We start from the raw sequence: 1,066,018 nt of genomic DNA on the forward strand, positions 1-1,066,018 counted from the left end.
CGTGCCAATACCGTCAACACACTGTTTTGCATTTAAATCTCAGAGCGTTTTATATCTCATTGGAGAGATTTTTACACTGGATAGTATTGTTTAATAAAAACTTATAATTACAAGGATTCATACCTTTAAATGGAAATCCCCCTCAGCATTATCTCTAAAATCATTTAAAAAAATCCTCATCAAAAACTTTGTAGCAAGTCAGTCCATTGGCGGACATCTTAGGAACGCTCTCGGGAAGCTATTTCCAGTCATGAAAGTGCAGCTGCTATCTACTTGGGTTGAATGGAGGAACACTGAAATCTTAAAAACAGTTGGTCAAGATAATGATCATAGTACATATTTCAAATCAGCAGTAAAATCTGACAACACTGCAGTCATAAATTGTGCTTCTTTACCTCAGATTACAAAAAAAAAAAGCAGTTTTTTCTTGTATAGCTAATGTGCATGCATGTTCTCGAGTTGATTGACAGGCGATGTCTGTATCTAAAAGGTGATTGGCTCTTCCTGTCGGGACTTCCTTTCTACAGCCATTGACCACTGGCCATTCCAATTTCCCACATTCATTTTAATAGAAGTGGCCCGGCTCTGCTAAATAGTCTCTGGGTGCTTCTCATTTCATAAAATTTGTTTCCTCACTCCTCCGTCCTCAAGCCTATGACACAAAAACTGATCAAAGTCCACCATCATGAAGGACGTATCAATTATCTAAATGCACTGCGAGAAGGCGAGGATGGAGGAAGCTTACAGAGGACGCTAAAGCAAGGAAGCACAGGAACCTCCTATGCGGAAAAGGTTTTGGTTGAGGCACATGACGGATGAATAAATGATCCTCCCCCTTCACATCTGATACAATAGTTTTAATTGAAGTTTCACCTTTGCAGTTTAAATAAACCATAATTGTCACATGCTTCAACAGTACATTTGTAATTATTTGGATTTATTCTGAATATTTTAATAAATTACATTTCAATAACATAACAGCAAGCACGAAAAAGTACTGCAGCTGCACAAAAACGCGCTCTGAAGTGGCACTTGAGTGAGCAGAACATCTTTCTTCGATTCCTTCGTCCTCGTTTCCTTTCATTCCATCCTTTTGTTTTCAAACACAAATATTCTTTGAATCAAGCAATAAATAATAAAAATAATAAAAACACTGCCTACTAACAAAATAAATTATTCATCTATACATTTATGAGTTTTCTTGTTGTCACAATGATGTCTGAAATAAGAATGCCAGCTTTTTTTCCCGCATGTCAAAGGCGTAGATTTGGCTTGAACTTTGGTGAGGTTGCAACGTGAAGCATTTACATGTTTCCACTGATCATGGTATGGACCATGGATCATGGTTACATGTACAGTAAGGGAATTCAAGCCTTTTCAAACATTTAGTGTAGACAAGCAACCTAAAAAAAAAAAAAAAAATCACATTTTGTCACTGCTCTCCGCAGTGTGAACGGAGAGTGTTTCGAAAATGAAAAGATAGTTTTCAAATTTTTTGGGATAGTCAACTTTTTTTTTTCTTTCTTTCTTTCTTTCTTTCTGCACAAAAATTATGTCATCAGCACAAAAACCTTCTGTTGCTCTATTTCCCTCCTGCACTAGGGACTTAGAAAATGGAAATCATGTTTTCTGAATTTGAAAATATGATCATGCAGCATTTTCTTAAATGCCTGTATTGGTTTAAAGGTAGCTTGCTGTGGTCATAAGGGATGTCCTTTCTGTTTGCATGGTGTTCTATTTGCCTTGACCCTCTGCTGAGAGAGTGAAGAATACTAGAGCTTCCGTCACACGCTTGTCTCTCCCTCTCTCTCTGTGTCTTGTACACACAGAAAGGCTTGATGGTAAATACTTTGGGTATTAGAGCAATCAGAGGAGCTTAGAGCCATGAAGTCCTCCTGCCTCCTGCTGTTATCAGCCCCTGCCTGGTGGGAGCTGACACTAGACCTAATGTGATTCACAGCTCTCCTTAAAAGCCAATTAAAGCTTGTTTCCTTTTTTTCCTTCATTGATTTGGTTGTGTGTCCTTTTCTTTTTTTCTTTTTTTTCATATAAGTTAGAACTGCAAGGCAGAAATGACCAGAGATTTTTCTCAGATTTTTCGGTAAAGGCTTTCACAATGTTGGTCATGTATGGTCATGTAAAATCTAGTCTGTAGAGTCAGGAAAACAGAACTATTTGTAGTTCAATTAATTAAACATTTGAACATCCTCCTGCAAATGCATCTGCACGGTATAGACCTGCTGCTGCCTCCAATTTGTCACATTCCTGTATTATCCCATGTTTCAAAACACTGTTTGTTGTAACCACTTTCCATTCCTTGTCCAATTTTGTCATGATTGATAAATAGAGCTATAAATATGACTGTAATCCACAATTAATACACACAATTATACGCACAGCTTTCCAGCCTTCAGCGTGAATACATAACACAACCACAATCTGGATAAATTAATTCAGTGGAGATTTACTGTATGTAGCAAAGCTATATTGTCCCTTCAGACAGCAGTTAGTGGATTATAACTGAACTACTATTGTGTGCCTAAACTGACTCATTCACTATATTTATTGCTTTCTGATGGCACTGACTGTAAATAAGCCCTCATAATGCAAAACATCTCCCTCATGCCTTAGTAGAAGAAGTGGGGCAAATACTGATGCTTGATTATTGTAAGCTGTGTTGTGTATGTTCCTATCGTGTATAGCCGATATTGAGTGGTGCATTCATAGCTGCTGATCAGCATTATAACACAGCACAGCATATGTAAGAGGATTAGGGTTGTTATGCTTAAGTTGATTCATTGAAATTGAAGAGTTTATAAGAAACCATCACAGTTGGTTTCAGGCTTTTTCCGGCTTTGTCCAATACAGTATTTGAATTGAAACACTTTTGTGTGATGTATATTGCATTCTAATAGGCTTAAAGTTACTACTCTCAAGCTATGTGAATTTTTAAGAACTGTTCTGATCACTAAACTTTACAGCATATAATTATCATGGATTTTTAACTATTTGGCTTTCTACAATAACCTTTGTGTTTTCTTCAATATTTTTTATTTATTGTAGCCTCCTTAGTACTCTTATACCAATGCATACAGTACAGTATGTTAGCATTGTTTATGGCCTACTGTACAGCATGCATTGGTCTTGAACTATTTTATTATTCAATATGTCCATATTCCACCATTCAGTCCTGTATTTTTGCTACTAGTGCTACACAGCTAGTCAAGGATGTGAGCATTTCAGTGTACCTACAATTGAAAAGAAAAATATCAAGCTTTGTCTCTCTTGCACACTCTCTTTCTCCTTTACTGATGCTGCTTATGACAAGACCTGCAGGGCAGACTTCCTCAGTTTGACTTGTTTTTGTACAGAGGAATATGAGGGATTTATCCCTGCTGTTACACAAACACACAGTGGCCTCAGGGTTTCTAGTCTGTAGGGGATGTATTTCTGTATTTCTTTCTGTCTCATCTCCTGTTAACAGAAGCTGAAACCATTAGAGGACTCTGAAGTCAAGGAAAGCTAAGAAAGAAGTATTATTATTTACACACAAAATTTCAAGCTGACATACAAGTGCACATGTTATATTGTTTATTAACCTTCTGCTAGAGAAAAACACAACATACACAAACCTAATTAAATTCAAGTGTAAAGAGAAACATTTGAGTTATGTACTGTCAGAATTGTTTTAACTCAAATATCTTGAATATGACTACATATAATGTTGCTTACTGTTGTGTTTAATAAGATTTTGTGTCTAATTCACACTTGAGTAGAGAGGCAGGGATGTGAAAGGAATTTAAGTAATTAATTGAGTCCTTGCAGTGGGAGAGTTACAGTATCATTCTCAAGGTAAAGATGATTATCCATGAGTCTAAAACAGCACAGTCAACATTCCCTTTGGAATGCATTAGAGACATGTCAACAATCACCCATGGACCAAAAGCATCAGCTCAGCTCTTTCCCATGACCAGCCCCTGGAGAGCAAAAGATTCTCATTAAACCACCTATATAATTGGGGAGGAACCTCAGCACTGAGGATTGGGGGTCCCAATGACCTATTGAGTGTATACAGATGCAGTGAGAGACCGAAAAAAAAAGAGAAAAGATGTTGATCTCACTATCATAAACACAATCATTCATCACTCATTACATGAGTTTTGACAGCAAATCACAGGTGCATGTTTTTTCTACAGGGTTTCAGCTAAACTGAAAGCAAATATCATGCTGTCAGTGTTACTCCTGTGACCTGTTCCAATTTATACAATAGTTAGTTCCAGTCCTCTTTCATATTCATAGTGGCATCACTCATGTGGCCTTTTCACATAACATAAAGTTTTGTCCAAATTTTGTTGTCCAAATGATTGCCAGATGATTGTGGATATGCATTATGAATTAATAATCTGCAGTGGGATGGGTAAAAGGAATCTATATGTTAGCCAGTTTTGAATCTCCAAATTTGGCTTTGGAAATTCTCCTGTTCATTTCCCCCATTTAAATGCAGAGAAAGCAAGTGTTGTTTGTTGTGTAACCTTTACCATCCCAGTGAGGCACATGGGATGCAAACACTGGGAACTGAGAAGCAGGCCTCCTAGATAATAGTGCACAGAGCAGAGAAACATTCAAAGATACCCCCATGAGCTTTGCTTTTGCTCTTTGCCTGGCATACTGATTATGACAGAGACAGACAAAGAGAGCAAACATCTATCTATCTATCTATCTATCTATCTATCTGTGTTAATTTTTTAACAGTTTTTTGCTTTAGTCATAGTTATAGTCATAGACTCATGAACAAAGATATTAACCAGTTCCAATGGTTCCTTCAAGTCTTTAGCTGTCACTCTAGGGTTCTTTTTTTTACCTCATTGAGCATTCTGTGGTGAGCATTCTGTGGTGTGCCCTCTGAGTCATCTTGGCTGGACGGCCACTTCTAGGGAGAGTAGCCACAGTACTAAACTGTCTTTATTTATAGACAGTTTGTCTAACTGTGAACAGATGAATATCTAAGCTCTTTGAGATAACTTTGTAACCCTTTCCAGCTTTATGGAAAGCAACAATTCTTGATCGTAAGTCTTCTGAGATCTCTTTTTTTTTTTTTTTTTTTGAAAGACATGGTCCATGTGTTTCAACTCAAAATGTTTAAGTGCTTTTTATAAGTCAAAGTAGCTCAAACCCACACCTCCAATCTCACTAATTGGATGCCGGGTTTGCCAACTCCTGACATTAGTTCAAACAGATTGTGTTTGTTTATTATTGTAACTTAGATGAAGATCAAACCAGATTTTAAAACAAATTTATACATAATTGCAGGTAATTCCAAACAATTGTCTATAAATGGAGACGATTTCAAATCAAATCACTTTTATTGTCACACAACCATATACACAAGTGCAATAGTGTGTGAAATTCTTGGTACAAAGTAGTTGTGACAGTGATGAGACATATATCAATTTACAATAAACATCAGATTTACACAACACAATTTAAAATCTAATATACACATAATTACACATAACACAATATACAAATAATAACATACAATGTACAGTATACAATACACGCAATATAGAATACACATTATACAGTAAAAGAAAATAGTATATAGTATATATAAAATATACAGTGGGTTGTATTGTACTGCATTGACATTCAGGCTGTCAGTTGATAGTAAGTTGCCAGTGTGTTGTTAAGAGAGAATATAATTTATGACAGTCTGGTGTGAGATAATAAGATTAATAAGTGCAGTGCTTTTATATTTTGATCGTGAGAGATCAAGAGTTCAAAAGTCTGATTGCTTGGGGGAAGAAGCTGTCATGTAGTCGGCTGGTGCGGGTCCTGATGCTGCGATACCGCCTGCCTGATGGTAGCAGTGAGAACAGCCCATGGCTCGGGTGGCTGGAGTATCTGATGATCCTCCGAGCTTTTTTCACACACCGCCTGGTATATATGTCCTGGAGGGAGGGAAGCTCACCTCCGATGATGTGTCTGGCAGTTCACACCACCCTTTGCAGGGCTTTGCAGTTGTGGGTGGTGCTATTGCCGTACCAGGCGGAGATGCAGCCAGTCAGGATGCTCTCTACAGTGCTGGTGTAGAACCGTGTGAGGATGTGGCGGTTCATTCCAAACTTCCTAAGCCGTCTCAGGAAAAAGAGGCGCTGATGAGTCTTCTTCACAACGGCCTCAGTGTGGACCGACCATGTGAGTTCCTCAGTGATGTGGACACCCAGGAACTTGAAGCTGCTGACTCTCTCCGCTGGTGCTCCATTGATGGTGTTGGGGCTGTGTTCTCTTTCTCTTCTCCTGAAGACCACCACAAGCTCCATTGTCTTACTGACGTTGAGGGAGAGGTTGTGCTCCTGACACCAATGTGTCAGAGTGTGCACCTCCTCTCTGTAGGCTGTTTCATCATTTTCAGTGATCAGACCTACCACCGTCGTATCATCAGCAAACTTAATGATGGCATTGGAGCTGTGTGTTTCCACACAGTCATGTGTCTACAGAGAATACAGGAATGGGCTGAGAACACAGCCCTGCGGGGCTCCAGTGTTGAGGGTCAGTGATGAGGAGATGTTGCTGCCTATTCTAAACACCTGGCGTCTGCTTCACAGGAAGTCCAGGATCCAGCTGCACAGCGAGTTGTTTAAGCCCAGAGCCCGGAGTTTCACATAAAGCTTGGAGGGTACTATGGTGTTGAATGCTGAGCTGTAGTCTACAAACAGCGTTCTCACATAAGTGTTCTTTTTTTCCAGGTGGGAGAGAGTAGTGTGTATTGTAGATGCAATGGCATCATCAGTGGAACGGTTGTTGCGGTAAGCAAACTGCAATGGGTCCAGTGAGGGAGGTAGCACAGAGCAGATGTAATCTCTGATTAGTCTCTCAAAGCATTTGCTGATGATGGGGGTCAGAGCAACAGGACGCCAGTCATTTAAGCAAGTGATTTTGGATTGTTTTGGAACAGGCACAATGGTGGACGTTTTAAAGCATGTGGGGACTACAGACAAAAAAAGAGAGGGAAAGGTTGAAAATGTCCGTAAAAACACCAGCCAGTTGGTTTGCACATGTTCTGATGAGGTGGCCCGGAATGCCGCCTGGACCCACGGCTTTATGGATATTCACCCATCGGAAGTATCGGGTTGCATCCGCTACAGAGACGGAGACTTCCTCTGTAGGTTCGGCCGCGAGAGCTCTCTCCGTGAGGGCAGTGTTATTTCCCTCGAAACGAGCATAAAAAGTATTTAGCTCATCTGGGAGAGAGGCAGCGGTGTTCACGGCGGAGTTTTTATTCCCTTTAAAGTCCGTGATGATGTTAATTCCCTGCCACATGCTTCTAGAGTTGGTGGTGTTGAACTGTCCTTCAATCTTGTTCCTGTACTGATGTTTTGCTGTTCTGATAGTTTTTCAGAGGGCATAACGGGCTTGTTTATGCTCCTCCGCATTCCCGGAATTAAAAGCGGAGGTCCGCGCATCAAGTGCCGCACGAACATCACTATTAATCCAAGATTTCTGGTTTGGGTACATCCGTATTGTTTTGGTCGGAACAACGTCCTCTACGCACTTTCTGATGAAACACGTTACGCTATCAGCGTAAAGCTCGATGTCGTCATCAGAGGCGGACCAGAACATCTCCCAGTCCATGTGATCAAAACAGTCTTGTAGCGTAGAGTCTGACTGGTCCGACCAGCACTGGATCATTCTGAGGGTGGGTGCTTCCTGTTTCTGTTTCTGCCTGTAAGCGGGCAGAAGCAGAATGGAAGAGTGGTCCGATTTGCGAAATGGTGGGCGGGGGAGGGATTTGTAGCCATCCCAGAAGGGAGAGTACCAATCGTCCAAAACCCGGTCCCCTCGTGTGTTAAAACTGATGTGTTGGTGGTATTTTGGTGCGACTTATTTGAGATTGGCTTTGTTAAAGTCCCCGGTCACAATGAACGCTGCCTCAGGGTGTGTGGTTTCCTGCTTGCTTATAATCCCATACAGTTCCTTGAGTGCCCTTGAGTGTCTGCTTGTGGTGGGATGTACACAGCTGTGATAATGACCACTGTGAATTCCCTCGGCAGCCAGAATAGTCGACACAGAAGTATGAGAAATTCCAGATCAGGAGAGCAGAAAGACTTGATAGAATGTACTTTCCTCTGATCACACCAGGATTTGTTGATCATAAAACATACACCACCACCTCTGCTTTTACCTGAGAGGTCTTTCGCTCTGTCCGCTCAGTGCATGGAGAACCCCGCGGGTTCAGTGGCTGAGTCTGGAATCTCCGCAGACATCCAAGTTTCCGTAAGGCAGAAAATGCAGCAGTCCCTCGTCTCGTTGGAAAGAGATCTGCGCTCTCAGCTCACAGAGCTTGTTGTCCAGAGACTGAACATTTGCCAGTAGAATTCTGGGTAGCGGGGGTCAATTTGCATGACGTCTTACTCTGATGAGAACACCAGCTCTGTTTCCCCTTTTCCTTTTGCGTTTCTGCGGCTGGGCTGCCCAAACAAAGGGCTCCGCTGGCCTGTTTGTAAACAGCAGGTCGGCATTGAGGAATTTGAAGTCCGGTTTATGGTGTGTAATTGCAGAACCAATGTCTAAAAGTGTTTGTCTGTCATAGACAATAAGGCAGACAACATCCAAGACAAAAAAACATAAGAATTGTAAACAAAACAAACAAAAAACTACAATGTTGTGTCAGAGCTCGCAACGCAGCAGCCATACTCTGCGCCATCTTGAGTCCTGGGCTACTTTTAGTACTGTGGCTACTCTCCCTAGAAGAGGCCGTCCAGCTAAGATGACTCAAATGGTACACCACAGAATGCTCAATGAGGAAAAAAGAACCTAGAGTGACAGCTAAAGACTTGAAGGAATCATTGGAACTGGTTAACATCTCTGTTCATGAGTCTACTTTACGAAAACATTAAACAGGCACGGTGTCCATGGCAGGACACCATGAAGGAAGCCACTGCTTTCCAACAAAACATTGCTGTGTGCTTGAAGTTTGCCAAAGACCACCATGGCACTCCACAATGCTACTGGGAAAATGTTTTGTGGACTGATGAAACTAAGGTTGAATTGTTTGGGAAGAACACGCAGCACTACGTATGGCGCAAAAAGAGTACTGCATACCAACATGAAATCATCATCCCAATGGTGATGTATGGTGGAGGGAGCATCATGATTTGGGGCTGCTTTGCTGCTTCGGGCCTGGACCACTTGCCATTTTTGAGGGAAAAATGTATTCCCAATTTATCAAGATATCCTACAGGATAATGACAGGGTGGCTGTTTGCCAACTGAAGCTCAGTAGAAGTTGGGTGATGCAGCAGGAAAATGACCCTAAACATAGAAGACAATCCACTACAGTCTGTCCATCCGTCCATCCTTCCATCCATCTATCTATCTATCTATCCATCCATCCATCCATCCATTGTCCATCTGTCTGTCTATCTATCTGTCTATCTATCTACCTATTATCCATCCATCCTACCAATTATTATCCATAATTAATTAATCCATCCATCTATCTATCAATCAGACTACCAAGGATTTGCTTGCTAGTCTGCAGCAAGTGGCAATTCAGCTGTTGACAACTTTGGCAGTCTTCGCGAAATATGCATATGAAATTTAAAACTACTAAAAATGCTTATGATGCAATTTTCCATGCTTATTTATTCTTTCAAGTGTTTTCACACCAATATGTTCAGTAAAGGGAATTTGTAGTGGTAAATAAATATCATGCACATCATATGCTCGTGGTACAAAATGCAGAAAGACCAGTTCTTGTACAAGCAGGAGGGAGAAAATGCACAGTTAAACTGGTTTCAAGCTGTCTGGTGTATGAGCTGAGACAGAGATACAGCTTAGCCCTCTACAGGCAAACAGATGTACATCCACAGCTGGCTGATTGGCTGACTGTCTGCCATGCAGTTTGTTTTTCTCCTCAAGTGTTAATCCTGTGGACCTCAGTCAGAGTAGCACCATATTTAATTTTTGATGGATATGAAAATAAGGCAGTGACGGATAGACTTACAGTCTCTTTCAGTGTTTGAACTGTTGTTTAAATTGGTGGTCAGCTGACGAAACACTGAAAATGCATCTTTCCAAAATAATTCAGAAGACAAAAACTCCAGAAAACATGAGTTGTGCAAAGCCCTTTCTGATGCCTCCTGCTATTTGTACTATAAAAATGCTAAAAATGATTGGATGGCAAATTGTCTCACAAATGTGAGTTTCAGTAATAATAGCCAGCCATACCGAATAAAATGTATGTATTACAGGTTATTCATTGCATTGCCCATTGGCATTTCAAGTGCTTTGAATGTGTCAAGCATGTTTCTCTGTTGTATGTTTAGGCAAATTTGTAGTTCTCTCATTCTTCTACTGATGGGAACAAAGACAAGTTGTGTTCATTTATAGCACAACAATGAGAGGAACTTATAGGGAAAAAATTGTAGATGAATGTGGTGATGTAAAAAGCATACAATAAATTGATATAATCTTAAAGTTGCTCTCTGCAGTGAAGGAAATCAATATTCTGGGGCCGTGGGCTGCGTAATTTGAGTATTGTACATTAGACTTTTCTATAATGATCAAATTGAACTGTCTCGATGCAGCCAGCCTTGAAAGCACAGCACTTGGGCTGCATCTTTTTTTTTCCAGCTGTAATATTACAGTAGTAATTCATAATGTATGACAAAATGAAGTCCATATTATGTTTTCTAAATGGTAACATTTGTAGAGGTGTTCAAAGAAGATTCGGTATATAAAACATCTGTTTTAATGTGAAAAGACAAAGAACATAGAAACCCTTGTTTGCAGTCCTATACAGGTGCTTCATTTTTGCTTCATTAGTGTTTAACAGTACAAGCCATGTAGCTGGCTTTTGACTTTTGCCCCATCCTCTGCCCTATTGAAAGACATTTCAAAGTCATGTGTTATAACAAATGAGGATGTGGAAGTGAGGGTATGCTACTCAACTGTGTTACAGAAGGAATTGAACCATGATGTGACTCATACTCATGTAAAGTCCCTTCACAGGAAAATAGGCCAGGCTGAATGAAAGTGTGTTTTAAAGTCCCTTTGTGTCTTGTGTGATTGTTTCAAGCTATCTGTGACAAGAACAGTTCTCCCCAGACTCGTAAACAATTTATCAACGTGTATGTACAGTTGAAGTCAGAAATTTACATACACCTTAGCCAAATACATTTAAACTAAACTCCTGACATTTAATTGTAGAAAACATTCCGTCTTAGGTCAGTTTGGATCATTACTTTATTTCAAGAATGTGAAATGTCAGAATTATAGTAGAGAGAATTATTTATTTCAGCTTTTATTTCTTTCATCACATTCCCAGTAAGTAAGAATTTACATACACTTTGTTAGTATTTGATAGCATTGCCATTAAATTGTTTAACTTGGGTCAAACATTTTGGGTAGCCTTCCACAAGCTTCTCACAATAAGCTGCTGGAATTTTGGCCCATTCTTCTAGACAGAACTGGTGTAACTGAGTTTGGAGAAATGTCCTTTGGTCTGATGAAACAAAAATTGAACTGTTTGGCCATAAAGACTATTTTTATGTTTGGAGGAAAAAGGGTGAGGTTTTCAAGCCGAAGAACACCATCCCAACCGTGAAGCATGGGGATGGCAGCATCATGTTGTGGGGGTGCTTTGCTGCAGGAGGGACTGGTGCACTTCACAAAATAGATGGCATCATGAGGAAGGAAAATTATGTGAATATATTGAAGCAAAATCTCAAGACATCAGCCAGGAAGTTAAAGCTTCCAAAATGGACAATGACCCCAAGCATACCTCCAAAGCTGTGGCAAAATGGCTTAAGGACAAAAAAGTCAAGGTATTGGAGTGGCCATCACAAAGCCCTGACCTCAGTCCGATAGAAAATTTGTGGGCAGAACTGAAAAAGCATGTGCGGGCAAGGAGGCCTGCAAACCTGACTCAGTTACACCAGTTCTGTCTGGAGGAAGGGGCCAAAATTCCAGTAACTTAGAAGAAGCTTGTGGAAGGCTACCCAAAATGTTTGACCCAAGTTAAACAGTTTAAAGGCAATGCTACCAAATACTAATAAAGTGTATGTAAACTTCTGACCCACTGGGAATGTAATGAAAGAAATAAAAGCTGAAATAAATAATTCTCTCTACTATTATTATGACATTTCACATTCTTAAAATAAAGTAGTGATCCTAACTGACTTATGACAGGGAATGTTTTCTACGATTAAATGTCAGGAATTGTGAAACTGAGTTTGAATGTATTTGGCTAAGGTGTATGTAAACTTCTGACTTCAACTGTGTGTATATATATATATATATATATATATATATATATATATATATATATATATATATATATATATTATCGGCTCTAAGGGACAATTCTCGCATTCATCAGTAAGACCAGCTGCACTAGTGAGACGTCAGTAATGTACAGTTTAAGGGTTAGTTCACCCCAAAATGAAAATTCTCTCATCATTTGCTCATTTTCATGCCATCCCAGATGACTTACTTTCTTCTTCCAGATGACTTTCTTTTCTTCAAATATTTTGAGGAGAATATCTTACCTCTTTAGGTCCATACAATGCAAGTGAATGGTGATCAGGCCTTTGAAGCTCCAAAAAGAAGTTAAAGTCAGCATAAAAGTAATCAATACAACTCCAGTGGTTTAATCAATGTCTTCTGAAGTGATCCAGTTGTTTTTGGGTGGGAACAGACCATCATGTAACTCCTTTTAGCCATCTAGTGCTAGGAAGTGTAATCGAGCATGAAATCATGATCAGGTCTAGAGACTGCAATGGCAAGATGTACAGTGAAAAAAGGAGTTACAGTTTGGCCTGTTCCCATGTTCCCTGAGTCACATGTCTGGCCTGACTTTATCTTCTTTTTGAAGCTTCAAAGGCCTGATCACCATTCACATGCATTGTAAGGACCTACAGAGATGAGATATTCTTCTAAAAATCTTTGTTTGTGTTCAGCAGAAGAAAGAAAGTCAAACACATATGGGATGGCATGAGGGTGAGTAAAGTGAGTATTAAGGTGAAGGTGAGTATTTTTATTTTTGGGTGACCTATACATTTAAATGTGCCGCTAAAGCAGGAGCAAGTGGAGACCCAAGAAATGTACAGCCAGCAAGTGCCCTTCCAACTGATCCTGCAGACCAGTTTTATGTTCCTGTTCCTTTTATTTATTAAAATTTGGCACCTTATATACTGTTGGCCTATTGTCAGTATTAAAAAAAATAAAACAATTACTCACTGTTTGTTGTTTTTTTGTTTTTTTACAGCAAACCTGCTCTGCGGGAAAGGCTTAAGGAGTGCGGGGATCGTTTAGGGGGTTACGGACACACTGACGGGGGGGGCACAACACAAAGTTTTGCTTAGGGCCCTCCAAACAGTAAGACCAGCACTGACTGTTACACACTGGATTTCTCTGTTGTCTGCTGCAACGTGAAGCAATGGCCAGGGTTGGGAGGGTTACTTCTGAAATGTATTCCATTACAGATTACAGAATACAGGCTGTAAAATGTAATTTGTAATGTATTCCGTTAGATTACTCAAGGTCAGTAATGTATTCTAAATACTTTGGATTACTTCTTCAGCACTGGTAGATTTTTTTCACTTGTTCTGCCAGTACAGTAAGACAAAATACACATGTTAAAAATACATTCTCTGAAAAACCTAAATATTATGCAGTGTTGTTTCTAAAACAAAATAAATCAAATTGATCTTGTTTTAAGGATTTTTAGATATTTTTACAGGAAAACAATACAAAAATTATCATCAAGAATAAGATTTTTGCCCTAATATCAAAGGTCTTACTAGAAAAAAAGAAATTATGATCCAACATAAATTTTCTTGATAAAAGATTATGATCCTGCCTGGTAACATGTGCATGTAAAATGAATAGAAATAGCATTTTAGCTTAGCGTAAAGCTGACAATTTACACAAGGTTTATTTCTATTTCTTGTGTTCCAAACTTCCTTCAAACTTCTCTGTCTGCTCGTATGAATGTAACACATCATAAGAAAGTGTTTCACTGCTTTTCAAATGCACTTTGGATCACATCATTTATATGTATAAATGTTCTCCATCTGAAAGGACTAAATATTAAATGAAACAAATGACAATAAAATGCAAAGTAATCTCTTCAGTAATCAAAATACTTTTTTAATGTAACTGTATTCTAATTACCAATGATTTAAACTGTAACTGTAGTGAATTACAGTTACTTATATTTTGTATTTTAAATACGTAATCCGATTACATGTATTCCGTTACTCCCCAACACTGGCGATGGCAGGTGTGTGGAACCAGCATTTCCTATCTGGAATCTCCTGAGCACTATGTCTTTGGCATTCATATGTAGAAATAGGACAGATGGATATTAGAGCTTCCCAGTACAGCAGAGCCAACTGTCACAGCCCATGTAAAACAACAACAGGGGACGCTCATGTCCTGCCAACTCATGAATCATGGATTAATGCTTCAGATGTCACCAAGTTTAACAGTTACATATATGAATGCACCAAATGTTTTTTGATAAGAAATCTTCAACTGAATCAAAGCCCTGTTTCAAACATTAGTTTTGTTGTGATTGTCTTCCATGTGTTGCTAGTAATTGGCAAAGAAAAAAATACCATCTGGGAATATAAAAAAGGGAACACTCTGGAGGAAATCCTAGAGAGTGTAATAGAGAGAGTAAAATATTTTAATTTTAATAGGCAGAAAATTATGTACTATCTTAAACATTGTTCAGAAATTATGTATTATTGTTAACAATACAGTCTTTCTTTTTTGACACATGAACATTACTAGATGTAACATTTTTAAGATTAAATAGAAAATAGCATGAAATGACATGAAATAATTTTGTGTGGTATCCCTTTTCTGAGGTTTGCCTTTTTAAGCGTTAACTCATTTGTATGAAAGTTTAGATTTCCTTGCTTCCTTTGAAGTACACAAGATACTCTTTGGAATAGTCTCAAATCATGCTGGATAACATGGATCATCAGGTTTTGCACAAAATTTTAGAGTCCATGCCAGCTCTAATGCATGTTGTCATTAAAGCAAAAGGAGATATATCAAATACTAAGACATTTTGAAATGTCATTTTTCAATTTAACTTTTCTCTCATTTTATTATGTTGTTAATATAATTTGAAGTGAACAAAATTATTAAATAGTATTCATAATTATAAATTATATCATAAATAATATTCACAAGTTGACCCCACTGTAAACGTTTGACACATAATATCATATTAACGTACTACTTAATACTCCACCATTGCCTCAGTGTTCATTCTGTGTAATATGAATAGAAAGGCTGCCACCTAGCGGTGAAACATATTAATATGAAGTTTAAATGCTTCATTTTCTCCTGTACTAAGTTTGCAGCAATGCTCCTCCAACTCCCTCTGTTTAAAAAAGCATAACAACCAACAGGGAGACCAAAAGCTATTCTGTCTAAATGTAAGCCATTGGAGGATATGCCTTAGTACGGTGAATAAACTTTTTTTTTTTTTGTGGAAACAGCTCATCACCAATTGACTGCCTGGCCACAAGTTTGAAACATTTTTACCATGACGTATTTATTTTGGTGGGAGCTATATTTGGAGTTAGCTACTCTAAGTCATGGGAGTATTAACCTACTATTTCTAATTTCCAAGGTCTCCCATTTATCCCTCTTCCAATGGTGACTTAAGGTTGTACAACTCTGAAAGAATTTAAATAATATCAGGGCCAATATATGAGTGACTTACAAGACACACATGATCCAAATGATCAAAAATATTCTATATATTTTAAACATGTAAAAGATTTCATTTGCATGATAAACAAAACAAATGATCCATTAAAGGGAAAGTTCACCCAAACATTAAAATTCTCTCATCATTTACTCACCCTCATGCCATCCTAGATGTGTATGACTTTTATTTCTTCTGCTAAACACAAACAAAGATTTTTAGAAGAATATTTCAGCTCTGTAAGTCCATACAATGCAAGTGAATGGGTACCAAAACTTACAAAAGCAGAGAAAGGCATCATATAAGTAATCCATAAGACTCCAGTGGTTTAATACATGTCTTCAGAAGTGATATGATAGGTGTGGGTGAGAAACAGATCAAAATGTATGTCCTCATTTACTATACATTATCCTCCCTGCCCAGTAGGTAGCGATACGCACAAACAATGCATAACGCCACCTACTGGGCAGGGCGGATGCTGATTGCTGATTTGTTCCTGCAACAGATAATAATAACAAAATCATGAGGAATACATGTGGATTTGTAGGCTATATGTACCTTTCACTTTGCAGATAATTGGCATTGCTACCCATTTCAATGTAGAGATAATAAAGCTGAAAACACTGAGCCCTTCTACACACATCGATACCTAATATGTGGCTAACAATGACTTGGAATGAACATGGAGTAGGTAAACTTTAAAACCCAAAAATGTTATTTTCATGAGTCTTAGGATTTATGAAACAGCAGCATGAAGGGTTTGTGGTGGAATATTGTTCAACTTTAACAATGAAAAAAAAAAATGGTCTCAGATTTTTGACAGGCAACCACAAGGTGGCACTGTACAACAGGAAACAGCCGTACACTTATTTTTTTTTTTGTTTGTTTGTTTGTTTTTTTGCTCAGACAGCTACAAAATAAATATAAATATTTTTATTTTAAAAAACTGTTTGAAAATTACTTCTAATTACTGCTATATAAATAAATAAAAATGTATATATCAAAAACTATGAAAATTGTGAGCACTTAAAATATATGCACCCAAATGTGACAAAAAACCTTCACCATACTTTATTTGATTTATTTAATTGATTCTATAAAAATAAAAATAAAAACTTTACAGAGCAAGAAAATGTTCTATCTCTCAATTCAATGCAGTCTGTGTGAGAGATCTCTGGTGTGTAGCTGCAACAAGGACAAAGCCCTATTCACCGCTGATAATAGATTAACAGAGCCACATTCAAGCAGTTTAAACATGAGTCTCATCTTGAATCAGAGCAATAACATCGTTTAACACTAATAAAAGAGGCTGTCCTCTTAAGTTTTTAAGAGGTTATGAAAGGGATGATAGCGATTTTTACAGATAGAGAAAAATGATGACCAGCAGTGATGACCTTGATTTTAAGGACTTTTTGAGAAGTACTTGCATTACGAAAGTTTTAGTGAGGGATAGCATAATACTGGTGCCAGTTCTCTTCCTTTTCTTAAAATTACATGTTTGTAAGGATGCTTCTTAGGGGTACTTCTGACTACTTGAAATCTTGAAAAGTTAAACTTCTTTAAACTATGTTTAATCTATGATATAACATGTATCACACTTCCTGGAATAAAGTCTGTGTATCCGAGTTTGGTGTAATGTTCACTGGTGTGCATTTTTAAAATTGATTTGTGATGGTAAAAATATTTCTCATTTTTGAAGTGAATTTAACTTGCTAACTCAACTAGTAAACTAATTCTGAACTTAAAGAGAAAGTTCACTGACAACCTCAGTCAACATTCACTTCCATACAATGAAGGTGAATGGTGACCAAGGCTGCTATTTTGCCTCCTTTTGTATTTGAAGGAGAAAGAAAGTTTTATTTTGTGTGTTAACTACCCCTTTAAATAACATTTTGAAATAATAACCTATTTAGCAATGACCTCAATTAAAGCTACTCTCAGATCATGAGGTAAATAATATTACAATAAATTAATTCCTTCCTGCCCTGGTAGAGATTTCAGGTCCATCATATTATGAAATATAAACCTTTTTTGAAAAAAAAATAAATTGTTCTCTAAAATGCTTGGCAGGATGGTAATGACAGCAGTATTGGGTCAGTGATTCTTTGTCATTGATGAAAAAATTACACATTTTACACATATATAGAAATGAATAGAAAATTATTTTTTTAAAGTTCTTGTGAAAAAGTGCAAAGTAGAATTCTTCTGATTTTAACACTTATAAAATGGGAATTCTACCATTTCAACATTCTTTAAAATTAGGGAAAATTAAAGGGATAATTCACCCAAAAATGAAAGTTCTCCCATCATTTACTCCCAGATGTGTATGACATTCTTTCTTCTGATGAACACAAAGATTTTTAGAAGAATATTTCAGCTCTGTAGGTCCATACAATGCAAGTGAATGGTGGCCAGAAATTTGAAGGTCCAAAAAGCAGATAAATGGAGCATAAAAGTAATCCATACAACTCCAGTGGTTAAATCCATATCTTCAGAAGTTAAGTCCTTTTTACTATAAATCTCCACTTTCACTTTCTTTTATTTTTGGCAATTTGCACTCTTTGTGCATATCGACAGCTACTGGGCAGGGAGGATAATTTATAGTAAAAAAGGACTTAAATATTTATCTGTTTCTCACACACACTTATTGTAATGAGTCAGCAGAGTTGGGATCCATTTGCAGCTTTATTAACAGTAAACATAGTAATACAGACAGGCAGGGGTCAATCTCCAGCAACAGTAGTATACAAGGTAATCCAGAGAGACAGTCACAAAACAGGCAAGAGGTCAGGGAAGGCGGCAGGCAAACACAGGGAATATCCAGGTAAATAAAGTAGTAACAGTAGGCAGGCAGCAAAGGGTCAAACCAGGGTAAACAGTCCAGGATCATATACAAGTAAGGCAGTAAATACAGATAACCCTCAGAAATATCAGACAGGGCAGGACAAGACTTCACAATGACAGAGAGTGAGACTTAAATAGCTGAGTAGATAGGCAACAGGTGAGGAGGTAATCAGTGCCAGGGACGGGGATTATGGGAAATGGAGTCCGGAGAGTTAATACTCAGGTGATGGAGCCCTCTGGCGGTGAGCAGGAGGAACTACAGAGGCGGGATTCGTGACACTTATCATGTCCCTTCTGAAGATATAGATGTAACCAGTGCAGTCTTATGGATTACTTTTATGCTGCCTTTATGTGCTTTTTGGACCTTCACAGTTCTGGCCACCATTTATTTACATTGTATGGACCTACAGAGCTGAAATATTCTTCTAAAAATCTTCATTTGTGTTCAGCAGAAGAAAGAAAGTCAAATAAATCTGGGATGGCATGAGGGTGAGTGAATGATGAGAGAAATTTCATTATTGGGTGAAATATACCTTTAAGGAAAGACAATGTAAAAAACATTCAAAACATATTTTTGCTTATTTTAAAGATTTACACATTTCAATTTCATAACAAATTTCCATTCAACTAACTAAACAAATTCTAGTATGTTATACTGTACTATCAGCGATACAATCTGAGCTAGTATTGCACATCACAGTATTATGTCAAACATGTACATCTCCCTAATTCAGCCATATAGAGGAATCAACATAGACACACTCGTTCTAGCTAAAACAGTGTGTTTGAGGATAATTGTAAAAGTAAGGACTTTCTTCTGAGAAAAATAACTGGTGGAACCAGGCGATTACATATTGCAGACACACTGATATGACAAGCACAGTAATAGGGTTGAATTCATTTCCATTTATTTGTCAGGTTATTGTGTTTGATAAAAATTAATCTTTCTACCAAACAGGCTCTGAGTCACAACTTGTGTTTAAAGGTGAACTGATGGGTAGGCAGTTGTTCCATTATGGCCTCTGTCAGTTCTCTCTTTCTCTCCCCCTCTCTCTTGCACGCATCTTATTGCTTTTTCATATGTCGGAGCATAATTTTCCCCTTCTGAGCTGCTCATGGAGGTGTTAATTGGATAAGGGAACACAAATCAATACCAGGCAATGATCTTGGTCATACTGTATATACTGTATTAATCAAAGCTAGATTCCTCAGTTCAGACATCTCCAAAGGATGATTAGAATTCTGTAGGGGCACAGAATTCTCCTCTTCTTAATAACTAAGGCATCCAGTTGTTAATGGGAAAAGTCATTTAAAAATGTTAATTATCTAGTAAAGCATGTTCCGCTCACACTTAGGTTTGCTTTCCAATATCTCAGCCGAAATTTCTTTTCCGTATACTTTACCTCATAATCCTATGTTTACTGCCTCCAGCCTTTATTTATAATTCAGCACAGATTCTCACTTCTAAGTTTGCAGATGTCAGAAACTCGGCAGGGGCTCCCCCTCTGTACACTCGCGGTCTCTTGTGTTTATGCAACAAGCTCACAAACAAACACTAGTTAGTGGGAGGAAAATTTCAACTTTTACCCCCTCCCTCCCCCACCAACACGTCTAATATAGATTTTTCTTTTCTCACATCATTTGGATGTTAAATGTTGATCGTCATCCCTTTTCCTAGTGGCTGGTAGAAGTAATGGGTAGTTGGCTTGGGCTGAATAAGACCCCTCTTCCCTGTGCTTCATCTCATCTGGATGGCCTTTGAAAACTTGATCCAAACAAAAATGTAAGAATTGATGTATGGTGGAGGCTGCAAGCTGGTAGCTGCTTGGCGTTGGTTTTTAGTGCTTGGTGAGATTTTTAGGGGATGTAAATTTAGGCTGAGTTACTGCCTGGCAGCTCTGAGCCTGGGGAAGCAATTTGCAGCCTCTTTGCTGCTATTACCATTCAGTTACTTTACTGGTACAATGGGAGAGTGCTTAGACTTGGCGAAAAACATTTGGACTAATTACATTATGCTTGGCCAACTGAACAACGTTGCAAGGTGTTAAAATGGCAAAACATAAGCAAGAGTGATGTTGTAGCTTACTGAATATAACCAATGCTGTGATTTGGCCATGGGCATGAGACCACAGATATTACAGTATGCTGATATAAAGTACGATTAAGTGCTAACAGCACGATTGCAAGGGTGATATTGCTTTTATACAATTCTTCTAAAAATAAGTTAATATTGGATAAATAACATTTCAGACACAATATGGGCAGTTATTTTTGTCTATTTTGGCTCCGCCAATTAAAATAATTCCAAAAGAGGCAACAGCAGGATCAGTTGGTCTGAATCCAGTTTTTGTTTCACATCCTGTCTACTGAGATACTGAGATTCATCTGATCAGTTTTTGAAGGCAGCATAGATCCAACCTTCGCTGCCTTTGGTATCCCAAAACCCTGCATGTGTGTTTTGCTGATTGGTTGAAAGAATAAACATGCCTTCTGACTGAGTGGGTGAAAGCAGTAATTTGTTTATAAACTGAAATCAGTAATTAGTTTATAAAATTATGTCCAATTTTCCCAATTTTTTTCATAATTTTTAGCGAGAAATAAGCATTTCAGTTTATAAATATGTGCTTGGTTATGTCTAAAGCTCACTTGAAATAGTTTTAGATCATTAGACATGGCTTTGTGGTTCCTTGAAGCAGTGTTTGGCAAATTACTCCAAAAAAAGAAATCCACTACAAATTACTAATTAATTATATAAAATTGTAATGAAATTACATTACTAATTAGTTAATGGAAAAAGTAATCATTACTTATTACTTTTAAGTTACTTTCTTAGTTTTTTACACTCAAGTTCAAAACGATGTCTATATTTCCTCCTTGTTCACTGTCGCACACTCACAAGTCATTCACTCAGCAAGCACCACTAATTTTTCCATTACAATGACTCGCAAAAAGACATACATATGAGTGTGACGAGGAGGAGGGCATAGCCGGGCCTTGATGGAGATAAGGGGCAGCCGTAGACGCCGGTAGAGAGAGAGAGAGACACACGCGGTTGCGCTGTGTGTGTTCGTCTTCTGTTTTATGTTGTTTTAATTTATGTTTGACATTAAAAGTTACGTTGACTGTTCTGCCGGTTCTTGCCTCCTCTTTGCCTGTCCTTAACCTGTTACAGTGGTGCCGAAACCTGGGAGGGAGGAGGGATGCGTTGGCTCGGGGTCCTCACCGCTGCCATCCGCCAGGGGAGCAGCCGCGGCCGTCTGCCTGGGGACGGAGGGGTCGCTGCCAGCCGCCAAGAGCCTGAGGAACCGCACCCATCTTCTGAGAAGGGGAGGAGTGGTTCCATCCACCAGGGGCCGGAGGACTCGCTGCCATCCGCCGGGGGAGGAGCGAGCTGCTGTCCACCAGAGGGCAGACTAGCAGTTGAGGACCGGGCAACAGCGCGTCCGGGAGCTGGCGAGCAAGTTCTTCTCTCTCTCTCTCTCTCTCTCTCTCTGTGTCTCCGCTCGCCCTTTCCCTCTCCCCACGCCTCCCCTCGTCTCTCCCCCCAGGTTCACAGGAGTTGGGGTGGACCACCGGCTGACAGAACAATCGGAAGGGCAGCGGGGGGGGGGGGGGGGAAGTTAGTCAGATCGGTGGTGCCCCGGCCTGAATCGGGCAGGGGAGGAGTGTGACAAGGAGGAGGGCGTGGCCGGGCCATGATGGAGCACGTGTTGTCTGCGTGTTGTCTGCGCGTTGTTTACACATTGTTTACGTGTAAACAACACATAGATGACGTGCAAACAGCACATTGACAACATGCAAACAACGCGTTAACAACGCATAATCTCAGATGTCAATTTTACATACTTCTGAGATATTTGGCCACTTGTCCAGTTTGAACAGATTTGTGTCTTAAGTTCCCACTGGCTGCTGAGCACTAGGGTTAAACCATTACTGTAAGCCTAGGGGCAGGGCCGTAGCTGGTGGGGTGAAAGGTGATAACGATTCTTGGGGCCCACAGGTCCAGGGGAGCCCCACAACAAATTCTAAACTTTATTTTTTTAATAGGAAAGGGGACCTAACCAATGTACAGGGTGCCCAGAATACCTTGTTACGGCCCTGCCTAAGGGGGTTGCCTACCCACTCATAGACTCTATGCTACCACTATTTAACATGCTAAGGATCCTCTTATTTCTTTGTCCTTTTCTTCATTTTTTTTGTGTAGACTATAAAAATAACATTTTTGGACTGCAGTTTTATGACTTAAATTATTTTCATCAAGATAAAAGTGCCTCCTTTTAGATTAGAATGAGAGTTTGTAATTAGGTCAAGTAGTAATTTGATTTGGCTTTACTGACAGCAGATGTACACTACTGTGCCAAAGTTCTAGGCCACCCTGAAAGTTCTTATTAAAACCATTTATGTGAGAAGTGTTTATCTAATTAGTTATATAATAACATTTAAGTAAACAAAAAAGATACAAATAAAAGTGGCTTATTTTTTCTTTCTAGGACATACAGTAGTTTATATCTGCAATACCTGGAAATAGTCATGCAGAAAATAAGGGGCATGAACGCTTTCAACTGTACATTACAGATGCTCCACAATGATCACAGCAACAAGTAACATGGATTGTTATTGAGTAGCTTATTATACATTTCATAACATCCCGAATTAATTTTATGACTGTTTTGTGACAGTTTATATAGCCTACTGGTTTAGCAATGTGACGGACTTGAAATGGCTTACTGACAGTATGAAAAGTCTAGGACTGTAAGATGAGACTGATGTGATTCCACTGCAAACTGCTCAAGCTAGGGCTGGGCGAAATGACAACATATATGGTGGCGATAATATTAAGTGTCAATCGATAGAGATTTTGCTATCGTTATCGCGTTATGTGAAAATTCCCGTGCGGCTTTCAGTGGGCAGGACTGCTTAGAGGTGCTATATGTCATATTTTTACTGTACTAAATCATAAAATGACCATAATATGTCGTTAGAGAATTAGGAAACATGCTAAGTTGAAGCACTGGATTCTCCGATAATGCTTTGAAATTTCCATTACGGCCGGAATTTCTGTTTATGTTTTGGCCTGTGTGATCCTGCCCACTGCCGACTCACCAATAGTATTTCGACACCGCCGGGTTGCTAGATTTCAACAAGTTTGCAGGCAAACAACACTGCTTGCTGCAGCCATGGAAGCCAGCAAACGAACTGGATCAAAGATAACAGATTCCACCCAACCTAAAAAGCCTCGGCATCCGTCTAAAAAACCACCATGACCAGAGGCGTAGTAAAACAAGGATAAATATTGGAGATACCTTTGGAAGATGGAAACAGCTTAAAGCCCAGAAATCCTTTAAAACATTCTGGCATCCCGCATGAGCTTCGAGTCTGGGGCGGGGCAGACAACACTCCAATATTTTGAATTTGGACTGCAGTACCCATTTCAAACGCTTGTTGTCAATCTTACATACAGGTGCTGGTCATATAATTAATATAATCAAAAAGTTGATTTATTTCACTAATTCCATTCAAAAAGTGAAACTTGTATATTATATTCATTCATTACACACAGACTGATATATTTCATATGTTTATTTTTTTTAATTTTGATGATTATAACTGACAACTAAGGAAAATCCCAAATTCAGTATCTCAGAAAATTAGAATATTGTGAAAAGGTTCAATATTGAAGACACCTGGTGCCACACTCTAATCAGCTAATTAACTCAAAACACCTGCAAAGGCCTTTAAATGGTCTCTCAGTCTAGTTCTGTATGCTACACAATCATGGGGAAGACTGCTGACTTGACAGTTGTCCAAAAGACGTCCATTGACATGTTGCACAAGGAGGGCAAGACACAAAAGGTCATTGCAAAAGAGGCTGGCTGTTCACAGAGCTCTGTGTCCAAGCACATTAATAGAGAGGCGAAGGGAAGGAAAAGATGTGGTAGAAAAAAGTGTACAAGCAATAGGGATAACCGCACCCTGGAGACGATTGTGAAACAAAACCCATTCAAAAATGTGGGGGAGAACCACTGCGCACAGACGTATGCAAGACATGGGTTTCAGCTGTCGCATTCCTTGTGTCAAGCCACTCTTGAACAACAGACAGCGTCTGAAGCGTCTCGCCTGGGCTAAAGACAAAAAGGACTGGACTGCTGCTGAGTGGTCCAAAGTTATGTTCTCTGATGAAAGTAAATTTTGCATTTCCTTTGGAAATCAGGGTCCCAGAGTCTGGAGGAAGAGAGGAGAGGCACACAATCCACGTTGCTTGAGGTCCAGTGTAAAGTTCCCACAGTCAGTGATGGTTTGGGGTGCCATGTCATCTGCTGGTGTTGGTCCACTGTGTTTTCTGAGGTCCAAGGTCAACGCAGCTGTATACCAGGAAGTTTTAGAGCACTTCATGCTTCCTGCTGCTGACCAACTTTATGGCGATGCAGATTTCATTTTCCAACAGGACTTGGCACCTGCACACAGTGCCAAAGCAACCAGTATCTGGTTTAAGGACCATGGTATCCCTGTTCTTAATTGGCCAGCAAACTCGCCTGACCTTAACCCCATAGAAAATCTATGGGGTATTGTGAAGAGGAAGATGCGATATGCCAGACCCAACAATGCAGAAGAGCTGAAGGCCACTATCAGAGCAACCTGGGTTCTCATAACACCTGAGCAGTGCCACAGACTGATCGACTCCATGCCACGCCGCATTGCTGCAGTAATTCAGGCAAAAGGAGCCCCAACTAAGTATTGAGTGCTGTACATGCTCATACTTTTCATGTTCATACTTTTCAGTTGGCTAAGATTTCTAAAAATCCTTTCTTTGTATTGGTCTTAAGTAATATTCTAATTTTCTGAGATACTGAATTTGGGATTTTCCTTAGTTGTCAGTTATAATCATCAAAATTAAAAGAAATAAACATTTGAAATATATCAGTCTGTGTGTAATGAATGAATATAATATACAAGTTTCACTTTTTGAATGGAATTAGTGAAATAAATCAACTTTTTGATGTTCTAATTATATGACCAGCACCTGTATAGCAACTTATTGATAGTATTGACGTGTTAGAGCGATGAAGAAACATGGATGAATGGCAAATACAAAGCGCAGCGCACTTGGTATTAAAATAGTTATTAAGAGCGCAATAAGCCGCTAAAGAAAACTCAATTCGGTACTCGCACCGCTCGGGTGTACAGTCGAATACACACACATTATGCCAAAATGCAGATCTTGGCAAGTATTCACATAAACACAATCGGTTATGTCTTAAGTGAATGTAAACAGTTGGGAAAAATCAGTTGTGTGTCAGTATATTGGATCTCTGCATTAGGTCTTAAAGTGTAAATGCAGCCTAATACTGTAGCCTACCTGCTGCTGTATGTGTCGTTAACAACAAAAGAAAAAGAGAAAATCACTCATTGCACTTGACTGAATAACTTTTGTAGCTTTAATAAGGATCAATGTATATTGAATGAATACAGTGAAGACTATGAAGTGTTTTATTGTTTTATTTATTTTGATTATTCATTTTCTGTATGCTTGCTTGAAGTTTGAAACACTTCCAGCACAGTTCACGTAATTTGTATCTTTGTTATATTGTGTTTATTTGTCCTATTGCTTGTCATTTGTTTATTTGGCCTTGTTTTATTACTGATTGTTTGACTTTTATAATTGCTTGAGAACAAAGAACATTAGTTAGATTAATATTAGTTTTTGCTGTGGTATCGAAATTGGTATCAAGCATTGTGAAATGTCACTGGTATCTAACATTTTGGAATTGTAACAACCTTCCTGCTAAAATAAATTGTGATATCTCAATATAAAATTACTCATATCATGAGAATTTGGCCATATCGCCCACTCCTAGCTCAAGCCTCTATGACTGAAAACAAATCACAGACAGCTGAATTTTATAAATGAATGAATATTATGAATGAATGACTATTATTATACATTACAATAATAATATACCTGGTTAAAGGCTTAGTTGAGATGCTGGATGATTAGCTATAGACTTGAAAAAGGCTATATACAAACTATGCAGGACAGACATTTTTCATTAGGACTATTTTGTATTTTATGCACATATAGGCTGCAGCATGTTGTATTAAAATGCATTACTGTGGTTCAACAGTTTTAATTGCGCCGTGGCCCAAGATCATGCAAACTGTATGTATCGACCTTCCAAAAGGCCATGCATGGAAGCATGGCTGTGGTGGGTTAGTTTTCAAATGCACACCCACCATGTTGCAAAAGTTCTTATTTATTAACCACAGTGAAAATTAATGAAACACAGATTGAAATTAAACTCAAAATAATACATATCGAAATCTACTTAGAATTTTCCCCCAACAAACAAAAATCGTGTTCAAAAACCCACTCCACGTTTCCCGACATTTGCCATACACTACTCAAACTGCCGGCCTCTTATTCTTATGACGTAGGCTATCTACCTTTCACAGGTACTCCCATCCACGGTCTACTTCCATAAAACAATAAACATACATTCAATTAAACTGAATATTAAAATATTACACCACTGAACTATAGGCCTCTGTGTGTGTGTGTGTGTGTATATATGTATACACACGTGATGGCTCCTTATGTAAGGTGAGGAAGGAGGTCACGGGAGGCTGGATCTAGGTGCAGCGAAACATTTTAAAATAAAGTACAGGATAATGGGTAAAACACAGGAACAAAAGAAATACACGAGAGGTCAAAATATATAACTGACAAGGAATGAGCAAACAACAGGGCATTGAATAGACAAAGACTAAGGAGTCAATGGAACACAAATGAGAACAATGTGGAACAGCTGGAAGTGATCAGGGCAGGGAATTATGGGAAGTGTAGTCCAGGGGGAACAGATGGCAGGGGCAAAACACAAAGCAAACAACAGTGAATCGTGACATAAGAGTTCTGGATGACTGGGAAACAACCTCTGTGGTCGCGAACACAGGCAGAGACTTGGAAACGGAAGCTTTTCTTCTCTTCCCCCTCCAGACGACCATCGTAGGCAACACTGGCTCTAGGACGGATGAGGCTGGCAACACCAGCTCCGGGATGGTTGAGGCTTCTGGCTCGTTGGCCATGGCAGGTGTGGGCATTGGCTCCTTGGCCGTGGCAGGCGTTGGCGTTGGCTTCTTGGCCGTGGCAGGCGTGGGCGCTGATAATTTGTGAGGAAGGGTTCTTGTGGCCCAATGCACCGATATCAGTGGCGGATCATTCAACTTGGAAACAGGGGCCGTGGGAGGCTTGGCTGTGACCTGGCTTGGAGCAGATTCGGAATTGACTGTGAAGTGACATGGAGCAGACCCAGGCGTGGCTGGGAAAGTACAAGATAACAAGTAAAGCACAGGAACAAAGAAAACATCCACGTGGGAAAACACAGGAAATAAACGAGAGGTCAAAACACATAACAACTGACAAGGAATGAGCAAACAACAGGGCATTAAATAGACAAAGACTAGTGAGTGAATGGAACACAGGTGAGAACAATGGGGAACAGCTGAAAGTGATCAGAGCAGGGAATTATGGGAAGTGTAGTCTAGTGGGGAACAGATGGCAGGGGCAAAACACAAAGCAAACAACAGTGAATCATGACACCTTAATAGCAGCAGACTTCTCTCATTATTTAACAATAAAATCATGAGTTTGACTATCAATCTGTTAACTTCAATTTAACTTTAAGTTTGTTAAGTTCCTCTAAATGACCGCTGCCATTATAGATTTCAAACATCTGTGATTAAAATAAAAATAAGTCAAGAATAGCTGCAGGAATATTTTTTGTAAATGTTTTATAAAACAACTACAAAGCCTATTTATGAGCATTGAGATGACATGTAAGCCACTTTGCATCTGCTGTCTAGTTATTGACACAGGTGTGTCTAACTGGTTAATTATATTGTTTTTCACTTTTATTTATTAAGGACTTGATTTTCCTTATCTCCTTTGTAATAGCTACAGAAAATAGCAAGAAAACAAAAATTTTAAAAGCTTGTTCTGGGACTGAAAATAATTTAATTCATGAAACTGCAATCCAAATATTTTATTTTTATAGGCTACACAAAAAAAGGAAGAAAAGGACAAAGAAATAAGAGGATCCTTAGCATGTTAAATAGTGGTAGCATAGAGTCTATGAGTGGGTAGGCAACCCCCACTAGGCTTACAGAAATGGTTTAATCCTAGTGCTCAGCAGCCAGTGGGAACTTACGACACAACCTAACCGGACAAGTGGCCAAATGGCTCAGAAGTATGTGAAGTTGATGTCTGAGATCACGCGTTGTTAACTGTAGCTGTGTCTCGTTTCGAAGGTTGCATGCTAGGTAGAACGCATCCTTTGAAGGCTGCAGTATACTGAGCGTCCTCCTTTAAACAAGCCTCATTTAAATGAGACGGCCTTCGTAGGACAAACGGAAACAGAACTCATCATGGTTGTTATGACAGCAGGCCACTCTTTAACAAGCGCAAGTGTTTTGAGTGAGAAGGGAACAAAGTCCCTTTAGAAGGGAATGTATGAGGTACATTTTAGGAGAGTTATAATGATGTAAAGAGAAAAGAAAATAGATTTTACAGGTGTACTTTCAGTCTAATACTTTATTTTAATTATATATTAATGTAATTATACATATTATATACTCTGCACCCATCTACTGAGGTACTTCAACTTGGGAATTAACATTACTTGTGTTTGAACATCATATTTACGGGCGTTATTTTTTTTAGACATTTCCATTGAAGCAAAGAATTGTGGGTTGTAAGTGCCCACGAAGGACACACCTCATGCATCCTCCGAATTCCCATGAAAGAAGGTCACATCCGAAAGCTGCATTTGAAGTGTCGTACTCGCTTTTCTGAAACGAGACAGCCTCGATGACGTATGCGGCCGACAAATGCGACCTCAGGAGTACGAAACCTTCCAAACGAGACACAGCATGCGCGTCATCTACGCGTTGTTTACACAGTGACTTTTCATACGTAAACAACGTGTATACAACACGTAGACAACGTTGTATGTGGCCCTGATGTGGTACTGTAGACAGTTTCAGCTCTTTCCACAATCTTTTGAGCTTTAAATTGTTGTGTTGAAAGCCATTACCAGGGCAAAGCATCCCTGTTCATCTCACAAGTATCAGGCTGATATAGTCTTTTCTGTGCCTTAATGAAAGCACTCAATCACACTTTTTCAAGCCCTGGCTTACACATTCTCCTTTGCCGTGTTTCACCCAAGATGTGCAGGCAGATGCACTTATACACCATTCTCCTCTGAAATAAGGGTGTGAGCCTCCTTCCTTTATTACCCCACCATTATGACTTCTCCACACGTGGAAGTGAGCGTACTACTGCACCCATTCTTCTAGCCTCACACTTAACTCTCTGACTCGGCAGAGCTGATTATTGTCATTTCCCAGCCCGCATCCAAGGGGTAGTGAAAATCCTGTGAGGTTTGGCTAATAACCTTAAGAAAGGCTGTGATTGCAGTTCCATTCTCCACAGAGGCTCTTTTCTCCTCCCGGTGCCATAAACGTCAAGATGGGCCAGCGAATGGGAGTGAATGGCGATAAAGATGGGGGTTTGTTTCAAAAGGAGATTAAAGAATATAACCAAGAGTTTATGTGTATGTGTATGTGTTATGGCGTGTGAATGTTTGTGAGGTCTTTGCGCCCTGGTGGTGGTACCTGATGCCATTAGTGACAGTTTCTCTGGGGCGGGGATTAGCTGGCCTGTATAGAAACTGTTGACAGGTGCAGAGAGAAAGTAAAGAGGAAGAGAAAGAGAGAGATCTAATCCTAATGGACCACCACAGGCTCTGAACTGCCCTAATATCGTGACGGAAAGTAAACATTAAACAGGCTATAGCTCCCACCCGGACCAACTAAAAGGAGCCACATCACGTTTGTACTGATAACTCCTCACCTTATCAGCAGCCAAACACAAGTTCTCCTAAAGGAGCTGTTCTTTGTCACATCTCAAGCACTTTAAAATCAATGAGAGGGGCTAATAGTATTAAAACCATACAATAAAGCTTTGTTTTGCCAGCTTGTTAGGTAACCCTAGAGGGCTATAAAGGCATAAAACATTAAACTACATTGTCATAGGGCTAGACATAATGCACAGGGAATTCACTTATTACTTTGGATTCTAATGCTAAAGTTAATGTGTCCCACAAGCTTTGCTGTTACAGCTGTGTTGTCTTACATATGTGTATAAACAAACAGAAGGCTTAAAGTTTGTCTTCTAAGTTCGCCCTCTCTTAGAAGAAGCTGTTGACCTTGAGATGGTAAAACACTGTAATCTTCTGTTGAATGGATGTCATTTGGCTGGCTATGGCTCATGTAGCTGGTTGGTGTATTATTTCTAGCCTGGGAGAGAAGGCCACTGAACGGTGCTTTATTGTAGTGTGACTAAGTGGGTGGGTTGAGACTGCACAGTTATTGGGTTTATAGAGTCCATGTTCCATGGCCGATGCTGTCCTGTTGTATTGCCAGAAAAGTGGAGTTAATCAACTCCAAAAAAAAAAAAAAAAAACACACACACACAAAAAAATAAAGCCTTACACAGACCATTATTGGTAAAATTGTTTTTTAGAAACAGAATGTAAATAGTTTAAGTATATGTTCATCTGATTGTAAACCAGCAATCTGCTTTCTGCATTTTATTTTGGTTTAGATATGTGCAATTCCAGTTCTGTCCTCTGGATGGCACTGTAACATAAAACATTAGATTCAGAGTATCATCTTTTTTTCTGTTTTCAACAGATGAAGAGCATAATTGTTGAATGTGCTAAAGTGTATGAATATATCTCTGTAATTCAATGTTTAATGGCATTTCATGTTAGTTCTCATCACAACTGATGAAATAACAAAAACACCAATAATCTGTAATTGATACCAGCCCCACTGGTTGTGTTGCCAATGAATCTAGATTTGACAACAGTTACTTAGTGGCAGAGTACATGAAAACAGCATGGAGTTAATGCAGTCCCTGCTGTTATTGCTTTTCTGCAAATATTAAAAAGGCCTGTGAAATAAACTGTGATAATATAATATATTGTAAATGATAGCTCATAGAAAAAATTAACACTTATTTTCTTATTAATGGTGTTTTTCACACTTATACTCTCAGTTTGGATATTTAATTTTTTCAGTTTGTGTTTTTTATAGGCTGCTTCATTCAGAAATAGTTTTAAAGAGAAAGAGCAGTTGTTTTTTCCCCTCTGTTTTGTAGTGACACTATTACACAGAATCACACAGAAAATGATCAATGCCAGGATCAGTTAATTCTCCCACTGACTAGTTGAAATAGGTATGGAATTTAGCAGGAACATCTAAAATCTGTAATGGTCTTGTTATAAATTGTTTTCTACCAGCACTCATGCATTCAGAAACCACTCTCTCCAAAGCCCTCTGGCCAGCAAACACAATTGACACAACCAAATAACCATGTAAAATAAAATTTAAAGGAATACTTCACCCCTTATTCACTCACACTTATATAGTTCTAAATCAGCATGTTTACCACTTTATTAGGAACACCTGTACACCTACTTATTAATGTGATTATCTAATCAGCCAATCATGTGGCAGCAGTGCAATGCATACAGTCAGGCAGATAGGGGTCAGGAGCTTTAGTTTTTTTAGTTTTCGCAACAGCGAGAGAGTTTTTCGCACCTGTATTCCAATCTACATCTTGATGTAATCCTTCCTCATGTCACACAGCATGTTTTCATCAGCTGTATGGGAGACTAAACACTAATAAATTGTGACGAGACTCACGCTGTGCATGCAAGCCATTCGCGCATCACAAGCCAATCAACTATTTAGCCCTTTTTGGTGAATCGCACCTGCAAAATCCTAAAACTTTATTTCCAGGTTTCATTTATATTTTGAGTAGACTTTAAATACATTTTTGAACCCCATGATGTTTTCTCTTTTAATCGTTTAATACAAGTCTATTTGGTATACTGCAGTCTCATCATTAACTTTTTGTTTAGTCTCACATTCAGCTCATGAAAACACGTTGTGTGATCATGAGGAAGGATTACATCAAGATGTAGATTGGAGTGCAGGTGTGGAATTTATATAAATAAAATAGTCTAGCTCTCTTGCCGCTGCTGGCGTGCCAGTGATTACCCCTCCACGTGCCAATGCTGGCACGCATGCCATAGGTTGCCGAACCCTGCTCTAGAGTTTACTCAGAATGGTGCCAATAACAAAACACATCCAGTGAGCGGCAGTTCTGTGGACGGAAACACCTTGTTGAGAGAGGTCAACGGAGAATGTCCAGACTCGTTCGAGCTGACAGAAAGCCTACAGTAACTCAGCTAACCGCTCTGTACAATTAGTGAGCAGAATAGCATCTCAGAATGCACAATATGTTGAACCTTGAGGCGGATGGGCTACAACAGCAGAAGACCACATTGTGCACTTTATTAGGACCATAGTGTTCAAACAGTTCAAAGTGACCATGCTTGTCAAGCTCAAAAAAGGACAAAAAGCACCATAAAAAAAGTAGTCCATATTACTCAAGTCTTCTGAAGCCATACAATAGCTTTGTGTGAGGAAAAAAACAACAACATATAGGTTTGGAACTACACAAGGGTGAGCAAATAATGAATGAAAAAAAAATATTTTGGAGTGAACTTTGGAATTACTTTAACAAATGTACTTGCACTTAAGCTCAACAATTACAGCTTTCCCATTTCAAAATTCATAGTGATATTTTCAGCATAACTGACCGAGGCCAAGCTTGTGTTGGCATTTTTCTTGTAGTAACACTTCGCAATAGAAACAGCCCATGGCAGAATGGGTTACTTATACAAGGCTTGAGAGAAGCTCACAAGCTCTTTGTGACTTTTTCTGACTACTGGAGCCAAAGCTGGAACTCAGGGGAAAGATCTGAGTTGATAGTGTAATACCAGTATGAGCAAATGAATACCTACACTGCTGATAGTTATGTGATGTTATCAGATTAAATCCCAAGCCATCTGTGGACTACTGAAAGCTAACTTTGTCTAGCTTCCAGTGAAGTTTCATTCAAAGCAGTGGACTGGTTTAACAGGCATTGTGAATGCAGGAAACATCATGAATGTACATGGGATGTCATTGATAGGGTCAGACAGAGAGAGAGCACTGTTCTGATGGAAAAAATAGTGAACGAGTAAGACAGAGCGAAAGCCTGTCCTCTGGGGTCTGAGAACCTATATTTCTTCCAAATGAGACTATAGCAAAACGTAAAGTTTCTTGGTAAACACAAATCACTTTTAAATATTTCTTCTACTGCAATTTTATTTTCTTTGATTTGCAAAACAAAAATCTGATCTACCAATTAGAAGCCCATTTAGAGCATCAATTTGGATGCTCGTAACATAAAAATTAAATCAAAACCTTTAGGTACACATGGAAGTATTCTACCGAGCAATTTGAAAGAGCCTCATTATCTTGTTATTCCACAAATGAGACAAGATCACTAATGCAATCAAGTATATTCCCTCTGATTACAAACAGCAATTTCCTCCAAAGGCTTTTAGAGCCACTTTCAAATGCTCATTAATAATGAATCCCAGACTAAGGTATGACACTATGGAGCCATTGATGAATTACAAAACCTGAGCTGTTTGAAGCACCTGTAAAAGTCTTTAAAAGCATCTGTAAGAGTGTACTACACTAGTTTGGTGTTGAGTAATCTGGAGCACACAAGAAGTGACATTTGCTGAGAGAAATGTCAAAGTGCTAGCAGTCAGCTCTTTTTTTCCTGTTGATCTCTCACCACTTTTCTGCTGACCTTTTACAACTCTTAAACCTGAAACCCATATTCCATTCCTGCTTATGCATTTCCTTTGTTCCTCGCAGTATGAGAGATTGCACACCTTCTCCATGGCAAGATAAACAATGTTTGAAATCTAATGATTTAATGATTACTAAGAAACCTACAAAACTAAGTTTTGTATTACAAGTTTTCTTTTTTCTTCATGTCTTCAGTTCCTCCTCTCACATAAAATTCGGCAAGTGTGTGCCGATTTTTCTTTAGCCTAAATCGGTATAAATTGACCGAATTTGAAAACACTGCCATCAGAGGCTAAAGCAGTAAGTGTTTCAGAGCATATGTATAAACAAGTGTGACATCCATATATATCAAGAAGAGGTCACCAGAAGCCAGTTGTAAAAATAATTGTTTTCAGCTGAACAGGGTGTAAAACAGTGAAGATAAATACTTATTTTGTTTAATCTACCCCCCAACCAAAACCCAAATCTAACCCTAACCAGTAGTAGAGACAAAATGCATGACTTAAATGACTTAAAGACTTATGTAATATATGTGGATTATGTGGATACGAACAGTATGATCTGACACATATGATTCATGCATTAGCTTTAAACTGGACTTTTGAGCAGGTTCATAGTTAAAGCTATGCTATTGCTTTTTATCTCTATGCATCTGAAGGTGCTGTAAGCATTTTGATACTGTAATTTCTGCCATTAATTAGACCGCCCCTATCACTTCAACCACACACTCCCTGCATTCCAAAGGGCATAACTGATGCCTTTGGAGGGCACTTCTAAGGGAGAACAATCATGAAAGTCATGCTGTAAGATCACTTCAAACAGAATTTCCAATACAAATGACTTAAATAACTTTCTCACAGTGGATAGTAAAGCCTTCGAAGGGAATAGGGCATAGGGATGATCACTTCTTAAAGTAAGGCAACCACTTTTTCTCCAAACCCACACCATCCAGACATGTCAGTCAAACTGATATCATCGAACCCAAACGTGCACCATGATTGACAGGCTGGGCATCTGATCAAACCACATTACCTTACAGAGTAACAGGGTTTCACAGAGACAGGTGTGATTTCTCTGGACACCTATTTGAGTGATATCTGTTAGGTAGTAGAGACAATTTACTGTATGTGAGTAATAATAATAAAAAAAAAAATACAAATAAGTAAATAATAATAATAATAATAATAATAATAATAATAATAATAATAATAATTCCTTTATAGCGCCCCAGTCCTCTATTAAAATGGCAATATAGTTGCAAGTTTGTGTTGATAAGTTTTTTTGTGCAAACAGAGAATGTTGAGACAAAACATTAATGAAACCCTGAAAAAATTTGCCTTTGTCTTTCTTTGAGACAAAAGACTTTAATAACCTACTTGAGCCCGTTCTTTAACACAACACTGTGGCAATACAGTGTGAACTATGGAGAGTGCATTGAGCATGTATTTTTGGAGAATGCCCATAAATTAATCTTTCTTAGCAACAATTATACAGTGCCTAAATTTGCATTTTAATTAAAGTTTTTTGATTGCAATCATGTCAAGCATTAAGTGAATTCTAATTAAGAGGTGCACTGGTGCATATTTGCCCAGGAAAATAAAGTTTAAGTAGTTTCCTCAGTTCTACGTGTAAATAAATGCTGCAGTACAGCCTTTTCCTCTGTAAGCTCCTCACAACTCTAATGACTTCCACTCCAAGCATGGTGAGATTTCACAAGTTAGTAATAACAGCTGATGCCTTTCCCATCTCATTGCTTGAAATACTGGAATTTGACAAAGATTCCACATACGTTCAGTTTATATATATATATATTCCTCATATCCAGTGAAAAAGTAGATTAATATATTGTTTATTGCTCAGTTTAAATGGAAATCAGCTGTCATCATCCTTTTGCAAATCTCTCTTCTCGGTCACGTGTGCAAGCTGCTCCTAGGAAAAGTAGCCTAGAGCAGAATCCTCAAGTAGCTGGCTACCATGGCAACCCATAGGTCTGATTCTAGCTGAGGTGAAGTATACAAGTGTCTGTGGGCAGTTGATTACAACCTTAAAAGGCTTTTCTTAGACTGAGAAAGCTGATATTGGTGAGTCATACATAAGTTTTGCCCCACACTAACACTTGTTTTCATACCTACGATAAGAATGACAGAGCAAATGAACTCAAATGAGATAAAAAATAAAAATAAAAAAAGGAGGCATACAATTTGCTTTCTACAACTGCTTTTCATGATTAATATTTCTCTTCAAAAACTCTTTTAAAGTGTGTTTTAACATGGCAACAGAATGTATCCCAGGTACTGACCATAGCACATTTGAAAAACAGTAAATTTGAGTGTGCCTGCAGGAAATAGAATGAAGTGATGAACAAACTGCCAATATTTTTGTTAATCAGAGGTGTCAGAATGCATGAAAGTAAGCAATGTCTGCTCACTGCACTTGAGGTCTAGGTTCTTCCAGAGTGCCAGACACTGGAGTCAGTGGGTCTTTTATGAAGTGTGATGGAGAGGCAATAAATAATTTACTGTAACACTGATCTTTTGTTTAAACAAAAGTTTTAAAATTAGTTTAAACACCAAACTTACAACAAGAAATGCAGCAACTGAACAAGTCTACACCCCTAAAAAAAAAAAAGGCAGAACAATGAGTTTCAGCTTCTAATAAAGCAATAAGCCAAAAGAGACACAGTGATTTTATACAGAGATTTTATATATATATATATATATATATATATATATATATATATATATATATATATATATATATATATATATATAAATTAAAAATGTAAAAACTGGTTGAAGGTTGAAGATTATTCGTTCTTTATGTGTTAGAGTACTCAACTTCAAAATTACTCGAAATGCCAATGCCTAGACCATTTACCATGGGGAATATCATGGTATTAACAGTGCAAAGCAGAACATAAATAAACATAAAAGACAACAGTATTCTATAAACAGTTACATTTATTATTTAAGGAATAGTTAACCCAGAAATGAAAATTCTGTAATTATTGAATCACTCTCCTGTTGTTCCAAACCCATATGACTTTCTTTCTGCATAACACAAAAGGACATATTTTAACCCCTAAATATATGGGCATTTTACCAAACAATCTTACATATTCGGATCTTTAGAGACCTATCTACATATATCTATCACAAATGGATTTGAATTTTCAAAATATTTTCAAGACAATTAGAAAATAATAGAATAAAGACAAAACAAATAATAGAATAAAATGTATTCGGATGTTTTATTTTTTCAAATATCGAAGAGAAAATGCAACAAATCAGGACAAACCTAGAAGATGATTCATTACTTTCACACTGAAATTTTGTGAGATGCAGTTGGCTGTCAAAATATACTGAGCTACACATAACACAAAAGATACATAAGAATCACATCCATTACACATTAGTATTTTGAACCCACTTTATATTAGGTGTCTTTAACTACTATGTACTTAAGCATTTGATACAATGTAATTATTAAGTACCTTTGTGTTGTTGCATTGTACTTGCTTTAAAGTACCTGCATTTAGTTACATCTGTGGTTACATTGTTAACCTAAACTCCTAACCCTAACCCTACCCCAACCCTAACCCTAATCTAACCTAACCTAACCTAACCTTACCCCTAAACCTACTCTATAACCTCAACCTCACTAGTAGCAAATGTGAATCTTGTGACAATTTTGCATAACAACATGTAGTTACACAATAAATACATTGTATTGTATGTATTTTAATGTTAGTACATAGTAGTTAAAGACACCTAATATAAAGTGTGACCAGTATTTTCCCAGGCACTTACTGAGTGTAAATAGATGCACAACTTACATGATTTTAGTAGTACACCCAAATGGCAAAAGTCATATCATACTGTTCATGTGTATTTGCTATAGTTGACTTCCATGTTGTTTCTTCATCAAATGGCAATGTCAAATGTAAATCGGGTCAATCACTTAATCAATAGCGCCACCTTGAGTAAAAAATATCATGTATAATATATGCATGTGTACATGAATATGAAATACTCATAATTCACAATGGTTGATAATTTATTGTTGCACAGAAAATCAACATAATACAGTATTTATTTGTATGAATATAGTACTCTTTCCTTTTGTAATAAACAAATAGATATCCTGAAACAATCATCAAAATATAATTTATGGAAATGCAAAAGAAAACACACGAAACTCTTGCATACATAGGGTCTCTAATGACCATATGCACTTTTGGTACTTAAACCATTATATTTTTTTACAATTTCATTATAATTTTGGCATTTTTTTTTGTGTGTGTTACACTATTTAGAGAGAGATTGAGGAATACTAAAGAGGTGTGGGTACAACTCCAAAAACTGGATGAGGCACAGGGGGTGGAATGATGTCCCAGGTCACTAAAGACCCGAGGTATGCATTTTAGTGATAAAGAATGTCTCGATTGCTGATTTCCATCCAAAAGCAGTTGATAGTGACTCACTTTAAATCTTGAAAAAAGCAACCAAAAGTGTCAAAAAAGTAGTTCATGTGACTTGTGCATAAAATTCCAAGTGTTCTGAGGCACACGGTCACTTTGTATGACTCATATATACAGTACAGAGCCCAAATCAAATATGACAACATGTCAATAAAATCAAACCTCATTGGTTCTTGTGTCATGATTTCATGATGAGGTTTGATGTTATTGAAGTGTCATCATATTTGATTTGGGCTCTGTATTCATTGCTTTTGTATAGTATTGATTTGATCAATGATTCGATTTGAGAGTGAAAAACTATTTCAGTCTCTTCAATATACAAAGTTATAGCACTTAACGAAAGAATGAAAATGTGAGAAATGGTCCACATCAACAGAATTCAGACTCTGCAGAGGGTTATCTCCGCACTTCAGAGATTAGAATAGACTGTCATATTATCATGAAAGTCTTAAGCCACAAATCAGGCTTACTCTTCATCTTTTGTAAATGGAAATTCATTGTCTTGCCCCATTATACTGGGAATCACTTGACAGGGCCCAGAAAACATTTAGAATCACTGAGTCAAATGGAAAGGCTGTAGGGTCTCATATGGTAGGGTTGATTCAAATGGCAGTGCTGAATCAAATTGCTGTCCATTATGGAAAAATGGCCCTGGTATCTAATTATAGACCTGGCATGGAGAAGCTGCATGAATAAACAACTTGTGTAAACTAATAGAGAAGAGAACAGGGAGTAAATCTGTAGCACAGCTTTATTACACAGTTTCCTACAAGAATGCCTCTGTATAATTAAAGAATCTTATTTGATGGATGTTTGTACTCTCTTACTTTAACTGAAATATGTTTCAAATTGAATTTAATCATTTTAATTTTGTAATTTAATTTTGTAATTTAAAGCATAAACACTGAAGTAAACACAAAGGTAACACTTTATAATAAGGTTCTATTCGTTAACATTGGTTAATGCATTAGGTATCGAGAACTAACAATGAACAATATAGTTTTTTTATTTTTTATTAATCTTTGTTGATGTTAGTTAATAAAAACAAAATTGTTCATTTTTAGGTCATGTTAGTTCAAGTGCATCAACTAATGTTAACTTATACAACTTTTAATTTAAAAAATGTTTTACTACATGTTGAAATTAACATTAAACAAAATTAATAAATGCTGTAAAAGTATTGTTCATTGTTAGTTCATGTTAACTAATGTTAACAAATGGAACCTTATTGTAAAGTGATACAAACACATAGCAAGCAGATTTGGATCCGGCCCTTGAACAGGCTGAAGAAGTAACACATTACAGGTACTGTAGTGCCACAGATAATAACAAGACTGTCAAGTTCTTGCCTGTTGTGGTTACACCCTTTAACTGCAATGGAACATACTGAGAAAAAGTGACAAGAGATAAGAATTCACATTTAAAGAATACTTGCATACCTAAACAATAAAAGCTACTGAAAATGAAACAAATTAAGACAAACCAAATGTTTAAACAAATTAGGAGAAACTGCTTTTAGTATTTGTCACAACGATCTGGATCTTTCTACTAACTGAAATGAGACAGTCCAAGCATTTTGATTTTAAAAAGCATCTAAAGAAAATTTTAATCAGCGTTTGAATAATACATGCAGTATATTTGTATGTCTTTACATTTTTGTATTTTCATTGTATTGTATGTACAGTAATGTTTTTATTGTCTACTGTGTGAAGCACATTAAGCTGTTTCTGATCATTGAAAGGTAATATACAAATAAAATGATCATTAATTATTATAATTATTGTTACATGTATTATTATTGTTAGCTGAATATGAACTAGTACATAAATAACACTATGTAACACAATTTTTGTTCCTGGGTATTAAGTGTTATTTCCTAATTGCTTATGCCTCAGAAGTATAGAAAATGGCTATTATTCCCCACAAACTTTACTTTTGTGACCAGGACAGTGATATTTTGAAATTTACCTATTTCCAATGAGAAAACAGGCGAATTTGTGTCTTTTCGTTCACATAATGTCAGAAAAAAACAACATATGAATCCAAATTAATATGTATTTATAATAAAGTAATACAAAAATGACTACAAAAAATTTAGAAGTGAGTAGTTTTTTGAGATTTACGATTATACTGTAAATGACATTCACTCCCATCATGTTCTCGTTATACTGGTTGAATGCCTTGGTAGCGGCGTTCAAAGTCAAGTATATCCTGGTGGAAGCGCTTGCCTTGCTCCTCCGAGTACGCTTCCATGTTCTCCTTGAATTTATCAAGATGAGCATCAAGGATATGGACTCTGAAGGACATACTACAGTCCATTGTGCTGTAGTTCTTCACCAGTCTCAACCAGCTCCACATAGTTTTCGGCCTTGTGATTGCCCAGGAAGCCCCGAACCACTACGACAAAGCTGTTCCAAGCTGCTTTCTCCTTACTAGTGAGCTTTTTGGGGAATTCATTGCACTCCAGGATCGTCTTTATCTGTGGTCCGACGAAGACACCGGCTTTGACCTTTGCCTCAGACAGCTTAGGGAAGAAGTCTTGAAGGTATTTGAAGGCTGCCGACTCCTTATCTAGAGCTCTGACAAATTGTTTCATAAGGCCCAATTTGATGTGCAGTGGTGGCATCAGCACCTTCCAGGGGTCCACCAGTGGCTCCCACTTGATGTTGTTCCTCCTCACAGAGAACTCGGTCCGCTGTGGCCAGTCCCACCTGTGGTAGTGCGCCTTGGTGTCCCTGCTGTCCCAAAGGCAAAGATAGCAGGGAAACTTGGTAAAACCGCCTTGGAGACCCATCAGGGATGCCACCATTCTTGAGTCTCCTATGACCTCCCAGCCGTACTCATCATACTTCAAGGCATCCAGCAAGGTCTTGATATGTATCCACTTAGGCAGCTGGAACTAAACTGAACTGGTGGGCTTAAGGCCCCTGTATTTATACTACTATTTATATTACTGGAACATTCTAGAAAGTTCTAGATGTTACTCCATAGTTTACTCAGCACTGAATCTATCTGGAATGTTCTGGAAAATAGGTACATTTCAAAATATCACTGTTCTGGTCACAAAAGCAAAGCTTGTGGGGAATAATAGCCATTTTCTATACTTTTGAGGCATAAGCAATTAGGAAATAACACACTACCCAGGAACCAAAAAAAATAAAAATAAAAAATTTGTTACATGGTGTAATTCATTCATGATTTATATATTTTCGATGCTGCAGTGTTCTCCTTGCATTATATTCCATTACTAATTGTCCTGACCTCATTATTTAATGCACATAATGTACATAAGAGGTCAGCATGTAGTAGCCTAAATGGCACGGTGCCACTTTGCAATAAGGCTCCATTTGTTCACATTAGTAAATGCAGGAATCATGCACTAACAGTAGACAGTGTATTTTTTTTTTTTTTTTTTTTTACAGCATTGATTTATTCATCTTTGTCAACGTTAGTTTAAAAAAAAAAATCTTGTTAGTTCGTGGTGCATTACCTTATGTTAATATATACAACTTTTGATTTCAAACATGTATTAGTATATGTTGAAATAAACATGAACCGATATTAATAAATGCTGTAAAAGTATTGTTCATTCTTAGTTTATGTTAACTCGTGGTGTTAACTAACAGTAACAAATGGAACCTTATTGTAATGTGTTACCAGTGATATGTAATATGGAGTTCCCTTTCTGGGAGAGTAAAGATAAAGTGAGCTGCTGAAATAAATGCACACCTTTAAACATTTCTTTCTTCTGTGAGCTGTGATGCGAGGGCACAAAAGGTGTGAAGCTAATGCTCCCTGCTTGCTGTGGCCGTGAACTTCCCCGATTCTTACTGCTGTAAGCTATTTGTACTGTTTTTATGACATTCTTTTTATTACTGTATCAAGTTTTTTTTTTTTTTTTTTTTTTTTCACTTTTAAAGATGAGGGCTTAAGTGAATTTAACATTGCTTACTCACATATGTTTGTGAATGTGAGTTAGGGCTCTTTATGCATTCTGACTCTTACTTACTGCTGTGATAATATTGAATTATAAACCTCTAATTCAGGTTTCGCTTATACAGTTGCATTTTGTGTAATTTATATAGAGGCTCTGACAAAGTCTTTTGCATCTACACCAGAATAAAGCAGCTGGAAAAGCAACTGGACAGAGCCTTACTGCGTGTGGTGTGAAAGCAAGAGAGAGAGTGAGTGAAAATTGGGCACCTAATAAAGTTTTGGACATGCTTTGGAAATGCCATTATGCCTACTGATAAACATCAGCAGAACACAAATACAGAAGGAAATGTCTAACATTTCAGGGCATTTATTTCTTCTGCTCACTAAGGTATTTAAATGGTTTACATCACATTTTATGCTCCATTTTGCTACAGTTTGGTGTAGTCTGAAGTGGTGCCTATATTTATTTTTGCCTTAAAGTGGTACCTGTGTTAGAGTCTTGCTTTTTATTAATTGTTTCTAATTCCTGTGTTGAAAAATAAATAAATAAATAAATAAATTAAGACATAAACTATACTGATGGGTAAGTATAAATTCTAGCAGATGAATTACAGAAGTACACTTCTTGTGCAGCTACACATGTAAAATTCAGAGCCTGATACAAAATAAGCAAGGAGAAAACTCGAAGCAAGGAAAAAACAACAATAGTTCACACAGATCTAATTACTTTCTCAATTTTACATAAGGCGAGGAAATTTTAAAACATTGTCAGGATACATTTGTGTACTTGCATAAGCCAAAACCAAGGATGATAAACAAGTGGATTACATATGTAGGATTTTTGTGATTGATTGTTTACAATTCATACTTACTCATAAAAGAGGTGGAGGACATGATTACCGTGGGCTTATTGTTTTGTGATGGATGTGCAACATGCTTATTGGTTTATGTTGAATGTGCAAAGCAGTACATTTGTAACATGTTCAGTGCAAGTTTTATTATTATTATTATTATTTTGTGATGGAGGATAGGTGGGCATATTTCACATGAATCAATCATTTTACACATAATTCATTTTATTCATGTTGTCCATGCAGCAGGGGAAAAACAAAGATGTTAACTCTTAAATGCATACCTTGGGTCTTTTGTGACCCTGGACCTCATTCCACCCCCTGTACCTCATCCATTTTTTTAAAGTTGTGCCCACACCTCTTTGGTATTTCTCAATCTCTCTCTTATAAATAGTGTAACTCTCTCTCTCTCTCTCTCTCTCTCTCTCTCTCTCTCTCTCACACACACATACACACAAAGCCAAAATGGCCATTTCTTTATAATTATATCAAAACAATAATAAATTGTCTATATAACAGGTCTAAATATATATTTTTTTAAGTATCAAAAGTGTATAGGGTAATTAGAGACCCTAGATATGTAAGAGTGTCATTTTGTTTGCACTTCCATAAATTATATTTTGATGATTATTTCATATCTATATATGTTTAATATCAAAGGATATCTCTTTCTTTATTTATTACAAGTGAAATTAGTACTACATTAATACAATTAAATACTACATCACATTGATTTTCTGTTCAACAATGAATGAATGAGTATACACTTACATATTATTCTTTTTTCCGATTAACATTTTTTAATGATTCAACAATTAAATATACATAGCAGAACACACATATACAAATCAATATACAACCCCACTATCCCCCCCTTCCCGCCCCCAGTCCCCCACCTGATCCCCAACAACACCCCAGTGGTCACACAACCATAGACACACAACAAAATTAATTAATTAATTAATTAAAAAAATAAAATGAATCACACACATAAAACCCCTACACCTCTCTCTCCACTGTCCCTCCCAGAGAGCCCTCCAAAAAAGACAGATATCTGCCTTTCCAGAGGCCAGACTCCCCAGTCTTCTGGATACCCCCTCCTCAAGAGCTGCCACTCTGGCCATCTCTGAACACCACTCCTGAAACGGGGGCGCTCCAGCCGACTTCCAACTCCTCAAAGTGATCTGTCTGGCGATCATAACACTAGTTAGGACCCAGTTTTTCATGTGCTTATTCTCCAGATTAATGACTGCCCCATCTCCCAAGATACAGAGTCTGGATATAAAAAAGAATAATCTATTCTAGAATAAATCTTATGGACTGATGAATAAAATGTATAGTCTCTACCAGATGGGTTCAAAAGTCTCCAAATATCTGTAAGACCAAGATTTTTACACATCCTGTGAAGCGTCAAGGTTGCTCTAGTGGGCTTACACACTTTTGCTTCACTGTGATCAAGGACTGAGTCCATCAAAAGATTAAAGTCTCCTCCCAATATTATATCATGAGGGGTGCCAGCGGTTTGCAACATCCCTTCAAGATCTATAAAAAAGCCCTGATCATCAGCGTTATATTAGCCAGAATCAACCTTTGCCCTTGAATTTCAGCTGAAACAATAAGGACTCTTCCTAATTTATCTTTAAACTGTTTGAGAAATTTGAATTGAGTTTATTTACCAATATAATGACTCCCTTGCTCTTACTTGAGCCAACACTAAAGAAAATATGTCCACCCCATATCTTCCCAAATTTTTCAGCTTCCTGCGGGGAAAGAAGTGTTTCTTGAAGAAACACTATATCATATTTCTTACGTTTAAGAAAAGTAATAACCTTCCTTCTTTTTATGGGGTACCCCAACTCATTTACATTCCATTTGGAGAGAGATAGTACACTCATATTAACAACTGACATATTGATATAATAAAAATAAAAAAAACTGTGTGTCAAAAACTAAATTATACAGACCACATTCCCCATAAGTGAAACAATCAAACCCCAAACTTCCCCTGAACAAAACAAACAGAAAATAGAAAAACATGCGCATTAACCCCACGCACGAGAGCGCCAACCGGCGACAATCCCTCTAAACTCAAAAGGTCCATGAACGCCCACGAGCCCCCACGACAACTTTGCCATCGGATTGCTCAATTTTGCCTCACAAATTTGTGAAGCAGAATTACATAACAGAAAATACTTTGTAAAATAACCCCCAGCCAAAAGCAAGAATGAACACAGAACATGTAGATTAATTCACAAAACTGTTTTAAAGGTGTGATCCTCCACAAAACAAAATTCAGCTGATATAAAACCGTTCAATTTCACGGATAGACAAACAAATGTTTAGTGAGACAGCTGTTATGAGTTCAGCGGATGACGTAATCATTCCAGTGTCCCGTAAACGGCACAAGCTCCAGCCGCTAGGCGGAGCCAACACAAAAAGAAACAAAACCGACATCCCGGTTCCCCGGATGGTCAAGTCAATTCACTCGGAGGCCGCATAAAGTATATACCATGACTTACTCAATCCGTCAACTTTATAAAAGACATCCTTTGTGTGAGCATGTAGATATTTTGCGCTCATCTGTAGTGTCCACTCTCAAACTGGCTAGGAACTTCAATGCAAAAGTAATCTTTCATCAATGCAAAAGCTTCTTTAAGGAAAGTGTTATTTACAAAACAAACTCCAGCCGCTAGGCAGAGCCAACGCAAAAAGAAACCAAAATGACGCCCAGCTTCCTCAAAAGCCAGAGTAAGTACAGCGAGTCAGACCCACTCATATGAGAAACATCCAATGTTTTACTCACCCATTGATTCAATAAAAGACATTGCCTGATTGGGACATGTAAATACTTTGCGACCGTCCTTCGTTTCTATTCTCAGTTTGGCCGGAAACATTAGCGCAAAAGTGATCTTTCGCTGATGTAAGAGTTTCTTGCATTCCTTGAACCGATCGCGTTTCTCTCTTGTCGAACTCGCAAAGTCCGTGAACAAGAAAATATTATGGTTCTTCCAAGAAAGCTTCCCTTTGCTCCTCGCCTGGCGCAACACGAGATCTTTATCAGATGACCTCAGAAATTTGGCCAGAATCGGTCGGGGCCTGTCTCCCTCAGCAGATCTGTGAACTGGGAGTCTGTGAGCTCGCTCGATTTCCAGCTTGTGGCCTGTTATGTCGAGCAGACTCGGGAAGAGCTCGTCTAGGAATTTCACCATATCTCTGCCCTCCTCATGCTCAGAAATTCCAACAATTCTGACGTTATTCCTGCGGCTTCTATTCTCAAGATCTTCAAGCTTTTCAAGGAGATGTTCCAAATCAGCTTTGGTCGTGGGCGGATTAGCGGTTAATTCCCTCTCCGAAGACTCCAAATAATCGATTCGTTTCTCAGCATCTGACACTCTTGTAACTAACTCAGAAATTTTATTTCCATCGCCGTAATCGATCGACGTATTACAGCGAGATCCTCCAAGTCAGCAAGAACTTTCGTCATCATCACCGATATGTTGGACAACTGACGCTGGATTCCTTCTCCCGCCGCACCATCCAAATCGAGTCCCCGGTCTGTAGGCCTGTCGGGGCTTTCATCCTGAATACGTAAGTGTCTTTTAATGTCTCCAGAGCCTGATGATTTTGACTTCTTCGCCATGTTTTACCTCAAAGAGCAAATGTGTAACTGGGTGTATCGAATTTCACCAAATTATAACATGAGAATAATAAAAATGTATCAAAGTGCGCAGAGCTCGTCGTTCACACGTCTGCTTCTTGCATGGCGTCACGTGACCTCCATACATATTATTCTTGATATTTGTTACTCAAGGTGGCGCTGTTGATTCAGTGATTGACCCGATTTACATTTGACATTGCCATTTGATGAAGAAACAACATGGAATTAACTAGATCAAATAAACATGAACAGTATGACATAACTTTTGTCATTTGGGTGTACTATTGAAATTATGTAAGTTGTGCATCTATTTACACTCAATAAGTGTCTGAGAAAATACTAAAGTGTAATGTATGTGTTGCTTATGTGTAATGTGTAGCTCAGTATGTTTTGATGGCCAATTGCATCTCATGAAATTTCAGTTTAAAGGTAATGAATCCTGTTCTAGATTTGTCCTGATTTGTTGCATTTTCTCTTTTATATATGAAAATAAAACATCCAAATATATTTCATTCTGTTATTTTCTAACTATCTTGACAAAATTTGGAAAATGTGACATTATTTGGGCATTTTGTAGATCCATTTGTGATAATACAGTGTATATATATATATATAAGTGCTGGGTCTCTAAAGACCCGAAAATGGAAGAGTATTTGGTGAAATTCCCATTCATTTAAGGGTTAAACTGTACAGTAGGTGAAATATCAGGATTGAACTTAAATACATAATAATGCTGGAAGTAGTTTGCATTTTGTTTTAGACAAATTAAATGCAGTACTACTTCAGAATTGTTTCCATAACACTGTCTATTTCCAAAGAGTGCACTGATTTTCACTGTTAGCCTAAACAAATCAAACTCTTTTTCCACTCAACCCCATCCATGCACATAGCAGTCAGTCCTTTACAGTCGAAGCAGTCGTCATCCCGCCCCCACACGAGGATGTACAGTTCAGTTGACCAATCACTGCTCGAATCTTCCCTGCGCGTGACCAACCGCGAACGTTTGGGAAGCGTCGATAGGCGGAACAATAGAAGGCCTGGCTGGTACGTTTGGTTGTGTAGGTAAGACTTGGTTGAGATTTTGTGAGTTTTCTTTATAATTATGTTACTATTATAACATGTAATGTGCATTAGGTGTTTCTGTGTAAACAGACTAGATGTTTAGAGTCAATGTCTTTATTGTACACTTTTACTTTAAGCCTCATAGCGCTGCGATTACTGTTTCCTGTGTGAAAGTAACCGCATGGATAGCAACGGTCATTTCTCCTCTGAATAAAAGAAATTATGTGTTCAGTTTATTAAATACATTCTCGTATTGTGTAAAACACTCAGTCCTCCTCTGTCGTGTCACAGGGGCTCTGAAATAGCTTTATCTTTTCGTAGACTTACTAAGTATTTGCCTGAGATTGTAAAGTTCCAGTGTATAATGCATAACAGAAATTGTAAATGTATTAAACGCATTGTTTATTTGACTCGACTAAATGGCAGCATAGTTTCCTCAGGTGTTTGTTTAATGTCAAATTGATTTATTAGAGCAGACATAAGTTTACCAGCTCACTTCTTGCATTTATACAGCTCTATATATCTTATTTTAGTAATTGCACATGCATTTGTGTAGTTTACATTGTAAAAAATAAAAAATAAATAATAAAAAAAAAACCCTTAAGGAATGTAATTCATATTTTCTTACAGAATCACTGGGTGGACCAGAGCTAGAGCTGAACTGGACTGTGCTGAATATCACCACACCTTTTTTGGAGACAACTTCACCCATAGGGGTTACATCATAGTCCACTGGATACTTCCATCCCATTACATGGAATAAATCTGGACCTAAATCCTACTTTATGTTTTTTTCTTCTTCACGGATGGCATGGCTTTTGAAGACACTTGATTTTTCTTGAAGTGTTTGCAAACTTGTGGGAAATACGAAGTGAAGTAACTGTTAAATTTAGGTTTTTTCAAAGATGGAGCAACAAGCAGCTGGAGGGGAGGACCCAAACAAACCCTCCAAAAAGAAATCCACCGAGGAAGAGAGTAAAAACAAAAAACTGGTATGTATTAGATCCCCATAGTTCAGCCTTTTTATATGATGTACATTACAAGTTAACTTAATTACCAGTTGTATTTACATAAACTATATCAGATTACAAGTTTCAAACTTAAGGAGGTTTTCACATCCTTTGTCCTGAATAAGCTTTACAACCTAGGGCTGCTAATACAGACAGCTTTATTAGTAAAATCCTTTACTGCTAAAGCTGTCTGAATGTGCAGTTTTTGTGATATTGGTTAAAAGAGTGTCTCTCAACCTAGTGTTTACACGGAAAATATGAACTGACACAGCACTCCCTGGTAGAACTGTTGAACCTTCCAGCAAATTACTTAACAGGACCCTGAACCCCATGCAGTTCACATGATAAAATGTTGTCAAAACACAATGAGTGTGAGCGGAGTCTACATAGTAGTGTTTGTGATAGCTGTGAACCGTTCAACGATGGCTACATTTGTCACTTATCGAAGCCTCAGTTGTGAAAGTGGAACTTTTTGTTTCAGTTCATACTAGCTGCCTTTTTGAAAGTTTTATAACATTCGAAAGTTTACTGACTTACTGACCTCGGGGCAAAGAAAGAACCATCTGATACATAATGAAGTAGTTGGTCCAACATCAAACATGTCTAAAGTGATCCAGCATGTGATTTTAAGAAATCTAATGCCCAACTAAAGAGACTCATATCTGTAGTAATTAGTAAAGCATGTTAGATGTTCATCAACTTTTTGATACAGAGCCAAATATTTTTGTATTACCGTTTGTCTTGACAGTCCTGTGTGGACATGATTACTTCATCATTTATCTTTCACAGCCTTCTCGTATTTCATATGCCACTTGTAATGACCTGGGATTCATTTGCTCTGACTTCTAAATATGTTTTGCTGCTCACTGGATGTAGGACAGTGTCTATTTTGAGGTGCCTCCTCATGCATGTTTTATTAACTTAGAAGACTGCTTCACTTCCCAAAAGTTAAGCATTTCAAACAATACATGCGGCCTTCCTGTCAGTGCAGACACCGTTCTGGTTGCCTGTAGATTTCACAAAACTTAAAAGTGTAGTAGCGGTGGCCGAGAAGTGCAAAACAAAGTATGAAAACTCAACGGCAGGTCAAAAAACCCAACAGTAAGTCAGAAAACACAACAACAAGTCAGTCGAAATGGAAACAGTACAATAGCTTCTCACCTGATTGGCTGTGTGGAAGGTATTTAGCCCTTTCTGACTGAAAAACTGAATCATTTGAAGTGATTTCTCACTCTGTAACACAGTAAAGGAACACTTTAGAACACAGAAAGCAAAAAGAGCGAGCGGGATAAAGTTACTTTTAGTTACGATATCCACCTACGGTTAAGTGCATAAGGGACCATCTAAAAGTCCACAAACTGGGCTAAAACGTCAGTGGTGTCCAAGCGTTCATTCAGTTGATTTGCGTGTTCTAACTTAAACACTTTTGTTTTGAGATTTGCCATTGTGTTATCAGATTTATTGTTTTGTTAAACCTAACCATCACAGAAACCTTGTGACTTTTGAATTACAAGGACACTTGAGGTGTCCTCATAAACCACGTTTATAGCATAATACCCCTGTAATTACCAGTTTGTAACCTAAAAAAATGTCCTCGTAAACCATATATACCTAAACACACACACACACACACACACACACACACACACACACACACACGCACACACACACACACACACGCACACACACACACACAAAAAGACAAGACCATTTACTTACCCTCTTGTTCCAAACCTGTATGACTTACTTAATTAAGTGAAACACCAAAGGAGATGTTAAGCAGAATGACAACCTCTGTCACCATTCACTTTCTTTGGAAGGTAAAAAGATGCAGTGAACATGAATGGTGAGGCTAACATTCTGCTTATGGTCTCCTGTTGTTTTCCAGTGAAGAAAGGAAGTCATTTGTGTTTGGAACGACAGGAGGTTGAGTGAATGATGATATAATTTTCATTTCTGGGTGAACTTTCTCTTTGAAAATCTTTATATTTATTGCAAACTCTCCTTGAAACAGATATTACAAAGTTGTCAGGTTACATTTATTTGCTTTCTCTGTCCCTAAGTATGGAGTTGGAACTTTTCTTGTAAGGTCTCGTACAGAGCTTAGCATCACAGTGGGGCTCCAGATCATGCAAGGTGAATGAGAGGTGGCTAAGTGTCTAAGTCTGTGTAATCGGTGTAAGCATTGTAAGTTTGCTTAGCAGCACGTCACCAGTCAAATGAGTGTGCCCTGTACCAGCTTCACAAGCATGTCCTGCAGCAGGATGCAGCTCTTTTGGGAGCTGCAGGAATCCATATGTTTATGAGCTCCATTTAGTTTGTGGAATGTAATCCTTTGAGAGCCAGCCTTTAGCAGTTGTTGTGTAGCTGGTGTGTTCACAGCAAGTAATGTGCTAGGGATACTACCAGAAATTTTGTTTGCCCATTGTGTCCCAGCTAGCCTGCAATACTGAGATATATGGGTGTGTTGTAATACTCATTTATGGTTTAGATCCTGTTATTCCCAGTGGTTTTGGAGGGTGTGGCTTGTGAAGTTTAAAAACACCCCACATTATGTTTACTAGTAGTTACTGTGGCTCACACACAACCCAACATACTCAGGCCTGACTGAGAGCTCTGATCCACTCTGCTGCCTGGCTGAACACTGATGTCACGGAGCCTCTCTCTCATTCTAGTGATCTCACTGTTACACATCCTGTAGCTGATTTGGTGCCAGGCATGTCCCCTGTTGCCCAACTCTGTGCACATAAGAAGTTTAGAACTTCTGCTATTACACAACACGCTCTGCAAAACAGAGGTCACCATTAGGGATTTGTTTTTTTAAGTACTTTTGTAGTTGTGTAATCTAACTCACAATCACAAGTACCTGATTACTCATAAATTAAAATATAAAAAAAAAATAAGTCAAAAATTACAAGTTTGACACGTACGTGAAATTTACATTTTTTATTCACAAACATGACCAAGAACGACTTCAGAATAAGGTAATTTCAACATGCTTTTCTTTTGAGCATAAAATAAATTAACAATATGCATTAATAAAAAAGAAATATTTAAAAGTAACATTTACACTCATCCGAAGCTTAGAAACCAGTGCTGATGTCCTAAGGGTTATGTACATATATAAATTTCTACATAAAAGCCATCACATTTTTATAATTTCACATGTTATTATTCAGAAAAACAAGTGGTGAAAGTTGGCTTTTTATCAAATGAGCACTGCCTGATTTAAAGCACATACACATACTGGTCTGATAAGCTTCCAAGTTTCTTGTACCGCTTCACAGTTTCTTTCCACCACAAAAGTAGATCCTCGTCCATTGGTTTGCATGACTCCAACAAAAACCGAATATAAATAGAGTATAATTGACCCTTCGCTAAGCTCCTCCCCCCTTTGTTACCACTGCTTGCTCTGACAAGCTTTGCAGAACTTCTCATAGGAATGAATGGGAGATTGCCGTGAATGTCACAGTTTTAGTCAAAATATTCTCATAAACGAAATTGATAGTATTCTTAAGTGAGCTGTAATGAAGAGTGACATTGTAAAGCATATTTATTTGATGTTTTTTGTAAAAGAATGTTTTTAACTTACACAGTACTTTATTTGAAACTGTGGAGACTGTGAATCAGAATTGAGGCAAATGATTATCACAGTCACTTGAAAAGCGAAAAGCGTAATTTGATGGCAATTACACACCTGATAACATTAGTGTAAGTGATGTAGTGAAATGAGAATGAGGCGTAGGCAGAGAATGATGAAAATTACCCCGGAGGGTCCGTTTATTGAACAGAAGGTCAGAACAATTCAAGTGGGGAAAACAGGTGAGTGGTGCTGTACAGGATGATGCTTGTAGGCTCTCTTGCGTGGTGCTGATGGTGTGCGTGTGTCCATCTGTTGTCCAGTGCTCGTGGAGGTGAGTTTTGGCATGTGGGGGGTAGCATTAGTCCGATTCTGTGAAGGACAAGGAGACAGAGCGTTAGCATGTTCTAATGAGAGGTGGCTCACCTTTCTGATGTCTTGCTTGGGTTTATATAGTCTCCGATTGATGAGGACGATGAGCTTCAGCTGCTCCCAATCACGCCTCGCTGCTCGTGTGTTTTTTGTCATGGTAGTTGTTGCCAGGGGCAAGGCTGACTCGCCACAGTGAACAGAACAGCTCATAACGTCACATAACACACACACTATGATGCTGTGAACTCTTTATTTATTATCACTTTTATTAAGACCTGAATCAATACGTAAATTAATTAATGTTAAGTTTTTAGCTTTAATTTACCTTGGAGCTTGTATGCTCATTGAGAATTTTTAGTTAAAATAAATTAAAAAGAAAGTTCAAAGTTTGAAATCAAGGTGTCTTGCTTTATTGTGTAGGTTTACCCCATAGTACCACCTAGTGTCTAACCAGCGGTAATACTGGTGTTTGTTGGTTTCCTGTGGAGTCAAACTTGGTCGACCAAGACTCTTCTCATCGACTAACGTTTGGTCGACTATTAGGAGGCAGCCCTAATTGTTATCATGTGTTTTTGTCTTATTTTCCATTTAAAATTGTCTAAAAATCCTTAAAACAAGATACATTTACTTGAGAAGCAACATATAAGATATTTAGACTTGCTTTAAGAGAATGTATCATATATATAAGTACATTTTGTATATAAGTGTATTTTTTCACACGAAGACTACCTACTCTCACTTTTCTGTTAACTTCAATCCATCTTTAACTCACAAAAAAACCCAACTCTTATTAATAAAGCTGCATATTGCCAATTTTCTTCACAATAAGAAATGCACAGTGACATATATGATGATTCAATAAACCGCGAGCCATCATGTTATAATCTAGCTGCATTAAGTGTGTGCGCTTGAGGGATGAGCGTCCCCGTGACAGAGTGTGCATCAGCCGGGTGCAGTTTCAATCTCTCTCCCTTAGATTGGAACGTTTGCGCATCTCATAGAAGAGGTGCTGATCGCACAGAGAAATGCCAGTTTCTTAGTTTGTAGTTATTTAGTTACATGATCTGCTTCCATAATATTTGAACTTTAATAAAGCTATAACGCATTAAAAATTACTGCATTAAAGATGTAACACCAGGGTGTTTCCTTTTAAAGACACAGGTTTTGCTCAAGCTCCACTTATTCCACAACGAGAGTGCTTCTGTATTTACTTATTTGGTATTTTTGTATAACTCCCTCATACTTTGCGATCTACACCACCTGAAGCTGTCTGGAAAGTTTAGAGTGCATCTGGACTGTGAGCTGTGTAATTCTTCCTCTCCTCAGTCAGGCGCGAGCTGCAGTGCTACTCTCGTACGTCATCATTTGAGTTTAATGTGATCTCATGTCAATCAAACATTTGTGATCAAATGACTATTCGACAACGAAATTTTTTGTCGATGTTGTCGATAACGTTGACTAATCGTTTCAGCCCTAGTGAGAGTCAAGATGTACCAATGTGTTTTGGCGGGAACAAACCATACGTTGCCTGTGCTTGGCATTTGTTTGTGTTGGTCTTGCCACGATCCAATCAAAATGGAGCCACTCTTCTTTGCCTTGACAGCTTGGGAGGGGCTCTGCCATAAACTTGCTCCTGGAATGTCATCTGGTCCAATTGTTCATCACAGCTGTAAATAGCAATGTAGGAAACTCTGTCACACTCTTTCAACACTGGGCGTGTACGTTGACACTATGCGACACAACGGTTTGGGGCTGTCTAAACTGGACGCATCGACACGAATGTTCTAAACTTTGTTGTTGGCAGTAGTAGCGCCAGTGAATGCAGCGCAAAATGGAACGGGACACCCGTTTACTGTTGGCGCGATGGACGCACGCTTCTAGTGTAGACAGCATCATTGACTATAATGGGGTGTATTGCTTTTGACGCGATGCGCCGCCCACGTCCTGTGTAGACAGGGTGTCAGAGTATTTAGTATGGTGTTCCATTCATATATGAGGAAGAATGCACATACTGTACAAGGACCATTAACTAAGCTAAAGTCACGACAATCATTTACATTTTTTTGACTGGTTCTGAATATGCAGTTGTCTGTTACCAACCGTAAAAAGTGTCTTGCCTATTATGGCAAAAGGTTCAAATAAATATTTTTAAAATGCAGAACATGTTTTGGCTTGTTAAACTGGAATCATGCTGAAAAACAAGAGTTTATGAAGTGACCAGAAGGCTTTCTTCGAACTGTGGGGTGGAGACAAAATTTATTTGCGACTTATGTGTTAGTTGTTAGGTTCCAGCATTGAATCTGTATGTATTCGATTGAATGAGAGCCATCTCTGGTCTTATGATAAATCTGTCCTGAGCTGGATTAGAGGAAGGTTATAACCCCTGGAGCACGTTGAGCGTTATCACAGAGCGTTAGATTTCTGTAATGCACTGGGGCTAATCTTTACAGTCAGCCCTAGGATAAGACCCACAGGAAGAGAAAACAAGGCAAGAGGAGAGACAACGAATGCACTGTTTGTGTACAGCATTTGTAGGGGGAAATGCCATCTTAGTACTTTGGACCACAGCCTCTGCTGATGGCACAAATAAAGACAAACCTTGTTTCGACAACCTTAGTTCAGTATAGTTCAGCCTTGGTTATTCAGCGACACTCACAATTTGTTTGTTAGTCTTTTGCTTTTCTGTGGCCAAGCACTCTTACTACAGATTTGATGTTAATAAATTAAAGAATATTGATCCAGCATTTATGAAATAAATATCCTTGTATGCTAGCTGGGATTTAGTCTACGACATGAAGTCATGGAATTGGAATTCTGAACAGTGCATTCCAGAGGATTTCCTCAAAAGGCATTCCAGAGCAGACACACCGAATGGAAGTTTTCCTCCGCTAAATTCCCTCACAAGTAAACAAAACTTTCAAACTAGAAAATGAGCCTGTCTGCTCTTATGCAACACACTGTAGTGGAGCACATATTAGTGTGTTTAATCAGTACAGCACGTCCTGGTGTAGTCGTGCTGTAAGTGACTGAAGTGACAAACACTGTTTGTGAAAATCAATCAGTTTAGACTAACCCTATGCCGCCTGTGCTCAAGTTAAATAAAGGATGAGCAAACCTGTATGGGTGGTAGCGTGGAGGCTTTGACTGCTCATTTGTATTATCTGCAGAGGTGTGAATAGGCAGATTGTACCTGTGAATCAGACTAAAAAAAATTCCACAGCAATGCTGTGGATAAAAGATCATTGGAGTGTTTTAAAGAAAGGTGTAGAATTTTTTAGATTAGCTTGTGTGTGTGGAGAAGTTTGTCGTGTTTAAATAACCTTTGCTTTGAGTCTCTTCTCGTGAGAAAAAACCTGTCTGAGGCAGCTGTGGTTAGTTTTTAGACTTTAAGGTCTTTGAAGGTTATTGGCCAGCGCGCTCTCCCAGGCCAAGTTAAAAATATTGACTTTAGTGTTTGGTTTGGAGATAGAATTGTGTCAAGGTTGTTTAAAGTCATCATTATTGATCACATAATGAATGAGGATCTGTATGTGCCAATGATTTAACTTGTAGAGTTATTACAAATATTGGTACTGTATTAGTATTTTGGTACATTTATCCCCATTTTGTCAAATTAGTGTCAGTTTTTGAAGCTCTTTTTTTGGTATGCTAGTACTAGGGATGGGCAATTCGAGTAATTTTGTAGTCGAGTACTCTAACATATATAAAAAATGAACAATCGATTACTTAAAATTTAGAATTTTAGTTCAACCTTCAACTTTTGAACCTGTTTTTCTTATGGAAAAAAATTAGCACTATGAATAAACAAGATCTAGATAAAATCAACATTTGCACACACATAAAAACATATTTTCCAAGTCTTCTGAAACAACACAATCACTCTAAATAATGACAGAATGTTCCTTCTTTTGGGAGAAATAACAGCAAGATTTAAGTCAGAGAAGCAGTTTCAATGTTGTCAAACAGATTTGCAACATTTGTCGTTCATAAAAGTTCTAAACATTCCCCACCCCTTGCATGCTTGTTTATTATTGTCTATCATTTCTAGTACTTTTATCATGCAAGTAATGCACTGTCTGAAATGTCACAGATAAAGTGAAATGAAAAGTTCACTTCGGAGAATCTGGAGTTATGTCTTACACAGATGAAAATTAAGGGGGGTTTATCTGGGGCTACAAGGCAACTGCTTTTGCATCAATGTCAAACATAGTAAATGTGGTTGAAAAATCCCCAACCTCAGAGTTCAACTTAATATTAGCCTCATAGAACAGTGCATTGTGGTTATATCTGTTGAACATAAGTAGGTGTGACTATTGAGATTAGTGAAACAAACACAAGGCACAGAGTAGCTACTGTACAAAAGTCTTATTCACAATAGATGTGTCACAAAGAACATTTCTCTTAAGATGGTTATTTTATATCTTCTGCTTTTGTGTGGCAATAGGTAATATCAATTTTAGATTTCCAAACATTCCTTTTGCAAGTAGAATAGAAATAGCTAGATCTAGGAGTCCTGTAACAGATGATATGACCCCCACGGAGCCCGGATCTCAACATCATTGAGTCAATCTGGGAATACATGAATAGACAAAAACAACAGAGATAAAAACATACAACTTTGACAAGTTCCCATGATGCTTGGTCACTATAGAACATTTTTACAACTGCCTAAAATATTTGCACAGTACTGTATATAAATGTAGGAGTGAGCAGTCATACGTGACCTTTTGCTAAATTCAGATCCACTTTGTTAGATGATTTAGAATTTTGGATTGGGTTGGTGTCTTTAGCTGGCCATTTTAGACTCAAAGAAGAGGTGCAGGGATTTCAGCAAAACCAATAGGAAGTGGAACACATGTTGAGTGTCTCAAGACTCACAGGAAGCAAGGATGGGAAGTGCTTTTAGTCACACTGGGGGAAGCACAGCCTGACCATTCTGACATCACTCTTTTTAACAGATGTTTCTGGCAAGCTACCAACACCCTCTTCATAATGCCTACATTCTGACATGACATTAGGCAGCCATTTCAGTTCAAATGGAGTATAGAAAGTCTTAGAATTTTTATTGTTGCCATTTCTGAAGGGATTCTTGGTCCAGAATCAATTTGACATTTCATTGCTGTCCAAAGTAAGCTGTTCACACCAACATTTCTCTGTGTTTTGTGGGTCTCCTGTGCCCTAAACTCCATGTTTCAGAGAAACATAAACATTGGCTAGGCTTTCCTGAAATAAGTAACATGCCAAAGATTTTTTCCCACGTAAAGGCAAGAAAGCTCTCGGATTGGGCTATTTCATGAGGGCCTCCTCCAATGTTGTAAAGTCATCAGTCATTCCCACTTTGTGGTGCAGCAAGGCAAATCCCCTGAAATTTGAATCTGATTTGATAAATTGATATTTTTAAATGCCAACATGTTCGTTTCATTCAAATTAGTTAGTTTTTCTTCTATGTTGAGAACAGTGCAGCTTTGTTTGATTGAAACCCAGGGCAGATCCTTATAGAGAAAGGGTCTGTTCATGAAATCAATGGCATCTAGGAACATACAGATTAAACTGTCAATGATAGTCAAAGACTAAAATCAGACAGGTGTCAAAAAGACAAGCTGTTAGAAAGTCTGTTAAAGTGTAAATCTGGCAAATTAAGGAATAACACAAAGTGTTTCCCCTGACTGGGCAGTTTTAAGGGTGTGTGAATTTTTAATGTTTAGGACTATATTTAAGCTACTATCTGCGGCTGCACAATTAATCAAATATAACCAAGATTACAATGACAGCAGCCACAATTAAAGGAATATTCCGGGTTCAATACAAATTAAGCTTAACTGACAGCACTTGTGGCATAACATTGATTACCACAAAAATTTATTTTGACTTGCCCCTCCTTTTCTTTAAAAAAAGTTTTTTTATTTATACGTTTGTGTAAAAAAATTAATCGATATATAAAACGATATTAACTTTTAAAAAGCGCTTCCTGCCAGTAGCCTCTGTCTGGCCCTCCTTATCACAGGAAGAAAAGACTAAGAACATTTAATATATTCACATTATTGAATCAGCACAATCCAATATCGGTCTACCTCTAATTTGTATTTATTTATGTAATGGTACGTAAACCAATTTAATTGCGATGTATATGTAGAAAACATGTCTTGAGTATTTTAAACTCACTTATATCCTATCCTGTTTTACTGATAAGGAATGTTAAGGCCATGTTGAATATGTGCCCCTGCCTGTTTAAGAAAGAGTCTGATACATGATTTATTTTGAGATTGTGTTGGTTTGTTTTGGTATGGGGATACAGTATTAATTTTATTTGTTCAGGTCTTGAAAAAGGTCTTAAAAGTCTTAAATCTGATTTTAAAACCTCTACAGCAACCCTGCAACTTCATTGCCATGAAGATAATACATGATCAAATAATCAAATATTCAAATAACACATGAGTTTTAACAGAAGAATTAATGTGTTTTTATAAAATGACAAGCTTCATATTTCTGTATATCAACCCTCCAGAAATTGTCCCCATTCACTTCCATTGTAAGTGCCTCACTGTAACCTCCATTTTTGCTTTTTTTAAAGAAATATTTTTTTGTGGTAATCAACATTATGCCACATGCTGTTGATTGAGCTTAACTTGTATTGAACCCGAAATATTCCTTTAACTAATCATGAATAATGTCATTCCATTGATGTTTACTCCTGTTGCACAAAAAAATTGATTGTGATTTTTGTCAGTCATGCTGCCCTACTATCTGCATTTATTGGTCCATTAGGAAGGTGAACTCAAACTCACTCAGTCTAGTCATTAGGAAGGATCAAATACCTCAGTTTAACACTATTTTCTGAAAATAATTTACTGGTATTTGGGCTGAAAGGATTAATTTTAATTTAACGGTATTAGGCCTATATTAATTCTGAATGTGATTAATTTCCTCCCACATGTATAATTGTTTGTGCACTCATTGAACTGCTCTGGCCCTTGGATAATTATATATATTTTTATTGTGTGGACTTCCTAAAGCAGCAGTCTTATTTCCATTCTTTTTTTAAGTGAAATGTTTGAGGTTAAAATTTCAGTGGCACTCTTGTGGTTTATAGCTTGGTTTAACAATGTCAGTATGCTACCATCTTCTTAATAGTTAGTGATTTGTGCAAAGAATGTTCAGGTTCCCATGAGACACCAAATGGCTTTGGTCGGTCGTGTGACGTAGTGAGAATCGAGGAGGCAGCTTGGCACATAATAAGCCACAAGTTACACAAAAACAATTATATTATCTCAAATGATTAAACGGGTTAAACTGTACTTACTTTTCAGTAACTAGTAATTGCAATTATTTTTTTAATATTCAGGAATATTCAGGCCAATGTCTACAGTGCGATATACAAGACATTATTAATGTTCAAAATTATGATTTCCAACCCTTGAAAAGTAATTGAAATTCAGTAATCACGAACGATTGGAAAAGTCATAGAATGTCATTGATTCAAAGGTGTGGCAGCCCTCACTTTTCAAATGCATGAAATATGTATTAACACACTCAGATATGTGTTTTACTCATAAATTAGCCTAGAGCTAACACTGCTCATCTCAACTGTGAGTGTGTGACAGTATCATGTGGATTTTGGTTATGATGGCTTCCCAGTCCTTATATGCTGTAGTCTCTCTAAATTTTTTACTACAATATTTAAGTAAATCTTTCAATGTTTTTTTCAGCATTATTTACTTGATATAAGAAATTAATTTCACAGTTGAATGTTGCTGGAAACACCCCATTTGTTAATATGATAATATAATAACATGTTTCATGTTATACTGAAAAATCAAATGTATTATACAAATGTTTTGAAGTTAAAAACAATCTGGAAAAACAATATGAATTTATTTGAATTTCATTCCATTTTAATTCTACTTGGTTAAATTGAAATTGCAATTCTACATCCTTTTTGCTACCTTAATTCAAATTCAGTCCAAATTCAGGAATTTAATTGGAATTGAACTGGCATTCTTCATTCAATTCTGAATGGTGCACAACCCTGGTGTGGACATAGGCTCTTTCTCTCTGTTTGGGGAGAACCACATAAAGCCAAACACCGGAAAGAGCTTAAGTCTGTGTATCATTAGACAGTTTACATCTGCAGGCCCTACCTTATCTGGATACACTAAGATCCAGATAAACATGGATTGAAGATGAAGTCAAAAAGTCGGCCATGCCTTCTGCTGGATATTCCCACTTTGTCTCATTGAGAAAATGATAGTGTGCTTTATAGTCACATACACAGAAATGTGAGGACTGCATCAATATACTGTATCACTGATGAGATGGTGAACAGACAAGCAGAATGGCATCACCTCAAACTCCCAGCAATGCTGTCACCATGCCAGTCCCTGCAAACTATTTTGGTCTGCTTTCTCATGAAGTTATTTTGCAGTCTATCAATTTGAATTTGTCTAAAACAAGCTGCAGATGACATCAAGGTGGAATGTGCGTTTCCTCATGTTAATGTCAATGTTTAAAGCAGGAGGATTGAATTACAGTTTTCCATGACCTTTCCACTTAAGTGAGCTCTCAGTACAGGGTTATATTACACATCAGCAGACATCAGCCTTAGTTGCGCATCAAATATAAATAAATTATTGAAGACAAAAGCTTTGGTATACTACAACAATAAACTATCAGAGGCAGTGTGTTACAGTGATTTTTCCAAAAGGAAGGGGTGTTCTTAGCAGCAACAACAATGATAAATGATAAAAGGCGGCAATTATGTTCAATAAAAAGTTAGGCTACATTTATTGTTGATAATAATCCGAAAAAAATTATTCCTCTGAGAAGTAATGTACTACATTAACCTAACAGTAGGCTGTTTACAGATGCCAAGTTCTTGCAAAGTAGCTTGGCCCAATTATATAGAATGTTCGGTCACAATTAGAGATGCCAAGGTGAGTTTTTTTTACAGTTATATTACCGTCTTAGAACAAATAACCACGGTTAACCGGTTTTACGATTATTTGCAAATTTTCATCCATAAATACAGTTGAAGTCAGAAGTTTACATACAATTAGGTTGAAGTCATTAAAACTAATCTTTTAACCACTCCACAGAATTAATATTAGCAAACTATAGTTTTGGGAAGTCGTTTAGGAAATCTACTTTGTGCATGACATGAGTAATTTTTCCAACAATTGTTTACAGACAGATTGTTTCACTTTTAATTGACTATATCACAATTCCAGTGGGTCAGAAGTTTACATACACTAAGTTAACTGTGCCTTTAAGCAGCTTGGAAAATTCCAGAAAATTATGTCAAGCCTTTAGACAATTAGCCAATTAGCTTCTGATAGGAGATGTACTGAATTGGTGGTGTACCTGTGGATGTATTTTAAGGCCTACCTTCAAACTCAGTGCCTCTTTGCTTGACATCATGGGAAAATCAAAAGAAATCAACCAAGACCTCAGAAAAAAAATTGTGGACCTCCGCAAGTCTGGTTCACACTTGGGAGAAATTTCCAAATGCCTGAAGGTACCACGTTCATCTGTACAAACAATAGTATGCAAGTATAAACACCATGGGACCACGCAACCATCGTACCACTCAGGAAGGAGATGCATTCTGTCTCCTAGAGATGAATGTAGTTTGGTGCGAAAAGTACAAATCAATCCCAGAACAACAGAAAAGGACCTTGTGAAGATGCTGGAGGAAACAGGTAGACAAGTATCTATAGCCACAGTAAAACGAGTCCTATATTGACATAACCTGAAAGGCTGCTCAGCAAGGAAGAAGCCACTGCTCCAAAACCGCCATAAAAAAGCCAGAGTACAGTTTGCAAGTGCACATGGGGACAAAGATCTTACTTTTTGGAGAAATGTCCTCTGGTCTAATGAAACAAAAATTTAACTGTTTGGCCATAATGACCATCGTTATGTTTGGAGGAAAAAGGGTGAGGCTTGCAAGCCGAAGAACATGTTGTGGGGGTGCTTTGATGCAGGAGGGACTGGTGCACTTCACAATATAAAATGGCATCATAAGGAAGGAAAATTATGTGGCTATATTGAAGCAACATCTCAAGACATCAGCCAGGAAGTTAAAGCTCGGTCACAAATGGGTCTTCCAAATGGACAATGACCCCAAGCATACCTCCAAAGTTGTGGCAAAATGGCTTAAGGACAACAAAGTCAAGGTATTGGAGTGGCCATCACAAAGCCCTGAACTCAATCCGATAGAAAATTTGTGGGCAGAACTGAAAAAGCATGTGCGAGCAAGGAGGCCTATAAACCTGACACAGTTACACCAGTTCTGTCTGGAGGAATGGGCCAAAATTCCAGCAACTTAGGGGGCTTTCACACTGGGCACGTTTGCTGTGGTCCGATTCTGAGTACGATTGTTCCTGGTGCCCCCCGCAGTGTTGGTCTGGTTTCACACTCACTTGATTCTTTTGAACCCCGGTCCATTTGCGTTCATCTTATGTCATCACAAACACGCATGTAGAACACAACGCGACTCATACTTTTTGTTTTTTTGTTATTTTGGTGCCATTATGCACAGCAGAGTGAAGGACAACTGCGTCTATGTGCGCTTCATGGCGTAACTCATCAGATGTCCAGGGGAAGGTGGCTTGCTGCTGCTCGCAAAATGTGTTTTTTGAGGAGACAGCTGATTGCAAGGAATTAATTTGCATCTTTGTTTACATTGCACGCTTACTCACGCTCATGTCCAAGGTGAAGTTTTCACCACTGTCATCTCCTATTATACCCTATATTTATTAGTCGAAACTAATGATGTCGTCATCGGCTAAAACGCATGCGCAGGTTACTTTACTTCCTGAACGAGTGCGCACCCGAGTCCGAGTTGCTTTCACATTCACTCGAATCGCGCTACAGTTCCATTGCAACTGAACTCAGACCGCCTCCTACAGGTAGTCTCGGGTTCGGTACCACGGTGCGCTCCCCGGCCTGCATGACAGCTTTCACATTACCAATTTTTCATGCGAACTGTGCTCTGTTTCAAAATAAACTGCCAGTGTGAAAGCACCCTTATTGTTAGAAGCTTGTGGAAGGCTAACCAAAAAGTTTGACCCAAGTTAAACAATTTAAAGGCAATGCTACCAAATACTAACAATGTGTATGTAAACTTCTGACCCACTGGGAATGTGATGAAATATATAAAAGCTGAAATAAATAATTCTCTCTACTATTATTCAGACATTTCACATTCTTAAAATAAAGTAGAGATCCTAACTGACCTATGACAGGGAATGTTTTGTACGATTAAATGTCAGGAATTGTGAAAAACTGAGTTTAAATGTATTTAGCTAAGGTATATGTAAACTTCTGACTTCAACTTTAAATTATGCTATTAATCATGCTAAATTATTACATAAATGTTGTAGGCTGCTATTGTATATTGCATTACTAATAATTTCAAAATCTTTTAAAGAGGACTCAAGTGTGAACACCCTACAGAGTAACTCTTAAATTGTCAGTAAAGCATGGGCCAAACATGACTTAATTTTGGTCAAAAGGAATCATTTACTAGTTTGTAGTTTGAACATATTTTTCAACATAAGAGCTGCTGTTTAATGTAATTTTATTATATTTTTCTCTTTTAGAATTGATATCAAAGCAGTATTAACTGTTTTTTTTTCTCCAAATCGTGCATCGCTGTTTTATTTATAAATAAATTCTCAAATGACAGAATAATCATGATTAATAATCGTGATTAAAATCTTTAGCAAAATAATCATGATTATCATTTTAACCATTATCGTGCATCCCTAACAGTAACCCACATATAGAGCTATATGCTTGTGTGTGTAGAATCTTTTAATCTTTTTAGAAAAACTTTACAAATGACTGAACATCATTTGGGGCTCCTTGTGGTTTTGTGTTGCTTTTTATTTGTCTCTATGTTATCACAATTGGTGAATAATTCAGGGATGCAAACTTCTCACCTTTCAGCTAAAGTCACATTTTCTGAAGCTAATTTGCCCAAATTGTTTGGTAAAATTTTCTGTATTAAAATCACTTGAAAGGGTTTATTTAAGCTTTTATTTAAGCACTTACAAAAAGCTTTGAATGAAACAAAAAGCTTTAAATAAAAAAAAATATTTACAACTGAAAATATACATCTGGATCACTTACTATGACTTTCTCACCTTTTTCACCTATCACAAATTTGCATCCCTGATAAATGATTCATCTGATATGTTCTATAGCCACCACCAGTGTTTTTAACTTTGTCTCTGTTCCATTGGGCCATTGTTTGGCATCCTGTTGGCCTGCAGACTCATTTTATTGGCAAATACATCCAACAATCAGTGTTGATTCTAGCAGGGTAGTGGTCAAAGCTTTTGTAAGCACCCCACAGTACAACAGCAATTCTGATATTTATTCAAGGGTGAGCTTGGCTTTACTGTGCTGCAGGATTGTCTGCATCACAAAGGTTTATGACCAGCAGCTGGATCAGTTCTCATTTTAGAAACCCATTCATTTGACTGTTTAGATGTATGAAATCTAGCCTTATATTTGTATTAAAGGTCTATGTCTATAATAGGGTTTCACGCACTCTCCAAAGCACTGTATTTAATTAAAACATCCCATTGTGGAGTGTGAGAACGAGAGGAGCTGTTGGCCATTAAGCGCTCTGTTCTTGAGATGGAGTGCAAGTTGCCAAGAATGGTTAGAGGTTCAAGCCATCATTTGTTTGATTATAATTAAGACCAGTTAAAATAACCTGATATCCCAGCAAGCATTTGCAGCAGCTTTTTTTTCTGTCCTTGTCCTTTCTAGCAGCTCTCAGAATGTGAGTGGCCTGCAAAGCCGATAGTACTAGGGATGGGCATTTTGTCTACTCGAGGGGCAATGACATGTACTGTACATAACTGTATATATAATAACATGTCTGACAAACATCTTTGGCTGCTGCATTGCGTCTTGTTGTTCCAGTGTATTGTCTATTTATTATTATAGGCTGTTATAAAATAATTTGTTACAAAATGTACAAAAGTGCATAATCAAAATATAATGCATCATATTTTGTCATTATGTGAAGATTCGCTGTCCAACTCCATGAAAGAATGTGCACAATGCGCGGCTGTCTGTTCTTCCTTCAGGTTGCAGTAGTAATCTTAGTAAGCGCGCACCAGTTTTTTTAATGACTGTCTGAACCGTCTATTTTCAGATCGTGGTTGGCTTAACAGGAGACGCCATAACCATCGCGTTTTAATATGCATGTTAATGCATGTTCGGTAGCTGTTTGAATTGACCAAACTCTCGCGTGAAGTAAGTTTCTCTGTGGTAAACAGAGCGGAACTTCTGAATTCTCGTGTGAACGCGACGGCGTGATGAGGCATTGAGTGTTTACAGGAAGCGATTTTTTTAAAGTCAGTAAAGTTTTAATTAGCGGTTCGTTTTTCACCCAAACGTATCGATTCACTTCAGAAGACATTACTTGATCGGCTGGAGTCGTGTGGATTACTTTGATGCTGACTAAGTGTGCTTTTTGGACCGTCAAAAATTGGTGTCCATTCACTTGCATTGGATGAAGCTAAAAACCTGGGATACTTTCCTAAAAATCTTAAATCCTGTTCTGATGAAGAAAGAAGGTCATATATTGTACATCTTGGATGGCCTGAGGGTGAGTAAATTATCAGCAAATTTTCATTTTTGGTTGAACTGTTCGTTTAAGTTGAAGTTCAGTTTTGAAGACGCTGCATTCTGTTCCATTTAGCTGTTCACATTGTAGCTGATTGAAACACTCTCCTGCTGTATATGAGCTGCTTCAGCACATTGAGTCCACTGCCACACACCTGGTGTGTGTGTGTGTGTGTGTGTGTGTGTGTCTCCCCAAGAGTTCGCTTCTGTGGGGAAAGCCACGATGGTCTGTATTGTTGTTGCTGTGATGATTCCATTCAACTCGGAGAGTCGGAATTTCCACCTTTCAACTGGGGAAAATGCAACAGAATGACACTTTATGTCGGACTTCTAACTTGGACACTCGTGCGGAAATCTTCAACTCCCATTTCATCGAGATGCAGGTGTGTGTTACATCACGCAACCATGTCAGCGCCCAGGGCAAGGAGGTTTACAGTCAGTGACAAACTGTTAATATCCATTAACAAGTCAAAGTTCTTACATTAAAGGATAATAAAATGAGTTTAGCAAACGTTTTGCAGAATCAGATGTTCAAAACAGGGTTAATTACACTCTTTTTTGGTTATCGTAATGATGGCATTGCAGTGTCGTATATCAGTTTGGTTGCTATGAGGCGTGTCTGACAATCAGTGTACCCCTCAAAATCACTACGTAATCAATCTGAAAATTAAAAATAAGTTCCCTCTTTGACACATTTGTGTTTAGTTGTCAGGTAATTGTCACTGAAATTCGAATTAAGTGAAAAGTCACATCATGCGTGATCACCATCGCTCATCGTTTTCATGATCGATCATTGCCGCCTTGTCTGAGTACTCGAGTATCTAATGGATTTTTTAGAATATTGATTGCTCTAAAATTTGTGTTGGTTGATTGTGTGCCACCTTGTGTCAGAGCATGAAAAAGTACCAACTGTTTGAATTGCACTTTTCCTTTTTAAGTGAACCTTTATATTTGTGGGGCTCTGTAGCCAAAGCGAGAATAATCTCTGGTCTCGTGTGTTTCCAATTAGTTAATTTAAGAGTTTACTTGGGCCTAAGTAACCACAAAATGTGTTGACTGCAATTTATGTCGCTCTTTATTTAAGGGCTGGGGGCTGCATTAATACTGCTATTGTGGGGATTTGGGAGTTCCCCATAATGAATAAAGCTTTATTTTGATAAAGAATTTAATAAAGTTCTATTGCCCTGAAGGTGTATTGTTAAATCATAATGCAATATTTGGCCCTGTTGACTGTCTGATGTGTTGTCTAGCTGCAATATTAATGACCAGCCCTGAAGTCACTATACAATTATGCAAAGTTGCTAAATTGTTTCTAATTAGATTTTAGGATTTTAATTACTTTTAGTAACAAACGCACATTAATGTTATACAGGACCTTACATTATGAAAGGTTTTACACTATGAAACCACTTCAGGCTGTTGGGTCTAATATTTTAATCCCAATTCAGACATTATCCTATTTTAACTATATCTCTCCATAAAAGTCTTTGTAGGCAAATTTGTTTTGGGCTTTGTACTTTTAGAGAAGACTTTATACTGACATTTTGTGACCCATTAAAGTATTAAAAGTCCTTTAATAATAAAGGTTAGTTTATTATTACAGACAGTTCACTCCCATGACACACATTCATATTTGTGCATTCTGATCAAATTACCCTTCCCATCCCAATTGTTGCAGAGGCACTGTAAACCTGGGGCTGAGGAAAAGCTTCAGATTAGTCATAGAGTGAGGAAACCTGCTGGAAGTTCTGCTTTATGGCAGGCTCTCTGCAGAGCTCTGCTCATTAACACTCTTTCCTGAAACCGCACAGCATATGGAGAACCATCTCTCCCCTTGTGTGCTTCATAACTCCTATCCTTGCTGTAGCCAGAGATAAAACATATCTGTTAGGAGGAGAGAAGTTATGTTTTGCATTTTTATGTGAGCAGGTCAGTAAAGTCAGACTGACCAGGGTTTAAAACATTTGTCATTTACATGGAATATTTGTACTTTTAAAAATTCATTTGTCACACCACAGGACCATGTAAAACGAACTATTGAAAGCAAAAGGTTATTTTAAATGGTGACCAGTTACAGCACCTAAAATGTGCACTTTCCTTTTTACATTCATATATTTATTTTTTGTAATTAAATTTTTTTATTGATTCAAAGAAAAAACACAACAGAGAAAAACACAACATATACACACCGAATCAACATTTAACTTTTAACAATCATTAACATCCCTCCCCAAACACCAACCCCACCCTACCTCAAAGAACACCCCTGTGGTCACATAAAATAATACACACACACAAACAATAAAATAAAAAATAAATAAATAAAAAATAAAATATATAATAAACATACATAGTTAAACTAAACATCTCCCTCCTCTTCCCTTCCCCTAGAGTCCTCCAAAACTGCCAAATACCTACCCCACTTCCTGAAAAATATGTCTTCCAGCCCCAGCCTTCCATCTATCATCTTCTCATAAGCCGCCACCCTCCCCATCTCCGCACACCACTCCGGAAATGGTGGCGCTCCGTCTGACTTCCATCCCCTTAAAATAATTTGTCTACCGATCATCACGCCAGTCAGAACCCAATTTTTTATATATTTGTTGCCCGAATTTATAACTTCCCATCGCCCAAAATGCAAAGTCTGGGGCAAAGTAAATTTTGAGTGCTCAGAATATCATACAAATAATACTGAATCTTTAACCAAAAATCTTGGATCTTAACGCATCCCCAAAAAACATGGGTTGTGTCTCCAACTTCTGACATTCATATATTTATTTTAACCTAAAATTTTCATGTTATTTAAAAAGCTCATGGACATATGCATCATGACTTCATATTTTTCTGAGTAATTCTGAAACTTTGTTTTGTAGTATTCTTTATTTCTAAGTTGCTTTGAATAAAATGAATAAAATAAGTAGAAATATGAATTTAACCAGCTTTGTCAGCCACATTTTGCTGGTGAACAGCATGCATATTTTGGTGAAGCTGTTTGCATAACCTGAATATTCTTGAAAGTGGAGCAAGTCTTTTCAGCAGGGCTTACTAATTACAATACAAATTTTATGGATGAATTCTCAGAATTATTCTCTGATTTGGTTTTAAAATATAAGATGATTATAGTTGGGGATTTAAATTTTCATGGAGACAGGGCTGATGATCCTGTGGTTAACACATTTTTAAACACAACACAGTCTTTTAATTTGGAACAGCATGTATCTGGTCCAACATACAATCAAGGTCATACGTTAGATCTGGTGTTTACACTTGGATTAGTTCAGAGTATTCTGAAAATAGTGGACACTTTTGTGTCAGATCGTAAAAGCATTCTTTTTGACATTGTATTAACTGCAGAGAAATGTAAGACAAGTTGCTCCTATTGTTCTCGTACTATAAATCCAGAAAATGTAGATACATTTTCATCATTTTTTTTTTGGCTTCTGATATCTAGGCTCATGATGCCAGCACAACTGATCAGTTAAAAGATTTCAATAATTTATGTGTGTCAATATTATATTCAATTGCTCTGTCAAAACAAGAACTAGGTTAGAAGTAAATAAATCCCCTTGGATAAACAATTATATTTGCATTTTAAGGAGAAAGTGTTAGAAGGCAGAACATGCTTGGAAATCATCAGAACTTTTTGTTAACTTTGAGCACATGAAGGATCTCTTAGTGCTGTAAAATAAGACTGTTAAAGTTACTAGAACTGCTTATTTTTCAGAACTAATTACTGATAACTGCCATAATGCTAGGTTTTTATTCAATAAAATTAATAATCTGATCAACCCTGTGTCTAGTGCTGCATTTTGTCCGATAGATTGTAACACATTTTTATATTTTTTTGTTAATAATGCCTCTAACATAAGGGCATCAATTATTGCTCCGCTACCATGTGTGGAAAAAGCAGTTTGTAGTGTGAGAGTTTGCTGGATTCTTTCTCTCCTATTTCAGAGCAGGATGTTTATAAAATTTTACAACAGTTAAAACCATCTAGTTGTCGTACAGATGTTGTTCCTTTAAGAATTTTCAAGGAAGTTATTAGGACTTTAGGACTTTCTTTTTTGTCTATAGTAAATAGCTCACTTGTGTCAGGGTGTGTTCCAGAGGAGTTAAAGAGTGCGATAGTTCAACCGCTTCTGAAGAAGCCTTCATTGGACCCTTCGGTTGCTAATAAATATAGACCAATCTCAAAATTACCTTTCATCTCTAAAATTATAGAGAAAGCAGTAGTGAAGCAACTGTTGGAGCTAGTGAAGGATAACAATATTTTTTTTTTAATTTCAGTCAGGTTTTAGAGAAAATCAAAGCACAGAAACTGCCCTTCTTAGGGCTACCAATGACTTATTGATGGCGGAGGATGTGGGAGAGTGCTCCATTTTAGTGTTGCTTGATTAAACTGCAGCGTTTGATACAGCTGATCATTCAGTTTTAATTGATACATTAAAGAGATGGGTGGGAATATCTAGGGTGGCTTTAGACTGGTTTGTTTCCTATTTGTCAAACAGGAAATTTGTAGTGTCTGTTGGAGATGACATGTCCTCTTCTTCAACCATAAATTGTGGTGTTCCGCAAGGATCCCTGTTAGGGCCAATTTTGTGTTCTCTGTATATGTTACTCTTGGTTCTGTGATTTGAAAACACAACATTAATTTTCATTGCTATGCAAGTGACCTACAGTTATATTTGTCATTGAATCTCAATGATCTAACTAATTTAAAAGATCTTAAAAATTATATAGTAGATATAACATATTGGATGGCATGTAATTTTCTGCAGTTAAATTCAGATAAAACAGAGGTTGTCATAATCAGTCATGGTTTTAAAAAGAATCAGATTGGGCATCTATTTTGACACAAATTTAAAATTTGAACATCACATCAGGAAGTTAGGTCTTGTTTTTATCAGTTAAGGAACATTTCCAAGGTGAGACAGGTTCTGAGTTAGGGATACAGAGAAGCTTATTCATACATTTATTTAGTCTGTTCTAGATTATTATAATGCTATCAACGTAAAATTTACAATCAATGCAAAATGCTGCAACTAGAGTTTTGACATGAACTATGTCTTTTAATCATATTACTCCAGTTTTAGCTTCTTTGCATTGGTTACCAATTCATTGTAGGGTTTATTTTAAGATTTTATTAACTACTTATAAGGTGTTACATGGGTTGGCGCCAGATTATTTAGCAGAACTTTTAAGACCTTATTAAACAGTTAGACCTCTTATATCTTCTTGTTGTGAACTTTTGGCTGTTCCAAGATCCAAATACAGAACAAAAGGTGATAGAGCGTTTGTAGTGAAGGCCCCACGATTATGGAACAGCCTGCCCTGGGATATTAGATCTGCTGAATCTGTGTCTGTTTTTAAGTCTCATTTAAAAACTCATTTGTTTAACCTGTTGATGCTCATTGACCCCACCCATGGGTTTGACTTTACTTTGCTTAAATTATTTCACATTTACCATATAGTGTGCTGTTCAAAATTGTTCATAATTTTGATAAATTATACATCTTTATAATATGTCAACATTATTAACTCTTTTTTTTTTGACTAGACTATATAGTATATGTGAACTAATTTAAGCAAAGTGACTGCACATCAACAGGTTAAACTTGCTTTTACTACTTAGTAATTTTTTTTTTTTTTACATATGTTTTACTGAGTGTGTTTTGATTTGATGTTTTGTGAAGCATTTTGTGCTTGTTTTAATAAGTGTTTTGATTTTATATTTTGTGAAGCACTTTGTGCTATATTGCTAAAAGGTGCTATATAAATATAAGTTATTATTATGTAGCCTAATCATGATTTTTTTTTTTTTAAATGCCTTTTTTTCCAATGCATTTCCATTTGAACAATCTCGATATTGATTCTTAAATCCCAAGATCGATCTTTTAATCAATGCACAGCCTTCTACAATGAGAGGAAATCACTCACATTTGCAACTAAATGACGTGCTATGTGACTAAAATGTTATAATTTTGGAAACTGGCTGGTAAATGTTCAGATTTCACTCACCAGTAATTGTGTAGTATAGTGGTGGAATATTCAGCAGCGAGATAATTTCACTGCGTGTTTAGAGTAAAAGGTGTTCTGTGTAATGCGTGTCCAAAGACAAGATCTTCGCAACCCATTTGATATTGAATAATGTCTCTTTTAATACCCTTTCTGTTCTTTATGGTCAGTTTTTGACAGGTCTGTTTATAGTTAGCCTTGCTCATCAAAGCTTCTTTTTCAACTAAACACCTATTCTTTAGTAGAGAATGAGTGATCCGTTTAAAGAGATCATAATTTGCTCTAATGTCTTATAAACAAAAGTTGTATATTGTAAAACAAATGGACTCCATCTCTGCTTTATCTTACTAAGTGGAGTTATATGTAGTCATCAATAAATTTTAGATAATGTTTAGATCAATTTTTGAAAGATTGAGGCCTACAGACTTGCACCAACAGAGGGCTTGACTGTCTATACTGCAGTTGGGTGTTTGTTCATGGTCTCACATGGGCTCTTTTTTCAGTCACTTATTGCATGTGGTTAGGGTTTCTCTTAGCAGGGCCTGCACATAGACACAGAGGCGTTTCCATTGGCCCTCATTTCTATGTTGTCCCTTCCCTTCAACAGAACATTCAGATAAAAACATTGGCTGATGACATGGTAAGGTGTCAGTTTCTTTTATTTTGTGTGTCTTTCTTTTTCTGTTATAATTTTTATCTCATCTTTACCATGAATGACTGAGCTTTATTAAAATGAAGTGTTTGGCAGAGAGAGAGATAGAGAGAGATCAAAGGCAAAAAAGCAAAGCAAAACTGTTTTTTATTTATTTATTTATTTATTTTTTTATCACCCTGTCATCAGGTCTTTCAGAATCAATCAGTCTAAAGTTCAGTCCCGGTCAGCATGCCGGAGTTCAAGCAGACACATGGCAACTTGATGCAATTATACAAGATAAGTTGCCAGACCTTGTCTTCTTTTTGACTTTGGTCTCTCCTTAAACAACTTCATTTTATAACATAGCGTTCTCGTAATTGTTACTTGTTTTGATTTGTTTCATCCAAATAAGCATGTTCCCTCTAAACTCCATGTTTTCATCGACAAACTAACAGTGACTAGTGCATGGACTGTTTTCATCCTCTCTGTGCCAGTAACCCTTGACAGGAATGCTGGCAGAAGCCTCTTGCATCTCTCTCTAGTTAGATAGAAACCTTAAACTTGTTGTAGTCAAATCATGTACTCCAGAATGCTGTCTGTGATATTGTCTTGGTATTGATTTTGGCTGTAAATTGAACATTAACAAGTGGAAAGATGACACAGGTAATATCACCTAATTTTGAGTGCCATTATATTCTCCTTTGAAAGTACAGCACACAGGTAAAGTGACACAGGTGCAGGTGTCAAATGTCAAGCCTTGTGCTTTGGACCGTTTTTTAAAACTTTTTAATAAGTAACCAATAAGTTTTGTATCAATTTGAAAGAAATAGTTCACCTAGAAATGAAAATTCTGTCATTATTTACTCAGCCTTATGTCGTTCCAAACCCACATGAACCCACTTCTGCGGAAAGCCTTTAGGTCTATAAACAATGCAAGTTTTCATGTGAATGTATGCCCTTGTGTACAAGCTTCTCTCATGGATTCATATCAAGATGTTCAGTGAGAAAATGACTTAAATTTCAGGTTGTTTTTCACTAAAACCTTCAGAAGACATGAAATATGACTCATGAGTCTCATTGACTCCTTTTATGAGATTATGATCCTTTTCTAAGCTTTAAAGTGAGGCAGTATCCACTGCCATTGTATATAAAAGATGGACTGTTATTTATTAAAGTATTTCCTTTTGTGTTCTGCATAATAAAGACAGTCAGATGAGTTTGGAAAGACATGAGGGTGAGTAAATAACAACATTAGGTGAACTATTCCTTTAAGTGCAACAGTTTGTTTTCCAGAAGGCTATCAGTATTAGTATTGTGCATCATACCATTGTCAGAACTCTGCTCTGTTTATAAATTGATTCATAATAGAAGCTGACATGTGCACCAGTTTTTTACTCCACTTTAACTCTACTGTGTCTCTCCAGCGTGACAGAATCACCAGTTTTCGAAAGCAAGGCATGAAAAAGGAGAAGCCTCTCATTCAGCACCCAACAGACCCCATCTCCAACCAGAACGAGCTGCCCGTGCCCCAGCCATTCTTCGACGAGCGCTCCATGAACCTGTCAGAGAAAGAGATCATTGACTTGTTTGAGAAGATGATGGTGAGTTTTTTCTTCACATCCTACTTTGAGCAGTCATGATCGGATGTGATCTGTGCCCCAGGCACTCTAAGACATTAGACACCCGTTATTACTGATACATACCAATGGTTGCAACTCGTGTTAAGGGTGTCAATTAGGCCATCAAACCAGACTTAGCCATGACATTCTGCCTTCCGCCTACTTTGCCAGCAGGCAAAGATTATAAAATGGGTTTCGTGGGTAGATTTTTTCCCCTGTAGGATTTGGTAGAAATTAGAAGTTTCTTTTTATATCCTTTAAGTTGCATCCTTTAAGTTGCATCCAAGAAACTCATTTTGATTTTAATTGCCCTGTAAACAGTATGCCCACCTATCTTTCTTAGGATTTTGGGTATGCCCACCTAAAATAAGTAATGATATGTATGGCCGCCAGAACAAGTAGGGTTTTGACACGGAACATTTTCAATCTACTAATGTGATGCCGTAGCACAATTGAGTGAATTGTCTTTTTTTATTTTATTTTAAAAAGTGTACAGTGATTCTCTCAACACGCACGGGGCTGCAGGAGTGCAACTGATGGCACAGGCAAGACAGACAGTCTGACTAAGCTGATCAATCAATCAGAACGTTCATTTCAGATGCAACTGGATATTTGCTAACCAATCATATTTTCCGTTTCAGAAAGTGGCGGGACATTTCCAGCGTCTAATGCTGATGCACAAGCATTGCACTGTAAATTTATTTCCCTGCTAAACGTAAATGTGTGTGTATATATATATATATATATATATATATATATATATATACACATTTAAATTTAACTTATGCAATTAAACTTTGTGAAAATACAGCATGTTATTGCACCCATGCCATTTTTTGCATATGCTAGACAACTGTGTCCTGTAATTATATCAAATGTCTTTTTTTTGTGCTTTTTACTGCTGTTGGTGGTGCCCCATTTAAATATGTATTTCTAAGTAGGAAATCAATTCACGACACACAGAAAAGCACATTATAGTCATACCTGCCAACACTCCCGATTTTACTGGGTTTCTCCCTTTTTTCCACCCCTCCTCCCACTGTACTTCCGATTTACAATTTCTCCTGATAAATTCACGATTTTCCGCATCCACACTTTGCTCATTAGAATGTATTAGTCCTGTAGGGTCACCACCCATCCCGTAAAATACAGGATCGTCCCATATCGAATCAGTACGGGACGCGATTTGTCTCGTAAGCTAGTCAGATGGTGTCACGGCAAAATTGTTCCAGATCGTTAATTTAACACTGATATAAATTAGAAAGTTTTCATATATTAGGGGTCATCTGAAAAGTCCACACATTGTGCTGAAATGTTCTAATACTGTGGAGGGTGTGTTAAGGGAACGTTTTTTATTTTATTAAAAAACAGAAGGTTCAATATAAATGTTCAATAAGATGAACAAAATTACACATATCCAACAAAGTATGAATACTATCACTGAGTCATAAAGAAGTACAGGTGAAAATAAATAAAGTAAATGAGTAAATAAAAAAACATAAAAATACATATAAACTAACACAACAGATGTGTACATAAATAAGATAACTAATCATGGGTCAGGAAATTTCTCAGCATATACTTTTTATTATTAATAAATCAAAAAGCATTTATTGCTAAAACTGTGACGGATGTGGTAAGGGACCATCTGAATACATTTCTTGGTATTATTCATCTTCAGTGTAGGATTACTGACCAGTACTGCCGCTCCCTATATGCATATTACACAGTCTGCGTAGTGCATCTACTCCCTACGGGGGCACCATCTTACCCTAGGGAGGCCTCCAGGTCTGTTCAATTATTTAAAAATATATAAAAAATGCAATTCACTCAAAACAATTACTACAAATACACCTCTTCAAAGATGAACATGTTTTAAATTGTGGTGTAACCATCCAGAGACTGTAAAAAGCTGAAATTCTTAAAAAAAGAAATGTTGGCATGAGTAGTGCAGATAAATCATTTAATAATATAATTCTAAAATATAATATAATAATAAAATATTATTTATTATATTATTTAATATAATAATAAATAAGCAGTGAAACATCTGTTTAAAATATGATTCATCTTTGAAATTTGTTGTCCACCAAATCAAAGTCATGTGGTTGACTTGGACAACAAAAAGTTTGAAAACCTCTGGTCTAATACCTTTAATCTTGCATGATGCGGGTTGCCTCATTGGGCTGACATATAAAGATCATATGACCAGTCGAATAACATTTATTACAAGGAAAAAAAGGGTTATTGGACACTTTAGATTGTGGAGTAAATTAATCATGACTGACTGCCAATAAGGAATTGTTACAATGGTAACTTAAAACCAGGTCCAGTGCAGGTTTAAGAACTATAGTAGCATTGACCCTCATAAAGCAACAATGGATAATGCTCTGAAATAAAAAAAATTTTGTGGAAATGAGAAATGTAATGTAAAGTTGCCAGAAACTTGTTGCTTCAGAATTGTAGATGCTGTCCAAAAGCGTGGTACTTTTTTAAAAACATTTTAGGCTATGTCCACATTAGTCCGGATACATTGACAATTGCGTTTTTGAAACGCTCTCAGTCCATCCTGCCATTTACAAGCGTTTTACAAAAGTTGCTTGTCCACACTGAAATGAATGAAAATGTTTAAATTCCCTTACTACGCATGCAAAAAATCGCTGTTCTTTGTACGGTCTGAAACACAATTATCCTCATGTTTCATTGCCGAACAGCAATTCCGAGTCAGCTTATTGTAACTTTTAAAGGAATGCAATGTGAAGGTTGTACAAAGTAACATTTATGATTAACAACGCTATCAAAGTAAATTGTAGGCACAACAATGCCGCTATAACATCTTGATTGTTTTGGGTTGAATGGATCACATGACTGTATCAGATGACATGTACGTCATTGTTTTCAGATATCTCCATTTTCGAAGTCCACACTACAACATGAAGATGGCTTATTCAAATCAAAGCCATCTGGGAGAGCATTTTCGAAAAGCTGAGTTTTTGCTGGACGAAAATGCTGTCTCTTCAAGGACAGAAGGCCAAAACATAGAGAAAAAGATGCGAAACCTTATTAGTGTGGATGTGGCCTTAGTTATTTGATACTGCTGTTTGCAATAGTATGTTTCGATTTTTAGACTTAAATACATACACCTTTAATTCACAAAAAACTGCAATTAAGGTGCATGATCTAGTGATCTCTATGCAGTAATGAACATACGTAGTCATATTTCCATTTGGACTCGTTGACAAATTTAAAAGTAGATCTTGGTTCAAAAAAGGTTGGGCACCCCTGGCATAGATCGTCAAAGACACCTTGTCTTTCTATGTCTCTCTTCTGCTGTCAGTCAGAAGTGGAGAATGGGACTTGAGAGGTTTGCGCTCTCTGCTGACAGGTTGCATTAACTGAGTGCTGGCTCGGCTTGACACATGTTCGTTTTCCCCCTCTGCGAATAGAATATGTATTAGCTACCACAATTTTACATGCATGTGTCTCTTCACTAATTCTGTCATTAAGTGTGATATGTTGACAGCTGTCAATAGAGTATCCGTCACAGAGAAAAGAACTACCTAAAGTTACGGATGGTGAAAAACAGCATAATATTGTCTAAACAGTTTTTTTTTTTACTCGCAGCAAAGGACTCTTTATCTATACAGACACACACACACACACTAGCTCCAATACCAAGACACCAGAACCGACAGGGCTGCTGCATACACTGGCCTCAATTGAACTTGTACTTGTTTTGGGCCTAGACAAGGCACATAACAAAATCTAGCAACAGAACAATAGAAGGATTATTTCCCTGACAAGACAAATGTTATCTTTGTCTGTCACAGCAGAGGTCTGTCTGTGAGCTTTTTTCTTTTGACTGGACTTTGTCTCTAGATTGGTAACTTTAAAAACGTTTCCAGCACCTAAACTGAATGGCTCTCTAGTGCTCTTTTTATGTATTCTAAACTGCATTCAAGGTTCCACAGTAAGTTGTACACATCATTAGGTAGATGGTAAACTGATAATTGTCCTATACTTCAAAGGCAAAAGATTATTGGACTCCCAATAAACAAAATTTGTTGACACGACAAAGATTCTACAAAATAGGCACCATTTAAAGGAATGAACATAGAGTGAAATGTATGTAATGGCATTCCATTTACATTGCTTTTAGCTTTCTTAGGGTGTATTTACAATTGGTCACTTAATGCGTTTTTACTGATCGGATAGCTATCAAGTGAAAATGGCCTCCAAGACGGATTCGAGACGGAAATAAATCCGATCACTAAACCACCTCCGGAGATGAAACTTTGTCAAGTATAAATGCATCTGGCCATTCAAGTTACATATGTAAACTTTACTTCGCCCAAACAGAGCTACATTATCATGGAGAAAATACTAAAGAAACGGATGCACATTGCAGAAGAGATCAAACTTTTTTATTTATTTATTTGATGCAGATCGCTGACGAAACTGAAACTAAACACTGACAATAAGCACAGCTTGTGGACATATCTTTAGTGAGCGCACACTCACACAGAATCTTTCTATCCATTTGTCAGAGACACATTAATGTGGCATAATGTAAATGGAATGTGCTTATTCAATCGAATAGCTATCTGATCAGTAAAAATACATAAAGTGATCAAGTGTAAAAACCCCCTTTATGATGTTTGATGTAGAATAAAAATATATTTTTATGTTCTTGGACCCAAGTATGAAAAAGAAACAAAATATCTTAAAAATAAATGACTGTTAATAGATATGGATGGTATGCAATGTGATTTTAGTGTTAAACACTGCAGCTAAATATGATTATTGCTCTTCTACTGAGTGCTTAATCCCATTCTCTACTAAAAGAGTTAGGTTAATTACTGTACGTGAGAGACGACTGCATTCTGCAACCGAATTTACTGCCAAAAAAATCAGGTAGTGTCGATTTAATTTGCCAAATTAAAGAACAACTGCAGTGCGTAGCTGGACAATCACTAAGACAGAGGTACATGTTTTGTCTCATTCTCAAATTCTAGATTAAGGTGAATTTTGACAATGAAGCCAACAAGCAGGTGTAATTTCTTTGGTATTGTCTGCAGAACAGAGCAGAACATTATAATTTATTTGTTGCAGAATAAGATACAGTATGCCAATGCGTTTGTAATAATCTTTTATAAAAGGAATATTTTGGGTTCAATACAAGTTAAGCTCAAACGACAGCATTTGTGGCATAATATTGATTACCACAAAAATTAATTTCGACTAGTCCCTCATTTTCTTTAAAAAAAGCAAAAAAAATGGAAGTGAATGGGGCCAGTCCGTGAAGGTTAAAATACTAATTGTTGCAAGTATAGCCACAAAATGTAAACAATATGCCTGTTAACACGATTTTAGTTTGATAAAAATACTTATTAACCTTTTCTGTGTAGTTACATCAAATTTTACAACTTCGTTGCCATGACGACATAACACTGTAAACACTAAAACCAGAAAACGACTATAAAAACGATGATTTAAACAACTTTACAGCTCAAATAACACGAGTTTTAACAGAAGAATTAATATAAGTGCTTTTATAAAATTATATGCTTCACATTTCTGTTTAAACTCCATTCACCTCCATTGTAAGTATCTCACTGTAACCTCGATTTTTGCGTTCTTTAAAGAAATGGAGAAACAATTCAAAATAAATGTTTGCTGTATTCAACATTATGCCACAAATGCGGTTAATTGAGCTTAACTTGTATTGAACCCGGAATATTTCTTGAATTATAGAACACACCAGGCATGAAAACGTATTTGTGGATATAAAACATCGGGGGCTTTACAAAAAACATTTGGAGCTTAATACTGACCACCCCTCCCTAGCGAGGCCCAAGCGAAGTTCAGTTAATCTTCAGGTGACAACAGAACATAGTCGAACAGCGCATCCTATCGGCTAATTGTGCTATCACCCTTACTTGCCTTGTGTGTACTTTTCCAATGATGCATGTATTGTATTAGCCAAACATTTGATAAATGTATGTTGAATGCATGATGGAGTGTCTAAGATACATTTTCCATTTTTACACTCCCTTCTCAATAAAATCAATTGGGGCACTGTTCATATCTAAAACTGAGCCATGAAGCACATTGTCTGTAAACACCTTGGTTTCTCTGACATTGTGCATTATAATCAGTTTTGTTCATGATTTGTTCATTTGTATGAGATGTTTTCATCAGTCTCTCACTAGCGAGAGACTCCTGTCCCTCCATGTTTTCTCCAACTGTTAGTAACTGCCTGTCACTCACATAACCTCTCAATTGCTGTTTTTATTCTCAAGACTGCGGAACATTAAACCTGGGCTTCAATTTACTGCATGACAAGCCAGGCAGGTTTGAAGGCCCGAAACATGTTGAACCGAATTGGCTTTTTTACTGAAAGCATAATAATCGCAATGAAACAATTGTGAAAAAGCTGGGAAAAAAAGTAATTGTCTTCGAGCTGCCAGTGACATTGAGATTATAGGCCAGCAGTCCATTGTTCACCTTATTGCGAAGATCCATAAGCTGCAAAGTAAAACCATGTCCCGTCTAATATATGAAGCCATGGTCGATCTTTCATACTCAAGTTTCTCTCCTGTGTGCTTGTGGTGCACACGGATATCGATTCACATAATCTGTGTTAAGGATAAATTTTAGGTCGTTCTTCAATATATAAACCTAAAGTATTGGCCAAATGTAAATAAATGAGTCCCCACCAATGCACTCTGATGCAGGTGGGTAGATCACTGAGATTGCAGTGCAGTGCATGGACCAGTGGAAGACAAATAAGGGCACTCTAATGTGGTTGCTCATCAAAGGGCTCTGGTAAACAGAGGAGCTCTTGGACAAATGAAAGCCCTGGCTCTTTGATGAAGGGGGTTAGCGGCCATAGCACTAAGCGTATGATATGCTTGCTGTTATGCGTGTGTGAGAGAGAGCCATTGTCGCCGTCCTTGCCGTTGCGTGTGCATGTGCGCAGCTGGACCCAAGGCCTTATAAAAATGCGAGTGGTAAATCCTTTCACGAGTCGGATGACAGCGTGCTAAGACACGGGTGAGGGCTCTTAACGTGCCTCTCGTGCTGAGAAACAGCACTACCAGTATGTGACATGCCAGCTCCTCTAGGTTGCATCATCATTCAGTCAACCGGAGCCACTGTTCCAGCGCATTAACATTCAGACAGCAAGAGAGAGGCGCCTGATCCGGAGAAGGACTGCAGGATTGATGGGGTCAGACTGTTACCCCTGCAGATGATATCACCCTCTAAACGATTCTCATCCTCCCTCTCCAAGCTGTATTCAGGCAGACTTCAGTCATTACACTCAGATGCTCACTCTGTCTGTCTGTCTTTTTCAGTCTTCAGCAGACTTGGGGGGCGTCCAATGTACTTTTACCTTTTGTTTCATGTACTTGAGCTATTTAGTAAATTTGGCCAGATGCACTCAAATATCAGTGCAGAGTAATTGCAATAATCCGGTTCCTGATCTCACAGATTGAAGAGAAATAGCTTCTCCTTGAACTTTTGGCTTTGTGTACGCCATCAAACGCTTGCAAGTAGATTTGCCTTATTTTGATGTATGGCACTTTGACTAATAAGTTCCTTTTTTAGAGTTTTTTGGTATGTCCTTACAAACCTAATCGGAGTGCTTCAATTTTGAAAAAGTCCTCAGAACCTTGCTGCAAAATAACCCAGTTGACCAAGATCAAACATGAAAAATGTTGCCTTTTTTTCCTCCAGCAACTTGGCCCCTCTCCACAATAATTTAAAGTGAGAGATAGATCTACTGATTCCCATTTCCCTGGCACCTCTCTCCGATGCCCTTGGGAGATCAGACTCGCATCCAGTTCATACTGTATTTTTCTACCTTTTAAAGGTGTGTATTGGGAGATGTATTGTTCCTATAGATGACTCTCTTAAATTTCCCAAACAGTGAGATTAATAGAGTTTCAAGTTGGAGTATGACGCAACAGGGCTTACATTTCAGCAAAAGAGCGAGAGATGAAGGAAAAAATGGCACATTCTGTTCGCCACTTATTTATACCTTTGCATCGGATCCGGCTGCTTCCTTGAAAGGATTCAGTTCAACCCTGGCCTTTAATTTAATAATTCTAAGTTTTGAGGACATAATTAATAATAATGTGTAAATCATACTGAGAGAGTGTTCTGGATTAAGGAGCCAATTAAGATGCCACATCAACAGGGCTCACCAGTTCATTTAAAGCCCCGTTTTTATGTGAGGAGAGAAGAGAGAGACAGTAGCTTTATGCAAAACTATTGAAACTTGGGTCTTTGAAAGTAAGATGTCCTTAAATCTGGTATTCATTGGTCAATGTGGTGTTAGCCACATGTAGAAAAAGCTCATGCAAAAGAGTCTCAAAGTTTTCAAAGTGCCTTGTTTCTTTTTATTAACTTTATACTCATTTAAAAAATGAAGCTCAATGAAAATATATAAAAGTAGCTTTGAAATCAAAAACCCTCACCCTTAGCTATGTTTAGTATTATCCTTGTCCTTAAAAATAAAAATTTTCTTCTTGGTCTCATTCGAAACAAAGGAACACACAATTCTTGTTCTCTTCAACAGAGGGCAGCATGGTTCCATAGAATTGCTGTATAGGCTCATTGCTAGAGAAACACTCCTTGTTGTGTATGACATCTTCTTGACTTGTCATGACATTGATAAACATATATCAAGGCTTCATTACTTGAACTAACCTTGGTCCTATAGGATAACATCCTTACTGCATAACTGCAGTCATGAATGTGCACCAAGGGCTATTTCCTTTTTTGCTTTCATTCAAAATTATATATATGTATATGAATGAGGCATTATGACTCTCAGCCATTATATACTCAGGCACTGTGTGCGTGATTCTGATTTTTTCTTTCTATTGTGATAACTGTACTCACTGTGTCGCTAAACTGCACTCGTACACAAATTTCATGCATCCCAAATCCACAAGTGTTTTTCAGAGTTGTTACTATTATTCATTTTACTAGTGTTATTGCTCATTTACTATTCATTTGGTTGAATAGCTTCTTCATTTATTGTGTGTTTTTGTGTGTTTACAGGAGGACATGAATCTGAATGAAGAGCGGAAGGCCCCCTTGCGTGGAAAGGGCTTGAGCACCAAACGCGAGATGGTGGTCCAGTACATTTCTGCTACGGCTAAATCTGTAAGTGCGCCATGTCTATGGGGCGGCCCTTTTTAGAGAGAGAGAGAAAGAGAGAGATAGAAAGGAGAGAGTGGGGATGAACCATATGACGAGACACTACAGAATAATGAGCTTAACCTGATCTGCTTTCTTGCTCTTCTGCTAAAGCCCCAAATCTTTGATTGCCGCCTCTTTTAGCTCATTTTTTTTTAAATTATTATTTATTCTTTTAATTATTTATTTTCTATTTTTTACCCTTCTCACCCTTTTTCTTGTGTGCCTATCAGGCTGCTTGTGTTGTATTGCACTTTACAAAAGCTTCATATTGCCAGGGATCAAGTTTTCATTAGAATTTGGTACGCATCACTGTCTCTGCTGAAACATGGCTCTTTCAACACCGTAAATGAATACAGGTTGAAACGCCACCGCCTCGCAGGGTAATCCTGGGATTTTAGGGTGAATTCTCCTCATTCCCTTTATGAAGTAGGTCCAGCCGAGGTTAGCCTCCACATAAACACCACAGGTGAACACATTCCCCTCACCAATTTTGCTGGCTTGCCTTCAGCGTCCGTTTTCATTAACTTTCCTCGCAGCTATGATAATTAACCAGCATTATTAATAATGATGATAATCATTATTGTGTCGCCTCCTGCAACACCACCAAAAGCATGTCACTGTGGAGGCTGTACACAGCTCTCTGATAGGGAAGGAGGAGTATGGGAACATGTGCTCTGCATTCAAGGGAAGAGATGTGCTTATAAGTGATAAGAGATGATTACCACAGGCACAACATACTTTTCCCTGTAATGCTCAACTCTAGCACCAAGAGATCTCCTTCTCTCCCCTTTTAAATATTTAGCTCAAGCTACTAACCATACAAAGCTACACACTCCTAAAAAAAAATTTCTTGTGCAAATGATTTGACTGTTTTTCTAATATTGTTGAATATTAGTAATTTATTGTAGCGTGATACTTAAAGCCACTGCTATTCCAAGTGGAAATATTCTGATTATTTTTTTCTTTATGATAATGTAAAAAGTGCCCTTGACTTGGTAATTTGCCCATCAGTCAAACAGTGTGTATGCGTTAACTCTGATAACGATCCTTTAAAATCAGCATGATTTGGTATTCGTAACCAATTTTACTTCTTTAATGTGACACATTTCTGAGTGCAACAGGTTATTCAACGAAATGTAGGACAGGACTAGATTTTATCCATTGCGAGTTGATATATGACAGGTGGTTGGAGGGGAGGGGCTAAAAAATAAGATGGCTTTGTTAACTGACATTAAAGTCATTTTAGAGGTGTCAGCAAATTATAATAAAAAAAAATTATTAAAAAGACGATCATATTTTCTTTGGAATAACAAGAACCAATGAATCGTCAAAGGCCAGGATTGTGTATTAAAAAAGTAAATAGGGTTCATTTTGATTTCATGTTGACTTTAAAGTGGTGATTCTCTTATCAAACCCTTAATAATATTCTAGAATTTCACAGCTCCCTGAAACATGAGATAATGGCAGAATCTTTCCTTACATCATGTTTTTTTTTTTTTACTTTGCTAACATGACTTTGTGATTTGTTTTTCTTCCAAAGATTGCTCTCTTCCTCGTGGTATCATCGCATGAATGTGCTTTTTTATGTCGAATGGCTACTGAGGGTGTTTTCCAGTTGCGGGCAAATGGGCTAATGCTTTCACCCACCCACCCACACACACACACCCACACACACACACACACACACACACTCATGTCTAGAGAAAATCACTCCTTTGCTGTCTGTCTCAGACTGGTATGGGTCAATGTCCTCTCTTTGGTTTGAGAGCAGGAGTAATTAAGTGGTGGTCTGGTGGTGGAGAAGGCTCGCGGTCTCCGCTTGAGCCACTGCAGGTGTAATTTAGAAGGGTTAGCGAGGCCAAGAGCAGACAGCATGGAGACGGCCTCTGCACACCTCCGCATTAATAACCCAAACCCGTCTAAATAAAAGAAGGCAGAGCGGAGTCCATCCATCCCACTTAATCTGCTGCTATCTCCCTGAGTGTGCCGATCTGCCTACAGTAGATTGTGTTTCAGCACACAGCTTTACAGAGCAAATATTAGTGGGAAAACAAACCCATCCGATCCACTCCTGTCACAGGCTGCCTGTCTGTTCGCAGCTGACTCCCGCAGCTCCTGCCTGGCAGGAGGACAGAGCGATGAAATAAAGGAAGATGGGAGAATAGAGAAGTTTCACACCAGTGATGTCTGCCCTCTTTGATAGCTCAGTCATTATAGTCAGCTGCCATGGTTTACAGATCTTAAATTATTAACAGCTAACACTTTTTCCATTGCAGCACATTTGTGAATACATTAATTATTTTGCATAGTCACACCTCTTTTTTTTATATGTTTATTCACACTTAAAATATCCACAAACAGCAAAGAATAGCAATATATAAAATGCATTTAAATTCTTATGAAGTTGTTTATGTTTCTTTGATGCATGTTTGATTTGCTTTTTTTTTTTAATTTTTTTTTTAGATATGAGTATTCTTCCTCTCAGAAGCAGCCACTTTCGTTTATATATGCCTATAAATGCCTATAATAAAACAATAATGCCTTTTTAAGTGAGAGTGGCTTTGCATTGACCCTATTCATTTGAATATACTCTGTGTACAGTGAAATCCGATGTGGCCTTGTCACTCTGCGGACGTCATTGACCATTAACATTTCATGAGATGCTGTCTCTCTCTTTCAGTCTCTGACAAACGTGTCATTGTCATCATATTTGCCAAAGCATGTCTCTAACTAGCACAATCATTCCACTTGTACTCTGTCAGTGTCATGATAAGCTTGGACTTTGCTTTACTGTTTTGCTTTGAAATAAAATGATTATTGCTTTGTGTGAGGGACAGAATGCGTCTAGGCTGGGGCTTTGAGGGGGAAGGAAAAGATGTTTTACCCAAGACGCTCACCTGAACATTGTCAATACTGTGGTATTATAGAGACGTATAAACTTAATTACAGCGCGAGTTCTTGTAATCATTTATGACAGTTCCTGAGAGTGAACTGATCCTGTCTGGGACACAGCAGCTAATAAATAAATAATGAAATGAAAAGATTTATATTGTGGAAGACTTGATGGTCATGAGAAGAGCAGGAACTAGGATATAAATACCCATTTCTTGATAAGATGACATTTCCTCTGAAATTTGTTTACAAGAGCGACTTCATAATAGAGCTCTTCATTAGCATATTTCATGACGGCCTAATCCTGCATTAGAGCAATTAAGATCATCCCTATTTTTATTTGTATTTTTTTCGGTCTCCAAGTTCCTCAGGAATTGACAGAATTAATACCACGGTAAAGTGACAATGAGGTGATGTTGTTTTGTGAAATTTTGTGTAAATTGATGTTAGCAGCAGCTTTCTCCCCTCAGGCTCCTCCCTGACAGTTTTTTTTTTAATGTGGTTTCAAGATAATGTCTGTCCTTTTGATCATGCTGCAAAAAAAAAAAACAAACAAAAAAAAAAAAAATACAATGCTCATCAAATGCTGCCAAACGCAGCACAGTGCTGACTATGTTTGGCAGTGATACAGGATGTCTAGTGATAGTGTATAGAAGTGACTTTTTGTTTTGTCAAGACCCCAAGCCATAGCGATTTGTTAGATGATGCGGCTTGTTTGCCAGGAAAGAGTGTTCGAAAGTACTGCTCTATTGATCAAGAGGTTACACAGAAAATATTGACTTTATTATAGCCTAAGCCATGACTAAAAAATGTAATCGTGGGAGTTGTTTTAAAGAAAGGAATGCTGTGTTAAAAGAAAAAAAAAATAACTGAAAAAAATTACAAGCCATTACCTCCAGTATGTGTTGTTGAAGTGAGAGAAATACTTATTTCAGATAAATCTACTTTTACATCAGTTTCTGTTACAGGCACCATTCTGCTTTGAGCAAGTCTCCACTATTCTCACTGGAAAAAAGGCACTTTCACCTACATTAGATTCAGCCCAGTAATTCTGATAACAGCTTTACCAAGAAAAAAAAAAAAAACATGCTGACTTGGAGTTTTTGAGCTATGATGTATAAATTTGACACTTGATAGAAACTACCAGTGACATTTGATTGATTTTTGTCCTTCAGAGACATTTTATTTTGCCATCTGCTCATGAATAATATAATATGTTAGGGTTAATTCTGTAAAAATGTACCTGATTCTTCCAAAATTGGACTGAGTCATGATGCCCCCTGCATTTTTGTGCTTGGTGTCCAAATTTTTCAGACATGGTGCTTCATGATTTTCCCTGAAAACAATAGATTGCGGATGCAAAGTATAACAGCACATTACTTACCTGGCTTGTGGCTTAAAATTACTTTTATACATCAATTAATCGTCCAGAGCATTTCCTTTCTCTTTTATAATGTTAAACTGCACTACAGTGTATCTGCATAGTGACCAATAAGTCACTTCTTAAAAAGTCAAGATCGATTCATCATGATCCCTAAGTTTAAAGCAGTCATCAGAATGACAGACATTGCCTTTAGTGTCCAAGTAAACCCTCTCTCTCCATGCTGTTAAATTGTGTTTAATTCTCAGCTGAATAGGCAATGTAGTGAAAAGGGCCAGTGTGCCAGTGATTTAAGTATGAGCTCTTAATACTTTAGCAGAATAGTACCGGAGAGACTCTGGCCTACTAATGATTGTGCTGTTTGTGTCTTTTTGCACATTAACTTCCCTCCGCTGACCGCTGCATGCAGATAACTGGGAGCAAAGTTGTGGTAAGTAGCAAATTATTTATTCGCTTGTAATTGTTACTGTGCAATCTCTGTATGTCTCTGTCTATATCTTTCTTCCCTTCTATCTTTTTGAAAGATCTTAAATGAAGTCTTTTCTGTGGCTTGATATTATTTTTTTAGCTTAGAAATCTTTAGCTTTAGTGAAGTTTATAGGCTGTAATTTAAAAAAAAAAAAAAAAAAAGCTAAAAATTTCCCTTCAATCCCAGTACATAAATTGCACACTTGGAAATGAGGGATTTCTCAGTTTGGCTGACTAAGAGACGATTTTTTTTTAAGCAGTTTTTCTTTTAAAAGGATCCCTGTTTAACACACATTTGCATTTAAATATTGTAACACTAAGGATGAGCAATAGTTTTTAGGCAAATGATCATAATCTGTGATCTAATCTGTTTATTCTAATGTTCTGTATCTAAATGGCTTTTATTGTGTTCATTCTTTCCCCCAGACAGCATAAGCAGAATGTATCACTTAATTAGATTTACACACACACACACACACACACACACACAGAGTACACTTTGATTGAACGGCGAAAAGATATTGAGTGTACCCCCCAATCATATACATTTTGCAAAGGGACATTCAGCACAGCCCATTTGAAAAGCCTTGTCTTTGTCCCAGTCACATTACAGCATGTCTCTATTGTTTCTGAAATGTTCATAGCTGCTCATGTTGTTATTGTCACTTACTTTCGCCCCTCACCCCCCACTCAAAAATGACGGTAATAATCTTTATATATATATATATATATATATATATATACTGTCTGGGAGATGGCGATGTTTACTCATTTCACAGATCTGTAATGCGGTAATTGCAGAATGGCTTGCACTATTTCTCACATAGTGCAGTCCCATAGCCCATATGAGGCTGCTTGTTATTTGTTTTATTTTATTTATTTAGTAGGGCTCTGTTATTGCCTCCGCAATTGTCACTTGTCATTTAAAATGCTGTTTTATTGTTTTGCTGGAGCTATGAGAGAGGCCCATAGATGTATGTGAGGAAGCTTGAAGATAAGGATGCACAGGTAAATGTGTTATTTACAGTACAGCAATAAGCTGCTGCAACAGACCCATTTATTTGCTGCAAGATGGTCTGTTCCATCAGTGCTCTCATGCTGGTAGGTGTGGAATTGTTTTTAGAGTGATTTTTCTATAACTTGTCAGCAATAAAACATGTATGGCTTGATGAGCATGGAAGTATGTTTTGAATGTTGCATCACTTTCAAGGCAGAGCGAGAAAGTTACACTAGGATTCTCTCTATCGAAGAACTGTCTGACAGTGTGCACCACAAACAAGTACTTTCATTTAGAAGTTTCCAGCAGTTCAAAGGTTGCTGTACTTCCTGCCATTTCATCTGGCTTCTGTGTGTACTTCCTGTGGCTGAAAGAGTGTGAAGGCTTGTGGTGAACCTGTCAGCTCTCCCTTTCCATTTTATTCTCTTTCTTTTCCCTCCTTGTTGCTCTCCCTATGTCCCACCTTTATTGGGTTTTGTTGTGGAAACTATGTTCTATGCACTTAGAAGTGTGGCTTAGATCAGGCCCTCTCACTGGGAAGATTGCTTTTTACATGCTGTTAATGTGGTTTGGAGAAAGAACGACCTGCCCAAGCTACGTCCCCCTCAGGGATGAAATCTCTCCAGCAGGTAAACTGCAATGCTCAAATTCACACTGGCCAGCGTGTCCACGTGTTGCTGAGTCACCTGTGCTGTATCAGCGCAGCTTTATGATGAAGGTGATGAAACTGCTGACTTCAGTGTACATAAAGAGCACCTACGGGCCCTTGCAAAAACAGTGTTCGATTGATCAGGGATGTTGGTGCTATGATTGTCAAGCAAAGAATGATAGATTGTGAGTTGAAATGCCCAAGTTTTATTGGGTCAGAAATGATGATCCCCTCTGCGAATGAATGGAACTCTGTGGGTCTCCACACTTAAAACAGAACCAGCACACAAACTCAATCGGCATTTGGCCTTGAAGTGTGTTCCGCTGGTACCTGATAAGGCCACATGACTTGACCTGCAAAGCCTCTGTAGACCTCAGAGGGAGATCAATAATCACACAGTCAGCCCAGCGTTTTGGAGAGATTGCCTGTTTCCACGGAAACATTGTGACACGTTCAGAGTTGTGGGCAGAGCGAGAGGAAAGAGATAGAAGAGCTGTTCAGACCTCAGGGACTGGAGTCTGCCAAGGCTGTTAGAGTTCAGCCACTCTCTGTGAATCTCTGCCATCATCTGAGAGAACAATGGACAAAGCTTGTATTTTTGAAATGATTTAGCTCCTTCTCACATGGTCAAAGACTTGGCCCTTTCTCTGGTGAAATGGCATGGATCTTTTGTGTCGTGTTAAAGTGTGTTGGACTTAAATACTTCCTTTGTAACCGAAGGACCTTGAAAAGCATATGTGAAAAAGAGAAAAACCTTTAAAAAAAAAAAAAAAAGCATTTGGCTCCTTCTTTCCATCTTAAGTGTTTTTAATGTTTTAATTTGCTTTGAACAAAACAAGTTTGGTCAGTGGAATCCTGGGTCTTATTTGGAACTTTTTAAAAGCAGGAGACAATAGCCTAGTTTCCATCCACTTTTCACACTATTTTGTTATCAACAAAGTGAAAATGCGTAAAACAAATTGAGCGAAATTTGCCGTCTTCTGCCTGTTTCCATTCAAATGGCCTTTTATTGATAAAAATGGTGTGCGTGATGACGTCATGCCTAAAAAAACACTTTGTCGCATAAGTTTTGGTTTATCGCAAAAGAAATCTGCCCTTAAGCCGTTTCCATACAGAAATGTGTGTTTATCGCTAACTCCCAGATGTCCTTAATTTTTATCCTCTGAAGTTTTGGTAAAATGGGGAGAGTATTGAGACAATTCACTGAAATTTGCCAGCTTACTGTCATTTTAATTTCACAAATAAAAGCAATCAGAAGAGGAATTGCAATCAAATGGGAGCAGTTGCCCTTCTGATAGGACTGTAATATTGGTCCTGATGTTGTACCTATCGCAGGTTGCCACCTGTTCCGACCCGAAAGTGAATCGTCATGGCCCTGTTCAAGCTGGCAACCTGCACCAAGTAGTGCGGGAAACTTTCAGTCTTAGTATAAGCACCATTCATCGATGTGTAGCCTATATGCTGTGTGCACAGCTATTAAAGAAAAAAATTATGCGGTGTAATATCAGGGTTTACTTATACATTCCTGATATTCAATAGGCTATTTTGAACAATCATCTAATCTAAAGCATTGCCATCACAACTGCATTATGTCCTGCATATTTGTCCAGCAACTTTTAACGACCAACTGAACTTGATTGTCATCTCAAATACATTTTAGTGTCATAATGCAATTGATGACACTAAAAAAAGCTCAGCAAATGCGATCCGAGGTAAAGAGGGTTCGATTTAAAATATTTCAATGTTTAAAAATGTTCAAAAGCTCGTTTTCTGTTAGTGAACTCAGCATTAGACAAATAGTTCCGATAGTTTATAGTCTTGAAAAAAGTGCAGAACGTTCTGATAATGTAATTCAACTGACTTTTTTCATCTACAGAACAGGTTAAAGCTAATTTAAGTTTGTGTAAAGAAAAGGCAATTATATAGGTCTAAAAATATAATTGTTTTCGTTTGGTAATTTATTTATTTTTATTTAATGTTTTTTTGGTTTGGTAATTTATTTAATTTCATACAGGGAATTTTGCCGGCATTTTTTAGTAAACTAAACAATATTTTATAGAATTGGGCCATGTTAGTGTTCCACTGATGTTTTTTTCCTAGTATTGTGTATTTATTTTTAATTTAAAACATCTTTGTGCACAGAAATGATATGTTTTTTGTATTGTGGGCTAATTCCGTGACTGCCGTCTATTATTTTGAATGGTGTGTAAAAGGAACTTTAATAAAGAAACAGATGTCTTCCATGATTAAATTAAATCACAAAGAGTGGCCATTCATTTGTTCTCCGTGCATTGTCGATGTGCACGGTACGAGATATTTATGTTGGCACTCCTGTAAGTGTCATGTTTGCAGCATCGGATCTATATGCTGTTTTTTTTGCAAAAAATCCTTGGATGGAAACGTAGTTAATGAATCTTGTTAGCTTTTTCCCCAAAGGATGACTTTCCATTACATTTTGCGCTAATGATTTACCTTGGTGGCCTTAAAATGTTGTTTGTTTGTTGTGAGAATATAATTATTATTGTTTTTTTTTATTACCCCTCATATGCACTTGTACTATATTATGGATAATGTAGAGAGTCCTATAGAGACTCTCTGGGGCTTTTGTTAGAATATTTGGAGGCAGAACAATTATTATTTAGACAGACTTCTCTCGCACTCTCTGCCTCTCTTCGCTTCTATATACTTCTCAGAAATTGTATTCCCAGGCAAATGAATAACCTTGGCATTTGTGTGTGGGCTCCACTTGTTTTTCATTGGTAGACTTTATACCCAGTGTACTCCTGTTCCAAGGCTCATCTCTAACAGAACCGTACAGGCTTATTGTAACCGGCTGTTTAAAGGCTCTCTTCAGCAAGGGTGCACTGGGTCCTCTTTCACTGTATCTGTTCCTCACTGGCACTGCGCAGCATCTGTGAAGGGCCCTTTTTAAACATGCTAAGTTTGAATAAAATCAAGGACAACCCGTCCCTACCTACTTAGCCTCAATCTGAAAAGATCTCTTTGTTTTTTTGGCCATTAATTATGACTGCATGCTGGAAGCTGAACTGATTTGATATGGTACACGTCCTTGGTGCTTTAAAAGACTTCCTATAAAATAATAAATCAATAGCATGTGCCCCCTTTTGTTCCTGTTCATCATTCTCATAGATTCATGATTTTAATTAGGATCAAGGAACTGCATTCCAAGAATATATGTTCAGCGTGATGGTTTATGGCAGCAAACAGGCCTGTATTTTCATTTTGATCCCCATACAGACAGATCTGTACAATAGATGATTGTTTGGGCTCTTTTTTTAAATATGTATCTAATTTGGGTCTTACAAGGAAACAAATGACACATGTGGTTTAACGGCAGGCTTTATTATGCATTTTTTTTCTGTGAGAAGTTCTGTTTGTTTTTTTCCCTTTTGTGTTGAATCACACAATGCCTTTAAAGTAATATTCTGGGTTTAATTTGAGTTCAGCTCAATCTATAGCATGTGTGTCATTCAGAAAATAATTTAGACACAAATCCTAGTTTGTAAAAATAAATTAAAATAAAGTCGACGGGGCAAGACTGCCCCATAGTGCATAACTGTGCACACATTTTTGGTTTGTTTTGACCATCTGAGGGATGAGTCGAAATTAATTTCTTTGGTAATTGACAGCATGACACAGAAGCTATAGATAGAGCTTAATCTTTATGTAACCTGGAATATTCCATTAATGCGTGTTAATGGAATTATAGCTGAGATGATGGTAATCCACACAGTACCACAGTGATACCTATAAAGTTCATTGCGTGTTAAAACAAGAACTGCTTGTGCCTTATGAAGATCTTTAATTTCTGTCCCTTCTAGCTATATTTCATCACAGAAATTGATCAAGCTATGAGACTGAGAAAGTCCTGTTGCTGTATCCCAGGGATCAACACTGAGTCCCATGATTTTAGGTTTTGTTTGCGTCTCCAAGCTCAGACAGATTGAAGTTTCTCAGGGTTGAGATCGGATTGATACTAACATAGTAATCATTGAGACACCTAACCTCATCTCCTGTGGGGTCTTGACTGATGCAACAGCGCTTACTTGGTGCAAACACAACTTTGCATACAATTTTAATGTCATTCAGTCAAGTGCTAATATAGAAATGTCAGTTGAGATACAATTGATTCACCTTTCATACTATTTCCAGTATTTTGGGGGGAATTATTTGTATTTCATCGACCCTGTCTAGGTTTGTTGATTTCATATAGGAACATAGAATAAAAGACTGGATTTTAAGGTAGTTGTTTGCTGTTATATTAAACCTAAATATAATTTTTTTTCCCCCTTTTGCTAATGATGTCTCCTAGCCTGATCTCATGAAAATTTTGTGACTGGTGACATTTTTGCTAGATTATATTATGTGGTTCTTTACACTGCGGCAGTTCAGAGGTGAAATGTTCACTGAGTGGTGCTAAAAGTGAGTTACATTTTCTTCCAGACAAATGGGTTTTTTAAGATTAATACTTTATCAAGTTTTAAATAAACAATTTCTACATCCCTACTTGGGCTGGGCAATATTGCTACGAAAATTATATCTCTATATTCAGCCTATTGACGATATACAATTTATATCTCGATAATTATGGATTTGCTCTGAAATGGCTCAAACGTTTTTTTTGTTGTTTTTTTTTTTTTTATTCAGATGAACCATGATTTTATTCAACAGCCATTTTGCAAAGTAGATTCAACATTTTAAAGGCATTGAATACAAATTTATTGAAAAACAATAAAGGCATGTTTCCCACAGTTTGTTTTACAAAATTAACACAAGGGAGAATTAGATTTAATCATTTTCATTGATATTCAATTCTATGTACTGTATATGTACTGTATATGTATGATGTTGAAAATTGGTTTGCATCTTCTATGGCCCAAAGGCTAACATATCACTCAAATATCATTTGGAAAAATCAACAAACATGGCCACCAACAGCCAATCAAATTTCAGCAGCTAATAACATCAAATCTGAATGGTTTTCGCGTTACGAAACATTCATACACAGTGTCAAAATGAAGTTTTGTGAGATTCAGCCACAATCATTTAAAATCAAATCAAATCACTTTTATTGTCACCATATACACAAGTGCAGTAGTGTGTGAAATTCTTGGGTGCAGTTCCGAACAACATAGCAGTCATGACAGTGATGAGACATATACCAGTTTACAATAAACTTCAGATTTACACAACACAATTTAAAATAGTATATATAGTATATATATATATATATATATATATATATATATATATATATATATATATATATATATATATAAATGTACAGTAGGTTGTATTGTACTGTATTGACATTCAGGCTGTATTGTACTGTATTGACATTCAGGCTGTCGGTTGATAGTCAGTTGCCAGTGTATTGTTAAGAGAGAATATAATTTATGACAGTCCAATGTGAGATAATAAGATTAATATAGTGCAGTGCTGATGTATATTGATCATGAGAGATCAAGAGTTCAAAAGTCTGATTGCTTGGGGGAAGAAGCTGTCATGAAGTCAGCTGGTGCGGGTCCTGATGCTGCGATACCACCTGCCTGATGTTAGCTGTGAGAGCAGCACATGGCTTGTGTGGCTGGAGTCTCTGGTGATCCTCCAAGCTTTTTTCACACACCTCCTGGTATATATGTCCTGGAGGGAGGGAAGCACACCTCCGATGATGTGTCTGGCAGTTCGCACCACCCTTTGTGGATGGTGCTATTGCCGTACAAGGTGGAGATGCAGCCAGTCAGGATGCTCTCTACAGTGCTGGTGTAGAACCGTGTGAGGATGTGGCGGTTCATTCCAAACTTCCTCAGCCGTCTCAGGAAGAAGAAGTGCTGATGAGGCTACTTCACAATGGCCTCAGTGTGGACGGACCATGTGAGTTCCTCAGTGATGTGGACACAGAGGAACTTGAAGCTGCTGACTCTCACCACTGGTGCTCCATTGATGGTGATGGGGCTGTGTTCTCTTTCTCTTCTCCTGAAGTCCACCACAAGCTCCTTTGTCTTGTTGACGTTGAGGGAGAGGTTGTGCTCCTGACACCAGTGTGTCAGAGTGTGCACCTCCTCTCCGTAGGCTGTTTCATCATTGTCAGTGATCAGACCTACCACCGTCGTATCATCAGCAAACTTAATGATGGCATTGGAGCTGTGTGTTGCCACACAGTCATGTGTGTACAGGGAATACAGGAGTGGGCTGAGAACACAGCCCTGCGGGGCTCCAGTGTTGAGGGTCAGTGATGAGGAGATGTTACTGCCCATACTAACCACCTGGCATCTGCTTGACAGGAAGTCCAGGATCCAGTTGCATAGCGAGCTGTTTAAGCCCAGAGCCCGGAGTTTCTCATCTAGCTTGGAGGGCACTATGGTGTTGAATGCTGAGCTGTAGTCTACAAACAGCATTCTTACATAAGTGTTCCTTTTTTCCAGGTGGGAGAGAGCAGTGTGTAGTGTAGATGCAATGGCATCATCAGTGGAGTGGTTGTTGCGGTAAGCAAACTGCAATGGGTCCAGTGAGTGAGGCAGCACAGAGCAGATGTAATCTCCGATTAGTCTCTGAAAGCATTTGCTGATGATGGGGGTCAGAGCAACAGGACGCCAGTCATTTAAGCAAGGTGGTGCTATAACAAAAACATTTACGTTTTTGATAATTATTCCGCATCTGAGCACGTTCAAATCAAAATGTTTTTTACCTCTAAATCCTTGCATCAAGTCCTACAAAATGTATATCTCAGTGGGAATCCTCCCACTGCCCGCTTTGGTACGCCCTGACCGACATGCTGGCACACAGCTGGCCCCCTGGACTACGCAAATACGCATTTCCCCCAGTGAGCCTACTTGCACAGACCCTGTGCAAGGTCAGGGAGGACGAGGAGCAGGTCATCCTAGTAGCACCCTACTGGCCCACCCAGACGTGGTTCTTGGACCTCACGCTCCTGGCAAACCCCCCCCCCCCAGCGAATTCCCCTGAGGAAGGACCTTCTTTCTCAAAGACGGGGCACCATCTGGCACCCGTGACCAGACATCTAGAATCTCCACATCTGGCCCTTGGACGGGACGTGGAAGACCTAAGTGGCCTACCACCCGTGGTGCTAGACACGATCACTCAGGCTTGGGCTTCCTCTACGAGGCACCTGTATATTTTGAAGTGGCGTCTGTTCGCTAAGTGGTGTTCTTTCCAACGCAAAGACCCCCACAGATGTACAGTCAGATTGGTGCTTTCCTTCCCGCAGGAGAGGCTGGAGGGACGGCTGTACCCCTCCGCCTTGAAGGTGTATGTAGCGGCACACTACAACACAGTGGATGGTAAGTCCTTAGGGAAGCATGACCTGATCATCAGATTCCTGAAAGGCGCTAGGAGGTTGAATCCCTCCAGACCGTGTCTCATCCCCTCATGGGACCTCTCTGTAGTCCTTTGGGGTCTACGGGGAGCCCCCTTCGAGCCCCTGGAGTCAGCTGAGCTTAAGGCACTCTCTTTGAAGACTGCCCTCCTGACTGCGCTCACTTCCATCAAGAGGGTAGGGGACCTACAGGCTGTCAGCGAAACGTGCCTGGAGTTCGGTCCGGGCTACTCTCACGTCATCCTGAGACCCTGACCGGGATATGTGCCCAAGGTTCCCACGACCCCATTAAGGGATCAGGTGGTGAACCTGCAAGCGCTGCCCCAGGAGGAGGCAGACCCAGCTTTGGTGTTGCTGTGTCCGGTGCATGCTTTACACATCTATTTGGATCGCATGCAGTGCTTTAGAAGCTCCGAGCAGCTCATTGTCTGCTTTGGTGGACAGCGGAAAGGAAGCACTGTCTCCAAACAGAGGATCGCCCACTGGGTCATTGACGCCATCGTAATGGCATATCACGCTCAGGACGTGCCTCCCCCGTGGATAAGAGCGTTGGGGGAGGTTACGTGATGGCCTGGTGCGCTGGCTACGAGGCACACAGCGGTCTGCCCATCTCGCACCGCTAGTCCACGTAACACAGTTCAGCTAGTTGTAGCATTTTTTATAGGGATCCCTAGTGTCACTACATTGACACAACGTCGAGTGAGTGACAGATAGGGAACGTCCTGGTTACTTTCGTAACCTCCGTTCCCTGATGGAGGGAACTACACATTGTGTCCCTCTTGCCATAACACTGAACTACCCGCTGAAATGGCCGGGACCTTTTCTCGGCTCCTCAGCACAAAATCTGAATGAGTGGATGCATACCAGCTCCTTTTATACCCGTATGTCTGGGGGAGTGGCTTACAAATTTCACTCTACAATTCCCATTGGCCTTTTTTCAAAAAGAGGTGTTCGGGGCTCTCAAGATTGTCCCCTAGTGTCACTACATCGACACAACATCTCGTTCCCTCCATCAGGGAACGGAAGTTACGAAAGTAACCAGGACGTTTCCTACTATGACAAGACAATGAATTTTGTGGGATCATATCTCCCAATCAGAATGTCGTAGAGACATAGGGGTGGGCTCATTTCACTTGGGCTACCAATCAGTCTTTAAGTATCATCTTGGAAATGGTGTAGCCACACACTAGCAACCATTTACGGCACCCTAGCAACCACCCCCATAGATTTCCATTCCAAATGCCTCAGAAGGGTATCTTCAAAACAGAATTTTGTAGACACTTGGCAATTGGATCTTTTCAGTCATGTTAGTAATCAGCCAATAACAATCTCTCTGGTCACTGGCTAGCCACGCCCTAGCCGCGCCCATTTAGAGTACTCTAGCAACCAGCCCTATTGACTTCCATTAAAAATGGCAGAGAGGGATATCTTTGGAACAGAATGTACTACAGACATGACAGTCGGCTAGTTTCATTTGGGTGAGCAATCAGTCTCCATGTATCCACTTGAAAAACTACTGAGCCACACCCTAGCAACCATTTAGCAACCAGCCCCATTGACTTCCATTCAAAATGTCTGAGAGTGATATTTTTGGATCAGAATGTCCTAGAGAAATGACAGTTGGCTTGTTTTACTTGGGTGAGCAGTCATTCTTCAAGTATCATCATGGAAACTACTTAGCCACGCCCTAGAAACTGTTTAGAGCACCCTAGTAATCAAACCTCATTGACTTCCATAAAAATGCTTAGATGGGGATCTCAGGATCAGAACGTCGTAGAGACTTCTGGTTTCGTTCATTGGACTCAGGGTAGCAAGGAGCCTTTTGATTATCACCGTGGTAACTGCCTAGGAAACAGATGGGGTTACCCTAGCAACCAAGTAACAAATCACATATCTCTGCATCAGAACATCGTAGCGACTTCTGGTTTCATTCATTTGTCTCGGTAGCAAGGAGCCTTTTGAGGATCACCTTGGTAACTGCCTGGCAACCAGATGCGGTTACCCTAACAACCAAGTAACAAATCACATATCTCTGCACAAGAACATCGTAGAGACTTCCGGCTTCGTTCATTTGACTCAGGGTAGCATGGAGCCTTTTGAGTATGACCTTGGTAACTGCCTAGCAACCAGATGGGGTTACTCTAGCCACCAAGTAACAGATTACATTTCTCTGCACCAGAACAACGTAGAGAATTCCAGTTTCTTTCGTTAGACTCAGGATAGCAAGGAGCCTTTTGAGTATCACCTTGGTAACTTTCTAGCAACCAGATGGGGTTACCCTAGCAACCACGTAACAAATCACATATCTCTGCACCAGAATATCGTAGACACTTCTGGTTTCTTTCATTTGACTCAGGGTAGCAAGGAGCCTTTTGAGTATCATCTTGGTAAAACCCTAGCAACCAAGTAACAAATCACATAGCTCTGCACCAGAACATTGTAGAGACTTCCAATTTCATTCATTTGACTCAGGGTAGCAAGGAGCCTATTGAGTATCACCTTTATAACTGCCTAGCAACCAGATGGGGTTTTCCTTGCAACAAAGTAACAAAACATATATCTCTGCACCAGAACGTCATACAGACTTCCGGTTTTATTCATTTGACTCAGACAAAACAAACAAAAATCAAATTTTGGGCCATAACTGCTGAATCATTTTGCTTCAAAAGATATGGATTCAACCACTGGAGTCATATGGATAAATTTTATGCTGCCTTTATGTGCATTTTACATCTTCAAAATTTTGGTACCCAATTTTCAACAAATTTAGTTTAGGCAAGATCTATTCTGTCAATTTGTTTTATTTGGCATCCACTGGATCATTTCTGTCAATTCAGATTGTTTTGATTATTTCTTCACATGTGCTTGGACCCCGATGATTGCCGCTTGCGGCTATATTTCTTATTTATTTTTGCTCTTCAGTTGAGCTACAGTGAAAATTGATCGCACTTGCATATGTTTAAATGTTTCACCATAAAAGTCATGACTATAGTAAAAGTGTTTTGATGTCATAAGATAGCATTTTGAGAAGAAAAATATTTTTTCAAAAATGTAGGTAAAGAAACATGATTATATGAGACTAGGTTGGATGTCTCACACTAATAAATGCCATTTCCATTGTCAAACAGTCCGACAGTCTGACATACACTCTATTTACAATGTTGTATCATGGACAGACATCTTTTGTAACTCATACATACAGGAAGGACAGACATCTAGTCAAATAGGATGGCGAGTCTAGAAAATGTGTAAAGAACTGCAACCTGATAGACTGCCGCTGTATGTCAAAACCAGCTCCCACCGGTGACAGAAAAGGTCTCTTTGCTGGCTGAGTGACTGCTGCATTATGCCACGTGGCCTTCCTTTCAATGAGAAACAAACAATCAGCACTCCTGCCTTCAAAAGAGGGGAGCAGGATCTCATTATGATGAAGAGAAGATGAAAGGGAGCCAAGAGTGGACATGGTGTGCTCATATTAAAGGGAATAGAGATGGGCTCTGTTTGTGTGTATATATATGTGTGTGTGTGCACATGGGTGCATTCTCATGATTGTATGCCACTTCTTTATTAGAGGAGCCCATTTTGTTTTTGTCTTTGCAACTTCAGTGCACTGTATTCCCAAGTCCTGTCCCAACTGTCTCTTTATTTTTCAGTGGTAAGTCAAATCATCCTCTTTCCTCTAGATGTTATTGGTTCCCTTCATCCTGCTGTCAGCTCCTGTGCGTGATGGGACTAGATGTTCCTTTGTCCTTATTAGGTCAGAAGATCGGGAAATGGCTTTACTGTTGCATCACTCTCCCTGACCACCTCTCAACATCGCCTTCTTGACCCTTTTCTGCTTTAACCGTGATACATTATAGCATATACTGTAGCATATTTTTACCACTCCCTCATCTGCATGAACATATTATTGTTCGGACATCAGTGTCATCATATTTAAAAAAGAAGTACAATTCCTGCTTCTTTTTATTTTATTTCTTTAGCTTAACAAAATTAAGAGCGGGTTGTGGTCTGTGTTTTTTTTTTTTCTTTCTTCAAGTTACTATGTTAACTCAGAGTTTAGTGGTGGCACAAGCTTAGTAGTTTCTGGACAGCTCTTTTCTTACAATTAGGGTGGTCTGCTAGATAATTTAGCTTGAACCATAAAGCCATGAAAACAGTATGACTGCAGTTAATGGCACATACAGAACTGTGCTCTGGGAACAATGTGTTTTCACTGCTCAAGGTATTCCTCTTCATTTTATTTCACTGTGTTAATTTCACAATAGAACAAATGAAAAGCCATCTTTTCTACTAATTAGCATTCTTGTTGTTTAGGAGTCACCGATACGATTAACTATTGGGATTTTACTTGGTTGATATGGAGGTTCCATTGATGCAGTATTCCTCCAGTAAAACCCCAATAGTTTCTCTTCGAGACTCCCTGTGGCCCTCTCGGCAAATCACAGCACTAATAAGGTGTGGCGATTGTCTGGTGGCTGCACATTTAATGGTCGTCATTCTTGGATACCCAGCAGTGAGCCGTCATTATCTGCAAACACACTTTAAGCACTCCCCCAAACATTCAAACCTAACGATTTGTGGTTTGATCAAGGATGGGTCACAAACCATTTAGTCTGATTTGCATTTTTTTCTCAAGGGCTCTGGAGAAATAGACCCTTCAAAATGGATGCTTTTTAGTTTTATTTACTCTTGATTGTATTCCCATTGTAGTGTCAGATTCTCCCTGGCTGGTACCTTTTGCTTTGGTGAGAGTATTTATAATGACCACACCGTTTGCACATCTTCAAGTATAGTTATGTATTGCCATGTATATGGCATATCAATCCCTAAGATGAACTGCCCATTTGTTACCTGAGAGACTAGAATTTAGTGGCGACAGAAAGGGTGCTTTTCTTGCCATGAGCAAGTTCAACAGCCACTGGATGGCAGTAAGTATCTTTTAATCAAAGCTGCTCAGCAGATTTAGTGTGTGTGATGGAAAAAAAAGACACATTGTTGCCATGGAATTGACCTAATGGGTTTCTCTCAGACCTGCACAGCACTGTTTCTGGCTACAATGCCATTTGTTACAGGTCTGATCTTTAAAGAGGGAATGCAACTGTGAAACTTCCCAGTAGTATTCAGAAGGGCAGGTCAGTACTTTTTACCTCCAGTTTGCATGCAGGACAAAAACACTTTTATTAGTATTTTTTGTTAAAATCACCCAAACTGATAGTGTTGACAAACTTCTAGCTCCTGGTGTCAAAGATGGACATTGGGTGACTTGAGCTGCCTCACCCCTCATCGACATCCTGCTTATCGACTCGGCACTTATGCAATCGCATCTGAATAATTTATACTGGCGCCCCTGGTCTCATCATGTCATAAAACATGCTGCTGACAACACACTGTCAAGCTAATGCCTTTCAACCAGCTCTTCGTGAAGTAACACATGTTCTGGGTGTGAGACTGAATGTGTGTACATCCAGAGTCTAACTGTACGGTTAGCAGGACTTCTCTCTTGGCACTGTAGCTTTCTCTCTTCTCTTCTCTCTTTTTGTTCTCAAATTGTTGAATCTTTCCTCTTCAGTTGCAGTCAGAGTGGTAGAGATGTTTCTCACTCTCTCTCTCTCTCTCTCTCTCTTACACACACACACACACACACACGTTGGTGCGGCAAGCCTTATGAGGACTCTCCATAGACATAATGACTTTTATACTGTACGAACTATAGATTCTGTCCCCTAACCCTACCCCTAAACCTAACCCTCACAAAAAACCTTCTGCATTTTTACATTTTCAAAAAAATAATAATTTACTATTTTTAAGCGATTTGAATTATGGGGACACTAGAAATGTCCTCATATACCACATTTCTAGCATAATACCCTTATAATTACCAGTTTGAAACCTAAAAAAAAAAAAAATGTCCTCGTAAACCACCCAAACCCGCCCACACACACACACACACACACACACACACACACGCATATGCTGTCCCTCCACCTTTCCCTGGTTCAGGTGGTCTGACTAACACTGCACATTAATTTTTAAAACTTAGCCATATGCTCTACCTTCTTTCTTTGGGTGTCTCTGCCAAATGCTCCAGAATGAAATAGTCACGGATATAAAGTCTGAAAAATACAAATACCAAATTTCCACTTTTCCACTTGTGACGTTTTAGGATCATTTTACATGTATTTATCATGTAAGTGTGCTCTATACATAGAAGTCATATATAGAAAGCATTATTTGTGCTCATTGATGGCACTTAGTGTTAATTAGTCAAGCCTATTGACAGAAAGAGGGAGGAAAAAACAGGAAGAGAACAAGCAAGCAAACAACAAAATCTGAAAGGTGTAAAGCCATACATCCATAGTAAACAAGTAAATGAACAGAAAATATATTATTGTATTAAATGTAACAGTTGGGTTAAGATTAATAGTAAGGTTGACTGAGCAGTCACCAGGTTGTGTTTAAAGAAATACAAATGACTTTGGTCATTTGGATGTTGCGCTAAATTGACTTGAGCTTTTTTGCTGTCTGACAACAGGTACAGCATGAGCTCATTGTCATTGCTTAAAATTGTTCTACAAAGACTGTTTAGTAATATCTAAAAACTTGATTTAAAAGGTCTCTTTGAGGTGTCTTCGCCTAGTGCTGGTTTTACTCTGGAAATATTTCAGATGTAGTTTTCTTCATATTTTTGGATGTAAGCCGTTCTCATAGTCTTTCTAACTCTGCTTGTAGAACAAACGAAAAGGCAACAGTAGACAAAAAGCAGAAATCATATGCCAGTTACACTGGCAACATATTCGACTTTGTTATAAATGAGCTAATGCTGCTAAAATTGTCATTTAAATTATGCCTTTTTATCTCCCTATGGCTTTTATTTACGCAGATCAGTTCAAGCCTCCAGTGAATGTTTTTTTCTTCCTGTTTGCATTTCTGAACATGCAGCACAACAGTAATGAATTCCATCATTTTGAAACCAATTACAGTAGTTGGGCTTTTTTACACTCTTTGTCATGTTCTCTGTGGAAGAGGGGTTTTTGGAGTGACGACTACAGATGATCTAAATTCTGTTTCCTGCTATTCCAAAAACTCAGCATGCTAATGCCATTCTTTTTGAATTACCATAACTTCCTTTCACCAGGACCCCCTTGTATGAAAATCAGAAATCTAGGAATAATTTTTTTGTTGTTGCTGTTTTTATTTGTTTTCAGAACGGTCCTGAAATGGATCACACACATATTTTAATGACTCATTTACATAAACAAAAAGAAGAATGTGTTAAACTACAAATATATTTTTAGCACAACTAGTCACATGTAGTGGTGTTAAGCATTATATAGTAAAAGTAAAGTGTGGGCATAAACGCATGTGCGCTTTTATCACTTGTGTGATTTAAGCTGAATGTGCGAGTGAGAAACTAAATGCCCGTGTTGTACCGATAAGAGGACTTGCTCGGGAGAGATGAAAAAGAATGAAAAAAAAAAAGGGAGATTGGGTTTAGTTTTTCTCCTCATATCTCCTTTCATTAGATGTAATTAATGGTCATGATAACAATTGGGTCTTTATCAGTTGCTGAAGTTACACCATTGCGCTTCTTTGTTGGGTGTAATTATATTTATTAATGATCACCAAAGACTTAGCCTACAGAGGCAGTTAATAACCATGTTCTTCTGTCTTCATTTTCTTTTTTTTTTTTTAAATGTTTAATTGTCCTGGTCATTGTGTAGGGAGGATTTTGTAGTTTTTATTTTTAAAAGTAGCCAAGTTCCTGCTGTCTGTACTTTGATGCATTCATGTAGTTTTTAATTAGGGTTGTGCATAGTAAAAGCCAAGGTGCACAGATTCGCAAAATCATCTGCTAGCTGCTTGAATGATTAAGTGACAAATAATTTAAAGTTGGCTATATATAGCACAAAAATGTTTATGCCAAGGATGTTGGTTAAAAGGGTTGTGATTTTCATTGTAGGATTTTCCTGACGTAATATTCAATATTGCTGTAATCCAGTCTCGCCCTCAGCAGGCCACTTACACAGTTCACTGACACTTTCAGAGTCTGTCTCAGGCATTTTAGTAGACATCCATCAGCAAGTCACTTCCAGTCTCCCACTGTAACAAGGCAGACGAAGAATGAGGATCTAAACGCAGCTTTTAATGTAAACGAAAGATGAACACGGTAACTCAGACTAAAATGATAACAAAACACAGGGAACCAAGTTCAGAACATGACAATACATGTGAAGACTGACAAAGGAAACGGAAAACAAGGGCTTAAATACACAGGGGCAAACAAGGGAACGAGGAACACCTGTGGAAACAATCGGGGCAACCAATCATAAAATGAAACTACAAAAGGACTACAAACTAACAGGAAACAGGAACATGGGATCTAAACAAGAATTTCAACATAAGTCAATACAAAAAACAGGGAATATGTGACACCCACAAATCAATACAAGCTAGTAATGCCCAATTTCTAGAGTCTTGCTTCCATCTTTGTGTTATCAGATCACACAGGTGCAGGGCTCCAGACTAAAAATTACTAAGGAGCCATTGGCTCCTAAACTGAAACATGGCTGTTTTAGTTGCCACATCACAGAATTGCTCGATATAGATTGTTGTTCAAAAACAAGATAGGAAGCCAAAGAAAAGACTGCTTATAGCTCATTAATCGGGTGTTTAATATACTGTATAGACTGTATAGCTGAGTGCACAAATTTGCATTCCCCTTTTGTCTCATAAGTTTTCACACTCCTTTCAGAATGTATACAAATATAAGAGATAAAAGATATTTTTTTAAATTTAGTACTGCCCTTCAGAATCTGCATAACAGGTATTTACATAGAGTATAATATGCATATAGTAGTGTATTGTCTTCTTGAGCATCATTGAATGTTTACACCTTGTGTAATAGTCCTGTACGAGTCCCTCAATGGGATATAATATAATATTAATAAAAAATAAAAAAATCTTAGTCTTTCTTAACTCTGACTAGATGGCCCAGTTACAAAGACTACAAGAGTGCAAATTAAATGAAATCCCAGATGCAGTTTATTGTGCTACTTGAATCCCAATCAATAATAACCAGAAAAAAAAAAGAAAAAGATTTGGTACATAACACAGGACTTTTATAAACAAGCCCGAAATACACGTGGGACTACTATTTTGAAATATCTGCGCTCCCAGTTGTGAACTCAATGATGGCTGATTCGCAGAGAAAGTGACTCGAATTCAAACTGCTAACCTGAGTTACTGAGTTCAAACGAGTTCTTGTCAGGTGATTCATTATAAAGACCTGGTTCAAAAGAGTAATTTGTTCACGAATCAGACATCATGGCTCGCGCTGTGTATGTTGTTGTGTGCAGCCAGTGAGCTCATATCATCAACAGAAAGGGTGAAAGCGGCGTGAGACACACTGGCGCTCTAAAGATGTATTCAGTAACTCACAAGATGATATCTGACGAAACCGCATATGAAAGCACACATCCCGACTGTCGCCAATGGCGACTAGATTTTAAATGATTGTCACAATCATTTATTTTTGGTCGCATTTGCGACCATTTTAGTTCGCAGACTGGAGCCCTGAGATGCTTTTATGACTCTGTTGGTGGCTCTGGCAACAAGTCTTTTGGAAACTCTTTTGTGCTTTGTTGCCATGTTTTATCACAATATCAATATGTCATGTTTCTTTTTCTCATGTTATTGCATTGATGCTTCAGGTCCTTCTATTTATTTATTTATTTATATGTTTACATTCATATTTTTTTCCTTAAGCACATTTAAAGAAGAAGCAGGTCTCATAAACTGACCTTTTTTTTTTTTTATTTCCGGGTTTGGAACACAGAGGTGAACTATAGTAGTAGAGCAAAGCTCTCTTGTGTATAGAGGTAAATGGAAGACCATGTTAAAGAAAACATCCACTATTACATTCCCACAGCTTTCCAAAAGAGAAAAAAGAAATATAGAGAAATAAATGATTGCACTATTAAGATATTGTATGATAGACTTTGATAGAGTTTGATATTGTGATGCATCGTATTGAATCGTGAATTATCTATATTGTATCGCGTTTGTCATTGTATCATGAGGTATACAGAGATACCCATCCCCATGATGCAAGTGATGCTAATATCCTGCTAACTAACCTTCAGCCCTCTGTTTTCTCTCTTATCTGTGTCCAAATTCCACCTTTGATAGCCCCCAGCTTTTTAATGTAATTATTTTAGGCATTATCTGGATATGTGCACTACCGTTCAAAAGTTTAAAAGACATTTTTGTCCTTCAAAAAATAAATTGATGCTTCTATTCACCAAGGATGCAATACATTGATTTAAAAATACTCCCAAAAACAATAGCAATGTGAAAATTATTACTGTTTAAAAATAGCTATATTTATTTAATATAGCTATTATATATATATATATATATAGCTACATTTTCAGCAGTCAATACTCAAGTATACTAGGAAAATAATGTGTCATGTAATCCTTAAAAAATCCATTCTACTGTGCAAATTTGGTACTCAGAATCCTTTGTAATTATTAAGCAATGTAAAATGGTTGTGCTGTTTTATGGCATTTAAACATTTAAATTGCAAAAAGTGTCTTTTTTTGTTTCTGAAGTATTGAGCAAACTTGCATTTCCTGCAAGTCACTTAACACTCCAATAAAATAAATAAAATAAATCTCAATAAATTCTTCAATCTATTGTTCTTGAGAGAGATGAAGGCTATTCCATGCACTACTGTCTTGAAATAATAAATCAAACTGGATCTGACCAGGTCAGAGAGAGAAGTGGAAAGTTGAGATGCACAACAACAAGAAAACAAGTACATCTGAGTGTCTAGTTTGATGAACAGACCCCTCACAGGTCCTTTACTGGCAGTTCAGCACGTCACACACCAGTTTCATCTGCTACAGTGAAGAGAAAGCTCTGGAATGCTGGCCTTTTAGGCAGGATTGCAATAGTAATAATAAAAATAGTAAAAAAAAAAACATCTGAAGAAGAAAAGGGTAGAATGTGCACAATAATTTAGATGGTAAATAATTAGAAAGAAGTATAATTGATGAAATTCATAGTCTGAGTTGTTGTGCTGTTGTTTGAAAAGTCTGATCATAAGGTCTGTGAAAACTGTCCTTCAAACCAATTATATCTTTGGAAAATGCCACATAAAACAGTGGATGCCATTTTTCATAAATATCATTATAAACACACTGATTGAATTTCTAAGGTGTCATTGCTGAAAGTGGAGGAATTGTGGATGAACAAAGATTGAAGAATACAGCATTTATTTGAATAGAAATGGTACATTATGCAATCATTTTTTTTTTTTTTTTTTTTTTTTTGCTGTAGTTCCAAATCAATTTAAAGCATCCTTGGTAAAGAAAATGATCATTTTCTTTCAAAAACAAAAAGTATTGTGGTGATTCCAAACTTTTGAACGGTAGTGTACTTATACAGTACATTCTGTACATTTATATTGAAATTTACAGAAAGGTTAGCACTTCAAATAAGTTAACTTAGTATAGGGCATTTAATACAGGCTCGTTGAGAAATGTGTAAATTTTCTTAGCATAGTTATTGCTAATAATGTTCTATTGATGGATTATGAAATAATTATAGACAAGTGTGGAAGCAAGCATAAAATTACGAAATGTCCACTTCATCCGAGGCTGACTTTAGTGTCAATGGCTCGCTAATTGCTGTCATTTTACCCAGCACCTGTTGGCTATTAGAGGTCTTTTTTCCAGATGTTCTGTTGTTTTAATGGAGTTGATCATTTTAATGGATTCTGAAAGATGATTTTCCAACACTGCTGAGGCTCCAAATTCCACCATTGCTCTATCTGAGAAATGACATCCAATGTAAACTGTGTATATGGCATAATACAATACAATATATACCAGAGAATTTATCAAGGCTATGATGAGACACAAAGCAATTTCTTCTGTAATATTTGTGCTTCTGAACACAAATGAAAAAGTGAATGCATGTGTCACAATGGCCAATCTTTATGTCAATGAATCTCTCTCATATAGAACCTGCGAATCATTGCTGTCTCTTAGCAATGTAAAGGAATTGCTCTTTTATTTACTATGTGTTCAAAAGAGAACGTCCTTTAGGCATGTATTGCTCAAATTGTATTATGGCAATATTATGTGCCATATTTTGAGGGCAAGCATCTGTGGCAGCGAGACAAGAACAGGGAAAGCTGTGGGTGTGGGTGAGTAAGAATGAGAGAGGGAATAGAAAGTGCCCTACTAGCTTAAGTGTGTGTTTGGGTATGACTCCATGGAGAGTGGCAGTGATAAGAGAAGGCCGGGTGTAATGAGCCATATCCCATGCCCTGCTTCCTGCCTTCAGGCCTACAGATGGGCAGAGGAATGCCCTGCTCTGCTGTCTGTTTGCCTCTCCGCTCCCTTCCCTCCTCGAAAACCAACTGCTCTTTGTTTTTCATCCTTTGCTTTATTTTTCTGCCTGGCCTCCAGACCTCTGTCAGATTTTGTGGAGCTTCTGATGGCGTGCAGTAAAATCAACGATGTGTCCTCTGCCTAGTCACTCTGTGAGATGGAAAAAAGAGAGAGAGAGGCAGTGAACACTAGACTGTCTATTTCACAACTACCACCATTCCTTTTCTCTCAGCATACTGAATTTAATCCTCATAGGGATGATTCCCTGCCTCTACTGTATAGAGCAACCTGCTGCATAGTAATTCACTGCACTGACCCCTTCCTATATTTCCCACTTCCTGTTACTCAGCACTTCATATTGTATTTGAATCAATGGAGAAGAAATTATTTGTTAATTGCAGGGCCTTCCAACCATCAAAATTTGATTTTGTTCTCCAAAACCTGTCCTTCACTTTTACAAAAACAGATCACTTTAATTATAGTGTACAAGGCTGGTATTTGGGCAAATTGTGTTATTCTGGGCTGATTAATTTTTCATCAGCTGGTTATTAACATTTGGCTATCTTAAGCCTACTGTTTAGGCAGTGCTATTTAAAAAGTTTTATTCTCCCTGATGGATGTGAGTTGTTTGTTCCCGGCTGGGAGAGGAAAATCTTCTCGAAATGAAAGGCAGTGAATTAAACCTACAGCTCATTCAGTCCAACTCCTCCAACCCAAAAATAATTTTCTGCATGAAGGAGGGGAAACAAAGGGATTTGCAGGCTCAAATGTGAAGTGGATGAAGTAATTGTTTATAGGTGGACTCTCAGTGCAGTCCTTGTTTAAAACAGCTTAGCTTTGCCCAAGTTGATGAATTTACCTTCTATTCAGGAAGTATTCATGGTCCTTGATCAACTGATGTCAGTTGTGATGTCAAAAATGGACACTTGACATAATTGTTATGTCTCGGTAGACATCTTGAAGTCTGCGGTATACATCTGTGTTTGATTGCAGGAGTTCAGGGAGTGAATAATTCTCTTGATTACATCGAGGGCTTTCACTGCTTTGAATGTCTTTTTGGCTCCTTGATATGCTTAACCACAGCTTGAACCCACTGCATTTAGCAGTTGTGAGTCTCCTCTCTTTTAGAAACAGTTATAACTGGATATCAAAGGAACATAACTATGTGGGTGCCTCTTTTGTCTGCAGAACAATGCTCCAGTTTATTGCATTTAATGGATGGAGGAGCTGATCGCTCATTTTAAATGCAAGTCAGTAAATTACAAAGTGATTAAAGACATTTTCTCTGCACTTTGATTTCAGCTTGTTCTGATGACTTTTGAGGCCCATTGTCTACCTTTATGACTGCTTGATAACACCCAAAATATTTGCCCAAACCTTTATAGTACCCATTGAGGTTGAAAGAGGACAAGCAGGGTGTTGTCTTGCTTCCTCAATTAAATAATAATTAGTCATGCAAATAGGCCTCAGCATTTCGATCAGCTCGTAATTATGCACTGTCGCTGTTCACGTTTCAAGGACCTCTTCTGGAGTTGAAATCTGCCTCTTCCTGAACATGAAAATGCTGTCATGTTTTCTCTTAAAGACACCTTCATACAGCTCTGACACAAATGAAATATTTTTGCTGGAGCCGGAATACAATTCTCATACTGCAACATGTTGTGTTAGAGGCTACACAGAGGAGGGATGAATTGAATAGCTGTAGCGCTTATTTTTCATGTGGGTGTTGCTGCTAGACAAATTGGCACTTTGGTGCATGAAGGTTTTTTATGTGCGGCTTGCTATTCTCATGCATTGAACTTGAATGTAGTCTTGATATATGGCATACATATCTTGTGTAACTAAACATACATATGTGACATGAATATTATGAGTAGCTTATCTACTGAATAATCCATGCAACCATAAACAACATATGTTGTATATTATTTTTCATCGATAGTGACATTTGAATCCCTGCCGTTTGTCATGTTATTGTCGTCACAAAGTCAATTTAGCACTCTGTTTATATTCTCCTATGCCTGAATGCAAATTTGCATGTGCAAAGTTCTGGGAAAAAGGCAAAGTAGCACTTGCTAGTTTCTCTCAAGTGTAATTAGAAAAAAAAAATATGGTTAATTGCAGCTTCATCTTATTCATATGCAAGGCCTCTGAAAAATCATGAATATTAAACGTTTTACTCTGAAGAGGTGTGTGTCATGGTCCTGTCACTCTGTCAGTCTGGGTTTTTGTGTGGCAGGACCGTGACATCATCATTCTATGTCTGTCTTGTGTTTCGTTTTCTGTCTTTGTGTGAGCGCATGGCTTTGGTTGTGATTTCCCTGCCATGCACTCCTCGGTTGGTCTCATGTTTCATGTTTGGAGCATGGTGTCTGGATCCTGACTTCCCTGTCTGGTTCGGTTTCAATTGGTGTCGGGATCCGGACGCACATGCTCCATGTTCTGTCTGTTATTGGCATGAGTGCTTTGCGCTTATGTCATCTTGGTGGCATGTGCTCACGTTAATCGTTTATGTCTGTCTCTTGCGCCCACAGACGCGCTTCGCGTTGCGCTGCATGCCCTGGTCATGAGCTGTCTTCATGTTGTTCTGAGGTTCGGTCACTTCGGTCTGAGGTGTCGGGTTTTTGTGTGGCCGAACTCTCGCACAGGTGTCCTGTCTCGTTTTGTCGTCTGTTGCGTGCAACGCGTGGTGTTTGCCTCGCGATGTACACTCAGGCTATGTCTAGTGTGAGAATGCATGGCATTGCTTTGTTAGCGTTGCCGTGCATTCTCTCATCTTAACTGTCATTTGGCATGAGCGCATGTTGCCTGTTGTCTTGGCGATATGCACTCGTGCCATTCGGGTGTTTATGTCTTGTGAGAGCACATGGCTTTGTTTTGTTTCTGTATTGCCACGTGTCTCTCAGTCTTGCGTCACACCCTGCCTCCTTGTTTGCTTATTATTAGTTCATTAGTTACACCTGCCCTGTCTGTTAACCTGTTTGATTTCTCTCCCTATTTTAGTCTGCTCGTGTGTGCTGTCCAGTGCCAGTTCGTCTTGTTTTGTGTCCATGTCAGTGTTGTTCGTGTCCCTGTTCCTAGTCGATTCTGGTCAGTCCTGTACCCAGCTCATCCGCCCCAGCCCAGCTTCAGTGGGCTCCAAGCCTGGATTGTGTTTTTCCCCCTATGGGGTAGTTTCTGTTTGGCTTTGTTTATTTTTGTATAAATAAATCCTTTTGATTTTACTCTATGTTTGGGTTCCGCCTCTGATTGTGACAGTGTGGTTGGGTTGGATGGAATGATCTAAATAACAAACAGATGTTATAGGTCTGTCTAAAGCTTTTGGCTTTGCGATGGGAGAGGACAGAGTATCTGGTAGATTTTTTTGCTGACCCTCACAGTTTGAAAACTGCTGATGGCCTCAGGTTGTTTCATGCATCTTCAAAACTCTGAAGTTAGCCACACTAACTAATACACTGTGGAATATCCAGCTTAATTTTCATTTGAAAGCAGGCACAAGGTTCTCCAACACACGAGACACAGTGAGCGATTACAGACATGAAAAAGCTTGGCTTGGAAAAAGATAATCATCTGTTTTTCCCCTTTTCTCTGCATTTCATTAATGAAAATGAACCTCTTGCCTTTCATCGAGAAAGTAAATGAATTATAAGGCAAGTTATTTATTAACTGTGTGTGAGGGGCAAAGATGTGTGAAGGATCTTTAATGCTTAACGGCTTGGCGAGCAGTCATATTTTTGATGTTGGATGAGATGTTTAAAATGAATTTTTATCAGTTAATGTTGTAAAATATTTTTTTCCATGAAAGACTGCTTGATAATTATATTTATGAATAATGGTTTTGCAGTCAGAAATACAGATGTAAATAAAAATGTCCTTTGTTCGTTTGTTCCTTCTGCAGTGTCTTAAGGATTCGCATCATGCTTCCACGCAAAAGCAAAACACAGTAACTACATATTTTGTCAAATTGAGCTATATCCCAAATTGGGTCTCTTAGGATATGATCTGTCCTGTGAAAGCCAGTTTGACTCAACTATGCTATTTTTCTCAGTTTCAGTGTTGGTGTAGTTACTGTATTTTGGTTTTGTAGGGCGTCCTGATGGGAAGATTTCTGTCTTCCATAGTCTTTGGATGTCTCTCTTGTGTAGTGTAATACCCAGCTGTGTTCCACCCAATACATACCATCAGGGCTCCCACCAGCATCTGTATGTGGTTTAAACCCACCACAAAAGCCCAAATCATCCATAATTAGTTGAGCAAGACAGTTTATACAGCTGGAGTAGAAAAAAAATAAGGTGTGGGCATATAATATGATGAGAGAATTGGGAGTTTGCAGGTGGTTCTCACCATTTTTAATGTTCTCCCATCACTCCACCAGTCACGGGCTGCTTTTTGACGGCCTTTGGTCCCCAGTGCTTGTATGCCTGTAAACCAACATCAGCGACTGTTAGACACCTGTAAATCCAGGTGTTTTATGAGCTGTGGTGCTGTGTCTGCAATTCCTAAGCTGCCAAAGGGAGCTTGCAACACTCTACACTGACAGTCCTTTTCTGTATTAAATTTTGATACAAATGCTATAAACTAAATCTCAGTTACTCCTAAAACATATTATAATGTGGTTACATTAAAAAAAGTTTACTTAAAAAAAAAAAGGTAGCAAAAGGGCACATGGCTCGACAATAAGGACTGCCCGATGGCCCGTGGTCAGTGTGAGAAAGATTCAGGCCAGTTGCTAGAACTGTCACTTGCCCGATCGGGCCAGTGCTGCATTTATAACATTAGTGCAAGCAAACAACAAGCGAGAGAGCACAAAAATTACACGGAGCGAACAAAGTCTTCTAACCGAGGAGCGAGCGCGAGTATATTTATCTCGCAAATACACGCAAATGCATAATATACTGGACGCGCCAAGGCACAGTCGTGTGCACGCACAAGATCGTGCAGACACCGAGCGCACTCTCCAAGCACTGTCCTCGCTGTTTTCCAAGTGTCTTAGCAGCAGCTATTACCAATGTGTAGAAAATAGCAGGAAAAAAACCCACTTAATGAATTTCGTAGTGGGATTTAACGTCTTGTGCAACACTTTAAGTATCCCCGCACATTCCGTTCACAGTGCGCGAAATCCCCACATTTTTTCGTTTTTACATGTTGGTGAAAATTAGTAATCCACATATTGGAACACAAGAAATCAACAGTTTCTTTCTATAGGACCTAAAATCCATGTCTCTCCATGCATATGTCTCATCATCATCTCTCTCCATGCAGCGTAGACTGTTTAACATGCATGTGCTCTCGTAAAGGGACAGAGCGCTAGTTTTATTCCCACTGTAAAAAAACAAACAAATTTTCTCTCATTAATTCGCCTTTAGAGATGAAGTGCCGAATGAGACATAATAAACTTTGTTAAACCCCAGTTATACACGTGTCTGAAAATCACGAGCTGCTCAATATCCAAAATGTAAGTATACATTTAATTAGGTAATGTTTCAAAACGTAAAAATTAATTTGACATGATAATGCCGTTTGATATGAAAAGAAGCAAGATCACTATGGCTATTAGGCTGTTATTATCAGAGCTGTTCAGCTGCAGGGTGAAGATGAACATTTGAAACAGTCTACTTCATATCATCCTCATAAAACACCTGTTACATGTCTAATTTCTGGACCATACAGGTATTTTTGTTTTTGTTCTTTGTGTATCAGTCAGTGTTGGTCTTGTTTGGGTTGTCTGATTTCATGTTATATACACATTGTTAATTCACAGTTTAGGCCTAATAGCTACCTACTGTATATTACACATCACAACCGATTTAGTAGCAAGTCTGTTTTCTCAGCCAATAATCAGTTCTTTACCTCAGTGAATAATCTTTGATCCTTCTTGTGAAAACACTACACATGGGCAAAAATTGCAAGACAGCATGACTAAACGGGTGACCGAAAACCCATCATCTCCTCCACAGAACTCTTGGCTTAAAAATACATGTGTAAATGGCAGGATGGCTGAGGTTAATATGATGTATTTATGAATTTATATCTGTAAAGTGCATATATGGGATTACATAAGGCATAAATCATATCTTGCAAATTATAAATGTGATTCAATTTTGGGGGACATTGTATTTATTTTTTTTTCTTCCCAATTTGGAATGCCCAATTCCCAATGCGCTCTAAGTCCTCGTGGTGGCGTAGTGACTCGCCTCAATCTGGGTGGTGGAGGATGAATCTCAGTTGCCTCTGCTTCTGAGACCATCAATCCGCGCATCTTATCATGTGGCTTGTTGAGCACATTACTGTGGAGACGTAGCGTGTGTGGAGGTCCGCGCTATTCTCCACGGCATCCACGCACAACTCACCACATACCCCACCGAGAGCGAGAACCACATTATAGCGACCACGAGGAGGTTACCCCATGTGACTCTCCCCTCCCTAGCAACCGGGCCAATTTGGTTGTTTAGGAGACCTGGCTGGAGTCACTCAGCACACCCTGGATTCGAACTCGCAACTCCAGGGGTGGTAGTCAGCTTCTTTACTCGCTGAGCTACACAGGCCCCTGGGGGATATTGTATTAAAAACATAAGATATGTAAAAAATATTTATCTTCGGACATATTTTTTAAAGCCATGATGGTAAAAACAGCTATTTGTCATTTTTGTGTTGGGGCCAGTGAAAATTTTGGCAGGGCCAGTAAAAATCTGAAGCACTGGCCCAACCGGGCCAGTAGGAAAAATTCTTACCGTTGAGCCCTGGGGCAGTAGGGGGGTGAATCTGAGGAATCATGCCAACAAACTTTTTTTAGGACCATTAAGATTTATTCTTATTCAAATTAAATACCTCACCCTCAGTTCTCATTACTCCAATGTGGTGATTCTCACTAAATAGTGATTTCATTCAGATTATACAATTCAGAGAATACAATTATAATTATTGTTTTTTAAGTTAGCACTTTCTTTTCTTTTGGAACATGAAAAGGGAACTCTGAAATCATTGAAAACAGTATAATCAAGACATACAGTATTATTACATATTGCGGTAATGATAATGTGTGTTATGTGTGGTAATGAGGTGACCTAATGCAAAAACACTAATAATAAAGGCAAATAAATGCAAGTTAGCAAAAATTATTGCTTCTTTTTACATACTGTAGGTATTTAAAATCTTTAGGGACACAAGTATTTTTTATTCTTTTATCCAGATAGTGATGTTTGGAATGTAAAAATGTATAAATTGTATTTACTGTTGGATTTTGGGTACATCATACATTATTGTATTAAATGTATTTATAGTTAGGGTTGGAAATTGATTCCATTCTTTAAAAAATACCATAATCGTATGGTCTTCGTAACTTTCGGTCCATTAACGGTTTCCATACGTGCAATTCCCTGCCGATGTGGATAGAACACTGTACTAAAATACTTAATTCCTGAACAAACTCTTACATTATGAGCCAGCTCTTTTAAATCTACAGCGCAAAGCATATGGCGCTTCCAGTATAGTCCTGTAATGTAATCTTATACTTATGCATAAGTAATGAATGTCCAACTCGAAATGAAATAAGAACTGTTAAAGTTTTGCAGTCCAGAAGTTCAACATTAGGCTACATAAAGTCTAAACTGTCTGTGGAAATGTTATTGTTATGTAATGTCACTTTAGACCTGTGAGACTTTAATCAAGCAGTGCAGTAACTGACTGGTTGCTCATATTACAGTTCATTATTAAAGATACACAAATTTTGTTGTATTTAGTGGAATTTTATAAAATAGTAAATTAATTATGCCATCACATTTCTTGTTTGTTTAGATTATTTAAAATATAGGATAAATTTTTGTATTACATTTATTTCTGATTTGTTATATCTGCTCTGTAGAAATCTGAAATGATCTCATTTTGCTACATATTGCAGAATGCAGTAAAAACAATAAGTATTGTATTTCTCATTTAATAATGAAAATATTAGTATTATCAAAAATTCTCCCTCAGAAGTACTAAAAGAATTTCTGGAATCGTTACTGGAACCATTAAGGAACCAGAATCATTAAGAGGAATCAAAATTGGAACTGGAATCGTAAAATGTCTTACGATTCCCGTCCCTGTTTATAATACCTTTAATGGTCCTGATTCTGAATCTGGACATATTGCAGTAATGAGAAATTAACCAGAACATTTCTTACATTTAAGATAACGTGACTATTATTTGTTTCGTTGCTTTTATGCCAATTAAAATAAAAAGTGTATCATCGTATTTTTTTTTTTTTTACTGTTGTATGGTAAAAAATACTGTATTACAATAATGAAAATATAATGAGAACTCCCATTGAAAATAAACGTCCAGACGCATTATAGTCATGAGAATAACGGGTAGGTTTTTTATATGGGAACAGGGTAAACACATTGTTTAAAAACAGGATAAGTACTGCTCTCATTACTGTTCATTGTACAGTCAGTATTCAGCACCACTGCCGGTGGATAGCTCCCGGCATGAGTACAGCCTATGCTGAAGGAGTGCAATACAGTTCTGGTGGATTGATACAGAATACACTATACCCTCTTTCAACCGTCAATCTGCAAAACCCTCCTGCTCTCTCACGTCTTTAACACAGAACCCTATTTAGCTCCGGATGAGCGCTGCCATTAATGTGTGCACGTCTTTTAATACAGACAACCATCTTCTTTTGTACTGTTTTCTGTGTGCCATGTCCTTGTCTCATTTTTGACTGAAGCAGTTATAATTATTTTTCCGTTGGTGTGAACTGAATGTAAAATAGCCTCAGTTCCTCTCTAGGGGCCAGTGACACTGGCAGTGCACTATTCAGCAATACTAAAGAAACAGCCTTGGAACTTCAAGCTCTAAATATTTAAATTTGTATAAGTGCCATATAATTCATCCAAATGAAAAAGAAAAACAAATTAATAATTGGTTGCAAACAGCCCAGGGAGTGTGCTGATCCTTGTCAAATACTGTATATTGCATATTGGTTGATATTGTGTGTTCATGGTGCGCTTCTACGTATTTGAATAATTCAGAATATTTTTGCTTGTTTGTGTGCTCGTATGTGTCTCTGGTGATAATCTTACCTGCACACGAATTACAGGCTTTTGCAAATGTGGGAGTGGATTAAAAATCAAATCTGCAGTCAGCCAGTGTACGCCCACAGCGTCTTCAAAATGAATGTTAAAAATCATTAAACTGAACTCAACTTAATCATTCTTTTACTTTTCATAATTAGGACCCAGGGCTACTGTCAGCTCCGACAGTGTTCTTGCTTGGCTTTTGGCCACAAGTTGACTGAAGTTAAATTAGGCGAGAATGACGAGCATGTTGTGCATGTTATACATTCAACCATTACCAGATGTTTTACAGCTTGAAATCGCCACGTAACATCAATTACAATTGTACGTTATACCTACTATAGGAAGATATAGAACTGCAACTGTAACATTTTGCCCTTGAGTTCAACTTTATTACATGAAAGTCTGTTTGTTGATATTATACATTGCTATATCTGTTTGGGTGCATTAGGTAAACAACAGAAAGCAAGTATAGCTGAAGGCAGAATTTCTTTTCAGTGTAAATGCAGCAACTTCTCTGAGTGTTTTGAACTCACTCTAAAGAGATGACATTTTCCTGCTCTAGTTAAAAGCTATTCCCTATCTGTCACTCACTCGACGTTGTGTTGATGTAGTGACACTAGGGGTCACTCTTGGGAGCCCCAAACACCTCTGCTTTTTGAAAAAAGGCCAATGGGAATTGGCGAGTGGAATTTGCATGCCACTCCCCCGGACATCCGGGTATAAAAGGAGCTGGTATGCAACCATTCATTCAGATTTTCTCTTCAGAGCCGAGCGGTTGCATTCAGTGCACTGAATTCAATTCAAACTCAGTTCTTTTTACCGTTCACCTAAAACTGCTGGATTTACGGTGCATTTCAGCGGCTTCTCCCCCTCTGCACCTGTGGAGTGCAGAGAACGCCCCTGGGCACTTCGGCAGAGCAAAAGAGTATATTCTAAAAGAGTATATTTTCTTTCTAAAAGAGCGGCACACACGGAAACGTCTTTTTAAAGATAACTTTCCGTTTGTGTGTTATCTCTCCGCTTCTGTCCGACATGATTGCTGTCTTACGTGTCTGGGCACTGCCCACGCGGAGACATCGTTCGTGAATGGGTCTTGCCCTCGCAGCTCGATGATAGATTTCTGGGCCCAGAGTGCCACTCACGGCCGCGCCCCGCCCCGGTCCCTTTCTTCCCGGAAGTGCATGAGGAGCTGACAAGATCGTGGGGGGCACCTTTTACTGCCCGATCCCGATCTTTCAGCTCCCTCGCTCTCACTACCCTCGATGGTGGGGCGGCCAAGGGGTATTCGGTGATCCCCCAGGTGGATAAGGCGCTCACGGTGCACTTGTGCCCGCAGAGGTGGATAAGGCGCTCACGGTGCACTTGTGCCCGCAGAGCACCGCCACCTGGCGCGGGCGCCCGAAGCTCCCGTCCAGGGCCTGTAGGTTTTATACCCGTATGTCTGGGGGAGTGGCATGCAAATTCCACTCGCCAATTCCCATTGGCCTTTTTTCAAAAAGCAGAGGTGTTCGGGGCTCCCAAAAGTGACCCCTAGTGTCACTACATCGACACAACATCTCGTTCCCTCCATCAGGGAACGGAGGTTACGAAAGTAACCAGGACGTTTTCTCTGCTGAAGTCACAAGATCACCCACTGTCTAAAATGTAGCCATCAGTGCTAGTAGCTATAAGCAATATTGTAATATAGTAGTAATCAGAGGTGGAAAGAGTACAGAAAAAGCATACTCAAGTAAAAGTACTGTAACTTTCCAAAAAATGTAGCGTGAGAAAAGGTACCTGTCCTAAAAACTGTAGTAAAAATGTAGCTCATTTAAAAGTACTCAAGGGTATTGAGTACTGAGTTGCGAATGCTATGCCCCCTTTTAATAAACACTGTACGATACAATTTAAAAATGCAGCATACATACTGTAATTCACATTACATTTTATGGCTTTTATGATGGTTTGTCAGAATGAATGAAAAATGTAGGTATCCTCCATCAGTTTTATTTTTGACTGCCTACTTTTAAAATACAAACACAATGTATAAAACAATATAAAAGTCAGTTAATGTGTAGAGCCTTAGGTGGTTTTCACACTGGGCACAATTGTTCCCGGCGCCCCCCACAGCGTTGGTCTGGTTTCAGACTCATGTATGATTCTGTCGAACCCCGGTTCTTTTCCGTCATCAAATTGCGTCATCATAAACGTGCATATGATGGAGAGCACAACGTGTGTCGCTATATTTGTGTGTTTGTTATTAATTTTGAGTCATTATGCACACCATAGTGAATGACACTTGCACCTCTGTGCTTCGCATGCTGTAATTCAGCAGTTGCACATGTCCAAGACTATATCTGATGCTTACAAATTACCTTCTTTGAGGACACAGCTGGTTGCACGCTCACTCACTCACATATATAAAAGGCACCTCACCTTTTCTGTGTCCCGCAACGTCTCCTTGCCACTCATGATGCATGTGTGTGTTTGTTTTTGTGCAACTGATGATGTCATCATGCTTAAATTGGCAAAAACGCATGCACAAGTCATTTCTCTTCCTGAACAAGTGCGAACCAGAGTGCAGGTTGCTTTCTCACTCATGCAAACCACGTCACTGTTCCAGTGCAACCGAACTCAGACCACATCCTACAGGTAGTCTCGAGTGTGGTTCACAGGTGCACACCTGAGTTCGGAAAACAGCGTTCACATTATCTAATCTAACCGAACTTTGACGTTATTCGACCCTGGGTGCGCACCAAAAGTGCTAGTGTGAAAGCACCCTAAATTACCCTTAATGCCCACAGAGTTAGTCAATTTGTGCACAAAACATGGTTCAAAATAATGCAAAGAATGCAAAAACCATTAGAAAAAGCAGAAAGCATGGCATGTCGCATCCCTCACACTAAAGGGGGTATAGAGTATAGGTGAGTAATTTTGAATTCAAAACATAGCCCATTCACTCTAGATCAGTCAGCATGGAATCAGGAAGTAGACATTGATACAAATTCAAGAGTGGACAGTCTACAGTATACATACATACAGTGCATCCGGAAAGTATTCACAGCGCTTCACTTTTTCCACATTTTGTTATCTTACAGCCTTATTCCAAAATTGATTAAATTCATTATTTTCCTCAATTCTACAAACAATACCCCATAATGACAATGTGAAAGAAGTTTGTTTGAAATCTTTGCAAATGTATTAAAAAAAAAAAAAACGAAAAAAAAAAACGAAAAAAAAAAAATCACATGTACATAAGTATTCACAGCCTTTGCTCAATACTTTGTTGAAGCACCTTTGGCACCAATTACAGCCTCAAGTCTTTTTGAGTATGATGCTACAAGCTTGGCACACCTGTTTTTGGGCAGTTTCTCCCATTCTTCTTTGCAGGACCTCTCAAGCTCCATCAGGTTGGATGGGGAGTGTCGGTGCACAGCCATTTTCAGATCTCTCCAGAGATGTTCAGTCGGGTTCAAGTCTGGGCTCTGGCTGGGCCACTCAAGGACATTCACAGAGTTGTCCCGTAGCCACTCCTTTGTTATCTTGGCTGTGTGCTTAGGGTCATTGTCCTGTTGGAAAATGAACCTTCGCCCCAGTCTGAGGTCCAGAGCGCTCTGGAGCAGGTTTTCATCAAGGATGTCTCTGTACATTGCTGCATTCATCTTTCCCTCGATCCTGACTCGTCTCCCAGTTCCTGCTGCTGAAAAACATCCCCACAGCATGATGCTGCCACCACCATGCTTCACTGTAGGGATGGTATTGGCCAGGTGATGAGCGGTGCCTGGTTTCCTCCAGGCATGACGCTTGCCATTCAGGCCAAAGAGTTCAATCTTTGTTTCTCATGGTCTGAGAGTCCTTCAGGTGCCTTTTGGCAAACTCCAGGTGGGCTGTCATGTGCCTTTTACTGAGGAGTGGCTTCCGTCTGGCCACTCTTCCATACAGGCCTGATTGGTGGAGTGCTGCAGAGATGGTTGTTCTTCTGGAAGGTTCTCCTCTTTCCACAGAGAAATGCTGGAGCTCTGTCAGAGTGACCATCGGGTTCTTGGCCACCTCCCTGACTAAGGCCCTTCTCCCCCGATCGCTCAGTTTGGCTGGGCGGCCAGCTCTAGGAAGAGTCCTGGTGGTTCCAAACTTCTTCCATTTACGGATGATGGAGGCCACTGTGCTCATTGGGACCTTCAATGCTGCAGAAATTTTTCTGTACCCTTCCCCAGATCTGTGCCTCGATACAATCCTGTCTCGGAGGTCTACAGACAATTCCTTGGACTTCATGGCTTAGTTTAGTGCTCTGACATGCACTGTTAACTGTGGAACCTTATATAGACAGGTGTGTGCCTTTCCAAATCATGTCCAGTCAAGTAAATTTACCACAGGTGGACTCCAATCAAGTTGTAGAAACATCTCAAGGATGATCAGTGGAAACAGGATGCACCTGAGCTCAATTCTGAGTGTCATGGCAAAGGCTGTGAATACTTATATACATGTGATTTTTTTTTCGTTTTTTATTTTTAATAAATTTGCACAGATTTCAAACAAACATCTTTCACGTTGTCATTATGGGGTATTGTTTGTAGAATTTTGAGGAAAATAATGAATTTAATCCATTTTTGAATAAGGCTGTAACATAACAAAATGTGGAAAAAGTGAAGCGCTGTGAATACTTTCTGGATGCAATGTAATATCTTTTTTTGAAGAAAGTCAAATGCTTGATGAGAACGTAAGAGCTTCAAAACATTTTATTCACTTTTGAAATGTTAAAGATAAACATCAGTGTGTGTCTGTCTGTATGTACACTATTATTATAATATTTCTGTTATGACTGTAACGTCAAAGAAACATATCATATGGTCAAAAAGGATGCTTGAGCAACTGTTTCTGTGAAAGGCATAGCGAGTCTGCCTCTCTCCGTGTCTGCGGCTCGGCAAGAAAGCAGATTTAAAATCTGGGAGCTTGTGATTTCTCAGTCAATTCCAAAGACACAAATATTTGACACTCCGCTTAATTAATTGTTACATATGTAACGCTACGTATAAAGCGGTTAACCTCACCTTATGCACTGATATATAGTAGGCAATGATAATTACAGGCTACATTATATACACATACAGGTGCATCTCAATAAATTAGAATGTCGTGGAAAAGTTCATTTATTTCAGTAGTTCAACTCAAATTGTGAAACTCGTGTATTAAATAAATTCAGTGCACACAGACTGAAGTAGTTTAAGTCTTTGGTTCTTTTAATTGTGATGATTTTGGCTCACATTTAACAAAAACCCACCAATTCACTATCCCAAAAAATTAGAATACATCATAAGACCAATAAAAAAAACATTTTTAGTGAATTGTTGGCCTTCTGGAAAGTATGTTCATTTACTGTATATGTACTCAATACTTGGTAGGGGCTCCTTTTGCTTTAATTACTGCCTCAATTCGGCGTGGCATGGAGGTGATCAGTTTGTGGCACTGCTGAGGTGGTATGGAAGCCCAGGTTTCTTTGACAGTGGCCTTCAGCTCATCTGCATTTTTTGGTCTCTTGTTTCTCATTTTCCTCTTGACAATACCCCATAGATTCTCTATGGGGTTCAGGTCTGGTGAGTTTGCTGGCCAGTCAAGAACACCAACACCATGGTCATTTAACCAACTTTTGGTGCTTTTGGCAGTGTGGGCAGGTGCCAGATCCTGCTGGAAAATGAAATCAGCATCTTTAAAAAGCTGGTCAGCAGAAGGAAGCATGAAGTGCTCCAAAATTTCTTGGTAAACGGGTGCAGTGACTTTGGTTTTCAAAAAACACAATGGACCAACACCAGCAGATGACAATGCACCCCAAATCATCACAGACTGTGGAAACTTAACACTGGACTTCAAGCAACTTGGGCTATGAGCTTCTCCACCCTTCCTCCAGACTCTAGGACCTTGGTTTCCAAATGAAATACAAAACTTGCTCTCATCTGAAAAGAGGACTTTGGACCACTGGGCAACAGTCCAGTTCTTCTTCTCCTTAGCCCAGGTAAGACGCCTCTGACGTTGTCTATGGTTCAGGAGTGGCTTAACAAGAAGAATACGACAACTGTAGCCAAATTCTTTGACACGTCTGTGTGTGGTGGCTCTTGATGCCTTGACCTCAGCCTCAGTCCATTCCTTGTGAAGTTCACCCAAATTCTTGAATCGATTTTGCTTGACAATACTCATAAGGCTGCGGTTCTCTCGGTTGGTTGTGCATCTTTTTCTTCCACACTTTTCCCTTCCACTCAACTTTCTGTTAACATGCTTGGATACAGCACTCTGTGAACAGCCAGCTTCTTTGGCAATGAATGTTTGTGGCTTACCCTCCTTGTGAAGGGTGTCAGTGATTGTCTTCTGGACAACTGTCAGATCAGCAGATTGTGTAGCCTAGTGAACCAAACTGAGAGACCATTTTGAAGGCTCAGGAAACCTTTGCAGGTGTTTTGAGTTGATTAGCTGATTGGCATGTCACCATATTCTAATTTTTTGAGATAGTGAATTGGTGGGTTTTTGTTAAATGTGAGCCAAAATCATCACAATTAAAAGAACCAAAGACTTAAACTACTTCAGTCTGTGTGCATTGAATTTATTTAATACACGAGTTTCACAATTTGAGTTGAATTACTGAAATAAATTAACTTTTCCACGACATTCTAATTTATTGAGATGCACCTGTAATCTAGAAAGCATAATTCATTAGTTATGAAAATATAACTTTGCTATATGCATTTTAAAGTCCAGTTTTAAAGCTTTAAAACAACACAAATTTTGTGTTGGTCAAGTGGAAGTTATTTATTAATTTGATAATTTTTTTGTTTTTCAGCACAGAGTGTCAAAGTATGCGAAAATATTATTATTTCAGCGACTCAACAGCAAGCATAGAGTATTTCACTGATTTATTTTCTCTCTGCATGTATAATAATAATACATGTATAGTAATAAATGTACCTGAATACTAGATACATTGATGAACTTGTTTTTAATGCTACAATAATTTAATAAACACTTCTGAACCAACAAATTGCATTGCCTTTATTTATTAAATTAATAGTTATTTCAGAAATTTTCAGAAATTATTTTGTGAAGGCATTTTCTTTCAATATATTAGCACTTGGCTGTGTACTCCCAGAATGATGCAGACACACCAATACAGAATTATAAATGCAAACCACCACTTTGGCCACTATGTGGAGCCTACGGTGTAGATTCGACGCAGAAGTATAAACCGGCCTTTCGTCTTTATTGCGAAAAGCCCTTTCAGGTGCGGCCATTGAAATGTTGTGCTGCTTGAGGCATCCCCCACCTCTTCCATGATTAATAGCAATTGGCGCCAGGTCTGTTCCTGCTGTAAGTTTTCTATGCATGATTTGATTTGACGGGAGTCACAAAACTGATTATTGTCTCCCTAGCCAATCACGTTAATTGAAAAAAACAAATTGAAAAAAAAATCGGGACGGGATATCTTTATTTTTAATGGTAATGACAACGAGGCTGTGAGGAATAGACTTACCATCTCTTCAATGGGACGCACGGTGTAAAGTTGTAAAAAAAGGGTCTGATTTTCCACAGCTCATGTTGTTTGGAGTTTTTTGTCAACTAAATGTTCTTGTAAAGATGTTTTCTCAATGTTTTGTCTGCGGAACGATTCAAAAACACTTTAAATTGCAGTACAGCCCATTGAAGAGACTGTAAGTCTATCCCTCACAGCCTCGTTGTCATTCGCTTCAAAAATCAAAGATGGCATATAAGAAGGTCTATAAAGTACAATTGCTGAAAATAAATAAATAAATAAAATTAAAAATATTACAGTAGAGTATTTGTAATTCTTTACAATCCTGGTAGTAATGTGGGGACATTGAAGAAACATTGGACAAATTCTTTAAAGTTCACCCAAAAATAAAAAAATTATGTCAGCATTTACTCACCCTCTTATCGTTTCAAACCGATATTTAAAAAAACAAAACATTTATGGAACACAAAAGAAGACATTTTTTACCATTTGTTTACCATTAACCAACAGTCAAGTGCCAAAATGAACAAAAAGACTATTAAATCAGTTCAAAAGTATTCCATATGACTTAAACCATACAAAAGCTTTGTGTGAGGAACATACTGTAATTTAAGTCATTATTCTCTGATAATCTAGCCCTATTCACGCTTGAGGGTGATTAAAAAATGACAGAATTTTCATTGTGGGTGCATTATTCCTTTAATATGCTTCTCCATGAATCTTAGCAATCTGTCCACGTTGTGCCTCCATAATGGCAGTATGTTTGGCTCCAGGGGCACATGGCATGTCCATTTGGTTCAGGTCAAACAATTCACCTTGAGCTATCCAACCACACAGCTCTAAAAAAAAAAAAGAGTACTTTCTTGTAAACACGAGGACCCTGAAGGAGATTTTAGGGCCTTATATGAGCACACTGGCATGATGGTGATTATGATAAATTGAAATTGTGACCGTCTTTAACTGACCTGCAGTGAGCAGCTTTGGTAGCTGTTCCTGTGCTCTGTGGGATTTAGTTTGACTGGGTTAGGTAGTGGATGGCTGTCACAAACATCTCTTCAGTCCCACCTCTATAAATAGTGAGCACTCCTCTCTCCATGCTGCCATTCCTAGAGGGAATTTTCCTCACCACATCCTCCTCCTTTGCTTGTGTCTCTCTACTGTCAGCTTGCCTATCCGTCCTTCTATTCATCCTTCCATCTGCCTGAAACATTAGCGTTAAAGTGTAATGCGTCTTGACATGCATTACCCCCTGGCCCCACCCCCCTCCACTTCCCCTCACCTTATTGCAGTACACACATACGGTACACCTTTTAGATTTGATATACACATACTTGCACACACATAAAACTTACATTTGCAATTCTGAGCTTTTCATGCTATATTATGATGAAAGCATGTAGCTACTTATTTAAGAGATCTTTTTCAGAGTGTGGGGTTCTGTTAATTTTAAATGGGTGTCAAATAGATGCAGTAATATATCCAAGATTTCCTCCCCATCATTTTATTTTATACGTTACGTTGGTTTAATCTGAGAGAATTAAGTTTTATTTTAAGCCTAACACTGATATTAGTCAAGCACTCATGCATTTATAGTGTATGATATATATTTATAGTATGATTTAGTGCAGTGTTTGAGAGGTGTGATCTAGAGTGTGTCTGATTCAATTTCTAGGCTTGAGGTGCAGGGGGAAATCAGATGCTTACTCACACAGACACCATCAAAGACTAACGGAGAAACTTCAATATTCGCCTTGCAGCTGTCATCCAGAGTCATCAGCTAGTGAGACTTTTAAGCCAGAATTCACACAGTGAATGACAGGTGCAGGGCTAAATGATGGCTCGATGGAGCTTTCAATCCAGCCCCAAAGAGAAAGCAAATTAAATGCGAAAAAACATTGAGTCTCAGCAGCTCGAAGATCTGATCAACTCCTCTCTGCGCTCACCTCAAACAGCAGAAATGCCACCTCAGCATTCATAGATGTTTCTAGAACAAGCCGAGTGAGATTTTGGATTTGATGCAAACTTGCTTCCTAAGGTGCATTTAAAATAGAACTCTGTGCAGTCTTTCCCTGGAAAATAGGAGAATGACACGGTTTCTCAAAGGATATAATCCGGAGAGAAATAGGGCACATTCTCTATGCCATAGTGACCCTTGGCTGACCCTTCTTGTGAAATTGCATTGTTCTGTCATACTCATTGGGTATTCATCTCACCCCTTATCTTTTAACTGCTGTCTGCATAGATGTTTCCTCAAATGTGCAGAGCCTCTGGCTGTAATACATTTAAATGGTATAAAGTAGCTCATTTTGCCAAGGATATGCCCCGGATCCCTGTTCCCATAAACAACCACTTAGAATACAAATGGCAGAAATCTGGGTGAATACCTCTGAAAACATCATTTGTTTCCCTCCTTATGAAGTGATTCGTTTTCCCACTGAGGGGTGGAGAGTTGTGAGCTAACTTGATTGTAAATGAAAATCTAAATAATGCGATTTGCCAGGGATGGCCTCAAAAATAATTGCTATCAAGCTGGATGTGTGAGTAGGAGAGGAGGAGAGGCGATGAGATGAGCTTGTCAGAGAAGAGAGTCATTTACCAGAAGTGACAGAAGACAAGATGTTCTCCCGTGGGTGTGTTTGCCACACTCTGAGACCTTAACTGCTGGGGGTCCAGTAATTACAACAATTAAGATGGATATATTTCATGCCGTCTTAAACAGGATGTAGGAGATGGTTCATAATTATCATGACAATTTGGCTTTATTTGTATTCATAGACTTACTTTTGCAATTTTTTTTTTCAGCTTTATTGTCCTGCAACCACCCGCCCGCCCCCCCCCCACAAAAAAAGTTCCGCAACACACTCTGTATTACTTGTTATGATTCTTTTTTTTACCGTTAAAAGACTAGAAAGGTTTTGTCGTGATTTCTTTTGTAAAACATTTTGAAAAGAGTCCCTGAAGATGTGGACTCCTTTATTTTTCTCGGATGAATTCACTGTAACACTTTATAGATTGAGACGACTAGCTGAAAGTGCTTGCTCTCAATTTCTCCATAACATCTTTTCTCACCCTCACTTTGTCTTATAGAGCTAATTGTTTGAACAATTACTTGTGATGAGCAGTGACTTGAGTGAGAAGGAGGGTGAAGAAGAGAAGGTAATGACTAGAGCTTTTTCAAGGCTCGCCAAGACAATGGAGACAACAGCATCAATAAAGAGTAAACATTATCCCACCTCTCCACACAGTCTTTAATGGAGACCTGTGCGAAGATAGATGAAGGCTTGTTCAGAGTAGCGAGTAGGTAAATGTGTATTTTCTCAAGCTAACTGGGTATTGGTGTGGTGGGGAGAGTCAGAGACCATACAGCATTAAAGGGTGTGTGATTAAGGAGTACAATTGATGGAAAACCAGGCTCTATTGACATGCCTTTGTCTCCTCTTCCTGTGAGTTCCCTTGGGCTGTACTAGGCGATGAAGGGTTGCAAGTGGATTCAGAAAAGTTAAGGGGATTGATTGCTTTGCAGCAGTTTCTGTGCTGGCTGTGTCCTGCCATTGATTTCACCATCCAACTTCAGGGATGGAAGTCTTACATTTATATTACTGCTAATCATTATTCCCCTGGCACTTTAACAAGAGCACAAGGTGATTAAGTTCATGGTACATCATTAATTTCTTCTGGCAGATAGGTTATAATTTTTTCCACTCTCCTGTCCCTCTGTGCGCTACACCTGCTTGTTTCATGTTCTTGCATTATTTTCTCTAAACACGCATGGAATTACACCATTACGACATGTAAATGCACACATGTTGGCAGATGCACAAGAGTAAGTGCTAAACTCTGCTACAGCTGTTGCTTGATGTTCAAATGATTTTTCCCCTTTTTCCCCCAATTTGGAATGCCCAATTTCCACTGTGCTTTTAAGTCCTCGTGGTCGCGTAGTGATTCACCTCAATCCGGTTTGCGGAGGATGAATCCCAGTTGCCTCCACTTCTGAGACCATCAACCCGCGCATCTTATCATGTGGCTTGTTGAGCGCGTTGCCACGGAGACATAGCGCGTGTGGAGGCTTCACGCCATCCACCGCGGCATCCGCGCTCAACTCACCACGCGCCCCACTGAGAACGAACCACATTATAGCGACCACGAGGAGGTTACCCCATGTGACTCTACCCACCCTATCAACCGGGCCAATTTGGTTGCTTAGGAGACCTAGCTGGAGTCACTCAGCACACCCTGGGACTCGAACTAGCTAACTAGCGAACTCCAGGGGTGATAGCCAGCGTCTTTTACCACTGAGCTACCCAGGCCCCCTTGATGTTCAATTTTTTAAGTCTTAGATGTGCTGTCTGGGATGCTGGTCTTCTCATCTTTGTTCAGATCTTCTGACACTTCAGAGGTTTGCTTAACATACCTGTCATCTCTTAATGCTCTCATTCCTGTGCTTGCCCAAGCACTGTCACAGCACTGTCACAGATGCTTTTTGTAGAGGGAATGTGTCTTTCCTACACCACCTTTAAGACAGTAAGTGGTATTGAATGAAGAGACACTTATTGCACTATTTAAAGTCAAACAGTGGTACTCTTGTCTGATAATGCAGAGGAGGGCAGAGTTTGTGTTGGGTCACGGGTGTGTGTATATGAGCAACAGCTTCTAATGTGACTCATCCAATCAGAATTTTGAGTCTAAACTATCCGTTTTAAACATCTTAATGTGCTGTTTTGAGTTTTGTATGTTAACTTTTCTATTTTTGAGTTTGATTTGCATTACTTGAGTTCCAAATAAAAAGACAAATGAGCAAATGTGATTTGTAAATATATAATATAATATAATATAATAACGGGGCTAGTTGGCACACAGGGAAGTTGTAACAAAGGCTATCCACCTTATTTTGCAACACGGAAGGAAGCAGGCGGCTGCATTTCCGGTGAGTTTGACAAAGTTTTGCTGTCATTAGCCACAATGTAAATAACTAGAAGGATAATAATACTAGAATTTAGTGATATGAGCTTAGAAACTATCACACAACCACAGAATGTAAAGCAGAATAATGTCCTAATGTCAGCTAAGCATTTATAGTTAAAGAGTAAGTAAATCATTCTCTTGTCGCTGTGTGTTGTATTGAAGTGACGATAATAAAATCTGCTTCTTACCTTACTGAGATCGTGACGATACAGTCTTTCTTGTCTCCATGTAAACCTCCATTCATATGTACCTGCATAACTTCTGATGATGCCTTTATTTATTTCCAAAGGCGATGTTTCATAAGCCGTGCTGAATGCGAGATCTGTGTGTCTGTTTACTATGTACCGCTAAGAAACAGAGAATGCTCTCTGACAAGAATAAGAGTGATGCGTTTATTATTTTGTCAAGATGAAACAAGATGCAGTTTTGGTGCAAAGAAAGTTGAAGCAGCACTTTACCAGCGAAACAATGCAAAATGCAATAAAAGGTAAAACTATACGCGCGCCAAACCAATGTGTTTATGAAAATAGTTATTAATGATAATAATATGATTACATATATTGCCAGCCTGTAATATAAAGCAGCATGATGCAGTATTTTTGTATCACTAAAATAGCTGGAAGTGGCTTATACCGGGAAGTGGTCCACGTTCAAAGTTGTAATGGCGGCACCCTGGTTACGTTGAAAAATAAGGTGGAAATCTTAGTAACAATAAGATTTGGAGTCAAAATACCAAATGCAAATGTGTGTTTTCTGTGGCTGAGGGTTTGTATCTTGGTTTCAAACAACTGTTTTAAAATGCTCTCAAATTAGAAATAATTTTAGTGAAATTTAACCTCCAAAGCAAATTTTCACTATCGTTAAATTTTTGTTATAGCTCTTGGGTAAACAAGCGGACATAACCAAATCACAGTGGGTCAGCTTCTGTATATTATGAAGGAAGATTTTTTTCTGAAAAGATTTCATTGTGTTCTTAGGACAAATTTATTTTTAATGAAAGTCAGGTCAGGGCATGTTGTCACATTTTTTTAATTAGGGCTGGTTGTCATATGTGTTTTAAATGATGTAAATGTATTGATTACAACAGTGTTTTTCTATTTTCATAAGTTACCTTTTAAAATTGTATTGTTTAATGAAACGTTTTGTGCTTCATAGTTGTTTTAATTGCAATTTTGCTGAAAAACCTGTAATAGGCTGTTTAATGCAGGTGTTAGAGGTAAAGAAAGACATAGATTTTGTTTTGGTGGTTGTTGAATATGGTAGGGACATATTCGCTTGTCAGCTGAGGTCACAAAAGGTCAACTTGCAGTGAAAATGTTCATAAGCTTTTCTTATAGCCAAGACTTCAAGGTTTGTGGCTATGCAGAAATTGACTTTCAAAAACAAACCTACTCTTGAGAACTATTCACTTGAGTAAAAAGTGTGACAACTAGCCCTGGTCTCTCCTATATTTAGGCCTATAATAACAATGTAGTAATTTACTATTTTCTCCAGCAAGACTAACTATATTGTAATATATACTGTTACCGTGATGTTGAATTCCTCTTATCGTGAGATACAATTTTGGCCATACTTTCCAACCTTTGGGATGAGTGACGCAGAACAGTTTCACTCACAAAAGTTTGTCAGTGTTTTTGTTCTGATACTTTACACAGAAACAGCTGAGCAGAATCCTGGATTGACTTTCTCCTGCAGTGCTATCTGCATCTAGACTATGTAGAACAGCCGTAGAGATGACGTCCTGGAGAATCTACTGCATAATTTTGCTCATCACCGGCCCTCTCACAGATATCTTTGTTCTTCTCCCTTTGTTCTTTTGAGAAGTGGAACTTGAGACATACGAGCGAGCTTCTTAGCATTTGCATGCAAACTATAAACTTGCAAATACCACGAACAATAAATATACAAGTTGTAATCTTTACACACTACAAAGCAATACAAAAAGGTTGTTTTTCCTGTTCTATCTGTGCAGCGGTGTCCTATTTGAAGGCCAAACCTGAAGAGCAACCTGGCCTTTTCCAAGAGATCAGATGATTGCATTTACTCAAATTTAAATACATATATATAAAAGAAACTTGCATGTCATAAAGGAACATTGTTTTTCACATGTGCAGCTTTTGGCTGAGAAAAACAATAAAATTAAAATAAATAAATAACTGTGCAATTTTTACACCAGCAAACCAGAGAAGCTCTGGGTAAACACACTTGTTTTAATTGCATCATGCAAGAAGCCATAGTGGTATGATTGCTGAGCTGTGTAGCAATGTTTGTGGGTCTGGGTGCCTAGGGCCTCCATGTGCTTTCGTGTGTGCTTTAAAAACTCCCACACACAATGACAAACACAGTGTAGAAAGTCTTGGATCCTGCTCAAAGAGAAAACACAGTATAGAATTTTAAGGAACATGTTTCATCCATGTTTGTTCTTTGTGGATTATTGAGTACAGTATGTGTGGTCGCCAGTATGCTTCTAAACTATTGGTTATGATGCTAGTCTGCATGCACATGTATGTTTGTGTTATGAGTGGTATATAAATTGGCAAGGGATTATGTGAAATCCCTGCCTGAACATCCTGTGTGTGGTGCTGTATTATCTGGACAGCTCCACCACATCTGGCTGTCAGCTTGGCTGCCGCAACGGGGGATCCTCCATCTCTTGTGTCTGAGCCATTATAAGGTGATGCGGTATTTACACGGCCTCGCTTGTTTACCCTGGCAGCCTGAGAGAGAGAGAGAGAGAGAGAGAGAGAGAGAGAGAGAGAGAGAGAGAGAGAGAGAGGAGAACGGCTGGCTGCAGCATGGGATTCCTTTAGCACTGGAGTAAAACATGCCTCATTGCCAACACACACACCTTCACCTGGAAGCCGCATGCTTCAGCCAGGGTGGGCTATGGCAGGTGATTGTTTCAGCTCTTGCCCTTCTGTGAATATCTTGTTTGAGGGTCTTGTGCTCTTTTTATTCTCTGAATATTGGTATTACACTGTCTATTGGATTAGACTTTTGAACAGATTTCTTGTTAGTGGATTTAGTGTTTGTGTTTAAAGGGATTGTTCACCCAAAAAATTAAAGTTCTCTCATCATTTACTCACCCTCATGCCACCCCAGATGTGTATGACTTTCTTTCTTCAGCAGAACACAAACAAAGATTTTTAAAAGAATATCTCAGCTCTGTAGGTCCATACAATGCAAGTGGATGATGATCAGCACTTTAAAGCTCAAAAAAGCACAGACGATCGTAGTAAAAGTAATCCATACGACTCCAGTGGTTACATTTATGTATTCTAAAGTGAAGGCACTTCGGGTAAGAAATAGATCAATATATAAGTCCTTTTCACTATAATTGTTTACTTCCGGTCACTCTCCGATTCACATCCACTAGGGGACGTAAGCGCGTTGACATGTTCGCTCGAGAACTGACGCAGTACCAACTTTGCTCACAAATTTCTTTGGTTTTGCTTTCATTTGAACATGCCAGCGCATTAACCGAGACCACTTGCATTTTATGGACCTACAGAGCTGAGATAATCTTCTAAAAATCTCCATTTGTGTTCTGCAGAAGGTTTAGGAAAGTCATACTCATCTGGGATGGCATGAAGGTGAGTAAATTATGAGAGAATTTTTGGGTGAAGTGTCCCTTTAAGAATATGATCACATTTTTAAAGATTTTAGTGAAAATAAATGTTAAAAATCTTGTATAGGTTTCTAATAACTTTACTTTTTAATATATTTTAACTTGTTTTTGCCATGAAAATAGCCATGGAAGTGTGCATGGTGTAAAATTACTACTAACTAACTAATTAACTTATATCACCGTAATAGTCTATATAACAATATAATAATGTCTATTTTTGGATAATTCAGGCAATTAAAATCTTTACAAATGAAAGTGCTTCATCTAATTGGATAAATTTACTTTTTTCATGTGACAATTAAGGGACAAAATGCAATAGATAAGATTGCCAGAATTCATTGCAAATGTCATTAGTGCAACACAGCTTAACATTATGTAATATGCAGTAAAAATACAAAAAACAAAAACCTAAAGATGGTAAAACTAATAATTGGATATTATCAACTCTAAAATTCAGATTTTACTTGATACTGGGACATTTACTGGGTTTTGTGGGATGCTGTTGATCCTGCAAAATGTTTTTGGTTACACATTTTACATTGTGGAAATAACCTCTTCATTAGCATATTTTGTATGAATCATTAATTTATTCTGCAACCAACTGGGTCTGATAATTAAGGGTTACCCAGATAAAGTGAGTAGTTTTCAGCTGGTCATGTGATTTCAACAGGATGGATACCATGAGGGGTTGACCTGCCTTTTGTATAATAAAGCAACATTTTCTTGGCTACATATGACATTAGTCTTGTGAGATATTTCTATGAGTGTATATAATTGTATTCTTAATATGTCAAAAGTTACTTTGTTTAAAGATTTTTTTAATGTGGAAAAACTTTAATTTTGCCATTTAATTGTGCACATGAAGAGAGCAAGCCTATATGATTTATTAGTTTCATTCATTCTGGGATGTTTTCCGTATGCAGAGCACGCCACACTGACATCAGTATATGTGACAAGCAGAGGAGAATTCCAGTCACTTAGATGCTAAAGTAGTGTTCAAAAACTTCTGCTGAAGAAAACTTTACTTCATGATCAGAAAGTGAATTTAATATTGCCTGGGGTTATACTGACATTAAATGAGACTTTTTTTAATGCACTGGTCACCAATTAAATTGGAGCTACTGACCATTTAAATTGGATGGAATAAACTGTTAAACATTTTCTTCTTTGTAAACTACCTACATTCTTTAAGATCTTTTTTGTTTTGTGTTTCTCTTCAGCAGTCATTTTGGGGCTAAGCCTATTCCTTTTTTTATTTTATTTTTTTATTTCGCTCTCTGTGTAATATAATGGTAACATTTTTTTTTTTTTAACCTTCCTGCTTAATGTGATCTCTGTGTTGTATCATTATCCAGGAGGAAGCAGAGTTGGGTGATGCAGGACTTTATGAGAAAACATGAATCTTGTCTCATGGGCTATGGAATTCAGATGGGGGTATCACAGGTGTCATGGGTTGTACAGATAAAGTAGACTTTAAGATTCTGAATTACCATAGCGATGGCCATAATATCTTTCAAGCAGCCTGCCAACCTATCTATTCTGTGCTGGTTTCGGGAACATAAGAAATCAATTGCAGGGAGAGATTGATTTTTTTTAAGTAGAAGCTTTGCAATGTGCTGGGTTTTTTTAATGGCTGCATTTGATGGATGTTAAGGATGTAGTGGTCAGAGTGCCGGAAGCGTCCATGGCAGCTTAGCTTCAGCCAAGACAGGATCTGCAGCAATGACGTATGCATTCTTCCCTGTGATCATTATGGATTGTAAGAAAAGGTGAAAATGAAAGGTTCATTTACTACTTCATTTAAGCATAAATGGACAGCGGTCAGGCATTTGTTTTATGAACAAGTGATTCCACATGACATGTTACATACACCAGTTTGCGCTCTTAACTATGTGTACTTGAATATTTTCCCTTCATAATGAAACGGAGCGTTTTTACATGCATAATCTTACACTGATCATGCTTAATAAACCCACAACGTGTAAGGTCATGCAAACACCTTAAACAGTGTTCTTTAAGTGCTACTTTTTGCCCATTACCCTGATTTTGCTCTGCATGTTAACACCGTTCTTACCAGTTTATCCAAAGTGCGCATGTGTTGTATGCATACCTGTTTTCGTTTTGACGTCAAAAACAGAGAAACCCCCCATTATTTCAAATGTGATGTAATGCATTTTTTTCTTTTGCTTTGTCACATTTTTTAATGAGCTGGTTTTTGATATTTATCAGCATATTTTTGTGCATGTAAACAGACTCACTGTTTTTCTTTTGAAGGCAACCAAGTTAACCCGCCTGCACTTGCAGATCATCACCATATCTTACAGCTGACAATCATTAAAAAATATATTTCTTTCTGTTTTGCTCTTAATTTTAATTTGATTAATTACAGTTGTCTTTTTGGGGGTGGTTGTTTGCGGTGATAGACAAACATAAAGCGCCCAGGCAAAAAACAATTTCCTCACACCATGTTTCAGTCACTTAAATACCCATCATTTCAGCCTGACAACTTAATGTTTTGTTTCCCAGTTTATGGGGCGTCATGTGGGCACAATGTGTAAATGATTGTCACTGTTGTCAGAGCCATTAAGTTGCCCACAGTTCTGTTATTTGTGCTCTCCTAATTTCAATAGCTCTACGGCCATCTCCAGACTTCAATATCACCCGCCTTTGTTTATTGCAATCCTTTCCTGAATTTGAGCAAATTAAGATCCTGATTATTTTATTTGCTGGATGAGAACTTGTTAATGATCTTTCAACAAATTAAATAACCTTGGGCCATGCTAGGATTAATTAGATAATAAGAATCACATCTCTTTTTATCTTTTTTCCCTCCACTAAATGCATTATGTCTTGATGGTAGTAAGATCTCAATTGGTTTTCATTTTAATGGCTGATCCTAAAACTAGCTACTCTCTGAAACTAAACTTGTACACAGCTTTCAGAAGAGCAGCAAATGGCTAGGGGCTTACTTAAGAATGGTCTCTTCCTTCACCACACTCGCTTCACATCAGTCTTCTCCAAGACTGAAACTGATTTATTACACCTTTTAAGCAGACATTTGCCAGTGGTTTGTAATGTTGAGAATGTATCACTAGCTGTTTCAATGTGTTCCCCAGAGCGGTAAAGTTTGACGCCTACACACCAAATTAAAGAAAAGTCAGGGAGAGCAGTTGAAATCGAACAGTGTCTGAGCTTTTCATCACATATGGAATTTTCCTGCAAATGTTTCATTTGTAATAACAGGAAAAGAAGATTCCCGGTTGGATATTATTTCTATTTTGAAGGAGCCCTGTTAAAGATACTGACACCAATTAGGTTCGTACCGGAACTGAGCTGCAGTTTTACTGAACGTCAAAGGGGTGATCGGGCCTTATCCGTCACCTCCAAAGGTGTCTGTTTATTTACTTTAGGTCACTATAGAATAAAGACACATGATATGTTTGGTTCATTATCAAGCAACAATGTGCATTTATTGTACTTTTTTACAGCTCTTCTGAGCTTTGGTCCACAGAGAATCATTCTTCAGTAGAAGGTCATCCTCAAAGCACTTGCCTGGATGTGTCTCGATGGCCTTTTTTCCTGCCGACTTCTATTGTCAATGTATTCTTCCTTTCTTTTCGTATCTTGCTGTAGCTTCTTTGCAGTGCACCGGCACCTGTTTTTTTCAGGTGGCGCTAGCATGAATGGCTTGAATGTGAGAACTACGTTTGAGATAAACAGGAGGTTTTAAGCACTTGCTACGTGCGCCAATACAATTTATATCAGCAGCATATAAATCCTATTAGACGAGTGTCAGAGAATTAACGGCAAAAAAGAATATGAAGAACGCCTGACCTGTATTTATTAGACTCCGTCAGAAGGAACTAAGGAGATTTGGGGAGCTTGTATCAATCACAGGCAGTCTGTAGAGATAAACCCATTACTTGTAAGTTACCAAAGGGCTGCAGAAAATTACAGCTGCTCCCATTGGTGCAAAGCTGTTCAACACATTGTTCACATATCCCCAACACTCCGTCGCTGAAAGCTGATTAAGTGAGATTTTAATACTGGGATGTCTGCTTCAATAAATGAGCCAAGCTAGTTATTCCTTTCTTTAGCCGTACCTTCAGTGGAATGGTACTTAATTTCTTAATTTGTCTCCACATTCTTTGGATCTAACTTTCCCCCATTCCATTATATTTTGTTCTTCCCCCTCTCTTTCCCTCTACTCAAGGATATTCATTTTTCTTTTCTTTTTCCCCCATTCCCTGTTGCACATGTTCTTCATACTGATTCTTTTTGCTTTGGCATTGAAGGCCCATTGAATCAATAATTATTCTTCACTGTGTTGCAGAATGAGGCCTTAGGGATGTGTAGTGGATGCAGGAGACGATGGGGACCTTGTGGCAGCAGACAATTTCTAAATCACGTTACATTTCCCCTCCCTTTGAGTGGCCAGTGTCCCCATGGTGTGGTCTCTCATTACATGCTGCCACTTGCCCATTGATTAGAGTTGACCTTTGAGTTTCCACTTACCAGCCCTCGACCTCTGAACAACGTTAAGCTAGCGTCTGTACTCTGTGCTACAGTCAGACTTAAAGAGCACCTATAATGGTTTTTCAAATATGATCTTTCATGTAGTGTGTTATATAGCTGTTTGTGAATGTAAAAAATCTGCAAAGTTTCAAAAATCAAAGTGCACGACAAATGGAGTTATTGTCTCCCAAAAGAAAGAACCGATTCTGAACATCTGAAATGAGTCGTTAGTAATTCCAGACTTACTTCCTGTACTAACCTACGTAATTTGGTAACAAAAAACCCTCCTCTTGTCTTCATTGGCTGCTCGCGAACAGCTTTGACCCGCCCTCAAACACTACACTAAGCGGTAGATCAATCACAACAGACTGGGACATCTGACCAATCTGAGCAGAGTAGGCTCTCTGAAAGGAGGAGTTTAGAATGAATCCTTTAGCATGGATCATTGAATGAGTCGTTTTTGTCATTGGGAAAAAAAGGTAATGCTGCAATTTCAATTATGAGCAAATTAAAGTGTTTTTTGACCTTGGATGCATGTAAATCTATTGTATGAGATCTTTAAAACAAATTTAGGCATGTTTAAAAACCATAATAGGTGAATCCACATCAGCCAGTGTTTACATACAACAGCGCTCCGTGATCGCTCGTATTACTACTACACTACTAAAGCTAGGAAATAGCTTTAAATGGCTTTAAACCAACAACTTCAGCATTATGGCTCATCACAGCTGAGAGACATAACAGACTGATTAATTACACAAACTCAAGGCACTTACCTCTTACCGGACTTTCCACATTGGAGAGGACATACTGTTTAAAATGGTGGAGAAGATTGCGGTTTCTGTAGAGAATGACTCTTGCACACTGGCTACTGTGAAATAGGGAGAAATACCCCCACTAGGACGGCCATTTTTCCACTGAGAAAGCTGATCTTCAGAAAGCTGACAGCATCTCTGCTTGAGAGTGGCAACAGGGGATCGCACACGCTCCATCTCTCTCTCTCTCTCTCTCTCTATATCTCTCTCTCTCTCTCTCTCTCACACACACACACATCCATCCTTGTATATCCAATAACTTGTTAGAAACAGCACAAGCCGTGATACTATTTCTGAAGTGACATTTTTGAATTACTAACGAAGGCTTGGGGCAGATTCTGATCCGTCGCATAAGAAAGTAGTTCCATGCACAAATGCGTTTTTATGACCGTACTCAGTTTTTCCTAATTAGCTGATCGTCAGCCACAACAATAAAACCACCTGCCTAATATCGTGTAGGTCCCCTTCGTGCCACCAGCTCTGAAGCTGTGGTATCTGGCACCAAGACGTTAGCAGCATATCCTTTAAGTCCTCTAAGTTGCGAGGTGGGGCCTCCATGGATCCAGTAAATCCCATAGATGATCAATCGGATTGAAATCTGGGGAATTTGGAGGCCAAGTCAACACCTGGAACTCTTTGTCATGTTCCTCAAACCATTCCTGAACAATTTTTGCAGTTTGGCAAGGTGCATTATCCTGCTGAAAGAGGCCACTGCCATCAGGGAATACCGTTGCCATGAAGGAGTGTACGTGGTCTGCAACAATCTTTAGGTAGGTGGTACGTGTCAAAGTAACTTCCACATGAATGCCAGGACCCAAGGTTTCCCAGCAGAACATTGCCCAGAGCATCACACTGCCTCCATTGGCCTGCCTTCTTCCCTGCTGCCATCTCTTACCCAGGTAAATGACGCACACGGCCGTCCACATTATCTAAAAGAAAACATAATTTATCAGACCAGGCCACCTTCTTCCAATGCTCCATGGTCCAGTTCTGACACTCACGTGCCCATTGTAGGTGCTTTCGGTGGTGGACAGGGATCAGCATGGGCACTCTGACCAGTCTGCTGCTATGCAGCTCCGTACGTTGAAAGCTGCGATGCACTGTGTGTTCTGACACCTTTCTATCATGGCCAGCATTAAAGGAATAGTTCACCCAAAAATGAAAATTTGCTGATAATTTACTCGCCCTCAGGTCCATTTATTTGACAGTCCAAAATGCATATTTAGGGTGCATCAAAATAATACACACAACTCCAGTTGACAAATAAAGTTCTTCTGAACCCAAATGATTGATTATTTTTAGAAACAAAACAATACTTATATACTTCTGGACAACTGTCAGATCAGCAGTCTTCCCCATGATTGTGTAGCCTAGTGAACCAAACTGAGAGACCATTTAAAGGCTCAGGAAACCTTTGCAGGTGTTTTGAGTTGATTAGCTGATTGGCATGTCACAATATTCTAATTTTTTGAGATAGTGAATTGGTGGGTTTTTGTTAAATGTGAGCCAAAATCATCACAATTAAAAGAACCAAAGACTTAAACTACTTCAGTCTGTGTGCATTGAATTTATTTAATACACGAGTTTCACAATTTGAGTTGAATTACTGAAATAAATGAACTTTTCCACGACATTCTAATTTATTGAGATGCACCTGTATATATATATATATATATATATATATATATATATATATATATATATATATATATATATATATATATATATGACAAAGACAAATATTCTAATCGCACTTTGTGATGCTAGCTGAAAACCACATTAGCTCCTCAGTAAAAATACTTCAGATTTAATTGCAAAAAAAGAAAGCAATTGGTCTCGTCTGTGTTAAAAATAACTGTGAAAAACTGTTGGAAAAGTTGCCACTGAGTTGCAAGGATGCTTCCAAATCCTGATAATTAAGTGTTCAGTGAAACAGTGTGTACCCGTCTGATCTTCTGACAAGAGCAGGATACAGTCCAGTAACTTGTGTTAATGACCTCTTTGCTGAAAGTGTTATTTATTAATTGCATTAGGTCAGAAATATCCCCCATCTCCAGTCTGCTTTATGCACCTCTTGGCACCCGACCGATATTAAAACATGGATACGATTTCTTATAGCCATTTACTGTAATGTGAAGGTGTTCGGTTTCATCATAGATCGCTTGCCTGACAAAAGCATCTATTACGACTCCTGTTTTCCCTCTTCGAAATTACGCAGTCAATCCACTACATTGATTTTTATTTATTTATTTTACTTCAAATTAAAATAACTTCAAGTCCTTAATCAAATGTAATTCCTCAAGTAGCAATTCATGTCTGTATTTGGCCAATCCTTTTTTTATTAAATATGTTGCTTTATGCGTTTGTCTTTTAATGTTAAATGTTACACCAGGGGAAACTGAAATCATTACAAAAATTGCATCGTTACACTTGCTTGCCAGCTCCAATTAGAGGCATTTACATAGACAATGAGCTTCTGGATAGCTTTGCTGCAGAGTTAGGTACGACCAGCGGCTACAGATTGACTCTGAGGAGTCCTGTAGGCAAAAGTTAATTTCCTAAAATTAAACTTACCATATTAGCTGTAAGATTAATGCTAATCTGACCGGAACATCTCGGAAGCATCACACTATTACAATGCTCATGGTCGAGTGACTGAGTACAGAGAGATAGCAGGGTTATTATTAACATCTCGACTCTAACAGAAGTCTCCATTGGGGATGTAAAGGCTGTTTGTTGAACATCATGTCTGTCCTAATTGACACAATCTTATAGATCGATGTTGTTGTCCAGCTGTTGGACTCAGACTTTCAGTCATGTTTTTTTATTAAAAAAAAAAAAAGAACAAAAAATGTTTGACCTTAGAGGGTATTTTTGGCTGCCCAACTTCCCGTGGGCCTGCAAAAGATGAATTTGTCCTTTGATGGCTTTTTGAATTTGTTAGTGTTGTAAGAAGATTTTTACTCAATAGCTGAAGCAGGTGGAATGGTAGTTGTTTTTGGTGTATTTGGAGGGCACTGGCTGGCTGCAGTTTTAAGTTGTGTGAGAGAGCAAAAGTTAGCATTTGTTTTGCTATTCCAGAAGGCCAGAGTGAATAGGAAAGTGCAAAACTACACTATTCACAATTGACTAGTCAGTGGGTTCTCTGAATGACTTGTCAGTCTTACAGACAATATGTCCTGTATGATTGCTGGTTTAGAGGCCACCAGACACCAATTAGATGTGTTGATATATGGACTCGAAGTGCCCTTCTATAGGATAGCTGACAAATTTCAGTAAACAAATAGCCTATAACCTTTAAATGCACAAAACATAGTCCTCACAAATAGACAAAAGGACATGGATTATGCATAATATCGATAACACTGCTTACATCAGGTAATTTGTTGAAGTCCACCAGTAATTGTCTTGAAATTTATTGTTGAAGTTGGGGAATTTGTTACAAAAGTAGTGATTTTGGCTTTAGTGGTGGTGCTTTAAAGGGGATTCATTTAGAGATGCAACTTTTCAGAGAGTGTAAACTGTTAAACTGTCAGTACATTAAAACCCTTTAAGCTAAAAAAGACAAAAATTAAAATTAAGTAGTAGTCGACCTCTTTAAATGACTAGTCGTTTGTTGGACGACTTACCAACTAGTCAACTATCCTGCCCATCGAGTCATAATAAAATCCTAATCCTAATCTTTTTATCTAATGAGTGCTCTTATCGTGGTTTGAGCCTGTTGTGTATGTGTATGTGTATGCGTTTCTGGATGTACATGTGTGTACCCTGTCAGCCACGTCTTATTTTGTCATAAATGTTGAACTTTGCCCAATGCGGAGCACACTGGAGGTTTGGTGAGTGTGTTGGTGAGGGTTGGTGCTGTTACAGTCCATCTAGGCTCCAAGCAGCACTAACTAGCAGAAGGCAGTGGAGCTGAAAGCTTAGGGCTCTGCCCAGTGCTACCCCTCCATTGGTCACCCCGCACAGCAGGGTGGACAGCAGCCATCACCCATTCTCCTCAATATGACAGGCTGCCTCAACTCTGGGCTCTCATGGTTGTTAGCAGCCTCTATAACTTTTCTGTCTTATTGACAGCTGTGTTTGTACCGGCCTGCAAGGCTTTGAAAGATTTATCTTACTTTTGCACAGATTTCACACTTTGGGAACGTTGAAAGGCCCTGGAATAGCACCGTCCCTAGCGAGCCAACTTCTTTAATAAGAAAACAGCCAGTGGAGCACAGAGAGAAAACAAAAGCTGTACAGCAGACAGGACATTTGTTAGAATAAGCAACAAACGTGGTCACGAAAAGACAGTGAGTTGGAATCTTTAGTAGAAAGGGCTGTGAGTAAAAAACATTGTGTTCGTCCACAGCAGTCGTGTTTGTTGTGCAAAAGTGCAATCGCAGGGAGTGTGGCATCCGATATCATGCTTGTCTCCTGACATCCCCTTCCGTATGATCTGCTGTTTGTGTGCATGAATGTCGGGAGGGGGAATGCAGGCGTGATGGAGCAGCGTCAAAACAGAATCAACAACTTCTGCCGATGAGAAAGAAATGATTTCCCCCCTGTATATGCCTCACATCCAAAAACAAATAAATTTGGTCCCTTGTGCCTCATAGACAATGTTTGAAATGCACAATATGTAATAGAGCAAGTGACAAAAGAAAAACAAAATATATTAAATTCACTGACTTGAATGTTTTCTCTTGTTGTTGTTTATAGATATTTTATCTTTGAATTGTGAGAACGAAATGTCAGTGCAGCATCTGAAATTTTATATTGAATCTTTTGTCTTTGTGCTGGGTTCCTCCTTCTGGTTATGGTAAAAGGACCTGCCTAATTGTTTTTAATGTGTCCCTCTCCAACCGACAAGTTTGTTTACTCCCCTTTTGTAAACAATTCAAGGAACCTTTTCTACTCTTCATTCTCTCTATTTCTTTCATTCAGATGCAATATTATAATCTAGGATGGAAATGAAAATACACAATCATGCATATCAGAGATTGTTTAGTTTAATGTTACATCTTAGCAGGCAGATGCACTTTAGAGAGGGAAAGAAAGCAGAGAGGAAGAGATGGATGGCGGTTTAGCTTAGCTGCAGATTTATTCACATTCAGAGGGCCATTACGGTTGACCTTGCCTTGCTGTGGAAAGCTTGTGTAAACCAATCAACTTTAATAAGCACACTCCCAGCCAGCAGAGCAGCTATGCAATGCCAAACTGGCCCCCGTGCATTAATCCCATTCTTTCCAAAAAGGATACCTGTAGATTCGATTTCCCTGATTGCATTCCATGAGACAGCAACAGCATTTAATTTCTCTGTAGAAAGCATCTCCTCACTGTCACTGACACACACACACACACACTTTATTTTTATATAATACCTTATACACTCACTTAGCACTTTATTAGGAACACTATGGCAGAAGTGGTCTTCTGCTGTTGTAGCCCATTCGCCTCAAGGTTCAACATATTGTGCATTCTGAGATGCTATTCTGCTCACTACAATTGTACAGAGTGGTTATCTGAGTTATCGTAGCCTTTCTGTCAGCTCGAACCAGTCTGGCCGTTCTCAGTTGACTTCTTTCATTAACAAGGCATTTCCGTCCACAGAACTGCCACTCACTGGATGTTTTTTTTGTTTTTGGCACCATTCTGAGTATATTCTAGGTACTGTTGTGTGTGAAAATCCCAGATCAGCAGCTACAGAAATACTCAAACCGTCTGGCACCAACAATTATGCCAAAGTCGAAATCATTGAGATCACATTTTTTCACCATTCCGATGGTTGTTATGAACATTTCCTGAAGCTCCTGACCCGTATCTGCATGATTTTATGCATTGCACTGCTGCCACACGATTGGCTGATTAGATAATTGCATGAATAAGTAGGTGTACAGGTGTTACTAATAAAGTGCTAAATCCATATTATATCTTATTATACCTTACCTGATATATAATATACCTTATTTTATATAATATAATTTATAAACTAACCCTTACCTGAACCCTTAAAGAAAACGTTTTGTATTTGTAGAATTACAGGAAAAAATATTATTAGAAAACATAACTTGCCTTTTGTACAAATTGTTTTACCTTAAAAAACTTTTGGCTGAATTTGAAAGTTTATATTTCCTTACTTCCTTTAAAGCACACAGTATGCTATTTGGAACATCTCATGATGCTGGGATATCATGGATGATCAGATTTTGCACAAACTTGTGAAGTGCATGCCAGCTTGAATGCATGCTGTCATTAAAGCAAAAGGGGGCATACCAGAGACTCAGAAATTCTGTAATTCATGTTCACTTTTCAATGCAATGTTATGCTGTGTAATTTGTTGTGTAAAATGCAAAGTAGAAAAATGTTTACTAGTGGTCTTAAACTTTTAGACCCCACTGTAAACATATACACACCCACACACACTTAGTCACATTGTACACTTCCACTATTGTCTGTCAGGGCATGTTTTGATGGAAGGGATGTAGAGAGAAAGGACTAATTTATTTTTTAAATATGCCAGAATCTTGATTACGTTTGGATGCTCAGATGATATTTGAAGGAAGAGGCAGTATTTGTGATGGCTTTAGCCACAAGCCCTTCATCTTTTACATTCTGTTGGAGAAATGCAGGAGGCAGGACCCAAAAGGGGAGTTAAAAAATAAGGGGATTTATTTAAACAAAAAGAAAGGCTAAATCTAACATAAACTTCCACAAGGGGGGAAAAACAATCAAAACTACCCCGTAGGGAAAACAGACAATCCAGGCTGGGGCAGAGGAGAGCGGGGCACAGGACCGACCGGACCAAGCTGGGCGAAACAGGACCAACAAATAGGACCGACATAGGGGAACAAACAAGATGAGCTGGCCCTGGACAGCAAACACGAGGAGACTAAATTAGGGAGAGAAATCAAACAGGTTAACAAGGGACAGGTGAGGCTGATAAACTAATAATGGGCAAACAAGGAGGCGGGGTATGACGTCAGACAGAGAGACACACGATGATACAGATACAAAACAAAGCCACATGCTCTCACAAGACAACAAAACACCAGATTGTCATGAGCGCACATCGCCAAGACAGTAAGGCATTCTCACACTAAACAAAACCTGAGCATACATTGCAAAGCAAATGCCACGCGATGCACACAACAGGCGACAAAAACAAGACAGGACACCTGTGCGAGAGTTCGGCCACAAACACACCCGACGCCTTAGACCGAAGTGACCAAACCTCAGCACAACATGAAGACAGCTCGTGACCTGGGCACACAACACAAGCGTGACGCGAGGCGCACCCGTGTTCGCGAGAGCCAGACAAATTATTGACGTGAGTGCATGCTGCCAAGATGACATAAGCGTGATGCACCCACTTCTATAACAGACAGACATGGAACACGAGTGTCCGGATCCTGACACAGACCAAAACCGAACCAGACAGGAAGTCAGGATCCAGACACCATGATAACGACATAAAACAAGATAGACCGAAGAGCGCACGGCAGGGAATACAACCGAAACCGTGCACTCACACAAAGACAGACAACGAAACAGAAGACAGATGTGGGATGATGATGCCACGGTCCTGTCAGACAAAAACCCAGACTGACAGAGTGACAGGACCGTGACACATTCTGCACATACTCCATCTGCAATTCAGATTTGTAGTCAATACGATCTTGCCATGAGATGGATGTAATTAATGCATTTTACTGCAAAGTGTTCTTTTGACAGATGATTTAACTGCTTCGTTGCTTGGGCCGGAACATTTTTGATACCTATGGAGAAAAGAAAATGGAGATTTAGCAAAATAGAAAGGGGGAAAAGTGTTTTTCTTTCCCTGTGCAGAGTGGTGATTTGAGTGGCTAAATAATGTGGAACAGTAATTGTGGGAGAGGGTGACAGTGTTTTAAATACAGTTAGGCTGGTCTGACAGCTAGTCACTCATACACAGAAGCTAGCATTGACAGGTGGTCTCTGAAGCATAGGGGGATCTCACACACACATACAATCCTTCTACCCTTCAACCCATCACCCTACACACAGTAACCCGTTCATTATCGCACCTTGCCACTGTGACCAGCCTTGAGGACAGGGATAGGATAGTGTGATAGGAGAGCCGCACAGAATGCAGGTGAAGTTATTCCATTGTCACATTGCTGGGGTTTGAAGCAGAGCACAGCCGAGGACGCTGTACATCAGTGTGCATGGTGTGCTGGTGACAGGGAGCAAAGCTGACACACAGTCACAGAATGATGAAAAGCACTGTAAGGTGATGTGGTGGCACTTCTCCCAGTGTCCATGCAGGGGCGGAGAGAAGGGGACAGGAGAGAAGCGGAGAAGAGGGAAATGAAGGGGTGGATGGAGGTAGGTGAGCTTTGTACACTAGACAGGTGCTGCTTAGAGGCCTGTGTCCCACATGTCCAGCCTGTGTTACACCATCCCACCATCAGCAAGTACCAGAGCCTGCTGCTGCATGCTTTTCACTCCCTAGAGAGAGCAAGAGAAAGTGAAATAGGAAGAGCAAGGGATCTTGAGGAGAAAGTGATGCAGAAAGACAGCGATTGAGCAAAAGCTCAGAAAAGCAAAATAAACTACTTTTCATTTTCTTCCTGCTGATGGTTTTGTGGTGAAAACAGGCAGGAGGGTGTCAGGGAGGATTTAAGCCCAGCTTCTTGTACCCATTCTGAGCTCGCTACGGTGTACAGAAAATGTTTCCTAATGCACTGCTCCCCCTACAGACACACAAAGAATCAGTGCTGGTCACTTGCTCTACATTTCCACCCATCTGTCCATCAATTCTCTCTTAAATTATTAAACAAAGGGCACTGAGGCAGAGACTGGTCTGAACCCAACCTGCCTGGTGCGCATTCAGTTGCAGTTTGTTTTCAAGCAACTAAAAGTAAACTGCATAGCAGCAGAATACATTCAGATGGCAGCGCTTGCATTGCAGATGTCTTTCATGATGGTGGAGTTATATAAACCTGAACAGGAATGTTTTTATCTGTTTTGCACAAATAGCTGCATTAATTATTTTTTTCATGTCCAAACCCATAATTCACAAGCTTTTATGCTGAGCGTGATCTAAGCACAGTACACATACATCCCTGCTGAAAGAGAGAGGGGTCAGCACAAGGCCAGTAGGACTATAGAACAATGACGGAATGGCCCCTGGATAGGGCAGCTGAATTGCACTCCACCGGCTCTGGGGATTGAACCAGTGACCTTCTGGTAGTTCCCATTCCCCTGCCACTTGGCTATTTCCACCAAACATAAAGTAAATCAAGCACAGGAGATGCAGAGAGCCATGCTACAGAAGGTATAGAATTAACTACAGGGCTTGTTAATAGGCTTCCTGAACTATATGAACTCTCTTAACTAGAAAGCATTGCTAAAGATATCTAAAAACAGTACAGCTCATTAATTGTGTCACCTGTGCTTGTGTGTGTGTGTGTGTATACAAGCCGCTACCACCTTATTGCATGATTTTTGTGTGGATATTGCATAAGTACAGTTGTGTGGAAACGCAACTTGCCAAGTCAAGGATTTCTACCTGTCCAAATGTTTCTGTAATCCGAAGTCTGGTTCTTTTTGGTTGCAGTCATGAAGAATTTCATATTAACCTAGTTTAGGAGTCGTGTTTGATCGAGTAGTCTCATTGAAGTCCTTGTCTCCAGATGTTTGCAATATGCAGAACTGATGCTTATGGTTTTATAGAGAATCTTAAGAATACGTGAATCCTTTTGAAATTCAAAATAAGCTAAACCACATTGTATTTTTACTCTGTAGCTTTCTGAACGTCTGATGGACTCTGTTTGCATTTTGTGGGCAATTATGGACACTATTTGTGCATTATAGATGTTGATCAAAAAGCATATTTAGAAACTCTCTTTCTCGTTCTGTCTTTCCTTTCACTCTCACTATACTGTACACTAAACAAATGATTCAGATTTCTGTGTAGAGCACTGTTTTGCATCAGCACATGTGCGTCTCTCTCAGAGATTAATGAGGGATGGCGTTAGGAGAGTGTCTGACTTTACCTCTCAAGTAACCAGTTACAACAAGCATTCTCCTGTTGACAGCTTCACTGATAATGAATACACTTCACTGCTAAAAGAAATTGCCAAAGCTGGCATGATAGTCATAATGAGAGAACTGCAGCAGTTGTTGCTGAAATATATATTGCACTCGTGTGATTGGATAAGATGAGGCCACTGGAACTCAAATGTAATAATTTAGTAATGTAATGCCTGTGGAGATAATTGTGTGGGTGGGATAACATTTGTTTATAGGGTGAAAGGGGGATAAACACAGTGGCACTGGAGGGTGTAATGTCTCGACTGAGACACCGTGCCATTTTTTGTGAAAGAGAGAAAAAAAAAAATGAATTACAGTATACTCGACCACAAAAAGCCTTTGGCATGGATTTGGAAGCCTGGTAAATGAACAGTGCTGCAGACCTTCAAAAGGCTAGTTTACCCAAAATGAAAATTGTCATCATTTACTCACCCTGATGAGCCAAAACATTATGACCACTCACAGGTGAAGCAAATAATGTTGATAATCTCCTAACAAGTCCACGTGTCAAGGTCTGGGTAGATTAGATGGTAAGCGAACAATCAGTTCTTGTAGTCAACGCGTTCAATGCAGGATAAATGAGCAGAAGAAAGACAATGGTATTCTCTGATGGTAGTGGCCTCTTTCAGCAGGATAATGCGCTCTGCCACATTGTTTGGGAATGGTTTGAGGAACATGATGAAGAGTTCAAGGTGTTGCCCTGGCCTCCAAATTCCCCAGATCTCAATCTGATTGAGCATCTGTGGGATGGGCTGGACAAACAAGTCTGATCCACAGCATCTCTACCTCGCAACTTACAGGACTTGAAGGATCTGCTGCTAATGTCTTAACGGCAGATACTATAGGACACCTTCAGGGGTCTTGTAGAGTCCATGCGGGTCGGCACTGTTTTGGCGGCACGCGGAGGACCAGCAACATATTTGGCAGGTGGTCATAATGTTTTGGCTCATTGATGTATATTCCAAGTTTTATGAAGCCATATAATAATTTGTTTTGAGGGACACTGAAATTTACGTTGTTATACACTTAAAATCTTCCACAGTAGCTCTCAAATCTCATTTGCGCTTGTGTATTTTAAAATATGTTGCGTTGTGCCAGGTTTGGTGTCTGTTTGGTGATGTGCTTTGTAATGAGATTTGAGAGCTATGGCGGACATTATCAGTTGTGACGTTTTGAAGCTCAATAGCCCCAATCATCTTCCGTTTTCATTGGAAGGAAAAAACAGAATGAATATTCTGCTCAAAATCTTCTTTTGTGGCTCATGGAAGAAAGAAAATATTTCAGGGTTCGAATGACTTGAAGATAAGTGAAATGATTTTCAGTTTTGAGTGAACTATTCTTTCAAACCTATGCAGTCTCACAAACTTAATTGGTGACCAAGATTTTGTAGAATTTGCTCATAGAATTTGAGTGCTCGGAATGCAGCCTGAGTGACACTTTGTATCCCCATGGCAACAGCACACGGACTCCCCACATTGAGATGGCCCCATTCACCCCTTCCTCATTTAGATCCTTAGTACTTGGATGGGGCTGATGATTTAGCCCAAATATTAAAATCTGCCCCCTCTCATTTTAGCCAAGCACACACATCACCAAAGCTTTTGTCTGTGAAGACAAACCTGCCAGCTATGTGCTGCCTTCATTACCACACCGTATGTGTGTGTATTTACGCATGGGAGTCTGTTAGTGTGTGTTTGTGCTTTGCCGCTCTTGAGTGTGAGTGGAATGGACATGGGTGGACGGCACAGTGTATGTGTGCTGTCCAGTCAGGTTCCAGGGGCTGCTCTTTATGCATGGGAAAGCCTGCTGGAGTGTGTGTGTGTGTGTATACATGAGTGTCTGTGTGTGAGCACTGAGATTCCACATCTGTTAGCATGGAACACATTGCTTTCCCTCAGACAGCGCTACTGAGAGACTCTAGCACTGAGACGTGATGGAACAAGCTCATTAAACCAAACCCTCCCTCTCTGAGTAACACAAGAAGTGGTGTGTGTTTGTTTGTGTTTGCTTCTCAGAGGCTGGGCCGTCATACGTGTGTGTGTGTGTGTGTGTGTGTGTGTATGTCTTCGGATGCATGTGTGTTGTAGACAGATTGCTTCTCCACCAGACCCTAACATGAAATGGCATGCAGTTAAGTTTGGAATGCAACCGTGATTTTGAAAGGTGTGTTTTTCCCACTGTCGTGTTTTTTGAATGCACGTCTCTCCATTGCCAAGCTAAGTGAGGTTAGGGGAATTTTTATCCAGTTCAATGGTAAGAGAATTAAGCATGAAATGACAGAGAGTTGGATAACAGCTAGAGAGCTGGCCTTGCCTCTGCTGGAGTGAGTTTTTGGCCTTAGAAAGTGAAACCGAAGGCAGTTTTTAGCTGAGTGGCCATTACTTCCACAGTCAGCTTGGACTGTAAGAGGAAGATTCAGCTCTTACGGTTAAGGACTGGGCGGTAATGTGAAGGTGATCTCTCTTATTACCTAGAGGGGAGAATGTCTATAGATTTTTCTAGGAAATTGAAAAGACTAATGTTATTCATTGAAATTATCTTTTTTCATCTTTCCATTTTTTGCTGGATGCTCTATTGAGTCATCTGTTTTGGTATGTGAACGGCATCTGTTTGGGTACAAATTAAATTTTAGCCATAGAGCCAAAGCCTTGGCCGTTCTGCGGAAAACAGAGGCTGTGCCTTCTCCATGATTATTTGTTCTCCATTAATTATGTTACCACAGAGTTATCGCACAGAACAGTTTCACATTGTAGTTTCCTTTTCAAATTGACCTAACTTCCAATTCATGGGAGCTTCTTTAGCATGTTTATTGTGATTGGAACCCTAAAGAGAGCAGGCATTGCAAAGCTGTAGCTCACAACAGCATTGCCTATGAAGCCTGTTTGTGTCTTGTCTGTTTCAGTAGCTTTAAAAAATCGAAACAGAAAACAAAATAACGAGGCTATGCTTCACAGATGATAATAAGAGAACCCAAAATAAGGAGAAAGATAGAGAGAGGGTATAAAGAGAGAGATGGTATTCCTCCAAAAGAAGAGTCTAATCTGCCAAACAGATTTAAAGAAGCTAATGAGAACATCTCATGCAAAACTAAAGAGATGTTTGCTACTCAATTAAGTCTTTTCACTGCCATATTTCTGGTGCACATTCTCTTAATAACACACACGCTCAGGCAAAACATTTTGTGAGGCTGTAACCTAGAAATACAAATAGGAGAATTTGCGAAAGTATCTCCATTAATTAATACATTCCAGGACAAAGTCAGCTGCATTTATTATGTAGGTGCTCAAAAACATTCTCAAATGAGCTTGTGTTCCTCATTCTGAGCCTCTTGAATAAACATTCTTTGTACCTATTTGAGCAAGTACTTGAGGTGCACCATCAGTGCAAACTAAAGATTTGGTTAAGATTTAAATACTCGACTAAATAAATAATCAACTTTGAAATCACAGATCACAATGAACGTTATTAGTAAGATTATATATATATATATATATATATATATATATATATATATATACACACACACACACACACACACACTACCGGTCAAAAGTTTTGAAACACTTACTCATTCTTTAATATAATGTTTTTTTGTTTTGTTTTTTTTTTTTCTCACATTTTAGAATAATAGTAAAATAATCAAAACTATGGAATAACATAAATGGAACTATGATAATTATGTTGTGACTAAACAAAATCCAAAATAAATCAAAACTGTGTTATATTTTAGCATCTTCAAAGTAGTCACCCTTTGCCTAGAATTTGCAGACATGTACTTTTGACATTTTCTCAACCAACTTCTTGAGGTATCACCCTGGGATGCTTTTTAAACAGTATTGAAGGAGTTCCCATCTATGTTGGGTACTTATTGGCTGCTTTTCTTTATTATTTGGTCCAAGTCATCAATTTCAAAAACTTTTTTTTATTTATTTATTTTTTTTATTAAATTTTAGTTTTATAATGAAATAAATTAATATGGCGGCACAATTATATTTTTGTCTACAAAATTAATTTCAAACATTTAAGCATACACCTTCAGATAAAAACATTTTTAAGATCATGAGAAAACTTTCAGTCAAGTGTTTCAAAACTTTTGACCGGTAGTATATATATATATATATATATATATATATATATATATATATATATATATATATATATACACACACACACACACACACACTGGCATCCAAAAGTTTGGAATAATGTACAGATTTTGCTCTTATGGAAAGAAATTGGTACTTTTATTCACCAAAGTGGCATTCAACTGATCACAATGTATAGTCAGGACATTAATAACGTGAAAATTACAAATTACAATTTGAAAAAAAATAAATAATAATAATTCAGAACTTCTTAAACAACTTAATTCTCCTAAAAAAAATCCTCCACATGCAGCAATGACAGCTTTGCAGATCCTTGGCATTCTAGCTATCAGTTTGTCCAGATACCCCACGCTTCCTGTAGCACATGCCATAGATGTGGCTGTCTTGCTGGGCTTTTCTCACGCACCTTACAGTCCAGCTGATCCCACAAAAACTCAATGGGGTTAAGATCCGTAACACTCTTTTACAATTATCTGTTGTCCAATGTCTGTTTCTTTGCCCACTCTAACCTTTTCTTTTTGTTTTTAAAGTGGCTTTTTCTTTGCAATTCTTCCCATAAGGCCTGCACCCCTGAGTCTTCTCTTTACTGTTGTACATGAAACTGGTGTTGAGCGGGTAGAATTCAATAAAGCTGTCAGCTGAGGACATGTGAGGCATCTATTTCTCAAACTAGAGACTCTGATGTACTTATCCTCATTTAGTTGTACATCTGGCCTTCCACATCTCTTTCTGTCCTTGTTAGAGCCAGATGTCCTTTGTCTTTGAAGACTGTAGTGTACACCTTTGTATGAAATCTTCAGTTTTTTGGCAATTTCAAGCATTGTATAGCCTTCATTCCTCAAAACAATGATTGACTGATGAATTTCTAGAGAAAGCTGTTTTTTTTTGCCATTTTTGACAATATTGACCTTAAGACATGCCAGTCTATCGCATACTGTGGCAACTCAAAAACAAACACAAAGACAATGTTAAGCTTCATTTAACGAACCAAATAGCTTTCAGCTGTGTTTGATATAATGGCAAGTGATTTTCTAGTACCAAATTAGCAATTTAGCATGATTACTCAAGGATAAGGTGTTGGAGTGATGGCTGCTGGAAATGGGGCCTGTCTAGATTTGATCAAAAATTAATTTTTCAAATAGTGATGGTGCTGTTTTTTACATTAGTAATGTCCTGACTATACTTTGTGATCAGTTGAATGCCACTTTGGTGAATTAAATTACCAATTTCCTTTCGAAACAGCAAAATCTGTACATTATTCCAAATGTTTGGCCGCCAGTGTGTGTGTGTATATCTATCTACCTATCTATCTATCTATCTATCTATCTATCTATCTATATATATATATATATATCTGTAGGAGTGAGGCGTGAGAATGAGGATCTAAGTGCAGGCTGTTATTAATAAAACTCAGAAAACTAAACACACGTAACTCAAAACAAAACAGAAGAACAAACCAAATATCCATACAGGTTTAACAATGGACAAAGACAGAGAGAACACAAAGGCAGTATATACACAGACAAGGGAAACACATAACAAAGACAACCAATGACAAGACTTAACTAATAGTAAGATAACAAGACTACTAAACAGGAACCAATAACAAAACAGAACTGATAACAAGTTAACAAGACAATAAACCAATGAGAACAAGACACATGAACATGAGGGAAACAGTATATCACATGACAAGACAAGGAATACACAAAACTTCAAACTAAGAGTCTCTAAATACACCAAACTACCTCTAGTGGCCGCTTGGGCAAATGTCCCAAGTGTAACATAGCCCCCCCTTTAAGGAGTGACTCCTGGCGCTCCTAAACGAGTGGGCAAAATGGACCAGGTGGCCAAGGCGGAGTGAACGGGGAGTCCGAAGACCGACGTGAGCCAGGAGACCAAGCAGGCCAGGGCAGATCAGGCAGATGGTCAGGAGACTAGGGACACCAGGGCAGATCAGGTGGACGGCCTGGAGACCAAGGAGGCCAGGGTAGTGGTTCCATGAAGGGAGCGGGGTCTGGAGGTTTGGGAGGTGTCTCCAGGATGGAAGCGGGGTCCGGTGGTTTGAGAGGTGGCTCCAGGAAGGGAACGGGGCCCAGCGGTTTCAGAGGCAGCTCTAGGAAGGGAGCAGGGTCTGGCGGTTTGGGAGGTGGCTCCAGGAAGGGAACGGGGTCCGGCAGTTTGGGAGGCAGCTCCAGGAAGGGAGTGGGGTCCGGTGGCCTTGGAGGCGGCTCCAAGAAGGGAACTGACATAGGATCAGGAGAACAGGACGGAACTGGCAGAGTGTCAGGAGACCAGGACGGAACTGGCAGAGTGTCAGGAGACCAGGATGGAACTGGCAGAGGATCAGGAGACCAGGACGGAAATGTCAAAGGGTCAGGACACCAGGATGGAACTGGCAGAGGGTCAGGAGGCAGAGCCGCAGGAGGCGGAGGCCCAGGGGATGGAGCCGCTGAAGGTAGGGACACCAAGGTAAGACCTACCAGGGATGGAGGCTCAGCAGACAGAGCTGGAGGTGGAGCAGGTGGAGCAGCTGGAGGATCAGGAATTTGAGTCTCAGGGGGCGGAGCCTGAGGTGGAGTGGGCAGAGCTGCTGGAGGATCAATAATTTTAGTCTCAGGGGGCGGAGCCAGAGGTGGATCAGAAATGTGATTCTCAGGGGGCGGAGCCAGAGTTGGAGTGGGCAGAGCCGCTGGAGGATCAGGAATTTGAGTCTCAGATGGAGTGGGCGGAGTCACTGGAGGAGCAGAGAACGGAGCCGCTAGAGAAGTGGGCAGAGCTGCAGGAGGAGTCTCAGAAGGAGCGGACGGAGCCGCTGGAGGCTCGGAGGGCAGAGCCGTGTAAGGCTCGGAGGGCAGAGCCGTGTAAGGCTCGGAGGGCTCAGATGTCAGAACTGCTGGTGATTCAGAGAGCTCAGAGTTCAGAGCAGCTGGGGATTCGGACAGCAAGGCACTAGGGGACTCTGAGGTCAAGGCACTAGGGTGGTACTCTGAGGTCAAGGCACTGGGGACTCTGAGAGCTCAGAGGCCAGGGAAGCTGAGGATTCAAGGGGCAGAACCATGTAAGACTCGAGGGGCAGAGCCATGGAAGACTCGACAATAGCCTCGGGGAACTGAATAGTCTTAAGGAACTGGGTGGGATTGGGGAACTGGATGGGCTCGGGGAACTGGACGGGATCAGAGAACGGGATGGGCTCGGGGAACTGGACAGGCTCGTCGGCAGCCACAGGGAGCTGGACAGGCTCGGGCAACTGGACAGGCTCAGGGAACTGGACAGGCTCTGGGAACTGGGCAGTGTTGTGAAAATAGACAGGCTTGTGAAACTGGACAGACTCGGGGAACTGGACAGACAGACTTCGGGAACTGGACAGGCTCGGGGAGCTGGACAGGCTTGATGAGCTAGACAGGCTCGGGGAGCTGGACAGGCTTGATGAGCTGGACAGGCTCGTTGAAAGCCTCAGGAAGCTGGACAGGCTCATTGAAAGCCTAGGGGAGCTGGACAGGCTCGTCGACAACCACTATGTTTAGGAGCGCTGGCAGTGACTGGGAAACAGCCTCCGTGGCCGGGAGTGCTGGCAGCGACAGGGAAATGACCTCCGTGGCCATGGGAACTGGCAGTGACAGGGGAACGGCCTCTGTGGCCGTGGGCACTGACAGTGACAGGGGAACGGCATCCATTGCCGTGGGCACTGGCAGTGACAGGGGAACGGCCTCCATGGCTGTGGGCACTGGCAGTGACAGGGAAACGGCCTCTGTGGCCGTGGGCACTGGCAGTGACGGGAGCAGGAGCCCATCTCCTCCTCCTTTTCCAGACGGCCAGGGGCACTGCTGCGGGAATGGCCTCAGTGGCCGAGTACATTGGCCCTGGGACAGGCGAGGCTTCAGGCCCTGGCTCTGGATGGACAAGACATCAGGCGCTGGCTCTGGGATGAACGAGGATTCAAGCACTGGCTCTGGGATGGATGAGTCTTCAGGAATTGGCTCGTTGACTGTGGCAGGCGTGGGCGCTGGCTCATTGACCGTGGTAGGCGTGTGCGCTGGCTCGTTGATCATGGCAGGTGTGGGCGCCGGCTCGTTGACCGTGCCAAGCGTGGGCGCTGGCAGCATATGGGATTACTGCCATACCCCAGATTGCAAGGGGAGAATGCGAGCCTCAACGCGTAGTCAATGAATTCAACTAACGAGAGATCACATCTGCCTCCTGGCAGACATGACTTTTACTGGCTCGTTGAGTCTGAACTGATAACAGTCCTTGAATTCAGTACCTTCTCAATTGAGAACCTGGGCGAGACTGCAGAACTGCTCGGTATACTGCTCGATGGTCCCCTCTCCCGGTTTGAGATCAAACAGACAAAAAGCCGCTAGATTCATAGTAGAGGTCAGTTGTTCTGTAACATCTGTAGGAACGAGCCGTGAGGAGGATCTAAGTGCAAGCTTTTATTAATAAAACTCAGAAAACTAAACACATGTAACTCAAAACAAAACAGAAGAACAAACCAAACATACATACAGGTTTAACAACTGACAAAGACAAAGAGAACACGAGGGCAATATATACACAGACACGGGAAACACATGACAAGACAACTAATGACAAGACTTAACTAATAAAAAAATATAACAAGACTACTAAACAGGAACTAATAACAAAACAGAACTGATAACAAGTTAACAAGACAGTAAACCAATGAGAACAAGACACATGAACACGAGGGAAACAGGATATCCCATGACAAGACAAGGAGTACACAGAACTTCAAACTAAGAATCTCTAAATACACCTAATGACCTCTAGTGGCCGCTAGAGCAAATGTCCCAAGAGTAACATAGCTATTGCTGAAGTTAAAGTTGTAAATTTGAAGCCACCAATTAGAATTCTGTTCTGTGTTTTTGGGCCCAGGTGATATAAAGCCTTAATTTGCATGGTGTATGAGTGCTGGTGCCTGTGCACGTCCACTGGATGGCCAAAGGCTTTGACTTTTTCCCCCAGCGTGACAGACATTTTTGTCCAGCTTCAGTCCGGTTTTATTAAGGACAGCCCATCTGAGATTAGACTGCGCGGGGCACGAGGGGCTCCCATTTCCAGCCATTTTGAATGTATCTCCCGGCTGCGAGTGAAGCACAGTTCCAGACCTATATCTTTAGTCTCAGCACGCTCCAAACAGCACCATGCCCTCCCTCAACACCTTCCTCCCTTAAAATAACCCATGCAACTCTCAAGCAACACTTATTAATGGAAATGGGGCTAGGCCGTGTGGTAATGGAGTTCGACTCTGGTTCCGAGGTTCCTCCACACTCCCTCTGTGGTGAAATTAAGAGAACTGTCACTTGTAATTGGGTTGCACTCTGAGCCTCGGTGTAATCTTTTCTCACGCTCTCAAGAGCCATGTGATCTTGAGCCTAACTGGGCCATACTGTCCACAATAGGCTGTTAGAATCTCTTTGGAGAATCCAAAATAAAATAAAACTTCAAAGGAGCATAGCATGGCCTTGGGGTGGAGATTATTTTGCTTCTGTTTTCATGTTTTGGAGAAAAGCAAATAATTTATCTTTGTCTTTTGTTTTATTCTGGAATCATGCATATGACCAACAGGCGAAGTGGTATTATTGTTGCAATGAAAAGTTTTGTTCGCTGGCGGCACAGTGCTTTGTGTTGCATAAGATAGCTTGGGATATCTGCAGCTCACTTAGTTGGAGACATGATTTTAGACTTCACTCTCTCTGGTGTTAGCAAAGAGAGACAAGGCTTCATCGATGAAGAGAGTTATTCTGCTTTTTTTTTTGTCTGGGGAAGGGCTTTTCTTCAACCTCTCTCCATCTTTTTGCTCTTGATCCACCCACTTGACTTTAATCTAAAAAGCATAACACAGTTATTACTTTATTTATACTCCTATGAGGAGAGGTGGATTTTTTTCCTTTTTCCTCTCCAATAATTGAGAAAGCGATCTGTTCCTTCCCCAAGGCCAGTGGATTGTGTTGGGTTTTGTATCCCCACTTGACAAAGTTTAGACACTTTTTTAGGACAGGCACAGTGTACTTACTGCACCTTGATTATTTTTTTTCATTGTAAATTCTCTTTTTCTCATTTCAAATCATACCGAACGAAGCGTTAGGTCTTCTTGCCTTCCTTACTCTCTGTTGTTCCCCTACTTCTTCTCACTCTTTCATCCTGATGCAGAAATGGTACCCAACCAAACGGAGATGTGGAAGTAAGGCAGTGATCAGATCAGGGATGCTGTTTTGGAATTGCTTGGTTAGATGGAAGCCACAGTGCATTTGAAACAGGAATGTCAGAATTGGTTCCCTCCCCTCTCTCTTTCCTGTCACTGCAGAGCTGATTAAGAAGAGATAGGCTCCTGCTTGAATGAACCACACACACAGCCTTAATGCGCAACATACGACAGGCTCAACTTAATTCCCCACTTCACTAGTACTATAACATCCTCTCTGTAAGAGATTTCTTTACTGATGGATTGAGTTGTAATTTCTTTAATGAAGTCACAATAGTTGGCCTTGCACAGCACTTTATCTTGTACTCAAAAAAACATGCAACAAGGACTGTGTGTCCTTTCACATTCTGCTTGTGTAAAAAAATCTACAGACTTTTTAATTTCCACATGCTAGTATGTGCACAGCTTAAATAGCATGTAGATTAATTTTGAGCTATGCTGATTGGCACAGTATTTGAATGTTAGGTCTTAATGATCCTGAAGTGTGAAATATATAATCTTTTCCAAAAGTCTGAGACCATTTTGAAAAACCGTGATGGTTAATTTATTTTATTTAAACCTGGAAAATTTTTAGGATTTTCAAAAATACAAAACAAAGAAAAGTTATGATGTAAAATGAAGAAAAATATATTTAAGATTGTGCACTGTTTCAAGGTCACTAAACAAATGTAAGCAAATTCACCGTTAACTCCTTTGTAGTTATAGTTTGAACTCATGAACGTTGAACAGCTTAATAAAATCTGTGTGAAAGTCTGGAGTCCCAGGGGAAGTTTCCTGAGGTACTTTTGTCTGCTTGAGTAACTGCTCTGATGTTTATTGATATGTCCTGCTCATTGATTCATCTACTCCCTGGACAATTATGGCTTCAGTTTTCTCTGCCCGCTTTAAGAGAGTTGCACTGGAACATGAGGTACATTTTTCATGGCTGGATTATCTGTTCTGTTTTTAATAGTTGCAGATAGATTTATTTCCGGAATAAATTATTTCCATTTATAAATTTTCAGTATATTTCTTTCTATACTGATCTGAATGGATTTTTTGTTTTTCTTGGCCTCTTGTTGCTTGTTTGAAGGTTTATCAAATGTTTCAAGCGAGCGAGCATTACAAGTGTACAGTATCGATGTTCTCTTAAGGAGACGGATATTCCAGCCTGACATTACGGTAGTGCATTAGAAGATTAAAAGTAATGTCTAAATGTGTCTGCCACTGCTTAATTGATTCTTAGGCTCCTTCTAGACGAGGTGTCGCCATCGATCCACTATGCCAATTTCTTGATTGCAAATCCTGATGTCAAAGAGTCCGGCTTAATGCCATAATCATACACTTGTGATGACGAGGGAGTTGTTTCTAATCAAACAGCGCAGGGCATGCCAGTAGTAATTTTTAGGGAAGCAATCAGTCTGTTAAAAGCAATACTAAGAACATTATTTTAGTCTGTCATCTTTGTCTTTGAAACATTACTGCCAATGATTTGTGCTTGCAAAATCTTGACTTCCTGAACATCAAAGCCATTCCTCCCTCCCCGCTTTGATTGACTTACTAATTGTTGTTTACATGCAGGATTAGTTTGCTTGCATCCCTTGAGAGTTTGTCTATGTAAAGAATTGGTGTATCTCAGCTGACACTGCTTTAGCAAACAGTTGCCTGAGGAATAATCATCGCAGAAAGAAAGCACACATGCATTTTTATATAACTTCACTTTACACTTCATTGATCCTCATTCAAAGGAAGGAAACATACTGTATTGTAGTGCTGAACGATTTGGACAAAAAAAATCGAATTGCGATTATTTAAAAAAAATAATAATATTGTGATTGCAATTTGAATTGCAATATGATTATTAACATATATATATTTTTTAATAATGTTAATATTAAATAAAGGGTAATTCTCATGGACAGCAAACATGCTCTTCTGTCAATAGAAATACTGTTTAAGAAATGGTGTTCAAAAATAAGGAGACAAATTTTTTGGAACACAATAATTTGTTATTAAAAATTATGGAAACTTCTACTACTACAATTAATAATAATAATAATATTCATATTCATATTCATATTAATATAAAACAGTAGCATATTTATGTACTCATTTCATGTACTCATTTACATATGCATGCGGCATTGCTATTTGGTCTGGTTTAACCCTGAAGCCTTTATTTTGGCAAAGCTTTTATTTTGACGAAACATGAAGTAAGACGTTTGTTTGTAGTTGAGTTCACAATGTGCGTTTACTGCAGAGAAATGCTTTCATCTGATCTTCTGTCCACAAAAACATGGGTTACTTTAGATTTGGATAGTAACTTTTAGCAGCCAAGTATATTTGCAAACACGGAAAATGTGCAATTAGTGAATCTAGAGCGCTGTAAATTTAACATGTTAAGCTCATTAGACTCACGCGTGCTTTCAGTACAGTACTGTATGTATACAGAGAAAAGACCTGCACACATACAGTGAGCAGCGTGTGCAGACAATTGATGTATTTAATTAAATTGCAGCCCTTGATGTTTGATAATCACACACGTGATTTAGATTTTATTTTGATTAATCGTTCAGCCCTACTGTATACCGATAGTACTACACCATATTGTAAGACATTCTGCCCAGGCCATCTTTAATCACAAATATACCCAGAGATGCATTGATCAGCATCACTGAAATGTGTTGTTTTTGTTTGTGGCTTCAGACGCAGAAAAGTGGGTTAATTTGGTGTCGGGACAGTAGTTTATTGAGTGTGAAAATACCGTGGTGTGATAGCACGAGGCGGTCTCTGACCGGCTCTCCTCTAGAGCTCTGTTTTAATAAGGAAAATGCACTCTTTAATTGTTGAGTGAGACCATAACAGATGCTTCACTTCCATATTAATTGCGAATCTGCAAGCTGGTGTTAAGGGGGCGGCAGCTGACTGTAATGCAGGAAAAAGAGAAAAGATAAACAGATTGAACTAGTGCAAAGAAGGGTGAAATTTGAAGTAAAATCATGTGGAAAAAGACTCCATCATTAGTTTGTTTTTACTCATCCTGTTCACCCCAGCAGATGATGTTCTCTGTGAGTTTGTACTGACTTGGCAAATTAGGATTCAGTGGCAAGCTTTCCCAGCCAATATAAGCCTGTCAATCACATTTGTAATGCAATCGAGAGGGTTTTGATGAGCCTGGCCTCTTACCTCTCTCTGACCTGTCGAAAACAGTAAATAATGCTGATAGTTTAGGGAAACGCAACATGACAAGAGTTATCCCAGCATGCCACAGCGTACACCACTGAGGGGCCAGGGAAATGGTTCTGATTATGTTTTGCATATTAACTGACAGCATGGAAAATAGCTAAATTGGCTATCATTTAAGCTTATGAAATGGATATGGTTCTCCAAAATGAAATAAACATCATTGGTGTTGAAGAAAATTTTTTCCCCCCATTATATTGATAGACAAACTAAATTTTTGTGTCAATGCTTAGCGTTCATCATGTTTGGTTATGAGGTTCCTGTCACAAACACCTGCAGGCAAGGAAAACATTTTATTATTTTAGTTATTACAAGACAGGAAATGTAAAAATAAACATATCACTTTGCTGATGTTTTGTCATGATGAATTTCAGTTTGTTACACGCTTTCTTTTATATAAAACACGGGCATGCCGTAGTGCGCTCATTCACTCTCCACTTGTTTCTCAATGTCTTTTATGATAGAAACAGATGCTACATTTGGATATAAGTTCTGCTCTCTAGTTGTGTTTGATCCTGCACAGGAACGGTTCTCTGTGGTGGTCCTTATTGACTTTTTTTTTCGACCTTCTTGATCTTCTGATGGCGTCAACAAACCAGACACACACAAAGGTTCCTGGTTTGATGGTGGCCAAGGCAACAGTCATTGGAGAGGGTTGTCCTTGCAACTCCACTGACATTTGCAGCCTTTTCCTCTGACCTTTCTGTAGTGCTGGGATTAATACAGTCCTCACACCCATTGGGTGTGTGCATGGATGTGTGTGTTGTGCGCCAAGCCCATAACTGACAGTGAAATCTGTCCTGTGGGGCCACAGTGACAGGATGAGCTGCAACACCATCTTGCATTTTTAGATATCTTGATATAAACGGTCACCCTGAACTGTCCTTTGCTATTTCTCTCTTTCTTTTTCCTTCAGTTTGTTTATCTTCATTCTCTCTCTCGCTTTCACTTTCTCCAGCTGCTTTTACCTACAGTTCATATCAGTGTCCTGCAGAGGGCAATCTGTGACTGCAGTTGACCGCACACTCTTCACACCAGGGTTGTGACATCAACTGCATCTGGAAGCTTTGTGTTTTGGATTGCTGTATAAACTGTGCTATAGCTGATGATGAAATAACAAGCTGTTGCAGTTAGCGTTCCTGCGTACTTGACTCTGGTGGCTGTTGAAGTCTACATGTCTATCTCAGGAGGACAGGATAAGGGAGCCAGCAGATCAGGAAGTTAAAAAGTGCAATAACTGATCTCTGGCTTGTTCTAATAGATTTATTATTAACTGCTTGTCAGCACATATGCACAATGATCCTGTTTTTCTCGGCTGGGGTGGGGGGGGGGGTTTAGATTTTGCTCAGAAACACATGCTTGTGCACTGTAAGGCTGGTATCTAATGTGATCTGGAATGGGGCTTGGGTTACGGATGTGAAGCGCAGCTGGAGGAACATTGATTTATACCAGCAGTTTTGCCAGGGTTTTATAGGATTGGCTAAATGTCATTACTCTGCTGGTGGCAAGGTGATGAACTGTAATACACTTTGATGTGAGTAGGCGGATGTCACTGTGCCACTCACTCAGAAACCTCTGGAGTATGACAGATTTTAAAAGATTGTTTAAAAGTGTCCCCCTGCCAGCCGTACATTCAATACTGACATAGCTTGTATCTTAAAGGAATTTTCTGGGTCAATACAGTGTTGGTGCCAGGATGAATTACCTTTGGGGGCATTTGAAATTTCTAGGGGGCACACATTCACTTTACCCAAACTGTACTGTGACGTAACTAATATTAGTGGTTGTGTTCTATCGTCAACTTCTGAAGGACAAAACGACCTGCATACCCCTAAAAACACAAAATATTAAAAATAATATTTACATCTCTATACACTGCTTTAAAATTAAGCAAAAAAAAAAACAAAAAAAAAAAAAAACAAAGATACAGAGAAATACACAAGTGGCAGGCCTTGAGGGAATTTTCTGGTGGAGGCTGACATGTCAAAATTGATTGATCAAACCAATAAAAGATTGCAGGTTTTATTATACATTTTTTCCCCCTGATAATTATGCTCCTATACACTGTCCTATCCTTCTCTGATGGACTGCCAATGTATATAATAAGAAACATTACTACTGTTATCACATAACTATCTTTTGGTATTCTGTAAATGTCGAAAATCAGAAAAGAGCTTGCACACTTCCTTGTAATCATTTTTTTTATTATTGATTACTACAGTAAATAAAGAAAAGCAAAACATTTATACATAGAATCAACATTTAAACCCCATAACCACCCCTCCCCCTCCCAATCCCCAACAAACATCCCTGTGGTCACACATGAATATATACACACAAAACAAAAAAAACTAAAAAAAGCAAACAAACACAAAAATGAATATATGTAATAATCACACACATTTATACCTGTCTCCTGGATTCCTGGATCGCAAAAGGCACACGCTTGCATCTCTAGATGCAGACTTGATGTTTACTCTGGGAATCACCATTCCCAGAGTATCTACCGCTTTAGGGGGGTGTATGGTACTCCCAAAAATAGTACAGAGCATGTGGCGCAGCTGTAAATACCTATAAAATTGAGATCTGGGAATGATTGTAAAGCAAAAGCTTACGCGCCAAACATTTTTTACTCTGTGAATGTCGACCATGGGTGAGACAAATTTAAATCCTGATGGAGCATTCTCCAATAAACAAAGTAAAATCGCCAATGTACAGCAGTGGATGTATATTAGGCACTGGGCACATTTTATTTTGTGATTTGATTAACTTGACCTGTACTGTGCAGCGCTATTATCATTCCTTTCACCATGTTTGGCTTTCAGCAGGTAAAAACACTTTCTGTGGGCAGACCACTTATCCTATTTCTGTAATGCAAACAGATAATAGTAAGATCAGGCAGCAAAATAAATCACATGGATCCGCTCCAAAAAGTTATTCACAAGATCACAATTCATTTTAAATGATAGAGGCAAGCAGAATGAAGAACTAAACTGCCCAGAATATGCTGCATGTGTCTCATGTCATCAGACAGAGCACCCTGCCCTGTACAGCCCCAGAGAACACTCCCACCCTGTGCAACTTTATGTATCGCCTAAGATAAGATATGCCACTGCTTGAAGCTAATAGTTTCATTTGAGTTAATTTACTGATGTATTCATTGTATACAGTAATAGATTTTCATATTGTGTCTGCTAAGCAGAATAAATCACATGAGAAAGATATAACATTTTGTTTAAATATTAGCACAGTGATCTTGCTTGGGGGGTTAGGTGGAGGAGTGCACTGCCCCCCTAGGCCCCCCCTGTAGCACCGATCCTGGTTCAGTACAAGTTAAGCTGAATGGACAGCATTTGTGGCATAATGTTGATTACCACAAAAATTTATTTCGACTTGTCCCTCCTTTTCTTAAAAAATTCTGGGTTACTGCAAAGTTCCTGTCAAGGCAAGCCAGTCCACTTGACGGTCATCTTTGGAACATTCCCAGCCAGCTATTTTTACAAGCGGCATAAAAGTTCAACTCGGAATTCTGACAACAATGGTATCATAAATTGTGTTTCTTTAGCTCAGATCACACTAAAAAACACTATTTTTCAGGCTGCTCCAGCTAATGTACATGCGTGTTCTCGAGTTGACTGACAGGCGACATCTGTATCTAAAGGGTGATTGGCTATATTACCTGTAAGGTGGGACTTCTTTTTCTATATCCACCATATTGTTAGTTCCAATTTCTCCCATTCATTTTACTACAAATTGGTCTGTCTTGGGCTAAACATTCTTTGATTACAGTGAGGCACTTACAATAGAAGTGAATGGGGCCAATCCTTTAACATGTAAATACTGTTTCAAAAATATTGCCACAAGACAAACAATATGGGTATCATTTTAGTGTAATAAAATCACTTGCTAACCTTTTCTGTGTAGTTACATATGATTTTACCACTTCATTGGCATGAGGATGAAACGCCGTAAACCCTAAATCTTCCATTTTAAGTGCCTCACTGTAACCTCGATTTTTGCTTTTTTTTTTACTTTTTTTTTTTTTTTTAAGAAAATGAGCAACAAGTTGAAATTATTTTTTGTGGTAATCAACATTATGCCTCAAATGTTGTCAATTTGGATTTCATGTTCACTATTAGTGCAATAACCATAACATTTCAAACCATTATTTTGTTTGAAATATGTACTTTATTATTCAGCTAGCATGAAGCTGTATCTAAGTACACTGACTCTAAAGGATTTATTAGGTTGGATCATGGAGCAGATCTACTTAGAGCAAAGAGCTAGTGTTAGGAGTAACTGATTCCTCGGTTCAGTTTCTCCAAAGTCTCTACAGATACCGAGCTTGTCCTAATCCACCACTCTTCTTCTCATTCCACACAGAGAGCTGATTAATTAATTATTTCCCTTCTAATCTCACATCTGCTAATGTGTTCCAGTCTCCATCAGCAAAGGGGTGTGTTGTTGTGCACATTGAAGGTCAAGTCCCTGCCTATAATTAATTGCTTTTTGGTAATATTTTCAAGTCAGGGATACAGATAATCCAGCGTTTAATATTCAAGGAGTCTGTTTATTTTCCACTGTATTAGTTTTGTTATTTCTTTTGGTACTTTGACTTCATCTTTTTGGAAGAGATTTTGCATCAAATATTCAACTGGGTCTCTTCCCGGGAAAGGCTCCGTTTGGTTGTTGGCAATTATTTCATTGTTTTGGAAGCGCAGTCTTCATTAGGGGAACAGGGTGCGTCTGCCGGACTAGGCGGGAGCTCAGACTGCATTGGCGCTGGAGTGCGTAGTCACCAGGGGAATCTACAGCAATACTCAACTAGATGAGGGAAATTAGTGGTAATCTTCACTAGAAGATTAATGGCATCAGTGAGGAACTCAAGCAGAGACATTAGAGAAATGAGTTTTCAAATTTTAGAGGACTTTCTAATTCTTTCACTCTGTTTTCTTAATTCTCGTCTCTTTAATTACCTTATTTCTTCTCGCTCTCTTTCTCTCGCTTTCTCAATAGAACACACACACATTTTCTCATTTATCTCTCTGCCTTTTATTCATTATATTTAGTTTTACTTTATTGTTTGAGCTCTTCATTTACACAAAGAAGATATTTATACTTTTATGCTCCTGCATAAAACAATAAAATAAATTATATATATATATATATATATACCATCTTTGTTTCTCCAAAACATTTATAGAGTTTATACAGCTCAATTTACTGTGCTGCATTGCCCATTGTTGTATGAGAAGCTGATGCTTGTCTTTCCCCAAATGAGATAATGTTAGTCCTCTTTTGAATGGGCTGGAATACTCCACTGTGCTTTGTGTTCAGGTGATTAAACTCCAGGGAATTTGTGTCCACAGGGGGAGACATCATTGCCTTCACTGGTGCATAGCAAGCCGACAAACCTTTTTGCATGTTAATCTCAGAGCTCTGCTCGGTGTACAAAGACAGAATACCTGCATTGGCACGAATACAAAGAGACACGCAGATCGTTTTACCAGCAGTTAAGGGAAAAGTATGAACAGCGTAAATGAATTTAACACAAAGCCAAGTCGTTTATGGTAAGAGTTATCAGATTTCATATTCAAGATTGCTTGCATTTTTGGATTAAAATGTGAAGATGACTTAAATGCAGACTTGATTGGTTTAAAATTTTTGAGATGGGTTTAACAACATGCCTACAAGCAGATGTGATACTTTAATGCTTTATAGTGATAGTTCACTCAAAAATGAAAATTCTCTCATCACTTACACCAGCCTGATCTCACATAAAATTTGGCAAGTGTGTGCCGGTTTTTCTTTATCCGAAATCGGTATACGTTGACCGAATTTGAAAACACCGCCTCCAGAGGCTTAAGTGGTTAAGTGTTTCAGAGCAAATAAACAAGTGTGACATTCATTTATATCCAGGAGAGGACGCCAGAAGCCAGTTGTAAAAAGAATTGTTTTCAGCTGAACAGGTTGTAAAACAATGAAGAGAAATGCTTATTTTATTTCATCTACCCCCCAACTAAAAACCAAATCTAACCCTAACCAGTAGTAGAGACAAAATGCAATGTTAGGGATAATAATGCAACCTCTTATCACACTTGTGATTGTTTATACAAATGTGATTACTTCCTCATTTGAATGGGGATTGAACTGTGGTCTCCCATGCAACTGATGCAATGCACTACCTGTCGTGCCACAAGGGAAAGTAATTGTTGTTGAGCCTTTCCAAATATGTCCAATGGGAGATAGGGCATGTCAGTGAGTCAGCATACTGTTGCCGATCCTAGGGTACCGGAACTTTTGGAAACAGCATGCAGACTTCCCATGTGATCATGTTGCTTACTCACCCTAATGCCATCCCAGATGTGTATGTCTTTCTTTTGCTGAACACAAACAAAGATTTTTAAAAGAATATTTAAGCTCTGTAGGTTCGTACAATGCAAGTGAATGGTGACCAAAAGTTTGAAGCTCTAAAAGCACATATAGACAGCATAAAAGTAATCCATAAGACTCCAGTGGTTAAATACCTATTTTCAGAAGACATATGATAGGTTTGGGTGAGAAACAGATCAATATTTATCAGTCTTCACTTTCACTTTCACATTATTCTTTTGTTTTTAGTGATTTGCATTCTTCATGCATATCACCACCTACTGGGCAGGGAGGGGAAGTTGTAGTAAGAACGTAAATATTGATCTGTTTCTCACGCACACTTATCACATCGCTTATCACATCGCACTGGAGTCTTATGGATTACTTTTATGCTGCGTTTATGTGCATTTTGGAGCTTCAAAATGTTGGTACCCATTCACTTTTATTGTATGGACTTACAGAGCTAAAATATTCTTTTAAAAATCATTGTTTGTGTTCAGCAGAAGATAGAAAGTCATACATATCTGGGATGCCATGAGGGTAAGAAAATGAGACCATTTTTAGTTTTGGATGAACTATACATTTGTTTGTTTTTTTGCAATATACTGAAGTTATATGTTTGAATGAATTATAGTAAGAATAATAATTAATATTAAAACATTTAATTGACAAATAAAAATAAAAGTAACTTTAAGTGTTAGAGTGGATTAATCATCTTCAACTTTTGTGACAACGTAAAAATGAAGAAAAAAAAAATAGAAACATAACTGAAATCATTCTAGACATTTTTACCACTTTTGATGAAGCATAAAAAACAGGATGCAACAAGCTTTTCTTCAAACATGTCAATGTCAATACAGATTAAATAATCCAGGTGACGTTAATAAGTATAGTGAGACATGAAAGCGTGTCATGCCACCTCTGATACCCCTTCCACTCCCACACTCCTTCTGAAAAAGGTTTAGCAACTGTGGTGGCAGACGAGTCCCCGTCACTGTCTTTAGTAAATTCTCCCTCCCGCGTGGCCTGTCACAGCAGAGGTTACCACGATCATCCCCACCGTTAACTAGTGACACTTTTCCTGTAAACACTGCTCCTTGCTCTCCTGCTGGTGGCTGAGGGTGGTGTGTGTGTGTTTTCATGCGTGTGTGTGGGTGTGTTTATGGTTATTAGAGAGTTGGGGAACAGGGTCTGTGAGCACAACAGACTGGATGAGTGGCATTTTTCCAGACAGTACCTCAGACAAGATGCAATACAGGGACGGAGGGAACTATTATTAATATTTGTGGCTATTGATCGAGGGTTTCTGTAATATGATTTCCCAACCCTTTTTCCTCTTTGCAAATATTGGGGTTAAAAAGGCAAGCAGCGACCACTATAAATTCATTTTTCCCATCTTTTTTTCACACTTACGCCTCTGTTGGGTGTCGGCCCGGAGCAATAAAGCTCTCTAGCTGCAAAGGGCTTTATGGTTGGCACTGGGTAGCTTCTTCATTATTTTTTTTTACTCTTGTCAGGCTTTGCTGTACATGAAAACAGCCTGTACAGAAAAGCCATAAAAAGCCTGCGCCTGTCAGGAGGAAAATTTAGAGACCAAAATTTTGTCAATAAAGTCAATGAAATTGTCTTATGTAATTCATCAGTTATTCCAAAAGAGGAAAACATTGTTTTTGCAATCTCTCATATTCTGTATGTATGTAAATGTAATAACTTACTCTGCCTCTGAAATGACTTTGCTTTTCGGCTAATAACCGAGGCCCTGTGCATAGATACGGGCTAGAAGAATAGGATTATTCATCCTTTTTAAAATCTTGCCAATAATTAACACATTAATTGAATGGTTAATGATAATAATATATATTTCTCACAGAGCCTATCAAGAAAATGTCCTGCTCCTAAAGGAGTTTTTGTTTTCTCTGCTCTCCATTCACACACTTGATGATCCATTAAGGCACATGAAATTAGAAATTCAGTAGTTGAATAAGAAGAAAATGATGAAGATCTGGAAAGTCATGTCTGATCCCAGCTGGCACATCTTCTAACTTCAGCATATTTTGTTTCTAAAATTGTAAAGATATAAAAGATATATATGTGTAGTCTTTTCCTCTTCAATCTCATTTTCATGTACCAACCTGAAGAGGATAAATAATTGATAAATACCTGTTACACTCTCAGAAAATGCTCTGTGAGTTTATGGAAACCTATGCTGATGTATATGGCCGTAAGTGCATCTAAATCACCCACTGTCATAAAGAAACTCACCTGCTACTAAAACCTAAAACATCTGCTCTCGCTTCATTACAGCCAGTTTCCAGTCATTCATTTTGAGCATCCTTCTTTCTTTCCTCCTGTCTTTATCTCTCTCTCACTCTGGTTGTGTTTTGGATGGGAAGGTTGAGTGAAAAAGAAAACAGAATGATAAACAGATCACCAACAGTGGTGTGAAATGCCAGCCCTCATTTGCTTGTACAAAGGAACAAGCTTGTGTATTCCCTCTTGTCCCCTGCCTTCTGTCTCTCTCCATTGTCGCTGGATCTGAATCAAGCCGTGCTCAATCTCTGGATGCCTGAAAAACCCAGCGGACTAGTCTGTCACAGGAGAGTGGCTCTAAACGAGCATCCTTTAAACACGACATCTTTCATTCCACCACACATAAATGCCAGGACACAATAGGAGAAGTTGGGTCAACCTCCTTTGAAGCTTCTGTTCTCAGAGCTGCCTATCTGAAACAAAATCACAATTCTCACAGAGCATTTTACCCCCCTGCGACTGCCAGGTCTCTGGCCTCAGCTCAGCCAATTCAAACATGCCAACAGGAGGAGATGAGACAGACAGACTGACGATGTGCAGCGCCTCAGAAAATCACAGCTAACCAAGCATTGCAGTTTGCATTGTTACTGATTCAGTTGTTGTTGTATCCACAAATTTATTTTGTCCCTCCTTCTGATGGGAGTGTAGACTATTATATTTTATCGCAAACCTGTACCGACCTTATGCTCTCTCTACAACCTTGAAATATATATATATATATATATATATATATATAATATTATATTTTACATTCATATATATAAGTACTCTAGGTTTGATAAAGTGCACGTAAAGAGTGGAGAGGAGAAAGCCCCCTTAGGGCACCTTCAACCCTCATGATAGAGTGGAACAGTATATGTCTTACACATACCCTCCTCCCTTTGGTGCACTCTCTATTGTTTCTATCTGTTGTTTTCTTTTTTATTCCGTCATAGCACAAACACGATTGAAAATCCGCACCGAATTCTGAGAAGAGAAAACAAAGCCCAGTGGGATTAATGCATTCCCACTCTCAATAGTGTTGTCAAAGGTTTCTGAATCTGTAGTAACATACAGCTTGAGTCAGTTTGTGTAGGGGGGCAATTAGAGACGTCTAGGCAAAAACTAAAGTATTGTTTGTATTTGAGCGTCTGAAGTGTTGTTTTCCACCCACTATGTCTCCGCTGGCAGACTTTGCTTGTTCCTGGACATCCTTCATTTTTCACCCGCAGAACAAAATCCACTATAGCAAAGCTTTATGCCTTGATATTTCCTCCAACATTGTATTTTACTCATCTTTGCCTGATAGATTGATAGAATAAAAAGTTGACTGGTACACCCTGTCTACACTGGACAGCAGTGACGTGGCACAATGCATCAAAGCTAATTTGCTCCCATTATTACAAACAAAGCTTGAGTTGTTGTTGTTCTTTTTTTCCTATTTTGATGCACTGGAACCTACTCTAGCTACTTTATTTTCTCAATCCGTATGAAATCGAATTATTATATTTACAAATATCATGATTTGGTTGGCATTACATGATTAGCAATTGTATTCATTAATTGTAAGGACAATGTACAGTTAGCCTGTCATTATCACAATAAATAAATTACGGTGTTCAGACTCTGTGATAATTTAAAATAACTTACATCAAAGACAGCACCGTTGCGCTCACAGCTGATTGGTTTGTTGTTAATAAACAATCTGAGGTGTTGTACAGCTTCAACACTTGCGGTTTAGACAGCCTTAAACTGTCATGGGACAATTTGATGCAATGTCATTTTCTTTCAGTGTAGATACTGTGGTAAAAAGAAACATAAAGGCTAAGAAAGCCTTGCATACAGTGCTACAGTGCAGCTGACTTTTGCTATTTTACTCAAACTAATTCCTCTGTGACAGTCTAGGATAAACAGAGGGTGGGAGTAAATGGGGACAAGTCATTACTAACCATACCTCTGGGCCTGGACTTCCGCCACCAAGGTTAACTGGTTTGGTTGCTCAACTCCAGTTGGCATGGCTACCATCTCCAGAGGTACAGTAACAGCCTGCGTGCCTCAGTCCCCATGAGCCTTGACTGCTTTGTGTTAAAAGACAAGCCCACTCTTGATCCTGTCCAACTAGGGCACTAGAGACCTCCAAACAAAAAGCCAACTAACATAGGGCCTGTGGGAGAGAGTTTTGTGTTTCTCAGATCTGGCATGTTTGAGGCTAGTTGCTGGCAGAGGTCTTTCTCTACGTCCTTGATGAATGATTCTATCTGCATTAGGTGATCTATTTTTCATGTGAGGCTTGTAGTTGCACCGTGTAGCTTAGGGTGGCAAGGGGCCTCATGTGCAAGTGCATATCCCTGCATCTGAAGTCTGCGTGGAGTGGACAGGGTGAGAAACTTAAGGAGCAATCGTAGAATGCCTTGGGGTGAGGAGAGATGCACTGACTGGCTGTTGAAAGGTCACACCTGTCATTTCTTTGGATGCTGGGTGGAGGATCAACTACTGCCCACCTGAAGGACCATGATGCTTCTGTTTCACAGATGTAAATTGAGCCTGCATAAATACCCTCCCCATGAGCAATATTTTCCCTCCTGCTCAGCAACAAGCCTTCTATCTCACACACACACACACACACACACACACACACACACACACACGATCCCTTCAGGTAGATAAATGTGCATGTGTTTTTAACATTTTGTTCCATCCAACCCTGACATACCAAAGTAAAATGGACGTTCTATTTATAGCATTGTTCAATTAACTGCAATTGCAGATTCAGTGTGGAGAAAGGCTTGTTCCCTCATCTCATTTGTTAACAAATCACCAGGCACCCTAACAAAGACTAAGTATCTCACCTGCTTTCACTTAACCAGGCGACTCAGTTTCTCAGAGCAAGCCCCTCCATCTTATTTCTGCATGTCCTACTTGAGAAACTGAGTTGAACCGAGAGCAATGCAAGAGCCCCCTGGATCTCCCCATCCTCGCTGCAAATCCACTGGAGGTCCCAAAGCCGCCCCGCACCGGCGGCAGCACAGGCAAATTGCCACAGTTGAGACAAGTCTCCATTCAACAGGCTAATTAATCTTGCTTTGTAAAAGTAGTCATGCCAAAACCTCCCCGGGCCAGGCTGCTGATGCAGACCTTCTGAAGTTTTGGAGGCTTCGTTTATGGGCAGTTAAATATCTTGGCGTCTGTTATTAGGTGGGAGCGGGTACGGTGGCTGTGATGAATAGGTATTTCTACTGCTATTGAATGGACAGAGAAGTGAGGTGCAAGTGATTTAATGGTGCAGATATGAGGAGAAACAGCTTGTGTTTGCCCAGATCTTAGGCTGAATGGAGCCAATAATGCTGATTAGGACACTGGGCCTTCGGAGAGACAGAAAAAGCGATGTCCAGGTTTGCTGTTGTTTGCTGTCTGCCTTGAAATACCTTAGATCGCACTGTCAAAATTGTCCACTGAGGACCTTAGAGGCGATGATGAATGTCTGCTCTTTAATACCTGTTGCGTTTTTTCCCCCGACTTGACATCTCTTTAACATTTTTAATTGATTCCTCTCTCTGGAGAGACCAAACAAACATGACCCTCTTTGGGTATGCGAGATAAATAATGTCATCCTCCTACCATAATTAAGGTGCGCTTTAAAGATATTTTGGGCCAATGGTTTGTGTACAAGTATTAATATAAAGTGGTTTGCACACACGACTGTAAACATTGCATTGATTTTGTGTGTGTCTGCCCGTATGTGTAAGACTGTGGAATTCAGAGCTAGAATTAATGTAGAAAGTTTTTTATCAATTTGAGTATAAATTAATCAAGCATAATCAATGTAAATATAGCCATTTTATTTTACAATTATTTCTGATGGTCAAGCATGAATCTTAGTGTGTGTGTGGAGAAGCCTGTGTAGGAAAGGAATGTGCTCACATATAGTAAACTGCTCTCATGACTGCTGAGAAAATATATGTTGAGGTTCCTCCACAGGTGTCTCCTGTCCACTTCTTAAAATAAACAGATTGGAGTCAAAGAATAGGAATGATGACATGTTTGGAATGTATTGGCCACTCCTTGGTAGATGATATGTATTTAAGCGGGTGCAAACCATTTTGCTGATGTTTTTGTAGTTGTTGTGATGTGATATCTCTGATAATAAAGTCTATCTTCTGGCATAAAAACCCCAAGACTTCAAGAGTGATGTTTCATAGAGGTGGCAGAAGTCACAACAGAATCAAGTAGCTTTATTGGTATGGTAAAAAAGCTTTACATTACATACATTTAAATATACAAATTTACACACATAGACACAATAAAATAAATCAAATGGAATCAAACAAACTAAAATAAATTAAAGGTGCTGTAAGCGATTTTTTTCATGGAAAGTATGCAAAAAAACAAAATCCTATTTCCTGAAAGATATTAATGAAAAAAGTGTCTTGAGGTATCTCACCAGTCTCTGTGACAGCTCTAGACTCTGTAAACAGCAAACAAAAATGTGTCCATGGGCTGCGGTCTCTCAAGCTTTCTGCCTGTCAATCATTTTGCATGTTCTCATAGTATCGTAGTTGCTGTGAACTGTTGATGCTTAATGCCATTTTTTTGGGTGTGTTTTTCATAACAGTTGTCAGTTGAGGGTGCTATTACACTGCTGTTGTTTTTGACAAAGGTTTCTGCTCGATATCAGTCTCAATAAAGCTCATTTGGTATCTTTGGAGTGCGGGTTCTGGAAAGAGGGGGCATGGCTAATCCAACAGCTCAGCTTGTTGAAATTTTAGAGTGGCTAAAATCACTTACAGCACCTTTAAATATAATAAAATAAAATACTATAAACAGTGCAAATCTTGGGGACTTAGCTAAAGCCAGAGTGTTCATGGCTGGGTGATGTAGGTCTTTTTAGAAAGAGAATGAAGCATCACCTTCTCAGCTGTGGTGTCATTAATCACTGCTGTCCTTTTCCCTGAGCAGTTTAGGAGCCAGAAGTCAGGCCAGTCTCTGGGTCTGCTTTACAGATACATCTCATCCCAGAAGGTACATCACCTCCGCAGTTAGGAGCTAACTCAAGGGGCTCTGATTAGCCTTCACTAAAAGTTCCCTAAGTTCTCTACCACTAGTGTCTTCATCTCTTTTATTACTTGTTCTTCTCTGTTTCTGACTCTCTCTATTTCTGTCTTTTCCTCCATCTCTGCACCAATTCTCTCGGGCACCCTGGCTGCTCAGCAGTCGATTTTTCTGTGATGGACTCTAAAATAAGTTAACAGTTCTAGTTTCATCTCTTTCTTTCAGACTTCCCGTTGAATCTGAAATCTAAAACATCAGCTCATTTGCGGTAAACAAAAACACGAGGACTTGGAATGGTCAGACCATTTACTAAGTGTAGATTACACTTTTTTTTTTTTTTTTAAACCATCCTTACTGTAGGAGGAGGAAAAGAGCAAAGGGAGAGGTAGAGAACATCAGAGTTCACATCAGACAGTGATACTCATTTATTTCTTCACTCTCCTCTTTCTGCTCAGTAAGGCTGTTTGGGTGGCACTGCCCCTCTGCTGTCAGCAAAGGAGCCAGTTCATTAAACCCATATGCTACAATCAATTCAGCAGAGACTCTGGCTGAGCCCAAATGAGCTCCGCTGTTATTTACCTTTTAAATGGGCCTCATGTTTACCAGTCTATGACACTGTGTGAATATACAAAAAAGTGAAGCTCGGCTTGATTGGGCTCCAGTGCCCTTCAAGGTGATACTGAAGTTACCCAAGTCAACTTGCCTATATTTTCTGTTGCGCTTATTGAATGATAAATTCCTCACAGACCTTTTAAGACTGTGGGCTCGATTGACTGCCCTTTGCAATTGATTGACCAAAAAATGAAATAAGCACTCCTTTATGCATTCCAGCAGATCACCTTGAAAGCCCCTTTCTCCTTACTTGGCCCATTCAGTCTGCATGCAGGTAGCTGCATTTATATAGATGATAAATTCAGTAGTAATAGAAAGTTTCATGCCATCCCTTTCTTGTCAAATAGAGGTGTTGTTGTGCCTGCAAACTTTCAGCTCCATCAGTTTGGGCAATTGTCTTCAGTGTCTCTGTGCTTACTGTTACATTCAAAAACAGAAAAACAGTCCAAATTTAAGACAAATTAAATTTGTGCTGGTTCAGAATCTTAGGGTCTATTTACAGTGTAAACACTCACAGAGGAGGATAAGGGGAACTATATTTTTGCACTATTGTTCTTCTAAAGATTATTATTATTATTATTAGGGCGCAAGCACTGAAAGTGCAGAGACCCTATTGTTCTTCTAAAGATTATTATTATTATTAGGGCCCAAGCACTGAAAGTGCGGAAATACTATTCTTCTTCTGAGAATTATTATTATTAGGGCTCAAGCACTGAAAGTGTAGAGGCCCTATTGCTTTTCTAAGGATTATTATTAGGGCCAAAGCACTGAAGTGCAGAGACCCTAATGTTCTTCTAAGGATAATTAGGGCCCAAGCACTGAAGGTGCGGAGGCCCTATTGTTCTTATTCTTCTTTTTAAGATTTTCAGTACTTTTGGGGTACTTATCATGTGTGAAAACTCTTGAAATTTTGCACACACATCAGAGTCATCAGCCATTATTGGGGGTAGGGGCTCTGTAGCACTCCCTTGAAAATGGGCATGTTAGGGGGGCTATGTAGCACCCCCATTTTCACTTACAGTCACCAAAATTGGTACATAAATAGTTCTCATCAAGCCAAATAACATTTATACTCACAGTAATTAGCTCCACTCAACAGGAAGTCAGCCATTTTGGATTTTCTGAAAATCGCAGGCTCTGAACTTTTAAATACTCCTCCTAGGGGATTCATGTGACTGGCACCAAATTTGTGCAACATCATGCCAAGACATTGTAGATGCTAAATTGCAAACATATTTTTGAAATTTTGAATGGTGTCGCCATGGCTATATGGTGCCTTATATCTTCTGTGTGCATTGTGTGATTTTGATGAAAATTCAACTGTATGTTTGTTAATGGGGACTGATTACATTGATGTGGCTATTATGGGTCACAGTCATAACACCTCCAACTGGCAGCAGGAAGTATGGCACATTTAACAGACTTTGAAATAGCCCTCTTGTGTTTACATGAATTGCTTCAATATTCTTTAGAATGATGTCAGGACACTGCTTATGTAAAATTGTCAAGGGATATTTTATATCTTAAATAGTGTTGCCATAACAACACATTCATTTTTATTATTCCTTTCTTCTTATATTTAGGTGTTTTTGAGGCACATGGCATGCTTTTTTAAAATCCCCTTTTTCTCCCCAATTTGAAATGCCCAATTCCCACTACTTACTAGGTCCTTGTGGTGGCACGGTTACTCACCTCAATCCGGGTGGCGGAGGACATATCCCAGTTGCCTCTGCTTCTGAGACTGTCAATTCGCGCATCTTATCACGTGACTCGTTGTGCATGACACCGCGGAGACTCACAGCACAGGAGGCTCATGCTATTCTCCATGATCCACGCACAACTTATCACGCACCCCATTGAGAGCGAGAACCACTAATCGTGACCATGAGGAGGTTACCCCATGTGACTTTACCCTCCCTAGCAACCAGGCCAATTTGGTTGCTTAGGAGACCTGGCTGGAGTCACTCAGCACACCTTGGATTCGAACTTGCGACTTAAGGGGTGGTAGTCAGCGTCAATACTCGCTGAGCTACCCAGGCCCCGTGGCACTTGGCATGCTTACATTTTCATTACATTTTGCTTACACATCAGAGTTGTTGGCCATTAGGGCTGGGCAAAAGTTCACGCATGGGTGTGTAGGGGGGCCCTGTAGAGCTCCCTTTAAAGTGGGCATGTAAGACAGCCTCTGTAACACCCTCATTTTCACTTACCATCAACAAAATTGGTAAATATATAGTTCTCATCAAGCCAAACAACTTTCATAATTATAGTTATTAGCTCCACCCAACAGGACGTCGGCCATTTTTGGATTTTTGAATATCGCAGTCTCTGAACTTTTAAATACTCCTCCTAAGGGATTCATGAGACTGTCACCACATTTAGACAACATTATGCCAAGACATTGAAGATGCTAAATTGTGAACAGATTTTTGATATAAACTCAGCAAAAAAAGAAACGTCCTCTCACTTTCAACTGCTTTTATTTTCAGCAACTTAACATGTGTAAATATTTGTATGAACATAAAAAGATTCAACAACTAAGACATAAACTGAACAAGTTTCACAGACATGTGACTAACAGAAATGGAATAATGTGTCCCTGAACAAAGGTGGGGTCAAAATCAAAAGTAACAGCAGTATCTGGTGTGGCCACCAGCTGCATTAAGTACTGCAGTGCATCTCCTCCTCATGGACTGCACCAGATTTGCCAGTTCTTGCTGTGAGATGTTACCCCACTCTTCCACCAATGCACTTGCAAGTTCCCGGACGTTTCTGGGGGGAATGGCCGTAGCCCTCACCCTCTGATTCAACAGGTCCTAGACATGCTCAATGGGATTGAGATCCGGGCTCTTCGCTGGCCATGGCACAACACTGACATTCCTGTCTTGCAGGAAATCATGCACAGAACAAGCAGTATGGCTGTTGGCATTGTCATGCTGGAGGGTCATGTCAGAATGAGCCTGCAGGAAGGGTACCACATGAGGGAGAAGGATGTCTTCCCTGTAACGCACAGTGTTGATATAGCCTGCAATGACAACAAGCTCAGTCCGATGATGCTGTGACACACTGCCCCAGACCATGACGGACCCTCCACCTCCAAATCAATCCCGCTCCAGAGTACAGGCCTTGGTGTAACGCTCATTCCTTTGATGATAAACGCGAGTCCGACCATCACCCCCGGTGAGACAAAACCGCGACTCGTCAGTGAAGAGCACTTTTTGCCAGTCCTGTCTGGTCCAGCGAAGGAGGGTTTGTGCCCATAGGCGACTCTGTTGCCGGTGATGTCTGATAAGGACCTGCCTTACAACAGGCATACAAGCCCTCAGTCTAACCTCTCTCAGCCTATTGCGGACAGTATGAGCACTGATGGAGGGATTGTACGTTCCTGGTGTAACTCGGGCAGTTGTTGTTGCCATCCTGTATATGTCCCGCAGGTGTGATATTCGGATGTACTGATCCTGTGCAGGTGTTGTTACACATGGTCTGCCACTGCGAGGACGATCAGCTGTCCTTCCTGTCTCCCTGTAGCGCTGTCTTAGGCGTCTCACAGTACAGACATTGCAATTTATTGACTTGGCCACATCTGCAGTCCTCATGCCTCCATGCAGCATGCCTAAGGCACGTTCACGCTGATGAGCAGGAACCCTGGGCATCTTTCTTTTGGTGTTTTTCAGAGTCAGTAGAAAGGTCTCTTTAGTGTCCTAAGTTTTTATAACTGTGACCTTAATTGCCTACTGTCTGTAAACTGTTAGTGTGTTAATGACCATTCCACAGGTTCATTAATTGTTTATGGTTCATTGGACAAGCATGGAAAACATTGTTTAAACCCTTTACAATAAAGATCTGTAAAGTTATTTGGATTTTTACAAAATTATCTTTAAAATACAGTGTCCTGAAAAAGGGACATTTCTTTTTTTGCTGAGTTTATATCGAACGGTGTTGCCATGGTGAGGCATTAAAATTATGGTGAAAAATGGGAAACAGGAAGTGTTTTATACCTTCTGTGTGCAATGTGCGATTTAGATAAAAAAAATTGATATATGTTTAGTCTTAGGGGATAATTACATGGATGTGACTATTTTAGGTCACGGTCATAGCGCCACCACCTGGCAGCAGGAAGTGTGTCTCTTGCAACAGACTTTAAAGTAGTCCTCTTATATTTACCCAAATTTCTTCAAAATTGTTAAGAATTATGTCAAATGCCAAATGCATGTGTCCTCCTTGCATTGTTTTCCGAAAGCCACCGGGTGGAAATTGACCCATGGTCCTTGGGCCTGTCATCACTGCTTGCAGCTATATATATGTACAGTGCATCCGGAAAGTATTCACAGCGCTTCACTTTTTCCACATTTTGTTATGTTACAGCCTTATTCCAAAATGGATTAAATTAATTATTTTCCTCCAAATTCTACAAACAATACCCCATAATGACAATGTGAAAGAAGTTTGTTTGAAATCTTTACAAATTTATTACAAATAAAAAACGAAAAAAAATCACATGTACATAAGTATTCACAGCCTTTGCCATGACACTCAAAATTGAGCTCAGGTGCATCCTGTTGCCACTGATCATCCTTGAGATGTTTCTACAACTTGATTGGAGTCCACCTGTGGTAAATTCAGTTGATTGGACATGATTTGGAAAGGCACACACCTGTCTATATAAGGTCCCACAGTTAACAGTGCATGTCAGAGCACAAACCAAGCCATGAAGTCCAAGGAATTATCTGTAGACCTCCGAGACAGGATTGTATCGAGGCACAGATCTGGGGAAGGGTATAGAAACATTTCTGCAGCATTGAAGGTCCCAATGACCACAGTGGCCTCCATCATTCGTAAATGGAAAAAGTTTGGAACCACCAGGACTCTTCCTAGAGCTGGCCGCCCGGCCAAACTGAGTGATCGGGGGAGAAGGGCCTTAGTCAGGGAGGTGACCAAGAACCCGATGGTCACTCTGACAGAGCTCCAGCGTTTCTCTGTGGAGAGAGGAGAATCTTCCAGAAGAACAACCATCTCTGCAGCACTCCACCAATCAGGCCTGTATGGTAGAGTGGCCAGACGGAAGCCAATCCTCAGTAAAAGGCACATGACAGCCTGCCTGGAGTTTGCCAAAAGGCATCTGAAGGACTCTCAGACCATGAGAAACAAAGATTGAAATCTTTGGCCTGAATGGCAAGCGTCATGCCTGGAGGAAACCAGGCACCGCTCATCACCAAGCATGGTGGTGGCAGCATCATGCTGTGGGGATGTTTTTCAGCAGCAGGAACTGGGAGACTAGTCAGGACAGAGACATCCTTGATGAAAACCTGCTCCAAAGCGCTCTGGACCTCAGACTGGGGTGAAGGTTAATCTTCCAACAGGACAATGACCCTAAGCACACAGCCAAGATAACAAAGGAGTGGCTACGGGACAACTCTGTGAATGTCCTTGAGTGGCCCAGCCAGAGCCCAGACTTGAACCTGATTGAACATCTCTGGAGAGATCTGAAAATGGCTGTGCACCGACGCTCCCCATCCAACCTGATGGAGCTTGAGAGGTCCTGCAAAGAAGAATGGCAGAAACTAGGTGTGCCAAGCTTGTAGCATCATACTCAAAAAGAGTTGAGGCTGTAATTGGTGCCAAAGGTGCTTCAACAAAGTATTGAGCAAAGGCTGTGAATACTTGTGTACATGTGTTTTTTTTTTTTTTTATAAATTTGCAAAGATTTCAAACAAACTTCTTTCACATTGTCATTATGGGGTATTGTTTGTAGAATTTGAGGAAAATAATGAATTTAATCCATTTTGGAATAAGGCTGTAACATAACAAAAGTGAAGCGCTGTGAATACTTTCCAGATGCACTGTAAATATATATATATATATATATATACATTTTTATATTAATTAATTAATTATTTTTTTAAGGAAATGTATGTTTTAAAGAGGCATTTGGTTAAATGTTTTTAACAAAACTTTTGAGATGGTGTACTCTCTCTTTTTTGTAAACATTTAAATTTGGCATTCTCCAATCTGCATTGAAATCAGCTGATTGAGTTTGTAATTTACAGCACAGCTACATCTCCCGAGCATCCCCTGAACGGTAATACTGTTTGATTTGTGATGTGTTGCCAAGTAGAACTGCTGTGATATTTCTCAGCAGCCCAAACTTTGTGTCTTCAGTTGACAAGCTTACACTTGACAAGCTTTAAGTTGGCAGAACTCCTGAAGTTATCTGAATACTGTTTTCTTGCATCAAGATCTAGAATAGGGAGGAAAAGACATTGAGAAATATTCTCTTGTGGTTTCTTGTCCTATTTCTCAGTGAGGCAACAGTAAGTCTCATAGAGTCCTTCATATCCTCAAAGTGACAGATGTCCCTCCTGTTAGGTTTTAATTAGTTCTTAATTAAAAGGGTTGATTAAAATGCAAAAAAAGCTTGTTTATGAGCTTAAAACATTTACAGCACCACTGAGCCACTGAGAGCTGTGCATGATTAGTGAAGACAGTACAGTAAAAAAGAAAAAAATATATATGTTTTACTCTATTCCTTATACTCGCTCAACCACTTCAAACTGTTTTATGAGGGGCTGTTTTTTTGTTTTTTTTGAACATTTTTAGAAATGTAATAAGAAAAATAATGTCTATGCATAAGCTAAAGCAATTAATTCTTTGTAAGCTATTGTCTTTAACCCTTTATTATTTTCCATTCCCTATAAATTTAACACACATAATTGTATTTTATTTTTGTGGAGAGCTGTCTTTGAAGAACAAATATTTTATTAATATATTCATTTGCCATGCTTATTGAGGCAGCCCTCATCTCCGGAATTTTATTTTATTTACCAGTAAACAGCCTCAAGATGTTTGGAACAGGTTGGTTTTGTCCACTCATTTTTCCATGAATTTCAATGTTGCATTGAGAGGTGTTTAGATATATCTGGCTCCAATAATGTTTTATTGATAGATTCATATTTCTGGATTTTTTTTAAAAAATGAACGTTTTCTTCAGAATCCATTTTGCATGGGATAGAATGTCTTTTAACTTGATTTCCTCATCCCCTCTGTCTCATTTTAAGAAAAAGCCATGGAATGGCCTAATTTAATCTACAAACACCAGTCTGACTTGACTTAACTTCCAAAACTTCCAAAAAATTTACAGTGAAGGGCATCTCCTTCAATGATCTGCTGCCTAAACTGATAATAAAGCACTCAAGCTCCACTCCATGCTCTGCCTGCTGCACGTTGGCCTATTTTTAACAGGTCTCCAAGTGGAAATTATCAACAACATCAAATGCAGAATGTCTCTTACAATCAAGTATTAAACATAATGTACCTGACAGACTTGCACAATAAGTCTTTACCACCTCCAAAAAATAAAAATAGGACCGGTTAATGGAGACAGGAAATTGAGGGAGAAAGGAGGGGGTAGATCAGGACATGACCCAGGCTGGAATTGAACATGGGTCCTCGTGAGACAATGGCTCTTATACAGTATGTCATGAGCACTACCAGTCTTTCTAGCAAGTCAGTCCACTGGCAGACATCTTTTGAATGCTCTCGGGAAGCTATTTCCAGTCATGAAAGTGCAGCTCCGATCTACTTGGTGAAAGAAAGAAATCTCCTTAACATTGTGTCAAGATTACGATCAAAGAAGTTCATAAAATGCTAAATAGTTTCTGCCACTATGCTGTTCCCGGTTGTGCAACTGTTGGAGTGATTGTGGTTGTATTACATCCTTTCCATTGAGCAGTTTTGAGCGGTTCCAGTAGCATTTCCACTTAAGCATGGTTCGGATTTCTCAACATGGTTAGCTAACTGTACTCAGCTGTACTGGTATAATGCCTTGAGTATGTGGCGACTCAAGATTGGTCACTTGCTTATTAAGTCCATTCTAATCCAGATTTCAGAGCACCACAGTGAAAAAAAATAAACTTTAACTATGCCAACAAACACGGATCGGTACAGAACAGCACGGTTCAGCAATTTGAACTGTTTGGCCTGATAGTGAAAAGTGGCTATATACTCTGTTTAATAATCTTATGGTTGAATATGTTGGTTTGTCAATATGTGCCTTACTTTTTTTTTAATTTATTTTTTTATTTGTTTGTCTCTAATATGTTTTGTATTTATTTGTGTGTGTTTGTAAATTAGCTGTCCTGTGAATGTCAGGAGGCTCACCGTCATAGATGAGATGAAGATTGTGCCTTTTTATTTTTTTTATTTTTCCCCTTTTTCTCCCAATTTGGAATGCCCAATTCTCAATGTGCTTTTAAGTCCTCGTGGTCGCGTAGTGATTCGCATCTGAGATTGTCAACCCATGCATCTTATCATGTGGCTTTTTGAGCGCGTTGCCACAGAGACATAGCGCGTGTGGAGGCTTCACGCCATTCACTGCGGCAACCATGCTCAACTCACCTCGCACCCCACCGAGAACGAACCACATTATAGCGATCACTAGGAGGTTACCCCTTGTGACTCTACCCTCCCTAGCAACTGGACCAATTTTGGTTGGTTAGGAGACCTGGCTGGAGTCACTCAGCATGCCCTAGAATTCGAACTAGCAAACTAGCGAACTCCAGGGGTGGTAGCCAGCGTCTTCACCACTCAGCTACCCAGGCCCCCCAAGATTGTGCCTTTTTGACATTCTGCTAAAGTGAGCTACCATGAGCTGTCAAGTGCCGTTGCTTCTATGCAAAAGTAAAAGTGTTCTGTGGTGATGTGCACTTGAGGAGTCCTTTCTTGACACCAGTGAAGTCTTCAGCAAGAGGACTTTGTATTTGGGCATTCAACTTTCATTTATAAGTAAAAACCACCAACCCAACCATGTTCCTATGACCTCTGATCTTTTGCTTTGAAAAGCATTTATTTTCCTGGTAGGTCACAAAATAAAATAAAAGAAAGCAAAGAAGTTAAAAAACATCAATAAGTCGTGAGCATGGTAAATCAGTTTATTGAGGGCTACAGTAATGGAGGTTAATGCCTACTCTGATCTCTGAAACTTTATAATCTTTTGCCAATTATTTTCCTGCATTATTTGTTTCCTGTTATTTAAAATGTATATGGTCATTTCATATGGCATTAAAGTTCGATAAAATCCTATAGCCTACAATTTGACTAAAGTGCAAGTTCATAATGTGCCAGCCAAGAGTAAAGCTTTGCATTTTTTCCAAAAAGACCTGTGCTGACCTGTATGGACTGTGCAGCCATCTGTCCTTGTGTGATTTACCAGTCTTCTTTTTTTATGTCTCAGTCCCAGAGGCTTTCATGGCTATGGGGCTATTTAACTGAATTTATAGGGTATTAGACTCAGTGTTTGCTTTGGAATAACAGGAGAAAAGCTTCTAATGCTCTAATCTCATCATGCTGTGCCACCTGCTATCATAGGCAGCTTTTCAGGGAGCACTTTTAATCAACACTATTTCTTTGTTTGGCATCCTCAGATGACTTTGCTCTATGCCCATGACATGTGGGTGACACTTTATAATACAGTTTCTTACTTAATAGGTAACTGCAGGAATTAATGCAAGACCAATTAGCAGTACTACATTAACACTTTAGTAACTACGATTAACTAATATTGAAATGCAATTAACTAATCAGTAAGTAATAGCGATCTGATGACTGGTAGTTCAATGTTAGCTAATCGATAATTACTGAATTTGATTTGCCTTGAGAACTATTAACAAACTATGGCTAATTTAAAATAACTACTAATTAATTACTCATCACAACATGTACTACTCAAAATCCAGTGTCTAAAATGCGAACAATTATATTTTTTATTGTCAACATAAAAATATCAAAGATGCACATCAATAATGTGTTCTTTAACACATTAGGGTTAATCAGTTATGAATGTAACACCACTCTAAATTACTATGCAGTGCCTGGTTGAGTATTATGACTAGATAGCTTACCTTAAATAAAGGGATGTTGTCTCCAACATCTATATTATTTGTTGTATCTTTCTCATCATTACAAATTAATAAATTGCACATGCTATATAATGACTGAGCTCTCCATAATTAACTTAGAATAGTGAAGTGAAAATCATGGCTAACCCTTTGTAATGATTCAAGTGTTACCACATCTTTCTTAAGGAATTACTATTAATCTGGAACAGTATTTTAAAGTGAGGCTTATGGTAATGCACTAATGAATGAGATCTTATTGTGTCCTTCCATATGAGTTAATGGCTATCTTGAACAGTATTATAAATTGAAAATCATGGTAATTTACTGCTAATGAATTGGATCTTGTTGTTTCCTTCCTTATGAGTTAAAGGGATAGTTCACTCAAAAAATGACAATTCTCACATCATTTACACTCCTGCATGCTATCCCAGTTGTGTATGACTTTCTTTCTTCTGCAGAACACAAACAAAGATATTTAGAAGAACATCTCAGCTCTGTTGGTCCTTTCAAGTGAGTGGTGGCCAGAAATCTGAAGGTCCAAAAAGCAGATAAATCCAGTATAAAAGTAATCCATGAAACTAAACTTGTTAAATCCATATCGTCAAAAGTGATATGATAGGTTACAATTGACTTTTAGATGTAAAAGTGAATGTGAAAGTTTTATAGTAAAAATGACTTCAATATTGATCTGTTTCTTACCCACACTTATCATATCACTTCTGAAGACATAGATTTAACCACTGGAGTCTTATAGATTACTTTTGTGCTGTCTTTATTTGCTTTTTGGACCTTCAAAGTTCTGGCCACTATTCATTTGCACTCAGTAATTTTTTCCATATTAAAAAAGTTTAACTGCTAAAGACATTAACTGTAATTTTGTAATATAAGTAGGAAATCATGGCCACTCACATTAAAATGAAGACTCCAGTCATATCAGTAATCTTATAAAAGCTGTTTTATTATACATGAAGAGGGTCCGCGCATCTGCCATTTTAGAATCACATGACCAGCTGAATACTACTCAGTAACCGTCCTGTTATTTGACAATTTCACTCATTGATTAAAGTAATCATGGCTGACTGTGAATGCTAAATTTCTGCAAAGGCATCTGAAACTGAAAACTATTGATTTTAAATGATGCTGCATCCAAGCAGCTAGGTATCAGTGTAAGTCTAAGATGACACAAAGACAAAAGTTACTGAGTGCACCTTTAATGATGGAACAGTATTATAAGGTGTTACCAACTTGTGTTTTCCCCCATGAACAGGATATTGTGCTTTAGATAGTTTTGTAAGTGCTCTGATTTTGCATAGTTTTTTTCTAGTCTTTCCCACCTGCCTGTGCTATACAGTACTGCTGTGTGCTTTCAGTGGAGTGAACACCAGTGCTGTAATGTGTGGGTGGAGGATGTGAAGTGATTTGTTGTTGGATTGGTTCCATTTTAAAGTGACAAAACATACTGCTAGTGTTGAGTCAGCTTATGCCGAGTTTACACTGCACGATTTTAGGCCCGATTTTCACTTGCTGACAGTTTTGTGGAGATCGCCGACAAAAGCCCGAAATCATAGGCAAATCAGAGCTCGCTCCCGTGAGTGACGAACGCAATGTATGAATATCAAAGACGCGATCTGAGAGAAGCGCTGACGTGTCGCCGATGTCAGCGAGATATCTAGCATGTTAAATATTTGGACCTGTCTGCGATTCCAAATCGCGCAATGTGAAATGTGTTTTGACTGAATACAACTGCAGCATTGACCTACAGCCAATGAGAGAGCAAGAAACGGGGCACGGGAAGTTTCAGTGGGAGGAGTCCTGATGTACCTGCAACAGAACATCAACTAGCATGGCTGCGGTATCAAGAAAGTCTCATTGGACCCAAGAAATGGAGGAAAAATTAGTGGAACATTGGCAGGAGCACCAGTGCTTATTTGATGTTTCCTCTGAATTGTACCACAACCGGTGGAGAAAGAGAAGAGTTGGAGAGAAATTGCCAATTCTCTTGGACAGTCAGGTAAGAAAATAGGTAGATTTTTCAGTAGGAGGTACTTTTTCATATTGTAACCAATAAAATATATGATGCCTTTACACATTATGTAAAGGCGATTAAAAACATACACATATTCTGAAATGTATAACATATGATCATGCATTTGTTTTCGTATCTCGTATCACTACTCGCGTGTAATTTGGAGTCCAAGCAGAGTCGTTGGGGATTCGTCAATAGTGAAATGTTTTGTAATGTGTTCACCCCTGCCGCCGATTCCTCGTCCAATTTAAAAACCCTACGACTTCCATGACAAGACAGACTGTTGTGTAATATGAACGATACCACAATCCGACACCTTTGAAAGTCGTGTAGTGTGTACGAGGCATTAGTGGTTGTTGCTTGCATGTCTGGAGCAGAGAAGAAGATGCATTTAAAGGAATATTCCAGGTTAAATACAACTTAAGCTCTATTGACATCATCTGTGACATGCTGTCGATTATTGAATATACAGAGTATAATTTTGTCTCTTCCTCCAGTTTGTAAAAACAAATAAAAGTAATCTTTACAGTAATTCCAGAGGGTTTAAAAGCAGAAATATGCAGCTCTTATTTTTTATTTTAGTCATTTTTAGGTATTTATGCTGTAAAGTTGTCCAAATGGTCATTTTAGCAGTGGGAATACTTTTCTAGGTTAATGAACTTTTTTGGTGGTTATGTGTTACCAACATAAATTCATCATGTTACATCATGTCCCCTTCTGGTATTTGTGTGTGTGTGTGTGTGTGTGTGCGCGCGCGCATGCGTGCTGTCCGAAAACTACCAGGTTTACTGGCCTACCATGGTCATGATAGGAGTTCAAAGATTGGATATAACTTTGCACAACAGGGTTAGTAAGCGATTTATCCCACTAGTGTTATGTTATTGTGTATGTTCACATCCTGTGGCTATACTTTCAAAACAGTGTGTACTTTAATATTTATTCAGGTGCAGTGTCTTGCCCCTTAGACTGTCACTGTAAATTTATTACTGTATTGGCAAAAATATTTTCAGTGGTGATTAACAGAATGACACCGATGCTGTTAGAACTTAGAACTTAACTTGTATTGCACCAGGGACAAGATCTGGTAAATGTGTGGTTAGCTAGTTCCCATCAGCCCTGCTCTCATTTTGTAAGCACAGTGGCTAGTCTCCTTTAGGGCCACGTAGACAGTGTTCCCGGTGGGACGCCACTTATGTGTGTTCTTCTGGAAAGAAAGTGCAAGGCTGTACGTCCTAATGGTGAATAAGCCAGCGAGTACAGCTCCTTGGACACATCAAAAGACTTATCATTGAGTAGCAGGGGATGTCCTCAGGGTCTCTCTATGGATGCCATTGTCCATCCTTCTCCATTGATGCTGCTTTCAGCTGAGCTTTTAGACCAGAGAGCCTCTGGAAACTTCAGAAAATGGGATGTGTTTTTGTTTATGTGTGTGTGTTTTGTGCAAGCCTCTGTTTTGTGGGTCTGCTTGTTTTCCTATGGAGAAGGTGCCTGCTTCCCTTCTGTAAGACTGTCAATCAAGCGCTAATGAGCAGTAAATTATGGGATAAAACATTCGCAACCACTTGGTTTTGATATGGCTTTATGTGCACTAATTTCAGTGATTTTATCTGTATTATTTTTCAGAAAGATCAGTGGGGCACTCGAGTAATTTTCATTAATCACATACAAAGAATAGTTAATTAAAAACCCCATTATCACCAATCATTTTAGGTGTTTATGGAAGGATCCGAATATTAATATAATATAATTCGCACAAGACACTAAACACACAAAATATTATTTCAGGGTAATATCCTGCTGCTTTATAGTGCGCATATCTGCTTGGTTTTTGCTGTTTGAGTTGTCCAATATTCGTGTTCAGTACAAGTTAAGCTCTATTGAAACAATGTGGCATAATATTGATCACCTCAAAAAAAAAAATCTTTCGATTCCTCTCTCTTAAAAATATAAATAAAAAATCGGTTAAGGCACTTACAATGAAAGTGAATGGGGCCAGTCCATAAACGTCAAAATGTTTTCAAATGTATAGCCACAGGACTTAAACATAATACATACTAACATGTTAACGACTCTACTAAGATAAAATCGCTTGATTTGTATTAAGTTATCAGGTGCATGACACGTTTTGTTGACGTACAGGCACCACCCACAGGAATTACTTCAGTGAGGAGCAACTAGAAGTTCATCCTAGTATAGTAGTCACATCATAAAAATTACAATTTAGGTATCTTTATAGGTCAAATAGTACACTTTTTTACAGAATCATTTATGTAAGGGTTTTACGAAAGTGGGTAAACATGTTTGGCCTTTAATCCCTCCTATTTACTTGCATTGTAAATAACCACAAATAACCCCAAAAAGTTCCATTGTATGTGTCTTACTTTACTGCCTTACTTGATTTTTATTTTATTTTAAAGAGGACAAAGGACGAGTAGATATTATTTTTTTGTGGTTATTAACACTATGCAACTATTGCTGTCAATAGAGCTTTACTTGTATCAAACCTAGATTGTTCCTAATCCTCACAATTGTCAAGGTACCTGATTTGGACATGGTATGTGGATATGACTGTCATGCTTATGGGAGCACATTGGTGATAACCACTTCTTTTACTTTGATGGTCCTTCACAGCTATCATTGATATTTAGGTCACATGAAGTGTGGAAGAGATATAGTCACGGGTGTATTGGCAGCAGGTTATCTATTTAGTTCCTATTAAATTGACACCCACTTATATATGGAATAACAGAATTATTCCGGTGACCTCATGCTGAGATAAATTACATTCACAAAGTGCAATGCACCACTATCACCTACCTCCATCACCCTGTAATCATGCTTTCTCCACACATATCTGACTGCAAACAGATAGGCGTCTGCTGATCAAGATCCAGATCTAGATCCAGATTACTCTGGAGGATCAAGTGGGTAGAAGGCTGGCTAAAGAATAGTTCACCCTGAAATGAAAATTCTGTCATCATTTACTCACCCTCATGTTGTTTCAAACCCAAATTACTTACATCATCCGGGATGTCATAGCAGAGAAGGGTTTGTACCTTTCCAGCCTGTCAGTTTGCTGTTCAATGGGTGTAGTATGCAGATGTATAGACAAACCCAGCAGGCTTGTCCCCCTCCCTGTGGTAGTTGCACTCTTTCACATCAGATCGTGCCAAGACTGCTTCACAGTCAGAGAGAAAAAACATATATTATATATATATGTATATATATATATATATATATATATATATATATATATATATATATATATATATATATATATAACCAGCCTATGTCCCAGTCCCAAAGTGAAATTTACAGACTTGGAGTAATTGTTCCCTGCACTATTGTCTCTGGTAGGAAATGCTGTTATTGACAAATAAGAATTCAATAAGACTCGGAGATGAACACTTTGGGCTTGGTCAAAGGACTGTATTGGTCTTTTCACTGTTGAGCCCTGATTCTATCCTCTCTCTTTCTTTCCATTTATTTTTCTTTTTATTTCTCCAGCATTCACCCCATCAGTTTGTTGGTCCATCCTTCTTATCTTCCAGTCTTTCTTTTACTTACTTTTTCTCTCAGCTTTCTCTTTCTCTTTTTAGAATTAATTTGGTCCACACACAGACCCTTTTCCCATGGTCTCTCCAACCAGAAGCAGAAACTCAATTACAGTGAACCAGTGGATGTGGCTGTCTGCATGATTAGTGTGGTCTGGTGTAATGTTGATATCATCCCAAAGGATTGGGCTGGCTAGGGTCATTAAGCAGCATATTACGTCCTGTCTTTGGTTTCCAGAGGTAAAGGTCAATGGATAGTAAAACCAGAAAAGTTTCTAGAGTGGATTAGATTGAGGGTTCTGCCTGTTTGTGGTGAGGAAAGAAATTCAGAGAGCACTTTTGTCAGTCAAGTCAAGCTCTTTATTGTCATCATACAAGAACAAATAAATTATTGTGTTCCACTGGCTGTTGCATAAATTTAGAAAAGCGAGTAGATATAAGGCATAAATGTAAAAAAAAAAAAATTAAAAAAATGGAAAAAAATAGAATTGTAGCAAATTAGCTTAAAAGGGAATTATTTATAATTAATTATAACTGGTTATAATTAATAATAAATATTTAGATTAGATCTTAGAATTAACTGTAGCAGAATCGATATTACAATTACTTGATCTGTCCGTCCAGCGAGTAGACAATATAATTATTTATCAATTCTAGGAAGATTACTTTCCTGGCCAAGGAACAATAGCCTTCCTACTTATACAGTGCTAGCAGTAGTTTAGCATGTAGCAAGGAGCAACATTCAGTGACTTTGAATTGTGAGCGGAACACAGAGACAATCAATTGTGAATATAAGGGATTTAATATATGAAACTATAACTAACATACAAACAAACTAAGCAAAACATACATATATAGAATGAAGGAAAGTAAGGAAAAGAGAGAGAGAGAGCAAAGAAGGCAGTATTTCACGTCAGTTAACCACAACCTAAATGAGAATCATCAGAGGCACAATTCACCTTAAAAGGGGTTCAAACTTAAACGCGCATCTAATCAGTTGTAAATGGTTACTTGCATTGGTTTGTTGCTGAATAAGAGTCTTGATGCGGTAGACGAGGTTCTCGACGATTTCTTTAGGAGTGAGTTGAAGAAGTCCACAGGAAATCCACAAAGTTACTTGAAGGTAAACACTGCCAGAAGGTTAAACTCAAGAGAGAGTTTTGGAGTGTGTTGGTCTCAAGAAGAAGAGTTTTTGAGCGATGATTAGTCTGCGCTCTGGAGTTTTGATAGTTCATTGCCGCACCCATTATGTGGGTGGAGTGGCCAATCAGAGGCATGCATTTTGAGCGGGAGAAACTTCCTTTGTCTCTGTTTATGGCCCATTCGCATTTTATTGCTGATCTGGACCGCTAGTGCAGCTTTTAATTCAAAACATAGTAAGAATTGTTCGATGCATTTCACGATCACATGGTGTACATTATTGTGTGAGAAATAAAGGGAAGATCATTTTGATACCAAGAAGGTAACCTCCAGACGATATTAAAGCAGAGATACACTCATACACTTGAATATAGGCATTTAACGTCTAACTAATACAAGTAAAGGGTTTTAACTAAGTTAATATGATAGGGGAATATACATACAACACATGCACATAGCAGATACATTTATAACTGCTTACTATGGCCTAAATAGAGAAAATGTCTTTAGGTGTGTGTGTGACGTGTATTGGAATTACTGGAGACAGACAACTGCTCTGGTGCCTGGCATGGGGGTCACCCATTATGGTGTGAGAAATAAAGAGAAGATCATTTTGATACCAAGAAGGTAACCTCCAGACGATATTAAAGCAGAGATACACTCATACACTTGAATATATGCGTTTAACGTCTAACTAATACAAGTAAAGGGTTTTAACTAAGTTAATATGATAGGGGAATATACATACAACACATGCACATAGCAGATACATTTATAACTGCTTACTATGGCCTAAATAGAGAAAATGTCTTTAGGTGTGTGTGTGACGTGTATTGGAATTACTGGAGACAGACAACTGCTCTGGTGCCTGGCACGGGGGGGTCACCCCCCTTTCTGTGGAATGTGTTTGAAGCTTGATGGAGACACTCCAGAGGCGACCTGTTTTAGCATCTTTTGATAGTGATAAAGACCATCTGCAATTTAGCACCCATATAAATGTAAACGTGGAGACCAGGTTAGTAATTTATATGCAAATGTCAAAAGGCTAAAAGGTTTTTTTTTATCAAACAAAGTTTTTTTCAAACAAAGTGTAATTAGCCATCACTGATCTTACACAGACGTTACAGACTATAGGAAATATCTAAATATACAGGAATGCAGAAAAAGACAAGTATACATTGTAATATATAATAGTATTATAATAATAGAATTGTAAAAATAAAAAAATAAAAAAAATACAAATGTTTGCAGACGCTATTCATTATTTAATGTGCCTTAAAACATTTTGTAGCAAATTTGGCCTTTCACAGTACTTGAAAACCTGTGTTTTCTATTACACAACATTTACACTAGATCTTTTTTTTCTTTTTGCTAATGAAAAAGTACTGATTGTCCCTGTAAAACTTGCTGCCACGTTACTAGGACATTGCTACATAGGTGGTTGCTAGAGTGTTTTGGCTGGTTGCTAGGCGGTTGCTTACTGGCTTAAGTCAAAGCTCATCCACCAAGTCTCTATCAGTGGGTGCTTCTTAGTCAGAAGGCTGCAGCCTAGTTAGGCTTTGTCCTTCCTAGACCAGTTCTTCTTAGGCTGTAGTCTAGGCTCCTCCTCAGAATTCAGCGCTAGAGTGAGATGGTCTAGTAAGTGCACATGTGCAAGGGATTGTGGGTGATTGAAGGCTGTGAAGGATGCACATGATGCATCCTTCACATTGTTCACATTGTCAATGACTTTGTCGCTGGACGTCGGTAGTCTCTGTATTCTGTGTCACTAGTGGCCGTTCCTATTGCTGTTTATGTAATGTTATTGGTCGGCAGCACAACTGGCCATAGGTTTAAAAAATTTGATCACAGATGAGATACATTGCTGGTAAAGCTTAGAGATCATTCTTATTTGACAAGGAATTATTTTGTTTTTTCCTCTAAAAAATGAACATTCTGCAGGGGACAGTGTTTTCAAATAAACTGCAGCAGTGCTCAATGCATCATATCATAAACAAGATGAACAATCTATAAATTTATGAATCAAACTTACTCAGAATGCCGACAGTTTCTGACATGGTTTTCCATGTATCATATTTGTATTATATGCATGTACAGTATGTGGTTACCGAAAAACGATATAGAACAGTAAAATCGATGACAGCATTCACTTCTCTATCTTGCCTGCACTTGACTCCAGTCTTTCACATGGGACAGATGACTTGATCTTTATCGTCTTCACTCCTATTGTTTTTTGCTGCACAATATCGCTCCGTATTTGCATACAGTTAAGCTTTTCTCTACTTTCCACATCTCTCGATATGCCCACATTGGTCGATGTCGCTCATGATGCCAGATTTCACTGGAATTTATAGAAAATGAAAAGCCTCCTGTCTCATCCAGTGAGAAAATCTCTGACAATGTGAACAGGGCTTTAAACATGCAGGATTTTGCTAGTCAAACAACTGTCTTCATCTCTCAATCCAAGTATACATGACAAAATTCGTTATCAAATATTTGAAGGAAGGACGACAAATACGCTGGGTTAAATACACACCACAAGTCGCCCATCTTTCGGAGCATGCACACAATGTAGAATGCAATTTTGGTCCGTTTAAGTTTTATACATGTTGGACGAAGCCGAGCTACAGTTGTATTATATAGGTCTGTTAGTCCGACTTCGCAAAAATTATTTCAATCAGGACTAAAGTGTTAACATTTTACCAATTATTGCTTTAGTCTGACTGAAAACAAACTTTTAAAGTGCTTGTTAAAATACTGTGTGATATCCTGGTCTCTCTTATTGCTTCAGTGTAAATCTATGGGATTTATTTGCCCATTTCATTAGCATGTCTTCTCAACATGCAGCACAATTTGATGTATTCGTGTCAATAGCACAAATGGTGCTGGACGAGGCACGGACTAACAGTGATCAGTGAATGACAACCTTTCTTTAGTGTAGACTAGAACCTTTGACTGTTTTTTTTTTTTTAAGTGAATGTGAGAAAGAGAGATGAGGAAATACAGGTTTATAAAATAGAAATGTATGGATACTTATTTCTTTTCCATTCCAATGATATTCTAAATATGTAATGATACTTAACAGTTGAGCAGCTCTCATCTGGTTCCTCTCATAGTGAGATAGATAGCAGCCTGTGGTTCACTGGCTGAATTTGAGCTAGCAGGTCTGGAAAGAGCCAGGGGCAACTACAGTTAGAGAGAGTAATGAGGAAAGTAATAGCCTCTCTCTAACACACACCCCATTACTTCTATCAGGCATGTAGAAGCACAGTCATATTAGGGTCCCTCAGATTCAACTATAGAGGCAGATGAACTGAGTGATCTTTAGTAAGATCCAGAGTAAGACATATTCAAGGATGAGGATCTGAGAAGAAAGAGCCGCATCGTTTCAAACTGAGTGGCTCGTTTCTTTGGGATGGGTTGGGGAGAAATAGTTTTTCTTATCTGCAAGAAAAGAGAGAGGTCAGAGAAAATGACTGAGCTGAGCAGACTGACTCCTTGTCAATTTAGCGAACAGTTGGATCTTGCAGTGTGCCTTTCTTGTTGTACCTCTGTGCATCCGTGCATGTTGTGCACACATGATGGTACCAGAATACACAAGGTCATTGCAGATTCACAGCTGCCAGTCAACATCAAGGCTGCTTTTATTAACTAACAGCTCGCTATGTTGTTCTGCCACCAGCTCAACCACTAACCAACTGCTTAAACCAAATACTAACACCTGCTGATCGCACCAAAGTAAATCACTGTGCTCTCTGCCATGTTTACAACATGTTCTGCAGACTCAACACACACAATCCCCACTGCAGCCCCCTACCTTCCTGTAGTAATGGCTCATTTATTTTCCTGTTGCCATACAAACCAGTACTGTTGCTGTCTCTAAGTTTCTGTTCACTGTGCCTCGACAGAGAGAACGGGACTCCGGCACACAGATAAGCCTTGTTTATTCCTTCAAGACTGCCTATTAGTGCAGTTTGCCTGCTGGGGAAGCCAAATCCTGGGATGACGCATTAAACAGAATTCATATCGGCGAATCAATTGCTAATACTCTCTCCATACTCCTCTCTCTGCATTAATTCATCCCTCCGTCTACAAGGGCGACTTTGACAGCCCACCCTGTGCTCTGTCGCCCTCTTCTTTTCCTTTGCCTCGTTTGGCAGTTTTTTTTCTTCTTCTTCTTCTTCTTCTTTTTTTTTTTTTTCAGAATGTAAAAAAAAAAAAAAAAAAAAACATGTATGGAAAAAGAAGAAACACATGAATAAAATAGATAAGAGGGAAAGAACACAACATTGCAAAACAGTATAAATAAATGCAGTGAAAATTACAAGAGTATGAAGAATGTGGTAAAGCAGGAGTATGGCACACTTTTGATTTTCTTTTGCCCAAAGGGTTTTATTGAGGAGCAGTGCAGGTAACAGTTTGACAGTCTTCACTCCATCTGCCTCCTTTTCACAGAAAATCCAAACTCTTGGCAGCTTACACAAAAATTTATTTTTTGCATGTGGGAACGTCATAAATAAATCCATGTAGGCCTGTTCATAGGCAAAAATTTCTGTCATTCTGTAAAATAATTGTTGTTCTCAGAATTGTATCTACTTTCAGTTCATAATGATGTTTTATTTTTTCACACCTCTGTTTGACCAAAGGCTTTCTTCTCCATGCAAGGCAAACAAATGAATGACAAAGTAAAGAAAGAATGTTATACGTACAGTGGTGTGACATTCGGACCCGCTCTCAACCTAAAATTCTGACTTCTTAAAATTTTAGGTTGTCACTTCAGTTAGATAATGCAAAAAATATTTGTGTATTTAGCTGTACAGTTATTTACCACTTTGTTAGGAACACCTGTACACCTACTTATTCATGCAATTATCTATTCAGCTAATCGTGTGGTAGCAGGGGAGTGCATAAAATCATGCATATACAGTTCAGGAGCAGCCATCACAATGGGGAAAAATGATCTTAGTGATTTCGACCGTGGCATGATTGTTGGTTCCAAACGGGCTGGTATGAGTATTTCTGTAACTGCTGATCACCTTTGATTTTCACAACAACAGTCTCTAGAATTTACTCAGAATGGTTTCAAAAACAAAAAACATACAGTGAGTGGCAGTTCTGTGGACAGAAACACCTTATTGATGAGAGAAATCAACGGATAATGGCCAGATTAGTTTGAGCTGACAGAAAAGGCAATGTTAACTCAGACAACCCCTCTTTACAATTGTAGTAAGCAGAATAGCTTCTCAGACTGCACAATGAGTCGAACCTTGAGGTGGATGGGCTATGACAGCAGAATACCACATCAGGCACTTTGTTAGGACCATAGTGTTACTAATAAAGTGCTCAGTGAGTGTCTAGTAACCATATTTAGCAGCCATATCACCTTGTAGCTCAAGACTGGTTGCCCACTGAAGCTAAGCAGGGTTGAGCCTGGTCAGTATCTGGATGGGAGACCTCCTGGGGAAAACTAAGGTTGCTGCTGGAAGAGGTATTAGGAGGGCCAGCAGGGGGTGCTCACCCTGCAGTCTCTGTGGGTCCTAATGCCCCAGTATAGTGATGGGGACACTATACTGTAAAAAGGCACCTTCCTTTGGATGAGATGATAAACCAAGGTCCTGTCTCTCTGTGGTCATTAAAAATCCTAAAGCATATCTTGTAAAGAGTAGGGGTGTAACCCTGGTGTCCTGGCTAAATTGGCCTTTCTCAGTCATGGCTTCCTAATAATCCCTATCCACTAATTGGCTCTATAACTCTACTCTCTCCTCACCACCATTAGCTGGTGTGTGGTGAGTGTACTGGCACACTGTGGCTGCTGTTGCATCATCCAGATGGATGCTGCACACTGGTGGTGGTTGAGGAGAGTCCCCTGTTCACTATGTAAAGTGCTTTGAGTGTAGTGTCAGAAAAGTGCTATATAAATGTAATGTTTATTCATTTATTCATTCATACTTGATAGTATGCCTAACAGGAGTGTGAAACATAACTACTGGAAGTCCAACTCCTAAAGCTCAATAGCTAAACAAAAGGTCTTTCTCCATATTTTTCTCCATATAGCCCAAACATATTATATTATAAAAAAACACTTTTGCTTTTGTTTTTGATTGTGTGTGGGAGCATTTCCCCATTAGGCTACACTGTGTACTGTGAGATTAGCATGAGGCAACTCCTGCTGACTAGTCTAGCTGGTAGCTCGGTGTCAGTCAGTGCTGTGGGTAGGAAGTGTGCTGATTTAGGGAGGAAGTGAGTCTGCAGTTATGGAGTGTTAGTAATCATTCTCACCTGCTGGTGACTGGTATACAGCTGGGAACATTGGGGTGCTACCTCATCCACAAATCAAGTGTTTATAACTACATCTCCCTCCTACTATTTTCAACCTGTCATCAGCTGATGAGAATGGTCTCCCTTTAAACTTCTACCATTTACTGCCCTCATGAGGATGGATACATTTATTTGAAATAGATCTTTGAAAGCCATTTGAATGCAAAATGCTTCTTAGATAGGCATGTGCCTCTCCTAGAGGCAAATAGGAGCAAGTGACTTAAAGAAAAAAGGCAAAATGCAACTTAAAGAGAAAATTGCTCATGGACTACAGTTTTGCCAGAGACGTGCGATGATCAAGTCTAATACAGATGTTGTAATTAACGTGTGACAGGCCTAACAGGGTGTAAAGCTCAGTGGTGCAGTGGCTGATCCCTTAATGTGTCTTGTTCCCGCAGGGTGGACTGAGGAACAGCAAGCACGAGTGTACGCTCTCATCACAGGAATACGTGCACGAGCTGCGCTCAGGCATCTCTGAAGACAAACTGCTCAACTGCCTAGAGTCCCTGCGTGTGTCCTTGACCAGCAACCCCGTAAGGTCAGTACTCCCCTTTTTAACTTGCACATCCTGGTGACAGCACCAATCTTTTCATTCTCTCCTACTGAAATCTTCCATCTGTTGATTCTGATGAAGTACTTGACACATCAGCACTTGTTTCACCACCTTCATTCACCCCCTCATTGCTCATTTTCCTGTCTGCACTTGGCAATCTTGAAGGATTTCTTTCAGGATGCTAATTGGAAATCTGTCAATGGGTCTTTTAATCTTATGTCCATATGGATCCCCCAATCCTGGTTAAATGAGCATAGCCCATAGCATAGCTGTCTAAATGAGTGTAGCCTCCAGTGACTTTGAGCCCGGCCCTGTCATCTCTCCCTACTCTATCTATTAAGCTTTAATAGATAGGAAATCCCTTTTTTTAACACTTCAGACAGCCAGCTATTTTCAGAAACGTTAATAAGCACACCACCACTACTACTAGATGCCTTCCTTTTCATGTCTCTGTCTATTTCATGTCTATTTCGTGTCTCTCCCGCCATTGCCCGCTTGCTTTTTAAATATGTTTAATTTTGTATTTCTATTGCCCCCCCCCCTCCCCACACACACACACACACACACACACACACACACACACATACACATATACACAACATACTTTGGGAATATTTTATTGGCCCCTATCATTCAATTGTAATAAAGCCTAAAGTCTAAATTCCCATAGCCTGATTCCTCAAAGTTTTCTCACCTCCCCTCTGGTGGATGGGATCTTCAAATTTAATTTGGTCCCAGTAGCACAGAGGAACACTATGTGACAGCAGACCCTCTCAATTATTTAGCAGAGCACTGTCTGAGAGATGGCTCTTAATGTGAATCAATTAGCTCCGCATATAAAGTGGTCATCACACAATTGGTGGGAAGACAATCTCTTTAGGTCTAACAACGCACGGTGGGAGAGGGGACCTTCTCGGAGCCTGAGCAGAACTGTTATTTGATCCACCCGCATTATGTGCTTCGGCTACCCAACTAACAGGCGTTGGTTCGGTCTCGCCATAGACACCATCTGCTCAACATCCACCCAGCAACAGATATGTCCTGCGCTGGAAAGCAATTAATAGACGCCCCTGCCCTTTTCCCCAGATGGCAGTACAGTGTGATAAGTTAAAGAAACAAAAACACCAAAATGACTTCAGTATTGTTTTCTTGTTACAGAAAAAAAAGAACAGTCTAGAATGTGAGTTGTAAAACACTGTGCCTCAAGGTAATCTCTTGTTATTGCCCTAATTAAATGAATGGATGGCATCTCATTGTGTCGTCTTTATCAGATCATCATGGTGCAGTGTTGGGGCCCCGTGCATCCAATTATTTACTCCAGTGTTAGCCATTAATCATGGGAAACGGATACATGTTTTTCTTTGAGGAGCCCACACTTCGTACCCCCACGAGGAAAGGATGTTGTAAAATTCTGCCTTGTTTAGCTGAAGACGGAACGTCCTCTCAGTAAAAGGTTAGTTTGCACTGAGGGGCCACTGAGGCCAGGACCACCCTCCGGGCATTTGCAAATGGCTGAACTTGTGAGTACCCAGTGAGAGAGGGGCACTGAGTGATGTCTCACCCGCCCACTGAAGGTCAGGCCTTGTTGGGTGGGAGAGACTCTGGGGTGATATCTTTCTCCTCCGCCTCCACCTTTTTCCTTAGTCTATCATTTTTTTTTGTTTGTTTGTTTTTTTACTGAGGGGATATTCTGTACAAGCTTCTCCCCAGCTCATCTGTGTTACAGTTAATATGGACTCATTATTATGGATCACAACACACAGAATGTATCCACCCCATGTACTGTATACAGTATGTTAATGTAACCTTTACAGGTTTATGTATTTGAGACAACTGTGCAAAATATGTCAGTGTAATGAACTGATGTATATATTAGTGAACAGCTTCATGTGTGCAGTTTCAGCATTGTTCTATTTTGTAAGGACCATCTAAAAGTGCTTTGGTGTCAAGAAGGTGGCTAATTCTCATTATAAATGAATAAGTGTTAAATGAAGTACTCTCATTAGATCAAGAAAGCAAAAAATAGCTAGCACATTCATGCTCCATTCCACACAGATGAGACAGAGATGCCAAAAAGTTAGGTGTCTACTTAAAGTTTAATTCCTGTTGGACCCGACTCATTTATCCATAAACCCCTGATCATTGTTCCCTCCCGAACTACACTACCAGCAAGTTTGAAACATTTGGACATAAAGCCACAGTACATGCTAAATGAAAAATTAATTTGTGATGAAAATGACCCCAAGTTCCTTCAATTTGCCAGGGTGCAATTACTCATGAGTCCCTTCATATCTTAGCTCCTCTCCAAGAATGTTAGAATGTGAATTCCTTTTAAGTCATGATTCCTGCAACATGCTCTGTTCCATAATAATCATAAAGTGCACTCGGGAGCAGAGTAAGGTAGGCGGCGATAGTTGAATAGTGGATGTAAAATGGCAGACTTATCATACCTGTTTATATAAATGAGCTGCCTCTGTAGTCTAATACTATGCATTGAAGTACGCCGGTGGTTCCCAGACTTTCAAGACTATGCACCAATTTGTGGCAATCTGTGGCAATTTCACCTAAACATGGGAATAATCAGTGGTGTAATTATATTTTTAACTAATAACCAAACTTGGCCCGTGGAAATGTTCACTATGTGTGTCTGAACAGATTTAGACACATTTTGATTATAAATAAATATTATTTTAACATTTGGAATATTGGAGGAGAGTTTTACTCTAAATCATTCTCAATCTCCATTTTTTTGTAAATGACTCCCTGTGTATGCAATACAGTATATGCAAACTGTAACTCTCAGCTTGCTGCAACTATGAAATTAGACAGAACTGTTTGACAACAGAAGTGTTTAAAATCACGTTATGAGAGAAACAGTAATTTTGAGCTTTAACGGATGCTTGTCAAATTTATTTGTTAATACATCACTGTAAATGTATTAAATAAACTCTGTCATTACAATTATTTTCTTGTGTACCCTCAGAGGCCACAATAAATAAAAAATAAATTAAAAAAAAATTAATAGGAGAGCCGAGCTATTGTCACTCTTTTTTAATATACTCTCATTGGCTGGCCTGTGTTAGTGTAATGGTTAAATTGTCTGGGCTGAGCACCTGTTTGGCTGCCCAGGTGGCTGCTGGGCTTGAGAAGACTCCCATTTCCCAATAGCCTCTCACAGGTGTGGAGCTTACAGCCTCACACATCCATACACAGATGGTTTTGCTTGAGGCGGTCGCTGCCTCTTCCTCGAACATTTCACTCCTCATTTTTAACCGCAGTAATCTCTCTTTCAATCCTCCGCTGCTCATTTTGGTAGTTCATTTCTCACTACTTTATCTTGTGGCTTTCTTTGCATCTTCATCTCTCTCTCACATGAAAGCACACTTTGAGTCTTGTTTCATTAACTTTGAATTCTCAGACTTGCCAAAATTTCAACTAACAGATAATCATTTGGTCTTATTTCCTCATTTACGGAGAGTTAATATGCTCTGTAACTAATGGCAGACATTTTCTCTTCCCTCTCTCATAGTTTTGTTCCCTCTACTTTTATTTCTTCCTGATGCAGCTGTACAAACAGTGCCACAGGGCATGCAGTGTAGTGCAGGAACGATATTACAACGATTTAACTTTCTCAACACCCGCTCATGCATAAAACCAAGCAGCTTTGTCATCTATTCCAGAAGCTCTTGTTCGTCCATGTAGACGAGCAGTGAGAGGTCTCCAGTACTGTGCCAGTTTGATGCAAGATCCTATTCCCCTTGGACCCCAGTGTGATTCTGTTGGCTAAAAGAACATTTAATTTGTACTCTTCAGTGCCTGATTAGAAATACTCCAAATCGCTTTTTGGTGTATGTCAAATATCAGTGTCTTTGAAATTATATGTCAAATATCATATTAAAAAATAAAAGCTACAGGACAAATTAAACATTTCCCTCTATGGTTTTGTAACGTACTGGCAGGCAGAGCAGGAACAGATGAGGATGAGACGATGATGTTGTGAGAACCCAAGTGCAGTATTTATTAAAAAAAAGGTGTAACAAAAATAAAACAAAGGCCAGAACAGAACAGAACAGAACTAAATACAGGACTGGACTGGACTGGACTGGATAACAATGTAATGATAACAATACTCGACAATGGACAATGGCAAACATGAGGGTTTAAATACAAGGACATGGGCAAACAAGATAACAAGACAACCAGTGACAGGACATAACTTATAAGATAACAAGACAATAAAGCAGGAACCAGTGAAAAGACAAGACTAATAAAGACCAATCATAACAGGACACATGAAACATGAGGGTCACATGACAAGACAAGGAAGTCACATGACAAAGCAAGGAACATAACCAAGACAAGAAACCAAAACTATATTTCAAAATAAGAGTCCAAAATACAGACACACAGAACATGTTACAGGTTATTCCCTTTCCTCACAAGCTTACCGGCTAGCCTACTAGCTAAGCATGCTGTCAGCCAATTAACCCACTAGCTTAGTGCTAACTGATTAGCCTGTTTCCTATATCACTATAAAAGCATTACTGAAATGCTGTTTTAATGTGCAAGAATGAAATATTGCAAATAAACACAATAATTATAAATTTTTGAACAGGCATTACAACCGGCTACCTCTTGGGGTCTAAGGATTGGATTCTGCAGGGGCATAGAATCTTGCATGACACCAACTACACTGATTCTCTATCAATACACCACCAATAGAAACGTATGTTTAATCTTTGAAATGGCACCATTGAACTCTTCTGTACTTCTGAAGGGCTTCTGGTGCTAAGTCCCTGTATTACATTCTCCACTTTTACACTGTACTTGAAATCCCATCTGTGACTTCCATATTGAATCTGCAGGCTCAAAGATATCCTGTGAGGAATATCAGCCACAACTGAACTTGGCTCCAATTTTTCATTAAGTCCAAATCTTCTTGGTGGTGCCAATTCATTTATTTATTTTACAGTGTAGGGTTTAAATATAAGTTAGCCATGGGTTGTAGTTAACAGTGTGGGACAGGGGTCTGAGGAAGTAGAGATGTTTATTGGAGTGGAGATATGCTGACACTTCTAGCCACCCTGCAGAGCCTGTGAATCCATCATTCTGCCTATGCGGCTGTCCTTTGCCGAGTGCCTGTGGACACATGTGCGGGAGGTAATGGGCTTATTAGTGCCTTTGAAGATTTGATACTTCTTAACAGAAATCCGTTCAGCCTCAGATCCTGAAGGCTATAGCCCTACTAAAGGATTTTAAAGTACCAAATGATTGAATGTGAGACAATCACACTTCATGTGTCACAATGTTTGTTCAAACATTTGTTGCCACAATGTTGTTTGTTTCTTAGACTGGTTATAAACGGATATCCATCCAAATGGCCATTTTGTTCTGCCACCAATTTACAACTTCATTAAATGTCTAAACATATTGTGGCCCCAAATTTATTTGGACACTAAAGGCACACTTTTTATTTATTTATTTTTTTTATCCCCTTTTCTCCCCAATTTGGAATGCCCAGTTCCCACTACTTTGTTGGTCCTTGTGGTGGCGCGGTTACTCACGTCAATCCGGGTGGCGGAGAACAAGTCTCAGTTGCCTCCACTTCTGAAACAGTCAGTCCGTGCATCTTATCATGTGGCTCGTTGTGCATGACACCCCGGAGACTCCCAACATGTGGAGGCTCATGCTGCTCTCCGTGATCCACGCACAACTTACCACGTGCCCCATTGAGAGCGAGAACCACTGTTCGTGACTACGAGGAGGTTACCCCTTGTGACTCTACCCTCCCTAGCAACTGGGTCAATTTGGTTGCTTAGGAGACCTGGCTGGAGTCACTCAGCACAGCCTGGATTCGAACTCGAGACTCCAGGGGTGACTAAAACCACACTTAAATGGATGAATATCATTGCATTAGATACCACAATATCAAACCAAGTGGCATCTGCAAAAAATGATGCTTGACCTAATCTCTGAAACTACTCTGTATTTTGCCATTACTTTTAACTAACTGGTCCCAAGTAAATTTCTATTGTGTAAGTGAAAGAAGTAATTTCCCCTCAAATTTACACAGCTGTTCTAGCAGAGTAACCACAGATGTACTCCCATTAACTATGACCATGTTCCATTAAGTTTGACAACCAGAAAGTGTCCAAATACCATTTAAATGGGTCATGAAGTGCTTTTTTTAAATAATTCCCTGAGGTCTGATAATGTTCTGAAAGTTTGTTTTTTTTGCACCAAAACAGTCACAATTTAGTAATATATGATAATTTTTCACCCTGTTTTGGCCCTATGTCTGAAACACTTGGTATTGGCCTAAACGCCCACTGTTATGATTGTCTAACATCATGTAGCCCCTCAAATTCAGCAAACTCAATCAGAAGAACATTATAAAAAAAAATTTCAGGGTTTACATTTAACGCACATACAACACATTGCATCTGAATACATTAAACTGTTCTTGAGCACAACTGTTAACACTCAGCACCATTAAACAGTCATGGCATTTGAAATACTCAAGAATGAAATGGTTTATTTATGATTTTGAAGTGTTTTTAACTGCCCCCTCCTTCAATAACAGTTCCTTTGCAAAGCTTGAATCGTATTTTCTGTTCACAAGCAATCCATTTTGACATGAGCTGAAAAAAATTCACATACATAGTCCAAAGAATGGTGAAATTATGCACATACATACTGAAGGTGCACTGAGGTGGAAACACACCGAAACGGTCGAAGATGTCCATCGTCAAAGATGCCCTATGTTTACATACACCAACAATTAAAAATAGTGCAGATGGGCAAAATAACCATTAGAAAGAACCTTTAGGTGTTATGTTAGGAATAGTTAGCCATGGAAGGCCTGCTCTCTTGACTTGAATTGCGCGCCAGTGGGCGGGGCCAAGGGTGCGATGACGTGTTGACGATGTTGTGGGATGTGTAAATACAAATGAGCAATGTGTCATGATGTCACAAACAGACAAATTTCAAAACGAGACATTTCAGCAGGGTATTACTATAAAAAAAAAAAAAATAGTATAATTACTATTAAACAGTTTAAAAAAAAATGGGGAGGAAGTTTTGAGTCCTGAAATTTATAGTATGTTTTTATAGTACAGTTACCTCTTATATGTCTAAATATCAAAGAAAATTTGATTCTCCATTTCATGACCCCTTTAATTTTTAATTTTGAACAACATATGTATTTATAAAAAAGCCAGAAATGTCTTTATTTTTTTATGAAATAATTATGGCTGTCTGCTTGTGCTGTGCTTCTTTAAAATACATGGTTTAATGATATTTAATGATATTCAAATATAAAAATACTTTCGGTCACTGTATAGTAGGTATTTAAAGACATTATTTAAATCAAAACAGCTTCTACCCTATATTGAATAGTTTCTGCAGATGCAGATGTTTGTGGGTGTGATGTATATCTTACAGAGACTGCTTAAAGGATGTGTATTAATTAAACAGGTAGACAACAAAGGCCTGATGGATAAAAGAAGGAGACATAAAGATGCTAAAGCTGGTTGTCAGACATTGTTTATAGTGCAAGTCTGACATTTAAACTTTATTTCTTTTGCACTCCTGTCTTGTCATTAGAGGTATTTTTTCTTCAGCTTAATCCTGCTGACCAGTTTACAGAAAACAAAATATGCATAGGTATCTAATATTTGATTGTTATAAAATTTATTTTGAATGATTGTATAATAATTTGGTAAAAAAATATGCCTGCTTCAATTAATACTATATAAGAGTAGGGAAAACTATCTGGTTGATCTTTGTGATGATCATATTTTTCTCTGAGAGCCTGGAATTTTGAGGGCAGTTTTCATACTATCAAGTTCGGGGAAGTGGAAACAGACCACAGTCCTTCCTAACACATTTCTCCAGTAAAAAAAAATGAAACACATTGAGGGATATTGGAAGAGGCTCTCTTTTAACATGGTGATGAAACTGAGATATTGTGTTGAGTTGCTCAGAGAATGTTATCAAATCTTCACCTGTTGGGCCATGAAATGAATTGTCTCCATTGACGTAGCAGCAGAGGGAATTTGCGTTTGAGGCACTCTGTTAGGGTCATTTTTCCTGGGCTGTGCGGCTAGTTTCTGCTCTCTCCAGTCTCCAAATGTTATTACAAATCTGGCCCTGGCCCTCAGGCACTGGATCAGCTCCCCTGCATCAGCCAGCGTCAAGGAGAAATAAATGACTCGGACAAATTATCAGTTCATATATGCACAGCCACAACAACAGTGTTAAACCTCTGCTGTTTTTAAACTCATTCATTATTGGCTAATTAAGAAAATAACTGTTGTTTGTAACAGTTTTCAACACAGTGATTTTGCTTTAATCATATTAACACATTATTATCACATTATTTTTGGATTTCATTTGTAAATATATGTTACTTATTAATTGCAGTTGTTTTCATTATTTACCAAAAACACCAAAATAAAAATAAAAAATGGAAGTGGTGGAGTCTAACCCAGAAATTGATGTGCTCTTATTAAGTCCTCTCTCACCGTGGGTAAGCTGTCTGTAAAAATAGAAGCTGTATTTTCTTCGTGAAGATTATTGATCACACATTTAGCTGTCATAGCCTTGCTGGTGCATCAAGCCTTTTGTATTTGTTCAAGTCGGCGTACCTTAGACTTTGTTATAGAGGGTCTAATAGAACCAGTGGTCACATCTGCCACTACACAAGTGCTTTTTCAGAGGCAGTAAAGGAACCCACCAATCCTGATGTCCTCCGTGACTGGGTATATTTTAAGTGGGATGCCCATTTTATTTTATGCCACCATCTGTTAACCTCAAAGCTTGCCGTATCTGTGGAGCCTTGCAGCAAGGCATACACAATTCAGATATCTGATTTGAATTCCATATTGATTTAGTGAGAAATGGTATTGAATAGGTACATGAAGGAAAATTGGTATTCTGTGCATTAAATTCAATATCTTTGAGCTGTCGTTGATGTTTGGATCTTCTCTGATTATTAATTGTTTTGTCAAGCCTTCTCACAATTTATGAGAGGTTTTTGGTGTGGTGTCTCGCACAGAAATTGTGTAGAGCGATCTGATTAAAATGGATTGTTTTTGTGTCTGCTTTTTTGTGTGGGTGCACGTATTGCCATTCTTTAATGCCATGACATGCATTACAAGCAAGGGTGATATAGATAGATAATATATAAGTGCTCCATATCAGTGTATTTTTAGGTTTATTTTTCCACTACCACACCCTGAGTATCTGAGGTTTTTTGACTGATTTGAGTTATTTGGGTCAGGAGATTGAGGACAGGTGACCTACATGTTTCTGAGTGACAGCCCACATCAGTCCTTTGGCAGCGTGAACAGCCGCAGTGAGCACACATGCAGCCATTGACTTCTGAATGGGGAACCGCTAATCCATTAGCATGCGAGGTGACTGTCATGACTGATTCCCCTGTCCCTGTCTGCCCGCTCCCTGACATACTTCACCACCAGATCAATAATACCAGATGTTTGAACTTAAGTCTAAAATATTTATGGCCTCTGGCGTATTACGTTAAACTGTCCCATGCTGCTCAGATTAGGTCAGTTCCCTCAAAGCTCAAGCAAACGTTTTAGAACATGGATCTGATTTTACAGTATTTGCACTAATACTAGAAGGAGTAAGTTTACATGCATAAACTTACACCGATTATGCTTAATAAGCTGGCGATGTGTAGGGTCCTGTTAACTCTTTAAACAGTATATTTTGTTATCAGGGCCATTAAGAGTTTTAAAGAATAGTTCACCCAAAAATGTCATAATTTACTCAAACCTCATCTCATTCCAAATCTTTTTTTCTTTTTTTTTTTTAATGTGGAACAAAAAAGGAGACATTTTCATAAATATTTTGGTGCATCTTTTCAGTACAATGGCAATATACTCTATAATGACTCACTTTAAAGCTTAAAGGGAAAGTTCGCCCAAAAATGAAAATTCTCTCATCTGTATGACTTTCTTCTGCAAAACACAAATGAAGATATTTAGAAGAATATCTCAGCTCTGTTGGTCCTTTCAATTCAAGTGAATGGTGGTCAGAATTCTGAAGGTCCAAAACCAGATAAAAACAGCATAAAATAATCCATAAGACTCCAGTGGTTAAATCTATATCTTCAGAAGCAATATGAAAGTGTGGGTAAAAAACAGTTAAATATTTTAGTTATTTTTTTTTACTATAAATCTCCACTTTCAATTTCACTTTCAGATGTGAAAGTGAAACAAAAAGCTGCCACATGCGTCATCCAGATGTGAAAGTGGAGATTTAGAGTAAAAAACAAAATAAAAAATAAAAAGACTTGAAAATGTATCTGTTTCTCACCCACACTGATCATATAGATTTTGAAGATATGTATTTAACCCTGGAGTCTTGTGGATTACTTTTATCTGCTTTTTGGAACTTAAGATTTCTGACCACCAAACAGAGCTGAGATATTCTTCTAAAAATCTTAATGAAGTCATACACATCTGGGATGGCATACGGGTGACATTTTTGTGTGAACTATCCCTTTAAAAAGGACCATTATTACTATCATAAGTAGTCAATGTGGCTCATACATCACATCATCAATGGATGTAACAATTTTTACTGAAAAAGAACTTACATTTAAGGATGTTAACCACCACCGGTTAAGAGCTGTAAACTTTTGGCAAACTTTTGTGGTGAATCACAAGGTAATTTGCATGTGAAACAATAAGTGAAAAATTTGCAGCACATTTATGGCACGTTTGCGGCAAATCACAAGCTCATTTGCATGTGAAAATAATAAGTGGCAAATTTGAAGCTAATTTGTGGCAAGTTTGCGGCTAGTTTGCCAGAACTATTTTTTGTAAGGGTTTGTATTAAAAAAGATGGACCAATATATTCAATAAAATATCTAATTTTGTATTCCGCATAAGAAAGTCAAACAAGTTTGGGACAGCATGTGGGTGAGTAAATTATGACATAATTTAGATTTTTGGGTGAACTATTCCTTTAAGTAAAACCCAACATAGATTTTTGTCCATTTTCTTAATTTTACTCTGCATGGAAACACTTTACCACATTTTGACAGCTACAGGCGATTTTAAAATCTCACGTAAACTTTTTTTTGTTGTCATTTTTTTAATGGGCTGATTATTATTATATATATATATATATATATATTTTATATATATTTATTTGCGTTTTGTTGTATGTGTAAACACACTCAATGATTAAAATGATTTCACATAAACATGAAAAGGTGGAGATAGCAGACCCCTTAAAATGTGTCATGTTCTTCCTTCTAAAAAACCCACCATCGTCCAAGCCTTTTTTTAAACTTCTGTCCAGTTAATGCAACCAATCAGTCATCACTCTGGCAAGATCACAACTATTTTCCCCACAACTTCCATTTAATCTGAATAAAATGCCTGTTGGCAGCAGGGCTAGTGGTGTTTTGGAGATAATGAGACATGTCAGGACATTGTATTGTGCTCCGTGGGGAGCCATTTGAGTTTGCCTGGAGAAGGTGTGGAGCTGTACTGTACTCTAACCTTTGTTGGTCCACTCTCTAACACGCACATGCAATCGCACATTTGCTACCTTCAGCTATTTCTTTGTCATCATGACCCTATATTCACAACCTACAATTCCAGGGAGAATTGGGACCTGCATTGATGTGGTTTGATGTGCAGTGATTGTGACTGTATTGAGAATCCTGCTGGGATCCAAATGCCATTAGAAGGAACAGCGGCTCTTTTAAACGGAGCAGGCTTTTGCCCCAGTGCCTCCCTTCTCAAGTGTGCAGCAATCACATCACAAAATGCTGACACCAGGGATACTGTTCTCTGAGCACGCCACTGGGTTCAGTCCCTGTTTAACGCTCCACAACCCAGTATTTGTCACAAATCTGCTAAAGGCTCTGTGTCAGTCCACTGAACAATTGTGATGAAATCAGCCATGCATTTTTCAAACCAGTTTCACCTCTCCATCACTCACTGCCCAGCAAAGATAATTAACACTCTTCTCCCACATATTCACCCAGAGAGACTGATCACAACCGAGGTAAACAAATTTGATAAGTAAACTTTTGCCATGTCATCAAAATAACCACAGGATTGACAGAAGAGCTGAAATTAATGTCTTCATCAGGGCAGAATGGTGGAGGATTTGACTGGATATTTACCTTTAATGAGATATTCTGGATTAAATACAAGTTAAGTTCTGTCAACATCATCTGGCATGAAATAATTACGTATAGTCCCTTAGTTTGTAAAAATTGTTGCATTTACTGTTGTAATAAATAGCATGCCACTGATGCTGTTGACTGAACTTGTATTGTTTGTCGCTAAGGACTGTTGGTGTGAAATGAAAATTGTTTGTTTATTGATGTTACATTTAAAATGTATATTATATATATACATAAACATTTTTGAGATATGTTCGTAAAGGTGCTGTAAGTTTTTTTTTTTTTCATTGGAAAGGTATGCAAACATGTTTCCTACTCACTAAAAGATATTAATAAAATAATGTTGTGACATATCTCACCGGTCTCTGTGACAGCTCTAGACTCTGCAAACAGCAGAGTGCTGATACTTTCTGACACTTTGCGCGTTCTCATAGTATTGTAGTTGCAATGGCTTAATGATGTTTTTATGCCATGTTGTTCATTACAGTTGTCAGCTGAGGGCGCTATTTTGCTGCTGGTGTTTTTGACAACCGTTCCTGCTCAGTATCGGTCTTAATAAAGCTAATTTGGTATCTTTGGAGTGCGGGGTTTTGGAAAGAGGGAGCGTGGCTAATCCTTTATCTCAGCTTGTGGAAATTTCAGAATGGCTAAAATCGCTTACACCACCTTTAAATATGAATGAAATCATTTCTAGCCTATACATGCAATTGCAAAAATAATGGCAGTTTTTTAACAGGTTTCCTTTCTGCAATTGGTCGGACAAAACAGATAGTCCCACCCCAAACACACATCATTGGTTGTGCAGATGTTGTTTTGTCGGGCTGATCAAGCTGCTTAAACAAACAGAGCACTGTTTTGATCACACAACATAGGAAATAAACCTACTTATGGCTTACTTATAGTTGTCTCTGCATATTACGCTGGGCTAGGAGAACACATTTTGCCATTTCTGAAATGCAAAAAGCAAAAAAATGATTGAATGATTGCAATAAAATGTTCTGTACTTCAACAGCTGGAGTCAGTCTCTCCTCAGTATTGCCCTGAGCTCCTTGTGATTTCAGCATCACTCAGAATCATGGACATTGTCATGAACAGCAAAAGGGCCTCAATTGCGATATTTAGTCAGTGACTAACTGTTCTGGTGCTCAGTGGTGGGTTGAAATGTTGAGAGCAATTTGTTGCTAGGAGCAGAGGGCCTCAAGTGGAATAAAACGGTGCTGAATAGGCCACGGGCAGCCGAATGAGACCGTTCATGGCTTAGCCCTAATACAATCTGAAAGGCATTTGCTTTCATAGAGTGTACTCAATGACACAACACTCTAGAGCTTTTCCAAGTGCAATAACAATGTCAGACTCAACAGCCAGGCTTTTGCTTGATATTAGAGGGCTCTGCAAATAAAGGCAGGAGGTCAGCGGAACAACCTGTGGGTAATTTATGTCAGGTAACCGATTTTCACTGCGTCAAATGGTGTTACACAAAACAGTCCTGTTGATGATCATTAATGATTTTTCAAATGCATTCACAATTTAATATCTGATGTTCACAATAGCAACATAAAATTTCAGTGATTGCAAATTGAATATCAAATCTATTTACATTTGCAGTATGAGTTTTGTTGTCATATTTATGGCTGATTTTTAATGTTTACTTTGATCGGCTCGATAATATTCGATCATTTTATAGTAAACAGATGAAAGATATTTCACCATCATAGAGATGACAGTGAGTCTTTCATTACCTATGCACACTTTAAGATAAAAGTGTTGCCAGTGTATTGATTATACATACAGATCTTAATATATTAGTATGTGCATTAATTATTCACATTATATAACTGTTATTACATTACTCTTATAAGTTGTTCCTTTAACACAAATATATATATGGTTGTGTAAAGTAACTCTTTACACAGGTGCTTAACTCCAGGATTATCCCAATCAATATTTTGTGAATAACTCCAAATCATACCGTTGGATGCATGCCACAGATCGTGGCGAGGTTACTGATGTGCTGATTTAACAGGCAATGATGCGTTGTTTACTCAAGAGACGGAGGTTTCTAGGTAAAGCTGGCAGGCAATCTAAGATGTAAGATCACAGACATACAGTCAGCTGACACATTTATTTTACTTGATCAATCTCAGATGTGTTGAACTAATCTATTCATGTCCCTGTATGTAGAGAGATGAGACCTTAAAGTGATAGTTCACCCAAATATGGAAGTTCTATCATCACCCCTATGTTGTTCTAAACCCATTTGTAACAGTTCAAGGTGGGCAAGGAGGTGGCGGGAACCGGCTGAATAGTCAACATAAAGTTAAAATCAAACTCAACATAAAACAAACAGAAACAAACACACACACATGCAGCACTGCCACGTGCGTCTCGCTCTCTCTCGAACTGCCGTCTCCGGCTCCCCTTGATCTCGCTCTTCCGCTGATCAGCTGATTCAGCACTGGCCGTACACCCTCACGGCCCGGCCACGCTCTCCTCCTCGTCACACCATATGACTTACTTTCTTCCTTGGAGCAAATAAGGAGATGTTAGACAAACGTAAATGTTAGCCTCAGTCACCATTCACTTTTATTGTAGGAATAAAAGATGCAGTGGAAGTGAATGGTGACTGAGGCTTTTCCCTCATCTACTTTAATGTTCCAGAAAAGAAAGAAAGTCAAACAGGTTTCAGACAACATGAGGGTGAGTAAATTAAGGCAGAATTTTCTTTTTGGGGAACTTTAGTCTTTTAATTCAGTTATGTCTTGCTGTCATGGTTTTCTTTGCTAGAGAGATTTCCTCTCATTTTCATGCTTGTTAGTAGTGTCAACTTAGCTTTATCTGGTTTCTTAATTTTATACTGTATCATATAACCTGCCATTTTATTTATTTCATTTAAGTTTATTTAGTGCCAACAGCATTTCAGAATTTCACAATAAGCTGTTGACTCCTTCCTGTAAATTCTTGTTTGCTTGGCTGAGTTAGAGTGCTTTTGGCTCTTGTCGAGTGACATGACCGCAGTGGTTCAGTATCATTGGTGGCTATGGTTTCGCCTGTGTTGACCTCACCACCTCAGATGTTTGCCTCATCTTTCCATCACTCGTTTGTTGTGGAATGAAAACATAACCCACACTGTTGTAAATTAGATATGCTTAGCCAAGCGGTTTCTCTCTACTCTTATGTCCCTCATTTGGACTGACCACCTCTACACCACTGCGGCTTTGATAATCAAAGACTCAGATTGTGTGACAGTTGCATGTCTCATTTTTCGTTACCGATCTCTAACTGTGCTTCCCTCACAACAAACTGTTGAAAAATTATGGAAACAATAAACGTTAAGCCCCCTGTAAACATACAGTTACAAATTTAGAACATTATACCATGTTGTTTTATTAACAAATCAGTCTATTATATTGCAATGTACAGCAAATGGTAATATGTTGCAAACTGAGTTTGGTAGGTTGGTAATGAATTTTGAGTAATGGCAAGTTGAGCCTCAGAGTGTTTGTAATTCTGGACTAATTTCATTGCAGATCGGTGAAAAGTGTATTTTAGCCCTCTTACACTGCCCTAGGCTACACAAATCAACCCCTAATTGAGGTTCTTGTGTGACCATATGGGTTAGTACAAATTACTTTAATATGCATGGAGCATTGTGAAGCATCAGTATCAAAGGCAAAGGAATAACTCATTGACGTGCAGCACTTTAATGCAACAAATTGCACCATGTATTTGGTTTTTTTGACAATTGTGAGCTAAGAACAAGTGATGCTAATGGCATAATCTAAATGAGATCACATGCTGTGCAACTCTTTTCTCTCGCTCTTTCTTGCTTTCTCTATTTTTATCCCCCTCCAGATCATTGAATGTCTCCTGATACATTGCGTTTTATAGCCAATTATCTTACACGATCCATTATCGGTTTTACTGTCATCTCCAATGCATTGCTTTATCTTCCTGTTAGAGTGCATGGCCTGCAAATGTTGCCTCAAGGTATATGGGTCACCACACATAAAGAGTGCTCTCATTTGCATTTCTACTCACTTAATTTGCAATATTCCATTCGAAGATGTTTCAGTTCCAAAGATCGTCTTATCAGGTGTAACAATTCCCAAAGTTGTTTTAAAAACCATCTTCAAACATTCAACTTTTCTCAACTTTAATCAACGTGTTTTCCACGGTGTAGTGGATGGAGGGTATATGTATTCTAACACAGTTCTTCACATCTCTCTCTCTCTCTCTCTCTCTCTCTCTCTCTCTCTCTCTATCTGTTTTTAGTTGGGTGAATAACTTTGGCCATGAGGGTCTCGGACTTCTTTTGGATGTGCTGGAGAAGCTTCTTGACAAGAAACAGTAAGTTAGACTGAACTCTCTGCCGCTGTCTTCTTAAGATATTCCCTTTCTTCCGTGCTTTTGGATTGCTCACTCAAATGCTCTTATCTTTCTCTTTACTCATTCATTTTATTTTCCCCTAGGCAAGAGAACATTGACAAGAAAAACCAGCATAAACTCATCCAATGCCTCAAAGCCTTCATGAACAATAAGGTGTGTTTAGAATTTAAAGTCTCCACCAAAAGGAGTTAATACATCATCTTGTGTCCCTCATGCATCAAGTATAAAACTCTAAATTAAAAACATTGGTGATTAGGGTTTTTTTCTTCTTCTGTTAAGCAGCATGTGAAACCACAAATTATACAGCTCCTTGCTTGTCCTTGAGAATTAATACATGCTTTGATTTAAAAAAAAAAAAAAAAAATGCTTCTTTATTGAACATAAGCAAACACAAATAAAGCTTGGTCAACTATAGATAATCATTTGATATCAGTATTCTAAAGCTGCTTTCATACCTAAACTGTCAGATGTATTAACATTATTTAGTTTATACTTCAGCCATATTAAGTCTTCATTTTTTTTTTCAAACACTTTTCTCAGTACTCTTTAAAATTATTATTATTATTATTATTATTTTATTTATTTTTTTAAAGTAAATTTCTCTTCATAAATGTATTATGCCTTTTGCTCAAATTGTGGCCAAATGCAGCACATTAAAACCTGAGAAGACATACTGTAGATGCAAGAATGTGATTAGCTGTCCCTGCAGCCCTGTCCTCAGTTGAATTAATTCATTTTAAAAACAAATCTACACCTGCCTAATTGGCTCACTTTCAAGATAACAAAACCTAGATTTGTCCTTACACAGGGGGTTAGTGTTTGCTAAAAGCTTAAAGGGATTATTCATTGCAAAATGTTTCCATTTATAAGGTGTAATAAAATGTTATGCCGTTTTGTATTCAGTATGGCCTGCAAAGGATCTTGGGGGATGAACGAAGCCTTCTCCTCCTGGCGAGAGCCATTGATCCCAAGCAGACAAATATGATGACTGAGATCGTCAAGATTTTGTCAGCGGTCTGTATCATTGGAGAGGAGAACATGTAAGTTAATCAACTAAATCACATTCACCACTGGCTTCTTCAGTCTTCTAATTATTGTATGCTGGCCAAGAAAAAGGAAACTTATATTAGGGAACGTTTACACATTTAAAAGGCTATATTATGACTTTCACTTCTGCTTTTGGTAATGTAGCTTTTTTTAATTCATACATATTCTTTATACATTATGCATTTGTGAAGCATAAACTGATTTTTGCTCCATAGTAAAGTAGTTCTCATTTCACTTCAGTAAGTTTCTTACAAGAGAGACTCTAAAATAAATACTTTAACTAAAAATTAACAAGTGTACTTTATATGTAGACCAAATTAGTAAAAATGATACAAAAATAAATACTGCACATTGGGGAGTCTTCTTGTGAAAAAGCTTTGATTTTGCATTTTTCTAATTTAATATTTTTTCCCCATTGCTAAAAGCATAACAATTTAGGTTAAAAGCTGAACTAAGAAATTATCATTAAATTCAGAATTGATCAGCATTTGATATTTGTGCTAAAACATGAGGATGCATGTTATACCAGCATGACTTTTGAGGATATTCCAAAGAGGATCTTGTGTTCTTCAGTGGAAGCAAGGAAATCAAAAATGGTCAATGTCACAAATGTCACAAATTGGCTTATTTGATTTCAGACTTAGAAATAGTGCAGTTTTTTTTTTTTTATTAATTTTTTTTATTCTAATACCCTCATGCCATCCCAGATGTGTATTACTTTCTTCAGCAGAATACAAATTAAGATTTTTAGAAGAAAATCTCTGTAGCTCTGTAGGTCCATACAATGCAAGTGAATATTGACCACCTTAAAAGCGCCAAAAATCACATAAAGGCCACATTAAAGTAATCCATAAAACAGCATTTTAATCCATATCTTCAGAAATTATATGATAGGTGTGGGTGAGAAACAGATCAATCAATATTTAAAGTGGACATAATAAATCTCCAAAAGTGGAGATTAATAGTAAAAGAGACTTAAATATTTATCTGTTTCTCACCCACACCTATCATATAACTTCTGAAGATATGGATTAAAACACTGTTTTATGGATTACTTTTATGTGGCCTTTATGTGATTTTTGGAGCTGCAAAGGTCTGGTCACCTTTCACTTTCATTGTATGGATTTACAGAGCTGTGATATTCTTCTAAAAATCTTTGTTTGTGTTCTGAAGAAAGGAAAGAAGGAAAGTAATACACATCTGGATTTTCATGAGGGTGAGTGAATGATGAGAGAATTTTCATTTTTGTGTGAACTGTCCCATTAAGTTGTTTATTGTGCTTCGCTTCGTTTGGGGAAAATGTGCAGCCATGCTGTCAAATAGATCAGGGGGACATTTTTTTTTTTTTTTTATTATTATTTTTTAAATATTTTTTTTTTTTTTTCAGCCTGCTTGCTCAGGTCTAGAATACCAATGACAAAATTATACTTCTAAGTTAGTGTTCATTACAATGCAGGACAATAAATCCAACCAAGAGTTACCAAGAGCACAAGAGTTTATGTTATTATGCCTTTCTCAAATTAACCTGCTGGAAAGCCCCAGGCCAAGCGTAGTGCTGACCTGGGTGTGATTCTACAATAGGATGCCTTTAAACCAGATGCGTACTGTTATCTTTGTTGTGAAGTAATTAAGAAGCAGTGTTTCCAGCCAGACATTTTTTATCTGCCGATCAGCACCTTCAGCACTGGGATCTGTCTCGGTGTACCCACAAACACATGCAGGCACACATGCACACAAGTGCAGGTTAGCTGGATCAGTGTGTGGTAGGTGAGTAGATTAGTGTTTTTTGTAGTTGTGTATGTGATCAGAGAGTGTGCAGATCTATGTGACAGCTGTAAAAACGCTGATACCTCACTTAGTGCCGAAACTAGCTCCTTTCCCCTCAAATGCCACATAGTGACACTGGCTTATGCTTAGGTCTGTCACATCAAAGCTCCTTTTTAGGAGTCGAGCAGGTGTACCTTATTGTGAAGCCATGTTTGAAACAGCATGAAAGACTCCGCACAACCCACTCACGACTACAACTTAATCACCCGGATCACAAAACAAGGATCTTACACTTAGCTGTAAAACTTCTCTACACAGTTTCTTCCACGAAAGGGTAAATTGAACTAATTTGTGGTGTCTTTCACAAGCCATGTACAGTTGAAGTCAGAAGTTTACATACACTTAGGTTGAAGTCATTTAAACTCATTTTTAACCACTACACAGATTTAATATTAGCAAACTATACTTTTGGCAAATCGTTTAGGACATCTACTTTGTGCATGACACAAGTAATTTATGCAACAATTGTTTAGAGACAGATTGTTTCACTTTTAATTGACTATATCACAATTACAGTGGGTCAGAAGTTTACATACACTAAGTTAACTGTGCCTTTAAGCAGTTTGGAAAATTTCAGAAAATAATGTCAAGACTTTAGACTTTAGACAATTAGCCAATTAGCTAATGATAAGAGGTGTATTGAATTGGAGTTGTAGCTGTGGATGTATTTTAAGGCCTACCTTCAAACTCAGTGCCTCTTTGCTTGACATCATGGGAAAATCAAAAGAAATCAGCCAAGACCTCCAAAAAAAAAAAAAAAAAAAAAATGTGGACATCCACAAGTCTGGTTCATCCTTGGGAGCAATTTCCAAATGCCTGAAGGTACCACGTTCATCTGTACAAGCAATAGTACACAAGTATAAACACCATGGGACCGCACAGCCATCATACCGCTCAGGAAGGAGACACATTCTGTCTCCTAGAGATGAATGTAGCTTGGTGCAAAAAGTGCAAATCAATCCCAGAACAACAACAAAGGACCTTGCGAAGATGCTGGAGGAAACAGGTAGACAAGTATCTATATCCACATTAAAACGAGTCATATATCGACATAACCTGAAAGGCTGCTCAGCAAGGAAGAAGCCAGTGCTCCAAAACCGCCATAAAAAAGCCAGACTACAGTTTGAAAGTGCACATGGGGACAAAGATATTACCTTCTGGAGAAATGTCCTCTGGTTTAATGAAACAAAAATTTAACTGTTTGCCATAATGACCATTGTTATGTTTGGAGGAAAAAGGGTGAGGCTTGCAAGCCAAAGAACACCATCCCAACCGTGAAGCATGGGGGTGGCAGCATCATGTTGTGTGGGGACTTTGCTGCAGGAGGGACTGGTGCACTTCACAAAATAGATGGCATCATGAGGAAGGAAAATTATGTGGATATATTGAAGCAACATCTCAAGACATCAGCCAGAAAGATTAAGTTCGGTCGCAAATGGGCAGTGACCCCAAGCATACCTCAAGTTGTGGCAAAATGGCTTAAGGACAACAAAGTCAAGGTATTGGAGTGGCCATCACAAAGCCCTGAACTCAGTCCGATAGAAAATGTGTGGGCAGAACTGAAAAAGCATGTTCGAGCATGGAGGCCTACACACCTGACTCAGTTACACCAGTTCTGTCTGGAGGAAGGGGCCAAAATTCCAGCAACTTATTGTTAGAAGCTTGTGGAAGTCTAACAAAAAAGTTTGACCAAAGTTAAACAATTTAAAGGCAATGCTACCAAATACTAACAATGTGTATGTAAACTTCTGACCCACTGGGAATGTGATGAAATATATAAAAGCTGAAATAAATAATTCTCTCTACTATTATTCTGACATTTCACATTCTTAAAATAAAGTAATGATCCAAACTGACCTAAGACAGGAAATGTTTTTTAAGAATTAATGTCAGGAATTGTGAAAAACTGAGTTTAAATGTATTTGGCTAAGGTGTATGTAAACTTCTGACTTCAGCTGTAAAACTGATGTCTAGTGTATCTCACCTAGTATAAACAGTATTGTTTATAATCTGCAATTGCTGATGCAAGAGTTTACTTGCATCATATGCTAGACTGTTTCATTAATAAAGGAAGGATAGGGGAGAATACACTTGCATTTTGGCCTAAAATACTCTACATACTGATGAGCTACACTTTAAAGGAATAGTTCACCTAAATGGAAAATTTGGTCAGCATTTTCTCAGTTTCATTTCTTTCAAACCTGCTTGACTCTCCGTGGATGCATATAGTGACCAGGGCTGTCAATCTCAAAACAGGACAGAAAAATACAGTAAAATTAGACAGTATGTCTTTTGTGCCATTTACCAAGTCTGCTGAAACCATTTAAGGGCTTTGTGTGAGGACACACCTGAATTTAAGTCATTATTCACTAAATATCTTCCTGTCTGCAAAACTTGGAACATCTAAACAATCAGTAATGCCAAACATCATTGGTTCTCATATGTCTAGGAACTAATAGTGGCACATTTTAATATGTGCATGCATGAATGATATTTGAGAGCCACAGAGGATGGAAAAGTTTTCAGTGAATAACATCAATTTCATTCTGTTTCTTCCACCAAGCTTTCTTACATCTTATGAAGACTTGAAATTTATTGCTCAAATCGTTTGTCCTTTTTGGAGCTTAACAGCCCATGATCACTGTGTGCTTTTGTTGTATAGAAAAGAACTGTGTGAAAACAGAGTGACTACTCAAAATAACCACTTTTGCTTTTCAAGGAAGAATTAAATTCCTACATGTTTTGTATGACATGTGGATGAATACAGTACATGATCAAATTTGTATTTTTGAATTAACTATTCCTTTAAGTTCACTTTCAAGAAGCTGCACTTTGTTGCACTTTTCTTTCGTTCTTTTTTTTATTTTTTATTTTTTATTTTTTATCTCTTCATCCGGATGATAAAAGCCATAAGATGAATGGGCCGCTCCTAACCTGATGAGAGCAGGACAGATGACATGATGGCAAACTATGCAGATAAGGCACAATCTTGTGTGTGTGTGTGTTGTTTACTGAATGGGCTAGTTTTACACCAGCGCCAGTTTGTTCTGCAATTATTATTTTGTCTATTGCTGGGTTTCCATCCAAAATGTTTCACATTTTTTAAGTGCATTTCTAAAAATTCGATTTAAGAAAATACGAATTGTTGCACATTTCCATCCACTACGTAATGCGCATTATCATGAGGGAGCCGCCTCGTCATGATGGAGCAGCTGAATGACCTCTCCCTGCTCTGGAGACAGTTTTATTTGCAAGATTGGAGCAAGTATCTAATTTTATTAAATTCATCCACGAGACACCACAGAATAAGTGTAATATCTGATATAATGTGGGCTGAAATAGCTGCGATGCCCACACACCGCCAGTCTCCGCATACCTGGGAGCGCCTGCTCTCAAAACTGTACTGGTGGATTGTGAGGGCCCGCTTTATTGACCAGCTGTGGGTTAAACACTTCCAAATGACAAGCACTATGTTCAAAGAATTGTGTGCCAAGGTCGGACCTTTCGGTGGGCTAGTCACATCAAGCTATCGCACACTCATAACACATGCACGAGTGGTCAAAACATGTCATCATTTTGCGAATAAACCATTTCCATCACCTTAATGCACATTTTTACAAATGCGAAACACTAGAAAATCCACCTCCTCCTAGCGCATTAAGTTTAATGCGAATTTAGAACGTTTATTCGCATATCAAGCGTTTCCATTCAGGATTTCTTATGCACAATTTCAAAAGGCACATACAAATAGTTGGAAACCCACCTTATGATGCATTCTGTTATTCTTTCCTCCAGCCCTGGACTGCAGTCCACTAGTGCTTGAGTCAGCAAAACAGACATGAGACCTTGTAAAGTCCTTAATTTGCTTTCCCACCAACACAACTCTTTGTATTTCTGTCCCAAAGCATCACTTCAACTCTCTTAGGTTGCTGGGGTTGACACAGTGTTGCATAAACTCTAAGGTTCCTTTTATTACCGTAGAGAACATTAGGTTTGCTTTGGTATTGCACACCAGGAATGGACTATAACTCTACATAAAAGGCTGTGACATTTTTCCAGGCCCCTTGCGTGAACATCCAAGACTGAGATTACAAGCTGAGACCAACTCCGGTGAACAATCTGAGCCAATGTCACGGTCGTGTCTTGATAAAAATCATGTTTACCTAAACACATTGCTTTTGTCTTACTGTTTTCCCTCAGCCTGGATAAGATCCTGGCAGCCATGACCATTGCAGCAGAGAGGAATAATAAGGAGAGGTTTGCTCCGATAGTTGAGGGGCTGGAGAACCACGAAGCCCAGCAGCTACAGGTCAGTGTGTTGCCCTTCAGAAGAAACAGAGAGTCAGAGCACTGTGCTACCCCACCTGCCACTCCACCTTATGACCTGCATGCTATAGTTTGTCTCACTGTCCATTTTAGAAACATTCACATCATCCTCAGAAAACACAGATTTGTGTAGCTAAATGATTACCTACAGATCTCCGAGACAGGCATTTGATTTGGTGGGGAACAACCTTAAGGACATCATGATCTCAATCGTGCGACAAACTGTGCTCATAGTTTCCAAGATACCAAAGTCTGCAATCAAAAGTAAAATATTTCAGTGTGAAATCAAACATTTATCATCAAATTCTTTCAAGACCAGGTTATTCTGGCTGTGCTCTACACACAAAATTTAAAGCTAAATTTTTTACAGTATATATATATATATATATATATATATATATATATATATATATATATATATATACTGTAAAAATGTTACATGTCTGTCTCGGAGATCTGTATATATATATAATGTCTCATTTCAAATTTAACATTTTCCCCTGGGTGCATTCTCAAGCCTGTGTCTGAATTCAGATGTTGTTTCAGTTATTCTCCAGAACAAGGATGGAATATACAATTGCCATGTGTATATTGAAAACAATCGTTTTATAAATTTTTTTTAGATACCTTCATATATTATTTAATGTATTTCAAATAATTAGCAGAATTCTGGTTGCCGTGGGCAGCAGATATATATATCAACTTGGTTTAGTGTCAGTCACTGCGTGAGGTCTCTTGACTCCCAATGCTCTTTTTGATGTCAGAGCTTGGTAACAATTGGCACTGCTGTCACTCAAAGGTCTTGTGCTCCTCGGCTCACCTTGACGTGTAAACAAGTTCCACTATCCCCCTTCTCACTGTGTTCTGTGGTCGTCTGTCAACCATGCCACCTACACCCCATGAAGGAAGCAGGCTGCCAGCTATTGCAGTGGAACAGGAGGTGTATTCTAAACCCTAATCAGCCCCAGCCAAGTCACACAAAGAACTCGGAAGTCTGAAATCCAGCGGAAATGCTCAGTGCTCTTTGTGGGAAATGGTTACTTTACAGAGATCAGCAATACAAATGTATTTATGCACTTAAGAAAACGGTTAATTCCAGGGTTTTAGCAGAAAGTATCATTCTGAAATGTCATGTAAATGAGAACGGCGATTTCCTTAGGTCACTTAACGGATTAAGAGAAAATTTTTAACAAACCTAGGTTTCTCCTCGAGAATGCCGCTTAATGTGTTCATGGAAACGCATAAGCAGCTTTCTGATGGGTATGTGAAGCCCCTCTCACACATTCATTTACCATATCTTTGTGTTGGTGTTGGGTGAGAGCAAAGGAGAAGACGATATGTTAGAGAGGGAGTGATAGGAGAGAAGAATGGAATGAAGGAATGAATCCCTTTGATTTTGTGCCTTGTTTTCCTCCTTGTAAAAAAAAAGGCTGTTAATGAAAAGAACCGCAGCTAATTGTGAAGTAAATTAAAACACCTCATTGATGCAGGCGGTTCAAAGAAATTAAACACTTTAAAAATGTGCAATAGGCTACGGAGCCTGACTTTTTAAACGTGTTTAAAATGTATTTTGCCACTCCATCTCAGTGACGCAAGCATGCAAACTTTAAACCTTTTTTAATTACTCTGCTGGAAGCCACATCCAGCACTGTGCTGCAGTAGCTCATCAGTGCACACTCAGCCCAAAATGATGGAAAATAAGCTTCTCAGTCTGCACCAGCACTCTATCCACAACATCACCCCAAACAGGCTGACGTGAGTGTGTGTAAGTGTGTGTGCATGTGCTTATGATGAAATGCATTTGCCCTCAGGAGAACTAGAAAAGCGATCCAGATACGCTCAGTGGGCTCTCAAATGATTCAAATTTAAGTAATTGCTCGAAAGGGAATAGGAGAAGATCTAAAAAAAGTTTGGGAACATTCAAAAATAATGTTGCATGATGGGAGTCTCAGCAGCACCTATATCTGGTGAAGAGTCTGCAGCCCCTTGTCAACTGGGACTTTGAGGAACAGAGCTGGAACCAATAACGATGCGGTGGTACCTAATGTGACCAGGTCTAAAGCAACGGGCTGCTCCTGAGCCCGAGAATCCTGCCATTGCACTGTCCTGCTGAATAGCTGCTTAATGCTGCTTATAGTGAATTAAATGTATAACTTACTGCTCGACCGTTGGTTAAGTGTATTCTAGTGGTATGTAGGTGTGTAGTGTAAATACATTCCCAGACATACTGTATTTGCTATGTTGCCATTGTCCTGACCCTAACAAGGTAGTCAACCATGAAAAAGTGGAGTGGTGGTGGCGTAGTGGAGTAAAGCACTGAACTGGAAAGTGAAAGGTTGTTGGTTCAATCCCCACAGCCACCACCATTGTGTCCTTGAGCAAGGCACTTAACTCCAGGTTGCTCCAGGGGGATTGTCCCTGTAATAAGTGTGCTGTAAGTTGCTTTGGATAAAAGCGTCTGCCAAATGCGTAAATGTAAAAAGAACTTTCTTGGTACCTATACTGCCTTGCAAAGGCACAATGCAGTAACTACACATTTAATCCGTCCTGTGACAGATGGGTTTGGCTCAGCTATGCTCATATTAAGCAAAAACAGATTTAGACTATTTTAAAACCACATTTGGCTGGACAATTAAAAAAAAAAAAAAAAAAAAAAAATTTTTAAAGCCATTTGTTTTTTATTTAATGTTTTTTTTTCAGTTTTAGTGTTGGTGTAGTTACTATGTTTTGGCTTTGTAGGGAAGAATAGCCAAGCACATGCCTTTTTTCCCAGAACTCAGCTCCCGTGACATTATGAAATAACGTGTTTACTGGTTGCACACCAGAATCTATGTGAATACAGTATGTCATCCAGGTATTGTTTGCCTACTGCAGTCGTTCTCAATTTTTTTTTATCACGTTCCCCTTTGAAATAAGAAAAAAACTTTTGAAAAAAATCTAATTTCAAGTTTTTATTTAAAAATAAATGTTTTTAAAATATTAACTGCATTTTTTTCAAATTCAAGTCATGAAAAGGTTTTAAAAAAAAATACAATGAAATGAAATGCGTTCTTTCAGTTTTCACTTTTTTGTTGAAGAATGTAAAGTTTCAGTCTTCACTGAAAAAAAAATATATATTCTGAATGAACCACTAGTACTACATTGTTCTGATGTTTTCTGTGTACTTCCTGTGTTACATAAATATATTACACATTTGAATAATGCCAATATGCTTGTAAAACATTCAAAAATAGAAAAAAAATAATAAGTGATACTGCTAAAGGGGCAATGTTAATATATAATAGTTCCCCCAAAATGTTTAATTTCTGCCATCATTTACTCACCGTCCTTGTTCTAATTAAGTATTTTTTCATCCATGAAACACAAGAATGTGGGATTGTGATTGTGGCTGTCAAGCTCCAAAAACACATATCAGAATGTCAGAGCTTCACCTGGCTAATAAAATCATGCAAGTAAATAAAACCTGCAGAAAAACACAAGAGCCCAGGCCAGAACTGGTAATGGTGTAGGAAGACTCTTCACATGTCGATCAAGAGGGATCTTTACACTCAGCATCGATCAGCCAAGTGAAGAGCATTCCTCCTCATCCCGGCCTGGCTCCCTGGAGCCACGTTATAGCCTGTTAAGAACCATCAACTCTCCTCCTTGCCCGCTGCCCTGATCCGATAAATCAATTAAAAATACACATCTGTTCAGCCGGGCCTGATATCCTCCCTCCCCACTCTGGAAAGCTCTCCTAATCTGCTCACATCTTTCCCCTCCATTTTTACCCTGCTCCTCTTCTAGTCCTTCCAGTGCCTCATTCCATCCTTATATATTCATTTTATTTTATGTAATGTGATATATTGATTTTCTTGATGAGAAATAGCAGAATGAATAAGAGGCTGTTACAGGGGTACTGCATTTTAATCAGTTGCAGCCAGAGGGATTATTCTAGGAATATGCTTGTATTAAATGGTGTGTGTGTGTGTGTGTGTGTGTGTGTGTGTGTGTGTGTGTGCGCGCAAATACAGGTGGCCTGCATGCAGCTGATCAATGCCCTCGTTACCTCCCCGGATGATTTAGACTTCAGGATACACTTACGAAATGAGTTCCTGCGCTGTGGCCTCAAGAAGATCCTACCAGTAAGTTTGACACTTGATGCCTATTCTTTTTCCAAAGATTGTGTAGTGATTGTGTAGTATATATAAATATACATATTTCCATATTTTACACACACACACACACACACACACACACACACACACACACACACACACACACACACACATATATGTTGGTTTAGCTATCATTAAATGAACTCTCCATATACATAATGATTTTTATACTGTACAAACTATAGATTCTATCCCCTAACCCTAACCCTACCCCTAAACCTAACCCTCACAAAAAACTTTCTGCATTTTTACATTTTCAAAAAAACATAGTTTAGTATGTTTTTTAAGCGATTTGAATTATGGGGACACTAGAAATGTCCTCATAAACCACATTTATAGCATAATACCCTTGTAATTACCAGTTTGTAACCTAAAAAAAAGTCCTTGTAAACCACTTAAACCTACCACCCCCCCCCCCCCCCCCCCCCCCACACACACACACACACATATATATATATATATACACATTGTATATATGCTGTATATATACTATATATATATACTGGTTATATATGAATAATATATAATATATAATTTTAATATTTAAATAAAGTGAAGACTTAATTTAACATTTGCTTTTTTTGGTAAAAACAAAATACATTACAAAAATGTGATTCAGACATCTGTAGTTTATCAAATGACAGATGTACATATAAAATTAAAAAGTGCATGGTAAGTTTTTGTTAGAGGACATCAGTGAAAGCTATGATAAAATAATGTTATATAAATCATGGAAGCTATATAAATAATGATAAAAAAATAAAAAAAAGAATCCACGAAACAACTGCAAACTTTTGAACAAATGAATTAAACTGTATAAAATTGCTGAAATGTGCTCTGGTTTGATGTCCTCCTCTCTAATGGCACAATTTTTTTCATAAAGATCATCCCCCTCACACATCATTATCAATCAGTGCACAGATCTGTGCACTGCATTGCCACAAAGCCAGCAACCATGCCAGTACATCACTCACCATCTCATTTATGTGGGCATTTCCTCACTCTTTTTCCTCACATCATTTTGACTGCTCTCCGTTTTATTGCTGCAATAATTATAATTATCTCAATCTACCCCCACATATGATGAGCTTATCGTAATTTATGAATAATGTATTTGAACGTTTTATAGGACAATTAAATATGACATTGTTCTCTAATTGTGAATAATGAGTTTGCAGGTTTTAGCATCCACAAAATGGCAAGTGCAAAGGGAAAGAAACAAAAGTGAATGACAAATAAGATCCACCAAATCCTCAAGGAGAGATAGATAATAGTGTCTGATTAAATGAAAATACACATTTCTGGAGATGGAGAGTTTGTGAGAGACAGAAAGAGAGAGATAACGAGAGAGCAAGTCAGTCTTACCTCCTACTGTGGCAGTGTGAAGGCTCTTACTCTCTGATTGGCTGCTCCTGTAAGACAGATGGCATGCCTAAAGTACGGCTCTCTGATTGATAACTACAGAAATCGGGTTACATTTGGGTTTTCACTGTCCATAAACTACACCAGCACTGATTCATAGTGGTGTTATAAGGTGCACCGCTTTTATTCTCTTTATCAGTCTCACTCTAAACCCTCTATATATGTTACATACCCCGATCAGCAACAAGATTAAAACCACCTGCCTAATATTGTGTGGGTCCCCCTCGTGGCACCAAAACAGCACCAACCCGCATCTCAGAATAGTATTCTGAGATGATATTCTGGTGGTTATCTGAGTTTCCGTAGACTTTGTCAGTTCAAACCAGTCTGTCCATTCTCTGTTGACCTCTCTCATCAACAAGGTGTTTCCATCCGCAGAACTGCCGCTCACTGGATGTTTTTGGCACCATTCTGATTAAACTCTAGAGACTGTTGTGCATGAAAATCCCAGGAGATCAGGAGTTACAGAAATACTCAAACCAGCCTGTCTGGCACCAACAATTATGCCACGGTCCAAATCACTGAGATCAAATTTTTCCCCAGTCTGATGGTTGATGTGAGCATTAACTGATGCTCCTGTCCCATATCTGAATGATTTTATGCACCGCACTGCTGCCACATGATTGGCTGATTAGATAATCACAGGGATGATTGTTGGTGCTAGATGGGCTAGTTTGAATATTTTTGTAACTGCTGATATCCTGGGATTTTCATATGCAACAGTCTCTAGAATTTACTCAGAATGGTGCCATAAACAAAAAACAAAAAAACATTCAGTGAGCGGCAGTTCTGTGGACAGAAATGCCTTGTTGATGAGAGAGGTCAACAGAGAATGGCCAGACTGGTTTGAACTGACAAAGTCTACGGTAACTCAGATAACCGCTCTGTACAATTGTGTTGAGAAGAATATCATCTCAGAATGCTGTTCTGAGATGCAGGTTGGTGCTGTTTTGGCGGCACGAGGGGGACCTACAGAATATTAGGCAGGTGGTTTTAATGTTGTGGCTGATCAGTGTATGTTGAAGGTATAGATAGCTTAGACTTTCAGTTTTAATTGGCACCTGTGTAAGTGTGGGGAATCAGCTGGGACTTGGCACATTATATCAATATCTCAGTTGCAATACAATAATTGTATGATATTTTTATTATCTTAGATGTGAAGAAGTTGCGTAGAGCATAGACACATCAATGTCAGTAAAAATAATAATAATAATAATAATAATAATAATAAAAGGACATGAGAAAATAACATACCTTGGTTCCAGAATATTTATCATAGCACAAAAATCATTGCATTCTACATGTTTAGAGAATATGTAAGGGCATTATTACAATTTAAACCTATATTTTTAGCTTGTTCTGAGTTTGCATTTTGGTAAATAAAAAAAATAAAGCACCTTTAGTTGTAAATTATCTCGTCCATTTACAGTGGGTCAGATACAAGGAGGTGCATTAGAGTTGTCCTAAAAAGCCAACTAACAGCATTTCTGAATCACAATATGTCCAACTACAACTGGCTACTGTTAGTATTGCATGTCATATTCCTGTTATATGAAGACATGTGTTCATCACAGATTCATTCTTCTCATAAGACCCACTATAATTACAGGAACTTAAAGAGACTGAGGAGCTTGACATTCAGCTGAAGGTGTTTAATGAAAATAAGGAGGAGGATTCCATCGAGCTGTCACACCGACTTGATGACATCCGTGCCGAGATGGAATATCCTTTTTACTGCTGTCTTGCCTGTAAATGCAGCCATACCGAACAGCCACGAGGGCGGCTCTCAGCTGGCTCACGGGTCTAAAGCCAAGAAACCAGTTCATTCGAAAGGGATTTTGAGAATCAGATTTTTTTTCAATTCCAGTCCAGCCTCTGGCAATGTTGGTGGTAAACAAACCTCTTCACATCAACACATCCATGCACCACACACAGATCCCAGCAACATGGCCCTGAGTTCATTATACTGACATTCGAGAAGCAACCCTTACTTTCACTTCTCCTCTCTGTATCATTCACCCTTTAAATCAGCGGAGAAACTATGCTAAACAGCTATGGAAATCCATTCACTTTTACTTTCATCCTGTTTCTACATTTGCATCTGAGCCATCAGTGCTCAGCTATGTACATAGTAGTTCTAGATTTGTATGTATCCTCACAGTTCTATTTATCAAGTTGCTAAAACCACTGGTTGAATTTGCCAACAACTGGAAAATATTTATAGCGCTGTTCAGTATCTGATTTAGTTGTTTGTGCATGTACACTGGCGGTCAAAAGTTTGGAATAATGTACAGATTTTTGCTCTTATGGAAAGAAATTGGTACTTTTATTCACCAAAGTGGCATTCAACTGATCACAATGTATAGTCAGGACATTAATAATGTGAAAAATTACTATTACAATTAGAATGTTTTTTTTTTCAGAACTTCTTAAACTACTTCAAAGTGTTCTCATCAAAAAATCCTCCATGTGCAGCAATGACAGCTTTGCAGATCCTTGGCATTCTAGCTGTCAGTTTGTCCAGATACTCAGGTGACATTTCACCCCACGCTTCCTGAAGCACTTGCCATAGATGTGGCTGTCTTGTCGGGCACTTCTCACGCACCTTACAGTCTAGCTGATCTCACAAAAGCTCAATGGGGTTAAGATCCATAACACTCTTTTCCAATTATCTGTTGTCCAATGTCTCTGTTTCTTTGCCCACTCCAACTTTTTTTTCTGTTTCAGAAGTGGCTTTTTCTTTGCAGTTCTTCCCATAAGGCCTGCACCCATGAGTCTTCTCTTTACTGTTGTACATAAAACTGGTGTTGAGCGGGTAGAATTCATTGAAGCTGTCAGCTGAGGACATGTGAGTTTAGTTGTACATCTGGGCCTTCCACATCTCTTTCTGTCCTTGTTAGAGACAGTTGTCCTTTGTCTTTGAAGACTGTAGTGTACACCTTTGTATGAAATCTTCGGTTTTTTGGCAATTTCAAGCATTGTATAGCCTTTCATTCCTCAAAACAATTATTGACTAACAAGTTTCTAGAGAAAATTGTTTCTTTTTTGCCATTTTTGACCTAATATTGATCTTAAGACATGCCAGTCTATTGCAGACTGTGGCAACTCAAAAACAAATACAAAGATATAATAGCAAGTGATTTTCTAGTACCAAATTAGCAATTTAGCATGATTACTCAAGGATAAGGTGTTGGAGTGATGGCTGCTAGAAATTATTTTTTCAAATAGTGATGGTGCTGTTTTTTACATCAGTAATGTTCTGACTATACTTTGTGATCAGTTGAATGCCACTTTGGTGAATTAAAGTACCAATTTCCTTCTGAAACAGCACAATCTGTATGTTATTCCAATTTTTTGGCCGCCAGTGCATGTACATGGCTTGGTGATATATCAATTATTTAAATATATATGCAAAGATGATTTTGCTGGCGATATGAAATCGACAACATTGTGGATATTACAATGATTGTAGTATGCCTTTTATTTGTCTGTTAAGTTTCCTAAAGACCAGGTGCGAGTATGAGAGTGTTTAGTCTCCATAACTGAATAAACAATTAATTTGCATTATCACTCAGATGAAAATATTATAAATAACATTATTTTAGTGTGATAAAATCAGGGATTTACTGGTGGTACTGCATTTACAAGATTACAGGGTTTACCAGTGTTATCTCATCATGACAATGACGTTGTAATATTAAATAAACCTTTACACAGATATTACAGAATACTCTTTTCTGATTGCCTGGAATCAGAATATGTGAGCGGAGTGGAGTGGCATCATTTTGCCTGGAGTGAGGAGCTGTTTTTTTTTAATCGGAGCGTCATTGTTTTCTCTCGCTCCAAGAGTGCTTAACTAATTCTCCATCACGAGCGCAACACCTGTTAATGGCCCATGATACAGCAAGAATTCACCATGTGTTAAGCAGTGTTAAACACTATTGGCATGAAGGAAAGATGTGATAAAAAGAAAAAAATACAAATGTATCGAGAAAGCAATACCGAGTAGCGGCACCTGGGTTATATTGGACCTCCTGTGCGAGGGTTACTTTCAATTTGTCTCTCAGTATTCTGTTCACACTCGCTCCCTATTATTGAAATTGAGCTTGCCTTCTACTACATGCTCGTTAGGGATGTTATGAAATATCAATATATCGATTATTGATCGGCGCATTATTTTATCGATACATTTTTGAGGCATCAGTATATTAACATCAGCCGACATTTAAATTAGAAGCCTAATTTGTGTGCATTCAGTTCACTGCCAGTTGCATTCCATTTAATGTAGTCTGACATAATAGCTTTTGGAGACCACAAGGGGGCAACATAACATTTACTGAAGCCATTCGCAGCATGGACAAGGCTTTCAAAAGTCCGAAGTTATGAACGTGGTGACCCACACTAAATTAACAGTGCCGCTTACACTTTACCAAAGTTTTGTTGAGAAATTTGTTTGAAAAGACAAATAATATAGTGCAATGAGCAGCCCTATTTATAATTTAAAATTTCCCGTTGTATATCGATAATCATCTGGAAAATCTTTAGATTATCGATACGTGAAAATGGCATTGATCCCAAGCCTAATGCTCTTGTCTCAGCTCCTTATTTTGTAACTCAACTGGCAATTACTGAAAATTAATGATGGCTAAGGAGAACGCGAGTGAGGTGATTGCCTTGACCAAAGGTGTATTGTGGAATCTTAAAAATCTTGTCCAGAAAACACGATAATATCCATTCACATTTGGAAGAAAATCTAAAGGTCATATGTCTCTCTCCCCTATTAAATATTTTGAATAATCATATTATCATTCTAATCTAATGCATCATCATCTCAACTTTAGCTAATAGCTATTATGTCCCGCATTAAATAGAACTTTTAATGACCTAAAACACCAACTTAACTTAAACATTTTTTTATACTTTTTGACTTTGCAGTTGCCATCTGGAATTTATTCCAGTGCCGTCATTTATGCAATTTACTTTTGCAAATGAAACAGCTCAGCATATGCGAGCAGAGAGAGGTAGATTTGAAATCTTTAAAATATTTAAAAGATGCAAAAGCTTGTATTTCAGAAAGTGGTCACATGGTGCGCATTACGGGGGACTAGGGAGGTCTCAGACCCCCTGAATTTAACCGGAGACCCCCTGGAAAGCTAATTTGTGCATTCTTGGGGGGTCTCATTTATAATCATGCGGTTAATGTGATCGGAATCAAGCTGATCAAGACCTGTGAAGCAGCACTACTCCCTTGCTCTTTCTATCTGCCTATTTCTCTTTCTCACTGTTCCCCCACCTCGACACATGCTCCCCACTGTCAACGTACTTCACACAAGCGCTCCGCCACAACCGTAGAAGGAGGAAAACAGACCCCCCCAAATGCCAGTGTAAGTGTAGAACAATCATAGAATTTCATTCAACCTACCTTTTTTTTTTTTTTTTTTTTTTTTTACATAGACATACAAGGGAAAGTTAATTTATAATTTAACTGGGGAATTGTTGCCACTCCACTCACATACTGTGCCTGGAATGCATGCGTTAAAACCGTTTAATACACAGGTAGTTCCAGTCAGTTATAATTACTGTTCTATATTAATGCAACTACTCTGCTGTCCTCCATAATAAGACATTGCAAGAGTTTTATGCCTCTGTTCAGACTACCTCCTTACTCGAATATAGTGCAGCAAGTCTGATGAGTCACAGAGCCTGGATTAACAATCATATCACAAAACATGACATCATAAAGTCATGCAATGCCATCTTTAAATCAATTGTGAAGGGCCATAGGAAAAACAGAAAAGACACCAGTGTTCATCAGCCCTGCATTACTGAGTCCAACCTGGAGAAAATTGGAAATTCAAGCCCTGTAATCAGCATTATGCCACAAACACTGTCGATTGAGCCTCAACTTGTATTGAACCTAGAACATCCCTTTAAGCATTTTGAATCTACTAGTCTGAAATGATGGTTAGTCTGTTTGGTACCACTGTTTCAGAGAAACATAAATACATATTGAGGTATATATTCAATATCGTTCAAAGACAATATTCAAGAAGCTACATCACCCAGCACTAATTAAATAGAAAAAAATCTTCATCATTTCACCCTCTTTCTATTAGCTCTCAGAGGGGAGACTCTGCTGAAATGATGGAAAAGCCAGAGTTTTAGTTCAGGTTCTTTTGACTAATGATTTTTGTGAGCAGCCAACTGAGTAAAAGACACAACATTTGTCTCTCAGGACAATTTGGCATTGATCTTTAAGTGCCTTATGTAATATGTGTGTCTAAGCAACAGTCTCTCTTTTTTTCTCACTTCTTTCCCCCATCTTCTCTGTCCAAACACCAAACCTTTTCAAATCGTACCCTTTTTGTTTTCTCTTTGGTTGACTTATGAATATTAACTTATGGACAATTGTTTATAATTATAGCACTCAACTTTGGTGCACTTCCGGTCTGGTCACTGACTTAAGGTACAGTGCATCTGGAAAGTATTCACAGCGCTTCACATTTTCCAAATTTTTTTATGTTACAGACTTATTCCAGAATGGATTAAATTCATTATTTTCCTCAAAATTCTACAAACAATACCCCATAATGACAACGTGAAAGAAGTTTGTTTGAAATCTTTGCAGATTTATTAAAAATAAAAAGTGAAAAAATAAATAAAATAATAAAACACATGTACATAAGTACTCACAGCCTTTGCTTAATACTTTGTTGAAGCACCTTTGGCACCAATTACAGCCTCAAGTCTTTTTGAGTATGATGCTACAAGCTTGGCACACCTATTTTTGGGCAGTTTCTCCCATTCTTCTTTGCAGGACCTCTCAAGCTCCATCAGGTTGGATGGGGAGCGTCGATGCACAGCCATTTTCAGAACTCTCCAGAGATGTTCAATCGGGTTCAAGTCTGGGCTCTGGCTGGGCCACTCAAGGACATTCACAGAGTTGTCCCGTAGCCACTCCTTTGTTATCTTGGCTGTGTGCTTAGGGTCGTTGTCCTGTTGGAAGATGAACCTTCGCCCCAGTCTGAGGTCCAGAGTGCTCTGGAGCAGGTTTTCATCAAGGATGTCTCTGTAAATTGCTGCATTCATCTTTCCCTCGATCCTGACTAGTCTCCCAGTTCCTGCCACTGAAAAACATCCCCACAGCATGATGCTGCCACCACCATGCTTCAGTGTAGGGATGGTATTGGCCAGGTGATGAGCGGTGCCTGGTTTCCTCCAGGCATGACGCTTGCCATTCAGGCCAAAGAGTTCAATCTTTGTTTCTCATGGTCTGAGAGTCCTTCAGGTGCCTTTTGGTAAACTCCAGGCGGGCTGTCATGTGCCTTTTACTGAGGAGTGACTTCCGTCTGGCCACTCTACCATACAGGCCTGATTGGTGGAGTGCTGCAGAGATGGTTGTTCTTCTGGAAGGTTCTCCTCTCTCCACAGAGAAATGCTGGAGCTCTGTCAGAGTGACCATCGGATTCTTGGTCACCTCCCTGACTAAGGCCCTTCTCCCCGATCGCTCAGTTTGGCCGGGCGGCCAGCTCTAGGAAGAGTCCTGGTGGTTCCAAACTTCTTCCATTTACGGATGATGGAGGCCACTGTGCTCACTGGGACCTTCAGTGCTGCAGAAATTTTTCTGTACCCTTCCCCAGATCTGTGCTTCAATACAATCCTGTCTCGGAGGTCTACAGACAATTCCTCTGACTTCATGGCTTGGGTTGTGCTCTGACATGCACTGTTAACTGTGGAAATTTTATATAGACAGGTGTATGCCTTTCCAAATCATGTCCAATCAAGTGAATTTACCACAGGTGGACTCCAATCAAGTTGTAGAAACATCTCAAGGATGATCAGTGGCAACAGGATGCACCTGAGCTCAATTTTGAGTGTCATGGCAAAGGCTGTGAATACTTATGTACATGTGATTTTTTTTTCGTTTTTTATTTTTAATAAATTTGCAAAGATTTCAAACAAACTTCTTTCATGTTGTCTTTATGGGGTATTGTTTGTAGAATTTTGAGGCAAATAATGAATTTAATCCATTTTGGAATAAGGCTATAACATAACAAAATGTGGAAAAAGTGAAGTGCTGTGAATACTTTCCGGATGCACTGTAGCTGTTGAATATTAATTGCAATGTGATTGATCCACCGTCCCCCTCTGTCTTTTGTATGGCTCAGCTCAATGCTGATCCAGCTCATGTTTACGCATCACCTTCCCCACCAGTATATTACTGCAAACATGACAAAAATACAAATACACACAGCATCTCTCTGTGTGCACATGTGTGGCCCTACATAATATAGAGAACGGCTCTCTAGTACATTTTGCTGGTTCCAAAGTGTGGAGAAAGTAATGCTCTGAAGATGCATGCATTCTCATATTGAGTTGACAGAACATGGGATGCACTCACAACCTTATGAATAACTGAAATGATATACGTTAATTAAAAAATGTGCAGCTGTGCTGGGGCGGATTAGTTTTCTGCGAGGACAGCTGTATAGCAGTGCAGTGGAAGGAAGTGAAATACATGCAACACATTTTAAGGTAGTTTATTTTTGAGTAGCAACCCTGATGATGAGGGTGTTACCAGAAAACCAAGTTTAATAAATATTTGTACAATGGAAAGACAAAAATGCAATGTTTTTAGTCAATATTCTTTAAAAAATTGAGAAATACACTAAACTTAATTTTTTATTAAATGGAGAAGGAGCCACTGTGCCTTTGTGTTTCCTCTAATATGGAGTCTGCACAGCTTTTCTGATTTTTCTCCCATTGCTAAGAAAGGAAGGAATGAATGTGGCTGCTCATACTATAGGAGTGTTCCAGCCCAGGCAGTGTATCACCCTGCAGTCAGCTTGTAAATATTTCAGCAGACACTGTCAAAATGTACAGTACATGTAATGAGTGGAATCAATTTTTCACCCGCCTCATCTCATTGCAGCACAACCCCCCGCTGACTTATTTTGTTCCAGTTTTTACAAACAGGTGCATTTGGTGTTTTTTCATGTTCTTTAAATAAGTTATACTGTGTACTGTATCCACAGGAGTCTCTTCGTAGTTGCCAAAAAGCCTATTTTTATCCATGTTACTTTTTACTTTTTTTTTACTTTTTAAAAAAAAATTTATATATCTATATATATATACAGGTGCATCTCAATAAATTAGAATGTCGTGGAAAAGTTCATTTATTTCAGTAATTCAACTCAAATTGTGAAACTCGTGTATTAAATAAATTCAATGCACACAGACTGAAGTAGTTTAAGTCTTTGGTTCTTTTAATTGTGATGATTTTGGCTCACATTTAACAAAAACCCACCAATTCACTATCTCAAAAAATTAGAATATGGTGACATGCCAATCAGCTAATCAACTCAAAACACCTGCAAAGGTTTCCTGAGCCTTCAAAATGGTCTCTCAGTTTGGTTCACTAGGCTACACAATCATGGGGAAGACTGCTGATCTGACAGTTTTCCAGAAGACAATCATTGACACCCTTCACAAGGAGGGTAAGCCACAAACATTCATTGCCAAAGAAGCTGGCTGTTCACAGAGTGCTGTATCCAAGCATGTTAACAGAAAGTTGAGTGGAAGGAAAAAGTGTGGAAGAAAAAGATGCACAACCAACCGAGAGAATCGCAGCCTTATGAGGATTGTCAAGCAAAATCAATTCAAGAATTTGGGTGAACTTCACAAGGAATGGACTGAGGTTGGGGTCAAGGCATCAAGAGAAAGGAATTTGGCTACAGTTGTCGTATTCCTCTTGTTAAGCCACTCCTGAACCACAGACAACGTCAGAGGTGTCTTACATGGGCTAAGGAGAAGAAGAACTGGACTGTGGCCCAGTGGTCCAAAGTCCTCTTTTCAGATGAGAGCAAGTTTTGTATTTCATTTGGAAACCAAGGTCCTAGAATCTGGAGGAAGGATGGAGAAGCTCATAGCCCAAGTTGCTTGAAGTCCAGTGTTAAGTTTCCACAGTCTGTGATGATTTGGGGTGCAATGTCATCTGCTGGTGTTGGTCCATTGTGTTTTTTGAAAACCAAAGTCACTGCACCCGTTTACCAAGAAATTTTGGAGCACTTCATGCTTCCTTCTGCTGACCAGCTTTTTAAAGATGCTGATTTCATTTTCCAGCAGGATTTGGCACCTGCCCACACTGCCAAAAGCACCAAAAGTTGGTTAAATGACCATGGTGTTGGTGTGCTTGACTGGCCAGCAAACTCACCAGACCTGAACCCCATAGAGAATCTATGGGGTATTTCAAGAGGAAAATGAGAAACAAGAGACCAAAAAATGCAGATGAGCTGAAGGCCACTGTCAAAGAAACCTGGGCTTCCATACCACCTCGGCAGTGCCACAAACTGATCACCTCCATGCCACGCCAAATTGAGGCAGTAATTAAAGCAAAAGGAGCCCCTACCAAGTATTGAGTACATATACAGTAAATTAACATACTTTCCAGAAGGCCAACAATTCACTAAAAAAAAATTTTTTATTGGTCTTATGATGTATTCTAATTTTTTGAGATAGTGAATTGGTGGGTTTTTGTTAAATGTGAGCCAAAATCATCACAATTAAAAGAACCAAAGACTTAAACTACTTCAGTCTGTGTGCATTGAATTTATTTAATACACGAGTTTCACAATTTGAGTTGAATTACTGAAATAAATGAACTTTTCCACAACATTCTAATTTATTGAGATGCACCTGTATATATATATATATATATATATATATATATATATATATATATATATATATATATATATATATATATATTGAGATATACTTCATTGAAGGGACATTAGTAGTAACATTTGGTGAGTGCTATATTTAATTATCACTTGCAATCCATTTCACTCAAGTAGACATAACAGAGACTGGGGGTGGGGGTAAGTCAATAATAATAATAAGAGACAGAGAAACAAAAGAGCCAAATATGACTATTTGATGTAACATCTATTTTAGACATCAAAAGCTTCTCCTTTGGGAGAAAATATTCTGGACACTTAATCAACACATTTTGCAAGATTAAGAGCACCTATTTCTGTTTTGGAGACAAGCAAGACAAATTGAGGATTAGACTGAAATCCTTAAAAAAAAGAAAGAAAGTGACCTAATCCATGTTTCATGGCTCTAAATAATCAAACTTAAATAATTTTCATTTTATTCATATCCAGAGCCAGGGTATGAACTGGCAGAGTGTTATGAACTTGTGGTATTTTTTCTCTGTCACTATTTTTCTTCAAAGTCTTGTGTTTTCTCATGTTAGCAAATTAGATTCCTAAAGACAACCAAAGATGCAGGCCAAATTGGCTCGGGTAAGACTCACCCTCTGACCTGGCCCTCAACCTGAATTTAAACAATCAAGGGTGAAGGCCAAGCACCTTTAGATATCAGTTGTATTGCTTATAAGTGCTTTTATATTATCATCCACGCACTAAAGATTCTACAAGTCTCTATGTTTTTGTAAATGTTCTCAATATAAATGTCATTTGTTCTGTATGTTCACACTGACAAACAAGCATAATGTTTCCTTAACCTCCTGTGTACTGACATGGGTGAGGTGTACCATCTCCTGTCCAACATGGTGAAAGACACGGGTTCAGAACCTTACTTTCTGTCCATCCTCCAGCACCTGCTGCTCATCAGGAATGATTATTATATCAGGTAAGTGCTGTCATTTATAATATATCAATTATATAAGTGTCATGGGAACATGACACACCTACCTGTCTGTTCATACTTTTCTCAGATTTTATAGACATTAATCATGGTAAACACTATATTTATTTTATGCAAATGGAAACAAGGCTGCAATTGATGGAAGTACACTTTGTATAATATGTTGTGCAGTTGTGCATTTGTGTATTGATTTTTTAGTTGAAAAACCTTTCAAAATGTTTTCCAGTGTACAAAAAACTTTGGGAAAACATGGTTTGTGAAAATTAGATGTGAATTTAGACAGTACAACCTGTTGAATAAGCGGTGTATATTAATATATAAATAAAATGACTTAACGTCCATTTACTTTAGAGACATACCTAAAGTTGTTTTAAAATTAGCATTGAGCATTGCCAGAAAGTTAGTTGTTTTTCTTCCAGTCATTTAGTACTTGAAAATAAAATATTTGTTTTTAAATAAAAAAATAAATAAATAAATAAAAAAAAAGCTAATTGTATGAATATGATTATTTGAATATTTTAATGCTATTTGTCATTGAGATCAGAAAGACGTCCACTTATAGTTAACATCTTAATAGCGGGTTTACTAAAACTATATTGGATCAGCCGTTTGAAGGTTAAGACGAGACAGAGTCCTCTTTAATTTTATACTGTATGTATGTTTTAGAATATGCATTTCTACAATGTGTAATACATTAAATGAGATTATACCAATCAGAGACCACATGCAAACTTGTGTGTCATATGCTTGTTATTATTGAGAGGCATAGGCTAATGCTGAGATCTTATGGTCATAATTGAAGAGAATCAAATCTGCCTAATGAACTATCACAAAAATGTTGCCCTTTAGCATGCTAGAAGTCAGGCCTTCTTAAAAATCCTCGCAAGTAAAGAAAAAGCTTTTTTTTTTTTTTTTTTATGAAAATGTTTTTATTTATTTATGAATTCATTCATTTATTTTTTAATTATTTTATTTTCAAGGCAAGGACACACTGAACATTGAACGGGAATTACACTGATCAGTTCAGTTCACTGTTGCTTCAGACCTGTTGCTGAGGTAAAATATTTAATAAAGAGGGAAGAGCGAAGCGATGAGATCGAGAGAACTTACCATAGACACGTTGCTGCTCACTTTGAGCCATGAATAATGCATTCTCTCACTTGTTGGAGAAAGTGAGAAGTAGAAAACTTATTAAGTAAGCTGTATGGCAGATTCTTGTTCAGCATCATCCCTCTCGCCCCTGCATCTTTAACTTTGATGCCAGAAAACAAGATCACTGTAAACACTGATTAAAAATGCATGTGCTTATTAAAGATACTCTTTAAAAAAAAAAATTAAAAAAAACACAAAAAAACCAAACAAACTACATTTTCTCTGCTTAGCGCATAAAGATGGATATATAGCTCTGTTTGTTATTTCAAATACATCTCTATTACTTGGCCTCTACATAAAGTTCTCATTACTGATTGCTCTGGTTGCTTTTGAACCTGGCGAATCGTTTTATGTAGATTGGATTGGCTGGTTGAGAAATTGTATGACAATAATTTTAGATTAAAGGGATCCCTTGAGATCACTGCAAGCTTTGATGGCTAGGTCTCAAAGGACATGGAGGGAAGGATGGGTTCATGGCATTTCTCTACTTTAGTCGGCATAAGTCAACAATGACTGTCTTGTTCATAGGAGTTGGGGGTGTGCGCCATGATCAAAGGCAGCAATAAAGGAGAGCTGTCCATGATGATAGATCACACTGTTTGATTTAAAGTTGTTCTTTAATTCCACTAAAGCAACCAGCCACCTTTATCCTTAAATGTCCTTGGTCATTTGTAAGCAAAGTTTTCCCTCAATTTGTTTAATAAGACACACCTACCTGTCTGTTAATACTTCTCTTATAGACATTTTTCTCAAATAAAATAAAATAAATCCTTGAATTTAGTTATTTATTGGTTTCGAGAGGGATCACATCGTAGGCAGCTCTATCTTCAACTAATTCTCTGTCCCATATTCTGTCCTTTGTCATTTGAAAGGACAGTTTTCCCTGAATTTGATAAATAAACTTATTTTAAAATGACATTAAATACAATAAAAAGCGAGTTAATAACAGTTTGCCAATGTCCTTCAAATGTTCATTCTTTTCTTTTTTTTATCACTTTTTGGAGCAGCGGATGAGGCTGGCAAATAATTCTCGAAGACTCACAAACAGAGGGTAGATCAGAGGGAGGGTATATGGAGCACATCTACTTTTGGCCATGACTGATGTGAAGATTAGATGGGCAGTGTGGTGCAGGGGTTGGATGGGAGATGAGAGGCAAGCAGGGAGAGTGCCAGGCTGAGAGAGAAAAGGAAAGAAGGATCGGTTGAGTGGGACATATGCAGTCTCCTCTGGTGGGGTCTGACAGTTCTGGGTCAGTCTTCTTCTTCCTGGTTTTATCCAACATGCAGCAGTGGTGGTAGCCAGGACGCTGAGAAAATAGAAAGGCTTATTGAGATAATGATATGGTGTACATCAGTGACAGGCGTAAGCTTCGGGCCTTGCCACTAAGCCAGGCTCGGTGACATTCACAGCCATATCAGTGTTAAGCACCCCATCCGCCCCCTCTTCAAGCTTATTACACATTGCTGCCATGTGTCTTACAGCAAGGTCTTGAATAAGAAAATTGTTTGAATATGATTATTTGTTTTGTTATTTGAATATGTTATTTGTCATTGAAATTAGAGAGACATCCAATTATAGTTAATATCTTAATAGCAGGTTTATTATAACTATATTGGATCCCACATTCAAAGGTTAAGACAAGAGACACATCTTTCTTTGATTCTTTAATTCTGCTCGTCTGTTTTAGAATATGTAGAAAGACATTGTAATACATTAAAGGAGATTATACTGATCAGAGACCACCTGCAAGCTTGTGTGCCAAATGAGAGCACAGGCTAATGCTGAGATCTTATGGTCAAATTTGGAGCATATCAAATCCACCATATGCAATCTTTCCTGCGTCAGAATTTAGTGGGCATTTTGGTTTTTCTAATTTTCTCAATAGCATACAGATCAAGAGTAGCAAAGAAAGAAAATATGATCCTTAAAGGGATAGTTCACCCAAAAATGAAAATTATTTCATGCCATTCCAAATGTGTATGACTTTCTTTCTTCTGCTGAACACAAACACAGAAGAATATCTCAGCTCTGTAGGTCCATACAATGCAAGTGAATGGATATTAAAACTTTGAAGGTCCAAACGCATATAAAGGCTGTATAAAAGTAATCCATACGACTCCAGTATTTAAATCTATATCTTCAGAAGCGATATGATAGGTTTGGTTGAGAAACAGATATTTATGTCCTTTTTTTACTATCAATCTCCACTTTCACTTTGTTCTTTTTTTTTTTTTTTTGCCGATTTGCATTCTTTGTGCATATCACCACCTACTGGGCAGGGAGGATAATTTATAGGAAATGAGGACTTAAATATTGATCATATCACTTCTGAAGATATGGATTTAACCACTGGAGTCATATGGATTACTTTAATGCCTTTTGGAGCTTCAAAATTTCTGTCCACCATTCACTTGCATTGTATGGACCTTCAGAGCTGAAATATTCTTCTAAATATCTTTGTTTGTGTTCAGCAGAAGAAAGGAAGTCGTACGTATCTGGGATGATATGAGGGTGAGTAAATGATGAGATAATTTTCATTTTTGGGTGTACTATCCCTTTAACATAAGCAAAAGGACACCTCTGTTGTTGCATATTTTATTACCTTGGGTCAACAAACTTGCATTTTTCCATTAGCTTAAATACTTTGCAGCAAATATTGTTTATCAAACAAGATTGTTTGGAGATTAGCAAAATATAATGCTCTAGAATTAAGTGGCATTAACTATGAGTTGTGACATAATTATTTTGCACCAAGACATTTTTAAAGCCATGCTTGTTCATTAAAATTCAGAAAGCCTGTTTTGTAAAAGGAAGCCAAGAGAAGGGGACGACACATTTCTGGGAGGAAAACTGAATACCTACAAGAGACATTCAAGGTCATGCTTGGAAGATAATTATTTGCCACTTCGGAGCTCGGCTTAAGTCGACATTGTATTTGTTAAATGTCACTCGCAATTAAATTTGGTAATATAACTTGGAAAAGGTCACACACTAAGCTCTGTGGCAGTGTCTAGTCCCAGACCCATTTACCTCCCAGTCCTGTCATTGTCACCCCTACAAACACAAGACCGTGTTTTTCCCTGCCATTGTGCAACTAATTACACAGATTACACTGATTAGATTTGTGACTCAGGTTTTATTGGTGCCCTTAATTGCCTAAGATGATTGCAAATTATAGGGGAAAGCGTGGAGGCACAGAGTCGGTTTGTCTTCACCTTGAGTGGACAAAGTCACAGAGCCAGTCTCCGGTTGCAAGTTTGCTGTTCGTGATTTCATTATGTAGTGAAGGAAGTCTTAATTCAGTGGAGTGAAATATCATTAAAATTGACCAAATTATTTATTTACAGTTCTTACAGGAATGTACAAGACAGTATTTTATATGACGTTAACAGTTTTGTCTCTTGTTATACACTGCCTCCTCACTCATGTTTTGTGTGTGTATGTGTGCATTTGCACACACACTCGGTTTTATTACAGGCCTCAGTATTACAAGGTGATAGAGGAGTGTGTGTCCCAAATCGTCCTCCACCGTAGTGGCATGGACCCTGATTTTGGCTACAGGGAGAGGCTAGATGTAGACTTCAGTCACCTCATCGGTAAGTCACCCAAATGTGCCTTTCACTTTTATTAGGCAGAAAATGTCTTTGCAGACTGCACTTCCTCATAAGTTATTATTCATTGGTGCAACTAATTTTTCCAGACTATTGAATTCTGTCCATGGTCATCGGATAAAGAGGCCAAAACGTTTCAGAACGGATAAAAGGAGTTTCATGTTTCTTTAACAAGCTTTAGGTAAAAGTGAGAGAACTTTATTGAGTTATATCACATCAATGAATTCCACGGAAAGACTTTTTGGGGCTTAATAGGATATTCACACTAAGATTATAGTCTTGCAAGGGTCCAGACTATATTCTGTCTTACATTAGTGTGAAATCATGTGGTGCTGACGGAGACACAACTGCAGTTGATAAAACTTTGTGATTTCCTGGAGTAGATCTAATTATCATCCCTCGGTCCCCATGAGAGGCCTGTCTGAAACACCTGCACTCACTTGACACATAAGATGAGGTACACTTATTATGCATTAATAAAACATTATTTGAGGAGCCGGGCTGGCATGTCACGTCTTATAAATGCAGCTCAACTTCAGTGGTTGTGGTTTGTATTTCTAGACATTTATCACTTGTTTCTTTTGATTGTCTTCAATCTGTGTCTGATGTGGAAGCATCATCTTAACAATACTCTGTGCAATTTGTGTATACATTTGTTTTTTTTTTTTGTCTTTGCATGTACACTCCTGCTTGTGTATGACAGATCAATGTGTAGATAAAGCCAAAGTGGAAGAGAGTGAGCAGAGAGCGGATGAATTCTCCAAAAAGGTGAGTCTATTAATCACCCTGAGTGCAGCCATTGGTATGCAACTGGGCTGCTGTCACCAAACTCCCATGAGCGGTGAGACAGCGCATTGATTGCTCTCGCTTGATCAATAGCTGGCAGCAGTGCAACATGATCTGTATCAGTGCAAGCAGAATCGATAATGATGCTCCAATCTGCAAGCTTGTTTGTGCCATACTGGGAACACTTTAAGATATTTACAGGCACTGTTTCAAATAGTATTAGAGGCCCAGACTTACTATATTGTAATCTTTGAATTTAAATGCTTCCTCTGGAGCTTCATTTGGATGCTGTGCTAACACTAACTGGTGTTGTCAGTGAAGCCAAGAACTAGAGTAGTGGTGGCATAGTGGACTAAAGCACAGAACTGGTATAAGGGAACTGGCATAAGGTTGCTAGTTCGATCCCCACAGCCACCATTGTGTCCTTGAGCAAGGCACTTAACTCCAGGTTGCTCTGGGGGGATTATCCCTGTAATAAGGGCACTGTACGTCGCTTTGGATAAAAGTGTCTGCCAAATGCCTAAATGTAATGTAAATGTAAAATGTAAATATCCCATGATGTTCTGAGAGAACACCCATACACAGTTTACTGTCAAACTCAGCTAATTGTCAGCCAGACATCTGAGGCAATTTAATGACAGAGTAAGACATATCCTACTTGTGGGTGGCTACAAACATTGTTCAGGTGTCCTGTGGCCCCCAATAGTATGTGGGTACTTTTGGACACTGAAGTTACACTCAAAAATGTATGCATTTCATTGCATTAGAAACAAAATATCAAACCAAGTGGCTTCTGCAAACTAATGATACTAGAACGTTTTTCTTAACTAGCTTAACTTTTCTGATCCATTTTTGAAATGGCTTTTAAGCAAGTGTTTTTTATGTGATTAATGCAATATTTCTTTAAAATAAATGCCTCTTGGTTTAATTTTTTAATTTTTTTAAATTTGTAATTTATATATATATATATATATATATATATATATATATATATATATATATATATATATATATATATGCATTTAATGCATTGCAAAGACATTAAAAAATATGTTGTGTTTAAGCCTTTTTACGCCTAGCCCTGGATCAATATGATGATGAGGATGATTATTGTGATGGTACTCATAAAAGGCAAAGTGAGACATGATGAGGGTGTTGATGTGTCCTGTGGTTGAAAGCCTCTGCAGAGACATTACATCAATGTGTTACTCTTTGCAGTTCGACGAGGAGTTCAGCGCACGGCAGGAAGCACAGGCCGAGCTGCAGAAACAGGAGGAGAAAATTAAAGGGTTGGAGGCCCAGATCAACACCCTACAGGCCCAGGTAACACTGCATAGCCTAATACACATGGTCTTTCTCTTCATCACCACTTTAGGTCTAAACTTTAAACTTCAGCTGTGCACTCCTTTTGAGCAACCCCGTTGGTGTGCCCATTCTACAGCTCTGTACTCTGTACCTAAGGATATCAAAACACTAAAGAAAGCTACCACCAACACTTGTGTCTCATGTGTTCACCTTTAACATGCATAGATTAGCCTTCCATTGGCCCTGGTTATAGCACAAAAGGGATTTGTGCTATATTTCTGTCCTCAAATCCTCTGAGGCCTCTTTTATCTTCTCTCTTGAGAGCTTGGTGGTTCACATCGTGCCTTGGAAGAGCCCATTATCCTACAGATCCATGAAGCAACACACCCACTTGAGTTTCCAGACCGCCTTCCCATTCCGCACAACTATTCACAAATGGCTATTAGACCACTAGGCATTAAATTATTTCTATCCATCATGAAAGCTCCTTAAATCTTAATTCCTCCGCTCAGTGACTGTCATCAGATGCCCTGGAAATGAGCTTTACAAGCACATTAGGATCACTTTTGCTTATTTTTGTGTGTTGTGCGGTCATATGAAGCAGTTTTTCCTCTGTCTCCTTCAAATTGTAATGTAATGGATAATGTGGTGGCTAAGGGAGAAACTCAGCTAATTTGACCAAATTGAATCCTTTTTATCCTTCATCATGAATGCAGCGGTGCTCTAAGTGGGTATTTTAAGACTTGGGGGATTGTATGATTTAATAAGAGGCCAATCTCCTCCTCAAATGCTTGGATTTGATTTTTCTCAATTGCTCCACTGCAGCCTGTTCCTAGCTATTGTATGAACTGTATGAGGGATTGCATTACGTCTGTGGCTCTCACATCATTGTTATCAAGAAAAACCCACAGACCTTCTCTAACAAAATTACTGCTATATCCTACTTAACCCAGTTTGAAACATTTTAGATTTTAGTGCTGCCTTGGGACAAAATAAATACAAAAATAGCTTGTTTGCTAGCTTATAGAGTTTTATAGAAAATATACAAAACATTATCCATGGGGTAAATAGTTTTCCATAAACAAATATTTTAAGTTGGAAAATCTTGCACATTGTCTTCATGTTTGCTTACTTGCATCATCAAGCACTATTGCCCCCCAACCCTCCACAAGTTGCGGCCAAGGTCTCTGGCAGCTTGGACTACCATTCATCCTTACAGATTCACCAAATGGGTTCATTAGTGAAGGCGGAGCTGGAATGGGCCATTCCTTCCCGTGTGAAGCGAAGCTTTTCTGAGCCCAGCACTTCATTTGTGTGCAGTCCTCACCCCTGTACTTCATCTGCCCGAAGAGCCGAATCACGCCACGTTACCCACTCGGGCTCCCTCCTTTCCTACATCTGCCTCGTACATCACTCTCTCAACTCCTACACATATTCATGAGCCCAGGCCTCCCTGTGTTTCGCACCTCATCAGTCACCATCATCCCTCTTTTTCTGCACTGTCCATGCTGAACCCCCACCCCAATGACTGCTCACTTGCTCACTTCTGCTTTTCTTTCTTCAACCACTGTCTCCCTCACACCCTGTCTACACTGGACAAGAGCGATCTACACCGGAAGTGACCATCACGTCCCGTTGTGCCAGCAGTGCTATTTCTGACGTGCTGCACACACTTGTTGCTACAACTGACAGCTGATTGTCCTTGATTGTCATCTTTTTAGAACGTTCACTTTTACGCATGCACTTTTAGACAGCCTCAAGCTGTTGCGGTGCAAAGTAGAAAGGGTGTGTTACTAGTGTTATTACCATTAACAGAAACTAAGACGGAAACTAAATAGTGTACAATTACTGTATTTCCGTTAACATAACATAATTGAAAAAAAAAAAAAAAAAGCATTTTTATGGGTCCTGATAACTTTTATGAAATAAACTAGAATAAAACACATAATAAAAATGACCACAAATGCATTTTAGTTTTTGTTGTTGACACATGGTATATTATAAAATGTAAAACATTTTCAACCTGCCTTTCTTAAATTAAAAGACTACTCTAACACAATAATAACACTAAAGAAATTTGGCACTGAGAAATGTAACATTGTTAAACATGTTTAAATAAAAACAGATAATGCATTAATTTAAAATACTAAAAGTTAAACTAAATGTATTGAGAAACTAAAACTAAACTGAAACTAGAATACACACACAAAAAAAAATAAGAAATAAAATAAAAAATAGTAAAAACTAATGAAAGTTATGTTTAGTTTATTTAATGGAATTTGAAAATAAAATACAAATTAAAATAAAACTAAATAAAAAATGTAAACCTATAATAACCTTGAGTCTTACTGCACAGTGATCCCCGTCTTTCTGAAGCTCAGTCATCTCCAGCGCATTAACAGGTAGAGTAGCGTATCGGAGCCCTGGAGACATACTCCTTCCAAGCGTGCGCTCTGAAGGCACTTTCAAAGTGTTGGCTCCAGAACATTGTCGCATCAACACATGTCTGCTTCTGCTGTGAACATGTAATGTACTCAATAAAGAAGAACCACGATATTAGCATGAGAGTGTTCTACTCATCCCGTGGGTGTGTGGGCACATCTAAAAGTGATATAAACTCGTAGGTTGTCATGCACAATGCTGACAAATTGTACCCTTTATTAGACATGCAGTGTAAAACTCTTGTCTCACTGCAGTTTCAGTAGGTTGTCAGGTGGGGGGTACAAGACACATCACCATGAAAACTGACTAGTGGAAAATGTGCTTACCCACACTAGCTTTTGACTTGTTTTTTGGTGTCAGGTAAAAATGAGTTAAAACTTGGTTTCTTAACACAGTCCTTTATGAAATATTATAAAAAAAAAATAAATAAAAAAATTATAGACAGCTTAGCTCATCAAAGCCACACTGCAGAAAATTTGTACAGACTGAATATAAAATAGAAAGAATAAAATAATAATGTATATACATAAAATATAAATTATTTATATAAGTTTAGGAAAGGGCATGCATTATAAGGCCCCTTGCTCAGATGTTCTTCCCAGCACAGTTTTAAATAAGCATATAACCAGGTTCTGTTGCAGCATGCTGCCTTCTTTATTTTGAGGTGGATGTTTGATCCTTTCCCCCTCTTGATTTGTTTGGAGTTTTTAATTATTTCATGTTAACACCAACAAAACGCAACACATATCTACAGGTATGTTACCACTTCCCTTCCTCTCTTTGCCATTCATGTGAAAGGGAATGGAGTTAGAGGTGAGGAATCGAATGGTAGCTCACTTAATAATTCAGAGCTCAAGTGATACTGGGGTAGTAATCTCTTTCGCATCACCCTGATAGGTTTCAGAAAGCTCTGCAGTCAACTGTCTGTACAGGGCTGGGTCAGTGCCTTATTGCCACTGCTGGGCTGGATTAGCCAGAGAGTTTGGAGGTAATGATGCCCATAACAACAGCACTATGCTAGAGTCTTGGAGCTGGTTGCCATGTGCCCTGTGTTGTTGCCATGGCCAGTAACAGGGCAGACAACCCAACCATTCACCTTTACAGACTGATTAGTTTGAGATGCAGTGCATTACACCATCCCTGTTTCTCTATTCCTCTGTCTCTCACTCTTTTTTCTTTGAAAAAGTGATCATGCAGAATAAGAAGATGCTATTGTTGTTCTTGACTGACTGACAGACTGCCTTATGTTCTGCTCTTTTGCGTCTATAGAAAAATAAATAAAATATACCAACAAAATAAAAGCTTGCTAAACTCTACAAGCAAGGACAGCATTTAAAACCGGATCAATGTTCTTTCAGCGGTCTTCACCATGGAAGTATCCATCTTCATGTCTTTAATATTTGATTCCACCCTATGTAATATGGGGAAACTGCACCATATAAGTGTATTTCAGAGGCAGTGGAGTATGCTCCCTCTGAATAAAAAGAGGCTGTTAAGATGTTATTTTCCCCCCTTTACTTTTTGAAAAGAGGCAGCTCATAGCGAGTTCAAAGCAGGAGCGAAGCTTTGCTGAATCTAAGTGCTTGCACTAAATTCATTGGGTGTGTCATAAGTGGTGGAATGATGGTGAGGATATGACATGACTTGAAAGAACAGGATTCCAAAAGAGACCGTAAAGCCACTCAAAAGCACAAAAAGCTGCATTGGCTGCACAGTGAACAAGTTACTGCATTCTCGATCCTTGTTGTGTTGCACCTTGTGTGTTGCTTTTCAAATGGACAATATTGGAATACAATCAGCAGGAAAATAACCAGAGCCAATTGTGTTCGAAGCTGAAACTGTGAAAGGGTGTTCAATGATGTTCTTAATTTATGAATTCATCCAGTGCAAACCTTTCCATAAGCAAGTGGCTCTCAACATCCACTAATGAATCTCTGTACTGCTTCATTAGTAGGCAAGCGTGGGGTTTTCACTGAGCTGCTTGCATCTGAATACTTGCTGTCCCTTTTACCAAAGTGTTACTGCTGTTTGACCTTGTAACTTCAGCATTAGTGAGTAAACTTTGGCTCACATTCTTTTCTTTTATCTGCCTATTACAGCTATGGAATCTGTTCTCTGATGCTAAACAGCATCTTTCATTGCCTTACTGTTGCTCTGTCTGTCTGTTTATCTGTCTGTCTGTTCCTCACCTGTCTAGTTGACTAGTGAGAGAGACAAGCTAAGAGAAGCAGAGAAATGCATCAGTGAAAGAAACAACAAGGTGGGTGTTCTCTCCCCCCTCTCTCTCTCCCAGCATGCCCAATGCCGCCACCCGCCATCATCTTTGAAAATCTGAATTTTTTATACCTTCTAACAGGTTGATCAAAGCCGTTACCTCTCAGTGATCAGCCAGTGCCTTGATTTGCTGTATTGTCTCAAAAGATGCTGTGCAATCATTCATTACAAATGCATGCTGCACAATTAGGCCATAATCCTTCCCACATATCCAGCATATAAACAGCTTTTGATGATGACTCCTGCCAAATAGAATCTCCAAACTGTGAATCGTAATGTTTCTAATGCTTACTAGAGAAGCTAGATTGCTGAATGTATATGAAGCGAACACTGACGGAGTGTGGCCTGCTCTAAGAGCCTGTTTCAGATCTAGGGCAAAATGAAACCCCATCCTTGCATTTAACATTTAACTGAGTATTATAATCCTCAGAAGTAAGCAATTTTAATTGAATTTTCCTCTTGCTCATCACAGATGAGATGGGGATGGTTTAATTGTGTGCTGGTCCTAGTTAATTACCCAAACTGTGACTGTTCCTATTAGGGCTGCACAATTAATCAAAATAAAATCGAAATCGTGATATGACCTTGTGCGATTATTAAATCGAAAAGGGCTGCGATTTAATTAAATAAATGGTCTGCTCGCTTCAAAGTTTATTTGCGCTGCTCTGTCCAGTCTATATTAAGTTAGAGCATTATTACAGAGTTTTCAGAGCGGTTCTGTGCTCTACAACTCCATCTCTTGCTTAGAGTAACAGAAGTGCTCAGAGTTTGGTTCTGTTTGCTTACGTGTACTAAGCGCTTTATGTACACTACACCGGTGCTTCCTGCACAAAGCGGTTTTATTATCATCTGTGGTAGCAGCTTCTCAGTCTCCGCCAGGCACAGGTATCATAATAATAATGCAGACTAAAAGATGGGGTATAATTCAAATATCTTTATCAAATGATTGCTGAGAAGACAGCATTAACAGTAGCACCTGTAGAGTGAAACATGCGCTCTTCCTCCATTCTCGAGCGTGTCGCCCTTATTACAATCCCAGCAGCAACAAGTGAAAGCAGAACTAATATTACCAACATCCAACAAAATGAAAAGGATGAAACGTACATATAATAAATCTATATTCAATATTTAGATACTATAAAATAATACTTTGTTAAATTAAATATAATACATTTATGAATAAAAAATAATTGAATGAAATAGTGACAAACCAAAACATTCACTTTAAGTTTAATTACACCAGTGGGTTATCAGTTCAACTTTAGTTTGACATAAAGCCTCGTTCTTTAGGACTATCTTATATACAGTAAAGAATAGTTTGTATAAGCCTACTTTTTTTTAAGGCCTAGAGTAAAATGGAATATTTTGTGTTTGTTTAATTATTCAACCAACCAACAGTATTTTTGACAGCAGAAACTAGGCAACAAATATGGTGTTACCAACAGGGAAATTCAGTTAACAGTGAAATTGAGCTGAAAACTTACATATAAACAGTTTTGACAGAGCTGCTGATAAAAAGTTAAATGATCAGCATCGGACCATTAGACAAAAAAAAAAAAAAAAAACAGTTGGTATCGGGTGTTTAAATCTTGATTGGAGAATCCCTAATATTCAAGTTGACTGGGATTCAAAAATGAATGATGATGATTAATGAGCTGAGACCCTATCACAAATTGGACAAAAACAGGTAAACAGTGGATGGGTACACTTTGAATATATGGACAAGGCTGTGTTTTTTCTTTGTTTCACTGTTTAAATATTTATTTGTTTGTGGGTGAATAAAAAAAAAAAAAAAAAAAAAAAGTTTGCTTCTTTTTAAGAGGACTCAATGTGAAAACCCCAGTAGCCTTTTGGCTGTTGAGCATGTGAAAAACATTACCTTTTTTTTTTTTTTTTTTGTCCATCATAATCACAGTTCAAATTGCAATCGCAATATTTTTACAAATATTTGCAATATGACTTTTTGTCCAAATTGTGCAGCCCTTTTTCCTACTAAGCGGGCCCTCCCAACCACTGAAATTGTAAATTAATGCTTGTCCCCCAAAAACTCTTCTGCCTTTTTAGAATTCATAATGTTAATTAGTTAAGCTGATGAATATGGGAGAAGGCTTGTTGAAAGCAATAGGTAGCGAGACCTCCACTTTGGTTCAGCATTCTAGGTCTGTGGCCAGCTCAGACCTTCAGCAACCTCTTGAACTGGACTTCTGGACATCTTTAAATCTAGACAGAATCCCTTTAAGGCAAGTCGGTTCACAGTGGCCATCTTGGTATTGCCCCTGGGCAGCTATTTTCTATGTAGCCATAGAAGTACAGCTCATATCTACTTGTAGTACTGCTTGTCAAGTATAAGCTTATATAGCAAAATCCAAATCATCATCCAAAAAAATAAAATAAAATAAAAATAATAATCTGAAAGCAATAGAATATTAATTTTGCATTAATTTTGCTTTACCTCAAATCACGCCACAAAACCCCCCCAAAAAAACAAACAATGTTTTTCAAGCTGGACCAGTTAATGTACAAGTGCATTCTAAAGTAAACAAACTCGACAATTGGCTCTTTATACTGAAAGGCGGGACTTCCATTTCTTCAGCCGCCATATTGAGTGTTACAAAATCTCTCATTAGTTATCGTTCGTGTGATGTGTCCCCCAGCCAAAATAAAATGTCTTAATTGAGACATTTTCCTTTGTAAAATGTGTTTTTTTTTTCTTGTTGTAAAATTGGTCTAAACTAAGGATATTATTGTTTAAAGAAAATAAGGGGCATAGCAAGTGTGTTCCAGAGGCTGATTAAGATTCCAGAATTGTGGCTGGAGGGTCTGCAGCGTGCCACATGCTGCCACAGTGGGACAAAGCAAACCAGAAATGATGGTGCTTAAATTTAGCAGCTAATTTACTGCCATTCTCTTGCATTAAACTTAAAAGTGAAAAAGGGCCACGACGGACCGGAGATTGACAGACACATAATCATGGGACAGGGCACTCGTCAAGGGGCCTCAGCTTCCTGCATGATGCTCCTACACCTTTTTAATTTACAATCCACTGCCTGCATTGTGTAATCAAACACTCGGTAATGCATATAAAAATGTGACTAGACGCATATTATTCTCCAAGGCTGGAGCGCAGAGAGGGGAATTGCTTTGGAAAATTAGAAACTTTTCACTAAGCAGGGATGAGAATGAGGCATAAAAGTAAGTTTTGAAATAAAAAAAAAATAAAAAAAGGGTTTCAAATCATCTAAAGGTCAAGTCATATCTGGGACATGGGGACTTCTAATTGAAGAATTTGCATATCATTTGTTGCTAAAGAGTCTGGCCAGACCTTTATCGATGATTCAAAATACCTGTTTATTCTGTTGCATGCAGAGCAGGGCTGATTTGTCAAGACATTTACCACCCTTAGTCTTATCAGTTGCTGGATGAATTGAGCCCTGTCAACTCTATAATGACTTCTCTTTCTGGAGACCTTCTTGTGAACTTCAGAAATGGAGGAATCTCGTTATCTTACCTGGAAAGAAAGTTAGACAAGAAAATGGGCCAGAAAAGACAAAAGAAACAGGCCACATGTTTAGATTTGGTTAAAAACACTATGCAGTGTGCCTCAAGGTTAAGGATCTCTAGGAGAGAACAGAGAGGTCGCCTGCCTGCTGCCACCAGTTGCATAAGCGTTCAAGCCTGATTACTCTTCTCATTACTGCTAAAGGTTCAGGTGGCTGCATTCTATTCATACGCTTAATCTATTAGCAAATTACAGAGGCAATTTACATGTTAATCAAGTCTAATAGTTTACTCTCATCTGTTATGCTTTATGAATAAACGAGATGAATCAGTCTACACAAAGCACCTTCCGTATTTCATACGCAAACAAATATCAATACTGTCATCTTGTCATTCAGTGTAATTACAGCAAGTATTTTCCATATGAAGCGAATGAATGCTTATATCATTATATCGTCTTAAAAACAACAACAGATGATCATCGTAAACTTCATCATGTTTATTACTTTTGAGTTATGCCCTCTGTGTCAGTCACTTTTTTCATTCTCTGCTGCTGAGCTGAATCTAAAATGGCTTGTGAGGGTGAGTCATACAGGAATACTATGAGACTCATAGAAGTTGGTTTAAACATTTAATGTAAATTGCCCCTATTTACTTTCTTTAAATATGTCTCTTGTCTTATTGTGCCTGATTCATCAGTGGACGCTATTCCAAAAAAAAATAAAAAAAAAAATAAAAAAAAAAAACATAATAAATATATGTTTTTCTTTGTATTCTTTTAGCAAAAAGCAAATAGCTCCACCTCTGTTAAAACTTTATCAGTACTCATTATTTTTCAACCTCTCCAACTACCTGGCTCATTTCTGGTATGCAATACTCCCATTTTACAATCCAATCAGTTTATGCTGGATAAAATCAAGTCCTACCCTAATTATTTATTTTTTTTATCTTTGAATACCCTGTTTCACGTTGAAATTGGTCTGAATACTTAAGTAAAATCAGTTTTGTATGCTGTTTTATGTTGAATTTAGTGTTACCCAGAGATCAGAATTGTCTTACCTTTCTCTTGCTATCTTGTTTTCTATGTACTAGACATCTGCTTATGAAACTACCCTCCAGTCCTCACACTTCAAACCTTTCCATCACATATACTTTCAGACTCGCTCTTATTCACTTTCTCTCTCAAATTAAACTTGTCAGATTGCTCCTCTGAGAGCCCAGCACTTGACAGGTGTTCACATTTTAAAAAGAATCTACTGGTTACATCTAGCATGCTCAACCTGCTGTTTATTTATTTACAGTACATATTCATGGTAACTACCTGCCCGTCAGGAATTGCCATGTCCCAGTTTTCCCACTGAGAGGATCACACAGTGGGCTCCGGTTCCTCTGAGTGCTGGCCCCTGCTTGGCTCTCTGGAGGCGGTGCGCGGTGTGCTAGACAGGCAGATGCTGAGTGCTGCTGAGGGAACCAGTGCCCAGAGGGAAAGCCAGAGTGGCCCCAAGTCCACCATCTGCTTTTATCAACTCTATCTTTCTCTCAGTTTCAGAACCGTTTTAATGCACTCTCCTAAAATGAAAAGTTAGCTGTTGAAAACACTGTCTTTTATTCTCCACTCTCCCTTGCCCTTGTCTCATCCACTGGTTCTGATGGAAAAAAGCTTCAGCCTTTGGGTGTAGAGGTGAATTGTTTGACACACAGTGTTTCACTGGGGTCTTGTAAGATGCCCTTTCCTGTCACTTACTGTATTTATTCTCCTCACAGGTTGAAACCGGAGTTGCTGGTGCCATTCCTCCACCACCAGGTGGCATTGCACCTCCACCACCCCCTCCACCACCCCCAACTGGAGGTATACCACCTCCACCTCCTCCACCCCTACCAGCAGGTCTGGGACCTCCACCACCACCACCTCCACCTGGGTTTGGCCCTCCACCTCCACCCCCACCTCCTGGTGGAGGCCCTCCCCCACCTCCAGGAATGGCTCCTCCCCCACCTGTCATCCAGTTGCCTTATGGGCTGGTGCCTAAAAAGACCTACAAACCCGAGACCATCATGAAGCGGGTGAACTGGTCGAAGGTAAGAAAGACAAAGAAACATTTGCATCATCTAACTCAGAACACAGCTGCAATGGAGCTTGAATGCTTTAAACACACGTGTTCTTAGAACTGAACAATGCACTTCAAGGTCGGCAGTAAATTGCTTGGTGTGTAAGAGGAAGATGAGAAGAAAGGATGAAAAAGAGTGCAACTTTTTTCTGTGGGAGTTGATGGTCCAAAGCCTGCGAGTACCTGCAGCTTATTAAAAAGAGCGTTGAGCTGTGAGACTCACGACTCACCACTCTGCCTTCCTTTCAAGATATCAGGTCGTAAACTATTTCATTAGCTCAAGTGCCCTTGCACCCACACATTCCTGCCATAATTGAATACGTTTTTGAATTAAACAAAACACAAACACACAAAACATTTGCATAATCCTCCATTGCATTTTAATATGATTTCTTCAATCTCTTCATGTATGCTTTCTCCTTTTAACTATCAGTCATTCATTTGTCCATTGCCTTGGGGACTTCAGCAGTCTAAAAATTGGATTAATTTATTTGTACTTTTTATGCTTTTGCTTGACCTTGTCTTTAACTTGTTAATGCATGAGAGCTGAGAGGATAGACTCCTCCACAACAAGCGGAATGCTCTGTAAAAAAAGAAATAAAAGGAAAAACTCTCTCAGAGAAACTTGAATAGAAATCATAAATAGTAGACAACATACAATACACTCCAGATACCCGCCCTGTAGTTCACCTAACACATGTAATGATCTGCTGAAATCAAACAATTATTTTTTAAACATTTTTGAACATCAAACAACATATTTTGAACTCTCATTGCAATTGCCATGCCACGGTGCTTGGCAGGCTGTGTGTTTTTCTTTTTGTCTTGGAAATGGGGCTTTGTTAATGAGAATGAACATCTATAAGTAAAGTCTCTAGAGTATAGTGAAGTACATTAACAGTTAGAGAAGATGATGGTTTATTTCCTTGGCTTAGAGAAAAGGTGAAAGTGTAGAATTCTTCTGTATATAGGTTGCTTGAGACTTTGAGGTAACAATGCTAATGGTTGACCAATATGGGTTTTTAAAAGCCCAAAGCTGAGAACAGGGTTGCCATTGGCAGATGTAATGCAGATATACAGGTATGCGAACAAATAAGATGTACACGTAATTGCTGAATATGTGAACAAACACTAACACTCACTGAGCACTTATTAGGAACACCTGTATACCTACTTATTCATGTGATTATGTAATCAGCCAATTGTGTGGCAGCAGTGCAATGCATAAAACCATTAATCCACTTCATGATGAGGGTCAGGAGCTTCAGTTAATGTACACATCAACCATCAGAATGAAAAAAAAAAAGTGATCTCAGTGATTTCGACTGTGGCATGATTGTTGGTGCCAGACGAGCTGGTTTGAGTATTTCTCTAACAGCTGATCTGCTTGGATTTTCATGGACAACAGTATCTAGAGTTTACTTAGAATGTTGCAAAAAACAAAAAGCATCAAGTGAGCGGCAGTTTTGTGGACAGAAATGCCTTGTTGATGAGAGAGGTCAATGAGAATGGCCAGACTGGTTCGAGCTGACAGAAAGGCTACGGTAACTCAGATAACCACTATGTACGATTATAGTGAGCAGAATAGCATTTCAGAATGCACAGCACGTCGAACCTTGAGGTGGATGGGCTACAAAATATATATATATATATATATATATATATATATATATATATATATATATATATAAAAATATTAAAAAAAAGTGTACATTTTTAGTTGATTGACAGGCGGTGACTGTATCTAAAAAGTGATTGGCTCTTTCCTGTAAGATGGGACTTTCTTTTCTACATTCATTGACCTTTGAGCATTCCAGATTGCACAACATGTCAAACCTTGAGGAGGATGGGCTACAACAGCAGAAGACCACGTCGAGCACTTTATTAGGTCCATAGTGTTCATAATAATGTGCTCAGTGAGTATATTTTACAAAATATTTACTCTCATTTAACTACAAAATATTTCAAAAAAGTGCACTTTTTATTCACAAGGCTTTCAGAGTATTTTGTCAAAAGCAGAATTATTACTTCTGTTAACTGGCAAATCAGACACAATTTTCGGCCAATCTTATATACTCAAAATGTCCAAATAACATCTGATTAATCAGTCTGGCAAATAAACACTTCTTTATTTGCCTGTAATTGCCTACTGCATATGCACGGACTAGTTTATGATTAGCAGACCCTGCTTAGCCGCGACAGGCCACTTCAAGTAAAATGAATGGGAGAAACTGAAATGCCCAACGGTCAACAGATGTAGAAAAGGAAGTACCACTTTATAGGTAAAATAGCCAATCACCTTTTAGATACAGACACCACCTGTCAATCAACTCAAAAACACACATGTGCATTAGCTAGACAAGCCGTGAAAATTGAATTATTTTGCGTAATCTGAGGTAAAGAAGCACAGTTTTTTATTCCAGTGCTGATTTGAGATATGTTCTTTGATTGTAATCTTAACCAACCGTTTTGGAGATTTAGGTCTTTTCCCATTCAAGTATGTAGGAGCTGCACTTGAATGCTGCTTGTTTACATAGAAAAGTAGTTGCCCAGCCTGCCCGAGAGCATTCCAAAGATGGCCACCATGTGGACTGACTTGCTAAGAAGAATTTGTTATTAGTCCATACATATCAGTATGTCGTGTGGTTTTTGTGTGTGGGCCACTTTATATCTTCTCCCTGACTGGCCTTCCCAGGCAGACAAATGGAAGAACACTAATGAAGTGGATAGGCAGTACTCAGAAATATTCTTACGCAATGGAGGGAAGACAGTGTTTGTCTAAAGTGAAGTTTCAATTAAGAAATAATTTAGTCATCCGTCATCACAGTTAGAGACCACTAATCCAAATACCCGTTCAAATATATAAAAAATATTAAAAAAAACAAAAAAAAACAAAAAAACAGATGTGAAGGCCTCTTCATTTATTGATACATTTGCTCAATAAATCATTCTCTCCGACAGTCATGGAAGAGGTTATGTCATGTGTTGTGAAACTGAGATCTCTCAGGCATCACTTTGCTGATATGCCAGTGGTAGATGATGGAGAGAGAGAGAGCAAGGGAAAGAATGAAAATGAGAATGCTAATCAGTTTGTATCTTGCTATTTTAAATCACCCACAGAGGACCCCTCCATCTCTCACAACACAGGAAGATAACAGTCAGAGAGTAAAAGCAGCCAGCAGCAATAAAATCGGGGAACACTCCAGCCCGTACACCCCTCCCGATCTTTCCCTAAAGCGTGTTATGGACTTTCAAATAGCCACATTGGAGATTGTTGCCTGGAGGTGCTGTAATGTAATTTCTCCAACTGTTAGAACACCCACACAGGGGAGCCGCACTCCGTTATGGAAGAGTAAATGATTGCTCGCGTCTGTGGCTAAGACCATTTGGAGCTGCTTGCCTCCTGCCCAGAGATGGGTGCCGCCACCCAAGGCAAGAGGAAGCTACAGTATATCACTCTGCTGCTTCAGGGTGAACAAGGTCATCCTGGCTGAGCCTTGTGTTAATTGCTCTGTTTGTAGGAGCCATAATTTTTTTTCAGAGTGCGCTTATGAGAAAGCACACTAATGAGACTGCTAATTTTTTCTCTCTCTTTTGGTCTAACTCTCTGTCTCTACCACCCTCTGTCTATCCTCTGCTCTGTTTGGATTTAGTGAAACAGTAAAATGGATCTAATACTGTCCATTTACGATGATTGTAGTCTTGAATTGAGAGGAAACTGTATTAACATGAGGGTTGGTTGCTGTTTGGCGTGTGTGCATATGCATGACAGGAACTGATGTATTATTGAAATGGGTTGACTGCGTCATTTGATGTGAATTTTTGGGATATGCTTTGGGATTCAGTTAATGTCTTGAAAATTCATTAGATCACCTCAAATTCTCTCTAAACTTGACAAGCTGGTCTCCTAGGCCTAGATTTAGACTATTCTCAGACTAATCACACTGACATTAAAATAAAAAAATAAAAAAAGACACCATAATCCCAAAATTGTCTTTGTATATAAGATAGCAGTGATTCTCAACAGGTTTAGCTTCAGGACCCAGATTTTATAATGGCCATCTAGAGGCGAACGTACACAACCAAATGTAACCAATAAATAATGTAGTCTGTGTTGTATATTTTTTGGGATGAGAGCATGTCATGCAACTTGTCCATGTTGGCTTTCATCAAATTTGTCAGCAGCAAAAAAAAATATGGGAAGTTTTTTCTCCACCCTTATAAAAGATTTTAAGCCTATTTATTTAGCTATTTTTAATCATGCATTATTACATTGCTAGTTGTATTTTATAGTTTGTATCTAACATTGTTTTCACCTGCAGCCCACGACCCTATAAAAATAATCATGCGACCCACCAGTTGAGATACCCCTGTATTATCGAATCTCCTAATTTGGACTTCCTGCGTCATGCTCTTATTCTCCTCCAGTAATCACATGAACTGAACATCCTACTTTTGAGGCGAAGTAAAGGAGCAGCTCTCAGCTGTAATAAAGGAAAATAAAAACGTTTAAATCGGTAAATACAATAACTCCTTCAGTTGTCACATGTGATGATGATAATTCCTCATGTTATTGTGCTTAGATTCTAATTATGTCCTACACATATTTTAAAAAATAGTGGTGTGGATATACAGTATATGTCTAAACTGAAAATATTTTTCTAGTAAATTGGGCTGCAGTTATACAAATTACCACAACAATGTACTCTGAGATTAAAAAAAACATCTTCGCAAAGGTGTAATTTTGTGCCTAACGTAACCTTTATTTTCATTTGTATTTGATAAGTGATGTGTTGATTGAGGCTGAATTGTAGGAAAAGGAGAAAGAAAAAAAGCCCTCAGTATGACAGTTTTTGATTGTGTATTTGATTGATACATAGCACGTTGCGGTGATAGACACTGGGATTTGATGCTGACATGAAGTGGATGACAGCCAGGTGATGACATCTACTTTACTATTGCATTCACAGACTTTATATGCATACTAGATGTTTACATTTTGTGAAGCAAATGTGAGTGGTGCTTTGCTGTGCAAAACCCACCGGCACAATACGAGGGTGTTGTGGGTATTTGCCTGGGGCATTGCAAAAAGGGTTTGCTGTGTCAACACTTGGGTTGCAGTGGTATACCGGTTTCACGGTATGAAAATTGAAAAGTTTTCATACCATGTACATTTGCTTATCTACGGTATTGATATATAAAAATAAATAAATAAATAAATAACCAGACGGAGAATCTCACCTGTGTGTGCGCATCTCCTTTCCTCCTCGACTGCCTTTCAGACTCGTCAACTTGCGCAACACACACACATGCAGCGGAGAAAATGTCAGAGAGAAGCGAGGTGAGGGGGTCTGACATAAGTGGGTGTGCGTATGAGTTTTAAAGCAGTGTTTCTCTACTGGTGGGTCGCAGGTCTATTCGGACTGGGTCGCGGACAGCAGGGAAAGAACAATGTCATGGTTGCCCATTGAAGATATTTTGGCGGCCGCCCAAATTGAGGCAGATTTAATGATAATCTCGCAATCAGCTAAAGCTTCTCATCTGCACTTTCGCACAAGTATAACGGAACCAACTCGCGATCATCATCTAGTCTCCTCTCTGGTGCGTGCATGCAGCAGCCGGGCTTCCCTCGATATTGCAGCGCGCAGACCTCAAAACTGATATGACCAATTTAAATTCTAGTGAGACTTTTCTAGTTTAAAGTGTTACGGAGGAAGTAAAGTCGAACCTCTCAAACAGTGGGCAATCCTGACATGCCAAACAGCACTGAGGAGGAAAAGAGCAACACTGTGCTATGCGCAAATGTTCATTTATTTTATTTTTTTATTTTTTATTATACATCATCACCTTTACAAAATTGTTTCACAATTTTACATGCGTAAAAGTAACTGTTATATTTTGACAAAATGTTATAGTTTCTTATTAAATAATCTAAATCTATTAGACCTCATTTTATATCAACAGTGGCAGTTGTAGTTAAAGTTTAAAAATGTGTTTCAGCTAGTATTTATTTTTTCATAAATACTATAATGTATTATTATTATTACTATTATTCAAGACTAGCTACACTGACCTAACCATGGTAATGAGGAGCCTTTCCTCCTGTGTAATATGTATATTCTGTTTGAATTATGTTTGAAATTAGGAAACAAACGGGATGGGCTCATATAAGTAAATATGCTCTTCAGTTTTTAAAAGGGGGAGAGAAAACTTCCTGTAGCTTTTGTTGTTGACGTCAACAACAAAAATAATGTTGCTTGATGCATACCCTTATACTTGAAAACCATGAACAAAACTATGCAACATAAAAGGAAATACGACCCAGGATACATACAGGTTACGTTTTTACTATGGTGGCACTTGATTTCCAATGTAAAATCTGGGTCCTGAAGCAAAACCAGTTGAGAACCACTGAGTAAAAGGTACAGACAGGAGCAGTCTGGCTGCGCTGTCACGCTCCTACAGTACGTTAATTGTTAATAATCATAGGACATTACTTTAAAAGCTCACACAGCTGATTTTATTTTTCATTTAGGAGTTAATTTAACATGCTATCATAACATGTAAACTAACATGATTTAGTTATATAACATTTTATAGTTACATGCTATTTTTTGTATCATGTTTATAATTCGGTTTATTATTATAATTCTGTTAGCTTTCTTATTTATTCTATTTATTTTCAAAAGGGAGACCTTTTTTTTTACACATACTTCCATTTAAAAAAAAATGGTTTCAAGTTTCAATTATAATAAAGCATTTGTTCAACCAAAAAAACAAAACAAAAACTAAAAAACCTTCTGTTTTCACTCATTTAAGGGTCACTGTAACTGATAATAATAATTGTGTAATACCGTATACCATGATACCGTGAAACCATGATATTTTTTGAGACGTTATCGAACCGTGAAAATCTCATACCGTTGCAACCCTAGTCAACACATTGAAGTAGGGTGTTCTGGCTGGTTTCTAGTATGTAGTTGCTAGAGTGTTCTGGGTGGTTGTTTCCAAGTCAAGAACCCACCCTCTAAGATAGTCTCTGTGATATTCTCATCTGTAGATATGGCTCGGGCCTTCTTTCAATGCAAATCTATAGCTGTCTCTCAAATGAAATGCTATACACTCTGCAGTGACACTACACACTTTGCACTTGGCCATCTAGTAAATTCATTTTCAAAAATGTAGTTGCCTCAAATGGAAAACTGACTTTTTTTTTGTTTTGTTTTTTCACATGGAGTCGAGTGTTTTTCAGATGAAAGATCAAATCAAATCAAAATCAAATCACTTTGTTGTCACACAGCCATATACACAAGTGCAATGGTGTGTGAAATTCTTGGGTGCAGTTCCGATCAACATAGCAGCCGTGACAGTGATGAGACATATACCAATTTACAATAACATCAAATTAACACAACACAATTTAAACATCTGTTATACACATAATTACACTGAACAGTATACAAATAATAATATACACTGTACAGTATACAATACGCACTATATAGATACACATTATTCAATAAAAATAAAAAATAAAAATATATAAAAAAGTATATATATATATAGAATGTACAGTATTGTACTGTATTGACATTCAGGCTGTTGGTTGATAGTCAGTTGTTAAGAGAGAACATAATATAATAATAATATAATTTATGACAGTCCGGTGTGAGATATAAGAGTAAGGGTAATAAAGTGCAGTGCTGATGTATTTTGAACGTGGGAGATCAAGAGTTCAAAAGTCTGATTGCTTGGGGGAAGAAGCTATCATGGAGTTGGCTGGTGCGGGTCCTGATGCTGCGATACCGCCTACCTGATGGTAGCAGTGAGAACAGCCCATGGCTCGGGTGGCTGGAGTCTCTGATGATCCTCCGAGCTTTTTTCACACACCGCCTTGTATATATTTCCTGGAGGGAGGGAAGCTCACCTCCGATGATGTGTCTGGCAGTTCGCACCACCCTTTGCAGTGCTTTGCGGTTGTGGGCTGTGCTATTGCCATACCAGGCGGAGATACAGCCAGTCAGGATGCTCTCCACAGTGCAGGTGTAGAACCGTGTGAGGATGTGGCGGTTCATTCCAAACTTCCTCAGCCGTCTCAGGAAGAAGAGGCGCTGATGAGCCTTCTTCACAACGACTTCAGTGTGGATGGACCATGTGAGTTCCTCAGTGATGTGGACACCCAGGAACTTGAAGCTGCTGACTCTCTCCACTGGTGCTCCATTGATGGTGATGGGACTGTGTTCTCTGTCTTTTCTTCTGAAGTCCACCACAAGCTCCTTTGTCTTACTGACGTTGAGGGAGAGGTTGTGCTCCTGACACCAGTGTGTCAGAGTGTGTACCTCCTCTCTGTAGGCTGTTTCATCATTGTCAGTGATCAGACCTACCACCGTCGTGTCATCAGCAAACTTAATGATGGCATTGGAGCTATGTGTTGCCACACAGTCATGTGTGTACAAGGAATACAGTAGTGGGCTGAGAACACAGCCCTGCGGGGCTCCAGTGTTGAGGGTCAGTGATGAGGAGATGTTGCTGCCTATTCTAACCACCTGGCGTCTGCTTGACAGGAAGTCCAGAATCCAGCTGCACAGCGAGCTGTTTAAGCCCAGAGCCTGGAGTTTCTCATCTAGCTTGGAGGGCACTATGGTGTTGAATGCTGAGCTGTAGTCTACAAATAGCATTCTCACATAAGTGTTCCTTTTTTCCAGGTGGGAGAGAGCAGTGTGTATTGTAGATGCAATGGCATCATCAGTGGAGCGGTTGTTGCGGTAAGCAAACTGCAGCGGGTCAAGAGAGAGTGGCAATACAGAGCAGATGTAATCTCTGATTAGTCTCTCAAAACATTTGCTGATGATGGGGGTCAGAGCAACAGGACGCCAGTCATTTAAACAATTTATTTTTGATTGTTTTGGAACAGGCACAATGGTGGATATTTTAAAGCATGTGGGCACTACAGACAAAGAGAGGGAAAGGTTGAAAATGTCCGTAAAAACACCAGCCAGCTGGTTTGCGCACGCTCTGATGACACGGCCCGGAATGCCGTCTGGGCCAGCGGCTTTACGGATGTTCACCCGTCGGAAGGATCGGGTTACATCCGCTACAGAGACGGAGAGTGAACTAACCTCTGTAGCTTCAGCCGCGAGAGCTTTCTCCACGAGGGCGGTGTTATTTCCCTCAAAATGAGCATAAAAAGTATTTAGCTCATCTGGTAGAGAGGCAGCGGTGTTCATGGCGGAGTTTTTATTCCCTTTAAAGTCCGTGATGATGTTAATTCCCTGCCACATGCTTCTAGAGTTGGTGGTGTTAAACTGTCCTTCAATCTTGTTCCTGTACTGGCGTTTTGCTGTTCTGTTAGTTTTTAGGAGGGCATAACTGGCTTGTTTATACTCCTCCGCATTCCCGGAATTAAAAGCGGAGGTCCGCACATTAAGTGCTGCGCGAACATCGCTATTTATCCATGGCTTCTGATTTGGATAGATTCGTACAGTTCTGGTCGGAACGACGTCCTCTACGCACGTTCTGATGAAACACATTACGCTATCAGCGTAAATCTCGATGTCGCCATCAGAGGTGGACCGGAACATCTCCCAGTCCGTGTGATCAAAACAGTCTTGTAGCGTAGAATCTGATTGGTCTGACCAGCACTGGATCGTTCTGAGGGTGGGTGCTTCCTGTTTTAATTTCTGCCTGTAAGCGGTGGTCCGATTTGCCAAATGGTGGGCGGGGGAGGGATTTGTAGCCATCCCGGAACGGAGAGTAGCACTGGTCCAAAACCCGGTCCCCTCGTGTGTTGAAACTAATGTGCTGGTGATATTTTGGTGCGACTGATTTTAAACTGGCTTTATTAAAGTCCCCGGTCACAATGAACGCGGCCTCAGGGTGCGTGGTTTCCTGCTCACTTATAATCCCATACAGTTCCTTGAGTGCCCGGTCTGTGTCGGCTTGTGGGGGGGATGTACACAGCTGTGATAATGACCGCTGTGAATTCCCTCGGTAGCCAGAATGGTCGACACAGAAGCATAAGAAATTCCAGATCAGGACAGCAGAAAGACTTGATAGAATGTACGTTCCTCTGATCACACCAGGATTTGTTGATCATAAAACATACACCACCACCTCTGCTTTTACCTGAGAGGTCTTTCACTCTGTCCGCTCGGTGCACGGAGAACCCCGCGGGTTCAATGGCTGAGTCTGGAATCTCCGCAGACATCCAAGTTTCCGTAAGGCAGATAATGCAGCAGTCCCTTGTATCTCGTTGGAAAGAGATCCGCGCTTTCAGCTCGCAGAGCTTGTTATCCAGACACTGAACATTTGCCAGTAGAATAGTGGGTAGCGGGGGTCGATTTGCGCGGCGTCTTACTCTGATGAGAACGCCGGCTCTGTTTCCCCTTTTCCTCCTGCGTTTCCGCGGCCGTGCTGCCCAGACAAAGGGCTCCGCTTGCGTGTTTGTAAACAGCAGGTCAGCATTGAGGAATGTGAAGTCCGGTTTATGGTGTGAGATTGCTGAACCAATGTCCAAAAGTGTTTGTCTGTCGTAGACAATAAGGCAGACAACATCCGAGACAAAAAACATAAGAATTGTGAACAAAACAAACAAAACATTACTATGTTGTGTCGGAGCTCGCAACGCAGCAGCCATACTCGGCGCCATCTTGAGTCCAATATATGTAATTATGTTTTAAGCGCACATAATGTGTTGCCACTGGCTTTACTATATTTTAAATGATGTACAAATTTACACAACATGGGGTGATGGCAAAACATTTCTACAAATGTATAAGATGCTGTCTTCAAAATTTCATATTTGCTACATTCGCCATTATGGAAGTTGGCATGTTGATTTTGAGAGTTCCAGTACCCTAGGATCAGCCACATTATGCCGACCTGCTGACAAGCAGCATCTCCCATTAGACATTTTTTCATTGGCTCCAGCACATTTACCTTCCCTTGTGGCATGACCGGAAGTGTGTTGCATCAGCAGCGTGGGAGACCCGGGTTCAGATCCCACATTGCAAATGGGAAGTAATCACATACGCATAATCAGTGGCACACTATTTGGATGTTGCATTTTTCCTCGTAACATTACATTTTTACTCCACTGATGGTAAAGTTTAGGTTTGGGGTTTGGGTTGGGCTACAGTTTATAAAATATGCATTCCTCTTCACTGTATTACAACAGCTTGCCTTGCGCCCTTCCATGTACAATACACCCGGAAAATGGAGCACACACGTGCTTATATGGCCAACAAAACCATTGGAGTTATGTTTCGATAACCACAGACCAATTTTAGCTAAAGAAAAGTTAACCTAATATTTCAGATTTTACTGTGAAATCAATCTGTTATTACAACTGGTTTTGTCAAGCCAGCATCATCTCCAGGTAACCCCACCCCTTCCGCTATGTAGGGAAAGCAGTGACCATTGAGTTAATAAATTGTCTATAATTCGACTCTCCTTATTTTGGTTTGCGAAGTACATCATCTGGGTGTTCATAGGACTCTGTTTCTTGTTGCATTTTTCAGTGTGAACACACTACTCGCACTACCACAAAATGCCGTAGAATAGATGTAAGCAAATTGGCATACAGCTTACTGTATGCTATTTTTTTCTGCCTGTTTTATTGTCCACTAGGCCAAAATTGTAAGTCTAGTCATTTAGAAAATGTAATAGCACACTTATCCTTAACAAGCCACATTATTTGAACAAGACGTCTGTTGCACAAATGCTACAGGATTAGTTATGCGCCAAAGTTAGGGTTACAGGTTCATATCCCCTAACCCCACTTTTGAATAATAATAAAAGTGATGCTTGTCTTAGTAAGCACAACTAATAACAAGTAGCATTCATTTATGCATACTTGATGGGTGTTTCTGTTTTTTTCTGTTTTGTGGTTTTTACTGACATAGACCACATTGGGTATTGGTTCAGTGATCCACTTTTCTGAGATCACAGAAAATACATCCCTCATCATCATTTTTCAGGCATCGTGTTATGCTCAACTCACTACCCTAAAAGACTGAGAAGAACTCTGAAGCAACCATCTGTATTAGATGCTTGACAATTATTATCTTGAAATTTATTGTTGACAGCGGTGGAGTTGTAACAAAAGCTGTGCTTTGATGGCTGCCACAACTGTTTTAGCTTGCTGACAGTCCAAAAATTGCTGTTAACATGGTAAATAACAGCACACTGTCAGCATACGAAAACCCTTTCTGAAATGGTTTGTCTCTAATCTCACTCCATTTAAAGCACTGCAGCTTAAAAAAAAAAAAAAAAATAAATAAATAAATAAATATATATTTCTTTTTTTAAAATTTTTTTTTAATCAAATTTATTAAAAAAAAAAACTAAAAAAAAAAACTCAATAGTCAAACTCACTTTTGGCTGACTAGTTAGTTGTTGGATTACTAGTCGACTGTCGTGACTTATCCCTAACACAAACACATATAGACAAAGATTAAAAAAATGGAAAATTAAAATTAAATTATTTGTAGTAGCGTGTGTTGAGGTGTGCATGTTTTTGAGTGTGTGTATGCTCAAGTGTGCATTTGTGCTCGCTTGCTCTATTCCTGTCTGTGTTTGATGCAATTTTTTTGTGCTTACAGATAGTGCCTCAGGAGATGGCAGAAAATTGCTTTTGGCTCAAAGTCAAAGAGGAGCGCTTTGAGAACATGGACATGTTCAACCAACTTTCACTTGCCTTCTCTTCTAAAACCAGAGGTAAGCACAACCTGCATTGCATCTACCCCCAATCACATGTGCACACATCGTTTCAGCTACTTGATTCCTGCTTTTGTCCCTCCAAACATTTGGAAACCAATTGTCTCTGTGAAATCTTAATTATCTTCATAAAGCTGTCTCCATTTCCCCACTGCTTCTCTCTTTTTTGGGTCTCAACAATCAGATTGAGGAAGCACTTAGTTATCTGCCAATTAGGAGAGCTGCAGAGTTGGAGGTGGACTTTAAGTGTCAGCACAGTCAGTTTACAAAGCATCCCTCTTCCTTCACAAGAACTGTACTCTTAAGTGGCTGTGGGTTTCAATAGGAGCAGAGGACAGACATGCTTGGTTAGCTTGGCTGACTTTCCGCTCCACTGAGTACTCCTCGAGAGACATAGAGAGGAATACAGTTAAAGTACAGAGAGTTGCACTCTAGTTTGTTTCTTAGATACACATACCATTTACTTCCCTTGTTTATATTTAAACTGCTGGAGATAAATAATGTGTTTCTTTCGGCATTGCTGTAACGGCAAACCTTTGACAGTCAATGCCCTCAGTACATTTTAATGCCTTACAAGAGTGCCTGTCAAAAGTTTGAAGGCAATTTAAGACTTGGCTCTTGTGGTCAGGGGCGGTCAGATGATGAGTAACTGAAGTGAACTGATCAGAGAGCAGAATGACCGCAGTGTATGGAGTTTGGTAGTGTTAGCCCACTGGCACGGCTCCAGATAAAATTATTCCTCTCATTGTCCAGTATCGACAGCCTATCAGCTTGTTCAACTCGGTCCAATGACACTTTAACCACAATTTGGTGGGTTAAGACAAGTTGGAGTGCTTTTGTGCTGTTTATCATTGCTTATATGACTTTCGAATAGCTCAGCCTACTGATTGCTACTGGGGTTTATACCTCTTCAGAGACACTGACAAAAACATAGCCTGTTCCTCTGAAGCAGAATGCCTTTTTTTAATTGTGTTTAGATTTCAGTCTTCTACCCCTCACATTGTTTCTTTTAGTTTTTCTCTGCAAAGGTGTAGGGTTTTATAAGTAAGAGTTGAGGAGTTCCTCAGGGACCCATCGTGACTCGGTTCCTATCAATTACGCCTAGAGCAAACCCACTGACTCTGCTCTCTCCAGTTCTGTTTCTGAACCCTAACGGCACATCTTCATGAATGAAATATGTTTTTTAGTGTTTGATACTTGCAGCTGCTCTTTTAAGATGAAACTAGACCATTGTGAATCGAGCTTTGAAGTGAGTAAGATGCGATTTGTGAAGATAGATCCATTCTGGTGACTTAAAGTTTTATTAACGAATGGTAAACCTTGGATTTTAAAGTGAGTAGAAGAGAAAAGAGGGACAGAGAGAGAGAGAGAGAGAGAGAGAGAGAGAGAGAGAGAGAGTGAGAGAGAGAGAGAGAGAGAGAGAGAGAGAGAGAGAGAGAGAGAGAGAGATTATACCATTGATAATCATACTGACTTTGAACTGTCTGCCATCTGATGAGCAAGTCTCAGTATCCTGCCAAAAGACTGTGTCTCTAAAATATACCTTCTCGGCACCAGTTGGAAAATTAGATGGTAGGTGGTGTCCTCACCTGTCTCCAGCATTTTCAGGACTAGGTGCAGCTGGCAGTCTCTGGGGATGAATTACTTTATAAGGCCTCACAGATGCTCAGTTTTGCCACACACTATAAATCCTCATAGCAGAGCTGGCAAAGCAGTCATTGGTCAAGCATTGCTTCATTTGTCTGCACAACTGCCACTGTTGTAATGACGAGTTTGGTCTACCAACTCTCGCCATGTATTTATAGCTAAAGGCATCTATCTGGAGACTTCCAGATTGAGAACAATGAGGCGAGGAGGTGTAAATGTGTTCCTTGCCCTCTGAAAAATATACAGAAAGGAGCCTCTGTTATCTTATTTTCCTCGGGAGTCCCAGTCTACTAGTAGTGTTGGAGATTTGGTATTGATAGCTGCTCCATTTCACTCGCTCTTTTTCTTTTTTTTTTTTTTTTAAACTAGACTGCAGCATCTTTTTCTCCCCAACACTCAAAAGGCCTGGTGTTAAATAGATTTTAAGAAGAAAAGGAAATACTAATAAACAGAGAGTTTAAGCAGTAGATCTGTGTCTTTCAAGAGGATAAGACACCTACTGAATTGAAAATTAGACTTCTCTGAGTTTTAAAGCTATGTGGCCAAACAAATAACAGAAGGCAATAATTGCAAGTGTTACATAGGGCAAACTAGAAACTGTACATTTACATATAAGCGGATTAGGGGTAATGGTATTAAGTAAATGTAGTGCATTGTTGTATGTATTAACTGGTCCGACTAGGGGCTTGACCTTTCCAAGAATCGTATACAAGACCTCCCTCTCTTCAAGTCAGTTATTCATAGCTGCTTCTTCTCAAACGCAGTCTTGACGATTACCAAGATTGTCGATGGTAACCCCTTGTCAATACTTGCTTCAAAAAGCCCACAGCTGGCCTGAGCCTTTTCAGAATGCAGTGCCCCCCCCACACACACACACACTTTTATTCCCTACTTTCCCCTGACTCCCTTCACTTGGTGGTATCAATCAATGGTTCTGCTTGTGTTTCTGCTTGAGGGATCAAATCGGATGCACTGGTGGATTGAGTATGTGGCATGGCCTGCTGCATTTGAAAAGCAATTCAACGCCTCTGCTTTTATGTGCCACTGAAATAAGATGGATGCTGGTGAAACTTGTTCCTCCTCCCGCCCTAATAGGTTTTCTTCCGTGCCGACATCCACTCTCAAGAAAATAGAAGTCTGACTCCTCGGCACGGTGATGACATGTATTGCTTGTTGCTTTTGAAATATAAACCACATCAGCACCACTGTCCTCTTTAAATTGTGCATCATATGAATTCTTACTGAAATTTGAACTCACAGCCGTGCCTGAACACTTCACTCATATTCTTTGTGATCTTACACACTCCTCCCTTTTTTTTTTTTTTGCATTGGCTTGAAGTGCAAATTGATCTTGAATGAAGTCATATGGTAGTTGTGTTGGTCTCTGGCATGCAAAGACTGAAATGGATGAGTTTTTGGGGAGGCACTACTTGACTGTGTTAGTGCTTGAGCTTTGAGTGCTTCAGACAATGTACGTGTTTGATCTGGGAGTATCAAGTGCAATGTGGTAAGGATGGCTCCTGGCTTCTACACAGATGTAGCTCTGAAGCGAGATCTAATGAAGATGTATTTTAATAATTGGCATCAATGCAGCAGTAATTCGTGAAGAAGGAGGAGCCCAGGACGACACTTGACCTCTGAAAGGAGAACCACCATCATTTGCCCTAAAATGGCTCAAAAGTGTTTTTATTTTTATTTTTATTTATTACAACAATCCCTCATCCAAACAGCAATTGTAGCCAAATAAATTCAGTATTTTAAAGGCATCAAATAAAAAATGTATTATCTAATAGTAATGAAAGTATTTTTCACACAATTTTTCACCAAATAATCACAAGGAAGAATGATATTTAATAATTTTCATTGATAAGCACTTTACATTTATATGTGTTTTTCATATACAATGATACATCAATTATTGTGAATGAACAAGGTACTTTTTGGAACCCAGTTTAATTTTGCACAATGCAAAATTATTACTGTGGGACCAAGTCAAGTTTATTATTATAATACAATACAGAATTATCATTATTATTTTGAGGATTAGATTTGTGTTATACAAAAGTTATTTATTAAATTAAAGAAATATTTCATATTAAATATATTTTTACTTCACCTTTACCTGGGGCTTTTATTTTGACACTGAATGTGCTGTATGTATTTGATAGCTTACAATGTTCCACATCTGGTGAAACACTATCATTTCCTTGTTTTCTGTTATACTGTACTGTGTTTATAGATTTGCATAACTTGTAATGGTTACTAATGTTTGGAATTGCGCTAGTGCTTGAACATGCAGTACGTTGATTACACAATGCACTTGAACTGCTCTGAGAGCTCTGCCTCGCGCGTGCACAGATTAGCGAGTTACCCGTTTGTTCTGAAATTGCAGCCTTTTGCAGTTTAATATTTAATAATCACATATGACCAACTTGCCATTTTGGTGTTATTTTGATTAACTGTGCTGCCCTGAAGGATCATGAAATTAGTCTACTGATGCTCTCTTTCTGAAACTTAATGGCCATATAAAAAAGGCATTAAAATCATTGCAATATTCTCAATATTGCTTAATTGTCATATCTTTGGCTAAATCATCATAATGATATTGTGAATATTCGATATATCGCCCAGCCCTGCTTTTATCATCTATAAAGTGATGTACTGGTTTTGATTCACACAACTCCCATTTAATTTGAAATATTTTTAACCATTCATAATGGTTTGCATACATGGAACATTCTAATTCAAATCAGCAAATAGAATGCTGTTACAAGACATGCAATAAGTGTTCCACAGAAGAAAGAAAATCATAATAATTTTAACAATATGAAAAACACGAAGGTCACAGTGTTTATGCATATAGTTTTACAGTGAATATTTTAAATTCTTGGCACATTCTGTAAATTAAATGTATATTGAGCTGTGGTGTCAGCAAGGACTGATGCAGAAAGCACATTAACACCCAACTGCTCTAGTTGTGACTTTGTGTATAGAGGGATTGCAGTTCGTATTCATATTTTTGCATGCATAAAGTTTTCATGCAGTGATTATGTTTGTGTGTGAGCATTGTTTTTAAACATGTCTTTTTGGATCTCCTTTCAGTAGTATAAGGCTTCAATGACAGATCAGTCTTGAAAATATGTCTGTATCTCAGATTCTCAGCACTCACAAGCGATCTGGCATGGTCCCAATTTCATCAGCCAAAATGTCATCAATTTCATCAAATTCCCTCTAAACTTCATTGACTATCTCCTCTCCTTCCTACTAGGCTTCCATGTGTGCCCCCTCTAAACATTAATTCCAGCATTATGGTGGAGGCCTTGAAATGACCCAGACACTGTCACCTATAATAATGGAATTGGGTGCCCATTATGTCTGTTAACATCAGGCCTGTTCATGATCAAAGGCCTTTGATGTGTGACACGCAATTCTGCTTCTACCAAGACCAGAACTCCTAAACCAGGGTTTTTCCTACATATACACTACTGGTCAAAAGTTTTGAAACACTTGACCGAAATGTTTCTCATGATCTTAAAAATGTTTGATCTGAAGGCGTATGCTTAAATGTTTGAAATTAGTTTTGTAGACAAAAATGTAATTGTGCCACCATATTAATTTATTTCATTATAAATCAAAAATTTAATAACAAAATAAAAAATAAAGAAAAGTTTTTGAAAATGCTGACTTTATTACCAAATAATAAAGTAAAGCACCCAATAAGTGCCCAGCATATAGATGGGAACTCCTTCAATACTGTTTAAAAAGCATCCCAGGGTGATACCTCAAGAAGTTGGTTGAGAAAATGTCAAGAGTACATGTCTGCAAATTCTAGGCAAAGGGTGAGTACTTTGAAGATGCTAAAATATTACACAGTTTTGATTTATTTTGGATTTTGTTTAGTCACAACATTATTCCCATGGTTCCATTTATGTTATTCGATTGTTTTAATGACTTTACTATTATTCTAAAATGTGAAGAAAAAAAAAATGATAATAAAGAATGAGTAAGTGTTTCAAAACTTTTGACCGGTAGTGTATCTGAAATGCTCGCTAAAATCCCTACACCGACTGCTAGGTATAAAGTAGAAGTGAGACTCCCTAAAAGGCTTTTGGGCTTAAATTGCCCTCTTATAAGATTCAAGCCTATAATCAGTAATGACAGCACTGTTATGTCTTTTGAAATGTGACATATAGGTATTGCTGTAAACATAAGCAAATGCATTTTATGTAACATAACAGAACTTGGTGTCAAAGGAAGGTATAATCCTTGCGTTTTCTATACAGCCTTGTTTCATAGATGAGGACTGCCACCTGATTAGAATTATGCTTATTTCCATACCATCCAATCCCATTACGCCCTGCGGCATATGAATGCAGGACACAGTGGAATTGTTCTCCAGCCTGGCTCATATTAACAGCTTGGTCTTAATGCAACAGTAAAATAATAAAGAAGGGTTTTGATAAGCAGCATGCTAAAGTGCTTTGAATAGGGGGTTAGATCATTACACTTGTCTTCCCTAAGGACATAGCTGTTTATTGCTGATGCTGTTTATTGCGAATGGAAGCATCTGCCAAAGCATCTCTGTCCACATGACTCTGGCCCTCTTCCTCTCTCTCTCTCTCTCTCTCTCTCTCGCTCTCTCTCACACACACACACACACACACACTCACACACACACACTATTTTTCTTCCTCTTTCATCACTCCAGAAAATCACTCATCCTCGGATGTCAACATTGTCCATCTGGACACAAGGCCACCCAGTTTTGCACTAAAAACTCAAATACACACAGGCTTTGTTTCTCTCATACACTTGTTTGATGACAGTGTTCCTCCTCTCATCAGATAACTTCTTGGCACCTTCACTTTGATAAATCATAGCATTTTCTCTTTTTCTCGCCAAGTGGAAATAGCAGCATTGACGTCCTTGGCAGAGTGTTTTTATGACCTCGGACCACAGAAACACACATCAGTGGCTCTGTTGGTTTAGTTTTTTTTTTTTTTTTAATCCAACTCAGCTGACAGCAGAGGACTTTATCGAATTCTTCATTGTTAATACAAAAAGTAGAGTTGCTTTCTGGTGGCATGCTTCTGAAAAGAAAGCAATTTCTCTAATTGCTCTCATATGCGGGGCCAATTTGTCTCAATAAAGCCAATGTGGCCCATGCTAATTTTTATCTGTTTGCCCACTGTGTTCCGCCTCAGCCTAGGCCCACAGTCTCGCTTATTTTTGCAGTTGTCTAATAAATCACATATACAGGGAAATTAGATAGTTAAATATTAATGGGCTGTAATGAGTTTATTGTGCATTAGAGAGGCCACAGGAGGTGACCTGGATACAGGAGTCTGTGCATTTTGAGAATGATGTCCCACTGTTCTTAGCTCATATCGCTACACTCCAATGTCCCACTGACTTTAATCATCTTATCTCAGAGGGGAGCAATTTGGGCAACCACTGCACTTAAGAGCCCATTTGAAAATACCAACATACCGTGCTACCTGTCTCAAAAGAAAGTCTAAAAACTTTCAACAAAATCTTTGCGTCATAACTCCTCATTTGGGGAATTTTTGAGTGGAGCAGATGTGCAAGTTTTTGCATCCAATTTGTATTATGGACTTTTGAGTAGGGGTTGGAAGTTTCTTGTTTCTTTTTGAAGACTTGATTTCCCCTGAAAAACTTTAAGTTAAGAGATGACATTGTTGTACACTACAGTAAGGGAATGTCTGAATCCAGTTTGAAGCCAAAGAAGGGCTTGCCATGGTCTATAGAAAAGCTGTAATTATATGTGATACATGGAGAAGCTTTTAAATATAGCATGCTACTTCTGTCAGACACTTTTACAGCTGTTAAGCCTAAGATTATTGAACATTCTTTGGAGCAAGATCTTCACACTGTAGGCGCCATATCAGGTCAAGGAATACTCACAGTAAGAGGGTACTGGAGATATTTAGCTACAGTGCATTCAGAAAGTATTCAGACCTCTTAATTATTTTTTCACATTTTGATATATTGCAGCTTTATGCTAAAATGCTTTAAATTATTTAATTTTTTTCACATCAATTGACACTTCATACCCCATAATGACAAAGCAAAAAAATATTTTTGATAACTTTGCAATTGTATTAAAAAGAAAAAAAAAAAAGACATATCACATTGGCATAAGTATTCAGACCCTTAACTCAGTACTTACATGGCATTGATTACAGCCTCAAGTCTTTTTGAGTATGATGCGACAAGCTTTGCCCACCTGGATTTGGGGATTTTCTGCCATTCTTCTCTGCAGATCCTCTCAAGCTCTGTCAGGTTGGATGGGGACCGTCGGTGGACAGTCATTTTCAGGTCTCTCCAAAGATGTTCGATTGGTTTCAAGTCCAGGCTCTGGCTGGGCCACTCAAGGACATTCACAGAGTTGTCCCTAAGCCACTCTTGCATTGTCTTGGCTGTGTGCTTAGGGTCATTGTCCTGTTGGAAGTTGAACCTTCGGCCCAGTCTGAGGTCCTGAGTGCTCTGGTCCAGGTTTTCATTAAGGATATCTCTGTATTTTGCTGCGTTCAGCTTTCCTTCAACCCTGAACAGTCACCCAGTCCAGATCCAGAGAAATGGGATGCACCTGAGCTAAATTTCAAGTGTATAGCAAAGGGTCTGAATACTTACGTCAATGTGATATTTCAGTTTTTTATTTTTTATAAATTTGTAAAGTTATCAAAAATCAGTTTTTTGCTTTGTCATTAAGGGTTATGGAGTGTAGATTGATGTGAAAAAAATAATAAAATAAATTCATGGCCATTTTTTAAGATAGAAAACAGTTAGACAATGCAAATACAGTTACTCGTTGTGCAATTGCACACCGTAAACTGGACTTTAAATACCTCAATGCCGACCCGCTGTTTACATACACGCCAGCGGAGCCCTTTGTCTGGGCAGCCCGGCCGCGGAAACGCAGAAGGAAAAGGGGAAGGAGAGCCGGCGTTCTCATCAGAGTAAGACGTCACACAAATCGACCCCCGCTACCCAGTATTCTACTGGCAAATGTTCAGTCTCTGGACAACAAGCTCTGCGAGCTGAGATCGCAGATCTCTTTCCAACGAGAGACAAGGGACTGCTGCATTATCTGCCTCACGGAAACTTAGATGTCTGCTGAGATTCCAGATTCAGCCATTGAACCCGCGGGGTTCTCCGTGCACCGAGCGGACAGAGCGAAAGACCTCTCAGATAAAAGCAGAGGTGGTGGTGTATGTTTTATGATCAACAAATTCTGGTGTGATCAGAGGAATGTACATTCTATCAAGTCTTTCTGCTCTCCTGATCTGGAATTTCTCATGTTTCTGTGTCGACCATTCTGGCTACTGAGGGAATTCACAGCAGTAATTATCACTGCTGTTTACATCCCGCCACAAGCCGACACAGACCGGGCACTCAAGGAACTGTATGGGAGTATAAGTGAGCAGGAAACTGCCCGCTTACAGGCAGAAACTGAAACAGGAAGCACCCACCCTCAGAACGATCCAGTGCTGGTCGGACCAATCAGATTCCACGCTACAAGACTGTTTTGATCACGTGGACTGGGAGATGTTCCGGTCCACCTCTGATGACGACATAGAGATTTACGCTGACAGCGTAACGTGTTTCATCAGAATGTGCGTGGAGGATGTTGTTCCAACCAAAACAATACGGATCTACCCCAACAAGAAGCCATGAATAAATAGCTATGTTCGCGCGGCACTTGATATGCGGACTCTGCTTTTAATTCCGGGAATGCGGAGGAGCATAAACAAGCCAGTTATGCACTCCGCAAAACTATCAGAGCAGCCAAACGCCAGTACAGGGACAAGATTGAAGGACAGTTTAACACCACCAACTCTAGAAACATGTGGCAAGGAATTAATATCATCATGGACTACAAAGGGAATAAAAACTCCACCGTGAACACCGCTGCTTCTCTCCCGGATGAGCTTAATACTTTTTATGCTCGTTTCGAGGGAAATAACACCACCCTCGTGGAGAGAGCTCTTGCGGCCGAAGCTACAGAGGTTAGTTCACTCTCCGTCTCTGTAGCAGATGTAACCCGATCCTTCCGACGGGTGAATATCCGCAAAGCTGCGGGTCCAGATGGCATTCCGGGCCGCATCATCAGAGCGTGTGCGAACCAGCTGGCTGGTGTTTTTGCGGACATTTTCAACCTTTCCCGCTCCTTGTCTGTGATCCCCACATGCTTTAAAATGTCCACCATTGTGCCTGTACCAAAGCAATCCAAAATCACTTGTTTAAATGACTGGCGTCCTGTTGCTCTGACCCCCATCATCAGCAAATGCTTTGAGAGACTAATCAGAGATTACATCTGCTCTGTGCTGCCTCCCTCACTGGACCCATTGCAGTTTGCTTACCGCAACAACCGCTCCACTGATGATGCCATTGCATCTACACTACACACTGCTCTCTCACACCTGGAAAAAAGGAACACTTATGTGAGAATGCTGCTTGTAGACTACAGCTCAGCATTCAACACCATAGTGCCCTCCAAGCTTGATGTGAAACTCCGGGCTCTGGGCTTAAACAGCTCACTGTGCAGCTGGATCCTGGACTTCCTGTCAAGCAGACACCAGGTGGTTAGAATGGGCAGCAACAACTATTCACTGACCTTCAACAATGGAGCCCCACAGGGCTGTGTTCTCAGCCCACTCCTGTATTCCATGTACACACCTGACTGTGTGGCAACACATAGCTCCAATGCCATCATTAAGTTTGCTGATGATACGACGGTGGTAGGTCTGATCACTGACAATGATGAAACACTCTGACACGCTGGTGTCAGGATCACAACCTCTCCCTCAACGTCAGCAAGACAAAGGAGCTTGTGGTGGACTTCAGGAGAAAAGACAGAGAACACAGTCCCATCACCATCAATGGGTCACCGGTGGAGAGAGTGAGCAGCTTCAAGTTCCTCGGTGTCCACATCACTGAGGAACTCACATGGTCCGTCCACACTGAGGCCGTTGTGAAGAAGGCTCATCAGTGCCTCTTCTTCCTGAGACGGCTGAGGAAGTTTGGAATGAACCGCCACATCCTCACACGGTTCTACACCAGCACTGTAGAGAGCATGCTGACTGGCTGCATCACTGCCTGGTACGGCAACAGCACCGCCCTCAAATGCAAAGCCCTGCAAAGGGTGGTGCGAACTGCCAGACACATCATCGGAGGTGAGCTTCCTTCCGTCCAGGACAAATTTACCAGGCGGTGTGTGAAAAAAGCTTGGAGAATCATCAGAGACTCCAGCCACCCGAGCCATGGGCTGCTCTCACTGCTGTTGGTAGTCTCAGGTATCGTAGTATCAGGACCTGCACCAGTGGTATCGTAGTATCAGGACCCGTACCAGCCGACTCTATGACAGCTTCTTCCCCCAAGCAATCAGACTTTTGAACTCTTGATCTCTCACGATCAATACACATCAGCACTGCACTTTATTAATCTTATTTTCTCACATTGGACTGTCATAATTAACAACACACTGGCAACTGACTATCAACCGACAGCCTGAATGTCAATACAGTACAATACAACCTATTGTATATTTATATATATACTATTTTTTATTGTATAAAGTTTATTCTATATTGTGTGTATTGTATACTGTACATTGTATATTATTATTTCTATAATTTGTGCATAAATATGTGTATATTAGATATGTAAATTGTGTTTTGTAAATCTGATGTTTATTGTAAATTGGTATATGTCTCATCACTGTCATGACTGGTATGTTGCTCGGAACTGCACCCAAGACTTTCACCCACTATTGCACTTGTGTATATGGTTGTGTGACAATAAAGTGATTTGATTTGATTTTATATATTTAAATTGTATTTCTATCCACATTTTGTTGAATTTCTGTGTTTCACAATTCTTGAGGAGTTCATTGTCCTATCCTGCCAAGCGATGGAAATATAAGAAAAAAAAAAATAATAAAACAAATATATATATATGGGTTTAATCACTATGTCAAGATTCTGGTTTCTTGTTTGCTAAATTTCAAATGCTGATATTTTCATGTTTATTACATTAGTATGATGTGAGTTGAGGAACTCAGATGAGTAGGCCGGATGTCACCTGATCATTTACAGCTTTCTTGTCACTATGTGGTGCATGAATAATTAACAACCCTTCTAAATAGTGATGCGTGCCATCCACAAGCAGCCTGCAGGGAATGGAAACAAGACAGAATGAAGTTAATAAAGAAAGAAAACAAAGGCAGAGAGAGAAGGCACATTAAAGTGGCATGCGGTCTCCTGGGCAGGTTTTTTTTTTTTCTTTCTGCTATGGGGCTTGACAGTGAGAGACAGTGTATTTGGGCTAGAGACACATCCTCTCAGGCCCTTAGGGTGTGGGGGTGGGGGTGGGGAACATAAAACTTGCTTATATACAATGAGGGAACCAAGATGCAGACATGGGGACTTAAAGCCGCCATTTGAATCTCCCCCAGAGACATGTGCCCCACTCATGGCATGGTGATGGACATGTTCTCCCACTGCTGAGGTTTCGAGATATTCATGTCTGCATATGTTAATGGAGTTACAGTAGCTCCTTGCTGTTTTTTGAATACTAGGCAAGGTTGTTGCTGTAAAAGAGCTGGTACAAATATAAGCCTAAATTGCAAATGACAATGCACTTGAATAAATGAATATTTGCAAATCACTCTTAAATTAATTTGTTCTGTGGATCACAAGGTTCTGTGTAGTTTCATACTTAAGTCAATATTTTGTGTTTATACAGATTTGCCCAAGCAATATCTGATCGCAAATTGTTATCAATGTCATTCAACATTGTATTGTAATTACAGTTACTTGGTTTAGTGTTGAACTTGCTCTTGATTATAATTAAACAGTCATTAAAATATAAAGCCATCGCAAATGCTCTACAGACCTCTAAAAGGAATAGTTCATCCAAAAAGGAAAATGGACTACTTTGTTATACGTTTGGATACTTTTTTAACCTTTAAAGTGAATCCACTTCCACTGTATTGAAAAGACGGACTGTGACATTAATTAAAACATCTCCTTTTGTACTCCACATAAGAAAGAAAGTCATACGGGTTTGTAACAGCATTAGGGTGAGTACGTTTTTTTCATTTTTGGGTCAACTATTACTTTTATGGTGTTAGTATTTCCGAAAATGCAGCTTCTTTTATCGTGTCAGCATCATTCAAGTGCATTTAATGTTTTATTTACTTTTCAAAGGCTTTGTTTTCTTTTTTCTGGTCATATTATCAGTGGTAATTGCCACCATAGTCTCTTATCTAAATGTTACATTTCTAAGACTGCAACTTTATTGGCTGTTCGAGCAGTTCGACTCCAAATTTCCATACAAATCAAAAATGGTGTAGAGGCCACATCTCGGTGCGATCCTGTCCCCCTGGTCTCCGGACCCATGTGGTGACATCTTATCATGTTTAATTTGTCTGCAAGACTCTGAGGTGGAATTGGTTCAGGGCGGTGAGAGATTGTAGAAAGGTATGAAGACTAGAGGGGACAACTTACGGTATTCGCTGTCCCCCCTCCGAACATCCCTTTGCCTACCTGTCGGGTAAACAATCCTGTTGCTGCGTGCTCAAGATGGAGCCTTGCTGAATATCAACAACAACTCTGCAGTGTGAAAAGCCTCTTCTCTGTGGAAAGCTGAGACGAGAGCCCAGACAACCAAACAACAACCCTTGCCCTGATTGGAGACCAGCATTACAAGACAGTTTGGGGAAAAGAGAGTGGTGTAGGGAATTGAATAAAGCAAGGGAGGGGGCTTTCAGTGAGAGAAAAGCTTTGAGAGATGAGAAAATGAAGACAATAAGCCATAGAGAGAGATTTAACCAGTGCCTTCCAGTTCAGAAGACTGGTCAGCTCATCATGGGTTCTCTGTGTTCTGTTGACTAGACTTTAAAAGGGTCCCTTCAAGGCAAGGTCGGTTCACTTATTGTTGTGGTTCTTGCTCTCTTCATCTCCATCTGTAGTTCTCCTTTTCTCTTTTACTTTCATTTGTGGCATTCCATCACCATTTCAGTCTGCTTCTTTGAATGCTTGGGAGAGTTTCATTGACGTCTAGCCAGATTTTTAGGTTTTTACTTGATGTATGAGAGGCATATGGTCAGACAGCGTGACCCTCTCTCTGATATTTTGTCTCTTATTTGTTTCTGCTGTCCTGATCTTGTAACAAGGCAGGCGAGGACTAAAGATCTAAATGCAACTTTTAATCAACCAATAGGTTAAACAAAGTAACTCAGAATATAAAGAAACAAACACAGGGAACAAGGCACAGAGCATGACGGAACACTTGCAAAGACTGACAAAGAAACCAGGGGAAACAAGGGCTTAAATACACAAGGGAAAACAAGGGAACGAGGAACACCTGGGGAAACAATCAGGGTAAGCCAATCATAAAATGGGCTACAAATCTAACACAGGAAACAGGAATGGGGAACTAAGCAACAATAATTTCAATATAAAAGTCTAGGCACAAACAGGGAATACATGACAGAGCTCCCCAACCCCCCCCCCCACCCCCACCCCCTTAAGGAGCACAAAAAAATAGTCATTGGGGTGAGGGGGGGAGGGGGAAAAGGCAGTTGAAGGGGGCACAAGGGGAGCAGAGGAACAAGGCAAAACAGAAGACCAGGATGGTACTGGAGGAATAGACAAGAGTGGAGCTTGAGGAGCAGGAGACTTGGGCGTAGCCGTCAGAGCTGGGTACCCAGGCGGAGCTGGAGACTTGGGCGGAACTGGTGGAGTGGAACTCCCTGACTCTGGGATGGACGAGCCTTCAAGAATAGGCTTGTTTGCCGTGGCAGGTGTGGGCATTGGCTGGTTGGCCGTGGCAGGCGTGGGCGTTGATATGGCCTTCATGTCCAAACGCACTGACATCAGTGTGGGATCATCCACCTTGGAAGACAGTGCTGAAAACAACGAGGTAAGCTCCATGGCCATCGGGTTGGAGCACTGGGTTCATTATTACACGAAGGGGAAAAAAAAAACTCTCTAGAGTGATGTTGATATATTCCCTCCATGTGAGTTCTACCATCTCTGGTAAGTCTACATTGCGTTGGTAATTCAAACCGATCCAAAAAATTGATTTTAAGTGTGAATCACCATAGTTCGATCGACTCGCAATACCCCAAAAGCAAGCACAGTAATCCACAAGAGGAAGGTGGTTAAAAAAATTCAGCTGCTAGATCCATTTTTGGTCAGTCTTTCTGTAACGAGGCAGGCGTGGATTAATCAACCATTAGTGTAAACAAAGTAACTCAGCATATAAAGAAACAAACACAGGGGACAAGAGCATGCAAAGTCTAGGCACAAACAGGGAATACGTGACAGATCTCTAACCTTTATATCTTAAACCAGCGCTGAACAATGCACATTTGAGTGAGTGAAGATTTGAGAAAGATAGAAATAAAGAAAAAGAAAGAAAAAATGACATGTTTTCAGTTTGTTCTGCACCACAGCCATAAGGAAGAATTTTGAATTAAATGGAGCATTCTCTGATTATAACCCCCCCCCCCACTTCCCATAATTTTTATAATATTTATGGTGGGGGTTGAATTTGACCAGATCTTTGTGTCAGCCTACGCTCTCTCGCTCTTTCTCTCTCAAATTTATAAGAGCATTTGTATTATGGTCCCATCTACTCAGAAGACCTTCTCTTCTCCAGCCCTGGTCTTCTGCTTCCCTTTGGTGCATACTCCAAGACAGAAGTTTTCTGCACACATTTACTGTATTAAAAGAAGTGTTGTTTTATATTTTGGTGTGGTTTGGTTGGGTCGGGTCGGTTTGGTTTGGTTTGGTTCGGGTTTGTTTTGTTTTGGTTTTTTTGTTGCTTTTTGTAGTGTTGTGTGTTTTGTTTTGTTTTGGCTCCAATTTCCTTTGCCTAGCCCTTCTCTTACACTCTTGGGTCTCAGAATATTATTGGTTTTTACATTGTGTGGCAGCATCTTCGAGTACTTGGAGAAATTCTCACAAATATGCACATCAGAAGAGCGTTGGTGATGAGTTGGCTACGATCTAGGGAATTTTATTGCATACCAAAGGCCAATATGCTTTTGTATTGTAGTGAGTGTTAAGCTTTACTAAGGCTCCAAGTCAGTAGAACAGTATAATTTCTCTCTGTCTCTCTCTCTCTGACTGTCTTCCTTTTTTCTTTTTTTTTTCTTTTTCTAAGGTGTTGGTCAGCCCTTGGCAGTCAACTTGTGGAAGGTGTTTGTGTCAGTGGTGTGCTGAGTGTGCTGCTTAGATGCTGATAGAAGCCTCCATCCTGACACATTTTTTTCTCATCTAGTCAATAAATCCTTTCACAGACAGCCACAGGGTGCAATTTCGAAAGCATTTCATCATTTGTGACTGCGGATGGGATTGAGTCCAAACTTTGATCCAGCAGCTAATTGTCAACTCTACAGCAAAGAGAGAAAAAAGATAGAAAGAGAGAGGGCATATATGATTTTTATCTGTTAGTCTGAAGCATGGACATTACATGAGTAGGGGTTCCAGGTCCTGGTGTTTTTAGTAAAGTCCCACATCTTTTTTGTAAACATAACGGCATGCATATCGGCATACATTACAAAATATTAATACAATATTGACATATTGTAGCTTATTCTACAACTAAGCAAAGGTTTGTTTAACAGTGTTGGGCTCAGGCAATACTGGATAAATAAAAACTGTCTGTTGACTTGTTTCCTTCTGTCCAGAAGTAATAAGCATATTTCAGACATAACTCTGAACACAAAGCAGAATATACAATGGTGTTTGAGGAATTTGTTTGTAATCTTTAAGACATAAGCCAGGACCTTTTCAGTTCTTGCAAAACTCTTATTTAGACACAATGACATGAACCTCAGAAACTTGGTTAATTCCAGCAGTTTCTCTTACAAGCACTAATTTCAACAGCCTGCTAAATTATAAACAAACTTAAAAACACTCTAAAGGGCCAGAATTCTTGAGTCTTAACTAACTGCAGTGTTTTGAAATACAAACAGCATTTAAAATGTATCTAAGGATGGTACAAAGGTTAGTGGAACTTTTTAGTTTTAGTTCCAACAATATTGAGAGATATAGTTGAAATAAATAAGTAATAATAATAATAATAATATAATAATAATAATAATAATAATAATAATAACAAATAATAATAAATAAAAATAAATAAATGTAAAAAAAAATGACACTATGCAGATGTAATCTTTAGACATTGATTTTATAGTGTATCTTATTCTAATATTACATCAAAGTCCCAAGCACAACCACAATAGTCTGGTCCAAGGCCAGAATAGCAGAAGTACTACTGGATAGATGCATCCTGTATGTGCTCTTCTGAATTTGCATTAAACGAGTGTGCTCTGCCTCGTGTCTCCATCCTCCGCCGTCTCTGCCGAGGTGAGGCAACTTGTTAACCTTTTTGAAGCCATTGGCATCTCAGAGATGGAAAGCACACTTATGGCACACCGTGTTAATACAAATTAGCCTCACATGATTGATACGCCTTGATTCAATTTTAATCACATTTCACACTATCAACGTCAGAGCACTTGTGTACTTCAGCCAACGCCACCATGTATTACATTCTCTCATCAGTTCTCTGATGATTTGATTAGAGTCATTGGCATGACATGCCTATCCAAATATGTTTTTCAACCCCCTTTTATCGAATAGTTTGTGCAACCAGTACCTATTTGTAGGTATATGATGTGTGGCATTATATGGACGTGGCCTTGATGCACACCAGCCCTCTTTTCTGTATAATAATCGAGCCGGATTGATCTGCCAGTGTGTGCCTGCATGCTGTTTTTCTCCTGCCGTGTGGTGTCGGTATCGTGTAACGTTGTGTATTGCAATGTTTGCCATGTTTGCCATGTTGATGGCAGTGTTAATGGTCTATGTCATGTCAGAGAAAATGTTCAATGCATTTTGCCCCGCTTTCTGTGCTGAGGCTACTGAAACATGTTTAACTCTCCCATAATGCCAGAGTCCATTAGTCGACCGATACATAACTATCATGCAGGTGCCGGGCAGTGATGGAGGGACTATCACCCCCACAGCTATTTAAACCTGTTCACTCTGTCTGAAACCCAGTAAAAATGCATCTCTTTCTCTTTCACTATCTCTCTTTCTCTGTGTTGTCTGAACTGAGAGGCATAATTGACCAGAGGGGGAGAGAGTTCGAGCTCCCCTGCGGCACAATTAAAGCACCCTCGCCTAGAGCCGGGCCCAGCTGCTAGTGGAGAGGGTCACCTGCCAGCCCATCACTTTGGTCCAGAAACCAAGCTGACTGCCATGATGGTGGAATATACTGGACTCTTCCCCATGGCCCTTTCACCATCTCTGGGCAGTAGTAAATTTAGAACAGAGACAGTATTTGCTTGTGGTTATAAACCCAGGCGTGTGTGTGTGTGTGTGTGTGTGTGTGTGTGTGTGTGACAGAGAGTATTTGTGCTGGAAGTGGGGTGTGCATTTGACCATAGTCTAGAGGAGGTCTTTTACACTAAACTGTTTAAATATCAAGCGCTTGTTCAGTGTATTAACAACATTTGGTATAAGTCTCAACTCTTAATCTTTATTTTTGGGAGTCTAGGTCATGTACAGAGGCTTGTAGTGAGGGGGTTACAGGTTACAGGTATGTCCAAAAGGAAGGCCAAGCACCTGGCCAGATACTGTTCTGTATCAGCCATTATTGGTAGTCGCAGTGTGTGGAGGAGGCATTGTTATTTGTATCCTTTTTGCTAATGATTGAATACTGACGCGTAACTTACAAGTTTCTCGCAAATATGCATCTGGAATATTTGTGTCCTTTTTGTATTTCTATGTCGAGTGGATATAAATGAATATTTAAAGTGTTTGTGTGTGTGTGTGTGTGTGTGTGGGTGTGTGTGCGTGCTCTGTGGTTGGGTTTCCATGATGAGAGGTCAGTGGATGGCAGGCAGTAATGAGGGCCGGTCTTAAGCAGGGTGAGTCTGGGAAGAGGAGGTTATAAGGGGTGGGGGGAGAGACCCAGAGCTCTGGAGTTAATTGTGTGAGCATTAGCTGCAGTCCAATCTGGCTGTATTGTAAGCGGTTAGAGATAACATGGTGGGTGTTTTGGTATGTGGATGAACCAGCTGTGCCTGCGGATGACACAGTGTGACTTGACACATATTGTGTGTGTTTATAAGAGTTAAGAAGTTTAGATAACCTTTATGTTGTGTGTGTACATTAGGACTATGTTGGTATAATCTGATAGACTCACTGAACACTTTATTAGGAACACCTGTACACCTACTTATTCATGTAATTATCTAATCAGCCAATCGTGTTGCAGCAGTGCAATGCATAAAATCAGTCAAATATGGGTCAGGTGTGTCAGTTAATGTTCACGTCAACCATCAGAATGGGGAAAAGATGTGATCTCATGTGAGACCATGGCATGATTGTTGGTGCCAGATGGGCTGGTTTGAGTATTTCTGTAACTGCTGATCTCCTGGGATTTTCATGCACAACAGTCTCTAGAGTTGATTCAAAATGGTGCAAAAAAAATAAAAAATAAAAATACATCCAGTGAGCGGCAGTTCTGTGGATGGAAATGCCTTGTTGATGAGAGAGGTCAGCGGAGAATGGCCCGACTGGTTCGAGCTGACAGAAAGGCTATGGTAACTCAGATAACCACTCTGTACAATTGTAGTGAGAATAATATCTGTCTGTCTGTCTGTCTGTATTTTATTATTATTTGTGTGTCTGTGTGTGTGTGTGTGTGTGTGTGTGTGTGTATGCATTCATATAGTTTCCTATAGTTTAATTAATGAAGAAGCAGTTTGTCTAAATAAGTTTCTCAGTACTGTCAGAGCCGCCTCTATGAGTCTCTGTGTTGGACAAAAGTGAAGTAATCCGCACACGAAATTTGGAAAATGATGCCTCTCATTCTGATGTGCTGGATTTCTCTGGCACATTTGGCACCATTTCAATTCCAATCAAATTATGCACGACATGTGTAGTGTGATCAAGTAGTCAAATAGTTTGCATTGCCCAACCCTAATGTGCATGGCACTGCATGTGTGTCAATGTGTGTGAATACTGAAAATGGTATACTCTTAATCAGACTGCATAATGTTAAGCAAACTCAATTATTCATCTTGATCACCAATGCTCCTAGTATCCACTGTGTGTACTGTATATGTATATGTGCATATCCATGTAAGATAACATGTGTCAGTGAACTTCTCTGTTTGTTTTTTTTTTTTTTTTTTTTTTGCATTTGTGTGTGTGTGTGTGTGTGTTAATTAAAGCTCCTGGTGGTGTGTAATTAACACAACAGCAAATGTCCCCAAAGGGTGAGATTAACACTGAATGCATTAGACACAATGGAACCCGAGAGAGCAGAGGATAACGCTGTTCAGACTCCCTGGGCTTCTTGGGTCTTGCCGCTGTCCCTTCGGATTACTCTGCACCCCTGTCACACTGATAGCTGCCTGTCTTACTCCCCTCTCCTCCCCTTCAGTCCAGTTGTCCATCATATCATGGTTCAGCACTCACAAAAACATGCTGCTTTGACTGGTAGAGTGCCACTGTGGGCTGGTAGCCATCCTTTGCCTGCATTGTGGGATGAAACAAAAACATAATATCTGGCAGATGGACAGGGAAATTGTTAATCAATGCCTCTAAGATTTTGGCACATAACCATACATTTCACTGGTAAGTCTTGGTTGAACAATATGAGGTTTTTAGTGGTCGGATATGATAACTAGAGAGTGGGGTGGCAGATGGCTGTTTTAATGCAAATGCATGTAAAAAGTCATGTTATACAGTATCATGAATAACTGAAATTAAATGTTAACAGTGATTTGTTCTGGAACTAGTCACTAAGGCATATTCTTTGAAAGTGTAACTTGGCAAATAAACCTGATCTACATTAATATAATCTAATAAATTTTGATTATAGCAATTGAGACATACAAATCACACAAAATATATTAAAATCCACCCAAATATATTTGAAAGCAAATTGTGCATTATGACTACCCTAGTGAGTAAAATAATATACTTAAGCACACTTTATTCGTGGGTGCATCAGTATACTAAAATGTATTACTGGCAGACTATAAATTTATATACTTAAAGTCTGCTAAATTGGAACAACTAATTTTGTACTAAATGTGCTTTAGTTTTCCAAAAGCAGTGCTGTGGTGCAACTAAAGATGGACCTATTTCAAGTACACTTTAAATATCTACCATTGTATTTAATTTTTGTAATACACAGAACTGACTCAGTGTAAACGTATAATGCATTTTGGTGAAATTACAATTGCAACTCCATTACACTGTAAGAGTGCTGGACATACATTAATGTTATACTGATAATATACTGCTGGCCAACACCACAACTGAATTTCAGCTGGCATTAATATATGTACTTATGGCATTTCATTAATAGTATTATAATAGCATGGGTATTACTGGGAAGAAGGTTGGGGTACCAAACAATGTGAGTCTTAAACCACTGTTAATCAACAATGAAAACACTGAAGAATTGTACTGATTCTTTCGATGTACTGATTTGACACCTGTCTCAAAGCAATACTAATCTCACCCTGGGTAACTAAAAAATAACCCCTTTTCATAACATAAAATGACATATTTAAAATTAAGCTGAACTCGAAACTTAACTATAACCCCAATTACTTTTAAATGTTATTTAATAAATACCTCAAACAGTTCCCAAAACCTACACAGACCTACCTCATTAATTATGCGAACACAGCAACCAATATCAAGTCCCCAAGCAGAAACATCAACATACGTTACACTATATTCCTGGACAGGAATTCTGTATAGTTTTAATGCACCTGACATTTTATTAAAATAGATAAACGTACCATTTTGCCCTTTACACAAAGAAAAGTGAAAAAAATGCAGACATCTGATTGGTCCATCTAATCACTGATCTACAAAGGCCCCTGGCCAAAAGTGGCTAACTTGCCAGAAATTAATAAATGTGGATGAGGGCGCGCTGGCTAGCTGTCACTGACATTCTGTGTTGTTTGTAGGCGCATGTAGAACCATAAGGAGATGCTCCGTTATACACTATTATAAGTCCAGATGTTTATGTAGGTAGTTATAATTGTCATATAATGATATGACTTGCGTGTTAGTTGTAGAATGACCATATGCTGTTTGCAGAATGTTAACAAGCAAATTAACAGTTTTACATTCTCTGTTGTTTTTTTATTCTTCTTTCAAGAGGAAAATTTTTTATTAATTCAAAGTAAGACAAGATTGATATTGAAGATCAGTCAAAGTTAGCAGCATTAGACAAAGTAGGATAATGAACAAATATTGCTTGTACCCTATTATTGGGGATGAGGAAATTACTTTAACCCTTACCTCTTCAAGTCACACGAAGTCGAAATCAAAGTGCTGCTTTAAAAATGGTATGAAACACTGGGCATACTGTACTTGTGTAACGCAGACACAAACAACAGACTGATTGAGACTGATTTAATAGATACATAAAAAGGAGGAACCCATACACAACAACACGCAATTAAATCAATTCAGTGTTCGTTCCAGCAGTATCATCATCAATGGCTTAACAGACATCATTTAATTTTATTGAAGAAAAAAAAAAATGTTTGAGCAGCGGTTTGTGTGAACTGAAAATAATGACAAGCCCATAGCCAGTCTCTCTCCATGGAAGCAGATTTGAATCTTTTTAGTTTGATTACATCAGCATTAGAACTGTGTAAGGGGAAAGTTTTTGACTATTATTTACTCCTTTCAAAACGGTGCAGTGGCTGCTGCACATGTAAATTTAGAATCACTCTTGTGTTTTAAAGATTGTGCATTGTGCAATAAAAAAAAGAAAAAAAAGTACTCAAAATAAATTTAATTATAATTTTTAAGTTAATACATTTCCAGCATTAGAAACATCTTGTTATAAGACATGCAAGTTATAAGACAGATAAATAAAGAGTTTGTTCTCTGTTAATATGATAACAGGATGTTGAAATGCAAATGCTCTTAAAAGTTCTCAGAACAGTCATGGTGTAATATAAAACATAGGCCTACAGTATACAATATATATATTAAGACATATTAGTAATATTTTTTGTACTTGAAGAACATTATGACAATTGCGTTTAACACTGTTGAAATGTAAAATCATAAAACAAGTTGTAGACTGAATCAAACACCTAACCAGTGTACTTTCTTAAAGTACACTGTATTTGAACTTAATGTATACTTCCCCTAAAGGCATTTGTAAAAGCTATACTACTTCACCACTTCATTTGTAATGATCAAAGTTTCTCTGTGTGCATTCAAAGAAAGCGTGAAATAAGTGCAATTATGTGACACTTTCAATTAGTACATATATATGTTAGTGTATTTGTATTATACTTATCATGAAATAAATGTATTTTAAATACAATTTTGTATATTACTTTTCACTAGGATAGGTTGTTTCTAGATTTTGGCATTAACACAGGGAGAGCTAATGCTTCTTTTAATATGCCAAGTGGCCAAAACAGATGCTGATCATCTTGACCAAATATCAGCTATTTTTTGAGCCTGTCCAATATAACGGTCCATCTCTAAAAGATAAATTTTTTGTCAAACTGAGTCATTATTGCTATGGAGAAGTTCAGCCTGGGAGGTGTGTAATAGTCCACAGATCCTTTAATTTAGATCAAAATGATCAGAATGCATTTACTGTATGCCAAAATAATGAAAGGTGATCATATTTGCCAGTAATTGAAGCCTAAAGTCCATTTAAGCTAGCATTCACATCTTGACACAATTGTAAAAAAAAAAAAAAATAGTTTCTTGCAGTTAGAGCATTTTAACACCAGCAAGAGTAAGTGCTAATTTAGGTTTAGACTACAGGCAAACTGTGCTACAGTTGCTTATGCTGCTTTTTAGAATGCATTCCATATATATGCTTTTTGTTAAGCTATCATTATATCTCACACAATATCACCTCCATTTGTGAGTGTCGTAGCCTGTTAACGTGATTGAAAGTTTTTAACATGGTGATTAGAGAGCAGCTGGCAGTTCTAGTTTCTCTGTTTTTCTACCCTGAATTAATCACTATGTAGGATTTTTGGTAGTATAAATGCACACAGTATGGATTAAAGTGTCCGCGTACCTTCACCATAATATGTAAGGAATTTCATTATGGAATTAGCCGCGTTCGACCACCATTATAAGAAGGATAAATGACAAATAATGAGATTATTTGTCTGAATAAAATTCTCCACCATTGAAATCATAATACCAAAAGCTTGTTGCATCTGCTCACAATTTGTATTTAAGGAATTAGCTTAATAAGTGAATTATGATCAATTCACTTATTGGAGTAATACTATTCTCATGGCTTCGGTGCGCAGATCAGAGTGACGAGATTATCAAAATATACCACAGTCAAATTAACTTTGAATACAAACAAGACTTTATTGCTAATCTAACATAAACTAACTAAAACATATAGACAAACATGAAAAACAGGTTGTGAGTGAATTGTAACAGAAGGTCAGTGAATTGATCTGTACAGAGAAAATTAACATTATGGAGTCTGTAGACAATGCCTTGAGGACCATTGATACTTAATTCAGTCTAACTCGATTTGCAATCGGGTAACTCATATCATATTAAAGAGACACCAGTACTTGCAGCAAAGTCTGGAGATATACTTGCATTTCCTTGCGTTGCTTGGTTCTTTGGCTCTTTGTGAAAGTTCTGGTTGTTCTGTCGATGTTTTGGACCTCTGTTAAGATCGTGGATGTCAGGTTGTTGCTAGAATGATGAAGCGGGCTTTGAAGTGAGGCCTTCCGCCGGGAAGACTTTGCAACTTTACGTGTGTGTTGTAGAGCAGAGAGGGAGAAAGGCTTCCTCAACTTGGCTTTCTGAGCTTTCCTGGACTCTACATTGTATGTAACTTGAGGGGCGCCGGAGAAGGCTAAAAGCTACGAGGGCAAGAGAGGAAGCAGGAGGACGAAGAGAGGCAAGGAGAAGAGGAAGAGGAAGAAAAGGTTTGTCCGAGGTGGGGAGGCTTTATACTGTTGAGGCTGGCCACACCCCAAAGGTGTCCCGAGCCAATCAGAAGCTTCTTTAGAGAAGTCCTGTGGTCATTCCTCTCCCTTCTTGAGTTAATTTATTTACGAGTGTAACAGCTCACAAACAGAAGGGAAGGAGAACACAGGGAAGCAGGTTTTTCCAGGCTCAGGTAGGACTTGTAATCGGCCACTTCAATGCTTTACAACTTCACAAACTCATCAGCTTCACAGGCACGCAGACTTAAACTCATTAGCTTCACAGGCACTAGTAACTTAAACACATCAGCTTCACAAACATAACAGATTAAACATAGCAGCTTCAAGAGCACTGTGGCCTTCCTTGTGCCAGACTCTCTCTCTGCTGGTGGTGTGGCTGCTTATATGCCGCTCTCCCCATGCTCACTGGAATTAGAGACAGGTGTTACACATAATCTAGCTCAGGTGCAAGTTCCCTTACCGCTTTCTCTCTCTCTCCAGACGGACACTCGACCACGCCCCCGCTGCCACAACAAGCCTTTGTCTTAAACATACTCAGTTTCCCACTTAGAAAGAGAACATACTTTATCATGAATTTTATATCTTGAAAACTGTGCAAGAGACATGACATTCGTTAACATCAACATTCTCTACGTAAACAGACAATAATTTACATATGAAACAAGACATACTTTATCTTGTAGTTAGTTCACCACATATTAAATCCTAAATAATGTATTGCAATACATTAATCATGTATGCATGAGGTCAGGATAATGCATTCTATATTTCTAACCACACAAATTATAATGTGAGGATTTTTTAGACATTTTAGCATATAAAACTTGGTTATGTGCATTGTGAAGTGTAAAGACACGTTTTCCAGCAACTCATGGATTCAGGGTGCCTTCTCCAGGAAATGACCAAAGAGGATGTCTCATGACTAATTTGGAGCCTAGAAAATTGGTTATTGTCCAGAATAAAGAGTCGTAGAATTGACGTTGCATTGTGTTGTTCTTTGTAATTCAGGAGGGTCTCACAAGGAGAGCTTGTTCTAACTCTGTGTCTTTTATTGCCTATCGTCTCTGCCCTTAGGGTCTCTTTGCTGAGATGGTTAGCTGGTCATGTCATGGGGTATTCCTGATATATAACATGAATGAGTAGAGGTCTTTGTGGTCTACATATGTCTTTCATTCTCAAGATGGTTGGAAAAAACACAGATGCTGCATCCTTTGACTTGCTGGCACCAGTCTGAATTTTCATAGCTTCTTAATGTTTAGAGGAATTTCCGGTGTTATAGGCCATCTTTGTGTAATTCTGTTTCTTAATTTCCTTCTGCTGGGCTACTCCAATCCTACAACTTCAATCTCTCACCTTGATATGTGAGACAGTGAGGAATGGGTGGGTCGGGGGGTGAGGTCAATTTTATTGTGTGTGTGTGAGAGAGAAAGAAACAGAGAGTCACACACCTCAGGGTTTGACCACACAATGACCCCGTCTCCTAAGTGCTGTGCTCTGATTTGCTATTCAAGCAGCAGTATGAAAGCTTTCACACTCTCCGCTGTTCCACAACACTTGTTTGTCAAAAGTGAGAACTGTGATGTGCTCCACTTACACACACTGTTCCACTCGCTCAGACACACACAGTGGCTGTGTGCACTCCTGTCCCCATGGCAACCCACATTTACTATTCTTTGAGCCCGAAACTGAATGCCAAAAGTGTGTGTGTGTGTGCATGTGTTCTTGCATGTGGTGTTGTTGAGGGGTGTAGGAGGCAGTCAAAGTAAAGTGAAAGCTTGCTTAGTGGTTGCAACACAGCGTTTGGTTCAGAGAGTAAAGGGTGGGTTTACATGTAAAGGGAAATTCAATGGCCCTGTCGCAAATCTTTTTTTTTATATTTTTTTTTTTTTTGAAATGAGGAATAAAATAGATGTGAATAGATATACAGTACTTATGCAACATCATAAAGACACTATGCAATAGGTGTGGGGCGGGGGGGGTTGGGGGTCAGGATGTCATCCAACAATGACTAGTTGGATTGTGAGATTGACTAGTGAGTTAAACTCTGAGGAAAAAAAAAAATGTAGATACAGTATTTATTGTTTTTATCAGAGGTGCTTTAAAGAGGATGCATTTAAAAACACAGCTACTTGGAGAGGGTTTTAGCATGCCGACAGACTGACTGCACGAGAAAAAAAAAGTGTGTGTGTATATATATATATATATATATATATATATATATATATATATATATATACTGTATATATATATACTGTATATATTATAATATATACAGTACTGTGCAAAAGTCTTAGGCACATAAGATGTTTCACAAAAACATTTGTATATATATATCATTTATCACACTGAATTAACGTGTTATATTGACAGCCCTACTATGTAAGAAATATACTATTAATTAATCAATCAAAAGAAAATCTAAATGAACAAGATCTCACTAGACCTAAATTAGTCAAACTTAGTAACTTGCTAAAACCTTCTGAGAAGTTGCATCTCAAAGTTAATGTCTGCTACAGCAACCCTGCTACATCCATCAAATCACTGATTTTGTAACATGCACCCCCTTTAACAAATAATAATAATAATAATAATAATAATAATAATAATAAAAATGATGTCAGACATGAGATCACCTGCTCTGAGCAATGTTCCCAAAACTATTCATATTCCTTTGGATTCAGTGAGGACTATGAATTGTTTTGTGCAATAAAACTGTGACGAGGAGGAGGGCGGGATGTTTTAATTTTAAATTAAATATTACTTTGATGGTTCGTCCGGTTCCCGCCTCCTCTTTTCCCATTTAATCCCCCTGTTACATTGGTCCCGAAATCCAGGAAAGAGGAGGAATGTGCTTTCGTGGAGTCCTTGCCACTACCAGCTGACCGAGGAACAGCTGCGGCTGTCTGCCCGGGCGTCACTGCTGGCCACTGAGGATCTGAGGCACACTAACGTCCCCCCATAGGAAAGAAAAAATAAATAAAAATAGAGAAAAAAAAGCTTGTGCGCAAGTCTGAATGTCTTTATGATTTGATGCAGCTGGCTGAAAAGCAGTGCGTGTTTTTGTTTCTTTATACTCTGAAAAGTGTCATTAAATGTGTTTGTCAAGCCGGTCCCAGCTTCCTCCTTACCATCTTAATTGTTACACTGGTCCCGAAACCCAGGAAGGAGGAAGGATGTGTCGTCCAAGGAGTCCTTGCCGCTGACTATGGGTCGCTACGCCAAGGGAGTGTTGGCATCCGGCGACATGGACAGAAGCAGGATAGCGGGCCGAGGACCACTTGACGGCGGATCTGGGGCCGGCGAGCTCCTCTCTCTCCCCTCTCTCTCCTCTCTGCTTTCTCTCTCCCTTTTGTTATTCCCGCCCCCCTCTTCCCTTTCTCCTCTCTTTCGCCCTGTTCCCCCTCCCAGGCATGCACAGGTCGGATCTGGAGACCGGTGTGACCTGTCGATGCTCCCTCCCTAGAAATGGGGGGAGTAGGTCACAAGCCGGAGAAATCCCCAGCCTGAGTTCGGCGATGGGGGAATGTGGTGAGCAGGGTGGAGCCGAGCGGCGTCTGGGCAGAGCGAGGCCAGGAAGATAAGTGTCAAATGACTTCCACCTGCGCGCCACACTGGCCTCGCGTCCCAGCGAGGGGTGGCGGGAGTATTTAAGGAGAGGAGACAGCTGCAGAGGAGAGAGAGAGAGAGAGAGAGCGAGAGAGAGCGAGGGAGAGAGATAGAGAGATGTACGAAGCTTGTCCGCATGTCTGAATGTTTTTTATGATTTGACACAGCTAGCTGAAAAGCAGTGCACGTTTTTGTTTCTTTGTACACTAAAAAGTGTCATCAAATGCCCATGTGTTTGTCAACCCGGTCCCAGCTTCCTCCTTACCTTCGTAATTGTTACAAAAATAAATTGTTATGTACGTATTTTTGTCACTTACCTTATTGATAGGCTGTTTTGCATCCATATATCCCTAAGAATCACATCTGTTCTGTCTGGTAGACCTAAACTAACCTAATTATGCAGGTCTACCTTAAAGAAATAGTTCACCCATAAATGAAAACAATGTCATCATTTACTCCATGTTGTTCCAAACCTGTGTGACTTTCTTTCTTACGCAGAACAGAAAATTTCATATTTTAATGAATATCACCTTTCGTCTTTTCAAAACAATGGCAGTGGATAGTGCCTCACTTTAAAGCTTAAAATAGTAATAGTAAAAATTAAAAAAATACAAAATAAAAATAATAATAATAATAATAATAATAATAATATAATAACTCACCAAGTTTAAAGATTAAACTGATCACTAACTGGAACACTGTTTCAATGTATGCATGTTTTTGAGCCCTTTGCTTCCTGCAGGTGGTTGTTTTCAGTGGCTCCAGTAGGGGGCGCTATTGAAGTGGTGCAGAGACTTTGTTAATGCCACAGACTCTGAGAAATTAGGCTTAGTTTGTCTTTGTGTATGTACTGTACATTCACTCCTGTTTGGCTCTGCTTGCTTTGGCCAACAGCCAAATCCCGTTCTCATTGTTCTGTCTATTATAATTAAGGATGCCCTACGGTGAGGCACAAGAGTAGCATGGCTGGACAGTGCCGTGGCAATAATGGGAATAAGGCTTGCTTTCAAGCTTGTGTGGCTTGAACAAATCTGCTCTAGTGCAAATTGGGCCAAATTAATTGAATGCATTATCAGAAATGTGAATAGTTCCTTGCCAGCAATTACACAATAAAGCTGTGGTTGGTGATGGGGGCCAGACTGAGAGTGGCAGGTTAAGTGAATGAGAAGTTGGTAGACGTGACCGAACCCTTGCTTTCTGGGCCAGACTTTATTTGACCTGTCTTTAAAGGTCCCTGAACATGGAGATGATGGTTCTGAGCGAGGGGGAGGGTTTCTTTCCTGCATTAACACTTTCTCCCGGCAGTCACATGTTGTCGGTACACTGCTCTATGTGTCTCCCTGGGTTGCCGCGCGTTACGTTGTGCTGTTACGTAGGTGACAGTGCAAATGGCCCAGTTTTTAAGCTCTAGTGACACACTTGATAGAGTGATTCCTTTTAGGGTTGTCTCTCTGGGATGGCTTTTAGTCTACAGTACATGTGGGTTTGCTCCTATCTTGAGCTGAAGAATGGGCGGAGCCAGTCAAGTGTGTTTCTTGTGTGTTGGTACGCATGTTTTAGCAGGGTTGGTTAATCATGTGTGTACCACTGCAGCCACTGGACTGTTTGTGTCTGTTGCAGGAACCCTACAATCCCCCCCCCCCCGTGAACAGAAAATGCTCAGGGGTCACAACCTCTCACCCCTTTATGTAGAGCTCCTGACCTGACCCTCTCTGTATGAGAGAACACTTTCTCACACTCTGTTTTTGTTTTTTCTCTTTTTGTATGGTATTTTTTTATATTTCGCTTTACAGAGAATTACCTGTCGTGTGTGAGATGAATTATTTATGTGAGAGGTACAACCTGCAGTGCACACTCTCTCTTTCCCCATCTTTCTCATGTTTTCTCTCTTTCTTTCTCTCTTTTTCAAAGTACTTTAATATCATGATTGTTTTACATGCATTTTTTGCTGAAGCATCAAAATATAATGCAATTAAATAAATACATAATAAAATAAATAAACAAATAAATGGTAATAACAATACTAAAATGACAACACAGGGGCCTGGGTAGCTCAGTGGTAAAATACGCTGGCTACCACCCCTGGAGTTCACTAGCTCGCTAGTTCAAATCCCAGGGTGTGCTGAGTGACTCCAGCCAGGTCTCCTAAGCAACCAAATTGCTAGGGAGGGTAGAGTCACATGGGGTAAACTCCTCGTGGTCGCTATAATGTGGAGCGTGTGGTGAGTTGAGCGTGGTTGCCGCGGTGGATGGCGTGAAGCCCCCACACGTGCTATGTCTTCGTGGCAACGCGCTCAACAAGCCACATGATAAGATGCACGGGTTGACGGTCTCAGACGCGGAGGCAACTGGGATTTGTCCTCTGCCACCCGGACTGAGGCGAATCACTATGCGACCACAAGGACTTAAAAGCACAATGGGAACTGGGCATTCCAAATTGGGAGAAAAACAAAACAAAAAAACAAACAAAATGTCAACACATACAATATACAAAAACAAATAAATAAATAAAATACTGAAGATAATGTGAGTAGTGCTTGCCTGAGCAAAACCTCAATGCTAGCATGTACTGTATGGTTGCTAGGGCATTACTAGGTGGTTGCTATGGTGTTCTGTCATTGCTAGGTGGTTGCTACTGTCAAAAAGAGCCCACGCCTAAGTCTCTAAATATTGTTGTTCATATGTATGATGCCTCATTCAATACAAATCTTTAAGTCACACTTCCCCTCAACAAGCCACACAATTTGAGATATCAAAATAGTGATAGTTACACTTGCCAGCAAGCACCACTTAAACATTCAACAAGGCATTAATGAACATTTCTACTGCACAGATAACTGACAAATATGTTGATTAAGGCAGTGATTTGTTTCTGATGGAGTGCAGCTAAAGAGCAAATTTTGCTGCAACAGATGCAAAACTGCCTTCCCCCAGTCTCACTTGCATTTGATCTCTCTCATGTGACCGTTTGATTCTCTGCCATATATTCAGTATAAGCCTGTGATTAATGATTGATAAATGGCTATAATTTGCATTTGATTCTCTGCCATATATTCAGTATAAGAGCCTATGATTAATGATTGATAAATGGTTATCATTTGCATCATAATGAACTGAACTTAATGTTACTGCAGCACTTTATAGCCGAGTGGTACCCTGGGTTCATAACTCACCCCAGACTTGTTCTCTATCGTAAGGTGTGTCTGAGTCTCATTCAAGAGTGGGGAGGGAAGGAGAGATAGTATATTGTGTTTGATCCTTTGAGGTGATAGCTTGTCAGTCAGTGTGTATTGGGGAGCTTTCTCAGTCTATGTGCTGATGAGGGCTTTTGGCCGTCACACAGCACAGCTAGCCTGTTTGACTCTGCCTTATTGATCCGTGTCTGAGAGCTATCTTGTACTACTGCAATACTCACACTTTCTGTGTGTTTGTATATTTATATCCAAACATGCATAGTTATTGTCGGCTGCACCTCTGGGTGTCCCATGGTGCAATGTATACTTAAAGCACATATAAATAATACAGTTTTGGCCTTCTACTTTTTTATCTGCCAGAAAAATACACCGCAGAGACCACTGAATGATCAGCAGCATTTTTTTTATTTTTATAATCAGCAGAAGCCGGAGTAACCTATGCAGTTAAGAATATATTTGAATAACAATGTATATGCTTTCCTCTTTCAATTGAATATCTTTAGCATATGGGGTCCAGAGGTGATCTCAAATATATTTGGGCAGTAGAGGGCACTCAAACATCAGTAACGATTGCAGTGCTCAGTGCTTTGTAATGTTGGGGAGCTGGAACACACTTCCTTTATGCGTCTCCTGCTTCTTGCACCAGACATACTCATACAAGGCAATTGTATTGTATTTTAAATACAATTTAAAATTACCCCTTCCTTTCCATGATTGTAAACATAACTGGAAGAATAATTTATTGGTGACGACAGCCACAAATGTTTCCTAGCGACACATGAACTGTTAGATTAAGAATCAATTAATTACGTGTCACTTTTTTTTTTTTAACTTATTCCAAGGTATTAATTTTCACACATTTGATGTCCCCCAGGAGCATATGCATTTTGATACCAGGGGCAATGTGGTCTTTGGCTGGTAATGGTGTCAGTCAGTACTGCTTTAATATTTTCCCAGGGGTGCACACTGCCTCTGCATTGTGTAACATTAGATGTCGCTCAAAAGATTAAACGAGTTTGCCGAGGGATTTTGCCAGTTCTTTAATGTAGAGGGACTGTTCACAAACAAGCAATGGAGGAAAGGTCAGCATTCAAATCCCTTTCCTGTAATTTCAGTCTCTGTCTGACAACAATAAATAAATAACAGTGTTCAAATTTAGGGAAACAGAGACTGATTATTATATTATGCTGTATATATATATATATACACTACCGTTCAAAAGTTTGGGGTCACTTGCCTGAAATGTTTCTCATGATCTTAAAAATCTTTGATCTGAAGGCGTATGATTACATGTTTGAAATTAGTTTTGTCGACAAAAATATAATTGTGCTAACATAATTTATTTAATTACAAAACAAAAATATTATATGAAAAAAAAAAAACAAACAAAAAAAAGTATTTGAAATGGATGACTTGAACCGAATAATTAAGAAAAGCAGCCAATAAGTGCCCAGCATATAGATGGGATCTCCTTCAATACTGTTTAAAAAGCATCCCAGGGTGAAACCTCAAGAAGTTGCTTGAGAAAATGTCAAGAGTACATTTCTGCAAATTCTAGGCAAAGTATGGCCACTTTGAAGATGCTAAAATATAACACAGTTTTGATTTATTTTGGATTTTTTTAGTCACAACATAATTCCCATATTTATATTTCTATTATTCCATAGTTTTGATGACTTTACTATTATTCTAAAATGTGAAAAAAACAAAACAAAAAAAAAACAACTAAAGCTGAAGATATAAATAACCATCTTAAGACAAATGTTTTTGTGAAACATCTTAAGTGCCTAAACCTTTTGCACAGTACTGTATATAAAGAATGAGTAAGTGACCCTAAACTTTTGAACTGTAGTGTGTGTGTATATATATACAGTACTATGCAAAAGTTATAGGCACTTAAGATGGTTATTTATATCTTCAGCTTTAGTGTGTCAATAGGAAAAATACATTTTAGACTCCCAATCATTTCTTTTGCAAATAGAAAAGATTAGAATATAGAACAGGGAGCCCTGTAACAGATGTCATGGCCCCCACAAAGCCCCCCACTGAACATCGAGACAGATTACATAAAGAGACAGAAGCAACTGAGACAGCCTACATAGATAGAAGAACTGTGGCAAATTCTCCAACAACCAAGAAAAACTGTGTCCAGGTGTGCCTAGGAGAATTGGGGCTGTTTTAAAGGCAAAGGTGGTCACACCAAATATTGATTCAGCTTTTTTATGTTTACTGGACTTTGTATGATGCTAATTGATAAATGAAAACTATTTATGGCATTATTTTTGAAGACATCCTCACTATGCAACATTTTTCACAAGTGCCTAAAACTCTGCACAGTACTGTGTGTGTGTGTGTGTGTGTGTATATATATATATATATATATATATATATATATATATATATATATATATATATATATATATATATATACAGTGCATCTGGAAAGTATTCACAGCGCTTCACTTTTTCCACATTTTGTTATGTTACAGACTTATTCCAAAATGGATTAAATTCATTATTTGCCTCAAAATTCTACAAACATTACCCCATAATGACAACATAAAAGAAGTTTGTTTGAAATCTTTGCAAATTTATTAAAAATAAAAAATGAAAAAAATCACATGTACATAAGTATTCACAGCCTTTGCCATGACACTCAAAATTGAGCTCAGGTGCATCCTGTTGCCACTGATCATCCTTGAGATGTTTCTACAACTTGATTGGAGTCCACCTGTGGTAAATTCACTTGATTGGACATGATTTGGAAAGGCACACACCTGCCTATATAAGGTCCCACAGTTAACAGTGCATGTCAGAGCACAAACCAAGTCATGAAGTCCAAGGAATTGTCTGTAGACCTCCGAGACAGGATTGTATTGAGGCACAGATCTGGGGAAGGGTACAGAAAAATTTCTGCAGCATTGAAGGTCCCAATGAGCACAGTGGCCTCCATCATTCGTAAATGGAAAAAGTTTGGAACAGCCAGAACTCTTCCTAGAGCTGGCCGCCTGGCCAAACTGAGCGATTGGGGGAGAAGGGCTTTAGTCAGGGAGGTGACCAAGAACCCGATGGTCACTCTGACAGAGCTCCAACATTTCTCTGTGGAGAGATGAGAACCTTCCAGAAGAACAACCATCTCTGCAGCACTCCACCAATCAGGCCTGTATGGTAGAGTGGCCAGACGGAAGCCACTCCTCAGTAAATGGCACATGACAGCCTGCCTGGAGTTTGCCAAAAGGCACCTGAAGGACTCTCAGACCATGAGAAACAAAGATTGAACTCTTTGGCCTGAATGGCAAGCATCATGTCTGGAGGAAACTAGGCACCGCTCATCACCTGGACAATACCATCCCTACAGTGAAGCATGGTGGTGGCAGCATCATGCTGTCGGGATGTTTTTCAGTGGCAGGAACTGGGAGACTAGTCAGGATCGAGGGAAAGATGAATGCAGCAATGTACAGAGACATCCTTGATGAAATCCTGATCCAAGGTGCTCTGGACCTCAGACTGGGGCGAAGGTTCATCTTCCAACAGGACAACGACCCTAAGCACACAGCCAAGATAACAAAGGAGTGGCTACGGGACAACTCTGTGAATGTCCTTGAGTGGCCCAGCCAGAGCCCAGACTTGAACCAGACTGAACATCTCTGGAGAGATCTGAAAATGGCTGTGCACCGACGCTCCCCATACAACCTGATGGAGCTTGAGAGGTCCTGCAAAGAAGAATGGGAGAAACTGCCCAAAAATAGGTGTGCCAAGCTTGTAGCATCATACTCAAAAAGACTTGAGGCTGTAATTGGTGCCAAAGGTGCTTCAGCAAAGTATTGAGCAAAGGCTGTGAATACTTATGTACATGTGTTTTTTTTTTTTTTATTTTTTTAATAAATTTGCAAAGATTTCAAACAAACTTCTTTCACGTTGTCATTATGGGGTATTGTTTGTAGAATTTTTAGGAAAATGAATTTAATCCATTTTGGAATTAGGCTGTTACATAACAAAATGTGGGAAAAAGTGAAGTGCTGTGAATACTTTCCGGATGCACTGTACATATACATAATTAAACAAGTCATTTTTGGATGTTGGAATGGAACTCATGGAGGGATATATTATACTCTTGGAATATATTTATGTTTCTTGTTTATTTATGAGTGTGGAATCGTTATTGCAATACACTGTCTAATCTTTACTATAGTCAATGCTGTTCCACACCCTTAGAGATCACAAAAAGAGCACCGGGTCAGATAAATAACCTATTTACCAGTTCACAACTTAACCTAGTCCTCTTTAGAAGAGTATGCAGGTTAGTGGAGAATATTGTATTTTGTGTATGCATTATTATAAATTAGATTTTTGTCCCATGTCATTGAGCTGTGTTTTCTTGAATATTACATTTCATCCTACCTGATGCAAACATATTGAAAACATCCTGACAGAAACATATTAACATAAGATGTATCATTGTAGAGTAATCTGATAGAGTGCTGTATTGTAAGTAGAACACACTCTTATTTCAATTAGTTTACTGTGTGGCTTTGATTGAGAGCTCTGAAGAGAGACATTCATTTCTGGATTTTCATATTCTCTCCCTCAAACCATAACTCAATTTTAGAAGAACCTTTATGTATCATCATTGATTGCCTTCATTGACAGCATTTGTGGTGTTATATTGATTACCACACTTACAATGGAAGTGAAGGAGGACAATCTGTAACGTTAAAATATTTACTGTTTCAAAAGTAAAGCAAAAAGACATAAACAATATATGTTAACAGGATTTTAGTGTGATTAAATCGTTTACTAACCTATTCTTTGTAAAGTTATAGTCAATTTTACAACTTTGTTGCCATGACAAAGTAATGTCAACAAACCCTATACATTTGACAGTTTACAGGTCAAATAATACATCAGTTTTATTAGAAATTAATGTGAGTTTTTTTAATTAAAAGCTTCTAATTTCTGCCTTTTAAACCCTCCAAATAATAATATCTTCTTTTTTTCCCCTTTGGATTTTGAGGTTAAATACAATTTGGACATGTTTCATGAAATTCTCTCTAATACGAGTGAGAGAGTATGTGTGAGAGTTTGCTCTGACCTGCATTGCATTGATGTGTCGGTGTAAGGAGAGATTCTTCTCAGTTTGAGGTCTTATCTTCAATATCCCCACAAAACACAAAAAAGTACCTGCAAATTAAAATGTGAGCATTGCATCAGACAGGATTACATCACCCTCTCAGGAGAATTTAAAACAGGTTTTCAGATGAATGTGCAGGACATCCCACTGACTATATGAAGGTTAAATGGGAAATATCCAGCCCGGTCAATCCAGTTTAAATTTTTTTAGTTGTAACAGAGAATTATTTCTTTCTTTCTTTCTTTCTATTGTCTCAATAATGTAAACCTTATAATAAACCTTATAATGAAAAAGCATCCTCTGAAGGTGTTGATAAATATTTAAATGTTTTTAAAAAATGTTTCTGAAGGCTTCAGGTGGGATTTCCAATTAAGACACAATCTGTGTTATATGACTAACAAGCACAGCAAAGCAATGAAAATACCCCATGACATTTTTATTTTTATTTTTTTATAAGACCATTTGAATTAACAATATTTCTGATGGGCTGTCATTACAACTGCTATATTTTTTTTTTACTATTTGCTATGTATGCAATTAAGAACGATGGCAGGTTGGTTTAATGATGAATACACTAAAGCAGGTCCCTCAATGTGGTGCAGTCTGCAGGCAGGCCCCATTCCACTCTGTGGAAGATGAGGGACTACAGTTAGCCTGGCTTGTTTTCATGTGAAATGGCGTTGTTGAGGTCACGTGGATCAAAGTAGATCCTCTGATAATGAGGGATACACAATGGCCCTTTCAATACTGGTAACAGAGGTATAGACCACTATGCACTGCACGTCTTGTGTGATCTTCATTATCACACAAACTCAATTATGATGTGGGGCAAACAAAAAGGATTTAGTATTAATATTTACAGTGTTTCCTCTTCCATTGATGCTTCAAAATTGGTATCAATGACTGTAAGACAACAGATGTGACCTCCAGACGGGTGCCGAGCTATGGTCATGAATTGAACTCTAGGGAGCCCTCTATTACTTCAAATCCTGATAAAGTCAGGGTGAGCATTGTTTCATACATGTGCTATGTGTGTTTCTTGAGCAGGTGCAATGGCAGGGTCTGTGGAGGAAGATATGAGAGTGTTCCAGAGCTGCTGGGGGGTGATAGGCACATGCACATAGAACCTGTGCCAGATAAAGACAGGGAAACAGGCTTTGCCTTAGGAGATGTGGCACTGCATGGAATTCCTCACTTCCCTACCAGAACATCAAAAAGGAGAGCATCTTGTGTGCTTTGTGTGTGTGTTCCCATCTGTTGGCACAGTAGTAAGTGCTTTGTGTGTTTTCATTCCGTGTACACAGTATAAGACACGGTGAGTGGGTGTCTGTGCATTGTATCACTCTGAAGTTAGAAAGAGGTAGCTTGACATATGCCTAGCATCACAGGTGTACCAAAGGGCCCTTGTTTCCAGGTTGAAAAAAAAAAAAAAAAAGGTTAGTGTATCTCCAAACAATGAGCTTGCGCTTAATTAGGACCCTCTCTGTTCCCTGGTGAAAATCATGCTCATAATTTGACACATTTTTCAAATGTCACCAGCAAGTGCTGTGATTTGAAATGATTGTTATTCATAATTTATTTTGTGTCATTGTATGTGTCTATCTCTTACTCTGGTAGTACACGGTAATGCCTATGTTCTTGTGTAATGGATGCCTGGGGAAATGGCATGAATGCATAAAGGATTGAATGGCTCAATCAGTTAATTAATAAACAAACAATATAATTTCAGTATTGATGAGCCGTACAATGACCCAGTTGTGCTAGACAAGAGCTACAAGAGCTGCAATAGACTAGGCCAGTAAAAAGGAGAAATGGACCAGTGCCTTTTTACTCTTGTGAGATTTTGCTATCCCTTGCTTGCTTGTAATGGGACAATGTGTTTTACCTCCACAAATGAAAAGGCCCCCTTGCTTTGGCAGGGCAGGTGCTAGCCCAGATCAATCCTATATAATAAAAGAAAAAGTCGGCAGTGTGTGGGAGACCCGAAACATTAGTATATATCACTCTTCAATAATATTTACCGTTACTGTATGATTCACCTTGATGCATTACACACATAGAAAGGCAAGTGCATTAGCTGTTCATAACTGCAGACATGTGCAAGACCATTACATTTGTGTGCGAGCAGCTTCCTGTGCACTTTTCACTTTGTGTTGGAACTGGGTAGAGTGGTGGTAAACCCTGAACATATTTGCTCAAAGGAAAGATTTACAGGGTTTGGTGCAACCCATGCAGTTTCTCTCCCAGCAGAAGCAAGCTGGGATTGAGTTTGCTGTGATGTTTTTATTTGGCCAATGGAAATGTTTCTTCAGACAGTAGGTCCTCAGACCATTGACCATGATTGTATTTCTTAAGTTCAGCAAAACACAACTTCTTCACATAAATATGGCAGAAAGCATGTTTTAATACATGTTTCGCTTCAAATATTTACATATACAGTATGTCTGTACCTCTTAAAATTGCTGCAGATGTTTAGCTATGTTTAAAGACCCCATTAAATGGTTTTCTTTTCTGTGTTGACATATTCTACTGAAACCTATTGAAACCCTAAAGGACATTTATTTATTTAGGACTAGTAGCCTTTAAGTAATTTTAATTGTCAGTTGCATTTAAATACCATGGATGCAAGCAATGAAGACTAGCAATTTCCATCACAACCAAATTATGGTATAAAAAAAAAAAAAAAAAGGATAAGATAATATTAATAAAATAACACACCAACATACCTTGATTTGCACATTTTGTTAGAAGGAGACATGCAATATTTTATTTTTTTTTTATTTATTTTTTTCAGTTCAGTTCAGTGACACAGTGTGAAAATATGTCTTCGGCTTCACCATAGCCAGTATAAACACATCACATAAAACAGCATGAAAAAAACAAATATGACCATTTAAAAGTTTATCTTCTGTAGGCATATTCACGTACCCACACATATATACACATATACAGCTGCACATTTAATAATCTGACAGCATTTGATACACATTCCTGATAGTCTGTGGTTGCCTAAAATGCATCCCTAAGGGATTTATTTTTTAACTTGTGGGGAGGGCTCAAGATGGCACCGAGTATGGCTGCTGCGTTGCGAGCTCCGACACAACATAGCAATATTTTGTTTGTTTTGTTCACAATTCTTATGTTTTTTGTCTTGGATGTTGTCTGCCTTATTGTCTACGACAGACAAACACTTTTGGACATTGGTTCAGCGATCTCACACCGAAAACCGGACTTCACATTCCTCAATGCCGACCCGCTGTTTACAAACACGCAAGCGGAGCCCTTTGTCTGGGCAGCACGGCCGCGGAAACGCAGGAGGAAAAGGGGAAACAGAGCCGGCGTTCTCATCAGAGTAAGACGCCGTGCAAATCGACCCCAGCTACCCACTATTCTACTGGCAAATGTTCAGTCTCTGGATAACAAGCTCTGGGAGCTGAAAGCGCGGATCTCTTTCCAACGAGAGACGAGGGACTGCTGCATTATCTGCCTAACAGAAACCTGGATGTCTGCGGAGATTCCAGACTCAGCCATTGAACCCGCGGGGTTCTCCGTGCACCGAGCGGACAGCGCGAAAGACCTCTCAGGTAAAACTAGAGGAGGTGGTGTATGTTTTATGATCAACAAATCCTGGTGTGATCAGAGGAACGTACATTCCATCAAGTCTTTCTGTTCTCCTGATCTGGAATTTCTTATGCTTCTGTGTCGACCATTCTGGCTACCGAGGGAATTCACAGCAGTCATTATCACTGCTGTGTACATTCCCCCACAAGCTGACACAGACCGGGCACTCAAGGAACTGTATGGGATTATAAGCGAGCAGGAAACCACGCACCCTGAGGCCGTGTTCATTGTGACCGGGGACTTTAATAAAGCCAGTTTAAAATCAGTCGCACCAAAATATCACCAGCACATTAGTTTCAACACACGAGGGGACCGGGTTTTGGACCATTGCTACTCTCTGTTCCGGGATGGCTACAAATCCCTCCCCCGCCCACCATTTGGCAAATCGGACCACTCTTCCATTCTGCTTCTGCCCGCTTACAGGCAGAAATTGAAACAGGAAGCACCCACCCTCAGAACGATCCAGTGCTGGTCGGACCAATCAGACTCTATGCTACAAGACTGTTTTGATCACACGGACTGGGAGATGTTCCGGTCCGCCTCTGATGACGACATCGAGCTTTACGCTGATAGCGTAATGTGTTTCATCAGAACGTGCGTAGAGGAAGTGATTCCGACCAGAACTGTACGAATCTATCCGAATCAGAAGCCTTGGATCAATAGCGATGTTCGTGCGGCACTTAATGTGCGGACCTCCACTTTTAATTCCGGGAACGCGGAGGAGCATAAACAAGCCAGTTATGCCCTCCGCAAAACTATCAAAACAGCAAAACGCCAGTACAGGAGCAAGATTGAAGGACAGTTTAACACCACCAACTCTAGAAGCATGTGGCAGGGAATTAACATCATCACGGACATTAAAGGGAATAAAAACTCCATCATGAACACCGCTGCCTCTCTACCGGATGAGCTAAATACTTTTTATGCTCGTTTTGAGGGAAATAACACCGCCCTCGCGGAGAGAGCTCTCGCGGCTGAAGCTACAGAGGTTAGTTCACTCTCCGTCTCTGTAGCGGATGTAACCCGATCCTTCCGACGGGTGAATATCCACAAAGCCGCGGGCCCAGATGGCATTCCGGGCCACGTCATCAGAGCGTGTGCGAACCAGCTGGCTGGTGTTTTTACGGACATTTTCAACCTTTCCCTCTCTTTGTCTGTAGTCCCCACATGCTTTAAAACATCCACCATTGTGCCTGTACCAAAACAATCAAAAATAACTTGTTTAAATGACTGGCGTCCTGTTGCTCTGACCCCCATCATCAGCAAATGTTTTGAGAGACTAATCAGAGATTACATCTGCTCTGTATTGCCACTCAATCTTGACCCGCTGCAGTTTGCACACTGCTCTCTCCCACCTGGAAAAAAAGAACACTTATGTGAGAATACTGTTTGTAGACTACAGCTCAGCATTCAACACCATAGTGCCCTCCAAGCTTGATGAGAAACTCCGGGCTCTGGGCTTAAACAGCTCGCTGTGCAGCTGGATCCTGGACTTCCTGTCAAGCAGACGCCAGGTGGTTAGAATAGGCAGCAACATCTCCTCATCACTAACCCTCAACACTGGAGCCCCGCAGGGCTGTGTTCTCAGCCCACTACTGTATTCCTTGTACACACATGACTGTGTGGCAACACATAGCTCCAATGCCATCATTAAGTTTGCTGATGACACGACGGTGGTAGGTCTGATCACTGACAATGATGAAACAGCCTACAGAGAGGAGGTGCACACTCTGACACACTGGTGTCAGGAGCACAACCTCTCCCTCAACGTCAGTAAGACAAAGGAGCTTGTGGTGGACTTCAGAAGAAAAGACAGAGAACACAGTCCCATCACCATCAATGGAGCACCAGTGGAGAGAGTCAGCAGCTTCAAGTTCCTGGGTGTCCACATCACTGAGGAACTCACATGGTCCGTCCACACTGAAGTCGTTGTGAAGAAGGCTCATCAGTGCCTCTTCTTCCTGAGACGGCTGAGGAAGTTTGGAATGAACCACCACATCCTCACACGGTTCTACACCTGCACTGTGGAGAGCATCCTGACTGGCTGCATCTCCGCCTGGTACAGCAATAGCACCGCCCACAACCGCAAAGCACTGCAAAGGGTGGTGCGAACTGCCAGACACATCATCGGAGGTGAGCTTCCCTCCCTCCAGGAAATATATACAAGGCGGTGAAAAAAGCTCGGAGGATCATCAGAGACTCCAGCCACCCGAGCCATGGGCTGTTCTCACTGCTACCATCAGGTAGGCGGTATCGCAGCATCAGGACCCGCACCAGCCGACTCCATGATAGCTTCTTCCCCCAAGCAATCAGACTTCTGAACTCTTGATCTCCCACGATCAAAATACATCAGCACTGCACTTTATTACCCTTACTCTTATATCTCACACCGGACTATCATAAATTATATTATTATTATTATTATATTATGTTCTCTCTTAACAACTGACTATCAACCGACAGCCTGAATGTCAATACAGTACAATACTGTACATTCTATATATATATATATATATATATATATATATATATATATATATATATATATATATATATACTTTTTTATATATATTTTTATTTTTAATTTTTATTGAATAATGTGTATCTATATAGTAAAAAAAAAAAACTAAAAAAAAACAAACAAAAAAAAAACAGCGTATTGTATACTGTACAGTGTATGTTATTATTTGTATATTGTTGAGTGTAATTATGTGTATAACAGATGTTTAAATTGTGTTGTGTTAATTTGATGTTATTGTAAATTGGTATATGTCTCATCACTGTCACGACTGCTATGTTGATCGGAGCTGCACCCAAAAATTTCACACACCATTGCACTTGTGTATATGGCTGTGTGACAATAAAGTGATTTGATTTGATTTGATTTTGAGGGGTCATTAAATTATATATCCACATGCACAGAAGGCAAATATCTGCTAAAAGTTAATTTAGTCAATGTTTAGTCATTACACTTGCATAAAGATGGTCTCAAAGTTAATAGACATGGACAAAAAGCCACAAAACTCCATTTTGATGAGAGTTTCATTTGGTTTTTAATATACATTCACAATCACATTCTGTCAGAGATGATGACCTACAGTGAAGTTGCACAACATAAATGACTGTAGCGGCCATTCGCATGTTTTCCACACAGACTTTTGTTTCTTGTTTAGGAGTCCTGGTGTTGTTAATCAATGATTAAAAAAAAAAAAAAAAAAAAAAAAAACCGTCAACTGAAGTCATGTGTATTTAATTGTTGTTTCAAATGATTTAATGGTGAAAACAGCATTTTCATTAAAGCCACATTTGATTCCTTTATTTTGTATGGATGGGTGGCAACTGTTGTGCAGACTCTTTGGCCTTCACTGCCAGTAGACATTTCCAAAAACAATCTGTCTTTTCCTTTGCTTCCCCAACTAGAATACATACAGGCCCCTTGCCAGAGTAAAGTGATCAATCGCTCTTTACAGTCACTGATATTTCATCATCCTGAGCTCTGCCATTCACAGGACAGTGGGGTAGGCGTTTGGGAAAAAATAAAAATGTCCTGGAGTTACAGATCATTTATTTACAGAGAGAGAAGCATGAAAGAGTGCAGAAAAATGAAGATGAAAAAGTTTTCTTTGTAAATCATTTTCTGAAAATATTTGGGGGTGTAGTAGACCTTTTCCCTCAGCTGGTGATGTTGTGTATCTCTGTAATGCCTGCTTATGGTTAGCTTTCTTTTGCTATGAGGAGTTAGCAGTGTTATAGATTTAGTACTGAAACTTGATTAATATCCATCCTCTTTGGTAATTCTAAGTAATGTTCACACCTTTCGAGCCTGCGCTTCACTCTGGTTTTTGTCTGGGTATGGTGTCACATACTCAAACCTTCTTCCACTGTCTTTGATGTACCAGCACCTACCATACCTATCCAGGGTATGGTAAGAACCCACGAAGGCACAGTGATGCCAGGCCTTCTGTCTGAATTGTTTCTCCACACCTTCCCTCCAAAGTCAAAGGGACTTTGTTGAAATTTTAATGTGTCTCTGACCTAGATTCAGCATTGAAACAGCTTGTGTATATGTGCGTGCGGAGATGTGCTCGTTTGTAGGTGCGTTCGGGTGTGATGTATGTCAGTCTTTCTGCTGTCAGCTGAGGAAACAGATCTTTGATTGATGGGAGTGGTGAAGAGAGAGAAACACTATATGAACAAAAGCTCATGTCTTGTATTTTTGATGTTTTTTTATTTTTTTATATTTCCCATTCTTTTATTGGAAGAGAAACAGTGAGGGTTCGAAAGAAGAAGAAGAAAAAATAAACTATTGATAAATGCATTTCTCTTGTTTATTTTGAGAGAGACATGCAAGAAGATTTTTTTTATTTTTTTGTATTATAATATTTGTACATACAAAACCAGAGATGAGAGGGACACTCATTCTGTGAAGCTTGTCGAAACAATAATAAAATAATAAAAAAATAGAAGCAAGTATCCCTTTTTCAGACTGAAATGTCACAGCCCAGCATACAAACCAGACAACATTTCAATTGTTTACATGATTCAGCAATTTTGCATTGACCTTATCGTTTTCCATTGTTACCATTAAATTGAAGTCCATTTGAAAAGGAAAAACAAACAAAAAAATTGTCACTCATGTGATCAGCAAACATGCTATCCAACTATGCATATGCTTTAATGTTTCTTCAATGTTTTGAACTTCCTACGCTTTATTTAACAAGAGCTCACATATGTAAGTTTTTTATATTTATTTTATATACAGTATATCTAATAATTGAATTGTTTTTGTTGATTTACTTTTTTGAAGTACTATTTTTAAAGACATGGTATGGAAGCTGATTCCCATTTGTTGCTCCACATTTGTGGCTATTCTTTGATGTGCTTGCTTTTTGCTTCTGGAGACTTGATCATTAAGTTCTTCTTGACCACAGCCCTAAGTCTCACACCTTCTCTCCTCAGCACTGTTCTCAGGTCAAAAGCAGACACTCTATGTCTGCCACAAACAAAGCACTGTGTAATTAATAAAGTTCCAGTCTGTTGCCCCTCGCTACCTAGAGCAAGGACAAGGTGGTTGATGGGAGAAGGAGCAAAAATACGGAAATCTGGAAATTAATAAGAGTGGTCAGGATTCCTCATTGATGATTAAAAATAAACTTTATCACAGCAGATAAGCTGTTAGCTTTGCCCTTTTAATCCTGCAAATGCCGTCTCTGACTAGCCTCTAATGATGCTACAATGCTTTCAAGGCAATTAAACTAGCTACTCCCAATCTATCCCAAAGATTGGATGCAGGGATATTCTACTTTCATAGTATGAGCATACTATGGCCTGTTCATGATACCTTCAGGCTCATTAGCCTGTTAGCCACAAGAGCTGCTGCAGACTGGGCCATTAAAAAGGAGAAATGGACCAGTGCCTTTTTACACTTGTGAGACTGTGCCATCCCTTGCTTACTTGTAATGGGAAAATGTGTTTTACCTCCACAAATGAAAAGGCCCCCTTGCTTTGGCAGGGCTTGTGCTAACCCAGAGCTTTGGCTAGGGTACTGTTCGGCAGAGTGGCGGATAAATCAGGTGCTGTTGCTGCATCTCTGAGAGGGCCAGCAGCAGGCAGGGTGCCTGTCTAGCTCACGCCATTGCTTACAATACAGGACACACTTCCTTAGTCATTATGTTTAAAGATTCTCAATGGATAAAAAATAAGACAAAGCAATATTTTCCTGCTCCTCTAAAGAAATAACTATCTTTCCTTGACTATTCTTTTACCCAGTATGACTACACATATGGTTATCGCCTTGACGATTGGAACGTCCACCCAGGCAGTCACCATCCACCAATTAGGAGCGCAGAGCTCCTCAGCTTTTCACACATATTTTGTTTGCTCTCTACTATGAGATTCCACTTGATTTCATGACAGCCTTGAGTGCTGTTGTGTTTTCATCATGTCGAGCTGTACAGATCGTGAGTGCAGGGTAATTTACCCCTTGAAAGTACACGAAATAGAAGTGCCAGCACTGATCTACAGTGACAGAGCAAGAGCCGCTGTTTGTGTCTAGGTATGCGAGTCTGTATTTTAAAGAGCGTGTTTTTGAAATACAGCCCTCAGATGTTGCTGCCACTATCTCAGAGGCGATGCTGCTCTGAATATCCTCTTTGGAGAAAAGTGCTGTAATTGAATTTAACATGAAGCAAGGTCAAAGTAAAGGGCCTTTTGAAAAGGAGCACTCTGCTCAGCTCTAATTTGTTGAAGGAAAATCATTTGATTCTTCACTTTCTTTTTTTTTCCTTCCCCTGCACTGATTCTTGAAATGGTATCCGAGGGAGGTGCCTGGCTCTGCTTTACCTGCTGTTAAAACCACCGCTCCTTTTTCAACTCTAGAGATGTGCTTTGGGAGAGTTGGTGGAGTCAGTCTAGCAAAAGTGGGGCAGTGTCTGTACCTTACAAACACACTCGCACAAACATTAAAATCATCTGCTCATGGGAAGTTGCGTGCTCTGTAGTTTGCACAAGTGGTGTTCATCAGGGTTCTTCTCCCCCATCGCTCTGTATCATTAACATTTTCTAAGAGCTATGGCGTGGGCCGCCTCCTCCTTAAGCAGACTTAAGCTATTTAAAGGAATAGTTCTCCCAAAAATGAAAATTTGCTGATAATTTACATCCAAGATGTATCAAGTTTCTTTCTTCATGAAAACAGAATTTAAGATTTTTAGGATTTCATTTCAGGCCTCCTCCTCTAAACAGTGCAAGTGAATGTACTCCATTTTTTGATTGTCCAAAATGCATATTTAGGGTGCATCAAAATAATACACAGTCAACAAATAAAGTTCTTCTGAACCCAAACGATTGATTATTTTTAGAAACAAAACAATACTTATATACTTTTTAACTACAAATGTTCGCTTCCGTACATCTGTGTGACACATGCTCATGAGAGGGATGATTTCAGCTCATTGGTAAGGTCACACGTCACGTGGAGGACGAGTCAGGATATGCCATGATATACGAGTGAAATATTCTGCCATAACAGCAAATAAGCTGAGTCTTTTTTATTGCTTCTGAGACACACCTTCTGTAGCTCTGTGGAGCATGTTAATCTGAGTACTTCAGTGGAGCATGGATCAGGTAGTAATAAGATTTTAGCTGGAGTGTAGAGTGCAGCCTGGCTTGGCTGCAATGAGTGTTATGTAGGGGTTTGCTGATATAATCATAAGGCGCTTCTGCACTATTGGGCCAAACCATGGCATTCTGTACTGATCTGTGCTTGTTAGCACAGTTCTTTTCCATTGTAGTGCTGCAAAACCAGGATTCCAATGGACTGACTTGGCAGATCTGTATCTTTTTCTATTGTTATTTCTATCTCTCCAGCCATCCATCCATCCAACCATCCATCCATCCATCCATCCAATAGACGTGCGGTCACAGACACTTCAATGTGGTGCCATACTGGACACAAGTGGATATAAAAAATATTGAAACTGATCCCACAGATTTACTCTCTCTTACGGATATTGTAACACGATGTGTATCACATTGTGATGTAGTTACCAGTACCCAGCCCTAGTGTTGCAACAGAGCAGAATGTTCAGATACAAGTCTCAATCTAGTTGAGGATCTGAGAGAGATGCCTCTATATCCACTCTCTTTTTCTCTCTTCTTTCACTCCCCATCAGCACTGCCATGCCAGTACAGCCTGGTTGGGCAGATGGCCTCTGAGGCTTTTTTTCCCCCCGTTCCCTTTAATCTGTCAAGATTTCATCACTAATTTTTTCAGCACCTGATGTATTTCCTAATTTGGAGAGGGGAAGTGGCTTGATTTCAGCATGCACAGTGCCATGGTGAACTTAGGTGACATGGAGCTGTGCTTTTACCCTGGGGCAGTTCCAAGGCCCTGTCTGCCCATCTGCCTCAAATCTCTGGCCAGTGAGAGGCAGGGTGACAGACTAAGATGGACTATATGCCCTCTGCTTGTGACAGAACATGGGCATGCTCAGAGTGAAGAGTACAGACATGAGAGCCACCAAAGGACCAGATATTTGATCCTCTATTCAAAATTCGTAGGCATGTTTATAATTACTTGACATAATTAACATGCATGACTGCCATGAAATGAGGGCCTAATAGATAGGTGTTAAGTTGCACTATGTAAGGTTTTTTGGTTAAACATGAACAAATTGGCATTATTGATTAAGTACATAAACAATCAGTGTTCAAAACAATGTCCTTACCTTACTCTGATTCATTTTGGTAAGCCTATAAAAATTATTTGTATTTTGAGCTGTCAGGTCGGATTTGGCGTGAAATCGCTTGCTTATGTCATTCCTCTTTGCATCATGACGTCATGTCCGTAAGCAGGAAAGAATTACCGGCTGTCACATGTTGCGGTTGAGGATGCTGTTTAGTTCTGTCAGTCACAATCACGCAGTTCAGGGGAGCAGTGCTGCAGTCTGGATGGATGTTTATCCATTTGACGAAGTTGTTTACCTGCTATAATGCTTAGAAATGGATACAGTATGTTGTCTTGTAGGGTTGTCATGCTTTTATGAATCGAACATTACCCGTGTGTTTACCGATCGCGATCCGTTGTCAGGGGAAGTTACTGTGCATGTTTACTAATACATATGACTTCTGAAATTGACTTCTTGTAGGCTAAATATTATTTTCATGTTTAATAAAGTATATTTTATCCCCATTACTGCTTGTTTTATGTTTTTAGTTTATAGTGTTATTAGGTCTACAGTTTCACATGCTTTATCAACTGCCATGTTCATTTTTTTTTCATTTTTTTCATTTTAGTCACAGTTTTAGTCTTTTGATGAAAATGCCCTTTAAAAATACTCAATATTTTGTCATGTCATATTCATTAATTTTAGTCAGTTTTTCTCTGACAGAAATGACCTACAGTTTTTGTCAACGAAAGTAATATCTTTTACTTGATGATGATGTGCAAAATGGATAAAAAGTGTAAAACTGTAACAGACCAAACTTTTATCAAATATTCAATATATATATAAAAAAAAAAAAAATGTATAAACATTTTCTAATGTAAACATGTATCAAACATACAGTATAAATGTACATAGGCCTACTGTCCTTGTTGTGGAAAAACCTGAGCTCCTGAAATAATAATGTATAGACGGAAGTATTAAGGTACTTTTTAGAAGTTAGCCTGTATTCTGAATTCTTTATGCTTTTCATTTTCCGTGAAAGGACACATTATGTGTAGCGTGTTTCTAATGGAAACCACATATTCACAACGCAAGTTACACAACACAAATTACGCATATTCTGACTAGCGCGCCATTTAGTTCAAGTTCACATGTTCATTCGCTTTGTTGTGCAGATGTAAGTTGTTCCATAAATGTTGTGGATATATTGATTAATCTCATGTATAAATTGGATGTGTTCCCCCAGTTTAAAGCGGTTCATTTTGCTGTTGTTAGCACGTTCAACTCACGCAACTCAAGTGGAGAAATGCCCAACACACTGGATTAATGGATTAGATGAATCCATATATAAAATATTTGATTTACAGATTATCAAGATGTTTCTTCTTCTGTTTTTATCTTGCACTGCTAATATCTTTCAGGATATTTTTTATCTTAATATTTTTGTCAACAATATGCTTTAATAAAATCATTGAATTATCATCATGATATGCACCTTTCTCGTCTTCGTTATCATTGACACAATAAAAAAAATAAAAAAAATACTTTTTTTCATCTGTGATTTCGTTGACGAGATTAATAATGTAAAAATAATTAAGTCTTACACTGAACTCTTAAATTGATAAGTATAATACAATACAAACATTAATAGTCGATAAAAGACTTGAAAAATCATATTAAAATATACTTGTAACTGGTGGTGATTCAGGAGAGTCCCCTGTTCTCACTTTGAGTGTAGTGTCAGAAAAGTGTACAGTTCATTCATTAAAAATATGTAAATAAGAGTGTTGTTTATCTTCATTAACACAAGTAATATTTAAAAATGTTTTCACTAGCAAGGACCACACCACAACGATGAAGTGGTCGGGTTTGGATGAAATAGGGAGGGAAAGGATGTTGAGGTCCTCGATCCGGCTGATCGGGGAGTCTTGGCCAGTGAGACTCAGAGTGGGGGCTTCGTCTCAGCAGGTAGCAAGCCAGGTGACTTGAAGACTCCCAAGGTTTTGAATGAGCAGATACGGGCTTGAGCTTGACGGAGATCACTGAGATTATTGCAGATGTTTGAATGATATGCTTCAGACGACCAGCGACCTAGGACTCTTATTGTTTCGTCTGAGATACCTGTGCTGGCGGCTGTGGTGGCTGCTCCGATCCAGAAGGAATGGATGGAGTAGTGTTCGGGAGATATGCCGGAGGTGCTGAGAATATTTTGAAAGTGTTTGTTAAACCAGAATCTTGTAGCTGTTTTTTTGTTCTCTGCGAGAAAGAGTGGTTCTTGAGGTGATGAGTGGTTGGCATATCTGGAAAGGATGTATTCCAAAAGTGGCTCATATGGACTGAGGAAGGAGTTGAGGCAAAAATGTAGATGGGAAATGACTCTCCAAGTTAGTCGGTTTTACTTTTCTTCAGTGTGTATATGAGAGAATCTGAAGTATGAGCTGTGATGTCTGAGAGGCTGGGATGAATGGCGGGGTTGAAGGCGGAAGTAGATGGGGTGAATTCCGAGCACCTCAGGAAGGCGAAGAATGCGAGAAAGAACATAGACAACTAGTGTTTTGTTGACCGAAGGACTCAAGTAGCCTGAGCATAACGTGAAGATGCATTGGCTTAGAAGGTTGTAAGTTAATGACAAGCGTTTAGTGATGGGGACTGGTTCGTGTTTCCATAGACCTTTAATGAGCATTGGCACGTGAGAATGAGAAATGGAGTGGCATTGGTTGCCGGTAGAGAGTTTGTGGATAAAGTTGATTCTGGATAGGTAGGTCTGAATGGAGGACGCACAGATTTTTTTATTGGAATGGGCATGATTAAGGAAATTTCAAATGGACCAAACGTCTGTTAGAGGAAAAGGGATTCGGTAGAAGGAGTGGTATGCCTTGAAACAGTTACAACCAGTCAGGTAAGCGGAGAGGGTTCTCTGGGCGAGGCCGTCGCGGATAGCTTCTCGTGATGCATTTGAAGGATCTTCCAACTGTGGATTTAGTTGAAGATGGAGGCTAAAAATGGTGGAACTGGTGTGGGGTGGATGTCTGATTTTGGAGCCAAGGTTCTGAACTTCTGGAAGGAAAAACGAGACAAAGAGTCAGCTATGGTATTGTGGTAGCCAGGAATGTGAGCTGCTTGAATGAGAAACTGGTGTTGGGCGGATATTAGTGTTAGTCTGCGAACGAATGGCATGATGGCTGGGGAACGAGATCAGCCTTTATTTATGATTTCAACTAATGCTGAGTTATCTGAGTGAATGAGTATGGAGTGTCTGGACCATTTGTGACCCCAAAGGATAGCTGTTATGATGACAGGATACATTTCGTAGAGTGCAGATGAGGGAACGTCTGATTGTTGGACGAAGTGGCTGAACTCGGGCAGCCATTCGGAAGCGAACCAACAGCCACTGTAGTATCCCCCGAAGCCGGTGGAAGGCGCTGCGTCTGTGTACAGCTGAATGTCTTCGGGTTGTGTGATGTAGTCATTATAAAAGAAGGATATGCTGTTCCATGAAGACAGGAATTGTTGCCAGAGGTGCATTTCCATTTTACAAGCTTCATCCAGAGTGACTTTGTCATCGAGGGAGGGGATTGTTGCTGCTTTTGTTGGGAGGTTGGAAAGGAAAGATTTTCCTTGGGGAATTATTCTGATGGCATAGTTTAGGTGACCGAGGAGGGCCAACAGTTGTTACTTTGTGCATCTGACTGCTAGAAGATAATTTGATAAGAGCAGTGATATGCGATGCATTTTTGTGGGAGGCATAGATGCTTGGATAGAGACAGAGTCTAAGGTGATACATAGAAACTTGATAGAAGATCTGGATAGACAGAGCAAATTATGTGGCGGAAAATCGAGAAGGCTAAAGCAAATTCAGTAGGGGTGAGGTCTTTAGAGTGGGAATTTATTGTGTGGCTAAGCTGCTTTAGGCCTTGGCTGGTTTGCAGCTCTCTGGGCTGGCTGATATTTAAGAAGTATGGCTGAAGATGTTGGGCTAGGTCGGTGTAGTTACCTGATAGGATTTGCAGACATAAGGATGAAGAAATGGGGGAGGGCCGATGAATTGATGAAGCTGGGCGAGGAGGTGGTGCTGCTGTAGCCAGGGTATATGGGCTACTGTTTATTGGCAGGATGTGAGGGTATTGGGAAGGGGAGGGGTTAGGATAGGTGAGGGAGGGGGAAAGGGGTAGATTAGTTGGAAAGAAAGAAGAAATATGATGAGGTTGAAAATATCCATTGAAAGGTAGAATTTCTTGGTTTATTGCAAAGGGAACTTGATTTGGGTTGGTTGATAGAGAGGAACCAGGAATGACAGGAGCCGTGCTGCTGTTAACGGCTGAAGGGAGGGTAGAAGAATGGATGGTGGGATGAAAGGATGTAAGTGCGTGATGATTTGGAGCTGTTTGTGAGCATAGGGATGAAAAGAAGGATGTAATGATCTGGGATAGATCTGAGGTAGAAGGAACAGATATTGCTGGAATTTGCGCTTGGACTCCACTAGGTGGCGCGAATGCTGCTGGCTGAGACCATTGTGCAGGATGTGTGGTGACGTCACAAATGACGGTGGGAGGATCGCGTGAGAATGCTGGAAGTATTGAGGGCTCAGAGTTTATAGTCACTGGCGTATTGTTGGATGCTGTGTAAAGTTGAAATAATCTTGATTTATTGTCGGAGTGGCTGAAGTGGATGCCTTTATCTTTAAGAGCTCGCTGAAGGCGAGCCATTGTCCACTCTTTGATGCAGGTCTCTGGTCTGGGAGACGTGCCATGAACGCGAACGCAAACGCGCTGAGGAGGACTTCGGGTGGATGGATGAGAGAGATGCTGTTGACGAGGAGATCGATCAGTCGGCTTCCGTGCCTGTGGCGATCTCGGATGGTAGTTCTCGTGAGCAGAGAAGAGCGGTCCTGTAATCGAGTCAGGGTTGGAGAAATCTCCGACAGTGAGCTTGGATGAGAATGCCTGCGAGGTTGGGGAATAAGAATGGCGGAACGCAGCTTGTGTGAAATTTGGCTGTGCGAGGACTGTTGAGATGATTTCCTGGGTGAAGGAGAATTTATTTGAAATAAATCATCATCTGAGTCAGAAGGGTTGATCTGAAGCTCGGGATCCATGGTAAGTGAGTCCGTCGAGAAATTGAGACAAACAGAGCTGATGAGGTTGGTTCAGTATAAGTGTGTTGACGGGAAGTAGCTGATTGGTTGAGGCGTGGCCTGCTCCTGAACTTTAGTTAACTTGTTAACTTCATTAATTGTGTAACATAATAATATCAACATGAAAATAGCACGTTATGACTCCGGCTCTGAATTTCTCCCAGTCATGATCACACACAGGCGATGTCCAAGTAACCTCAAATCATGAGATTCATCCGCCACATGAAGGACGTAAAGTGTTCTTCCGCAAATTGCTTGCAATTTTAAATTTCAACCACCTAGAGAGCACAACATGGCGTTGTGCAGCTTTAATTTAGCGTAATCATTCCTGTTCTGGAAGCACTTGAAACAGCAGGGGAATATGCCATTTGTTTGTGTGAATTTTTTCTTAAGACCAAAATTTATCCCATGATAGCTTGTGTTCTTAGGACCTGTTCAAACTGTAGCACAGAGAAACACAGATGCAAGCTGTTGACATGCAGCACTTTTGAACCCTGAAAAGAAACCTACATGGCACTGAAGCCAGATGTCTTTGTTTGCTATCTCCTGTACTCATGCCAGTCTCAATTTGCCTCAAGTTGTGGCAGCCTTTTGTGCATTATACTTTCCCATGCATGCAGTACTACTCACACTTACTGAAGATGTTAAAACTTCCATCACATGCCATTGGACATGCCCTCAATCTCTCACACATACATTAGCACCTTTTACCAGACTGGATGCATTGCGTTTAGTTTTACCTGTCCAGTTCTTGACATTTATTACTTTGATTGATCAGCTTTCTCATGCGCTGAACTTGGAGCACATTGTGTTCAGATTTCACTTTTCACTGCTCCTTCCTGTTTTCTAGCCCTAGGGCCTAGGGGCAGGGTCTGCTACAGAAATAAACTGCATGCAACTACATTAATCTCCCACTTTATTGAAGTTGGAGTCAGAGTAATATCCTCAGGAACGGTTTATAGCCTGCTAAAAGTCCTTGTGCAAACGCTCAAAAATAGTTTAGCAGTCATCAGCTCCAGGTGTGCATATTTACTCAACAAAATGCCCCTTTATTTTCAAGCAAAAGAGAGAGTAGTGTCCTCTCATGATCTATATAAACTTCCCTAAAACTGATTTGTAGGCAATTCACACATGAAAGGCAAATAACCCAATTTACAAGACCGCAGAGCTGATGGGAAACTCAATTACTGTTTTTTTTTCTTTCGTTGCTTGCTTGATCAATCAAAGATTCTATTCAGATGCAGATTGCTAGCAAACATATGGATTAAAACACACACACACATTCTACATATTATTGTTTCCGATGAATGATGCTCATGAGTTTTTTATTTACCACAATTTTCCAAATATTTGACTATGCTTATATGACCACTTTCACGTAGTTGTTTCATCTATGCGTATTCACATGCTTACATACTCATTCAAAGACCACATTATTGCTTCACATCTGTCCCATTCTCTCTCTGTATCTCATCTCATCTCATCTCATCTCTCTCTCTCTCTCTCTCTCTCTCTCTTCTTTCTGACCCTTTCTTGACCTTTTCTAATCTTGAACAGTTTGTTGTGCAATGTCTATTCAAGCATTTTTAGCCTACATGTTTTGTATGAAAGCTTATTTTACAAACAGAAAAGGAAGGCAGAGCCTTTTTCTGGGTCAGTAGTTCACCGACTACACACATCTGTTATTAAAGACAGACATGATTCATCTCTGTTATATACATTCTGACAGTGTCATCTATGAATGATACAAGTTTAGATTATGTTAGTGCTTGTCATCTCCATAATCAGCATGAGGGTTTACTTTGAGATCTGTGTGTGTATCTTAGTGCCTAAGCTATCTTTATGCACTGCTTTAAACCAAATGACCCATAAAAAATCCAGAGCTAATGCATTCAGGATGTTTTTATATAAAGGCACAGTCTTGTAATGGGAAAACGGCCCTAATTTCTGCAGGCTATCCTGGTCCATGTGGATACACACGCTCACGCTTTACGGCTCACATAAAAAAGAGACAAAAAGCCTGTTCCTTATTTTAGTCTGCTTTTTTATTGGTGCATCCTATGGGGCAGCTCTGCATGATTGTGTAGGAATCTCCCAAAAACCTTTTGCAAGGCCATTACCAAACCCGGCGGGAGGTATTGCATTAGGACCACCACGCTGTGCATGGAAGCCCAGGGCTCAAACACCACAGATGCTTCTGTTTCTCTGTGCTGGATCAGGGACACATTATTTCCATTGTGGGTAGCTCCAAAGACCTGAGAATATTAACATATATACAGTCAAACAGAACAGTACCCCGACGTAATGGGACACAGTCTCGTGACAGCAGTCATATTGCATCTTGGCAGGTATGACTGCTGGGATTTCTTACCAGAGCTCTATGTATTATAGGTAGTCTTACCAGCTAATCTCAGACTTTAGAATGAATTGTGTGTCTTGTTTGTGTGCATGTGAGCTTTTTTGAGCTGCACTAAGCTGACATCTGGTGGAAGATAAACATCACTCTTAGTATAGGTCGGTCGGTTCCAAGTCTTCTGAGGGCATAGAATAGGTTTTGGTGAGAAACAACCAGACATTTGACTTGATGTCCTTTCCATGTTCATGAGCACTATGAGATAAGTTTGTTTGCAGTGACTTCACTCAAGAATTTGCTTTGATTTTAGCACTAAACAATGCAAAACATCGTTTAGCACTAAACAAAGCAAAACATCTACATTTCTGTTCCACATGAGAAAAAGTCATATGGGTTTGGAATGACATGGGGCTGTCAGAATGTCAGACATTATGTCAGAATTAAATTTTTGGTGCACCAATTGCACATGTATTATAACCATATTTGTGACAACCAGTTGTAATGAAATTGCATAATAACCTTAATTGAACCTTTACACACTGAAGCCCATGTGATGAAAGAGTAGTAGCTCAGGCAGATGCTGCTAAAGCTTGAGCACTTCCTCTGAATGCTTTTAATCCTGCGAATAGGGATGCCAAGAGTCTGCTTTCTCGCAATATTAGAGAGACAGATAGAGAGGGAGAGCAAGATCTGCTCTGCTGTGATCCAAGCCACATTGTACAACCTAAACATGTTCTAAATCTCTTCTAGAAATGTGATCTGACTTAGTCCTCCCGAGTGACTTTTCCCATCAAAATCGTCTTACTTATGCTAACATGCTTAGCACTGCTTCCTCCAAAATAGCTGCAGAAACAAGGTCTGTGCCAGCCTCTTAATGTGTTTGAGAGGCATGCAGTGACATCCCCTTTTTCAAAGTCAGACCCACAGCGAGTCAACAGCTTTGTCAAATGAAAAAAGATAAATGCCCAAGTTATAAACCCATTAATAAATTGAAAAATGCACGCAAAGACACTAACAAACTGTATCCAAACACACATGCTGCATATATTCAGGCTATATTGTACATTCCACTTCTCTGGTGGAAAATCCCATTATTCTTAGTAATGATTATTATTAGATTCTCATTACTGTAACACATTTTTGTAATAAATTTGTAATAATGTATCATTGTCTTTTTTACATTACAGTAGTTTATATACCTATTCTAATTCTTTTTTTTTTCTTCTTTTTTTAATTTTGGGGTATAAATATGACACACATGTTCTTGGTTTCAGTTGAGATTTAGCACATTATGCAAAGGCCACAGAGATTGTTTGGGGTCAGTCTGGTTTTGGATGTATACAAACCGTTGCAAGCACTATGTTTTGGCAAAATACATTAGTCCTTACAGTGTGATACAACATATACCTAAACCTCAGTACTGCTTGAGATGACATTTAAGTTGGTTTATATCCACACAGAAATATAAAATATAGGTAAACAACAGCTTCTTTTAAAATCTCTTTACTGTATCTATGCACATGATGTTTGGACACATGATTATTTGGATTCTTCAGACTCTATAGTGTTTTAATATCCAGCCTCTTTTCACTGCTGTTTATTTTCATTATTTAATCAGCATGGCTTTATTGTTTCAGTGCAAGAAAATTGAGATTTGAAAATGAAAACTCACCAATTAGCTATGCAGCTCAAATGGTGCAGTCCATCTACAGAGCAGTTGATGATATCTTGTAGCAGCTGCTTTTGGATTTTCATCACATCCTTCAATGACAGCAGACATTAATACCTGCAAAAAGTTTCAGTGGATATCTCAGGGGTCTTCTCACTGGAGAGCCAGTTGACACTCTGTTAGAAATCTGTCTAATGTCTAAACCTGTGAAATGATCCATTCATCCCCTCTAGCCAAGAGTAAAAATCTGAGGGCCCTTTATATTCTCTCTTTTCTGATCTATATTAAGTACAAATCATTTACCAAAAATTTTATTTTGTTTTTTATGATTAGGGCATTAAGGCCTGAAGCTAATACATGAAATTATATCTATAAAGATTAGTATTGTTTTTTTTTTTGTTTTTTTTTTTTTAATCCTTCTGCTTTTATTCTTCCTCCTTACACATTGACTCTTTCACATGGCTTTACTGTAGATGATTTATCATAAGCCACAGTGTCAGGAGAGAGATGGCGTGTGTATTCCTCCATGCTGTTCTTCTTCTGTAGCCTGAGGCGAGACCAGAGAGTGTCAGTTCCCACTGATGGGCTTTAGTGCAAGGAGACTGTGAGAAGGTGGGGACCAGTCTCCTACACTAGCTGTCTAAATTAGCAGGGTAGGTTGATGGACAGGCTGGAATGGAGCAAAAGGTTTGACTGTCTTTTCCCCTGGTTGCAGAGTCTGAGTTGCCTGAGGAGAAGTCCAAAGCTCCTTGACCATGTTTTCCAAAACCACTGTCCTCCTCTACTTCACACTTTGCTGGAGATCTCCATGGAACAGTCAATGCGTGGATTGTTGATGTCCAACATGTTTGTGTGGGCAATCATGACACTACTAGCCAGTGCAGTTTCCTGGATGATGTTAGATATGCACTGTAGTGTTCGTCTTACTGCTTGACCTCTGTTTTTTTTCCCACCTGGCCAGGCATGTCAGTGTCCAAAAGCTGAAAATACTGCTGGGAAAAGTAAAATTACACTTCCAAAAGTCAATATTTGCATAACATACTTTTTACTAAGACACCTTCATCAGGTTGGTTTATGGAGATAGCATACATGTACTGTATCAATGTCTAAATGTAATTATAAATATTTTTTATTTTATTTTACTTGAAGTTAAAGTGTGTAATTTCTACCCCACTAGCACCACCAAAATGGAATAAAAAAATAAAATAAAATAATAATAATAATAAAAATAAAAAAAAACATTGTTTAAACAGCTTTTCTCGAATACGTCTGCCATTGATCGAACAATCAGACAGTCTCGCCCCAAACTCACACCACTGGTTAAGCCACTGTTGCCGTGTTGGCAGTCTGAATACTCAAACAAACCAAGGTTAAGCTGGGAATGTAAAAAATATTTAAATATTGAAGTTAGTTACTTCAGCTGTAACTCTCCATTTTTTACTAAAAAGGAAACATTTTAGTGACCAAATGTTTTCTTGGTTATGTCTAAAGCTCACTTGACATGATGTTACATATGGTGCCTTGGAAGCCTTTCTGAAGCCACGTCCAAATCCAATGTTTGCGAAACATCCTGTCTAGTAAATTGCCTTGCTATTTTGGGTTTTATATTTATTTATTAAACATAGCCTGTGGCAGATCTCACTGCTTTCCCTATCAAGGAGGAAGCAGGATCCGGCTGGACAGATCACGCAGACTTTATTTACATATAGTTCATGTAGACACAACATACACAGTGTGCTCTAGCACACTCACGCCGGCAGACATGCACACAGCTATGTGCGACGCTCACTCTGTTGACTTTTCAGCCCAACGCAGATTGCACACAATAAGCGAGCTGTGTGTAACTCTCTCTCTCACACTCGTGTCCCCAGCTCCTCTTTATCTCTCTCCCGCTGGGTGTGCATTCTCACATCCCAGCCACGCCCTCCTCCTCGTCACATAGCCTTTTTATGTACACAAAGCCTAATCATATGGCTTCAATAGACTTTCAATAATTCATAGAGTCATATGGTCTACTTTAATGGTGTTTTTTTTTTGTTGTTTTATGCCACTTTTGAAGCTTGACACTAATGGCCATGACTAACACACAGTATCAGATTTGGATCGGTCTCGTCGGACCGATACTCGATCCATTTAAAAAAAAACGTTTGCATTGGAGCCAATACATTGGATTTGGTGCATTCCTAATATTTTTATATCACCTCAGAGACTCTGTGTTTACAGTTTTCGAGGAAATCAACCTACAAATGACTTATTGTCTCTGCATGTTAAGAGAGTTACACACTTGAGCTTTAATGCTGTGTTCCATTCAACTCGGAAAGTCAGATTTTCCAACTTCCTACTAGGAAAGGTGCAGTGGAATGGCACTTGATGTCAGAATTCCAACTTGAAAGCTTGTGCGGATATATTCAACTCCGATTTCGCTGAGATGCCGGTGCATGACATCACACAAACACGTTGGCATCCAGGCAGATATACAAAGTAAGTGATTAACATTCACCTTTATTAACTAATATTGATAAATGAGTTCAAGTTTCCACATTACATGATATTAAAGCTTGTTTAACAAACTCCTGCAAAAACAGGTGTATAAAACTTTGTAAATTGAACTCTCTTTTGACGATCGTACATCTGTAGCACAAATGCTAGCGCTTCAGCATTGTTTATCAGTTGGGTTGCTAAGAGACGTCTTTGGTAACAGTTGAACCCCTGCTGAGCTAACTGGAGCATTGCAGTTTTGTTTCCTTAAACGTCATCTTCCGAATATCGGGCAGTGGAATGCATTTATGTTCGGAGATCTGAGAAATCAAGTAGGAATGTCCCACATCTGAATTGAATGAAATGCAACAAAAGTCCCCATTTCTACCAAAGAGTAAACATTGTCATCACCAAATATTTGCTTGGTTATCTCTAAAGCTTACTTTACATGACATTTTGGTGCCTTAGCAGGTACCTTCAAACACAAAGACAGAACTGGTGTAACTGACTCAGGTTTGAAGGCCTCCTTGCTCTCACACACTTTTTCAGTTCTGCCCACACATTTTCTATCGGATTGAGGTCAGGGCTTTGTGATGGCCACTCCAATACCTTGACTTTGTTGACCTAAAACCATTGGAGGTATGCTTGGTCATTTGTGACCAAGCTTTAACTTCCTGGCTGATGTCTTGAGATGTTGCTTCAATATATCCACATAATTTTCCTTCCTCATGATGCCATCTATTTTGTGAAGTGCACCAGTCCCTCCTGCAGCAAAGCACCCCCACAACATGATGCTGCCACCCCCATGCTTCACAGTTGGTATGGTGTACTTCGGCTTGCAGGCCTCACCCTTTTTGCTCCAAACAATGGTCAGTATGGTCAAACAGTTCAATTTTTGTTTCATCAGACCAGAGGACATTTCTCCAAAAAGTAAGATCTTTGTCCCCATGTGCACTTGCAAACTATAGTCTGGCTTTTTTATGGTGGTTTTGGAGCAGTGGCTTCATCCTAGCTAAGCAACCTTTCAGGTTATTTCAATATAGAACTCTTGTCTACCTGTTTCCTCCAGCATCTTCACAAGGTCCTTTGCTGTTGTTCTGGGATTGATTTGCACTTTTTGCCCCAAACTATGTTCATCTCTAGGAGACAGACTGCGTCTCCTTCCTGAGTGGTATGATGGTTGCGTGGTCCCATGATGTTTATACTTGCATACTATTATATGTACAGATGAACGTGGTACCTTCAGGTGTTTGGAAATTGCTCCCAATGATGAACCAGACTTGTGGAGGTCCACAGATTTATTTATTTTTTTCTGAGGTCTTGGCAGATTTCTTTTGATTTTCCCATGATGCCAATCAAAGAGGCACTGAGTTTGAAGGTAGGCCTTAAAATACATCCACAGGTACACCTCCAATTGACTCCAATTAGCCTATCAGGAGCTAATTGGCTAATTGCCTAAAAGCCTGACATCATTTTCTGGAATTTTCCAATCTGCTTAAAGGCACAGTTAACATAGTGTATGTAAAATTCTGACCCACTGGAATTGTCATATAGTCAATTAAAAGCGAAACAATCTGCCTTTAAACAACTGTTGGAAAAATGACTCGTGTCATGCACAAAGAAGATGCCCTAAACGAGTTACCAAAACTATAGTTTGCTAATATGAAATATGTGGAGTGGTTAAAAATGAGTTTAAATGTCTTCAACCTAAGTGTGTGTAAACTTCTAACTTCAGCTGTATTTATATAAATTTGGATTATGGAGAATGTAAAATAGATCAAAGGGAATATTCTGTGTTGAATAGATCTACGTATATGTGCTCATGGTTGACCTATAGAAGATATCACTTTAATGATTTTAGAGTATATAGTGTTGACATTGCATGGCTGCAGTTGTGTCTGCCTGGCCCCTGACCCTACTTGCCTAGGAAGATTGCAAGACTCCCCTTTCTGCTTGATGTAATTAGCTGCCCTTTGATGTTTTATTCATTTTCACACTGGATTGTCATATAAGTCCAAACTAATTGTAAGCTATGTGCAGTTATTGGATGGTATTTATTGCTGTCAGTGCAGCCAGTGGTGGAACAACAGACCGGCCCTGCTGAAGGATATGCACCATCAGCGTATTAATCCTCATACATGTCCTGGTACCCTGTGATTGATTTTCCATCTAAACGAATTAGGCTATCATTTCTTATGTCCAATCCTAGACTTGAGTAGGGGAGATATAGAGAAAGAGTGGGAGGGAGAAAAAAAGGGAGAAAGAAAGCCTCTGTACACACACAATTAGTTATCCGTCAATCAACTCTCAGCCTACCATTACTTTTAGACATATATGCATTCACTCCCAGTCTCCATGGTATTTTAATTGCCACTCAGTACTTTTGCTGCAACTAATACTGGTAGTGGCTCTCAACAGAATGAGCTTTCTTTTAAGCCTTTCGGTTCATCTCTTTTCACTTGTTATGCAGTGGTAAAAACAGGGAGAAGACAACACAGATCCAAACAGATTTTATTCACAGATAACAAACAAAGACCTAGTCTCTAAGACCTCCCAGTTTCGAAATATTCTCCAAATCTATAGTGACAAGCATGACATTGACAAGAATGGCTGGTTGTCAGGGTTTGGCAGGTATTGTACTTGCTTGATTTGCAAGGCAGCGAGGGCTGTAACTATACATTTTAAAAGCTGATTTCTTATTTGCAATGAAACCTTGCTCTGTGGGTTATTGTTTTTGGTGCACTTGATGGTGGGCAGCTGCTTCAGTAGGAATTGAGGCTTGAGAGCAAGAAGTGGATTGAACTGAAGTTGATGCTCTGGCATCTTTACAGGTAGCATCAGCTCCTCTCAAACTTTAGGCCTTCTAGAGAAAGAGATTATGGTGATCATTTTTGGGCACTCATCAATTTTGTTATAATGAAAGATAAAATGCACATGCCTAGACATTAATAGCAAAATGCGAATGAGGAAGTGTCACAAAATGCAGTTTGTTGTATCTTTTAGCATTTGGGTAGATGGCATTAAATACTTTTGGGAAATTGCTATGCTCAAGGCTAAAACTATTTCAAACATAATTTTGCTATTTTTTTTTTTTTAGAATTATTGTACACAAAGCTTTTATGACCTCATATTTTTGAAACTTTTGAAATTAATTTGTCACACAGCAGGATAATGTACAATCAACCAGTGAAGACACATGGTGTTAAAAATGGTTAAAATTAAATGGTGACCATACACTACATACGATATACACATTCCCTTACACATTTTTAATACATTAATGTATGAGATCATCTCACTTGTCTATGATTTTTATTTATTTATTTATTTTATAAGGACACAATGAGCGACTGTGCACTGAGCTGCACTATTGACCTCTGAAATGGCACTCCGTAATGTTATCTGGGCAATTGTGTCTCATAAAATTATTTGGTGCTGGTGGGATCGGCCGGGATGGGGGAAGTGTAACCGCTTCAGGATGTATCTGGGTTTTCTGAAGTGCCAATAAAAACAGTTTCCCCTTTTTATTTTGCAGATAGTATGTGTCACAGAAACCGCTGTGCAAATATTGAGTATCCCTTCCACCTGCTGCCATGGCGAGCTCCTCCTCCCCTCCGCTGGCCTATTAATAGTCTCTCCATTTTTCACTTCACAAAAGAAAAGCGACCACACAATAGAGCTACATTCCAGTGGCGCTTAGCCTGTCTCTACCGCCCATGCCGTGGGTAAACACAGGAGGGGTTTACTGGCTACAGGGTTGGCCCCTGTTTGCATGAGGGCCTGTGTTGCAAAAGCAACATGAGATTACTGGAATTATCTCGACAACGCTTAAGCCATGGCGACCATATAAACCCCCACCCTAGGGTCAGCTTTTCCCCCTTATTACCATAGCTAGAGTTCCCCAGCTGCACTGGAGAAGACTGTGAATGAGATTAAGCCAAGCGTCCCTTTCACTGTCTCGTCCGAACACTCGCATTAATTCACAAGCTCGTTTGTCCCTCTTCGCCAACTTTAAATCCTATTAATTTTTACTTTTCCATCCATATCCATTTCTCTTGCAGCCTCAGCGGTTTTCTAGAGAGTTAAGGTGGTCGACTGAAAGAAGCAACATAAAACAGAACAACTAAAGTGGAGATAATTAGAAAGTTGGAAGAACTTTTTTTTTTTTTTTTTTTTGACAGAGAAACAAACTTTTCAAATAAATTAGGCAGTGGTTAATATCTAATGTTCAGTATTGTTTATTTTATGTCTTCAGTTCAGTTCTTTTATCCATCTTATTTACATTTACATGTATACTAATTTAACAGACACTTTTATACAAAGCAACTTACAAATGAGGATAAAACAAGCAGAGGTGATTAATTCAATGGAGAAAATTTAATTGAGTACTAGAATACCTGTTCACTTTGCTATTGTATATCACTGCACAGAGGCCATAGATGCCAACTAATAGTCTTAGCACTATGCATGTTTACATACAACAACATTGTTTCATATTCATCTAGACTTCAGAACATTCTCCCTCGACCTGTGCTAGCAGGAACATATGGGTGTTTGATGAAAAACCCCACCTTATCAAAGCCTAACCACATTGCTTTTATAGGAAACATCACCAAAATGTAAAAAATAAAAAAAAATGACTTTATGCTTTAGGCTAGAGAAGGGAGATAAATTAACATGACGGGTAACCTGAAATGCGATAATCTATCTGTGTCACACAGAGAAAAGTAGTAGTGGGGAAGAAGGGGAGAGATGCATGTTACTGTAGTTCTCCATGGAAGCTCTTTCCTTTAATCGCATTCACTTGTGTCATATAGCAGAAATATTCAATCCTTAAAAAATAAAATATATATTGTTCTTAGGCTCCTAGTGGCAAGCCAAAGGTGATTGTGGCAAGGAACACAAAACTCCATAAGAGTAGATGTAGAAGGGTTGGCATTCCTAATAACTTGTAGTATTTAATTTATATGATTTCTTACATTAATGCGGACAAACCTCCATAAACGGACATGATAGTTGTGAATGTAGCACTTACCTATAGACTACATGATGAGTGAAACCATCTAAAACGCTTTTAAAACAGTGGACTTTGAATTCTGAGACATCTGGGATATCAAATGGTATGACATCAATTAATAAAATTGATGGAATTATGATTGAAATCGCAGTATGGCCTTGCACGATTACTAAACCATAAAAGGCTGTGTTTTAAATTATAGTCTGCATTTAGCGCTTCAGTCAGCGCTGTGTAAGCAAGTGGCACCCCCTAGAGGTCTGGATGGAATGATCCATTATACATCTATAATGCAGAATTAAAAAGGGGGTTTTGTTCCTTTAGTTAAAACCTTTTTATTTTTTCAATGATGTGGTTGACATTTCCAAGTAATTGCCCAACATACATATGCATGGTATGAATTTGTAAAATTCTATCATATACAGTACTTACATTTTTTTCATATCAATCATAATGTTATCGTATTAAATTTATGTAATCTTTTTTTTTATTTTTTTTTTTAATCTTTTTATGTTCTATTTATATTTCATTGTGACACTCTTTAAAATATTGTCATGTCATGAGTTCAACAGACATATTTTTTATTATTTTGTAATTTTAATGCATAAACTCTAAAAGAAAAAAAAAATAACAGTAATAATGTAAGTAGTCTTTGATATCAGTCTTTGGGGATGTTTACTCTAAACACGACTCTGCCTATGTCTACGCTGTTTTGCAATTGTTGTTCTAAAGTATGTTCTTATTTGACTGTTGTCCATGTTCACTGTATTTTCAGCGTCTCGTGCATGGGTGCTACATTTTTAAGACACTGTGTTAACTTACCTTTGAGAACTTAAACTTTTAAAAACACATCTCTAAATACTTGCTTTTATAGTTCCAGAATGTGTTCGTGTGAATGGCTCCATAGTGTGAAATACATCATTCCCTGGAAAGTGCTGGAATGCAGTTTTGAAAAAAAAAAAAAAAAAAAAAAAACATGCTTACATAAAATGTTCTATACACCTGAAAGGTTCTATACAGTCCTACTCTTTTTTTTTTTTTTTTTTTTTTTTACCAATGACCAATTTAGAAATTTCACTCAAGTGTCTGTTGTAATCCACCAGTACCTCAGTTGTTTCTAGTGTTGTATTTGGGGTAAAAACCGGTTAGTGGTGTGCTTCCTTACCAGGTGTATTAATCTTTCCTGCCTAATTAAGATTTTATTTTTTGCTGCATTATTTTTTGCAGTCCTTTTACTGTGCTTTGCCAGGCCCATGCTCACATCAGCTAAAAACAGATGCATATTGGTATGTGCTCTTAATGGAAGGTTTTCTGTTGTTAGTTGTTTCCCAGATGGAGTCCTCCACAAGGGTCACTATGTGCCATAACATTTATGTGTTTTCCATTTATCTTCCATTTTTAGCTTATCTACTTATATGTTTTTTTTTTGTTTTTTTTTAGTTTATTTATTTATTTATTTTACTGAATAGTTTGTTTGGAATGCAAACAGTTATTTTTATTTTTTATTTTTTTTGTTTTTTACATAAGCATTTACATTTATTGTTTTTACACTTAAGATACACTTGAGGAACTTAAAGATTGTATACAACACACACACACACACACACACACACACACACACACACACAACACACACACAAACACTTTTGATGATCATAGTTATATGGTTTGCATGCAATTCTGAAGGGACACTTTCATAACACAGGATGCAACTTTGATCAAATTATCAGTTTAATATTTTTTTTGTGTGTTTTTCATTAGTTTAGATTTCCCTGTTTTTAAATAGCTCTTGATGGAAGTAGTATTTTTTGGCCCTTTGTTTCATTAAGTTGTCTAATCTTTCCATTGTACACTGATGTATACAAAGCCTCTTTTTACTTTTTTCTCATATGACAATATATTTTGCAATCCTTGAAATATCTCTAAAGCCATTGCACACCCATAGATGATTACCTCCCTCTTCGACACGCACCACAAAACAAAGCAGCACTTGTGCTGCTGCAGCATCAATTAATTGGCCACAAATATCCCCCTAAAATAAGCCATTAAGGAGGCAAATTACTTTAAGTTTATATAATTAATTAATAAAGTGAGTGATGAAATGGAGACTTATCAAACAGGCTCGGCTCCCATTAAAGAGGGGTCTCACTAGGCTAGCTTATTAAATTTGGTCCCGGAACAGTGTTTACAGCATCGTGAAAAAGCCATAGAAATGCAGAGGCATTGAGAAAAAAGAAATGAGTTTGTATAATTAGGGACTATTAGGAGCTTTTAATCCAACAGAGAGAAGGTGGAATGAGTGTGCCGTGCACATGGGATGAGCTTTAAAGGTAGTATCATTTTCTGCTTGTTTTTCCTGAAGGGAACCATTGTAAACCCAAAAGCACATGTCTAATAAAGATGGTGTCCCCCTTACCTCACAAAAAGTGGAAATAAAAATATGCTCTTGGAAATTGCTTTGCCCCCCGCCCTGACTTGAAAGCAACCTCACGACCTGATCCTGAAACTAACAGGCTATATTGTGAAAACGTCAGCTCTGTGCGGTGATATTTTCTTATGGCAGTATGGGTTGACTTCTTACCCTACGGCTGACATCTCTACTGGAGGAAAATTGACATCTACTCTCAGCTGATTATTGATGTGAAGAACCAATCCGTACCGCATCAGTTGTGCTTCCATTCAAAAAGCTAGAAGTTCACCCTGGGTCTTGTCAGGGCAATGCGTCCTTAATAGTTAATTACACCTCACCCTATCCCCCTCACTTCCTCATTGCCCCCTCCATAGAAAAAAGACAGACTGAAGTGAAATAGACATGTCCTTCAAATGTCCTGCAGAAGATTTTCCCCTTGTGTCTAGTCAGAATTACATCCACTCTCTTCACCATTCCCTGTATTCCAAGTTTACAAGAGAAATCTAGTGGAGCTCATGCATAAAGTTAAGAGCTTATTATCCTCCATTGCTAATCTGGGCATTTCGATGCTGGAGGCAGATGCCATGCTCTGATATGGAGTGGATTAAGTTCAGTGTATAATAGCCAATTTTAATGTTGTGTCTTCCACTGACTGCCAACTCCCTTCTCTGCCCCCGACCGCTCCATCCGCCTTTCTTCCCCTCGCCTAATTGAAGCTTTTGAGTGAACAATTTTGCCCTCACAAATAGTCTCATCCCTACAGTGTAAGAGCGCTGTTTAGACCATCATCAAACCAGAATCTTGTAATTAGATCCAAATTTGTGCAAAAGCACTGATGGAGAGAGAAGCTCAAGCGTAGAGGTGAGTAGCTATGGACTATGAATTAGAATGTGTATCTGGGCAGATGCTGGTATATTTTTAGGAACAGAATGATGTCATCTTGTGTCTGGCTGCTCCTCAGAGAACAGTAGCGTCTGTAATGAAGTGAGTGTTGTTCTTGTGGGCTCGTGTGAGTGAATGACAGAAAAAGAGTGAGAAGAAAAGAGGCAGACATTCACCTTATATTTCCCTCTCTCGTTCCCTGTTCCCTCACTCTCCTGCCCTGGACACAAGTCAGCCTTCTCTCCTTAAGACTCATTGTCAAATTATTCACAACAATTTACAGCTTCAACTCCAAATTCACTGAAAATTTTGCAGTGCTGTTTTGTGGGAGGTGTGGTGTTTGAAGTGAGTGAGGTGAGGCACTTAGAGATCTGTTTTCTCCATCTCTTTTCTTCTTTTGTAAGATTGTCAAAGACACCCTGTGGTTTGCGAAATGTTTTCATGCATCTTCAGCGCTGATTACATCTCAAGTAACTCAAGTAAGCAGCTGAGCATCCTCTGGTTTTCTAAGCATCGGAGCCATCTTCCAACGAGAGCCAGCACATTGTATGGGAATGAGAGGAAAAATTGTTGTCATTTCTGAGAATAGCTCAGTCATTTTCATTTCTAGGGTCCAGACAGATAATCAGGAATATGTGCTTGAGATGTTGGACTCTCCATAAACGTAATGTTTTCTTATTTCCCAGCCATAAGAAGGTGGCATTCGGTGGCACCCTAAGTTGATGCTGCATATGTCGATGGCCATATACCATTAGTCTGAGGAGATTCAAACTGAGCAGACCATCAGTGTTGATGAGATGATCTTTACTGTGGGACTGCAGCTGCTGGAAAGCAATGAAAATACACTCTCCACGACACATTGTAATCACTTAAACTGGACTGACATGAGGAATATTTTTTTCTTTTTTTTTTTGGACTGACACTTTGTGCTCAGTGCCTTGCTTGTCTGTATAAGCAAGCATGACATTCTCCTGTTGTGCATTGAATTTAATTTATTTATATATTTGTTAGCAAATGTTCTGATGTTTTACTACATTTTGTCCTCTGTTGGGTGGAGTAGCTTGCACTAACATAAGCTGGCTCATACAGTAAGCTGGTACAGTACAGATTTATTCAGTGTGATGCAGGGAAGTGTGAGTTATGAAGCATTTGTACGTGTACATGTACAAGACAGACTCCTGCATGGTGCTATGTTGAACCACATTACCCTCCTTCCTGAGGGAGCAGACAGCACCTGCTAACTGCAGCCAATATTTGTAATTACTGCGCTTGAACTGCATAATCTAAAGTGGACTGGACTGAAACTGTGCCCGTGTTCATTCCTATAAGCTCACAATTGCATTGCTATTGGATTTTTTTCCTGCAGAATATGCCTCAAAGTGCCAAACATATTGCCATGCCAGGCAAAATAAAGCAGAGTAGCTTTGACTAATTTGTCCCTGTCAATGGCACATAGCAGAAGTGTTCCTAAGCAAAAGTGTGAGCTATTTTCATTGGTGTGAGATCTACTATGTGAACTTTTGAGTGTGAAACAATACATAGATCTCGAGACCTTTTAAGTAATCCACTTAGGATGACTTTCTTGTCCCATGGTAATGATTCTGTCTGGATATGTTTTAGTTATATCATGAGATTAATTCATAAAATAGACATACACACTTCCTCTGCAGTCATACAAGAAAATACTGTATTGGTTTGGTTGAAGTGAAGTGTACTATATCTAGGTTTGAGAACCAAGAGTATTCTTTTTTTTTTTTTTAATACAGGAATCAAATGATTTTCAAGACTTTTGTTTTCTAACTGTTCCTGAAAGTGCATTCTTCCACTTATGTGGATGCAGTACTGCACTACTATTCAGAGACACTGTAACATTGCTACTAAATCAGCAATGTGACATATACAGCATGATTAATGTAGTCCGATTCCCAAGCAAATGACACTCCTATGAGCAGGTTCTTTTGAATCTATAGTTTGAAACATGCAGCATGACTAGTGTAGCCCGATTCCTGAACAAATAACTTTTATCAGCTGAGTCATTGAGCATGCCCATGAAGTTTTGATATTTTCAAGCAAGAATGCTGTAATTCTATGCACAAGTGGATTTTGTGAAAAAGCGCTGATGGGCTGGGTCAAGTGCAATTTAAATCTGAGGTATTTCTTCTGTCATTACACCGTCTGTGTCCTATTATATAGTCCATTCCCTGTTAAGCACCAACAATATAAACAAAGACATCACATTAACCCTTTTGAACGTGTGATCAAACACTAGGCTGGGCTCAGAGGCATGCGATCAAACCTGTGCTCTAAAAACAGATGTGGTCCTAAAAACATTTTTGCACAATAACCTATTTCTCAGGAAATTAGCAAATTGTGCTTTGCTCCACTTTATTAAAACACTACACCCACAGTTTGCACGCATACACCCACAGATATCGCAAACACTCCCACCCATGCCCACTTGCACTTTGCGCTGGCACAAAAATTGCATTAGCACTCTCACGAAAATTAGATAAGACCTGGCACACTGTCGTTATGCATTGTGCTGCGCCTTGCACATTCACGTAGATAGAGCCCACTGTGTTTTGTGTAGGCGTACTTAAGCTTGAGAGTCTTAAATCAGAATGCTTACTGGATGAATTGAATTTATTTATTTTTTCCCTCAAATGTTTATTTCCCAAAAATCTTTACCAATTGTTTATAGAACCGTTAAGGAACCAGAATCGTTAAGAGAAAACTGAATTGGAACCGGGATCAATACGATTACCATCCCTAACTATATCAATGCTTTTTTCTTATTATAAAGAGTGCAGACCATTTTAACATTATCATTACACTTTTATTGTTTTGACACATAATTGAAAATGTATCAACTTAGCACTTTTGATAATGATATCATGGATGTAATCATGCATGTAATACCAAAGGGGCACTTTCATTACACAGGATCAAATTTTGATGTGACTGTTTATAAAATTATCAGTGCATAGAAAAGAGAAATGGTTTCGAGAACATGATTGCAACAAAACCCCTTTCATGTCATGCAATTCAACTTAGACTAAATCCTGCACTGACCATGGAATGAAGCATTATCATAATCTCATCAATTCTAGAACACTTGAGATGTGTCACATAAGTCAGTAATTATTCCACAGTGCAGTAACATAGTGAGTCACCATGGCTGCATCTTGACACCTAATTTGATTGTGCCGTATATATTTTGTGTGACCAGAGTTAGTTATTATTGTGCAAGGAAATGCCTGCAGACATTTTGTGGCATTTAATATCATGTCCTTGACTAACGAGGAGAAAGCAAGGTGTCGGTTTTTTTCTTTTTTCTTTCGAGTTTTACTTGGGAAGCACATTAAATAAAAGCCCTAAGTCAGACTAACCCTGATACAGATAACACTTGAGTCCCTCCTCAGCTCCTTATAAAGGCAACAGTGGGTAACCTTCACACTTATTTGGATGCACTAAGAACAGTTCAATAAGGAGAAATTCATGCCAGAATAGATAGCTCCGAATCGGACGGAAGCTGAATTAGCCCATACATGCAGGCTAAACATAAACCAATTGACTCAAGTACAGTCTGAAAGGGTCACATGGCTAATTTGGTTGGGATTTGGATATGAACAGGGAACATTCTCCTGTGTGAGTGTTGAAACTGCTCGTGCCATGATGTAGACCTCAGCCTGCAGCACGAGGGAAAGGTCATCTGACGCTCATCCCTCCCATCAGATGGAAATTGGCAGTCAGGAAAAGTGTTCTGTCTACAAGTGATGGCCTATTTTGAAACTGTAATACTAACCATTGGAAAATGGAAAGCCAATACAGTACTTAATACAGTATGTGTGGATATCTGCAGAATGCAATATGGCAGGTTGGCGTTTGAGTGGAATGTTAAATGTGTGCCCAGGTGCCTGAATTTTCAATGCAATCAGCAACAGGGTAGAAAGTTTTTGAAGTCCCAGTAGGAGGTCATGATTGTGGGCTGGAATGAAGTCGTGAGTCCTTAACAGACACCTAACCTGGATGAATCTCAATAAATGTTGTGTGAAATTACTTGGAGTACTTCATGAAAATGAAAACTGGCTGCACACTTAAATTTGAAGCTTGCTGCCATCTCAGCTACTGCATGATGATAAAAATGATCTCTCTATATTTTTACATTCATACACAGTATATGTTTTTGCCAGTATCGCTTAAATATATGATTCATGTTTTGTAACAGTTATTCTGTACAACAGCACAATTGTATAATTTAGCTTTAAAATGTTTAAAAAAAAAAAAAAATAATAATAATAATAATCAAGAAGTTCATATCAACAAATATTTTTGACAGATACTGGCTATTTGTTTATTTTGTCTATTTTTGCTTTGCTAATGAAAATAGCCAACACACTCTCACGGTGAAATCACCAGGATTCGTACAACTTTTCTAAATTTGGCTAATTCGTATGATATCGTGCGACTGCACTCGTTTGAATTCCTACGACTTTCACTACAGCCAAGGACATCGTTTCCATCTATTACGCGACAATTACTTGCTTCTGTCACACTCAACAGCTTCCTATCATGTTTACACACTCTACTGATTGGTTACGTTTAGATAAGGGGTTTAGGTTAGGGCATAATATTAATAAGTATGTCCTTAACGCCTTGTGCGTGGAACTCACGCTTACTTCCGCATTAGACATCCGGAAATTTGCACGTGATGAAGTCGTACGAGTTTATGCAAACAACATCATGTGAAACCATACAAAATAGCCAGCTCATAAATTATGTATGACTTTTCATGAGATCGGGTTGAAATAGCTCCAGCTAAAGCCAAAAGTGGATCATTCATGTCATGTTGCCATGCAACACATAGACTGACATTTCAGTAATCAACAAGCATATTAAAATATACATTTTTATTTATGCTTAATGTTTGTTTGCATATTCATCTCTTATTTACACTCACACACTGTTGTCAGAATTAACAGTGTGAGTGGGATGAAGTAAAAATTTGCACTGTATTTCATTACCAATTCTGTTTCAACATAAGCTCTCTTTCAATTCTTAAGTGCCCATGTGAGCCAGTGTAAGGATTTGCCAAATCTGGCCAAGAGAGATTAAAGACTCCTTCTATTTTGGCTCTATTTGATGTTGCTGTGGCAGTTTTGTTGCTTAGGCCTTTTCTGACATATATCATCACCTTTTTGCTCTTATAGTTCTACACAGAACATTTTCGAGGTGAGTCGCCCACATGCCCAGAGCTGCAGGTCCAGATAAGACTCGGGAAAGGTTGAAAGCTGTGATTAAACTTCACTTTCAGACAGCTGGTATAGAGCTGATTTGCTCAGCACTGGCTGTCATTAATAATGGAACAATAGTAGTAGTCCATATTCTTTCTAACATCACCTTTATATGGCTGTGTGTCAGCTCCCTTGCTGCTGTCTGAGCTGAACTTTGAACCAGCTTCTCTTTACATTTCAAATATTCTAAACGGATGTATCTGAACTAGGGGTGTAAAAATGTCATATTGTATCATACGACACAACGCTAATGCTTCAATAACATATACATTATAGTGTAATTAAAACCAAGCAGCACAACACTGAGCTTCGAAACAATCTCATAAGTTGTGAGGGGGTGCTGAGCGCTCACAGGAAAAAGAGAGCAACATATCTACAGTACACAGGTGAGAAGATTGATGGCAAACGGCAGGTATTGTACAGCTTGTTGAATTTGCCAAACAAGGGCATCATGTCCCGGCACTAGTCAAATATGTCTTTTTATTTACACCGACATCACCACGCAAATCTGTGCATTTGCGAGGCAGAAACAGCAGCTGCTAAGTCACATTTAACATCCAGCTTCTCCCAGGCGACAAGGAGCATGACACTGAGCAAACGCTCTTAATAACAAAAACTAGTATATTCAAAAATCTGACAATGTAAGAAACCCGCGATTACATGATACTTATTATTCTCTGCTTTTGATGTTGAAATGTAAACGGGTATGAGCACAACACTTGCACACGTTATTTGCCGATAATAATGCCGGTAATTAGTTACCTTAGTATTAGTTTTTTCCTTGCTACAGTTACTTTAGCTTGATCACTGGGGGCTTTAAGACATTAAAAAGGCATGATTTTCTGTAAAGCTGCTTTGAAACAACGTGTGTTGTGAAAAGTGCTATACAAATACAAATTAATTTTGTATTTGTATAGACAAACTGTTTTTTCTCAAGAAAAACATGGAGTTCATATGAGTTTTTCTCATTACAATCAAACAAAATAAATGCATTGCTATTGTTTAAGTTTCTTTATTATAGAGCTCTACTTTTTGTCGCCAATGTTAGAGAAATCTGATTTAAAAGACATTTATGTTGAATCCTTGAATGGGTTTTAGCGAAAATAATAATAATAATAATAATAATAATAATAATAATAATAATTTGCATCGTATCGTATCACATCCTGACATTTGTGTATTGTTAATGCTTAATGTAAACTGTGTTGCTCATTAGCTAATTCAGTATGCAATTGCTTATCAATCAATGATCAGGGTCAGCACAAATAGATTTGGTCAGTAATGGAAATTATTGACCAATATTGACCCTATATATCTACCATTCAGTGATAGAAATGTGTAAACCAGTAGAGAATCTTCTATACCTTTTTTAATGTAGTATATCCTCAGAGTGATTTAAAAAATTCAACACCAAGCACAAAACTATAGCCTATTGACCTGTTTCAGTGACGTCACTTTTTCCCCGCAGCTGCCATATTTGTGACCATCAGTGGGAGAAAACAGGAAAAACATCTGTAAAACTATATCGAGAATAACTTTGAAACATGCTTTTGATCCATGCCAAGTCCCAGGAGATGTGTATACAGATCTGAAGTCAGCACAAATATTGGCAAATTTGACTTCCGTGAACATTTAAATATATTTTATTCACAATTTACCTCGTCAGCGAGTCTGTTGTGTGACCGGGGAGTACGCCTACTGGTACATCACAGGAAACATCTCTCATTCAGAAGTTACAAATATTTGTGTTGTTTTCTACACTGATTTGGTCAAAATATAACAAAACATCTGTGATGATCCCATCTGAATGTAAGAGCTGCTTTTAACTCAAGAAGAATACATAATTCATTTGTTATAAAAATAAATTTGTTATAAAAGGAATATTCCGGGTTCAGTACAAGTTTAGCTCAATCGACAGCATTTGTGGCATAATGTTACTTGCCGTTAATGCTGTGGCTGATCGGTGTACATACAGTTGTGCTCAAAAGTTTGCATACCCTGGCAGAAATTGTGGAATTTTGGCATTGATTTTGAAAATATGACTGATCATGCAAAAACCTGCATAACAAGGTAATGGAACTTTATAAAGATGGAAAAGGATATAAAAAGATATCCAAAGCCTTGAAAATGCCAGTCAGTACTGTTTAGTCACTTATTAAGAAGTGGAAGATTCGGGGATCTCTTGATGCCAAGGTCAGGTAGACCAAGAAAGATTTCAGCCACAACTGCCAGAATAATTGTTCGGGTTACAAAGAAAAACCCACAGTTAACCTCAGGAGAAATACAGGGTGCTCTGGAAAAAGATGGTGTGGTTGTTTCAAGGAGCACAATATGACGATACTTGAACAAAAATGAGCTGCATGGTTGAGTTGCCAGAAAGAAGCCATTTTTGCCACAAAAAAGTCCGGTTACAATATGCCTGACAACACCTTGACACACCTCACAGCTTCTGGCACACTGTAATTTGGAGTGACGAGACCAAAATAGAGCTTTATGGTCACAACCATAAGTGCTATGTTTGGAGAGGGGTCAACAAGACCTATAGTGAAAAGAATACCATCCCCTCTGTGAAGCATGGAGGTGGCTCACTGATGTTTTGGGGGCGTGTGAGCTCTAAAGGCATGGAGAATCTTGTGAAAATTGATGGCAAGATGAATGCAGCATGTTATCAGAAAATACTGGCAGACAATTTGCATTCTTCTGCACGAAAGCTGCGCATGGGACGCTCTTGGACTTTCCAGCATGACAATGACCTTAAGCACAAGGCCAAGTTGACCCTCCATTGGTTACAGCAGAAAAGGTGAAGGTACTGGAGTGGTCATCACAGTCTCCTGACCTTAATATCATCGAGCCACTCTGGGGAGATCTCAAACGTGTGGTTCATGCAAGACGACCAAAGACTTTGCATGACCTGGAGGCATTTTGCCAAGACAAATGGGCAGCTATACCACCTGCAAGAATTTGGGGCCTCATAGACAACTATTACAAAAGACTGCACACTGTCATTGATGCTAAAGGGGGAAATAAACAGTGTTAAGAACAAAGGGTATGCAGACTTTTGAACAGGGATTATTTCATTTTTTTATTATGTTTTTGCCATGTTATGTTTTATGATTTTGCCATTCTGTTATAACCTACAGTTGAATATGAATCCCTTAAGAAATAAAAGAAATGTGTTTTGCCTGCTCACAAAACACATTTCATATATTACCAATTCTCCAAGGGTATGCAAACTGATGAGCACAACTGTATATATATATATATATATATATATATATATATATATATATATATATATATATATATATATATATATATATATATATATAGATAGATAGATAGATAGATAGATATGTACCTAATGGACCCAAACTACGATTATTAAAGGAATATTATGAGTTAAATACAAGTTAAGCTCTATCGACAAGCCAATGTGGAATAATGTTGATTACCACAAAAAAAAAAAAAAAAAAAAAAAAAAGCACAAATCTGAGTTCCAGTGAGGCATTTACAATGGAAGTGAATGGGGACAATTTGTAAACACAAAAAAAAAAAAAAAAAACGTTTCAAAAGTATTGCCACAAGACATAAACAATATGCGTGTAAATGTGATTCAATCAGGCCAGGAACACACTGAACAAGGAAATCAGAGTGGCTAAAAAAGATACTCTGAGAAGCTGAAAAACAAGTTTTCAGCTAACGACCCTGCATCAGTGTGGAGTGGCATGAAACAACTCACAAATTACAGGACTCTTACCCCAAAACCTGTGGTGGACCAACAACTGGCTGACTACCTGAATATGTTCTACTGCAGATTTGAAAGGCCCAATCTCACACCCCACACCCACTCTGACCTTCACTTCACACAAACACCAACACTTCCTGCAACCCCCCTTTTCCCACCTCCTGCTACTCAACCTGCACTTAAGATCTGTGAAGATGATGTGAGCCGGGGCTTTCGGAAACAAAAGACGATGAAAGCTTCAGGCCCAGATGGTGTCTCACCAGCGTGTCTTCGATCCTGTGCTAACCAGCTGACCCCCATCTTCACACAGATCTTCAATAGATCACTGGAGCAGTGTGAAGTCCCATGCTGCTTCAAACGCTCAATCATTATTCCTGTCCCAAAGAAACCAAAAATTACAGGACTTAATGACTACAGACCTGTCGCCCTGACGTCTGTGGTCATGAAATCATTTGAGAAACTGGTGTTGGCCCACCTGAAGAACATCACTGTACCTTTTCTAGATCCCCTTCAATTTGCTTATCGAGCAAACAGGTCTGTGGATGATGCAGTCAACATGGGATTGCATCATATCCTGCAACATCTGGACAGACCAGGGACATATGCAAGGATCCTTTTTGTGGACTTCAGATTGGCTTTCAACACCATCATCCCAGCTATACTCCAGAATAAATTACACCAACTCTCTGTTCCCATGTCTGTCTGTCAGTGGATTACCAGCTTTCTGACGGACAGGCAGCAGCTTGTGAGACAGGGGAAACTCACTTCCAGCACCTGTACAATCAGCACTGGTGCCCCACAGGGATGTGTGCTTTCCCCACTACTCTTCTTCCTCTACACCAATGATTGCATCGCCAAGGACCCCTCTGTCAAGCTCCTGAAGTTTGCAGACGACACCACTGTCATCGGCCTCATCCGAGATGATGATGAGTCTGCATACAGAAGGGAGGTTGAACAGCTGGCTGTCTGGTGCAGTCAAAACAACCTTGAGCTGGACACACTCAAAACAGTGGAGATGATTGTGGACTTTAGGAGGAACACCCCAACATTGACCCCCCTCACCATTCTAAACAGCACTGTGGCAGCAGTGGAGTCATTCAGGTTCCTGGGCACTACCATCTCACAGGACCTGAAGTGGGAGACACACATTGACTCCATTGTGAAAAAGGCCCTGCAGAGGTTGTACATCCTTCACCAGCTGAGGAAGTTTAACCTGCCACAGGCGCTACTGATACAGTTCTACTCAGCAGTCATTGAGTCTGTCCTCTGCACTTCAATAACTGTCTGGTTTGGTTCAGCTACGAAATCAGACATCAGAAGACTACAAAGGACAGTTCGGACTGCTGAGAGGGTTATTGGTTGCCCCCTGCCCCCCCTTCAAGAACTATACACTTCCAGAGAGAGGAAAAAGGCTGGGAAAATCACTCTGGACCCCACTCACCCTGCCCATTACCTTTATGAATTGTTGCCTTCTGGCCGACGCTTCAAAGCTCTGAGCACCAGAACCGTCAGGCACAGGAACAGTTTTTTTTCCCTCAGGCTATTCATCTCATGAACAGTTAAACTGCCCCATTGAGCAATAACTATGTGCAATACACAGTTTAGTCTTTTTTATATTTATCCAACACATCCAACCTCTTCAGCCATTTCATTCCTCTGAAGAAAAAAAAAAAAAAAAAAAAAAACATTTGCACTGTACATAACAGATTTGTATTTTGCTCTGTACATAACAGATAACAGATTTGTATTAGATTTGCACTATGTATGTGTATGTATATATGTATGTGTGTGTCTGTGTGTGTATGTGTATAATTATTTTTATTTTTTATTTATTTTTATTATTATCTATGTCTTGCTACTGTTTTTGTATTGTTTTTGTATTGTTGTACACTGGAAGCTCCTGTCACCAAGACAAATTCCTTGTATGTGTAAGCATACTTGGCAATAAACTGATTCTGATTCTGATTATTCCACATTGGCTGTCGATTGAGCTTAACTTGTATTTAACTCATAATATTCCTTTAATAATCATAATTAGGGTCCATTAGGTGTATATATATATATATATATAAACCGTTCAGCCACAACATTAAAACCACATGCCTAATATTGTGTAGGTCCCCCTCGTGCAACTAAAACAGTGTCAACCCGCATCTCAGAATATAATTCTGAGATGCTATTCTTCTCACCACAGTTTTACAGAGCGGTTATCTGAGTTACCGTTTACTTTGTCTGTTCAAACCAGTCTGGTCATTCTCTGTTGACCTCTCTCATCATCAAGGCATTTCCGTCCAAAGAACTGCCGCTCACTGGATGTTTATTTTATTTTTTTGTCTTTGGCACCATTAAGAGTAAATTCTAGAGACTGTTGTGCATGAAAATCCCTGGAGATCAGCAGTTACAGAAATACTCAAACCAGCCCATCTGGCTATACAAACCAATTTTTACAGCCAAAAAATAAAAATAAAAAAAATAAAAAAAAACTATACCATACCATGATTACCGTACAATTACACTTACTGTGATATAAGATTTTGATCATACCGGCCAATCCTTATTATATGTAAAAACATGTTTGAAGTGAACAGGGTGAGAAACACATTCTCATACACGGTGAACAGTGTATTTGTGTTTATTCAAAGACCCATATGCTGCTTTCAGTACTCGTAAATCAGTGTGCAGCGACTTCACAGTGAGCAGTTAGCACAAGTTGAAACAGAAAAGAGATCAAAGCTGAGAGCAGCATTTAAAGAGATGGCAGCTGTAACCATTAAGTGGTAAAGTGCTGGAAAATGTTGTACTTACATGTTGGATTTGGGGTGTGGGATTGCATTTCTTCAGCTCTTTAGGGATCGTAATGGTCATATTCTGGCCACAGTGTTTTAACACAATTGCTTGGTGAAAGCATATCATCATCATCTCTCGCCTGTCTTTTTATGTGGAATGATTCGTTTGATACTTCGCTACATTAAGCTACATTAAGTACTCTGTTTTCAAACCCCAGTTTCAAATGAGACTTTACACTTTCTTTTGAATCATGCCTCTTTCAATCTGTCTCACTCTCTCTTTTTTCTCTCCTGTTCACTCTCCCTCCCTCCCAGTCTCTTTTTCTGTCCTTTTGTATTTATCTTTCTTTTTCCATCTCTCACCCTGCTTTAGTACATTTCTGTTTATTGTTGTGTGAACGTACCTCGACAGCCATCAGCATGCATATCACACTGGAATAAAATTATGGTTATTTTCAGTGAGCCTCTGTTTTGTACCCGTATGTAAAAAAAAAAAAAAAAAAAAAAAATATATATATATATATATCCACGACAAAGTGCGTGTCAGTCAAGGATGCATTACTCCTTTCTCAAGTGGATGTCTGTTGATTTCTCTTCCATTTCGTCCTGAAAGCTCACCATATGAATGACATGTATTGTGTGTATTGAGAGAAAACAGGGAACTCATAGAACTGTATACAACTAATGTGAGACAGATCCAGACCAGGCTGCTCTAAAGGGATCAAGTGTGAGTCAAGAGCCAAAGAGGATCACGGACCTGCTGTAGAGTTGGCAGGCTTAGTAAATAAAGCACAGATAACCTGTCTGTCTGTGTTTGTGCATAGATGTGGATACATACTAGGGATGTGCCCGAAGCCGAATACCTTATTTGGAAAGGCACAAATAATGACATCAAAACGAATAACGGATTCATCCAAATAAAATTAAAAAAATAAATCATAAATAAATAAATAATTAATGTTGGAGCTCGTCTTTCCATCTCTTAAAGTTGACCACATTTATATCCACATCAGCAGTTAAGGTAATTAACTGATTAAGACTTTATTCTAAAAAAAAAAAAAAAAAAAAAACAAAAACAAAAAAAAATTAAATGCTCCATAATGCTCCATATAGTATTCATCTATTAGGAATATTCCTCTTTATGTAAAACGAAGAAACTGAAACATGCTCAAACTTTTTTTTTTCTTCTTCTTTAAACTATACTAAATTTGAGAATGTTAAGTGTTCTTGAGCTCTGAAAAAGGTGTATAAATTTAGCATTATTATTAATTTATTATTATTATTATTATTATTATTATTATTATTATTATTTAACTAAATAATGGTGTCCTATCGTAAAAATTCCTGATAGACTTTCAGGACTTTCACCTGTTTCTAAGCTATATCAATTTATTTTGTTTTTTTTATTTATTTTTTTTATATTTGAATTCATATTTATTATTCACTGCAAAATGTGTGCTTGACATTTCACATTTTGCTTGACAAATCTTGCCTCCAGAATAATGCTGTAATACTTACACAGACAAACAAAAATTCTGTTTCATGCATATATTAATATCTGAAATACGAGGAGAAACCACAACATATTCCACAGTTAATGTAGCCTACAAATTCAGCTTCATCTGGTAAGAAAAAAATAAAATAAAAAAGAATAAAATAAAAAAATTTAAATAATAATTGAATATTAATAATAACAATAATAATAATAATAATAATAATAATTATTATTATTATTATTATTATTAGGCTGTTAATATGAATATACATATACAAGGCATATTTTATTAATAGACCCCCCCCCAAAAAAAAAACACTGTTTTTTTTTTTTTTTAACGCTTCTATGGTTTAAGCCCCACCCACACCTGGCTCTATCCGAATACAGAGACAGATACAGATAATTTTGTCATATGAACATATACAGATACAAATACAGATAATGGCTTTGCTGCACACCCCTAATACAAACCCTAACTCATTTCCAGTTATACTTCAGCCCCGTGAAGTTGATGAAAAAGCTCCTTGAAAAGCTTCAAACTCCTCATAGGACTTCGGTCTTTGGTCAGCTCTGAGCCACAGAACAGAATTATTTTTCTGTCCTTAATAAGGCTCTTACTCCTTTGACACAAGTTAAGAAGTAAATACTTATGATAACGCTGAATATCACATATGGGTTAAGAACCGTTTGATGTGAACCTACCCTTAGAAGGAGATGTCATTGTTTGAGGCCCAAAAAAAAAAAAAAAAAAAACCTTGAATATGAGATAATCACACATTCGTCTGATGATAAATGCTGTCTTTGCAGTCCAGGTCTTTCAATGCTGTGATTCACATTTAATTAAGTCTGGCTTTGATAGAGAGCAAAGATCTGGTTAGATCACAGAGCCATGACTTAGTTCACCACCACTTTATCACGGCCTCTATTGACCCTGACTGCCTTCAAAGAATTTGTGTGATTCCATGATCATATTACAGGGGCCTTCATAGTGCATTTATTCTCCATTTATCTACCATATATATATATATAATATATATATATATATATATATATATATATATATATATATACACAGTTGTGGTCAAAATTTTGCATACCTTGGCATAAATTTTGAAATTTTGGCATTGATTTTGAAAATATGACTGATAATGTCTTTTATTTAAGGCTAGTGATCATATGAAGCCATTTATTATCACATAGTTTTTTGGCTCCTTTTTAAATCATAATGATAACAGAAATCACCCAAATGGCTCTGATCAAAAAGTTTACATACCCTTGAATGTCTGGCCTTGTTACAGACACACAAGGTGACACAAACAGGTTTAAATGACAATTAAAGGTTAATTTCCCACACCCGTGGCTTTTTAAATTGCAATTAGTGTCTGTGTATAAATAGTCAAGGAGTTTGTTAGCTCTCACGTGGATGCACTAAGCAGGCTAGATACTGAGCCATGGGGAGCAGAAAAGAACTGTCAAAAGACCTGCGTATCAAGGTAATGGAACTATATAAAGATGAAAAGGATATAGAAAGATATCCAAAGCCTTGAAAATGCCAGTCACTGTACTGCTCAATCACTTATTAAGAAGTGGAAAATTCAGGGATCTCTTGATACCAAGCCAAGATCAGGTAGACCAAGAAAGATTTCAGCCACAACTGCCAGAAGAATTGTTCGGGATACAAAGAAAAACCCGCAGGTAACCTCAAGAGAAATACAGGCTGCTCTGGAAAAAGACGGTGTGATTGTTTCAAGGAGCACAATACGACGATACTTGAACAAAAATGAGCTGCATGGTCGAGTTGCCATAAAGAAGCCAATGCCACAAAAAAGCCCGGTTACAATATGCCCGACAACACCTTGACACGCCTCACAGCTTCTGGCACACTGTAATTTGGAGTGACGAGACCAAAATAGAGCTTTATGGTCACAACCATAAGCGCTATGTTTGGAGAGGGGTCAACAAGGCCTATAGTGAAAAGAATACCATCCCCACTGTGAAGCATGGTGGTGGCTCACTGATGTTTTGGGGGTGTGTGAGCTCTAAAGGCGCTGGGAATCTTGTGAAAATTGATGGCAAGATGAATGCAGCATGTTATCAGAAAATACTGGCAGACAATTTGCATTCTTCTGCACGAAAGCTGCGCATGGGACGCTCTTGGACTTTCCAGCACGACAATGACCCTAATCACAAGGCCAAGTTGACCCTCCAGTGGTTACAGCAGAAAAAGGTGAAGGTTCTGGAGTGGCCATCACAGTCTCCAGACCTTAATATCATCGAGCCATTCTGGGGATATCTCAAACGTGTGGTTCATGCAAGACGACCAAAGACTTTGCATGACCTGGCGGCATTGTGCCAAGACAAATGGGCAGCTATACCACCTGCAAGAATTTGGGGCCTCATAGACAACTATTACAAAAGACTGCATGCTGTCATTGATGCTAAAGGAGGCAATACACAGTATTTAGAACTAAGGGTACGCAGACTTTTGAACAAGGTTCATTTCATTTTTTTCATTGTTGCCATGTTTTGATTTATGATCGTGCCATTCTGTTATAACCTATAGTTGAATATGAATCCCATAAGAAATAAAAGAAATGTGTTTTGCCTGCTCACTCATGTTTCCTTTAAAAATGGTACATATATTACCAATTCTCCAAGGGTATGCAAACTTTTGAGCACAACTGTATATATATATATATATATATATATATATATATATATATATATATATATATATATATATATATATTATATCTGCTGTTTGGGTTGAATTGTTTCCTGAGCTGAGTCAATAGCTACATTTCCTCTGCAGGAACTGAGTGACCCAAAGTCTTGCTCGTAAAGGTCCGGCTGTAATTTGATGTTGTTTAAAGATTTGTTTACCTATAAATGTGCTCCACTCTTTGATCTACAAAGCCACCACTACCAGCACCACAAAAGCATTTTTGTGTTTTTATGTAATAGAGTTTAGAGAGATTTAATGTTACACAATAAACAAATAAATAAAATAAAAATCTTAATAATTATTTAATACTTATGCATAGGGATTTGAACAAACCTCTAACCTTAAGTTTTAAACTTTGGTGCATAGTTAGTTTTGCAACATTTTTGCCATGATTTGAATAACACAAATTGTGTGGCTTTTTAAGAAGAGATGCACTATTATTTCTTCTTATTTCTAAACAGTCTTAACTAGGAATGGAAATATCATAGAGACTAGGGAGAGGAATAAGCAGCCACCCCAAAAAAAACATATCAGCTGAATAATGATGTGCTCAAAGCCAGTCATAACACCATAGTAACAGTATAGTAACACCCTTTCAACCAATTTTAACACGGTGAAGCACCTCTTACATTATCTTCAGAAAAAAATCTAGTTGCTTTTATAAAGCAAGAAGTACAAGTTTTATTTCTCCTGACAGTTTTGACCTTTCATGACTACTGTAAAAATACCCAGGAACAATGTGCATGATATTTATTTGTGCTCTCAAGCTACAGTTTTACAAAACGAACAAGAGCAGAATGTTGTAAGTGTAAAGCCTCATAACTACAAATTATAGAATAGTTAATACACAATCCAATGCCTGAGTAATCCAGTCCCTTAAACGTCTCGTAATCTAGCCAGCCTGGGTAGTGGGAGAGCACACAATTTGGAAGAGGCGTGCATGGACAGTCTAATTCCAAAGCAAAACAGGTCAGAGCTTATAGTTTATAGTCATGCCAGCCTAGTAATCACTATCTGAGACAAACCTGAGAGACCACACAAAGCCCTGCTGCACAGCCACTAACAGAATGGATGTTCACGCCACACTCTATTATTATAACTCATTATGCTTGACCAGCTTTTGTCATTAAAGCAAACATAAAGTGGTGTAATCAAAGATGGAGTTTAAAGGATGTAACAGAGGGGCCCTGCTTTTTAGGATGGCAGATCAGAATTAATTGGCTGTTAGGAAAGAGTGGCTTCCCAAAGCTATGCTTACCGATGCTTTAGGGTCTCTCAACTTCCTGTTTATCATCATGCAATTGTCTATACATTTTCTATTTTTTTCTTCCTTCTTCTCCATAAACAGCATGGCAGGAAAGGGTTATCATGGAACCAGTTGGAAAGTTGTGCAGTTGTTTAGAGGGTTTGTGATGAAAAGACCCAGGGCTTGGTTAGCTAGTAGGTTTAGAGGAAAAGAGGGAAAATAAGAGAGGCATGGAAAGAGAGAAAGCTAGAGAACTCTGCTCCTCTGACTACCCTAAGCATCTGGATCAGGGTCATCCCATGCAGCGCAAGGCCTTGCCGATCCCTGGCTCTCCCTCAGATGAAAATGTTTTCATTGTGGGTTCTGTTTCTTCTGCCCTCATCTTCTACTTCCCTTCCCCTGATCACCTCACAACTGCCCTAGCTCTTTGATCTGCATCGAATAATGAGACAGATGAGCACACATACTCATAGTCAACCTGGTTTTCTCAGTGAGGTGAAATGAGTACGATTGGTGTATCTTTGAGTCTCTCATAGTGAAGTGCAAAACTACATATTTTCAAAACCTGTTGGTGGGTTGCATAATAGACTAGAAGACAATTGTAATTATGCTGGTTCTGGGTTCACCTGACCCCAAGTTTAAATTTTTATAATGGGGATATTTACATAAGTTTTGTTCACATGTTCAAAAACAGCTAGACAATGGAACTTCAGTGTCTTGAGAAAAGTTTAAAAAGTTTTACTATTTCAACTTGCCACACCATCTTAGAAACAATACTCATGGCAGAATGCTCAAAAACAGCACAAGACATGACACAATGGCCAAAGACATCCATCTAAATGTGTACTGGTATTGTAGTGGTGGTGCTGTAAAGGGAAGGAATTTGAAGACACAAGTTGTCTGAGAGGGTTTACTGTGCAAACTCTTTAAAAGCTAAAACACAGCCCACTGTCCTCATGCTAATTATAGCATCATCCCTAAAGTAATGGTTTCCTAATATATATAGATAAACTGTTCAACATCACTAATCGTGACCCATCCTCAATCTCTCAAACTCTGTTTGAGTGTACTCCCACCATTACTCCTTTACTCAGGCTGTGTTTTCTTTGGTATGTCCATGTCACCTGTTCATATTGGGAAAAAAACTGTCATCAGAATATGACATGGAGGAAAGTATGAAAACCTTCTCTCTCTCACACACACATACACATACTTAAACCTGAGCCAGACACTCAACACCTGTCAAGAATTGTTTGCCAATGACAAGGGGATCCATAGGTCTATGAAATGCGGCAATGCATGAATTTCAGCGGCAGCTGCCTTTGGTGAATTTTTTGGACATTTACATTTACACTGTTCATACCTGCTATGGATTTGATTGCAGCAGATAATAATGTCTCTCACTAACAAGCATAATGCCAGGCTGCCTTGAAGGAAAAATATTTGTATTTATTTTGTTATTTTATTATTTTTTTATTGTTATCCTTCATTTGCACACACAACGCGTTAAGCATTTCAAAAGCCCTCTTCATACCACGGCGGACAAATCAGATCAACTTATCGGCTAACCTTCAAGATAGAAAGAGTAATACCCAGCCATATGTTGAATAAAAATAAATAAATAAATAAATAAAGAGAAAGACAGAAATCGGTAAAAAAAAAAAAAAAAAAAAAAAAAAAACAATACAAAAAAACAACAAACATTAAAACATAGCTGTCCTTAACAGGTTTAAAAAACAAAACAAAAAACAAACAGTGATATGTACCAAATGTCAAAGATGTCATTTATGTGTATGTTTACATAGGAAAACATTTGAAAAACAGTGCGGACAAACACCAAAATGGTGTGAATAGCCAATAGGTTAGCAATGTGCTAACATCAAACTATTGAAATACATTGCAAGTCGAGTCTTTTTGTGCATGATTTGTGAGGCGTGCTGGGTTGCTGCCTACCGAGCATTCCAAATCGGTCAATTATGAGGTTCCATCATGCTTAGGATACTGCCTTTTTCAACACCATAAATGGATAATTTGTGGGCCATATACTTACATTTTCTCTCTGTTTTTGAGCCTCAGGGATGAGCTTTCAGTACATAGTCTTAGCGAAGGCAAGTCGGTTTGGCGGTTTAAATGTAATGTGTCAAACAAGCCTTTAAACCAACTTCTCCTTTTGAAGCACACAGGCTGAGGGCTTGAATCCAGAGGTCATGGCTGTAAAGCCCTCTGCGGCCAGTTAACAGCCCTTAGGAATGACTCTTCCCACACTCTTTGCACTTTTGAGCTGCCTACCTAGAAATTAAAGAGATGGTTGGACTTTGGTTCTGCAATACTGCAGCTTAGAACTACAACCCATTCATGTTCACACCACTGAGACCTTCTATCTGTAAGACATGGTGCATTTCCCTTGCTCATTATTTTCATTTTATTATCCCACAGGGGCACCTCCTCTCTATTAAATCCAGGTGATATGGATTCTCACAAATTACCTTATGATAAAGCATAATGTCACTACGATCCATCGTCTTTCATAGACGCCTATTTTCATTTCACACAAATGTGATTGTGTGAATTTAATACGAGAGATAACCTATTATCAACTTCACATGCAGTAGAGCCATTCTATAGAACAGAACTGTTAGTGCTGCTCTACCAGATTACTGTGTGAATGTGCATGATAAGTGAGCTCCAACCTAATGAAAGAAGCCATGCCTGAGTGCGTCTCAGTTTGACTATCCCTGCATCCGAATATGCATACTTCCCTACTATATTGAATGGCAAAAGCAGTATATCAGTTGAGTATTATGTCCAAATCCTCAGTATTCAACAAACAGTAGGTGAAAACTACCCAGATGACCCACTACATTCGCAGAGATTCTACGGTGTGCACCCACTGGAAAATGTACTATCCTGTAATCCTACGGGAGCTGAGGAGATGTTACATTCAAAATGATGAATTAAAAAAAAAAGAAAATGGTATATGTAGTATATATAGTTTTCCCTTATGATTAAATTGTACATGTTTAACAAAACCAGAGTAAACTATATGCGTGGTTCTTGTTACGACGTTGTATATTCGGGTCACAGAACAATGCCAGATGAAGTATGTTCGGGAATGTATTCATACCACTCACCTTAATGCCTAAATAACATACTTTTTTTAAAGGCTGAGAAGTGTGATCTTCATCAAATGGAGTACAATCTTTTACAATTATGCACATTCAGATGCAGCCCATGCCTCAGTCCCTTTTAAAACTTCATACAAATAATTTTCAGGGCATGGACATGCTTTTTGCTATAATTGGTCTGAATCCATTGGATGCTTTACAACGGCCGTTGTTTTGGTCATTTCTCATTTCCCACAAATCTTACCTCCTAGACAGCTTTTGACTACATGGAATGTAGTTAACACAAAACAGAAGTTACTTTAAACAAAAAATGTCTTGCATGAGGAGGAGGAACAGGGCATGGCTATCCTCCTGAGTTCTTGTCCAAGTCCAGCTTTTAGCTTCTCAATTCGAACTGTGTTTCTCACTCAAAATTAAACTATTAAGGAGCCACTGGTTATTGGGTCAGGCTAAGACCTTTGTAGCCTCTTCTCCACTTAGTCTCCACTGGCTTTCAGAAGTTCCCAGGGTGAAAATCTGGAGTGCATTAGTGACCCCTGAACCTGGCCATGCTTTGGAAGTCTCTAAGGTGTATCATGCTGTCCACAGAGGGAATCAAGACTTACCTGCAGCCCCATCACAATAATAATTACCACTAACCCTCCCCCTTCCCCTTGTTATCATTAGAGATGATGATAATTGCATGGATGGGAGCACAGCCTCTTCCCCCAGCTGTTTTTCAATTCGATTCACCTTGAGCTGAGCCAGTTTTGCCTGAGCTCCCAAGCACTCTGAAAGACTGAGGAAAGGGGGAAGTCATTACAGGAGAGATGCCTCCTAATATCCTGACATCAGAAAGCCGTCAGAGAGAGGCTGAATTAAACTTTTTCAGACAGCTTCCCTTGTATTTATTGCTCATGTTCTCTCTCAACATCAACAAACTCTCTGCTTGTTCAAGTACATGAACAAGAACAGCTCAAATTGTGTCACTAATAATTGATTGCTCTCGAGGAATATCCTTGGACACTAATTTCCAAACCCTTACTCGCCTACCACAAAATCTCCACTCCAAATTTGAACTGTTCATTAAGCACTTGTCTTGATCCAAGCATCTTTGTTATGCTCTGCTCAGATTCAATTTGTGTTTTTTTTTTTTTTTTTTTTCTTATTGATTCCCCTTCTCCAATCAATGCGAGTTTACCATGATGAAAGAAAATGTAAAAAAGTGTCAGGATTGTACCTAAAGGGTTGCTTTTTTGAGATTGTGAGCATGCATTTGAGAGGCTAGATGGTGGGAAGTGTAGTGGGTTTTATATCCTGACAATAAATTGGTTGCAGGGTTGCGAAAGAGACCTCTTTTTAGCCCTGCTCACTGACAGGAATTGGTCACAGCTGGAATTCTCTGGTAAAACCCTAGAGAAAAAGTAATATATCAAATTGTATTTAAATATATATTTATTTCATGATAAGTATACTACAAATACATTAACATATCTATGTACTAATTGAAAGTGTCACATAATTGCACTTATTTCATGCTTTCTTCAAATGCACACAGAGAAACTTTGATCACTACAAATGAAGTGGTGAAGTAGTATAGCTTTTACAAATGCCCTTAAGGGAAGTATACATTAAGTTCAAATATAGTATACTTTAAGAAAGTACACTGGTTAGGTGCTTGATTCCATCTACAACTTGTATGATTCTACAACTTGTTTGAACAGTGTTAAAAGCAACTGTCATAATAATGTTCTTCAAGCCCAAAAAATAAAAATAAAAATAAAATAAAAAATATTAATATGACTTAGAAATATGTTCCTAATATATACTGTATATTTTAAATTATGCCATGTCTGTTCTGACAACTTTTAAGAGTGCATATTTAATTTGCATTTCAACATCATGTTATCATATTAACAGAAAACATAAGAAGGGTTAAAGTAATTTCCTCATCCCCAATAATAGGGTGCAAAACAATAGTTGTTTATTAACCTACTTTGTCTAATGCTGCTTGTCTGCTCAATCTTGTCTTACTTTGAATTAAGACAAATTTCCCTCTTGAAAGAAGAATAAGCACAAACCAACAGAGAATGTAAAACTGTTCATTTGCATGTTAACATTCTGCAAACAGCATATGGTCATTCTGCAACTAACACACAAATCATATAATTATATGACAAGTTATAACTACCTACATAAACATCTGGACTTATAATAGTGTATAACGGAGCATCTTCTTATGGTTCTACACGTACCTATAAACAACACAGAATGTCAGTGACAGCTAGCCAGCGTGCCCTCATCCACATTTATTAATTTCTGGCAAGTTAGCCACTGTTGGCCAGGGGCCTTTGTAGATCAGTGATTAGATGGATCAATCAGACGTCTGCATTTTTTAAAAACTTTTTTTGTGCAAAGGGCAAAATGGTACATTTTCCTATTTTAATAAAATGTCAGGTGTTAAAACTGCATATGATTAAAGTCCTTTCCAGGAATATACTGTCTAATGTCTGTTGATGTTTTTGCTTGGGGACTTGATATTGGCTGCTGTGTTTGCATAACTAATGAGGTAGGTATGTTTAGGTTTCGGGGACTGTTTATGGGTTTTATTAACTATTTAAAAGTAATTGGGGTTATAGTTATGTTCAGCTTAATGTTTAATATGTTGTTTTATGTTATGAAAAGAGGTTATTATTTAGTTACCCCGGGTGAAATTAGTGTTGCTTTGAGATACTTGTGATCTTTTGTGAATCAGTGAAAGACAGTTCTTCAGTGTTTTCATTGTTGATTAACAGTGGTTTAAGACTCACATTGTTTGGTCCCCCAGCCTTCTTCCCAGTAATACCCATGCTATTATAATACTATTAATGAAATGCCATAAGTACATATATTAATGCCAGCTGAAATTCAGTTGTGGTGTTGGCCAGCAGTATATTATCAGTATAACATTAATGTATGTCCAGCACTCTTACAGTGTAATGGAGATGCAATTGTAATTTTACCAAAATACATTATGCAGTTTACACTGAGTCTATTCTGTGTATTTCAGAAATTAAATACAAGGATATTTAAAGTGTTCTAAAGTATTCTTGAAATAGTTCCATGTTAGCACAGCTAAGAATACTTAACACATCTTTATTTGCACCTAAGCACTGCTTTCAGCAAACTAAAGTGCATTAAGTACAAAATTAGTTGTTCCAATTTAGGAGACTTTAAGTATACTAATTTATAGCCTGCTAACAATATACTTTAGTATACTGAAGTACCCACGAGTAAAGTGTGCTTAAGTATATTATTTTGTCACTAGAGTATAGTTTTTTCAAACCTCAAATGTGTTTCACATTTGGGGGGTCTTGTACATTGGCGGGGATATGGATTACAAATCAAATCACTATAAAATGCTACTGTTAGTTAATTCTTAAATGGATATTAATGCAAAACTAGAAATATTCCTTGCGTCTATTGTGTCTTCTTATTTTTTTAAGCATTTGATTTCATCACATTGGAATTGTTCAAGGTTTGGATAATCAGTTTGCGAAGGTAGAAGATGAGTCAGATTATTCCAGTCAGACTGCACATTCTCGGAATGAATTTCCCAGTGGAAAGTCAAACTTTGTATTGTCTGCTTTGCTCTTGTGTTGCCGGGATATTGAGCACATTTTAAGAGGACCTGTCATCAGTGTTTTCACTACTCTGCTCACCATCTTGAGCTTTACATCTCTGTGACTTCTCTTGGGTGAATCATTTCATTCCGGAAGCGAACATGTGGTAGTGTTTAGCTTGCTAATGCTCAAGGCTTTGGCTGCCTGGGGGGAGAAATCACATGGAAGGCTCCCAGCAGAAGTATTCTAGTCCTGTAAACAAACTCTACGTCCAAATGTGGAGAACTTTTGCAATCAAGGAAATCCCATGGGCTGCCCTCTGTCCAAAAATCACAGAAAGGGCTTGTGTGAACTTCAGTGTTTTTCTGCTGCTTTTTTATTGCTATTTTTATTGTAAGTGTCATTAATGCTTTTAAATTTCACCCTTTGCTTTGGGTCCTTGTTGCCGCAAAGAACTATTCTCTCATCCCTATGTATTAAAATGTCTGTGGACTCAACACACATGCATGTGGTTATGTTGGGTAAGGCAATCTTATACGGCTAATGCTTTACTAATATTGTGCAACCACCTTTTCCCTGAATATCTCTCAGCTTTGCGTTTTTTCTGCTAATGGATCACATTACTAAGGCATCACTCTGAAATACTGCTATTTTTATTATGCTAATACACCCCACGAATAATCGGTCCTTTGTCAAACAAAAACCACCTGGCTGCTTCTTTCTCTGTAATAGCTAACTGGCCCTCCTATTAAATAATTTATTCATTTTGCTTAAAAAATGATAAAGGCTTTGGTTCATTCATATGTTATTTATGTCCTACATGTGGATGACATGACTTGAATCAACTTTAATTTATTTGTATAAATGTGGTTTTCTATAAAAAATGTTAACGACCCATCTGTATAAGTTTCACAATAGGTGGACGAGGTCTGTGCTCTTGTAAGATCAAGTTGCGAGGCACAGGAAAGTTTTCATCAGCATTCAAATAAAACTTTATTTCTCTGGCAAGCATACGCCGTATACCCTTCTATACAAGTATTTTGCGTATGCTCACCTAAAATGGTATTGATATGTATGGCAGCCAGATACACAATGGGGCTTTTGACCCATAACTTTTATTTTACTGAGGTGATGCCTCAGCATTGTTGAGTGAATTGTAATTATTATTGTTTTTTTTATGAGTACAACAATCCTCTCTAAAAGCACACGGAACAGCAGGTGGTGGGAGTGTCGAACTGAAGGCACCCCATCCCTACACCTAAATCTAACCAGTTCTCAATATAAAAGACATAACAAGCAGATTAAGGTACAATCACAATAATTAATAAAAAAAAAAAAGACAAAAAAGCACTATAAAAGTATACCAAATGACTCATTTTGCATTTAAAGTCTTCTGAAACTATAAAATAGCTCCATGTGAGGAACAGAGTGAAAACAAAGGTTTTATTTGCTGAAAATCGTACACCTCCGTGGAAGCAGTGACATTTCATTCAGTGTCGAAATTGATCACAAGACAAGCGAGCATCAATGGCATTTGACATCACTGACATCAAAGCTGTCGTAACACTTCTTGAGGTGGCAATTTTTTAAATTTGAGTGTTATGGAAAAAGGGGACCATGATCATTTAATAAAGACTTACATTTGGATCTGTTCCTCACATAAATTCATCACAAAGCCTCAAAGAAATTAGATGAATACAGCATCAGAGTGGCAGAGTAAGGTTGATGTTTGGGGGTGCAAGAAACAGACCAAGGATGATGTATTGGTGGTTCAGGCAAAAAGTCACTATAATGACCCATTTTTATAAGAGTGTGTTGCACCTCATAAAATCCATTTCTGATTGGCCATAACTGCATAAGCAAATACAGCAACTGCCTCTTGCAACCCTTGATAGTTCTAAAGTGATAATTAGAAGAACATGAAGATCAGTTTCAGCCTCTTTGAGAAAATGTCCTCCTCTGTGTGCCGTTTGCCTGTGTCAATACTCTAAGCACTTTATATTGGGTAAATCAAGAGGCTTAGCTGACTTGGCTGTTTTGAATTTTGCCTTGTTTGCCTTGCATGCAATTTTTTCTCTGGCAGAAGTCTTCTTCCCATCATCAGTGATGATAGAGGGTGGAGCTGTAGCCAATTGTGCGGTAATGATTTGCATAACAAAATACAAATAAATTCCTGGAGATGTGTTTTGCTTTTCTCCTGTCATGCAGTTCTGCAAGTTCACACTTCCTGTAATACTACGGAATAGTGCAAGCATGCAATACCCTGTACCCTCTTTACACTTTGATGAATAGTAAGGAAATACGTGGGGCTGACAAATCAGCAAGCTGACAAAACAAAGCTGCCCAAACTGCCCTTTCCACCATAAGTGGAAGCACTGATGGGCTGACTCGGGCTGAGCTGTGTCTATTTCACATTAATCCAGCACTGCTCGGAACAAGAAAATGCAGGCCTGTCGGGCTGTGGAGCTCTAACAGCTGAAGAGCCTGAGGATGTGTTGAGAGCATCCTGCTGAGAGCGTGGGCTACCCAGGTGGGCAGGCCAGCTGGTGGAAGGGTGTGACAATGCGCCTAAGGCGGTGATGAGGGGATCTTAAGTCCTACAATATGGCTAAAAGCTGCTCCCTCACCTGTACCCCTTCCCTTAAAAACACAGATCCTCTGGGAGCCCCATTTCCTGATATTTTATTTTCTCTACTACTCAAGTTTCCCATATTGAAGCTTTGTTTTAGTGGGACACACACTGAGCGAGCGGGACTTCCGCCAATCAGTTGAGTGGAAACATGTCTACCACTCAATGAGGCCTGGCAGACTGCAGACCATTCAACCCCTGTGTGTTATGTACTCATGATTTCATCATTGTGACACATTTGAGCTACCCCACCCTATGAGAGCAGAGACACCCCACTAGCTGAGAGGGGAAAAGGTTGAAATAAAAAGCACAGTAAAAGTACTACAAGCTACTTAAATAGATCAGTTGAGATAAATTCACTATACTGTAGTGTTTTTAACAGGTCTGGGAAATTAAATTCTAATTTTTCACTTAAAACCATAGCATTAGACCACAACACTGTTATCTGCATGTGAGACTTATTTAATTAGATATTTAACTAAATTAGTTATTACAATTTTATTATTATTATTATTTTAATATGTCCCTTGAGATTCACTTATAATATAAGTTTTTTTATTTTATATATATATATATATATATATATATATATATATATATATATATATATATATATATATATATAATTTATTTATTTTTTCTTCAAAAAACAGTCATGTATTTGCAAAGCATAATCATTTTCCACTCTCATTCTGACCTTCTGTCAGAAATGCTCAGTTTTGGTGCTGCTTCTCCTTTAAGACAATAAATGCCCACTGTTATGATTGGCTCTCTGCTCTTGACTGACCTGCTCTCTCATTGCCATCTCACTGCTGGGTGGGCTATGGAAGTGATAAGGTAAAGTAGGTGTTGATGTGTTGTTGTGGAGGTAGTCATATGCAAAGGTTTACCACAGTGTGACATCACAATGTGGAGGATGTAGAGAATTAGTTATTTTGGCAGCTTGGTTTCAACAAATGCTATTTTTGCAGGGAGGAGGAGGTTTTGAGTTCTGAAACTTAAAGGGTGTTTTGACCTTTTACATGTCAAAAGAGCAAGGACAACTGTATTCCTCACGTCATGACCCATTTAATTACTTCTAGATTTGCTAGTTTGTCACCTGACATAGTGGGAAGATGCTAGCACAATTGAATCAGTCTGAGCACACCTGAGTTTTATTTTTATTTTTGTATTTTTTTTTAACACACTTTTAGGAGATCAATCTGAGCATGCTCAGTGGAGTCACCATCACTTCCAACCCAAACCAGACAGGCATCTGTACCAAAGTGCTGTTGATGCAAGGGCCTATAGCCAGCAGCAAATACACCTGCTTAGGAGTTGCTCCTGCTTTTATAGCTCCTTCACATATGCAGATTCCTTGGGAGAGGCTTGTTTAATTGAGATTTCCTGAGAGATTTCCATCTTGGGCTTAAATAAATAGCAGAGTTGTGATGATTAGCACTGAGGTGCATTCGAACTCCCACAAGCAATCCGCCAAACCAAGGATTCTTCCCAGAAATTCTCTCTCCCACTCGTGCGGGTCCCAGAGCTACGGCCTTGATTGCTCTCTAATTTAGTTAGTTGGTAGTTGACTGTGACAATGGCTCGGCCAAGGATTTCAGGGACACATTGTGTCACTTGGGGAGAGGCTCTCTTCAAGCAGTCCTCAAAGGGAGCCAGTCACTGGAATACCGGTCATACAGTGCATCCGGAATGTATTCACAGCGCTTCATTTTTTCCACATTTTGTTATGTTACAGCCTTATTCCAAAATGGATTAAATTCATTATTTTCTTCAAAATTCTACAAACAAAACCCCATAATGACAACGTGAAAGAAGTTTATTTGAAATCTTTACAAATTTATATTAAAAAAAAAAAAAAAAAAAAAAAAAAAAAAATCACATGTACATAAGTATTCACAGCCTTTGCTCAATACTTTGTTGAAGCACCTTTGGCACCAATTACAGCCTCAACTCTTTTTGAGTATGATGCTACAAGCTTGGCACACCTATTTTTGGGCAGTTTCTCCCTTTCTTCTTTGCAGGACCTCTCAAGCTCCATCAGGTTGGATGGGGAGCGTCGGTGCACAGCCATTTTCAGATCTCTCCAGAGATGTTCAATCGGGTTCAAGTCTGGGCTCTGGCTGGGCCACTCAAGGACATTCACAGAGTTGTCCCATAGCCACTCCTTTGTTATCTTGGCTGTGTGCTTAGGGTCGTTGTCCTGTTGGAAGATGAACCTTTGCCCCAGTCTGAGGTCCAGAGTGCTCTGGAGCAGGTTTTCATCAAGGATGTCTCTGTACATTGCTGCATTCATCTTTCCCTCGATCCTGACTAGTCTCCCAGTTCCTGCCGCTGAAACAAATCCCCACAGCATGATGCTGCCACCACCATGCTTCACTGTAGGGATGGTATTGGCCAGGTGATGAGCGGTGCCTGGTTTCCTCCAGACATGATGCTTGCCATTCAGGCCAAAGAGTTCAATCTTTGTTTCTCATGGTCTGAGAGTCCTTCAGGTGCCTTTTGGCAAACTCCAGGCGGGCTGTCATGTGCCATTTACTGAGGAGTGGCTTCCGTCTGGCCACTCTACCATATAGGCCTGATTGGTGGAGTGCTGCAGAGATGGTTGTTTTTCTGGAAGTTTCTCCTCTCTCCACAGAGAAATGTTGGAGCTCTGTCAGAGTGACCATCGGGTTCTTGGTCACCTCCCTGACTAAGGCCCTTCTCCCCCGATCACTCAGTTTGGCCAGGCGGCCAGCTCTAGGAAGAGTCCTGGTTGTTCCAAACTTCTTCCATTTACGGATGATGGAAGCCACTGTGCTCATTGGGACCTTCAATGCTGCAGAAATTTTTCTGTACCCTTCCCCAGATCTGTGCCTCGATACAATCCTGTCTCGGAGGTCTACAGACAATTCCTTGGACTTCATGGCTTGGTTTGTGCTCTGACATGCACTGTTAACTGTGGGACCTTATATAGACAGGTGTGTGCCTTTCCAAATCATGTCCAATCAACTGAATTTACCACAGGTGGACTTCAATCAAGTTGTAGAAACATCTCAAGGATGATCAGTGGAAACAGGATGCACCTGAGCTCAATTTTGAGTGTCATGGCAAAGGCTGTGAATACTTATGTACATGTGATTTTTTATTTTTAATAAATTTGCAAAGATTTCAAACAAACTTCTTTCACGTTGTCATTATGGGGTATTGTTTGTAGAATTTTGAGGAAAATAATGAATTTTAATCCATTTTGGAATAAGTCTGTAACATAACAAAATGTGGAAAAAGTGAAGCGCTGTGAATACTTTCCAGATGCACTGTACATGTACAGAACTACTGCTGGTTTGGGTCTGTTCCAAGCTACCATGCCTGCTGCTCCTCAGGATTACAGAAATAACACAATTATCTCCGTGGCTCTGAGCTGTTGACAGAGCGAGCCCTGTGTTTGTCAGTAGTAGGCCTGCAAAATCTTCCTCCAGTATACTGAGTGAAGCAGCAGTCACGTGCCGATGGTCTCTTTAGCACACCATCTCTCGTAATATCTCTGTATGTTTGTCTCTCTGTCTGTTTTCTGTCCCTATGTCTCACCTTGTCTAACCTGTCTGTCTCCATTGGTTGATCCTGCCTTCCTTTTTTTTTCTCCCTCCATTTATTTCCTATATATGCAGTATATGCTATAAAAAGTAAGTCTAACATGCATCAGTGTCTCAGTTTAATCATGACACATCTGCCATGATCTAGCGTTTCCCTGTCCTTATGCTTTTCACCCTAGATCTGTTACTGAGATGCCATATGTAGAATTACCTTATTGAGAGCAACATATGTCATTTTTATTGCTACAGGAGTAGCTCATAAAATGTGTGGTCCAAAGCACAGGAGTCATGCTTGTGATTTTGGTTGCCAGTATATCAAGGCTGCATGCAAAATGCAAAATAGAACAATCCATTTTCTCTAAAAAAATAGTTTAGGTTTTGTGAATGTTTAATTCTGTTTCTTGTCATGACATTTTGTGCTGTTGTTTTTTTTATAATGCTTGATGTTTGGAATTTTAAAAGTCCTGACCATTTGATTACTATTTTTAAACCAAAATTAAACTAAAATGTTTTACCCGATCTCATAATAAGTGCTAATTATTAGTACAAAATGGTAAAATTATAAGAAATTTTATGCGTTGGCTCATACAGAAACATAAACATATATTTACTCCTATAGAGAAAAATAAATGAACCTATTAACAATGTTATCACAACATCAAACCCTGAATCTAATAGAGCAACCACTGTTGTGTACCATTGAAAAGAAAGATCATCAGGGTGTTGAACTTGAGAAGGAAAAAATACAGGTTTTTGACATACAGTACATCAGTCATTTGTATTGCATAACAGGCATTTCCTATCTGAAGTTTTGGATAGGAGGCTAGCTAAAATGAGATGCCTGTTTGTTCATTGGTTTGTCTGTATGACAATAAATGCATTACCTTTTCAAATTAGATAAGTCAATATGTTGTGATTTCATCATATTGTACAAATTATTACGTGTTGTCATGAGACTATAAATGTTAGTTTTACTATTGAGCACTGCTCTTAAGTGTTTAATTGGTCTTTTTGTTGTACTTGCAGGGCAAATATCTAAAAACCCTTAAAACAAGTTAAATTTACTAAAGAAGCAATACTGAATATAATATTTATACATGTTTTCTGAGGATATGTCTTGAAAATAAGTGTATTTTGTCTTACTGCACTGAATTTGTTTTTTGTTTTTTTCCTACTTGTTTATTCTTACAAACAAATGGGGGGAAATGGCATTATTTATTTATTTATTTATTTATGTATTTTTAGGGTTTTTAGATATTTATACTAGAAAACAAGTATAAAATGTTTTTTTTTTTTTTTTTTTTTTTTTTTTGTAGTGAGCAGATGCATTTAGTGGGTTTGATAATTAATGCTCACTCTCTGGTTCTATCTCTTTGCTTTTCAGTGAAAAAGGATGTGGACAAAACAGATGACAGGATGACACAATTCAAGAAAAAAGCGAAAGAGCTGCGAATTCTGGATGCCAAGACAGCCCAGAATCTGTGTAAGTTATCAGCATTCCATATCATCTGTGTCCCCTAACACCCAGCCAAGAGACTCCAGACCTTTCTTCCAAAGAACTACATTTGTCTCTAAAGAATTGTCTTTTTCATCATGTATTTCTTTTAAAAGAAGGCCTAGACATTCTTGCACCATGCTAGAACAGATCCAATATATATATATATATATATATATATATATATATATATATATATATATATATATATATATATATATATATATATATATTCTTTAGTGTTCAACACAGAAATAGTTCAGGCTGCTGAATCTATAGCCACAATATTGTCAGGCACTGAGTGACACTTTTCTCTTGCTATTTGTTGTTTGTTTGTTTGCTTGTTCGTAAAGATCATGTTATCTTTGAAATTCATCTTATCCTTTTGTATTGTCAAGCAGCATTCGGGAGTATTTGCTTTTCTGCAACAGGTTTTGTGGGTGCTGCTTTTTGATAATGTATTCTACCCAATACGTCTTATATCAATTGTACCATAAACACATACTAGGGTAACAGGAGAATAGGACAAGCCATTTCATTTCTTTTTGCTTTATTCTAACCACAAGCAGAACAAAATAGTTCTGAAAAACCAAGGGGACATCCAGCATCTGTTGCTGTCATCCAGTGGGGGTTATCATCTGCTCTACTTAAAGGAAACAATTTTCTCTTTTAAAAACATTCTGACAACCTCAAGTTTTCAAGTAACTTTTAGTTTTTTGTAGTATTTGAATCTGTGGAATTACATAACTGTATATATAGGGCATTTATAACTATTTATATTACACATTTCTACTAATTATTACAATTTCTATTACAAATCAAGTTATTAAAAATTAAGTTAACTATCAAGTTAGGGAATAAATTATGTCACATTTTACTTTGTTAAAAAAAAAAAAAAAATAAATAAATAATATTAGACAAGCTGTCGTCATGCCATTACATCAAAAACATTTCTTCTGAAAGAGATGCTCATCAGCAAGAAAAAACAAAGCCTCGCCCGAAATTGCTCGTGGAAATGTGCTGTTCCACAGCTACTCTCCATGCCATTACCTCAAAGAACCAAATTCCAATGGCCAGTAGGATTTCTTGTTTATACCCCATTAGTTCAACCCTATAAGTAGGTCTGAACACTTTTTGCTTATTGGCCACTATTGATTAGCCTGGCAGACCCTAGTATTTAGCAACTCTATAATTCTCTCCCGCTGTCACTCTTTTTTCCCCACCTCTTGAATCTTCAGGGAGAGAGAGAGTGAGTGTGTGTGTGTGTGTGTCTGTGTGTGTGTCTGTGTGTGTGTGAGGGCGGGTTTAGGTGGTTTACGAGGATTTTTTTTTTTTTTAGGTTACAAACTGCTAATTACAAGGGTATTATGCTATAAATATGGTTTATGAGGACATTTAATTCAAGTCCCAATAATTCAAATCGCTTAAAAAAAAAAAAAAAAAATACTAACCTATGTTAGGTTTAGGGTTAGGGTTAGGGGATAGAATTTATATCTATGTTGGGGGGGGTGGGGGGGGAGCAGGTTTAAGTAGTTTAAGTGTGTGTGTGTGTGTGTATTCATTGTGTTCTCAAGAGTACCTGTGACTCTTTGGACTCTTGATTGATGAAAGCAGCATGAGAATGTAATTTAATTCCTCTTTGGAAATGTTGGCTGCTTTGTCTTGAAGAGGAGAACACCTTAGATATACAATATCTCACTTCATGAAATATTCATGGCAAAAATTAAAATAACCAGCCACCGGAGTATATGTCCCACCCGTGCCTGTTTTCATCTAAGCCGGAAGAGTACTTGGATTCCAATTGAATACGTCAATACAATTTATATGTGCGAATAGAGGAAGATGAAGCTCCGAGTTTGGCTACAGTACTGTGGTTGAAGATATAATTTTATACTACCTGATCTGAGTGTTGGTTCAGCATAGGTAATAGAGATATAATATCATAATAATAGAGCTACACTATTTATTCACCGCTTGCAGCATGAACATGAGAATCTTTTAATGTGCTCCGGTCCGTCTCCTACGGAGAAAATGGCATTGCCGACGGTAGAAATGTATCAAAGTTTAGGGATTATGCTATACCATTTAGACTGGGTATGTTAGCGGTATGGCCAAGCAAAAGTTGGCATATTAGTGTTGAATTCAAATGATGTAAGGTCACAGTCGAAACTATCCATTAGTTATCTATCTATCCATTTTTTTTTTTTTTTATTATTATTATTTTTATTTTATTTTTACTTTATGTAATTACTTTATGGCTTTGTCATACATAAACATTTTGGGGTTGAATTTTCAGAACTATATTGTAATATATATACATTATTATTGCAATGTAAATTTTATGTCAGATTTTTTATTTTATTTTATTTTTTTCTTCTATAAATAAACTGGTAATCAAGAATGAGTAGAGATACAGTAACATTTCTTTCTTCCCCTCATTCACTCATTCTCTCTCCTTCTCCTGTGTTTTCGTCCTCATCCTCGTGCTCTTGTTCTCTGTCACTTCTGCCGGTTCCTCACCCTGCCTCTGATGCATAACACTCACACATCACTTCACGCATTGATGTTGCATCATTTCCACCAGACCTAACAATTTTGCCTTTAATAATGTTTTTTTTTTTTTTTTTTTTTTTACTATGCAAAAATTACTTAAATTATTAAATTGTTTGTTTCAAAGTAGTCAGCCTTTTAATTTCAAAAGCAGTACTATACAGTAGGTGAGTGTGTGTGTGTCTATATATATATATAGAGAGAGAGAGAGAGAGAGAGAGAGAGAGAGAGAGAGAGAGAGAGAGAGAGAGAGACACACACTGGCAGCCAAAAGTTTGGAATAATGTACAGATTTTGCTGTTTCGGAAGGAAATTAGTACTTTAATTCACCAAAGTGGCCAAAATTACTTGATATCAGATTTTTTTTATTTATTTATTTATTTATTTATTTTTGTAATAAATAAACTGGTAATCAAGAATGAGTAGAGATACAGTAACATTTCTTTCACATTCACTTCTGCCGGTTCCTTACCCTGCCTCTGATGCATAACACTCACGCATCACTTCAGGCTTTAGATTAACTAATGCCAGCACAAGAGTAGGAGTACTGTTACACATACACTTCAGCCACAAATCTGTCATCTTTCAAAGAAAAGAGGAAAGGAGAAGTGGGACAGGAAAGCAGAGAGAGAGTGTAGAAGCATCTATTTGAAAGGCCACTTTTGATTTCTTTGAAGCATGATATATTCTGGCTGTTTTTATTTTATTTTATTTTATTTCTTTATTGGAAGGAGGGGAGGGAGCAGACAGACAAGACTTGGGAAATGACCCTAAGCACTTTTACTGACAAACAGTGCTGCTCTTTTCTCGGCTAACAAGAGTTACTCATACCCCAAGGTATCTATTGCTCTCTCCCCCTCATGCTGAGAGTACAATCTGTGGGCTGACTGGACAATGCCCACTTTTTTTCATTTTTTGGCCATTACATTGTTTCGTTAAGAAAATTTGCTGAGTTAATTGATCCTGGGGGCCTATGAGCAATCCTACGCAAATACACAGACACACACAATTACACACAGTTTTTTTTTTTTTTTTTTTTTTGCAAGTGTATATAGAAAAAAATTATATTTGTTCTATTATTTTTGACGCAGGGCTTGGGTGGGGTTCTGCACACAGCTGAAACAATAATCCAGATGAGACTCAGAGGTTGTGAATCTCAAGAGTGTGGCTAATGTAGGAGGTGAACTGAGTTAACTTAGTGAGAGCAAGGCAGCCAACCACTTCATGAAGTCATGCTCCTCTATTAACTCAGTAACGCCTAGCAGAGCTCTGTGCTCCATTAGCATGTTTAACAATCCGGCATTCTGTTCCTATCCCAGGTCCAGCTCCACTGCAAATTGCTCCAGAGGAATCTCATTGGCCCTGTGTCAGCATTTCACATTTCTTTTCAGAAATATAGTGGATTGCATTTAAATAAATAGAGTGAGAGTTGCTATAAATAATGCCAATGAATAGAGGTGGTTTGAAGTATATGGGTGTTTCTTCAACTTCGTGCAATTTCATATCACAAGAACTGATTTTTATTAAAATAACAAACAGTAAAAAAACAATTTTTGTTGTTGTTTGTTGTTGTTGTTATATGCTAGACACAATCACACACATTTTGTGCCTAGTATGTATAGATGTTATTGTTTTAGCCTCATCTCATTTAACTAGGGAAATCCATTACAAATAAATAAACAAATGTTTAAAACAATGAAAATATAAACAAACACTAAAATAAATATGCAAAAAAATAAAAAAATGTATATATATATATATATATATATATATATATATATATATATATATATATATATATATATTGTTTAAAAAAAATAAATAAAAAAAAATGATGTTGCATCATTTCCACCACACCTAACAATTTTGCCCCTAATATTTTTTTTAAATTATTTTATTTTTTATTTTTTCAACCTATGCAGAAATTGTGAACATATTTTGTCAGAAGAATGCAAATTATCTGCCAGTATTTTCTGATAACATGCTGCATTCATCTTGCCATCAGTTTTCACAAGATTCCCCGTGCCTTTAGAGCTCACACAGCCCCAAAACATCAGTGAGCCTCCACCATGGGGATGGTATTCTTTTCACTATAGGCCTTGTTGACCCCTCTCCAAACATAGCGCTTATGGTTGTGACCATAAAGCCCTATTTTGGTCTCGTCACTCCAAATTACAGTGTGCCAGAAACTGTGAGGCGTGTCAAGGTGTTGTCGGGCATATTGTAACCGGGCTTTTTTGTGGCATTGGCACAGTAAAGGCTTCTTTCTGGCAACTCGACCATACAGCTCATTTTTGTTCAAATATCATCGTATTGTGCTCCTTGAAACAACCACACCGTCTTTTTCCAGAGCAGCCTGTATTTCTCCTGAGGTTACCTGTGGGTTTTTCTTTGTATCCCTAACAATTCTTCTGCAATGTCATGCTGGAGGGTCATGTCAGGATGAGCCTGCAGGAAGGGTACCACCTGAGGGAGGAGGATGTCTTCCCTGTAACGCACAGTGTTGAGATTACCTGCAATGACAACAAGCTCATTCGGATGATGCTGTGACACACCGCCCCAGGCCACGACGGACCCTTCGCCTCCAAATCGATCTCACTCCAGAGTACAGGCCTCGGTGTAATACTAATTCCTTCGACGATAAACGCGAGTCCGACCATCACCCATGATGAGACAAAACCGGGACTCGACAGTGAAGAGCACTTTTTGCCAGTCCTGCCTGGTCCAGCGAAGGTGGGTTTGTGCCCATAGGCGACATTGTTGCCAGTGATGTCTGGTAAGGATCTGCCTTACAACAGGCCTACAAGCCCTCAGTCCAGCCTCTCTCAGCATATTGCAGACAGTCTGTGTTCCTGGTGTAACTCAAGCAGTTGTTGTTGCCATCCTGTACCTGTTCCACAGGTGTGATATTCGGATGTACCGATCCTTTGCAGGTATTGTTACACGTGGTCTGCCACTGTGAGGACGATCAGCTGTCCTTCCTGTCTCCCTGTAGCACTGTCTTAGGCATCTCACAGTACGAACATTGCAATTTATTGCCCTGGCCACATCTGCAGTCCTCATGCCTCCATGCAGCATGCCTAAGGCATGTTCACGCAGATGAGCAGGGACCCTGGGCATCTTTCTTTTGGAGTTTTTCAGAGTCAGTAGAAAGGTCTCTTTAGTGTCCTAGGTTTTTATAACTGTGACCTTAATTGCCTACCATCTGTAAGCTGTTAGTGTATTAAAGACCGTTCCACAGGTGCATGTTCATTAATTGTTTATGGTTAGGGGGGTTAGGGGAAGCATGGGAAACATTGTTTAAATCCTTTACAATTAAGATCTGTAAAGTTATTTGGATTTTTACAAAATTATCTTTAAAATACAGTGTCCTGAAAAAGGGACGTTTATTTATTTTTTGCTGAGTTTGATATATATATATATATATACAGGTGCATCTCAATAAATTAGAATGTCGTGGAAAAGTTCATTTATTTCAGTAATTCAACTCAAATTGTGAAACTCGTGTATTAAATAAATTCAATGCACACAGACTGAAGTAGTTTTAGTCTTTGGTTCTTTTAATTGTGATGATTTTGGCTCACATTTAACAAAAACCCACCAATTCACTATCTCAAAAAATTAGAATACATCATAAGACCAATAAAAAAAAACATTTTTAGTGAATTGTTGGCCTTCTGGAAAGTATGTTCATTTACTGTATATGTACTCAATACTTGGTAGGGGCTCCTTTTGCTTTAATTACTTCCTCAATTCGGCGTGGCATGGAGGTGATCAGTTTGTGGCACTGCTGAGGTGGTATGGAAGCCAAGGTTTCTTTGACAGTGGCCTTCAGCTCATCTGCATTTTTTGGTCTCTTGTTTCTCATTTTCCTCTTGACAATACCCCATATATTCTCTATGGGGTTCAGGTCTGGTGAGTTTGCTGGCCAGTCAAGCACACCAACACCATGGTCATTTAACCAACTTTTGGTGCTTTTGGCAGTGTGGGCAGGTGCCAAATCCTGCTTTAAAATGAAATCAGCATCTTTAAAAAGCTGGTCAGCAGAAGGAAGCATGAAGTGTTCCATAATTTCTTGGTAAACGGGTGCAGTGACTTTGGTTTTCAAAAAACACAATGGACCAACACCAGCAGATGACATTGCACCCCAAATCATCACAGACTGTGGAAACTTAACACTGGACTTCAAGCAACTTTGGCTATGAGCTTCTCCACCCTTCCTCCAGACTCTAGGACCTTGGTTTCCAAATGAAATACAAAACTTGCTCTCATCTGAAAAGAGGACTTTGGAACACTGGGCAACAGTCCAGTTCTTCTTCTCCTTAGCCCAGGTAAGACGCCTCTGACGTTGTCTGTGGTTCAGGAGTGGCTTAATAAGAGGAATACGACAACTGTAGCCAAATTCCTTGACATGTCTGTGTGTGGTGCCTCTTGATGCCTTGACCCCAGCCTCAGTCCATTCCTTGTGAAGTTCACCCAAATTCTTGAATCGATTTTGCTTGACAATCCTCATAAGGCTGCGGTTCTCTCGGTTGGTTGTGCATCTTTTTCTTCCACTCTTTTTCCTTCCACTCAACTTTCTGTTAACATGCTTGGATACAGCACTCTGTGAACAGCCAGCTTCTTTGGCAATGAATGTTTGTGGCTTACCCTCCTTGTGAAGGGTGTCAATGATTGTCTTCTGGACAACTGTCAGATCAGCAGTCTTCCCCATGATTGTGTAGCCTAGTGAACCAAACTGAGAGACCATTTTGAAGGCTCAGGAAACCTTTGCAGGTGTTTTGAGTTGATTAGCTGATTGGCATGTCACCATATTCTAATTTTTTGAGATAGTGAATTGGTGGGTTTTTGTTAAATGTGAGCCAAAATCATCACAATTAAAAGAACCAAAGACTTAAACTACTTCAGTCTGTGTGCATTGAATATATTTAATACACGAGTTTCACAATTTGAGTTGAATTACTGAAATAAATGAACTTTTTCACAACATTCTAATTTATTGAGATGCACCTGTATATATATATATATATATATATATATATATATATATATATATATATATATATATATATATATATATATATATATAGTGAGAATGTGATTTTTTAACAAATCTTAACAGAAGTCCACAGTGCTAAAAGTGCTCAAAGTTGAAGAAACACCATGTAAAGAGTTTATGCTATGATAGGTGGAAATGCTATTGTTGTTAGAAGTTTGGCAAACATGCAGGGTGTGTGGTGTTAAGAAAAAAAAAAAAAAAGTAACTAAATCACAGGGCTGATGACTATGAGTGGATGTGAAGTGAAAATTAATTATGGGATGCATCTGTCATGGCCAAACTTGTTAGATGAAAAAGTCAGGAAAATTCACTAGCTGTGAATGTGTAAATTATGCTAATGAATCAACAGATGAGGTGAAAGCATTTGTCGTCCAATTACAATTTTTGTAGCAAATATGATAAGTTCTGAGGGTTGTTAAACTCACCACATTCGGTGACTAACCATTTGTTTGTTTGTTGGCATGGCATACTCTTGATGATTGGCTCATCATCCTGCTGATGGCTTCTCAATTAACATATCCCTACAGCCAGACTGATTCCATGTATTTAGTTGCTAGTGTAGATTTGGCACATCAAACCTGCAATACGAATATTTTCCTCTGCCACTGTGTCCTGTTTTTGTTAGATTTTCCCCTTGCTTTGAGATGCTGCTGGTGTCACTCTAGCTTCATCTCTCGAATAAAAGCACAGAACTCTCTTAGCTCTGAAGAAACCGGCATATTGTCACATGCAGATGGCCAGCTAATGAATTGTAGAAAATAGAGCAGAGTCTCACAGAGACTCAGTCAATCAGGCGGTAGGAATGGTAGTTTATTAAATCACTGTTCATCAGATGTTGGACCTGGTTTACCTACACACTAGAGAGCTGGATGATGGTGTGAGTCAGAAGGGCCTTATTCATTGGCTGTGATGGAGGATTTTGACAAAATATAAACAAATTTCAGAGAGCAGACTCTTAACACATCATCTTCGGGATCCACTCAGCCATGCATTCCCATCCATACTCTGAAACATTTGTTAAATTAGCTGGAGGTAGGTGGTACAAAACAAGAGCAACCTTTTAATGATCTGTACCTTAATAATTTCCCAGAACAAAGTTGGGTTCTGGTCAGCATTGTTTCCTGACACTACTCGAAAATGCTAAGGAAATGTTAAGATAATTTTAAACTCAGTGCCGAGACTTCTTCAGAAATGAATGTACAATTAAGTTTGGTTCCCCACTGATATGCTGGTTAAATTGCATCCATGTTTCTCTGCATTTCATCCCAGGTGAAAGTTTAAGATGCTGAGTCATTATCTAGTAATAGGACCTCAAATCTGAGGCTATTTTAGTAGCTTTTATTGTTGCCAGATAATTGTGTTTCTCTTTTCCTTCCAATTGCCAAATGGTTTAACAATTTTTCCATTCGCATTTGAAGTTATTGACTTCATCCCAGGGACATTTCTGAGGGACAGTGAGTGAGCCTCTGTTGAATTTAACACTTTAAATGAGAGGGACATAAAATGACTCCTGCATATTTTTTATTTATTTTTTTTCTCCCCAACAGCAATTTTCCTGGGATCATTCCGGCTGCCTTACGAAGAGATTCGGGATATCGTGCTGGAGGTGGATGAGGAGAGGCTAAGTGAAGCGCTAATCCAGGTGAGTTGTGTGTGCAAAGGCCCTTTCATGTAATGCAGCTTGATCCCCCATTTGAAACATTTATCCGCTCACGAGGGTATGTGTGAAATGCAAACACATCCCATCCAAAATCGAGTTCAGGTCCTGGTTTAAGACACCAACACCAGGAATCTTTGGATTTAAAGCTGATGTTTGTAATGTTTTTGATGCTAAATGTCTTTCTGGTATCCCAGCTTAATATGCAGATTCAACTATAAACAAGCTATTTGTGGGTTAATTTCTTGTGTAACACTATGACTCAGTGGTGCTAGTAAACATTGGCCCAACCAGTGATGTTAGTTTGAGGTGGGACTATCTATTAGCAGCAACTGAAGATGTGAACAGTTTTCTGGAATCTTTTTTTTTTTTTTTTTAAAGTCCATTGGGTGAGGTTAGTGTCACAGAAATTGCACACTTCAGCTTTAAATGAGTATGTGTGAACTTTTGATATTTAGAAATATTCCGGCAATAACCTTTAAAAAGATCAATTTGTGTTTTGAAAACCAGAAATTCCTGTGGATTCTCCCTTAAAACATGAATTTAACTGGCAAAACTACCTACGTTTGTTTGCTCAGAGATTTGTCATGCCTACAGATGACTGTGCATTTAAAGAGCCTTTGACTCTGTGCAGTGCTTCATTTACAATACTCAGTCTGCTCTCATTCACTCAGGCCAGTTGAAGCTCCACTTTCACACTCTCATAATAGCTGCTTTGGGACAGGACTTGGCAAAAGTCCTGCCACCCCACCCTCCCTCCCACTGCCCTTTGTCTTACAGGCAAGATGGATGATCCTTCAGGAAGCTCTTCACGCCCTGACTGGTTTTTGTTCATCTTAAACATGGTAATTGCAAATGGCATGTGTTTCCTGAGATAAAGACACCTCAGCTGTCTTTGAAAGACTTGATCTCATTTACATTAGACCACCCTATCCCTCACAAGCCTCCCCTCTCTCTAACCCTCTGGTGACTTTTTCACCACTGTGAAGTAGGAAGATTTGAAAGAGTCAACTCTATTTCACAATCAACAGGCTGGTGTCTATCTCAGAGACCACTAGGGAGAATTGAGACTTTTACCCTAGCCGGTTGCCTCTCAAATGATTGGACCGCATTCAGTTCAACCATAATTCATCTTCAGTGTTTGTCCACATGGTGAGAACTAAAAAAAAATGTTATCTCTTTTCATTCCATTTTTTTTTTTTTTTTTTTTTTCTTTTACTCATCTTTCAAAGCCTGGAAGCAGGTGGAGGAGATAAGGAATATTTAGATGTCCTGGTCCACTTTGGGCCCTTCTTGGCTGTTACTGGAAGCAGAGATGACCTTTAATTGCCAGGTGGTTCGGGCTCAGTGTGGGAAGCTTGAACTGGGGTGACAGCCCTGTCGCTCTTTACAGAAGCAGAAGAGCTAAAGTGATGACCTTTTTCCACATTCAGCTGCGCTTTATAGAGGAGATTCATCTGTCAAGTCCGCACACCTCCTTCCCTCTGTTCTCAGCCTCAGTTTTCTCTGTCTCACTCAGTCAAATCCGCCCCCTTACATTTATCACCTTCATCACCCCTATCTTCATCCCTGGAACTCAAATAGCCGTGGCATGATATCCTCATCCTTGAGCGGGAAGTAATGCACAGGTTCTGTTTTATGCCTTTACACGGTAATGGTATAGGCTATGTGGCTGGATGGAGTGTGATGGTAATGCCTCAGTCGTGTTGATGGGATGTTGGCAGAGGTTTGTGCATGAGCTTGAGAAGTTGCAGACAGACTTGCCTCTTACCCACTCCAACAGTATGGCTAAAGAGTCAACTGGGTATTGTTTTCTATTCTCTTACTGGCCTCGTCTGGGGTAAGAACACATTGTACCTTGACATCATTCACACTGTGTCAAGGAAATGTCAAGGCTCAGAGTAGGAAAGACAACCAGATGAGTGTGAATAACCCAGTGGTCACACTTGTAATTCAGACTGACTGTCACACAGACTACATGTAAAGGAAAATGGTGCAAAGCCTCACTTGTTAGAAGAGAGATTTTCCATTTTTCCACTGACAGAGTTGGTACCATTAGTTTAACTACATTTAGCAGTAGCGAGGTTGTATCATAATTATTAGATAAATAATGTGGCTTTTCAGTTGCAAAGCTATTTTATAAAGGGAATGGTTCACCCAAACATTTTTTTTTTATTCTGTCATTATTTACTAACCCTAATGTCGCCAAATCTGTTTGACTTTCTTCTGTAGAATATTTGCCATATAAAGAAAGTGGAAAGAGACTTTGGTCTGTCAAGTTTGGAAAAGGACAAAAAACAACAAAAAACACCATAAAACCAAAGTAAAATTAATCAATATGACTCATGCACTATATACCAACTCTTCTGAAGCAATATGATCATGAACAGAATGAAATTTAAGTTGTTATTCACTTTCAAATTAAATAAATGAGTATGTTTACATACACACCAATATGCTGATAACTACCAAAAATCAGCTTGTTTAAAAAATCTGATAGTACAAGAAAACCATTTTAAACCATTGAACTTGAAATCATCTGATTATTCTTTGCTTTTGGCTTTAAAATGTAAACAGGCATGTGCACAACACTTTGGATAAGCCAGTAAGAACACAGAGTGAAATTGATGGTAATGTGCAAAAATCTATATTTTTCAGATCAGTCATAAACAATTTATGACCTTAACCCAATGAAGGAATACCGTTTAATGCGTTGTCAAATAGAGGTGTAAAATGGATCCAAAATTTGAATGTTGTCCTCTGCCACTGTGTCTGGTTTTTGTCAGATTATCCCCTTGCTTTGAGATGCTGCTGGTGTCACTCTAACTTCAGCTCCCGAATAACAGCACAGAACTCTCTTAGCTCTAAAGAAACTGGCATATGGATATTATGTAAAAATGACAGAACGTAAATATTGGGTAAAATATTCCATTAAGCAGAAGGGTAGCTTTGAAAATAGCTACAGTGCGTTACATTTTCCCTCACAATATTTCAGCAATCGAGTTTTATGTCCTGTATTTTCTCATGTTGATATTTTGAAGATATTTATTTATTTATGCATTTATTTATTTTTTTGTATTTTTTATTTTTTTTGATTTGTTTATTTTTTTATAAATATATTAGACTGCATTACAGCTATTTTTATATTTTTATTTTATATTTACAAAACATATGATGTAGCTTAAATTTAGCTAGGTATGTTTGGCATGTAGTGTAACTTGTTACTTCATTTAAAGGATAGCTTTTTGCTAGATTAGCTTGGCTCTTTGTTCTATAGAATAGTTGGTAGCTATGCAGTATTATGTTCTGTTTGTTATATTATTTAATACGAGAGTTATTGGAAATTGACTCAAATAAAAAATAAATAATAATAAATTAAAAAAATAAATAAATTAATAAAAACATGGGTTATGAAAATAATACATAATCTAGATACCACAACATCATTATTCCTCAGTGCCTTGTTTTCATTTGCATCAAATTAAATATGTCACCTACCCTGACTATGGTACATTGGTTCAACCCATGGAAATGATCAAGCAAAAGATGTGAATATTAATGGAAATGTTGCATTTCTGTGAATTTGATGTGTAACATAAAGGATTTCTTAGGCTTTAAGTGCTACTAAACAGTCACCTATAGAAAAGTTTGGAACCGATTGGTTCAATGTACTCACTCCTACACATACTCTTCTATAGCTTCATCAGTTTATGTGAGTGATGAACAGATGTGTTAACCCCAGCATGCTTGCCAGCATGCACCATCTATACAGCAGGCGTGTGAAGCCTCTCATCTAACGCTTGCCTGCACAGCCAAGCACTCAAACACTTACTTGCCATTGTCTGGAGAAAAATGTGATGCCTAACTCAGTCACTCCCTCTCTCAATATTTCTCTTTATGACAGAAATGAGACTTAGCCTAAGTTTTATTTGTATTTTTTTGACTTGGTCCCTCTGTTTTTTTGTTTTTCTGTCTTGCTTTGTGGATGTCATTCCACATTTTCTCATCACACAAGCAAAAAATAAATAAATAAATAAATAAAAAATAAAAATAAAAATAAAAAATGTCATCCCTTTGACAACAAAGGTCCTGCAAAACAATCAGATAAAAAAAAAAAAAAAAAAAACAAAAAAAAAAAAAAAAAATATATATATATATATATATATATATATATATATATATATATATATATATATATATATATATATATATATATTATAGACACCATCCATGCAGGCAAAGGTCCACATAACAAAGGCAGACACGCTGACAAAGACACTCGGCCCTATTGTAGAAATGTAACACAGACACAGAAAGAGACTGAAGACTGGGCACGTGCAAAAGGGACCTCAGTCCATATGCCTGCATTGTGTTTGCACCTCTTGTGTTCGTCTTTTAGAATGGCTGCTTCAGAGCTCCAAAAAGGCAGGTTCAGTCACGCTTTGCTTTGTTCAAGCCACCAATGAGGCCACAACCTTAAATCTCCACCCCAAGCAAATCCCCTTTACTCTGCATTATGCTTTTATATTTCCATTTTTGCTATATTAATACAGGTCCATTCCTCCACCTCTCCAGTTCAGTAGTTGTGCCCTGCTGGATTCAGACTTCATGACCATGTTTACACCAGGTATTAAGATGTGTTTCAGGTGATCTGATCACAAGTGGTCAGTGCTAAATAAAGGTATAAAATGGGTCCAAAATGTTATGTGATTGGATCACTCAAACAGGCGTATTTAAGTCCATCCATGGGATAAAAATAAACAACAACAAAAAAAAAAAAAAACAACAACATAGGCTTCCTTTGTCTAAAGCAGACCCCACACTCCCCCCTTAATTTGATCCACATGTGTATGTGGAATAATTTACCATGAGGTAATGTAAAGAACTTATGTAAGACTTACATAATAACTTATATTATATTAACTTACACATGACTGTAAGAATGCATATAAGACAAACAATGTAAAAGCATAAGTAGAAAAATGTAATGCAAACGATCAACAATATTACAAAATCATGATAATTTCTGATAAACATGACAATTTTAGTCTTCAACTGCACTAAAACAGGAGTTTTAAACTTTGGCTGTTAAAACGAAATACTTCTTGGATCAGAAAAAATGAAAAGTGCATACATACTACAGGTGCATTTCAATAAATTAGAATGTCGTGGAAAAGTTCATTTATTTCAGTAAATCAACTCAAATTGTGAAACTCGTGTATTAAATAAATTCAATGCACACAGACTGAAGTAGTTTAAGTCTTTGGTTCTTTTAATTGTGATGATTTTGGCTCACATTTAACAAAAACCCACCAATTCACTATCTCAAAAAATTAGAATATGGTGACATGCCAATCAGCTAATCAACTCAAAACACCTGCAAAGGTTTTCTGAGCCTTCAAAATGGTCTCTCAGTTTGGTTCACTAGGCTACACAATCATGGGGAAGACTGCTGATCTGACAGTTGTCCAGAAGACAATCATTGACACCCTTCACAAGGAGGGTAAGCCACAAACATTCATTGCCAAAGAAGCTGGCTGTTCACAGAGTGCTGTATCCAAGCATGTTAACAGAAAGTTGAGTGGAAGGAAAAAGTGTGGAAGAAAAAGATGCACAACCAACCGAGAGAACCGCAGCCTTATGATTGTCAAGCAAAATCGATTCAAGAATTTGGGTGAACTTCACAAGGAATGGACTGAGGCTGGGGTCAAGGCATCAAGAGCCACCACACACAGACATGTCAAGGAATTTGGCTACAGTTGTCGTATTCCTCTTGTTAAGCCACTCCTGAACCACAGACAACGTCAGAGGCGTCTTACCTGGGCTAAGGAGAAGAAGAACTGGACTGTTGCCCAGTGTTCCAAAGTCCTCTTTTCAGATGAGAGCAAGTTTTGTATTTCATTTGGAAACCAAGGTCCTAGAGTCTGGAGGAAGGGTGGAGAAGCTCATAGCCCAAGTTGCTTGAAGTCCAGTGTTAAGTTTCCACAGTCTGTGATGATTTGGGGTGCAGTGTCATCTGCTGGTGTTGGTCCATTGTGTTTTTTGAAAACCAAAGTCACTGCACCCGTTTACCAAGAAATTTTGGAGCACTTCATGCTTCCTTCTGCTGACCAGTTTTTGAAAGATGCTGATTTCATTTTCCAGCAGGATTTGGCACCTGCCACACTGCCAAAAGCACCAAAAGTTGGTTAAATGACCATGGTGTTGGTGTGCTTGACTGGCCAGCAAACTCACCAGACCTGAACCCCATAGAGAATCTATGGGGTATTGTCAAGAGGAAAATGAGAAACAAGAGACCAAAAAATGCAGATGAGCAGAAGGCCACTGTCAAAGAAACCTGGGCTTCCATACCACCTCAGCAGTGCCACAAACTGATCACCTCCATGCCACGCCGAATTGAGGCAGTAATTAAAGCAATAGGAGCCCCTACCAAGTATTGAGTACATATAGAGTAAATGAACATACTTTCCAGAAGGCCAACAATTCACTAAAAATGTTTTTTTTTTTATTGGTCTTATGATGTATTCTAATTTTTTGAGATAGTGAATTGGTGGGATTTTGTTAAATGTGAGCCAAAATCATCACAATTAAAAGAACCAAAGACTTAATACTACTTCAGTCTGTGTGCATTGAATTTATTTAATACCCGAGTTTCACAATTTGAGTTGAATTACTGAAATAAATGAACTTTTCCACAACATTCTAATTTATTGAGATGCACCTGTATATCAAGGCCTCGATATGCCACCACCACTCCTTGATATGATTGATCATGCAAAAAAACTGTCTTTTATTTAAGGATAGTGATCATATGAAGCCATTTATTATCACATAGTTGTTTGGCTCCTTTTTAAATCATAATGATAACAGAAATCACCCAAATGGCCCTGATCAAAAGTTTACATACCCTTGAATGTTTGGCCTTGTTACAGACACACAAGGTGACACACACAGGTTTAAATGGCAATTAAAGGTTAATTTCCCACATCTGTGGCTTTTTAAATTGCAATTAGTGTCTGTGTATAAATAGTCAAGGAGTTTGTTAGCTCTCACGTGGATGCACTGAGCAGGCTAGATACTGAGCCATGGGGAGCAGAAAAAGAACTGTCAAAAGACCTGTGTAACAAGGTAATGGAACTATATAATGATGGAAAAGGATATAAAAAGGTTTCCAAAGCCTTGAAAATTCCAGTCAGTACTGTTCAATCACTTATTAAGAAGTGGAAAATTTGGGGATTTCTTGATACCATGCCAAGGTCAGGTAGACCAAGAAAGATTTCAGCTACAACTGTCAGAATAATTGTACGGGATACAAAGAAAAACCCACAGGTGACCTCAGGAGAAAAACAGGCTGCTCTGGAAAAAGACGGTGTGGTTGTTTCAAGGAGCACAATACGACGATACTTGAACAAAAATGAGCTGCATGGTTGAGTTGCCAGAAAGAAGCCTTTACTGCGCCAATGACACAAAAAAGCCTGTGTACAATATGCCCGAGAACACCTTGACACGCCTCACAGCTTCTGGCACACTGTAATTTGGAGCAAGGAGACCAAAATAGAGCTTTATCGTCACAACCATAAGCGCTATGTTTGGAGAGGGGTCAACAAGGCCTATAGTGAAAAGAATACCATCCCCACTGTGAAGCATGGTGGTGGCTCACTGATGTTTTGGGGGTGTGTGAGCTCTTAAGGCACGGGGAATCTTGTGAAAATTGATGGCAAGTTGAATGCAGCATGTTATCAGAAAATACTGGCAGACAATTTGCATTCTTCTGCATAAAAGCTGCGCATGGGACGCTCTTGGACTTTTCAGCATGACAATGACCCTAAGCACAAGGCCAAGTTGACCCTCCAGTGGTTACAGCAGAAAAAAGTGAAGGTTCTGGAGTGGCCATCACAGTCTCTTGACCTTAATATCATCGAGCCACTCTGGGGAGATCTCAAATGTGCGGTTCATGCAAGACGACCAAAGATTTGCATGACCTGGAGGCATTTTGCCAAGACAAATTGGCAGCTATACCACCTGCAAGAATTTGGGGCCTCATAGACAACTATTACAAAAGACTGCATGCTGTCATTGATGCTAAAGGGGGCAATACATAGTATTAAGAACTAAGGATATGCAGACTTTTAAACAGGGATCATTTCATTTTTTTTTTCTTTGTTGCCATGTTTTGTTTTATGATTGTGCCATTCTGTTATAACCTTCAGTTGAATATGAATCCCATAAGAAATTAAATAAATGTATTTTGCCTGCTCACTCATGTTTTCTTTCAAAATGGTACATACATTACCATTTCTCCAAGGGTATGCAAACTTTTGATCACATCTGTAACAGGGTCCTATTGAAGCAAGTGGTGATAAGGGTGCAGGTTGCAAACTCCTGAAGTAAAATCTTGGCCACATTTAGATAGTGCTAAGTCTTTATAATCAGTTTAGACAATAATTAGAGAAACACATACTGGGAAGGCTCATTCATTCCCAGGGAGGCAGTATCTTAAGTTTGTTTTCTCCAGTGGTGTCTTAATCTCTCAAAGAACCCTCCGTAGCCCTCTGGGAAGACCTTAATGCAGGATAGTGGTTTTTGGTTCAATGCCCTTGTACTGCTGATGCCAAAAGCACACTAAAGCCAAAATCCAGAACAATGCAGATATCATTAATAAGCTCTCAAAGGCTCTGGCCCTCACTGAAATAATGCACCAGTGGCATTATAGTGTGCTGAGGATAGGGCAATAGACAAACAGCACTCGGTGTGATTTAATCGACCACACTCATAAGCAAAGTAACAGGTTACCCCTGAATAAGGAGGGGACCGACAAAGGATAAATGAGGATTTTGTCAGTGATTTTCTCGGGAGAGGAGTTTTATCCATGTGCCGGAGACACACCAGGGAACAGTTTCACTGCAAGATCACTACATTCTCATAGATGAATGTTCTTCTCACTTGCTCTCCATATGAGGGCTGCACTTTGGCACTGTACTGGCCTGGAACAAACTTTATCTTTTGAATTCTAATGAGCTTTTCTACCCACATCATATTCAAAATGGACTCAACCTTTGTGCTCTATATATAGCACCATCAACAGGGAGCTGTGTAATGAACACTAATAACTTTCATTTGAAAATGACCCACTGCACGTCTCATCTAGGCTCTCACACTCTCATTACGGCATGGCTAACCTCTACTCAGCTCAGTTAATACAGTATGTTCAGTGAAAGGCCAGCTATTCAGAGGAAACAGTAATGTGGGCTTTGATACTTCTGTGGTGGCTTTGAGTGATCTTTCTTCTTTTTGAACTTCACTAAACAACTATAAGTGTATCTGTAATTGGGTAATTTATTAAATACTACATGCCACGATAAAATGTTTTTAATTGCTGTTCAGATCTCTGCTCTTATTAGGGTCACAGATGTAGGTGTAAAACTATCTTAATTAATGCATGTGTTGGATGCAAAGCTATTTAACAATTGAATGGAAACCACAGTTTTAGTTTTGCAGTGCTAATATGTACTCACACCTTCATTTGTAATAGAAATATATAAACTGGATGAAAAAAATAAAACAATAACCAGATATGCATTGCTGAAATGCAGTTAATTGGCAAAGAAGTCGGACTGTATTTGTCAGATTTTGTAGCAAGACTTTTCAACATGAGATAGTGAATGGAGAATTATCAGTACTGGTCAATAGATGAAACTTGCCAAGTTATGGAACCAGCTCACAACGGTATGGGTTCAGTGTGGACACAGTACAAATCCGTGTTCATTTGGAGGGCTAGCTAGTCTCCAGAGTCTGATACCTCAGCTTGATCTTCCCTCTTGCTTGTGAAATTAGCAGGGTGTGTGATGCTGGCACCAGGGCAGGTTTTAGGGCAACACTGCTGGGCTATTGGCCTGATGGTGGGAATGCAGATTGATTTTGGTCTCTCGGCTTGAGGTCCGATGCTATTGGTCCCAGCTGACCAGTTGATAGCCCTGGCTCGCACTGGCCCGATGGTGGAAAAGTGGCTTATGGTTAGTGCCCAACCAATATATCGGTATCAGCATATATGTTTACCGATATGCACAGATATGAAAACTTTTTTCAGAACATATAATGCAGAAAACAATGCTTTAGAATTGGTGTCATTGCGTAATTTGTCCAGCAGAGCGCACTCCGACTCCACTGTTTACAACTGACAGTGACTCTGCAGACAGGGCGGAGTTCAGTGGTGTCTTATCGGTAAATTGCTAACTAGTTTGTGAAATACATACTGGAAAGTTAATAAACAATGACCCCATCATTTTTATATAACTAATATAACGTTAACCCTGTCCCTGACAACCATGCCACTCATGTTGATCAGATCTGTTTGTTATGTTAGCTAGCTATATTTTGTCAGTGCAGTCAGTAATGTAGCAGATTGAAAGGTAAACATCAGAGTATCTTTTTGCAGCTCAGCAGACAACGGTGCAGTGGTGGATTGTGTCTGTTGAGTGTTGATTTCATGCTATGTTGTTACCTATTTGGTGAGACACAATGCTGGAAAGTAAATAAAGTCAATTTTTTGCTCTCCGTGGCAACGAGCTTATAGCTAACTAGCTAACCACGTAGCTACTTTCATACCTTGTCAGCGTGTAAACATGTATTCACCAAACTGTTTTGTTCAGGATTCGCAGTTTGGTACCCCCTTCAACCAAACAATTCCAGTAATTGCATTTATAAAATGTAATATTTAAAAGTCTGGTTTTCCAGACATTAAAATAGGATATGTAATAAAAGTAGATTTAATAAATAGTATATTTGCCCTGTATAAATAATACTATATAGTAACTGTATCTAAAATAAATGAGGGGTGATAAATAAATACTAATACAACAGGCTGGAAAAATAGACATTTATTAATTTTAATATCCTATATATATATATATATATTTTGAATGTGTTGAAACTTGACACCGGCGACACACCCTAAAAACTGCACCGTTAGATTGGTTTCATACTGAAGAACCACTTAAAAGTTGTTTTTTTTTCTCTCTCTCGTAAATGTAAACGAGTGTAAATGCCAACACCGTCATATATGTCGAAAGGACTGAAGCCTGTCCACCAAAACATGAGCTCATTGATGTCATTAAGTAAGTCTGCTTTTTATTCCATCAGTTGCTCCTGGTCAGAGGCTTCCGTAAATATTTAGTTTATATATATAGGGTTACGTCCTACATAAATGTAATGGTGCAACGCTCAAATATTTAGTAGTGCATACATTTTGACTTAGTGCCCATTTACGCCACAACTAGGCTAAGTTGTAACGTACGTATAGCTGGTGCAACCGGCCCCTGATGTTTATTTTGCTATTTATTGTATTTTTTTTTTTATTTATTCTTTATTTAAATGGTCAGCATTTTACTGATACTAAACAGTACAACTGATGTTTATTTAACTATTTATTTTATTTTAATTTGTTCTTTATTTTAATGGGCAGCCATTGACTGATACTAAACGTACAGTACTGATGTTTATTTAGCTATTTATTGTATTTTAATTTATTCTTTATTTTAATGGTCAGCAATTGACTGATATTAAACATACAGTACTGAATTTTATTTAGCTATTTATTGCATTTTTATTTATTCTTTATTTTCTTAGTGTTCATTTCTAGAATTTGTTGACAATGTATAATAATAATGTCAAATATTCTTTGATAAAAATATTTGTTTAAAAAAGCAGCCTCCTGAGTACCTTTGCATAGTCATATTGGTGAAAAATCGGTGCAAAATCCACATAGAAAAGGTCTGTTTTCATTCCAGCTCAAAAATTAGCTATATTGGCCACAATATCGGTAATCGGTGAATTTTCCCCCTCTAAAATCGGTATCGGTCTCAAAAATCCCATATCAGTCGGGCTCTACTTATGATACATGCAAAGGCTGTTTACAGGAAGAAGCAAATAAATAAATAAATAAATAAAATATATATATATATATATATTTTTTGGATGGAATACTTGATACAGGTTATTGCCTATTTCCCATTACAGCTATATGTTAATACTTTTTTATATTATTTGTGTGTAAGATAAATGTGTAGTCTCATGTAGCCAAACCTTTGACTATCTGCATAGACAGGAAGAGACAGTCTAATTGACATGTTGTCACAGATCCACCTGACCTTCCCGCCACAAACACTCGACCTTCCCGCTCCCCCAAATACTGATCACCCGCACCTGTCTCCAATCACCGTGTCAATCAGCTCCTCTATATAACACTTCACTCTCCCTTCAGTCTTCGTCTGGTATCAAAACAGTATACAGACTCACTTACCTTCTACTTACCTGACTCTTCAGACGCCATTTCAGCGTGCTCCCTCGACGATTCCTCTCCAGCGCTATTCCCAAATTTGTTCCAAGTCTCCTCTCCTGCGTCTCCTTCCCTTGGTGTTATCCTCCAACCCAAGTAATACTTCTACCTGCAAATACAATAACCTCCGTCAAGTACTGTTGTCTGTTCCAGAACCTATCTGCTCATTCACCACTCACCTGTCATTTGCTGTCTCTGTTCAAATAAATACTTGCTTTTGGGTTCACCACCATCTTCGAGTCTGGGTTACTGTTACAGGTTACCAGACCATCAAGAATCATGAACCCAGCAGGTCTGGATCCCATCCAGGAGCTGGTTGACACACTCCATCGAGCACTAACCACCTCATCTAACCCCACTGCCCCGCCGATCTCGAACCAAACTTCTGCAATTTCTTCACCGGTCTATTCTGCCAGTCCCTTGGTCAATCCAGCGCCACACTCCAGATCGGCGGAGAACTGCGGTGGCTTTTTGCTTCAATGTTTGCTTGCCCTAGAGATGCAGCTGCATCTATTCCCCATAGAGCGGTCTAAGGTGGCGTATATCATCAACTTGCTCTCTGGACGAGCACTGCAGTGGGCCCAACCACTTTGGGAGCAAAACAGTCCCATTACTCAAACTTTTGAGAGCTTCACTCGACACTTCAGAGAGGTTTTTGGACACCCTGCGGGTGATACTTCCACTGGTGAACAACTCTGTAATCTTCATCAAGGTAAAGTCTCCATCCAAGGTTACGCTCTCAAGTTCCACACCCTAGCAGCCTCCAGTGGATGGAATGAGACTGCTCTACTCACCACTTACCGTCAGGGGCTCGACCCAACGCTGTGGCTGCATCTCTCTTCATTTGATGACACCATGGGGCTCGAGCGCTTCATCCAACTTTCCATCTGAGTCACCAACCGAATGAAGCCCTGCCTCAATGAAGTGCCCGCCTTGCAGTCTCCGCCTGTTCCTGCACAATCACACTCAATCCAGTCTTCAGAACCAGGCGGGGAGCCTATGCAGATGGATGTTTCCAGGCTATCATCGGCAGAGCGCCAGCATCGGTTGACCCAGTGGTTGTGCCTGTACTGTGGTGGTAAGGGACACATGTCCCATTCATCCTCAGTTTGTTCCTCTCCCTCGTCTACCAGTGTGACGCTTACTGCTCCCAAATTTTCCCTTACAGTACTCATACTCCTCGACTCTGGGTCAGCCAGCAACTTCATCTCAGATGTGCTCCGTCACCAACTCCAGCTCCTTCCACAGCCATGTCAGCCCAACCTAAAGATCCACTCCATTATTGGCAAACCCATTGGCAGAGGTGTGATTCGTCATTGTGCGGGTCCCGTGATGCTCCAAGTCGGGTGTCTGCACCACGAAACCATCACCCTCCTGGTTTTGGAGAACTCCACTGCTGACATCATGTTGGGACACCCATGGCTCGAAATGCATTCCCCCATCATTTCCTGATCTTCTGGCAACGTCTTGAAGTGGGGCTCCCAATGCTTTCCTACCTGTTTCCCCAATCTTCCCACTCCAAGGCCCTAGACTATCACCAAGAAATCTCCTCCTCTCTGTCTCAACTCCACCTCCATCGACAGTCCTATCCGCTCCAGCCCTGTGGAAATCCCATCCTGTTACTCCCACTTCCATGATGTCTTCTGCCCACTCAGCGCCTCACAACTTCCTCCTCACCGACCTTGGGACTGGGCATTAGACCTTCTCCCCGGTGAGCCAGTGCCCCGTGGCAAAATATATCCGCTCTCCATCCCTGAACTGAAGGCCATGGAGGAGTACATCAAGGAGGCTCTCAACCAAGACTTCATCCAATCTTCCACATCCCCTGCTGCTTTGAGCTTTTTCTTCATGGCGAAGAAGGACAGAGGTCTCCGGCCCTGTATTTATTACCGCTCCCTCAACAAGATAATGGTAAAGTTCTGATATCCACTTCCCCTCATCCCGGCTGCCTTGGAACTGTTGAGAGGAGCTACCATCTTCACCAAGCTCGCCCTGCGCAGTGCGTATAACCTCATTTGAATCCGGAGGGGAGATGAATGGAAGACTGCCTTTGTAACTCCAGCCGGCCACTACAAGTACCGGGTGATGCTCTATGGCCTGATCAACACCCCCTCCGTGTTCTAGGGCTTCATGAATGAGGTGTTCCGCGAGTACCTCTATCGATTCATCCTCGTTTACGTCGATGACATTCTGGTGTACTCCCGGAACGAGACCAACCATTGTCAACATGTCGCTCTAGTGTTGGAAAAGCTGAGGGAATACGATCTGTACCTCAAGGGTGAGAAATGTTCCTTTCATAAGTCGTCCCTCCAGTTCCTAGGTTACAACATCAGCCCTGAGTGTATCCAGATGGATGAGGCGAAGGTAGAGGCTTTGCGATCCTGGCCCACTCCTACTACAGGTGCATCTCAATAAATTAGAATGTCGTGGAAAAGTTCATTTATTTCAGTAATTCAACTCAAATTGTGAAACTCGTGTATTAAATAAATTCAATGCACACAGACTGAAGTAGTTTAAGTCTTTGGTTCTTTTAATTGTGATGATTTTGGCTCACATTTAACAAAAACCCACCAATTCACTATCTCAAAAAATTAGAATATTTTGACATGCCAATCAGCTAATCAACTCAAAACACCTGCAAAGGTTTCCTGAGCCTTCAAAATGGTCTCTCAGTTTGGTTCACTAGGCTACACAATCATGGGGAAGACTGCTGATCTGACAGTTGTCCAGAAGACAATCATGGACACCCTTCACAAGGAGGGTAAGCCACAAACATTCATTGCCAAAGAAGCTGGCTGTTCACAGAGTGCTGTATCCAAGCATGTTAACAGAAAGTTGAGTGGAAGGAAAAAGTGTGGAAGAAAAAGATGCACAACCAACCGAGAGAACCGCAGCCTTATGATTGTCCAGCAAAATCGATTCAAGAATTTGGGTGAACTTCACAAGGAATGGACTGAGGCTGGGGTCAAGGCATCAAGAGCCACCACACACAGACATGTCAAGGAATTTGGCTACAGTTGTTGTATTCCTCTTGTTAAGCCACTCCTGAACCACAGACAACGTCAGAGGCGTCTTACCTGGGCTAAGGAGAAGAAGAACTGGACTGTTGCCCAGTGTTCCAAAGTCCTCTTTTCAGATGAGAGCAAGTTTTGTATTTCATTTGGAAACCAAGGTCCTAGAGTCTGGAGGAAGGGTGGAGAAGCTCATAGCCCAAGTTGCTTGAAGTCCACTGTTAAGTTTCCACAGTCTGTGATGATTTGGGGTGCAATGTCATCTGCTGGTGTTGGTCCATTGTGTTTTTTGAAAAGCAAAGTCACTGCACCCGTTTACCAAGAAATTTTGGAGCACTTCATGCTTCCTTCTGCTGACCAGCTTTTTAAAGATGCTGATTTCATTTTCCAGCAGGATTTGGCACCTGCCCACACTGCCAAAAGCACCAAAAGTTGGTTAAATGACCATGGTGTTGGTGTGCTTGACTGGCCAGTAAACTCACCAGACCTGAACCCCATAGAGAATCTATGGGGTATTGTCAAGAGGAAAATGAGAAACAAGAGACCAAAAAATGCAAATGAGCTGAAGGCCACTGTCAAAGAAACCTGGGCTTCCACACCACCACAGCAGTGCCACAAACTGATCACCTCCATGCCACGCCGAATTGAGGCAGTAATTAAAGCAAAAGGAGCCCCTACCAAGTATTGAGTACATATACAGTAAATGAACATACTTTCCAGAAGGCCAACAATTCACTAAAAATGTTTTTTTTATTGGTCTTATGATGTATTCTAATTTTTTGAGATAGTGAATTGGTGGGTTTTTGTTAAATGTGAGCCAAAATCATCACAATAAAAAGAACCAAAGACTTAAACTACTTCAGTCTGTGTGCATTGAATTTATTTAATACACGAGTTTCACAATTTGAGTTGAATTACTGAAATAAATGAACTTTTCCACGGCATTCTAATTTATTGAGATGCACCTGTACCATCAAGGAACTCCAGCGCTTCTTGCGTTTCGCCAACTTCTATCGTTGCTTTATCAGGAATTACAGCTCCCTCACAGCCCCCTTAACATCTCTTCTCCGATCCAAGCCTAAATTTCTGACCTGGAACTCTGAGGCTTCCTACGCCTTCCAACATCTGAAGGAGGCCTTCACCACGGCTCCACTTCTCATCCACCCCGATCCTAGTAAGCCTTTTGTGTTTGAATGTAGGAGCCGTGCTTTCTCAGCAGCAGGGGAAACCATCTAAGCTCCATCCATGTGCCTTCTTCTCTCGAAAACTCTCCCCAGTGGAGCAAAATTATGACATCGGAAACCGGTATCTCCTGGCTGTCAAGTTGGCCCTGTATGAGTGGCGGCCCAACACCCCTTCCAGGTACTAACAAACTACAAGAACTTCGAGTATCTTTGGGAGGCTCGTCGTCTAAATCCTCGCCAAGCATGTTGGGCCCTCTTCTTCACACGCTTCAGTTTCACCATCTCCTATCATCCATGGAACAAGAACATCAAGGGGGATGCTCTTTCCTGACCTTATGCTCCTGAGGAAAGCCCTGAGAAGTCGGACACCATCTTTCCTCCTCACATAATTGTAAGTCCTATCCAATGGTCCCTGGACGATAGAATCTCTGATTTCACTGCCACTGAACCTGCTCCGCTGGGCTGTACCTCCAATAGAACCTTTGTACCCTCCTCTCAACATTTATCTCTCATTGACTCCATCCACTCCTCCTTGGGCGCTGGCCACCTTGGGACCAATAGGATCCTCTCGCTTATCCAGGATCGGTTCTGGTGGCCGCACATGGACAAAGATGTGAGAAGGTTCGTCCAGGGATGCCCTGAATGTGCCATGTCCCAAACTCCTCGTCATCTAACGACTGACAAGCTCCTTCCACTACCCTTCCCACGCCGACCCTGGTCACACCTTGGGGTCGACTTTATCACGGACCTGCCATCCTCCGAGGTATTCACCTGTGTTTTGGTGGTCGTTGACCGCTTCTCCAAAGCCTGCAATTTGATACCCCTCAAGGGTCTTCCCACCGCCCTTGAAACCGCTGAAGCCCTCTTCAACCATGTGTTCCGAAACTATGGGATTCTCGAAGATATCGTCTCAGACAGAGGTCCCCAGTTCATTTCCAGAGTCTGAAGAGCTTTCTTTTCCATCATGGGAGTGACCATCAGCCTCTCTTCCGGGTATCATCCTCAGAGCAATGGGCAGACTGAGAGAAAAATTCAGGAGATCAGCCGTTTCCTTCTAACCTTCTGTCATCGCCGCCAGAACTGTTGGAGTTGTTTTTCTGTCCTTGGCCGAGAACGCACAGAATTCCTTATGTCAACCCTCCACCAACTTAACACCCTTCCAGTGCATGCTCGGCTAACAACCTCCTCTTTTCCCCTGGTCCGGAGAGCCATCTGATGACCCAGCGGTCAACCATTGGTTAGAGAGAGCGACAGGGTCTGGGACTATATCTCAACGATTCCTCTCCAACGTCTGGGACAATATCTCGACGATTCCTCTCCAGTGCTATTCCCAAGTTTGTTCCAAGTCTCCTCTCCTGCGTCACTTTCCCTTGGTGTTATCCTCCAACACAAGTAATACTTCTACCTGCAAATACAAACACCTCCATCTAGTACTGTTGTCTGTTCCAGAACCTATCTGCTCATTCACCACTCACCTGCCATTTGCTGTCTGTGTTTGTGTTTGTTCAAATAAATACCTGCTTTTGGGTTCACCACCATCTTCGAGTCTGGGTTACTGTTACACATGTACAGTGACTAACCAGTTTGTTTTGTTTATGTTGACATTTCAAAATACCAAAGACATTAGTGCTAATTTGCATATATCAGAATTTTTGCTCATGGATATCTAGGTTTCTTGGTACTAAGTTCCTCAAACAGTACTCTCAATATCTTTCGCTGATTAGTTTTGTGTGTGTGTGTGTGTGTGTGTGTGTGTGTGTGTGTGTGTGTGTGTGTGTGTGTGTGTGTTTGTGATTCTGGTGAACTTTAGCAAATCCAGTGACTAATTCTTCCTCACAGAGATTTATATCAACAACCCTGTACCTTGAACACAATATTTTGTTGCCCAGCATACTGATAAAAACCTGTGCACTATGACACCCTGATATATTATTGCAGTTGGGCAATCTGATTGGAACTTGTGATTTTCACAAGTGCTGTCCAGTTTTGTTTGCAATATGCATCACACAGTCAGTAACAAGACTATGGCCGGTCTGTGGACGTGTCTGAGGCTAAGACAAGTGGTCTGGTTATGTCTGTGTGTCTCCTCTACTGCTCTCTGTCTGTTTGTTCCTCCATCAGCTCCCCAGCATTTCCCTCAGTTCACTACTTATTACTGTGCAATCTGCACTGCTCCTTACCAAGACTCTTGTCTGCCAATCGCTGTCAAAAAACCTCCTCTCCTCTCCTGAATGTTTTGACTGCAAGGCTAATGTCCTGTGTTTAAACCCCAGCAACATGTCTATGAGTACATTTCCGTGCCCATACACTAGTTGTGTATTTAACAATCAAGTCCTCCCCAGAGCCTGGGTGACATCATCGCTATGGTGTCATTCTATCGACTGAACTGTAGAGCAGTGTCGCTGCTTTGTTTCTTTTTAATTATGTGTTATAGGCTATTTGCCGAGAGAATGGATGTATAATGAATGAAAAAAAAAAAAACTGTTCAATTTTGAGTGACATTTCTTGACACATTAGTATGCCTCAACAGTACCCACTCCTTGTAATGATTTATGCCAGTCATTCTTTAAGATTCATCCCCATTGACCGCTTGACTACAGCAAAGGAAATTTACTAATGTAACATGTACCCTTGTGCAATTCAGTATTCAAAGGGACTCCATACCTTTCATTTTTCTAATTTTAGCACCTTATGCATTTTTTATCCCTGAGTTGATAAGATGGAAATGTGCAGCACTCGATCTTGTTTCACTCAATACATGAGAAGTGTGCTTTATGAGTCCCTTTGGTCAGAATACTTTTCAAAGTGCATATTTTTCATTCACACACCTACACTGGACTGCATAACTTAATATCTTTTTTACAGCCTTGATTGCCTATAGTAGTGCAAATAAGATGTAAACCATGCCAAAATATTGGTGCTACCCTGTGATCTGTGATAATAATCTCATACAGGGTCAGAAATCAATACAAGTTTATTATTTCACCATAATTAATTATTATCTTTGTATTTGTAACAACTTATGTATTTCTTTAAATGTACTGTTATATGCTAGTTAAGTAGTCTAATTATTCAGATTGAGAATGTATTTAATTAACTGGTTAAATTAAAGTATTATTCATAAAAAAAATAAAAAAATAATAGTAATAATAAATAAATAAAAAATAAAAAAAACATGATACACAGTGTGTTTAAAGGGGAAATATTTGGCCCTTATTTTCATTTATACAACAACATGCCCTGACTTTAATTATAAAAAAGAAATTTGTCCTAAGAATTATTTATTTATTTATTTATTTATTATTATTATTATTATTATTATTATTATTATATATAAACTTTGCCTTAATGCAGTGGTTCCCAACCCTGTTCGTGGAGGCCCCCCAACACTACACATTTTTGGATATCTCCCTAATCAAACACACCTGATTCAACTCATCAGCTCTTTAGTGGAGACTCCAAGACCTGAATTGGGTTTGTCAGAAAAGGGAGATATACAAAACGGGGGGGCTCCAAGAACAGGGTTGTGAACCACTGCTTGTATGCCGGTATGGTTTGATTATGTTAACTATGTAAACTTTACCCAGTAGCTATAACAAAAAATATTTTAATAGTGAAAATTTACTTTGAGTAGGTAGAATTCACAAATATAATTTTAGTTAGGAGGGTTTTGAACTACATGTTTAAAACCAACATACAAAACCTCTGCTAGAGAAACATCACATTTGTGCAGATTGACTTTTGACTCAAAATGTTTCCCCTCTCAAAGCATCATAATGCCATCTTAAAAAGCACGTAGAGCAATACACAATGTGTAATGTTAATACATAATTACACCCCCTGTCCTTTGCACAGCACCACAGCGCTAGACATGACAGTATCACATTCTTGAGTCCTTAGAAATATTGCATGCATTAATAACTGATTGGGGTGATGTAAGGATGCGTCCTTGACTAAAACCTTTGTAGCATTTTTTCAGAAGCCTGGTGTTCGTCCTGACGTATACCCTGTCAGCTCTCCCTCACGCTGCAACCTCATCGCAGGTCCAGCCTTCTCAGCATGCTTGTGGTTGGCTGTGTCTATTAGGGGTTTCGCATTTGCCTTTTGCCTGTTATTATTGTTTATCTTGTTTTTCAATCACCTGGATCGCCTGCCATTTTGGCATTTCCGTCATACATATTCATGAGCCCTCATTACCTGGCTCGCTGGTTGGTCGTGGGGCATGGCGACGGTGCCAGCCTTTGTTCCCGTGACTAACAACAGGTGACTGGAGCAGGCTGCTGTATTGTTGCATGTCATTTGCATATTCTGAAGAGTATGCCAGGACTGGGTGATAAGTACAGAGATGCACCAGGTTTTCAGATTGCCACTTAAGCAGGAAAAACTACACAGCCCCTTGATTTTAATTCAGGCTTGGTTTTGGCACATCGCTGAAAGGCTCTTCAGCATCAAATGCTAATTCAGTAGCACATCGACAAATATGTTATGCTGATCAAGTGAATAACAAGCACAAACGGAGATACATTAGGACTAAACAACACAAAGATGAGCACAGGATTGTTTAGATAAAAAAAAAAATAATAATATGCCCATGAAAGAGCATGAGACCATGAGACAAGCTTAAAATGAAATGCACATTTTACTCTTACTTCTTCACCTTGTCCTAACCAGATACATCACGTTATGTTTTCAATCATTTTTGTCTGTCTACGCTGAACGTGAATCAGCTGCAAAATGTCTTACAATAATTCACTCACTGAGCACTTTATTAGGAAAACTATAGTATTAATAAAATTCCCAACGTGGTCTTCTGCTTGTTGAAGCCCATCTACCTCAAGCTTCGACATGTTGTGCATTCTGATATGCTGTTCTGCTCACTACAATTGTATAGAGTGCTTATCTGAGTTACCGTAGCCTTTCTGTCAGCTCAAACCAGTCTGGCCATACTCTGTTGACCTCTCTCATCAACAAGGCGTTTTTGTCCATAGAACTGCAACTCACTGGAGGTTTTTTTTTTTTTTTTGTTTTTTGAGTAAACTCTAGAGACTGTTGAAAATCCCATGAGATCAGCAGTTACAGAAATACTTGAACCAGCCTGTCTAGCACCAACAATCATACCGCAGTCACTAAGATCACATTTTTTTCCCATTCTGATGGTTGGTGTGCACATTAACTGAAGCTCATGACCCATATCAGAATAATTTTATGAATTGCACTGCTGCCACATGATTCCCTGATTCAATAATCTCATGAATAAGTAGGTTTACAGGTGTTCCTAATAAATTACTCAGTGAGTGTATATGTTTAATATAATGTTTTAAAAAAATATTTAATGTTTAATGCACTGTTATGTGGAGTGAGATTCAGACCAATTAGATTTCACTGTGGGCGGGGTTATCCAGAGCAGTACTGCAGAAATAGAATCCAAGCGATTGATAAAATGTCCCACAACTCTTTGTTTTTCGTGGCTGGTTAGGACGAAAGCTCAGATTTACATGGAAGACAGTTTTTATTTCTTGTCACATTATCACATGGTTAGGGCACAGTTCTAGAAAGCCATTTTTGAATACTGCATAAGTGATGCGATGATGAGTGTCTATCAGCGTTACTATTATGTGTTGGGTGCTTTGATTTTTTTTTTTTTTTTCTTTAGATATTTCTGATGTGCATATTTTCAGATAGCAATTACTTTTTTAAACCATTTTACTCAGTCTCATTTAAAGTGCTTTTGAGCTGCTACTTACATTGTTTTTTTTTTGTTTTTTTTTACTTTAACAGGCTTTCACAAAAATACAGAGACAATATCTGTATCTATCTGTATCTGATGTATCATGTAGCTTTCCCTCTGTTTATATTTGTCCATATTAACTTCCTCTACACACACCAGAAAAAAAAAAAAAGAATAATAAAAAAAAGAATAAAAAAAAAATAGAAATAAAAAAAATAAATAAAAAAAAACAAATAGAAAAAAAAAATGTAATCGACTTCACAGGTCTCCTGAAAAAAAAAAAAAAGCCTTTAGAAAGACAAAATTAATGTAATGGCAGGTCTGTCAGCTTTGCCAGCTCTATCCCTCGCCACCCCCAACATATTTTTTATTTTTTTTTATTACTCATTCAGTTGAATGCAATTTTGGAATCTGTCATCCCAGGTTTGTCGCCTGTCAGTCACCAACTGTGGTTAGTGTCTGTGGAAGTCTGAGGTGTTAGTTTGATTTAGCTGAGTATAGAGATCCCTTTCAGATCTGTCAGAGTGCTGCTCTCTAGATTAGTTTAATTCCACCAGCACAACCCTTTAATGTGTCATATGTTGTGCCTATCGATGAAATTACCCTCCTGAGTGGTATTGGATGTGTGTGTTTTTTTTTTTTTTTTTTTTTTTTTTTTTTTTGTCTGTCAGTTAAAACACCGCTTTTTAGGTCCTCATACCTCACCTAAAGTAATGATTGGTTGTTCTTGCTTTTAAATGCCTGTTTTATTAAAACAGTGGGATTCCTACTTGCCAATATATATGTTCTTAAAATGAGTGTTTTGGTGCAAGTTCCTGGGAAGTATGTGATTACACTGGTAATTGGAGTGCTGTGTTATTCAATTGTGAGACACAGCTGCGATAAAATTATGACCTACTTTTGTAGACCGATGCTGTCTCGCACCTTAATTGGATAGAAGCTGTTTGCATTGACGGTGTCATGATAATTACCCTGCTTAGTTATTATTATTATTTTTTTCTTTCTTTCTTCCCTGTAAGTTTGATAAGGACTGCGTGTGTATTAGGTTTCTGAGAGATAAGGTGACTAACTCATCAAACAGGCCGTTCAACATGTGTACCTCTGATGTTGGGCTGAATCATGTGCTCTACATTACATGGAAGAACAGATTTACTCTAATCTCAATCCTTTTATTGCTCTTTCCCAAAGTGGCAACACATTGTGTCATTTACTCTGCATGATTCATCAGTGTTCTTCAAGGAGATCAAAGTATAAAAATGCTGTCGTAATATGCTATCGTATATACCGATATAAGTAAAATGTTTACTGAACTGAACACATGAAATCATATTTTGAGCTGATCTGGGACATGTTTCAGAGTTTTTGTGGTATTGATTTAAACAGGTCCCTGAAACGATTTACCGAAAGCCGTGCCGAGACCTGCTGAGAATGCACGGCAGGAAGGCGACTGTATAATGTTTCACTTGTGTGCTTGTCCTAGAGAAAGACAGAGCTACATGCAGCGATGAGTCCCAAAAAATGAAGAACAGATCAATTAGGAGGGAAAAATAAGCAGGGCGAATAGACAATCACATCTATCAGTGCTTATCCACAACAGACACGGCTGGTTCAGATGAGAAGTTCTGTGTTTGGCATCACATGCAGGCAAGGTTACAGCCCCCATGTGAACCCCTCCTTTTGTGACTTCTTTCAGTTTAATAAAGAGTTTATTGCTAGGAGAACATTTTTATTGATTGTGCTGTCCCTGGGAGGGTAATTTGAGATTTGTTGATCTTCCCTCGTTTCTGACTTTACCGTTGGGCATATGCTCTGTTGAGCTGGGGAGAGACGTCCGTGGGAGTAATTTATTTCCGTCTGCCCAAGCATGGTGCACTTGTTGTAATGGCTGTTCTCCTTCCCTCAGCCTCCAAAGGCTTCCAAGCTCATGCCCATCGGGTTAACAAACACTGTGCTTCTCTGTGCATTGTGACAATATGTTGTTTAAAAACCCTATCCCTTTTTGTGGCATTTAACCTATTGTTATTAGCATTTATATCATGTGAATTCTAGTGTAATCCTGCAAATTAACTCTAAATGAATAGTTTACCCAAAAATGTCAGTTTACTAGGAAAAACGTCAACATGGGAAATAATTTTATGGAGTATTTTAAAACAACTTTGAGTGCCTTTTCATTCTGAAGACTTCCCTGTTGTATCCGTTACAATTATTAACTTGGCATAAGTCGAGTGTGTGCTTGGAACAAGTCAACATCAGAGATCAAAGTAGACTGCTGGAAGCCCACACAGATACTGTCATTCATTGAAAATGTTTGTGTATCCAGAGCCATCTCTGTCTCCCTCTCTTTCTCTGTTTTCCTATCCTCTTCCAACACTGGATTAATCCCTTTATCACTTAAGGACTTGGCAATCATTACACTTGCAGACCCTTCATGTTTTAACAGACACATTGGAAACGTACCAAGCACGAGTAAATGCACCTTAATGCACTCGTCTATTTTTATTTATTTATGTATTTATTTATTTATTTATTATTATTATTATTATTATTATTATTATTATTTATTTAATTTTTATATGAAATCATTTTTATTTTATTTATTTATTTATTTTAAGACTTTAACAAAATTGAGGTGAGAAAGGTAGAGTGAGAGTGAAGGATAAGAGCATGCTTGTATCTGACCCTGCTGAGAGAGTCTAAATGGCTGGGTTATTATCATAGTATCCCTTGTCTGTTAGGGCCTGTGCTCTGCTAACCCTCCTCCCAGATGCAGATTGTGTCTGGAGGCCTGTAGAGAGAAGTCTGACTCAGAGTTCAGCCGCCTCTTACCAACCTTCCCATATGGGTCTTCTTGCGTGTCATTTAATCAGTATGACCTGCTCAGATAATTATTTAAACCATAGACAAGTGTATTAACAATCAACAATGTTTACTTTTCTTTATCTGTAGCCCCTTATTTTAATGTATTTACCTCTTCTCTGAACTATATTTGGCTATATGTCCTGTAGATGGCTTTGCAAGAGGCAACAGCAAACACTAATCGCTTGTCTCGCCTTGGCAAGTGACGATGGAGAAATACAACTTCAATAATGAGATTTGGCATGATGATTGTTGTGGCTGAATGATCTGCTGCTGTGTTGTAGCATTTCATTCAAAATCAATGATACATTGTTTAGGGGAGCTTTGTTCCTCAGCCGAACCGCCAAGCTAATGTTCCTCCGACTCTTTTAAATGAGAGAAAGGCCATTTTACTGTAATCTCTCCCCTTAACACAGTTGATCTTTGCTGCCCGATTGTGGGCTATTTTCTGAAACATCTCAAAGCCTCTCAACACATTTAATTTATTTAACGTCTGAGAAGATCCTTAGATTTATCGCATTGTCCAAACAATACAGGATTCTGACACATTTTTTTTATTTTCATTAGATTAGTTTTGAACCAATTTTTCTAGAGGGAAGTTGGTGTGTTAGGCATCTTAGAGAGAGAGAGAGAGAAAAAAAAAATACTTTGTTTAAACCAAATAATCCTGTTTTACTTATGCATATATTCATCTATTTGCAGAAAGAACAAAGCACATAATGTCTTGTGAAAAAATAAATAAATAAAAAAACCCTATACAGTGCTGTCTGTGTTTACTATAGAGAATACAACCAAACTCACTGGAGTTTAAAGGCCTAGTTTATAGTAATATCACATTCATTCTCACCTAATCTCTGAACATCCTCTTATATGTGAGAATCCATTATTTATTTCGGTAAGTTCATCAAGATCTCACAGCTCCAAACAATTGCTCTATTTTCTTTATATATTTCAAGATACAGGTGTCAGTGTATTGACTCCATATTGCGTCAGACTTATTGTCAGCAGGACATTAGAAATTATTGCAAAAAGTTTCCATATAAAAGCATTTAACTGGGTTTAGGATTTGCTACCAATGGGGAGAGGAAAAAATGCAGTTAATATTTCAGTTTTGCTGATATATTAAATATGTTATACCTACCAGCCCTCCCATCAGTTACATATGGTAATATGCTGGTAACCCGGGCAGGACTGGCTACTCTTAGACATGTGACTACAAGCATGCCTACTTATGCCAGCCAAATTAGAGGATGTAATGAGAGAGAAAGCCAGAAGTCTACCCATGGAAAGGGCACCTCTTCTTTGGGAAAAAAAAGGTTGCCATGCTCCTTTTCATTTACTCGGCTGACCTTTATGAGCACAATTAGCATTTAAAGAAAATGAAGGTTTTCTCATTCGCCCATGTTACCTACAGCAAGCCTTTACTCTTAGAGATAATTGCAAAGTTGGATGAGCAATACAAAACTATTTTTGGGGAAAGGGAGATGCAGTAGATTTCCCAACATCTGTAAAGTGGCACATTTTTAGTGGGAATCTTGTCTTTCACATGACACAAATAAGCCATTCATCTCAAACTATCTGAATGGAAAGGAAAGCCATAAATATCAGGGACATTTCAGTGACATAGTAAATGATGTGTGGGTATTTATTTCTCTGAATCACCTCGGAACGTCATTTTCTCAGCACCGTAAAACTTTGAATCTCAGCTGAGCTCCAAGAGCAATGCCATATTATGTTGAATTTACCTTGGAGAGCACCGACTCTATGCACCAACAAGTTAGCGAACTGAGTTGGAGTCAAGACCAACATGAATATTTCCCCTTGAATTGAGCTACCATAGATGTTTTAAAGGCCAATAAGGCCATGCTCGCTTAAAGAAAGAGAGTCTTTTTATTTCACTGTTTGCTCTTTATGCACTCTCAGATTGGCAGTATGCAGTAATGGGGAAATATGTTAGGAGTCTAAGTATTCGCAAGTGTATTTCAGCCCACCAAAAAACCAGCTGTATGCATTTCTGTCAGCTTCGTTCACTGCACAGTGAGCCAGAGCTGTTTATGGATGGAGTCCCCATTAAAGTTGTTAAAGAGAACAGGCTTCTTGGCATCACTTTTGACAACAAACTGTCTTTTATTGCTCACGTTAAATCACTGAAAAAGAAATATTTTAAAGCTATGAATATTTGAAAGGTTTTATCCAAAACCAAATGGGGAGCAGACAGCTCAACTCTCATGAACTTTGGTACTCTCAAAGCTGGACTATGGAAGTATCATTTATGGATCAGTTAGGAAGTCATATATATATGACTTTTGGACACTGTACACCACCAAGGTATACGACTAGCTTTGGGAGCCTACAGAGCCTCACCAATCCAAAATCACTATGTGGAAGCCAATGAACCTTCCTTGGAAATCAGATGCCTGAAGTTGGCCTTACAATATGTAACCAAACTTAAAACAAATAAAGAAAACCCAGCCTATTCAGCAGTTTTCCCACTTCAGTATTCAACAATATATGCAAAAAAAAAAGACAAAAAAAAAAGATTTAGATCCACTTTCAATCTGAAAGTGGATCTAAACAGTTTGGAACAGACACATTTCTGCAAAATTCCTCCATGGGATCTCAAAAAGCCTAAAATCCATCTGGATATAACAAGGAACCAAAAATCCAAAATGCATCCAAATGAATTCCATCAACAATTTCTGACATAAGAGCAGTATACCCACAACATATCCCAATATACACAGATGGATCTAAATCTGGAAATAAAGTGGCAACAGCTTTTGCAACAAACCAACTGTGTCAGGGTATCTGCATCCCTGACCAAAGTTCAGTCTTCACAGCAGAGGCAAACACTCTACTACTGGCACTGAAAACCATTTTTAATAATAACTGACTCAAAATCATGTCTTGAAGCACTGGAAGCTACTAAAACTGATCACCCAACAATCGTGAATATTTTAATCAAACTGTCATCTCTTGAAGCAAAGAGTTTTAATATTTTTTTTTCTGTTGGGTACCTGGACACTCAGGAATCTCCGGTAATGAACAAGCAGACAGAGCTGCCAGAGAAGCACTATCTACCAAACCATTAAAATGCCCTATACCTTCCACAGATCTGAAACCAACTCTGAATGTATGCATTAAAACAAATGGCAGTCGGAGTGGGATCAGTGTTTAAACAACAAATTACGTGAAATAAATCTTGTTGTTGGAACAAGATATGTGTTCCAAGTCATTTACACATGATGCCGGATAGGACATACAAGACTCACACACCAGTTTTTACTATCAGGAGAAAACTCACCAAAGTGCTCATCTTGTCAGAACCCACAACCATTAAACATTTTTTTACTGGACTGTCATACTTCTACACATCTGAGGAACCTGTATTATTCAGTTGATACTTTTGAAAAGGTTTTTAACCAAGTGAATCCAAATTTAATTTTAAGGTTTTTAGGAAAAATTTATCTTAAACACCTAAATTTAACTCTATTTTAAATAACTAAACCATGAATGTAGCCATATAAGCTGGCATGGTGTAAAAAAATGAATGAAAGAAAGAAAGAAAGAAAGAAAAGAAAGAATTTCAGCCCACCAACTTAAGGCACAATAGCATCTGAAGCCATGGCCTCATTTAAACCCTGCTCTACTGTCTGCCGTCACTCATATCCCTGTGATATTTCATCAAATGAGAGGCAGCAGCATTGTGTTTATTTGTATTGATTGCTTATCGGATGAAAGCAGAGCCCTTGCATGCACTAAACCGATGTGTGTTGCTTGGTGAGCGATTAAGACAGATCACGATCTCCAGTTGGAACTGTGAAGCTGGCTCTGGCCCTTGTGGACTCCATCTGTCTTTCAGAGGGACATGTGTTTTCTCCTGTGACTCTGATTGGGTGTTTATGTGTGTTTTCTTTGCAGAACCTGATCAAGAACCTCCCTGAGCAGAAGGAGCTGAGCAATCTGGCTGAGCTGAAGAATGAATACGAGGAGCTTTGTGAGTCAGAGCAATTTGGCATTGTGGTGAGTACCAAGGTCTTAGTACCCCTATCCACTGGCACAACCCAATAAGACTTGTACCCCATTTTTATTTATTTTTTTCAACCTGGTCCCGTTGCTTGTGCCAGAGCCCAATCTGGAATGTAATGCCATTCTGCGCGTTTCCACTGAAGAAAAATTTATTTTTTTATTGCTCTGCACGGCAACTCCAGCCACGGTATTTTCCCATCCGTCTTACAGTTGTGCTCAAAAGTTTGCATACCCTTGGAGAATTGGTAATATATGTACCATTTTTAAAGAAAACATGAGCAGGCAAAACACTTTTTTTTTTTTTTTCTTATGGGATTCATATTCAACTGTAGGTTATAACAGAATGGCACAATCATAAATCAAAACATGGCAACAAAGAAAAAATGAAATTACCCCTGTTCAAAAGTCTGCATACCCTTAGTTTTTAATACTGTGTATTGCCCCCTTTAGCATCAATGACAGTGTGCAGTCTTTTGTAATAGTTGTCTATGAGGCCCCAAATTCTTGCAGGTGGTATAGCTGCCCATTCGTCTTGGAAAAATGCCTCCAGGTCATGCAAAGTCTTTGGTCGTCTTGCATGAACGGCACATTTAAGATCTCCCCAGAGTGGCTCGATGATATTAAGGTCAGGCGACTGTGATGGCCACTCCAGAACCTTCACCTTTTTCTGCTCTAACCACTGGAGGGTCAACTTGGCCTTGTGCTTAGGGTCAGTGTCGTGCTGGAAAGTCCAAAAGTGTCTCATGCGCAGCTTTCATGCAGAAGAATGCAAATTGTCTGCCAGTATTTTCTGATAACATGCTGCATTCATCTTGCTATCAATTTTCAAAATATTTCCCGTGCCTTTAGAGCTCACACACCCCCAAAACATCTGTGAGCCACCACCATGCTTCACAGTGGGGATGGTATTCTTTTCACTATAGGACTTGTTGACCCCTCTCCAAACATAGTGCTTATGGTTGTGACGATAAAGCTCTATTTTGGTCTCGTCACTCCAAATTACAGTGTGCCAGAAGCTGTGAGGCATGTCAAGGTGTTGTCGGGCATATTGTAACCGGGCTTTCTTGTGGCATTGGCACAGTAAAAGCTTATTTCTGGCAACTCGACCATGCAGCTAATTTTTATTCAAGTATCGTTGTATTGTGCTCCTTGAAACAACCACATCGTCTTTTTCCAGAGCAGCCTGTATTTCTCCTGAGGTTACCTGTGGGTTTTTCTTTGTATCCCGAACAATTCTTCTGGCAGTTGTGGCTGAAATCTTTCTTGGTCTACCTGACCTTGACTTGGTATCAAGAGATCCCCGAATTTTCCACTTCTTAATATGTGATTGAACAGTACTGACTGGCATTTTCAAGGCTTTATATCCTTTTCCATCTTTATAAAGTTCCATTACCTTGTTACACAGGTCTTTTGACAGTTCTTTTCTGCTCCCCATTGCTCAGTATCTAGCCTGCTCAGTGCATCCATGTAAGAGCTAACAAATTCATTGACTATTTATACACAGACACTAATTGCAATTTAAAAAGCCACAGGTGTGGGAAATTAACCTTTAATTGCCATTTAAACCTGTGTGTGTCACCTTGTGTGCCTGTAACAAGGCCAAACATTCAAGGGTATGTAAACTTTTGATCAGGGCCATTTGGGTGATTTCTGTTATCATTATGATTTAAAAAGGAGCCAAACAACTATGTGATAATAAATGGCTTCATATGATCACTATCCTTAAATAAAAGACAGTTTTTTTTTTTTTTTTTTTTTTGCATGATCAGTCATATTTTCAAAATCAATGTCAAAATGTCACAATTTCTGCCAGGGTATGCAAACTTTTGAGCACAACTTCAAATAAAAATAATTGTGTATATATATATATATATATATATATATATATATATATATATATATATATATATATATATATATATATATATATATATACCAAAATCACTATTCGGTTATTTTACATGTGTAATAAAGGTCTTCAACCCAACTCTGACCCACGATGGGACCTGACAAACCGCTAAGTTTGGGCTGGATTCGGGTCAGTTTTTCAAGTATAGGGCAAGTTAGGGGCTGTTCACATGTGTTTTTGAGTCTGTCTGCACTGTTTTTTAAAATAATTTTTCTATCTAAACGCACTGGATGGATGACTGATTGAATTTCATATTTATTTATTTTTTTTTATTTTTTTATTTTTTTTATTTATTTTTTCATCAAGTTAAAAAGAACTTACATTTTTATAAACACATCTCAGGACACCTCTGTTTTTGTTTTTTGTTTTTTTTTTTGCTCTTTTGTGCAGACAATACTTCCACAAGTGAAATGCTAAACCATTTAAAAATCAAAGCATCCCAAAGAGGCTAATATACTGCATCAGTATAACTCCACGCAAATGCCAATACTAGCATTTGGTGCCTCACTGAATTGTGAACGTGCCTGGGCAGAGTGCATAATCAGGTTTTGCACTTAAATTATGTATTTTCTATTGGTTAAGAAGACTATGTAACAGGCACTGACATTTTGATTGTTTTTGCTAGACTTAAATGCAATTTTATCATTAAAGACCTATGTATTGTGCTATTTAGGCTCATAGCTCACTGTGGACTTTTTCTCCTGCTATTTTGAGTAGTGTTTGGTGCATAGCCATTGCAATAAATGTTCTTCTTGCCCAACTCCCAACAAATAATCAAATAACCGTTCGTGAACCCTCACAGTTATCCGAATACTTGGTTACCGTGCACATCCCAATTAAGGGTATAAAGATGATCATTAAAATTACTTAGGATGTTAAAAATATGTTTTTAAAACAAGGGGTAAGTGTTGTAAACAAAGGCTCTGAGGCATTGTGTTTATTTGTTGGCAGACTATGTAGTAACATAGTCAGTTACTTTAACATATGTCATTCATGTCAGTGGAATCACAGGACGGTTCTGAGATAGATTTGCAGATTATCTAAACTCCAGCACTATTTGGATGGAAAAGGGATATTTGACACTAAAACGGCATTACAATTGCCTATCGATTTGATCTTACTCATTTTCTTGGTCTTTTCTTCCCCTCTTCCTCTTTCTTTCTCTCTCCTTTGGCTCTAGCTTTGTATTTCTCCTCTACTTTAGTCACACTCCAGTACACAACCCTTCACACATCTCTGTTCCACTTCCTCCTCTTTCTCTCCTTCACTTCCTCTCTCTCTCTGATACCAAAATCACCCTATTTTCCATTTCTGTTGTTGTTCACACCAATAGCTCTCTACTTCCGTGTGAAGGATTTTGAGCTGAAAAGCAGACTGTGAGGGGGCACCGGGAAATTAAGCACAGAGCGAGACAGAGAGAGAGACTGAGCAAGCAGGAGAAAGAAGACTGCCTTCAGGCTCCATGCAGTATCAGTGCTATTCAATATATAAAGAGACTCAGTAATGTATAATTAATAAGCCAGGAATATAAAGGGCATTTTTTATGACTAGTCAAATCTGGTAGCCTGGTTGTGACTGACAGAAGCTACGATTTTGATGAATAATAAAGAATGAGGCTTTATTTTACTACAAAGCATGATTAGATCCCAGAGTTCTTATAGTGGTAGGGCTTTTAGACTTTCTTCCTATATTGACCAAATCCCATTAACGTTGGCCTTTGTCTTGACTTTGTCTCAAATATTTAAGCTTCTTTATAGATCCAAAGTTCTGCACAGTGCGCAAGTCTACACCTGATCTGACTTGCACCTGGATTAAAGGAAAAATTCACAGTTCAATGAAAAATTCATCATTTACTCACCCTCATGTTGTAACAAGCTTGTGACTTTCTTCTGTGGAACACAGAAGGAGAAGTTTAGCAGAATGTTTGTGCTGATCTTTTACATACAATAAAAGTAAATGGGGATATGTACGGTCACGCTCAAAACATTTTTGGGTGCATTCACAGTCTGCATGCTCTTTCATTGAATGGAAAAGCGCATTCTAAACACTATATCTTCACCTTTTGTGTTCTAGGGATGAAAGAAAGTCATGAGAGTTTAGAATGACGTAAGGGTGAATAAATTAAGACACAATTTTCCATTTTGGATGAACTGTTCCTTTAAGCACTCGAATAATTCCTGTTATACATAGGAACTCTGTAATGCACGGTTCTTTCTTGCTTGATGCATATGCATTCTTTCACTGATTTTATGGCGCCTCTGACATACGTGTCTTTGACAGCAGATTCTCACAGATATCAATGCTGAGCAGGGTAACAGAATGTCTCCCTCATGCTCAGTGTTGTGTCTTTCACTACCTATGTCTTTGGAGGGTGTAATGAAGTGCACTGTGACAGTCTCCTCCTGTGACTGAGCTCAAAGCAGGTAATATACAGGCAGCACCTCATCAACAGTACCTCACACGGCTCCTCTGGGAAATAAGTCTCTCTCAGCTCCTTTCCCTCCAGAGCCGTCACCAACTCACCCTCTTTTACTGTTATTTCCTCTTATACAGAGAAATCAAATCTGGGGGTGCAGGGAGGAGGTGGGGTGGTGTGGCACACGGGGGCGTGGAGCCGACTCGATTTTTATTGTATTTCTTTATCGCAACTTGCTCATACAGATGAATAAATGTGAGCGGTAATAGAACATCCTGCATGCGTCTCTGTGCTGCCTGCAAGCGCCGGATTATGCAGAAATCTGAAGCGAGAGTGTCTGAGGTCACCCTTCTTTACATGCAGCCCATGTAGGATCCTTGTTGTTGTTGTTTTTTGTCTGCGCTCTCCTTCCTCTCCTCCTCGCTGACTTTTTACTGAAATGTCATCTGACTCCAGCCCCAGATCCTCTAATATTGTTACTAATATTGTATACTATATATGTACTATATATACAGTACATACGTGTATTTATACATCAATCAGCCACAACATTAAAACCACCTGCCTAATATAGTGTAGGTCCCCCTTGTGCCGCCAAAACAGCACCAACCCGCATCTGAGTGGTATATATGCACTAGCCACCACTTTATTAGGTACATATGTACACCTACTTATTTTTGCGATTATCTAATCAGCCAATCCTGTGGCAGCAGTGTATTGCATAAAATCACTGTAAGAACATAAAGCTGAGGCTGCAGTGGGCACAGGCTGACCAAAATTGGACAGTTAAAGACTGGAAAAACATAGCCTGGTCTGATGAATCTCGATTACTGCTGAGGTTCACAGATGTTAGGCCCACTGCAGCCTCAGCTTTCTGTTCTTGGCTGACAGAATTGGAACCCGACGTGGTCTTCTGCTGTTGTAGCCAGCAGCCTCAAGTTTCAACGAGTTGTGCATTCTGAGATGCTAGTCTGCTCACTATAATTGTACAGAGTGGTTATCTGAGTTGCCGTAGCATTTCTGTCTGTTCAAACAAGTCTGGTCATTCTCCATTGACCTCTCTCATCAACAAGGCCTTTCCGTCTGTAGAACTGCCGCTCACTGGATGTTTTTTTGTTGTTGTTTTTTTTGTCACCCTTCTGAGTAAACTCTAGAGACTGTTGTATTCTGACAAACAGTATAGCAGCATTTCCAGTACATTGTCATGTGTATTTTGTTGATTCATGTCTTTTATTTTGAAATGTTTAGTTCCTGATTCCCTTGTCATGTGATTTCTGTTTTCCCTCCATGTTCATGTGTCATGTTTTCATTGGTTTATTGTTTAATTAGCTTGTTATGAGTTCTGTTTGTTCATTGGTTTATGTTCTCCCATGTCTTGTATTTAAGCCCTCATGTTTTCATTGTCTGGTTGTCAAGTATTGAATGTGAGTGTAGAAGTTTATGTCAGGCCACGTTTATTGTCAAGTCAAGTTTTTGTCAAGTCAAGTTTTTAGTCAAGCCATGTTCATGTTTATATTTAGTTAGGGTTTTTGGATTTCACGTTCTGTAATTAAAACTGCACTTGGGTTCTCATCATCTTCATCTTCATCTTCATTGCCAGCAGCCAGCACACATTACATACATTATATTACATTAGTCTGTGATATGATATTGGAAGATATGTGTTATGATAACTAAGGATGTGTTTAATTTAAGTCGTTCTCTTCCCATTTCAGATGAGCTCAGTGAAGATGCTGCGTCCTCGGCTGAATGGGATCCTGTTCAAGCTGACGTTTGAGGAGCAGGTGAACAATATCCGGCCAGATATCATGAACGTGGCAATCGCCTGCGAGGAGGTGAAGAAAAGTGAGGGTTTCAGCATGTTGCTGGAGATGGTGCTGCTGATCGGGAATTACATGAACGCCGGCTCCCGAAACGCTCAGACGTTTGGCTTCAACATCAGCTTCCTCTGCAAGGTACTACTTTAATATATATATATATATATATATATATAGACACACACACACACACACACACACACACACACACACACACACTGTTGAGCCAAAACATTATGACCACTCACAGGTGAAGCGAATAACATTGATGATCTACTAACAAGGCCACATGTCATGGTCTGGGTAGATTAGATGGTAAGCAAACAATCAGTTCTCGTAGTCAACATGTTGAATGCAGGAGAAATGGGCAGGAGTGAAGACCTGAGCGACTTTGATAAGGGCCAAATTGTTATGGCCGGATGACTGGGTTAGAGCTGAAACTGCAAGACTTGTGGTGTGCTCACGGTCAACAGTGGTGAGTACCTACCGACATTGGTCCGAGGAGGGACAAACCACAAACCGGTGACAGTGTGTTGGGCACCCAAGGCTAATCGATGCACTAGGTCAACAAAGCTATCCCATCTGGTCCAAACTGACAGAAGGTCTACTGTGGCATAAGTCACAGAAAATTTCAGTAATGGTTACGGGAGGAATGTGTCACAATATACAGTGCATTGCACCCTGCTGCGTATGGAGCTGCGTGGCCCCAGACCGCTCGGAGTGCCCATGAAGACCCCTGTCCACCATCGAAAGTGCCTACAATGGGCACACAAGCACCGGAACTAGACCTAGGAGCAGTGGAAGAAGGTTAACTGGACCTAGGAGTATTGGAAGAAGGTTGCCTGGTCTGATCAATCCCGTTTTATTTTACATCACTTGGATGGCTGTGTACCTGTGTATGTTTACATGGGGAAGTGATGGCACCAGGATGCACTGTGGGAAGACAACAAGCCGGTGGAGGGAGTGTGATGCTCTGGGCAATGTTCTGCTGGGAAACCCTGGGTACGGCCATTCATGTGGACGTCAATTTGACTTGTGCTACCTAACTAAACATAGTTAAAGACCAGGTACACTCCTCAATGGCAGTGGTATTTCCTGATGGTAATGGCCTCTTTCAGCATGATAATGTGCCCTGCCACATTGTTTGGGAATAGTTTGAGGAGCATGATGAAGAACTCAAGGTGTTGCCCTGTCTTCCAAATTCCTCCGATCTCAATACGATTGGACCAACATGTCAGATCTACGGCAGACTTGAAGGATCTGCTGCTAATGTCTTGGTGCCAGATACCACAGGACACCTTAAGGGGTCTTGTAGAGTCCACGCCTCGGCGGGTCAATCACGATTGATCACAATTAATTAATGGTACATAATACATTACAACAAACATTAAAAAAAAATCATCATACATATTTAATTTATGTGTTGTCTTAAAGAACTTGCAATAAATTGGTTAGTCATCATTTGTTTTAAATAAAATAAATGAACATATACGTTCAAATGTTTTTTTTTTTTTTTTTTTTTTTTTTTCTCGGATAAAGTTAATTAGACAATTTTACAGGTATAAATCTTTGATACAAGTGTTTGTTTGCATGCCATAAAATCATTGGACATGCTGACAACTTAGGGTTATTGTTACAGAGAGATTGTCGTTTTGAATAAAAGTTAGCTAAATGACAAAGTAAAGTACAAACGTATGTGTTTAGAGCCATTTTCTAAGTTGAAATAGTCATGGAATTGATATGGGTCTCAGGTGCCATAGCTGTCTTGGATATAGTGAGAGGTGACAGTTATGGGAACAAGCAATTCTACACTTCCAACTCTGCTAGAATAGCAGTATACTGTAGAATATCATATCTAAATTTATGAGTTTCTTCACTGGTTATTTATAAAGCCTGCAGGTAAGCCTCCCTCCATGAAGCATTAAAACTGTTACCAGAATGTGTATGAAAACTGCAACTGCTGTTGTTATGTGTATGTAAGATGGACATCTGGCTGTGTGTTTTACAAGCTGATTTGGATGGTGAAGCCATTCGGTCCCCCCCCCCCCCCGTTCCCAGGCAGACAGAACTACCCCGTCACTCTCAGTTGCATCTCTTTGATGGTCTTGTCATATACTCAGAGGCATCCCAGATGCTGCTGGGACACAAGTGTCCCAACCACAGGGGTTTAAGTTGGAGTCAGTTGTGGGACAGCTGAATGGTTGTTTTAACCTCTTGTTTTTCTCTTTCTTTTTTTTTTTTTTCAGTTATTTACTGTTGAGCACTGATGGACCTGTTTCTGAATGCTATTGAGTCACTGAATTACAGATTGATCTGGAAAGTAATTTAAAAAGCTGAGGCAATTTCATTTAACAGTTGTATAGTGAGATTTTTAATCAATGTTCTTTTTTACGCCACTCTCTGAAACACCTCATTACCACCTCGCATTTGTGCTTGTAAACATTCGAGCCCCTGATGAACATTTCACATTCTGTTAAAGTGTGCTTGCATGCAAATTGGAACTTGATTAAAAATGAAGATGGAGTTTGTGTTGTCAAAAACTGCATGCACATCCACATTTAATGTAAGATTGTCATTCAGCTCCTAAGTTTTACATATTTATGTTCTTTGCCACATTTGGTCTCATGGATACACACAAGGCCACAATACGAATTTGGACACTCAATTCACACTTAAAAATGTATGATTGTCTTGCACGAATATCAAACAAAGTGTTTTTTTTTTATTTATTTATTTATTTTTTATATAGCACAGAACATTTTGAAAAGTTTGTTTGGTTTCAAATGATAAAATAATGGATATATTGTTTAAAATAAAGATAGTATTTGGACACTTTCAGATTTTGTGGAACATGTATATAGTTAATGTGACTACATCTGTGGTTGCTCTGCTACCTGTGTGAACTTGATGGGAACTGACTACATACATCCAATAAATATCAACTTGAGACCAGTTGTTTAAAAGTAATTGACAAAATGGGTAAGGAAAGTTAGTTCTGGGAAAAGGTTTAGCACAATTTTGTTTGCAGCAGCAATTTTATTTTTATTTATTTTATTTATTGTTAGTGTCCACTGTAGCTCAGGCTTTTTTGATTACATTTGTACCTTATGACATTTTCCATTGTTTAAGTGTCGGGGGTTTGGAGGTGACATGGACATTAGGTGGCTGGTTTTCTCTTTTTTTTATGATTTGTGCTGGATGGTGTTATGGCCCAAAGGGAGGACACCCCTAACGTATGACCCTGCCCTGAGCATGGGCAGCTGAGTGGGAGAGGATCCAGTGGCCATCAGAGCTCTTTGTTTGGCAGTATTTCCCACACTAGGCTTTGTTCTCAAGTGCCAACAGGGTAGACATCTCTTTTGCTCTTATCAGTTGTGCTCTGCCTGTGTGTGGTGTGCCCTTAAAGGGATAGTTCACCCCAAAATGAAAATTATCATAATTGAATCACCCTCATGCCAACCCAGATGTGTATGACTTTTTTCTTCTTTCTTTTTTACATAGGACTACAGTGGTTAAAACTATATCTTCTGTAGCGATATGTTGGTGAGAAACAGATCAATTTTGAAGTTGTTTTATACTATCAATTCTCCCTGCCGCGGTGATATGTACGAAGAATTTGAATCGGCAAAATCAAAAGTAGAAGAATGTCAAAGTGAAAGTGAAACTGCAGCTTGATAGTAAAAAATGACTTAAATATTAATATGTTTCTCACCCACACTTTACAATATTGCTTCTGAAGATATAGATTCAAATACTGATGTCGTATGGATGACTTTTATGCTGCCTTTATGTGCTTTTTGGACCTTCAAAATTACCCTTTCACTTGCATTTTGAGGACCTACAGAGCTGAGATATTCTTTGAAAAATTATTGTTTGTGTTCAGCAGAAGGAAGAAAGTCATAAACATCTGGGATGGCATGAGGGTGAATAAATGATGAATTTAAATTTTTAAGCAGCTCTTTCATAAATTCAAGGTTTATGTCAGACATTATGTTGACATTGTTGACGTAGTGCGTGTAATTTCTGCGACACTAGTGCCACCAAACGGAACTGCAAAAATAGCACCACAGAGATGCACTGTTTGGCTTACTTATAGTTGCCTCTGCATATTAAGTTGGGATTGGAGAAAGTTTTTAAACTCCAAAAAAGTTATATGTACTTCAGCTTTAAGATTCTTGGTGGGACACTAGCATACCGAACATCCATCCATCCTTCCTTCCTTCCTTTTCTTTCTTTCTTTCAAACTTTCTTTCAAGCTTTCTTGTTGCTTCAGTAGAGCATTTACATTTGTCAGGCACATATTTATGGAATATTAGTGAAGTGCCTGCAGTGCAGACAGCTTTTTGCTCGAGCACTGATTAGGCTGTTATTGATGGACAAATGGAAATGCCCACAGTCTCAATCAGTTCAGTCAAGTAAATGTTCCCCTACATGGCAGACCTCAGCTCACCAACAAGCTCATCAGTGAGGGCCGGTCATGGGCTGACCTGTTATCCACAGCTCTCTTTGTCACACTCACTGTGGATCTCATTTGCATATTTCAGAAGTTTTTTTGAGGTTAACATGGTTGTTATCTCTGGCTGTAGTCAATTTGAAAAATCATAGCTGTGTTTAAGCCCCTCTGCTTATCTACATCTGGTATTATCAAATAAACATCTCACCACTTCCACCACTGCCAGTGAGCTTTGTAGTTTTTTTTAATTTGTTTTTCTAGACTGCAATGTTGCCGTTTCTCACTCCTCATCAGAGAAGCGCAGCTTTGTCAATTTTCAGGCAGTGGTATACAGAATAAGTCAACTGATTCCAGCGGTTCTATGCACAGAAGTCACTCCACTCAGACAGAACTTACAAGATATATTTGTGGCGAGCAGGGGGCCGTGGCCGAGCGATGAGGAGGGACAGCTGGGGAAGAATGATCGTAATCAGCCGGAAGAGGGATAAAGAGGTGCCGCAGTCAGAGAGAGAGAGAGAGATGCACAAAGCCTGTCTGTGTGTGTCTTTATGTTTATACTTTGCTGGCTGAAAAGTAGTGTGTGTTTTAATGTGTTGCTGAAAAGCAAATTTTTTTGTTATACACTGTAAAGTGTCCATTAAATGTCTTATGTGGATTGTTCAACCGGCTCCTACTTCCACCTCCTTAAAGGCAGAGGTCTGCCATATTGGTGCCTAAACCCAGGATTGGAGGAGGAAGACGCTGTCCTGGAGCCCTCACCGTTGGCTGAGAATCGCGACGCCATGGAGACAATCGATCCGGTGGTGATGGAGCGGATCGTCAGCTGGCGATCGAAAGGGCCTACTGAGTGGATCCAGTGCCATCGCCTGGCGTCGCAGCATGTTCGGGAGCCGGAGAGTTTTTTTTTTTTTTTTTCTCTCTCTCCCTCCTCTCTCTCTCTCTCTGCTCTCGCTCCTTTCTCTTTCTCCCTTCTTGCCCTTCTTAAGAAAGGCAGATGTCTGCCACAATATTTAGTGCCCTACTCTTTTTGTGATGCTATAGTTTATTTTTTTTAAGCTTTACAGACTGTTTACAGACACCTAAAGTAGAGTTTGCTTTCATAGACATTATATACAGTAAATTATATATATATATATATAGCCATTGCCTTTCTTTTTGTAGGTCACTTGATTAGAATGAGTTGGCAGTCATCCCGGTCAGTGGAGAGTCATTTTCGCCCTCTGTCGGTCTGTAGCTTTGTTGTCCCCAATGTCTGCTGCTTGACCTTGTTCTTATGAACTGCTGTCTTTAAAATTTTAAAGATGGAAGCAACCTGACACTCACTGTATCCCTCTGTCAGCAAAGCCAAAATTGAGCCCTTCTTTTCCTCAGAAAATAAATATCCTTTCTGTCCTGTAAGGGCTCTGTAATACTCCAGTCTTGGGTTATGTACAGTATACATAACTCTTTTGGCATGGTCAATTTTTGTTATTTTTTTATTTATTTATTTTTTTTTAAATTATTATTATTTCAATTACTTTTGAGGTACTACTAGCACTGTTTTTGCCATCCAGCTGGTCCTATTGCAAGATGTTAGTGAAAGCAGTGGTTGTTATACTTTTCCTGGTAAAATAAGATTTGGTTCAGGTGATCACCCTAATCAGTACCTCATTAAGTAGAATGAGGTGTGCTTGTGTTGGAATTCAACAGACACTGGAATGGAATGGTCGCCATACATGTATAGATGTTGATTTAAGAAAAATTTGGAGCGGCCTCTTAATTTTTTCTAAAGCAATATATATATTATATCAGCAATGTCACACAATTAAGAATGCAATATGACACTACATCAACACTGCTGATTTAGGGCCATACAGCACAATTACAAGTGTGATATTATGTTATATACAACAGTTCAATGAACAAATTAGGAAAAACTAAGTACGGTCACAAAAAACACATTTGTGCATGGAACTACTTTCTTACGCAACGGATCAGAATCTGCAGTTGCTAGTTCAAACCAAATTATGCATCCAAGCCTTTGTTAGTAATTCAAAAATTTAACTTTAGAATTAAATCACAGCTTGGCCTGTTTCTAACAAGTTATTGGAGAAGTGTGTGAGTGTGTGTGTATGAAAGAGAGAGAGAGAGAGAGAGAGAGATGGAGCGTGTGCTTGTTGATGATGCTGTAGTCTGTTAGTCTGGCGGCCAAAAGTTTGGAATAATGTACAGATTGTGCTGTTTCAGAAGGAAATTGGTACTTTATTTCACCAAAATGGCATTCAACTCTTCACCAAGTATAGTCAGGACATTACTGATGTAAAAAAACAACACCATCACTATTTGAAAAAAAGTAATTTTTGATCAAATCTAGACAGGCCCCATCACCTTATCCTTGAGTAATCATGCTAAATTGTTAATTTGGTACTAGGAAATCACTTTCCACTATATCAAACACAGCTGAAAGCTATTTGGTTTGTTAAATGAAGCTTAACATTGTCTTTGTGTTTGTTTTTGAGTTGCCACAGTCTGCAATAGACTGGCATGTCTTAAGGTCAAAATTAGGTCAAAAATGGCAAAAAAGAAACAGCTTTCTCTAGAAACTCGTCAGTCAATCATTGTTTTGAGGAATGAAGGCTATATAATGCTTGAAATTGCCAAAAAAAAAAAAAAAAAAAACCTGAAGAACCACAAAGGTGTACACTACAGTCTTCAAAAACAAAGGACAACTGTCTCTAACAAGGACAGAAAGAGATGTGGAAGGCCAGATGTACAACTAAACAAGAGTATAAGTACATCAGAGTCTCTAGTTTGAGAAATAGATGCCTCATGTGTCCTCAGCTGACAGCTTCATTGAATTCTACCCGCTCAACACCAGTTTCATGTACAACAGTAAAGAGAAGACTCAGGGGTGCAGGCCTTATGGGAAGAATTGCAAAGAAAAAGCCACTTTTGAAACAGAAAAACAAAAAGAAAAGAAAACAAGTGGGCAAAGAAACACAGACATTGGACAACAGATAATTGGAAAAGAGTGTTATGGATCTTAACCCCATTGAGCTTTTGTGGGATCAGCTAGACTGTAATGTGAGTGAGAAGTGCCCGACAAGACAGCCACATCTATGGCAAGTGTTAAAGGAAGTGTAGGGTGAAATGTCACCTGAGTATCTGGACAAACTGACAGCTAGAATGCCAAGGATCTGCAAAGCTGTCATTGCTGCACATGGAGGATTTTTTGATGAGAATTCTTTGAAGTAGTTTAAGAAGTTCTGAATTATTTTTCATTTATTTATTTTTTTTTTATTTTTTATTTTGATTTATTTTTTTCAAATTGTAATAGTAATTTTTCATGTTATTAATGTCCTGACTATACATTGTGATCAGTTGAATGTCACTTTCTTTCCATAAGAGCAAAATCTGTACATTATTCCAAACTTTTGGCCGCCTGTGTGTGTGTGTGTGTGTGTGTGTGTATGTATGTGTGTATATATATTGTAACCACTACACACCAGAAGACATGTTAAAAAAAAAAAAACCTATAAGGGTAATAGTTGTTATTGTTTCATTTTGAAATTGGGCTGTCACCACTGTAGACTTTGAGGGGGAGACACTGCCATATTTAGATCAGTGGTCGACTAATATTGTTTTCTAATAGTTTGACTACCCCCAAATCCTAAATATATGTTTACAGTCTTGATTAAATACACATTTTTTAGATAGAATATCAAGTGAATATTTGAAAAGAGACTCAACTTTTTCTTTTCTTTTTTTTTCATGGGAGAAATCTAGTAGTCTTGGCCTTCATCTCTAAGAGACACACAAGGTATCTCACCTCTTTTAAGCTTCAGTTAATCTTACAGAAGTATATGTGAGTGCAGCGAGTAACCTTCTGTTATGGATTCTTGACTCCCTGTCATATACTTTTCAAAAAAGTAACTTCTGTAGAGAAGATTTGACATATTTCAGGAAAGGTAGACTCTGAGGAATGCACACAAAGATTATGGCAACTTCAAATGAAATCAACCATGTGTAAAGGCTTACAGCACAGCAAAGCCCCTTTCAAAGCTACAAGCATGAAAATGTGTTAAATTACAGATAATGTTCATTAAATCTGGATTTTCTCTCTACTTTTAGGGTTGTTTGAGCATGATTCTTCCTAGTAGAGATGTCCTTAAAGTTGTAAAGAACAAACATCATTTATTTATTTATTTATTTATTTATTTATTTATTTTACTTTGTTAGACAGATTGGATGTTTTTAGTTGGAATTTCAAAGTGAAAGTGCATTCTTACCTCAATCTGTAGGTTACCAACATGTAGATTTTCATAAACAGAAGAAAGTGAAATATACTAAGTTGATGAATACACTATACTCACTTAAACTTATATTCACTGTCTCTTCACTGTTTCACATCTTGTTAGAGATTCTCCCTGCACTGTTTGTCTTGCTTACAGATCTGGAGTGGAGGGTGTGCTCATGAACAAATTAACTCCCTGAGCTACCTCACTCCCCACCCCAAAAGTGCCAGAGGTGTAGCCTGGGGCTCTCTGATTTTCACTTGTCATTCTTACTAAGCAAACTTGCCTCATGGCCGGCTATGAGCTTTTAGATTAGTCTATTGGCCACAGTTCCAGTCTAGGCTCTCTGCCATTGGTAGACAAAATATGCCAGTCGCCAGCAGCGTCTCAGTATCTTTCTTCCGCCATGCCCCTCAGCTGTTGTATACTGGAGTGTTACTTCCCCATAGTTTTCTCTACTAAAAAAAAACAAAACAAAACAAATGACTTCTGTGAAGATATATGCACAATCAGTGCCTGTAAACTGAAGGTCCTTTGGCAAAATGTGTAATTGAGCAATCAGAGATGACAGTCCTTTAGGTGGTCTGAGATTTCTTAGTCCCTATTGCCTCTCATGTCTGTTATTAGCTAATTGTTCTTGAAGATTTATATCTTTCGGATGTCTCAATGGATGCTCATTGTTATTCCGTTGAAGTCCTCAACATACTTCTACGAATATTGAAATGGGTGGTTTGGGTATATTCAAGTATTCTTACTAGACAGAACATCTTTCTCTATTTCACATCACTCTCCTTTTTATCTCTTCTTTTATAGTATTGTTTTAAGTGACTAAGCAATTTCAGATGCACTGACATTGTACCTCTATGTTTAAAAAGGCAATTTTGCACATTAGCTTAGACAAAATCCTCATAAAGAGATTCTTCTGAAATGTTGGCTGAATATAAATTATAGTATCGGCACAGAAAAGCCTGCTTTGCATTATTACAGTGAGGCGACAATTCAATTAGGAATGTAATAGCTTTAGCACGATGAATACTTCGAAGCCTATGACTCACCATGCTTATCCAGTCAACAGTGTGGGCAGTGGTTGTGTATGACATTTTCAAATCATCGTCGCCTTGGCTTTTTTACTGCCTACCCGAGTCCAGGCTTATGACAGGAATAGGTGGCCAATAAGAGGAGGGACACAACAAACCCTGCTGGCACTGTGAGAAGAGGGGTATCTGATGCTTGTTGTGCCACATCTATGCTGCCATAAATCCTGTATCACGTTTTGTTGAGCAGAGCAAGGCTGCCACTAAGACGATGACCGCATGGATCTACCATCCCTTCTGTACAAACTGATAGTGATAGGCTGATCAGCCGATATAAACTCATCATTTGGCCACTAAACGATAACTGTGTCAGCTTGACTGATTAGCAGAAGTGTTAGTTTCCCCTTGTGACAGTTCCAAAATAAACAGACATATGAATCAATATTTTATCAAAATTATCAATATAAATATAAATATTTGATTCAATATTGTGTACAATAGTGTTCATTTAATTTCTGTTATTTTTGCTATCATTTAATTACACTATATAATAACAATGTGTATATCAGCATTAGATAGGCTATCAGCCACATTGGTATTTAAAACTCATTTCGGTCGACCACCTTGAATTCCTCAAGCACATGACTGGCTTTTTGACCCCATTTACACCTGGTATTAAGATGCGTCTCAGGTGAGACAGTCACATGTGGTCAGGTGAGACACATCGCTGTTTACACCTGGTCACTTAAATGCATCTCCTGTGACCACTTGTGTTTGGATTTGGAGGGTCTCTGTTTCATGATGACATACATCAATCTCTATGTCAGCATCTTACTGCATTAAATTGAAGTGAAACATAGTCAGAAAAGACAAAGAAAGCGAGAAAAAATAAAAATAAATGGTGCGCTATTTCTTCCAGATATGGTTGCAATTTAATCTAAGCAAAAGCATAAAATGTCAAGCAGAATGATCTGTTATTTTAGTGTATTACCTGTATTAAAGGAGCTTCAGGTGTTCATACTTCTCATCTGTGTTGATATAAGACACACTGAAGAAGATTAGTAAATCTCTCGTGATTATTCATGTATCCGTTTTCTTTTTCTTTTTTTTTTTATTATTATTATTTTTCAATCAGGTGGTTATTTCCTTTTAAAGCTGCTCATAACCAGCAAATTTTAAAATCTTATTTTAGCACAGCAGTTGATTGGCAGGTGAAGGGTGGTGGTTTGCTGCTGTCCAGGCCACATACAGGACAGATTAGCTTTTACACCTCAAATGTGATGTGGTCGCGTGCCTTTTTTGACCACATTCATATGTGTTTTTTATAATCCTATCACAAAATGTTTTAGACCCCTTTTAGACCTGTATTTAGGGCTGACCACATGTGATCGGATCTGAAACTTAATACCAATTGTAAAGGGGGTCTTTGTGTTCCACAACCCTTTTTACTTTGATCTGGCCTCTCCAAGGTGTCTCACTGTGAATTAATATCTCTGGAATCCAGTATTGCCGAGTCAGTTACCTGATTCACCAGTGTCATTGCTCTGTGGGAAAGTGACAAGACGATCAGCATAATCACAGGGGCTTAAAAGAACAAGAGGGAAGAGGCATGGGAGTAAGAAAATGGGAGTGCCTTGACTGGAAAATTAGTGGAACATCATAACTTAAAGTAAATTAGATTATTCAATTTCAAATAAGATTACCAGAGAAGCTGACATAAATGATGTGGTATGTGCCAAAGAATATCTGCTTCACTAATTTGATAGAAATATTTTCCTCCCTCTTTCGCTCTTTCTTTTCATAGGGCTCCTACAGTAGTTTTGTATAGCCAGATTTTTTTTTTTTTTTTTTTTTTTTTTTTAAATGACATAAGGTCTGATCGAAATGTAAAACTTTTTGTACTATTTTGTTTTTACTTGCCATTTAGGGATGCAATCTAAAATAGATTAAAACACAATAATAGCTGCAGTGGAAACAAAAAAAAAAAAAAAAATAAAATAATGTTGTGACAGTCTCTGCTAGCGATTGTAGAGAAAGCACCAGAAAATAATGGACAATGTGAATAGACTCAAAAAGTAATAAATATAGACTGTTTCAGACTAAACTTAGGGGCCGTTTACACGACAAAGTTTTAAACTAAAAACGGGAAACTTTGTAAACGTTTTGGCTGTTAATTTACACGACAACGGCGTTTTGGGGCCTGAAAACACAAACTTTTGAAAATTGGTTTCAAATGCAAGTTTGTGAAAACGATGCCGTTTTTGTCTCCGTGCAAACATACAAAAACGCAAATTTGTGAAAACGATGACGTCATGTGCACGCATGTGCGCGAGTACTTCAAAACAACGCGTGAGACATTCAAAACTACAATGGCGGACTACAGGACTGTGTTTGTGCTGCTCAAGATTTTGTCCAGGCGCGTAGTGTTTCTTTACAAAGTGACATTGCCAACTACTGGCCTGGCATGCATAATACAGCGCTTTTAGGCATTTTTGCAGATTCGTGTGAACAGGGATCTTTTTGACAACGTTGTCGTCTGTACGCGAAATTTTTCAAAAACGCAAAGGAAAAACTTTTCCGTTTTTAGTACATCGTTGTCGTGTAAACATACCCTTAGAAAACAAAGCGGAATATAGTTATCTAAGGCAGTGCAAACTACTTACTAGTTACCAATTTGCTAAAATTCTGACTATCAAAGATGTGATGCCACTAACCTGGCAAACTTTGGCAAATACAGTGAAAAGTTCCTCAGAGTGCTTGGTGTATCAATTATTTTATTATGTCAATACATTTTATCTCACTGTGCAAATCAGTTGCAGCTCTATCAGATAAAATTAATGACTGGCTAATCTCAGAGTTTCACCTCTTAAAGGTTGAAACTGCTCTGTAGTCAATACATATCTGTTTCTTCATCTGTCTATCCCTTTTTCACTCTATTTCTGTCTCTTTCAGGGTGAAAATTAAGACACATTGTTTATGTCATTTAGCAGAAGCTAAATCTTGAAAACCTTAGACATCTACTTGACAATCATTGCATGGAAAATATACCCAGCTAGTCTTTATTTTGTCTCTTTCTCTGTGCATAGTGCTGATCTTACTTGGCAGATGAAAACAAACCTGCACAGCAGCGGCTTTCTGTAATGACAGTTTGGGGCATAATAATAAACAAATTAAAATTTGAAATGCATGAAATTAAATTGTGATTACCCAATGTGAGCAGATGATCAATCCCCATCTAATGAAAGTGTGAGTGCTGTATCCGCACAAGTGCGTGTGAGTTTGTGTGTGTGTGTGTGTGTGTGTGGGGGGGAGGGGGGGGGGTTATTTGCTGTGGAGTTTGTTAGGGGGAACGGACACAGAGTGGCAGGCCATGCTATTTAGCTCTCTCAGCATGCGTCTGCAGCAGCAGTGCAGTCACAGTGGGAAATGATTACGGAACAAGTTACCGGTGCACTGACGTTGAGATGCCGGCAGATGTGCACACACTTCCCCTCCCTAAATTCCCACTCCATTCCTTTTACAACCCTCCCACCCCTCTGTAATTCTTCACATGAGATTGATTTAAGATGCACTGTCTAGTGGTCAACCGATATGGGTTTTTTTAATGGCCGATGCCGATATCCAGAGAGCAGGGTGGCCCATAGGCCGATACAATGCCGATATATCATGCAATTTAATATAGTAAATAACATAAACATAAAATTGCAAAAAAAAAAAAAAAAAAAAAAATATAAACTCTTATTTAGCGCTACACTGATCAGCCACAACATTGAAACCACTGACAGGTGAAGTGAATAGCATCGATTATTTCGTTACAATGGCACCTGTCAAGGGGTGGGATATATTGGGCAGCAAGTGAACAGTCAGTTCTTGAATGTCATGTGTTTGAAGCAGGAAAAAAATGGGCAAGCGTAAGGATCTGAGTGACTTTGACAAGGGCAAAATTGTGATGGCTAGACGACGAGTATAAGAGTATCTCCAAAACGGCAGGTCTTGTGGGGTGTTCCCGGTATGCAGTGGTTAGTACCTACCACAAGTTGTCCAAGGAAGGACAACCGGTGAACCGGCGACAGAGTCACGGTCGCCCAAGGCTCATTGATGTGCGTGGGGAGCGGAGGCTAGCCCGCCTGGCCCCACAGAAGAGCTACTGTAGCACAAATTGTTGAAAAACTTAATGCTGGCCATGATAGAAAGGTGTCAGAACACACAGTGCATCGCAGCTTGCTGTGTATGGGGCTGTGTAGCCGCAGAACGGTCACAGTGCTCATGCTGACCCCTGTCCACCATCAAAATCACCTACAATGGGCTTGAGAGTGTCAGAACTGGACAATGGAGCAATGGAAGTATATGGCCTGGTCTGATGAATCATGTTTTCTTTTAGATCATGTGAAAAGCAGGGTGCGTGTGCATCGTTTAACTGGGGAAGAGATGGCAGCATGATGCACTATATGAAGAAGGCAGGCTGGCGGAGGCAGTGTGATGCTCTGAGCAATGTTCTGCTGGGAATTTTTGGTCCTGGTATTCATGTGGATGTTACTTTGGCATGTACCACCTACTTAAAGATTGTTGCAGATCACGTACACCCCTGCATGGCAACAGTATTCCCTGATGGCAGTGGCCTCTTCCAGCAGGATAATGCACCCTGCCACACTGCAAAAAATTGTCAGGAATGGTTTGAGGAACATGAAAATGAGTTCAAGGTGTTGACTTGGCTCCCAAATTCCCAAGATCTCAATCCGATTTAGCATCTATGGGATGTGCTGGACCAACAAGTGCTTTTACTCTGAAGTTGCACTCACACGCTCGTGCGGATCCAGCGCGAGCAGTGATCTCCTGACAGTTTAAACGGCCTGGATCGCCTGCTTGGATTGTCAAGGACTGACTGTCATGATTTGTGAATCAGAGGAACTTTTGATCCTGATCCTGAAGTTTTGATTCTGGCTGATAGAATACGCGCTTCAGAGGAAGATATTAGATGAGCGCTCGATGGGAAAAAAAAAAAAACTGGATTTTCGTGAGGGTTCATGAATAACATCTGTTTAAACGAGATATGAGCATATTTGCAAACGGTATATGATATTAGTTTTATTGATATTTGCCTTTTTATCATTAGACAAGACAGTTAAAAGTTACAGGGAACTGTTGAGGAGAGACAGGGAGAATGAAAAAGGTGAACACTTTTGTAATTAACATTTTTATTGATTCATATGCATATGAAAAGACTCAACACATATATAAAGAATCAACATTTTACATTTAAACCCTACTAATACAATCCCACCCTGACCCCTAACGAACACCCCTGTGGTCCCACATAACACACACACAATCCAAAAAAATAAAAAAAATAAATAAATAAATATATATATATATATATATATATATATATATATATATATATATACAAATAAATAAATAAAATAATAATAAACATACATGATTAAACTAAACTACACTCTCCACATCCCCTCCCCGAGAGTCCCCCCAAAAAAAACTAAATATTTGCCCCATTTTTTAGCAAATAAGTCCCTAAACCCCATCCTTCTACTTACCACCTCTTCAAATGCAGCTACCCTCCCCATTTCCACACACCACCCCGAAAAAGAGGGTGCTCCACTTGACTTCCAACCCCTTAAAATTACTTGCCTGCCGATCATGAGACTGGTCATAACCCAATTTTTTATATGATTATCCCCTAAATGCATGACTGCCCCATCACCCAAAATACAGAGTCTGGGACAAAGCAAAACCTGAGTGTTCAAAACGTCACACAAATACCTCTGAACCCTCAACCAAAACTCCTGGATCTTAACACACCCCCAAAAGACATGGGTAGTGTCTCCAACTTCTGACTGGCATCGCCAGCAAGTGGGTGTGTCTTTAAGACCAAGCCTATATAATCTAGAGGGGGTCCAATAAAATCTATGTAAAATCTTAAATTGCATAAGGTGAACCCTTGCATCTCTAGATACAGACTTGACATTTTTAAGAATCTTAGTCTACACTCCATCCTCCAATACCAAATTCAAATCTTTTTCCCATACTCTCTTGAGAGAAGTCAAGGCTCCATCCCCAGACTCTGAATTAGTAGGTAGTAATACACTGATGCTTCATGGCCTTTTCAAAAAGCAGCAATCACCACTCCCAAAGCACCTGCCGCTTTAGGGGGGTGCGTGCCACTCCCAAAAATAGTGCAGAGTAGGTGGCGAAGCTGTAAATACTTATAAAACTGAGATCTGGGAATGCCAAAATGTTGAACAAAATTTTCAAAAGGTCTCAATACTCCACCCTCATATAGATCACCAAGTGCATTAACCCCCCTCACAATCCAATCTGACCAACAAAAAGGGGACTTATTAATACATAGTTTAGGGTTCAGCCATATGCTTGAGGCTGCGTTTAAATAAATATCCGAATTAAACACTCTGGACACTTTTGTCCATATCGAGTGCAAATGCGAGATAACGGGGTGCGACTTAACCTCTCTGGCTAGTTTGATCGAAAGGCTTTGCAGTGGCGAGATAGGGGCAAGAACTTCCTTTTCAATACAAAACCAGGAAGGGGCTCTCTCAGGTGGAAGCGACCAATGAGCCAAATGTCTAAGACCGAACGCATAATAATAAAACAAAATCTTGGGTAGGCCTAGCCCACCTTTGTCAAATGGCCTATGTAACTTATTGAAATTTAACCCGGGGCGCTTACCATTCCAAATAAAGGACTTTGCTATGCTATCAAATTGCTTGAAATAAGAGAGGGGGACATCTACAGGGAGAGACTGAAGCAGGTAGTTGAATTTTGGAATACAATTCATTCTGCCCACATCACTCAAAAACCTTTTTATTAAAGGGTCAAAATTAACTCTAACTAAATCAGACAAATTTGCTGGGAATAAAATCCCCAAATACTTAATGCCCTATTTGGGCCACTGGAAGGCACCCGGCTGGAAAGCCATTTCTGGGCAGTACGAAGTCAGCGCCAAAGCTTCGGATTTAGACCAATTGAATTTGTATCCTGAGAACTTGGAAAAGGAATTAATAATTCTGTGGAGGCAAGGCATAGATCTAGTAGGTTCAGAGACAAATAATAAAATATCATCTGTGTTAAGCAGAAGCTTATGCGCCACACCTCCCACTGTCACCCATGGAAAATCATCCTCCTTTCTTATCGCGGCTGCTAATGGTTCCAGGGCAAGACAGAACAATAATGGGGAAAGTGGGCAACCCTGTCGAGTGCCCCTATTCAGAGTAAAATAATCTGAAATTAATCCATTTGTTTGTACCGCTGCTACAGGGTGTTTATAAAGTAACTTAATCCAACCAATAAATGTACTCCCGAACCCATACATTTCCAAAATCTTAAAAAGATAATCCCATTCTACCATGTCAAATGCCTTTTCGGCGTCAAGTGAGATGGCAGCGACCAGAGATTGTTCATTCGCCATTGACCACATGATATTGATGAGACGCCTGATGTTATCAGAAGAGCTGTGGCCCCGAATAAACCCCATCTGATCTATATGTATAAGAGATGTCATAACTTTACTTAATCGGTTAGCCAAAATTTTTGATAATATTTTTAACATCTAGTTGGATCAGGGAAATTGGACGGTAACTTTTACACTCGCTTGGATCTTTGTCCTTTTTAAGAATCAGACTGATCCGGGCTTGTGTCATGGTTGGAGGAAGTTTTCCCTTCTTTAATGATTCAATATAAACTTCTAACAAAAGTGGAGCCAGTTCTGTAGCATAGGATCTAAAAAATTCTGCGGCAAAACCATCTGGCCCCGGAGCCTTGCCAGTAGGTAGGGACTTAATTACCTCGTCAAGCTCCTCCAAGGTTATCTAACAGGTGAACGCTTTAACATTATGAGCTCAAACGCGTCTGCTGTGACTCTGATATGCAGACCATTTAAATGAGACTGTGCTGCACACCGGTCTATTAATGTAGTAACAGGATAGCACGTAAAAACAAAGCAAACCGTGACTGGTAATTTACATGTCTCAGTCGCTTCACATGCAAGCAGACAATTCTCAGTGCCCTCAAGAAACAAATTGGCCAAACGGCCGATAATTAAAAAAAAGTCAGCTTAGGCGAAATATCGGTCAACCAGTACACCTGTCATTCATTTCAGTGTAGTTATGTATTTGTTAATGTATTTTTTTTTTTTTTTTTTTTACATCAGGACTCAACAGTATGGATGGCCAGTGTGAGAGAGTTTTGGGCCAGTTGGTGGTACTGTCTTTTGTCCTACAGGGTCAGGGCTGTGTTGTCAATTCGCTTTACGTTTGGTGATCATGCGGTTTGTTTTTTTGTGATATATTGAACTTTTTTTTGTAGGTTTTGCTTTTTTATATATGTCACCAAGGTAACAATAACTAGATTTTTTATAATTTGGCAGATTTTTTTTTTTTTCCCCATCAGTTAGAATGGGTTGAAAATGATTCACAAATCATGTAATTTTTATGTTTTTTTATTATTATTATTATTATTATTATTATTATTATTATTATTTTATTTTATTTTAAAGCAAAAAGTATTTATAAACATTTTTCTCTTGATATATATATATATATATAATATTTGTATTTACATGTATAATATGCATTATTTTTAATTAATAATAATAATAGTAAAAATAATAATAATTATTATTATTTATTTATTTATGTATTTATTTATTTATAATTTATTGTGGGGCAACTGAAAATATTGGCAGGGAAAGTACAAATCTGAATTACTGGCCCAAATAGTCCAGCAGAATACATCTTTGTTGAGCCTTGCCCATGGTTTCGCACACTGAAAGGAGTGGTAGTGTTTAATACTGGCAGACTGTATTAGGAACTGTATTATAGACACCATAGGAACAAGTGCCATCAAGGTCACTTTATTGTCACATTATTCCCCTCTTAGGGCGAGAAGTCCAGCTGCCACCAATAAATATATGAATCTTTAAACATGTTATTCACAAAACAAAAATAAAAATCAAACGTTGATTGAACATGCCGTTCACAAAAACCTTATGGTTGGATTGCTGGCAATTTTCAGGACATTATTCTGCCTCTCATGAAATGAACCTTGCTATTACATGTCCATTGAAAATGAGACCAATATAATGTTCCTCGCATGTCTATGTCAATTATCGTGGCCTCTGATTTCACTGCAGTCATGACATATTCACCCTCATTTGGTATTCCCTTTCACTGGCCATTAGGCTGATGTGATTAGCACTGAAGTCTGGCAATAATAACTGCCACTTAAATCTTTCAAGATTACTGGAGGACTGTCATATTGCACAGTTTCAAGGTGCAAAGCAGCTTTATTGTTATTATTATTATTATTATTATTATTATTATTATTATTATTATTATTATTTTATATCAGAACACTGAACACCATAGTTGAGGAACAGTAATTCACTTTAATCACCTGAGTTATAAATAACTAATACATTTCAAATGTGTCTCTTCAGAGAGTTGAAAATGTATTTCATTTGTTTTCATCAGATACTACTCAGCATCAGACACAAAAAGTTGCATTTAGTAAGATTGACCTTTTATGTCCAAGTTTAGCTTCAAGTGTTGGGCTCCAAATATAGTTTATCAACTCTTTCCACCATAGATCTCTTTCGGTATGGTTATATTATTGTTATTGTGATTTTAATTATAGCTGACTGTGTCATTATGCATTTTTTAAATGCATTAACTTAAAATTGGTGGTGTTAGAAGAGATGAAAAAAAAAACAAAAAAAAAAACAACGCAAATGGTTTTTAAATTAGTGTAAATTGTAAATAAATGTTTTGTTTATATCCTCTCCTTTCTGGTCACTGAAATAGAATAAAAGAGATAAAATAAATAAAGACAAATAATGATTCATTGATCTGCAGACCATCATTTGAGCTGTATTTCAAAAACTACCTTAATGCTTGAACCAGAACCTACCCATCAATTTAAACCTCATGGTGGTATTGTTTACAACTTCAAATACAATTCATAAATCAAGTAGAATTATATTTCTAAAAGAGTAGAATTCAAAGAAAAGACATAGTGTGTGGCTGAATTTATTTATTTTTTTTTTCTTCTCATCTTAAAAGACTGTGTGAGGCTTCTGTTCCCTGTGATAGCTGGGGAAATCAGAGGAGGCAGGCATGCAGTACCCGTTCTGAGGTTGTCAGCGTCGGATGGCAAAGCCTTTAAAGTGCATTATCTCTCTGCCTGCCCCGTCGCTGTTCTGCACGTTAGCGGCTCAGTGCTGGCTGATTGGTAAACACCCTGTGGCTGAGCGGGTGCAAAACTTAATTCTGTTTAAATAAAGAAAACAACATTAGGATTTGGATGCAGAGTCGGCAGTGCAAGAGCGACTGGCCCTGTTTTGATATCTGCACAAGAGCATTCATGATTATTTCCATATAAACTGTTGCGTGTGTTTTTAATTCACATACAGGAAGAGGCAATGGTAGATCAAAATGAAGAGATAATTTGCAGAGGCACCCCGTATTTACTCCAGAACTGCACACACGGCTGGTCACAAGACCATTATTTATATGCTCATACAACAGCTTCTCCTGAAACAGGAGAAAGGATGCACTACTTATGATCAGTATGCGAGAGTGGTGCGGATTCTGTATTGGTTAAAGTGAGCGAAAGACCTCTGTGTTTGTTTGGTTATGTTTACTTTTTTTTTTTTTTTCTTTTTTCTCCGTGTTCTGTTTTTGTTCCAATCCTTGTAAACCAATATTGATTTTAGACAGCCAGCTGCGTAGAAGAAAGGGTCATTCTGGAAGACAATAAACCAATATTTAGGATTTGGTTTTGCTATGTTTTATTTTTTTTTCTTCTCATTTTTAGCACTGAGACTCTGTAGGATGTGTTGTGTTATATTGGAGATTGCAGCTGAGGCATGTCTCTATGTCTGCTCTCATTTATCGCCAATCTCTCAGGGAGAAATTGGAAGCGATTTATCTAATGGATGCTGAAACACAGTGGCATTTTCAAATGAAAACACTCCACTGGAAATTCCGATAATAATTCACTGATTATTTGCTGGACTTTTATTTGTTTGCTAGGATTATTCTACTGTGCCCGATTGGGCTGCGGAAAAGTGTGCAATCACGCTCTCTGATAAATAGATAAATGGGCTGTAAAGCAAGAGCCTAAATTATGCTTTCCTAATGGAATAATCAATTGTGACTCTTCCAGTCTGAGCTCACATCAATTCGTCCTACCTGGAAACAATTGCTTTATAATCTTAGGAAGACTTGCTCACTTTGAAAAGGATACAAAAGCCTTGCAGGGCTAAAAGCTTTATTGATCTCAAAGACCCCCTTGAATAGGTAATTATATGTCACGATGTGCTTAGATTAATATATTGCCTTTGTTTTGCATCTCAAAATGATAAATGAATCCTGTGTGCATATCATTTAAGTAATCCTAGATTATTATAGGGGACGACCATGCACATGGGATAGACCGTAATGGAATGCAGCAGGGGAGTGAGACTCCTGTTCAATGAACAGTATTGGATGCTTATCTCATCTCGGCCTGCTACAATACAATAAACAAAACGATACAATGAGCACTTTTAAGGAAGAAATAAAAAGCTGTTTTTACAACTGCACCTTTACTACTTCCATATGCAATTGATTTCTGTTACGATTGCCTAACCTATTTGAATGTGAAATCAATGCAGGACATGTTGCTGAATATCAAATAGGTATGTATATGCAAATGTGGGCGGTCTTAGATTATTGTGCTCATGATTCTGACATACAATAACAATTAATATAATTTTTGCAACTTATTTTTCATAAAATGTCTGCGTGGGGAGGGAGCTTTATGTTGTGAACATTTAAGTATGTTTACATAGTACATTAAACTATTTTATTTAACCCCTCCTTGTCTTTGTGGGTCATTTTGGCCCATTTTAGACTTCAACACAAATTTTCTGCCAAATTAAAATTTTAAGCCTGAAACTTTATGACACCATACATGTATGTGATTTGATTGACAATGTAAAATGAACAATGGCATGTATTTATAAACAAAGTTATAAAAATAAAAAAAAGTTACAAGAGGGTCTTGCAGATTAATCTGACCCGGTTCACTTAAAAACTAAGGTAAAAGATCTAATTTGCCAGAACACTTAACATTGTGTTTTTATTTTTTTTTTTTTATTTTGTTTTTTTGGGAAATGAAAAGTATTGTTAATGATAGAACATTTGTACATTTGTGAAAGGTTGGTTATTGATGATAAAACCTGTGTGTGTGTGTGTGCGTGTGTGTGTGTGTGTGTGTGTGTGTGTGTGTGTGTGTGTGTGTGGAGAAATGTGCAAATTAAATTTCTCCCATTAAGTGCTTCAGTGTAACATCAATGCTAGGAAGATGGAATAGTAAAAAAAAAAAAAAAAAAGCAAGGAAATTCCAGTTTTTCATGTTTCATGTTACAGCCTTTAAGTAACCTCATGTGATTATTGCTGTACTATTGCCTGATATTTGCTTTCTGTTCACTATAATATTTCATTTGGTCCAATGTTCCTGTCTCATTTGTTTAAGACAAACACACCCATTACAATTTATGAATAGAGATGAGGCAAAAGACTGCATCCATTTATTAATTTGCCTCATTGTATATGCCATATTTTTCCAGCAGAAAACCAATTCCTCACCTGTGTATCCACAGAGACATTTTGGAAGAGGAAATCTATGGGAGACATTATGTGTAGTGGGAAAGTGTGCCAGCTGTCGTGAGTTTGCCATCAGTTTGTGTAAAGGTTAATATCACATCTGCTGTGCAGTCCAGCTTGAGGATTCATTTTGCTTTCCCCGGCTCTGCTGCGGGACTCAGCAGCCATCTTCTCTGTGAAAGCAGCCTTCCTGGAGTCTAGACTTGACAGCAAACAATCTGTTTGAGTCTGAGAGGGTGAAGAGGTCCTCCAGCCCCAGTGCACTGCTTAATGTGGGCCTGCAGCCATGGCCCTCCAAATGGAGGAGAGACAGAGAGAGAGAGAAACATGGCTCCATAAATGTTTAGTTTATCAAATCTGCTGTTGTCATAGCTATACATTTGTGTCACCAAAGGAACTTAGCCCCTTCATGCAAAGGTGTTGCATGAAATCCATCCATTCCTATTTTCATATGTGCCTTTTTGTTGGAATTGGATTCTAAGTTTTAAATGTGGGACTCATATGGTCTTAATTTGAAGAAGTGTCATTCTAATCTAAAGGCTTACATTTATGTGGTGTACTTTCATTGGATTTAACTAACTTGATTAATGGTAACTCTGGGCTAGTTTATCTGATATTTCATATGGATTGGTGTTTTGATGAAATACAGGCATTTGATTGCATTCACTACACCAGCCCACAGCAAGAGCGAGAGCTGTGTATTAATCTAAATATTTCATTTCTTCCATGTCACCTTAATCTTGTACAAAGAATGGTTGTGGTTTGGGGGAAAGCTCCTTTTCAAATTAAGCATGGTGAATAAGTAAACAGGGGAAAATATGTCTCCATGCACTCTGCTCTAGCCAATTTCAACTTTATTGACACAACTATTTGTCAGATATGTGTGCAAACACCTTGAAGTGCTGTGTTGTCTCATACATATATGATGCGATGCACCTTAGATTCAGCCAAACACACGTTGCTCGGTGGGTATGATATTCATTCATTCTGCTGAAATATTCTAATATTTAAGTATACAGAAACATTTTCCCTTAAAACAATATCTATCTGTATGTCTGCCTGTCTGCCTGCCTGCCTGCCTGTCTGTCTGTCTGTCTGTCTGTTTGTCTGCCTGTCTGTCTGGGTATTAATAGAGGTTTCCCGATTCAATTCCGATTGACAAGCTCTCAAATCGATTCAATATTGATTCATATGGGTATATTTCAGTTATAATGTACCTTTTGCTTACATTTGGCATCCTCTCCCAGCTAATGCTGTTATTTATACAGGGGATTTTCTAACTAGGTACATTAAAAAAATATAAATTTCACTAATTATATTTTTGTTAGTTTTTAATTGTTTTGGCCACATTTTGGCTTTTTAAAAATGAACAACTCCATATATGCAATCAATAAATTAGATATTATTTTTCATATACGCATTTTTGTTACGTGTATTGTTTAATTGCATAATTTGTACTATTTGTAATATTTACATTAATTTGTTGATCAACGTGCTAAAACAGGTACTGTCTCTTTAACAAAACCGGCATTTCTGTAAAGAGCATCTCTAGATGAGCGCATGTTAATGAGAGAGAACTCGAATGGCTTTATCTCATCTGTGCAATGCATGATAAGAATTGTTTTTTTTGTTTTTTTTTTTTTATCTATAACTGACTGTACTGTATAGAACAGAAATTGTTTTAAAAGAAACATTATTCAATGACAAATAAGTTGTGTGGATCTCGTCTTTGGACACGCATAACACTGAACTACTTTTACTCTCAAAACGCAGTGAAAGGATCTCGCTGCTGAATACTCCACCATTATAGTACTCAATTACTGGTGAAAAATTTGGCTGCAAATGCAAGTGATTTCCTTTCATTGTAGTGGAGGGTTGCACACAGAGTAAAAGACTGATCTTGGGATTTAAGAATCGACATCAGGATTGTTCAAATGAAGATTGTGATGCATCGGAAAATCTATATTTTTACCCGCCCCTATCTGCCTGTCTGTCTGTCTGCCTGCCTGCTGTGTACTGTGATGTCCTTTGACAATTCAGAATATGAGAAATTAGTCCTTGGATTGCTAGAGTCATGTTATTCTTCTTATGGAATCTGTAATTTCCTCACCTACTCAAGTCCAGCCACCATCTAATCGATTTCATGTACAACACAGAATAGATCTCAACCCACTCATCTTATGAAAACAGACAAAAGACAGGAAGTGCAGATTTTACTCTTTGTCAAGGAGAAAGATTAGAGGAGGAGCTCCAATTCTTAATAAGACTAACATGTAACTGAACCAATAGGCTACTTGGGCTTCTCTGATCTTAGCCCCAGACCTCATATAAATGTATGTAACGTATTCACAGGATGGGCAAGGAGGAGGCGGGAACCGGCTGAACAATCAACATAAACTTTTAATGCCACAAAGGAACTTAAACATAACATAAACTAAACTGCTTTCCAACATAAACAAAACAAAGAGACGCGCACACACAACACATGCGTCTCTCTCTCTCTCTCCCGAACTGGTGTCCCGGCTGCTCCTTATCCCTCTCCCGCTGATTAGTCAACTCAGTGCCAGGCATGCATCATTATGGCCTGGCCATGCCCTCCTCCTCGTCACAATGTCATTAAGGGTTTATGTAGCATTTAACGTGTTTTTACTATCAGAAAATCTGGTAGATGCAGAGTACTAATATGAAATATGGTAATATATTATATTAGAAGTCTGCATCTACCAAATTTTAGTGCTAATTTGCCACCTTAGAGGAAAAATTGTGACAGGCACAATGCTGACATATTACTCTGTTCTATTATATTTCATTTATCTTTTGTTTAAGAATCAGAATAATCAATGTTATGATTACTGTATGATTAAACATGAAGAGTTCATTAAGAGTTCAGTGTTGTTTTGAATATGGTGCACCATTCAAAAGTGCTAAATTGAAATTCAGTCACACTGTATATCAACTGTGCACTCTTTAATACACATTTAATACACTTTGTTTTATGATTCACTGTAATTTCTTATTCTTTTCTCTGCAGCTTTGTGACACAAAGTCGACAGACCAGAATATGACTCTTCTGCACTTCCTGTCTGAGAAGTGTGAAGAAAAGTATCCTGAGATCCTGAAGTTCCCAGATGAGCTGCAGCATGTGGAGAGTGCCAGCAAAGGTAAGAAGGGTCCTGTTTTACATCAATTAACATTAATCATGAAGTCAAACATGTGGCAGAACTGTTATATCAACCTGTTTGCAATGACAGCTATGGCAAATGATCAAGTAGAGCACATATAAAAGCCTTAAATAAAAATTGCACTGTAGTAGTCAGAATACATTTGCATTTATGATCTTGGTAGATGGATTCTTTCATAGTGTATTGCTAGACTAAGACTAAACCTTGAGTTGCATGAGGACAGTGCTATAACAGTTGTAGTCCTTCAAACATCCTTAAAATGTTGATTTTTCTATAAAAATCAATGTTAGAACAAAGCGGTTAACCTTGGCGATAGTTCTGGTGTTTAACATCAGGGTTCTTAATGCACACTATTATGCATGTATTTTAGTTAAAACGGTGTCCATTAAGCACAGTGTTTCTTTAGATAAAATAATAATAATAAAAAAAAAAGTGTTTTTCATCAGGAATTCAATTCACTCTACCTATTCAGTCCTCTTTCTCTTAAAGCACAACTTTAATCACTAAAATGACTACATTTTATGTGTCACTTTGAAAGACTCTGCGATAATGCCATGTTATTCAGTTTAGCAGCATGTTTGTTTTAGGCTAGATAAAAATGTACTTTATTTTAATCCTGAAGTTTATCTTTTTATTTATTTATTTTTTTCTACTCCCATAAGCTTTTATCACATTTAATCAAACAAAATTCCACTTAAATGTGTTGTGCCTGGTTAATTGGACAACAGGCTTTGTTTTGTGAAGACATTATCACCACTAATTTAAAGATATCAGCCGTGTCCTTCCAGGGAATGTGATGGCCGTATTGGGTGTGACTTTGAGATATTCATCCCCAAATTTACCTTTCTCCGTCTATCACATTGTTTTACGGCTTTCAACAAATCCTTTATTGGTTTTCTCCTGTGGCCTTCTTTCAAGCCATTGACTTTGAGGCTTTTTATGGCTTGAATTAGATGAACTAATGCTACAAATATCAACCCTGGAGACTGGCCACAATTTGCCACATAGACTATAATTATAGCTTTTGCAGAGAATGAAATAAAACTAGTTAATGGCCAAATAGCCTTTCTTAATCCTTTTGCTATGTGAAAATCTTGCAGTTTCCACATCTATGAATAGAGCAGAGTTTTATTAGAATGGTATAGAGTAGTTCTGAGGGCTGATGAAGGAACTGTAATGAAGCGCAAGGGGCCCACATGCTCCCCAATATAGCCGACAAGAAAGGGTAAGAGTCCAAATGAGAAAGCAGCTTTGGTGGGATGGTGGTGGAGTCTCTCACAACCATTCTGACATTGTGAAATGGATTCTTATTATGGCTTTCAGTGATTAAGAGCTTCAGTGCTTCCCTCTATTCTGAGAGAGATTTCAAGGAATTTAAATATCTGGTTTCTTAACTCTCATTCACTTAGAAGAGATTTGGAAATGAAGACCCCCAGTAAATGCAATAATCTTCTGTATTATTGTCACATGAAATGTCTGTCTCTGTGTTCTGTTTGTCTCTATTGCATAGGAACAAATAACCCAGCAGTGTTTTTTTTTTTTTTTTTTTTTTTTTCCTGTTAATAGACTAATTTGTCTTTAATTTCATTTTGAGCTGCTTGGTTGAAGCCCTTGATGTTTTAGTTTGTTAGTTACCTAATTGGTTATCTAATCTAATATAAATGTTTCAGTGCTTTGTTGTGAAGGATGCAGACACTGTTGAAATGTCAGTAATTTCATGGAGAATAAGTTATTTATTTATATATTTTATGTTTTTATTTTATTTTTATTTATTTTATTTTTTTTTATCTAATTTACAATGACAGATAAGCAGTTCTTGGGTCTGTTTGGTTCATTACAGTGAATATCACTAAAATGCATTCTCAACTCTTTAAGTATGTTGCAGGAATGAATAGCACGTCGCTTAATATAAATATTATTCCACAAACAAGGTGTTGGTGCTGGTTACATAGCCGGTGCCCAATATAAATAATAATACATTAAAATTAATTTAAAAAAAAAAAATGTGGTTTTATGCAGAAAAAATGCTCCAAATCTAGTAATCACACTCATAGGCAAGTGTGTTATACACTAATTTTGTTTGCGTGCAGGTTATATACAGTAGATAGTCAGTTGTGTTGTCGTTCAGCTCTCAGATCAGTGGAAACATGGGCCTGGTTGAGCACCAGCACCATTTTGGAGAAAAGGTAGTGTATAAGTGGCCGTAAAGATCTGTGCCCCAGGTCTCATTTTAGAGATGTGGTGCATTCACAAGTTCCTTTATATTGTATTCTGTGGATTTATACTAGTTATTGATGGCAGCAATAGTATTAGTAATTTACCTTCAACAAATGTTTAAGAATTGTTTCCCCCCTTCCAAATTAGTTGTCAGGAGTTTGTAGGAGGACCCAGACGCAGGAAGGCAATTTAATGAGCTTGAATGAAAATAACCAAAAATGCAAACAGAAAACTCTCACGAGGGAGAAAAACCAGATATACAAGAGCATGGCCAACTTTGAACAAGAACTGAAACAAAACACTCTCATGAGGTAGATAACTGACATAAAACAAAATAACAGACTTAAATCAGCAGAATAACAGACTAGAATAAATCAACTAACTAGAACCATGAACAACGACAAACTGACAACCACGTGAGGGAAGGAAGCACAGTATAAAGAGAACAAACACATGAGGAACAGTTGAGACTAATAAGCCTAATGAGGACTAAACAAGGAGGAGGGGTGAGGGAACAAGGAGGCGGAGAAAGAACGCACATGGATAACACACACAAGGCCATGTGCAGAAAATGTCAAAGACAAAACTATCACAAGATATAACATGACAATGAACATGGCCATGAACTAAAACACAAAGTATAGAAACAAAACAAAACACAGGGAGCAAACAATAAACAAAGGAGACTGTCGTAATCCTGCCAAAAACTACAACAAACCAGATCCAAAGATGGCAGGATCCTTACATAAGTATCCTGGGGCCGTTCGCATCAGCTATATGTAAGTTACAACTTACCCTAGATTTGGCGTAAATTGGCACTAAGTCACAATTTACGAACTACTAAATATTTGAGTGTTGCACTATTAATGTTAGGTAGAATGTAACCATACATATAAACTAAATATTTACAGAAGCCTCCGACCAGGAGTAACGGTTGGAATAAAAAAGCAGACTGATATTTAATGACAGCAGTGAGCTCATGTTTTGCGTGACAGGCTTCAGTCCTATCAGACTTTCAATCCTATTCAATCGACATACAGTATATGATGGTGTTGACATTTACACTTGTTTACATTTATATGAGAGAGAGAGAGAGAGAGAGAGAGAGAGAGAGAGAGAGAGAGAGAGAGAGAGAGAGAAGGTACTTAAGCGACTCTTCAGCATGAAACCGTTCTAATGGTCCACTTTCCAGGGTGCGTCGCCCGGTGTCTAGTTTCAACACATTCATAATATATAGGATTGAAATGAATAAATGTCTATTTTTCCAGCCTGATGTATTAGTATTTATTTATCACCCCTTACTTCAACATTTACGTAAACATCATATTACTGTATGTGACTACGCATTAATTAGCCTTTTACACATGAATCGTAAACTATGTCACCGCAAGGTAAAAACCAATTCTGCTATGGCTTTGCGGCTATTCCTTTAGTATACATTTGCCTTGAATAATGCTTCTTGCCTCTTCTGTATGGTCTGTTTTCCAACGAGTCATAATATAATGTACACATATATTATTTGTCATCTTTTCCCAACTGATTTGGCTACTCAGGCTGCAGTTTCTTTTGAGTTTATATGCTCAAATGCAGCGGTGGTGTGACTTCTTCACCAGCTGCCATCTCATTAGCATAAATGAGAATCCTCGCATCACAGTGTCATGAGAAATTAATTTTAAAATCTTTATATACTCCGAGCACAGTGTCACGGATCACTGAAAGCGTGAAGTGAGGAGGACCCAAACACAAGAGTACAAGATGGGCTTTTGTTAAAAGAAAAACTAAACAGAACACAAAAACTCTCATGGTGGAGAGAAAAGGAAACAAAACCAATACGATAACAAACCAAAACAGGAACCAGAAATTAAAACTCTAACAAGGGAGAAACAAAAGGAATGCAAAACCTACAGACTAATAACAAAAACAACAGAAAAAACTAGACTGGGGATAAACATGACATGACCGATATGACTGGACAGGGACAACGAACTGACACAAGACAGAGCACACGGGGAGAATATATGGGAGAGAAATTAGGAGGGAAAATGAGGAGAACAGGTGTCGCAGATGATTGGCTAACAAGGTAATGAAGTAACCAGGGCAACGGGGCTGAGATCACTGCGGCACCTGCAAAACAAAAGAAAGAGAGAGACATAAGGCAGGGCATGACGCAAGACTGAGAGACACATGACAATACGGAAACAAAACAAAGCCACGCGCTCTCACAGACACAAACACACGAATAACACGAGCGCATATCGCCAGAGACAACAGCAACATGCTCTTATGCCAAACGACAGATAAGACGGGACATTTGTGCAAGGACTCGGCCACAGATAAACAGTTCAACCAAGACCGAAGCGGCCAAACCCCAGCACAACATGACAACGGATCGCGACCCGGACGTGCAACACAAAGCGCACCCGAGGTCACGAGAGACGAACACAAAACATTTGACACGAGTGCATGCTGCAAGATGACATAAGAGCAGTGCTCTTGTGCCACTAACCAACAAGACAAGAGAATGCATGACAACGGCAAAAGGGCGAGCCATGCAATCTCACATAGACTAGACTAGACTAGACAAGACACAAAACAAGGATGTCAGTGCTCAGCCACAAAAACAAAACACAATCAGCATAAGTGGCTGAACTGACAGATGCAAAAATACAAATAAAATTCTCTGTCTTATTGAACCTCATATATATATATATATATATATATATATATATATATTATGTACACAATGTACATTACCCCCACCATCCAGTAACAGAGCAGCAGAGAACAATAAGGGACTGTGCAATAAACAATGCATTTTATACTGATTAAAACAATATTAATGTATGCAAAGTTGAGTAAGCACAGTGGGTAAGCAACCAGATTGAGCCTTAGAACCCCGGAAAGTACCGTCGTGTGAAAACATAACATTTTCACACTTGAGACACGTTTGCAAAATCACCGCCAGGAGGCACATGGGGACAATTTTGTCACTATTGTTTAGTAGTGTGAAGAAAGTGAAAGTTATTATGATTAAATTGTAATATTATTATTTGTGTTGTATTTTTTTTATTTTATTTTTTACATTTTTATGTGTAGAAGGTGATCTAACAATGCAAAATGAATGGCAGCATTGAAGTTATAGCTTTGTTAGCTCATGAATTGATATACAGAACAAATGCTCGAATGTCATCCTTTTCATTAAATTAAAGCTGTTGCTTCATAGGTATTAGCTATTTAATTATCTTCCTGAAAATCAAAATGAATATACATTGTGAGCATTCATAATTTCATTTGTTAGCCCTAATGAAAAAAAAAACAATGCATGAAATTAATGGCGTTAGCCCATGTTATAATTGACCCGGCTAGTCGGCAGTGTTAGACTAAAAGTGTTAGACCTCCTCATATTTATGTGTGTGTGTGTGTGTGTGTGTGTGTGTGTGTGTTTGCGCGCGCATTTGTGTGTTTGGGGGTGGGCAGGTTTTGGTGGTTTACAAGGGTATTATGCTATAAATGTGACATTTTGACATTTTTAGTGTCCCCATAATTCAAATCGCTTAAAGGTGCAATATGTAAAAATTTTCGTATAATATTCGCCTTTTTTGCCAATGTGTGAACGGCTTGTAACGCAGCTTAAAAAAATTTGCCCTTCCCGGACTTCCTATGTTGCCTATTAAAGTCTGTAGACTGATTTTCATGCGTAGGGAGCAGGTCGGTTTTGCCGGGAAAATCTAAAGAATGTGACGATTATGCGCGCTCCCGAGAGCCTTGCCTGAGTGCTTCTCTTCCGCTATTCAACAGCGACAACAAACTGCAACACTAGGTAACGTTGTCTTAGAGATGGAATCCAGCAAACGGCCGGCTCCCAGCACAACACCGACTCCTACACAAACTCAGAGTAAGCCAAAAAAAAAAAAAACAAAAAAAAAAAACACATTTATCTACTGAATCCAGTCTGGCTAAGTGGGAATGTGATCATGGTCAATCGAAAACTAGAGTGAACATCGGCAGGGCATTTGATTCCTGGAGGGACCTTCGTTCGGTTTTGGGGATCAAAACCGACCCTGAATTGGCGTTCTTCTTATTGGACAGGTAAGCTTACATAACTGCAAAGCATGTGAAATATAGTGCCATATGAATTGATCTGTGTAATTTTAGGTAACTAGACCTTGCCTGCTAACACTGACGAATTGAGAGCTACCTTGCTTCGTAACTTTCAAATAATTTCAACGATCTTCTCTTTATACTAAATGTCAGGTATGCTGATTCACAAAAACTGACATAAACAATGTTAATCTGTAATTATTTTGCAAGGTAAACTACAATAACACATTAAATGAATGCTAGACAATGTTCAAGATAATTCAAAAAGACCCATTCATTAGTGTAACGTAACTTGGTTATACAGAAAATATATATATTCTATTATTATAAAACAATAGTGCATCGATATATCAAAATGACAGTTGTGATGGAATCACATCAATACTGAATTGTGTCAACATAATTATAATGTACAGTCTATTTTATAAACAGCTACTGTAATCATCCACCAAATTTAGCTAACAGCTGTTGATAAAGCTGGCTAGCTAGCTAACACCGACATAGGCTATCGTATAAATGCAGTCAGTGTGTCATGCAAAGAAAAGTGATTACTTCAATCTACAGTCTCGCATATTCAGACCTATATCCACACTTTGTTTTAGCGCTGTTCCAGCACTGGAGAGTCAAATTTAATATACAGTCTCAAAGTTTGTAGTAAAACAGTCATAACTGTGTAATTGTAATTATGCTATGCATCTGTCAGCATAATGTTGGTGAATCACATTCAGTCACTTTGTACGTTACGTCATTGTTTTGGTCGATGCTCGCTCGCTGCCTTCCCTATGGAGTGTGTAGCTGGCTGCAGTTCACTTAATGGCCATAGGTGTCATTAATAACAAGGGTTTCTGAATCTTACATACTGCACCTTTAACAAACATACTAAACGATTTTTTTTTTTTTTTTTTTTTTTATGTAAAAATGCAGAAAGTTTTTTGTGAGGGGTAGGTTTAGGGGTAGGGTTAGGGTTAGGGGATAGAATCTATAGTTTGTACAGTATAAAAATCATTATGTCTACGGAGAGTCCTCATAAGGATAGCCAATAACCAACGTGTGTGTGTGTGTGTGTGTGTGTGTGTGTGTGTGTGTGTGTGTGTGTGTGTGTGTGTGTGTGTGTGTTTGCGTGTGTGCGCGTGTGTGTGTGTTTGCGTGCATGTGCTTATTTTGTTATTTTTAAATAATATTTAAAGTTACTGCGGTTGGAGTGGAAGTTCTATGTAAGTCTCGTGGTCTGATAGCTCAGGGGCTATTTGCTTGTGTCATCTAATACTGTCTATTCCTGCTAATTGCGGGTTCAAGACCAGCTTTTCTTAACTTATTGTCTGTTTGGATACATGTAGGATGTAAACTACATCCGGCAGATTCACAAAAATACATTTTGATCTGTGGCTGCTACTGACACTGTGTCCTGTAAGATCATTGTTTGTCATTTGTTCATATTATACTATATATATTTTTTTCCGTGGTATTTAACTTATATTTGTCTCCAGGATTGTGTTTTAAATGTAAAATCAATGCATGATACAGTCGCGTAGAGCAACAGTGTTCATGATTACATGATAAAGTTTATTATTCAACTTAATTACATTATACAGTTAGCCTACGATAGCGTGAATGTAGTTCACAATAGTGTGGGACATTATTGCTTTTTGTCACATTGTATTGTGCATGCTGCAGCCAAGTGATCCAAGACAATGAGCCCCACCACGCGTGTAAATAACAAACATAACATCTGAAAAAGATTTGTTCTCCTTGCTCCACTTTATTTCCAAATGTTCTACAGTTGCTGGTGTGTTTGTTGTTTTATTTTCATCACACCTGCAACCGCACTGTGATCATGGGGTTCCCTCTATGTCATTATTCGGTGTTACGGTTTGTCTAGGGGTGAGGTCTTAATAAACTTACTACATAATGTTGGCATCCTTGTACAGATGAAAATAAGTGGTATAATTAGCTAGAACGGCAGAATGAGAGAATAAAATAAAAACACCTGACTGCAGGAGATTCAATCTGTTTCAAAAACAATATGATCAGCACAATTTCACACAGCATTATCAGTTTGAGCTATTAGGCGGCAACAGGGGCAGATTTAGGCATGGGTGACCTGGGCAGCAAACTGCCAGAATGAATAAAGCCCTACTGAGTTTTTTATTTATTTATTTATTTATTTATTTTTATTTTTTATTATTAGTTTAAATATATTTCTTCAATGTATGTTGCTAGTGTAATCGATCATGTTCTTGCCTGCAACATGTGAGTCCCCACTGCATCTTTTTCAGCTCAAACAAAAGATTTAAACACCTCCTCCCTCCGTCGAGTTAAGGTGTGACTCACTGTAGCACTGTGTGTTTAAAGTGTATGTCTGTTAAACAAAAAATGATAATATTTTTTTTTTTTTTTTGAAAAATGTCTCTATAAAAAGGGTTAAAAGGGTTCTATAGTCCTAAATAATGCACCTAACCAATTGGAACACGGATCTGTCCAGACATCCTCTACAGATAAAATAACCATAGTATCACCATGGTATTTTGTAGTAAAATAATTGAACCACAAAATTAAACATGGTAACTGTGTATTACTGTAGTAACACCATTGTTAATACCATCAAATCTATGTTTCCCACCAAAACAAATATTGTTACTACAATATTAATATAGTAAAACTACATTTTTATTTATTATAAATAGTAATAAAGAAAATATTAAGAGTGGAGTCAAGAAACAGAATGGGAAAAATAATATGCCATAAACATAATCGAACCCTGATCGTCCAGATACCAGCACGCCATTGAAGCAACACTCTCAATGAACTTTGTTGTGTATTTCTCTGTTGCTAATAGACTATTGGGGTTACATCTGAAAGCAAATAGTTACTCCGAAAAATAATCAATATTATCAAGCTTTGGGGCAACATTGATTAATAGCAAATATTAATAAAATACTATGACAGATAATTAATAACAAAGCTCGTAACCTACAGGTTTTAACTGTATAGCGTTTCTGGTTATCACGTTTAGCGTGAAACTCAAACACATGTATTGAGACAAATATTATGTGGTCACAGTACTAACTCCCACTCTTATTAATGTAATGGAAAATTGTGATTCTTTTTCAAATATTTTATACTATTTCATTTGATAAGTATTCTGCTCCCATAAATAATGATTCAGTTAACTTTTTCTTTAGTTTTTATTGCGAGGAGAATATAACATAATACAACACAATGTATACATATAAATGAATTAATTCACATTTGATAATGCTGTTTAAAAATAGAAAATATGGGCTAGCCTATCAACACATTAAAAGAATGCACAGTTTAGTGTCTTAGCATTTTTTTGGGAAGTCACAATTGTTTGAATATGTGGTCTAATGATGCTCGCTCATAACGTATGTGCATATGTATAAGAATACTCACAAATGATAATTATCTCTAATAAAATGACAATGAATAAATGCAAACAAATAACTCTCCAATGCGAAGACATCCTCGTTAACACTGAATGCTGCAGTAAAGTATTTATCGTACATCTCCATTGCAACTTGTAGCCAGAAAATAAATGTTATGGTGTTTTTAAGTTTGTTGATCTTCTTCTTTATCCTTTTTTTATTTTTTATTTATTTATTTTTTTTATATATAGCGGTTTGTAAAACAAGCCTAACTTTATCGCCTCCAATTTAATGGTCGTTACATTGGAAGATAGAGCTCTGAAATCCGGTATGATATGGTTATAACGCCATTATTAAATTATTAAAAATAGTCTCATGAAAAACAGCCTTGTCTCACGAATGGGATATTTTTCTGAACATTTCACAGCCAAAATTACTAAAATTAATAAAATTACTTTGAAAAAATAAATCTTATTTTAAAATTTGAACCATGTGCTATGTAAAAGACAGATGCATATCTGAGTTGGTTTGGCTTCATGGTGTGAAATACACAGAGTTTAATGAATAACTCATTCTGGAGCTGCACAGGTGTGTGAGAGAGCAATAATGCAGAGCCGACCCAAACAGACACGAAGAATAACAATGAGAATGTATTATCCTATTATTATAATTATTTATTACCGGTGTAGTCTAAAACCAGTAGCAGCTTGAATATCTGAATATGCTGAATTCAGTCGCATTATGCCTTCTTTAAAGTTGTCAGAATGTTAATTTGAGCTCTGTTGAGTCGCCAACAAAGAACAAAGTCAGATCAAACATTTACACACTATTTAATTTGTATTGATTTCAGTGAAAAAGGCCTATTTATGGAGAGCTTACAACCTACTAGCTAAGACTAGTCTTAAGAACAGGTGGTGGAACCAAAATTAAGCACTGACTTAGTTGCAATCTGACTAGTAGTTACTAAGCCCTTAGAGTAAACATTACTTTCCAACTTATGTGAGACCTTACGCATAGCTGGTGCAACCCTACCCTGGATCATAAAAATACTTTATTTCTTTCTTTTCTTTCTTGCTTTCTTTTTCTTTCTTTCTTTCTTGCTTTTCTTTATTGCTTGCTTTCTTTTTTGCTTGATTCTTCATTTCTTTCTTTATTTCTTCCTTGCTTTTCTTTATTGCTTTTTCTTTCTTTCTTTCTTTCTTTCTTTCTTTCTTTCTTTCTTTCTTTCTTTTTCTTTCTGTCTGTCTGTCTTTCTTTCTTGCTTTCTTGATTTTCTATCAAGAGGCCTTAACTCTCAGGATCATGTGTAATGCATAAGGATTACCCACCTGGTTAAGTGTTGAAGCAGTCATGAATGAATTATTCAGCTCTGGCTAATGATCTTTTAGAGACCATTCTGTTCATGTCAGAGAGGTGAGAGAACTTGAATATGTTTCTTATTTAACACAGTAGCACAGTTTACCTGAACCCTGAGTCATGTTTAGATGCAATCTCTCATGTTCTGTAACACCTGGTACCTCTCCTTTCTTAAGTTTTTGATTTTCCTCTCCACCCACCTTTACTGCTCACAGCTCACAGCCAACCTTTGGGCGTTTAATCTCTATCAGTCTCTACACTCACACACAGTAAATATCACATGTCCATCTTCATTGTTAGAATTGGCTTTTTTAATACACTTGATTGAAAAGAGCAATCGGTCCTGCTTAAAGACATTCTAATTATTTGTTGTGATTGTGTAATGTGATGCTTTAATCACATTACACAATAATTCACCCCGGTTTACCCAAGGCTTATTGTCCTGTATTATACCATCGTAATGCCAAAGTCAAAATACTGGTTTGCGACAGAGAGAGAGTTACGGACAGCTGTCCGACACCTACGTGTGTGTTTGTCTTTTTGGTTCAGTTTATCATTAAACTTTTATTTATATTATCAAGCCGGTTCTCGCCTTCTCCTTTCCATTTACCTTGTTACAGAATGATAATTGCATCATCCCATGAAACCATTGAGCTGAGTAACAATTTGGCATTTGCTTGAATCTGTTAATATGATTCAGGGAATTATTTCTCTAAAGTGCTTTCACTAACTCTGTCTGATTTATTTTCCTGTTGTCTTTTTCAGTGTGTAACTGTAATCCATCCAAAAGCTCAAGGTGTAGTGGTGTAGAAAGCAATTTTGATGTCAAATTTGAGTTGACCTGACATTTTCCCTCAAAATAGTCATAAAGAGAACTCATCATCTGTGTTGGCAGTGCAGAGCCACGTAAGGGCTTTTGTTTATAATGTGTTCAATATTTTATGTGTCTTGGTAACATAATCAAAATACTGTATACGGATTCTAGCTTAAATAAATTACCATGGATAGGAGATATGTGCTAGCAATCCAATGGTGACAGGCCACTGCTTCCTGACACACTTGATTGCATTCCTTAATGCCTCTGTGCCAGCCAGCCTGTAAGAAATACAGTATATTGTCCAGGTAAAGGTCAGGAGCGGTCATGGCCCAGCTTCCCAGGCTGATTTTCCCCCTGGGCAGAAAAGCTCTCAACTTTCCTGTCTCATCCATATCCATCCACCCCCATCAAGGGCGGTGCTAATTAGAATGTGTTTTGATCATCCTGGGAGGATAGGCAGAAATGAGCTGAGTCTCAAGGAAGTGCTGGGTCATGGGGAGTGACCATGAAATCAGAGTGGCATTGTACTTTCTCTTTTACTTATTCATGAACTTCATCCCTCCTGGGCTGCTCTGTTACACCTTCCTGCCCACAAATGCAGTGGATGGATGCTTAGAGCAGTTCTACCTGTTATATGATATAAACCTGTATATGGTTTAAAGACCATACATTTATTGAGGACACCTTTATTCAATATAAATAAGATTATTTTTTTATTTTTTTTAGAGGTGCATGCTAAGACAGGCATCACTGTTATTATTACTTAGGGTTAGGAATTTGAAGAAAAACACAAAACGTTCCTTTTCTAAGCAATCAGATCATACATTTTCACCTGACGGAAGATAAAAGTACTTTAAAGTAAGATAAAAGTACACAGACTTACAGTATGTCAAAGTAGGGACCTGAGGCTGGTAGCAACAGCCATACTTAAATAACAACTTGTAACTAGTTGTTGACTAGTTATAGCGTAAATGGGCACAAAGTAACAATTTACTAAATATTTGAGTGTTGCACCATCAATGAGGTTTAAACATCAAGCCTAACAAGATAACACCGAAATGCATGGCTTTTAAACACTTCTGTTTACAAATGAGAAGTCACAGAAGCTACTTACTGGATCAATGAAGGTAAGCATCATACTATGACTACACATTGTTTTACAGAGAGCTTACCACCTACTAGCTAAATGTTTGTATTTACAACTGGTAGTGCGATCAAATTAAGCACTGACTTGGTTACAAACTAACTACAGTAGTAGTTACTAAGCCCTTACAACACTCAGAACACCTTAGTAGCTGCATAGCAACACCCTGGAAACCATCCTTAACATCCTAGCTTTATGATGGCTGTTTTTGGAAACCTATTTATTCTTGATTACTGAAAATGTATCAACTGTTGCCTAAAGGTTTCTTCCCTTAATCCTTTGTCATTCATTCAAAACCTATTTAAACACACGGCTCCCACTGCACTGTATATGTGTTCCTTGGCTCATAACTGGAAAGTAAATATACAGTTAATCATGCTGAGTGCATGCCCTGCACATGGACAATTAATCAATGTAATTGTTCAGGTGGTGCCCCCATGCGTTCTATTTGTCTTATCCTTAATGGCCATGTCTTATTTGGCAACTTCGTGTGCTTGTAATTCATGGAAGCAACAGCTAGGGCGAGAGGAGAATAGCAGAAACTAGGAGAGCTGAGAAGGCATCCTGGTGCTGAGCTGCCACATGAATCAGCTGCTGTTGTGTATCAGTTGTTCTTCATTCTAGAGTGAACTGGAGCACAAGTGGTCATAAAGCATGTGTTTTCATCATAATGGTCGGGACCTTATTTGTGAGGTGCAAGCTGTATGTTAACAGAAAATTCAGTATGCAATAGTAATGCTTTAGACAGACTCGCAAAATTCCGCCCCCAGCCACCTCCACCTGTGAAACAGTTGTTATTATCTTTTAGGTTTGAACAGTGTAGGATCTTATGGGCAGAAGAATTAATAATTTCTACACAAAATTATTTGAATCCAGGATGTAAACTGATATTTTCCTTCCAAGTTATTAACTAAGGCACAGGGGCCTGAAAAGAGTCCATTAAAAGCTGCTCTGTTGAGTGTCAACCGTCTTGAGAACAAAGAGAGTTCTGTGGACACACCAAAATTCCTCCTCGTCCAGGTTGTAAATCAGGTATTCCCTGAACGTTAATGGTCATCACATGACTTAAAGACTACTCTTTTGAAGAAACACCCATGCAAGAAATCTAAAAGAAGTCCCTTTGTTTCATTCATTTAGTAGCACATGAACACTTAAAAATGAGACTAAAAACTCATTACCAAGACACAGAGCCAAAGCAGACTCCCGTATGAGACCCTCATGTTTGCAATGGACAACATCTCATCTTAATCCATGAACATTTCACATGAAGTCACAGTACTTTACTGACTTAATACTCTAAAATGCACTGAATCTAACTTTTTGTAGCAAAATGTACACAATATTTAGCCTTGCTAGATAATTCTGAAAATGATGTTATGACGACCTGTAATCACTTTGCTATTTGACAAATTGATGATTATAATATTTAATATTGTCTTATTCATGTCATATTAATAGAATGGTAACCATTCGTGATAAAGCACATCATGTTTACTATCGTTGAGATTCTGCATTTCAGGGCTGTTTATGTTAATTCATTTTTGATATATTCAGTTGTATCTGAGATATAAAAGGTCATGATTAAACATTGCCTATTTTGAGTGGGAAATGGGAATCTTCACAGACAAAGGCTCATCAGTCACCTTCAGATGGAGGGACAGAAATTACCATGTTGCCCCGCAAAAGACACCTCTGATTGGCTCAAGACATCTTTGGGGTTCGGCCAATCACAATAGTACAAAGCCTCCCCACCAAGGAAGAACTTTCTTTTACTTTTTACTCTCTTGCTCTTCTCCTCTCTTCACGCTCTTCCCTCTGGGCTCTTAACCCATCTGCCCAGGATCAGCACAATTTAGAGTCCAGGAAGGTTCTGAATATAAAGTTCAGAGGAAGCTCTTCTCTTTTCTGCACTATGACCCACACATGTGATGGGAGTCGCGAGTCTCCCTTGCGGGTGGCCTTGCTTCAAAGTCCCGCCTCATCATTCCAGCAACTAACTATCCACGATCTTAACAGAGGTCCAAGACATCAACGGAACAACCAAAACTGTCTACAAAGAGCCAAAGAACCAAAGCAATGCAAGGAAATGCAAGAACATCTCCAACTTTCACTGAAAGTGCTGGTGTCTCTTTAATATAATTTGAGTAACCCGATTGCAAATCGAGGTAAACCAAATGTATTATTGGTGGCTCTCAAGGCATTGTCTATAGACTCCATAAAGTTCATTTTCTCTGTACAGATCATTTCATTCACCTTCTGTTACAATTGACTCACCAACCTGTTTGTCTTGTTTGTCTATGTATTTAGATTAGCAATAAATTATTATTTGTATTCAAAAGATAATTTGACAGTGGTATACTTTGATAAATAATCTTGTCACTTGATTTAAAAAAAACAAAACAAATTTGCGCTCCGAAGCTCGAACCATATCTAAAAATATGTTTGATTTTTTTTTTTTTCAATAGCCATGAGAATAGTATTACTCTAAGCTAATTCCTCACATATAAATTGTGAGTGGATACAATGGGCCTGTTGTATTACATATTAATGGTGGGGAATTGTATTCAGATTTACGATCTGATCATGTGTCATTTATCCTTAAAATGGTGGTCGAACGCGGCTAAATCATTAACCAAAAATTCCCTTACATGTAATGACGTAGACATGCAGAGTTTAATTTAATTCCTAACACACATACAAGTCCTACATATTATTGGTGAAGGTATGTGGGCACTTTAATCCATACCGTGTACATTTATACTACCTAAATTTTGCAGCTCGTCTTCAGTGTAGGTATGCAACAGAAAATGTTAGGAGAATAAAAACTGCTGGCGTGAAAGTTTTGCCATTCTTGTTAATGTTTCATTCTTCAAAAGGGAATCTACTTTATAGAGCATCACTCTGTTCGTGTCTTCCCTGTGAGTGCCATCCTTTCTTCAAAGCGATCGTTGACATGCTGCCTCAGCTCAGAACAATGGGGGCATTCACTCTTTTCTCAATACTTCTGCAAAGATGGTTCTTTACTTTTGTGTGGCCATGTTTAAATGGAAACATACTGATGGCAGTCATTGTCCTATGCCATCTCTATGTGAGGTTACCAAGACAATAAGATATGCCCCTGTTCTTTTTCAAGTGCTGTATAACAATCCAATCTCAACTTCTATCATTTGAAAGCATTTTGTGTAAGAAAACAAGTACATGTTCTGGCTCAACAAATGAATCACATGCACAAGGTCACCTGCAGCCTCAGTGTCAAAACAAACTTGTGGTGAAGTATGTATTGTTTGTGCAACTACCGAACCTATAGTCTCAGCATCAGACGGCACGCCCACTGATCGCCCACAGTACGTGCTTTAACCGTCTAATGCACATAGCACTTAAAATTGGAAAACGCTTTTTCGAGCCATGCAGCGCAAATCTCATTGGCTGGTTTGATGGAACTTCTGCAAGTTGAAGCACACATGACTTTTTATTTGTTTGCCCGAAAACAGATACGTGTTCACAAGGTTCCACGTTGGTACAGTGAGCGCTTTTAAGGACTAAATAATCACTGGATTTGCCCAAGTTTGCCAGGTTAGTGATATCAAATATTCTAAAGATATTGAGAGTTTCATTTGAGGCACGTGGCAGAAAGTAAAGCATAGATCAACAAGCAGAACTGCATAATCTGCTTTGCTTGCTTAGTTATGTCTGTCAAATACTCTGTGATGAGGTTTTCTGTGCTGTACTTAGACTCTACACAAGACTACTGAAATGAACACTCCTCCCATCCATCATTGGTCGAACAAACATATAGTCCTGCCCCAAACAAATGCCATTTATTGAGCCAATGTTATGCTGGTCGGGATGCTCAAACAAACAGCAATGTTTTTTATGGCACCACAGAGCCATCTGTGTTTACTCTTTTCAAGGGAATCAACCTTCAAATTCCTTACTCATAGCAGTCTCTGCGTATTAAGCTGATATAGGAGAACGCATTTTAACCTAAAAAATATAAGATAAATCCTTTAACTTATAAATCTGCAGTTTGCTGAGGTCCTTCAGTTGAAGGACATCCTTCAAACTTGCAGATGTAAGTATTCAAGTATATCTGTGTATGCCCACCATTTATCTGCCCACCGGTGCCAAGTGGTCCGTTTTGGGAATATTATCTCTGCCACCCAGTCTCCATTCCCCACCATACTGCTTAGTGCTGGTCCTGTATAATTAAAGATTGATAATTTCCCTAGGGAAAAAAAGGAACAAGCAGGGATCAGGAGTTCAGCCGCATGTCTCGGTGAAGGGAACATACCGAAAATATATCTGCTGTTAGTTAAGCCTTAAATGGGGTCAGATTGAATGTTGCTTTAGGCACTCTCTGTTCCCTGACTGATGTGGGATGAGCGAGTCTCAGCCAGAGGAATACTCACCTCTCGTTCTGCTGATCGCTCTCATTACCTGACTGACATATATAAGAGTGGCCTTGATTTAGCCTGTCATCTCACTTAGTGCCGTTACATTGTGTTTGTGTCAATAAAGCCAGGTCCCATTTATAGGCATAAAGCTTATATTGTGGATGGACCGAGATGGCAACATCAACACACCCATAGAAGAGATATTGCCTAATAATTTCTGGGCTTAATGTAGTCCCTTCAATGAGCAGGCAATCTGTAATAATGATTCCATTGTGACTGAAAATGAGTTCCTCTTGATCTCTGTATTTTTGCACCTCTGACCTTCACTAATAGAGCTGAAAATGCTTGAAGTGCCTCTTACTGGCCAATCTGCCTTGTTAAATTGCCCCCCTCCTCACCACACCAGAGTTAGGGCCACCAACTTGCCTCAAGCCGACATGGTGAATCCACGCTGTCAGACGGACAATCCAATGGGAAATATGACTCAAATGTGCTCATAAATCAATTTTGTATATGGCATAGCCATGGGCAACATAGTTTGGAGTCCAGGAGAAGAAAATTAATTAATGGGAGGGGGTAAAAGTTGAATTGCTAGGATATTAATACTAGTGTGAATTTATCCATTATCCAAATTTATTTCACTGGGACAGAGTTATAAAATACTGGCCAAGATAGTCTCAGTACTGTGTGCCTGCATATTAAAAAAAAAAAGCTTCTTGAACTGGAAAACAAGGGAATTTATTTCTCTCATATTAAAGTTTTTTCAATCAGTATCGTTCAATTATCGAATGAGATGTTTTTTTGTTTTTTTTTAAACAATAAATTCAAATCTCTGAACAATTAGTTTCTTAAAATGTAAAAATGTACATGCAAATGTGAATTTTCTGTTTACATGTAACACATTGCTACAGAAATAAATTTACTGTATACATACAAATGTGCATAACCTTTTTCTGTGTACTACAGTATTGTACAGTATTGACTTCCCAGTAAACTTTTACCTACGTTGAAATTGGTATCTAAAAAGCTCAGTGTGATACACAATAGAATTCAGCTAGACAAAACTGATATTCTTGTATAGTACAGTAAGCAGTTCACTGTCAACAAAAAGAGTAGAATAAAAAATGTAATTTGTATATAACAAACATTTTCAGGGTTGATTTTTTTTTTTTTTTTTTTTTCTCACCATGACAATCTAAACATTTTGGCCAGTACAGCTCACACGATGACAAAAACAACTTTTCATTTTGGTGGCATTGGCCAATTTACTAACACAATAACTAGGTTTTGAAGCATGAATTAAATGTTTTGGGTGAGTTACTACATTTTGCAGATATGCAATAGAGTTGTAATGTCCCATAAAACAGTTGTGACAATTGCACTTACAGTTTAGAGAATGTTTCAAAAAATGAGTCAAAGCAAAAACTGTAAAATGACTAAGTTTAAATATGACTAACTGTAAAAAGATCCTCAATGTGCCTTGCATAAACTGTACAAGTGTCTCCGACTGAAGCATTGGACAGTTCCAGTTCAGATAATTGCACACCTGGTTTTGACATTTTAGATAACATTTAGCATCCTAGACTTTTCAGTGCCTCCCTGAAATCATGGCAGAGCACCCATACTACTTGAGTTTTATTAAATGTAGTTGGTATACAAAGTCTAAGGTCTTGTCAAACTGTCAATGTCTGAATCACACTATTTAGTGAGGCATGTTTTTTTTTTTTTTTGTTTTTTTTTCTCTTCTTCTTTCTGTCACACCTGCAGAATACATTCCCCCTACAGATCAATCTATGGAGATGTGCCCTATATTTAGCATTGTGGCTCAGCTCCCTATAAACGCTGATCTTATCTACACTACACATACATGCATGCCAAACATGTCTGGATTAAGATGCTGAGGGCAGCACTCTCACACATACAACACACACACACACTGATTCTGGCACTTTAGATTAGAAGCAAAGTGAACATTTTGAGAAAAAAAAAAAAAATGTCCTCCCTTGGAAGGAGAGTTTTGCCATCTGTGCAGATCCTGCTGTCTTGGAGAACCTCAGAAGATCACACAAATGTCAGGGGTTTCATTATTTGGGATTTTATGTGAACACGTCATAATGTTGAATTTGTGGAAAGATTTATTTATTTATGTATTTATTTTATTATTATTGTTATTATACATGGTGTAATTGGTTTAGGTTTTTGAAGACTAGAGAGGAGAAATTGTTAACTTAAAGTCTGGCCCAGATGAAATTTGCTAGCTTCTTTTTCATTTTCTGTTGTGATTTTAGTAAAAAAATCTCTGTAATTCTGTGGAATGGATTTAAATGTAAAGGAATAGTTCACCCAAAAATTTAAATTATCTCATAATTTACTCACTGTGAGGGTTTCCACAAACAGAAGGGAAGGAGGACACAGGGAAGCGGGTTTCCCAGACTCAGGTAAGGCTTTTAATCGGCCACTTCAATGCTTTACAGCTTCACAAAACTCAACAGGCTCAGAGACACGTAGGCATGTAGGCACTCAAACTCATCAGCTTCACAAATATAAATCAGCTTCCACGAGCACTGTAGGTTCCCTTGTGGCAGACTCTCTCTCTCTCTGCTGGTGGCGTGGCCGTTTATATGCCGCTCTCCCCACGCTCACTGGAATTAGAGACAGGTTTTAGACATAATCTAGCTCAGGTGTAAGCACCCTTACCGTTTTCTCTCTCTCCGGACGGACGCTCGACCACGCCCCCGCTGCCACACTCACCCTTATTCCATCCCCGATGTGTATGCCTTTCTTTCTTCAGCAGAACACAAATGAAGTTTTTTAGAAGAATTCCTCAGCTCTTTTGCTCCATACGATGCAAGTGAATGGGTGACAAAATATTGAAGCTCAAAAAATCAGCATAGAAGTAATCCATACAACTCCAGTTGTTAAATTAATGTCTCCAGAAGTGATTTGATAGGTGTGGGTGAAAAACAGATCAATAGTTAAGTCAAGTTTTATTATAAATTATCCTCCTTGCTCAGTCAACCTCCACTTTAACATTCACTTTCACATTCTTCTTCTTGTGTTTTTGGTGGTTCACATTCTTCATGCATATGCCCCCTACTGAACAGGATGAAGAATTTCTAGCAAAAAAGGACTTAAATATTGATCTGTTTCTCAACCACACCCAAGGATGGATTATGAACCGGGCCAACGGGGCCAGTGTCCCGGGGCCTCTGACTACATGATATAAATAGACAAAAAGTGCTTGAATGTGTCAGCTATGTTATTTCACCCTGGCCCCATAATCAGAAGCTGGAGATGGCGAATCCAACTCATACGGTATGTTTTATTTCTTTGAAACTCAATATTTACACTTTTCAGCAGACATAAATTCACACAGTCTTTCTTCAGCTCATAACTCTTTCTCGTGACTGGTGTCTGGCTCGCTCTTAAAGACCGTCTCCACACTCACTGCAATGACAAACAGCTGTTAGAGACAATCATTGCCAGGTGATGATCCTTAATTTTCTTATCTCCTGATCTCGCTTTCCATTCACAAACTGCCGCTTAACCACGCCCCCACCACCACAGCCATTTATTAGTTATCAGCTATCCCTTGCACAGAGTAAAATATATAGTTAATATAATAAATGGATCACAAATGTTGTGATCTGTTTATTACAGTATATCATATATATATATATATATATATATATATATATATATATATATATATATATATATATATATATATATATATATATATATATTTCTTTTTTTTAAGAGACAGTTGGATGCTAAAATCTGTTTTTGACATTTTGTGCTGATGGTGCTATAGTTCATGTACAGTGTATATGTGCTTTCAGTGTTGTTGGTTTTATTTTGAGTTGTCCTAGTAGGGTTGTCACAAGTATGAAATTTGGCTGACAATTAATTAATTTTCACACAAATAATGAACGGTATGTATGTATTAGGGTTTGTTAGTTGTAAAAAATATTGCACAGGGGTAGAATGACATGGAAAATGTATATATATATATATATATATATATATATATATATATATATATATATATATATATATATTACAGTATTTCCAAATACTTAATATGTCTCTCTGTTTGATCAACATTAGCCTTGTTCACCTGGCCTATACTGTTGTTTTTGGAACCATGCCAAACTGAATATTATATTGTGCAATAGTAATATCTGTCTGTCCTAATTTTTTTACTTTCACACATTATTTTAAGGCTCTCCTATTAAAACCGTCAGTCCTTATTTTTCATGAAGGAAGACTTTTGAGATACTGTGCAAAAATATGTTTCTTCTTTCTGTTATCTCCACAGAAATAGAGTAAGTGGTTGTCTCCTCCTCTGTGTCATTGTGTGTCTTTAACATTATGTGCACTGTATGAACCCATGAACAATAAACGTTTACCATTATGCAAACTTTAAATGAAAGTTAAACTAGTCACTATCAAAATCCTCGCTTACAGTGCATTCAGAGTGTATTCAGACCCCTTCATTTTTTTTTCACATTTTGTTATGTTGCAGTCTTATGCTAAAATAATTTAAATTATTTATTTTTCACATCAATTTACACTCCATACCCCATAATTACAAAGCAAAAACCAGATTTTTGATAACTTGGCAAATTTATAAAAAAAAAAAAAATAATAATAATAATAATAATATATATATATATATATATATATATATATATATATATATATATATATATATATATATATATAAATTAAAGAAAAATTAAAAATTAATATCACATTGACATAAGTATTCAGACCCTTTGCTATTACACTTGGAATTTAGCCCATTTCTCTGGATCATCTTTGAGATATTTCTACACTTTGATTGGAGTCCACTGGTGGGAAATTCAATTGTTTGGACATGATTTGGAAAGGCACACACCTGTCTATATAAAGTCTCACAGCTGGAAATGCATATCAGAGCAAAAACCAAGCCATGAGGTCAAAGGAAATGCCTGCAGAGCTCAGAGACAGGATTGTGTTGAGGCACAGATCTGGGAAAGGCTACAAAAAACTTTAGGCTGCACTGAAGGTTCCCAAGAGCACAGTGGACTCCATAATTCTTAAATGGAAGAAGTCTGGAACAACTAGGACCCTTCCTAGTGCTGGCCACCCAGCCAAACTGAGCAATCGGGTGAGAAGGGCCTTGGTAAGAGAGGTTACCAAGAACCTGATGGTTGAGCTCCAGAGATCATGTGTGCAGATGGGAGAAACTTGCAGAAGGACAACCATCACTGCAACACTCCCCTGACCTGGGATTTATGGCAGAGTGGCCAGACGGAAGCTGTAAAACATGTTCAGTATTACATGGTGTTTGACCTTCCGATCTCTGGGGCACCTGTTCAGCATTTCCACTGAAGGGTTGCCCCAAGCTCAGTTTTAAATATTTTCCAATTGTTTTTTTTTTTTTTGTGTTTTTTTTTTTTTTTTGTGATTTAAAAAATAACTTTTATGTGTGTGTGTGTGTGTGTGTGTGTGTGTGTGTGTGTGTATATATATATATATATATATATATATATATATATATATATACAGTTGTACTCAAAAGTTTGCATACCCTTGGAGAGTTGGTAATATATGTACCATTTTTAAAGGAAACATAAGTGAGCAGGCAAAACACATTTCTTTTATTTCTTATGGGATTCATATTCAACTGTAGGTTATAACAGAATGGCACAATCATAAAACAAAACATGGCAACAAAGGAAAAAAAATGAAATGACCCCTGTTCAAAAGTCTGCATACTCTTAGTTCTTAATACTGTGTATTGCCCCCTTTAGCATCAATGACAGCGTGCAGTCTTTTGTAATAGTTGTCTATGAGGCCCCAAATTCTTTCAGGTGGTATAGCTGCCCATTTGTCTTGGCAAAATGCCTCCAGGTCATGCAAAGTCTTTGGTCGTCTTGCATGAACGGCACATTTAAGATCTCCCCAGAGTGGCTCGATGATATTAAGGTCAGGAGACTGTGATGGCCACTCCAGAACCTTCACCTTTTTCTGCTCTAACCACTGGAGGGTCAACTTGGCCTTGTGCTTAGGGTCATTATCGTGCTGGAAAATCCCATGCGCAGCTTTCGTGTAGAAGAATGCAAATTGTCTGCCAGTATTTTCTGATAACATGCTGCATTCAACTTGCCATCAATTTTCACAAGATTCCCCGTGCCTTTAGAGCTCACACCCCCCCCCTCCAAAAACATCAGTGAGCCACCACCATGCTTCACAGTGGGGATGGTATTCTTTTCACTATAGGCCTTGTTGACCCCTCTCCAAACATAGCGCTTATGGTTGTGACCATAAAGCTTTATTTTGGTCTCGTCAAATTACAGTGTGTCAGAAGCTGTGAGGCGTGTCAAGTTATTGTCGGGCATTTTGTAACCGGGCTTTTTTGTGCCATTGGCACAGTAAAGGTTTCTTTCTGGCAACTCGACCATGCAGCTCATTGTTGTTCAAATATCGTCATATTGTGCTCCATGAAACAACCACAATGTCTTTTTCCAGAGCAGCCTGTATTTCTCCTGAGGTTACCTGCAGGTTTTTCTTTGTATCCTGAACAATTCTTCTGGCAGTTGTGGCTGAAATCTTTCTTGGTCTACCTGACCTTGACTTGGTATCAAGAGATCCCCGAATTTTCCACTTCTTAGTAAGTGATTGAACAGTACTGACTGGCATTTTCATGGCTTTGGATATCTTTTTATATCCTTTTCATCTTTATAAAGTTCCATTACCTTGTTTCACAGGTCTTTTGATAGTTCTTTTCTGCTCCCCATGGCTCAGTATCTAGCCTGCTCAGTGCATCCACGTGAGAGCTAACAAACTCCTTGACTATTTATACACAGACACTAATTGCAATTTAAAAAGCCACAGGTGTGGGAAATTAACCTTTAATTGCCAATTAAACCTGTTTGTGTCACCTCGTGTGTCTGTAACAAGGCCAAACATTCAAGGATATGTAAACTTTTGATCAGGGCCATTTGGGTGATTTCCGTTATCATTATGATTTAAAAAGGAGCCAAACAACTATGTGATAATAAATGGCTTCATATGATCACTATCCTTAAATAAAAGACTGTTTTTTTGCATGATCAGTCATATTTTCAAAATCAATGCCATAATTTCACAATTTCTGCAAGGGAATGCAAACATGTGAGCACAACTGTATATACAGTATATATATATATATATATATATATATATATATATATATATATATATATATATATATATAATCATTTCCATTTAAATCACTTTGAATTACCACTGTGTATGAAATGTGCTATGTAAATAAACTGCCTTGCCAAATGTAGCTATGAGTTCTACACACTTGTTTATAGCTGAAAGGCAAAATATGTAATAAATGAACAAACCAAGGGTCTTTGCTTATTAGTTTATTATATAGTTTATTTCTTTATTTATTTCTTTCTTTATTTTGTATTCTCTGCTCATGACCCTGTAGTTACTAGGGATGTGCGCTACAACTAATTTGACTGTCGTTTAAACAGAAGTTTTGTAACCGACTAGTCGACCAGTCTAAAAAGAAACCAACCTTCAGAAAACATAAAAATAAAAAAAATAAAAAATGTTTTATGCGACCCATTTAAAATGCTTAATCTATTCCAATTCCGATGCTAAATTCTACTGAAAAGGGGCATTTATCTGCGACGTGCTCGCCTTGAATTATGATCATTGTACATTAAATATAGAACATGACATGCATTCACTGAATCAACATTAGCGAATATTTAATAGACATATTTATTGAAAACAATTGAACGAATAGTGCTGGATTAATGGAACAACCCTAAAAGCCTCTTCTAAATGGAAATCACCAAGTAAAAGTTACTTAACATATTAAAACAGTCAGGACATTGTTGAAAATAATTAGCAGGTAGACTAAGCCAAATCTATGAGAGAGAAAAAAATGTGCTGAAATGTTGCGTGTATTTCACAACGTGCAGTCGTGCATTAATCATTGATCTAATATGACAGCTGTTCGGTAAAGAACGTCAAACAATAACAGTTACAATGTAAAAAATAAATAAATAAATAAAAAATAGCTATAGGATAGAAAAAAAAAAGGCCTGTGATATAGCTACAATAAACCTAATGTATTCTAAACATGACGTGCACACAGAATAAAAGATAGTTTAACATGTTAAGCAGTCGGCACCTCATTGAAAATAGCCTTCTTAATCAGCATATTAAAAAAATGGCATACCTAATCTAAAACAGTTATTTTCTAGGCTACTTACTCAAAAGCATAAATTTTTTGATGAGTAAAATTAACACGTCGACATGGTCCGGTGAATGACGGGACTTGATTCACCTGAGGCGTCTATCCTGCACTTGAAAAAGCCCGCTCAGTGGAAAAATAACATCCAAGCATGCACAGATGTAAAGAAGACTCAAATGTGAAAACATCCTTAGGGACTTTCAAACGTTTGGAAAGCCGATTCCCGCACCACCGAAGTGATTTCATTACTACTTTGCTGAGTTGATTGTCTAGCGAGAGGACATTTTCCTGCATGCGCCACGAGTGAGAGAGAGAAGAAGCACGTGCAGCCTGAGGTGAAATTAAACTTTGTATCTACTCCAGATATCCTCTTTTTGAAATAATATTTGTATGATTAATTCTATTTAAAATATGTAACATTAATATGATAGTAATTTAAGCACAGCCTCTTTAAAAATATAAAGCCAAACGTAAATGTATAAAAATGATTATCAGTTTAATGGGGGGAAATATTAACCGACTAGTAATTCCAGTGTCGACTAGCAGCATCAGAACCATTTAGTCGACTAGTCTCGCACATCCCTAGTAGTTACACACCAATACTTAAGGCATGGTCACATTTACCTTTGAACACCGAAATTCTGCCATCAAAGAAAGCATGGGCGGATGTTGAGCTCATGTAAAACCAGCAAAAAACGAATTGTCAGCCAGCCTCTTATTAATGCTGCTCTTTATACTTTGGGAGAAACTCACCACTAAAATAATGTCCTTGTCCATTGTGAATATTCAGAGTAGCTGTGTTTGAAGCACTGCCCACGCAGAGGTCACTGGCAAACCAAGCAACTTCCCATTGGTCAACATGGCAAATGTGCCTGTCAGAGTTCTCCAAACTTTTTATTTATATATATATATATATATGTTTTCTTTTATTTATTTATTTATTTTTATCCCCTTTTCTCCCAATTTGGAATGCCCAATCCCCACTACTTAGTAGGTCCTCGTGGTGGCACAGTTACTCACCACAATTCGGGTGGTGGAGGACAAGTCTCAGTTGCCTCCGCTTCTGAGACAGTCAATCCATGCATCTTATCACATGGCTCACTGTGCATGACACCGTGGAGACTCACAGCATGTGGAGGCTCATGCTACTCTCCGCGATCCACGCACAACTTACCATGCGCCTCATTGAGAGCGAGACCCCTAATCACTACCACGTGGAGGTTACCCCTTGTGACTCTACCCTCCCTAGAAACCGGGCCAATTTGGTTGCTTAGGAGACCTGGCTGGAGTCACTCATCATGCCCTGGGTTTAAACTCGCGACTCCAGGGGTGGTAATCAGCATCAATACTCACTGAGCTACCCAAGCCCCAAAGTTCTCCAAACTTGAACTCCATGCGAAACCTGTGAGGGGAAATTATACGCCACCGGAAGTCCATCACACTGAATTCACGATCATGCAGTTTCCCATTGAGATGACTGTATTTCACCCATAGAATTTTGCAGTGCTGAGGTAAAAGTGCTGCAGGTTTAGCCTGTGTGTCCAGCCTTTCGTTCCCCTCTGAATTATCACTGTTTCGTTGTGTTGCATTTGCATTACCCATCCTCCATGTTGTCTGATTCTGGCAGCACACTTATGATGTGATGAATGCTTAATGTCCAGTGAAGGGGGCTACTCTGCTTGAATTTGCTTTCATTCTAGGTGAGACTGACTCTTTAGGGCAGGATGTCGTCTCCACACCTCCAGGCTGCAGAGAGTGGACAGTCTGTCACAGGGCATATCAGAAGCAGTAGGTTGGCCTGTCTGCCCTGAATGTCCCAGCTTGAGTGATGGCTTTTATGAAGCATTTTTTTTTTTTTCTACCTCCCTTTTTTGCCTGGTAGAATATTGTAAAGTGGTGGCAGCCCCCTTTCTTTCTTCCTTCCCTCTCCCTCTGTTTCTGTCCGGCAGTGCAGGTATGCAGACAGGGATGGACACGTGCAGAGAAGCTGCCTTCTCTGCTTTACTAACTGACAGTACACCTGGATGAGAGTCGACATTGCGGCAGATAATGAAAATAATGCTGTTTGCCAGGCAAAAAATACGTCCTGTCACTGTCAACCTCTCGGCATGCTGGGATTGTTGGACAGGGTGAGGCCAGCCTATTTTTCTATCTTTTTTTTTTTTTTTCTTTCTTGAAAGCACTTTAATGTGGCTGCTGGCCCCCACACCAAGCTCTCACTGGGTCTGAAGGAATGTGTCTCATTACTGGCTCCCCCGCCCCCCTCCGCCTTAGTCTTACCATTTCGTATTTCCACCCGGAAGCTTGATAGAGCTTTTGAGTCCAACCTGTCAGAAGCTGTCAGAATCAAATAGGTTTGAAACAGCTTGGAATATCCAGCTACAAATGTTTCTTTTTCAGTGAATCTCTCTGAATGCTGCAGTGAACAAACAAGTAGTGTTGAATTGTTTACTAGATGTGACAAATCTCAGAGAGGCTTTATCAAGGGGACATCTGGAGGCAAAACAATAAAGAGAAAATAAAATAAATTGATGAATGAAAAGATAATGCTGTAGCTCTTTAAATGGCATGCATGACTAAATGTTATCCACATCAAACCTTTTCCATGGAGGTCATTTGCAAGCCAAAACAGTCTCATCCTGACAACGTTGGTAAACAGCTTACAGCAGTGGTGCAGTGTGAGAAATGTGGGAGAGAGACTTTTCTTTCATAATCTGCCTGACTCTTCACCTTACTTGACTTGAATACTATTGTTTCTTGTTCTTAAACTAAAATAACAGTCATAGATTGAATATGACCTCACTTTAAAGTCAACATTAAATGAAAATTGACCACATTTACTGTCTTAATACACAATCCTGGTATTCATCTGTGCGCATTATTCCAAAGGAAAAAAAAAAAATACATAAATGAAAGTATTCATAGGTGTTCATCAAAATGTAGTTCTTGCTCCACCTCTGCAATGACTGACGTCAACACACTCCACCTCCTTTTTCAGCTGGTGTTACCTAGGCTATAATGTTAGCCAATGGCCAGATAGCTGATTAACCAAATTCCTAATCCCTATGCATTTCTTTCTTATATGGAACACAAAATAATAAATTTTAAAGAATATGTAAGCCTATGACTTAGATTTCAATATAATGCAAAGCAAATACAAAGCTTAAAGCTGCACTACAGTACTTTGGGCTCTCAATTGACAAATGTGGTTGAGACCTAAAATTGCAAGTAAATTGCAGAGGGATATTTTATTTCGGTTGTGTTTTGGAACTGCTTTTCAGTGCAGATAAATCTCATGGTTTGAAGTTACCTAGACTTTGCCTGTGATTATCACTCTGAGATATTCACCTACAGAGCCGGAGTCATGATGTGCAATTTTTACTTTGATATTATGTTATTCGATTAAACAGTTATAACTGTGATATTAATTGTTTTGAGGAAGATAATGTGTGTATATATATCGATCAGCAACAACATTAAAACCATCTGCCTAATATTGTGTTGCTCCCCCTCATGCCGCCAAAGCAGCGCCAACCAGCATCTCAGAATAGTATTCATCCATGTGATTATCTAATCAGCCAATCGTGTGGCAGCAGTGCAGTGCATAAAATCATGCATATATGGGTCAGGAGCTTCAGTTAATGTTTAACCATCAGAATGGGGAAAAATGTGATCTCAGTGATTTGGACCGTGGCATGATTGTTGGTGACAGATGGGCTGGTTTGAGTATTTCTGTAACTGCTGATCTCCTGGGATTTTCACACACAAAAGTCTTTAGAATTTACTCCGAATGGTGCCAAAAGCAAAAAAACATCCAGTGAGCGGCAGTTCTGCAGATGGAAATATCTTGTTGATTAGAGAGGTCATTGGATAATGTCCTGACTGGTTTGAACTGACAAAGTCTACAGTAACTCAGATAACTGTACTGTACAATTGTGGTGAGAAGAATAGCATCTCAGAATACTATTCTAAGATGCGGGTTGGCGCTGCTTTGGCAGCACAAGGGGGGGGCTACACAATATTAGGCAGATGGTTTTAATGTTGTGGCTGATTGGTGTGTGTGTGTGTGTATATATATATATATATATATATATATATATATACACATACTATATATATACATATATATATATATATATAAAAACACTCTTATTTACATATTTTTAAATTATTATTTAAGTGCTTTATCCACCTCACATTAATGTTTGTATTGCACTACACACATCAATTTAAGAGGTGAAACTTGAGTTCAGTGGAATTTTTTTTTTTTTTTTTTTTTTTTTTTGTATTTTATTATTTGTATTTTACAACCTATAGCCTTGGTGGACAATGCAAGTAAACCATGAACACAAGATGATTCAGCACATTATAAAAAACTTGAGATGAGTATGCATTCAGGGGGAACTACCCTGTAGTACTTTGTATATTTAGTGGATTTAAGATGTAAAATTAAAATGTTGACTCTGTTTAAACAGACTATCTGCTAAAAGGGCATTGGAAAGTGTCAACTTGTGCATTTCTGCAATTCTGGGATAACATAAATTATAAAACAGAGAAACACACACACAGTTAGGGAACCTGGAAACTACATCAGTTTTATAAAATACTCAATAGTCATGAATCTTAGGAAACATGTTCCAGTTCCGGAAAACTTTAATGAACCCTTTTCACACGTCTGCGTCCCACGAAGCAGAAGTCATCATAGTTGGTTAAACTTGAATGGTGGTGAATGGGGGAGCACAGCAAATAACATTTTTGCTTACCAGTTTGCTCCAACAGCAAAAGAAAAAAATCAACGATTATGCTTTCACAGCTTTACCTAAGAAGACAAAAATATACAGGTTGGAAACATTTTCTGTCACTCCCTCAGCAGCTGTGTTAGAAGCCTCATCACTGCTATGTTAACTGATTTTCTAAAACATATTCCAGGGTAATATAATTCAAAGTACAAAGTTATAAATTTACACTAAATATATATATATATATTGTTTTTTTTGGTTTTTTTAATTAGAAATATAACATTTTTTTTGCTACATTTATGTTGTTAAAGAAGGCAGTAATTCATCATAACAGGTCTGTGAAAAGGGTATATAAGCATTTAAGTCAAATGTAGTAGCTGCATTGATAAAATCAAACCTCATTGGGCTTGATGTCTCGTGACCAAATGTCAGGAATGTTCTTGCAACATGACATCGTGCCATTTTGTCACAAGATGGACAAGGACCAATAATGTTTGATGTTATCGACATTTTCATTTTGCCGTTCATGCATCTCAAGTGAATCTGAATTTGATTTTGGTGGTTCTCCAGTTAACTTTCAGATGTCCATTAAAGCACATTTTTACTGCTGTTGGTGACCTCATTTATTTTATTTTATTTTTTTCCCCCTGAATAAATAGAATGTAATAATGAGTGCATCCATTAGAGAGGGTCATGCTTGCAGAAGCATGTAGACTACATGGAAAGCACAACAAAGTAGTCAAATGTATAGAGACTGAGGTGATTGAGGTCAGAGCAAATTACTTCTCTCCAAAACATGTTAGTGCTGTAGAGTAAAACTGTTTAGTTTTAAAGGCATGTATTGTTACTACTTTTTATGAATTTATTGAGGTAGCTTAAAAAAAAAAAAAAAAAAAACTTTGAAAGTGTAGAGTATGTTTTGAAGGGAGCTAATGAAGAGATGTTGAGTCAGTGTGGGCTGTTTAGCTTCCATAAATTGAGCCATTAGGAATTATTGGAAAAGGCAGAATATTAATGATTTGACCTGAATATCAAATCATGTTGCTAGTATTTTTTTTTTTTTTTTTTTGTACATTTGTATGGACACAGATGTCTTCTTTAGTCATCTGGCTTTTGAGTCCAAGGCCTTCAGCCAGTAAGTGTCTGTTTGAATGGATGGTAGTGTTTTCATTTAGTTTTTTGTGTACCTTAGATTTATTGAGATTTCTCAAAGATAGTTTTCACCCAATGATAAAAACGATCTCTCCAAAGATTCGAGACATAAAGATGCCTTTTGGATGCATCACAGTGGCATTGGCTGTGCAAAACACCACAATTTAGACTCATTATAGATGTCTTGGCCCCTTTTAATCTGGACTGTTTTACGTTCTGCCATTCATTTCCACGAGAGCGGCTAGATAAGAGTGGATGTTGGCAATTTGCAGGCTGTCTGTTTTCTGCAGAATGGCTGAGGTGAGAGACAGCATACCTTGTACAGAAGATGACCTGGATTTGGTTTGATCTGTGAAAGGAAACCGAATTACAGCTCATCTGTGCTTGAGTGCTTTCTATTGGATGCTAACAAAAGCATTTACTGCTCCAATTCCATCTTATTTTGTCCCCTCACTTCTTTTTCTTTACTGTTAGACTTCACAATTTACGTTTTTCTTAAAATGTCTCAAAGTTTTTTAGAGCAGCGTGATGCCTCTACTTGCCCTGTATTTTAATGGCTTTGCAGAAACATCCATGCTAGTTTTTTTTTTTTTTTTTTTTTTTTTTTTTTTTTTTTAAAACAATCCTTTAATGTGCAATATAATTTTTACTGTGTTTATCTGTTGTGTGCTCATTAAGTGTCAGTGATAAACATGGTTTCTAACCACCTGCAGCGTCTTATCTCGTAGCAATATGTGCCTTCGCATTGGTGGAGTTATTAAAATCTCTCTCTGTGTGGGGGAAATGTAGTGCAGGCCACCTTTGTTTAGCACTGTAGTTTCCCAATAACATCCCACAGTGCTGCGCTCTGCTACAGTTGCAGTGAGAAACAGGCACTAACCAAGCCATGATTAACCATGACTGAAGAGCTTTCTTTGAACACAATTAAATGATGTAAGTGCAAAAAAACAAAAAACAAAGACCTAATGAATGTAATATCCAACAATTTTATTATAAATTCAGGTATGCCCAACAGATTTCACCATGCTCGCCATGTAGTCGTTTATTTTGAATACAGCCCTTCTTTTGCAGTTACTTTGGTGTTTACAGCCTTACCAGCTAAATACTGTTTGTGATTTTGGCCACTGTGTTAGCATTAATGGTTTTGGCTGGTGAGAACCATGGGCAAAGAGAGTTACTGAGCACATGCAAAATCAGCTCTGGGTTTGTGGTAGAGATTGGATCGCTGCTTTATTGATAAGCAGAATCTTGGGGGAGTTTTTACTAGGGTAATTGTTAGTAGTCAATTGTTGATTATTTACCATTAAAAACATAATGCATCAAGAATAGTGATTAAGCAAACAAAAGAATAGGGAAGATTTAAAGCACCTATGATGCTGATACAATGAGAGGAACAAATAGGCATTATGACCTTGGTGGAGCCGGCCTTCCTTTAGCCACTTAGCATGTCATTCCATGAAGATTATATCAAGATCTATGTATCATATCATGTTTTATGTGGGCTTGTTTGAATCAGGAGCATCTGCTCTAAAGTAACCGCCAGAGTTTTTCATATTCTGTTTATGTTCTTTCTTAACGTTACAAGCAACAATCCCTACAAAAAAGCCATATATGTTTGTAACTTGTATGTAACTTCTTGTACATACAAATACATGACTTTTACATGTTATACCTTGTTTTGTCAGTACTTGTTGTATTCTACTTTTGGCATTTCCAAACACATATGATACAATCTGTATGCCAAATCTGATTTTCATTTATTAACACTAACAATTGTCCTTCAAGGACATTTCTGAGAAGTTTCCACCCTACTTTTAACATATGTTTGGCTGACTGTACAGTCAAGCAATCTGAATGAGAGATAATAAAGAGGTTTGTTGAACAAACATGCCCAATATTGAGTTTTCCTCTGTGTGATTACTGGATCCTGAGAAGACCCTGATGTGTCCTGTAATGATCAATTCAATTGGTTGTAATATCAATTGAAAAGGGGAAAATTCATGTGTTTGTGACCACCCAAGTAGCTGGTAAAACATTTCACATCTTATGACATGGCCTTCAAAAGGAAGACCTTACTTTTAATTGTATTAAAACACAAAGACTTCTCGATACACCAACTCTTACAGTAAGTCCAAGCAAATTAAAGTCATTTGTTTTCTGACATTGAAACTGTGGTATAATATAGTGGTTAAGAAAAGATTATCCTCTTGAACAGAGGCAAATTTATATTCCAGACCACCTGTTGGACAAAAGGGTGGACTTAAAAGTGAGTCAAAGGTGCATTCTCTCAGATCAAGTCTGCCTTTCCACCTGGTAGCTTTTTGCCATCCTCCCTGCCTGCCTTAGACCCTACCTCACCAACCAGACTGCGCTTCAGCGGAGCCCGGCTTCACAGATCAGCCTTTTTTATATACTGTAATTATCTTATGATGTAAGTAGCAGCTTGCAGTAGTTAAAACAGATGGTGGATCATTTCAAATCCCATTTTTCATGTTTGCAGCGGATATCAATAAGGCGGCAGTCCCCAAACCTGCTCTGACCTTTGTGGCTGGTGGCGGTTGTCATCTGCAAAATTGAGATCAGACGTGTGACATTTTTCAAATCACAGGATAGGGAGAGAAAGGTCCTTATCAAGGCTGTCAATCATGACTTAGTGTATTCCCCTATGCCCTGCACACACAAATCAAATCATCTCCGGTAGGGATCACACAACACGAGAGAGCTGTTGTTGATCCTGTTAGCTTGAATCATTTACCAAGTTGGAGAAGGTCCAGTCATACTTTGGCGGCTGGGTCTTTGTTTTTATTTTTTTTATGTATTTAGTCTATATTTGTCTGCTCATATCGAGCATCTGAAATGCCACAATGACAATTTCAGCTGCTCCTTTCATGCCAACAAGTCCCCGGATGAATTGAGATGCATAAATTGGGTCATATTTTATTATTGGTTTTTGAATCATTATGCAATTCTGATCTGTGATTGTGTTGGTTTTTGCTCTGTTCAAAGACCTAGTGAGCTGCCTATTGAAGCAGCATTTTAAAGAAATATTCCGGGTTCAATACAAGTTATTTAATGTTTATTACCACAAAAATTTATTTTGACTCATCCCTCCTTTTCTTTAATAAAAAGAAAAAAAATCTGGGTTATAGTGAGGCACTTACAATGGAAGTTATTGGGACCAATCTGTAAACATTAAAATACTCATTGTTTCAAAAGTATAGTCACAAAATGTAACCAATATGCATGTTAACATGATTGTAGTGTGATAAAGTCACTTACTAACCATTTCTGTGTAAAGTTATAGCCAATTTAGCAACTTTTTTTGCCATCACAACATATCACCGCACACATTAAAACCCTAAAAAGACTGTAAAAACAATGATTTAAACAAATAGCATGAGTTTTAACAGAAGAATTAATGTTGTGATTTTATATTATAATTATAAGCTTCTCATTTCTGTTTTTAAACTCTCCAAAATTGGCCCCATTCACTTCCATTGTAAATGCCTCACTGTAACCTTGATTTTTGCTTGTTTTAAAGAAAAGGAGAAACGAGTAGAAATACATTTTTGGGGTAATCAACATTATGCCATAAATGCTGTCGCTTGAGCTTAATTTGTATTAAACCCAGAATATTCATTTAAGGCATCATAGGTGTGCTCTCAAAGTGAAGGCTCTTCCTAAAGGTACACAACTTTATCATGCTACCTCCTAAGATACCTAATTATAACCAAATTGTAAAGCTGCTTCACATGTATCCTTTGTGGAGAAAGCAATCCTAGAATGCATTGCAGCAAGCTAAAAAAAGAATTAAAAAAAAGAATCCAGAAATAGCAGATGCGAGTGAAATGTCAATTATAAATACGCTTGTCATTAAAAAAAATTAAATTAAAATTAAAAAAGCATTTTTTTATTTGTATGCTTATTAGCATGCCGTATCCTGACCATGTTGTAGTTTGTGTGCAGCACACAGTTGCTGCCTATGTAGAGCATTCAAAATCAGTAATTTATGAGGCATACATCTTTTTTAGGATGTTGCCTTATAAGGCAGCTACCTAATATGTAGCTCACAAAGTTGTGACACAGGCCCATTTTTTTTCTCAGAACCCATGTGACAGGTTTGGCTAACAGGTATTGTGCCTCAGCAGGGGCAAATATGTGAGTGTGTTTTAGCGTTTGAGAGCTGACACAGCATGATTATGTCATTTTTTTTTAATTTATTTTTTACGCTGAAACGTATGATACGGTCTACCTTGATAGGAGGTGAAAGGAATCACACCACTTATCATCCAGCTGTGAGAATCCATTAGTCTGTGCAAGACAGACCTTAAGGTCACCATCAGGGAAGTCAAACCATAGTGCTCCATTTTACTTAAAGTTTGGTTAATTTAAAGTAGACTTATGGAGCAAACTATGTATCATTCACCGACTTGAACTTCTTTGTCTTTGAGGAAGGCCCTCTAACTATTCTTTAGATGTGACCTTTCCTTTACATCTGGGTGATTTGCATTTCATTTGCCTTCTTGTTTTGTTCTGTGGTATGAAATGGCACAGTGATATCCATATTCAAATATATTCAAATGAGTAGCAGTGTGTTTCCATGTGAAATTAAGAAACAGAATTGGAGTTCAAAGGCTGGTCTTCTGCATGCTGATCAGTAGGGGCAGGACCAATATCAGCAGGAGCTTGTGTTCCACTTTGCAAATGAAGTGTGCAAGGGCACTAAAATGGTGGCATACTATAATTGTAAATATAAGTTCCTGCTATGAAATGTTAGTTGTATTATCATGTGAAGCCTCGTCTTTTCAAAGTTAAGAGATCAGAGGCAGAAATGACAGAGAGAGGGAGGGAGGGAGGGAGGGAGATAATCGATTGTTGCTGGCCAAATTGTTGTGGCATCCATCTGCAAGCTCACAGCAGATAAAGTGCAGGCCGCTGTGTTTATCTTCAGGTGGCCTTTTCTACGTGTGCCACATCGCCATTTTTATGTGTTAAGTTATAATGGGTGTCTGCCATTCTCTGCTAGAGCTGCCAATAAAATCTCAGAAGGAGGGGATTAGGTGTTGGTGCTGCTGTGGCTTTGCTCCCATCCACCCACTCCTGCCCTCTCTCTCTTCAGTCTCTCCTTTCATCGTTTTTTCTCTCTCAACTCACCTCAGACGAGTGTGTCAAAGCAAAGGAGCAAGAGGAGCCTCTATCATGCAGAGGTCAGCCGTCACTGCTCATGTAAACAGATAGATTGAGAGCAGAGATCACCCAAAAGCTAAAACTCACCCAGAAACTCAGTTGTGTTCAATTTCATCTTGACACCATTAAGGCTGGGGCATACTTTGTTTTTCTAAGTGCCATTACGTCTCGCACAGTCGAACGCTGTAGTCTTTTTTTAAGTGTACTCTTTTGACCATGATCCCATACGGACGAGTTTGGCACATGCGCACTATGACTGCTTTATGATACTCTTTAGTGCAGTCAACAGCAGGCACATGCACACACATACGCAGACTGCCTGCAGGCTGCACGTAGACAGTATGCATGAAATGTGCTGATATCGATTTGTGTCAGGTGCACTGTGTGCGAGACAAGGCGGCATGTGGAAAACCGAAGTATAGTATGGCTTTTAGAAATGTTGCACCAGTTTTAGCGTCATTGACATAATTTTTCACGTTTGTCATAATTAAATGTCCCATGGCATTTTGAAAATGCATAATTGAGAATGAGAGCTGCAGCAGAGTGGAGGATTTCCATTGAACAACAACTTCATTTCCAGTCGTTCCTCACGCAAAGCTATCACATTGCACAATTTTCATGGCAAAGACACGATCTGAAGGTTTAGCAATCCTAAATCCAATTGTTTAATAAATGGCATTAACACAACCCAATACATCTTAACCTTTCCTTTAAGCAATCACAAATGAAGTTGCCTTAATGAGTCACATACAGCTACATATTGATTGCCTCTTTCACAAGAAAGAACTGCCAGAGAGTGCAGACATCATTTCATGACTTATTGATGCATTAAGAGGCAGAGAGCTAATAACACTAGCTTGCCTCTCTCGGATTCTTATCTTTTCTACTTAGCGTTAGGGTACTATTAAGCTTTAAAGATGGTGTATGCAAGAAGAAAGCCTTATGGGCACACAGCTTGTGGCTGTTAGTTATCCAGTTATGCCAAAAGTTGCAGAGTTCCTTACATAATGGCTATTAAATTGAGTTGAGGCATAGAAGTAGCCTAGAGTCACGAGGACTTTAGAATGGCAAACACGACTCAACCACGCAGCCGTATAGCTAAGAAGACTTGAAATTAGTGTTGCAGTCAACAGCTCATAGCAAAGGTCTGTTTTTTTTTTTTTTTTTTTTTTTTTTTTATTAGATCCAGCATTTCCATTAGGCAAATGAGACCTCATTTTGCAATTTAGATTACATTATTTTGGGTGATAGCTCATTTTTGGGGCCATTTCAATGTTGAGTACATGTGTGCATGCTTCTATGCGAGCACAAATTTCCTCACAGTTAGAAAGGTGTTAGAATTAGTGCAAGGCCTGTCAGATGTAGATCGGCATACCACGTCAATGAAAGTTGATTGATGTGAGGATGAGGCAAAAATGGGACTGAAGATTCAACACATGCATTGGGTCACACTGTTGAGGGAAATTTTAGCTTGTTAAATGAAAGTTAGTCTTTTGTGTGCATGATCTTATTAGAGTATGTGTTTTTTCTCTTTTTACATATACAAGTATTGTAAGGAACAAACAAGAGAAGAATAGTTGAAATTTTCATTAGATTTCAATTTTGTTCCAAGCAAGAAGACATCCTGTTGTGCAGTTCCTACCAAAGAACTCAGCATCAAAAATGTGCATTAAAATGCTTATGTTGTTGTTTAATATAATTGAGTGCAAAAATACTGTGGCCTCCCTAGATGCTATTTCAGAATGAATATCTTAATATTATAAAATCTGCAACCCTGGAATGACCAAAAGCAATGCCGTTTCATACCTGTATAAATAGAAAAAAAATGTCTTGGGTATAGGTAAATGAGTAAAATTAGATAGCAAAAGGTAATAAGCCTTTGCCATCAGGTAGAGGTCCCTCTCCTAATTTGTTTATAATACTATCATGAATATCAGATCATATTTAAAATAATTCATGGTCTTGTCTTCTCTGTTTGCATGTGCCATCTGAAGGGATTCTGTCAATCAAAAAAAAAAAAAAAAAGAATCAGGCAGTCATTTATATCACTGCTTGAATGTCTCATTAAAACGCTGATGAGTTTAAGGATTGCCTGAGGTAGAGAGAGAGAGAGAGAGAGAGAGAGTAACAGAGTCTTCTTTTATAACTCTGCAATCTAATGCTTGAGGCAGTGCATCAGCTGGGTGCAAAACAAAAAGCAAATGGGCAATCCAATCTCTAATCGATACCAGGCACTTTCCCTTTTAAACATATCATGAATATACACTTACTTATACATGTGTTTGCTGTGCAAATGCCATGGGTCTGTGACATATCTGTATGTGACTGCACTAAATGAAGACAGCACATGCAGGTGTGTGAATTGATCTGACCTTTTTCATTGGTGGAGGTATATAAATCACTTTGGATGGACTTTATTATACAGCGGGGGGGGGGGCAGGGTATCCTAATTTCCTAATAAGTAGTTATGTTGGGCCTCAGTACCAATACAAGTGGAAGGTCACGCACTGTGAGAACAATCTATTTTAATAGACACCGAAGTTGGCAGTGTAACCTGGAAAAGTGTGCACACTGTTTCCCCCGTGCTGATTTAAACACATATAGCTGACAGCAAAGAATTGATCTAAAAGAGCTATTTGCTGCCTGGTGCTTCACTATGAAAGTGGGGTTGGAGGGGCTTCTTCAGTCTGTTGCTTGAATTCCTTGAAAAACTCAAAAGCTGCACTCACCACAGATATTAAGCAAAAAACCACTGCGCTCAATAGAAATGGACCCACGATGCTTGATGTAAATGGGTTTCTCTGAGTTCCGTCAGATTTTACATTTCTCTCATGCTTCAGATTTTAAAATAGGCAATTTTAAACATCCTTTATTTTCATCTCACCATAATTCCTCAAACACCAAGCAACACACGCCCAGAATATCTCTCAGAGAAAGACATAAATCATCTTCATGTCATATTTTCATTAAGGGCTCATTTTAGTGGTCTTTTAAGATGATAAGAGTGTGAGTGAAGATGCTGGCTGTGATTCAGTTTGGTTTCTCATCAGCTTGAGCAGCAGGGGGGCTGTGAATCAGCAGCACCTCGATAAGTAGCTGCATTCAGACCACACAGCGGACGTTCCTGTCAGGCTGATGGGGCAGTGGGAGATGACTACGGTCTCTGTTTATATTAAGATTAAATTCAGCCCCTTTTACCCATTGACTGCTTCCCACTCCCAAAAGGAGGCAGTCTGAATTTGGCCATTAATGCCATTAAAGCTTTTTATGCCTTAAATTACACTTCCACTGCAGCTTTTACACTGGTGGTGTGCATGGAGAGATATCTGCTTCACAGTGAACTCCTATAATGGTGAACACCTGTGCTGACAGTCAATCAAGACTGTAGACTGCCTCATACCTCTGATGAATAGATACTTTTCATTTCAAATCCACCATTAATCAAGCTAGAGTCGCAGCAATCAGCAGGCCTGAGTGCAGGCCAGAATGCAGCACATGTGGCACTGCGCAGAGATGCATTGCGACTGGATTGGGAATAGACACACATAGAACAAAGGCACGGCTGTAATTTCTCTCCCCTGCACCTCCAGGCCTGTGAGCCTCAGAGCTCCAGTGAAGACGATGAATGGTCAGAGGCAGCAAAAGGTGTCATTTCATGAGGAAAAAGTGCTAAAAGACAGGAAGCCATCTATTCCTGAAAAAACAACAACTTAGCATCCAGCTGTTGAGCTTAACTTAAATTTGTCAGTGTCATTACCTACATACACCCTGTTGATAATTCTTATTACTTGTGCCCAGACACACATTCCTCTTTGTCCTGAACCTGCAGAAATGGAAGTTGTGACAGGACCACATAGGTCTTACTAAACTATGGTTAAAATAAATAAATAAATAAATAAAAGTGTTAGGAGCCTAGTCAGCCAAAGCACCCGCAACATAACTGCTCTGCTTTTCATTCAGCACTACATTCATGACTTACTTCATCTACCCATCTATCTATCTGTCCGTCCATCTGTCCATCTGTCTTTGTTCTTCTATTTATAAAAATAGATTTGAAAATGTAATTGATTATTTCTTCAAAATACTTACAGTACATGGGTTGGCAACCATGCTAACATAAACTCACAAAGCACTTTATTTCGAACACCTCTACACCTGCTTATTCATGCGATTATCTAATCATCCAATCGTGTGGCAGCAGTGTAATGCATAAAACCATGCAGATACAGGTCAGGAGCTTCAGTTATTATTCAAATCAACCATCAAAATGGGGAAAAAATGTGATATCAGTGATTTCGATCATGGCATGATTGTTACATTTACATTTAGTTATTTAGCAGACACTTTTATTCAAAGCGACTTACAAATGAGACACATAGCAAGCAATTTGTCATACATAGTTTAACATCATCTGCAGTATAGGACTGCCAGGTTCTCACAGTGGCTAAAGTAGTAAAGATGCTTGCACAGAAGAAAGAGACAGACAAGTATTTTTTATTTTATTTTATTTTATTTTTTTATTCTGTACATTAAGTGCAGAAGTAAGTGCAATTAGTGTGGGTTGGTTAAGTGCTCACAGAACAGATGTGTTTTCAGCTGGTTCTTGAATGTTGAGAAGGTAACAGCAGATCGTGTGGAGGTTGGAAGTTCATTCCAACGCAGAGGAGCAGAGAAAGTGAACGATCATGAAATAGAATTTGAGTCTCTTTGTGATGGGACCACCAGGCGTCACTAGTTCATAGACAGCAGAGAGCAAGTTGGAGCATAGATCTGAAGAAGTGAATTGAAGTAAGAGGGTGCAGATCCATTGGCTGTCCTGAAAGCCAGAGTCAAAGCCTTGAATTTGATGCAGGCAGCTACAGGTATCCAGTGGAGTGAAATCAAGAGTGGGGTGACATTAGCACTTTTTGGCTGATTGAAGAACAGATGCACTGCTGCTGTCTGGACTATCTACAGTGGCTTAATTTTGTTAGCTGGAAGGCCAGCCAACAGAGCATTGCAGTAGTCTAGTCTTGAAATGACTAGTGTCATGGTCCTGTCACCTTGTCAGGTTGGGTTTTTGTCTGACAGGACCGTGACATCATCGCCTCATGTTCTGTCTTGTGTTTTGTGCCCTGTCTTTGTTTAAGCTCTCGGTTCCAGTTGTGAGTCACCGCCGTGCGCAAGTTACCGTCGTGCGCTCTCTGGTGATGTCAGAGTCCTGTCACCTTGTCAGGTTGGGTTTTTGTCTGAGGGGACCGTGGCATCATCGTGTCTGTCTTGTATTTTGTGTACATTCTTTGTGTGAGCGCACAGGTTCGGTTGTGAGTTACTGCCGTGCGTTGTTCGGTCTGTCTTGTTCGTGTCCGTGGCATGGTGTCTGGATCCTGACTTCCTGTCTGGTTCAGTTTTGGTCTGTGTTGTGATCTGTACACTCATGTTCCATGTTCTGTTTTTTTTGTTTTGTTCCAAGCGTGTTGACGTTTTCGCCCTCATGTGTTACAGTTACTGCTGGCATGCGGAATCAGCGTTTCCTTGGGAACCTTGATTGTTTCTATGGGAATGCTGATCATGCCAACTTTCAGGTGGTGAGTGGCACCTACCCCTTGTTTGTTTCTGCCTATTTTAATCCACTCATGTGTCATGTCCTTTGCTGGTTTGTTGAATGTAGTTAAATGTAGTTCAGTGTTAACTGAATGTTGTTTGTTGTGAATATAATCTTTAATGACTGTTACATGTACCATTATAGAAAGCTGTTTGGTGTTAATTAACTAACCTCACTCTCTCTGCCTAGTAGGTCCTGTCTTGTGTATCTTTTGGATGCCTGCCTCTGCGCACCTGTCGGGTGTGTGGTTGCCTTCCAGTTTGCTTCATGTCAGCTAAGCCTCAACGGAGGATTGCATAAATATATTCCTGACTTCCACAATGCACAGAGACTATTATTATTTGTTGTTAATAAATCCTTTGAACTGTTCCTCTGCTCTTGGATCTCTCTGTCTCGCTATCGATCTGACAACCAGAGCTTGGACCAGGAGCTGTGTAGCATATACAGACAGGAAAGATCAGATTTTCCTGATGTTGTAAAGCATGAATCTGCAAGACTGGGCAGTTGATGAGTTGTGTGCAGTGAAATTAAGCTGGTCATCTACCACCACCCCTAGGTTCTGGGCTGTTCTGGTTGGTGTTAGTGTAGTTGAACCAAGATAAATAGTGAGGTTGTGGTCAACAGATGGGTTGGCTGGGATCACAAGGAGTTCTCTCTTGGCAAGGTTGAGCTGAAAGTGTTGTTCCTTCATCCAGGCCGAAATGTCTGAGAGGCAGGCAGAGATACGAGCTGAGACAGTAGGGTCATCGGGCTGGAATGACAGTTAGAGCTGTGTATCATATGCGTAGCAGTTGTAGAAAAAGCCATGTGCCTCAACGACTGGTCCGATTGATGTTGTGTACATAAAGAAGAGGAGGGGTCCAAGCACTGACCCTTGAGGAACCCCAGTGGTCAGCTGGTGTGTCTTGGACACCTCTCCTCTCTAGGAGACCTTGAATGACCTGCCAGTGAGATATGACTCAAACCATCCAAGTGCAGTTCATGTGATGCCCAGGTCAGAGAGGGTGGACAGGAGGATCTTGTGGTTCACTATGTCAAAGGCAGCAGATAAGTCAAGGAGGATGAGGATGGATGATTTGGAGTTAGCTCTCGCTAGTCACAGGGTTTCAGCTACTGAAAAGTGGGCAGTCTCTATTGAGTGTCCTTTTTTGAAGCCAGACTGCTGTCTGTTGAGACAGCTGGTTGAATTTGACCCTATAAAGAGTTTTAGGAAGGAAGGGCAGCAGAGAGACCAGTCTGTAGTTGTCGACTACTATGGGGTTATGTGTTGTTGTTTTTTAAGCAGTGGGGTTACTCGAGCCTGCTTGTGAGAGATGCGTTGATAATGTGTAATGCGTGTGATAATGTTGTTCAGCAGGTAAGATCAATGGAGAGGCAGCTTGTATAAGATGGGAGGGGATAGGGTCAAGTGTACAGGTGGTGGGATGGTTAGAACTAAGCACTTTGGCTACCTCAGTCTCAGAGAGAAGAGAGAAAGAGGAAAACAGAGGATAGGATGTTTGAAGAGAGTAGCTGTGGGTGTTAGGTGTAGAGAACTGGCTGCTGACAACTGAGAAGGTGAAAATAGTGTACGGGAACCTGAAGTGTTACTGATCTTGTTCTGATAATAACCAATTTTAGCAGCAGAAACTCTAGCAGAAAAAGAGGAGAAAAGTGACTGATACATACACAGGTCATCAGGGTCTTTTGACTGGCACCAATATCTCTCTTCAGCCCTCAGCTTGGTTCGGTGATCACAAAGTGTCTCCGACAGCCAGGGGCTGGAGGGTGTGGCACATGCTCGCTGGATGTAAGAGGACAGACACTATCAAGGCAAGAAGTTAATGTTGAGCAAAGAGCATTTGTAGCTTAATTTAAATCAAGTGAAGAGCAATGGTTAGTGGAGGGAAGGGATGCAGAGATTATGAAAGATAAGCGAGTGGGTGAGAGAGAGCAAAGGTTGCGGCGGAAGGAGACAATAGGTGGAGTAAGAGGTAAATAAGAAGGGAGAGTAACAGAAAATTGGATAAAGAAATTATCAGATATATGTAGAGTTACAAGGGGATTATTGGAGATACAATTATGTGAAAGGATGAGATATAGTCATTTACCTGCTTTGTGAGTTGCAGGGGTGTGCAGTCTTGTAAGGTTAAAATTAGGTCAGAAGAGCTAGAAATTCAGCCACTTGAGGTTTTCCAGATGGATGTTAAAGTCCTCAAGGACCACCAGTGCCATCCTCAGGGAATGAGGACAGTAATACATCTAGCTCTTCAACAAAGTTGCCTAGTTGACCTGGGGGTTGATAGATGACCAAAAAGTTAATTTTAGTAGGATTAGTGGCAGTAATGGCATGATATTCAAAAGTTGTGTTATTGCAGAGAGAAGAGAGCAGAATGAATTTCCATGAGTTTGAAATGAGCAAACCGGTACCCCCATCCCACCCAGTCAGAAGAGGGGTGTGGGTGAAAGTGAAGTAAAACATCAGTAGAGAGAGCTGAGGGAGTCACAGTGTTGTCTCTGCATATCCATGTCTCAGTCAGAGCCAAAACATTGAGTTTTGCAACATGAGACAACATGAATGTACTGAAAACACATATTATGAGTAGAATAAAGAACCTTAGTGTAGCAGCTGGCTCTGTGTCCTTGCTCGGTGGACTCGTGCAGGTAGACTCGCAGGTCTTTTCTCAAGTTACGTGGGTCTTCACACGAAGAGAGCTGCACACAAGGGCTACCGCTACAGTTCTCTCACTACTTAAGTACTAATTAACTAAAGCTGAGTCCAGCCCACAAATTAGCAACTCAAAGTCAAAAGTGTCAAAAGCCTAAAACTGAAGCAGGATTGCCCTAAAAGCTCACTAATAGACAAAGATTTACCTTAATTGTCAGTGAAGTGCAGCACAATCTCCTGGCTGACAACAGCTTCTAGTCCAGTGTCACAGCAAAAAAACATATAAAACAAACAAACTACAGTTGTTGTTCCCCTCTGACTGACCAAATGCTTGTTCTGCCGGGTAAACAGCAATGAGCCTGTTACATACCTCAACAAATGCTGATTAAAGCCCACAAATTAGCAACTCAAAGTCAAAAAGTGTCAAATGCCTGAAACTGAAGGATTGCCCTAAAAAGCTCACTAATAGACAAAGATTTACCTTAATTGTCAGTGAAGTGCAGCACAATCTCCTGGCTGACAACAGCTTCTAGTCCAGTGTCACAGCAAAAAACAGCAAAAAAACAAACTACAGTAGTTGTTTCTTTCTGACAGACCAAATGCTTGTTGGTGCCAGACTGGCTGTTTTGAGTATTTCTGAAACTGCTGATCTCTTGGGATTTTCACAGACAGCAGTCTCTAGAGTTTACTCAGAATGGTGCTAACATCCAGTGAGCGACAGTTCTGCGGATAGAAATGCCTTGTTGATGAGAGAGGTCAACGGAGAACGGTGTTGGTGCTTTGTTCAGGAGCGGGTTTGGTTATTAGCAATTATTAATAATTATCAAAGATAATTGGTACGATAACTTAGGGACAAAGCTGGGCTCTATCGCCAAGTTATCTGCTCACCAAATGTGTCTGCAGGTATGTTTGTGAGGGGTTGTGTGTGTGTGCGGTTAGTACGAGAGAGAGAGAACAGAGTGACGGCACCGTTTTAGCGATCGTGGGAGAGAAGGCAACCGTTAGTTTTATCACTCAGAGACGCTGTGAACGGCTCGCAATCTGTCCGCCGCAGTCGTTGGTTCTTTAATGGATGAACTCAGTGTGCTGTTCTCACCCGCGATGGCGGAAATGCACAAACAGTCCAACGTAGTTGGACGACAACACAGCAAATATCATTCATGGTAACAATAAGTTACAATAATACCTTGAGTATTATTAGCAGCAATGAGCAGACTCGGCTGTCCGTAAACTGTACAAGCAATAGCCATGATACACAAGAATAACACACTATAATAATCTATCTCTGCCCAGACGTAAACCTCTTACTTGAGTCACTTGAGGACGTGGGTAGAATGTGTGTTCATCCGTCGTTTGACTCTGATTTGGTTCTTTAAAGCTCGGTTGGTGACGGGAGGCCGTTTCCTTGCTCTCTCGGCGGGTTGGTGGAGATATTAGTGAAGTCGATTTGGTTGAAGAAGTAAGAGAAACCTTCTTTCTTCACTGCTGCAGGGCTAGAGGCGGCTCATACTGTCTTTGGAAGTAAAGCTTAGAGGGAATTTCCGGGTTTTATACTCTCAATGGCATCATGGTTGAGGGACGCATTCTGTCGTTTCATCCAATAGGAGTTGAGAGTTCGATCCTTCTGGATTTCCTTCTGAGCAAGGCTTGATGGGATCTGTAGTATGTTTTGGACTCCCTTTGTTTGATTTTGACACCGTTTGTGTTATCAGGCTTTGAGTGTTCCTACAGACCTCAGTCAGGCTTTATGACTGTATGTAGGCCTGCGTTTGTCTCTTATCTGGGTACATGAGGCCCAACAATGGCCAGACTGGTTCCAGCTGACAGAAACGCAACGGTAACTCAGATAACCACTCTGTACAATAGTGAGCAGAATAGCATCTCAGAATGCACAACACTTCGAACCTTGAGGCGGATTGGCTACAACAAAAGACCACATCGGACACTTTATTAGGACCATAGTGTTACTAATAAAGTACTCAGTGTATTATCCAATAATTTTAATGCTCCATGAACAGCTCTTTCTTTAAACAGTCATAATGTTGTTCAATAAATAAATAATAGATTTATACATACAGTACTTTGCAGTCACTTTTGAGTGCATTCTGGGTTGTGGCATGTACCTTAAAATAACTCATGGCTTTCACCCAGCCCTGTATTCGGAACAATGCCAGTGTGACCGATCATCTAAAAGCCTCCTCTCCAATGAACAAAAGTCTTCATTAGAAAGCCTCATTGATTATCTATGGCAGACATTTATGCAGAGAGAGCATAGAACACTGACACTAGAGGCTGCATGTTTTCAGTGCCTCTAATTTATTTGAATGAACTGTGTCAGTGATGAACTGCAGCTTTATTCAGCCTTTAATCAGAGCTAGGATATTGTCAATTAAGTCAGGTGTCCCCTTACAGTTTATTGTTCCCCACTATGGGTGATCCATTAATCTGCTTAGATTAGTTATGTCCATCCTTACCTCTAAGCTTATACAGTTTTCTTGCATTTTCTATGCATTTATTTCTACACCAGATTAGATTGTAATATTGTGCTTGGAGGTTTCACATCGGCACATTTGAGGGGGTTTCTTTCAACATTAAGGTAACAGGTAGGATCACTTCCTGTTAAATGTGCCCAAAAAGGGCAGATGTTCTCTTTCAGGTCATGATGCTTCTCACAGAGGGAGCTGTTGAGCTAGGAATAAGAGCAGTGTCAAAACTGCATGTGATAATCATGAACAATAAGACATACACAATACGTGCACATAAAAAGCCTTAACAATTATAGACATTGTTGAAGCAGAGCTGACAAGCCGTATTGCCTTAGCATATGGCAGTTTATGACAGAGCTCAAGAAATATATTTGAAATTGTATACTGTAAATATCTCTTCCACACAATGCTGTGTTTGTTCCTATAATGCAGATAAAAAATAAAAATAAAATAAATGGTGTTCATTTCTGTTGAAAGACAGATGGGAAAATCCTGCACACTGTTGTAGTTTGCAAGAAATTAAATATATATTGAAACAGCAACATTTAAATTTAACACAGAAATTTATAAAAACATTTAAAATGTAAAAGAAGATTCTTTAACAAAGAATAAGAGGCCAGTTACAACAGGATAGAAGTTATCACCTATAAACCCAGAGGTGAATTACCCATTGGAAGGTAAAGTGCCTGCTGGGTTGTACGGATACAGTCATTTTCTGACAGTTGTTATAATTATGTATTTTGAGTCTCAACGGTATGTCAGTGTATTTTCATTATAAATGTTACAGCTATTGATATTTTATTCATAGACTTGCCTTACTGCATTGCTATCAATCACACTATGGAGACTGTCCAGGTTCTTATCTCGCAAATAGAGCAACAGGCACATGCAACTTTCCTCTGCTCTGAAATGTCACACATCTGATGGACTGTGAACTTTTAACGTGGGCTGGGCTGCACCATGTGATAGCATATGACTTTGAAGGCGTAAATGAGTGTGAAAACATAGTGCCGTTTCAGTTAGCCTCTGGTACCTTTCTCATTTACCCCTGTGTGCTCTGCTCTTGAGAGGTGGCTCACGCTATTATCTCAGAAATACTAGTCATTGTAAATCATCTCTAAAAAGGAAAGTATTTCCTTACAAGATATACACTCTGGTGCAGCATTCGCTATCCTGAGTTCAGAGAGGTGATATTAAACAGTAAGTTGATGTTCAAACATCGATGATGCATCTGCCCTCCCTGCTCTGTCTGAATCAGACTTTATGATTACTGATCCACAGTTCCCCTCAAATAAACTAATCTGTGAACTCGGAAGCGGAGTAATAAGCATATAACTCCCACTCTACAAATCCAGCAACATCTCAAAGCCTCTGTGCTATTTCACGCTATAAACTTGTCTCCCCTAAAGACTCAAAAATGTTATTTCCCTTGTACTGTACATTTAAGACTCAAATGTGAAGTGATTGCAGAAGGTATACATTTTTGGTACAGTGTTTATGTTTTAGGTGACAAGTTTTCTCATAAGGTCTTGAGTCACATACATGATTCACTCACTACTCAAAGCGATGCGCATTTGTAATTTTAAAAGCTTGAAATACCCTTGAGTTCCTGTGGTTGAATCTCACAAAGAAATGGTCAGGTCATATTTCACCTTAAAGAAAAAGAAAGAAAAAAAAGGAAAAAAATATATATATTTTACATCAAGAATGTATTTTGATGTAAGAAGTATATTTTGGACCGTTATGATTGTATTGCATTGTGACATTATTTCCATTTCATTTAAGCACATTTTACCCCCAAATGTCCTGTAATTTTACTGTAATACAGTACTAAAAAATATCCAGTATCACAAATACTACCATGATGTATACCATTATGTAATATTATATACTTATTTTTAATAATTATATATTCATTATATTTTTATGAATTACATAAAAAAATTGTGCTGAGTCGATTATCTGTTTTAGAATCGTGATCAATCACAATATGTTTTCGTATTTAATTGTGATTAATTGCAGATTATGAAAGTGCTAAATTTAACTCTAAATATACATCTTTTCCTGTCAAAATGCATTTATTTTCCAGTGTGCGACCCCCCTTTATCCTTCACAATATTAATCAGCCAGCAGACTGTGGCTTTCCACTTTGTTACAGCGATCGTTCATGATTCGCAACAGGGCGTCAGCGCCGCTTTGAACTCCACATGAAAAGCGCTTGCAGACAAAAACGTCTCATTCTGCATTTTGGTGATCATTAAGACTTGCCGTGCTTCTGTGGTCATTAAAATGTGCCTTACTTAGGCTGAAAAATGCTTGTTTTGTAATGCTGGTATATGCCATATTAATGGTAAATGTGTTAACTGCAATTAAGAAAAAAGAATGAGTTAAAGTTGTTTTTTAATTATTTTTATTAATTGCATGCGTTAACGTGTACATTTTGACAGCTCTTATACAAATATATAATTAATAAATACATATATATATATATATATATATAGAGAGAGAGAGAGAGAGAGAGAGAGAGAGAGAGAGAGAGAGAGTGCTTACTGTGAAGGAACTAATATCTCAGTGCTAATATTTTATTTACATGCAATATTTACATTTTTTCTTCTGTTGTCATTTTGGGATGAGAATCCTGGACATTTCTCAACATTTGTCACCCCATATTCTTCTTATTAACCCCCAGTCTTTCAAGGAAAACAGACCTTTATTAACTTGGGAAACTAGTCTTGACTTTTTTATGACTGTGGAACATATCAGAGGTGTCGGAAGGTGTGCATTCACCCAAGGGCATGTGGGTAGTGAAGCAGTGGAGGACAAAGGTGTGCATTTACCTATAAATATCCCCCAGCACCACAATCTGTTCACCGATAGTCATCACATATATAAACATGGCCCACCACACCCTCTACCCCTTGCAACTGCTGGCCCAGACTTCCTCAGCCTCCCCTGAGGCCCCTGACTGACATACACTGCTCAAGGTTTAATTCCCCTGTAATGCATCACCATTTCTGATTTCCTTTCTGCAGAACTTTGTAGCTACTCAGCTAGTTGTTAATGTTACATGTCAACATCATCTCAAAGCTTCGATGAAAGAACCAGACTTCCGATGTGACCAGCATCACTCACTGCTTGTTACGTAGTTTAGTGATTCTGCCCAATGGCAAGTTTTAACGGAGTACAAGCCACACATTTGTGTGTAGCTTGAAAGACTTTCTGTCTTTTCATTTGTAGAGGGCAAAGATTGATAAGTTAATGCACTGTGCTTTACTACTTGCCCTTCATCTGTCTTTACCTCTCTCCCTTTGCGAGTCTGAATTCTTCTCAACTCCCAGGGAACTGTCAGCACCTGTGGTTGACTAAAGTCTCTGGTATATCAAAATGCATTATAATTGGCTCCATTTGCTTGTCCCTCTAAGATGATGTATCAATTGTCTCTTTAGCTGCCAAAAGAAATATGTTTTCAAATGTGTACGAATGCAGTTCCATATGTGTGTATGGTACAGATATCTGTCTCCTTTTTAAAAAAATCTGTTCTCTTTCAAGTCAGGAAAACTGTTGTATCCCTGACCTATGGCTATATATTTTTTTTTCTCTGTCTACACTTTGTCAGCCTCTATCTATCAGCTTTATCTGCAGTTTGAGCTAAATAATTGAATCCAGGCCCTTTTAGGGCCTCAGTTGTGAAGAGATGTCATTGAACCAAGGAGCTTCTCACAATAGAGTGGCGTTATCGCCCGGCCAGCGCTGTTTACAGGATCCTAAGGGAAGCCGAGGAGAGAAAGAACACTTTTATTTCCAGCCTCACTGCTCCTTTATAGCAAATCCTCTCCTACAAATTGGGCGCCCGTTAGAGAGGTAGAGAGAGCGGACGGAGGCTGACGATTCCCAATCACACGCTTGATGGCCAGCATAGACAGAGCTGGCCTGTATTTTTGTTGCATGCTGTGTGTTGTTGATGTGGCCTAAATGTGAATGGGTGATCTATAATTGCTCCTCTCATTCAGAGGGAAAATGGGATTTGCTTGCGGTTTTTATAATTGTTGTTTGAATTGCACTTCTTTTCTTTGAATTTTCAGGTGTTTGACGTTTACAGTGTGACATGTGATTTAGAATTGTTTATATTTGAATAACAATGCATTTGGTGATATTAGAGTGTCCCTCCCTGCCTTCTCCTTGCTGTCTTTGTTTTACCCCCTTTTATTTACTCTTAATGATCCAAAAATATTGTAATTGCATCAGCTAGGATCTCCCGTGGAAAGCAGCTGATTTTGAAGCATATTTCAACCATAATATATATATATATATATAATGCAATAGCTCTCAGATGATCGAATCAGTCAATAAATCCCTAATTATGATGAAGCTTTGCAAAGTAAAGGATTTCAGGAAAGCACATATTAAAATAATAAATGGAGCAAATGTAAAAGGATTTGTTGCTTAGCACCCCATTAGCACCCCATTGATGGTGACTAGTAATTATGCTCTGCACAAAATGTGCTGTGGATTTGCACTCTTTCTGTACTGAAATTAATTGTTTTGTGGACTAACTATGCTCTGTTTGTTTTCTGTTATTTGATTATAGTAATATTTGAACGGTCACTAAAAAATCTGAAAATGTTTTGGTTAGGAAGGCTTTACTAACAGTGGTGTTAAAAGTTCCAGTAATCTTAAAAAAAAAAAAAATCCAGACTGAAACTTTTTTTTTTAAACCCTCAGCAAAAATGCTTCCATTTCAGCTGGAATAGTTATAAAGTAGCAGTTTGATTGCTTTGTCACCACAAGCATATCATCTTTATCCTGTGTGACTCGAGCTCTTTTGTTCAACCTTAAAGGCTCTTGTGTCGAGTTGCAGGTATGCTTTTGTCTTTTGTACTGGTAAAGTATACTGTTTCTATGTTGTCTGTATCTTATTACCTTTTTTCACTCTTAAGTGCCCTGGAGTGCTGGAAGATGCTGAACTGAACTGAAAAGATTTCGTTTTAGATTTACCACAAAAGAAAAGCTACAAATGAAATAAAATAAATTAGTTCAGTGCTTATACATGTAAGTGCTGTTTAGTAATTATTATTATTATTATTATTATTATTATTGTATGTTGAGATCAATAATCCTCAGCTGCACTTTGGAAAATATTTGGTCTGTTTTTAATACAAGCTATATAGTAAAAAGTTAAAGGGTCTCTTCATGGTTGTCCAATGAGAGTCATGTTTGATTGTGACGTTAGGCTATTAGAGGAAATAGATTGTACCTTTAAAGTTAATAAGGTAGAATTGGAGGGGGGATAGTTTGGGTATCTTTAACGTCTTTATTTTAAGGGTCTCTTGAGCTTTAAACTCATTACATACCAAATTAAGACATAATCTGGCCGTACCGTGTTCTGTTTCCTTCTCCCTATCAAACTTTTGTACAGGATGAATACAATTAACTTTGGTCTAATTGGAGTTTAATGAAAGATTCCAATTACCAGTGTACTTATGTCAAGTGATGGCCGTAGTTTTCATTTATAAACCTCTTTAGGTACCTCATCATCATCATCATCTCTCTCTCTCTCTCTCTCTCTCTCTCTCTCTCTCTCTCTCTCTCTCTCTCTCTCCTTCTTCTGTCTCTCTTTCTGTGTCTAACTCTCTTTCACACACATTCACAATTCACACTCCTTTTATGGACACATACATACTGTACATTCACTCAAGCATGAAGTCTCTCGTGTAATTCAAATCCTTGTGTGCAGGAAGATAAAAAGGTAGTAATTCTATTGTAAACCACTTAATGTTTGTTCACAGGTGACCTTGTCTTTTGTTTTATGTTCCGTTTGCCTTTGTTGGTAGAGATTGTTTAAAATTCATGCTAATGCAACACTGGAGCACCCTGCTCGGATATAAATCTCAATTCACATTGAATCTGAAAGCATCACAAGCTACAGCAATGAAATATTGATACACCTTATCAGTAAATCTCACACGAAATTGGTCCCTTCCAACAAATAGCAGAAAATAATGCTGACACCTTGGCATTAGAGCTTATGATTTGGTATTTTGCAAAGCGCATCTTCTTTCTTTTTTATGGCACAGAATGTTACTTTGTGGCAGTTTATAGCAAGAGGAGATGGGGCAGAGCTGAATGAAATAGTCCTCCTCTGTCCCCTGGCTCTAAAAGCAAATATCACACAGTGCAAGCCAGAACAGAGGAGCAGGGCTCAGCAGCACTAAGCCCAGGCTATAAATCTTTAAGAAGCGTACCAGTGAGGAGTTTGTCTTATTGTGTAATGCCATCACAATGGGCACTAATGCTGTCTAGACCTTGATCTTTAAATTCATAACTCATAATTGACAGAATTTACATGCAGGTTTCAGGTGTGTTTTCACATAGCATTCTTGCTTTTAAAACTGCTAAAGGGAGTGTGGTATGGAGCAGAATGTGGGGATCTATTTTTTTATTATTATGGTCCCACTTTATATTAGGTGGCCTTAACTACTATGTACTTAGCCATTTGAAACAATCTACTTATTATGTATATACATGTTGTTGTATTGTAATTACATTTAAAGTACTTGCATTTAATTACATTTGTAGTTACACTGTTAAATTTACCCCTAACCCCAACCCAACTCTTACTCCAAAACCTAACTCTAGCCCCTAATCCTAACCCTACCCTTACTCTTAAACCTACCCATTCCTCAACCTCAGTAGCAGCAAATGTGGGCATTTTGCAGAACAACATGTGGTTACACAGTAAATACAGTCTTGTATGTATTTAATGTTAGTACATAGTAGTTAAGTCCACCTAATATAAAGTGTGACCATTATGATTTTATTTTATTTTATTTTTTTTTTTTTTACCCATTTAAGTTTAATTTAACTAGTCTTCAAAACGACATCCATAATGTGATACACTGAAAAAAAAAAAAAAAAAAAACTTGCAAAGGCTAAACATGTACAGAAAAAGATGTTACAGAAAACACACACTTCAAAATAAAGTATTTAGACACTTTTGGACACTTAAGTCACACTTTTTATTTATTTATTTATTTTTTATTTTTTATTGCGTAGATAGCAAAATATCACTTTACAAGCATTAGTTAACTACGTTAGTTAACATGAACTAACAATGAACAATACTTTTACAGCATTTATTCATCTTGGTTAATGTTAATTTCAACATATAGGAATACATTTTATATCAAAATGTGGATATGTTAACATTAGTTAATGCACCATGAACTAACATATCTAACAATGAATAATTATATTTTTGTTCACTAACATTAACAAAAATAAATACATTCTGAAAAAAAAAAAATATTGTTTATTGTTAGTTCATGATACCATAATGCATTATCTAATGTTAACGAGTAGAACCTTATTGTAAAGTGTTACCGATTTATAAAATCAAGTGGCATGCTAGATCTTTTCTCTGAACTAACTTTTTTCACTTTTGTTTTTCTTTTTTAATTACTTTTATCCAAGTGGTCCCAAGGTCATTTCTAGTGGATGTATATAGTAAGTTCCCCTGAAATAAATCACATTTGGACATGTTCTGCAAAGTTTGACAACCAGAAGTGTCCAAATACTTTTAGTTTTTTTTTTTTATTTGTTGTTATTATTATATTTGATCTATGAGTTTAAACCTAATAAATGTATTTTTGTAAAATGTTTTGCTTCAAAGTATGTTTGTACTATATTGCTTTGGAATAAATGTCACTTGGTTTGGTGTTTTGTTATATTTTTTTTATATGTTTTATATATATGTTTTATATTTATGTTTTATATATATATATATATATATATATATATATATATATATATATATATATATATATATATATATATATATTTACATTTTTGGCTTAATTGTATAAAACTTTTTTTGGGGTTACTGTACGATGACCAAAAATGATAAATAATATATGTATTTTTTTTTAAATAGCACAGACAGAATACAATGAAAGTACACATTCTGTGTGAATGCCCCCTAACATGTTTGTTTCAAAAGAAAAAGTGCAATGAAATTAAATGCTGTTCAAAACTCCTGTAATGGGAAGTAGCTCGTAGCCTAAATATTTGTTAACCTAAGGCGGTGATGAATGCTCAAGCACATGGTGTTAGTGGCTGTTCTGAAACCACACCGACAGCAGTCATTAGTTTAAGTTGCCACGTCCCAGAAATGGTTTCTGTGAATAGAACAGTGAATCTTTATTTATTTTCTCTTCTCCGAATAATGAAAAAAAAAAAAAAAAAAAAACATGTTTAAGTTATTAACGCGGCAGTGCTGGTCCCCTGTAAACAGTGTTATTTTGTTGTTAATCTTACTAATGATATCCCAAAAGGATGCCTGTTTTATACTACTCGGGCTTCAAGGAGGGCTCCCTATTAAGAAGAGGAAAGCTGCTTCTGAGACAAACAAAATTTATTGCTGAAAAGCATAAACTGACCCATAATGAGCCCATACTTTTAGAGGAACATCAAAAGAAATATTAGCATGTTGTCCACTAATATTAATGTTCTTTTAGTTCATAACCATTACCACACACACACTGTTACCGCTACCTTCTTAGCTCTAGTTATGTCCAAAATTTGAATTCTACTGGACAACTTGTCATTACCCTATTTATAAATAAAACAAAGATTTCTTGAAAGCTCAAATTGGGAAATGCTGTAAATATCTATTCCTAGATCCTCTAGGCCTTGCAGTCATCACTTTTTATGTTGTACTAAATGAGATTTGTTCAGCATGTGCATGTGTTCCCTGGTGTTTGAGTTCCATCAATGTTAAGGCCTGTCAGATAAGTAAGTGCTGTTATTAGCTGACCTCAGACCTGGCTTTCTGTCAGCTTCACTAGTCCCCCAGCATCAGGTCTAGAAACCATACTATCTCAACTATTCATCTCCATCATCTGCTTGCCCACAATCCTCTCTCTTACTCTCACTCTCTCTTAAGAAAAAAACATCATTGCAAGATGCCATCAGAGTATTTTAAACCTAAAGTGTTTTGGCTTTTAAAACCTGAAAAGCTCGTAACATCACTGAAAAAGCTTAAAGATGAGCTCTTGCCCTCTCGCTCGAGTCTCTGTCTCTCTCTCTCTGTCGTCTCAGCTCTCTCACAAGGTCTGTCCTTAGATAGCGTGTTAACCTTAGCTTTGTAAGCCTTGATTAGAGGACAGTAAATCCCCAGTTGTGGGCTTCCTCCAGCCTGCTACTAATGACACAGAGTCTACCCTTTATATTGTTGTTAGTGCTCTGAGTAGATTTGTAGCTGCTGTCTGTTGTCCTCCTACTTTGGCTTTATTGTTGTGAGAGGAAAGTTAAAGAAGATGTCATTAGCCTTGACCTTGAGAAATAACTTGCAGCTAGGCTAACCAGGGATACACGGCATAGCTTCAATGCACTGTAAACCGCTGTGGTTCCTTTTGGAGAACTCATGAGTCATGTGGGTGATGCTCATCAATGGTTTAATAGCAGGCAAGTGCAGAGTTTCTGAAATAAATTAAATCTAAATGAAATCAATAACTGAGTCACTCAAATATCATCAAAGCGTCTGCTTTGTGTATTTACAAACACTCTGTACACCATACTTGCATTACAAGCAAATATAAAAATAAATGCAATCAACATTTATTACATGTACATTTATAACAGTTATTACAAAGAACATCCAATACACTCACATGTTCTGGCAATGTTGTGAAATAATTCAAAATGTACTTTCTTTTTTCCCCTCATATACACTGTCCACATGTGAACATAAACATCAAACTTATGATACTACTTATAAATAAAAACATTTTTTTTTTTTTTTTTTTTTTCTCTCAATTTGGAATGTCCAATTCCCAATGTGCTTTTAAGTCCTCATGGTCGTGTAGTGATTCACCTCAATCCAGGTGTCGGAGGACGAATCCCAGCTGCCTTCGCATCTGAGACCGTAAACCTGCGCATCTTATCACGTGGCTTGTTGAGCGTGTTGCCACGGAGACATAGCGCGTGTGGAGGCTTCACGCCATCCACCGCGGCATTCACGCTCAACTCACCATGTGCCCCACCGAGAACGAACCACATTATAGCGACCATGAGGAGGTTACCCCATGTGACTCTACCCTCCCTAGCAACCGGGCCAATTTGGTTGCTTAGGAGACCTGGCTGGAGTCACTCAGCACACCCCGGGATTCGAACTAGCGAACTCCGGGGGTGGTAGCCAGCGTCTTTTACCACTGAGCTACCCATAAGATTATATCCATTCTGATACTTGTCTATTATGAAGAATTTTGTGAAGTGAGTTTCTGTCTTCAATGTAATGACTATTTTACTGTAATTTGATGTGTACAATAAGAACACAATATGAACATTAAGTGTCAATAACACATTCTACATTAAATAACATTCAAATCAAAACAGCCTTGATTTTAAAATAACTTGTAAGGCTATAATCATTTGAAAAGTCTATAATTTGAAAGTTCAAATCAAACCTACACCCCTAACCAGGACAGATGCATCCTCGAACTTACACTCTTAAACTTCCCCAAAAGCTCCCCTCTCCAACTGTGCTAAGAACATGTCTTCCAAGCCCCATTTTCTTTTAAACATAATTTAGTAATTGATATACAGTATGAGCTGGAATCTCAGTCAAAAGTTAATTACAGCAGAGCTGGACCAAGGAACATTTAGTGAGCTGGAAATGACCTGAGATCACTCAGGATGTCCTCACGCCAACCCTGTCCTATAGTGTTTGTCTACTCTAAGACCCATACACTGCCTCTCATGTCTCCAATGAGTCAGTGTTTTGACCCTCTCAGATGGACTGAAGCCGGCCTTCTTATGCCGCTATCATTCGTACTGCATGTATCAATAAAGCTAAAGCCATACACCAATCACAATACTGTGCCAAGACTGCGTCCGCATCCCAATTGATACCCCTAAGACACTGCTGACGCTTTGAAGTCCAGACATGAAAGGACTACAGTGAGTGCAGATTGAGATGGTGAGCAGTAAACAGTGATTATGTAGAGATTAATGATGCTGAACCAATGCTGACACCACTCAGCCTCAGGACAGCAGCCAAAGTCAGTATGTTCAACCCCAGCACCACTTAGATACACCTGTCCATACCTGAGCACACCTGCAAGATTTACGTCATCAGTCAGCCAGTCCGTGCATGATTAAAAAGTGGTAACATAAAGATATCCGGTCCATGTGACTAATTGTGGTCCATGTGACTTGTAGTTGTGGATCAACAATAGGATCAACTCAAGAAAACTTGCATTTAACATTAATGCTTTAAATAAATGATAAACCATAGAAAATTATCTGAACCACTATTCATACATGTTTAATGCATTTTTATTTATGTACATTATATGATGTTACAGCATGCTTTGCCTCAAGTAATAACGTCACTGTTCAAAGTGTCTGGAGTTTTAAAGTCAGTATAGCCCATAGCAGTAACTTCAGTGCAGACTTTAATGGAAGTCAAATCCAAAGATTTCTCAGAGCTGAGTTGGAATTTGGACTTAATGTTTTGCTTGTCAAGATGCTGAATTTTAAAAAAGAGCACTGGAGTTCATGATACAGTATGTAGGCAACAACTACCACCTATAAAATATAGAAAAAAAAAAAAGAAAAAAAACTGAGACACTTAAACCCTTGCAATAAAGCCCAGCTGTACATTGTAGCACTTACAGTACAATTAGACATGAACTTAAAGTCTCAGATTTGTTTCAGATAAATGTGAAATATTGTATTGCCTTGGATCCAGTACAGTTCTTTCTGTGCATCCCTATAATACAATGATTTTCTGTGTTCCTTCTGCAGTGTCTGCCCAGATCCTAAAAGCCAGCCTGGACACAATGGAACGCCATATTCAGAGGCTGGAGAACGACATCCAGAATTTCCCCAAGACCGTTGAAAATCAGGATAAGTTTGTGGAAAAAATGTCTATATCCTTTGAGTACAATTACTAACTTTTTTGGTTGGGTGTGTTCTACTGTCTTCCATATACATGCTAAGCCCATGCAAGTGGGTTCAGCATTGTGTGTTTTAATCCAATGATGGGTCACAGAAATTTTCTTTCCAAATGGGCTGTGATCAGTAATGTAATGGCATTATAGTATATGACGGACTGTACCTCTTGAGGAATTGATAGGCTGTCTCAAAGTGAGATGTTTATAATCAGTCTCCTCCTCTGGCGAGCTCTCCAAAGGGAGTTCAGCCTTGGAGCTATTTATACAGCATTACTCCAGCATTACTCCTCTTTCTCCCCACAGACTCTAATAGAAGGCTCCTTAGCCATCCATACTTATCACCCCATGCTGATTTTTTATCTTCTAACCAGCCACAGGCACAGCCACAGGCCCACTCTTGAACTGTCTTAGGGCTATCAGCTCTCAAAGCACCTCTCCCATTTCAATAACAGAATATGTTTGCTCGCTACCCTCAAATTAAATTAGATGCCACAGCACCTCTCTGAATATCAAGAGTAAGGAAGTTAGACAGTTGTTTGACTTTTCATTTTTGACACGCGAATGTTTATGCATGCCAAAAGAGAGCTGGCGTGAAATTGTGCTGAGTTAGGGAAGTTGATTTTTTTCACTGGTTTTCTGTTTCGAGTGACGGCCTGACTTTTATATTCCCACTGAGATTCCTGCCGTTCCTCAGCAGTGTTATTAACTATGAGTAAGAACCATAAATCAATGACTTATCAAGTCTGAGAGACTTCCCATATGTTTCCCCAAGCACAGGAAAGACAGCAGTTAACCTTATTTTAGCTCTTTGTTCACAAGCTTAACATGAGGTTTATGTGGAGCTTACCCTGCACTTTGGGTGGCATAAGAGTAATAGCCCCAGCACCCATTAAAATCTGCACAGAATCAAAGAGAGCTGCTTAAGTTTGTATGACTTAGGAACAATGAGATTCACTTGCCTGCAGTGCGGCACAAAAAGCAAGCCAGAATACCTCTGTGGCCTTCGTGACAGTATTGATTAGCAGGACTCTGGAAGGATTGGAACTTGAGTGAGGGGAAATGGAGAGGTGAGGATTCACTGCTGCAGGGTCAAGGCCCAATGGCGTCTCTAGAGAATCGTAAAAGCCGGGCAGGCCCTGAGTGTAAACACTGCCACATCTCGTCCCTGTCTCAACTGATCTGTCATCAGAACCAGCACACAGCCTGAACTGAATACAGTCAAATCCATTTGATGATTCAAGTGGGTTTTTTTAGCAGGAAGAAAAAATAAAAGAGAGCTGTGGCTGAAAGAATGCGACTCCGCCCTCATTGTGCACCAGTCGTGATTCGTTTTCAGAGGTGTCAGAGCCTGACTGCAGACATGCTGACTGACAGCACGTTCAAACACAGCTGTGGCAGCTCTTTTGTGGATGACAGGGCAGACATTGTCACAGAGTTAAAAAGAAGTCTGAAAAAGGTTTCACTTGGCCATTGTGGACAGCAGGGTAGATGTTATTGAGGGAGTGATTGAATTTGTGAAAGAGGAAGTGTGTCTGTGTGTGGGCAAATGTATTTTCTGTTAACCGCACTCCATTGCTCTCCATAGCAACAGGCTTCTCAGTTCCCTCCTTATGGGTTTGACCTCAGGTTGACCTTTTGACACATGACTGGGGTGAAGACACAGAGTATTTTAGAGTCACAGTAAAGGAGATGTTTTAAAAACGTTTTCTTTTTACCTTCGCAATTGACAGGGAAGTGATTTGTGTGAAAAAGGGAAAAGACATATGTTGCCTTTTTACAGTGTGTTTTTTGCCTGTAGATACTCATTCAAGTCACACTACTCCAGGTGGGCACTGTCAGGTTTTCTTCCTTTGTTATGAACTGTAGCCTTGATATCTGTGATATTTAATCTACCCTGAAATCACTCTACTTTTTTTTTTTACTCTTCTGCTCTAGAGAGACCTGACACAATACGATTGTGGCGTTTTATATGCAGAACATTTGTTTCTTTTCAGTTTTCATGGCAGCTCAAACAGCAGATTTAGAGCCCTGCCAGTGAGATAGGAGGGGAGAATGAACTAGTATGCACCTAATTTTATGAGATAAAAAGGCATTAAATAGAGAGAGAGAGGAAGAGAGCAATAGAAGAATTTTGCCTAGGTAGGAGTCAGCTTTTCTTTTCTTTTTCTTTTTTTTTGGGGGGGGGGGGGGGGGTTGTAATAATTGCGGTACACATTGGGGATGGGGATTTTAGGAGAGTTATAATGATGTAAAGAGAAAAGAAAATAGATTTTACAGTTGTACTTTTAGTCTAATAATTTATTTTGATTATATATTAATATAATTATACATATTATATACTCCGCACCCATCTACTGAGGTACTTCAACTTGTAATAATTTCGGTACACATTTCACACCCCTTAGAAACAGTGGAGGTGACATTTTGCAATATTAAAAAATCTCATCAAATGTGGGAATATTATATTAGATTCACATTAAGGCACTTAAGACTCTGGAACAAATATGCATTTATTAGCTTACATGGCAATGCACCTTGATATATTGATCCATTAAATAGAAATGAGTGTAGCACCAAATCAGTTTGAAAATTCACTGAGCACACTGTGGCAAAAGAGAAATAAACTCTTGATATGAATCTTTTATTTTTTTTTTTTTTGTCAAATAAAGGAATTTTCTTTTATTACAGACTGTTCAATATTCCCTCATATTCTGGCAATATGAATATGTATGCATGAGAGTATGTTTGTCTGAGGTATTAGGTAAGCTATGGGAAACGAGTTGGATATTTTGAAGAATGAAATTGACTCGCATATACTTTATTTAAAGCATGGTTAGTGCTAAGGAACTCACACTACCTGCTAACATTTTTTTTCTTTTTCAATGTAAGTATTTCCACATTCTCTAGAGAATATTATCTGCTGTTTGCACTGCTAAATAATATCCTCATAAAAGCATTCACAGTCAGGATGGGGAGTTCATTCATTAATGCATGTCATAAACACAAGATACACCAGCATACATTAAAAACATATAGTTATTACAGTCCTCAGCTCTAAACTGATCTCAATAACTGGTGAAAAGCATGCAGAATAGCTTATACCCACAACCCTTATTGTTATAAATGCTTTTTGTTTTTTTTTCTCACCATTACTGTAATGTATGCAAATGACTGAGTGGGGTGTTTGTTCAGCAGTTTAGTGATATCTATCTATCAGAATTAATGGCATCCCATAAAGGCTTTTAAATGAACTCGTGGCCCCCAGAGAGCTTTAACTCAGTGGGGGGACAGTGCTGGTGGTGTGGGTGATGCCGCTGGTGGCCTGCCTGGGGACCAGGCGTACTGGCAGCTTAATGGAGAGCGGAAGGTTTGCAGCAGTGTTTTGCGTCCATACTGAGCTTTGATGTATGAGGGGGCCTGTCTAATAGATCTTCCTCTGCTGTAATTCAGCATGCTGATATTTAACTTAACCTTTGTGCTCTCTAGAGACTGAAAACACAAGTCAACTGGCTATTTTCCCCACCACCTCTCTAATAGCACATAGAATGCAGGAGCAGTGTAGTTTGAATTAATATAGTGATGTGTTAAAGAAGCACTTCTTCAATTTCTAATTTCCCTGAAGTGCAAACCATTATCATTGTTTTAAAAATTTCTTAGCAAAAATGCTCAAAACAAAATGCTTTCTGGAGGCAATTAATAAATTAATTAATTGTTAATGGGTAATTGACATTTAATACTTTTGGAAAGTTCACATGTTCTGTTGTGTGACTCCATGTGGTACTCTAACTAAAACTATTTTAAACAGTGTTTTCCTAATTATTTTATAATTACTATGAATGCAGCTTTTAGAACCTCATATTAATTGAGAGACTTTATGGAATATTTCAAAAATTAATGTGTCACACAACAGGACAATTTAAAATGAACTAGTGAAAGCAAAAAGATGTTTAAAAGAAATTGTTTGCACAAGAACAAACATTTTGTCATAATTTATGCATCGTCTTTCTTAACCCATATGACTTTTTTTTTGTTTATATATATATATATATATATATATATATATATATATATATATATATATATATATATATATATATATATATAATCTCCATTTATATTCTGCAATAGAAAAAAAGGTCAGATGGGATTGCAACAGCATAAGGGTGAGTAAATTGTGACAAAATGTTCCTTTTTTGGTGAACATTTCCTTTAAAATTTTGAAAAAAATGTAAGGTAATTTTGACCAGTCACAGGACCTAAAATATGCACCTTACTTTATACATTCACATTTATTTAAGCTAAAATATTGGTATTGCCCCCCACCTTTATATTTCATAATACAAAAGTAGTAGTGCTGTCAGTCAGTTATTGTTTTTAAATTTTTTTTATGGTGATTAATCGTATATTTTTTTTGTAGTTAATAGTTATTAATCGCAGAACATAGGTTGCATATTAATTGCAATGGACATTAAATATCTTAAACTCAAATCCTCCACAATATTAATCTGCCAGTAGACTGTGGCTAAGCAATTGTGAAGCTGCTTTCATGATTCGTGTCAGAGGGTTAACACCAGCGTCGAGCTCCGCTTTGAACTCTCCATGAAAAGCGCCTGCAAACAAAGACGTCTCATTCTGCATTTTGGTGATAGTTAAGATTTGGTGTGCTTCTTTGGTAATTAATACCTTACATAGGCTGAAAAATACTTGATTTCTACCACAAGTCCCAACTGGGCTTGTTTTGTACATCAAATAGTGCAAAGAGCTCCTTTCTCCGTCATTTTATCACTGACAGGGAGGCGCTGTCAGAGATTATTTTATTTACTGAGATAACAACCTCGACGTTGTTATCTTAGTTATCTCCTCTATAATAAGAGAGCGTAACAGTCAACTAGTGTTTTACAACCACCCATAGAATGTCTATAGGATGCCACGTTATGATGTTTTATGCTAAGCTTGTAGGCTCTCTTGGTAGAAGGGCTCTGGGGCTGTCTGTTTGTGGTGTGTGCGTCAGTGTAATGACTCTGGGTGGACACATTACAAAGGTTCCGCCCCTCACCAGTGTTTATAATGGCTGTGTCTCGTTTGGAAGGCTGCATGCTAGGTAGGATGCGTCCTTTGAAGGCTGCAGTATACCGAGCGTCCTCCTTTAAACAAGCCTCGTTTAAATGAGATGGCCTTCGCAGGACAAACGGAAACAGAACGTAACATGGTTGCTATGACATCACGCCACTCTTTAACAAGCGCGAGTGCTTTGAGCGAGAAGGGAACAAAGTCCCTCTCGAAGGGAATGTATGAGGTAGGTTTTAGGAGAGTTATAATGATGTAAAGAGAAAAGAAAATAGATTTTACAGGTGTAATTTTAGTCTAATCATTTATTTTGATTATATATTAATATAATTATACATATTATATACTCTGCACCCATCTACTGAGGTACTTCAACTTGGGAATTATCATTCCTTGCGTTTGAACATCATATTTACGGGCAAATTGGTGTCATTGTTTTTTAGACATTTCCGTTGAAGCAAAGAATTGTGGGTCGTGAGTGCCCACGAAGGATACACCTCATGCATCCTTCGAATTCCCTTGAAAGAAGGTTGCATTTGAAGGCTGCATTCGAAGTGTCCTACACGCTTTTCTGAAACGAGACAGCCTCGATGATGTATGCGGCTGACAAATGCAACCTCCAGAGGAGGCATCCTTCCAAACGAGACACAGCCACTGTATTAACGGTAAATGCGTTAATCGCGATTTAGAAAAATTAACGTTAAACTTTTTTTATGAATCACATGCGTTAACGTGTTAATTCTGATAGCTCTAAAAAATAGCAAAACAAAACCACCGCACTGTGCTTCACAGATGAGATAAAGGTGTGTATTTGTTTCATATTCATAAGTAATTATGTTTGAATGTGTGTATAAACTACCAAATCACATACTTTTAAAATACAAGGTTTCCCTTTCACCTGCCAAGCTGTAAATGCTCTGCACTTATATAGTGCCTTTTAAACTTAGCTGTTCTACAAAGCACTTTACAGTGTGTCTCATTCACACACACACCAGTGACAGCAGAGATGCCATGCAAGGTGCTAGCCTGCCATTGGGAGCAACTTGGGGTTCAGTGTCTTGCTCAAGGACACTTCGGCATGGGAATTGAACCACTAACCCTGTGATTAGTGGGCAACCCGCTCTACCACCTGAGCCACAGCCACCTGCAATTCAATACATACAATTCAGATGAGAGGGTGAAATTTATGAAAATATTCCCTGAAACTTTGCTCTTTATTGTGCCTCTCTTTGAAATTCCTATGAACAAATCATGTCTAGTAGCTGCAGAATACAGTGCCTTGTTAGACAGAGGAAATCACCCTCCAAGGGAAGTGCTAGACAAGTCAGGCTGGTCATTTTATAGAAAACATTTGTGATTTATTTGTTTTCTTAATCTCTCCATTCAGAGAAGCATGCATTGGACTAGGGTTGCTCCGATACCAAAATTTTGGCTTCGGTACGATATCAGCCCTGGTACTGACCTGATACTAACTCGATACTTAGGCAACAGATAAAAAATAAAAATAAAATTAAAAATAAAATATAAAAAAAAAAAAAAAAAACATTTTTTTTAATGAAATTACAAAAAGAACGGCATAAATTTTTATAGATACAAATTATGCATTTTCTGTTTTATTTTTTCTGGATTCCATGTTAAATATTTTAATTAAATGTTATGATCAAATTGTGTTTAATCAAATACATACTGTACAGCTTTAATCAAATGAAAATATAATACTTTTCAACTAATATACAGGTGCATCTCAATAAATTAGAATGTCGTGGAAAAGTTCATTTATTTCAGTAATTCAACTCAAATTGTGAAACTCGTGTATTAAATAAATTCAATGCACACAGACTGAAGTAGTTTAAGTCTTTGGTTCTTTTAATTGTGATGATTTTGGCTCACATTTAACAAAAACCCACCAATTCACTATCTCAAAAAATTAGAATACATCATAAGACCAATAAAAAAAACATTTTTAGTGAATTGTTGGCCTTCTGGAAAGTATGTTCATTTACTGTATATGTACTCAATACTTGGTAGGGGCTCCTTTTGCTTTAATTACTGCCTCAATTCGGCGTGGCATGGAGGTGATCAGTTTGTGGCACTGCTGAGGTGGTATGGAAGCCCAGGTTTCTTTGACAGTGGCCTTCAGCTCATCTGCATTTTTTGGTCTCTTGTTTCTCATTTTCCTCTTGACAATACCCCATAGATTCTCTATGGGGTTCAGGTCTGGTGAGTTTGCTGGCCAGTCAAGCACACCAACACCATGGTCATTTAACCAACTTTTGGTGCTTTTGGCAGTGTGGGCAGGTGCCAAATCCTGCTGGAAAATGAAATCAGCATCTTTAAAAAGCTGGTCAGCAGAAGGAAGCATGAAGAGCTCCAAAATTTCTTGGTAAACGGGTACAGTGACTTTGGTTTTCAAAAAACACAATGGACCAACACCAGCAGATGACATTGCACCCCAGATCATCACAGACTGTGGAAATTTAAGACTGGACTTCAAGCAACTTGGGCTATGAGCTTCTCCACCCTTCCTCCAGACTCTAGGACCTTGGTTTCCAAATGAAATACAAAACTTGCTCTCATCTGAAAAGAGGACTTTGGACCACTGGGCAACAGTCCAGTTCTTCTTCTCCTTAGTCCAGGTAAGATGCCTCTGACGTTGTCTGTGGTTCAGGAGTGGCTTAACAAGAGGAATACGACAACTGTAGCCAAATTCCTTGACAGGTCTGTGTGTGGTGGCTCTTGATGCCTTGACCCCAGCCTCAGTCCATTCCTTGTGAAGTTCACCCAAATTCTTGAATCGATTTTGCTTGACAATCCTCATAAGGCTGCGGTTCTCTCGGTTGGTTGTGCATCTTTTTCTTCCACACTTTTTCCTTCCACTCAACTTTCTGTTAACATGCTTGGATACAGCACTCTGTGAACAGCCAGCTTCTTTGGCAATGAATGTTTGTGGCTTACCCTCCTTGTGAAGGGTGTCAATGATTGTCTTCTGGACAACTGTCAGATCAGCAGTCTTCCCCATGATTGTGTAGCCTAGTGAACCAAACTGAGAGACCATTTTGAAGGCTCAGGAAACCTTTGCAGGTGTTTTGAGTTGATTAGCTGATTGGCATGTCACCATATTCTAATTTTTTGAGATAGTGAATTGGTGGGTTTTTGTTAAATGTGAGCCAAAATCATCACAATTAAAAGAACCAAAGACTTAAACTACTTCAGTCTGTGTGCATTGAATTTATTTAATACACGAGTTTCACAATTTGAGTTGAATTACTGAAATAAATGAACTTTTCCACGACATTCTAATTTATTGAGATGCACCTGTATATATTATACTGGCGGCCAAAAGTTTGGAATAATTTACAGATTTTGTGTTTTGGAAGGAAATTGGTACTTCAGTGCACCAAAGTGGCATTCAGCTGATCACAAAGTATAGTCAGGACATTACTGATGTAAAAAAAACAGCACCATCAGTATTTGAAAAAAGTCATATTTGATCAAATCTAGACAGGTCCCATTTCTAGCAGCCATCACTCTAACACCTTATCCTTGAGTAATCATATTAAATTGCTAATTTGGTACTAGAAAATCATTTGCCATTATATCAAACACAGCTGAAAGCTGTTTGGTTCGTTAAATAAAGCTTAACATTGTCTTTGTGTTTGTTTTTGAGTTGCCACAGTCTGCAATAGACTGGCATGTCTTAAGGTCAATATTAGGTCAAAAAATGGCAAAAAAAGAAACAATTTTCTCTAGAAACTTGTTAGTCAATCATTATTTTGAGGAATGAAGGCTATGCAATGCTTGAAAATGCCAGAAAACTGAAAATTTCATACAAAGGTGTACACTACAGTCTTCAAAGACAAAGGACAACTGTCTCTAACAAGGACAGAAAGAGATGTGGAAGGCCAGATGTACAACTAAACAAGAGTATAAGTACATCAGAGTCTCTAGTTTGAGAAATAGACGCCTCACATGTCCTCAGCTGACAGCTTCATTGAATTCTACCCGCTCAACACCAGTTTCATGTATAACAGTAAAGAGAAGACTCAGGGGTGCAGGCCTTATGGGAAGAATTGCAAAAAAAAAGCCACTTTAAAAACAGAAAAAAAAAAAGAAAAAGTTAGAGTGGGCAAAGAAACACAGACATTGGACAACAGATAATTGGAAAAGAGTGTTATGGATCTTAACCCCATTGACCTTTTGTGAGATCAGCTAGACTGTAAGGTGATTATTATTATTATTATTATTATTATTATTATTTAAAATTGTAATAGTAATTTTTCATGTTATTAATGTCCCGACTATACATTGTGATCAGTTGAATGCCACTTTGGTGGATAAAAGTACCAATTTCTTTCCATAAGAGCAAAATCTGTACATTATTCCAAACTTTTGGCTACCTGTATATATATAATTTTTGGTTAAAAAAAAAAAAAAAAAGATGTACAACAGAGCTTTACAGTATTATTGAAAACATTAAATGAAAACAATCTGATTACCTGAGACAAAAGGCTGCAATGGCTGAATCACAACATACTGATATTCAGTACACTTGCTTGTAAGATATTGCTTACAGATAATAATACTAATAATATAACCATTTAATATTATATTATTGTTACTAGGAGTATTATTGTGACTGCTTTGAATAATAAACTTTAATACAGTAGTAATATTTTTATGATGTAATGTCATTCATTTCATGCAATCAGTTGAATAGAGCTCTCATTTCAGCTGGATTTTTATTTTGAAAGATCTTTGAAGTTCTTCCTGTATAGGGTTCGTTATATCAACCTTCCTGCAACTCGCAACCTGAAATCTCCGAGCTGCAATGGAGAAAGAGTTCATTTGAGAGTTCACAGCCATTTATACACTAAACACACTGATCTGTGGCTACTATTGGACACACACTGCATGAAAATCAAGCATTAGTAGTGTGTGTGTATTCATGTGCGTGCCTGTGTGTGTGTGTGTGTGTGTGTGTGTGTGAAGGAGATGATAGGGCAGAGAGGCGCCTCTCATCCATACTGTGGCGTGCAGCGCATGTGACTGTATATTATTTCATTAAATGACATCGTTCTGCTGTTGAATGATCACACTTGGCCATATAGAGGCTTTTTGATTATTATTTTAAAATGGTTTTTGATTTCATCTCAAAACTCACATTACATTTCATTTTGCTAATGGGAGTATACTTTAATATGGTACCGAAATTAACAACATGATGATATCTCACTGTTTACATTTTTTTGGTATTGCGATATTTCGTTAGTGTCGATATACCGCGCAACCCTACACTGGACTGACCTGAGTATACCCGCATAAACAGACATGCTTTGAGAAACTATGTGCACTATGTATTTTTTGTTGAAAGGCTGCGGTTGCCATGCTGGTTTTAGAGTGCGGACCAGTGCTCAGCGGGGCGGTATAACACTTGATTCCCAGCATAGTAGCTCTTACTTGTTGTAGTTATCTGGCACACATTTTTGCTGTGTGTTTTAATACCTGCTGTGGAAATACAGTTCCCATTGCTTTAGGCAGCAATGTATTATATGTTGAGTGGAGCTGAAATATGCATGAGTGCTGTAGGAGAACATTTCATCCACCTGATGTAAATCACAAATCACATACGGTTTCTTAGAAAGCTATGCTTGTGTGACTTCGTGAAGCATATGTAAATTAAGGTGAGGAATGATCAACACAGATTATTATTTTACCTTTGGGTATGACGCTGATAATGAATTGATGATAATGTGTTTGCAGCAGTCTGCACAGCGATTCTACCTCCACTCTCTGTTTATTCTTTTGCTTAGTCTCAAACCCCTGTTAATTATGGAATTAGGTCACTAGAATGTGGTGGCTTTCTCCACTGGTAATGTTTACCTCAGAATATCTCTCTACGTCTCCCTTAGTTCGAGTGAAATTTTCTTAATAATAATAGAGTGAATGAAGCACCATTTGCATCATCAGTCTTTCAGTTAAATAGTAACTGATATAGAGCCAGTCTAATGTAAACAGCAGTGATTGATCTGGGCCACATCTTTGACTTCCTTCCTGTGCCCTGTGTTGTTTATTCAGGGTGTGTACAGTATTGTCTACAGAGAATCTGCATTGTTCAGCAACAATAGCTAACTTTTATCTGACACGTGTCACAGGAGACATTAAGATTTTAATGAACATATTCTAATTGGTTTCTGAACTGAATAAGTAAAACCGGGCCCAATAATAAATGCAATTTCGGTAATGATAGTTATAAAGAAAACAAAGGCTGGAGTCTGAGCACAAAACAGGCTTGGCGCTCACGTCTGTGATTATGTTGCCGTTGCGCTCAGATTCGTGTTTATTGGGAAATGGCATCCCAACCATGTGTTTTGTGTGATAGGATTTTGCCTATGCTAATGCACTTGATTGCCTTGATGTGTGGTGGGGTGGGGGAGTCTCAGCACGAACAAGAGAGGCTCGATAACTGCCTCTTCAAATCCCATCCTCAAAGCTTCCACCATTCAACACAGCCCTCCACGGTTTAGGGAGGAGGCTGCATTTGTAAAGCCATGATTAGAAGGGTATTTAATGGAACATCAGTGCCACTCATGCAGAATGATGCTGATTGTTAAAGTGCTGTTTTGCTTTGGCCATATGTAGTATTATTGTTGTGTTTAATTGATTGATTTGACATTTGGGAATGTGTTTTATAAGAATAATTCTAGTGGAAGCTGGAACAATGGGCAAAATAATAATAATAATAATAATAATAATAACAACAACAGCATTAAACCACCAATGATTCAATGTCACTAGCAGGCTAGAGGAAGATCCTGATTCTAGCATCCCTGCCATCCCTTGTTGTCTATATCTCTAATTCTTCACGCCCAGCAATGGTTGTGTGATGGTATGGTATTTATTTAGAGAGTTTTCTTTTAATGACAGCAGAGTTTATTCCTTTTGTGGTGTAACAGAGAGGCCCCATCTTCATCACTCAGATATAAGACCTGCAGACTGTTCATCAGCGCCTCTCATTTTACAATCCCCAAAAGCAGAGGCATACATTTGAAATCATTCTGCTCCATGCTTTGACTGTCGTCACGCTCAAGTGTTCTGCTGCCCAACCCCCCCCCCCCCCCCCCCCCCCCGAGACGCATATCAGCTCTGCACTCTACTCTAATGAAAATGACACTTTGAAAGAGATTGAGCATATTTCTGCGATCGTATTTCATATATAAAATTTATGTGATTGCTTGACCTGATTTTTCATAGTTGTTCTGTCTTAGTCAGTCAAGAAAAAGACTCATTGCGAGTTGTCATTATGCGTGTGAATTCTCTGGAAATTCCACAATCAGTGTCTCTTTATGAGGGGAAAACAGGGGCTGATTTGGCAGGTCCATTAACCCAAAGCTTAGGGCTGACTTGGCCACAAAGACTGAGGCTGACAGGCATACTACTCCCAGGGTGGAGGTGAGAGCCTTCAACCAACTCTTTCTCTCTCTCTCTCTCTCTCTCATTTATTTAGGGGAGTCAACGGCTCGCCTCATCTGCTCTATATAACACATCATCCCCATAGGATAAAAATCACAAATGAGTTCTCTTTAATATATCAATTGTTTATCCTAGATAGCAATGTGATTTAAATGATAAGCAAATGGAGACACTTGCTCAAGTCACCGGCTTCTGAGAATTCATTCTTCCGAGATGAAGATTCCAGTAATTTCACATCTATCTCTTCGAAAGTTTCAGAATATCAACAATATTTCAAATTGATTTACCAGAATACCAAAGTCTGCAATCAAGTCAGAGATTTTTATATTTACTTATCATGAACATTTCTTATAAAAATTTTCCTAGACCAAATTGTCTTAGCTATACTGTCCACATTTATTGAAAAGTTATATGCTTTTATGGTATTTCAACTAATTTGTGATTTTTATTTTTTTTATTTTTTTGTTTTGTATTTTGTATTTTTTCTCCTGAGGAATTTTAGGAGAAAAATCTGAGACTTATTTTTTTGGTTATCAAGATTATGCCACAAATGCTGTCGATCGAGCTTAATGTTTATGGAACCTATAACATACCTTTAATTAAACATAAATTTTTTTTAATTTTTTTTAATTTTTTTTTTTTTTATGTCTCCTGAGCTCCTCTTGGTAATCAAATTTGCCTTGGAGATCTCCAGAAAATAAGGAATTGTGAAGTGTGTGTAGATTTACATGTGAAAAACAGTTCCATCCAAAATCTGATGGTCTATATTAGGCTACGTTCCATTTCATGGATGGCATACAGTATTAGGTGTACAAAATTAAGTAACATATTTCAGCCATTCTGCTGAAAGGCTCTATAAATGTGTAATGTGGTCGGTACATTCTCCTGAAAAAATATGCTTTCATAGTGTGAGTCATAAATGACGTGTGATTCACCATCGTCTTCCAGTCCAGCAGGTTTTGAATGACATTTTTAGCTGCTGTTTTTATGATGCACTTGAAATTCTGAACTAGATAACATGGAAGGAAATGAATAAAAAAACTGATTTTAGGCAGATGTCAGGAATATATCATGATTCAAATAAAATTCCTGCTCTGGCTGTGTTAAATTCCAAAGACACGATCTAATGGCAGTCATGTTTTATATAAAATGTGTTCTTTATATTGTTCTGTCCGCACCATTTAATTCTGTTCTCATTTCTGTTATTAGTCCTCTGCAGTACCGAGGCCAGTTAAATGCTTCTGTAAATGAAGGACACACATTTAATGTACAACCAGCTCCGGCTGTATTACTTGCTATATTACTAATTGCTGTGGCATTTTGTGTTTGTATGAACACTGGGTTGTTTTTCTATTCTCCCTAAGGGGAAAATAAACAGTTCCTGAGTCGTACATCACCATCCCTGAACTCCTTGAAACCTTTAGTCACTTAGAGAGAGAGAGAGAGATGGCCTATCTAGTTAGCATACTTGAATGCACTCAGTCTGAGAGAGAGAAACAGACAAAGAGAGAGATAAGGAGAGAGAGAGAGAGAGAGTGCGACCCTGTTGTCTTGAGGGCTTTGGCAAGGATCCACTGAGAGCACTCATCCTCTGGAACTTTCTGTTTTTCCTCCAGTTGGTACTTCATTATAACCCATGAAGACTCTGGCTTAAAGCTGGGTAATAGACGCAGAGTTTCCTCTACTCATTTGTCATGGGCCTGTGGGTTTGATGCAAAGCACTCAGCACTTGTTGCTCCTTGCTAATCCCACTGTAGACACTGACTCGCTCTTCTGCGCTTTTCCAACTCACCCGCCGTCATGGCTGGTAATTTTACTTTCATTTGATGTTTAAATGAAAAACCCACCCCATCTCCGTTAAATTGCACCATTGTTGCCAAATTACTTTATCAAATGAAAATTGGGAGGGGGTAAGGAGAGAGGAAGAGGAAAAACTTGCTGTTATATTATGAGCTTCAAAAGAGACATCTGCTCACATATGTATTTGTTTTAGAGAATGTTGATGCGCTAGAGAATCAGAGCTGTGCGTTGAAAATGTTTATGGAAGTACTGTGTTGCAGTACAGGATAAAGAAAAGATAAGCACAGCCTCAGAGACCCTCTGCTGTGCCATCCTCTCTTTATATCTGTTTTCAGTAATGAGCATTATCTCTCAGCAGAAATGACTGTAAGGTGCTAAAAATAAATAGAAAGCTAAGTGTACTTTGTCCAAAGATACACCGAAGATATACAGGGTCCAATGTTTGCCGTTTATTCCACTGCTCACTGTGAAATTTCCACCACTGCTACTATGTATTGTTCTTTATTGCGTGTAAGTAGTACCAGGCTAAGTCTAATGCACTCAGGGGTGCTGGCTGATGAAAAGGCTCACAATATCATTAGTGAACTTGCCATCTCGCCAGATCAAAGCTAGGCTGAATTATAAATCAAATCAATGTCCAAACATTTCTGCTCATGTCTTACAGAGCCCAGGAAATCAAAAATTGAGTTTTGTTGCTTTTAATCCCTGTCTGTTAGCTTTGAAGCCATATATACTGTACACTATTGTACATAAAAAAGTTGAAAAAATTAGCCTTTAGGAGATATATGCATTTAAATCTGCAGTCTTTCTCTTGCAGGGTATATTGACTATGTTTACATGGACACCAGAAAGTGGCTTATTGCGAGAAAGCGGGTTATTGTGAGAATGCAGTATTCCGATTTACATGCATTGTATAAGCAGTGTACTCTTTACTCCCGTATACATGCGGCTCGGTCGGTAAGCAGCATTATCCACAGCAACGTAATTTCCCTGTGACACATGGTATCCAAGGAAGTCTTCACTATTTTATTCACCGTTGCTTCACTTTATTTCCAGATATTCCAGAGTTGTTGCTGTTTTTGTTTCCTTAACTTTGCATCACGACCTGCAGCAGAATTGCACTGCAATAGTGGGGTTTTCCTTTCACGTAAAACTCTGGGATTCCCTCAGTGTACGAGCGCATGTACGTGAACGTGAGGGACCGTCAATATTTTATATTGGTGTGTATAAATGGGTCTAGTTTATAGTGTATGTGCTTTTCCCACTGTACTACCAAAAATGTTGAATTCTTTCCACTGTGTTGACTTCTTTTTGGGCTCCATCCTATGACGTTTGTTATCTGGTCTCTTCACGCACATGGGAACTCTTCAAAAAGCCATCAGAACACAATTTATGTGTTTATACAACCACATTAAGCCGCGTTCTCTGGGAGAAACCTGAATGTGTTAAATCGCTTTCTCTTATTCCCTTAAACAGCGTAAGGAAATTGGCGTTCTGGTTTACATGACGTTTCAGAATGCCGCTTTCTTAAGTGTATGTAAACGTGGTCAGTGTTGACAAATCTTTGATGTCACATCACAGATTTTTGTCCAATGAAATGCTCTCTAAAATAAGAATATCCCCCTCAGGTAATACCACCTGCAACAAATCATGATTCATGGCTGTAATGTAACTAAATGCTATTCAATATGTTTTTGCAAATTTCGACGAAAATATTGGTTGAAGGTTTTTTTTATTTTTTTTATTAGCTAACTCAGACGCATTCTATATATAAGTTTAATGAGCTACATCCCCAACAGAAATGCAATATTACAACTTGCATCTGGACAGACAATGAACTGTTGAACTTAATCTAAGTTACGTGCAAGTCAAAATGCAAAACTTGCATTGCAGCTATGCTGTTTCACCAGAAAAACGTGTGTGTGTGTGTGTGTGTATATATATATATATATATATATATATATATGAGAGAGAGAGAGAGAGAGAGAGAGAGAGAGAGAGAGAGAGAGAGAGAGAGCTGGGAAGCTTAATGCATTAAATTCTGTGATTAATATTTGACTGTTTAAGGCAAATACAGTTAAAGTAAATATATTTATGATTATGGTTCAATGTTTGTTTTAATATACAATTTACAATGATTAGTTGTGATTAATCACAGATTCACAGCCTTAATATTATATGCAATTTTTTCAAGACAGTTTCAAGACAGTGTTCTCATGTTGATAAATGTTAATACATCTTTACTATTATTGATAAATGTTTAATTGAATTAAATGATTCAATTTTTTCAAATCATTTAAATATTTGCTTAATGTTTGACGCATGTTTGTAGTAATTTTTTGCATTATCGTCAACTGAAATATGTTCGTAGACGACAAAAATATGACATTTTAGTCAGAGTAAAATTAAGAAAACTAAAGAATAGAATGTGGCGAAATATTTACAAATTTAAAGAACATTTTTGTCAAAGTGCAAAAATATGACAAAAAATACTCATTAGGATCAGTAGGTTTCAATTGGAAATACAGTACGTCAACACAGGAGAGAAAACTACCCTCGTGTAGTGATTTCTTAGGGTTGTTAATGCTATTTTCATTCTTATGACTTCCTGCTGGATGAACAGCAAACAACTTGACATATATCTCTATTTGTCCTCTCTTCGATTGTGTTCATTATACCCTGTCTGTTCATATACTGTACTGTATGTAGATTCAGACATACCATTAGCCAGATATATTGACTGCATTTGCCTGTTATGAACCAATTAGCAGCTTTATTATGTAAATACAGCCTGCTAATTAACTTGTGCGTTCAAATTAATTATGATGTATAATGTCAGCATTGGTTCGTGCTAGCAGGGAGTCCGGCCCAGGTGGCCACTCTTGATTCTCAGTGAATAGGTGAAATGAAGTGTGTGCTGAAACTGATATCTGTTCTTGGTCATGTCCTTTGGATGTGGATCAGCAGATCTGTCATCTGATAGAGGAGTACAGCATAGCCACATCTAATTAAAATACATTTCTGACAGACTGGAGCACTGACAGTTACAAACTGCAATCTGATGTTAATCAACAGGGGTTTCTTCATTAATTGACTAAATTAGCCTCATCAATCACTCATAGGGGGGCGGTGGGAGTGTTCAGAGCCTCTGTTCCATCACCGCATGCGTCTGCGGGACGAGCAGCATGAGACCGCCTCTGGACAACATACAGTCGCACAAACACGCACTGGCACAGATATACACAATCCTTCTCAAGCTCATTCTAGCAAATGCGTCCTGAAATCTCACAATTATGAGTAATTTTGTTTTTCTGATGATGCTGTGATACTGCAACCTGTGTTGGCGTTTGCTTTGTGTTCAGTGGAGACAAAAATCTCTGTGTCCAACATGTGCGCGATAAATGTTTTTAAGGTGTTTGTTTACACCTTTATTTATTTATTTTTTTATTTATTTTTTTTTGGCTCATTAAAAGAAGACCAAACACATCAAATTGCCCTCAGTGAAAATTTTGTGGATAATAAGAAATCCACACAGCCCTGCCTGTGTTCAGTTGACTTCTTTGGATGTCTCAGATGTCTTTCACACTGTTTAGCATACTATTTATAGTCCAGACCCTGTAGACGTAGCCGGATGCAAACAGCATCCTCATGAGTACTTTCTCACAAAACATTTCTCTGAATCTGAGGGAAATAATGACTGTTTCTCAACGTGTGTTCTTTTGTGTTCTTATGTTCTTGTGGACTCATTCTACGTCATCATCCACTGCTGAAGTTCGATTCCATTCATCAAGAACGCAAGTACCGAGAAAGCAGGAAATTACCCGGATGTGTCCTTGAAATCGAGGATGCATAAGCTACTCGGTACTACGGTGGCAGACTAAAGACATTTATCATTTTATTTTTTCCTCAAGAGTTTCCTGCTGTAAGCTCGCAAAAGTCTGACGGCTCGTGAGAGTCGTTATACTCCGTCAACATTTGTTGTTTTTTGGGCATCGTTTTAATACAGTAATAAACATGGAGAAAACGAGTGTTTACAGACTTTATTATTTTAACATGTCACTAGTCCTGCAAAACCTCACTAGTGTGATGATATTAATGCTGTCACTGCTGTGATAACGACAGTAATTCTCTCACTGGATACAAATGTGCTGTGAAGGTTAATTGCGCAACAGGAAGATCGCAGCACATCTCAAAGCTCACAGTAGATGCGTTCTACGTCCTCCTGTCCTTCCGAACTCGTTCCTCCTATGGAGTTTGGCAAGACTGGTTTTCATATGAACACAAGTCCGTTCTCTGCATTCTTAGAATTGAGAAACGCCCAATGAATTCTGTCTCAATATTCTATGTCAGCATGCTCTCTTTATATCCTTCAGATGTTCAGTTTTGCTCTGCACTTGAAAGGTCTGTGCTTTTAATGGTCAATATTTCTATACACTTCTTAATTCAGACCAATAGTCTTACAGAAATAAAAAGGCACAAGCGAGATCTGTAGCATTGAGAGTAAATGTGTAGCAAATGGAGACAAGTCTCCTGCTTTACAGATTTCTTCTCCTGTCAAACAATGTCAAACTTAAATTGTTCATATTTTAAAATATACCAAAGTTTACAATCAAATGTCAGAGATGTCAATATGAACTCAATTTGAAGATCAAGTTATCTGGGCGATCCCATTTACATTATCTGTGCTATCTCATTTAAGTTTATTGCTCTGTATATTTATGTACATCTGAAAACAAGTTGATATTTAAATAAAACATAATTGAGAACTTCATGAATGGGTTAGTTCATCCAAAAATTAAACATCTGTCATCATTTACTCATATTTTCCAAACCCATACGCCTTTCTTTCTTCCACTGAACACAAAACGTGAAATTTTGAAGAATGATGATGCCGCTCTGAGGCTGTCAGTTCCTAACATTCTGCTAAACATCTCCTTTTGTGGTCCACAGAAGAAAGAAAGTCATATGGGTTTGAAAGATCTTTTGGTGAACAATCCCTTAACAAACCCATATGTTCCTTGAGCTACGAAAGAGCAACATTTGAATAATAGAATTTTCCTTTGGGGTGAGTCAAATAGTTTTCAGACATTGCTTATACAGGAAGAATATTTACATCTTGTTTGTCTGTCTATCCTCATTGTTCTGTGTAAATTCAGCCCAATCACAGCAATTGCCTCACTTCAAATAAGCCGTTGCTCCATACCTCACTGCATATACAGTAGGCTTGATTTGGTAGCCTAATAGTTACACTGCCTGATCTGCAAGGCTCATTTACTCTTGCGCATTAAAGATGCACACAATTGTATACCACTTACACAGCAGAGTTATAATAGCATAACAATAATAGCATTCTGTAGCAACACTGCACTTTTAATCTCACTCTCTCTGGGCATTGTAAGCACATTGATGGTGAGGATCTGTCAAAACAACAGTGTAATCTCCTCACATATCCAGCAACAGTCGATAATAGGGCCTTAATTATAGCCATAATACTTGTGTAATGTGCTTACTGGAGCTCTGGCCTGCATATAGTGACAGCTGATGATATTTCAGTGCATGATAAAATACACAGCAGGCCATCTTGAATTGAAACTGACACACACACACACACACACTCATACGTTAAGCCTTGTCATTTAAGTGGAGCTGGGAAGACAGACACACTCAGCTGCCTGAACCAAGCCTGACCTTGGATTGACTCTTGGTGATGAAGACTTACAATTGATCCCCTGGATTTCTGCTTCCATTCCTCACCATTGGTTAGGACACAGGTAGGCCATCTAGAAGCCTGTCTGGAGGATTGTATTTTAGGGGGGATACCAAAAGACAAAAAGTGGAAATAGTTTGATGGCTCAAATGTGTAACCAAAGATCTTTGTTCACTAAAACTCATTAGTGTGTGACAGCTATCACTCTCTGTCTCTGGATCTCACACCCTCTCCTTCTTTTGTACACACACTCAAAGATCCCAGAGTAAGAAAAGCTTCTATAAAAATTTGGTCAAGCTACACAGCAAATCGGCCAGTGTACATTTAACTCCACAGGTGTTAAATTTCACACTTTTATGGTGTCTGTATGATTCCCACTTGTTTGGTGTTCAAGTAACCCTTTCAGAAGTGTTGAATATGTACACTGCAATAGTGTTAATTATTTCAGACCAAGAGAGTACAAATATACTCTAGTGTGAATTATATATTACTCTGTGCAAGTGTGCATTAAACTGTAATTCAATGTATAATTTTACACTGACTGGGTAAATATATACTCCTTAGCATACATTACTTTACTCTGAAAAAGTGTATATTTCTCAACATATATATTGACTGCATTTAACACCCTTATGGAAAATGTAAGTTCCATGCAGTTCCCTATACATTTCTCAGCATTCCTCAAAATGATTGTGTATTCAGTATTTAAATAAACAACACAAGCTTCCAAAAGAGCTTGATTTAATGCAGGGCACAAAGGATGCAAAAATCAGTATAACTTTGTAAGAATCACAGTTTAGTATAGAGGGTTTACCACATTAGGTACAGAAACATTAGAGCATTTAAACATTTAAACACTGTGATCAATATAGGTCTAATTGATGTTTTCAAAGTAAAATAAAATGTATAAAACGATTCAAAATCTTCCTTTCAGTTTGTCCTAACCACCGTTTCATAGTTTTCACCGTGCGAACTACGGATCAACCTACTTATCTAAGTTCCCATATTCAGTTGAAGAAGTCTTACCTTAGTATTTCACTTACATTCATCGGATGCCAAGCAGACCAATCTACCCGCCAGTTTTTCAAACGGAGTTCATATTCAAATGTGGAGCATGTCGACTCAGTACAAGTTTCTATATGTAAAATAAACACTGAACTGCTACTGAAACCCGCATTGTGTGTTTTCGTCTTCAAAAAAGACAAAAGAAACAGTAATGTATGTACAAGAAGTTTCACTATGAAAAAAACAAACAGATGTGAATCATATGAACTTGGGGGTTTGGTGTGATGTTTTTTTTTTTAAAACATTTTACACCAAAACCATCCAAACCTTGATGTCAAGCTTGTATATGAGCGAGAAAAAAACAAGGCAGCTACTATTAATTTAAAATTATGAGTCACACCGTGGGCTTATTATGAAAGGAACATTTCACATATCTGCTCACAGACACGGATTTCATAGTTGAAGTTAAACGATGGGATGGCTTAATAAAGTTTCAGTAACCATATAAAACAAAATTTAAATTTAAATCTTACCTTTTGTGTCATCATTTGCTTTCATCTCAAGTTTTCACCGAAATATCCACCATTTTTTTTAAATTTGAGTTGCTCATCAAATGCGGACTGTGTTGACTCAATTTACTTCAAGTTCCCGTAAGTAAAATAAACACTGAATGGATGTTCAGAAGTGCAACACCAAAAAATCACACCACTAGAAGGTGCATTGTAACCCAAACTGAGGTTAATTGAAGTACATGTTCACTAGGATTTTAACACTGTAACTCTTTAGGGGCTTTCACCGAAATTTGAACACCACAGAATTTGCTGTGTACCCTCCAAAGAAGTCTAGAAATCAAGTATTTTTTTCAACCTATGTAAGACAAATTGAATTACCACAGAAGCACGTCAAGTTTTAACTATCACAAAAACCCAGAATGAGACGTTTTTGTCTTCAAGTGCTTTTCATGTGGAGTTAAGCAGCACTGGCGCCTATGACCTGACATCATGAACGCGGCTTAACGATTGCGGTAACAAAGCGCATAGCCACAGTCTGCTGGCTGATTAATATTGTGGAGGATTAGAGTTTTGATTTAATGAGATTGAATGATCATTGCAATGAAAACGCAACCTATGTTGGGACTAGTTCTTTCAAATAGTCAATCTCCCACTTAGACTTTGGGAAATGTTTAATGTTACTTAATTCAGTGCTATTTTAGTGCATTTCTATCGTTATACTGTGGAAGGCTTTGTTTGGAAAATGTTATTAAAGAATTATATTGTTACATATTGTTTTGTAAAATAAATGCATTTTGACAGAAAGATACATTTATATAGAGTCAAATATCAGCACTTTTTTAAAATCTGTAATTAATCGCTAGTAACAATGAAAAATGTATGTGATTAATCATGATTAAAAAAATTAACTAATATCTTTTTTAAAGAAATTTAAGATTAAAGTTTGAAAATCTGCCATTGACATTATTAAACTGTTAAGCTTTCAAAATATAACCATCAATGATTTGTTAATGTCATATTTGCACACAGAATTATGGTAAATACTTAAAGTATTTTGTTACTAGCAAAACAACAGAGAGACTTCTTCACAGGGACTCAAAGTAAATTTGTGAATCATTTATTGACATGAAATGTCTGAACCAACCAATTTGCTTAAAAGAATCACACTTCCCGATGCTACTTGAGAGAAAGAGAGAATTTTAGAAGAGCATGTTTGATTATTGCAGTTTGCTCGGCTGTAAAGCTGGGGGCACAACACAATTTAACAAGAAACATGTGTTTTGTAATGCTCCACTGCTGCTTCTTTGAAAAATGTAATTACTGGAAATGCTACAGTGTTTTGAAAACTGAGCTGAGCTGCTGTCACACTACTGAAAGATGTAGTCAAGTTTGTAGTGTAATAACTTTTAGTTAGTTCCTCCTCAACACTGCACACGCTTATCCAAACACTCTGCCAGAACCTTCATCTGATAATATGGAACAAAAGAAGCTCTTTTGTTCTGTATTAATGATTAATTTAATTGAGAGCGTGCAGTCTAAGCTTCTCAGGTGTCTATGCTCTTGGCCTGTGCTTGCATCATTACGCTGGAGAGGCTGCTAGCGTTCGGCACATCCCTCCATTGGCCCTGTGCAGCAGGAAGCAGATGCTGAACCTACATTCTCAAACTAGGCCCCCTCTAAAAGGGCAGAAGAGTCAAAATTAGGAATCTTCCTCCCAGTCATCCACCATCTGCTAGCTGTGACTCTTGTAACTTGGCCGCTTGTGTGTGTGTGTGTGTGTGTGTGTGTGTGTGTGTGTGTGTGTTTGTGAGAGTGTGTCTGTCATAAGGAGGTGCAGGGAGGGCTGCCAGAAATGATAACCGTGAACAAGGCATTGTCCAATGTAGTGATTAAAATGATTGAGGACAGTAGTGATCTCATTCATCTCAGAGCAAGGTGATGGGAGATGGTGTGTGTGTAGTGTGTGTGTGTGTGTGTGTGTGTGTGTGTGTGTGTGTGTGTGTGGTGTGTGTGGGGCACTGGGCAGATCTAGAGAGAGCTGTGAAATAGGACTGGCATGTGAAAGCAGAAAGAGAGAAACAGGATAGTGCTGCCCACAGGGGTGCTGCTCTTTTGACTGTTTGTGGAAAAGACAAGTACATGTTTAGGCAGTTTTTTCCTGAGACACCATCTGACCTTTCTCAATGCTACAGAGACTCTGAGGAAGATATTTATTCAGTGGAGACCGGGGCTTGTTGTCACAAGTGCTACGGTGTGTGTTATCTGTAGTAGTGGTTTTGTATGATGACTTCATACACCTAGTTCTGAACCTTCTTAAGTTAGTCATCATAGTCAGTCAAACACCTAGTTTTGTGAATTTTGTCCTCCAAACTGAAATACCAACATAATCATATTTTTGCTACAGCTGTTGGGTAAACAAGTGACACAATAAGCAAGGGTCAATATATAATGAAAGTAGATTTCAACTGAAAGGTTTACCTGTTTTTTTAGGAAAGGAATGTTAATACTAAATGTCCAGTCGGGGCATGTTGTCACGTGTTTTAAATATTATACATTTATGAAATGTATAAATTACAATATTTGTTTTGTCCAAAACAGTTATTTAATTTATTTATTTATTTTATTTTACAGTTTCCATTTTGGCTGTTTTATGAATTATTTTGTGGTTCATAATTGTTTATAATAGGTTATGAAATGGCAGGTTTCCATTGTGACTTAAAGTAATATTTCAGGTTCAATTTTAAGTTAAGCTCAGTCGATAGCATTTGTTGCACAATGTTTATTACCATGAAATGTAATTAAATTTTCTCTTTAAAAAAGCAAAATCCTGTGTTACAGTGAGGCACTTAAAATGGAAGTGAATGGGGCCAATCTGTAAATGTTAAAATACTCAGTTTCAAAAGTATAGCCACAAGTTGTAAACATTGTACATTTGAACATGATTTGAGTGTAATAAAATGGCTTACTAATCTTTTCTATGTACAGTAAATTTATATTCAATTGTACACCTTTGTTGTCATGAAGGCTATGAGGTAAACCCTAAAACAACTATTTAAACAACTTTAAAGCTCAAATAATGCAGGAGTTTTAACAGAAGAATTAATGTAAGGGCTTTTATAAATTTATTAGCTTCACATTTCTGCCTTTAAACCCTCCCTTCACTTCCACTGTAGGTGCCTCACTGTAACCTTTTTTTCTTTTTCTTTTTTTTTTTTTTTTTTTGAGAGATGAGTTGAAATTATGTTGTGTGGTTATAAACATTTAGGCACAGATGCCTTCCATTGAGCTAAACATGTACTGAGCCTAGAATATTCCTTTAATGTCTATAGTTTGACTGATTTTTTTTTCTTCTTCTTCTTTCTGGGCAATAACACAATACATGCTCAGTATTTTTTTTTTTTTTTTTTTTGTAGCCAAGACTTCAAGTTATGTGCCTATACAATAAGCAACTTTAAAAATAATATCTACATTGAGAAGTATGACAAATGTGAAAACAAGCCCTTCCCTCATTGTTCCTTTTGTTATTATTTATCTTTTTCAGGCTTCTGGCTGGTGACTAATAATCCATTAATATCGAATTTGTGTTTAACAAATGTCCTTTAACAATTTTAATTTTGTCCCTGTGCTGAAAGCCTTTCCTATAGTTACTTTTTGCACTATGACACAGGGGCAGGATGAGTTTAGCAATGTATGCTTTCATAGAGGGCATCAATGACTGTCCCATTTCATCCCCTGGACAGTCAACAACAGGATGTGACTTGTACACTTTTGCTCTGTAAGGGCCTACTTAGGTTAATTTTGAGTGAGAGGGCCACACTTCTAATGGAAATAGGACACTTTCCTCTTTCTGCTCAGCAAGGGGCACTCTCATCCTGTATGTTTTCCTAGATTTATTGTGCCCCTAAGCTGTTCCTCATAGTGGCCCCAGAAAGTATTTGGACACCTAAGCCACACTTAAAAAATTATGAATGCCATTGCATGACATAGCAACATTTTAAACCAAGTAGAATTTATTTTAGATAAAGCACAAGCACACTTTCAAGCAAAAAAAAAAAAAAAAAATCACAAAAAGAAGGTTATTATTATTTAAATTATACAATTAAAATGTAAAAATGTCACTTGCTATGTTCCTCACGTATAAGCGTCTGTTAAATGACTAATTGTAAATGTAAATATTTACAAATTTTTTAAACAAAAGTATTTGGACACTTTCTGGTTTTCAAATATTTGTAAAAGAAATGGCAAAAACAGATAAGAAAAATAAATTAAATTCTGAGAAAAAGTCGAGCACCATTTGTGTGCAGATGCCACTTGGTTTGATATTTTGTTTTGTATTGCAATGGTATTCATGTGTTTTTAAGTGTGGCTTAAGTGTCCAAATACTTTTTAAAGCTGTTGTATCTATCTTTCACTCTCAATCAACAACCAACTTAATATAAGAAGTGAATATAAGAAGTAGATGAAAGTGCCAAATTACTGAGATTTCTATCCATTTTTGGTGAACAGATAACATATTCCTTTGAAATCTGAGTTTTGGCTGTATTTTAATAAACTATGGCACATTTCTCTCCTCAGCCCACATATCCCACTGACTAATCTCTTTAATTCCAGCCATGTGCTTAACCGGCAGACAGATCATCCCTCTCTCCTCTGAAGTGTCTGCATACATTCATTCCTGCCCCTGTTATGCTGCCACAATGGCTATTAACCTACAGCCATGACCTGTTATATTGTAAGCCCTCACTCAGTTTCACCCACTTACTCTCTGTCCAACCCTGCATGCATAGTTTACAGTCTAGAAGCTGTAAAATCTGTTAGAATCTGTTAAATATTACATTACATTTGTATGTTATTTATTCATGTATTTTTTGCGTACTTGGTCATGTGATTGCACAATGCTTAGGTGTAGGTAAGCAGGGCTGCAGTTACCTTAATTAATAATAAAGTCTCAAGATGTTGTGTTTGTTTTGTGCATGTATTGCAACAACTCAGGATCGTCCCTGTATTGGTACATGGAGATGGCATAAATGCATTTTCGGGTCATTCTCACAATAATAATTGTTGGGTCATATTTCGCACTAAAGTAATTTTATGACATATATTACTTTTTTGACATGTATATACACTCACTTAACACTTTATTAGGAACACCTGTTCACCTACTTACTCATGCGATTATCTAATCAGCCAATCGTGTGGCAGCAGTGCAGTGCATACGGTCATACAGATACGGATCAGGAGCTTCAGTTAATGTTCACATCAACCATCAGAATGGGGAAAAAATGTGATCTCAGTTATTTCGACTGTGGCATGATTGTTGGTGCCATACGTGCTGGTTTGAGTATTTCTGGAACTGCTGATCTTCTCTATCTTCTCTGCTATTCTTCTTCTTAATGATGGAGAGGTAGATTTAGTCCAGAGAGACAGTAATAACAGAAGACAGAGTACCCCAGCAGAGTCTCTAATGGCAACTTTGTGGAGGCCTCACTGCTGTATGAAATCTCCCCGCCAGCTCATTCTGGTCGCATCCACCACTGGGTTGTAATTGCCACACCTGCTGCTCTGTCAGATCCTTTTTTCCTCTCACACTCTCAAAGAGTGTTTTTTTCTTTGTTGTTCTTTTTACACCACCCTATTCCAATTATAAATTGCATTAGTGTTTGTACAGATTGAGCATCTGTTTCACACCCTGTTTGGTACGTCTCGTAGGGAAAAGAACTAACCTGCTCTTAGGTGATACAGAATCCAGATCACCAGTGGGCCTCTATATACTGTCTAACAATCAGCTTTGCATCATGTGGTATAGCAATATCTTGCTTGCATGAATCACTACAGTAGTTCTAGACAGAAATCGGGGGGGCTTGTATGTGTGCAGGTTTGTGATATTTACAAAGTATTAACGATGCTATCTTTGCGCCTCACTATCAACATATTCTCTAGGAATCTGACTTATCAACAAGCTGATCCTCTTTGTGATAACTTAATCCCTATACAATATCTGAAGGGCATCTACATCACTATCTAATATGATAGTATAAAATTTTTCTTATGTGATGTTATTCAAATGCCTATGTCTTCTCATACTTCAGGATTTTAGCCTCTGTTTAGCTTACAGTATAATCTTATAACCAAATGCTTACAGTATTTCAATGTGTGTCATTTGATAAAAACTAACAATAAAGCTTTACATTAACAAGTTTGAATAGAGCATTGCAATTTCAGGGCTTGTTTCATAAGAATTTTGTTAAACACTGAAATAATTAATTTATTCAGCTTTAGTCTGAGTAAATTTTCCTGCATTCCGCAATACAAATTCAATAAATTAAGCATATTACAAAAATATGCTGCTTCATTATTCAGAGAATAAAGTTCCATGATACTTGCCATTCTCAGCAGTTCAGAAAGATCTCAGGAAGAAGCTTGTCAGTTCCATGTGACAATTTGCATTAAAAGTATATCTCAGAGATTTGCTCTAACGCTGTATCTGTCTTGTGCCTAGCTTTTTATCCAGACAGATGGGAAGTAAAAAGATAAGATTTTCTCTTCTTCTAATTCCCTTACTCACTTTTGACTATATTTTAAAGCGGATTGTTAACTCTTTCTTACTCTTTAGAGTAAACGAGAAAGTAGAGACTGTAAGATCTCAAAGGGATAATTTCAACTGCTGCTGTGGTACAGGTTCAGCTACCGTTCTCCTGGGATTCCAACAACACTTTCATTTTCCAAATTTACCTCATGAAACATTGCAGCAATTATAACATGCACTCTGTTTTTGCCGCTAACGATAAAAGACACAATGGCAAGTGTCACAATTTGCATAAGAATAAGAAATACAAAGAACTAAAAAACTAGCAAAATTCCCGGTCAGTATTATTTGACAAAGCTCGCAATCATAGTCGGTACTAATTCCAAATGATGGTTCCAAATATAGGCATCATATTGAGGTGTGTGATCATTTGAGGCCCCTGCGCCTCCCCTCCTTGTTTTAAATTGGATTTTGAAAATTGAAGAGCAGACATAAAATGGCGGTTATGGGCAATCTCGTGTGGCAGCGTGAGGCCTGGCTTACGATCCTCCTGGTGAGGATATATATGAGCTAATCAAGCAGGCCTGGGCATGTGTGCATACATACCAGCTGATTAGGCACTATTGCTTCCTTTTGGGATTGTTTTTATTCTATGGTTCTCTGGCATTACAGCTCACCTTGCCCGGAAATCTAATTAAAGGTGAAAATTAATGTGTATTTATAGGTCATTATGATGTTTAAGCTATATTTATTATATTCAATATCAAAAGTTTCGTTTGGGTAGGTCCTGGAAATGTAATTTTCAGTTATCGTTTTGGCCAAAGGTGCAGCACAAAAATCTACTGCAATTAAATGAATTGCTCTTCTGTCATCATTTACTCGCCCTCATGCCGTTCCTAACCCGTATTACTTACTTTCTTAAGCGGAACACAGAAGGAGATGTTTTAATGAATATCCCGGTCCATCTTTTCAATACATTTGCAAATGGCTGTTGAGAGTAACTCACTTTAAAGCTTAAAAAATACCTAATCGCATGATAAAAGTAGCCCATGCTGACCTTCTCTCATGAATGTGCAATGGACACCAAGATTTTAACTGAAAAAGAAACTAAATTTTGAGCACATACATCATATGCCTTCAGAAGACTGTAGTCAAATGGACAACTTTTCTGATACTTTTAAAGCCTTTAAAACCTTTCACTATCCACTGCCATTGTTTTGAAAAGAGGGACTGTGATATCCATTAAAACTGTGATATCATCTCATTTTAAGGAAATGCATACATGATTGGAATGACATGAGGGTGTGTAAATTATGACAATATTTTTATTTAGGTGAACTGTCCCTTTAAAGTACATTATTTCTTGGATTATATAAAGTGTGGCAATGCAACACTGGCAAAACTTTTAAAATGTTTTGCCAAATGTTAATGGTCTTTTCTTTTCTTTTTTTTTTTCTACTCTTTGTTAAAAAGCTTTTTAATATAGTTTATTTATTCAAGTTAAGTTCAAAGCTCATCAAACCTTTTTTTTTTTTTCTTCATCAGACTACATGCAAATATGTTCTATTCCAGGCATTGTATTTATTTTGTTTTAGTTGCTTGGAATTTTAATTTTAATTGTGATTTTATTTTATTTTTTATTTATTTTTTATGCTCTATTGTGTTTTTTGACCAAAGTATTCAGATGTGAGTGTAATTAATCTCTGCAGAGAGTGTGTTAAACTGCAGTCTTTTTGTCAGGCGTATTTATTCATGGAAAGAGGCAGTTTTCTTTGCATGTTTATCAGTCACAACCAAGAGAATGCAAATGATGTAGACAATTAAGCACCTAATTACAATAAGCCAAAGAGAAAAGCTTTTTTCCCCCCAGTTGATATCCTTTCTTATTTTGTCATAATAAATGACACAGGCAGAATGAACAAGTGCTTTGGCATTCACATGGATGTGCTTAAGTTTATACTGTTGCTTTTAAGGAACTGAAAAGAACCCCTCTGGATTGGGGATTGGGAATGTTTGGGGATTTTAGAAGATTCCACATCTGAAATCCACATTTATGTTATCTTTTTAATTTCTTCACTATGCAGTGAAGAGTGAAGCCTTTGGTCCTGTCATAAATTAAATTACCACCTACTTCCCATTTTCGCACCATTCTCTTTACACTCTAGAGTCTGTTGTGTGTGAAAATCCCAGGAGATCAGCAGTTACAGAAATACTCTAACCAGCCCGTCTGGCACCAATAATCATGCCACGGTCTAAATCACTGAGATCAATTGTTTTCCCCATACTGATGGTTGATGTGAACATTAACTGAAGCTGCCGACCTGCATATGCAAGATTATATACATTACACTGCTGCCACACAATTGGCTGATTAGATAATTGCATGAATATGTAGATGTGCAGGTGTACCTAATAAAGTGTCCGGTGAGTGTATATACTTATATATATATATATACAAAAAATATGTTTCTTTCATGAAGTGCATACCATCTGCTTAATGAAAGGAAGCCTCTCAAAGTAACCTCTCTAAGGTCGGATGGAAAGTAGATAATAAAAAGCAGAGGAAAAGTAATTAGAAAAGTAAGTGGGTTCATGCGCTTTGGCTCTGAATTGCAGCGGTTAATGTTAATGAGGGGAGCCGGTGAGACTCTAAGATCCCTCATTGCACAAATGAATGTCACCAAGTGCACAAAATGTCCGCCTCCAAATGGAAATGGAGCTTTGTGTCAAAGCAGTGATCCTTTTCTTCCTACAGATCATTTCTGACTGTAGCACATGCAGAAGGTGCTGGTATCCATTTAAATTAATGCGACTCCCATGCCGGTGGCATCTGGAGTGCTTCTTCCTGTGTAAATAACCCAGAGTAGCTCCATTCTGTGCGCCTAATCAATCTCACTTATTCCCAATGATCTCTACGGACGGAACGTGTCTGCTTTTATATCTTTATGTCTTTTCCTTTAAAACCCTCAGTATTTACGTGATGCGCAGACATCTGATAGTTTCATAAATAAATGCACTGGAAGTCTCATTGTTTGTGGACTGCTTCTATCATTTTAGATTTTCTGAAAGTACTTGAAGCGAGATGTGAGTGTTCTTTTGTGCAGGTTGAAGACATGAATTTTCAAATGTCTGTTTGCTGGGCAGGCATTAGGCATGCCAGCATGCTCCACGGCTCTCCTGGCAGAGACTTGATGATATATTTATGGATTTTTCACTCTTTTCGCTGTCCTTAATCAAAGTGCAGGCATTGAACATGTCAAGGTTGTGTTGAACCTTTTCACCACTGAGACGCAACCTTGTCAGAGTGAGGTTTTAGCTGTTTCATAGCACTCTGGATGGAAGGTAATAAGAGACGATTCGTTAGCACCAGGATGGCAGAGTAGCTCTTAAAGTTTAGGTTTTTTTATTACAGTGAAAATTTTGTAATGTAGCCGATACCACTGCTTTCAGTCGACAGTACAGAATACGGTTATGATAAGTGGATAGATTTATCTGTTTGTGGGTTATTTTTCTCTGTTTGGTGGATTGGTGTTAAAGTTAGGACAGGAGTCACATTTAGCTGCTGTATTGATTTCATAAAAGGTTGCACAGTGGGAAGTGGGTAGCCTGTCACCATACCTTCTCACCACGCATATCGCAAGAGCCCAGGTAATTGAGCTTTCCGAGACATATATTGGAAAGGACACAATAGTCAAGTGTGTCCAGGCAGTTACATATCCATCATTCTAACCATTTTTATCACAAAAGATTCGCTATTCTTCCCCCTTCTTGTATTAAAAAGCAGTTGTTATTTGTGTGTAAACTTTGTGGCTTGTGAAAGGTGGTTTCTTTTTTCTTGATATTGAAAGCAGCTGTCAGACGAATGATGCCTGGGCACGATCCACATTTCCATTTGTACTCGTGTCTCTCTGCAGCTCGCTGGCACTGAGGAGGTACAGTGTTTTGAAATTAGATATCAGCCTCCACAGTGCCAGACTAGAAATGGGGGAGGAAAAAATAAAGTGACAGTGAGATAGACGGATTGACAGGTTGATGTTGTTAGCTTGACAGATGGTTCTATATGAATATGCTGGTGGAACAATGTTTAAAAAGAGCTGGGAAAAGGAGGAGGAGAGGAACAAGGGATGAAGAGAGACAAACAGATGGACAGACAGACAGACAGAGCGAGGGGAGCAGGCAGGTAGAAGCTAGTGGGAATTATCAGGAACTGTGAGATACTTTGATATTCACAAGTTGAAGCACAGACACATAGCTTTGGGCTACTCATCAGCTGTCAGTGCCCAGCCGCTTGGTGTGGAGCTACGTGGGGCATAAAGGATCTCGCTCTCTCTCCTTCCTTCTGTTCAACACAAAACCAGCAGGAAAATGAATGCATATTGCAAAAAATAAAATAAAATAAGGCTTTCTCGATCTGGCAAGCTCTAATCTGTTTGGCTGACTTTAAGTAGTCGTAAAGCACCTGCTTAAAGACAACAGATGCTTTTTGAGACTACATTTGCCAAAGTTTGCCAGGTTAGTTTTTGTTAGGTTTTTTGAGCAATTTAGTACCAAGTTAGCTATCCACGAGCAAAACAGTATATTCTTTGTTTTCTGAGTAATGTCTATAAAAAAAGTCTTTATTTATTAATTTTGGATGGAAACAAATTACTATACACAATCTTAGACGTGAGTCTATACACATTTTATGCTGTTTTTTTCAACGTTTCTTGTACAAATGTTTACGGATTTTTATCTGTAAAAGATGACTAAAGCCCAAAGTATACTTCAGTCAGACGTTAACGCTGCGTGTCTGCATACAGGACGTGTGACGCAAATTTCATCATCAGTAGAGTGCTCGAGCACTGAGCGCATGCAGCCAGATTTTTCTAACTGGCGTACTCTGAATGTGCTTGCGCCTGGAATTATTTGTAACAATTCATGGGTCCACAAGGTGACAACACTCACAGTTGAGCCATTATTACTGTCATGAAGAAGTGCTAGAAGAAGATGTATTTGCAGTAAAGAACAGTGGATGTGCAGGTCAGGAGGTCAGGAGATACCTGCATATGTATAACTCGAGTCTAAATGAATAGAAAGACAACTTGTTGATGCTTAGCGTTCGTGTCAAAACCAAAGTATACTTTAGGCTTAACCGTTGTTGGTTAATTTGCATGTCAACCAGACTTCAGTTCTCTGAAGTTTTTGGTTAGAATGAGCTTGTAAAGGTTTCACCAGGAAGGAAGCGGGAAGCGGGTTGGCAGTCCAGGTAAATCAGCTTTTATTCAGCATTCAGCTTCACAGACAAAGTATAGGCTTTTCAGCTTCATGTAACAAAGAGCAGGCTTTTCAGCTTCACGTAACACTAAATAGGTTCTCCGACACAGACGTGGCTTTCAGCTACACACAACTCTCCCTCTCTCACTGGCATTCTCAGCGGCATTTTTAAGCCAATCTCCGTCGTCACTGTAACGAGAAACAGGTGTTACGCATCATTAATCACCAGGTGATGGTCCTTACTGCTTCCTCTCTCCCCAGTGACAGACACACGACCATGTCCCGCTCCACAAAGCTGTAGTGTGGACCAAACCTTTTGCCTTGCTAAGCAAAACTACTGTATATCATTGTAATACAATTTGGATTTAAAATGTTTTTTTTTTTTTCTTTACAATCAAGAAGGAAGGGTTTCTTGAATTCTTAGTTTAATAGACAGCTATAGCCTTGGTATTAGATAGCATTATGTCCTCATATATCCCAACTTTTGCTAAATCGTTTTCATCTCTTCTCACTTTCATATTCATGTAGAGTCAGTTAAAAAATGAGCAAAGGTCAGTGTCACACAGTGGATTTGCTATCATGTGATTTATTTGGTTACATTCTAACTTATATAATTATTTCAGCCAGATACTAGGTTATGTGAGGCTGCATTTCTGTGTTTAAAGCTGAATAAAAATGGGGAAAAAACAGCACTTATTTTTTTGTAATTTTCATCACCACCATAGCTGTCCAGTATACAGCAGCACTCTAAAAGATTTTACACAACTCTATAGTTTTTAAAATGGCTCTGTGCTAGAGGGATATTCACACACTTTAAATGTGTTTGTGTGAAGAAGCGTTAACACTGCGACTTGGTTCTGATCAGCCAAGGCTGGAGCAGACAGCTTTTTCATATCTCCTCTGTTATGTCACAAACAAACATTGTGTGGGTGCCAGTTTCCTGTCACTCATTAGACATTAATGATTCGCAAATCCACTTGCCTTCAGGATACGCGTCTCATTCTCCTCATCCCCGTAAAGCTCCTTAGCTTTTGCTGGAGAAACTCTGAGAGATCATTTTATCTTACACTTGATTGCGAGATACAGCAATTAACAGTTAATTATTCAGAGCCTTAAATTAATTTGCTAAAAATTGTGGCTTTAGCTTCTTGTCTCCACTGGAGACTGTTGCATTATGTCAGCGGCTCTCCTCCCCCCCGACTTGACACGGGTCCGCAGTAGATGTATGACGGTGTACCGTAAATATAATTTTCACTTGAATCGTGTCTGCACTTAATCTAATCAGAGAGAGGCTACACACAATAAAATGTCTTTTTTTTATTAACATCAGGGTGCATGCAGCACTCAGTGCTTGAATTAGCTGATTATTACTCATTTGACCAGCTGTGAACATGAGCCTTTATAGACTGCAACATCCTTTATTCGCAACACACTGTAAAATGCAACATCTGTAATGCAGTGTCAGTACACAAGCCATTTTATTTTCATCATGGATAGCTTTACTACTAAATTCAGTGTACATTATGAGTAGAGGTTTGTATGATATGGGTTTTTCTGTGGCACATACTGTTACCAATGTTGTAAACTGAAAACGTCATGGTTACTTGTGTAACCTCCGTTCCCTGATGGAGGGAACGAGACGTTGTGTTGATGTAGTGACACTAGGGGTCACTCTTGGGAGCCCGAGACACCTCTGGTCTTTGATAAAAGGCCAATGAAAATTGGCGAGTGGTATTTGCATGCCACTCCCCCGGACATACGGGTATAAAAGGAGCTGGTATGCAACCACTCATTCAGGTTTTATGCTGAGGAGCCGATATAAGGTCCGGCCATTTCAGCGGGTAGTTCAGCGTTGTGGCAGGAGGGACACAACGTCTCATTCCCTCCATCAGGGAATGGAGGTTACACAAGTAACCATGACGTTCCCTGTCTGTCACTCACTCGACGTTCTGTCGATGTAGTGACACTAGGGGTCCCTATACGAAACGCCACAATTGGCTGAACTGTGTTACGTGAACTGGCGGTGTGTGGTGGGCAGACTACTGTGTGACTCATAGCCAGCGCACCAGGTCAACACGTAACCTCCCCCAACATAGTTATGAGTGTCGAACGGCCCTTTTTGGGGACAAGTCAACTACCCAAGAGATAGAGACAGGCTTAACCCAGTCGTGGCTTCTTTTCCCCTTCTCTTTTTTCCACTCACGAAAAAAGAAGGGGGATTATCCGACTGGGCCACCAGGTCTAGTCGGGGGGTGTCCCTCCCAAGGGGGGCGGCATGTCCTGGGCGAGATATGCCATAGCTATGGCGTCAGTGAGCCAGTGGGCGATCCTCTGCTTGGAGACAGCGCTTCCCTTCCGCTGTGCACCAAAGCAGACAAAGAGCTGCTCAAAGATTTTAAAGCTCTGCGTGCGATCCAGATAGATGCGTAAAGCGCGCACCGGACACAGCAACGACAGGGCTGGGTCTGCCTCCTCCTGGGGCAGCACTTGCAGGTTCACCACCTGGTCCCTAAAAGGGGTGGTGGGAACCTTGGGCACATAGCCCGATCGGGTCTCAGGATCATGTGAGAGTAACCCGGACCGAATTCCAGGCATGTTTCGCTGACAAAGAACGCTTGCAGGTCACCTACCCTCTTGATAGAAGTGAGCACAGTCAGGATGGCAGACTTCAAGGAGAGTGCCTTAAGCTCGGCTGACTGCAAAGGCTCAAAGGGGGCTCTCTGTAGACCCTGAAGAACTACAGAGAGGTCCCATGAGGGAACAAGGCGCGGTCTGGAAGGATTCAGCCTCCTGGCGCCTCTTAGGAACCTGATGATCAGGTCGTGCTTCCCTAAGGACTTACCGTCGACTGCGTCGTGGTGTGCTGCTATTGCGGCAACGTACACCTTCAAGGTGGAAGGGGACAGCCTCCCTTCCAACCTCTCCTGCTGGAAGGAAAGCACTGATCCGACTGCGCATCTCTGGGGGTCTTCGCGTCGGGAAGAACACCACTTAGTGAACAGACGCCACTTAAAGGCATACAGGCACCTTGTAGGGGGGGTCCTAGCCTGAGTGATCGTGTCTACCACCGAGAACCACGTCTGGGTCTGTGTAAAGCCCGGTTCAGTACTCGCAGGTCCAAGATTGGCCGCAACCCACCGCCTTTTTTCGGTACGATGAAGTAGGGGCTGTAAAACCCTTTCTTCATCTCGGCTGGAGGGACAGGTTCTATCGCGCCCTTCCGTAGGAGGGTAGAGATCTCCACGCACAAGGTGGCAGCGTTTTCGCTCTTGACCAAGGTGAAGTGAATACCGCTGAACCTGGGCGGGCGCCTGGCGAACTGAATCGCGTAGCCGAGTCAGATGGTCCGGATCAGCCATCGCGATGGATTGGAAAGCGCGAGCCACGCGTCCAAGTTCCACGCAAGGGGGACCAAGGGGACAACGTCGTCGGACGTACCGGCAGGTGGGGCCTCACGGCGGGGCGGAATAACGCACAATCGGAAAGGTATCTTTAAAAAGACGCGTCTTTAAAAAGACTTTCCGTGTGCCGCTCTTTTAGAGAAATATATACTCTCTTAGAGGAGGAAAAGCACTTTCAGAAAATATACTCTCTTGTTTTTCTGCCGAAGTGCCCAGGGGCGTTCTCTGCAGTGCACCAGTGCAGAGGAGGGAGAAGCCGCTGAAATGCACCGTCAGATCCAGCATAGGTGAATGAACAGTAGTATTCAGCTCAATGAGCATGACCGTTCAGCTCCGAAGAGAAAATCTGAATGAGTGGTTGCATGCCAGCTCCTTTTATATCCGTATGTCCGGGGGAGTGGCATGCAAATACCACTTGCCAATTTTCATTGGCCTTTTATCAAAGACCAGAGGTGTCTCGGGCTCCCAAGAGTGACCCCTAGTGTCACTACATCGACACAACGTCGAGTGAGTGACAGATAGGGAATGTGCATTATCTGTTGGTAGAACTCTGAATTGACACAAGGGGGTACTACCACTTCTGTTATGTGGCCAAGCTTTCTACCAATGCCAGTACTTTGAAATGACTGAATATCTGCCGATTTATTGGCCTTGCCAATTAATTGATGTAACATTAACCATAGTTCATGGTTCACCTATAGCTCTTTCCAGGTGCTACATGTACTTCAGTAGATTTCTCTCTCTCTGGACACTTCATTAAGCTGAAGTCCTACGAACAAAGAAATGGGTTACAGGGGGGCCTGGGTAGCTCAGTGGTAAAGACACTGGCTTCCACCCCTGGAGTTCACTAGTTCGAATCCCAGGGCGTGCTGAGTGACTCCAGCCAGGTCTCCTAAGCAACCAAATTGGCCCGGTTGCTTGGGAGGGTAGAGTCACATGGGGTAACCTCATCGTGGTTGCTATAATGTGGTTCGTTCTCGGTGGGGCGTGTGGTGAGTTGAGCGTGGTTGCCGCGGTGGATGGTGTGAAGCCTCCACACGCGCTATATATCTGTGGCAACGCGCTCAACAAGCCACGTGATATGATGCGTGGGTTGATGGTCTCAGACGTAAAAATCCCCCCCCCCCCAAAAAAAAAAACCTGTAAGGAATCGAAATCTTCCCTCAACCCTATTAACTGGGGTGACCTGCTGTTAGGCCAAAGACTGGGAGAATGATAAGGATGTTGAATGGAGCTGTTGCTTGTCACAGCACCCTGCTGTTTCAATACGAAGAGACTGGTCAATACTTCACATAGCTCCTTGCCTCTACCACTCTCTCTCTCTCTCTCTCTCTCTCTCTCTGGATGAGTGCACATGTTGCAATTTCTCAGAGACTGGCAAACATCCTGTGGATGAGTTGGCCAGCCAGTCCAAATAGTTTTCATTTGAAAGTGTCAGAATTGATTTCTTGCTATAAATAACTAGACTCTCATTAGAGTAATAACAAATGCAAAATAAGGAATAAAATAAAAGAGAAAACAAAAATGGACATTTCGGTTTGCAGCAAAAGTGCTCAATATTGATCCAATTTGTACAGAGCTAAAAGCATTTATGTGCTTAGACCTGCTATTTGTACAGATGTTGTGTATGTAAAAAAAGAGAGAGAGAGAGAGAGAGAGAACCTCCAATTTTATTGACATTTAAAACACTTAGTCATCTGGAGGTCAGCTCATCAGGGACCCCATCAGAACAATCCTACCAGTCTTTATTACAAGCACGCTCAGGAAATATAGTAACCACCCTCCTGAGAACCACTCTCACTCTTGTTTGAACCGCCATCTCTCTTAGAAGTGTATAATCTGGATTATACCTTGTTAGACTATTGCTTTTGACTAGCTAGAGAAGCTTGTGCCACCATTAAAACACATTAAGGGATAGTTCACCCTAAAGTGAAAATGTTGTTATTTGTTGTGATTTTCTCACCCTTATGTCATTCCAATGAATATTGTGGCTCATCTTTTAAATACAATGGCAGTAAATAGTGCCTCACTTTAAAGCTTAAAAAAGGTCTGAAAAGTTCATAAAAATAGTTCATGCGACACGTGTCATATTCCAAGTCTTCTGAAGCCATACAATAGGTTTTGATTAATAAAGAATCTTACATTTAAGTAATTTTAAGTAAGTTTTCACGTGAACACGTGCCACTGTCAACAAACTTCTGTCATGCACACATATTATTTATTTATTTATTTTTTTTTTTGAAAAAAAAAAAACATTTTCTCTCACCAAAATCTATCATATGCCTTCAGAAGACTTGGAATATGATGCACAAGTCGCTTGAACTACTTTTATTATACTTTTGGGTCCGTTGTAATGTTTTAAAGTGAGGCAAATCTACTGACATTGTATTGAAAAGACGGACCAATATATTTGTTAAACAACTTTTGTGTTCCGCATCAGAAAGAAAGTAATATGGGTTTTGAACAAAATGAGAATGAGTAAATTATTTTTTTTTGACTATCCCTTTTAACCAACTTCCTCGTTTTTTTTTTTTTTTTTCCTCAGTGATTTACCTCATATTATAGGGTTATAATATTATAATATTTATAATAATCTCTCTCTCTCTCTCTCTCTCTCTTTCTAAGCAGCCTGCTGTATGCCAATGTGGTTTTCAATTAAAATGAAGAAGCCTGCAATTGTTCTCATTTCAGAAGCTGTACGATAGCAATCGCTGAAACCAATTGTGTAATTTGTGTAATCACAGAACAGTTTGTTAGGAGCGATAAACTTAATTACTAGCAGGTGAAGGCATGCTGAGAGATACATTGAGAGGCACCTGTAGCGTAACCAACAGCTTGCCTGAGGGATACTATCAGGTGCACAACCCACGATATAGAACTGATTCATGGCACATAATCTGCACAATAGCACCTATTACAGACTTGCAGTAGTATGTCTATTGCAGTACTAATAACAAACCTTTTGGGGTATTTACTTGGAGTAGTTTACCCAAAAAATAATATAATGTTATAATTTACTCACCCTCATGTTGTTCCAAACCAATATGCTTTTCTGTCTTTTGTGGAAACAAAAGGAGATGGTAGATGAGAATAATAGCCTTAGTCACCATTCACTTCCATTCTGTTGAACAATGATGCAATGAAAGTCAGTGGTGATTGAGGCTAACATTCTGCTTAATATCTCATTTTGTTTTCCATGGAAGACAGAAAGTCATAGGGGTTTGAAACAACATTTGGAAGAGTGAAAGATGACAGTATTTTTATTTCCGGGTGGAGTATCCCTTTAAAAACATTTTCAGCTTCACTAAATGTGCTCAACGTTTACAGTCATGATCTAATCAGAAAGACTGATTTGACAGGGTGCTGATGTAAAAAACAGAGCGTTTGAACTCTTTGTAGAATGTGTGAGACATTGTACATCTGTTAGTGTCAAGATCAGGACAGCAGAGCCAACAGCTCTGATATGAAAGACGACCTTCAGTGAAGCACCATTACATGTGAATATATTATGTTCTAACTACAAATAACATTTCAATGCCTCTCCAGAGGAAAAAAAGCCCCAGTTCCTGAAAACTCCAGACTTTCTCTGATGGCTTTTCTGTGTTAGTGCTGCTACTCAACGCATAGCCTTAAGGTTTCTGTATGTGCAGTGCTGTAACTGTGCTTTTAGTGCACCTGTAGGCATTTGATGCTGAAATCCATTCCCTTTTTAATTTTTTTAGAACACCCCTTGTTTCTTCTGTTTTAACGGGGCAATGTACCTTGTACTCACTGTTTGGTGCATCTGTGGTTCCATCCTACTGAGATGTCGCTGTTGGGATGATTGTTTGGACAGGAGCTCGAGCTCCACTTCAGATGCAGCTGGATACTTTTGCGAGACGCATCAGAGACTCATCTCCCAGATCCATAAATATTTAATTTGCGGAGATGCAGAATAAATTGACAGTGAAATTGACTCTGAATCCTGCTTTTAATTTTTCAAATGAAGAGGAAGAGAGGGCCTCTTCGCGCTGATATGACAGCGAGTTGTGACATGAGATCCCGACCTCGCCATCGAGGAAAGGAGAGGAAGGAATTCACTTATCTGCCGTCTCGCTGTTACCATCAACACATCACATTCCAGTTATTGCTGCGGGCCGAGGCTTTAATTACAAGCCTGGGTTTGGAGGTGAAATTAGACCCCCAGCACGGTGGGTTAATTCACGAGTGTAGAACACAGCCTGCAGGAGGAGATGTATGCTGATGCAACACATCTGATCTGTATGCAGCGTTTGCTCTCAGCTGTCAGCTCCACTCATTGATAAGAGAATTGAGAGAGACTGAGAGCCAATGAAGGTTTTGCTGTTAAATTACCTCATTTCCATTTGTTTCGTGTCCGTTTACGTCTGCTCACTGACGCATGTCTGAGGGCCCAAGTGTGAGCTTGCACTCATTGTTTTTCACTACTACGTGATATTACTTCTCTCAGATGTTGAATCTGAAGACATGCCCAAAACAGCTCATAAAGCTTCTTAAAGGGATAGTTCAATTCACTAAGAATGAATTGTACCTGGTAAAAACACTGTTTATTTGTACACACTGTCTGCGTTGGTTTAGTGCCCAATTCACTAAAGGAATTTCACTAAAGGAATCAGGCAACAGCACAAACAAGACCACAAAATATGTGCTGAATACAATTTGCATGGTGCAGTTCTGATCTTGTGGGCAGGTTCTGAGCGCTATATAGCAGAGTATGCAGCAGACCCCCGCAATCTGGCTCACTCTGCTGGGACTCTGCATACCGAAAGTGTGATTGACTACACTGGGCATCTGGACATATGCCAGGTTATAATACACTTATCCATCATTATTTGATGATTTACTACTGAAATGATCGATACAAAAGGTACACAAACATCTCTTTTAAATAACATTCAGTTTACAGTCTGCTTTCCTCGAGCGGTAGCATAGAAAGGAGATTGGTTTGTGCAGAAAGGAATGACAGTAACTTAATTTAAATACTGAAGTCTTCATTTCAAGTCTTCAGTCTTCGCCCCCTTAGTCTTATTTTACTCACCTTCATGTCGTTCCAAACCCGTGTCATGTGATTTCCTGTGTTATCTTGCAAAATGTCCATGCTGCTCTGTCCCTGGTCACCATTCATCTTCATTGTGTGGGGGAAAAATGACAATGAAAGCAAACGATGATGAGGGAAAGAGCAGCTTGAACAATCTGCTCAATATCTCCTTTTATGTTCCAATAAAGAAAGTAAGAAAGTCATACAGGTTTGGAACTACATGACCGTGTGTAAATGAATACATCATTTTCATTTTTGGGCAAACTATTTTTTTAACACCTGCGCACGTGACCTGAATGTGCCAACCACATGAGCTTTCAGTGACATCTGTCTACACCAGATCACCGAGGCCTCTTTTCCATTTCAATTTCAGAGAGAATAAATGATGTTTCGCACTATCTTCTGCTTGTAAAATTCAAAACGGGTGAATCAACAGAAATGTGTATCCATTCTTTTCCTTTGTTGCACTCTGCTCAAATATTCAACAGTTGCACAAAATGAGTCATCAAAATCGCCACCCTCATCAGCTTCATTACCGCCTGAGCAATTGCCTACTTTTCCCCCTTTTAAAAAATGTGTTGCAGCCATGTTCTCATTACCGCTCATATCACAGCATGCTAGGCTCAAATTTCTGTCAATAATAGACCATTAATCAGTAGCTTGCACAGGGTCGGAGTGGTAGTTTTTGATTGAGTTCAGGCACTTGATTGCTCGTACAGATGCACAATATAGCTTAATTACATGTGGAAGAGACAGAGAGATACTATCTGACAGTCATGGCTGTGTTGGCAGCTTTTAGGAGCAGACAGGACTTTGATAGTGGCACGCTGAAAAGGCGTGTGGCGGAAAGCATGTTGATCTCCATCCAAGGTGTTGTGTTAATTACTTTGGATCCCATCCAGAAACCCTCAAAGAATTTCAAGAGCTGTGATGTTCAATTTGGTACAGTTCAAATTATTTTCATGTTGTGAACAGAGCCAAACTTTTTTTATTTTATTTATTTTTTTCCATTTTGTATTTTTTTTATTTGCAACAGGCAAAACTTTTCTTCAGATGTATAGGGTATGGACTTCTATTATTTTTATTCGTGTTTGCATGAAGGGAAGTGTCATTATTTGGCACTCTGATTGTTTCATGCTGATGAATGCTAATGGGGAGGCACTTTATTTCTAGTGCATAATCTTCTGAACACCTTGTCCTTTCTGTCAGCTTTCGGCAAGTCACAGTTCGTTGTCTTTGTCACGAATGATGCAAGTACACAGTAAGTGCAATGACTTAAGAGTATGATTGGAAAAAAAGAGAGTGCAGTACCGGAAAGCGCTTTTTATTTATTTATTTATTTTTCTTTTCTTTTTTTTTCTTATCACTAATATTTTAAACCGAAAGAAATAGTAATAGTAGAACAATTTTATATATTCAATATGATGTACACTCACATGAAATGAAGACACTAGCTTTGTTCGACTTGTGGGACTGGCACACATTAATGAGCGCTGCATTGTTGAGATCGTATGACCAGTCAAATATTACTCATTTTATCACAGTTATTTTAAATGAGATAAATGATCTTGATTTTTATTCACAGTGGAGAGGGAATTTGCCCCACCACTCATTGAGTACCATCTCAGTACTACAGGAAATATAACTAAAATAAGGGCCTGGCACTTTTATTCAGCTAAGTTCCCATCAGGTGTGTTTTTTATGCAGTTGTGTGACCGTTGCAATGGGTTTGTCTCATTATTAAGGCTGTTAATTGGTAGGACACATCCTCTGCAGCAGTACACTGAGTGTCCTCAACTTAATTAGCTTTGTTTAAGCGAGATGGCCTTCGCAGGACAAACTGACACAGAACATGTCATGCTTGCTATGACAACACATATCGCTCTCAAACTGCACGAGTGCTCTGCGCGAAAAGGGAATCTAATGATAGGGAATATTTACACAAATATATAGTCATCATACCCAAAACTCACTGCAACTCAAGTGTTGTCCGTGTTTGATGATGTTGCAGTGCATTCCAATGATCAAATTTTGTTAGTAAAGTGAGCTTCTACATATATCCCCTGCTCAGTGTCTTGGGAGCAGTGAACACTAAGTAGGAACCTTGTGAATCAGAACACAGCTATGCACTCCAGGCACACTCTCTGTGTGTGCCATCCCTGACACAAACAAATGCCACATCTCCCTTGGAAATGTATTTCCCTCCAATCCCCCCATGACAAGCCATTAGTGCACCATAAACCACCCACCAAAAAATATGCTTTCTGCTTCATTCTGCCTGGACAAGTGCTATACAGCCGGGGAGGTAGTCCCAGCTGGTGGCCTGGTGACAATACGGCTTCCTCCAGCTCCAAACTGAAGTCTAACTGTTGGGTACAGTATGTAGACTGGCCGTGGGGCTCTGGTATTAAAGGGAGAGGATAAAGTCAATCATCACTAAAAGCTTACTTGCTATCTGCCTCCCAGTGCAGAGCCAGGAGGCACATAGGAAAGCATTTAATAAACATTAATGGAAGTGGGTTAGTGGAGATTTATTAAGGAGGCTTTTTGGCCTTGCCTATGGGAGCCATGCACCATTTTATTCACTCATACAAGCGCACACGTAAACAAACAAGGAAATTGATGGCATATTCACAGGTGGCAGTGGTGGAATTCACTTTCTGGCTTAGTTTAAGGATAAGGGAATAGTTTTTTTTGTTTTTTTTTTACTCTATCCTGAAGAATTTTAATCGTTTACCATGTGCTGAATGGATGATATGCTGTATTCTTCTGAATTATATTAAAAAAAGTTTTGTAATGAGGATACAAGGTGTTTTAGACTCATATTCTAACACTGTGTCCTAACTAGGTGTAATGCAACAAGTTGCCAAGCAAAAATAAATTGAAACCAAGTGACTGACCAAATGTATCGCTGTAAAGGGACGTTCACACTGAATGTGTTTTTGTATCAGTTAGTGTCAAAACATTTGTAATGTACATCTACCAGTTACTATTTATTTGTAAGGAAACCCTCAAAAAGGGTACATCTTTCTATAAGATGGGAAAGCTAGCCTCTCTGTATAGGTGAAATATGGTATATTGTTGTGAAAATGTGTGTTCACTCATTCCTTTGAGGACAGCTAGAGAGAGAGAGAGAGAGAGAGAGAGGAAACCAACACACAGTGGTTGCTTTAGAGAAGGAAGCACACATTGTTTTACCCAGGATCCTCTCTCTACCCCAGCATTTGAAGCAGAGGTGACAAAGAAGCCTGGAGAGTGTACTTTGAAGGTTCTTACAGAGGTAGAGTAAAGAAAGAGCAAGAGAGAGAGAGATTGAGGTGAAGAAGAAGGAGAATGCAGGACTGATATTTGACCGTGCATGTCAGCTGTTGTCAATGTGACAAATCTTTGATGTGGAAATAATAGCCGGTGAGGGTTCGGCCAAGTGTAGTGGATCTGTGTAAGACTGCAGTGAGCTGTTGTCAAACACTCACTCACACACACACATGCGCGCGCACACGCGCACGCACACACACACACACACACACACACACACACATTGTCTTACTCCGTATCTCAAGCAAAGGCAGTATTTTCAATGATTATCCAATCGAGACCAAACTTCAAAGCTCTATTGCTTTGTTTTTGCTGTATCCATGCCCATCGTCATAATAAACAGAGCTTGGTCAAACTAAAGATATTAAAGTATGTGGTGGTTCATTTGAACACATTGCGCAACCTTTTGTTTGATTCTGCTTCATTTATCTGCTTTTAAGGAAAAAAATTAATAAAATATTTGCTCTTGTTGGAAGAACTCATAAAACAGAGCAGAGATGCAGACACATTCAGACACTATTGCAGGTCTTCAGGCGCAAATTGTGTTTCCATTCAGGCTTTAAGGGCTCCCACAGGAGTTTGAGAGTAGAGTGTTTATGCAGGTCATAGCAGAATAATGGGTTGTACCGATAAGATGGCTCAGCATGGACCTGGTAACACTACCTAGACCCTATTACAATTGTAAAGACGTGTCCATTTCTTATCAGTGCACACTACCTAATCAGTGCACAAATGTGTAGATGATGGGTGCGCTGTTGATTGGTTGGATGAATGGATGGATGGATAGATGGATGGGTGGAAGGATGGATCAAATTAAAGATTTGTTATGTTAAAGACTCAATTAATTGGTTTGACCAGCGCCATTTTCGTTCCTGTGTTGACACACTCACTGACCACTTTATTAGGTACACCTGTACACCTACTTATTCATGCCTAGCCACCCATTCGCCTCAAGGTTCAACGAGTTGTGCATGAGATGCTATTCTACTCACTACAATTGTACAGAGTTGTTATCTGAGTTACTGCATCCTTTCTGTCAGCTCAAACCAGTCTGGCCATTCTCCGTTGACCTCTCTCATCAACAAGGCGTTTCTGTCACTCATTGGATTTTTTTTTTTTTTTTTTTTTTTGGCACCATTCTGAGTAAACTCTAGAGACTGTTGTCTGTTAAAATCCCAGGAGATCAGCAGTTACAGAAAGACTCAAACCAGCCCGTCTGGCACCAACAATCATGCCACGGTCGAAATCACTGAGATCATTTTTTTTTATTTTTCCCATTCTTATGGTTGATGTGAACATTATCTGAAGCTTCTGACCCATATCTGCATGATGTTATGCATTACACTGCTGCCACACGATTGGCTGATTAGATAATCGCATGAATAAGGAGGATTACAGGTGTTCCTAATAAAGAGGTCGGTGAGTGTAGATGACCTCAAAGCTAACAGACATTAACTAAAAGCCACAAAAGTCAAATTTTAATAGATATATGGTTGATCTTAGGGTGAACATAGCGCTGGGTTTTTTGAGGTGAATATTGTGTGATTATTTTTACAGCAATCAATATAAAATAGGTCTCTTTATGCTTGAGTATTGGGCTGCATTAGACCTTTGCACACTTCCTCTCCATCCCAACTATCAATTCTTATCTGACATATAAAAACAGAGCAGTCTCAACCCTAAAAAGAAAACAGTTTGCAACCTGTTGTAAGCAGATGTTTCTGTGACAGAATTCAAGTCCTATAATGTCTGTTAAACAATCTGATGCGTGTCTGTGCCGTTTACATGAATAGCTTAAATAAAATGCCAGACGTGTATTTTATATAGCCTCTCTGTTTCTTTATAATTGGCAAACTGAGGCTACCCGTGTTGCTTTGAATCGCAACGGGTTTGAATTTAAAAAGACACAATCACCTTGAAATGGAGGCTGAATTTTTCGCTGAATCACCATCTATGTCTGCCGTGCCACTTTAGTAGCATGTAGCTGAAAGAAAGTGTGGCTCTATTGATATGCGCTACCTGTTTATGTTTGTGTATGTGTGCGTGTGTAGCTTAAGAGGCTGGGGACGGGCCACGTGTGCCTCTTGATCTGCGAGATAACACAACCCCGACAGGAGCTGTCAATAACCATTCAGTGAGCGAACCTGCCTTCATCTTCTCTTTAAATTACACATTGAATCCCTTGCAGGGGTTCAGCGAGCGTTGACCCCTCTCTTGTTTGGAGAAACAATGAAACAATGACTGCAATCAGCTATTCCCTCCAGCATCTGTGTTAGCCCCCCAGACTATGAAACACTCCTCAATCACTCCTGCAATGGCGCTAATAGCTCAGTGTGCCAGTGATTCCAAACTTAGATAGAAAGGTTATTGAATGGCTCTGTTTGTCTCACCTGACCTCTGCATAGAAGTGCTGTCTTTGCTCAATTTTCCGCAGACGACCTTATTGTCAAAGGATTGTAAAAAAGGAAGCTAGTGCTTTGTTTGTCCTTGTTTTTCCATCACTGTACAAGTCTGTATGCTGTGGTGTGGCTACAGTAATACCAAGCCTGCTTGTGCCCTTCCTTAACAGTCTCCTTCTCACGGCTTCTCCAAGCATTCGCGAGAGCAGTACGAGAAGCTTTCCACCATGCACAAGAACATGCAGAAACTCTACGAGAGCCTGGGGAGCTACTTCGCCTTCGACCCACACACTGTCAGCACTGAGGACTTCTTTGGAGACCTGGCTAACTTCCGCAACCTCTTCATGGTGAGTACACTAGTGTCATTACCTGTTCCACTTCAGTAATGTGCTTCTCTCGTGTGCATTGCACTCTTCAGGGTTGAAGAGAGTTGAATATTTTCCTCATGTAAAGTTTTGTTTGTGTTCATTTGATATTTCATGTCTTTTATTTTGAGGAGTACATCAGTGTTTTCTTGTTCCTGTTTCTTGTCATGTGATTTCCTGTTCCCCTCATGTGACCATCTTGTTTCATATGTTTTGTTCTTTTTGGCTCTTGGTTTATTAGTCTTGTCTTTTCATTGGTTCATGTTTATTAGTCTTGTTATCACGTAATCAGTTCTGTCTATTCATTGGTTATCTTGTTATCAATTCAGTCTTGTCATTGGTTGTTTTGTTATCTTGTTAACCCTAGTCTGTTTATTTAAGCCCTCATGTTTGCCATTGTCCTTTGTCAAGTATTGTGTTAATGTAACGTTGTTCGGTTTGGTTCTTGTTGTTTCGCTGTCATAGTCATGGTTCTTGTTTCTTGTTCATGGTTTTTATTTTGTTTTGGATACTTTCATGTTTTTAGTTAATAAACTGCATTTGGTTCTACTTCATCTTCATCTCGTCGTCGTCTTCATCATTCTTGTACTGCTCACCTGCCTACATGTTACACCTCAGTGTTCCCTTTCTCTTTCTCTCACTCCAGTGTGTATAAATTTGGCTTTGAGGAAGGATTTTCGAGCGCAGACACATATAATGTTCTAACTAATACTTGGAATGACTAGATGGCAGAGGTCAGGGTGACTCTGTAGCATTATGATAAAGACAAGGATTGCTTTGGCAGCTTCTGTCATTTGGAGTGTTAAATGTTCTCTCTAATTTTTTTTAGTTTCTTCATATATATATATACTTATTTTATTATTTTTTTTTATCAGTGCATAGTTTTAAGTAGGTGCCCACATCTAAAATCTAAAGCTGTTGGCCTTGCGTATGTGATGTGATGTGTATGTGATGATTTAGCTTACTTTATCACATTTGATAAAGTCATTTTCCTGACACCCCTGTGTGGAGATGAAAGGAAGGACTTATAATACAGATTAAAGCATACATAAACTGTGCTGAGAATGGAATGTACTGTATAATGTATTATGAAACGTGTATCTCTCATACAGATAAAAGTGTCTCAGAAGCTTCTTATCCTTTCAGAGTTGCGTTAGCTTCTGTATTTTCAGATATTTAGACAACGCCGCCTCCCTGTCTCAAAGAAAGAAAAAAAAAATGAAATCTCTACCAGGGGTTTAGGCAGGTAGGACTGAGAGGATGGGATATATTCCAACTGAATGTGAAACCAGGGGAGGCGTTTTAGTACATCTCACAGTACAAAGGTGATATTAGATTTTCAGCTAATTGATATTTTATTTGTTAATGTTCTAATATCCAGACTTGTATTTGCTTCTAACTGAAATTGGGCTAAGGGACTTTATGAAAATTACTTCATTTATTTGTTTATTTAGGTTTACACATTTATTTTAAAACACCCATTTTATTTGAAGCTATATCATTGCAATAAATACATACATACATTCACTACCGGTCAAAAGTTTTGAACACTTGACTGAAATGTTTCTCATGATCTTAAAAATCTTTTGATCTGAAGGCGTATGCTTAAATGTTTGAAATTAGTTTTGTAGACAAAAATATAATTGTGCCACCATATAATTTATAATTTATTTCATTACAAAACTAAAATGTAATAAAAAAATAAAAAAGTTTTTGAAATTGATGACTTGGACCAAATAATAAAGTAAAGCAGTCAATAAGTGCCCAACATAGATGGGAACTCCTTCAATACTGTTTAAAAAGCATCCCAGGGTGATACCTCAAGAAGTTGGTTGAGAAAATGTCAAGAGTACTTTGAAGATGCTAAAATATAACACAGTTTTGATTTATTTTGGATTTTGTTTAGTCACAACATAATTCCCATAGTTCCATTTATGTTATTCCATAGTTTTGATGACTTTACTATTATTCTAAAATGTGAAGAAAAAAAAATTATAATAAAGAATGAGTGTTTCAAAACTTTTGACCAGTAGTGTACATTTACATTTATGCATTTGGCTGACGCTTTTATCCAAAGTGACTTACAGTGCCCTTATTACAGGGACAATCCCCCTGGAGCAACCTGGAGTTAAGTGCCTTGTTCAAGGACACAATGGTGGTGGCTGTGGGGATTGAACCAACAACCTTTCACTTTCCAGTTCAGCGCTTTAGTCCACTACATGTGTACATACACAATCTACTATATAAACAACCTTAAAACTGGATAAGTAAAATTGCATAAAATATTAAGACTTGTTTAAGAAAATATATTGAATTAAGAGTATTTTTCTTAGCCCTTTGGTTAATAATTTTTTCTTGTTTAAAGCATAAATCTAACCAAATTTAGTGAGGTTTATGCCTAAAAAAAGATTTTTTTTATATCTTATGCAGTTTTGCTTCACAAGTACAATTTTTAACTGTATTTTGTTTTAAGAATGTTCTGAATTTTTTACTGAAAAACAAGATATAAATACTGATTTAGAAAGTGCAGTGTTAATATATTGTATAAATGTTTTCATAATATTTCACAACATTATTTATGTATTCTGAATAAGAAACCATCCTTTGTTTACTGCAATAGCATGTATTACGTTTATATAGGCTAGAGAACATGAAACTCCATTTGCAAAGGAGCATGCTTTTCAGTTCAAAGAAAATTTCCACTATGAGAAGTTGTTTAGCTTTACTATGGTAATAGCACCCTGGGATTGGGGTAATTTTGGAGATTCAGTATGAGCAAGAGAACGATGGCAGAATGTCTCCATGCAAAGCTTTGAGTCTCAGGAGAAAACTCTTTTAAATACACACACATATACTGTATGCGTATATATATATATATACACTATATTGCCAAAAGTATTCGCTCACCCAACCAAATAATTGAATTCAGGTGTTCCAATCACTTCCATGGCCACAGGTGTATAAAATGAAGCACCTAGGCATGCAGACTGCTTCTACAAACATTTGTGAAAGAATGGGCCACTCTCAGGAGCTCAGTGAATTCCAGCATGGTACTGTGATAGGATGCCACCTGTGCAACAAGTCCAGTTGTGAAATTTCCTCACTACTAAATATTCCACAGTCAACTGTCAGTGGTATTATAACAAAGTGGAAGCGATTGGGAATGACAGCAACTCCAAGGCCACGTAAAATGACAGAGCGGGGTCAGCGGATGCTGAGGCGCATAGTGCGCAGAGGTCGCCAACTTTCTGCAGAGTCAGTCGCTACAGACCTCCAAAGTTCATGTGGCCTTCAGATTAGCTCAAGAACAGTGCATAGAGAGCTTCATGGAATGGGTTTCCATGGCCGAGCAGCTCCATCCAAGCCATACATCACCAAGTGCAATGCAAAGCGTCGGATGCAGTGGTGTAAAGCATGCCGCCACTGGACTCTAGAGCAGTGGAGACGCGTTCTCTGGAGTGACGAATCACGCTTCTCCATCTGGCAATCTGATGGACGAGTCTGGGTTTGGCTCTGAATGCTTCAGCATACCAAGAGATTTTGGACAATTCCATGCTCCCAACTTTGTGGGAACAGTTTGGGGATGGCCCCTTCCTGTTCCAACATGACTGCGCACCAGTGCACAAAGCAAGGTCCATAAAGACATGGATGAGCGAGTTTGGTGTGGAAGAACTTGACTGGCCTGCACAGAGTCCTGACCTCAACCCGATAGAGCACCTTTGGGATGAATTAGAGTGAAGACTGCAAGCCAGGCCTTCTCGTCCAACATCAGTGTCTGACCTCACAAATGCACTTCTGGAAGAATGGTCAAAAATTCCCATAAACACACTCCTAAACCTTGTGGAAAGCCTTCCCAGAAGAGTTGAAGCTGTTATAGCTGCAAAAGGTGGGCCGACGTCATATTAAACCCTATGGATTAAGAATGGGATGTCACTTAAGTTCATATGCGTCTAAAGGCAGATGAGCGAATACTTTTGGCAATATAGTGTATATATATATATATATATATATATATATATATATATATATATATATATATATATATATATATATATATTCCAAAAGTTTGGAATAATGTACAGATATTTGCTCTTATGGAAAGAAATTGGTACTTTAATTCACCAAAGTGGCATTCAACTGATCACAAAGTATAGTCAGGACATTAATAATGTGAAAAATTACTATTACAATAAACTACTTAAACTACTTCAAAGAATTCTCATCAAATAATCCTCCATGTGCAGCAATGACAGCTTTGCAGATCCTTGGCATTCTAGCTGTCAGTTTGTCCAGATACTCAGGTGGCATTTCACCCCACACTTCCTGTAGCACTTGCCATAGATGTGGCTGTCTTGTCGGGCACTTCTCACGCACCTTACAGTCTAGCTGATCCCACAAAAGCTCAATGGGGTTAAGATCCATAACACTCTTTTCCAGTTATCTGTTGTCCAATGTCTGTGTTTCTTTGCCCACTCTAACCTATTTCTTTATGTTTTTCTGTTTCAAAAGTGGCTTTTTCTTTGCAATTCTTCCCATAAGGCCTGCACCCCTGAGTCTTCTCTTTACTGTTGTACATGAAACTGGTGTTGAGCGGGTAGAATTCAATGAAGCTGTCAGCTGAGTACATGTGAGGCGTCTATTTCTCAAACTAGAGACTCTGATGTACTTATCCTCTTGTTTAGTCATACATCTGGCCTTCCACATCTCTTTCTGTCCTTGTTAGAGACAGTTGTCCTTTGTTTTTGAAGACTGTAGTGTACACCTTTGTGGTTCTTCAGGTTTTTTTTTTTTTTTTTTTTTGGCAATTTCAAGCATTGTATAGCCTTCATTCCTCAAAACAATGATTGATTGATGAGTTTCTAGAGAAAGCTGTTTCTTTGTTGCCATTTTTTACCTAATTTTGACCTTAAGACATGCCAGTCTATTGCATACTGTGGCAACTCAAAAACAAACACAAAGATAATGCTAAGCTTCATTTAATGAACCAAATAGCTTTCAGCTGTGTTTGATATAATGGCAAGTGATTTTCTAGTACCAAATTAGCAATTTAGCATGATTACTCAAGGATAAGGTATTGGAGTGATGGCTGCTGGAAATGGGGCCTGTCTAGATTTGATCAAAAATGACTTTTTTCAAATAGTGATGGTTCTGTTTTTTACATCAGTAATGTCCTGACTATACTTTGTGATCAGTTGAATGCCACTTTGAAGAATTAAAGTACCAATTTCCTTCCAAAACAGCTAAATCTGTACATTATCCCAAACTTTTGGATATATATATATATATATATATATATATATATATATATATATATATATATATATATATATATACATACACACACACACACACTGGATAGCTCTTTATGAATAAGTTATTACTGATTTAGACTTCAATGCTGGGGAGAGCAGAGCTGGTGGGGAACACAAATACGACTGAGTGTCCAGTGACACCATGGATATTCCCAATGGGCCAACATTACTCCTTCTATATGTATGTCATTTCAGCTTTATTTGCTTTATTTTAAATTTCTGTCTTTTCCCCCCACTTTGAACCAACTTATTTGTCCTGTGTGATGATGTGAAAAGCTGACCAAGCAGTTGTTTCCAGTCAAATGCATTTATAGGAGCTGAGAGCTTGTGTGGTGTGTGATTGGAATGTGTCAACCACATTTTTGTCCTGTGGAACCTCAAAGAAAACCCCATATGCAGATTCCAAAATGAACACTTGCCAAGCAACAAATGCAAGTAAAATTTGCATTCAGAGAGTAATAATAAAAAACTAAAATAAAAAGTTTCTCACCACTGACCAGAGACTATGACAAAAAGTTATCTTGTCATAAAAATAGCACAAAATACGTCATCATAGCTTCATTTGGCAGACTGCTGACCCAGCCACACTGGTAAATGGACTTTGTGAATCTTTGTCAGGAAAGGTTATTAAAGAAATCCATATTCATAATACAGCCCTTATTTAATTTCCCTATTGGCTTTCTTATAATATACATTCCACCCATAACATATATATGACATCTCATGATTTTGAGTCATTTAAGGATAAACATGTATCCCCATATATTATTTTATACTATATTATTTATATAGATTATTATATTTGTATTATATATAAGTAACATTTTAATTTGTACATTTATTAAATTTGTTTTTTTAGACATAACTTACTGTGTTTACATGAATACCTCACCAAGATGGGTATTTTGCCAGAATTTTGAAATGTATTTGACCGTTCCGGCACTTATAGCATCACCATGAGCGTTCTCGAAGCATGTGCATATTCAGCACACACACACACAAACCGATCGCTAGCGAATTTTACAGTTATGCACTCTGGATTATTATTAAGAATATTAACTTTGTAATATGTGGCACAGGCCTAGACTATATCAGAAATATAGCCAGTTATTTTTTGGTTATTGAAGTTCTAATCAGGCTATTTGTCCGGCCGAAAAAACAAGAAAAAAAAAACAAGCGTTAATGTCATGCCCTAAATACAAGTGTATTATAATAACTAATAACAACAACCCTATTAAAATTATACAAGTAATAATTCTCTAGTAATTTCTTAATTTTTACGCTGCATTGCCATGTGATCTGGTTAAAAAAATGCAGTAATTTTCTGTGTGAAGTCGCGTTAACAAAAGCCTTTGAATGAGCGCCTTTGAGTTCCAGTATGGTAAAATGCTCTCATCTCCGCTTCTGTTCAGAAAAAAACAACAAAAAACCTGGTGTTATAATATTTTCGATTTGTAATTGTATAGTGACTTGTAGTGGCCAGTTAAAGTGAATTTAGAGCACTGTAAATACAATTGAACACAACACATCCGTTATTCTGTGCATGAGATGAGATTCATGGAGGGAGCACAGACCGAACCACCTCACGTGTGCTCAGAACAGACCTCTGCAGAACAGCGCATGGCACATGCAGACTGTTTGTTTGATTAGATCACAGCCCTTTGCAGTTTAATATTCATAAGGTCATGTCTTTATATCGATTTTATTTCGATGGATCGTTCTGCCCTACACAATGCAATAGAAAGACGTACTGTTTTTGCTTTATTTCACAGAACGTGTTCTTTTTATCTCATCACATTGAATTCAGACTGCAAGCTCACAACTTGAGTATCATTCTCTTGCCGTGGCCCTGGGAATCCAGTAGTGGTGGGGTGCAGGAAACACTGATATATATATTAGGGGTGTAACAGTACATGTATTCGTCCGAACCGTCACAGTACTGACATCACGGTTCGGTGCATGCAGTCAGACGAAGAATACATCTAAGTCATTCATAGGTGATCCACTCCAATCCAGAAGAGGGCGCGCGCGGTAATGAAACACTGCTTGCTATCCGCCACAACAGGAAAAAGAGCACAAGAAGAAGAGACCATCTATGCACCAACCCAAAACAAGATTGGCTTCTCATAATGCACAAGTTTTATTTTTCATTATTCTATTTATTTTGTACTTTTATAACACAAGAGATGCTTTTCAGTTTTGTAGCTGATTGTGACCAAATACCTTTTGTTTTTTTATCAACCCTACAAAAAATATGGCCTATGCAAGAGTGCATTCTGTTTACTGCTTAGTGCTTAATACGCTAAAGGAGGCTGTACTGTACCAACTACCTCAGGGGGGACTAAATGCTGCTAGATGGAACAAACTGTAATTTGCACTACTGTCTGTTCGAAATAAATGAAAAGATACCTAGTATTTGGGATTTGTTGCTTTTTCCTGTTGTACTGAACTCGCATCGAACCGTGACCCCAAAACCGAGGTACGTACCGAACCGTGACTTCTTTGTACCCATATACAGTTGTGCTCAAAAGTTTGCATACTCTGGCAGAAATTGTGAAAGTTTGGCATTGATTTTGAAAATATGACTGATCATGCAACAAAACTGTCTTTTATTTAAGGATAGTGATCATATGAAGCCATTTATTATCACATAGTTGTTTGGCTCCTTTTTAAATCATAATGATAACAGAAATCACCCAAATGGTCCTGATCAAAAGTTTACATATCCTTGAATGTTTGTCCTTGTTACAGACACACAAGGTGACACACACAGGTTTAAATGGCAATTAAAGTTTAATTTCCCACACCTGTGGCTTTTTAAATTGTAATTAGTGTCTGTGTATAAATAGTCAATGAGTTTGTTAGCTCTCACGTGGATACACTGAGCAGGCTAGATACTGAGCCATGGGGAGCAGAAAAGAACTGTCAAAAGACCTGTGTATCAAGGTAATGGAACTTTATAAAGATGGAAAAGGATATAAAAAGATTTCCAAAGCCTTGAAAATGCCAATCAGTACTGTTCAATCACTTATTAAGAAGTGGACAATTCAGGGATCTCTTGATACCAAGCCAAGGTCAGGTAGACCAAGAAAGATTTCAGCCACAACTGCCAGAAGAATTGTTCGGGATACAAAGAAAAACCCACAGGTAACCTCAGGAGAAATACAGGCTGCTCTGGAAAAAGATGGTGTGGTTGTTTCAAGGAGCACAATACAACGATACTTGAACAAACATGAGCTGCATGGTCGAGTTGCCAGAAAGAAGCCAATGCCACAAAAAAGCCGTTACAATATGCCCGACAACACCTTGACACGCCTCACAGCTTCTGGCACACTGTAATTTGGAGTGACGAGACCGAAATAGAGCTTTATGGTCACAACCATAAGCGCTATGTTTGGAGATGGGTCAACAAGTATTGAGCTCCTTGAAACAACCACACCATCTTTTTCCAGAGCAGCCTGTATTTCTCCTGAGGTTACCTGTGGGTTTTTCTTTGTATCCTGAACAATTCTTCTGGCAGTTGTGGCTGAAATCTTTCTTCTTCTGCCTGACCTTGGCTTGGTATCAAGAGATCCCCAAATTTTCCACTTAATGAGTGATTGAACATTACTGACTGGCATTTTCAAGGCTTTGGATATCTTTTTATATCCTTTTCCATCTTTATAAAGTTTCATTACCTTGTTACGCAGGTCTTTTGACAGTTCTTTTCTGCTCCCCAAGGCTCAGTATCTAGCCTGCTCAGTGTATCCACGTGAAAGCTAACAAACTCATTGACTATTTATACACAGACACTAACTGCAATTTAAAAAGCCACAGGTGTGGGAAATTAACCTTTAATTGCCATTTAAACCTGTGTGTGTCACCTTGTGTGTCTGTAACAAGGCCAAACATTCAAGGGTATGTAAACTTTTGATCAGGGCCATTTGGGTGATTTCTGTTATCATTATGATTTAAAAAGCAGCCAAACAACTATGTGATAATAAATGGCTTCATATGATCACTATCCTTAAATAAAAGACAGTTTGTTTTTTTTGCATGATTAGTCATATTTTCAAAATCAATGCCAAATTTCACAATTTCTGCCAGGGTATGCAAACTTTTGAGCACAACTGTATATGTATATGTATATATTGGTTAGATGGGTTAGACAGTCCAACCAAAAAAAAAAACTTCATGAATTATGGAGCCTGTAGCTGGTAGAAGAGCAGCTCTTATGTTTGTGTGAGGAACACCAGACTATTCAGATATTCTATTCTACGGCAGGGCAAACAGGAGAAACTACAAAGCCACCTCCACAATGCAGGATTACAACAAGAGAAAGCTTCCTTGGTGTCACTCCCTTGCACATGTACTCGCTGAATATATTTACAAAGACATCTATTCCTCAGTGGCTGCCTGGAAGGACATCATCCTATCCTGTGGTTGCCAGCATGCATAAACAAACCTGGGGTAGATAAAGTTCATATTGGCAAATTTAATTCCGCAGAAATCCTTCTTGTAGAGTATTTCAAACACTATTTTGGACAACTGCCTTCTGAGTGTTGCCCTACCAATTTAGAGATCTTATTGCAGACTATACTGAAGTGCATTTTGTTCTTCATAACATGTATTTGACCATTCAGGCGCTTTATTATGAGCGTTCTCGAAACACATGGGCATTTTCAGCACACACACATAAACTGATCACTAACGAATTATACAGCTATGCACTCTGGATTATTATTAAGAATATTAACTTTGTAATATGTGGCATAGGCCTAGACTATATCACAAATATAGCTGGTTATTTTTTCATTATTGAAGTTCTAATCAGGCTTATTTGTCTGGCTGAGAAAAAAACAAAAAAACAAGCATTAATGTCATGCCCTAAATACAAGTGTATTATAATAACTAATAACAACAACCCTATTAAAATTATACAAGTAATAATTCTCTAATAATTTCTTAAATTTTACGCTGCATTGCCAAGCTTTTCCCAGGAATGGATGTTGTGTTGATTGCCGCTCTAAGTAAGTAGCTCGTTTATTATCATCTTTTGAGTTAGAAGTTGGTAATCCATCCAGCTGAATATTTGGTAAAATCCTCCCACATTTTCTTCACTCAAAATAAATCAATTCATTAGGGGTGCACCGATCGATCGGCCACCGATCTAAATCGGTGGATCTTCGTCTTAAGTCTGCGATCATGCCTAGAATCAGGGCCGATCTTTTTTGCAGTACATAGGGAATCACACATTCACTGCTACTTTAATGAATGAGCACTTTCCCAGCCCTTGACACATGACAGTGGAGGGTGAATTGTTGGCAATTCTAAGTATTCACGAATTGAAATTTTCAGACATGCTATTATTCAGATGTTTGTTTTTTTTTTTTTTTTTTTTTTTTTTTTTTTTTTTTACAGCTGTGTAAGAATTACAGGTGCATCTCAATAAATTAGAATGTCATGGAAAAGTTCATTTATTTCAGTAATTCAACTCAAATTGTGAAACTCGTGTATTAAATAAATTCAGTGCACGCAGACTGAAGTAGTTTAAGTCTTTGGTTCTTTTAATTGTGATGGTTTTGGCTCACATTTAACAAAAACCCACCAATTCACTATCTCAAAAAATTAGAATATGGTGACATGCCAATCAGCTAATCAACTCAAAACACCTGCAATGGTTTCCTGAGCCTTCAAAATGGTCTCTCAGTTTGGTTCACTAGGCTACACAATCATGGGGAAGACTGCTGATCTGACAGTTGTTCAGAAGACAATCATTGACACCCTTCACAAGGAGGGTAAGCCACAAACATTCATTGCCAAAGAAGCTGGCTGTTCACAGAGTGCTGTATCCAAGCATGTTAACAGAAAGTTGAGTGGAAGGAAAAAGTGTGGAAGAAAAAGATGCACAACCAACCGAGAGAACCGCAGCCTTATGATTGTCAAGCAAAATCGATTCAAGAATTTGGGTGAACTTCACAAGGAATGGACTGAGGCTGGGGTCAAGGCATCAAGAGCCACCACACACAGACGTGTCAAGGAATTTGGCTACAGTTGTCGTATTCCTCTTGTTAAGCCACTCCTGAACCACAGACAACGTCAGAGGTGTCTTACCTGGGCTAAGGAGAAGAAGAACTGGACTGTTGCCCAGTGTTCCAAAGTCTTCTTTTCAGATGAGAGCAAGTTTTGTATTTCATTTGGAAACCAAGGTCCTAGAGTCTGGAGGAAGGGTGGAGAAGCTCATAGCCCAAGTTGCTTGAAGTCCAGTGTTATGTTTCCACAGTCTGTGATGATTTGGGGTGCAATGTCATCTGCTGGTGTTGGTCCATTGTGTTTTTTGAAAACCAAAGTCACTGCACCCGTTTACCAAGAAATTTTGGAGCACTTCATGCTTCCTTCTGCTGACCAGCTTTTTAAAGATGCTGATTTCATTTTCTAGCAGGATTTGGCACCTGCCCACACTGCCAAAAGCACCAAAAGTTGGTTAAATGACCATGGTGTTGGTGTGCTTGACTGGCCAGCAAACTCACCAGACCTGAACCCCATAGAGAATCTGTGGGGTATTGTCAAGAGGAAAATGAGAAACAAGAGACCAAAAAATGCAGATGAGCTGAAGGCCACTGTCAAAGAAACCTGGGCTTCCATACCACCTCAGCAGTGCCACAAACTGATCACCTCCATGCCACGCCAAATTGAGGCAGTAATTAAAGCAAAAGGAGCCCCTACCAAGTATTGAGTACATATACAGTAAATGAACATACTTTCCAGAAGGCCAACAATTCACTAAAAATGTTTTTTTTATTGGTCTTATGATGTATTCTAATTTTTTGAGATAGTGAATTGGTGGGTTTTTGTTAAATGTGAGCCAAAATCATCACAATTAAAAGAACCAAAGACTTAAACTACTTCAGTCTGTGTGCATTGAATTTATTTAATACACGAGTTTCACAATTTGAGTTGATTTACTGAAATAAATGAACTTTTCCACGACATTCTAATTTATTGAAATGCACCTGTACACATGCATCAAAATTAAGTTGCACATTTTTTAGAATCATTACGGTAGTAATTCTGACTCGCTACACTGTGAGCAAGGAGAGGATAAACAGACTGCAAACGGGTATAAAAACTAATTAAACAACAAATAAACATGCGTATGCAAATCTGAGTATACGTGCATGTAACGCGAGTCGTGACAATCAGACATGTTGAGCGGTAGAGACTGTTTGAGCAATCATGAGCACTTTCAGCTTCATTCCCTTCAATATGCGGTGTCAATCAAACATGCGCATTCTCCAGGTGCTCTCAATATCTCATCAGTCACTCATCTCATTGCTATTCTATGAGGATCCCAATTTAAATCAGATTAATTTTGGTCAAATTACCACTAATCACAGCAATTACATTTTAACCATAATGGCACCGCGTCTTCTTCACGCATTTGCTTAATAATTTGTGTTACAGCAAAAAAGACAGTAAACAAATCATAGATATTAATGATTTCTCACTGGAGCAGTTTTAGAGCTTGTAATGGATATTTATTTTTTTTATTTTTGAATGTGTCTCTGCTGTGTGTGAGATCCTCTCATGGTTTTTACAAGAGGTTTTTACAAATTTCTCATGGTTCGGTTTGTATCATGGTTTTAGGGTCACGGTTTCGGTACGGTTCTGTAAAATATTACTGCCAAATCCAAAGTAAGAATACTCTATTTGGTAACAAACACTTCAACAGGTTTGCCCTTAATAAAAATCATAGTTTAACAGTAACCATAGTTTAACTATGGTATTTGTAGTAAAAATAGTAACCACAAAATCAACATGATTACTGTCATGTTTACAGTATATAGTATAATCATGGTTACTATATGGAAACTACAGTATTACTGTTGTAAAACCATGGTTAATTGTATCAAAACCATGATTTCTGCAAAGAAAACCATGGTGACAGCAGTCATGGTTACTACAATATTACTAGAGTAAAACCATGGTTAATTTTCGCTGGGTCTTTATCTAAAAAACCCTTTTCTCTAATTATTAAATCAACATTTTCACTTAATACCTGCACTATTACGCTACATGCATCAACATAAAATGCCTTTCAAACTCTACTGCACATATATTCAATATTCGGAAGCTGTACATCACTATAGAAGGAACTTTGCTATTAAAATGGATATGAGGGATGTTGTGATGCGGCTCGAGTGTTTTAATCACACGCGGAAATCACACATCTTCGTCAGCAAAGTAGGGAAGCATATCGTTGGCAATGAACACCCCAGTCGCTTTAGTTATTGTTTTATGCCTGTCCGCAGTGCTTGCTTAAAAACGAAAGGGCGTGTGTACAGTTTTGGCTCATCTGTGGCACTGTGCGTGCCGCAAAGTATCTTTCCCCGGTGATTTCAGCGTAAATTATCATATGTCAATGTATTTACCAATATACGTGGTGTCGAGCGATGTCTGCAAACAGTGCCTGTTTTGTAAAGGTTTTTTGACCATCGCTGTTGTAATTGACTGCAAAAAGAAAATATTTTCAGACAGCAGACCTGAATAACGCAGGGGAATTCTCTATCAGCGGCTCGTTTTCTCCACTTGCCATTTTCAACTACACACAACGCTTCATCAGGTTGACCCACGTGAAAAACAGGCGGAGGGTATGCATCTGCAGATCCATTCAGGTGAATTAGCAGAGGTTGTAACTGTGCGTGTCTGTTTGACGCTTTATTTCCTTCACAAAACATTGTGCTCCAGATGCGTCAATAAACTTGAGGGGAACCGTGGTGCCAATGTTTCCCGAATCATGGGTGGCGAACCGTATGGGTAGTTTTTTTACCGAGCACCGTTACACCCCTAGCTTACCGGTATGTCACAATGACCTTTTGATATTGACAACAGAACTATTCATAACTGTTTCAAAAACAAATAAATGTTAGCAATTCACAATTAATGTAATTTTGGTAACTTTATAAAAAGATTCAATTTGTTAACATTAGTTAATGCATTAGGTATCATGAACAAACAATTAACTATATTTTTACAGCCTTTATTAATTGTGATGTTAGTTCATAAAATTACAATTGTTCATTGTTATGTTCTTAGTGTTAGTTCATAGTGCATTAACTAATGTTAATTAATACAACTTTTGATTTTAAAAATGTAGTAGTATATGTTGTAACTTAGTTCATGTTAACTACGGTATGTTGTTAAATAATGTTAACAAATTGAACCTTTTTGTAAAGTGTCACCATAATTTAATTGTGTGGGTCATAAACATCTAACTGCACAATATAACTTGCAAAAGTGTGGCAAAGGTCAATTTAAAAAAATAGGTATTGTTATCGGCCGATCTTAGTGTTCTTAGTGTTAAAAAATCGAGATCGGTTTCGGCCTCAAATTTCCTGATCGATGCACCACTACTGTTCATGCTTTGTAAATATTTCCAGCTTGTCCGACTTTATTACAATGTGTCCTTCTACCAAGGCAGGCACCTTAGCCAGTGAACCTTCAGCATTTTCCAAAATACAGTCTTTTCACCACAAGCCAAACAAAAAATTCCAACCCTTCTGTACTTTAAGTGGTCTGTATGGCCATAGGCTATGCTTTGAATGAATTATTAATGAATATTGATATTGTGGAATATTTCGGCATTTCAAAGGTAACCAAGATTCTTTTTGGGATGTTTTTATGGTATTGTCTTTTTAAAGGGGCTATGACATCCATTTATTTTTTTCTTGAGGTTCACTTGTAGTGTTAGTAAAGATTTTTGCACAAAAAAAGAGTCATAATATAGTATTACATGACCTTTACCCACCCTGTCTCTGGTCCTCCGTCATAAACTCTCGGTTTCCGTGTACTTCCCCTTTAAGACTTCACTATACATGCAAACTAGTGATACAGTAAAATGAAAAATTCTTGGCCGAAACTGAAACTGAATTATTGAACAAATTCTAAATGTTATTATTAGTGATGCACCGACACATGTACACATTTCATTTTAAAATAGGCAGAAAAGGATTACATAAAAAATGTGTAGCCTAGTAAGAAAAAACTGTTGTTAACAGTTTTAAAATTAACAGTAATTCCTGTGAATATCTTACGTGAACCTCAAGCCAGTTCTATTGGCACATTTATTTATTTATTTTACATTGTATGTGAACCTGGAATGTGGAATGGATTATTTAGTGGATGTCTTTTGTGTTCACTTTAGTTGTGAAAGGATATCACATTACTTTGTGTAATATTTAATAATTTAAATATTATTGTAATGTGCAATAATAATAATAATAATAATAATAATAATAATAATATACAGTAGTTATATTATACAATAATACAATTTAAGTCGTAATTTCTTTAAAAACCCATTTGGCTTTTATTTTGGCAAAACAGTAACAGCTGTTTCTTTGTGTACACTAGTTCACAGTAGTTTTAATATGTTTCTCATCAGGTGAAATTTTCTTTCAATGGCGTTTTCAAATAATGTTTTAAAGTGAATAGAATTATCAAGCATCTACATCGGAGATGGAGTTCATGTGGAGTGCTCACATATTTTGCGAGGCCACAGCATTGAAATCAGCAGTGCATCATTAGTCCTGCGTGTGCTATGAGTGTGTGTCAACAATAGAGCAGTGCTCATTCACTGAAGTGCAATGCACATGCAAACTATATATTTACTTATTAATCACACCCTTTGCGATTCACAAAAATGATGTATGGCTTCATCAGACATTAATTGTAATGCACAACTCATATGGATTATTTTAATGGTGCTTTTATACTTCTTTAAAGGGGTCATGAAATGGAGAATACAAATTTCTGTGATATTTAGACATATAAGTACTATAAAAACATTATGTAAATTTCAGAACTCAAAACTTCTCCACAAAAAAGAGCATTTATAATTACCACCCTGCTGAAACGTCTCGTTTTGAAATCTGTCTGTTTGTGACATCACAAGACATTGCTCATTTGTTTTTACACATCCCACAGCATGCGTCTTGGCCCCACCCACTGGCGTGCAGTTCGGGAGAGCAGGCCTTGTGTGGCTAACTATTCCTGAACACCAAAGGGGACCCTTCTGTACTATTTTGAATGATTTATTAACTACACAGACTCTTTGACCGCTGCCATGTATCTCGCGCTTTTAAATGGCGTGGTACCAAGTGACAGCTCTGAAAGGGAGAAGCAATTCTCTTTCATTCAGCTGCTGAGCACAAACGCCGATTGAGTTTGCTGAATTTGATGGGCTGCATGATGTTAGCCAATCATAACAGTAGACATTTACGTTGATGTTTTAAGGAGGCGCTTAGACCAAAACCGAGCATTCCAGACATAGGGCCAAAAACAGGGTTTGCATTGCTCCATTTTGTAATATAAGTTTCTTTGCAAAGCTTGATTCTTGGTTCTTAAAAGAATCCATCGAAAAATGTGCTGAACAAACATATAATCCAACATTACGCATTCAGATACTGCGTTTGAATAAGCCACTCATTCCTAACTTTGGAGTCCTTCATAAGTCTGTTCAGAAATGCAGTTTTTCCACAACTAGCAACACAACATCATCTGGAGACCTTAATCAACATCTTAATCTTTTTGTTGGCTAAAAGCAAACTAAAGTAACAATATTACCACTCTCAGTGTTGCAGTACCTCAGCCGCTATCTCTTTCACCTTAAAGGTTATGTATGTCATGGAGGTGGGGCTATTCAAATGAACACCACATGCTGACATCACAATGTGGCCGATTTCAAAACCAGTCATTTTTGCAGAATGGAAGCAATAAATGCTCTTTTTGGACTGGAGAGAAGTTTCAGAAACTTTTATAGTTTTAATGTTTTATAGTTCAATGACCTCTTATATATCAGAATATTAAGGACAATTTGATTCCTCATATCATGATCCCTTTAAAGACAGATAGAGCGTTATCTCTCTGCTTTAAATACCCTTCCTGGGTACTCTAATTAGCCAAAAGAGTTTAAGGGAGACTTTTTCCCCTGTAATCAGCTTTCCTAATGACTTTGGATTATTTAGTGTGCAAACACAATTAGCCAGCCTAATTTGCCTTAACTTATTGATTAGTGTCCACCACTGACAACCACATGACTTTCTGTCCTGTGAATTTTATTCCTTCCTGTTTATTTCCATCTTTCACCCAGTCTCACACCCCACACCCGCTCTGACCTTCACTTCACACAAACATCAACACCTCCTGCAATCCCCCTCCTGCTACTCAATCTGCACTTAAGATCTGTGGAGAGGAGATGTGCTGTGTCTTCTGGAAACAATAGACAAGGAAAGCACAGGGCCCAGAAGGTGTTTCACCCACTTGTCTAAAATCATGTGCTGACCAGCTGGCCCCCATCTTCACACAGATCTTCAACAGACCACTGGAGCAGTGTGAAGTTCCCTGCTGCTTCAAATGTTCCACCATCATTCCTGTCCCAAAGAAACCCAAAATCACAGGACTTAATGACTACAGACCCGTCGCTCAGACGTCTGTGGTCATGAAGTCATTTGAGAGACTGGTGTTGGTCCACCTGAAGAACATCACTGGACCCTTTCTAGATTCCCTTCGATTTGCTTATCGAGCAAACAGGTCTGTGGATGATGCAGTCAACATGGGATTGCATCACATCCTGCAACATCTGGACAGACCAGGGACATATGCAAGGATCCTTTTTGTGGACTTCAGTTCGGCTTTCAACACCATCATCCCAGCTTTTCTCCGGACTAAATTACACCAACTCTCTGTTCCCACGTCTATCTGTCAGTGGACCACCAGCTTCCTGACAGACAGGCGGCAGCTAGTGAGACGGGAAATTCATTTCCAGCACATGTATGATCAGCACTGGCGCCCCCCAGGGATGTGTGCTCTCCCCACTACTCTTCTCCCTGTATACCAATGACTGCACCACCAAGGACCCCTCTGTCAAGCTCCTGAAGTCATCAGCCTCATCCAAGATGACGATGAGTCTGTATACAGAAGGGAGGTTGAACGGCTGGCTCACTGGTGCGGTCAAAACAACCTGGAGCTGAATACTCTCAAAACAGTGGAGATGATAGTGGACTTTTGGAGGAACACCCCAACATTGACACCCAAACAGCACTGTGGCAGCAGTGGAGTCATTCAGGTTCCTGGGCACTACCATCTCACAGGACCTGAAGTGGGAGACCCACATTGACTCCATTGTGAAAAGGGCCCAGCAGAGGTTGTACTTCCTTCGCCAGCTGAGGAAGTTCAACCTGCCACAGGTGCTGCTGAAACAGTTCTACTCAGCAGACATTGAGTCTGTCCTCTGCACTTCAGTAACTGTCTGGTTTAGTTCAGCTATGAAATCGGACATCAGAAGACTACAAAGGACAGTTCGGACTGCTGAGTGGGTTATTGGTTGCCTCCTGCATTCCCTTCAAGAACTGCACATTTCCAGAATGAGGAAAAATCACTCTGGGCCCCACTCGCCCAGCCCACTACCTTCTGGCAGGCGCTACAGAGCTTTGAGCACCAGAAACATCAGGCACAGGAACAGTTTTTTTCCCTCAGGGTATCCATCTCATGAACAGTTAAAACTGCCCAACTGAGCAATAATTATGTGCAATACAAAGCTTAGTCTATTTATATTTATCCAGCATACCCTACCTCTTCTGCCATGCATTCCCTTGTATCTGTATATAACAGATTTGTATTTGTACACACACACACACACACACACACACACACACACACACACACACACACACACATATATATATATATATATATATACAGTACTGTGCAAAAGTCTTAGGCACATAAGATGTTTCACAACAACTGTCTTAAGATGATTATTTACATCTTCAGCTTTAGTGTGTCAATAGGAAATATACATTTTAGACTTCTAAACATTCCTTTTGCAGATAGAATAGAATAGAATAGAAGAACAGGGAGCCCTGCAACAGATGGCATATTGCCCCCCACTGAACATCGAGTCAGTCTAGGATTACATAAAGAGACAGAAGCAATTGAGACTGCCTAAATAGATATGAGAACTGTGGCCAATTCTCCGAGACCTTGGAACATCCTATCTGCCAACAACCAAGAAAAACTGTGTCCAGGTGTACCTAGGAAAATTGGTGCTGTTTTGAATGCAAAGATGATCATACCAAATATTGATTTAACTTTTTTTAAGCTTACTGAACTTTGTATGATGTTAATTGATAAATGAAAATTATTTATGGCATTATTTTTGAAGACATCCTCACTATGCAACATTTTTCACAAATGCCTAAAACTTTTGCACAGTACTGTATAGTACTAATTTTAAAGTTTACATACACCTTAGCCAAATACATTTAAGCTCAGTTTTTCACAATTCCTGACATTTAATCATAGAAAACATTCCCTGTCTTAGGTCAGTTAGCATCACTACTTTATCTCTACTATTATTGTGACATTTATTTATTTAAGATTTGATTTCTTTCATCACATTCCCAGTGGGTCAGAAGTTTACATACACTTTGATAGTATTTGATAGCATTGTCTTTAAATTGTTTGTACTTGGGTCAAAACGTTTTGGGTAACCTTTCACAAGCTTCTCACAATAAGTTGCTGGAATTTTGGCCCATTCCTCCAGACAGAACTGGTGTAACTGTGTCAGGTGTGTAGGCCTCCTTGCTTGCACACACTTTTTTCAGTTCTGCCCACAAATTTCTATCAGATTGAGGTCAGGGCTTTGTGATGGACACTCCATTACCTTGACTTTGTTGTCCTTAAGCCCTTTTGCCACAACTTTGGAGGTATGCTTGGGGTCATTGTCCATTTGGAAGACCCATTTTTGACTGAGCTTTAACTTCCTGGCTGATGTCTTGAGATGTTGCTTCAATATATCCACATAATTTTCCTTCATCGTGATTCCATCTATTTTGTGAAGTGCCCCATTCCCTCCTGCAGCAAAGCACCCCCACAACATGATGTTGCCACCCCCATGCTTCACAATTGATGGTGTTCTTCAGCTCACAAGCCTCACCCTTTTTCCTTCGAACATAACGATGGTCATTATGGCCATTTTGTTTCATCAGACCAGAGGACATCTTTGTCCCCATGTGCACTTTTATGGCGGTTTTGGATCAGTGGCTTCTTCCTGGCTGAGCAGCCTTTCAGGTTATGTCGATATAGGACCATATCAGACAATCTATGTTTGCAGATAGATTGTTTCACTTTTAATTGACTATATTACAATTCCAGTGGGTCAGAAGTTTACATACACTAAGTTAACTGTGCCTTTAAGAAGCTTGGAAAATTCCAGAAAATGATGTCAAGCCTTTAGACAATCAGCCAATTAGCTTCTGATAGGATGTGTACTGAATGGGAGGTGTACCTGTAGATGTATTTTAAGGCCTACCTTAACCAAACTCAGTGCCTCTTTGCTTGACATCATGGGAAAATCGAAAGAAATCAGCCAAGACCTCAGAAAAAAATTGTGGACCTCCACAAGTCTGGTTCATACTTGGGAGCAATTTCCAAACACCTGAAGGTACCACGTTCATCTGTACAAACAATACTATGCAAGTATAAACACCATGGGACCAAGAAGCCATCATACCGCTCAGGAAGGAGACGCATTCTGTCTCCTAGAGATGAATGTAGTTTGGTGTGAAAAATGCAAATCAATCCCAGAACAACAGCAAAGGACCTTGTGAAGATGCTGGAGGAAACAGGTAGACAAGTATCCATATCCACAGTAAAACAAGTCCTATATCAACATAATCTGAAAGGCTGCTCAGCAAGGAAGATGCCACTGCTCCAAAACCGCCATAAAAGACTACTGTTTGCAAGTGCTCATGTGGACAAAGATCTTACTTTTTGGAGAAATGTCCACTGGTCTAATGAATCAAAAATTGAACAGTTTGGTCATAATGACCATCGTTATGTTTGGAGGAAAAAGGGTGAGGCTCGCAAGCCAAAGAACACCATCCCAACCGTGAAGCATGGGGGTGGCAGCATCATAGTGTGTGTATATGTGTGTGTGTGTGTGTGTGTGTGTGTGTGTGTGTGTGTGTGTGTGTGTGTGTGTGTGTGAGACTAAAAGCTTTTTGGGCTGTCAATGGCCAGAAAATGATGAAGGTGTAAAATGTGCATTTAATTATCCTGTCTGCACATATTGCTTGCATACATACAGAATGTAAAAACAGCATTTCATAAACACCCCAACATCGTTCCTGCATTATGGTAATGCGCTTCTAGCCTTTGTAGATGATAATGCAGACAGTTTGCGTTATGAAGATGATATTCAAAAGCACACCCTGTGGGCATTGTTTATCTCATGTAAAGCTCCCTAATACCTAGAACACAATTAAGAAAATTGATAAAATCATAAATACTGCCCCAAGCTAATTGGGATCAGGCAAAGGGTTGAAAACATGTTTGTTGCCATGGTAATTAGGGTTTTTGCATGTTTGATGAGGGTAAGATAATTATATTGTGTAATTGTGTTTTCAGTCAGAATTGTTTATTTGTTTGTAAAAAATAAAAATAAACTTTTGCCAACAGGAATTATTTTGTTGCTATGAATAAATTATTTTTCAATTAAGGATGCTATCTTCAATTACAAGATTGAGATTGAACTGTCAGTTTTAGAGATATAAGCCAATTGCTTCATAATATATTTATACAGTTGTGCTGAAAAGTTTGCATACCCTGGCAGAAATTGTGAAATTTTGGCATTGATTTTGAAAACATGACTGATTGTGCAAAGAAACTGTCTTTTATTTAAGGATAGTGATCATATGAAACCATTTATTATCACATAGTTGTTTGGCTGCTTTTTAAATCATAATGATAACAGAAATCACCAGAATGGCCCTGATCAAAAGTTTACATACCCTTGAATGTTTGGCCTTGTTACAGACACACAAGGTGACACACACAGGTTTAAATGGCAATTAAAGGTTAATTTCCCACACCTGTGGCTTTTTAAATTGCAGTTAGTGTCTGTGTATAAATAGTCAATGAGTTTGTTAGCTTTCACGTGGATACACTGAGCAGGCTAGATACTGAGCCATGGGGAGCAGAAAAGAACTGTCAAAAGACCTGCGTAACAAGGTTATGGAACTTTATAAAGATGGAAAAGGATATAAAAAGATATCCAAAGCCTTGAAAATGCCAGTCAGTACTGTTCAATCACTTGTTAAGAAGTGGAAAATTCGGGGATTTCTTGATACCAAGCCAAGGTCAGGTAGACCAAGAAAGATTTCAGCCACAACTGCCAGAAGAATTGTTCGGGATACAAAGAAAAACCCACAGGTAACCTCAGGAGAAATACATGCTGCTCTGGAAAAAGACGGTTTGGTTCTTTCAAGGAGCTCAATACTTGTTGACCCCTCTCCAAACATAGCACTTTTGGTTGTGACCATAAAGCTCTATTTTGGTCTCGTCACTCCAAATTACAGTGTGCCAGAAGCTTTGAGGCGTGTCAAGGTGTTGTCGGGCATATTGTAACCGGGCTTTTTTGTGGCATTGGCTTCTTTCTGGCAACTCGACCATGCAGCTCATTTTTGTTCAAGTTTCCTCGTATTGTGCTCCTTGAAACAACCACAATTTCGGCCGGGGTATGCAAACTTCTGAGCACAACTGTATATATATAAAATGGAATTTCACAATATCATGAATAATTGTTTTTGATAGTGTTTGCTGTCACTCCGTGGCATAAATAAATATATAAATAAATTATTCCTGTTCTCATTCTTTAAGGAAGAGCCATATGCATGCTGACTCAATTACTTTTTATGATAACGAGTTTTGTGTTTATTCTTTGCTGACTTACAGTTGTTTTGCAGCAACATGCAATTTTCGAACAGGTGCCTCTCTCCCTTTATGTCTCTCCCTCTCTTTATCTCTCTTTCTTTCTCTCTATTTCTCTTTTATACTTTTATATTAGTTATTTGATGAAGAACTCAACTGTTGATGAAGTACATTCTGTAGGTATGCAGTTGTGTAGTTTGCATTTTCAGACATACATTTGCCATTTTGCCTTGTCCTTTGACCCATGCTGACAACAATTAAAAAATTAAAGTAACATTTATTCACGAGAAACCACTTTTTTAGTACCTATTGCACTTACACTTGAAAAGATCCACTCGGCTCACCGTTCTCGTCACACCAATCTGATGACTCTGTGGCCTTATGGAATAGCATAGTGTCCAAGGATTGCACACTTCAGAATCTCAGTAGATGCAGTGGGTGATCCAGGTATTGTTCACCTACTGTATCTTGAATACTGAGTTTTCGGACAGTCCTACTCATTTGATGTAATGCTTTTTGCATACTGTGCAGTGAATCACATACACCGATGAGCCAAAATATTATGACCACTCACAAGTGAAGTGAATAACGTTGATCATCTCCTAACAAGGCCACACGTCAAGGTCTGGGTAAATTAGATGGTAAGCGAACAATCAGTTCTCGTAGTCAACATGTTGAATGCTGAAGAATTGACCAGTAGTAAAGACCTGAGCGACTTTGACAAGGGCCTAATTGTTATGGCCAGAAAACTGGGAACATCTCAGAAATGCCAAGGTGTGTGGGGTGCTCCCAGTCAGCAGTGGTGAGTACCAACCAACAGTGGTCCAAGGAGGGACAAACCACAAACCAGCGACAGGGTGTTGGGCTCCCAAGGCTCATCGATGCGCGAGGGCTATCCCGTCTGATCCGAACCGACCAAAGGTCTACTGTGGCACAAGTCACAGAAAATGTTAATGATGGTTACGGGAGGAATGTGTCACAACACACAGTGCATCACACCCTGCTGCGTATGGGGGTGCGTAGCTGCATACCGGTCAGAGTGCCCATGATGACACCTGTCCACCGTCGAAAGTTTCTACAGTGGGCACTCGAGCATCAGAACTGGACCTTGGAGCAGTGGTAGAAGGTATGATGAGTCCTGTTTTCTTTTACCTCTCATGGATGGCCATGTAAGTGTTCGCCATTTACCTGGGAAAGTGATGACACCAGGATTCTCTGTGGGAAGATGACACGCTGTTGGACGGAGTTTGATGCTCTGGGGTATGTTCTTCTGGGAAACCCTTGATCCGGCCATTTATGTGGATGTCCACTTGGCACGTGCCACCTACGTAAACATTGTTGCAGACCAGGTACACCCCTTCATGGCAATGGTGTCCTCTTATGGCCGTGGTCTCTTTCAGCAGGATAATGCTTCCTGCCACACTGCACACATTGTTCGGGAATGGTTTGAGGAACATGATGAAGAGTTCAAGGTGTTGCCCTGGTCTCCAAATTCCCCAGATATCACCTGCCTAATATGCTGTTGGAGGACCAACAGCATATTAGGCAGGTGGTCATAATGTTTTGGCTCATCTGTGTATATAAATATACACACCCATACACTTCATCAGCCATAAACTTATCCTTACCCTACCCTTATCATATCATGAAAAGATATGGTGCGGGCACTTGTTCTTGAACTTGAAGGCAGCTAAACTATTTACCACTATTATGAGCTGTACTTTCCTACTCCTCCACACTGTACACATAATCCTTGTGTCTCAGCACCAAACACGACATGCACGTCGGAAACCCTAAGGGAGTCGAAAAGAGCCAGACTGTCGACGCTCATTATATCTTACTAAGAAAGAACAAGACACGCACACACATAATCATACACAAAACACTCATTTCTCCCTATAAGGCAAGGCCTGTCAGGTTAGTGGTGCAGGCCTGGAGTGAAGAGACCTTTGCTAGGCTGGAAAGGTTATGTAGAAGTGGCTTATTCTCTTTCTTCCGCTGCGTTGCTGTACCCTCTGCGTGTTTCAGTCCGGCTTTGTCTTCCTCTTCATACTGCCTGACACCTCAGTGGCATTTACAGAAGAAGAGAGAAGGGTGCCCGATATCTCTTTGTCTCAGTATACAGGAAGCTGTCCCACCTGTTTGTATGGTGCCTTCAAGTCAAGGTGGAATGATCGTGTTTACAAGATGAGAGCACAGTGAATGCCAGTGGGAAACTAGTTCAGCCCCAAGTTTAAGAGATGGGGGTTTTCAATTATAGAATCATGGCAGAACCGGAAATTAATTGCTATTGATTCAGAAAGGTTGTAATTGTGAATGTTGGCAGCATAATTTAGTTTGTATGTATTTTGTGTACTGTTGATGAACAATAGCAATGTAGCTTGCCAGAAAATACTACTCATTGCGCCAGTACATGGAACAACAGGCTTGTGCAACTCAACTACAGAACAAGAATAATAAAACACATAGAATAAACTAAATTGCATCATTTTCTCTCTTTAATTTATTGCACTAGGTCTAATAGGCTTATTTTTCTTGTCAGGAAGGGAAGAGGGAAAGAAATATGAAATTGGTCTTTTTTAAAAAATTTTATTCATTTTATTCCAAAGTCATTTGCACAACATAATTCAAATTTCTGAACTTGTAAGTTGGAACTTCCCAGGAGTACTTGAAGGCAGAATGAGGCCAGCCTTTCCTGTTGAACATCCTGGTATGCAGTCACTGGAAGTATTTAGGATGGGAGCTGTCTTTTCTGCTACCTCATTAATGCTTATGGAGATTGTGACTCAGTGGGGGTTTCACATCGATATCAGGAGCCATCTTGATGATTCAATTACACAATCTCTGTCTGCTCCCTCTTTCAACAATCATCTTTTCATTCACTCTGCAGAAAAGGTACAACCATGTCCCCTTTAGTAGCAAATAAGCAGGCCCAGATGGAATCTTGCAACCTGGTCTCATTGAATCAAAATTATTCTTATGTTGCTCATTGTACATGTCATGGCAGTTTCCTGGTGAAATAGGCGCTACAGCAACAATTAATTTTATTTCACACAAATCACAAGTAAAACTGCCAATGGCCAGTTCATAAACATTTACTTTTTGCCATTTTCCTCACTCAATGATATTATGCATCGCTATAAATGCTATAATGCTATTATGACAAATCTAAACACATTTATTATTGTGCATGACTCGTAAAGAGATACATTCTAACCTTTGCATTACATAACAACTATATTTAACCCTCTGGGGTCTGAGGGTGTTTTGGGCCCTGGAGAAGTTTTGACATGCCTTGACATTTGTGCTTTTTTCAGTTGCTTAAACATATTAATGGCTAAAGTCTGATAACACTGTATTTAGCACAAACTGGGCTACAATAATATGTGAACAACATGTATGTACATGTTTGTATTTTTGAGAAAATAACATTTATGCGTGGTTTTTGAAAAAACACAAATTTTAAGTCACTGAAATAAGGCCATATAACATATACTAAACATTTGTTCACAAGACTTTTGAGATCTGGATCTTGTAGCCTAGAGTTTTTGCTACAAAAATGATGTGAAAACCATCCTGATCACTCATTCATACAAAACAATATAGTCATTTAACTTTTGTAAGACACTTTTAGTGTTAGAAAGGTCATAAGCGAGGAGGCGTGGATGATCATGAATATTGATGTGATTCACACCTGAGGAGACAAAGACCAATCCACAAATCTTCCCTTAACAAAATCAAGTTTAAGTTAAAAGAAGTAATCTGACTATACATTTTCTTTACATAAAGAATTTACTTAAAAACTTTAGACCTACACTACAGTTTAAAAGTTTTAGATTGGTAAGATTTTTTATGCTTTTAAAAGAAGTCTCTTCTGCTCACCAAGGCTGCATTTATTTGATCCAAAATACAGCAAAAACAGTGATATTGTGAAATATTTTTACAATTTAAGATAACTTTTCTATTTGAATATATTGTAAAATGCAATTTATTCCTGTGATCAAAGCTGAATTTTCAGCATCATTACTGCAGTCTTCAGTGTCACATGATCTTCAGAAATCATTCTAATATGCTGATTTTCTAATATGGGCATATTTACAGCACATTTTACACATTTACACCCGAACAGATATTTGCAAGCACAAGCTTCGTTGATGATAATGAGGCAGCATAAACACTAGTTAAAATATAATCTAAACATTCATATTATTTTTATATCATATTACATATCATATTTATATCATACAGCATACAATTTAAATACCTGCTTTAGCCGAAACAACATTTAAATGTAACTACAACTTGCCTATTAGGACATATTTCAAATTTCAATACTTTGAATACTGGCTGGCAAGTCTGGAAATAGTCCAACTAGTAAAATATGTACGTTTATATAAAATAGCATGTCAACTAATATGTAAGTAAAACTGAATGACTTACTCATCTGAAATTGTATCCTCGGCTGGATCAAATCGCTCTTCAAAATGCAAACGTTCTTTGTCGGATTCCCGCTCTTCTTATGAGGAAAGCATGAACTCTTCATCACTATCCAGGACCATCTGTAGAGCTTCCTCACCTGTGTAGCATGCCATCTTCTAAACACGCAGAAAAGTGAATGGACTTGTTGCTTTTTAAGGCATTGTTGGGGGCGTTTACCATTTGCATTGATCGCCTCAGTACATTACCGTATGAATAGCTCCCTCTGCCAGTGGGTGTGATCACATTAGAGATAACTAGCTGAGCCAGGAGAAACTGTACATCGCTTTGTTTCATACAGATTACATTGCAGGAGAATATTTGTTTTAAAAGTGAATTGTTTTATTTAAAAGTAGACATTTTAAGCTTTCTTTAGACATATGTTTCATGTTTGTCTGATAAATATTCGTGGAGTTTCAGTTCATTTTTGTGACGTGTTTCAGAAAGATGCTCGCGGAGACAGAGATGGCTGAAAGCGCACCCTGTTTATTTTCTTTATTTTACAAAAGCACAAGGTTTTGTTATTATTGTGAGTGTACACAAATAAAAGTAGACCCTTTATAGTCTCTAATGATGTCTTACACTTGTCTGTATGGCCAAAAATGACGCTGTTATGAGGAAAAAATCAAGCTGGACGCGTCCATCAACCCCAGAGGGTTAAAAGCTTGTTCGAGTTTGTTCAGATCGCACGGCAGCTCAACTGATTGAGCGTTGCAGCAAAGGACCGGGGTACGAGTCCTGAAGAGTACACAATTCAACACGTTGGGTCATAGAAGCACCACAAAATGGCATGGTTGCTCAAGAAATTGCGTTTTTTGGCACACTTGCTTTTTCATGACATTATTGATTAGGTTTAGGTTTAAGGTTTAGGGTAGGGAAGAAGATTTTGTGGATCTAAAACTTGAGTATTAACCTTAAAAGCCTACACTGTGTGGGAAAAAATGTAACTCGCTTTAAGCGCCACTCAGTGGACATTTTACCTCGGAACTGCTGCAATACTTGTAAGGAACCAAATAATATAATTCTGCAAAACTTTCACCACAGTCATGTAATTTTTGTGAGTTCAAGCCTAGTAGGTATAGCCGCAGGCCGGAGATATTCCAAATGGTGGCGGAATCTCCAAAAGAGGCTGGGGTTACTCCAAAAGGTGGCGTCATTTCCACTCACGTTTAGGGAAAAGGTTAGTTTAAGGGCGTCCTATATCTTTGCTAGTGGTTTGGAGCTCCTGCCCCTTTTTGAAGCTTTGCCTGCACCTATATCCTTCTCGTTCAGGCTGGAATTTGCAGACATTATTTTCACAGATTTTGGGGGGAAACCTGCAGAAATTTGTGGAATGGATAATCATAAAATCATGTTAAATAGAGCTGAGTGTTCCGAGTCATAGCCAAAATAATAATAAAATTAGCCAAAATATGTAATAAACCAACATTCAAGGTACAGGGAATGTGTAGAACTTTGTGAATGATAGATGTGTGAGTTCTGTGGAGTTCTGCAGTCAAAGATCATAGCAATATAGGTGTTTGGTGCAGTCAGAATGATGATGAGTCACCATTGTAGAGTATGTGTTACTAGAGTCTGTGTCACTGCATATAATGAAGTCCTGCCTGTGGTATTTGTTCAATGCATGTGTGCTGTTAGAATTGTGCTTCTGGACAACTTATTGTGCTGGAATTGATCCACTCTTCCACATTTTTCTCATTTGCCCTCTCTTTTCTCTCTCTCTCTCCGACACTTCAGGATGCTGTGCGGGAGAACCACAAGAAGAGGGAGCTGGAGGAGAAGATCAAGAGAGCCAAGCTAGCAAAGGAGAAGGCTGAGCGAGAGAAGCAAGAGAGACAGCAGAAGAAGAAACAGCTGATTGACATGAACAAAGGTACGGCACTTCTGCACCTCTGGGACTGACTGCAGCCCAGAATACCATTTCACACAGTGCTGAGCACTGCAGGGGTGGTGGCTGTGATGGAGGGACAGGGCCACACTTCAGCTGTGAAAAATCACACTCTTTTCTTCATGTTCACGCACATTAAATGTACAGACAGATTAGACCTCACTGAGAATATTTGTTTATAGTCATTGTGCAATGGCTTCGAACATGGCTCTTCCAGTTTTAATTTAGAGTCAGAACTATCCATTTTATAGTAACATTTGTTACCCAAACAATTAAATATTAATACTTTAATTAACTGGTCATGGATTAGATTCCTAGGGAACACACATACAGAAAAAAATTATACTTTGTCTCCAATTAGGATAAAACTGTCTGCCAGATGCACACATGTAAAATGTACTGTAAATAAATGGATTATGAGTAGAACTAACATTTATGTAGATTACTTTGATGCATGACTTTGTTGTGACCATGGGGCCAAACTGACAGGCCACTGCCAGACAGGATGTAGGTCACATGTAAAGATAAGCTTCTCAGGTTCACATGCTCACTGTTTTTGTAGAGCAGACAGATAATGGATTGGCTGATTGCCTTTAGCCCTGCAAATGGAGTTGAGAGTTAACTCTTAAGTTTGTGCGAGCTCGTTTGGTTTCCTGCATTATTCCACAATGAAAAGAGGCCACTCTCACAATAGCTTAATTCAGTTTAGAATGAGAAACTGAATGGTTTTGAAGTAGAAATTGTGCTCTTTTCACCATATTTCAAGGTCTGTGTGTATATAACCCCTGCTAAATTGTGTTTTAAAGAGTCTAGTTTATAAAGGGAAGAAAAAAAGAAAAGGGTGTTTCAAGATGTCTCATACAGCTTGCAAATTCAGGACAAATTCTTGCTATTAGAGATGTAGAGTACTCACTGTACTGTACTATTCTGATCCTTACAATGAGACAGAAATTTCTGCCTCTGGCCGACAAGCTACTAACTTAAAATGTCACACTGAGCCCAGAACTTCTCACTGGCCTTACATCTGAAAAAAAAAAAAAAAAAAAAAAAATAATTCATGTAGAACTTCAGCTCTGTGTGGCTGTACAGAATCAGAATCAGTACAGGATGACTGATGCATGCTAGTTTCTGAAGAAGTGACCACATTGAATGCTGAGCATTCCGTAATGCAGATGGAAAGACAGTGGATAACAAACCCTATGGTGTTGTCAAGAATACCTTATGCAAACTAGCTCTTCCTCTATGATAGTCCATAATAAGTCTATCAGTGAACTGCTGTATTTTACTAACTATACTCATCAATAGATTTTCAGTGAGAAACTGACAGTAACAACACATGGCAAGGTTTTGTTGTACATTGGACACAATATAATAACTTTCATTAATAATTCATTGATAAGCATAATGGAGATCAAGCCATTTCTATTCAGTCAAATATGAATATGTATGAAGAGATGTCAAGCAAAGTTTCAGAACATTTCTTACTATGTGAATGTACATTATTAATTGCATGGAAGCATTATATAATGTTCTTGTAACAGTTGTTTGCGTTAATAATGGAAGTTATTATAAATTTTAGATGATTTTCAGCTTTGTTTGAAATACTGTACATATGTAGCTATATTCTGTATGTTTTCCATCTTGTCAGCAGCTGCCTGTTTTTCTGTCAGATGGGAATACAGATTTCACCTGCTGTTTTTGATCACCTGCAGAAAGGTGGTGAAATAATGCAGTAATTTGAAACAGTTTCAATTTTTATTCTGGGAAGCATTTATTTTTCACACAAGAAAAAAAAAACACAACGAGATAATTATTTTTGTGTATGTATATATATATTTATCTTAGAACATTAAATTATAAAACTGTAAAGATTGTTTTGTTATTCACAATAAAACAAAATAAAAAAATCTACGTATTAGACAGAGGAAACATTAATTAACTCAATCCCGCCCTAATTGAATACCATTCGGCAGCTAAGCTGGGTGTCTAACAGCAAATATAATTAAAATCAGTTCCCTGTCTGTCGCTCACTCGATGTTGTGTCGATGTAGTGACACTAGGGGTTCGATCTTGAGAGCCCCAATCACCTTTGCTTAAAATAGAAAAGGCCAATGAGAATTGGCGAGTGGAATTTGCATGCCACTCTCCACCCCCGGACATACGGGTATAAAAGGAGATGGCGTGCACCACTCATTCAGATTTTTTCTTCGAAGCCGAATGCATGCTTGTGTTCGTGCTCTCACCTTTCGCTTACGCTGCTGGATTTTACAGCGCATATCAGCGGTCACCCTCGCACGGTCGTGTGTTGTGCTTCCCCTGGGTGCTTCGGTGGCTGAGTCCGCAGGTGCTAAAAGAGTATATTCAAAAGTGAACATTTCCTTCTAAAAGAGCTCACGCAAACGCTTGGCATCTTTTTAACGATGTCCTTCTGCATTTGCGCTACTGGATGTGGCCGTTATCTCTCCACTCCGGACAGCCATGAAATCTGTCTCGAGTGTTTGGGGCACCAGCACGCCGAGGCAGCTTTCGTGGAAGGGTTAAGTTCTCATTGCGAGAACATGCCCAACAGAACATTGCGGTCGCGGCTCACTTCCTTCTTCATGAAGCAAGGAGCCACTGCGGCTGCTCCTCAACCCACTCCATCCTGGGCTGATGCTCAGCCAGCCGGGTCGGCAAGCACCGTGGGCGATCTGGATGTGGACATGGGAGCATTCTCAACGGCTCAACCCCAGCGGACCTCCCATCCCCCAGCACGCTCGTTCTATCTGGAAGAGCTGTCGAGCGATACAGGCGGTCCGCCTCAGGGCGATTTAATGTGTAGTTTGCGGCTCGCAACGAGGATGAGCTTTCGGTCGCAGCATCGGAGGGTGGGCCTCTGCTGTTGGAAGCAGACAAATCTTCTGAGCTCCCGCCCACGGGCAGTAGAGCACAGGATGAGCCGTCCTTACCCGGGCGGCTGCAAACTTCGGGCTGAAGTGGAACCCTCCACCCTGCCCTGAGTATTCGTGGCTGGATGATTGGTTTCTGGGCTCAGAGCGCGACTCACAGCCGTGCACCGCCCCGGTGCCTTTCTTCCCGAAAGTGCATGTGGAGCTAATGAAGTCATGGAAGGCACCTTTTTCTGCCCGTACATGCTTTGCCACTCAATAGTGGAGCGGCTAAGGTATATGTTGAGCTCCCCCAGTTAGAGTGCGCCGTAGCGGTGCATTTATGCCCGCAGGGTGCAGCCACCTGGCGCGACCAACCAAGGCTCCCTTCCAAGGCCTGTAAGTTCCCTTCCTCATTAATGACGAAGGCTTACAAGGCCACGAGTCAAGTCGCTTCCGCCCTGCACGCCATGGCCATCCTGCAGGTCCACCAGGCCAAGGCGCTGAAAGATCTGCACGAGGGTAGAACCGACCCAGGGCTGATGCAGGAACTGCATACTGCAATCGACGAAAGTCACGGCACGTGCCCTGGGCCAGACGATGTCCACTCTTGTGGTCCAAGAGCAGCACCTGTGGCTCAACCTTGCGGAGATGCGTGATGCCGAGGAAGTCCGCTTTCTTGATGCGGCCATCTCCCAAGGGGGGCTTTTTGGCAACACCGTCGAGGATTTCACCCATCAGTTGTCGATGGTGAGGAAGCAGGCCAATGCGATTAAGCACATTTTGCCACGGTGCGACTCGGCCGCCTTCAGGCCTCCAAAGTCCCGCACCCGTCTGCTTCTCGCCAGAGCTGTTCCCCTGCAATGCCGGCCCCGGCTCCCGTATCATCAGAGCCTGTATGCTGGCCTCAGAGAAGAAGATCCTCCTGCGGGAAGTCAGCTCCACCTGCCCGTCAGCTGGCCTCCAAGAAGCCCGGACGGGCTTTGAGGCAGCCCTGGCATGGGCAACCCGGGGATGAGGTGACTGACTCCGACCGGTTTGGCCCGGGTGAACTCTCCAGCCCCACCATCGCCCCTGGGCCAGCGCATGGTAAGTATTATATCACCGGGTGCCCTCTGGGCCTCAGCACCCACATGGTCAGTAAAACAGCAGTTTCCTCATTCCCTGGGTCAGTGCGCTCACAACGGCAGGTGCTGGAAGTATTTTCGGTGAATCAGGCGAACGCGAGTACCTCCCATTCCCTCGTTCTCCGTCAAGAGACAGCCGGTGAACAGGTAAATGTGCTGGTCTCTAGGATCGCTCGTCTGCCCCAGTCACTGGCCACCGTTGCGGGCTTGCGGAGCAGCACGTCCCCCCTGGGCTGTCTTCTAGGTGAGACGCCTGCTCTGCCTTGCCGCGAACCACCCCGCCCGGGCACGGTAATTCCAGTCATCCCCTAGGTGCCGGAATCGGGAGGCCTGGTTAGCGCTCTCTAGCCCCTCGCTGTGGCTCATCAGGACAATTCACCTCAGCTACGCGATCCAGATTGCCAGACACCCGCCCAGGTTCAGTGGCATCCTCTCCACTACGGTGCGGGGCAAGGGTGTCTCCGTCCTCCAGGCGGAGGTTGCCACCCTTCTGGTGAAGGGAGCAATAGAGCCCATCCCCATAGCCGAGTTGCGCAAGGACTTGTACAGCCCTTATTTTATCGTGCCCAAGAGAGGGGGAGGGTCGTGGCCAATCTTGGATCTGCAAGCCTTACACAGACTTCTGTTCGAGATGTTAACGCAGAAGTGCATCCTGGCATCAGTACGACATCAGGATTGGTTCGCGGCCATTGATCTGAAGGACACGTACTTTCACGTATCGATCCTTCCTTGACACAGACATTTCGGTTTGCCTTCGAGGGATGAGCATACCAGTACAAGGTCCTCCCCTTCAGTCTGTCCCTGTCCCCTCGCATCTTTACCAAGGTCGCAGAGGCTGCCCTGGCCCCGCTGAGGGAGAAGGGCATTCACATTCTCAATTATCTCGACGACTGGCTAATCCTAGCTCACTCATGAGATATATTGTGGTGCACAGGGACCTTGTGCTTCAGCACCTCGACCGACTCGGGCTTCGGGCCAACTGGGAGAAGAGCAAGCTCTCCCCTGTGCAGAGCATCTCTTTTCTCGGTATGGAGTTGGACTCGGTCACTCTCAAGGCACATCTTATGACCAAACATGCTCAATCAGTGCTGACCTGTCAGGCAGATGGTAGGGGTGCCAGTGAAACAATTTCAGAGGCTCCTGGGACATATGCCATCCTCAGCAGCGGTTCTCCACCTCGGGTTGATGCATATGAGACCGCTTCAGCACTGGCTACAGACTCGAGTCCCGAGGTGGGCATGGCGCCACGGCACCCAGCGTGTGACCATCACACCGCAGTGCCGTCAGACTTTCAGCCCTTGGTCGGACCTGCCGTTTCTGTCGTGGTCACGACAGACACCTCAAACTCGGGCTGGGGCACCGTGTGCAACGGGCAGGCAGTCTTGGGGCTCTGGACAGTTGCTGGCGGAATTTCTGGCCCTGCGGAGGCTTCGTCAACACAACGACTGCGGCGTACATAAACCACCAAGGCAGCGTATGCTCGAGTCGCATGTCGCAACTCTCCTGCTGCCTCCTCCTCTGGAATCAGCAGACGTTGAAGTTGCTGCGAGCCACTCACCTTCCGGGCATCCTCAACTGTGCAGTGGACGTGCTCTCACGGCAGGTAACGCTTCGTGGGGAGTTGGGACTCCACCCCCACATAGTCCAGCTGATTTGGGAGAGATTCGGGGAGGTGCAGGTAGACCTGTTTGCCTCCCAAAAGTTCTCTCACTGCCCCCTTTGGCACTCCCTGTCCGAGGCTCCCCTCGGCCTGGGTGCCTCGGCACACAGCTGGCCTCGGGGGCTGCGCAAGTATATCTCCTCCAGTGAGCCTCATTGCACGGACCCTGTGCAAAGTCAGGGAGGACAAGTAGCAAGGCCTGTTCGTTGCGCAACCGGACTTGGTTCTCGGATCTGATGCTCCTGGTAGTAGCACCTTCCTGGCGTATTCCCCTGAGGCAGGACTTTCTCACTCAGGGGCAGGGCACGCTCCAGCACCCATGGCCGGACCTCTGGAATCTCCACATCTGGCTCCTGGACGGGACGTGGAAGACCTAGCGGGTCTTCCACCAGTGGTGGTAAGCACGATCACTCAGGCCAGAGTCTCCTCTACGAGGCGGCTGTATGCCTTGAAGTGGAGTCTCTTCACGAACTGGTGTTCTTCGCATGAGGAAGACCCACAGAGATGTGCCGTCGGGTCTGTGATGTCTTTCCTTCAGGAAGGGCTGGAGAGACGGCTGTCTCCCTCTACCCTGAAAGTTTACGTGGCTGCCATAGCAGCTTACCACGACACACTGGACAGGAGGCCCTCATGACAGCGCGACCTGATCAACAGGTTCCTCAAGGGCGCGAGGAGGTTGAATCCTCCTAGACTGTGCCTGATTCCCTCTTGGGATCTCTCTGTGGTCCTACCTGCCCTACAGAGAGCCCCCTTTGAGCCCCTGGAGCAGGCCGAGCTCAGTATTTTGTCTCTGAAGACGGCCCTCCTGGTGGTGCTCACTTACATCAAGAGGGTGGGGGACCTGCAGGTGCTCTCTGTTACCAGAGAATGCCTGGAGTTTGGGCAGGCACACTCTCAGTGATCTTGAGACCCCAGCCCGGTTACGTACCCAAAGTTCCCACCACTCCTTTTCGGGACCAGGTGGTGAAACTGCAAGCACTCCCTTCTGGGGAGGAAGACCTGGCCTTGTCGTTGCTGTGTCCAGTTTGCACCCTGTGAATCTATCTGGACTGTACATGGAGCTTTAGATGCTCGGAGCAGCTCTTTGTCTGTTTTGGAGGACAGCAAAAGGGGAAAGCTGTCTTCAAGCAGAGGCTAACCCATTGGATTGTGGATGCCATTTCTCTTGTATACCAATCTCAGGACTTGCCATTCACCTTGGGAGTCCTGGTGCACTCCACTAGAGGTGTTGCGTCCTCCAGGGCACTGGCAAGGGGGACCTCTCTAGCAGACATATGCAGAGCTGCGGGTTGGGCTACACCCATACCTTTGCAAGGTTTTATAACCTATGCATAGACCCGGTTTAGACCCGAGTGTTACACGGTAACAGCAGGTAGACCGCGCGGCTGGTTGTGTGTACCGCTTGAATTGTGCCTTTCCCCTTTTTCAAAGGTGATAATGTGTGCCTTTTTGTCCACAACAGTTCCCCGTATTCGGTGAACCCCGGACACCTCTTTAATTCTTAAGCACTGTTCGGTGACGAACTCGGCGGAGGAGTAATGACAACAAGCCCAGTACTCATGGTATGCCCCTTTTCAGGTGAGCCCGTGTGCTCGGGCTCAGTGCTCCATGCATGGTGATTCCCCCTTGGTAATCCCGTATGATGAGTTTCCACTGTTCAGTTTCCCCTAAGGTGAAACCTGTGTTTCCCCTTGCCAGAGCTTTCTCTTCCTCGGCCACTGTGGCTGCATACCCTCTTTGTAGATAGGGTCCTCTGGTGGTATCATTCCATATGTGAACTTACCTGTTGGTAAGTCCATGTGAGGTATTCTCCACATGTTAACCTCCCTCCGTTAGGATGTGGTCTCCGTAGTGCTCTCCTTCCTGGAGAGGGAAGAGTGCTTCCCAGCGCTATTCTAGAAAGTGCTCAGCGGGAAATTGCTTAACAGCAAATCAGGAAAGGCACCGCCGGTAGCCTACTTGGGTAAGTGCCTCCTCCCCCCTTAACAGGACGAGGGAGACGCCTTACCTAACTCGCTGGAAGGTCACGACGTGGTTGAGTGCTTGCTGCGAGGCATGCAGCAGCTTGCCCATGTCCACTCTTCTGTACCTTATGACACAGTTCAGCGCCTGCAGCGTTTCCTATAGGAACCCCTAGTGTCACTACATTGACACAACGTCGTGTAAGTGACAGACAGGGAATGTCTTGGTTATTGATGTAACCTCTGTTCCTTGATGGAAGGAACGAGATGTTGTGTCCCTCCTGCCACGGCGCTGAACTGGCCGCTGACATGGCTGGGACTTTCTATCGGCTCCTCAGCATAAATCTGAATGAGTGGTGCACGCCATCTTCTTTTATAGCCGTATGTCCGGGGGAGGAGAGTGGCATGCAAATTCCAAGAACTTATCCACCACTTGTGTGTCTGCCTGTTCTGAATTTTGGCCTTCTGGCATTCCAGGGTCATGGTTGAGGGTCACTACAAGTGTTTTTACCCACATGTTTTACACTGGCCCAAGACAAAACCATTCACATTTCAACAGCCACACAAAGCACCCATGCTATCTTTGAGCTGAATAAGGCATGGCATAAGACACATATACCACATATATATTTGTGTCTATTTTTCTAAGTATGTGAGGATTTACCCTACCAACATTTACCCTGCTATTTTTTACAAATATAACGTTACATGTTTGGCTCAGTGGAGGCATGTTTTGGCTGAGGTCAAACAGAGACATGACCCAGCCCAATTATTCTGTTTATCTGAACCAGTTCAGTAACAAACACAGCACATCTTCTATTAACGAAAGGATAAATTCTGTCCACTCTTTCTTTTTGATTACAGCCCTCTAAAAATATTTACATTTTGCTCACATCAGTTGTGGAAATCCTGGAAATATCATGGAATTTTACAATTGTGATTTCCAGGCTTGAAAAAGTCAATTTCACAGCATAGTGGATATGGATTATTGTAGTTACGCTAAACTCTACTTGAAAGGAATGTTCCGGGTTCAGTACAATTTAAGCTTAATCGACAGCATTTGTGGCATAATGTTAATTACCACAAAAATTAATTTTGACTCGTTCCTCCTTTTCTTAAAAAAAAGCAGAAATCTGGGTTACAGTGAGGCACTTATAATGAAAGTGAATGGGGACCAATATTTGAACATTAAAATACTCACTGTTTCTAAAGTATAGCCACACGACATAAAAGATATGCATGTAAACATGATTTTAGTGTGATAAAATGTTTAAAGTTATAGCCAATTTTACAACTTCGTTACCATTACCATGTAATGACAACAAACCCTAAAACGACTGTAAAAATTACAATTTAAACAACTGTACAGCTCAAATAACACACAAGTTTTAACAGAAGAATTAATGCAAGCACTTTTATAAAATTATAAGCTTCACATTTATGTGTTTATACCCTCCAAAAATTGGCCACATTCACTTTCATTGTCTCCATTCACTTCCATTGTAAATGCCTCACTGTTATCCAGATTTTTGCTTTTTCTTTAAAAAAGAAAGAAAGAAAGAACGAGTCGAAATACATTTTTGTGGTAATCAACATTATGTGACAATTGCTGAACCCGGAACATTCCTTTAATTGACAAGGATAGTTTAGGCTCAATTAAATGATTTTTAATCATATAGATATAATTCTTATCCAGTAATCACAAACAGTTAAAGTCATGCAAAAATCATGGAAATCGAATTCTAAAAAGTTGTCACATGGAGAGAGACATCCTTACAAATGCAACTCTTTGAGATAGACTTAACTTTCTTCTTTTTTATTATTTTGTTGTTATCATCTTTTTACTACAGGTGATTTTAATCCAAAGGTCAGGTAGAAAAGAGAGTATGTTGTTGTTGATTCCGGTCACTCGCTGAGTCATCGTGAATTGCATCATCCATGGGGCATATAAAACCAGGCGGTATAATAAATGATGTTGTTAAATAAGACTGGCACACATCTGCTGGAGTCCGAAAGAAAGTCGCTTTATTTTCCACAAAAGTGTTGGAAAAAAATAAGTATCAGATTAAAGGATTAAAAGGAAGATTAGTTTATTGTTTTGAATTGTCTTATATATGATGATAGCTGTCATTATCTGTGTGGTTGCCCAGAGTTCATAAGGTCTGTCTGTTGGTGTGTTTCTGATTGAATACAAGGCTTTATGTCTACATTTTCTATAACCCATTACAATTCATTCACTACCCTCAGTCGCAAACAGACAGTCAATAGATTTATTTGTTATTATATCTGTGTAGCTTACAGCCTAAGTTCAGTATTGTGTTTGTAAGCAAAAAAAATATATTATCTCTAAAGGTTAAATGGGTCATTTCTGTGCCACTAAACAGAACCAAACAGAATTTCAAATATAATAACTGTTTTTAAACAAGTTTCAAACACTTCCCCCATTGCTCGGACAAACACGTATCCCCACCCCAAGCACAGGTCGTTGGTTGAGCACTGGCCAGTCAGACTGCTCAAACAAGTAGTATAAAAATGGCCAGTGATGGATAAATTTCTTAAACATAGTAACCCACTACAAATTACTATTTATTTATATAAATTGTTATCAGATTTCTTTACTAATTACTTCATTGAAAAAGCAATCGCAACACTAATTACTTTACTTTTAAGTTACTTTCTAAAACACTTTTCCGCTGAACAAAGTCAAAATAATATCTATATTTCTTCCTTGTTCATTGTTACACACAAGTCATACACTCATAACCTCACATATCTCCTTCACAATGACTCGTTACGGGGCCATAATTCATGTATTCTACATAAATAATATTTTAGAAATAAGCATAATCCTATAGCAGACATGGGCAATTTACAGCCCGCCACATGGTTTAATCTGGTCCGTGTCTGGTTTTTCCTAAAAACTTTTTTTTATTTTTTTATATTTCAGTTATCTTGCATTGGGATCTAACATGCCTCCACAAAGGTTTAACATTCTCAGGGTTGCCAGATTTGAGATGCAAACCCCCCAATTAGAGATTAATACTTGAGCAAATTGGAAATATTCCGCCTAATGTTATACTTGTTTAATCTGGGAACCATGCACGCGCTCTTTCTAGCTCTCTACCTCTCTACCAAATTTAGCGATATCTAGTGCGATATTCTGCTCAAGGAAAGGTGTTATATGGCCACTCTGTGTCCATTCTTGAGGCTGCTTGTTCTGTTTGGTGCTACTAAGTTTGCAGGCAAACTTTCTTAGTGATAAAGAAATGTGTTTTTTATTTGTGCAATTTAGAAAAGTCACTTGCACCTGTATTTTAATCTAACTCTTGCAGTGACCATTTATCATAGTCATGCAGTCTGTTTTATTAAGTTGTACATCATGATCCTTTTAGCGCTTAAACGGGTAATGTTTTGAGAAAAAATAACTTAACTGGCACACTTTACAACAAACATTAAAATCATTTTAACTTTTAATTAAATTTTATTTATTAAAATAGATCCCTGATGTAGAGAGTGTTAAATTGAATAATAAATTACCAGGGAAGTAGGGATGGTAAAATAATATTTTATAATTATGCTCAGCCTTTATTCATTTTTTTTTTTTTTTTTTTTTATGACTGATAGAAAAGTATCTACCTTTGTAGAGCAATACAATACTTTAGGCAATTGCAGAATAGTCCCATTAGTCACAAATACACTTCATAAAATGGAATACACAACATTTCCGGGCTTAAAAGATACAAGAACCAAATAAACGAGGAACACTGTATCTCAAAAGGAGTACAATGTGGCCCCCCATGCACTACTTAAAGCCGATGTGGCCCCTATACCAAAAAAGTTACCCACCCCTGCCCTATAATGTACTTAAAAGTAATTATATTAATTGAAAGTCAGTAACTGTAATTTGACAAGAATTTAAAATGTAATGCATTACACTATATTTTGATTAAAAAGTAATTATATTACAGTAACTAATTAATTTGTAATTGGATAACACCCAACACTGGAAATAAAACATTTCATGTTTAAGAAATTGAACACACAGATCAGTGTAGGCCTTTTGATCTAGTCCAGTACTGTAGGTGCAGTAAAAGTATGCAGGTCCCCTGCCAAAAGGTAATTCTGTTAAAGGTTGTGACTTTAGAATATGTTAATATTTATGACGCAAGCAGAAAACCATGAAGAGCCACACACCCCACTGCCTTTTCCCTAATTGACAGCCCTATTTTTAATTAGTCATTGTGATATGCCATCTACCACATTGGTCATTATGAATAAGTGGATCAGATAAGTAATGCTGTGTAATGCTGAGCCGGGTATGGAATGTCATTATCTGTATTTTAGCTATCATATTAAATCTGGGCTGTCTGCAGGCTACAGTCTTGGTGCAGAGAAATGAGCTTCTGTCCTATATGCATATCAGCTCTCCCCATCAGCTCTTCAGTGTTATTTACACCATCTGTCAGGAAGCTCCTTCCTTTTTTGAAGAACAACATGTTACATCTCAAGCCTGCTGGATCCCAGGCATGAGCAATTTCCACTCAGGAAATCTTGGAGTGCATGACTGCTGGCATTGTGAATTTTTGTGGTTACCTTGAAAGACACCAACAAGGGCATGGAGCTTATCTGTTGTAGTGCATCAATTCTAATAAATAACCACATATTAGATTGTGCCGTATCAGCTGCAGGACAGTTGTGTACCTTAAGGCAATGATAGCATGGCAAATTTTACCATCAGTCTGACCAGTGACGAGTTAGTCGTCTCTAAATATCTCACATGCAAGGACTGAAGTAACTGATTTACAGAGATAAGCATCTGTGTAAGTCATGGTGACATCCAGGAAATCCACCATATTTCCATCAGTATTGTCTCTCTGACTACAGATTGGAGAAATAAATTTGAAACTTTCTGAAGCAAAAAGCTATAGACATATAGAGTCTGTTCTGAAACCTATGAACTGCCTTGCTGCATTCTATTTACCTAGGAAGCTGCTTTTAAGAAGGCATCTTAACAGAGATGGAACCTCATAAGTTGATTCAGATCGCTCTACATAGGTCACAACTCTGCATGCCATTTAAATAACGTTCCACATGGGAGACTCTTGTGCCCTTCAAGTGGACACGGAAGTATCGTAATTACGAGTTCTGAGCACATGAATGACCCAGTGATGTCATATTTATGAGTGGGAAACATGGAGTTGTAGATGATACCCGAGTTGCCGAGTTGGGACTTTGGAAGCGGCATGTCGACAGGAAAGATGATGGAAACAAATGATTTTGAAAAATTATTCCAACTTCTGTACTTTATTTCAAAATATTTTGTTTTTGTTTATGACAGTCAACTAGTGACTCACCATTCACGGTTAGTTTTAAGCAAATTAACTAATTATTTGTTAGATACCATGCATTATCAAAAAGTTGTGCATGAGTGATGCATGTAATTCACTTATGTTTATTCACCAGTACAACAGAAAATGAGCTTTTGCCATCGTTCATTGTGCATTTGTTGAGTTCGGCTTCTGCCTTATTTTGTATCCCACTTGAATGTGTGACATGTCATAGTAATGAATGCCCAACTTGGAGGTACGAGCTTCCCAGGTCCACTTGAAGACAGCATCTATTCATAATTAGTTCTTATAGAGTTTGCAGTTAGCATTTTGCTAAGCTAACGATCATAAGCGGGACACATTTCTAGAATCGATGTGGTTCCCTAATACATATGCCAAACAAATATTGGGTAAAATAGTTGATTTTTAATTAGATTTAATTTCAGTACTGAATGTATTCTAAGTATATTTTTGAAGCTGAAATGTGTAGCTTTTTTGGTGTTAAAATTCTTTCTTCTATCCCAGCTTAATATGTAGAGACAACTAAAAGTAAGCCATTTATAGGTTAATTTTCTCGAAAACTGTAAACACCGTGTCTCTGTGATGCTATAAAAATTTGCATGTTTGTTTTGAGCGACCCGTCCAGCCCGACGTAACAACATTGACTCATGTGAGGTACAGGAGGTGCTATCTTTTTGTTTGTGTTCGGAAAGCAGTTTGACAACAGTGTTTATTTTTGAAATTCTGTTCTGTGGCACTATTGGCACAGAAATTACACATTTCAGCTTTAAGAAACATTTCTCTCCCTTTGTTTGCCATCTTACCGTAAAATGCTGATTCCGTAGGCAGCTCACTATGTTTTGGAAAAGAGCTACAGAGGCCATGATTATTCCATGATAATAATTTCATTTTCATCTCACCAATTTTCCTTTTTGGAATATTTCCTTGGAGTTGCATCTTCAAACATACATCTTTTTTTTTTTTTCTTAACTTTTTATTTTTCTAATACTGTTTTGTGTAGCCATCCCAATTAGGGTAGCACTAAATATCCTAATCACTTTAAGCCTCTTTAATTTAATTTAGCTGTCTCACCCTCAGGCCATAGTAGAAATGAGAGGATACATCTGAGAATCCTTCTTTCCCTCCACCACCTTCCAGTTCTCTGAGCACGTTCACATTGTTGCATGTCATTAATTTGCAGCCATGGGTGATCTACATTCAGATAATTCCTTGTCAAGAGTTTGGACCTGGAGAGCCACTCCGTAGTCACTCAGAAATAATTAAGCTCCTAACAGAGCCCAGAAATCACATTGTCAAAGCCTAAACCCTTGGAGAAGAAAGTTAATGGCAGTAATAGAAAGGAAAACAACAGTGTTTGCAACACAGGTGTTCCATTTGTCAGGAAACTCGGAATTATAGATGATACTCGAGTTGCCGTGTTGGGACTTTGGAAGGGGTGTGTCGACAGGAAAGATGATGGAAACAAATTATTTTGAAAAATTATTTCAACTTCTGTACTTTGTTGTATATGACAGTCAACTAGTGACTCACCCTACGTGGTTAGTTTTAAGCAAATTAACTAATTATTTGTTAGATACCATGCATTAACAAAAAGTTGTGTATGAGTGACACATGTAATTCACTTATGTTTATTCACCAGTACAACAGAAAATGAGCTTTTGCTGTCGTTCATTGTGCATTTGTTGAGTTTGGCTTCTTCCTTATTTTGTATCCCACTTGAATGCGTGACATGTCATAGTAACAAATGCCCAACTCGGAGGTACGAGCTTCCCAGGTCCACTTGATGGCAGGATCTATTCATAATTAGTTCGTATAGAGTTTGCAGTTTGCATGTTGCTAAGCTAACAATCATAAGCAGGACACATTTCTAGAACCGATGTGGTTCCCTAATACATACGACAAACAAATATTGGGTAAAATAGTTGCAACACAGTTCCATTTGTCGGACCGAAGGATTAAAATAGAGGGTTTTCTTTTAAAGAAAATAAAAAGAGATATCCCTTTGTCTTATCCCTAACAAGATCAACACTCTTACTGTTACAATAAGTGTCGGAATTGGTTGATGATTTATGAAGTGTTTTCTTAGATAAGCCTAGCTTATGTGGCTTGTGATCTCAGACAGCAGATGGCAAGGAGAGCAGGGAACAATCAAGCATCACCAACCTGATAAACCACTGTGGTGATTCATTAGCATAATGAAAGATGTCATGAAAAATCTGGGCCACATACCATACATCTCAGCTATCTTTTATTTCTCCTTGTGCGCCAAATGGAAAGAATATGCAAATAGATCAACCTTTTATAAGCCATGGCTGCTGTACTGTAGTCAAAGAATAAATACCAGAAGCTTACACTTGTTGGGAAATACAACTTAGCCCAGTAAAGAGACCATTATGAACAAAGACCCAAATTCGAAGTTGCAATCAATTGACAGAGTTTACTGGAGACAACGTGTTTTTCATTCTCCACAATTCCAATGGCAACAATCAGAAAGACAGGTTATAGATGAGTTCAGGGAGAGAAGCAACCAACTGGTAAAAACATAGGAAGATAACAGAAACAGCTCCAAATATGAAATTCATCTGAATGTGTGTCGACAGTACTATTTAAGATATAACATTAATTTTCATAACCATAACTAATTCTAGTACTTAGGTAGGTGTCATGAGTTGTGGGGCCTCTTTACTTGTAATATCCATGAAACATCCAATCCTTGGAAGTTTATTGGCTATGAAACATCTCTTCTCTGTCTGATTGAGTGCTTAACTGGTTTTCCTTTATCTGTGTAAAGTCATAAATGGTTTAAGTTAAAACCAGTTCTTTCACCGGTGGGTGAACACTCCTGGCTGCCGCTTCTCGCCGGTACTCTTGTTTGTGTTTTTCTGAGTGTTTGAATGTTTGGACTCCCTCATTTGCTTTGATACATCTTCTCTTACCTACCTTGGACTATACCCTGGATTATCTACATACTTCATCACTTTATCCACTGGATTCTCCATCTGGATTTGCTGTGGGTTTGCATGGCTCTTACTATTAACTGTGCATCTCTATGCCTCCAGCTGCCAACCTCCGCGATTCTCTGCTGTACCTCCCCTGCTGAGTCTCCAATCTCTCGTTAACTGTTGTGGACAGTATTTGTGTGGTGGGCTATCTCCCACTTCTCAAATCACTGGTAAGGTCTCCGTGTCTCGCTGGTGTTGTACAAATTGCAAAAGAGCATATCAACTCCAGTGCACAGTAGCAATTACGTTGCGCAACCCTTAGTGATGTCGTGCTTCCCCTGCTGTTCATCGCTGATCTAACTATGCACATCTTCGGACTAAAAACATTAGTCCCTGGCCTGCTTAGAGTGGCTGCTCTAGGCTTGTTGATCGGATGCGTTCTTGTCATGGCACTTAGCTATTCACCGCTGCAACTGCGTGGCTTGAAGTCTCAGTCTTGAAGTCTTGAAGCCCCCGGCTTGATAAAGTACTGCCTCTGTAAAGCTCTTGGGATTACCCAACGGCTGCACTACATCCATCGATCTCCTTGTCACTACCTCTCATCTCACTGCTCGTCGCCTTCTGCTATACTGCCGTGCAAAGGCAAAAGGCCGTAACTTTGTTTTTGGTCGAAAATGAGTTATTGATATTTTTGAGACTTTCAAGACCTCCTTTATCATGTGGATAATTATCTTGAGTCAATTCCGTTGTTTTTTCGAGAAAATAATGGGTTGTCTTAACAGTAAATTCCAAAAGCCCAAGAGAAACCAAGGCAGAACTCCGTAACTCCAAATTACCGCTCTTTGACTTTGTTTTGGAACGCTCAAATTGAGTTAGGGTACTCTGCCTTTGTTTAGCCATGCGTCAAAATGAAGTTACTGTGCCGGCATGGAGTTACTGTACTCTGCCTTTGTTTTTACATTAAAGTTTACCACGTTTAAATTACGGTGTAGCCTGTGTACTGTCATACATCTGTCATTGAAGCAATCTGACACACACGATACCTGAATAAAAGTGTAGTAAACAAATATTGTTGAGTGTTTTTCTATAGCGTTTAAGGGAAAATGATGGTTGAGATGGCTTTGAAATGCCGACATAAAGGTCAAGGTAAGAAAGTGTGTAACACAAAAGATGCATTAGACAAACTAATTAGATAGATAGATCGCAATCTACTTCATTTAGCTAGCTAGCAGCCTATAGCATAAATAGGCTACTCGGCTATCCAATGAATAGGCTACCAAACTGCTCCAAATAACAAAGCACTGTAAACAAGCAAAGACTGGATAACTTGCCAGCAATAAGTAATCGTAAATATTATTATTATTATTTTTATTTTTATTTTATTTTTTTTTATTTTTTTTTTCATAATGCAGATTATTCAGTCAGTGCCAGCCTATCAGTGACTGCTGTCAACGTCAGTGTTAGTGAGTCTGGGGCTGCCCACTAGTTGCACGAGTGTGGACTCGAATGGCATGACAGCGTAGCATGTAGCATGGTCACACATAAAATCAGTAGTAACAGTTCGCAATTAAATCTGTCCTACCTTTTCTGGTAACCCGATAAAATCCATGGCAATGAACGTCATCGCAGATGTTTAATCCACAACAATCCACAAGCATTCTGATTTCTGAGCATTATTCCTACTTGCTGGCACAAGTCGATCTTTTAGGCTAGACTACTTTCATTCAATTCGATGTAAAAGCACTTAGGCTAACTTATGTCTTGTATCCTATTATGTTAGTGAACACTGCAATAAATAAATTGGTTTCAAAACGGTATCCAACCACATGTATAATTTTTGTCTGGATGTCAGTTACGGTCAGATTCAGAAAAACAATAAATATAGTCACATACTCTATATTATAGCCTTTGAGATTGGCCAGTCCAGTCCACCAGTCAGAGAGCTGTGCATTGGAGCATGGTAGCTAAATTTAACCCTTGATTAACCAGCTGTGGCACTAACTTGTAAGCCTGTGGCTGTATTTATTATCTCTTATTCCAATCCATGCATTTTAAATTTGTACATGATTTGTTATATCTTTGCATTCCATTATTAATTAAATTATGTTTACTCATTAGAAATATGCTTATCTTGTATTTATTCATATAATTAATTGTCACCTATCTGCAGTCAACCTGTTAGTTTTGCTGCACACCAATTGAAGATATTCTTTACCGCTATGGAGGTATGTGTCATGTCTAATGTATTAAAAATGCCATCAGAATACAACCAAAGCACAGGATAGCAATAAGTACATGGCTATAAGTAATTGTAAATCATCCAAAATAAATGCCATGATCACTAGATTTTATACAGGTGTTACTATAATGATTTTGTAAATAGTGATCATCAACAAAATATTGATAATGTGGAAGTTACTGCCTTTTGCCTTGGCGTGAATTCTCACTTTTTGCAGACAATACAAAGGCAGAGTACAGTAACTTCAAAATAGGGGTCAAAAGTAAAGTTTGAGCTCAAGATTTTTTTATGTAGATAAATTTCATTACTAAAACATCTAATTGCCAGATTTTCAGTGTCCTAGCTATAATACATTTGGCTGGACAACTAAAAAACTTTAAAGTCATTTTTCTCAGTTCCACACTCTAGCGAGTTAAAGTCTTTTGCCTTTGTAGGGCAGTATACCCTCTATCTGGTCAAATCATATGAATACTCGTTACTCTATGCTGCCTGCCACTCATTGTGGGAGAAATTATGACAGCTACAACAGCTATTCCATGCAAACCACCTCACCAACACCGATCTGTGTCTTGACTGTTTACATCCTGCCATTGCTCTGTTTATCTGTCGATCCCTTACAGAAAAGTCCACACTGTTCTGCACCTCAATAACTGATAAAAACCTAGAAATAGTTTTTTTTTTTTTTTTTTACTTACTGAAACATGGCAAATTCCCAATGACTATTTCCACATGAACCTGCTAACTCCCCCTGGATACAACTACCTGGCTAAACCTGGCCTGATTTCCAAGGGTGGTGGTCTGGCTGCTGTCTGTTGCAGCAGTTTGCATGCTAAAATCATTAACTTCCATGAGATTAGCACCTTTAAATACCTGTTTTTTAAAGTTATTGGTCCATCACCCCTGCTTGTGGTTCTTGTGTCGCCCACCAAAATCTTTGTCTAATTTCTTCAGTCATCTGAATGAGCTGTTAAGTCTAACTTGTGCCATGTGTTCATCTGTATTGCTACTTGGTGATTTCAGCATACATGTAGATACTGATTGTGCTGCTGCTCGTGTCTGTGTTTGAGTGTTTCAATTTAGTACAACATGTTGACTTCCATACACACTCTCGTGGCCGCACTCTAGACCTAGTCTGTACTGCTGGTTTAAGTAATGCCTCTTTGCTCGGCTCTCAGATTGGACTGTCTGATCATTGATTCATTGAACTAAGTTGTGAAACCCTTCTCCCTAGGTTATGTCTGAAATCGATTATAACCTACCGCAACTTTAAATCTATTGATCCTGACTCCACTCAATCGTCTCCCTGGTTTACACCTGAACTTTGCACTCTGAAAGCTGCAGGATGCTGCCTTGAGTGTCTCTTTAAGAAAACTGGTTTAACTGTTCACTCATCTGCCTTTAATGACCATATTCAGACATACAAATCTGCATTAAATGCTGCCCGCTCAGCATAGTTTTCTTCCCTAATAAATAATGTCTCTTACAGACCCAAAACACTCCACTATTAACAAACTCACCAACCCACCTGTGTCTGTTATTTCCAATTTTGCTGAGCTTTGTCAGTCATTTCTTCACTTCTTTCAACATAAAATGAATGCACTATACAAACTTTTCCCTCCTATCGTATCTCCAGACGCACCACAGGATTTTCACACTGACCTCACGTTTGGCATATTTTCTGACTTTGCCCCACTAGCCCACCTGCAATTAATAAGTTAATCAAGAAATCTAATTCTACTTCCTGTCAGTTAGACCCTGCCCCCACTGCCCTGATTAAATATAATCTGTCTGCCATTTCGGTGTCTATTTCCCTCATCATCAACAAACTTCTTAGTACTGGTATTGTCCCTCTAGAACTAAAAACTGCAGCTGTCACTCCAGTTTTAAAAAAGCCTGGCCTAGACCTTTCTGACCTTAATAATTACCATCCTATTTCAAATCTCCCTTTTCTGTCCAAATTGATTGAAAAAAGTGGTTGCCTCTCAGATACAATCCTATCTGGCCTCACACAATCTCTTTGAGTGTTTTGAATCTGGATTTCGTCCACTCCATAGCACAGAGACGGCACTCATTAGAGTCATTAATGATCTTCTAATAATGATCTAAGACTCTGGTACCCTCACTATTCTTGTTCTCTTAGATCTCAGTTCTGCATTTGACAGTACCTCACACAGCATACTCATTTCTTGCCTCTCTGCTATTGGCTTTTCTGGTACTGTACTATCCTGGTTCAATTCCTATCTCTCTGACCATCAACACTACATCTCTATCATCAGTCAAAATCTACTACAGCCCCTGTTTCTCAAGGCTTCCCTCAGGATTCTGTTCTTGGTTCACTGCTCTTCATCACTTATATGGTCCCCCTGGGTCATTTCATCCGCCAGCACAGACTCAACTTTCACTGTTTTGCTGATAACACACAGCTTTATATCAGTTCAAAACCCACTGTCCCCTAACCCACAAGCTCCTTATCTGCATGTATCAATGACATCAATACCTGGATGACCAATCATTTTCTCAAACTAGACACAGACAAAACTGATGTACTTTTAGTTGGTTCTTTCGCCACTCTAATCAGTCTGTTGATATTGATGGTGTCCTGGTCAGACCCTCCTCTACAGTCAGAAACTTCTGCATTATTTTTTTATTCTTTACACTCCTACCTTCCTCACATCTCTTCTCTCATAAAAGCTGCTTTCATTCACTTCCGTAATATTGCCAGACTACGCCCCATTCTCAATATAAAAGATGCAGAGACTCTTGTTCACGCATTCATCACTTCATGACTCGACTACTATAACGCCCTCTTTTCTGGTCTCCCCATTAAAACAATCAATAAACTGCAAAATATTCAGAATTCTGCAGCTCGTGTTCTCACTTATTCCAAGAAATCATCTCGCATCACCCCTATTTTACGTAGACTGCACTGGCTACCTGTTTCTTACCACATTCATTATAAATTACTCCTCACAACATTTAAAGCTCTACATGGTCTTTCCAATCCTTACATGACAGTTCTTATTCATCCCTACACACCATCTCGCTCACTCAGGTCTTCTGACTCTGGTTTACTACTCATCCCACATTATAAACTAACATCACTGGGTGGCAGGGCTTTTAGCACTACTGCTCCAACATTATGGAACTCTATCCCACAATCCCTCTGTGACCTCAACGCCATATATGATTTCAAAACCCACCTCAAAACATATCTCTTTGCCCAATGTCATTCTGACTCTTAATTTATCTACTCTTCTCTTGTTTTTTATATATATATTTGCTTGCTACTTGTAAAGCGACCTTGAGTTTTTAGAAAGGCGCTATATAAAACAAACGTATTATTATTATGATTATTTGGTACAAATAAATTTTTTCCCATTACTGCGATTTCACGTTGCATGAAAACTTTACCACCATTTCAATGGCTTATACAATGTGTGCAAGTGTTGGCTGCGTGCCTGTTTAAATGTTTTCATCAAAACTAGCTAATAACCCAATGATTTCAAATTCTGTAAACATCATTTTTGTGCATTGTCTAGATTTTTTTTAAATAAGCTGATTTTTGATAGTTATCAACTTATTTATTTTTGTTTTTGTTCTTTACTTATTCATGCATGCAGCTATTCGGGGAAGCGCAGGAGTTTGCGTCCCAGGGGTGCTTGTAAATAGCCACACAATCTAATCGACTTCCCAGCCAACCAATCAAGCGCATGTAATGAGCAAAAGGCAGAACCTGGGAGGAGTAGTTATCTGCTCTGGCTACCTCTAAACACCAGTCTCACTGGCCCTAATGGTCAAGCCCTCTGTCCAGCCTCTACATTCATTGTCTAAGGTCCAGACCCCCTGGCACCTATCTGAACTCGAAGAGGGAGTGCCCCGCTCAAGGAGGGGATGTGTGAGCATCCCTAATTAAATTACACACAGACATAAGTGGGTTTTCACATCAAGCTGTTCCAGCAAAACACTCCAAAATGCCTGTCTGGTGCCACATCCATCTTCTTCATTACTCCCCACTCCGGTTCTTTTGCTGCTGGTCTCATTCTCTCCGAATGCTTTGGAGCTCTCACTCCAGCAGGCCAGCTGCCAGGTCACGTGTCAGATCTCATGTCAGATCCTCCAGAGAGACAGCACCTCATAACAGGTGCAAGGCTGGAATTGGCAGGACTGTTGACTGTGCTACTAATGCACTCTCAATGGCTACAGTGAAAAAGAATATCTCAGACAAAGAGTGTCAGGCGGAAAAACAACATGAAGAGAGAGTGAAGCAGTCCATGATGCACCTGGCTTCTAAGCACAGGCCCACTCAAGCTTTTTTCACAACTTTTTCACAAGGTTAATTGCACAGGTGGTTTTCTCCAGGGTACAAGATGGGTTAATATCTTTTCCAAAAAATCTGAAGGACAGGAAGGGACAAAGTGAGTGAAAGTTTCACACATCTCCGTCTTTTCGAGCAAGGAGCCTGCAAGTCTCTTTTTAGCTCTTCTTATTGTGTAAATAAGAGCTTTGGATCCATGGCTGTGGGCAATTCAATAGGAGGACACAGTAATGCTACAGATATTGTGTCCTCTAGACAGATCTTCACTGAATTAAGAGGCAAAAATGTTGTGCATGTAGGCTCAGTAGCCTTTTTAACCTCTCTGGAACAATACTCTTAATGAAAACCAACACACATTGAGTTCTTAATGGATCCTTGGTGTTTTTGCTAAACAATGTGAAGGGGTGACACAATAGCAAATTTAATATATGAACAGAGCTTGTTGACATCACTGCATAATTGTTGTAATGGCACGGTTTGATGTGTAGAAATGAGGCATGGCGCCTAATACAGATGGAGTGTCCGTTGCCCTCTCAGTGTAATTTGGAGAAAACGGTTGCACCAAAAAAGTATTTGGACAATAAAGCCACTCTTAAAATGTATGAATTGCATTGCATAAGATAACAAAATATGAGGCCACGGGTATCTGCAAACAAATTATTCTGGAACTGTCTTCACTTTTCTTCACTTCACTTTTTTATAATTACTATCTGAATTGTCCCAAGGTAATTTTTAGTTGATGTTAGAAGTCAGTTCCCCTCAAGTTCAAACAAGTACCCTAGCAGATTAAAAGTTGTTCAATTACTTGTCCTGATTGTCCCACATTATTTTTTCTCTTAATTTTAAACAATATATTTATTGTTTTATCATTTAAATCTGCAAACATATTTTAGAATCTTTAAAGTTTTGTTTGAATAGTGTGCTTATGCGATGTTTCTTTCAAATAAATGCAACTTGGTTTTCATTTTGACACTCATACATTGCCACTGTTTTTTATGTGTTGTGGTTTCTAAGTGTCGCTGAGCTAAGCCACATTTATTTTGTTTAGTCATATTGCTTTTTTATAGGATCTGCATTCTTCATTGGTAGTTTTGACTCTTAAATTAGGTTAGAGACATTTAATGGATAATTTGATGCCACGAAATACATCGGGCTCTTATGAGCACCTCTGTTTGATGGACATTAATGTGTGATGCAGCCTTGATACTCAGCTCATACTCACCTGTAAGCTGACTCAACTCTGGTCATGCCATTCTGACAATCTCTCTGGATTCTCATTACACTCCATTCTGAGATATGTGGTGCACAGGGTGATTTCATTTACCCCATAATCACATAAACCTGAAGATTTGGTTTACTTGCTGCAAAGTCAGTGTTCTTGCAAATCTCAGTTACATATACAGTGGCTGGGGACGTTAGATGCCTGGTGTCGATACAAGGCATTAGAAAGGAGAGGATAGAGGCTGTGTGGCCAAGCGTGCACGTGCATACATTGTAGAAATAATTAAATGTCAACAAGCTTGCTTCGCTGAGTGTCTCACTGGGGGGTTTTACGACCTGCACAGTCACGCTTCGGCAGCCCTTATCCATGACTCAGTCCTCCAGATGTTGTGATGGCACACACACATGCATTTACACACATACTCTGAGCATACACAAACCCCTTCTTTTACACACTAATGTTCTCCCCCACTGCCTCATCTTACTCATTGTGACACTTTACTTTGTTTCTCTCCTCCCCTGTTTCTCTCCCCCTGTGCTGGAAGATAAGCTCCTACCCTCTGTTGGGGAAGCTAATCTGATGTATGAAGTTCACAAATCTGGCAGAGGGCTGTGCTTGTTATCCCCTAATTAAAAATGTGATAGTGCACCAATAAATATACTGGAGAGACGGAACAGGGCCCTTGGGCATTCTGGTACATTTGGCAGGAGCCTGAGGGGCAAGAAACCACATGATACCCCAACAATAAAGAGACAGGTAGCTGAAAGGGACAGACAACAGAGTGGATACGGCAAGATGTTAGAAGTATCCTTAAGGAGCTTGGATTGTAAAACTGCCTTTGTTACAAATTCTCTAATCAGAATTATTAAAATAACAAGAAAAAATAACAAGTGATGTTCCAATATATGTTGACAACATTCAATATAAAGTATAATTTAATATTTATGTAGTTGCTTGGAAATGACTTAAATGAGGGACCATTATTTAGACCATACAGCAACCATTGACAACTATATTAAAAATACAAGTAAAATCTAGTTAAATATAGTCAAGCCATGTCAACACACAGTGGTTTTCACAAAATCGACACAAAATTTTTTATTTTTTATTCATATGCACCAATGCAAAAATACATAGTGGTAAACAGCATTCTTTTGCTCATATATTTTACTAAAACAATGTAAAGCATGTAAAATGCCACACATTATGTGGCGATGATGCAAACAAATAGTTGAATCAGTGGTTTGAACTGCGTCATTGAACTGGACAGTTTGAAATAGCTGATTTGCAGAAATTGATCAAACAGCTCTAACAGCATTTTTGCTACTGAGGTTTAAAGCACAACAATATTCCAATACTTATGTCTAAGCGCTCTCTTGCTAAGCAACTTGTGCAGTCTTAGGGAACTTAATGGCCAAAAACAAATCACTTAAATGTAATTGTGATAGCCACAATGTTTGGTAGTTTCACATCTGCAACAAAATTATATCAACTGTGTAGTAAATATTCAATTGCATAGGTCTTTTATTTCATGGCTTCTTTTGTTTCTTTGAAGACTGTGATTAGAACTGTTTGCCATGCTCTGTTTTATCAGCTCAAATTAAAACAAAACAAAAAGTAGGGCAGAGTTATGTTATATCATCTCAGGGGTTTGCTTAAAATATCTGTTCCTTAAATAATATTACATTATTTCTTCCTGTTTTGTTCTTGTAGTAGATTATGTGCTTTTATTACACTCCCAGCTGATGAGACAGAAAAATAACGTAGATCATATGTTCTAGCAGTTTCTCTAAGAACCGTGTGGAGAGATCATGGGTCCAGCTGGTTCTAGTGGAAGCATGGCCCAATAGGACATTTTTAATGGAGCAGTCATGGGCTGCTTTGGATCATGTTTCCTGTTTTAGTAATTTTGCTTCCTCATGCCTAAGATCTTCTGAACCCAGCCTTCCCAGCTCTCCTGCCCTGGCCATTGCAGATGATGAATTGTGCTACAGTTAAGCAAGCAAATAGTAGGACAAATTTATCAAAGTGTCAGGTGCCCCTTGTGATGTCTAGGTCTCCAAAAAAAGAAGGAAATGAAGGAGCTGTCAAGAATTTTCTGGATTCATGTTGCCTCTAATAAATGTTTACCTGCCCCCTAAATACCCTACTTGGGTGTCAGATGGATGTGGACGTGTTTTGGGGACGCTAACAAACTTTCGGATGCAGCTACTTTAAGAACTATCATTGCTTCCAGAGGACGATGGCACATTCGGTGGAAAGAACAAGGGAGAAGCATGTCCAGGTTTAAACCAATGATCAAAGCTATCAGCCAAGGTGTTGAGGAGCAATTAGAGATAAGCCATGCTTGTTCTGCTCTGGTTTGCTCTAGAACAGCTAGTTTAATTAGCTTGATTTAATCTGGGTAGCTATTAAACAGAGCTTGCTGTGTGAACTGCTTCTTTGATTTTACAGTAACCCTGGATAGGGTTTCGAGTATAAAATGATACAGAAGGAGACAAGACAGAAATTAACACAAATAATTTAATTTAAATTGTATCCACACTTCTTCTTTTTGTGTCTGTTCATTTTTAATCTTAATGTTTTGGCTTTGTTTAATGTGTGTAGTTGTATAAGTGGAAAAACATTCACTCACTCATTTCTGCCACAGTTTAGAGTGTGTGGCATTTTCTGCAATTAATTATGGAGCCGTGTCAACTTTCTTCCTCTTTATAAATTCAATTTGCTGACTGTCATCTACTTTGAATGTGTGAGGAAGCAAAAGATTGATTAACACGCCTGAACTGCTGCCTAAAGCTACCGGCATCTCCGCTACAGACGTTGTCTCTCTGCCAAGGCAGACGTTGAAATCCCAACCCATTCACTAAATGTTTCCCAAGAGTGGCTCGATCATGTGCACAAAAGGATTGATGAAACGATCCCACGCACAACAATAAGTCACCATAATGATTCAAGTTTTAAATAATGCCTCTGCTGGACTACTATGATATAGTGGGGGACCCTCGGTCTCATTAATGCTGGGTAAAGATAGATGACCCAGATAAAGGACCAAAAGCTTATTTTTGAACCCCATCGTTGACCGATGCTTCTGCAGCATATGCTCATGCTGAAAGAAATCTTTACTTTAAATATTTACAAAAGTTTGCGTGCAGAAGTCAGAGTAATGTATTTAGTCAAGACTGATGGTTTCATCTTAGTGTCCGTATAAAAGAAAATGTTTAATTGAAAAATTTTAAAAGTTTAATTCCTACATATGGACAACTGACATGTCCTGCAGTGTGAAAGGCATTTATTATTATTATTTCTCTATCTTTTTAAATATTTAATTTAATTTAATTATAAATAATAATTATGCAGTCAGCTTTAATGACCTCATAATAATTGAGATACTACATTAAATATATGCACTCTACCTTATAGATTCATATATATTTTAACTTATAGTCTTGATGTTTATTAAAAAACAAAAAGCCTCCATGGACATGTTAGGATTCAACTACCCATATTCTTATCAGAGAAATGTATATATAAATTAAACCTACAAACAAACAAACAAACAAACAACTGTCTCTAGACAGAACCTCTGGCCTCATTGTCTTTTAGAAGTCAAACCCAATTTGCAAACACATAGTACTTTGGTGGCATAGCTGTTTTCGAGGTACATCCCACTGTCTTCGAACAATAATAAAATGCCCCTGTATTGACCGTCTCCACACTAAATCTTGGTAAAGAGCACTTAGCTCCCCTGTGCAAGCTGCAGAACGAATACCTGTCAATGGCCATCAGTGAAAACTTTCATCCTCCGGCTCCTCTCCATACGTTAGCCACAGCCTTTAAGCGTTCATGCCTTTAGGGAGCCACGCTATTCGCTTTGCCTTCTGCCCCATTTGCTTTTTTTTTTTTTTTTCTCCCACTCTCTCAGTTTGTTGTGGCCTGACATGGATTGGGCCTACTTACCAGCTCAAGATCAGCGAGTAACAATGCATATGCACATATTTGTGCTGAAACCTGTGTGCAAACTTTTTCACGCAGACATCATGATTCATTAATAAATGTATATGTTTAAATTATTACATTTTGAATCAGCTGAAACCACATGTATGCAAAACTGACAGACTCCCGAAGCATTAAAAACATTAAATGTTTTTTATATGTTGTATACAGTGGCAAGAAAAGTATGTGAACCCTTTGGAATTACCTGCATTTATGTATACATTTGTCTTAAAATCTGTTTTGATCTTCATCTAAGTTACAATAATGAGCAAACACAATCTGTTTGAACTAATAACACAAATTATTGTATTTTCTTGTACATATCGAATACATCATTCAAACATTCACATTATAGGTTGGAAAAAGTATGTGAACCTCTAGGCTAATGATGTCAACAAAAGCTAATTAGAGTAAGGAGTTAGCAAACCTGGGATCCAATAAATGAAACACGATTGGAAGTGTGGGTTAGAGTTACTTTGACTTATAAAAAGCACTGAAAAATTTTGAGTTTGTTATTCAAAAGAATATGTGTGTTTGTGTTTATGTCTATATACAGTGTGTGTGTGTGTGTGTGTCTACGATTAGAAAATTGAATAACTGAGTGACCCTACAATACATATTAATTATTTAAGAGTAACAAAAATTAAGTGTGCTTTCAATCTAAAATTGCATGAAATCTTGGCCTTTAAAAAAATAGGGATGTGTGGAACGACTATGACGTTTATATGAAAATTTTGGAGTCCACTAGTCAACTAGTCTAAAAAGAAAGAAACCCTCAGAAAACAGTCAAAAACATTGTTTATATGCAACCCTTTTAAAATACTTCCAACAGCCAAATCTGATGCTAAATTCCACTGAATAGGGGCATTTATCTGTGATGTGCTTGACTTGCATTATCATCATTGTAGGCTACATTAAATATAGAACATGACATGCATTTAATGAATCAATGTTAGCGAATACAGGCATAATTATTGAAAACAATTAAGTGAATAGTTTAGGACCAATAAAGCTAGCCTAATAGCCTGTTCTAAATGGAAATCGCCAAGTAAAAGTAACTTAACATATTAAAACAGTCAGGACAATGTTGAAATTAATTCACTGTTAAGCCAAGTCTACGAGAGAGAAAAAAATGCACTGAAAAGTTGCGCATATTTCACAACGCGTATTAGCCTATGATCAAATATGACAGCTGTTCGGTTAAGAATGTTAAACAATAACACGATGTGAAAAAAAGAGCTAGGATTAAAAAAAATAGGCCTGTGAGAAATGTGCAATAAACCTAATGTATTGTTCTAAACATGACATGCACACAGAATAAAAGGGTTTAACCCATAAATGCAGTCGGAACATTGTTGAAAATAGCCTTCTTGATCAGTAGGGTAGAAATAATTTGCATACCTAGCCTTACTCAAAAGCATACATTTTTGATAAACAAAATTAACATGTCAACATGGTACGGTGAAAGACATGATTATCCTGTGCTTGAAAAAGCCCGCTCATTGGGAAAATAACTGAAGCACGCACAGATTTAAAGACTTAAATGTGGAAACATCCATAGAGACTTGAAAGCCAGCGTTTTGGAAATCTGCTTCCCACACACCACAAAAGTGATTTCCATAGCTTTACTCGATGAGCCGTATATGGTCTTATGTTAGAATGAATCTTTAAGGATACATTTGGAAAAATGTCCTATTGAACTATGAACTATTTTTGTGCACATAAATACGAAACTTATGCATTTATTAGTGAAGGAGACCCAGTGTGTGGATCTGTAAGTATAAGTAGGAATTTATGTGAGTGTGTTCTAAGTGAAACTAAGCTCTGATACTCCACTCTGTCCTCCTTCCAGAAGGTGATGAGACAGGTGTGATGGACAGCCTGATGGAGGCCCTGCAGTCTGGAGCAGCCTTCCGTGACCGCAGGAAACGAACCCCACGCAACGGTAAGACCACTTCCTCCATCTGTATTCCAGCTGACACCAACCACCCACACAGCACCTTTTTTTGCTTTACATTTCATCACGCCTTTAATAACGTTGAACCGAAGTACCATTTCCCTGCGCACTTTTAAAATTTAGCTCACTTTATTGCCCTTCTAGTTCTCCGTTTTGAAACTTTTCATTATGTTTTCATATTGGATTCATTGCTGCATTACCATTCATAAGTCACTGATTACAGAAACTGATTGTAGATTCTGGGTCCTTGGAGGATGGTTTAACATAATCTTAATGTTAACATATTCCATCATGCCATGATGAATTGAGCAGACCCTGTGGGGAGGAAACAGACCACCTGCTGTAGGTGCTTTGCTGAATTAAGATGCCAAGGACGGGCAGACAAGTGTCTATAACTACTATAGCTTTCCAGCACAGTTACAGTGGCCTCAATAAGTCTCTCTTTTCCCAAGTCCTTGTCCATGCATGCTTATAGTGCATAAACTTGCTCATGTCATTAGAAATACTCCTGGTATGTAGTGATCTAAATGTTGGGAGAACAACAAAAAATCCAGCATCATCATCAAGAGAGCCAAATAAGAAAAGCATGCCAAAACCATATCACTGCTCAGTCCAAGAGGAGGAAGTTTGTGAGGAAACCTTCAGATCACCATTACAATTGCATCTAATCTCAATATACCATGTTGCTAGGGTTTACACACCTGTCCCAAATATCACACTTACACCAGGACCACTGATTTGTCCCCATGCTGCTCTACTTTATCTCGTCTCACCAAAAGTTTTTGCCATGATCCCTTGTGTCAGTCCAGGGGTCTATGAAGAGGTCATGAATAAGTAAGGTGTCATGCTGTATGAAACGTGTCTCCCACTCAGCAGTGCTGTAAATGCCCCCGAGCTTGCGCCCCCCGTCAGAACCTTCCAACCACCACCGGGGAGAGAGAGCAGCATGCTCACAGCTCACCTACTACATCCAGCACTGTGGCCCAATCTCCCTGACATCTGTTTGAATAAAACTGACATTAAGGAAAGCAGAGAGTGTGTAGATTAAACCTCACTTTCTGTGCAGTGCTCTTTCTCTCTATTCTGTTTCATACTCGGTATCTTCTGTCTCTCGTTTCTTTTTCTTGGTGTCAATCGTCTTTTTCCCTTTTATTCTGTTTCTCTCTATTTCTCTTTCTCTCTCTCTTTTTTTTTCTCATTCAGTCTCTCTTTTTCTGATGAGTGTGTGGGCTGAGGTTTGACAACACTGAGAGTTTCAGAGTGGATAATTGGTTACGAACTCCTGAAATACCTCTTGTTTGACGTCTCTCCCTTTCTTTTCTCTCTCTCTCTCTTTCTCTCTGTTTTCTGTCTGTCAATTTCCACTTCGTCAATGTTGCAGGTGATCAAAGCCCTTCCTGTACTGCACCTCGGTGGCCGGGTGCTAACCATGGTAACAAAATGAACTTATGTTTGCCTGCATTTACCCTGCTCTCTTCCCTATAACATTTGCTTATTGCCCAGACTCAGCTACATCTGGGTCAAACTCTAAATAAACTATACTAAGCTCCACAACTGAATGTGCACATTCAGGTTTCAAGCTGCTCTATTAGATTTTTTCAGACAGGCAGCAAAAAAATCCGATCTGACTAAAAATCGATTTAGGTGTTTGTAGTTTGAACAGCAAAATATGTTTTTTTACAAGCCTGATCTAAACCTTATTTATATATGGTGTACGCTTATTTATACATGGTGAATTTTGGAATTTAATTAGAACAATCCGCTGCTCCCACAATGACAGCTACTCTCAGACCTCGTCCACACAAATAAATTTTTGGTTGAAAATCCATCAACGTTGCTACTTTAGCACCTCTCATCCACACTGGAATGGATGAGACACTGGAAGAGACTTTCAAAAAAGCCATATTTTTTTAAAACAATGACGTTAGGGAACTGAAAGCTGAGTTTTCAAACTAAAATGTATTATTGTGGATGTGGTCTCAGTTGTTCCAGAATCAATTATCTTGGCATCGTGCTGACACTGTGCCATTATTATTAACTAAACTGTCTGAACAAATTGGTCCGATTTCATCACCTGAAAAAATAACGGACAGGTAGGCCTAAAGGCGCAGCCACACATACCTTCACACGGCGAAATTCTGCTGCCGAAATACAGTCATCTCAATGGGAATACGCCCAATCGTAAAATCGCGCAATGGACTTGCAGTGGTGAAAAATTTCCCCTTGTGGATTTCGCATGGAGTTCTAGTTTGGTGAACTTCTGCGAATTTGCCGTGTTGACCAATAGGAAGTTGCTTGGTTTGGCAGTGACCTCTGTGTGGGCAGTGCTTCATACACAACTAGAATGAATATTCACAATGGACATGGATATCATATTAGCGGTGACTTTTTTTAAACCAGTTTCACATAGTATAAAGTGCAGCATTAAAAAAGAGGCTGCTTGACAGTTGTATTTTTGCTGGTTTCACACGAGCTCAACGTCCGCCCACGCCATCTTTGCCTGCGGAATTTCGCCATGTGAAGGTATGTGTGACCACACCTTAAAGATCAGATCTGAAAAACAAATCAGATTTGGCTGCGGTGTGACCAAAGCTTTAGAAATATTTGATCATTGCTCCACATATTTTGAGGCCTACTCTTACAGCATTTCCAACAGGAGTTTGGTTAATGCTGCATTTTTTTCACAGCAAGTTGTAACATTTTCTTCATTGTTAATGTGTCATAATTCTGATTTGGCTATTTGATCACGTATATATAATGTAGGTTGGCTTCATCGAGAGTGAATCAGCCTTTGATAAGAAATCTAGGAGCCCAATCACATCTGTGTGTCAGTAGTTGGAGCTCAGTCTAGTTTCTCTACTGTTTATAGCCATCCTACAGTAGACGCCTAACTAGCACACCCTTGCAGTGATGACGCATGGCAGCATGTCCACGCTTGTGGAAGGCTCGTCAAAATTATCTGTCTGAAGTGTCACTGCTTTCCTTAATTCCCATTCACTGTTATTATTATAATTTTTTCCTTCTAGTCTTACTGAAAAACTTGCCATTCTGTTAGATAGTCTTATCCCATGCATAGAGCACCAAAAATATAAACTTTTAATAGATTCTAGCCTTTCTCTTCCCTGGCCTACTTTGAAGCAGCTATGATAGAGCTTTATAGCGCACAGTGTCTAGAGCGATTGTGTATGTGTATGTGGGTCTTTTATATTCTATGTGCTTGAAATGACTTGTTAATGTGTGCACAACACACTTCCTCCCAGAATCCCCTCACTGTTATGTCTTGCACGCCTATGTGAATGGCACTGCTACACAAATGTCTGTGAAACACAAATTCAATACCACACTGAGCTCTATGGTTTATATGTAGATTATCTTTGATGTCAGTGAATTCTAAGGTGCAATATGTTTTATCTTGTTGTTTTCTGATGTTTTACTGATATGTTGCATGAACTGTTCAGGATATATCTGTATGAATTCAAAATCTGCATCAACAAGGTTTCAACATGGCATAATACTCTTCAGTTCCAGATTCTGTGACTTGTTCCTGAGTGGAATTTGAATGAATCAGTATTGATATAGAATTTGCATTGGATTTTTGTCCCAACTCTTAAGCAGACAAACCTTTTCGCATGTGATTAGAGATAGACATCAAAATTAGGAACTCAATTATATGTTTTTGCATGATAAAAGAAACCTTTAGTTTAAGACACTTTAAGTCATGCATCTGTGAGAATGGAGCTATTTGAGGAGGTTTAGACAGACATCTGCTTTTAGGCTCTGTTGAGACAATACGATGAGACATGAAACATAAAATGAGACAGATGAGATTAGATTAGACAGCTTTTGCTTGAGAATGTAGCTTTATTGGTCTAAGCTTTTGTGGTCCAATACTGTTTGAAAAATAAGCATATTACATTTATAGTTATTGATCTTAAAAAAAAAAAGTATTCCCGATTGGTACTTTATGTACTACCAATTAAGACATATGATTGCTTAAAGGGATAGTTCACCCAAAAATTAAAATTCAGTCATTGTTTACTCACCCCTGTGTTGTTATAACCCCATATGACTTTCTTTCTTTTTCTAAACACAAAAGGAAGAAATTATGAAAAAATTTTGTTCTCAGTGATATCATACAATGGCAGTTTATGGTGACCACCTCTTCAAGCTGCAAAAGGACACAAAATTATAATTCAGAAGTCTAATAAATTATTCCATGAGACTTATGATTCTAATAAAATTGTTAAAAGCATACGATAAGGTTTGATGAGAAACAAACCGAAATCGAATGTATTATTTAGTAAAAATCTTCACTGACTGTTATTCTCCTTTGGGCGTTCAAGAGTCTTTGCACGAGAACTGTAGTAGTTACACAGCAATTGTGAGATGGGACGTTCAAGGAAAAACTTGTTTTGTTTCGCTTCAACAGGACCACCAGCGATATTAGCAACAGAAAGCACAACATAGTTTCACACAAGCCAGAGAACAGAACTTACAAACATGTTTGGAAGAATAGATGGATTTTTTTGTCCAGTCTTATTTGTTTGAACCGGTGTCCGCAATCAAAAAGTGTGATGGAGGAGGCTGAAGGTAGCTACCAGTACCGCCACTTCCTATACACATATTACACAGTCTGCATAGGGCACCAACTCCCTAGGGGGGCACCATCTTACCCGAGGGGGGCACAAGAAACTCCACCGGCTGCCCTTACTCACACGATATACGTTATTCAAGGACCTGAAAGCAGTAGCGGAACACAGACAATCACCTCGTGCTTGCATCATGCGTCGCATTTTGGACCGGTGACAGTTTATAGTGTACGGGATTACGGGGCGCGACAGCAAATATAGAAACGAAGCAATCGACAGAATGTCCTGTTGCTCATCGCAGCTGCTTTGTACAAAATACTCTGATTAACATAGAAAAGATAACTTTTATTGTGTGTCGTTTGGTGTCTGAGTAGGACACGGTGTGACTGTACCTTCAGCCCCATCTCTCCGTTTGACAGAGTACTCCGCTTCAAACAAATAAGTCTGGACATTTAAATGCATCTATTCTTCCACTACAAACTCTTAAAACATTGTTTGTAAGTTCTGTTCTCTGGTTTGTGTGCAGTTATGTTGTGTTTTCTGTTGTTAATATCGCTGGTGGTCCTGTTAAAGCGAAACAAAACAAGTTTTCGCTTGAACGCCCCATCTCGCGCGTGCTGTGTAACTACAGTTGCTCTTGTGCAAACAGCTCAAAAGCTTGCATGCAGACTCAGGAACGCGCACAGGAGAATAGCGATCAGTGAACATTTTTTACTAAATAATGCATTAGATTTCGGTTTGTTTCACACCAAACCTTTTTGTATGCTTTCATAACAACATGAGTCTCATGGAATAATTTATTAGACTTCTGAATTATACTTTTGTGTCCTTTTGAAGCTTGAAGAGGTGGTCACCATAAACTGCCATTGTATAACATCACTGAGAATAACATTTTTCACAATTTCTCCCTTTGTGTTTAGAAAAAGAAAGAAAGACATGTAGGATTATAACAACACAGGGGTGAGTAAACAATGACTGAATTTTCATTTTTGGGTGAACTATTCCTTGATAAACTACTACAGTAACTACTTTCTTTCTGAAGTTTAATGTGCAGAGACACATATAAGTAAACCGTTTGTAGGCTGACTTCCCGAAAAGTGTCAACACTGTGGTAAATTGCTCTGTTTGTATGAGAGGCCTAACATAGCAACATTGGCTCAACCAATGGCATGTGTTTTGGGCAGGACTGCCTGTTTGTCTGAACAATGGAAAAACTATTTGAAATGTGGTCAAAGTTTGTGAGGTTAGCTCGTTCAAAGAGACTTAAGTTTTTCCCTGTCTGCCATAAGAAGATCTATAGAGTCATTAGTCACATTGCATAAAGGTTACATACTTCCGGAGCTGCATGCGCAAGCCAAGCAACTGCCATTGAGATGAATGGGAATGCTAACAAATAGCTCTCCCAGGTAGTCAGATAGTATTTTAGGCTTCCTTTGTTTGAAACTACAAACTGCAGCTTTAAACAAAGTAGCTGAAACCCTACAAGTTGCTCTTTAAATCAATACCCTATTAAAGGAAGATCCTTAAAGCAAACAAAAAAAACATGCCCATCAACTCTAACCAAAATGGTTTAGTCATTTAACATTGGCAGCATAGTTATATTAATCTTGCATGTAACAATAAAGAAGCCAGCCAAACATTACAAAACGCTAGGCTTACAAGTAATACTAATTAGGCTCTGTAGCACTGGTGCATTGATGTAGGTCTGCATGCTACCACCTCAGGGCAGCAGACTGCCTTTTTTACTTGGGCAACATGGTAACACGACCATGAGCATGCAGTCATTTTAGCTTAAGAAAAAAACTTATCCACTGTGTCAGTAGAGTAAATAGTAAAAACGGTAAATAGGTAATCCATTTTAATAGTGTCACAAATTTTAAACTCAAGGGAAGAAAAACAAGGCATGCAGGACCAATTTAATACAGGTTCCTTGGTCAGATCTGGCCTATATTTTGCTATTGGGATTTTTAAAGGCTGTCAGAACACCTAGCTTTTCTTGCAACAATATTGCAACAATAGATGCAGTAGCTTACCACACAATAGCATGAATTGACTCGTAGCACACCATGTTTTTGTGACTTTTCTGTGTCTTAATGGTCTTCTGTTGTTGCTTTGATCTGAACTGTACGATCTTCAAGTTCACACATTCTTGTTTGAAAACTCAAGCTGGTTTAATTTCATTGTTGGATTATCCCAGACAAGTCTAAAAAGACTGGTGATGTTAGTCTTTGTATTAAGGTTAAACCAAATATGGTTATCTGGCTTTCCTCGCCCTCACTGGATTATCCAGCCAAGACATTTAGACAAACACATGCTTGTGTTTAAAGCACTGCGCAATCTCAGAGGTAACCTTGAAAGTGGTATTTTGCAAGGAAGCCTTCTGCCAGTCCACTCTAACACTAAAAGTCTTCTGTTTGAATGCCAAGGGTACTCTGGGAGATTGTTGGACAGAGACAGGTAGCTGCTCATACATCCTTGGCATCGGTTTCTTTAGTTGCAGATGAAAGCCACAGGCTGAGTAGCTCTTTCATATGGGGCATCCCAAAAGACACATCAATCAGATTTCAGAGGGAGGACAATCTTATTTATTTACTGCCTTTCCAAGTCATTAAGATGTCTAACCTTCCCTTCCTGGGCTTTCACCTTCACTCTTTCATCCATCAAAAGTTTCCCTGGGTTCACTGATTTCTGTTTGACTTTGATTTGTGGAGAAATATATTATTAAAAACAGATGCAGTGATATAATGCATGTCAGAGTTATGGTATTGGAGCCCCACTATCTATTCTGCTCTGAGTCTACTAGTTAATTCACCCAGGCAGAGGGAAAAGTGGGCCTTGTATGTTTAATGAAGATTAAATTACCTATTTTCAGTCATGAAATTTTAAAAGCAGAATGGGGATAAATCTATGAAGTAGCAAATGAGAAAGACAGGAGGAGGACAGTGGAGACTACGAAAGCCGGACAAAGATTAAGTTTTTTTTTTCCTTTCTCTTCCCTTTCCGTGTCACATGGTAAATGATCTCTCCATAATTTGTTCCTTACCTCTGCCTATTAATGAGGCAAGGCCATTTTTTTTTTGTTCTCTCTCCCTGGCTTTTCCCCACATGTTTTTGCTGTCATATTGCTTCCTCACAATATTGACAGAAACACATCCTTTGTTACCACAATAATTAATTGGTGTTATCATATCACAAACCTAAGACTGTGATTGTAAATCCCTGAGCAATTAATCCTTCATTTGTCTTTGTACCACTTCCCTTTTACTTCCACCAAATCAGCCATCTAAACACTTTATCTTTGCACACAAACACATTCTCACACCCATATCCATTAGATAGTAGTGTTGCTCTGTGACACTTTTCTCCTGACAGCTAAGCTCTCCAAACCTCAAGCACTCCACTTTATGGTGTTGATAGATGTTATTCATGCAGTTCACCCCAAGGTGCTCCTACAGCAATACAGGCTAACTTGATTTGCTCAAAGCTGAAGGGACCAGAGGGTAGTGCACTTGGCGATGGCTTGGAAGACTTAGTAGATCCTAGATATCAATAAGCAAAAGTGCTGCACAGTGTTGTGGTGACGGTTGCTTGAAACCTATCACCTGTTCCTGATAGATAAGGATATTTTGCTTCAGAAGAAAGGGCGGAGCTGGGTAGTAGGGGGTTGGGGAGGATGAAAGGCTGAGAGACCATGGAAAAAATGGTTAAAAAAGTTTTAATCCAAAAGTAAAGATCTGTTGAAGTTTAGATGGATAGAGAGGATTGGAGAACCCTGTGAGGGTCATCGGTACAGGTGAGGACCCGTGATAGAGATAAAGATGTGGATTTTATGTAGCGTTTGAATGCCCACGGTGCATATATCTGATGCATATAAGCTGACCGTGTAACACACATCCATTCTTAAGGAATAAATCAGATCTAAGTGAAACTCCATGGCCCTGAGTGGCTCCTTTCTCTGTTTGTTGATGCATGTCGGCCTGAGCCATTTGATTTCCAACAAGAGCCTTTTGACCTCTAAAGTCTGGTTAAAAGAAACAGATGACTGCTTGTTACCCTCACACTGTGCTCACAGCGTTGGACGTGGATGTGTGGAGTCCAAGCTCTGTGTGTGTGCAGAGAAGGCCAGGTCGGCTCCCAACAACAGCCCTTTCAGGAGGAAGTCAATTGTACGGTACAATAAAGGATCTCAGACTCGGCCGCTTTTGTCCACTGCCTTTTCCCGCAGCATGACGGGAGCTCCAACTGATGTAGAAACCGAACACTAAAAAGTCCACTCCTTGCTTTTTTTAGCAAATTTTTTTATATATATATATATATATGCTGGTGTCACATTTAGTATTCTGAATGCTTTTAGTCTTTACGGTTTGTGGTTGTTTTTTGTTGCTTTTTTTATTATCCCACCCTTTTTTTTGTTGCTTTTCACAGTCACTTACATAAAGCGGAAACAAACGGCCCTTATGAAAGGTCACCTTAAGTGCTAATTGTCAATACTGGATCAATTTGCCAGGGCAAATATCCTTTAGCAGCACATAATTGAGTGTCTGATCTGATTTTAGCCCTGCGTATTTTCACTATGGAATTGATTTCATTCCCGGCTTGAGACTTATTAATATAGCTATAACTCACTTCAGTAAAAAAAAAAAAAAGTGAAGGCTCTATTTCTAAAAGCAGAACCAAGGAGCTTTTTAAAGTGAACATGAATTCAAAATTGACCCTATTTACTTTTTTAATACATGTTCCTGGTCTTATTTTGTGCAATATCTCAATGTACGTTATTCCAAAGAAAATAATGTTGTCTTTGTAATATTTCATCAAAGTGCTAACAAATAACTTGCTCTATGATACATTTAGATTTACAATTATGCATTTATCAGATGCTTTTATCCAAAGTGACTTACAAAATGAGGAAGGATATGACATAATTCATTTTAAGGAGACAGTAACATGAAAATTGCTGCATTACAAAGTTTCAGTCGCATCAGAAAAGGACTATCCAAGACAGAGTTTGCAGACGGTAACGTAACTCTGCAGGAATTATTTAATGTAAGCTGGAGTAGACCCAGTGACTGTTCTGTATGCCAGCATCAGAGCCTTGAACTTTATACTGTATGTGCAGCAACCGGCAGCCAGTGTAGAGAGACAAGAATGGGTGTAACGTGCTCTCTTGGGTTCGTTGAAGACTAGTCGTGCTGCTGCATTCTGGATAATTTGCAGAGGCCTATTTGCTTTTTCAGGAATGCTGGCTAAAAGAGCATTATCTTCCTGATGTTGCAGAGTGCAAATCTACATGATTGGGCTGTTTTTGAGATGTGGTCGGTGAAATTGAGTTGGTTGCGACCAGAGGTTGTTAATGTGGGATCGTCAGGATGGAAAGACAAGTAGAGCTGTGTGTCATCAGTTTAGCACTGATAGAAAACTTGTGTGCGTGAATGATGGGTCCCAGTGATGTTGCATATTGGAGAAGAGAAGTGGGCCATGCACTGAACCCTGAGGTACCCCAATAAGTAGCTGATGTGATTTGGACATCCCACCTGATAGATCTGATAAAGAAGTGTTAACATTTGGATATGTCAAAATGCTCTCAAGGGTAAACTTGACATTCAACCTCTGCTTCTTGGTCATCATCTTGGATCCTAGCAGGTTTAGGCTCAAATAAATATGGCCTAATTCCTGGGACAAATGTTCATCTTCTCTATAATAAACTGCAAACTCTTAGTCAGTTTGGGTGCTATTCTAATATGGAATGCCCAGTTTTCACAATCTAATCAAATCCCAATGGATAAAATCAAGCTCTGCTCTATATTGTTTTTGCTCTACCTTGTTTTTTCTCTAATATAGTTTTTTTTTCCATCAGAAATATGTCATATTTTGGAAGGAAAATAGATTATGAATGCCACTGCATTTTAATTTTAAACACAGGGTGCGCCCCCAACCCCTCCTATCCCTAAAATATTGCGCTGATAATACTCTAATGGGACATCCACTGCTAGCCTACTGTGTGCTCGGAGTCGGAAACCTCTGCAGAGTGAATTAAGCCATAATTATAATGAATTAGAGAGAGAGAGAGAGAGAGAGAGAGAGATGATCCATGCAGGCCTAAATAAAGTATTATTCAGCAGGCCTTTGGTTCTGCTAGAGGAGAATAAAGGATGATGCTTGCTTTTAATGCCATTTTTGGAGGCACACCCCACAATTTCCCAGTGTGAAGTGTCTATTACCACTGACAAATAGCGCCTGAAAAGTGTCTGCATTTGTGTTTCCTCAGCTATCTGAGATCTGTCAGGCGCTGCAGCGCAAATTAATATCTTACATTTTTTATTTGTAGAGGAGAATGCATGTAAAAGTAGGTATGGAAAATTTTGGGGGCATGCAGGCTGCCAGCACTCATTTTATGAAATGTCTTCATGGAATAGAGGAGGTATTGACAAATGAGCAACATGATACCAGAACATACACAAGTTTAATGAATTCAGTAACATAAATTGGACACACATGAAGCATGCAGAATTACGTGCCACTTGTAAAGAATCATGGTGCCAATTTTATTGGAGGAACAGGACAAATAGATACTGTGCTGTTTGTTTTTCCCCCTCTAATTGCAGCATAGAGAGGGGAAAATAGTTTCTGTAGTACATTTCTGTTACGCCTTGTGAGAGGAAGATATTAATTCAAGATGATGTAGCCTAAGGGAGAGTAAAAATACACTTTTTGAACCTCTAATAGAGTACTGGGCAGTCAAGCTCATAGTATCTTGGAAAGAGGTCATTAACTAATAAACAACTCGGCACTGTGAAACACTATATTTGAAGATACTCCAGAGACATTATCTCATCTGCTCAAATGTGGCCCGTCACTGCTGAATGAAGAGATAGAGTCTGGTTACTGTCGTGTTGAAAGGGGCTTGTGTGTATTCCTGTTGGAAGGGGCTTTTAAGTGGATACACTCACACTGCAGTGTGAGTCTGGGTTGGAGGAGTCTTGCAGAGTTTGTGCTCCACACTGCCCATGGTGGATTTTGTTCTGTATTACACTGTTTAAAACATACCTCAATACTTTGCAGTTCTTGAGAAAGGGCACTGGATTTAAACACATGCACCTGTCCTACCAATATAGCTTAATGAAAAAAACTGCTGGGCTATGTCTTTTATTCATCTTCTGAATTGCAACTAATATTTTATTTATATTATGTATATATAATCTTTATTACTCTCAATATGATTTTTCACAATTGTTGGGGGTGCACTTAAAAGACCTTTTCCTGGTAAAGTTTTTTTGTCTAAAGAAATAAATAAAATTTTTGAAAACTATGTTTAAAATGATGTAGCAAGAAAATTATTTTATTCTATATAAGGCAAGTCACACTTTAATGGTTGCCGTCATGTTAAAATCACCTGACCAGCAGTTAATACGTACAAATTTAAGATGAACTTGCCTCAAAGTCTGACATTCTCCAGAGGATATCATCTTATGTTGCACATCGGTCATCCTGCGGTAAGATCACATAAAATATTATGGGTCAGGGTTTCCATGGTCATGAAAAATCTGGAGATGTTTGGTGATTTGCCTGGAAATGTCAGTTAAATTAATTAAATCTTAAAAGGTCATGGAAATTATTTTGTCAAAAGTGGGGGCAATAGAAAGATTCTGTTTTATTGGTTGTTTAGAAAGATAAAAAAGAGCCTGAAACAAAAGAATTACCTATGCTGCTTTCATGTGCTATCGGAATTATCCGGTTTCCCACTTCTGAAGTCGTAATTACGAGTATGTCACGTTCAAGTGCTTTGTTGACGGAAAGAAAAGGAAACATTAAGGATGTCAGGTTCATTCTTGCATATTTCTTGAGGAGCAATTATTTTGACACCGTTATACATGTTAGTCAGCTTGCCTTGCTGACGATAATGAGATTTTGGTCAAATACATGCTATTTTCGGTGTATAAAATGTGTAATTGCATGAAATGGTTACTGATATATGTAAACATGTATGATTGAAACGGCATGTGATAAGAATGTAGCCGAATTTAGAAAAATTAATAAAACCTATAATATAACTACAAAAACCGTACTCTGCCGTGTCAAATTTATCTCAAGAGTTTCCCAGTCGTAATTACAATTTAAGAGGGCATTCATGTGCAACTTCTAAGTAGGAAACTCATATTAATGAAGTCATTACCCTTAATTGAATTTGAGAACGTTTTTACAAGCAATTTAATTTCTTTCATTCAGGTTAAGTTGGTTTCATTTAGCCAACATAATTTAGTTGGATTAGGTCAAATCAGTGTGCCATAGTAGTTTTAATTTTAACTTTATTAGGTCCATCAAACTACATTTACTAATGTTTAATTTAATTTGTTTTCTTGTGCTGGTCCACGCAAATCAAACATCACTTAAAAGTGAACGTCCATCCTCAACCTAAGCACAAGCGCCTATCTTTAACCCAAAACTCCAGCCTAACAGACACTTTTTTTAAACAGCAATACAACAGAACATTAAACATTAACAAATCTCCTCTTATTTTCATCTTGCTCAAAAATGCATAAAATAAAACTTAATTTCAACATTTGTTCACCCCATCCAGTCCCATGCAAAGCATGCTGGGAAATGTAAATCCCCTGCCCAGTTTTATCAATGCTACAAAATTTATTCATGTCATCCAAACTCAAATGTAATGTAAGTAAACTTCAATTTTACAAATTTAATTGGATAAAAGGCAGTGAAATCAAGTTGTGACAAAATGTTTTAGAATTGTGTTGGTTTAGTTCATTTTAATTAAATAAATTGAACAAGCAGCAAAAATTCTTCTTTTTTTTTCAAGTGGTTAAGCCCCAGAATGAATATAGTATATGCTAATAGGCTGTGATGACTGCAAAACAGGGTTGTACTTTGCAAACCTTAGCTATGTTAATGTTAGAATTAAAATATTAGAAAAACAAATCTGTTAAAAGGCCATTCTAAGCAATGCTAGTGCTAATAATAACAATTAATGTTAGCATTAGCTTTACTATTTTTTTTTTTTTTTTTTTGTGCCAGAGGGACCAGACTGTTAGATGTGCTGAATACGGTATAAGTTGATGGCAACATGTAACTGTGGGGACACACCAGAAATTCCATCACACCGGCGGCTCTCAAATCCCTGACACTGTGCAAACCAGAGACACACAGCACAACGAACACCACCACTGCCTCTTGATGGAGTCCTATTAAAAAGATAGAGATGAGGGAGAAGTAAAGAGAAAATGCTAGAGTTTGTGAAAGACAAAATATTGAAAAGAGGGAGGGAGAACCCAGCTGAGAGCACAGAGAGGTCCTGATCTGGATTCCTGGCAATAGGGAGGAGACTGAGTGAATTGTTGGGAAGAAGTAAAGGGCGAGAGAGACAGACAGAGCTTGAATAAAGGAGTGGAGGCTTGTTTCTGCTCGAAAGCTTATCTCAGGGGGAATTGTGCATGTGTATGCGTGTGTATATGCAATCAGCAGGAATCTTCTCTCGCACCGGCACTCCCCCTCAAGTGAAGCGTGATCCCGGCTGACATCACTCCATCACTAATGCTGATGGATGCCCATTTGAAACTCGTCTCATATTTATTTATTTATCTGTTTATTTGCGTCTAGTTTATTTATTGATGGAGCTCAAAGATGTGACGGCAGATTTACATTTGCAAAAAAAAAAAAAAAAAAAAAAAGGTTAAATGATGTGCAACATTTACACTTGAATGGGCAGCCACATTTACACTTGAATGGGCAGCCACATTCACCTTTTCATTTAGATTTGAGACATCCAGAAATCTTTTCCTCCTGTAATGGAAAAGTGATATGGCCCATTTAGTTACTTAGCACTAATCCCACTGGTTTCGTGGCTCCAGTGCCCTTCCCTTTCACCCTTTTCTTACTCAGAGCCATTTGTAATATTCAACTCTAAACTTTGTTCTTTTTTTGCCTGAAAGCAGAAGTTCCCTCAGTTTTGTTTAATGTGCTCTTAAAGGTGAGGTGTATAATTTTGCACCACTACCACTATAGCGTCACCAAATGGAGTTGCAATAATAATCATAAACAGTCCCTCTATCCATCATTGGTCAGAAAATCAGATACAGTAGTCCTGCATTAAGCTTACGTCATTGGTTAGGCTAATTTTGCTATGTTGGGCTGGTTGGGTCTCTGAAACAGAGCAATATTTTGATAGTGCCACAGTATTTACACTCTTTAGGAATTCTATATAACGATGTACTTAGTAATGTACTTACTACTTATACTTGTCTCTGTATGTTAAGCTGGGATAGGAGAAAGTATACAAAAAATACACACATCACCTTTAAAAGTTTAATATGTTCTTAAAAGTACATCAAACCACAGTCAATGCTCTCTATTACATCCCTGGAGGTAATAATCTCTAGGTTTTCTCATGTTTTGAGTCCTACACTGATGCAATGTCTGTGCAACATGAGTCATCGTAATCGTTTTTCATTTCCACAACATTTACTCTCCTTAGAAGAAGAGCTCACCCACAAGATATTAGTCTTCACACAACACTGTTGGACCGTTTAAATAGCAAATGAAATTACACATCCACACATTTATGAAACACCTATGAGCCTTTGAATGGTTCCTTGTGCTTTCTCTAGACATATTCGACACTTCAGACACATTTGTACCTAATTTTGTTTGCCAATTAACCTGAAGTCACTTAGTCAGAATGTTATTTAATATAATCATGTTATATTTATGTAGCCTAAACTTTCTTCACACTTCAAACAGTCCAAAATGTTTGATTTTATAACCATTATGTGTTCCATGAACTGTTATGGAGAACAAAGGACAAACTGTTCAAGTCTTGGCTTTACCTGGCTTTGTGTGTTTGTAAGCCAGATGGCTGGTTTGGACATTGCATTCAGTGGTCCGTCCATAAAACTGTTTACATTCAGTATGCATTTATTGCACGTTTTCCTAGCTTGAATTCTTAGTGCAATGCTAAGGGTAATATTGTGATGAGGTGTCTTACCCAAGCAGTTTGACATTACCAATGTTTACACCGGCCCTGCTCTGAAGATAAACTCATGCATAAACACTACGCAACATTATGATGCAGAAATATTTCAGCTTCATTTTCCATTAGTTGAGAGCAAAGAAAACAAAGTCAGTTTTCTCCACAACAAGGGATAAATGTGCATGTACATTTCAGATGGAAAAGAGAAAAATTTTCAATTTGATGTTTGTGAGTGAATGTTTAAGAGCATAAGTGTCAGTGCACTGCAGACACAGTAATTAATCAAGAGAAGTTTCACGCTAACAGGGGCATCCAAGTGCTCTCTGGAATTGTAAATTTGCTTTTATTTTATTCAAATTAAATTTTATTAATGTTCTTCCAGACCATGACGTTTTCAAGTAGGTCAAGAGGTTTCCACTAAGTAGTCTGAATTTGTTTAACAGGCCATAGAGGTTAGTAAGAGGATACAAGCTGGCACTGTATCAAACCCCCCGGTAAGTGATCTCAGAGCCCTGTGCTGGCTATGGGTGAATATCTTCAGTAATCAAAGGTTGAGGGTTGTAGCAATTTTTATTCAGCCAGTGTTTATATTTCTGACTTCTTTTTTTTTGCTTGTTGAACTCACTGACTTGATATACACTCACTGAACACCTTTTTAGGAACACCTTTACACATACTTATTCATGCATCTAATCAGCCAATCATATGGCAGCAGTGCAATCCATAAAATTATGCATATACATTTCAGAAGCTTCGGTTAATGTCACATCAACCATCAGAATGGGGAAAAATGAATTCCCAGTGATTTCGACCGTGGCATGATTGTTGGTGCCAGATGGGCTGGTTTGAGTATTTCTGTAACTGCTGATCTCCTAAGATTGTCACACACAAAAGTCTCTAGAGTTTACTCAGAATGGTGCCAAAAACAAAAAACATCCATTGAGCGGCAGTTCTGCGGACAGAAATGCATTGTTGATGAGAGAGGTCAACTGAGAATGGCCAGACTTGACAGAAAGGCTACTGTACTCACATAACCACTCTGTACAATTGTAGTGAGCAGAATAGCATCTCAGAATGTACAACATGTCGAAGCTTGAGGCGGATGGGCTACAACAGCAGAAGACCTCGTGTGGCACTTTATTAGGACCATAGTGTTCCTAATAAAGTGCTCAGTTAGTGTAGATCAGTAGAATGTTTAAAGAGAACCAAGTGACTATATGCTTGTATTAAATAGATTATAGACTTTACAGTAAACCAGTAAGGGAAGGAGGTCTGATGGTTTGTTATCCATACTTTTGAACAGCATAAACCATGAACAGAACAATGTCTTGTTTGTTTTGTTCAAAGGGGCATAAACGAGAAAGATAGCAAATGCGGCAAACCTCTGAGAGACACCTTTGGTATTCATGAATTCCATAAATTACTATGTTGCGTGGCTCCCCTGTAAGAGATGACTAATGTGTTGGTTTTAAAAATAGACAGTGGGGTTGAACAAACCCAGCAGATTAAGAACAGGTGGCATGGATGTGAATGCTTCATCCGTAAACAGCAGTTAAAGCCATTGAGCAACAGGGACGCAAAGCAGGGGGTTCGCGGACAGTGATTCAGCACAAATCAGTGTGGCTAATAGGGCTGGGCGATATGGCTGCTAAAATGATATCTCGATATTTTTCAGCCTATTGACGATATTCAATATATATCTCAATAATTATGTATTTGCTCTGAAATGGCTCAAAAGTTTATTTATTTATTTATTTTTTAAATCAGAGGAACCATAATATCATGCAAACAGCCATTGTAGCCAAGTAGATTCAATATTTTAAAGACATTAAATAAAAATCAATTTAAAAATAAAAAAGGCATGTTTCCCTACAGTTTTGCACTAAATGAACACAAGGGAGAATGAGATCTAATAATTGTCATTGATATGCACTTTTATATTTATATTTTATATACAATGATACATAGTAGCATAAAAAAACATTATTTACCTTCTTTTTTTATATATAAAAATTTTTTTTTAAAAAAGAAAGAAAAAGTTAAATGAACAAGGTGGGCAAAAACTACTATTTTTTGAAAATCTGGTTGAATATTGCATGATACTAAATTATTACTGTGTGATCCAGACAAATTATTATTATAATACTGAATTATCATTATTATTTTGAGTATTAGATGTGTTTTATTTAAAATTAATATATTTCTTTCCAATTTACTTTACCTTCACCTGGAACTTTTATTTTGACACTTCACATGGAGCTTTTATTTTGACACAGGAAGTGCAGTGTTTAGTTTACAATGCACCGCATATGGTATAGTGCTGTTGTCCACTCCTTATCTGTTATACTGTGCCACCTTTGTAGATTTGTATAATCATTTGTAGCGGTTACTAAAGTTTGGAATTGCCCGAATGTTTGAACATTCAGTACTTTTATTTCTTTCATATTTAATGTGATCTACTCTAAAAGCAGTAAAAACACACATGAGTCCCTCACGTGCACAGAACAGCCTGTCACCCAGACCATGGTTATCTGTCTTTTATCGCAGCCCATTGCAATTTTAAAATCAAATATGATCATATTGCAATTTTGGTGTTATTTTGATTATTTATGCTGCCCAGAAGGATAGCAAAATTAGTCTACTGATGTGCTTTTTATGAAACGTAATGGCCAAATAAAAAGCACATTAAAATCATCGCAATATTCACGATATTGCTTAATTTTATATCATCAGCCAAATTATCACGATAATATCGTGAATATTCAATATATCACCCAGCTCTAGTGGCTAAGTTATCTCTCGGCCCTGGAGGGCAGAATAACTGCAGGATGAAGCAATGCACTACATTATCTCAACTAGAGAGCTCTTTTCCCAGCAGATGTGCTTTCTTCATTGGGTCAGGTTACCTTTTCCCCGTAGTCCTTCACAATGGCTGGGGAACGAGGAGGGTGTTACCCGCTGAGGCATGTGTGTGTGCTGTATTCCAGGTCACAACACTCTCGGTATGTGATCACGTGAACTGGTTCATTGCCTGGAGAAAGTAGATATGGCAACCTGGAGGCGGCAGCACTCAGGAAAAATTATATTAATCAAACGCATGGCTTCCACCAGCCATTCAATATGTATGTGACTTATACACACAGATATAAATGTCAAACAGCATACACATATTTAGACACTAACACTAATGCTCATTTGTGGTTCGCATACATTTTGATTAGCATAAAAGCATGTAAAAATCACTGGAGCTGCGTATTGTAAACTTGAGTTTTTACAGGCATATCTTATGTCTCCTAAGATATTTTCATTAATATGTTTACAGTGGTACTAACCGGCTGTCTGAAGGATGGATTTTTCTTATGTCAATTGTAAAAATTTTATGACTGTCGATGAGGCTGTTGCAGCAGTTTGCTGGTTCTTTTAGTAACAGAATAGATGGTACGTGCTTATAAATCCTAAATAATTGAAGAAAGGAAACCATCAATGCAAAGGGGAGGGGGCTTTTATAGCAGGGGATGTCATTGGAGCACAAAGCTATGAGAGTGATTAGCTACATGCCATGTCTTTCAACCCAATGTCCCCTCCCACCTTCACTCAAGTTCTCCCTTTCCACCCGTTTGTCCCTCACTCTCCATCTGTTCCCATATTCATGCCCGTACATCATTCCGTATGGGCGGACAGTGGCCTTTGTCAGTTTAAAGAGAGAACATTTTTGTGGTGCCTTAGAACCCCAGTGGCTCACTCTATCAAGCTGCATTTTGGCAGTGCAATGGAGCACATCCGTACTAAAGAAAGACCCCTGCTCTAATGTGTGTTACATTAATTATATCAAGATCTAAGATCTGACCCAAGCATTCACTTAACATGTCTACTGTGCTCTGACCTATTTAAATGGCCCGATCAGTCAAATAGACCATGTGCGAGAGAGGGGTTGACAATGACTGATTTCGTAATTGAAAACCGGCAATGTTTTACTGTGTTTATTTTGTTTATGTATCACTATTTGCAGCACTGCCAATGAAGAAAGAGCTTTCAGATCTTATAAATTGGAGCCAAGTGCCCTCCACCCTCAACCGTCCTGCTGTTGTCAGTCATCTCCCGTCATAATAGAAAATCAGGCCTCTACAATAATTGCTTTGATGGTCCAGCCTGAACAAATCACTTCTGGGCAAAGAAAGAGGCCTTGGAGATGGAAGCAAGAGAGAAAAGGTGGGAATAAATTAAAGCACTTTGCGTTCCTCGGGGGCATGTGTCCCAGATTTCTTCAAAGAAAAAAAAAGAAAAATAGAGTAGAGGGGAAAATATGCTTCTTTCTTTGCTCCGGAATAAATGTAACAATAAATGCAGCAATACACATCCATTGGCCATCATGGTGAAATAGGTTATTCACAGAGAGACAAAAGAGACTACATAGTTAACTGACAGTTGAAGAAAAGGGGATTTCAGTGGAAATAATCTGATTTTGAACGGCACTTCCTTTATAGAAGTACCTCTGGTTGGCTCTTTGTGCTCCAACAAAAGTTGGCCTCTCTAAATAGAAGGTTTTGAATGTTTTAAGACTTGTGGATGTTCCAGGCCCAAATCTGCCAAAGGCCCCACTGGTTGGCCTTAGTGCAGGATTAGGCCTGGGCCATTAAGGTGCCCTGGGATAGGACTACGATGGATTGACATTGATGTCCATTTTGTATCTTCAGTGGCAGGTCTAAAAAGTGTTGACACAAAGGACATTGTTACAAGAGCAAATATGTAACATTTACTAAACTTGTGTTCCATTGTTTAGCTCATCAACCATAACTGTTTTTTTTTTTTTTTTTACCTCAAAGTTATTAAAATCTCTTTATAGTTATATTTATTTTATTTTGTGGTAGGAGCACATCATTGTCTTTTGAATCAGGGTCATTCCTGCAATTCAGTGCCTTTTATCTCTGAAATTTTTGAAAAATGAAACATACTTTAATAAGAATCTTTATGTTTCATCATTACAGAGACATGCCAAAGATTTTAGAAGTCATACAGGTCAAGCTAAATAAGTTAAATTCAGAAATACCAAATATATTGACATTTAAAAATTACATTAAATTTCCCTATATCTTTCCATAAAAGATTGGACATGTTATGCTTGGCAGCATATGACTAACATTGCAAAGTAAAGAAAACATAAATACAACAGAAGTGTTTACTAATATAATTGTGCTGAATGGCTGCTGTCACCTTCAGTTTGTGACATAATTTTATATCATAGATCTTCAATAAATGTTCACTGTATCATGACATAACAAAGTGGACAGTAAGTCAAGGGATGCACAAAAAAAACCCTCCAATTAGTGTTAAAATGACACCTTTTCCACAAATTAATACCTGTTAGGGAGAGAATGTAACACTAAACTTACATCTGAAATCTGATGATTTATCATTTACATTTGTCAAAGATGTTTACATGCAGCTCTGGGGATATGTACAAATGCAATACATTGAGTATGTTATATCGAAATTATTTGTGTGTAACTTACTATTTATAGCAGTGTGTCACTAAAAATAGACTTCATTCTATTTAACAGGCCTATTAAAATTGTAAGCAGGTGAAATTAGTTAAATATTATACATACCATAACATGTGTTGGGGACTTAAAAGGCACCAAATTGTAGCAATGACCCATCAGACAAAAACATGAACCACATTCTCCCATCCTTTCATTTCTACCTACTTGTACACTATATTGCCAAAAGTATTCGCTCATCTGCCTTTAGATGCATATGAACTTAAGTGACATCCCATTCTTAATCCATAAGGTTTAATATGACGTCGGCCCACCCTTTGCAGCTATAACAGCTTCAACTCTTCTGGGAAGGCTTTCCACAAGGTTTAGGAGTGTGTTTATGGGAATTTTTGACCATTCTTCCAGAAGCGCATTTGTGAGGTCAGACACTGATGTTGGACGAGAAGGCCTGGCTTGCAGTCTTCGCTCTAATTTATCTCAAAGGTGCTCTATCGAGTTGAGGTCAGGACTCTGTGCAGGCCAGTCAAGTTCTTCCACACCAAACTCGCTCATCCATGTCTTTATGGACCTTGCTTTGTGCACTGGTGCGCAGTCATGTTGGAACAGGAAGGGGCCATCCCCAAACTGTTCCCACAAAGTTGGGAGCATGGAATTGTCCAAAATCTCTTGGTATGCTGAAGCATTCAGAGTTCCTTTCACTGGAACTAAGGGGCCAAGCCCAGCTCCTGAAAAACAACCCCACACCATAATCCCCCCATCCACCAAACTTCACAGTTGGCACAATGCAGTCAGACAAGTACCATTCTCCTGGCAACCGCCAAACCCAGACTCGTCCATCAGATTGCGAGATGGAGAAGCGTGATTCGTCACTCCAGAGAATGCGTCTCCACTGCTCTAGAGTCCAGTGGCGGAGTGCTTTACACCACTGCATCCGACGCTTTGCATTGCACTTGGTGATGTATGGCTTGGATGCAGCTGCTCGGCCATGGAAACCCATTCCATGAAGCTCTCTATGCACTGTTCTTGAGCTAATCTGAAGGCCACATGAACTTTGGAGGTCTGTAGCGATTGACTCTGCAGAAAGTTGGCGACCTCTGCGCACTATGCGCCTTAGCATCCGCTGACCCCGCTCTGTCATTTTACGTGGCCTACCACTTCGTGGCTGAGTTGCTGTCATTCCCAGTCGCTTCCACTTTGTTATAATACCACTGACAGTTGACTGTGGAATATTTAGTAGCGAGGAAATTTCACGACTAGACTTGTTGCACAGGTGGCATCCTATCACAGTACCACACTGGAATTCACTGAGCTCCTGAGAGCGGCCCATTCTTTCACAAATGTTTGTAGAAGCAGTCTGCATGCCTAGGTGCTTCATTTTATACACCTGTGGCCATGGAAGTGATTGGAACACCTGAATTCAATTATTTGGATGGGTGAGCGAATACTTTTGGCAATATAGTGTATATTGGGAAGTAAAGACCAGTGAATGTGCTTTACGGATTTTGAATACAACCCCAATTCCAAAAAAGTTGGGACAGTATGAAAAATGCTAATAAAAACAAAAAGGAGTGATTTGTAAATTATATTCACCCTTTGCTATATTGAAAGCTCTACAACTACACATTATTTGATGTTTTTCCTTGTGAATTTCCTTGTTTTTTGAAATTGTATAGTAATTGCAACACACTCCAGAAAAGTTGAGAAAGGGGCAGTTTAAGACTAATAACAATTTGATGAGTTGAAATAGCAAGGCGATGTGAAACAGGAGATGTTAAACAGATGAGGCAATCATGTCACAGTATATAGGGAGCCTCCAAAAACAGCCTAGTCCTTCAAGAGCAAAGATCATTTGAGACTTGTCAATTTGCCAACAGATGCTTCAGCAAATAATCCAACACTTTAAGAACAATGTTCCTCAAAGACAAATTGGAAGGATTTTGGGCATTTCACCATCTACAGTGCACAATATAGTTAAAATATTCAAGGAATCTGGTTAAATCTCGGTGCGTAAAGAGCAAGACAAAAACCACTTCTGAATGCGCGTGATCTCTGATCCCACAGATGTAACTGTCTTAAAAAAAGGCATTCATCTGTAATGGATATCATGAACATGGGCTTGGGAGTACTTTATTAACTTTTGTTAGTCAACACCACTCGCCGCTGCATCCACAGATGCAAGTTAAGACTTTGCTATGCAAAGCAGAAGCCATACATCAACACTGTCCAGAAGCGCTGCCGACTTCTCTGGGCTCGGTCTCATCTTAGATGGAAAGTAGAACAGTGGAAGTGTGTTTTTTGGTCCGACGAGTTCACATTTCAAATAGTTTTTGAGAAACACAGCCGTCGTTTTCTCCGGGCCAAAGAGCAAAAGGACCATCCACGCTGTTATCAGCGTCAGGTCCAAAAGCCAGTTTCTGTATGGGCCAGGGGTGTGTCAGTGCCCATGGCATGGGTAACTCTGTGCCCTGTGAGGGCACCATTAATGCAGACAGATATTTACAAATTTTGGAGCAACATGTACTGACATCCAGCACCGTCATTTCCAGGGATGTCCCTGTATTTTCCTGCCCGGATTACAAGTGCATGGCTGTGTAAGCAGAAAGTGTGAGTGCTAAATTGGCCTGCCTGGAGTTCTGACCTGTGTCCAGTTGAGAATATGTGGCGCATTATGAAGCGCATTAGATGGTAACAAAGATCCCATACAATTGTGCAGCTGAAGACCTGCATAATGGATGAATGGGGGAAAATTCCACTTTCTAAACTTATACAAATTTGTGTCTTCAGTGCCCATATGCTTAATACCATAAGTATTATTAGAAGAAATGGTGATGGGGGCCTGGATAGCTCAGCGAGCAAAGACGCTGACTACCACCCCTGGAGTTCGCAAGTTCGAATCCCAGGGCGTACTGAGTGACTCCAGCCAGGTCTCCTAAGCAACCAAATTGGCCCGGTTGCTAGGGAGGGTAGAGTCACATGGGGTGACCTCCTCGTGTTCGCTATAATGTGGTTCGCTCTCGGTGAGGCGCATGGTGAGTTGTGCGTGGATTCCGCGGTTGATGGCGTGAAGCCTCCACACGTGCAACGTCTCTGCTGTAATGCGCTCAACAAGCCACGTGATAAGATGCGCGAGTTGATGGTCTCAGACACGGAGGCAACTGAGATTTGTCCTCCGCCACCCAGATTGAGGCGAGTCACTACGCCACCATGAGGACTTAAAAGCACATTGGGAATTGGGCATTCCATATTGGGGAGAAAAAAAAAAAAGGAAGAAATGGTGATGTTGCACAGTGGTAAACACTTAACTGTCCCAACTTTTTTGGACCATGTCACAATCATCTGAATTGAAATTACTGTACATTTTCAAAAAAACTATGAAATTCACATGGTAAAACATCATATGTGTAGTTGTAGTGCTTTCAATATAGCAAAGGGTGATATCACACCTTTTTGTTTACATTAGCATTTTTCATACTGTCCCAACTTTTCGGAATTGGGGTTGTATATACTTGTTTAAACCACCCGACCACAAACTTTAGAGCCATGAGCAAATTTGGTTTGAAAACCATATGTTAGACTGGTGCTAGAGTGGTGATTGAGGGAACAGAGGAACATTGTTCAAAATGGGCGGATGAGTTTTCACATTGTGGCGACGTGCTGGTGCATAGGGCAAACTTTATAAAAGTTCCACATATGACCTCTTAATTACAGCTGCTGGGATCAGTGTGCATAGCATCATCAATCCACAGCACCACACATTGCCGCCTCCTTCAGCCCCCAGCCCAGTGTGCGAATGTCATCCAGAATGACTTGACTTCCCGGGGGCAGAATTGTTTCCCAAGCTCTGGAGGCACGCCCCTCTTTAGTTCCAGCAGTGCTCCCACCAGCCCCCACCCGAATGCTGGGCTATTTTAGTGTTAGATTTTTTTTCCCAGTCCCAGTGACAGTCCATTACAATTCTTTGGTCATGCAGGTGCTCCTGCATTCTGCCTTTTTGGAAGGGAAATGGAACCAGCAGGCCATACATGTAAAAAAAAAAAAAAAAAAAAAAGTACATTTGTTTAAGTGAAAGTGGTGACCATTATTGCTCTTTCACTTGTGCACGGGGATTGTGTGAAGGGTAATAAAACCTGTCCATATACATTTTTTTAATGATTGTCCATGAAAACAAAAGAAAAATAGTTAAAGGAGTTGTTAACCCAAAAATGAAATTATTTGCTCACCCTCCTGTCGACTTTCTGCTGTGCAACACAAAAGGAAATAATTTAATGAATGTCCCGTTAGCTGAATTTCATACAGTGACAGTACATAGAGACTTATTTTAGAATCATAAAAGGGTACGTTGATAACATCAAACCACATTGAGCGTTGCGCATCTTTTGACCAAATGTCATGGCGCCATGTTGTAAGAACCAAAGAGCTTTAATGTTGTTAACATACCTGAATAATGGATTTAACGCTGATTATGGACTTCAATAATGACTTGACTTGATTTGATTTACGAGTGAATAACGACTTGAAATTGCTCCCTGTCGATCATACAGAGTGATCATATGCCTCCAGAAGACTTGATATATGACTCACAAGTGGCATGGATTACTTTTATGACAATTTTGGCTGTCTTATTAATCATTAACGTTGCTATGTACTGCAGTTGTATTAAATTCAGCCAATTGTGTTCTGTAAAAAAAAAGAAAAAAAAAAAAAGAAAGTCACATGGGTTTGGAACCATATGAGAGTGAGTAAATAATGGCAAAATTTTCATTTTTGTTGAACTGTTCCCTTTAAAACTTGATGAAGAGCTGAATCAATCTCTTCAGAGCCTCTCTTTTTCAGTTAGCTGCACCAAGGCTAATTTCCTCTTTTGATTAATAATTGCAACATCTTTCTCGGCTGTCAGTTACAGATTTACCCTCAATGGCGAGGTGTGATCATATCATTTTGCATCATAATTCTGTCTCATCTTGGTTTCAGACTGACTTTTCACTGTTGTTTTTTGTTAAGAAAATCGCTAACAAGCGTGTAGCCACATTGCAACATCTTGTGAAATAGTAAAATCAGATCTAGCATGCAGACGCTCAATTAAGGCTGTGCCACGTCTCACGGCAGAGGACGAGCTGTGTCTCCAGATGCGGAGCCAGCCATGTGTCTCAGGTAAGTGTCTGAATCTTTGCCTCGCTCCATCCATAATTAACTCCTTCTCCATAATTTAGCCCTTTTCTCCTCTGTCTTGTGATACAACATCACTCCATGCTAGTTAGCTGAACAGACATGCATGCCCTATTCCCTTGACATGCTGCTGACATACTTCTCCGGGACTGACTGTTCCAGACCCACGAATGGCACGGGGGTGAGGAGTGTTATGAGCTTGAAATGAAATCACATCTGTTGTCAATTGACATGGTCTATTTTGCCCACTTGCATACAGCGTTGGTCCTTCCTCTGTGGTCGTCTTCTAGGTTCTTGTCTCATAACTGTAATCCCAAAGCAGCAAAGGCGAATAGTGTTCCTTTCCCTTTACTGATTTCCACAGTGTGCACTGTGATAGAGCCTGGAGGTTGAGGAATGAATGTATTCTGGTTTTTCCTATTGAAATGACTGGATGATCACTATCATATGCTGTGTTTTGGATGATTGGTCCCATCATGGGATGATGGTGTTCTGGTGTCCCCGCCAGGCTTCTTAATTTAACCAGCAAGACTACCTCTAGCAAGACTGCTAGTGAAAACCAAACAAAAAATTTAAACCATATAAAAATAAATTTTTATTTACAATAAAATAAAATGAACTAAAATAAATTTTAGTTTTGATGCACATTATAACATTTAAAACCTTTACAAATTAAAATTGTACTAGATAGTGAGAGACCATCCCCTCATTTCTTTCCTTTCCCCATCAATAAAAAACAGTGTCTCCGAACGAGCCATTTAGGTTTGCAGCCCCTTATGACATCAAAAGGGGAAAGGTACTGCCCACGGCTGGTGAAGAGATCTGCCTGAGTACCTTCATTAAAACCTGAGCGAGCAGCGCACAGTCCACCATATTTATCTCCTCGCTAGAGCCGCTTGTGCTAACTCAGACTGCTTCATCAACGATGGTCAACACAAGGCTGGATTTGCTTCAAAGCTAAGGATCAAGGATGGATCGATACCATCTCTCTATGACCCAACTTCAGATTTGGAAGTCGTAAATTCGGCACTTTATACTTTTTTAATGTTTGAAATTTGGCTTTCTGAATTTGCTTGTTTGCACGTTGCACGAAAAACACTTGTTGTGAAAACATTGTGCTTTGTGTAACGTAGTAACTAATCCCTAACTACCTTATTCCATAACAGTGAAGCTATAGCTCTGTTTCGGTTATGATATAAACTGATTGGTGTCCTCCACAGTCCCACTTGAGTGGTCATGCAATGAAGATTTTCTGTGTAATAAAACTGGTCATTATTTCAAAAACGATTATGAAATGATAGTGGTATTTTCGATTGTTTTTTTCTGTATTTTTTTGTTTTTCATATTTCATAACTGTACTTGTTATGCACAGTACAGTAAGATGATTGACTTAGTGTGTTCTCCATGTTATTTATAATTTTTTAACTGTTTAAGTTCTCCTGTATTGTTGTCACTGGGGTATCCATAGCACCAGCAGGAAAGGCACAGCCCACTTCTAGAAAAGGGTGTGGGGAGCAGCAGCTCCTTTGCATTTAAAGCTACAGACACTAAAACAGCCCATTTGGAACAGGGCTACAAAACGGGTATAAAGGGATGGTAGAATAAACGATCTGTGAGATATTTTGAGCTGAAACTTGACAGACACATTCTGAGGACACCTGAGGCTTATATTACATCATGTAAAAAGGGGCATAATATGTCCCCTTTAAAGTCTGAAATGTGAAGCTTGTAATTGTATAAAAGCACTTATATTAATTCTTCTGTCAAAACTTGTGTATTATTTGAGCTGTAAAGTTCTTTAACCCCTTAAACTCAAAAGGGGGCACAATATCACGAAAAAAGTTTACGCTTAAAACTTTAAAGTATCCATATACAAAAGTCAGGCTTATGAGGTATCATTTGAAAGCTTAGAATCTGAACTTTTCGGAGATAACCATTCTGCATTTATGTTACTTAAAATAACAAAATAATGCCTCAAAACATTCACATTGAAAATTTGCGCAGTCCAGAGGTAATGAGGTAGAAATATTTATATAAAAAATAAAAGTCCCTCACATAGCACATAAATGGACAAGTCATATATCAAATAAAATCTCTCATTCTCAGGAACGTGACTGTACAATTAATTTTGTTGTTAAATAATCATCGTTTTTAAGGTCTTTTTAGGGTTTTAGGATTTGTTGATATTAAGTCGTCATAGCAGCGAAGTTGTAAAATTAGGTATAACATTACACAGAAAAAGTAAGTAAGCCATATTATCACACTAAAATCATTTTAACACATATTGTTTACATCTTTTGGCTATACTTTTGAAAAAGTGAGTATTTTAACGTTCAAAATTTGGCCCCCATTCACTTCCTTTGTAAGTGCCTCACTGTAACCCAGATTTGTGCTTTTTTTTAAAGAAAATGAGGGGCAAGTCAAAATAAATTTTTTGTGGTAATCAATATTATGCCACAAATGCTATCGTTTGAGCCTAACTTTTATTGAAACTTAAATATAGTTAGCAGTGTTAAAGGAATATTCCAATGATATCAGTTAACACATTTGCAGCCCTAAAATACTAAAACAATAAAATAAATAAATAAAATAAATAAATAAACCAAAAACTAAAATAAACTAAAAATATAGTTGCAAGCAGTGATTAACAGGGTTCAAGTCTTTAAGGTCCATTAAGCACATACAGTTGAAGTCAGAAGTTTACATACACCTTAGCCAAATACATTTAAACAATTCCTGACATTTAATCATAGAAAGCATTCACTGTCTTTGGTCAGTTAGGATCACTACTTTATTTTAATAATGTGAAATGTCAAAATAATATTAGAGAGAATGATTTATTTCAGCTTTGATATATTTCATCACATTCCCAGTGGGTCAGAATTTTACATACACTGTTAGTATTTGTGAGCATTGCCTCTAAATTATTTAACTTGGGTCAAACATTTTGGGTGGCCTTCCACAAGCTTCTCACAATAAGTTGCTGGAATTTTGGCCCATTCCTCCAGACAGAACTGGTGTAACTGAGTCAGTGTAACTGAGTCAGGTTTGCGAGTCCTTGCTCGCACATTTTTTTTCAGTTCTGCCCACACATTTTCAATCGGATTGAGGTCAGGGCTTTGTGATGGCCACTCCAATACCTTGATTTTGTTGTCCTTAAGCCATTTTGCCACAACTTTGGATGTATGCGTGGGGTCATTGTCCATTTGGAAGACCCATTTGCAACCAGATTTTAACTTCCAGGCTGATGTGTTGAGATGTTGCTTCAATATATCCACATAATTTTCCTTCCTCATGATGCCATCTATTTTGTGAAGTGCACCAGTCCCTCCTGCAGCAAAGCACCCCCACAACATGATGCTGCCACCCCCATGCTTCACGGTTGGGATGGTGTTCTCCGGCTTGCAAGCCTCACCCTTTTTCCTCCAAACATAACAATGGTCATTATGGCCAAACAATTCAATTTTTGTTTCATGGGACCAGAAGAAATTTCTCCAGAAAATAAGATCTTTGTCCCCATGTGCACTTGCAAACTGTAGTCTGGCTTTTTTATGGCGGTTTTGGAGCAGTGGCATCTTCCTTGCTGAGCAGCTTTTCAGGTTATGTCGATATATGACTCGTTTTACTGTGGATATAGATACTTGTCTACCTGTTTCCTCCAGCATCTTCACAAGGTCCTTTGCTGTTGTTCTGAAATTGATTTGCCCTTTTCGCACCAAACTGCGTTCATCTCTAGGAGGCAGAATGCTTAATTGGTCCCTTGGTGTTTTTATTTATACTTGCGTACTATTGTTTGTACAGATGAACGTGGTACCTTCAGGTGTTTGGAAATTGTTCCCAAGGATGAACCAGACTTGTGGAGGTCCACAATTTTTTTCTGAGGTCTTGGCTGATTTCTTTTGATTTTCCCATGATGTCAAGCAAAGAGGCACTGAGTTTGAAGGTAGGCCTTAAAATACATCCACAGGTACACATCCAATTGACTCCAGTTAGCCAGTTAGCTTATCAGAAGCTAATTGGATAATTGTCTAAAGGCTTGACATCATTTTCATGAATTTTCCAAGCTGCTTAAAGGCACAGTTAACTTATTATATATAAATTTTTGACCCACTGGAATTGTTTTATAGTCAATTAAAAGTGAAACAATCTGTCTGTAAACAATTGTTGGAAAAATTGCTTGTGTCAAGCACAAAGTAGATGTCCTAAACGACTTGCCAAAACTATAGTTTGCTAATATGAAATATTAACCATCCTGCCTAGTTTGGTGTCCCAGTGGGTCAGAATTTTACATACACTGTTAGTATTTACGGTCTCTGACGCCCAGATACTTTTAGGGCAGAATAAAAAGAAGAAAATCAGTACAAATACAATAGGGTTCCAACAGCTTCGCTTCGCTTAGCCCTCTAATAAAAATCCTAACAAAAACAATAGGGTTTCTAGCACTTCGGGCTTGAACCCCTAACAAATAATCATTAAGTGCAAGGATGTAATCACATATTCAGGACTGAGGGGGATCAAATGTAATAATGTAATAATCAACCATAAAAAATACAAATAAAAAAAACATATCAGTATAAAACTATTATGAATATGGGGGGGGGGGGGGGCATGGAGTTTTAATCAGACTGCATCTGTTGAGCAGCAAATTGAATGAATTGGAATTAGAGCAGACTAAACCTGGCCTTGACCATGCTTCAGAGGAAGAGAGAAGCAGAGAGGAAACAAGACAGAGAGAGAGAGAGCGAGAGAGAGAGAGAGAGAGAGAGAGAGAGAGAGAGAGCTTTGGCAATATTGTATGTAAACACAATCATGCTAATAAAGTACTTTTAAAAAAAATGAGAAAGAGAGCGAGAGAGAGCTGAATGGCTGTGGAATACTCGAGACCATACATCATTGTCATCACACCTTCTCTCCTCATTGCAAGCTTATTTACTGCCTGTGGTTGAGGTTTGGAGAAGGAGAGTGAGAGAGACAGACACAGAGAGAGAGAGAGAGATGGAAGCCCCCCTTCCCTAGCTCATTCCCTGCTGCTGTTTTTGTAGGGTGATTCATGGTACAAGCCAAGTAGATACTTGTCCTTTATTTATTTATTTATTCCTTTTTTTTTTTTTTTTTTTTTTTGCATCAACTCAAATGGTGGATTTCACACATGCTTGCCCCCTGTTCACTGATTAAACAGACACACACCATCACTCAAGCATTCAGACTATACCACTTCTATCCAGAGGGGGGACCTACTTATACACTTGCCTATTGCTGTCTGAAATACTTTGAATCAGCAAATCTTTCTCTGTCTATGTGATATTACCTATCGCTGGTTACAGTGAGGTGTTTTTAAACGCAGCTGACAGACACCAAGTCCTCCAGTATTATATTTTAGCATTGTCTCTGAGTTCGCTTTTATACTGTCAGACTGTCATCACAGCTCGAAAAATAGCCCTAGTGCCTATAGATTTTCTCACATTCACCTTGAAGTCTGTGATGAACAAATTGAGCATACAAGCCAACCCAAGTGTCAGCCCTGGAGAAAACAAACTGTTGATACAACCCTGTTTTTCTATGGCTGACAACCTGTTGTTTTTGGCAATGTCTGATAAGGCAAAATGGCAGCATGTGACACTGTTGCTACAGTGTAGCATATTCTGGCACCTTTGGTGTATCTAAAATGTGAGAAACTTCATATTAAAGATGCTGGCTCTTTTCTGGGTCATGCCATTTGCATAGCCAGTGTTTAGGACAGGTTATGAAGCATGCTTGATTCAAATGCAAATTCAGTGGTTATCTGCTACAGGAGCTGATGAACAATGGGGTGTACAAAACACACGGCCCACAAGAGGAAATGAAAGTGCGCCTTTTTCAGCTCTGCTGATTCCATTATAGACACTATTATTGGCTTGGACTGGCAACATCTATTATCTGAAGCCATTTTATTGGACAGGGATAGTCTTTTATTAATGCCAGCATTAATCAAAGTAACCCCAGCCCAACTTGATGATGCCCTGACCCTCTCTCAAATAGATAGTTCAAAAAATGCTAGGGCACTCCTTCCTGTCATGTGGTTGCTCTTGCATGTCACATCCTCTAACGTCAATACAGAGAGCCCACAAATTATTAGATACACTTATCCCTCAGGAGTAAACAGGAAGTGAACTTTGTGCCAGTGGAGAAGTGGTCCTCTCTCTAGGATGGCATCTTCAGCTTTGTGTGCATGAGTCATTTTGATCCACTCTTATGTGTTTTCATAGGGTAATTTGTGAGGCTTTTAGCCTGAAAGGTTGATAATACTTATTCTATATTTTAGTAGACCGCTTGTCTAAGTAGACTTCTGGTTCACTAATTGCATGGGCAGTTATTCTGTAGCAACCTGGGATATACTTGTACTGCCTTTTTGTTGAGCACAGGATCGTGATACCGATAACACTGCATGTGGAACTGAACCTACACAAAGTTTTTTTAGCATCCTAGATTCTCAAACATTAGGCTACCACCACCACACAATTCCACCAGAGTGACCTGATGAAAAAATCGACAGAGGGTCGATAGTTTTGTCAGCTAAAATTATTATATGCTTTCAGAATGTCTTATCTGCCCTCCCCCAGTGGCCGAAGTTGGAACTACAGTGCTCAATGGTACCGAGACCAAAACTGCCTTTTTTCCCTTACTTCTTTGAATGGATGTTTCATGAAAGGCACAGCACATCTGATTTTTAGAAAACATTTGAGTAGTCATGAAAATGACGACGTTAATGTAGGGATGCATGATCGTTCGGCCACCAATCTAGATTTGGGGCTGATCTTTTTTTTTTTTATTGAAGCATGCACAAAATCACACATACACTGTTACCCTAGTGAATGAGCACTTGCTCAGCCCTCGAAGCATTACATTGTGGCCACTGCAGGGTGAGTTGATGGCAGTTCTAAGCATTTGTGAATTTACACTTTCAGACATGCTGTAATTTTTTTGTATGAATTACATGTGTATGAATATTAAGATGCCCATTTTAATTACGGTCATTATGGTTTCATACGGTTCTGACTCACTGTACCGTTAGACACAGATTGGACATAGATACTGCAAACGGATGTAACAATTAATTAAACAACAAATAAACTTGTGAACACAAATCTGAGTATACTTGATGTAAAGTTAGTTGCGACAGTTGGTGTGTGGAGCAATAGGGACAGTTTGAGTGATAATGAGTACTCACAGTTTCACTACCTCCAACACACGTGCTCTTGGTGTCAATCAAACATGTGTGCTATCAATCTCTGATCAGTGACTCATTCCAGCACTATTTTGTGAGAATCCCAATTTAAGTCAGTTATATATGTTTGTCGCAATACCACTAATAACAGCAATTACAATTTAGCCTTCAATAAAGGCACTGCGTCTTCATGTAGTTGTTTTACAATTCGAGATTTGTGTTACAACAAAATGCCAGACGTTAAACAAATCATAGATACTAATGATTTTTCCCTGGAGCGATTTTGGAGCTTGTAGTGAATATATCTATCTTATTTTTCAATGTATTCCTGCTGTGTATGAGCAAACAAACACGCCATCATATCTTCGTCTTTCATCCAACATCTCAACAACACACATCCACAGCACCCCCAGTGGGCTCATTTGTAACTGCAAAGTAAAGGATTTCAGTGTTGAATTCAGTGTTGCCCACAGCAGGCAAATGCGCAAAGGAAAATAAATTAACGATATTCGATTAGTGTTTTTAATAGTGAACTAGCTGGTGTAGAACAAGTTCTCAATTAGTCAATTACTCTTGCATGTCCCAATGCACTATAATCCTAATCAAAATCAAAAACCTAATCCCAACCATAACAATACTAAGACCAAAACAGTGTTTTTTCACTTCTATGTAAAGGTAGTATCTTGCTAACCGGAGGGATGTTACAGTCACCACTTGGTGGTGCTTGTCTGGAATTAGGCACATCAGGTCCAAATTTGGATGAAAAAGAAATCTGAACTAATGTGCCAATTTCCTGTGTGATCGTGTTGATTCCACATACTTAAAGGATGTTCCCACTGACAGTTGTAAAATGGCTAAAGATTGCAGAGTCTTTGTGCTGTTGGTTGCTGGTAGTAATTCTTTCTCGACCTCTGGATCCAACTGTATTCGGTGGCAGATTTTTGCATAAAGTTGAGCTTTGTATCTCCAGCAGTTGCTGCCATTCATGTTGCAGGAAACTGCCTAACTTAAATCTAATTGAAAATAACTTCTGGTCGCTTTATCGTTGCAAATTGCTGTCAATGTGAATGCCACGTTATGCTCATCTACTCATGATCCAATGAGCTTCTATGAAAGCCACTGAAATCCATCTATATGATCCTTCCATCTTCTTCCTGTATTGGTTGTCCTTTCTTTGATTTTGGGCCCTTTTAATGATAAAAATTTGTGATGATCAGCATCCATGCTCCATCTGAATGTATAGTAAATTTTTAGTGTGTATAAATGAGAAAGTGGAGCATTTTTTCGCAGGGTGCTAAGAATAGAGCAGAGCCTGTGGCAGAGGGCAGGGAATGGAGGAGGAGAGCAACTCGAGTGTTTGAATAAGAAGCCTTGTCAAGTAAATGCTAATAGAAAACTCTAGGGAGATGCTGTTGTGTTCTTGCAGGTAATGTCTATTCTCTCTCTCTCTCTCTCTCTCTCTCTCTCTCTCTCTCTCTCTCTCTCTCTCTCTCTTTATCTCTCTCTGTCTATCTCTGTGTCGCTCTATATTCCCTCATGGTTTTTATTCCTTCTCAACAGGAATTTATAATGCTCTGTAAAGTTTACAGCATGCTGTTGTCCACAGTATTACCTCCTTATTCACCAAGCCTGGCCAGATGTGGAGGAGTGGGGTGTCACATAACCTATTATGTTATAATGTTTTTTTTTTTTTTCTTTCTTTCTTTTCTTGGCCTGGGTTTTGGTGGATCATTTTTGTGTATTTTCTCTTTGTTCATTTTTTGCTGAAAGATGAATTACTCTCTCCGTGCCTCCCCTACATGTCTAACAGACCCTAAATAATTACATGAATAAATATATCTGTGCAATCTGTTGATTAATTATGCCATTTTCACTGCTTAAGGAGAACATCCTTTCTTCATGGTAAGATGCCATCTACAAATTAACAAGAACACTGTTGCTTTAGCCTGTAGCTGTTCACACACACATTATTACGTTCTCACCAAATTGTACATCAAGCTACCTGTGATAGCTTCAAGGGGTGCACTCATGTTAGGATTGAATTTTTTACTTGCCCATCATTTGGAATGACAGCTCTTTTCTGTTTTCTGTTTGATTAAAAAGATCTAATCCTAAAGTACTAATATCCTTGATTTTGACGGCTGATCTATGAAGCAAAGATCAAATGATGAAGCAAAATATTACAAGAAGACTAACAACTCCCTCCTGCACCAGCAGCAGTAGGAGTAGTGCATAGCATTCAAAGAATGTGAATTGCCAAAAAAAGCTAATTGGTTCTGCCCATGGCTAAGTGGATTGACAAGTTGACACATTCTGTTCTCATAGAAAATATTATTGTCTATTTCAGTGCAATGTTCCATTTGCAGGAGCTCAATTCGCCAGGCCCTTCACCTCTTAGCCTTAATCTTCATTTAACCAGCAGAGAGGCTGATCACCATTTTTAGATTTTCAAGCCTTTATTTGTTTACTTATTTTAATGTGTTTTTAACATGTTGGTCGGAGAATAGACATAGGTTAGCTGTTCATAGAGATAAAGCCTTAAAATTATGAAAGCCCAACAATAAATCCCTAACATTTAAGTTTTTTATTCATTGTAGGTGAAAAATGAATGTTTAATGATGTTGTGCTCTTTTCATTATCAGTAAGTTGAGCTCAATTGACAGCATAATGTTGATTACCACAAAAAGAATTTTATTAAAAAAAAAAGAGAGAAAGATAGAGAGTGAGAGAGAAACATGGTTACAATAAGACACTTATAATGGAAGTGAATGGGGCCAGACATTTAGTGTTAAAATGCAGCCACAAGTGTAAACATTATACATGTTAACATGATTTTAGTGTGATAAAATCGCTTACTCAGCTTATCTGTGTAAAGTTATGATGTATGATGTAAGACGATGTAATGATGGTCAACCCTGTAATCTGATAAACAATGTAACAGTGGTTTATGGTCTGGCCCCATTCACTTTTATTGTAGGTACCTTAATGTAACTGTAATTTTTGCTTTTATTTATTATTATTTTTAACAAGGGACAAGTCGAAATTAGTTTTGTGGTAATCGACATTATGCCACAAATGCTGTCGATTGAGTTAAACTTTTATTGAACCCGGAATATTCCTGTATACACTTCAAAAGGATCAGTTATTTGTGGCCTTTTCAGCCCCTTTCCCTGACTCTTTAGATGCGAGCTGTCTCCACACCATTCATTTCTTCTTCTGTCATTTCTAGTGACACCAAGTAAACCTCTTGAGTCCACCCTCCCTCCAGCCCATATGTAGGCCCGTGATTGTATGAATTATCTGCAGGTCCCATATAGTTGAATGTCCTGTTGTATTTGATCATAGCAGTGATGAAGGGGTCCAGGAGTCGCAGTGTGTTTGTTCTGCCGTGTTTGTCGCGTGCTCCTGTCGCATGCCTTCAGACGCTCACAATTGAACTTGTCAAGAGCAAGTGGTTGCCTGCCGTACAGCCCACTGGCCATGCCGACATGTAAACAGAGCAGAGAGTGGGTCTTCCTCTGCCACGTTCCCTCGACTCACCACTTCCTCAGCAATCACAAGCAACACTACTGTCATTTATAAACTTTTAATATCTGCTCCTGTGGGTAATGGCTATTTTCTCCCAGCACATGGCTCTTCATTAAAAGTTGATTTCTGTCAGAGAGGATCCCTATCACATTAGCTGCAGTCACTTGGCCAGGTATAGGTTTTATTCATTTATTTATTTTTATTTAATCTGCAGTGCAATTTCTATTTTCAATCACACCGCAGCCATTGAATGGCTGGGAAAACCTGCTCTTTCTCACTCTTTCTCTCTGTCCTCAGCCTTCAGCTCCCTTAGGCTTCCTTCTCATTTTTTGTCTCATGTGTGCTCCTCAGTGCTAATAACACTGTTCTGAGCTCTGTAGCAAGGAGGAAATTATTGATAAAGTGTGAAACAGAATCATGAAATAGATCAGTTTGAATTGGAGTGCAGCTGATGTGATATGAGAGCGGCTCACTTCTCTGGCACTTAGCCGCCAGTTTAGTGGTTCAAGATGAGAAAAATCAATGCGTTTCCAGCAGTTTTTTCTTTTTTTCCTTTTTGTTTTTTTATACAGTCTTTTCAGAGATTCTTTCAGTAACATGAAAGGCTTTCTATGTTCCCCTGCTCCTCTCATTGTATTCCTCAAGACAAGCACTATTTGAGCATACTTTTTAACTTTTATCTTCTGAAAAAGAGGTTTGACGCTTGTTGTTTTCTTTTCTCCTGCTGCAAGAGTGCCTGATGAAAGTTACGGACAAAATTTCTGTTGCCGTGTTCTTGCAGGATTGAATGATAACCTGGCGGCAATGACATCATTAGAAGGCTGTGCCTACAGAAGCAAGAGCCATCATTAGCTCCATCATTATGTGATGAGCTTTTATTAACACAACCACGGCCAGGCTCTCACCCTGGCTTGCAAGGTCAACCTAGGTCGACTGCAGAAATGAGTGAGTGTATGCATGTGTTTGCAGTTGTGCTGGGCAGCAGGCTTGTTGAACTGACCCTTCCACCTTCTCACAGCCTGTGTCTCGGTTTTCTTCCTCTCCCTCTCACTTGCATGCCTTCAGTTGCCAAGAAATCAACATTTATGAAGCTCTTGCATCTCAGAGTTCATGAAGGGCTCCTGCCCTGCACAGCTATATCAGACCATGTGTTTGTTTGTGTCTTTAGCTCTGAGCCAAGAGACTCATCGCTAGTGTTTTATCAAGCGAACATGCAGGTTGAGAGCAACCTTGCTACAGCAGTAAATTACTTTTGTGTTGACAGGCGAGCATGGCTCACATTCTCAACGTATTCATTAGGGCCGCTTGGAGGATTCAGATCTACTATCTACATCTCTGGAACCAATGGCAGGGGAGATATGGAAATTATCCCACATGAGAGATTGGAGAATAAAATGGATGAACAGTGATCTCTGACAGCAATGACATTTTCCTCTGTCTGTATATAGAGCATATGTTTCACCTTGAATGGTGTTGCACTTTAGTTTGTGTTATTTTAAACCACATGGAGGAAGATGTTGTATGGCAGTTTTATGTGTTTTGAAACACATGTACCTTGAACCAAACCTGAAGCATTGGCAACAACAACAATGCAGTGGCATGAGCAGCTTGCTCTAATACAACAAGCTTTTTCAAACCATTCCTAGGTGTGTGTGTGTCTGGTGGCCACTTGGGTTAGCGTGTTAACCAAAAGAGCAGCCGGTCCACCAGATGTTCCCTCCCTCAGTGGACTTGTTACAGAGGGACCTTTAGTCTCTTAACTGCTCTCTGCTCTAGACTTTCAGCACTGGAGGTTTGCTCTGTCCTCTTTTTAGTCCTCAATCCTCTCAGATCTGACTGATCACTGTCCAGTCACTGTTTTATCACCCTGGCCAAAGGTTCAGGTTCTTAATTTTTATTTCAGACACATTTTTGATATGCTACATTTATATTTGTATGATATGCACTATAGATGTAAGATCCACTTCAGATCATGTGGCCCTGTGTTGTTTTCTGTTTTTCTGCATTGATGCCCTATTGAGCATGTGTTAAGGAAGGTCAAGAGCTTCGCTACATCCTGATTGGCTGTGAGATTTATGAGGCGAGTGTGAGTAGAGGCCGAGTTCTGGTGAGAAAGGTTGAATCTACCTTACAGTTAGCATGGGAATCGCGCCAATTACGGCAATTTGTGGGAGAAGTGACCCTGCACTCTGACCCCAGCTTAGCTGGGATATGTGAAAAAAAAAAAAAGAAAGAATTTCACTGTATATGTGCAAATGTATAATGTGTGATAAATAAATAAAATTATTATAATTATTAATTTACGCTGTGATATTATGGAGCTTTATTACTCTTATAAGCTGCAGATTGCGGTGATAGCATAATGTCAATAAAACTAATGCTACAAGTGTTCATAAGACAGGGTGAGATTAACATAAATTCACTGTTGTCCACTGTCATTTTAAAAGGGAAACTTGCACAAATGTAACCTGTTTCAAAGTTTTTATCTACTTTATTTTCAAAATACTTAAGTGTACAAAAGGCTTTTACTGCTTTTTATTGTGAAGAAAAAAGTTCTCTCCACAGGCCATCAATCATTTGGCTATTTGTAAACAAATGTGTAGCAATTTATACTGACTTTGAATGATGATATTTATGTTGAACAACATAATATGAAAAAGAATGAAAAATTTTTAACAAACAAAGAGAATGAGAGGAGGGAAAAAGGTGTTTATTGTCAAACCAGTTCAGGGCATTTTGACACATTCATATGACTTTTAAAATACATGTGAAAAGCCCTTTCTCCTGTTTCTTGGAACTCAAATAGCTCCCTTCCACAAAAGAAACCAAAATTAGTAACAAATTGCCAGTAAATTATTTCCTATTTTTGTGGATAATGGGCTACCTTGTGCCACCTTTGATTTTCTCTCGTTTTGTCTCCTCCCCTCTGTGTTTATTCAGCCGTCTTTCTGCAGCTCTGCTGGAATTCATATTGATAGCTGTCAGACAGTGTTGCTGGGCAGCAGGGAAAGGGAGCTATGAACGTAGGGTAAGGGGAGATGTTGTACAGAGGGCAAATCTGTCAGATCTGATGACTTGACCCATGCTGTGATGCGAAGGGGACTGTCAGGAAATGGGGGAGAGCAAGCACAGGTATGCCCAGTGCATGCCTCAGGCTGAAACTGGCTGTGATACCCTGGTGGAATGGTGAGGAGGGAGAAGAGGACACCCTGATATAATGTGCTGACAGGAAAGATCTGTCCACTGCACCTGATGTGAAAGCACATCCAGGTCTTGAGGAACTCTCAAATGCATTCACTGAGTTTGATCTTGAAGGATCAGTGACTCCAGGGAGATTCAAAAAGATGTAGCAAATTGGTACAAGCTTTCACTGTCATGAGCCTGATGAATCAAGATGGCACCCATTGTATTGAGTCCCAGTTGAAAAAACAAAAACAAACTTTAAACCAGCATGAATGTCCATGCTGGCTCAGTTGTATGTTTTGTTTTGTCTTGTTTTGCTATTTTTTTTTTTGTTTGTTTGTTTGTTTGTTTGTTTGTTTTTGTTTGTTTTTTTGGATTGATTTGGTTTGGTTCTGGCTTAGCCACCAAAACTTTGCTAGTGAAGTTGGTCAACCAGAATGATCTTTCTCAGAAAGCTGGTTGACCAAGGAAGTCTTGCTGGTTAACCTAGTTAAGAAGCCTGCAGGGAATACCAGCACACTAGCATCACAACCTGGGGACCAGCATCCAAAACACAATATACTGTATGCTGGTGACCAACTATACTGGTCTTTTCAGCTGAGGTAGTATAGATGCCGGGTTTATGGATGGAGGGATGACTGTTGGTGAAAATTTAAAGCTAATTGATCCTAGATAAGGCTTGCAGACACAGGTGTATAGCTGCTAGGCAGGGCTGCCCAAGGAGGCCTTGAGAGACAGGTGAACAGCAGGACCAGTGACTGTGACAGTGACAAATAAAGTGCCACCAGCTGGGAGAACTATTTTTATGTCAGCATAATCTTGTTGCAGAGTGTTTTTCTGAACAGCACTGTTGGTTTTGACCATTAATGGTCTCCAATGTTTCCCACAAATACCTGTTTCTTGTTAAGTTTAGGTCATTTTGCTTTGAAATCATTTGGCATGAGAAAAAACTTTGGACATTGCAGGTCTGTGGAAGGTTTTAAATGTGGTTAGTAGATTTTGATTGTTTTTTCCCTGAAGATGCATGTATTTTGAGCTGATGGGACAGTGGGCTTATCGCCCACAGGTGTGTTTCACATTTTATCTCACCCACTCCCTGTACAACATCTCGTGTAATGACGTTATTAACGGGAGACTTAATCAAACTCACTAACAATAGCCCACACTTACAGACATCCAGTCAGCTGGTGCATAATGCTCTGTGAATATTCAGAGCACCCCAGCAACCCTGTCTGCCCACCTAATCAAGTTCTCTTGGTCATCCAGGGAACTGGAACGCAAAAAGGTGGGACTGCATTGCTCACTGAAACTGTAGTACTTCACTGATGAAGAATTAGGCACAAGGAATCACTGGGGATGAATGCTATAGATTGTATTTCAGTGCTTAAGACACCACATGTAGAGACTGGCTAAAGCGAATGGCCTTATTGCATCCTGTATAACATCATGGCTGTATTCTTGGTACTGCTGTTTTTGTCCTGTTATTATTGTAGTAAAACTAGCTCAAAGGGAAAATATTAACAATTAATTATGATTAATTGTAAATATTTGCATCAGATGCAAGAATTAGCTGATGTAGTAGAATTAGCATTAACAATCAACTAACCGTTTTGTCCACCAAATGTCTAGTATAAACTAATGTTGTCCGGTGAGGCCTTACATTATCGTCCTGTTTGGGCATGCTTAGGCCCATGTAGCTTTATAAAAAGTTATGTAGAGCCTTTGAGAGACCCTGTGAACTGCACTTTATTCAGAAATGCTTATTTATAGGTGTTGGAATCGTGTTGTTTGCTGTTTTATTGAAAAGCTTGCGGGTAAAGTGGCAACAGGCTTGCATGTGAGTGTGATCTCTTGAGGGCTCCCCTGTAGAAATCTTCTTCCCAATAAATAAGTCAGTGTTGATGAATATTTAATTCACATGAATCCATTGTTGCCCGGAGGTCTATGTGGACATGTCATCGTAGCTCCACGAACACAGCAATGTAACCACCCTTGCCCCGCCCCAGGTCAGCCAATCCCTCGTTGATGGAATTCTGAAAGAGAAGCTGTCACAATCCCTTTAATTACCTCAGCACATGCATCTTCGCTTCTGCCGAAAAAGATAAAATTGTTTTAGACTTGAAGTCATGTGACATCTGGCTCTGTTGCGTTTCACCTTCACAACTGCATCAGAGCTGCGATCAGACTGATTTAGTGCCACACTGTCACTTTTCATAAGCCGTAACCTATGGTTTGAGGATGAACAGGCAAGAAAAGTTTAAAACCTGCGGTGAAAGAAAAAACAGCTTGTATTGAGGAAGTCACTGTTTACAAAAAAATGCACCACACCACCACTTCCAGGTTCTTTTGGCAGCCAGAAAAGAGCTGCGTTCAATGGGCATTTTGCACAAATTGAGCTGAAAGTGGTTGAAACACCATGTTTCCTACAGATTATTTGAGATTTGGGCTTCTTTAAATTTAATAAAGCATGTCACAAATGTAATAAATCAGGATTGTTGGATCAGGAAAAACTCAGGATTTGACATAAATTTGGATATTTCACAAATCACCATCATTGTTATTGAGTCTGCTTAATTGACCCAAAGCTGCTGTTGGTGGATTTGAACTTTTCACCAAGAAATCGCACAAGCTCAGATCACAAACCGCTGTTTTAAATTTCCAAAGTGCAATCACTGTGACCGATATGTGGCCAAATATGATCTAACGTTGATCTTAGATTAACAAAACCTATAGAAGGTCTAACAGGAAGAACGGGACCCGTCTCCTATCACATATGCTACTGTTTGTGAAAGAATTGCATAAAAACAATGTCATCCTGCTAAAATTATGTCTTTGCATTTATTTTGAATGCAGTAAGTATCAATTGTTAAACAGGTGTTATACATTTTGAACATGGAAAATGATAATATTGAAGTAAAATATTATTATTTACTGTATGTGGGTTAATCATTTAAGCTGTAAAGATGTATATTGTACTGTACGTTTAATGGTAGTTTTCATTTATATATGCCATTCTCAGGCTTTAGAAGGGTGTTAAGCATGTGAGGATATGTATTCATCAACTTGTTGCATGTCCAACATAATATTACAGGCCTAGAACTTGAATCAAGTTAATACTTTGTTTTTCGATAATTCAGAAAGAGCCTACATAATTTATTTACTATAAACCATAGATATGTCTTTATAAAAAAGTTTTTAACATCAACAAACATTATTACATTATATACTGCTTAAAAGATTATTTAAAATGCAGTGCTTTCAATTTCCACCATTGAAATCTGCCGCTCAAAAGAACCCAGAATCGTGGTTGCCTGTGGTGTGACATTAGAGTAATTTAATCTATTCTCATGCCTGATAGGAAGGGAGCAATAAATAGCAAGAAATGCAATAAAAGACAGCGAGGAAAACCAATGGTATGAGCAGATGTTATAGACTGCAACAGTCGGATTCCAGAAGTCAAAATCCCATTCATTATTTTCCATAGGGGAATAGATTTTTCAAGATAATGTATAAATCTTTAAAGACAGACCTACCATGAGCTCTGAGGTTGTTAATCAATAGTATATGCTTCTGTTTAAGCCATCAGTCCACATTATTTCAACTTATATGTTTAGTTGTAAAATATATGTTTAATAGCAGAATTCGTGGTGAATAACTACACTACCCATGATCCTGAACAGAAAAGATACACCAATCAGAGTATCATGGTGAGAGAAGCACACCAACAGAACTCTGCAGCGTCTGCCCACTCCTATGACACACTGCGAATGACGTAACCTAGTCGTTGTATATATCTGAATATTTAGCAATAAACTTAAAATATATTGTTACTCTACTTATAATCATCAACTTCAAAATCAATAGTTTTATATTTTTCCATTGTTTTTAATTTCGATTATGCCATTCACAATGTTCCATGGGATTGTACTTTATTCCCTCATTGAAGACATTAAGTACACAGTCTTGTACATTTGTATTTGATGTAATTTTATTTTCAAATACTTCCTTGCTTCAAATCAAAATTTAGAGTTGTGAATCACATCAGAGATGGTATGTTTGGTTCATGGCTTAGAATTTTTTTTTTATGAAGTCCTTTATTAAATCCGATGGAAAAAAATGAATGGGAAAAATACTTCCGGAACCAGGACAGCTGAAAGTGTGCGGGAACTGTTTCACTCTATAGAATGTGAGTTGTGAAGAGCAAGGTTAAGAATGGAAGTGGCAGGAGTCACGTGACGCCATGCGTAGTTTTAACTCTATTAATGTAATAAACCTGTGAGATTTGATACACTCTGTTCCATAACTGTTCTAGGAGGACAGTATGTCAAAGAATTCAAAATCCTCAGGCTCTGGAGACATTAAAAGACACTGACGTGCTCAAGTTGACACCCCCGTGAAGGCCCCGTGCCCGGGAGTCGATTTGGTTGGAGAAATTAGGGAAATTCGCAGAGAAATGTTGAACATGTCGGCAATGCTGATGAAGGTCATTGCTGACTTGGAGGATCTTGCTGTAATATGTCGATCGATCACTGCCATGGAGACGAAATTCACTGAGGTGGTTACAAGAGTGAGGGATGTCGAGAAACAGATCGATTATCTGGAGTGTTCTGAGAGGGAATTATCTGCTAATCCGCTAGCGACTAAAGTGGATTTGGAGCGTGTCTGGGAGAAGTTGGTGGACTTGGAGAACTTTAGCCAGTGGAATAACGTCTGTATTATTGGAATTCCCGAAGAGGGTCAGGATATGGTGAAATTCCTGGACGGGCTCTTTCTGAGTCTGCTCGACATAACAGGCCATAAGCTGGAAATCGAGCCAGCTCACAGAGTTCTGGCTCGGCGATACGCTGAGGGAGACAGGCCCCGATCAATTCTGGCCAAATTTCTGGGATCATCCAATAAAGATCTCGTGTTACGTGAGGCGAGGGGTAAAGGAAGGCTTTCTTGGAAAAACCACAGCATTTTCTTGATCCCAGACTTTGCGAATTCGACAAGAGAGAAACGTGATCGATTCAAGGAATGCAAGAAACTCTTACATCAACTGAAGGTCGCTTTTGCACTGATGTTCCCGGACAAATTGAGAATAGATGCTAAGGATGGCTTTAAAACATTCACATGTCTCCAGCAAGCGATGTTCTTCATAGAGTCAATGGAGTAATTTATTTTGTGGTACTCACGTTGCAGCCGAGTGGACCGACTCACTGAACATTCACTTGACTGTCCGAGGAAACTGAGCACCTTTTCTATTTCTTTTTGTGCTGGTTCTGCCTAGCGACTGGAGTTTCTTTTGTGGAGTAACACTCCTTTGGGACAGCTTTGTGGATGAATCTGCACGTTCTTTGTGCTTATGCCTCCTATTGGCTGGAGTTTGTTTTGTGGAGTATTTCTTGCAAGTCATTGGAGTGATTAGGTCATTTGTTGCACTCATGTAGTAGCCGAATGGGCTGGCTCACTGAACATTCATTTGACTGTCCGAGGAAACTAAGTGCCTTTTTTTTTTTTTTTTTTGCTGGTTCCGCCTAGCGGCTGGAGTTTGTTTTGTGGACGAACACACCTTCGGGACAGTTATGTGGATGAATCTACACGTTCTTTGTGTTTATTCCGCCTATTGGCTGGAGTTTGTTTTATAGATTATCATTTGTTGTGTAATTCTGTCTCACAAAATTTGTATAGAAACACCAGACTTGAGCAATCCGACGGCAAAGTTGTCACAGGGACTCTCGTAGGCGTACATGGACTGTTTGAGTTTAGATGGATGGACGGCAGTTGGTGCTGTCGTGCGCGGGGTTAATGCGCACGTTTTTCTTTTTTCTGTTTGTTTGGTTCGGGGGGGAGTTTGAGGTTTGATTGTTGCACTAATGTTGGAATGTGATCTTTATAATTTTATTTTTGACACACAATCTATTTTTTATTATGTCAAAATGTCAAATGTTAATATGAGTGGATTGTCTCTCTCCACGTGGAATGTGAATGGGTTGGGGCACCCCATAAAAAGAAGGAAGGTTATTTCTCTTCTTAAGCATAAGAAATATGATATAGTGTTTCTTCAAGAAATGCATCTTTCCCCGCAGGAAGCTGAAAAATTTGGGAAGTTATGGAGTGGACATATTTCTTTAGTGCTGGCTCAAGTAAGAGCAGGGGAGTCATTACACTGATAAGTAATCATCTACAATTCAAATGTCTCGAACAGATTAAAGATAAATTAGGAGTCATTATTGTTTTAGCAGAAATTCAGGGGCAAAGTCTTATTTTGGCTAATATTTTCGCACCTAACGTTGATGATCAGGGCTTTTTTATAGATCTTGAAGGGATGTTGCAAGCCGCTGGCACCCCTCATGATATAATATTGGGAGGAGACTTGAATCTTTTGATGGACTCAGTCCTTGATCATAGTGATGCAAAAGTGTGTAAGCCCCCTAGAGCAACATTGACACTTCACAGGATGTGTAAAAATCTTGGTCTTACAGATATTTGGAGACTTTTGAACCCATCTGGTAGGGACTATAAATTTTTTTCATCAGTCCATAAGATTTATTCTAGAATAGATTTTGTTTTTGAAATCTAAGTCCCTCATTTCATCTGTTGTTGATTGCTCAATTGGAAACATTTTAGACTCATATCACGCCCTGGTGAGTTTAGAGGTGTTGCCATATATGGAGAAAAGGAAATATAGTTGACACTTTAATGAATCCCTTTTGCAAAATCCTGAATTCCAACAAATGTTAAAGGCTGAAATCAATGTTTATATGGAGACCAACTGGTCCTCAGTGTCCTCTGTGGGCATAAGTCGGTTCTTAGGGGCCAGATCATACAGTATGCCTCATTCACCAAAAAATCCAAAGCACGAGAACTTGTGGAGTTGGAAGTTAATGTTAAAAGTGCTGAGGCAGAGCTGAAGCACCGAATGTCATCTGACGGCCTCAGAAAATTGACCCGATTGAAATACAGATATAATACTATTTTGTCACGGATGTTTTGGCTATTCAGGGCAAGACAGTCATACTTTGAGTCGGGGGACAAGGCAGGAAAACCTCTGGCTAGATATATAAAACAGAGAGAGTCTTTTTCTACCATTCCCTCAGTGAAATCTGCTGGTGGTGAAATATTTACCTCAGCCATTGATATTAATAATGCTTTTAAAGAATTCTATCTTGATCTCTATAGTTCCACGTCTTCGTCTACTGATGAGGATATTAGAAACTTTGTGGAACCATTAGAACTTCCTAAACTTAACGGCTGAGCAAAAAAATTATCTTGATTCTGAGATAACCTTGGAGGAGCTTAGCGAGGTAATAAAGCCTTGCCTATAGGCAAGGGGAGTTTTTTAGATCTTATGCTACAGAATTGGCTCCACTTTTGCTAGAAGTTTATACATAATCATTAAATAAGGAAAGCTTCCACCAACCATGACACAAGCCCGGATCAGTCTGATTCTTAAGAAGGACAAAGATCCAAGCGAGTGTAAGGTTTACCGTCCAATTTCCCTGATCCAGTTAGACGTTAAAATATTGTCAAAAATTTTGGCTAACCGATTAAGTTATGACTTCTCTTATACATATAGATCAGGTGGGGTATTATTTGGGGCCATAGCTCTTCTGATAACATTAGGCGTTACATCAATATCATGTGGTCAGTGGCGAATGATCAGACTACGGCCACTGCCATCTCACTTGACGCCGAAAAGGCATTTGATATGGTAGAATGGGATTATCTTTTTAAGATTTTGGAAATGTATGGGTTCGGGAATATTTTCATTGGTTGGATTAAGTTACTTTATTGACAAACGGTAGCGGCGGTACAAACAAATGGATTAATTTCTGATTATTTTACTCTGCTTAGGGGCAGAGTAAAATCCCCATTATTGTTCTGTCTCACCCTGGAACCATTAGCAGCCACAATAGGAAAGGAGGATCATTTTCCAGGGGTGGTGGCGGGAGGTGTGGCACATAAGCTTTTGCTTTATGCAGATTATATTTTATTATTCATCTCCGACCCTACTATATATATGCCTTGCCTCCACAGAATTATTAATTCCTTTTCCTAAGTTCTCGGGATACAGAGTTAATTGGTCTAAATCTGAAGCTTTGGTTCTGACAGCATACTGCCTGGTTTGGCTTTTCAGCCGGGCGCCTTCCAAGTATTTGGAGTTAATTTTGACCCTTTAATAAAAAAGTTTTCGAGCGATGTGGGCAGGTGGGCTTCATTACATTTATCTGTGATTGGGAAGGTTAATGTTATTAAAATGAAGTTCTTGCCCCTATTTCACCATTGCAAAGCCTTTCTATCAAACTAATCGGAGAAGTTAAGTTACACCCTGTTATCTCGCATTTGCACTCGGTATGGACAAAAGTGTCCAGAGTGTTTAATTCAAACATTTATTTAAATGTTGCCTCGAGAATATGGCTGAACCCAAAATTATGTATTAGTAAGTCCCCTTTCTGCTGGTCAGAGTGGATTGTGAGGGAGGTCAATACACTCGGTGACCCATATGAGAGTGGAGTGTTGAGATCCTTTGAAAATTTGGTTCAACATTTTGAGATTCCCAGATCTAATTTCTTTAGGTATTTAAAGTTGCGCCACCTGCTCTGTACTATTTTTGGGAGTAGCATACACCCCCCTAAAGCGACAAATACTCTGGGAGTGGTGATTACTGCTTTTGGAAAAGGTCATGAGGCATCAGTGTATTACTCCCTGGTAATTCAGAGTCTGGGGGACGGAGCTTTAACTTCTGTCAAGAGATTATGGGAGAAAGATTTAAACTTGGTATTGGAGGAGGGAGTGTGGGCTAGGATTCTAAAAAACATCAAGTCTGCATCTAGAGATGCAAGGGTGTGCCTTATGCAATTCAAGATTTTACATCGATTCAATTGGACCCTCTCTAGATTGTATATGCTTGGTCTTAAAGACACACCCACCTGCTGGCGATGCCAATCAGAAGATGGAGACACAACCCATGTTTTTTGGTGGTGTGTTAAGATCCAAGAATTTTGGTTGAAGGTTCAGAGTTTTATGTATGATGTGTTGGGCACTCAAATTTCATTTTGCCCAAGACTCTGTAGTTTAGGTGATGGGGCGGTCATCAATATAGGTGATAAACACATAAAAAATTGTGTCCTAACCAGTGTTATGATTGGCAGACAAATTGTTTTAAGGGGATGGAAGTCGGCTGGAGCTCCCTCATTTCAAGAATGGTGCACAGAGATGGGGAGGGTGGCAGCTTTCGAGGAAGTGTCATGTAGAAGGCTTGGGAATTGGGATCGTTTGATGGGAAATGGGGCAGCTATTTGGCACTTTTGTAGGGTTATCAGGGAGGGGCAGTGGAGAGAGAAGTTTAGTTTTAAATGTGTGTGATTAATATATTTTTATTTTTATTTATTTTTTTTTATTTTTTTTGTTGTGTGTGTGTGTGTGTGTCTATAATCATGTGTGACCACAGGGATGTTGTTGAGGGTCAGGGTGGGGGTTAAATGTTGATTCTGTGGATATATGTTTTGCTTTTCTTTGTTATCTATATGAATCAATAAAAAATGTTAATTGGAAAAAAAATGGAAGTGGCCAGATCAGTAAGTGAAGAAATTTATTCAGGTTTAGGGATGGTAACAGAGGTTTGGACAGGTCTGAGACTTGAATACAAGAATAAGAGATGAGGACGAAGAACATGGAGCATCAGTGGACGAATTTGCTCTACACAAGCAAGTTCTCTCAGATGAATAATTCAGGAGTTAAACTCACTCCATCCCAAAGTATATCACTCAGTCCAGAATGTTCACTAAATGGGTCGTGGGCTCTCTCTGAAAATGGACCTCCATGATTTTATGCTCTTTTGGTAAGAGAAGACATCTAAAGAGAGAAACGTAAATAAATAAAGAAAAAAGGAGCAGCATGTTTTATTTAAGTATAGGCCTGCATTGTGTATTCTCAGACTGAGAGCGGCACAAGCAATCCAGGCAAAAGATTAAGCTGAGAAGAGGAGTTTTGTTTAGCTCCTGGGAAAGAGATATTACTCTAATGGATTCTCTGAAACTGTTTTAGGAATGTCCCAGTTTGGGGAGACAGGTCACCTGTATGAGTTGGATTTGAAATTCTGGATGTTTGCTTTCAGACGTCTCCTTTTTTGTCTCAAAGTGGGGACAGGTTTTGTAAACAAATTATGACTTCAAGTAATGGTCTCCCCCCCCCCCCCACACTTTTTGTGTACTTTTACTTTCCAACCCCTTTGTATGTTGCATTAAGGCAAAGAGTCTGTTGGGCATGATTCCCTTGATATCTTTAAAAGCCTCAACATAACCCCCTGAGCTTCTCCAGGTGGAACTCTTTTCTACCTCTGACATTTCACCATTCGTTAGTAAACTGTATGACTTGTCGAATTACTCATATCTAGCATCTGGGTCCTCACACTTCTGCTGTTGCCACTTTGGCAGTAGAGTGATTAATATCTATAAATGGCATCTTGAGACCTTGTTAGCAGAATGAAGCTTTATCACTTCCATCTCTCCATTTCTCCATCCTTCCACCACCACCCATCACTACTCCATCACCCTCATTTCACATTTCATGACAATTTCACCCGCATCTGATTTACAGAACAGCCTCCATTCTGTATTTCTGCATACATGCATGTGTGTGTGTTTGTTCAGATTATATTCAGTGAGGTGTTTATTATGTAAATTTATAGAGCTCTCCTCTCTGTGCTGATGTGACATCAGATTTAATGGAGGAGGAGACAGAGACATGTCTGTTCACTCTGGTCTTCTATTGGTCAACGTGCCGTTCCTCACTCATCCATCCGTTCTGATTCATTCAAAATACAATTACATTTGAACGAAGAAATAGGATTGAAGAATCTATCGATCTATGTCATATCAACACTATCCATCTATGTTTATCTTTCTATCTGGCTTCCCCATCATAGAAGGGTTGTTTTTTGCAGCCACACCAGGCATTCTCTTCCTCTATTTGTTTAGTGATCCATCAGTCTATTTACCTTATCATGCTGCCAAACCATCCATTTACGCTTCCATCTGTCTGTCAAACAATATCGTGGTATCCATTTGTCTAACTATCTTCTCTGTGTACGTACCCCTCTGTCAGTCAAAGCTTCCCTGTAACTGTTTTCTTTGGCTGAGGAAAAGCGTTGGTCTGATTAAGCTTGTTCTGGCACAGTTCTGAATCATATACCCACCTCCACGTACATGCATAATCACAACCAGTACTTCACTGTCACTTGCACTGATGTATCATGGATAAATTATGTTTTCCTTTTTTCCTTTGTGCTCATAATTTTGTATATGGAAACACTGGCCAATAAAGAGCATGTTTACATGCACAGCAGAATGAAAAGAAACAAAAACGAATCCCACATTTACATGAGATTTGAAATCAACTGATTATTCCCTGCTTTTGACTTCAAAATGTAAACAGGTATGCTCACAACATTCCTACACATTGGATTAGATGTTAAGAACGCCGTTAAAGATGTTTACAATTAATGCAAAATTGGAGTAATGGGCAAAAATCTACCTGTGATGATTTTTTTTTTTATTATTATTATTATTCTTTTTTTTTGCTTAAACAGTTTATGACCTTGCCCCAATAAAGGAATGCGTTTACATGACATTACATGTCATTGGCTTATTAAGCATAATCTGTGTAAAATCATGCATGTGAATGCACTCATTGATGAAACTCCTGCTCAGTAAAAATCCAAATGCTCATTTCACTGGCAAGCCTGCTCTCCATTGGGCCACTATCATTTTTGAAGGATCAGTATAGTGCATTCGGGCCAATGGCACAGGATCCTAGAGAATTAAGCACTCATCTTTCCTGATTTTAACTAGGGGGGTAATGTCCCCGCCAGAAGACCCACCTGCCCCCCATATTTTAGACTGTCACCATGATAAGCATTCTGCACCAAGAAAGATATTATCCACACTTCACAGGAACCATGCCCAATTGTATGTGTTTACTTATAATGCACTATTTTAGAGCTAATAAATACTAATAACACATACATAAAACCATTAAAACATCTAAGTCTTGTTTTGATAAGAGGTTGGATGATGAGTTCTATCAGGAAAACTCAGACTTGAGAAAAGTTTAAGATGACATTTATTTGATGAATATGAAACAGGAATGTAATGTCTCTCTTTGGCCTAAGCCACGTCTGGCGGTCCGAAGAAGTTGTACTCAGAACCATCAGATCCTTTCAGAGATTGGAGGCAGGGGCGAGGAGCCTACCCCCGTGCAGGACGGGACTCAACTGGTGGCGGTGGGGTGGTGGAGGTTGCCATGTTGGCACACTGAAACAGCAATGTGATAGATTGTGAGCAGACTTATAAAGGGATGGCTGACGCATGATTGGCTAGGAGTTACCTAGCTAATGGTATGATGGTGTACAGCTGCGAGTCTTCCCACTAGAACTACGCTGCGCTTGCATTTCTTGCCTGCAGCTTTAGGGAGAGCAAGCTGTATCGCGACTACTGCATAAGCACATTCTGGTATCGCTGTTGAAGTTTGCCTCCCTACAGCACGGCAGAGGTGATTATTAGCACTGCAGATTAGCCTTGGGCTGTGATCTATTGGAAAGTATTTTTCATCTGACTTTTTGATGCATGAGTGTGCCATTGCTTCCCTTTTTTATTTGGTTTAGAGCAACATCTAACATTCTGCCCATTTTTCATCTTTTTTTTTTTTTTTTAAACCAAGCTTGTCCACAAGTCAGAGACTGTCTTGCCCTTCTTGTGGATCCCAATGAGAAATCTTGACAATTGTGACCATCAGGCTTTTGGTTTCTCATTTAACAGGGTTCAGCTGGACCTGTATATTGGAAAGAGACTGGTCCTGCCTGCACTAAACGCTGCACAACTGTAGTTTCTCAACCTTCCCTTGTTTGTCCCTGATAAAGAGCTGTCAGGGCCTTCCCGCTATGGAGATAAACTAGTGCCTCGCTTGCTCCTCTTAAAATAAGCATTTGTTTATTGACATGTGTAGTGATTTCCAGCTCTCCTGTGCCATATTGTGTGCCGAGCTGTCAAGAAATATTACTTTAAGGCGTGGCTCGCCTTTCAGCTCTGACCGGCCAAGAGAGAGTGCAGCCGAGCAGGGCAATGCAGAGTGCTGAGGGGCAGCCTGGTTAGCAGGCCTTTAGAGAAATCTGCTAAGATGTTGCCTTTTAACTAATGCTATAGGCCTTGCTTTTTATTGAGAGCTTGAAACTTTAATGCACTCTTTAAGGTAGAAACTGTGAAAAGTGAAGGGCAATGCGAGTATCAGATATCTGGGTCACTTATCCAAGGTAGTGAGTTAGCGTGTCTGAATGAAGACCGGCTTTGATTGAGAGCCATATTAGATGTTAGGGAGCGGCACTAGCTTAGCTAGACCCAGATCATTGCTGACCAAGTTTGGCATATTTTTAATCACTGCCTTGCTTCATTATTTGGAATATTGTGAGTCTTAACAAACTGTCAGATTAGACGTTAAACATCTCCCATCTTTGTTTAGAAATGGCTCTGAGGGAGATTTAGGGAGAATGCAGACCAGACTTCAAGCTTATCTGAACTCTCATCCATCTTAGTTTAATGAGGAGAGTGCGTGTTTATGTTCTCTGCTAGTGAATCTGCATTGGCTGGGTTTGACAAATGCCCCACAGTTGCTCAAAACATCCGTAATTTCAGTGGCGCATGGTAACCTAAAACAGGATTTCAGAGTCATGTCAAACTCGTCTTTCTTATGTCTTCCTTGAAATATTTTTTCAAATTGTAATAATTTCCAAAACAAAACAATAGAATCCTTTTAAAAAAAAAAAGAAAAAAGCATTTATTATTATTATTATTATTATTATAGTAATATTAATATTATTGTTGTTGTCAATGTTGTTGATGTTATTATTATTATTATTATTACTGTACATTATTTCTAATATAAATACATAAGCCAAAGACACTTGTAGAGGATATTAAATGCTTTTCAATTTGACAATATATATATATTATATATAAACTCAGCAAAAAAAGAAACGTCCTCTCACTTTCAACTGCTTTTGTTTTCAGCTAATTTAACATGTGTAAATATTTGTATGAGCATAAAAAGATTCAACAAGTAAGACATAAACTGAACAAGTTTCACTGACATGTGACTAACCATCTTTTTCCAGAGCAGCCTGTATTTCTCCTGAGGTTACCTGTGGGTTTTTCTTTGTATCCTGAACAATTCTTCTGGCAGTTGTGGCTGAAATCTTTCTTGGTCTACCTGACCTTGACTTGATATCAAGAGATCCCTGAATTTTCCACTTCTTAATAAGTGATTGAACAGTACTGACTGGCATTTGCCTGCAACTTTAGGGAGAGCAAGCTGTATCGCGACTACTGCATAAGCACATTCTGGTATCGCTGTTGAAGTTTGCCTCCTTACAGCACGGCAGAGGTGATTATTAGCACTGTAGATTAGCCTTGGGCTGCGATCTATTGGAAAGTATTTTTCATCTGACTTTTTGATGCATGATGCCTAATAAGGCTTTGGATATCTTTTTATATCGTTTTCCATCTTTATAAAGTTCCATTACATTGTTATGCAGGTCTTTTGACAGTTCTTTTCTGCTCCCCATGGCTCAGTATCTAGCCTGCTCAGTGCATCCACATGAGAGCTAACAAACTCATTGACTATTTATACACAGACATTAATTGTAATTTAAAAAGCCACAGGTGTGGGAAATTAACCTTTAATTGCCATTTAAACCTGTGTGTGTCACCTTGTGTGTCTGTTACAAGGCCAAACATTCAAGGGTATGTAAACTTTTGATCAGGTTCATTTGGGTGATTTCTGTTATCATTATGATTTAAAAAGTAGCCAAACAACTATGTGATAATAAATGGCTTCATATGATCACTATCCTTAAATAAAAGACAGTTTTTTTGCATGATCAGTCATATTTTCAAAATCAATGCCAAAATTTCACAATTCCTGCCAGGGTATGCAACTGTATTGTGTTATTTAGAGGTTTGTACATGTCATCCAACAATATTGATGATTTAAAACAAATCCTGCCTCCAATTGTTCTGTATCAAAGTTTTTTTTTCTTGAATAAACAAGCCAGAAAACAAATATACTTTTTTTTCTTTTCTTTTTTTTTTAAAATTTTTTTTAAGAAACACATATGCCCACTTATGTTTTAGTTTTACCTTCTTTTCACAACAAATTCAAGGTTTCCAAAGCCCAAGGCTAGAAAGCACCCTTTGCAGTTGTCTTGGGGTCAGGCACCTGTTCGACCTTCCGTCCTCTATTGGCTACAGATCAAGTAACCTTCCCAACTGACTCTACTCTCTCCTCAAAACAATTACTCTCAATTTTGAAGGAAACCTTTGCTGGTAGTTTTTGCTCTCCCAGCCCCATAACTTAAAGGTGAAGAAATAACTCCCCACCCCCACCCCCAACCCCACCATCACATCCTATTTATATTTTCTTTTTCTGGTCCTGGTGCTCCATTACCCGTGGAGCTCGAGTCTGGCAAAGGCATGCTGAAGATAAGAAGAACAGATAGTTGCTGCCGCTGCAATGAGCTCTCTCTCTCTCTCTCTCTCTCTCTCTCTCTCGCTCTTTCTGCCTCACCTCCCACTATGGCCCTCTAGCAGTAAACACTGTGTGTTGACATATGGCCCTAAGAGATTTAATCACATTTATTACATTTTGTTGCAGAAAATATACGAAGCGATACAAGTTTGCACATTATGGTGTGTTTGTCTGTGTGTTTTTGTACCGCATATAGCTCTGAATGTATATCTGTGCCTGCATAGGTATATCCAAAACAACGGCTGACGTTAAAAAAATAGTGTTTATTTGAAAAGTGTTTAGTTGAAAATTGTTGCCTTTGTGCATTGAATATTTATTGCATAAATATTAAATGTTTACATTGCATCAAAAATGTAAATTATTTACTAATAATTACCTGTTTACTCACATAGTCACATACTACAACCCCAATTCCGAAAAAGTTGGGACAGTATGAAAAATGTTAATAAAAATAAATATTAGTGATTTGTAAATTATAATGACCCTTTGCTATATTGAAAGTTCTACAACTACACATTATATGATGTTTTGCCCTGTGAATTTCATTTTTTATTTTTTTTTCTAAATGTACAGTAATTTCAAATCAGATGATTGCAACACGCTCCAAAAAAGTTGGGACAGTCGAGTGTTTACCACTGTGAAACATCACCATTTCTTCTAATAACACTTTTTAAGCATTTGGGCACTGAAGACACAAGTTTAAGTTCAGAAAGTGGAATTTTCCCCCATTCATCAATTTTGTAGGTCTGTAATTGCACAATTGTACGGGGTCTTCGTTGCCGCATGGTGTGCTTAATAATTCACCACATATTTCCAATTGGAGACAGGTCAGGACTGCAGGCAGGCCAATCTAGCACCCACACTCTCTGCTTACACAGCCATGCACTTGTAATTCGGGCAGTATGTGGTTTGAAGTTGTCCTGCTGGAAAATGTAGGGTCGTCCCTGGAAAAGACAGTGCTGGATAGCTGTATATGTTGCTCCAAAATTTGTACATATCTGTCTCCATTCATGTTGTTCTCACAGATGTGCGAGTTACCCATGCCATGGGCACTGACATGCCCATGGCCTATACAGACACTGGCTTTTGGACCTGATGCTAATAACAGCTTGGATGGTCCTTTTCCTCTTTGGCCTGGATAACACGACAAATGTGTTTTTCAAAAACCTTTTGAAATGTGGACTCCTCGGACCAAAAAACACAGTTCCACTGTTCTACTTTCCATCTAAGATAAGACTGAGCCCAGAGAAGTCAGCAGCGCTTCTGGACAGTGTTGATGTAGGGCTTCTGCTTTGCATAGTAAAGTCTTAACTTGCATCTGTGGATGCAGCGGCAAGTGGTGTTGACTAACAAAGGTTTACTAAAGTTATCCCAAGCCCATGTTCATGATATCCATTACAGATGAATGACATTTTTTAAGACAGTGACGTCTGAGGGATCGGAGATCATGCGCATGCAGAAGTGGTTTTCGTCTTGCCCTTTACGCACAGAGATTTACCAGATTCCTTGAATCTTTTAACCATATTGGGCACTGTTAAGGGTGAAATGCCCAAAATCCCTCCCATTTGTCTTTGGGGAACATTCTTCACAAAGTGCTGGATTATTTGTTGAAGCATCTGTTGGCAAATTGAAAAGTCTTGAATGATCCTTGCTCTTGAAGGACTTGGCTGTTTTTGGAGGCTCCTTATACAGTATACAGTATTATGACACAATTGACTCACCTGTTTAACATCTCCTGTTTCACATCGCCTTGTTATTTCAACTCGTCAAATTGTTATTAGTCTTAAATTGTCCCAGTCTCAACTTTTTTGGAGCGTGTTGCAATCATCTGATTTGAAATTACTGAACATTTTCAAAAAATCAAACAATAAAATTCACAAGGTAAAACATCATATGTGTAGTTGTGGTGCTTTCAATATAGCAAAGGGTGAATATAATTTACAAATCACTCCTTTTTGTTTTTATTAGCATTTTTCATCCTGTCGCAACATTTTCGGAATTGGGGTTGTACACCAATGTTGACTGAAGCGTATTTGTTATTCATGGAGCAAACTTTGTGCCAAAGGAATCTCGCGATGATGTAACCATGCAATTACAGGCAGACGACAGTAATGAAAAATCTTTTATGTTGTTTAATCTCTTCAGGAGAATGCACAGGGGGTCATCAGGGGCCCATCACTCAAACAGTAAAAAAGTCTGATAGGTGTGCAAACCAAAGACTCCTCAGCCTTTGTGAGTGCTTGTGTTCTTACCAGCTTTTTAGTAATCTGCTGTTCTCCTCTCTCTGTAACCCTAGGCCAATCCCATGATCTCCTGTTGAGACAGGTCATTGTGACGTTTTTGATCACATTTTACTCCTACTCCCCTACAAACAATGTTGTCATTTAATTAAGTCCTGAAATGCAGGCATTTCTCCAATGTAACACTGATTGTTCTATTTTCTTTTAAATTTTTTTTTATATCCTTTTCACCTCCATCCTTTTCATTTGGGTATCCAACCTAAAGACGTGGCCTCTGAAAAAGCAGGTAAAAAAAGACATCAAACTCAAAAGCATATTACAGAATTGTAATCCGTGCCACAAGTATCCAGAAATTGTCTGGTGGTGTGTTTTTATTGTGGAAGTGAATGCTCATCCTTTAGAGATTCACTTCATTACGTGTTCCCCAATAGTAATAGCTGGTGTTTGGTGTGATTGTTCCAGCAGATTGGGTATTTTAGACTGAAAGACCTGAGATCAGAAACTAAGAGAGTTTTTCAGCCCAAATTAAGAGATAGAGGGAGGTCTTTTCAAAGCAATTTTTATTGAAGAGTTTTGGTGGTTTGTCTTTCTGCCCATTTGTTTGAAACATAGGCTTTTTTCCCCACTAAATCTTGTCTTCAATCTGTTGAGCTAGAGCAATTACTGTTTCTCAAGTATTGCTCTCTACACGTTATTTTACCTGTTGTGCCAAATGCTCCAAACCTCCCAATGTTCCACTCTCAATCTAGCTGTGATGCTTTCATCCATTTTCAATTTGGACCACAAACTTTAGGAAATGATGCTAGCCCTCCTAGATACCTGCAGACAATATGGTCTGCTTGTCACCTTCCAATATACCTGCAAAATAGGCATCTTGGAAGCAATTGGAAAAACAATGGCAGTGTTTGGACTAGGCCTTTATGTTTACGTCTCTCTCTCTCTCTCTCTCTCTCTCTCTCTCTCTCTCTCTCTCTCTCTCTCTCTCTCTCTCTCTCTCTCTCTCTCTCTCTATTCTCATCTATTCCTTTGATCTCAATGCTGGTTCTTCCTCTCTTTAATAGATATATATATATATATGTTTTCCTTCTCCATGAAATAACAGACTGTCCTTGCACGAGTTCTAGAAAGTTCTTTGTTTTTCTCACTGCTGTGAATGTGCAGTTTCAAAACATTCAAGAGAGTGAGAGAGACTGCAGGCACTTGGCTTTTTGAAATGGAAGTGGATGAAAGACTCAGCCATCATTTAAACGTATATTACAGATTCTTGCAAATGGAACATGCAGAGTTCAAAGTTCAATGTCCTTAACTTTCACCAATGCAAGAAGTAGAAGACCTGCTGAGAAATTTAGATGTCCTCTTTCCATTTGTGCTCTCAGTTCTTCCCCCTGACTTTTCATTAATCTGTTCCTCCATCTACCTCAACCGCATCTCTTCTATCTCTATGTAATACCCTCTTGTAATTAGCATTGTTCCTCCCCTGTGGTAAGTATCTTTGTTAGGACAGATTTATATGTCTACCAAAGCTTGAATTAAAAAAGACTCAAAGCAAATTCTGACAGGGCTTTTGGCCCTGTTTACACCTGGTATAAAGATGTGGTTTGGGTGGTCCTGTCATATTTGGACAGGAGAGACACATCACTGTTTACACCATGTAACAACATACACCGATCAGCCACAATATTAAAACCACCTGCCTAATATCGTGTAGGTCCCCCTCGTGTCACCAAAACAGCTCTGACCCTTCAAGGCATGGACTCCACAAGACCTCTGAAGGTGTCCTGTAGTATTTGGTACCAAGATGTTAGCAGCAGATCCTCTAAGTCCTGCAAGTTTCGAAGTGGGGCCTCCATGGATCAGACTTGTTGGTACAGCACATCCCATAGATGCTCAATCGGATTGAGATCTGGGGAATTTGGAGGCCAAGTCAACATCTTGAACTCTTTGTCATGTTCCTCAAATCATTCCTGAAAACTTTTTGCAGTGTGGCAGGGCGCATTATCCCGCTGAAAGAGGCCACTGCCATCAGGGAATACCGTTGCCATGAAGGGGTGTACGTGGTCTGCAACATTCTTTAGGTAGGTGGTACGTGTCAAAGTTACACCCACATGAATGCCAGGACCCAAAGTTTTCCAGCAGAACATTGCCCAGAGCATCACACTGCCTCCGTCGGCCTGCCTTCTTCCCATAGTGCATCCTGCTGCCATGTCTTCCCCAGGTAAACAATGCACATGCACCTGGCCATCCATATGATCTAAATGAAAATGTTATTCATCAGACCAGGTCACCTTCTTCCATTGCTTCATGGTCCAGTTCTGACGCTCACGTGCCCATTGCAGGCGCTTTTGGCAGTGGACGGGGTCAGTATGGGCACTCTGACTGGTCTGCTGCTACGCAGCCCCATACTGTTTTTCAGCAATTTGTGCTACAGTAGCTCTTCTGTGGGATTGGAGCAGACGGCTAGCCTTCGCTCCCCACATGCACCAGTGAGCCTTGGGCATCCATGACCCTGTTGCCAGTTCACTGGTTGTCCTTCCTTGGACCACTTTTGGTAGGTACTAATCACTGCATACCGGGAACATCCCACAAGACCTGCCGTTTTGGTGATGCTCTGACCCAGTCATCTAGCCATAACAATTTGGCCCTTGTCAAAGTCGCTCAGATCCTTGCGCTTGCCCATTTTTCCTGCTTCCAACACATGAAATTCAAGAACTGACTGTTCACTTGCTGCCTAATATATCCAACCCCTTGACAGGTGCCATTGTAAGGAGATAATAAATGTTATTCACTTCACCGGTCAGTGGTTTTAAAGTTGTGGCTGATCAGTGTATGTGTCCTTTGACAATTTGTGTTCAGATTTCGAAGGGAGGGTCTCATGACAATATACATCACTCATTACATGATTACTGCATGATAATAAAATGCAAAAGTGGTAAAGGAAGAAAAAGCGTGAAAAAAGTGGCAGACTGTTTCTCCCAATTATACTTGCATATAATCTAAGCACAAACATGACATTTATAGCAGAATTCTTAGTCATTTTAGTGGAATACCTGTATTAACTGAGCTACAGATATGCATGCTTCTCATCTATGTCACTGTATGTTGATATCAGGCACACTGAAGAAGTTTTGTTAAGTTCTTGTGCATGTACATGTATTTGCGTTTTTAAATTTTCCGATCAAATGATTTTCATTTTAAAGCCACACTGAACCTGCAAAGTTTAAAGCTAATTTTAGTGCAGTGGTTGATTGACATGAAAATGGGTGTGCTTTGCTGCTCTTCGAACACATGTCATTTAAACTATGAGCCCAGTGTGGTCACAGGCGGTTTCGACTACCTCCAAATATGGTGGACAAATCTCAAAGCATTTTGGTCTTTAGCATTGTCCCGTTTAAAACAGATCTCCCAGAACACATCTTAATAACCGGTCTAATCAGGGCCTTATAATCAACCAACACTGACCTTTCAAGTGAACAGTAACCATAGCAATAATATATATATATATATATATATATATATATATATATATATATATATATATATATATATATATATATATATATATATTGTTTTATTTAACTTTTGTCTTCTTACAAAAATATCTTTGCCCAGGCAAAGCCATAAAACAGCTTTTTCCAAAATTATTTCTAACTTGTTTTCTCATTGGCCCCTATGACTGACCTTGGTAAGCAGGCTGGACTTCAATTTTGTGTGACATATGAATCCACCTTTACTGTGGTGCCCACTTGCTCCAAACTCATTACCTGACATGATGAATGGGGCCTGTTCCATTAAACTATGCCCAGCCCATGGTGGCATGAGCACCTGGCACCGAGTAATGGCAGTTGTACGGGAACGACTGCCAGGGTAGTTATGGAGGGTGTGGCGGCTTAAACTTGGAGTTGGTTACTGAATCTGTGGGGAGAGGAAAGGTTGTCCACTCCGCCTGCCACATGGCCCCCACCCAGCCTTTCACTACACCATGTTTGGAGTGTGATCCCATAATGGGTTTGCCTCAGTGGCCAAACGCATTTAGTACTTGTCTCTGTCAAATTCCACCCTGGCCTAGTTTCAAATAAAGGATTGTACAAAGTAATGTCTCCCTTATTTGTACATATATAACCTGATTAATTTGTTTGTATTCCCATAGTTTCTTTCCTGTCTGAACAATAAAGGCTGTCTCCTCCAAAACCCCAAACCACCCTTGGGTATTTACATAAGTGTGTGCAGCTGGTGTGTCTGCACTTTGTTTGTGTGTGTGTGTGTGTGTGTGGGGGGGGGGGGGGGGGCGTTGGGGCTGCATGTCTCTTCTTCAGGCTGTGTTGTTGTAGTTGAAGGAGCTCTCCAGTGCAAGACCAGATCAGGAGCTCAGTTCTGTTACTATGCCACCAGACATGAATCAGCTGACTCCAGACCATCTAATGCTTCTCTCTTTTCCCCACTGCTTCTACTTAATAATTGTGCTACTGTTAGGCTAATCTTGTCCCTCCCCTTTCTTTCTGCGCTCTCTTTTTAACTATTAAAGGAATAGTTCACCCAAGAATAAAGATTTTGTTGTTCCAAATCTGTTTGGCTTTTTCTTCTTTTGGCTTTAAGTTCCTAACATTCTGCCTAAAATCTCCTTTTGTGTTCCATGCTAGAAAGTAAGTCAACCAGGTTTAAAACACCATGAGGGTAACTGCACTCTTTTTCTTACTACAGTACATATTTGTTTTTATATGTCCTTTTCTCTATTCATCTTTTGTTACATTTTGTGTCTCATACTCATGCTATGCTATTGTGAATACATCTAATTGTCCCTTTTATATAAATATATATATTTTCCTTGTCCTTTCTTTCAACAGACAACCGTCTCACTGGTTTGGAAAGATCCCGTTCGCGCCACAATGCAAACCCTATGGTCCGATGATCGCTTGCCGGCTACGGACGTTTGCCAAGTGCCAAAGACCCAAGATTGGGGACACTGTGGAGGGCTGAACAGGAATTGAGAGAGCCTGCCCCTCACGGCATTTCCTGCTCACCCATCATTCGCATACCTACACATCCACATGCATGCAGAACGCAGAACAAACCTCAAAGACATGTTCAACAGCTCCAGAACCATGACCCTTACTCCTCTCTGCCTTACAAACCTGGACAATTTGTTCTTACTTCCTTTTGCGCTTATTTCCTGGGGCCTGTTAAATTAAGGGGTGTTTGTTTGAGATTTTTATTTTTTGTTTGTTTGTTATTTTCCTGATTGCGCCGGCTCTGTTTATATCTCAGTGCATCTCAGGATGCTAACTCCCCTGATCTGGCTCACGTCCATCCCGCTATCTGCAAACAGTCAAGTGATTGACTGCATTTTGATCTCTAGCTATTGGATTTTTTAAGCGCACAAACACACTCTTCTTGCTGACAAAAGGCCAAAAGCACCAGAGAGGACTGAGTGATTCTGTATGCATATCAGCAAAGGGACTTTATTCACTGCATTGATTGAACAAAAACCTTGGCTTGATTGATTCTGCCACCCCTCCTGCTTTTTATTCCACATGACAAATAGCATTTAGATTTTTAGTCTATAACTTCACCATCAGCCCTGCTCTGCAACATATATTCTCTAATCAGTGCCTCTCATAATATATTACAGATTTTATATATGTAGCAACATGAAAAAAAGCTGCTGATTTTAGCATCAGTGCAACGTTGTGTACACATTTGCTCTGTGTAACAGCTGCCAGTTGCCATAAAGTACCTGTGCTGGTTGAAAGATATTGCTCTTTAGCTACAGTTAACACTTCAAACATATGTAGACATTTCGATTGCAGAGTCAAAGGTTTTATTAAACAAATCTGCTGGTGTGTAAAAAAAAAAAACAGGAATCAAAGAGATGCCATTCATTTCTGTTTTCAAACATTTCACAGGGTTTCTTTTTATTTCTTTTGAAGTCAATGTACTTTAGCCTTCTTGTAGAATAGTATTTTACTGAACTGTTGCTTAGTGTATTGTCAAGATCCACTGGTCATCTTTAAAAGCTTTAAGATGTGCAACCTATTCAGCCCCTCCACATTTTACCTCACCATCTTAGCCCTGTCTCATATTTAAAATAAATAAATTGAGCAAAGCAGTTGTCCAAAACAATATCAATTATCATATTTAGTCTACTAGACATCTATAGCACCTCCTTTGTACTCTCATTTTAGTGTCAATCTTTCATCATTTGAAAAATATGTATTTATTCAGAGTTTGCCAGATAATGCCTGAAGCCTTTGATATGTGAATATTAACCACAATCCAGTGAAGAGGCATCTTGTATGTGAGGATGTACAGAGGTAGAATACTGACAGTGAAGGTGTGTTGACCCATTGTGGCTGCCGTCATGTGAAAGCCATTGGTAAAATCTCTCTGCCACCTCCCCAAACTTAAGCTTGTGGCATTAGTAGTTGTTTGGCATGTTTTTCTGCCCCCCATTTCCATAACACTGCAAGCAAACTATATGCAAAACAGTGTCTTCTCTCTTTTGGGTGACTGGAGCAATGCTGCCTAACACACTGGTACATGCCAGACTGAAATTCCAGTATCTCCTGCATTCATGAACGAAGGCAACATGTTGAGTTTGCACATCCGATGCTTTCATTACCCCAAAGTCCCACCAGATGCTATTTTTGCCAGTATTAAATCAGTTTTGTTCAAATGCAAGTGTCGAAGACTAAAGTGAAGTGCAGAACGCCCATGCTATTAAACAAACCACTGTTCGTCCAGCTTTCTCCTCACACTGTGTTTGTCATGCACGCTCTCTCGAGAGAGGAAAGGTCGAGTTGCAGCGTATAGCAATCCATTGATTTGCTTTTCTAATTAAAACTGCCCTTTGTATTGTATCCAGAGCCACACAAAAGAAGCTGCCCTCGGTTCACACTGCTCGCACTACAAGCTATTTAAAACTCATGTTAATTGTAATTACAGCATCAACACACTGTCAGTGCACATGCCTCCAACATGCATTTTTATTTCCCAGTCTGATCAAACTCAGAGACCAGTAACATACTGGTAGCATTTTCTGACAGACAGCGTCACTGGCAACAATTACTTAATCCACAACAATACTGTTATTTCTGGGAAATAATTTTAATACAAATTTGATTTTATTTTGCTGATATTGGTTTTGATAAATGTGCAAAATTTCATGATGAGTAAGGTTATTAGACTAAATTTGTACCCATTGTTATTGTTTTTATGACTGAAAGGGAGAGTAAGAGGGAAAATCTGATCAGTTGAGACTGATTTGTTAAAATCACACTAATATGAAGTGGTTTGTATTAGTTCTGTGTGGCAAAAGTGATGAATTTTGTGTATATGAGGGACACCTAGTAGCAATTCAACACTTCATACAGACTGAAGAGAGACAGAGCTTTTTCCAGAGAAAACTACATCCCAGAGGACTTTTTACAACATTCATTTTACAACTCTAATGTGTCAAAATTATGTGTAATTTATATTTTGTTTTTCCTCTTTATTCTAAGAAAACACTGTGTTATACCATACAGTGATCTATCCCTCCATTTGTGATAGTGGTGTTAAACTTGTGTATTACTATAGGCTAATATATGTGTCATGTGTATTTGATGAGAATATTTTAGAGAATATATCATAATGCAGGTGAGAGTCTGCAGATGACTGACTGTGTAACGTGCTTAAGTCAGATCCAGTTCTTAAATGGATGTGAGACAGAGGCCAGAAGGAGGTAAGAAAATATGAAGTTACAGTGACTATTTTGGTCCTCTGCTGTCTCATTTATCTACATATCCTCAATGTACTCAGTACAGATTGTATGATGGTGCACTTTAACTTGTTAAATATAGACCTGGAGCGATCTTTTAATTTGTGATATTCCTTAGCATATCATTGCCAAAATAGACTGCTTGCATGTGTGGTAACCGTTCCTGACAAGTGATTCAGTCTCAGTTCTTTCCAATTTCTCTCCCAGTCTCTCTCACTGTAATTGGTGCTTGGAACTAGAAGTTAAATAGGTATGAATAATTACAACTGTCTCAGGACATTGTTTTATTTTTTAGGTAATGTAAGACTCCATACCCCTGCCTTCTTTTTATCATTGTGTTATAAGCAATTTATATTTGTAACATCTTTAAGTTTATTTTTATCTGTGACTAAAAAAGTGAAAATGGTTATGCACACTATACCTGAGTATGTAACAAAATATCATACTAAATAATAACCACTTTCTCAAAAAAAGAACAAGAAAAAAAAAGTGCTTTTTGAGTGTTATTTCTATTATAAAACATGCTTTCTCTTTATGCAGACTCACACCGTGTCCTTATTAGGCATGATGCGATAAAGATACAAGTGATAAAATCTCAAATTTGATGTGTTGTCTTTAACAAGCCTCCGGATGCAACACACTGAAAAAGTTAACCTAAAAGTTTTGCTTTATGTGGTAACATCTAAATGAACTGGTTTAATTCAAGTCAAAAATATTATGGTAACACTTTACATTAATGTTTCCTTTGTTAAGGGATAATAAAGGGGTTCAGTAATGACTGAGTCATTTACAAATGCATTATAAATCATTAATATGTGGTTTTAACATCATGCAAAAAAGGTAACTGTTCATGCCAAATAGTGAGCCATTTTACCTCACATGTTATGAATCCTAAATAACTTTTATTTAACACTAGTAACCTATGAAAATGTACCTTTATGTAAAGTGTTCAGATGTGAAGCATTAATTAAGGAGTTGCCAACTTTAGAAACCTGTACATAAAAGTCCAGTATGGTTTAATGGTCATCATTTACTCACCCTCATACCATCCCAGATGTGTATGACATTCATCTCAGCTCTGTAGGTCCATACAATGCAAGTGAATGGTGACCAGACCTTTGAAGATCCAAAAATCACATACAAGCAGCATAAAAGTAATCCATATGACTTCAGTGGTTAAATCCATATCTTCCGAAGCAATATGATAGGTGCGGGTGAGAAACAGATCAATATTTAAGTATTTTTTACCATAAATCTCCACTTACACATTCACTTTGAAAATGTGAAAGAATGTGAACGTGAAAGTGGAGATTTTATGGTATAAAAATAAAACCCACACCTATCATATCGGTTAGGTATGAGATATTCTTCTAAAAATCCTTGTGTTCAACAGAAGAAAGAATTTCATAAACATCTGAGATGGCATGAGGGTGAGTAAATGAGAGATTTTTTTTTTTATTTTTTTTTTTTGAGTAAGCTATTCCTTTGATGAATATAAACACAAAGCAGGATGTAGCAAAATGACATAATCCCTCCTTTTAATTTCATGATAATAGTCTATTTTTTGCTACATTTTGAAATAAATCAAATTAGGATATTTTATGTTTTTGATTAAAATGAGTGTAAAAAGGCATTTTATTAAGCATCTAGAGCATGTAAGTTAAATTGCTTACTGTTTGGCGTTATTAGATGAAAGTTGCCCTTTTTATGTATGTTGCTATAATTGCATATAAATGATGTATAATGCATTTGTAAATGACTTGTTAGATGTACTAGTCATTTATGAACCCCTTTATAAACCCTTAACAAAGGTTGTGACAAAGAACATTAATGTAAAGTGTTACCAGTGTTATTTAACATCACAGAATCAACCTGAATAAATTAGGTTACATGAATAATAATAATTTTAAGGGTTAGACCAGGTAGAAATAGTTCCATAAGATAAAAATTGCAGCTTAACAGTTTACAGTGCAGGACATTTTGTTGGTCTGTAGATTTCATTGGCGCCAAACATAACCTATTTTTAACCATCATTTTTGTAATTTTTATTTTATATTGTTTGATGAGATGTGAGCACAGCATTTTCGTTTTCAGTGAGGACAAGACAGATTTCTTGTAAAATTACCTGTCAGGTTTCACCTGGTTAGGACACAATGTAACTGTAACGGAGACCGTATTCTCAGGGCAAATGAGAGTATTTTATTACTCTTCAGCTTTGTTCACAAAACTCAAACTAAAAGGGCACACATTGGCCAAATAATCACACACAAAAGAGTCAGTCAGTCTTGTTGCACACACAGGAACAGTTTCTCTCTGGTTCCTCTCTTTCTGCTGACTGATGCTCTTTGTTGGCCTTTTCAGGTCTCCCTCTGCCATCACTATAACAAGAGACAGGTGTTAATGATAATGACAACCCAGGTGACGAGCCTTACCGCTACCCCTCTCCCGCAGACAGACACACGACCACGCCTCCATCCCCACAGAAATATTAACAGGCACCTGAATATTTGGAGCCTGTTTTGGTAACAGATAACAAGAAATATCTAGGGGAAAAAACTATCTCTGCTTTAGTGATATTTTGCAATATTCAAGAATAATTATAAAATAATAATTCTGCAATAATCCCATGTTACTTCAATGCGAATTACATTGACAGTGGAGACTACTTTGCGGGGTTTGCAAAGTATAACTACTGTCAGAAGAGATAACAGCACTGTATCGTTAGCTTGAAGTACTTAATTGTATTGTTTGCTCCCTATCTGTGCTTCACTTCACAGTAAGTATATGCGTGTTATTTTATTGACAGAATTATATGGGGAATCATCATTTACAAAGCTAAATATAAACTCCACTACAATGCCCAGCATTATTTTCATTATGTTCTTTTGACAGATGACATTTGGATTCACTGTAGTTAGAGATGGAGCCGGCAATGATGTTTCTTTGTTATTTCTCCATTTCTCTGTCACCATCTTCACTGTCTCTCTATCAGTCTTTCTTTTACAGAATAATTTTTTTTTTTTTCTGTGTGTGTGTGAGAGAGAGAGAGAGAGAGAGATATGCTGAACTGTGAGTGTGACCGTCATTGGCCGTGTTCAGAGTGTACTATTGCCACTGGGGAGCTGTCTTCTGGCTAGTGCTGAAATGGAACGGTAGAAATGTTCCTGTCCCTGGCTCTCAACATTCCTGTCCTTTCTCTTCTGCAGCCTCCGGAGTGTGAGCATCTTTGTATGTGTGTGTGCAGGCATACATGCATGCATGGATCTGTCTGTTTGTCTTTGTGTCTGTGTATTTGCAGGGAGATACATCAAGAAACCAAACTTTTTTACACAACCTTGCTGTAACTGGCAGACCACAGTGTGTGATCAAGTGATCTTCGGTTCTGTGTCTGCTTGCTAAATCACTGACACAGATGGGTGGCTTATAAAAAAATAAACAAAGACAAGATGCAATGGCCAGTGAGTGATCCACCATGATTCATTTGTTCATGTGTTTTGTGTTGTACTGAGGCAGTCATTAAAGTCAGGCTAATTTTACAAGACGTTCTGGTTTATGTAGATATCAGGCTCATGCTCGATAATAAGCTGCTCTACATCTCTTTGTCTATGAGAGCTTATTAGATGCCAGAGCCCCGATGAAGCTTAAATATCAGTTGTTTTCTGGCACAAATGCAGATTTACTAATTCCTCTGACCTCGAGATGAAGGATGGAGGCTTGATTTTTGCCTACAGTGTGCATAAGACCAAATGTCTCATGCAAGGATATTAAAACCTTAAGTCACTGGCCAACGGTCCCCACAAGGTAAATGGCTCACTAAACATACTAAATAATATCTTAATGAAAAACAGTGTTAAGTATTGAATTAGGCAACTCAAATTGTCTCATGACAATTCATAAAAATTCACACAAGTTCGCAAAATCGTTAGAAATCAAGTCGGCCTGCTCAAAAACATATGACTTTTACTCCAATAGAAAAAAATAAACGAACCGACGAGAATTATAATGAAGTTTAATTCCTTAGTTTAATTTTAATAGAAAAATAAGTTCTGTGTACCACGGACGAAAGAGAAACATGGGGTTTTGAATGAGATGAGGAAAACATACTATTACAGGTTATTGACATTTATCCATTGTATTGCATACATATGGAATGAGAACCAGATTTGTTAAGATTTGATAAGTTTAACTCCTTACCCAAACCCTAAACTTAACCATGATTTTAATTAGAAAATAACTTTTGTGTAGCATGGAAGAATGAAAACATTGGGATTTGGAAAGAGACGAGGAAAACATATTACAGGTTATTAACATACATCCATTGTATTGCATAAATATGGAATGAGAACAAGATTTGTTCACAGACTTTTCTTGTTGGATAGGAGGCTAGCTAAAAATGTTCATGCCTAAATTGTATAGATTTGAAATTTTGTTTATTGATTGGTTGGTCTTTATACAAATAAAAGCTGTGCCTTGGCTCGTACAATATATTACGAGTTTTTTAGACTATTTTGGGTTAGGGGAAAATATCATTAACTTAGTATAAAAAATAATCAAATTCAAATGTATGTGTATACTTATAGCCATAGTTTGGGGCCAAATTTGTCCCCAGAAGATCGCTTTTTGAAGTTATAAAAAAAAAAAAAAAAAAAAAAAAAAAGATGCACGCATTATTATTATTTATTTAATTAATTGTAAAAAGTCAAAACATTTTCTTTTAAGGTTTGGTTTAGAGTATATAGTCATTATAATTAGCTGTATGTAAGTCTATAGTATGTCCCCATTTAAATGGCTTAAGTAAACGTGTGGGTGTATAAAATAGAGGGCTGATGCATGGAACCTTAGGAGGAAGCTTATTTTATGTGTATGCCTTGAATATTTTACCCTCATTATTTTGCCCTCAGATAAGTAGCCCTGTCAGAAATCTGAAAGATGAACAGATACCACACACATACACACTTTTTGCTCTCAACCCTCTTCATCTGTTTTCTTTCTCACACCACTCTCCATCTCTATAAACCCAGGGCAAATGTACAGCCACTCACACCAATTTACAGTCTGATGGATCAGCCTTCTACAGGAATACAACATAATAATGATGTATTTTGCATGCTTTAGTACGGAAACTAGGATGAAATACAGAGTTGGGTGCCTGTGCCCATTCTGTCTGCCACTGCTCTCACTGAACTTATTTGCATGTGTGTGTATCTGTGTGTCTTCATATTTATGAATTGCAGTGCACCATGTTGGCTTGAAGCACAAGTGCTCCAGGTATAAAACGTTTCATAACCATAATCAGAATGCTGACACATCAGTCTACACAGCTCTATGTATGCGTCTGTCTGTCAGTGTATATTTCTGTATACGTGTGTGAAAGTGCAATCTGAGTGTTCTACACTTGCTTTTTGTTCCGTCAACCCTGAGGGTGTTTTGGTTCATATCAAATCATCATACGCCCTCCACCCCAAATTTCATTACAGCTGCAACATCTACTGTTTGGAAAGCACTCCTGCCTCCTGTCCAATTTCTGTTTTCTATCCATCCATTCACTCCATCCCTTTTTGAGCTATCATTCTCATTCGATGTGATTCAGAGCATTTTGACATCCTGTCTGTGTTTTGAGGCCTTCCTAGCGGCGTTTGGTCTCTCATGAAGCATGTGAGGGCCGTTGGGCTCAGCAGAGCTCCTGTTGTGAGTGGATAGGTCTTTATAAAGTAGATCTGTCTGTCAATGCCATCACTGTTCTTTGGTTGAGACCACCCCACCCCTCTCGGCAAGGATTTCTTCAACAGTACTGCTGACCTGAGAGGAGAGAGAATGGAAAAGAAAAGACAAAACACAAAGAAATTCCCCACTTTTTGATGATGTGCCTTTCTTGGGTACTCTAAAGGTACCTTAAAGGAATAGTTCACCCAAAAATTATAATTTCCTCGTCATTTACTCACCCATATGCTGTCTCAAACTCATGGGACTTTCTTTCTATTGTGGAACACAAACAATATCAGTAATATATGAGGTGTGTATATCCATACAATGTAGGTCAATGGGGTCTGACACTTCCAAGCTCCACAAAGGACATAAAGGCAGCATAAAGATAATCCATAAGACTCCAGTGGTTTAATCCATGTCCTCTGAAGCGATACAATCAGTTTAGGGTGAGAAACAGACCAAAATGTAACCCCTTTTTCACTATAAATCTTACACAGAAAACCCTAATAAGATGACTGTACTCATTTTATTGAGTAAACTCATGCCCTCAATTGAATTGAGTTATGGCGTCTCCAAAACGTATGTAATAAAGTTAAATTAACTTGGTGTTCATATAGAATTTAACTAATTGGGTTACGTTAACTAGATGCAAGTAGACATCTCAGATTTGCTATTAAAATATTGTTGTTTAATTGATTGAATTGATAAAATTGATCAATTTTAGATCAAACAATAGCACAGTTCAAATAAAGATCATAACTGATTCTATGTCAGTCATTAAATAAACGTAATTCTTCAAAGAAATGCATAAATACCTACACTTTAACTGCACATGCACAAAGAGAACAACAGGGTCCAACTTGATCAAATGCGACACTGATCACACTAAAAGTGACATCACATAAAACACCTATTTGCAACAAAACAACATAAATAAGCAATTACTGGGCACTGCATATGCATCAAGCACATGCAGATATATGGATATAGATGTATGGACATATTCATATTGTATCTCCATCAAAATATCCTTGTTTTGTTCTGCCGGAGAATGAAAGTCAGATAGCTCCCAAGCCTTGTAAATACCTCAATATGGATGTGTCATTTATGAGTAACGATACAAAAGTAGGCTCATAAAACAAGAAGAAACCCTTGAAAGACACTTTTAAAATACACAGAAAGATATGTCACTTTTATTTTTTAAACTTAGAATTTTAGGTTAAACTGTGTAGCGCCCCCTACCATCTTAGGTGTGTATTGCCTAAACTCTATTAGGGTGGAGCACTGGGTTCAAGTACTTTGTGTCTACCAACTATATTAACTGTCCTACTCTGATACCACTACAGCTATATCCACAAGAGACATTTTAGAAACAATAATCAAAAGGGTTTATTTATAGCAAAAGAATATTATAAAAAGATATAATAAGACAGTAAATGTATATATAAAATGTATAAACAATTACCCTCAAAGGGTTAATTAACAAATTACTGAGTGTTGTGTCTTCAATAAAGTTACTTCAACACCTACACATGCACTGAATACCCGAAAGTATAGAATACTTTCACTTCAAAATGGAAATTTCACAGAAACAAACTCTCGTCTACACTATGAAAACAGTGACTATTCCCTTACAAATAAGAAAATATTATAGTGCAACCTTTGAACACCCTTCACAGTATGAAAAAAATGTGTAACGGTAAACTCTCTTTTAGAATATATGAAGTAAACAGTAATAAAATTCAAGGTGTGCCCACACACACTCAAACACTCACTCACACCCCCAGATGCGGGCCTGTGTCATCGCTTAGGTGCGTAGGGGCCTTAGAAACAGACAAACTGGCCTCTATACTCGAAGCCAATTAAAACAATGGTAAAAGTACCTGGATGCTCTTAAACAAGCCCTCACGAACTGTCAGCCTGCTGGCACGCAATCGATCCATGAATTACCATCCCTCCCTCGTTGCTGGAGGAACACTGAGCACTCCCGGTGGTGTTGCATCACTCTCCCACGCTGCCAGAGGACCTTTGAGCACTTCCGATGGCTCAAAAAGGGCTATCTGGTGTCGGTAATTGTAATAAGGAAACAGTATTAATTAAAGCACTCTCTTCACTAAAAGCCTATGGGGCTATAGACTAATAAGAATATAAGGAAAATATTCTCAGAATGTATACTTAAGTGACTCAATATTAATAAGTGTTGACTTTTCTGTATAGTGACATCACTTTTAAGTGGGGTTACAAATGTGTATGAATGTATAAGAGAGTTTATATTTTAGATTCTATACCTACAATTTATTTTAAGGCTTTCACCATTTTTTATTATTTACTTGTATACATTATATATTTTATTTTGTTTATATATTGTATCACTATATGTTACTTGCATATGTATTGAAATATAGATACACATATGTGTATATATGTAAAAGTTTTGCCCATTTTACTTCTGTACCACTTCATACCTCATACCATACCATGTCTCTGCACAATTATGATAATTTGCACTATCTATATGTGTTCCTGATTCGCAATTTGCATTGCATATTACTCCACATTTATTTTATACTATATCACTTTTTGCACTCTGGTTAGATGCTACTGCATTTTACTGGCTCTGTACTTGTACTGTGCACAATGACAATAAAGTTTAATCTAATCTAATCTCATTTTGTTTTTCTTGCTGTCCTGTGGCGTTACAAATAATAATAATAATTTTTTTTTTCCTTTTTCACCCAATTTGGAATGCTCAATTCCCAGTGCGCTTTTTAAGTCCTCGTGGTGGCGTAGTGATTCGCCTCAATTCGGGTGGCGGAGGATGAATCCCAGTTGCCTCCGGGTCTGAGACCATCAACCTGTGCATCTTATCACATGACTTGTTGAGCGCGTTGCCACGGAGACATAGCACGTGTGGAGGCTTCACGCCATCCACCGCGGCATCCGCGCTCAACTCACCATGCGCCCCACCGAGAACGAACCACATTATAGCGACCATGAGCAGGTTACCCCATGTGACTCTACCCTCCCTAGCAGGGCCAATTTAGTTGGAGTCACTCAGCACGCCCTGGGATTCAAACTAGCGAACTCCAGGGGTGGTAGCCAGCGTCTTTTACCAATGAGCTACCCAGGCCCCTTAAATAATTTTAAACGGTACAAATATTACATGTAGATGGACAGACGGATAGACAGACAGAAAGAAAGACATACAGATAGATAGATAGATAGACAGACAGACAGACAGACAGAGACCCGATGACACCCACCCATGCTTTTCTCTTATAGCAGTTACACAGTTAAACTACACTGATATAGGCAGAGATGAGGAGAGAGGAAAGACTCTCGTAATTGAGTAAGTGCCCCCCTGGAAGTGGATGCCAGAATAAAATGAGTTTTTATAAAAGCTTTTCCATGGATTGTTTCACTCAAAAGTACATAAAAGCCTCCTCAAAGTTTCTCGCTTGCCTTGCCCTCAGCTGAAGTACTCCCAGTGGCTCACAAACAAAGACACACACACAAAACTAACCCATAAAAGTGTTGACCACAAGAGCAGGGACGCACACTTCCTCTGTACTCTTGAGCAACCTGAAATACATGTAAACACACACACATTCACATATGCATTCATGAAACAATAATGCAGGTGTTCCATTCAGGCCTGCGTGCTATCACTCTAAAACCCCTCACCTTAACCCCGGGTCATTAATAATGTTTCAGATGAAAGGAAACGGGACTTAGTTTGCACTTACAAGATCACAGCGTGCAAGCATGCAAACAAACAGCACAGCCAAAGAAGCATTTCATCTCTTAGTCCTTCAGCAAAGCCTGACCTGTAAAATAGTTACGTTTCAAGTTTATTATTATCCCTTTCAGGAAATTTGGTTTATAACAGAGTTTTCAGAAGGCACCATAAATATGTAAAAAAAAAAATAATAAAAAAATTAAAAAACATGCAATAATACAATAAAACATACAATAATCACAATCATCAAATATTGTTCTATATAATAAATCAATTAAAAATCTGAACTGAAAAACCTGAACTGCCCTCTTCCACTATTTAATCTGCAAGTTCAACATTCAAATCGCTACTGGGATAGTACACCCAAAAATGAAAAGTCTGTCATTATTTACCCAACCTCCAAATCTGCATGACTTCTTTTCTTATGTGTAACACAACATTTATGAAGAATATCCCAACCATTCTTTTCCATATAATAAAATTGAATGGCACTCAAACTGTCAAGCTCCAAAATGACAAAATCAGTACCATATAAGTATCATTAAAGTGGTCCATATGACTCATGCACCACTCCATATATTCAAGTACTGTACGTACAATAGCTTTGGTGAGAAACAGACCAACATTTAAATCATTATTCAGTGAAAATGTGTTCAGTTGAAATTAATTGGTCAACGATTCACTCTTGAGTCAGATATTTTCAATGAATCAATGGATTCAGTTCAGAAAACCTCTCTAAATGATTTGTTTACAAATCAAAAACATGTAGATTGGCTAACAACCCACAGGAGTGCAAGATTTTCAATTTTGGTTAAATTCTTCCTTTCATGATTGTGGGCGATATCTGTAGGTCTAGATGGTGAATGCCTTTGAAAGGGGCTGACTGACGGATGGACTAGCAAGAATATTATGAAAATGTCCTAACTGCAGAGTATCAGGCTGAGTCAGCCATAAAAGTAAGGAGCAGATGATTGACTCACCACGATACTGCTTTTGCTTTGGTAAACACATGCTCAAGCATGTCTACATTACTGGTGCAAATGCCAGGCCTGATCCCAGTGCACACAGCCAATGTATGTTGACAGATCTCTGACCACTGCTTGCTGCAGTCGCACAGAAGCAGTGGCGGTTCTGGCTTACTTTGTGCCCTAGGCGAGATCCAACATGGCGCCCCCCTTAAAGGGATAGTTCACCCCAAAATTACAATTCTATCATCATTTACTCACCCTCATGACATCCCATATTTGTATGACATTCTTTATTCTGCTGAACACAAATGAAAATATTTTTAGAAGAATATCTCAGCTTTGTAGGTCCATACAATACAACTAAATGTTGGTCAGAACTTTGAAGCTACAAAAATCACATATAGGCAGCATAAAATTAGTTCATAAGACTCCAGTGGTTAAATCCATGTCTTCAGAAGCAACATGATAGGTGTGGGTGAGAAACAGTTAAATATTTAAGTAATTTTTTTACTTTATACCTCCACTTTCACATCTTAAAATCACATGTGATGCCTGTTTAATTTCACTTTCAGATCTGAATGTGTAAGTGGAGATATAGAGTAAAAAGGGATTATCGATCTATTTCTCACCCACACCTATCATATCACTTCTAAAGACATAGATTTAACCACTGGACTCTTATGGATTACTTTTATGCTGCCTTTATGTGCTTTTTGGAGCTGCAAGTTTCTGGCCAAAATTCACTTGCATTATATGGACCTACAGAGCTGAAATATTCTTCTAAAAATCTTAATTTGCATTCTGCAAAAGAAAGAAAGTTATGTTTCTGGAATGGCATGAGGGTGAGTAAATGATGAGAGAATAGACAATGAATTTAGAAATGAAGTAACTATATACGTGTATATATATATGGTAAATTATATTAACGTACATTATATATACAGAACTTAAATTGCACAATTAAATTATAGAGTCAATAAATAAAGAAAATGGCAGAATACTAACAGATTGCTGCTTGTGATATTACACATAATTCCTCATTTCAAATTTAACCCTCCCCTCCTAGTTTTCATTAATGCAAAATCATCAATGACTTTGTCAAATCTGCCCAGCAATCACACGGTTGATATTTATTTTCTCAAGACCACTGAGTTGATCCTGTGTCACGGTGTACCTATTCTGTTGATTATGATTATCTTATGTTTGTTCAGAATGTAAGAATGCATTATGAACATCTATAATCCTAACCATTTAGAGCCTTTTAGGCTGAGTAGCCTCTAAGGAACAACTCGGGGCACCTTTCCCACATTGTGATCTTGCGAGCTCTGTGCAGGTGTGGGGTGGCATGATTTGGGGCACCTTTTACCCATCACGAGCCAGGGGCGGGGTGGCACAATTCGGGGTACCTTTCTCTCATCGCAATCTTGCGAGCTCTGTGCAGAGGCGGTTGATCAGGTACCCTGTCATGCCGCCCCAGAGAGCATTGCCGCCCTAGGTGCCTGCCAATATTGCCTATGCCAGGATCCGCTACTGCGCAGAAGCATTGCAGGGTTTATATTGAGGAACTAGGGCTGGGAATCTGAAGGGACCTAGCAATTCATTTATAAGATATCTGCACTGCCTGTCTGGCCGTTTGGATTTAAATAAGCAGATACTGTACTTAAGAGCCTATGATTGGATCATTATTGCAGTGATTAATATGTTTCAGCTGGCAACAATTCTTTTAACCCTAACTGATGTAGTTTGTAGTTTCTCATTTCTTAAACAACCATGTCAGAAGATGTATCCCGTGGTCGTGGAAAAGATGTTACTGTGTTTCAGAAGGGGCAAATTATTGGCCTGCATTAAGCAAAGAAAACAACTAAGGAGCAGAGATGGGTAGAGTAGCCAAAAACTGTACTCAGGTAAAAGTACAGATACTTAAAAACAAAAATTGCTCAAGTAGAAGTAAAAGTGCTAACATAAATAATTACTTGAGTAAGAGTAAGAAAGTATCCAATTAAAAGAGTTCTCAAGTAGTGAGTAACTCGTTACTTTCACAAATGACATAATGGACGTTAACTCCCACATATTCCATTACATAATGCACATTTAACATGTATTACAGAATTATTATTATTATTATTATTATTATTATTATTAATGGAAATTTACCATCATGTTGTTCCAAACCCATATGAATTTCTTTCTTCCATGCAACACAATAAGGAGATTTTAGACAGAATGTTAGCCTTGGTCACAATTTACTTTCAGTGAATGTGTTTTTTTTTCCTCCATATATTTTCAAAGTGAATGGTGACTGAGTCTGACAGTCCATTCCATTCTGTCTAACATATTTTGTGTTCCACAGAATAAAGAAGGTCACACCGGTTTGGAACAACATGAGGGTAGGGAAATGATGACAGAATATTAAATTATGGCTGAGCTATCACTTTAAAGGGATAGTTCACCCAAAATGAAAATTCTCTCATCATTTACTCACCCTCATGCCATCCCAGATGTGTATGACTTCCTTTCTTCTGCAGAACACAAATTAGGATTTTTAGAAGAATATTTCAGCTCTGTAGGTCAGTACAATGCAAGTGAATGGGTGCCAACATTTTTATGCTCCAAAAAGCACATAAAGGAATCATAAAAGTAATCCATACGACTCCAGTAGTTAAATCCATATCTTCAGAAGTGATATGATAGGTGTGGGTGAGAAACAGATAAATATTTAAGTCAATTTTTGTTAGATGTTCTTTTCCCAGCCCAGCAGGGGGCGATATGCAGAGAAGAATGTGAACCACCAACACAAGAAGAAGAATGTGAAAGTGATCTGTTTCTCATCCATACCTATCACATTGGTTCTTAAGATATTGATTTAACCACTGGAGTCTTATGGATTGCTTTTTGAGCTTTAAAATGTTGGCACCCATTCACTTGCATTGTATTGAACAAAAGAGCTGAGAATTTCTTCTAAAAATATTCATTTGTATTCAACAGATGAAAGAAAGTCATATACATCTGTGATGGCATGAGGGTGAGTAAATGCTGAGAGAATTTTCATTTTTGGGTGAACTATCCCTTTAAGGGCTCTAGTCAGATCTGGATGAATTTGTCAATGAGAAGAGAGGTTTGGAAACCTTTCTAGTAATTATTTCAGTGAAAATGTAATCAATGTCCCACAGGGGCATTATATATAATGCTGAAATATAAATCAAAGCAAGATTTTTTATTAATGCTTACTTTCAGTATTTCATAGCTTTAAGTTGTTCTTTCAGTGTAGTTACAGTTTTCAGTGTCGAAAGAATTTAGATCATTTAGACTCCAGTAGTTAAATCCATATCTTCAGAAGTGATATGATAGGTGTGGGTGAGAAACAGATAAATATTTAAGTCAATTTTTGTTAGATGTTCTTTTCCCAGCCCAGCAGGGGGCGATATGCAGAGAAGAATGTGAACCACCAACACAAGAAGAAGAATGTGAAAGTGATCTGTTTCTCATCCATACCTATCACATTGGTTCTTAAGATATTGATTTAACCACTGGAGTCTTATGGATTGCTTTTTGAGCTTTAAAATGTTGGCACCCATTCACTTGCATTGTATTGAACAAAAGAGCTGAGAATTTCTTCTAAAAATATTCATTTGTATTCAACAGATGAAAGAAAGTCATATACATCTGTGATGGCATGAGGGTGAGTAAATGCTGAGAGAATTTTCATTTTTGGGTGAACTATCCCTTTAAGGGCTCTAGTCAGATCTGGATGAATTTGTCAATGAGAAGAGAGGTTTGGAAACCTTTCTAGTAATTATTTCAGTGAAAATGTAATCAATGTCCCACAGGGGCATTATATATAATGCTGAAATATAAATCAAAGCAAGATTTTTTATTAATGCTTACTTTCAGTATTTCATAGCTTTAAGTTGTTCTTTCAGTGTAGTTACAGTTTTCAGTGTCGAAAGAATTTAGATCATTTAGACTCCAGTAGTTAAATCCATATCTTCAGAAGTGATATGATAGGTGTGGGTGAGAAACAGATAAATATTTAAGTCAATTTTTGTTAGATGTTCTTTTCCCAGCCCAGCAGGGGGCGATATGCAGAGAAGAATGTGAACCACCAACACAAGAAGAAGAATGTGAAAGTGATCTGTTTCTCATCCATACCTATCACATTGGTTCTTAAGATATTGATTTAACCACTGGAGTCTTATGGATTGCTTTTTGAGCTTTAAAATGTTGGCACCCATTCACTTGCATTGTATTGAACAAAAGAGCTGAGAATTTCTTCTAAAAATATTCATTTGTATTCAACAGATGAAAGAAAGTCATATACATCTGTGATGGCATGAGGGTGAGTAAATGCTGAGAGAATTTTCATTTTTGGGTGAACTATCCCTTTAAGGGCTCTAGTCAGATCTGGATGAATTTGTCAATGAGAAGAGAGGTTTGGAAACCTTTCTAGTAATTATTTCAGTGAAAATGTAATCAATGTCCCACAGGGGCATTATATATAATGCTGAAATATAAATCAAAGCAAGATTTTTTATTAATGCTTACTTTCAGTATTTCATAGCTTTAAGTTGTTCTTTCAGTGTAGTTACAGTTTTCAGTGTCGAAAGAATTTAGATCATTAGTTCTGTACATAGTACCGCCGCTCCCTAAACGCAGAGTATGCAGCCTGCGTAGGGCGCAACGCGCAGAAATGCTGTCTGTTGTCAATCACACGTTTGGTAGAGCAAAACTTATTTACGCTTAATGTGGATGTTTACATGGATTTATACAGTTAATCAGCCCGAAGTAGCATAGATTCCAGTACCCCCGTAAGGGCATGGGGTAAATGTGTTAATACTGCTCATGACATGCGGGACGTGGGACAAAGCGCACTTATATATTGCTGCACTGATTTAAAAATGTACACTTAAAAACTGATGTCACACGAGCCCATATTTACAGAATCACCCTGAAAATGACTATCACCATGACACAGAAAAGCCTGCGTTATAATTAGATTCACAACTTACCTCAGCAATATCCGCTTGTCTTGGTGTTAAATGAAGGCATTGCATGATGAAACTACTCTTTTTTCACTGTGCGGAGCGAAGAAAGTGTTTCACATAGTTTGAAGAGTTTGATGCTGCAGCAGTGATAGACTCGGCTTGAGTGATGGTCTGTGACAATGCGCACAGCTAAACTTCCGCTGTTGTAAAAGTCACATTCAATAATCTCTCAATAAATTACGCATTAATTAAAATGAAACCCAGTAATGACAGGTACGCCGCCCATTGTAACAAAGTAAAAGTACATTTTTTCATTAGAATTTACTTGAGTGATAGTAAAAAGTACCCACTTTTAAACCTACTCTAAAAGTATTTTTTTTCCCCCACATAATGTAAATGTAATGGAGTAAATGTAGTGCGTTACTATCCACCTCTTCTAAGGAGATTGCTGAAATCCCTGGAATTGGGTTAAGAACTGTGCAACGGATTATAAAAACCTGGAAGGATAGTGGTGAACCGTCAGCTTCGTGGAAGTCTTGAATGATTGTGATTGGAGTAGAACTCATGGCTATGTTTAATAGTGAAAGAGCATTTCCACACGCACAATGTGACGAAAAGTAATCAAAGCTAAAGGTAGTCCAACGAAATATTAGAGAATGCAACTTTTTTTTTGGCCTGGCAGTGTAGGTTGCAAAACAATAATATTGCGATTATTTATATTTTGTTTATTGCCATTCAGAACTGTGATATATTGCCATCTTTTGCTCAGTTCGCATTCATCTTCATTGTACTTCAGTGCTTTGAGCAAAAAAAGTCCCTTTAAGGCAAGTCAGGTCACTCGGTGGCCATGTTCACAATGCCTCCAGGCAGTTATTTTCCACTGATACAAGAACAGCTCCTATTAACTTGAATGGGGAAAGATTGAAATCTCCAAAACGGTTGGTCAATATGATGATTAAATAACATACTTCAAATCAGCAGTAAAAATTTGACAATAGTATGGTAAATTGTGCTTCTTTAGCTCCAATCATGCAAAAAACTAAAATTTCCATGCTAATCCAGCTAATATGCATGCACTTTCTTGAGTTAACTGACTGGTGTGGTTTCTATCAAAAAGGTGATTGGCTCTTTTATCTGTAAGGCGGGACTTCCATTCCCACATTCGCCATATTCAGCATTAGAGCACAGGCACATCAGTAACTGGATTTCCAACCACAGAGTTTTATGCACATTTTGGAATATTGCATAAAAATTGCTGGATGGAAAAACCAAGATGCAAATAAAATTTCAAAAATGTGCATAAAAAACATACATGCTCGCTTGAGGTGGATACACTTTTTATTCAATAAGAAGACGTGCATTTTCCATGATGGAAACACTTTTACCAAAAATGTTCCTTTAGCAACAAAAGAGCCACAGTGGCTTCCCCAGTGGCTACAACCTCTATTTCTATTTATATTTATTGCTAGTTTCCCTGGAAGTGACCATTTTGTTCTCTTCAACACATGGGATGGAGACACTGCTTTATTCACAAAATGTTTTTGAGATATTCCGATTTTCTCATGAATTAAATGCATAACTTGGATGTTTATCACTACACAGAAACCACTGCAGTCTTCATGCAAGGAGGATAATGTGCGGACATCCTTTAAAATAAAATAAGTTATAGACATGTATTCTTAGCTTCTTAGAGTTTGTATTTTGGTTGAATAGAAATAATTGTGTGTTCCTTGATCTAATGAGATTTCAGCATTTTTCCTTTTTCCCCCAAAAAAATATTAAAGTAAAAAATTTAATGAAAAATATATATTCTTGGTGTTAGAATATCGATAAATTATTAAGAGGTAAATTTTTTTAAATTGTCTTTACCCCAACCAGACATGAGGAACAAGACATCATGATGTAATGGGCATCTTTCTCTCACTCTTTCTCTGCCCTTCTCTCAGAGTTCAGAGGAGCACAAGGTGACTGCTCATATTAAGCATTGCTCTGCTACGGCAGGATGGCTTCCTGATGGCTGTTTCATGTAGAGCTGTAGACAGCTTTCGTCACGTTTCATAAACTCGCTTATTATTCAGCGGTCCAATGTGGTCGTGTCTTGTTGTTTCCAGTGGAGAGGCAAACAGAGCTAAACTCACTCCCAATAAACACCATCCATGCTGCTAAAGCATGCAGTTGTACACATCTATCGATCAGAGTCAGGAATGTCTGGGGACCCCCAACTCCACATTCATATGGACATTTTTACATGCATGGCAGCCTCGGACAATCTGGACAGGTGATGTGGCGCGACTGTTAGGATGCAGCTGGTGGTATGTGTGGTAAACGGCTGGTGTTCCGGAGGTTAGGCAAACAAAAATGTCAAGGGATGACATGGGCCCATTATGGAGGGAAGTGAGGGGGAAAGACAGAGGGGTGGAAGGAGATCCATCAGTGGCTACATGAAGCAAGAAGTTTAGCCTTCCGTTGCTTTGTCACCACAAAAACCAGAGATCCGTTTAAGGTAGATGAATGGCCTTGGAGAGAAATGTGAGAACATCGTGTGTATGTGGGTGTAAAGCACCCTCAGTAAGTTTTAACACTATGAGGACAGGTGTGTAAAGTTAACCAGTTGCTGCACGTTCACAAAGGCCAGATGGCCGGTTTGCTCTGGCCAAAGTAATGTAAAAAAAGTATCTCCAGCTTTCACACCAGCTGTGTTGTAATAAAACACATTTATATCATGATGGCTGTGGCATCCCTGAAGTGTGTTTCCAGCGTGCTCTATTATGTGGCTTTATGGCAGACTGGGCAGAATAAAGCCTGGCAAGCTGAAGCCTACTGGCACAACATTCTGTCGGGACCCCGATTGGCAAATTGTTGTAAAATTGTCCATTTCAAATACAAAAGAAACTCACTGTGGGAAGTTGAGGATGATAATGATAATTCTTCCTCTTTTATTTAGCATTATTAATAGTAGGGATAATTCACGATGGTCGACTAGTTGGGTAGTTTTCCAACAACCCAGTAGTTGACTAGTGCAGTCGAATATTTTATCTAGCTTTTTGGTTATATAAATCTTTTAGTTTTAATATTTTTATTTGCAGTGCCTTAATTAGTGTGCTTTGCTTTAGCTGTCTTATAGTTTGCATGGTAAAACACTCCTAAAGTTGCATCTTTATGGCAAAAACAGGGTAAAATAACATACTCATACATACATTTTTACCAGAGTGGTCTCATGTACATTACATGACCGTGGCAGAATTTTTTATGTGAATTTGAAATGATGTGCTTCATCACAAGTTTTGCTGCAGTTTCCTAGTGAAATGTCCAGCAGGGGGCGCCAAAAGCAAGTGAAATGGTGGCGTAATCAGATGAGGTTTTTAAGGTCAAAATTAGATGGAGGTTTTTGAATCTTAAATCAAATGAGAGGTAAATAAAAAACAGACATCCTTACCCTAAACCAACACCTAACTTAACCGATAGTTTTGTGAAAGCAAATGCAACATGAAAAGCACATCTTCTGTAGTAACCACGTCATTTTGTGTCGCTTTTATGACATTTTTGGCTCACGTGTCACCTTACATGCTTGGCTGGGCTTGAGCCTTGATTCTCCAAGTCCAAAGTCCAACACTCTATCAAGTGAGCCACCGCGGAACTTAACCATGTTGGAATAAGTGTGTAAATATACTGTAGGTGGGTCTGTAATACAAACGTTAAAATTTATTGTTTTTGAAATTATGCATTATAGTAAAAGTGTTTCAATTTCATAACATAGCAGTGTGTGAGTAATGGAGCAAAAAACAAGTGTTTATAAAGTCATAATAAGCCGTTGTACTCATGATTTGTGTGAAAGTGAATAAATCACACTCTAGTGTTCATTTAACCAGGAAACTGCAGCGAAACGTAGAACGATGCATGTAAAACCGAGTTCACAAAAAATTTGTTATACATAATAAAATATATGTGCGTTCATGATGAAAAGGTCTTAGGCCTCAACAGGACCTAAACACAGTTGTAAAATATTATAGAAACCTACTATTCTAGTTAAAAATAAGTAAATACATAAATAAAAGTTGCACCTTTAAATACATTCACTTTAAGCACAGCTGTTACAGCCATGTACATTCTGATGGATGTCTTTGGATGTTGCATCACATTTCGTGGTGTTTTGCCAAGAACATTACATTTTTCAAGAATGTGCCATACGTAAATGCCCTCTTAGAAACAAATGCATTCACGGTCAGGTGAGTTTGAAGTCAGCATAATTATGCAGGGCTTCCTGAAAGGAATAGTTCACCAAAAAATTAAAGTTTTAGGAACGTGCTAATATGTGATTAATATTAATACAAAAATATTATTTTACTTTATTCATGTTTTTATACAGATTTTAAATCCACCCACATATCTGTGCATGTATATTTGTATAGATTAAAATATGACCATCCTTCAGCCTACACTGTCACCAGGGCACGTCACACATCAGTATGCGGATATGACCTGGCAGTTGTGCGGTCAGTGGCAAGGTGAGCTCACCACCTTTGTAAATCCTGTCCCTCTGTCCCCAGCTTTCTCCTCTGCCGTCAACCTACAGCCCACATGAGCCGTTAATGGAATGTCAAATCAGAAGCGGACCGAACAGGTGACAGAGTAGTCAATAAGCCAGGAATGTTCCGTCTGGTTGAGGTCGTGACCGCCCTGTCTATGCCCTTGTTGCCTCTAACAACAAACATGGAATAATTCAACTTTTCTGGACTGAAGATGTTGTTGAATCTCATTATAAAATCATTACACTGACAAGGACCCCTCATGACTGTGAGCTGTTAAGTTTTATTACAATAAAAACAACAAAAACAGAGTTCACAACGTAGATGAGAAATAAAAGGCCATGGCTACGATTCATCAATGTAGTGATTCTTAACCAGGGGTTCTTGTAAGCAGGTTCCAGGGAGTAACTGGAAATATTTAGGTGTTAATATTTAACTTTGTTAAAAAAAAGTAAGTCTTTGTTACAGATAAGTTAATACAAATTTGTATGAATGATGGTGTATTTGCTTGTGGATAAGTTTACACACTTGTTGAGCTTCAATGGTATAACATCCTGCCATACAAAGGCTGCAGATGACTTTACTTTTGTTAAATGTCCCATCTGGATTTAATTTATTAATAAATTCACCATTAGGTTTTTCTCAGACAATGTTCTTCCATGATTGCCCCCAGAAATGTCAAAACTTGTGACTTGTGACAAATTAGCTCAGGTGCCTCATTAAAGAGAGAGGAAACACTTGATGAGTGTTTTCCCACCCACATATCAGTTATTTTTAGTTTAAAAGTGAATCATTATGATAATGGCCACTTTAATAATTGCAATGATAATGCTAAATCATATCCAGTATAATATAAAAAAAAGGAGCATGTTTCAGGTCAAGGGGTACTTGAGCCTTACTGATGGGGCTATGGAGGCACCTGAGACAAAAAAATCAGGTTGCTCGAATTCCATTAAACAATTGCAGGCTTTGGATTAACCATTTCCTCATTTGTTAAAGCCTCCTGGGGAGCTGACAGGGATTTAAGAATTGTTGAAAATCACAAAGATAAAAAGGTGCTTTTGTAGATTATGCTCTGGGCTGTGTGATCTCCAGACATTCCCAGGCTTTCATTTGTTTGGCACCTCTCTTTGTTTCCCCGTCAGATCTGTCATTCAGCTTGATTTTTACTGAATTATAGATGAACTTACACAAGAGAAGATACCCAATAAATTTGTAAATGTTTACAAAATACTGAGGTGATTTATAGTCAGCCTTGCTCTTTAATTGTTTTCACATTGCCTGCAGATGCGATGTTGAAGGTTAAAAGAGGACTTAGCTGAATGTGTGCTAATGCACGTCTTAGGATGACCATCACTCAAAGTCACCTGCTTTTGTTTATTCTCAGTGCCAGAGTGTCTGGTGTCAATGCCGTCAGTTTTATGTATTAGTTCCCATGTCCATGTTAAGGAAACTCACTAGAATATGTTTAAATAATGCATTTGAAAGGCCAGTGGTTTGCATAATGAGGACGTGATCCCTGCCTCCGAGAGTCAGAAAGCGTAGATGATTCTGAATGATAATAGTCGTTCTCCTTATTGATGAATTATTTAGACAAAAAATATTTGTTAACGGAATGAAAACTAGGGTGAGAAGGTAATCAATATTTGATTTTATCTGTAGACATCAGCATACCTCACAACCGGTTTCCGCTGCATAATTAATGACAAAGACAACAAAACCAACAAAATATGTGTAATTACCTTTAAGCTGTCATGTTTCCAGAACAGCCATTTTATCAGAAACAGTATTTCTTTTTTGCAATATTCGTGAATTGTTTGTCTCATCGAGTGTTAAAAATAATGAGCTGTTCACTTTACAAATCACCTCATCCAGTGAATAAAGCTCAGCTTTATGGAACACAGCCTCATTTTTTTCAGAAAACAATGAGTGGATTTCATTTCTGCTCAGTGATTAATGCGAATGTAGTGATCTCTGAGGTTTTCCTTTCTGATCGCTGTGTACGGCATAATTAAATCTGTTTTTGAGGTCATCAGGGTTAGCAATCACTACATCAATGAATATATATATATATATGTTAATACACATACATACATACTCTTTAAAGAAAGAATGTGTACTTTATAACATGCACAAAAGACTAATCAGTCATGCAGAAGAGAAGTCTTTTATGTATTCACACTGTAAGTAGTTACTGCACTTACCTAACATGCTAACGCTATTCATTTATCAGATGCTTTTATCCAAAGTGACTGACAAATGAGAATAATACAAGCAGTTTCCATTAATCCAGTTTTTCAACTTTGCTGCATTTGTTGCTTTAAAGGGAAAGTTCACCCAAAAATGAAAATTTCATCGTCATTAATTCAGCCTCATGTCGTTCCAAACCCAGAAAGGTTTGGGGAAGCTCCTTTGAAAGTAGAGTTTTCCAAAGCTACAAGTTACTCATAATTTAAAGTACTTCATCTACAGTCAAGCTATATATATACACACACACACACACACACACACACACACACACACACACACACACACACACTGGTGGCCAAAAGTTTGGAATAATGTACAGATTTTGCTGTTTCGGAAGGAAATTGGTACTTTAATTCACCAAAGTGGCATTCAACTGATCACAAAGTATAGTCAGTACATTACCGATGTAAAAAAACAACACCATCACTATTTGAAAAAAGTCATTTTTGATCAAATCTAGACAGGCCCCATTTCCAGCAGCCATCACTCCAACACCTTATCCTTGAGTAATCATGCTAAATTGCTAATTTGTTACTAGGAAATTACTTGCCATTATATATTAGGTACATCTACTTATTCATGCGATTATCTAATCAGCCAATCATGTGGCATCAATATAATGTATCAAATCATGCAGATATGGGTCTGAAGCTTCAGTTAATATTCACTTTAACCATCAGAATGGGGAAAAAAAATTATTTTAGTGATTTAGACCGTGGCATGATTGTTGATGACAGATGGGCTGGTTTGAGTGTTTCTGTAACTGCTGATCTCCTGGAATTTTCATGCACAACAGTCTCTGGAGTGTATAGAGAATGGTGTGAAAAACAACCAGTGAGCGGCAGTTGTGTGGATGAAAATGCCTTGTTGATGAGAGAGGTCAACGGAGAAATACTGGTTCGAGATGACAGAAAGGCTACGGTAACTCAGATAACCACTCTGTACAATTGTAGTAAGCACAATAGCATCTCAGAATGCACAACATGTTGACTCTTGAGGCGGATGGGCTACAACAGCAGAAGACCACATTGGGTTCCACTTCTGTCAGTCAAGAACAGAAAACTGAGGCTGCAGTGGGCCAACCATTTGTGTACCTCAGCAGAAATACAGATTTGTCAGACTAGGCAACGCTTTTCCAATCATCTACTGTCCAGTTTTGGTGAGCCTGTGCCCACTGCAGCCTCAGTTTCCTGTTGTTGGGCCTCATGTATTCAGATAGAAGACAAAGGCAGGCCTAACAGTCATAAAAACATAACTCAAGCCCCCACCAAGTCGTAAATTTTACTGATAAAAATCGCACCAAAATCAAACAAAGGGAGTCCAAAACAGACTACAAATCCATGAAGCCTTGCTCACTAAAGGATTGAACTCTCAACTCCTATTGGATGAGGCACACAACAGAACGTCCCTCAAACATGACATCATCAGGAGTTGAAATAATTCTGAAATGCTTCCAGAATTCACTTCCAGTGACTTTGTTCACCGAATATAGACGTAGCTTTTTTTGCTGCTCTCTGGTGCAACCTCATGGCACAAGGAAGTAATGTCCGACTTGAAACTGTAGCCATTCAATCTCCATCTCGCTGGACGAGTTGAGATTACTCTGTGTTCGACCAAACACTCTAACGGATCCGAAGGAGACCCCCGAGCAATTCGCATCTTCATCCGTTTGCCTACAGAAGTGAAGAGATTAAAGATTTCTCTTCCATCTTCAATCAAGTCGACATTTCTGAGTTCTCCACCAGCCCGCCGAGAATCAACAGCCATACCGCCCGCCAACAATCAACAGCCGTACCGCCCACCGACAGAGCAAGGAAACGGCCTCCCGTCATCACACGAGCCTCAAGGAACCGGGTCAAAGTTAAAGGACGGATGAACACACATTCTGTCCTCATGCGATTCAAGTAAGAGGTTTACATCTGGGCAGAGATAGAATATTATAGCGTGTTATTCTTGTGTTTCAAGGTTTTTGCTTGTACAATTTACGGACCGCCATGTCCGCTCATTATTAATACTCAGGGTATTATTTATCACAAATTTGTTTTGCTGTATTGTGGTCCAACCAAATTGGATTGTGCAATTTCGCCATCGCGGGTGAGACAGAAACTGAGTTCATCCATTAAAGAGTCAAATAACGCAGGACTTTTATGAGCCCCGCTCGTAAAACCGCGTCTCTGAGTGATGAACACAGCTGCTTTCTCTCCCGCTATCGCGAAATTGGCTTTAGGGCTGTCACTTAATCATCTCTCTCTCTCTCTCTCTCTCTCTCTCTTACTAATCACACACACACACACACACTGTCACACACACACACCTTATGTGTTATAGGATTATTTTGATTTCCATATCTAATCATATCACTGTTTAGTTTGTAGTTGTAAGTCGGAAGTTTACTGACTGCATTGTATTAATTATTAATTGATATTACTGCATAAATAAACTTTGTTTATATTACAAAGAGAAGTGTTTTGGTTTGTTTTGCATATGCCTGTGTCATGCTGACGGGATATCAGTGCTCGGATTCAAACCTTCATTCATTGTTTTTTTTTCCCAAAAATCGATATTCTTCGGATGTCGATTTTCCTAAGGAAACAATCTAATATTGAGACTATTTTACTATTCGGTTATTAGTCCCTGATTTCAGGGTGGTGCCCCGTAAATGTTAATCCTTATTAATATTCTATTGATTTTTGATAATTGATAATTATCTTTGATGATTGAATTTGAATGATCAATAAGCTAGTATTAATTTTAATTAATGTTTCATCGATGTTAACAGTTAACGATTATCTTTGATAATTGTTGATTTAAAGGATTTAAAAAGCTAACATTGATTCTCATCAATGTTCTATTGATTTTAATAATTAATAACTATCTTTGATAATTATTAATTATTGCTAATAACCAAACTTGCTCCTAAACATAGCGCAATACATTTACTGGAGCCCCATATGAGGTTTTAATGAGTTAGATTCAATTGATTAATTTAAATATTAATTAATAACTACAGAAATAATTATTAATTATTTATTAATTATTTCTGATAGTAATTAATAATTAATTATTTCTGATAGTAACACTGATCTAAACAACCATTAAAGTCCTACACTGTTCTAGGCTGACAGTAGTGGTATCTGGATGGGTCTTCTGCTGCTGTAGCCCATCTGCCTCAATGTTTGATGAGTTGTGTGTTCAGAAGTGCTTTTTTGCATAGCACTGTTGTAATATGTGTTTATTTGGGTTACTGTCACCTTCCTGTCAGCTTGGACAAGTCTGGCCATTCTCCTCTGTCATTATCAAGCCATTTTCGCCCACAGAACTGCCGCTCGCTGGTTGTTTTGTTTTTCACTATATACCAGAGGTGCCCAAACTTTTTTCCTACAAAAGGCCAAAAATAAACCTTGATTGAGGACCATGGATCAAAAGAGAACATTGCATTATAACAACCTTCCAATCTGCTGGCCGTTGTTCTCTGCACCTCACTACGCTTCAATAGAGGATTCCTATGAATCTGCTCCTGACCTCCACAATGCACACACTCGTCTATGAACACACTCCTCCTGGATCTGCCCATTGTACAGCTATGGCACGCACTCATCCCCAAAAACTCCCCTCACTGCAGCCGGTGTCAGGATCTCCAGTCTTCACCAGCACAGTTGAAGTTAGGATTTACTGTTAATAAATCCTTTGAACTATTCCTTTGCTCTTGGGTCTCTTTGTCTCGCTCTGACACGTATGACTCCGCCATCCTTTCATGTCAAATACTTTAAAATTCAATTTTAAAATGGTCTGTTTCAATAGTTACAAAATTGCATGATCTCTACATTGCATAATGTGCACTGTTACTGAATTATTATTATTTTTTTTTTTTTCATATATAGCCAAAATATTCTGGCTATTAAATTAACAGCCTACCAAACAAACACACCTACACAGGAGTAGGTGGCAGCATTTCTCCAGATTTGGAAAGAGGAGCTTATAAAAAAAATTTAGTAACTCCTTCAAGCCAGTTTAATAAAACTGTAGTCAGAGATATGATTCATACACCAAAAGTGGTTAATGTTCTGTAAATTTATTATTGTATCAATAACATTTTATTTAACATCAATGATATTTAACACATCCAGATATTATTTTTGTTAATATTAACTACATTGTAACATTTGGTATTTTTAGTGCAGGAGCACGACACCGAACTGATGCGGACCGTGAGAAGCGCCCATCTGTGTGCATTTATGGTGTGAGCATCCGCCACTGACATAGCAACATCTGCACAACAGACGGCGCAAAACAAATAATTTTCGCCTAAAATTCAAATGAAGATCATGATGTATGTATCTGGAACTACAGGTGCATTTCAATAAATTAGAATGTCGTGGAAAAGTTCATTTATTTCAGTAATTCAACTCAAATTGTGAAACTCGTGTATTAAATAAATTCAGTGCACACAGACTGAAGTAGTTTAAGTCTTTGGTTCTTTTAATTGTGATGATTTTGGCTCACATTTAACAAAAACCCACCAATTCACTATCTCAAAAAATTAGAATACATCATAAGACCAATAAAAAAACATTTTTAGTGAATTGTTGGCCTTCTGGAAAGTATGTTCATTTACTGTATATGTACTCAATACTTGGTAGGGGCTCCTTTTGCTTTAATTACTGCCTCAATTCGGCATGGCATGGAGGTGATCAGTTTGTGGCACTGCTGAGGTGGTATGGAAGCCCAGGTTTCTTTGACAGTGGCCTTCAGCTCATCTGCATTTTTTGGTCTCTTGTTTCTCATTTTCCTCTTGACAATACCCCACAGATTCTCTACGGGGTTCAGGTCTGGTGAGTTTGCTGGCCAGTCAAGCACACCAACACCATGGTCATTTAACCAACTTTTGGTGCTTTTGGCAGTGTGGGCAGGTGCCAAATCCTGCTGGAAAATGAAATCAGCATCTTTAAAAAGCTGGTCAGCAGAAGGAAGCATGAAGTGCTCCAAATTTTCTTGGTAAATGGGTGCAGTGACTTTGGTTTTCAAAAAACACAATGGACCAACACCAGCAGATGACATTGCACCCCAAATCATCACAGACTGTGGAAACTTAACACTGGATTTCAGGCAACTTGGGCTATGAGCTTCTCCACCCTTCCTCCAGACTCTAGGACCTTGGTTTCCAAATGAAATACAAAACTTGCTCTCATCTGAAAAGAGGACTTTGGAACACTGGGCAACAGTCCAGTTCTTCTTCTCCTTAGCCCAGTTAAGACGCCTCTGACATTGTCTGTGGTTCAGGAGTGGCTTAACAAGAGGAATACGACAACTGTAGCCAAATTCCTTGACATGTCTGTGTGTGGTGCTCTTGATGCCTTGACCCCAGCCTCAGTCCATTCCTTGTGAAGTTCACCCAAATTCTTGAATCGATTTTGCTTGACAATCATAAGGCTGCGGTTCTCTCGGTTGGTTATGCATCTTTTTCTTCCACACTTTTTCCTTCCACTCAACTTTCTGTTAACATGCTTGGATACAGCACTCTGTGAACAGCCAGCTTCTTTGGCAATGAATGTTTGTGGCTTACCCTCCTTGTGAAGGGTGTCAATGATTGTCTTCTGGACAACTGTCAGATCAGCAGTCTTCCCCATGATTGTGTAGCCTAGTGAACCAAACTGAGAGACCATTTTGAAGGCTCAGGAAACCTTTGCAGGTGTTTTGAGTTGATTAGCTGACTGGCATGTCACCATATTCTAATTTTTTGAGATAGTGAATTGGTGGGTTTTTGTTAAATGTGAGCCAAAATCATCACAATTAAAAGAACCAAAGACTTAAACTACTTCAGTCTGTGTGCATTGAATTTATTTAATACACGAGTTTCACAATTTGAGTTGAATTACTGAAATAAATGAACTTTTCCACGACATTCTAATTTATTGAGATGCACCTGTATATCAGATTGCAGGGTAAATTGTTTTGCCCAGAGCCTCTGTTAATTTCCAAACCTGGATGGAGATAAGAGATGTATCAGGTGTTTAAGTATCTCTGTTCATCATGCAGTTAGCACATTTCACAAAGAATTTTTGCTTTTTCTGCATTTCTTGCAAATGTGCTGCATTATGACTAGTGCCCGACTGATATATCGGTTGGCCAATATTAGCTTTTCACCGATATATCGGTATTGGCGTATATTTTACCGATATGTGCCGATATGAAAACTTTATTTCAGAACATATAATGCAGACAACAATGCTTTAGGATTGGTGTCAAAACATAGTTTGTCCAGCAGAGTGTGCTCCGACTCCATTGTTTACAGAGCTGAGCTGACGGTGGCTTTGCAGACAGGGCGGAGTTGAGCTGTGTCTCGTTAAGTTAACTAGTTTGTGAAATACATACTGGAAACTTAATAAACAATGTTTCATTATAACTGATATAACATTAACCTTGTCCCTGACAACCATGTCACTCATGTCTGTTTGCTGTTAGCCAGCTATAGTTTGTCATTGCAGTCAGTAATGTAACAGATTGAAAGGTAAACATCAGAGCATCTTTTTGCAGCTCAGCAGACAACGGTGTGGTGGTGGATTGTGTCTGAGTGTTGATTTCATGCTATGTTGTTACCAAGTTGGTGAGACACAATGCTGGAAAGTAAAATAAACAATGTCCGTCTTTTACTCTCTGTGACAATGAGCTTATAGCTAACTAGCTAATCACGTAGCTACTTTCATTGCTTGTCAGCTGAGTGGAAGATAATGTGTAAACATGAATTCACCAAACTGTTTTGTTCAGGATTCACAGTTTGGTATAGTTTGGTACCCCCTTCAACCAAACAATTCCAGTCGTTGCATTTATAAAATGTAATATTTAGAAGTCTGGTTTTCCACTGCTGAAAGTTTCCCTGAATTTGTATAGCAGAATACGGTGTAACACCGCTGCTGCTGTTTATCTCTTGTCTCGGCAGCATTAAAATAGTCAGCATTTGACTGATGCTAAACAGTACTGATGTTTATTTAGCTATTTATTTTATTTTTTATTTATTCTTTATTTTAATGGTCAGCATTTGACTGATACTAAACAGTAATACTGATGTTTATTTAGCTATTTATTTTATTTTTATTTATTCTTTATTTTAATGGTCAGCATTTGACTGATACTAAACAGTACTGATGTTTATTTAGCCATTTATTTTATTTTTATTTATTCTTTAATTTAATGGTCAGCATTTTACTGATACTGAACAGTACTGATGTTTATTTAGCTATATTTTAAATTTTTTTGTATTCTTTATTTTAATGGTTAGCAATTGACTTATACTAAACATACAGTACTGATGTTTATTAAGCTATTTATTGTATTTTTATTTATTCTTTATTTCTCAGTGTTCATTTCTAGAATTTGTTGACAATGTATAATAATAATATCAAATATTCTTTGATAAAAATACATGTTTAAGAAAGCAGCCTCCTGAGTACCTTTGCATAGTTATATCGGTGCAAAATCGGTGAAAAATCCACATTTTAAAGGTCTGTTTTCATTCCAGCTCGAAAATTAAGTATATCGGCCACCATATCGGTAATCGGTGAATTTTCCCTCTCTAAAATCGGTATCGGTCTCAAAAATCCCATATCAGTTGGGCTCTAATTATGACTATTGAGGGAGCGCCAAGATATGAAAGGTGCACGTGCTTGCAGTGTTAACAGCTTTGTTTATTATAAACAGGAATGATAGTTTTATCGCGTTGTTCGCTTACAGAGATGCGGTATAACTCCATTTGCATGTCGAATTAACAGGTTTAGAAAGGTTTATAATTTACATCTGTAACATCTTAAGTTCATTAACACCGCCACAGAGCACTTCCTCACTGTGTGCGCTTACGCTTCTGACACTGCTGACAGCTGCATGAGAGACAAAGTGAAAGACAGAGCGGATTTACTCTCGAAGCTTCTGGAATTACAGTTTGAAACAAAAACAAGTTTATTGATTTGATTTGTTCATCTCTATCTATTGGTTTGCTAATTCGCAGCTGCACTGTAAAGTGAATAAAAATTTCTTGCATTGTGAACGTGGAAATTGTGATAATTATTAAAATTGTGCGCAATACCCGCAATCCCTCGACGAATTTCATGCGCTGCAAACTGTATTGTATTAAAATATTAAAGTTGCCCTGGTTCCCCTCCTTTATGATTTCATTATACAAAAAACATTACTCTGCAATCTGCTAAATTAATGCAATGAAAAGCTGCATCAGTAGCATTTTTTTCGCCGCTCTTGTCATATACGTCAAGGCGGCCCAAATCAAAGGTCATACGTGCCAACTTTGGCCTGTGGGCCCTAGTTTGGGCATCGATAACACTATGTAACACAGTTTTTGTTCCTGGGTAGTAAGTGTTATTTCCTAATTGCTTATAACTCAAAAATATAGAAAATGGCTATTATTCCCCACAAACTTTGCTTTTGTGTCCAGGACAGTGATATTTTGAAATTTACCTATTTCCAATGAGAAAACGGGCGAATTTGTGTCTTTTCGTTCACATAAAGTCAGAAAAAAACAACATATGAATCCAAAATCCTTCTTTATCTGTGGTCCAGCGAAGACACCAGCTTTGACCTTTGCCTCAGCCAGCTTAGGGTAGAAGTCTTGAAGGTACTTGAGGTATCTAGAGCTCTGACAAATTGTTTCATAAGGCCCAATTTGATGTGCAGTGGTGGCATCAGCACCTTCCGGGGGTCCACCAGTGGCTCCCACTTGACGTTGCTCCTCCCCACAGAGAACTCGGTCCACTGTGGCCAGTCCTGCCTGTGGTAGTGTGCCTTGGTGTCCCTGCTGTCCCAAAGGCAAAGATAGCAGGGAAACTTTGTAAAACCGCCTTGGAGACCCATCAGGAATGCCACCATTTTGAAGTATCCTATGACCTCCCAGCTGTACTCATCATACTTCAAGGTGTCCAGCAAGGTCTTGATGCTGTTGTAATCCTATTTGAGGTGCACCGAGTGAGCCAGGGGAAGAGACGGGTACTTGTTACCATTATGGACCAGCACAGCTTTGAATATTACTTTAGTATAAATACATGTTCATTTGGATTCATATGTTGTTTTTTTCTGACTTTATGTGAACGAAAAGACACAAATTCATTCAAAATATCATTGTCCTGTTTCCTCCGGGTGCTCCTGTTTCCCCCACAAGTCCAAAAACAAGTCAACTGGAGACTTTAAATTGCCCCGTAGGTGTGAGTGAGAATCCCCTAGCCACTGGGGGTTGCGTCAGGAAAGGCATCTGGCGTAAAACCTGTGCCAAATCAAATATGTGGATCACAGATGCTCTGTTGTAGCGACCCCTAACGGGAGCAGCCAAAAGAAGAAGAGTACACCTGGGTGACAAGGAAAATGAAATTGTTCAGTCATGACTTCCTGTTTCACAGGGGTATAAATATGAGGTAACACACAAGCCAAATTCCCTTAGTCATCCAAGAATAAAGTTATGATGTGCGGCAAAGGTTTGTTGAGCTTCACAAAATGGGAAATGGCCATAAGAAAAAAGCTAAAGCATTGAAAATGCCCATTTCCACCATCAGGGCAATAATCAAGAACTTCTAATTAAATGGAGATGTTATGAATTGGCCTGAAAGAGGACATGTGTCTATATTGTCTCCAAGCACAATGAGGAGGATGGTTTGAGTGGCCAAAAATTCAAAAAGGATCACAGCTGGAGAATTGCAGAAATTAGTTGGGTCTTGGGGTCAGAAAGTCTCCAAAACTACAACCAGACATCACCTACATCACAACAAGTTGTTTGGGAGGGATTCAAGAAAAAAGCCTCTGTTCTCACCCAACAACAAATTTAAGTGTCTTCAGTTTGCCAGACACTACTGGAAATGGAACTGGGTTCTATGGACAGATGAAACAAAAATAGAGCTTTTTGCCAGCAAACACAGAGATGGGTATGGTGCACACAGAGAGGTAGCCATATGGAAAAGTACCGCATGCCCACGGTTAAATATGGTGGTGGATCTTTAATGTTGTGGGGCTGGTTTTATGCCAAAGGTCCTGGACATCTTTTTCAGATACATGGCATCATGAACTCTATCAAATACCAACAGATAAAATATCAAAACCTGACTGCCTCTACCAGAAAGCTTAAAATGGGCCCTGGTTGGACCTTCCAGCAGGACAATGATCCAAAACGCACATCAGAATCAACACAAAAATGGTTCACTGACCACAAAATCAAGGTTCTGCCATGGTCATCCCTGACCTGAACCCCATAGAAAACCTGTGGAGTAAACTGAAGAGGAGAGTCCACCAGCGTGGACCTCAGAATTTGAACGATCTGGAGAGATTCTGTTTGGAGAAATGGTCTCAGATCCCATGCCATGTGTTCTCCAACCTCATTATGCATTATAGGAGAAGACTTAGAGCTGTTATCTTGGCAAAGGGAGGTTGCACGAAGTATTGAATAAAAGGGTGCCAATAATTGGGTCACACATACAGTATATTCGACAAAAAATATTTGTTTTTTGATAAAACTTGTTTGCAATTGTTTGATATCCATTAGAGGATAGATTTATATTATATTTATAAATATAATATATAAATATATATAGACAGCATTTGTGGCATAATATTGATTACCACAAAAAAAAAAAAAAAAAAGTTTAAAAAAAGCAAAAATCTGGGTTCCAGTGTGGCACTTACAATTGAGGTGAATGGGGGCCAGTCCATAAACTTTAAAATACTTGCTGTTTAAAAAGTATAACCACAAGACATAAATAATATGCATGTTAACATGATTTTAGGATGATAAAATCACTTTCTAACCTTTTCTGTGTAAAGTTATTGCCAATTTTACTACTTCATTGTCATGACGATGTAATGTCAAGAAACCCTAAAACCCTAGAATGACTGAAAAAATTACTATTTAAACAACTTTACAGTTTAAATAATACACCAGTTTTAAAAGAAGAATTAATGTAAGTGCTTTTATAAAATGATAAGCTTCACATTTCTGGCTTATACCCCTTTTTAATTTTTTTTAATTTTTTTGTGGCAATCAACATTATACCACAAATAATATCGATTGAGCTTAACTTGTATTGAACCTGGAATATTCCTTTAACAAAAAGAAGCTAACTACATGGAAGCTATTTAAAGAGGATTTGTTTTAAATATATATAACAATCAAACAATCATTTATTATTATGTATTTAATTAAATAAAAACACCTGATATTTATAGCATACATTAAATTTGGCCGACATTACACAATAAGGCTGACTACATAAAATTGAACATATACATATACAGTTGTGCTCAAAAGTTTGCATACCTTTGGAGAATTTGTAATATATGTACCATTTTTAAAGAAAACATGAGTGAGCAGGCAAAACACATTTTTTTTTAATTTCCTATGGGATTCATATTCAACTGTAGGTTATAACAGAATGGCACAATCATAAAAACAAAACATGGCAACAATGAAAAAAATGAAATGACCCCTGTTCAAAAGTCTGCGTACTCTTAGTTCTTAATACTGTGTATTGCCCCCTTTAGCATCAATGACAGCGTGCAGTCTTTTGTAATAGTTGTCTATGAGGCCCCAAATTCTTGCAGGTGTTATAGCTGCCCATTCGTCTTGGCAAAATGCCTCCAGGTCATGCAAAGTCTTTGGTCATCTTGCATGAACCGCACGTTTGAGATCTCCCCAGAGTGGCTCGATGATATTAAGGTGAGGAGACTGTGATGGCCTCTCCAGAACCTTCACCTTTTTCTGATGTAACCACTGGAGGGTCAACTTGGCCTTGTGCTTAGGGTCATTGTTGTGCTGGAAAGTCCAAGAGCGTCCCATGCGCAACTTTCGTGTGCGAAAATTGGCGCAGTAAAGGCTTCTTTCTGGCAACTCGACCATGCAGCTCATTTTTGTTCAAGTATCGTCGTATTGTGCTCCTTGAAACAACCACACCGTCTTTTTCCAGAGCAGCCTGTATTTCTCCTGTGGGTTACCTGTGGGTTTTTCTTTGTATCCCGAACAATTCTTCTGGCAGTTGTGGCTGAAATCTTTCTTGGTCTACCTGACCTTGGCCTGGTATCAAGAGATCCCTGAATTTTCCACTTCTTAATAAGTGATTGAACAGTACTGACTGGTATTTTCAATGCTTTAGATATCTTTTTATATCCTTTTCCATCTTTATAAAGTTCCATTACATTGTTATGCAGGTCTTTTGACAGTTCTTTTCTGCTCCCCATGGCTCAGTATCTAGCCTGCTCAGTGCATCCACGTGAGAGCTAACAAATATATTGACTATTTATACACAGACACTAATTGCAATTTAAAAAGCCACAGGTGTGGGAAATTAAACTTTAATTTCCATTTAAACCTGTGTGTGTCACCTTGTGTGTCTGTAAGAAGGCCAAACATTCAAGGGTATGTAAACTTTTGAGCACAACTGTATATGAAATATACTACCGGTCAAAATTTTTGAAACACACTAATTCTTTATTATAATTTTTTTTCTTCACATTTTAGAATAATAGTAAAGTCATCAAAACTATGGAATAACATAAATGGAACTATGGGAATTATGTTGCGACTAAACAAAATCCAAAATAAATCAAAACTGTGTTATATTTTAGCATCTTCAAAGTAATCACCCTTTGCCTAGAATTTGCAGAAATGTACTCTTGACATTTTCTCAAACAACTTCTTGAGTTATCACCCTGGGATTCTTTTTAAACTGTATTGAAGGAGTTCCCATCTATGTTGGGCACTTATTGGCTGCTTTTCTTTATTATTTGGTCCAAGTCATCAATTTCAAAAACTTTTTTCTTAATTAAATGTTAGTTTTGTAATGAAATAAATTTATATGGTGGCACAATTATATTTTTGTCTACAAAACTAATTTCAAACATTTAAGCATACGCCTTCAGATCAAAAGATTTTTAAGATCATGAGAAACATTTCAGTCAAGTGTTTCAAAAGTTTTGACCGGTAGTGTATAAACTAATAAAATTAGAAAACACCCTATTTTATGTAACTGCGTCAAAATATTTCACTTCAAAAGAGTGAATCATTTATGTGAGCAAGTTCATGTACTTGAAACGTCCAAATGAACTGACTCACTAAAATGAATTGGAGTTCACAACCCAAAATATAAGAACATTTTCTATTTTAACTGGTTCATTTACATGAACTGTCCGAAAGAAGAATTTCACTTAAATTATTTGGATTTCCCAGCACTACATATAAGATTTGATTGCTCCCTCGGCTCCATTGCTGCGTTCGCAATACAAAATGACAAATGTAGCATTTTGTGATGCTACAGTGCTTCTTGTTCTTTTATACTCTGACAGTGAATGGTGACCAGGGGCATCATAAAGGTAGTCCATATGAGTCATGTACTTTATTCCAAGTCTTCTGAAGCCATAGGTTAGTGTAGTGTGAGGAACAGACCAACATTGAAGTTATTTTTTATTAAAAATGTAGTTTGACAGCCGTGGTTTTCACTTTCTATGTAAGAAAAAAAGCAGCTTAGACATTCTGCTATGTATAACTAATTTTGTGTTCCACAGAGGAAATTCATAGTTTACAGGCTTCAAAAGACATGACGGTGAATAAATTATATCAGAATTTACTTTTCCTTTAATAATGTTTCCCATATCAAATGTACTTTGTTATTCTCTTAACTGATGTTTTATCTGACACTGAAAGGTCTCTTCTCTTCTGACACATCAGAACACTGTTGTGGAACATCAAGCAAAGTTGTGGAGGTCGTTGTGTGGCACATTCACTGGCACCCAACAGTGGGAGATTCTTAAAAACCTTCTTTTCTTCCCCACTGTGCTGCCTGTCACTCAGCTCTGTCATTCACTCAAATCATCTCTGTCAGGACACTGCTGACAACAGCGTTTGATGGCTTCTGTTGGCTCCTCAGGTGTTGTATCACAAAGCCCTTAAGGTAGAGCATGGTCTCATTATGCCACAGTCTTCTCCAGAGAGTCATAACCACAATGGAGGACCGTGAGTGCCATACTCATTTAGCACAGCCACGTTTAGCGTCACATGCCGTGGTCGATAAATGAGCGGATGTAAGGGCAAATGCAAGGACTGTTTTTGTGTGATTTGTATCAAGGTTTGCTTTAAATTCTGTGAAATGGGAGGGTTTTAGTGATTGCACTTAACGCGTTTAGAACTAAAGGTCAAAAGCTATTTACTGTATCATTAGAGCTCTGCTTAATTGATGGTTTTGAAAAGCTTCTGGCACATTCAGAAAGGTAGTGAATGTATATTATGCTAAGTATTCTGTGACCTTGTAGGGTCTTCAATGGTCTATGACCATTTAAGGTAATCCAGGAAGCCGCTATTATATGAATGCATGAGAATGTGGGAAGAGTGGCGCATCTTTAGTAGAGCTCCATACAGGAGCTCCAAAATAGAGGAGAGAGAGATGCAACGAGGAAGCCACTGAGGCAGTGCAACATCTGCACACAGTGGCACATGCCTTCTCCATTAACACACAGCTCCCGCCGTGCAGTGCTTTGTGGCCTAGCAGGCTGTGACCTCCCACATGCTCAAGAGGAGCTCTTCCTTATAAAAGCCAGCTGCACCCTTCTCTCTGCCAGCCAAACACTCCACAGTCAGCTGTTCAACTGAACCCAACAAGGGATGCCCAGCTAACTTTTTTATTCATGCAGTGTTGGTTTGAAGGTACATGGTGATAGGTAGAGGGTGAGTGAATGTCTGAATAGACTATTACCTCCATAGGTGTTTGTGTGTCACTGAAGCATATAACAGAACTAATGGTTGAATAGGTTGGTAACACTTTACAATAATAAACTTTACAATTGGTGAACATTAGTTAACTTGAACTAACAATGAACAATACTTTTTCAGCACTAATATATTTTCAATATTAAAAGTTGTATGTCTAGGTGAACATTAGTTAATGCATTATGAACTAACCAGAACTAACAATGAACAATTGTACCTTTATAAATTAACATTAACAAAGATTGATAAATGTTGTAAAAATACATTATTGTTAGTTCATGATACCTAATGCATTAATGTTAATAAATAAAACCTTATTGTAAAGTTTTACCATGATATATTTTTAATGACCAGTGATGTTGTGTTTGAATATTTTAAATAATTTGTCATTTTGACCCCCAACAACAGCAAGTATCTCCCCTCAAAATTCACCAAAATAACAATTTATTCTATATGGGCCATGCCTGTTATGCAGTACCTTTTGAGGTCTGAAAAAAGAAGATTGTGTTGTAATTTAAGGAAATATTTACATAAAAGGGTAAATCAGACTTCTAGAATGCTTTGGTCAAGCTCAGGCACTTAAACTTAAAAATTCCCAAGAAAAGATGTTTTGTTTGAAGCATTTTGATTAAAGAAAGGACAAAATGAAGAAACACCTGGAATATTTCTTAATAGCTTAAAAGTTTTTCATGCATCCAGGGACCAAGCAAAATGACAACATCATTTAATTGCAATATTGTGATAAAGAAAACATAGTCATATGATTTTCATCTTTATAAATTTAAGTTTAATATTTAATACAATATATTAAGACATGGACATTACAGGAATGACCCTTACAGTGTTAGTGTATATGTTACTGTATGTTAACATAAGTACTGAGAAATACAAATAAATCCATTGTACTCACTCATTATATTGTGTGCTGCTTGTGTTGTGTGTGTATTGTTATTAATTATAGTTATATGTACAGTATGTATAACATCGACACTAAAATTTTGTGTTGTTACATTCTCTTAGACTGTGCACTTCTGCTAAACTAAACTAAAGAAGAGGCTTTAGTCAACAACATTGAAATCCATTTTGTTTTGATCTGAGCAAGTTAAATAGGCTTAAGTATATTAAAATAACACATTGTATTTTCATGTTTAACATTACATTTTGCATTATCTTTCATATACCGGCACATGAATGGGTGCTTTCAAAGCAGGATGACCTTTGTGGATGTGACCAGGAATTTTATAGATTTTTTTTCTTCTAATTTATCTGTGCTTGTCATTTTTATGTTCACTTTATATATAATATTTCATGTTAACTGTTAACAGTGCAGTACAGTATATCTTGGTCTAAGAGAGAATCAAGTATAATAATTCATCTTATGTTCTGATGCTATCTCTGCTGGACTAATTCTATAGTGCATATACAGTATAATGAAAAGATGTAGAGATGAATGTTTTGAAAGCAGTTTGCACTGATGTACACCTGAATCAATTATAATTAGAATACATCCATAGTTATAAGCTGATACTATTCTAGGAGGCTTGTGAGTGGTTATTGCTTAACTGTTTTAATATACGCAGACAAGTTTAAGTTATCCTTTTCATTATATTCAAAAAAGTACAAATAAATAAATAAATAAATTGCTGCAAATATCAAGTACAAAAGGAAAATGTTTTAATAGGTGGTTTTCTGTACCAGAAAATTGTTAGGTTATGAACTGAATAAACATGTAATTTTACTCAGGCGGAGATAAAGAAAGAATGAATGGGAACTCCTACACATAAAGCCTCAATCACACAGACCTTGAGCTGATAAAGATACGGTGATCCAGAAAAAAAGGACACACGCTCTGGTATGTATCTCTCACTTACACACACAAAATACCCTTACCAAACACACAGATGCCGACCATACAGACAAATATCAACACCATGCAGTGAGTTGCATCAGGGACAACCACGACACCTAACCACGACAAAGACTCAGACAGGAAAGCAGTCTAAATCTTGCAGACAAACATGCACACACAAACAGCAACATTTAAACAAACATTTACAAACAAAGAGTGAATGGACTTAAACATGCTAATCCAGAGGATCTGATGTGTGGATAGGTTCTGAAGATGAAGGAATCATATAGTAATTCGAATTCGATTTTGGTTTCAATTTGATTCCTTTAACAATCCTTAGTAACAAATAATTCATACAAACTTTATTATACCTTATTACACAGCTCTCTAGAATACATGATTCTGTTTGGTCAATCGTGTCATCCAGCGGTCTGATATTTCTGAATAACAAAAGCACATCCAGGAGATAAAGTAATATTTCACCAGTCATCCAGGAAAGGCAAGACCTCTGTCCTTCTTCTCGTATTACTCTGTGATCTCTACAAGTAAGCAAAAAATAATAATTTCAACTCAGCTTAATATTTAGGTCTATTTATTTATATATTTGACAAGTAATCATGTAAAAAGATGGATAATGAGAAGTCAGATCGTCATTTTCGCAATATAAACACCTTACAGGACTCTAACCAGAGGTTGAATTCAACTGTTTCTGGAGACTCTAACTCCTAATGTGGATCTTTAACAACTTGTAATTGGGATAACCAGTCAAGAATTGCAATGTAAATTTCACAGACCTTAAGTTCAATGTAAAAAAAAAACCCAGTAAAAGTTCATGGTTTGTTTAAGTCAAATATGTCTAAATTAATTGAGAATGACATGTTAATTCAGTTCTATGAATGATTGTGAGTCATTTCCCCCGAATCATTAAAAATAATTTAACTCCCACTTTATATTAGGTGTCTTTAACTACTATGTACTAACATGAAAATACACACAATACAATGTATTTATTGTGTAACAACTTGCTGTTCTGCAAAATTCTCACAAGATTCACATTTGCTGCTACTGAGGGTAAAGTATGGGTAGTTTTAGGTGTAGGGTTATGGTTTAAATTAGGGTTAGGTTTGGGGTAGGTTTAGGCCACATGTACACAATGTACATAATAAGTACATTATATCAAATGCTTAAGTAAATAGTAGTTAAAGACACCTAATATAAAGTGGGTCCAGAATTTGCTCATAAGAGTCATGAATTGGACTAAACTGGTCATAAGTATATTATATTTTCAAAAGAAAAATACAGACATTCAAGAACTTAAGCTTAACGTTAGCATCATGAAAATGATTGGGTTCCACTAGTTCTGAATAGGAACTGGTTCTCAATTCCCAACCCTAATTATCATACCATCTCATTTAAGCCTATAAGCAGGTCTTTGGAGTCATTTTGCCTTTGGGTTACGGTTAGGTCAGACATGAATGAGCATAGTGGCGCACAAGGCTGAACATCAAAGACAGGCCAGTGCTACTCAGGTACCATTCAGTTTGAAACTTGTTCTGATTGATAACTAATGTGGCACTGATTTATGACCTCACTCATAACTGATGAGAGACCTCACTGAAGCTGTCTGTAGCCCAGCTCGGCATGTTGTGTATGAATCACATTGGATAAGTGATGAGATCTGGCAATAGTGTCTGAGTGGACTGAACATGTCCTTTGGCTCTGACACCCTCACTGTCATCTGCCCGAGCTACATAAGCAGACAATTAAGCCAATAAGTGAAAATGGCACCATTTCAATCTAGTTTTAATGAGCCCAATGGATAGAACAGCTCTCCCTTACCTCTCAGAAAATGATGGTTAAATTTGGAGCTAGTGCAAGGCAGTTGTAAGGTGCAAATGTTTAATGAAGGTTTGGAGTCTGTTAATCGCAATACTGGGTGGACTGCATTGATGAATAGCAACAGCAATATGCATGGAGATGCACTAAAGTTATTGTGCAAATGGGAGAAACAGAAAACATTTGCATGACGCGGTAATTAGGTTTTATTGGTTAACATCTGTCCTTAATGTTAATTCCTACACATACAAGTAATTTTTTTACATTAAGGGTGTCACGAGTAGTTGCTGAGATGAGACAAGAGATGTAGGATCTATTTGCAGGCTTTAATAAAAATGACAGTGAAACAACAAATGGGAACTGACAAAGAAATGCAAAAACGAAAGGGTATTTATACAAACAAAAGCTAATGAGGGAATGGAAAACAGGTGAGAACAATAAGAAACAGATGGCAATGATGAGGGCAGTGCATACTGGGTAACGTAGTCCAGGGAAAACACTTCAAAATAAGAGTCCTAGGAAACATGAGGGAGACAGACTGTGACATAACCCCCCCCTTTAAGAGGCGACTCTTGGCACCCCAGAGATGGCTGAGGGGGGCAGGAAGATACAGGTGAGGAAGGTGTTGGGCCTCATGTATTCAGATAGAAGACAAAGGCAGGCCTAACACAGTCGTAAAACCTAACTCAGGCCCACATACAAAGTCATAAATCTTACTGATAAAAACCGTGCCAAAATCAAACAAAGGGAGTCCAAAACAGACTACAAATCCCATGAAGCCTTGCTCACTAATGGATCGAACTCTCAACTCCTATTGGATGAGGCACACAACAGAACAGCCCTCAACCATGATGTCATCGGGAGTAGAAATAACTCTGAGATGCTTCCGGGATTTGCTTCCAGCAACTTTGCACACCGTGTGCAGATGCAGCTCATCGCTGCTCTCAGGTGTAGCCTCGTGGCACAAAGAAGTAACGTCCGACTTGAAACTGTGGCTATACAATCTCCATCTCGCTGGACGAGTTGAGATTACTCTGTGTTCCACCGAACACTCTAACGGATCCGAAGGAGACCGCCGAGCAATCCGCATCTTCATCCGTTTGCCTGCAGAAGTGAAGAGAGAAAATATTTCTCTTCCATCTTCAATCAAGTCGATGTTGCTGATTTCTCCGCCAGCCTGCCAAGAATCAGCAGCCGTACCGCCCGCCGACAGAGCGAGGAAACGGCCTCCTGTCATCACCCAAGCCTCGAGGAACTGAGTCGGAGTTAAAGGACGGATGAACACACATTCTATATCCTCATACGATTCAAGTAAGAGGTTTACATCTGGGCAGAGATAGAATATTATAGTGTGTTATTCTTGTGTATCAAGGTTATTACTTGTACAGTTTACGGACCGCCGAGTCCGCTCATTGCTAATAATAATACTCAAGGTATTAATTATCACGAATGAGATTTGCTGTGTTGTAGTCCAAGCACATTGGACTGTTGTGCATTTCCGCCATTGCGGGTGAGACCGGCACACTGAGTTTATCCATTAAAGAATCACAGACCGCGGGACGGTTTACTAGCCATTGTAATGTCTGTGTAAGATCAGTGATGGCTAATTACACTTTGTTTGAAAAAAAAACCTTTTAGCCTTTTGACATTTGCATATAAATTACTGACCTGGCCTCCGCCTTTACATTTAAATGGGTGCTAAATTGCAGATGGTCTTTATCACTATCAAAAGAATGCTAAAACAGGTCGCCTCTGGAGTGTCTCCATCAAGCTTCAAACACATTCCACAGAAAGGGGGGTGACCCCCCGTGCCAGGCACCAGAGCAGTTGTCTGTCTCCAGTAATTCCAATACACGTCACACACACACCTAAAGACATTTTCTCTATTTTAGGCCATAGTAAGCAGTTATAAATGTATCTGCTATATGCATGTGTTGTATGTATATTCCCCTATTATATTAACTTAGTTAAAACCCTTTACTTGTATTAGTTAGACGTTAAATGCCTATATTCAAGTGTATGAGTGTATCTCTGCTTTAATATCGTCTGGAGGTTACCTTCTTGGTATCAAAATGATCTTCCCTTTATTTCTCACACAATAATGTACACCATGTGATCGTGAAATGCATCGAACAATTCTTACTATGTTTTGAATTAAAAGCTGCACTAGCGGTCCAGATCAGCAATAAAATGCGAATGGGCCATAAACGGAGACAAAGGATGTTTCTCCCGCTCAAAATGCATGCCTCTGATTGGCCACTCCACCCACAAAATGGGTGCGGCAATGAACTATCAAAACTCCAGAGCGCAGGCTAATCATCGCTCAAAACTCTTCTTCTTGAGACCAACCCACTCCAAAACTCTCCTCTTGAGTTTAACCTTCTGGCAGTGTTTACCTTCAAGTAACTTTGTGGATTTCCTGTGGACTTCTTCAACTCACTCCTAAAGAAATCGTCGAGAACCTCGTCTACCGCATCAAGACCCTTATTCAGCAACAAACCAATGCAAGTAACCATTTACAACTGATTAGATGCGCGTTTAAGTTTGAACCCCTTTTAAGGTGAATTGTGCCTCTGATGATTCTCATTTAGGTTGTGGTTAACTGATGTGAAATACTGCCTTCTTTCTCTGCTCTTCTCTCTCCTTTCCTTACTTTCCTTCATTCTATATATGTATGTTTTGCTTAGTTTGTTTGTATGTTAGTTATAGTTTCATTTATTAAATCCCTTATATTCACAATTGATTGTCTCTGTGTTCCGCTCACAATTCAAAGTCACTGAATGTTGCTCCTTGCTACATGCTAAACTACTGCTAGCACTGTATAAGTAGGAAGGCTATCGTTCCTTGGCCAGGAAAGTAATCTTCCTAGAATTGATAAATAATTATATTGTCTGCTCGGTGGATGGACAGATCAAGTAATTGTAATATCGATTCTGCTACAGTTAATTCTAAGATCTAATCTAAATATTTATTATTAATTATAACCAGTTATAATTAATTATAAATAATTCCCTTTTTAAGCTAATTTGCTACACCATCCACCGCGTCTCTGAGTGATGAACTAACAGCTGCTTTCTCTCCCATGATCGTGAAATCAGCTTTGGGGCCGTCACTTTATTCTCTCTCTCTCTCGTACTAACCACACACACACACATGCGACCCCTCACAAACATTCTCACACACATTTTTGGCTAGTAGATAGCTTCGTGATAAAGCTCAGCTTTGTCCCTAAGCTAGCATACAAGCGGATACACGTGGTAAACTGGTAGACGCCATTGACTGGTTTCTCTCCACCCACATTCGCAGCCATATCCTCTGGCCGGAAGTCTTGCGTGACATACTCTCCATGAGAGTCACGTCCGCCATTTTGTGCGCGTCCCTCCTTACACATACACACACACACACACTCTCTCTCACACACACACCCTCATGTGTTATAGGATTATTTTGATTTCCATATCTAATCATATCACTGTTTAGTTTGTAGTTGTAAGTCGGAAGTTTATTGACTGCATTGTATTAATTATTTATCGTATACTGCATAAATAAACTTTGTTATATTTCAAAGAGAAGTGTTTTGGTTTGTTTTGCATACACCTGTTTCATTACTTCAAAGTTTGGTTCTGTTTGACAATTTACTTCTCACAACTTGCCAAGCATAAGCCAGTGTGGTGTGAAAGTGCTCTTAAGAGTGAATTAGGGGTTGGTAAATTTACGATAGTCTGCTTAAAACCTGCTGTTGTTGTTATTTAACTCCTAATGCTTTCACTTAGATGTTACAGGGAGGTGCCAAGTCACTTCATTGACATCTACCAAAAAGAGAACACAGTGAAATTTGCACATTACATAACAGTAGCCCATAAGCCACAGGTCGAAGCCTCTCACCTGTGCGTTCGTGTTAGCATTATAGAAACTGTAAAACAACAAGCTATCAGAGCCACTGTGTCACAAGAATTTTTACTGCCCCAGTAAAATGAGTCACCAATCGCCCCGTGTGACTGGAGCTGAAGCTCCACAGAGGTCAGTTGACCCAGCACTGCAAGATGTGGTCGCTGCTGTCCTCCGTCTCTCCGTAGAGGAGAGAGATAACTTTAACGGCTACAATATTAGTCGTTGTGATGAAGCATTGCAGGAACTAGTTGATTATGTCAACAACTCGGTCGGGAAGCCAAAGCGCACAATCCCGGACCTAGTGGGCCAAATGTTCCTTCCTCATCACCGCAGAACCTAACTGCAAACCGCAGAGCACCAGGCCCAGCAACTACCAAGCGGTGCAGAGGGAAAATCTCAGCCTGCACCAAGAAGTTAGGTGTACCCAAGCTGAGAAAGTCCAGGCACAAGAAGATAATGCCCAGATGCAGGAGGAAAATGAAACCCTGAGCAGGCAGCTTCAAGCTGCCCAGCTAAGAGTAGAGTCAGATCAGGTAAGAGCAGCTGAAATGCACAGCACTACATCTGACATAGAAGAGGGCCCCCTCTTTAGCGCTACGTGTAGAAATGTGCCCCTGAGAAACCCAGGGACACACGCTAGGAGCCGAGCTGCCCCTAGTGGTACAGTCTCTGACTTCATCCTCCGAGACACCTTTCAAGCTCCTCCAGCGGCCCGCAGGTTGGTTGCAGGTGCCCCTCCTTACAGTTGCCCCCCCCCAGTCAGTTTTCAGTCACGCCACCTTGCTTTTCAAACACTGATTCCACACCATGGAGGGGGGACAATTATTTTCAAGCCCAGAGTGGTGTAAGCGGCTCGAAGATCCCATTAGCCAGGGAGCTGTACGCAACCCGGGGTCCACCCCCACGCGTCGACTGGACTCCTTCCCCACCACGAAGGGGAGGAAGTCGTCCTCATCGCTATAGTGATCCGAGTAACTATGGTGTTTCGGATGACTCGGACGACCCATGGTCATACCGACACCAAGGCTTGCGCATCCGTCAACTCGAGTCCCTCGCAGGGGACATAGAACGCTTTGACCCAAATAATCGAGATTCAAACATCAACAATTATCTCAGGGAAATTGAGCACTGCCTGGCTGACTTGCCTTATGCTTCATCGCATGAAAAACTCAAGCTTCTATGGAAGACCACGGTAAGAAGTGTCCATGCGTTCATGGAAATGCAACCGACTAGTACACAAAACCACTACTCAGCTCTGTGTAAAGCCCTACGCGAGGAGTATTCGCTGTATATCGAAGAAGCCTCCGCTACCATAGGTGCTTTCGCCATCACCCAGAAGAGGCACGAGCCTCCGCGTAAGTATTACAGATGCCTGAGAACCACGTACTTCCAAGGAAGTAACGAAACCAGGTGGGGAGGAGGAACAAGCTTTCAAGTCTCTTTTCCTTCACAACCTCCATGAGTGCGTGCAATATGATGTCATGATGCACTGCAGAACGGGCAACCCCACCATGCAGGAAATCAGAAGGTACGTGCAACTGGCATGGGAGACACGCATGCGCCTTGCCCGAGGGCACGGAGGCGACACCAGAGCCCTGGGGATCCAAGCCTCAGAATATGCAGACCTAGTGCTTGAAGGCAACGAAATGCCTCGCGTTAAGGTGAATGCTAGAACAGGACCCCAGAGGCACCGATCACCCCGCCTGCAGGGTAGGCATCAGAACCAGGGGGGTGGTAACCATACACACCCCCAGGGTCACGGCAGGCCTAAACGACAATAATTTCGCCAGCCGAAAGGAAAGGCGTGGTTCCAACGAAAACCCAAACAAGAAGGTGAGTGGGTAGACAAGGTTTCAAACCCCCTCAGAAAGCAAGATTTGAGAAAGGAAATGGAGGATACAAGGAGATGCTTGACTGAGTTAGTAACGAAGCTTGACATGCTCCGTTGTTCACCAGGTCTGCCGAAATCCTCAAAGGAACATGGCACTGAAACTCCATCAGTATGACTAGACGATGTACCCCCTCCCATTAACGCCAAAGTTTACTTTGTAGGTCGGGAAAAGAGGAACAGGGTCCAAATTGCTCCCCAAAACAGTCACTCCTAACACCCCACATCCTCCTTTTCTGACCTTCTTGGGCGATCTGTACCGTAAGGGCAATGCCTGACACATGGGTCATTCAGCTCCCACGCACTACTCGACACTGGTTCCAAAATAAATTTAATGGGTTCCAACACCTTCGCAGAAGTGTCTAGAGCAAAGCTCTCCCTTGGCAAACCGTTATAGACAGAGACCTGCAACGTAAGCGTCACAAGCTACACGCAAGATAGGTCGTCTATCACAAAACGGGCCTGGATTGACACCTTTCAAGGGATGATGCTAATAGACCCTGTTTACATATGTCCCATTAATACGGAACCACTGTTAGTTGGCCAGGACCTACTGAACTGATTGGCTCCGCTCACTGAGTGCCGTCGTGGACACGTGGGCTCAGGTTGACATACCGAGACCACTTGGTCCAGAAAACAGTTCGCCAACTTCAGATGGACAAGTTGCCATCATCCAAAAATCCAGCAGAGACGACGACTCCAACAAGAACAATTACAGGGCCTGGGTAAAACCCTTCAGAGTACTATAGTCACTGTAAATTTGCACTCTGTTCTTATAACACTTTGCACGCTTTAGGGATGTTGTCAGTGAAGACAACTTATGTGCGTATAGTTAGAGATCTAATGCAGGACCTCCTCAGGGAAATTAGCTCCTCAGTCAACAGTCTGAGTGGTGGAAGGATTCCAGCTTACCTGGTCTCCCTAGACCTTGTCGAACAAATCCTTAGATCTGCTACTATCTCCATTGTGCAACCTTCACAGATACACCTGGCATATAGTTTTGGCATTGAAATTCCAATCCATGTAAATCCTCAGAACCTCAAAATAGGATTTATCCTCACTCTACCATCATAGGCAGAATATATATAGGCTAAAGTTCGTATTTAATGTTGGTTTTCAGAGAAGTAATGCACGCATTCACCTCAAAACACCACCAACACTCACCTACCATGATGATGACCCCTCGCTCTACCTTATCCCTAATCTTAACATGTGTACCAAGACAAAGGACATTCATTGGGTTTGTCCAAATGCAACCCCTTTGTTAGAGAGGTGACTAACTACCTCTGCGGCCTAAGAGCCGAATTCCCTGAACAAGCGTCAAGGTAGCATGTCCATCAAAGATGAAGGAACAGAGACAAGGGAAGAGCGAGCAGGCAATCGCTGGCTCGTTAACACACCAGCCAAAGAAGTCCCAATGTCATACAACTGCCATGATACAGCCATTAAACTAACACTACCAAACCAAACGGTGTTCTTAATGGTTCCCCAAGGAGCCACCGTGCACATTGACGATATTGTCCTCCATCATCTCAACATCGACAAACATGACGCAGAAATTGAGATCATGGACGCATCTAGAGGTCACAACCTCACCACTGATGACACCCTTCAACAGCAGCTTCAGGCTGAAGGGACGAAATTAGTGAAGTTCAGTCTCAAACCGACTGGCTTGACCACTATATTTCCTAGTCACATAAGCAGATCTGTTCCTTCATCAAACCTATCAGTTTGGTTGGCCTCTGGCTCCTCCTTAGTGGTTGGATCATCGCAATTATTGCACACGCCATATACAGGTACATTCAACACCTACAGGCCAGACTAGACTCCCTCCTATTTGTACAGCCACGTTTTACACACCAGTCTGAGCCCATCCCACAGATTAACCCCAATCATTTCCAAGGATAAGCCTTTTAACTTATGGAGCCATGGGAGGCTCGAGGGGCAGAGCCATGGAAGGCGGAGCCGTGGGAGGCTTGAGGGGCAGAGCCATGGAAGGTGGAGCCGTGGGAGGCTCGACGAGAGCTGGCAGTGACTGGGGAATGACCTCCATGGTCATGAGCACTGGCAGTGACCTCCGTGGTCATAAGCACTGGCAGCGACCTCCATGATCGTGAGCACTGGCAGCGACCCCCGTGGTCGTGAGCACTGGCAGCGACTGGGGAACGACCTCCGTGGTCGTGAGCACCGGCAGCGACTGGTGAACAACCTCCGTGGTTGTGAGCATGGGCAGAGACTGGGGGGAAGGTGTCCTTTTCCTTCTCCTCCTTTTCCAGACAGCTGGGAGCATAGTCACGGGAGCGGGAAAGGCCACAGGCATTGGCTCTGGGACGGTTGAGGCTACAGGCCTGGGCGCTGGCTCGTTGGCCATGGCAGGCATGGGCGCTGGCTCATTGGCCATGGCAGGCGTGGGCACTGGCTCTTTGGCCTGAGCAGGCATGGGTGCTGGCTCGTTGGCCGTGGAGGGCTTGGGGCAAGGAGCCGAAGATGCAGGTTTTGGCCCGGGGTTTCCACCATAATCCGTGTAATGGAAACCGCAAAGTTCCAGAGCCTCCTCCACATATTCACAGAGGGTCCAGTGAGGATCAGCCGGAGGCATCAGTTCCTTCAGTGCACTATTCAGACCTGTCCAGAAGAAAACCACCAAAGAGCAGTCTGGATAGTGCACTAAATTTGCTAATTCTAAAAACTCACAGAAGTTATTCTCAACTGGACAGTCCCCTTGCTTGAGCAGCAGAATTCAGACAGCCGCTAGATCCATGTGGGTCAGTTCTTCTGTCACGAGTAGTTGCTGAGATGAGACATAGGATCTATTTGCAGGCTTTAATAAAAATGATGACAGTGAAACAGCAAACGGGAACTCAAAACAACAACAGACAAGAACTGACAAGAAACGCAAAAACTAAAAGGTATTTATACAAACAAATGCTAATGAGGGAATGGAAAACAGGTGAGAACAATAAGGAACAGATGGCAATGATGAGGGCAGTGCATACTGGGTAACATAGTCCGGGGAAAACACTTCAAAATAAGAGTCCTAGGAAACACGAGGGAGACAGACTGTGACAAAAGGTATACATTAACATTATTTAATGGAAATCCAAATTAATGAATGCTGTAAAAATCATTGTTCATTGTTAGTTCATGATACCTAATGCATTAACTTCCTGAATGCATTAATGATACCTGAATGTAATAACCCAAAGTCAATGAACTCCAAAGAAAATATATTTAAAAATAGATTCACTTTCTTTTCTCTCTTGATATTCGTTCATTTATATTCAATGGTTAACTTTTTAAATAATTGAGGACCCCTCCTTCTTCACAGCTGAGTTACACTGAATTTACATTGCACAATTTATTGATATTTTTGCATCATTTTAATCTTTTATTTGGCTGCATTGTACTAATAGTCTTCCAAAGGTCAAGTTAAGCTTAAGTGTGTCAGAAATGTTTAGTGCTTTAACAAAAGTGAGATCTAAATATCAGACATGCAGGATGCTTCTCATTACTGATCCCCCAGGAAACACTAAGCCCCAGCTTTATTGCATCTCTTACCTTACAGTCCCACTGTCCTGTATTGTATGTAAAGACTCCCTAATAGACCCCAGTGGGGCATCATTCCTATTCTGCTCATGATAAAGTCATCGCTCCCTCATCACTCTCTCCTCTCCTCCCTTTCATTCTCTGACTCTATGGAGAGAGTAGTTCTCCTGGAGGATGCCAAATACTGAACCTTTATGAATACATGCTGAAAGGCCTCTTTTTGAACAGATAACACACTGTATTCTCTCTTTTTCAAGTTAATTATTATGTTGTGTACACACGTATTCAAGGTGCAAGGAAATAATTAGAATACCATTTATTTCATGGTTACACCACTCCAATGTTTGTAGAAAATGCTAAATTTATGAAAGTATTTGTATCACCCTGTACAACCTAATTTATTAAGGACCCATATATGTGGTATATGAACAGAACAGCAGTCAACAAAAAGTAAAAACTGAAAGATACAGTGCAGTTTTTTTATTTATTTATGGTAATATATCTCCTACCCCATTTAACATGCAGGGAGTCATTATTAGGTTGATTCCATAAAAAAAAAAACTTCAAACACTGTGACGCTGTGGTGCAATCAAAACAATCCGTTGTTTGTGTGAGCATCCCTACAACAACACTGGCTCAACCAATGGCTTGAGTGTGGGGCAGAACTATATAGTGGTCCAACCAGTGATAGAAAACAATTAAATTTGATGACACTAGTGGCATAGAAATTGCACATCTTTACTTGGACAAAAACTGAACTTAGAGTTTTTGACCACATATCCTAGAAATTCAAGCAGGAGTTGTGTCCCAAATTGCCAAACTATTTAGAATAAATTTTAAATCCTTATCTCAATCCCAAGCGCTGAATGTGTGAACCTATTGTGTGGCTCTTTCACTCCAGTTGTTCTCTTGACTGTAATTATGATGTTGGTCTCTCAATTCTACAGCCGTCCTTATGTTGTCATTCTTTTTCAGCTTTCAAGAGAAGTAAAGGTAGTTGGCACAGCTGGAGGGGGTAAACATGCTCAAATGTTTTGTGTTCTAAAGTGCCGCTTAGCCAAACTGCAGAACAGAAAAGGCGGAAATGCAACAGGGCTGCTTCTAGCGGTTTTAAGGCATTCTGTCCCCATGAAATAAAGATCACACATTAAAAAGCCTGCATGCAATCTGAAATATTTAGCATGCTTCAAGAGCTGTGGCACTTTAGGTGTATGGAGGCAAAAGATCGTTCCACTCGGCGAGAGCACCAAGGCTAAATCCTGTTAGGTTAGCATGTGTGGTCTCGCTGTATGCCTGTAGGGATTTGTGTACAGACATGAATTGCAAGTGTTTAGGTAAATCATCACCAACACATTTTTCTGCTCTTCTCCACCTCTTCTTTTTTTTGTGCCATTGTTGTTGATCAGTGTCTCTCTTTATAAAGCCGTGACCCGCATGAGCTTGTGTGGTTGTGTGGTTGCGTGGTTGGCCTCTCTCACTTAAAGATGAAAGCGGACTTTGAAGAGAGAGGGAGGGAATGTGTTTGTATATGATAGTGGAGGAGAGAGAGAGGGGGAGCACCAGATCTCCGCCCTGTACTGGGTTAGCTCATTAATCTTGAAGGGTGCAACTGTTTTGAGTTGTACCTGATGGTTTGTGCTTCAGGGTTGCCAGGGTCAGGAGAAAAGCAACAGTCTCATGAATCATACTGCTGGGGACAAAGCTTAGCTCTGAAGGAGAGAGAGAGAGAGAGAGAGAAACAGGGAGAGCTAGGACTCACTTAGATGCAACCGCTATGTAAAATGCTGCCTGCACGTCCCGCAGGCTTCCACCATCAATCAGACTTCATCATCCACAATTACTGCCCGCCCCCAATGGCCGCTGAGCTCCCTTTCCTCCTGCACCATATTCCGTCATCCTCCTTCAGTTGTACATTGTGCCACGTACAAAATGTTTTTGCAAAAATGTAGCTATGGTAACGTGATTCCATGAGACCAGGTTGTAAGACTGTCTTTATGGTTTTTGCTGTTGAAGAGCATGGCCTGGACACCAAGCCAGCCTAGACCAGCATGGAAATTCATCCTGGTCTAAGATGTTTTTTAAGTAGGGCATCGTCTGCCCTTCCTCAGCATCACTGTTTACCTTCCATTTTGGCTACCAACTTTCAGCTTCGCCACGCCCTCCCTCACTCGCTCATTCTTCCCCTGCTGCTGTGTTGAACGAGGGACCGTGGGGTGAGGTCTGTGTGGATAAAGTAATGATTTCTCCTTCACACCTCCCCTGCTAATTAGTGCTGCCTGCCTGCCGACTTACAGGGGGTGGTGTCTAGGGAGCCATGCTATTGTCTTGAAGAATTACTGACAAGGACTCTGTGCCAGTCTAATCCCAGAGATGCTGGATGGAATTCAGTGTCTGCCTCTCTCTGTGGCCACCTGTCAATTCACTTTAATGATTGCAATGATAATTTTTAGCTTTCTGCTGAAGACCGGGAGAGCTACTGCCTCTCCCTTTGGAATCTTTAATACAGGCTATTTATGTACCCTGCTCGGCACGGTCGCCCAGTCACAGATGTGTCTGCCAAATCACACCCTACCTCTCTTATAAACACATACACATGCAGCGTTTTGAAGACTGTCAGCACAGCAGTGGCACAACCATTTAGACCTTTGTTGAGCACTGAGCAAAACAGCTGTTGCCTGTAAATATGAAATACTTTTCAATTTGTTAAATCCACAATCTATTAACCTCCGCTGTATCTACGACCACCAATCTGAGCTCCTCTTTGATGAAGTCGACTGCTTGCTGTTCTTTGATGTCTTTCTCTTTTCTTAAAAAAAGGGGGGTGGACAGAAAAACAGACAGAAGAGTTGTGAAATAAGACAGTGGTACAACAGAGCTAACTGTCACAGTTTGAATAAGTGTGTGTATATAAGTGTGTATGCAGGGGAGAGGGAGAGTTTGCATTTGTTTTACTCAGTGATGGAATTACAACAATGTACATCGTTTATCAGAACTACTCTCTTCTTCAGATATTTAGATTATCTTTAGAAGTTTGTTTTGCAGTGGACGAAATCAAGATTTTCTATGCTTTGGATAATGATTTGGAATCTCAATGAAAATAGTGTGTCGTGTGACAGACTTCTGAAATGAAGAGGCAAGGGCAAGTAATTTCAAGTTAGTTTAGATTTGCACGTGAGTTGTTAACTCTCTAATTAGTCCATCCATTTCTACAAGTTTCACCAATTTGAATATCTTATTGACAGGGTTATCAGCCAATCACTGCCTCCTCTAACACAACTTTTTGCCTGAATTTTGTTGTTACACCCTTCAAACAACCTTTGCCAACACCCCTTAGACTCATCATGCCCTTTTGCACTCTCTGATTTCCTGTGAACAAATAGGCCATACTAAATGAAAGGTGATACATATTTAACGTCGTAAAAAACAAGACCACTGTAACATAAACTGTATACACTGGTCAGAAAGCGTGGCAGAGGAATCGAGTCGTCCGATAACATCGCCGGACTGAACGGCAGCTGGGTGTGCAGAGGATCCAACACATGAGGTAAGATGGTTCTTCTGGTAACTAGTAAGTGTAACGATACATATTCAGAGCATCTTATGAATTTATCTGGAGCTTGACAGTAATGGCTAACTTGTGTGGCAATACCTTGAGTGTAGCTTACCTGTCAGCAAGTTTGGCGTCTCAATCAAACCCCAAAAATTCCCTCAAAGTCCTCCACTTTGTAAATGTGTCACCAATGTTCCATCTGGTTTTACTCCCTTCTCTGTCTCTATGTATTTTAGCAAGTCTTCGAATTTTGGTGAAGCTAAATTTCTTTTCCTCTGTACACGTCTGACCTGGATGTTCAAATTCCTCCAACTGAACAAGTAGCCATGCCCCAAACTCAAGCAACAGGTTGAGCTAGAAAAGGATGGGTGGAGCTGAATGGGCCTCTCAAAATATAAACATCAATGTTTTGATAGTTCCTGGGAGGCTCAGTGTTTATACTTTTTAGGGAGGTAAACCCATGAATGGCTTACTTATAGCTGTCAGTGAACAATAAACTGGGATAGTAGAATGTATTTTGACAAAAAAAGGTACAGTACAAACGTACTTCACCTTAAACAGTCGATGTCGCTGTTGAACAGTGGTACTTTAAAAAAATACAGTAGGTGCTTTGCACATTATGTTTACAGACTGTTTTTTTAGTATTTTTTCAATGTATTAATTTATTTATTAATTTTTAAGAAAAGGTACTGCCTACCTTTCCATCTTCTGAGAAAATGCCACCCTCTCTCTGCCTTTTAGAAATGTGATTTGACGTCTGACTGACACTTCTGAGATGTGATGTTTAAAAAAAAAAAAAAAAAAAAAGAAAATCCTAATATATGAATGAGAGTAGTGTGTGAGAGTTTGAATATGCATGTTTATTTTGTTCCAGGCAGCAGTGTGGCAATGACATAATTACCCTCTCTCTCCACCAAACTAACACAGCAGGTTGTAATGACATAGCCTGGCTGCAGGCCTGCCTCACCTTGGCAGGGTGGGTTTGCAGTGGTTTGTGTTCAGGCCGAGCTTCTCTGTTATGCAGATGAATTTGAAATACTCTGGAAGCTAAACACACTCTCTGCTAAGAGGCTTTAGTAAAGCTGCAGCCTACCAGGTGTTAATGTCTGTCCTGTCTGTTTACTCGCTGACTGCAATGAGAGATATCAGCCTCCCCCCCTACACCCCAATCTCTTCTCAATTATCCCTTCCTCAATCTGCACATCAGTCCTGTTTCTTATCCGATCCCTTCTGTCTGCTTACACTATACACTATGTGCTTGGTCATCTAGTGTATGCATTTTTGAAGAATAATTTTGTCTTAAATGGAAAACTAATGTTTTTTTTTTTTGTTTTTTTTACTAAACAGAAGGATTCACAAGAAAAAAATAATTTCAAAAGCACATCCTTTCATTTGGTCTTGACATTAGCTTAAGCATGTTAGATAATGCAAGTTCAGTACTTGTGCTCTGGTTTTTAGGATTCACACAACGTGGGATTATAGTAAAGCATGTAACTAACAACTGTGATACAAGGTGCTGACTAGTTCTACTAGTTGACACATCCGCCATCTTGAAATTGTTTTTCTTCAGATCAGATACACACTCCAATTTTGCTACATAAAGTACCCACAATTCCACATTTTTCATTGTGAACACACTACTTTCACTACTTCAACAACAAAATGGCATAGCATAGTGCAGAATGTGAAATGGGACAGACCTTGTGTTTTCTTGTTTCTCTCTCAGTCTCTGCAGTATTTGTATTCTTGTTGTTTCCTGACACATTTAGCTTCTCACTAAGGGAGATGTAAAGAGTAAGAAAGTAGAGACAGACAGAGGGAGAGAAAGCCTGAGGGCTGTTGTGTTTTATAGAAGGACAGAGTTAGCCGTGTTGCTGGGCTGCAGTGAGACTGAGATGTGATGTTAAGATACAGGTGGGCGTGGCTGCTGACCTCTGCTGGAAAGCAGGGCAGTACTGGGCTTGGTGTGAAAATGGCTTGGGGAAGTGCTATACAGAGACGTGTCCAGGCAGACCAAAATATGCTTCAGACCAGGGGCTCTTGAGCAGTCGCCCAAATGTTTTTATTTCTCTTTTTTTTATGTGGGCACTGCAGCAATTTTAATTACAATGACAATTATATAAATATGCAATGGATGTATTTTAACTAGGGCTGTCAATCTATTAAAATGTTTGTAAAAAAAATAAAAAATAAAAACTTTATATAATGATTATAAATGATTATTACATAATTATAAAGAATTAATTTTAAATAATGTAATAACATAGAATTTAAATATTTAACCTGTGCCTCCCCGAATCTCTCCAAAATCAGCTGGACTACGTGGGGGTGGAGACTCCACTCCCCGCGGAGCATTTCCTGCCGAGAGACCGCATCTGCTGCATGGTTGAGGATGCCCGGAAGGTGAGTGGCTCGCAGAGACTTCAACATCTGCTGACGTTTGTGACATGCGACGTGAGCATACGCCGCCTTGGCAGTTTATGTACGCAACGGTCGCTGTGTTGTCGGTCTGGACCAACACATGCTTGCCCTGAATCAACGGCCGAAGCCTCCGCAGGGCCAGCGATACTGCCAGCAACTCTAAGCAGTTGATGTGCCATTGGAGTCAGGGGCCTGTCCAAAGCCCCGATACTGCTTGCCCGAGTTTGAGGCGTCTGTCTTGACCACAATGCGCCGAGACCTGCTCTAAGGGAACGCCCGCCCATAGAAATGTGAGGTCTGTCCAAGGGCTGAAAGTCTGACGGCACTGTGGCATGATAGTCACACGCTGGGTGCCATGGCGCCATGCCCACCTTGGGACTCGAGTCTGTAGCCAGTGCTGAAGCGGTCTCATATGCATCAACCTGAGGGGAAGAACGGCCACCGAGGATGCCATATGCCCCAGGAGCCTCTGAAATTGTTTCACTGGTGCCGCTACCTTCTGCCTGAAGATTTTCAGGCAGATCAGCACTGACTGTGCACGATCGGTTGTGAGACGTGCCGTGAGAGTGACCGAGTCCAACTCCATACCAAGAAGAGAGATGCTCTGCACAGGGGAGAGATTGCTCTTCTCCCAGTTGACCTGAAGCTCGAGTCGGTCGAGGTGCTGAAGCACAAGGTCCCTGTGCGTACACAATAGATCCCGCAAGTGAGCTAGGATTAGCCAGTCGTCGAGATAATTGAGTATGCATATGCCCTTCTCCCTGAACGGGGCCAGGGCAGCCTCTGTGACCTTGGTAAAGATACGAGGGGACAGGGACAGATCGAAGGGGAGGACCTTGTACTTGTATGCTCGTCCCTCGAAGGCAAACCGAAGAAAGGGTCTGTGTTGAGGAAGGATCGATACGTGAAAGTACGCATCCTTCAGGTCGATGGCCGCGAACCAATCCTGATGTTGTACTGATGTCAGGATGCGCTTCTGCGTTAACATTCTGAACGGGAGCCTGTGTAAGGCCTTGTTCAAAGCACACAGGTCCAATATTGGGCACGACTCTCCCCCTCTCTTGGGCTCAATAAAATAAGGGCTGTCAAAGCCTTTATGTGACTCGACTACGGGGTCGGGTTCTATTGCTCCCTTCACCAGAAGGGTGGCAACCTCCGCCCAGAGGACAGAGGCACCCTCGCCCCACACCGCAGTGGAGTTTCTTTTTTTTTTTTGGATGCCACGGAAACTGGGTGGGCGTCTGGCGAATTGGATCACGTAGCCGAGGCAAATCGTCCTGATGAGCCACCACGAGGGGCTGGAGAGCTCTAGCCAGGCCTTCAGACTCTGCGCCAGTGGCACCAAGGGGACGACTGGATTTATCGTGCCCGGGAAGGGTGTTTTCTCGGCAAATCAGAGCAGGCACCCCACCTGGAAGACAACTCAAGGGGGACGTGCTGCTCCACAAGCCTGCAATGGAGGGCGGTGGCTGGGGCGGGCGCATGGCCCCAGAAACCAGCACACTTACCTGTTCGCCAGCCATCTCTTGATGGAGAACGAGGGAACATGAGGTACTCGCGTCTGACTGGTTGACCGGAAAGACTTCCAACGCTTGGCCGTCATGAGCGTGATGACCCAGGGAATGAGGAAACTGCTCTTTTATTGACCATGTGAGTGCTGAGGCCCAGAGGGCACACGGCGAAGTTATACTCACCACGCGCTGGCCAGGGGTGATGGTGGGGCTGGTAGGTTCACCCGGGCCAGACCGGTCGAAGTCAGTCAATCCCTGGGAAGCCCGTCTGGGGTTCTTGCGGTCCGGCTGACGGGCAGATGGATCCGCCTTCCTACAGGAGGATATTCTTCTCAAAGACAAGCATACGGGCTCTGATGGTATGGGAGCCAGGGCCGGCACCGCAGGAGGACGGCCCTGGCGAGAGGCAGACGGGCCGTGGGACTTCGGAGGCCTGAAGGTGCCGAGTTGTGCCTGGAAAGATATATTTGATTTCTTCCGTCTGCTTCCTCACCGCCAAGAACTGTTGTGCGAAGTCCTCAACAGTGTCGCCAAAAAGCCCCCCTTGGGAGATGGGCGCATCGAGAAAGCGAACCTTCTCTGTGTCACGCATCTCTGCAAGGTTGAGCCACAGGTGCCGCTCTTAGACCATGAGAGTGGACATCGTCCATCCCAGGGAGCACGCCGTGACCTTCGTTGCCCATAGGGCAAGGTCGGTCACGGTACACACCGGGGTCGGCCTTGTAAGCCTTCATCATCAATGAGGAAGAGAACTTACAGGCCTTGGAAGGGAGCCTTGGTTGGTCCCTCCAGGTGGCTGCGCCCTGCGGGCATAAATGCACTGTTACAGCACGCTCTACCTGGGGAAGCTCGACATATCCCTTAGCCGCTCCACCGTCGAGGGTAGTCAGGATGGACGAGCCTGCAAAGCGTGTACGGGCAGAAAAAGGTGCCTTCCATGACTTTTTTAGCTCCTCGTGCACTTCCGGGAAGAAAAGTACCAGGGTGGGGTGCGGTCTCCTCGTCAGGAGCCCCGAACGAGACATTAAATACACCCTGAGATGGACTGCCTGCTTTGTGGCTGTGAGCCACGGTGGCTCCCTGCTTGACGAAGAAGGAGGTGAGCAGCGACCGCAACGTTCTCATGGGCATGTTCTCAAAATGAGAACATGACCCCTCCATGAAAGCTGCCTGAGCGTGCTGGCGCCCTAAGCACTCAAGACAGATCTCATGGGAATCCAGAGGGGAGAGATAACACCCACATCCAGTAGCACAAAGTCGAAAGGCCATCTTTAAAAAGATGGCAATTGTTTGTGCGAGCTCTTTTAGAAGAAAATATACTCTTTAGAATATACTCTTTTAGCACCTGCAGACTCGGCCACCGAAGCGCCCAGGGCAAGCACAACACTCAACCTTGCGAGGGTGACCGCTGATATGTGCTGTAAATCCAGAAGCGTAAGCGTTGGTGACAGGGATGAAGACACATGCCTTCGGCTCTGATGAAAAAGATATTTATAAAGATATTTATAAAAAATAAATTAGTAATTTGTAATGGATTACTTATTTTGAGTAACTTACCCAGCACTGGACATATGCCCATAAAATTCACAGCAATAAATTCACGCATATTATATTTGGAAATAATATCATTTTACTTAGTCATATGGGAAAAAAGGGCTTTAGTTTAAATATCTTAGGAGTTTTGAGAACATAATATATCATCCAAAATAATTCATTTCAGAGCAACTTTTTTATGCCGTCACGAGCTGCTTTTGTTTAAACAAATAGAAGTTATAATGAATAAAAGTCATAATCAATTCATGCATACGATATTTGTACATGAAATTATTCTATCTTAAACAATAAAGTGGTGGAGTTTAGAGTGTTAGAGAGTTTTGAGAGCATTTTAAAATTCAAAGTTAATTAATTCAGCATCTTATGTCAACTCAATCTGGTTTTGATGAACAGGTAAGAAGTTATTTAAATATATAGCCTAATTAGTACAATTCATAGCAGTCAATTCACATATATGACATTTTTTACAAATATTTAATAAGAGGTGGAAAATAAAGTTGTTGGAGTCGCTGCACGATACGAGATGCCCGTCAACTCAACGCGCCTCTCATTGCCGCCTTACGTGTTTACAGTGTAAATATCTTTGTTATAATGAGAGCAATTAAGTTTTGGTTTTTGAGCAGCTGTTGTTTTGAAAGCTTTGATGCTGACATTATCGAGCCCAAAAGCCTCTGACGTTAGCGGTTTGTGATTTGCAAGTTTTGGCTGTTGGTGATATAAGGCCAAAAGACAATGAGTGGGTGGGCCTGAATGCCCAGTGGGTGGCACTGATCCACCTAGGCCCACCCGTAGCTAAGCCAGTGATTTTAACAAACCCACCTACACCGATAGCGAGCAATGCAAGATTACAGCTTCTTTATTTAAAATAGGAACATTCGTGAAAGTGCCTAACTATTCATAATATTGTAAATTTGGCTACAGAGGGGCAGATAAACACTATTTTGTGTGTGTGTGTGTGTTACATGTTATATAGCTCGCATCTTAAATCCATAGAATCTTTCTATTAATAACAGTTCCAGACAAACTAGTTAATTTTCCCACTTTGAAGTTTGTGTGCATTCTTCACCGCAATAATGACAACATGACAGGTACAAGGAAAAATATTAGGGGTAAAAAGTGAATTCACAATTGTTGTTAGCTGCTAGTGTTAGCTGCAAGTAGTACCATGCACTATGTAGCCATTTGTAATGAGTGTTTTTTTTTCTGTTTTTTTTTTTTTCTAGTTAATATTCCATAATGACCAATTTTGTAAGTATATGTCATGTAAAGGTGAATTAAATTGGTAAATACCATGAGTTCCTTTTGTTTTACCCTAATATAAATTTTTAAAGCAGTATACATTTGATTTTGTACTTTATTAGCTCCAAATGAGCCTGTGGTGTCCACACTCTGTTAATAATTGGAGAATAATGACTAAAAGTTCAAGAATTAGCCCACAGGACACTTTTTTCAAATGTTCCTGTAATATCTGAGGCTGTTACCCATCCTACCAACCACCAGAGGGAGACCTCTCCCAAATACTGATCATCACCCATTTCTTCTCTGCTCATTTCCTGTTTACCTCATGTATAAATATCCACTCATCTCCTTTGTTCATGGTGAAGTATTGCTAGTTTACCCTGTCTTACTAAGCAGTTTTCCATTGCTATTGCTGATTGTTTTCATGTTATGACCATTGTCTGTTTTTCTGGAATTACTGCTTTTTGGATAACCCTTTGTTTTGTTTGCCTTGTTGGACTGTCTGTTTGGTATATTGGATTTAACCGCCTGCTTAACGACTATGTCTATCTGCCTGCTGATATGGATTGTTTGCTTGTGTTCTTTAATAAACTTCCTGCACATGGATCCTAACACTGTCTCCATGGCCATTTCATTACAGAATACTTGCCTACCATGGATCCATCAGAAGTTTAACAGCTCCAGGCCGCATTCACACACTAGTGCGAGGTTTTAAGGGGTTACCAAGACCAGCTGAACAACTTATGAGCTGCCAACGAATGTTTGACTCACTACATTCACTCACTGCCAGCTCCCCATGCTAAACCGGTAAGCTTTGCTCTCCCTGATAAGTTTGATGGTTCTGAAAAATGGCAGGGTTTTTTACGACAATGCAAAGTATATTTCTCTAATCAACATGATTTTTTTTTTAATCAAGACACCAAGAAATGTGCTTTTATAATGTTGCTGCTTACTGGTAAAGCACTCGATTGGGCCGCCACTGTTTGGGACAAAGATCCCCAAATCCAGGCCTCATTTGATTACTTCATTCAGCAAATCCATGAAGTCTTCGAATCCAGCGGGTGGCCAAGATATCTCTGTTCAGCTGCTTCATCTACGCCAGGGTCAGATTGGTCAGGCGGATTATGCAGTTCTGTTCAGGACACTAGTGGCTCAGAGTGGGTGGAATGATGTTACTCTAAAATCTGTTTTCTGCGAAGGGCTTAACCTAAAACTCGGGACAGAACTGACCTGCAAGGTCTCAGTACAGGCCCAGGCATCCACTGTATCACCCGAACCCATGCAAGTTGCTTACGCTCATGTTTCTATGGAGGAACGCCAACGTTGACGGAATGAAAAGCTTTGCTATTGTTGTGGTTTACCAGGTCATCTCAATGCTGCATGCCCCCTCAAGAAATCAAGTTCCCCTGAGTAAAGGCAGCACCATTAGTGGATTCTGGGGCTGCCGTGAATCTCAAAAATTAGGAGATCATACAAGAACTCAACATACCCACCATTCAATGCTTCCCAACGATTAACCTCACCACTGTTGACAACACTCCAATTGGTACTGGCATAACCCAACAGACTGTTCCTATAACCATCAAGATTGGACTTTTTTTTATGTAGAGAACATTTCACTATATTTCATCAACTCACCCAAGCATGCTCTTATCCTGGGTCATCCCTGGCTGACCGTCCACGACCCATCGCTATCCTGGAACCAAGGTGAGCTCACGCAATGGTCAAGTTTCTGTCATAAACGTCTCCATGTTGCTGTATCCATGCCTTGCCTTACCACCAGTATTGAGAGCCCTGAATCACAAAAGGAGACCATGATACCCAAGGAGTATGCAGAGTTCAATGAAGTGTTTAGTAAGGTCAAAGCTACACAACTTCCTCCTCCTCGTCCATGGGACTGCACCATTCAACTTCTGTCCAGTACAGCTCCTCTGAGAAGCAAGGCCTACGCATTGTCACGCCCCGAGACCCTCGCCATGGAGAATTACATTGAAGAAGCCCTTGCCTCCGGTTACATCCATCCCTCCACCTCCCCAGCAGCTGCAGGTTTCTTTTTCAAAGAAAAGGATGGAGGTCTACATCCCAGTATCGACTATCGAGGCCTGAACTCTGTCACCATTAAAAATTGTTACCCACTGCCACTTATCCCCTCAGCCCTTGAACAACTCTGTGAGGCAAAGATCTATACCAAGCTTGATCTAAGAAGTGCTTATAACCTCATCAGAATCCAAGAGGGAGATGAATGGGAAAACTGCATTCATCACAACCAGGGGGCACTATGAATATCTGGTCATGCCATATGGACATGCTAACGCCCCCCCCTCAGTTTTCCAGTCTTTTATCAATGAGATATTTAGAGACCTACTCAATCATTATCTGGTGGCCTACATTGATGACATCCTCATCTACTCTCAAGACAAGGAACAACATATAAAGCAGGTCAAGACAGTCTTATCACATCTCCAGGAACACCAACTATCTGTCAAGGCAGAAAAATGTGAGTTCCATACCTCCCATACCACATTCCTAGGTTACAATATCAGCCACCAAGGTGCAGAAATGGATGTCTCTAAGGTAACAGCAGTCACCGAATGGCCTCGACCTTCCACAATCAATGAACTACAGCGGTTTCTGGGCTTTGCCAACTTCTATCGCTGTTTCATTAGGAACTACAGTATCATTGCAGCACCACTCACGTCATTGCTCAATGGAAAGCCCAACAAGTTGCCATGGAACAATGCCGCATACCAGGCCTTCATCTCCCTCAAGACAAGCTTCATGACCGCTCCGATACTGAAACATCCCGACCCCAATCTTCCATTCGTCGTTGAGGTAGACACTTCAGATTGCAGGATTGGAGTGGTCCTATCACAACATCACGGAACCCCAGGCAAGCTTTACACTTGTGCCTTTCTCTCCAGAAAGTTGAACTCTGCAGAATGTAACTATGATGTGGGGAACAAGGAATTACTTTCTCTGAAGACAGCACTCGAAGAATGGCATCACTGGTTAGAGGGGGCAGTCCACCCGTTCCATGTTATCACTGATCACAAGAATCTTGAATATCAAGGCAGCCAAGAGATTGAACCCACGTCAAGCCTCATGGTCATTGTTTTTCACCAGGTTAAATTTTACAGTCACTTACCACCCTGGCAGCAAGCACAGCAAGGTAGATGCACTTTCACGTAGACATGATCCACCCCACATCCAACCTCATCCTGGATCCATCCTGCCACCATCTGTCATCAATGCACCGATTAGTTGGGATATCATGGGGGAAATACAACAAGCACAACAGCATGAACCGTCACCACCTAACTGCCCCCCCAACCAAGCTCTTCGTACCACAAGTTCTGCATCAGAGAACTATCCACTGGGTCCACACTTCTTTGAGCACAGGACACCCTGGCATCCAAATACCTATCACCCTGGTACGTAATTCCTTCTGGTGGCCATCTTTGATTCATGATGTTACTAACTATAAAGTCTTATCAGGTGTGTCCATTCCAAGACTCCCAGAAAACTGCCCACGGGATTGCTCCATCCACTACCAACACCTCAAAGACCATGGTCCCACCTGTCCATTGATTTTGTCACTGACCTGCCAAACTCCAGTGGGTACACCAACATTCTGGTAATAATTGATCGATTTTAAATATCATGTAGGCTTATCCCTCTCAAGGGTTTACCCACTGCCATGGAAACTGCTAATGCTTTGTTCCACCAAGTATTCAGAGTCTACGGATTACCAGAGGACATCGTGTCTGATCGAGGTCCACAGTTCACGTCCTGAGTTTGGAAATCGTTCTGCAATTGACTGGACATCAATGTTAGTCTCACCTAGGCTATCACCCTTAAGCCAACGGACAGGTGGAACATTTAAACCAGGAGATTGGTAGATATCTTCGGAGCTACTGTAGCTGTGAACAAGAGAATTGGAGCGACTTCTTGCCCTGGACCGAATACGTGCAGAATTCTAGCACTCCTACCTCTACGAGACTAACCTCCTTCCAATGCGTGCTGGGATACCAACCCCGATTCGTTTGGTCAGGAGAAACTTCTACGGTGCCAGTGGTGGATGATTGGATTAGGTGAAGCGAGAGGGTGTGGGACAGCGCACATGTCCGGCTACAGCGAGTGGTCCGAATACTACGCTTTCAGGCTGACCGATGGAGGCGCCCCCATCCCAACTATCAGCCGGAACAGAGGGTCTAGTTGTCCACAAGGGATCTCAAGCTGTGGCTACCCTGCAGGAAGCTCAGTCCAAGGTATGTGGGTCCTTTCAGAATTATACGTCAAGTAAACCCAGTTACTTACCGTTTAGGGCTTCCTGATAACTACTGAATTTCTCCTTCCTTCCATGTGTCCTTGCTGAAACCCATCCACCTGGCGTCTGGCTCTGGAAACACTGATTCTTAGCCCCCGCTTCCATTGGAGGTAGATGGAGCACCAGCTTATATGGTCGGAGAGATCATGGACTCAAGGCAACGAGGGAGACAGATGCAATACTTGGTGGACTGGGAAGACTACAGACCAGAGTAGAGAACGTGGGTAGGTGCTAAGGACATATTGGACCCTTCCCTGATCCAAGAATTTCACCAAGCTCATCCTAATCATCCAGCACCACGACCAAGGGGATGTCCCAGCAGAGGATCACCAGGATTTGTTCGTTGGGGGGGTTCTGTAAAATCTGAGGCTGTTACCCATCCTACCAACCACCAGAGGGAGCCCTCTCCCAAATACTGACCATCACCATTGTTCATGGCGAAGTATTGCCAGTTTACCCTGCCTTACCAAGCATTTTTCCATTGCTATTGCTGATTGTATTCATGTTATGACCATTGCCTGTTTTTCTGGAATTACTGCTTTTTGGATAACCCTTTGTTTTGTTTGCCTTGTTGGACTGTCTGTTTGGTATATTGGATTTAACTGCCTGCTTAACGACTACGTCTATCTGCCTGCCGATTTGGATTGTTTACTTGTGTTCTTTAATAAACATCCTGCACATGGATCCTAACACAGTCTCCATGGCCAGTTCATTACAGTTCCAGTCTGCCAGAAAATTAAACAGACCTATGAATATGCATATTTTAACTGGGAAAATTTGACCGTTTATCTCTAGGTCCAGTTGCAAGAAAGCTCAAAGTTAAGAAAATGCTTGGCTATTATTGTAAGTGTATTGTCACTAAAGGTTTTCTTATCTTAAGGTTGCAGGAAATCCCTTATGACTAAAATGGACCATGCGCTCAGCCCCTGATGTTGGCAGTCTAGTCGCACCTCTGCTTCACACTATTTCTGATGTTGCCCTCTAATTTCAGAGTTTCCTCTTCAATCATCAGAAACATGTCACATTTAGCATGACACATGCACAGAGCTGGCACGCTTTCCTACGCATTGGACATTTTCTCAAACTCTGCATTCCTCACTTGTTTTCCTTTCCCTTAGTCTTTCTCAGTACTTTTCACAGCTCCGTCTTTTGCTCTCTGATCCACTGGCTATAGCTTGTGGGTTTTCTCTTCTTTCAGTGAGAGCAGCATGTAAACACCTCAAAAGTTCCATCCTCTTATGCAGCCTGGCTTCTCCTTCGAGTGTATTGCATTATTTTGTAGAAATGGTGAGCTGGGAATCATTCATGGGGAACACAAAGAGTTCAGGGATTTTCTGTGCTGGGATAATACACAGGATTACACGCAGGATGTTTCTTTTTCTTGGTTTCCCTTTTATTTTGATGCTTTTGCCCTATATGATTTTTGTTTTCATAGTTGAAAGCGTGGACAGGGAGTTGCAGCAGATTTACAGCATACAAAGACACTTTTGCAGGTGTCAATGGGTGTGTTTAGTTTCATGTTGGTCCATGCAACATTGCACTGCTTCTTTGTAAGACAAAACACTGAGGCAAAGGCTCTGAAGATACCGCTGGACAGTCTCTAGGCCACATATTACTGCAAATTGTGGTTAATCGTTCAATAGGTTACCTCAGTAACCCACAGTAATGAAATTAGATGACTTTACAAAATCAATACTGCAGTTATTATTTTCATACTCCGTGTGATTATAATCTGGGGCTAGACGTCACATGGGGAAGGTGTCACAAGGACTATATAACTATTAGGATTTGAGTAAAATTATTATCAAATGGTCTTACATGTTGGTTTCAAACACATTTAAAACCCTCGTAACGTAAAATAATTTTTGTGAATTCTTTCCTCTAAACTAAAATTCTAATATTATCGTATTTTTTGTAATACACTGAAAAAATAAGAATTTGGCCCTTAGTAAATTGTATGTTATCAAATTTTGCTCTTATTCATTTGAATTATTTTTCATTTTACTCAGTGATAATGGTTGTTTTTTTTTTATTTTTTTTATGTAGTCTCTGTATTTTGAACGAACTTCAGCTAATTTCAATTAAAGGGATAGTTTTTCCAAAAAGGAAAAATCTGTCATTTACTCACCCTCATGTCATCCCAGATGTATACGACTTACTTTCTTCTGCTAAACACAAATTAAGATTTTTAGAAGAATATTTGAGCTCTGTTGGTCCATACAATGCAAGTGAATGGTGACCAGAATTTTGAAGATCCAAAAAGCACACAAATGCAGCATAAAAGTAATCAACAAGACAATAAATTGTCTTCTGAAGCGATATGATAGGTGTGGGTGAGAAACGGATCAATATTTAAGCTATTTTTTATTTTATTTTTACAATAAATTCTTCTCCCTGCCCAGTTTTAGGTGATGATATGTTTGAAGAATGCGAATCACCCCAAAAAAAAAAAAAAAAGAGAATAAGCATGTGAAAGTGTAAAAAAAAATGGTAAAAAAAAAGCACTTAAAAATTGATCTGGGGGCATATTTCAGAAAGATCCTAACTTTAGAATCTTATCTTATCTGTTTGGTAACCAAGGCAATTTCAGTTAGGATCTCTGTGGTGATGGGGGCGTGGTTGTGTATTTGTCTGTGGGAAAGAGAGAGCAGTAAGGCTCATCACCTGGGTTATCATTATCTCTAACACCTGTTTCTTGTCGTAGTGATGATGGAGAGAGATATAAAAAGGTGCAGAGAGACTGTTCCTGCATCTACAGCAATACGACGAGTGTGTGTTTTATGTGGCTACTGAGAGCCCTTTTTGTTTACGTTTTTGAGTGACACTGAAGAGTAATAAAATACGTTGCCAGTTCACTGCCCTCTGACTCCTCCGTTGCTCAAATTATGAACCTGCTACAATCTCATTTAGGACAAAAGCTATTACAGTATAACATTTCCTAAGTGCATTATCTTATCTTAACTTGATTGATCTTATCTTACAAAAGTATCTTATTTCTAGTTAGGATTTGCTTCTGTAATATGAATTTGTGAAAAATCCTAACTTGACTGATCAGATCTTAACTTAAGACTTCAGATAGGAAGTTTCTCACCCACACTTATGTCGCTTCTGAAGATATGGAGCCGTATGGGTTACTTTTATGCTGCCTTTATATGCTTTTTGGACCTTCAAAGTTCTGGTCACCATTCACTTGCATTGTATGGACCTACAGAGCTGAGATATTCTACTAAAAATCTTTGTTTGTGTTCAGCAGAAGAAAGAAAGTCACACACATCTAAGATGGCATGAGGGTGAGGAAATGATGAGATAATTTTCATTTTTGGGTGAACTATCACTTTAAAGTAAATCAGAAAATATTTCAGATGAGCTGTGTTTGGGGAAGATGCCATAGGCTCTTCCACCTGAATATTTAATTATTTAGGCCCGGGCAAGGTATGGGGACTTATGTGGAGTTTGAATAGTTGTTTTTGGTAATTAATAAGGGTTGTACTTGTTTTTACAGTTCTGTTCCATGCTGTATTTGATAAATTATGGTGTTTTATTTGAAGTCACCATCATGGTTATTAGTGTTGTTCTAACTTTCTTGTAAAGAAATGAATGCAATGTTTAATTCTCTTTCTGTGTTAACTGTTTTTTTCTGAGTATGTGTTCAGTATTGATGAGCAGACACTATACCGTAGCTTCATTAGTATCTATCTGACAGAAGAGAATTTAAGAAAGACAACCAAATTACACTTCATGTTCTGCTTCAGCTGTACCTTGCACCATTGTTAGAGAATTTTGAGTTAACCTAAAAAAAGTGAATATGTAGCCTCATGTACATATTTTAATTAAGTAGAAAGAACATGATTAGATTTCATTGCATTTACTAAATATAAAATAGCTGTTTTATCTTATAATATATATCTCAAATGTAGATGAATAATTTTTGTGCAACCACTTCCCTTAAATTCAAAAACCCATCAGCTGACATGAAAAAACAAAACAAAAAACAAAAAACAAAAAACAAAAACACTAACGTGTATTAAGGTAAAGGTAAACTATTTAATGAAAGTAGATTTAGGATACTTTTCTCAAATTTCAGGTCAGATTGGACAATCTGTGGGTCCAATTTTTATCAAGGCTGGTTGTCACAACAGGATGTTTTAAATTATGTGTGGTAATTTATAAAATTGATTCATTATAATATTTGTTTCACAAAACAATAGTTTGATATTTTTATAGTTTACCCTTTACATTTTTGCTGCTTATTTTATTATTATTATTATTATTATTATTATTATTATTATTATTATTATTATTTTATTTTTAACTGTTTAAATTTAGTGAAAAAGCATGTTATAGGCTATTTAATGGCCTAACTTAATGTTTTGGTGACAACTTACTCTATAGTATACCAAAGGTCAATGTTTAATGAACACTGTAAAAAGGTCTCCTAAGCAACCAAATTGGCCCGGTTGCAAGGGAGGGTACAGTCACATAGGGTAACATCCTCGTAGTTGCTATAATGTGGTTCACTCTCAATGGGGCGTGTGGTGAGTTGTGCGTTGATGCCGTGGTCCACACGGTAATGCGCTCAACAAGCCACATGTTAAGATGCGCGGTTTGATGGTCTCAGACACGGAGGCAACTGAGATTTGTCCTCTGCCACCCGGCTTGAGGCGAGTCACTATGCCACCAGGAGGACTTAGAGTGCATTGGGAATTGGGCATTCCAAATTGGGGAGAAAAAGGGTAGAAAATAATAATAATAAAAAATAAAAAAGTAAACTAAAAACATTTCATGTAGTGACATATAAATTAACTTGTTTTAATCAAATCAAAATATTTAATCTGATTAAAACAAGTTAATCTGATTAAATCTACCTGACAAATTAGGTTACACCAATAAAAGTATTTTATCTATTTTTTTTTTCAGTTAGATCAAATAATAGAAATAGATCATTGACGTGACAATTGCAGGTTACACTTGTATTTTTTAGTGTATGTAATAAAAGTGGAAATATTTTTGTGTGTCCACACAGAAATTGATTTTCAAAGAACTATAGACCCAGTTTCCCCAACTCAAGTTCATGTGCATTGTTGTGAACAGACGACTCCTGATGTACAGTACCTAGCCATGAGGCAAAAATGTATTCCTCTTTGGAAATAAATGAACCACATATATTGTATGTTGTGTACAAATTGTATATTGCAGCAATACACAATTTGTACACAAAATGGTACCGCATGGCTACTTCGTGTGGCTGGTCCAGCTGCTTCAGCGTGGAGCTCTCTAACCTTTTTGTTACTTTTGTTTGTTTGTCATGTTTTTGTCAATTTTTCCCGATCAGTTTCACCAGGGATGAATTGCTGAATATTCGGCAGAGCATATCTGATAATTTTTTGCCAGTGTTTTATTATTCAGAGGTTTTATTAGACATCTGGATGTGCAGCGGTGTTTTACAAGTGCTCCAAGAGACGCAAGCGAGGGAAGTGCGCCGGCACGCTTGTGAAGTTTCGTCAACACGACTTTAGGACTTCGCTGCCGAGTATTCATCTGCCAAATGTCCGCTCCCTCACCAATAAAAAGGACGAACTGCTTCTGCTCACTCAAACAAATAAGGACTTTTCTAACTTCGCTGCTCTGTGTTTCACTGAAACCTGGCTGAATGAAGGCATCCCGGACAGCGTGCTACATCTGCCGGGCTTCCAGCTGTTCAGGGCGGATCGCGTTGCGGAATCATCGGGGGAAAACGAGAGGCGGTGGAACATGCTTTTATATCAACGAATGTTGGTGTACAGATGTAACAGCATTGAAGAAGATGTGCTATTCTAATTTAGAAGCGCACTTCATCAACTGTAAGCCTTTCTACTCGCTGCAGGAGTTTTCCTCGTTTATTCTGGTGAGTGTGTACAACCCGCCACAAGCATGTGCAGCACTGCAACAGCTGGCTGATCACATCACAGACACAGAGCAACAACACCTGGACTCTCTTATCATTATTCTGGGAGATTTTAATAAAGCTAACCTTATCCATGAACTGCCAAAATACAAACAACACATCACATGCCCCACCAGAGAAAGAAATATACTGGACCACTGCTACACCACTATAAAGGATGCATATCGCTCTGTCCCATGTGCAGCTTTAGGACTCTGTTCACTGTCTGGCTCATCTTCTACCCACCTACAAGCAGAAACTAAAATCAGCTAAGCCTATAGTAAGGACTGTAAAAAGATGGACTAATGTAGCAGAGCTGGAACTTCAAGCCTGCTTTGAATGCACTGATTGGAGTGTTTTTGAAGCTGCAGCCACAGACCTGGACGAGCTCACAGATACTGTGACATCATATATCAGTTTCTGTGAGAATATGTGGATCCCTACTAAGACATTTTTATCATTCAATAACGATAAACCATGGTTTACAGGAAAACTCAGATATTGTATGCCAGAAACACACTGACCAAGGAAATCAGAGTGGCTAAAAGAAGCTACACTGAAATGCTGAAAAACCAGTTTTCAGCCAACAATCCTGCATCTGTGTGGAAAGGCCTGAAAAGCATTACCAAGTATAAGACACCTCCTCCTTGCTCTGTAGAGAATCAACAAATGGCTGATGAACTGAATGTGTTTTACTGCAGGTTTGAAAAGCCCATTCTCACACCCCTCCCCCACTCTGATCTTCACTTCACACACCAACACCTCCTGGAACACCCCTCCTCCTCCCACCTGTTACTCAACCTGAACTTATGGTCTGTGAGGAGGATGTGTGCCAGATCTTCCAGAAACAAAAGACTAGGAAAGCCAGATGGTGTCTCACCTGCCTGTATGAATGTCTGCGCTGATCAACTGGCCTCCATCTTCATACAGATATTCAATAGATCACTGGAGCAGTGTGATGTTCCCTGCTGCTTCAAGTGCTCCACCATCATTCCAGTCCCAAAAAAAACCCCAAATCACAGGACTTAATGACTACAGACCTGTCGCTCTCATGTCTGTGGTCATTAAGTCATTTGAGAGACTGGTTTTGGCCTACCTGAAGGACATCACTGGACCCCCTTCAGTTTGCTTATCGAGCAAACAGGTCTGTGGATGACGCTGTCAACATGGGACTGCATTATATCCTGCAACACCTCGACAGACCTGGGACTTATGCAAGGATCCTATTTGTGGACTTCAGTTCAGCATTCAATACCATCATGCTTGATCTTCTCTCAACCATACTGACCCAGCTCTCTGTGCCAGCCACAATCTGTCAGTGGATCAACAGCTTTCTGACAGATAGGCAGCAGCTAGTGAGACTGGGGAAAATCACATCCGGGACCCTCACTATTAGCACTGGTGCTCTTCAGGGATGCATTCTGTCTCCACTGCTCTTCTTCCTGTACACAAATTAATGCACTGCAAAGGACCCTCTGTCAAGCTCCTGAAGTTTGCAGATGACACAGTCATTGGCCTCATCTGTGATGGTGACAAGTCTTTTTAATTTAATTTAATTATTTATCACACATTATAAGTTTGCACATTCTTTTTTTCCACATATCCCAGCTAAGCTGGGGTCAGAGTGCAGGGTCAGCCATGATACAGCACCCCTGGAGCAGTTAGGGTCAAGGGCCTTGCTCAAGGGCCCAACAGTGGCATCTTGGCAGTGCTGGGGTTTGAACCTCTGACCTTCTGATCAGTAACCCAGAGCCTTAACCACTGAGCCACCACTGCCCAAAGTCTGCATACAGACGGGAGGCTGAACAGCAGGCTGTCTGGTGTGGTCAAAACAACCTTGAGCTGAATATGCTCAAAACAGTGGAGATGATAGTGGACTTCAGGAGAAATCCCCCCCCCCCCCCACCATCCTGAACAGCACTGTGGCAGGAGTGGAGTCATTCAGGTTCCTGGGCTCTACCATCTCTCAGGACCTGAAGTGGGACACCCACATAGACTCCATTGTGAAGAAGGCTCAGCAGAGGTTGTACTTCCTTTGCCAGCTGAGGAAGTTCAACCTGCCATTGGAGCAGCTGACTCAGTTCTACTCAGCCGTCATTGAGTCTGTCCTGTGTACATCTAAAACTGTCTGGTTTGGTTCAGCCACCAAATCAGACAGAAGGAAACTACAACGGACAGTCAGGACTGCTGAGAGGATTATTGGTGCCCCCCTGCCCAACCTCCAAGACCTGTACATCTCCAGAGTGAGGAAACATGCAGGTACAATCACTCTGGACCCCACACACCCTGCCCACTCCCCTTTTGAACTGTTGCCCTCTGGCCGGCGCTACAGAGCACTCAGCACCAGGACAACCAGGCACAAGAACAGTTTTTACCCTCAGGTCATTTACCACATGAGCAATTAAACTGCCTTCAGAACTCCCGTAGTGCAATAATGTATAAATATGTCATGTACATATGTAAACTCACTCATATTTAATTAAATAACTGTGCATACCCCTACCTTGCACATGTACTACCAATTGCACATGTACATATGCCATTCTATGTTATATGTCCTATTTTTATTTTTTTTGTATGTCTATTTATACTCCTACCTTGTTTTATATTCTGTGTCTCACTGTAATCTTCTGTGTGCACTTGCCTGTCTTTCCTATCACCAAATAAAAAATAAAAAAATAATAATAATAATTCCTTGTTCACGTGAGCACACTTGGCAATAAAGCTCATTCTGATTCTGATTGTAATTGTATAGCATTATAATCCCACACCTGCTATCCAGTCGGCTTCACATAATTTCCAAAGCAACAGATTCATACTATTATACTCAGTTTTGTCACAGCTTTATTCTTAGTGTGGCAGTCAATATGGTTTTTGCACCTTTCTCTCTCCTCTTGGCTCTGAAGGTGAATGAGAATATCACAGTATCCAGGCGGTATTGCCTTCACATGGTTCGCCTATAGAGGCAACAGAGAGAAATACTGGAGTGCAATGTCTCTCCCATGTCTGTGTAGTGATGGCAGGGTTGTGCCAAACACAACTCAATAGAAGCAGTAATTAGTTGTAATTTACAGGCAACTCCTCTCCGGTGACCCCACTACTCAGAATTCCCTGGCCACTTAGAGAGATCATGTTTTCCTTTCGCTGTGTGCGCCACTCAAATGAACCAAAACATTGCCATAATGGCCCACTCCCCACTGGTTTGCCCACCTTCTGCAAGGTATCTGAAAGTCATTTGGTATAAGCTCAGTGGAGCATACACACTCCTATTTCCATCTATTAAGATGTGAGTAGAAGGGCACACAAAGTCCAGTAAACACTATAATGACAGCAATTCACTGCAATGTCAAGAGTTCAACTGGAAATTGGTGACACTTGGAGGTGAACTTGGCAAACGATTGTTTGCCATGAATCATGCTGCAAATTATTATATATAATTTTAATCTGACAGTAGTGCTGTTATTGTACTGGTATAGCAGTACAAATGTGATGTAGGTTATTTTGCATTACAGACAGGGTGTTATGTTGGCCTTGTGTTGCACTGGCCACTAATTGGGCAAAAAGCAAAATGGAAATAGTTTCCTAATGACCTGAGTGAGGCATAGCAGTGAAGCTAAATAAATTATCCAGCTAAAGCCAGAGTTGCATGCGATTAGCGGTGTATTAAAAGTGCTAGCATGTCTGTTCAGCACTGTAACCTACGTAATAAAGTAGACTACTTTACAAAACATTTGTTCCCTCTCCTTGTGTAGTAAACATTTAGAATCAAGTTACACTTTTACTTGGTCTGAAAACTGAATAAAACCTTCAACAAGGAGAAATAAAGAAAGAATAAAGAGACTACATTGATAAATGGGGAAGTTTCAATGGCCAACATCTCTCTACAGGTAATACGCCTGTATCTGTGTTGTCTGCTGGGCTGTCAGTGAAGAGGCGCCACTCATTCTGGTTACAGGCGATTCCGACTGCCTTGAACAGACTGGTCACATTGTGATAGAAGCAGAGCCCATCTTGACAGGTGAAGAAGCTGGAAAAAGGCTCTTGACGCTTCCTCTGATCTGCGACTTGCACACTTTCATCCAACAAGTTCCACTGCTTGAGCCTAGACATCAAAAGCTCAGCTTTGGTCTTGGTGAGACCAAGATCTCTAATCAAGTCATTGAGGTCTTTTTGGTTGGGGTAGGATGGGTTTCTCTCCTCAGCTCCACCTCTGAAATTGTCATCTGGATCTACAACATCTTCCTCGCTCTCTGACTTGCTGCTCTCTTCTAAAGACGGCTGCTCTCTCTCCGGAGGAGTGGGTACGGGGAGCTCAAGGCAATGTGGCACCGGGGTGATGGATGAAGGAAGGTCCGGATACGTGATAGCAGGTGCATTCTTGCCAGTCCGACGTTTGGAAGGGTCCACCATGCAGAAGTAGCAGTGGTCAGTGGGTTCCCACAAAATTATTGGGATAGCGAATTTCATGGCTCTCTTTCCCCCCTGTACCATCCTACAAAAATACATTTATTTCACCCATGACTAATGTGTAAGATATTCTCGCAACATTTTTCATATATGATATAATTTTTCAATAACATTGAAAATTGTAAAACATTTTAAAATTAAAAACTTTTACAATTTTAAAAACAAATTTTTTTTATAACATACAGTTTCGAGGAACAATTGTCCATCTTACCTTCCAGAGTTTTTTTGCAGTGCTCGCAGGTGAAATGAGGTGCCCAGGGTTTGTCTTGTTCCCTGACAGGCATGTGCATTGTAGGCAGTGGCGATTTTAGGGGGTGGCCAGTGGTGGCCTGGGCCACCCCTGAAATCTCATTGGCCACCCTGTGGCCACCCCAGAACTGATTGGTAGTTCATCATGTTCATCAACACAAGAACGAAGAACCAATAGAAACACCTGTTAATCAAAGATGACATCTCAGGTCATTTGTTGATTTAGAGCCACACTGACCCAGGGTCAGTTTTATATTTCTGACCATTATAGTAGTGGTGGGACTGAAGCTGTGTGAGCTGATCTTTGATCAGTGGGGGGAGGGGCAGGCCACGTGTGGCCAGGCAGGTGCCGCAGGTCGCAGGCAGCGGGCGCCAGGTCTGGAGTATAACGGTCGGTCAGAAGCACGAAGCTGACATGAGCTAGCGTCTACCTCCAACTTCCAATGAGTTGACGACGTCGATTTGTGGTCAAAAAGAAAGCTGTTATTTGAGAGGTATGTTCATCTAATCTAACGTTTAATTTATCCCGAATTTCCATGTGAATGTGAAAACATTTTTTCATTGTTAAAGTAGCTAGGTTAAAGAGTAAGCTAGACCCTACACCACATTCAGCATGTTATCTTTATATTGACATGAAATATGAAATGCCATGTTTTCTGATTTAATGACGGAGGTGTGTAAAGCGTTTTACAGATATACATGTTCAATAGCTAAAGTTATATATATGGCTAACCTGTGTGTGAAATGGAAGGTTTGTGCTGTTACTGTACTTTAAATCTTTACATGAGTTATTTATGAGCTCTTTATGTGTATTATTGGTAAGTCAGACCAATAAAATCTTCAAAGTTTTTATACCTTATTTGACATTTTAAATATGCAGAGGCAGGGCAAATTGCACTTAAATGCTGCAAATGATTTGACTAACTATTTTATTTGGTATTATTCAAAGTAATTGAAGCTATCAGAACATGTGGAAAATAAACCTGAGTAGACACTGTAAATAGAGTTTTGTTTTTTTACTGTATTCAGAGCTCAATCTGCAATTTTGGGGTTTCCAGACAGACACCTATAAGCCCTCGTAGCCAATTTCACACACTGATTTGTACCCAATTTAACAATATTTCTGCTGGACAGTGCAGTTATAGCTAATAAATGAATGAATAATTGATTGAATGATTGACTGAATTGTGCCTCAATCAGTTATCACCTGTACTTGTATCTTTATATGATTATACACTATACCTGATGTTATACGCAGATTAATTCTCTACAATGAGAATAGCTCTTAAAAATGTGTAACTGACTTTTCCTAAACAATTATTGATTTCAAAATGGATGTTATGTTAAAATAACCAGAGATTCCCAGAAACTGTAATAGGTTGAAATAGAACAGGAATAGAAAACTGTCAAATGTCAAAACAACAGCCTGATATTGAATACAAACAATTCAGTGAATGCTAACATGAGTTTAAGAATTCATTTATTCTACATGTGTAGATGTTGAAGCAAAGCAATGTGATATTTACACATTTTGATCATGTACCATTCATAAAGGTTCTCCCGGTATCGCCACCCCACACTAGGTCTGTGCCACATCTTGGCCACCCCAGTAAAAATGTCCTGGATACGCCACTGCTTGTAGGCCTCACATATCTTAGCAGATGCTTCCACGGAGTACTTTTTCACTCTTGTCTTGATAAATTGGCAACAGACATAGCAAAATGCGTCTGCCGGATGCTTGCAGCCTCTTGATGCCATCTCAGAAAAATGCAGATATGTATCCACTTAGGCAGCTGGAATTAAACTGAACTGGTGGGCTTAAGGCCCCTGTATTTATACTACTATTTATATTACTGAAAAGTTCTAGAAAGTTCTAGAAGTTACTCCAAGTTTACTCAGCACTGAATCTATCTGGAATGTTCTGGAAAATAGGTAAATTTCTAAATATCATTGTCCTGGTCACAAAAGCAAAGTTTGTGGGGAATAATAGCCATTTTCTATATTTCTGAGGCACAAGAAATTAGGAAATAACACTTACTACCCAGGAATAAAAATTGTGTTACATTGTGTATTCATTGTGAAATCTCAACTCCAAAAATACATCTACAAAATACAAATACATCTTAGAATTTTTAGAACTTGGCACAATATTTTGCCTTAGCGTTCAACTTTCAGATCTGACATAAACAAGCACCTCAGAAATGTCCCTGAGAGACCAAGAAAATTACCTCTTCTTTTCTTATTTATAGACATTGATTAAACCCAGTAAACCAAATGTTAATTTGAAAAAAAAAAAAAAAAAAAACAATGATTTTAATATGACTATTAGAGCATTTTCTCTTTCGCTAAGTGATGTTTTTTCATCCACAAACATACACCCCACTCCCAAAAATAAAAAATGCAAATGAAATGGTAATACATTTATAATTTCAAAATTTCATGTTTCTTTATTCATCATTTCATATTTATAACATTAATATTATTTCTGCAATTGTAATTCCTGTGTAAATGCATTTATGCCTCCACTAAACAGCCTTTGTAAAAATATGTTTTTGTGGTATACAAGTGACTTCAAATGCACCTTCTGTGCCACTTCTGCAGTGTAAAGACGGCATTATTTATAGACTGAATAATCCAGGCAGACACAATATTCATTTGAAGTAGAAATGACATTAATGTGTCCATTAGAGTGTTTTTTTTTCTCTATCACTAAGTTTTTGTTTTTTTGTTTAACAAACGTAACAAACCGTATTTTTACAAATAAAAATAAACACATTTAAACAGGATTTTGAATTAAATATTTAAAAAATACTTTTATATTTTGATGTCACCTCTGGACAGCACCAACCAGCCTGTTAAAGCACCTTTTGTGGTATATAAACCACTTCATATGCAGTTTCTGTGCCACCTTTATAGTGTAAAGATGGCTTTTTTAATCGACATTAATTAACCCCAGCAAAACATTCATTTGAATGGACAATGACTTTAATGTGACTTTTACAGAGTGTTTTTTTTCCCCTTTCGCTTTTTTCATTCACTAACTCACTCCGCAAACCCCCATGTCTCTCTCTCAGGTGAGTTTGATGTATAATGACCCTCACGGCAGTCCTGTGGGGGAGAGGGAAGTGTGGGCGGACACACTGAGGTTAGCAGTACTTTAGTGTGACGGCTAGAACTGTGAGTGATCTCTCTCTTTCACCAGCCTCTCCTCTCCTGGCCCACCCTTGGCAGCGCTCACCTCACTGAGGATGAATAATTAATGTGAGTAGACACAGGGGTCATGGGTGACATGTCTGTGAGGGAACGAAATCCTCCTTGATTAGTACATAAAAAGCAGGCCCCATCTGCCTCTGTGTGGGGATGTGACAGGTGTACCAATACCACTGCTGAAGGAGGTCTGATATGAACACAAGGAGAGCCGCGGCAGGTCTGTTCACTTTATCACCGTCACATGTGCACACAATTCCCTGTTTAATAGTGATGCTCTAACTCGGACTCATCTACTCCTCTGCCACTTTTAGAAATGCTTTGTTTGACCTTTCTGTTGCACGATTACAAAGGCATACCTAAGTGACCCAGAAAGTCTTCCACAAGTCTATACAAGATACAGGAAAATTAAGCTGTACTATACTTTGGCTCTAGTGAGCTGCTTACGGAGACAGCATTTGGAGGCATAGACAGGCAGCATCACATGTATAATTTTGTGATGAAACTAATCCTGTGACAGATCACTTGTCAATGGGAACAGATAGGGAAAACAATAAACCCATTTCACGCTTTTAAGAGCCCTTCAAAAAATAAAACATTGTCACTGGAAAAAGATGTGGTACTATAATATAATGAAATTATGTTGATTTAAATGTTTCTTGGAAAAACATTTTTTGTTAGAACACAAGACTAATTTTTAATGGCTGTCAATGGGGATAACATGCTTTTTTGCCATCACGGTGCAGTTCCAGCATCTGCTAGCAGGAACCTAGCAGAACCTGCTATCTAGCCAATTCCTAGGCTGAGTTCGGAATTGCATACTACCCATGCTACTCATACTGCTCCTGCCATATCATATATCAGGATAAAAAAACTTATTAGATTTAGCCCAGCTAAAAGAGAACATACCCTTTGGCACTGGCTATAATTAATATGCTAAACTGAATTGCAATAATCAATGAGGGGATATGCACCGACTAAAACATAAGGCACAGGGCTGACTGGATATTTCTTGATTAGAAGAGTGGATACTTGGATTTACAATGCACCCTTACTTTAATATCTAATTAGTACCAGGTCCATAATAGCCATAAATGACTTCATTTATATAACCACACATAAGCCCTATGGCCATTTATTTCTAATGCTTGTCTACATTGGTCTCCTCCTACAGTGGTTAATTACATATATGTTGTGTTGAAGAGAAGTCGCATTGGTTAATTGTATATTGTGCTTTTGTGCAGTGGATGTGGTCTTCCTTAAGGCCTTCATTAATCTGTTGGGGACAGATACAGTAAGAGGATAATTTTCACAGAGAGTGTGCCAGCATCAGAAAAAGGGCCACGTCTTTTTTGTTGTCAGTGGGTAAAAGTCTGCTTAAATGTTTTCTGTGCTCATTTTGACGTTCATATTCGATGTGTCAAAAAATAAGGAGACCGTGTTATGGGGTGAGTCAGTCCTTCATATTGCTGCTATTCAATGATACTATTCTTTTTTTTATTTTTTTTTATTTTTTTTTTATTAACAATTTTTATTCATTCCATGCAGCAAATCAAATAGACATAACAGAAAATGCAGAATCAAATAACATGAAATCACAACCCTTCCCCCCGAACATTCATATTTCTTACGCTTAAGAAGAGAAATAACCTTCCTTCTTTTTATGGGGTGCCCCACCCCATTCACAGTCCACGTGGAGAGAGACAGTCCACTCATATTAACATCTGACATTTTGACATATAATTAAAAATAGATTGTGTGTCAAAAACAAGATTAAAAAGACCACATTCCAACATTAGTGCAACCATCAAAACCCGAACATCCCCCAGAACAAAACAAACAGAAAAAAGAAAAATATGGACTCCAGCCAGGTCTCCTAAGCAACCAAATTGGCCCGGTTGCTAGGGAGGGTAGAGTCATACAGGGTAACCTCCTCGTGATCGCTATAATGTGGTTCGCTCTCGGTGGGGCGTGTGGTGAGTTGTGCATGGGCCTCCACATGCACTATGTCTCTGTGGTAACGCGCTCAACATGATAAGATGCACGGGTTGACGGTCTCAGACTTGGAGGCAGCTGAGATTCTTCCTCTGCCACCCAGATTGAGGTGAGTCACTACGCCAAAAAAAAAAAAAAACATCCCTCCAAACTCAAACAGTCCATGCACGCCTACGAGAACCCCATGACAACCTTGCCGTCGGATTGCTCAAGTCCGGTGTTTCTATACACATTTTGTGAGACAGATTTACACAGCAAAAGATAATCTATAAAACAAACTCCAGACAATAGGTGGAATAAACACAAAGAGCGTGTAGGTTCATCCATAAAACTGTCCTGAAGGTGTGTTAATCTACAAAATAAACCTAAATCCTTTACTCCTCGCCTCACACAAGATTTTTATCGGATGATCTAAGAATTCCAGGACTCCAACGATACGGACGTTATTTCGCCAACTACGGTTCTCCATGTCCTCCAACTTCTCCCAGACATGCTCTAAATCCACCTTGGTTGCTAGCGGATTAGCAGATAATTCCCTCTCCGATGACTCCAGGTAATCGATCCATTTCTCGACATCCCCCACTCTTGTAACCACATCAGTGAACTTCGCTTCCATTGTGGTGATCGATCGATGTATCACAGCAAGATTCAAGTCAGCAACAACCTTCATCAGCATCGCCAACATATTCAGCACCTCTCGCCACATTTCCCGCACCTTCCCATCTAAGTCGATTCCCAGGCTTGCGGCCTGCTCGGGGGCTCAGCTTGAGCACGTAAGTGTCCTGTCTCCAGGATTTTGAATTCTTTGACATATTGTCCTCCTAGAACAGTTATGGAACAAAGTGTATCGAATCTCACCGGTTTATGTCATAAAAAGTATTAAAACAAGCAAAGTGCACAGAGCTCACCGTTCACACGTCCGATCCTCGCATTGCGTCACGTGACTCCCCTTTAATGTAATATTGACTAATATTCTTAGTCAGATACCTGTGTTACTCCAAAAAGGTTTTCTACCAGTGTGTATGTACTTGGTCGTAGTTTGGTCAAAATTGTTTCTAAAGTGAGCTAAATCTGACAAGGACTTCCCTTTAGCTGCATTTGGGGATGTCAGATTATGAAAATCAGTTCATAAATCAAGGAAATACTTCTTTTTTAATTATAAAAATGCAAAAAAAGTTTTATTTTAGAGGTAAGGAGTCACATGTCTAAGATAGATTGCTAAGTGTGTGTGTGTGTGTGTGTGTTTGTGTGTGTGTGTGTGTGTGTGTGTGGGTGGGTTTGGGTGGTTTATGAGGACATTTGTTTTAGGTTACAAACTGGTAATTACAAAGGTATTATGCTATAAATATGGTTTATGAGGACATTTCTAGTGTCCCCATAATTCAAATCGCTTCAAAAACATACTAAACAATGTTTTTTTGAAAATGTAAAAATGCAGAAAGTTTTTTGTTAGGGTTAGGGGATAGAATCTATAGTTCGAACAGTATAAAAATCATTATGTCTATGGAGAGTCCTCATAAGGATAGCCGCACCAACATGTGTTTGTGTGTGTGTGTGTGTGTGTATGTGTGGGCAGGTTTGGGTGGTTTACGAGGACATTTTTTTAGGTTACAAACTGGTAATTACAAGGGTGTTATGCTATAAATGTGGTTTATGACATTTCTAGTGTACCCATAATTCAAAGCACTTAAAAAACATACTAAACAATGTTTTTTTGAAAATGTAAAAATGCAGAAAGTTTTTTGTTAGGGTTAGGGGATAGAATCTATAGTTAGTACAGTATAAAAATAATGATGTCTATGGAGAGTCCACATAAGGATAGCCGCATCAACATGTGTGTGTGTGTGTGTGTGTGTGTGTGTGTGTGTATGTTAGCGTATACATAAGTGACAAGGGTCGAAGATGTTATACTGGAGCACTTTCTCAATGCAATCATGGGGCTATATGGCATCAGCCCAAAAACAACAAAATTTTATATGCACTGACTGAAAACCTGATCTCAGTTCACTGGGCACCATGCTGATTTTTATTGCATGCTTATTACCAATGGTGCTCTATTGATTTTGGGGTGGGGGGGAGTAAACAGCGTTGGAAAATGCCACATGCCAGTCTACACAGGCACCATGGACAGGTGTTTTCTCACAAAGCAGACACTCATTCTTTATGTTTCTTTTGTATCACCAAGCCACTGAACTGTGCATCTCTCTCATATGTCTGTATTACAGTGCAGATGGATGGTGAATGCTCATATTGTTATGAGAAGGGATGTGAAATTGCCCCATTTGGTTGCATACCATTCAAGTTTCTATACGAATATTCATGCTTACCAACATGTCTATCACTTTGATGCTGAGATGCTGCAAGGACTTTATGTGAGATATGGCTCATTTAATGGAACAATTAATTTCCTACTGTTCATTTTGACACCTGAGTATTTCATCCTCACTTCGACATATTCAGTGTTTACATACAAAGAGACATCCATAACCATCACAGCTTTTTGTGCCCTCCCATCCTGAGAAATTAAAGTTATTTTTGTCCCTCTAGATTTTTTTTTTTTTCTTCAAATAACGCAAAATGATGTTTGGAGTGGCTGTGTTTAGGACAAAAACGATCTTACAACGTGAGTCTAAAGAAAGCACTCTTTTGCTCTCCCTCAAACACAAGCATTCAGACAGAGAAGCTGCATACATCATATAAAGATGAATTAAATACAAACTTATGTGCTAGTTTCAAATGGTTTTCTTTCTTTATTTTCTTGCTGTTTCTGATCTGTCAAAATGACAGAAAGCATTTGGAATTGTCCATTAAGAAAATCATGGACTTGACAAGTGTTTGGTTGAGCGATCTTTTGGTCAGTCTCTGGTGTATTGGCGACTTGCTTGGCTACCTCATTATTGGCGTTCCCGTCTGTCTTGAAGAAGGGGGGGGGGGAGTGCGCCAGCTTCACTTATGCCTAGAAACAGCCTTGCCCCATTATCGGCCCAATAAGAGTACTACCGAATAGTATCAGTGCATCTCTAGTTGCAGCCATTGCTTATTTTTGCCAATGCAGTTTCTCCATGTTGGCTGTATTGAGAAACATGACATAATTTGGCAATTTCTGAGACCATTATGCCTCCGCTCATGCTCATGCATTGTACATTGAAAAACAATAGCAGTTCAGTGAAGTACAATTTCAGATCAATGCAGTGCAGCTGTAGTTTGTGTAGTTCACCTGGAGTTCAGTGCAGTTAAACAGCTGCACTGCAGTATATATGGAGCTTCAATTGCAAATGAAGTTTTCACATTGAACAAAACTGCAGTTCTAAAGCATCTAAACTAGGGCTGTCGAAATTAACGCATGCGATTAATTTACAATGTTTGACACACTGTTTTTTTTTTTTTTTTTTTTTTTTTTTTTTACGTGATTAATGTAATTACCAATTTTACATTAGATTCTGGCATTATATTATATTCTGTGTGAGATCTATCTAAACATTAGTTGCAATAGGGCGGAACCTTTGCGATGTAACCGGGAAGGACCTTACACAGAGACACACACACCACAAACAAACACACAGCATCAAAGTGATGGAGAAAGGACCTCTTAACAGTAATTTTTTTTTTATTTTTATTTTTTTTCAAAACAAATGCAGACACAGCAAACTAAAGACTCATTCTCACGACTCGGTGGAGTGAAGCAGCCAGCATTTCCTCTGCGCCTCATTGTACTTTTGTCTTACAAGACTATTCGGATGAAGTATAATTATGAGGGAAGTATTAGCACTAAAAGGAAAACAAACCCTATTTGGAGAGTCTTTATTTCTCAGAGTGATGTCTGTGAAACAAAAGTTGCATGGCTTCTCTGTGATAACAATTCATTTATGGTGGAAATGTTAGTTTGGTCATCCCACGAACCTGAAAATTTGCTTCTCACATGGTCATTTGCATGTAATATTTGTAATATTTGTATTAGAGGGTGTACAGTTTAATTGACTTGTTGGTTAGTTCTCCCACTAGTCAACGCATTGGGTTGGTGCCTACTAGTCAAGGATCACATTAATTCAGTTATGCTTGTTCCATATGGTGATAGCAAGAGAAATATTCCTTAGTCCACAAACTGCATTCTGTGTATTTTGGGAAAATATATTTTAAAATATAGGCTATGCAAATATATTTGGAATAATACAAGTGTAAATTTAGAGTGAACACGGAGCACTTTGCTCAATCTTTCATTTCTCTTGTGCTGAGCAAGCAATCAAACACACACACTCTCTCTAGGGAGAGACAGCAAAACCACATACAGTACAGAAAATGTGTAAAATATCGGGAAAAGTTAGGTAAGCGCAACCTCTTTTTTTCTATTTCACTTCTACGTAAGCGCTCCCACTCAGTGTGGTGGAGTGGGAATGTAACTTTTTTAATGTGAATAATTTCCAACATTTCTACACATGCACATTAATATACATCTTGACAAATAAGATGTGTATATATATAGAGAGAGAGACATATTTCAGCATTTTCAAAATCTGTGATTAACTATAAAACAAAATAATTAAATATTTTAAACAACGTTGCCAATGATGGGTGTTCTTTACATTACAGTAATGCAATATAGAGGTCATGTACTGTACTGTGCACTGCAGGTACTGTATGTTCATGACACTTGTTCTGAAAAAGTATGCCTTTACATTTTTAAAGTTTTTAACTTTTTCATGTTTAACTCTTTCCAATTTTTTCATGTTTATTTTATACCTTTATATTTGCTAGTTAATGTTTAATTTGAAATATTGCGTTGCTGATGCTCAGGCTCTTAATGGCCAGGCACATCTTTAAAAGCTTTTAAACATTTTTAAACATTTGAATGTCAATAAATAGCTGATTGCTAATAACCTGCATTGTGTTTGCAGTCATTGGTTGGTGCATGGTATCTCAAGATCCTATTCTTTTGTTGTTTTTGTTTGTTTGTCCTGTGTTTAGTAATCTTTTTCCAATCGGTTTTACCAGGAATGAACTGCTGAACATTTGGCAGCATATACTAGACAATCTTTTCCCAGTTTTTGAATATTCAGACGCTTTGCTGGACATTTTAGTCAGAGGCACAGCTTTGCAGTTCAAGAGACGCAGGCGAGGGAAACGAGCAGGTGCGCTGGTCAAGCTCTGTCAATGTGTGGCTTTCGAACAGCGCTGCCGAGTATTCATCTAGCGAATCTCCGCTCTCTTCCTTACAAAACGGATGAACTACATCTCCTGACCCGTACAAACAAGAACTTTTCAACCTCTGCTGCCTTGTGCTTCACAGAAACCTGGCTGAGTGAAGCCATTCCAGACAGCGCATTACATCTGCTGGGCTTTCAGCTGTTCAGAGCGGATCGCATCGCGGATTAAACGGGGAAAACGAGAGGCAGTGGAACATGCTTTTACATCAATGAAAGTTGGTGTACAGATGTAACAACGTTAAAGAAGATGTGCTGTCCTAATTTGGAAGTGCTCTTTATTAACTGTAAGCCTTTCTACTCACTGCGGGAGTTTTCTTCGTTTATTCTGGTGAGTGTTTATATCGCGCCAAACGCGTGCGTGAGTGCTGCGCTGCAACAGCTGGCTGATCAAATCACAGACACAGAACAACAATACCCAGATTCAATTATTATTATTCTTGGGTATTTTAACAAAGCAAACTTTACAAGTGAACTGCCCAAATACATACAGCACATTACATGCCCAACCAGAGACAGAAGTATACTGGATCACATCTACACAACAATAAAGGATGCATATTGCTCTGTCCCTAGAACAGCTCTGGGACTCTCAGATCACCATCTGGTTCATTTTCTTCCAACCTACAGACAGAATCTAAAATCAGTTAAGCCTGTAGTAAAGACTGTAAAGAGATGGACCAGTGAAATAGAGCTGGAACTACAAGCCTGTTTTGACTGTACTGATTGGAGTGTTTTTGAAACTGCAGACACCAATCTGGACAAGCTTACAGATACTGTGACATCATATATCAGATTCTGTGAGGATATATGCATTCCTACTAGGACTTATTTAACATTTAACAATGACAAACCATGGTTTACAGCAGAACTCAGACAGCTTTGTCAGGCCAAAGGGGAGGCTTACAGGGGTTGGGATAAAGTCTTGTATAATCAGGCCAAGAACACACTGAATAAGGAAATCAGAGTGGCTAAAAGAAGATACTCTGAGAAGCTGGAAAACAAGTTTTCAGCTAACGACCCTGCATCAGTGTGGAGTGGCATAAAACAACTTACAAATTATAGGACTCCTGCCCCCAACCCTGTGGTGGACCAACAACTGGCTGACAACCTAAATGTGTTCTACTATAGATTTGGAAGGCCCAATTTCACACCCCAAATCCGCTCTGACCTTCAATTCACACAAACACCAACACCTCCTGCAACCCCCCTCCTCCCCCATCCTGCTACTCAACCTGCATTTAAGATCTGTGAAGAGGAGGTGTGCCATGTCTTCCGAAAACAAAAGACAAGGAAAGCACAGGGCCCAGATGACGTTTCACCTGTGTGTCTTAGATCCTGTGTTAACCAGCTGGGCCCATCTTCAATAGATCACTGGAGCCAGTGTGAAGTCCCATGCTGTGTCAAATGCTCAATCATCATTCCTGTCCCAAAGAAGCTTAATGACTACAGACCTGTCGCCCTGACATCTGTTGTCATGAAATCATTTGAGAGACTGGTGATAGCCCACCTGAAGGACATCACTGGACCCTTTCTAGATCCCCTTCAATTTTCTTATTGAGCAAACAGGTCTGTGGAGGATGCTGTCAACATGGGATTGCATCATATCCTGCAACATCTGGACAGACCAGGGACATATGCAAGAATCATTTTTGTGGACTTCAGCTCGGCTTTCAACACCATCATCCCAGCTATTCTCCAGACTAAACTACACCAACTCTCTGTTCCCACGTCTATCTGTCAGTGGATTATCATCTTTCTGACGGACAGGCAGCAGCTTGTGAGACAGGGGAAATTCACTTCCAGCACCTGTACAATCAGCACTGGTGCCCCCAGTGATGTGTGCTCTCCCCACTACTCTTCTCCCTCTACACCAGTGACTGCATCGCCAAGGACCCCTCTGTCAAGCTCCTGAAGTTTGCAGACAACACCACTGTCATCGGCCTCATCCAAGATGATGATGAGTCTGCATACAGAAGGGAGGTTAAACAGCTGTCTGTCTGGTGCAGTCAAAACAACCTGGAGCTGAACACACTCAAAACGGTGGAGATGATTGTGGACTTTAGGAGGAACACCCCAACACTGACCCCCCTCACCATTCTAAACAGCACTGTAGCAGCAGTTGAGTCATTCAGGTTCCTGGGCACTACCATCTCACAGGACCTGAAGTGGGAGACCCACATTGACTCCATTGCGATAAAGGCCCAGCAGAGGTTGTACTTCCTTCGCCAGTTGAGGAAGTTCAACCTGCCACAGGCGCTGCTGATACAGTTCTACTCAGCAGTCACTGAGTCTGTCCTCTGCACTTCAATATCTGTCTGGTTTGGTTCAGTTACGAAATTGGATATCAGAAGACTACAAAGGACAGTTTGGACTGCTGAGAGGATTATTGGTTGCCCCTTGCCCTCCCTTCAAGAACTATACACTTCTAGAGTGAGGAGAAAGGCTGGAAATATCACTCTGGACCCCACTCACCCTGCCCACTACCTTTTTGAACTGTTGCCTTCAGGCCAATGCTTCAGAGCTCTGAGCACCAGAACCGTCAGGCACAGGAACAGTTTTTTCCCTCAGGCTATCCATCTCATGAACAGTTAAAACTGCCCCATTGAGCAATAATTATGTGCAATTCACAGTCTAGTCTTTTTATATTTATCCAACACATCCAACCTCTTCTGCCATGACATTCCCTTGCACTGTATATAACAGATTTGTATTTAGATTTGCACTATGTATGTGTATGTGTGTTTGTATGTATGTGTGTGTCTGTGTGTAATGTGTATATATGTATATGTGTCAGAGCATGTGAGCGAAGCAGAGCGGTGTGACCCTGAATAACCCGCTCCATGCGTGTGCGCTCCCTCAGCCGCTCATGGCCCAAGCAGACACTCTGCTCAAGTACCGCTCACGCTCACCAATAAAAAAGCGTTCGCTTAAATCCCGCTCCGACATTAAATTTCTCTGTAGTATACTTGGTTCCAAGCATGTACACAGTGGGTAGCTACAGTGGCCCAAGCAACTGTCCCTTTGCCCACATGGGCTGAGGAGCCCTTCTGGGTGAAATATAGACTATAGGCCAACATTTATTAAATTATCAAATGATTAGTAATGTACACATCTGAAATTATGTGATTGTATTGTTGTGTTTTAGTATATAAAATCTTGTTGTGTATTTTGGACTGGTTTACAACGGCTGTTAGATAATCAGGTCTACCAGACCTTCCTTATCATTTGTAATCAGTCAAATATTTCTCTGTTAGCTCATCAAAATCTTCAAATAATACCTTAAAAAATTTCAGTTGTAAATTACCATTATTTACTTTAAACAAGTCATCAAACATGCCTCTACAAGTGATAAAACGTGCGTTGGCACGGAAACTTGCATACGCGCAAATTTGCGCTTTTCAGTTTAAACTGGACCCGAGTGATACAAATGACTCAGAAAACCACAACCCCATCTGGTTGCTAAGCAGTTATCAGGGTGATACTCATCAAGGCTTCTTGCTATCCTGAGTGAAATAAGTCAACCCGGAAGTCTGTACGATGTTCTGGGGCAGAGATATGTGATTTGTTACTTGGTTGCTAGGGTAACCCCATCTGGTTGCTAAGCAGTTACCAGAGTGATACTATTCAAGGCTCCTTGCCATCCTGAGTGAAATAAGTCAACCCAGAAGTTTCTACAATATTCTGGTGCAGAGATGTGTGATTTGTTACTTGGTTGCTAGGGTAACCCCATCTGGTTGGTAGGCAGTTAACAAAGTGATACTTAACATGGCTCCTTGCCATTCTGAATGAAATAAGTCAACCCAGAAGTCTCTACGATGTTCTGGTGACCAAGGTGATACTTAATATGGCCTCTTGCTCCAAACTCGGAAGTCTCTACGATATTCTGGTGCAGAAAAATGTGATTTGTTACTTGGTTGCTAGGGTAACCCCATCTGGTTGCTAAGCAGTTACCAGGGTGATACTTATCAAGGCTCCTTGCTATCCTGAGGGAAATAAGTCAACCCGGAAATCTCTACGGTGTTCTGTTGCAGAGATATGTGATTTGTTACTTGGTTGTAGGGTAACCCCATCTGGTTGCTATGCAGTTACCAAGGTGATACTTATCACACCTCCTTTCCATCCTGAGTGAAATAAGTCAACCCAGAAGTCTCTACGATGTTCTGGGGCAGAGATATGTGATTTGTTACTTGGTTGCTAGGGTAACCCCATCTGGTTGATAGGCAGTTAACAAAGTGATACTTAATATGGCTCCTTGCCATTCTGAGTGAAATAAGTCAACCCGGAAGTCTCTACGATGTTCTGGTGCAGAGATATGTGATTTGTTACTTGGTTGCTAGGGTAACCACATCTGGTTGCTAAGCAGTTACCAGGGTGATACTTATCAAGGCTCCTTGCCATCCTGAGTGAAATAAGTCAACCCGGAAGTCTCTACGATGTTCTGGTGCAGAGATATTTGATTTGTAACTTGGTTGCTAGGGTAAGCCCATGTGGTTGCATGGCAGTTGCCGCTGTGAAACCAAGAAGGCTGCTTGCTGTTCTGAGTCATACAAGCCAACAATGAAGTCTCTATGACATTCTGATCCTGAGATACCATCTAAGCGATTTTAAATGGGAGTCAGTGGGGTTTGGTTGCTAGGGTGCTCTAAATGGTTGCTAGGGCATGGCTAAGTAGTTTCCATGATGATACTTAAAGACTGATTGCTCACCCAATTCAAACAAGCCAACTCTCATGTTTGTAGGACATTCTAATCTGAAGATATCACACTCAGCCTTTTTGAATCGAAGTCAAAGGGGTTTGGTTGTTAGGGTGCTCTAAATGGTTGCTAGGGCGTGGCTAAGTAGTTTCCATGATGATACCTGAAGACTGATTGCTCACCCAATTCAAACAAGCCAACTCTCATGTCTGTAGGACGTTCTGATCTGAAGATATCACACTTAGCCTTTTTGAATGGAAGTCAAAGGGGTTTGGTTGCTAGGGTGCTCTAAATGGTTGCTAGGGCATGGCTAAGTAGTTTTCATAATGATACTTGAAGACTGATTGCTCACCTAATTCAAACAAGCCAACTATCATGTCTGTAGGACATTCTGATCAAGAGATATCCATCTAAGCCATTTTGAATGGCAGTCAATGGGTTTTGGTTGCTAGGGTGCACTAAATGGTTGCTAGGTTGTATGCAGTTGCTAGGATGTTAAAGTGATGGAGTGAAAGAAAGAATAAAAAGAGTGGAGTGATGGAAAGATAGAAAAGAGAGTGATAGAATGATAGAAAGTATGAGTGGTGGAGTGATAGTAAGTAGATCTTTTTTTATTTTTTTTATTTTTTTATTTATTTTTTTTTTTTTTGGACTCAAGATGGCGCCGAGTATGGCTGCTGCGTTGCGAGCTCCGACACAACTTAGCAATGGTTTGTTTGTTTTGTTTACAATTCTTATGTTTCTTGTCTTGGATGTTGCCTGCCTTATTGTCTACGACAGACAAACACTTTTGGACATTGGCTCAGCGATCTCACACCGTAAACCGGACTTCACATTCCTCAATGCCGACCCGCTGTTTACAAACACGCAAGCGGAGCCCTTTGTCTGGGCAGCACGGCCGCAGAAACGCAGGAGGAAAAGGGGAAACAGAGCCGGCGTTCTCATCAGAGTAAGACGCCGCGCAAATCGACCCCCGCTACCCACTATTCTACTGGCAAATGTTCAGTCTCTGGATAACAAGCTCTGCGAGCTGAAAGCGCGGATCTCTTTCCAACGAGAGACGAGGGACTGCTGCGTTATCTGCCTTACGGAAACTTGGATGTCTGCGGAGATTCCAGACTCAGCCATTGAACCCGCGGGGTTCTCCATGCTCCGAGCGGACAGAGCGAAAGACCTCTCAGGTAAAACTAGAGGAGGTGGTGTATGTTTTATGATCAACAAATCCTGGTGTGATCAGAGGAACATACATTCTATCAAGTCTTTCTGTTCTCCTGATCTGGAATTTCTTATGCTTCTGTGTCGACCATTCTGGCTACCGAGGGAATTCACAGCGGTCATTATCACTGCTGTGTACATCCCCCCACAAGCCGACACAGACCGGGCACTCAAGGAACTGTATGGGAGTATAAGTGAGCAGGAAACCGCGCACCCTGAGGCCGCGTTCATTGTGACCGGGGACTTTAATAAAGCCAGTTTAAAATCAGTCGCACCAAAATATCACCAGCACATTAGTTTCAACACACGAGGGGACCGGGTTTTGGACCATTGCTACTCTCCGTTCCGGGATGGCTACAAATCCCTCCCCCGCCCACCATTTGGAAAATCGGACCACTCTTCCATTCTGCTTCTGCCCGCTTACAGGCAGAAACTGAAACAGGAAGCACCCACCCTCAGAACGATCCAGTGCTGGTCGGACCAATCAGACTCTACGCTACAAGACTGTTTTGATCGCACGGACTGGGAGATGTTCCGGTCCGCCTCTGATGACGACATCGAGCTTTACGCTGATAGCGTAATGTGCTTCATCAGAACGTGTGTAGAGGAAGTGATTCCGACCAGAACTGTGCGAATCTATCTGAATCAGAAGCCGTGGATCAACAGCGATGTTCGCGCAGCACTTAATGTGCGGACCTCCGCTTTTAATTCCGGGAACGCGGAGGAGCATAAACAAGCCAGTTATGCCCTCCGAAAAACTATCAAAACAGCAAAACGCCAGTACAGGAGTAAGATTGAAGGACAGTTTAACACCACCAACTCTAGAAGCATGTGGCAGGGAATTAACATCATCACGGACTTTAAAGGGAATAAAAACTCCGCCATGAACACCGCTGCCTCTCTACCGGATGAGCTAAATACTTTTTATGCTCGTTTCGAGGGAAATAACACCGCCCTCGCGGAGAGAGCTCTCACGGCCGAAGCTACAGAGGTTAGTTCACTCTCCGTCTCTGTAGCGGATGTAACCCGATCATTCCGACGGGTGAATATCCGCAAAGCCGCGGGTCCAGACGGCATTCCGGGCCGCGTCATCAGAGCGTGCGCGAACCAGCTGGCTGGTGTTTTTACGGACATTTTCAACCTTTCCCTCTCTTTGTCTGTAGTCCCCACATGCTTTAAAACATCCACCATTGTGCCTGTTCCAAAACAATCGAAAATAACTTGTTTAAATGACTGGCGTCCTGTTGCTCTGACCCCCATCATCAGCAAATGTTTTGAGAGACTAATCAGAGATTACATCTGCTCTGTATTACCACTCAATCTTGACCCGCTGCAGTTTGCTTACCGTAACAACCGCTCCACTGATGATGCCATTGCATCTACAATACACACTGCTCTCTCCCACCTGGAAAAAAAGAACACTTATGTGAGAATGCTGTTTGTAGACTACAGCTCAGCATTCAACACCATAGTGCCCTCCAAGCTAGATGAGAAACTCCAGGCTCTGGGCTTAAACAGCTCGCTGTGCAGCTGGATCCTGGACTTCCTGTCAAGCAGACGCCAGGTGGTTAGAATAGGCAGCAACATCTCCTCATCACTGACCCTCAACACTGGAGCCCCGCAGGGCTGTGTTCTCAGCCCACTACTGTATTCCCTGTACACACATGACTGTGTGGCAACACATAACTCCAATGCCATCATTAAGTTTGCTGATGACACGACGGTGGTAGGTCTGATCACTGACAATGATGAAACAGCCTACAGAGAGGAGGTGCACACTCTGACACACTGGTGTCAGGAGCACAACCTCTCCCTCAACGTCAGTAAGACAAAGGAGCTTGTGGTGGACTTCAGGAGAAAAGACAGAGAACACAGTCCAATCACCATCAATGGAGCACCAGTGGAGAGAGTCAGCAGCTTCAAGTTCCTTGGTGTCCACATCACTGAGGAACTCACATGGTCCGTCCACACTGAAGTCGTTGTGAAGAAGGCTCATCAGCGCCTTTTCTTCCTGAGACGGCTGAGGAAGTTTGGAATGAACCGCAACATCCTCACACGGTTCTACACCTGCACTGTGGAGAGCATCCTGACTGGCTGCATCTCCGCCTGGTACGGCAATAGCACTGCCCACAACCGCAAAGCACTGCAAAGGGTGGTGCGAACTGCCAAACACATCATCGGAGGTGAGCTTCCCTCCCTCCAGGAAATATATACAAGGCGGTGTATGAAAAAAGCTCGGAGGATCATCAGAGACTCCAGCCACCCGAGCCATGGGCTGTTCTCACTGCTACCATCAGGTAGGCGGTATCGCAGCATCAGGACACGCACCAGCCGACTCCATGATAGCTTCTTCCCCCAAGCAATCAGACTTCTGAACTCTTGATCTCCCACGATCAAAATACATCATCCCTGCACTTTATTACTCTTTTATCTCACACCGGACTGTCATAAATTATATTAATGTCATTATATTATGTCTCTCTTAACAACTGACTATCAACCGACAGCCTGAATGTCAATACAGTACAATACTGTACATTCTATATATATACTTTTTTCATATATATTTTAATTTTTATTGAATAATGTGTATCTATATAGTATCTATATAGTAAAAAACAAAAAAAACAAAAAAAAAAAAACAAAAAACAAAAACAGCATATTGTATACTGTGCAATGTATGTTATTATTGTATATTGTTGAGTGTAATTGTGTATAACAGATGTTTAAATTGTGTTGTGTTAATTTGATGTTTTAAGTTGTGTAATTATGTATAACAGATGTTTAAATTGTGCTGTGTTAATTTGATGTTTTAAGTCGAGTTTAATTATGTATAACAGATGTTTAAATTGTGTTGTGTTAATTTGATGTTTATTGTAAATTGGTATATGTCTCATCACTGTCACGACTGCTATGTTGATCGGAACTGCACCCAAGAATTTCACACACCATTGCACTTGTGTATATGGCTGTGTGACAATAAAGTGATTTGATTTGATTTTGATTTGATAGATTGAATCCTCTAAAGGAATTATTAGAGGGAAAAGTTTTCACACCTTGAATGGGAGTCAGTTTAAAATCAGTCCAGTTCGGAAGTCCAATACAGGAATACCGGAAGTCCGTTCAGTTAGAAAAGAGATAGCAACCCAAGTCAGAAAAGTCTGAAGGTCTGACCTGAGTTTGGTGGTTGTAGCTTTAAAGCTCTAGGAGGAGATACAATTTAAATTTTGGCTCAGAATAATAATAATAATAAGCTTAAATAGTAGATCAGTATGTTGGCTTTGACAAGCCAACATAATTATTTAATTCACAAATTACACTGCCTTCATTTAAGAAAAGTTGTTTTTTTCTAATGTACAATCATTAATAGATTTTGTCTCTGCGCATGAATGCAGCAAGCATGTCGAAGATGTTATCTGCAACCACTAATCTAGAATCTTTTTTTTTATGTTTCACTTATCCTTAAGGTGTGGATTTGGCTTTGGGAAACTGACCAGCAGTTATGTGCCACTTTATCCCGAAGTAGAAATTGAAAGCAACAGGCGGTCGATTAAGTGAGATTAATTCGGAAATCATTACCAATCATATGCTCAGTTTTATAATAGAGGCATGAAAGTAGAATGCTGCGCCTGCAAATTAGGACACACTGATCTGCAAGATCATACATGTTTATTGGTTTGATGCAGGGATTTTTTGTATGTGTTCACCGGGATTCAAGGAAAAATGCTTTGCCAATATACAATACTATTAAACTTACATATTCAATTGAGGGTGCTCTAACGTTCGCAACCCCGCAGAACCAGGCTTGCATCTAGCTGGCAGCTGCACTGACATGATAGCAAAACAACAAGATACCTTACTTATCTATTAATTTATTAGTGAATAGTAGTGTAGTCTACTAGCTCACCTTTTGCTGCCTTTCATCCTCATGCTCTCTGGGAATGTGACGTATGATTCCAAAAGGAATATTTGCTAATTCTCACGGTCTTTCCACACTCACTTTCGATTTCCTCGTTCTTAGCTTTGATTTATACTTTGCATTTATTTAGGTTATAAGGTTTGCAAATTCACTAAAACAATGTTAGAGCTCCATAACTTCAGGCCTATTGCTTATTTTGTAGATTCCCAAACCAGCATATCACGAAGCGCATTCTGGGTTGAGCGAGCGGCACTGAGCGGCCTGAGCGAGCGGAGCGTAATCTTCAAAAAGGCACTCTCTGCTCAGGTGAAATTTTGTTGCTGTTTTGTATTGTTGTGCACTGGAAACTCCTGTCACCAAGACAAATTCCTTGTTTGTATAAGCATACTTGGCAATAAAGCTGATTCTGATTCTGATTCTGGTCAAGTTTTGAAGAATTTATGAAAGTACAGCAAAAGTATTAATTATAGGAGTGCAGAGTGCAGTTCTAGAGAACAACAGTAGAACTGCAGAACAAGTGTGGTAATATGGAAGCAGTATTCCTGCAGATTTCAGGACTGCAGTAAAATTGTGGTAATTTGGACGCAGTATTCCTGCAGTTTTCAGTACTGCAGTAATACTGCATCCAATTTATCACACTTGTACTACAGTTAAAAAACTGCAGATATTTTTTTGTAAGGGATCAACTAAGTGTGACTCACCTCTGCTGCTGCATTTGTAATTGTGATTCAGTTACTTCAAAGTTAAACTCGTCAGTCTCCTCCCCTTCATCGGTGCTTTGGAAGTTATAGTATTTCTTATTTGTCCACCCCCCTCTTTCTATGCAGACTATATAAAATGAACTAACCTGACATTCAGGATCAACATCAGGCAGCAGGGGAGCTCAGTCCTAAATCGACAGCCCTCCTTCTGCCACCTGCACCCTTTTTAAATGAATTGGTCACATCCTGCTGTTTGTGTCTAGCCAGACTGTGGGCTTCAGCTGGGGAAGTTCTGTCACTTTAATGATATCAAAAATGTTGTCAGACTGATGTAAAAAATTGTCTGCAACTTACAAAAATGTTAGGAATGGAAAATATCCTGCAGTGGCATTCATTATTTTAGTTTGGAAAAAGCAATACATTTTGCTGTCCTTGTTCCCCCACTTATGATCCTCCCAGTCATGATGCAGCAACATGTTCTTGTGCCTCCCAGGCTGTAAAGGAGAAAGTGGCACTGACAATCACATGTGTGCTTGTATCCCTACTCTGTTTCAATAGCCGATAAGTAACACTAAAATGAATTCCATTAGGAAACAAATCTCAGGCCTGTTCCCCTCTATCACACTCAGGGTCAAACGGCATAATACCTGAGGTCATGGAAGAAATGGGTTACAGCGTATTAGGGCTGAAATCCTTTTACCGTCCAGCAACACAGGTGGTGAATAACACCCTCACCATAATGGGATTTCCCAAGAGATGTGCCATTTTGGCTTCAAACTCTCTGGTCCTTCACAGATTAATAACTCGATGGATTACCTGCTGCACTTTCCAAGGAATTTTTTTGTTTTTGTTTTTGTTTTTTGTCATTAACAATTTTTATTGATTCCACACAAATGTAAACAAACAGAACATGAATACACAGAATCACCCAACATACATCCCAGTAATCAGACAAATGACAACAGACACACATATAAACAGACAGTCCAAAGAAAATAGTCTACTAATGAAATGAGGGCGCACCAGCCAACTTCCATCCCTAAGAATTACCTGCCTGCCAATTATCATGCTGGTAAGGACCCAGTTTTTTATATGTTTGTTCATTGTGTTAATACCTGCCCCATCACCCAAAATACAAAGTCTGGGGCAAAATAAAATCTGAGTGCTCAAGACCTCACAGATAAAACTATGAACCCTCGACCAAAACTCTTGAATCTTAGTACATGTCCCCATCCTCCAACTGGCATCACCAGGAAATAGGTGTGTCTTTAAGGCCAAGCCTATACAATCTAGAGGGAGTCCAATAAAAACTATGCAGAATCTTAAATTGAATGAGGCGCACCCTTGCATCCCTAGACGTACACTGGTGGCCAAAAGTCTGGAATAATGTAAAGATTTTGCTGTTTCGGAAGGAAATCGGTACTTTAATTCACCAAGGTGGCATTCAGCTGATCGCAAAGTATAGTCAGGACATTACTGATGTAAAAAAAACAGCACCATCACTATTTGAAAAAAAGTCATTTTTGATCAAATCTAGACAGGCCCCAATTCCAGCAGCCATCACTCCAACACCTTATCCTTGAATAATCATGCTAAATTGCTAATTTGGTACTAGAAAATCACTTGACATTATATCAAACACAGTTGAAAGCTATTTGGTTTATTAAATGAAGCTTAACATTGTCTTTGTGATTGTTTTTGAGTTGCCACATTATGCAATAGACTGGCATGTCTTAAGGTCTATATTAGGTCATAAATGGCAAAAAAGAAAACATTTTCTCGAGAAACTCATCAGTCAATCATTGTTTTGAGGAATGAATGCTATACAACTGAAGATTTCATACAAAGGTGTACACTAAATTCTTCAAAGACAAAGGACAACTGGCTCTAACAAGGACAGAAAGAGATGTGGAAGGCCAGATGTATAACTAAACAAGAGGATAAGTACATCAGAGTCTCTAGTTTGAGAAATAGATGCCTCACATGTCCTCAGCTGTCAGCTTCATTGAATTCTACCCGCTCAGCACCAATTTAATGTACAACAGTAAAGAGAAGACTCAGGGGTGCAGGCCTTATGGGAAGAATTGCAAAGAAAAAGCCCCTTTTGAAACATAAAAACAAAAAGAAAGGGTTAGAGTGGGCAAAGAAACACAGACATTGGACAACTGATAATTGGAAAAGAGTGTTATGGATCTTAACCCCATTGAGCTTTTGTGGGATCAGCTAGACTGTAAGGTGCACAAGAAGTGCCAGACAAGACAGCCACATCTATGGCAAGTGCTACAGGAAGCGTGGGGTGAAATGTCACCTGAGTATCTGGACAAACTGACAGCTAGAATGCCAAGGATCTGCAAAGCTGTCATTGCTGCACGTGGAGGATTTTTTGATGAGAACTCTTTGAAGTAGTTTAAGAAGTTCTGAACAAATTTTTTTCAAATTGTAATAGTAATTTTTCACATTATTAATGTCCTGACTATACATTGTGATCAGTTGAATGCCACTTTGGTGAATAAAAGTACCAATTTCTTTCCATAAGAGCAAAATCTGTACATTATTCCAAACATTTGACCACCAGTGTAGATTGTAGACATTTGTTTTTTAAAATTGTTCCCCATTTTCCATCTTCCAGTACTAAATTCAAGTCTTTCTCCCATAAATTCTTAAGAGATGTTAAAACCCTGTCACCTAGACTCTGAATTAGCAAGGAATAGTACGCTGAAGCTTCATGACCTTTTCTAAAAGCAGCAAGCACCATTTCATGAGTGTCTGCTGCTTTAGGGGGCTGCGTACTACTCCCAAAGGTGGTACAGAGTAGATGGCGCAGCTGTAAGTACCTGAAGAATTGAGATCTGGGAATCCCAAACCACTGCATTATATTTTCAAAGGATCTAAACACTCTATTTTCATACAGGTCACCCAGCGTAGTAACACCCTTCTCAATCCATTCTGTCCAGCACAAATGGAACTTGTGAATGCATAATTTAGGGTTTAACCAAATACTTGCAGCAATGTTCAGGTAAATGTCCGAATTGAACACGCGGGAAACTTTTTTCCACACTAAATGCTTGTGCGAGATAACGGGATGCATCTTTACTTCTCCGGGCAGCTTGGTAGAAAGACTTTGTTCTAGTCTTGTTCGTGTTCAAAAAAGTGCCAGGGAGGGGCTCACTCAGGTGGAAGCAACCAATGTCTGAGACCAAAAGCATAATAGTAAAACAAAATCTTGGGGAGACCTAACCCACCTTTGTCAATTGGTCTATGTAACTTACTGGAATGCATCTGAGGATGTTTACCATTCCAAATAAAGGATTTAGCTATACTATCAAATTGTTTAAAATAAGAGAGGGGAACTTCAGTGGGGAGAGACTGTAGTAGGTAGTTGAATTTTGGAATACAATAAATTTTTATAACATTAACCTTCCCAGTCATAGATAAATGTAATGAAGCCCACCTGTCCACATCACTCAAAAACCTTTTTATTAAAGGGTCAAAATTAACTAACTAAATCACTCAAATGTGCTGGAAATAATGTGCCCAAATACTTAATGCCCTGCTTGGGCCATAGGAAGGCACCCGGTTGAAAAGCCGTTACTGGGCAATATGCTCTCAGAGCCAAAGCTTTGTATTTAGACCAATTCACTCTGTATCCTGAGAATTTAGAAAAGGAATTAATAATTCTGTGGAGGCAAGGTATAGATCTAGTAGAGTCGGAGACAAATAATAAAATATCATCTGCGTAAAGCAAAAGCTTATGTGCCATACCTCCCACCACAACCCCGGGAAAATCATCCTCCTTTCATGTTGCGGCTGCTAATGGTTCCAGGGCAAGACAGAACAATAAGGGGGAAAGAGGGCAATCCTGTCGTGTGCCCCTATCCAGAGTAAAATAATCTGAAATTAATCCATTTGTTTGTACCGCCACTACTGGGTGTCTATAAAGTAGCTTAATCCACCCAATAAAAGTATTCCCGAACCCGTACATTTCCAAAATCTTAAAAAGATAGTCCCATTCTACCATATCAAATGCCTTTTCAGCATCAAGTGAGATGGCAGTGACCAGAGTCTGATTGTTCGCTAGTGACCCCATGATATTAATGAAACGCCTAAAGTTATCAGAAGAGTTACAGACCCGAATAAACCCCACTTGATCTATATGTATTAGAGATGTCATAACTTTACTTAATCAGTTTGCCAAGATTTTAGCCAATATTTTAATGTCTAGCTGAATCAGGGAAATTGGACGGTAACTCTTACACTCGTTTGGATCTTTGTTCTTTTTAAAAATCAGACTTATCTGGGCTTACGTCATGGTTGGCGGAAGCTCACCATTCTTTAATGATTCTGTATAAACCTCTAGCAAATGTGGAGCCAGTTCTGTAGCATAAGATCTAAAAAATACAGCGGCAAAGCCGTCTGCCTGTAGTTTAGGAAGTTCTAATGGTTCCACAAAGTTTCTAATATCCTTATCAGTAGACGAAGACATGGAACTATAAAGATAGAATTCTTTAAAAGCATTATTAATATCAGTGGCTGAGGTAAATAAATCACCTCCAGCATATTTCACTGAGGGAATGGTAGAAAAAACTCTCCCTGTTTTATATATCTAGCAAGAGGTTTCCCTGCCTTGTTCCCCAACTCAAAGTATGACTGTCTTGCCCTGAATAGCCAAAACTCCACCTTCTGCGGCAAAATATTATTATATCTATATTTCAATTGGGTCAATTCCTTGAGGCCATTGGATGACATTAGCGCTTCAGCTCTGCCTCAGCACTTAATATTCCCTTCCAATTTCATAAGTTCTTGTGCTTTGGATTTTTTGGTGAATGAGGCATACTGTATGATCCGGCCCCTAAGAACTGCCTTAAGTGCCTCTCTAGCCATGCCCACAGAGGATACCAAGGACCAGTTTGTCTCTATATAGACATTGATTTCAGTGTTTAGCATTTCTTGGAATTCAGGACTTTGCAGAAGGGATACATTAAAGCACCAAATATATGATTTCCTTTTCTCTATATGTGGCAATACCTCTAAACACACCAAGGCGTGATCTGAGATTAAAATATTTCCAACTGAGCAATCAACAACAGATAAAATGAGGGACTTAGATATAAAAAAAAATACAATAAAAAAAAACTATGCTAGAGTAAATCTTATGGACTGATGAAAAAAATGTATAGTCCCTCACAGATGGGTTCATAAATCCCCAAATGCCTGTAAGACCAAGATTTGTACACATCTTATGAAGTGTCAATGTTGCTGTAAGGGGCCTGCACACTTTTGCTTCACTATGATCAAGGACTGAGTCCATTAAAAGATGAAAGGCTCCTCCCAATATTATATCATGAGGGGTGCCAGCGGCTGCCCTGATCATCAGCGTTATGTGCATAAATGTTTGCTAAAATAAGATTTTGCCCCTGAATTTCAGCTAAAACAATAATGACTCTTCCTAATTTGTCCTTAATCTGTTTGAGACATTTGAATTGTAGATGCTTACTTATCAGTGAATGACTCCCCTGCTCTTACTCGAACTAGCACTGAAGAAAACATGCCCACCACATATCCTCCCAATTTTTTAGCTGCCTGCGGAGAAAGGTGCGTTTCTTTAAGAAACATTATATCATATTTCTTACGTTTAAGAAGAGATATAACCTTCCTTCTTTTTATGGGGTGTCCCAGCCCATGAGCATTCCACGTGAAGAGAGACAATCTACTCATATTAACATTTGACATTTTGACATATTAATGAAATTGTGTGTCAAAAACAAAATTATAAAGACCACATTCCAACATTAGTGCAACAATCAAAACCCAAACATCCCTCTGAAAAAAAAAAAAAAAAGATAAATGTATGCATTAACCCCGCACATGACAGCGCCAACTGGCACCCGTCCCTCTAAACTCAAACAATCCATGCACGCCCACGAGATCCCCAGCGACAACCTTGCCACCGGATTGCTCAAGTCCGGTGTTTCTATACAGATTTTGTGAATCAGTATTACACTGCAAAAGATAATCTATAAAATAAACTCCAGCCAATTGGCATAGATTCATCCAAAATTCTGTCCTGAAAGTGTGCAAGCAGGATGATCCATTCATACAGTTGACTTAATGAAAGGTCCAACACAAAAAAAATGGATGAGCACATCCATAAGTCAATCATAGGAGAAAAACCAAAATAATTAAGGAGAAATGAGAGTGAACTGCCCATATAATCGCAAGTCCTCTCTGGCCAAACTGGTGAAATGCGGACATGTAGCCCGCAATATTGACAGAGAACAAACAAAATGACCCACTCACACAACTGACTTTATGAAAGACATAGCTTGCTGTGGGCACGTGAAAGTATTGCAGCCATTTTTAGCATTTATCCTCTGCTTGGCAGGAAATAGCATTGCAAAACCCACCTTTTGTTGATGAAGCAAATTTTTGCATTCCTTGAATCTATCACGTCTTTCTTGGGTAGATCTCGAAAAGTCAGGAACGGCATGACGTTATGGCCCCGCCAGGACAGTTTGCCTTTGGTCCTCGCCACACGTAAAACAAAATCTCTGTTGGATGAATGCAGAAATTGGGCCAGGATGGATCGGGGCCTGTCTCCCTCCATGGGCAGCTGGCCAAACACCCTATGAGCCCTTTCTATCTCCAGCTTGTTGCCTGCTGTGTCGATTAGACTCGGAATTAGCCTGTCCAGGAACATCACCGTATCTTGCCCTTCTCTTCCCTCAGGGACATTGTTCCGCCTGTTACCGTTTCCATATCCTCGAGCTTTTCCCATACGCATGCCAGTTCAGCCTAAACCGCGAGCGGGTTATCCTGCAGCTCTCCGCTATCTCCAATATCGCCCGATGATCCGGCGAGGCCTAGGTCTGAGCACGTAAGTGTCTTTTAATGTCTCCTGAGCCCGAGGATTTTTTTTTACATACTGACCTCACGACACAATTTAAATGCAAAAATATAATGAATCATAATGGATTATATTTCTCAGAATGTTAATATCGTGATATTACGCGGAGCTCGAGCTTTCAGACAACCACTCCTCTCATGGCATCACGTGACCCCCCACTTTCCAAGGACATTAAACTAAGTTCTCACCCTAATCAATCGTTGGAGCTATTCCTCCATCAACATAGTTCGATACTGTACACTTAATTTCCCTCACAGAGGGAGGGACCGCACTTAATTATTCTCGATTACAAAGCCGATTTTCAGGGTTTCAGGCCACCCTCACGGGTTAGATAAAGGCATGAAAGAAGGATTCAATTTCTATGCAAGCTTTAATGAGGCTGACATAAAAGGCTAGTCAAATAACTTCCATAACCACATAGTGGAACCAGAGTGACCAGTGAGTCAGGTCAGAGCACAAAAGGAATCGATAAAGGTGTCAGTTTGAAATGGAGGCTTGTGAGTTTAGAACTGGTCGCATAGTAAAAGAAAATAAAAAATTTCACTTCCTTCCCAACCTCCTTCTGTGGAGGGTTTTATTGACATAAATTACATAGAAAGACACTGTTTACGAAGATATATGAGCCTTGAGTATCCTGTGTACTATTGCCATATATTTCTTTGACACTTAGCCTCCATTTACAGTACTATGGAGGACATTTATGAAAGGCATTTTCTATCTAGACAAGATGTGATCAAGACTTCTTGGTGACCACAAGGCTTTGGCAAGGGTGAGAAGAATCTCTGTGATCAGTGACATTCAGTGCTTGCCTGTTTACCTAGATTGTAGTTTTATTTTTCACAACGTTCCATGTCATGCATTTTCTAATGTCTTTAGAACTGTAAATTTCCCTAATGCAGTTCAGCAGCCCTTGCCTGCTATCATAAAACTTGGGAAGTCACACTTTGGAGGACTGTACTTTTAAATGCCATTTAATGTTGAAGAAACTAGGTTGCCACATGTTTAAGGAGATCAGCAGAGACTGAACAGAGATTCTCATGTTTCATATAAAATAAATAAAATTAAGGAATGCTCTGCAGAGATGCTTACCCACTATACTGGGCACAAAAGATGAATGATACATTAATAAGAGCTTACAGCCTGGAAGAGCCATTCGTTTAATTCAATGTTTATGTTTGTACATATACTAGCAATGAAAAGTGCTGTAAAGTTCTCACAATACACATTTTACTTCTGGTGCACAGTAAACCCTGCAGACCCATATTCTCCCTGTGTTTAAAGTATTATTAGGAAACAAAAATAGTTAATATCCTGGATGCTGATTGGTCAAAATATTATTTGACACAAAACACCTTTTCAACTTGTCACTGTCTACAGTATATCACTGCACAGCATCCAAGTATTAAATGTGTTAACTGTATAAAGTATTAACAGGATGACACTTAATGACATTGCTTAAAAAAAATTTTATACAAGGGTTTAATACAAGTTAAGCACAACCAACTGCAAAATTAATTTCGACTCCTTTTCTTTAAAGAAAAGCAAAAATAGGGGTTACAGTGAGGCACTTACAATGGAAGTGAATGGGGCCAATTTTTAGAGGGTTTAAAAGCAGAAATGTTGAATTTTATAAAAGCACTAACTATTCTGTTAAAACTTCTGTTAAAACTGAGCTGTAAAGTTGTTTAAATAATAATTTTGCAGGATTACAGGGTTTGTAGTGTAACTGTACGTCGTCATGGCAATGAAGTTGCAAAATTGTATATAACTTTAAAAAGAACAGGTTAGTAAGTGAATTAAATAATGTTAGTATCGCATTAAAATAATGTTAACACGCATATTGTTTATGTCTTGTGGCTATACTTTTAAAATAATGAGGGGGGAATTCACTAAGAATGAATCTGGCTCACTCTGCCTGGACTGAACAGCATAACCCAGCTACTGTAATCTAGACACTTAAATCATCTCTTTAACATGCTGAAAGTGCACTTGAATACACCATGCATCTGTATATACTGTATGGCAGGTTATAATGCTCTTCTTAATAATTTGATCAGTATTTGATAAATATGCTGACATGATCAATAGAAAATGTAAACAAACATATTTTTTAAATTAAATTAATTTTACCGCCTGCTTTCATTTTGCGGTAATAGTGCGATGTACATTGCGCCACACAATTTTTGTGAATGAAGCGCAATCTATAATAAGCCTAATTTACATAGAAAAGAGGCGTGTTTGTGCAGCAAGGAATGACAATGACTTAAAGGTGCACTCAGTAATTCTAATCCAATACACTTTTTGTCAAATTCTGAAAATATTCTGCTGGCTCTCCGTTCTCTGGGTGGTCTGAAAAAAAAATATAGTATTTGTACACAGCCCTGGCTCTGTAAATGGGACAAAAACAAAGTGGATCGGACCGATCCACACAACACTAGTCCAGCCAGTCAGCAACAGTGGGTGGTTCTTGCACATGCACAGGATGGGGGGTGGGGGCAGAGTGAGAGGGAAATTCATTAGAAGAGTGACGGCAAATCTGGCTTTTGCGAACTTTCTAAACTCCAAGGAGGACAAATGGCTGAGAAACAGACCAAGAGAAAAAGGTCAGACAAATATAAACTAAAAAAGAAGGATTATGATAAGTCGAGGACTAGGAGCACGTCAACATCGGCGAGGCTTTTCAGTGTGCATGAATTTGGGGGGTGGAGCTTCCAAAGGAGCACTGAAGGGAGGGGTGTGTTTGTTTTGGCAGTTGAGTTTGAATATCAACAGTGTTTCTCAGGAATCGCTGAGTGCACCTTTAATTTATATACTTAAGATGCAGAGCACTTAATTGTAGCACTAATTGTGCCTGCTTAAACTAGATTGCTGGTGGTTAATATATAAGACGCAGGTCTTTGCACTGAAATAACACACGCAAAAGTGGCACAACTGTTTTTATTTTTATTTTGTATTATTAAACAAATGCAACATACCATACACATAACATACATTATTTCACAAATAACAATGTGAGCAATATAAAGGACAAGTACAAAGACACACAGATAACAGACAGTGAGCAAAAGAAAGCTTGACTATAGATCATTCGGCAGAAGGGCAAATTGCACTCAAAATAAACTAATCATGAAGAGAAAATCAAAGATACTTAAAAAGAAAAAGCTGAACATCTATTGTTGAGGTCATACATCTACATACCTCCCACACATTCCACAGGATGTCTATTTTTAAAGAAAAAGAAAAAAAAAAGTTATTTATTAAAAGTTATTTCCAGTATTGTCCTGGTAAAGCTATCTGACATAACAGCAGGGTTGGGAGGGTTACTTTTGAAATGTATTCCACTACAGATTACAGAATACATGCTGTAAAATGTAATTTGTAATGTATTCCGCTAGATTACTCAAGGTCAGTAATGTATTCTAAATACTTTGGATTACTTCTTCAGCACTGGTAGATTTTTTTCACTTGTTTTGACGATAAAAACTCTGCCAGTACAGTAAGACAAAATACATAAATATCTTATGCAGTGTTGTTTCTAAAACAAGATCAATCAAATGGATCTTGTTTTAAGGATTTTTAGATATTTTTACAGGAAAACAATACAAAAATTATTATTAAGAATACTATTTTTGCCCTAATATCAAAGGTCTTACTAGAAAAAAAGAAATTATGATCTAACGTGAATTTTTTGGATAAAAAAATATGATCGTACCTGGTAACGTGCATGTAAATTGGCTAGAAATAGCATTTGAACTTAGTGTAAAGCTGACAATTTACACAAGGTTTATTTCTATTTCTTCTGCTCCAAATGTACTTCAAACTTACTCCTCTTTCTGCTCGTATGAATGTAACACATCATAAGAAAGTGTTTCACCGCTGTTCAAATGCACTTTGGATCGCATAATTTATATGTATAAATGTTTTCCATCTGAAAGGACTAAATATTAAATGAAACAAATTACAATAAAATGCAAAGTAATCTCTTCAGTAATCAAAATACTTTTTGAATGTAATTGTATTCTAATTACCAATGATTTAAATTGTAACTGTAGTGGAATACAGTTACTTATATTTTGTATTTTAAATACGTAATCCCGTTACATGTATTCCGTTACTCCCCAACCCTGCATAATAGATACCCATATGCACCCCCGCAAGACAGGACAACTGGATCTACACGAATGAAGTCCAGAAGTCCACTCACCCCTTGCCCCCAGTACAGCGTGTCACCCCTGACAATCAATGACCATCTGCAAACTCACTGCTAAAATGATTTCCTCATCGATTCTAAATATCCAGTGTAGCAATGCACGAAGCACTGCCCACACAGAGGTCACTGCCAAACCAAGCAACTTCCTATTGGTCAACGCTGTGAATTTGTGTGTTTACCAAACTTAAAATACATGCGAAATTTCTTCACATGGTTTCCCATTGAAATGTATTTCACCCATGATATTTTGCCTCTCAAGGATAAATGTGAGTCTTAAGGCATTCGGATTCGTGGTATTTTGTGTATATACTGTAGTAATGGCTCTGCTGTAGATTGTGTCTAACAACACACTTTAGCTGGGATTATATTCACATTTTTTGTACCATATCGCTTTATTTTTACACTCTGGTATGAGAGAACTAATATCCTGCTGTTAAAGTTCAGCCTTCTGTATTTAGGTTGTGCCCACTCCTGTTTAATTGGTTAGGCTCTTAGTTTGATCAAACTATATAAATATATGCATACTGTGAAATCAAAGTTAATTTTAACATTATATTTAAAGAAGACTAAACACTCTGAAGGTTAAGTGGAAAGGGGACAGTTGTGGTTTATTACATTTATGGGTAATTAAGATGATATTAGAGAAAACATGCAAATGTATTTCCATTTGATGGAATGATAATTATTTTTAGTTGATGTCAAAAACAGCAAATGTTTTAATTTCAGTCTCTGGCAGTCTCCCACAATGAAGCAATTTAATTATCCAACTATACAAATCTGTGTTATTTCATTGCTGGCAGTTATAAGCACTTTTGTATCTATGGAGGTGCTAAGGGAGAACAAAGAGAGACATTGTAAAGGACCACCTTCTACATGCTGAGACCCCCCCCCCCCACTGAGATGGAGAGCATTGTGAAGCCCACCTATTAGACAGCATGCTAGCCTCCCTGGGCTCCTTCCCAGGAAACAGGTCCAGGGGCGTTTTGTCAGCAAGTTCCTCTGGGAACAGTCTCACTTTTTAAAAGATGGAAATTAAGTGGAAAAATGTCTGTTCGCTCACTGATGTAATTATCTCTCCTGGATTAACATCTGTTCACTGGCACAAATGCCAAGTCTACTTCAACATGTTCCAAATCTTGTGCCCAAGCTGGATGTATACCTGTGTCTGTGCCTAATGCCGTGTACCTTGGCACACATCACGGTTGTTTCTTCCTCTGACATTACCAAACTTTTCAACATCTGTCGCCCTCATCAGTCCAGCATCTTTTTCATTCTAACCTTGTAAGACTTTGTTCCCATTTGCAAATTCTGAGAGAGTCTATTTGTTAACAATAGGTAATGCATTTGGTATCATGAACTAATAATAAACAAAATGTTTTACTGCATTTATTCATCTTCATTAAAGTTATTTTATCAAAATACTATGGTTCATTGTTAGTTTATAATGCAATAATAATGTTAATGTAAACTATTTTTTATGTAAAAAAAAAAAAAAAACATTAAACGTTTCCCAAAGTCCAAGTGGGAGTTTGACTAATTGAAAAAACTAGTCTCCCCATAGGTTGCATTTTCATTGCAGTGGGCATTAAATCTCTTAAACACACATCCTCCAAAATATTAATCTGCCAGTAGATAGTAGCTATCCGCTTTGCTGCAGCAATTGTGAAGCCACGTTCATGATTCGCGTCAGGGTGGCAACGCCAGCATCAAGTGCTGCTTTGAACTCCACATGAAAAGCGCTTGCAGACAAAAAACCGTCTCATTCTGCATTTTGGTGATACTTAAGGCTTGACGTGCTTCTGTGGTAATTAAAATGTGCCTTGCATAGTCTGAAAAATACTTGATTTCTATCAAAAGTCCCATCTGGGCTTGTTTTGTACATCAAATAGTGTTAAGAGGTCCTTTCTCCATAATTTTTTCATTGATACGGAAGCGCTGTTGAGTGTTGTGAAGTGTGTCAGTGTAATGACACATAAACACTAGTGTTTATGCTGGTTTATGCTGTATTAATTATGTGTTTTTTTTTTTTTTTTTTTTTTTTTTGACAGGCAGAAGAGCTTCAGATATAATGATCTCACACTGTCTGTTTCCACATCTTTACATCCACACAAATTCATCCCATGGTGGTACAGGAAAGTCTACTGTCACTGGATAATCACTTACTTCCTACGTTAGGCCTCTAGATAACACATTATCATGCATCATTTATCTTCATTATGTGTGTCAGCAGTTATGTCATAGTAGGCATACATCACAGATTCCAGCTGCTCGTATAATCACATATACACACTATTCATAAAATTCAGGTGAATCTGGTAGATACCTGATTTAAACTCTTACTAGAATATGTATAAGCATTGTCATAGTGGTAGTCCACACTACAGAAGTGCATAGTGTCAAAAGCAGAATTTCACCAGTTAAGAGTGGATGTTTATATGCAATTCTCAGAGGATCGTTAATGAATTTGGCAGTTGGAAATGTCATCTCACCTCCTCTTGTATCACCATTAAAATTAGGTGGGACAAAGAGTGGCAAGATGACCTGAAGGACTAGTCTGTCGCACCTCATGCTAATGTTATGTCCAGAGGGAGCAAATTAAACCTGATCTATGCAGTGGAAAAGCAGATCTACATCTCTCCTTTGCTTGCCTCTAATTATCATTATTCTTTACTTATCGGAGCAGGCCAGACAAACCACCATGTCTTCTCTATTAAGCTAAATGTCTCTGGAGTTTTTAGGGATAGGTTAATGAACTGCAGAATATCTTGGAAAGTGCAATCAAAGCTTAATGATTATGGCAGACTATGTAACATTTCTGTTTCAGGCTCAGGCCTGGGCCTCAAGCACTCTTGGGGATACCGCCAGTGTTGTTTCAGAAAACCGTAATTAGGCACAACAACGAAGGTTTTCCATGCTGCAATTCCAATATCCTCTGACCATCGTCCTCAGAGCCACACATGTAAATAGATTCTGTAGGCAATGGTTTCAGCACCACTAATTATGATGCAGAGCACAAGTTGAGCAGAGTTTGACTAAGATTTGCTTAGCCTCTGGCTCATCAAATGATTATAAAATTGATTGAATTAATAATGATCAGTATTAACTTGGAGCATAGGTTTGTGTGAGGGAAATTAGTGAGAGCACAGACACAATGAATACATTATGAGTCTTTTTAATGAGTGACACTTTAATGAGGTTTTAGAATAGTGTATACACTCTTACTGTGCAGCCTCACATAAATAGTCAAATTCTACACTACACTGATGTCATATCTACAACAGTGGATTGTAAGAAATTTCAGATTTCTTTCAAATACAGCTGAGATAAACTTTAGGATAGGCATATACTATAATTCAGAAACCAGAGCTAGTCAAACCGAGGGTTTTAATAATGTACTTTAATTTGTTTACCAAAAATTAGAGCTGTGTTAACAGTCCGATACCATTTTTCATAAAGGTGCAGGAAATTTCCTTCACCACAGAGTGAAAATATGCTATGTTACATTTGTTTTTATACAAGAAACACCATTAAATACTCTTTGGAGTATGGCTTTGATTATCCAGCCATGTACTTGGTTTAGAATGGTTGGATGTCCATAATAGATGTCTCTTCAAAGTGGGAACCATTTAAATTCTTTTGAACAGTAGCTGACTCGATTGGGATTAAAGACGTGACAATGCTAAGAAAAGCCTCATTCCATTTGTGAAGCTGTTTTGTGTTTGATCAATCTACCTGCAGCCTGCACTAATAATAATAATAATTATAATAATTCCTTACATTTATATAGCACTTTTCTAGGCACTCAAAGTGCGTTCCATAGAATAGAGGGAATCTCCTCGACCACCACCAGTGTGCAGCATCCACCTGGATGATGCGACGGCACCCATAGTGTGCCAGTACACTCACCACACACCAGCTATTGATGGAGAGGAGAGTAATGATGTAGCCAATTCAGGGATGGGGATTATTAGGAGGCCATGATCGATAAGGGCCAATGGGGGGAATTTGACTGGGACAACAAGGTTACACCTCCACTCTTTACGATAAGTGCCCTGGGATTTTTAATGACCACAGAGAGTCAAGACCTTGGTTTAACGTCTCAACCAAAGGACGGTGTTTTATTACAGTATAGTGTCCCCATCTCTATACTGGGGCAATAGGAACCACACAGAACAGGGTGAACACCCCCTGCTGGCCTCCCTAATACCTCTTCCAGCAGCAACCTTAGTTTCCCCCAGGATGTCTCCCATCCAGGTACTGGCCAGGCTCAACCCTTCTTTGCTATAGTGTGCAACCATGCAAGAGCTGCAGGGTGAAATGGCTGCTGGTAAATGCACTATGTAAACACATAAATGTGACGCTGTGGCTGTTCAGGTGTTGTGGATGTCAGAAGACTGCCAATTTAGGTTTTGCATGTGCATTACACACACACATCTTCATATTTCAGATTTGAAAGGGTTTTCACATGTGAAAATGATTTGCTTAGATTTCTCCCAAGAGTTATACTGAGGTTGCACATATTTTGCAGGATGCTGTGTAATTTATGGTGACACTTAATTAGTGAATTTAACAGAAACTTGTCAATGTGCATTGAATTGCTCCACATTATCCAAACTTTTATGAGCGGTTTGGGTGATTTAGGCAATTCAGTATGAGGAAGCTCAGCATTAAGTTTTTTTTTTTTAAGTCCAGCACACAATTTTGCATAATATCCTGCGTCATTTGATTAGCATGAGCTTTCTACCATGTCCAGTTTTGTTTTCATTGTTTCTTTAGATTGTCTGTTTTGTTTATTGATGATGGTCAGCTAGTAACTGCAGGTATAACTTAGCTTATACAGGTGGACAAAGATACTTTTTTCAACATTTTGTCAGCGGAACGATCCACAACACTTTAAACAATAGTATTACGCTTTGAAGAGACCGTAAGTCTATCCCTCACAGCCTCGTTGTCATTCCCATCATAAATTAAAGATGGCACTACTGTGAATAAGGTCCATAAGGTTTGATGTTATCGAATTAAGCCAAGTGTACACTGCATGACTCAAACTCATCTCCTTTGATGTTTTGAGTTGGCAACTGGTCTTCAATGAGAAGGCTCAGATCTAATGACCAGTGATCTTGTGTGTGCACTCCTGTGACATGCCGAGACAAGTCGCAGACGCTACGACAGTTTTCAAAACAGCTTTATATCTAGACATCTTGTCCTCAGGTGTGCGCACTGTCCCAATGAGCGAGAGACCGTCAATGAGCCACAGCCAATGAAATACAGAGAGAGTGCAAGAGGAGGGCAAATTATTAGGAAGCAGAATATTAAGGTAAAATGGTGCCTAAATGATTTGCATGTGCAGAGTAAGATTTGTAAAAGCGTAAATGAAGTTACAAGCATGATAGAAAAAATTGCATGCATAGAGTAAGATTTGTGAAAGCATAAGTTAATTTGCAAGCATAAAAATAAATTGCATGTGCACAGAATGTTTTATAAAGGTGTAAATCAAGTTGCAAGTGTAAGAAAAAATATTAGCATTACTTTAATGCTTTGCATAAGTGTAATTCATGTGTTGTGAATCTGTAATTTCGTATTAACACAAAGTACATTTGGTGTGTATTCATCTGAACTTTTTTCGCACTTACATTTTGGCACTGTTTTTGCGCCTAAACATGACCAAAAACATTGCCAACCTGTGATATGCAATATGATGAAAGGGTGTCACTGATTGACTGCGTAGAATCGGTCTGTATGTGTAAAATAAACTACAGCAAATGTGTAAATGACTTGTGTTTGTGTCATAAATATTTTCCAGAAATAATCAGAAATAATCCGATATACACTGTTCCGTCTTCCCTTTGTTGCGCTCACACTTTTGGCACGAATTTCTCACTGAAAAGAGGTTTGCAAGCACGAGGGGTAAGGCGGGTCTACTGCTTCTTACTCTGACCTGATTGGTTTAATAACGTAACTGACCGGTTCTTCTTCATATGGCTCAGCGTAGTTCCTCTGGGTATCTCTCCTCTCTTAAATATTAAACTGAAATATTAATACACAGACATACACAATTTAATTATATTTACTATTAATTATCATTGGCAAGGCATTATGGTGAATAGATGGAATTATCTGGTATCACAGAACTCATGCTAGAAAACAAATTAATAAAGTAAGTCATATAAAACAAAACTCTGTGAATAGATACTGTAGATAGATAGTTTAATGATATAATTTTGTTTTTTAGAATGAGTTCAATGATACCAGCAAATTCCATCTATCCATCCATCCATCCATCCATCCATTTGCCATGCCAATGATAGCTGAAAGTAATTAAAATATAATTAAAATAATGAACAGCAAAAAGAAGAAACATTTGAACACCAGATTGAGATTTATATCAATAAATGGTGTCAGCTCAACTTTACACTCGCAATAAAAGAACATGTGCGTATTAATATTTCAGTTTAATATTTAAGAGAGGAGAGATACCCAGAGGAATGCTGAGCCATATGAAAAAAAAAACTGTCTGTCACGTTGTTAAACCAATCATGTCAGAGTAAACTGGTCAACGAAAACCTAATTTGATTGGTTACTAGAAGCAGATAGACCCGCCTTCCTCCACACGCTTGCAAAACTCTTTTCAGTGAGAAATTCATGCCAAAATTGTGAGCGCAACAATGGGAAGACAGAACAGTGTATATCGGATTATTTCTGGAAAATATTTTATCTGTTTTGCTGTTCATGACACCCTTTCTTTGCTTGCATATCGCTGATTGCAGGTTTGCAACGTTTTTGGTCATGTTTAGGCGCATTAACAGTGCCAAAAGTGTAAGCATGAAAAAAAGGAAGTCAGAAGAATACACAGCAAATTTACTTTGTGTTTATACAAAACTACAAAGCATTAAAGTATTGCTTATTGCTTAATATTTTTTTCTTACACTTGCAACTTGATTTACACCTTTACAAAACGTTCTGTGCACATGCAATTTATTTTTATGCTTGCAATTTGATTTACGCTTTCACAAATCTTACTCTGTGCATGCTAATTTTTCTATCATGTTTGTAACTTAATTTACGCTTTTACAAATCTTACTCTGTGCTTGCAAATCATTCAGGCACTATTTTACCTTCATACAGAAGACAAAAAAAAATAAAAATAAAAAAATAAAAAAATATTAGAAAATAAAACAAAACTTCACCAACATCTCCCTACCCACTGTCTTATATTATTTTCAGCTGTTTTTTTCCCTTTGGAAATTTGTGCAAATAAGTGTATCTTTCATTTTTGTTGACGTTATATAAATAAATTGTGCGATTTTAGAGTTTAGAATTAATTTTGTTATCTTAATTTGAAACAGGATGACGCTAAATAAATTTTTTGCCAGTTATTTGCAGATTAAAATGGAAATTAGCATGCAATCTGACATTTTTAAAAGCGAATGCATGAACATGAATAACTGTGAGTCGCAGGGGAGCTGACTGCAAGTCGTGTAGTGTACGCTTGGCTCTAGCTGCTATATTTGATTTCAGCTTTTTTAATTGTTTTATTTGATCTGAGAGTGAAATATGACTTAAACTTTGTTCTGTTCAGTGCACAAAGTGATCATTACACTTCAGAAGACTTAAAATATAGGGAATGAGTCGAATCTTCTACTTTTACTGTTTTATGGTGGTTTTTTTGCAAGCTTGACAGACCAGCATCACTATTCACTTGCATTATATGGCAAACCGATCCTGTGAAAACTTCACCTTTTGTGCTCAATTGGAGACAAAAAGTCTCACAAGTTTTGAGCGACATAAGGGTGAGTAAATAATGACAGAATTTTCATTTTTGGGTGAACTATTCTTTTAAAGCTGGCAGTGGTTATATATCTGGGATGGTAATAAAAAGGTTGAAACTTTGAACTCCACAAGGGGTGATTAAGAAGCTTCATCATCATTGTTCCCTTCAACAAGGCACTTAACCTCAGGTTTTTCCTGGGGGCCTATGCCTTTAATAATTCTACTTCAATTGCTTTGGATTAAAGCATCTAACATAAAGACTATTACTGAACATTTTCATTGTCATCGACCTCAGACAGAAATTATGCCTGATGAAAACTTTCCCCCTCTATCAAAACCAGTATCACAAGGTTCTGACTTCACCCCTAATTCATTTCTCTTAATATTTTCTCCTTTTGGATATATATATATATATATATATATATATATATATATATATATATATATATATATATATATTTATTTATTTTTTCAAAAATGTATAATTTCTTATCACATAACAATTAAACTAATGACACACTGTTGCGCTCATCATTCCTATAATTACTTGTTTTGCCTTGTGACTTGTACAGCCACTAGTACAGCCAAGTATGAAAGGTCCTTGTCTCTGCTGCCAAAAACCTGGGTGTTATCTTCACTAAGGTTTGGCATGGAACCTTACTCTGATAAATAAATGCAGCTATGAAAAGTAGTTTTTTCCAGCTCAGGTTGAGTGTTAAATTAAAGCCTTTATTTATTTATAACGATTTTCAGATTCCACAGTCTCTGTCTGTCTTAATTGCTGTAAAGTTCTGAACATGGGAATCTGTGTTAAGACTCATCTTCAATCTTATTTTCCAAGTCTGTGCTAGCTGAACACTGAACTTACATTTTGTAACTGTTTGTGACTTGTATTTTTGTGTATAGTGCTTTGCTTTATTTTTAGCTTTGTTTTTCAACCTTATATCATTATACAGCACTGTGCTCTATAAATACATTTAACTTGACTCTCTCAATATAAGAGAGAAAATTGACAGGCTGCAATAATAGGTAGTTGGCTGGCATTTGCAAGTTTTGCTAAACCCTGCTCCTGCTGGCTAAGCCAGCCTGCCTCTCTCTGAGTGAGATGAGATGGTTCCAGATCCCCACCTGTGCTCTCTCTATCTTTGTGGGGAAGGGATCAGCTACAGCATGGGGCTGACAGGTTCGCCTCTCATTCCACACCAATGGCTGCGGATTATTTGGGTTTAGTGAGAAGACATCGATACTAGATTTTTGGTGGGGGGATGTTGCACTTTGTTTTCTTATTGCACATAGTGGGAAAACAAATAGTAGTGAAAGACTGTTTCTCTTGCACACATCCAAAATGATACAAATCTGTCCGTATTTATTATTTATGCTTTCATTTTCTATATTTCGTCTTAGTCCTTTTTTTCTTTTCAGATGCTCCTAGAGATTTGAACAGCTGTACGGTAGTTTCTATACAAGTTAAAAGGAATTCACAATGCCTGCTCTTTAAGCTCTTACATTTGAAGCATTTCCCTTTGAGATTTCCTCTCAAAAGGATCTGACTTGTGTTGATTTTTTATATGATACTAAAATGCCATTTAAAATGTCTTTGTAGTGACCATCGCACAGAAAATAGATTCCCATTTTCAATGTCAATCGGCCAATTCAACTCTACAAAGAACAGCTTTACCGCATATTGGCAAAGATGTGTGTCGACAACTTTACAGACATGGTTGACATTTTCTCTTCAGCAAGAGAAAACAGTTGCTTATATTATACCACATGCCTCTCTGACTGCTCTGTTCTAATCTGATAATGTTTCCATGCTTGCAGTTCCAATCTGTACCTGTCCTTGGCAGCAGATACACCTCTTTGAGTTGTTCTGGCCATTGCCTTTTTCTTAGAAATTAGACATAGATTTGCTTACAGATTCAAAATTGCTTGATTGTGCAGTTAGTCATATGGAATGATTTGATACATAGCACACACACACACACACACACACGCACACACACACACACAAAACTCTCTCACACACACACACACACACACACAACTCTCACAAACTCTATCTCTCTCTCTCTCTCTCTCTCTCTCTATAGAGAGAGACAGAGAGAGAGAGAGAGAGAGAGAGAGAGAGAGAGAGAGAGTTATGAGGTTTACGTTTTCAGGCAGGGATAATCTGTGCCAAATTCAAAAACTTTCTTAGGATATGATGATTTGGCAAGACTGGTGTAATTAAATGTGTAAAAAGGATGGGGATGCACTTTGAAAAACCATCTCTGATTCAATGCTGTGTAATCACTCTCTAACTAAGAAATAATACTGCATAAGTTTAATAGGATATACATTCTCTAGGGATTTGTAAATGTATTCTTGTATCTTTCCTTAACCTTTTCCATAACCAAGACACAGTGTCCCAGTTCCCTTAAATTTAGAAATCAAGAATGAATAAATAGGTTGTTGTTGTTTAATCAGCATCTTATTAAATGTCTGCAATAATTGTCATAATTATTATGCTAGCTTTGATGTCATATTTATTGCTGTAAATATTGTTTGGAAATGCTGCAAATATTATTATGCTTTTATTTGGGGGTCTTATACTTGTTTCCCAGATTTTGACAGTGAATGCTGAAAAAGCAGATAAATATTGGCAAAGCAAGTAAGTGCAAACCTTCCCTCCCTCTCACAAACTGAGTCATCTAAATAATTTCAAAGCACAAATTCTCCTTTGGAAGCAGTTACATCCGGACTCAAATAGTCTTGATTTTCTTACACTGATATTTTCACATTTTGTCATCACAAAGAACAAGAAAAATGCTCACCATATTTGACCATATACAGAGTCATCAGTTCATGTTTTTCAAATCTTAAATGAACAGGTTTTGAACCCTCCACCCCTTGCCATATTGCTGGACTGACAGATACAGTGTGTGCCACAGGGGACAAGCTTGCGTGCCATAAATTGGTCATGGGTGACTTAGCAGGCCAGTTTAGAATAACAACAGCATAAAAGCTGAGACAGCCAAATGCACCGAGAACTTCATACACCCTGTGGACAATGAGATTATGAACAAAATGTGAAATTCAATCTAAGCCATTCCCTGTGGACTACAAAGACCAGTCTGTCTGTTTATGACCACTTTATGCTTCAACAGTGTGATGCCCTTGGTTATAAAACACAGAGTTTTTACCTAAAGGTTTGTATTAAGATTTACAAATTGTGATTTACAAATGATTTCACAAGTAGTATGCTATGTTTGTGCATATACATTACTGGTCAAGTAATATACATTTTGGATTTTGTTTAGTCACAACATAATTTCCATAGTTCCATTTATGTTATTCCATAGTTTTGATGACTAAAAAAAAAAAAAAAAAAAATTATAATAAAGAATGAGTAAGTGTTTCAAAACTTTTGACCGGTAGTGTACATATGCAGCAAGTGTGTGTCTGCAGTTACAGCTGTGATGCACCCATCAGTTACTTGTTCATGAACTCTTTGCTCTTAATGTCCAGAAGCAACATTTCTCAGGGCTTAAATTTCAGCACTAACAGCTGAAGAATGTGATTCACTGATTTTGTATAATCTGCCTAACTCTGCATCTGTCAGCTACCCAGACGCTCATTAGCAGATCATGATGCTTTTGTGAGAGATTTTCTTCATTATCATGCACAATGCCTTTCACAAAATCATTAATGGTTTTTACCTCATGGTTAAGTTAGACAGAGGCATCAAAATGTATTTGCACACTTATGTCTGTAAAATTAATATATATTCCAGTCATCTAAATTGACAATTAGCCCAGCCAAATAGCCAAATGCCTTTCTACCAGCGAGAATGACCCAGCTAACAAATGCTAGACCTTTTCTCAGAACTGACTTTTTTTTTCTTTTTTTTTTGCCATTTTTGCAATTGAAAAAACTAAGCTTTTAAGTTAATTAATTTTTTCAGTGTGTATTTATTTATTCATTTAAGTAATTTTTTTCATAATGTATTTATTTCTTTATACTTGAAATGTTTGCTTATGGAATGTTTCTTTAAAATTAATGCCACTGATTGATCTGTTACATAGGCATAGACTGTCATGTATCAAAGAGGCTCAGGACCCAAATGCAGAAAGAAAAATTCAGGTTTATTTAATACAAAAATAAAACACAAAATCCAACATAAAACTCCCACAAGGGGGAAAAACAATCATAAACTACCACAAAGGCTAAAAAGGGTAATCCAGGCTAGGGCAGAGGGAAACAGGACCAACCGGACCGACCGGACCGAAACAGGAACCAGGTGGGGGAAACAGGACTAACAGGGAAGACTGAAAACACAAGACTGGAAACAAGACGAACTGGCACAGGACAACAAACACGAGGAGACTAAAATAGGAAGCGAAATCATCAGATTAACAAGATAGGGCAGGTGTGACTAATAAACTAATAATGGGCAAACAAGGAGACGGGGTATGACGTAAGACAGAGAGATGTGCAGCAATACAGAAACAAAACAAAGCCACGTGCTCTCACAAGACAACAAAACACCTGAATGGCATGAGCGCACATCAGCAAGAAAATAAGTCAATATATGTTCATGCCAACTGACAAACAAGACAAGAGAATACATAGAAATGGCAAACAAAGTGATGCCATGCATTCTCACACTAAACAAAAAAAATGAGGCAAACGCCACACCACGCGATGCACGCAACAGGCGACAAAAACAAGACTTGTAAGTTCGGCCACACACACACCTGACACCTTAGACCGAAGACACCGAATCTCAGCACAACATGAAGACAGCTCGTGACCTGGGCTCGCAACACGAGTGCGACGCGAGGTGCACCCGTGTTCATCAGAGACAGACAAACTATTGATGCGAGTGCGTGCTGCCAAGATGACATAAGCGCGATGCACCCACGTCAATATCAGACAGACATGGAGCGAGTGTCCGGATCCTGACACAATCCGAAACTGAACCAGACAGGAAGTCAGGATCCAGACACCACGCTCCCGACATGAAACGAGACTGAAGAGTGCACGGCAGGGAATACAACCGAAACTGTGCACTCACACAAAGACAGACAAAGAAACACAAGACAGACATGGGAAGATGATGCTATGATCCCAGACTGACAGTGTAACAGGACCATGACATAGACATTTATACATATTTTGACTTTAGTTTCCAAATACACTTTGGGGCCACTGTATATTTGCAAGCAAGTGAGAGTGAAAGTACACTATATATATTGAAAGAACACATACAGATGCTAAAAGGAACTTGGTTGTATTTACAGTTTATTCAGGAAGTATTCAGACCCCTTCAGTTTTTTTTTCTTCACATTTTGTTATGTTGCAGCCTTATGCTAAAATGCTTTAAATTATTTATTTTTCACATCAATCTACACTCCATACCCCAAAATAAAAAATAAATAAAAAAAAAACAGATTTTCATAACTTTGCAAATTTAAAAAAAAGAAAAAACTGAAATATCACATTGACATAAGTATTCAGAACCTTAATTCAGTACTTAGTTGAAGCACCTATGGCAGTGATTACAGCCTCAAGTATTTTTGGGTATGATGCGACAAGCTTTGCACACCTGGATTTGGGGATTTTCTGCCATTCTTCTCTGGAGATCCTCTCAAGCTCTGTCAGGTTGGATGGGGACCGTCAGTGGACAGCCATTTTCAGGTCTCTCCGGAGATGTTCGATTGGGTTCAAGTCTGGGCTCTGGCTGGGCCACTCAAGGACATTCACAAAGTCGTCCCTAAGCCACTTGTCTTGGCTGTGTGCTTAGACAGTGTCTCGCTTTGGGCCAGGTTTTCATTAAGGATATCTCTGTATTTTGCTGTGTTCAGCTTTCCTTCATCCCTGACCAGTCCCCCAGTCCCAGTCATTGAAAAACACCCCCACAGCATGATGCTACCACCACCATGCTTCACCACTGGAATGGTATTGCACAGGCGATGAGCGGTGCCTGGTTTCCTCCAGACATGACGCTTGGAATTGAGGCCAAACAGTTCTATCTTCATTTCATCACAGTCTGAGAGTCCATTAGGTGCTTTTTTTGCAAATTCCAAGTGGGCTTTCATGTGTCTTGCACTGAGGAGAGACTTCCGTCTGGCCACTCTGCCATAAAGCTTAGATCGGTGGAGTTTTGCAGTGATGGTTGTCTTTCTGCAAGTTTCTCCCATATCCAGACTTGATTTCTGGAGCTCAACCAGAGTGACCAACGGGTTCTTGGTCACCTCTCTAACTAAGGCCCTTCTTCCCCTAGGAAGAGTCCTGGGGTGTTCCAACCTTCTTCAACTTAAGAATTATGGAGTCCACTGTGCTCTTGGGAACCTTCAAGCAGCCTAAATTTTTTTGTAGCCTTCCCTAGATCTGTACCTCGACACGATCCTGTCTCTGAGCTCTCTATGCAGTTTCTTTGACCTCATGGCTTGGTTTTTGCTCTGATATGCATTTTCAGCTTTGAGACCTTATATAGACAGGTGTGCCTTTCCAAATCATGTCCAATAAATTGAATTTGCCACCGGTGGACTCCAATCAAAGTGTAGAAACTTCTCAAAGATGAGCCAGAAAAAATGGGATGCACCTGAGCTAAATTTCAAGTGTCATAGCAAAGGGTCTGACTATTTATGTCAATGTGATATTTCAGTTTTTTATTTTTAATAACTTTGCACAGTTATCAAAAATCAGGTTTTTGCTTTGTCATTATGGGTTATGGAGTATAGATTGATCTGAATTTTGTTTTAAAGCATTTTAGCATAAGGCTGCAACATAACAAAATGTGAAAAAATGAAGGGGTCTGAATACTTCATCAATGCACTGTGAAGTATGAATTCCCAATAAAAATGCATTTGTACTATGAAGGACAATATCAATGAGGCATCAGGGGAAGACACTCACAGTCATTTTACACAGATCAAAAACATTTTCTAAAGACCACTTTCTCTACATTTTCTGCTTGGCCAGCCTTTGTGAGCAACATGAATAGCCCTCTGTTGTCCTGTGCTATGATCATCACATGCAGACATTGAATGTGATGGATGAGCTTGTGCAGCACTCCAAGCCCATACTGAGATGAGAAGCTCAGTGATTTCTATAAAACAAAGAAGTACGTTCACATTCGGAAATGTAATGTAATTATATACTTTACTTCTTAATCAATTTAAAGGTGTTTAATTTTTTAATTACTTTCTCCTAACCCAGATTAACATGCAGAGACAACTAATAAACTATCCATAGGCTGATTTCCCTAATTTTGACCCAACCAGCCTGACACAGCAACCTATATGGAGGATTTAATATTTAATTTTGATCTATTAAGGGGGAATTTATATAGTTTTGGGAAAAAATTTGACTTTCTTAATAGCAACTCATTTTTGTGCCCTCCAGGCATATTTCCTGTAACACTGCAGCTGAAAGACAAGCAAAACACGTCAGCCACTGTCAATATCAGTAGCAGTTATAAATTTAAGCCTTCTGTTCAGGTTGTCTGATGCAATTCCACTCTCAGCTTATCTAAATGTCCACACTCAGTTTTACAACAATACCCTTGAGGAACAACATGGATATGATAGATTGAGATATATTCGATCCTCACTTTTTATCCTTATCAAACTTCAGAATCATTTCTCAGAGTCTTCAATCAGGAATTTTGTTAGAAATGTCCTCTATTATAATGAGTCGTCTGGATAAATATTTAGGTACCATGTTATATTCATCAAATGGACCCACTTTATATTAGGTGTATTTAACTACTATGTACTTAAGCATGTAATACAATGTACTTAATATGGACATACGTGTTGTTGCATTGTACTTACATTTCAAGTACCTGCATTGAATTGCATCTGAAGTTACACTGTTAAACTTACTTATAACCCTAAACCTAACCTAACCCTTACCCTAAACCCTAACACTTTACCCCAGCACTAACCCAGTGGCAGCCCATGCATTTTAAGTCTAGGCCTTCAGTGTGATTCATGCAATTAAGAAAACACTGTTTCACAATGAATAAGACACCCTATGAACATCATACATTATGTCTCAGCCAACTAAAAATACCTACTGAGAGTTTAAAAACACGTCCACGCATGAAAGCCAAAACTGAATGCTCAAGCAAGCCTAATTTTAACTGCACCATGACTGTTTTGTGAAATGAACGTCCCCCGAACTGAAATTCAAAAATCATAATTTATCATATGAATCTACCAAGGAGGACTATAATACCTGGAAAAAGCTATCTAATAATATTTGCGATTTAAATGTTTCTTGCAATAAATTTTGTTTCGTCAGGATACACGGTTACTTTTCAAAACTGGATCCGACACTGAATGCTCAAGCAAGCCTAATTTACACATAGAAAACTCCTGATGTTGTATAACAATGCAAAAAGCACTTACCAATTTACTTGAAGTGGAAATCAACCCTCCTTTCCTGTTTAATAAATTGAGCAATCACACGGTCATGCAGAACATCTTGTGTTTTTAAATTAATTATCAAATTATGTAAATTACTTAAAGTGTGATTGTGCTACTCAAGGCCAGCTAGAAGACCTTGACCGGGACATATCCTAAAGACCACACCCACCAATAACAAATAAATCAAACTGATTGGCTGATGAATCTGATAATCTGACATTAGATGCCTATTCACTTGCACTGTTGAGGGATTCAGTAGAAATTCTGAAGGCCTGATGGGGAGGAGCTCAGACTCACGAACTGCTTTGGCATGCAATTTGTGAAACAGCCATAACTCTTCATTTGTAAGCATCAAGGAATACATTCTGACTGGATAAACTTTTTGTTTTTCCCTATTGTTTGTAGATTAATTAGGGGTGAAAATTATTAAAAATACATAGGAAAAAAGGTGAATGAGTATGAAAGGATGAAAAAATATTTATTTACTTGGCATGTTAGGCCAGCAGAGAAGGCTTTACTGGCCCTGAGAATTCGCATCTGCTCTACCCGTACTCTAAACCTATCCGTACCTCAACCTCAATAGCAGCAACTGTGATTTTTTTGTATAATTTTGCAGAACAATATGTAGTTACACAATAGATACATTGTATTGTATGTATTTTGATGTCAGTACGTGGTAGTTTAAGACAACCAATATAAAGTGGGACCCATGAAATTATATTTCTATGAAATGGATTTTCAGCCACAGGGCATCATATTCACTGTATGTGCTATGATTTTTTTACCCTGTTCACATCTGCAATTCTCTGTGTGTGTGGTTCAGCCATAGAAAAGTGTATTTGCTGCTCTTACCCATTGAAATGGGCTCTTCAAAATGGAGGATGAAAGCCATGCTAGAAGCAGCACATCTCTAGCAGCTGTTTGGAGGTGAAGGACGCCGTGTGCGGACGCAGAGGTCAGAACAGCGATGTCTGGGTGTCAGACTGTGGCGGTGGCACGTTTTACGACTCCCTGCTGAATCTCATCCTGTCTCGCTCAACCCTTCTCCTCCTTCTTCTACCTACATGCCACATTACATTTTGAAGGTGAATCACATAAATACGAAAATTATGAAGCAGGTTGAATAACCCACGAGGCTGTCTCTGTGTGAGCCTGCCAGATATTCTTGCATGACGGCTCCGTTTAGTAGAAGACACTGTTCAACCAGCAGCAGGAGCCCTGCAGCAGAATGCACTATAGTCTGTCAATGGAAATGGGGCTAAAATAATTTCCTTATTTCTCCTAAGTAAAATGATGCATGATGACACAAAGAGAAATGAGAGCTAGAGGGATATGGTGATTGAGATAATCCCTGAGAGGCCATATCATTTTAGGTTTGTTCCTTATGTCTATAGCTTCTTCTTCCCTCTCAATATTTTGATCTGTCAAATGGGCTGAGAAAATTAGACAAATCTCTTTGAGGATTCTGATGGCTTCATGCAAAGGCATTCATAAACTCAGCAGGTGCTCTGTCCTTCTTTTAAGTTTTTAATTCTTCTTTCTTTCTTTCTTTCTTTCTTTTTTCTACCATATACCCCCTCTGTGTTCATACTTTACATTTTTATGTATTATTTTAACAAATGCTGTCAGTTCCTGTCAAAATGCTTTTATTTCCTTCTTAGGAAAGAAAACATAACATTATGTAACCACAATGCTTTATTAACATTTTCTATAAACAAAGCCTTCCACAGAATAAAGACAGAAATGCACTAAAATAGCACCAATCAAGTAACATTAAAGGTTTCCCAAAGTCTAAGTGGGAGGTTGACTAATTGAAAGAATTAGTCAAGTAGTTTTTATTTGTATAGTACTTTTCACAACACGCATCGTTATAAAGCTGCTTTACAGAGTGGACTGGAGCTGGATCTGGCAGGCTCTGGTAACCTCATGATATGTATTCCAAGGTTGAGACAGGGAAACAAATAAAATAATATTAGCGTAGATGTCATTCGTTTTAATGTAAAGTTATAGATTATGAAAAGTGTTTGTGGATCCGGCGGACCTGACTAATATAGCATAACTATGAGTTGAGGGATAAATTAGGTGTATGCCTGGCTGAAGAGAAAGATCTTTAGTCTGGACTTAAACTGAGAGAGTGTTTCTGAATTCCGAGCAGATTATTCCATAGTTTAGGAGAAAAGCATTTTTAACCAATTTAATTTTATTTATTGAACCTGCAGGACATCCTCCTATTAATGCATTTCACTAAACTCGTCTTGAGATCACGAACACATGAACTAGTTTTTTGGCATCAGAAACAGAGAGCATGTGTCATAAATTAGCAATATAATATCTGAGTTGGAAGAATGTTGTTCAACAACATTGGAAATGTGATTTTCAAAGGACAGATTGCTATCAAATATAACACTCAAGTTCTTCGCTGTAGAAGACGACTTAAAAATACATCCATTGAGAATCAAATTATATTTTAGCGGCTTATTTTTAGAGGTTTTTAGTCCAATAACTAGTATCTCTGTTTTGTCCGAATTGAGTAGAAGGAAATTTCTAGCCATCCAATCTTTGATTCTTTGGGTTTCAAAGGAATATAAATTTTGGGTATCGTCGGTGTAACAGTGAAAACTAATACCATGGTTCCTGATAATGTCTCCCAGGGGAAGCAAACATAAGGAGAAAATCAGAGGCCCTAAAACTGATCCCTGTGACGCTCCATACTTAACCTTAGCTTAAATTAGTCCTCATAGGTTGCGTATTCATTGCAATGCTTATTAAATCTCTTTAACTCTCATTCTCCACAATATTAATCAGCCGGCAGACTGTGGCCTTCCAAATTTCTATAGCAATCGTGAAGCCGAATTCATGATTCACATAAGGGAATCAATGCACAACTCAACATCATCGAGAAGCACAGCTTTGAGCTCCACATGAAAAGTGCTGCATAGAACGGCTGTGTTCGGAATGGCATACAACCCATACTACTCTTACAGCTTTTGTCATGTCTATGTATAACAGAAACAGTAAGAGTAGTATAGTACTATGCCATTCCGAACATGGCCAACGTCTTGTTCAGTTTTTAGCGTTGGCACTGCCCATGTAATGATACCTTACCTTAATTGCCCGATAATCATTAGCTGATGCTTCGAAAGATCAGCGGCAATGGGTTCAAAGTTGAAATTATTTTAACTTTGAGTGGTGCGTTGACAGACCCTCCATGGGAGAACTCCAACAAAATAGCCGTCCACAGCGGTCCCTCATCTGCACCATGTATTGTGTGTTTTGGTGATAGTTAAGAGTTGATGTGTTTCTGTGGTAATTAAAGTGTGCCCTACAGATGCTGCAAAGTACTTGATTTCTGTCACAACTCCCAACTGGGTTTGTTTTACAACAAATAGCGTTAAGAGGTCCTTTCTCCATCACTTCATCAATAACACGGAATCACTGCAAAGGTTTCACTCTGTTCCAACAAGTGTTCAGAACTCACACGGAACTGAATAAAATGTCAGAGTCTAATGTAAAATTGGTAAATGCATTAATTAAAGAAAATTAAAGAAAAAATAACGCATTAAACATTTTAAATTAATCAAATGCATTAACGCATTCATTTTGACAGCTCTAATTTAACATAAATTAGACAATCAAGTATCATGACATGTTTTGTCATTATGTACATGACTATTATCAATTAATGATGATGGATTTGTTCCGAAGGGGTTAAAAATATATTGATACAATGATAAATGTATGTATGTAAAGAGCAAATGCATTGACACTCAGTCTGGACTTATTTGTACATTTCTTTTGGATGGCTTCCCTCTGCTCCCATGTCAGTCAGAAGAGAGAAGGTAGGAGCAGAAGGGAGAAAGGAGCCAGGAATGGCCACAGCTGCTGGATGATGGGACTTGGCCAAGGCCCCCCTGCTTCCGTCCTCAATTGCCAGCACTGAGGAGTGAAGTCTGCTTAATAAGAGCAGAGTGGACTAGGCCACAGGGGCAGCAGGGTCAACCTGCCAGAAGCACCTGTGCCAACCCACTGAGCCATTTGGAGGTACTGATGACTGAAAGTGACTTTCATAAGTTTCACTCTGAAGGTATCACTGACCCAGCTGCAGCCAGTAGAAAACATTCATGTCAATTTAGTTTCCGACATTCTACTACAGTGTGTGGAATAACAACCGCAGCTCAACAGGTCAACATGGTGCAATCTTCAGAATAAGATAATATACAGTTGGATCTAGTTGGATAAGTGAAGTCAATTTATTTATTTGTATAGCACTTTTCACAATATTGTTTCAAAGCAGTATAACAAAGCAGTTTTCTGGGAGGTGTGCTCCATTTCTAATGGAGGTGCACTGGCTGTCACGTGGTCAAGTGCTTGTAAGTTTTGTAACTTTTTTCTTGGATCTTAAAAATTAATTTCTGCAACATCATAACCATGCACTGCAAGACTACCAAGTCGTCTGCCTGTTATTTCCTGTCCGCTGTTCAGAGTCAGGACTCGAGATTTCAGATTCATGAATGAATCAGTCTTTTGAGTCCGTTCTTTATAATCTGAGTCAAATTAATTTACAAAACTGTCTGTTCGGTTTGTGGTTCGGTTTGATTCATTTGAAGAGCTCATTGTGCACTGAATCGCTTGGAGTGATTTCTCTCTCCGTAAAACAGGAAAAGGATATGTTGGAACATGGAGAACAAAAAATCACTAGACAAAGAGGGATATTTATCTTCAAACAACTAAAATGAACCCTGCATCTTATCTTTTGCCAGCAATGACGAAAGTCTTGTTCGAATGCTGCACGTGCTGTTTGTGCACAACGACTCTGTATTGCAGGTAAACAAATTCCCACTCAACAGAGTATCAAACTGCACACGATAAGTACAATGACATTACCATTTCTTGACATTACATGTACTGTGGGAGTACTATGGAAACACCTTGGAGAACCATGAAAATATAGTAGCTATGGTACCATGGCATTATCATCTGGAGCTCTAACTGTACGATGTTAACACCACTGTAAGCTACTTACTTCAATATTACTTTAAATTACACACACACAGCAACTAGCAATATTTGTTGCTTTTGGAGATGTTTTACTTAAAGGGATAGTTCACCCAAACATTAACTTGTTTAACATTGTTTACTCACCCCTGTGTTGTTATAGCTCCATATTAATTTCTTTCTATGAATGGGAGAAATTGTGAAAGAAATTTGTGCTCAGTGATGTGTGTGGACCATCCCTTTTAAACAGTCCTTGTTTAGTTACTTAGAAATGGCTCACATTTTGTATTTAACAATAATTTGGTATGCATCTATGAAAGTGGTGATGGGGGAGACATGTTACATATGACTAACTAAAGCTCTAAGCTAGATTAAAGCCAAAAAACCACAAAAAAAAAAAATCACTTATGGATGGTACAGACCCTTGAGGATTGACAGGCTGTCGACAGTTTTAAAATAAGTGAAGAAAGATGACAGAGTTACAAAAGGGCTGCGGGGACCTAAGCGTTCAATGGAGACTGTGAGACAGGTAATTCACTGGTAGGAACCCTGGGGAAAGCATGGCATCTTATCATTCCCCAGTCCCTTCTTTGCTCTGCAGGAGTACTCTGTGCTGTGATTCTCCAGAAGTGCTGAAATAATTTTTTTTTTTTTTTTTACTTTTTTATTATTTTTGGAAAAGTGAGAAGAGATGAATGTTGTTGTTGTTAACAGCTCTTCCATCTGCAGCACCACAGATGCTGAGTTCATCTACTACATCTAATTTGAGATCAAATTCCTGCTGTTGTGTCTCAGCTATGACATCTCTGTGTAAGCCTTCCATAGAAGGCTGGAGGGGGGGCTTTGCCTATCTGATTGCGATTGTAATTGCATGAGGCAGAAAACCACCACAAAGTCATCAATCAGCTGGTATTCATGGGAGGTTTAACTGAATTTAATTTTCCCATTTTGCAAGACTTATAGCTAGTGTGAGCGCCAGTCCACGGCTGGGAAAATTAGTTTAATAGGGAATGTCATATGCACTGCATGATGTGGTAGCATCCATCAGAATGCTGGACAAATTTATTTTTCTGCTTGCCTCTCATGTGGCATAAGAAATAGTTTTTTGACAAAAGTTGGTCTCCTCTGCTGCTCCCCTCATAAGATAAAATAACTTCAATTATACACGCACAAATATGTGTGTACACGATTGTGTATATTGAAGTTGTTCACCCAAAAATTACATATCTGTCATAATACTCTACCTCATGCTGTTCCATGATATATTTTTGTGAGAAACAGCATGACATTTAAGTAATGTTTCAGCGAAAATATTGATTGTCTGTTGCGAAAAAAGCTTGTTCAAATTGGCTCGCTTGTTCAGACGAAAACTTGTATTGCTTTGCTCTAAAGTAAAAATAAGACATTTAAAGTGTTGTGCTGAACATAAAACAATTTTTTTTTTTTTTTGTGTATAATAGGTTATTTTCCAAATAGATCTATTTCTTAGCCTTCCATTATGACCTCCAGAAAATATGTTTTCTGTAAAGCTGGGCAAGTATTTATTTTTTTATCACTGTTTCAGTTTGTTTATCTTACATTACAGAATAAATTAAGGAAGTACATTAGTGAATAGAAAGATATTATCCACACACTATGCTCTTTTTACTTTCTTACTTTTTATATTGCATTGACAAGCAATATAAATCATATCAGTATTGTAATTTGTGTCAAAATAGAACTCAGAGGGATTTTGCAAGTAATGGTTTCATTGTCATAACATACGAATGAGGTTTAATGTGAGGCTGTCTGGTATCTGGTGTAAAGTTTCTCCTGCAGCTGCAGGTGGTTTGCAGAGCCATTGCCTCCTGGGGCCCACTTCATCATATCAGGGAAATAAAGGCATTCTAGAAGAGAAATTGATAAGAGATACATTGGATGCTTCAAACAACATGTCAGGAATGGTGCTTTTTCACAGATGTTTTGTCCATGGCCCCATTTCCACCTGGTATTAAGATGCATTAGGGTGATCCGATCACATATGGTCAGCCCTAAATATAGATCTAAACCGAGTCTAAAACTATTTGTTATCGGATCACAAAAACATCCGAATGTGGTCAAAAACGCAAGTTTCCACATCGCATTTGAGGTGTAAACGCTAATCCGTCCTGTATGCTTCCTGGCAGCAGTGACGCGCCGCCCTTCAGCTGTCAATCAACCGCTGTGCTAAAACAAGAGTTTAAACGTTGCTGTTTATGAGCTGCTTTAAAAGGAAATAACGGAAAATGTAAAAAAGCAGATACACACACAATCATGACAGCTTCACATATCTTCTTCAGTGTGTCTGATATCAACACAGATGACAAGCATGAACACCTGAAGCTCTTTTAATACAGGTAATCCACTAAAATAATGGATAATTCTGCTTGACATGTTGCGTTTGTGCTTAGATTACATTTCAACCGCATCTGGGAGAAACAGCGCACCATTTTTTTTTAGCGCTTTCCTTGTGTTATCTGACTTTATTGTGCTTTAATATCACGCAGTAACTCACAGACATAGGAATTTATGTATGTGTCATGAAACAGAGACCCTCCCCTCCAAATCCGAACACAAGTGGTCACAGGAGATGCATTTATGTGACCAGGTGTAAAAAGCGATGTGTCTCACCTGACCACATGTGATCGGATCACCCGAAACACATCTTAATACCAGGTGGAAAAGGGGCCCATGTTTCCAAGTGTCCAGATATTTCCGGTAGTAATAGTTGTCTCTTTTTTTTATTAGAATACCTTTATTTCCCCCTCCTTAACCCTCTTGGTCATGTACATGCCCCTCACATTTTAACAGTTTTTATTTTAGTCAGCTTTTTTTGTTTAAATAAATAAATTATTTAGCAACCAAAGCTAGAGGCCTTGGCCTCCTTACTAGCATGTCAGACTCCCATGCTGGGTATCGCCGGTCCGAATCTTGCTCAGGGCAGGTCGAGTTGGACCGGTGACACTGGTGCTGTGACCCGGATGGGGGGTGAGTTTAACAGTAGCCAGTTGGTACATGATAGCTGTGCACAATGAATGCATTTTTTCATCCGTATGCACTGCTTTTCAGTTGTTTCCTATGTAAACAAGCTAGAAGGACATCTTTGACCATTGTGGCACATCTCGCTGTTTTTACATCATCTTGCGCAATAGTGCAGTGCTTATTAGACGAGATGATGTCATTGTGATATTTGCATATGAATTTGGATTGGTCTTTTTTCATTTACCTATGTGCATACTGAAATGTTACATGTTTTTAACCATATGTAGCCGTCTTTGCAAGCAACGATGGTGTTGTGGTATATGTCAATTCTCATTCACAGACAGAAAAAAGACGTGTGCTGAGTTTCAAGACAACAGCAAAGATTAAGGCTCTGATGTGACATTTCATGTTTTACCAAACCCCTATGACTTTCTTTCATCTGTGGAACACAAAAGCAGATTTTAGGCAGAATATTGGCCTCAGTCACTATTCCCTCTTATTGTATTGGACAAACAAAAGATGCAGTACTAACCTTCTGCTATTTTGTGTCCCATGAAAAAAAAAATCATAAAGGTTTGGAGGGTGAGTAAATGATGCTGCCTTGCAAGTCCTGGTATTTCCTTCAGGACATGCAAGTCATGTAAAATTTTGCTATTTAATTTTTGCTTTGTTTTGATGAAAAATGCAGACAATTATGTTGTTGCTCCAGAGAGAAAATGAATCAGTATTTCCTGTGCTCCGAGGGACATTGTGGTCTCTTTTTGTTGGTCTCCTTCCATTACAGAAATCAGTCTCATTTCTTCTGCCTCATTTACAGCCAGATTGGAGCTGGGCAGGAGGATAAAGGCCAAAGCATTACAGCCTGATTCACTCAGATAATGAACGAGATCCATAATTAGTAAGGAGAAAGCTTCTGTCTTTCATATGGCATGAATAGATTTTGAGAGAGGGTGAGTGTGTGTGTATCCAGTGATTTGTGGGCGAGACCTTTGTGTCATAGTTAATTGCTGCTAATGAGTTGTCTGTTCAGGCCATGTGTCAGTGGAATGAGAGCATAACTTGTTTATATCAATGTTCTCATTGCATCCACTGTCCTTTCATCTGCCTCTTTTGTCCCTCATACCTTCATCATCATCATAATGCTCTCATTGCGCCAGGTACAACATTCTGACTTTGAGAACAGTCATGGTGTCCGGACTCTTAGAGGTTATTCGTTACCATCCTTCTCTGGTTGATGAAGATATTTGCTGCATGCGACAGCATTGCACATCTGTGGGGTTTTGTGTCAAGATCTACAAAAATACCAGTCCCTTCAGTCCCAGGGAAGCCAGACTTTCTTTTTGCTGTGTGGAGTAGTGAAGCGAGTCTTATGTGAAGTTTATTACTCATTAGTGCTGGCTCTAAAGAGGAGATATTTCCCTTTCACAGTAATTGCTAATTGGGTAAGAGGTAAAGAGCTAACTGTGGCTGTGATTGACTGAAATTCATGGCCCCTGTGCACTGAGGCCCAATTACAAATACTTGATCTCTAACATCATGGCAGGGGGGTTTGACTTTTAAAAGAGCATAATCAGAAAAAATGGCAAAGCTTTGTGTGAAAGCATCCTCCAGATGATACTGAAGCAGATTCACTGTAGTTGTCTACATTTGGTTCAATTGCTATAGGAACGTTTTTAGGACACCTTTTAAAATCACTGTCGTGTAAAATTGGAATATGATTAAGTCTGTTCTCTGTAATATGAAGGTACAGGCTGAATATTTAAATGCCACATTCCATAAAATATCCTTTATGGGTAATTATTTTTACACACTAAAAATATTATTGCCCGGTGAAATAATCACTAGAGGCGCTACAACAACAATGACTTTTACTCACTTTCACACAAATCACAAGTGAAACAGCAGATTATGAGTTCATAAACACTTTTCGCTCTGTTCCTCACACAATGCCTAAACACCTTTACTATAGTGCATGACTTGTAAGGTGAAATATTTGCATAACCAACTACATTCAAAAGATTTTTGAAACACGTTCAAGTTGTGTGTAAGCAAAACTGATAAAGCTTTGCACTTTTAATGCAATGAACCAGGTTTCAAGTCCTGAAGAACACGTAGATGAAAACTCAGCCAATAGTGTCATGGTGTCATATGGGGCACTATTTTAAGAGCGTAGATGCTAATCGCAGCGCTATGTGATATGAAAGTCAGTGGAAATGGCCATGAAGTTTTGGTATTTTCGTGCAAGCATGCGCTAAGTCTAAGTGAATGTGGATTTGGTGAAATTGCATGCACAAAGTGCTAATGAGCTGCGACAAGTGCAATTAAATTCTGAGGTTCTTCTCTGGTTAATGCAACATCTGCATCCTATTATATTGTCCATTCCCTTAAGCACCAGCAATATAAACAAAGACAGCGCATTCATAAGAAGTTGGTTGTGTAAATGGAGTGTATGCAAATCATTTGAAGAGAAAAATATTGACTTATGTTCTTTTGTGCATTAACTACGTCCTTGCTGAATGTCAGGCATATTTCTATGACAGTGACATACTCATTTTTTACGTATGGAAAATGTGATGGTCATTGGGACTTGGATGTAGGCTTGTTAAATTATAGAGAAATTAAGTATTATTAATTATATTGATCAAGTGACTAGCCACAAATCATGGCTAGTATTAACACTGATTGTATCGGCCTTTCAGGTTAGGCTGTGGATTTTTGCATGCAACTACCGGTCGACTTTGCTTAAACATTTTAATTTGTTTATTGAAACACAAAAAATTAAATCAAAAATATTTCTAAATTGTAATTGCACTTCAAACTAAATGAAAAAATCATCAAAATAAAGTAGTAAAAAAAAAAAAAAAAAAAAAAAAAAAAAAAATCATATTTAACCACCTCCCCAAATCCTCTTCAGCTTCTTCCACCAGACTTAAAAATCACTCTGGACAACAGGTGGAAAAATACCAATACAAATTAGATCATAAATACAATTGGAAATATAAATAATAATAATAATAATAATAATAAATAATTGAAAAATAAACCATGACTTCTAGAAAGTTTAACATAAATCTCAGAAATATTTGTTTTATAAAATGACTACAACAGGGATTGTCATAGACATACAGTAATTTGATGTTCCACTATATTTTCAGAGTTTGGACATGGACTTTATTACCACCTGCTGGTGGAATATCCAAACTACAAATTCAGGAACTGAGTTTGGACTTTGTGCTGAAAATATACATGGCTTTGAAATGTCTTAGCGCAATGACCTATTGCTCAGGAAAATAGCAATTTGGGTTTTGCGTCACTTCATTAACATACAATACACCCACAGTTTGCGTGCATAAACCCACAAATAGCGCAAACACTCCCACAGATGCCCACTCGAACTTAGAATTAGCACTTTTATGAAAATTAGATAAAGCGATGCGCATGGTTGTTGTGCTGCACCTAGAATGGTCACGATAATCTCAGGTAGCCAGACCTTTTATTTTTATTTTTATTTTTTTTACAATTTTTTATTGATTCCATGCTGCAAATCAAATAGACACAACAGAAAATGCAAAATCAAACCACATGAAATCACAACTTTTCCCCCTGAACATTAACCCCCCCCAACCCCCACTCGACACACACAAGCACTCCAGTGGTCAAAAGCCAAATGACAAAGACACACAAATAGACAATAAAACAGCAGAAAATATTTAGAAACATAAAAAATAAAACACTAGTCTCTCTCCATTGCCCCTCTTGGCAACCTGGATATATACATATCCAAGTTGCCTAGCCTTCTATATACCATCTCCTCAAATGCCGCCACCCTGCCCAACTCAATGCACTACTCATGAAATGAGGGCACATCTGTCGACCTCCATCCCCTGAGGATTACCCGCCTGCCAATCATCACGCCGGTTCTGACCAAATATCCATCACCCATATTCAGGACCGCCCCATCACCAAAAAAAAAAAAAAAACCCTGGGGCAAAATGAAAATGTAGTGTCCACTACATCACACATGAAGCTCTGAACCCTTAACCAAAATTCTTGGATCTTAACACATCCCCAAAAAACATGGGTTGTGTCCCCGTCTTCTGATTGGCATTGCCAGCAGGTGGGTGTGTCTTTAAGACCAAGCCTATACAATCTACAGGGGGTCCAGTAGAATCGATGCAAAATCTTAAACTGCATCAGATGCACCCTTGCATCTCTAGATGCAGACTTGAAATGTTTTAGAATCCTAGCCCACACTCCCTCCTCCAATACCAAGTTTAAATCTTTCTCCCATAATCTCTTGAGAGAAGTTGAAGCTCTGTCCCCCAGACTCTGAATTAACATGGAGAAATACACTGATGCCTCATGACCTTTTCCAAAAGCAGTAATCACCACTTCCAGAGTATCTGCTGCTTTAGAGGGGTGTATGCCACTCCCAAAAATAGTACAGAGCGGGTGGCGCAGCTGTAAATACCTAAAGAACTGAGATCAGGGAATCTTAAAATGTTGATCCATATTTTCAAAGGATCTCAACACTCCACTCTTATATAGGTCACCGAGCATACTAACCTCCCTCACAATCCACTCTGACCAGCAGAAAGGGGACTTATTAATACGTAATTTTGAGTTCAGCCATATGCTCGAGGCAACATTTAAATAAATGTCTGAATTAAACACTCTGGACACTTTTGTCCATACCGCGTGCAAATGCGAGATAACGGGGTGTGACTTAACTTCTCCGGTTAGTTTAATAGAAAGGATTTGCAATGGCAAAATAGGGGCAAGAACTTCCTGTTCGATACAAAACCAGGGAGGGGCTCTCTCAGGTGGAAGCGACCAATGAGCCAAATGTCTGAGACCGAATGCATAATAATAAAGCAAAATCTTGGATTGGCCTAGCCCACCATTGTCAATCAGCCTATGTAACTTATTGAAATGTAATCTGGGACGCTAACCATTCGGTATACTATCAAATTGCTCGAAATAAGAGAGGGGACATCTACAGGGAGAGATGTAGCAGGTAGTTGAATTTTGGAATACAATTCATTTTAAAAACATTAACCTTCCCAATCATAGATAAATGTAATGAAGCCCACCTGCCCACATTGCTCCAAAACCTTTTTATTAATGGGTCAAAATTAACTTAAAATTAAGTTGTCTTGCTGGGAATAAGATGCCCAAATACTTAATGCCCTGTTTGGGCCACTGGAAGGCGACCGGCTGAAAAGCCATTACTGGGGAGTACACTGTCAGAGCCAAAGCTTCGGATTTAGACCAATTGACTCTATATCCTGAGAACTTAGAAAAGGAATGAAAAATTCTGTGAAGGCAATGCATAGATCTAGTGGGGTCGGAGATGAATAATAAAATATCGTTTGTGTAAAGCAAAAGCTTATGCGCCATACCTCCCGCCACCACCCCTGGAAAATCATCTTCCTTTCTTATCACGGATGCTAATGGTTCCAGGGCAAGACATAACAATAAGGGGGAAAGAGAGCAACCCTGCCGGGTGCCCCTATCCAGAGTAAAATAATCTGAAATTAATCCATTCGTTTGTACTGCCGCTACCGGGTGTCTATAAAGTAACTTAATCCATCCAATAAAAGTATTCCAGAACCAGTATATTTCCAAAAACTTAAAAAAGATAATCCCATTCTACCATATCGAACGCCTTTTCGACATCTAGTGAGATTGTCTGACCATTCACCACTGACCACATGATATTGATGAAACACCTAATGTTATCAGTAGAGCTACGGCCTGAATAAACCCCACCTGATCTATATGTATAAGAGATGTCATAACTCTACTTAATCGGTTAGCCAAAATTTTTGGCAATATTTTTACGTCTAGTTGGATCAGGGAAATTGGATGGTAACTCTTACACTCGCTTGGATCTTTGTCCTTTTTAAGAATCAGACTGATCCAGGCTTGTGTCGTGGTTGGCGGAAGCTTTCCATTCTTTAATGATTCCATATAAAATTCTAACAAAAGTAGAGCCAGTTCTGTAGCATAAGATCTAAAAAATTCAGCGGCAAAGCCATCTGGCCCCGGAGACTTGCCTGCAGGCAGGGCCTTAATTACCTCGTCACGCTCCACCAAGGTTATCTCAGAATCAAGATAATTTTTCGTCATCAGTTTAGTGAGATCTAATGGTTCCACAAAGTTTCTAATATTTTCATCAGTAGACGAAGATGTGGAACTATAGAGATCAAGATAGAATTCTTTAAAAGCATTATTAATATCATTGGTTGAGGTAAATATTTCACCACCAGCAGATTTCACTGAGGAGATGGTAGAAAAAGACTCTCTCTGCTTAATATATCTAGCCAAAAGCTTCCCTGCCTTGCCCCCTGACTCAAAGTATGACTGTCTTGCCCTGAATAGTCAAAACTCCACCTTCTGCGACAAAATAATATTATATCTGTTTTTCAATCGGGTCAATTCTCTGAGGCCATCAGATGACATTCAGTGCTTCAGCTCTGCCTTGGGACCTTTAATATTCCCTTCCGGTTCCATGAGTTCTTGTGCTTTGGATTTCTGGTGAATGAGGCATACTGTATGATCCGACCTCTAAGAACTGCCTTAAGTGCTTCCCAAGCCACACCCACAGAGGATAATGAGGACCAATTGGTTTCCATATAAACATTGATTTCAGCTTTTAACATTTGTTGGAATTCAGGATTTTGCAAAAGAGATACATTAAAGCGCCAACTATATGATTTATTTTTCTCCATATGTGGCAACACCTCTAAACTCACCAGGGCATGATCTAAGCCTAAGATGTTTCCAATTGAGCAGTCAACAACAGATGAAATGAGGGACTTAGATAAAAAAAAAAAAAAATAAATTAAAAAAAATCTATTCTAGAATAAATCTTATGGACTAATGAACATTTCTTTATAGTCCCTACCAGATGGATTCAAAAGTCTCCAAATATCTGTAAAACCAAGATTTTTACACATCCTGTGAAGCATCAATGTTGCTCTAGGGTCTTGCACACATTTGCTTCACTATGATCAAGAACTGAGTCCATCAAAAGATTAAAGTCTCCTCTCAATAATATATCATGAGGGGTGCAAACAGCTTGCAACATCCCTTCAAGATCTATAAAAAAGCCCTGATCATCAGCGTTAGGTGTGTAAATATTAGCCAAAATCAACCTTTCCCCCTGAATTTCTGCTAAAACAATAATGACTCTTCCTAATTTATCATTAATCTGTTTGAGACATTTGAATTGTAGACTCCCCTGCTCTTACTTGAGCCAGCACTAATGAAAACACATCCACGCCATATCTTCCCACATTTTTCAGCTTCCTGTGGGGAAAGATGCATTTCTTGAAGAAACACAATATAATATTTCTTACGTTTAAAAAAAGAAATAACCTTCCTTGTTTTATGGGGTGCCCCAACCCATTCACATTCCATGTGGAGAGAGACAATCCACTCATATTAACATCTGACATTTTGACATATTAGAAAAAATAGATTGTGTGTCAAAAATAAAATTATAACAACCACATTCCAACATTAGTGCAACAGTCAAACTCCGAACTTCCCCCCTAACAAAAAACACAGAAAAAAGAAAGACATGAGCATTAACCCCGAGCACAACAGTGCCAACTGGCATCCATCTCTCTAAACTCAAACAGTCCATGTTTGCCGTCGGATTGCTCAAGTCTTCTATACAAATTTTGTGAGACAGAATTACACAACAGAAAATAATCTATAAAACAAACCCAGCCAATAGGAGGCATAAGCACAAAGAACGTGTAGATTCATCCACATAACTGTTCCGAAGGTGTGTTCCTCCACAAAAAAACCTCCAGCCGCTAGGCGGAACCAGCACAAAAAGGAACAAAAAATTTGCCCAGTTTCCTCGGACAGTCAAGTGAATGTTCAGTGAGTCAGGCCCACTCGGCTGTTACATGAGTGCAACAGATGCCCTAATCACTCCAATGTTTTGCAAGAAATACTCCACAGAACAAACTCCAACAAATAGGAGGCATTAGCACAAAGAACGTGCAGATTCATCCACAAACTGTCCCGAAGGAGTGTTATCCCACAAAACAAAGTCCAGCCTCAAGGCGGAACCAGCACAAAGAAGGTGCTCAGTTTCCTCGGACAGTCAAGAGAATGTTCAGTGAGTCAGGCCCACTCGGCTGCATAGAGATTAACACACAATGACTTACTCCATTGACTTTATGAAGGACATCGCTTGCTGTGGGCATGTCAATACTTTGCGGCCATCCTTATTATCTAGTCTCAATTTGGCCGGGAACATCAGTGCAAAAGCAAACTTCCGTTGATGTAAGAGTTTCTTGCATTCCTTGAATTGATCATGTTTCTTTCTTGTCTAATTCACAAAATCTGGGAACAAGAAAATGTTCATTATCAAAGATAATTGTTACTGATTAAAATCAATAGAAAATGTTTTCTTTAAAAAAAAATTAAATGTTATCCCCTTTTTCTCCCCAAATTCGAATGCCCAATTCCCACTACTTAGTAAGTCCTCGTGGTGGTGTGGTTACTCATCTCAATCCGGGTAGCGGAGGACAAGTCTCAGTTGCCTCCATTTCTGAAACAGTCAATCCTTGCATCTTATCACGTGGCTCGCTGTGCATGACACTGCGGAGACTCACAGCATTTGGAGGCTCATGCTACTCTCCATGATCCACGCACAACTTACCACGCACCCCATTGAGAGTGAGAACCACTAATCATGACCACGAGGAGGTTACCTCTTGTGACTCTACTCTCCCTAGCAACCGGGCCAATTTGATGGAGTCTCTCAGCACACCCTGGATTTGAATTCGCGACTCCAGGGGTGGTAGTCAGCGTCAATTCTTGCTGAGCTACCCAGGCCCCCCTAAAATCAATAGAACATTGATTAGAATCAACATTAGCTTAATATTATGAATTATCAAAATCAATAGAATCTTAATAAGAATTAATATTGCCGGAGCACCATCCTGGAATCAGGGACTAATAACCAGACAGTATAGCAGTCTCAATATAGGACTGTTCTCTTAGGAAAGTCGACGTCCAGAGAACATCAACATTAAAAAGGTGAACAATGAAGGCTTGAATCCGAGCACTGACATCCCCTGCCAGCCCTTGGCACAGGTGCATGCAGAACAATACCAAAACATTTCTCTTTAAAGTATAACAAATTTTATTGATGCAGTAATATCAGTTAATAATCAATACAATGCAGTCGATAAACTTTCGACTTCCAACTACAAACTAAACAGTAACATGATTAGATATGTTAGCAGATAAGACTATAATACATGAGAGGAGGGTAGAGGTGTGTGTGTTTAAATTGGTGTATGCGTGTGTGTGTGTGTCTGTTTAAGGAGAGAAGGAGTGCACAAAATTGTGAGGGGTCGTGTGTGTATGCGGTTAGTACGAGAGAGTGAGAAAAGGGTGACGGCACCGAAGCTGGTTTAGCGATCATGGGAGAGATGGCAACCATTAGTTATATCACTCAGAGATGCGGTGAACAGCTCATCATCCGTCTGCTGCGGTCGTTGATCTTTAATAGATAAACTCAGTGTGCCGGTCTCTTGAAGAAACGCAATATAATATTTCTTACGTTTAAAAAATTTATAACCTTCCTTCTTTTTATGGGATGCCCTAACCCAATCACATTCCATGTGAAGAGAGACAATCCACTCATATTAACATTTGACATATTAGAAAAAATAGATTGTGTGTCAAAAATAAAATTATTCCGCCACATTCCACATTCCAACATTAGTGCAACAGTAAAACCCCGAACTTCCCCCCGAACAAAAAAACACAGAAAAAAGAAAAACATGTGCATTAACTCGTGCACAACAGTGCCAACTGGCATCCATCTCTCTAAACTCAAACAGTCCATGTTTGCCGTCGGATTGCTCAAGTCTTCTATACAAATTTTGTGAGACAGAATTACACAACAGAAAATAATCTATAAAACAAACCCAGCCAATAGGAGGCATAAGCACAAAGAATGTGTAGATTCATCCACAAACTGTCCCGAAGGTGTGTTCCTCCACAAAACAAACTCCAGCCGCTAGGCGGAATCAGCGCAAAAAGAAACAAAGAAGGCGCTCAGTTTCCTCGGACTTTCCAGTGAATGTTCAGTGAGTCAGGTCCACTCAGCTGCAGAGAGAGTAACACACAGTGACTTACTCCACTGACTTAGTTTCTATTCTCAATTTGGCCGGGAACATCAGTGCAAAAGCAAACTTCCGTTGATGTAAGAGTTTCTTGCATTCCTTGAATTGATCATGTTTCTCTCTTGTCTAATTCACAAAGTCTGGGAACAAGAAAATGTTGTGGTTCTTCCAAGAAAGCCTTCCTTTACTCCTTGCCTCACGTAACACAAGACCTTTATCGGAAGATCTCAGAAATTTGGCCAGAATTGATCGGGGTCTGTCTCCCTCAGCAGATCTTCGAGCTGTTCAATTTCCAGTTGTTATTTCACGCAGACTCGGGAAGAGCCGTCTAGGAATTTCACCATGTCTCAGCCTTCTACGTCCTCAGGAATTCCAACAATCCAGACATTGTTTTGCCGATTACGATTCTCAAGGTCTTCCAACTTTTCCCAAATACACTCCAAGTCTGTCTTGATCGCTAGCGGATTAGCAGCTAATTACCTCTCTGATGACTCCAGATAATCGATCCATTTCTCAACATTTGACACTCTTATAACCAATCTATAACCATCTCAGTGAATTTCATCTTCATGGCATTAATCGATACAGCAAGATCCTCCAAGTCAGCATTGACCTTCATCAGCATAACCAACATGCTCGACAGTTGATGCTGAATCTCTTTCACCGCACTGCCCAAATTAAGTCACAGGCTTTCGGCCTGCTGCTCAGGGGCTTCAGCTTGAGCACGTAAGTGTGTTTTAATGTCTCCAGAGCCTGAGGATTTTGAATTCTTTGACATATTGTCTTCCTAGAACAGTTAAGAATCAGTGTGTATTGAATCTCACCAGTTTACGAGATAAAAATGATAGCAAAGTGTGAAGAGCTCGCCGTTCACATGTCCAACCCTCGCATGGCGCCACACGACTCCGCGAAGCCAGACCTTTGTCTTAAACAGCAAAGGTCTGGGGTCTGTAGCAGCTAACATTGGCAAAGAACCGCCCACTTAGGCAGGAAAAGCCATCTAACTGACATGTAAAGCGACCAGTCACAGTCGGGTTTGTCATTACATGTTTAGAAGCGGGGTTATCGGAGACAGCTCATACTATAATAAAAGACCGGCATGGGAAAATAAATATTTTATATAATGGCGCGCGAGTCTCCGCAAGCAATTGCTCAGAAAGCACACAGAATCATAGTGGAAAATGTGTCGCGAGTGTAAGTACAGCACAAAACCTCATTACAGAGTATTTCACTGACATAACTAGGTAAACAAAGTAGAATAATCAGCTCTGCTCATGGATTTCCACTTTTCTTTCTACTACGTGCCTCAAACCAAATGCTGAATATCTTTAAAAGAGTTGATGTGACTAACCTGGAAAACTTGGGCAACTTCTGTGATTATTTAGTCCTCAAAAGTGCTCATTGTACCAACACGGAACCTTGTGAACTCGACTCGTGCTTCCACCTGGACCAGCGCAAACTAGGCTCTCAAAATCCTGTAGAAGTCAGCCAATCAGATTTGGTCTGACTGGACTGAGAAAGCGTTTCCAATTTTGTGTGCTATAAGTGTCAGACGGTTAGTACACAGATGGTGGGCGTGCCGTCTGAGGCTGAGACTACGGTCAGGAAAATAGAGCCCATTGTGTTTTATCACATTCACTTTTTCATGACAGTACTGGTAAGGTTTAAGGTTTAGTGTAGGGAGGTTGATTTTGTTCATTTAAAACTAGTATTAACCTTAAAAACCTCATCTGTTTGGGAGAACATTTAACTTGCTTTTAGCATCATTCAGTGGACATTTTACCTCAGAAATGCCGCTGACTTTTTCCTTTGTGTTTATGACACAAGCGAGCAATTGTTGGATCAAAGCACTTATCTTCAGATGTCTCTTTTCATCAAATGACTTCCCAAATGCAAATTGTAAATTTAGCAGGAGTAAAGGGCAGAGTCATATTGGTTAAGGAGCATAGTGAGTTTAGGGGCTGATGGGAATGCATACTGTTAAGTTTCTAACAAAGAAACACAGTAGGGGTGTAACGGTTCAAATTTCTCACGGTTCAGTTTGTATCACAGTTTTAGGGTCACGGTTTCAGTACAGTTCGGTATTTGCAATGTACAGAAAAAAAGAAAAAAAAATATTACTGCCAAATCCAAAGTAAGAATACTCTATTTGGTAACAAACACTTCAACAGGTTTGCCCTGAATAAAAAACATTGTTTTACAGAAACCATAGTTTAACTATGGTATTTGTAGTAAAAACATAGTAACCACAAAATCAACATGTATATTGTTACTATAAACAATATATAGTATAATCATGGTTACTATATGAAAACTACAGTATTACTGTTGTAAAACCATGGTTAATTTTCACTGGGTCTTTAACTAAAAAACCCTTTTCTCTAATTAATAAATCAACATTTTCACTTAATACCTGCACTATTACGCTACATGTATTGACATAAAATGCATTTCAAACTCTACTGCACATATATTCAATATTCAGAAGCTGTACATCACTATACAAGGAACTTTGCTATTAAAATGGATACGAGGGATGTTGTGATGCAGCTCGAGTGTTTTAATCATACGTGGAAATCCCACATATTCATCAACGGAGTAGGGAAACATATAATTGGCAATGAACACCCCAATCGCTTTAGTTATGGTTTTATGCCTGTTCGAATCAGCACGGAGTGCTTGCTTAAAAACGAAAGGGAGTGTGTGCAGTTTCGGCTCATCTGCGGCTCTGTGCGTGCCACGCACTATCTTTCCCCGTTGATTTTGGTGTAAATGATCATATGCCAATGTATTACCAGTATACGGCACTTTTGTCAAGCGATGTCTGCAAACAGTGCCTGTTTTGTAAACATTTTTGACCATCTGTTGTAATAGACTGCAAAAAGAAAATGTTTCCAGACAGGAGACCTGAATAACGCAGGGGGCTTCTCTATCAGCGGCTCTTATTCTCCACTTGCCATTTTCAACTACACACAACGCTTGCAGAACAGTGATGTCATCAAGTTGACCCACGTGAAACACAGGCGGAGAATATCCATTTACAGATCCATTCAGCTGCATTAGCAGAGGTTGTAACTGTGCATGTCTAGTTGATGCTTTATTTTCTTCACAAAACCTTGTGCTCCAGATGCATCAATAAAATTGAGGTGAACCACGGTGCCAATGCTTCCTGAATCATGGGTGGCAAACTGTATGGTTTTTTTTTTTTTTACCAAGAATCGTTACACCCCTAAAACACAGGTTGTGAATCTCACAGGTCCCTGCTGGTGTCAAGGCTGGGCTGGTGGGTGGCAGAGAGAGAGAGAGGGAGTTCACCAATGAGAAAGTAGTCTGCCTCTGCTGTGAGTGCTGTCATTTGGACATGCTGGAATGGACATATGACAGATTCCTAGTATATTTGAAACTAGTAATAGGCATATGCTTGACATATTTAAACGTGGCACTGACATATAATTTTATCTCCAAAATTTGACATGTGTGGTTGTCATTTCTTACAATTAACTTTTGTACTGAAACATCTCACTATTCCCAGGCGGGAATCCCAGCACCACAATGCATGGTCTTCCAAAAGGCGGTCATATGACCATGATTTTAAAATTGTCATGCTTAATAAAACACCATCTCCATGAAATTGCTTGACAGTTTGCAGACTTTTATGTGTTGAGATATTATAGAAACAGGAAGTTTGGGTGGGACATGTTGAAATGCACATCTTTTGAGTAGCCTTTAGTTTATGTCACAGTCATGAACCAAAATTTGTTACTTGCTAGATGGTTGCAGGTGGTATTAGGTGGAGGGACATTTTCGTTTTAGAGAGCATTCACACAGAACATTGACACAGCACAGATTAGTGCAAGATGAGTCATTAATAATTTTCTCCATATTCCAGGAATACATATACACATACATAGGAATAGAATAAAACATTTTAAAAGTTGATATCTGGTACAGTACAGTATAAGCTAATCTTGTATTGGGGCTTTGTTCAGGAGCGGGTTTGATTATTAACAATAATTAATAATTATCAAAGATAATTATTAATTATTAAAATCAATAGAAAATGTTTTCTATTAAATTAAAAAAAAAAAATGTTATCCCCTTTTTCTCCCCAGTTTGGAATGCCCAATTCCTACTACTTAGTAAGTCCTTGTGGTGGCGCGGTTACTCGCATCAATCTGGGTGGCGGAGGACAAGTCTCAGTTGCCTTCGCTTCTGAAACAGTCAATCCTCGCATCTTATCACGTGGCTCACTGTGCATGACACCACGGAGACTCACAGCATGTGGAGACTTATGCTACTCTCCGTGATCCACGCACAACTTACCATGCGCCCCATTGAGAGTGAGAACCACTAATCATGTGACTCTACCCTCCCTAGCAACCAGGCCAATTTGATGGAATCTCTCAGCACACCCTGGATTTGAACTCGCGACTCCAGGGGTGGTAGTCATCATCAATACTCGCTGAGCTACCCAGGCCCCCCTAAAATCAATAGAACATTGATTAGAATCAACATTAGCTTATTAATCTTTCAAATCAACAATCATCAAAGATAACTATCAATTATCCAAATCAATAGACTCTTAATAAGAATTAATATTGCCGGGGCACCACCCTGGAATCAGGGACTAATAACCAAACAGTATAGCAGTCTCAATATAGGATTGTTCTCTTAGGAAAGTCGACGTCCGGAGAACTTCGACATTAAAAAGGTGAACAATGAAGGCTTGAATCCGAGCACTGACATCCCCTGCCAGCCTTTGGCACAGGTGCATGCAGAACAATACCAAAACATTTCTCTTTAAAGTATAACAAATTTTATTGATGCAGTAATATCAGTTAATAATCAATACAATGCAGTCGATAAACTTTCGACTTCCAACTACAAACTAAACAGTAACATGATTAGATATGGTAACAGGTAAGACTATAATACATGAGAGGAGGGTAGAGGTGTGTGTGAATGGGTGTATGTGTGTGTGTGTGTGTGTGAGAGTGTGTGTAAGGAGAGAAGGAGTGTACAAAATGGCGGATTTGGCTCTCATGGAGAGTGTGCCATGCGAGGTTTCCGGCCAGAGAATGTGGCCACGAATGTGGGCGGAGAGACTGGTTAATGGCATCTGCCCGTTTAACACGTGTCTCAGCTGGTACGATAACTTAGAGACAAAGCTGGGCTCTATCGCCAAGTTATCTGTTTGCCAAATGTGTGTGCAGGTATGTTTGTGAGGGGTTGTGTGTGTGTGCGGTTAGTACGAGAGAGAGAGAACATGGTGATGGCACCGAAGCCAGTTTAGCGATCGTGGGAGAGACGGCAACCGATAGTTTTATCACTCAGAGATGAGGTGAATGGCTTGTAATCTGTCCGCCATGGTTGTTGGTTCTTTAATGGATGAAATCCACTTCCACGTTGGCAGAAATGCACAAACAGCCCAACATGGTTGGATGACAACACAGAAAATCTAATTTGTGGTAACAGTAAGTTACAGTAATACCATGAGTATTATTAGCAGCAATGAGTGGACTCGGTGGTCTGTAAACTGTACAAGCAATAACCTTGATACACAAGAATAACACACTATAATAATCTATCTCTGCCCAGATGTAAACCTCTTACTTGAGTCACGTGAGGACATGGGTAGTTTTCATCCTTCAATTGACTCCGACTCAGTTCTTCGAAGCTCGGGTGATGATGGGAGGCCGTTTCCTCACTCTGTCAGCTGGCGGGACAATGGCTGATTCTCGGCGGGTTGGCGGAAAAATCAGCGAAGTCGACTTTGTTGAAGAAGGAAGAGAAATCTTCTTTCTTCACTTCTGCAGGCAAAAGGGTGAGAGGCGGATTGCTCAGCGGTCTCCTTCGGATTCGTTAGCGTGCTCGGTGGAACACGGACAATCTCGGCTCGTCCAGAGAGATTGTATGGCCAAAGTTCAGGTACGTACGTTACTTCCCTCGGCAGCGAGGCTACACCTGGGAGCAGCAGAGCTGTAAATAGACGCGGCGAATACTGTCGCTGGAAGTCAGGCTTAGGAGGAATCTCAGAGGTTTAATAAATAAATGAAGGCAATGCAATGGTATTCTTGTATTCCTGGGTAGTGAGTGTTATTTCCTAATTGCTTATGCCTCAAAAGTATAGAAAATGGCTATTGCTTTTGTGGCCAGGACAGTGATATTTTTAAATGTACCTATTTCCAATGAGAAAACGGGTGAATTTGTGTCTTTTTGTTCACATAAAGTCAGATAAAAACAACATATGAATCCAAATTATCATGAATTTATACTAAAGTAATACAAAATTGACTACAAAAGATTTAGAAGTGAGTAGTTTTTGGAGATTTACGATTATACTGTAAATCACTTTCACGAATCAGCCCCCAAATATACTCATCATACTTCAAGGTGTCCAGCAAGGTCTTGATGCTGTTGTAATCTTCTTCGAGGTGCACCGAGTGAGCCAGGAGAAGAGACGGGTACTTGTTACCATTATGGAGCAGCAAGGCTTTGAGGCTTCTGGATGAGCTGTCAATAAGGCGCCACTCATTCTGGTTACAGGTGATTCCAATTGCCACGAACAGACTGGTCACATTGTGGCAGAAGCAGAGCCCATCTTGACGGGTGAATAAGCTGGAAAATGTTGGTGACGCTTCCTCTGATCTGCGACTTCATCCAACAAGTTCCACTGCTTGAGCCTTGATGTCAAAAGCTAGGTATTGGACTTGGTGAGACCAAGATCTCTAATCAAGTCGTTGAGGTCTTTTTGGTTGGGGTAGTATGGGTTTCTCTCCTCAGTTCCAGCTCTGAAATTGTCATCTGGATCTACAACATCTTCCTCGCTCTCTGACTTGCTGCTCTCTTCTAAAGATGGCTGCTCTCTCTCCGGAGGAGTGGGTACGGGAGCTCATGGCAGTGTGACACCGGGGTGATGGATGAAGGAAGGTCCGGAAACATGATAGCAGGTGCATTCTTGGCAGTCCAACATTATTGAGATAGCAAACTTCATAGCTCTCTTTTCCCCTATGTACCATCCTACAAAAATACATTTATTTCACCCATGACTAATGTGTAAGAGATTCTCACAACATTTCTCATTTATGATATATTTTTTCAGTAACATTGAAAATTGTAAAAATTTTAAAATTAAAAACTTTTACAATTTTAAAAATAAAAACATTTTATAACATAAAATTCCGAGCAACAATTGTCCATCTTACCTTCCAGAGTTTTTTGCAGTGCTCGCAGGTGAAATGAGGTGCCCAAGGTTTGTCTTGATCCCTGACAGGCATGCCGAAATATGCCTTGTTTGCCATTCATAAAGGTTCTCCTGGTATTGCCACCCCACACTAGGTCTGTGCCACATCTTGGCCACCCCAGTAAAAATGTCCTGGATACACCACTGCTTGCAGGCCTCACGTATCTTAGCAGATGCTTCCACGGAGTACTTTTTCGCTCTTATCTTGATAAATTGGCTGCAGACATAGCAAAATGCGTCTGCCAGATCCTTGCAGCCTCTTGATGCCATCTTAGAAAAATGCAGATATGTATCCACTTAGGCATCTGGAACTAAGCTGAACTGGTGGGCTTAAGGCCCCTGTATTTATACTACTATTTATATTACTGGAAAGTTCTAGAAAGTTCTAGAAGTAGGTAAATTTCAAAATATCACTGTCCTGGTCACAAAAGCAAAGTTTGTGGGGAATAATAGCCATTTTCTATACTTTTGAGGCATAAGAAATTAGGAAATAACACTTACTACCCAGAAACCAAAAAAAAAAAAAAAACAAAAAATATTTGTTACACAGTGTTATTTAAACATAAAAACGAGTTTATCAATGTAGTATTTAGGTACATATTATTATTTTGTCTGCCATGCAAAAAGACAGTACATCAGGCATATGCTATATGATTGCTTTTGACTCACTTAAATAATAATAAATAAATAACATGGCATACTTTAAGCTCAGTGCTGAAAAAATAATAATAAAATGAATCAATAACTGCTTTCTTGACCAACACACAATGGGTGTCGTTTTAAAGCTTAAACTGTTTACTATGCATTTAAGCAAAATAACAAACACTTAACAGGTGCCTTTTTTAATCTGCTGACAAATTAGAAGTGTTTTCATAATTTTATTATTATTTACACCATACAGTCAAACATACGGTCAAAACATCATACAGATCGGAAAGTTCTTGAGTAGAATAGTACAAATATAGTTTCACTCATGTACCTGATATTCTGCATAGAGAGTAAAAGACCCGATAAAAAGCACAGAGTTTATTAGATGTAAACAGATGTGTTTTATGTCGCATTTTCACTTCACTTTCACTTAATAAAAAACAGAATATAAAAACAGCAGATGCTCACATAAAACTAAACTGGTCCAAACACAATGTGACACGACCACTGATCAGTGGATTCATATGATGCATACTGTATATAAAATAATCTTGGAGAAAATGTAACGCTACCACAGATAATTTCCTGTCATGCTGGGGGCGGTCTCTGGTAACACAGTGGACCAATCACAGCTGTTGTCGTCTGCATCGATGCGACGTGCAGTTACATTGTCGAAGAGGTGCAGGTCAGGCTACACCCTAGGTTCGACGCAGAAGTATATATCGGTCTTAAATCTGTCATCAATGAAATTATTTATCAATATTTTTACCTTACATCAATGCATATTTTGAGTAGATAATCAAGTGTTCTAAAATAAAGCGAGGGCATGAAAAGAAAATTGCAACTATATGGAAACGTTCCCCATCAGCATTTACACGCCTGTCTCCACCTTTCATCTGGTGAATAAATAAGCTATAAAAAGCTTTATTTGGTGAACTTGTAGTTGTTGCATATAATGCATTGCAACAGAGTCAAGTCTCCATATCATCACTGTTTATGAACTAATGCATAATTATTAGTAAAGGATGTTATATATTGTTATAATAATAATATTTGTTATTAATTAATTATTAAAATGACATGTGATGACATAAATATGGATTATATATACTGTTTATTGATTGAGTTCATGTTGATTTTGACTAACTGTTTCCCTAGAGAAGAGGAGAAAAGTCTGTTTTTATATAATATAATTATGTCAAACAATCGCTCATAATCTACTATTGATCAATTATAATCTACTGTTGATGAATTACTGCTCATACTGTATTTATTAGCCTATATGACAATGTTTAGTTTATAGTGTTTATATTGTAATACACTGTAGATGTGCATGTTTTGTTTCCCTTAAGTGTAAGAGTCTCTGGTGTATTTCAAGCTTGTTTTTAAGTATTGCGTTACGCACCAAATCATTTTCTGGCTAATATTGGGATTTTGGTTGCACAATAAACTGCATCTGGGATTTTATTCATTTTGGACTCTTGTCACCTTGAACTTTTGTCTGTAAGAAAAGACTAAGAAAATGAATTGTTATCTGCCTTTTCCGCAAGCTTAGTTATCGGTATCGGGAAAATCCCAAATCCAAAACTGGTCGACCTTCTAATATGTATGAAAATGGTCAGTAACTCATGCAAACAATTAAACACATAAAGAGGTGTTTAAATATGCAAAGAACTTGATTCAAGAACTTGAATGTTCATTGTTGTATTATGCTTCCTTAAACTGTAAAATAGATTTTGTTAATGAGTCTGGCGCAACTTTAGCAACCAACAAGGTGCTTGGAGAGGGCAAAGCACAAATGGAGAAGATAAATCCACAACACTTGTAAAAGGGAGAAATGTATTTAAATAAAACTGATGCATTTCAGCACACAGGCCTCCATCAGTGTAAACAAGGTTAACACTTAAAATTAAAAGTAAACAAAGTTAAACTGTAAAATCACAGAAATCAATATTTTTTGTTATATGAGCCTTTTGTATTTTAGCTGATTTGTGTCATTTTGTGTAATTATGTACTTCAACAAAACAGAATACTGTATATAAAGTAGTAATCTTCTTTACAATGATTGACACACCTTGCAGGTTTCTGTTGAATGAGGACCAAGAAAAGACTCCATCAACATTCAAGAAAGCAGGTTAGACATTGTATTGTTTTTTTCCTGGTCATTTTCCTGTGTGATTAATCACTATTTCCTGTTTCTTCGGGGAATCTGTTGATGTTTAAAAAAAGTCTTCTCTTTGTGAGCCCTGCTGTATGCATACATCCAGCTTTAATTGCCTACTTCCTAGCATTCATTTATCTCAGGGAAAAATTGACCATTAGTGTTTCATTGGTGAATAAATTATATTGACCCTTGTGAAAAACATGATGGCTAGAGTGGGTGCTATGACAAATATTTCCTAGTCTTTTACATATCCAAAGAGAGGCAATGACCCATGTTAAAGATGTTTTTCTCTCACATTATAAAACCAAATTTTATGTAGTATAAAATAGGTAATGTATTGATCAGCTAATTATATGGAACTTTTCTACTGTTTAGCACAGCAATGCCTTATTTAGACATTGACATCTTAAAGGGACAGTTCAACCAAAATTATGTCATCATTTACTCACCCTTGTGTTGTTTCACATCCATATTTAAACATTATATAAACTCAGAATTTATTTTATCTGTGGAATAAAACAGAATATATTAAGCAGAATTTTAGGCACTGACAGCCTCAATCACCATTAATTTTCACTGTATTAAAAAAAATGTAATGAAGGCGAATGGTGACTGAGTCATTCTGCCTAACATCTCCTTGTGTGTTCCATGGAATAAAAGCAATCATACGGGTTTAGAAAACATAAGGGTGAGTAAATAATCCCAGAATTTTCATTTTTGTGTGAAATATCCCTTTAAAAAGAGTCAAATCTCTCCATAACCTTGTCAGTTCTGATCACAGTGAGCCGTGTGATGGTTCAGATGCTGGACAGTGGGCATTGATGAAGACATCAAACGTTATATATGGTTATAAAGCTGCTGTATAACCATGTGCCTCATCCTTCCAATTTAAGTGTGATACTTTTTGAGAAGTACGCCAGAAAAGGTAGGCCAAGAAACAGGCTTAAAAAAGACTTTGTATCAGGTTCTGAAGTCTCAGTTTAAATGAAAGCTGAGAAAACAGTCTATTCACTTGGCCATTTTGTTCTAAAAGGGCAATTCACAGAGAAGATGAAAGCTGTCATTTTTTTTTTTTTTTTTGTCTGAACTGTAAAGTACTTACATTATAGCTATGGTTTGTTTGGTGAAGGAAATACTTCAGATCATTTCTAAGGGACTGAGTTCAGGTAAAGTGCTTGAATGACTTTTTTCTCCCCTGTTTTGTTAAAAAAGAGTGCTGTGCGGTCTCCCCCATATGAAGGTCATACATACATTTCTTTTTGCCTCTAATTGAAACCCATGTGCCATAGACTCTACTGAGACATTCAAGAGTATCGTATAGAGAGCAGATTTTAGAGAATGTCTTTGTGTTTCTCCTGGAGAGCGCAATAATTTTTCAGAGAAATAGGATGACAGTCAATGAGGCTCCAGAGCTTTGTAACTTCAGACTAACAGTGTATCATGTACAAAACAATATCAGCTTGGCGCCTTTTTCATTGGTTCTGGCTGCCATTTGTGCATATGAAAAGTGCACACAGTATCCCCATCACTACTGAAATAGGTCAAGCAAATGTTGTTACTCCTCAGATGTAACCTCTGGCGACTGCTGCGTCTTCAGCCCACTCACCCCTTTGATTCTTCTGGAGTAAAGCTTCAATATCTGTCCAGCATTAGTCCACTAGTGTAAACAATTTTCAATAAATATCAATTGTGTCTAAAGTTAATGGGAACATACAACTGAATGTTTCTGTTGGAGAGTACAAGCTGTTATCAAGCAATCCTACTTATTAGTGTAAGACATTTTCCAGGGAGATCATTGCGACCAAGTTTCAAAAGAAAGCTTGTCTGCCCACTTTTGAAAAGAAAGCCTTTCATGGATAATTGCATTGCACTTTGCATGTAAAAAAAAAAAAAAAAAAAACAGAGCTCACATTACTTCACAGCTAGATTCCACAGTCCAATCAAAAGTTTTTTTAGTGGAGGTCTTTACTGTCTGTTTGAAAGTTTGCCTGTGCTACTGTGAAAGTCCAACAGTAATAAGAGATGTGGTAAGTGGGAGTTTAGAAACACAATTATGCGTGCACAATTAAACATTTAATCAAATAAAAAAATTATATCTGAACCATATAACCTCAGTATGCAGGAGTGAAACTGTGTTAATAAAAGAAGCTCACAAAATTAGTGGTAACCTACACGTTTTCAAACTCTCAAGCTCTTTACTTTAGATATGATGCAGAGTAGTCATTAGCACTTTTGAGCTGTGATGTTAAGTCTCTTTCCCAGTTAAACACTGACCAGTGTCAAGCAGAAAGAATTTAAGATAATTGTTTAACCTTTGATAAACTCTGAGTGAGTTTCAAATTAGCCCAGATTATAATTTCAAATCCTGCATAAGGTTTTATTAATACCAGATTGAATTTAACATTTTTTTTTCATTTTTTTTAGATGTTTTTAAAGAGGAAACATGTACTTACCTGTTTCACTATATATCATAATGAAAATTTGTTACAAAATAATGTGGCAGGAATAATAGTATGGGCTTGTGAAGAGGAAAAAAGGAAGAAAGAAAAAGGTTTAATGTTGTCATCCAGTATCTCTTACCTGTAGGTCAAGGTCATGTAAAATTGTCTGTATGATCATTCTGGGTTTTGAAAATAATAGAGCTGCTGCACTTGCTGTTCTGCATTCTTATACTGTATATGCATACTGTAACTCTTTTTTTTATTTTTATTTTTTTATTGAGAGACCTCTCATACATGAGATCATGATTAAATTGATTGGAAAATAATTCTTGAAGACCCACACAAAATATGTGTGACTTTATTTGTATTATAATATTCTTTGAATTTTCCTCCTTTTCTATCTTGATTATTTATTAAGCTCTTTTCCTCTGTGCTTCAGATATACACCCATGTTGGCACAACACTGAAAGAGGACCCGTTACAAGGGGGCATTCATTCTTTTACTAATGATTTAGAATTGTTTCCTTGATTCACCCAGTAATTTTCATTACAGAGGTCAAAGTGTCCTCTCTTCCCCTCTTCACCCACCACACCCCCAACCCCCTCCTTGGTCCTTTCCCATTGTTAATCTTTCTGGAATGCACCACTAAATTGTTGGAAGAGGGAGTAAAAACTATAGTCTTAATATTTTGGCTATTTTGAGAATATTTTTCGTTCTTCAGGGCTTTTCCTTTTTGTTATATTACCAGATAATTTCAGATAACTTTTTTAAACCTTCTTTACCACAAACCTCAGTTTTGTTGACCAAAAAATTTTCATGGAAATTGCCAATATAAATTTTTTTGGTGACACTTTACAATAAGGCAGTAGTTCTCATTAGCCGCTTTTCCACTTTTGGGCCATTGCGTGCCAGCCGGGGCCAATAGCCTCGGAGCTCGAGCCGTGAGACAAAAATCGATCTGCGTTCCCACCATCAGGCCAATACCTCCTGCAGCATTTCCCTAAAATCCGCCCTTAACATACCGCCCTGGTGCCGACGTCACACCGTCGGGCCAATACCTCCTACAGCGTTGCCCTTAAATCTGCCATTAACACACCGCCCTGGTGCCAACGTCTCACACACACTGCCCATTTCACAAGCAAGAGGGAAGCTCAAGCTGGTATCATTGTAACATTCTCTGTATGTCTGTAACAATGGTGCTGGCAATGACAAAGATGATGACGATGAAGTAAAGAACCCAAGTGCAAATTTATTCCAATGTATGATCCAAAAAACAAACCAAAAAAACATAACTACAAACATGAATTAAACATAAACATGACCTTGACATAACATAAACTTGGCTTGGCAATAACTAGACTTGGCTTGACATAAACTTGACTATGACATAAACTTGACTCTCCAACAGTTACATACAAACAATACCTGACAATGGACAATGGCAAACATGAGGGCTAAATACATGAACAAGGGAGAACACATGACAAGGATAACCAGTAAACACAAAGAACTCTAAACAAGATAACAAGACAATCAATCAATGAAAACAAGACACATGAACATGGACAAGGGAACCACATGAAATGAAACAGAAACCAGAATTTCAAAATAAAAGACATGAAAAACATGAACCAACAAAATACACATGACATATGCCCCCCCCCCCCCACTAAGGGGTGGCTCCCGACACCCCAACACATGAACAAAACACATTAAACATGGTATAAACCCAAAGTTCTGTAGGGAGCTGGGGGGGGGTGGGTCTTGAAGCATGGCTAGACAAGACATGGCGTGGGGCGTGGCCTGGCAGAGTCAATGGAAAGTGGGGCCCTGAGAGGCTCGAGGGGCGGAGCCGTGGAAGACGGGCTGTGAGAGACTTGAGGGGCAACACCAGGGAACTTGGTGCCCGGAGAGTAGCCGACAGCTGGAAGGACCATGGTGGAGCCAGAGGTTCAGAGAACTGAGGTAGTGCCCAAGGCTCGGAGGACCAAGGTGGAGCTGTGGGATCGGAGGACAGAGGCGGAGCCAGTGGGACTGAGGACCAAGGTGGAGCCATAGGAAAGAAGGTCCCCGGTGAAGCCGCAGGCTCGGATTGACGAAGTATAGCTGTTGGATTGGAGAGCTCAGGCAGAGCCAGGTGACTGACTGACCAAGGCGGAGCTGGAGGGACAAGGGACCCCGGAGAAGCCAAAGGGACATAGAGCCTCGGAGGGTCTAGGCGAATTCGGAGGATCGGAAGTTCCCCTTGTCTGATCCTGAGGAAGCATCCATAGGGTAGGTACAAGGGCGGGAACCATCTCCAGGTCCAATAGCTCAGATGTGGCTATGATATGGCATGGAACAGACTCAGGTGTGGCTGTGACGTGGCATGGAGCAGGCTCAGGCGTGGCTGTGACATGGCATGGAGCAGGCTTAGGCGTGGCTGTGACATGGCATGGAGCAGGCTCAGGCGTGGCTGTGACATGGCATGGAGCAGGCTTAGGTGTGGCTGTGACATGGCATGGAGCAGGCTTAGGTGTTGCTGTGACATGGCATGGAGCAGGCTGAGGCGTTGCTGTGACATGGTATGGAGCAGGCTCAGGTGTAGCTGTGACATGGCATGGAGCAGGCTCAGGTGTAGCTGTGACATGGCATGGAGCAGGCTCAGGTGTGGCTGTGACATGGCATGGAGCAGGCTCAGGCGTGGCTGTGACATGGCATGGAGCAGGCTCAGGCGTGGCTGTGACATGGCATGGAGCAGGCTTAGGCGTGGCTGTGACATGGCATGGAGCAGGCTGAGGCATTGCTGTGACATGGCATGGAGCAGGCTCAGGCGTTGCTGTGACATGGCATGGAGCAGGCTCAGGCGTTGCTGTGACATGGCATGGAGCAGGCTCAGGCGTTGCTGTGACATGGCATGGAGCAGGCTCAGGCGTTGCTGTGACATGGCAACCATGACGTGGAACTCTGGCTTGGCGGCCATGACGTGGAACTCTGGCTCGGCATCCACCTCCCCCACAGTGAACGTGGAACTAATAATCTGCAGGACAAGGTCGATATATTGAGCCAGGCTGTGGGTACACTGACCGGCTGGCATCAGCAAAGAGATAGACTCAATCAGTCCAAAACGAAAAATGTCTTTGAGGGCAACCTCATTAAAGCCCACCTGGCATGCCAGAGTGCAGAAGTCCTCCACATAATCCTCTAAGGGACGATTCCCCTGACATAGGCATAGGAGTTGGATTGCTGGGTTCATTTTTTGTCGGTCAGGTATTCTGTAACGTTCTCTGTACATCTGTAACGATGGTGCTGGCACTGGCAGTGACAAAGATGATGAAGTAAAGAACCCAAGTGCAAATTTATTCCAACGCATGATCCAAATAAAAACCTAACTACAAACATGAATTAAACATAAACATGAACTTGACATAACATAAACTTGGCTTGGCAGTAACTAGACTTGGCTTGACATAAACTTCACTATGACATAAACTTGACTCTCCAACAAAGTTACATACAAAAAGCCTCATGGAGGCACAATGAAGCCCCGGAAGTGAAAGTGGGAATGCAACTGGCCCTGGCATACACTAGCATGCACTAATTTGGCTGAAAGTGGAAACACAGCTAATGTGTAGGGCTAAAAACTGCCTTTAAAATTTGCTGTGCTAGTGATACACGTGAGAAACTATTTTAAATTTATGTGCAATTTCTTCTCCGCTGTCTTCTCCATATATGATGTTAAATACTTCCGGAGGAGTTCTTCTTCGTTCAGGGGTAAAAAGAAGTTCAAAACAGCCGAGCAACGGTATACTGTTTGCAAACATTCAGACACATGCCACACCACTGTGGGAGGCGTTTAAAGTACATATAAATAAGATGACGCTTAAAACTACATGTGAAACCTTAACTAATGTGACATTAAAATGTGCTATCGATGCTATCAACTCATATCATTCTATGAGTAGAATTCACATGAGGTCAGTAAAAGAAGCTGTTTGAATCATTCAATGGTGATTTAAAGTAATATACAGTATATGCAGCAGATAATCTCTAATTGGTCTAGAGATGAATTCATGATGCTAATGCGCTAACACGCTATATGCGGCCACAATATGTGCCGATTACACTTTGTTATTGTAATTTATTATGACACTGATACTATAGCAGTGTTTCCTGAAAAAGTTTCTGCCACGGCACACTTTTTACGACTAAAAAAATTCTATGGCACACCACTATCCCACATAGGCTAACCATCATCAATATTTTTCCTTTTCAAGAACTTATCCATGTTTTCTATCCATCTTAGTAGTGTGTTTACTTGTAATGTTTGAAATTTAGCTATGCAAAAAAAAAAACAAAAAAAAACACACAAAAAAAAACAAAACAAAACAAAAAAACAAAACAAGTCACATAGGTAAGCTACACTGTGTGAAGAGCGCTAAATGGGTAATGGAAAAACAACACCTTTGCTTCTTTTCTAATTAGTAGATTTGTTCTTGCAATGCCACAACAAATTACAGGGATGCAAACTCATGAGGGCCAAAAAAGGTAAGACAATGACTGGTCCACGAAAAAATTTTCTGGGGATATTTTTTTTTTTTTAAATAAGCTAAAAGCACCAATTCCAGCTATTTTAGTGATTCAAGTTCACAACTGTGCAGAATTAGCTGCAAAATAAAGAGTATTTTGGTGAGGCTTGCTTCTGTTTCACAAATTTGTTCAATTTTATTAACTGATTAGTTCAGTGACCCCTTCTGGAAATGTGACTAGGTGGCGACAAATGAGTGTCTTATGTGCTATGAGTGAGTCAGTGAATCATATTGAGTCGTTCATGACCGAAATCTACCAAGAGACTTTTTAGTGTTTAAGCATTAAGAACAAAGCAGATCTATAGTCTTCCTTCAGTCTGAGAATTATTTTTCATCCAAAAAGACAACAATAATAGTCTAATAATAGTGAGTTTCAATAACGTCCTTACCTTCTCCTTTATTAAAACTTGCATGGCTACAAATCTACTGACTTCAGTATAAGAATTAAAACACAAAGCAGATCTACGGTATCATTTTCCTACAGTAGCCTATTTAAACTGCTGAGCATGGCTTTTATCAGAAAAGACCACAATAACAGACAAATAATAATAATTTTGAGTTTCAATAATGTTCTTTCGTCATTGTAAAGTGCATTTCATATGAGTTTAGTCGAAGCATCAACGCTCCGTTCAACGCCAGCGTCAAGCACCGCATTGCCCTCCATATGACAAGAGTTGCAGAAAGCGTCACAGTGGGGCGATTTTACGAGTTTGCCACGTGAAAAAGCGGGAGGTGTGCACAATAAACATTGAAAACGTATTTGGAAGAGAGAAAAAAAAAGCTTGCGGTTGCTTTGATAGCAGAAAGTAATAAAAGGACTCTATAAAAGTTTATGTTTAGGTCTAAGCGTTTTCTTTGTGAATTTAAATTAGTTCAATATCTGGGGTCTCTGATATTCATAAACGATAAGGTAATATTTAATTAAAAGAAATTATGAGACATGGAATGTCTCTTCACAAATTTGAACAGTTTTTAAATATTTCTTGTTGCTTAGTACTCTCAAAGACATTATTGGTGAAGCAAAAACGTGTGTGTGAAAAACACTTTGGTGTAAAGTGGCGTCACTTCATAGAATTCAATGTATTCTGCAGCGGTGACACGAGTCATGTGAAAGACCCTTAACGTATAAATATCAGTCACTTTTGCACATTAATCATTGCTCTTCACAATCACAAAAGTGACCGATTATGGTTTAAAAACGGAGAATTTCTCCGAAAGGTTAGGAGTTTGTATCCCTGAAAAATAAATTTTTCATGCATTTATTTATTTTGTGGAATTTGATAATTTTCCACGGCACACCTGACAATCTTAGTGTGCCGTGGCACAGTGGTTGGGAAACACTGTACTATAGCAAAGATGGGTGTATAAAAGTGTCAATGTGCAGAATAAAGACAAAATAATGATGATAAGAGTGGCATATCTTACTTTGGGCAGATGTGTTAAGGGCTTTTGCTGCAAATGGCACATGAGTGAATGGACACTTGAGAGTATTTGAGTAGATTTGACTCCTTTTATAGACTAATTAAACAAACAAACAAACAAAACAAAAAATCACATGAAATAGTCTTGGAAAATGTTTTCACCAGCTCGCTAATAACTATACTGTACATGCCATAGTGTTCATGTTGACTGATCTTGACTGACTGAACAACGTAAACAGTATTAGCTGTCGGCCTCAAAGTAGGTGGAGTTCCAGCTCACAACTATCGATGAAGTGGTCCAATGGCAGTAAGAAGAAACACCTTTCTTTTTGGCCAGATTTTGTTCTAAATGACGCCACTCCCATTCGTTCTTCGATTTTATATGAAGTATAAATCAGGGTGTGGCTGGTGACGAGCCTTACCGCTATCCCTCTCCCGCAGACCAACACATGACCACGGCCCCACCGCTGACTCAGGCCGGGGCAACATCCGGCCTGCCTACTCCCACCCCCATTTCTGGAGAGAAAGTCAGCCACACAGGGCCTTGAGTGTGCTTAATGAGCTGCGCAGCACTAATGTAAACAAAGATGTTCTTGTGTGTGCCAACATGCAAAAGTTTTTCAGAAACACTTTACAATAAGGTTGTATTCGTTAACATTAGCTTACTACAGATGTTAATATAACCACTTTTACAGCACTTATTAATCTTGGTTACGGTTAATTTGAACATATAATAATACATTTTTAAAATGAAAAGTGAGCAGCTTAGGGCCATCGGGGCTAACCAGGCTCGTTGGCACGGTTATGTTTTTTTTGTTTTTGTTTTTTGCTACCATGGTGCATGTGAAATCAGGATTGGGATGGACTGACAAGTAATCAATCATGAGTTACCAAGTCACTAAAGGCATTCCACCAGAATGCTTCTCTGTCCTAAGTATAATTAGCTAACTGTGGTGAGAAATCTGGGCTGGGAATGGTTTGTAATTGAACCATACTGAACTGTGCTCAATTGAAGATGCAACGGGAACAGTTCCTCACCATGCTCAGTATCGTTTTCCCCGATGGAGGAAAAGCACTTTGTATGTTAACATTAGTTAATGCATTAGGAACTAACATGAGTGAACAATGAATAATAGTATGTTCAAAAATTAACATTAATTAACATTAATAAATGTTGTTCAAATAAACAGTACATGGTAGTTCATGATAATGCATTAACTGATGTTAACGAACATAACCTTATCTTAAAGTGTTATTGTAGCGCCCTCACCACCTGATGAGGGGAGAATTTGATGTGAAATAAAACACAAGACACAGAGCTGCTGCTTCACCATCAGAGTCTCTGTATTATTTTTTTATAAACATTAAAACTGTTTTAAGTTTAAGTTTTATATGGATCAGCGTTAGTAGATTTGAATTAACAACATATAATTTTAACTCAACCAATCAAACATTACATAAGAAAATTACAGTTTTTCTTTAATGTTCCCAAAATAATATATATTTACTTCAATCCTTTTACATATCAACATAAACTCCTTTAAACATGTTACTGATGTCCTTAAACTCAGATAATCATTAAAACACAGGCATATAATGTCATTACAAAGGATTGCCTTTTTCACATTTCTGATACAAACGTGTTCGTAACTCTCATACTCAATAAACAATACACTTCCTCTGAAATATAGTTATCTGTAACTCAATACCCCTGTTTTTCATGTCTGTATCAAGAAATCACTTTATATTCTCGTGTTCAGTCCATTATCACTCCATTGCTAAGACCGCATGATCCCCACTGTTGGCATAATACACATGAGCATCATGAGTGACAGACCAGCTAAACTTAGAGCGAACTTTCAAACGTTCGATAACATTAACGTAAACAATTTAAACAGTGACATTAACCTTTATAGTACCTCTAACATGTCTGGAATGTATCCTTACTTTATTGTGTGTATTTCATACCTGATGAGGGGAGAATTTGATGTGAAATAAAACACAAGACACGGAGCTGCTGCTTCACCATCGGAGTTTCTGTATTATTTCAGCAGTGCGCCCCCTCCCCCGTCAGGTGAACACTCTTAAAGCAAAAGCAATCAATGATCGACTGATCATTCAAGGCTGTGCATAGACAAATGTATTATCATTTATAGGCACTATTTATTAAATAACTATTTCAATTTGAGTACATTCCCTTTTTAATATTTCAGTTACACATATTTGTTTAATATGATTTATAGTTGTTCTTCTCCCTTTTTCCGTCAGGCACAGGAACATCTTGGGTTATTTGACTGTAACCCTTGTTCCCTGAAAAAGCAGAATGAGATGCTGCACTTGATTCAGCGCTTATGGGAACATCTTTAGGAGTGACCAACTGTGAATGTGTGTGCAACACGTCAATGAAACTGACTAGAAACTTTATAGCCTCTGTTGGTGACATCATCAGGATGCGCCAGTACCAGGGGCTATAAATAGATGTGCCACAGGTGCATCGTCAGGTATATTTGTCTGAAGAGCAGTCCTGGGACATCCTCAGTGCGGCAATGAAGCGCAGCATCTCGTTCCACTTTTTCAGGGAACAAGGGTTACAGTCAAGTAACCCGAGATGTTCCCTGTCAAAAGCAATACTTAATGCTGCGCTTGATTCAGTGCTTATGGGAATGAGAATACCCACGCCGCTGCACTGTGGGTGTCTGGACCCCTTACGGTTGTGTCGTGTGCTCACAAGAATGCGAAAGGTCTCAGACATGAGCTTGTGATGTTGACTCAAGGACGTGAGAGCCTGGAGTGGCATGAACATCCAAACTATAAAATCTTATGAATGTTTGCGGAGAGAACCAGCCTGCCGCATTACAAACATGCTGCAGAGGGGCACCCCCCGCCAAAGCTTTAAAAGAAGCGACCCCCCCTGGTAGAATGAGCCCTGATGCCTATTGGTGAAGCTTGACCACACGCCTCATAGGCAAGGGCAATAGCATCCCTCACCCAATGTGACATTGTCTGTTTTGTGGCAGCCGCCCCCCCTGTTACGGCCCCCATGACAAACGAATAGTTGCCCTGACTTACGCCACCAGCTAGTACGGTTGACGTAGGCCTGAAGAGCATGGACTGGACACAGTCTGTGAAGTTTCTCTTGATCCGGCGTTGTGAACATCAGAGGACAGAAGGCCTCAAGAGTGACCGGATGTATGGTCGAGAAAGGAACCTTAGGCAGGTAGTCAGGATGAGGATGCAATATCGCTTTCGCCATTCCTGGGGCAAAGTCTAAGCAGGATGGCAAGACAGACAGAGCCTGCAAATCCCCAATTCTTTTTAAAGAAGTGATAGCCATAAGAAAAACCATCTTTAGAGTCAGGAGCTTGTCAGACACCGACTTTAGAGGTTCAAAGGGGGTCTCAACCAGACCCTCAAGGACTATAGCTAAGTCCCATGAAGGGATTCTGGTTCTAACGGGAGGCCTCAGTCGCATGGCTCCATGAAAGAAGCGAGCGAGTAAAGGATGTTTCCCCAGTGGCACCCCGTCAATCAAGGCATGGCAAGCCGACAGAGCGGCCACATAAACCCTGAGAGTGGTGGGGCATGTGTCTACTGATTATTTCTCCTGCAGGAAGTCCAGAACTGAAGCAATCTGGCAGTTAACTGGATCTGCATTACGTGCAGTGCACCACCTTTCAAAGAAACCCCATTTATTGGCATAACTTTTTCTAGTGGAAGGAGCCCTACCACTCAGGATAGTCTCAATAACTTCAGGTGAAAACCCAGTATCCCTCAGTTGGCACCTTTCAGGGGCCAAACATGACGGTTCCACAACTCGGGCCATGGATGAAATATTGTCCCCTGTGCTTGAGACAGAAAGTCCCTCCTCTCCGGTATCGCCCAAGACGAGCCGTCGAGGAGAGATATTATCTCTGAGAACCATACTCTGTTCGGCCAACACGGCGCTATCAGTAAGAGGAGGAAATGCATTCAGGCGCATTTTGGGCCATGTATGCGCCATCGCGTCCAGACCCAGGGGGGCTGGGTGACTCAGAGAGAAGTAGAGGGGACAGAGCGCTGTCTGTTGGGAGGTGAAGAGGTCCACCTCTGCTTCATAAAATCTTAACCAGATTTGTTTCACTACCTCGGGGTGGAGTTTCCATTCTCCCGTCAGAATTTTCTGTCTGGAGAGTAAATCCGCTCCCACATTCAGGCATCCAGGGATATATACTGCTTTGAGTGACAGGAGCTTGCCCTGGGCCCAAAGAAAAATCTGCCGCACTAGTCTGTTTAGCTGGTGCGACCGCAGACCTCCCTGGTGATTTATGTAAGAGACTGCCGCTGTGTTGTCCACCCGCACCAGGACATGGCAGCCTCTCGGATGCTGGAGGAAGTACTTCAGGGCCAGAAATACAGCCATCAACTCGAGACAGTTGATGTGCCAATCGAGCTGATGACCCTTCCATTCCCCTTGAGCTGGAAGACCACTTAAGACCGCTCCCCAGCTGGACAGGGAGGCTTCTGTCATTAGCAATCTGCGACGGCAAGACACACATTGAGTGGGACCCAAGGCGAGGAACCGGGGTCTGAGCCACATATAGAGGGTACATAGTCCGTGGCGCGTAAACCTTATCTGCCTTCGGGGATTGGCCCTTGGATGAAATCCCCTGGCTTTGAGCCACAGCTGAAATGGTCTCATATGCAAAAGGCACATAGGGATCACAGAGGACGCAGATGCCATGAGACCTAACATTCGTTGATACTGAAGAACAGTATGATCTTGGCCTAGCCTGACTTTGCTCAGGGTATTCTGAATGGTCTCGATTCAAGCGGGAGACAGCTGTGCCCGCATCGCAATCGAATTCCATATGATCCCTAAATATGTCGTTCTCTGGGCAGGAGATAGAACGCTTTTCTTGTCGTTGAGTCTCAACCCCAGAGAAACTAGATGAGCTAAGATGACATTTATGTGCTGTAATTCTTGCGATTGTGCTAGTATCAGCCAGTCATCTATGTAATTCACAATGCGGATGCCCTGGAGTCGCAATGGGGCCAGTGCTGCATCCATGCACTTTGTGTATGTGCGAGGTGATAAGGCTAGGCCGAATGGAAGAACCCAATATTGGTAAGCTTCGCCCCCAAAAGCAAACCTCAGGAACTTCCTGTGTTGTGGCAGTATTTCTATATGAAAGTATGCATCCATGAGATCGATCGTGACTAACCAATTGCAATGTTGAATTTGTGACACGATCGTCTTGACAGTTAGCATCTTGAACTTGAGCGCCTTGACTGAGCGGTTCCAGCCTCGAAGATCTAAAATCGGACGCAAACCCCATCCTTTTTGGGAACCAGGAAGTATCGGCTGTAGTACCCTGACTCTCTTTCCAGAAGGGGAACGTGTTTTATGGCCCCTTTGACCAGAAGAGATTTCAACTCTTGTGACAGTAAATGTGCTTGTTCCGGTTTCACGGTAGTGGGGACCACGCCATTGAAATGCAGAGGATGGCGAACGAATTGATTTCTGTAGCCCTTTTCTACTGTCTTTAGGACCCACATAGAAATACCCGGCAGTAGCTTCCACGCTGCCAGGTTCTCTGAAATGGGTACCAATTTTAATACTTCCCATTGAGGGGATGTTAGATGTTCCGTGTCCTGGGCGACAATAGGAAGCATCGGAACACCCAACATTTCACTGGAAACCACTGCCCCCCGAAACACTAGAGGCGGTGGGGATGGAGAGGTTTCGTGGGGGTGTCGGGAAGGAGCAGTTAGATGTTTTGCGTGCCCCGTCCCAAGGGGGGCTACCCCTACAAGGCTGGGCGCAAGACCGTCAGGACTTCTTCTTTTTGGAAATAATGGTCCTGAGGTCTTGCTTTGGAGGCTGCTGAAGGCGACGAGCCGGTCCCCAATCTTTATGAGGGGAAGTGCGACTCACCACACTTTGTTTTTGAGCCTCCCTTCTAGAAGGACCAGGGCGAGGCTGGGTGGCCGGCAGCCCCTCCCCCTGAGTGCGGCGAGGAAGGGATTGCACAAAGGCTTCCTCGTGTTTTTTCACCTCCCGAAACCTGGTGACGACTGTATTCACCGAATCACCAAACAGGCCGGAAGGTGAGACCGGGGCATCAAGTAGGAATACTTTGTCCTTATCCTTGATGCCCGTGTGGTTTAGCCACAGATGCCTCTCCGTGCTGACCAAAGCAGCCATTGAACGGCCGATAGTGCGAGCCGTCTGCTTGGTTGCACAGAGAGATAAATCTGTGGCTCGACGAAGCTCTGAGAATGCTTCCTCGTCGACTGTACTACCCGCACTCAGGTCCTTCAACAGATCAGCCTGGTATGCCTGTAACACCGCCATGGTGTGTAGCGTAGCACCAGCCTGACCTGATGCTTGATAAGCTTTTCCCACAAGCGTTGAGGTGGTTCTACACAGCTTTGTGGGGAGAGTTTTTTTTATATATTTTTTTAATGATGATGTCGAACCAGGCGAGAGATAGCCCGCGAGCATCTCTTCTACCTGTGGCATCATCGTATACCCTCATGCCTTAGAATCAACTCGTCATGGAGGTCTTCAAAGAAGGGGAGAGATTGATTTTGTGTTCCCTTCCCCTGGCCACCAGACAGAAATCTGTCTTCTAGTTTCGATTGTTTGGGGTCTCTTGTTCGCGTGGCCAGTCTAGCTGTAATCTGGCCACCGCACAAGTAACCACCTCGAGTAATTCCTCAACTGCTTTGTCATCACATGAGGAACGTTCAGAGGTAGGCAATTCAAAGTCCGCAGACCCAAGAGATTCATCGTCCCCCTCATGAACCGAAGAGGCGCCGGGGCGCGTTTCGAGATCACGCGAGGGACAAACTGGATCTGGAGAGAGAGCGAGCGATAGGGATGGACCCGTCTCTCGCTCTTCAGCCAGATCCATACGCGAGACCCACGATGGAATGGTGGGTGCTGGCTCTTGGAAGTAAGCGAGATGAGCGCACAGCATGTTCACTGTGAACAGCTCACAATGCCCACACTCGCCTCGCTCCAACACAAGAGCAGCATGCTCTTCCCCCAAACAAACAAAACAAAACTGGTGTGTGTCCGATTCAGCCATAGGACGTAAGCATGGAAACACACACCGTTTGCTTTATTGATCGCTCATTTTTTCTTTCTTTTGTCTTTTCCACACTTGAATGACAGAGAAAGAGAACGTTTTCTGCACACTGCCTGACAAATCTAACTCCTATCAGAAGAGAGCTTGAGAAGCTGAGAAGCACAAACACATCACAGAGTGGTCTGAAGACAAAAAAAAAAAAAAAAAAAAAAGACGATGCACCTGTGGCACATCTGTTTATAGCCCCTGGTACTGGTGCATTCTGATGATGTCACCAACAGAGGCTATAAAGGTTCTAGTCAATTTCATTGACGTGTTGCACACATATTCACAGCTGGTCACTCCTAAAGATGTTCCCATAAGCGCTGAATCAAGTGCAGCAATAAGTATAGCTTTTGACAGGGAACAGTTTTTTCCCTCAGGCTATCCATCTCATGAACAGTTAAATTGCCCCATTGAGCAATAACTATGTGCAATACACAGTTTAGACTTTCTTATATTTATCCAACACATCCAACCTCTTCTGCCATTTCATTCCTCTGAAAAACAAAAACAAAAAAACAAACAAACAAACAAAAACAAAAAACATTTGCACTGTACATAACAGATTTGTATTTGCACTGTACATAACAGATTGTATTAGATTTGCACTACCCATGTGTATGTGTGTATGTATGTGTGTGTCTGTATGTATGTGTATAATTATTTTTTATTTTTTATTATTATCTATGTCTTGCTGCTGTTTTTGTATTGTTTTTGTATTGTTGTGTACTGGAAGCTCCTGTCACCAAGACAAATTCCTTGTATGTGTAAGCATACTTGGCAATAAAGCTGATTCTGATTCTGATTCTAGCCACCACATTATCAGTGTTTCTAGTTTCAAAGTGGGGTGTGATCAAAACATATAGAGAACCACTGCAATAAGGTAAACATTTTTTACAGCATTTCTTAATCTTGTTTAGTGTTAATGTATAATGTTAGAAAGTTAATGCAAACAACTTTCAATGTTAAAATGTATAAGGAATTAACATTAACCAAGATTAATAAATGCTAGAAATGGCTTTTTGAAAATGAGTGCAATCTCTTTTAATTTTCTTTTTAAGTCCTTATCCAAGTATTGTGAATGACTGGAACAGTCATAAAAATATATGCATTGGTCAAAAGGTGTTGAACCCCTGTCCATGTGACCTTGTGAATATGTGGACAGTTCCATTTGCCTTTGAATTAAACTGCTAAATAAATAGCATTCCCATGATGCCCTCCGATTCTAACAAAGTACTCAGGTGGAAGGAGGGCAACAGAAGGGAACAGGTGTGGCAAATCTTCCCATGTCAGATGCTCTTGCAAACAGATCAGAGACAATTAGTTTGGAGGACAAGGTTTTGTTTTAGAGGGTACATGGCAAAATAAAGAATGCAACAAGGAGCACCTCAGAGAGTACTGAATTCCCTGTGAATAAAAAGTAAAAATTGTAAGCTCTCTAATTTTCACATATTTTTCTCAATTTAATTCTCACATTCATTTATAGCATTATAGACGTTGCTCATCCATAACCTCAGTAGTCTCATGCACATTTAAACAATGAGCTGAACCTCAAGGAAATGTACTGTATATTAACAGTATGATATGGTGATTTCAACATGATAACAGTCTTTTGAGTCATACTGTTTTACACAACTACAACTTTACTCTCTGCCTGCTTTTACAGACTTGTATGGCAAGCTGTTTCGACATTTATTCCTCAAAACTTAATAGTATCTGTTTTTGTTACTTGTACTTATTTATTTAGTGACTAGTAACTATTCCATTAGATACTAGTACTTATTCATTAGGCACTAGTACTTATTCAATAGATACTAGTAATTATTCATTAGGTACTGTACTAGTACGTATTCAATAGATTCTAGTATTTATTTATTAGATACTAGAACTTACTCATTAGATACTATAGCTTATTCATTAGATACTAGTAACTATTCCATTAGATACTAGTAGTTATTCATTAAGATACTAGTACTTATTAATTAGTTACTAGTACGTATTCAATAGTTACTAGTACTTATTCATTAGATTCTAGTATTTATTTATTAGATACTAGTACTTATTCATTAGCTACTAGTACTTATTTATGAGATACTAGTACTTATTTATTAGATACTAGTATGTATACCAATAGCGAATAGTAACTATTTAATTGATACTAGTAACAAATTGCAAAATTTTGCCATTGATTCCTATGGAGATCTGTAGTTCACATATCACCTATTCACTTCTTACAAGTATGTATTCCAATAGATATTAGAACTTATTCAATAAGTACTAGTACATATTAGATAGACACTAATACTTATTTATTAGATACTTATTCATTAGATACTAATAACTATCCCATTAGATACTAGTGCTCATTCATTAGATACTAGTACTTATTCCAAATGTTACTAGTAAGTTTTTTATTTTACTAGTAAGATTCGACATTCTGACTAGTCATTGCATTGCATTTGATGGAAAAAAAGCCAATAGTTACTAGTAAGATACAAAATTGTACTAGTAACAGTAGGAAAAGACACTAGTGTCTAATAAATAGGCACTAGTATCTAATAAGTACTAGTGTATAATGAATAACTACTAGTACCTAATGAATAATTACTAGTATCTAATAAATAAGCACTAGTAACTATCATAATACATACTAGTCAGAAGTGAACAGTTTATATCAAAAGCAGAATAAGTACTAGTATCTGAAATTTGGAGATATCTCCAACAACAAAAGGAACTAGTAAGAATGTGGATGGGGATATCTTCATTCAAATCGATCATTGCATAAACATGAGAACCTTTCTGCTATTAATGTATTTGTAGTATTTTACATGGATTTACCACATCTATATTACCATATAGATCAAAATGGATAGTTTTAATATGATTATAGCTAACCTGCCTAAGGAATGTTAGCATAGAATCAATAAAAACACAGAGAAAGAGAAATTAGTTGAAATTGGCTGTTTGTTGCATCAGTTATATCATGTAAGATATAGTAGTACCCCATTGGAATGAAGGGCAAAACTCGACTGACATTTGATTTTGAAAATATGTATGTTATATCATTAAATTAAACTATTACTCGTCTCTGAACGGAGAGACACTTCAAAATAAGAGTCTCTATATTTGTGCAGGGATAAAGAGGTACATTCAAACAAAAATATATAAACACAACGTGGCATATTAAAGACAACTATTAAAGGTCTGTAACGGAAACCCAGACTCAAAGATGATGTTTGAACCCGAAGGCAGATATTTATTAAACACACAGTTTAAGTAAACAGGTGAGTATCAATCAGATGATTTTGAACAGTAAATGATGAGGAGTACACTGATAACAGTCTGTGTTCATATATGAAGTGAGAGTCCTTGAAGAGCCACACTCACAAACACAGGACAGGGACACAAGGAGAGGAGAAACAGATTGTTGGAAATGTTGGAGAGGAACCTTGGAGAAACCGTTGGATATCGCTGGAGTGGAACTTTGAAGACATCGCTGGAGAACAGGTTAGTAGCAGGTAAGTGAGTCTGTATTCCATGGTAGACCAGACATCGATTGAGGAGTGAGTGTGGCTTATGTAGGGAGCTGATTAGCGTGGTGATGAGAGACAGGTGCAGGTGATTAGTTTTCGGGAGAGAGGGATGGCTGTATGTATGTGGCGAGAGAGCCTGGTGAATCCGTGACAAGGTCTAAAACTAATCTTTTCCAATGGGTCTTTTACATAAAATGTGCTGTATAATTTTTTTTAAAGAAATTCCATTACTTATTTTCATGGTTAAGTTTGCATTAATTGTCAAGTGATATTGTGGGATTTCTGATTATGTACTGAACAGAATTCCCAAAACAAAAGCAAATTGTGCTGCAGATAAGCCCTCCCTGCATTTGAAATCACATCTGTAAAAGTATAAACAAAATTGGGGTTCATATAGCATTGAATGAAACAACATAAAATGCCTGACCATAATATAACTGTGTGGGTACATACCAAATTGTACACTAACCACTGTTAGTGTAATTATAATAATAATACTAATTATTATTATTTTTATTTCTATTGTGGAGTAACTATTTGCACTAGGTGTAAATAGCAGCTGCCAAACAGCGGCACTATTTACACTCAAATAGTCTGGTGGAAACACAGAAACTGAAGTCAATTTGCATCCCCAAGCGTCATCTTAATGGCAAAGTGTATGAAAAGAGGGTGAAGATTTGTTTTTATGAAGCAGATTTATTTTATTTTATTTTTTTTTTTTTTTTTTTGCCATATAAACCTTTTTAAAAAAAAATACAAAGCAAAGTACAAGGGAATACATTATCATAATGCACTAACATCCTTATACCACAAATTTTACATGTCTGCATCACCATCAAATACAGATAGATATACATCTTAAATCTTTAGTGCAAAGTATTTTATTTTATTTATTTTTTACATTAGAAGAGATGTCTTGCCAGCTTTACAACTATTCTTTAGAGAAATCAAATAATTATGAAAAAAAAAGTTTTAAATCAATGTTGTATGATGCAGAAGTTCCGGGTTGGATTCCCCACTTTTCCCCATCCTGTTTCCTGTCTTTACTCTTTATATTTCCTTTAATACTACTTATAATAATAAATACAAATTAATATAAATTTTGATTGCCTCGCAGTGATTTCATCACGGTGAAAGTCGGGAGTTGAGAGGAAGGCGGGGCGGACTGGCCATAGGGAGAACCAGGACTTTTCCCGGTGGGCTGGCTGCAAAACGGGGCAGATCGGCTGAACTGACAGACAGGAGGAATAGTGCATTATTCAGTGCAGGGCCAGGATCAAGTAAACACTGAAAGAGAAATATTTAATCAATGTTCATGTTACTTAATGGACACTTCTAATCTAATTATAAGTTGAGGGACCTAAATCATCACACCCAATAATTCCCAAAATCTGCTTTAACTGTGTGGCTGTTCACACAATATGCGTTCTTGCATCCAACAGAAAGACAGATCAAAACGGAATGGAACTGAATGCAGGGGTCTCGATTTGCATTTTTCAAAAAAGTTAAAACACTTTCAATTTTACTCACTATCTTAAAAACACAACGCTTATGACCCAAGAGAAAAATAGCAAGATGCAACTGTTGGGCCTCATGTATTCAGATAGAAGACAAAGGCAGGACTAACACAGTCGTAAAAACCTAACTCAAGCCCCCACATTCCAAGTCATAAATTATACTGATAAAAATTGCGCCAAAAATCAAACAAAGGGAGTCCAAAACAGACTACAAATCCCATGAAGCCTTGCTCACTAAAGGATCGAACTCTCAACTCCTATTGAATGAGGCACACAACAGAACGCCCCTCAAACATGACATCATCAGGAGTTGAAATACCTCTGAAATGCTTCTGGGATTTGCTTCCAGCAACTTTGTTTGCAGTGTGTAGACGCAGCTCATCGCTGCTCTCAGGTGCAACCTCGTGGCACAAGGAAGTAACATCCGACTTGAAACTGTGGCCATACAATCTCCATCTCGCTGGACGAGTTGAGATTACTCTGTGTTCAACTGAACACTCTAACGGATCCGAAGGAGACCGCCGAGCAAATCGCATCTTCATCCGTTTGCCTGCAGAAGTGAAGAGATTAAAGATTTCTCTTGCATCTTCAATCAAGTCGACATTTCTGAGTTCTCCGCCAGCCTGCCGAGAATCAACAGCCGTGCCCGCCAACAGAGCGAGGAAACGTCCTCCTGTCATCACACGAGCCTCAAGGAACCGGGTCGGAATTAAAGGACGGATGAACACACATTCTGTCCTCATGCGATTCAAGTAAGAGGTTTACATCTGGGCAGAGATAGAATATTATAGTGTGTTATTCTTATGTTTCAAGGTTTTTGCTTGTACAGTTTACGGACCGCCATGTCCGCTCATTATTAATACTCAGGGTATTAATTATCACGAATTTGTTTTGCTGTATTGTGGTCCAACCAAATTGGACTGTTGTGCATTTTCACCATCGCGGGTGAAACCAGCAAACTGAGTTATCCATTAAAGAGTCAAAGAATGCGGGACTTTTACGAGCCGTCCACCGCGTCTCTGAGTGATAAACTAACAGCTGCTTTCTCTCCCACGATCGTGAAATCAGCTTTAGGGCCGTCACTTAATTCTCTCTCTCTCTCGTACTAACCACACACACACACACACCTTATGTGTTATAGGATTATTTTTATTTCCATATCTAATCATATCACTGTTTAGTTTGTAGTTGTAAGTCGGAAGTTTACTGACTGCATTGTATTAATTATTAATTGATATTACTGCATAAATAAACTTTGTTTATATTACAAAGAGAAGTGTTTTGGTTTGTTACGCCTGTGTCATGCTGACGGGATGTCAGTGCTCGGATTCAAACCTTCATTCATTGTTTTTTTTCCTGAAAATCGATATTCTTCGGATGTCGATTTTCCTAAGAAAACAATCTAATATTGAGACTGTTTTACTATCTGGTTATTAGTCCCTGATTCCAGGGTGGTGCCCCGTCAATGTTAATCCTTATTAATATTCTATTGATTTTTGATAATTGATAATTATCTTTGATGATTGTTGAATTTGAATGATCAATAAGCTAGTGTTAATTTTAATTAATGTTTCACCGATGTTAACAATTAATGATTATCTTTGATAATTGTTGATTTAAAGGATTTTAAAAGCTAACATTGATTCTCATCAATGTTCTATTGATTTTAATAATTAATAATTATCTTTGATAATTATTAATTATTGCTAATAACCAAACCCTCTCCTAAACATAGCACACTACATTTACTGGAGCCCCATATGAGGTTTTAATGAGTTAGATTCAATTAATTAATTTAAATATTAATTAATAACTAAAGAATAATTATTAATTATTTCTGATAGTAACACTGATCTAAACAAGCAGTAAAGCCCTACACAACTCAACGACCAAAAACGGGCTGACATTAACTTTGACAACCATAGTTTGCTTTCATTAATTACAAAACCGAAGTTCTAATGCATGTTTTTCTTTCTTTTTTTTTTCTTTTTTTTTTTTTTTAAACCGTTGTTTACATCATAACAGATTCATTCTGTTCTGTGTAATGTCTAAGGAACAGGAAGAAGAGCAACAGGGTTTTCAATATTCAACGGTGCCCCCTTTTATCACTAAATTATGGATGAGTAAATAATTGGTATCATGATTTCTACAAACTTTATTGAGAGTTCCATGAGAGGACAGCAGCAGCAGCAAAAACATCTGTACAAAAATGCATCCATAAAGTGTAGAAAACCTATCATGGCTATTATTCATGATACTGGCTCAACCTCGTGCCCCTGCAGACCTCTAACACAGATCTGACAACACTTAAAAAACAATGTGGATGGAAAGCAAGAAGGCGTCCTGCGTGAACGCTCCCAAACTAAACTTTAATAATTTTGATGATATACATTTTTTTCTTATAATTCAATAAAAAAATTTTTTTCTTTATCATCTTATTACTGCTTGCACTTACCTAATTTGACATAATCTGCACAAATGCAGATTTCCTTTAGACAGCTGCACCTGGTGCTGTCTTTACATGATTCTGAAGTAAATTTGTCTACCCTGTGGAGGGAGCAGAGAGAGAGAGAGAAAATTAGGCAAATATCCACTAATTATAAAAATACATAAACCATCAATCAAATTTTGGAAACATCTCAAACTCAGTGACCCCCCACTCTAACCATTATAAAGCCCTGCACCAATATCTACTAACCCTCATCACACTGAAAACCTGGACCAGAACAATACTGTTAAACTAATTAGATACAGCCAAATTACTGCACAAATAAAACTAAATTATATAACTTATTGGAAAACTCAAATGCAAAAACAGAGTAAAATGCAATGCTATCCATCCCTAAAAAGAGAATACAACATGCAGAATATCTGACAGATAAAAACTGAGATCCACCTTGACAAGGTTCAGACTCAGTAGACACAACCTCACTACTGAAAAGGGCAGACACAGGAAAACATGGCTACCACAGGAAGAAATGTTGTGTCCACACTGTGACCAAAACACAAAACAATCGAGACAGAGCTGCATTTCCTAAAAAAAAAAAAAAAAATGCACAAAATACACATACAACCGTATAACAAGTGATGAAAAACTGCCCTTCTTATTAGGAGAACACAAGGACTGCTGCGTGATAGCTTCACAACATGTGTCTGTCTGCCACAGAATGAGAGACAGTGAGTGAACTGACTTGACTCTGTATTTCAATTATATTTCACTATGGTGCTTTCTTATTGTTTTTTTTTTTTTTAGTAACATTTTATTTTTTTCTTTATGTGCAACTTCATTTGTATTATTTATCATTATCGTTTTTACCTTATATGTCAAGTTTACATTGTATATCTTGTCTTTTTTTATATTATGTATGTTGTTTTATCCTGTCTTTGTTTTGCACTGTTTTATTTGTATGCAGCTCAGCTGTAAACGCTTTGGCAATACAGATGTACAAATATTTGTCATGCCAATAAAGCACCTTAAAACTGAAACTGAGAGAGAGAGAGAACAGAGCCAAGATTGCTGTTCATTAACGTTAAAGTATCTACCAATACAAAACTGAATTTATAATAGAATAGAACCAAGAATTTTTTTATTTGCAGTTGTATAGGCCTACTTCATTATGGACTGAGTGCAACAAGTGCTGACTGACACATATAAGTCAAAGAGGTGCTTACGCATATAGGCAGATTTGTTTTCCTTAAGTCTCCTCACATTCATTCTCTCTCAGGCACATTCCTCATTGATAGGCCTAGGGGAGGGGTCTTTGTCTCCTCAGGTGTGAATCACATCAATATTCATGATCATCCACACCTCCTCGCATATGGCCTTTCCAACGCTAAAGGTGTCTTACAAAAGTTAAATGACTATATTGTTTTGTTTGAATGAGTGATAAGATGGTTTTCAAGATACAAGGCTACAAGATCCAGTTCTCAAAAGTCTTGTGAACAAATGTTTAGTATGTGATATATGGCCTTATTTCAGTGAATTAAAATTTTAGTTTTTTAAAAAAACCACGCATAAACGTTATTTTCTCAAAAATACAAACATATACATACATGTTGCTCACATATTATTGTAGCCCAGTTTGTGCTGAATACAGTGTTATCAGACTTTAGCCATTATATGTTTTTAAGCAACTGAAAAAAGCACAAATGTCAAGGCATGTCAAAACTTCTCCAGGGCTCAAAACACCCTCAGACCCCAGAGGGTTAACTGTCCATTCAGCAACGTTGATGTTGATGTTTTCTACCACTAGTTGTCATTAGGCACACTGGGTGTAAAGTGATCCTTCCTTTTTAAGAAAGAGAGTGTCGTTGCATTTATATTCAACATACTATTTGCATAGTATGCATATGTGTTTTAGAAATAGTACTAGTACCTATTAAGTTCGGGATATCTGTGAGCTAAATAGTTGCTAGTCATTAAAATTAAGTACCAATACTTATATTTTGTAGGATAGTAACATTTAAATAGATACTAGTCACTATTAGAATAAATACTAGTATCTAATGAATAAGTAATAGTATCTAATGGAATACTTACTAGTCACTAAAAAAATAAGTACTAGTAACATAAAAATAGATACTAGCAAGTTTTAAGGAATAAATGTCCAAATGGCTTGCCATAGACTTGTAGTTATAATTTCATACACTTCCTCAGTTGCCTCTACTTACCATTATATTCAGTGCCATGGGAGGGCTTCAAAAGGCTCTCTTATATTGTCAGCTCTTTGAAAAGGCTGATTCTATGCAAGTCTTGCCACTCACTTTGAACACAAAGGAACATTTGCCATCATTCAAATAGAAGAGAGTAAAAACAGTAGGGTGATCCAAGAACTCTCTTTTGCATTGCCAACACCCTTTGCCTGTGGTAAAAATCACTGTAAAGCACAGCATGTCATGACTTATTGGTTTATTTTAACCGTTTGTTTTAATTTTATAAAAAGGTTCTGTGTAGCATCCATAATGGTTTTTTATTTTTTTTTTTTTTTTTAGTTTGTCCCTCTGGGAAGACCTTTAAATAAATTTTATTCGGATTCTGCAAACACAATCCTCACAAAGGGTTGTAGACAGAGTCATCACATGGTACAGGAATAATGTACAACCACAATATTTCAGCATTCTATGCTGATTAAAAACAAGTTTATTAAGATTCTTTTATAAATTCTTTATATGAATCAATATATGAGAGTATGTTTTTATGTGCAGAGACGTAGTACTAAGAAACAGTTTGCTAAACTGTCCATGTAGTGGATAAATGTGCCTTTAGTCATGAAGGCACAGGACACATTTATTTTACATTCATGCAGAATTTGGTAGACATTTTTATTTTATTTTTTTATCCAAAGAAAGTTATAGTGCATTCAAGGTATACATTGCATCAGTTTGTGTGCACCCTGGGAACCAAACCCATGATCTTGGCATGGTTAGCACCATGCCCTACCAGTTGAGCTAGGGGAATATTTTAGCTAAAGACTAAAATATTTTATATTTGTTATATTTTATATTTAGTCTTCTTTAGCTGTTTCATAAAGTCTGTGTTTTAACCTTTTGTTTATGTTAATATAAATAATTTATTATTGATGACATGGAAAATTGTACACATGTACAACATGCTGTAATCTCCTATCTAAAAATAGTTGCACTGAAATTAATAGAATTTATCTCACTCCCACTAGATCAGAAGAGATCTGATTTACGTTTTCAGTTTCTGTTTCATGTCATCCATACCTCTGAGAATTACACATTTTAAGACAGCCACTGAATGGGAGTGTTTCCCAATGTGGATTGTTTACTAGATCTTATGCCCCAGTAGCTGAGCTGTGTTCATGTAATTACCCAGAATAACCAATTATCCATCTTTGGCTGTGTTGAAAGCATCTCAACACCCCAGAGAGCATGTTGTCCTTAAACTAACAGAGAAGAATCAACCCCAGTCATTCCATCTAAATATCCTTCCTCCTTGTTATCAAATTAAAAAGTGTAACCACACCATGGAGAGGATCTGGTTCGGAATACATTTTATATAACTGACAAAATTCTGATTGGATTATTCGTGTTCAAAGTTAAATAAATGCATACCATTTATCGTACATTCTATGCTGTTTCCGTGACTTTGCCCTTGCAGGCACCATGTTTGTGACCATCGTCAGAGGAAATCAATGGTGGTGAATTGAGAAACACCCAAGAAGCGATATCAAGAAAAGTGTTAATCATTGATTTTGATCCATACCAAGTTTCAGAATAAATTTTAATTATACATATCTGTAAACCAAGCGGGTCAGATGGCTGAAAAGAAAACATATCTCCTTCAAAATTTGCAAGTGTTTTTGTGTCATTTTCTGGTCTGATTTGTTCATTATATTAAAAACAAAAAGAAACAATGAGGCATTTACAATGGATGTAAATAGGGCCAATTTTTAAAAGGTTTAGAGGCAGAAATGGGAAGTATAATTTTATAAAAGCACTTACATTAATTTTTCTGTTCAAACTTGTGTAGTATTTGAGCTGTAAAGTTATTTAAATTGACGTTTTAGGGTTTATGTCATAATGGCAAGGAAGATGTAAAATTTATAACTTCACACATAAAGGGTTTGTAAGTGATTTTATCACAATACAATCATGTTAACATGCATATTGTTATGTTTTGCAGCTATACTTTTGAAACAATGAGTATTTTTTTACATTTACGGATTGGCCTCCTACACTTCCATTGTAAGTTCCTTACTCTTACCCAGATGTGTAAATATGTTAACATTTTAGTCTAAAAAATATTTTAATAAAGCCTGTGCTTCATAATCAAGATACGTTGTTTAATGAATAATACTGATTAAATACATACTGTACTGTCCAGTTACTTTTTAGGTCTTTGTCAGTTATTGCTACAATTATCACACACCTCTATTACAATGATATAGTCCGGGTGTTATGAATTTTACATAATACTTCATGAATTTCCAGTTTAATTGTATCTGACTCGATTATATTTATAAACTTAATTGATATAGGTAATTACAACTAACATAACATGTTAGAGGTAACATATCATAGCTTTAAGCTAAACAATTTCTGAATAAATGGGCAAAAAGTGTTTGTATGACCACCCTCCCATTTCATCGCTCAACTTTTGCAAAATGAAGCCATGTCACTTAAAAAAATATAACTTTATGGAGGGAAAAAAAATTCTGGTTGGGTAGCAGTGTCACTTTATCGAGATTTATAAAAAAAATACAAAAGATTCACCTAGATTTGTCATCTGTCTGGATCTCTGGTTGATCTGATGGTTAGTCGTTCTGTTTTGTCGTGCTTCCCACTTTCTCCACGTGTCTTTGTTTGGCAATACTGTGGTGTTAACGGTGGTGGACCGTTTCTCCAAGGCTGCTCACTTTATCCCCCTCCACAAGCTCCCCTTGGCCCAGTAGAAGCGGTCACTGTCGTGAACCATGTCTTCCACATCCATTGGTCTAAGATGTGGCTTCCAACAGGGGTCCGCAGTTTGACTCCCACTTCTGGAGAGAGTTTTGCTGGCAGCTAGGGGCCTCTGATGGTCTAGCTCCGCAGTACTTAAGTGACTTTCTACCACGCTTTATTCCATCACGTTCATTACGATCGCAAAATTCTGGCCTGTTAATAGTTCCTAGAATATCAAGATCCACAAAAGGAGGTAGATCCTTTTCATATTTGGCTCCTAAACTATGGAATAGTCTCCCTGACACTGTTTGAGATGCAGACACACTCACTCAGTTTAAGTCTAGACTAAAGACTCATCTATTTAGCCAGGCATACACCTAATTTATCCCTCAATTCACAATTAGGCTGCTTTAGTTAGGTCTGCCGGAACCAGAAACATTGATCGTGATCTATAACTCTGCAATAAATTGAATGGCATCTATGCTAATATTATTTTATTTGTTTCCCTGTCTCAACCTCGAGACTCTTATCCTGAGGTTACCAGAACTGGCTGGATCCAGCTGCATTCCTGCTTCATGTTGGACTCCACTGCTAGGTGTCGCTGTGTGATGATGACTAAAAGCAGCCGGTGCCAGCCAAACATCACTTCAGTCTATTACGATGGACTTCAGAGGATGAACTGATGCCAACTCCAACCATAAGACATGGGATACTTCATATGCCATTGTCTGAACCTTGGACTTAGGATAGACCTCACCGAAATTACCGGCCAGGTTGAACTGCGATGCACCCAACTGATCTCTGCCTGTATCACCTTGGTCTAATGATGGACTACACTCTTGAAATGGAATACATAGTCTATCAATTAATTGCCAACAAAACCCTTCATCAGCCAACTAACAAGGACAACTGCATCTATGTGAACTTCTGCAGTAAATCCAGGATGGACTTCAAAGACATTAGTCATTAATCTTACAGTTAGTACACAATCTTTGTTTAAACACTGACCCTTAACACTTACTTAGTTTAATCATTTTAAACCATGACTTGCACTATACATAAGTAATATTGGCATTAAATTCATGATGTTAGCCAGAGGGGAACTGGCCCCCACATTGAGTCTGGTTTCTCCCAAGGTTATTTTTCTCCATTAACCAACATCTTATGGAGTTTTGTGTTCCTTGTCACAGTCACCTTTGGCTTGCTCACTGGGGTTATAAATACAATTATTATTTAATTACTTATTTTTAAACACAATTCACAATCGTCTTTTTTCAAGCTACACAATGATGACTCTAAGACATTATAGATATTACAGTTTTATTTTCTATTAATGCCTGATCTTCTGTAAAGCAGCTTTGAAACGATGTGTGTTGAGAAAGGTGCTATACAAATAAAAATGACTGACTTGACTTGACAGAAAGACTGCAGAATGGGCTTTAAAAAATACAGACCCAATCAGTTGCTTTTTGTTTTTTGTTTTTCAGCCAAACTTTTGATGTATACTTAATGGCATGTACAAGATGTAATCCAAATCTATTGACAGATACCTCCATGTGGTTACAGGTCAGGCACAGAGAACATTGATTAAACAGCAAATGAGCATGAGGAAGGAAGCTCTAGTAGAGAGTGTCTGTCTTGGTGAGAGCTGATGGAGTACCTGAGTGCAGCAGCAGGAACCACACCTGCCTGTCTGGCTGAAGAGCAGTAGAAGAGACAGGGGAGTTAACAGGTTGAGATGGGTCAGCAGGGGAAACCTCTCCACTTGCATTCAGCTCAGTGCACACACTCACCCAACAAGTATCTATTTCTGCACATTTTCTATTCGTCTTAGTGAGCCAAGGGCTTTCTAAAGTGCAGGCTTTCTGAAATAAATTAATGAAAGTATACATGCGTTTTTAACCGGGGCAAATGTTGCACAGTTTAAAACAATAATTTTTGAGTCTGTGTTTGTGTGTGTGTGTGTGTGTGTGTGTGTGTGTGTGTGTGTTTCTTTCCATTTGCATGTCTGTGTGCACTTGCCCATTGAAGTCTGGAGGAAATCATTACATCCCATGTTTCAAGGCCCTCTGAACAAACTTTATATTCATTTAGAATTTGCTCACTATTAGAACACATACTTTGCCCACACTCTACCCTCCACAGGAATCTAATATTACAACTACCTCTGACAGTAATGAGGTCACTTATTACAGAGAAAATGGAATGCTATATTACTATAATGAAACAAAATAAGCTAAAAAAAAGAATGGCCATGTAATTATAATGAGCACACTCTGTGGACAAGCCCAGCATCTTATCCGGAGGGGCAGGTCATTGTTTCTTACATGATGTATGAAGGATATTGTCTCATTTGATTTGAGCTGAACATACAATGCTTTATAGCTCTCGTTGGATATTTGTCACACACTGAACAAGAAATTAAAAGGTTTCATATTTCCATCACTATATAAGAATTCGGCACAGAATCAATGAAATTCAGTGCAGAATTGTTTTTTTTTTTTTTTTTTTCTCTTGATACCAGAGGTGGCTTAACAGCTATCAATCTTAATATCAAATTGCAGGCAGAGATCACCTAGGGAGAGCGAGAATTGTGAATTATACGAAACACAGATATGCAACGCAGAGGAATAGCTCAGGAATTGTGCGAAGAAGCTGAAATTGGCACTGGTTTGAAGGATTCCACTGGGCTACCTTTTAATTAGGTCTCTTAGCCCCAGGCTGTGCATTGCCACTGCCCTGACAGTATGCAAAGTTCCTGGAAGCTCTTAATAGGATGATTGACCGCTATAGCAAAGAAACTGATGATAGCCTTCATAAGTATTGCGCTTGTTTAATTACCCTGGGGATTACAACACATGATGAATAACTGCCCCATAACCACATGAATAAAGATCGATAATTGGCATAGCCTGTTTAGAATATTAACAATAAATTTTCTTTCCCCCTCTTTGCTTGCTCATGACTCACTCTAGCAAATAGTCATCTAGCATATTGTTCCGGCAATTGTTAATTGCAGAAAAGTGATCCACCACCAGTATGGATCAATCTGTCGTTTGCAGGCTTCTCTTTTTTTTTTTCTAAATTGCAATTGGTTCCTGTCAGTGCTCTGTAGCAGAAGAAATCATGTCTATGAAAGGATGAGCTCAAATTGTCTGAGACACTTCTTTATGAGGTGTATAAATAACACTGTAGGTGTTCACCTTGGCAGTTTGGTCTGCAGTGATTTTCATTTTGTTTCTGGAGTAAGAGAGGACCGAGGCCATTACTACAGTCTTTTGTGCCCCACCTAATTGGCTGGCAGGGGAAATCAGCTTTTGGAATGGCAGCACAAGGGACATGTGCTGTAAAGATGAGCTATTGTTTGGGAGGACCTGTCATGGGCCAATATTAACAACATGCATAAGAAGTACCCTCATGTTTTCCTGTAGGACTGGGTATTTTAGTGACATAAAAAGGCCTGACAGGTTTTCTTCATGCAACTGCTTGTTAGAGATGAGTTCACTAGTTGTTTTCTAAATAATTCGCTTGAAGCAAAAGTAATATGGAGGGCATCTCCATAATTAGGGGTGCTGGGATGTTTTCCAATTGGCTTCAGTGTCAAGTTGGTAGTCACATTGTGCTGTACACTCCATATGACACCAACATATGGCTATGTTTGGAATAGTATACTATTAAAATACTATGCAATATGTACAGTATACTGTGCACAAAACTGCATAAAAATGACCATAAAAATGTACACTGGCAGCCAAAGGTTTGGAATAATGTACAGATTTTGCACTTATGAAAAGAAATCGTCATGGTTACTGGTGTAACCTCCGTTCCCTGATGGAGGGAACGAGACGTTGTGTCGATGTAGTGACACTAGGGGTCACTCTTGGGAGCCCAAGACACCTCTGGTCTTTGATAAAAGGTCAATGAAAATTGGCGAGTGGTATTTGCATGCCACTCCCCCAGACAAACGGGTATAAAAGGAGCTGGTATGCAACCACTCATTCAGGTTTTATGCTGAGGAGCCAATATAAGGTCCGGCCATTTCAGCGGGTAGTTCAGCATTGTGGCAGGAGGGACACAACGTCTCGTTCCCTCCATCAGGGAACAGAGGTTACACCAGTAACCATGACGTTCCCTATCTGTCACTCACTCGACGTTGTGTCGATGTAGTGACACTAGGGGTCCCTATACGAAATGCCACAACAGGCTGAACTGTGTTACATGAACTGGCGGTGTGTGGTGGGCAGACTGTTGTGTGCCTCATAGCCAGCACACCAGGTCGACACGTAACCTCCCCCAACATAGTTATGAGTGTCGAACGGCCCTTTTTGGGGACAAGTCGACTACCCAAAGATAGAGACAGGCTTAACCCAGTCGTGGCCTCTTTTCCCCTTCCCTTTCTCCACTCCCTAAAAAAGAAGGGGGATTATCCGACTGGGCCGCCAGGTCTAGTCGGGGGGTGTCCCTCCCTAGGGGAAGACACCGCGGAGACCACACCTCGCCCAAAGAGAGGGGGGGATATTTAAGTGGAAGAATACGTCATATGGTCTTTCCAACCATGTGGAGAGCCTTCAAGGTAGATCCTGCCCAATGGGGGAGGAGTTACTACAAACATGGAGACTGGGGCAGAGGGGCTTTGCTCAAAGAAGACGCAGTTTGCCAGCAGGGAAACGAACTAGCGGAAGATATAGATCGCATGGGGTTAGCCTTACAGGGAACCGCCACATGCGGAGCACCTACCCCAGAACAGGGCTCTTAGTTAGCATGTGTACTGGGCCGGCAGCGAGTCTCTCGACTCGACTGCCACAGGGCTCGAAGGAAGTCAACCAGGGAACAAAGTTTGTGAACACTACTGGGAATGAATGGCGCACATCTTCAGCTCCAAGGGAGGTGGAAGGCGCTATGTGCAAGCGATACACCCGGCCAGCTATCCCGGGCTTATCCGCTTGTGTTGTGTGCCACTACCTGGGACGAAATCGGTTCCACCCGGAGGTTGTAGAACCTTGCACAGGTATTGGGTGTTGCCCAGCCTGCTGCTCTGCAAATGTCTATTAGAGAGGCACCCCTGGCCAGGGCCCTGGGAGCCGCTACACCCCTGGTAGAATAGGCTGGTAGCCTTACCAGGGGCGACATATCCTAGGTGACACATGCCATAGTTATGGTGTCAATGAGCCAGTGGGCAATCCTCTGCTTGGAGACAGCGCTTCTTTTCCGCTGTGCACCAAAGCAGACAAAGAGCTGCTCAGAGATTCTAAAGCTCTGCGTGCGATCCAAATAGATGCGTAAAGCATGCACCGGACAAAGCGACGACAGGGCTGGGTCTGCCTCCTCCTGGGGCAGCGCTTGCAGGTTCACCACCTGGTCCCTAAAGGGGTGGTGGGAACCTTGGGCACATAGCCCGGTCAGGGTCTCAGGATCATGTGAGAGTAACCTGGACCAAACTCCAGGCACGTTTAGCTGACAAAGAACGCTTGCAGGTCACCTACCTCTTGATGGAAGTGAGCGCAGTCAGGAGGGCAGTCTTCAAGGAGAGTGCCTTATGCTCGGCTGACTGCAAAGGCTCAAAGGGGGCTCTCTGTAGACCCTGAAGAACTACAGAGGTCCGATGAGGGAACGAGGCGTGGTCTGGAGGGATTCAGCCTCCTGGCGCCTCTTAGGAACCTGATGATCAGGTCGTGCTTCCCTAAGGACTTACCATCGACTGCGTCGTGGTGTGCTGCTATGGCGGCAACGTACACCTGCAAGGTGGAAGGGGACAGCCTCCCTTCCAACCTCTCCTGCAGGAAGGAAAGCACTGATCTGACTGCGCATCTCTGGGGGTCTTCGCGTCGGGAAGAACACCACTTAGCGAACAGACACCACTTAAGGCATACAGGTGCCTCATAGAGGGGGCCCTAGCCTGAGTGATCGTGTCCACCACCGCAGATGGTAGACTGCTTAGGTCTTCCACGTCCCGTCCAGGTGCCAGACATGGAGATTCCAGAGGTCTGGGTGTGGGTGCCAGATGGTGCCCTATCCCTGAGAAAGAAGGTCCTTCCTCAGGGGAATTCGCCAGGGGGGAGCTGTAGCGAGGAGCGTGAGGTCCGAGCACCACGTCTGGGTGGGCCAGTAGGGTGCTACCAGGACGACCTGCTTCTCGTCCTCCCTGACCTTGCACAGGGTCTATGCAAGAAGGCTCACTGGGGGAAACGCATATTTGCACATGCCAGGGGGCCAGCTGTGTGCCAGCGCATCTATGCCGAGGGGGTTCTCTGTCAGGGCGTACCAGAGCAGGCAGTGGGGAGGATAATTGGGAGGCGAACAGGTGCACCTGTGCCTGTCAAATCAACTCCAAATCAGCTGGACCACCTGAGGGTGGAGTCTCCACTCTCCCCTGAGGGTAACCTGTCATGACAGCGCATCCGCTGTGTTGAGGTTGCCCAGGATGTGAGTGGCTTGCAGCGACTTGAAGTGCTGCTGACTCCAGAGGAGGAGACGGCGGGCGAGTTGTGATATACATCGAGAATGCAAACCGCCTTGGCGGTTGACATATGCTACCGTTGTCATGTTGTCTGTCTGAACCAACACGTGCTTGCCCTGGATCAATGGCCGAAACCTCCGCAGGGCGAGCAGAATTGCCAACAACTCGAGGCAGTTGATGTGCCAATGCAGTCGCGGACCAGTCCAGAGGCGACGGCTGCGTGCCTGTTGTAAACAGCACTCCAGCCTGTTTTGGAGGCGTCTGTCGTGACCACGACGCGCCTGGAGACCAGTTCTAGAGGAATACCTGCCCGTAGAAACGAGAGGTCGGACCAAGGGCTGAAAAGACGGTGACAGACCGGCGTGATGGCAGCATGCCCATCTCGAGACCGGCAGCATGCCCATCTCGAGACTCGAGTCTGGAGCCAGTGCTGAAGCGGTCTCATATGCATCAACCCGAGTGGGGTGGCCACTGCCAAGGATGCCATATGCCCCAGGAGCCTCTGAAAAAGTTTCAGTGGAACCGCTGTTTTCTGTTTGAATGCCTTCAAACAGGCCAGCACCGACTGGGCATGCTCGTTCGTAAGGTGCGCCGTCAAGGAGACTGAGTCCAACTCCAAACCGAGAAAAGAGATGCTCTGAACCAGGAGGAGCTTGCTCTTTTCCTAGTTGACCCGAAGCCCTAGTCGGCTGAGGTGTGAGAGCACCAGGTCCCTGTGTGCACACAACATGTCTCGAGAATGAGCTAGGATTAGCCAGTCATCGAAATAGTTGAGAACGCGAATGCCCACCTCCCTTAACGGGGCAAGGGCAGCCTCTGCGACCTTCGTAAAGACACGAGGAGACAGGGACAGGCCGAAAGGGAGGACTTTGTACTGATACGCCTGACTCTTGGACGCAAACCGCAGGAAGGGTCTGTGTCGAGGAAGGATCGAGACGTGGAGGTACGCATCCTTCAGGTCTACCGCTGCGAACCAATCTTGATGCCGGACACTCGCCAGAATGCGTTTTTGCATCAGCATCTTGAACGGGAGTCTGTGTAAAGCCTAGTTCAGAACTCACAGGTCCAAGATTGGCTGCAACCCACCGCCTTTTTCCGGTACGATGAAGTAGGGGCTGAAAAACCCCTTCTTCATCTCGGCTGGAGGGATAGGTTCTATCGCGCCCTTCCGTAGGAGGGTAACGATCCCCGCGCAAGGTAGCAGCGTTTTCGTCTTTCACCAAGGTGAAATGGACACCGCTGAACCTGGGCAGACGCCCGGCCCAGCCCTCACGATGGATTGGAAAGCGCAAGCCATGCGTCCAAGTTCCGCGCAAGGGGGACCAAAGGGACAACGTCATCGGATGTACCGGCAGGTGGGGCCTCGCGGCGGGGTGAAGCTTGAGGTGCCACACCACGTCGTGGCCGTGCTGAGTCTAAGGACATCGAAGCACTTACCTGGCTCCTTGTGACCACCCTCGGAACAGCCTGGGATGGGGGAGGAAGAGGCCTGTCCTCGTGACCCGTGGAGACTGTCACATCGGGGGTGGATTTGTGCCACAGCTGGGCGCTCAGGGGCCGGAGACTGCCGCTGCAGTGCCAATCCTGCCAAATAGAGTGGTGGACGGTGGTCGTGATGACGGCCATGCACACCGGATACATGACCCAGGGAACAAGGAAACCGCTCTTGCTGAGCTCTTGAGTACTGCAGCCACTTGGGCATGCAGCGCAATTAAATGCAAAAGGTAACAAAAAGACAGAGATCTGCTTACCAGCTCCAGAGCAGCGGGTTTCGTTGTCCCTGGGTTGCCCGTCTCAAGGGCGCTTTGAAGCCTTTCACAGGTTCTGGGCGGCCGCGAGACGGGTGGCGTCTGTTTCCTGCAGTGGGCTCCACGCCGGAGCCGGGCCGAAGGGGGCGGGCTGTGGCGAAGCCGGTGCAGTCACCGCAGGGGGACGCCCTTGGCGATGAGTAGACGGGGTGTGGGATCTTGAGCCGCACCGTGGCAGGATATGCTGGTTAGCATCCATCTACTGCTCTATCATCGAAAACTGCTGGGCAAAGTCCTCGACGGTGTCACCGAATAGGCCTGCCTGGGAAATGGGGGCAGCAAGGAATCATGTCTTGTCGGCCTCACCCATCTCGACCAGGTCGAGCCAAAGGTGGCGCTCCCAGACCACTAGTGTGGCCATCGTCTGCCCGAGAGACCGCGCCGTAACCTCCGTCGCACAGAGAGCGAGGTCGGTCGCCGAGCGCAGTTCCTGCATCAATCCCAGGGTGGAACTACCCTCGTGCAGTTCCTTTAGCGCCTTGGCAGACTTGCAGGGTAGCCATGGCGTGCATGGTGGAGGCGGCTTGTCCAGCGGCACCGTAGGCCTTGGCCATCAGAGATGATGTAAACCTACAGGCCTTGGACAGGAGCTTTGGGCACCCACACCAGGTGGCAGCGCTCTGCAGGCATAGGTGCACCGCGAGCGCCTTTATCCACCGGGGGATTGCCGAATAGCCCTTGGCCGCCCCACCATCAAGGGTAGTGAGGGCGGGAAAGCTGAAAAGATCAGGACCAGGCAGTAAAAAGAGCCTCCCGAGACCTTGTCAGCTCTTCATGCACTTCCGGGAAGAAAGGAACGGGGGCGGGGCATGGCTTTGAGTGGTGCCGCGAGCCCAGGAACCAATCACCGAGCCGCGAGGGTTCAGGGAAGAGCAGTGAGTTCCACTCTAGCCGACGCTCGCGGCTGCCCGGGAAAGCATGTCGTTATCTCCGCATCAGCCTGTGTCTGGGCAATCGACCCCGAAGGGAGGAGCCCAGCTGAGGCTTCTGACTGGATGAGCCCGTTCTCCGATGCTGCACTCGAGAGCTCATCACTTTCACTTTCTCATCCGGAAGCCCGATCGGGGCAAATGAGCGTGCTGGGGAATGGGAGGTCCACGGGGGGATACTCGGCAGAGGCGGTCCCATTGGGGTCCCCAAATCGCCCCCAGTGCTAGCCGCACTGGCCTCATACCTGTGGGTAAAAGGACCGAGGCGGGAGCCTCTGGGGTGGCTTGCTTTCTTACGAAGTCGAGCCGCGACCGCAACGTTGCCATGGACATATTCTCGCAATGAGAACATGACCATCCACGAACGCTGTCTCCACGTGAGCAGTGCCCAGACACGAAAGACAGTGATTGTGACCGTCAGAAGGCGAGAGATAACGAGCGCAACCAGGAATAACACACAATCGGAAAAGCATCTTTAAAAAGCTGCGTCTTTAAAAAGACGTTCCGTGTGTGCTGCTCTTTTAGAGAAATATACTCTTTTAGAGAAATATACTCTTTTATTTCTGCCAAAGCGCCCAGGGGCATTTTCTGCAGTGCACCAGTGCAGAGGGGGGAGAAGCTGCTGAAATGCGCCGTCAGATCCAGCAGAGGTGAATGAACAGTAGTATTCAGCTCAGTGAGCATGACCGTTCGGCTCCGAAGAGAAAATCTGAATGAGTGGTTGCATACCAGCTCCTTTTATACCCGTATGTCCGGGGGAGTGGCATGCAAATACCACTTGCCAATTTTCATTGGCCTTTTATCAAAGACCAGAGGTGTCTCGGGCTTCCAAGAGTGACCCCTAGTGTCACTACATCGACACAACGTCAAGTGAGTGACAGATAGGGAATGGTACTTTTATTTAAGTGGCATTCAACTGATCACAATGTATAGTCAGGATATTAATAACATGGAAAAGTACTTTTACAATTTGAAAAAAAAAATTCAGAACTTCTTAAACTACTTCAAAGAGTTCTCATCAAAAATTCCTCCACATGCAGCAATGACAGCTTTGCAGATCCTTGGCATTCTAGCTGTCAGTTTGTCCAGATACTCAGGTGACATTTCACCCCACAGTTCCTGTAGCACTTGCCATAGATGTGGCTGTCTTATCGGGCACTTCTCATGCACCTTACAGTCTAGCTGATCCCACAAAAGCTCAATGGGGTTAAGATCCATAACATTCTTTTCCAATATCTGTTGTCCAATGTCTGTGTTTCTTTGCCCACTCTACCCTTTTCTTTTTGTTATTCTGTTTCAATAGTGGCTTTTTCTTTGCAATTCTTCCCATAAGGCCTGCACCCCTGAATCTTCTCTTTAATGTTGTACATGAAACTGATGTTGACCGGGTAGAATTCAATGAAGCTGTCAGCTGAGGACATATGAGGCATCTATTTCTCAAACTAGAGACTCTGATGTACTTATCCTATTGTTTAGTTGTACATCTGAACCTTCCACATCTCTTCTTTCCTTGTTAGAGCCAGTTGTCCTTTGTCTTTGAAGACTGTAGTATACACCTTTGTATGAAATCTTAATTTTTTTGTCTATTTCAAACATTGTATAGCCTTCATTCTTCAAAATAATGATTGACTGACGAGTTTCTAGAGAAAACTGTTTCTTTTTTGCAATTTTTGACCTAAAACATGCCAGTCTATTGGATACTGTGACAACTCAAATGAATGAATGAATGTTGCATTTATATAGCGCTTTTTCAGACACTACACTCAAAGCACTTTACACAGTGAACAGGGGACTCTCCTCAACCTCCACCAGTGTGCAGCATACACCTGGATGATGCGACGGCAGCCATAGTGCGCCAGTACACTCACCACACACTAGCTATTGGTGGTGAGGAGAGAGTAGAATTATAGAGCCTATTAATGGATGGGGATTATTAGGAGGCCATGATTGAGAAGGGCCAATGGGGGGAATTTGGCCAGAACACCGAGGTTACACCTCTACCCTTTTTTACGAGAAGTGCCTTGGGATTTTTAATGACCACAGAGAGTCAGTACCTCGGTGTAACATCTCATCCAAAGGACGGTGCCTTTTTACAATATAGAGTCCCGTCACTATACTGGGGCATTAGGACCCACACAGACTGCAGGGTAAGCACCCCCTGCTGGCCTCCCTAATACCTCTTCCAGCAGCAACAAAACACAAAGACAATTTAACGAACCAAATATCTTTCAACTGTGTTTGATATAAAGGCAAGTGCTTTTCTAGATCCAAATGATCAATTTAGCTTGATTACTCAAGGATAAGGTGTTGGAGTGATGTCTGCTGGAAATGGGGTCTGTCTAGATTTGATCAAAAATGACTTTTTTCAAATAGTGATGGTGCTGTTTTTTACATCAGTAATGTACTGACTATACTTTGTGATCAGTTGAATGCCACTTTGGTGAATTAAAGTACCAATTTCCTTCCGAAACAGCAAAATCTGTACATTATTCCAAACTTTTGGCTGCCAGTGTATATATATTTCAAAGTTGACAACTGGATGCCTCAATTATAGAAGGCATTATGTGCAGTATTCAGTATACAGGACATTAGTATTTCAGTATATTCTGAATTTACCATAGTTAGTCCACATTAATGTTTCATGAATGTTATATATGTTGAATGTGAAAATAAGTTGGTTTAATTATCACATGTGGGGAATTCTTCATCAGTTAGCTCAGAGGTGGCCCCGTCTATGATGTGACCTCATTCATTCAGATTGGATTTACTCCTTTTGCTGTTCTTTACAGCCCTAATCTATACAGACCCCCTCCACCCTCTTTCTCTGCCCCTAGTATAACTTGTTTCATTCTTCCCTATTCAATGTAGAAATTACCAACATATCCAGCATTATTTTACACTATAAAAAGTGGTAATGTGCAGTTGTTACCTTAAAGGACTATTCCAGGTTCAATACAAGTGAAGTTCAGTCGACAGCATTTGTGGCATAATGTTAATTACCACAAACAATAATTTTGACTTGTCTTGTCCCAACCTTTTTTCATATAAAAAAAAGCAAAAATCTGGGTTACAATGAGGCATTTACAATGAATATGAATGGGGTTAATCCGTAAACGTTAAAAAGTGTAGCCACAAGACAATCCATATGCGTGAAAACGTCATGGTTACTGGTGTAACCTCCGTTCCCTGATGGAGGGAACGAGACGTTGGTGTCGATGTACTGACACTAGGGGTCACTCTTGGGAGCCCGAGACACCTCTGGTCTTTGATAAAAGGCCAATGAAAATTGGCGAGTGGTATTTGCATGCCACTCCCCCGAACATACGGGTATAAAAGGAGCTGGTATGCAACCACTCATTCAGGTTTTATGCTGAGGAGCCGATATAAGGTCCGGCCATTTCAGCGGGTAGTTCAGCGTTGTGGCAGGAGGGACCAACGTCTCGTTCCCTCAATCAGGGAACGGAGGTTACACCAGTAACCATGATGTTCCCTATCTGTCACTCACTCGACGTTGATGTCGATGTAGTGACACTAGGGGTCCCTATATAAAACGCCACAAGGCTGAACTGTGTTACGTGAACTGGCGGTGTGTGGTGGGCAGACTTGCTGTGTGCCTCATAGCCAGCACACCAGGGCGACACATAACCTACCCGAACACAGTTATGGAGTGTCGAACGGCCCTTTTTGGGGACAAGTCGACTACCCAGAGATAGAGACAGGCTTAACCCAGTCGTGGCCTCTTTCCCCTTCTCTTTTTCCACTACCTAAAAAAGAAGGGGGATTATCTGACTGGGCCACCAGGTCTAGTCGAGGGGTGTCCCTCCCAAGAGGAGGACACCGCGGAGACCACACCTCGCCCCAAGAGAGGGGGGTATTTAAGTGGAAGAATACGTCACATGGTCTTTCCAACCATGTGGAGAGCCTTCAAGGTAGATCCTGCCCAATGGGGGAGGAGTTACTACAACATGGAGACTTGGGCAGAGGGGTTCTGCCCAAGGAAGACGCAGTTTGCCAGCAGGGAAATGAATTAGCGGAAGATATAGATCGCATGGGGTTAGCCTTACAGGGAACCGCCACATGCGGAGCACCTACCCCAGAACCGGGCTCTTAGTTAGCGCGTGTACTGGGCTGGCAGCGAGTCTCTCCGAAAACTCGACTGCCACAGAGCTCGGAGGAAGTCAACCAGGGAAAAACTCTTGTGAACACTACTGGGAATTAACAGCGCACGTCTTCAGCTCAAAAGGAGGTGGAAGGCACTATGTGCAAGCGATACACCCGGCCGGCTATCCCGGGCTTATCCGCTTGTTGCGTGCCACTACCTGGGACAAAACCGGTTCCACCCGGAGGTTGTAGAACCTTGCAACCTTGTGTTGGGTGTTGCCCAGCCCGCTGCTCTGCAAATGTCTGTTAGAGAGGCACCTCTGGCCAGGGCCCAAGAAGCCGCTACACCACGGGTAGAATGGGCTCGTAGCCCTACCGGGGGCAGCATTTTTTGGGCAAGATATGCCATAGTTATGGCATCAATGAGCCAGTGGGCGATCCTCTGCTTGGAGACAGCGCTTCCTTTCCGCTGTGCACCAAAGCAGACAAAGAGCTGCTCAGAGACTCTAAAGTTCTGCGTGCGATCCAAATAGATGCGTAAAGCGCGCACCGGATACAGCAACGACAGGGCTGGGTCTGCCTCCTCCTGGGGCAGCGCTTGCAGGTTCACCACCTGGTCCCTAAAAGGAGTGGTGGGAACCTTGGGCACATAGCCCGGTCGGGGTCTCAGGATCACGTGAGAATAGCCCGGACCGAACTCCAGGCATGTTTCGCTGACAGAGAACACTTGCAGGTCACCTACCCTCTTGATGGAAGTGAGCGCAGTCAGGAGGGCAGTCTTCAAGGAGAGTGCCTTAAGCTCGGCTGACTGCAAAGCTCAAAGGGGGCTCTCTGTAGACCCTGAAAAACTACAGAGGTCCGATGAGGGAACGAGGCGCGGCCTGGAGGGATTCAGCCTCCTGGCGCTTCTTAGGAACCTGATGATCAGATCATGCTTCCTTAAAGACTTACCGTCGACTGCGTCGTGGTGTGCTGCTATGGCAGCAACGTACACCTTCAAGGTGGAAGGGGACAGCCTCCCTTCTAACCTCTCTTGCAGGAAGGAAAGCACTGATCTGACTGCGCATCTCTGGGGGTCTTCCCGACGGGAAGAACACCACTTAGTGAACAGACGCCATTTAAAGGCATACAGCGCCTCGTAGAGGGAGCCCTAGCCTGAGTGAACGTGTCTACCATCGCAGGTGGGAGACAACTTAGGTCTTCCGCATCCCGTCCAGGGGACAGGCATGGAGATTCCAGAGGTCTGGAATGGTGCCGGATGGTGCCTTCCCTGAGAAAGAAGGTCCTTCCTCAGGGGAATTTGCCTGGGGGGAGCTGTCGCAAGGAGCGTGAGGTCCGATCACCATGTCTGGGCGGGCCAGTAGGGTGCTTACCAGGATGACCTTCTCCTCGTCCTCCCTGACCTTGCACAGGGTCTGTGCGAGCAGGCTCACTGGGGGAAAACGCATATTTGCGAATGCCAGGGGACCAGCTGTGTGCCAGCGCGTCTATGCCGAGGAAGGCCTCGGTCAGGGCATACCAGAGCGGGCAGTGGGGAGGATTCTTGGGAGGCGAACAGGTGCACCTGTGCCTGTCGAATCGACTCCAAATCAGCTGGACCACCTGAAGGTGGAGTCTCCACTCTCCCTTGAGGGTAACCTGTTGTGACGGCGCATCCGCCGAAGTGTTGAGGTTGCCCGGGATGTGAGTGGCTTGCAGCGACTTGAGGTGCTGCTGACTCCGTTGGAGGAGACAGCGTGCGAGTTGTGACATACAGCGGGAGCGCAGACCGCCTTGGCAGTTGACATATGCTACCGCTGCCATGTTGTCTGTCCGAACTAGCACGTGCTTGCCCTGGATCAATGGCCAGAACCTCCACAGGGCGAGCAGAATTGCCAGTAACTCGAGGCAGTTGATGTGCCAACGCAGCCGCGGACCCGTCCAGAGGCCGGCGGCTGCATGCCCGTTGCCAACAGTGCCCCAGCCCATTTTGGAGGTGTCTGTCGTGACCACGACGCGCCTGGAGACCAGTTCTAGGGGAACACCTGCTCGTAGAAATGAGAGGTCTGTCCAAGGGCTGAAAAGACGGTGACAGACTGACGTAATGGCCACGGGGTGTGTCCCGTGGTGCCATGCCCGTCTCTGGACTCGAGTCTGGAGCCAGTGATGAAGCGGCCTCATATGCATCAACCCGAGCGGGGTGGCCACCACCGAGGATGCCATATGCCCCAGGAGCCTCTGAAAATGTTTCAGTGGAACCGCTGTTTTCTGTTTGAACGCCTTCAAACAGGCCAGCACCGACTGGGCGCGCTCATTCATAAGGTGCGCCATCAAGGAGACTGAGTCCAACTCCAAACCGAGAAAAGAGATGCTCTGAACCGGGAGGAGCTTGCTCTTTTCCCAGTTGACCTGAAGCCCTAGTCGGCTGAGGTGTGAGAGCACCAGGTCCCTGTGTGTGCATAACACGTCTCGAGAGTGAGCTAAGATTAGCCAGTCGTCGAGATAGTTGAGAATGCGAATGCCCACCTCCCTTAATGGGGCAAGGGCAGCCTCTGCGATCTTCGTAAAGATGTGAGAAGACAGAGACAGGCCTAAAGGGAGGACTTTGTACTGATACGCCTGACCCTCGAACGCGAACCACAGGAAGGGTCTGTGTCGAGGAAGGATCGAGACGTGAAAGTACGCATCCTTCGGGTCTACCGCCATGAACCAATCTTGATGCCGGACGCTCGCTAGAATGCGTCTTTGCGTCAGCATCTTGAACGGGAGTCTGTGTAAAGCCCGGTTCAGTACTCGCAGGTCCAAGATTGGCCGCATCCACCGCCTTTTTTCGGTACAATGAAGTAGGGGCTGTAAAACCCTTTCTTCAACTCGGCTGGAGGGACAAGTTCTATCGCGTCCTTCCGTAGGAGGGTAGCGATCTCCGCGCAAGGTAGCAGCGTTTTCATCTTTCACCAAGGTGAAGTGGACACCGCTGAACCTGGGGGATGCCCGGTGAAGTGAATCGCGCAGCCGAATCGGACGGTCCGGACCAGCCCTCGTGACGGACTGGAAGACGCAAGCCATGCGTCCAAGTTCCGCGCAAGGGGGACCAAAGGGACAGCGTCATTGGATGTACTGGCAGGTGGGGCCTCGCGGTGGGGCGGAGCTCGAGGTGCCACACCACGTTGTGGCCGTGCTGAGTCCGAGGACATCGAAGCACTTACCTGGCTCCTTGTGACCACCCCCGGAACAGCCTGGGACGGGGGAGGAAGAGGCCTGTCCTCATGACCCGTGGAGACTGTCACATTGAGGGTGGGTTTGTGCCACAGCTGGGCACTCAGGGCGGGAGACCGCCGCTGGAGCGCCAACCTGCCAAATGGAGTGGTGGACAGTGGTCGTGATGCCAGCCGTACACACCGGATACGTGACCCAGGGAACAAGGAAACCACTCTTGCTGAGCTCTTGAGTACTGCAGCCACTTGGTCATGCAGCGCAATTAAATGCAAAAGGTAACAAAAAGATGAAGATCTGCTTACCAGCTCCAGAGCAGCGGGTTTCGTTGACCCTGGGTCGCCCGTCTCAAGGGCGCTTTGAAGCCTTTCACGGGTTCTGGGCGGCCGTGAGACGGGTGGTGTCTGCTTCCTGCGGTGGGCACCACGCCGGGGCCAGGCCGAAGGGGCGGGCTGCGGCAGAGCCGGTGCAGGCACCGCAGGGGGATGCCCTTGGCGATGAGTAGATGGGGTGTGGGATCTTGAGCCGCGCCGGGGCAGGATATGCCGGCTAGCATCCATCTACTGCTCTACCATCGAGAACTGCTGGGCAAAGTCCTCGACGTTGTCACCGAATAGGCCCGCCTGGGAAATGGGGGCAGCAAGGAATTGTGTCTTGTCGGCCTCACCCATCTCGACGAGGTTGAGCCAGAGGTGGCGCTCCTGGACCACTAGTGTGGCCATCGTCCGCCTGAGAGACCGCGCCGTGACCTCCGTCGCTCGGAGAGCGAGGTCGGTCGCCGAGCGCAGTTCCTGCATCAATCCCGGGGCGAAACTACCCTCGTGCAGTTCCTTTAGCGCCTTGGCGGACTTGCAGGAGAGCCATGGCATGCAGGGCGGAGGCGGCTTGTCCAGCAGCACCGTAGGCCTTGGCCGTCAGAGATGACGTAAACCTACAGGCCTTGGACGGGGGCTTTGGGCACCTGCGCCAGGTGGCGGCGTTCTGCGGGCATAGGTGCACTGCGAGCGCCTTTATCCACCGGGGGATTGCCGAATAACCCTTGGCCGCCCCACTATCGAGGGTAGTGAGAGCGGGGAAGCTGAAAAGATCGGGACCGGGCAGTAAAAAGTGCCTCCCGTGACCTTGTCAGCTCTTCATGCACTTCCGGGAAGAAAGTAACGGGGCGGGGCATGGCTTTGAGGGGCGCCGCGAGCCCAGGAACCAATCACCGAGCCGCGAGGGTTCAGGGAAGAGTGGTGAAATCCACTCTAATCGACGCTCGCGGCTGCCCGGGAAAGCATGTCGTCATCTCCGCGTCAGCCTGTGACTGGGCGATCGACCCCGAAGACAGGAGCCCAGCTGAGGCTTCCGACTGGACGAGCCCGCTCTCCGATGCTGCGCTTGAGAGCTCATCACTTTCGCGGGCTCCGAATAAGAGGTCGAACAACCAGGAATAACACACAATCGGAAAAGCATCTTTAAAAAGACGCGTCTTTAAAAAGACGTTCCATGTGTGCGCTCTTTCAGAAAATATACTCTCTAGTTTTTCTGCTGAAGCGCCCAGGGGCGTTCTCTGCAGTGCACCAGTGCAGAGGAGGGAGAAGCCGCTGAAATGCGCCGTCAGATCCAGCAGAGGTGAATGAACAGTAGTATTCAGCTCAGTGAGCATGACCGTTCGGCTCCGAAGAGAAAATCTGAATGAGTGGTTGCATACCAGCTCCTTTTATACCCGTATGTTCGGGGGAGTGGCATGCAAATACCGCTCGCCAATTTTCATTGGCCTTTTATCAAAGACCAGAGGTGTCTCAGGCTCCCAAGAGTGACCCCTAGTGTCACTACATCGACACCAATGTCGAGTGAGTGACAGATAGGGAACTTGATTTTAGTGTGATAAAATCACTTACTAAACTTTTCTGTGTGAAGTTATATCCAATTTTACAACTACATTACTCTGATGATGTAATGACGTAAACCCTAAAATGACTTTACAGCTCAAATAATATGTTTTAACAGAAGAATTAATGTAAGTGATTTTCAAAAATTCAATCTTCACATTTCTGCCTTTAGCCCTTAACTGCATGGGAATTTCACAAAACACTCTTAAATATATTGGGTCTTTAGAGACCGGGCACATATATCTATCAAAAATGGATCGACCAAATACCCAGATAGTGTAAAATTGACTAAATATTTTCAAGACAATTAGAAAATAATAAAATAAAATAAAATAAAATATACTTTGATATATTTTGATGTTTTATTTTTCATATAATAAATAATGCAACAAATCAGAACAAATCTAGAACAGGATTCATTACTTTCACACTTAAATTTCATGAGACGAATTGGCTGTCAAACATAGAGATACACTTAACACATAATCTTCTCATAAGCTACACGAGCTACAAATAAGATACACATGTATTTTGTCGGGCACTCTACACATAAATTACACATAAGCTACAAATAAGCTACACATATTTATTTTGTCAGGCACTTTTTTGGGTCTAACTAAATGCACAATTTACATAATTTCAATAGAATACCCAAATGAGAAAAGTCATATCATGCTGTTCATGTGTTCACTTGCATAGTTAACTTGCATGTTGTTTCTTCATCAAATAGCAATGTCAAATGTAAATTAAATCAATCACTGACACAACAGCTAAGAAACAGCATGTGTAGTATGTATGAATACACATATGGGATAGTGATCATTCTCCATTGTTAATAATTCATTGTTGCACAGAAAATAAGCGTAAAATAGTATCTATTTGTATGAATATACTGTAGTACTAATTTCTCTTGTAATAAAGAAATAGATATCATGTGAAGGTAAACTATTTTTTGTGGTAATCATCATATAGTAAGTAAATCCTGCCAATTGAGCTTAACTTCTATTGAAACTAGAATATTCCTTTAAGGATCTATTTCTTCTTGATCTAACCCATTAAAAATACTTTTCGTTGGTGTATTCTGTAGTAATTTAGTAAGGTTGATTTAGTCATGTTAAATAACATTTTTGACAAATAAAACAAGCTAGTTTAGATGTTATCACATTCAGCACCAATTTCTTACAGTGTATTATTATGACCCTGGAAATTATGATCACAAGTTCTTGATTGCCAATAACTTGTCCATAAGCAAATAATGTGTCTTTCCAACTTATTACTCAAATTTCTCTTTTGGCTTTTAAAAATAGCATTAAATTGTCCTCTGAGTCATAGTACAAAAAATTACACATTAAAAGTTGGCCAAGAATGTCAAACACTATTTAAGCAGAATGGTAAATCACATATACTGAATACCTATAGAGTACAGTGTGTGCATTAACTGAGGATTGGAGTAAAATTCTTAAGGCTTCATCAGGATGTTTAATTATTCATCACTTAAACTATATTTTCTCAGGCTTTTTCCCCATTTAGTTATACTGCATGATATATTTACCATTGCAGAACATTTGTTGGGGTCAAATATATCCTGCGGCTTTACCTGCACATTAAACGGCAAAAGCCTGTGAAGAATTTTTGTTGTTTTAACAATCACTTTCATAAAGAGTGAACAACTAGATTTACAATAGCTAACACCTCAAGCTTGTAAATGGCCAAAGGGTTGGTATTATCTTCAAATGAAGAGTTAAAGGAAACCTGTCAACATGATGAATGCAGAAGGAATCTGAAATTTCATTATAATCTCTCTTTTACGGCAGATATTGCAGATATTGGCTTCTTATGCAAATGATAGAATCTGAATACTGATTAGACCCAGGTAATTTACTGAACAGTGAATCTGAATGGACTACTGTATTTTTTTTATATAGAGTTTGTTGGTTGAGAATATCCTCTGCCTGCTCCAAAGTCCTTCATTAACACATTTTTTTAGTACCATAAATGATATTCAGAGTGCGGGATCGGTGGAGGAGCTAGTTTTTATTAAATATGAGCCTTTATTATGTCTATATAATCTTGTGATGACTACATTCATTCTCTCCCATTGTCACCTTTCACCACAGACAGATTCACTATTTATTAGCTGAAGGTTGATTAAAGCTGGAGACCCCATAGATGGTGCATCTCATTAGTTTCAGACTGTGGTCTGTGAAAGCCAGACACCTGATACTCACAGGAGAGTGTTTGGCACTGAAGCCAGAGCACCAAGTCCATTGCCCAATTTAAAATCAGTAAAAATGTGTTAAAGGTAGTTTGACTGTATTCACAATAGACTGTTAAGTCTACTGCTACCATCAGACAGGCGGTATCGCAGCATCAGGACCTGCACCAGCCGACTTCATGACAGCTTCTTCCCCCAAGCAATCAGACTTTTGAACTCTTGATCTCCCACGATCAAAATACATCAGCACTGCACTTTATTACTCTTACTCTTATATCTCACACCGGACTGTCATAAATTATATTATTATTATATTATATTCTCTCTTAACAACACACTGGCAACTTACTATCAACCGACAGCCTGAATGTCAATACAGTACAATACAACCTACTGTACATTCTCTATGTACTATATATACTTTTATTGTATAATGTGTATTCTATATTGTATACTGTACATTGTATGTTATTTTTTTGTATATTGTGTTGTGTGTAATTATGTGTATATTAGATTTTAAATTGTGTTGTAAATCTGATGTTTATTGTAAATTGTCTCATCACTGTCACGACTACTATGTTGCTTGGAACTGCACCCAAGAATTTCACACACTATTGCACTTGTGTATATGGTTGTGTGACAATAAAAGTGATTTGATTTGATTTAAGTATAATTCTAAACTATCTGTATGATTCAAGAAAGATGTATAGTTAGTTTGTTAGTATTTTTATTGTGTCTCCAATGTTCAGGCCATGTATCTTAATATTCAGGGAAAATTAGCTCTCTTGTTAATTGCCTGAAGCTTATGTCTGAGTTAGTAAATCCACTTGCTTCTGGTGGTATGAGAACAGATACTGCACTAACAAGTTCATTCAGCACCACATCATGTATCAAACATTTAGCTCATTACAGAATATCTCTATGCAAACGTGTCTTCTCCGTGTTTCTTTAGGGGGTTTTGGTGCACACTCCTGATGTTTCTAGGCTTCATTTTCAGTAGCTAGGATCTGTAATCCCCAGGCTCACGTAATGAGGAAGGTAATGAAAAGTTAATCCACATAGCTCTACTTTATGTTGCCTTTGGCTAATGCTGCTTTTAACTCGGCTCTCATTAACTTTTAAATCACAGGCTATTAACAACAGGTTGGGACGCTACCCTGCAGCTCGCCTCCCAAGCACTTTGTTCCCACTAGTAGGGGACGTCAAAGCACAATTAGGCAGAGAAATTCTCACTGCATGTTGACCACTAATTAGGATACAGTCTGGACTTTCTGGAGTTTAGCTGTCAGGCTATTGATTTAACTTCAGCTCGCCACCCCTCCCGGGGACACAAGGTTGGGTGGCATTGTTGGCTTCAGAGGGAAGGTGAGAGACTGAAAGGGGATGCTCTCATTTACTAGAGGCAGGAAAATCTTTTTGATTCCTTGGTTCTTTTTGCAGGTTTTAAATGAATAGTTCACCAAAAAATTTAATTGTCTCACCCTCCTGTCATTCCAAACCCATGTGACTTTTTTCTTATGCGGAACACAAAAGATGTTTCAATGAATACCTTGGTCTGTCTATTTAATACAATGGAAATGGATATTTCCACACTTTAAAGCTTAAAAAAGGACCCAAAAGTATCATAAAAGTAGTCCATGCGACTCGTGAGTCATATCTCAAGTCAGATAGGTTTCTCGCATAAGATTGTCTTATAGCATTTATGAGTGCATAACGGATGTCAAGACTTTCACTGAAAAATGATTTGGGTTGTTTCTCATCAAGATAGTATGCCTTCAGAATATACGAATATGACGCACAAGCCACATGGAAACTTTTCGGCCCTTTCTTAAGCTTTAAAGTGAGGCACTATCTGCACTATCATTGTATTGAAAAGACTGACTGAGATATTTATCAAAATATTTCCTTTTGTGTTTCACAGAAGAAAGTCATACAGGTTTGGAACGACATGAGGGTGAGTAAATTAAGACAGAATTTTTCATTTGTCGGTGAACTATCCCTTTAAAGGCCAACGTTTAATTCGGTTTTGACTCGAACGCTAGCCTTTCAAAGTAATTCCATGTGACTGCGCGCATACACAGGCGGTTAGCACATGCTTGCTATGACTGTTTTGAGGTTTTGGAATATTTCTCCTCAGGAGTTTAGACACATAAATATGTCTTTATATTCCTTCAGACTCGAGTTATACAAATTAAGGTATCTCCTGACCTCCTCACTCACACGTTCTTGACATGCACATCCACTGATGTTGTTTCTACCCTCATCTCCTGTTGTTTACCGGCGATTAAATCTTCTTCTAGTGCTTCTTCGTGACAGCTACGGCTCAAATGCGAGTGTTGCCACCTTGTGGACTCACTAATTAGTGCAAAAAATTCTAGGCACATTCTGTTTGTTAGAAAAATCATGCTGCACGTGTTCAGTGCTTGAGCACTCTGCTGATGACGGAAATTGTGTTTGCGTCTGGCCGATGTATACTTTGGGCTTAACAGGTAGCAGAAGAAATGTATTATTATTATTTTTATTGATGCTGCTTGCTGCTGTTGTTTACACTCACTAGTTGAATTATGTTGAGAGGTGATTAAAACAAATTACTTAATTTCAAACAGGGATGCTTCCTCTGTTCTGATTTATATCCATACATGTGCTGCATGGGCTGCCGACCTAGAGTCTCTCCCTACTGAAAACAAGAGACACTCCCTTCCCTTTGACAACATGCAGAATTGACTTCATCAACTCATAAACTACATCTGACCAAGCCAACAATAAATAATGATTTGATTACAAATGGTTAATGCAAGAGCAAACAAGTGTGTAAATCGTACATTCCTGGGGCTTTCTTGACAGCTCTCAGCTGATTAGCAATTCCTCATCTCCCAGGCATGGTGACACAGCTACAGCTCTGTAGAATGTGAATGAGGTTAATGAATGTGAATGAGGCTAATTCAGCCATCCTTGCCAGACCACCAGCCACGTTAAACCTCACTTGGAGATATTTTATTGCAAATGTAAACTTTGATCTGTCTCAGTGTAGACCAGAATGAATGTGTGTTTTGTGTGAAGGGTAGTTTAGATGCAGGCTAGTCATTGTCATGTTTCTCTTAGTCATTGGCTTATCCTTTGTCCGGTTTCCAGTGTTGATAAATTGCCCGCAAGACTGTAAAACATGCCAATGTCAAAAACAAATGCAGCAATATGCAGTAGGGTTCAAAGGAGTCCAATTCTGGGAAGTTTTAGGATTATTTATTTTTTTATTAACAATGAAACATTATGATTTAAAAATATTAAATATATACTGTATGTATATATTAATAAAATAAATATAAAATATAATATTTTAAAATATATATTTTAAGGGATAGTTCACCCAAAATTAAAATTCTCTCATTATTTACTCACTCTCATGCGATCCCAGATGTGTATGAGTTTCTTTCTTCTGCTGAACAGATTTGAATCATTTTAGCTCTGTTGGTCCTCACAATGCAAGTGAATGGTGACCAGACCTTTAAAGCTAAAAAAAAAAAATCACATAAAGGCAGCATAAAAGTAATCTCCATGACTCCAGTTGTAAATTGCCTTTATGTGATTTTTGAAGCTTGAAATGTCTGGTCACTATTCACTTGCATTGCATGGACCTACAGAGCTGAGATATTCTTGTAAAATTCTTAGCTTGTGTTCAGCAGCAGAAAGAAAGCCATGCACATCTGATATGGCATGAAAGTGAGGAAATGATGAAAGAATTTTAATTTGTGTGTGAATTGTCTCTTTAAGATTTTGTGCTTTTTCTAGGTCACTAATCGAATAAGCACATGTGAGACACTGATCTTGTTTACTTCTTTGTACATAAGATCTGATTTTCTTGCTTCAATTGAAACACACGCGATGCTCTTTGAAACATTCTCAAATAATGCTAAAATAACATGGATATATATTCAGTTTTAGTTTAACTTTTCACAAAAATAGTAATGCTGATAATATATGCATTTCACATTCAATTAGAAACTCCCTCACTGTACATTCACAACAGATAAACTGTGTAAAATCATAGTAAAGTAGAAAATGTGCAAAACTCTGACAGGGTGTTCACATTCAGTGATACTTGAACAGCCAAGGGGTTGTCTTTATTAATTCTGTTTATTTGGAGCAAATATGCTGTTGTGTTCATGTTTAAATTTTAATCAAATGCAGATCAGACAGGCAGCAAGTGGCTGGGTCTCTGTCAGGGCTTTTATCCAGTCTTCAGGGATTCCCTGCATCTCCATTTGGGCACTACCTGCCTTATTGTGCCAATCAAAATTACCTGTCCCACTCTATTATGATCAGTCTGATTCAGAATGAGAGATGTGTGCCTTATCTCTCCATCAGTTGTTCTTATTTACATCTCCAGAGGAAAATTAAAATACAACAGCTTCAGCTGCTGGAGAGTTATTACCATGAAGCACATCTAAATCTCTCATAATATGTGATCAGTTCATTGTGATTGCATTCTGCTCTCTTTTATATCAAAGGGCCAATAAATTTAATGCCACCCATTGAAATTGCACTGACAGGTATGCAATTAGGGGAGAGAGATGTAAACCTCACGCCAGATTGTCTTTTGTGGACCTGTGTAACGGTTTATCTGGTGGATGGTATGAAAAAGGTTTTATATTATGAGTATTATCTATCTATATTATCTACTGCAGGGATTGAGCCAGACTGAGTCAAGCAAGAATGAAGCTACAATTATATTCATCGAGTACTGATAATTGTAATGGATCTCGGATGGAATAGGCTGAGGGGAATGGAAAAAATGCATTTGACAAGGTTTCAATTGTATGTTTTCTGTATACAGTATATTGGAATTGGTGTGGAATAAATACTTGAAATATTTTTTTTTTTTTTTCACTCACCTGTTTCTCATAGGGCTGGATGCTGTTTAAAACAACCTTGACATTCTCTCAGGATTTAATACAGACAGATATTAATTTATACATTTACAAAGTAATTTGCTTGTTCTATGTTATAAAACACACATTCCTGTAGAAATTTATGACTGGGGATGTGCTCAGTACATCAAATTGCTACAGATGTTAATTTCTTACAGGTAGCAATAGATTTATGATTATTTCCTCCATCTATACAAGCTGCATGCCGATGAGCTCCAAAGGCACGCAGATCGCTGTATAAATTAAGTCTAGTGAGATTTACACACCTCCTTCTTAGTGATTTAGATAATAAATTTACATTTTGCATATTTTATTTTTTATTTTTATGTATTTATAATTTATTAATATTATTATTGCTGAATAATCAGAATGGTTTTTATAGCTGTTTTTATAGTTGTATTTAGAATTATAGAGGCATCAAACTCTGCAGCCTTTCATAGCAGGTGAATAGAGGGATGGGTAGGCCCCAAACACAACGTGCTCATATTTAACAGAGACTATTAAACTGGAAGTGCTGTGACTGTGTTTACACTCTATCCAGCCTGTGTGGGTCTTGGCCAGGACTTTACAATTGGCAGCTTTTGAGTAATGTCCCTATGGACAACCCAGGTGGAGTCCGTTGCCAAGGGGTTGGTCTGGAAAAGCATGCACTTCACTCCATAATTACTTAATTATAATTTTCTGCTTAATAGGCCTCTGAGGAATGCAGTGCAGCGTCAGCAGTTTCCACTGTATTAGAAAGTACTGTGCAACTTAAGTAACACAGCAGACTGCGTCATTTTAAAAATTAGTAGTGGCAATTTGATAGCAAAGCTTTTATTGGCAGAATCATTACACTCAATATTATACCAATATTTAAAAGATTAATAAGTAAAGAAAAAGACAAAAAAAACATAAGCTATTTGAGTAATATTGGGCATGCTATCTTGAACTCAGTGCTTAATTACAATTTAACAACCAAATGAGAAGTCATCATTTTGAAATTATGTTAATTTATTCACATTGTTAATGCATTTATAAAATACACTTAAAGGCCTTTGCTGCTGATTACAAAGTTATTTTACCACATTTTAATATTGGTCAAAGGAATGGTTTTTGAGACAAGTCATAATTTTGCTATTGCTTGCATATTTCAATGACTCTGTTGTCATTGTCCTTGTGGATGGACTTACACTTAGGAACACCTGTACACCTATTTATTAATTTGATTATCTACTTGGCCAATCATGTGGCAGCAGTGCAATGCATAAAATCATGTAGATACCAGTCTGAAGCTTCAGATAATGTTCACATTAACCATCAGACTGGGGAAACAATGTGATTTTAGTGATTTAGACCATGGCATGATTGTTGGTGCCAGACGGGCTGGTTTGGGTTTTTCTGTAACTGCTGACCTCCTGGGATTGTCACACACACACACACACAATAGTCTCTAGAACTTATTCAGAATGGTGCCAAAAACAAACAAAAAATCCAGTTAGCAGCAGTTCTGCAGACGGAAAATATGAAATTTTATGTAAATTAGTTTGGGAATCTTGGCTGCGTTCGACCACCATTATATGAAGGATAAATTAAAAATGATCAGATTAGAAATCTGAATAAAAATGATCCACCATTAAATATGTAATACAACAGGCTCGTTGTATCTACTCACAATTTATATGTAAAGAATTTTAGCTCAAAGGGAATTATGAATAGTTTGGGGAATATTGAAAGAATTAAGGTGTATCTCTGATCACTCGGCCACGCCGAGTTGATATGATGCATCTGTTAACTCTTTAGGGTAATACTATTCTCATGGCCATTGAAAATAATATCACAAATATGTTGAAATATTGTTCAAGCACGGAGCACAGATCTTTTAAGGATCAATTGATGGGATTATTTATCAAAATACACCACAGACAAATTACCTTTGAATACAAAACAAGACTATATTGCTAATCTACAACATAAAAAACTAAACTAACACACCTAGACAAAAATAAAACAGGTTGCTGAGTGACCTGTGACAGAAGTTGAATGGAAATTCTGTAACAGAGAAAATTTAACTTTATAGTCCCTATAGACCATGCCCTGACCCCTCAATACTTCATTTTGTATACCTCGATTTGCCTTCGGGTTACCCAAAGTATTTAAATAAAACACCAGCACTTTCTAGCAAAAGTCTGGAGGTGTACTTGCATTTTGTTGCGTTTCCTTGCGTTGCTTTGGTTCTTTGGCTGGGTCAGTAGAAAGTTCTGGTTGTTCTCCGTCGATGTTTTGATGCCGGATAGTTCGGTGCTGGAATGAACAGGTGGGGCTTTGAAACGAGTCCTCCCGCAAGGGAGACTCGCGGCTCCCCATCATGTGTGCAGGTCGTAGTGCAGTGAAGAGAACTCTTCGTTCCGAGCTTTCCTGAACTCTACATTGTGCATAACCTGGGCAGAGGTGTGCCAATGCGAAGCCAGCCGATGAAGAGCTAAGAGAAGAGCTAGAGTCAAGAGAGAGAGAGTTCGTCCTAGGCAGGAAGGTGATTTGAGCCAATCAGAAGTGTCTTCTGCTGGGTCACATGGTCATTTCTGTCCTCCCCTTATGATGATTAATTTATGGCCCATTGTGTGTAAAGATTTCTGGTTCCTGCTCAAAATAGGGCAATGTTTAATCGTGAACTTTTATATAATGAAATCGCTAAGGAATATTAGCAAATAACCTTCATTAGCATTTGAAACATGCAAAATGAAACTCAGCGATAGTAAAAATGACATACTTTCATGAATATTCAACATGCTAGTTACAAAACATGAAAATACCTGATTACAAATCATAATGGTTAAGTCATTGGTTTTACAATATGGGTAAGGCATGGCTGTGTCAATGTATCAGTTTCCAACGTTATTATCAGTTTAAACCTTGAATGAGAGTTCTAGGCACAGTAAGTTTTACGATTGTGTCAAAGTTCCTGGATTAAGATGAGATGTCCTGATACGTGTATACACATGAAGTTAATTTTGTACATTTGAAGTTATGAGCAGAGCATTAGTTTTGTGTCCTGCTAAAAAGAGTTAAGTGGTTCAGATCCAGTGCATGTCTGTTCAATCTCTCGGTCTTGAAAAATTTGTTTTAAGCATGTGATGGATATAACCGCTGACTGTCACAAGATAATCATTCAGTATATAATTTTAAGCGTTCGTGTGTTCTGACAGAATGAAAGGAACAAGGAGCTTCATTTGCTTTCTGGAAACCTCCAAGCCCCAGTGACAGTTACATTGGCCAGATGTAGGTCAGCTCAGACTCCTTGCCGCCAGTCCGAATTCCAGGCTTCTTAATGCTTAGAGGAGTTTTCCAGAATTATAGGCCATCTTGGTGTAATTCTGCCTTAATTCTTCTTAATTTCCTTCTGCCTGGCTACTCTGATTCTACAAGATGATAGCTCAGGACAATGCTTTTCATTTTTCCATGCTTAATTAAGACATATTATAGTATTTTTAAGCAATAATAAATCTAAAAGTTGTCATTAGGCACAATGTGAACTTCAGCTGTTACAAAATTCACGTTATATTATGGCCTCAAATGCCTTACTGCTTTTAGAAAACTACTACATAAGAAAAATATTAAAGACAAATTTTCATGAAATGTGCAATATTTCTGTTAGACAATGGGTGCTGTATATGAGTCTATGGGTGCTGTACAGTTTTGCATCATAGGTGCTACTTGTATATTGTGTATTTTAACACTGCTGGTATAATAAAATGTTAGTTTTATAATGTTTAAAGATTTGTTAACTTTTTACTGCTTTAATGGTTTGCAAATGTGTGCTATTAGAAACAGTTTTAAAACAGTGCATTTAAAACGTAATAGAGAATCTTCATGGAACAGATCTGGTTTAAGACATTAAATCAATAATGCTGTAGACAAGTTTTAAACATTTTAACTATTTTGTTCATCCACCAATTTTGTTTTTTCCTTCACATTTTTAAAATCATCAGATTTAAAATTGATGTAAGGACAGGAACTATACTACCATTCCCAATCCTGCAATCCTTTGTCACAATGTACAGTGCATTATTAGAATAATGTAGTTGAATCACAGTGCGTTTGTTTATAGCTTTATGTGTGTCCCATCCCTTTATCTCTCTCGCTCTCTCTCACACACACACCCACACACACACGTCTTGGCATTTGAATAACTGGCCAGCTGAAATATTGGAGTTTTTGCTAAACCTAAGCTTGTAAGCTGTACCTTTTTTTCATCAATTCGTCCCTGTTGGAAGCACATTGACAAGGGTAAGACATTTCTCTCACAACCTAATTTAGCCAATTTCACCTAAACAATCTAAAATTCCCCCAGTGGAAGTGCAAGACCAGAGTCTTATTTAGACAGACTTGTTGATGGTACTCCTGAATGCACCGAATATGGCAGAAAGTTTTACAAAAAATATAGTTACTGCTGCATAAGAAAAATAATATAAACAAACAAGCAATCAAGAAGAATCATTACAGTGGGAAAGCTGCTTGTGAAGAATGACAAACGACAAAGAAGGCAAGTGCCATATCAGTCTCAGCAGCTGGACTGATTGTAACATATGACACCCTCTAATTCCCATTTAAAATGGAAAACTGCAATGGTGAAGGCAATATGTTCATAAACAGATGCAAATGTGTCATCCAGCTTAAAACACATTTTCTCAGATAGTTTAAGAATGTTTAAACCTATTTAGCACAATGCTATTAAAGGGAGAGTTCACTCATATGACTTTATTCTATGGAACATAAAAGGAAATATTAGGTAGAATGTTTGGAACTTACAGCTTCAGTAACCATTCACTTTTATTGCATTTTTTTTATTTTTTTTTTTATATAATAAATGTTAATGGTGACTGAGGAAATAATTCTGATAGGTTTAGATGACATGAGGGCGAGTAAAATGACAGAACTTTAATTTTTGGGTGAACTATCCTTTTAAAAGATTCACTTGAAAGAAAGAAAGACAGAATGACATATCCATACTCCAACTGTTTCAATATTCAAGCAGAATGTGTCTCTCCAGTACTCTCATAGCAGAATACGTTACATTGTGAAATTGGCTAAGCAGGGCTTCAAAATACAGGAGATAGAATTCCGCCCCACTAGCCAGATACCATAATATCAGTAAATGATAGTAAGGTATGCAATGTGTCCCTCTTCCCTCCCCTCCTCTTGACATCAATATGAAGCCCATTGGTGTAAAGCTCACCTCTTTATCGACCTGGAGCAGTGCAAAGAATAGAAGTGCATTACTTCTACCTTCCACTGGAGAGACTATCCCAGCTAAGTGATTTTAATCACAAGGACCAGCACTATTGATCAGGAAGGTGTTGTGTTCAATATAAAACTAATTTTAGAGCCAATTACTCATTAATAAGAATGTCCTGGCCCTCAATGCACACATCTGATTTGTCTCAGTAGCTAATGGGTATATATGTACAGTGCAGAGTGGAGTTTAATACAATTTACAGCACAAAAGGAGTAAAGGGGTGAATAGCTATTATTCTTTTTGTTGTTGTGGAGATCGGGTTGTGGCTGAGCAACGTCTGTGGAGAGCGAGGCCAGGAGAGGAAGAGCGGTAAGGATTGACACCTGTGGGAAATTATATCTAAAAGCTGTTTTGTGTTGCAGTGATAGCTGGAGAGAGATATAAGGGCAGTCCAGACCGCCGAAGGGGAGAGAGAGCAATGCACAAAGCCATATTGTGTGTTCATTTTGTTGTGCTGAAAAGCAAACCTTTGTATGTTAGACTTTAGTGCAATCAATAAAAGTCTCAAGTCGACTGATTACCTGGCCCCCTCTTCCTCCTTCACAACCCAGCAAGAGATTTATCACAGTGGTGCCGAAACCCGGATTTAGCAGGAAGAAACGCCTCCTTGCCGCTGGCCAAAGAAATCAAGACCCTCGCCGGGATCCACCAAGCCCAACATCAGGCTCTGCTTGAGATGCATGTGGAACAGGAGCAGTGGTTCCAGGCCCTCTTCCAGGCTCAAGCTGAGGACCGGCAGGTGCTATGGAGCTTGGTACATCAGGAGAGGTCTTCAGCCGCGACCCTGGACCCACCTATGGCCATGCCGCATGTCACGCTCATGAAGATGGGACCTCAGGATGACACGGAGACTTTCCTCGAGCTCTTTGAGTGGACAGCTGGAGCATGGAACTGGCCCAGCACCAGGTGGGTGGCCCGCCTACTGCCGCTGTTGTCCAGGGAAGCCCAACTCATGGCCCAACAACTTCCTTGATACAACCTCCTGGTGTATGAAGACCTGAAGAAAGCCATCCTGCAACGGGTCGGCTGAAGCCCAGAGCAACATTGCCAATACTTACGCTTGCTGACGCTTAATCTGCTGCTACAGATCGGAGGTACTCGATCTGGTGGTACTGGAACAATTCATCACCCGGCTACCGAAAGGAACGGTGGAGTGGGTCCAGTGCCACTGACCGGCGTCACTGGATGAGGTAGTCCAGCTTGCTGAGAACCATATGGCGGCATATCCGGGGGCCGGTAAGCCCTCTTCTCTCTCTCTCTCTCTCTCCTCCCTCCCCCCGTTCTGTTCCTTTTCCCCGGAAGCAGGGAATTAGGACCCCAGAACCAGTTCCCCAACCCCGGGGAACTTTCAACCTGCCAGTTCCCCCATCTCTCTCCGGCTGGTGAATCCACTGCCGCGGATGTGGGCGGGAAGTCTGGGTCGGTCTGCTGGAGCTGCGGGGAACCTGGGCACTTCCAGGACCGATGCCATGCCATGGAGGTGGTTCAAATCCCCGATGCATTGCAGGCCGCACCCGATCGAGTGGGAGCATACCGAATACCTGTATTAAGGGGGGTACAAAAGCAAAGTGTCGATGCTGTGGTTAGTCCCCACCTCCCCATCCACTAATTTTGGGTTCGCAAGATGAGACCCTTAGGCACACCTTCGACCAAGTGAAAGTGATTGATGGTCAACACATCTATTAAAGATCGGTTGTATTGAGTGATGCAGGACACTCGGACAAAGGGGGATTCAACCCAATTGTTAGTACCGAAGAGCCGTCGGGAAATGTTATTCCAGACGGCTTATTATAATCCGTGGTGGGTCACTTATGGCAGGAAAAAACACTGAACCATCTAATGGACCGTTTCAATTGCCCGGGCATTCGCGGGGATGTTCGCAGGTGGTGTGCGGCTTACCTTGAATGTCAGCTGGTGAATCCGCCGGCCACCCCAGATGTGCGATTGCACCCCCTTTGAAATAATTTGTATGGACCTCGTCAGGCCATTAGAACGGACGGCACACGGGCATCACTTTGTGTTGATTCTGGTGGACTACATAACGCGATATCCGGCAGCAGTGCCTCTGCGCTACATCTAAGCATGAAGTGTTGCTGAGGCACTCTTCAGTATTATCTCCCGAGTGGGGATTCCAAAATAAATCCTCACTGATCAGGGCACTACGTTCATGTCACGCACACTATGCAAAATGTACAAATTATTGGGGATTAAATCGACTCGTACCAGCGTTTACCACCCCCAAACGGACGGCTTTGTCGAACAATTTAATCAGACCCTAAAGAACATGATTCGGAAGTTCGTGCACGATGAAGCTCGGAATTGGCTCGAGCCCTTATTATTTGCAGTGTGAGAGGTCCCACAAGACTCCACAGGGTTTTCACCATTTGAATTACTCTATGGCCATCAGCCACACGGCGTGTTTGACCTCCTGAGGGAAAATTGGGAGGAGGGACCTTCAAACAGCAAAAATGCAATTCAATACGTTCTTGACCTGAGAGAAAACTCCACACACTGGGGCAACTAACACAGGAGAATTTGCTCCAGGCTCAAGAACGTCAAAGCCGGCTGTATAATAGGGGCACTCGACTACAGGAATTTACACTGGGAGATAAAGTCCTTGTATTGCTCCCCACATCAAGCTCTAAATTACACGCCAAGTGGCAAGGGCCCTTTGAGGTCACACAGTGAGTTGGGGAAATTGATTATAAGGTGAAATGAATGGATAGAGCTGGAGCACATCAGATTTACCACCTCAACCTCCTAAAACCATGGAGAGAGGCGGTTCCCATGACTTTGGTGATGGTGGTTCTGGAGGGGCCGAAGGTGAACTTAAAAGCCACCAATCAAGTCATTCTGGTTACTTGTGGAGACCATCTCTCACCGTCCCAAGCCACAGAGTTTGCCAGGTTGCAAGGAAAGTTATCCGATGCGTTCTCGCCTATCCCCGGTCGTACAAATCTCATGGAGCACCATATCAAAATGGCCCAAGGTGTAGTGGTACGCAGTCATCCCTACCGATTGCCCGAACACAAAAAAGTAGTAGTACAAACTTCACACAAACACCTGAATCTCCATTAATACAGGTAATTCACTAAAATAAGGGATAATTTAGCTTGACATGTTGTATTTGTGCTTAGATTAAATATCAACCGCATCTGGGAGAAATGGAGCGCCATTTTTTTTGTGCCTTCTTTGTTTCTACTGACTTTGTTGCACCTTAATATCATGCAGTAACATACTGACATAGTGATTGATGTTTGTCATCATGAAACAGAGACCCTCCCCTCCAAATCCAAACACAAGTGACCACAGGAGACGCATTTAAGTGACCAGGTGTAAACACCACGTGATGTGTCTCACCTTACCACATCAGATCACCAGAGACGCATCATAATAACTGGTGTAAACGGGGTCTAAAAGAGATGTAATAGGTGGAATGTTAAGGCCCGAGTATGCTTTGGTTGTCCACGTTGCTGATCGGCCCACACACAGTAAACGTGATGCAAATTTCATCATCAGCACAATCTTTTTTCGCTGCCCAGATTTTCCTGACATGCAGACAGTCCTTGTCTGTGTGCATCGTTGGCATGTTTGTATTCGCTTGCGGTCAAAAGGCATCATGGTTGACTGGGCGTGATCTGTTCTGGAATGCAGAAAAAGAAAGTATATCCAGGTCTTTTGCCTCAGTCACCATTCACTTTCATTTTATGGAGAAAAAAAAAAATGCAATGAACGTTAATGGTGTGTGAAGCTTTCATTCTGCGTAACATCTCCTTATGTGATCAAAAAAAAAAAAAAAAATCCGTTTATGAGCAACATGAGAGTGAGTAAATGGTTACAGTACTTTCATTGTTTGGTAAATTATCCCTTTAAATAGTGTAAAACCTGTCACACAGTCTTCCTTAAATTAAGATTTGGTGTTAAATACATTTGGCCTTAGAAACATCCGTTCAAATCCACCAACATACCATCCACAAACCACACAGCCTTCATTTTGCCAGGCCATTATGTGTAGTATTGAGAACATGCTAAACATTATTGGGACAGGGGGCAGCTGCAGTCATGAAGCCTGCACAATGGAGGATGACAAGGGTCATGAAAGCACTACATGGCCTTTGTGAGAAGCCACCGGCCTACTTGAGCTTTATGGCACCAGGCAAAATTATCAACCATACACAAATCACTTTGCTGGAAATAACAAACAAAAAGCATGAATAGCCAGTCAAATGATTATGCCAATCAGTGCCAAGGAGACAAACCTGTTGAATTTGTGAGGTGTTCATCACTTGGTGTGACTATAGGAGTTAAGTAGGAGGTTACTAGCTTGAGGGTTTCAGCCTGTCCGTACAGTCAGGCATTTGGGTGTATTTTTAAATATGCAGTGAATCTTTGTATCCAACTACTGTCTCCAACTAATTGGTGCTGCCAAAAAGGAGAAAAAAATCCAAGTGCTAACAGGGTCAGATTAGCAAAATATGTCCTAAATGTGACCCACTCTCTCCTGAGAGTCCAAACTGCTTTAATATCCAGAAACAGAGAGATTGATTGGAAAGTTAAGCAAGAGGTGTTTGGGCATGGCACTGAGAAAATGAGGGAGAGCTCTGACGGCTAGCCAGCGTATGCTGCAGACCTCATCCATCCTCATTACTGCCTCTTGTTTTCCCACCAAGCCTATGAGTGAACGATAGACTTCAGGAAAGAAGTGCTGTTCTGCACCCATGCGTCAATGGGACCAAATTGCTTGTTGGATTGGTCTCTTCCTCCAGGCTGGCTCCTCTGAGAATGAACCATAGCATATTGTGTGTGGCTGGATAAAGAAAAAAATAATTTCTGTAATACAATATGCAGATTTCTATTCTCTGTTGCAGATAAGGCAAGTAAATGACCCGCAATTGAATATCACATCGGATTATGGGTTGCAATGATGCAGTGGAAAAAAAGTCCACAAGCACCATATTTCTTTATTTTCTTTACTACAGTGCATGCCTACCTGAATATACATGATATGCTTTCACTTCTGAAATAAAAAGCCTATATGATGGCTTGTTTTAAGGGAAAATACAATTTTTAATCAGTGTAGAGACATCTAATTGCAGCCGACAACAGAAGTATAAGTTACGTTTTGGTTCTGCAATTGATATACTTTGTTTAATGAATGCAAAACTGTGATCTTTTCAGTGATTTAAGTCATGCTGCATGTGAACAGAATTAAATGTATCCTGCCTATGGTTTCGTATTCCTCTAAGGTTGACTGTAATTGCATTCTCTTCAGTAATTTGGATCTGACACTCCACTTCAACAATGACAGTATTGTAATTGCTCAGAACAGTCATGGTTCTGCATCGTGAGATATCGTCAAAGCAAGAAGAGTTGATTCTCTGCCTACATTTATGCTTTTTCAATGAGACAGTTGCAAAGTCTACTGCCACTTGGCATACACAAATAATCCATTTCATCAGGCATCTAATTAAAACATTCTGGTTTATATAACCTGTTGACTGTGATAGTTACATATTCATGTTAAATTGTTTAAGCATTTATTTGATCTATTATTTAACTTCAATCATTCGATTTCATATTATTAAATGAGGAAATTTGGATTGTAGTCAAAACACTTATAACAACTTTGTGAGGGACCAAGGCAGTCAAGGCACAAGGAACACAGTTTCCCAACAATTATTTTACACACACACACACACACACACACACACACACACTATAAAAGAGGTCAACTGAACAGAACTAAACTCAAATAACTGAGGACTGGACAGAACCAAACTGACCTAACAAATGAAACAGAGGCACATTAGTCCACTTTAGGCACGGGGGGACACTACAAACTTTAAAATACAACATTAAAAGACAAAGCCAACTGAATAATTGAAATAAAGTGAAACAAATCAAGAAAAAAAAAAAAGAAAAACAATAAGAAAGTAAAGAAAATGAACACAAAACATGGGGGTGGAGCATCAGGATGACCTTGCAACAGTACAGCTCCTATGCCCCTTTCAGAAGCATCTGTTTGTAGAAGGAAAGGTTGGTCAAAATCAGGGTTATGTAATAGAGTGTTCTTACTCAGGGCTGTCTGAATATCCTGAAATGCTGCTACTGCGTCTTCCGTCCAATGGGGCCGATTCGGACAGCTCAAACCCACCATGTGTCAAAGCTGCAGCCCTGCCAGAGAAGTTAAGGATAAATCTGTTATAAAATCCAGCCATGCCCAGAAAGGATCTCAGTTCTTTACGAGTCTGTGGCAGAGGGCACTCCTCAGTAGCCTGAACCTTTTTCACCTGAGGCCTCATCACCCCGTTACCAATGGCAAAGCCCAGATACGTCTCAGTCCTGGCCACAGCACACTTTTGTGGGTTGAAAGTCAGACCAGCTCTCTGGAGATGGTTCAGGACCTCCTGAATATGTTGTAGTGCGAGGAGGCAGGCGAGGAATGAGGATCTAAATGCAGCTTTTAATGGAAACCAAATATAAACAAAGTACTTAGACAAAAACAAAAACAAAAACAAAAACAAAAACAAAAACAAAAACAAAAACAAAAACATGGGGAAACCAGGCACAGAACATGACAACACATGTGAAGACTGACAAAGAAACCAGGGGAAACAAGGGCTTAAATACAAATGGGCAAACAAGGAAATGAGGAACACCTGGGGAAAACAATCAGGGAAACCAATCATTAAAAGAAACTACAAAGGACTACAAAATTAACAGGAAACAGGAACGGGGAACTAAACAAGAATTTCAAAATAAAAGTCTAAGCAAAAACACAGGGAATACGTGACATGTAGATATTGCTCCCATGTATCACTGTAAATGACAATGTCATCAAGATAAGCAGCAGTGAAGGTTAAACCCTGTAGTATCTGGTCCATGAGTCTTTGAAAGCTTGCAGGTGCCCTGTGTAAACCAAAGGGAAGGGCCTTGTAATGAAATAGCCCCCACGATGTCCTGAATGCTGTCAGTTCCTGGGACCGTTGGGTCAGAGGTATCTGCCAGTAGCCCTTTGAGAGGTTGATGGTTGTCAGGTACTTTGGAGTTGCCCAGGCGATTGATAAGGTTGCCTATATGGAGAGTTGGATAAGAGTCATCATATGCATCTCTCCGCATCCTCTTGCTTTGCCTTCTCCAGATAAGGGAAGAGACTGACATCCTCCTGTTGCAACTGAGCAATGTTAGTAGGCAGTTTAAAACCTGGGGGAAAGTCACATAGAGACTCAACAGGTACTTTAGAAGCATTATATTCAATTTTTTCCAGCCTTTTCTGTCCACGGGATTTCCTGGGCTTTGTAGAGTTGGGAGTTTCTATATCAGCCTCAAAGAAGGGTAGGGCACCAAGCAGCTGCTCAGTTTCATGCCCTTGGCTCACTTTGGCTCGGGTGACTACCATATTGTATGTGGGTACCGGCTGCAACAAGTCTAAGAGCACTGGCAGGTCATGACCCAGATCCACTGGGAATGGAAGGTGGTCTGCTATGCCCACATCCAGAAGTTAAGTCTGCCCCTTTAACTTGATGTACACATCTGCAGTGGGAAGCAGCTTCTCATACCATGAACACAACTGATGGATTTCTTATCACTGGAGCTGACTAGGGCAGGTGGAATAAAGTTCAGATGCACCAGGGTCTGATCACTACCAGTGTCAATGAGGGCATTCAATTCTCTACCATTCACTTCCACTGTTGTCATCTGTGGCAACTGTTCAGATTTTACTTGCGGGACTATAATGCCCCTGGGCACATAACACAAATGGGAAGTCTTAACTGTATTTCTAGGGCACACTGGTTTCTTGTGGCCCTCCTGACCACACAGGTAGCAGATTAGAACTTTCATAGCATTCCTAAAAGAGGTCACCAGGTCAGGACTTCCTCCAGGAGGCTTATCTGTGCTAGAAAGGTTTCTCTGAGGTTGGTGGGGGAAGTTTAGTCTGTGGGCATCCCTGATGGCTTTCCAACACCATGGCTGGCCTCTCTTGCGTGCAGCCACGAACACCTCAGCCAGTGTCGCCACCTGTGAGGCAGTATTAGAGTCGTGTTCATGGATCCAGACCTGGAGTTCAGGAGAAAGCATTCTTAGATATTGTTCAAGAATGATAACTTCACCAAATTCCTCATTTGATTTACTATTTGGCTGGATCCATTTCCCATAGAGTTCTTTTAACCTCACATACAATTATTTGGGAATTTCAGAGGGCTCAACCTCAAGAGAACGGAACCTCTGCCTATAGGTTTCTAAGTTGATGTCATATTTCCTTAAGATGGCAGATTTTACTTTCACACACTGAAGAGAACCATCAACATCAATGTGAACATAAGCAGCTCTGGCATTACCAGTCAAGAGGGGAATCAAACGGAAAGCCCAGTCTTCCTTCTGCCATTGGTGAGCTGCTGCAATTCTCTCAAAGGTTATCAAAAAATGTTCAATGTCATCAGATTCAGATAAATTCACAAGTTTGGGCTCTTTAAATTGACACTGACCTGCATTGCTGTCATTGGCAGAGATCTCTTTCGGGCAGGCAGTAGACTGACACAGTGGGTGGCCGGAGACGGCATCAGCATGATCTGGACTCTCCAGTAGGTCCTGACCCACTAGAGGTGGATCAGGATTTGGAGTGGTGCGAGCCTGCACCTCCATCTGCAACAGACTAAACTGATGCTGAAGGGCTTTAAAAGTACTCTAGCCTCCTGTGGGTTTCTTGGGCATCCATCTTTGCCATGTATTCTCGAAACAGGCCAGTTAAGTCAGCAAGTGTTGGTTCCCTGCTTTCAGGCTCCATATCACCAACCTCCCCCACTTCCTGTGTTGCTCTATCCTCACCCAGCTCCTGGAACACTTCTTCTTTGGGGCTGCTTTCCTTCCTCCCTGGTTCATTGCTTATGGAGCAGGAATAAAAAATAAAAAAATGAAAAAATCTGGCACTATATATATATATATATATATATATATATATATATATATATATATATATATATATATATATATATATATATATATATATTATCTGTGCCCTCTACTGGCTGATCCCACCACTGTCACCACATGTGAGGGACTAAGGCAGTCAAGGCACAAGGAACACAGGGTTTCCCAACAATTCTTTTATATATATTTACAAAAAAATCTAATTGAATTCAAATAAACTAAATCAATATTTTGGCCTATAAAAGAGGTCAACTGAACAGAACTAAACTCAAATAACTGAGGACTGAACAGAACCAAACTAACCTAACAAATGAAACAACAGAGGCACATTTATACACACGGACTAGTCCACATTAGACAAACTTTAAAATACAACATTGAAGACAAAGCCAACTGAATAATTGAAATAAAGATAGAAACAAATAAATCTCAAGAAAAATAAAAAAAACATAATTATGAAAAAGAAAGTAAAGAAAATGAACACAAAACATCCTACTCTCCCCACAGTCAATCTGCCTCTTGGTACTGGCAAGAGGAACTAAAAATATCGGTTGATGCCGCGTGCTGGTCCTTCATGTGCACGGCCCCCCATCTGAGATTCCGCAACCACCATACACCAGCCATCCACTCCTCAGCTCTTCCCACACTGTGGTAACTTAAACTCAAAGAAAACAGTATTAACAAAGTATGTACAGTACAACATAAACTAGAATGTGTTTAACTAGTTAAATGATACACTGGAATTAATAAAGTATTTGAATGAAACATAAACCGAGTCTTAGTCTTAATATGTACTGATTACTGATATGCAGATATGTAAACCACTGAGTGAACTGAAACTAAAGATAATGTGTGCAGGATGAATATAAGGGGAAGACAGGAGTGTAAGGATAACGTGTGTGTCTGTGTGTGTGTGTGTGTGTGAGATTACACATCTCCATTCAAAGATGTATGGCCTCATCGTGGGCCATCAAAAACTTTAAGGACTTTTTGAGCTTCACCAGAAATGGAAATTATTTGGGGTAGGCTAAACATGTTTTGGGTTAATTTTATGCATAAAATTAACCAACAACATGTTTAGCCTACCCCAAATAATTTAATTATATATATATATATATATATATAATATATATATAAATAATATTATTTAACACAGTCAGTGCGGAACCACACAAAAGTAATAGATTGCAGTTGCAGATGCTACTGTAGAAATGCTATTTACAATTAGCCAGTACTTTATTCCATAAGCAAAAGTGTCACATAATGGTAATAGTATTTGGCTGGTCATATAATCTTAAAGGGGATAGTTGAAATAAAAATGATCTCATCCTTTACTCTCCCCCATGCCTTATCCAGTGTTTTTTTAAGAAGCGATATGATATGTGTGGGTAAGAAACAGATTAATATTTTTACTATAAATTTTCACTTCCAATTCCACATTCTTCTTTTGTTTTTGGCGATTTGCATTCTTAATGCATATCGCCATCTACAGGGCAGAGAGGAGAATTTATAGTAAAAAAAGGACTTAAACATTTATCTGTTTCACACCCACTCCTATCACGTTGCTTCTGAAGATATGGATTTAACCACTGGTGTCAAATGGATTACTTTAATGCTGCCTTTATATGCTTTTTGGACCTTCAAAGTTCTGGCCACCATTCATTGTGTGGAACTACAGAGCTGAGATATTCTTCAAAAAATATTTGTTTTTGTTCCGTAAAAGAAAGAAAGTCATACACATATGGGATGGCATGAGGGTGAGTAAATGATGACAGAATTTTCATTTTTGGGTGAACTGTCCCTATAACATGGGTGCTCACATGAGGTGACCTACTCTATTTAAATAAAACATATTACTACTGATTTAATTTATCTGTGTATTATTTTTAAATAATATATTCTTTCAAAAGTACTAGTCGCTTCTTTAGGGGAAAAACTTTTTAATGAAAAATTACAGAGTGCACCTTTAAACTGAAACCTCTAATAATCCAACAGAACTTGCAGTTTAATTACAACAAATAGGTGTTATTGTTTTGCAGTGTCTTTTAAATGTTCCTCTATTTAGCATTATGCAGTGTTTGGGAAAGACAAATGAGGGATGTGCGGGATGAGAGGAGATGTAATTAAACGTAGAGAATCCCTCCAGCTGTTTTAGCACTATTCGCAAGGTCGATGGAGGCATGTGCTGTACAAGTACAGGTGCGTGAAGTGCTGCTGATGATCTGTAAATGTCCGGATCAAATTGAAACACAGCAGATTTCTCATTGAAAAGCATTATAAAATGGATATGAATCGATGAAGCGCACCGTTGCCCATCACATAATGATATATGACTGCACCTATAGGATTACTGAGGCAAAAACAGCCCTGGGAGGGTCCATCGGACTGATAAATGCAACAAGAGATCCGTGTCTCAGTTACCAAACAAGCATGACAAACTAATGAATTGTGCCTGATCCAGGATGCGAATGATTTCACTCAGGTATTAAAATGAATAGCTCTTCTGAGAAGATGTAATTATTTGTCACACATTTTATTTAATTTGACAGATATTTAATGAACTAGAAAACAAAACACCAGAATGGTAGCCCCAAAACAGCCATATTCCACCTGTAATCCCTAGACTAAGTAAACCACCCAACATTAGGACGCTAACTAATAAATCAAACAAGGACTAGAGCACAGCAAAGTTAATTGAACTTCATTCTTTTGTACAACCTCATGTTTTTTTGAGAGAGACTCCAAGGACATTTTAGTAGCTTGAAAAATATTCCTAACATTGAAATATTCTATCAAATTGACCCCAAACATAAACAATGTTGCTAGAATAATACTACCTAACCAATGTTACTAGGATTCCAGTCACATTTCTGAAAATTCTATGCCTACTATTTTGTGAATAAATAAATAAATAAATAAATTAAAATAACAGGGATTGAGCTTTAATAATATCAGTTTCTGGGTTTTTATGAGGTCAGAACAACTTACATTTCAGGGAAAAACTAAAGGTTCAATTCATATTTATCATTTTTATGCACACATCATTGTTGTCTCTGAGACCCCAAACATAAACAATAAAGTAAATATTAACAGATCATGGGGGTTAATGGTTATTTTGGATGAAAGCTATACCTCCTGCTGTTGCTGGCCTGTGGTCAGTTATATCTAAGTCTTTGGGTGTGTTTCATTGGCTGCTCTGCTTCATGTCCAAAGTGATTTGAGAGTATAGTTGAATTTTCTTTTGGACAGTGTTGAATTATTCGGACCTGCTTCTTCAAAACTTATAATATAAGTGATCTTAATCAGTTGACTTCCCATAATGACTGTGTATTAGCATCATTCTGTATTGGGTGACAATTTACAGTAGCCTACTGTTTCCTCAATAACATCTGGTATCTATTGTAGTTGATAGCCTATGCTGGTGCCCAAGGACTGGGTTTGAAAAACTCATAGGCCTATACTGTCTATCAGATGACAGGCTCTGAAGTCAAAATACCCACATTAACAATTAAATTAAAATAATAATGTGTGATAACGTGTTTTTGAAAAGCAATGTGTTATTGCACATTTTGTTTATTTGTTTATTTTAATTTTTTCTGATCAGAGTTAGTTGTAATTTCTGTCTATTGCACTCCTGAGGTTTAATGCCAGTATAAATTTGTGAAAGCCTTACATAATTATATACATAAAGGTGTTGTTTGGCAGTTGCACTGAAAATGTAGGCCGAATAGTAGAACTGCTTATTTGACAGACTATTCATTTCCCATCAGACTTGTAATGGAATCTTTCTTTATTACTAACAGTTTGGCTATTTGGTTATTTACAAAAATCTGGTCAGGTAATTGTTGCTTTTAATCAAGCAAGAGCCTATTTTTTCCCCCTGTGGTTCTTGCAAGGTTTCAGCATGAGATTTAACAAGACAGATTTGAATGATCACTCATTAATGGAGTGGGATCCAAGCATATGGGTCTAAAAGGTTATGCTAGATCGCCTGCAGAGAGGGCGAGAACATTGCTATTTGGGTAATAAGCTGTTAAAAATGATTTCTTTAGGCAGGCTACCAAACCCCTGCTACCAGAGTTAAATCATGCTTTAAAAATATGGGCCAAAATGTGCAAAATGCTTGCTGTTGTTTTAAGTAATTAGAAATGCTTTGGTTTGCCTGGTTGTGTTGCTGACGTTTGATATTTTAATATATCCTAGCCCAGTGGTTCCCAACCCTGTTCCTTGAGGCCCCTCAACACTGCCATTTTGTATATCTCCCTTTTCTGACACACCCAATTCAGGTCTTGGAGTCTCCACTAACAAGCATACAGAGGTGGGTAGTGTAGCCAAAAACTGTACTCAAGAAAAAGTACAATTACTTAAAAAAATAAAATTCAAGTAGAAGTAAAAGTGCTAACATAAATAATTACTTGAGTAAGAGTAAGAAAGTATCCAATTAAAAGAGTACTCAAGTAGTGAGTAACTTTTTACTTTCACAAATGTAAGATAAAGGACTTTAACTCCCTACATTCCATTCCAAAATACACATTTAACATGTATTACAGAATTATTATTATTATAATTATTATTAATGGAAATTCTGTCATCATTCACCATCATGCTGTTCCAAACCCGTATAACATTCTTTCTTCCATGCAACTCAAAAAGGAGATTTTAGACAGAATGTTAGCCTTGGTCACAATTAACTTTCAGTGAATGTTTTTTTTTTTTTTTTTTTCTCTCTCTCTTTATTTTGAAAGTGAATGGTCAGTCCCTAACATTATGTCTAACATATTTTGTGTTCCACAGAATACAAAGCGTCACATGGATTTGGAACAACATGAGGGTAGGAAAATGTTAATGGAATATTAAATTATGGCTGAGCTATCACTTTAAAGGGGTAGTTCACCCCAAAATGAAAATGCCATCCCAGATGTGTATGACTTCCTTTCTTCTGCAGAACACAAATTATGATTTTTAGAAGAATATTTCAGCTCTGTAGGTCCATATGAATGGGTGCCAAAATGCTGATGCTCAAAAAAGCAAATGCAGGCACCATAAAAGTAATACATATGACTCCAGTAGTTAAATCAATATCTTCAGAAGTGATATGATAGGTGTGGGTGAGAAACAGATCAATATTTAAATAATTTTTTGCTAGAAGTTCACATGCAGAGAAGCATGTGAATCACCAAAAACAAAAGAAGAAGAATGTGAAAGTGATCTGTTTCTCATCCACACCTATCACATCACTTCTGAAGATATTGATTTAACCACTGTAGTCTTATGGATTACTTTTATGCTGGTTTATGTGATTTTTTTTTTTTAGCTTTAAAATGTTGGCACCCAATCACTTGCATTCTTCTAAAAATCTTCATTTGAGTTCAGCAGATGAAAATCACACACATCTGGCATGAGGGTGAGTAAATAATGAGAGAATTTTCATTTTTGGGTGAACTGTCCCTTTAAGGGCTCTTGTCAGATCTGGATTAATTTGTCAATAAGAAGAGAGGATTTGAAACCTTTCTAGTAATTATTATGCTGAAAATGTGAAAAGCAAGATCATGTTTTATTAATGCCTACTTTCGCTATTTCATAGCTTTTAGTTGTCAGTTCAGTGTAGTTACAGATTTCAGTGTTGAAAGAATTTGAATCATTAGTTCTGTACACAGTACCACCGCTCCCTAGTAAACGCAGAATACGCAGCCTGCGTAGGGCATCACACACAGAAATGCTGTCTGTCAATTACATGTTCGGCAGAGCAAAAGGCATTTACACTTAATGTGGCTGTTTACATGGATTTATACTGTTAATCAGCCCAAAGTAGCTGCTGTAGTTTCCAGTACCCCCGCAAGGGCACGTAAATACTGCTTATGACATGTGGGATGTGGGACAAAGCACACTGATATGTTGCTGCAGATTAAAACATTTACACTTGTACAAAACTGATGTCACAAGAGCCCATTTTTACAGAATCACCCTGAAAATGGCCATTACCATGTCACAGAAATGTCCACGTTATCATTAGAGCCACAACTTACCTCAACGTGATGCCTTAAATTGGAGCTTCAATTTTAATCTTGATATATCTGCTCGACTTGGTGTAAAATGGTGTTGCATGACAAAACAATTCTTTTTTCACTGTGCGGAGTGAAGAAAGTGTTTCACTTAGTTAGAAGAGCATGATGCTGCAGCAGTGATGGGCTCGGCTTGAGTGACTGTGACAGTGCGTGCAGCTGTATGAACTTCTGCTGTCGTAAAAGTCCCATTTAATAATCTCTTAATAATTTTCACATGAATTAAAATTAAAACCCGTAATGTAACGACAGGAACACCACCCATTTTAAAGAAGTAAAAGTAAAACATTTTCATTAGAAATTTACTTGAGTGAGAGTAAAAAGTACCCACTTTTTAAATGTTCTCTTTTACTCAAGTAAATGTAATGGAATAAATGTAGTGCATTATTACCCACCTCTGCAAGCATCAGGATCAGGTGTGTTTTTATGAGGGAAAAATCCAAAATATGTAGTGTTGGTGGGCCTCCAGGAACAGGGTTGGGAACCACTGTCCTAGCCTATTGACCTGTTCCCTGTCTGTCACTCACTCGACGTTGTGTTGATGTAGTGACACTAGGGGTTCGATCTTGAGAGCCCCAATCACCTTTGCTTAAAATAGAAAAGGCCAATGAAAATTGGCGAGTGGAAATTGCATGCCACTCTCTGCCCCGGACATACGGGTATAAAAGGAGATGGCGTGCATCACTCATTCAGATTTTTTCGTCCTCTCACCCTTTGCCACGCTGCTGGATTCTTACGGCGCATATCAGCAGTCACCCTCACAGGGTTGAGTGCTGTGTTTCCCCTGGGCGCTTCGGCAGCCTGAGTCTGCAGGTGCTAAAAGAGTATATTTCCTTCTAAAAGAGCTCGTGCAAATGCTTGCCGTCATTTTAAAGATGTCCTTCCACGTTTGCGCTACTGGATGTGGCCATTATCTCTCCCCTCCGGATACCCATGAAATCTGCCTTGAGTGTCTGGGGCGCCAGCACGCCAAGGTGGCTTTCGTGGAAGGGTTATGTTCTCATTGTGAGAACATGCCCATGAGAACGTTGCGATCGTGGCTCGCTTCCTTCTTCATGAAGCAAGGAGCCACCACGGCTGCTCCCCAACCCGGTCCATCCTGAGCTGCCGCTCAGCTGGCCAGGTCGGCAAGCACCGCGGGCGATCTGGATGTGGACATGGGAGCATTTCTGCCGGCTCAGCCCCCATGGATCTCCCATCCCCCAGCACGCTCATTCTGTCCGGATAAGCTGTCGAGCGATGCAGGTGGTCTGCCTCAGGGCGGGTTTAATATGTTGTTTGCGACTCGCGACGAGAATGAGCTTTCGGTCATGGCATCGGAGGGTGGGTTTCTGCTATTGGAAGTGGACAAATCTTCTGAGCTCCCGCCCACCAGTGGTAGAGCACAGGATGAGGCAGATGCTGAGAAGGAAGCCGTGCTTGCTCAGGCAGCTGCGAACATCGGGCTGAAGTGGAACCCTCAACCCTGTCCTGAGCGTTCGCGGCTGGATGATTGGTTTCTGGGCTCGGTGCCTTTCTTCCTGGAAGTGCACGAGGAGCTAACAAAGTCGTGGATGGCACCGTTTACTGCCCTTATAAGCTTCACAGGCTCATCCACTCTGACTACCCTCAACGGCGGAGCAGCTAAGGGATATGTCGAGCTTCCCCAGGTAGAGCACGCCTTAGCGGTGCATTTATGCCCGCAGGGTGCAGCCACCTGGCATGACCGACCAAGGCTCCCTTCCAAGGCCTGTAAGTCCTCTTCCTCTATAATGATGAAGGCCGCTTCCGCCTTGCACGCCATGGCCATCCTGCAAGTCCACCAGACAAAGGCGCTAAAAGACCTGCACGAGGGTAGGACCGACCCAGGGCTGATGCAGGAACTGTGCACTGCGACCGACCTCGCCTTACGTGCGACGAAGGTCACGGCGCCCTGGGGTGGGTGATGTCCACGCTTGTGGTCCAAGAGCGGCACCTGTGGCTCAACCTTGCAGAGATGTGTGACGCCGAGAAAGTCCGCTTTCTTGATGCGCCCATCTCCCAAGGGGGGCTTTTTGGCGACACCGTCACTGAGGTCCCGCACCCCATCTGCTTCTCGCCAGAGCCATTCCCCTGCTGTGCTGGCCCCGGAATCTGTACCATCGGAGCCCGCATGCCGGCCTCAGAGAAAAAGATCCTCCCGTGGGAAGTCGGCTCACCTGCCCATCAGCCGGCCCCCAAGAACCCCAGACGGGCTTTGAGGCGGTCCTGACGTGGCCTGTCCAGGGATGAGGCGACCGCTCCTGACTGGTCTGGCCCGGAACATCTCTCCAGCCCCACCATCGCCCCTGGGCCAGCGTGTGGTGAGTATGACATTGCCGAGTGCCCTCTCAGCCTCGGCACCCACATGGTCAATAGAGCAGTTTCCTGATTCCCTGGGCCAGCGCACTCATGACGGCCAGATGCTGGAAGTCTTTCTGGTCAATCAGGCAAATGTGAGTACTTCCCATTCCCTCGTTCTCCGTCAAGAGAAAGCCGGTGAACAGGTAAGTGTGCTGGTCTCTGGGGCCGCTCGCCGCCCCAGTCACCGGCCACTGTTGCGGGCTTGCGGAGCAGCACATCCCCCTGGGCTGTCTTACCACTCTGCCCGGGCACGGTAAGTCCAGTTGTCCCCCTGGTGCCGCTGTCACGGAGACTGGAGGCCTGGTTAGAGCTCTCCAGCCCCTCACGATGGCTCATCAGGACGATTTGCCTCGGCTATGCAATCCAGTTCTCCAGACGCCCACCCCGGATCAGTGGCATCCTCTCCCCTCAGGTTGATGCATATGAGACCACTTCAGCACTGGCTACAGACTCGAGTCCCAAGGTGGGCATGGCGCCACGGCACCCGGTGTGTGACCATCACACCACAGTGCCATCAGACTTTCAGCCCTTGGTCGGACCTGGCGTTTCTATAGACAGGTGTTCCCCTAAAACAGGTCTCAAGGCGCGTCGTGGTCATGACGGATGCCTCAAACTCAGGCTGGGGTGCCGTGTGCAATGGGCAGGCAGTGTCGGGGCTCTGGATGGGGCCCCGACTCCAATGGTACATCAACTGCTTAGAGTTGCTGGCAGTATCGCTGGCCCTGAGGAGGATGTGTTGGTCCGAACTGACAACACAGCGACTGTAGCATACATAAACCGCCAAGGCGGCATACACTCACGTCGCATGTCGCAACTCGCCCGCCACCTCCTCCTTTGGAGTCAGAAGACCTTGAAGTCTCTGCGAGCCACTCACCTTCCGGGCACCCTCAACCGTGCAGTGGACGCACTCTCACAGCAGGTAACGCTCTGCAGGGAGTGGAGACTCCACCCCCACATAGTCCAGCTGATTTGGGAGAGATTCGGGGAGGCACAGGTAGACCTGTTTGCCTCCCAAGTCTCCTCTCTCTGCCCGCTGTGGTACTCCCTATCCGAAGCACCCTTCAGCACGGATGCCTTGGTGCACAGCTGGCCTCGGGGGCTACGCAAGTATGCTTTTCCTGCTGTGAGCCTCATTGCACAGACTCTGTGCAAATTCAGGGAGGACGAGCACCGTACTGGCCCAACCGGACTTGGTTCTTGGATCTGATGCTCCTGACAGTAGCACCTACTTGGTGCATTCCCCTAAGGCAGGACCTTCTCACTCAGGGGCAAGGCACACTCCAGTACCCACGGCTGGACCTCTGGAATCTCCACGTCTGGCTCCTGGACGAGACCTTGCAGGTCTTCCGCCAGCGGTGGTAGACATGATCACTCTACGATTCGGCTGTATGCCTTGAAGTGGCGTCTTTTCACTAACTGGTGTTCTTCCCGGGGGGAAGACCCATAGATTTGTGCCATCAGTTCTGTGCTTTCTTTTCTTCAGGCAGGGCTGGAGAGATGGCTGTCTCCCTCTACCCTGAAAGTGTACGTGGCTGCCATAGCAGCTCACCACGATACACTGGACGGCAATCCCTCACAACAGCGCGACCTGATCAACAGGTTCCTCAAAGGTGCGAGGAGATTGAATCTTCCTAGACCGTGCCTGATACCCTCTTGGGATCTCTCTGTGGTCCTACCTGCCCTAGAGAGAGCCCCATTTGAGCCCCTGGAGCAGGCCGAGCTCAGCACTCTGTCTCTGAAGACGGCCCTCCTGGTGGCGCTCACTTCCATGGTGGGGGACCTGCAGGCGCTTTCTGTTACCAGCGAATGCCTGGAGTTCAGGCCGGCACACTCTCACATGATCTTGAGATCCCGGCCCAGTTACGTGCCCAAAGTTCCCACCACTCCTTTTCGGGACCAGATGGTGAACCTGCAAGCGCTCCCTTCAGAGGAGGAAGATCCGGCCTTGTCGTTGCTTTGTCCAGTTCGTGCCTGTGCATCTATCTGGACCGCACGCAGAGCTTTAGATGCTCAGAGCAGCTCTTTGTCTGTTTTGGAGGACAGCAGAAGGGGAAAGCTGTCTCCAAGCAGAGGTTGGCCCATTGGATTGTGGATGCCATTTCTCTTGCATACCAGTCTCAGTGCTTGCCATGCCCCTTGGGAGTCTGGTCACACTCCACTAGAGGCGTTGCGTCCTCCTGAGCACTGGCAAGGGGGGCCTCTCTAGCAGACATATGCAGAGCTGCAGGTTGGGCTACACCCAATACCTTTGCAAGGTTTTATAACCTACGCAAAACTACAGTTTTGACCCAAGTGTTACACGGTAACAGCATGTAGACCGGTTGGGTGTACTGCTTGCATTGCGCCTTTCCCCTTTTCTCAAAGGAGATAATGTGCGCTTTTTGTCCCTGTACCGGTGAACTTCGGACACCTCTTTAATTCTTTAGCACTGTCCGGTGACGAACTCGGCGTTGGAATAACACCACCGGGCCCAGTACTCATGGTATTCCACTTTTTAGGTGAGCCCGTGTGCTTGGGCTCAGTGCTCCATGCATGGTGATTCCCCTTTGGTAATCCTGTATGATGAGTTTCCACTGTTCGGTTTCCCCCTTAGGTGAAACCTGTGTTTCCCCTCGTCAAAGCTTTCTCTGTCTCGGCCACTGTGCTGCGTACCCTCTCTGTAGATAGGCTCCTCCTGTGGTATCATTCCATATGTGTACTTCCCCGTGGGTAAGTCCATGTGAGGTATGCTCCACATGTTAACCTCCCTCCAGCAGGATGTGGTCTCCGTAGTGCTCTCCTTCCTGAAGAGGGAAGAGCACTTCCCAGCACTATTCAAGAAAGTGCTCGGCAGGAGATTGCTTAACAGCAAATTAAGAAAGGCACCGCCAGTATCCTACTTGGGTAATTGCCCTCTCCCCCCTTAACGGGACTAGGGAGATGCCTTACGTACACTATATTGCCAAAAGTATTCGCTCATCTGCCTTTAGACGTATATGAACTTAAGTGACATCCCATTCTTAATCCATAGGGTTTAATATGACGTCGGCCCACCCTTTGCAGCTATAACAGCTCCAACTCTTCTGGGAAGGCTTTCCACAAGGTTTAGGAGTGTGTTTATGGGAATTTTTGACCATTCTTCCAGAAGTGCATTTGTGAGGTCAGACACTGATGTTGGACGAGTAGGCCTGGCTCGCAGTCTTCACTCTAATTCATCCCAAAGGTGCTCTATCGGGTTGAGGTCAGGACTCTGTGCAGGCCAGTCAAGTTCTTCCACACCAAACTCGCTCATCCATGTCTTTATGGACCTTGCTTTGTGCACTGGTGTGCAGTCATGTTGGAACAGGAAGGGGCCATCCCCAAACTGTTCCCACAAAGTTGGGAGCATGGAATTGTCCAAAATCTCTTGGTATGCTGAAGCATTCAGAGTTCCTTTCACTGGAACTAAGGGACCAAGCCCAGCTCCTGAAAATCAACCCCACACCATAATCCCCCCTCCACCAAACTTCACAGTTGGCACAATGCAGTCAGACAAGTACCGTTCTCCCAGCAACCGCCAAACTCAGACTCGTCCATCAGATTGCCAGATGGAGAAGCGTGATTCGTCACTCCAGAGAACGCGTCTCCACTGCTCTAGAGTCCAGTGGCGGCGTGCTTTACACCACTGCATCCGACGCTTTGCATTGCACTTGGTGATGTATGGCTTGGATGCAGCTGCTTGGCCATGGAAACCCATTCCATGAAGCTCTCTACGCACTGTTCTTGAGCTAATCTGTAGGCCACATGAACTTTGGAGGTCTGTAGCGATTGACTCTGCAGAAAGTTGGTGACCTCTGCGCACTATGCGCCTCAGCATCCGCTGACCCCGCTCTGTCATTTTACGTGGCCTACCACTTCGTGGCTGAGTTGTTGTCATTCCCAATCGCTTCCACTTTGTTATAATACCACTGACAGTTGACTGTGGAATATTTAGTAGCGAGGAAATTTCACGACTGGACTTGTTGCACAGGTGGCATCCTATCACAGTACCATGCTGGAATTCACTGAGCTCCTGAGAGCGGCCCATTCTTTCACAAATGTTTGTAGAAGCAGTCTGCATGCCTAGGTGCTTCATTTTATACACCTGTGGCCATGGAAGTGATTGGAACACCTGAATTCAATTATTTGGATGGGTGAGCAAATACTTTTGGCAATATAGTGTAACTCGCTGGAAGGTCACGACATGGTTGAGCACTCGCCACGAGGCATGCAGTAGCTTGCCCGTGTCCACTCTTCCGTGCCTCATGACATGGTTCAGTGCCTGCACCGTTTCCTATAGGAACCCCTAGTGTCAATACATCGACACAACGTCGAGTGAGTGACAGACAGGGAAAGTCTTGGTTACTGATGTAACCTCTGTTCCCTGATGGAGGGAACAAGATATTTTGTCCCTCCTGCCGTGGCACTGAACCAGCCGCTGACATGGCCGGGATTCTCTATCGGCTCCTCAGCATAAATCTGAATGAGTGATGCACGCCATCTCCTTTTATACCCATATGTCCGGGGAGGAGAGTGGCATGCAAATTCCACTCACCAATTTTCATTGGCCTTTTCTATTTTAAGCAAAGGTGATTGGGGCTCTCAAGATTGAATCCCTAGAGTCACTACATTGACACAATGTCTCATTCCCTCAATCAGGGAACAGCGGTTACATCAGTAATCAAGACGTTTCATATGACGTCACTGTATGACTGCGCCACAAAAACAGCGATACTGCTGTTTACTTACCAGAGCTAAAATTTTATTTATTTATTTATTTTAATTAGATTTTTTCTATAAAGTTCTATCTTTCAAGTGACATGGCTTAATTTCACCAAAGTCAAGCATCGATGAAGGGATAGTGCAGGTATAAAACACGTGTTGTTTTTTTTCTAATTTATTCAGACATGTCCGTTATCTGTAAACGTGTCAGTTATATTCATAATTTAATCGAGTTGGACACAATTAAACTGGAAATGCTCATAGGATGATGTTAAATTCATAACACCCAGACTTTAGAAAGGTAGCCTATATCATAATTGGAATACACTAAAAATAAAAAGCACTGTATATTGTAATACAGTATATATATATACAGTACTGTGCAAACGTTTTAGGCACTTGTGAAAACTGTTGCATAGTGAGGATGTCTTCAAAAATAATGCTATAAATAGATTTCATTTATCAATTAGCATCATACAAATTGAGTAAACATAAAAAAAGCTAAATCAATATTTGGTGTAACCACTTTTGCCTTTAAAACAGCCCCAATTCTCCTACTTACACCTGGACACAATTTTTCTTGGTTGTTGGCAGATAGGATGTTCCAAGCTTCTTGGAGAATTTGCCACAGTTCTTCTATCTGTTTAGGCTGTCTCAATTGCTTCTGTCTCTTCATGTAATCCCAGACTGACTCAATGTTCAGTGGGGGGGGGGGGGTTCTGTGGGGGCCATGCTATCTGTTGCAGAGCTCCCTGTTCTTCTATTCTATTCTATTTGCAAAAGGAATGTTTGGGAGTCTAACATTTACATTTCCTATTGACACACTAAAGCTGAAGATATAAATAAATCTTAAGACAAATGTTTTTGTGAAAAATCTTTTGTGCCTAAGACTTTTGCACAGTACTGTATATATATATATATATATATATATATATATATATATATATATATATATATATATATATATATATACACATACATACATACATACATACATACATTCACTGGCAGCCAAAAGTTTGGAATAATGTACAGATTTTGCTCTTATGGAAAGAAATTGGTACTTTTATTCACCAAAGTGGCATTCAACTGATCACAATGTATAGTAAGGACATTAATAGCGTGAAAAAGTACTATTACAATTTGATAGTTTTTTTTTATTTTATTTTTTTTACTTAAACTACTTCAAAGAGTTCTCATCAAAAAGTCCTCCACATGCAGCAATGACAGCTTTGCAGATTCTTGGCATTCTAGCTGTCATTTTGTCCAGATACTTAGGTGACTTTTCACCCCACGCTTCCTGCAGCACTCGCCATAGATGTGGCTGTCTTGTCGGGCACTTCTCACGCACCTTACAGTCTAGCCAAACCCACAAAAGCTCAATGGGTTTAAGATCCATAACAATCTTTTCCAATTATCTGTTGTCCAATGTCTGTGTTTCTTTGTCCACTCTAACCTTTTCTTTTTTGATTTTCTGTTTCAAAAGGGGCTTTTTCTTTGTAAGAGCCTTCTCTTTACTGTTGTCCATGAAACTAGTGTTGAGCGGGTAGAATTCAATGAAGCAGTCAGCTGAGGACATGTGAGGCGTCTATTTCTCAAACTAGAGACTCTGATGTACTATCCTCTTGTTTAGTTGTACATCTGGGCCTTCCACATTTTTTCTGTCCTTGTTAGAGCCAGTTGTCTTTTGTCTTTGAAGACTGTAGTATACACATTTGTATGAAATCTTCAGTTTTTTGGCAATTTCAAGCATTGTATAGCATTCGTTCCTCAAAACAATGAGTTTCTAGAGAAAGCTGTTTCTTTCTTTTTTCTTTTTCTTTTTTTTTTTTTTTTTGGTTGCTATTTTTGACCTTATATTGACCTTAAGACATGCCAGTCTATTGCATACTGTGGCAACTCAAAAACAAACACAAAGACAATGTTAAGCTTAATTTAATGAACCAAATAGCTTCCAGCTGTGTTTGATATAATGGCAAGTGATTTTCTAGTACCAAGTGTCTTTTCTTGGTGCTGGAGTGATAGCTGCTGGAAATGAGGCCTGTCTAGATTTGGTCAAAAATGACTTTTTTCAAATAGTGATGGTGCTGTTTTTTTTTTTTTTTTTTATCAGTAATGTCCTGACTATACTTTGTGATCAGTTGAATACAACTTTTGTGAATTAAAGTACAATTTGGTGAATTAAAGTAACAATTACAATAGGGTTTCAGTGCTAAGCGCTTGAACCCCTAATAATAATAATAATAAATATAGCTGCAAGCAGCAACGCGGATTCCTCCTCAAAATGGCAAATCATTTAAAAATTGATCAGTAGAGGGTTGGGGTTAAACCCTGCTGATGGAGGAATCCTAAAAAACGTCTTTCTGTCTGAATCCTAAATAAAAAATGATGGCTATGGCTGGATTTGAACCTCTGACCCTTCACTTACCAGCACAACATTTTAGCCAAGTTAGCTATTCACATTGCTGAGTAGTACTGCTTTCAGTTTCTGTTTAAAAAAGAACCAGTGGCTAGCATTGTCAGATTTGGCCCAAGTTCAAACAGCTGTAATTCAGTCATCTTTTGATATATCAAGGTGAAATTTTGCACGGTACTTCAGAGTGATGTCATCTTGAAGCATGTTAGGTTTGAAAAACCATCAGTCAAAATGACATTTGATTTATTGACACATATATATTGAGGCAATGTGGACATTTACATAAATACACCCCTTTCAGCCATTTTGTATTGTATTCATTTTTGGTAAGTAACAATTGAAAGACATCAATTCTACACATGGGTACCAAATTTCAAGTCAACTGGATCGACGGTTCAAGAGAAGAAGATTTTTGTAGGTTTTCCCAAATTTTCATTGTACAGGCAAATCCATCATGGCGGACCTTATGGGTCCCTGAGGCTTTTTTGTTCCCCATGAGAAATGAGGCATGTACACCAAGTTTCAGAAGAATTGGACAAATGGGGTGGAAATGCCATCACTTTGAAAATGGGCATGGCCAGTAGCGCCACCTAAGGGCGAATATGGGCCATTCTTGGTGTGGGGGTTCCCGGTGGCCTATGTGCCAAATTAGAACATTTTTGACTGGTGACTTTTTGAGATATTGGGGCGCAAGGAGAATAATAATAATAATAATAATAATAATAATAAAACCACCAATAACAATAGGTTTCCTCCTACCGGAGGAATCCTAATAATAATAATAATAAAACCACCCATAACAATAGGTTTCCTCCTACCGGAGGAATCCTAATTAACAATTACAAAAGTCTTTGTGTTGTACCAACACAAAGAGGCACCAAAACACTTTCCCGGACTTTCAGCTTCATCGTACCACGTTGGTGGAACAGCCTTCCCAACTCCATCCGTGAAGCTGACTCACTCTCTGTCTTCAAAAAACGACTAAAAACACATCTGTTCCATGAGCACTTAACCAGTCATTAAAAAAAAAAAAAAAAAAAAAATTGTTGCACTTTTCCTGTTGCACTTTATTCTGTTTTAAATACTATTATGATGCTAGTGATACTTTGTAATACAGCACTTTTCATACCACTGTCTCCTAAGATGATTCGCTTATGTTTTCCTCTTTTGTAAGTCGCTTTGGATAAAAGTGTCTGCCAAATGAATAAATGTAAATGTAAATGAGTAAATGTACAATAGGGTTTCAGCGCTAAGCAATTGAACCCCTAATAAAAATCTTAACAATTACAATAGGGTTTCAATGCTAAGTGCTTGAACCCCTAATAAAAATCTTAACAATTGCAATAGGGTTTCAGCGCTAAGCGGGCCGAGGAATACGAGGAAATGTTTTTAGATTACAAACTGGTAATTACAAGGGTGTTATGCTATAAATGTGGTTTATGAGGACATTTCTAGTGTACCCATAATTCAAATGGTTTAAAAAAACATGCTAAACAATTTTTTTGAAAATGTAAAAATGCAGAAATTTTTTTGTGAGTGGTAGGGTTAGGGGATAGAATCTATAGTTCGTACAGTATAAAAAATCATGTCTATGGAGAGTCCTCATAAGGATAGCCACACCAACGTGTGTGTGGTAGTTTCATAGTGTTTGTGTTTAACATGTCCCCCTCTTTGGCTCTGACACAGATGTGCTTATTTAGTTATTCAAATCTGAGAGAAAACAGGATGTTGGTTTAGTTTAATGAGAAATGTGAATGTATCAACAAAGAATGTCTGTTTCCTCATTTAATTCAGAAACAAATTTTCAATTTACAATTTTGCATGAATTACAGTGCCTTTAGTCAGGCCAAAATCTTTTTTTCATGATTTAATTTAATTGATAGATGCATTGATTGAATGCAGGTGTAGAAAAATGCTTTGCCTCATTTGTTGGTTCACTGAGGAACAAACCCCTGCAAGCATGTAGGTTTTGTTTCAGGTAGAACTAGAATGATTACTAAACTGCTAGTATCAGGGATGTCCCGATACCATTTTTTGGAAAACAAGTACGAGTACCGATTACACTATGTAACAACATTTTTGTTCCTGGGTAGTAAGTGTTATTTCCTAATTGCTTATGCCTCAAAAGTATAGAAAATGGCTATTATTCCCCACAAACTTTGCTTTTATGACCAGGACAGTGATATTTTGAAATTTACCTAATTACAATGAGAAAACGGGCGAATTTGTGTCTTTTCGTTCACAAAGTCAGAAAAAAAACAATATAAATCCAAATTATCATGTATTTATACTAAAGTAATACAAAAATGACTACAAAAGATTTAGAAGTAAGTAGTTTCTTGAGATTTACGATTATACTGTAAATCACTTTCACGAATCAGCCCCCAAATGTACTCTTCATACTTCAAGGCATCCAGCAAGGTCTTGATGCTGTTGTAATCCTCTTTGAGGTGCACTGAGTGAGCCAGGGGAAGAGATGGTTACTTGTTATTATGGATCAGCATGGCTTTGAGGCTCCTGGATGAGCTGTCAATGAAGAGGCGCCAATCATTCTGGTTACAGGCGATTCCGATTGCCACGAACATTCTCTCCAGGAAGTCCTGTAAATGTGTCTGTTTGTAGGCAAGTTCACAGTAGTTTAATTCGCTTCTTATTCAAATTCTGGTAAAAAAAAAATTTTATCCAAAGCGACTTACAAAAGAGGAAATAAAAGCGAATAATCTTAAGGAGACAGTGGTATGAAAAGTGCCATACTACAAAGTTTCACTAGCATCAGAATAGTATTCAAAACAGATGAAAAGTGCAACAATTTATTTTTTTATTTTTTATTAATGACTGGTTAAGTGCTCATGGAAAAGATGTGTTTTTAGTCTTTTTTTGAAGACAGAGAGTGAGTCAGCTTGGAGACTCCGTCACGGATGGAGTTGGGAAGGTCATTCCACCATCGTGGTATGATGAAGCTGAAAGTCCGGGAAAGTTTTTTGGTGCCTCTTTGTGTTGGTACAACAAAGCGACGTTCCTTAGCCAACCACAGGCTTCTAGTGGGCGCGTAGCTCTGCATAAATGATTTTAGGTATGCTGAATGTTGGGCCTCATGTATTCAGATAGAAGACAAAGGCAGGCCTATCAAACAAAGGGAGTCCAAAACAGACTACAAATCCATGAAGCCTTGCTCACTAAAGGATCGAACTCTCAACTCCTATTGGTTGAGGCACACAACAGAATGTCCCTCAAACATGACATCATCAGGAGTTGAAATACCTCTGAAATGTTTCGTGAATTTACTTCCAGCGACTTTGTTCACCGAATATAGACATAGCTTTTTTTGCTGCTCTCCGGTGCAACCTCGTGGCACAAGGGAGTAATGTCCGACTTGAAACTGTAGCCATACAATCTCCGTCTCGCTGGACGAGTTGAGATTACTCTGTGTTCAACCAAACACTCTAACGGATCCGAAGGAGACCGCCGAGCAATTCGCATCTTCATCCGTTTGCCTACAGAAGTGAAGAGATTAAAGATTTCTCTTCCATCTTCAATCAAGTCAACATTTCTGAGTTCTCCGCCAGCCCGCCGAGAATCAACAGCCGTACTGCCCGCTAACAATCAACAGCCGTACTGCCCGCCGACAGAGCGAGGAAACGGCCTCCCGTCATCACACGAGCCTCAAGGAACCGGGTCAAAGTTAAAGGACGGAGGAAAACACATTCTACCTGTGTCCTCATGTGATTCAAGTAAGAGGTTACGTCTGGGCAGAGATAGAATATTATAGTGTGTTATTCTTGTGTTTCAAGGCTATTGCTTGTACAGTTTACGGACCACCATGTCCGCTCATTATTAATACTCAGGGTATTAATTATCACAAATTTGTTTTGCTGTATTGTGGTCCAACCAAATTGGATTGTTGTGCAAATTTCGCCATCGCGGGTGAGACAGCAACTGAGTTCATCCACTAAATAGTCAAAGTACGCGAGACTGTTTACGAGCCTTCCACCGCGTCTCTGAGCGGTGAACTAAACAGCTGCTTTCTCTCCCACGATCGCGAAATCACCTTTAGGGCTGTCACTTAATCATCTCTCTCTCTCTCTCTCTCTCTCTATCTCTTACTAATCACACACACACACTGTCACACACACACCTTATGTGTTATAGAATTATTTTTATTTCCATATCTAATCATATCACTGTTTAGTTTGTAGTTGTAAGTCGGAAGTTTATTGACTGCATTGTATTAATTATTAATTGATATTACTGCATAAATAAACTTTGTTTTTATTACAAAGAGAAGTGTTTTGGTTTGTTTTGCATAGGCCTGTGTCATGCTGACGGGATGTCAGTGCTCGGATTCAAGCCTTCATTCATTGTTTTTTTCCCCGAAAATCGATATTCTTCGGATGTCGATTTTCCTAAGAAAACAATCTAATATTGAGACTGTTTTACTATTCGGTTATTAGTCCCTGATTTCAGGGTGGTGCCCCCTCAATGTTAATCCTTATTAATATTCTATTGATTTTTGATAATTGATAATTATCTTTGATGATTGAATTTGAATGATCAATAAGCTAGTATTAATTTTAATTAATGTTTCATCGATGTTAACAGTTAACGATTATCTTTGATAACTGTTGATTTAAAGGATTTAAAAAGCTAACATTGATTCTCATCAATGTTCTATTGATTTTAATAATTAATAACTATCTTTGATAATTATTAATTATTGCTAATAACCAAACTTGCTCCTAAACGTAGCATAATACATTTACTGGAGCCCCATATGAGGTTTTAATGAGTTAGATTCAATTGATTAATTTAAATATTAATTAATAACTACAGAAATAATTATTATTTCTGATAGTAACACTGATCTAAACAACCAGTAAAGCCCTACATGGAGCAGACCCAGTGACTGTTCTGTATGCCAGCATCAGAGCCTTGAATTTGATACATCAACCGGCAGCCAGTGGAGAGAGACAAGGAGTGGTGTAACATGCGCTCTCTTTGGTTCATTAAAGACCAGACATGCTGCTGCATTCTGGATCATTTGCAGGGGTCTAATTGCACATGCAGGGAGGCCTGCAATGAGATCATTACAGTAGTCCAGTCTAGTTATGACAAGTGATTGGACAAGCAGTTGTGTGGCATGTTCAGAGAGGAAGGGTCTTATCTTCCTGATATTGTAGAGTGTAAATCTACATGATCTTGCGGACTTTGAGATGTGGTCTGTGAAATTTAGTCTGTTGTTGATGGTTACCCCTAGATTTCTGACCGTTTTGGAAGGCGTTATTGTAATTGCACCCAGCTGCACAGTGATGTTGTGTTCAACAGCAGGTTTGGCTGGAAAGACAAGGAGTTCAGTCTTGGCTGGGTTGAGTTGCAGGTGGTGTTCCTTCATCCAGGCCGAGATGTCTGTCAGGCAGGCTGAAATTCGATCAGTCACTGTGGTGTCATTGGGCTGGAAAGACAAGTAGAGTTGCGTGTCATCAGCGTAGCAGTGGTAAGAGAAACCGTGTGCCTGAATGATGGGTCCCAGTGATGTTGTGTATACAGAGAAGAGAAGTGGCCCAAGCACTGATCCCTGAGGTATCCCAGTAAGTAGCTGATGTGGCTTGGATACCTCACCTCTCTAGGCTACCTTGAAGGACCTACCTGGGAGATAAGAATTAAACCAGTCAAGCACAGTTCCTGTGATGCCCAGTGAGGAGAGGGTAAAGAGTAAGATCTGAGGTAGTAAGATTTTATATATTTACTTATTAAACACAACCTTTTGTGATTCACAGAGCTATTGCATGTCTTCAAGTGGCTTTGAATAAAATGCACGAGTCATATGAACTACTTTAATTGTGTTTTTATGGTTCTTTTATGTTATTTTTTGAGCTTGACAGTAACGAACATGACTAACACACAGTATCAGATTTGGATCGGGCTCGTCGGACTGATACCCGATCTGTTTAAAAGCTTCAGTATCTGAGGTGCATCCCTTGTCTGTTTATGACTCACGCAAAAAAGTGAATTAGTGCTCTGCCTACTGTCATCTGCTACAAACAGAGCATGTGATGCTCATAATAGTGTTTTCCATGTATGAGCCAAGGATCTCTTAAAGGTATGAGCAGTTTGTGTCTTAATGTTAGCACAACACCGGCTCCACACATTCACAAGCACTTACATTTAAAATGCTGTACATGCAAACTATATATTTATCTCATTAAATCGCAGCTGTTGCACAATCTCACTCGGACATGATGTGATTTTAATTTGTGTGCTGAATATTTAAGTAATGACATCCGTACGTCAGATGGTATCGGTATTTGGTATCGGAGCATTTTTACAAGTATGAGTACCAGTACATGAGCGCAGTATCGGACCCGATTCCGATACCAGTATCTGTATCGGGACATGTGAGTCCTCATTTTACTGAACATGTTTACAGTCTTACTGCATCTGAAGAGCTCTGTGAGGCAGCACTGACTCATAGCCAGTTTTTTCCCTCGTGGGATGGATATGTTTTGTATGGGTCGCCCATACGGCTCTAGATGTACGAACATTGCATGTCATTCACTGCATGTTGTACACATTTGAATTTGATGCCTTCCCAAAAGGAAATTGGCAGTTTTGTTGGGGCTGCACAGGCTAATGTGCAGTATGATCTGTCACTTGCCAGATGTGCCTTGGATCACTTCCTTTTGCTATGCAGGGCATGTGTACACTTATCCTATTTGATCCTTGTTCTAAAAAAGGATAAATATGCTTGAGAAAACGCCCCCCATATTCGCCCCAATCCTTAATTTGACCCAGGCTGATTTGTGTGATTTATAGCCCTGTTTTTCCTTATCTTGTTTGTTCTGTGGAAGGTTATCTCAGTCCATGGTTACATCAGCATTTCATGCTGGTTATCTTTTCCTACAGAGTGTCTCTCCCAATTCTCAGCTCATATTGATAATAAACTCTCATCTATAGATCTTGGGTAGCATGACATAATGTGCACATTGATCAGATTAGCAGTAAACTATCTCCCCTAAACAATATGGGATCTCAACATCTTAAGAAAAAAGTAATAAAAAAGTAGGATTGAGTTTCTCAGTGAGAATGTGGATTAGTGTCCCACCAATGACCTCTTTACTCGATAGACACCATTTGGAAGTGTGCGTGTGTGTGTGTGTGTAGAAGGGATTATAATGACCTACATTCTGTGAAATGGATGACTGCATGGGGCCTTATTGTCCCTAGGTGTTGTGTTCAGTGATGTCTTGCATAGGTGAGCCCATTACTACAGGCAAAGAGATTGATGTAGGTTTCATCCTTAGCGGTTTACCCTATTCCTTCTCCTTTTATATTGAGATTATTTTTTGTTTCTGTTTTTACCTGCTCCCACACTGAATTCATAAATGCTCAGTGGCCATTTTGAGAAGCTCTTGCAGTTAAGAAGGTAAACACTAACCACAACATTTATGACTGTAAATACTGTTGATATTAAAATTGGGAAGTGAGATCTGGTTTAATAAAAAAAAAAAAAAAAAAAAACATCAGAACCATATGATTTTCATGACTTTGGTTCCGTTAATGGTTCTTGAATGTGCATTTTTCCACCAATGCAGACAAAACACCACACTATAATATTCTGATTCAGTGGCAGTGATACCCATCTACTGAATCTTTAGCACAAAACACACGGCGTGACCAGTGTAGTCCGATAGTCAGCTCTTTTGAATCTATAGCACAACCACCAGTGTAATGCAGTTCCCGAATCAGTGACTTTCATGAGCCGGTTCTTTTTAGTGAATGTCCAGCTTGAAATTAAACAAGAACTGTTACCATTTATTTAATGTTGTATTTAAGGCTCCTGGCACTTAAATCTGGCAGTTCAGTTACTGGGCGGTTGTTTATATGAAATAAATGAATGAAATATGTTATCACTTTTTTTCATATATCATTTTTTATTTAATACATAAAGTAAGACTTAATATATCTATTTATTAAATAAAAATATAGTAGGTCATTTATGCTTTCTAAAATTCATTTAAAATGTTTAAGTACACCTTTTTGAAAGCATTTTATTAAAAAATCTGATTTGATATATCTGCTCTTATATCTGAAATCTAAAATTTGGCAACAATATTTCATATATTCCTTCCTTAAAAGTGAGAATGATTAGCAGAACCATTAAATAAAAAAAATTTCGCCATACCAACATCTTTAAAACAGTACAATATCATATTGCTGATAATTTCTGTACCATAATCCAGTATAGTGCTATTAGCAAAATTTTACGGATCATGTGACATTTTTTTTTAGATAAAATCAGTGACAATTTGACAGTCAAATTCAAATCTCAATATGGCCAAGTGTTATCAAAGCAGCAGAAGGATTTCATTTAATTAAATAACATACTGTCTGCATGCACTGCATGCTTCATGAACAAGAGGTGCTGATGTACTCTGTCATTCTTTACACACACAGATTGCACATGATGCTCAATGTGGTGTGTTTAAGTTGTGAACAATTACATGAATTCCTTCTCCAGTGATTTCAGCTTGTATTATAACTGTCATGAGCTGTGCTAGAACCCAGGTCACTGGTGTGGTGGTTGAGAGATCTACCACTGAGCAGTAATGTTAAACCCAAATGAAACACTTAAGGCAAAAAAAAGTCCTTGCTAAAATGAATCAACAAAAGTTCTTCTCGGACCGAGGTATAACCCACATAAACAAAAACAAAAAAAAAAAAAAAAAAAAAGGGCAAAACCAAAGGAGAAAATAAAACTCCACGAGGGGAGAAAACAAAGCCAGTGAACAATTACAATCAGTGAAAGGAACTCAGGATATCTTACTTGGGGTAGCTAGAGAGGCTTTAGCAAGACAAGGCAGGAAACACAGGGAAGAGACTCAAAAACTGAGTGAGGAACCAAGGGGAAAAAACACAACTTAAATACACTGGGGGAAACAAGGCACAGGTGAGCTGGATAACGCTAACAAGGCCACACGAGGAAGAACTAAGGTAGAGGAGAACACAGGGGACCTCTAGAGGCATGGAGACAAACTACAGGAGGTAGGATGCTGACAATAACATTTCATTTGGAATGCAAAGCTTATTAAAAACTACCACCAAAACACACAGGAAGAACTCAAAGGCCCGTCAAAATAAAAGTTCCATTGTGACAGAAAAATATTACTACTAAACAAAAAATAAATAAATAAATAAATAAATAAAAAGAAACGTCCTCTCACTTTCAGCTGCTTTTATTTTCAGCAAACTTAACATATGTAAATATTTATATGAACATAAAAATATTCAACAACTAAGACATAAACTGAACAAGTTTCACAGACATGTGACTAACAGAAATGGAATAATGTGTCAGTTACAGTCAGTATCTGGTGTGGCCACCAGCTGCATTACGTACTGCAGTGCATCTCCTCCTCATGGACTGCACCAGATTTGCCAGTTCTTGCTGTGAGATGTTACCCCACTTTTCCAAGGCACTTGCAAGTTCCTGGACATTTCTGTGGGGAATAGCCCTAGCCCTCACCCTCCAATCCAACAGGTCCCAGACGTGCTCAATGGGATTGAGATCCGGGCTCTTCGCTGGCTATGGTAGAACACTGACATTCCTGTCTTGCAGGAAATCATGCACAGAACAAGTAATATGGCTGGCGGCACTGTCATGCTGGTGGGTCATGTCAGGATGAGCCTGCAGCAAGGGTACCACATGAGGGAGGAGGATGTCTTCCTGTAACACACAGCGTTGAGATTGCCTGCAATGACAACAAGCTCAGTGCAATGATACTGTCACACACCACCCCAGACCACGATGGACCCTACACCTCCAAATCGCTCCCGCTCCAGAGTACAGGCCTCGGTGTAACGCTCATTCCTTCGACGATAAACGCGAGTCTGACCTCCACCCCTGGTGAGACAAAACCGCGACTTGTCAGTGAAGAGCACTTTTTGCCAGTCCTGTCTGGTCCAGTGAAGGTGGGTTTGTGCCCATAGGCGACATTGTTGCTTGTGATGTCTGGTAAGGACCTGCCTTACAACAGGCCTACAAGCCCTCAGTCCAGCCTCTCTCAGCCCATTGCAGACAATCAGAGCACTGATGGAGGGGTTGTGCATTCCTGGTGTAACTCGGGCAGTTGTTGTTGCCATCCTGTACCTGTCCTGCAGGTGTGATATTCGGCTGTACCGATCCTGTGCAGGTGTTGTTACACGTGGTCTGCCACTGCGAGGACAATCAGCTGTCCTTCCTGTCTCCCTGTAGTGCTGTCTTAGGCGTCTCACACTACGGACATTGCAATTTATTGCCTTGGCCACATCTGCAGTCCTCATGCCTCCATGCAGCATGCCTAAGGCACGTTCACGCAGATGAGCAGGGACCATGGGCATCTTTCTTTTGGTGTTTTTCAGAGTCAGTAGAAAGGTCTCTTTAGTGTCCTAAGTTTTTATAACTGTGACCTTAATTGCCTACCTTCTGTAAGCTGTTAGTTTCTTAATGACAATCCCACAGGTGCATGTTCATTAATTGTTTATGGTTCATTGAACAAGCATGGAAAACATTGTTTAAATGCTTTACAATAAAGATCTGTAAAGTTATTTGGATTTTTACAAAATTATCTTTAAAATACAGCGTCCTGAAAAAGGGACGTTCCTTTTTTTGCTGAGATCATATAGAAAAATGTAATATTCAAAGTAATAACAATGATACTACTAATAACAATAATTTGTTTTATTATTATCATTACTATCATTATTTATAATAATAATCATCATTATCATCATCAGCAGCAGCAGCATCATCTTTATCTTCTAAAATCAATTATTATTATTATATGCAAGCAATATCACAAAAGCAAGTGTACTAAATATCAACAGGCTGTGATTCAGCCTTAGCAGCCTTGTGCCACAGACAATTAAACTTTTTTTTATTAATGTTTTCATTTATACTATGAAGCTCTGTTGTGCAGCATTTTATTTGACCAAAAACAAACTTGTTTTTTTTTTTGTTTGTTTTTTGTATTTTATTTTATTTTCCTATTTTAATTTGATTAAAGGTATGTATTCATTTGTTTTAACACTGTTTTGATGAATGTTGTTGGGCACTGCGTTCAGGAGCGGTTTGGTTATTAGCAATAATTAATAATTATCAAAGATAATTATTAAATAGTAAAATCAATGGAACATTGATTAGAATCAACATTAGCTTTTTAATCCTTTAAATCAACAATCATTAAAGATAACATCAATTATGAAATTCAATAGAATATTAATGACTAAAATCAATAGAACATTGATTAGAATTAACATTAGCTTATTGATCCTTCAAATCAAGAATCATCAAAGATAATTATCAAAACCAATAGAATATTAATAAGGATTAATATCACCGGGGCACCACCCTGGAATCAGGGACTAATAACCAGACAGTATAGCAGTCTCACTATAGGATTGTTCTCTTAGGAATGTCGACGTCTGGAGAACATTGACATTCAAAAAGAAAACAATGAAGGCTTGAATCCGAGCACTGACATCCCCTGCCAGCTGTTGACACAGGTGCATGCAGAACAATACCAAAACACTTCTCTTTAAAGTATAACAAAGTTTATTAATGCAGTAATATCAATTAATAATAAATATAATGCAGTCAATAAACTTCTGACTTCAAACTACAAACTAAACAGTATCATGATTAGATATGGTAACAAATAAGCCTATAATACATGAGAGGAAGGTGTGTGAGTGGGTGGGTGTGTGTGTGAGTGTGTGTGTGTGCATGTGTGTGTGTAAAGGGTGGAGTGCACAAAATGGCAGATGTGGCTCTCGTGGAGAGTATGTCACACGAATGTGGGCGGAGAGACTGGTTAATGGCGTCTGCCCGTTTAACGCGTGTCTCTGCTGGTACAATAATTTAGAGACAAAGCTGAGCTTTATCGCCAAGTTATTTACTTGCCAAATGTGTGTGCGGGTATGTGTGTGAGGGGTCGTGTGTGTGTGTGCGGTTAGTATGAGACAGAGAGAACAGAGTGACGGCACCGAAACCCATTTTAGCGATCGTGGGAGAGAAGGCAACTAGTTTATCACTCAGAGATGCGGTGAACAGCACGTTATCCATCCACCGTGGTCAGTGGTTCTTTAATTAACTTGGTGTGCCGGTCTCACCTGCGATGGCAGAAACTGCACAAACAGTCCAACGAAGTTGGACAAAAACACAGCAAATCTCATTCGTGGTTACAGTACATTCAGTAATACCTTGAGTATTATTAGCAGCAATGAGCAGACTCGGTGGTCCATAAACTGTACAAGCAATAACCTTGATACACAAGAATAACACACTATAATAATCTATCTCTGCCCAGACATAAACCTCTTACTTGAGTCGCATGAGGATGCGGTTAGAATGTGTGTTCGTCCGTCGTTTGACTCCGACTCGGTTCCTCGAATCTCGGGTGATGACGGGAGGCCGTTTCCTCGCTCTGTCAGTGGGCGGTATGGCGGCTGATTCTCGGCAGGTCGGCAGAGAAAACAGCGAATTCGACTCGGTTGAAGAAGGAACAGAAATCTTCTTCACTTCTGCAGGCAAAAGGCACATACTGTCGCTGGAAGCAATGCCCAGAAAGATCTCAGAGCTTTTTATGCTCTTGATGACATCATGTTCTGTCATGCGTTTCATCCAATAGGAATTGAGAGTTCAATGCTTCAGAATTTCACACATAAGTGTAAAGCGAGCAATGCTTCATGGGATCTGTAGTTTGTTTTGGACTCCCTTTGTTTGATTTTGGCATGGTTGTTGTTATCAGGCTTTGAGTGTTCATATAGGCTGCAGTCAGGCTTTATGACTGTGTGTAGGACTGCCTTTGTCTCTTATCTGAGTACCTGAGGCCCAACACTGTTTTTATTTAAACAAAACTTGGAATCCTGAAATTAAATTCTTTCATGTGTATTTTCATCAGTAATCTGAGGCTATTTGATTGTTGCCAAAGTATCATTTTAGTATAGATACTGAGGTACCAGGGCTGGTATCATACCAAAGCCAAAATGTTGGCATCGGAGCAACACTACATTAAGTAATCAGAATAATTTAGAGAAATCAAAATTGTAACCGGAATCATTAATTTCCTTACTATTCCCATCCCTAGTTGATTTAGTCAGATACTGATGTCTTTGTTGTTGCCCTTTGGATCTTTTTGGAAAGTAAACAGACCATATTAATAGAGAGAGTGGACTCACAAACCCATCAAGGGCCCTCATGTCTCATCGCTCATCATTTTGCTTGGTCCAGTTCTGGTGCCTCAGCAGCCCAATCAAAAAAAAAAAAAAAAAAAAAAAAAAAAAATCATGAGAGAGAGCTTTGCCATAATAGTGCAAATAATAGACATTTGCATGGATAATAACACACACACACACACACACACACACACACACACACACACACTCTTCATTTTATTCAATAAATAACCAAGTGGCTTGTGTTGCTAGGCAACCGTGACACAAGTACTCATTGCGTTGTTTTAACACAATGTCAATGCTGGGCGCAGGGCCCACTCTATCTTGTGGGTATTGGAGGTTGCTAGAGATATTGCATGCAGCACATCTCACCTCAGTGTATCACTCAGTTAAATTTAAGACCTTGAACATGTCAGACAATTTCATAATATTACAAAATGATGATCGACACACAGCCTTGCAGAACAGTTCCTTTTTAGTACATGAAATACAATTGCTTAAAAAAAAAAAAAAAAAAATTGTGTAATACCAGTTGCAGTTAGTTTAAAATGTATACAGCATACAGAAAAAAAGATTATGTTCCTATTAATCTTGTGTTTAATTTTCATATGTGGCAGAGGTTGTTAATATTGATATGAAGCTCAGATTGTGCATAAAAGCTTTTGATCACCTCTTTATAGATTGCGTTTTACTGTAGTGGTGGCAGAAATGACTGACACTTTCTCAAACTGCCCTGTGTCCTTGAAGTGCAAGAATGCCTGGCTCACAAGGCATTCAGCCTCCTAAAGTGAACCTGACATCTAATCAACACCTGCAACCTTCACACCCGGCCAGGTGTCCAAGTGAGACTTCTAAAGTCGTTCCAAGCTCACACTCGCAGCAAAAGTTGAGGGAAAGCAGGGACGTTAATCAAAGCTCCACAAACATTAAATTATTTTATATATTTTATATAAGCCCTCATGTCTCTTTGAATTCTATGATAACTTTTTTCTCCAGTTGGCCGGAGAGCAATTGTGCCCCTCACCACTAGCTTACAATGTGTATCTAGAGAGTCTTCACCTTATATTAGATTTGATTTCACATTCTACATAGAAGTGGGAGTACTACAGTGGCAGTTTCAGCTTTGTCCAGTACTTAGACAATAAATGCCCCGTGAAATACATACAGATCCACAGTAATGACTGCCATCCATCTTGGCCTGCATTTCAATGCCATGTGCATTTATTACTGGGGCCTTTGTTTCTTTTTATTGTTACCCTGGCTGATACAGTTGGAGCGATTTGAGCACTTGATGCTCGGTCCATTTGGCTTTAGAATTTGTCTTAGAATACAGACACTTTCGATCTAATTTTCAATAGTGTCTCTCTTATATATTTGTGCATGCAAGATACCGTGATAAGTCGTTATTCATGCGGAAAAAAGCATTCAGAGAGCAGCAGGACCAATTGCGCTAACAAGTGTCCTGCCTCAGTGATGTGAGAGCATAGCTTAAGTGTGTCTTATTTCATGGCATGCACAATACGCAAGTATTTTTATTTCACATATTACCATGAATTTCATTAACGAATACAAATTAACCTAAAATATCAACAGACTCATTTCCAGATAGGTCCCAGAGCACAGCCCTGATTCACTCCTGCGTTCTCATTAGGCTGCTGGGCTATACTAATTACAATCAATCTGAGGTGACTGTGTATGACCTTCAGAGGGGTTAGAAATGCACGGCTGTGAGATTTATGACATGACCTACACTGCAAGCTTTCAGGCAAAACAACACAATCAAAATATGACTTATACAGGTGACCAAACGAGTTTGTTCCACTTTCCTTAGATTGATCCAGAAGTGTTAAATGCCCAATATGGTCTTATGACAAGTCGCAATAATAGCACAAGATAGTGAAATTGTTGGCTAGTACAAAAATTTGCAACTTTTACTCCCAAAGAGAAAAATAACCAAATTAACTAATTATGTTTTTAAAATTTTCTCTAAGTTTAACCCCCAAACCTAAACATAAAGTCTAACCCCTTACCCAAACCCTTAACCTAACCATGCTTAGAAAAATAATTTTTGTGTACCAGGGAAGAAAGAAATCTTAAGGGTTTGGAACAAGACGAGACAAGCATTACAGATTATGGACATGAATCATTTGTATTGCATAAATATGCAATGGGTAACCAGATTTGTTCACAGAAGTTTGCTTTCTCAAAATAAAGTGTTGGATAGGAGGATCTAAAATTCGAACCTGTATTGTATCGATTTGAAATTCTGTTTGTTGATAGCAGTGTTGTAGTCAAGACCACCTAAACCGAGACCAAGTCAAGGCCAAGACCAGAGTGTATCGAGACCGAGACAAGATCAAGACTTTGAGGGGTTGAGACCAAGTCAAGACCAAGACCAGACCAGTGCGAGTCCCACACTGCATGACACACCTACGATAAAATGTGGAACACGCAAATCATAGGCACTCCTCAAATTTATCTGAAAGATCCACATTCCCATAAAAACACGCACAGAAAACAAATCTTTTATTGCCGTGTGTGTGTGTGTGTGTGTGTGTGTGTATCAGTGTACCATGAGAAATGTCTTGATAAAATAATCAAAAGGCATTGGTGAATTTTATATGTGTATTTGAATTCCGATTTGAATGGAATGCAGCAAGAGGCAGATTGCTAACGTTAGCTAGCTAGCTTTGCTAGCATCACTTACACTTAGCTTACCTTTCTTTATGCTTCCTTTCTAAGTGCCAATAAAAGTTTGACGTGGTCCCAGCCATCTCGGTAATTTTACATACTGCTGTGTGTTTTCTTTTGAACGCTTTTTTTGCAGATGAACTCTTTGTGGTTTTGGTCAGTGTTTCCCAACCTTTTTTCTGCCATGGCACACTTTTTACGATTAAAAAAATCCCATGGCACACCACTATCCCACATAACCATCGTCGATAGTTTTTCTTTTCAAGAACGTGTCCATGTTTTCTGTCTGTCTTAGTAACGTGAACTCATAATGTTTGAAATTCGGCAATGCAAAAAACGCAAGTAACATAGGTATGCTGTATAATGAGGTCACAGATGCCAAGAGCGCTAATTGGATAATGAAAAACCTGTCTTTTCCAGACATTTGTAGATTTGTTCTTGCAAATTAATTCTTGCAATGGCACAGCAAATATTTTTTTATTTTTTGTTTATTTATTTACTGTATTGTCTGTAAATAAAGTCGCACCTGACTATAAGTCGCAACGGGTCAAAATTGCGTTGTTGATAGAGAGGGAAAAAAACACACAACTCGCACTGACAGAGGTTGGATTCGGCAGGCACTAGGACCCAGGAGCAGCCACCCAGCCTGCATTCACTGGTTCAGATGTCAAACGCACTCTGTGAAGATTACAGTACCTCAGGCTCAGAATCTACACATCGAATCACGGTGTTTTTGGACTTGTTTAAAACAAGAGAATTTGCTTTTAGTAATCGTATGTAAATGCGACAAGTAAGCCACATATGTTCATAACATCTGTAATTCTATGCTGTGCACAAATAAACAGCTTTTAGTCTGTGAGTAAAACAATACACCAGGGTAGGGTTGCACCAGCTGTGCGTAAGTTCTAACGTAAGTTGGGACATAAAGTTCACACTAAGGGCTTAGTAGCTACTAGTTAGTTTGTAACTAAGTCAGTGCTTAATTTGGTTGCACCACTTGTTCTTAAGACAAGACTTAACTAGTAGGTCGTAAGCTCTCCGTAAAGTAATGCGTAGTTGCATAATATGACGTTTACCTGTATTGATCCAATAAGCAGCCTTCAAATTTGTACACAGAAGTATTAAAAAGCTGTGCATTTCAGTTTTATCTCGTTACGGTTGATGTTCAAACCTTGTTTGCTCACGTAACTGTCAGATGTAATAAATTATATCCCCATTAAAATACGATACGTAATAAAAGTAGCTACATTTGATAAATAGTATATTTGCCCTGTGTAAATAAATAGAAACTGTAAAATAAATAAGGAGTGATAAATAAATACTAATACAACAGGCTGGAAAACTAGACATTTATTCATTTTAATATCTTATATATTTCGTGTATGTTGAAACTTGACACCGAGCGACTCACCCTGAAAACTGCACCGTTAGATCGGTTTCATGCTGAAGAACCACTTAAAAGTAAGTTATTTTTCTCTGTCTCGTAAATGTAAACGAGTGTAAATGCCAAACGAGTGTAAATGCCAACATCATATATGTCGAAAGGATTGAAGCCTGTCACGCAAAACACGAGCTCATTGATGTCATTAAATGAGTCTGCTTTTTTATTCCATCCGTCACTCCTGGTCGGAGGCTTCCGTAAATATTTAGTTTATATGTAGGGTTACATCCTACCTAAATTTAATGGTGCAACGCTCAAATATTTAGTAGTGTGTAAATTGTGACTTAGTGCCCATTTATGCCACAACTAGGCTAAGATGTAACGTACGTATAGCTGGTGCAACTGGCCCCTGTTGTATTCTATTCATTCATTCGGTTCACTGACTGAATGTTTTTACTACAAGTGTGATGATGAAGCATCATTGTGTGGGCATGTGAGTTGCGTTTGACAACAGACTAGAGTTTGTTAGAACAATAATGTTATGATGGACAAAATATTTAAACTGGTGCATAAAATACTTTGTAATGGAAAATACTGAATTGGCAACTTTAAAACTCTCCTACCTTCTCTGTGCCTTTGCTAAATTACCAAAAAAAAAGAAAGAAAAAAAAAGAAAAAAACTGTTTATTTTGAAGAATTTGATAATTTTCCATGGCACAGCTGACAACCTTTCACGGCACACTAGTGGGCACAGTGGTTGGGAAACACTGGTAGCCAAATTGTATTACAGAAGATTCGGCTGACATCTTTCAGACAGCCACAGTTTCTTCTCCTGTCTCCCGCATTCACTTTGTTGGAGTGTGTGAAGGGGGATGGGGAGGGGTGACAGCCGTTGACAGTAACAAAAATTTCAAATTAGAAATGAGTCAAGTTATTGCTTGAATTTGAAACAGGAAGTTTTACATCCAATCACAGTAATGATGTTAACAAATAAATCAGACAATGCACAGGCAATTTAGTGATATCCCCGCAGTTGTGGTCTTGACCGGTCTTGAAATAAAATCCAGAGTCCTCTTTGTCTGAGACCGAGACAAGACAGAGTAAAAATGCGGTCGATTCCGAGACTAGACCTTCAAAAAGTCGAGTACTACAACACTGGTTGATAGGTTAGTCTCATATGGAAATATGAGCCAAGTGTTATGATATTTTAAGGTTTTGGCCATCTTGTACGAATCTAGTTGTCATGAGACTATATTGAAAATGCTCTAGCTTTCCCCTGCCTTATCCCAGCTCTGTCCCTTGGATGTAACTGTCAACTAGTAACAAGCATACAGCAGCAGTTCCACAAGCACTATAGGATTCAGAACATGTGCCTGCCAATCTGTTCAGTCCACGCCGATTAGTTTCCTTAAAAAATAAAAATAAAAAATAAATCTTCATTTTTTTTTTCTTCTTTCTCTGCAGTTATTGAGGTGAATGCATTTCCATTTGGAAAGAAGTTCTCTAATCAGGTTTCCCTCTGTATATTCCAAGTGTAAGCTGATATTAGCAAGCAGTTAGATAGTGTCAGCCAACACAGTGTGTGGAATTGGTTGGAGATTTGAGACGTGACCTTACTGACAGATTTCCAAATCCATCAGCATCTTGAAAGACACTGTGACATACAGATATTTCCACCCTCCTTCACAAACCGAAAGGCAAGAAATTATTCATCAATTTAAAAAGTAAACAAAGGCTACATTCTGATGTTGCTCATGCTTGAGCAATCTATCCAGTGTTCTGTGACTTCCTGCATTATGTAAATAACATACTAAAACCCAGGCTTTCAATAATGCAGGTGGACCCTTACTCTCAATTATTCATTTCATAGTCATTGTTCCTCTATGTACAAGGTGTGGGTAAGGACTTAAAATATTGACAAATGCTGACGCCTCGATCTGTTTGGCTGCCCGCGCTGCCTTTCTCCCTTTGAAAATATGGAACCCGCGGCTACCGAGGAACCATATAAAACCACCTTAGTTACTTAAAGTTTTTATAATGACTGGAAAGGAGAAGATTCACCATGAAATAAGATTAAAAGCCTCTGCTTTCATTAAACATGAAGAAAAGAGTGTAAAGATGCCACAAAATCTGTCTAATACATTTCAGCACTAAAGAAATTAACAGCAATAGATCAAACAAAAACTATGAAAAAAAAAACTGATTGACTTTTCCACGTTAACTTCACTGAAGTTGATGCTATTAATTCGTTTTTATTACCATAACACCATGTTTTCTTTTGGTGTTGGACCTTCCCTGTAAGCAATCTCTGAAGGAGCCACGGGACGCTGTCAATAGTGGAACATGTGACTCGACTGGGCTGACAAAATTTATATGAATAAAGATTTCTGCCACAGACATTCTTTTTTACATGCAATAATAATTTTATTTATTTATCAAAGGTACAAATACGTTTTTGGAATTTAAAATAATTAATTCAAAATCCTCTTGGCATAAAAGTCTACGGGGACACGTGCCCCCTCAGTCTAAATGAATATGACGCCTCTGGATTCACTACAAGGAACATTTTTATTATTGTTGGACCCAATTCTTACACGTATGATATATAGAACAGATAAATGGATTCCTTTATTGATAAATTCATTGCTTCTGTTTTTTTTTGTTGTTTTTTTTATCCCCACTGTAGAGCACAGGACAGATGCACTAGTTTTGTTAGACAAGATTTATAGCGAGATAACTATATTTAGGAGAAGTTTGGTCAAATAATTTTGCCTTCGTCAATGCAGTAATGGATCTGCAGAATTGATGTTGTGCTGTAGGTTATACTGATTAAATAGGCTGTGATGGTATTCAGCCACAATCGTGTTATAGTTTTTTTTTTTTTTGTTTTTCTTTTTTTTTTTCCACTGTTATAAGACTTAAAATATGTCTGTCTATCTTTGTGTTTTCCAAAGTTAATGAACTGAAGTTGTGAACAGTTATTAGCACCTTAAATTTGCTCTTAAAATATGGATTGTCTTTATCTACATTATAGCAATAAAGCATTTATTTAACAAATAAAACAAAATGTATATTACTGCATCTTTGCTGAACATATGGTTTAAACAGCCAAGGTTGTTGATGGAAACAGTAGTAGACCTGTACAATAATCCTCTTAAAAGGGAGGTAATTGCAGTCAGGTGTTCCAATCAGTGTGGGTTTGACCTGCCATGTCATATGAAAAAGAAAAAGAAAAGAAAATCAGAACAGATTTTTTTTTTTTTTTTTTTTTTTTACCTGCTCTTTATAGAATTGTGTTCAAATACAATATGGCCCTTTCAAAAGAGATTTCAGAACATGAGTAGTTGAGGCTTATAAGACTGGTTGGATTACAAAATGATATTCCTCAGAGAACTCGATAGTATGGAATAACATGAGTTAGTGATAGATTAGTTTCCGTTCTAAGGTTCAGCGTCAGGATTCTTGCTTGAACCATCAGAACCTGCTGGTAGGCGATGACGTCAAGGGAGAGGAGCTTACTCCCCACATGACGGGACCTAAACTGGTGATAATGGTGTGGCAGTGGGTGAAAGCAATGCGGCGTAATGAGCGATGAGACACAGCTATGGGACCTTATGAGGCATAGGCTAGATCATGATTGGATGAGATGCCGGAACTGAATGAATGATGTGATGCTACTACGAGTCCTCTGCAAGAATTATTGCTTAGGCTTCCATTTCTAAAGACTCGGGTCTCTATCTGCACTGAAGTGTTGTTCCTGGAGGTTACCATTAAGTGGTTCAAAAAGTAGACCACAGGTACAGTATACAACTTGAATGAAGATAGTCTTCATTATTAGGGCTAATATGAAGATTAGATCTCATTTTAAAGGATATTCATTGCAGAAATACAGAATTTTACAAATGGTTCACACACTTTATTTCTATTAACAAATGCTAAAAATGTTTGCCCATTTATGTATAGCTTACAAATACACTATGTTTAATATGTTGTTGTCATTGTTGTAAACAAATAGGATTGATCCCATTTTTGGCCAAATTATCTTCAAATCCATCTCAAGCCAAAACAGAAATTATTTACACACAGGGGATATTTGTGCAACTGTGCATGAGCTAATCAGTTTTTTTTTATTTATTTATTTTTTTATTTTTTTGCAGCTGTCTCATTAAGACGTCTATGTAAATACTTCTTTGTATGTGAAATGAGTATGTATGTTTACTCACTGATGGCAGATTTGTTGTTAGGTCCAGTATAGTTGGAGCTGCCCTATCCTTCAGTAACAGCCTCTCTGCAAAGCCTGCATTACATTCTGACAAGTTCACCAAACAATCCACACTTTAATGTGCTACACAAACTGTTAACGTCGAGCATAATATCAGGGACCTTGTTAGAAATAAACATCAACCCCCAGGAGCCAGAAACAGCAATACATATTTGGTGAACTTTCCCCATGTCTGATTCCTGTAGAAATTACACACTTCAGATTTGTGGATGTTCAGAATGAGCCATTTCTGTCATTTTGTTAGGTCTGAAACACATAATATATTGAACCCATTTATTTCAAGATCAAGGATTATTCCGTTTTTATCGACATGATCCCTTTAATTTATTGCACATATTCCAGACATTTGAAAGGATGAAAGATTTCTAGATATTTCACATGTCCTGCATTCACAACCCTGCTTTTGGGTTCTCCTCCCTTGTTGTCCTCTCCATGTGGTATTATGACCATTGGTGCTTTACTTATTCCCACTGTGATGCACCCACAGGCACCCAACTGAGTTGAACTGAGATTGTACACCGCTAAAGCACTGTCTGACTGTGCCCCTTAACCTGGCCTCATATCCCCCACATACAACCACAAAGCTTATTTTTTCAGATGCCAGTATGCATAAAAAGATACCTACCAGCCACATATGATTCATTGGATGCTACAGTTAAAGCCTATATGACTTCACCCTTCCATCAGTAGCAGCAGTAGGTCTGCATGAGGGCATTGATGGAAAGCCTCAATAATAGGGTAGAAAAAGAAAGGATCAATAGGCACCCTCAAAGGAATTCATTTTGAGCCTGCATGGAGTCCATCTGTAGATTTTTTGGCCCCACAAATTAGCTGTTGCCTTAAGCTGGCTCTTCACTAGCAGACTCAAAACAATTTGTTTTGGCCGAGGGTGTCACACATGCAGACTGTTTTGCTGAGATCTCGCTTTCTTCAGTCAGAGGTATGACACACTTGCCGATTAAAAATGGTGGAGGGGTGACACGCATAACGACTCAACGCAACTATCTCTCTCTGACAAAATAACAGCATGAGTAAAATTGCAATTGCAATAGATTGATTTGGAGTGTTTTCAGACCTGTAGCTTGCTTGATTTTTCCAAAACAGGGGCTAAAATAGTTACAGTGTTGCATTTTCTTTATGGTTCGCTTGGCTTTCACAAGGTTATATTTTAAAATGCACCAAAACTGTAAAATGTCCGTCAAGGTTAATTTTATCCATCATTAGTTGCTTTTGCAATATTTCTGTAGAATGACAGAATCACTATGGATTTTAATCAGTGTTTATGATGATATGCAGCTGAGTGTGAAAAAAAAAAGTTCCGATCAGCTTGACATCTTGTCAGTTTTCTCAGTGACAGAATGATTTTTTCAAACAAAACAGATGTGTTTTTTTCAGTGCTTGAAGCCATTAATTCAGCAGGGAGTCCCATCAGTCAAGTAATTAACACCTCTCGCTGAGATGTGCTAATGGATGCTCTGTCTCCCTCTGCCGGCCGATGATTTTGTTAATGAAGCTAACACCTGAAAACAGTGGCATAACTACCGACAGTGCGGGCAGGCCAGCCGCACTGGGGCCCATGGTCTAAGGGGGCCTACCTTAAAATGTCTGCACAGTTTAACTAACCATACATTCATCAGCATACAACACATGCAATTAGCACAGGTATTCAGATGGAACTGCTTTGTATTTATAGCTGGACTACACACTATGCATCTCATCCATTGTGACCTTTTTTAAAATCTAATAACGTCTAAATTATAGTTTATTATTAACAAAACATCTTATTCTAACACTAAATAGAACATTTTTTTTGTTCGACATCGTAGGGATTCTTGGAAAATCTTACTGAGCCAGTGTGGTGCATCTGACGCCATTACTCAGTGCGAACGGAGCGTCAGCACTGATCTTTCACGGCTACCACTGCATTTTCTATCTGCTGTCCCAAACTCGTTTCTCCCGCCAAGAGAAATCATCATCTCTACCCTGCATTATGTGAGTAAAGAGCTGCCAATTATCGATGATACAGTGTCACGATCAAAAACATAATACATTTAATGATATTACAAAGAAGATAGAGTTGTGCTGAGAAAGAGCATGAAGCAACAGTGATACTACTATTTGGCATCTCCAACATGAAAGTTCAGCTGATCAAGCAAACTATGTCTATGATGTCAGGTAAACTTGAAGTGTCCTGTAATTTTGTTCAGGAGAAAGCTGATAATAGTGTCATAAAAAAACTGACAGTAAATTAATCTAGTCTCAAAAACATGGCTATGATCAGCTGGATTAATGGTTTAGTTGTTTTTATTTTAAATGTTGCATTTTTTTAAGTAAAATTCAGAATAAATAGACCAACTCATTTGTGGAATTCTATTTAAAAAATTTAAGAAAGACATTTTAAGATGAATGAGATATTTATCATAATTTCTGAAAAGGTGCCTTGAGAGGATCAAATCTATTGAGACATTTAGAGACAATACTGCATGAAAAAAAAAAAAACAAACAAAAAAAACATTACATTATAACATCATATATTTTAAGTTGATTCTTGTAGGCTACGAGTGGGTGGGGGTGGCAAGGGGCCCCATCAAGTTTTTTTGCACTGGGGCCCACAAGATCCAAGTTACGCCACTGCCTGAAAATCATTGGAAAAATCAGCTAGCGTAGGGCCAGCTTGCTGAGCTGAGTAATTTTTTTTTTTTTTCAAAGGAACAGTGTATTTTACAGTATACTGTAATTATCAATAATTTAGTTAAATATATAAATAAGCCTGTTCTGTTGTGAAATCCTGGGTCCGGCCATTCATGTGGACATCAATTTGACACGTGCCACCTACCTAAACAACGTACACCCCTTCATGGCAATGGTATTCCCTGATGGCAGTGGCCTCTTTCAGCAGGATAATGTGCCCTGCTGAAAGACATTGCACAAATTGTGAATGGTTTGAGGAACATGATGAAGAGTTCAAGATGTTGCCCTGGCCTCCAAATTCCCCAGATCTCATTGAGCATCTGTGGGATGTGCTGGACCAACAAGTCCGATCCACGGCAGCTCCACCTTGCAACTTACAGGACTTGAAGGATCTGCTGCTAATGTCTTGGGGCCAGATACCACAAGACACCTTCAGGGGTCTTGTAGAGTCCATGCCTCAGTGGGTTGGCACTGTTTTGGCGGCACATAGGAGACAAACAGCATATTAGGCAGGTGGTCGTAATGTTTTGGTTCATCGTTGTATATGCACAGTTGCATTCCTATTCACCTTATTCAGCCCTGCCCCTTTTCCACGCTCCACTCTTCCAAATTTTGTCATCTAACTTCCTGTTTGCATTGAAGCTACTAAGAAGAGTCAATCAAAATGGATTACATGTATGAGCACAGAAAATATTTTACACCAAGAGTTGATGTTTTGAGTCTACATCACTCCTTCACTATGTGAAAATGCTAGTGAGGTGATTTTTAATGTCACTCTAAATGTTTGTTTTTTCCAACACCCGAGGAGGTAAATTGGTCCTGGCAGATTACATTCGGACTGCTATGACACACTGCATTTTTTCATAATACAAGCGTTTAATTGCTATACATGTAATTCTCTTTAATTTTTAGGTTTCAACTTGTTAATAATTTGTGTTAAAACGTGTAGTTAATATGAAATTTCCAACAGTGACAGCTTGTATTATTACACATGCAAGTTCAACATTAAAGAAAATTACAATTGTGCCTTTTAAAATTAATTTGTCACCCTACATTTTTTAGAGGATTAAATGTGAATAAAATTGTTGTAAACAGCATATAAAATAAAACAAACACTTTCACATGTGTATGTGTGTGTATTAATGTAGTTGCACCCCTTCCCCCGTCCAGGTTTAACGCTCAGAAAATCTGCTTACCTTAACTATAACGCAATGGGTGAATGACATGAGAAGATGGTCAGAGGTGTCGTACAAGATATTTTTAATTACTTTGTGTTATCTCTTGGAGTTTAATGAGCACAGAGGCACATCAGTATGTCCACAGCTTGAAGGTATGATCTTGTATTTATGAATGAAGTACTCTTGTTTTTAAATCTCCCACTTTGCTTCCAGTTGTTATGACATCCCCTGAACACTTTAAAATAGTCATGCTAACTTTGGACAACTCTTTAACCTGCAAATCCTCTTCGCTAGCTAATTACACTTTGACATCAACGCCATAGATATCTATATAGCAACCACTAGAACTGAAGTTCAGAGACAAAATTTTCAAGATAGCTGTGCAGTAGTTTCTCTGGCGCATAAGGTGAATAACAGTCTACAGACTCTACACTGTCTACTGCCCGTGTGCGACAATTTGCAAAGTAAGCTTTCGTTTTCTGCTTGCTGTTAGACTTTTTCCATTGTGACACAAATATATTGCATTATAAACAATATAGCAGAATATCTACTGGTTGACACATTTCTATTGTCTGTACCGTTTTACTCAGCCCTAAGCAGCATGGTATAGGCTTACCGAATGGCATCATCAAATAGTAAATTATTGCTGGGAATAAAGATTTGCTTTGATTACGCATTAGACAAGACAGACTATTTTGGGCAAAATTAGGTCCTTGTAGCATATTTAAGTCAATAAAAATGGGGAGACCAACCCGGCAGAGCCTCTGTTATGATTGATTGCCTTCAGAGTTCAGACTACTTCACATTTACTCTCTGAACTCGGAATGGTATTCTACTATTTTTAGTATTTTTTTCTCGTCCCCTTTGTAGTGAACTCCTGGGATCTGCTTGCATTGTTATTTAGACTCTGGTGTTTCAATGTGTAATGAGTTTGATGTCTAAGAAAAGATATTCAAGACAGGTTCAATCAGTCTTGTACAGTGAGGCAGGGCATCATCACATTATTTGCTCTTGACGAATCACATCCTTCTGCCTTTGCCCAGAGCCACAAGCATTATCACACCTAGAAACAGATGACTTTATCAACTGAACCCAATTAAAAAACTAAAATTACCTGGAATTCATTTGATATTGCGGATCCTTATCATTGCCATATGTGCACAAGCGATTAAAGATAAATGGCATCTCTATCTTCATCTTTCTTCCTCTCTTTCTAAATCTAGATTTATTTAGTTCAGACAGTCAACCATATGTAGGTATGTATGGAAGTCACAATGTGATTTTTTTTTTTTTTTTTTTGTTTGTTTTTTCGAATCTGTCACACAAGTCATTCTTGATAAGCTGTTTCTCCAGCTGGAGAAAAATGTAAAAAAAAAATATCTTTGTTTTCCATTCAGGATTGAGTGAATCAAAAAATATGGGCGTACTGTATTTAGACCTAGTCTAACAATCTTAAACATTTAATTTAAAGTTGTTGAATACAGAGTATAGAATTAATATATTTAAAGTGTATTGTAAAATATTCAGATGTGAACAAATCTATAAGTAGTTTGAGAGTGTTGGGGGGCCCTGTCCCAAATGGCACCCTCCGCCCTTGCGGTGTTCCTCTGAGAGCAGACTAAGGTGATGTAAGTGAGTTCTGACCGATGGGGGTGCTAGTTAGCAAGTCCATGAGGGGGCATGTGTGATAAAAGTGTGCATTTGAGACAGACTTCTATCAGATGATTTTTTTTCACATTATGTTTTTATATACATGCAGTTTTTATATGCATTTATATTAAATATTTTCAAGCAACACACTGAAAATAAAGCATTAGATCATTTTAAGGAATAGTTCACCCAAAAATGAAAATTTGCTGATAATCTACTCACCCTCAGGCCATCCAAGATGTATGTAGTTTCTTTCTTCTTCAAAACAGAATTTAAGACTTTTAGGATTTCATTTCAGGCCTCCTCCTCTAAACAATGCAAGTGAATGTCCTCCATTTCTTGATGGTCCAAAATGCTTATTTAGGGTGCATCAAAATAATCCACACGACTCCAGTCGACAAATAAAGTTCTTCTGAACACAAACGATTGATTATTTTGAGAAACAAAACAATACTTATACACTTTTTAACTACAAATGTTCGCTGCCGTACATTTGTGACGTGTGCTCATGAGAGGAATGACGTAAGCTCGTTGGTAAGGTCACACGTCACGTGGAGGAGGAGGCAGGAAGCGCATCATTGTTTACAATATAAACTTGCACAGACTAAGCACTGTTCACAAACCAAAACAGTCCAAAACAATTTCAAAACAATATAAAATAATATAAAAAATAATTTCCAAATAATAATAAAAATAAAAAACAATGTAAACAATGATGCGCTTCCTTACTCCTCCTCCACGTGACGCGTGACCTTACCAACGAGCTTACATCATCCGTCTCATGAGCGCATGTCACAGAGATGTCCGGAAGTGAAAATTTGTAGTTAAAAAGTGTATAAGTATTGTTTTGTTTCTCAAAATAATCAATCGTTTGCGTTCAGAAGAACTTTATTTATCGACTGGAGCCCTGAAATGAAATCCTAAAAGTCTTAAATTCTGTTTTGATGAAGAATGAAATTCAGATACATCTTGGATGGCCTGAGGGTGAGTAAATCATCAGCAAATTTTCATTTTTGTGTGAACTATTCCTTTAATCAAGAACCTCTGAAAAATAAAGGTCACAAAACTACAGCAACTAAACCCCAACATTTTAAATCTTTAGAGAACAAACAAACATGATTCAGACAAATGTATGGTTACAGGCAGGTGCTTAGAACACTGTAAAATGTATAGAAAGAACATACCACCATATATTCGCAAAAATAGTAATAAAATACACACAGCCACACTTCTGCATGTATAAATATCACTGTTACAAAGAATGTTGCTATATCAATAAATATAAGCAATCTTACAAGCTACAGGGACAGCTTGTCTCTCATTGTATAGAGATAAGAGTATAAGCTTTCGACAGTGCTGTTGTTAAGCGCTAGCATTTGTGCTGAGGAGCCTGGTAGACCCCTCCCACAACTGAAGACATTGGTAGAGTAGTTCAAGACCACCTACTTGACAGAGACTTTACTGCTTTTAAGGAGGTTTCAGAAAAAGGGAATATATTATGGTACTTAGATCCTTATATTACAGTGGACCACCAGGGGCCCAATTTAATTATGTCTTTATCATAGCTTCTCATATCCAATCAGTCCTCTTGAGACATAACCACATCATAATGGAAGTGTTAACAGCTAGGCTTGATGGAGTAGGTTTTTCTGTTGCGTTAACTGTGACATCATGCATAAGCGTGGTGCACTCAGTATTGATTTATTAATTGGCAAACTGAGCTTATTATCAGAATGAAATATAGTTCAATAGTATTTTTGAAACTCATCTGAGATGAAGACTATGTTTGTTTAGATGTATTCTACATATGGTACTGGTTGCATATTCATGAGTGCCGCCAGGTTGGGATCATATGACCAACCGAATATTACTTGCTTTATCTCCATAATCCCTTGTAATTTTACGCTTTCAAATAAATTAATCATGGATGGCTGCAAATAGTAAATTTTTACAATGACATCAGTAACGGAGAACTTCTTATTTGCCGATGCTGCTCCTATGCCGCTAGGTGTCTGCGGAACATAAACAAAAATTTTGTAGAGTGCAATTTTAAACTGATGCATTATGATTAATTTAGACATAGACATTTGGTCTGTTTGAATATTGCTCTGAAATGAAGGACACGCTGTATTTTTTGTGAACTGTCGATTGTTAAACAAAGTAGATGGGTTGTGAGAAATCACTAAAAGTTATGTTTTTAAGAAGCCATTTGTGATTTCAATCATTTGAATTCCTGATCCAATTTGTTCTTTTAACATTTGCTCATTTGGTGCCAAACAGAGATTACTGTATGCCATGATTTACCTGTCTAATTTCAGAGGACCTGTCAGCAAGTGGCAATCCTTCACCCTACATTTGCATGCAGCAGTGTGCCACAGCCTGTCCAGGTTTTTTTCATTATTTCTGTGCCCTTTTACTGCCCACATGGCTCTGTAAGTGGGTCAGAGCAGCTTACATTTGCAGTCGCCACAGTCCCAAATTTCTGTCCATGCTCATTGATCAGCTCGGCTGCCATGCTAGGCAATGACCTAGAAAGTACTGCTGTGGCCATTCACACACTTTTCAAAGTTCAGCAAGTGAATTTGGTGAGTTATGCACCATGTGTTTAGTAGATCATCTCTCAGTGCTACTTTTCTGGAATAATTGCATTATTATCAATGATTGCATCTGTACGTGCATGAGTATAAAAGAAGACCATCTGTTCAACATATCTTAAAAGTTGTTTTGTATTCATTGTAATGATAAAAGGAAACTTCTCTACAGGTTTCACTTATACAAAGGTTAATTTGAAATCATCTGACTCTATAATAAAAGATTACACTGTGTAACAATTTTTTTTTTTTTTTTTTTTTTTTTTCCCCTGGGTAGTAAGTGTTATTTCCTAATTGCTTATGCCTCAAAAGTATAGAAAATGCCTATTATTCCCCACAAACTTTGCTTTTGTGACCAGGACAGTGATATTTTGAAATGTACCTATTTCCAATGAGAAAACGGGCAAATTTGTGTCTTTTCGTTCACAAAAAGTCAGAAAAAACAACAACATATGAATCCAAATTAACATGTATTTATACTAAAGTAATAGTCAAAGCCGTACTGGTCCATAATGGTAACAAGTACCCATCTCTTCCCCTGGCTCACTCTGTGCACCTCAAAGAGGATTACAACTGCATCAAGACCTTGCTGGATGCCTTGAAGTATGATGAGTGCAGCTGGGAGGTCACAGGAGACTTCAAAATGGTGGCATTCCTGATGGGTCTTCAAGGCGGTTTTACCAAGCTTCCCTGCTATCTTTGCCTTTGGGACAGCAGGGACACCAAGGCGCACTACCACAGGTGGGACTGGCCACTGCAGACCAAGTTCTCTGTGGGGAGGAACAACGTCAAGTGGAAGCCACTGGTAGACCCCCAGAAGGTGCTAATGCCACCACTGCACATCAAATTGGGCCTTATGAAACAATTTGTCAGAACTCTAGATAAGGAGTCGGCAGCCTTCAAGTACCTTCAAGACTTCTTCCCTAAGCTGTCTGAGGCAAAGGTCAAAGCTGGTGTCTTCGTCGGACCACAGATAAAGAAGCATTTTAGATTCATATGTTGTTGTTTTTCTAACTTTATGTGAACGAAAAGACACAAATTCGCCCGTTTTCTCATTGGAAATAGGTAAATTTCAAAATATCACTGTCCTGGTCACAAAAGTAAAGTTTGTGGGGAATAATAGCCATTTTCTATACTTTTGAGGCATAAGCAATTAGGAAATAACACTTACTACCCAGGAACAAAAATTGTGTTACATAGTGTTATATATAGAAATCGTTTCACCCAGACAGTATAGTACATATTTGCAATATATGTGTTGCAATGTGTAGCTCGACACGTCCCATTCATTTCACACCTTATTTTCAGGAGAAAGGTATATTGAGATAGTCAGCTCATTTCCCTTTGCATCTGCATATTACCTGTCTTGAGAGATTTGAATCAGATAAATTAGGGCATCTTTGATCCGACGGACACATCTGTCATTCATTAATGCTGTCACAGAGTCTCGAGAATACTGCCAGCTGAGGCTCTCCCAGGAGAAGATTTCTTTCCCTCTGTCTTTTATGATACTCAAGATAAAAAACACAATTAAAACATTAGAACAAACATTCTGCTTAAAACATTTATTTTTCCCTCAAATGAGCAGTGCAATTAAGAACGTGAAAACTACACCTTCCTGGCAGGGACTGTAATGGAATCTGGCAGCTCTGTGACAGGAGTGATTATGACAACTTTAATTGACAACCTGTCATCCTTCCAACATTTCCGACAGACGGCGTGCATTGTTTCATTGTTTACAAACACTTAAGAATTTTACCATCATGTGCTCTTGTAGAGCAAGTGAACTGCTTTAAACCCCACAGCCTGTATTTTAATTACCTCCCCTCGATGACCTGCAGAAATGTGGCGATTACAGCGGGATATAGGCAATAAAAACTCACCATGTCCACTTCAGCAGTTCTTAAATAGTGATGAAGTGCTCATAAGCAATGTGGGTATAAGAATAATATCCCCTTTGAAAGGGTCCATACCTGCGCAGCCATGTCTAAGTGGACGTCTGCTGCTTAATGTAAAATTAAAAAATTCACCTCTCACTGTGACACTAATTAAAAACACTCGAATCAACAATTTTGAATGCAAGACAGCACTTCGAGAAAAGCACCTGATGGGTTTGCCTTTTGCGGAGCAATATTAGCATACTCTTACTGTCTATTCCTCTGTTTAGCCCTGATGTATTGAACTTTCATAATACTTATGGCTGTAAAGTACTGCAAACAACTGTATACATGCATCCTTTTTCTGTTATTTTCATATTCTCCAAATACTCCAGACCCTTGAACTCACTGAAAATATGATGTATTCAAAAGTAACAAAACTGTCCTCTATGGCATTGTTGGTGGACTCTTCTAAGGTTGGCTAACCAAAAAAGAAAAATCAATGCTTCTACAAAGAAATTTACACCAATAGCTTGAATACAGTTCGCTTTATTTAAAAACTAGACTGGTCCATACTTGTGTTTTATATTAGCCATTTGAGTGTTCACTATAAGCCTTAAGCATTGATTTAAGAAAATCTTTGTTTGAATGTTCTTCACATGTGTTTATCAATGGATGGATGTGAATACAAAGCACAATAAAGCACTAGCATCCCCTTGCTTTTCCAATTGCTCGAAACCCATTCTTTAGAAATGTGTAAACATGCAATTCTACTGACTGTATGGTGCTTTCTTGCCATTCCCTCCTTATTTTGCCATCAGTAAGTCTACAATGAGATGTTCAGGACAGATTGTTACTTAGAAAGCAAACCAGATCAGCCAAAACTTTTCAGAGTGGCTTGTCTCCAGATGAAGTACATTCAAATGCAAAATTTACTCCACCTGGGTTTGATTTGCAATGCAAATCCAGTTTGTTGCAACACAGAAACATGACCATGATCCTAGTATAAAAAATTATTTGTTGAACTGCAGGCATGGTCTCATTCTTGATTTTTTTTTTTTTTTTTTTTTTTTTTAAATTACAGCCCCTTTTTCCACACAGATAAAAGTTAATTGAATTGGATCCTAATCTCTTTCAAGATGTGTCAAGAGGAAAAAAAAATAATAATAATATATTAGTGCGGGGTACAGAAATCCCCTATCACTCAATTTTTGCCCTCTGGGACCTGGAGCAATCTCAAGGCTGTTTTTGCCGATTAGGTCTTTGGTGTTCTCAGCTGAATGCCTTTTTTTATCACGCATGCAGGGGCTTTTTCTGTGCCTGCCTTTGAAGAAGAGAGTGAGATGGGGCTTGGGATGCCAGTGATCAGCCACCCTACTCTGCTTGAGTCTCCTTTCCTCTCCTGGAGGGGCTGACATTGAGATAGACTCAACAGATGACCCACACAATCACTGCAGCACCTGAAATATAAAATCGTCTCCCTTAGTTTCCCACCATCACAGCACTTCCTTGACTGCACAGAGGGAGAGAGAGAAGGACGTGGTCTTGTATTTCAAAAGAATGTGTCCTATAATCACAATTCATTCTGCATAAGATGGCTGTATAGATAGATGGGGAATTTTATATCAAAGGCATAAAAGGATCCATAGGAATCTAACAGTACTTGAAGTTTTTCCCTTTTTTACTTTCTTTCGAGAATGAAATTTTCTTGGTGATTCAATATATTTAAGGAAACGTATAAATCATGTGCACGCGACCCGCTGGCACAAAGAAGAATCGATTTTGTAGTTTATTTTTGTATTTTTTGTAGGTGATATCCTAAGGTCAGAACAAGCACATTAATCCATGGATATTTTTCAACGTATATTGAATACCACCGTTCATGGGAAAATGTTGCTCGACTGTCAACGCAGCCATGTAGTGCTGAATTATTGATCATCTTGTGCCTACCAATGAAGCAGAGAGAGAATTGTAGTTAGACGGCATTCATATTAATGAATATTGAATAAGATTCCAGAGTTCAGTGAGATTTTTAAATGACTCCCCTATTGGCATAAAATGTTGATAATATTCTCTAACACAACCTGTTGAGGAATTCAGTTAGAATTTAAATCTCTTTTTTAGATTATTAGCTCATGCATGTCTTTCGAAATATAGTACAGGAAAAAAAAAATGTTCTTATATTTAATTGGCTGTGTAATATGCATCACCATACCACCCAAATATAGTTAAATACCTCGTGCCCCCAACTGAACTGTAACAAGGACATTCACCCTCAACTCATATTTCTTTGTCTTTGTTCAGACTAAATGTTCAGACTTATAGATCTCTGTCTTGGCTGCTCCAACTGAAAGTGATTGCAGAGGACCACAGGACTAGATGTGAGAAGGAAGAAAGATTAAAGGGCAGTCACTTCTCTGCCAGAAACGATATTAAAATTAAAGTTACTTTTTCGATCTGGGATATCTGGGGGAGAAGAAAAAATCTAAAAGCTTTGCTTCCAATAAAAATGCATGAGACTGAACTGTTTTGAGAAATTGAATTATTAAAAGCAATCATTGTACCAAAATAGGTTTAAATCCATAAAACGTTTTCTTCCCATGTGACTGTTACATTATTAGGATATTGCAAATCTTCCAAGAAGTAGAACAAAAGTATGTCATTGTTTAACCTGACTTTCTTAACCTTTTTATACATTTCAACCAGCTGTGCTTGCAACAGTAAATCAACCACTAGGTTGCTGTCTGTAGCCCATGTAGGACATACAATATAATTTACGCAGTTATTAATTTCTAAATGATCAGGACTGATGGCCAGCCAAATTTGATGTATCGTTGGACGGCAAGATACTTTTAGGCACTGGATTTATGGACCTCTCTGCTGGGAGATAAATGTCTTCCATATTTTATGCTGTCATTTTTTATTCACGCCAGTAGATGTGTATTTGTGCACATTTCTACAGACAGAATACTAAAATAATGTCAGTGCTACCTGTCATTTATAGACCTTGACTGCAATGGGAAAGGCGGGTGATTCACAGGCTCAGTCTTACCCACCTGACCAATTAGATGTAAGAGAAGCACAAAAGATGGAGTCTGCCTTAAGGAGCAGGTACAAGCCATGACTGCCTCACAGCAGTTGCTAAGCAACAGCATCTGTTATTGAGAAAACTTGTTGCCAGTGAGGAACTATATATCTATATATATTTATATAGAGAGAAGGTGTGTGTGTGTGTGAATGTGTGTCACGTAATAGTGTGAAGAAGAAAAAATCTCTGTTTTTGCACTTAAATTAGGCAATCTGTCTTCTCAAACAACAGAATTAGTGTAATAGAAGCAACCTGATCTCATGAAAAGTAGTACATAATTTACGAGTTGGCTATTTCGTATGGTCTCGCACGATATGATTCGCATAAACTCGTACGACTTCATCACGTGCAAATTCCCAGATGTCTAATGTGGAAATAAGCGTGTGTTCCATGCACAAGGTGTTAAGGACATACTTATTAATATTATGCCCTAACCCAAACCCAAACCTCTTATCTAAACTTCTAAGGTTCAGGAAACTGGCCTGTTGAAGCTGGTTGAAGCACCCGACATCAGTGTGGATTTAATTACATTTGCGTATTCAGGACATTTCAGCATGATTTTATGTTTTTTTTTTTTTGGCTCATATCAGCACGGATTGCTTGTGAACCAGTCACAAAATGGTTCAAGCTTTGCAAAGGAACTGTTAATGAAAGATGGGGCAGTTAAAACACTATTGGACCACAAAACCATTTTGTTTTTCATGCTACTAAAAGTGCCAATGCAAATTTGACTTTTTAGGCACTGTGTTGATTTACCTAATAAAGTAATTTAGAAATAATAATAATAAGTTTAATTTATATAGCACCTTTCCAGAGCTCAAGGACACTTTACAATAGTAACACAATTATACACAAACAAAGAACAGTCACAAAAACACAGTTCAGATAGCACAATCATTGAGAGTGAATACATAACACATTAAGACAAATAACACTGAGAAAACAAAAACGTTTTAAGTTGAGATTTAAACTTAGAGATAGAAGAGATGCTGCGAAGAGTCAGGGGGAGTGAATTCCATATATTGGGTGCAACTACGCTGAATGACCTGCCACCCATAGTAGAGAGGCGAGATCTAGGGACAGAAAGAAGTCCAGAAGACACAGAAGAAACACAGTTCTTTTGTGGGCATGTAGCTTACATAAAGAATGTGGCATGTGGATCCCCCACACCATATTTAATTTTCCACAAATGTACAGTCCCTTTATTGAGGTATATCTAAAAGTTCTAGATCACATCATATTATTTCAACAAGCTTTTTGTCAAATGGAATTTTTGGGCATGATGAATCATTAATGTTTTGTCAGCTGAACGAACAACACCGTGATATTAGCCTAAACAATACAAACCCATTGAACAGACTATACATCTATCTTGTTTTCATTTAAAAATTTTTTTTAAAAAAAATAGCCTTTACCCTTGGTAAGGTCTTTAGAGATGGTGAGATTGAATGCTTTTTGTTGGTGCGAGGCATGCGATGTATAAGTACACATGAGCAACACATGAAAAACAAATGATTGCATTGAAACCAAGGACATACACAGAAGGAGCTGGAGCCTGGACATTTTTGAAAGGACACACACCACTCAAGCTGGAAGGAACGTACTGATTATATTGTATAAGCTATGAAAGAAAATGTAGCCTATGTTTGTCCATATAGCAGTTTAATTTTTAACTGTCCTTGAGGAATCAACAATGACTGCATGATCATACATCATGATGGTGCCACGGATGGCCACCTCGGTGTGGAGAGTTCCTATTGTTTTGTTGTTTTTGTTTGTTTGTCCTGTGTTTAGTAATCTTTTTCCAGTCAGTTTTACCAGAGACGAACTGCTGAACATTCAGCAACATATACCAGACAATCTTTTACCGGTTTTTGAATATTCAGACGTTTTGTTGGACATTTTAGTCAGAGGCACGGCTGTATTGTTTAAACACTCTATGAGATGCAGGCGAGGGAGACGAGCAGGCGTGCTGGTCAGGCTGCATCGGCGTGGATTTCGAATAACGCTGCTGAGCATTCATCGTGCGAATCTCCGCTCTCTCCCTAACAAAATGGACGAACTACATCCCTCACCCACACGAACAAGGACTTTTCAACCTCTGCTGCCTTGTGCTTCACAGAAACCTGGCTGAGTGAAGCCATTCCGGACAGCGCATTACATCTGCCGGGCTTTCAGCTGTTCAGAGCGGATCACATCGCGGAGTTAACGGGGAAAACGAGAGGCGATGGAACATGCTTTTACATCAATAAATGTTGGTGTACAGATGTAACAATGTTAAAGAAGATTTGCTGTCCTAATTTTGAAGCGCTCTTTATTAACTGTAAGCCTTTCTACTCGCCGCGGATGTTTTCCTCGTTTATTCTGGTGAGTGTGTATATCGTGCCAAATGTGTGTGAACACAGTGCTGCAACAGCTGGCTGATCAAATCACAGACATGGAACACCAATACCTGGACTCAGTTATTATTATTCTTGGGGATTTTAACAAAGAAAACCTCACACGTGAACTGCCCAAATACAAACAGCACATTAAATGCCCAACTAGAGACAGAAATATACTGGATGACTGCTACACAACAATAAAGGATGCATATCGCTCTGTTCCTAGAGCAGCTTTGGGACTATCTGATCACTTAGTTCCAACCTACAGACAGAAATTAAAATCTGCTAAGCCTGTAGTAAGGACTATAAAGAGATGGACAATGAAGCAGAGCTGGAACTACAAGCCTGCTTTGACTGCACTGATTGGAGAGTTTTTGAAGCTGCAGACACCAATCTGGACAAGCTCACAGATACTGTAACATCATATATCAGTTTCTGTGAGGATATGTGCATTCCTACTAGGACTTATTTAACATTTAACAACGACAAACCATGGTTTACAGCAGAGCTCAGGCAGCTTCGTCAGGCCAAAGAGGATGCTTACAGAGTCGGGGATAAAGTCTTGTACAATCAGGCCAGGAACACACTGAATAAGGGAATCAGAGTGTCTAAAAGAAGATACTCTGAGAAGCTGAAAAACAAGTTTTCAGCTAACGACCCTGCATCAGTGTGGAGTGGCATGAAACAACTTATGAATTACAGGACTCCTGCCCCCAACCCTGTGGTGGACCAACAACTGGCTGACGATCTGTATGTGTTCTACTGTAGATTTGAAAGGCCCAATCTCACACCCCACACCCACTCTGACCTTCACTTCACACAAACACCAACACCTCCTGCAACCCCCCTCCTCCCTCCTCCTGCTACTCAACCTGCACTTAAGATCTGTGAAGAAGATGTATGCCGTGACTTTCGAAAACAAAGGATAAGGAAAGCACAGGGCCCAGATGGCGTTTCACCTGCATGTCTTTGATCCTGTGCTAACCAGCTGGCCCCCATCTTCACACAGATCTTCAGTAGATCACTGGAGCAGTGTGAAGTCCCATGCTGCTTCAAACGTACCACTATCATCCCCATCCCAAAAGAAACCAAAAATCACAGGACTTAATGACTACAGACCTGTCGCCCTGACGTCTGTGGTCATGAAGTAATTTGAGAGACTGGTGTTGGCCCACCTGAAGGACATCACTGGACCCTTTCTAGATCCCCTTCAATTTGCTTATCGAGCAAACAGGACTGTGGATGATGCAGTCAACATGGGACTGCATCATATCCTGCAACATCTGGACAGACCAGGGACATATGCAAGGATCTTTTTTGTGGACTTCAGTTCGGCTTTCAACATCATCATCCCAGCTATTCTCCAGACTAAATTACACCAACTCTCTGTTCCCACGTCTATCTGTCAGTGGTTTACCAGCTTTCTGACAGACAGGCAGCAGCTTGTGAGACAGGGGAAATTCACTTCCAGCACCTGTACAGTCAGCACTGGTGCCCCCCAGGGATGTATGCTCTCCCCACTACTCTTCTCCCTCTACACCAATGACTACATCGCCAAGGACCCCTCTGTCAAGCTCCTGAAGTTTGCAGACGACACCACTGTCATCGGCCTCATCCGAGATGACAATGAGTCTGCAAACAGAAGGGAGGTTAAACAGCTGGCTGTCTGGTGCAGTCAAAACAACCTTGAGCTGAAAACACTCAAAACAGTGGAGATGATTGTGGACTTTAGAAGGAACCCCCCAACACTGTCCCCCCTCACCATTCTCAACAGCACTGTGGCAGCAGTGGAGTCATTCAGGTTCCTGGGCACTACCATCTCACAGGACCTGAAGTGGGAGACCCACGTTGACTCCATTGCGAAAAAGGCCCAGCAGAGGTTGTACTTCCTTCGCCAGTTGAGGAAGTTCAACCTGCCACAGGCGCTGCTGATACAGTTCTACTCAGCAGTCATTGAGTCTGTCCTCTGCACTTCTATAACTCTCTGGTTTGGTTCAGCTATGAAATCGGATATCAAAAGACTACAAAGGACAGTTCGAACTGCTGAGAGGATTATTGGTTGCCCCCTGCCCTCCATTCAAGAACTATACACTTCCAGAGTGTGGAAAAATCTCTCTGGACCCCACTCACCCTGCCCGATACCTTTTTGAACTGTTTCCTTCTGGCCGACGCTTCAGAGCTCCGAGCACCAGAACTGTCAAGCACAGGAACAGTTTTTTCCCCTAGGCTATCCATCTCATGAACAGTTAAAACTGCCCCTTTGAGCAATAATTAATGTGCAATACACAGCTTAGTCTTTTTATATTATCCAACACATCCTACCTCTTCTGCCATTACATTCCCTTGCACTGTATATAACCGATTTGTATTTAGATTTGCACTACATATGTGTATGTGTGTGTATGTATGTATGTATGTATATGTACATATATTCATATATATGTATATGTGTATATATGTGTATATGTATGTATATATATGTATGTATGTGTGTGTGTATATACTGTATATATATATATATATATATATATATATATATATATATATATATATATATATATAGTCTATTGTGTATTCTATATATACTTTTTTTCTTTTCAATATTTATCTATTTTTTATTCAATTTTAATTAATTTTTAAAAGTCTTGTTGCTTTTTTTGTATTGTTGTGTACTGGAAGCTCCTGTCACCAAGACAAATTCCTTGTATGTGTAAGCATACTTGGCAATAAAGCTCATTCTGATTCTGATTCTGACTTTCACAAAGTAATGTCATGAAATAATGTGATGCAGCACCATCGTCGTAGGGATGTTTGACATTAAACGCAGTTATATTATTAATAGACAAAACCTAAAAGAAAATGCATGCTAATGAGTGCAAGAACAGGATAAAAGAAAGAGATGGATGGAGACTGAATAAGGGCTCTTAAATGAAAGTTACATGTGCCTCTTATGCTCGCATGAAAAACAGGCTGTCTAACCATGGCATTTTTTTCCCCGTGCATGTAATTAATACATTAAATATTATAGCAATCCTGCTGCCCACAGCTGTTTGGCTCAAAGGAAGTTTTGTATCATGGCTGGGTGCCCAGGGCTCAGTGCAGGAAAAAGCTATGCCAGTTTTGCCAAGGGCTGACTGATCACAGGAAGGAACTGCACTTTGTAATTCAGTGGAGGATAGCGCTGAGAGTCCCATGCTCGTAGACCACACTATCTCTTCTTTTTACACCCAACCCATAAAAGCGTCCTTCTTTTCACATACAGTAAGTACATCATTGTCCTGATTTTGTTGTTATTTTTCATTGGTTTCATCTTTTGACATTATGGTGGGTTCTGTTTATTGTTACATTCATGTTTGGTTTGCTGCTGTCTTATTGGTCTTATTTATAATTGATATTAGTGCTCTGATAGATTATCTCAAGAGAGAGAAAAAAAGAGAAACACTGTGCATGTAAATGTGAGCCCTGACCAGGCTATTTATTGAATTATCTGAATTAAACACAGATTGTAACCCTGATTTGCTATAAGCCTGGGTTGGTACTCATTGGCTCTAGTCTACAGATTTTGGGTCAGTCGGACTCAAATACACATTTTGAGAGTGAGTTCAGTAATCTGATCAGATCTGCACTGGTGCTGCTCCCATAATTTTTGTGATGCGAGTATGATGCAAATGTTGCTCTTTACACTCAAAATTAAATAATAAAACAAAATGTAATTCACACCACTGTAGGTTGTTTAAGATTTGACTGATTAAATAACCTTTTGATTTTTTTTCAACTGCATATCAGTTGTGATAAGATTTTCTATTGTAATCACCATCTTCGATTATTTACTTTTGTCATTGAGCATGTTTACATGCACAACAATATGCTGGTAACTAATGCCTAATAAAAAAACAAAAAAACATGACAGCACAAGAAACTCTAAAATCAGTAGGTTATTCTCTGCTTTTGACGTCAAAGCATAAACATGCATACATGCAACGCACAATACTTGCACACACTGGATAAACCGGTAAGAATGCCTGTAAAGGTGTTTACATGTCGATCAGTTTATGTTCACACAGACAGTATCTGAGTCGCTCCTGTAAGCTGTTATACTGTATGAACAGGAGAATTCAAGAGTCACACCTGTTAGTACTGTAAATACTGTACAGTTGTTAAAGGAATATTCTGGGTTCAATACAAGTTAAACTCAATCGACAGCATCTGTGGAATAATGTTGATTACTACAAAAAGTAATTTCAACTGGTTCCTCCTTTTCTTAAAAAACAAACAAACAAAAAAACAGGTTACAGTTGGGCACTTAGCTTATTATTTTATAAAAGCAGTTAAATTAAGAATTCATGTAATTAATGTTAAAACGTGTGTACTTTTGGAGCTGTTAAGTTGTTTAAATCATCATTTTTTTTTTTTTTTTTCAGTTATTTAGGGTTTGTTGCCATTGCATCATCATGGCAACAAAGTTTTTCAATTGGCTAAAGAATTAGTAAGCAATTTTATCACAATAAAATAATGTTAAAAGGCATATTGTTTACGTTTTGTGGCTATACTTTTGAAACAGTGAGTATTTTAATGTTTACGGATTGGCCCCATTCACTTCCATTGTAAGTGCCTCGCTGTAAACCAGATTGTTTTTTTGTTTTTTTTAAAGAAAAGTAGGGACAAGTCGAAATAAGTTTATGTGGTAATCAATATTATGCCACAGATGCTATTGGTTGAGTTTAACGTATTGAACCCGGAATATTCTTTTAATCCAAAACAAGAACTTTTTGAATGTAATTTAAATGTTTTTTTTTTAAACGAAGCCACAATTACAAGTTTTGGATTTATTTATAACATGTGAGAAACACTGTTCCATTTAGCCTCAGGGATTGTTAGATTGAATTAGCTATTAGCAGTGACTTGTCAAAAAAGGCACAGATTTCAAAAACACTTTGGTATCAGTGCAAATAACAACATGCTAGCAAATGCCATTTTAGGATAGCCTCATTTTTACTCTTACTTTTTTTGCCTGAAGTCAAAAATATGGTCTGACGTGTTGCCAGCACAAGGAAATTCTGGATTCTGATGCAGACAACAACTTCTCTAGTGCACATTATAACTGGTTGCGCTCTGCAGATGTTTGCATGGTCGCACAGTTTAGAGCATTAGCAAAGTGTACTGTGCTTTGAATACCATTCTGCTTGTTGATGTTAAATGTAAATGCCTCTGTCATCAAAACTCTGTGGAATGAGGCCACACCAGCCAGATGCAGAGGCCATCCCTACAATGCTTCATTAGCCAAATGAATGTGAATGAGCACAATGCCAGCTGGCGGTAAGAGTCATACACAATAATACTTCTCAACTATTGTAATTCAGATCTCAGACGAGATACACTGATTGATATCAGACAATAGCGTTTCACAAGGCGGTGGGCAAGAGAGACATTCGCTTTTGTTATTTCGACTGAGGGGGGCTCCTAGATTCACGTCTCCCTCTTTCATGTACCCGACAGGACATTAACATTTACCAAACATCTAGAAGCCATGTTAAGGTAATGGGACACCCTTTAATCATTAATGGAAACAAATTAACCTTTGAATATCAGCAAGAGGAAGGTTGTTAGTCCTACCCTCATCAAATATGTGCTGTCAGACTGATTGCAGATGCACAGAAATGCAATGGCCCTTGGCATTAAGCTGCCCAATTGCAGAGCTCAGGGCTAGAGGTGGGGAGAGAAGTAGTGTGTATGTGGGGCATTAAGAAGCTCATTATAGTCCTGCACAATCAAATCAGGTCAGAGCAATGCATCGCAGCCCGCAGGAAGGATTTGATAGCCAGTTCAGAAATGCCTTACAAAACAATAATTACACATTCACTTGAGGAACTTGAAGCTGTGCAGTCAGTTGATGGGTTTTGATAGGGTTTGGAGTAAGAGCGTGTTTGTACATTTATGAAAGGACAAGCATGATCTCACAAAAATTATGTGAAATTGGGATGATTTTGGCAAAATTATGTTATGCGGTTGATTATGGGAATGGGTATAAATATACATTTTCTGACGCATCACGATCTTCATTTGAACATATTTACAGTATATATATATATATATATATATATATATATATATATATATATATATATATATATATATATATATATATATATATTTTTTTTTTTGTATCACCCATAGCACAGATGCGCCAAATAAGCCTTGCACTCCGTGCACTTGCTCTACATATCAGTGTAAATACTTAAATTATGCATGTAAACAACAAACATGTATACATATAATATATTAAGCATGGGATCGATGCCGTTTTCACGTTTCGATAATCGGAAGATTCTTCCAATAATTATCGATATATGTCAGGAGTTTTTCAGATATAATTAGGGCTGTTCATTGCACAATATTCTTTGACTTTATTTAAAATATTTCTCAACACAACTTTGGTAAAGTCTGAGTGGCAAGGTTCATTAAAATAGGTTGCGCACTGGACACGTCTGGCGGATGACATGACACGTTCTTAAATTCGATATGATTGTTTTCTATGAAGGTACATACACACACACCATGGGCTCACCGTCTCCGGAGGCTGCTACAAGTTCTGCAGCACCACGGAGCTCAGCTCGGATAGTTTTCTATTAAATTCGACTCATATCCTTATCAAAGGACAAAGATTATTTACTCTAGTCATTACTGCACGATATATTGTGTATAAATATCTTTCATAAAGCCTACACAATGTATTTTCAGTTACAAGTGTGTCTTTTTGTGGTTTGACAGCATGAATGAAAGACCTATTCAATGCTACATACAGAGAAATTGCATTATAAATGTCACCATTTCTAATTGTTTAGTTTGTACAGGTACACCAGTTTCATACACTAACTTGAAAACTCATTAATGTCACTTTGTTAATTTTTTAAGAAGTACAAAAACCTCTGTAACTTTGGACTGCCATCAGCTGATAATGTGAGTGTGATTTTTGTGCCTTGTCCATGTCGCGACCGGCTTCAGTAAATGTTATTTTGCCCCGTTGTGGTCTCCCAAATCTATTGTCAGACTACATTGAATGGAATGTAACTGACAGTGAATTGGAAGCACACAAATTAAGCTTCTTATTTAAATGTCGGCTGATGGTAATATATCGATTTCACAAAAATGTATTGATAAAATAGCGTGCCGATCAATAATCGATATATCGATATTTTATGACACCTCTAATCGAAATATCGATATATTGATTATTGATCGGCACGTTATTTTATCGACAAACAGTGTGTATGTACAGTATGTATGTGTGTGTATGTATATATATATATATATATATATATATATATATATATATATATATATATATATATATAGGGCTGTCAATTTAATGCGTTAATTCAGTGCGATTGATTATATGAAAAATAATGTGTTAAAAAAAATAACGCAAGTAATCACCACCTGTTTTCTCCAGGCGGCAGTAAGCAAAACTTAAGCTGTTTGGGCAACACGCATCTTATTCAGAGAACAAACCACACTTACCAACAGCAAACAAAACAAGATGTGCAAACACAGCTTGATGGAGCGCAAATACGAACACAGGGATCTCAAGATGTGTTTTTTTAAGCTTCAAACTATGTTTAACTTGACACAGCGACCTAAAAACTGTATGTTTATGACGCGACGCAAACAAGACGCTCCAAAAGCGTCTGACGCAGATGTGCATTGACGTGTCCTTAGAAAAGCCATCATAATAAATCTATCTCGGACTGATTCAATTGCTAAATAGATTGCTGTTAACTGTAGACCAATAATAGGCAGATGACATAAGTTCAATAATATGGAAATAAACAAAATATTGCATACTAAAGCCACTTTTTAAATTGTCTTTTTGGTAACTCTTTACCAAAAAGTGTTCAAATAGGTTCCATTCATTAATCTTAGTTCATGCATTAGGTATCATGAACAAACAGATAACAATATATTGTTTACAGCATTTATTAATCTTTGTTAAAATTTGTTAATAAAAATACAATTGTTGATTGTAAGTTCATGTTAGTTCATAATGCATTTACTAATTTTAACAAACAACTTTTGATTTGAGAAATGTATTAGTATATGTTGAAATTAACATGAACTAAGATTAATAAAAGCTGTAAAAGTATTGCACATTGTTAGTTCATGTTAACTAATGTTATTAGTTATGTTAACAAATGGAACCTTATTGTAAAGTGTTACCATCTTTTTTAATGCTTTACTCGTGTGCCACAATGATGTAATGCATTTTAATTATCTATATTATTATTATTTATAATATATATTTTATTTATAATTATTTAAATATAACTATAAGTATTTAATCATTATTTATTGGATTATTGTTATTTGAGGGGCTGTGTAAGCAAATATTTATATATGCGATCAATTGCGATTAATTCAATTAATTAATCGGCATACCATGTAATTAATTAGATTAAAAAATGTAATCGATTGACAGCCCTAATGTATATATACAGCTCTGTAATAAATTATAAATTTCTCTGGATTTACTATTTATAGGTATGTGTTTGAGTAAAATTAACATTTTTGTTTTATTCCTATTTTTTGTTTTGTTATATCATCACCGATCCTCAACCACATTTCACAGTGGGTGCGAGACACTGTGGCTTCAAGGCCTCTCCAGGTCTCCATCTAACCATTAGATGACCAAGTGGAGGATTGGTGATGATCTGGCGGGGCTTCAGCAAGGCAGATTCATCTTTGTTAAGAATGCATGAATCAAGCCACATACAAGGTTATCCTGGAAGTAAACTTGCTTCCTTCTGGAGGACCACCGGATCAAGACCCTGTCATGGCCAGCCCAATCTCAAGACCTGAACCCCATTGAAAACCTCTGGAATGTAATCAAGAGGAAGATGGATGGCCACAAGTCATCAAACAAAGCCAAGCTGCTTGAATTTCTGCACCAGCAGTGGGATAAAGTCACCCAACAGCAATGTGAAAGACTGGTAGATAGCATGCCAAGAGGCATGGAAGCTGTTATTGAAAATCAGGGTTATTCCACCAAATACTGATTTCTGAACTCTTCCTATGTTAAAACAATAGTATTGTGTTGAATGAATATGAACTTGTTTTCTTTGCATTATTCGAAGTTCTGAAAACACTGCATCTTTTTTCTTTTTTTTTTTTTTTTTTTTGACCAATTGTCATTTTCTGCAAATAAATGCTCTAAATGACAATATTTGTATTTGGAATTTGGGAGAAATGTTGCCAGTATTTTATAAAATAAAACAAAAATGTTCATTTTACTCAAACACATACCTATAAATAGTAAATCCAGAGAAACTGATAATTTTGTAGTGGTTTCTTAATTTTTTCCAGAGCTGTATATATATATATACATGTAACGGGGTTACGTATTTTATATAAAAAATATTAGTAATTGTATTCCACTACAGTTACAAATTAAATAATTGGTAATTAGAATACAATTACATTCAAAAAGTATTTTGATTACTGAAGAGATTACTTTGCATTTTATTGTCATTTGTTTCATATAATATTTAGTCCTTTCAGATGGAAAACATTTATACATATAAATGATGCGATCCAAAGTGCATTTGAACAGCGGTGAAACAATTTCTTAAGATGTGTTACATTCATAAGAGCAGACAAAGAAGTACGTTTGAAGTATGTTTGGAGCAGAAGAAATGGAAATAAACCTTGTGTAAATTGTCAGCTAAAATGCTATTTCTAGCCATTTTACATGCACGTTACCAGGCATGATCATACCCTGTATATATATATATATATATATATATATATATATATATATATATATATATATATATATATATATACATATATATATATATATACTGTATATATATGTGTGTGTGTGTGTATATATATATATATATATATATATATATATATATATATAATAAACAAGCACATAAAAAAAAGAATAGTTTTCCTCAAAATTAATGTCCACATACACTGATGAGCCAAAACATTATGACCACTCAAAGGTGAAGTGAATAACGTTGATCATCTCCTAACAAGGCCACATGTCAATGTCTTGGTAGATTAGATGGTAAGTAAACAATCAGTTCTCGTAGTCAACGTGTTGAATGCAGGAGAATTGGGCAGGAGTAAAGACCTGAGAGACTTTGACAAGGGCCAAATTGTTATGGCCAGATGACTGGGTAAGAGCTTCTATGAAACGGCTAGGCTTGTGGGCTGCTCCCGGTCAGCAGTGGTGAGTACCGTCAGTGGTCCGAGGAGGACAAACCACAAACCGGTGACAGGGTGTTGGGTGTCCAAGGCTCATCGATGTGTGAGCACAACGAAAACTATCCCGTCTGGTCTGAATTGACAGAAGGTCTATTGTGACACAAGTCACACATTTTTTTAATGATGGTTATGGGAGGAATATGTCACAACACACAGTGCATCGCACCATGTTGCGTAAGGGGCTGCCTAGCCGCAGACTAGTCAAGATAAATGGATTAGTTTGTTTAATCATATGATGACCCCTGTCCAACCATGAAAGTGCCTACAATGGGCACGCTAGCATCGGAACTTGACCTTGGAGCAGTGAAAGAAGGTCGCTTGGTCCGAAGAGTCCCGTTTTTTACATCACATTTCTACATTTTCTACATCACGTGGACAGCTGTGTACGTGTGTGCCATTTACCTGGGGAAGTGATGGCACCAGGATGCACTGTGGGAAGACGACAAGCCGGTGGAGGGAGTGTGATGCTCTGGGCAATGCTCTGCTGAGAAACCCTGGGTCCAGCCATTAATGTGGACGTCAATTTGACATGACCCACCTACCTAAACATCGTTGCAGACCAGGTACACCCCTTCATGGCAATGGTATTCTCTGATGGTAATGGCCTCATTCAGCAAGATAATGCACACTGCACACATTGTTCAGGAATGGTTTGAGGAACATGATGAAGAGTTCAAGGTGCTGCCCTGGCCTCCAAATTCCCCAGATCTCAACACGATTGAGTATCTTTGGGATGTGCTGAACCAAATGTCCGATCCACGGCAGCTCCACTTCACAACTTACAGGACTTGAAGGATCTGCTGCTAATGTATTGGTGCCAGATACCACAGGACACCTTCAGGGGTCTTGTAGAGTCCATGCCTCAGTGTGTCAGCACTGTTTTGGCGGCACGCAGATGACCAACAGCATATTAGGTGTGTTTTTTTTTTCCTCATTGGTGTATGTGGACAGCGAGACTAGGTTGTGAAATTTTAAATAACACTAAGCTATAGAAGAAAGTCTGATTTTTTTTCTGTTTCTTATGTTTCCAGGAGTGTTGGTTATTCATGTTTTAAGCGTTACAGCCATTACAGCTGATTTTCTTTAAAACTGAATAAATAAATCTAATTATAAGTATCATCCAATCACTGCCAACCATGTTAAAATAAAATGGAACATTATAAAATTCTGAATCTGTATACTGATTCCGTTGTACCATGTCAGCCAAACATGTTGAATGGTCCAAACATCATCTGCAGCCTGAAACTGAATTTTTGGTTGGATTTTAGGATTAAATGCACTTATTGTAGCTCCATAGAAAGATATAGGATGCTCCCTTGCTCACTATTTAGTGAATGACTTAACCTCCAGTGTGCTCTCTGTCTGCACTGGTCTCAGAACAGTTCAAAATGCACCTTATTTTCATCCTAACTCCATATAAAGCCCATGAAAGCAACATTTTTTCAGCTTTTGGATGAACCAATTTATTCTCAATGTGAAAATTAACAGTAAATATATAGGGATATACAAGACCTGATCACCCTATTGGGGTTTATTGTGTGATAACAACCGGCTGACTGTACATTATCCCTTACATAAATAAGGCATCATATTTATTGATGGAAAACATGGTTTTGTACATTTTTAAAAAGCAAAAATTTTACCAATATGAAAAACTAATGATAAAATGTAAATTGTAAAATCAATATTTTTGTAATGTACCTAGATAGAAGGTCCCCTGTATAATTACCAGCATTAGTTGATAGATAATTTATTTGATATGTAAGCGAAGTTGACATTTGAACACAAAATATACCCATATGAGTCCATACGAACAGTGGAGGATTTAAGCATGGGCGACATGGGCAGCCTCCCGGGGTGGCATCTTGTCGGGGGTGGCATGGACCCCCCCTTCTTGAAGCAGAGTTTGGCAGTGTGTTTGAGGCTGGGCCATGTTTGTGAAAGTGGACATGTGGTGATGAGGCTGGGGGAATGTTTGACACAGCTGTGAGGTGACAGCTGCCATGAAGCTATCTGCTGAAGAGAAATAAACACATCAAGCCTGTGTAGATATATTTACACTGTCTATATATATATATATATATATATATATATATATATATATATATATATATATATATATATATATATATATATTATTTTTTTTTTTTTTTTTTTTTTTTTTTGGGGCATTTCAGCTATTAAAGTGTCATTTAACTGTCAGTTAACCCTTGTGTGGTGTTCACTTTTTGGACCCTTTGGTACTGTTCGGGTCAAATTGACCCGGGACATTATTGGGGTTTTAAAAGCAATACAGAAATAAAAATTTACATAAAAAACTCCTTAACATATATTGTCTTTATCTCAATTCCAAACAATATAGATAACATATATGATTAATGTTTGCAATTAATCTCTGCTAGATCACATTTAACAACGGAAGTGTCATTCGTTTTTTGTGATAAAGTTATAATTTATGTAAAAAATCCACTATAATAAAGACTTGGATATCTTCAGAACAGAATGTCTTAGAGACTTGCGGATTAGTGCCTTTGAGTCAGGTTAGTAAGCAGCCAATAATAATCACTCTGTTTAATGGTTAACCACTCCCTAGCAACCATTTAGAGCACCCTAGCAACAGCCCCATTGTCATCCATTCAAAAAGGCTGAGAGGGATATCTTCAGATCAGAATGTCCTAGAGACATGAGAGTTGGCTTGTTTAACTTGGGTGAGCAATCAGTCTTCAAGTATCATCATGGAAACTACTTATCCATGCCCTAGCAACCATTTAGAGCACCCTAGCAACCAAACCCCATTGACTTCCATTCCAAATCGCTTAGATGTGTATCTCAGGATCAGAATGCCGTAGAGGCTTCATTGTTGGCTTGTATGACTCAAGACAGAAAGCAGCCTTCTTAATATCACTCTGGCAACTTCCTAGAAATCACACTGGCTTACCCTAGCAACCAAAAGCAAAACACATATCTCTGCACCAGAAAATTATAGAGACTTCCAGGTTGACTTATTTCACTCAGGATAGCAAGGAGCCTTGATAAGTATCATCCTGATAACTGCCTAGCAACCATATGTGGTTACACTAGCAACCATGGAACAACACCAATATCTCTGGACCAGAACATCCTACTGTCATGTGGGTGGCCTTTTTCATCTTGGGGCAGTTGGTGGGACATTGTGGTGAGAAATTTTGCCACGGCAAGCACCAATCACATTTGTACCTATCTAGTGAGTGAGTGAGTGTGTGTGTGCATGTGTGCGTGCATGTGTGCATGTTTCTGTGTGTCTGTCTCTGTGTCTCTGTTGGTTCCCACACTACAGAGGGTAAAGAGAGTGGGAAAGCAGGCGGCTTCTCGGTGCTTGGATTGTAACAATGTAGCAGGTGTGTGTATGTCTCTCCCTCTATCTGTGTGTGTGTGTTCTCTCTCTCTCTCTCTCTATGAGTGCGTATGTGTGCGTATGTGTGTGTTTGTGTGTGTGCATGCATGTCTCTGTGTGTCTGTCTGTGTGTCTGTCTTTGTGTCTCTGTGTGTATGTGGGTCAAATTGAAGCAAACATCGTATGAAGGACATGAATGTGTGGGGGCATTGTAGCATGTGTACTCAATTATTTTTATTTTTTATTTTACATGTTCTTCACAGAAAATAAGGATTTTCAGTTTGAAAATTTGTATCCTTGTATCATTTTTCTTTTAGTAAAAATTTGAAATGGGTCAATTTGACCCGAACACCACATAAGGGTTAATCACCCGCATGTTGTTTAAAACATGTATTAATTTCTTTCTTCTGTGAAATACAAAGGGATTTGATAGGCAGGATGTTAGAGTTTGGCAGCCTGAGTCACCATTCACTTTCATTGCACTTTTTCTTTTTTTGTACATACAATGAAAGTAAATGGTGACTGAGGTTAACATTATCCCCTATACCTTCTTTTTGTGTTCCATTCAAGAAAGAAAGTCATACTAGTTTTAGAACAACACGAGTGTGAGTAAATGATGACAGAAGGTAATTTTTTGGATTGTTATATTTTAAACCTATGAAATGTTGTTTGAAATGTGCAACATTAGTTTTGACTCTCAAATGAGATAACGTAAACCTAATATATCCATTATTTAGATTCCCTCCCTGACCACGTGTGTGTGTGTGTGTCTGTTTGCGTGTGAGCATTTGCAAGCGAGAGATACTCGAGAGTGAAAAAGAAGAGCTATTTTGCAGATGATAGTTAAATGCAAATCAAATAGAGCTCGGCCATAATTCAGTCATCCTTTATTCATGAGCACACTCCATGACTGGCCACCACTGTGGCTGTTGTGTTGTGTGGAAGGGAAGGTCAGAGTAAGGTGAAGTATTGGCATGCCTGCATCTGTGGTGCATTGGAGCGGACCATGACAGAAAGACAAATGGCCGTACGTGTCCGTTCAGGGCTAGTGGCTATGATTGTCTCTTTAGAGATTTGTGGTTGTCAATGAGTGTGTGGGTGTACAGGTGGGGGCGAGGAGGGCTGCATTACTCCTCTGTGTTTGCATTTGGGTCTCTTCCTCTAAGGCTCAGACTCCAATATCGAAGCCTCGCCGATCCACTCTGAGCATGAGCAGGCAAGCTGCTGGCTCTGTCTGCAGTAATAATTATACAAATTAATAAAACGTGTCAAAGCGTGACAGCCAGCAGTGCTTACTAAATCATTTATGTGGCATTGATGCATAGATTAAATTTGATCACAACGAATCAGCAAAGCAGCAGAACTTTTCTCTTGCTCATTCTCTCCTCTCGCCACTGATCAGATTACAATTCATAGCTTCTTTACAGGAAATTATAGCTAAATTGCACAGTGCTTACTTAAATGTGCAGCATTCTCTCGGGTATTCTCTTTAAATGATTTACTTTGATCAACCATGTTTATTTAGAGGAATTTGCTAGTAAACAGTAATAAATATAGTGTATTGTCTTTTTATCATCCACATTTAGAGAATACTATAGAAAAAAATACTTCTTACATGCTAGCAATCAAGCAGTGTAAATTAGAAGCTCATTAAGAATGACAGAGTACTTACTTTGTGGCCTTAAAGTCATATTTATACTCATCAATAAATACAGTGTAATCAGTAGGCTTTGATTATGGCATGCTTTCCTAAAAATCTGTTACCATTGTAAAATCAATGTAACATATGACCATAAAGGTCTTATTGCTTTTAGGATATTGGCGGCAACAGTAATATGATTAAAGACACCAATGTTCAATAATGTTCATTATTTTGACTTATTAATAATAATCATGATGTGTGATTATCAATCATCAATAATCACAAATGTCATGCTTTTTTAAATAAAATATATATATATATATATATATATATATTATTTTCCTTGAGGTAATATAGCATTAAATGACCTTTTTCCACCAACGCTCGGTTTAATTGTTGTCTCCTTTAAGACTTTATTATACAAGCCCACTATGTTATGATTAGCTAACATCATTGCAGCCCAAACGCCCCCTGCCAACACTCGTGGATCTGTTTTTCCCAAGAATAAAAGAATGAAAACATGCAAGCGATTTACAAAATCCCCTGAAAGCACTAAGACCAGGCAATCATTAATAGCTACATTATATGTCCCAATTTATGTGAAATATGCAATCAAACAACTACAGATGTTCAGAAAACTGAACAATGTCGGCATATTGTTGCTCCCGAAAAATAAATAGTAAAAATAGTCCAGACTAGCACAATCTGCAAATGTGGAGGGATAATACATCTGTATGCAGCTGTAAAGGATGGTTGACCTGGGTGTTTGCCTCTGTAGTGAGTCCGCTTCAACATGCATCCCTCGTAATGGGAAATGAGGGATGTTCACTTGGTGGGGAGTCTCCCCCCAATCATTTCGCTGGTCGACTGGGGAAGGGAATCCCCCTCGACTGTTGTCTGCTTAAATACAGGATAATGGGCGTCCTGATGCGTTCATTTCGGCGAAAATATGGGACGTCCTGGCTAATATGACAGAGATGAGTTGGCAACCACTACTGCATTGTTCAATGCATTAATATTTTGTGAGCAATTATGTATTTCTTTGGTAAGTAACCATGTAATAAGCACAATCCACTCTGCATTGGAGTCCTGATCGTGGTTTATTTTGTGATTAAAATGGCTTACTATACAATTCCTTGCGAACAAACACATAACAGTAGTATTGTTACTCACAGTCATTAATGTTGTGTCCAATTTTGTGTCCATTATATGTTTCTTTACAAAGTCTGAATCATAATAGTTCTCAAAAGAATCCTTAGAGAACTATGCAAAACAAAACATATAATCCCACATTGACCCGTTCAGGAACTTAGTTTAAATAAGCCACTGATTCCTAACACTGGGATCCTTCAGAAGACTAAAGAGATGCAGTTTTTCCACATCTAGGAACACAACAAAGTCCGGGGACTTTACTTGACATCTTGAACTTTTCGTCGGTTAAAAGCAAACAACAGTAACAATGGTACCACCTTCTGAGTAGAAGTACCTCAGTCACCCTATCAGTTCATCACATGGATTACATATGTTGTGGAAGCGAGGATATTCAATTGACACTGCACTGTGATGTCACAATGTAGGCGATTTCAAAACGATTTTTTTTTTTTTTGCAGAGTAGAAACAATAAACGTTATTTTCAGACTGAAGAGGAAGTTTTAAGTTCTGAAACTTACAATATGTTTTTATAGTACTAAGACCTCTTATAGGTCAAAATATCAAGGTCAGTTTGATTCCTCATGACATGACCCCTTTAAGGGATAATTCACCCCAAAATCAAAATTCTGCCATTTACTCACCCTCATGCTTTTCCAAAATCTAATGCTTTTATTAATTCAGTGGAACACAAAAGGACGTGTTAGGTGGAATATAGATAAGTATATAACCAGTATACAACCACTTAAACCACTTCTATTTATATCACTATTTCTAGTCATTTAATTGCATCTTTGTCATTATATGGAGAAAAAAAAAAAAAAAGATGGAAAGGAAGGGAACATTTATAAACAGCCTAACATCTTTTGTGTTCCACAGAAGAAAGAATGTCATACGAGTTTAGAACAACATGAGAGTAACATGAGGCAAGAGAGTAAAATGAGAGTTAATAAGGAAAGAATTTGAATTTTGGTGTGAACTATCCCTTTAAGTGATAATGACTTTTTGGTGCCTTAATATAGAGTTCAATTGATGTGTGGTCACAGGTGTACGTATATCAGCTATTTTACTTTTTTATATAATTGCTTCGAACGTGGATCACCCAGTTTGATTTTAAAATTGGAATTACCTGTTTTATAAAGTGTTTTACTTTACGTTACTTATATGTCATTATGTGTGTTGTGTTAATCCTTAAATGAATGGGAATTTCACCAAACACTCTTACATATTCTGGTCTTTAGAGACCTGGCACTTATATCTATAACAAATGGATCTACAAAATGCCCAGATAGTGTCAAAAGACAATTCAAAAATAATAAAATAAAATATATTTTGATATATTTCAATGTTTTATTTTTCATATATCAAAGATAAAATACAACAAATCAGGATAAATCTAGAAAATGATTAATTACTTTTACAATTACATTTCCTGAGACGCAGCTGGCTGTCAAAAACATACTAGAGCTAGACATACAACATATGCTACACATTTGTTTTTCCCCTCAGGCACTTATTGAGTCCAAAGTCAAACTGTTGTGATGTACTTGTTGTAGTTCACTTCTATGTTGTTTCTTCATCAAATAAAAATGTGAAATGTAAATCAAGTCAATCACTAAGACAACAATGCCACCTTGAGTAAGAAATAACATGTATAATATGAATGTGTACACACATATGGAATACTGATAATTCACCATTGTTGATAATTTATTGTTGCACAGAAAATCAATGTGATATAGATTTATTTGTATGACAATAGTTCTCCTTTCTCTTGTAATAAACAAAGAAACAGATATCATGTGTAGGTAAACTAATATAGATATTAAAAAAATCATAAAAATTGTATTTAAAGAAGTGAAAAAACAAAAACAAAAAAAAAACAAAAGTGACACTCTTACATACCTAGGGTCTCTAATGACCCTATTCACTTTTGGTACTTAACCCATTATAATATTATATATATATATATATATATACAATTTATTTATTTATTTTTGCAATTTTGTCCTTTTGGCTTTTTGTGTGTTACATTATTTATAACGGAGAGATTGAGGAATACTAAATAGGTGTGGGCACAACTCCCAAAAAATGGATGAGGTAGGGGGTGTGGAATGAGGTCCCGGGTGACTAAAGACCCGAGGTATGCATTTAAGGGTTAAATGGTTGGCAACATAAACCACTGCCCCACTCATCCATGAGAACTGATGGGTGTGACTGAAGCTCTATATAGAATATGGCACTTTAACAAAAGATTAAATGAACTATTGGAGATTTTAACAATTTATGCCCTTTGGCCAATAAGAAGTAAAAGACATGTCAGTGTTTAACTTAAAGTAATACCAAAGACAAACTGGCACTCACCTCATTTTGTTTAAGGATTCACCTATTTCACTGAGCATTTGAAGGTGCTTGTCTCATAATTGGCTGCATGAGCCCCCGGCCTTTCAGCTGTCAAACACTCATTAGATAAAGATGTGCATATTAAGCTGTTATTGATGGCTTTGTCTGCTTTATTTGCATTATGTTTTGATTTCGGAGGTACACAGAGGAAGATGAAGTTATAATGAGAATCATCATCAGGGCAATGAGGTTGAAAGGCAATGGAGCCAAACAAATGTCATTACCAACAGTGCAGCAGGTACTCAATGAAAACATAATGGCAGAGGGATGCACCGATAGGCACAGTGTTCTCAGTGCCCCGTAAAGAGGGAAAGGTAACAAGGCAGATATCAGTGTGTATGTTAAGAGGCTGTCTAAATGACCCTTTAGAAAGGACTGAACTTGCAGGATTTTAGGGTGTATAGAGTTTAAGGCACAGTCAGATTTAACTTTGCACGGCGTAATTCCGAGGGCAAAGAATGCGTGGGAGACGTTGAGTGCATGTAAAACCAGCAAAAATCTAATTGCCAAGCAGCCTCTTTTTAATGCTGCACTTTATACTCTGTAAGATTTATGTTCAAAAGAAACTCGCCGCTAAAATGATAATGGTCAATGCGGCAAATTCGCCTGTCAAAATTCACCAAACTTGAACTCCACACGAAATCCACAAGGGGAAATTCTTTCCCACTGGAAGTCCATTGCGTGAAATGGATGACTGTATTTCACCCGCAGAATTTCGCTGTGTGAAGGTCAATGTGACTGCACCTTTAGACATGGTTAGACTTCATTTGAGTCTATAGGCACTTTGACAATTGGGTCGAACAGTTCTGAGTACACTGAGTAGTGGATTAAGTATAATTTCCATTTGAGCATGGTTCGGTATGGTATATTCACAAACCATTTCTGTCCCAGAATTATAGTTAACTGTCCTCAGGTCACAGAACCGTGCTCAAGAGATGCCTTTAATGATGTGGCGACTCAAGATTGGCCACTTTCTCAGTCTGTCCATTCTAATTCTGGTTTCACAGAACCAAAATTATAAGCAAGATAAATGACAAATAACTAGATTATTTGTCTGAATAAAATTCTCCACCATTAAAATCGTAATACAACGTCTCGTTGTATCTGCTCACAATTTCTATTGTAAGGAATTAGCTTTAATAAGGGAATCAAGATGAATTCATTTATTGGAGTAATATTATTCTCATGGCTTATTGAAAATTATGTCACATGTATTTATGTATAGCTTTGAAGCAAAATCTTTTAAAAACAGGGATGAGATTATTTATCAAAATATACCACAGTCAAATTATCTTTTTAAAGTCTGGAGATGTACTTGCGTGTCATTGCGTTTCCTTGCGTTGTGTTTCCTTGTGTTGCTTGGTTCTTTGGCAAGTTAGTTCCGTCGATGTCTTGGACTCTGTTATGATCGCGGATAGTTGTTGTCTCGATGGATGATGAGGTTAGAGGCTTCCTCGGGACTTTGTGGTCCCGAGTTTCCATGGACTCTACATGGCACGGAGGATGAGGAGTTGCAGTGAAGAGCAAGAGACAGGACCAAGAGACCATTCCAAGAGAGGATTCTAAGAGCATTCCTAAAAGCCAGTTCTTCCTTGGTAGGAAAGTTTTTAACTGAAATTGGCTGCACCCCAAAGGTGTCCTGAGCCAATCAGAAGTGGCTTTTCAGAGTTGCATGCTCAACTGGTCTGTCCTTTTCAAAGTTGATGACAATCCTTTGTGTGGAGGATTCTTACAAATTCCCGCTCAAAATATTGCATGTTTAATCATGAACTTTTATATCTTGAAAACGGTGCAAGAGACGTGGCATTCGTTGTCATCAACATTCTCTACGTAAACAAGCAAGCATTTACATACTAAATGTGACATGCTTTCATGAATATTACACGTGTAAGTAACAAAACATGAAAATCCCTGGTTACAAATCATACTGGTTAATTAATTGGTTTTACAACATGGATAATACATTACACATTATGAGAAACCTGATTGTCGGGGTATTTTATCAAGTTAAGCCTTGAATAGTTACCATTCTTAGTAGAATGAGATTAATCATACAAGATTAAAGATTATAATCATCGATTTGTCAGTTATAAGTGATTATAAATCACTACACATATATTAAAAGGTACATCAGGCTATAATCATTAATTTGTCAGTTATAAAAGTAATCACAGGTTATATAAAACATACATGATACATAAGATATATCTAAGGTAACTACTGGTGATTAATTCAGCTTATTGGCAGCAATTTTGAGACCGTTGTCAATTAAAACCATGAGAGTGGAATCCATGCGTTCTCTGCTGAGCTAAGAGAGAATATCTTTGGAATGTGCAGATAGGGAGAGGAGGTGTCCCGGGGGGAGAAACAAATGTCACTGTCTTTGGTCTATGTTGATTTCGGGCCTTGAGACAGTCTTCACGAGTCTCCATTTCCTGATATGGCCGCGGATTTTTGCATTAAGGTCACAAGGTGACCACATGACATGGCAATGAAACAGGAATTAAACTTTCAAAATAAAAGACATGAACACAAACATGAACAAAACATATAAACGTGACTTATCCCCCCCACAAGGGGCGGCTCCCGATGCCAAACAAAAAAAACATGGAGTTCAATAGGGAGCTGGGGGGGGGTGTGGCAGGGTCCTTGAGGCGTGGCCTGGCAAGACAGGGTGTGGGGCATGGCCTGGTGAAAACAGGCAGTGGAGCATAAGACCAGGGCGGAGCCAGTGGAAGGTGGAGCCATGAGAGGCTCAAGGGGTGGAGCCATGGAAGGAGGAGCCGTGAGAGGCTTGAGGGGCGAAACTGGAGAACTGGGAACCCAGAGAGTAGCTGAAGACTCGAAGGGCCAGGGTGGAGCCGGAGGCTTGGAGGACCAAGGCAGGGTCACCTGACGTGGCAGACGTGGTAACATGGCATGATGAGGTAGGAATGGCAGCATGGCATAATGTGGCCGGTGAGGCTTGCAATGCTGGCTCTGTGATGGACAAGGTTTGCTACGCTGGCTCTAGGATGGACGAGTCTTGCAACGCTGGCTCGTTGGCTGTGGCAGGTGTGGGCGTTGGCTCATTGGCTGTGGCAGGCGTGGCCGCTGGCTGGTAGGCCATGACAGGCATGGCCGCTGGCTCATAGGCCGTGGCAAGCATGGCTGCTGGCTCGTAGGCCGTGGCAGGCGTGGCCGCTGGCTCGTGCAGCAGAGGCAGGCATGGGCCTGGACCGTAGAGCAGAGGCGGGCCTGGAACGTGGAGCAGAGGTGGGCCTGGACCGTGGAGCAGAGGCGGGCCTGGACTGTGGAGCAGAGGCAGGCCTGTGACATGGCATGGAGCAGACTGAAGCTTGGCTGTGACAGGGCATGGAGCAGATTGAGGCTTGGTTGTGACAGAGCATGGAGCAGACTGAGGCTTGCCTGTGACATGGCATGGAGCAGACTGACGTGTGGCTGTGACATGGCATGGAGCAGACTCTGGTGTGGCTGTGACATGGCATGGAGCAGGCCGAGGCATGGCTGTGACATGGCATGGAGCAGGCTGATTCATGGCTGTGACATGGCATAGAGCAGACTCGGACGTGGCTGTGACATGGCATGGAGCAGACTCAGGCGTGGCTGTGACATGGCATGGAGCAGACTCAGGCGTGGCTGTGACATGGCATGGAGCAGACTCAGGCGTGGCTGTGACATGGCATGGAGCAGGCTGAGGCATGCTGTGACATGGCATGGAGCAGGCCGAGACATGGCTGTGACATGGCATGGGGCAGGCCGAGGCATGGCTGTGATATGGCATGGAGCAGGCTGAGGCATGGCTGTGATATGGCATGGAGCAGGCCGAGGCATGGCTGTGACATGGCATGGAATAGACTCTGATGTGACTGTGACATGGCATGGACTAGACTGAGGTGTGGCTGTGACATGGCATGGAGTAGACTCAGGATCTGGGGCAGAAGGTGGCGCAAACTCTGCGACCACGACGTGGTACTCTGGCTCGGCGGCCATGACGGGGAACTCTGGATCGGCGGCCATGACGGGGGACAGCTCTGACATGGCAGTCACTGTAGGAGTGCACAGTTCCCCCTTAGCCACTCCCACAGTGAAAGACGAACCGCTCAATTGCAGAGCCAAATCAATGAACTGAGCCAGATTGAGGGTAACTCAACCGTCAGGCATCATGGAGGAGACTGGCTCATTCAGCTCAAAACAGAAAAAGTCCTTGAGGGCATATATCATTAAAGTCCACAAAACTCCTCAACATAATCCTCCAGGGGACGATTCCCCTGACGTAGGCACAGGAGCTGGACTGCTGGGTTCATAGTTTGGTCAGGCATTCTGTAAAGATCACTGTCAATGACAGGCAGACGAAGACATTGATGATGTGAAGAACCCTAGTGCAGTTTATTTACAGTGGCATCCAAATATGAAACATAATAAAACAAACATGGATTTGACTTGACTTGACTTGATGCTACACAAACAATATCTGACCCAGGACAATGGCAAACATCAGGGCTAAATACACAGACATGGGTAACAAGTAAACAAGACAACCAATCACAAGACTGAACTAATAATAAGACAATGAAAAATGAACCAATGACATAACAGAACTGATAACAAAATAACAAGATTCATGAACACAAACTAATGAGAACAAAACACATGGAACAAGAGAGGATCACATGAGGGAACAGATCACATGACATGGCAATGAAACAGGAATTAAACTTACAAAATAAAGACATGAGCACAAAACATGAATAAAACACATAAACGTGACACCTTTGATATTAGGGCAAAAATTGTATTCTTGATCATTTTTGTACTGTTTTCCTGTAAAAATATCTAAAAATCCTTAAAACAAGGTCAATTTGATTTAACTTGTTTTAGAAACAACACTGCATGAGATATTTAGGTTTTTCAGAAAATGTATTTTTAGCATGTGTATTTTGCTAAAAAAAAAAGTGTATTTGAGTTTTTATAGTCAAAACAAGTGAAAAAAATCTACCACTGCTGAAGAAGTAATCCAAAGTATTTAGAATATATTACTGACCTTGAGTAATCTAACGGAATACGTTACAAATTACATTTTACAGCATGTATTCTGTAATCTGTAGTGGAAAACATTTAAAAAGTAACCCTCCCAACCATGTATATATATATATATATATATATATATATATATATATATATATATATATATATATACATATACATATATACATATATATATATATATACATATACATATATATATATATATATATATATATATATATATATATATATATATATATATATATATATATATATATATACACACACGCATACATACATACACACACCGATCAGCCACAATAATAAAACCACCTGCCTAATATTGTGTAGGTCCCCCTCGTGCCACCAAAACAGCGCCAACCTGCATCTCAGTATAGCATTCTGAGATGCTATACTTCTCACCACAGAGCGGTTATCTGAGTTACCGTAGGCTTTGACAGTTCAAACCAGTCTGGCCATTCTCTGATGACCTCTCTCATTCAAAAAGGCATTTCTGTCCACAGAACTGTTTTTGGCACCATTCGAAGTAAATTCTAGAGACTGTTGTGTGAAAATCCCAGGAGATCAGCAGTTACAGAAATACTCAAACCATCCAGTCTGGCACCAACAATATATATATATATATATATATATAGCGTGGGTGGCACGTGTGATGGCACCTGGGGTGGCAAAGAGTTGGGCCAAACAGAAGATAGCTAGGGTACGTGAAGGAGGCAAAAGGTACACATACACACTCAACAAATTACTTTTGTGAAATAAATTGAATAACAAAATTTACAGATAAAACAATAAACAATACAACAAATAAATCTTAAATGAAATACAGTAAACACAATTAGATATTTAAATTCACCAACAGACTTAGTTCTGTTTCCTTTTCACAAATTTATCTCCCTTTTAGTTATTTCAGTTCAGTGTTCTCCAAATTGTGTTAATCTAATCATACCTATTTAGTTTAGTGGAAGCTAATAAAATGGTTTATCGATTTTAGTTCATATCTATTATTAAATGTAACTTTTCGTAACTATTTTTTCCAAATAAACTCAATAAAATGTAATTAAAACCAACAAATAAAATTACAGTTACCTATTAATTACCTATATAATTCAAATAAACAATTATACAATTAAACAAACAATAATCAATCAGCTGAATTACCAAATGTACTAAATTCAGAGTTCTTCAAGAATAAACATTCAATAAATGTCCAGATTCTCAAATACCTCGACCTTTTCGTTGTCGAATGAATTCAAAGTAGAGATGAATTGAAGATTATTCGGAAATCCACGAACAGAAGATATTCACAGTTCGGACTCTTGGGTTTTTGGCTCGCCATCAAACTTTCCAGAAAGTTCGTGCAGAAACATCCACAATGAAATGTTCACTATCCTCCTTGAAAATGTGGTCCAACTCATATATATAAAACACATATATACAAAAACTGGTCTGCACAAAGCAGGAAAGCATTCTCAGAAACATTTTCCTAACATTTCAGACAATTATTTTAACTTAACTTACAATACATGCATTAGCTTTAGATCTAAATGCTATGCCTCGTGGTAGCATCTACACAACACAGTTTCTCAACTAAGTTTACTCAAACAAGTTTACGTTTCTGATTCTCATTTATAGTTAGAATAAAAGATTAAACTTACCAATTTCCTCGATAATTAACTAAACTTTTTCTTTTCTTCCAGGTTTTGTCTGGATGAACAGTGAAATAAATGACTTCATCACTCAGCTTTATCTCGATTGGACATCAAGATTCACTCTCAGGTAAGTATTTTTTTCTCTTTTTCTAGAGATTTAGTTTAAGATTAAACTAATCTTTTCTATTTTTCAGACTTTTGCTGCTATAAATTCCTAACAGCGCAGTTGATCGGCATCTCGTTGCTCTTTGCTTCTTCATCTGTTCTGTGTCTGTCTGCGTTAACTCTAGGGTGGAGTCAGTGGCTACAGCAAGATTGACTGATTGGATAAATCACATTTGCAGCGCTGATCCAGACTCTTATTGGTCAAGTTTATCTGCAATATGTTTTACATATATTTGAAAGTATTAATAATAAATATACAATATTTTTCTGACTCTTTGGTTTTCATTTTGTTTCTAGTGACTTGTCTTTAGTTTCTTCACATATTTTAGTTAAATATGCACTTTAGTTAGTTTTAAACTTATAACTTAGAATACAATTTACTCTGATTTTACATCTGGGTTACATACACACTATATATATATATATATGTGTGTGTGTGTGCGTGCGTGCGTATATATATATATATATACACAGGTGCATCTCAATAAATTAGAATGTTGTGGAAATGTTCTTTTATTTCAGTAATTCAACTCAAATTGTGGAACTCGTGTATTAAATAAATTCAGTGCACACAGACTGAAGTAGTTTAAGTCTTTGGTTCTTTTAATTGTGATGAAATGGCTCACATTAACAAACACAGGTGCCAAATCCTGCTGGAAAATGAAATCAGCATCTTTAAAAAGCTGGTCAGCAGAAGGAAGCATGAAGTGCTCCAACTGTTCTTGGTAAACGGGTGCAGTGACTTTGGTTTTCAAAAAACACAATGGACCAACACCAGCAGATGACATTGCACCCCAAATCATCACAGACTGTGGAAACTTAACACTGGACTTCAAGCAACTTGGGCTATGAGCTTCTCCACCCTTCCTCCAGACTCTGGGACCTTGGTTTCCAAATGAAATACAAAACTTGTTCTCATCTGAAAAAAGGACTTTGGACCACTGGGTAACAGTCCAGTTCTTCTTCTCCTTAGCCCAGGTAAGACGCCTCTGACGTTGTCTGTGGTTCAGGAGTGGCTTAACAAGAGATATACGACAACTGTAGCCAAATTCCTTGACACGTCTGTGTGTGGTGGCTCTTGATGCCTTGACCCCAGCCTCAGTCCATTCCTTGTGAAGTTCACCCAAATTCTTGAATCGATTTTGCTTGACAATCCTCATAAGGCTGCGGTTCTCTCGGTTGGTTGTGCATCTTTTTCTTCCACACTTTTTCCTTCCACTCAACTTTCTGTTAACATGCTTGGATACAGCACTCTGTGAACAGCCAGCTTCTTTGGCAATGAATGTTTGAGGCTTACCCTCCTTGTGAAGGGTGTCAATGATTGTCTTCTGAACAACTGTCAGATCAGCAGTCTTCCCCATGATTGTGTAGCCTAGTGAACCAAACTAAGACACCATTTTGAAGGCTCAGGAAATCTTTGCAGGTGTTTTGAGTTGATTAGCTGATTGGCATGTCACCATATTCTAATTTTTTGAGATAGTGAATTGGTGGGTTTTTGTTAAATGTGAGCCAAAATCATCACAATTAAAAGAACCAAAGACTTAAACTACTTCAGTCTGTGTGCATTGAATTTATTTAATACACGAGTTTCACAATTTGAGTTGAATTACTGAAATAAATGAACTTTTCCACGACATTCTAATTTATTGAGATGCACCTGTATATATATACACTACCGGTCAAAAGTTTTGAAACACTCATTCTTTATAATATTTTTTTTTTCTTCACATTTTAGAATAATAGTAAAGTCATCAAAACTATGGAATAACATAAATGGAACTATGGGAATTATGTTGTGACTAAACAAAATCCAAAATAAATCAAAACTGTGTTATATTTTAGCTTCATCAAAGTAGTCACCCTTTGCCTAGAATTTGCAGACATGTACTCCTGACATTTTCTCAACCAACTTCTTGAGGTATCACCCTGGGATGCTTTTTAAACAGTATTGAAGGAGTTCCCATCTATGTTGAGCACTTATTGGCTGCTTTTCTTTATTATTTAGTCCAAGTCATCAATTTAAAAAAAATAATTGTTTTTTTTAAATAAAATTTTAGTTTTATAATGAAATAAATTAATATGGTGGCACAATTATATTTTTGTCTACAAAACGAATTTAAAACATTTAAGCGTATGCCTTCAGATCAAAAGATTTTTAAGATCATGAGAAACATTTCAGTGAAGTGTTTCAAAACTTTTGACCGGTAGTGTATATATATATATATATATATATATATATATATACAGTTGCAATCAAAATTATTCAACCCCCCTGACCAGCAATACATTCTGGTGATGTGAATTAAAACACATCAACTAAAACCTCAGTAAACAGTCAAAGTGTTTAATACACATTTGAGTGATTTTGAGAACAAAGAGTTCAGTTTACCCAAATTTTAAAATAAAAAATAACTCATTCTCTCCACAAATGTCATGTCAAAAATATTCAACCCCCAAAGTCAATCATTTGTGGAGCATCTTTTATCCTTAATAACAGCAAATAAATGTTTTCAGGCTTCGGACACCCCTCTATTACACATTTCTCATGAGCAAAAGCTTCTAGCTCATTGATGTTCTTTGGTTTCTGTGCTTCCACTGCTTCCTTGAAATCCCAACAAAGGTTTACAATGGGATTTTAATGATGGACTGAAAGGGCCATTTAAGGACATTCCATGACCTATCCCTGAACCAGATTTTGGACAACTTGGATGTATCCTTGGTGTTATTGTCTTGCTGGAAAGTCCAGTGATCACCGAGCTTCAATTTAAACACTGAAGGCATCACATTTTTCATGCCAAAATGGCAGATACCTGAAAGAATCCATGGTGTCAGTCACATAGTCAGGATAGCCGTTTCCTGCAGCCGCAAAACACCCCATAACAGGACTGACCCACCTCCATGCTTGACTGTGGGTATGGTGTCGTTCTTGTCATCACCTTGTCATCTTATTCCAGATGTATTGCTGACCCATGGGTCTATAACTCATTTTCAGTTTAATGTCATACGTCTATAAAACCTTCTTCCAGGACTCCACAGGTCTTTCCTACTTCTTTCCTATTACTTCTTGAATATTCAAGTCAACTTTTGCCTTGGTGAAGTTTTGCTTTCTTCCACACCCCAAGAAGGTTGCTGTTGTACCATATTAAAAAAATTATGAATGGTGCTGCCAACTTTGTCTATTGGAAATTGAAGTGCCTTGGAAATGTACTTTTAGCCGTGACCTTTCTTGTGTAATGAAATAATCTCCTCTATTAGCTTTTAATTGCATTTTTTGCATAGAAATAAGTGTTTGCTTACAACACTAAACTTAAATTTTAAAACTTAAATAAGTGCCATTGCAGATTGATGACTTAATTTGTTTTAAAATAATTACTTGTGTAGCCTTACATATTTAAATAACAGCTACATGCAATAGGGGTTGAATAATTATGACATGGCTGTATTTTTTTAAAAACATCCTGCGATTTACAAATATTATGTTATATATTCACACTATGACTTTGAATGTGTCACTCATCTGATATAGATGTAAAGTTTAAAAATTCTGGGTCATCAGAAAAGCTTACCTTTGTAAATCCTTACTGTCTTGGGGAGGTTGAATAATTTACATTGCAACTGTATATATATATATATATATATGTATATGCACACACATACTGTATGAGTAATGACTTTGTGAATACATTAGACTTACAGGAGGAAATATCACAATGCACTGTGCATGTACACACTCAATACAACGCCTTAATCTCAAAACAAGAGATAACATCAAATGAGGATGTCAGGGTGGAGGTGAGGTGCGGCAAGCTTATTAATTTGCTGCCATTACCCAAATAAGTGCTTTGTATAAAAAAAGAGACAGTGAATTTTATGATCAAAGGTCTTTTTTTGTTACAGAGTACAATTTCATTTCCTCCAATCTGTCTGCAAGATTAAGTGCCAGCCCTGCAAATGACTGTTATTCGTTTTGATGTAAGTAAAGGCAGACACTTTGGAACAATATAATATTGAGCATACAGACTGGCAGATTGTAATCGGGGGATATATAGAGGAGACATAGGTCTAGCAGCACTCAGATGGGAGGTATTATCACTCTAGCATGTTTATTTAATGGGAACAGACACAAGCATATCATATGCAATTATGCAGTAGTCTGCACTTAGCATGCTGGGGAGCTGAAGGCAAATGTGCATTTGGTGGATACATCTGTCCCTTAGTACGACTGCCAGGTCATGATGACTCTTTCTGCTTTGATAGCCCAAGTGCAAGCTCAAAGTTAACCTCACTAAAGCAGCTGAGATGCCTTGCACTGAAAGTCATTGTGATGACACACATTCAGTGTGTATTCTATTTCATTTGTTACAAAAATGTTGCAACCTGACTAGCAAAAGTTTAAAACTTGTTTAATTACTTTAGCCATCTCCTGTAAGTTTGGGGGAACATATATAAGTAGGCTATTTCAATCTCAGAGAACTGACTGCAGTGTAATGGCATATAACAGCCACTGGCTGAAAAAGGGGCACACATTAATAACCAGGCGGCTCCAGTTCTTCTCTATTAATCATTAAAGCATATTGATTCATAAGAGCCGCCTTGCTTTCCTCCTCAGTTTAAATGAGAATGAGTTCCAAATTGATCCATCAATCTTTGGTTGCACAGTAAGCATCAAAACGGTTTGTGCCTGGGCTGCTGGTAACCTGGAATTGCCAGACACCAACAAACAATGTAACTGATGAAGCCCATAGGCAAGCATAATTTGGTACCACATAGCGTCACTTAAAGGTCATTTGAAGCTGTTAAGTGCTGCCATTGATAGGGCTTTTTACAGCTTGGCAACAAGTACGTGAGATGATAATGGTATGGAAAAATGTCAAGGATCAGACGATTAGGAGTTGTAATGGAAGCAGCAAAATGGAGAACTCCTCCTAGTCTTGCGAACAAAATAGTCCAGCATTATACCAAATAAAAATACTGTTAATGCCAAGGTTAGCAAATTTTTTGTAATTTCCTTTGTTCTACCCTAGTTACTGAGAATTCATTTGATAGAGTTTTTTGTTCACATTCATTTCCATTAAGGACATAATTAAGTGTTGAAGGCCAGTTTGCCAACATGTCTGATGTTACACTAATACCAAGGGCACATATATTACCCATATGATAAATTACATTTGTTGAGTTCAGTGTGGTTCTTCCTGCATATCAAGGTTAGCATAAAATGCAGGCAAATAAGAGATCACAGACATGACATAAATAATTACTCCCTTGTGTCTTGAATCAATGCATTGACTTATTTTGAAACGTACGTATATTTTAAGCTCGCATGGTTATAAAATGTAAGATCCATTACAGAATCAATTCCCAACAATTTCAATATAGAAGCACTCTTGCTTGTGAGATATTGCTTAAATATAATGCAATTATTATTGAATTGTTTTGTCATTATTAGTATTACTACTACTACTACTACTACTACTACTACTACACTGAATATTACCTTTTAATATATAGTAGTGAGATATATCTGTCACAATTTCTTCAAGTTCACACGTCTAGTTAAACTTTAATTTTGGAGTGAAGCCCTGTCAGTTTCTGTTTGCGATAGCTTCTCACTTCCAGATAAGCTGTTCGCTATGTGGTTTAAGGTGCTTATTAACTGTGAAAGGCTGCAATTTAATTATATAAATAATATTTGTCTGCATGTGCAGTGCACTTCAAGGTTAATGAGTGTGATGTGATGCTAATGATCAGAGACTATTTAGCCTTGAAAAGGACCAATGTAGTGTTGTCAGTGTATGAGCAGCCGGCTTCACACATTCTTTTTGAAGCACGCAGCAAATGCAGACTTTTTATTTCTATTTATTTCTTTAAATCACAACCTTTTGTGGTTTAATCGTCACACCTAGACATATCGCGATTTTAATTTTATTTTTGTATTCATACATCTATTTTATCTCAAATATGTCAAATTCTGTTACATTTCACATTTTATAGTTAATTCCGTTGGATTCCATCATTCCATCCAACTTTTTGTTTCACAGAAATCATAGGGCCCTAGAATTGGAGCAACATGTCATTGAGTAAATAATGACAGGATTGCAATTTTTGGGGGAACCATTGCTTTAACAGAGTTTACATTTCTTGAAAAAAATAAATAACCATGCAACCATTAAATCATCAGTCCCACAGTACTGTACTTGAAAATTACAAAATGTAATCTCTAAAAGAAAGTATCTGTACTCATACTCTTAAAAATTGTATTGGTGCATGTCTATTCGAAATACTTTAAAAGACGGATATTGTATTTATTTATATACTGTTTAGAGGTTCTTGAGGTAAACATTGTGCCTCATGTAATGAAATATTCATTAGAGTTCTAAATACCCTTAAATCAAGGTCTTTGGCATTATCTGTCTCCTCAAGGATGTCATTAAGCTCAGCTACATGCCCTCTTGCCCCACACACACTCTGCAGCACAGAGCGGGCCACAGATGGACACGCACGGGAAGGTGTGTGATGGGAACATGGCCTTAGACGCAGAGCTGTCCCTCACAGCCTTGTAATAAAATAAACATTGTCACACACAGACACATAGCTTGCTACTCAAAAGTAAACTCTGTGTGTGTTCATTGACAAAAAATGGAAAGAGAACACGAGAGGAGGAGGGCTTGGAGAGAGGGTGTGTTTTAGCGTATCAAGCATGCATCAAAAGCCCTCCAAGCTGTCATCGTGTTCGTGGGGCGTCAAGATAAGTAGCTTTAATATTGCGAATTGCGATGGCATAGCAACAGTTGCCTTGCCCCTTTAGAACAGGGCGGGACTTTCTGAGAAGCCAGGCTTTAGAAAGTTGTCTGACCTTTCCCCGACCTTGGTGCCCTTGTCTTCTTTAGCCCTGACCCCCGGCAAGCCCAAGAACAATGAACACAGATCCCCAAAGGAGGGAAGCTCTTGGGAGACTAGACCACAAAGCAGTGCTAATGCTTTCTGTTTATCTGTTTATCTTTGGAACTAGTCTGAACTTCTGCCCTTTGCTTTGACCCCACGAACACACCAGCAACTCCCCCGCTGACCTGGGCTACCTCGCCAACCAGTAACCAAAGCTTCCAATTTTTCCCCAGCCCCCTCATCAACATATTCTTTTATTATATCTTGCGACATCCTTTGAGAGAGCAGAATCAAAAGCCTGTATGAACAAATAGCATTCTGGAAATAATGAACGACCTTAAATAACCTTGAATGACAATGCAGACTATTGTCTGCATCATTGCATAGTTCAAGTTATCTTAAATTATCCCAGTAGTTCTGCAAGTGTTCTGCGCACTTTTTTATGGAAGAGGAAGATGATGTGAGAGATTGTATCTGTGGAGCAAGTCTCTTAAGAAAAAGCCAAACAATTCTTTATTTTTTTTTTTAGGTGCAGAAACTCTGTTCCAAAACCCAGTAAGCTGACTACCTAGACAGCATTGTAAGGTTCCTGACACAAAGGCTGTTCCTAAAGGTAGTCATCAAAATTATGCAGCATTTTAAAATGCCTAATTTTAGCCAAAATTCTAAGGCCAGCATCACATGGTGTATCCTTCACAGATAAACAGACCTTGAATGGATTGCAGTGAGCTCAGTGAAAAATATTGATTAAAAATAGTTATTAGTCTAACTGACTAAATTGTTTTTTTTTTTTTTGTTTTGTTTTTTTGTATGTTATGTATTTTGTATGCTTTTTAGATTAGAGTGTTGTTAGCTTATCAACATGTTAATGCCTTTTCATATATGCATACCATGATATTATGTTTTTTAAAAAAAAAATGATAATATTAATCACCGAGTATGCTTTAAGATGATCAAGAATTACAGTTAAGACATTTATAATTTTACAAGCGACTATTTCTATTTAAATAAACAATGTATTCATCAAACTTTCTGTTCATCTAAGAATCCTTCACTTGCAGCAATCCCTCCTTAGGCATTCAGTTTATTAAGATATTCAGATTTCAGTATCATCCTAGCTTTCTGTAGCACTTCCCAAAGATGTAACTGGTTTGTAGGGCACTTCTCAAAGACCTTATGATCAAACTCTTCTAACAACAGCTCAAAAACTTAGACTCATCCATCCATAATAATAATTTCTAATTATTTATCATCCACTATATGGTTTATTTGCCCATTCTACCATTGCCTTCTTATTTGCCTGTGTCAGATGTGGCTTTGTCTTTAAAACTCTGTCTAAAATGCCAACATCCCAGAGTCTTCTCTTCACTGTTGCAGATTAGACTGCTGTTTGGCATGTGCTTGTCATTGAAGCTGCCAGTTTATGACCTGTGAGAGGTCTGTTCCTCAAACTAGAGACACTGATATAGTTGTCTTCTTGTTGTTGTGCATCTCGGCTGTTCACTTCTCTCTCTGTCCTGGTTAGATCTGGTTTGCTTTTTTTATTTCAAGTCAGTAGTAGTGCAGTAGAATAGTCTTCATCTCTTAAAAGAACAATGAACTGATGCTTTTTAGAGAAATATGTTTCTTTTCTGTCATTTTTTTTGGAAGTGCAAAGTGAAACTAAAAAAGTCACTGTCTTGCGATGTGGAAATGTCATTACTTAGCACAATCTTTTTTCAACTATTCTAACAAAAATAAATGTTTCTTGAGAACTAAATTACCACATTAGAAAGATTTCTTAAGAATTAGGTGACACATTCTTTTTATATAAATGGGGCTTTGCCATCATGAATTTTGAAATAAATAAAAATATAAAGCAGCTATTTCATATAATAATAATTTTCAAAAATTTTAATGTTTTTGGCAGTAGTTTTGATCAATTTAATGCATCCTTTGTGAGCAGATGCATCAATGTCTTTCGAGAACAAAAATGTCTTAGTGATTTCAAACATTTGAAGAGTTTCCATTTTGTTTTGTGAAGGTCTAAAAATGACCTGGAAACTTTTTAACGGAGGCCTGTACCATGAAGGTCGCTGAATGAACTCATGGTTACAGGATTGGTTTCAGGTTGACAAATTCAAACCAATCCAGTCAGGCTTAACTAGTACCATGATGCAGCTCATCAACTTTCTCTGTCAACTCAGGCTTCAATCCTGACTTTAAGATTAGATTATTAGACTCATGCACATGAATGAGTGACGTTTGCAGAGCACAACCAATTGTGTTAGAGAACGCGATTCACTTCTCGTGAGAGACTCAGCAGGATTTACCTCTCTGCTGAAAGCTGATGATTATGAAAATAAGAATTGAAATTAATTTAAACTGTGCACAAGACATTGTTTGAAAAATATACAACATTTAAAATGCATTTACACTGCTCAAGACTTCAGCATGAAATCACTAATACTTAAAACACATGATTTACGCAGTATATAGGATAATTGTAAAATTATGAAACAATTAAAGACATTTACACAACAAGAAGAAACAGCGGCTGCTACAAGAGCTCAAGAGGACTACTGCAAACAAATTTTTAATGTGATAAAAAAAAAACAAAAAAAAAAAACAGCCGGGCTCTTCACTGGCCATGGCAGAACACTGACATTCCTGTCTTGCAGGAAATCACGCACAGAACGAGCAGTATGGCTGGTGGCACTGTCATGCTGGAGGGTCATGTCAGGATGAGCCTGCAGGAAGGGTACCACATGAGGGAGGAGGATGTCTTCCCTGTAACACACAGCATTGACAAGAAGCTCAGTCCGATGATGCTGTGACACACTGCCCCAGACCATGACGGACCCTCGACCTCCAAATCGATCCTGCTCCAGAGTACAGGCCTCGGTGTAAAGCTCATTCCTTCAACAATAAACGCGAGTCCGACCATCACCCCTAGTGAGACAAAACCATGACTCGTCAGTGAAGAGCACTTTTTGCCAGTCCTGTCTTGTCCAGCGAAGGTGGGTTTGTGCCCATACGCGATGTTGTTGCCGGTGATGTCTGGTAAGGACCTGTCTTACAACATTTATACAGCCCTTTTATTTTATTATTATTTATCTTTGTTGATGTACAATTTGTACACCGTTTTTAGTAAAAAAAAAAAAAAAAAAAAAGGAGGTCACGTGACGCCATGCAAGGAGCAGACGTGTGAGCGACGAGTTTTCGATTATTTTCATGTTATAATCTGGTGAAATTTGAAACACCCAGTTACACATTTGTACTTTGTTGCAAAACATGGCAAAGAAGTCAAAATCCTCAGGCTCTGGAGACATTAAAAGACACTTACGTGTTCAGGATGAAAGCCCCGACAGGCCTACAGATCGGGGACTCAATTTGGATGGCGTGGCGGGAGAGGAGATCCAGCGTCAGTTGTCCAACATGTCGGTGATGTTGACGAAGATTCTTGCTGACTTGGAGGATCTTGCTGTAATACGTCAATCGATTATGGCAATGGAAACAAAAATTCTCTGAGTTAAGTACAAGAGTGACTGATGTTGAAAAACAAATCGATTTTCTGGAATCTTCGGAGAGGGAATTAACCGCTAATCCGCCCGCTACCAAAGTGGATTTAGAACATCTCCTTGAAAAGCTTGAAGATCTTGAGAATAGAAGCCGCAGGAATAATGTTCGAATTGTTGGAATTCCTGAGCATGAGGAGGGCAGAGATAGGGTGAAATTCCTAGACGAGTTTTTCCCGAGTCTGCTCGACATAACAGGCCACAAGCTGGAAATCGAGCGAGCTCACAGAGTCGCTGCTCACAGATCTGCTGAGGGAGACAGGCCCCGATCGATTCTGGCCAGATTTCTGAGATCATCCGATAAAGATCTGGTGTTGCACCAGGCGAGGAGCAAAGGGAAGCTTTCTTGGAAGAACCATAATATTTTCTTGCTCCCGGACTTTGCGAGTTCGACAAGAAACGCGATCGGTTCAAGGAATGCAAGAAACTCTTACATCAGAAAAAGATCTCGTTTGCTCTGATGTTTCCTGCCAAACTGAGAATAGAAACGAAGGTCAGTCGCAAAGTATTTACATGTCCAAATCAGGCAATATCTTTTATAGAATCAATGTCTGAGCAAACCATTGGATGTTTCTCATGTGAGTGGGCCTGACTCGCTGTACTTACTCTTGAGGAAGCTGGGTGACATTTTGGGTTTTTTGCATTGGCTCCGCCTAGCAGCTGGAGCTTGTTTTGTGAATAACACTTTTCATTAAAGAAACTTTTGCATTGATGAAAGATTACTTTTGCATTGAAGTTCCCGGACAGATTGAGAGTGGACACTACGGATGACCACAAAATATCTACATGCTCACACAAAGGATGTCTTTTATAAAGTTGACGGATTGTGTAAGTCATGGTATATACATTTATACGGCCTCCGAGTGAATTGACTTGACCATCCGGGGAACAGGGATGCCGGTTTTGTTTCTTTTTGTATTGGTTCCGCCTAGTGGCTGGAGCTTGTTCTATTGAATAACACTCCTTTGTAACAGCTGTGGATTAATCTGTTCGTTCTTCGTGCTTATTCCTCCTGCTGGCTGTAGTTTGTTTTGTTGAGTTATTTTTTTACGAGACATTGGAATGATTACGTCATCCGCTGAACTCATAACAGCCGGCTCACTGAACATTCGTTTGTCTGTCCGAGGAATCTGAACGGTTTTATATCAGCTGGAATTTGTTTTGTGGAGAAAAAGTGTGTAAGACCCTAGAGCAACAGTGACACTTCACATGATGTGTAAAAATCTTGGTCTTACGGATATTTGGAGACTTTTTAACCCATCTGGTAGGGACTGTAAATTTTTTTCATCAGTCCATAAGATTTATTCTAGAATAGATTTTTTTATATATATCCAAATCCCTCATTTCATCTGTTGTTGATTGCTCAATTGGAAACATTTTAGTCTCAGATCACGCCCTGGTGAGTTTAGAGGTGATGCCACATACAGAGAAAAAGAAATCATATAGTTGGCGCCTTAATGTGTCCCTTTTGCAAAATCCTGATTTCCAACAAATGTTAAAGACTGAAATCATTGTTTATATGGAGACCAACTGGTCCTCGGTATCCTCTGTGGGCGTGGCTTGGGAGGCATTTAAGGTGGTTCTTAAGATCGGATCGTACAGTATGCCTCATTCATCAAAAAATCCAAAGCACGAGAACTTGTGGAGTTGGAAGAGAATATTAAAAGTGCAGAGGCAGAGCTGAAGCGCTGTATGTCAGCTGATGGCCTCAGAGAATTGACCCAACTGAAATATAAATATAATACTATTTTGTCACGGAAAGTGGAGTTTTGGTTATTCAGGGCAAGACAGTAATACTTTGAGTCGGGTGACAAAGCAGGGAAGCTTTTAGCTAGATATATAAAGCAGAGAGAGTCTCTTTCTATCATTCCCTCAGTGAAATCTGCTGGTGGTGAAATTTTTACTTCAGCCATTGATATTAATAATGCCTTTAAATAATTCTATATTGTTCTTTATAGTTCCACATCTTCGTCGACTGATGAAGATATTAGAAACTTTGTGGAACCATTAGAACTTCCTAAACTGACGATTGATCAAAAAAACTCTCTTGATTCTGAGATAACCTTGCAGGAGCTTGACGAGATAATTAAGTCCCTACCTACTGGCAAGGCTCCGGGTCCCGATGGTTTTGCCACTGAATTTTTTAGATCCTATGCTACAGAACTGGCTCCACTTTTGTTAGAAGTTTTTACTGAATCATTAAAGAATGGAAAGCTTCCTCCAACCATGACACAAGCCCGGATCAGTCTGATTCTTAAAAAGGACAAAGATCCAAGTGAGTGTAAAAGTTACCGTCCAATCTCCCTGATCCAACTAGATGTAAAAATATTGTCAAAAATTTTGGCTAACCGATTAAGTAAAGTTATGACATCTCTTATACATATAGATCAGGTGGGGTTTATTCGGGGCCATAGCTCTTCTGATAACATCAGGCGTCTCATCAATATTATGTGGTCAGTGGCGAATGATCAGTCTCCGGTCGCTGCCATCTCACTTGACGCCGAAAAGGTGTTTGATATGGTAGAATGGGATTATCTTTTTAAGATTTTGGAAATGTATGGGTTTGGGAGTACATTTATTGGTTGGATTAAGTTACTTTATAGACACCCTGTAGCAGCGGTACAAACAAATGGATTAATTTCAGATTATTTTACTCTGGATAGGGGAACTCGGCAGGGCTGCCCTCTTTCCCCATTATTGTTCTGTCTTGCTCTGGAACCATTAGCAGCTGCGATAAGAAAGGAGGATGATTTTCCAGGGGTGATTGCAGGAGGTGTGGCGCATAAGCTTCTGCTTTACGCAGATGATATTTTATTATTTGTCTCTGAACCTACTACTATGCCTTGCCTTCACAGAATTATTAATTCCTTTTCCAAGTTCTCAGGATACAAAGTTAACTGGTCTAAATCCGAAGCTTTGGCTCTGACAGCATACTGTCCAGTAACGGCTTTCCAGCCGGGCACCTTCCAATGGCCCAAACAGGGCATTAGGTATTTGAGGATTTTATTCCCAGCAAATTTGTCTAATTTAGTTAGTCAATTTTGACCCTTTAATAAAAAGATTTTCAAGCGATGTGGGCAGGTGGGCTTCATTACATTTATCGATGATTGGAAAGGTTAATGTTATTAAATGAATTGTATTCCAAAAATTAATTACCTGCTACAGTCCCTACCTGTAGATGTCCCCCTCTCTTATTTCAAGCAATTCGATAGCATAGCGAAGTCCTTCATTTGGAATGGTAAACGTCCCAGATTGCATTTTAATAAGTTACATAGGCCGATTGACAAAGGTGGGCTAGGCCTACCCAAGATTTTGTTTTATTACTACGCGTTCAGTCTCAGATATTTGGCTCATTGGTCACTTCCACCTGAGAGAGCCCCTCCCTGGTTTGTTATTGAACAGGCAGTTCTTGCCCCATTTCGCTGTTACAAAGCATCTCTATCAAACTAATTGGAAAAGTCAAGTTACACCCCGTTATTTCGCATTTACACTCGGTATGGACTAAAGTGTCCAGACTGTTTAAATTGGACACTTATTTAAATGTTGCCTCGAGCATATGGCAGAACCCAAGACTATGTATTGGCAAGTCCCCTTTCTGCTGGCCAGAGTGGATTGTGAGGGGGGGTTGCTACACTCAGTGACCTATATGAAAGCGGTGTGTTGAGATCGTTTGGAAACTTGGTCCAACATTTTGGGATCCCCAGACCTCAGTTTTATAGGTATTTACAATTGTGCCACCTGCTTTGTATTATTTTTGGGAGTAGCACCCCCCCCCCCTCCCCCCAAGGAGGCAGATGCTTTGGGAGAGGTGATTGCAGCTTTTGGAAAAGGTCATGAGGCATCAGTGTACTACTCTTGTTAATTCAGAGTATGGGGGATGGAGCTTTAACTTCTATTAAGAAATTATGGGAGAAAGATTTGAATTTGGTATTGGAGGATGGAGTGTGGACTAAGATTCTGAAAAATGTCAAGTTTGCATCTAGAGATGCAAGGGTTCACCTTATGCAATTTAAGATTTTACAAAGATTTTATTGGACCCCCTCTAGATTATACAGGCTTGGTCTTAAAGACACACCCACATGCTGGCAATGCCAATCAGAAGTTGGAGACATAGCCCATGTTTTTTGGGGATGCGTTCAGATCCAAGATTTTTGGTTAAAGATTCAGAATTATTTGCGTGACATTCTGGACACTCAAATTTTACTTTGCCCCAGACTTTGCATTTTGGGCGATGGGGAAGTTATAAATTCAGGTGACAAATATATAAAAAATTGGGTTCTGACTAGCGTGATGATCGGTAGACAAATTATTTTAAAGGGATGGAAGTCAGATGGAGCGCCACCATTTCCAGAGTGGTGTGCGGAGATGGGGAGGGTGGCAGCTTATGAGAAGATGATAGATGGAAGGCTGGGGCGGGAGGACTTATTTTTCAGGAAGTGGGGTAGGTATTTGGCAGTTTTGGAGGACTCTAGGGGAAGGGATGAGGAGGGAGATGTTTAGTTTAATTAAGTATATTTATTATATATTTTATTTTTATTTATTTTTATTTTTGTATTTTATTGTTTGTGTGTGTGTATTATTTTATGTGACCACAGGGGCGTTCTTTGGGGTAGGGTGGGGTTGGTGTTTGGGGAGGGTTTATGTTAATGATTGTTAAAAGTTAAATGTTGATTCGGTGTGTATATGTTGTGTTTTTCTCTGTTGTGCTTTCTTTTTGAATCAATAAAAAAATGTTAATTACAAAAAAAAAAAAAAAAAGGCTACTGTTGATTAATTAAAAAGTGAGCACTTGGAATACTGTATGCAAAAAATTGGTATGCAATAGTAAGTATTTGTTCTTTTTATAAAAGGTGTATTTTGTGTACAGCTTATTGCTTATATTATTATAACTTCAAGTAAAATACTGAATGTTCATCTCGAGTCCACGAAAGAAAGAAGGGGTTTGGGTGGCATTCACCTCTTTCCATAGCAATCTTGAGCTTTTAATATTTTAAAAACTATTTTATTTATTTATTTATGTATTTTTTTTTTTTTTTACAGGTATCATATTAATACATCTTACTGGCTGTTTTATAGATAGCCTAATATATTATGTTTATATTTAATACTTGACTTATTAAATATAAGCTGTGTAGCTTAAGTTGCTATGATGATGAACTAAAAGCCAACCAACTTTCATGGTACCTAAAACCTGGGGTTGAGGCAAACTAAACTAAAATGTACCTGGCCAGTCACCGAAACCGGCTTCATGGTACAGGCCTCGGACCTTCATCATTTATTTTTTGGTACTATTCAAATTACTTTTATGTATATATTTTTACTTTTTTAGACTTGTCCCAGACCCAGACTTTAAATATGAAACAATAATAAAAAAAAAAAAAAGATTAAAAAAAAATATTTAATTAAAGGTTATTAAATATTTTAAACTATAATAATCTAAACAAAGAGTGAAATCAGCATAAATCATTTGAAATGTGAAAATCATTTCTATCATTTATTTTTCAAAAAATTACGACATTTCCGCCACACCAAACAATTTTGCATCTAATAATTATTTTTCAAAAGTTAAAGTGGACTTGTTTACCAAGTCGACAAAAGTGTCAGTGAAGAGCATCCTTGAGATGAAATATGACGTGACGTTTGAAGAAGAAAAAAACAAATCACGGTAAATATCACTTGTGAGCAAAATATTTTCATTGGGCATCATTTCCAATAAAGCTGTAATTTTGCCAAACTATGCAAAAAGTGTGTAAATATATTTTATCTGTATTTAGGGCACTTAAAAATGTTAGCTATGTTATGACCACCTGGCTCAAGGCAATGTAAAATAAAAGGGGGGGCTACACGTGGAATTCAATTTAACAAACATATATATTTATTAAAGAGTAAATCAAAATAACAATACAAAACAAACATCTAAAGAGACACAACAAAGGGGGGAAAGAGAGAGAGAGAGAGAAAGAGAAAGAGAAAGAGAGAGAGAGAGAGAGAGAGAGAGAGAGAGAGAGAGAGAGAGAGAGAGAGAGAGAGAGAGAGAGATTCCCAGACTATAAGCTTGCTTGTTTCCAATCTCTCCCTCTCCCAAATCTCTCTCTCTCTCTTTTATCTACAGCTCAATCACAGGTAACACTCCACACCTGTTCTCAGCTCTTGCTCTGTAAATGGAGAACAAGGCGCAGGGCCACCTGGTGGACAGAACAGAAAAACACACCCTGGGCCACAACATGAAATAAGACAAAGGCCATTTTATATAAAAAAAATAATAATAATAATATCACAATGTTCTGTTTAACACAATACCAAATTTGAGATGAGGTGTGACAATGTATTGGAACTTTCATGACTCTTTATTTACAAATCTCCTGTGATGCTTGAACATTCACTGTTGGATACTGCTAGCAGACAAAATAATAATAATAATAATAATAATTATATATATATATATATATATATATATATATATATATATATATATATATATATATATATATACTGATTAGCCAAAACATTATGACCTTTCACAGATGAAGCGAGTAATGTTGATCATCTCCTTACAAGGCCACATATCAAGGTCTGGGTAGATTAGATGGTAAGCGAACAATCAGTTCTCGTAGTGAACATGTTGAATGCAGGAGAAATGTGCAGGAATAAAGACCTGAGCAACTTTGACAAGGGCCAAATTGTAATGGCCAGATGACAGGGTCAGAGCATCTCTGAAATGGCAAGGCTTGTGGGATGCTCCTGGTCAGCAATGGTGAGTACCTACCGACACTGGTCCGAGGAGGGACAAACCACAAACCGGTGACAAGGTGTTAAGCACCCAAGACTCATCGATGCACGAGGGCAACGAAGGCTATCCCGTTTGGTCCAAACTGACAGAAGGTCTACTGTGGCACAAGTCACAGAAAATGTTTATGATATTATGGGAGGAATGTGTCACAGAGCATTGCACCATGCTGCGTATGGGGCTGCATAGCCACAGACCAGATAGAGTGCCCATGATGACCCCTGTCCACCATCGAAAGCACCTACAATGGGCACTCAAGTGTTGGAATTGGACCTTGGAGCAGTGGAATAAGGTCGCCTGGTCCGATGAGTCCCGTTTTCTTTTACATCATGTGAATGGCCGTGTATGTGTGCACCGTTTACCTGCGGAAGTAATGGCACCAGGATGCACTGTGGGAAGATGACAAGCCGCTGGATGGAGTGTGATGCTCTAAGCAATGTTCTGCTGGGAAACACTGGTCCAGCAATTCATATGGACGTCAATTTGACACATGCCACCTACCTAAACATCGCTGCAGACCAGGTACACCTCTTCATGGCAATGGTATTCCCTGATGGCAGTGGCCTCTTTCAGCAGGATAATGTGCCTTGCGACACTGCACAAACTGTTTGGGAATGGTTTGAGAAACATGATGAAGAGTTCAAGGTGTTGCCCTGGCCTCCAAAAATCTCAATCCAATTAAGCATCTGTGGGATGTGCCGGATCAACAAGTCCGATCCACGGTGGCTCTATCTCGCAACTTACAGGACTTGAAGGATCAGCTGCTAATGTCTTGGTGCCAGATACCACAGGACACCTTCAGGAGTCTTGTAAAGTCCATGCCTCGGCGAGTCGGCGCTAGTTTGGCAGCACGCGGAGGACCAACAGCATATTAGGTAGGTTGTCATAATGTTTTGGCTCATCAGAGTATACACATTCAATGAGCACTGTATTAGGAACACTGTGGTCCTAATAAAGTGCCCGACATGGTATTCTGCTGTTGTAGCACATCCGCCTCAAGGTTCGACATGTTGTGTATTCTGAGATGCTGTTCCGCTCACAGTTGTACAGAGTGGTTATCTGAGCTACCGTCAGCTCGAACCAGTCTGGCCATTCTCCGTTGACCTCTCTTATCAACAAGGCGTTTCTGTCCGCAGAACTGCCACTCACTGGATCCTGACCCTTATCTGCATTATTTTGTGCATTGCACTGCTGCCACATTATTGATTGATTAGATAATCGCATGAATAGGCAGGTGTATGGGTTTTCCTATTCCTATTTATTGTGCAGTGTTTGAGAATCAAACCATCAGACTTTAATCCTCTTATACTGAACTCATCAGGAATCAAACTTCAGAAAATAAAAGAGTAGAAGAAAACTGTGAAGACTGATTTGATGAGCAGTGTTCTTTTGTGCTGTCCTCACATTGCTGCTTCAAATGCTGCTAACTAACTTTAGTAAGAAAAAAAGCTGAAAGCTGAGGCTGTCTTTCCATTCCAGCTGGATATGTGCCATGTTGTCGGATCCATCAAATGATTAATGGACAACTCTCTTGGGATGGGACTGATCAATTAAAAATAGATACCAAGGCAGGCTGGAAGAGCGATCAAAAAACAAAATGCATCAATTACAGATGGACATTGGTTCTTGTTTGGTGAGCCACATTGATGACTGAACCAAATTAGCTGAAAAGCCATTTTCATTTAATTTCTAAACTCATGCCTTCACAGCTGACAAAAGAGTCATTGCTTTGCTAGAAGGCTGTATGCTTGGAAGATCCTCACAGAACACGCAAGAGGTAATAACTGCAAAATGCTAAGTACAATTAGCACAAATAAAGGAAGATCACAAATGACTGGAGCACAGATGGTGCATGCAAAAACAAACTTGCATTTGTCCAAGATGTCTTGGCAGTTTCTTAGATTAATGTTGGTAAAGATTTGATTATCCCTGCAAGGAGAGGTTTGCATTAGAGAGCTATCTTCTGGTGCAATCTCCACTCAGTATTTATTGACAAATTGGCACTTTCAAAGACTGCATTACAAAATCTATACTCATAATAAGTCTGCTTTTCTTAGCTCTCTTTTTTCTTGTGAAAGAAAGATTTGTGTTGTTTGAGCTAGAGCCTGACTGATGGCCGTTTTGGGAGATAAATAATTGGCAGCAAGTTTGCCCTTGAAAATGAATTCACAGGAGCACCAAGGTCACAGTGACCACTGTGGGGGGAGCTGAGATGAGATTTTAGTCAACTGTTCTGACCACTGCTTTTTGCTTTGCCTATAAGTGCTCTTAAATCTTTAACTTACCCTGTGGCACAGCACATGTTCTTTATTGACTCTGGGAAAGAGAGCATATTTTTCAGTGTAATGGCCTGAAATCTATGACAAAGAATTGCTTTTTATTTGTGTGATCATTTAAGTGTTGTGCTGTAATTAAGCACATATAAAGAAATTCGAGATATGGACTGCAGGAACATGTTAGGCCCTGAAATCAGAAACGACAGAACTTTAAACTTAATGGAAGAGAAAAGTGTTTTACTCTGTTGGACCATCCAACAGACCAGTGTTTGAATTGATTACAGTAACTTAATAAAAACATATCATATGTCAACCCAAACATATATATATATATATATATATATATATATATATATATATATATATATATATATATATATATATATATATTATTATTATTATTATTATTAATTTTTTTTTTTAAATGGTAAAGGCCAGAATTTGACTTGAAGTCCAGAATGTCCTTTCAATGACATTTAAAGAGGTTTCAGACTCATGTGTGGTTTGACCTTGAAGCTCTGATGCCCCTGCATTCCTCACCATGATGATTCTTCAATTACAGACAGGGCATTCTCTGACTGGAAAAGACATCATATTTTATCTGTACTTGACAGTCTCTTTATTTCTGTTGCATTGTGTGAGACTTCAGGCAAACCTTTGGCTTTGATGAAACCATTTGGCCAAAGTTTGTTTTTCTTCCCTTTACAGGTTATATGAGATCAGTGTCACCAGATAAATTCTTGGTGTTTGACTGAGTCAAGTCAGGTGAAAATGGGAACATAAAAAGAAACCAAGCAAAAGAGTAGCATTGTCCCTCTAACTCTCATTAGAAAAATCACATGTGGTTGAGTGCTCCTACAAAAGGTCAACAATGGCCAGTGTAAATGCAACCAAAAGTGAAATAATGTAATGTGGGGCAGTGCAGCATATTTTCATATTTGTGTTGGCATCCTCATCCTTCAAAGGGTATGTGAAAAGGTTTGAGCATATGACATGTGTCTTTTGCAACCATCATCCAGAATACTAATATATGGAAGACTTTTGTGTGAAAGCATTTAATGCTTCTTTTTCTCGACAAGCCATGAGAGATTTTACTACCAAAAGCACCAAAGCATACCCTTAATTTTGATGTTTCTCTTTTGTTTTTTTTTTTTGTTTTTTTGTCCTTCTTTAAAGTTGTTCCATCTCCACACAGGATCTCAGGAGCTCAGACAAAATGAACAACAGGTTCTTGGTCACCTCTCTTTCCAAGGTCCTTCTCCCCCAGTTGCTTAGTTTGGCAAGGTGGCCAGCTCCAGGAAGAGTCCTAGATGTTCCAAACTTCTTCCTTAAAGAATTATGGAGGTGACTCTGCTCTTGAGAACCTACAATGAAGCAGAATTTATTGTAGCCTTCCCCAGATGTTCCTCGACACAATCATGTCTCTGAGCTCTGCAGGCAGTTCCTACAATCTCATGCCTTAGTCTTTGATTTGATATTCATTGTTAGCTTATAGACCTTATATAGACAGGTGTGTGTGCTTTTCCAAATCATGTCCATTCATTGGAATTTATCACAGGTAGACTCCAGATAAGGTGTAGAAACATATCAATGATGATCAAGACAAGTGGGATGCACCTGAGCTAAATTTCATGTCAGAGCAAAGGGTCTAAATACTTAAGAAAATGTGATATTTCAGTTTGTTTGTTTTTTAACACATCTGCAAAAAAAAAAAAAAAAAAAAAAAACATTGACTATTTGGTATTGAGTGAAGATTGATGAGGGAAAATGAATTTAAATATGACTGCAGCATGAAATATATAAAAAAGTGCACCTTACATCAACATGATGCAATATTCTAAAGTATACTGTAACTGCTGCTACCAGTACTAATATTACTATTATTTCTAGCAATAAAAGTAATAAAAACTTAAATAAATAGTCCATGTTTATGCACATATTTTTTTTTTTCACCTTGTCATGGCTTAAACAATGTATGCAAGGCAGTTTGGCCAGCGGGGTTTCTGCTTTCAGTTCAGAGAGGATGGCAATCCAGTCCTCAGTGAAGAAAGCAAAAGATTGTGTTTTCTTATGAATATGAACAGAGAAATATCTTCTACTGCAGGCCATTTCAGTCCAGAACATTGGTTCAATGGTGAGTTTGTGGTGAGACTAGGTTTGACTAACCATTGAAAGATGGGGGAGTGTTTGGGGAAACCTGTTTAATATCTTTGCAATTCTGTTTGGTGGCACCAAAATTATACCTTTTACTTTTAATCAAATGCACAAGCAGCGTAAAAAAAAAATTCTTCAGATGGTCAGAATTTTGCTCCTGGATTTTTTTAACCAGCATGAAGACTGACCTACTTACTGTAGTACTAACAACAAATTAACACCTCAACCAGGGAAGGTAAACACATCAACCACTTTTAGACTTCCAATGGCATACTGAAAAAAGCAGGGTAAACTTCATGGAAATGCAGAAGTAATAGGAGCTCTGCAGGACTGCTTTTATTCTACTCACTGGGAAACCTTGCGTGCTACGTGCTGCAGAATGAATGGATATACTGATGCTGTCACCTCATATAACTCATTCTGGAAAGAAAGCTGTCTGCCCAAGAAAGCAGTCATCAGATTCAACAATAGTAAGTCCTGGCTTTCTAAAGATCTGACAGAGCTTGGAAATCAAGTAACTGGCCTACAAATCTGGAAGCAGAGAGAAGTACAATGTGAAGTAAACAAAACTGAGATAAACTGTAAAAACTCTTTACAACTAACCATCAACATGAAGAAGGTTCACATCAAGAAGTCTACTGATCTGCATTCTCAGTTTCAAGACAATTGTCTTAAGCAAGCTGTTGGCTCTACATCTTCAATTATGTTTTTCTGCTGCATCTATATTTCTGTGTGTCTTAACTGTTTGTTTGTTTGCAGTTAAATAACAAAAGGGTCCACTTCCACTTACCACCGATTCCACTTACTGGACATTGCATTACATTACTCTTTAAACATAACTGTGTGGAAATTGCAGCATTAGTATACTATGATGCTGACATGATGATCCATATTTAGTGTTTCTAGTCTTATAAATGTAGCCGGATATAATGCTAATACTGTAATACCACTCTTTTCAAACAATGAATATGACATTATGCTTTAGTGTTTGAGTAAAATTATGGCAAAAATTTGTGCATTAAAAGAAAACAATTTTTGAAGGGGGAAATTGGTTACTAGGAAACAAAGAAATAAATAGATGCTTTATCTTTAATTTTGAGTTATTGTGAAATCAGTTGACTGGAAGATAACATAAGTTGGTTTCACTATTTTCTTTATGACAATGGATGTTAAACCTGACCAAGGCATTGTTGGTTTGCAGACCGACAGCTTGTAGCCAGTTGTACAATCATTTGATATTCAATTGCTGACCACTGACATGAATAATTGGTTGGAATGATCAATACCATCTATTCCGCCACCTATTGTGTTGTTCCATTGTTTTTAGTCAAGCTGGCCAAAATTATCCAAACCTCAGATTTTAATTTGTTGTGGTTAAATAGTAGCCTAAAAGTACAGTCAGCAGAGTTTGCTCAAATATATTGTCTAAGCTGAACTAACAGAAGTTTTTTTTGTTGTTGTTTTTGTTTTTTTGCAGGGTGTTAGCTTGAAATTTGCATGCTGCTAAGCCAGCTATCAGAGATTCAGACAATGAGGAAATATTAATAACACTTACCTCCAAAGATTATGAAAAAAAAATATATATATATATTATCAAAATCATGAATGATATCAGTTTATGATGTGATTAGCATTAAACAAATGCTTTTGTGACCGAGGCTTTGGCCTGCTGCAATAAATTAGGCTTTTAGTAGCTCAATAGGTAAGGTATAAGTGTCATTGAAAATGATGATCTCTCAGCCTGATGTTGGAGAGAGATGTTGAGGGCTAGGTTTGCAAGGTCTGTGATTTAATCATGCTAAATATTTTAGTGCCATATGGTGTCACTCCTTAAACAGATTAGACTAGCATGTTATGAAACTATTAACACTGTTTCATGTAAGGTCAAAAATTGCTGCTATCACTCTCCCGATGAGCTCAAATTGAATCATACAGATCTGTGAAGTGTTAAGTCTCACACCAGTCATGCCATAGTTCCGACCCTGAATTCTGATTGGACGCACACTTTGCAAAGGTCATTCTGTATTAATGCTGCATTCACATTGTGTTGGAATTACTGTAATTACAAGATGACTACTTGCAGTTTCTACTCAGAGCTATTCACTTCCTTGGTGTGAGGAATTATTGGTTTCTATGGCAATGCTAATAATGTCAGAATGGGGGAGATGACGTGATGCCATGCGAGGAGCAGACATGTGAGTGGCTACTGCGCACTTTGCTGGTTTTTTGATTATTTTCATGTTATAACCGGTGAGATTCGATACACCCAGTTACATATTTATTCTTTGAGGTAAACATGGCAAAGAAGTCAAAATCCTCAGACTCTGGAGACATTAAAAGACACTTACGTGTTCAAGCTGAGGCCTCTGACGGGACTGCGAGCCGGGGACTCCATTTGGGAAGCATGTCGGGAGATGAAATCCAGCGTCAAGTGTCCAACATCTCGGTGATGCTGAAGAAGGTTGTTGCTGACTTGGAGGATCTCGCTGTAATACGTTGATCGATTACGGCGATGGAAACAAAATTCTCTGAGCTGGTTACAAGAGTGACAGAAGTTGAAAAACTAAACGATTATCTGGAATCTTCGGAAAGGGAATTGTCCTCGAATCCGCCTGCGTCCAAAACAGACTTGGAACACATTTTGGAAAAACTTGAATATTTTGAAAATGTGAGCCGAAGGAATAACATACGAATTGTTGGAATTCCTGAGCATGAAGAGGGCAGAGATATGGTGAAATTCCTAGACGAGCTCTTCCCGAGTCTGCTCGACATAACAGGCCATAAACTGGAAATTGAGCGAGCTCACAGAGTCCCGGCTCGCAGATCTGCTGAGGGTGACAGGCCCCGATCAATTCTAGCCAAATTTCTGAGATCATCCGATAAAGATCTCGTGTTGCGCCAGGCGAGGTGCAAAAAAGGCTTTCTTGGAAGAATAACAATATTTTTCTTGCGAATTCGACAAGAGCCTGGTTCAAGGAATGTAAGAAAGTCTTACATCAATGGAAGATCGCTTTTGCACCGATGTTTCCGGCCAAACTGAGAATAGACACCAAGGATGGCAGTAAAGTATTTTTATGCCCCACAAAGGCACTGGCCTTCATACAAACTATGGGTGAGTAAACCATTGGGCGTTTCTTATGTGAGTGGACTGACTCGCTGTTCAGTGTCTCGGCTGTCTGGGGAAGTCGGGCGCCATTTTTTGTTTCTTTCTGCATTGGCTACACATAGCGGCTGGAGTTTGTTTTGTGGCATGACACTCCAAGAAACTTTTGCATTGACGGAAGATCACTTTTACACTGAAGTTCCCGGCCAGATTGAGAATGGACACTATGGATGACCGCAAAATATCTACATGCTCACATAAAGGACATCTTTTATAAAGTTGTTGGACTGAGTAAGTCATGATGTATTTTTTTTTATGCGGCCTCCGAGTGAATTTGACTCGCTCAGTACACACTTTGTTTTGTTTCTTTATGTGCTGTGAATGGGATATCTCTCTCCACATGGAATGTGAATGGGTTGGGGCACCCCATAAAAAGAAGGAAGGTTATTTATTTTCTTAAGCGTAAGAAATGTGATATAGTGTTTCTTCAAGAAAAGCATCTTTACCCACAGGAAGCTGAAAAATTTGGGAAGATATGGGGTGGACATGTTTTCTTTAGTGCTGGCTCAAGAAAGAGCAGGGGGGTCATTATATTGATAATTAAACATCTACAATTCAAATTTCTCAAACAGATTAAAGATAAAATAGGAAGAGTCATTATTGTTTTAGCAGACATTCAGGGGCAAAGGTTGATTTTGGCTAATATTTACGCACCCAACGCTGATGATCAGGGCTTTTTTATAGATCTTGAAGGGATGTTGCAAACAGCTAGCACCCCTCATGATATAATACTGGGAGGAGACTTTAATTTATTAATGGACTCAATCCTTGATCACAGTGAAGCAAAAGTGTGTAAGGCCCCTAGAGCAACAGTGACACTTCACAGGATGTGTAAAAATCTTGGTCTTGCAGATATCTGGCGACTTTTGAACCCATCTGGTAGGGATTATACATTTTATTTCATCAATTCATAAGATTTATTCTAGAATAGATTTATATATATATATATATATATATATATATATATATATATATATATATATATATATATATATATATAGCTAAATCCCTCATTCCATCTGTTGTTGACTGCTCAATTGGAAATATCTTGGTTTCAGATCACGCCCTGGTGAGTTTAGAGATGTTGCCACATACAGATAAAAAGAAATCATATAATTGGCGTTTTAATGTATCCCTTTTGCAAAATCCTGATTTCCAACAAATGTTAAAGACTGAAATCAATGTTTATATGGAGACCAACTGGTCCTCAGTATCCTCTATGGGCATGGCTTGGGAGGCAGTTAAGGCAGTTCTTAGAGGTCGGATCATACAGTATGCCTCATTCATCAGAAAATCCAAAGCACGAGAACTCGTAGAGTTGGAAGAGAATATTAAAAGTGCCGAGGCAGAGCTGAAGCACCGAATGTCATCTGATGGCCTCAGAGAATTGACCCGACTGAAATATAGATATAATACTATTTTGTCGCAGAAAGTGGAGTTTTGGTTGTTCAGGGCAAGACAGTCATACTTTGAGTCAGGGGACAAAGCAGGGAAGCTTCTGGCTAGATATATAAAACAGAGAGAGTCTCTTTCTACCATTCCCTCAGTGAAATCTGCTGGTGGTGAAATTTTCACCTCAGCCATTGATATTAATAATGCTTTTAAAGAGTTCTATCTTGATCTCTATAGTTCCACATCTTCATCTACTGATGAATATATTAGAAAATTTGTGGAAAAAATTGACAACTGAGCAAAAAAATTCTCTTGAATCTAAGATTACCTTGGAGGAGCTTGAAGAGGTAATTAAGGCCTTGCCTTCAGGCAAAGCTCCGGGGCCAGATGGTTTTGCCACTGAATTTTTTAGATCTTATGCTGCAGAACTGGCTCCACTTTTGTTAGAAGTTTATACGGAATCATTAAAGAATGGAAATCTCCCGCCAACCATGAAGCAAGCCCGGATCAGTCTGAATCTTGAAAAGGACAAAGATCCAAGTGAGTATAAGAGTTACCATCCAATTTCCCTGATCCAGCTAGATGAAAAAATATTGTCAAAAATTTTGGCTAATCGATTAAGTCAAGTTATGACATCTCTTATACATAAAGATCAGGTGGGGTATATTAGGGGCCGCAGCTCTTCTGACAACAGGCGTTTCATCAGTATCATGTGGTCAGTGGCGAATGATTAGACTCTGGTCGCTGCCATCTCACTTGATGCCGAAAAGGTGTTTGATATGGTAGGATGGGATTATCTTTTTAAGATTTTGGAAATATATGGGTTCAGGAGTACATTTATTGGTTGGATTAAGTTACTTTATAGACACCCTGTAGCGGCAGTACAAACAAATGGATTAATTTCAGATTATTTTACTTTGAATAGGGGCACTCAGCAGGGTTGCCCCCTTTCCCCATTATTGTTCTGTCTTGCCCTGGAACCATTAGCAGCTGCGATAAGAAAGGAGGATTTTCCAGGGGTGGTGGCAGGAGGTGTGGCGCATAAGGTTTTGCTTTACGCAGATGATATTTTATTATTTGTCTCTGACCCTACTAGATCTATGTCTTGCCTCCACAGAATTATTAATTCCTTTTCTACATTTTCAGGATACAAAGTCAATTGGTCTAAATCCGAAGCTTTGGCTTTGACAGTGTACTGCCCAGCGATGGCTTTATAGCCATCTAGTTGTGGGGGGTCAGATGAGGGATGGGAGGGGAGATAGTTAGGGTAAAATATTGATTCTGTATATATATATATATATACAGTGCATCCGGAAAGTATTCACAGCGCTTCACTTTTTCCACATTTTGTTATGTTACAGCCTTATTCCAAAATTGATTAAATTCATTATTTTCCTCAAAATTCTACAAACGATACCCCATAATGACAACGTGAAAGAAGTTTGTTTGAAATCTTTGCAAATTTAAAAAACGAAAAAAATTACATGTACATAAGTATTCACAGCCTTTGCCATGACACTCAAAATTGAGCTCAGGTGCATCCTGTTTCCACTGATCATCCTTGAGATGTTTCTACAACTTGATTGAAGTCCACCTGTGGTAAATTCAGTTGATTGGATATGATTTGGAAAGGCACACACCTGTCTATATAAGGTCCACCAGTTTACAGTGCATGTCAGAGCACAAACCAAGCCATGAAGTCCAAGGAATTGTCTGTAGACCTCCGAGACAGGATTGTATCGAGGCACAGATCTGGGGAAGGGTACAGAAAGATTTCTGCAGCATTGAAGGTCCCAATGAGCACAGTGGCCTTCATCATCCGTAAATGGATGAAGTTTGGAACCACCAGGACTCTTCCTAGAGCTGGCCGCCCGGCCAAACTGAGCAATTGGGGGAGAAGGGCCTTAGTCAGGGAGGTGACCAAGAACCCGATGGTCACTCTGACAGAGCTCCAGCATTTCTCTGTGGAGAGAGGAGAACCTTCCAGAAGAACAACCATCTCTGCAGCACTCCACCAATCAGGCCTGTATGGTAAAGTGGCCAGACGGAAGCCACTCCTCAGTAAAAGGCACATGACAGCCCGCCTGGAGTTTGCCAAAAGGCACCTGAAGGACTCGCAGACCATGAGAAACAAAGATTGAACTCTTTGGCCTGAATGTCAAGTGTCATGCCTGGAGGAAACCAGGCACCACTCATCACCTGGCCAATACCATCCCTACAGGTGGTGGCAGCATCATGTTGTGGGGATGTTTTTCAGCGGCAGGAACTGGGAGACTAGTCAGGATCGAGGGAAAGATGAATGCAGCAATGTACAGAGACATTCTTGATGAAAACCTGCTCCAGAGCGCTCTGGACCTCAGACTGGGGCGAAGGTTCATCTTCCAACAGGACAACGACCCTAAGCACACAGCCAAGATAACAAAGGAGTAGCTCTGGGACAACTCTGTGAATGTCCTTGAGTGGCCCAGCCAGAGCCCAGACTTGAACCCGACTGAACATCTCTGGAGAGATCTGAAAATGGCTGTGCACCGACACTCCCCATCCAACCTGATGGAGCTTGAGAGGTCCTGCAAAGAAGAATGGGAGAAACTGCCCAAAAATAGGTGTGCCAAGCTTGTAGCATCATACTCAAAAGACTTGAGGCTGTATTTGGTGCCAAAGGTACTTCAACAAAGTAATGAGCAAAGGCTGTGAATACTTATGTACATGTGATTTTTTTCATTTTTTATTTTTAATAAATTTGCAAAGATTTCAAACAAACTTCTTTCATGTTGTCATTATGGGGTATTGTTTGTAAAATTTTGAGGAAAATAATGAATTTAATCCATTTTGGAATAAGGCTGTAACATAACAAAATGTGGAAAAAGTGAAGCGCTGTGAATACTTTCCGGATGCACTGTATATGTTTTGCTGTTCCTTTTTAATAGATGAATCAACAAAATGTTAAACACAATTTTTTTTTTTTTTTTTTTTTTTTAATGTCAGAATGGATTCATGTGTTGCTTTGTTCTTAATGACTGCAAAATATTTAATTAATTCACCTTTATATGTTTTTGCAAAATTTTTAAGTACAAAGAAAGTGGTCCAGGTACACTGGCTGTAATAAAATGTAATATAAAATAGTAGTACGTGTAAACCTTTAACCACTGAAGCTGCTGTCATGTTGGTTCTCTTCACATGAGGTCTAGACAGTCAAGTCTAAACTTGAATTCTGAATCTACAGATTATAATGATGAGTTCTAAGAAGACATGAGCAGTTTTTTCAGGTCAGGCTCTCATAATTACTTCAATTCCTACATGGTGTGAATGCACCATAATGAACAAGATCCAGTGTTGCCTTGCAACCACAAACAGCCTACAGTTAGGAAAATGAACTATATTACATAGTGAACAAATTGTTTACTCAGATTATTATTAATAATAGATTGAACTGCTTATTAAAAATTGTTTTCTTTCATCATATTACTCCTTCCACCATATTATAAAAGTAATAAGCCACTCAAGTTTATGTGTTACAGTGATTTTACTGCTTAATGTCATGCCTAAGAACGCCTTACCCATGGTAAAATTACTGTAATGCTTGACCTCTTGTGGCTTATTGGTTTATTTGACTGTTGCTGAAGTCTAGCATCAAGCTTGCAGGAGATTGGTCCATGTTAGTGAACATACAGCTAGTGATTACAGTGTAGACATGGTATTAGTTAATCCACCTCTGCCCCACAATCCATCATTTCAGGCAGTGAAAATAGAGAGCCTGGGACAAATATAGGTAAATGAGGGCCAGCGGCACATACATCCATCCAATCACAGATGCGACCTTACATGGCATTTCTCTCTCATCAGAAGGATTGTATGTGCCCTAAATATGGAATGAAATGAAGGGAAAAGTGGTTGCTTATCGGGGAATTCCCAGGTGGTGGTGCTTAATGTATAATTACGGCATGTGGCATGCCGCTTTCATTTTGAAGAGAGCACCAGTTTAATTACAGAGCTACCTCTGTTGATAGGAGTGTCTCGACGTCTACTGTCATTGTGAGCTAAAAAACGCTGTGTGATCCCATGTGATACTCAACATGTCTCATTAACTTGCCGGCACGGCTTGTGTTCTTCCTCGCAGAACCGCAAGACGTTAGTCTTCTTAAAAGCAATAGGAGAGTGCTTTCAGCAGCCTCTTTGTTAAAATCAAATGTTTGAAGTCACAGCCCTAAAGGGATCTGATGAGAGTCTACCGCAGGATGAGTTGCAGATGGTAAACATGTATTTTTAAAGGTGTTCAGTGAGGAATCATCCTCTTTTTGCATCTAATTTTTTGTAAACATAGATTGCACATCCTGTATAAACATACTATTGATATTGGGTTTATTCTCAAGAAACCTGTCAAGGAAATATCCTTGTCCTATTTAACTCAAAAATCAAAAGAACCAATGTGAAATTATATTTTGCATATGGAAAATTAAGCATTTTTTTAGGGTCATTAAGATTTTGTACATTTTGACATTATTTCCATGACAGCTACGCACATATTACCCCCTAATTCTTATTACTCCAATGCAAAAACTATATTCGAGCTGCAGTAATGTGAAAAAAAAAAACAATATATAAATTATTTAAATTGTAAAGTATTAATACATCACACTCCCTTGATACTGCCTTTCATTGTTGTACAACAGCATTTTTTTTACTGTAATACAGTCAAAAAAAAAAAAATACTCTGTTGTGGTAATGAGAATCATCATTAAAAACAATGGGAGAATAGTTAAAGTAAAATGTTCGGACGTGTTATGGTAATGAGAATTGGGGGGTAAATGTGGTTACGTGTCCTGAAAATAATGTCTCAATGCAAAAAAATCTTAATGGTCGTTAATGTTGGATTGATTTTCTTAATGTATTATTTTATTATTTCTATTCTTATATTCTTTATTTTATGTGGACAGTCAATATTTCTTTTGTATTGATTGGAGTTAAGTTTGACCAGGACATTTTCTCGACAAGTTTCATTGGAATCACCAACCTTACTGTACATAAACTGCAAGTAAGTGCAATGTGTTGTGTGATCTTTGATTGCTTTGCAAGCTGAATTCAGTACACGTAAGGAGGGTGACTTGCAATGGTGAGACTCTCACGGTTGGGAGGTGGGGGAGGATAAAGGACCCAAAAGCAAAGATGACAAATAAATAGTATTTATTGACAGAGAATGTGAAAAGGCACTTAAAGGCACCATCTTTGGCAGTCTCTTAGTTTTACAGATTTGAGGAATTCCAGGGTTAAAAGGGTGGGTTTTCCTAGATTCAAGTAATTTTGCATAGCAATTGTTTGTTCTTCTGCACCTAATATATTACAGGAGCAATCCAAAGAGAGTCAGTTGAAACTGGTGTGTTGCAAAGCCCAGACGAATCTCCCGAGATGCGGGCAGATACCGAGGAATCCTCCTCCACAGTACTGGGCACCAACTGGTGAGAGCAACCGCAAGCAGGCAGGTAACCACACCTCTATAGACAGGCAAGCAATAGATACACAAGCACATTCTAACTACACAAGGGAGAAACTTTAGACATGACAGCAAACAGTGAACAGTAACAGCGAACAATATACTGGTAAAGAAGGAGGGGAAACACAAGGAATAAGTAGGGAATGCAGTTAGAGGGAAGCAGATGGAAGCGGGCATGTAATTCATCACCGTAAAGTCATCGACACTCCAAAGGCAAATAATCGGTTGTGGATGAGGTGTGTGCATGGGGATATTTACGATTATCCTGTAGTGACCGTCACCATTCTATTTCGGGGTCAAAAACATAATATTGAGGCTGTGGTTAGTTCCCGCTAATTTTGGGTATTAATTGGACAGCTTTTTCAGCAATGTTATAAGGTTTGTGTGTGGATGGGTCCTGTAATACTGTGGGACAGTGTGGGGTGTGCAGTACCCTGACTGGGGAGGCGGAGCTGGGGCCGTCTACGACAGCACCACATCAGGATGATGTAAGGGAAGGGGAATCCTCAGCTTCCCCAGCCCTTAGGGGAATTCCCGCTGGGGATTTCCCTCTTTGACCAAGTGAAAGTAATTGATGTCCTGTGAGAAAACGGCTTTCTTCACACCGTTTGGCTTACACCAATTTTTGACCCTTCTGTTCGGTTTGTTTGGGGCCCTGGTTATGTTTCAGCATCTTATGGACAGAGTCCTCAGACCACACGCTGCATATACCGCTGCTTATTTGGATGATATTATTATTTACAGCAATTATTGGCAGAGGCATATGCAGCATCTGGGGCCGTTCTGAGGTTGCTGGACAAGCACGGCTCACAGCAAACCAGAAGTGCCAGTTGGATGGGTGGAGGAACGGTATCTGGGGTTCCACTTGGGGCATGGGCAGGTGCGACCCCAAATTGATAAAACCACAGCGATTGCGACCTGCCCGAGACCCAAGACCAAAAAGGAGGTGAGATAGTTCTTGGGGCTGGCTATTATCAAAGGTTTGTGCCTAATTATTCGGACAGCACCAGCCCGCTGACTGATCTCACTAAAAAGGGAGCTCCAGACCCGGAGCAGTGGATGGAGCCGTGCCAACAGACTTTCACACAGGTAAAGGCTGCACTTTGTGGCAGGCTACTTCTGCACTCCCATGATTTCTCTCTCCCTTTTGTTTTATAGATGGACGCATCAGACAGGGGGCTGGGTGCTGCACTGTCCGCGACAGCACATCCCTCCTTCTTCCCGGGTTTCGGCACCAGTGTAACAGTTAAAGGATGGGGAAGGAGGCAGGAACAGGCTGAACAGTCAACATAAAGTTTAATGTAAAACTCAACTTAAAACAACATAAAACATAAGATGAACACAGACACACATGCAGTGCGACCGCGTGCATCTCTCTCTCTCTCTCTCTCTCCAACTGGCATCTCCGGCTCCCCTTTATCTCGCTCTCCCGCTGACCAGCTGATTCAGTGCCGGCCATGCACCCTCACGGCCCAGCCATGCCCTCCTCCTTGTCACATTTACCTGTATTGCACAAGTTGTATGGTCTTCTTTTATGGTACTTTTATACTTTTTTATTGTTTTTGGAGCTTGGCCATATAAATCCCTATCCACTTTCCTTTTATGCAGAATACCAGCTCGCAATGGAAGAAAGAAATATGGCATTGGGCCTGAGTAAATGATCATTTACCAACTGTTTAAAGCCTGATCATTTATTATAGTCAATATAAAACCATTTTAATCTAAAGATCAAAGCAGAAAGACAAGATACAATGCATTTAAAATGCATTATTCAGCAGTGGTGGGTACTGTTGAGACCACCAAGAGCGTATTTTTGAATAACTGCCCTCATAATGCCAGTGACTGTGCTTTTTGAAGTGAAAGAAAGATAAATATTTCACAGGCTGCTTCAGAACACTGTCATTAATATCACTATAGCATCAAGAATGACCTGTGGGAATGTGTACTGAGCAAAAACTCTTCCTGTGGCATTCCTCTATTTGATTTCCTGCAGTAACCTTGGCAATCAGCTCTCAGGGCCAATTAATTCAGGTCACAGTTTCATTTTATTGGTCCATGCAGCAGAGTACCCAGCACTGATGCAGCCTGAATACCAGCCAAGCAGAAATGACTCTCAGGTCCCTAGGTTCCTATTGGTGACTGTCTGATACCACTCCCAAACTCCCAAAGTCCTTGGTCTGCACCAGTCTTAGCTACCAGATCAGGGACCTTTCAACTTCTCTTTTAATTAGTCCTGTCTGTCTTTTTCCCAAGAAGAAAGCTTTTTGTGTCACAAATAAATCTTTTATAAGTAATCTGTAAAGCTGTTTTTGTGACTCATGGCAATAGGCTGTGGGAAGACATGGGCATGTTTGTTTGTATACTGTATCTTTGCATGAAAATAGGCAGTCTTGTGCTTCTGCGAGCAGCTTGCAGATTACAAATTAGACCCCACAGCTGATCTTGTGGCCTTAGTCTGAGAACCTCATTACCTATTCAGGTAACTATAAGACAACAAAGCCAGTCCACACAGAATAAGCTGAATACAGCCAATGCACTAAGGGATGCTTGGCTAATTCAGGCCCTTGATTTCAGCTTCAGCAATAAAGTGTGAGCTTTGATGTCAGGCAGGTAAGCCTAATGGACAACTAATGAGCCATCACATGGTGGCCGAACATTCTGAATACATGTCTGATTTTAGGATTAAAAGGCATATGAGTCTCAATATTGGGATGTGTGCGACTGGAGACATTGTAAGATGAAAGATGAAAACTAGGAGCCATTTAAATTATTTTCAAGGCTACATCTACCATATATTGTGTTCTAGTATGCAAGCTGTCCACTGTTGTTGTTTATGCATTTCTGCAACATAATACAATTTCTTTGGTAGGCTTGCTTTTGACATATTAAAAGACCTTGGAGTATATGTGTTTATTTGATGTTAATATGTTTATAATCCTCAAGGTCATTTATAGAATGGCTGAGCCATGTTCCTCAGTTCTTCATAAACACTATTCAATTTTCTGCTTGTTTACATGGAAATCTGCCAAAGGTCCAGAATACTGGATGACAAGAATTATTTTTATAGATAGAGCATTAAAACTAAATAGCATCTGAATAGTTCATCTAGGAAAGTATGATTGCTTTCACTCTGAGTGTTAATGTACCAAAGAGAGAGAGAGAGAGAGAGAGAGAGAGAGAGAGAGAGAGAGAGAGAGAGAGAGACGAGAGTAGAGGGTATTATAATGCAATAGAAATTTCTGAATTAGAGCCGATTTGAAGCCATTCGCCTATCACCTCTCTCTGTTTTGTAATTTTTAAAGGTTATAAAGTTTATAGCATGGACCTGGCGTGTTTTGTAACATTTAGTCATGATGTGCCAAGTCCCTTTAGACTGATTTCTGATGCATTAGTGCTCTCTCTTTGACTTCATCATGCAGTGTTTAATGCAGGACACTCTCACACTTCCCTTTAAAAGCAGTTGTGACCTCTGCTTGCTGTGTGCTTTCGGCTTTGCAGCTCGGTCCAGCAAAATAAATGAGTTTCCATTGTTACAAATCAAAAGAGATGATAAATGAAAGAGATGCTTTGAATTTCATCAGTGTGAGGACAAGCAGAAACCGCAGCACTTGTTGCAAGAATATATATATTTTTAATGCATATGGATCCACCCCCTATCTTTTTGCATCTTACAAGTAGGGATGGGTCATGATGGCTGACTAGTCAAATGGTCATTCAACAAATGACTAGTCAATAAGTAAGGTCGACTGGTTCACCTTTTGTGTCGCGTCTCGCTGTCTTTCATGTTACTTTTTACAATTTCATGTCAAGATGCCAACATTCTGTTTAATTCTGTTGTGTCAAGTTATTGCAACCAATCTGGGTTAGGTGAACCCAAAACCTGAGGTTAGGTGAACACATAACCAGCATAATTACACAGGCCTATTTCTCACCCAAAACCGATTGTATCGCTTCAAAAGTCAAATGGATTACCTTTATGCTGCCTTTATATGCTTTTTTTAAACATGGAAGTGTTGGACCCCACTGACTTGCATTGCATTTTTATAGTAACATCATATCTTTATCTAAATATATCCGTCTGTGTCCCATAGAAGAAAGACATATGAGTTTGAGATAGCATAAGGATGAGTAAAAAAGACAGATTTGTCAACTATAGAATAGGGCTATGCTTTTACTATTACACTCAGTGAGAACTTTATTAGGACCATAGTGTTCCTAATAAAGTTCCTGACGTGGTCTTCTGCTGTTGTAGCTCACCCGCCTCAAGGTTCGACATGTTGTGCATTCTGAGATGCTATTTTGCTCACTACAAATGTACAGAGTGGTTATCCAAGTTACCGTAGCTTTTTTTGTCAGCTTGAACCAGTCTGGCCATTTTTTGTTGACCTCTTTCATCAATAAGGCATTTCCTTCCACAGAACTGCAATAACTGGATTTTTTTTTTTTTTTTTTTGCCACCATTCTGAGTAAACTCTACAGACTGTTGTGTGTGAAAATCCCAGGAGATCAGCAGTTACAAAAATACTCAAACGAGCCCATCTGGCACCAACAATCATGCCACGATCAAAATTACTGTGATCACATTTTTCCCCATTCTGATTGTTTATGTGAACATTAACTGAAGCTCATGACCCGTATCTGCATGATTTTATGCATTGCACTGCTGCACACTTGGCTGATTAGATAATTGCATGAATAAGTAGGTGTACAGGTGTTCCTAATAAAGTGCTCAGTGAGTGTATATATCACAATACTATATACTGTATATTGCAATACTTTTTCTCATGATATTTATCGATACTTTAGATCCCTGTATCATATTTATTGATCTATTTGTGTATTCATATAATTTCGTACAGTTCAATAATGTAAAAGCAAGTCTTCTAAATATGTGCAAACTCTGAGAGTGCCATTTTTCGGTGCAGTCAGAACCACTTCTGAGGCACGAATGTAAGATTAAAACTGAATCCGCAGATTCAGTCACTTTTACAGGAATGCTGGGTCTTTCTCACACAGTGTGGTGCCAATTGTTTAAGCCAAGAGGCCGGAGTTGTCTGCCTTATTGTCTACGACAGACAAACACTTTTGGACATTGGTTCAGCAATTTCACACCGTAAACCGGACTTCACATTCCTCAATGCCGACCCGCTGTTTACAAACACGCAAGTGGAGCCCTTTGTCTGGGCAGCACGGCCGCGGAAACGCAAAAGGAAAAGGGGAAACAGAGCCGGCGTTCTCATCAGAGTAAGATGCCGCGCAAATCGACCCCCGCTACCCACTATTCTTCTGGCAAATGTTCAGTCTCTGGATAACAAGCTCTGCGAGATGAAAGCGCAGATCTCTTTCCAACGAGAGACGAGGGACTGCTGCATTATCTGCCTTACGGGTTCTCCGTGCACCGAGCGGACAGAGCGAAAGACCTCTCAGGTAAAACTAGAGGAGGTGGTGTATGTTTTATGATCAACAAATCCTGGTGTGATCAGAGGAACGTTCATTCTATCAAGTCTTTCTGCTCTCCTGATCTGGAATTTCTTATGCTTCTGTGTCGACCATTCTGGCTACCGAGGGAATTCACAGTGGTCATTATCACTGCTGTGTACATCCCGTCACAAGCCGACACAGACTGGGCACTCAAGGAACTGTATGGGATTATAAGTGAGCAGGAGACCGTGCACCCTGAGGCCGCGTTCATTGTGACCGGGGACTTTAATAAAGCCAGTTTAAAATCAGTCGCACCAAAATATCACCAGCACATTAGTTTCAACACACGAGGGGACCGGGTTTTGGACCATTGCTACTCTCCGTTCCGGGATGGCTACAAATCCCTCCCCCACCCACCATTTGGCAAATCGGACCACTCTTCCATTCTGCTTCTGCCTGCTTACAAGCAGAAACTAAAACAGGAAGCACCCACCCTCAGAACGATCCAGTGTTGGTCGGACCAATCAGACTCTACGCTACAGGACTGTTTTGATTACACAGACTGGGAGATGTTCTGGTCTGCCTCTGATGACAACATCGAGCTTTACGCTGATAGCGTAATGTGCTTCATCAGAACGTGCGTAGAGGACGTGGTTCCGACCAGAACAGTACGGATCTATCCGAATCAGAAACCTTGGATTAATAGTGATGTTCGCGCGGCACTTAATGTGCGGACCTCCGCTTTTAATTCCGGGAACGCGGAGGAGCATAAACAAGCCAGTTATGCCCTCTGAAAAACTATCAGAACCGCAAAACGCCAGTACAGGAGCAAGATTGAAGGACAGTTTAACACCACCAACTCTAGAAGCATGTGGCAGGGAATTAACATCATCACGGACTTTAAAGGGAATAAAAACTCCGCCATGAACACCGCTGCCTCGCTCCCGGATGAGCTAAATACTTTTTATGCTCATTTCGAGGGAAATAACACCGCCCTCGCGGAGAGAGCTCTCGCGGCTGAAGCTACAGAGGTTAGTTCACTCTCAGTCTCTGTAGCGGATATAACCCGATCCTTCCGACGGGTGAATATCCGCAAAGCTACGGGTCCAGACGGCATTCCGGGCCGTGTCATCAGAGCGTGCGCGAACCAGCTGGCTGGTGTTTTTACGGATATTTTCAACCTTTCCCTCTCTTTGTCTGTAGTCCCCACATGCTTTAAAACATCCACCATTGTGCCTGTTCCAAAACAATCAAAAATAACTTGTTTAAATGACTAGCGTCCTGTTGCTCTGACCCCCATCATCAGCAAATGCTTTGAGAGACTAATCAGAGACTATATCTGCTCTGTGCTGCCTCCATCACTGGACCCAACCGCTCCACTGATGATGCCATTGCATCTACAATACACACTGCTCTCTCCCACCTGGAAAAAAAAGAACACTTATGTGAGAATGCTGTTTGTAGACTACAGCTCAGCATTCAACACCATAGTGCCCTCCAAGCTAGATGAGAAACTCCGGGCTCTGGGCTTAAACAGCTCGCTGTGCAGCTGGATCCTGGACTTCCTGTCAAACAGACGCCAGGTGGTTAGAATAGGCAGCAACATCTCCTCATCACTGATCCTCAACACTGGAGCCCCACAGGGCTGTGTTCTCAGCCCACTACTGTGTGGCAACACATAGCTCCAATGCCATCATTAAGTTTGCTGATGACACGACGGTGGTAGGTCTGATCACTGACAATGATGAAACAGCCTACAGAGAGGAGGTGCACACTCTGACACATTGGTGTCAGGAGCACAACCTCTCCCTCAACGTCAGTAAGACAAAGGAGCTTGTGGTGGTCTTCAGGAGAAAAGACAGAGAACACAGTCCCATCACCATCAATGGAGCACCAGTGGAGAGAGTCAGCAGCTTCAAGTTCCTGGGTGTCCACATCACTGAGGAACTCACATGGTCCATCCACACTGAAGTCGTTATGAAGAAGGTTCATCAGCGCCTCTTCTTCCTGAGACGGCTGAGGAAGTTTGGAATGAACCGCCACATCCTCACATGGTTCTACACCTGCACTGTAGAGAGCATCCTGACTGGCTGCATCTCCGCCTGGTACGGCAATAGCACTGCCCACAACCGCAAAGCACTGCAAAGGGTGGTGCGAACTGCCAGACACATCATCGGAGGTGAGCTTCCCTCCCTCCAGGAAATATATACAAGGCGGTGTGTGAAAAAAGCTCGGAGGATCATCAGAGACTCCAGCCACCCGAGCCATGGGCTGTTCTCACTGCTACCATCAGGTAGGCGGTATCGCAGCATCAGGACCCGCACCAGCCGACTTCATGATAGCTTCTTCCCCCAAGCAATCAGACTTCTGAACTCTTGATCTCCCATGATCAAATACATCAGCACTGCACTTTATTACCCTTACTCTTATATCTCACACCGGACTGTCATAAATTATATTATTATTATATTATATTCTCTCTTAACAACTGACTATCAACCGACAGCTGAATGTCAATACAGTACAATACTGTACATTCTATATATACTTTTTTATATATTTTATTTTTTATTTTTATTGAATAATGTGTACAGGTGCATCTCAATAAATTAGAATGTCGTGGAAAAGTTCATTTATTTCAGTAATTCAACTCAAATTGTGAAACTCGTGTATTAAATAAATTCAATGCACACAGACTGAAGTAGTTTAAGTCTTTGGTTCTTTTAATTGTGATGATTTTGGCTCACATTTAACAAAAACCCACCAATTCACTATCTCAAAAAATTAGAATATGGTGACATGCCAATCAGCTAATCAACTCAAAACAACTGCAAAGGTTTCCTGAGCCTTCAAAATGGTCTCTCAGTTTGGTTCACTAGGCTACACAATCATGGGGAAGACTGCTGATCTGACAGTTGTCCAGAAGACAATCATTGACACCCTTCACAAGGAGGGTAAGCCACAAACATTCATTGCCAAAGAAGCTGGCTGTTCACAGAGTGCTGTATCCAAGCATGTTAACAGAAAGTTGAGTGGAAGGAAAAAGTGTGGAAGAAAAAGATGCACAACCAACCGAGAGAACCGCAGCCTTATGATTGTCAAGCAAAATCGATTCAAGAATTTGGGTGAACTTCACAAGGAATGGACTGAGGCTGGGGTCAAGGCATCAAGACACAGACATGTCAAGGAATTTGGCTACAGTTGTCGTATTCCTCTTGTTAAGCCACTCCTGAACCACAGAAAAGTGGTCCAAAGTCCTCTTTTCAGATGAGAGCAAGTTTTGTATTTCATTTGGAAACCAAGGTCCTAGAGTCTGGAGGAAGGGTGGAGAAGCTCATAGCCCAAGTTGTTTGAAGTCCAGTGTTAAGTTTCCACAGTCTGTGATGATTTGGGGTGCAATGTCATCTGCTGGTGTAGGTCCATTGTGTTTTTTGAAAACCAAAGTCACTGCACCCATTTACCAAGAAATTTTGGAGCACTTCTGCTTCCTTCTGCTGACCAGCTTTTTAAAGATGCTGATTTCATTTTCCAGCAGGATTTGGCACCTGCCCACACTGCCAAAAGCACCAAAAGTTGGTTAAATGACCATGGTGTTGCTGTGCTTGACTGGCCAGCAAACTCACCAGACCTGAACCCCATAGAGAATCTATGGGGTATTGTCAAGAGGAAAATATGAAACAAGAGACCAAAAAATGCAGATGAGCTGAAGGCCACTGTCAAAGAAACCTGGGCTTCCATACCACCTCAGCAGTGCCACAAACTGATCACCTCCATGCCACGCCAAATTGAGGCAGTAATTAAAGCAAAAGGAGCCCCTACCAAGTATTGAGTACATATACAGTAAATGAACATACTTTCTAGAAGGCTAACAATTCACTAAAAATGTTTTTTTTTATTGGTCTTATGATGTATTCTAATTTTTTGAGATAGTGAATTGGTGGGTTTTTGTTAAATGTGAGCCAAAATCATCACAATTAAAAGAACCAGAAACTTAAACTACTTCAGTCTGTGTGCACTGAATTTATTTAATACACGAGTTTCACAATTTGAGTTGAATTACTGAAATAAATGAACTTTTCCACGACATTCTAATTTATTGAGATGCACCTGTATCTATATAGTGCGTATTGTATACTGTACAGTATATGTTATTATTTGTATATTGTTGAGTGTAATTGTGTATATCAGATGTTTAAATTGTGTTGTGTTAATTTGATGTTATTGTAAATTGGTACTGTCTCATCACTGTCACGACTGCTATGTTGATCGGAACTGCACCCAAGAATTTCACACACCATTGCACTTTTGTATATGGCTGTGTGACAATAAAGTGATTTGATTTTTATTTGAATTCAGTCACGATTCAGTTAGTTTATCGCGAGGCATCACAATATATTGAATCGTGACATACAGTATTTATCGCATCGCGAGGTTCTTGGCTATACCCATTTCTTGTCGGCTTGCCATTCAGAAATCCCACTGAATAGTCGATTTTGAAAATATGTAGTTTTGCATATACTTGCACAGAAGGCCTCTTCCATGAAGGCCATCACTGATTTCTCATTATGAAAAGTCTCAGAGTACCAGAGGTGCATGGCTCTCAAATGGCATGCAATGATGTGATTGTTATGGTGGAGGTTTGGAGGCATATGTGTGGGTGCATTATGGTAGCTAGATACTGCAGGCATCTGTCTGAGGTTTGTTGTAATTGCCATTGGTGTGCTGTTGTCTCATTAATATGGAGCTCAAGAGAAGAAACCAACCAACTTCCTCCCCAGTGCTTTACTGTTTGTCTGGGTCTTCATTGATGCTAAATGCAGCACACACAGGGCACCTCAGGCCTGTTGCCTGCTTCGTTAAATAACTAAAATTAATATTAATGTCGTCATCACATGGATTGTATGCCACCTTAAAGGGATAGTTCATCCCAAAATGAAAATTAACTCACTCGTGTTGGTTTAAACCAATATAACTTACACAAATGGATACCTTTTGAAGAAATGTTCTGCTTAGTCATGTCAAACAATGGCAATGGATGGTGACCATCTCTTCAAGCTTTAAAAGGGCGCAGAATAATAATTCAGAAGTTTAATAAATTATTCAGTGAGACTAGGGATGTCAGACGGCAGACATTTTCATAATCGATCATCAGTGAAATTATCAATTAAACGAAAACTCACGTTTAAATGTAATTTAAATTAGTAAATATAAGAAATGCATGTATTCCTATTTTCCTCATAAAATATGCTCAGTGTATTTTAATACATTTTGGCTATGTTTAGTACAAATTTGTGAATTGTTTTATTACCGTTAATGAATTAATTTTATTAATAAATTGTATACATGTTATATATTTGAGTTAATTAAAATCACGTTGTGGATCATGGGATATTTCGGACCTTTGGAGTTATTTTTTAATTGAAATTAAGTCAAATCATAACACACTGTAAACACTGTAGCCTACATAACATACCGTTTCTCTGGTATTGGTGAGATGTCAGCTGAATGTGCAGGTGAATGTGAATTGCAGGTTGGGATGAAACAAGAAGACCAGCAGATCAACACTGCTTGTTGTCATGTTGAAACGCTCCAACACTGATTGTGGTTCTTCTGTGATGTGGACACGATGTCCTCTGGTAATCCATAGACCCTAAAGACTTGGTGGAATAAAGCATTAGCAGTTTCCATGGCAGTGGGTAACAAGTCTAATTATTGTAATGAACTGGAGACAGTGTTAGGATCCATGTGCTGGAAGTTTCTTAGAACACAAGCAAACAATCCAAATTGGCAGGCAAATAGAGATAGTTATTATGCAGGCAGTATAATCCACTAAACCAAAAAGACAGTCCAACAAGGCAAACAAAACAAAGGGGTATCCAAAAAGCAGAAAATCCAGGAATCAGGCAAAGGTCATAACAAATAAACAGTCAGCAATGGCAATGGAAAAACACTCAGTAAGGCAGGGTAAGCTGGCAATACTTTGCAATGTGACAGTGGAAACAGCATGGTATTTATATAGTTCAGACCGGAAGTAACCAATGAAGAAACGGTACAGAGTTAGTATTAGGAAGAGGGCTCCCTCTGGTGGTTGGTAGGAGGGGTAACAACCTCAGATATTACAGACCGCAACCCCACGAACAACTCCTGGTGTTCTTCTGCTGGGACATCTCCTTGGTCGTGGTGCTGGACGATCAGGATGGGCATGATGAAATTCTTGGATCAGGGACGGGTCCAATATGTCCTTGGTAGCTACCCATGATCTCTCCTCTGGTCCATAACCCTCCCAGTCCACCAAGTATTGCATCTGGCTCCCCCGTCGTCTTGAGTCCATGATCTCTCTGACCATATACGCTGGGGCTCCATCTACCTCCAATGGAGTTGGAGGTTCAGAATCCGTGGTTCCAAAGCCAGACGCCGAGTGGACGGGTTTCAAGGACACATGGAAGGAAGGAGAGATACGGTAATTAGCAGGAAGCTCTAAATGGTAAGTAACTGGTTTTATTTGACAGATAATTCTGAAAGGACCCACATACCTTGGACTGAGCTTCCTGCAGGGTAACTTCAACTTGAGATCCCTTGTGGACAACCAGACCCTCTGTCCCGGCTGATAGTTGGAATGGGGATGCCTCCGCCGGTCAGCCTGGAAACGTTGAGCTCTGACAGCTCGCTGTAACCGGACATGTGCACTGTCCCACACCCTCTTCTTTGCCTAATCCAATCGTCCACCGCTGGCACCGTAGAAGGTTCTCCTGACCAAGGGAACATCGGGGGTTGGTAGCCCAGCATGCATTGGAAGGGGGTTAGACCCGTAAAAGCATGGGTGAGGGAGTTCTGTGCATATTCAGCCCAGGGCAGGAAGTCGCTCCATTTCTCCCGTTCACGGCTACAATAGCTTCGAAGGTATCTGACAATCTCTTGATTCAGACGTTCAACCTGTCCATTGGCCTGAGGGTGATAACCAGAGGTGAGACTCACATTAATGTCCATCTGTTTGCAGAATGCCTGCCAAACTCGTGACGTGAACCTCGATTGGACACGGTGTCCTCTGGTAATCCATAGACCCTAAAGACTTGATGGAATAAAGCATTAGCAGTTTCCATGGCAGTGGGTAAACCCTTGAGAGGGACAAGTCTACATGATTTGGAAAATCGGTCAATGATTACCAGAATGATAGTGTATCCATGGGAGTTTGGCAGGTCTGTGACGAAGTCGATGGACAGGTGAGACCATGGTTTTTGAGGTATATGCAGTGGTTGAAGTAACCCCGTGGGCAGTTCTCTGTATTTCTTCCATTAAGTCCCAGCTAATGATGACAGATGGTGGCAGGATGGACCCAGGGTGAGGTTGGAGGTGAGGTGGATCGTGTCTGCATGAAAGAGCATCTGCCTTGCTGTTCTTGCTGCCAGGGCGGTAAGTGACTGTGAAATTGAACCTGGTGAAAAACAATGACCATCGGGCTTGGTGTGGATTCAATCTCTTGGCTGCCTTGATATATTCAAGATTCTTGTGGTCGGTGATAACTTGGAATGGGTGGACTGCCCCCTCTAACCAATGACACCATTCCTCAAGTGCTGCTTTCATGGCAAGTAACTCCTTATTCCCCACATCATAGTTATGTTCAGCTGAGTTCAACTTTCTGGAGAAGAAGGCACAAGGGTAAAGCTTGCCTGGTGTTCCGTGACGTTGTGACAGGACTGCTCCAATCCCACAATCTGAAGTGTCTACCACAACAACGAAGGGAAGATTGGGGTCAGGATGTTTCAGTATTGGAGCGGTTGTGAAGCTTGACTTGAGGGAAATGAAGGCTTGGTATGCGGCATCATTCCATGGCAACTTGCTTGGTTTTCCCTTGAGCAATGATGTGAGTGGTGCTGCAATGGTACTGTAGTTCCTAATGAAATGGCGATAGAAGTTGGCAAAACCCAGGAATTGCTGTAGTTCCTTGAGTTTAGTAGGTCGAGCCCATTCGGTGACAGCTGTTACCTTTGAGACATCCATCTCTACAACTTGATGGCTGATGTTGTAACCCAGGAAGGTGGTATGAGAGGTATGGAACTCACATTTCTCTGCCTTGACGAATAGTTGATGTTCCTGGAGATGTGACAAGACTGTCTTGACCTGCTGGATATGTTGTTCCATGATTTGTGAGTAAATGAGGATGTCGTCAATGTAAGCCACCACACAATGATTTAGTAAGTCTCTGAAAATCTTGAAGAAAGACTGAAAAAATAAAAGAGGGGGCGTTGGCAAGTCCATACGGCATGACCAAATATTCATAGTGCCCCCTGGTGGTGATGAATGCAGTCTTCCACTCATCCTCTTCTCGGATCCTGATGAAGTTATAAACACTCCTTAGATCCAGTTTGGTATAGATCATGGCTTCACGGAGTTGTTCAAGGGCAGAGGGGATAAGTGGCAATGGGTAACGATATTTTATGGTGACGGAGTTCAGGCCTCGATAGTCGATACAGGGATGTAGACCTCCATCCTTCTCCATGAAAAAGAATCCTGCAGCTGGGGAGGTGGAGGGACGGATGCAACCGGAGGCAAGGGCTTCCTCAATGTAACTCTCCATGGCGAGGGTCTCGGGGCATGACAATGCATAGGCCTTGCTTCTCGGTGGAGCTGTATTAGACAGAAGTTCAATGGCACAGTCCCATGGACAATGAGGAGGAAGTTGTGTAGCTTTAATCTTGCTAAACACCTCACTGAACTCTGCATACTCCTTGGGAATCATGGTCCCTTTCTGTAATTTAGGGCTCTCTACACTGGTGATAAAGAAAGGCCTAGAAACAGCAACATGAAGACAATGTTCATGACAGAAACTTGACCAATGTGTGAGCTCACCTTGGTTCCAGGATAGAGATGGGTCGTGGACGGCCAGCCAGGGATGACCCAGGATAAGAGCGTGATTGGGTGAGTTGATGACATATAGTGAAATATTTTCAACATGAAAAAGTCCAATCTTGATGGTTATAGGAACAGTCCATTGGATTATGCCAGTACCAATAGGTGCATTATCCACAGTGGTGATGTTAAGATTAGGAAAGCATTCAATGGTGGGTATGTTGAATTCTTGTACAATCCCCTGATTAATGAGATTAACAGCAGCCCCAGAATCCACTAATGTTGTAACACCTCTTACATGATCACCAATGGAGATCTCTACAGGCAAGAGAAAATTATGTGAGATGGGTGATTTAATGTTCATAGTACTCATGTGCTGCCTTGACTCAGGGAACCTTGATTTCTTGTGTGGACATGCAGCATTGAGATGACTTGGTGAACCACAGTAAAAGCAAAGGTTTTCGTTGCGTCGTCATTGACGTTCCTCCATGGAAACACGAGTGTGAGCAACATGCATGGGTTCAGGTGATACAGTGGATGTCTGAGCCTGTACTGAGACTGCAGAATCCGGGGTGAAACATAACTGAGGCCGTGAAGCATTCTGAAGCAGGTTATCAATCTTGATGGCCATAGTGATATATTCAGAAAGATTCATACCTTCACCCTTGCAGGTTAGTTCCGTCCTGAGTTTCAGGTTAAGCCCCTCGTGGAAAACAGTCCTCAGAGCGACATCATTCCACCCACTCTGAGCCGCTAGTGTCCTGAACAGAACTGCATAATCTGCTGCTGATCAATGACCCTGGCATAGAAGTAGTAGCTGAACAGAGATATATTGACCGCCCACTGGATACTCGAAGACTTTGTGAATTTGTTGAATGAAGCAATCAAATGAAACCTGGATTTGAGTATCTTTATTCCAAACAGCAGTGGCCCGAGAGCTTTGCCGGTAAGCATTGACAAAAAAAGAACACTTCCTGGCATCGTGATCAAATGATTCAGGCTGATTTTGAAAAAAAATACCTTACATTGTCGTAAAAAAAACCCGACATTTCAGCAGAACCATCAAACTTATCAGGGAGAGCAAAGCTTACCGGGTTAGTATGGGGAGCTGGCAGTGAGTGAATGTATTGTGTCAAACATTCGTTGGCAGCTCGTAGTTTGTTCAGCTGGTCTTGGTAACCCCTTAATACCTCGCACTGGTGCGCGAATGCAGCCTGGAGCTGTGAAACTTCTGCTGGATCCATGGTAGGGGAAGTATTCTGTAATGAACCTGCCATGGAGACGGTGTTAGGATCCATGTGCTGGAAGTTTATTAGAACACAAGCAAACAATCCAAATCGGCAGGCAAATAGAGATAGTCGTTATGCAGGTGGTATAATCCAATAAACCAAAAAGACAGTCCAACAAGGCAAACAAAATGGTATCCAAAAAGCAGAAAATCCAGGAATCAGGCAAAGGTCATAACAAATAAAGAATCGGCAATGGAAAAATGCTCAGTAAGGCAGGGTAAGCTGGCAATACTTCACAATGTGACAGTGGAAACAGCATGGTATTTATATAGTTCAGACAGGAAGTAACCAATGAAGAAACAGTACAGAGTTAGTATTCGGGAGAGGGCTCCCTCTGGTGGTTGGTAGGAGGAGTAACAACTTTGGATGTTACAATTATCCTTTATTTATTTTTTTTATTTTTTTGGATTTTTCCACTTTTTCTCCCAATTTGGAATGCCCAATTCCCAATGTGCTCTGATCGCCTCAGTCTGGGTGACGGAGGATGAATCCCAGTTGCCTCCGCGTCTGAGACTGTCAAACTGTGCATCTTATCACATGGCTTGTTGAGCGTGTCGCTACGGAGACATGGCGCATGTGGAGGCTTCACGCCACCCACCACGGCAACCACGCTCAACTCACCACGCGCCCCACCGAGAAGAAACCACACTATAGCGACCACGAGGAGTTTACCCCATGTGACTTTACCCTCCCTAGCAACCGGGCCAATTTGTTTGCTTAGGAGACCTGGCTGGAGACACTCAGCACGCCCTGGGATTCAAACTATTGAGCTAGCAAACTCCAGGGGTGGTAGCCAGCGTATTTTACCACTGAGCTACCCAGGCCCCCCACCTAATTATCCTTTATTTCTACTAAGAGATTTCAGCACTGCAGAGTGTTAAAGCATCATAAGCTTTTCCCCACAAATTACAATCCTGTGAACTGCTGAGCATGACCTTTTTATCAAGTTATTAAAAAAACAAAACAAAAAAAAGGACAAAAATACTAGCCTAAAAATAATTATGAGTTTCAATAACATACGTATGTCACTGTAATATGTGGTCATCACTCATTTTTATTCATAATTCATCCAGCCCCTTTTCTTGTTGAACGAGATTGAAGATATGAATTAACGACGTGCAGCTCCTCCTCCCGGTCAAATCATTGTTTGTGATGACTGATTTGTTCATGCCGGTCGCAAACGAGTTTACCAGTACATTTAGTTCATTCACGACAGTTAAGGGGTGTATTTGTTCAGTGGGTCCAACCAATGATTTGCTCCTTCACAGCCCGCTCTCTAATGCTATTTGCTCGTGCTAAAGTCAGTCTTTACAAGCACGACAAAGGAAAACAAATGGAATTTGTATGTGTACAAATTTACAAAGACACTTTAAAATAGAGTTTAAATACCATAACCGTTTTCACCACAAATGGTAGGTCTTATTTCCCCTATATTTTATCAAATGCTGGGCATCATTATTACTAAGACAAGAAAAAGTTTAAGAAAAGCCTAAATATCTTACACTGTGGATCAAAGCACAACATTTCCATCCGTAATTCATGTCATTTTTACTGTACGTCTTCAGTCATTTTTACACATTCATAAATTGGGGATTATGTTTTGTGTATACCTATAAACTTGTCTTAAGTGCATTTCACCCCTGCCTCTCCTTGTTTAACAAAACTGACTCACATGCTGAACTGAACGAACGACACACCTCCTCTCATTCAGTCATTCGCGAGCAAGTTTATTAGTATTTTCAGTTCGTTCACGAACCACCTCTCATCAAATGACTGACTAGTTCAGTGAAGGGGCGTATTTGCATGCTCCTTCACATCGTGCACTCGAATGCTGTTGGCTTGTGCTATACTCTGTCTTTACAGGCATGAAAAGCAGCAGAGTCCACTGGCTTCAAAAGGGAGAGACGTCAATGAATGAAGTCAGTGTAAGGAGGTAAACAAGAAAGATTTGTTCACTTAAAAGATTCGTTCAAAAAGACCGATTCATTCACGAACAACACATCACTAGATCAAATAATTAATGAAAATTAATTGATTATCAATTAATCATTAACATCTCTAAATCTGACTCATTCATTGTTCTGAAGGCATATGATAAGGCTTGGTGAGAAAAAAACCAAAATTTAATGTATTATTTAGTGCCCCATCTTGTGAGTGAGGGGAGCATAACTGCTGCTCTCATGCAAGCTCATTAATGCGCACATTAGAGTAACAGTCGGTCAAGAATAATAAATAATAAGTTAGATTTCAGATTGTTTCTTATCAAACCTCATTGTAAGGCATATTGAATAATTTATTAGACTTCTGAATTATACTTTTGCATCCTATTGAAGCTTCAAGAGGTGGTCACCATTCACTGCCATCATATGCCATCAGTGAGCTGAAGTTTTTCAGACTTTCTCCCTTTGTTTACCAAAAAAGAAAGAGAGTCATATTGGTTTAGAACAACACGAGAGTGAGTAAATTATGAATTAATTTTCATTTTTGGATGCACTATCCCTTTAACAAAAAGGTTTCCAACTATTTAATGGCCCCTTCATATATCTCCTCCAACCATTGGAAATGCCAGCCAAGATACATCTGCACAGTTTTACACAAAATGGACTAGTGATTTCCAACAATGTCAAAAATGTCTCACTTACTACTATGGCTACTGATTTAACACTGAGATGAAAGCACAGTATTAGTCAGGTCAATCCAGGACTCTGAACCTGATTGATAATGATGATATGGTGATTCTCAAGAAGCATGTGTATTAACTCTCCATTGAAGAAGCATATATCTGTGGCAACCTCTATCCAGACTTTGACACTTTGGCTATGTGGATCTGGTAACAGTGTGCTAGTGTTAGAGCTGTATTCTGGGAATATAGATGAGTCTCTGATCCCATTATCTAACCAGTTTAACTTGGAAATCCCCTCGGCTAAGTAATCACTTCTGAAAAGCCTTTAAATATGAATGAGCTGTTTGTCTCGCTGTAGGGGTTACAGGGGGGTGGATAAAGTGATAATCAATGTTTTAATGGTGAAAGGCAATGCTAAAATTAGTCATGATGAAGAATTGATGAGTGGAATTATTGCAACGAGGAAAATTTATGATTGTGTTATTAAATAGAAAAATGGAACTGACAGTTATTACAGGTTGGCACATCAAGAACTCTGGAAAAATTTGTTATACTGTATAATTTGGTATACTGAAAATCTTTATTGCATTACAAAAATCATTGAACAATTCAAAGTCAAAAATGAGGTTAATCTATTGGTTTTACAGCATTGATTCATCAGCCCATGAGTACATTGCTTTTAAGTATTAGCTGTAGGATCGAAATGTGAATAGCTACTTCCAAATTTCCATACTATATAGGTGCATCTTAATAAATTAGAATGTCATGGAAAAGTTCATTTATTTCAGTAATTCAACTCAAATAGTGAAACTCGTGTATTAAATAAATTCAATGCACACAGACTGAAGTAGTTTAAGTCTTTGGTTCTTTTAATAGTGATGATTTTGGCTCACATTTAACAAAAACCCACCAATTCACTCTCAACAAATTAGAATACATCATAAGACCAATAAAAAAAAAAAAAAAAACACTTTTTGTATGTATGTTCAAAGTATGTTCATTTACTGTATATGTACTCAATACTTGGTAGGGGCTCCTTTTGCTTTAATTACTGCCTCAATTCGGCGTGGCATGGAGGTGATCAGTTTGTAGCACTGCTGAGGTGGTATGGAAGCCCAGGTTTCTTTGACAGTGGCCTTCAGCTCATCTGCATTTTTTGGTCTCTTGTTTCTCATTTTCCTCTTGACAATACCCCATAGATTCTCTATGGGGTTCAGGTCTGGCGAGTTTGCTGGCCAGTCAAGCACACCAACACCATGGTCATTTAACCAACTTTTGGTGCTTTTGGCAGTGTGGGCAGGTGCCAAATCCTGCTGGAAAATGAAATCAGCATCTTTAAAAAGCTGGTCAGCAGAAGGAAGCATGAAGTGCTCCAAAATTTCTTGGTAAACGGGTGCAGTGACTTTGGTTTTCAAAAAACACAATGGACCAACACCAGCAGATGTCATTGCACCCCAAATCATCACAGACTGTGGAAACTTAACACTGGACTTCAAGCAACTTGGGCTATGAGCTTCTCCACCCTTCCTCCAGACTCTAGGACCTTGGTTTCCAAATGAAATACAAAACTTGCTCTCATCTGAAAAGAGGACTTTGGACCACTGGGCAACAGTCCAGTTCTTCTTCTCCCTAGCCCAGGTAAGATGCCTCTGACATTGTCTGTGGTTCAGGAGTGGCTTAACAAGAGGAATACGACAACTGTAGCCAAATTCCTTGACACGTCTGTGTGTGGTGGCTCTTGATGCCTTGACCCCAGCCTCAGTCCATTCCTTGTGAAGTTCACCCAAATTCTTGAATCGATTTTGCTTGACAATCCTCATAAGGCTGCGGTTCTCTCGGTTGGTTGTGCATCTTTTTCCTTCCACACTTTTTCCTTCCACTCAACTTTCTGTTAACATGCTTGGATACAGCACTCTGTGAACAGCCAGCTTCTTTGGCAATGAATGTTTGTGGCTTACCCTCCTTGTGAAGGGTGTCAATAATTGTCTTCTGGACAACTGTCAGATCAGCAGTCTTCCCCATGATTGTGTAGCCTAGTGAACCAAACTGAGAGACCATTTTGAAGGCTCAGAAAACCTTTGCAGGTGTTTTGAGTTGATTAGCTGATTGGCATGTCACAATATTCTAATTTTTTGAGATAGTGAATTGGTGGGTTTTTGTTAAATGTGAGCCAAAATCATCACAATTAAAAGAACCAAAGACTTAAACTACTTCAGTCTGTGTGCATTGAATTTATTTAATACACGAGTTTCACAATTTGAGTTGAATTACTGAAATAAATGAACTTTTCCACGACATTCTAATTTATTGAGATGCACCTGTATAGTCTGCCAAAAACAGTATGCCAATGGAATAGTCAGGGTTGGGAGGGTTACTTTTGAAATGTATTCCATTACAGATTACAGAATACATACTGTAAAATGTAATTTGTAACGTATTCCGTTAGATTATAGATCAGAATATTTATTCTAAATACTTTGGATTACTTCTTCAGCAGTGGTAGATTTTTTTCACTTGTTTTGACTATAAAAACTCAAATACACATATTTTTTTTAACAAAATACACGTTAAAAATACATTTTCTGAAAAACCTAACTATATTATGCAGTGTTGTTTCTAAAACAAGATAAATCAAATTGACCTTGTTTTAAGGATTTTTAGATATTTTTACAGGAAAACAATACAAAAAAATATTATCAAGAATACGATTTTTGCCCTAATATCAAAGGTGTCACGTTTATGTGTTTTGTTCATGTTTTGTGTTCATGTCTTTTATTTTGTAAGTTTAATTCCTGTTTCATTGCCATGTCATGTGATCTGTTCCCTCATGTGATCCTCTCTTGTTCCATGTGTTTTGTTCTCATTGGTTTGTGTTCATGAATCTTATTCAGTGTTGCCAACTAGTTTCAATGGAAAGTAGCTAAAGCCTGCTCGAAAAGTCGCTAGATGACGTCATAAGCGAATTAGCATATTCGTGACGTCATCGCGTCTCATTTGAAATTTGCATAGTGTCCGCCCTTTACATGTGTTTGCTTCTCTGTGCTTACCGTTCATACTGTAATACCCTATTAATTCATTATATCTATCAATCACTCAGAGAGAAAGTTAGAAGCGACAGAAACTTATCTTGTCTCTCACACATCGCTCAGCCATAACAAACCACTATGTGCATATTTAAAAAAAGGAGAAAAAAAAAAAAAACTGCGTGTTTACAAAAAAACAATACAGATTCGTGATTGGTCCTTGACAACGCTGTTTGCACATGCGCAGCTCATTCACGTCCATGTCAGCTGCCGTGCGGTCAACTGATTGTGCAGCTCCGTCTTCTCACCTGCACCCCTCTCTCTCTCTCTCTCTCTCTCTCTCTCTCTCTCTCTCTCTCTCTCTCTGAACAGAGTAGACGTAGAGAGAGGTGTGCCTCCGAGTCCGGGCAGGAAAGCAAGACCACGCGCTCGCGGGGCAGTACTGGCGACTTTCTTCTACAGAAGGTAGCTACGGTTTGTCCAAAAAGTTGCTAGATTTGTCACTAGGCGCTTTTTTGAATAAAAGTCGCTAAGTTGGCAACATGATATCTTGTTATCAGTTCTGTTATGTCATTGGTTCATGTTTCATTGTCTTATTATTAGTTCAGTCTTGTGATTGGTTGTCTTGTTTACTTGTTATCCATGTCTGTGTATTTAGCCCTGATATTTGCCATTGTTTTAGGTCAGGTATTGTTTGTGTAGCGTCATGTCAAGTCAAGTTTTGTCAAGTTTATGTTATGTTTTACATTTGGATGCCACTGTAAATAAACTGCACATGGGGTCTTCACATCATTTTTGTCTGCCTGTCATTGCCAGCGATCAAAAGTTACAAAATGTCTTATTAGGAAAAAAAAATAAATAAATAAAAAAATAATATGATCCAACGTGAATTTTCTTGATAAAAAAAATATGATCGTGCCTGGTAACATGTGCATGTAAAATGGTTAGAAATAGCATTTTAGCTTAGAGTAAAGATGACAATTTACACAAGGTTTATTTCTATTTCTTGTGCCTCAAACTTTCTTCTCTGTCTGCTCATGAATGTAACACATCATACGAAAGTGTTTCACTGCTGTTCAAATGCCCTTTGGATCACATCATTTATATGTAAAAATGTCTTCCATCTGAAAGGACTAAATATTAAATGAAGCAAATGAAAATAAAATGCAAATAATTTCTTCAGTAATCAAAATACTTTTTGAATGTAACTGTTTTCTAAATACCAATGATTTAAATTGTAACTGAAGTGGAATTCAATTACTTGTATTTTGTATATGTATTTCGTTACTCCCCAACCCTGGGAATAGTAGGGGTGGGAGCAAAAATTGGTTCAGCGATACGTCGCAATTCTTTTTCCAACGATTCTAGATTGAATTTGAAAATCAGAGTTAAATTTTAATCACAGCAATGCAGTGGCATTTATGTGCGCACCAGAAACTGAATGAGATAGTGGAAACATGTGCATATGCTAAAGCCAAGTGCACTGCACGACTGATTGCAGACTGTATGATCAACCACATGACCATTCTTCCCCAAGTGAAACTACGATCCATTCATTGTTTGGATTTTATTCATAATAACATGTCAAAAACAACATGAAAGATGGGCTTGCACCCTTTAATGCACTGATTTGCACAGAACGGGAAAAACAAAACAAAAACAGCTCAAAATAATAAGACAGCCATTTGGGAGATGTGGGTGGTGTTTTTATTTTCTAATATTTTTTTTTTTCCTGCTTTCCAAATACCTTTCTCTCCTCCTGCACTTTATATTTCATTGGCTGTTGCTCATTACAGGTGTTGTGCCCATAGTATGGTTATGGTTAGGTCTATGTAAGTCCTTTAGGGATAGGGACCAATGACTTCCTACTATGGTTACGGGTGGGCTTTAGGGATAGGAACCAATCAGGTAACAAGGAGTAAGAATCCGATGGGGAGTCCATCCTGGACCAGCTGCTGTACCTCCGTGGTTATAAAAATGAGTCAGTTTATGATAGATTAAGTGTAATTAATAATTTAATACTTTTACATAAAACTGATTAACAATGCTATACACATATTATTTTAATATAATCAGTTGAAGTTTAATTTAATAGCATTTTGATTTAATAGTATTGAGTGTTTTGATAGAGAACCAGTATTAATTTTCTGTTATTTACTTGTGCTCTTTGATAAAAAAAAGAAAGACACTGAAACATTGCAATACTCTACTAATCTGTGTTCTCATAGATAATTGTTTATGTAATTTGATGAAGTTACTGTGTTTTGCCTTTGCACAGCAGACTAATCAATTGGAAAAAATGTAGATGTAGGAATCCTTTTGGAATCGGATCGAATTGTGAGGTGCCCAAAGAGGTGCTTGTTTAACAAAACCAGAGTAAATTATTTTCACGGTTGTTGTTTTTACGTCAAATATTCGTGTCACGGGTCAATACCCATAGCCCCAGATGAACTATATCCAAAATCTGTTCATACTACGCTCATGCATACTTAAAGAACATACTGTTTTACCATCCGAGAAGTGTGTCCTTCATCAAATACAGTACATACTCTGACAGTACACGATTCCGCACGCATACAATATATACTATATTTAAACATATCAGAATTCATTCATTTTGGAGAAAAGGTGTCAATACAATTTATGATTACTTCAACCTACTATAAATTCTCCATTAGTAATTAATTAAATAATAAAACACAGTACTCTCACAGGAGCTGAATCACAGAGGAAAGGTGAAGGGATCAAATTAAACTGGTTTCCACATGGACTATTTAAAAATAAAGAAGAACAGACTTAAAAAAATTACAGGGGACCTTTATAAACCCCGTGGAAAAGCATTCCTCTACTATCTTTGAATAAAGTTTATACAGCTTAAATTAACTATAAAGTTTGAAGTTGTGCCTTATACCATTTATTTCCAGTGTTCAAAAAACAGCCCCTTAGTAATAAAGTATATTGTGGTACAAGAAGCTTTATTAACAAAGGAAATGTTTCCATTCTTCTCCAGGTTTGTTGGCTGATTGACATGTTATTTTCGTTTGAACGGTATTGACCTGCCTGTTCCCATGTATGCTGGTCACTTGTTGGCCTGCTCTTCATTCACTCTCTGGCCTAACTCATCCATTAAAAGATAAAATAAAATGTTTCGGTTCCACATACGTAAGCACAATTTATTTGTCAATAAAACTAATTTCATAAACGTTTGTAGGATCATGAGAAACATAAATCCAGTCAATTGTGTAAAAACTTTTGTCTGCTATTGTACTGTATATTTTGAGATATTTTGACAGAGTAGAATTGCACTTAATGAGAGTGGTAGAATTCTCCACTGTTTATGCCATTTTACTGCATGGCCATTTACCTCCTCTAAATCCTCTCCTCTCTGCTCATCCAGCCAGTTAGAAATCTTCACAATGGGACTGTGCTGATGGCAGCCTGTTTAATAGGATCTGATCCCCAGCTGTTTAAATACGTCAGTCTGTTTTACAGTGGGAAGCCTTGCAAGCTTCTTAATTGATAAAAATACTTTTGAAAGCAGTATGGCTGCCCGGCACTTCAAGGTGAGATGGGCTGGAATGCCATTGTTCCCTGTAGAAATTGGTGGTCTTTAATGAGGACCACCATGCCTTTAGCATTGTCTCTAGTACAATCAACAACATGCTGGATTGCACCACCCTAAAGATGGTTCAAGGAAACAGTAAAACAAGCCATAATGTTTTTAAAGCCCCTCTGTCAACACAGTTCTCAAACAGAGGGTTGTATTTGCTTTGTTCATTTTATTGCCTCTGGATCCAGGTTTTCCCATTCACTCTTTTGGGGTATTTTGCCTCCCTCCCCTCAAACGCCACCCTTATCTTTACCCCCTGTCTATCTTTCTTTTGATCCCTGTCCCTAAATCTCTCCTTTTTTAAACTTTTTATCAAGCTCATCTTTATTCTTATGTTGTTGTTTACTTTTTCTATTTTAGTTGACACTGTCAGGTTTCTCTATGAGAAATGTATTGCTCCCATACAGAATGTATGCTTCTCACTATGAGGGTCAGTATGAGTGGATGATGTAGGGGCTGTTCATAATGAAATGTGAGTAGGTAGTGTTGCAAGGACAGCAGACACATTCCCCTGCTCAGCCAGATGCATGGACCTACACTGTGAAAAGAAATGAGAGCAAAATAATTGAGGAAACTGGAGCTGAAGTGGAGGATGGTGAGTTTTGGGTGGAAGAGACAAAATATTTGAAAATAAACTTTGACAATTGTTTCTTTGGGAGGTCAGACATGCTCAATACTTCGCCAATGATTATAAGTGGCTGTGACGAGGAGGAGGGCATGGCTGGGCCGTGAGGACACACGCCCGGCGCTGAATCATCCTTATCAGCTGGGAGGGGGATAAGGATGAGCCAGAGATGCCAGTTGAAGAGAGAGAGAGAGACGCACGTGTCTGTGTGTGTGTGCATCTATGTTTCATTGTACTGTTTAAATTTGAGTTTGAAATTAAAGTTCTGTTGATTGTTCACTCTGGTTCCTGCTTCCTCCTTGCCAGGGAAGGCAGAGTCTGCCACAGTGTTGCTGAAACCACGGATAGGAGGAAGTCCTGCCATCAGAAAAGCCCTTGCCGCTGGGGGAGGGTTGCGATGCCGAGGAGGTATGATACGGTGGTACTGGAGCGGTTCGCCCAAACCGAGGAGATGAAGGAGCTTGTTGCCATCCGCCAGGAAGCAGAGGAGCCGCTGCCAGTTGCTAGAGGTTGTGTTGTTTAGTGTTTAAATCTATTGGCTAGATTTAACTGTCCAAAAGATGAGCAACCACTTGTTATAGGATGTCAAGCCAAGTAAAACAAGAGTTGTACTGAAGAAATCGAAAAACGCTTTACCAAGCATATAAATGTAAAATAAAATCTCATCTTACCAGTTGAAGATGGCTTCTCCTAAGAGGTCTGGTAAGACCAAACCACTATCTCGCACTTCTCCTGGAGTGTGTGGATTTTTGGTGTTAGCCAGAGATCCACACATTATGTGTCCAGCATGTCTGGGCCTAGAGAACACCCCAGCAGCATTACGAACACCGGTCTCCTGCACACAGTGTAGCAAACTGTCATCTGGAGCGCTGCGCAGGAGAGCGATGTTCATACATGACAGCATCCACCGAAGCAACAGAAACCTCTCTTCCGATGTTGAGTTGGGCTGACCAGCTTACTCCATTGGATGAGCTTGGGGAGTCAGTCGGAATCGAAATAGAGACCGAACCTTTCACAAAAGTCCTACCGGACGATGATTCAGTTTCCATCACCGCATCGGGAGGGCTGTCAAACAAGGACGATGGCGACGGCGAGGAGTCTCCCAAGCAGATTCACCTGGATACCTTACAGATCTTACCTTACAGGTCAGAGAAACAACCATCAGCAGCAGAGTATGCAACTCTGCATGATGCTTGCCGATGGGTAGCGATTAGACTGGGCGTCGATTGGCCAACGGCTCTCCCCGCTGCAAAATGCTTAAGACTAGATGGGAAAGTCCTCCTCCCACCACCCTGGTAGCTCATCAGACACTTCCACCTTTCCAGGACTGCATGAAAGATCTGATGAAGTATTGGTAGAGACCATTTTCATCTAGAGTCCCGGTGTATGACTTCTCCTTGCTGGACATGGGTGGTATGGAGGAGAGGGGCTGGTCTCATATGCTGCCAATGGAAGCTTCTTTGGCAGGCCATCTTGATCCTTGATCAGTGTTTGGTTTATCCACGATCGCTCCCAAGCTGCCTCAAAGATCTGATCGCTTCTCAGCCTCAATTTTTGAAAAGACTTACAAATCTGCAGCTCAGACCGGGCATGCTACCAACGCGATCACTCTGCTCTTGGCCTACATCATAGAGTTAGAGGAGGATATGTCTATGGCTTTGTTGCAGGGAAAAGACGTCACAGAGCTGTGGACAGAAATTCGCACAGTAACTGACCTTATTTTGTGTTCTTCACACTGCCTGGCTCAATCCACAGCAAGAACTATGGGTTTGGCGGTGGTAGGTCAGAGAAGTCTATGGCTGAATTTGTCCATGAAGGCCAAAAAAGATAGAAGGACATTTTCTCATTCAGCCAGTGGACCCTAAGGGCCTGTTCGGACCAGCTGTGGCAACAATCCAACAGCAGTTCGAAGCAAAAAGGAGGGAACAAGGCTTTCAGGACGTTCGTGCCCCTCAGAGCTCCCATGCCGATGCAGCAACAGGTAACATGCCATCACGCCTTCACCCAGGCAGGGCTGGTGAGAGGACAAACTTTGTGGCAGGGACAGAGAAAGGCTAACGCATCCTCTCAGGAAAGGGTTCCTAATGATCAGGGAAAACAACCTTCTCCCTGTTTTGGAGCAAGAAACACCTGCTATCTCTCAGAGCAACACATGTCCCAGGCCTGTTGAATATCAGGACAGATCTGTTGTCAAGGGGAAACCCTCACCCAGGAGAATGGAGGCTCCACCCAGATGTGGTACAGCAGATATAGGACAGATATGGCCAGGCGGTTGTAGATCTGTTCACCTCAATGGAAAATGTGCATTGTCCACTGTTCTTCTCATTGAAGGAACAGGATGCTACATTCGGGGTAGATGCACTGGTGCATCCCTGGCCAGAGACTCTGCTGTATGCTTTTGCACCAGTCAGTCTTATCCTCCCCACTCTGTCCAGAATCAGATCACAGAGGGGGATGGTACATTTAATTGCTCTGTTATGGCCAGGGAGGCCATGGACAGCAGAAATAATTCAACTGCTATATTCGGATCTGTGGTGCCTTCCTCAGTGCAGAAACCTCCTCTCTCTAATGAGAGGGATGATCTTCCATCCACATCCATAGAGGTGGAATCTCTGGGTTTGGCCCAAGAGAGGTCTAACCTGAACCTTCTTGTCCTGCCCAGAACGTGATTTTTACTATTCAGAGTGCTAGAGAGGGATCCACTAGGTCTCTGTATGAGATGAAGTGGAGGAGATTCGAGGTATGGTGTCAGGAAAAACAAATAGTGCCATTTCTTTCCTCAGTACCAGACATTTTCACTTTTCTTCAAGAGACCCTGGATAAGGGGAAGGCATTCTCTACAGTCAAGGTCTACCTGGCAGCTATTTCATATTGTCATGTAGGGTTTAATGACAAGACAGTAGGTACACATCCTATCATATGCAGATTTATGAAAGGTGTGCGCCGTTTTTGGCCGGTTGTTAAACCCATGTCACCATCGTGGGATTTAGACGGAGTGGTGGTGGCGTAGTGGACTAAAGCGCTGAACTAGTAAGTGGAAGGTTGTTGGTTCAATCCCCACAGCCACCACCATTGTGTCCTTGAGCAAGGCACTTAACTCCAGGTTGCTCCAGGGGGATTGTCCCTGTAGTCAGGGCACTGTAAGTCGCTTTGGATAAAAGCATCTGCCAAATGCATAAATGTAAATTTATTTTTGTTTTAGAAGCATTCGGGGAAGCTCCATTTGAACCACTGGTGGAAGGAGATATAAATATTGTCTCATATAAGACAGTTTTATTGCTTGCTCTGACCACTATGAAACATGTTAGTGAATTACATGCATTTGCAGTTAACCCTACATGTATCAGGTTGACACAAAATTTCTCCAAGGTTACTTTATGCCCAAACCTGGCATTTGTGCCCAAGGTGATTAAACCTGGTTATTCATGTATGGAAACAGAAATTCAAGCGTTCTAACCTCCTCTGTTTGGTTCATCAAACGAAGAAAAATTGCATCACTTATGTCCGGTGAGGGCATTGCAAATATATCTGAATAAGATGCAGAGCTTTAGACTATCTGTTTTTGTGTGCTTCGCAAAGCCGGTGAAGGGTAAGGCACTATTGAAGCAATGACTCTCTCACTGGATAGTGGAAGCCATTAGGTTGGCTTATTCAGTGAAGGAACAGTTGTAATCAGGAAGCCTGAGAACCTATTCTACAAGGGGAATGGCTGCTTCTTGGGCTTTATTCAAAGGAATCTCCATAGAGGATGTTTGTGCGGCAGCTGATTGGGCTTCCCCACACCCATTCATGAGGTTCTATAAGTTGGATATCACAAGATCCACTTTAACACAGGCAGTGCTGGAGGCACAGTCTTAAAAAAAAAAAAAAAAAGGATGGACAGACCCTAATTAATCAAGGTGCCCTGATGATAGGCCTGTTCTGATGACTGAATAAATGGGTGTTATCTACATCCCATAGTGAGATGTCGAAAGAGTCGACCAAAAGAGAACTTTGGGTTACGGTTGTATCCTCGGTTCTCTGAGGGAGATGAGTGAGATATCTCACCAGAGGGCCCATTATTCATCTGCTCGGAAGAGCTGTAACATATGCCATTTTGGATGACCATGAAAGAGATGTGTCCCATAGTGAGATGTCACTCTCATCTCCCTCAGAGAACTTTTAAATAGAAGTTTTAGTGAAAAACAACTGAAAATGTAAATAATTTTTCAGTGAAAATCCTTCATTGTGCATTCGTGAGTGCATAAGGGAACCTTGTTCACAGTGGCCTACATGTTCACATGAGAACATGCATTGTTTTTAGTGTTCATGTTGTAAATGGACAGAATTCCATCAATAATAGTGTACCTTGGGAACACAATAGCAAATGACACTCGGAAGATGAAAGGCTTTTCGCTATATCGCAAAATAATTTACTCTTAAAACTTTAAATTCCCTGGATACATAAGTCAGGCAGATGTGGTATCATCTGAAAGCTTATAATCTTAACTTTTCATAGTAAACAATCCAATTTGAATTTATGTTACATAAAAAAAACAAAATAAGGCCTGAAAATATCTGTTGCAAATAAGCACAACCTAGAGGTAATGTGGTAGAAATATTCATTTGAATATAAAGTCTTTCACTTAGCATTTAAATAGACAAGTCATATATCAAATGAAAGCTCTCCTTCTCAGGAATGGGACTATAAAGTTTAATGTTGCCTTAATATCACAGTTTAAAGGATTTTCAAAAGAATCGAAAAGTGAAATATGATTTCTGTAAGACATCAAATACAAATGTCTCTTTTATGCGCCGATCACTGCTGCTATAAGTCCCAAGTAGCCAAAACTTTATATCTGCTTTTACTTTAGGCAGATTTAAAAAAATAAAAAAATTTATAATATTTTTTTACTTGTCTGTGAGCTTACTTGGGTGAATAATCCGATGTTATATCTTAGATGTCCAGAACAAAATATGCAGTCCAGCAGGACAAGCATGCTAAACAAATCAACCAAAAAATATGTTACTGACTACTGGAGATAAAGTGTTATATATCACAAAGTGTAGGATCTATTCTTTTTAATGACACCTAGATTGAGCTTCTAGTCCACTTAGAGGCCGAGACATTCGATGAAACAATGGAGGTGGTGCATGAACTGAAAATTAGACTGAATGTCTGTGGACGAGCACATCTGCTAGGGCTGAAATGCGTTACAGCATCACCTACATTTCACATCTGCATATTGTGATGGAAGGTGATTGAGGAAAAAAATAATGTTCTAGTACTTGCTGCCATCTAGTGGAATAAAATAAGACTTTTTAAATGCTTACAAAATTAGGATGAAAAAAAAACTTTCTCTTCATCAAAAGACAAATACTATATTTATGAATAATTTGATTCTTTATTTTTTATTTATTTTTTTATTTATTGGAGGGTTTCCTAAAATATGAGACCAATTATTTGCAATTAGTCCACAGTATGTGACTGGTGAGCTTTTAAATTTAAGTGTGAAAGATTACAAGTGGCAGTCCAAAAATGCACCCGAGTTTAAGGGGTTAAACATAAATGGTAATTATTTGACAACAAAGAAAGCAGTAGTTACAAGCCATTTTAGAAACTTTATTTAATCGGGCATTGAGAGAATAGAAACGTTGTGGTGTTTCTGAATATCAAATTCATTGCACAACAGACTAGCACAAAGCAGACTTGCACAAGGCTGGGAATAGTGTAGAGTTGCTTGCATGAAGCCTTTTATTTGCTGAAAACACTAGATTAGAGTTATCAGATGGCTGTGATCTGCTCTGGCCTTTGCATGGGGCTTCTGTGATGAAATGACAGCTTTGAATGGCATTATAAATGTCCCATGTCCACTTTGTGGAATATGGACATTGCAATTGGCGGTTTGGCCTCACTTGTAATTTTGAAATGATTCATATTGCAGAGAAAGGACCTGAAAAGTGTGTGTGTTTGTGTGTCTGCTCAACCTTGATCAGGTCAATACAGCTCTTGCAGTGGATGATATAAGCTCTGTGATGGAACAGAGGTAATGACAGAGCTTTAAAAACAGGGTTGAAGAAAATTAATCTGACCTGATAGAATAGAAAGTGAAATGAAAGAGCCAAATATCACCCAGTAGAAAGAGCAAGATGATATCTCATACAAATGAAATGTCACAGACAATACTTCATTCAAATGTCCTCACCTGATGATCCATCAAAACATTACTCAACAAGGCTACTCTTTCTAACTTTTTACTTTACTTACTTTCATCCTCATGCACTTGCAGGCACTCTCTCTCTCTCTCTCTCTCTCTCTCTCTCTCTCTCTCTCTCTCTCTCTATTTTCACTATCTCAAACTCTGCATGAGGGGTGACCTATAAATCCATCATCACTCACACAAGCCTGATGTATACAAGCCACTCCAGAGATGTCTCAAACGCTTCAATTCTTTCTCAGATTCTCCTGACCCTCCTTCTCTGACTCCGCCTATCAAAACAGCAGTCATTAAGCAAATTTACTTTGGTGCAAGATTATGTTAATTATATGCAAATTGTCACTTCATTAAAGCAGGCAGAGATAAATTAGCTTTTTGACTAAATGGTTGCAGAATGGGAAAATAATGATCTGACTAAAATAAATAAATAAATATAGATTCGCGCAAACTAAATGCATAACTAATCAGAGAGAGCAGGCGGCAAGCCGCTCTCTCGCAGCACAATGAAATGTGACAGAATGAGTTTTGTGGAGAGAGCAGACCACCCATTACTTCCAGCAGCCTCTGTGTACAGTTCTTTATAGCGGGAGCCATACACTTGCCTAATTGAGGTACACATTAATCATTACAAATACCAATTATAACGAAGGCCTTCATCCGCTTCGCATGGCACCCTTTGTTTTCAAAATAAAGTATGCTGCTCCAAGGAAAGACTGAGGTATAATTTTGTGGATTGATGTCTCCATAATAATCTTTATTATTGTAGGTATTATACTTATGACAAATTTTGCTCCACTTCTTTTGGGGTCGAATGCAATTATGTTTGAATGCCACCACTGCCACAAACACAACAGCATTCAGACGTGTTTAGAGATGCTGTAGCCCACCACATTACACCTGAATGTGTGTCAGAGGAGATTAAAATGCTGGAGCCAGTGCCCAAGTACAGTATGTTCTAACTCTGGTCTGAGAATGGTGGAAAGATTGGATTGCCATGGCAATGTCAACAGGACACCTCATTCCCTGTTGCTGGCCTGTGGTTGGTGGCACATAAAAACAGATGGAATGGGTTTGGCTTCAGAGAGCATACACTCAGATTGGTGAAGTCTCTATACTGGTGTAAGGCCTTTGTCCTTCAACCAAGGAGGCACAAGTAGTTAATTGTGGCCATTTCCAATTAGTGCTCTTACCTCCCTTTTTAACTTACTGGTTATCATCTGTTTATAGGACAAGTTTTGTCACAATCCCAACATTTTAGAAAGTTGGTACCCATACAAGTAAAATTTCAGGATTCTAGATACCAATTTCAATAAATAGCAAAAATCGGTTATATGCTATTAAACACATTCCTTTAGTCTATTTAAAAGATAAATATCTATTTAAATAATAAATTCAAACAATTGCATGTTTCCCCTGTTTCTCAATTAAATAAACATTGCTTCAACTTTGTTTTTAGACTCTGTGTTTCAAATGAGCGCCAGCTTTTGGCAATGATGTAGAAATATTAAAATGAATATGAACAATATGAAACATGCTATATACTGATGAGCCAAAACATTATGACCACCTGCCTAATATGATGTTGGTCCTCTGCATGCCGCCAACAATGCAGACCCACAGAGGCATGGACTCTATAAGACCCCTGAAGGTGTCATGTAGTATCTGGCACCAAGACATTAGCAGCAGATCCCTCAAGTCCTGTAAGTTGTGAGGTGGAGCTGCTGTGGATCAGTCTTGTTGGTCCAGCACATCCCACAGATGCTCAATCGGATTGAGATCCGGGGAATTTGGAGGCCAGAGCAACACCCTGAACTCTTCATCATGTTCTTCAAACTATTCCCAAACAATGTGTGCAGTGTGCATTATCTTGCTGAAAGAGGCCACTACCATCAGAGAATACCACTGCCATGAAGGGGTGTACCTGGTCTGCAACGATGTTTAGGTAGGTGGCACATGTCAAATTGAGGTCCACATGAATGGACCCAGGGTTTCCCATCAGAACATTTCTCAGAGTATCACACTCCCTCCACCAGCATGTCATCTTCCCACAGTGCATCCTGGTGCCATCACTTCTCCGGGTAAACAATGCACACATACATGGCTGTCCACGTGATATAAAAGAAAACGGGACTCATCAGACCAGGCGACCTATTTCCATTGCTCCAAGGTCCAGTTCCGACACTCACGTGCCCATTGTAGACAAATTTAGGGGACATCATGGGCACTCTGCAGTTACGCAGCCCCATATGCAGCAGGGTGTGATGCACTGTGTGTTGTGACAGGTTTCTCTTATAACCATCATTAAAACATTCTGTGACTTGTGCCACAGTAGACCTTCTGTCAGTTCCGACCAGATGGATTAGCCTTCATTTCCTTCTTTCACCAGTGAGTCTTGGGCACCCAACATCCTGTCACCGGTTTGTGGTTTGTCCCTCCTCAGACCACTCTTGGTAGGTACTCAACACTGCTGACCACAAGCCTTGCCATTTCAGAGATGCTCTGACCCAGTCATCTGGCCATAACAATTTGGCCCTTGTCAAAGTCGCTCAGGTCTTTACTCCTTCCCATTTTACCTGCATTCATCACGTTGATTATGAGAACTGATTGTACACTTACCATCTAATCTACCCAGACCTTGACATGTGGCCTTGTTAGGAGATGATCAACGTTATTTGCTTCACCTGTGAATGGTCATAATATTTTGGTTCATTGTGTATATCTAATGAAAGCTCTCATTCACAGGAATGTGACTATGTAGTTTCTTTTTCTGTCATAATACCACAGTTGGAATGTTTATCGAAAGAATCACAAAGTGAAATATGATCTCTGTAGCCTTCAACTAAAAATACAAACATCTCATGTCTGCCCTTATCACTGATTCGGCAAGCCCCAAATAGCCACAAACTCTATATAAACTCTTGCCTTAGGTTGTTTTCTTTAAAATGAGCCATTGTTTACTTGTCTGTGAGCTTGGGTACCAAATTGAGTCGGTACTACCGGCCCTGAAGAAACACTGGCATGGTTATTTTTATATTTTTTAGCATCAACTTTATTTTGACATCCCTTCTAACTAGTGATCTCATCCATCACCTCTCTGTTGAACTCCTGTAAGAATAGTCAGACTAAATAAAGGCCGGAAATCACAGTTATAAATAAAATGACAAAATAGACAGTTACCAAGAAATGGAAGCATAAGCGGTAGTTCTTGCAGGGAGACCCCTAGTAGCTCCATGCCTTTCAATCAAATTAGGTATCTCATCCAATCATAATCCAGCCTCTGCCTCATAAACTCCAGCTGTTGTTCATATCTCGTTATGTCACACTATGCCTTTGCTCTCAAGCAAACAATCGCTAACTTTTGGATTATACATCGAAACGCATCTATCTCAAATGATTTTATTGCTTCTCAAGCAAACAGTAGACTTAAAATTGGATTATACATCTTCAGTTTACTCACCTTGAAGTTTCCACTCCCCAGTGCAGCTCTTCATCAGAGAAATAAGCTAAGTCTCCATTCATTCTTCTGATGGGGTTTAAAGCTTTTTCAGTGTTCTGTGTTCATCTTAACATACTGCTTCCCAAATTGTTTTTACAACAAAGTTTTACTCTTACAAGTTTTGTTGGCCAACACCGATTTTCATGTTGCGGGGGAAATTGCGTGTCCTGGCATATCGGGGCCATTGTGCCATTTGGGATAACTTAGTCCACATTCTTTTCTCATCTGTTTTCAACAATGTTTGCATGTTGAGATTCCTGCATTGGGCATCAGCATGCATACACGTTGATTTATGCATAAGCCTTCAGTGTATGGTATTATTATGTCTTTTAGTCAGAGTTCCCTGTCTGTCACTCACTCGACGTTGTGTCGATGTAGTGACACTAGGGATTCGCTCTTGAGAGCCCCAATCACCTTTGCTTTATTCAGAAAAGGCCAATGAAAATTGGCGAGTGGAATTTGCATGCCACTCTCCACCCCGGACATACGGGTATAAAAGGAGATGGCGTGCACCACTCATTCAGACTTGTTCTTCGGAGCCGAGCGCATGAGTGTTCGTCCCATCACCTTACATTCTGCTGCTGGAATTCATGCCGCATATCAGCAGTCACCCTCGCACGATCGAGTGTTGTGCTTCTCATGGGCACTTCCGCGGCTGAGTCCACAGGTATATAAAGAGTATATTCCAAAAGAGTATATTTTCTCTAAAAGCGCTCGCACAATTGATTGGAGTCTTTTTAAAGATGTCCTTTTGCCTTTGTGCTACTGGGTGTGGCGTTATCTCTCCCCACCGGATGGCCACGTAATCAGTCTCGAGTGCTTGGGTCGCCAGCATGCCGAGGCAGCTTTTATGGAGGGGTCATGTTCTCATTGCGAGAACATGCCCATGTGAACATTGTGGTCGCGGCTCTCTTCCTTCTTTGTGAAGCAGAGAGCCACCACGGCTGCTTCCCAACCCGGTCCGTCCTGGGTTGAGACTCAGGCGGCTGTGTCAGCGAGTACCGCGGGTGCTCTGGATGTGGATATGGGAGCATTCCCGCCGTCTCAGTCCCCATGGACCTCCCAGCCCCCAGCACGCTCGTTCTGCCTGGTAGAGTTCACAAGCAAGGTAGGCGGTCCGTCTCAGTGCGGATTTAATATCTCGTTCAGGGCTTGCGACGAGGATGAGTTATCGGTCGCAGCATCGGAGGGTGGGTTTCTGCTCTTGGAAGTGGACGAATCTTCTGAGCTCCCGCTCTTGGGCGGTAGAGCTCAGGATGAGGCGGACGCTGAGTTGGCAGCCATGCTTGCCCGGGCTTGAGTGGAACCCTCCGCCCTGCCCTGAGCATTCGCGGCTGGATGATTGGTTTCTGGGCTTGGAGCACGACTCAAGGCCGCACCCCGCCCCGGTTGTGGAAGGCACCTTTCTCTGCCCGTACACGCTTCACTGGCTCATCCATCCTAACTGCTCTTGACGGCAGAGCGGCTAAGGGATATGTCGAGCTTCCCCAGGTAGAGCGTGCCGTTGCGGTGCATTTATGCCCACAGGGTGCAGCCACCTGGAGGAACTGACCTACATAAGGGAACCAATTTTGAACGGTGGTAACGTAGCTGTTAGGAAATGGGGAAAGAGTCATTGGTTCATGTACACTGCGCGCCAGCCCCCCAAATTTTTTGCCGGCCGTGGGGCTAGCACCCATTCTTTCCCAGGGGCCCACGGGGACGATCTGTGATGTGGCGCCGTGTCTCTGGCCCCACGGACCCCTGCCACGGGCGTTTAAAGAAATCCCCCTGAATGAGCATTTCCCCTGCAGTTCGGCCTTGACCCACGGGGGGGGGGGCGGCCTCACGTCCCACCTCTGGCTTAAATGAATGAGTGCCTTCGCCATTCATATCGATAGCAGACAGGCACCTCTCTGGGCAGTGTGGTCCCACGTGCAATTTGTTGCACTGTGTTTGTTTAATGAGGGAATGGGACTCAATCCCCCCAAAGACCACCGGACCACCCAGGTGGGGGCTGGACCGTCCACAGACCCACTATCTGCCCCCTAACCAACTAGTTTGCCCAATTTGCCCAATGAGACCCCAGGACTACCCGGAGGGGACGGGGCCGTCCAAATACCCACTATCTGCCCCATAACCAACTAATTTGCACTTTGACCTGAAAGACCTAGGTCTGTTAACCACCATCATAATATATTTCCATTTCTAATTTATTGTATTAGTCTATGACCCCTGTGTCCACCAACATACAAAATGTCAATTTCCAATTTATTGTATTGGTCTACTACCCCTGTGTCTACCAACATACTAAATGTCCATTTCCAAATTATTGCATAGGTCTCTTTACCCCGTGTCCACCAACATACTAAATGTCCATTTCCAATGTATTGTAAATGTGTATTATTGTATTGGTTTATTACTGTAACGATGTTGGCTGCTGACAATGATAGCAATGACGAAGACGATGATGAGATGAAGAACCCAAGTGCAGTTTATTTACAAAGTGAGAACCAATAACCCTGACTACACGTGAACTAAACTAAACATAAACATGAACATGAACTTGACATAAACCTGACTTGATATAAACGTGGCCTGACATAAACATCTATACTCACATTCACATTCAATACTTGACCACTAGACAATGAAAACATGAGGGCTTAAATACAAGACATGGGAGAACATAAACCAATGAACAAACAGAACTCATAACAAGTTAATTAAACAATAAACCAATGAAAACATGACACATGAACATGGAGGGAAAACAGAAATCACATGACAAGGGAAACAGGAACTAAACATTTCAAAATAAAAGACATGAATCAACACAATACACATGACAATTACCCCTGTGTCCACCAACATAGTAAATGTCCATTTCTAATTTATTGTATACTTGTATTATCCCTGTGTCCACCAACATACTAAACGTCCATTTCCAATTTATTGTATTGGTCTATTACCCCTGTATCCACCAACATACTAAATGTCCATTTCCAATTTATTGTATTGGTGTTTTAACCCTAAATGTCCATTTCCGATTTATTGTATAGGTGTATTAACCCTAAATGTCCATTTCTAATTTATGGTACAGGTGCATTACCCCTGTGTCCACCAACATACTAAATGTCTATTTCCAGTTTATTGTATTGGTCTATAACCCCTGTGTCCACCAACATACTAAATGTCCATTTATAATTTATTGTACAGTTGCATTACCCCTGTGTCCACCAACATACTAAATGTCCATTTCCAATTTATTGTATAGGTGTATTAACCCTAAATGTCATTTCTAATTTATTGTATACTTGTATTATCCCTGTGTCCACCAACATACTAAATGTCCATTTCCAATTTTTTGTATTGGTCTATTACCCCTGTATCCACCAACATACATTCCAATTTATTGTATTGGTGTTTTAACCCTAAATGTCCATTTCCAATTTATTGTATAGGTGTATTAACCCTAAATGTCCATTTCTAATTTATGGTACAGGTGCATTACCCCTGTGTCCACCAACATACTAAATGTCAATTTCCAATTTATTGTATTGGTCTATTGCCCTGGTGTCCACCAACATACTAAATGTCCATTTCTAATTTATTGTACAGGTGCATTACCCCTGTGTCCACCAACATACTAAATGTCCATTTCCAATTTATTGTATAGGTGTATTACCCCTGTGTTCACCAACATACTAAATGTCCATTTCCAATTTATTGTATTGGTCTATTACCCCTGTGTCCACCAACATACTAAATTACCATTTCCAAATTATTATATAGGTGTATTAACCCTAAATGTCCATTTCCAATTTATTGTACAGGTGCATTACCCCTGTGTCCACCAACATACTAAATGTCCATTTCCAATTTATTGTATAGGTGTATTACCCCTGTGTCCACCAACATACTAAATGTCCATTTCCAATTTATTGTAGAGGTGTATTAACCCTTAATGTCTATTTCTAATTTATTGTACAGGTGCATTACCCCTGTGACCACCAACATACTAAATGTCCATTTCCAATTTATTGTATTGGTGTATTACCCCTGTGTCCACCAACATACTAAATGTCCATTTCTAATGTATTGTTTGGTCTATTGCCCCTGTGTCCACCAACATACTAAATGTCCATTTCTGATTTATTGTATTGGTGTATTACCCCTGTGTCCACCAACATACTAAATGTCCATTTCTAATGTATTGTATTGGTCTATTACCCCTGTGTCCACCAACATACTAAATGTCCATTTCCAATTTATTGTATGGACCTGCTAATGTCCACCAACAGATAGATGTATGGATGGATGGATAGATAGATAGATAGATAGATAGATAGATAGTGGACATATTGAGAATTGCACTGTGCAAAAGTGCTAAAAAGTGTATTTTTTAGCACAAAATCACAGACAGTTTCAATTTTTTGTTTCAAAATTCACACCATAGAAAGAGGAGGCTGAGATTAGAATAGAAATACAGGTTTCATCTGTACTCTCTATCTAGAGCTGAGATCTGGACATCCCACATAAAAGTTATCCCGCTCAAAATTGTAGGTGGTTTGCGGACAATCGAATTTTGAGGTTTTGAAGGATGTATGTTATTCAGGGGGTGTCATACAGTCACTTAAATATGATATTCAGTGAATTCCTGTATCCCACACATTAAAAAACAGATGTCCACCAAGTGACTATTTCATGCAATGCAAATAAATTGCCCGTGGGCCATCCCACTTCCAATCTATTTAAAGGGCTAAAATAGGTGTTTGGTGGACATCATTTTTATAACTCCAGGATCAAATGTATAACTCAAAATCACATTTAGGTGACTCTATGATGCCCCCTGAACAACATACACTATTCAAAACCTCAAAACTTTACTGTCCACGAACCACCTAAAATTTTGAATGGGATAAATTATATGTGGGATGTCCAGATCTGGGTAGACTTAGAAAGGTGAAACCTGTGCTCCTGTTCTAACATCAGCCCCTCTTTCTATTGTGTGAATTTCAAGAAGATCTGAGGAAGTCAAAAATTTCGATTTTTGCATGAAATTTTTGAATGCTTACTATTTCTGTGAATGGGATAAATTGTATGTGGGATGTCCAGATCTCAGCTCTGGCTAGACTTAGGAAGGTAAACCTGTGCTCCTGTACAGAATACACAATACAACATGTTTATGCAACTTACAACTCATAATATGCATAATTTGCTTAAAAAATGCAAGTGTCCAAAAGCAATTTGTTCTATGGAGACTCAACACTAGGTTCGAGGACAATTCATTTGAAAGACTTTAATTAACATTTACATTACATTTGATTGATAAAATCCACTTGTCAGCACTCAACATACTGTACAGAACATGTTTATGCAAGTTACAACTCATAAATATGCATAACTTGCTTAAAAAATGACTGTCCATGAACCAAGTGTTTGGCGCCATTTAAGTGGGCACTTCCTGTATGATTCAGTGAAAAAACCCTTAAATCGTATGTCAGCAACTTCAGGCATCGAATACTCCTTCGTGGGGCCTTCAGATACAACATAGTAAAAACTCATGTCCCTCAGTGTTAAGCAAGTACTGTAAAAAAAAATCAAGAAAAATATTCCTGAAAAATTATTGTCACATTACACTCACAGGTCAGCCAATAAAGCACTTAACCATGTCAAAAAGACTTCAAACTTTTCACACTGTCTAAGGGGCCCCTGAGAAGAAAAATATTTAAAATTGGAGTCAGTTGGAGCATTCTGAGTGGTGTCCATAAAAGCATTGCAGACATGAATGGGATAAATTGAACATGGGATGCACTCCGGCATTGCTCCATGAGGTCCTAAGGATCCCAAAATTTCACACAGTGACACGTCGAGTGCCTCTTATCGACATACTAAGAGAACTAAGGCCTAGGGTGCAGAAAAGTATTTTTCATTATTTTCAACTGAACTCTCTGCCTGCCATAGGAATCAATGAGACAGGCTGACTTGTAGGCCCATGTGCAGCAGTATATTCATCAGAGGCTTTAATACTTAGCAAGCACACAGGGCCCCCAAATTCTAGGACATGAATAGGGGGGCCCTGACAGTCGAGGATCTCAAATTTCAAGGTCCTGCGACCCTCCGAACCCTCTTTTCGAGACGATCCACTTGCCAATTGAATCCTTAACAGTTTCATGGATGGCCTTAAAATTGGTGCAAAGACCTGGGGACTTTGAACGCTTTATCGTCGGGCCCTCAGAAACAACATATTAAAAAGCCGTGTTCCTCTGTGATTGGGAAGTACTTTAACCCTCTGGGGTCGAAGGACGCACCGGTATGTCCTAATGGATTTTTTTCCGCATAACAGCGGAAACAACTTAAAATACTCTGTCATTTTTGGGCATACAGATAAGTGTATGACATCATTAGAAACTATAAAGTGTCTACTTTTATTTGTGTACACTCACAATAACAACAAAACATTGTGCTTTTGTAAAATAAATAAAATAAACAGGGTTCGCTTTCAGCCATCTCTGTCTCCGCGAGCATCTTTCTGAAGCACGTCACAAAAATGAACTGAAACTCCGCGAATACGTATCAGACAAACATGAAACATATGTCTAAAGAAAGCTTAAAATGTCTATTTTTAAATAAAACAATTCAAATTTAAAACAAATATTCTCCTGCAATGTAATCTGTATGAAACAAAGCGATGTACAGTTTCTCCTGGCTCAGCTCATTATCGCTAATGTGATCCCACCACCAACAGAGCATGCTATTCATACGGTAATATGCTGAGGCGGACTATGCAAATATGCAAATGGTAAACATCAAGTTTCATCATCAGATTCATTCACTTTCCTGTGCGTTTGGAAGATGGCATGCTACACAGGTAAGGAAGCTCTTCAGATGTTCCTGGATAGTGACAAAGAGTTCACATTTTCCTCAGAAGAAGAGCGGGAATCCAACGAGGAATGTTTGCATTTTGAAGAGCGACTTGATCTAGCCGAGGATATAATTTTGGATGAGTAAGTCTTTATTTACATTAGTTGACATGCTATTTTATATAAACATGGACATATTTTACTAGTTGGACTATTTCCAGACTTGCCAGCCAGTATTCAGAGTATTGAAATTTGAAATATGTCCTAAAAGGCAAGTTTTAGTTACATTTAAATGTTGTTTCGGCTAAAGCAGGTATTTAAATTGTATGCTGTATGATATAAATATGATATGTAATATGATATAAAAATAATATGAATGTTTAGATTATATTTTAACTAGTGTTTATGCTGCCTCATTATCATCAACGAAGCTTGTGCTTGCAAATATCTGTTCGGGTGTAAATGTGTAAAATGTGCTGTAAATATGCCCATATTAGAAAATCAGCACATTAGAATGATTTCTGAAGATCATGTGACACTGAGGACTGCAGTAATGATGCTGAAAATTCAGCTTTGATCACAGGAATAAATTGCATTTGACAATATATTCAAATAGAAAACAGTTATTTTAAATTGTAAAAATATTTCACAATATCACTGTTTTTGCTGTATTTTGGATCAAATAAATGCAGCCTTGGTGAGCAGAAGAGACTTCTTTTAAAAACATTTAAAAATCTTACCGATCTAAAACTATTAAATGGTAGTGTAGGTCTAAAGTAAAGTATTTATGCAAAGAAAATGTATAGTCAGATTACTTCTTTTTACTTAAACGTGATTTTGTGAATAAGCTACAAACATTCATTCTCTCTCAGGGGAGGGGTCTTTGTCTCCTCAGGTGTGAATCACATCAATATTCATGATCATCCACGCCTCCTCACATATGGCCTTTCTAACACTAAAAGTGTCTTACAAAAGTTAAATGACTATATTATTTTGTATGAATGAGTGATCAGGATGGTTTTCACATCATTTTGTAGCAAAAACTCTAGGCTACAAGATCCAGATCTCAAAAGTCTTGTGAACAAATGTTTAGTATGTGTTATATGGCCTTATTTCAGTGACTTAAAATTTTTGTTTTTTCAAAAACCATGCATAAACATTATTTTCTCAAAAATACAAACATGTACATACATGTTGCTCACATATTATTGTAGCCCAGTTTGTGCTGAATACAGTATTATCCGACTTTAGCCATTGATATATATTTAAGCAACTGAAAAAAGCACATGTCAAAACTTCTCCAGGGCCCAAAACACCCTCAGACCCCAGAGGGTTAAAAGCATCGCTGTCCTTTTCAAGGGTATTGCACAAACGATGCTCCTGCACCCTCATACTCCTCAAAAGCATTGTTATCCTTTTCAAGGGTATTGCACAAACAATGTTCCCCCACCCTCATACTCCTCAAGCACCCATCAGGGCCCAACAGCGTCATAAGCATTGTTAAACTTTTAAGGGTTTTGCACAACATTGCCACCCTTTTCAGGGCTCAGACGTGCCACAAAGCAGTGTTTACAATTTTGCAAAGGCTCAACATTTCAAGTAGTCAAGTAGTCTACACTTCTCAGGGTATGGCACATTTAGTGCTCATTTTGTAGAGGTCTAGCCGAAATGTCATATCCAGGATTATGTTCATAATCTTTTACATATTATTTCTCTTTCAGATTTGTTCCTGCTTCTGAAGATCTTGTCCATGCTCAGAGCTGTACTAGTTTTCATCTTCTTTTGGGGGATATAGTTGAAATTAGGTACTAATTTCCTTTTGGGGTAAACTCCTCCCCTGCCATAATCACTTTCCGGCAGGATCTGATGGTTTGAGTGATAAATCTGAGCACTGAACAGTGGGATGGGGCTTGCACCAAGGGAATTTATTCTATCAATACTTAGTGATCAGTTCTCATTGACATGAGTCTTTCTGAGAGAAATAGAAGCATAAGCGGTAGTTTTCACAGGGAGACTCCTTGTAGCTCCATGCCTTTCAATCAAATCAGGTATTTCATCCAATCATGATCCAGCCTCTGCTTCATAAGCTCCAGATGTTGTTCATATCTCGTTATGTCACTGTTTGTTTTCACCCCCCTCCACCCCATCACCACCAGTTCAGGTCCTATCCTGCCAGGGTGGTAAGCTCCTCCCCCCTGCCATCATCACTTTCCGGCAGGATCTGACAGTTGCGATGGGGCTTGCGCCAAGGGAAATTATTCTATCTCTACTTAGTGATCAATTCTCATTGACATGAGTCTTTCTGAGAGAATTACATTTATTTAAACATTTGTGCATTTGGCTGTCATAAATAAATATTACGAGGAATTGTCATAAATGAAACTTCTATGTCTTCTATGTTTCTTCAGCATTTAAAATCTAGATCACAAAGAACATGAAGAAATAAACTTCCCTTTGACTGAGCTGAATCCAATGCTTTTGCATTTAGACCTCTGCGAATTCAAACCCCTTTGCTTTTCCTCTACTTATCTTTTCTTTTGCAGCCAAGCAAGGAAATGCTCCTCTCAATCAGTTGCTGTAGTAGGCCGGTGAAATGTATTTTCCTGATGCACCTGTGTATGAACAAACTGAAACCCAGTTGCCATAGATCACATAATCATCTCAGGGCTCATGTTAATGGCACTGCAATGTTCCACTGAAACTTATTGGTTTTGGTCTCATTCTCTAATCACTAGTTGCAGTATCTGAATCTAGGTATCTTGTCCTGATAAATTTAAATGAGTTCAATATTTGTCATTTATCATTAAAGCAACATGCAGTATAAGATTATAGTGATAAGTGAAATTCATTTGCAAGCAAACACTCGGTGGTGACTCTTTCGGGTTCTTCTACCACCCCAGAAAAGAGCTGTTTTAGATTCATTTAAATTGAGAAGAAAATGACCAACAAGTGCTGTATGTGGGGCTAAAATGCTCAGTTTCCAAAAGATTATTGAAGATTTAGGCTTCTGCAGAAGATTCCATCAGGAGCAGTGGATCACGACAAGATTTTCTTCTAGGATTTGAAATAAATTATGATAGTTCATAGATTGCAGTCTATGTGATTCTATGACATCTTGGACTCAAGATGGCGCCGAGTATGGCTGCTGCGTTGGGAGCTCCGACACAACATTGAAGTTTTTTGTTTGTTTTGTTTACAGTTCATATGTTTTTTGTGTTGGATGTTGTCTGCCTTATTGTATACGATAGACAAACATTTTGGGACATTGGTTCTGCAATTGCACACCGAAAACCGGACTTCCAATTCCTCAGTGCCGACCCGCTGTTTACAAACACGCCAGCGGAGCCCTTTGTCTGGGCTGCCCGGCCACGGAAACTCAGAAGGAAAAGGGGAAATAGAGCTGGCATTCTCATCAGAGTAAGACGTTGTATAAATCGACCCCCGCTACCCAGTATTCTACTGGCAAATGTTCTGTCTCTGGACAACAAGCTCTGAGAGCTGAGAGCACAGATCTCTTTCCAACGAGAGATGAAGGACTGCTGCATTATCTGCCTTACAGAAACTTGGATGTCTGCTGAGATTCCAGATTCAGCCATTCACCCGTGGGGTTCTCCGTGCACTGAGCGAACACAGTGAAAGACCTCTCAGGTAAAAGCAGAGGTGGTGGTGTATGTTTTATGGTCAACAAATCCTGGTGTGATCAGAGGAACGTACATTCTATCAAGTCTTTCTGCTCTCCTGATCTGGAATTTCTCATGCTTCTGTGTTGACCATTCTGGCTACTAAGGGAATTCACAGCGGTCATTATTACTGCTGTGTACATCCTGCCACAAGCCAACACAGACCGGGCACTCAAGGAACTGTATGGGAGTATAAAAGAGCAGGAAACCACACACCCTGAGGCTGCGTGCATTGTGACCGGGGACTTTAACAAAGTCAATCTCAAATAATTCGCACCAAAATACCACCAACATATCAGTTTCAACACATGAGGGGACCGGGTTTTGGACCATTGCTACTCTCCCTTCCGGGATGGCTACAAATCCCTCCCCCGCCCACCATTTGGCAAATCAGACCACTCTTCCATTCTCCTTCTGCCCGTTTACAGGCAGAAATTGAAACAGGAAGCACCCACCCTCAGAATGATCCAGTGCTAGTCGGACCAATCAGATTCTATGCTCCAAGACTGTTTTGATCACGCGGACTGGGAGATGTTCCAGTCCACCTCTGATGACGACTTTGAGGTTTATGGTGATAGTGTAACGTGTTTCATCAGAAAGTGTGTAGAGGACGTTGTTCCAACCAAAACAATACGGATGTACCCCATCAGAAAACTCTGGTTTTAATTCCGGGAATGCGGAGAGCATAAACGAGCCAGTTATGCCCTCCGCAAAACTATCAGAGCAGCAAAACGCCAGTACAGGGACAAGATTGAAGGACAGTTCAACACCACCAACTCTAGAAGCATGTGGCAGGGAACTAATATCATCACAGACTACAAAGGGAATAAAAACTCCGCCGTGAACACCGCTGCCTCTCTCCAGGATAAGCTAAAATCTTTTTATGCTCATTTCGAGGGAAATAACACCGCCCTCGCGGAGAGAGCTCTCTCTGCCGAAGCTACAGAGGTTGGTTCACTCTCCGTCTCTGTAGTGGATGTAACCCGATCCTTCTGACGGGTGAATATCCGTAAAGTCACGGGTCTAGACGGCATTCTGGGCTGCGTCATCAGAGCGTGCATGAACCAACTAGCTGGTGTTTTTACAGACATTTTCAACCTTTCCCTCTCTTTGTCTGTAGTCCCTACATGCTTCAAAACGTCCACCATTGTGCCTGTACCAAAGCAATCCAAAATCACTTGCTTAAATGACTGACATCCTGTTGCTCTGACCCCCATCATCAGCAAATGCTTTGAGAGGCTAATCAGAGATTACATCTGCTCTGTGCTGCCTGCCTCACTGGACCCATTGCAGTTTGCTTACCGCAACAACTGCTCCACTGATGATGCCATTGTATCTACACTACACACTGCTCTCTCCCACCTGGAAAAAAGGAGCACTTATGTGAGAATGCTGTTTGTAGACTACAGCTCAGCATTCAACACCATAGTGCCCTCCAAGCTTTATGTGAAACTCCAGGCTCTGGGCTTAAACAGCTCGCTGTGCAGCTGAATCCTGGACTTCCTGTCAAGCAGACGCCAGGTGTTTAGAATGGGCAGCAACATCACCTCATCACTGACCCTCAACACTGGAGCCCCACAGGGCTGTGTTCTCAGCCCACTCTTGTATTCCTTGTACACACATGACTGTGTGGCAACACACAGCTCCAATGACATCATTAAGTTTGCTGATGATACGATGGTGGTAGGTCTGATCACTGACAATGATGAAACAGCCTAAAGAGAGGAGGTGCACACTCTGACACGCTGGTGTCAGGAGCACAACCTCTCCCTCAACGTCAGCAAGACCAAGGAGCTTGTGGTGGACTTCAGGAGAAAAGACAGAGAACGCAGCCCCATCACCATCAATGGAGCACCGGTGGAGAGAGTCAGCAGCTTCAAGTTCCTCAGTGTCCACATCACAGAGGAACTCACATGGTCCGTCCACACAGAGGCCATTGTGAAGAAGGCTCATCAGCACCTCTTCTTCCTGAAATGGCTGAGGAAGTTTGGAATGAACCACCACATCCTCACACGGTTCTACACCAGCACTGTAGAGAGAATCTTGACTGGCTGCATCACTACCTGGTATGGAAATAACACCACCCACAACCGCAAAGCCCTGCAAAGGGTGGTGCGAACTGTCAGACACATCATCGGAGGTGAGCTTCCCTCTCTCCAGGACATATATACCAGGCGGTGTGTGAAAAATGCTCGGAGGATCATAAGAGCCATGGGCTGCTCTCACTGCGACCATCAGACAGGCGGTATCGCAGCATCAGCACCCGCACCAGCCGACTTCATGACAGCTTCTTCCCCCAAGCAATCAGACTTTTGAACTCTTGATCTCTCACGATCAACAAACATCAGCACTGCACTTTATTATTTTTATTATCACTTTATTGCATCTTATTATCTCACTGTCATACTGTCATAAATTATATTCTCTCTAAACAACACACTGGCAACTGACTATCAACCGACAGCCTGAATGTCAATACAGTACAATACAACCTACTGTATATTTTATATATACATTATATACTATTTTTATTGTATGTGTATTCTATATTATGTGTATGTGTATTCTGTAATGTGTGTATTGTATACTGTACATTGTATATTATTATTGTTTTGTGTAATTATGTGTATATTAGATATGTAAATTGTGTTGTGTAAACCTGATGTTTATTGTAAATTGGTATATGTCTCATCACTGTCATGACTGCTATGTTGCTCGGAACTGCACCCAAGACTTTCACCCACTGTTGCACTTGTGCATATGGTTGGGTGACAATAAAAGTGATTTGATTTGATTTTATTGGATTTATGATTGCCTCTGCTCTATTAAGACCTAATTCCCCTGCAGCTGTGATGGTAGATTTGAACTTTTTCAAACATGTCAACAACTCTGATCACAAACAGCTGTTTATGATTTCCAAAGATCAATTGCTTTAAAAAAAAATGTAAGGCTATTTTAACAAAGATCTTTTATGAATTCACTACTGCAGTGCGTCTAAATATAAATGTCAAATATTAATATTTAAGTGTACTAATGTGCATCTCAGCAGTAAAGATGCATATTGAATATCTAAAAATACTTTTAAAAACAACATTTCTCAGGCTTTAGAAGTGTGTTATACATGTGAAGGTGTGTATTCAACAACCTGTTACATGTCCTATGACTCTTGGATTTGTAGATATATTTTGTAGTTTAAAAAGCCCTGTATATTTCTTCACTGGAAACCATAAGCATCACTTTCTAATAATATTTCATCAAAAACAAATATTAAAACTTTATTTAATGCTCAACCGATCATTTTGATCACATTACAGCTCATAGCCATTTCTAAAATATGCTTGTTGTGTAGCTTTGTGATGTCATAATTTCATCTACAGTACTGTGCAAATGTCTGAGGCACATAAGATGTTTCACAAAACATTTGTCTTAAGATGGTTATTTATATCCTCAGCGTTAGTGTGTCAATAGGAAATATACATTTTAGACTCCAGAACATACCTTTGGAAAATAGAATAGAATAGTAGAACAGGGAGCCCTGCAACAGATGACATAGCCCCCACAAAGCCCCCCATAGCCCCCATCAAGTCAGTCTGGGATTACATGAAGAGACAGAAACAGTTGAGATAGCCTAAATAGATAGAAGAACTGTGGTGAATTCTCCAAGAGGCTGGGACATCCTGTCTGCTGTAGGAAATCTGCCTTGCATTCTCCACCAAAATATGTATTATTACTTAATACTTAATTTAACACGATTTGATTTGAGATCGGGTTCCTCAAATTATTTATCAAATTACCAGATTTCAAAGAAAGTCTGGAGGTGTACTTGCATTACGTTGCGTGTGTTGAAGTCCTCAGGAATAGTTAAGGGAGGTCTTTTTTAGTTCAATGGTCTTGAAGTTCTGATGAAGCTAGAGTGTCAATTTCAGCAGAAATAGATTATGCATGCTGGATTGATGATGGAAAGATCAGCGGAGTCCAAAAAATGGCTGTAGAAGAAGTTTGCAACTTCAACATTCTAGAGACTTTGTGGACTTAGAAACAAGGACACCCGCAAGGGACCTCGTGGTCTCAAGTGAGTTTCCCTTGGAAACAAACGTGATGGTTACATGAGAACTCGTCTTGCTGGAACTTATCCGGAGAGGAGAAGAACAACTGTTGTTTGAGGCAGGAAGATTTTTAGTTGAGTTTGGCCACACCCCAAATGTGTCTTGAGCCAATCAGAAGTGTCTTTTGATATGTCACATGGTCACCTCTTTCCCTCATTCTTCAAAGGTGATTTATGAGCATTGTTCTCAAGTCCTTCCAGTCTCCCGCTCAAAATAGGTTAAGTTTAATCAAACATGTTAATATCATTTATACGCTAAGGTATATAATAACATAACTTTCATTAGCATTCGAAACATGCAAAATTAAACTCAGTGATTATAAATATGACATGCTTTCATGAATATTCAATGTGCTAGTCACAAATCATCAGAATACCTAATTAAAAATCATTATGATTTATTAATTATTCAACAACCTTTGTTTTTAAGAGAGTTAACATTAGCCAGATGCAGGTTTTAGCTCATTTATGGCTTTGAGAAATGTCCGGTGTGGATTGCGGGGCCTCTGTATTATTCTCTTAATTATTTTTCTGCCTCCAATCACTTCACTACTAACAACCAAAAAAACAGTGTACAGGTGTACCTAGGAGAATTGGTGCTGTTTTGAAAGCAAAGGTGGTCACGCCAACTGTTGATTTAGCTTTTTTATTTTAACTGGACATTTTACGCACACCAGTCTCTCGGCAGTTCTGTGGACGGAAATGCCTTGTTGATTAGAGAGGTCAACAGAGAATGGCCAGACTGGTTCGAGCTGACAGAAAGGCTACAGTAACTCAGATGACTACTCATGTTGGGTTTCACTTCTGTCAGCCAAGAACAGAAAGCTGAGGCTGCAGTGGGCACAGGCTCGCTAAAACTGGATTAGTTAAAGACTGGAAAAACATAGCCTGGTCTGATGAATCTCGCAATCTGCTGAGGTACACAGATGGTAGGCCCAAAGCAGCCTCAGTTTTCTGTTCTTGGCTGACAGAAGAAGAACCTGATGTGGTCTTCTGTTGATGTAGCCCATCCGTCTCAAATTTTGACATGTTGTGCATTCTGAGATGCTATTCTGTTCTCTACAATTGTACAGAGGGGTTATCTGAGTAGTCGTATCCTTTCTGTCAGCTCAAACCAGTCTGGCCATTCTCTGTTGACCTCTCTCATCAACAAGGCGTTTATGTCCACAGAACTACTGCTCTTTGGATGTTTTTTTTTTGTTTGTTTTTGGTACCATTCTGAGTAAACTCTACAGACTGTTGTGTCTGAAAATTCAAGGAGATCAGCAGTTATAGAAATAGTCTGGCACCAGAAATCATGCTGTGGTTGAAATCACTGAGATTTTTTCCCCCATTCTGATGGTTGATGTGAATATTAAGTGAAGCTCCTGACCCGTATATGCATGATTTTATGCATTGCACTGCTGCCACACTATTGGCTGATAAGATACTTGCTTGAATATGTTGGTGTACAGGTGTACCTAATAAATTGGTCACTGAGTGTATGCATTTAATGTATAGCTTCAGTTTAAGTGATATGTAAGTTGCAATAGCACTTGATCATGACTGTGATTTCAGAAGCTGTATAGTTCCTGATTCCCACCAACTGTAGAATCCTGCAACCTTTATCTGGCAGCTGGATTTAGCATGTGTTTTGGCCACCATAAGCACTGCATACTCAATACCCTAAACGTTTATGGAAATGTTAGGTTTTTTTATTTTATTTTATTTATTTTTTTTCACAAACAAACATCAGTCTTAATCAGGAGAATACATTGTCCTTGTACTACAGTCAAAAATTATACAACTATAAGCATAAACTTATATACTCCTGTATAAAAAGAAACACTCTTCCCCTCTTTTGCTTTTTAATACATCTCTGCCTCAGATGATCTTCCCAGACTCAAGTCAGACTCAAGAGACTAAAAATCCAATTTAGTCTTCCGGCTGTACAGAAGGTTTGTACACCTGTCCTCCGATCGCTTAGCTCATTTTCAGCTTTTTGTTTGCACCTTTAATTAACATCGGCAGAAAACAAAGGTAACATGCACCACTAAATAGTGCACTGTCACGCAGTTCAGCTGAGAGTTCCATTGGCCACAGTATTACTCTCAAATGGAATTAAACCCATTCTAGCACTCTCGCTTAAATGAACACCAATGTGCTATGTTATATTATTCATTTATTCTTGTGGGTTACCATGGAAATATATCTATTTTTTTAATTGTCAGTGATTTGTTTACAGCTGCATCAAATGCTTTTTGATTTGAACAGCATCAAATATTCTGTACCAACAAATGGCATAACATATGATTTTTATTTATTTATTTATTTATTTTATGTAGTTTCATACTATGCACAAACACATGTATAAACTTGTTTACTTTAAGTATCCTCACTGGACTTTTTTTCGCCCTTGCTGATATTAAATAAACAACTAAATATTTTAAAAAACAGTCAAAGCAAGAAAGACAAGGAGGAACAAGATGAAACAAATAGTTAAACATCCAAAAACTGCAATGGAGCCAATATGTAACAGCGGATCATCAAAACTATCTGACAAGAACCTGTAAATTCTGATTGCAAACAGGTTCATGTTATTGTCTTAAGCACTCTGACATGATTCTTGTCTTTTACTTGAGGAACATGCGTTTATAATGTCTGATTGGGAGTTGATTAGTGATTGGATTCTCCTTATCCCAATGAATGGAATTTAGATGCCACAGAGAGTGGAAAGTAGAATTTGTGATGAAAGGCATCTGATTCGCTAACTATTTAACTGAAAAGCGTGATCTGCACAAAAAACGCTCAGAAAAAAATGTCAGCGTAGTCTTGCTATAGATTTGCAGTCATGTACGATGCTGTTCAGGCTCCTCTAAGACAGTCAGACATGGACATTGTGAAGGAGGGAGAAAACATGCAGCCTGAGATGAGATGCCAATTTTTCTTTCTTTCTTGATTTATTTTCAATCTTTTTGTTCAGTAACATGAATGAATTTGGATAGATGTCATGTAGGTAGAGATTAAACATCATTCTGCTTCCTCACAAATACTTAAATGTTTCTTGTCTTTACAAATTGGCCAAAAGTTTTCCAGCATGTAGCTTAACTTGCCTTTTTTGCTGTGCCATGATCAGAGCCCTTGCTATGTCACTTCACTTTTCTTGGCAATGTAATCATTTTTATTTTTATTTTTTAGCTTGTCCAAAACCAACATTACCAACCAATGGCAACTGAGCATCAAAGCACACCATTGCCTTTTGATACTGAACATTTTATTTGGATGTTAAACAAAGCTAAAACCCCAGCTAAAAGCAGAAATGCCACAACTGAAGATGAAACAAGGAAATGAATTAGGAACAAACTGGACAGAACACAAGAAGCTCAGTGGCCAAGCCAGTGTTTCATCTGTTTTCTGTCTAAATCAGAGAAGCTGTTTGTCTGGCAATGTTGAAAAATTCTGTATCCCTGTGGCTAACCTAATCTCTCCTGCAGATGAATTTCTTTTCTTGAGCTTCCTGTTTTATCTGCAACATTTCAACTTTAAAATGGAATCTTTGGCTGCACAGAGCAGAAAGCTTTTCCCACTGGTGCAAAGACTCACTCTAGCAATATATTGAGGAAGAACACAGTGAGTTTACTCTTCTCTGGGGCAACAGGGTCACCGCAGGGAGAATTTACCTTCATGTGGAAGTTTATAACAAAATATTTAAAAACGTTTGCTTGGTACGATTCATGTTTGCCCTCAACAAAAGGATTGTACTTGGAGAAAATAATTATTTCATTACATTCTCCATAACCATTGCAAACTTCGTCAAAATGACCAGATGTTTCAGCTGTCACATGATGAGGTCATTAAAACTCACTGTAGTGTTAACATCACTTTTAAAGCATTGTCTGTTTTAGTAAATTATCATTCAATACCTCTATTCCAAAAACTAGTGAGCTGTCAAGACAGCATTTGAAGGCTTCATAGGTACGTCCCAGGAACATTATGCTGCCTTATTAGATACCTAGTTTTAGTTCAATTCTACGGCCTCTATCCTTTGTGAATATGGCCATTCCAGAATGGATTGTGACAAGCTGAAAATGAAAGAAATTAATCCATGATGGTGGACAGGTTGAGACAAATGTTGATTATAAATACACTCACTGAGCTCTTTATTAGGAACACTACACTAATACTAGGTAGGACCTCCCTTTGCTCTCAAAACAGTCTCAATTCTTCATGTTATGGATTCCATAAGATGTTGAAAACATTCTGGAGATTCTGGTCCATGTTAACATTATTGCATTGCGCAGATTGATCAGTAGCACATTCATGCTGCGAATCTCCCATCCTACCACATCCCAAAGGTGTTCTATTTGATTCTGTTGTGCGCTACGTTCAGGAGCGGGTTTGGCTATTAGCAATAATTAATAATTATCAAAAGATAATTATTAATGATTAAAATCAATAGAATATTAATTATTATCAAAGATAAACATCAATTATTAAAATCAATGGAACATTGATTAGAATTAACACTAGTTTATTGATCCTTCAAATTCAACAATTATCAAAGATAATTATAAGTTATCAAAATCAATAGAATATTAATAAGGATTAATATCACCGGGGCACCACCCTGGAATCAGGGACTAATAACCAGACAGTATAACAGTCTCAATATTAAATTATTTTCTTAGGAAAATCGACGTCCGGAGAACATCAACATTCAAAAGGAAACAATGAAGGCTTGAATCCGAGCACTGACATCTCCTGCCAGCCTTTGACACAGGTGTATGTAAGAGTATGCAAACAAACCAAAACACTTCTCTTTGAAATATAACAAAGTTTATTGATGCAGTAATATCAATTAATAATCAATACAATGCAGTCAATAAACTTCCGACTTACAACTACAAACTAAACAGTGACATGATTAGATATGGTAACCAAAATAAGCATGAGAGGAATGTATGTGTGTGAATGTGTGTGTGGGTGTTTGTGTGTAAGGAGTGACGCACACAAAATGGCGGATGTGACTCTCGTGGAGAGTACGTCACGCGAGATTTCTGGCCAGAGAATATGGCCGCGAATGTGGGTGGAGAGAAGCCAGTTAATGGCATCTGCCCATTTACCGCATGTCTCCGCTTGTACAATAACTTAGGGACAAAGCTGAGCTTTATCACCAAGTTATCTACTAGCCAAATGTGTGTGCGGGTATGTTTGTGAGGGGCCGCGTGTGTGTGTGTGTGTGTGTGTGTGTGTGTGGTTAGTGCGAGAGAGAGAGAGAAAATAAAGTGGTGGCACCGAAGCCGGTTTCGCGATGTGGGAGAGAAAGCAGCTGTTAGTTTATCACTCAGAGACGCGGTGAACGGCTCGTAAACCATCCCGCGGTCTCTGGTTCTTTAATGGATAAACTCAGTGTGCCGGTCTAATTCGCGATGGCAGAAATACACAACAGTCCAGTGTGACTGGACTACACCACAGCAAATCTCATTCATGATAACAATACATTACCATAATACCTTAAGTGTTATTATCAGCAATGAGCGGACTCAGCGGTCCATAAACTGTACAAGCAATAACCTTGATACACAAGAATAACACACTATAATATTCTATCTCTGCCCAGATGTAAACCTCTTACTTGAATCGCATGAAGACGCAGGTAGAACGTGTATTCATCCGTTGTTTGGCTCCGACTCGTTTCCTCAAGGCTCGGGTGATGACGGGAAGCTGCTGATTCTCGGCGGGCTGGCGGAGAAATCAGCGACGTCGACTCGGTTGAAGAGGGAATAGAAATCTTCTTTCTTCACTTCTGCAGGCAAACAGATGACGATGCGGATTGCTCAGCGGTCTCCTTTGGATCCGTTAGAGTGTTTGGTGGAACACAGAGTAATCTCAACTCATCCAGCAAGATGGAAATTGTATGGCCACAGTTTCAAGTTGTACGTTACTTACTTTTGCAATGAAGCTACACCTGAGAGCAGCAATGAGCTGCGTCTACGCTCAGCATGCAAAGTTGCTGGAAGCGATGCCCAGAAGGATCTCAGAAGTATTTTTAGGCACGTTCTGTCATGCACCTCATCCAATAGGGGTTGAGAGTTTGATTCTTTGGAATTTCACACATAGGTGTAAAGTGAGCAAGGCTTCATGGGATTTGTAGTCTGTTTTGGACTCTGTGGCAGCAAAGGCGTGTTCAAGCATCCGTCCGGAGAGAGAGAAAGTGGTAATGGCACTTGCACCTGAGCTAGATTATATTTAACACCTGTTTCTAATTCCAGTGAGCATGGGGAGAGTGGCATATAAGCAGCCTTGAGACCAGCAGAGAGAGAGAGAGAGAGTCTGGCACAAGGAAGGTCACGGTGCTCCTGAAGCTGTTGCGTTCATTCTGTTGTATTTGTGAAGCTGATGTGTTTAAGTAACTATGTACCTGTAAAAGGTAATGTGTTTAAGTGACTACGTGCCTGTGAAGCTGATGAGTTTGTGAAGTTGAAAAGCACTGAAGTGGCCAATTAAAGGGCTTACCTGAGCCTGGAAAACCCGCTACCCTGTGTTCTCCTTCCCTTCTGCTGTGAAGTTTGTTACAGACTCCCTTTGTTTGATTTTGGCGCGGTTGTTATCAGTAAGATTTTATGACTGTGTGTGTAGGCCTCAGTCAAGCTTTACGACTGTGTAGGCCTGCCTTTGTCTTATATCTGAATACATGAGGCCCAACAATTCAAATCCAGTGACTGGGAACATCACTGAAGTACAGTGAACTCATTGTCATGTTCAGGAATCCAGTTTGAGACAACTTTTGCTTTGTGACATGATGCATTATCATGCTGAAAGTAGCCATTAGAAGATGGGTAAACATGGTTGCTAACCATGTGCATCCATGAAGGGATGCACATGGTTAGCAACAATACTCAAATAGGCTGTGGCATTCAAGCGATGACTGATTGGTATTAACGGGCCCAAAGTGTGCCAAGAAAACATTCCCCACACCATTACACCACCACCACCAGCCTGGAATGTTGACACAAGGCAGGTTGAGTCCATGGATTCATGCTGCTGGTGCCAAATTCTGACTATGCCATCTGTGTGCCTCATCAGAAATCTAGATTCATCAGACCAGGCTATGTTTTTCCAGTTTTCAACTGTCCAGTTTTGGTGAGCCTGTCCCCAATGCAGCCTCAGCTTTCTATTCTTGGCTGTCAGAAGTGGAACCTGACATGGTCATCTGCTGTTGTAGCCCCTCCGTCTCAAGGCTTGATGTGTTGTGCATTCTGAGATGCTATTCTGCTCACTACAATTGTACAGAGGGGTTATCTGAGTTACCATAGCCTTTCTGTCAGTTCAAACCAGTCTGGCCATTCTCCATTGACCTCTCTCATTAACAAGGCGTTTCCATCTGCAGAACTGGCGCTCACTGGATGATTTTTTTGTTTTTGGCACCATTCTGAGTAAACTCTAGAGACTGTTGTTTTTATATATATATACACAAGTTTTTCGATGTAAGCCTGTGAAAATCTTTTGTGCTTGTTCCTGGGTGGTTGGAGCAGCTGCTTCTTTGGTTCCAATGTCTGTTTGGTGTACATCCTTAAAAGCCAATTTATTGTATGTGAAGCATTACTTGCACTGTTATGGATTGGTCTTAATGGCATACCTGCACAGATCTGATGCTGCAAACACGTTTGCATCAAAGCGACATCTGGGAGGCAAAAGGTACACAATTAGTGATATACACACATTTATGTATGGAAACGGCATAAGGGCAGATTTCTTTTGTGATAAACCAAAACTTATGTGACAAAGTGCTTTTTTTTTTCTTTTTTTTTAAACATGATGTCATCATGGACACTATGTTTATTGATAAAAGGCCATTTGAGTAGAAACAAGCAGAAGAAGTTTGTGCCAAATTTCACAAACATTTTTTTACGCATTTTAATTTGTCGATAACAAAACAGCATAAAAAGTGGATGGAAACTAGACTAATGTTACTGCATAATAAGAACATTTGCAAATAATTGTAAAACCGGCGAACTGCAATTTTTTCTCGGACGGTAATCTAACCTTAAAAAACTCACACTGTGGCATACCTAGTGAGAAGTATAGAAGATATAATTCAATATTGATATTGATTTAGTTGAAAAAAAGACTATTTTACCCAATATTTGTATGAGCCATGTACGTTTATGATTATTAGAGTATCATGGCATTATCTTAGCAGCACCCTAACATTTATTAGAATCTACTGAGAGTTGAGTTTCCTTTATGCCTCTGTGGGCAATTTCAAATCAATCAGTTGTTAGGTCCCAGAAGGCAGCTGTAGGCAATAGACAGCAAGGAAGCTCACTAGGTTTCGAAACAGACCTTATCACAGCAATATTTCTCGTACTGATAGGAAATGATAATCTAAGTTTAATAATATCAAAATTAAGGTACAGAACATAAAAATGACTCAAGTTTTGTTAGTATGAATAACAGCTTGTGTGCTATGCATATTGTTTAAAGAGCACAAATGTCTGGTTCCAGAAGTAAAAATCCCACAAATTTTCTCCACTGTGGAATTTATTTGTATTATCATTTTTATTTAAACATTTTTTTTTTATTATTATTATTGTCTTTAATAGTGGAATTCCTGGTGAATAACAACATCACCTATGATCCTGCTAAAAAAGAGCCACCAACCAGATATTTGCAGCAAACCAAGAGCTCTGCAGAGACCACACTCCACTGACGCACTGTGAATGATGCAGTTAAGTCGATCTCCTTACGCTTTCAAACTCCTTATATTTTTGCCTATATTTGAATAATATAAAATATTAAAATACTGTATATTCATTCTATACTTATAATCAACAACTTTACATCAATATTTGTCTATTTTTCCATAATTTTTAATTTGATTGCATTATTTGCGGTGCTTCGTGCAATTTTAGTTTATTTCATAGTCTTGTACTTTTGTCTTTTTGTCCAATCTTCAAATATTTTTTTGGCTTCAAATCAAAGTTTGTAATGTTGTGATTCACCTCACAGCTGGTTGGTTTGGTTCATGGCTTAAAACTTTTTCATGAAGTATTTTATGAAATCCCTATGGTAAAAGATGAACGGGAAAAATACTTCTGAAACAAAGATGGCTGAAAATGTGGGTGTGCACTGTTGTGCTCTATTTATTTAAACATAGAGAATATTCAATGTTACAGTGCAAAATATTTGTAGTTTGGAATACAAATATTTGTGTTTCATGGCATAATGGTGATGATCGTTTGATCTAGTCTCAAAATGAGTGAAGATTAATCACTTTCTTACATAAGCTATCCCTAGTGTTTTGCCATTAACACATGCTCCAACATCCTACCAAAAACCCTGTTAGCCATCCAAGTCTCCCAACCCAGTGCTGTTCATCTCAGTATTGTATCACTAGCACCCTGAGCTCATCCTAACCTTAGGCCAACTCAAGACCCTGGTCCCCTTGTAATAAGGCCGGTAATTAACGAGAAACATAACCAAACAGATTTGGCTTTGTTACCAGAATTAAGGTACATAGATGTGTAATAAACCTTGCCTAAAATAAGACCTCTCCCTTGAACATAGAGAAAAAAGCTATTATACAAGTCATCATGGCTGTAATGACTCATTTGCACAAAAGAGGAGGACAGAATGGATATCTGAGCACATTTACACAGAAATAGAAGATGACAATGAACTCACCGCTGTTCAGTGTGCACTTATTACATTACTTTATGCTGGATTTCAGAGTGATCTTTACAAGGTCATCACATTTGGCTATTCATTACAAATTGTGTCTAAGACTGTCATGATTATGATGGTGTAATTGTCAGAAATAATTTAACAAAAAGTTTTCCAGACAAAATTAGCATTTTAAGTGTCTATTTTGCTCCTTCAGTTAAAGTTAAAGCTTAATAATATGTACACATAAAACGGAAGTCATTTTTTAACTCTGAAAAATAATTTGAAATGTATCATTTCCTTAAAGGCTTTGTAAACACATAATGCATTTTCTTTTTTTTTTTTTTTTTTCTTTTTTTTTTAGTCCAGTCCACTTGAAGATTATATTAGAATAATATAATATTGATGTTGATTGATTGATTACGAAGATTAATATTATTACTTAAAGTTTGCTTGTGTTATTGAAAGTGCACAAGGATCATGGTTATCTTAAATAATCATAATTATATAAATTATGTGTCTCTTGACAGAATGAGATCAAACAGGGGTCCAATAGGAAACAAATAATGGGATGTTTTAAAAGATTAATACTGAGAAAGAAAGTAAAACAAAAGAAAGTGATATTGTATATTTTCATAGATTCTAGCCTCTCTGTAAGCATAGAGCAGTCCTATATGTAGTGACATGTTTGCTGACAAGCCTTTGTGATTTTAGCTAGCCTTTGCACATTTCTGCTCATTCTTGAGAGTGCAATCCATCTTGTCGAATTACTGTAATGTTGAAAGAATAGACCCAATCATTTTTCAGCCCTCGCATTGTCACTTTTGGGTTGGTATAAAAGGCTGTTGGCTGGAAAAGAAATGAACATAGTAGCTTTAATTCAAACGGGACAGGGAAAAAGAGATCTCATAGGATCATCCGATCCTTTTCAATAAAAAAGATTCAGGTGCTCTTGTTCTTTTAGTATGTGATTCTTCCTCTGTAGAAGGCAGCCTGGCATATCTGCCATCTACTCTTAGGCTGTGGGAGGATGTCATCACCTTCTGTTCTTTCTTTCATTTTTCTTTCAGATTATACAATACACACGTTCATGAAGGAATTCACATGGGTAGTTGATGCATAATGTGTTCATGGCTTTTTTTATTTATTTTTTTATAAACGTTAAGATTTTAGGTTAAAATGTGTATATATATATATAGGGAAGTGTATATATGGCCTGAAAACCACAGTAACCACAGATTACTTTTAGTATGGCCATAAAAGTAAAAAAAGTAAAAGTAAAAATAAAAGTAATTGAAATAAATCATGCACTATACTCCCTGTCTTCTAAAGCGATATGATTTGTGTAATGAACAAAATTACATTTAAATAACTTTCAAATCAAATCATATTAATAAAAGTAAATCAGTAACAATTTACAATAAGGTTCCATTTTTTAACATTAGTTAACAACATTAGTTAACATGAACTAACAATGAACTGTGCTTTTACAGCATTTAATATTGGTTAATGTTAATTTCAACATATAGTAATGCATTTTTAAAATCAAAAGTAGTATTTGTTAACATTAGTTAATGTACTATGAAGTAACATGAAATAACAATGAACAATAGTATTTTTATTATCTAACTTTAACCTCGTGCGACCCCACTTTCACATTCGTGGATGTTGTATTTT

At 39.3% G+C, this 1,066,018-nt stretch overlaps 1 protein-coding gene across 7 annotated transcripts; it reads left to right on the forward strand.

Annotated features, from left to right (window-relative positions):
- Positions 1-48,253: 48,253 nt before the first annotated feature.
- Positions 48,254-673,741, forward strand: LOC127412971 (protein diaphanous homolog 2-like). Of its 7 annotated transcripts, none has more exons than XM_051649717.1 (31): positions 48,254-48,340; positions 48,971-49,332; positions 73,566-73,598; positions 75,017-75,193; positions 84,284-84,388; positions 89,107-89,127; positions 202,318-202,457; positions 218,920-218,994; positions 219,117-219,186; positions 219,937-220,073; positions 226,108-226,216; positions 230,247-230,357; positions 233,422-233,534; positions 243,354-243,470; positions 248,116-248,234; positions 248,953-249,017; positions 250,254-250,358; positions 254,980-255,042; positions 260,319-260,630; positions 273,262-273,376; positions 373,310-373,408; positions 382,577-382,671; positions 411,721-411,822; positions 417,869-418,108; positions 443,443-443,572; positions 502,860-502,984; positions 550,702-550,866; positions 580,161-580,296; positions 609,838-609,930; positions 611,324-611,374; positions 672,731-673,741. In XM_051649717.1, exons 2-31 carry the CDS (start codon positions 49,246-49,248, stop codon positions 672,793-672,795), a joined length of 3,375 nt encoding a protein of 1,124 aa, XP_051505677.1. In that variant the 5' UTR covers positions 48,254-48,340; positions 48,971-49,245; the 3' UTR covers positions 672,796-673,741. The 7 variants fall into 7 exon arrangements, with proteins under 7 accessions (XP_051505677.1, XP_051505681.1, XP_051505682.1 ...); XM_051649718.1 differs by having other exon boundaries at positions 48,335-48,361; XM_051649721.1 differs by lacking the exon at positions 611,324-611,374.
- The last annotated feature ends 392,277 nt before the right edge of the window (positions 673,742-1,066,018 follow it).

Source organism: Myxocyprinus asiaticus, chromosome 22 (assembly GCF_019703515.2).
Source record: "Myxocyprinus asiaticus isolate MX2 ecotype Aquarium Trade chromosome 22, UBuf_Myxa_2, whole genome shotgun sequence".
Classification (NCBI taxonomy): Eukaryota; Metazoa; Chordata; class Actinopteri; order Cypriniformes; family Catostomidae; genus Myxocyprinus; species Myxocyprinus asiaticus.

Coding starts and splice junctions, on each gene's coding strand:
- LOC127412971 (XM_051649717.1), top strand. CDS start 49,246: ATGGAGCAACAAGCAGCTGGAGGGGAGGACCCAAACAAACCCTCCAAA. Junction 220,074..226,107: donor ATCATTGGAGAGGAGAACAT/GTAAGTTAATCA, acceptor GTTTTCCCTCAG/CCTGGATAAGATCCTGGCAG. Junction 273,377..373,309: donor CTTCTCTTCTAAAACCAGAG/GTAAGCACAACC, acceptor TTTGCTTTTCAG/TGAAAAAGGATGTGGACAAA.